This window comes from Desmodus rotundus, chromosome 5, assembly GCF_022682495.2.
Source record: "Desmodus rotundus isolate HL8 chromosome 5, HLdesRot8A.1, whole genome shotgun sequence".
In the NCBI taxonomy this organism is placed as follows: domain Eukaryota; kingdom Metazoa; phylum Chordata; class Mammalia; order Chiroptera; family Phyllostomidae; genus Desmodus; species Desmodus rotundus.
The window spans coordinates 123,345,695-124,495,763 of record NC_071391.1 but is presented as its reverse complement, the minus strand read 5'-3'; the positions used below and the strand labels follow the sequence as shown (position 1 = coordinate 124,495,763).

The following is a 1,150,069-nucleotide window of genomic DNA, read 5'->3' as shown; positions in this document are numbered from 1 at the left end:
CCATTTCAGGTTAATTCTTCTATAAATTACACTCTTACATGTAAGTTGAAGTTCATTTTTTTCATACGGATGTCTGGCTGCTCTATTTGTTGGAAGGATACCCACTGAATTGCCTTCCCACCTTTGTCCGCTGGTCACGCATTGTACAATACACTTTAAAATGGTTAAAATGGTGAATTTTATGTTATGTAAACCTTGTCTTAATAAAATAATCTATCTTTAAAGATTCATTGATTATATTTGTGAGGACCTATTTCTGGACTCTCTTACTCTGTTTCGCCGCCCTGTGTGCCTAAACTCGAACCAGCACCACCTTATCTTGTGACTTCGCTCTGGATTAAGTTTTAAATTCAAGTAGTGTGACTCTTCTAACTTTGCTTTTCTTTTTCAAAATGATTTTGCTTATTCAATAGGCCTTTTGCTTCTCCATATATATTTTTTAATCAGCTTGCCTACATCTACACAAAATCCTGCTGGGATTTTGATTGTTACTATATTAAATCCATAAAATCAATTTTGGCCCTGTAGGATTCCCAGATAATATATAGGACATCCAGTTAAATTTGAATTTAAGGTTTAAAAAATGAATACTTAAATATAAAATCTCAAATACTGTATGGATATAATTTTACTAAAATTATTCATTGTTTATCTGAAATTCAAATTTAACTTGACATGCTGTAATGTTTTTTTTTCTCCTAAATCTGGAAACTCTAGTTTGGGGTGAATTAACACAACTATTTGAATGTTCCAATTTATGAACACAGTATTTCTCTTTATTTAGGGCTTCTTCGATTTCCTTTGCCAGTATTTTATAGTTTTTAGAATACAGATTCTCTCTCACATGTTTAGCGACTGCATCCAAAACACTTGAATTGACATTTTAAATATCATGTTATGAGGTTCTGTGTCTAAGTTAAACCCTATGGAGAATATCAATCTTTTGTTTGTCTGTTTTAATTGGCAATACACCTATTAAGTTCCGGGTGTAAGTTCTAATGTGCCTTCTATGGGCTATGATCTCAACGTCTGGTCAACTTTCGAAGACATTGCTGTGTTATTCAGGTCTGTCCCACATGAATGCCACCCAGTGACCAGTCTGGGATGAGAGTGGGAGCTGACCTCCAGTCTGCGGGTCAGTTCTCTAAGTCTTTGGTGGAAATTTAGGGCCCTATCTACACATGTGCAGCTCAGGTGTGAGCCTAGGAATTGACACATGTGTTATAGAATCCCTTTCCTGAGCTGCCTCCTCTTTGGTTTCCAAGAGCCCACCTTCCTGGTGTTCTCAGTAGGAATCCAGAGCATTAGCCTCGCTGCTCTGCCGCTTACTTTCTGAAACTTGGGGCCAAACAGCAAGAGGATATATAGGGGGGAAAAGCAATGTGGATTTTCCCTAATTTTTTAGGATCATATTCCAGTGATTAAAGAGAAACGGTCCCCTCCCTCTGGGGTTTAGGTGCCCATTGGCATCCACTGCCATCACTCCCCAGGCTGCCATCCGTCCATCGCAGAATTACAGTTTTGTGTCTGGCACTTGCCTGGGGCTAGGCTGGGAAGGAAAGTAAAACAAAAAGGCAGGGGGGCTTCCTCAAATCTCTGTGTCCCATAGGAGCCCCCCTTCCTGCTCCTCAAACCAGAAAGAGAAGGCTTTCCTTAGGACATGCCTGGCACATGGTTTGGGGACTTGGTCTCTGTTTGAACCCAGACGGAGAGGTATGGAGAAGAAGACAGAGAGAACTTAACCATTGGGTTATTCCCTCTGTGTCTCCTTCCCCCATCTGTCCGCTACCATTTATTTCCATCCTCAGATAGCTTCTCCAAGTTAAAACGACAGCAACAAACCCAGCTGAAAACACTAAGTGCCAGCGAGGATGCAGAGAGAATTGGGAGGCCCAACTTTTGTAGATTTAAATTTTAAACGCGTACTATTTTACTACATTCTGTGATATGTAAATAAATAGTAACATTTTAGAAGGAGAGAAACTTCCATTTTTAACTCAAGTGGATTAAGAGGTGCTGGATGTCAGGCAACAGTGAAAATGGCCCCTCTGGGATGGAGGAGCCTTTCTATCATTGACCCAGCTTGGTGCCTTGGGAGAACTTCTGGGCCATAGTGCAATGAGGAGGAACAGAGACAGAGCCTGGCGGACTGATGAGGCAGAGCTGACAGCCTGAGGAGCCCCTGGTGGCTGGAGCTTGTATGACATAGTATTGAAGAGACATAACTATACCAGTGGGCTGCTCCGGATATGTGAAGAAGGCCCGCTCGAGTTTTCATCTGTGTACTGATTAGTGCCTGTCTGTGGGGAAACTGCCTGCCTGCGAGAGAGCCACCTGCCAGGATTCCAGGGAGTAGTGCCTGGCGCACCTCCAGGGCCAGGAGTAGTGCTTCTTTCCACCAGCCAGAAGGCAAAACCTCATGATTCGCAGGCATCAGGTGGAGTGCTTGCCGTGATTTTGCCTCAGTAGTGGGGAATGATCAGCCCTAGGCTGAGCTCTGCTCTCGCTTTGCCTAGCAATTTCAAAAAATAAGACCCCAAATGGCCAAAGTATTTCGAAGTAACTTAACTGTACCCCAGGGCTTAAGAATATTTAAGGGAGCCCGTACAATTTTGTTAACCTGTGTCACCCCAATAAATTCAATAAAAAGGAAAAAGAATATTTAAGAGAAAAAATATACATTGTGCAATGAGTTAAAATACCCAATGTCTGACATCCAATCAAAAATCACCACGCATGCAAAGAAGGCAGACAATACACCCATGAAAGAGGAGACAAATCCATTGAAACTGATCCAGAACTGGCACAGATGTTAGAATTAGAGGCAAAGGCATTAAAGCAGCTATTATAACTGAATTCCATATGTTCAAAAGGTAAAGTAGAGACAGGGAATATTGAAAAGACCCAAATCAAGCATCTAGAGATATAAATGACAATATCTGAGAATAAAAACCCATTAAATTGGATTAATTACAAATTAGACGTTGTAGAAGGAAAGAGTCAGTGAATTTGAAGACATGGCAATAGAAATGATCCCAAATGGAACACAGAGAGAAAAAAATCTTTCAAATGAAAGGTCATCACTGAGCTGTAGATCAACTTTACACAACTCCATCAACTGTATATGTAACTGGTGCCCTGGAACGAGAGGAAAAAGTAGGAGGGACAGAATGAATATGTGAATCCAACTCCTCCTTCTTTTATTTTTGAAATTTGAACCATAGGCCACTAATTGAAAAAGTAAAGCAATCATTGTAGGCCAGGCATGCCAGTAGGCTGCCAGTTTGAGGTTCTTGCATAACGGGACGAGTAAGATAAGCTGTATCGCATGCTGGTCCCATTACATAACAAAGCAATTTTTCTCCCAGTGCTCCATTGCCCAAGCTCCGACCTTATCGTTGCTGCTGCTCAGTGGGTAAGATGCTTGGAGCCTACTTTGTACTTTGATGGAACTTGAAGTAGACTGGAAAAGCAAGAGTAATAACAAGATGAGAGCAATCCAAGGCAGTATATCATGGGGTATAACTTGTATAGTATCAAATGCAAATATAAACCCCATGAGTGTAGAGCTAGAGAGAGTCGAGTTCCTGGCTAACTCAAGGGCTGGGGGCGCTCCATGAAAATTGCCATTTTGACATTTTCCCCGGACGGAGAAGGTTTACCCTTTATCTGCAGGTTACACGTTCAAAATCAAGCTGAGTCAGATCTGGCTAATTCTCCTGCAGCCACCAGGCTACTTCAAATGCAGATATCTTGATCTTTCTTCCTCTAACTTCTTGCCAACCCATTTTGCCCATATCTGAATAGCCAATCATTTTTCTAAGGAGACATTCTGAGTTCTGAGAAGAAAAGGAGCTTTATTTCCTGGTACGTTGAAATCTCGGTGTTTTTAAAATACTGAGTGGACCTGCTTGACCATTTGCATTATGACAAGGTAGGTGTCTTTTGAAGGAATATTGAAAGAAGGATCCAGTTGCCATTCATTCAAGTGCCTTCTCCCATAGTCCCTAAATTTCAGAAGTGTCAGGATAGCGCCTGCAGAAGTGCCAAATGCTTTTTTGCACCTTCTAGCCCACTGCCCCCGACTAGGTGTGTTGCATGTGGTGGAGCAGCGTGCATGGCAGGGGTCACCCCACAGCTGGTGGCGTAGGGGGTAGTTCCCATGGAGTGTAGACACTGTTGGCTGCTTTCCAACAACCAGCCCACTTCCTTGTTGGGTCTGTTGTGTTCTGCTGTTGATGGCATGTTAGGTGTTTCTCAGAGGCTGAGTCCCCCAACACGTCCCCAGCCCCAGGAGTGAATTCCTGAGCAGTCTGAGGCTCTTATGCCAATTATGGAAAGTATAAAGCATCCCCTTAGCCTGCGATTAGTGTAGTAATGAGCCTATGATACAAAACTACTTAGTAATATGTGGGTGGGTGTCTTTTGGGAGAGCTTTCTGGGAAGAAAATATTGAAAAGAAACTGTTCCTTGGTATTGCAGGAAATATTGCTGTTAGTAATTATGTTTCTTCTTGAGTTAATCACGGCCCATTTCTTTTTGGTCTAGATGACATTTATGATGCAGATATCCCTTGAAGGAGTAATACCTGACAATACATTGTCATAAATTAGTTGGTCAGCTCACTCACAGGGATCAGGTGTTGTAGTGGGTTGCAAGGTGCCCCCCACCCCCAAAAGTATGTCCATGTCCTAATCTCTGGAATCCAATTCAGGGAACTATACTATGACTTAATTTGGGGAAGGGGTCTCTGCAGATATAGTTAAGTTACAGATTTTGAAAGAAGGCGATCATCTGGATTATCCTGGATTATCCAGGTGGGCCCTAAATTCAATGATAAGTACCTTTACAACTGACATTTTTATACTGACACAGACACAGAGGAGAAGGTGATGTGAAGACAGAAGAGTGATGAGGCCACAAGCCAAGAAAGCCAAAGGATGCTGATAACCCCCAGGAGCTGGAAGAAGCAAGGAGGGAGTAAAGCCCTGTTGATGCCTTGATTTCAGACTCTTACCTTCAGAATTGTGAGAGAATAAAATTTCTGGTGCTTTAAAACTCTGGTTTATGGTAACTACTTGCAGCAGCCACTCTTGGTTTGCTGAGTGTTGTAATGAAATAAAAACCCAGAAAAGGAAGTCTTTGGGTCGTAACAAGTTCATTAACTCTACAAAAGTCAACCTTTCTTCAGAACCCTCACCCTGACCTTAAGTGGGCCAGTTAGCTTGTGCCTTGCTCCCTACCTGTACATGAACTTATAACTCCTTCTAGCCACACATTTCATTCCAGCCCTGGCTATAGATGTTGCTCTTTGCTGTGGCTGATTGTTTTTCAGGTGTGAGCCCTTCAACACAGGGAAATCAGATGAAACGGTATGGTAGACTGTTCAGGACAAACTTTTCTCATTCCTGGGGTATGACTGAGCAGCCCCTGTCCCTCAAAGAGACTGCATGCTTCCGTGAGAAGAAGGACATAGTTGGTAGATTCAATCCCCCAGGTGCCTCTGCCCAGGTAACTGACATAATTGGAGACTGGCAAAGAGCTAGAGATAGAAATTTAGGACAAAGGACCTTAATGTTTGTTGAGCAAGTACTGTGAGCCTGGTCTTGTGTTAGGTATTTACATACACAATCTCATTTAATTTTCACAAAAATCACATGAGATAAGTAGTAGCATTTTCCCCATTTTATATATGGGGAAACTGAGGCTCAGAGGGCTATCACGTGCCCATGATCACACAGTGTGCAAGTGATAGAAAGCCAACTCAAGGTGGTCTATTTGGCTTCAAAGCCCATGTTTTCTACACAAGAAATTGCTACTCCCTGTGAAAGTTCGAGAAGGCTCAAGACTGAAGGCAAAGGATGAATGAGGGAAACATCGGGTTCGTGCATTTCTGGTGCTCCTTCCCCACAGGCAGCAGAAGAAGGTCTCCAAAGTCCCCGCAGAGAAGCACTCAGCCTCCAGTGAAACGGGTCTGGGCTGTTGTTAAGGAAGGAAGGCCCCTGTGCATGTGAAGTGATACAGACTTGCACGAGGCTCACTGGAGGAGGCCTGAGCTACTCAGTAACTGTGGGACCTCAGATCACTTGGAAATGAAAAATTTTCAAGAATAGTTGCCTACCTCGGGTTTGGGAGGCATGTTTCAACCCAGGTCTGGTGACCAGTACAGGTGTGAACCAACAGTCTATTTGTAAGAGGAGGCTGTGCTGTTGATTTTTCCTATTCCACTCCCCCGCAGCCCTGCTTCCAGTCCACCCTTCCTCTGCATGTGGAATACACTACCCTGGAAAAGATATGCTCATTCTGTTTAACTGGGCCAGTAGTTTTCAGGGTGGCATAACAAAGAACAGAGCCAGAGTCTCCCTTTCCCTCCGATTCTTATAACAAATTTCCCAGGAGTACCAGCTAAGCTTTTAAAAGATAAAGGTTAAGCTTGCCAAAAGGAATGTAATTTTTAACTCCCCCACTTTCTTCGCTATTATCACCAATTTCCTTCTTGCACCTCATAGTCGGGCAAAATATTGCTTCCTTCTCACTGCCTCTATCTCCCTTAGGAGAGAATTTTCCTTTTCCAGGAAACTGTCCAACTATCCAATTTTCAAATTAAGCAAACACACACTTGTTCCTTCAGTTAATAGGCTTGGTTCAGAAGAGACAGGTGGAAAGCTATATCTGGAAAACTGTTCTGGGAACACACATTAAGAGTAGTCTTTCCTTCACTGGTTTGTTTGCTCTAATTAGTTTTGAAGTTTACCCAAAACTCCTCCGGTCACTGCCCAGCAGGATCTATGTACCAGCAGTTCAACCTTCCTAGTGATATTTCTCTCAGCACAGGGATTGGATCCAGGTTCTAGGCCCCTGCCTGAGCAGTTGTTCACCATGAGCAGGGTGACTCAGAGTGAATCACTCAGTGGCACCGAGTCTGGGTGTCCTCCTCATCCGTACAAAAGAGGCGAGGCATTCCTGACAACGGGAGAAGGCAGACAGAAGGAGGTTGAAAACTGTAGACGCCAGTGCAGATGTAAATAAGATCATTGTGAAAATAAATCCTCGCCCCACCAGGATGTTAGTTGGGATGATAACCAACTTAACAGAGACAGATTAACAGGAGAAAAATCCAAGTTTAATACGTGTGCATGGGGAATTCACATAGGCATATGATCATTCCATAAAAATGCCAAGGTCAGTGAGGCAACATTGGGTATATAAGACATTTTGGGGTAGAGGAGAAAGCGGGAATGGAGTGTTAGGCTTCACCAGGAAGAATGGGCGATGTACAGGTAGTCGAGGGAGAGGGGAACACAGAAGGTAGGAAACCCCTGCTAGGCGACTCATAAACAACGGGACACAGGTTATCTGGTAAATAGGCACCTGCCCAAAGCCCTCTTATTCATCACCGAACTCAAATTGGGCTAAGGGGGCATCTTAAGATCTTCTTTCTGAAGCTGGTTTCTCTGTGTGAATCATTAGGGCAGGAAAGGGGGGATGGCTCAAAGGTTCTTTCTGAATCTTTTGTTTCTTAATAGACAGCTTAAAATTAATATTCCAAAAAGCAGCTCATGGTGGCAGAATTTTGGTCCCTGCACTGTCACCTCATCGTTCAGTGTTCAGCACCGGTCAGAGATCCTGGGCTCCAACAGTTCATAATTTTTTGAAGAGAGAACAACACTTTTTTTGGGGGGGACACCAAATTACTTTATCTGAAGGAATGGTACAAATGAAAGCACACAAGTGGGTGATTTGGAACAATGTATAGAAAAAGTAAGGCAACTCCGACATGCACACACTGCTTTGGTGACCAGGGAGGTCATCCTTGTGGCTCTGGGAAGCCAGCTAAGGCTTAGCTCTCTTCCTCATCTTCCAGGGTGTGCTTGTCAAAGAGATACTTTGCCATACCAGATTTTGGGGGCTCCCATCTTGCACAAGTTGGTTATGTGGTCACTCAATTCTTTGATGGATTTCACCTGCTCACTGAGGAAATGAGTCTCAATGAAGTCACAGCAACGGGGGTCACTTTTATCAGTGGCCAGTTTATGCAATTCCAGCAGTGACTGATTCACACTTTCTCCCAGGGTCATGCACACCTCATTGCATTCAGTCCCATTCTGCCATTTGGCATGGTCTGGTTTCTTTACATCCTGAAGAAAAATTCCGTCACCTCATTGATTCTGCAGCTTCATCAGCTTCTCAGCATGTTCCTTCTCCTCATGGGACTTGTGAAGAAAGTGTATTTGGCGAAGTCCTTCAAAGCCACAACATCACAGTCAAAGTAGTAAGACACGGACAGGTAGACACAGGAAACATAGAGCTCCAGGTTGATCTGGTCGTTGATGGTGGCCTCCGAGTCCTGGCTGTGGTTCTGGAGCACCTGCAAGGTGGACACGATGCTCTTAACTTGTAGCCGAGGAGAGGTGGTGGGTGGTCAGGTGCTGTCAGGCACTGGAGTGGCGGAAGGGCCTTGGGTGGTCTCAGGGCGCTGTGAGGAGGTGGTGGAGGGCTCTATCCATTTACCCTAATAGCTCAGCCATGGTCCACTCTGAGTTGCAATTGAGTAACCTGAAACAGTACATATTCCACAGTGTGGGGTTTGGGGTGGAGAGAAAATGACTTTGGATGTCCCTAAGAAGACGTCCTTTGTCCTGTGTAGCAACCTATACAACATTTCTGAGAGTGCCATCAAATGTCAGCTAGGACCCTTCTGTTAATTCTTCCGAAGGGTCCCCTTCTCTTGTAGATCACTTGTGACTGTTAGAAAATGCTTCATAAATGAGAATCCAAACGTACATCCACCTTTTTTTTTTTTGTCTGCTGGAGTCACATAAACAAGTTCTGTCCATTCCTTCATAGGCTGGAAGAGCCTTCCTTTATTTCTTTTTCAGATATTTCATTGTTAGTATATACAAGTGTAACTGAATTCTGTATGTTGATTTGGTATCCTGCAATTTTACTGAATTCATTGATAAGTTCTAGAAATTTTTTTGGTGGAGTCTTTAGGATTTTCTGTATAAAAAATCATAATATCTGCAGAGACAATTTTACTTCTTCCTTTTTGATTTGCATGACTTTTATTTCCTTTTCTTGCCCAACTGCTCTGGCTTGGATTGCCAGTACCATGTTGAATACGGCCGATGAGAGTGAGCTACTCTGTCTTTTTCCTGATCGTAGAGGAAAAGCGTTCAACTTTTCATCATTGAGTAAAACGTTAGCTGTGGGATTGTCACATATGGCAATGTATAGCTTCCTTCTATATCCATTTTGACAGTTTTTATCATGAAAGAAGATTGTATTTCATCAAATATTTTCTGCATTGATTGAGATAATCCTATGATTTTTATCTTTCTTTCTATTAATGTGGTGAATCACATTTATTGATTTGCACATATTGAACCATGCTGGCATCCCAGGGATAAACCTCACTTGATCATGGTATATGGTCCTTTTACTGACCATATTACTGAATTTGGTTTGCTCATATTTTGTTGAGATTTTTTGCATCGATATCCATCAGGGATATTCACCTGTAGTTTTCTTTTCTTGTAGTGTCCTTATCTAGCTTTGGTATCAGCGTAATGCTGGTCTGGTAAAATGAGGAGTGTTTCCTTCTCTTCAGTTTTTTTTTTTTTAGCAGTTTGAGAAGGATTGGTGTGAATTTTTCTTTAAATGTTTGGTAGACTTCGCCAGGGAAACCATCTGGTCCTGGGCTTTTCTCTTTTGGAGCATTGTTGATTACTGATTCTATCTCCTTACTCATTGGTCCATTCAGATGTTGTATTTCTTCATGATTCAGTCTTGGTGGGTCATATGTCTCTAGTCATTTATCCATTTCTTCTAGGTTGTCCAATTTATTGGCATATAATTATTAATAGTAGTCTCTTATTATCCTTTCTATTTCTCTGATATCAGCTATAATGTCTCAGTTCTGATTTTATTTACTTGAGTCTCTCTCTTTTCTTCTTAATTGGTCTATCAAAGATTTGTCCATTTTGTTTGTCTTTTCAAAAACAACTCTCTTAGTTTTGCTGAGTTTTCTTAAAACAGTTATTTTGAATTGTTTATTAGCAAACTTGAAGATCTCCATGTTGTTGAGGTCTGTTACTAGAAGATTATTGTTATCCTTTGGTAGAAACATTTTTCATGTTTCTTATAGTTTAAAGAAATTTACATATGGATTTTTTTTTTAGCCAGAGAGGAAGGGAGGGAGGAACGGGGGAGGGGGAGAGAGACACTGACCTGTCATTCCACCCACTCATGCACTTATTGGATGACTCCTTCATGCGCCCCAACCGGGGATCAAACCCACAACCTTGGCACATCAGGACGAGGCTCCAACCAACTGAGCTACCTGACATGGCTCATGTTCCTTGAAGTTTTGCACTGCTGGATTTGAAATAGCAGTCAGCTCCTCCAGTCTTTACTAACCTCCCAATGTGTCCAATCCTTTCCCCCACAGCGGTGTGCTGGAGCAGCTCCACTGCACACTTGGATCCACAAAAGCTCTCTCATCTGTGGGTAATTGCCTCAGACAGTGTTTTTCAAGGGCTCCCAGGTCAAGGAGGGCTGAAGCCAGTTCACAGGCCACTGTAGGGTGCACAACCAGGACTGAGGTCTGTATGTCCATTATCCAGTAAGGTGAGACTCCTTCCAAGCCCCTCAGCATATGGTGCCGGATCCCACAGCTCCCACAAAGGCACTCATCCATGGATGGATGCCAAGTTGTTGTTGTTGAGGAGTGGGACACAACAAGGGGTGTCGTATTCAGCCATGACACTGATGTCCTCCAGCGGGAAGATACACATAGAAACCAGGTCCTTATTAGACTTTCCAACTCTATGCAAAAATACATCAAGTGCATTCTTCATGTGACAGGGCTTCAAGTCCTAGTACCCTCCTGGCTGTGTTTCATGGGGGCACACTTAAATTTGTCAGTGTCAGTTAAATTGTGTGTATTAGAGATCTTTTGCTGTGAAACAAATTACCTTAAAACAATTGCTTAAAGTTCTGAGTGTGTATTATCATTTCTGAGTGTACAATTCAGTGAATTCTTTTTAGTAGATTCACAAGGCTGTGCAACCATAACTACTATGTAATTCCAAAACCTTTTCATCATTTCCAAAAGAAAGAGAGTCAGGAATCCAGGAATGGCTTAGGTGGGTGGTTCTGACTCTGGGTCTCTCATGAGGTCCCAGTCAAGAGTCAATCATTTGAAGGCTGCGATCTTTAGTGGGCTTGACTGGAACAGAGGATTTATTTCTAGGAAAGGGCATTCACAGGCCTGGTGGGGTACTGCTGGGTTTCAGAAGGGGGCCTCATGTAGACTTCTCCATAGGGTTGCTTGAGTGCCCTCAAAATATGGCAGCTTGTCTCTTCCAGAGGTAGTGACCCAAAACAGACTGCAAGAGGGAAGCCATACTATATTTTAGGCTCTAATATCAGAATCGCACTTTCTCTTTATTCTATTCTATGGAAGCCAGTTACTAGACCAGCCCACACTCAGGAAGGGAAATTTGGCCTCAAGTTTTGAAGGGGCAGCATCAAAGAGCTTGTGGACGTAATTTAAAACAATCAGTGTGACTTTCAAAGGTGACCACAATGGTAAAGATGAAGTTTAATCAGTTCTGTTTGCTGTTAGGCTATCACCTCTGTTGATGTGGCTTTTCATCTTATTTATTTATTTATTTTAGACACAGAGAGGGGGGAGAGAGAGAGAGAGAGAGAGAGGGAAACATTGATTTGTTCTACTTATTTATGCATATCATCTGTCTGCCTCAAAGGGTTATCTTAAAAACAAAAAAAATGTATCTTACAAATAGTAAGCAATCTGTAAGTGTGACCTACACTCAATCTTTAGTAACCTACACCATAATAACCTACACCATAATAGTTGGCATGGCTAGCAGGAACTATGAATATCTGGTCTACCTGCTGGAAGGGCAAGTTTAAGATTAAGTACCATAAAAACACTATATTTAGAAACCATATTTCTATAGCTCAGTTGTCTAAGTTCCCTAAACCAAGAGCACAGTAAGCATTAGACCAGTCTTTCCGTAGTGTGCAGAATCACCTGGTGTCCTCTTACACATGTAGGTTCTACCTTAAGCTCCTAAAATTGGGAGTTAGAGTTAAGAATCATAATTTTAAAAAGCTCTGCTAGTGATTCTTACGTGTATTAACATTTGGGAAGGACTAGCCAATGCTTTCTAGAAATTGGCCTGAAAGTTACAGGAATTGTAGACCTGGGTCTCCTAACTGACAGAGCTCATGGCAGAAAGTTATTAGAGGCCCTGATACATGCACTAACTACTTCTGTTAAACTCTCTAACTTGCAGGACACAGCAGGAGTTTCTTGGTAAACTGTCTGGGTTTTCTTACGTTCAGATCACAGTGCAGTCCAGACAAAATACCCAGTTAGGCTGTACGAACATTATGACGTAGCTAACTTCCCACAGCATCTGCTAAAGCTTGTGGGGGCCACTTTCTCCATTTTAATGCATTTCTTTAGGGTGATAAATTCACATATTTTAGGCTCATACTTTTACCACCTCTCATTGTGAATTAGGTTATTTTTCTACAAAGAATGTTTTCTGCATCACCCCATGTGCCAAGGTTGTGGGTTTGATCCCCAGTTAGGGCACATACAAGAATCAACCAATGAATGCATAAATAAGTGGAACAACAAATCAATATTTATCTCTCTCAAATCAATAAAAAAATTAAAAAGAAAAAAAAGAATGTTTTCTGTCTGCACGATACTGGTTTCAGGAAAATCCATGTGCGTGGTTTTGACATCATCTGTTAGCTGGCCGGTTGAAGGGCCGTCTTTCTGTGTGCTGTGATGCCGGCAGCTGCCTGTGATAACTTACTGCTCTTTAAGCCAACTGTCAGGTTTGGTGAAGGACTAGTATCCACAGTACCTGAAGGACTCTCGTAATTCAACAATCAAAAAATCCAGCTAAATGTTTGAACAGACACTTCACCTAAGGAGACATCTAGGTGACAAATAAACACATTACATTAGTCATTAAAGAATGCAAATTAAAACCTTAATGAGATACTTCTAAACACTAATTAAATGGCAACAAGAAAAAACCAAACAAACAAATGTGACCACATCAAGTCCTGGCAAGGATGTGGAGCAACTGGAACTTTCACACATGGCTGGTGGGAATGCAAAATGATACAGCCACTTTAATAAACAATTTAGTAGTTTCTTATAAAACTAAAGATCATCACACAACTCAGCAATCTCGTTTGTAGGTATTTATTTACCCAAGAGAAATGAAAACATAAGTCCACGCAAAAACTTGTACGTGAATGTTGATAGCAGCATTACTAATGATGGCCAAAAAGTAGGAAAACCCCCCTAAATGTCAATCATCTGCTAAATAGATCAACTGTGGTATATCCGCACGATGGAATGCTAACTGGCAATAAAAAGAAACAAATTAGTGATACCCGCAACAACATGGATTAATCTAACACACTTCATACTGAGCAAAAGAAAGCAGACTCACGTGGCTACAAACGTGTGATTCTGTTTATATGACAATCTAGAAAATGCATAATTGTTGGGACAGAAAACACAGGAGTGGTTGTCAGGGCCTGAGCACGGGGGCAAAGATTGACTACAAAAGACATTTTTTTAGGTGATGAAAATATTTTACATCTTGCTTGTGGTGATGGTCACATGGCTGTATGCATTTATCAGAATAAAAAAAGGTTGTTTTACTTTATGTAGATTATACTCAATAAATCAGATTTAAAACAAAAACAACAACATACACACGCTAGGACATAGGCTAATCTGATACACAGTGCTTCTCCAAATTTGAATTCCAGTTAGTGTGTGAAGCTTCTGATATTAAAATCCTGACTCTAGGCATTCTGGATAAGTGTTTCAAGTCAGCCATCTGCAGGATAGTTCTAGCTCATTAAGCTGGAAGGAGGACCAATGATGCTACAAAGTATTAATTAGGATGTATGGAGTCTCCAGACATGGCTCCCTGTGGTGATGAACAAAATAAATTTGGCCTCATTATGCAGCCGTGCCATCATTAGGGTCCTAATGAGCCCCCTGGGGTTTCAGTGCTGGGATCTCAGGGTATTTAATGAATATGTTAGGCCTTTGAGGTGGTCCCAGGACACTACTCGAGGGTGATACATTCACCAGGAGGAAATTCTGCTCATGAATGCAACTGATTGACTTTTAGCCAGTGAATTTGGCAGACAGGTGATGAGTAGAGCAGTGAGCCATGTAATAGATAAAATATTTTATCTATGATTCTGAATTTTTAAAAAATCTTACTTTTAATAGACTCCATTACAAAATACTTCGAGGACTTGTAAAAATAAGTGGGATGTCTGGCTGGTGTGGCTCAGTGGATTGAGCGCCGGCCTGAGAACCAAAGCATCACCGATTTGATTCCTAGTCAAGTCACATGCCTGGCTTGTGGACCAGGTCCCCATTTGGGGGTGTCTCAGAGGCAACCGATGAATGTTTCTCTGGCACATCAATGTTTCTCTCTGTCTCTTTCTCCCTTCCTTCCCCACTCTCTACAAAGTAAATAAATAAAATTTAAAAATAAGTGGGAAAAACTGTGTTTCAATTTTCAGCTAAAGATAAATATTACATTCTATTTTAATATGTAGGTCCCATACTTTTACTTCATGTAAGATACATTTAAATGTATGTAATTCCTTTGAATGATGCCTGAATATCCATTTCTTTGAAAAACCTGCACAATGAATTTTCTCAGGCTTAACGGATGCCTCCTCAAAATCCATTCAATATTTGTCAAAACTCAGGATTTTAATCCCTTGAATCTTTTTTCTTTTACACATAAGGTGACAGACTTAACCTGGGCTGTAACAATGTCCTCACCGCTAGACTAGCACTTCGGAATGCTGCTGCTGCTCCCAGCCAGATGGAAAAGGTAACAGGGCAGGTCAAGTTTGGGAATGCATCTACCGGCCTCACTAAACAGGAAGCCCCTTCTCATTTGGGAAACAGATGCAGTCCCTCCTCTGCTTACCAATCTCATATTTTTTCAGGAAATCTCCAAGTTCCTGGCTGAATTATTGAAACCCACTGAAGCCAATGTGTTTTAGTGCTTAGGAATGAGAGTTTTTGATAGTGCAAAAGTGGATGGGTAGGGCTAATATGCAAATTCATGAAATAGGGCTCAGTTTCAGTTCGTGCATTCTCTAATCAGAAACAGACCCTCGCTTTCGCCAGGTTGTTATGATGTATCCCTTACAGTTCTAAGGGACAAAAATATTTGAATTTCCAGAATTACACTTGATTTTTTAAATGGTAACCCACTTTCTGTGTGGCAACAGCTTTGGATTACTTTTCTAGTGCAAGGAAGAATTTTTCTTTACTCCAGGTCCATTCTTCAGTCCAGGAGTTAGTCTGCTATTTTATTGAGTACTTATAATTTGTCAAGCATCATTAGGCAGTGTGTGGGTAAAGGGAGAAGTTGGAGAAGGAGAGACCAATATGACTAATACTTAGTTCCTAGATTTAGATCCAAGTATCTTACAACTTAGTGGGTGCAAAATTCAGTGTAGACAGTTGCATTGATATTAAGAATTTGCGTTCTTATGGAAGTTCAATAGTGTGAACCTAACAGGGAAAATAGCCTGGTTATGTTTTAGATGGGTGGATAGCAGTTTATCTAATGTATGCAGTGATTCAACATTTCTTTCAGCATCTCCATGATTCAGAGTCTTGCACTAACTACCATAGTGGAAAAAGGAAAGGTCTTTGCTTTGCCCTGGCCGGGTACCTCAGTTGGTTAGAGCATCACACCGATATGCCAAGGTTTCTGGTTTGATTTCATCCCACCCCATCCCCGAGGGCACACACAAGAATCAACCAATGAATGCATAAATAAGTGGAACAACAAATCAATGTTTCCTGCTTGCTCTCTCTCCCTCTCTCCTTCCCTCTCCTCCTCTAAAATCAATAAGTAAAAAAAAATTTTTTTAAAGATCTTTGCTTTGAGTTGGCGGTATATGGATTGTATGGATGTCTTTAAGAGTACTAGGTTTAAATCCTGGATCTGCAATTTAACTGCTTATGTGACTCTGCATGAGTCATTTAACTTAGCCTTCTCATTTATAAAAAGAGGGTAGTAGCAACGTCTCATTGAGCTGATATGTGAATCAAACACACAAATGCATATGAAAGAATTAACTTAGTGCCTGGCACATAGTAGATGATAAATGAATGTAAATTACTATTATTACAGCCTCCCTGGGGATAGAGAACCATAGGGAAAAGGCTTGAAAACATAGACAGTAACATAAAAAAGGATAACTTACCAATGAATATTATATAAAGAGATGTATACTTCAGAATAGTAAAATAAACAACCTCCAAAACATGTTTTTACTACTCCAGAACCCTACTGCATAGTTTCAGGTGGGTGTCCAGATTATTCTGGGCTAAACCCCTGAATTTCTTGGCATTCAGCACTTATCCAAATAACAGCTTGGGCAAAGTCCTAGGGAGAAAAGGCAGTTTTTGTGGTGGGGCCTGGTTTATACTTAGTGATTACAAATTTCCCTTAAAGTTTTTAGTGGGAGTGGCTCTCTTGCAAAATTCCGAAGGAAATGTTTCCTAAATGGTCTGTCTTACCTTTAGAGTAGGCCACCACTTACATTAAGGTTAGTATTTTTCCCAGATGTCTGATGTCTAAAGCCTTACTGGGTTACTTAATTTAGGAGTTCTTTTTTCTTTCCCAGTTGAAAGGCAAATATTCCTGGTAGAAGAGAGGGGAACCAAGGTCCAACACTATCCCGGCCAATCCCTACTCTTATCCTCACTGTGCAGTGTGATTACTACCATTAGCAACCTAATCCTTCATTCAATCTAGACTTCCTTGTATGGGTCTGTCTATTGTGAGTGTATCTAGTCCCCAGTCTTGCTTGTAAATTCCTCTAGGGAAGGAATTATGTCAAAAGATTTTGTAGAATATAGATTCACCTTGGCCCTTATTATTCCCTAACTTAAGCTTATATAGTACAATTTGACATCAAAAGTAGACGAACAGTAAATAGTAAATTACTATTGTTCATTGTGATGACATGGTTTCCCTTCTCATAATTCTGGACTGTGTTCTCTAGTATTTATTTATTTATTTATCTTAGAGAGAGGACAGGGAAGACAGAGAGAGAGAGAGAGAGAGAGAGGTTAACATTAACTTGTTGTTCCACTTATTTATGCATTCGTTGGTTGATTGTTATATGTGCCCTGATGGGGGATCAAACCCACAGCCTTGGCATATTAGGACGATGCTCTAACCAACTGAGCTACCTGGCCAGGGCTGTAGTACTCTTTCAGAACTAGAAATTGTGGAGCAGGCAGTTCCAGACCTTCTGGAAATCTGAGACTACTGCAAAAGGCAACATAAGACTACAAATTAAGAAGGAAAAACAAATCTATTAACCATGTCAGAAATTGATTCTTGCTGACCACGGATCTTAGATGTAGAATAGAAATTTAGAAAGTTATTTTCCTATACTTTGCAAAAATTATCCAGTGAAATTTATGTTCACTTTGGGTAAATCTATGTGCAGTAAGGCCCACTCAAGGGTCATATCCATAACTTGCTCAGCTCTTCAGTACTCAAGAGTCCTAGGAAATGAGTCATTAGCACAGAAAGCCGCGTTTTGAATCTTCTAAATAAATCCATGGGGTTGTGGTATGAGAAAGTCTAATCTAGACTAGCCATAGTCTTATTTCCCTAACCTTACAATCTAATTTTTTTGGCTGTTTCTATGAACTTAGAGTTTAAAGGCACATCACCAAAAAAACAAGTCATTTTTCTTTTAAACTGAGAAATGATTTTGAGACATTGTGTTCAAAGCAAAAGGAAAGAATTGCCAGGAAGGTCTTTACAGCTTTTAAGTTGGATCAGTTAAAAAAAAAAGTGGGCCTTAAGGCATGAAAATGAGGCTGATACTTGGGAGTCATTGAAATAAACAGGAGCTACTTTTGTGTTTCGTGGGAAGAGAACGGAAATGCTGGACCTGGAGGAGGGCTCACCTAGGATACTAGGTTGTTAGCACTTTCAAAGACTCTGAAAATGAAATGGGGCAGGGCTTTTCCCTTCTTGCCCAAGAAGTTTAGGTACCTGGGACCTGCGTTTGCCCCAATTAATTGACTATTCACCCCTAACTTGTGTTTGGTGCCTTATCAGGTAAAGGCAGTGGAAACAGGTTCAAAGACAAGTGTAGTACTAAGTATCGGAAAGAACCAGGCTTCCAAATCGGCGCACCTGGCAGTGCACCAAGCTGCCCGAGAGACCCAAGTAAGGTAATGATGACCGTAGGACTAAACTCTTCCATTAAGGTAAAGTGAATATCGTGGGCTGCGTGAGGGTTCATCAGAAGTCCTCACCTAAAAATCTGAATATTTTCATAAGATCGAAGCACACCTTACCTCGGGGCTTAGGAGTTAATGAAATACGGTAAAACACCCCTAGAAATTAAATAACATTTAGAAAAACTGACTTTAGGAAGAATACAACATGACTATTTTTCATTTTTCTACTGCAAATTCTAGTAATGTAATGAGAAGCAGTAAAGCAGTTTAAGAGAAAGAAAAACAGGAAGGCGGGTCCCTGTTTGCAACACCTCCTGCCTCGCCTCCACCGCCCCCACCTCAGTGATCCCAGCCCACTCTCCAGCCTCGCTCCCACCCAGCTTGGCTCCACCCTGCCCAAGTTGCTCAGTGATTTTGCAGCCAGTCCGGGAGAAGCGAGGTGGGACTTCCGGCATTTGAAAAACTTCCGGCGGGAACCGGAAGATGTAGTCACACACACAGAATCCCGGGCCTTCGGATACATGGTGCGGGAAGGTGAGCAGAGCGTGTACCCTGGCGGTGATCCTGTGGGCTCGGGTCAGCCCGGCGCTCGGGCTCCAGTATTTTTTGGGCAATTTAAAAAGTTTTGAGCGCTCATTTGGGAAATAACGTTCCTTATTAAAGTGAGATGTTCTTACTGTTTGCGGTCTCTATTTACCAACTTACATCCAGAAAACCTCTCGTAGCTCCCAGGCGCATCTTCGTCAAAATGCAACTCTTAGCGCCTAGGGGCAAATTAAGCCCTGGCGAACCTAGATTGCGGTTATAGCTCAAATTTTTGGAGATGGGGAGGAAGCATCTTTTCACTATCGGATCATGACAGAATCAGCTGCATTCTCAGCGGTGTGCCTGGCATATAGGAGGCGCTGAATAACTGTTGAGGAAAGGAATGAATGGAAACTCTCCGGGCAACTTTCCCGCAACTTCCCATGGGACAGCATGTTATTAATGTAATGCATGTGGAATGGGAAACAAGCGTCTTGGTGTTTGGGGCTTTGGGTTCTATTCCGTCTGCCACATAGCTCTTGCCTTTGAATAAACCATTTGAACTCACTGGCCTGATCTGGCTGGGCAGAACTAGCATTGTTTCCGTACAACGAGGTTGCTCGTCCCACCTCTAGTCAGGGCTCCTACAAGAATCAACCAATGAATGCAACAATAAATGGAACAACAAATCCATGTGTTTCGCTCTCCCCTTCCCTCCCTCTCTACTTTCCTCTCTCTAAAATTAATTAATAAAAAATAAATAAATATAGAGGCTCTTTCAGGTTTAGTATTTTGTTTTCATTACTCATTTGGGCATTTATGCTGACATTCTGACCACTTCTGATGGTACCCTTAGGGAAACTTTTAGGTGTCTCTGAAAAAGTTGTTCCCCTCTGCTCTCCTTAAATTTTTAGTTGTGTTTTTTCCTATTTTCATATTTGTCTTATGCAGAGTTCCCTGTGCCCTTCTCCTGATTTTCTTTTTCTTTTTTTATATGCAAGCAAAGTTTATTTAGAAAGTCACAGAGGTAGAAGAAGTGGGCCTTAGAAGAAACAAATAGGCTCAGGAAACAAGTCACAGAGGCAAAAGAAGGGCCCTCGGAGCTCAGGAGAAAGCGAGAAGCAAGAAGAATGCCCTGGGTGAAGCGGGTGGGGAAAGGCTCCCTATGGACATGCTCCATAGAGAGATCCACCCTTCAGATCTTCACGTGCTCTAGTTTAGTGCCTTCTCACTTAGCAACGTCACAGAAGCCTCCAAGTTATTGATTTGAATATGCTCAGGTGCCCACAGAGGTAAGACAGCTTGGTAGATTGGAAAATCTCAAGCCACTAAGAATAGGAATGTTCTTCTGTGCCATCACTTCTGCAAGAAAGCAATGAGTTCCATGTGTGACTTTTGTCTAATAGTGATGGGGAAAACAAATGTATATTCCTCTATAGAGACCATTGTAAGACTGTGTTCTTATGTTCATCTAGTAAGCAGTTACAGAGCAGCTATTAAGGGCCAGGCTCTGTGTGACGCAGAAATGAAAAAGGTTAATGTGGTTTCTTCCTTCATGGTGACTACTTCCATGAAGTAAGCATGGGGAATGCAGACAACAAATAAGGATAATTATAGGTTATGTTAAATAGTGTTTTATAAAGAAAGTAAACAGGGTCCTGTGATACTTTCAGGACACCTGTTTTAGGCATGAAGTATTGACCTCTAAGAGGAGATGAGGAGCCAGCCTACTGAGATGAGCAGGAGGAATAGTATACTCCAGGCAGAGTGAACTCGAGGTGGGAAAGAGTCGTGCTTGTTCCAGCAACAAGCGTGTGACTATGGCTGCGGAGCCACAGCAAGTGGTAAAGATGATTAGAGAGGTAGGCGGTGTCAGTCCTGCAGGGCACTTTCAAAGGCAACGGTAAAAAATAGGACTTGGTTCTACGTGGAGGATGGGAAATCATGGAATGGTTTTTAAGCATTGTCTAAATAATTTCAGTTGGTATGTGGAGAATGGGTTGAAGGGGCAAGAGTGGAAGCAGGGCACCAGTTAAAAGGCTATAACAGTAGTCCAGCTGAGAGATAGTGGGACCTGAAGACTCACTGGAGGGCATAGAGATTTAAGATACATTTTGGAGGAAAAATTTATTTGACTTACTGGTAGACTAGATGTGGGAGATGAAAGGAAAAAAGATTTGCAAGGCTTTCACTGAGTGAAGGAAACTTTGGAGGCTGATGGATGTGTTCATTATTTTGGTTGTGGAGATGTGTGGAGATATGTCAAAACTTACCAAATTTGTACACTTTTAAAGTTTTTAAAAAAATTTTATTTATTTTTAGAGAGGGGAAGGGAGGGAGAAAGGGAGGGAGAGAAACATCAGTGTGTGGTTGCCTCTCATGCACCCCCCACTGGGGACCGCCTTGCAACCCAGGCACGTGCTGTGACTGGGAACTGAACCAGCAACCCTTTGGTTCGCAAGCGGGTGCTCAATCCACTGAGCCACACCAGCCAGGGCCAAATTTGTATACTCTAAGCATGTACAGTTTATTGCATGTCAGTTATAGCTCAATGAAGCTGTTAAAATTTTTCAAAGGTTCTGGCTTAGCAAAAAATCATCCATCTTAAGTGGATGGTGGTACCATTTACTGAGATGGAAAAGGCCGGGGAAGGAATGGGTTAAGTAGGTGATAAAGTATTTAAAACCATGGAAATGGATGAAATTTTGGTTCATCCAACCTAACAAATCCTATTGACCAAACCCTATAATACACTGTAAGGAAGCGTTGGAGAATGGAGATAGAGATACAGTTCCTAAGAACATTGGTCTTTAAACTGGAATTTGCATACCCCTGGGAGTATGTATAGATATGGACATAGATAGTCTATGCCCTGGGAGTATGGGCATAGATAGTTTTTAAGGAATAATTTCTAGGTCCTTAGCTTTTATATATACTTTGTCTTAAACTGATCTGCTTGAAATTGGCCAATGTGTTCATGCATATTCTCCTTTCTCACCTTCCTTTTCAAAATCGTACTCTTCCCCCCCACGTGTTTATATCCTACTCATCTTTCTATGGTAACTGCCTCTAGACGGCCCGAAAGGGGCACTTTGAAATATTTTTTTCAGAGGAGTCTTCCTTAATGAGTAATCAAAATTTTATGAGCTTGCCAAGTTTTTGTCTATCCCTATTTTAAACACATTTCTATTAAGGCTGAAGTGTGGAGCTAGCATTGGTGCATAGTGGTCTATGTGGGCATGTTCCGATTCAGGTATATTGTAGAATGGGGTGGTGGGAGTGAATGATCTGCCTGGTTGTTTGTTGGGGTGCACCTTCAGGTTTTTATTCTTGGGCTGGTAAGATTCTCCAGAGAAGACCCTTTCCATTCTCCTCCCTAGAGGCTAAGGATCTGCCAGGCAGCTCCCTGGGAGCTTACTGGGAGAAGAGGAGGAGGATAGGGATGAGATGGCAGGAGCAGGAGTTCGCTGTGGTTAGCATTCAGTGCCTGTGGTTCCCGTGCCCCCAACTGTCCTCGGTGTCCTCTAGTCTAGCGACTCTATTGTACCCTCTTCAGAGGGTCAGCCTGCAGAGCATGAAGCAGAGTAGGGCATTTAGAGATAGTCCTTTGCCTCAGACAGCTCACACCCAGTCCTTAGTCCCCTTACCCTTAGTGTCAAGGTATCAGGTGCTGCTTCCTGATACTTAATTTTTTTTTTTTTAAGGATACTGTGGAGTAAATTGGTTTGGTTTTGAATTTCTCCCACTGCTAAGTTGGGATTTTAATATTTATGTAGTGAAATCTGTTTATCTTTTTGGCTTTGGGAGTTGAGTCATGCTTCGGAAAACTTTTCTTCTCCCACCTCCACTCAAAATCATGAAAACAGTCTTTATTTTTTGTAGTATTTTGTATTTTATTTTGTACATTTAGAATTATTTGTCAGTGTGGAATATGTTTTTGTTCATGGTGTGGTGGTAGGAATTAAACACTCGTTTTCCTTCAGAGTGGTAGCTGATTGTCTTACTACCATTCACTGAATTATCCATTTCTGCCCTGGTTTGAACTGCCACCCCATCACACACTAACGTGCTCTGTTTTTGTTTTATTGTTGTGAAGTACATACAATAAAGTCATCCCAAGTTACCCACTCCTTTCTGGTCAGTGTCTAGAAGCACTCATTTCAGGGAGAATGACCTGCATACACATGAACTCGCAAAAAGGGGGTGAAGGAAAAGATGTAAGTTCATCCTCTCTACTTCCTGGAGACTTTCCTTTTGTTGTCCTGGTTCCTTCCGTGCACTCTCCTGCAGGAGCTCTGTCTGGACTGAGTTGAGCTGTGGCCGCTGGGAGAACATGCTCCCTTTTGTGACACCCCTTTGCCAGTGTTTCTGTGAAGTCTTTCTCCTCCGAGTGGAAGGTAGAACCAGAGGCATTGTAACATATGCCTGATTTAGGAGCTTGTTTAAAGGGTTGCAAATATGTCAGAGTCTAATACAGTTTTTGTGGTTTGACATACATTGTTTAGGTAATTTATCTGCTAAAGTAAATCTGGTTATTTCGTGTATCATATGATGTCTATGGTAATTTGTCTTGATTTTTTTAGAGCCAGGACTTTGAATTTGGTAAATGTTTAGTAGCTTCAGTGATTGTTATTTAAAATTGAGTTTTTTTATTATAAGGGAATGGCTTATCTTGTTTTAGGAATAATGGGACTGCTTATTCAGTCAGTCAACACTGTTTGACTGTGAACTTTGTAGATGGACTGTCAGAAGAAGATATATTGTAAGAAGATATAGAAGAGGGAAAATATTTCCTTTTTGTTTTTTTAAACCTAGTGTGTGAAGCACTGGTAGCTTTATTAAAAAAAATATATGTATATTGTTTTTAGAGAAACAGGAGAGGAGGGAGGGAGAGAGAGAGAGAAATAGAAAGAGAAACATCGATGTGAGAGAAAATATCTTTTGGTTGCCTCCCATATGTGCCGTGACTGGGAATTGAACCCCCAACCTTTTTGGTATACGAGGTGATGTTCTAGCCAGCTGAGCCATGCTGGCCAGGGTGGAAATTATTTCTTACATAGTTTAATATAGTTTATAGATATAGTTTAATAAAGACCTTTATAATTTGTTGTCTGATAAACCATCAAAAACAGTTTACTCCTTCATATAATTCTGAACAACTATGAATTGTCACCCTCTAGGAACTTGTATTTTACCAAAGATGGCTCACACTCATCAGGCTTTTGAAACCATTGGAAGGGTGTTAGCTGCTGTCATAAATGGCAGCCACATAAGAGGGGAAACCAGTGTTCGGGCTTGTGAACGGCCCTCTTCTTTCCCCCCACGGATGGCATTTTCCAGCAGCAGAGCCATTGGGGTTGTAGTTTTGCATGGCACCTCATTTTGTAGACAGAAGAAGTATCAGTCATGCAGGTGATTCAAATCATGCTGATTTCATGTTCTGTTTCTTCGAGATGTCATCATTGCCAAGAAGAGCGAAAGTAAAGGTCCAGACTGCAGAATCCAAGGATGAATTTTCTTCCCTCTCTGAATTGTAAGCAAATACACACACACACACACACACACACGTTTAGTGGGGGTGGGAGAGTGATGGATATTTGAGGGAGTTAATGCGTCCTTCCACTACCTGCATGTGAAGAAGGCTGTGCCTTTCCGTCATTCATGCAGCACATATTTATTGAGCTCACGCTGTGTCCCGGTTCTGTTTAGGCATTGGTCCTGATGAACAAGGAGAAAGTAATGAATTCAAAATACAACAATATTTACATAAGCTTCATGAGAGCAGCGAGTTTTTCCATGCAGGGTGGGGCAAGAGTAGGTTTATAATTGTGCGTATGTGAAGCACAGAGTTTATTCTTGTATTATTAATTTTTTACTGTATTTTCCATATGAATAACTGTAAACCTACTTTTGCCACACCCTGTATGGCTTTAGAGAGAGGTTTCTCAACCTCAATACTATTGATTGGAGAATTGGCTGTGAGGGGGGACTGTCCTTTGCAATGTAGGATATTTAGCAGTATCTGGCGTGTCTACCTACTAGATGCTAATAGCATCCTCCCAAGCTCTCTCCCAGCACCCCCTGCTGTGACAATCAAAAGTGTCTCCAGTCATTGCCAGATGCTCAGATGCTCCCTGTGAGGGTGCCCTGGAGAAATGTATTAAATAAATGACTGACCAGGGCTAGGCAGTGATAGTCCCGTGAAGAAACATAAAGCCGGGCAAGGGACAGAGAGCATGGGGAGTGGTTGTAGTGGGGGGATATTTTGGATACAGTAGTTGGGAAACTTCCTTTGGGGGGTATGGCAGGAACTCTATATGAGATTTGGGATGGCAACTTGCAGAGATCTGATCTGAGGCATGCTGAGGAATGGGTGTTCCAGGTTGAGGGAACGGCAAGTGCAAAGACCCAGAGGCAGGAATGAGCTTGAAGTGTTAAGGGGACAGCAAGACCAGTGTGGCCAGGCCAGAGTCACCAAGAGAGGTAGTGGAAGTGGAATGATAGGTAATGGGCTGTGGCAAGGTGTTAGGGTTTTGTGTGAAGTGGGATGGGAAGCCACTGGCCGGCTTGGGGGCGGGGGTATAACATCCTGTTTATATTTGTGAGACATCATTCTCGTTTCTTGAGGGTGAACAAACAGACTGTAGTGGTGCTGAAATGGAAGCAGGGAGATCAGTTAAAGAGATTATTATAGAAGCCGTGGGTGCTAGAGGAGAAAATGGTGAGAAGTGGTCTAATTTGGGATATACTTTAAAGATAGAGTAGACAGAATACGCTGCTGGATGTGATTTGGGGTGTGAAGGAAAGACAGGAATTTGGTGATAGCATGAAGATCAGGTGTGAAGGTGGTGAAATCAGGAGTTCCGTGTTGGACTTGGTAAGTTTGAGACACTTGTTAGAAATCAAATGAAAATGGATACTCTTGAGCTCAGGTCAAGTTGGAGACATAAAAGTGAGATTCTTCTATTCTCAGCTGTAGGATGAGCTGAGGTCATCTAGTAAAAGAGCCTAGAGAGCAGAGGGCTGAGGACTAAGTCTCAGAGGGTCCCAACATTGAAAGGTTGGGGAGAGGAGGACGGGAAGCAAAGCGAGGGGAAGCTGCCAGGGACGTGGGGGAACCAGAGGAGCGGTGTTCCGGGAGGTGTGGGAGACGTGCTCCAAGGAGCGAGCGCCAGGTGCTGCTGAGAGGTCAAGTTGCTTCGGAGTGAGAGCTGACTAGCTGTTTTAGAACTGCCTCATGTTTGATAAAGTAAGACCGGTACTGAGTTTTTCTGGATAACGACTGAAGTCACTTTTGTGCCCGTCATGTAATCTTTGCAATACCCCATGTGGAATAAAGTTAATAATTCCTGCTTGACAGATGATGAGACTGAGGAGGAAAGAAGTCATTCTGTGCAGTTTGGTGAGAGCATGAAGAGGAGAACCCTGATTTTCTGATTCCTTGGTTTTCTAAATCTCATCCCTTTAATTCCACTGTTACTGTGCTATGCTAGTTTCGTGATTTTCTGTGGGGGGGTTTTGCTTACTTGTAGGCTTTAGTTAGCATCTACCTTTGTAGATAACTCACTTGGGGACTATCTGTGGCTTGACCTACCACAACTGTGCTCTTCTAGAGCCTAGTTTAGCTAAGCAGTCTTCCAGTCAGGTTGTTGCCCCTAGGCAGAACTCAAACCATTCAGAAAGCCGGACATCTCAATTCGACTTCACTGGAGGAAGTGGTTGTCCTTCCCACCAGTACTGACCTTTCACATGAGGGATAGAAATACAATTAACTGGGTTGACAGGAGTGTGGTGTTCCTTTACCACAGTTCATATACTGCTTTTTCTCTGCTGTCGCTATGAGTTTAATTCTTGGGTTGTAGCTGCATCTGACGCTGTCTAATGAGGAAACAGATCCATTGTGTGGAAGGAACAAAAGGATAAAACAGTAAGGGTCTTGGTACTGGCTCTTTTTGTAATTGAGGGTGTTTCCTAGAGCCATTTTCCACTCTTTAGGTTGGTCTGAATAACTTAATACGATTTAAATGAATTTGATTAGCGGTTAGGAAATTATTTAAGTGCTTTTCACTGTTAAAATGGAAAACCTCACGGTGACTATAGTGTGACATGACCCAGTAAATTGCTTAAGGTGATAAATGATTTCCTGCGCCTTGAGTGTATGTGCGTGTATCCGTCTGTTAGGTGACGGGGAACTGAGAGAGACTTGTGATTTACAGCACATCAGGGGGTTTTACATTGGTCTCTGATTAACTCTTGTTTAATTGTTAATATCTGTTCATGGCCTGTGCTCACATGTCTCCATTTTATATTAAACACCTCTTACCTTATTCTTTTTAAGAAGCATTATATGTCTGTCTGTTTTTGCCTTTAACATTTGGCTTCAGTTTTCCTAAAATTTTTTCTGGCAATTTATTCCTAGATCATCTGCCTCTGAAGACGATGACAAGGACGATAGTGCCTGGGAGCCCCAAAAGAAAGTCCCCAGAAACCCTAAGCAACCTGTTCGCAAGGAATCCAAACCAAAGAGGGCGCCCCGGGTGAAGAAGAGTGCCCGGCAGATCAGCGATGGCTCGGAAGGCGCCGCTGTTAAGGAGGTGCTGGTAGGTGCTTTGGCTGCGTACCGGGACACTAGTGCTTTCCTGATTAGTGATGTTCCTTTCTCCTTACATACAACAGGACAAAGCAGATAGAGGACAGTGACTTCAGGGCGGCGGTGTCCTCTGCCACGGGTTTTAATAACATTTACCTTCTGATCCTCTGTGTTGGAGAAGAAGGAATGTTTATCAACTGGCATATATGTGTATCTTGCCATAAGCACACTGTGTTTTTTTCTCTTTTCTTAAACTTACTTAGATTTCTTTATCTTCTCTCTCAGCTGTTGACATTGCCTTTTACGTATTTGAGAACATGGGACGTTTCTCATTTCTCACTACCAGGCCGGCTATTTTGCATCCATGTTCTGCCCTATGACAGTGGACGAAACGCCATTGCTCCCTCAGGGGCTGGCCCCTCTGCTTGGGCTTTAGATCCCACCCCCTCCCACCTTCTCAATGAGAGGTCTGTGCTCCCTCTGTCGCCCCTTTTCTTTCTTCTGCCAGCATTTCTTCCATTGGCTCAATCCTTAAACAGTATAACAATGTTCTTTTAGATCTAATTTTTAAGAAGCTTCCCCCTAACTCCTTATCCCTTTCCAGTTATTTGTCAAGTTCACACGACACAAGGCAAAGTTAAGGCTAAGGCCTGCCGACTGATTCAACTGGTAAAGATACAACGAGCCACTCTTTAATTTAGATAATTTCCTACTTACAGAGATAGCAAAGAGAAAAATGGTCAGAATTAGTCTTGGATTTAGTCGTAGGCTACATAATAACCATTCGTTAAGAGTGACTGAAAAAACCCATGAAAGCAAAAGAAAATAAACTTTGATTATTCAGTCTGTCAAAGGTTCAGGTTAACTATAAAAAGGAAAAATATTGTCATGGAGGCTTAATAAACTTATTAAGCACTGAAGGAGCTATAGAATCTTAGAACCTTCAAAAAATGGAGAGATGTTTCCATATGTTTTTGATAGTTTAGATCCATGTTTCTCAAAATTTTTGGTTTTTGGATGCCTTTACACTCTTAAAATTTATTGGGAACCCCAAAGAACTTTTACTTATGTGGATTATATCTATCAATATTTATTGTATTAGAAATTAATGAGACATTTAAAAAATATTAATCAATTTAAAAATAAAGATGTTACATGTTGATACATATAACACTTCAATGAAAAATAAGTATATATTTTTTCAACACAAAAAAATAGTGAGAAGAACAATATTGTTTTACATTTTTGCAAATGCCTCTCATGTGTGACAGAAAATAACTGAACTATTCAAGGAAAACCCTGCCTCCACGGAGATTTTCCCTGGTATGTGGAAAATGGAGTGTGGCTACTTGAAAATAGATTTTTCAAGTAAATGTGGATATTGGTATTCGATTCTTTACCAAAACTCAGTAAGTGGTGGTTTCTTTGTTTTTTAAAATTTACTTGTTGATTTTTAGAGAGAGAGGAAGGGGGTAGAGAGACACACTCAGGTTGATTTGTTGTTCTGCCTATACATGCATTCATTAGTTAATTCTCGTGTGTGCCCTGACCCGGCATTGAACCTGCAACCTTGACATATCAGGACGATGCTCTAACCAGCTGAGCTACCTGGCCTGGAGTAAGTGGTAGTTTCTTAAAGGTTTGTCCTATGGTGGTAGCTGGACCACATTAATGAACTTTTTATCCTGTTATATTAAAATCCATTGGTCTGTGTTATAATATGAATAGATCTTTTACCCAAGCATGATTTTATAACATATTGGTCCTTGGGAAAATATGGGTCCACTGATTTATGCTTATCTCCTAAACATTAGTACCTCTCATCATGCAGTGTCGGAAATTCACATGTGTCAATGTAACCACTGATTTCGTCACAGTGTGGGAAAACTGTCCAGCTCATAGAAGCAGGTACAAATTTTCTAATTTTCCCTTTAAAGGCTGAATTTTATTATTGGCCCAAAGACAGGTATTTCTTTGAAGTGACAGTCTGACAGAAACCCACATTTGATTAACCGTAGTTTGTCACTCATTCTTTCGAGTGAAAGGGGTGTTTTATGGAAAAAGAAGCTGGGTTGACTCACAGCTCAGCCGGCCGCAGGGGTGCTTTTCCCCAGGACAGCCCCGCAGGTCCGCGCACGTCGCGGGCAGCAGGAGTGCTTGCTGGGCACTGACTGCAGCTCAGATGTTGAAAAAGTATATGCCTTCAAGGGTCGACATTTTAAACGTTAGTACTTGTTACTGCTGTATTCTTAAGTGATACTGACACTGTTTCATCGCAAGCGTGTGGCAGTGCAGGGAGCAGTGACTGTAATTACAGCCAGGCGCCGCTGCCGAGCTTTTTGCTGCCATTGCTCTTGCCGAATCCTCGCACATTTCAGCATTTGTGAAGAAGGCAAGTGATGTCTCGGCATTATTACGAACGTGGCTTTGACCTCACAGATTCCCTGGAGGGTCTCGGCGTCCCCCAGGGGTCTGTGAACAACACTGAGAAACAGTAGCTCGATCTTGCCTGATGACTCCAGAGAAGAAATCTTTCAGTATCTAATTTATTATTGTTGGCCTTTTTTCCCCTCTTACTTTAAATCTCTCACCTTCAGTCATTTTATTTTTTTCTTAATTTCTCCATCTACTTCTTTTCTCCCTATTAGGAGGTGGTCTAGGTGTGGTAGTGGTGGTAATGATATTGGTATCAGCAAACATTTTGTGCTTATTATTAGCCAGGCAATATGCTGAACACTGCACTTGGTTGTCTTACCTAATCCTCACAACAACCTCTTGAGGCAGGTGCTCTTATTGTCCTGATTTTGTAGACGAGAAGGCCGAGGCAGGAGACATTAAGTGACTTGCTGGTGGACCATAGATAGTAAGTGATAGAATTGGGTTTCTAAGTCAGGAAGGTGATTTTGTCAGCACTTCAGGAACTGGTACATATTTCTCACAGGTGTTTTTATATCAGCCATGCTCCTAAGAGTGATGTATAAAACTAGAGTGCTGGTTTAATAATACTTTGATCCAATCGTAAGAACTTGCAATTCTTATGACTAGCACTGTCTCCCCTTAGAGGCTGAAGTAAGTAGGGCGTCAAATAGGAATCAGAAATTTACTTGGTGACCATCGACTCAGAGGAGGAGACCCGGACAGACGCATTCATTTGGGTTTATCGAGTGCCTGCTGTGGTCTAGGCTCTGTGCCCATCGCAGGGACAGATGAAGGTTTCCGTTGCCTGAATCTAAGGTAGTCTGTGTCCGTGTCGCAGGAGGCTCGTCCTGCCACTGGGACCGAGATACCCAGAATCTGCTGCTCAGCTTTCCTCTTCCTCGTGCCTTACTTAGAAGAATGTGGATTGTATTTGCTTTTTATGGGTTTTTGCTCCTCTATGGCTGACAACCCTCTGTGTGATTGACACATTCTTTAACGAAGTCAATTCATCTGATCAGGTTATTACCAGCTCTGATGGAGTCATTCTATTTTTATTTCTCTGTTCTCATCCATTATGTTTCAGCTGACAATATGTAGTCCTCGGAGGTCTGCTTAGCGTATGTCATTTCCAGGTTCAGGTGGTAGTGGGTGGGCATTAGGATGGGGTGCTCTTTATTGTAGTAGTTCCCAGTATTTTCAGCAGTCAGTAATTTTGGAAAAGTATTCGATATGAGAGAAAATTGAATTTTAACTGAATTTAGTTTGGGAGTTGTCCTGTGCTGGTTTGCGCCATCTGCATCGCTTAGGTAAATGGAAACAAGCTAGCCTGTGAAATTGTAAACTCCACACGGGCAGGGTCTGTATCTTGTTTAGTGCCCAGACGAGTGCCAGGTCTCATTCCTTCCCACCTGAGGTGTCACTTGGGTGTGGATGGGCGAGGGGAGCGTGTGTCCAGTGGCCTCGGGACACGTGGGAGCTGCTTTGCAAACTCTTATTAAAGACGGATGCCTGGCACTACTTTGCTGTCATGCTTTTGTCTGTCCTGGGTCCCTCTCGTCACTTGGCGGAAGGTGTAGCCTGTTGGGTCTTATCAGTGTGTGTTTTTCTTCTCTCTCTAAATGATTGATTCTTTATTGCAAGTTTTGTTTTATTTATTTATTTTTTAAAACTAGGTTTTTTGCTTAATCTTCCCTTTAATCCTCACCTGAGGATATGTTTATTAATTTTAGAGAGAGAGGAAGGAAGGGAGGGAGGGAGGTGGCAGAGGGAGAGAGAGAGAGGAGAGAGCAACATTCAAATATTGTTGAAATATTGATCTGCTGCCTCTGGTGTGGTCCCCAACTGGATATTGAACCTGCAACCCTTTGGTGTCTGGGACGACAAACACTCCGACCAACTGAGCCACCTGGCCAGGCCTTGATTGCAAGTTTTAAATCTTGGTTTCTCCAGCATGTGTAGACCTATCTTTTAGTTATTTATTTATTGTTTAAAATCCTTACCCAAGGACATGCTCATTGATTCGAGAGATAGAAAGAGAGAGTTGGGGTGGAGCGGGGTGGAAAGGGGGAGGGGGGGAGAGAGAGAGGAGGGGAGAGAGAGAGAGAGGGGGGAGAGAGAGAGAGAGATCGATCTATTGGCTGCCTTCTGCACAGGCCCCAACTGGGGATAGAACCCACAGTCTTAGGTGTACGGGATGATGCTCCAACCAACTAAGCCACATGGCCAGAGCCCTTTAGTCATTTTTTAAAATTAAACTTTTTATTTGTAGATAATTTCACATGCAGTTGTAAAAAATATACAGAGAGATCTCATGTGCCCTTTATCCAGTTTCCCCCAATGGTAACATCTTGCAAAATTTAGTAAAAGAATCACAACAGGGATATTGATAAAATCCACTGATCTTTTTTAGATTTCCCCAGTTTTATTTGCATGCATTTATGTGTATGTGCGTCTTTAGTTCTGTGAAGTTTTATCACATGTGTGAATTTGTGTATCTATCACCGCAAGTACCTAGCGTTGCCCTTATATAGCCACAGCCAGCTCCCTCCCACCCTCCCTCTCCCCAGTTTCTGACATCTGGCAACCACTAATTTGTTCAGGAATGTTATATAGTGCAGGAATGTTTTTGAGATCAGCTTTTTCCCCCATCGAACATAAGATCCTTGAGATTCTTCCAGATTATTGTGTGAATAATTTGTTCCTTTTTGTTGATGAGTAATATTCCACAGCGATTAGTTTTTATCTTCTAATTCTCCTGTGTTTTCATTGTGGTTTGATAGAATAGTTCTGTGGCTGTGGCTGATGTTGATTTGGAAGACAGAAAAAATAAATCAGTTACTGTGCAGACTCTGAAAACAGCAAAGACAAAACGGAAAAATTCAGCTCAGTTGCCTTCAGCTCCCAAGACCAAAAAGCTGAAAGTTGATGAAGAAACCAAAGGCAGCAACTTGAAGGGTGAGAGTCACAGTACAGAGGCACCATCCACAAGCACCCCGTGGGAGGGGGCCTGCAAGAAGGAAGAGGACGAAGATGACTGTGCGTCTGGTCAGTCCCCATTAAAGACAGCGAAGACCGAAGCATCCCAGGGGCAGCCTGACAGGTTTGTGGCAAACGCCACCGATATTGCAGAGGAGATGGAAATGAACTGGGACATTGTGCAGGTACGTGCAGCCTTCTTCTGTACTGTAAGATGCCCAGAGGAATGAATGTCCCTAGTGGCCTCCGGAGATCAGCCACTTACTTCATCTTTAGTTTTGAAATTCAGTCTATTTTATATATTTACTTGATTTTGTTAACCAGTTGATTATGATAATTCTTTAATAACTTTTGGGTTTCTTCCATTTTTGGCAGCTCTTGCACATCAAGATTGAAATACAAATAAAACTTAATGCCTTCTGAGCTTTACTTTGAAAAATCTGCTTAGGTTTTGAGAAGAGTTACTAAAAGTGCATTTCATTTTTTTTCTTCTCCAGACTGACTTCTCTCAGCTTTTCTGCTTGCATGTACATTTTGCTGAAACTTGTAGACTTTTTTAGAAAGAATGAATAATTATGAACATGTAGTGCTGTGTGTATGTGATACAAAATTCAAATGATACAGATCTTTGTATCCTAACTCACCAACCTATTCTCTCTCCTGAGAGTAAGCCATCCTTGCCGTTCTTGCTAATCGTTCTGTGTCAGTTCATGTATGAGTAGTTGCCTGGTATTCTACTGTGCGGGCGAGGCATAATTTGTTTACCAGTTTCCCATTGCACACTTAGGTTTTGTCAAACTTTTACTCTGCTGAAAACAATTCTTCCAAAAAAAGTTGCTATAAATATTTCCTCCTCCAGAGGATTAAGTATATCAGAATAAATTGCCATCAAAGTGTTTATGTATTGTAAATATTGATGGATGTTGTCAAATTGCTTTCCTCAGAGGTTAAACCATTGTACTTTCTCACTAGCAATGGTTGAAAGTGTCTTTTCTCGTCACTCATGCCAATAAAGTGAGTTACCAATCCTTGATCTTTGTGGTTAGTCTGAGAGATAACAAGTGTGTGTCTCACTGACCCCTGTAGAATATAAGTGATAGAGTGATTTTAATTGGATTTTATTGAGTTAGCGAAATGACTATTTTACAATTGTCAGTTTATATATATGTTTTATATAGTTTTTAATTTTATTTTTTTCACCGCAGCAAGTAGTTTCCAAGTGACTGGAGAATATAATTTGATGCTGTATTTTAAACTATAGATTATGATATAGATGTTTAACTTTCAGGATTTCAAATCACTAAGTGTACTGAATTTACAGGTTTTATCCGAGAGAACCAATATTGAACCTTGGGTTTGTGCCAACATCATTCGTCTCTTTAATGATGATAACACAATTCCCTTCATCGTACGTTATCGGAAAGAGCTCATTAATAACCTTGATGCTGATTACTTGAGAGAAGTCCAACAAACTCTAGAAGAGCTACGGTAAGAAATGTGGGAAGAGATGAGCCCAGTATAAGGGGAAGGAGGGCAGGTGAACCAATGAGGAGCAACCGCGAGGAAGTGAATGACAATATACTTCAGCAGTTTCAGTGTTTAGGGTTTTTGAAAAATTTTTTAAAAGATTTTATTTATTTTCAGAGAGAGGGGAAAGGAGGGAGAAAGAGAGGGAGAGAAACATCTGTCGTCTGCCTCTTGCATGCCCTCACCTGGGGACCCATTCCACAACCCAGCCGTGTGCCCTGACTGGGAGTCAAACTGGCAACTCTTCGCTTTGTGGGACAATGTCCAACCCATTGAGCAAGACAGGCCAGGGCTGTTCTGTTGAATTATTGTTGTCTGGCTATAGTCCTATTCTGGCAGAGGAAGCCAGCTCTATTTTACTTATTTAGGGGCGTACAGGGTCCCTCTGCTGGTGTGTTTGTGCATAGCTTGGGCATGTATCACAAAGGTGGTTCTCAGGGCAAGTGTGCGCCTGAGAGTTCGAGTGTCATCTTTCAGAGAAATGATTTTGTGTGACAAAATTAGGACTGCCAACGGGAAACTCAGAAAAATACAGTTTGGTCTAAATCTTCAACAGCTTGCGTAAAACTGCCCTCTAAATACTATAAAGATGCTAAATGGAAAGTGCTTTGGCAGTAGAGAGGTTGGTAGGAAATATGTATATTTTCTTTCTCTATTTTTTTCAGTGGTTGGTCATTTTATATTAGGGGATGGTAAGTTGTGTCTGGTTATAGAATGGGAATTACCCTTTAAAAAGTTATGCCTATGGACTTGTTGTAATAACTCTGAAACACGCACAGAGAAACTGTAAGACTGTATTATTCAGTAAAGTTTATGAAAACACTCTTCATCATTCATGTATTTATTGCATTTGTCCTACGTGCCAGGTGCCATGTTGTTAATGTGTGTGTTCTTCAAGTCTACGAAAAGAACCTGATTAAAATTGGGTATAATACTGCCATTAAGCCATTCTAAAAGTATCGAGCTATTTTTGCAAGCCTAATAAGCTTCCTGTGATTCTGGGGGACCTTGCAGTTCAGTAACTTTTCCACCATGTGGAGAGTTATATTTTGTTGAGAGCAAAATCAGTTACCAACTCAGAAGTATAAATGACTAGCTAACCAAACGGTCTTAGATAGTCTTCCAGGGCCAGGCTAGTATAATCAAATAGCAAGGGATAAGAATTGGAGATCACAAGTCCTGTCTAAGGGGAAGAGCCGGCCTCTACTCTTCTCCAGCAGATTGCTTGTACACAGTATTATCTGCCCCTTTGACAGCTCTCTCTGTTTCTGAAAAGAACCCGGTAGTGTGGGTTTCTACGTATGAAACTTCGGAGCCCAACAAAATCATCTGTGGACCACGCCTGGAAAGCCAGTATTGCGGTGTGTGTAGTAAGCTCTCTGTTTGGTTGAATGCAAGGTAATGAAGAAAGTCTTAGGGTTTTGGGATCTGAAATTGTGAAGTGTCACAAACAAGCAAGGATAGTTTATTTAAAAAATGTAAAATATCCTAACAATATTTGGTTGTACGTATGGGACTATGACTATGATAATTATTACTATGTTCTTTTTCTATTAAAAAAAACACTTCTGCAAGAGAGTTCCATTCTTATATTAGTAGAGGAATGCTTCTTGAAGTAACTGGGGACATTAACTGGGGCTTAGGTGATCTTTTTATATCATGTGGGAATTTCTTTATGGTAAGGAGATAAGATCTCTTTTTTCTTAAGCTTGGCATTTTCTATATCTAGAGCATTGGCTTGCAATCTGTTAATTGTTACCCATAAATGAATAGGTAATTATCATTTAAAAAATGAGATAGAGATTAGAAAATATGAGTAAATTTTATGCTAAAGATAAATATTATTTAACAAATATGTTTATGTATGTGTATGTGAACATGTAAATACTAACATGTTTATGTGCATGTATAATTGAAACATTTTTATGAAACTATTTATCTTTATAAACTGCACTCATATTTTCTATTTCATTTTTTTAAGTGGTAATGACCTACTCAGTTGGTTTCACTACACACCCCCCCCCCATATACTCACATCCACACCCCCCCCATATACTCACATTCACACACACACACACACACACACACACACATACCACATTGCAAGGTGAATTATATTTCTTACTGAGGGGTTACTATTAAAAAAGTAAATTACACAGCATGATTTTGGATAGTAAGAAAAGTGTTTTGTATTTTCTCTAAAGATGCATCTCCTGTTCCTTCCACGGAGGCCAGTAGGACAGCTGGCCTCTTGTCAGAATGACTGGTCGGCTTCGGCCCCGGGCTACCAGGGCGGCAAGAGGCTGGCAGGTTGCAATCTGGAGACTGCATATCCTTCCCCTTTCCTTTGTAATCTCCTGCCTTTGGGTTTCTTTTCCCACAATTAGATTTGATTTTTTCATCATTTTTAATAATTTATCATCTCTCTGATTTTGCCCATCATTTTAGCAATACCATCGTTAGGCAGATACTGTGAATAGGAACGGGTAATGAAATAGGAAAGAGGCACTAAATATAGCAGTAGGATTGCATATTCACAGTGAAACATTATTATAAAGTGTAGAACAACTGTGCCTTGCTCCTGCTCCTACTGTGCATTGATCCCTGTACGTTGATTCCTGGGATCAGCTTTTCTCCATGAAATCCTGGTTCTTTGTAATGGGAATGATACAGCCAAACCTCAACCATTTCATGCTGATACTGTATGATTAGTCACCATATGATTCAGTTTTTGAACAAATCGCTTCTCAAACAGCCTTCTGGAACCGAGGTTCCACTGTGTTTAGAAACCAACTGTGAGTGCCAGGTATACTCATCCTGAGCAGTAGCAATAGCAATGAATACCCAATAACAGTGAATACACCTGCCACCCATAAGTTGGTGTCTAAGTACCGTTCTCCTGACTCCAGGACTGGGGTAGGGAGAGTAAAAGATGAGCCCGGAATATCTTGTTCCAGGAAATAAGGAAGTGCTTAAAGAATAATGGAGATATGTCAAAAGGGCACAGAGTGTAGCTTGAAGGAGTTACTTCCAGCCAAATAGAGAACAATTTAAGCATTAAAACAAATGATAGCAATGGGTTATAATCATTAAAAAGTTAAAAGTCATGAGTCCATAGTGATATAAATAAATTAATGAATACATTGAAAGTTTATTGAGGAATGGGATAATCAAAGTACCTCACCACAAAATACTTAATTTCAAAGGGAATATAGAATACCTGTATTATGGAGAAACCCACAGATACTACCTTGTCAAATGATTAAAGTTAATTAGTAATGGGACGAATATAAATCATTGTGATACCTATTTGTCACACTGGAGGCAGTAAGAGGAGCGAGAACATCACTTCTGTGATATTCTTGCTTAAAGATTTATCATCTGAATCAAAGTGTGAGTAAACCTGAGCGAAACCCCAAATTTGGGACATTGTACAAAATAACTGGCCTGATTCAAGCCTTCTAATCAAGGTGTTGAGGGGAAGGAGAGACTGAATACTGTTTCCGCTTGGAGAACACTGTCGCTGCGCGGCCACCACATGCAACCCATGACCCTCACCTGCATTCACCGCGCAGGACATTACTGACACCGCTGGTGAGACTTAAATGAGGTCGGACATCCGCGGATTAGATGATACTAACACCAATATTAATGAATTGACTTTGATGGTCATATTGTTACGTACGAGAAGATTCTTGTTTCTAGAAAATGCACATTAAAATACTTGAAAGTAATGGCAACTTATTGTCAAATGGTTCAGAGTGGGGGAAGGGGGTGTTCTTTTTACTTTACCTGTAACTTTCTGTAAGTTGGAGATAGCTTCAAAGGCAAGGTTTGGACATGCAGGTCTTGTATATTACGAAAGTTTTTATTTTCAGGGCGGTTGCAAAGAAGGTTCGTAGTACAATCCAGAAAATTAAGAAGGAGGGAAAGATGTCTGAATGCTTGTTAAGAGCCTTGCTGAACTGTAAAACTTTTGAAGAACTAGAACATGTGGTAAGGAGCCCTTTTTATCTTTTAATGTAAACTTGATTATATTATGATTTAGGTCTGTTTATAGTTAAAGAAGACCTGGAAATAAAAAGCTAAAGCCGTTAGCCATCATTATTTAATTCAACAAAAGATTTAATCTTTATTCAGTCACTATCATAGGCATATTTGTGCTAGGCACTTGGGTTTACAAAAATGAATAATACGTAGTCCTTGTCTTCAAGGATTTCCCAGGCAAGTGGGGAACAAGGAGATGAGGTTATCACAGTGTGAAGCTTATGGGAGAATCCTGAGCTGAAGGCCTAGTTATGAATGTCTTCAGCGTGTCACTGGTATTTGAAACTGTGAGAATGGAAGATTTCACTCGAGGCGAGTGGGAGGGGTAGGCAGGTCAGGGTAGACCATTGAGGGACACCCACTTTTGAAGCATGGGTGCAGGAAGGCAGAGCCTAAGGAGGAGACACAGAAAGAGTAAGTGGAGTAGGAGGAGAATCAGATGATACCATGGAAGACCAGGAAAAGTCACTTTAGAAGGCGGTAATGTTAGGGGACCAGTGTGGACCTTCCTGATACCACCTTCAGCAAGCTTGTGGAAAGAGGAGCCGGATGGCGGCAGGCCGAGGAGTGAACGTGGACTGAGAAGTGGAAGCATAGAGCGCTGGCAGCTTTTAGAAGAGTTTGCTTGAGTCAAGAGGACCTTATCGTTCTTGCAGTTCAGGCACTGAGTTTTTAAAATGAGTGAATCCAAACAAAAAACCTAATTTTAAGTACATATAAAAGTGTCAAGAGTCAGATAAGGAACGGCTGTCTTTGGGCAGCCAGTGTTTTCTGGTTAGTACTAACTCATCTGCGGTGGAAGACGAAAGGGTTGGCGTAGGCCATCTTCAGCATTCTCCCCACGTCCTGTAATTTTGCGTCCTAATTTTAACTTCTGCTTTTTAAAACTAAACAGTGTGGTATGTTTTCCGACATTTTCTTTTTCTAGTCAGCTCCATACAAAACCGGGAGTAAAGGCACCAAAGCCCAGAGAGCAAGGCAGTTGGGATTAGAGGAGGCAGCCAGGACACTGCTTGAGAACCCAGGGATGCTCAATCTGCTGTCTTACGTTCGACCCGATGTCAAAGGTACCCGCTCTCCTCAATGGGATAAGCCCTGTTTCTTTTTAAGTTTGAAAATATATGTTAAAAATTGTGTTTAAGTAATGACTGGACAAAAACATAGATAGCATATAAAGAATGAGGAATTCTCACAAAATAAATCCCAATGTACCTCCTGCTTAGCCATTCAGTTTTCCTCTTTTGATAAAGTGCCTGTTCTAGACTTTTACCCATTTTTTACTGTGTTCTTTCTCTTTTTCTTATTAATTGGTAAGTGCTTTAAGATATTCTTCTTCAGTTATCTGGGTTGCAGGTCCTTTCTCTGAGTTTATAACTTCTCTTTTCACTTCCGTATGCTGTATCTTGGTAAATAGAAGGTCTTAAGTAGTTTTATTATAGTTACTATGGTAATCTTTGCAATGTATTGATCTTTACTTTTAAGATAATTGCTTTTTTTTTCTTTTTAAAGAAATCCCTTTACATCCTAAGGTTATAAGGATAATAATGATTCTTCACATTATAAAGATTCTCATATTGTCTTTTAAAACTTTTACTCTATTTCTCAAAATTTATTTAATTATAAAGTCATATCTACTCTTTAGAAACAATTTCAACTCTTCTGACCTACATGAAGTGTCCAGTGACGTCCTACTCTCACCCCCCTGCTCCCCAGGAGTGAAGGGTTTGTCTTCTCCTGGAAGGTGTCTGCCCATCCTTTTGTGTGTGTGCCTGCACACGAGAGAGATGGAGGGAGGAAGAGAGGAAGGCAGAGCTTTTTCCGAGCAAAACCTGCGGGAAGTGACAACAGATACGTGTCAAGATGCATGGCTTTTGTTGTCATAATGAGGGCCCTGGAGTAGGAGCTTGCTGAGCAGGAGCAACCTTTGCAGGCGTGCTCTGATGGGACTGGGTCCTGCAGTCGTCCGGTTTCTTTTTCTTTTTTTTTTTTCAGATATAATAAGTTTTATTCATCTGGTGGTACTTGATGCTCACATGGCACCATACAACAAATTTTAAAAATACAGTATGAAAAAAACTGAACAGCCAAAGAGATCAATTCCATTAGAGGGCCCACAGAAAAACCAACAAAATCCCACAGAAAAACCCACCCACTGTCCCCTTAAGAACATTAATTTCTTCCTGCTTCAGTTTGGCTTTGAGAAACACCCAAAGAAAGTGCAAGAGTAAAGTCTCTGAAAGATAGTTAAAACTTAGCGTCTCTCACATATCACCAAATGCTTTCATACCACCCTGAGCGCGCCCGATCTCGTCCAGTTTCTTTAGGCCGTTGGTTCTGCAGGCTCGGAGACATGCGTGTCCGTAGGGGGCAGTGTCTGATCACAGATCTATACTGTGCGTGAAACTGTAGGGAAGGGCAGCACTCGGTGACTTTGTTTTTAAGAAAGTAATTCAGTAAATGTGACTTTGCGCTGAAAAAAATTGAGTATGTTGTGTGTAAAAATACATTTATCTTTTCATACACAAGTACACACATCTCAATATGTTTTAGAAAATATAATATTAAAAAGAAAAAGCAAATTAGTATTATTTGAGTATAGAGATGGGTTGAAATGAGTAAAATTCAAGTTTAATTTTTTTTTAATGTGTATTTTTAGTTGGATTTTTAAATGGTTTCAACATTTAATAATTTAATAGTAGCTGAGACTCTGCTAGCCATGTATTAAGATTGGCCCAGTCAGGATATGTTTTAATAAAATCGAATGTTGAAGCTTTTAGAATGTTAGATCCATGAAGGTTTATTGCTTATTTTACTTTTTCTCTTGTGGTTGATTTCTTTCTATTTCTTACCTCCTGTGCTACAGATCTTCCTTAGTGCACACGCATACTGAGTTCCTATTGGGTAGGTCTGATAACCATATCGCTCTTCATTGTCATATAAGGTGGTGCTTCTGGACTACATGTGATGATGGGCACTTGGTGGTACTTCTGACAATGGGAATCATTCAGGGCCCGGCACAGTTACGATAGTACTAACATGTGTATCAGGACTTTCTGTTTGCTTTACTCCCTCTTTCTGATCACAAATGTAGAAGAATTATAATTAATTCCAAGCAAGCTACATAACATCTATTTAAAGTTTGCCTGGAATGTTTCCCCCCTTTTTTGGTCCCCTCATTCTTTATTTTTTTTAATCCTCACCTGAGGACATGCCTATTGATTTTAGAGAGAGAGGAAGGAAGGGAGAGAAAGGTGGGCAGAGAGAAACATCAATGCGAGAAAGGAAAATCGATCAGTTGCCTCTCGCACTGTGTGCCCCAATGGAGGACTGAACCCACAACCCCGGCACGTGCCCTGACCAGGAATCAAACTCACAGCCCTTTGGTTTACAGGATGATGTTCCAGCCACTTGAGCCACACTGGCCAGGGCTGCCCCTTTCTCTGTTATGCTACACAGACAACTCATGATCACCCTCAATTTACTAATGCTCTTTTGTTTTGAAGATATTTCTCTGTTCCCTCTATTTTAATGCCTTCAAAAACATCAAGAGAGGTGGAATTTGATCTTTTTTTAAAAAAGAAAATTGTATTTTATTGTTTATGCCCTTACAGTTGTCCTCACCTTTTCTCCCTTTGCCTACCTCCACGCAGCCCCCGACCCCTCTCTCAGGCAGTCTTGTCGTCGTTGTCCCTTCCATGGCCGTGCACGTCTGTTCTTTGGCCAATCCCTTCACCTTCCTTCATTGAGCCCACCCCCCTTCCCCTCTGGCAGCTGTCAGTCTATTCCATGTAACTGCTTGTGTTTCATTTTGTTTGTAGTACTGTTTTTCTAAAGAAGCATTGTCATCATTCTCATCATTCTTCAAGGAAGTTTTCAAGAAACCAGATATTTTCAATGTTATTTTTTTACCCCAATATAAGACACATTAATTTTCTTATTTGCCGCTGACCAACAAGACTTTAGTCTGAGTAAACATGATATACTATGCCACGAGTGGATTATATCCTGTAAGATCCAGACTATTCCCGTGTTGTGTACAGGGGAGTAGCTTGACTGTTCTGTTGTGTTTAAGAAGAAATGGCCTTAGTGCAGATAAAGTAAAAAGAAGTGTTACCCTTCAATTTTTGTTACAGTTGTGGATGATTGAAGAACCTACAGCTGGGAAGCTTTCACTACAAGGCAAAGGATATAATTTTCTGGTTCTGTGGACTTTATTTTCTCCTGATTTCACAGAGGTGCTAAACTCTTGGAAGTCCTCTTATCCTTGGTTGTATTAAGCCCCCTAAATCAATTCTCTTTGATGGGGGAAGGTGCTTTTTCGAAACACACAAGACTCTTCAGTCCTTTCCCTATTGGATTGAACGTGGGTATGTAGTTTGGACAAGATTTTTGGGTGTCTGATGATTTCTGCTTCCTGTGGAGAAGCACTACTGTAGCCACAGCAAAGGGCGACACCCCGCAGTGTTTTTCTGTTTCTGATTTTTTTCAATGACAGTTTCCATTTGATATTATTCTGTATTAGTTTAGGTGTACAGCATAGTGGTTAGACAGTCATGTGAGGTCTGTCCAGAAGGTATCCAGCCATGTAATATGAAAAATAGAGACATTTATTGAAGAAAATATTAGATATAAGAACATTGTACATAGGACAAAGTCCCTTTCAAAGTAGGCACCTTGGGATCTCACACAGTTCTCCCAATCACCACCAGCTGCCCCATTGTATTTTCCTGAATCTCATCAATGGTCTGAAATCTCTTGCCTTTCAAAGGCAATTTTGGTTTTGAGAAAAGCCAGAAGTTGCAGAGCACCAAATCCAGGCTGTTGGGGGGCCGAGGCATTTGGGTGGTTTGATGTTTCGCCAAAAAACTACACAAGACGAAATGCATGAGCAGGTGCATTGTTGTGAGGAAGCTGCCAATCACCAGTTACCCAGACCTGCAGCCTTCTGAGTCATCCAAATAGTTTCCACAGAGGAATGTTCAAGCTTAACGCAAAAATTGGTTCAGATTCATTGCTCTACTTGCTCAGTTATTTTGAATGTGACAGTCACACTGTACATATGCTCAGTCAAGGGCGTCTACTGCCCCCGCTGACTAGTACCTTGAAGTTGTCATTGTTCATACATGTGCCTTCCAGTCCACTCTCCTTGGCTGCCAGGTGACATCCATATCACACAAACTATTCTCATTATTAATAGTAGTTGGACTTTTTCTGGACAGATCTTGTGTACTTTACAAAGTATTCCCCCTGATATTTCCATCACCCAGTTGGCCCTAGCAGTGGTTTTTAAACTTATTAAAAACTATTTATTGATTGATTAATTTTTTTTAGAGAGAGAGGAAAGGAGGGAGAAAGGGAGACAAATATCGAAGTGAGACAGCAATGTCAGTTGGTTGCCTCTCAGAGGTGCCCGACCGGGCACCGAACCCACAGTCTATAGTCATGTGCTCTGACTGGGAATGGAACCAGCAACCTTCTGCTTTGCAGGACGACACTCAACCAACTGAGTCACACCAGCCAGGGCTGTTTTTTTTAAGCTTTAACGAGTATCAGAATCATCTGTGATAGTCTGTAAAACAGTAAAAGCTCACAGTCTACGAATTAATTAATTTTAATTCTCACCTGATGATACATTTATTGATTTAGAGAGTGAAGAAGGGGAGAGGGAGGCGGAGAGAGAGACAGACAGACAGAGATAGACATCAACGTGAGAGAGAAATATCAATCGGTTGCCTCCCATACACGCCCCAACCAAGGGATCGAACCCGAAACCTTTTGATTGATGTACAGGACGACAGTCCCACCGAGTCATCTGGCCAGGGCTAAGAATTTATATTTTTAACAAATACCTAGTGTAAATTTATTTTCGGGTCCTTGGACTATATACTTTACAAAACATTGCTCTAGAGCTCTAGAATAATTTTAATTACATAGGTTTACATATCCTATTCCCCAAATGATGGGGGTTTTCAATGCCTTTGTTATAATAGCAAAATGTATAAGATCCTCTTTCTTTTCTTTTATTAATGTTTCTCAGTGTGGGTTACATACTTACTACTGACTTGTCACCATGGTGTTCTCATTAGACTTCATATGACGATACTGTGAGATGCTTCGGAACGCAAGGAACTAGTGCGTAGTGAACGGTTTTTCTTAAGTGAGGACTGATCTAGCCAACAGCTAACATGAGAGCAGACATTCACTGACTGCTTACTATGTGCCCCTGCTGTTCTGAGTCCTTTTCATACGCAGGCTTTCACCTTTCACAGGTAATTTGCTCCTGAAGATTCCCTCGTAGGGAAATTCTCTTAGAATATAAACAGAATTTTTGTTAATTTCAACGGCCACATTTTTTTTCTTTAAATTTCTTTGAAATAAATATAATTGCATCCATAGTTAAGAATGGTTATAATACAACCCAACAAGGCATTTCCTCCTTGTTAATTACTCTGTAAATCTGTCTCTGTCTTCTCTTTGTCTTTGTTACTCATTAAAACTACACTCTGAGAAAAATACACGATTCTCAGTGCTTGTGTAATTCAAGCATTACTGCAAGAAAGAAAGCTCTAGTAGAAATAGAACAATAAAGGAAAAAGAAATGAAAGAAAACAGTGCAGATGGTCTAGCTCCATGTATAACTTATCGCAAGGGTCATAATGCACAAGACTTCCCGCCGTAAATTAGCAAGCTAAAAGCACTTGGAAGAATTTAACGTACCGTTGGTACACAATTCAACTGTGAAGATGAGCAGCCACATGATGAATCTTGGTTCATGTGTATGAGATTTGAGAAATTCAAATGAGTCATTGAAAACATGAAGAAGTGCCTCATAAGCCAAAATGGTAATATTAATAAAATTGCTTGTTTTATATAAATATAAGCTTGTTTTTATATTAATATAAAAACACGGTTTAAAACCAAGGGGAATTTTCGGAACTGGAATGAAAGTATGCGTTGGGGTATGACTCAATTAATACATATTTTCCATAACATGCTTAATCTTTGTAAATACCTCATGGAGTAGGTATTAGTCTACTTTTACAAGAAACGGAGGCACAGAGAGGTCCAGTAACTTGCCCAGAGTCACACATTTGGTAAGCGGTGGAATGAGGACTAGACCAGAGAGCTGGTTCCAGAGCTGCACGTTCCCCCACTAGGTTATGTGGTTTGTGAAGGCCCCCGTTACTGCTTTTGAGGACTTGTTTTTGTTGGAGAGGGAAGCTAGTCACTGCTGTGGTACTTTTCTGTTTTACGTCTGTCAGTTTATGGTTTTTATTTTGACTGGAATGAGTTTATTGTGATTCAATAATAGACTTAAAAACCGATCTGTAGCCCTTGCTTTTGTTTTCCCTTTCATCCAAAGGGCTGTCGGCACCCCAGGACATTGAAACAGGAGTGCAGCATATTTTAGCAGACATGATTGCTAAAGACAGAGAAACCCTTGACTTCATAAGGAAATTGTGAGTAACTCTATGTACATTTATGCTGGTAAGGGCTGCACGGTTAGTGCTAAGACCAGTGTTCATTAAAAACTTGATTTTCAGGCTTTTTCTTAAGTATCAGAACTCTATTCAAACTATAGAACCCTAGTATATAACACAGATAAAAGTAAAGTTGCTTTGATTGAATTCTGAGAAGGGAGCCTGGGACTCTGCCTGCTCACCTTCCTCGCACTAAAGCACCTCGGTGGAGGGCGCTGAGGAACACCGTTTAAAAACCACTGCATTGCGCAGAAGATGCTAGGGAGAGATTCGTATTCATTTTGAGTGGGTGGCAGTTTTCAAAAAACATATTGTGATATATGTACTTAATTTTACAATATTCCCTTTCTGGTGTTCCTCAGTGATTAAGCTAATGAGAGTATTTCATGTCAAGCATGGCTGAAAAGTACTGATCTCAAAATGAATTTTAGCTAATGGAGAGCAGCTTACCCACGGTATCACAGTCCCAGTCTGTACGAGATTTTCAAAAACCTTTGACCTAGACCTTCCTTGGGGTTATAGATTTCATGTTTCATTACAATAGATACTCATTTTAAACCTATTTTTTATGTTTCCTGTATCAGAAAAGAGGACAGAGCTTTTCCAGAAGTCTGCTCTTCCTCTCTCTCCACATCTCCAGCTGTGTGTGAGCTGTGCAGAGAAGAGGGAGGGTGGACACGAACCAGTTGACTGCTGTGTCTAGTCTGGGTTTTGTTCATATGAGGGAGAGAACTTTGCTGTTTGCTCAGAGGCCCTAGCAGGAATTAATTGAAGTAGGAGAATTACCCAGGTTTTCAAGTGTGTTTTTATAGGTAATTATACTGCAGAAATTTGATTCAGCTTTATACATTGTTATTGGAAGCTGTTCTGACACATTCTCTTGTTTTTCCTTTTCGTAGCTTTTAATTGGTTCTGACTGGCTTACCTGGCGGTCAGAGAAGGATGAAATCCAGACCAGAGTTTCTGGTCTGATTCCCTGTAGGTAGTTTTGGCCTCTTATATGCAGATGGTGCCTGCAGATGGTATCCGAACTTACTTAGGCATCTTATGGGAGGGTTGAGTTGCTACAGAAATGGATATGTAAGACCTATGGTAGCACGAGTAGTCAAAGAGTCCTCTTAAAATGAGTCAGTAACATTTTTATAATTGGACATCATTTAAAGAAATGGCATTTGGTAGTGGCCTATCGTTTTTGCTAACCTATTCAATGTGTAATATGTTTCTTTACTATACATATTAATAACTATTCATTTTTTGAAAATGTTTGTATATTTGAACAGGTGCCAAAATAGATATATTTCTATTCAGTCATCTTTGGCAAAAGTGTCTTCAAAAAAAGTAAATGAGAAAGATGTTGATAAGTTTCATCTCTACCAGAATTTTTCGTGCAACATAAGAAACATCCAACATCATCAGGTAAATAAGGAAATTGCCTGTGCCTGCTGGTAGTGGTAATAATGATAATACTTTGGATTTCTCTACTACTTTACTTACTAAGGAAGTAAAGGATTTTAAGGCAACTATTTTCTTTTTTATTCATATAAATTTTTGTAATATTGTCATATCCTTTCCATTTCATAAATGGGGAACTCAAGATGCAGAGAAGTTAGTAGGTGACTCTAGGAATTATTAGCATAGCTGACAATATAACACCTCAGGTATCTTGACTTTCTAACTGGCGACCTTTCTTATTAGACTCTGCTTACAAGTATGCTTGGATATAAGCTTTATTCTGGATCTTTTCCATGTCAGATACCATTACAGATATCTGGTTTAGAATAGAGTGAAAGACCTCACTTAACTATATAAATCATAGTCATTATATCTCACACTTTTAATTTCATTTCTAAGTTTACTAATTTTTTTCCTAATTGTAGTGATAGCGTATATGTACATTGTAGAATGTGGCTCTTAGGTCATATGGGAAAAAAAAGATGTTACAAGTCCAAAGTGCGATATTAACTCTTATATTCACGTATATAGCTACCTTTACTAGTGTTCTTTTTTTGTATGGGTTTGAGCTTCTGTCTAGTGCCCTGTCATTTCAGTCTGAAGGACTTCGGTAACATTTCATGTAGGTTGGGTCTACTAGTGACAGACTCCCTTAATTAGTGTTTGTTTACCTGGAAATTCTTAATTTTTCCTTATTTTTTAAAATTTATAACTGTAAAATATATAAAACATAAAATTTACTGTTTTAACAATTTTTAAGTGTGTAGGTCAAGTAATGTTAAGTGTTAAGTAACTTAACATTAACTAATGTTAAGATACTTAATGTTAATTAATGTTAACATTAAGTAATGTTAAGTTCTGCAAACAACCTGCAGAACTTTTTCATCTTGCAAGACTAAAGCTCTGTACTTATTAACAACCTCCTTTATTTTTGAAGGATAGGTTTTCTGGATATAGATTTCTTAGTTGACTTTTCTTTTAGCACTTTGAATGTGACATCCCATTGTCTTTAGCCTCCATGGTTTTTATGGAGAATTAGCTGTTTATTTTACTGAGCGTTTTGTACATGATGAGTTATGAGGTCTGTCCAGAAGGTACCAACCATGTAACATGAAAAATAGAGACACTGATTGAAGAAGATACGAGATAGAAGAAACATTGTACATAGGACAGTGATGCCTCACTCCCCTCCCAAGCAGGTACCTTGGGACCTCACGCAGTTCTCCCAATTGCCATCAGCTGCCCTGTCGTATTTTTCCTGAATCTCATCGATGGTCTGAAATCTCTTCCCTTTCAAAAGTGATTTTAGTTTTGGGAAAAGCCAGAAATGGTAGGGTGCCAAATCTGGGCTGTAAATCTGGGTGCCAGATCACCTGGGGGATTTGATGTTTCGCCAAAAAACTCGATATGAAACATGATGCACGAGTAGGTACGTTGTTGTGATGAAGCTGCCAATCACCAGTTACCCATAGCTGCAGCCTTCTGAATCATCTGAATAGTTTCCACAGAGGAATGTTCAAGCTTATCGCAAAATCTGGTGGAGATTTGTTCTACTGGCTCAGTCATTTTGAATGTGACAGCCACACAGAATACATGGTCAGTCAAAGGCGTCTACTGCCTCTGCTGACTAGTACAGTGAAGTCATTGTTCATGTATGCACATTCCAGTCCACTCTCCTTGGCTGCCAGGTTACATCAATGTTGCACAAACTGTTTTTATTTTAACAGTGGTTTGACTTTTTCCGGGCAGACCTCATGTACATTTCTCATTTTACTCAAGATTCTGTGGCTTTGGCTTTTGACAGTTTGATTTTAATGTATCTAGCTGTGGATCTCCTTGAATTTATCTTGGAATTCATTGTAATTCTTGGATGTGTACATCATGTTTTTCATTGAAATTGAAAAATTTTTGGCCTATGTTTCTTCAAATATTTTTCTGTCCCTTTCTCTTGTTGTCTGGTTCTTCCACATATGTAGATATGCTTGATTGTGTCCCACAGGTCTCTTAGGCTCGATTCATGTCTTTTTTTTTTTTTCTAGACTCTACCTCAATTGACCAGTCTTCAAGTTTGCTGATTCTTTTTTCTGCTTGGTCCAGTTTGATATTGAACCTCTAGCAGAGGTGTCCAACCTTTGGGCGTCTCTGGGCCACACTGGAAGAAGAGTTGCCTTGGGCCACACATTAAATAGATTGCAACACATAATCACAAAAAAATCTCATAATGTTTTGAGTAAATTTACAATTTTGTGTTGGATTGCATTTGCCATCTTGGGCTGCATGTGGCCCATGGGCCACAGGTTGGACACCCCTGGGAGTGAATATTTTCTCTGTCATTGTATTTTTCAACTCCAGAATTCCTGTTTGGTTCTTTTTTTTATAATTTCCAACTCTTTATTGATATTCTGTATTTGTTGAGGCAGTGTTCTCCTGGATTCCTTTATATTTCTGTCTATGATTTTCTTTAATCTGAGCATCTGTAAGACAGTTGGTATAAAGCGTGTCTAGTAAGTCCAGTTCTGCTTCCTCAAGGACAGATTCTCTTCAGTTTGTTTTTTTCCTGCAAATGGGTTATACCTTCTTGTCTCTTTGCATATCTTGTAAACTTTTTTGTTAAAAACTGGACATTTTGAATGTTGTAAGTTGGTACTACTGAAAATCAGATTTTTCTCCCTTTTTAGGGTTTGTTGTTGCTGTTGTGAGTTTGTTTAGTTAATTCTAAACTATTTTTGTAAAGTCTGTATTCTTTGTTGTGTTTGAGCACTGAAGTCTCTGTTCCTTCAGCTTAGTGGAGATGTAATTATTTGACAGAGATTCCCCTAACGCCTGGAGCCAAAACAAAAACCAAACTGTCCCAGTCCTCGCAGATCAGCTCTTCCTTGGGGCACTCGGAATGCTTAGTGGGCTGTTCACTGCTCTGCCTGAGCCTTCACTTCCTCTTTGCCTGGAGCCCAAAGGTCAGGCAGAGGTGGAAGCCTAAGATCTGCTCAGGTGTTTTCAGAGCATGCCCTTAGTCCTGAGCATACATGAGGCCTTGTAGACTTCCCGACATATGCAGGGACTTTACAAAGCCCTTTGCCCTCCAGTAGTTTTTGTTTCCCAGCCTCTTCCTTCCCAGGCTTTTTGATTGCTCTCACTGTAATTCCTTATTTCCAACTGTTTTTTATTACTTCTTGATACTGCAGCTCATATGTTTGCCTCTAAATACTTTTAAGAAATACAACCCAGGAAGCTGCTTCTGTCCCAGGGAAGCTCTGACACAGGCAAGACAAAGGCAAGCCCTGGAGCTAGTCTGCAGGGAACCACCATACAGAGTGAAACACACATTATTGGTAAATAAATAAATAACAAATTGGTATAGCTCTAGGTTGAGTAACCACCTGATTTGTTTTATAAATGTTGGCTGATTAAATTGATCATACACATATTTTGTGGATTATCAACTTTGCCATATATGCTTGTACTCAGATTCTGGCAATTAACCGTGGAGAAAATTTGAAGGTACTGACAGTCAAGGTCAACATTCCTGATGGAGTTAAGAATGAATTCTGTAGGTGGTGCATCCAAAACAGGTGTGTTTATAGACTTTTATAGAATTTCCTTTCTCTTGTTTCTAAAATACCATACTGAGATCTATATGTTCTAATACGGAAAGATGTGCATTATGTCAAAAAAAAAAAAAAAGAAATCAACAATGACAAACAGCAGAAACAGTATCTTTATGTTTAAAATATATATATATATATATACGTATATATATATACTGTGTGTGTGTGTGTACATGTTGTGTATGTTGTATGTTTAAATTGAAACAACTAGGAGGGACTTTAATACTTTTTCTATAAAGAGCATGTTTATTCTTGTGAAAAAAATAAATTAACAAATGCATGCTATATATAACAAATCAGAAATGTTTTCTTAAGGATAATTGAAACAAATTTAATTTATTGGATACTACAATTAAATTCTTTAAGCATACCTTATATAGTTTTCCTAAAATATTTTGCACATTAAGGATGATTGAAACAAACATTAAATTTATTGGATATTTAAGAGATTTCTGATGTTATGTGACCTTTTATTATGCTTTTTTTGTTAAGGGAAACTTTAAAAATAGCACCACATGGTATAGCATTTTTAACTTTTAGTTTTAGTTTTTAGAATATATTTGATCCTCACAAGAGACTCGTTGGTTGGTAGAGCAGATTTGTAGCTGCCATTTGACAAATGAGCAAATGAGAACACGGATGGAGAGGTAAAGTGGCTTGCCTGGCAGTAAGGAGATGTAGGTTTGAGGTATGCTCATCACTAGCCAGTTCTGTCTGACCTTAGGTTAGGGAGATTGCTGGAAATGCTACATGAATGGTGGACGAATTGTGCTGAGAAGAACAAGTGCTGTGTACTTTGGGGATGAGCTGTCTCACCCAACGTAGTTCTTGCATCAATTCAATGGAAGCCAGTGTGCCAAACCAATTTCATGAATGATCAATTTACTGAATGGCGAAACTAAGGACCTGTCAAGTAAAACAAACATTTAAATGTTAATCACTAGGTTAATTGCTTAAGCCAATTATGTTTTATCTATACAAGGGAATTCTGTGCAGTTGTTTTGAAAAAGTTGAGATAGAACTAAAAGTGAGAGATAAACATGTCCTTTTAGGTTAAAAGGATAATTATAATTTGTATTTGTAGTATCATCTCATTAATGGTAAAAGTATTTTTATGTTAGTATATAAAAATGTGTGAAAACATATAAGTGGTCTACTCCTTAGCTCTGTGTGAGATTTTAATTTTCTATTGTATACACTTTTGGGTAGTTCTCATTTTTTAAGTCAATGCTTATTTCCTTTATAAATAAATAAGTTCCATTAAAAATAAAAAAGAAATAAATACCTAAATGAAATCCTAGATTTAAAAAATTATATTAAGAAATTAGATAATTTAAATTTAAGATCTGATGAAACTTTAAGACAGTTCATAGAAGGAGCAAAATCATAAGTAGCTATATCTGGATTTGAATTCCAGTTATATTACTGCCTACCATTGCGACTATGAGCATGTTACTTAATATTTTTTCTGTTTCATTATCTTTAAAATGGTGAGTAATACTGTTCTCACAGATTTGAGAGTGTTAAACAATACTCATGTAATTGTGTAGCTTTTGATAGTGTCTATTATTACAATTGTGTATTGTGCTAATTTTCTTTTTAGAAATGTTTTTTATAAGTTGATCACAGTAAATTGAGGACAACTTCCGCTCATTTCCTACAAATATTTATAATACTCAGTATCAGAGTTTGTCTTCAGTAGTTAAGGAATTGTTATGCTTTTAATCTGTTATCTACATAATAAGTAAATGTCAAGGAATGGTTTTCCTTGCAATGATTTAGTTGGTTTTTCTTAGCTTATCTCTATTTTATTTTATTCTCCAATCGAATAATTGGTAATAATATTTAACCTATACTGTAATACTCTACATCACTGTAGTATAGTGATACAATTTTCAGTTGTATTCTAGAAGTTTCTCGTCATGTAGATAATTGAAGAAACTAAAGAACTGAAAAAAGGCAGTTAAAATACTTTTTCCAGACTAAAGAACTATTATCAAGACATTTTTTTCTTTTCTTTAAACACATTGGAATGACTGAAGATGGTTACTTGAATCTTATTCTTTTTTTTTCAAGATTTTATTTATTTATATGTAGAAAGAAGGTAAGGGAGAGAGAAATATTGATGTATGAGAAACATCTATTGGTTGCCTCCCATACGCAACCTGACCAGGGATTGAGCCCGCAATATCGGTTATGTGCCCTGGTGGAGAATTGAACCTGCAACCTTTTGGTATAGGGGATGATGCTCCAACCAACTGAGCCACTTGGCCAGGGCTCCTAGTCTTTTTTTTTTTTTTTTTAAACTCTCTTTGTACCTATTCTTCCACCTCTCCCTTGTACTTACCACTCAGGTTATGTGCTAGATGTTGGGGATCCACCTGTAAATCAGATAAATATACTGACTGTCTTTGGTGACAATGTACTTCAATGAAAAAGACATTGAACAAATGGTTAGGCATATGCTGAGGTTACAAAGGAGAAGTGCAGTGTGTCATAAGAATTTGCAACAGGGAACCTTAACAACTGGGTGCCTATGTAGGTCTGAGACAGGAGGGAGAGGAAGCAACAGGAAATCAGGATTGAGATGTAGGCATGGGTCAAATCATACCTAGCTTTCTTAGTCATGTTAAGGATTTCTTTCTTTACCTCAGGGGTCATGGAAAGCCAATTAAGGGTTTAAACAGAGGTATGTCATGATCATTTGCATTTTAAAAGATCATTATGGTTGCAGCATAGAGAACAGTTTGGAAGGAACCAAGGGTAAATGTGGGGGTTAGGGATGTTGGTGGCTGGGACTAGATGGTAGCAATAGGAAAGGAAATAGGTAAACTGTGAATGGGTATAAGTAAGGCATCCTGGAGTCTCAAATAGACCCACAGCTCTCTGTTCCAGGGAGGGGAGCAGAGCAATCACCCCAAAGAAGGGTCTTGAGGCTTAAGGAGGACTATTGGGGCTTCCAGAGAGATTGGGTAGGTAGCATTAATGGTTTCTGGTTTTCTCCTACATGCAATGGGGCATTCGGCCTTGAAGAGAATGACCACAGCAGACCTCAGATACATTTTTAAAATACCATTCCATTAGGGTCTTCTATCTTCAAAAGACTGTCTTCCTAGCACATTGTCCCATGACCCAGGACTACTACACTCTTTCCTCACTGCCCAAGCTACACAGCATGGTGTACGTGACTCTTAGTGATCTGCCGTGTTTTCTAGCTTGTCTGTCTAAACCACCCCCTGTCCGCGGAATCCTGATATTTTATGCCCTGGCAGTACTACTGTACTTGCAGTCATTTGATCATTCTCTTCCATGTCACTGAGCATGAGCTATGGTTTCTTCCCAGGACACTTTTATTTCTTTGTCTTGCATTCTAAACTATGATTTTTTTAAAAAAGATTTTATTTATTTTTAGACAGAGGGGAAGGGAGAGAGGGAGAGAAACATCAATGTGTGGTTGCTTCTCACACGCCCCCTACTGGGGACCTGACCTGCAACCCAGGCATGTGCCCTGACTGAGAATCGAACCTGCAGCCCTTTAGTTCACAGGCCGGCGGCACTCAATCCACTGAGCCACACCAGCCAGGACTAAACCATGATTTTTCTAAAAATTGAATTTATCAGGGTCGTTCCAGGTGTACAGTTCTATATCATCTGTGTATTGTATTGTGTGTTCACTACCCCAAGTCAAATTTCTTTCCATCACCATTTATCCCCCTTTACCATCTCCTACCTCCCCCTAATCCCCTTTCCCTCTGGTAATCACTGTACTGTTTGCTATGGGGTTTTTTGTTTGTTTAATCCCTTCACCTTTTTCACCCAGCCCCACCAGTCTGTTCTTTGTATTTATGAGTCTGTTTCTACTTTGTTAGTTTATTTCGTTCATTAGATTCTACATGGAAGTGAGATGATATAGTACTTGTCTTCCTCTGACTGGCTTATTTCACTTAGCATAATACTCTCTAGGTCCGTCCATGCTGTCACAAAAGGTAAGATTTCCTTTTTTTACAGCCGAGTACTATTCCATTGTGTAAATGTACCACAGTTTTTTTATTTACTCATCTACTTAAAATCCATCTCAGGTGTTTCTTTTGGGAAGTCTTTCTTAACATTGGGTTTCCCAAATTAATAATAATAATAGTCTGTGTCTAATTTATATTCTACTCCCTATTTCTTACACCCTCAGGTAAAGGTGACATTAGGGAGTAACAGGGACTTGGGTAGAAGGAAGGGTGTACAGTAGGTCCTGCCTAAAAGCACTTTCATTCAAATTAAAAGACAAACGAAACTATATTCTCCTCAAATAATACCCTTTTATGGAAGGGAATCAATTGGTTGTAATTATGTAACTTTTGATGTTTACATTATAAATGCTTAAATGTTTCTTCACTGCAATTAGCTAATTTCCTTGGCGAGATAAGTAAGGGAGATAAGAATACCCCTACGGCCTATTAATTGTTTATTAGAAACCATTAATATATTATTATTTAAGAGCCATTGGAGGGCAAGGGCAGAGATGCTGTTAACGGATGAGAACACAGAAAGGGTAGGGCTGAATTTCTTTGTCATTTTTAGCTTGCGTTTTTTCTTACTGTTTTTTCTCCAGGGTCCACTAACAGTCACTTCACCGCATTTATATTCATCAGCGTGTACGTGTGCGGTGTAGTCTGGGTACCAGCGTAAGCTCTAACGGAGAGTGACAAGAGGCAGCGGTTAGAACAGTTTCTCCTTTGCTCAGTTTGCTTTAACCTTACGGAAGAGATACAGAACGGGGAAAAGAAGGATGGTGTTTGTCTTAGTTCTGGCTGCCTTAACAAAATACCATAGACCAGGTGGTATAAACAACAGAAATTTGTTTTCCTATAGTTTTGAAGGCTGTGAAATTCAAGATCAAGGTGCAGGCTGATTTCGTTCCTGGTGAGGGCCCTCTTCTTGGCTTGCAGACCATGGCCTGCTTGCTGTGCTCTCGCTTTTTAGGTAGAGAGAAAGAGCTCTCTGATATTTCCTTTTATAAGGGTACTAACTCCATTATGAGGGCCCTACCCTTACAACCTCATCTAAACTGAATTGTCTTCTAAAGGCCCCATCACCAAATAGCATCCTACGACAGGAGGCGGGGTGGTGGGGTGGTTAGGGCTTCAACACACCAGTTTGTGAGGGACATAGTTTGGTCCATACCAGTGCTCTAGTAATTTTTTTTGGTAACTTTCTTATATCCTAAGACTTTTGACCATTATTATTAATGCTTTGGAGACTCTTCCCAGAATAGCAACGTTTTTGCCTTGCTTAAGTTTTATGTGTGACCATGGTTACTGGGTTTTTAAAATAACTCCAGATGCCACTGCTAATAATTTCCAGACATCACAGTCTCTCTTCACAGATTGTTACTCGGTTCAGTAAAGTTCCTTCCCCCTTTCTGTCCCCCTTCCTTTCCCCTCTCCCAGGAGCACTTTCCTGGTCTCGTTACCGGTACAGCGGCTTTAGCACAGGCCTCTTTTTCTTCAGGTGGAGACCACGTCGCTTTGCGAGGCCGGAGCTAATGAAGATCTTACACAATTCAGTGGATGATTCTTTTAAACGCCTCATTTATCCTCTCCTCTGTAGAGAGTTCAGGTATGCATCCTGTCAATTTAGTTCTGTGTAACGTTTATTACTATGCATGACAATAGGCCCATTAAATCATGTAGCAAATATTTTTTGATCCATTAACCAATCCAAAGTGCTGAGTCACAGTCACAAAGTCTTAAAATTAAGCATAGGTTTCAATCTGCATGTAGATCATACACATAGATCACAAAACACAAAACATTAATTCCGATATGCTTATCAAATCTTGACCCCTTACTGTGTACCCCTTCCAGTTCCGCATTACCAGTCTTGCAGTTTGACAACCAAGCTAAACAAAGGGTTTTATTGATGAGAGATTTGGCTTGGGAGAAACAAACTAAGAAGTTAATGGAGAAGTTAGTTGGAAGCAGATTTTAGAGATAAAGTGAGCCAAAAAAAAAAAAAAAAAAAAAAAAAGCATTAGGGAATCAGCACACAATGAATTTATTACTATAAAGAGAGAAAGTTCATATAATGTTTTTCACTTCAAATGGGAATCATTTGGATGAGTAATTATCCGCAGTGATGAGCAAATATTCGAAGATTATTAAAGGGATCATGTAGATGGTCTAACACAGGGGTGTCAAACTCATTTTCACTGGGGCCACAGCAGCCTTGAGGTTGCCTTCAAAGAGCCAGATGTAGTTTTAGGACTGTGTAAATGTAACTCCTCCTTAGCTAGGGGCAAGGAGCTCTGCGCTGCTGCTGGGTGGAAACAAGGTGGAGGGCCGGATTCGGCCCGCGGGCCTTGTGTTTGCCACCTGTGTTCTAGCAGAAGGACTAAGAATTACAAAGAAGAAGAACCACAAAAGGTGTGAGGTGTACAGAATTGTTTTTAGGGGAAGAGATGGAAAGGAAAGTAATGCTGGGGCAAAAACCCTCTTTCCCTCTGTCCTGTGTCTTGGAAGGCAGTCTTTAGAAACCAGCCATTTCTTCATCCATTCCTTCCTACGTTCTATAGATTTTCTTCATTCCAACTTGTTTATAGGTTTTCAGCAAGGGTTACTTTGGAACTATAATTCCTAGTCATCTCTTCAATAGCTAGAATTTATAGCAGCTTTTATAATGTTTTTCTTTTATGGGACCTGGCCATTGAGTTGGGAGGTATTTAGAGGAGGGAGTAAGGAGATACTATTAAAAAGTACACCCAGCTCCTTTGTCCAACTTCTTCTTTTTTTTTTTTAATCAATGTCATTCTTTTGGTTTATCCTTTTTAGCCCAGACGTCCCTTAAAAATACTGTTTCTTTTGGAGTCCTATTTCAAGTCTGTGTAAAGTAACATCTCTTGATTTTGAGTGCTGGAACATCAAATTTAAAAATAAGGGATTCTGTCCTTAATGAAGTGAAAAAAACCTCATTTAAAATTTCATTTCCTTTATGTTGTTTTCTCATGTTGCATATAATACCCAGCAGCACTTTGGACGTCTTTGTATATATTTGATTTGCGTAGCTTTGCTACTTGTACAGTAATTTCACTGAGATTTAATGAAGGCCCCTTGCTGTGGAATTGTTTAATGTAAACTCCTCTGACTGCCACTGGTGGCAAGCAAGAGCACTTTCCTTCTCTTTTTCTAAAATGCCTGTGGTTAAAAAAAATATCTTATTTCATTCCATATGTTGGTTTTCATGCATTGTTTATAGATGTGTCTCTTGATAGAAATACTTGTAATTACCTGAACAGCAGTTAAGGGGGAAAACTCCCAGTGGATTTTTTAGAAAAGAAAATTACTTTAATTCTCAAATTAATACATCTGTCCTAATGTAGAAAAATTGAAAGAATCAGTAAAACAAAAAAACACATGATTTTACTACCTAGATAGTACCGTTGTTAACCAGACTTTTCTCTGTTCAGGTGTATATATATTATTATTATTATTATTTTCTAAAGATTTTATTTATATATTTTTAAAGAGAGAGGAAAGGAGGGAGAAAGAGAGGGAGAGAAACAGCAGTGTGTGATTGCCTCTCACACGCCCCCTACTGGGGACCTGTCCGGCAACCAAGGCATGTGCCCTGACTGGGAATCGAACCTACAGCCCTTTGATTCGCAGTCCAGTGCTCAGCCCACTGAGCCACACCAGCCAGGGCTCATGTGTATGTATTAAAAGAGAACAGATAGCCTATGTTATTTTGCAGCCACTTTATTCATTTGACTGTATGTGGCGGCAAGTCCACTTCTGCATTTCTCATTTCTGTGACTGTCATGGTCACTCCTTCATGTGTCATTTTTCACACCCACTTCTTTCTTTAAGCCACCAGTTACCATCTTTTATTGTATTTTGAATTTTGATTCCTGTTTGTCTCCATGGTTACTAGGGGGTAGTTAGTACCTGTCCATGGTTAGTTCTGGACATCATCATTTTTGTTTGAATTATTATACTAGGGTCATAGATGACTCTGTCTTATATTTTCCAATACGTAGTCTGCATTGCCATCCTAAAATTCCCATCTGATTATGTCTTACTCTTCAACTTAAAGTCCTTCCATGGATCTTCTTTGTCTCCAGCAAAAAATCTAAACTCTTTGAAAGAATGTGCATGGCCCTTTGTGATCTGGTTTCTTTTTGCCTAACGTCTTGGTATGTCTTTTTACTTTAGCATATGAAGTTACTTGCTTCTGCTGTGATGAGCCATGAGCTGCTTCCATTGCCTGGAGTATTTTCTCCATGCCTTCTCTCCATCCACTCTCCCTACCTGTGTTTGCCTAACTCTATTACTTATCGTTCTTGATTCACCTAAGAACACAACTCTTTTAGAAAGTCTTACTTATTTAGCTGTCCCTCCTATGTGTTCCTATTGGAATAGCACTTACTGTTTTATATTTGTATGTTTATTTCTCTGTTTCTTCTACTAGATGGTGGTCTTCAGGGCAGGGATCTTACCTTTTCAGCTTTGTATCTCTCCAGCCCGATCATGGTACCTTATGTAAGGCTGACAGCAATGCTCACTCCATAAATAAAGTCAAAAGTGAAGCTCTAGAAATATCTGTAATGGTATTTTTCATGCTGCGTGGCTGAATGCAGGCAAAATGGCCGTGAAACGTTAGAGAAGATGAGAGAAAAGCCTTGGGGAACTGAAGTAAGCCAGTAAAGCGAACATTAGTTAGCTGTGTGTGCCTCCACTTATGTAAATAATTGTACCTCAGAACTGATATGGAATGTGCTTTGAATTGCACAGTTCAGTTTGAACTCTCAATTTTCTTGTGGCCAGTGACATACAGTTTTTTAAACCTTATCTAATAGAGATGACACACTTTTTATAAAAGTCAGACTTTTAATAACTTCTTTGGATAAAATCGGGACGTTATTTGTATGAGTCATGGTTCTAGACTGGTGTGAGTGTGTGCGGTCACATCAGATCAGTGTGAGAATGACGGGGGGAGGGAATGGAGTGGAGTGAGAAGGTAGCATTGAGATATGCTTAGGTGTAAAACTAAGTAGTGATGGAGGAGACAACTTATGATTCAGTAACATCACTTTAATTACATGTTTATATTTTTAATTTGCTGATAAACTTACCTTGGTACCATGTGATGTCCGAATCTTTATACACCTGCCTCTGTCATATACACAGATGTTTATACATGTAGATTTTGCATACAAGGGAGAGCAGATAGAGGAGTGTGGGTATGATGAACTTGGTAGGTTTGTTACCACAAAGTTGTTTGTGATACCATGTTACTGCAGTTAGCAAAAATAGACTCAATATAATTTTGTGTATGATGTTTTCTCTCTTAAGTAATTTTGTTATAATAAAACTCCTGTGAGGAATAATTCTTTAGAATGAATTCTGTTGTTTTTCTGGAAGAAAATATGGGTGAATGAAAAACTAAATACATTCTCTTTTTTCATTTTCTTTTTCTATTTCTAAAGAGCCAAACTAACATCAGATGCAGAGAAGGAATCTGTAATGATGTTTGGACGCAACCTTCGCCAGCTCCTTTTAACAAGCCCGGTTCCAGGGCGCACCTTGATGGGAGTGGATCCTGGTTACAGACACGGCTGCAAGTTAGCTATAATTTCTCCTACCAGTAAGCCTGTCTTTCAGCGTTTGCACTAAAGTTGTTTGGTTGGGCATATGTTTCACTTCATATATTTCATGGTGTTTGGAAATAATGTTAATTTTCACATCTTAGAAAATGATTTTCATATACAGGGATATGGGATCCAGAGCATCAAACTTCATATTCGTCCTATTTGATGACCAAAATCCTCAATATAGTACTGTCATTTATGCTCTTCCTATGTCACAGTGCAGACATTGAAGATTAACTGAGGTCAGATTTTAACAACTCTGTCTGCCTGTCAACTTTCATTTATTGTGATGGATTTACGTGTGATACATTTTATTTTATATATTTATTTATTTATTTATTTTGTACATATAGTTACTTTTTTATAGCACAGGAAGATAATCGTTATTATATTGTAACTAGAATCAGAGCAGATGGCAAATTCACGAGGTAGTTTTGGTTATTTATTTATTTTTAAACATCAGGCTTCAGTAACAATAACCAAAGAAGTCTAAACTGCACAGATATGTTGGTCACCGCTGTAGTCCTCAGGGGCTCAAAAGCCAGCAGGGTCAAGTACCATAAACGTAATGACGAAGAATTTCAACGGGCCAAAAATGTAGACCACTGCAATAAACTCTGCCCTAGTAACTTCTTAACATTCTTCTTAAACATTGAACAATTTTTGTTACTCAGCAGAATATCAACCGTGCACATAGAACTCCTACAAGAATAGTATCTTAATATTGTCAGTGTTCCAACCAGGCTTTTGTTTCCCCCCAAGGTCAATGGATCAGGGTTCCCTGAACCAATATGTCCATTCCCTGTATGTATTAGTGTTAACGGTAATGTGCAAACTGGATTTTGTTTTCAAGGTTAAATAGCAGATTGGCTTCACATTTGGTGGCCAGCTGTGAACCTTAATTTTTCATCTTTTATGTTTTAAATAAATTTAACTACATTTCATAAGCCCCGAGATTTTCAATAACCTGCTAATGATTGTATACTTTTAATTTACACTTCATTCCAATTAATTTGAACCCCACATACATATTTAAAATTGTTTACAGATGGTTGTAACTAAAGCAATGATAAACTTTACTACTTGTACAGTTAGACTGCTAATAAGGCCTCTAACTAAGAGCTGCATATTTTATGCATTTTTTTACTTGCTAGGAGCAGTTCTTAAAATTGCAGCTTTGATTCTCTGTCAGCAGTAAGTGCTTTCACTTTGCTTACTTCCACGTGGATAACCAAATTCACTTTTTCCCTCTCTTGTAAAACAACTCCCCCCTCAAACATAAATGTTAATTGTCCAACTGAACAGGTGCCAAAAGAAACTTGAATTTGAGCAACAGATTGATAAATATAATGACTAGCAGAGAAGTATGCTCATAACAGGCACTCAATACGTGTTTGTCACACTGGAGTGTGTGAATCGTAAGGCAGCTGTTAGATACTTTTCATCATACACTGTAACCGTTTAACAAGGGAGTTCAAGGTTACCAGACTTAATTCTCCCTCAAATGTAAATACAAGATTTTGAAATTTTAAAAACTGGTTTAACAGTTCCCAGAAAATGTAAACAAGTTGATAGTAGTTGCTACTACCATATTAATTGAGAGAGAGAAAGAACAATTACTAAGTCGTAATGTACAACTGAGGAGAAGAAATACAGAATTAAGAAGAGGTAGCTAATTATTATTTCCTCCAGATTTATCTTCGTAGTGTTTTTTGTTCATATATTTACTTATCCCTGTTAACTTATGGAGCTGAAAGAGAATTTTGTTATCTGAATGCATTTCGCTGGCTCCCTAGGTACATAAATAATGAAAAGCTGGTGTAAACATAAGGTTGTGTTTTCATACCGTGCCACGTCTCTGTGTTTGTTTTTTGCTGACATTAAATTTTTCCTATTGAAATGATTCTGTAAAGAGTAAAAATTAAAGCTTCTTACAAAGTACAAAATTATAAATATTCTACTGTTACAATAATGTAAGACTAGGTACACAGGAAAAGACTATGTACCTTCCTAGGTACATAGGAAGTAAGACTGTAATGTATAACAGGTTTTTTTGCCAAATATTCCTTCATGTAATTATATATGACTTTTATAATTAAAAATTGAAAAGTATTAATGAAATTTTTAATAGCAAAAATAAATAAATGCTTTGTAAAAAAAGAAATGATTATATATAGAATATGAACTAATCTGCCAACTTATGAGATTGCTTGCTTATAGTATTTCTGTTTTTGTTGATAGCTTTGAAGCCTACTGCACACTTGTCCTCTAGCGTATTAATAAGTAACTTACTCTTTTTAGAAAGGATACACTGACAAAATCTTAGGTTAATGGCTTTGACCAAACATGTTTAGTCTGTCACAGGACAATAGCAATGACAAAAGCATTGATGATAGAGTTCATGGTTTGGCTCCCCCATCTTATGGTCCGGGCTCTGTCAGATGTGGTACCCCAAAAGCGTGAGCTGGCTGCACGAAAGCCATACACAGCCCTCTGGACGGCTGCACAGGTCCCGACATATTTATCAGCTTTTCCCAACTTAACCACATGTGCTAAGGATAGTTCCACTGTGCTTGCGGCCCATTGGTCGATGTTGTTCTGATTATAATCTTCTCCACCCAAAACCCTGTCTGTAAACGCTTTAACAATGTTGTGGGCCTCATCTACATTGAAGCCAACCTCGTCGTAGTGGCGATGGTACTTCTTGATGGTGGCGCCTGTGTTATACATTTTAATTCTCAGTATATGTTTTAAGTATCCCAGGAAATTTTTGTTGTTTTGGCCAGTAAATGTTTTATCTGTTACTCAAATATTTACCCTTTCTATTACTCTTAACTTTTTTCTCTGTTTGACTGTTTTTATGTGAGATCATTTTTTTCTACCTAAAACTCTAGACAGTTACTTTCAGTATGGATCAGTTGGTGACAACCTATCTCAGTTTTTGTTTGAAAAAGTTTCTGCCCTGGCTGGTGTGGCTCAGTGGATTGAGTCCTGACCTGAGAACTGAAAGGGTGTTGGTTCGATTCCTAGTCAGGGCACATTCTTGGGTTGTGGGCCAGGTGCCCAGTTGGGGGCCTGTGAGAGGCAACTTGTCAATGTATCTCTTACACATCGGTGTTTTTTTCTCTCGTTTTCTCCCTCCCTTCCTCTCTCTCTAAAAATAAATAAATAAAATCTTTAAAAATTTTAAAGATTTTTTTTAAAAAGAAAAAGTTTTGAAGGATTTTTTTGGTGGTTTATAACTCAGGATTGACAATACTTTAAAGATGTCATTTCATTTTTTTGTGGGTTTATTTTTTAAGTTTTTTATTTTTTAATTATATTTATTGGGGTAGCATTGGTTAATAAGATCATACAGGTTTCAAATGCACAGTTCTATGATACATCATCTGTACATTGCATTGTTTCCCCACCACCCAAAATCAAATCTTCTGTCAGCATGTATTTGATGTAGGGTTTTTAGTTTTTAGTCTGATTCATTCATTCCTTCCTTCCTTCCTTCATTCAACTATGATTTCTCTTGAGAAATCAGCCAAAAATCTTATTATTTCCCCTGCCTGCAAAGATTTTCTCTTAATGGTTTTCAGAAGTTTTCTTATGTTGTTATTATTATTATTTTTATTTATGGCATGAGTTCTGCTTGGGTTTATAGAGATTCTTGCATCTCCTTTTGGAATTCCAATTAAATGTATATTAAACCTTTCAACCTCCTCTCTATTTTCCGTTCTTTTGTTTTATTTTGTCTTGATTGGTTTTGAGTTAATCCTCTATTCTGCTGCCTTATCTGCTATTATATCCATCCATTGAGTTCTTTATTCAAGCTATTATATTTTCAAGTTTTGGAATTTTAAATTGATAGTTATAAAAAAATAGATTACAGTTGTATGGTGAACTTCTTCACCGTTTAACTTGTTTTGATCTTTTAAGTTTCCCTTATTTTTACCTTCTGTATCTCTAAAGGTATTTGCTATTTATTTGTTTTTGTGTTTCTTTTGGTTTAGGTTTTCAATTCTAAAATAGCTTTTTCTTTCATATGTAATTCATTCTTCAGTTCTCTCATCTCATTTCTGAAGTTTTCTATTTCTGACTTGGTATTCTCATTTTCTATTATTTTGTAGCTTGTTCTTAATATTAGGTATAGGTTTTCTCTGTTTTGTAGGCAAGGACATCATACTAGTCTTTTTTATTTCTTGTCTTTAAAAATAATCATTCTATATGCCATTTGATTATGATCCTTTTCTGTGGATTAGGGTCACATAAAATTAGTATTCCTCAGCTTTTAGGCTGGGTCATGAACGGTTTTCTAGCTATGTATCTCTGGAACTGTCACTTCTGGTTTTTTTCTAAAAGTATTGAGAAAAAGCCTTCTGTATCTATGTAAATTGAGAGATAATCTTACAGTTTATGGAATCTGCTTCTGTGTTGCTTTCTTCCCTTTTACCTGGACTTTTTTTCTTTGCTCATACTATCCTTACCTTGCTCAATGTGGATATGATTCGCAGCAATTTCTCCTCAGTGTGGGGTTTTGTACTGAAAAGGATATTCTAGTTTTAGTTTCAGGAGTTCATAGAGATCAGAGCTTTCCAGTCCTTTCTGAACTGCTGTGCAGGCTTTGTGCTGACCTATAAATAGAGTTTGCAAGGGCTTTCCAGTTTCAGCTCTGTTCCTAGACAGGCCTGTTGTCATTTCCAGCAAAGTACCTTTTGGCATTTTCGGGATTCTTCCTTCCGATCTTGGGTTTATGAGATGCTCTCTGCTCCTCCAACAGAAGAAATGTTGGCGCGTGAAGGCTTTGATAGTTGTCAGTGCGCTGTTCCCACCTGCTCATACTCCAGGGTTTTGTGGGGTTTCCGATTTGCTGTCCTGGTCGCTCTCCTTCTATGCTATGCATTTTCACAGTAAATAGGAAGTGCATTTTATCAATGTTTTTTTCCTACATCTATTGAGCTATCATATGGCTTTTAACTTTTCCTGTGTTTGTATTATTGATAGGGTGATTCTTTTTTAAATTTCTCACACACACACACACACACACACACATCTTCAGTCTATTTTGTTAAGTAAGACTTTTCCTCCGCAGGCTGCCACAGAAGCACTGTGATTCATGGGCCCTGATCCCCTGCTGGGCCTCAGGGATGAATTTGGTCACAGACACCAAGGGGGGGAAAAAAAAAAGACTTTTCCAAGATTTTAACTATTTCATTATTTAATCTAAATGAACATAGTTGTTTATAATAGTTTTTCTGTATCATTTAAATCTGTTCTGAGTTTGTACTTAATATCTTTTTATTTTTAATGTAATTATCTGCATGTTTTATCCTTTCTTTTTCCTGATTGGTATTGCTAAAATTTTTTTTCTTAATAAGTGCTTTTAAATATTAAACTTCATTGGTCTTCTGTGTTTTTTTTAATTTTTATTTTATTAATTTCTGCTTTTAATTTTATCATTTTCCACCTTCCACTTTCATTGAGATTCTTCTATTGTTCTTTTCCTAACTTCCTAAGTTGGTCACCTAGCTAATTATTATTTCTATTCTTCAGGTACCCTCAACTTTTTTAGTATCTTTTTTGGCTAAAATACAGTACAGAAAAGCTCACCATTCATAAATATGCAGCTGAAAAATTATACATGATAAAGAAATTCACATATCTGCAACCCAAAGGAGACATAAAAACATCACTTATTTTATATGTAGTAAATATTCCGTAAATGTTAGCTTTTACTGTTATTGATCTTAAGTATCATTAAGAATTAATAATGGATTTATGTAGCAAAATAGAGCCCTTGTAACTTTGGAAGGAACAAAACTTTCTAGTGCTTAGGGAGAATCTGCTTTAGTGAATATGGTTGATTCAGACTGCACTGTAAAAGGCAAACCAGTCCCCTTTTCTGTTTTAACTGGCTGAAATCATTGGTGTGTTAGGTTTGTAATGTCTTATAAACTGGCTTATTCTTTTTCATTTTTTCCTAAGGTCAGATACTTCATACTGATGTGGTTTACTTGCATTGTGGACGAGGCTTCCAAGAGGCAGAGAAAATAAAGAGGCTTTTGCTGAATTTCAAGTATGAAAACAAGTAACCGTTTGAGGACTTCAGTTGCTCAGCCAATCAGAGATACCTTTGAAGCCCCTAGTTTGGAGGGAGGGGTTACGGGGAGTGCCGTGGGGAAGGAGAAGGAGCCACGTAAAACAATGCTGGGGCAAATTGCTGGAGAACTCTACGTTTGGAGACTCCAGAGGAGCTTTCCTCCCTTCCTCTGCCACCTTCACTGAACAAAGGGGGTAATATGAGCAAAGTGAGCGTTTAATTTTTCTGTTTGGGCCTATACTTTCTTCCTCCTTCCCTCCTTTCTTCCTTCCTTCCTTCCTTCCTCCTTTCCTTCCTCCCTTCTTCCCTCCTTCCCTCCCTCCCTTTCTTCCTCATGGATCTGAAGAATGGATGTGATAGTAGTTAGAAGCTTCAGAAATTATTTGACAACCTATCACATAATTCAACCTTAATGTCTTTATTATGGCTTAGATCCACTTAACTATTACTAAATTTGGTTCCTGCTAGCTGGGAAGAAAACTGACTGTTCTTGAGGTGTGTGACAGTAAGATCTTTCTCCACTGACTGCGGTCCCAAATGAAGAGGCAGTGTTGTTTATTTTACGTATGTCTGCCTTGTGAAACAGTTGCGAAGTCGCTTGGATAGACGGGAGAGTATGAGCATTGTACAGTAGTACTTGTGCATTCTGTACCTTTTCTTCTGATTGATTTAGAAGCATGCCTTGAGCTCATCCAGTGTCTCCTCCTGTTTCTGCCTTAAAGCTGCAGCACAGTGGTGATTGGAAATGGAACCGCCTGCCGGGAAACAGAAGCTTACTTTGCTGACCTGATAATGAAAAATTACTTTGCACCTCTGGATGTTGTTTACTGGTAAGCATATTAGGAATGTTTGTTTTCCTTGAAAGGCAGAAGAACTCAACTCCTTCTGTGATGTTTTCTCCCCTACCCACCTTTTTAAAAAGATGCACATCTCGTTCTGCTGGAAACCACCTCTTACTGTTTACAAGAGCTCCCGGTACAATGTAAAGTGTCTGTCTCTGGCAGAAATTTGAGTTTCAGTATCCTGAACCTTCTCACAGGAGCTGCAAGTTAGGGCTTACCTGGTTTCGTGGGACTTCCCCGGCTTTACCCCGTGTGAGGGCTCTTTATGGTCTAATAAGCAGGACTGGACATCTTAGCCTTCTCCCGAAGTTTTGATGCCTATGAATCATTGGCCTTGAGAACTGAGAGCCAAGGTAAGTATTACAAATTATAAGTATTTCTAAAGTTCCTTTCTTACCTGTCTTTTTATCAAGCTTTCATTTTATGTGGGCGTACAGTTAACTTCTAAATAGCTTCGGATGCGCATGACCCATTCATCCATTCTTGCCCCTGTGAGTAGTTCTGCTTTCATTTACCGTTGTTTTCTCACTTTCCCTTTGGAACTCAAATAGCCATGCTTACCTTTTCCAAACTATTGAACAATATTAATTCCTAAAGAGTTTAATTCTAGGAGATAAGATAGTTATAAAGGTCCGATATCTAGGGGAGAACACGCAAAGGCCATCTCCCGCTGCTCTATGAGAAATCTAATAACAAGGTATACTCAACTACTGAGTGTGTGACAGCATCCACAGAACAAAACAAAAACCAAGCAACCAACACAGGAAGACGAGTTCTGTGGCCCATTTAGGAAGGGCAGAAAAGAGGGGCCTTGTATTTAGTGTCGTATTTTGTGTGCCAAGAGTATGATCAAGATATCAGGAAAAGAAACTCAGGGTGACCGATGGGAATTACAAGGTCGAGACAGACTGTAGGTGCCATGGGATCATGGTTTAGGAAAGCGCCAGATTGTAGAGTCCACCTGAGCCTTTTCCCCTCCTTCTTGTTTCTTCTTGTTCAGGTTGGTTTGGAGATTCCTGTGGATTTTCCCTGTTCTAGGGGCTGCACGTGTGCACCCAGTGCTTTTGAGAATCTAACACAAGGACCTGACATAGCTGATTCAGCTTATTTCAGGCAAACACTCTGATGTCTTTTTAACTTATTTGCATTAATTTGATATAAATATCTTGGGTACTTTATAGTCATTATAAATAGAACTTTCAGATCATTAAAAATGTTAAATAGTGAAGACTTCTCAAATTTCATCTGAATTTACTGATAGAGTATCCCTTTATTGAACTTTCAACAGTGATGGTAGTAGAACGAGGAAGAGAGCCTTGGACAAATCTGGGTACTTTTGTCATTACCATTTACTGGTTGTGTAAGTTTGTAAGAGTTACTCTCTCTGGGCTTCAGTTTCCTTTATCATTAAAATGGGGACTGCTTTTGCTTTCAGCAGAATTTTGAAGTTTTCTTTATAATTATCATATTAAGTATTAAAACTTTCTTTTGTATTTATCTCTTTTTTGTGTGTTTCTATTAAGAATTACTTTATTACATTACTTTATATCTGTATAAAGGAGCACTTTTTTTTTTAGTGTTAATTTTGTTCCCCAACCATGTACAGTCTACTTTCATTGTTTATAATTAATTTTTCAGTTGCTTCCCTTGGATTTGTAGGTATATGGTCATGCCATCTGCACAAGGTGGTGGATTTTCTTCTCTTGTTTAATGGTATCATGCAGTCAGTGTCTTTGAAAATCTATTAAATAATAATGATAATGGAACTCTTCTACTCTGGTCGGATTGCTCCTAGTGTCTCCCTTGAGTTCAATGCTGCCTTTTGTATATGTTTAAAACATTTAAAGCAAATAATCTTATAAGCATTTTAAAAATATTGATTACTATTTTATTAAGTTTTAAACTCAAGAATGAAGAACAGCATTCATGGTTTTTCAGAATTTTGCTATAATTATATGAGATTTTTTTCCTATTTTGATCTATGAGTATGCTAAATTGTAGTAGTAGATTTTCCACAATAGAACTGTTTTTGCAATTTTATTTGCACTTCATTTTGTAATAGTGTATTCTTTTAAGGTCCTGTTGGGATGTATTTGCTAATATTTTTATGAGCTTTTGAATTCCTTAAATAATGTAACTAACTAATCAGAATTTACGGTGAGTTTTAGGAAAATCAGCTATTTGATTTCATCTTGTTATCATTTTGCCAGTTCACCATGCCTTTATGAGGAAGCCATATTTCATCCTCTTAACATTTTGAAGTTATGTTGCAAACGATGTTTAAGTTGACATTTTCATGCTTTCTGTGGCAGAAATTGTTAGCACTTCGTGAACATATAATCTGGTATGCACTCTTGTAATCCTGTCATTTACTCCTCCTGAAAAACCTTTTCCTGGCACGTCCTCCAGCACACTCCCTCTACCCCTTCCCGCACGGTTTGCCCGGACAGATCTGCCATAGGTTAACATATACCGTGACTTACCTCCCAATCTGTTAGCACCATGCACCCTGACCCACTCATGCAACTTCCCTCTAACCCATGTCTCTTTCTGTCCTCAACATATCTTGTAAACTTTGGTACTTACATACAGGGTGGGGCAAAAGTAGGCTTATAGTTGTGAGCACATGAAAACATAGTTTATTCTTGCATTATTGTTATTATTATATTCCATATGAACAACTGTAAACCTCCTTTTGCCTCACCCTGTATAATGTGTGGAAGTCATCCAAAACTTCCTTTCTTAATTACCAAAGGAGGAAGAAAACTGGAATTAAGTTGTGGAATGTAACTATGGTAAGACTTAGTTAGTCACATATGTTTAAGTGTTTGTAAAAAGATTTTCTACAATATTATACGTGTCATTTAAGTATTTGCTAGAGTGATTTGCTATTTTACTCTGGCACATAGTAGGCACTCATTTTATTTTTTGAATAGCTGAATCTTTGTTTTCATTCATGTTAAATTATTATACTTCTTGTTTTCTGCATTTTTACCCATTTTCCTTTTTGTAAACAATAGTGGTTTCTTTTGTGTAGCAACAGTAGCATTTATTGAAATGTAGAAATACGTAGCTCCTTATGAGACATCTGTGTTTGTAGTCCATGTATCTGGTTTCTCTTATGTTGAAACTTTCTTAAATCAGGGAAGAATATTATATTTATCTCTACTTCCTTGATATTAAGCATATTTCTGTACTTACAGATCCATCTCAATAAATACTTAGGGCTTCAAATTGTTAAATATTAAGGGTAAAACTGTAATTGGCGCTTGAACAACACAGGGGTTAGGGTCTCTAACCTTTCTGCAGCTGAAAATCCACATGTAAATTTGACTCCCTAAAAACCTAAGTTGTCCCCCGGTATCCACATGGGATTGGTTCCAAGACCCTTGCAGACACCAAAATCAGTCGATGCTCAGGTTCTCTATGTAAAACAGAATAGATCAACGCATAAAGTTGGTCCCCGGCATTTGCAGACTCCCAGCCATGGATCGAAAACAGTCCAGGTGTTTATTGAGAAAGACCTATATATAAATGTGCTCGTGTAGTTTAAACCCATGTTGTTCAAGGGTCAATTGTATTTTTAATGAGATAATTCTTTTCAAGACTATTGACCAGAATTACTGTGTGCCACAGTTATGGAACATTTCCCCTCTGCCTAATGCTTTGGTAAATCTGTGACTTACTATTTTCTCTGCTTTTCCATTATACCGAAATTTACACTTGGCAGATTATAGACTTATATTTTGCCAAAGATAAATGGTTTCTGAAATGGAAATATTGTATGCTTAGAGTTATATATTTATTTAATGAAGCATAAAAGAATTAAAAGTAATCTTTACTATTTGCTGCCTGTATTTCAACTATAAGTGTCATGATTTAGGCTGAGAGTAGAAACATTGCTAGAAATCATAGGACTGAATGCATTCTGGAGAATCACAGATACATGAGGCCACTTAGAACCTGGAAGCAGAAAAGGGAAAAGAAAATTTTGTGCTGTTAATTCAGATCCTGTGCTTAATGTTACTACTCTGAAAGCGGTAATACATAAATGGCTTTGAGCAAGCAAATAAAGAAATTAATTTTTCTTCCTAATTACCTTGTTCATCAGGATAGTGAAACAATTAGAAAATAGAATGAGACAAGAAGGTGTGGGGTGCATATAATGAAAGAATGAGAAAAGGGGAGGGCATCTGCAGTAGAAGGCTGGGGGTGTGGTTTTCAATGACTGGGGGCTTGGCCAATGAAGGACAAGGGGATAGCCACATCTCACTAGAAATGAGGGTTTGTGCTAGACATCTGTGAATACACATTGGACCTCTTCTTCTTTCATTACAGTAAGGTATCAACCATTTACTAGAAGGAAAACACAATTTAAGTAATCGTAACTTAGTTTCTTGGAATAAATTGGTGTGCGTTCCAGAGTCTAACTAAATTGAAGGGAATAGCTTGAGCCTCAAACGTCTAATTCATTTGTGAAAATGCCTAATAGTGAAGATAATGAAAGTCTTTTGCCTTAAAATTAAACAAACACAATTTCTTTAAAGAATAATAGTACTATCGATTGACTTAAAAGTATAGATAAGTGATAGGACATACGGTTACCTAAGATGTTATTTATATTTTAGAGCATATTTCAAAGTATTGTAATACAGGTACAGGCATTCCTCGGAGATACTGCAAGTTTGGGTCCAGACCACCATGATAAAGTGAATATTATGTTTACACTACACTGTAGGCTGTTGAGTGTGCAATAGCATTTCTAAAAAAACAGTGTACAGACCTTAAGTAAAAAATACTTTTAAGTCTTGAAAAATGCTAACCATCATCTGAGCCTTCAGTAAGTCATAATCTTTTTGCTTGTAGAGGGCCTTGCCTCAACGTTGATGGCTGCTGACTATGATGGTTGTGGCAATTTCTTAAAATAAGACAATGATGACGTTTGTCACATCTATTAATTCTTCCTTCAAGGAATGATTTCTCTGTAGATGTGATATTTTGACAGGAATCTTTTTTCTGAGCAGTAGGTCTCAATAACGGGCTTGAAATATTCAGTAAACCATGTTGTAGACAGACATGCTATCATTTAGGACTTGGTGTTCCATTTATAGAGGACAGGCGGAGTAGATTTATCATAATTCTTAAGGGCTCTAGGAGTTTTGGAATGGTTAATGAGCATTGGCTTCAACTTAAAGTCACCAGCTGCATTATTCCCTAACCAGAGAGTCAGCCTGTCCTTTGAAGCTTTGAAGCCAGGCATTGACTTCTCTCTACTAAGGAATGTTGTAGATGGTATCTTCTTCCTGTACAAGGTTGTTTTGTATGGACTGAAAATCTGTTGCTGAGCATAGCCACCTTCAATAATTATCTTAGCTTGATCTTCTGGAAAACTTGACTCAGCTTCTGCATCAGCACTTGCTGCTTCACCTTGTACTTTTATTTCTGCTTGGTATGGTCAATCATTTAAATGTAGCTGTCCTAGGGGATGTACAGTGATAGATCACTGAGGTTTTAAATACATTTCCTAGCAGTTAATGAGGTTGAGCATCTTTGTTTGCTTTTTTGCCATTATGTATCTTCTTTGGTAAAATATATGTCTAATTATTCTTCCCACTTAAAAAATTGGATTGTTTTTCCTCCTGTCATTGAGTAAGAGTATTTTATATTTATTCTGAATACAAGTCCTGTGTCACATACCTGTTTTGTTTTTTTTTTTAATCTTCACCCGAGGATATATGTTTATTGATTTTAGAGAGAGACAGAAAGAAAGCAGGGGAGGAACATTGCTTGGTTGCCTCCTGTACTTGCTCTGGCCAGGGATGGAGCCCACAGCCTTTTGGTGTGCAGGACGGCACTCCAACCAACTGAGCCACCCAGCCAGGGCTATCATGGGTTTCTCATAAATAAGCATTTTGGTCTATCCCACTTCATTTTTGTTAGGAAAACTAGACTGGTAGATACATCTAGATTTTAGTGTATCTTTTGATAGTTTCTTGACAGCCTTATGGAGAAACTATAGAATTAAGAGTTTTGGTTAGGTTGTTGCTAAAAAGAGGTTGGTTATCTAATGGATTGATGTCTGGCGTGAGATCTGTAGGGGCATGCTGCAGACGCTGTATTAGTTAACACTTAATTAGTCATTCAGAAGGTTGGGAGGCATGCTTTCCAAGTTTGTGGACATTGAGGTTTCTTAGAATCAGGATAAGAAAATAATTAGAAATACTTGAGTTGTTGGATCTAACCTAACAAGATGAACTTTACTATAACATGGCTAAAGACTTGTGATGCTAGAAGGAATTTTCGGTAGAGATTTCGATGGGGTGATTTCCGCGGTTTCCTTGAAACCTGACCAAGGAAGATTCTACCACAGCAACCTAGAGCAGATTTCCCGTGTCCTGAACCACCTGGGCCTAATTTCTTTTGGTTTGAAGAAATTTAGTTCTTAATCATCGTTAAGCTTAGCTATACAACTTAATATATATCTAGCTATGTATAAAGCTTATTATGTCGTGAAGTTAAAATTGCTGTTATTTATTTCTAACTACTGCAATAATTTGCATTTTACATGTGGACTGTAAAATCAGTTTCTTTGCATTTAAACATCTGTCTCCTCCTTCTGCATTTTTTAGTAGTGATAAAGGCTATGAATTAACCTTGGAACTTAGGGCAACCTCAGTTACTTTTTGGATGTCAGTTTGAGTATTATGCTTAATAACAAGGTAAGATGATACAGTATTTGTCTCACTTCTTTCTACAGCGAAGGCTTGAGACAGTGTGCCGCGAGGGTCTAGGATTTTTTTGCCTTTCTCCTATTGAAATTCCTCACTCCGTTTCTGTGATCATTGTAAACACTAGGCTCTTGTTGATAAGGCTTCTTTTCTGGGATGTTTGTGACATTAAATAAATTTTAAAATAACACTTTTTATATCAATATAATTTATCTTTATTTTTTGAAACAGTCAGAATATTTTTAAATATATTTTTTAAATAGACCATAATGAGATATGTTGAAAGGGAGGTATAGAAATGAATAATTGCGTGTGTGTGTGTGTGTGTGTGTGTGTTTGGTTTTAAAATGCCATTTGGATTCGGATTCAGATTGACAGTTTCTGATCAAAGTAAAATGTTTTACCAGTTTTGTAACCCATGTGTTTATGCCTAAGTCCAGTTTAAGCATCTGCAGGAGTTCCCCCAACCTGCCCCCCAGCCCCCTTTAACTGTAGCCCCTTTTGCCGATCTTCGTTTATTGACTTAGATTAGAACTGGCCTAGAGCCCAGTGATGGTCATTTCTCGTCTTAAGGTTTTGGTTATAAATCTGCTTTTGTTGCCAGATCCAATAAAGATTCTTGATTGTTTTTGTTAGTTTTATTACAAGTTCTTGCCAAAGATACAGTATATTATAACCAAAACAGATGTTCTGTTTAGACAATGTATTTGCTATAAGATAACTTAAAATATAAATTGAACAACAGTATGCTCAGCATTAAGGTAACAATTGATGAACTTTGGGATTTTATGAGTGTTTTTGGATAACCTTTAGAAATAGAAGGAACAGTACCTTATTTTGAACAATCGTTTTACAGTTTTTTGTCCATCTCAGCTTGTGTGTGTGCGGTCTTAGGTCCTCCTAGACCCTCCTACAAACCGACATTTTAATGTGATCTTGAAAGTAGAGTGGAGTTAACCAAATTCATATACATGGTTCTGCTGTTTCTTAAAGCATATGTCAGATAAATAGTATTTGCTTTCATAGAGACATCAGTTTAGTAAAAAATAGTTTTTAATATTCTAATGCTTGTAAATAAGTAGGTGAAATAATTATACATAGACCTTTTCAAAAATGGTGTACTTGGTGAATTTTGGAACCACATCATAGGGTTGTAGGTAGATCCTTTGCGACTTGAACCATCTCTGATTAGGGCCTGGTGCAGTCTTGATTTATTGCTGAATTCTTTGTTGTAGTGAACACAGACATGTAGTGACTATAAGATGAATGTATCGTAGTCCCTAGAATAAATTAGATGTGCAAGGGATAAGACTGCATTATCAACAGATTTCTAATGGACTAAGTTTTACCTTGGGATCGTTAACCCTTTGGTCTGTTCTTAGTCACATTTTCCTCTTTCCTTAGGCATTAAATAGCTTGCTGTCTTTTCTCCTCTTTGGCCAAAACCTTTAAAAGTGTATTCAGCAGCGTATTGGGGAACATTTAAGTGTTGTTGTTTTTTTAATTAGAACTGTTTGGGTTGTACAGAATGACTCCGGTTCTGTCTCTCATTTCGATTGCATCAGAAGAATGCAAAATTGCTAGAATCCTTTGTTGCTGAGATCCTTTTCATTTGGTTAGATTGGACTTGAAGATTCTCTGGCCACAATTTGATATTTGCAAAAAGGAGTTCTTGAATCCACCGTATTTGTGTTATATATATATATATATATTTTTTTTTTCTTTTTGAGGGGGGAAATCTTTTGATTCCAGTGTATTTTATGTGGCTAATCTTTGTATTATGCTCTCCTAACTTACTGAAATACCACTTTCAAGTTCCCCACATCCGTACATTTCTAAGGTTACACCCAGCTTAATTCCCATTACTTTTCCGCTTCACAGCACTTGCATTTTGAAGAGACCCTAACATTTGGGTTCACATTATGATAATTAGGCTTTAGGCGCATGGGGGATTAAAGATGTCTCAGGTCTAGTTGAAGAATAAAGTTCAGAAGCACTTGTAAAACTTGCCCGATGGGTGGGTAGAGGTGCTTTTATTTATTCACTACTCATGCAGCATTAATCCGTATTTCATCAGGTACCTACAGTGCTGTAATTCTAGCTGTGACCTTGGGACTTGATTTACTTCAGCTTCGTTTTCTTTATTAATGTGCCATGAAAGAGGTACATGAAAGATAGCCAACATCAAAGTACCTTTTAAAGTAAAATGGTTGATAGGAATTCCCTGGTATTTAACACTCTCTGTCAAATGTTTCAGCTGGTTTGCATCCTTTTACAAGCTATTGCTTGCTGCACTAAAAGAAATTTAAAGCAGCTACTTCAGGGCAGGGTGGTGGGGCATGGTGGTGGTGGTGGTGGTAGTTGGGTGGCAATATTAGCCAGAGAAGAGAGTCCATGAGAATTTAAGAACATACTCTTTTTCTACTGTTCTCCTCACAAGAGGGTTTGGGTTTTTTTGTTTTTCTTTGGGTCTGGTGTGTTTGTGGGTTTTTTTAGTGCAATGCAGCACTTGATGACTAGAGTGAGGAGACACTCCTCTTGGTTATAAGAAGATTGAAGAGGGTTGCCAAAGAAAATTCATCAAACCTCTCTGTGAAAGAAAGAATAAAAGGCAATGTCAGTATCTTATTCAGAGGTTGTTTAACTACTTTCACTTCACAGCCTGTTTATTCTTTACTGAACCATCTAAGAAAGAGCTTTTAAACACAGTAATACGGGAAACTGAGTCTTAAGAAGAACAAAGGAAGCAGGACTCAAAGAAGTCCTGCCATGCGTATTGTGGAATATTTATTTTCCCTGGAACACATGTTTTACAGGCTATCGGCTGTGTTCTAGGCTGGGTGCACAGGCGGAGAACTTCTTGTCACTCAGTTTTGAAACTCTGGTTCCTTCTTTGTTTCATAAATACCTGTTGGATGTTTCTCCCTACTTCAGAAAAAAACAGTTAGAAGTGTTTTGCATTTTAGATAATCTCAATTATCTAAAATGCAAACTATCTCAATCTGAATAGTGAAAAATAGAAATCACAGAATGTTTTAGAAAATGAAATTAACTTGCTTTCAAATTTATACTTTATTTCAACTAACATAACCTTGACTTCTGCCTTTTAAAGTCTATTATAATAAAACCTTTTTCCTAATTAATATTTGTTAAAATGCATTTGTAGAATTAAAATGCTTTAAAAATAGCATATGTTCTTGATATTCTGTGGTTTTGTTTACACTTACCTGCTTAACTAATTTTTATTCATAAATGGCAGGAAAATAAATTTCAACCCAGACCTCATCTTGGTGATGTATTGAACTAAAGTCTTTGGCCTGTAAAGTATAAGAAATCAACACTACAGCTGACACAGAGGAGTTTGGTAATGGTCTTTTCTTTTCAAGGAAAGCAGATATTTGCAAGAGACTATCTGTTCACCCCGAATGAGCTTCAGACGTCTCCTGAAGGGAGATAGCCTAGTTGGTGTGGGCAGTGAGCATGTATGCAATTCATTTGGCATTTGAGTTTGTGGTTAAGGGAGGGGTGGGAGAGGTATGTTTTTCCTATTTTTTGTTATAGGAAATGCAGTACTTCTTGCTGCCATTGCCATACCATATATGGCTCATCCCAGGCACTAGGAAAATTGACCAGGGGTTGAAAGAATAGTTAGGTATTAGGAAATAGGTATTGGGTTGGCCAACAAGTCTGTATAGTTTTTACTGTAAAATTAAAGACATTTTTCATTTTCATCAATACCTTTATTGATTTGGATATTTTGAGTATGTCTGAGTATGTTGGCTATCTCCCACATGGTAGAACGTTGATTGTTCTTAGTTAATGTCTCGATTTTATCGCTGTCAACTTCAACTGGTCTACCCGACTGTGGAGCATCATCCAGTGAAAAATCTCTAGTAGGAGACTTCACAAACCACTTTTGACATGTTCGATCAGTCACAGCACCTTCTCCGTACACTGCACAATTTTTTTTTTTTTTTTGCATTTCAGTTGTGTTTTTCCCTTTCTTGAAATAATAAAGCATAATATGCTGAAAAGGTTGGTTATTTTCTTCTATCTTCAATATTACACTGTCTACACAAAAATTCACCAATTTGGATAAGTTCTTTTTAATGCACGCTGATATGGCGGCTGTCACAATACAGTCTAACAAAATTGTTTTGAATGAAGTTTAACTAAGCGCTACTAGAGCCATCTTATGGAAAAAACCAAATGAACTTTTTGGCCAACCCAATATTAGAATGAGAGCTGGAAGAGGTATACCCTTCCATTCATGCTGCCTTTTTCTTTAATTCCTTTCTCCCTCTCTCCTTCACACTTAATAGCATCTTCTTTTGCATATAGGGTATGTTCTGTTAATAATTTGATCTGACCCATCATGGTCATGGGAACTGGGAGACAAAGTGTAATAACTACCTAAAATGTCATCAAGGTCTTATTTTGCAAGCGTTTTAGCTTTCCCAAGGCAGAGAGCTGTGAAGTCCTTTGGTTGACAGAGTGACTCATGCTTTGCCTTTGTTTTTTTAAGGTTCTGAGGTTTTGTGTATCCTGTCTAATTAGTACCATAGCTGAAACACATATTGGCCCAACATTGTATATTTAATCATTCAAACATACTAACTATAAGTTAGGGTAAAGCTTGATTGATAAGGGTCAACATAGCCGAGGATCATAAGTGATATTTATTAGTTACTTAGTGGTACACAATTTGAGTTTGCAAATGAGTCACCAGCTTAGCAGTTGATCAGTGTACTTTTGACTGATTCATTTGGTTACTTAGTTACCCCATTTACCTAAACATTCTACTCTTCAAATCATTTTTATTTTTCCTTTTCACATGAGTTTTATGAATCTAGGACTACAAGGGACCATGAGAAGTTGACAGACTACCCTCCCCACTCCCAGGAGGTTTGAAATCAGGTGGTATGGTTTAAATGCTGATGCTGCCATCATCACCATGGTCATATTGCACCTTCTACCTTCAGTTACACTCGGTAATGCATTGGAGGCGTCACTGGTTCAAAGTTCAGATGTTGGTGTGGCCACAAGGCTAAAACTGAGGAGGGATATAAAGAATCCTCTGTAATGTCTTCAGTGTATAATAGGAAATGTTTTGAGGATGTTCATTTTTATTCAAGCCATAAGCTCTAAGTTCCAGGATTGTGATTTCCTTCTCTTCCAGGTAATAGGCTTATTTTGAATTAAAATTTGCTGGTTATATAAAAGGAACCCAGTTATCTATTTTTTCTTCTCTCTGCCCTTTATTGGTGTGTGTGGGGGGGTGCTGAGTCTCAAGCCCTTGGAGAGATTCCACCGTATTTTTTGGACTATAAGATGCAATTCTCCCCCCCAAATTTGGGAGGAAAATGGGGGTGCGTCTTATAGTCCAAATGTAGCTTACATTTACATTGGTGAAATATTATATTATTTGTTATTAAATATTTTACCACATTTTTTGCTTCAAATTTTTTTTTCCTATTTTCCTCTAAAACCTAGGTGTGTCTTATTGTCTGAAAAATACGGTATATCTGATTCTCAATATGAAGTGCTACTTTTAGGCAGTTTTAGACTTTGGTGTTACAAGTAATAATTAAAATTTCTACCAAAAAAATCAGTCTTTTAAAAAATTGAACGCAGAAAGACAGGAAGGATGGTAGGGACCTCTGCTCAAATTTTCAGATTTTGGAACTTGACAGTTTTTTTCTCCCTGGTGTGTGGCAGGAGATAAAGAAAGCCAGGACCATGTTGGGATTTTCAAATGTCTAAGATCTTTCAGGTCTGATTTGCTTCTACTCTTCCTCATTTTCTTACTGCTTTCTTCTCACTTTTTTTTCTTTGACTTCCTTCTTTCTACCTTTCCTTACTTAGAAGTGTCAGGTTTGTTTGTGTTAAGTGGAAGATACAAAATGTACCTGTCCTGTTGAATTTAATATATTGGGGGAAAGTTTGTCACCAAACTCTAGTGTACATACAAAATCCTTTTTCTGTTGTTACATAGGAGTGAAGTATTTCAGTTAAATCCCTTCCCCTGTCAGAAGCCTGAGGTCTTCCTGTAGCTTCAGTTACTTTCATCCTTACTAAGCTATTCAAGAATCTTCTTGTAATACTCAGTAATTGTCTCTCCCTTTGACTGCCAAATTTCATTTACTCATTCATATTCAGCAAATACTTATTTATTCAGTACCTCGGTTTGTGCTAGGCACTGTGGGGTCAAAGATTCATAAAACCTTAGCCAGTGGCCGTTTTATATCTGATTCAGTAGCCTCCTCTAACCTCTAGCTCATCTGGAATTCTTTTCATATATTGAAGTGTCTTCCACCCCTATTAAATAATCTTAGTTCTGCTTCTGGTAACCATTCTTTTTGTGCATCCTTGCCCCTGTTCTTACTTTTAAGCTTAGACAGTGCTCCAAATATTATCTTAATTTCCTTTGTCCTCTCTCTATATCTTCTTTTCCTTGGTAATTTCTCCACTCACTTTCGGGGCTTTATCTTTTGCATCAGTGCGGGTTCTAAGTCTACATTCATAATTTTAAGTTCTCTCCAGAGATCTGGACTCAAAATTTCAGTGTCTTGCTGCCAGTCTCTTGAGTAACCCTCTGGTGCCTCAGATTCAGCAAAACTTAACTCCTTGCTTTTGCTCCCACCCAAACCTAATTTTCTTCATGTATTTTTTCTTCTTTTATGAGCCCCTCCTTTGTTGATGGGCTAGCAATTCCCTTTGCCACAAAATTGGTAATCTTTGATTTCTTATTCTGCTGCATACTCTGTTCTAACTCAACAAATGCTGTTGGTTATTTATCTGCAGTGTTTCTCCTATTTTTCTTCCCTTCAGTGTCTCCTATTGGCTAGTCTTCTTCCTTTGAGATTTTAAGCCTTTTATGAATTGTCCTCAAGCTACTTTTCTAATACAATCTCTTGATATTCCCGTTCCAACCCAAGGTGTGGTGCTTATCATTCAGGCTTTCATAATCCGAGTTTGCTTAGTCATCTTTGCATCATGCCATTGATCCCGTTCATTAAGGAATTATACAATCAACAAAAGTAATACATATACTGGTAATCATCAGTTTATTTATTGTTTATTGTAAGAATTAGCACAGTTATAATTTATAAGCTCATATTTTATTAAATATAAGCTAAAACAAATCCATTTTCAGTATTTTGTTTTATTTTTCAAGGTAGCCTTATTTAAGGCTCCCCTGATCTTCTGTTATGTACAATGAAATTTTGGTTCTTGTTTTCAGTGGATTCCACGTAAGTGCCCTTTGCCCTCATAGGAAGTATCCTCTGATACCAATAAATCTTTATGCCAGGTAAATCAGAATATTTGTTCTTTGAACATGTGTAGGCTTCTTTCTTCTACCCCTTTTGTAGTTAAGACAACGGGATGTAGAGCCTGGTTCAAATTACAGCTTCATCCCTTCCTGCTATAGTCAAGTTGCTCAAATCTCTCTGCCCCTTGGTCTCTGCAGTGGGGGTAATAATAAGATCTACCACAGGATTTTGATGAAGATTAAATGGGGTAATGCATTTAAAAATTTTAGACTAATGCTTGGCAAATGGTATGTAATCAATAAATGTTAGAAGCTACTGTTTTTATTTGAACTGATACATGTGTAGGATAATAATTATCATTGTTCATACTGTTTTCTTCCCATGGAAGAAATACCTTTTCTCATCCTCTGCCTGTCACAATCTCATCTGTACCTGCTTGTCTCAGGTGTCACATCCTCCAGGAAATTCTCTTCGGTGTCTGCAGCTGGAATTAATCTTGCCTTCCTCTGTCTTCTCATAAAACTGTCTATGTATTTCTTTCTACCATGACACTTAAAATGTGGCCTTCTTTATACTGCAGCCATTTATGTAGCTGTTGTTGGGATAATTGTTTATGACTAGGGACATACCATTGTTCATCCCTATAGAGGACTACCGTGTTCATTATTTTCCCCCGGATTGGTACTCAAAAATTTGAATTGATTTTAAACAGATTAACCCCTTCCCAACTGCACATATATGTACAGAGAGTATGTATATACATTTATACACACACACGTTCCTTCTATGCACAAAGCACTTCCATAAATGTTGCGAAAGGGACAAAAAATGAAAGGTGTGCTTTCCAGATTAAAACCAAAGTTATCTATACATTCAAAAAGATTCAAAAAATATACATACAAATAAAGAAGACTGTATTATTTAAATAATAATGACCTGTGACTAACCATAGTAACAGTGGTCGGATGACCTGTGTCCTCACCGTTCAGCTTATGGCACACAACATCGTCAGTGCTTTTGAAGACCCCTTTCTCCTTCACATCTCGTTCCCCTCCCAGAGATATGCTTAATGAGATACTTCCTGAGCTCCGCTAATAATTCCATTGCGTTGCTGTTTTACATGGCGGCTCTTCTGCGGTAATTAGAATTATACTGCATGTATTCTCCTGTGAGTCGCTTTTGTTTAAACTTAAGGTTATTTTATAATTTCATTCATTTTGATATGTATAACTGATTCATTAATTTTCACTGTTACATTGAATAATAAATTATATGATATTTTTCTGTTTTATAGTTGATGGATTTTGGGGTTGTTTTCAGTTTCGTTGTTTTTGAAATTCTAATTCATCTATTTTGTTTAAATAACAGATGTGTTGAGTTATAGTTCACACACCATACAATTCACCCATTTGAAAGGTACAGTTCAGTGACTTTTAATATATTCACATATACAAGTATGCGCAACAATCACCAGTGTCAGTTTTAAGATATTTCATCATCATAAAGGAAACTCCATACCCTTTAGCTGTTGTTCCCTACTCCCTCCCCACTAATCCACTTTTTTTGTCTATATATTCCCCTGTTCTGAACATTGCATCTGAATGGAATCACACCACATGCAGTCTTTTGTAATTGCCTTCTTTTACTTAGCATAATGTTTTCCAGGCTCATCCATCACGTTGTATCAGAGCTTTCTTTCTTTCATGGCTGAATAATATTCTGTTGGATGGCTATAGATTTATCTATTCATCAGTTGATGGACATTTGGGTTAGTTCCACTCTGGAGCTATTATGAATAAGGCTGCTGTAAGCTTTCATTTCTATATGAACATATGCATATACTTGGGGATACACTTGGGGATACACTGATGAGCGAAATTCCTGTGTAACTATATGTCGGATGGGCTGAGGAATGGCAGCCTGTTTGTCAAAGTGTTAGCACCATTTCACATTCCTGCCAGCAGAATGTGAGGGCTCTGTCTTCTCTACTTCCTCACCACACTTACTATTTTACTTTTTTAAAATAAAGATTTAATTTATTTATTTCAAGAGAAAGGGGAAGGGAGAGAAAAAGGGAGAGAAGCATTGATCTGTTGCCTCTTGAACACGTGCTTCTACTGGGAACTAAACCTGCCACCCAGGCATGTGCCCTGACTGGGAATCGAACTGGCGACCTTTTGCTTTGCAGGATGATGCTCAACCAATTGGGCTACACCAGCCAGGGCTATTTTACTTTTTTAATTTTAGGTATCCTAAGTGGGTATGAAGTAGTATTTCTTTTATGACTAATGATGTCTAGCATCTTTTCATATGCTTTTTGGCCATTTGTATATATTCCTTGGATAAATGTCTATCCAAATTCCTTGCTTAGTGTTTATTTAGATTATTTATCTGTTTATTGAATTGTAAGAGTTACTTAATTCTGGGTACAAGTTTCTTATCACATGAATGATTTGCAAATATTTTCTTCCATTCTATGGGTTGGTTGTCTTTTTTTACTTTCTTGATTATCACATTTGAAGCACAAAGTTTTAAATTTTGGTGAAGTCTAATTTTTTTCTTTTGTTGCTCATGTTTTTTGGGGTCATACATAAAAATTCTTTGCCAAATTCAAGATCATGAAGATTTACTTCTTCATTTTCTTCTAAGAGTCTGTAGTTTTAGTTTTTACATTCAGGTCTTTGATCCATTTTGAGTTAATTTTTCTGTGTGGTATATGATAAAAGTCCAATTTCTTTTGCCTGCAGCTGTTCAGTTGTCCCAGTAACATTTGTTGAAAAAAACTATTCTTTCCCCACTGGCTGATCTTGGCACCTTTAGGGGAGTCGGTTGACCAGAGAAGGAAAGGTGTGTCTCTGGGCTTCCGGTTCCGTTGCACTGACCGACCTGTCTGCGCTCTGCCACCACCACGCCGTCCTGATTGTCATTGCTTGTAGCAAGCTTTGAAATCAGCAAGTATGTCTTCCATTTTGTTATGTTTCAAAGTTGTCTTTGGCTATTCAGAATCCCTTTCAATTCCATGTGAATTCCAGAAACCGCTTGTCAGTTTTTACAAAGAAGTCAGCTGCCATTCTGGTAGGGATTATATTGAACAAGTAGACCAGTTTGGGGGTTCTTGCCATTTTACCAGTGTTGCCTTCCAGTCCAAGAATATGTGATATCTTTTCATTTATTGAGATCTTTAATTTTTTTAACCACATTTTGTAGTTACCAATGTAAAAATTTTAATTTTTTGTGTTAAATTTATTTCTAGGCATTTTATTTTATGCTATTGTAAATAAAATTTTCTTATTTCATTTTTGGATTGTTTGTTTCAACTGTATATAAATATAACTGATTTTGTGATTTATCATCTATCTTACAACCTTGTTCAACATGTTAATTTGTTCTAACAGTTTTTTAGTGTATTGCTTGTGATTTTCTCTATATAAGATTATGTCATCTGTGATAGAAGATACTTTTACTTTTCCCTTTCCAATCTGGATGTTCTGTCTGTCTGTCTGTCTATCTATCTATCTTTCTATTTATCATTTACCTAACTGCCTTGGCTAGAACTCCAATACAGTGTTGAATAGAAGTGACCAGAATAGAATCTTTATCTTATGCCTGCATATATCTGCTCAAACAATAAATCTGATCAGGGAGAAATGCATCCAGTTTTTTGTTTTTTTTTTTTAACCATTAAATCTGATGTTAGCTGTGAGTTTTATTTTTATAAGCCCTATATCTGGTTGATGAGATTCCCTTCTAATTCTTATTTTTTTATCCTCAAAGGAAGTTGGATTTTTTTTTTTTTTCTGGATGTTGGATTTTGTCAAATGTTTTTTCTTTGTCTCTGGAGATGATTATGTGAGCTTTGCTTTTATTCTGTTGCTATGATGTGTTATGTTAGTTGATTTTTGGATGCTGAATCGACCTTGTATGCTTGGGGTAAGTGTTACTTAGTCATGGTGTGTAATTCTTTCATGTTGCTAGATTTGGTTTGCTAATATTTCATTGAGAATTTCTGAATCCATATTTATAAGAGATATTGGCCTGTACTTTTCTTGCATTGTCTTGGTTTGCTTTTGGTATCAGGATAATATTGGTTTCATAGAATGAGTTGGGAAGTGTTCTATATTTTGGAAGAATTTGTGAGGAACTCATATTGGATTTTTTGTCTGTTTTTTAATGTTTAGTAAAACTTAGTGGTAAAGCTATCTAGGCCTGGTTTTTCTTTGTGGGTAGTTTCTCTATTACTAATTCAGTATCGTTATTTGTTATGGGCCTATTCAGATAGTCTGTTTCTTCCTAAGTAATTTTCAGTAGTTTGTGTCTCCCAGTGCTCTTCAATAAAACCAGGTTTATGGCTTGAGCAGATACAGGCCTGCAGACGTCACTTAACCCAGCACCAGCACAGAAGTACCATGGGCGCCACGGAGCCTGCTGCTCTCTCTGCACGGCCTACCACTGACTGCTTCTTAGGCCCTCCTTTCCTGGAAACTCTTTTGACTAGGATGTAATTTTTTATTCTTTTACTTTTTCCTTTCTGTGTCTCATGTTTTAGATACATCTTTTTTTTTTTTTTGTAAATCCTCATCTGAGGATGTGTTTATTGGTTTTAGAGAGAGGAAGGGGGAGAGAGAGAGAGAGAGTGCGAGCGAGAGTGCCATTGGTTGCCTCCCGTGTGTACCCTGACCAGGGATGGAACCTGCAGCTCAGGTATGTGCCTTGTCTGGGAATGGAACCCTCAACCTTTTGGTGTACGGGATGATGCTTCAACCAACTGAGTACCCGGCCAGGGCTAGATGCATCTCTTCAAACATGAAGGGCAACGTTATGAGTTTGTTGGGAGGATTAAGAGAGTTAACATGTGAAAGTATGAGAGAGTGCTCCAGTGCTGTATGTAGCAGAGATGAATTCTCTCCTCTTGGAAGAAAAACACACTAAATGCAGGTGTCAGACATTTTGTAGAGTTGAAATTCCAGGGAAAATGAATGCAAATATAGAATTTTAAAAAATTGCATATGTATGTGTCTGAGTCAGCAATCACAAAATTTGCTTTTGAGCCAGCAAACATGCAGTTATTGGAATTATCACATAAAGAACATAGCACACATATGTTGACCATATTTAAAGAAATAAAAGAGAGGATCATGCTTAATCAAAGATAACCTTATGAACCCCTTAAGTGACCCTCTGGGTTCTTGGAAGTACAGCAGGCCAGGGAACCCTTTGTTTCGTTTTTGCTTTGTAAAGCCTTTCTTTCCTTGGGCTAGTGGAGACCAAGGTTTGGTTTGAAGGGGTGGGGTGTAAGGTGAGGTGATGGTAGGGGCCTGGGGATACCCATGTTAGAGGGGCGAGGACGCTTAGTGTGGGGGCATGGTGAGGACTATAAAGTTGCTCCCTTTACCTTCCCAGGAATAACTGACATTTTTATGCACCTGTGTTTGAGGAAACTAAACATTTTGTTTTCTTTTCCCATGCTGTCCTGTAACTGGGATCTGCCTAGTCCCTACTTCATTTTTTTAGCTGCCTTCGTTTTTAGGAGCTCACATGGAGAAAGCACAAATCTCCCATTTCTCTGAGCAAAATGAGACTTAAATAAACATTGTAGTTGTACAAACTAAGAAAATACATGCTTTTGGCAGCTTGTAAATTGGCTTATTAATGTAAACAAAATAATCAGATCAGATATTTGTGTTTAAAGAGATTTAGTTGCTTGAATGCAGCTGTGTCCTTTACCTAAAGAAATTTCAGGTCATTATTCTGTGATCTCCTTTTCTAACCTGTTCCTTTATAGTCTGTTGAAAAACATAAAGAAGATGTTTCCTTGGTTGATTCTGAAGAAAGCCCCAGGCATGTTGTAAAAATGTGAAGTGGAAGATTATTTCCTGCCTCATCCTTTGGCTGTGGTTTCTAAACAAGGCACCATGGATTAACATAAATGAGAGGCATGACCTGGGGCTTTGAGGCCTCTCCTCCCTCTAGTCTTTCTTCCCTCACCCACTCACAAACCACACTCTGTTGACAAGCACTCTCAGCCTAGTTTGGAAATTATTGTACAACACTGTTCTGCCATTCATTCTGTCCAAAATAATGTGGTACAGCAGTGCTGAAGTAAGTTGGGAGGCGCTATGGATAATTAAATGTTCAGTAGATTCCTTAAAAACTTCGGGTGCAAAGAAGAGCCCGATGTGGAGAAATAGTGTCACAGTGATTGGTGAGGGACTGTGCTGATGGAGGCATGGCCTCCGCCGGAGGTGGTACCTGAGCGTCAGCGCTGCTCCTTGCTAGCTGTCTTGGGGCAAGTGTCTTAATCTCTCTGAGCTTCAGTTTTCTGATTAGTAAGATGAGAATATTCATACCTGCCTCTCAGAAATAGGACTAATGAGATACCCACACTATGCTGAATATAGTACATAGTTCAAAATAGTGGTTAAGAGTATGGGCTCTTGAGTCAGACTACTGTGTTCGTATTACAACTCTACCGCTTCCTAATTGTACGGACTTCAGCAAATTACCTAACCTCCCCGTAGTTCAGTTTCCTCAGCTGCTATGTGAGACAATAACAAGGTTGTGGTGAAGATTAAAGAAATTAATACACATGTAGCACAACAGTGTCTGACACTATAGGAGCTAACTCTCAGCAGTTGCTAATAATAGGTGTCCTTTCATTCTAAAGTGGTTTCACACTTCATGTCCAGTAGGACGCAATTTCGACCATTGTCTCTTGTGCCCAGATTCTCACTGAAGTTGCTGTTCTTGAGCTTAAAGCACTATTAGACGCCAAGTGTCTCAGTCATGCCGCTAACCTGTATGTTTTCTCATGAGATACAGAACTTCCTTTTCATACTAACGAGTGACACCCAGTGATAAAAGGACTGAATAAGGATATGTGATAAAGAATACAGTCTGTCATAGCTGTTCATAATCTAACGCAGACTTGGAGTTTGGGGTTGACAATGCTTTGAAAATGGTTAATGCTATAAAATTTGAAGGTATGAGGAAGTTGTTAATAATTTTAATAATGGTTTAAATGAGAATTGGAACACTTTAAAAAGCATTTGTTTGAGAGAGTCTGTAATGAAAACAGGTATTTCTTCTGGGAACCCAGGCTCAGACTGTTTACTGGTCTCTGTGACGATGGTGCCAGAGGTCTTGGATGGTTGCAACACCCTTGCTCCGTTGTATTCTTGCTGAGAGGGGCCAGAGGGTGACGCGTGTTTGTCTGCATCTCAGTGAGGGATTATGTGGTCATGTAAGAAAGTTGTTTTTCTGCCTAATTTTAGCCTGAAAGGTAGATAAACTAGGTCATAGTAAAATGATCTGTGCTGGCGTGTGTTTCTGAATGGTGTTTTTGCACTTTAGGAAATGACGTGTAGTAATAAAGTAATCTTTTCTTGTGTCATAAATTTTATTTCCCACATTTAATTTTTTTTGGTTGAGATTCATACCCATTACTTGTGACATTATGTTTGTGTTACTTGGTACTCCTGGTTGGCCAGCATGCTACCTCACGCCACCAAATTATCCCTGCTTACCTGCCCCTTCAGCGGTAGGCCACTGCTCGTGGGATGGAAGTTCATAAACTGGGAGTGACTCGGTAAGAATTTCAAATAATTTGTTCCTTTGTTTAAAAAAGAAAAAGAAAGAAAGAAAGAAAGTTTACTTCAGTCAAAAATCAGGAATGTTGCCTTCAAGTATTGACTTTAGGAGCTTTCGGGGGAAGTAGTTGTTCCTTTGTTGTAAATCAGTTTGTATTATAGTATGTAAATCATTATGTACTTTTCTTATAGGTTAATAAAAGTAGATTTTAGTAAGTTCTTTAATTCAGGCTTTTAAAAATAGTATCCCATGGCTTTATTACTGCTTCTCAAGTACGCTTACACCTTTTGTTTATTTCCCACAGTAGCCTTGTGGTTGGAGGTATTACTCACATTTACAGGTAAGGAGACTGATCTACAGGCTGATAGGGATGGAAGACTTTGGGGAATGGGGGGTTCAGATCCAGCCTATCTGATTTTAAACCTCATGCTTTTTCCAGCACTCAGGCCTCTTAATTTTTGAATATGGCAAATATTTATAGAAAGTTTGGCTTAAGGGAATAAATGTCTGTTTTCAACACTCTTAAATTTGCTTTTACCTTTGATCATGCATTTGGAAATGGTGGAAACCACAGCAGAAATCTTTTGAATAAGACTGACTTTATATTCAAATTAATCCATGTTCATCTGCTTTTTAGCATTAAGGAATACTTAAAAGTTATGCGTAATATAGTGTTGGAGGCAGAATACCCTCAAAGATCTAGTCCAACTCCTCATGGACTCAGCGTCAAGCCATCCAGAGTTTGTTCTTGGTGGGTCCCAGAACTCTCCCAAATGGTCTGTTAGTAAGGAAGTAGAATACAACACCTCTTTTGGACATTTTCCATCTTCTTCAGCTTTTTAAATGTTTTAGAATTCAGCACAAACCAACTTTGTCTCAGTACTAAGTTGAAACTAACTCATTACCTGCTTAGTGTTTTTTTAAGGGAATATTCTTGAGGAGGAAAACTTTCAGGAGGTTAAGTAGCCCGTGTTACGTAACTAGGCTACATGCTACTGATAATGTTCTCTTCAGTACCCAGGCACTGTATCTCAGCAGATGATAGGAAGTAATCACCGGGGGATTACCTTTGGCCTAACGTAGTTTTATGTGGTGAAGAGTGTGGGGGAAAATGCCCTGGCTGGTGTGGCTCAGTGGATTGAGCACCAGCCTGCAAACCAAAATGTTGCCGGTTCGATTCCCAGTCAGGGCACAGGCCTGGGTTGTGGGCCAGGTCCCCAGTAGGGGATGTGCAGGAGGCAACCACACATTGATGTTTCTCTCCCTCTTTCTCCCTCCCTTCCCCTCTCTGTAGAAATAAATAAAAATCCTTTAAAAAGAAAAGAATGTGGGGGAGGAAGGATAAGATCTCTCTACCTTTTCTGGTGAGCCAACCTGTGACCATTGCTGGAGCTATGGGTTAAATGCTATAGAAAAATAGTGGAATGACAAGAAAGGAAAGAGTTTGAAGGTAGAGCATGATTTCTTGCCTTTTAAGCGGAGGAAAAATTGACCCTTGACTCTGTTAAATTCCCTGGCCGGGCCTGAAAATTAAACAGAAAAGCAACACATGTATTTACTATAAGTTTGATGTGACATGAGAGCCTCCATGCTGAAATGAAGACCCAAAGAAATGATTCCGCCTGAGCGTTTTTGCACCAGCTTTGATGAAGTGGGGGAGGTTGTGGGAAGACGGGACAGGGGACAAAAAGGGTATGAGCTAAGGGGAGTAAACTGGGGGAGTCTTAGAAAAGCCCTGTGTGTTTGGATTCCTCTTGGCCAGTCACTTGTCCTCGGAGATCAGGATACTCCTTTCCTCCAAGGACAGGGAGGGCACCTCTCGTGAGTGACTGAAGACCAGCTTCAGGCAGAAGGGGAGGTCAGAGAGTCCCTTCTGTACCTCCTGGGTCTCAAGTTCTTTTGGCTTAAAATAGTTATTCTGTCCAAGTGGCATATTTGGGGATGACGTATCTGGATTCCCCTCACTTTCTGGTTTTGCTTCCTATTAGCCGAGGGCATGTACTCCAGGGGGCATTTGTAAGTGGTTGTATTCTTGCTTGGTCCTTCTCAACGTGAGGTTTTCATCTCTTTTGGAAAGAGATAAATTACCCTTGGGAACATAGGCTAGATACAGTTTAAGGGGTACAGACCTTTCTTTCCTCTGACGGTACAACGTGAGGTTTATTTTTCCACAGTGAACATAGGTATGGTGTAGGCTTAATGAAAAGAATTGTTCGTGTATGAGAGTTATCGTGGAAGGGGTAGTCATTTGCTTTACCAGTGAATTCTTTGCACTACAAAAATTTCATTTTGTAGGTCCTTTAGCTACTAAGTTCTCTTGTTGCATTCAAATGCATTTTAAACGGAATTTGACTTACGAAAATCCTGGTTACGAGCAGATTCTTAGGAATTCATGTACACATAAAGCAGAATCGTCACCGTTTTGTTTAGAACACAAGTGGGTTGTCATTTGGAAATAGTAGGGACTTCCGTACGTGTATGCTTTTGGTATAAATGCCTGAATTGGGTATGCCAGAATATTGTGTGTTCATTGAAATTTAAAAATATATCTTCAACAGATAAGTACAATTTAGTATCTTGGTAGGATTATCTTATATAGGTTCAGGTTTTCTTTACATTAGGTTAAGTGATGGATATTTTGCTGAATAGATCAGACCGAAAGTTTCTAAGTCTACAGTTGTGGTTAGCAACAGGGCTCTGGAAATTAAATATACTTAGGTCGTGTAAATGTGTGTTGAACTAAGGGAATATATTGCATAGGTAGAAAACTTGGGAAAATGGGAGTCAATTATATGAAAAAATTTTTTTCTTCCTTTAAATAATCTCAGGTTTAGAAGCATACTTAGAAAAATAATGTTTTAACTGGAAACCCCATTTGGCAAGACTCGGCCTTAACAAAATATGCGGATCTCCCTGCTGCTTTGCGTAAGAGATGGATGATGGTGATGGGGGAGGAGAGAAGGGAATCAAATGTAGTATTTCAGCTCCTTTGCAGGACAAAGCAATGCAAAGAAAATAGCCATGCTGTGGGTCTCAAAGGGCCCTTGTGTGGGTGTTTCAACTTAAGAGGGGATTAGCATTGGAAGTCTGTGATCATGTCAAATATTTGTAATTGAAGGTGGCTGTTGAAAACGATTCTTAACATAACTGCATTCTAGCAGTCTTACTGAGGATGAGGTAAGTGGAGTGAATAGGAAATGACCTGTTTGTCATTGCTTGACCATAAAGTCAAGAAACTCAGTATCTGGGAATGGAGACTTCAGAAAGCAGGAACGCTGGGAAACGTTTGCTAATTCAAATCAAAAAGGCTTTCTGTGAAAAGTGCAGAAGGAATATATACATGGGAATATACGAGTTCTGTCCATAAGGTACCCAGCCATGTAATATCAAAAATAGAGACATTTATTAAAGAAGATACAAGGTACAAGAAACATTGTACATAGGACAATGACACCTCAGTCCCCTTCAAAGTAGGCACCTTGGGACCTCACACAGTTCTCCCAGTCGCCGTCAGCTGCCCAGTTGTATTTTCCTGAATCTCATCAACGTTCTGAAATCCTTTCTCTTTCAAAGGTGATTTTAGTTTGGGGAAAAACCAGAAGTTGCAGAGTGTCAAATCTGAGCTGTAGGGGGTTGAGTCACCTGGGTGATTTGATGTTTCACAAAAAAACTCTGCATGAGACATGATGATGCATGAGCAGGCATGTTGTCTGATGAAACTGCCAATCACCAGTTGCCCTTAGCTGTGGAGTTCTGAATCATCCAAATAGCTTCCGTGGAGGAATATTGAAGCTTAACACAAAATTTGATGCAGATTCATTGCTCTACTCGCTCAGTCATTTTGAATGCGATGGCCACACAGTACACATGCCCACTCAAAGGCCTCTGCTGCCCCCAGTGACTAGTACAATGAAGCCATCATTGTTCACACATATGCATTCCAGTCCCCTCTCCTGGCTGCCAGGTTACATTGATGTTGTGCAAACCATTCTTGTTATATTAACAATGCCTGGACTTTTTCCCGAGAGACTTCTTCATATACCGTTGAATTTTGGGTTTTAACACTGTCCCTTGCCACAGTTGAAAACGAACCTTTTGATTATTTTAGTAGGTACAGGTTATATGATAATAGTAGCCACAGGTCATATAATGATTTTTGCCAAACTTAAGCATATGCCTCATGTGAACAGTCTTATTTTGTGAGCTTGTTTGTCCCGTTGCCTGTAGTCCTGCTGTTTGCAATCAAGTTTTAGAACTTTGGGGGCAGTTCATGGACAACTGGTAGTTCTTTCCAGTGGACGGACATGGCGCTCACTTCTGTGGGTAAGCTGTAAATGTTGTGCTACGAAAATTAATCTGGAGCTTCAGGTGAAAAAGATGCAGTGCCATTGGTTGCCAAGGAACCTCTGTGCACTTAGGCCACTAATGAATGAACACTTCCCCAAGGCAGTCTGAGAGTGATATGCAGCTTTTGGAAAACAACAAAGTGAACAGGAAATGTTTTTCTCAGAGGATTTTACTTGCTCTTCCAAAGCAATAAAGAAGCATTAAATGGTTTGTGGTGGATTTTGTTTTCCTGAAGCACCTTCTACAATCTGAAATTTAGTCGGTTATTGTGCCAAGGGATAGATGCACTGACCTTGTCAAAGAGTTAGCAGAGAGTTCATTTGACTGTGGTTTGTTGGTTCACTTATGTATATCCGGATCTCCGACCTTGGCTTTTTATAACTCTTGTCATTCTCTAGGAAAACACTTGTGTTTCTCTTTTTTCTTTGTATTTGTTCATTTGAAAAGCCTTTCAAAAGGAACTGCAGCCTGCATGTGATTACAGCTATCAGTAGCACTTAAACCAACTGCTGAGATGAAACTTTTCTTTTTGGACCCCACTAATTTCAGATATCAATAGAAAAAGAAAACTTTTCCCCCACTAAAAGGCCCAACTTTACTAATTGGTAGCTGCTCTTTGGGTTGAGCTAGATTTCTCAGGGACAGCATTCGATAGAATAATTTTTGACATTTTAATTTGGCAAGAAACATCTCAGGGAAACGACTTAGACAGGCGCCTGAAGTGAAGTCTTCTCTTGCTATGATTGTGATGCCAGTAGAGGGAATGCCTTTGAACATCTGCAGCACGTTGTAAACCCTGTGATCCATTAAATACGAGAGTTGAAGCTCCCGGCAGGTCTTTTCTTAGGAGCGCCACCTGAACCCCTCTTCCACAGTTGAAAGGCTTTTTTCCGTAGATACTACAATGTGGGGGGCGAATGCAGTAAATTCTAATCTTTGCGACAAAATCACAGCTTTCCATAAGGACAATAGATTTAGGTAAACTGTGTAAATTTTTATGTCTCTTTATTCTTTAATCATATTATAGTCTACATCTTCCAACTCAGAAGTATAATTTGTTTTAAAAGTTTGCCCCTGGCATTGAAAATGATGGAATAGACTAATTTCAGATACAAGTTATTTTTTGTGCTGTTGTGTAACTCTACATAATGGAAAATTTACATTTTTAAATGAAGTTAAAGCTTGAAGCAATGATACAGTATACACACATATCATGCTAGCTAATTTATTTCTGAAAAAATTATCTTAGAAATTTGTGTTTCACCAAGTACATTAGGAAATTTTTAAAGAGCCAAATTGGAACTGAAATGGATGTTTGAAAAATACCTGCTGACAGACGACTGGTTTCTAAGTTTGGGAAGTAGGTTGAAAGAAAAGGAAAAGGAATTTTTAGTTTTTTCTTTGTGTGTGTGTGTTTCTAATAAGTGAGCTTTTGTTTTTTAACGACTAGATAAGATTAGAAATGGATACTCTCAAACTTGCCCATAATGATAGAGATTCCAGGCAAGGAAAAGATACTCATTTTACTACCAGTATACTTGTCCCCCAGAGATTAGGGTGGATAAAAGGTTTGGAGAAGTAGACTACTTAGGGCCTATTGGTTACATTTTGTTACTTTTTTACAAGCCATTATTAGTTTGTATCCTACATGGTTTGGTGAAAAATACTTTAATGAAAAAATACTTTAGTGAATTTTCCAGTCCTGTAGGTGTATGTATGTACATACTTACTCACTTTCTTGAAAATATTTATCTGTCTGCTTCCCTTGCTTTCCCTTCCTTTTCTCTCTTCTTTCTTTTTCTTTTTTCCTCCCATTTAAATATGGGGAAAAGGTTAACATCTTTCATATCATTCTGTATGAATGCCCAAGATTATAAATAACTTGTTTCTTAAAGACTTATGGTTTAAATCATTTTTATATCTATTTTTCATGAAATCATCTATTTCATTTAGCAATTCAGTGTTTATAGTTGCTCATGAAGAAGAAACACCACTATTCAATCTTCCCCCAGAGTATAAGTCAGTTACACAAATAGACACACACTTGAGTTTGTAACTTGAGTTTCTAACATCTTTTGGTTTTGCTTTAACTTTCAAATGAAAGTGATGTTGAAATATGACTTCAAGTGTGTGATGTGCATTAACGTTACTGTAGAGATTGTAGTTTTACTTATAATTTTACTTATAATTTACTTATGTGTTTGAGTTAGAAAACTTGAAATTAACCAGAAAATTTCACTGGAGCTCTTTGATATAACATATATTTTTAGAACAACACCGAGTCATTGAAAACTTTCTTTGTAATGGAGACTACATACTTAGGACAAACTTAGGGGACAGAGTAATTTTAAAGTTCTGTTGCCATCGAGCAACTTACTGTTGGGGGTGACGGCCAGCACGTGGAATCAGGAAGTCTGTAGTTTAAATTCCTCAGGATCAGATTATGTCGCGGATTTTCTTTACACATGGTGTTAAGTCCATAGTAAGTGACAGCTGTAATTTTCTTTTAATTTTTTTTACCTTGTGGAATCCCAGAACACAGCTTTAGCTTTTTTCTAACTTGTGTTATTTTTATATTTGTTTCTAATTTTCAAGGGTACATACCTTTAAGTTACAGTGTGACTAAATACCTGAACAACCTTCTGACTTTCTTTACTGTACTGTGTATTTAAAATTACATAAGTATCTTCTGGCTAGTATTTAAGAATTTGGGGCATGGAACTCTTTTAGGAGGGGTTGGGTAAGATGTCATTCCTCTTAGGTAAGATTAGGCCAGGAGCTTCTGTGTACTCATTTGTTAGTTTTAGGGTTCCCTCCACCCTAGTCCTCAGTTCCATGATTTTGTCTTAGCATTAAACATGGTTGAGATAAAATACACTTGCCAAAAAATAAAGTCCAACAGTTAAGATTTAAAATTTCCAGGGATATCAAAATAGATAGTAAAAGATTTAGAAATCTAAAGGGAGATTTGACTGCATAGACCTTGATTTTTACGTTTTGGAGAATGTTCAGTGATTTTAATAAATATGGTCTTCTGTGCTTTGGCTTAATCAAGAGGTAGTTACAGCGAGGGTCACGTTTAAGTGCCCTGTTTGGACTCCTGCTTTGCTGGGGAGTGAAAATGATGGCGCTTCACCATGACACTGAAAACTATGGAATAACTGTATCGGGCTTATCCTAGTTCTGCTTATATTTCAGTTGAAATATGTATTAAGTGCAACTCCAGTGCAGAGCTTGTCCATTTGCATGATTTTGAGCAATGGATGTTCTTCGACAACAGCATCTCACTTGGTTTTAGTGACACTCGTCTCTGTTATATTCCAGGCCTCCTGCACAGGGGTTGGTTTTTATCCATGTTAATGAGAAAAACAAAATTCCTCTGTCTTTCGGTGGGTCAGGCAGAAAAACATGAGCTTCTGGACAGTTTGGAATCAAGTTAGCAAAATGTATAGGAAGAAAAGGCAGACATGGCAGATAATCATGTCAAAGTAACTGTTTTACAGAAATGGAAGCTTGCAGAATAAATGGTGAACCAGAAATTAATTTAGAAAATTTTACTTTTATTTAGTATTTACTTGATTTTAATTTATTTAATTTTAATTAACACATTTGATTTTCAAAATGAAGACTATACACGTGAGAGTACTCAGTCCTTATGTGAATGTGGGTTTTTACTTCTATCCTTTCTATGCTCTATGTGTTAATCGGCCTTAAAATCAGATTTGAAAATACGAAGATGAGAAGTTACTTGAGCAACTGCACGGAGTTGAAAATAGTACTTGTTGGTGCCTGAGAAGAGAACAAGATAATGTGGACTCCAGTGAATTGCTCCAGTGTGAAAACAGGCACAGGGGTATAGCAAATGAGTACATTCCAGCGGGGCGGCCCTGGGGAGTGGATGTTGTTGAGCAGAACAGAGGGAACTAGAACATCATGCTTGTTCTGCATGGTTCCAGAGGTGCTCACGTGAACACTGTATTATTTTACAATATTACTGACTTAAATCCAAGCAAAGTTGTAGCTCTTTTTTGTGCCTTTTGTTTTGAGATATGAGAGGGAAAGTGGTGTTTGGTAGTGTTCATCTCTGACCTACTGATCCTGTGTATCTTCCAATAAAGCACAGAAACCTAGATGGTACTGAATTTTCTTTCCCTTGGGTGGGTTATGTCACTACCCATGTACTGACTGCCCATCTGAGCGAATGCTAGCTTGTTTAGTTTCTGGTGTACTTACCCAGCTGACGTGATGGTGAATGCTCCTTTGATAAATAACTTATTTTTATGCCTCTCCAGCTTCTCCTGCTCTGAGTATTCTTCAGAAATCATTAGTGTTTCAGGGACTAAGATCTGAGGAGAGGAAAGTAGACCATCATGTTATGCTAACTTCTGAAACAAAAATGCCTATTGATTGGCCTTTACAAACAACTTTCAAAGGCTCCAAGGCTTTCTTATTGTTGGGGAACCTGTGAAAAGATGATTGGAAGTAAAGGAGCGGGCAGAGGGTAGGTAACTAAGTAGAAAAAATCCGACCTAACAGTCCGGAGCAGGTTTTTGGGTTTTTTTTTTAAAGTCTTGTTTTCAGATGATCTCCGTCTAATTTCATTTAACTTTTTGGTTTTCTTTTACCCCACTGGCAAAACGAAGAGGGTACTTAAGAACTGACTTTCTTATAGGAAGGTAGTTTGACTTAGTGGATCTTAACGCACTTCCAGAAAGCTACACATATTAGGGAAAGGCAGGCGACGTATATTATTTCCTTTAAAGTAACTGAAAATGAGTTTGAGAAAATAATACCCACTGTTAAGATGAAGCAAAGCATCCTGTGGCCGTTTTCTTCTCTGCGTCGAGGGAGGCAGTGCGGCCAGACCCCCTGACAGACAGAAGACGGACAGGTGCCATGGCACTCAGCTCCTTTCCCTTTGGAGGAAGCCTTGAGTTGAATGTTTTTCGGGGCAGCTAATCTTCAGCACCAGAGCCTTGTTCCGATAGTGGCATCCGGCACTAGATTGATTTGAGTAAGTCTGAGGTTTGCTCTTTTCAGAGCGTGCTCTCTAGGCAGCTTCTGTGTGGCTCTGACAGGGCCACACACTGCTGCTGCTTTTCCTGCCTTCGGGCACCACCTGTGAGGCTGAGGCTTTCTGACACCTGCTATTCGGAACCTTTACTTGCTGAAAAATGTCAGGATTTTCAGACAAGCTGAAGACAGATAAAACTGATCGTTCTTGCTTTTCTCAGGCTTAGGTTGAGGGCATTTGTTCATAGATGGATGAACTTTTGAAGTGGTATAGTTCTGTTAGTTTGGGGAGAGCCACACCAGTTTTGTATAGAAGATTCTGATGTATTGGTGTTCTTACTCTCTTTGTTACCTATTTGGTGTGATACTAATTTGTATAAGCAAAACTTTTCGTGATTTTTGTGTGTGTGCACCTGTGTGTCTTTTACTGGACTAATGGTGTGGATTGGGGTGTAGTTCTTCTTACTCCTCATTATTACTAAGAATTCCACAAGGAAACTGCAGATTTTTGAGGGTGGGCTTCTGTCAGGATCATACTGCTGTGCAGATGCACACACAGGTGACAGAGTAGGACCTTCCGCCTGAGGTCCTTGCTGCTGCTTCCCTTTTTTCCATCGAGCCATCGTAGTGTCCTGGTGCCAGAGGGCTGGTTTGTAATAAAGGGCAGGAGAAGTGATTATTTGAAGAGTTCGTTCCCTCTAGTAACGGTATGTAATTGGTTGAGGAAGGGACTTGGACTCTGGTGTAAAAGAAGGCCTCAAAACCATTGTTAATAAATTATAACTGGTTGTATGCTATTGAGTAAACTCTTTCCTCTGTTTCTCAAATCATGATATTTATCTTGGATCCCAAGTTCAGTTACATCACAGAGATAATGATAGCCTAATTTGGTATAATTTGGGAGAGATGTTCCAGGAACTCTAGTTATTTTGAATTGCAAAAAAATGTAAAGAGCTTAGATGAGATGCCCTGTAATTTACTTTATAGGGAGACAGACGGTGTTGCGAGACAGTGGGTCACATGTGAACCTACATCCTCTGACATCTCTTTGGGTCGCTGCTTCTTGCTTACGTAGCTCCGTGGAAAAGGGTGAATGAGTGTTTGGACAACAGGCTTGCTCCTTGTAGTGGAATTCATGAAGCCTGGTAGAAATATAAAATACATCTCCAGCAGTTGGAAAGCATAGAGGACTAATGACTTTTATGTTTTCAGTAGGACCCATGAATTAGAACATAAATATTTGAAAACATTTTAGAGTGGAATCCTGGTAGTTCTTTAGTAAACAAAGCTTCTTGCTTAGGATCCTAGGTCAACTTGAATTACATAAACAAGGATTTTTTGTTGAAAATTTACATGGATTTTCTTCATCTTTCAACTACCCTATTGTTATAGTTTTTCCCTAGAGGTACAGACTGTGTCTGTGGTCTTGGTTACAAAAATAGTGTTCATATTAGTTTCTTTATCTTATGATTTGCAATTTTGATATCAATAAATCATCAAGGAGTAAACATAGTATTTTGAGTTTCACCTTTGAAATGAGTAATCTTAATATTGCTTCTACCTGATCAAACATTTCCTGTCTTCTTAAAGTATGTTTCGTACATTTGCAAGTATGTCCAGGATTTGCATACACTTGCAAATCCTAGACGAGAGTTGAATTTTCACTGCCATCTTTGATCCCTCCTAATTCAAGGTACAATAGCCTTTCAGCCAAGAATGGGCTGAGCTGGTATATGAATTACTTTAAAAGGTCCCGAGGTAAAGAAGAATAATACAATTAGACAAAAATATCAAAGTAAATCAAATGTATCTTTCAGGTAGTATTCTCTTTTCTATAACCTCTGTCATGGTTCACCACTTATCTTTGTTCCCATTAATTTGCAAGGTGGACGTATTTCTTACATCTTTGAGCCCAGTGGCAGTGACTCTGAAAACACTGGCTCAGCAGTCCACGCTCTCTAACGCCAGCATGCCACCAGTGTTGCCCCGTAGGCCCCTTTGCAGCTGGGTGTATTCATCCCATAGTCTAGGAAAGCCAGTTCGTCACAAGTTCTCTTTTCTTCCTTAAAAGAGTAAATATGTTTAGGATAATACTTATGGTAGGCTTTGCTGAAACAAAACAGGAAAGAAGCAGATACTGTGAGTGACATGTACATATTGCCTATGCAGCTGGAAACTACTAAGCTGTCACATTTTTCAGGGGCTTAGGTTTTTCTTTTTTCCTAGGCATAAATTTACAGTGTGGCATTTCCACTCCTAGGAATCTATTCGAGAGAAATAAAGCATATGCCCACTTCAGACCTTACAGATGAACATTTATAGCAGCATTATTTATAACACTAGAAAACCGAAACCAGCCCAGAAGCTACTCACCTGGTGAACGGGCAAACAAAAGGTGGTATATCTAGAACAATGGAAAGCTATTCAGCAATAAAAATGAAGTGCTGATGTTACAGCGTGGTTGCATCTCAAAACATGCTAAGTGAAGAAGCCGCACAGAAAATACCACGTATTTTATGATTGCAGTGGTATGAAATGTAAGGTAGACGGTCAATACATAGAGACAGAAAGTAGACTAGTAGATACCTGGGCTGGCAATAAGAATGCGGGTTACAAACGGGCACAAAGCATCCTTGGGGATGGAAACGTTCTGAAATTGGATTCGGGTGACGGTTGTACCATGTTTACTAAAGGTCATTGAATTGTACGCTCATGATGGGTGGACTTTATGAAGTGTAAATTACACCTCAACAAAATCTTAAGTCTGTGGTTCCAAACCTGCAGCTTCAGCATCACCAGTGATCTTGCTAGAAATGCAAATTCTCTGCCCTGGTGAACCAGAAATGATGGGGGCGGGGCCTGGCGATCTGTGTTTCAACCCCCTCCGGCAGATTGTGATGCAGGATCAGGTTTGAGAACCACTGCTCTAGAGTCAAGCAAGTTTAAATGGAGATGGCGGTAGGTTTTGGGTATAGTTCATGCGCATTCAGCCGACCCCATTCCTGTAGCTATAGGAAAGGTTTGAATTAAGGACTGTTGTTGTAGAGTTAAAGAAAATTACAGGGCAATGGGAGTAAAAATAAACTGGCCTTTCATGTTCTTGATATGTCCCCACGAGAAGCTTTATGATTGTGATGTTTGTGTATCACATATGTTAGTAAATCCCTGAGTTCTTTTAGGCTTGCTGTTACTTAATGAACATAGCATAAACAGGTTCATTTGCCATAACGACAGTGGAAGTTTAGATCCTTGAAAGGAATTATTTTTTCTAAATATTTACACAGTGTAATATAGCAGAGCCAAAAATGTGTAGTGAACCCAGAAAGTAAAGATCTGACTGCAGATACAAAGTAAATGGAGCAGCCGGATGAGCTGAGCAACTCAGCCTCTCCTCCCTCTGCTCAGTGTACTTTCAAAATCATCATGAGAAAAGGGTTTGATTTAGAGTGGTCCTCTAATGCTTGGCATGTGCTGTCAGAGCTGTCCCCCAAACCCCCTCCCCCAGCACGATCTGAGTGGCCAAAAGCAAGTCTGAAGGTGAAGGCTGCTCCAGAGCAGGGCTTGGCGATCCAGCCTGGAAACTGCTGGTCGGTGAATGTATTAGATGAAGTTTGTAGATAGTGTCTCCCTTCACTGCGGGCTGATAACTTCTGCAGAGGTGTAAGTTCACTTCAGAGAAAAGTAGAGGTTAGGTGGGCTGGGGGGATAAAACAAATGTAAGAGAAGGGGAAAAAGGAGGAGGGGGTAACCAGCCAGGTATGGAAACCAAAAATGTATGAGTTCCCTGAGGTTGTCAACAGTACTGTTTAGAAGACTCTTAGGGAGTGTAGCACAAAGTATAATTATTTCCAAAACAATTCCGCTGGAGTTAGAAAGTACTGGGCTATAAGTTGCTGGTAAAATATATCTTAGTTTTTGTCTCTTTTATTTTTCACTGCCCTCCTTTGTTTCTTTCCTTTTTTTGTTATTCTTTCTTAACATTTTTAATAATTAGTATTATATTGGGTTAGCCAAAAAGTCCATTTCATTTGTCCATAAAATAAAAGACACATTTTTCATTCTCACCAATAACTTTATTGATTTGGATATTTTGAGTATGTTGCCTGTCTCCCATGTGGTAGAATGTTGATTTTTCTCAACTAATGTCTCGATTTGATAACTGTCAACTGCAACTGGTCTACCCAACTGTGGAGCATCGTCCGGCGAGGAATCTCCAGTGAGAAACTTCGAAAACCACTTTTGGCATGTTCGATCAGTCACAGCACCTTCTCTACACACTGCACAAATCTTTTTTTTTGCATTTCAGTTGCATTTTTATCTTTCTTGAAATAATAAAGCATAATGTGCCCAAATGTTGTGTATTATCTTCCATTTTCAACATTAAAATGGCTACACAAAAATTCACCAATTTTGTTATTTTTTTTAAATGCACGCTGATGTAACAGCTGTCACAATACAATCTAACAAAATTGTTTCGAATGAAGTTAAAGACAACTAAGTGCTACTAGAGCCATCTTACGGAAAAAAGCCCAGTGAACTTTTTGGCCAGCTCAGTATTATATAGTACTTACTAGCAAAATATTAGATTATATCTTCTAAATTGGTCATTTTGATTCTTATTTCTGTTATTGGATGGATAACAAAGGTATAAAATATTTTGCAAGAAGTTTCATTCTAAAAAGTGTATGCCATGGCAATCTGAATTCCTCATATGTATTAGTGGATAAACTCCATAGATGCATTTATGCCAAAAAAGAAAAAACAAAACATCAAAGGCGGGTAGAAAAGAGTAAATAAAGCAAACTTTTTTCTTTGTCAGAAAACTTTACAATGCTCTATATACAACTCTTGATTTATATTTGAATAGAAATGCATTCGAAAAAGAGTAAGTGAACACAGACAATCTGTTGTATAGTAAATACAAATTGATAAAACTTTGACAGTTCTGGTGTTAGCAGCAAGAATCAGGAGAAATGTACTTTTTGATGTGTGGGGGGGGTATGACGGGTAGGCTGGCATCATGTTATTGAAATCAATGTGTTTCAAAATGTTGGACAAAGGACCACTTTAATTACAAAATTAGATCAGTATTTGTTCCCTGCCCCCTTAGGTTTTGTGTCTTGTTAGTGGCAGCATGGGATGTTCCCAGTGCTGCTTCTCCCACCGTCAGTAAGTGTTCTCTTCCTTGAGCCTGCTTTTCTTGTCCTGGAGGCTGAGGGTCTTGTCCTTTTGCTCAGTCTAATGCTGCTTAAGCATCAGGCCTCTGGTTGCCGCAGTGGCTGGTCTTCCCTTGAGTTCCCTTGATGGTATTGTGTAGCGCTACACGAAACAACTTCATGTTGGTAGACGGGGGAAAAAACGAAATAAAGGAGGGATTTTGTTTTATAAAGGAAAGCAGAAGAAGGTGAAGGGAAGGGAGAAAGAAAATAAAAAGGGTGCTTACCAGGGAGGGTAGCGGAGACTGACAATTTCTGCTGGTTCCATTCATTGTCAGAAATTGCCTCTACTGCAGTGGAGGGATTCAACCTACAAACAGACAAGCTCTCCATCTTCTTTGCCCGTCAGTTTGATTTGCTTTACCCTATGATGGCATTAGAACAGTGGTCCCAGCTTTTCGGCACCAGGGACCGGGTTCATGGAAGACAATTTTCCCAAGGACTGTAGGTGTGGGGGGGGGATGGTTTCAGGATGATTCCAGTGCATTACATTCAAGCTCACCTCCTGCTGTAGATCCCAGTTCCTAACAGGCCCAACCAGAACCAGTCCGCGGCCTGGAGGTTGGGTCCCCCTGCGTTAGAAGGTACCGGTTTTTGTCATCTCTATCATGGACAGCATTGAAAGTGATTAAAAGTGCAGTGTTTTGAGACATGGTGGTACATTGTAGCAGCTCAGCATCGTTGAACATAAATTTACAATGCTAATTAGCACAGTCAGATTCTCGTGTTGCGTACTATTGTGTGTATAGCACAGAATAGTAGGTAGGTAGGTAGCTGGTGCTTTGAGGAACCACAAACTCCAAAGTAAAGTTCTTCTTAGTAGTTGTGAATTTCTTTTCATCTGGTGTGGTGTGAGGCACAGAGGGGAGAAGTAGCGGAGGGGATTCCGTACTGTTGAAATACTGCTGTGTGGATTAAGATGCCCATCTGGGTAGACACTCTTTGTTTAGCAGACATTTTAAGTTCCTCTGGGCTTGTTGTGGGTCCTCTGTGTGGTTACTGTACCGTTGCTAGGCCTGTTCTCTTTGGGAAACGCTCATCTTTTGAAAGATAGCTTAGGACGTTTTTTAAAACTGGTAATTGGAGAAGTGCTTCTAACTGGTCTTCCACCAGATGGTGCTAGTGTTACATTCCTGAAGGTGAACTCCTTCCACGCCACTGAAAGCTCGAGGGTGGGGTGTATCTTTTTTTGTTTCACTGTGTTTTGCCTTTAGAGTTTTTCACACACATTGATTTTCTGGGATACTCCTGTATCTCCCCACATCTTTTTTGTTTTGAATAATGAACTGGTTATGCCTGGTGATCATGAAGGGTAATTTGGTGGATGGATTCATAGGCCAAGGACTGAGTGAAATTTAAGGATACATTATACGTACTTTATTGTAAAATTTTTCATCATGCATTTGCTTCTTTTCTGAGCTGTTTGTACAAGTGGAGAACTTACTCTTGACTTTCCTTAATCACTTTTATTTTACAACTATCATAAAATGTTACTGCTTGTGATCTCCTAGAAGCCATGTTTGGAAATTATTATTAACAAATGATGTATTTACCCACATTTAAGTTCAAAATAACTTTAAAAGAAAGTTTGGTGAAGAAAACAATGTTGGTTATATGTGATATCATATTTCCTGAACAATTAACAATTGTCATTTTAAACTTGTTCTGTTTACAAATAAATTACAATTTATGTTAACATAAGGAAGCACATAATTACAATTACATGGTTATTGAAGAAATATTAAACAAACAAGAATGCAATTGAAGGACTAACTCATTTAAATAATATTAACATTACATTACATAACCTACTTTTTCTTTTGTATTACCTATCTTTAAAAAAAATAGGACTTACAGTTTTGAAACCAGTTTTCTTCTCATCTTAATGTTTTGCAACAATGCAACAATAATTTTTATTTTAATTTTATTTTTAAAGTATATTTTATTGATTATGCTATTACAGTTTTCCCATTTTCCCCTCTTTGCCCCCTCCACCCAGTACCCCCCCTCCCTCCAGCAGTCTCCCCCCTTAGTTCATGTCCCTGGGTTGTGCATATAACTTCTTTGGCTTCTACATTTCCTATACTGTTCTTAACCTCCCTCTGTCTATTTTGTACCTACAATTTGTACTTCTTAATCCCTGTGTCTTTACCCCCATTCTCCTCCTTCCCTCTCCCCTCTGATAACCCTTCAAATAATCTCCATATCTATAATTCTGTTCCTGCTCTAGTTGTTTGCTTAGTTTGTGGTTTGTTTTTGTTTTTTTAATTCAGTTGTTGACAGTTGTAGGTTTGTGATCATTTTAATGTTCATAGTTTTCATCTTCTTTTTGTTAAGTAACTCCCTTTAACATTTCAAATAATAAGTGCTTGATGATGATGAACTCCTTTAGCTTTACCTTATCTGAGAAGCACTTTATCTGCCCTTCCATTCTAAATGATAGCTTTGCTGGACGGAGTAATCTTGGATGTAGGTCCTTGCTTTTCATCACTTTGAATACTTCTTGCCAGTCCCTTCTTGGCCTGGAAGGTTTCTTTTGAGAAATCAGCTGACAGTCTTATGTGAAGGAACTCCTTTGTAAGTTACTCTCTGCTTTTCTCTTGCTGCTTTTAAGATTCTCTCTTGATCTTTAACCTTTGGCAATTTAGTTATGATGTGTCTTAGTGTGGTCTTCTTTGGGTCCATCTTGTTTGGGACTCTCTGTGTTTCCTAGACTTGTATGCCTATTTCCTTCACCAAATTAGGGAAGTTTTCTTTCATTATTTTTTCAAATAAGTCTTCAATTTCTTGCTCTTCTCCTCCTCCTTCTGATATCTCTGTGATTCGGATGTTGGCATGTTTAGAGATGTCCCAGAGTTTTCTTATTCTCTCCTTGTTTTTTGAATTCTTGTTTCTTCATTCTGTTCTAGTTGACTGTTTATTTCTTCCTTATGTTCCAATTCATTGGTTTGAATCCTGGCTTCCTTCCTTTCACTCTTGGTTCCCTGTGGATTTTTCTTCATTTCACTTCTTCACTTAGTATAGCCTTCATTTCTTCCCTAACGTGTTTGCTATACTGAGTGAGGTCTCTAAGCCTCCTTACCCCTGTGTTTTAAACTCTGCATCTGATAGGTTGGCTATCTCCTTGTCACTTAGTTCTTTTTCTGGAGTTTTGTTTTGTTCTTTCGTTTGAGCCATATTTTTTTGTCTCCTCAATTTGGCAGCCTCCCTGTGTTTGTTTCTATGTGTTAGGTAGAGCTGCTTTGACTCCTTGTCTTGGCGCACCTGTTATATTGCATGGGGCGGAGCCTTAGGTAATCACCAGGGTGGGGCAGCCTGCTTCAGGCTTTGTGGGTGGGGGAGGGGTCAGAGAGGGAACAATGCTGCTGCCTGACTGCTGGAGGCTTAGTTGGCACTTGCCCCACTTCCAGTCACTTTGCAACTGGCACCCCTCTGGCTGTTGCCCTGGTGATGATTCCCAGAGTGGGTGGGTTTGCATATGTTCTAGGGCCCTGTGGATCTCTCCCCTTTGAAGGCACTCTCCTGAGAGACCTGCAGTTTCTTCCACTGCCCCAACCCCCACTGATTTTTACAGCCAGGAGTTATGAGACTTTATTTTCCTGGTGCTGGAACCCTGGGCTATGCAGTCTGGCTTGGGGCTCACTCCCCAGCTATCTCTAATGTGGGACCGCCCCTGCCACCTCCTTGTCACCACCGCCTCGCTGCCACCCAGTCCCTCTGCCTCAGCTCCCCATCTCCGCCCCTCCTACCTGTCCGGATGAGTATGTCTTCTTTAAATCCTTGTTTGTTGGACTTCCATACAGTTCAGTTTTCTGGCATTTCTGGGTGTTTTTTGTTTTGAGGTTAGTTGTAATCCTTCTTATCGTTGTGTGAGGAAGTGAAGTGTGCCTGCCTGCACCTCCACCTTGATGCAAAGCCCTCTGCAACAGTAATTTTAAATGACAGGGTGGTTTTCCATTTCATGAACTGTTAAACATAGGCTCTTTATTTTTCAGTTTCTCTCAGTCAGAGCTGTACTATGGTGGATAGTGCTTTACATTTTTTGATATTTTAAAATTTCCCTAAGATAAATTCTTAAAAAATAATGGCTGGTTCAGAAAGAATGCTTATTTTTGTGACTCTTGGTCTGTATTTTCAAATTACCATCCAAAAGAGGTCTACAGTTTAAATATCTTTAACAGTATATGATTTTGCTTGTTTCAAGAAACTAAATATTGCTCATTTGAGATTCCCTGAAATGTTAATTTGTCACTAAATAAAGGACTTTAAAATTGCTTTGATATTTTCTTAGAAATAAACCTTGCCCTTTATACATTAAATCCTAGAGCTCCTTTTATTTATGGTGGTTTGGGTTTTGTTCTTGTCTCCTGTTTCTAAAATACAAACATCTATTCTTTCATGCCTCAGAATAGGTTATCTCTTATGCAGAGCAAAGAATTTAGATCTGTGTTTGTTGACTTTTTTAGCACTTTCAGTAACTGAGGAACATAGGTCATTTAACCCTCTCTTCATATGAATGTTTCTGAGTCTGAAAACTTGAAAACTTGGAAGAATGGTTTTTAGAAAAAAAATTTTAAAGCTTTCTTTCTTTTTTTTAAAAAAAGATTTTGTTTATTTATTTTTAGAGAAAGGGGAAGGAGAGAAACATCAGTATGTGGTTGCCTCTCACGTGGCCCCCACCGGGGACCCAGCCTGCAACCCAGGCATGTGCCCTGATTGGGAATCGAACCAGTGACCCTTTAGTTCGCAGCCCGTGCTCAATCCACTGAGCTACACCAGCCAGGGCTAGATAAATTATTTTTAAAACTTTAGGGAAATGAGGTATGCATTTAGTAGTTACTTAGTATATATGTTTTGGTGGGAAGAAGGAAGAGAAGAAAGCTGCTAGATATTGATAAAGATAGAGGAGTTTTAGTGTGCTTCATGGAGAATTAAAACCATCAGTTATTAGTTTAAGCAATAAACCCTCTCTCATTTTTGGTATCTTAGTAAAATACTTTTATTTAAGTGGATTACCTTTAAATTAAGTTCTCTTGTTAATGTAAGGAAGCATGTAATTTATTCAAAAATAAGAAAAAACCAAAAAAGCTTATTTTTGTATTTGGGGAATGGGGAGAGGACCTCAAGGAGAATGTAGAGGCTTCTTGTAACCTTGTAAATGAGTGTGAAAACCATTAGCCCAATAACTTAAAAAACAGCTAGTTTTCCTGTCTCATGAAAAGAATTTCCCCCATCTCAATTTGGTAAAAGAAACTGCCATTCACTTACTGCCAGAATGAATAGTTATTCTAAGAAAACTACTTGCAAACTTGGTTTTAAAAGATTCAGCAACATACAATCTGTCTTGTTAGAAGAGATTTATAAACTGTGGAGATACTAATTCTGTAGTTCAAATGTATGGTTTAAAAAAATTTTTTTAATCCTCATGCCAGGGTATGTTTATTGATCTTAGACAGAGAGGAAATGGGAGAGAGAGACATCGATGTGAGAGGTAGGTTGCCTCCCGCACCAAGCCCCGACTGCAGATGGGTCCTGCAACCCAGGCATGTGCCCTGACGGGGAATCAAACCTGCAGCCTTTGCTGTTCGTGATGATGCGCCAACCAACTGAGCGACCAGGCCAGGGCTAAGTGTATCTTTTCTTAGGAAAAATAAATATATTGATAAATAAACTGACTTATGTAATACTTACGTAATATCATTGAATTTTACTTAAGATAACAAAAATTAGTATTTTTAACTTACAGTTTTTATTAAAAAAATTTTAAATTACTAAAAGTATGCGAAATGAAGCTTAATTATAGAGTCAGCAGAGGTTAAAAGGCAAATAAGGGAATACCATAAATAACTTTATGGTAGTCAATTAAAAAACAAATAAATGTGAAAAATATACATCATATATAATTTTACTCACATATAATTTTAAAATGATTTGAAATCTGAAAAAAAAGTAAAATTTTCATTCTCACTACTTTAAAAATTTTATCAGTGGTTTAAAATTTTCTCATACCAGGCTGAGATAGTTATACAGACAAGTTTTATCTGATTTCAAGGAATAGGTTATATCTGCCTTAAAAAGACTCTTCCAAAGAAAACAGGGTAGAAATATTCCCCTATTCATTTACAAGCCAGTATTCATTTACAGTAGACAGGTTTTGTAGCCAAAAGCAGTCTAGGACAGTAAGAGAAAAAATATATCAATCTTAGTTTTTAAAAATAGAGGCAAAATACTAAAGAAAATAGTAGAAAACAGTCCAAGATATAAAAAAAGAAGAAGAGTTAAGTGCATCTATATATTGAGGGCATTTTACTTGCTTTTCATGTCGTGAGTGTATGGTTCGTTTTTGGTTTTTTTTTTTTTTCTTCTTTTTTTAATAAAAAGACCTAGAAAGGCCTGGAATAGTGCTGAATTAGATTAAATGTTTTTAAATAAAGTGCAATTTATCCTAGAGAATTAGCACAATCATATATAGGTCTGGTAAGCTCAATGATAGCTTCTGAAATGTGCTTTTGTGTATTTAAAGTTTGAGACACCATGTGTATCTATTGAGATGTTTGTTGAACTAGCAACGTGAAGCAGCTTCAGAGTACTGTAATAGTCTCAACACCTTAGCTCTGTTACAGCTGTATCCGTTAAATTCCCTCCAAATAATAAATTCTGCTCAGAGTCCTGTCTGCTTTATGGGAAAAGTAAATAAAATAATCAAATTACTGAGATAATGAGTCTAATTTGTTTACACCTGAGAGAGATTTGTTTTGTGAAATATAAAACTTATTAAATCACTAGATATCTGAATATTTTGCAGAGTTTATTTTTGCTTTCCTCAAAATATACTAGAGATAATTGGAGTAATTTTTAAATAGTTTCCCAATAAACAGAAACTGGCTTATAAAATCTACCATACTTTCTGCTGAATGCCTATCTTTGACCTCCACGTAGGAATGTAAAAAGGAAGAGAGGAGACGTTTTAACTTGTTCTTAGCAGCTTCTCCTGGAAAAAAATCATTACCACTCCCAGCTTGATTGGTTTCATTTAGTTCTTGCCACATACACTTCTTAGATCCATGTGTGCTTCCTGCTGAAGTAGTCAGTGTTGGGGTTTTTCTGTTCAGTTAGATTATTGGAGCATGCTGATCTGTGCTTAGAGCTGAAGTGTGCATTCGATCCATGCTGTCTAATAAGTAAAGCATATGAAATTTACTGCGTTTTGTACTGATTTAATATTAATGTTAATCTAGAAATCTTTGGGTGCAGTGTGTCACATCTGTTTTGTATTCCTCTGTTTAAGAGAACTGGCAGTGTGGTATTTGGAAGAATATTTATTATCTGAGTGTTTTTCTTTGCAACAGTTTCCCTTAGTCTACTGAGAATTATAACTTCCAAGAGACAGTGAATCACCCAGCAAATTCTCAGGTACCCAAATGCTAAAGGCCACAGTTAATTGGAATTTTTATTTTCCATTTATGTTCCCTTTGCTTTAATAGTGGTAATTTTGGAGGCTTCTGGCAATGACAGAAAATAAGTTCCTAGTGAATTTTTTTTTTTAAATATTCTTTTCTCAATAGTAGGTCCAACTTGCCCTTGATGGCTACTCTGCTGTTTAAGAAAAAACTTTGTCAGGCTGTTGTTTTGTGTTTGACAACAAATTTTCCATGGCTGGTGACTGAATATTTTTATACTGTGGTGCCGGTTCTTAAGCCTTTTGGGGGTAATGGATTTCTTAAAGTAATCAATGAAAACTGTAACCCCCCTTCCTAGAAAAAAATGCATAAGCACAAACATTTCATAGACAGTTTTATTAATCCTACTTCTTTCTGTCCAGAAGTGCAGGGGTCCCAGGTTAGGAAGTGCTGTTATAATGGGTCTGAAAAGTCACTGCTAGTAATGTTGGTTTTAACATCATACTATGTATGCCACATGAAATTTTTTCTTTACTTTAATCTTTATTTGATACTGTGTTTCTTCCTTGATCACTATATAGTAGAAGATAAGCATAATCTAAATCTTATTTTGGAGACAAATCACTTTTAATCTTAAAGTCAGTCTCTGAAATTGTAGACCATATTCAAATTTCTTTATGCTTTAGGTTCTACTTTAGATATATAAAAAAAAAATGAAATTCACTTTAACTTTTAATCCAAAGTGAAGGCAACAAAAGAGAAATGAGTTCTTACGGATCTGTTCTTTAAGAAAGTAGTTCCTCTTCAGACGATGTTACATTTATTGGTTAGCACAGAAGTGTGGGTTTTCATTTTAATAAGTGGTGAAACTAATCAGAAGCTCCTGGTGCTGCTTAGTGTCTCAGCCCTGAGAATCAAGCAGGTTAGGCTTCAAGTTTAGCTCAGTTGCCTACAAGCTATATGATGTTTGGCACACTACTTAACTGTTAAAAAAAAACTCCCCCAAAAGGATCAAATTAGATAATGTCTAAAGTGCCATGTTTTATGCTCTGTGTATAATATATATTTGGTTAACTCTTACTGTATGATGACATTGGTGTTGACGAGGGACAGGATGAGTCCCCTTGCTTTTCAATTGCCAAGCGTTTATTTTTCCTACTATTAAATTTAGGGTAGCAGCCCTTGCTGGTGTGGCTCAGTGGGTTGAGTGTCGGCCTGCGAACCAAAGGTTGCTGGTTAGACTCCTGGTCAGGGCACAGGCCTGGGTTGTGGGCCAGGTCCCCAGTAGGGGGCGTGTGGGGAGGGCAACTGATCGGTGTTTCTCTGGCACATCAATGTTTCTCTCCCTCTCTTTCTTCCTCCCTTCCCCTCTTTTTAAAAAAATAAATAAAATCTAAAAAATAAAATTTAGGATGGTAGATCTTGTTTGCAAAAAACAAATTAATTAATAAATCTCCTTCCCCCAAATAATTTTCTCAAGTCTCAGTGCCTTACAGTTGTCGTCAAAGTTCAGTCAAGATTTCTTTAAAGGTAGGGCGGGTAGCAAACTTAACTTTTTCACACTTTACTTATCAGTGTTGAATTGCTACAGTGGAGCAGTACATTAAAAGTTATCCACTAAACTTCTTTCGTATTTGAGGTCTGTATTGAGGAGCAGAGAAAGGGAGAGAGGCTTCTAAAAGTGAATGAAAAATCAGCACTAACATGCTTCTGCTTTTGAATCTTCACACCTAGATGGTCGCATGGGAGAGCCACAGGTGTCGCGAATACGTAGGGTAGACGATGGTTGTTTGCATGTGGTGTCCTCAAGCAGACCTGTGATTTTTAAAATGTCTGATAAACTGTACAAATGTCAACCAGCCAAATGTCCTCTGTAAGACAATGTTCCCACTGCGGTCTGAACAGTATTTGGAGCCAAAAAGGAAAGAGGATAATATGTATGTGGTGCTTTGATTAAATAAATGATAAAGTGACGTGGTTTAACATCTGCATGAAGTGAAATGTTTCCAGTTTACTAAAAAGATGATTTCAGACCCTCCTGAAAAGAAGTCGGGTAATATCCTGCCTGATCCCGTTGCTTTTCACATTGTGATGGTTAATTATAATCAGGTAATAACAATGGCAGTGTTTAGGGCAGTGGTTTGTCTGTATATTCACGTCTGCACATATCCACACAAGTTCATGTGCTTTGCGAGATACTGTAGAGTGACTAATTCAGATGGGAGTTATAAATGTCAGTCAGTAGTGGGTTGTAAACACAAGAGAAGCTAAGTATATTCTGAAAACTTTGTAGCTGGCATCAAGGGGCCGTATCTATTGTATTCATCTATAACCTGCCTCATTACTACTGACAGAAAATGACTGAATGACTTCATTATGAGCTTAAATCTGTGTCTTTCCTATGTGAAGAAAACAAACATTGCTTAATCACTTTATGTTAATGAAAAATTAAATGCTGTATGTATCATTGAACTATAAAGAAAGCACTTTGCCTTGCAAGTTTGTTTTCCTACCTAGTCTTATTTGTTTATTTTCTTTGACTAAACAAAAGGCTCGGAAAATGATATCCCCCTTTTCTTTTTTCTTAGTATCGTGAGTGAAGCGGGAGCATCAATCTACAGCGTCAGCCCTGAAGCTAACAAAGAGATGCCAGGCCTGGACCCCAACCTGAGAAGTGCCGGTAAGAAGCAGCACCCCTTCACAAAAGCATGTGATTCTGACACTTTGGACTGGCATTTGTAGCGAGAAAACTATTTAAATATCCAAGAAAATTTAGAATATGTATGTAGAAGAATAGGCAGGCATGTTAGAAAGTGGGTGGTTGGAATAACTGTAATTATGGAACAGGAGGAAGAATGCCGTTTCCAAAGAACACCGTATAGTGTTCCAGAGTGTAGTGCAAAATCAGCTCCGAACGTCTCTGGTAAAACTAAACGCTGGAGAGTCCACGCAAATAATAAAATATTCTAAGCTCTCTTATTGTTATAACAAAATATTACTTATTAAGGCTTTTTGTTGGCAAAAAGTAATATATTAACATAAAATTATTTATAATCAAATGTATGAACATTCATAGGCTTTCAGTTTATTGCTTAACGTCTGTCAAATGACCAAGTTTCTCGTGTCTGGCTTTGATTTCTGTGATGTGGAATAGTTAACATCTTGTGTGTGAAGAAATTAAGATACTTGAGTTTTCTTTCTCACATCCAGAAGTGCTTATAGTTCCCCTTTAGTTCACTCCATGGCACGGTCCCTATCTAAAATGATCATCTTCTCAAACTCACACCCCAGCTCAGAAGCTTGCTTCCTCCGTGAAGCTTTTCCCTACCTCATCAGCGCAGCGCGGTCTCCGCCTCCTTGCCACATACTGTCTTGGTACTTGCCTTGTAATAGTAATAGTAAAGAGGGTTAGGTACAGTAATCACAGCAGGAGCTGCTAATACTCATCTTTTTATTTTTCTATTTTTTTATAGACTTACTTTTTCATTAATTCTGACCTGAGGATATATTTATTGATTTTATAGAGGAAATAGGGAGAGAGAGAAAGAAAAACATCTGTGTGAGAGAGAAACACCACTTGTTGCCTCTTGTACGCACCCCAACCAGAGGTCAGACCCATGCAGGCTTTTGGTGAATGGGATGATGCTCCAGCCAGGCGAGAGCCACCCACCCAGGGCAGTACTAACCTTTTTAAAGCACTTAATACATATGAAACATTGTGGTAAATGCACTACCAGAATTATTTTATTTAATCGTCACAATTGCCCTATGAGACATTTATTATTCCTACTTTGTAGGTGAGGAAACCAAGCCTTAAAGGGCTTAAAGAGGCCATATAGCCCGTTAGTATGTACATAACATTTGTAAACTTTTATGTAAAAGGATGCTTTATTAAAAAAAAAAAAAAGGTTCAGAACCCCTCCTCCCCAAGTTGGCACTGAAAGGCAATCTTCCAACAGGCCATTGGGAAAAAATATTGCCTAGGAGGTGGCCATCCCTCCGACCTCCCAGGGCTAAGGGGCTGCTGTTCCCCCTTCACCACGGGCCCGTGTGGGTGCATAACTTTCTTGGTATTGTAGGTGAGGCAAGATCACTACAGTCCGACAGGACTCCATCAAAATAGGAGGTAATGAAAAGGGGAATTGGTGTCTGGTCCCAGTTACTCTGATTTCATCATCTAGCTGTGCCTTCAGTCTGTGGTTCGGTGCCGGCGGGCCTGCCTGCTTTGTCTCAGCTTCTGTCTGCATGGCGATGCCCGCGTTTGATCCGTATCAGCTCGCAACATCTACCTACACGTTTTTAGTCTTCAAGTCTGGTCTTGGAGGCAAATATTGAAAGAAGCTGAGAGTCTTCATTCTTGGTTTTCTAAGGCCCACTTCCTTTTCAATTCCTGTTTTCTGAGTGAGAGTCTGTCTCTTTTGTAGTGATTAATGCCAGGGATGAGTGTATCCTTCATTGGAGACCTGACCTACCTGTGAGTGTGGGTTTTACCTTTCAACTCTTCATAACTTTACCATATCGGAATATAACAGAACCTCAACCTTCATACAGGTGCTAAACATATGTAAGCAAATGACCTTCCTAGTATTACTACATCGTCTTTACCAGTTTATCAGCTTACTGAAAACAGAGGTTGTCCTTTATGCTTGTATTCTCCTGTAATAAATACCATGCACATGAGAGGCATTTAAATGGGTGGATAGAATAGTAGATAGATTGCATTAAAATATTTATTATGTATTTTTGATTGAAAATGTAAGATTGAGTATTCCTGTTATTTCTTCACTCCCTTCTAAAATCTCATTAAAATCACAGTAACTTGATAGAATGAAGGCTTAAACTCACTAGGACAAAGAGAATGGGAGAGGAGATAACAGCAGCATTTGTTTTGAAGCTGGAAAGCAGATGGCTAAGAAATAAGTAATCTAGCCAACGTGAGAAAGTTCAATACTAAGATAGCATAGTATAGAAAACAGAGAACTAACCTGAAATAGATCATGGAAACCCCATAGGTTTAGGAAATGTACCAAGCACCTTTAGAAGTATTTTGGGAGGGCAGAGGGGCCTAAAATAAGAGGATTGTTTGAAAGTCTGTTCAAAAAGCAATTAGACCAAGTTAAACATGGAATACCATACAATCCAGAAATTCCATTACTAGGTACATACTCAAAAGAATTGAAAACAGGTACTCAGCAAATGCTCATGAATAGCGCTGCTGTGAGCATCTGTGTACGATAGCCAGAAGCTGGAAACAACCCAAATGTCCATAGCAAATGAAGGGATAAACAAAATGTGGTATATTCATATGATGGAATGTTATTTTTAGCTAAAAAAAGAATGAAGTCCAGATATTGCTACAACATGGATAAGCCTTGAAAACGTGTTAAGTGAAAAAAGCCAAACACAGAAGTTCACATACTGTATGATTCCATTTATATGAAATGTCCAGCATAGGCAGTTCTTAGAGACAGAAAGCCAGGGACTAAGGAGATGGGAGAATGAAGGGGGACTGCTTAATGGGTACAGCATTTTCTTTTGGGGTGATAAAAAATGCTTTGGAATTTGACAGAGGTGGTGGTTTGCACAATGTTTAAGTATATGTAACTGATTTAACACCTTAAAATAATTAATCTTATGTTATGTGAATTTCACATCAATAAAACAAAATTGACCTCCCTTCCCACACATTTTGAGTAACTGTCCTTCCTTCGCCTTTGATGAAGACTAGAGATTTATTCTTTGGAGAGGGCTAAGCAGGTTTGTACACTGGAGGACATAGCTTATAAATTAGAGGGGGACACCTTCAGAAAACAAAGAGGGATTGCATAATTACATGCTGTCATACACACCCTAGAGAGAGAGCCAAATCTGCCATGCAGGAGGTTAGGGGGTTCCGACCAGTGAGAGAGAAAACCCCCCGAAGAAACTGAGATCAGAGATACACCAAGAAATGGCCTGGTCACCCTACAGTAAAGCCCACAGTTGTCAAACCTCGCCTTTGAGTGAAACACTTGGAGTCAGCTTTTTAGTACTGTGCCCCTGGAGGGCAGTCAGGGGTCACCTCTCATGCAAGGAAAACCTACACTATTAAGGACAGATGCCAGAATATTCTGGACGGGGGCAGGGAGAGTTGGTGTTTGGGGGAAGTGTTGCTCTCAGGGCTGCTGCATATGGCTGTGCGCTGTCCAACCTGCTTAACCACATGAGGTCGCTCCAGTTGCTCACCTTTCGCTTTGTCTGGGCTCCCTTCCCCTGCTTTTGGTGTTTCTAATGTAATTTTTTCCTCTAATACGTAACCTTTTTGTTTCAATATCACTTATTAACTGTCTTATATTGAATTTCATTACCATTCAACAAATTATCATTTATTAAAAACTAAACTCTTCTCTGTACTCTTTGTCTTCTTTTCATTGGTCTCTGTAGTCAGCCACAATGCAGACTCCCAATTACTGTGGCTTCTAAGATGACATGCTGTCATTTTTTCAATTGCACTTTGCCTGGCGTTTCTTTTTTGCCATGTCAACTTCAGCATTTTAATTCATATTTTTACAACCCTACAGGAACACACTAACAGTCTGTTAAGTTTATACCTTCATTCAGGTTCTGCACATTTTAATTTTCTTACTCACAGACAATATGCACACAGTGTGTAGATTTTCCTCCGTGATATTTTGTTGCCGACTGTTGAAGATGTGGTGTGAGCATCAGTGTTTACCTGGGTGTCGGAAACCAGCCGACTGATTGAAATCTTTTCAGTTCTGATACTGTTTTCAACTGACTTGCTTGGGTTTTCTAGGTGGACAGTCATCACCTGCAAATAATCATCTAGTTTCGGTCTTTTCAGTCATTATACCTTTTTTCTTCTCTCGTCCAATTGCACTAACTAGAATTTCCTGAACAGTGGTGAATAGTAGCAGTAATCAGAGAAATACTGGTGTTATATGTGGGCAAAGTAGAATTTGCCATACATTTGGACATACCCGCATTTAAAAAGTGTGTAACAGCTTCATTGAGATATACTTTACCTGGCATACAATTTACCCTTTTAAAGTGTATGGCCTTGTATTTCTGGTGTATTCAGAATTGTGCAACCGTCACCACTATCCAGTTTTAGAACATTTCATCACCCCAAACAGAAACCCCATATTCATTATTAATCAGTCCCCCTTTCCTTCCTCTCTCCATCCCCTGGCAAACACTAAGCTACTTTCTTTCTATATGAACTTGCCTATACCAGACATTTCATATAAGTGGAATCATTACAATATGTGGCCTTTTGTGACTGACTGGTGTCTTTCAGTTGCATAATGTTTTCAAGGTTCACTCATGCTGCAGCGTGCATCAACACTTCATTCCTTTTTATTGCCAAATAACTTTCCATTGGGTGCACCGCATTTTGTTCGTGCATTTATCAGTTGATGGATATTTGGGTTGTTTTCATCTTTGGCTATTATGAATAATGCCACTATGAGCATTTTATATACAAGATTTTATGTGGACATGTTTTCATTTCTCTTGAGTATGTACCTAAGAGTAAAAATTTGGGGACATATGGTAACTCTGTGTTTAACATTTTCCAGAAGTGTTTTTAACTTCTATTACTATGCTTTCTTTCTTCACCATTCATTTCTGCCTCTTTTATTATTTTCTTCTTCTCTTTTCTATCACAAACTGTGAATGTGCCTCCAAGTTTTGGGTAGGAACTCTTCCTCTCTCTTCATTCTCTTTATCACAAATCTATTAAAGTCATTCTGCCTGAACTACCTGTCTCTTGCTTTGGCTTTGAGGAATCTGCTGTCAGCCTGATCATTCTCAGCCTGCGGGTGTGTGTTGTCACAGTCTGTGACATAATTCTTTTCTTGGTTGTTCACAGCAGGAAAACAGCACCATATTCTCTTTGAAGCCTGGGCACACTGCTTTTTAAATTTCGCTTTTAGACAGTACTTATCTCCCTCTGCTCGCCTCCCATCTCTTCCAAGCTTGGGTTGTATGCCTTATGGAGGGAACAGAATCTGAAAGGGAAATACCAGTTCTAGAAATACTAGGATCGACGTTGAGGTTGGGGGTATTGAAACTCTAGAGGCTCTTAGGACTCACTCTAGAGTTAGTGTCACCTAGAAACCATTATTTCCAATCCATTGTTGCTGCATTTAGCAATATTAGGATGAACAAAGGAGACACTGGCAGTGACTCAGTTTGAAGGGAACCAGGTAGAAAATAGTTTTAAATCCCTTGTATTTTAGAAATTTTAAAATATGGGAATCTACCCACATTTATCAAATTATGCAATTGTTCTACCCAGTTTCTAAGTTTAGGTTTTCATAATGTGAGTTTTCCAGAAGAGGTTGATTTCAGAGATTTACCTATTATTGATATCCTTTTGTTGAATTTCTGATACTTTCTTCGTACACAGTGAATGTTCTACGCCTATATCCTTAACTTGGTTTACTGTATGGGTTGTTGCTGTTGTTTTTAAATCAACAATGTATTTTGGTAATATATATACTTGAATTCGGTGATTCTTACTGCACTATACATAGATAAAAGCTAGAATAAAGAAGTAACATTTGCTTCTAGAGAAAATCCAGTGTTTCTGGTGGCATTTCTTTTCAATGTGTAATTATAAATGTGCTTACAGAACAATCTGTTTTTCCTGAACCGTTAGTGCTTAACCCTTGGTGAGACTGGGTGAGAAAAGTGTATGTGCCAGCCTTGGAATCCCAGTCTCTTCTGTGGGGGCAATAGATTGTGTGAGAACAGATGATTGGTCTCTAAGCTTGCCTTGTAAGCTGCCACTGTCACAGTGTGCTAGAAGTAATAGGAAAGGGTATGAAGAAGACTTGCGTGACGGTGCGGTGAACTTGATGTTCACAGTAGGTCTTGCGTCTGGGGAGGTGGAGCGGAAACCGGTGATGGCAGAGTCTGTTAATCACTTGTAAGAGGCGGCTTCCGTTGCCAGACCTGGGACAGTTTAACATGAAAATGGGCATGGGATTCCCTTTGATGGCCGTAATGTTTTCACTTAATGAACTTATATTTCATCCAATATTTTATATGAGTAGGTGACACTGGTTTTCATGTGTTTAGAAAATAAAGGCTTTTCATATGTAAGTCTCAATGTAACCATGTTACTTGGGGGGAAAATCTGCCTTTAGAAGTATCCTTAAGGTTCATATTAAATTTCTTTTCTCTAGCTAAATGTCTTAAAAGCTAAATTTGATACGAAATTTTCATACCAAACAGTAAGAAAAAATGGCAGTAAATGAAGACCAAGTAAAATGATGCAGGTAGAGGAATGTTTGAAGTTAACTTTCAAGTCTCTCGAACAGGAATTGTGATGGTCGGGAAAGAGGTGTGAGTAGAGTGTGAGTGCGTTTGCAGACAAGCAGCTGTGACTCAGCTCCTTCACAGGGTAGTCTCACCGTTGAGTTCCAGGCAATCCAAGTGCGCTCCCGGCCAGCTGACCTGGTCTCCGTTGCAGTGAGATGTGATGTCATCGTTTGTTCTCACGACCAGGATCTAGTCCTAAGGAGCACGTTTGCCGTACAAATGTGTGTCACATGTATAGACATGCGGGATTGTTTAAAAGTAAAACACATATGTGCTTGTTCTTTAAAGTGTGAGGTGCTCTACTGTTCTGTATTTGTATGGAAAGAATGAACAGGTAATTGCGTAAGTGTAGCAACTAAGTGTTTTATTTATTTTTTTCAAATGTATACCTTTTACTCTGTTGGTGCTCAGGAATGCCTCAGGGTTCTGGTAGCATAATCAGTCCTGAAATTTTACCTTCAAATTGTTGGTCTTTTTGGGAGAGGATGAAGAGGGATGAAATAAAGTATTTGCATAATGAGGAACTAATGGAAGTAACTACCTGGATACTCGTTTTACATTAAGATGTACTTGTTTTCTGATTCTGTTTTTTCAGTTTCCATAGCAAGGCGTGTACAAGACCCATTAGCTGAGCTGGTGAAAATCGAGCCAAAACATATTGGAGTTGGAATGTATCAGGTAAAGCAGTTGGATCATTTAATTTACAAAATCCATCAGTACAAAGAGCAGTACTCAAGTTGGATAGGGGAAGTAGGTTCCAGTTTTCAAAGGTTTTACGTTTGTGGAAGGGTAATTAGGAGTTAGAAGTTAATGGGGAAGGAAGAAATGTTTTTTCTGGTGTTTATGGTTCCGATACAAACTTAGCATTGACTGTAGTCAGACTTAAAGGCTATTAAAACATTAGATCTGACTAGGAGCTTAACTTGCAGAGCCTCTCCTTTTAACGTTATTATAAAATCGGAGGAGTTAATGGAACAAGGTGGGTATGTTGGCTCTTTGTGCAAACTAGTATGAACTATTGATCTTTATTGATCCTTCAGGAAGAAGCCTTTAGTACCTGCTGTGACTTTGTTTTCTCTGTTTCCCATTCCTATTCAATTATCATATTTAATTTTTGGAACCGAAAGCTTTCAGTCGTTGTTGCTGTGTAGCAGTGGCAGGGGCAACGCTGCTGCTCGTTGTGGTTCTGTTCCGATTCTTGAGGCTGTGGCCATCGGGCCGCTGAGCACAGCACTGAGCCTTGGCAAAGGAAGTCTATAGCTGTCTCCGGAAACCTCGAGTTGCATTATTTTCCTCCTTGAAGAAAGTCCTTCTTAAATCTGAAATAGAATATTCTCCTCTGTATAATTTCCGTGGAATTTCCATGATAGGAACTGCACTTTCTTAAAGAACTATTACATTAGGTCATGGAGTCTGTGACCAGTAGAAAGGCAAGAGATCGTAAAAATCAAACGACCCTACCCCTCACTTGACAGAAAAGGAAGCAGCATCCTGGAGGTTTTTACCCTTAGGGTTTTTACCCATGATCGCACCAGCAAAGCCTGTAGGAACCTGTCATGTTGGGATTTACCTGGGAGTCTTCCCATGTGAGAGCGAGTGGGACTGGGAGGCATCCAAAGCTTTAACCAGGCCTGTTCATTTGAGAAGTGTAGTTACTGAAAGGACTGATCTAGCTACAGACACAAATACCTATAGTCTGAAGAATACAACAATAGCAGTTTTATGACACAGGCATTGTAGTTAAGAGGAATTACAGTTACTAACTCAAGGGGAAGTTGTGGAGTGCCTCAGCAAGGTAGTGGAACAAAGAAAAGGGAGAGTCCCATTTACAGAACCCAGGCAGGCTATGAAACTGTTGGCCTCACAGACGTCTTTAAGTAAATAGCAAAGATCTAATTTCCAGATTTGGGTTCAGAGATAGCATGTAGCATGACGAAGTTTGGACTTTATTCCAACAGCAGTGAGAAGTAATAGAAGAGTTTTAAAGCAGGGGGATGACAGGATCAGGTTTGTGTCTTTAAGCGTTGACTCTGCTACTCTGCGGAGAATCATCGAGGGGGAAGATGAGAAGCAGGGCCCGGCTGGAGGCTCTTACACAGCCCAGACGAGAGATGATGGCAGCCTGGACAGAGTTAATGGCAGTAGAATTGGGAAGAAGTCTGTTTTGTAGGTCTTACTTGGCAGTAAGTGAGGGAAAGTGGTTGCTAAGAATTTGCACCCAGGCTCCTGGTATGTGGATGATGCCTGGATAGAAAAGATTTGGTAAGAATAAGATCAATAATTCTGTTTTGTTCATGTTACATTTGAGATGCCTGTAAGAAATCCAAGAAATGATGTCAAATAGGAGTTGGATATGCTAGTGTCAGATTTAGAGAAATAGCCACGTTAACATCGGAGTACAGACTATTTAGCAAATGTGACACCGAGAAAGGGATCAAGTTGGTCGGCTGAGCTCATGATATTCTGTAACTAATGACAGAATCATCAGAATGGTGGATATCACCACCACCACCGCTGGCATGTCCGCAACTCCAAACCCCGTAAGAAAAGATGTACATATATATCTGTTCCTATGGAGACCCACACTTACGTGAATAAATTGAGGGTAGCCTGGGAAAACAAGAAAGGGCCCCACCGGTTGATGGAAATTTTAGGAATTCCTGAAAGATATTAAGCATGAGGAGCCATATCCATGGAAAAGTAAAACCTGGTGGATCACACCTCAAAACATATAGATCTGTAGAGGTCTCAAACCAGAATCACATTCAAGTAGTGAGGAGGGGGCCTCTCGCATTCGGTAAGTGGGTGCATATAGAGTGGCTATGCCTGCAGTAAGCCCTCCCTCAGTACACTGTGAAGTCAAGCCAAAGTACTGCGTATAACACAGAGGCCAGGGAGGCTGGGAGATCCTCAGGTAACCTTTGATTGTCAGGAAGCTCAAGAGGCCTGATCCTGGCAAGATGCACTCCTGGCCCGTACTGACAGCTGGCCTCACATCCCACATCCCACGTTGTCACTTCGCGCAGATGATGGTGAACAGAAACAGCACACCAGCCAGCAAGTTAGGATCTCTGGAATTATCTTGTTCCCAAGAACCACTAAACTTCTGAGGAAAACTTATGACAGAAAATGAGACACCAAACTTAATAAGCGAAAAATAACACCCAATGAAACAATGAATAGGCAACAGACTTTAAAATAAGTAAAATTAATATTCACAGAGGGACAAGAGAGGTTATTGCATTTGTAAAACAAACGGGATTGAGTGAAATTAGACCAATCTCAGAATTTAAAAATATGCTTGTCAAGATTTAAAAAGCCCACATAAACAGGATAAATAAGAGTGGACACAGCTAAACAAATTAATGAATTGAAAGACTGAGCTAAGAGATGCTTTAGAATGTGGCCTTACACTGAACGAGGTGGAAAGCTGAAACAAAATGTCTTAAGATACAGAGGACATTCTAAAGCATTAACATTCATGTGATAGAAGATCAAATAAATAAAGAGAATGGAGGGGATTATAATCCCAGAAATAATAGGAGAAAACTTCTCCAAACTGAAGATAGACAAGTCTTTTGAAAAGGCCTAATGAGCACTGAATAAAAGAACAAAGATCAACACTCAAGTGTCGACTTATGAAATTTTAGAATTCTAGTAATAAAGACAAACTGACTAAAAGCTCCCAGAAAGCAAACATAGTTTATCTACAACAGAAAGGATTAGGGTGACATCAGTCCTATTATTGGTAAAAACAAGTGATAGAAGATAGAAATGCAGTAGTTTTGAAGTGTGGGAAAAAATTATTTTGAACCCATAATTCAATATTCAGACAAAACGGCAATTCAGTTTGAGAGGAAGATAAAACCATTTTTGGACCTGTAGTGATTAACCTCTCTGATTGTTACAGACCTTTTTGAAAGTATTATTTATAGAAGTACTCGTGACCACAGAGTGGGGGGGATCCCCAAAAGAGGGGACAGGCATGTTGTGAGGAAACCGTGTTGAAGTCGACGAAACAGTGCAGAGCTCTACAAGACACAAGCACAGTAAAATGTATATAGGGTCTCATAGTTTTTTTTTAAATCTGTAATGTTAATCTTTAAATATATCAGTCTAGATCAGACCAGGTCAACATGGGAGGGTAGAAGAAAAAGAAGTCCTGAAGTATTAGGATTTTTTTTCAGGAAAAAGATTTAGATACAGATTCTATAACTCTATAATTTGTTAGAAAAACATAATCTGAAATAAATGAATAATAACCACAAATAGAATATTCAACATAAGTCATGAGAATAAAAACAAAAACTTTATTTTTCTAACCAAAGGCAGAGAAAAGAAGTATAGTAAATAAAATATATGATGACAGGAATAAGTTTAAGTAATAGGTATAGGTGAATGGGTTAAAATTCCCCTATTAGTGGAATCTTAAGATTTTTCTTTAAAAAGATTTTATTCATTTATTGTTAGAGAGTGGGGAAGTAAGGGAGAAAGAGGGGGAGACAAACATTGACTGGTTGCCTCTTGTACGTGATCCAACTGCAACCCAGGCATGTGCTGGACTGGGAATCGAACTGGCGACCTTTCGTTTAGCAGGACGATTCCCAATCAACTGAGCCACACTGGTCAGGCCTGGAACCCCAGAATTAAAAAAATAAATATAGCTCTAAGCTGTATATGTGCAAGAAATAAAAATATTCTGCATGAATGAAAAGGAAGTCATGGCAATTTAATTAGATGAAATTGAATTTAAGGCAAAGTGCATTAAACAGGTTAAAGAGGGATATTTGAGATTAGTATCATATAGTCTTCCATGAAGATACGATTACCCTGGGCATTGCATGTTACCTAATAACATAGCTTTAAAAACATGCAGTTATTGAAAACTTCTAAAAATTAGAGCTAGAGGCAAATTTGCTTTTTTCTCGGAGTCTTAATAGATTACTGCATAGTAACACATGCATTTTAAAAATAGCTTTAATTGAGATATAACATTCTACACGTACATACATACATAAATTCACCCACTTAAAGAGTGCAAGTCAGTGATTTTTAGTATATTCATAGGGTTGTGAAACTATTACCACTAATTTTTTAACATGTTTAGCACCCCTGAAAGAAACCATTAGCAGTCACTCGCCATCCCCCCTCCTTCCCCAGCCCCAGGCAACCACTAGTCTACTTTCTGTCTCTATGGATTTGTCTCCTCTGGATGTTTTACATAAATGGAATCATATAGTATGTGGCCTTTAATGACAGGCTTCTCTTTATTTAGCAAGTTCTTTGGCTGTAGTATGTATGAAAACTTCATTCCTTTCTATGGGCAAATAGCATTCCATTGTATGTATAGAGCACAGTTTGTGCGTCCATTCACCAGCTGGGGTATTTTCACTTTCTGGCTATTATGAATAATGCTGCTGTGAATATTTGTATAGAAGTTTTTGTGATGTATGTTTTCATTTCTCTTGGATGGATACCTCAGAGCAGGGTAGCTGGGTAATTTAACACATAAACTTAAAGGCAGATGATGAACTAGGGAAACTATTTGCTACACATATGTATGTACATGTGGCAACTACATATTTTATCAATAAGCTTTTGGTGTTTTCTCATTTGTACACATTTATATGTGGGTTTATATAAAATATTTACATAAAATGCAGGGAGGACAAAGTAGGTTTATAGTTGTTTATGTGGAAAATTATAATAATCATAACCTGCATGTCTTTCTGTTGGAACAACTGTAAACCTACTTTGGCCCGCCCCCCTCCATATTTAAAGAGCCTCTACATACCATTTACTGTAGACAAAGTATGAATTTTTCTCTTTGTCAGAGAACCCCAAATTAAACAGGGAGTATTATATCAATCTAACAGTTGAGTGAAGCTGTAATAAAATTATAAGCATCTGTGCAAGTGGGAAGGCTGCAGAGAAATCAGCATTCGCATATACTGCTAATGGAAGTGCAAATGGTCGTTTTTAGCAAATAGTCAATACCTGTCAAGATACACTTAGAAAAATGCATCCCTTGAACCTGGTAGTTCTCTTCCAAGGCAGTAAGAAGAACTGCCAATAGGATTCATATACAAGTTTGCTGTCGTACCAAAACATTGGAAGCAGCTACAATAGAAAAGTAGTTAAATTAGTTTGGTATATCCATCATTTGAAATATACAACCATTAAAAATTCAGGCTTAGAGAGGATTAATGATGTGAGAAATTACTCTTGATGTAATATTTTTAAATTGCAATGAAATTATTGATACAGAATCAAACCAATTTATGTTTTAAAATTATAGATATGCGTTTACACTGAAGAAAAAATGTCTGGCCGGTGACTGATATTTACATCTTTGTTGGTGTGATTCTTCTTTTTTTCAAACTTTCTACAGTGAATATGTATGAATAAATTTTGTGGTAAAATATAAATCCATTTTCAAATCCCTGCCAATGGGCCACTTAATTTTAAACTTTGATAGACTTCCAATACAACCAGAGTTGGACTGAATTTCCTTTCAGTTGAGACCTCTAAATGCTTTTAGTATAAAATTAATACTTATATGTATTCTGAAGCTGGACAAACATTGCTAATTTTAAAAATGAAAGCTGTTCAAAGAAAGAATGTTAAAGAGATGAAATAATAGAAGCTATGATATTATTCCAATAGAAACTAAAATACTTTTGGTTTAATAACAGCTCAAATGCTAAAGACCGAACTCCAGTCCTCATCTCAGAAATGGAGAGAGCTGATTTTAAAAACACATGCCTGTCATTATTTCTGGAGAGGGGCAGCCAGCGCGGTCGAATGACAACATATCCCTAACTGACCCCTATAGACTTTGCTGGAAAGTGGCTTGGTGTTACTCCCAAGAAAACACGCCAGGGTGAGAGCAGGGTGATGCAGGGCTGGCTCTGTTGAGTTCTCTGGGACGTGGGGGATGGTGGTTTAGCTTGGCCTTGCCATAGCCTGAAAGCACAACTTTAGTAAGTTGGATTTACTTGCTGCTTATTCCTTCTTTGGACCATTTTTAGGTACTTTCATTCTCATTAACACCTCTATTTGTTAATGAGCATGCACAGGAAAGTAAGAAAGACAGAACAGTTCTCTTTCTTCCTTTTGCACCTCTCTGTTAAGTCGTTTGATGATGTTAGAGAATGAAATGGTTTTCCAAAAGAAGGTTTTGGAACCCTTAGTGGATTTTCTATATCCAGGCCATCTTTGTTCCTCATTATTTTGGATAATGAGGAGTCACTGTAAAAGGAAAATCATCTTCCCAGCTGAAATTTTTTATGGTAAAACCTTAAAGGTGGGAATTTGTATTTCAATTCTCTGCCTCCTGTGTGGGATCCGTTCTGCGTAAAAACGAAAACAGCTCTTTAGCAGTGACATTACTCTGTGAAAAACCATTTTATAACTGTAGTTAACATGTAGGGATTATAAAATGCAGTTTTAGTTTAGGATTGTAAATGGTTAATAAGGTTTCTCATCTGCCCTGTAGTGTTTGTCCAAATTCTTTTAAACATTTTAATCTTTTAATTATGTGTTATTGTCCAGTGGGATATGGGAAAGAGTTTGCCCCAGAGTTGGAGCAAAGAGTTGGATGTTCACGCAAATGACTTTTGACTGGATTTTTGCCCCTATACGAAAGCAATATTGTGAAATAATAAAACATAAAGGTGAAACATAGAATTGTTCTGAAAATCAACCATTGTTCACGCCAAGGTAGATGAGTACCTTGCCAAAATGTTTTTACAACCTTTTCCCTTATTTGCAAGTCCCAGGATGTCATCTGTACTTGAGTCTCTGCTTTACTGGGTATTATGAACGAAATTGAAACTTATTAGCCTTGCAGTTCAGGTAATTCACTCATGACCATAACTGATCTGTTTCCATATCTGAACAAAAGCAAGTTTTGACCTCTATTGGGAGTGTGAACTAAACTCATGTATTAAAACTTGCTTGTTATTTTTTAAACTTCAAGTTTTAAAATTTCTATTCCATTTTTTCACTTCCAGAGGAATGAAGCTTCTTCCATTGAAGTGTTAACTTAAGGGTTCTCAGGTTCTCAGGAGTCACTGGCAGCGGCACAGGGCACATATCTGTGTGTGCACACACACTCTTGTGCAACCACTGCTCATCCTGAAGAGAAATGTGAAATATGGGATTTGAAGAAACTTGTACCAACGATACTTTAAATTACTAACAATGAAATACCTCATTTCCTTTATCCTTTCTTTGCTTATTCTTTGTGTTAGGATTTCTAAAATCTTAAGGTATTCTCATAGTGTTTAAAATGTAATTATCATGGATGATTGGGAATAAACTAGACATGACGTTGAAAGTACTACCATAAAGGAAAAGATAATAAATTCTAGTGGTTTAGAATCAGAAATGTCCCTGAATCAGAAAACAATACATATAAAATCCACAGACAGGAAAAAGTATTTTCAACACATATAGCCTATAAAGGATACAGAATACATAAAGATCTCCTACAAATCAAAAGAAAAAAAAAGAATTCAACAGAAAAATAGACAAGGGATATGAACAGGCAATTGACAGAAGACACACGCAAGAAGTATAGATGTGAGAAAAATGATCACTCTCACTAGTAATTGTGGAAATGCAAACTAGAGCCATAATAGGAACCCTTTCTGGTTGCCCGAACTTCATCTGACAATTTGGATGTTGGCAACCACGTGGAGCACTGGGAATTTTATACATACTTCTGGGCATGTAATAAATTAGTGCCGCCTCTTTGAAGAGCAGTTGGAAATTAGTCAAATCAGAGGTGGCGATTCTCATCGAAGCAACAGTTCTGTTGCCAGATATATATAGCCTTGTAGAATCCTCTCACATGTACACTAGAAGGCGTGTCAAAGAAATGTATTGGAGTGTTATTTATCGTAGTAAAAATGTGGAAGTAGTATGTCCATCATATGGAAAACAGAAAAATAAACTAGTATACTCAGGTAGTGGAATATTATATAGGAGTGAAAGTGACCCAGTTAGAGCTACATATATTAATATGGATAAACCTCATAAGATATAATATTAAGAGAAAGCATGTTGTATGTACAGTATTATATGGTTGGTATAAAAATTTTAAATGTGAAAAATAATAAAACATACTATTTATGAATTCCAGTATATGTGATATGAACATAGAAATAAGCAGTAGAATTTAAGATAGTGGTTACCTCGGGTGGAGCGTGGAATGGGAGGACAGTGGGAACTGGGAGGGGTACACCAGGGGGTGCAACCATATAGTATTTTATTTCTTAAGTTGTCTGGTGGGTATATGATGTCCCTTGTATTCTATTGTATAATTTTTTATTAATTATATAATCAGAAAAAATAAAACTTTCATTTTTCAGAAAAGATGAAAAATTACATTGACTATTAGGTTGCACTTCTCTCCATAATATTCTTTCAAATTTTTATTGTTAAGCCCTAATTGTACATCAAATTAAATGCTCTTTAATGCATACTTTTAACCCTATCTTTAATTTTTTTAAATTTCACAACTATTGTTTTTCTTCTGTGAATTTTAAGAATTAAATGGTATTTGTTTTGTCCCCATTATTTAAAATGGCCACTTTAGAAACACGGCAGAGGGCAAATATGTAGATTATATTTCTAGCGCTTACTTACGGGGCAGAGTTGGGAGAACAGATGGTTAAGGAATGTTAATATGTGTTATAATAATGATACTGTAATCTGACTGGCTTTCATCCTATGCAACCGTTTTCTTTTGACCCCCTCCTCTTTGACCCCCACCACCATTAACACACTCCTAAATTACCTAAATTAGAAACTTTCAGATTAAGCAGGGAACTTTTAAGAATCCTAACTGATGCCACATCCCCAGAGATTTTCAGTTCAGCTGTTTTAGGGGTGGGCCCAGGACATAACAAACGTTAACATTTTGCAGGTGATTCTAATGTATAGGGAGGGATGAGAACCATTGGCTCTTAAAATATGGTTGCGGGACCAGCTGCACCAATATCTTCTGAGAACTTGTTAGAAATGTAAATTCTTGCACGCCCATCCCAGACCTATAGGAGTACAAATTTTGGGGTTGGGGCTCTGTAATCTGTGTTTTAACGGCTAAGGTTTGAGAACCACTCTTCTCTAATGCTTCTCAAGCTTGAATGTGTGTATCAAACCCTTCAGGGTTTATCAAAGTGCAGATTCTGATTCAGGTGGTGTAGGGTGGGCCATGAGATCCCGTGCTTCTAATACACTCCCAGGTGATACCAATGCCATTGTTCTGAGGATTGCACTTTGAGTAGCAAGCGACCCTGCTGAAAACCTCTTGGGCCCTACCCCAGACCTATCCAATCAGAATCTGATTTTAGTAGATTTCCAGGTGATTTGAAAGCCTGTTACAGTACATGTGATGTAAGAGGAAAATCAGGACTTCCCAGTATCTAAAGGAGATGGGAGAATGAAGAAGCAAAAATGAGTATTATAAAACACAACAAGGATAAAAGTAGGATAAAAACTGAAAATTTGTCTTTCATGTTTAATTTTAAAAAATGTTAAAGGCGACCATAACAAGAATAATGTCATTGGAGTATGGAGGCAGAAGTCAGAAGTAGTCAGGAGTCAGACTGAGGATTGAATGAAAGGTGAGCATTGAGAGACAAGTGCATACAAGTCTCTAAAGAATAGAGTTTTTCAGGAGGCCAGGATTTGAATTTATTTAAATGCTGATCGGAAGGAGAAAGGAGTAGAGAGGGGGAGGGTGAAGATGCTGGAGAGGGAGGAGCTGGATGCCTGAGGAGATGACACCCACTGCCTGCGTGCGACTTTCCTAAGGAAGGTGAGGGACCAGAGTTCAGGGGAGAAGCTCCTGCCGTGGTGAGTGGCTGGGAAGAGGTGAAAGAGAGCGGTAGTGGGACAGGTTGCCCCGTCGGGATCGTTTGCTCTGTGAAGTAGCAGCCTACTGTTTTACAGACCACCCCCCCCCCCCAAAAAAAACCCGGCCAGTTTTTACATTTCTGATATCACAGTATTCTTTTGTTTACTGCCTCTTCTAATGGGATATATATGAAAGCAGGGTGTTTCCACTTCTGTATCCATAGCTCCCAGGACCTGGCACATAATAGATACTCAATAAGTGTTTTCTGAATGAATGAATGGTAGATTATCAGTGTACTTTCTCATTTATTGTATTTTTAAACTGTATTATGAACACACCATAAAATTTTGTAGCCTCACAAAATTTTTGTGGGTAAACCTGAAATGTTACTTACTGGTATGTTTTTTAATGAATCTTTTTTCAGGAAAAGTGTTGGAGAATGTAGGAGCCTAGAGTGTTAGAATAGTCATGTAGTTGGAGTGAGAGCTACTGCGGGGAGTGAGGGACTGCGGTTGGTGAAAGAACCAGAGTTCTTTAACTTAGCACACGCCTTGGTGCTCCTTTCTCCCCCTCTCCAGTGCACACTCTGTTCTCTGTGGAAATAATTCTTTCAGGGACGGGTCAAGGGAGCACTTATGTACGAATGTTCTTGGTGTCTAAATCAGTATTTCTAAGGACCTATGACTCTTGTAGTGTGATACTATCGTTACCAGGAAATCTTTGTTGTGATGGAATTCACTGGAATAGGATATGTCTTCTAAAGTGAAATTATCTATTAAAATGTAAGTCTATGGAAGTTCTTAATAATTTTACCTTTGTCACCGAGCCTTAAGGAAGTTTTTGGTTGACTGGTTAGGACTGATACTGGTTGCGTGTGGTGGATAGTCTATAGACTAAAAATAGTGGAATAAGATTATTCCAAAACTTTTCGTTCTGGCATTCGAACAAATACTAACTTTCTGTTTTGATGAATATTTGTATGTAATTATGTGTGGATAACTGGCATTCTAAGAGAGAATCTTGGATGTAATTCTTCAGTCGGCGCAATAAACTACTATGATATAATAACGTTCATATTAGAAAGAATTGTTGCAAACTCAAATGTAAGAGTGTGCTAGATAATAATAGTATCAGGGAAGAGCAAGAAAATGTGTAAATATTAGGAGGGCCACTTCTGAGAACATAAAAACTATATTCTGATATCTGATATCTGCTATTGTTCAGAAATGCTGATTGTCATCCCTTTATGTGGGGGGGGGGGGGCGTGGGTGCTGATCATTGTCTTTAAGAATAGCACAGTAAATTCAATTACTTGTAAGATTATAGTACATTTTAAATTCAAAGGAAAGTTATCGTCGTCGTCATAGTGACGAGTGTGCATGAAATGTGTGATGTGGTAGAAAGGACTGTGAGGTTCGTGGAATTTAGGCAAGAAATAAACCTGGCCTGCAAAGCGCTTGGGATGCGGTGCAGAGACGGGAAAACTGGCCTCATTAAATTTTGATGCGTCCACTGCTGACACGTCCCTCCACCAGGTCTACCCCTGCTGTGTGCGGTCATGTTGCTCTGTCTTTCTCGCTGGTGATCCTGGAAAAAATTCTAGGGGGAAAAGTGTTTTGAGGAAAAATTGATAAGAGATTTTTTTTTCTGGGTTATTCTCAATAATTTTAAATATCATTAGAGATAAGAAAAGTTAACTTGCCTGGATTTGTATAGAATGAAGTTTACTTATCAGTTTCATAGAAAGAAATACATGTGTTATCTTTTCGAACAACTAACTTTAGGAGACATCTTGGGTTTTGGGTGAGATAGTAAGCTAGTCGGCTGCCTTCCTTGTACACTTTTGACTCTGGTGATATATTTCCTTTAATAATCCAGATCAGGCTACCCAAGCTGTTTATTGTATAATATTATTTAAAAAGATGTATTTTCTTTTCAAATACATAATTGAAAGGGAGAATTTTCTCCTGACCTATACAAGGCTTTTGTTTCATTATTTGGGAATGAATGGGGCCAGAGGGTGTGCGCGCACCAGGTTTTGTTGGAGAGGGGCTCGCAAAGACCTTTTGAGGTATGATGTGCGAGTGAGCGTTTTCAAGTCTCAGAGGTGTGATTATGTCATAACAGCCATAACCTCTGGGCTTGCTTTATTACTTTTATTAAAACAAATCTGTATAGGGGTGCTATGTATATTTTGGTGATGAAGGAAATGAGGTGGTTAATTTATTATGTGAACAGCACTTTCAACTAACCACAGCGTGATTCACTGAGAGAGCGGTGGAAAAGCCTAGCTCTGTAGAAATGACTGCTTTTTGATTTGTGGGCCTTAACTTTCAACACCAGAGCATGAAGTTTATCTACAAAATGATTTCTCTTTTTTTGCCCCCTGTACTAATGTTTTTGTCCAGTTTTAAACTTGGAATTTCTCCCTCCATTTTATTTTGGTCATTTACTGAATGTGAATGATCTAAACAGTCCTTGGCAGCAAGTTAAGGAAGAAAGAGAAGGAGGTGGGTGGGAATCCATGTGTTAGGGCATTAGGGAAGTGGGAACATCTTTATGGTTTTCAAGCAGCCCACACATACCTCAGAGGAGGACTCCATAAAGTAAATCAACATACAAACCCTTAACAAATGAGGGTGACTACCTGGTATCAGATACGAGTTACGGAAAAGCATGGCACCTGTAGTTCTTCCCTTTTGTAGGATGCATTTATAAACAGATGCTATAGTGGGAAGAAAAGAAATCTGCAAAATACTCTCTGCCGAATGTTTGCCTGGAAGTGGGAGTTGATTATGAGAGGAGGTGAGGGTGCGATGCCCCATGGAAGTCCACACTCTGCAGAGCTGTCTAATGCGTTCTCAGGGTACAAAGCACTTGTTGTGTACTCATAAACAGCCATTGGAGACCCGTAAAGATGTTGTTTTCTCTGGAGTCGTGCCATATCCAGCATCATCTGGTAATGCAAGCCTGCCGAGAGAGAGTGGAAAATAGGTCATCTTCCTGGCATAGTTTTGAAAGACCCCTTCATTTTTCAGATGTCCCAAACATCATCTGTTTACAAACAGAAAGACTCAGAAGCCAGGCAGGCATTCGTTGGTAAGAATCCTTTAAAGCATTTTATATCTGGAATATTACAGGTTTCCATGATAATAAGGATGACAGTCAGCTTTATAGTTTATCTGTTCTTTGGAGTAACATACCACATTTCTCTTAAGAGCCCTAAATTTGCTTTAAAGATTACGTCATTGCCTCATAGCACTTCCCCAGAGAGCTGGCAAAGGCCAGGAGAAACATTATTTGTGTAGTGTAAAGACGGGGTAGAGGAGGGAGGTCCATGCCTGTGGTTTATGTAAACAGGGTGGACGGGGAGGGGCACCGGCACCCCTGGCTAAGTTGCTACTCCGTGGTCATGAGCAGTCAGTCCTGGAGAGAAGGTGCCCTCTTTGAGATGGCCACAGTGACTAGTGAAGATCATCCACAACCCAGACTGGGGTAAAAATTTGACTTTAAAAGGAATTGGATTGTAGGTGTGACACTGGTTGAGCCTTTCCAACTTTCAAGTATTCTCACTGGCAGAACTGAACGGTGATTTGGACGTGTCCAAGAAGCATTATGTTTGACGTCATGTGAGCTGGCATTTCATTTGTTGAAAGTGCATTTGTCTTCATAATGGTTTGGTTATTTTTTAAAAGAATGAGATTTTGAAATTATTACTGGGAATTGGCTTTAAAAAGTCTGTTGCACTTCCTCCCCTCCTACTTGCCCATCCAAAACCAATGTAAAGCGTAAACAGTTGTGTTAAAATCATGGCTAATGGAGAACCTTAAGTGCAAACGTGCCCTCCATTCTTCTCCACCTTCCTTACCATTTTCCCCTGCTCTGTCCCCTTTGCTGTGTGCCACTGGCCTCATCTCCCTTCCAAACCTCCTGTGAGGTGCTTTTTGAAGAGGTAGTTGTTCTGTAGCCCCTTACTCAGGGCCCCTTCCCTCATACAGTGTGAAGCACAACTGGGCATTTAAAAAAGCGATTCTCCTCTCGTTTGTGATTTGAAACCTGCTCAGATAAGTGTTGACAAATTTAAGCAAGCTTATGAGTTTTTAAAAAAAACATTTATAGGCATGCTACCAGAGTAGCATTAATGAACACAGACCTAGTGATGGCAGCAGAATGCAGAAGGCACGCAGCCCAAACTGCTAGATGGGAAGGGCGTGGTTCTAAATAAGATGGAACAGGGTGGTTGAGAGGGAGTGGGCTAGGAGGTATCTTCTTTTAAGAAGTCCTGACTTCATCATTAAGTTTGCAGAGAAATGTGGACTCCAGATGAAAACACCAGGTTAGTCATACCTGTAGCCCCTAACTGTGCTCATTGACACAGGCCCCTCCCTGCAGTGGGGTAGTTATGATTAAGGGTGTGTTTAATCAAAACTTCCCAGAGAAGTGAAGCTCCTCTGTGGGTAGGGAACTGTCTTCAACTGAACTTGCTCAGGCATTTTCACTGGCCCCTTCCTCACTTCACTGCTGTTCAGTGAGAAAGAACAGAGCCTCAGGGCCCAAACGGAGCTCCTGTTCTGACCTTAGTTTAGTTACATTTGCCGGGTGACCTTGGGAAGGTCATTTTGCTTCTTCATGTTTGTGCCTCATTGGAAAATAAAATGTTATTACCTGTATGCTTTCTGAAAGAGTGTTCAAAGGAAATTTATATATATTTTACATGTGTATTTTTAAAGACATGAAAAATGCCTGAAGGTGCAAATGTGAAAGTGACTTTATTTCCTATGATGGGACCATGAAATAAGCAGAGTCCATTTACTTTGGCGGGGTTTTATTTATTCCTGTTATTTATTCATATGCTAAGCTTATCCGGTATTCCTAAAGTCATTTAATTTCAAGTTACAAGGGACCTTGGAAGTCCTTCAGTTCATACCGGCAGGTATAAGCACGTTTGTTCATCGCCTTCTGCTAGCGAGCACGGAAGAAGCTGCGGGGAAAGCCTTCAGAACAAAGGACCGGCAGGGTGGCGTGCTGTGGTCGGAACCCAGGAATGAGGAAGCAGGCCCGTAGCCGGGCTGCCTCGGAACGGCAGTGACGGCAGGGCGTGCGGCGCGCACGGGAAAGGTGGGCATTTGCAGTTGGATTGGAAAGCACACTTTCACTTCTGTTAGTTATTACCTGCAGGATTTTGTTGTAAGTCGATGGTGCTGTACTTGTTACCCTTGTATACCTGCTTCTTCTGTTGTGGTTCACATCTAACGTTTGAGTTCCCTCAGTATTTTGCAGATGGGAGGGGGGGAGTAGAATAGTTAAAAACAAACAACAGAAACAAACTCCTCAGTTAGGATGCACGATTGAGTTAGGGGTTGTCAATATGAAACAGCTGTTTGTTTGTTGCAAGCCCGCCTCGCCTCTCCCATGATTAAGCTGTTCCTCATCATGTAATTAGCAGCTCTTTAGCATTTGAGCCTTGTTGTGGATTTAGAGTTGGTCATATGTAACATTTGCTAAAACGTCATAGTTTAGATAAAAAATTAGTGACTCCTCTGTAGCCATTCTACTGAAATGTGAACGTGGGTTGTATTAAAAGAAAGATGCCTGAAGAGACTTCTGAAATCCATTTCAAAGTGGAGAGAATGCAGAGGCTGTTTTGCATGTTTTCCAAGGGGGGGTGTCAGTGTAACTCTTCCTGTCTTGTAGACTGTTGGCAGTCAGAACAGTGTCCTGTGTTCTCTGTTCTTTCGTTTCTCCCTGCGTCCCTTGTGCTCAGTGCAGTGAGGCAGCACTGACTGGGCAGCAGGGCAGATCCCATCCGGCGGGGCAGGATTTCCTTCTCCCCGTCTTCCTAAAACCCTGCGCTGAGGTCGAAGCCGAGAATGAAAGGAAATAAAGTTAGGCTTACGTTCTCTGAGAGTCCAAGGTGATGTTCCAGCCTTCTGGGGAGCTTTACCCGCTGAAGAAAGCTCAACGCCCTGGAGAGAACGGATCTAGGACACAAACAGGCCCCTTTTCAGTCTGGGTTATGCTCAGCGAGGTCTGTTTTGAAATAAGGGTAACCCTGTGTTTTAGAAAAACAAGTCAGAAAGGGGAGGTTTCTATTGCTTCATTTAGTTTTACTCTTCAAAATGGAGCAAAAACGTTTTCTAATTATGCTGAAGTCAGTTTCTTTAGGGGTGGAAAAGTCTCTCTTCTCAGTAAATCTTTTCCCAGTGCAGAGTTACTTCAGAAAACTCGCTTTGAAGACTACAGTGCCACAATTTCTGTTTTCATAAACTGCAGAGTAATGTTACAGTTTCTCCTTCCTTTAATAAGTTTAAAATTATAATGGAATTGAGAATATTTTTAGTAATTTTAAAATTTTATCTCAAATGCATTACATAAATTAATCATTTTCTCTATGTAAATACATTTTTAAGAGACAGAAGTCTGGAAACAGTAAGTGCTTTTTTTTGTGATAGATGGTGCAACTAGGAAACGGAATACTTTAAAGTTTGTAAAAATAAAATTTTGAGGGGAAAATATATTTTGTATGCATTTGGTTTTTCTATTATTTGCATTTGCTCATATATATCTTTCATCCGAAGTCCACATCTACCTATTTCTAAAAGCATAAGTCAGAGAAATACTTTTACTTTGGAAGAACGTGTCCGAAATGCTTGCTTTCTCACAGCCAAATGACTCCAAGTGCCAGGGGAATTCGACTGACGGTGCTGTCACCAGTGACAGCACTCCGAGCATTCTTACTCGAAGATGAAATGTTTTGATTTTGTGCGTGTTTTTTAGTATACCAGGACAATGACATTCTACACGGCTACTTTATTTAACTATAATTAGCATTAGAGCAAGACGTAATTCTTTATCTTAACACGTGGGCTATACCGTGAGGTTATAATTCAAAATTAAAAGATTTTGCATTGGCTTATTATTGGACAGGTAGGAAGTGAATGAGTATAGAGATGAGTATTTTCATACGTGCAGCTGTGCATATACTCTTAGGGCTCTGTTAGCGGAAGTCTGTTGTCTTAGTAGCATCCAGGGTCACAATTCAGTCACATGTATCTCCGATGATCCATTTGAGAAGCACTTTACTATTTGGATGTCAGGAGAAGATAATTTAGTTGTAACTTTAAGTACCTCATTCCCAAATCATTTAGTGGTATATTTCATTTTAGCTGCCCCAAATCTACGTGGGAACAAATTATTGTTACAAATAAAAGATGTGCAAATCCTTACTCCGGCTACTTTGGGGGGGGGTAGGGAAGAGATTTAGAGGATGTTACAGGATATTATTACAGTTTTCTGTTTGTTTCTCCGTGTCAGACTTTTCTATTTGGGGAAACTTTCTCAAAACCTATGCTAAAAATGCATTATTATAGAACCATTAGAAATGCTGTTTTATTATCCAGTGATTAACATCCATGACCTTTATTTTTGGATCAGCTTCATAAATATGTGCATTTTTCTATGTCAGTCATTGTCTAGAATTTCATTTTTGTTCTGCTTTCCATTACATACCATGAATTATATGAAATTAATTTAATCGCTACTACAAACAGAAATTAAATGTGCCCTAATCCAGAATTACGTTGTTTGCTTTTACAACTGTAAGTCATAAGTAATTAATTTTCCAAGGAAAATTAATTCACTTACCATTCCCAGTAGCATCATATGTTGACACAGGGTTATAGATAGTTTAATATTTTTCTTCAGCATGCTGGCCTCAACTTTAGAAGACCTTAAACGAAAACAAATTAAATTTACTCAACTGTATATAATTTGGAGTTATTTAAAATAAGTGTTGTTATTATTGCTATTATGCAGGTGATGACTCGAAAATTATATTCAGACTTTACAAAATCTCCATTAGTATATTAACAAGTCTGAAACAATATATTTTTAAAAGTTGTTCATGTGACATGAGCTATTACAATTTTTATTCCTCAATTCTGAATAAAACAGCTTACACGACAACCGTCTGACAGCAGTAGCATGGAGAGCTTTCCCGACACTCAATTAATGGGGAAGCAAAGGGGGTGCACGCGCGGGCCGGACAGTGTGACCACCTAGGACAGCAGGTCATCGTGTCTGCGTTCTTATGGGGCTGACTTTCCACAGTTCGCCTCCGTCTGGAGAAGGATTACTGCCACGGTCATCGTAAAACAGAATATGAAAGATATTTTGTTTTAAGCCCCCAAATACTTTTTATTATTGATTGCCCTTCTCTAATTCTCTCATCCTTTCCTGTTTTATACTTTTTCCCCTTACTTTACAGAAAGGCTAATGTGGAAAATGAAATAAGCAAAAGTCTTTCAGTTAAATACACTGTTTCCCTTAGCTGCTTCTTACATTCTGGGAACTCAAAATACAGGCAAAACGAAGTTAGCTTTTCTTTTGCATTTGCCAGGAGGTTATTTTGTAAGGTGATTTTTTTTTCTGGTTCATAGAACTCTATAAAACATATAGTGTTTATTACTTTATTTATATTTATTTAAGTCACTAAGGTGAAATTCTAGTGATGGTGGCAATGTTACAGTTTTAACAAGTGGGGGCTTATTTTATAAATGTGCCTTTGTGGCCATGGCTTTCAAAAGTGCAGGGGGTTCGCAATGAAATGTTCTTTATGCCTTTTGGAACGAAAATGTGCCGTTTCACTCCAGTGTAAAAGTTCTACTAGAACACAGGATCACTACTGTGGTTTTTGTTAGCATTCATTGTTATCCTCAGTTTTCTGATCTGTGTGCGCAGGATTGAAGTACATACCTTCTGAAGTTGCATCAGAAGAACGTGCTTTATTTGCTGCTGCTCTCATAAGGATGACGACGGCAGAGTCTTCTTCCCGTTGCTTCAGGGAGCTCTCCAAGCGTCCTTCAGAGCTGTGTACCAGCTTTCTTTTCTGTAGTCGTCAGCACAATGAGAAAACGACAGGTGTTGAGTTGTGCACATTTGTGTTTGTGCTCTGACTTACACGTAGACCGCTCCACGGTTAGGTGTAAGGGCATGCGGTCTTTCAGAAATAGCTCATGTAGGCATCCCAGGCGATGATTATTCTAAAAACCTTACTCCACATCTGTCACCCTATCCCTGTGGCATGGTTACGTATACACAGGGACGATAATTCTGCATGCGTCCTCACACAGTGTAGAAAACGCCGCTGCCTTTCTGAAGGGAGCGCAACAGGTTGGGTGAATCCTTGTTTTGAGGTAGAACAGAAAGTGTATGTCTAGAGAAATTTAATAGATCAATCTGTGTTTTATTTCACGGTATATTCTCATGAAGTTACACTTCAATGAGAAGCTTGTCGCGTCTTTTATTTACTCTTATGTTGTGTCAGTGACTGTCTTTTAGAGAAACACTTAATTTTACAGTGCGCTGAGTGTACAGGGGTTGTCTCTATGGTGTGTGTACGAAGGAAGGTTGCAAGAATGTGGCGAAAAGAAGTGCTGGGTTTAAGCTACATGGGATTTTCCTCAGAGCTGGCAAATGAACATTGTGTATTAAAATATATAAAAATTATGGATTCAAGAAACAGAGTTTGGAGAAGCAAAATTGCTTCTTTTCCACAGTTATTTTGTTGAGTCTCGGCAGGACAGAAATGACCAGGCTTTGTGGTAGAAATGTGTGTGTTCCTTTTACAAATTGTGTAATGTGGAGGTAGCATCTGCCGAACGGTAGTTGTGACGCACACTGAAAACTGTTGGCGCCGTGCGTGGCAGACAAGTGCCTGCGGGCCGTGAGGACTCGGAGGGTCTTCAGCTAAACTCTGGCTTGAGTTTGGTCAGTAAAATTTTATTTTTAATCCATACGCAGAGTAGAAATAATCATAGTTATTCCTGAGTAGCTCCCTAAAGTAGGTAAAGGTGGGGTGTGCAAACTGCTGGTACTTGCTGGAGAATGATAGTGATGTTTTATAACAGTTAGCTAGCATTCAGTAGAGCCCTTAGCAATGCCACTGGGGTAGAAAAGTCAATTCCTACCCAAAGAAATGTACAACTATTAATTTGCATTTTGTTCCACACTGTTCTTTCAAAAGACTGAATTTAAAGGAGTTTGCACTTCTATTCGCAAAGGTGATAATTAAATTAAGGTGATATATAGAAAGGTAAAATGGCAATTTACCGCCACCCGAGACTGACAGAACTCTCCCAGGTCCTTCAAAATGAATCATGCCCGCCCCCCCCCCCCCCCGTCATTATACCACATAGCTTTAATCTTACACATTGACAGTGGGATAAATTAGGTTATGTTTGTGCTTTTATACTAGAATCTCAAATCAAATCACAGTCAAGGTATGGAATACTGCATTGGGCCACCCTGCTTTTGTGCTTCCGTTGGGCCCGTGTGTTAACCTTTGGTTGTAGAAAACAGCTCACCTGCATATTGCCCCTTTCCTTGGCAGCACCATTCAGAGTTCTGGGCTGTCTTCAGTCTCTCATGTGAGAACCGCGCTTCACGACTGTGTGCGTACAGCAGTGGGCAAAAAGTAGGCTTAGGCTGTAAGAATGCGAAACCGAGCTCATTCTCGTATTACTATTCATTCATTATTGTGCTGGCTATTTGTATTACAAGTGTAAGTCTACTTTTTGCCCACCCCCCGTATATAAGAATGCGAAGTAATTTCATGGTTCTCTTTGATGGGTTTGAACGAACTAGAGATTTACGCTGATTGCAGTGGGTGGATCTCCACATTTATTCTACTAAACCTGCTAATCAGAGGATGAAAATGGGCAGGAGAACCTGTAAATCATGACCTGTCTCCAGATTGTGTTTCGTGTCTGCATACGAGTCCAGAGCATTTTTTCCTCTGGTATACATATTAGAGGAATAATTTTTGAATTGTGATTTTTATGAAATTTGCAAAAACTCAAAAGGACCTCTTCCCGATAAATACTGCTGCTACCTGTAAATCTTACCATTTGAAGAGGAAAGGAACAGTTAGAAACTATTTAATTTTTGAGTTTTAACACTTACCAAATTTATAGGAACCCTCAAAACATGATTGTTGTATCTTTTTCCCCTCCTTATATGTAACCAGAATGAAGTTAAAATTAACTGGTGATTCCTTCCTTGGAATGCTTAAAAGAAAAATAATGTATTGTTGTGTTTGCTAGTAACAAACTTAGATTCAGGTTGAAGTTACTGTATATTTCATATGCTATCATGTGGAAAAATAAGGAATACGGGAGGAAAGACTGTTCTAGCTAATGAGAGGGCTTAATTCTAGAGAGGCCACCAAGGAGTCTGTCATGATTGACAGGCATTCTAGTGGAGTCTTTCTTTTCTTTTTCTCCTTCTTTTTTTTCTATAGCAGTGTTGAAGTCAGTCAAAGTATATATACAAAGCTGAGTGAATACCAGTTTCCCCAGTACAGAGGCTATTTTTTCAGGAAGTCTAACTCAAACCAGATGTTTTGCCTAGACCCAGAGTTTGTTGCTGCCAAGCATCTCATCAGAGGTCAGAGTTCTGGGCTCTGGGCCCTGCTAGAATTCTTTCACAAATTGCTATTCGGTGAGGTTTTAATCCTAATGGAAAGAATAATGTGCTTGTAAAATCTGCAGTTATTACAAACACAGTATACATATTGTGGACTTCAAATGACTACATATTTCATTCCCATAAACAGGGAACGCAGATGAATGCCTTGTGTGATAGCTTTCGACATTCTGACTCAAATCTAGTATACAGTTTATCCCACACTCACCATTTGCATTTGTAATACCCCAATAAAAGTATCTGTTATCTTTGGGTGACAACTGGTAACCAACTCATGCCTACCCTCCTCACCACCAGTTTTTTTTTAAACAAGCTCTACAACCTCATACAGCTGTTTGAACACAAGTATTAAAAGCATTTGGAACTAAATACTGGCTATTCTCTTAGGAAGATGTATGCATGCTACAGTACTAAGGGAAAAGGTCTTAACATATAAAGCAAAAGATGCTCTTGTGCCAAGGCTTAACCATTTCATATTTGAAAACATATATATTAAAACTGACTTTATTTACTCAAATTAGGATGAAGAGTGTTTTTCTTTATAATGGAGAATGTGATGGGTGTATATAGCTGAATGTGAGATGTGGCTCTTTTGGACAGTTAAGGGAGATTAGTGAGCTTTATTTTATCTATTTATTTTGTACACAAATATTATTAGGTGCTCATTTGAAGGCTTTGCTGTTGTTAATTATGCACCCAAGAGAAATTCTGCGATAGATAAAGATATGTGAAACCAGACAATCACAGTTTGGGCTTCAGATAAATATTTTGATTACATCATAACTACTAAGATTAATTAAATCTGCATTTGGGACAAGTGTTTGTTAATTTTGTGTCAGTGGAACAGAGAAAATCCAAATTCTGAAAATGAGAGGAATTGACCTTTTTTTGAAAAATAAGAGAAGACAGACTGTAGTGTCCCTGAATTGTCCCATACCATATGACAACACTTTTCAGCTTGCACAGTTTGTAGCATTTATTTGGGGGTGGGAGTCTAATTTCTAAATACTACATTTTTGTTTTTATATTTGAGTGACAACAGTATGAGGTATAATAAATATATATAACAAAACAAGGTTCAAACAGGTTCTCTAAGTCTTCCAAATAAATAAAAATTGGTTAACTGTGGAAACCAAAAAATTTCTAATAGAACATTATGTTACAGGTAGTGCCTCATAGGTAGAAACTACCGTTTTCATTTTACCTTTTATTTCTACTAAAGAAAATCATTATTGATCTCATCTCCAGTGCACAGATAATTCCACTGGTGTTAAGAGGGTCATCATTTCTATGAATTAAGTTCTATCAGTTGCTAACAAATGAAAAAGAGATTTCTTGAAATGTGTGCTGTAAAAGGAAAATGTTTGGAGGATATTTGTGTTGTTTCACCTTCTTCAAGTTGTGAACAATTTTAAAAGAGCTGTTTTATGATTACTCTCTTTTGCTATTTTATGCATCGGAGATCTAGCATGGCGGAACATCTGCGGAGTCCTATTTTCCCATGTGCAGCTCCTTCAGCTCTGTCTCCTCTCCACACAACCTCATGTAGTACATCACGTTTACTACTCTGTTATCTAGTTTCACTTTATTATATCATTGCTTACAAGGGACTTTGTCTCAGAAAAAAGATGCAATGTTGATGCATAGTATTTTTATTGTCTTTGACATTCTGTAAAGCGAAATAATGTTTCTTTTTTATTTGTTCATAAACTATAGTTGGTGAATCCCACCCCTCCTCCTTAAAATCAGGTGATACCATCATCAATTTCTTTAAAGAGTTTGAAAATAAATGCCAAAACTTGAGGCTACGTTTCATTCTGTATGGCCTAATCATTCAAGTGCAATTAAAAGAATAGTCTAAAATTGTGATCAGTTAATGAGAAACAAACAATTTCATATTAATGAGTTCCCATTTGCCAATAATTCTGTCATTTGTAACTTGAATCAGTCATCACCCCTGCAAATAGCCCTTTCAAGACATTATTTGCAATTTTGTCCTCTGTTTTCTGTCCTTGATGTTGTGAAAATGGCCGTCTACTGTTACAGGAATGAAAAGAGATCCCGTTCAAACATCTTTTGTGTTTCCACTTTCAGTGAAAAATGTTTTTCAAACCTGCAGCTGGTTATTTCTGCAGGAGTTCCCACTTATGCTCAGATTTGATTGACATTTTGAAATGGCAGCTTTTCATGAAAAGCTGTTAACTTGTAGAATTCAGTTATGGTACTAAGACAGACTGACTTTGTTCTGTGGCTGGGACCTGTCCAAACTAAATAGAACCCTGCATCTGAATTTAATAGTGCTGCTCAGCCAAGATAGGGCACTTTTGCCTTTTTTTCCCTCTAAAACTCTGATGCTTCTTATGTGTTCTAAAACTAACTTGATGGATATTCATCCCAACATCTTTCTGTTCTATAATTGCTTTAATTGACATATGTAGTCATTTTCTTGTTCCCTTCCTTGAATATCTGATGAACTAGGACAGTGCTTCATTTTAAGATATGGTGCTGATTGAGAACCTGTTTTGCAATATATGAACTTATTTTGCAGTGTGCTCGTATGTTACAGAGCACAAAAATTTAGGAATAATGTAATCGTTTGCTTCCAGTATATAGGATCTAAAATGTTTGGAAACATGTTGCTACTAACACTCATAGATTCCTTCATTATATGGAAATATTTTGGACGATATTTTACATATGATACCATGCAAATATATTTTATTAATTTCAGTTATTTACCCAAGAAATAATTGTGTCTCCAGTTTTGAGGGCAGTGTGCTATAAAACATGGGAATCACAAAATATATGATCCTGCTGTTTAGGAACTTTGAGTTCAGCATCTTCTTTTCAAACTTAACTGGTAATTAGTGCTTCAAACGTGCACCAATTTGTAACATTATCTAGTGGTAATGATGTTTAGTTTTTCAAGTACCTAGCTGTTCTTGTATTTGATTTCTGTATAACAGTCTTCATGAGACGAATAAGAAAATTTAGTATCTTAGAACTGTGGGGGTTTTTTTTTTCATTTTTTCCTTTTCTTTTCCTATTTTATTTTATTTTATTTTATTTTATTTTATTGGTTTTATGCTATCTATTGAGAAATTATTAACCCCTTGATCATCTTATGTGATGCCTAGTTTCACCTGTCTAAAGACAGCGGGCCGGGCCAGATAACCACGATAGATCCCGGTCACCCTGACAAAGCCCTGCGCACACTGTGCAAGTTTAATTGCAGTAGCTGGCTGAGGGTGATTGTCGAGTTTGCACTAACTGTGGCTGGCATGTTGTTGCTGCCTTACTCTTAGGCGGAGAGGTAGACTTTACTTTCTGTAGTGTGCCCACAAGTGTGTGACTTAGTGCTGGGCAGCAGGCCCTTACGGTCTCTGTGAGATAGACCATTTTAATTTGTATTCTTACAGCTCTGAAATGGGAATCCAGGGTCGAGGTTGGTTGAAAAAAATGGCTAAATGACAATTTTAATATTATCCCTGGACTTTCAATATCTCACCATGGTTTTGCTTCTAAATAACTTAGATGATGGACATCAAATCATGCATATCCATTTGTATTAACATAGAGGATTTCAGAGGATCGATATATTCCAACCCATTATTAGTAAAAATAATATAAGTTTTAAGTTGTATTGGCATTACTTTCAGAATCAAAATCACTTACTGAATAGGAGTTTAAATTCATTTCCCTGTTTTAATGATGTTTGAAGAGCAATTTTGGGATTTTAATTTGACATATGTGTTAAAAATACGCATAGGCCCATAGTAGTCAACAAAAGGTATTCCTCTATCCTTCCGGGGGAATGTCAGTTGATACATAGTCATTGCAGTGTTCAGATCGACAATATATATCAAGGACCTGAAAATGGCCTTTTTTTATTTCGACCAGTTATTTTGGGGGGCTTATGTCCTAAGGAAGCAAGTTAATTTAAAATTCTTATGCATAAACCTATTCTTACAGTGTTACCAATAATAATTTAAAAACTGAGAAAGCAAAGACCTATTCAGTAAAAAAGAATGGGTGTCTATATACTTGAATAATCTACAATCATTTAATATTAAGTTGCAAAAGAATCATAAGTAAAATGTTCATATTCAGTCAAAAAGCTAGATTCATATTTGAATTACAGAAGAAAAATATGCCTGGAAAAATTCCTAAAAGCTAAAGAAAGTTGCCCCGGAGTGGTAAGATTGTGTATATTATTTTCTTCTCCTTTATGCACCTGCTGCATTTTCCTAATTGGCTACAATTAAAACTTGTAACTTTTGTTTTTGGGAGAAAAACAGATTTATTAAATTAGAGACCTAGAGAAATAGCAGTGACACAGTGGAATCTAGGAATCCTGCTTTCTAATTTCTTTCAGGGCAGCTTGAGGTCTTGAATAATGGTCCTAGTTCAGGAGGTGAAAACAGTTACCCTCAGGGTTTTGCTTGGCTAGCACTGGAACTTTAAAAGTAATTGAAGTTTGAATGCCCGTAGGAGAGGGTACAAGCTTCTTCAGGGTACCGCCAACCCCTACCCATCTCTCTCTTAGTCCTAGCCTGATCCATAAATTTGTGCAACCTCCCAGACCTCTGAGATGCGGATGTTTTATTTCTACAGCTCTGTCCCTAATGCTGAGTACTTCAGTCCATCGCAGAATGGTTCACTCCAGTTTTTGTTTCGTGGGTTTTGTTTTGCTCATCCAGCAGATGATAATGGTGGTAGTGGTGATGCTGATCATAACTATTAGCATTTGTTGAGCCCTTATGTGACAGGCTTGTAATAAAACTTAAATTAATCATATGATGTGATTTTCACCATTCTCTAAAGCTAGTTGCTACTTTCCCCGCATTTGATCAATGAAACAAATGAAGCTCAAAAAGGTCAAGAATCTGCTAATAGCAGAGCAAAGATTTGAAGCTAGGTCTACTTGGAGTCCAAGTCTTTGCATTTTATAGGTAAGCTGTCTGTAAAATGTTTACACTCTGGCATCACTGGAAGTCTTTAGCCACGATGCTTATGTTATTGAAGAAGAGAACTCGATGGCAGTTGCCGTTCTTGTTTATCCATGTCACAGATGAAGGAGATACGGTTTTGATATTATTTTTATACTTTTATTAAACAATAAACTATGTTATTTCATTTTCCGTTTACAATTGTACAACTGTACACTGTGTGCTAATATATAAAGAGGAAATACTGGTGTTTCCCATGGAAATTTGGCATAAGTGTTATTCTCTGTACTAAAAAATAGTATACCTATTTCTTATAAATAAAAAATTACGTTGACTTCAAATATATAATTCTGATATACCCAGTTCCTGTTATGTACCATATTCAGGAATATAATGTAACCCTTGCAATAATTGTCTAAGTGTATAAAAACAAAGTTATGTCATAAATACTTTGATATACAGCTTTTTAAAAAAGATTTTATATATTTATTTTTAGAGAGAGGGGAAGGAAAGAAGAAAGAGAGGGAGGGAAACATTGATGTGACAGAGAAACATCAATCTGTTTCCTCTTGTATGTGCCCCAACCAGGGATCGAACCTGAAACCCAGGCATGTGCCCTGACTGGGAATTGAACCAGCGACCTTTTGGTTTGTGGGACAATGCCCAATTGAGCCACACTGGTCAGGGCTGATATACCTAATGCCAGTTATCTCAAATATGTTTTGTTTTACTTTTTGGTTGTTTGTGGTTTTTTTGTTTTTTGTTTTTGGGTTTTTTTGGGGGGTTTTTTTGGCAAAAGAAACCAATTCAGAGGATTCTGATTAGAGTAAGAAAATTGGTGTCTACTTGGAACAACAAAATATATGCTTTCCAAAATTTTTAATAATCTCATGAGGGTGAAATCACTTAACTCTTATATTTGAATCGCATTTAGGAAATGTGACATGCCATTTTAAAATTGTTTACAAGTGATGGGAAAGAGAAGAAAAATTACAGAAGTAATCTCTGCTTTGAACTCTGTAGGGAAAGGGTGTTCATTAAACAAATTCAAACCATTTATCACTGTAGTAGTACACAGAAGGTTAGAAAAGAAGAAAAGGAATTAAGTAAAATTCTACCACTAAGGATAACGTTTGGAGGTGTGTGAGAGGTAAATGCTCTAAGTTTATCTGTGTTGAGAAGGTATTTTACTCTTATACTTGAATAATAGTTTTCCTAGGTGTAAAGTTTTAGGTTGAAAATAATTTTTCCCAGCAATTTTATTGCATCTGTTCTGTTGTCTTGTATCATCTGGTGCTGTTGGTGGTGATCTGATTTTCATTTCTTTGAGAGTGACCTGTGTTTTACATCTCTGAAAGTTTTAGGTGCTTGTCTTTGTTCTTTTATAGGGCTAGTCACTTCTTGTTTGTTTATAATCTGAAGCTGCCCTTCCGCTCTGGCAAATATCTTGTGCTCTTTACTTGTAACTCCACTAGGGTAGATATGGGACCTCTTAGAGAGAACCTCTCTTTCTTTCTTTCCTGAAACTTGCAGGTCTCGATTTCTGTTGTCTGTGTTATTCTAGGGGAGCCCTCAACTTTATCTTCTAATCATTTTATTTTGACTATTTTATAATCATTTTTAATTTCTAAAAAATGTTCTCTTCATCTCTAATTACCTTTTTTATGATAGTATGTTCTTATTTTCTATTCATATTTTTAGCTACAATACTTTCTTTAATTTTCCAAAATTATAAGCAGAGGGATTTTCCCTCTATCTCTGTTTCTCTCTCTCTTTTTTTTTTATTGTTTTGTTTTTCTATTTGTTGTCTTGGTATCTCTTAGGATGGAAACTTACAGATTCTTACAGGAGCTTTGGTGATCTCTTCCCAGTTAAGAACTTGACCATAACAAAGCTGAACGGAGCTTTGGTCTACGCAGATAGAGTTTGTTTCACCGCTTTATGGTGATCTCTTGAAGAGCGATGACCGTTCTCCAACGGGGGAATGTCTGCATGGCACATTTCAAAACACTTTTTACCTGCGCCTTTTTAGTTTCCTTAGTGAAGAACCCTACAATTCTTTTCTCCTTTGGTGAGGGGAGGTGGAATAGATATGTGGCTGGATAGGTGGAATAAATATTAAAGATGTTGGTTGTGTTGAGTTTGGAGGTGTACTGGGTTGAATAGTGCACCGCCCCACCCCCAAATTCGTGTCTACACAGAATGTGGCCTCATTTGGAAATAGGGCCCTCATAGATATGATTAGTTCAAACGAGGTCGTACTGGATTAGAGTGGACCCTTATCCCGTGGCTGGAGTCCTTTAAGAAGAGGAAGGACTGACCCGCAGAGAAAGAAGAGCACTGTGTGAAGACGAGATCGAGTTGGCGTGATGTAGCTGCAAGCCCAGGAACACCGAGGACTGTCGGCTCCACCGCCAGCTAGGAGAGAGGCAGGGAGCAGATTCCCCCTCAGCGCCTTCAGACATCTTGATTTTGGATTTCTAGGGCCCTCCGCTGTGAGAGAATCCATTTCTGTTGTTCTAAGCTACCCAGTTTGTGGGAATTTGTTACAGCAGCACTGGGAGCGGAACAGTGGTGTGCGGCAAACAAGCCCGAATGACCTGACCGGCACACTCACCGGCCCTGTGCCTCCTAGCCTTTTGCACCAGGGACGGGACACAAGAATTTCTGAGGGTAAGATCTCAGATTTGAGGAGAGAATTCCAGTCCTCAGGCTGTGAGGTTTTAGGTTTAAAGATTAAAGAAGGGTCAGCCCTTCCCCTGATATACGAGTAAGTAGGGGCTGAAAGATTCCGTTGAGATGAGAGTGTGGCAGAGCTCCTTGTCTCTCCTGCTCTGCCACCTCAGCATTTGTGGTCGGGGACCACCAGCCCGTCCCTGGCATGATAGGGAGGACTGCGGTCTCAGGACTTGCCAGCGCAGAGGACATTATGAAGCAGTGACCTGATTTCACCACCTCAGCTTCCTCCGGATTGTCGCAAGCACTGGGCTATTTCCATGGCACGCTGTGCTGAAGGCCAGCTCCTTTTGTGTGAACTCAGCCTGCTGGGAGTTAATCTTTGGTATATTAACTCTTACCTCTCTCAGAGGCACCTATTTTATAGTCTGGCTTTGAGTTAATGCCCCGTGTCTTGTCCAGTACGATCTCTTGATATATCCCAGGCTACAGCCTCCCTAGATGTGATGCCTGACTCATGAGCTCCCTACCCAAGTGTGTCCCCCCCGCGTGAGTGTGCCAACTCGCAGCTCCCTCCTCTGACTCTCCTTCACGACACCTCAGACTAAGGCCTTGCCTTAAATGTGCTCCTAGCCATTGTGCTTAAGAGTAGGAGGTACATCAACAGAGGCTTAGGCAAGGGAAAAAGCTCTGGTCCTTTTTCATTTAAAACTATTTTTCCATTTTGGTTACACTTCTGAAGAAAAGTTGTAGGATTCAAGCCTTCACATTTAGTCCCTGTGAAGATGGAAAATGTTCCTAGTGAGTGATCAATAGTTAGAAAGCACGTCTGACTTTTACTAATAGCCATTATTAAAACAAGTGTGGGCCCTGGCATGGATTTCAGTCACTGCCAGTGTGGTTTTCTTTGCTGTCTATACACTGGTTTCTGTAATGTGTTTCTAACTTTGTTGCATGGCTCGATTAGTACTCCTTTCTTTTCTACTTTTTCTTTACTTCTGGGAAGATATTGCCTCTGTAGATTTCACACTGCAGAGAGAAACTCACCTCATTGTGACCCCTAACCTATGTAGTAAATTCTCTGATATTAATTTTGGTTCTTTCTGATCTGTGCCCCCACATGACCCCCCCAAGATTTCATTATTAGATTTTGACAGCCTTTTAAATTTGTAAGTGCCACAAATTTGTCACTAGAGATGAATGGGTGAAAAGAAAATTCCTCGCAGTGGAGGATATGGGCAAAATACTTCAAGTGACAGGTCTGCATCAGTAATGTTAATGTTTATAGGGTGATGAAAACCATATAAGTCTTAAGCCAGAATCTTGTTTCAGCTGAGTCCCAGAAATTTTGACCACAGAAGCCAAGGCACATTCCATTTATTCCAACAAATGTTTTTCTCGAGTTCTTTCCAACTGTCTGAAAGACGATTGTCACTCTTGAATGCTGAACCCTTAGGTACTTTTTCTGCTGTATTAGTGAAAAGCCCTGGAGCTTTGCCGACTGTTCCCAAGCTGACTTTGTCTTGCCCTGAGTTTCTAAACTGGAGAGCAGACTTGACAGTGTTACTTCGCTCCCTATTTTTCATGTTCATGCCCTGGCCAGGGTTTTGAGAAATTTTGTGTCATTCTTTTTTAAATTTAATTTTATGTAATACTTTTTATTGAAGTACAGTTGACATACAATAGTATATTAGTTTCATGTGTACAACACAGTGATTCGACATTCATATACCTTGCGAAGTGATCACCGCAGTGTCTAGTAGCCATTTGTCACTGTACAAAGTTATTATAATATTGACTATATTTCCTATGCTGTACATTACATCTCTGTGGCTTATTTATTTTATAACTGAAAGTAGGTACTTCTTAATCCCATTCACCCTTTTCACCCTCCCACCCCCAGCCACTTCCCTCTGGCAACCATCAGTTTGTTCTCTGTATCTATGAGTCTGTTTCTGTTTTGTTTTCTTAGATTCCATGAGTCAGATCATACGGTATTTGTCTTTATCTTTCTGACTTTTTTCACTTAGCATAATACCCTCTAGGTCCATCCACGGCGCCACAAATGGGAAGATTTCATTGCTTTATGGCTGAGTAATACTCCATTGTGTGTGTCTGTGCGTGCATAAATACCACGTCTTCATTTATCCACCCGTCGAAGACCTAGAGTGCTTTCGTGTGCTGGCTGTGCAAACAGTGCTGTAGTGAGCATAAGGGTGCATAAATCTTTTCAAAGTAGTGTTTTGGTTTTCTTCAGATAAATACTCAGAAATGGAGTTGCTGGGTCATATGCTAGTTCTGTCTTTAGTTTTTTGAGGAACCTCTGTACTTTTTTCCATAGTGGCTGCACCTATTTGCAGTCCCACCAACACTTGTTTTGTATTGTCTTTTTGATGATGGCCATTCTGACCAGTGTTAGGTGACCTCTCGTTGTGGTTTTGATCTGCATTCCCCTGATGATTAGTGATGCTGAGAGTCTTCTCATGTGTTTGTTAGCCATCTATATGTCCTCTTTGTAGAAATGTTTACTCATGTTCTCTGCTCATTTCTTAATCAGATTTTTTTTACATTGAGTTGTATGTTAACATCTTAACAGATAATATCATTTGCAAATATATTCTCCCATTCGGTGGGTTGCTTTTTCATTTTATTGATGGTTTCATTCATTATGCAAAAACTTTCTAGTTTGATTTCATTCCATTTATTTTTACTTTGGTTGCCATTGTTCAAGGAGACATCAAAAAAAGTATCACTAAGACTGATGTCAAAGAGTTTACTACCTGTGTTTTCTTCTAGGACCTTTATGAGTTCAGGATTTGCATTTGGCTTCAATTCATTTTGCATATATTTTTGTATATAGTATTAGAAGGTGGTCTGGTTTTATTTTATTGTTTTGCATGTATCTGTCCAGGTTTCCTATCACCAAGTATTGAAGAAACTGTCTTTTCCCCATTGAATATTCTTGCCTCCTTTGTTTTAGATTAATTGACCATGTAACTGTGGGTTTATTTCTGGATCTGTTTTTGTGCCAGTACCATATTGTTTTGATTACTACAGCTTTGTAGTATGGCTGGAAATCCCGGAGCATAATACCTTCAACTTTCTTCTTTTTTCTCAAGGTTGCTTTGGCTTGTCAGAGTCTTTTGTGGTTTCATATAAATTTTAGGGTTATTTGATCTAGTCCTGTGAAAAATGGCATTGGTATTTTGATAAGGATTGTGTTGAAATCTATAATTTTCTTTGGCTGTTATGGACATTTTAATGATATTTATTCTTCTAATTCATGAGCATGGTATATCCTTCATTTTATGTGTTGTCTTCAGTTTCTTTCATCAGCATCTTACAGTTTTCAGAGTACAGATCTTTCACCTTAGTTGAATTTATTCCAGGTATTCTTTTTGATTCAATTGTAAATGGGATTATTTTCTTAATTTCTCTGTTACTTGATTGTTATTATATAGAAGCATAACCAATTTCTGTATATTAATTTTGTATCCTGCAACTTTCCTAAATTCATTTATTAGGTCTAATATCTTTTCGGTAGAGTCTTTAGGGTTTTCTATATGTAGTATCATGTCTTCTGCAAATAGTGACAGTTTTATTTTATTCTTTCCAATTGAATGCCCTTTATTTCTTTTTCTTGTCTGATTGCTGTGGCTAGGTCTTCCAATGCTATGTTGAATTAAACTGGTGAGAGAGGGCATCCTTGTCTTGTTACTGGTTTTAGAGGGAAAGCTTCTAGCTTTTTACTATTGAGTATAATGTTATCTGTGGAGCATCATTCTTTCCAACTGACTTCTGTTCTGACTTTTGTGCTAAAAGGTTGCTAAAGAACTTTACTAAGCACTGAGCAGTCACAGGATTTCTCTTGTTTCTTACTGATACCAAAGGAATTTTTCTAGTGGCTTCTGATTCTGGTGCAAAACAGCATTAGTATTTGGGGGACTGTGAAGTACATTTAGAGAAAATCTAGAAAAAACATAACTGAAATTATCCTGGATACGATACCAGTTAGCATATGCATATTATTCTTCCATTTTTTTAAACTAAAAGAAGATAAAGAACTTTAAACCATTATAGTAGGGTCTTTTGTCAATTTATTTGCATAGTATTTGCTATTTCTCCCTAAAAACATTAAAAAGTATAGGATTTATTAAAAGCTAAGCTATTATAAAATTTCCCTGGGAAATTAAAAGTAGTTCTTAGGAAGAAAAAGAAAGAAAAAATAAAGGAGAGAAAAATGGCCAAAAATTATCTCTACCTCATCTTCATCTCAAGCATGCACAGAAGTTTCCTTGACTACAGATGTTCTGTACCAAAGTCGTCTGGAAGTGATACCTTAACATTGCAATAAGCATGGTGATTTTACAGTAGAAATTTTACGTTACACAAAGCGATAATGTATTACAAGTTGATGGGGGAAAGGTTTCATGAAGTAGGCCATTATATTTTCCTACTTCCATAATAATAAAACAGTTAATGAGTATTTTTGAAGTGCTTATTAGGGATAGGATGAGAGAGTTCTCTTTTACAGTTGATGGGAGTAAAGTAGCAAGATGTTTTTTTGATTTGCTTGGTCTTCCTTAGTACCTTTCATTTTTATTTATCTCCTAAGGTTAAGATAGCATGAGCTCGGCAGTCCTTCTGCCTGAAGTTCAAATTTTGGCTCCACCATTTATTAGCCTAGTGACCTTGAGCAGGTTATCAACTTTGTTGACATCACCACCATCAGTATCATTCCTAGGGCGGAATTGTAGTACATTGGCAGTGAGAGGTATTTAATAGATTGTCAAACCCAACCCTTCATTTTCTTTCTTTTTTTAAAAAAATTATTGTTGTTCAGTTACAGTTGTCTGCATTTTCCTTCCACCACACCTCCCCACCCCAGCCAAACCCCCCTCCCTCCCTTGCTTCCATCCTCCCCCTTGGTTTTGTCCATGTGTCCTTTACAGTAGTTCCTGAAAGCCCTTCTCCATTATCCCCTCCCCCCTCCCCTCTGGTTGCTGTCAAATTGTTCTTAATTTCAGTGTCTCTGGTTATATTTTGCTTGCTTTTTTCTTTTGTTGATTATGTTCCAGTTAAAGGTGAGATCATATGGTATTTGTCCTTCACTGCCTTGCTTATTTCATTTAGCATAATGCTCTCCAGTTCCATCCATGCTGTCACAAAGGGTAGGAGCCCCTTTTCTCTGCTGCGTAGAATTCCATTGTATAAATGTACCATAGTTTTTTGATCCACATTTACTGATGGGCACTTAGGTTGCTTCCAGCACTTGGCTATGGTGAATTGTGCTGCTATGAACATTGGGGTGCATAGGTTCTTTTGGATGGGTGTTTCAGGGTTCTTAGGATATAATCACAGCAGTGGAATTGCTGGGTCAAGAGGCAGTTCCATTTTTTGTTTTCTGAGGAAATTCCATACTATTTTCCACAGTGGCCTCACCAGTCTGCATTCCCACCAACAATGTACTAGGGTTCCCTTTTCTCCACATCCTCTCCAACACTTGTTTGTTGATTTGTTTATGTTGGCCACTCTGACCAGTGTGAGATGGTACCTCATTGTGGTTTTAATTTGCATCTCTCTGATGGCTAGTGATGCTGAGCATCTTTTCATATGTCTCTGGGCCCTCTGTATGTCCTCCTTGGAGAAGTATCTGTTCAATCTTTTGCCCATTTTTTAATTGGGTTGTTTGTCTTCCTGGAGTGGAGTCGTGTGAGTTCTTTATATATTTTGGAGATCAGGCCCTTGTTTGAGGTATCATTGGCAAATATGTTTTCCCATATAGTTGGTTCTCTTTTCATGTTAATGCTGTTTTCTTTAGCCATGCAGAAGCTCTTTAATTTAGTGAGGTCCCATTTGTTTATTCTTTCCTTTATGTCCCTTGCTTTAGGGGACGTATCAGTGAAGATGTTACCACGTGGAATGTCTGAGATTTTCCTGCTGATGTTTTCCTCTAGTCAACCCTTCTAAAGAAACTGAATCCTAGAAAATTAAGTGACCTCCCTACCTCTAGTTAGTGTTTTAGTTATAACTAGAACAATGATCTTTTATGTCCTGTTTACTATAGAAGTTTCTAGATTTTTGATGTCATGAACTAGTAAAATAATTTTTAAAAAAATTTGTGGTCCTGGTATCCAGTCTCCCAGATGGTGCTCAGTAACTCCTGCCTCTCAGTGGTGACACAGCTGTGTAGTCCCTTCCCACACTTTACTGGTCTCAGTGACCAGGGGAATATGGCAGAAGCAATGGCACATCACTTCCAAGATTAACTTATAAAAGATATTGCGGTTCTGTCTAGGATGCCTTTGCTCTCCTAGATCACTCACCCTGGGGGAAGCCAACTTTCATGCCGTGAGCAGCCCTAGGGAGACTCAGGAGGGAAACGGAGGCTCTGGCCAACAGCACGTGAGGAACTCAGGCCTTCTGCCCACAAAAAGTGAGCGGGCTTGGAAACAGGTCCTGCAGCCCACGGAGGTGTTCGGGGGGGTTTCAGCCCCAGTTGAAGACGTCGTGGATGCAGCCTCATGAGATCCGCCTGTGGGGGCCTGAGCCGCGCACTGAAGCCGCCATAGGAGATAATAAATGTTTGTGTATGTTAAGCTGTTGGCTTTGGGAGTAAGTTGTTACGCTGCAGTGGATAACTAATGTAGTTGCATTATGGAGAACTGACGTATTTCCGATTATTTTTCCTCTCACATGAAGAGAAGGGAGAGGACTATTTTAGCACCAAAATAGGAATGCCATGTTTATTGTTATAGTGAAGGACAGTTGTTTAAATTGCTTGCACTCATGTGGTGGGTACACTTGCACATTGTTCCTTCTCTCATTTCGCTGTTCACCACTGAAAACTTTGCCGCGCACTGACACTGCGAACCACTGTACTTCATCGCAGTGTGTTTCAGCGAGTAATTTTCAACCTTGCCTTCTTTTGTGTCCTCAGGTGTTTGCTAGGTAAAGGAAAACTTGTTTTCTTTTGAAATGTGGCTATAGAAAAGCCAAACTGAGGAAATTTAAGTTGTAGTTCTTGTTTGCGGTAGAAGACACGTGACACATACAGACTATCCTAACTTTAATCACTCTGTTTCGTTTCTCTGTGTTTAGATTTTCTCACCTATGAATTGAAGGGTTATATACTATAGAGGATCTCCCGAAGGCCTTTCTGTTCTAAAATTTTGAAGTTTCAATAGAAGACTTTTGGACATTATTTTTTTTCCTCCTGTATTGTTTGCCAACAAAAGAGAGGTAGTAATCATAAAATCTTTGCTTTTTACATTTTTTAAAAAATGCAGTTGGTTAAAATCAAAACTAGAACCTCAGCAGAACTAATACCGTTACCCAGAAGGAGACCGAGGGCGAGCGGCCAGCGGAAGGGACATAGTCCCTGTCCCCTGACTCGGACACGTGTGCACGGAGGTCCTCCCCTCCACACTTCCTGTTCTTCCCCTGGGAACGAGCCACCAGGAGTGGAAACGTTCCGGGCAGTCCTGTTTCCTTTGAGAAAGAAATGCGTCTGTCATTCGTAGCTGAGCTGGGTAGGTGGCAAAATATAATTATTTTCAGAGTATCATATAAAATGCTGTAATTGATCCTTCTTAGTGACAGAAGGATAGAAAAATTAGAGGGGAGGGAAAGGAGAAAGGAAATAGTAGTTTCATCATAGAAAATCTAGTGCCCTGTCAAAGCAAGTTGCCATGTAGTTTTTTTCAGAAGTCTGTTTTTTTTGTTACTGCATAGACGCTTACCACTTGTGTAGGATTTGTGTTACGAACACTGCTATACAGAATTTAAAAATCATGTCTGTTTTGTCAGAACATTTTTAGTCATGGTAAGTCCTATAAATGAATAGAAAATATTATCATGTAAACAAACAAATGTGTTCCTGATTGTTACAAAACTTTACAGAAGAAAATAGGTAAAGTAAATCGTTTTTCTTTGCAACCCAAGCGAGAGGGCTGGAATTTGCATTGCGAGATGGAGTGATACTGCGGTACCTATGCTAAACGGGGTTGGGGAGGGGGCTTTGCACAGTGTTTGAAAGCTGGGCCTCAAGAGGTTGACCCTGTGTATCCAGTTCCACCCCCGCAGCACGACCTTGGGCAGCTTAACCTCTCGGAGCCTCAGTTTCTCTTCTGTAAAATGGAGATAGTAACATAACGACAGCAACCACAGAGGTGTGAAGATGAGTTAAGTTTGCATTATAAAATCCCAGACACCTGTTAGCACCCCGTGTCATTATTTTCTGTTGTTATTACCGTAAAATGGATTTTCTTAGACAGGAATTTTTTTTAAAGAACTTTGACAGCTCAGTATTCTCTGTAACACTTTATATTGTGCCCCTTTGTAGTAAAAGCAACTGCCCCAAATTATGAATTCTCTCTTGAAAATTCGGCCGTGCCACAGATATTTAATTACAAAGTACTTGTCATTAAAGATTAAGCACCTCATCCACTGAAAATTGCTAGATGTACATAAAAAGGATTGTGAAGTCAATACTTAGAAAACAAGTAGGTAGTTATCATCTCCCCCTTTTTAGATGAATTTCCGAATTAACTGCATATAGCAACTGCCAAAAATTATATTCAGTTTTTCATTTATGTAGCTGCTTATACGATGCACATTTCTGCTTCTGTTCCTTGATGCTGTTGGTTCCTTTCCCTACACTCGGCCTCCCCGCCAAGGTTTTAGATGTTTCTTTTGTTCCTCCCATGTGCACGCTGCACAGTGCACACTCGATACGCAGGGTGCTCCACTACGGAGCCTTCCCCGGGCTCCAAAGTCCCATACCCACTTGCTAACCTGACTTTTGACTTATACCTACAACGAAGCATTATGCAGCAGCTAACAGCAAGTCCTGTAGGTAAAAATAAAAGTAGGAAGTGGGGGTGAGAGCACTTTGGGGGACAGAGTTTCAGAGCCCCGCCTGCACCCTCCCCAATGCAGGAGGCTAAGTGTGGAGTGATTCCTTCCTGTCCTGTGGAGCAACTCCTGAGCTCTCTGTTGCTGTACTCACGTGGAGACGGTGTATGTGAACAAAGGTAACCTTGCCTTTCCATAGTGAAGCCTCAACTCTGTGGAAACACACTCTGTGGGTCCTGTGCTGCCAATATCCACCGCAGGACTAACTGGGGAAAATTTGCTGTCTGTCATATTAATGGGCTGGAAGCCAATTTATATGTGGCTGCATTTATAGCCATATATGAATATATGTATGTGAATTCCAGGAGAGAGGGTGGATCATTAGAGCTTAACTACTGGAAATATGAACAAGGAACTTCGTTTCCATAATTTGGGGAGGAAAATTCCTTTTTTTATTTCTTTGCATTAATACCTCCTTTTATCTCTAACCCCTGCCCCTTCCCCAGACAGTTTGAACAGGAGGCTCAAAATTTCTGTGCGTGAAGATCGCTCTGTCTCATATGCACGCATATGTGCACAGAATACTTTCAGATCAGATCTCCTACACACGGTTTTCTTACTAGAAGGGAAATTTCTCTCTTGTGGCTAAATCTCTGCACCCTAAATTTTTCTAAAGCCCACTTTAATGACTAAGCTATAAATCTCTAAAAATAGAGACTTATAATGGAAATGTTGAGTTCTTTGTATGATGTTGGGTCAGAATATCTAGCTAATTAGTATGCATTTGTTCATGTATGTGTCATAAGTCAGGAATTATATTTTAGCCCAGGCCCTATACTTGACCACACATGGGGCAAATTGGTGCGGTCCAGTGCAGATGTGTTAATGTTTTTTTTTAGTTTATGGAAATTTGGGCATTAGTTTGGAAAAGTATGTGAGCAAGGCAGGCATTTCGGATTTATGGACCTTCACTTAGCCGGTACTGCCCCTATCTTCCCTCCACGCTATCAACCTGTATCCACTAGGGGACATACGAGCACCTACAGAAGGAGAGCCAGACGAGATTAAAATTTAAACACTGGTCTCTTATGATAGCATATGAAAAGGCTCATTTTTGTAGTTCATGATTCATAAAGAAGTTATACATTCTGTTAAGTTTTAACCATCATGGGAAACTTTTAAAGTCAGGATCGGTATCTTGTGTGCATAATTATGGAGTGAGATGCAAACAAGCAGCTAACTAGCACGCCGATGCCATCTAACCGCACGCTCTTTTGCATTAACTAAGTTCCCCTGCAGTCTGCTGAAGCTACGCTGAGAATGATATGGTTTTGAAAATTACTGTCTAGACTGGGGAGAGAAGAATTACTTTTTAGGTTCAGGAGGTGAGACGTCTGGGGAGGACATCTGCTATCATATCCCTAAGAACAAACACCAGGAGCAGTCTCTACTTTGTACCCCAGCCACCTGCTCTAGAGCTGTGAAGGCAGAGAGATCTGCAGTTCGGGACACCACTGTTCCCTCCAAAAACGCTTCTCTGCCTTATCAGTCCATAAACTAAGATTGGATTTTTGTTTATTTACAGGGGGTTTTTTTAGGTATAATCAACATACAGAAAAGGGCAGTGGTACAGTGCAGTGAGTTTTGACAAATGCATAACCCTCGTCTGTTAAGATGTAGAACAATTCTACCATCCTAGGAAGTCCACGCCTGCCCCTTCTTACACACAGGGAGCACTTGCTCCGATTTTTTCACCGCACGTCAGTCTGTTCTGGAAATTTACATAAATGACACCACACAGTGTGTATTTCATTGTCCCCAAGGTCTTCGCTGACGTCTGTCGAACTCATCCATGGTTTTGCAGGCATCAGTAGTTCTTTCTTGTTGTAGGACAGTCTGACATTACGCAAATATACAACGTTTTTCAATCCATTCTCCTGCTGATGGACACTCGAGCTGTTCCTAGTTTGACTTTTAATGACTGAAACCGCTGAAATATTCTTACACCGTGTTTGGGAGGGCATACCACAGAATTTTCCCTTGGTAAGCACTGAGCAGTTGAGTTGCACAAGTGTTCTGAAGCTCTGTAATTAGGCTCTGCATGTTTTATTTGATAATACTCTGCGTCGGAGTCTTTCTTGTCTGATTAATATAGCCACTCTAGTCTTTATAGTCCTAATATTTGCATAGTATATGTTTTCTATCCTTTACTTCCAACCTATTTGTTTCCTTTATATTTACTATATGTCTGTTGTAGACAGCATATAGTTATATCTTGATCGACAATCTTTGCCTTTTAATTGAAGCATTTACTTCATTAACATTTAGTGTATCCATATGGTTGAGTTAAGGTCTACTATTTTACTAGTTGTTTCCTGTATATCCCATCTGCCTTTCTATCCTTTGTTCTTCCTTTTATGCCTGATAGAAAGTCAATTAAATTTTAGTTTTCCCACTTTAATTGTTCCATTGACTTTTGCCTGTACTTTATTTTTCGAGGTTACTCTAGAGCAGCGATCTTCAACCATTTTTGTTCACCTGATGACACACATAAACTAATTAGTAAATATTTTTGCTGACCTGACAAAAAATAGGTCTAATTTTGATTTATTTATACCGGATGACTATTGTGTTAGCTGTTGTCATTTTTTTATTTGACAATCTAAGGGAAAAGAGGTCAGTGCTCCTGACTAAATAGTCAGGTATTTCATGGTTTAAAAATTCTCGTGGCACACTGGTTAACAATCGCTGCTCTAGAAGTTCCAATTTATATTCTAACCTTTTCAATCGACTTAGAATTAATATTATACCACCTTCCATTCTTTGTGTGATTATTTCCGTGTATATAAATCCCAAGGTTCAGTGCTATAATTTTTGCTTTAAATGGTCATATGTCTTATAAGTTAAATTAACACACACACAGAAATTTACCATCTGGTGTCAATTTTCTTTGGCCGGAAGAATTCCCTTTAACTACATTTTTTTTGTAGTGCAGGTCTGCTAGCAATGAGTTCTCATTTATCTGAACATGCCTTTATTTTTCTTTATTTTTGAAAGATAGAATTTTGGGTTGACATGTATTTTTTAGTTTTATTTTTGTTTTATAATGCAGTACTGTAAAGATGTCATTTCATTGTCTCCTGGCCTATATTGTTTCTGATAAGAAATTAGCCATTTTTCATATTGTTCTTCCTCCATATGTAATGTGTTCTTTCTCTGTGTTGCTTTCACAATTTTCTCTTTATCTTTGATTTTCGGTAGTTCGAATATAATATTTCTAGGTGTAGCTTTCTTTGTATTTGTCATTCTTGGAGTTCACTGAGCTTTTTATATCTACATATTATGTTTTTAAAAATATTTGGGAAGTTTCGGCCATTATTTCTTCAAATATTTGTCTACCCTGTTCTCTCTTCTTCAATTACATGTATTTAGGTATTTCAGTATTGTCCCACTGGTCACTAAGACTCTGCTTTTTCCCTCTCTGTTTTATCTCTTATTTAGCTAGGATAATTTCTATTGAACTTTATTCATGTTCATCTGCCCTTTCTTCTGCTTACCTCCAATATGCTATTAAAGCTGTCCAGTAAAATTTTCAGTTAGTAGATACTAAGTTCTCAGGTCTGGAATTTCCATTAAAAAAAAAACAACTTCCATTTCTCTACTGCTATTTCCCATCTATTCACTTTCGGCTGTATTTTTCCTTTTAGTCTTGGAGCTGCTTTAAAGTTCTTATGTGCTGTTTTCAACATTGGGTTCTCCTAGACTGATCTCTCTGGACTGGATGTTCTCAACTACCACTCTGTTATGGGTCAGATTTGCATGCTTTTTGTATATCTAGTTATTTTTTATGTATGGTGGACATTGTGTGTGTTAGGTTACTGAGAGTACAAATTTTATTGTCTTCTTTTAGAGTGTTGAATTTTCTTCTGTAAATCAGTTAGTTTATTATTAGATCAGATTGAATCTTGTAAGGATAGTTTTTTAAATAAACTCTAAACTTTTACAAGCCTTTATTTTTAGAACAGTTTTTAGGTTCACAGTAATATTGAGTGGAAAGATGGAGCACTCCGTATCCCCCTTTACCCCACACATGCACAGTCTCACCCCCTGTCAACATCCCTCATCAGAGTGTTACAATAGTGAACCTACACTGACACATCATGATCACCCAAAGTCCATGGATTATATCCGGTTCAGTCTTGGTGTTGTACATTTTTACTGGTTTTGACAAATGTATAATGGCATGTATCTGCCATTGGAGATACGACATAGCAGTTTTAAAATCTCTGTGCTGTGCTGATTTCTCCCTCCTTCCCCTCTAACTCCTGGCAAACACTGATCTTATTGTCTACAAAGTTTTCCCTCTCCCAGAACGAGATCGGGTTGGAACCATATAGTACGCAGCCTTTTTAGATTGACTCCTTTCACAGAGTAGTATGCATTTAAAGTTCCTCCATGTATTCTCATGGCTTGATAGCACATTCCTTTTTAGCACTGAATGGTATTCTATTTTCATGATGTACCACAGTTATCCACTTACCTACTGAAGAACATCTTGGTTGCTTCTAAATTTTGGCTATTACTGATGAAGTTGTTTCTGTCACCTAGAAGAGATTGTAGAGAATTGGTATAATATCCTCCTTCAGTGTTTGATAGAATATACCAGTGACCCCATCTGGATAAGGATTGTTTTAGAAACTTTGTTAGGATGGGTGTAGAGTGGCCCTCACTCTAGGACTAGAATAGCCCCACTTCTAAGGCCTGGCCTTTCCTGGAGTATCAACAGAGTGTCTGCATGTTTGAAGGTCCCCTCACTCACTGATAGAACATCCTTTGTCTCCCAACTCTGCACAGTCTCAGGAATCTCTGTATAGCCCACAACTTCCAGGCAGCTATCTTCTGCCTGGTCTTACAGTCTTGTTCTAGTGCCCTTGGTCTATGCAGCTGAGTATTTAGCCAAATACTTAAGAGGTCACGTACACATTTCTGTATAGTTCCACTCTCCAAAGATCCATTCTCTCTAGTGTCTCACTCTTCAAATTCAGTCACTCCAGCAGTCCTGAGCCCACAGCTCCTTCCTCAGCTCAGGGAGACTGCTGTACTCTCCTCGTGCTACCGCCCTGTGCTGCAGCTGTGGGCAGTTGTGGGGCTCATCTTATGTGGGTCCTCTCTTGGGAATCATAGCCCTGCGCTCCCTGTTGTCTAACATTTAAACTTAGATACTAGATATTTTGCCAGTTTTATAGTTGTTTATGGTGGGGAAAGTACTCTGGTACCAACTACTCCATCGTGGCTAAAAGTAGGGGTAAAGTCTTGGGCAGACGTTAAGGTGCACGTAGGCAGTCCAAGCACAGAAAAGTTAGGGAGATGCGTGAGCTGAGTGTAGATTTCCAAGGTTTTCCAGCGCCCTGGGAACATAGGGATTCCAGCCATCCATCCAGAGCAGGGAGACCTCGCTGAACAACTGTGGGTGCTCCTTTGACACTTCCAGAAGATCCATGTCTAAGGACTGGGCGCTCCTCCAGCCCAGAGTCAGGATGGAAGGTTGGCTTTTTAAAATTAGTGACCATTTGTCTCATGCAGAACAGAGAAGGCAGTCATTGTCCCAGGGGTCTTTCTGTCTAGTTGGCTTGAACAAATTGATTGAGGTTAAATAGCACAAGTTAATGCAAACTGGGTGCCTGAATATTGAGTTACATAAAGAGGTCTTCAGCACACCTTCCATATGCTTTATTGGACGAGGAGGATTTACCAAGAGAATCTCTTCCAGTGTTGTTTTTATCCTCGTACGATCACTGGCCAGACTTTGCAGATCTGGAAGATCCCTCCAGTGCTGAAAGACGAACGCCTTTTACCGCCTTTGTCCCGGAGCCCCACGGGTACTCTGAGTTGCTCATTGTACAGTGTATGCATTTAAGAATAAAAATGTCCTGCTAGTATAAAAAATGCTTGTTTTTTAAGAATGTGCTTATGAACAAATGCATTTAAAATCTGTTTTTCAAGAGTGTTTGTCCCCTTACATGTAAATGCCTATGTCCATTACAGCTAGAACACAAAAGTTTTTAAAAATTAAATACAGTACTTTTATGGTGCTGAACATTGCCTTAGCCTAAAAGGGAGTATATAAAGACCTCTTGCATACCGGATTTGAAGACCTGAGGGAGGAGCTATGCTTAAGCACACATACTCTGTTTTCTCAAATGTTTTCCATTCTTCCGTCAGTCCTGTCTTTCATGGGTCATTCAGTACACACTCTCTTGGAGGACTCTTTTTAACTGTCATATGTCAATCAAAGAAAAGTAGATGGAAGATGAGGAAATAAGCTTGCTTATTTGAAATTAGCTTTCCCTGTAAAGCTTTTTTGCATCTTTAGTTTGTAACTGCATTTTGTATTTTGGCAATAGTAATAGACAGGAAGGGACACGAGTGAGTGATAATTGCTAAAGAAAATACTCAAGAATATTACACCAGAAAACCACTTGAGAATAAAATTGAAGTTTAATATGGAATGTGCAATGTGAAGTTTTGTTGCTGTTGCTGTACTCCACAGACAATATTTCATCTGGAACGACTTTTTAAAAATAATTGTGAGATAATTTTAGTGCTTCAGAACAAAAAAGAGAAGAGCAGTTTGGATCAGCAATTCTTCAGAATTTTGTACAGGAACAATAAAAATGTGGAATCTGACCTCAAAAAAGCTGACTAGTATAAATGACTGTTTATATTTCTTTTTAAAAATCTCATAAATTTTAGGTAAAAATGTAGTGGCCCAAACAATATTTCCTTGAATTCAAAACAGACTGTTTATACAATTCACATAACTTGCCCCAAAAGTCAGAGTTAAGTAACATTTAAAAAACAGAACAATTCATTTTTCCTGGCATCAAGTCCTTGGCAATTAGCACAGCCAGTCGTGGGGTCCTCTTGTCTCCCGTTCTGTGACTGCCAGCAGGGTGATGTGCCACATCTCAGCTTTCAGCGAGTGTAAACTGAGCTTCTTGAAGACATGTAGTTCATATGCTTTTTCCTGTGCTTTCAACACCTCGCACAACTAGCATGGTGTCTGGTACATAATAGTTGCTTAGGAAATATTTTCAGAATGACAAAATCGATGCATCCACTTTAATGTCAAAGACATAATTATGGAGACAATATTAAACTTTGTTTAGTGTTTCCTCCCCTAAACATATATGATTTTTACTTTTAGAAAATAGTGTTAACTCTTCAGTACTTTCCTAAGCAACAAGTTGGGGGAGAATATAGGCCAAAGCCAGGGTTGTTGACGACAGCAATCCTTGCAGAAATATTTCTCACGTGAGTGTAGCTGCCACAGGAATTGAAAAGATTTCAAAGCAGAATGCTATCCTGGACCTTTTATCTTGCAAGGCATTTTGGTAAAATGTCTGTTCTACCTGACTTCATACTTTTAATGACTTTTAATAGTTTAGGTTGTGTCGGGTTTATAATTTATTTGTATCATTCCCCTCTGGATAAATTGTTAGATTGAACACACACATACACCTTTTCACATGTCTTACTGTTTCCTTAGAATAAATTCTGATATATATGAAGATGCTACTTGAAATCATATACGTATTTTGTACAATTCTGAGGATTAAATTACATAATATTGTAAAGCCTTATAACAATTCCTGGCAGTAAAATCTCAAGGGCTTTTGATAGTAGAGTTGCTAGTTGTTTTTATTGTTATCTTTCTGCTAGACTTGGAGCCCCCAGATAAAATGGCTGCTTTAGTTAGAAAAACATTAGCAATCCCAACTCCACGAGGTTTGAACAGTAAGGAAATGAGTCTTCATTAAACAGTAGGGAATATTACAAGAAGGCCAGAGGACGGCTGGGTGTAGAACTGGTTCATACAGGGTCTCAAGAGTGTCACGAAGAACTAGTCTTCCCACCTGTGCCGCCTGCCGTCCTCAGTGAGCCAGCCGTGTCCTCAGGTTAGTCCCAGTCCCATGGCTACAGTGCTTACCCTGGTTCCAGCCTGATCGAAAAGACCAGCTAGCTCTTCACAGAGGTTTGTGTTGAGGAGCAGTGAGGTCTTTCTGAAACTCCCAGCAGACTTACACTTTTTATTTGCCGTAATTGAATAAATGGAATGGGACCACCGTGACTGACTTGTGATTATGATTCACAGTAGAAAATACATTTCATGCCATGACTGTACCCATCACATAAATATTTGTGTATAGGTATATACATATCTCTTTATACAATTAAACATAATTCAAAATAAAAGCTTCTGAAAATACATATCCTTACTATCCATGATAAAGCGAAATACTATTTTATTTATATTTAAATATAAGGTTTTTTAATCCTCAAGTACAAAAATTGGGAAAGATTTAATTTAACGTAGATATAAACTGTTCGTGAATTTGTCGCAGTCTAGAACACCTGTGCCAACAAGCACGTACAGAGAGTGCACTATTAAGCCTATTCTTGTAAGTTTTGATTGAGTCAACATTGAAACTACTTTCTCACACAACTTGTTCATTTGAGTGGTGCAATAATCTTAGTGATAATTGACACAGACAAGAACGATCAGCGAACCGTAGACTCAAGGAAACAGGGTCCCACAAGTGCATGAGCGCCAGGAGTTGGGGCCACTGGGAGTCATCGTGAAAGCTGCCTGGCACAGAGTGTAGCAAGACCAGTGAATGCATCGTGTGATCATGGACTGAATTCTGCACTGAGAAGGAGATGCTCTAAAGTAGAATTGGGACAACTGATGAAATTTGTATATGGGTTGTGCATTGAGTAATATTATAACATCAGCGATAACTTTCCTGATTTTAATTATTACCCAATGAATGGTTTGTAAGACAATGTCCTTGGTATTTGGAAATACACACTGAAGTATTTATCTGAGTGAGGAAATTCTTTTATTACTCTTAAAAGTTTTTCTAAATTTGAGGAGATTGCAAAATTAAAAGTTTAAAAATGCCAAGGGATTGTTTTTCAACAGAAAAAAAAATATGTATCTGCTTCTTGAATTCACATTCACTAAATACATAATATATATGTCATGATATTTAATTTTTTTTAATATGCTGTTGGATTTGGTTTACTAGTTTTTTGTTGAGGACTTTTGCTCCTACATTCATAAGCAATATTAATTTGTAGTTCTTGTGTGCGGGTTCTTTTTTGTTTTCCTGGTGGTATCTTTGCCTGGCTTTGATATCAGGTTATACTGGCCTCATAGGGTGAGTTAGGAAGTGTTTGTTTCCTTCTCTTATTTTCTGGAAGAGCTGAGAAGACTTAGTGTTAATTCTGTAAATGTTTGATCCTCAAACATAGATCCTCACCAATGAAGATCTCTCATCCTAGACCTTTCTTTTTCGGGAGATTTTTGATTACTCATTGAATCTCTTTACTTGTTATAGGTCTGTTCAGATAGTCTTAGTTCTTCTTGAGTCAGTTTTGATAATTGCTGTATTTCTAGGAATTTATTCATTTTTATTCTTCTGTGGTTTATCTAATTGAATTTATATTAAATAGTAATGCATCTTTGGATTATGTAAATATATCTGGTTCAGCTTTATTAGTTATATTTACATCATACAAAATAAATCCTCCAACGAACTGGCTTGTAAATCCGACCTAAAATTCATTTATCATGTTGATATTTGAGCATTGCAGTCTCTTTACTTTGTTACCAATACTTGGCATTCTGCATCTTCTTCACTTTAGGCCTTCTGGTATGGATGTTCCAAGTGTTCTTGTTTGATTTTTAATTTTGAAAGTCGCAGACTGACATCTAGTAAAACAATATGACAAGAATACACCAGGGGTCTCTCGTTTTTATTGTTTTTGTGTATTTGTAAAATCCTTTTTAATGTCATGTTTATTTTAAAGACTTATAGATATTTTTTGCTGTTTAAAATATGACTCAAGTCAAGTTAAAGACTGCTGATTGGACTCAACACGTTCCCTCAATGTCGTCATTATTAACATTTCCAAGTCTGGTAGTTGAGCTTGCTTCAGTTATTTTTTTTCCTTCAGTGTTTAAACTGATTTACCTTAAGGACAACTTGTAGTAACTCAGTTAAAATATTATAATCGCTAATAATTTGGAAAATGTCATGCTCAACAATGTTCTTTCTGAAAAATACACTGAAAGTTTGTAACTAAACTTGGTTAAAAGAATCAGCATTTTGCCAAAAGATGATAGACTTCTCATACCTTTTTTCTGATACTTGGCCTCATAACTCTGAAAAGTTACTCTTTAAGCTCTCCGTCAATCAGTGGTCAAAATGACCATCATTTCTCAGAAAATCAAGTGAGATAGCAGCGAGCGAAACACACGTCCTGGTCTCACCTGGCTGCCTTATTCATTGCGCTGTTCATTGCCTGTTAAGGACATATGCAACGTGCTGTATGTGGTCTATTCTATTTCTTTCTTGATTCTTTTTATGTTGGTGGCAAGCCACCAAATTAACTTTATGACCCACTAATTGGTCACAACCCTCAATTTGAAAACCACTGGTTTTAACCAGTCATTATCATCTGCTGGAACTGGGGCCAGCTTTCCCCAAGCGTATGGCCTCACAGAGGTAGTATAGATGCATGAAAGACAATCAGGCTTCTGTTTGGAAGGAAAAAAAGGGGTTAGAGGCTAGAGGTAGGATAGACAACCAAGAATGTCTGCTACATGGACGGCTGCTCATTTAGCTACCCAGGCATCTCGTGTGCTTTGAAGTATGTGTCCTTGTTTGTCTTTACTGTAATAGCTTCCAACCATTACTCTTAGTTTTTCCTGTTTGTTTAGGGTTCGATCTCTTTCCTCAGATAGTTTTTCTTATTGCTGTCATCGTCGTTGCCTCTACATTGTTATCTGTCCCTTACCCTCACTTTTTTCTTAAGTCCTTTTTTCATTTTGCTGCTTCTCATCTATTTAGTTAACGAAAAGACTATCCTGTTCCTTTTTTTAAAAAAGACTTTATTTGTATTTAGGGAAAGGGGAAAGGAGGGAGAAAGAGAGGGAGAGAAATATCTATGTGAGAAACATCAATCAGTTGCCTATCATACGGGCCCCAACTGAGACTGAATCCACAACCCAGACATGCGCCCTGACCAGGAATCAAACTGGTGACATACCGCTTTTCAGAGCGATACCCAAACAGCGGAGCGATAATACCGTTCAGGGCTAGACTATCTTGCTTCTTAAAAGCTGTAGCTCCAGAGAGATCAGATTCTCAGTGAGGTCTTGGGTTTGTCTTTATGATCCCTTTCATGATCATGTTTGCTTATTAGATTTTTTAAATTACATTTAAATATTTTAGCTGTGGCCTGGATAGTTACCAAGTAGGTTTTCTCTGAAATAAAAAGTACCACTGTACCCTTCAATCTTCAAAACAAAATGTGTGCTGCTACTAAGTGATAATAGTGTGGTCCATCACAGTACCTACGGGCCTACTTACAATATTGTCTTCCTAAGAGTTTAAGGTTATCAACCCTATCCTTTTTTCCTTCAGACATATGGAAAAGAGAATGATGCTGACCTCCAGTTTCATACTGGGAAAACAACGAGAGGATCTTTAATTTTAGAATTATGAACGACATCAAGTACATTGTGAACAATTCATTGTGGTAATCTGGCTCCAATTAGCCAACAAAATATTTACTCTCAGATACTGTATTCCATCATTTCCAAGATGCGCATTTTCTTGCATTTTAATGTCTCGGAAATCAGGATGCATCTTACATTCATTGGTTTCCTACCATTGCAGTTGGCCCTATGGCCAGTCATGGTGTATTTGCTGTATGAACTTGATTATTAATCCTGGAGACATGCCTTGAACTTCACTTTTTTAGTTGACAAACCATTTCACAATAAAACATTTAAGAAACTTTAAGGTAGGAATAGGATTTCTGTTGCTGTCCCAAATCTCTTCTCTTGGTACTTTCTGTTAAGATTAAGATGGGACTACTATCAAAGCTTACAGAATGAACATCTAAATCTTGAAAGAAAATCCCAGAGACTGTACAATACAAGGTGTGTCCAAAAGAAGTCCAGCCATTGTTAATTTAATGAGAATGGTTTGAGTGATATTGATGTAACCAGGCAGCCAAGGATAGTGGACTGGAATAAACCTACATGAACAATGATGACTTCATTGTAGTAGTCAGTGGGGGTGGTAGATGCCATTGAGTGAGCATGTGTACTGTGTGGCCATTACATTCAAAATGAATGAGTCAGTAGAGCAATGAATCTGCTTCAAATTTGCGTTAAGCTTGAACATTTCTCCCCAGAAACTCTCCAGGTGATTCAGAAGACTGCAGCTATGGGCCACTGGTGTTGGCAGCTTCATCACAACAAACGTGCCTGCTCATGCATCACGTCTCATGCAGAGTTTTTTGGAGAAACATCAAATCACCCAGACAACTCAGCCCCCCTACAGCCCAGATTTGGCTCCCTTTGAGTTCTGGCTTTTCCCAAAACTAAAATCACCTTTGAAAGGGAAGAGATTGCAGACTGTTGATGAGATTTAGGAAAGTACATTGGAGCAACTGATGGCAATTAGGAGAACTGTGTGAGGTCCCAAGGTGCCTACTTTGAAGGGGACTGACACATCATTGTCCTATGTACAATGTTTCTTGTATCCTGTATCTTCTAAAATAAGCGCCTCTATTTTTCATAATACATGGCTGTGTACTGTCAGGACAGACCTTTTCTTTCTCCTCTAAGAAAGGCTACATTCCTTTTGCTAATGTAAAAGACAATTTCCTATTGAAAACTGGGACATCTATGACTCTGAGAAAAGAACTGGTTCAGAAGAACTGAGTGCTGAATGTGAAGAAAACCTAAACCAGTTTAGATTGTTTATATTTTCTTTTTTTTATCTTTGCACGATACATGATTTTAAAACTTTAAAAGAGCTCTTTTAATATTTGAAAATTCAAAGTAATGGGAAAGCAATAATGATGCTTCATATAAGCAATGGTATCTTCAATTTGATGAAACGTGAGTTTGATTTACTGTGAAAGTCATTGAGTATTAAGGTACTGCTTCCTGTTATAATGTAAGCTTTCTTCTCTTAAGAAGAACTAAGGGAATACCCATGCAAGTGAAGACAACACTACAAGGCAGAGAGTAAATGGCAGAGACCAGTATTTCTCAAAGTATGCTCTGGGAACCAGCGGCAACAACAGCCCGGGGGAGTCTGTTAGAATGCAGATTCCCAGGCCATGCCCCTGACCTACTGAATCAGAAACCCTGGATGTGGAGGCCCAGCAACTGTGTTTTTAACAAGCCCTGCGGGTGGTTTTGATGGCAAGCTAAAGTTTGAGAACCACTGCTCTAAGCCAAATTTTGGAAAAGGGAAAAACGCTGGTTATGTTATATTAGAGTGAACTGTGGGAGTAGAGTAAGAAAACACAGATTCCTTAAGTTCTGATTAATTATATCTTCTAACAGTGTATTTAAAAGAAATGATGTAGTTTACTATGCTGTGTCTCAGCCAGCTATGTACGTGAAATAATGGAGTAGTCCCAGAATTTTGTTCTTTATTTTTGATTGATAATTTGATTTTTGTCTTTTTAAGCACGATGTATCCCCGACTTTACTCAAGGCAACACTGGACAGTGTTGTAGAAGAATGTGTCAGCTTTGTGGGAGTGGACATTAACATTTGTTCAGAAGTTTTGTTAAGGTGAGACAAGAAATCTGTGGTTGAGGAACACAGAATCTTGAGTTGAACCGGCTGTCTAGTTGCAGTGGAACAAGGGGGCACGTGTGTGAAGTTGTTAAGTGTAGAAAAATCTATGGGTTCATACCTTGCTTTAGGTAATGGATCAGAAGGGAAGACCTTTAAGAAAAGAACTGTAACAATTCACATTATCATTTTTAATACTGCAAATCTAAAGCGAAGAGCATATGGTTACCATTGGGTGCATTGCTGTCACTAGTAGGCTTTAAATAAGGTTAGCATGGGAAAGGGCTCTTTCCCACCACGTGAGAGTAGATGTTTTTCACAAGTTCAGTCTCTTGCACACATCTCTCAAAGTTGGCAGTAACCAAAGGATAACTTCTAAGGGTTCAAGGCATGGTTACCACATTTTCACCTTGATTCCGCAAGTCACATAGCAAAATCTTCACCATTCTGCAATTTCACCTTACGTACTTTGGCTTTTTCTTCCTGGGGTTATGGAAGAGCTGCTTTTTTGTTCAGAGTTTACATTTATTGCACAAATCTGCTGATGCAGCATAAAATTCTGGACCTCTGGGAATGATCTGAGCCTTTTCCCTTTGACATGGGTATAGCAGAAAATATCCCTTACATTTTAAGGTATTGCTTTCCTACCATAGCTGCAAGCACTCATAATTCCACATATGGAATTCTATACTAGACTAAGATTCTCTTGAATAGTAACCGTTTAGTTAACAACAAGCAAACTACCTAATTATATAGTTTTTATATTTTTATACTAACCATGACATTCATGGATAAGTATTTTTCTATAGTTCAAGTCTTTTACACTAATGAGAACAGGCTGATAAAAAAAAATAGGGTAGTAAATGCAAGTGTAGCTATTGTAACTTCTGCTCTTAACTCACCTTGTAAGCTAAACAGGAAATGGCAGAATTGCTACTTGACTCAGAAATACAAAGACTGGGAGCAGTGTAGAATCACTCTGGGGAACAGTCCTTACACCAGTGAGTGGTAACTGGGGTTCCGGCATCTTTATGGTTTGAGACATGTGGCAATATGTAATTGCAATTTTTTATGATACAAATGTTTTATATCATTGTCTTTTCAGATGAGAGCTTTCCTTTCAGTACTCTTGGAACTACTATATCTGCCATATTTCTCATTTTGTTTATTTTTTTAGGCATATTGCAGGACTCAATGCCAACCGAGCAAAGAATATTATTGAATGGCGAGAGAAAAATGGACCCTTCATCAACCGAGAACAGCTGAAGAAAGTGAAAGGACTGGGTCCAAAATCTTTCCAACAGTGTGCTGGCTTCATCAGAATTAACCAGGATTACATTCGAAAATTTTGCAGGTGATTATTCAAGTGGATGCTTTTGGTTCTTTTATCATCCTCCTTTCTTGCCGTTACCCATCCAACTCATTGGCCTAAATCCCAAGTGTCCGTTCATTTCGTCACTCAGCTTGTGTTGATTATCTAATACTTGCTAGGCACTGGGAACACAGCAGTGAACAAATCAACAAGTTCCCTGTTTGTATGGAGTTAAATTGTAATGTGTGAGACAGAGAATAAATACATAAACTAGTGAAATAAATAGTTTCAGCTATAGTAAGTGGTATAGAAATGAAAACAGTGACACTGTCTTAGAGAGCGGTACCACTGCTTTATATGTAATTCATTGAAAAATACTTGAGCCACATTTTGAATGAAATTAAGAGCCAGCCACACACAGAACAGTGAACAGGATGTACGCAAGGTCTTAAGGTGGGCCCAACATTAGTGTGTTCAGAAAATGAGCCCCAGGCCGCTGTGACTGGAGCACCCTCAGTCGGAAGGAGCCGTACGAGGCGTGTGACAAAGAGGACTTCACAATCGCCACTTTACACTGACGGCTGTTCCCCTACACGTGGTTGGGCTTCCCCATTCCCTCCTCACTGAAAACTGACCAAAGCATTATCAGTTCTCTTGATTAAGAATTTTTGCTTTCTAATTCTGTTAGCACAAAAGCAAAGAAATTGGATAAACTTCTTAGCATCATTTATGAAAGAATAGCTTTTATGTATATGCTACTTTGGTACTACCTGGTTCATTTATGTGTATTTTTTCTTTTGGCAAAATTATAGTAAAGATAATATGGACAAATAATCTTTATTTTGGAAGAGACTAAGGGAAAACCAGCCCCACCGGATAATACATTATAAAGCTATACTAATTGAACAAAAATTTCGATTTTTTAGGTAGAGATAGAATAGAATAAAGGTGATGTTTCAAACAGTGGGTAAAATTATTAATTATCAAATTAATGGTTTTATGACAACTGGCAGGAATTTGATATGTATGGGGGAAGCTATAGTTCCACCTCATACCTTGAACCCACCTAAATTCCAGTTGGATCACAGACTTGAATGGAAAAAGTGAAACTGTAAAAGTACCAGAACACATGAGTAAATTATGCAGCACACTGGAGTCATGGAAGTTCTTTCTAAGTATACCACAAAACCCAGAAGCCAGAAAAAAATGATAAAATAATCACATGTTTCTTAGTTTATATGTTCTTTGAACATATGAAATTATATGTTGGTTATAAAATTCAAACAGTAAATAAAAGAAGAAAATGAAAGTAAAGGGCACCTCAACCTCTCACTTTAAATTAGTTTCTTATATGAGGTCTGTGCAAAAGGTATACAACCATGCAATATGAAAAATAGAGACACTTATTGAAGAAGATACAAGATACAAGAAACATTGTACATAGGACAATGATACCTCAGTACCCTTCAAAGTAGGCACCTTGGGACCTCGCACAGTTTTCCCAATTGCCATCAGCTGCCCTGTTGTATTTTCCTGAATCTCATCGACAGTCTGAAATCTCTTCCCTTTCAAAAGTGATTTTAGTTTTCTGAAAAGCCAGAAGTCTCCTGGTGCAAAATCTGGACTGTAAGGGGGCTGAGTCACCTGGGTGATTTGATGTTTTCCCAAAAAAACTCTGTGTGAGACGTGATGCACGAGTGGACGCACTGTCGTGATGAAGCTGCCAATCACCAGTTGCCCATAGTCATGGCCTTCTAAATCATCCGAAAAGTTTCTGTGGAGGAATGTTCAAGCTTAACACAAAATTTCATGCAGATTTGTGTTCTACTTATTTATTCATTTTGAATGCAATGGCCACACAGTACACATGGTCACTCAAGGGCATCTACCACCCCCGGTGACTAGTACAGTGAAGTCGTCATTGTTCATACATGTGCATTCCAGTCCACTCCTTGTCTGCCAGGTTACACTGATGTCACTCAAACTGTTCTCATTATATTAACAATGGTTGGACTCTTTGCAGACAGATTTCATATATTACTTTCTAAAAATAAATTTTTACTTATACCAGCTTTTATATATGTGTTTATTTTAAAATGCATGGAGAAGGGATCATTTTATACAGCTACTTGGAACTTGCCTTATTTGTTTCAGTCATATATCTTGCATCTCTTTCTGAATATAACATATGAATTTATACGATTTTTTATAATGTCTGCATAATATTCAGTGTATGAATCTACGATTTAATCAGTGTTCAGTTGGAGAACATCTGTTTTAAAGCTGCCCATTTTGGAACCGATGATGAAGTGCCCAAAGATTAATCACTGCTGTATCTTCTTGACAGATCGCGCTGTTAGTCAGAACGGACTATTGCTATCTAATTGAATGTTTTTCGCTTTGAAATCTGTTTTGTTTACTATCAATGTTGCTCTGTTTGCCCTTTGAGAACATGCTAGGTATATTTTTATTTTCAAACTTTCTTTGGCATTTAATTAATTTCTGACTCTTATAAACAAATGGATTTCATGGTGTTGTTCAATCATTTATTAATACATTCAAATTTATAGTGTTCATTGATATGTTTGGACTTAATCCTCCATCCTACATATTTTCTCTTTCTCCTTTCTCATTCTTTTCCTTTCATGCTGTTCATGGGATTTACCAGTTTTCTCCTTGCTTCTCTCCTTGTTCTTCCACCATATTTTTATTCCCCCTTGGTGATTTCACGTTGTGTATCTTTTATTCTTCCGGTGGTTATATTTAAAGTTAATTTGGACTGACTTCTAGTGTCTCTGTCCTCTTCCAGAAGAAGTCGAGACCCTTCAGTCCCTCCCCAACCTTCTGCCTTTCCTCTGCCTCCCATAATGAGATGACCTGGGATTTCAGTTTCAGGCTTTTTTCTTAATATATCTTTTTTTACATTATTCATGAAAAATTATTTAACTTAATACATTTTTATGGTTTCTGTGCTTATCATTGTTTCTTGTAGCACACATTATCATTTTTCTTGAACTCCTTTTTGCTAGAGTAGATACCCTTATGAAATTCTTTTCAGAAAGGGTATGTTGTGTGGATTGTACTATATTCCTTACATGTCTGAAAACGACTTTAATTTGCTTTCCTATTGAAATGCTAGTTTGGCTAGGTATGTGATTCTAGATTCAAAATCATTTTCTCTTAAAACTTCTAAGATACCACACCACATCTTAATGTGTGTTGATGAGAAATTTGAAGCTGGTCCGATTCTAGTTCCTTTCGAAGAAATATGTTTTATTTTTTCCTCTTGATTTATAAAATCATATTCTAAAGTTTCTCCACACTGTCAAACATGAGTCTTTTTTTTCCTACATTGGGAAGTCATCTCCTTTCCTCCTTCTTATTTATTTCCCACCATTTATTTTCTCTTTTTTATTTCTAGAATGCCAGTTATTCAGGCTGAATGAATCAGTTAATGTTTTTGACTTTAAGTAACAAAAACCCAAGTAATGGTGTTTAAACAAATACATAGTAATTTCTGTGAAGTGAATGGTTAGAATCTTGTTACTGTTTGTGTATGACAGGAAAATAAGCACATTTTTAATGAAAGAATCTTTTCTTTTCTACCCAACCTTACTGTCCCTCCCCCACCCCTGGGTTCAAATGCATACGTACAGTAGTCAGCAATCTGCAGGCCCAAATCGGGGAGTTGCCGTGACATCTCCAGCAGGTGTTGAGGTCACGAACGAGAAGCCGGGCAAGAAGAAGAGCAAAACCGCAGCGAATGCTGCAGTGAAGCCAGATCCTTTGGACCAGACTTGTGTTCACCCGGAATCGTACGGCATAGCGACGAGGTAAGTCTGAAGCCCATGTGAGAATTCTCTGTGCCCTGTGTGTAAGTTCTCTACAGCAAATGGCCTTTGTTTTGGCAGAAGGGAGACTTTTAAATACATGACCATGTTTAACATGACAACATTTTTCAGAAGTTCCGCATTGCCGAGTTATGTGGCACATTATTTTATTTCAGTGAGGAATGAAGCCATTATTCCTGGAGCAGTGTCAAGCCAATAAACCCTGGTACTAATGGTGAAGTGTGAGTAATGGAAATTGCATGGCACTCTCCTCTGTTTGTTTTGGAAATTAACAAGACACAAATGACTAGCACCTGGCTTAAAGCTCATGCTTATCTAAAGATAAAGCCCTTTTGAAAGTAAACAGCCAACTCTTCAGATTTCTTAAATATTCCCCTGCTTGGTTCTTACAGAGTCTAAGAAATGATGTACTTTTGAAAAGCATACATTAACCCAGAATGATATGGGGGTGCGGGGGGGGGGGTTTCAGTACAAGGGAACAGTCATACAAGCATTAAAAGAAAAAACTTTAAATACCACATTTGATTACTTCAACAAATTTTAATTAGTCCAAAAACAGTGACTTGTTACATAACTGGTTTACAGCTGAGTGAGTTAGGTAATGGTGAGGTTAAAGGTGGTGACTATTTTAACTTTCATTGATTCTGAAGTGAAATTTAAAATTTGTTTTGAAATAATATTTTATTATTTGATCAATGTGGTTGATTTCCTTTCTTTTAAAAATGTTTAAATATTATAGGCTATATAGCACATTATAGAGAACTTAGAAAATAGAACAAGTAAAAAATATTTTATCAACATCACAACAGTGGTACTTGTTTTTCTCCCAACATTCGATTATGAATTTTAAACAAACACAAAAGTTGGAAAAAGTTTTTTACAATGAATTTCTAAATACCCCCACCTAAATTTCATCATTAATATCTTACCGTGCTGTTTTTGCACTTATCTATCCATTTGTCCATCAGTTCATCTTACCCATTTATGTATTTTAGAAGAAAGTTATAGACATCAGTACACTTTCAACTAATAGTTCAGCATGCATGTTATTAACTAAAATTATATCAGTCTTAACAGGTTTTTTTCCTTAAAAAAAAGGATTTATTTATTGATTTATTTTTTAGAGAGGGAAGGAGAAAGACAGGGAGAGAAACATCAGTGTGAGAGAGAAACATTGACTGGTTGCCTCTCGCACATGCTGTGACTGGGGGCTGAACCTGTAACCGAGGCATGTGCCCTGACTGGGAATTGACCCAGTGACCATTCAGTTTGTGAGACAGTGTCCAATCACCTGAACCACACCAGTCAGAGCAGTTGTTTTTTTCTTTTGAGGTAAAACTCCCATAAGATTTTAGTAAATCAATACTTGTATCGGTGTAACTCATCATCCTAGAATGTTCCCTGATACCTCTTCCCAGACAGTCGCTGCCCCAGCCTCCAAGAGCGAGCCACATGTTCTGATTTTCTGCTGCCAAAGATTAGTTTGCTTCATCTAGAATTTCTTATCAATATTACCAAACAGTTGTACTCTTTTGTGTAAGGCTTCTTTAGCATAATGTTTAGAGATTTTTATTCATGATGTAACAACTATTAGTAGCTTGTCCCTTTTTATTGCTGAGTAATATTCCATTGTATGAATATGTCACAGTTTATTCCCTTGTTAAAGGAAATTTGCCTACTTCTGCTGTTTTACTCTTATGAGAAAAGCTGCTATGAACATTCTTGTACAATATTTTTGTTGTTACTGACATTTTTTTCCATTTGCTGGGTCATAGGTAGATGAATGTTTAGTTTTCTTAGAAACTGCTAGGATTTAATCCCATGTAGTTGTGCCGTTTTACACGTTCGCGAGCAGTGCTTAAGAGTTCTGGTTGCTCCCTATCTTTGCCATCATTGGATGTTCGTCATATTAATTTTAGCCATCCTAGTGTGTGTGTGGTTATATGTAGATATCTCTTTGTGGGTTTGTATTCGCACTTCTTTGATGGCATTGGGCACTTTCCCGTGTGCTTGTGAGCCATTTGTCTTCTTTTGTGAACTGTCCATATGATTTAGCCATTTTCTCATTGAGTTGTTTTTCTTTTTGTTAATTGAGTTTTGGGAATTTTGTTGCATTGATTTGAGAGAGATGGAGAGCGAGGAACATGGATCTGTTGTTTGACTGACTTAGGCACTCACTGGTTATTTCTTGGTGGTGCCCTGACTGCGGATCAAACCCCCAACGCTGGTGTCGGGGTGGTGCTCTAACCCATGGAACTACCTGGCCAGGACTGGCTGTAGGAATGTTTAAAGTATGCTCTGGGCACTAATCCTTTCTGAATGTATGTTTCAAAAATATTTTGTCCTAGTTTGTGGCTTACCTCTTTATTTTCTTGTTGGTGTCTTTAAATGAGCAGAAGTTTTTAATTTTGATGATGTCTAATTTATCAACTTTTTATAGTTACGGCTATTCAAGTCCTATGTAAGAAACCTTTGCCTACCTTAAGTCGGGCAGTTTACATTTTGTGTATGAATTGAAGAATGGGTCAGGATTCATTTTCCTTCTCCATTATGAACGTTTGGTTATTACAGCACCATGGTTGAAAAACAGCAGCAAATGTTGCCCTTACCCACTGCTGTGGTGAGTGCTGAAGATGGCAGTCGAGGTTTCTGGCCCGCTGTCCTGCGCCACTGACCTGCTCATCAGCACTGCACTGTACTGAATACTAGGGATGAATTTTGAAGTCAGATAGTGTGTCACTTAACTTTGTTCTTTTAAAATATTTCTCTGAACATTCTAGATGATGTGCATTTTCCTACACATTTTAGAATGAGCCTGTCAATTTTCATTAGAAAACAAAAAAAAATCTGCTGGATTTACGATTTGGGATTACATTGAGTCTGTAGGTGAATGTAGGGACAATTGATGTTTTCTTCATATTTATTAAATCTTTTTGATCATGAGCTGCTTATGCCTTTTTATTTATTTAGGCGTTCTTTCATTTCTCTCCACAATGCTTTTCAGTTTCCATTGTGCTCATTTTTATTTTATGTTTTACAACATTTTTTAAATTTGCTGCTAATATGTAAAAACACAATTGATCTTGACGGGAACTTTGTGTCCGGCACCCTTGGTAAATTTTACTCACTAGTGTTTTAAGTTCTTGGCAAGTAGATAAAATCTTTTCTTCTTATTTTTTTTAATCTTCATGCTTTTAATTTCTTTTTCCTGTTTATTGCAACGGTCAGGACCGTTAGGCTGCGCTGAACGGGAGCAGGGAAAGGGGGGCGTTGTTGTCGTGTTCTCAGTCTTCTAGCACATGGTTCTCATTGTTTTGGTGTTAAAAAAACAAAATTGTGGTCTCATTGTGATTATATTTTTAGTGTTTGCTGTTTGAAAAGTTGTGTTTTTCTGTTTGCTTTCTGATATAAGCATGTTTTTTTTTGTTTCTGAATATTCCTTTTAAAAAAAGGCTAAATCACGTGATTGAACTATAATTTATTAATAGTAGTACCAGTAATGATCCTTATGGTGGATTCCTAGAAGTGAAATTTCTCTGCCAAAGGATTTGAAAGTTTATGTGACTCTTGATACACATTGCCAAGTAGCATAGTGTTTTATAATGCCACCAGCAATGTTTAAGCCTGAGAATCTTTAATTTCTCCTGTTAGACAGGACTTTTCTGCCAATCTTCACAAGTCAGTTTCCACCCATGGAGCGTAAGAGCCCTACCAGTGACTTCGCCCCACTCTATGCTCTTGTGGGGGTAGCCTTGTCTCTCAGAAGCTGGGTACTTGGGCACTATGTCTACTTTTTTTTTGCTATCTTTGTTGTTCATAAAGACTTTGTAAAAGTGTTATTTGCATGTATGGATCCTCTATTAAATATTTTTCTCTATTAAATGTTAAAGTGGTTTGTTGTATGGGCTGAAATTATTTCCTAGTTTACTTTTTTTTCTGTCTATAACGCTATCATGTTTTTGAACTATAAATGTTTAATTTTTATGAAGTAAACCTATTCTTTTTCTTGCTTTTATGGAAATTGGTCTTAAGATCTCTGATCTCTAAGATTAATTCAGCAATCCCCAGTTTTTTTCATATTTTTTATGATTTTTTTTTTACTCTATGAGTTTTATTGTTTTTGATTTTATTCACCACTTAGAACGTGCAAAGTCCTGTGGTAGGCCTGAAGGACATAACATGAGCAGAGGCGGTTTATGCTGTCAAGGAGCCTTCCCAAGTAGGGTAGGACTTACCCACCAATAACGCTAGCGGAAGTCGGTAATTCATCAGCTCTTTTTCAAGCCCAGTGGTTGTTCAGAGGAAAAAGAGGTCATATCCAGATAAGAGTATCTTACAAGGTTTCATGCAGGAGGTGGTATTTGGGGAAGGTCTTTGAGGATTTCACCCAGTAGAAATTGGAAAAGAGATATTTAAAGAGTTAGAGACAGGAAAATGTAGCTCAGGTCTGGTTTGGGGAGTAGTTAATAATCTAGTAAAAACAAAAATTCATTGAGTACTCCCTCATTGCCAGGCACTTTAGAAGCATCATCTTGTTTAAACCTGACAGCAATTCTTTTTTTTTTTTTTCCAATCTTCACTCAAGGATATATTTCATTGATTTTAAGAGAGAGAGATATCTTTCGGTTGTCTCCCGTACATTCCCCAAATGGGGATCAAACCCACAACCTAGGTATATGACCTGACCAGGAATCAAACCCGCAGACTTTTGTTACATGGGATGATGCTCCAACCAACTGAGTCATCTGGCCAGCAATCTAATAAGGTTGTTATATTATTTTTCCCACTTCTTTAAGTATAGTACAGAATGTCAGCTGGGAATAGTAAGTTATCTAACACAACTCAGCTGATGGAACCAAGGTTTGATTCACATCTATTAACCAGGTCAATTAAAAGGCTATTTTGGAGCCAGATGTAAATGTAATCATAATGGTCTTTCAGATTAAGGGTATCACCCCCTTAAAGACAGTATGTATTAAGCACAGAAAAGTAGCAAGCGGATTGTGACTTGTCTTATGTCCCTCTTCAGGGAAAAAAAAGAGAGTGAGAGAAAGGAAGAAACAAGGATCTGGTGTATGCTGGCTTTGCATGTGATTCTCTGTCATCACGTGGCTGAAATTAGACTCTGCCTTTCCTCTGGAGAAAACATTACCTCCTCCAATAAAGGAAACTCTGCCTATTTATTTTATTAAAGGATCTGTAGGAAATGAATTTTTCACTGAGAGTGTGTAGAATGTTAATGCTGTTTAGCTGCAGATGTGATGTTTCCTGAATTTTGCACTAAAAAGAATTCCCTTTCATTATGTCTTTTAGATTGAGGTGTGTGCATTTCAAAATAAGCAGCTTCACAGTGATCACACTTGGTATCTTTCACTTCAGGGGAGAAGTGGGGCGCACAGGAGGAATAGCAGTTCACCCTACAGATGTGCCCGTCTCTGCCAGAGATGTTTTTAAGTGAGAGAGGGGTGGGGGGGGGGGCGGAGAGAAAGGAATAGTGCCAGGTCTTTAGGAAATGTCAACTTAAAAAAATAGTCAAAGAATCGGTATTATAGACGGTGTAAGGGGAACACGGGATGCAGAAACCTGCTATTGCTGCAGATGGATACTCCCTCAACAGTCCCTTGAAGCTGTTTCGTTCTAACTCTCTTACTTGTTTCAGGGTCTTCTCGCATTTACCCGAGCACTTTACTAAGAAAACCCAAAGCTACCATACAGTCCCCTTTCTTAGACAGTCTCCATGTCTTTACTCATTTGGTCCCGTGCTTCCTCAGCTGCCCTTCCGCCTCAGGATTCTGCGTGTGTGTTTTCTCCCCACCTCACTTCTCACAGGCTGCTGAGGACTCCACCTCGGCGTTGTCCTGGTCTCTGCCATTGCCTGTCCTCTGTAAACATTTGGGGAGGGGTAGGTGGTGGCAGCTAAACGAGCCAGGTCTTTAGCTTTATAAAATTGTATGGCTTGTATGACTCTCGTGTCTTCAATGTGTCCACCACCTGCTCCTTTTGTTGTGCCCCGCAGACGCGTTATTGTGGCGGTCCCCCTCTCTCCACTCCCCAGGAGCTAAAAGTAGCACCACCTTTTTTCTTATTTCCCCCAGAACCTCGGTCTCATTGCTCCTCCTTTTCATTGCAACACTTCTCAGAAGAATACCCTGCCTCTAACCCTTACTGCTTGCTTTGTTCCAGTGCCTGACAGATTTGGCCTCTATCCCTACGTACTTCTGAAATCACTCTTTCAACTGGCGATCTCCCGATTGTCAAAACCAGGGCCTTGTTCCGTCCTCAAACCACGGACTCATTCTGCCACATTTGACGCCATCAGCCTTCTGACCTTCCATGGCTTTCGTTTTCTTATTCGATTTTCTCTGGCCCTCTAAATATTTGCAGACAGTCTTCGAGGTTGGTTACTTGGTTGGTTTGTTTACATTTGCTGCCTTCTTCTCTTGTACTGGGTGGTCATCTCCACTCACTTGACTACCCTTTATCTGGCACTTCTCCACTGATAATTCCACCCCGTGTTTCAAGTTCTCCAGTCCAGGCCTTTCTCCTAAGCTCTAGCTCTCCCTTTCCATTTGCCTGAAAGAGATGTTCTCATGAATATCTTTGCAACTCAAACTCAATATATCTAAAAGCAAAACTCGTACCCTCCTTTTATCCCTTCCTTTGTAACCTCTTCTCCTCACATCAGTCCTCACCAGCCCTACACAAAAACAAGACAGACAAAGAATCAAAAGGACTTGGTCTTTCTCTCTCGTCCCATAATGAATGGTTAATGGCATTACTGTCTTTTCATTACCCGGCGCTAGAATTGGCAGAATAACTCATTTATTCATCTGAAAATTTCATACCAGATTTGCTAGGCTAGTGGCAATTAAACTTAAGGTTAGTTATGATTGTAGGCTGCAAGCTCCAGGAAGGATCTTGTGAATCTGGTTTATTCTTTCCTCAGCCCCTCACACAGACTGATATGGCAATATTTGTTTAATGAAAGAATAAATGACAGAATTAGAAAATGGAAAGATGGCTACATAGAAGAACAGCAGGAAAGGAAGTTACTTGGGGACTGACCATCCTAATTGTCAAGGAGCAAAATGAAGTGTCTAGCTTTACTTCAAACTAAATATTTTTTCTGTCGTCTAAACTGGCTGAGGGAGTTGTGTAAGCAGAACTGGTGATAGGATTTCCAGATCATTCTTTCTGCTGGTGCCTGTCCCGCGTGCTGAGTGAGTAGTTCTTTCAGAATCCCTTGAGGATTGCAGGGATTTGGGACCTCCCCACATTGAATCTCTTGCCTCCACTGAGTATTGAGTTCAGAGCCCAGCCTTCCCGGATTTTACAGACTAGGAAGCAGACAGACCATGAAAGAGGATTACTTACCATTTGCTGTCATCATCCAGAAATTGTCACGATGTCCCCGTGTGTGAGTGATTTCATTGTTGGGTAATACGGGCCAGGAATAAAATTGCTGCTTTGCTATGAGTAGAATGAAGCCCAGACATAATTTAGGGTTGCTGCTCCCCCCTGCCTCTTTGTTTTTGCCCCACCATTTTGGTTGATCAAGAGAGCCAAAGGCAAGTATCCGATTTCCCCTCTCCCTTGAATAAGGTGCCAGGAGGCGGTGCTTTGTGCTGCACGTCATGCTGATTTGTACATGTCACAGGGAGACCTGGCACGCTCCCAAAGAATCCGCTGCATTAAGAATTTGATTCACTCCAGATAGTTAAGCTCGAACGTTCTTATGTTCTTGATTCAACTTGAAAAATGCCAGGGAATTTAATGTCAAGCCTGTCTCTCTTGGCACTCACTTTGGTAAAGCATTAGCTAGTATTTAACTGTTATTTCCATGTCAGCCATTAGGGAGAAATTTTAAAAGGCTAGTTTCTAGAATTGGTTGGCAGCCTGTGTAGCAGGAATGTGACATGCAATACCATTCCAGCGGACTAGGTAAGTGTGTTATCAAGGAATAGTTTGTGTCAATATCTGCACTGTGATATTAGCACTGTGATATTTCCTTCATTGCTGATGACGTACCTGTTACTGAGCCTCACAATCAGTGTTGAAAAGTATGTTTCCACAGTGTGTAAACACCATTAATTTACACGAGATCAGGCACATTCAGGGGGTATGGCCTTACACAGGAGTCATTAATTTACAGTACAGCTCTGGGACAGAAGTGATCACAGAACCCAACAAAGTAGTATACTTGGAGAGGTGAGGATCTTCCGTACAAAAACCAAGCAATGTTTATTCTTAATATACAAAAACGTGTGTTCGTTTTTTAAGTTGGTCAAGGGTACGAACTTCCGGTTGTAAGATGAGTAAGTTCTGAAGATATGATATACGGCATGGTGATTATAGCTAATAATACTTTATTGTACACTTGAAAGTTAGTGAGTAGATCTTAAATGTTCTCACCACAGAAACGGTAATTATGTGACCCAGTGCAAGTGTTTGCTGATGATATGGTGGTGATCATTTTGTAGTTACATAAATATATCAAATCAACATATTGTACACCTTAAAATTACACTATGTCATTTATATCTCAGTATGGCTAGGGGGGAAAAAAGTAGAATCAATGCAACAGATACATAAGGATTCTGTGATAAGATAGAGGGACCCACCTGGTGCCCTTGGGCTAAAAGCAGTTGGGGGACAGCAGGGGTGGGGGGCCCTTTAGCGGCTTTCCCTCGCTCTCTGCCACACAGCTTCCCTCAGTCAAGCCAGACAGGACTGGTGGGCCTTGCTGAATCCCTTTAATGAGTGAGCACACTTCAGTCTGTTTCTTTCTCCTTCCTGTTCAAGGATTTAGTTTCTCCCAACTCTTCTTTTAGAATTGCTTTCAGAGATTTTATCACATTCTTTCCAACTTTAGCTTTCTGCCCAGAAAGGAAAGAAGTTTTCTGGTTAATAAGTAGCTGTAATGCAAAAAGTTTAGATTGTTTTCATTTCAAAACAACAGCAGTAGAGCAGTGACATTCACAGATTTAATATTCAGAGTTTCAGCTGTGACCCGGAAGCCCCGTGACCTGTCATTTTTCTGAGGGGTCAGTCAGTTTAGCCTACCGAGTGTGTCCAGCACACCTCTCCTCATCCAAAATTCACTGCGGCCGTCGTCTACATGCGCGTGCCAACAAACTCTGCAATGACAAAAACATGTTTCTTCGTAGGAATCTTGCCTGAAAAGAAACCTAAAGACAAGTGCTGTAAAATAAATGGAGATTAGGTTAACAGACCTAAGAAATTATTTGCAAATTTGAAAGATCTTAAATTTTTCTGGACTTGCCTCACAAAAGTTGGCAGATGCAGACATGAAAATTAAGGCAGAATCATTTCTGGCTTTTGGTAAGTGATATCTTAGGATGTGCATCAGTAGTTACCTTCATTAACTGCTGTGGGGCTATAATTAGACAATATTAGGTTGTCTTTTCATAAAGAAACACAACATCATAAAAGAGAGGTCACACCTAAAACCTAAAGATGATAAGTAGATTAGTAAAAGAATTTTCTTTCTTGTTAGTATAAAAATGCAAACATCTTACTGTAATTCCCAGGAAGAAACATTTATCATATTTTTCAAAGTGCCTTCACAAAAGAGAAAAGTGATGAAAAAGAATCTGCCCACCTGGGAATCAGATGATCAGGCCGTGGGGTTCTTGGGAAGTGGTCGCTGTATGGAGTGTCTCCCACGCCATTGTAGCTCACACCCCACCCCGAGTGAGGCTGGTAGAGGACAACGGCAAGTTTAAGAATCCTGAGTCCTCCGCGTGGTGCCAGCCTGCCTGGGTTCAAATGTGGGAAAGTTACTTACCCTCCCTGCCCTTCAGTTTCCTTGTCTGTTAAGTTAGGGTAACAATAGTATCTATCTGATGGGATTAGGTCAGTTACTATCTATAGAATTCTCAGCACCTGGGACAATAAGCTTCTGGTCATTGCCGTGATTGTTGTTGCTGTTGCTTTTGTTGTGGTTGAGAAGGAGCTGTCAGGCTGAGCCAGAAGAGAAAGGGAGGGTGGGGCGGCTTATGACTGTTAGCCTCCCCGGGGGGGGGGGGGGGGGGGGGGGGGGGCGGATTCTGCCCTGAAATCTGGATATAATCTGAGTCATTTAACATTGTTAATTAACATTCTCACTGGGTTGTGGACCTGGAGAAAACACTGGTTTCCTTCCTATCAGTACCCAGAGAAAAATGATAAAAGAGAACCCAGTAGAGGAGGAGGGAGGGAGTGACGAGCCAGCCTTATAGTTGTGCTTGCTTCAGTCTCTTCCGTCTCCAAAGTGTTTGCCCTTCTCCTCTCTCTTCTTCAGGTTTAGGTCACTGAGTCTGGAGCCTGAAACTCAGGAGGATATTGATTTAGTCTCCCGTTGTCTCCCTCCTCCCTCCCTCCTTCCTGTCCCCAGCCTGACTATGGATTTTAATCTTAGCCTGTCTTCTGACTGTGTGACCATAAGCAAATTACTTTGACCTCAACTGCACACTCTTTAAATGGACTAAAAATGGCTCTGCCCATTCAGAGGACAACCAGGGGATTTATGGAAATGGCAAATGTTAAGCTTTTTTCAGTTTCGGGAAAGAAGGCTTCCTGGACAGGGTGGAATCCAAGGTAAAAAGCTGATTCCTGAGGACCAAGTCCTTCACCTGATACGTGGGCTGCGTCCCCGAGTAGTGTGGGAGCTGTTTCATTTCAGCTCTGCCGTCACCAGCCTGTGTGTTTCTGGGTACCACCTTTTTATTTGCCCTTCTCTTTCAACTGTGCACAGGCACTAATCCACGCTATGGCTTTATAGCCAGTAAATTAAATCATGTGAATTCTGACCAGGGTTTTTGAGCTCTTAGAGAGTCTGCAGCCTTTGAAACCACTAACTTAATTTGGTCCAACTCTTATTTGGTAACTCAAACAGAGCCAAACTTTTTCCTTTTGAATTTGGTTTTAAAAATAATAAATTGCTCCCAGGCAGTGGTCCTGGGTGCCAATTTTTTATCTGGGATCTAAATTTTCTGCCTGTGTTAAAAATCCCCCAAAGTAAAGGGGTGAGGAGTGCTAATGAAGGTGTGACATATGACAGCTTTTACCTTGTGGTCGCAGCTGTGTAGCTTGGACAGGTCACCTAACCTGAGTTTTGATTCCCTTATCTGCAAATCTGCGGCCACAATACATTTTTGAGAAAATGAAATGAAACCATCTTTCTGAGTCTCTGTTTACCTGCATGTAAAATCCTCCCTCTAAAAGAGCAGATATAAGTGGGAGATTATTCTAATGTACTGTCATCACAGATCTCCCTCCTCTGTAAACAAATACTTAATGCAGAAAGCTGGGTGTACTTTTCTAAATTATTCTCAGTTGGCTCCAGCATCTTGTCACATTCCTTTGAAGAGCCTTGATTTGCCTCGATTTTAGCAAATCTTTATCATTTGAGGATGTGTGGTGTGTGAGTTTAAAACAGCCGGACTCAGTGGGAAGAGGGTGATCAAGCTGAGTAATATTGGGTTGTTGGAACATTTTTTTTTAAAGATTTTATTTAGGGGGAATGGAGGGAGGAAGAGAGGGAGAGAAACATAAGTGTGTGGTTGCCTCTCACACGACCACCTCCCCTCACCACCGGGGACCTGGCCCGCAACCCAGGCATGTGCCCTGACTGGTAATTGAACCAGCGTCCCTTTGGTTCACAGTCCAGTGCTCAGTCCACTGAGCCACACCAGCCAGGGCAGTTGTTGGAATATTTTTGGTTCTTTTTATGTGGGGCAGTGGGGAGAGAGGGGAGGTTGTTTTTTAATATGTGAGAAAACTATGTTTCCTTTATTATTATAAATTTATTTTTAATGCAATTCCTAAAACAGGATTATAGAAATCTTTACAGCAAGCACAGCATTTCAATACATGATACTTTCCCCTTTGTGTATACTTATGCTCATTTAGATGTATATACATTTGGTTTTTTAATTATAATTTTAATTATATTATAATCACACAGTATATCATACCTATAGGTGGTTCTGAAATAGGAAAAGCCACATAAATACTTCTAAGGATACATTCTTCTACATACAATTAATGTAACACGCACCAACTGTCCAGTTTCTATACATGTATAAATTTCAAAAAGAAGGAAACATTTAGTAAGTTCTTCTGAAGTTAGAAGCAGGTAACAGTCTGATACTCTTAAACGTTTTGGAAGACAGACCATATTCCTTAATCTTCAGTAGTTTATCCTTTTCAGTTCCTCTTGGGTTTTTTCTTTTCCCCTGCTTTTCATAGATGCAGGAGTGTGTTTAGACGCAGGAGGTGCCTGAAGACTCCGAATGGTGCTGAGCCAGTGCTGCTAAACTTGCCCGCACTGCTGCCCTGGGAGCTGCACACCGTTTAAAGCTATACCCACAGACCAAAGTCTGTAAGGACTTTCAGAGCAACGCGTTGCCCTTTCTGAAAAGGTTACATTCTTTAAAATTGTTTTTATTTTTTAAATTTTTTAAAAATATATTTATTGATTTTAGGGAGAGGGGAAGTGGGGAGAGAAATATCAGTGTGAGAGAGAGAGAAACCGTCAGTTGGTTGCCTGCCATGTGCACCTCAATCGGGGATTGAACCCATAACATAGCTACATGCCCTGACCAGGGATCGAACCCCCAACCTTTTGGTGTACGGGACAATACTCCAACCAGCTGAGCCACACTGGCCGGGGCAGAAAGGGTTACAATTTTAAAAAGTTTGTCTTTAGCATGTAAATTTTAAAAAGCCAGTCAGCTGTAAGTTCTTGTGAAAAATGACTCACTGTAACTTTTTGTGGTTGATTATGTGCTAAGAAAAGCCATTTAAATATTGTCCTCACTTACCCACTAGCTTCTACTGCACAGTAGGTGGTTCCCGGGGCTTCTCCATAAATGTACTCTACGTGAATTTACCATTGCTCATGGGTTTCGCGCCAGCTAAGATTTTTAAGGATGCTGGCTCAGTTCAGGGTCTCAGTGTAATAAAGAGGTTAGACGTTTGACAAGATTCACTGACGATGGTTACAGTGCAGTTCACACCCTCCCCCCTTGGATCAGACTGCTGAACCAACAGGTGCGCTCCGTAAAAGCGGGCGCTCCCTCTTTGACTGCATGTGCGCTGCTCCCTGCTCCCGGTGGAGGTCAGCTCCCCATGGACGGGGTAAAAGAAGTAGCAAGTTTTTCTCTTTTGCTGCCTTAGAATATATAGTCACTCTTTAATATTAAGAGCAACAGATTTAAAAATATGTAGTATCTTTGGTTTTTAGTGTGACAAGCTGTTACTGAATTGTCATTTGCATCCCACCGTTTAATCTACAATCACAGTTAAGAAGGGCAGGTCTCCTAGAGTATAAACTCTTGTTGTATGTACATCATTGGATGTCTACCAGTATTACATGTGAGCAGGTTCTGCTTTATCTGTGTGTACCTATTTATTTCTAAAAGGACTATGCTCTTGCAATTTATTTTTTAAAAGATTTCATTTATTTATTTTTAGACAGAAGGTAAGAGAGGAAGAAAGAGAAACAGAGAAACATCAATGTGTGGTTGCCTCTCGGGCACCCTCAACTGAGGACCTGGCTTGCAACCTGACTGGAAATTGAACCAGCGACCCTTTGGTTCACAGTCTGGCGCTCAATCCACTGAGCCACACCAGCCAGGGCTGTTCTTGCAATTTAATGTTTGGTTTATTGATGTAATTCCTTTAAAGCTGAGTAAAACTAATGGATAAAAATAAACAAGTACAGAAGTCTCTCTTAAAAGTGTTAAGAGTGGATGACAATGAGACCTTGGCCCTTGCGGCACGGACTTGGTGGAGATATGAGTCCTGTGTGTTTGGCTAACGGTAAGTCCACTCTGAAGTGACAGTGTTGCATCGCCATGGTTCTTCTGCACTCTGTGGGGTATCGTGTTTCTTAAACAGCCAAATCCTGGACTCCTAAATTTGCTTCTCCATGCTGGAAATGATTACATAAAACCGAATGGCTATATCTGAACTCATATGAATTTTGAGGATTTATTTTTCAGGAACAAATTCTTACAAAGACTTGGACTGCCTTTGTAGCAAGTTTCTGTGGAAGACATAGCGATTTCAGGTTATGTAGCGTTCTGTCTGAGAAGCAGGCACGGTCTCTGCAGCAGGTTCTGTGTCTAACTTAGTGCAGATGCACGCTAAAGGGACATGACGTGCTCATTTGTTGCACTTATGCTACTTTCTTGCTTTAAGTAAGATGGGTGAAATTACACGTTAAATAAAAACAGCAGCTCAGACAGCAGTCCTTAGCAAACCGAAAAAGCCTTCCAGAGACAGAGGAGAAAATGAGATTATCACTTTAATAACTCACTGATTTTTGAGAGAATTGTCTACTTAAATGCATTTGTATAACTTCTTTGTGGGATTTATCAATGTTAACTGTCTAGTGTTTAAAACCAATCTGCCATTAAATTGTGCTGGTGAAATGTTACCAAAAGTATTATGATTTATAGTTTAACTAAATATTGCAATTCAATTTTTGACATCACTGCAGTTAAAAAGACACGCACTGATGTGCATTGCATGGAACTCCAGCTAGTGAAAACAGCCGCGCGGCCTTGGAACATTATGTAACCTCCCTGAACCTGTGTTTTCCGTATGAAATGACATCCGCCCTTTAGGGTTATTGTCAGGGCTGAAGGAGAAGATCTCTCGAGGACTAGCACAGCGCTGGGCACTCACTTCTCTGAACACGTCCACTTACACTCTGCGTGCAGGCATCACGAAGCACAGTGTGTTTTTATATGGTGCTTTTGAGCCTGAAAGTACTTTGTACTGAATATTACGTACTATACTTAATTCTAAAATGAAACTTTGGGTTGGATATTGCTTATCACACTCAGTTCTAGGGTGAAACTTCAGAATATGTGGAATAGATTTTGGGGGGTATTTAAAGAACACATGTTTGAGTGGCTACTGAGTGTAAACCATTCTTTCCTATCATTCTCAGTGAAATGTATTTGAAATCTAGTCAGGCCAAGGTAATCTGAATGCTCTTCCCAGTTCGTTTTGCAGTCCCTCTCCCCTTTGGCGTGCTATTTTCCTTTTCCTGCAGCCCTGTTGTAACTTAAGTTTTCACAGTGAAAAAGCACTTGACTTTGTCCCGTAGTCATTTAAAAATAGGTTTGATCGATACGAAGCCTTAGCTAAGAGCACGATTTGGTCCTTTTCCACTGGTTGCAGTTACCAGTTCCCTCAGGCTTGTGTGTGTGAGAATGAACATGATGTATGAAATACACAGTCAGGTTCAACAGGCCAGTCTCCTTTTTACATCTGCAAGCGCCTACACCGAATTCTTCGTACGGGAGCGCCTTTGGTAGCAGTTAGTTACACACCCCACCTCGGGCCCCTGAGCCAGTGTCTGTGTTTCTGAGACCGAGACGGGTACAGTGCTTTGGGGAGTCCCTGCCATGGAGTCTTTACTTTTATCAACTATAAGATGCAATTTGAGGTTACAGATTTGCAGCTCATGAATACACTTTTTTGGCGCTTTAACAGTTGGCTGTGGGCTGGAGTCTTGGGGATTTGAAAGATATTCTGCTAAATAGCCAGTAGCAGACCAATCATGGCAGCAGGTAAATACCAGGGAAGCCTGCTCAGCAGGGCGCCCGTTGCTTAGAAAGCTGAGCGAGCAAGTTGGCGTCGGGCAGAGGTTGTCATGTGCCACCTGCCCCGTCAGTCAGAGCCTCAGCGGCTGTTCCCTGTCTCCAGGGCCTGTGTGTGCTGCTGCCCAGCCGTCAGCCTTCACAGATGCAGGCTGCCTCTGCGCTGGGCCTGGGAGACCACGGACACACAGGCCAGTAGTGTGGATCTCAATGGATGCCAGTTTGGGTGGAAGCTCCTTTCCAAAAAATGGAGACCAGGCACCAACTCCTTGGTCTTTTCATTAGACCATTAACCAAAATATATTCTCAAGAGAATTATTTAGATTTTGGAGAATCTGTTTTTGACCAAAAATATGGCTATGAAGATGTAGGAGGGTTGCACTTTAAACCCAAAGAGACTCGATGGTTAACTGAGAGGTGAGAGCGCTTCCTCGCCAGACCCCGGATTATCAGTACCGACGATCACTGAAGAGGCTTTTTCTGGTTGGACACAGCAGCGCAGAAAAGACTGGGAACCACAGGCACTCCTTTTCTGATGCTGCAGCAACCTGCCAAAAGGGCTGCACCCCACTTCTGTTCATAGCCTCCATCACCCGCCTTTTCCCTTCTTGTGTTCCCGAGACATCCTTAGAGGACTGGGTTTGAGGGCATTAGTGTCACTCTCTGATGACTGTGCTGACATTTTTAAAGTGTCATTAATCATAGGAAATGAACCTTAATGATGGAGGAAAATACCCAGTGAAGGACTATCAAGAAAGTGAGGTACAGCCCAATCTTCGCATGAAATGGGAGGAAAAATATCTTAACCCTTTCATTGGTGTTTTTCTTAACTTATTACTAAACTCCAAAGGCTAAGTAATTGAGAGGTAGCTGTTCACACAAGGGAAGTGATAAACATAGCAAAGGGAAATGGAGAAATGTAGATACTTTTATTTTGTACATATTGCAGGCATATAATGTATAAAGTTTATAAAGATAATATTCATCCTAAGGTTATATAATTGCATTCTTACTTGCTTCCATCACCTCCATTTTGGAAGAAATGGAGTTTTTCTTTTTGATATCCCCTGCTGTATTTTTTTCTGCTGATGCTGAATGTAGTCAATGTACTTGATTTAAATTGGACCACGTGAGGCTTGACTGTTGATGGAATTTGAGAATCATTAAGCTGATAGCGTGCTTGCGCAGGTCGTCCTGGGTATCTTACAAAGGTAAAAAATAGCGTGATTCATTTGTCAAAAACTGGCAGTGCTTGTTGGATATTTTGCTGGAACTTTGTATAGTAAATTGATTGTTGGTATAAAATAATTTAAGTTCAAATACGTTTTCCTACTGAAATTTTAGGAAACATGAGGTAAATATAGGTGTCCTTGATTAGGAAATACACATGACACTTAACTCTAACGAACAGTATACTGTAAAATGTATCTGATGCTGATTCTGAGCAGGGGCTTCACTGGAAAGTAGCACGAGAACCTAAGTCCATCTCTTCCCCTTTTCCCCACGGCGATCTGTCTGTAACGCCGTGGGGTACACGGCAGGTCTCTAATAAACAAAAATCGGTAGACCGAGATGACCGAATGTCAGGGTGATCTGTGTGAGGAAATCAGAAACTAAGTAACATTATTAACGTGCTGGCCTTTTATCTCCCCTCTGCAGGTTTTTATCATTCATTGGAGGGACACTGTGTGAGATTGGAAAGCCTGAAATGCAGCAAAAAATAAAGTCATTCGTTGAAAAGGAAGGAATAGAGAAAACCGCAGAAAGGCTGCAAACAACGGTACACACCTTACAGATCATCATAGACGGTCTCAGCCAGCCTGAAAGCTTTGACTTCCGGACAGGTAAGCAGTTGACCTGGGATGATAACCCCTTCACCTGCATGGCTCGCGTTACCTCCTGTGGCCCTCCCAGCAACCCTGCGCCACAGGCAAACAGACGTTATTCTCGCATCCTACATGTGAGAAGACTGTAGCAGTGACCTTCCTTCAAAGTCATTTCAGTTAGTTAGTGTCCGGACCCAAAGCTAGAAACCAGGTCTCCGGAGTCCCTATGTCTGCTTGCTTTCCAAATGCGTCGTCCGCGTGCTGCCCTGTGCATGGAGGCACACGTTCTTCTCAAGCCTTCTGTAACCCTTTTTAACCTCGCAGGAACCAGAAGTCCAAGGTAAAGCATTCAGTCCACAAACTAAAAAGTGAATTTCTTCCTGAATTACAGCCTTCTGAGTTCCTGGATTTTGTGTCAATGAACACATTGAACAAATGAGATGCTATCTCTCTGTTGATTTTTCCTTCTAATTAAAAGTGCTCTCAGCTTTCAGCACAGGTAGGTAGAAGGTGAGGGAAGGGTGACAGCCATAGTTGTGGAGAGCAGTGACCCGGCGAGAAGAATTAAGGTATCAGTTTCCCGGGGAAATTTGAATAGGAAGCCCTGAGGTTGAATGAATCTGCACTTGTCTCATAACCCGTTTTATGATACCGTGTGCAGAGCTCGGCTCCTTTCATTCTGGGTTAGGCTGTGCTGTGGTAACTGGACATGCCTCTTTGAAAAGGTTTGAGGGAATATGAAAACACACCCAGCCAGCAAGCTCGCTGTACTTTTACCTCAACTTTTCAGTAAGTTTGAAATTAATTGTTTTTTAAAGTTGGAGAAAAGTAAAATAAAATAAAAGCAGCAAGAGCAATACCAAAAATGTAGGAGCAGAAACCTCCAGGTGTCCCGTCCGAAGTGTCACAGAGCAGGAGTACTAAGTAGGGCAGTGGCTCCATACAGGGTGGGGTTTGAGGGTGGTGCCCACAACCCCTGACCTAGAAGGTTGGCAGATATGCTCTAGAGCTTTCCGTCCCTTTTTTTCCTGTCTTGGTGCCGATTGCTCTATTAATGCATTTACTATAGACCCAGGGCATAGATCAACTCTCAAATTATATGGTTCAATTAAGTAACAAATAGCTAAGTAGCGACCCTCATCCGGTGATGCCCCTGGTTGAGCCAAAACCGAATGTGCAAGGGCTCTGGACTGAGCTTAATAGTTACTGCAGTTTTTATTATTGTGACAGGTGAAATTTCAAATAGGTCTCTTTAAACACACTTTGCAACTGACCTATGCCCTTGTATAAGTCATAGTTTTCAAGATGTTTGAGAACTTCTCATTTTAATACTTGAAGGCATCCCCAACGGGGAAAGCAGACAGTCATATTTCTGAAGGGGCGGATGGTATTTGGGATGTTTCTGCACCGCAGTGCTTATGTTACACCTCTTTTCCCCATTTCTCAAACGTAGTTCCCTCCTTGGTGCCTCCTCCGCACCCCATCCTGTCTTCTTTCTTCTCAGTGACATGGTTCTATTTCATTAACACTCTGGTTGCTAGTTCATTTCCATGGTTGGGTTCATCATAAGCAGCCTGGCGACAGGGGACTGAATATGTACCCTGCCAAACAAAGTGTTACAGTTCGCCTGGTACCTGGAGGGTTTTCTGCTTTGTCCGTGGCCCAGGCTGTATTTGGGAACATGTTAAGTAGTTCCTGACTCTGATTTTCCACGTAAAATTAAACAACGCAGCTAATCAGGAACCCGAGGGGAATCTGTACCAGCTGGACCTCTACAGGAAAAAGTGGGGAGGATAGTTTTCAAGCATAAAAACAATTCTTATGGGGCCTCAGAGACCGTCCTACCTCTGACCCTGATCAATGACTGAGTTTCTTTGCTTTGACGAAGCCGTTGCCCGGTGTAACATTACATTACAGTAAGTTTCTTGCTTTTTGAATTCACTGCTTTGGCGTCAGGTGAAATTCTACAGAATCAGTTCCAGTGTTAGCATATTCCTGTTTTATGAGGAAAATGAGATTTGAGGTTTAAAGAGGGCTTTTGTTTTGTTTTACAGGAAAAAGGTGAGTTTGTAAAAAATCTTGATTTCAGTGTGGTTGGGCTGGGCCAGGGAACAGAGAGGTGACCAGTTGTTAATACAAATGTAAAGGATAGCTTCAACAAGTAATCAGGATAAAGCCCACAGCTGTGGAGGAAAAGGAAATGGAATGGGTGGAGGGGGAAATGAGGTCTTAGTAAAAGGAGATCCAAGCACAGAATGCGTTCTTTGTTACTAGAATCAACATTCAGTAATCCTAGGCAAGGGGGCGGAGAGGAGCATGGATGAATGGGATCCAGAGATAATCCAAAGGCCCCATTTAACCTGGTAGTTCTAACCTTCTCCCTCATAAAACCTTTGTTTTTGTTTTGTTTTAACCACAGTGATTCCTTGGCATGCTTTATGCCCCCCATTTTGGGGGGTGGTGCTAACAAACAGAGAAACAGAGGCCCGGGTGAGCAAGAAAAGAGGGCTGAGAGGAGCTTGAGAAGAGAGGCCTAGGTCCTGGCCTCCGTGCCTCCAGCACCCTGCAGTGCCCGGCCAGGGGAGGGATGAGGATAGGGGCCCGCAGCTGTTTGATGGCTTGAATTAAAAGAAGAAAGGCTAGGCCCTAGCTGATCTGGGTTTCTGAGCCATAGATCATCATGAATCCATAATTTTTGATTGAATACATATATTCAAAATGGAGAGAAATTAATTCCTGAGCTCCAAACTTGTGGCGGGGAGTGAGACCGGAGAACATATGAATTGCATCCACATTTGACCGAACATTGATGGACTTTCTATCAGCTTTAAAGAGTTTGAGAATCCAGGCTCTGGGTAAAGTCTCCCAATCTTCTGTCTCCAGCAGTCTTACTTTGTCGGTGTTTCTGATTGAGCCTTGTGTATTCATTGGACAAACATTTTCTAATCACCTCCTCATAAAGAGGAAAATGAAAGTCAGTCCTTAATATAGCGCTCATGTTCACATGTTAGCGAGGTGGAGGTTAAGGAGAAGAAAGCCTTTGAGTAAATTTTCTTGAATTGTTTTTACTGTGTAAATGCTGTTTCTCCAACTAGGATGCATTTTCTCTGAAGGCGGCCTGTGTCTTTGGCTCCTTTGTGTCCCCCTGGAATGCTTGATACTGGCCTGGGCACATAAGTGAGATGCAGTAAATCCTTATTCGCTCAGGTATGTTGTGTCTGGGAAGTACAGTACCTTATTATTTACACTAAATCTCCTTTTCCCCTTTCCTTGTAGATTTTGTTAAACCCGATTTCAAGAGAAGCATAGTCTGCTTGAAAGATCTGCAGGTTGGGACGGTTCTTACGGGCAAAGTTGAGAATGCCACTTTATTTGGAATTTTTGTGGATATAGGAGTGGGGACAGCAGGGCTGATTCCCATACGAAATATAACAGAAGCAAAACTGTCTAAAACGAAGAAAAGAAGGAGTCTCGGACTGGGCCCAGGAGAAAGAGTGGAAGTCCAGGTACTCAACATTGATGCCCCCCGATCTCGGATTACCCTGGACCTCATCCGGGTGCTGTAAGTGACCCGCTGAAGGCCAAATACTTTACTTCCCCATTTCTGCAGATTGGCAAGAATAAGTCAGGTGTTTGTGACTTCTAGCTAGAAGATGAGAAAGAATTCACATAGTATCAGAAGTTGCCTAATTTTTCTTTCTGAATAAATAGAAAACTAAGAGTTTGATATCTTTTCCCTTTAAAGAAAACAACTAATAGGCATCCTTATGTGGCTTTATGTAGTGATGATTTTCTGACCCAGATTTTATTTTTTGTAATTCACCTTCTTTGACCCCTTTCACATTTTGTATAAGAAATTACTTCACCTCTACTTGCTAATTTGCCTTGCTGAACTTGTATGGAATTGTCTTCTTGATTTGACTTATACAGTGTTTCATTCTTCTTTTTTATAGATTTTTAAAAATCAGGCTTTTTAGATTTGATTCATGATTTTCTCTTGCCAAGCCAAGCCAAAATATACCAATAAAACAGACCTGATGCATTTGTAACCCACGAGTGGATGGCTCAAAGCATTTTCAGACGGATAAATGTATTGATCATTTCAATAAAGTTTTGTGGCCAGTGACCTTGTTTTTGCTCTGATGTTTCTTTGAGTGCCCTAGGAGTCATTTTGATTGAAGGAGGTGTGGCCACAAGTTTCATACTTGTACAAGTTTCATACAAACCAGCTGTGCTTTGGGGGAAGAGGGGAGCCTCTGGAAATTTGGAGAGTGACTTTCTCTTTGACTTAGCTGATAATAGAAGAGTATATTCTCTCTTAAGCATTAGGATTAAACTTCAGATTGGGATAGAGATGGCCTTCCTAAAGACTGAATAGAGATCACATGTGAAAGGGCAAGACAGACAAGTAGATAAACCACGTGACTCTTTAGCTTTCTCTGGTGGCGATGGTAAGTATTAGCGTGCCCATTCAGGGTACAAATGATGTAAAGGGGCCTAGGCCAGGTTGCCGTCTCGTCCATTCAGGCTGCTGCGGTTGATTTGCCGAGCGGAGACGCTTGTATGACTGCATGAGATGCTGGTTTTCTCTCTGTGTGACGGGTGAAGATGGTTACTAAGACAATGATGGATCCTGCTTTTTTCCTGGGACAGTCCTGGTAAACACTCAGTGTCCTGGCACAATTTTTAATAGTGCCTCTTTTTATTTCCAGAGTGCCCCATTTAGAACAGTAAATCATATGACCACCTTAGTAGTAAGTCCCTTACAAAGTGGTAAATTGGGCCGTGTTTACTGACAGTTCTGCCTGACGCTTTGCTCTTCAGGGAGGGGGAAGGAGGAGCATGGAGGAAAGTGCGGGGATTAAGGAGTACAAATTGGTGGTTACAGAATAGATGGGGATGTTAAGAACAGTATAGGAAATGGAGAAGGCAAAGAACTAATGTGCATGACCCACCATGGACATGAACTAAGGGGAGGATTGCTGGAGGAGTGGGGGGTACTGGGTAGGAGGGGCAAAGAGGGAAAGTTGGGACAATATAATAGCATAATCAATAAAATGTATTTAAAAAGTTAAATTAAAAAATATATGCAGCCTTCCAACTGTTGGGCATAGATCTTTTTAATGCAGTAAATTCCTTAAAAGTGTTATTACTCAAGTTCTGTTTCCCTAACAATTTCACTTCTGAAATGCTTTTTCTTGCTTGCTTGTTAGTCTTCAACTAACAGTGAGCCTTTTTTTTTTTTTTTTACTGTTGTTCAATTACAGTTGGCCCAATTTTTCTCTGTGAGTCTTAATGTTGTAACTTTAAGTTGATCGTCCTACTCACTCCTCCCAATGTTCTTCCTGTTTCATAACTTGTAGGTCAGTGATGAATGAGTAATAAGCATCTGAAGAGTTTTATTTTGAAGCCTGCAATGTAATTTCAAATAAATGCTTCTTTAAAATTGAGATGTAACTGGCATACAAGGTCAGTCTGGAAAAAGTCCAGCCATTGTTAATATTGTAAGAACGGTTTGTGCAACATCGATGTGACCTGGCAGCCAAGGAGAGTGGACTGGAATGCGCATGTGTGAACAATGACAACTTCACTGTACTAGTCAGTGAGGGTGGTAGATGTTGTTGAGTGAGCTAGTGTACAGTGTGGCCATTGCATTGAAAATGACTGAGTTAGTAGAGCAACGAATCTGCATCAAATTTTGCCTTAAGCTTGAACATTCCTCTGCAGAAACTATTCAGATGATTCAGAAGGCCATAGCTACAGGCAACTGGAGATTGGCGGCTTTATCACAACAATGTACCCATTCATACGTCATGTCTCATGCAGACTTTTTTGGTGAAACATCAAATCACCCAGGTGACTCAGACCCCACCATAGCCCAGATCTGGTGCCCTGTGACTTCTAGCTTTTCCCAAAACTCAAATCACCTTTGAGAGGGAAGAGATTCTTGACCATCTATGAGATTCAGGAAAATACAACTGGGCAGCTGATGATGATTGGGAGAACTGTGTGAGATCCCAGGGTGCCTGCTTTGAAGCCCTATGTACAATTTTTCTCGTATCTCGTATCTTCTTCAATAAATGTCTCTTTTTATAGTACACGGCTAGATACTATCTGGACATACCTCGCACACCATCTTATTAGTTCCAGGTGTACAGCATAATGATTTGATACACACTGCAGAAAGCCTGACGTGGAGATTCTGTAAGGCCTGTGCTAGGAGAAGAGGGGCAGGTCTGATTCATCTTTTAGCCCCAGAATGTACCATGGTGCTTGGTGGTTAGTATATTCAACTAGTCCTAATCCCTATTCTACCAATAATCCATGGTGTTCCTTTGAGCTGGTATCTTTATACTTCTCTGGGCCCCCTTCTCCCGAGTTTAGAAAAATGGGCATTATTCCTGCCTTTATGAAGCTTGGAGTCTATTGAGGAAAAAAGTATCATTAATCAAAGAATCACATAAAAATATAAAATTACAACCATGGTAAGTGATGTAATGGTGACAGCATTTAATAGGTGGATTGACCTAGTCAGAAAAATGTTTAGTGGGTTTTGACTGAGATGTAAAAGATGACCAGCGCTAACTAGGATAAGTGTTTTGTTGACCTTAGTGAGAGTTTTCAATAAATGGTGGGGATGAGAGGCTTACTGGAGTGGGTTTAAGAGAGAGTAGGAGGAGGTAGGTTGGAGATGGTGAATATAGACCATTTCTTCAGGGGCTTTGGCTATAAAGGAAGAGAAATAGCACAGAGGCTGGAAGGGGAAAAAGGAGTCTAGAGACAATTTGTATATATGTATGTCAGAAAAAATAATAATATGCACAAATGGGAATGATCTGGTAAAATATGGAAATTTGACACAGGAGATAGGAGAATTACTGAGATGATATCCCTGAGTGGACAAGTTCAGATGGAATCTAGTGCACAAGTGATTGGTCTAAGATAGGAAATAAAGAGTTCATCCATAATAACAAGAGAGATGCTTGAATATATGGGCACAGAGGTAGGGGACATGTGGTGCTGGGAGCTCATGAAAGGTCTCTTTGGATTGCTTCTGTGTTTCACATTGAGATATAAAGGCACGTCATCAAATGAGACCAAAGATTGGGGACGGGGGTGGAGAGTTGGAGGTTTGAGAAGAAAGGAAAAGGTAAGAAAAGGATGAGAGAGTGAAAAGCCTAGGGCAACAGAATATATCAGTAATTTCCAGACAGCATTAGATGTTCCACTTCAGGTTTGCGATCAATTGAATGCAGGATCAGTTATGTATTTTCTTCAGCCACATCGGCTGTGTGGGCGCAGGTCCCGATTATGCGAAGAGGTAGGTCAGGTTTGGGAGTTGGCCAGAGGAGTGCGATACAGAAGGGCAGGGAAGCTGAGGGCGTGTGGACAAAGAGAGTATTGACCATGGAATTTAAGCTTAGTAAGGAGAAAAGTAACAGTGTAAGGGGTATTATAGGAGGAGTGGGCAGTGAAAAAGTGTAGGATTAGTGGATTATAGGTCCTCATGGAGTTGGAGGAAGGTGAGAATGGGATTAATAGAGGACACAATGGGTGGAAAAGTGTAGTCACGAGTAGGGCACTTTGAAACTAGAGTTTTTGGGGATTGCAGTTTGGGGTAATTACAAAGGGTAAGGAACGATCGATCACGGGACCAAGTAGCACAGGTAGGGGACAAGGATGAGATCATTAGAGAAGAGAGGGTGTTGGGGAGCTGGCTTTAAGGAAGGATTACCTTTGTGGACAATGATTTTAGCGGGCTGTCACAAAAATGTGGGCATAAAATAATGGAGCTTGGACCAGAATGTTAGTGGTTAAAATGGTGAGAAGTGGTGGGTTTCTGAGTATAGTCGGAAGGTGAAGGTAGAGGCAAACAGGGTTTCCTGGTGTGCTGGATGTAAGATGCGAGACAAATGGGAGTCTAGGATGGTTGCAGCCTAAGCAACCAGAAGGATGAAATCGTTATATTCTGACACACGGAAGGGAGGCCGTGGCAGGACAGTTGTGGTGAAGTTCATCATGGACAAGTTAAATTGAAATACTCATTAGATACCCAAGTGGAGGTGCCAGGTAGACAGCGGGCCCTTTCAGTCTGAAGTTCAAGGGAGAGCACTGTGCTGGAAGTGCAAATTGGAGGTCACCAGCATGTAACTGTACTTGCAACCGTGAGACTGAACAAGATCACCAACCAAGGGAGTAGGAAAGCAAGTAAAGAAGGGATTCAAGGAAGGGTGGAGTTGTTGAAAAATCCACGACACTCAGCTATAAATTGTTTGAACATCTCTGTAAGGGCAGGAATTCTGTCTTTCTCAGGGCAGGCCTGCTAGATGCCTATTCAGAATTCTCCCTGTCTTCCTTACTAAGAATTCTGATTAGAGGAGAGCGATAATGTAACTCGTGGACATGGATGTGGCCGTGTGACACTTTCTGGCCAGTGAGTACAATAAGTCATGGGGTGGGGCTCCAGGAAAGCTGGAAAGGGTGGGGAGGTCAGGCTCACCTCTCAGGCTTCTCTCGCCCTTTGCCCTTGCCCTTCTTTCTGCTCGGGCTGCAGATAGAATGCTGGGGGCGCCGGGGGTCAGACAGTGCCTGCTGCACAGACCAAAAGTTCATGAATCCACCTTGGCCCTGTGGAGTCACTAAAATAGCCCTGAACTGCCTACTCTGGACTAAACATTTTGTGTGAAAAACAAAAGCTTCATTCACTTCAAAGCTACGGGCGGAGGAGGGTGTTACAGCAAAAGGTATTTCCTAATAACACTTGTGTGGTGCCCGACTGTCCCTCCCAGCACTCCCGTGTAGAAAAATGCCTGGCGTGTGATAGGCACTCAATAAACGTTGATTGATTAAGTGAATAAATATCCAATAAAAGAGTTAAATAAAATAGCTGAGTATATATATTCAGAAACATTCAGTTTTTCTTAATCATATTAGATAATACGGTAGAATAAAAGTTTTACTTATTACAACATACCATAAATATCTAGAAATAACCTAACAAGCAATGTTTGAGATCAATATGAAGGAAAAGTATAAAACTTTACTAACGAGTGTTAAAGTGACAGCAGAATGCATTAATGTACACCATGTTCCTAGGTTGGAAGACACGAGATGGTGGGAAGGTCAGTCCTCCAAAAATTATTTTTATAGATATAGTTTTGCCGAAATTCCATTCACTCTGGTTGGCTTTGCTTTTGTTTGTGTATTTGTCTCTTTATTTAAAACTAAATTAAAAATAAAAATTATTTAGAAGAGTGTGTGAAAAAGTCAATACCTTAAGAGAATAACTTCCTCGGATGGCAGGGGGGATTTGTCCTACCAGATATCAAGTTATACTCGAAAGCTGCCGTCGTTTAAACTGTGTGCTTCACAGGAATAGACAGACAGAAGGGTGGAATAAACAATTCAAAATCAATAGGTATTTAATGGATGTTAAAAATGGTAAAATGATATTGCCACGTTACACACAAATATAAATTCCAGGTGGATTAAATGTGAATAAACGTTTAAAAGAAGAACAAGCAAACACGGAAGGGCTGTGAGGAGCAATCGACCAGGCATGGGGTGGAATGCAAGACAAAGAGGAAGCACAGGCCTACAGACCTAAATTTCCATTCAGAAGACATTCACTCGGCCCCTACCGTGAGACCCTGTGCCAGCTGCTGGGAAGGAAAGACGAATATGATATCTTTTGAGGATGTCTGTAGCCTAGTTGGAATTTAAGCTGCAGCAAAGGATATTTGAAGCTAAACATCGTGGGCATTTGGGGGTTAAACCCGGCTGCTCTCTACTTCTAGAACATGGTGTCATCCCCTCTCGTCTGATGCCACAAAACCCCTGGAATGCTTGGTTTGGGGTTCAAGGAGGGCTTTAGTTGAGGGGTCTGTACATCTACCCCTGACCTCTGAATTAGCACTTGTGTTAAAATTGGAGATGGAAAGGAGCGACAGGATGGAAAAACCAAATATATTTAGTCAATCTTTTCATTTTGGCTTCCTGCCTGAAATCAGTCATAATGAGTTGGATTTAAATAACAGATCGTGGAGAACTTTTGAATGACCGGGCTCATTGCCAAAGCTGTCTGTTCCGCAGGAAGAAAGATATAGATTTCTTCCCACTCATTTTATATGGTGAGGATGACTCTGTGCGTGAAGGCTGGGTTTATTAGTTAGGGGGAGAGTGGGGTAAGCTGACCCTGATCCTGTCAGCACAAAAAATTACCTTTTTTAGAAATAAATTTAAAAACCACCCTGAGGAAAGATTTGCTGTTCTCTTACTTCATATCAAGAACCTAAGTAAGGATTATAATATCCCCAAAAAATATTTTTAAGGAGAAAAATGTAACCCTAAAGGAAGGAAATCTATTAGTCTAAACAGTACATGGAACCCTCTCAGATACCAGAGAATTTGTCACAATTATATAGCTCATGGAATGGGGCCTGTCTGAAGTATTATGTAGCTCAATCCTAGCAGGAAAATCTGAAGTTAAAGCCAGAATGGCGAAGGGAGAGATGGGGGAGAGGGAGAGAGGGAGAGAGCAATGGCAGAGCCCGGTGTTGGGAGCACGAAGCTTTGAGAGTCTTGTTTCATCCAAGCCATTAGGCGGGAATGTGTAAGTGTCTCAGGTCAGTGCAGTACTTTGCAAAAGTAAGGGGTGGACCCCTGCTGCTGAAAGCAGTTCTGACAGACTCCGCCCCTCCTAGGCAGGCCCTCGGGAACGCCCCCAGGGAGCAGGCCTTGGGGTGTCTTCCTCTGGTCCCAGGGATGGGGTCTTTGGTCATTTGACATTTGCCCAGCTGCTCCCCAGATTGAAGTCTCCTGGCAACGAAGGAGAAGGCAGCGCCATGGAGGCCAAAGCTACTGCTTGCTTCGCAGCATTACAATGACCCCAGGAAGCTAACACTCAACGTGCCAGTTGAGTCCGATTCGGTGTCATTTACTGCAGTAACCAAAAGACTGAATTTCTGATAAGGTAGACTGTCGCTTTATCTACGGGAGCACCCGCAAGAAACATCTGGCGTTATACCTGTATCGTAAAAAGTACAAACATGAAATACAAAAGTTGGAAAATGCAAGTCCTGTGTAATTCGAGTAGTCACCGTTTATGCCCCCAGCCTTTTTCTATGCATATACTAGTTCATAGCTGAAGATTTTCAACAAATGGGGATCCCATGATATATATTGTTCCTCTTTTTCTCTTTACAGTGGAGCATGTGTGTTTCCTCACGTACCAGCACCTCCGTGTGCACCTTAGTGTGTCCGGCTGTGTGTGTGCGCTGAACCGTGGAGCGTTGTTCTAGTGCCTGCTCTGCAGGAGTATGTGCATGTTTACATGGGAATAGCTAATGTAAGAAGCCCGCAGAGTGAGGGTAAATACCGTCATAGAACTTTGTTCGTTTGTACGTGTCTCTGTGTGTTGGTACTGGGGTAAGGTGTAGAATACACTCCGTCCTATGGGTTGACACTTTTAAGGAAAGTGAGAGCCGAGGCCGGGAGGCACTTTCTCGGAGTAGTTCTTTCCTTCCCCCGACTCGGCAGGCTCTCTCTCACTGCGGAGCCTTGGGGGGGTCCGCCGTTCCTTCTGCCCGGGACAGCTTCTCCCCGCTCTGCTCGGCACTCTCAGTCCCGAGGATGGACTCTCACCCCAGGGCATTTCTCAGAGAAGTCTTGCTGAACTCCCAGACTAAAGCAAGTTCTCTGTCACAGGCTCTCCGCGCCCCGTGCAACTTCACTTCCTGCACGCAATTTTGTGACTATCCGTGTGTGTAACAGCATTTAATTAGCGTCTTCCTCTGCAGGTCAGAAACCCAGAGGATGGCAGCCTTGAGTACCACCTGTCAGCGGTCAGCGGGAACTTCCTCTCCCTTGTGTTCATTCCTTACCTGCTGACGTTGGCCTCGTCTCACCAGACCTGAATCTTTCATCGTTTTACCTTGATTCCACCAGACACAGCCTTGGTCTCTGTCTTAGCTCAGGTTTTCTGGAATACAGACCATGAGGAAAAGTTTATGGGCTCTGGTTTTCTTGGAGTGTATAATCTCAGGGAGGGAGGAGCAAGGGGAAAAGGGTAGTGAATCCAGGAAAGTAAGAAAGCAAAACAAAGTGCTACATGCAGCCTCGTAAGAAAACACTGCTGGTTTCTTCATCACCAGCTCGTCCTTGAAGACACTATGCAGAATGATGGTGACTCAGTGGAAGGGTGGAAGGAAGGTATGGAAGAAAAGTTTATCTGTGGTCCCCTCCCTGTCTCCGGTTTCTTACTGGTCAAATTCACCCTACCAGGCATTGATTTCCCATACTTCTGGGTTTTATTACTTGGCTTATGTGGATAGCTGCCAAGCATGTGGGGCCAGTTGGGTTAGATCCTAGTGCTGGAGCTACTTTGGACCCACTGCAGGTGTGATAGAGGCCTCACTGAATTCTGGACCTTACCCCCACTCCCCCAGCAAGCGTCAGTGACTGAGTAGCAGCCAGGCGTCCTATGGAGCTTCTGCCTGGAGGGTGAGGGTGAGCGTGGGGATGACACAGTGAGGTGGGGTGAACCTGGGAGCTCTTAGGTCCTGTACATCCTCTGCAGCATTAGAACTGAGGTTCTTCCGAACTAAATTAGTTTGCCTGACCCACTAGATGGTGGATGCTCACCATCCCTCCCTTCCCCTTTCCTCATCCCAGGTGTATTTACTTTTACTCTGTACTTGTGGAACTCAAATCCAAGCCAGGCTACCCAACTAGCTCTCAGGGAAACCAGCCCCAGAACCTCTGCATCCCTGGCCTCACAATTTGTAACAGCACTGGGCACCCAGGTACTCAAAGCCCTCTGTTTCTTCATTGTTGACATGGTTATCGTAGATCACTTCCCTCCCACCTAGAACTCCAAGAACACTGAGCAGAGGCTGCACATCCATTTAAGAGAGAAAATTAGAAATTCAGAACAGTGGGGTGATCTCCCTGCCTCATGGAGAGTTTGGCTCCTATGTGATTGATACTGGAAGCTGCTGGAGTTGAAAACGGACATGAGTCAAAGGCCAGGAAAACTAAAACTGACCATTAATTGGCCCTTAACCCAGCACATCTTTCAAAGAAGAAAACATAACCCTCCATGCTCCACCCTATCCCCAAGATAAAAACATCAAAAGCCCTAGGAGAGGATAGGCAAAACCAGACTGTGCATGTCTAATTTGACAAAGGGTTATTTAAAAATAAATCGCTCAAGGCAAAGCACGGTTGAAGACAGTTCCTTTGGGCTTTGGCCAACTCTCCACTAATACAGTCTGCTGGCCCCAGTAAACAGAGCCAGGACCAAAGAAAACAGTCTGCGACCAAAAATGTTTGCCTCCAGAAACACTACCTTGCTCTTGTTTGGGTTTTGGTTTTGGTAACAGCTTTATTGAGATATAATTCACCATTTAAAGGATACAAATCAATGCTTTTGAGTATACTCAGAGTTCTATTGTACAATCATCACCACAATAAATCTCAGAACATTTTCATTACCTCAACAGGGAGCCCTGCACCCATTAGCAGCTGCTCCACACACTCACCCACAGGCAACCACGAATCTACTGCATGGATTGGCCTCTTCTGGACCTTTCATGTAAATGGAATAATACACTCTGTGTAACTGGCTTCTTTCACTTGGCACAGTGTTGTCGAAGTTCATCCGTTTGTAGCATGTATCAGTACTTCATTTCTTCTTACTGCTGAATACTATATGTATACTACATTTCATTCATCAGTTGATGGGCATTTGGATTGTTTTTCACTTTTTGGCTTTAATGAATTATTCTTCCATGACATTCATGTACAAGCTTTTGTGTAGACATGTGTTCATTTCTCGGGTATATAATTAGGAGTGGAATTGCTGGATTAAGTGATAACTCTTACGTTTAATCTTTTGAGAAAATGCGAAGATATTCCAAAGTGGCTGTACCATTTTACATTCTTACCAGCAGTGTATGAAGGTAATATTTTTTTTCCACATCCTTGTCAACACTTGTTATTATCTGTAGTTTTGACTATAGCCATTCTTGTAGATATGAAGTGGCTTCACATTGTGGTTTTAATTTGCATTTCCCTCATGGATGGTAAATATTGAGCATCTTTTCATGTGCTTATGGGCCATTTGTATATCTTCTTTGAAGAAATGTATATCCAGACTCTGGTCACTTTTTAATTAGGTTATTTTTATAAATTTTAGTAGGTCTTTATTCTAGATGTAAGCCCCTTATGGATATATAACTTATAAAAGTTTCACCCATTCTGTGGGCTTTCTGTTCACTTTCTTGATAGTGTTCTTTGAAGCACAAAATTTTTAGTTGTTACGATGTTCAGTTTATCTATTTTTTTTATTTATTGCTGATGATTTTGGTGTCATATTTAGGAAACTATATAAATGGCTTAAATGCTCCAACCAGAAGGCATAGCGTAGCTGAATGGATAAGAAAACAAGATCGATACATATGCTGCCTCCAAGAGACACATCTGAGATCGAAAGATACAAACAGACTAAAAGTAAAGGGATGGAAAAAGACATTTCATGCAAATGGAAAGAGAAAAAAAAAGCTGAGAAGCAGTACTTATATCTGACTTTAAAACCAAGGCTATAATAAGAGACAAAGAAGGACATTACATAATGATAAAGGGAACAATCCAATAAGGGATATAACCCTAGTAAACATTTACGCACCCAACACAGGAGCACCTAAGTATGTAAAGCAAATCTTGGTGAACATAAAGGGACAGATAAACAGAAATACAGTTATAGTTGGGGATTTTAACACCCCATTGACTTCAATGGATAGATCTGCCAGGCAGAAAATCAAAAAGGAGAGAGAGGCTTTAAACAACACATTAGATCAAATGGATTTAATTGATATTTTCAGAGCATTTCACCACAAAGCAGTAGAATATACAAACTTTCCAAGTGCACATGGTTTTCTAGGATAGACCACATGGTAGAACACAAAACAAGTCTCAATAAATCTAAGAAGATTGAGATCATATCAAGCATCTTCTCTGACCATGATGCTATGAAACTAAAAATCAAGAACATTGAAAAACACACAAAGACATGGACACTAAATAACATGTTATTACACAACGAATGGGTTAACAATGAGATCAAGAAAGAAATCAAAAGATACCTTGAAAGACATGAAAATGAGGACACAACAACCCACAATCTGTGGGACCCTGGGAAAGCAGTCCTCAGAGGGAAATTCATAGCATTACAAGCCTGTCTCAACAAACAAAAGGCTCAAATAAACAACCTAACTTCATACTTAAAGGAACTTGCAAAAGAACAACAAACAAAGCCCAAAGTGAGCAGAAGGAAGGAAATAATAAAGATCAGAGCAGAAATAAACAAAATAGAGTCTTACGAAATGATACAAAAGATCAATAAATCCAAGAACTAGTTCTTTGAAAATATAAAAAGATTGACAAGTCTTCAACCATCAATAAAAAAAGAGAGGGACCCAAATAAAATCAGAAATGAAAGAGGAGAAATAACAATGGACTCAAAGAAATACAAAGGATTGTAAGAAAATATTATGAACAACTATATGCCAACAAACTGGACAACCTGGATGAAATAGATAAATTCCTAGAAACATGGAATCTTCCAAAATTAAATCAGGAAGAATCAGAGAATCTGCATAGACAGATTGCAGCTAGAGGAATTGAAGCAGTAATCAAAAAAGACCCCAACAAACAAAAGCTCTGGACTGAATGGCTTCACAGGTGAATTTTACTAAACATTCCAAGAAGAACTAACTGTTCTTCTCAAACTGTTTCATAAAATTCAAGAGGAGGGAAGGTTCCCAAACTCATTTTATGAGGCCAGCATTATCCTAATTCCAAAACCAGGTAGAGACACTACAAAGAATGAAAATTATAGGCCAATATCACTGATGAACATAGATGCTAAAATCCTCAACAAAATATTAGCAAACTGAATACAGCAATGAATCAAAAAGATCATACACTCTGATAGAGTGGGATTTATTCTAGGAATGCAAGGATGGTACATTTGCAAATCAATAAAAGATTCACCACATAAACAAAGTGAAGGATAATAGCCACATGATCATATCAATAGATGAAGAAAAAGCATTTGATAAAATCCAGCACCAATTTATGATAAAAACTCTCAGCAAAGTGGGAATAGAGGGAACAGACCTAAACATTAAAAAGTCCATATATGACAAACCCACTGCCAGCATCATACTCAGTGGGCAATTAACTACAAGTGTTTTCCCCTTAAGATCAGGAACAAGACAGGGATGTCCACTTTCACCTCTTTTATTCAACATAGTACTGGAAGTCCTAGCCAGAGCAATCAGACAAGAAGAAGTAAAAGGCATCCAATCTGGAAAGGAAAAAGTGAAACCGCCATTATTTACAGATGACATGATACCCCATAGACAACCCCAAAGATTCCGCCAAGAAACTACTAGAACTGATAAATGAATTCAACAAAGTAGCAGGATACAAAATTAATATCCAGAAATCAGTTGCATTTTTATATGCCAGTAGTGAACTAACAGAAAGGGAAATTAAGAAAACAATCCATTCACAATTTCTTCAAAAAGAATAAAATATGTAGGAATAAACCTAACCAAGGATGAAAAAGGCCTATACTCGTAAAAACTACAAGACACTGAAGACAGAAATAGAAGATACAAATAAATGGAATCACATACTGTGTCCATGGATAGGAACAATTAACATCATTAATGTCGACACTATCCAGAGCAATCTGTAGATTCAATGCCATTCCTGTCAAGATTCCAATAATGTATTTCACAGAACTAGAACAAATATTTCAAATATGTATATGGGACCACAGAAGGCCCCACATAGCAACAGTGATCCTGAGAAAAAAGAACAAAATTGGAGGAATTACACTACCTAATATCAAACTGTACTCTAAGGCCATAATAATCAAACCAGCATAGTACCAGCATAAAAACAGACACACAGATCAATGGAACAGAATAGAGAGACCAGAAATGAACCCACACCTTTATAGTCAATTAATATTTGACAGAGGAAGCAGGCACATACAATGGCTAAAGACAGTTTCTTCAATAAATGATGTTGGGAAAATTGGACAGATATGTGTTGAAAAATGAAAGTAGATCATTTTCTTTTACCACAGACAAGAATAAATTCAAAATAGATCAAAGACTTAAATATTAGATCAGAAACCGTAAAAATCCTAGAAGAAAACATAGGCAGCAAAATCTCAGACATTGCTTGTAGCAATATTTTATTACATATCTCCCCAAGCAAGGGAAACAAAAGAAAAAATAAACAAACGGGATTTCATCAAACCAAAGTTTTTGCACAGCAAAGGAAATCATCAATCAAATATAAAGACAACCCACATTATGAGAGAACATATTTGCCAATACATCTGATAAGGTGTTAATATCCAAAATTTATAAAGTACCTACAAAACTCAACACCAAAAAGACAAACAACCCAATTAAAAAATGGGCAAAGGACCTGAATAGACACTTCTCCAAAGAGGACATACAGAGGGCCCATAGACATATGAAAAGATGCTCAACATCATTAATTATCAAAGAAATACAAACTAAAACCACAATGAGATGCCATCTCACACCTGTCAGAATGGCCATCATCAGTAAATCAGCAAACAACAAGTGCTGGAGAGGATGTGGAGAAAGAGGAACCCTGGTGCACTGTTGGTGGGAATGCAGACTGGTGCAGCCACTATGGAAAGCAGTATGGAGTTTCCTCAAAAAATTAAAAATGTTTTTGCCTTTTGACCCAGCAATCCCACTTCTGGGAATATATCCAAGGAACCAAAACTCAAATTCAAAAGAACCGTAAGCACCCTATGTTCGCTGCAGCTTATTCTTTTTGATGCAATTATAAATGGAATTGTTTTCTTGTATTCATTTTCTGACTGTTCACCACAATTATGCAGCAATACAATTGAATTTTATATTGATCTTGTATCCTGCAAGCTTACTGAACTCATTTATTAGCATTAATAGTTGTTTAGAGATTTCTTAGGATTTTTTATATATGAGGTTATGCCACCTGTGAATGGAGTTTTCTTTCTTTTCAATCTAAATTCCTCTCATCTATTTTTTGCATAATCATTTATTAGAATCTTCAGTACAATGTTGAACAGAAGTGGTGAGAGTGGACATTCTTTCTTGTTTCTGAACCAAAGGGGAAATTATTCAGTCTTTCACCATTAAGTATGATTTACCTGTGGGGTTTTGTATAATCCCTTTATCAGGTTGAGAAAGTTCCCTTCTATTCCTAGTTTTTTTAGTGTTTTTTTAAATCATCAAGGGGCACTGAAGTTTGCCAAATTGGTTTTCTGCATATATTGATGATCACTTGGGTTTTGTCCTGTATTCTATTAATACAGTACAGTACATTAACTAACTTTCAGTGTTAAACCAACATTGCATTCCTGGAATAAATTCTACTTGGTCATGGTGAATGTCATGGGTTGAATTGCATGCCCCCAAAATGTATATGTTGAAGTTCTAACCCCAAATAGTTCAGAATGGAATCTTATTTGCAAATAGGGTCATTGCAGATTTAAGTACTTAAAATGAGGTCATACTGAATTGACGTGGGCTCCCATCCAATACGTGCGATGTCCTTATGAAAAGGAGACACTTGGCTACACAGTTGCACAGGGAGAATCTGAACATTGAAGTGATGCTGCCATAAACCAAGGAACTGCCAGAAGGTAGGAGAGAGGCCTGTGACAGGTTCTTTCCTAGCACCCTCAGAAGGGACCGATCCTGCCAATACGTTGATCTCACCCTTCTCGCCTCTAGAACTATGCGTGAGACAACACATTTTTATTAAGCCATCCACTGATACTTTGTTACAGCAGCCCCAGCAAAACTTATACAGGATACGATTTTTTAATATGTTACTGGATTTGGTTTGGTAGTATTCTGTTGAGAGATTTTGCATCTCTATTCCTAAAAGATGTTAGTGCAGTTTTCTTTACTTTGATATCTTTGCCTGGAGTTATTTTCGTAGTGTTTCTCTAGGTTTACCAGATACATCTTAACCAGAACCCATTCAGATTTATAGTAACCTGTCCCAGTGAGATTTATAAACATTACTGTATAACTCTATTCCCTCTCCCTCTTTGTGTACTTATTGTTATATTATATATCCAATTATAGTACTGTGCTATATCTATACATGTTACAAACTCAACAATGTATTGGTATAATTACTCTATATAATTTTATCTATTAAAGTAGCTGGTGAAAGAAAGTAAAGCAAGTATATATTTATAGAGTTTGTTATCTTAACCTTTTTATTCACCATTCCTTGTTCTCTTCATTTGTACCTTATTTACTAAGGAAATAAGACCCACTGAAGATTTTTGGGGGAGGGAAGGGGTCGGTCAGCATTCAAATATACACAGTGATCGCTGAGGACGACCGCTCTGGCAGTCAGTTGTGTCAGTGCGTCGGGGGGGTGCGAGGGCTGGAAATCAAGGAGATGGGGCGGTTACAGCAGCCAACATACAAGTTCATGAGAGCCTGGCTTTGGCTTAATTTTTGCCTTGTGGTGCCGAGAATGTCTAAGTCAGTGTGAATAGGCACTGACTCAGAGTCAGCCGTGGGTAGTAGGCACATTCATCAGGATTCCTTGGTGAACTGAGGTCAATCCAAGGATAAAGCCTACGTGGGAAAAATGCCTTGTACGGTGGTTTGAGGGGGCTCAGACGGGCACAGACTTTGAGGAGAGAGCATGGTGCTTAGCAAGTAAAGCCCATCCCAGGCCATCACAGTTATGTGTGAATGCAGGGGAGGGGGGCGGAGAAGGAGAGATTCTTCCTCGCGCACGTGTCCCTGCAGCTGTCAGGGATGAGGTTACAGACCTTGGAAGAGAATGCAGAATTCCTCTTCCCTTTCCCAGGGCAGATGACCTTTCAGAAATTAAACAAATCAATTCTGTGTCCTCCGAGGAAGCGTGTGTGACTGCCCTGACTCAATGGGCTCTATTGTTTCAGGTGAAGCCAGGTGATTCCATTCATCACTGGTACCCTCACTAAGAGGTTTTGTCTGTGAATTTTCCTCTGGAATAATTTTGTAAGATGCGGATTAGACATGCCTCTACATACTGTTAGAAAAACAAAAAACAAAGGACAAAGAGCGTGCTGCCCTGAGTGCGGAGACAGCGTTGGTGCTCTTGATAGTGGGTAGCGGTTATTCCAGCCCACCCCGGAGGCCTGAATGAGCTGGTAATGACAAAGGTTCGCTTGCAAAATGCTCGTCAAGGTCATCAAGGGCAGCAAAAAACAGTGATTGGTTGCAAGTTCAGAAATACGTCTAAATAATCCATGAATCAAAGGAGAAATCTAAGTGGAAGTTAGAAAATACTTAAAAACTAAAAAAGAAAAATACCACCTACCAAAATCAAAAATGCTGCTTAGCACTGCTAATTCCGTACTAACGGCATGATTCCCAAATCCTCAAGTCAAGAATATTATGTTTAAAAGCACTGTGCCCCCTTGGCAGCTGCTAAAGGGAATGCAAGTCTTCTCTGAAGGAGAAGTTTCTCAGAAAAGTTCAAGGAATATGATATCACAGTCAAAAATTTAAAAGCAAACACGCAAAATGAAACCAAATCAAGAAACAAGCCACTATGAGTAAGACAGTAGGAGACAGACGGAGCTGAGCGGGACCCACAGAGCGTTTCCGTATTGGAATCATCAGACTCAGATCATAAAATGAACGTGTTTAATATGTTTAAATGAAAGGAGGGATTGGATACATGAATCATTTGACTGAGGAGAAAGCACTTTTAAATGATCAAGTAGCTTTGATAAGAGAAACTAAATGAGTATTTGCAAAGTAAAAGAGTATGATTGGAATATTTTGTCATGAAAAATACAATTTTTTATAAAGTCAGACACCATTTCTGTTACCTTTATGTTTATTTTTTCTTTTAAATATTTTATCTAGAATTTAATTTAGTGTAAGTAAAGCAGAGAATCCAATTTCATATTTTCCAGATGGCTACCCTCTTATCCTAATACTGTTTACTAAACATATCGTTTTACCCCGCTGATCCGAAATGCCAGCTTTATCAGGAACTAACCCCTATATATACTGGTGTATATCTGGGGGCGTCTGTCCTGTCACACAGACCTTTCTGCTCACATGTTGATACTAAACAGTTTTAATTACTGTAATTTTTATAATACTCTTCAGTATCTGATAGGGGCTAGTTCTCCCTCATTACTCTTTTCTGGCTTTATTCGCAAAATAATGGTATTGGTATTTTTCTTGATGAAGTTAGATTTGCATATTTATTTGGAGAAAATTGCCATTATATATCATCTCTTTATCAAAGAATGTCCTACTATTTACTCAAGTCTTTTTTAAAATCACCTGCACAGTACTTCCAAGTTTTCTTTATGTGAATCTTGCACATTTCTTAAATGTACTTCTAGGTATTATACTGTTTCTGGGTTTTGTAAATTGAATATTTTATGTTATATTTTCTACATGATTGTCATTCACATACCAGAGACCTGGGGACTGTGTTTTAATTTTGTTCTTAGCCATCTTATCTGGTGAAAAGGAGTTTTAAAGTTTATTTTCCTGGATTTTCTGCCATAATATCATCTCCTCTACAAGTAGTAATGCTTTCTTCCCTTTCTAATTTTGCATATTTTTCTTTTTCTTCTCCATTGACATTGGCTAGTATTAGCTAAACAAAGTGAAGTAATGCTGATCACAATGTACATTCTTGCTTGGTTTCTGGTTTTAATGAGACGCAGTGTTTTACTGCATAATTTCTGCCCTCTGAAATCATTTGTGCATACTTTTCATGTTAAGAAATTATTCATCTTTCCTGTTTTATTTGTAAGTTTTTCTGGAAACCAAAAGGATAATTGAGTGTTAATAGATGCCTTTCTAGAACCCACAGGAATGTTCACGTAGTATTTCTCTTTTGATATGTTTCAGTTGCATGATAATAACAGATTTGTTAATATTGAGCCATCTTTGCATTCTTGGTGAAAGTCTTGCTTGATCGTGATACATGTTTGGTTAATGTGCTACTAGATTCTACTGGCTAACATTTTATTTACAATGCTTAGGAACTGGACTGTGTCAATGTTATGCTGAATTGACAAAAAAAAATTGGAAACTTTTCTTTTAATACCCTGAAACTATTTGAATAATATTAGGGTTACATGTTCCTTAAAGAGTTTATAGAATTCACTTGTAAAAATTTCTGAAAATGGATCTATTTGTATATTTTTCATTTTGGGGGCTTAGTTTTGATCATTTATGTTTTTCTAACTAATCATCTATTGCATATATTTGCATAAAGCTGAGCATTGTATTCTTTAATATTTGTGTGATTTCCTCCGTGTCTATGCATATTTCTTCACACCCATCTTTAATATTTATGTGCTTCTTCCTTTTTTCTGTATATTGTTTGACTAGCTTTGCTAAATTTTTGCCTTTTTATTTTTTCATAATACATTATGTATATGTTTATTTGTTTTATATCCCTAGGATATATTTATTTGTTCTATAATTTTTTTCTTTTCTAAATCTTTAACTATAGTTTTTATCTCCTTTCTTTTGTTCTTAAGATTATTGTGTTCTTCTAACTTCTTAAATCGGGCGCTTAATTTTTCATTCTCCATTTGTCTTTCAATCAACAGAAGCTATTTTTAGTAGGTTATTTTTCAAGAAAGATTCCTAGGAACTGTGGTCTGTGAGCATTTTATGTTTGAAATCATCTGCATGCTGCCTTTTTGCATGAACGGTACTTTGGCTGGAAATAAAATTCTTGGTTCATAGTGTGCCCAAGCATTTTGAGGAGAGTGGATATTTACCATATTGGATATTGCTTTAAAGAAGTATGAAGTGGACTGGTTTTTGTCTCTTCCCCTTGAGGTGATTTGATTTTCTGTCTGAATGATCATATCTTAGAAATTTTATTAGGGTGTGCTCCAGTGCTGATTAATCTTTGTTCTTCCTGCTTTAAGGTGGATGCTTATTTAAGTCTGTAGACTCAAGTACTTTATTTCAGAAGAGTTTTCTGAATTTTACTTTGGATAGCTTTCGTGGGCTTGATTGTTCTGTCTTCCGAATGCATACTTGAGCATTAACTCTGTCTAATCTGTCTTTCAGGTATATTTTTCCTATAATCCTTTAAAATTCCATTTTCTATTGAGTTTTCTTTTCTTTTGCTCCATTTTTCCATTTCTTTACCTTGTTTTCAACAATAGCTTCTTTTTTTCTGCAGTTGCCATTTCTATATGTCGTTACTTTTTTCTTCCACACTCTCAGGTCAATTCATCTCATCCTCTGTTGCTTTATCATTTCTTCCTTTGGTCCTTTTATCTGTGGAGGCCACTTTTTCACTAAGTTGTTTGAATCTATAAGAAGTTGTTTGGTCAGTTTTCAACTATTCCACAGTCATTTTTTTAAACATATACTGAATTTGTTTTATCTCTTTTGCCTTGTTATTTCCTGCAGTGATTTTGCCTACAGGTTCCTTTTTTTAAAGCTTCATTGAAATATAATTCACATATAATTTACCCACTAAAAGTACACAATTCAATATTTTTTCATATATTTATAGGGTGTTGAAACCATATCTAGTTCCTGTTTTGGTTATTCTCATTTTTTAATACCAAGTTCTTTCTGGATCAGTTATGTGGGGAAAATGTGAGAAAGATGTCAGAGGCTTTGAGTAACCTCCGGGCTAATAAGCTCTAACAATAAAGCCCTCATACGTAAGGTCTAATGCAATATAGTGTGAGTGTGATTCAGACTTTACAAAATCTCAATTGACTAGCACTGGTAGCTTCAATGGTACCCATTAAGTTTCTCTAGTCTCCCAATTTTTTCTTACAGGAATGTCGAGCCTGTAGTTTTAAAAGGTTGTCATGGAGAATTCTTGAGTCAGTTTGCAGACCTCAGCCTTTTTCAAACAAGAAATTGTTGCTTTTGCTCCTCAGGGTGTGTTACTAATGTGGAAAACTATGCCTTGTTAACTCTGCTTGATCCACAGCCACAGGCATCATCTCTTGGCCTCCTTTCCCTTCTTTATAAATATTAAGGTTCAGATCATAAGCATTGCCTGATCTCCTTCTAGATGGAGTTTTCATTCCATTTTTATTCTTATTGTTTCTGATTGATTTTAGATAGCAGATAGAGTCTGTCTTAGCTCCAGCTGTTGTAACAAAATAGCATCAACAAGAGACTTACAAACAACAGAAATTTATTCTCACAGTTGTGGAGGCTGGAAGGCTGAGAGCAGGGTGCCAGTATGGCTGGGTTCTGGACAGAGCTCACTCTGGGTTGTAGACGGCCAGCTTCTCACCGTGTCTACAGGTACTACAGAGCAGAGGGAGGAAGCAAGCTCTTCCTGGACTCTTAATAAGGCCACTAATCCCATTCATGAGGCCCCACCCCCATGACCTCATCTAATCCCAGTTTTCTCCCAAAGGCCCCACCTCCTAATATCATGTTTAAGGTGGGCACAGTTTCAACATATGAATTTAGGAGGGACACAAACCCTCAGTCCATAAGAGGGTCAGAGATTTCTTTATTCTTCATCTTCAAATGAGAGACTGATAATTTTATTATTAACTTAGTTCTTCTTAGTTCTTAGTTTTTCAGTTTAATATATTTAAATCTCTTTCTTGCCCATCAACTTTAGACTATATGTAATTTTATTCACCCCTATGTACAGTAAGGAAAAAATATATCTCCACTTTCTTCTCCCTATTTTTCTCTATTTTGTCCAGCAACATCTGCTAGTATTCCATTATTTTTACAACATTGAGATTTAAGACATTATATTCTCTGTAACTTTAATTAAGTGTGCTTATTTTTTTTTGTCTGTAAACTGACTAAAAATTGGAAAAATAGCAGTTGGTTAAATTATTATAGACTGTGTAAGTATAATGAACTTACACAGTATTCCACTCATAAGTGGAATAAATAGTGTTATTGGAACCTCAGAGAAGGAAATATAGTCCAATGTCACCATCTCTTGACAGAGAATGTTTGACAGGTCATGCCGAGTGAATTGTCTTACACTCTGAGAATGGCACCCCCTCTAGGCTTTCCATTACTTTGTCCAATCCATGCGGTATATGCGTTATGTTATGTACAATACTACGTTCATCATAACGTTAAAAAGTCCATCTTCGTCACCACACTACCTTTTGATAAAATCTCCCGTCACCCTGAGGTGGCCTTTCTGAAGCCCAGATGGGTCTGTTGCTTTCCAGGCCCTCTGTCTATCTCTCATCCTGGGGTTTCTTTCTCTGACTCTCACAGGTAGGCGCCACTTTCTCGAAGCTTCAGTGTTCTTCCTGGTACTTTTTTTGTTTAGCTAGAATACATTCTTATGATTTTTTAAAAGAGAATGTGTATGAGACATAAATACCTGGAGACTTACATGTTTGAAAATGTTAATCTGTTCTTTTACTTGATTACTAGTTTAGCTGAGCACAGAATTCCAGGATAAAAGTAATTTTTTTCTGCATAACCAGAGACATTGAGATTAAGAACAACCTGACAGTAACCAGAGGAGGGGTGGGAGGGGATAATGGGGGGTGAGGAGGGGGAAGGGTAAGAAAAAAGAAGTAATTTTTTTCTGAGAACTTTGTAAGCATTGCTCTATTGTATTCTAGAAAATGGTTTTACTGAAAAGAAATCTGATGCCACTTTGATTGTTGGTCCATTGTAGGTGATGTGCCTTTGTTGAGCAATAACTGACATGTAGTAAATTGCACATATTTGTGGACAATCTGATAAGTTTTAACATTTGTATACATCCACGAAGCAACCCTCTTTCCTCTCAGCTTCACTCTGGATAGCTCCTATTGGCCCATCTTTTAGTTAATAATCCCTTTTTCTTCTGTGTTTATTCAGTTTTTAATTTCTATTGAATTTTTTAAAGATTTTATTTATTTATTTTTAGAGAGGGGAAGGGAGGGGGAAAAAGAGGGAGAGAAACATCGATGTGTGGTTGCCTCTCACATGCCCCTTACTAGGGATCTGGCCCACAACCCAGGCACGTGCCCTGACTGGGAATCAAACTGGACCCTTTAGTTCGCAGGTCCGCACTCAATCCGCTGAGCCACACCAGCCAGTGTTATTGAATTTTTAATTTCAGCAATTCATGTTTGTTAGTTTGAGAATTTACATTTGACTCTCTTTTTTTCATCCTTATTGATTCTAGTTCTCTAGTGAGAGTCTCCATTTTGCCCTATATTGTCTTGAACATATTAGTCGCAGTTATGTTGAAGTCATGCCGGATAACACCAGTGTCTGCTTCATCTCTGAGTCTACGCTAAAGTCTGTTTTAGTCTTTGGTTTTAGTCAGTTGGGCCTATCTCTTGGCAAGTTTTGTAATTCTTTGATTGAATGCTAGACATTATATATGAAAGTCGTAGATATAAATTGAGGCTCTGGCTAACGTTGTCTCCCAGAGAAGATGGACCTGCCTCTTGGCGGGAGTGAGAGTAGAGACAGATCAGGTTCACACAATCTTGGATGAGCTCGTTTGAAGTTGGGTGTTGGTCTTCTTTGCATATAGTTCTATTTCCGTCTTAGCCACGTGCCTACAGTGTAACTGTTCCCCCGTCTTCCCTGCCTGAGATGTACACAAGGGCTCCTCCGCAGCGGTAGGTACTGAAGGCTGATTTCTGTCTCCCAGCCTGAGAGACTGCCGCAAGATCTGATTGGCTTCCTGGGTTCTTATCTGCTACTCTCTGCTTTGGTGCTTTACCTCCTATACCAAGGTCATTTAAGATCAGTAAACTCATTGAAAAAAAAGGTTTCGAAATGTGCCACCCTTCCCTTTGGGATTCTTTCACCTCAGTCCTGTCAATGATTGCAGCTTCCACTGTAAGGAACTAAAAAAGAAGAGCCAATGAAACCCAAAGTAAACAGAAGAAAGAAAAGAATACAAGAGCAAAAATCAAAGAAATGGACAACAGAAAAATAGGAAAAGTCAATAAAACCAAGAAGGGATCCTTTGGGCGGGGTGGGGGTGGTGAACTTGTACCCAAAATGATCAGAAAAAGAAAAACCAAAAAATAAGTTTCCATTATCAGGAGTGAGAGAGGTAACTACAGAGCCTAGTCATACTGAAAGAGAATGAAAGAACAACTTTATACCATAATCAATTCAACAACTTAGATGAAATGGACAAATTCCTTTAAAAGCACAAACCGCCAAGGCTAAAGAAAAAGATTTGAATTATGCTAATCTATTGAAGAGATTGAATTTATAGTTTAAAACCTTCTTGCAAAGAAAACTTCAGGCCCAGATGGCTTCACTGGGGAATTTAAGCAAACATTTAATATAGAAGTAATACCAATTCTACATAAAGACATTCAGAATACTGAGGAAGGGACTACTTCCCAACCCCTTCTATAAGCCCAGCATTACTCTGGTACTGAGATGATAAAAATATGTGAATATATATTGACAATATAAAGTACTTATATTGTCTGGAGGTGTTTAAAATTTGCAGAAATAAATTTTGTAACAATAATAGCACAAAAGGCAGGAACAGAGTAAAGGAAATTAAAGTGTGCTATAAACCTTGCATTGGTGAAAATACAAACTTATGATAGATTCTAGCAAATTATAATTGTCGTACTCTCTAGTGTAACCATGAAGAGTAAAATAATGTATAATTAACAGGCTCATCAAAAGGGAAATGGAGTCATACAAAGTATTTGATTAATTTTCTTCTAAAGGCAAGAAAGAAGAGTGAAAAGCCTAGAGCCGGTGGGATGGGCAGCAAACAAATAGTACGTGGATAGATGTGACCCTAACACATCCATAATTACTCTAAGTATGAGAGCTTTGGTTAAAGGGCAAAGACTATTCCACCTGAATGGAACAGAAACAGAGACAAAAGCGGTGGAGCTCCAGCAGGGGAGCATGAAGAAAGAAGCTGAGGCACAGGATGGCTGTGGGAAACGGGTGGGCCGGGGGCGGAGCTCCCCGAGGCCGAATTGGGTTGTGAGAAACCGAAGGAGATGGCTGGAGGGAACCAGGAATCGCAGGTTTCAGCCCAGCAGTGCATACCGCTGATGCAAGTTTAAAGGTCAGCTCTCCAAGTGCAGTTCTAACGCAAATGCCCCACTGATGTTTTTGTTTACATCAACAAGTCAAATACAACGGCAACAGTGAAGAGGTGTTGGAACTTCACTCATTCACCCGTTGTCAATGGCGGGTGTGACGGCGTCTTTGTTGAATGGGACAATAGCTTTGGAATACCGGAAGCATAGGGGTTTTGTCTGTTTTTGCTTTTCACGTTGCAGTGGCTACAGACACGACATTTTTTTAAGTTTCATCTGCATTATTCATATTTTCTCCATCACTTTCTTAACCCTAGACCAGGGTTCAGCAAACTACACCCCAAGAGCCCCATTAAACTTAGTTTGCTTAACCCTTTTAAATGTTTCATTCATATCTAAGTATCACAGTGCTTCGATGTGCACCAAATACATGAATAAGCTCCTTTTAATAGGCAAGTGTACAGCATTTCTTTTTTCCCTGAACTGCTCTTTTCTTACCACTTCTTCCAGCTCACAGTGCAATGTTATCATGCTTAAACAGTTTTGATTGCCCTAACACATTTCTTTGCAAATAAATATACAAATTGAAATTTAATTAGTTTTAATTTCCTATGTTCATAAAGCTTATAAATATTAATTTTTTACTCTGATGGAGTTATTGCCATTATTAGAAGTATATAATTAAATAAAATAAATCATAAATTATAATAAATAGTGATTACATTAAAAATTATTAGAAATTTATCACTTAATGATTTATTTTCAGAATGAGACAGGCTTAACATTAATTCTATTCCTCCTTTTAGTTTTCATAGGTGTGAATAACCACATGGAGGTAAAAGGAGTTTTATTTTTTCAAAATGTCACTCCAGGGTTAGCAATCCTTTCAAGCTATCTGCCCAAATCATGTAGTGGTTATCAACCATTATTTTTAATGATTTGGCCCTGATAACTTCATTAGATTTTCCCTCAATTTTGTTGAAAACTAGGAATTAGAAATCATCCAATTTGAAAAAATAAATCATTTTCTAGTCTCTAAAGCCATTCACTTTCTCAATTTCTGATAAATTTACCAAAAAAAGCCTTTCTAAGATTTAACACATTGCTATTAATTATTATTTTTAGAGAAATCTCATTTTTGGAGCTTAAGTTAGTTACACTGAAATTTGCCAAAGAACAACAAAAAAAGTGGAAATTGTATATCCTTTGTGAACAAAATATAATCATGCTGACTTTCAGTTTCCTAGGACAGGCAGGGCAGGTGGGCAGAGTTGAGAGTTGACACCTGTTACATAGAGATAACTGAGTAATTTAATAATTGAAAAGGAGCATGTTTATAATCACATGTTTGATATTATTAGGGAGGCACATCAAAATCTGAGGGGCAGGAATTATCCCTAATTGAATATGTTGGTTTTGTAAAGTTCAGGATATTATGTTCTAGGTTATGTTTTGGGAACATTTTATCCTCCACACCTGTACAGAGGTAGATGTTCCGTCTTTTTAATGGACTTTATCTGTCAGAGCAGTTTTAGGCTCATGACAGAATCGAGCATAAGGCACAGAGATTTTCCATATACTTCCTGCCCCGCCGTACACAGCCTCCCCCAGTATCAGTGTCCCACCACCCACCAGAGTGCTACATTTGTCACAACTGAAGAGCCTGCACTGACACATCACTGTCCCCCAAAGTCCACAGTCCATGGTGTTGTACATTCTTTAGCTTCGGACACATATGTAACAACATGTATCCACCACTATAGTAACATACAGAGTAGTTTCCCCAACCTAAAAATCCCCTGTGCTCCGCCAATTCGCCTCTCCCTCCCCGCTAGTCCCTGGCAACACCGATCTTTTACTGTGTCCATAGTTTTACCATTCTGCTATATGATGGTTGGAATCACACAGAACGCAGCCTTTACAGGCTGGCTTCTTTCACTCAGTAATATGCCCTTGAATTTCCCCCACATCTTTTCATGGCTTGATAGTTATTTAAGTAGGACCTATAACATAATTTTGTTAAAACACAACAGTAATACAAACATGTAAATAAAAATAAATATAAATGTGCATAAACGTATTTTTATAAAATAATGTAAATCTAAAAACTACATAGTGAAAAAGAATAATTGATCAGCAAGTAGACATATACACAAATAAAAAATATCAACTTAGAGCACCTCATAATCATTGGCAAGAGTTAAGGAACATGTTTCCCCCACCAATCTGAAGAAACGTTCACGAAAATGTAACAGCCTCACTTAGATGTGTGCTGCGTGTCTGGATGCACCGCTAGTCTGCTGGAAGCATTGGAAATTAGCGTGGAACTTCCCGCTTCCTTCTCCAAGTCATGAGACCAGCGATTTTCAACCACTTCATCTCATGGTGCGGATAAACTAATTACTAAAATTCTGCAGCACCCCCAAAAATATTTTTTGACTGAACGGACAAAAAAGTAGTTATAGTTTTGATTGACTTACAAAAAATAATAATAATAGTAATTACTTACCCTTTTTTGCTCCAAAGTGACTTTTTAAAAAATCAGGTGCCTATAGTTGTATATACGGATTTCTGGTACCAAGAATTAACCAATCAGACACAACCTTATTATGCAGCATGACCAGTAAGACGTGACTCTGTTACGTGACCTATACAGTTATGGTTCAAGACAGGGCGTTCACACAGACGGCGACTGTTGTGTATACAAGACATTGTTGTTTTTTTATTTGACAGCCTAAGGGATACGAGGTCAGTGCTCCTAACTAAAGAGTCATGTGCTGCATGTTTTAAAAATTCCTGTGGAACACCAGTTAAAAATCGCTGATGTAGACAGATGGGTACATGCCTCGAATGAGAGTCTTCTCCAAACTTCATCACCAAGAACGGCGGGAATTCAGAAAGAGGGATTTGTGGCAGACTAATATATTATTTTGAAACACACTAATACTAAAATTCTTAGATTAATGGGTGTGTAGACAAGATAGATGAGAGCCAGAGCCTGTCATGAATTTGTCACTTGCGCACTCTCACAAGACTTCCCCTTAGGGGCAATGCATTCGTGACAATAGTTGTGGATAGGAAGGGGTACAATTAATAGCAAAATTTGTCATCTCTGTGGCTGACTTACTCTATATTCAGTTCAGAACACGCCAACAGAGGCAAAACACTCAGGTTCTATTGTTTTACTTCAAACTTAATGTAAATGTATTCAAGGAAAGACAAGACCGGAAGCCCTACTGAGGACTCGTGGTGTCTGGATTAAAGGGGGTTCAGCTACATCAGTGATGTTGACCGATTGTGAAAGGGTTGATGGGGAAACCGGAACACCGCCACCTCAGGTGTATGTTCTGGCAAATCAATTTTCGGAAAGAGTACATATGGAAATTGAGAATATGGAAGTTGATGCTCTTAAAGCTATATAGGGGCATATCCCTTGGAAAGCCTTTGCCCCAGTTTCATTTAAGACTAACACAGAGAATAGAAATGAGAAAAGATAGAAAAATGAAATGAAAATAAATGACTGAGTAGAGGCTTAGTGGGGAAAATAATAGTTACGGTAGACAAGCCAAGGAGTTGAATGTAGGACCTTCACTGATGGCAACAGAAATAATGGAGAGAAGAAATATTTAAAAATATACTTAAAAAATTTTTCTTGAACTACAAGCAAAGCATGAATCTGTATATGGAAATGGCACAGCCAGGTGAAATTGAGCCAGAATGATCAATTGAGAGATAAATTGTAAAATTCCTGAACCTCAGAGAATCTGGGGAGAAAGCAGGCAAAACAAAACAAAATAAAATGAATATCTAGTGGGAGTGAAATCAAACAAGTCTCAGGGTGACTAAAATAGAAGATACTTCCTGAGAAAAGAAAGTACGACTGAAGAATTTTATTCCCAGCCAAACTAACATCCTAATACTACATTATAGCAACCAACGAGTGGTTTTAAACATGCAAGAACATAGTGGAGGGGGTATTGTTTCCTTGCCTTTTTTGATGAATGAGAATATGCACATGAGTTACTGAAGAGAAGACAGGGTAACTATAGTAAAATAATCTGATGGTAACATTGAATCTGTTTAACAGTAGAACCAAAACTAAAACACATGTGGGGTTTTTGATTATAGAAAAGAATGTACATATTCTAAACCAATATATTATGAAAAGAAAATAACAAGTTAGGAGAAGTGATAAAGACACAGATGTTAGTTTAACAAAATCTTTACAAGCTAGGAGATCAAAATATATTATTTCATAATAAAGGTATAATATCTTTTCTATAATGACATTTTTTAAATAAACTTTTTAATGGAAGTAAAACATACTTATAGAATAATACAAAAATTTAAGTGTACATACTGTTGAATTTCACAAAGTAAACATGAATATACCCATATCGAAAGGGCCCATATCAAGAAATAGGACATTATCAGCACTCAGAGCCCCTCCTGCCATCTTACAGTCACTCAAGGGCACCCACTATCCTAATTTCTAATTGAATATATTAATTTTGTCTGTTGTATGTTATGTATTTGTATTCGTATACTATAATATGTCTGGATTCTTTTGCTCAATATTATGTTTCTGAGGTTCATGTCATTGCATGTAACAAGAGTTCGTTCACTGTTGTATACACAAAGTACTCAGGTGCTCGAGTATGTCACGGTTTGCATATCCGCTCTACTGCAGACGGGCATGTGGAGAGGTTTCGGTAGGCCATCATGAGTAATTTCGCTGTGAACATTCTTGTACTTTCTGTTGAATATATGTCTTTTTGTTGAACATACATTGGCCTTTCTGTTGGGTGCAACTATTTGAGGGAGAAAATATATCAACTTAATATTTGCAAAAATATTATCCTTGTCATATAAAAGGTAGACTATTGATTTAACCAAAAATTAAAATGGGTGAGCAGTAGATAGGATTCAGAGAGCTCTTGTCTAGTAATACAAAGAATTAGTACATAATGTGTAACATGGATAAATGAAAAGAATATTATGAAATATTGACTTATAATATTTATTTTAACATAATATTTAATATTTATAATATATAAAACCAAATTTAGATATTTACTTATACAAAAGCAAATCACTTTCAAGTAATTCATGTAAGGGAAGTTTATATGTCTGCAAGATTTTTTTACTTAAAAAAATGAAGTATTAGGATATTGTTTAAAAATATAGAGATAAATGTCCAAAGAAATTGCCAAAATAATTGAAAGTAGTTATCTGGGTGGGGGGCACTTATTTTTTGTTATAAATCTTGTTATATTATCCAGCTTTTCTCTAAACCCTATGTGATTTGTTACCATGTACATGTATTGTTTTAGTGAAATTAAAGATTTAGTTGGTTTGGTTTGGTTTGGTTTGGTTTTGAACAGGGACAGCCAGCAATAATTCGACATAAAAGTGACCGTGACTCACATAAACCTACCCGCCCAAACCCAAACTAAACACACCCCCGCTCAACTTCCTCATAGCCCGATCCTACACTGCTCAGCGGCCACCCAGCACCGGGTAATTGAGTTAGTTTCAGAGGGAAAGAGACAGTTGCTTTTAACTGTAGTTCAATATCTTACTTCTGCAGGTTTTACAAAAACACATGGCCATATAAACACAATGTTAGGGCCCCTCCAGGGTCCTGGAAGGAGAGGCTTAAGTGTGGGCCTGAAGCTTCAGCTCCACAATAAATCGGCTCTTTGGGAGCAAAGGCAAGAAAATAACCCCCAGACTCAAGCTCAGCTCTGCATTTCTGGAATTAGACTGTCAAGTACTGACTCAACTCCTGCACCTCAGTTTCCCAGTCTTTAAAATGGTGACAGTAGATCCTCACGAGTTTCTGGGATGAGACATTGGTGATGTCCTGTCACTAAAATACCAGCTAGCTTCAGAGTCCATCTTTGCCCACCCCTCCCTCACCAAAAAAGCCGTTGTCCCAAACCCCATAGGGTCCCAGCCTTGGATCCTCATGCCCACGGTGCCGTGTAAATTGGAAACCTCTGTTTATCAGTGAGGTGTACCCTTCGTAGCTCTGACCCCCACTATTTCCTGGTTCCCCCCTCATCCACACTCCAAAAAACTGCAATTTGAGTGACTATTCTCTCAGTTCTCCTAAAGACTGTCCATGACTAGTGCCATTCTGGATGCACAGGAGGGAAGTTAATTTGTGACATACTGTGTGGCTTTAGGGCATTATGGCTTAATTCATTCATGGGAACAAAGTTAGTATGGAAATATCTGCAAGATGTCGGATACAGTGGGAAAAGATAGAAAGTGAGAAAAGCAAGACGGACAACAAAGTGCACAGTTGCGGCACTGAGATGGACATCAGGCTCGGCCTCAGTTACTGGGAGCCCAGCTCGTGGTCCGGCAGGCATAGGTCAAAGACGCCACTGCTCTGCCCGTGGCGCAGGCCAGCTCCGGCCTTCTTCCCTCTTGCGTCAGACCCTCTTGCATCTCTTAGATGGGTCTCCTCTAATTTGTCAGTTTGAGGATGGATTTAGTGTATGTTCCACAGGAATGATATCAGTAGGAAAATCAATCTGAGAGAGTTTCCATTTGGTCCTGGACTCCTACTCCACATGGCCCCTGCCCCATCAGCCTTGCTGTGGGATTGTGTTTCAGGCCGTCCCTGTGCATTTACAAATAAAACCAGGCTGCTCTGGGCACGCTTCTGAGGTGAGGCCTGCAGCCTCGCACGCTCAGGCCAGAGATTGATACGGTGTGTGCACGCCTGGCCTGATACAGCTCTTTTGATCTATTTCTGAAGGAGGCTTTTTACCTCCTGAAGCAAGTGATTGATTAAGTTAGGATCTCTTGTAGGAATTCTCTCCGCTCGGGCCTCCTCACTGGCTCCCAGCGAGCCCTGCCAAACTTGACTTTCCTTTTATGCTACAGATTGTTCTGTTCCAAGTGAGTAAATGGAAACTGTGTTCTTAATACGCAGTCAGTTCCCCAGCCCTTTATTTGCAATCAGTTACCTTGGAATTCCTGGTTTGCATTCAGTGTTGTGCGGGCGCCCTCTTACCACATCATCAGTCATGTTTCCAGCAAGGTTGGGGCCTAATCGTTAGGGAGTAGCTTTGCTTCAGAGCTTTCCCTCCCCTGTGCGCCCCCACCCCCATTCTGGTGTGAGAATCGCTGGGGGATCAAGGTGATACCATTTGTTTTAAAACAAGCCTCTGCACATGTTTGCAGACTTTCAAAGACCACGCAATGTGAGCAGACTCGGTGATGTTCTTGAGGCCCTAGCTGGAGAAGGGGACCGTGGCTCATTAGGTGCTGGTGGGATGGGGACACAGGCAGTTCAAAAACACATGCTTTCCAGTCGTGCAGCCCTGGTTTGGATGCCCGCCTCCAATCACAGTGTAAAAACTGGAATTATACGTTTTCTCTTGCATGAGTGGGAAGGAAGCCTGAAGTGACTGATTGGGTAAATGTACAAGCACATTCCCATCTCTGGTTTCTTGTACTTCCTTCTACACCCCAGACCATACATTGTCTTTTCCAAAGTGGCACATTAGCGAGACTGGCCCTCAGTGGGATGTCCTATCGGGAGTGCTTTCTTATGTCCTTTCTGTGGCCCTCTCGCACGCAACTCCCGGGCCCCGCTCACTCTACACCAAGCCTTTCCTTCAGTTTGCCCAGGCCTTCAGTTCAACCTTATTTAGAGAATCTGGTCGGTCTCAGCTTTACTTCGAGAAATCAGGGCTGGGATGACCAGAGTTACTGTTCAGGGCCCCACAGTGGGGAGGAGGGTCCAGTCGCCCCCACCCCCTGCCACCAGGACATCCTTTTCCAACCTTTCACAACCTGGGCTTGGTTTTCTTAAGGGAGCTAGAGCTTCTCTTTATAACCTGGGGTGTCCTGTCACCAGCCCCAGCATTTTTCTTTCTTTTGGGGACCGTTGTTTCCCCCCCAAAGAAACACGGTTTTAAAAATTACTCCATGGCAGTTATTGTGTGCATGAGAATGAGGATAACATTGTACTAGTTTATCGTTTATTTATCCATTCACTAATTTACTCACTTAACAAATATTTACTGAGTGGTTTTAATGTGCTAAGTGCAGGTTGGGCATCGGGGATTTAACAGTGAGTGACAGACAAAATCCTTCCCCTTGTGGATCTTATAGCCATGGTGTCAAAACAACAAGATACCTTGTTTCAGGCAGTTAACGTGAAGACAGATGAAGCAGGGAAGAGGGGAAAGAGGGACAGGCATGTGGGTTAAGGGACTGGAGACAGGAGAGATGTCCTTTGGAAGGTGGCATTTGGGTGGAGGCTACAGCGAAACGAGGCAGGGACTACACACAGACCCAGGAGAAGAGCGCCAGGACGTGCAGAGGAGACTGGATGATGGGCTCAAGGGGGAGCAGAAGCCCCGTGTGGCTGGAGCCGAGGACGGCGTGGTAGAAAGCAAAGCCACGCCAGGTCGGGTGTCGTAGCCTATGGCAGGGATTTTGGATCTCTTTTACGCATAAGGGAAAGCCAGGAAAGGGTTTTGAGTAGTGGAGGGACGTGGTTTTGATTTATGATTTTAGAACATTACAGCAAGATACGAGCCAAGACCGACGAGATGGCTGCAGCAGTTCCAGCGAGAGATGTCGGCCGACTTTGACCACATCATTGTGGCGGAGGGGGTAAGAAGTCCTTGGAGTCAGGATATCTCTTGACTAGAGCTGACAGAACTTGCTACGCGATGGCACGTGGGATGCGAGGGAAAGAGGACTCAGAAATGACTCCTAGGTTTTGGGCCTGAGCAAGTGGGTGAACAGTCCTGCTATTATTGAGAAGGGGAGAGGCAGGACAGAGCTGATTGGTACAGGAATCAAGAGGTGTGTGTGCAACACGTGTCCTAGTTGGTACCTGGAGCTCAGGCAGAGGCTGAGATGCACATACGGGCACCATCAACACATTGACAACATTAGGGCCTTGGAACTGGACGTAATTACTCAGGGAGTAAGTGTAGATGGAGATGAGCAGGGGTCCAAGGACTGAGCCAACACTTGGAGGAGGAAAAGCTACCCCAGAGCTCAGCCTTCCTGGTCTAGCAGTTTCGTGGAAGTTTCCACTTGGTTTCCTGGGCCTCCCAGTCCAGAATCAATTGTACACTGGTACCTAAGGCCTCTGTCCCACAGTGACCTTGGGGGTCTCACGGATCTAGTCCTGGTCCAGGTCCTGGTGGCCACCTCCTCTCCTAGGCAGCGTTCAAGGCAGCATGCAGCCATCTCAGCCCCCTTCACAAGCAAGCAGCCTGCCTCTGGACCCAGGAGTAGCAAACGGACGCCTTCAGCCCCACTTGTAGTACTGTCTTTCCGTTTTGCGTCTGAGCCAGAGTTGACAGAAAGAGGGTATGGGTGTGTTGCAACTTTTAAATTTTATCTGTCATGCTGTGTGTTTTGGGGATACAGGGCAGGCCACCTAGGAGACAAGGAACATTGTTTTCTAACTGGGGCAGAAGGGCAGTGTGGCAAGCAAGGGACGAAGGCAGACAAATGGAAGACTGAGCCCTTCTCGGGAGGTGGTGAGACCAGTCTGAGAGGAAGGTGAGTGCTTGGGGGAGTAGCAGGTACACAGTGTGGTGCCCCTTAGAGCCAACTGAGGCTGTGGAGGGAGGACTTTGCCACTGCTTTGCTCTGCTGAGGGCTGTCCTTCACGGGGAAGGAAATTTGCGATGTCCTTCAAGTGGCAGTGAGAGGAGGTTGGATGTCTGAGGGCCCTTGAAGGGGCGGCAGTCTGGGAAAGAGGGACAGGCATGTGAGCAGGCACTCTGCTGTCCTGGGCAGCGTCCAGGCCCTGGAAGCTCGCTGGTGTGAGCAGAGCACCGTGTCCTTGTGGCCTACACTGGTGGCTCCTCCAGAGCAAAGCACGCAGCCTCCAAGGCGCTGCCTCCACGCCACCATCATGAATGGTTATTAAAAGAATCACTAGTCCTATTAACAGTAAAATACCCCTTACTTGGCAGAATGCTCCAGATTACAGCTTAAAAAGCACTTCCACTCACATTTTGTCTCTCAGTTTGGACACTTTCAGAGCGGCCCAGGACCGCTCATTGGCAAGGCCACAGCCGGGTGTGCCAGGGCTCTGAAGCATCCACCTGGGCTGACTTGGGCACTCTAAGTGCTGGGTGACCCCTGCTCTTGTTGGCCTTCTAAGGTGGAAGACACAACAGAGAGGGAGGGAGGTGTGCCCATCTCCAGGCCTGGGACCCAAATGGGAACAGGGAAGGGGAATTGACCGAGTTCTAAGATTTCCGTGGTTAGCAGAGAGATGAGCCTGTCACTCAAGACTGGATGGTGTCAGGCTCTGTCCTTTAGACCTCGGACCCTGTGCCTAGTGGGCTGCCACCGAGAGGCAGACGCAGGTGTCCACGGTGCAGAATGGAAGATGGCGCCAAGGCTATTCTTGGCCATGGGACAGAGCAGGGACCGGGACATTGAGAGAAGATAGCCCTTCAACAGTTTATGTGCCCGTCCTGGTGCCCTAGGGGCCGTGGCTCTGGTTCATCTTATTTCCTACCTCACAAGAACAAAGCCCCAAATTAAAACAAGTGCTCAGTTTACCAAACAGAAAAGGAAAACTGTAGATAACAAGAAAACAAAACAAAAAAGAGCATGCTCTAAGCCATCTTTGTTCTATTATCATATTTTGATTCCAAAAGAAGCATCTTTACATGCAAATCCATTTTTGTATATTTTGACTGATTGCTGGCAAGATAGAGAGACATAAATATTTCTGGAAATGGACATGACATAAACACATCATCAGCGGGGCTGCGACTCTGTGTGTGTGTGTGGTTTGAGAAGATGTTTATGGCGGGTTCAGTCAACAGACCCTCCTCATCTCTCTCTTATCAAGTCTTTAAGGACCGGGGAGCGGCAGGCCTGGAGAGAATAGGTAGGAGAGTTTCTGGGCGCTAGAGGAATGTTCCAGATTTCAAGCATTAATTAAGTTAGAGACCCACCATCTGCACACTTGCTCCTAACCCTCCTGATTATCTTTCTTAATTTGTAAATGTATGAAGCATGTTTAGTTGTCCCCTGTGACACTGATGTTGCTTTAGAAATTCCAGCTGTTGCAAAGCTCTTCTTAATGACATTACTGGGCAACTCAGCCACTATGAGGGGGAAGGTGTTTGTGACCTCAAACTCCAGCAGGGCCCAGGCCTGTAAAATACATGTAAAGAGGCGATGGCAACTTTTTCTTTTCCTTTTAAAAAAATCAGACCTTGTCACCGGGAGGCCCCGTGCCAGCACCGGAGGATCGAGTGTAAAGACGCTCGCAGCCGAGCTGAGATGGCTGTGTTTTCACGTCTGGGATATATTGCTTTGTCTAACAAGGCGCCCCAGCAGGCTCCCAATTGTGGCCTCTCTGCAGACCCTCCCAGCTGTGCGGGCTGATTGACAGACTGTGGGCAGATGCGGTGCCAGACTCTAATAAAGAGAGGGCCTTGGGAAAATATAAGGCAATTATTGATGGGCAGCAATCCACTAATCAGACAATTTCAAAATTAATCCCATATTCCCTTACTGTATTAGCTTTCTTTCTTGTTTGTATTTATATAGCACATTCATGGCTTCAGTGAAAATTCTTCCCTCCAGCCCAATTATATCTCTCCGAGGGCATTAAATTAAAAAACAAGAGATATTGAAAGTGGCTTGCAATTAGTTTCTTTAGTTAAAGGTGCTCTGTGCACTTAGCGACAGTGGGATTCATACAAGATGCATAATAATGAAAGTAAACACTTGTATTTTTTTTTTCTCACCTTGGCAGGGTGAGGGCTGGTAAGAATAATGGGCCTGGTATTACTCTGGATCAGTGATAATGGGTTAAATAATTGTGATTTGATTTGCGGGCTGATAAGATTTGCATAAAATCCTACTCAAGTGTTTTGACAAGCTCCAAACAGCTCAGGATGCTCCGCGCTCATCCTTTGCCAGGGCCCATCCTGGTGGCCTCCTCCGACTTCCCTGAGCCGCATTAAGAATGTGGACTTTTTACAATAAAGTCATTCAGAGGAAACCAGCCAGTTTCTATTTCAGGTTTCACAGGCAGGACTACCTTCCAAGTAGTGATATGAGAGTTTTCAATTTACATAAAGGAGTTTCAAATATTTTGCCAGTTACTATTACAGGAGTCCATCTCTCTATTACTGTTTCCACACTCTTTTCATTTCTCTTCCCCACCCCACCCCTGTTTCTTTTTGACCTGAAACAGATGGAAATCTCTTTTTGTTCACTGTCAAAATTGCTTCTGCAGAATGCTTCCTGAATGCGTAGTATTACCACCTAAACTGAGCAAAGTCGAGTATCGGCAGGATTTGTAGGACTTACAAGGTTAGAGCCTCCTGTTGGGGGCCTGAAGAGTGTGGCTGTCCAGGCTGCCTGTCTCCCAGCCTTGGCGGTCTGCCCCGCACACATACCCGCACAGGCTCAGCTGTGTTGTAGTCTGCTCTGTGGGTCTCGAACTCCAGCAGGAGGGGTTGAAGCAGCTCTGATCCAACAGCTTCAAGTACCATCAGATGCTCTTCCCATTCTGACCCTGGCCGCATTCCAGCAACTGACTGCATGGCTAGCTTGGAAATGCTCTGCATTCATGCCCCTACCCTTCCACCCCATCCCTGGAGTGGCAGTGGTCATCAGTCGTGAAGCTCTTTTCTGCAAACAGTCTCAGAATCGCAGAGTCTAGATGAATCAGCTGTTGGGGCATCCCACCAGCTGGGTCAAGAAGAAGAGGCCAGACGTGAAGAGCTGAGAAGAGAAGGGAGGGCTTTCCATTCCAGATTGCTGGGGCGTGGAGTGGAAGGGAAGGAGGAACGGAAAATGAAGGAATAGAGTATGTGCGGGGCATCCTGAGGAGCCCAGCCTGCCTGGAGCAAAGAGGGCAGAGCTGTGGCTGGATGAACAGAGGGAACCAGAATCTTGTTCAATGCAGTGCCTTTGGATTCATGCCCAAGCAGTCAGAGCTGGCACACAACCTAGCCAAGACCAAGTCCATCACCCAGACCCAGGTCTGGGGGCCAGTACTCTGTGCCTGTGTTCTACACTGATGGCCTTCACAGAATACCAGTCTCCTTAAGACTAGGGTCCTGGGGCTGGGGCTTGGCCACCTGCTGCAAAATTTCCCTAGTGCACTCTGCTGGCTCCCGGGGTATATTGCTAGTTCCTGGGTGTCCATCTCCGACCTATGGGGAGGTCTTCCTTGACCCTCACTGTGGGACTGACTCCTTGCTGGCTGCTGCTCATTGTTCCCATGCCCTTCAGATGCCACACTCTGCTCTTATACTTGACTTGCTCCCAGGACCTGCTACACCCAGCTGACGGGTGCAGTTCCAGGTCCCTATTGCCACTGTCATCCATGCACAGCTGTGCTGCCCGATGCAACACTTGGGGCTGAGGGGGAGATAAGGCCGTGTCTATACTGAAGTTTTCTATGCAACATTAACCCATGGAAAGGAGGTTTCAGAAGTATCTTGGAGAAAATATAAAATACTAACTTCTCCTTCTCTAAAACGTGAGAAAAGAACAAAATGACTAGGATGATTTGGAGCTTCCAATCAGTGTCATACAAGAAATACAGAGAAGAATCACTGAGTGGGTGCCGACTTTACCGCCGGTGGGCTCACATATTGAAGGCCTGTCACGTGGAAGAAAGAGCACATGTGTTTCTGAGAGAGCCTAAGAGGTGAAGTGAGGTCAATGAGTAGAGGCATCGGGAAGTCATGTTTTGACTTTATCTAAGAAATAGTTTCTAAAAATCAGACATTTCTAGACATGCGGGGATTACAGTCTTCAGAGGCTTGTCAACAGTTTGGCGAGGATGCTACTTCACAACTTCTGCTGCACGTGGGAGTGTCAGCAACTTCCAGGTCACTTTCCACCTTAAGAAGAAACGATCTGGCGTGACTACAGGAGAGAGTGGCGAGGCCGCTACCTTTGCACCCACGGAATCCAGCCGGGCCGAAGGGGGTCGGCTTCTATTCCGATGACGTGCCAGGGGTCAAACGGAGACAAGAGCATTGGCGTGTCACGACCTTTCCCCACCATCTCACAGTTAGTTTCTGTTTAAAAGTTTTACATTCCGTTAGTTCCCTTCCTCACAAAGCAACCTCCAACTTGGTTATTTAAACCTTTTTTGGCCACCCACTGAAACTCCATCTGAGGCCCACAAGCAGGTGTTTTTCTTCTTAATGGCTTTTCCATATGAACAATTTATACTGTGGAGACTTATATGGACTCTCATATCAGGCCCCTACTCCACAAGTTCCAATGGCTCCCCACTGCCTGATGGAGTGGCCTCCCTCCTTAGCCTAGTGGCCTCAGCCTTTTAAATCTGGTCCCCACCTGCTTGTTCAGCCACATCCCTGATCCTTTTGCTCTAGGCAGGCTGGGCTCCTCAGGATTCCCTCCACACACTCCACATATTCTCCACTCTATTCCTTAGCTTCCCCTTTCTCCCGCTCGCTCACTGCCCATCCCAACTATGTGGAAAGGAAACTCCTTCTTTCTCTTCTCAGCCTCTTCACATCCAGTCTTTTCTTCTTGACCCACTGATTGGATGCTTTCAAGAACTGATTCATCTGTTCGTAAAAGCCTCTGAACTGTGCAAGAAGCCTTCTTCCAAAGGCTGTGGGACTTCCATGAGGCAGGAAGGAAACCAACAACTGAGAACAGGGACTTCCTTACCATGCCGTGTTGGTTTGAGATGTTTAGTCAATGCGGAAAGCCGCAGGATCCTGGGAGTCTGCCTTTACGTGGTAAGCACGAGTGAGAAGCATCTTGTCATCCAGGTGGGTGAGTGACTCGTGCTGTGGGTCAACTCCCTGCCTGGGAGGGGCAGGAATTGAGTGACTGGCCTGTTTCATGGGTCCCCTGTATGAGGCTCTGTCTCTCTGACCTGCGGGATTTGCGGTGTGGGGAGCCAGAACTTGATAGGGTCAGGAATGCTGCCGCATAGGTGAGTCCGAGGGCTGAAGCCACAGGTGAGTCAGGATGGTTTGGAAGTGGCTGGCCCTTGCGAAGATCTAAAAGCATTGTTGGCCAAATTGTGTATCATCAGTAGGGCAAATAGAGGGTGCTGGAGTTCGAGGGCGTGGGTTCAGTTCCAGCTCTTCCCATTGTAAGCTGGGTGATCTTTGCTGAGTTGCTTCATGTTTCTGAATTTCATTTCCACATCTGTACAACAGCCATGATAATTCCATCGTCATGGCTGTAAGACTCAAATTTAAAATTGTAAAGTATAAGGATCAAATTTAAAGGTACCATGTTTTGCCATATATAATGTGCACTTTTTGCCCAGATTTTTGAGGGAAAAATAAGGTTGCACACTACACATGGGTATGATGACTACATTACCATGGGTATAACAATGGGCATAAGAATCCCGTGTACAATGCACACAAAACATGGGTGCGCGTTGTATATGGCAAAATGTGGGTGATTTGCAAATTGTGAAGTGTTAGAAAAAAAGGTTACACTTAAGAGGGTTTTCCTTGAAAACAATGCTGGTCTCAGACAACAAGGTGATGGCAACGAGGCCTCTGGCAGGGCACAGACATACAGATGCGGTGGGAGTGATGTTGGGTATAGACCACCAGGGCCCAATGCAGCCTGCTGCTGTTGTTTTTATTGAGATGTAATTCCCATCATATAACAGTCACGACTTTAAAGTGTACAGTTCTGTGGCCTTTAGCATTACTATAATGGCAACCCTCATCACTATTTAATTGCAGAATATTCCCATCACCCTCAGAAGAAACCTGTACCCATCAGCAGTCTCTCCTTTTACCCCACAGCTGTGTGGGGGGAAGTGGGTAGCCGTAGCGACCACTAAGGTCCTTTCTATCTCTATGGAGTTCCCTGATCTGGTTATTTCCTTTAAATGGAATCATACAATATATGGCCTTTTGTGTCTGGCATTTTTTTCACTTAGCATAGTATTTTTAGGGTTCATCTATGTTGTAGCATATTGTACTTTCACTCTTTTTATGGCTGAATAATATCCCATTGTGTGGATATGCCTTATTTTGTCTTTCCACTTATTAGAGGATAGGCATTCGGGTGGTGTCCACTTTCTGGCTACTATGAATAATGCTGCTGTGAACACTGGTGTGCAGTGTCTGATTTGAGTCCCTATGTTCAGTCCTTTGGGGTGTATACCTAGGAGTGGAATTGCCTGATCATATAGGAGCTCTATGTTTAGCTTTTTAAAGAGCTGCCGAACTGTTTTCTGCAGTGGCTGTGGCATTGAACGTACCTGCCAGTGATGTCGAAGGTTCTGATTTCTCTACATCTTTGTTTTATTTTCTGCTTTTTGATTATAGCTGTCCTGGTGGGGAGGAAGCGGTATCTCGTTGTGGTTGTGATTTTCATTTGCCTAATGAGGGAGCTTAATGCATTCTTATTTTTTTTAGTATATCTTATTGATTATGCTATTACAGTTGTACCATTTTCCCCTTCCCCCTTTATCCCTCTCCGCCTTACACCCCCACTCCCATCAGCATTCCCTGACCTTAGTTCATGCCCGTGGGTCGTACATATAAGTTCTTTGGCTTCTACATTTCCTATACTTTCTTAATCTCCCCCTATCTATTTTGTACCTACCATTTATGCTTCTCATTCCCTGTACCTTTTCCCTCATTCTCCCCCCTCCCAGCCCCACTGATAACCCTCCATGTGATCTCCATTTCTGTGATTCTGTTCCTGTTCTAGTTGTTTGCTTAGTTTGTGTTTGTTTTTGAACAGTCTGTGGAACAAGATCACTTACAGTCTTCCCGGAGACCTTCCTATACAAAATACAGGCTCTGGGATTCATTTGTCACCTCCGCCTTTACTGCCACCGTCTCTGCTCCTAGCAGCCAATGCTAAAGGTGCTTCTAGGTGTGAACACTATGCTACAGGCTTTCAGGCCAACAGCTCTGTAAGTTAGGTGTTATGGTCCCATTTTACAGCTGAAACTGAGGCTTAGAGACGTTAACACACGTGCCCAAGGGTGGGCAGCTGAGTGGTGAGCCTGCTAAGACTTAATTCCTGATCTGCCTGACTCCTTAGCCAGCTCCTAACCACAATGCCATAGTGATTCCTGCTCCAGAGGAAAACCATCAAACAGACTTTCCGCTCTTTCGAAATTCAACAAATGTTTTCCGAGCGCCCACTGCGTGCCAAAATCCGTGCTGGGCAATATGGGCATGAACGAGGCTGTCCTATGGGGCACCTCAGTCCATCTGAGTTTGCCAGTGATTTTTGTAGAGTGGAGAAATGAGCTTTATAATTTTTATTTGAATTGGCCCCCAGGTTGTTAATACCTCCAGTGCAGGGGCTGGGGAGAGGACTGTCTCTCCCAACAAGTGTTAGCGCCCTGAGTAAAAATGACTCTCTCTTTCGTCTCAGCAGACCTGATTAAGCCGTTGATCGGAGAAGGGTTGACACCTCCGTCAGTAACAAAAGACAGTGTCCGTCAGTGGGAGGTTCTGTCAGGGCCACACCGGGGAGGACAGAACCCAGGCAACCCAGTGTCAGAAGGGACAGTCTTACTTCACCTAACTCCTCCGCCACACACGCACACGCTCACGCGCGTGCACTCGCAGGCTCTGCCCTACTGGAAACTCTGGAGCCGCCGCCTGGGAGGCATTTAACGTCCCTTTAATAGAAATAGAAGCTTCAAGCAATAGACAAATTCACTGACAGAATCAGTACAGCTTATGGGGCACAAATGGAGCCTGGCAGCTCTGGAGTGGCTGCACATGTTTGGAGGACTGAGGCCGGGCCAGGCTCTGATCTCCCAGGCGCGGAGGCCAGGGAAGCCAGCCCCAGTCTCCCCCTTCCCGTCTGTCCAGGCTCACTGGCTATCCCCAAGTGTCGTGCAGATGTGGAAACCCTTTCGTGGGAGTCGTGGTGGGAAATTAACTTCTCTCAAGTCTTCATCGCAAACAAACAAACAAATAAATGCAAAACCAGCTTCTTCTGTGGGGATCCTAGCGTGTAACTTCCTGTAATAGACAGGAGTAAGACATCTCGCAAGAAAGCCTGTCTCCCCAAGGGCGAAGATCGCCAGGTCAGCCTGTGGCAAGGATTTATCGACCTCCATCCCGCCCCCATTCCAAGGCCAGTCGGCTTCACTGAATAGGCCGCCCTGGGTTCAACAGCAAGGAGAACAGCCACCCACGGGGGCAGTGTAGAGTGTGTTTAGGGGGTGGGGAGCAGCTGTCCGTATGGGAAATGGAGAAGGCCACTCTGAACTTACAATAATAATGGTTGACCTGTGTGGAGCACTTACTACGTGCCAGGCTCTGTTCTGAGCACTGTCCATAAACGAACTCATTTAATCTTCATAGTGACCCTGTGAAGTAGGCGTCACTAACCCCAGATTACAGGCGGACAGATGGAGGCACAGAAAGATAGGGAACTTGCCTGGGGCACACGGCTGACAAGGGGCACAGGCACTTCCAGAGCCCGTGGAGTCCTAACCGCCCTGCCATGGACCCCGGGCAGTCGTATCTGGGCATTTCCCAGTCGCACAAATGGCTCATACAAATCTGGTTCCCTCTGTCTGCTTATCCGTGTCCTCAAGATGGTATGAGAGGGAAGGTGGCTGGATGGGGTGGGGGGCTTCTCATATCGGAAAGGGAGGAAGCTAATGGAAAACTCATCCCTTCATTAGACACATTTTTACTGAGCAGCTACCCTGTGCCAGTTACAGTCTCTGAGTTCACTGAGCAAAAACGTTGACAAAGAAGTTTTAAAAATTGCACGTGGCGATCCACGGAGGTAGCAAGTGGGGCCAAGATGGAGGGCAGTGGGCTGGAAGGAGGAAGCAGGTTAGAGAGGGCCTCGGGCAGGTCCCTGTCGGGCGACCACAGAGCGGAGACTGGCGTTAGCCCTGGGAGGAGCGGAGGAGAGGGCGTTCCAGGGCTGCTGGGATCACAGGCTCCGAGCGAGAAAGGCTGGTGGGTGAAGCCTCTGGCAGGCCCACGTGCCAGAGAACTAAGCCGGGGAAGGGTTGTGTGGATGAGCTGCAGAGCCGAGTCGGGACCGACCGTGCGAAGGGGAAGACTTGGATTCGGTTCTGAGAGCAGCAAAAACCCACTAACGGGTTTTCATCAGGAGAGTGATATTGTAGCCTCTGTGAGAAGAATGGGTTGGAGGGGACAGTGGGGAGCAGTTGAGACCAGTTAAGAGGCAGCCACAGCAGTATAAGTTAGGGGCACAGGGGGCTGGAGAAGGATGGGGTGCCTGGGAGCAGCAAAAAGGAAGTTAGCCACGGAGCCAACAGCTCCTGAAGGTGGGGCGGCCCCTGGATGAGGCGGTTATTCCTCTAGAAAGGACATCTTTGAGGGTTGCTGCCAAAGATGAACAACTAACAGAAGTCCCGGAGTTGCCCGCTGTTACCAGAGACAGCAAACACCTTCAAGACAAGAGAGGCTTTGCAGGCTTTTTTCTCAGAGAGCAAAATGCAGGCAAAGCAGGAGGCGTGTGCCACGCCCCTCTGGGAAACCGGAGGAGTGGAGGTGGCTTCAGGAAAGGACAGAACTTGGTGCCCCTGGGAAACAGCACTTGGGAATCTGTGCTGGAAGTGACCAGAGAGCCATTCACTCACAGACACACTGGGTTACAGGCTCTGGGGAAAATGGGGAGGCTTCATGGTGGAGGTGATCTTGGAGGTGAGCCTGGAAGACTGTGTAGGGGCCCTGCAGGTGGGGGACAGACCAATCCCTGCCGAAGACAATGCTGCCTTCTGGAACCCAGTAGACTGCGCACAGGAGACAGTTCCCTGAGTCCGCAGCCTAGCTGGGGAGGACAGAGGTTAGGCTGGGGGCCAGGCTGTCAAGGCCTGGAGCAGAGAGTTTTCCACTGACAGGGAGAGGCCTGAGCCACCCTGGCCACCATGAAGGAGTCGCCTATTTAGGGATGGTGTCTCAGTCTGGCCTGTTGCTGCCTGACCACATGCCCAGGGCAGAGATGTGCAGCCCACGCTGCGCAGCCCGCCCGTGTGGCCACCTCATGCACTATGCATCCAGGAAGAGAAGCAGTCACGTTGCATCTAAATGTTAATAAAAACGAAATCCCTGAGCAGTCACTGAAATTAGCGCTGGTATGATTGAAATGCCAAGGCAGGTCTTGTTATTTTTATGAAGCCGTGAATAATATAAGTATCCAATTGATAAAATGTTATTAAAGCTGACAGCCCTTAAGTGATCTAAGTGGTAAATATTGAAATGAGGTCTCTGCCACGCTGTGCCTGGGGGGCCTGCGGCGGTAATAAGCATTGAACAATGATTCCGAGGGCTCAGGGGAGCTGCAGAGTTTGGGGGGAGCAAAAACACTCTTCCTAAATAATTAAACTGGAATTCCGGGGATGGATCGCAGACCCTTGTAGTGGTTTGTTCAAGTCCAAAGAAGTTGGCTTCAGGCAAAGCCCCTGTTGGGCCATCCCTCTCCCAACTGGGGTGGGAGGGAGCAGGGAGGGGCTGACTCCAGCCCCCTGTGCCCCCAGGGAGCCTGCACTGAGCGAGAAGCTTATTTCAGCCTTTATTTATAATATAAACAGACTGGTGCAGCCTGAGGGTGGCTACAATTGATGAGCGGTGGGGCTGCCACGTGGGTTGGAGATTTTATTAGCACTGTTTAGGGGAGAAAAAAAAACCAACCACCACGGAGAGAAATTTAAAAGGAGTGCCTTCCTGATAATCAGATCATTTAAGATGTGGTAGGGAGCATCTCTCTTTTCCCCACTCTTGGAAAAAGGAACCAGAGGATCCCTAAAAGCTGCTTTGTACGCCATCATTAGCTAACGGCCAGCTGTGCTGGTAAAGTCTGGGCCTCCCTGAGTTTGCCCAGGGAGGAGTGAGACTGTGTGCAGCCTCTTGTAAGGCTTTGGGAGTCGGATGCTCCTTTAGGGGGCCAGTGGGGTCTCCGGTGCCATCTGTCTACCCCAGTCCCTGTCAGGAGCTGGTATACCTCTGGGAGTGGGAATGAGGAGGGAAGCCTGGCTGCAGACCTGTGGAGCTGGCCCATGCCTCTCCTCCCCACGAGTTCGTTCCACTAGTGTGACAGCCAAAGACAGGCCCTGAGGCTTGTCCTGCTCGCTGAGCGCAGGTAGCAGGAACGGTGAAAGCTGCAGGAGCTCCGGTGGGACACTCTCCGGCCAGCGGGGAGGCCGAGGAGCCGCTCCCAGAGGAGATGCACAGCATGCTGACCTGTAAAGACAGGGAGAGCAAAGGCAGGGAGGTGGGACTGTGCACAGAACTCTGTGGGACCCCCACTATGACCAAGGGTCGAGCAGAGGTGACTGAGCCACAGACTCTGGCCCTGCCCCGGCTGTGTCAAGCACTCGACAGGGCCTGCCTGGGGACTCAACAGGACCGGGAAGGAGGGAGCGGTGAGTGGTCTGGGTAAAGGGACAGGAGGCCCCTCTCATCCCGGGAGCCCTGCTGGAGGTGGTGGTAGTGCCTGGTATCAGGATTTGGAGTCTCTTTAATCCGTCCCTTATGAGTCCAGGACATTCACACCAAGAGTCTGGGACTTTAAATTGAAAAACGGGCCCACTCAGCCCAGGGACCCAGGGACCCAGGGTGGAGAGCCGCTGGGTTTGTACCCTCTCTGAAGAGGCTCCAGGCTTCCCTTGCTTGCACACCCGTCGTTAAGGCCAGAGCAGGGACACTTGAACCCTTTCATTCATTCAAGTCCTCCAGGCTCCTAGGTGGAAAGGGACAGAAACGATAATGGTACAACTATGGTTTACATACAAACTTTCACTTTAGATAGGTATGTGTTTATTCAGACTCTGTATTACAGGTAAGGAAGCTGAGGCTCCTTAAGCTGAGAGAGCTTAAGCAATGTGTCCCAGGGACACAGCACCATGGAGGCCTGGCTCCACAAAGGAAAACTGCTGGCTTTTGGCCCAAGGGAGAACAACTTTTTAAAAATTGAAACCCATCCTGATTTTGCCCTTATTTCGCAAGCAATGACTGCTTTTGTAGCCTCTTCAGGGGTGGGTGGGCTCTGCTTTCTGCAAAGCCTTGGAGGAGAGTGAGGAGCGTGCTGGTGCTGCTGGAGGCTGGCTGTCTGTCTCCTGCCCAGCTCCGACCACAGTCCCTGCGCTGCGTTGGCTCCGGCCCTTCCCCATCTCTCTGTTCTCCTGTCTTGCTCACTCCTTCCATGTCCTGGAGATGGAAACTGCTTGCTCCGTCCCCGCCCTCTGGCCCTCCAACTCCAGGCAATAAACTAACGTCGTTCATATTCGCAGCGACTGTAACTCCTCCTTACACTGACCCTGGTGTTTCACACCCATCATCACATTTAGGCATGCTACAACCAGGAGAGTAGGCGGGTTTTCTCATGTTGCAGTTGGGGAAATTGACAATTAGAACAACCGAGGTGAAGGTAACCTAGCTCACCAAAATTTTCTGGTGCTGAAATTCTCTCTCTCGCATGACTTGCTGATGGCCGGTGCTGCTGTGGGTAAAAGGCAGAAGGGATGTCTTCGTGAATAGGCAAGGAGCCCCGGAAAACAGGCTCTTCCCTGGGAGAGATGAGCCTTCTGATGAAGATGAGCTAATGGGGTGGGGCTTGCCTTAGCATCCATTTGGAAAGGAAAGATTATGGGTTATGTTTTGGGAACAGAAGCAAGAGCTCTTGGGGGTGGGCAGCAGCTTTGAACCTAGCTGAGGAAGAGGGAGCAGTCGACAAATGCATCAAAGAATATTTAAACTTCCAAAAGCTTCACTTGTGTGTCTCGGCGCCACATTGGGCCTCTGTAAACAGCGAATCAATTGAGTGTGGGCTTGTTTTCATAGCTGCCCTGCACGCTGGGAGTATTTGATGAAGCCAACCTTTTATTTAGTTCCTGACAGGTAATTAAGTTTGCCTCTGCATCAGTTTGTGATCCAGCCAAGGAGCCAGGAGTAGCGCTCGGAATGGCTACAGCGATTTGCTGGAACAGTACGACTCAATTTTGCCTCTCAAGTTGCATGTAGAGATCTTGATTCAGCGGAAAGTCTGACTCAGGCTTGGGGCTCCAGGTTGCAGATTTCAGTTTTTCCAGTGGGAGTTTGCTCTCTGTCTCAAACATGTGAAACCCCATGTCCACATTTTTTCCAGAGTGACATACTGTGGGAAAATGGAAAGTTACAAAGTAAAGAAAAACAGCAGTTGTCAATAGCAAGGGAAGGAGTCCAATGCCTTCCAAAAGACCCGTTTCTTCGGGAACCAGGAAAGACATTATTTCAGCAACAGAAAGTTCTGGACTCCATATTCGTCACAAATGCCAGAAAGAGCTGCTGTGGTTCTGAAAGCTGTTACAAAGCACTTGTTGGCCGGCGGTGTGCAGGGGAGGGTGATAGACCTGGTTTCCCCGGGGCTGCAGGTGAACGGGCCGTCTCCATGCGCAGGGCTGGCCGAGTGCCGAGGATGAGGGCAACAGCTCCTCTTGGTGTGTGGTGTTGGGGCCGGTTTTGCTCCTTGTTCTAGAGAAGTTACCACTTCTAGGCCTGCGCCTTTCGTAGTATTCCCTGAGTTCCAGCGGGGCTCTGCACGGTCTGCAGTTCACTGTGGCGTGTCCAGGCATTTCTCTGTACCCTGAGTATCCCACACTCAGGGGTGGCTCTCAATCTGAGGAGTCCCAGCTCTTGGACTTTGGGAAATTCCCCTCATCGCCTCTTTATGTTATTCCTCCTACCCTTAAAAAATTGTTTTTAAATTTATTGATTCAGAGAGAGAGAGAGAGAGAGAGAGAGAGGCAGGGAGAGAGGGAGAAAGGGAGAGAGAAGGAGAGAGGGAGAGAGAAACATCAATTTTGTTGTTCTCCCTATGCATGCATTCATTGGTTGGTCCTTGTATGCGTCCTGACCGGAGATAGGACCCACAACCTTGGTGTACTGGGATGATGCTCTAACCAACTGAGCTACCTGGCCGGGGCCCTTCTATTCTTTCTCTTAATGGAGCTTCTATCAAATATATGTTTGAGCCTCTCACTCTGTCCTCAGGTCTTTAAACTGCATCTCTATCTATCTATCTATCCATCCATCTACCTATTTTTTCTCCCTATGCAATATTATGAACAAATGCCTCAGTACTATCTTCCAGTTTATTTCTCTAACTGAATCCCATGTAGAATTTATTTTATTACATTTTTTATTTCTTCAACTATATTTTTATTTCTAAGATTTCAGTTTTGTTTATTCCTCTCTTATTACTTCTCTGTTTTATAATTTTAAAAAATATAATTGCTATTTTTTGTTTATTTCTTTTACCCCCTTTACCTAAATATACTTATTCTAAACTTGTTCTCAGCTTTCTCTATTATTTTCATTTCATTTGGAGTAAATTCATTTCCTGATTATTGCTCTTTTTTAGGCTTTTTCTCAGAGGGTCAGTTTTCCTCACGTGCTTGGAATTTTTTTTCCGCAGGCTTATCTGGAATGGAGTTTCGCTCTCTCGTTCTGTCTCGCCCGGTCTCGCCCTCTCTGCACTTAGCCCTCTGTTAAACAGTTTTGCAGGGATCCCAGCAGCATCCAGTAATCATGTCTAGGCCCAGGCTTAGTGTTTGTAGTTCAGGTCTCCAGTCCTGAGCCCATGGGCAGCTGGGCTGGGCCCTGGCCGCGAGGCTGCGCTGTTTCACCCCGCTCCCCCAGATAAATCAGAGCCTTGGCTTACTTTCCATCTCATTTCATGGGAAGGGCAGCCCCCTCCCAAGCCCTAGTTGCAGACGGTGAGTCTGGCTCCAACTCTTTGCCTCTGGGAGACACTTTTACGTCCTGCTCTCCTTCCAGCGCTGAGCTTCCTCCTATTTGCTGCCTTTCTATTTGGTTTCAGATCCTCAGAGGAGCTTATCTGGTTTTTAGCTATTGAAACTGTGTCCTTGTAACTTTCTCAACTTATATTTTACCTAATGTTGCTATGATTCGGAGAGCAGGAAGCCCTGCACTAGCAGGCACTAACAACACCATGTCTACAGGAAGTTCTAGGGCATGGGCTTGAAGCTTTGCGGGCAGATACAGAGGAAAGGAGGCCTCATGTCCCTGCCCCTCAAGGAACTTCTGGCACAGTGCATTTTCCAAGAAGAGCTGGAAAATGTTAGCGAGTGCTTGGTTTGAAGGATGGAAGAAAGGAGGCATATGACTAAAACATGAAGCAGAATCATAGAAACCTCTTCACTGAAAAGGACATTGAAAATCTTTGGCTCTTACCCTCCGCTGCTCCATTTCATGATTCTGTCTCTCTCATCACAGCAAGAGATTGTCCCCTCTACCTTTGAATACCTCCGGTGACAAGGGGCCACTGCCCTGCGAGGCAGCCTTCTATATCTCTGCGTAGCTGTGTTCTTCCCTTGACAACCTGAGATCTGTCTCCCTTTAGCTTCTCCCCAGTGGGCCTCATCTCTTCCCTGGGAAACACATGGAAAACTTCAATCACCCTCCTGCCTGGCATGTACATGCTCAATCACTGCTCACTACAGTGATTCTTTCTGCACACCGTTAACCCAGTCAGGCTCGCTGTGCGCTGCTTGCCCGGTTGATTCACAACTCACCCCCAGGCACGGTGTGGTTTGGCAGTCTGGTTCTGCTGCCTGGGGTTTCCTGGCGCTGCAGTAATCCCACTGTTACTGTCTCAGAATGGGATGGGGTCCACTATAGCACTCCTTCCTGCCCACACGAAGGCCTGTGCTCCTTGCTCGCAGAAGGCTCCTACAGCCACAGGCAGAGGCAGCTGAACCTTTCTTTCTCCCAGTCAGGGTAGGCAGGAAGCATCTCCCTCCTTAGGAGCAATTAGAGCCTGCAGTTCTGGCGACAGGGCAGGGACTGAGAGGAGACGGCTTGACATTGCATATGCAGGTAACGGTGTCCACAGAACCCCAAGCTCCAGCCTCAGGTCTGAGCTGGACTAGGGTAGATCATGGGGAACTATTCCCGGGGTGAGTTTGGGCTTCAAATTGGGTCATTCTGGGGTTTTCTGGTCCACCTGTCTGTGCTGAAAATAAGTCCTGAGCTCCAGACCATCAACCAACCAGGAAAGCTCGTGTGTCTCTAAGAACTATGCCCTTCCATACTTTGTGTCGCTAAACTATTATGGGAATGTTTGAAGGATACGGAGTCTGAAGTCCTGGGCTGACATCCAGTTCATTCCATCATTTGCCACACGACCCCGGTATACCTTGCAACCTCTCTGATTCCTTTCCCGTTCTGAGCCTTCATTCCATATCTGTAATGGGGGGCTAGTTATACACACATGCTGCATTCTGCAGGGTTGTCCTGGGGAATAAACAAGCTCACATTTGAAAAGGGTGTGGCATGGTGTCATGCCCATCACTCACTACACATCTTTTCCCATTAGTTTCCTTACCGTTCCCCCATACGTACTGGTAAGGGTGGTATTAATTGAATAAGATTTTTAGGATCAAATGGATTCATCTACAAATCACAAAGAAGTATATCATGTTCACCCTCATTGTTATTATCTGCAGAAGAACATATTAGATGATTCTAGTAGGGACCACAGACATTGGCAGTGCTATTTTTCTGCCCCGGTTCAGGACCAAAGCACAATGACTATCGCCTTACTTCCGAGGCTTGCGAGGGACACATGGCCAGACATAGTATCGGGATGTTCTGTAGGGAAGAGAGTGGCTTTGGTGCTTGTCCAAGTGGACAAACTTGGGTATGAGTTCTTTTGTTCAGATGTTTACTCGGAACATACTCACTAAGCACCTCTGAAATCTGTGAGGCATGTCTCACACAAGTGTGGTTGCAAACTCTTTTGGATGCCGAGAAAGTAAACTCACGCCAGAAGTCAGCTCAACGTGGGCGCTTGGGTGTACAAGTTCCATAGATCTGGTCATTGCCTGACCATGCTCTAGAGAAAAGATATTTCTCTTGTGATGGTTGAAGGTTAGGAGGGTGGAAAGAAGGAGAAAAGGAAGGGAGTAAGGGGCAGGAAGAAAAAAAGAAGAGAAAGGAAGGAGGAAATGGCCATTTTGGAAGGTCTCAAAGAAATTTAAGGACTGTTGCGTTCTCAGAGAATTACAGCATGACTGGCTGCCAGGCCAATAAAACTCTCCAAACCAGCCTGAGTGTGGGCATCAGCAGGGCTCAGGGGCCCTGAGGATGGGAAGGGGCTTTCAGGGCTAGTGGATGAGGGTCCACAGGCCTTCTGGGACTCTTGCAAGAGTAGTGCTTCATTGGGTGGTGCCAGTCTGTGACGGTGCACAGGCAGGGGTGACTGGCGCTGCCATTTCTCAGGATTGGAGTTGCTGGGGCTGCTTATTGCATTTGCAGGTTCATAAGAGAATGTGTGTGCTTTATAAACGGAGCAAATGCCTTATGTTTCTGATTGATGGGCCATCAGTTGCACAGTTGTTGGGCAGTGATTGATTTTCCAACCCAGCTGCTCCAGCTGTGCCACAGATGCTCCTTGTCTGAAGTCAGAGGGCGGGCGTTGTAAGCCATGGAGAAGATCCTAATTGGAGTGATCCCTGAGAAATCGGCCATGGTAATGGCTAACAGCCATTAATTTGGGGCTTTGCTTGGGGTGCTAAACCACAGGTCTCCCTTCGTAATTGCCACTCCCGGCAGGATGGGCGCCATTTTGAAACTCACAATGGCGCTGGTGGGGCCGAGCGGAAGCATTCTGCACAGTTTGTCAAACCAAAAGTCTTATTTTTAAAATATCATGTTTAAAATGCAAATGAACACATACCCATTTTAAAGGTCTTAAAATGTATCGAAAGGTAAAATGAAAAAAAAATTAATCACACTTCCACTGTCCAGAGATAACCACGGTTGATACTTTGATGTATTTTATTTTGATTATTTTATTCTATGTGAGTGTGACATACACACTTTTTCAAAGTTGAGAATATGCTTCAAACAGGAGTTTATGTCATGCATTTTCTCTTTATGTCATCATAGGGATCACAATATATGCCTTTACATTGAAAATAAAATTCCCGAATGAGCAAGTGGTATATACAAGCTTGATTACAGCTGGAGAGAAAACATTTGACAGCAACACGGGGTGGCAGTGAGACCCCGGCAGATGCGCAGAAGACGTGGCTGACAGGGCTTTTGTCCAGCGGTACTTGTGCCAGACGCCTGACCGGTAACGCAGTGACATGAGTGCCTGCCTCACTTCCCTCAAGGGGTGGTGAAGTGCCCTCCTGTGCCAGCACATGGGACTCAGCTGCAATAAAGGGAAAACATCATCGTTACTCTATAAGCAAGGAACAAACTCTCCAAGTCTGTCAGTTGCACCCATTGTACGTGTGTTTTCTAAACAGAGCAAATGCCTGATGTTTCGGATTGGCAATGAGCTGCGGAGGTTATGGACCATTGCAGGAGCCGGAGGGCGTCAGAGAAGGCAGCCCGATGCCCTCATTTCCAAAGTGACGAGACTGAGGAGGTGAAGTGTCACGTTCACTTGAGGCCACAGTTCAACGGAGGCAGTGTCAGACTCTGAAGTGGTCTGGATTAGTGACTTGTATCCATATAGTGGCAGCTGTGACACCAGTGAGCAAACCTGTTCTGGTAAACCGTTGAGTTGCACAAAGAAGAGACGTTCTCTCCATGCCCTGGTGCTGTGCCTGAGTGGGGTGGCACCAGGGACCCTGGGAAGGAGCCAGAGCTTCGCAGAGACACTTAAGAGGAGATGCGGGGAGGAGGGGAGCAGGCCCTGCTGACCTGCAGGATGAGGGGACAGCAAAGAAGCTGGGAGTGAGAGCACCTTCCTCCAACGGCTTCTGCTTGGAGGGGGGAGGTTTAGGGGTACAAGGCTTCCAGCCTCCCTTTTTCCAACTGCAATATCATGACCTCGTTTATAATCTGAAGTTTACAACGAGCTTTCAGGAAACTTCCCCTCTGGTCCTCACAGTACTGCATGTAGGAGGAGCAGGAGGCTTTACCCCGGCTTTGCAGGTGGAGCACAAGTGCTGAGAAACGTCACAGCCTTCAGCACAGGGTGAGGATATCTTAGAGCCCATCTCCACCCCTCTAGGACTTTCTGGAGGTTTCCCAGGAAGACGGTGTGTGAACCCATACGCAGTGTGTAGGTTTCAGGCTCCAAGCGCAGCTAACTCCCTGTCCTCCCTGCCCAGCTTCCGGCAGGTGGTCCTCAGCCCCAGCCCCACCCCATGCCCCGTCAGCGCAGGGGGCTCCTCCCTGGATGGTCCCAGGATGCTGAGGCACCCTTTCCCCACCCCCAGCCTCAGCCGCTCCAGCTTTGAAGAGGCCGGTTTGGTCCTATTTTCTCAGTTTCTTCGGACCCCCTCTGGCCACCCAATCTCAGCATCTGGGTGTTCCTCCCAACCCCAGCCTTCTCTCCGCCTGGAGTTTCTGAGACTGAGCCAGTGAATCCCATTTTGCTGGTAAGTGGGGAGAGGGGCACGTTGGGAGGAGGGGCGTGGCGCGCGCACAGCTGCCCACCATCAACTCCGGGTAAGCAGGCCAGGAAACCTGGGCCCCCAGTGAGTGAGACAGTGAACTGCGCCCGGAGAAAGGAAACCTCAACCTTCTGAACCCAGGTCGGTGCAAATGGTGATCCCGTTTGACAGTGCAGAGCCGGCCGGAAGGGAAGGCCAGCGCCCAAGGTCAAGGGCGCTGTGCAGCCCGAAGGACGGGCTCTGGAGGCCGGCGTCTCCGGCTGCAAACTCGGCCCGGGCTCCGGCTCCCGGCTGGTGGGACGCAGGTGCGGGGTTTCGGTCGCCAGGTCCCGGTGCGGGGCCACGCCGTTAACAAGACCCTGCGCCCCAGCGGCCTCCCGGAGGCGGACGGCCTTTGAAGCGCACAGCCTGGATTATTTAATATAATGGAACAGTGTTAGACTCGACCCATCAGAGACATAAATTTCCAGGTGTTTTAAATTTGTTTTCCCGTCAGAATGGTAAACGACGGATAGTAAAATTCGGCACCAGGTTGTGGCTGTCGGCACAGAGCGGGTCAGTCTACGCTCAGGTGGGCACGCGGCCCAGCAGCCTGGGGTCCACCAGAGATGGTGGAGCCCACGAGCTCCCCAGGACGAGTCTCTGAGCTCGGAGAGGTATTCATGCCAGCGCTGGGCGAGGGGCCAGGCCTTTCGTGTACAGGGGGGTCTCCAGGCACCTATACCTCCTGCCCACGAGGGTCTCCCACCCAGACATCTGTGCAGAGAAACCCACAGTCCCTCCGCCCCCCCCAGGTTAATTGGGGTGCGAGGGCCTGTAACACCTATAACGAGGTTTCTGTTGCCCTTGCCAAATTCAATTATGGGTGCATCTGCTTTCTGATTTTTCCAAGATGGTTTGATTTAAAGGGAGGGACGGGAAACCCCAAACTACAAAGGACCAGCCTGCACAGTAGCTTTTTGCAGACAGAAGGTAAGAAATTCTGACCACTTTTTCCAGACTCCTGCTTTTTGAGATGTGTCAGAATTCATAGGGTGACTGCTGAGGATAGATATTACTCTGAGTAATTCTGGAGAAATCCGACCCTTCAGCCCACTCCCCACAAGACCTTCACCCGTTGGCCTTCAAAGTCATAAAGGATGTCCACGTTTTATAAGGCGGGCTTCCCTGCCTGCTGCCCCCAAACCTACTGTGATCTGTCAGTTTGGATGGAGAAACCATTTGACATTTGCTTCCCAAACAGGAAGCACTGCCTCAGAGAAGGTGGAAACCCCAGAAATTAGTTCAATTTAGGAGATGAAAGTAGGGAAGGCAGTTGCTCCGTGCCAGTAAAGAGATTATCATTCCCTATTTGCTTGTGGGTGGGCCTTAAACAGGGGACTGCAGGAGGCAAAAACCCCTAATGAGACTGGCAGCTGTACTGAGTTCCCTCTGTTGGTCAGCGTTGCACGTGTACCTGTGTGAGTGCACGCGTGTGGTGGTGGGGGCGTGGTGGGGGCATGGGGCCAGGGAGAGAGGATGCAGAGGTGTGGAGACACGTACGGTTGGCTCGTCCTCAGAGAATTTACACCGTAGTTTCTAGCAGAAACGCGCAGTTCCAAAGCCATGTAGGAAGAGTGCCAAGGCAACAGAGCAGAGACATCACTGGGACTGAAGTGGCCAAAAGCCAGAGATGGGACACATCCTTTTTTGGTTCACTTGGTCAGGGGGAGGCTTTCTGGAGGAACTTGAAAAGTTCCCAGCAGGGGCTGGGAAAAGGCACGGGGAGGGGTGGGTATGAGCCAAGTGAACAGATGGGGTCGGGGGCGGGAGGGGGCCATGAGAGAGGGCCGGTCAACACCAAATTCAGCTTCAAACGGACCCAGGAGTTCTCAGAGAGCTAAGAGCCCCCACTCGCCCTGCTGTGGTGTTTTTAGCCCTTAATTTCTTTCTGAAGACAATCCCTGAAGAGCAGGGGCGTCCCTCAGAGGTCAACTTCTGGAAACAGGAAATAGTGATTAGCGAATCGATTTATTAAAGCCCTGAGATCCACTGGGTTATAAAGAGCAGTTATGTGTTAACTGAAGACAGACCTTGGCCCTGGAGGAGAGCTCTGGTTCTCTGAGAAGGCGGACCGAGACGACATACCTGAGATGCACCCAGGCCCCACCTGTGTGTGAAATTCCGGCAGCCCAGATCGGCTGATGACAGAAATGACCGTAATAAACCAGGGAGGCCACAAGTCAAACAAATAATTTGGTTGACAAATAGGAGTATAAACAAGACCTTGATTAATGAATTTCCTAATAGTTCTGTGTTTATTGACATTAGCTCAGCTTGGTCATTAGTCCTGACATTGTCCGTATTTGTTGTATGGTGTAATATCTCCCATTTGTTCCAAGACTGCTTTGTAGCTTTTTTTGTTGGATGTTTTATGTCTGTAAATCCTGTCCCCCTGAGTGGCCCATGAGCCCCCGGTTCTGAGAACCCATGTGCTTATTGAATGAAGAGTAAGGTCACAGAATTTCCTGGGAGGGACAAGTCGAAAAGTGAAAAGAGCCTTAATTTCAGCATCTTAAGCCCTTGGCGTCAGGCTGGGAACCAGGTTCTAGGGCCCTCTGACTATAACTTTTGTGGCTTCTAAACTAGTTGCCTGATCCTGTTCTGCTTTGATTGCTCTGTCTTTTGAGGGAATGAATCATTCCAGCAGGCGTATCCCTCTCCAGGTGTTACAGGTCTTAAAAAAGAGAGCACAGAATGAGGGTGTAGATGAGAGAACACACTACACGGAGTGGAGGAATCCCATACAACAAGAGCTTCCCCGTGGCTCACTTGGCCATGACTTAGACTGCTTCTAACAGAGCTTACCTTACTAGTGTTTTGGGGGATTTCAGCTACGGCCTGTGCTGGCCAGAGCCCAAGACAGGGTTGTCCTGGGAAGGTGCCAGTGTGCCTACAGTTAATTGCCGATCACTGGCCAATGCATGCCAGGAGCCACTGTCCTTGACAACATTCCAGCCCTGGTGACTCTGGCAGTAAGCTTTAGAAACTTGGGGAAAAGCAAAGGCAGGAGGAGTTGAAGCTGTAAATGCCAGCTGTGTTTTTATTGGTCGTCTGCAACTTCAAAGGTTCCTGTTTAAAGGAGTCACAAGCAGGTATCCAGTTGGCTCTCCGAGCTCCCAGCCTTGATGCCTTATTGATTTTCAATGTGGCTTGACTCCCAGGTGGGCAGACTTCAAAACGGTCTGTATTTTTCTGCTGTCATGTTTCCATCCCTGTTAGTTTCCATCTCCAGCAAGATTCCGGATATGTTTGAGAGCAGCTTTTCCTTCTTCAGCTTTCTCTCAATAATTTTCTTCTGGGCAGGATTTCAGGCAGCCAGGGCCACTTCTGCTGGGCTGTGCCTTGCATCGTTTGTACAGAGCCAGACCAGCTGCTGGCAAGTGTGAGGGAGAAGACGCAGTCCCTGCCCTTCAGGGGGTCAGTCCTACTGGTCCACCTAGCACACTTGGAGTCTAAGTGTGTTCTAAATGTGGCACAATGGGAGGTGTGGCCAGTGGTGGAAGAGGGGTCTGTGACTTGATGGGACCTCCCAGTTTAACACACATTCTTCGTAACTGACCTCAAGCCAGCTCAGTAGTTTAGTGAGCTATTGTGTGCCCAGCCCAGGGACTAGAACATTCGTTACATGCCTGCTATAAGCCAGGCCCTGACCTTCACTGATATTTACTGGTAGCTTTCCTTAAATTTCATGTAAATTCTAAACTGCTCTGGGAGGCATGTTGTTCTTAGCTCCTTATTATAAGTGAGGAAGCTATTTTGCAGGGGTTTCATGACTTGTCCGATTTCACTTAGCAAACAGAAGGTAGAGCAGCATCTGAGCCCTGGGCTGCTCTTGCTGCCACTGGGTGTGCGCCTGTGCGCCCACCTGGGTTGTGAGACAAGGGAAGAGCACCAGGAACTTGTCCTCTCTCTGGCAGACAAGCCTATTTACGTGGAACCAACGAGCCAGACGAGGTTTCTGTGTGGTGATGACAAGCAAACACTTCTACAGCATCCACTGAGCACAGGGACTAGTCAAGTACTTCATCCATATTAACTAATCCCGATGAGGAACCGGAGGCACAGAGAAGTCGGGAAACTCTCCCGAGGTAACTCAGCTGAAAAATGTCAGAGTTGAGATTCAAAACCCAAACCCAGAGTGTCTCTTAGACACTTTATTGAGTTTCCGGACTGCCAGAGCGGGATGCCAGGAGTGCAGACTGAGCCACAGGAGGGAGGTTCTGCCTGCTCCCCATACTTGACCTCTTTAAGCCCCTGAAGAACAGTGAGGCAGGCAGCCAGGCCTCCGTGTTACCACCCTGAACAGACGAGGCACAGATATGTCAAGTGGACGCCCAGGTTACCCAGACCTCAAGCCAGCCTCCTGTCTTGTCACTGAAGGGGTTTTCTATAGGAAAAAGTGTTAGGACATTGAACAGATGTTTGGTCACAAGTATTACATCTACAAACTAGGACATACAGTCTCCTAAACCAGCACAACTCTTCTCCATGCTGCTGTGGTCACACAGTGAGGTGGGAAGTAGTATTTGTGAAGAAAAGAAAGAGGTAGGGCAGGTGGGGGAGAGGCTGGGTGCAGGTCTAGGGGGACTTCCCCGTGCCCGGGCACAGGCCTTCTGCTCTGCAGCCTGCCTGGCTCCGCCGTGCGGGAAGAGAGGCCTTTGAAGTCACAGACCACCAATAAAACTGCAGCTGGCACCAAGGCTTACAGGGCTCCAGGCGTGAGATTTTACACCACGAAGGGGCTGAGCCAGCGCTGACAGGGTTGGAATGTGCCCTGGACTCCCCTTTCCTCGGCAAGAGCCACCAGGGTGCCTGAGCCCCTGGCCACCCTGTCACCCAATCAATCAAGCCTGCAGTGAGAGCCCATTAGCTGCCACAGGAAAGTGAGAGAAGGAGCAGTGTGTAGTGGAGGTGTGTGCCCAGGGCCGGTGCACATGCAGCGCACCGCCGCAGTGCCAGCACGCTGTGAGTCCAGGCTGGCTGTGAGCGCACAGGAAGTTCTCTGCTAACTGATGGTGGCCAGACGGCGCGGCCACAGGTGGGGAGAGGGATGAGGACCCAAGTGGTCCTGGGGTAACCTCCTTAGGCTTTAGCATGAACAAAGAAAGCCCCAGAGCTGGACTGAGAGGCCACTGTCCTTCCCCTTCCTCTTCCCCCTCTTTCCCTTGTCCTCCTCCCTTCCTCGGTCACCTTTAAACTATGATTTGTGTCTGGCCCTGTGCGGGGAGTGGCCCTGTATCTCCTCTCCAAGAGCTCATAGTCTGAGATGGGCAGAATCCTTGAGAATGGACTTTGGATCAGGACCTGGAGGAAGAAGGTGAAGAACAGGGGAACCTGGGCAGGCCCTATGGCAGCCCTTATAGCCAGGAGTACAGTGGAGGGCATCTTTCTCGCCCCTGCTCAGAGTTTTCTAGTGCCCTGCCCCCTTCCTCTTGGGAAGTAGCTGTTGATTCAGCCCTTCTGAGGTGTTTGGTGATGAGTAGATTAACTTCCCTCGGAGAGGGTGAATGGGAGGGGGAGGGGTCCCAGGGATTGGGCTGAGTAGGGAGAGGCATTATCTGGAAGTGTATCAGGGACAGGAGCTGGGAATAAGCAAAGGGATGAGCAGAGGCTGGAGAAGGAGTGAGGAGGTGCCGTGTCTTCCCTGTGGGTACTCCCAGAACACAGCAGCTGCCTCGCCTGGGCATAGATACTTAAGAGAGGAAACCTGTTAATTCAAAGGAACGGAAACCTTAATGGGAGACCGTGGAGTCTGCAGGGCCAAGAGAGACTTGAAGAGCAGAGCAAGGGAGCATTTTGGTGTCCCTGCACTCAGATCCCACTCCGTGGGCAGTTGGCTCATCCGGCCTCCTGCTCACCCACTCCACCGCTGTGGTCTTTTAGGAAGGACCGGGCCTGGGAGATGACAATGCTAAAGGAACTCTGGGTGTCAGGAGTTGGCTTCTCCAACCGTGCAAGGCTTTTGTCACCCATGTCATCACTTGTCTTAGAAACGTAGACTCATCTCTTCAGCTATGGGATGAGTGAGGGTCAGCACCAATGAGGGGAGAGTGAAGTGAGCAGGGCTGGTAGACCTGGTCAGACACACAGAGACAGCATCACCCACCGGGGTTGTTGTGCCGGACTTGCCACGTCCTGTCTGGGGTTGTGGGGAAAACATCATCATTCTGGTCGGACCTTAGGAAATGGGGAGTTGGGAGACATTTTTATTTTCCCTTATCCTGAGCACCGAGCTTCTGCACCCACCACTAAGTTAGCCTTTGACATTTCAGTGGGATCCCATGAGGAATCAGTGGGCCTACCTGCTGTGTGCAGACACCGCGATCACAGTACATGATGTGATTAACCCAGCTAAGTCCATCCACTGTTTGCTAATTGTTGAGACAGGCATTAAATATGGAGAAGACCTCTCTCTAGGAACATTGACCAGGAAATTATTAAGGATGTCTCATATGATAATGAGGCTGGCAGTTTCAGTTTACAGAATGTACACAGCCAGGTGAGGCTTGTCCCCTGCAAGGTAGTCAACTAGCAAAGCCAGCAAGCTTTGGGATGTGTGTGCTTTGCTACACACCCTGCCTTGTTCCAAAAGGAAGTCGAGGTCCCAGTCAGTGAGGACTCAGGTACTGCCGAATGACGCCCATTGGATGTGGCAAAACATTTGATCAAACCATGGCTGGTTTTGGAAGAGAACACACGCGGTCTGAGGTGGCAGCAGTCTGGAGTGCCGAGAGGGGCTCAGAGGGCGGTGTGTGTTGGGTTGTATCTCATTGCCCTAACTGCATCTCGGAAGGGTTGGTGAAATCAGGTCAGCATAAACTGGTCTGCCGAAGTGGAGGGAAGGGATGTGGCTTCACTAAGGTGCTGCTCCGCTGCCTGCAGCCTGAAACCTAAGCTGACCAAGAGTTCGGTAATTTGGAGCCTCACTGGGTTGAAAAAGTGTGATATTGTGATTTATAATAAGAAATACATATTCCCTGGCACAGAGCTCCTAAAACTCTTGGAATTTCCTAAGTGGTGAGAGCTATGAAGGTGTCTTTCATGTTAATGAGGGACTTTAAGAATGCCTGTAGGTCACCCAAGGGGAACCAACCAACTGATTAGAGGGCTGAACTTTCAGTCTCCCCTCCCCTCCCCACCTCTGGGGAGGGGAAAGGGCTGGGGGTTGAATCTATTGCCAATCTGTAAGCATGCCGATATAATACGAAGCTTCCATAAAACCTCACAAGGTCAGTTTGGAGAGCTTCCAGGTTGGTGAAAATGTGGAGGAGACTCGGGAGGGCGGTGTGCTTGCAGAGAGCATGGCAGCCCTGTGCCCTTTCCCCATACTTGCCCCATATGTCTCTTCATCTGGCTGTTGATTCATCTCCTTTAATATCCTTTGTAATAAACTGGTAATCTAGTGAGTAAACTGGTTTCCTGAGTTCTGTGAGCTGCTCTAGCAAATTAATCAAACCCAAGGAAGGGGATCATGGGAAGCTCTGATTTATAGCCAGTTGGTCAGAAGCACAAGTGATAACCTGGATATGCAATTGGCCTCCAAACTGGGGAGGAGGGGGAGGGAGTCCTGTAGGACTGAGCCCTCAATCTGTGTTAGCTGATGCTGTCTGCAGGTAGGTAGTGTCAGAATAGAGTTGAATTGTAGGACAGCCGGCTGGCATTGGAGAATTCCTTGGATGTGTGGGAAACCCTCCAAAGCACATTGGAATTGGTGATCAGAATCACTAAAACGCCAGTTGCTTCTGTGCCTCAAACTGAAGCAGAGGGTAAGAGGCATTTGAGAAGCCCAGACTTGGCAAGGATGAAATTAGTATTCTGCCGTGCAGCAGTGCTGGGCCTGCTGACGTAGGTGGGTACCAGGCTGTGGCCTTCCCCACCAAGCCTGCTGTTTCCGATGGCCTCAAGACAGTGGCTGTTAAACTGAGAGCTCTGGCAGAGCCCAACAGTCTCTAAGGGAAAGAACAGCATGCAGGCTTAAAAATTACAACTGGGCAAGAGCTTTAGTGGTAGTTTCTTACACATGGGATGAACAGAAGCAAAAGTATTTCAGAAGCACTTGAAGAAATGACTTTACCAAAAGAACCGTATTCCTGGCATTCAAAGCCTATTCAATAGTTAAAACCATTCCTGGGTACCCAGTCCTGAACTAGCAGGAAGGAGCTCGCAAAATCTGTGTAGCCCTCCGAAAAGTTGTTATTCTCCAACCACCATGCAGGTGTGGCCACGAAGAACAGGACAAGGGGGTCCTCCCCAGGGAGCACAGGGTTCCATCTGCAGAATCTACTTGGAATGATGACATTGGAAGCCAAAGCCCTATGTTAAGAGTAACACACACACAATGCAGAAAATCTGAAAAACAAAGATAAATTTCTTCCTTCCCATGTCAACCTCCCTCCGACTCTACAAATAACCTGTTATTCTATCACATTATAAGATTTCTGTGTGAGTTAGGCATTTCCTAGGAACATCTATTCATATACTTACTTGATTTCACATCTATGTGCTGTGAAATTGGATAATGCTATATTTACTGTTTGATACCCTGCTTTTTAAACTTAGCGCCGTGTTGTGTCCTCTCTTTTCTTCTCAGCCGTGACTTTTAGTAACTGCATAATACTCCACGGTGCAACTCTCATAAAGTTGGACATTTAGATTATTATTTTTCCTACCTTAGAATAAATGTCTTCACGAGGAAATGCCTGGGCCACAGGCTACAGACACTTCCACAGCTTCATCCAGACTGCCCATCTCCTTTAGCATGGCTGTTACCAGTTGGCCCTTCCTGCAGCCATGTTTGAATGCACCCATTTCCCACTGCCTCCACCACATGGGCTGCCGATCACTTTCATCTTGGAGGTGATGAGGTCTCAAACCAGCTCTTTGGGGTGGAACCCTTGCCTGAGGATGTTTTCATTTAATTTTTTTTATCTTGGCTCCAGCCCCCTGGGAAGATGGCGTACTTTTTCGTATTCACACTGAACGCCTTCCTCTGATCATCTCCTGGCCGATCTGCATGGAAGCCTGTGAGTGTCCACCAACATGACATCTCTAACCTTGAACCTCATCTTCCAAGACGGCTTCCATGGGTTCCTGTACTTTCCGCAGGGTTGCTGCTCCCTCACGGCAAATACCCAGGAAAAAGAACGCCTGAGGGTGGGAACACAAGGAAGCAGGAATCCCCCAGCCACACACCCTGACAGGCTTGCAGAGAGTGGTGGTTCTCCGTGACTGCGACCGCTCTTATCCAGTCTGGTGATGTGCTGTTATCACATGTAGAGATTTCTGACTACAAGAAAATGAGTCGTACTGACCTCCAAAAAAAAAAAAAAAACCCTAACCGAAAAACACTGTTGACGTTTTGGTGTACACGTTTCTAGAAGTTTCTACTCTACATATGTTTTTCTCAGAATAGAGATTATTTAAATGTGCCACTTGCTTTAAATATTATAGCTTCAAAGTTATTAATATTTGTCATAAACCTTTATAATGGCTGCACAATACCAAAACATAGACCTGGGATCAGGAAGCATCAGGGACTAAAGGGAGGCCAGGTGGCCTGATTAGGGAAGGGTGTCCACTGGCAGGGAGACTCCCAGGCCAGTTAAAGGCCACTTACAGGAGTCCTTGAGCGCTAGCTGGTGCTGCTCGGTGGGTTGGGTGTCACCCCACAAACTGAAGGGTCACTGATTTGGTTCCTGGTGAGGACACACGCCTGGGTTGTGGGCCAGGTCCCCAACGGGGGGCACATGAGAGGCAACCAATGAATGTTTCTTCTGCACTTTGATGTTTCTCTCCCTCTCTTTCTCCCTCCCTTCCCTCTCTCTAAAAATAAATAAGGTCTTTAAAAAAAGAGTACTAGAAACATTGGGGGTCAGTTTGTAAAGTATGTGATCGTCTAACCACTGTGCTTAACCTGAGACTAATACAGAATAATATTGAATGTCAACTACAATTGAAAAATAAAATTTCAAAAAAAGTCCATTTTCAAGAGGGGCTGGCTGGAAGTGGGGTGTGGCTAGAGGGTGGACGTGAGTGCAGGAAGGAGCGACATTAGTGGGAGGTTCGCTGGAGCCTCTTTGCTTTTCGTTTTCTAAACCATACAGTGAAATCAGTTAAGCCTCTCAGCTGATGCCTGTAAAACACTCTAGAAGGTTCTCTAGACACCCTCTAAAGAAGGACTATCATTTAAACTCCCCTAGTTATTGTTTTCCCCTGAGAAGGGGGTCCATGTATAAAAGAAAATGCTAAAATAAAAATAATAAAAAGAAAGCTATCGGCAGCTGTAGGACTTTCTCACTGCACACCGGCCTTTGCAAGGTGGACAAGCCCTTGCTGTTTGAAAAAAAAAAATGTAGCCAGCACTCATTGGATTAAGAGTGTAGAAAAGCAAACGTGTTCAAATCTTAAACACATCATAATTTTAAGCATCCACAAGTGTTTAAAAAGTGTTAGCTGCTATGAGCACATACATCCATTCACTAGTTAAACATCATAACCTGTTTCTTTTCTAAACACGTGGGTAGGAGAACAGAGGACGGTTAACATGTTAAACACACTGACATGTTTACAATGTGTTGCAAGAAGGTGTTTAACTTTTTGTGTTCCAAAGCTAAACACTTTGGAATTAGAGGGTTGGCTAATTCCACCTCCAGTTAGTATGACTATCACCTTGGCTTTGGGCAGAGGCCCCTTTGGAAACACGGACAATCCTGGTAATAACCTAGATTTCATGCAGTGTAGGACTAGGCTGCTTACTGCCGGATCTTGGGTGCAGATGAAACATTTGTTTCTGGAAGCAAATCATAAAGGGAATTAGTCCTGAAGGCATGAATTGCTGGACCCAGCCCATGCTCTGGGTTAGCATGGCCAATTTCTTCTCTCAGGTGTTCCTTCCATCCTGTTGGTAGGAGCTTTTAAAGAGTCCCCAGACATAGGCCAACCAGGGCCTTAGTCTCTGCTCCACACTGGCTCGCGCTTTCATGGAGAATAAATAGAGCCCTGGAAGCTAATTTGGAAAAAGGGATAGAGGGAAGAAGGAGAAAGGAAGAAAGAGCGAATGTTTGTTTTCCGTGGCTGCTGTAACAAACTGCAATACACTTGGTGCTTAAAACAACGGGAATTTATTATCTTACAGTTCTGGGGGTCAGAAGTCCTGAATGGGTCTCTTTAGGCTAAAACCATGTGTCAGCAGGGTTGGATTCCTTCTGGGGCTCTCGGGAAGCATCTGTTTCCTTGCCTTTTCCAGCTTCTAGGGGCCACCCGCATTCCTTGGCTTGTGGCGTTCCTTCACCTTCAAAGCCAGCAGTGGGCGGTGGCGTCTTTCAACACTGACTCTGACATCACTGATTCTGCCCCTCTCTCACCTCCCTCTTTTACACGTACAGGCATACCTCAGACATATTGCGGGTTCAGTTCCAGATCAGTGCGATAAAGTGAGCCGTAATGTTTTTGCTAAAGGGGGACCTTGCTTTCAATTTGTAAATAATGCAAGTACTATGAAATGCAACAAAGTGAAGCGCAGTAAAACAAAGTATGCCTATAATGACCTCTGTGATTACTTCGGGATTACCTGGATGATCCCGAATAACCTTCTTACGTCAGTTTATTAACAACCTTAATTTCCCCTCGCCATGGAACACATCCACGGGTTCCAGTGGTTTAGAACGTAGACCTGTTTGGGGAGGCATTATTCTGCCTACCACAGGGAGTTGTGACAAGAAAGGGAAAGAGAGAGAGAGAATAGGAGAGCAGGAATTACCCTAAATGGAAATCCTGTTCTTGCTGGGATTAGAGACGGTCTCGGACAAGCACTAGACGATGGCCTGGGAGTGTGGGCCAAAGAGCAGGGACTGGAGCTTGACAACTGTGCAAGCCGTTTCAGGGGGTCCAGGTCCCTCTTAAAATTCATTGTATGGGTTACGGTATGGGCTAGGCTACTATAACAAAAGAAGCACATTACTGTCTCATGGTAATAGTGGAGATAGGCAATCTAGTGCTGTTACGATGGCTCTAGCATCCCTAGGTATCTGGTTTCTGTTTTTTAGGACCAAGGATTTTACTCCAATTTTTCTCAGTGTGTAGCCTGGAGGAAAGGACCAAAGGAGGATATGCCTATTCCTTTTAAGGGCATGATCTGGAATAGAATTTCTCAGCCTTGACATTGTTGACATTTTGGGCTGGATAATTCTTCATTTATGAGGGAGGGGCTGTCCCATGCAATGTAGGATATTTACCAGCATCCCTGGCCTCCACCCATTAGACCCCAGCAGCACTACCCAGTTGTGACAACCAGATATTTCTGCAGGGGTGGGGAGGAATCACCCCCCATTGAAAATAACTGATTTAGAAAAAGCCTGTTACTGTTGATGTTATCCTGTTGTCTGCCACATAGTTATAGGGTCATAGCAAGCTGGGTAGTCACACGCCCTTCTAAAACTTGGGAGTTCTATTGGAAAGAAAGAAAGAAAGAAAGAAAGAATGAATGAATGAATGTTTGGGGACAACTAGCAGTCTTTGCACCCATCTCAGGTATCGGGACAGCCAAATTACTGAAGTCCCACCTCATATGTGAGATTATGGCCTGGAATTCACAACTGGAGGGAGGGATTAAAGGTGGTCACCAGTAGGAGACATTTCTAGGGATCTTGCAAGAGCTCTAGATGCTCACGTGGCACCCCCTGGGCAGAGGTGCCTGAAGGGGCTGGGCCACCATTGGAGCCTGGCTTCCAGAGCTGCGGGGGTAGGGGGGGACCAAAGACATTTCTGGGAGGCAGGAACTTGCCATTCTGATACCATGCATCATGCCATGTGGCTTGACTGGGTGCTCTCAAGCTTTTGTTCTGTCTGCAGGGGGGCTGGGGGGACCAGGGGGACCTTGGGGACTCACTGGGCTGCGATCCATGTAAGGTAGCACGTTTAAAAGAGACAGAACTGGGTTGTACTTCTGTTTCTGCCGTGTTGGCGATGTGACTCTTTAGTACCTTAGTTTTCCGTGTCCATAAAATTAGGACAGCATCCTGTCCTGCACTGAAGGAGGTGGTCGGCAGGATGGAAATCAGACCGTGGGTGAAAAAGACTTAGTGCGATCCCTGGTACTTTTAGGCACTCGACAGATGATGCTCACTTATTGTGTCAGTCCCCAGATGTTTACAGTAACACAGTAGCCTTCCTCCCTCATCTGCAGTTCTGCTTTCCATGGTCAACTGTGGTCTAAAAATGTCAAATGGAAAATTCCAGAAAGAAAGAATGCATAAGTTTTAAATTGCGTGCCCTTCTACGTAGTGTGATGAAATCTGGTGCTCTCCTGCTCCAGCCCACCCAGGGAGTGAATCATCCCTCTGTCCAGCGAGTCCACACTGTACTCATATGTGCTTCCTGCCTCTTAGTCACTCAGTGACTGTCTAGGCCGTCAAACCAACTGACGCAATATCACAGCGCTTGTATTCAGGTGACCCTTATTCTCTTTAATTATGGCCCCAAAGCACAAGCGTAGCGGTGCTATCAATTCGGATATGCCAAAGAGAAGCTGTAAAGTGTTTCCTTTAAGTGAAAAGGTGAAATTCTTGACTTAAAGAAAAACTCATATGCTGACATTGTTAAGACCTATGGTAAGACTGAATCTCCTATCTATGAAATTGCCTAGTTTATAAATATGTATAGGAAAAAACGTGGTACACAAAGGATTTGGTATTATCTGCGGTTTCAGGCACCCACTGGGGATTTGGAGCCTACCCCCTGCGGATCAGGCAGAACTGCTGGACCTGCTGTATATGAGGCTCTGTGCTAGATTCTAGGGACGTGACCATGGCAGTGAGCAAAGGAGATTAGGTTCTTACCTACTCGGTAGTTATATCGTGGTGGTCACTACTGTTATTATTGTCATCGTGATTCTGGAAACGGGCCTAGAGCTTGACTATCTGCCAAAGGGTGGGTGAGGCTGAGGCAACAAACTCTAGGGCTGACTATGCAGGAAGGAGGCTGGATGGTGAGGCAGGTATGCCGAGGCCCAGCCCGCGTGTTTGATGGGAGGGACCAGTTGGGTGGGGAAGAGTGGAGAGTTGACTAAGTCAGAACAGCAAAGACTTGGTCGTATGGGCCAGAAGCAGAGATTCAGAAATCCCAGGGGATTCGGAGGATATGAATTGAGGTGGGGCTGCCATCTCAGGAAGGACAAACGGGGCAGGGAAAGATCAGCCACAGAAGGGAGGCAGGAGCACAGGGACAGGCAGCTGCATGGTGGAGCTGCTGAGAGACCTGGGTGAGGTCAGGGGGACTACAGGGGCCACATTCAGGGAGGCCAGGCTTGCTAATAAGGCAGGGAGTGCTGTGTCCTTGGGGTGAATGGGGTGCTCTACTGGCAGCGTAAGAACAAGTTTAGGTCAAATAGGACAGCCCCTCGCTTCCTGGTTCCACTGCCAGCCTCGGCACTATGGCACACCTCTTGGCAAGCAGATCATGAGGAGGAAGGTCACCTCCATTAAATCCTCCTCAATTAATGCCGGCTCTGGGGCCATGAGTCTCAGACTTTTTCCTTTGACAGCTCACTCTTCGCAAAGTAGACGACTCACATACTCCCATTTACTAAAATGGAACCCTTTCTTTTTCGAATGCCATTTAAACACCATGGTCAATCATAATCGCTTGCACCTCTCATTTCACGATTACTGTCTCGGCAAAACCACAACCAAAGTTAAAGCCGACTCCGCAGTTGCTCCATGCCTGCTTGGGGGAAACAAACACAACCATGCTGAGTGGTCTCACTTCAAATTCATGCCCACGATTTTCAAGGATGCCTTCACTTGCTTCCAGGTCATCCTCCTCTCTTCCCCTTGCCGGCGCACTCTCCCACCATCCCAGATGGCACTTGACACCAGACCCCTCAGGCCTTCCTGCTGTGTCCCTCTCCCTCTGCTGATGATCTCCTTTCCCCCTTCAGCAGCAAAGCTGGAGTAATCAGAAGAGAACTTCCATAGATTCACCACCACTTCTCCCTGCCTCCCCGCATCTGCCCTCACCCCCTCACCCCCTCACCTCCTCACCCCCTCACCTCCTCACCCCTCACCCCCTCACCTCCTCACCTCCTCACCTCCTCACCTCCTCACACCCTTGTCTGTAACTTGGACTTTCCACACACCTTTCTAGCGCCAACCTCTCCACCTGCAAAATGATCTTAATTCCCCTCCACTTACCTAAGGACATTGCTCGAGCCAAATTGCCCACTCCTCTCCTCTGTCCTTGATTGTCCATTATATCCTGAATCATTTCCATTAGCACAAAGTATGTGATTATTTTCCCAATTTTATAAAACCTTCTCCTGAACCCACTTTTCCTGCAACTTTTTGTTTGCTCCCCATTTGCATCAAAACTGCTTCAGAAAGTTGTCTGTACTTACTCTCTCCAGTTTGTTCCCACCTACTCTCTCTCTCTCTCATAACAACTGTATTGAGATCTTTGACATATAAAATTATTACATTTAAGGTGTACAACTTAGTGTTCTGATATATGTATACATTGTGAAAAGATCACTGTAATCAGGCTCAGTAACTTGTCCATCTCCTCTACATCGTTACCATTACATGTGTGTTGAGAAGATTTAATTTAAGATCTATCGTCTCAGCAAATTTCGAGTGTATAATACAGTACCGTTAACTATCGTCACTGTTCTATTCACTAGATCTCCACAACGCCTCCTTCTTACATAACTGAAATGTTCTGCTCTTTGATTAACATCTCATTCTCCCCACCACCTGCCCCCCGCCCGCTCCTGGCACCCACTGTCTACTCTCTACTTCTATGAGTTCGACTATTTTAGATTCCTCATATAAATGAGATGATGCAGTATTTGTCTTTCTGTGTCTGGATTATTTCATTAGCATAATGTCCTCCAAGTCCTTCCATGTCGTCACAAATGGGAGCATTTTCTCCCCCTCCTCCTTCTCCTTCCTTCTTTCTTCTTCACTAAACAATATCCCATTGTGTGTATGTGTATGTGTGTGTCACATTGTTTTATCCATTCCTCCATAAGGTTTAGGTTGTTTCCTAAACCTGCTTTTAGGTTGTTTCTGTACCTTGGCTTTTGCCCAATACTGATCCACGTTCATTCTTCTGCATGTAGATACCCAGTTTTCCCAGCACCATTTGTTGAAGAGACTATCCTTTCTCCATTGTGTGTTCTTGGCATAAATGTGTGGATTCCTCCTATTCTCTCTTAATGCCCCTCTGATCAGCTTTTTGCCCCTAATATTCAAACGACTGCTCTTGTTGACCTTCATACTTCTGCACCCAGTGGTCAAATGTCAGATTGGACCACTTAGGTGATCAGCTGCATTTGCCACAGTTGATCACTTTTTCCTCCTCAATATGGATGTTCACCCTACTTCCGGAACAACACGCTCTCTTTGTTTTCCTCTGGACTCACAAGTTGCTTTTTCTTGGTGTTTTTTGCTGGTTCCTCCTCATTTCCTTGATTTTTTAGGGTTCATGTACCCTAGAGCTCAGTCCTTGGTCCTCTTCTTTATCTACATTAATTTTTTTCATGATCTCATGGCTTTGTATAGCAAACATCCCTGATGATGCTCAAATTTAAATTCATACTTCCAGCCTTCAGATCTCCACTTGGGTGACATCTCAAGCTCAACATGCTTTCCAGAGTTGCCCCACCCGCCATCCCCACCTTGCAAACCTGCTCTACCCACAGCCATCTCTATCTCACTTGACGGCAACTCCAGACTTCCAATTGTTTAAGCTCACAATCTCCATGGCTACCATCCTGGTTGGAGCCTCTATCATATCTCCCCTGAATTACTGTAATAACCTCCTAATTGCTTCCTTCCACCTTTGATCCTCTATAGTCTATTCTCAAAACAACAGCTAGAGGGAGTCTTAAATTTTAAATCAGATCATGTCATTCCTCTTCTCAAAACCATTCAATGGCTCCCCATTTCCTTAAGACCTGACAGGACCTGCCAGCCCATCTCACCTCTACCTCTCTGAACTCACCTCGTACTACCCTTCTTGTTTACTCCATTCCAGCCTACTGACCTCATAGCAGTTTCTCAGACACACCAGGCATGCTCCCCTTTACAACCTGCACTGTCTGTTCACTCTCCTGGAATGGTTCTTACCTGCTCCCTCACCGCACTCCAATCTTTGCTCCAAGGCCACTATCTCAATGAGATCTACTCTGATTCCCACATACACCGCCACTGGCCTAAACTCAATCCCAGTCCTCCTTACCCCATTCTACTTTTTTTGTTTCCATAGTGGTAATCACTTTCTGACATACTATGAAATTACTTATTTGTAAATGTTTATTGTTTACAGGCCTCCCCTAGATAAAATATATCGTTTATGAAGGCAGAGTTTTTGTGTGTTTTGGCTCCCCAATGAATCCCAAGAGCCTAGAACAGTGGCCGGCCTTTAGTACCTGCACAGTAAATGTTTGTTGGATGGATGCACAGAAAACCGTTCCTGCTTTGGGAAAGGCCTCCGTGAAAGACGTCTGCCGTTCATCCATCTGTGTGTCTGTCTGTCCACCCATCCGGCCTAATCATTCCGTCAGTGTGTTTTGGGTGCCTGGTCATTGTTTTACCTTATTTTTGGCCTGTTGGCAAAAATGGTGTTGACCCTAAAAGAACTCCAGTAAAGTTAGGGGGGGAAAGTCCAGACACAGGAATCATGGAATAGGACTTGTTAATCTAAGCTAGAATTAAAAGCATAGACGCTGTCACTCTGGAGGGCTGGCGAAAGAGGGATAGCACAGTGTAAATGGCCTGGCACTGTGGTGGATTTGAGGGTCTAAAGCTCAAAGAGCCTTTAAGGGCCCCATGTGCTGCATGTCCTGGGGACACTGAGAATCTGCCGGGAGGGAGCAGGGCAGGGGCCTCTGACAGTCCTGGGAACAGGCAGCCTAACACGGGAGCCCTGAGGAGGAGGCTATCTCCTCTGGGCGTTCTCCCCAGAAGAGAGGGGAGAGTTTTAGCCCCTGGGACGGGTTGCCACCCAGCTGCCTGTGTTCAGGGAGCTACCACTTCCTGATAGGCAGCAAGCACCCTAGATGCTTATTGGGGAGCTAGAACTCCCAGTGGCAGCAGTGAGAAATGGGAGCTGAGAGGCCGGGCCCTGGCAGTCCTCAACCTGGGATCCTTCTTCTCGCCCCTGACTGTGCCAAAGGCAGAAAGGAAAACAGTCCTATTCCTGTAGCCCTGAACCAAACAGCTCACAGCTGGTCCAGCTCACCAAAACAAATAAACTGGGTCCCCCGAGATTTGTAGAATCTGAATGGGCAACACCCAGCCCCTCTTGCTCCTCTTCTTTCTTGTGTAGCCCAGTGAAGTCTCATAGGGAGGGGAGGGGAGGTGGTGAAACACACAAACATTTCTGGAGGTTAGGCTGTAGCTCAGGGAAGCCTGCAATGAACAGGGACTTAGGGACGGAGGCAGCTTGGAAAATTCCACTGCCTACCCCGCACTGCTTGGTGTTAGCGGCACGACTCAGGCCAGGCAGTCCCGGTGGAAGGGTGGGCCCGGGAGTAGCTCGCCCAGCTCTCCACCTCTCCACAAAGAGCTTGGAGCGGCCTCTTGTACCGGGTAGCTATTTAGACGTGGACACGAAGACTGCAGTCCTCAGAGCGCGCACTGGCATGGAGATCGCTCAGAGCACTGGGCCGGCCGGTCCCATCGCCACTGCTTTTAGCTTCCTCCTGCTTCAGAAACTCTTGTCGCCAGGTCCCTCAGTGAATCCTAGCTTCCTTACCGAATGCTACCTTCAGACTGTGCAATTTTGATAAAAATGATTCCCATTTATTGTCGAAAGCACAGAGAAATTAAAAGAAGAAAATTCCAAGCATTCATAATCCCTCCCCCGACCCCAACCCTGAGATGGCTACATTTGGGTACACAGGGCCAGACTGTGACTATACATACATGCACACATGGTCAAATACTTTGCTGTGTTGTTCAACCATCTGCGTTCTCCCTGGTGCCCTCCCTCCCCTCCTGTAAGGTCTTAGAGGGTATGCAGCAAATGAGTGGTGTAGACCAGGGTGTGTGGAACTGGGGTGCAGTAAGAACCACCTGGGTGGGCAGAAAGGGTTGGGGTGGGCATCATGGTGGCAGGTGGGCAGCCCTGGGATGAATGCAGGTGACAATCGAGATGGAAAAGCTAAAAGCCACGGGAGGCCTTCTTGCTTCCCCATGATTTCCCAGAAGCCGTTGCCCAAAGGTGTCCATCATTAAGCCCCGTTCTGAATATTGGTGTCTGTGGACTCTAATCCTATGTTTATCTGGGAGCTCAGGGGGAAATTCCAGGCCAAAGCATAAATTTTTAGTTAAACAACAGTCCTTAAAACATGGGGTGTCACTTCCCCTGACTCTGGACTTGGTCCAAATGACCATGACAGCTTCGGAGCTAGAGCTCTGTCTGCAGAGCAGTGGGTAGAAGGTGAGGTCTGCCCTGGTCCTGGGCCTCCCCAGTCCTCTGTAGCCAGGGCTGCCCCATTCCCCACCATATGTCCTGGGCAAACAGAGGAGCCCGCGCCCGCTTAGTCTGACTGCCCTCTACTGCTAGGGTTGGGGAGGTGGGCGGCACCCTCTGGGAGCCCTCAGTTTGTTCCCCGTCCTGCCCTAGCTCTGGAGCAGCTGGAGAGAAGGCCCAGCCTACGCTGTGTGGAGCCACACCTTCAGGTAGAACATGGGGCCTGCAGCCTCCTCACTGGCTCCCTGCACCTCCTCAAGCCCCTCAGAGATCTCCCATTGTGTGCACCAACAGGGAGATCGGAGGGCACCAGGTAGGGTGGGGATAGGGGGCGCGGGTAGGGGTAGGGGGCAGAGGAGAGGAGCGGTTGGTGGCAAGAGGCATGGGAGAGAGAACAAACAGTTGAGGGCCCTGAGCTAAGCTTTGAGGACCTCGTGGCTTTTTTTTTTTTTTTTTGGTAGATTTTATTTATTTATTTTTAGAGAGAGTAGGAGGGAGGGAGAAAGAGAGGAAGAGAAATGTTAATGTGTGGTTGCCTCTCATGCACCCCAAACTGGGCACCTGGCCTGCACCCCAGGCATTTGCCCTGATTGGGAATGGAACCAGCGACCCTTTGATTCACAGGCCAGCACTCAATCCTCTGAGCCACACCAGCAGGGGCTGACAGCTTTTTTGAGGCTGACTTTGCCCTCTGAGTGTCTCTACTGGAATAAGAACAGAGTAGGGTGAGTCCTTAATACCAATTTGCCTGCAAGTTTCAGAGAAGAGAGTTGTGTTTTTGGAAGGAAGTGGGGAGTAGTTTGAGAGAAACAGCAGCGGAGACAGTAGGTGCCTGACTGCTCACGGAGGTAGCTAACAAGAGCCCGGTGAAATACCTGCCTGAATGGGCAGAGTGTGCCTTACCGCTAAGCCAGAGTGTCCCACTCACTATCAGAGCCCTCTCGACAGTAAGCACAGGAGGAGCCAGGTGGGCTGAGCATAGTGGAGTGGAGAAGTTCAAAGGCAGTCTCCCTCCTGGAGGAAAAAGGTCTGCCCAAGCCTGGGAGCCTCAGAAGCTGGCCGGGATTCCAACAGGTGAACACCCTGGAGGGTGTGCTTTCCAAGCAGGGGCATCACTGGGGAAAATGTGCATGTAAGAAGGGACATCCAGAATGAGTGAGCCACCCTGAGGCTTTCCGGCCCCCTGGGTGCTAGGCTGGGGGTGCCTGCGCCTGTTCACAGGCTGCATGCAGTAGGCTCCCCCCACAGGATCGTTAACTCCAGCAGGGGAAACACCTGCTCCTGGCCCATGCCAGCATTTTTATGTCGTCTTCATTGCTTCGTGCTTATCTCATTTATCATTATAGAAAAGATTCTTGGCAGCTGTCATCAGATCCTAACAGGGCCTTTAATGTCCCTCATATATCCTGAATGTGACAGGAATTCCATACTGCACATGTTTGCATTTCTTTCGCCTGCAATAAAGGATTCAAAAAAATGTAACTTTGACGGAAAGGCCTGTGAGGACAATAAAGAACGTAAACACTCCCTCTCCTAATGCTTGAGGTAGGTGGGCTCGCATGCCTGCAAAGAGCACGCGCTGAAGTGGTTGGGGCCTGGAAGATATCAGGGGCTTGAGGAAGGCATCGGGCTGTGGGCACGTGGAGATTCTACACCCATCAGAAAATAAGGCAATGTTGCGTGATGGCTGGAGGGGCCTGGGCTTTCTTAGGGGTGTCCTCCAAGGCATGTCATAGCTGGCATGTTTACTTTCTCACCTCTCTTGGGTTAGTATCATTCTTTGGCTTTGACCATTGAAATGTTAGGCAGAGGCTCTGACACCAGGTGCCCATCCCCTTCCTGCTGGGACCATGCACAGTGGCCTCAAGTTCAGGCCTACCTGTGAATCTCCTCTTTTGGACCTGGAATGACTGGGAGGTGAGACTTTTATTTTATTCTTCTCTGAATCCTGGGACTCCCAGCAGATACCCATTGGTGGATTTAAGATGACTTTGTCCCTGGAGGCTACATGGAGAGAAGAGGTTCTAGGCTCTCGTGGCCTAAACGGGTTCAACCCTTCTGAGATCTGTCGCTCTCTGCTGAAGAAGGATTTGGAACCTGTTTCTGATTTGGAAATAACAGTCAGAGTGTTTTTGGTGTCGTTTTCCAAAGTCAACATTCCCAAGCACAACTGGGGTGGAGAGGAAACAGTGCCCCTGGACCTTGGAAGAAAGGATCAGTGTGATTCCATTATTTAATTAGGTTGAAGAATGCTCATGGGTGTGCCCTGAACAAGAGGTGGTGGGGGCACAGGGAAGGGGGACAGTACGTGTTATTGGGCCAACCCCTGCACCTAGAGAGGGATCCTATGGCAGGAGGGAGAGCACAGGGTGAAGGGGCAGGATGCTGGCCTCAAAGGTGCCACTAATTGTACTTGTTTAGTCACTTGGGGCCTCAGTTTTCCAAATGTGGATGTGTCATTTCCTAGAGTTATCATGCAGCTCAATTTAAGCCATCTTTATTTAAAGAAAAATAGCTTTAAAAAACCCACTGTGGTCTAATGAAAAATATACTGGGTCATTCATGAGCTATATGTGGTCTTGGTTAAATCCCTACCTCTTTGGACCTTAGATTCTGCATTTGAAGTAAATAGGATTTACTTAAAAAAAATTGGATTGCCCTATGGGTTGCTTAGAGTTCAAAGAGTCTGCTCTTCTGATTGGCAGAGGCCCAGAGACGCGCGCGCGCGCACACACACACACACACACACACAATTAGTTTACATTTCAAGTTACTCTGCTCAGTTACCATTTGCATATTAATAAATTCCTGCCATTGTCAGACAATAACTGAACACTCATACAGTGTTGAGTACCCCTCTTGACCTTGTGCTTGTTGACATTTTATTGTTTGATTCTTGTATTTTTGTGTTGACTTTGTATGTGCACATGTCTTGTGGTCCATCTAGATCAACACTCCCTGCTACATAGTTTATACTCACAGCCGGTGTCAATTTTCATAAATGCTCATTGGCCACACAGCCAGTGGCCACCATATCAGACGGTGCAGGTCTGGATTGTATGCTGCATAAAGGTAGGGATTGCATTTTGTGGTATTTAATACAAGGTAGTAACTTTGGAGTTGACCAAAAGCCCTTTCTGACATGTCATCTCCTTCAACCCTTACTGCTGTTTGGTGAGGCTCATATAGGTATTGGTGCCAATTTATAGTTGAGGAAACTGGAGCTTTGGAGAGATGAGGGGCTTGCTCAAGGCCAGAGCACAATAATAGAGCTGGGATTTGAACCCGGATGTTCTGGTTTCAAATGTAGAGGGAGTGGTAACAGGAAAGCTACTTTCATTTACTTGTGAATTCACTTGTTAGTTAATCTTGCTGGATGCTCTGTGCCTTGTGCCATCATTAGCCGGCCATCTTATTCCTCCTATTTAAGAGGAAACAAAAGTAGAGATGGTTTCTTGTTATTTTTCTCCCTCCCTCCCTCCTTCTCTCCCTTCTTTTCTTTTTCTATTTTTTTTTTTTTTTTTTTTTTTTAGAGTTGAGAGAAAGATGAGTTTGGAAAATGACTCTAGCATTACTGTCAGCATCTTTATCTTTTTATCTGCATATCTGCTTCAGTGTATCTGTTGAACCAGGGCCGGGGACATTCCTGTGTTTGTGCCTCCTCAGACTGTGTTTCCCCTCGTCTGTTCCCTCCCAGTTCCGTGAGTCCCCTGCCCAGCGCCTCTTTCCTCTTCTGTCTGTATCCCCCAGCCAAGCCTGGAGATGGTTATCACACACACTCTCCATTGGACCTGACTTTAGCCAAACAAAATACATTCTCTCTCTCTGATGTGGTGATCTCAGCTCATTGCTTTTAAGAAGGAACCCCCTCATTTACTTTCCTGACAAGGATTCTCATTCTGGAAGCCTGAGGCCTTCCTGCTGCAAGGAAAGCTTGGTCTGCGTTGCTCTGAGGGGAGTCTGATGTCCCAGCAAAGCCTTGGCTACACGCTGTCCATCAGAGGTGCTGCTGATGGTTCTAGTGATGGGGTCCAAAACTTGAGGGCACGTAAATGAGATGCTGGAGGCACAGCCAGAACCCATGATCAAGTTTGATGCCCATTTGGAAACTCCCAGCTGAGGAGGGAACAAGGGCAGAGCAGCTGCTGAGCTGAAGTAGATGCTACCACAGTCAGGGCCCTAGGCAGGAGCTGAGGCTTGAGACAGAGGGGCCCTTCTGTAGGCAGAAACCATGACCCATGTTCTGTATGACACCTCCCCCCCCCCGCCGTTGGTGCATTGGTATGTAAGAAGTCACAGAATGCTTGGGAGGAAGAAATCTTATAACTCAACTGTTCTAATCCTCTACCTGAAGCCAACAGTGGGCTCAGGTGGGGCCCTGGGCAATCCCCCGGTCCTCGGGGATATCTCAGCGGTAAGGTTGGCACATGCAATATTTGGGACATGATTATACTAAAAGTTATTTATTATTTATCTGAAATTCAAGTTTCACTGGGTGTCCTGTGTTGGCAACCTTATTTAGGAGCTCAGACAGGAGAGGAAGGAGGTCCTTGAGGAGCAGGGATTTCCACCACCCACCTACTGTTTTAATAAGAACAGCCTGCTTTTATCTATATATGGGAGATAGTTAAAACTAACAAAACAAATCTCTCCCCTTCGGTGGTCTATGATCAAGGATTACTTCTAGGAAGAGATTTGGGCATACTGGCCAAGGTTATTAAATGTCCCCACATAGGTCAGTGTTAAAGAAGGAGTGTAAGTTTCTCCTGAAGATCAGCCAACATAGTTTATTGTCATTTAGCTTTTTTTTTAAGGAATTGGTCCTCATGATGATGAGCTATGGATGAGGAGGAGACAATTGCATCCAGGAAAGGATGACTCCACTGTCCCCCTGTCCTCGAGTTGCCCACAGACCTTGAGACCAGGGCGCACCCTCCCTGACTTCATATAGTGGCAGATACCAGCCTGGGAGAAGGTGCCAGGACAGCCACAGGATGCTTGCTGCTAGAGTGTGTGAAATTTGCAACAGATGGGGAGGGACCTCAGAGGTTAGGAATTGGTACTTGAATAGGGAGGGTAGGGCCACCAGGCAACAGGTGGAGATGGCTATAGCCCCCACTCTCCAAGGGGGAAAGGGTTAGAGGGAAGTGAGGGGGGAAGAGGAGAGTTGGGGAACATGGAAGCATCTCCATCACCCCCTTCCTGTATATACACTCACCAACACTTGTTATTTTCTGTTCTTGGTTTTTGGGGGGTTTTTTGATAGCAGCCATGGATAGGAGATAGTACCTCTTTGTGGTTTTGATTTTCATTTTCCTAATGATTAATGATATTGAACATCTTTTCTCAAGTGCTTATTAGCTATTTGTGTATCTTCTTTGGAGAAATTCCCATTCAAGTCCTTTGTCCATTTTTAATTGGATCGTTTGGTTTTTTGTCTTGGTTATAGCAGTTCTTTATATATCTGGACATTAACCCCTTTATCAGATACATGATTTGCAAATATTTCCTTCTATTCTGTGATCAGGTCCTTTGATGCACTGAAGTTTTTCATTTTGATGTAGTGCAAGAGATTGTGTTTTCCTCATGACTGTGAACAGATGACCATGGCCTTGGTGGCAAGAGTCAGTGTCTGGGGCAGGAAGCATGAGGCCCAGAAAGGAGGCACCAACCAGGTGTTCCTGGAAACACCAGCCTTTTGGAGAGCTTCAGCGTTTGGAACATGTGGTGGGAAAGCTACTCCCAGCTAAGCATGTTTCTTCTCCTTGGGGCTCATGCCTGCAGAATGGGCACAGGGCCCAGAAGGTCCAGACGTGGTTTGAGGGAGAGCCCCTGGCAGTTCTAACAGTTACAGTAGCTGATTCCTTAGGAGAAACCATTTTTTTCTACTGGGGAAGGCAGGCAGTTTAGGAAGGGAAACACGCAAAGCTCTGTTCCATGTTCCAGATTGACTGCCCCTGGGGGGCTCAGTGGTAGGTCCTCTCTGTGGTGGTCTGCACTGGAGAGAACTTCAGAAAGACCAGAGCCAGTACCCAGGCTGAGGCTGGAAGTGGGGGCTTCCGGGTGTGACCTGGTCATTATAAGCTGCCAGCGAGTAGAGAGGGTCTGACCAAAGATGCTCTGGGAGTGTTCTGACCTGGACATGGGACACTTTGAAAGGCCCAAATGACCACTCTTCTCCCAAGGGGTGTGCTTCAGAGTGGGACTCTCAGTCCAGCTGTGGACAGCAGGCCCTTGTCTCTCCATGGGCAGAAGAGAAGGGCCTGACCCAGAGTAGCCCATTGTTGAGAGAGGGAGGAGCAGAGGCCCCTGTGCCTGTATCAGCAGGGCGACACTTAGAGACAGTAGGTACGCTGGGCAGACTGACAAAATTGGCACCATTTCTGATGGAGTCTCCTTAAATATGTGTCCCCTTTATATTTGGAGGAGGGCGGGAACGCTGTGGGAGAAAGGATGCTGAGCCGAATCTTTCAGGTTGGCTGCAGTTCCTGCAGTTCCTCCTCTGGTCTTTTAAGCATTTCTGTTCTGGCTCCGACTTGGGTTTCCTCCTCAGTACAACAGAAGTCCTTGGGCTCATTGTGCCCCTAAGTGCAGTGTGGACACCATCCATTGTTGCATGCCTGCCCCTCCTTCTATCAAAGCATTCGTTCCAGGAGCAGAGCCCTGAGGAAAGTTTATGTAAATGCGGTTTTCTCCATCTCGATACATGGTTGCTCTGTTTATCAGTCCTAATAGATTGTCGCCTGGCTGGCTACCCCAAAATAGGGCGCTGCCTCTGAGAAAGATGTCTGACCCCCAAAGACTGGGAGGATGAGCCTCGACAGGGTCTTGTGAGTAGGAGACTCTGGTCTCCCCTGCATGGTGGTGGGCGAGCCTGGCTTCTCCCCGCTGTCAGAAGTAAAGGGGGTGGGTGGCAGGCAGAGATGATCCGGTGGATAGTGGACAGTGGAGAGTGGAGGTCTTCCACCGTGCTGCTGGTGAGCCTGCTGTGGGGAGTGGGGAGGAGGGCGCTCTGCAGTGGATCTTGAAGCCCGAGGTGTGGATCAGCGAAGAAAGGGCAGGAAGTTATTCCAGGGTGGAAGGGTTTATTGTGGACCAGGAAGGCTCGGCAGCAAAGGTGGTGGGAAAACTGGAGTTTAGAGACCCTTGAATGTCATGCCGAGTGTACTTGGAGCTGAGATTTGAAACAATTATTGGCTACTGAGGGCTCTTACTAGATTTATGTTATAAAGCTAAAGAGACAGCATTCCACACTTGCCTGTCCTATGCCCTTTCTCACTCAAGGCTCCTCAGCAACCTGCAAAACCTGTCTTTTGTCTCCGGCTAGAAGAGGCTCGGGCATTGCCCATGGCCGATGGGAATCCAGATGTTCTCCCTGCTGGGAAGGAGCTCATTTTTAAAAATCCAATAGTTTGTAATAAGATACAATTTTCTCTTGAAAGCAATTATGTCTGCTAATTTGTTTGCACACAATTGCTTTCAAGAATAAATTCCAGGTTTCTCACAATATCTCATAAATCATCTCAAAAGATGTCTTTCTCTTTATGCATTTTATTTTTAAACAGGTTCAGAGAAGGGTCCCAAAGTACATTCAAACCCCCTCGTCACTGTAATTGTGAGTTTATACATGAAATTGCAGATGTGATTAGAATCTACTTTATGCTGTTGATGGACTAGTCGGTGTTGCTGGCAGCAAACTCTCTGCTGTCAGTTTCAGGTGAGAGACAAGTGAAAAAGTGCCCGGGCTTCTGGGTAATCTGGGATTCCAAACAGAGCGTGAGGAGTCGTTAAAATGAAACAAATAGAAACAGCTAGAGGAGCCCACTGCGCAGGGCTGGCCCATCTACATGGCGATGAGAGGCGAATGGAAGAGAAAGGAAGGGGTGGGGGAGAAGAGAAAGAACTCTAGGGCAGAGCACCCTGATGTTGGAGGAGGTGGGAGGGGACATAGGGCTCATTCCAAAGTGGGGAAGCCAGGGACCTGAAAAGGAGCCCCAGCGTGCTTAAGTATAACTGGTTATTTCAAAATTCCACTCCAACCAATCCTGCATCAGAAAGGAGGGCTGTCCTACCTCTACAACCAGAACCCCTATACTACCCTTCTCCTCTATTATGGGGTACACAGGTTAGCCAGAGAATAGACCAGTAAACATCATAGGAGTATGCCGGGGAGATTCCTTCTCAGTTGACTAGCTTTTAGGGCAAGAGGACTTGTAACCGGGCCCCCAAGCCTGGTGTGCCAGTGTTTATTTATAGGCAGAACCTTCTTGGACATGATGTTGGGATTGAAAGGTAATTTTCTCAGGCTTTAAATTCACACATCCAAATTATTTCCTTAGTACAACTATTGAACTGGATATTCCAAGATACACTCAAAAGTTTATCTTTAAGATATTCATACATCCATATTCATAGCAGCACTGTTCATAGTAGCCAAAACACGGAGGCGACCCAGGTGTCCATTCATGGGCGGATGTGCAAACAGGATGTGCTCTATACATACCATGGAGTAGCATTCAGCCTCAAAAGGAAGGAAATGCTGACATCCACTACAACATGGGTACACCTCGAGGGTATCGGGCAAAGTGAAACAAGCCGGTGACAATCACGCGGTGACAAATGCGGAGTGATCCCACTTGGAGCAGTCAAAATCAGACACGGAAAGTAGAATGGAGGCTTCCAGGGATCTGGGGGAGGAGGGGGTGGGGAGTTGCTGTTTAATGGTACAGTTTCAGTTTTATGAGATAAAACCAGTTGTGGAGATAGTTGTACAACATTACGAACGTATTTCCCACTGAACCGTACTTAAAATGATTAAAGTTGCAAATGTTATGTTATTTGTATTTTATTACAATAAAAGAAATACATGCAAAGTTTATCTTCAAACCACTTACCCCTGACCAGAGGTGAGGGTCTCTGGGCCAGCGGAACAGAGGCCCTTGCAGAGTGGCCACCTAGCACGCTCTGCAGTAAACACTGGCGCACCAGGCTGGGGGGCCCGGTTACAAGTCCTCTTGCCCTAAAAGCTAGTCAACTGAGAAGGAATCTCCCCGGCATACTCCTATGATGTTTACTGGTCTATTCTCTGGCTAACCTGTGTACCCCATAATAGAGGAGAAGGGTAGTATAGGGGTTCTGGTTGTAGTATAGTACAGAAAATCAGATTCTTTTTCTCAAAGTGCCACATAGATGAAAGCTTCCAGCTCTGTGCTGTGCCTTCTGCAGGGCGTGAAGCCCCCCTAAGCAGAAATTCTCCATTGGACGAGCAGTTTTCCCACTTTCCCCCAAATGGAGTGGGGACAGTGGCTGTGGGTGGTCGGCGTTCCTCGGGAGAATTTGCTCCGGGTGCCATTCCACATGCTGGTGGGAGGCAGGGGAACACTGGTACCTCACCGTACTGAATCCAAGTCTGGGCTGCAGATGCCTCTCTGCCACTTACCAAGCGAGGCCTCCTGGAGAAATGACTTAAGCTTTCTTAGCCTCAGGCTGCTCACCTGAGGCAGTGGAGTCAGGTGGCTTTTACTGAATAACAAACTGCAGCCATGCACCACTTAAAGAGGGGGCGTGTTCTGAGAGCTGTGTCATTAGGCACTGTTGTCATTGTGTGAACATCGCAGAGTGCGCTCACACACACCTAGATGGCATAGGCTACTCCACCCCTAGGCTAGGTGGCGTAGGCTGTTGCTCCTAAGCTACAAGCCTGTACAACGTGTTACTGTCCTGTAGGTTGTTGTAACACAACGGGAGGCATTTGTGCATCTAAACGTACATTCATAGAGAAGAAACAGCAAAAATATGGTAAAAAGATCAATAGTGGTACATTTGTACAGGGCACTTGCCATGAATGGAGCTTGCAAGGCTGGAAGTGGCTCTGGGTGAGTCAGTGAGTGATGGGTGAATGTGAAGGCCAAGGACGTCACTATACATGACTGTGGACTTTATAAACAGTGTTCGCTCAGGCTACGCTAAATGTATAAAACAACCTGAGACTGAATCGAACCCAAGCGAAAATGATGCAGTCGAGAGACACAGTAAACGCGGGACGTGTGAGGCTGCTGCCGGTGTCATGCAGCAGACCGCTTTACCGAAAACACTCTTGTTGTAAGCAGGGAGGGCGCTAAAGTATGATAAGGAAGTATAGTGTAGTAAATACACAAACCAGTGGCGTAGTTGTTTACTATCTTTATCAAGTATCAGGTGCTGTATGTAATCGTGTGTGCTATGCTTTTACACAGCAGTCAGTCTGTTTACACCAGCATCACCACAAACACTTGAGTAATGACTTGTGCACAATATTAAGACAACTATGATGTCACCAGGGGATAGGAATTTTTCAGCTCCATTATAATCTTATGGGACCACCATCATGCATGTGGTCCACCATTGACCAAAACATTTGTGATGTAGCACGTGACCTCACCCCAAAACATGATGGCTTACAACGAGCACTGAGCACTTCTCCTGATCGCCTAGGTTAGCTGGGCAGCTCTCCAGGTCTGGGCAGCTGCAGCTGAGGGTGGATGGCCTGGGAGGGTCTCACTCCTATGCCTGTGGCCTCATGTGGGAGGGCTGGAACAGCTGGGATCTTGCTCCACGTGGTCTGTCATCCTCCGGGAGGCTAGCCTGTGCTGGTTCATATAGCAATAAAATGGTTCAAAGAACAGGACAGGGCAAATCCCGACACACAAGTGCTTGTGAAGCCCCTGCTTGCACTGTCTGCTAATGGCCCATTGGCGAGAAGACAGTCGATACCAGATTCAAAACAGACCCCACCTATTGATGGGACAAGGTACAAAATCTGGGGATTTTGTGTGCCAAAAATTAGGCAAAAAATCTGGTTTTTGCAATCTGCTACAAAGAATAATAACACAACCTACCTATGAGATACCACATAGAAATAAAGCCCTTCGCGTGGTCCCAGCACAGAGTAGGCCTTCCACGGATGCAAGTTTTCTTTCCTCCATCGTCTTCTAGATTAAGAACAATGTCTTTGTGAAAGACACGATGGATCTGTGGCCTCTAATTCCATTCTCTTTCAGAGAGCTTGGAAATTGAAGCCATGTGGGACTTAACGAGAAATCAAATACGCCTTCAAAATCTCAGGGCAGCAGCCCTGTCCCCAGAGCCCGGGGCAGCCCCTGTGATGGAGCCTGCCCTGCCTGGTGCTCTGGGCCCCTCTTCTCCCAGCCTGCTGCAGGTCAGTCTTTTTCTCATTACAAATTGCTCATAAGCACACACATCCCCAGATGCCCGCATAAAAGCTGGTATTAAAGTTGTATAATGGTGGTGTGAGCCTTGTTGTGATTTAGGCAGCAGTAAGCTGTTCCCCAGAGCTCGGCGTTCTAGTGAGGAAAGCCTTGGGAAGCTACACACACTTTCCTGTACAATCTGACACCCTCCCCTCCCCCTGCCCCCACCCTAAGTCTGGAGGGAGGAAGATACTAGGCTGTGCAGGCCGACTGTGAATCAGTTATCGAGCGAGCAAGAATTTGTGGGGGACAGGGTCCTCTGAAGAGGCAGACCCCAAGGGATAGAAAAGAAGCATTTGGGATCTTCAAAGGACTCTGCTGATGGATTTTCCTGAGACAGACACGGTAGGACCTGGCACCTGTCAGACCATATGCCATGCCTGGCATTTGGATGGCACTTTACAAGGGAGCAGGCTTCCTGCTCTTACTGGGTCCTCTCAACAGCCCAGTGAGCTTGGCAGTAGCATTAGCCCCATTTGGTAGATAAGGCCACTGAGGTTTAAAACCCAGTGTTGTTCCCCAGGTGTTAGCTGGCCCCTCCTGCTCCTCGATCTTGAAGCAGCTCAAGATGGTATATGATGGCAGTGCTGGTGCAGCATTAATTAATGACCTCTGGAATGTGCACTCTTTTTTCTTAGATTTTATTTTATTTTTTAGAGAAAGGGGAAGGGAGGGAGAGAGGGAGAGAAACATCGATGTATAAGAGAAACATCTATCAGTTGCCTTTTGCACACCCCCAGCTGGGGACCTGGCTTGCAAGCGAGGCAGGTGCCCTGACTGGGAATCGAACCAGAGACATTTTGGTTCACAGACAGGTGCTCAGTCTACTGAGTCACACCAGCCAGGGCTGGAATATGCATTCTTTACCAAGCATGAGTGTGTGCTGTGTTGTGATTGTATATTGGATGATAAATTGTCTGTGACTTCTTGCCATTGTAACATCCAGAGTTCTTAACAATGGCTGATGCGATTCTTGTGATGAATAGTGGGGTTGGTGGAAAGGAGAAGCTTCAAAACCCTGAACTTGGAGGGTAAAAGAATTTGCAAGCTAGAACATAGGCTACTAATTCTTAGAATACTAGTCAGAACCAGAGTGGAAGAGAAAGCAAGAGACCAGGCTGAGGCCGGCATCTGGACGCCAACCTAATCATATTGAACATTCATTAAGCCTTTCCTGTATGTCAGAAACTATGCTAAAGCTCAGTGGATTGGTTCCTTTCCCTATCACCAGCGCTGCGTTCAGCATTACCCCATGTTCTGTGCTCCAAGTTGAGCACAGGTTGGTTATGCTTCCCCATACCCTTGCTGGAGGCAGGGCCATGTGACAGGTTTGATCAGTGATTGGTGAATGAAAGTCATGTGCATCACTTCTGGGCCAGAGCATTTAAGAGTCTTGCAAGGCCCTCCAGAATCCTGTTCCAATCATGGAAGCATGTATATTATAGACAGAGCTGGAACTTGGTTGATACATTAGGGTGGCACTTGGTTGAAACAGCCTGGATCATTGAGCCTGGATCATGTAGGGGACAACTGCCTTGGGAGGTCCCTACACCTGTAGATGACTTTGCTCAATAAATAAACCTTTATTGTTTTAATCCACTGAAATTTTGGGGTTGTTTGTTATTGCAGCACACCTTGCCTATTCTGCCTAGAGAACACCCTCATTTTCTGAACAAGGAAACTGTACTTTGAGAAGGTCAGGAACTTACCTAGAGCACATAGATCATAAGTGGGGACACTGGAATTTGAACCCAGATATGGCTCCAGGGTCCAAGCTCTTAACTATATACAAAAGACATGTAGTCATGAAAGGACTTTTCAGACTGGAGGTGACCTGTTGATGGCCAGGTTCATGGGAGCCTGACCTGACTTAGACATGGAGGTGGCCTGGATAGGGAGATGGGGCACATGTTCATGGCCTGTCACCTTTGGTTTGTGCTTCTCCAGCTTCTGTCTAGGAGGGGCAGCCTTATCACACACCATGCATTGTCACCACTGATACTTACAGTCTCTGAGGACAGCAAGAACTGCTTCACCTTGGAGCTGGGAGAGGCAGGCTGGGAAAGGGCCAGTGGTTGTGGAGGTGGAGGAGATGCTCCCAGGGAGGAGCTGCAGGAGAAATTCTCGATCCCACTCCAAAGTCGGTCACGGTAGCCCACAGCCGACAGTTTACTCAATGTCATCTTACCCTGACTTTCTCCTAGCAGAGACCTCCTCTGACCCCACCCCGTATAGTGAGTGCTGCACACCCAGGGATGGGCCTTGCCATTCAAATGGGGTTTTATTGTCTAGTTCAGCCAGATGGTTGTGACATTGGTTTCTGGTGGTGTTTTGAAAGCTTGCCTGGACAACGCGTCACGTGGGGCCACCCTGTAGACTCCACCCCCAGATTTGATGCAGTCTGTTTGCTGTGGGGCCTGGGGTTCCATGCACTTAAGAAGTCCTGTATGAAACTCCTGTCTTCTGCAAGGTTTGGAGACGGTGACTCACGCGGTGCCCAGTGTGACTGAGCTGCTGGGGAAGTGATGTTACGGGGTACTCTGGTGCCTGCACACAGCACGGAGTCCTCCTCCCTGAACCCCCTCAGCCAGAGTGATTCTTTCGTCTGCTTTATTTCTTTACATTGTGAAAGTGAACTTCAGTTTTTTGTTTTTCAAGATGAAAACCACTGGTTTACTGTATACCCCAATATTCCCTGTGAGGACCCATATGAGAAATTGCTTTGAAGTCTCACTCCTGGGAATACCTGTGATTCTTCTGAGTAATCTTCTTCTTTTGGTTTTTTACCTTAGTGGCACTGTGACTCTGATAGTGGACAGTTTTATCCTCCTTGCTCTGGCACCTGGCAAGCCCACAGCCAAATGTATAGTCCCTCTTGGCAAAGATTTTATGTAGCGACTAGGTTTCATCTTATTTTTCTACCCTTATTTCTCAGTCATTTGCTGTAATGTCATTTTTTCTTCACCTTATGTGCACTTCTAGAAGCTCTCACAAATCCTATTTGGAATAAGCTGGGACAGACATAAATAGACATAATTTTGGGAAAATAACTTGAATTGTTGGCTCATAGTTTTAGCTTGTAAGAACTACATGAGCTCAGACAGAAGAAGTCCAGCTTCCTCAAGCTGTCCTGTGGTACAGAGAGGGGACGTGAATCTCCTGGGGTCATGGGACAGAAGGAGGCAGGTTGACAGCGAGCTCAGGCATTCCGATGCAGAGCAAGTTCTAGAACATTCTGTGGGCAGGGCTATGTGGGTGTGAGGTGCCACCTCCAGCAGAGCAGAGTCCCCTCTTGCCCAGAAACATCTTTGTTAGTACCCGAGACATTCAGCAGTTGGGAGTTAATTCTTTTGGGTCTTGATAATTCTTAATGTTTCGGGGTCTCAATGAAAGTGCAACTATCCCTGGGCAGGGAGGATGCCTCGGTGCCAGATAGTTCCAGGGGGCTATCCAAAAGGGGTGGGGAGCACGGTTCCTGGGAAAATGAGTGCACCGAGCTGTCCCAATGTCTGAGGGGTTAAGCTCATAAGAGTATGAGAATGCTCGTGGTGGAGGAAGCAAAAACTGGGGCTTTCCCCCTAAGGCCCCGGGCCCTCTGTGGGCCTCCTTCAGCCTAGGACCCAAGTAAGGAAAGAGGACAGGAACAATGGGAAAAGGGCCTACTTGGCAGCTTTGCCGAAGGCTGATCTGACTGAGTCCCCAGGTACTTGTGTATGCCTTTGGAAAAGACCACGACTGCTCAGTTTTAAGCTCTGCTCTATCCCCTGCAGAGGCAGCAAAGCTGGAGTGCTCAAACAGGCCTCCCTCAAACAGTGTGGGGCTGTGGGAGGAGGCTAGGAGCGCGACGACAGTGCATGTGGAGGGAAACGTGCAGAGCGAGGGCTCAGAAGCAAAGAAACCCCCTAATTAACAGTTTCAGGTCTTGTTACTGCTCTGGCTTCTTGGCTTAAAGGTCCCATGACTGTAGGGACTTGAGCCCTGTGGCCTTGTGGGACCCGACCCTGCCCTGGCCCTTCATGAGACACACGTGTGTGTGCGTGCGTCTGAGTGTGAGCATGAGGCCTGGTGGGCATGCGGAGGCTCGCCGACGTCTATTACATGGGGAAACATCTGTTTTCTGCAGAACATCCATGGTATCAGATGTTTTACTGCAAGGAACCCATTTTTTTAATAAAATGAAAATGAGACATGGAAATCAAGGTAACCACATTCTAAATGTTTATGGAAGATAAAGGTTTAACCACAAGTCTTTCATCAACTGGAGGACAGCAGAAAAAAGTTGAGGGGATGCCCTTTGGCTGTCCTCGCCTGTGCGGTGAAACCTCGCGGAGTCTCACCTCATACAGCACGGGGCCCTCCCGGCAGCTGGAAGCATTTAGCGATGTGTCTAAATGTTGCTGCACAGCAGCCCCACCACCGGGCCTGGCCGGCCACGACTGGTGGGGGGGAAATATTTGCTCAAATGAAAAGCCCAGACTCAAGTGTGATGGGCAAATGGCACCCCAGGGTATAGAGCAGCCAAAGACACTAGGCCTCTGCTGGGAGGATGGGCTGCCGGCCGATCCCCGAGCTGAAAGGGTGTGAGCAGATGGTGGCGGGGGGCTGTCTCACTGTCCAGCTTGCCCCTTTGTTTCTGGTTTCCTGGGGTCGGGGAGCTGGGTCAGTGCGGGAAGGCCCTTCCATCTCCCTCCTGGGAAAACCAAAGGAGTGGGTTTGAGGCTCTTTCTGAAGGCACGACGGAGGACGCTGTCTCGTTAGCTGTCCACCTCGTGTACCTTTAGTGAAAAATCCCTGTTCCACCATCGCTCCCATTCAACACTCTCCTCGCTAGAGAGCAAAATAAAGGGTTTTCTGTCCAGCCACATGGTCATGAGGATGGAAAATAAACCTCTTGCCCAGTTCAAGGATTCTCCTTCCCAAGGACTAGTGCACATACTTATTTTATCTTATTTTCTCAGCAGAAAGCTATTCCCATGTTACAGATGAGAAAAGCGGGGATTGGAACCCTCCTGACCCTTCTGAGGTTGCGTGGAGCACAGAGAGAAACACGGAGTCTTCCAGATGGGGGTCAGAGAGGAAAGCTGGGACTTGCAATGGGCTCCGCCAGGGCAACCCCTCCCCCAACCCCTGTCCCCACTCCCCCCAACAAGGTCTTGAGCAGGTCGCTTCTCTTTGGATCTGAAGTAACTTTTCCATTTTAGAGCAATCCCTCATCTCGCAGCCCCATCCGCAGGGACTTATCTCTCTCACCATCAGCCGCGTGTCCCCAGAGCACGTAAATTGTAGGATGGAGTGAGGGATCAAGTTGAATTATGTGACCTGCAGTTTACAGTGGGGGCCCTTTGGACATCTGATCCAGTGTCTGAGCTCAGTTACCATGGCCCTGGCCCGCCTGGGTGATTAGGCTTTCCTGGAAGGGGTGGGTCTTGAGGGAGAGGATGCTGAAGCAGAGGGAGGGGTCCAGGGGGCTGTGAGTGCCATGTGGCAGCTGATTCTGGGCACACTGTGGGTCTTTGTGGCCTCATAGCTGCTCAGATCCCTGAATAGTTCCAGTGGTGGTGGCAGGGCGAGGGGAGCAGCTTTGGTGTGCCAGTGAGCTGGGTTTAGGGACGAGCGGTATCTTCTTCCCCACCCGCTCTACCTCTGGCTGTGTTCATCTTGCTGAGTTAGCAGGAACTAAGACATAAGAGGGTTTTCAACTGGGGCAGTGAAACCAGAGGTATTTCCTAGACTCACAAACCCCTTAAGCTAGCAAATAAACTGAAGGATTCTGCTTGGCCTCGAGCTCCATCTTTTGAGAGCTGCTACGGCCCAGCTGTTTGGCAAAGAGTCACCCATAGAACAGCGTCCTGTTTCCTTAGTGTATGATACAGGGATATTGGTGAGACCCTAAGGCATGACCTTCTGGCCAGGGTCCTTTTCAAGGGCCCTGGCAGCATGAGGCTCTGATTCTCAGAATTCAATGGCACACGAGGCCAGCACGGAAAGGCCTGAGGAGCTCCAAAAGTGCCTGGACCCAGGTGTCAGAACAAGCCCATCCCAAGGTAGGATCTCAAGAAGTATTTGTTGAATGAATAACTTTGAATAGGAATCAAGAGACCCAGATCCTGGTCCTGGTTCTGTCATTTGCTAACTGGTTTTAAATAAAATGTGGAACCTCTGAGCCTCAGTTTCCCCATCTGTGAAGTGGCCTGCAAATACCTGTCCTGGACACCTCTGAGGGCTGCTTTGAGGATCCAATGAGGAGTGAATGTGAAAGTGTACGTCCTGCAGGGTCTGCAAGTAGGCACCCGCATCGCCCTGTTCCGTTGGTCCTCTGAGGTTCCTCTTGATAACCGGCCACCACCCTTGTTTACACACAGGCCCCCAGCCCTTCTCGGACTGGTTTCTGGTCAAGCCAGTGCTGACTCTTCAGGTAAACTGCTCTCCTAGTTTTTTTCCGAAGGTATGATGTAGGGCAGTCTTTCCTGTGAGCCTTTCTACTGCGTTCTCAGTCTCTCTCTCTCTCTCTCTCTCTCTCTCTCTCTCTCAATGTAGGTAAAAGCAGGATGTAGTCTGGTTGAAGAGGACCTCAGGTCTGGAGGGCAGTCCCACACAGCCACGCCGGTCTCCATGCCCTCGGCCTTTGGCCAGCTTGAACCAGTTTCGGTTCTCCAGGAAGGTGGAGTTCCTCTTCTTTGGGTCCAGCCTTGTCCTTGTTGGTAATAATAAAATATGAACGACTCATTCTCGCTCTCGAACTTTCCACCTAAAACGCCATTTCTCAATTAAATTGTTGACAGTGTCAAAGTCACCATTCTAATCCCTTTACATGCCATAAATAAATGACAAAAACAAATATGGCATTGGTAAGGAAGGGTTCAAGTGTATAATACATAAAGAGCTCTTCCACATCAATAAAAGTGTCCCAGAAGAAAAGTGAACAAAGGACAAGAATTAGCAGTTTACAAAATAAGAAATACACCAATCTCATTACTTCTCTCCACAGGCCAATCCCCATTTACTGGATGAGGAAACTGAGGCCAGAGAGGTTAAGTAACCAAAGTTACACAACTGGTTGGTGACCCTTGACTAGAATGAACCCACATGGGTTCATAACCCCGGCAGGGGCTATTATCATTCTCACTTTATAGATGAAATGGCTGAAGTTCTGTCCACATACATTTGTTTATTTATATTTAGAAGGGAAGGGAGGAAGAAAGAGAAGGAGAGAAACATCAATGTGTGAAAGATACATCTATTGGTTGCCTTTCTCACGCCCCCAACTGGGGACCTGGACTGAAATCCAGGCATGTGCCCTGACAGGGAAAAAAAACAGCAACCTTTTGGTTTGCAGGCCGGCACTCAATCCACTGAGCCACACCAGCCAGGGCTGTCCGCGTACATTTGAACCCACACTACTTAAAGATAGGAGTGTCCGCCTTTGACGTCCTCTTAGCTGGTTTACCCCTTGTCTGAAAGTGGTGGGTATAGGAATTTGGGTTGGGGAAGGTAAGGACTGGGGGCGCTTGCTTGGACAGACTGAAGTTAAAAAATGGCCAAATGTGTGTTCTGCCTCTCCTGTGATCGGCCAGCTGGTGAGCGGCCGAGCCAGGCCTCCAGCCGGGCCTGCTGAATGCAGAGCTGACACTCTCGGTGCTGTGCTTGTCACCCAGCCCTCCCTGACCTTGGCCTCCCTTCACCACTGCACCCTGAGATGGGGGCATGGAGGATGCAGGGAAGAGTAAGTATAGCTTAAAGTTTGCAGCCTGCCAAGCTGTGGTCAGTTCCTAATCTGGGGAGATCTCTGATTCCTTGGCTCAGAAATTAGCATGTAAGTGCAGAAACCAAATAGCCAACCAGACACAAGGACTCTAATAAACCTAATAAGGTTTAATTTTTCTATTTGTAATCTGAAATGACCTGGCTGGGTTGCTGGGGCTTGGGCCAGGACCCCTTCTTTTTTAATGTATTTTTGCTACCAGCTGCCGGGAGAGCCTTCCTGCCTGTGTTATTAATATGATAGAGGCCTTTGGTTTCCAGTACATCTCTTTGGAATTTTTGTCTCAGATTCTGTGCAAATGAGCATAACCCCCTGGCAGGAATGGCGTTTTGGATCCCTGGAATCAGGCGTGGAGCCTCTGGATTTCACGTGAGGAATGCCAGGCGCCTCAGCCTTGGCCCTCTTCCTGCGTCAGCATCTCTGCCCTGGAGGGAGCACCCTGTGCCCATCCCTCCGCCACAAGGGTCTGAGTTTAAATCTGGAAGCCTTGGGGGCTGTAGGGGGGAAGCTGCTGGCCCGGGAGGACTGTCAGCCAGTGACTCTCCCAAGACAGAGGATAAGGAGCAGTTTCCTAAATGTCCCAGGGTAACTGGAAAGGGTTGGGGTGGGTTCACAGCCCACCTTCTAATCTTTTCATGAGCAGGACAGACCTTTACTCTTCAAATGAGACTGTGCTGAGCTTCCCACACTTTCCCACGTCATACCATACACAGAACAGAATAATTGTTGGACATCCTAAGGAAAGTCAACAAGGTTACTTACAGCCAAGGAAGCTGCTGGTCTGAGGGCTCCGGCTGCCCCAGCAGTGGAGAGGACACGGGTCTCAGACCCCCAGCAGCGCGTCAGGGCCTGCTGAGGCGCAACCGCTGACTGGTTGGGAAGCTCTGGTGGGGATATGTGGGGTGGCCTAGCCTGTTGGGCTGCCATTTGCTTATTTTACATTCGCCCCACACACATATTTGAGCAACTGGCCTGTGTCAGGCATCACGACTTGATCGAGGGATAGATACTGAATGGGCAAAAGCAGGGCCGTATTGTCCCAGGCCTCGTGGATCTGAGGGAGACAGGCATACGACAAAGTGGTTCTGTCACTGACCAGTTCAGTGACCACGGGCAAGTCACTTAACCTCTCTGAAGTTCACTTTGTTCATCTGTCAAATGAGAACAAGTAGCACGTACCTTATGGGACTGAGGATGGGAGGGGGTTTACTAAATAGCATGTTGATCAGCCTAGCTCAGTGACCAGCTGGTAGGAAGCAGGTAGCAAGTGGGGACGCACTTGATGTGTGTAAAGGGCTGGTGCGGGGCTATGAGATTATTATTCCCCATTTCTTACTCTACATCGCCTGAGCATCTTTCACAGTGGTTTCTCCAAAAGGAGTCTTTAAATGGTTGCTTAAAATCATTTGGGAAGGAGTAGAGATAGAGAGGAGGCTATTGCTAAATGTACTGATTTGTCCCTTCCTATTCCTGAAACTTTCTAGGGGAAGTAGGGGAGGCTGCTGGAAGCTGGAGGCTACTTACTGGGCCAAGGCGTCTGAGTCAGTGCACAGTGGGGCAGCCTGTACTTTTTCCAAGTTTTCCCGGTGATGTGGATGCAGAGCAGGTTGAAGAAACTCTGGTGGGGCTGACAACTTTTGCGGTGACTTCCCGTCTCCATCCTACAGTTACAGGTCACAAAGGCCTATAGCGGTAGGTCCTCTGCCAGCCATGCTCCTGGCTGAAACCTGGACAATCAGAATTCCTTACCTGAAAATCTGGAGTAAGGGCCAAGAGATTCCATGGCCAGAGTGGAATTCGGAAATTCAAATTTAGCACCAGCAAGGAGGCTGTTTGTTATCCACTATTTGACTGAGTTAGCAGAGGGACAGGAGTGAAGTCACTGGGAGGGGAAGAGTGTCCCCTGGGTCCCCGAGGACCTTCTGTTTTCTGATTTCAGTCCCTTCCTTAGTCTCAGCTGCTTCGCCCTCTAGGTGTGCGAGACCTGCATGCATGTACTAAAGTCAGTGGGAGGTGGTTTCTGCTTCTCGCAACCAAGACAGTTCTCGTGGGTGAAAGAAGGGGAGCTATTTATGAAGGAGAGGCTGGGTGATTAGACCAGGAGTCTGGAATTTATCTAGTTAAGTTCAGGGTAGTCAGTCTCTTATCATCATGTACACTAAGTGTTAGCACAGAGCCGTCTCAACAGCGCACCTGAAGCTTTCATGATCTACTTCTCAGCCCTGAGAAACCGAGTGCTCACTCAGCTTCACCCAGATGGCAACCTGAAATCGAATGAGGTGACCTTACAGTTGGGTGTGCCCTACAGTTTACAAAGCCCAGCTCACGTTTGTAGGAGACCATGAACACAATTGTTTGATCTTTTTTCTTCTCTTAACATGCTTTGTCATGAGCATTGTGCTACGTGCTATTTAAGATTGTCTTTTCGTTCACAAGGGCTCCTTCTAGAAACCTTACAACCACCATTTCCCCCTGTGTGGATAATAGCACCAAAGAAAATGGGTTTCAGTTAAGAAAGACGGTAGCTGCCATCTGCAATGGAGGAAGAAGCAATGGGTGAGGGGAATGGGATGGGGGGTGAGATTACCAGAAACCTTCAAGAACAGAGTGATATGATGAAGACGCTGTCTGATGGCAGAGGCTGAAGCCTCAACTCTTCTTTCCCCGCCCCCAGCCCCCGGCTTTTACATTTCCCAATGGTGAAGTTGTCATCTGAGAACATGACCCCAAGGCACTGTCTCTGTGGGATCAGTTTACACGGCAGTGGCCCAGTTTGGTTCCTGGTATCACTAAATCTGCTTCCTCACCCACAAAGTGAGACTCATAACAAGACTGATGTGTTAGGTTCTCCAGAGAAACAGAACCAATAGGATCTACTTATCTCTTTATCACATACATCACATCCTATCAATCAGACATACATTAAGGAACTGGCTCACAGGACTGTGGAGGTCCAAGTCCGAAACCTGCAGGGTGGGCCCGCGGGCTGGAGACGCAGGAGGACCGGAGTCTGAGTCCAAAGCCAGTCTGCTGATAGAATTCTTCTTGCTCAGGGGAGGTCAGTCTTTGTTCTATTAAGGCCTTCCACTGATTAGATGAGGCCCACCCACATTAGGGAGGGTACTCTGCTTTAGCTAAAGTCCACTGATTTAAATGTTAATCTCATCCTAAAGAAAAAAGAAAAGTATCACAGAAACACTCAGAATAACGTTTGACCAATACCAGGCACCGCAGCCTGCCCCGTTAACACAAGAAATGAATCATCTGTAAGGACAGTCCCGAAGAGTCAGTTAGGAAATGTGAGAAGTGTTTCATGAATGGTAAACTGCCCCATACTGCTAAGAGAAGGAGCAGTTCTGCCGGCCCCTCTTCCTCCCTAGGCAAGTGGGTCCTGGCGCACGGAGGGTTAAGCAGCCCCCCGCTGCTTTTGCACCTGCTGTCTGAACTGTCACTACCCTCTCCCTGACCCTCAGGTGAGGAGGGACTGGGAAGGGGCCTAAAGTTGCCTGATACCCGATACTTCCTTCCTGCCTAGATTAAAGTCATATTGTCAATATCATGTTAGTGTTTACCAAATTAACAAATGGACTTCAAGTTAAACACTGGGCGATTTGTGAGATGGATTTTTTTAAAAATGTGACCAGTCTCAGGGGATTACTCACAGGTGATGGGCTGTTTGCCTGTTTTGGACTCCTGGCCTTTAACTTCATGTCACTCTGTATTGCTTTGCATGGAAAACCGCCTCCCTGCCTCCTCAGCCTCCACTGAGAGCCTCCGGCAGGCATTTCTGAGCACAGCTGGAGTCTTGCCTTGCTGCGGGGCAAACTCCTTTCTTCTGAGCCCAACAGAGACAAATCTCCTTTGGTCAGTGGTTCCAGAATGGAAAATAAAGTGTGTTGAAACACTTCACTCCCCACCAGGAATTTCTACCACCAGAGCAGGGCAGAGCAGGGCCGAGCAGGGCAGAGAACTTCCAGCCAGTCTTCTACAGTCTGCTGGTGAGTGATAAAGCAAGCAGGGGTCTCTCTGTGAGGTGGGCATGGCACCAGCATTGGTCCGGGCGTTCCTTTGCATCCGGATGTTGGCATCATGTCCACAGCAGGCATCCAAGGATGTGACTGTGTTTTCTCCTGACAGCTGAGAGGCTGCCTGGACAGGTCCAGCCTGCTCTGCAGGAAGGATGCTCCGGCTTCAGTGCCTGGGAGTCACTCAGCGGTGGGAGACACCTTGACCCCAGGGTGATGACTGGAGAAGCAGGCCTTTGGTAGACAAAGTGATGATTGTCTTCCACAGATTTCATACTCAGCTTCATTTTGTAGCCTATTAATTTTTAAATGCTACTTATTTTGGAAAGACGTTAAAAGGAAAGAAAGGAGTGGGCTTCATAGCTTTACCACGTGCCATTCTGCAGCTATTTCTGTAAGGCAGCAAAGCTGCCATTTGAAAAGTGAAAGACTTAGGTCAATTATTTTTCTTTCCTTGGCTTACCGGACAGCAAAAAGCTGGTTTAACTGAATTGACCAGTTGTTTGATGAATCAATCAATCAGCAAATATTTGTTCTGTGTAGCCTGTGAGCAAGGCACTCAACTGTTTGATTAAGTTGTTGGATGAAACAGAACAAATAGACCTGTCTTCTAGGCCCCTTGTAGACACAGTCTAGCTGTGTGTAGCTAATTACCTTCCCACCTCTAATTACAGATACGTGCTCAAACTGAGCTCTTTTCCTTGAACCAAAAGTTAATCCTGGAAATCTGGTAATGCAATTACTATGCTTGTTTCAACAAGTGAGAGAGAGAGAGGGCAGGAGGGAGGGGGGCAGGAGAGGGAGAGCGACAGAGAGAAAGAATATGAATATGCTCCATTTACACAGCCCTGCATGAGGGAGAGTTACAAAAGGACTTTTCTGTCCGAGGAAAAACGCAGGTCTGTAATTGAGCACGATCTGGTGTCTAAGAGTTGGCTTTGAAAAGGAGCCGGAACCAGCTTTCCTAAGTGGCATTTAATGTACTCCCCATGGGTTTAGCTTTTTCATTAGCTTAGTTTTTAATTGATGTCAAAACTCAAAGTCGGGGCCATATTTCAAGGAGGAAAGACTGAAAACACTCAGGAAACACACAAAACAGCCAAAAAAACTCTACTGAACCACAACAACAAAAAAACGTTTTTCTTCTAAACATCATTTTGGGATGAAGCAAACTGATCTGTCAGATATGCTCGTCACATCCACATATTTTATACTCCAATATGTTCAGGCAAGAATTTTGGCAGGACCCGCCAAAAAGACCTGAACTTTTCTTGACACTTTAAATAGCACGTAATTTGTTGGGGGTAGGGGGAGTGTCAGATTTGGGGGGAGGCCTTAACCCTTTCACTCATCATCCACGAGTCCTTTGGAGTAAGCATTACCTAAGAGCAGCTCCAGGACCCACCGCAGCATAGGTGTTGACCAGCCTTGAACTCCGATGGCGGCCCTGGCTGCAGCCCTCATCTCTGGCCACTCCCCAGCATGCGAGTCAGGAAAACCTTTAAACCCACCCCTCTCTCAGGGATGACCTCACTTGGAATACCATCCAGTGCAGTGTAATTCACCGAACCAGAGTTGCACAGGACTGTTTGTGATGATCTAATTCAGTGGTCCTTGGTTTTGGCTGCACATTGCAATCACCTGGAATGCTTACACAAAGGACAAAGACTGATGCTCAGCCCCTCCTGACACTATTCAGACAGAAGCCCTTGGGTAGGCCCTGGCTATCAAAACTTTTTTCCTAAATGTCCAGGTGACCCTGACGTCATACCAGGATTGAGACCCACAGTCCAGCCTCTCATCTTACAAATGAGGAAACCGAGGCCCTGAGGCAGCGGTGATTGCCAGTGTCAGGGCCAGGACTCACATCCAGGTGCGCATCAGTGGGGTGGGCTAGGTGGTTGATGAACTCCTGCAGAGTACTCAGCCCTGCCCTGCGCACCAAGATGAACCTGAAGCCTGCTCCCCGCCCTGGATGAGCGTACAGCCTCGGTGGAGTGGGGGGCGGCAGAACTAATGGGAGGTGCATGCTGTAGGGCAATGTCCAGTCGAGAGTAGTGCTTCATAGCATCCAATGCCAAGTCCAGACTAACGTGTCCTGGAAGACATGCGAACACCATTGGTTAGCGTAGACGCAAGCATTAGTGGAATCAAGAAGCCACAGGCAGAGCTCAGGGCAGGGGAATGTGGCCAGTGAAGGGAGGAGAGGGCACTTTCGGGGGGGAGGAGCTTGGGTGCCAACTCAGAGGTTGGAATGAGTGACGTGTGGGTCGTGTGCTTTGGTGGCCTTTGCTGGAGAGAGCCTAGTACGTGAGGGAAGCATGTGGAGTGTGAAGAGTCAGGGCAGAGGGGCTAGTGCTGCCAACAGGAGGAATCTGTAGCCGGTAAGTGAAAGGGTGGCCACTGGCTCACATGGAGGGAACTCACTGAAGGTTAAAACTAAAAGGCAGAAAGAACTCAACACAAAGGGGTCTGATGAGAACCTTGCTCTGATTGGTCGGTGCCCAAGTTGTACCAGTAGTTAAATATTTTGAAGACCTCCCCTAATCACATCCTTGGCCACGCGGAGCCAAGTCCTTTGGAGGCATTGAGCCGTGTACTTTGGGGAGTCCTGTGCTGCTGCACAGAAGAGGCAGCTAGAGCTCAATAAGTGTTCTTGGGGGTGGGGCTGGGGGATATACAGAGACAGGCAAGTGAAGGAGGCTTCAAGGCAATGCCAGTAAAGCTCTGTGTTCTTAAATAATCAGCCTGTGGCCCCTGCGGCCATCCAGAGCAGTCCCCGGTCCGTGAGACTTGTGGGGCCGCCCCTTCCTTGCACACATCTCACGAAGGCTGCCTCCCTTCATTCAGTAGAGCGAGCCTGCCTTGGCTGTGCTTTGTTAAGAACAGGCCCAGAGGGCAAGGTCTTGGGGCTGGCATCCCAGGGTGAGTGGTACCTTTTGGAAGGGGAAGGGAGGTAGGGTTTTAGTACCTGGTGCCTGCCCCTTCTGAGCCATTTTGCTCACAGCCCTTAGGAGCCCACAGGGAGACAGGCATTCCTCTCGGGTCCATTCTTCAGCTGTGTTACCTCCTGCACGTCATGTTTGTCACCTGATTGTTGTCCCCTCCATTTGCTTTTTAAGTGGGTGTGGCTACTAAAAGCCACTCCCATTCTGCAGAAGTCAGCACTGTATATACTTCAGGGGGCCCTGGGATCCTTGCCCTCTGAGCCCACGTCAGGAATCCTTCCTGGATTTCATTTTTGCCTAACTTGATTCTAATAGTGGAGCCAGCTCAAAGTGCCCACTGGCCACGCAGGAGTAGGGGAGAATGAACGAAGGGTGGCCTGGCCCTCTTGGATTTGTCTTTGTAAGAAAGGGTTCCTCTTTGTTTTACCATGTTGCTTGTGCTTTGGCTCTAGGAGTGCATAGCTGAAAGAGACTTCTGAGATCACTTGACTCAGCCCCTGCGTTTTATAGTCCTGTCGATGACTGGCCAAGGTCTGCTGTCGTATGGACTGGGTTTAAATCTTGGTCCCACCACTTTGAAGTTGCGTGACCGTGGGCACATCACTTAACTTCTTTGAGCAGTTATAGTAATAGGTCTTGTTTCATCGGGGGGTATTTATATATAAAGAAGATACTCCATATAAAGTGCTTAGAATACGGACTGGCATATGCATATTATTTTATTGTTATTGCTGTAAACGAAGAACCTAAGACACAGACATATGCTGCAGACTTGTTGGAAACTGGATACTGGGAACTGTTGTGTAACATGTCATGTTCAGTAAGTGGCTCTTAAACTTTTCACCAAAGCATCCCACATTATCAGAGAAGAGCAGAAACATAAACCCAAGAATCTAGGGGCTTGGATTGATTCCATAAGAGTTAAATATCTGGAACCTTTGTATCTTTTTAAAAAAAATGCATACAAATTTTGCATTTTATTTCCTTTTCCCTTTATTTTTATTGTTGATACTATTACAGATGTCCCCATTACCCTTCCCTTTGCCTGCCTCCACCCATTCCCCACTCCCCTTCCCCCTGGCCATCACCACCCTGCTGTCTGTGTCTATGAGTTATGCATACATGTTCTTTGGCTAATCCCTTCACCTTCTTTCATCCAGTCCCCCCTCCTCCCTCCCTTGTGACAGCTGTCAGTGTGTCCCGTGTATTCCATGGACCTGTTTTTGTTCTGGTTTCCCCTCAAAGTCTTTATCTTTATAACGTCAACTTTCCTAAACATAAATGATGCTTATTAATTGTATGGTGAGCATACCTAAGAGTGTGTAATTCCAGTTTGAGGGATGTGAACTTTATATACGGGGCATCTTAAATAGCTAGAGACTCTTTCCATGTAAATGGGACTTTGGTCTCTTAACAGAAGACAGGAGGGAGAAAGGTACATACAAGCAGCACCTCCTCCCTGGGAAGGAGGGGAGACAGCTATGTGAGATGATAAGTTCATCGCTGAAAGCTGGCAGCTTTTTGTTCTTGGCAGACCCAGGGGCCCCTCTGGTGACTCTCTGGGCTCCAGACCGGGGGCTCTGTTCCCGCCATACCCTAGGGAGGCCACATCTGAAAGATGTAGCATGACTTGGTGCCTCCAGGCAGGCTGTGTGCTGAAACGGAGGCGAGACAGACCGTCAGCGTGGAAACCATGCGGTGACAGCTTCCTTCACCCTCCAGACCTGTCAGCTCACAGGGAACTGACAGGCCTCGACTGAGAAGGTAAACAAAGGCTTTAGAGCATGGAGGAGGAATGCCCGAATTCTTTCTGTAATGTTTCCCTATTCATAACATGTCACCGAGTTAATGCCTGGCCTGGTGGAGGTAGCAGTTCCTGGCTTTTAAGATCTCCCAAGGGTGGTGAGTAGAGAAGCCGGAAGCCCAGAGGTTGAGCTCAGAGTCAGAGCAGCTCTTGTCGCTGGGCCAGGCATCTGGCTGCTTCCCTGGAAAGTCCGTTGCGCCCGAGTTTGTATGTTCGAGGAGAGAGTCCAGACTCAAGGCTGGTGGCCGAGGCCCAGTGATGGTTGTCGTCCAGCTTTGTCTCTCCCCACTCCGTGCTCCTCACACACACTCACCTTTCCCGTCTGGAAAGTTCAGTTCTAGTTTTCTGCGTCAATCTAGACAGCTTCCAGGAAGAGCCTTCTCAGGGGTCTAGCCAGTGTGCATGCTCCTGTTGGGATCTAGAAAAGCTGCCAGCTTTTCTGGATGAAATCCCTCCCTCCTTTGTGCGTTTCAGCCTCCTGAACCTCTTTCCTACGCACCCACCCACACTCCCCCTTGCAAGGCAGAACCCTTCTGTAGGGTTAGGATGGCAGTAATACAGTATTTCTGTGCCATTACTTAAAAAGACAAATGACCTGTTAGCTTTTTAGGATGTAATTTAAAAGCCATTTGTCTCGTGGTAATAACTGGAAATGGACTTCCGCTGCAGGCCAGTATGACTTCCTCCAGGAGCGAGAGATTGGCTAATGGTGACCAGTTGGCTGTGGCTGTTTTCAGACTTACCCACTGTTTCCACTGGAAGGCCCAGGGGTGGGGCTGGGGGAGTGGCATTTTGAGAAGACCGAGCTTACACAGTGCTTTGGAGAAAGGCAGATACCCTTCTCTGGAGCCGTGCGGCTGTTCTGAGAGAACCAGGAATAAAAACAGGTTCAGAAGGGTGGGGACCGTGATGATTTAGCAGACAAATCTCACCAATCAGAACCATTGAAATCTGAAAAGGTTGGGCTTCACCTTTGTCCTCTCTTTTAGAATCTGCAGGTAAATTTGAGTTGTCTGGCTTTGCTGCACCTCAGAAGGGACATTTCTCAGACAACTGAGGCTTTTCCCTGTAGACAGCAGAGCTTCTATTCTAACCATTCAGGATGGAGTTTTCAAGAATATATTACCCACACCTCTTTCCCCACAGGGTTCTGGCCGAGACGTTAAGGGTTCATTGAGAACGCAGGGCCATTATTTTGAATGTCAGTTTTAAAAATTTTGTCTTCTCTTTGCTACCCTTTTGTTCACTATATGCTATTTTACAATTACAAGACCTCGTCTATCTTGACAATATATATCTACTCCTTATTTAGTAGGAAAAAATGATGAAACATCCCAAATGGTAGAATAAATGATGACCTGTTCACTCCGTGGGCTATGCTGTGACCTTTGGAAACAACATCGAAGACTGCTGATATAGGGGTTGAAACACTGGGAAGAAGTCTGTGCTGTATCACTAAGTGGTGCAGCAGGCTGCTGAGTGGTGTGTGCTCCAGCATGGCCCCTGTGCCTGGGGATCCCAGTGAGCTCCCATTCCAGACTGTTCACGTGTACACACGGAGACAACAAAGTACTTCGCCTTACATGCAAGTTCTGTGCATTCAATTAAAGGATTCCAGGCAAAGGAAGCAGCGTTTACTGATCACCCGTCATGTGCAAGACACTATTTTAGGAACTTTCATATGTGACTTCTCCTAAACCCAGTGATGATGCTTGGAGGTTGTCTTTGTTCAGTAGATGAAGATGCTAAAGCTAAGAGAAGTTGTGTAACTTGCTCGGGTTCACACGGTGGAAGACAGTGGAGCTAGGATTTGAATATCAATATAACTGACTCCCAATCCCAAGTTCTTTCTGCTACACTGTACCAATTACCCGTTGCCTCAGTAATGCTGCATGCTGCATGACAAGCAACCACAAAAACTCAGTGGTGTGCAGCAATAAATGCATACTGTTCACCCTTCTGGGGTCAGCTGGGAATCGCCAGGCACTTCTGTTGCTCTTGGCTGGGCTCACTCACATGTCTGGTGGCAGACCGGACTTCAGCTGATCTGGGCTGCTCCTGTCTGGGGCACCTGAAGTGACTGGGTTCCACTCCACTTGTCTCTCGTCCTTCAGCCTGCTAGCCCGGGCATGGTCTCCTGCTAGTTTCCAAGGTGGAAGAAAGCAAGAGCGATCACACGGACCCGTTGAAGCCAGGCTGGGAAAGTGCACACAGTCATTTCTATTGGCCAAACCAAGTCACATGACCAAAAAACTGTTTTATGGAAGGAACTGCAAAATTATATGGCTAAGGGTGTGGATACAGGGAAGAGTGAAAAATTGGGGTCTTTAAAGCTTTTGCCACATACAACAAGTTGCCTTATTCAAGCAGGTGTTCCGAGGGCTTCGTTTAGATACTCATCTAATCTTTTTGAGGTTTGGATAAAGTGTGAGCATGTATGGTGAGGGGACAGGAACATTGGGGAGGGGGTGTAGGATGAGGAAGGAGTCAGATATATATTGAACTAAAATAACATCATTCCATAGTATGTTATTGGCTGAGGGGAATATTCCCTCTTGGGAGATGCTAAAAACATTAGAGTTAAGGTTTATCTACTGCAGTACTTCTCAGTGCCTTTAATATTTCAACGTACATAGTGAGTATGTAGGGGAATATCAAATATTTCCCAAACTCACTTGACCACGGGATGCTTTTGCTACTATCTACCTATTAACATCTCTTAGACAACAATGTTCTGGGAAACCCCAGTTCTAAAAACACTGGACTAGCTGATGTTTAGTAGATGACTGTTCATACCACATTGTATTATACCATGCTACTCTGTAACATGGGGATGCACTATGGGACTATTAAGAGAAGGAGAAGGGTTTGTGTTGTTGTTTGTTGTTGTTGTTGTGTGTGTGTGTGTGTGTTTCCATCCCTACACAGAATGGACCCAGACTCATGACCCAGAAAGAAAACAGATGGAATAACTATTTCCACAGCACCCCCTTGGCTGTCAGCGGGCCATGTGTGACTGCTGTTACTGCTGCTTGCTGCCAGGCTCTGCCTCTCAGATGCCATACCTGGGCGAGGGCCTGAAGGACACGCGTCTTGTGAAGAGTGCAGTGCCTGGGCTTTCTGAAACTTACCTGCTCCTCAGGTATTCTTTTCTCTTCCCAGTGGGTATTGTGATACCCGTGCATCATGTTCTGTGTGCCTGAGATTCCTGCAGGTCTTTCTTCCCGGTGACTGCAGTCGCACCCATGCATTGCAGGGGGCGGGAACTCAATTTAAAGGGTCGGTGTCACACACTCTGGGAATGTGTGCTTGAATATAGTCAGCCATGTGAATTATAGTAATTCTTCTCAATTTGTGGGGGCCACAAGGTTTCTACTTGTGGCTCTTTGTTGACCCTTTCAAGGCCCTATATGTACAGTGCATGAAAAGATGAAAGCGACATTAAAAAGAAAGAAATCTGTAACCTCAGACTTTTCCCAAGTGGAAAGTAGTCTGATACTTCCAACAGGGGTTTCAGCCTTAGCTAAACACTGAGCGAGCGCTGCCACCCTGGGCTCTGCCTCGTGCCAGCTCCGGCTCACCCTGTTCAACCGGAACTGAAAGGTGCTGGCCCCACTTTGGCTCCCCTCTGCTTGCCACCTGGCCAGCTGGAGGACTGGACGCTTGGACCTTGTTCCTTCCCCCACCCCACCTTTGGATCGGCATCCACTGATCTCTGACTTGGACCCCGCTGTCGAAAAGTACCAGGCACCCAGCCTGCTAGGAGTTCTGGCTGGGAGCGGGGTGGGGGCTTGTCACGAACTGCACCAGACAGCCAACTCTTACTCCCCTCCAGAGGCTTAACAAGAATGATGGTAGCTGATGAGGCCGGGCTAGAAACGTCCTGGGTCTCCCTCTTCCCATGATCTCTGGGTCTTACACAGCACGGTGCTTGCTGTTCTGGGTCTCACATCCACTGCATGTGTGATAGTGTGTGAACTAGTGCTCTTTGGAACTTGTGTTCATTTACATAACACATTTCTCAGGTGCGTATAAGTTACGTCTGTGTTGTTAATTATTTGAAATTTAATTTGAATATGACGGTTTTTTCTTCCTCTTCAATTTTCCCATTGTCTCCCACTCAAGCTTATGCAACACTGCAGAAGCAATCTGGGTCTCTCTACCTGACAATGAGGGGTTCCTGACTTTTTACTTTAATGGGGCCAGTGGGGAGGGGGTGCTCAGAAGCCTGGGCAGGGTGGCCCAGCTTGCCTGAGGTAACTTCCTGCGTGCGAATCTATGAGTAAGGACCCAGGATTCACTGCCCCACAGGCCTTCCTTTCACCCCACCCTTCTTTCTCCCTGCTCGGTGGCCCGTCTCTGCCAGGAAAGCTAATTGATGAGGTGGCCAGGCCATCTCTACCCAGCTCTGTGCCCAAGCTTATGAGAGCCTTTCCCAGAATTCCATTAGGCAAGGGATCTATATCAATTAATGTCCAATGATTATTTTCCTTTGCCAATTAGAATGCTCAAAAGCTGAGAAGAATTCTTTCTTACTCACAAGAAGGTGTGAGTTGAAGAACCACAGAGGACAGAACTCTAATTAGTTCTCATTCGAGTTTCCCCCTGTGGGAATTTGGTTCTCTCACTGCCAGCTCCATCCCTCTCCCTCTGGCACGTGACCTGAGCAAAGGGCAAGTTCAGCTCCCACAGGTGCAGAGATCCCTCTCTCCTAAATGAGGGAGAAGAGAAAAGTGATGAGAGCTGATATCCCTGCTCCCGAAAACAGGAAGCAGGCTGGATAGATTGACCTGATAGGGAGCTATCAGGCGGCCACTGGGCTCACACCGGGGCTTTTATCACCGCCAGTCATCGGCACTCTGGCGAGCTCATGAATAATGCATTTCCCAGTGATTTCCTTCCTTATTCGCTAGCTTCAGGCAATATTGATTAAAAATAAAAGTCTGCATAGCTGGGCTGTGTTACAGTAACATTTATTTAAAGTGACTGGGAGACAGGACACATGTGTTTACATATGTGTGTTGGTGTGTGTTGGTGTGTATTGTCTGTGGATGATGACATTTGTTTCAGGGGCCACCGTGGTTATTCAGCAATTTCTTCAAATCACAGTTGGGTTCTGACTGAAGTCTTTGAAACAGCTGTGGTGTGGCGGACAGAAAGGCAAGGCGGAGCAGCCTGGGGAGGTGGGGGTGTGCTGGGAGGAGTTACAGGCGGGGAAACTGGACCATCAGTGAACAGTAAGGTCTCTTGTTATTCAGCTGAGCTCTCTCTCTCTCCTTCTCTCTCCCCATCTCTGCCATGGATGCAAAGACCCTCCTGGCTGGACCAGTGTCCACATCCAAGGAGCAAATCAGATGGCGACGTGTGGGAAGTGCCCCTGCAAAAGGGACCGAAACAATAAAACAACGTATAACCGGCGCTGGTGGCTATGAGACTTCCAAGTGGGGCTGGGGTGTCAGAAGTTCTCATGGGGAGCTCAGTCTGGCCAAAGCTGCTGGGATGGGCTGTGTGCTGGAGAGGGGCCAGCGTCCTTGCCTGCTGAAGCCTCCTGGCACGGGGCTTCTCTGTACTTCACGTGTGAATCGCTGGAGTGGACAGAGAGAAGCACATACCTGGAATTGCTGTGCTGATGGCAGCTCGGTGTCCCCAGCCCTGCTCGGCCACCACCTCAGAAGAGCCAGAGGCAGGCTTCCAGCATGACAGGCTGGCACGGCCTCCCACTTAATTACATTGTCATACAAGCTTTCAGGGATTCAAGAAGAGAGGCCTCTTCAGGGAAATTCATTTCTCCCCCCAAACCATCCACTTAGCCCTCCCCTCACCACACTGGTCTTTCCCTCTAAAAGCTCAAGAGAAAGTTCAGCAAGTGCCAGACGCCTGCTTGGTGTTGAAAGGAGGTCTAAAGGGAGGAGGGGGTGGCTCCTTCAGTAAGGCTCCCTCACAACTTTCTCTCCCAGGCGCTTAGGGCTCAGGCCCGCATTTCCTGGAGTGGGTTGTGGTGGGGGTGGAGAAGCCGGTCACTAAAGTTCTGGAGGGGAACCAAGACGTTATGAGGTTCAGAGGGGTGGAGGGCACTGCATGGCTGGCTGACCGGGCAAGGCTCAGGTGTCTCCTGTCCACGAACTCCCGCCAGTTAAAAATCAGGACCCAAAGTCTCATCCATCAGGCCCCGGGGGTCTTGAGGGTATTTTCACATATAGCGTATTACCCGAACTGCCCCAGAAGTCTAGAAGGCTCTTTGAAATCCTTCATTTAGTTGTCTTTCATAGTAACGTTTTAGGCTCTCTTCTCTTTCCTTCATTCCCAAAGGTGCGGAAAAAAATAAGACTCCGCACGCAGCCTCCACTTTGTGACTTTCAACCCTCCTGCCACACTGACGTGGAGCTGCTTTCTTTCATGTGACCACTGATGTCCGACCTAATCCTGGGGCCCTTTCTCAGTCCTCTCTGGCTCTGGTGCATTTTTTCCTGTTACCGGCTTCCAGTTCACTCCACCTCCTCCCAGTGCACCCCCACCTCCTCCCAGGGCACCGCCACCTCGGTACAAACTGGTAGCATGTTTACCTCAAAGGAATGGGCTTCTGGTTGTGTCATCCACGTACCAGATGCAGACAACATTTTGGGTCAGGCAACAATGCTGATTGTCCAATCTTTCCATTTGGACAACCACTGACTTGACTTACATGCAGAGGTGGCCTTAGGTCCCTATTGCCAGTGACACTGGGAAGCCACCCAGCAGGAGTCTCACCCACTTCCATTTGTTTGATCCCCAGATGGTCTTGGAGGCCTCAGAGCTCTGCGTTTTGGATGTCTAATCCCCCCATTGCTGAGCAGCACGTGGAATCGAGGGTTCACACCCCCCCCCACCACACACACACCTCATTCGGTCAAAACCTTGAAGCTGGAATCCCTCTTAGGCTTGGGTCTTTGCTTTTGCTCACCTAAAAAGGAAGAGGCTGGAGGGAAGGGCTCATTTCCTCTGCAGGGCGTGCGTGGAGAGCTGGAGCATGCACCAGACCACTCGTTTATTTGAAATTGTTCCATGGTGCAAGGCCCTCTAATCGATCATTCCTCTGCAAATGTCAATGGAGAAATGTGAGTTCCGTATTTATAGAGCCAGAAAAATGGGGGCTTGTCCCCCACCTCCCAGGTGTGTACTTATGCACTGATGAATGACCCCGAAGTGGGTTTGTTATAGAAAAAGTGCGTGCCAAAGGCAGGAACCTTGCATCTGGAAACGCAGTCTGACAATTAGGCCTCTGAGCCCGGAGGCCAGCACGCAGGCTTGGCGCTGGTTTCCTGGCTGTGACCATCACATCCTCAAAGCTGGGGTGAACCCAGGAGCTTTGGAATTTGGATCCTCATTGTGTCCACAGTCCTATACCCTGAGGTTGCTTTTTGTTCTATTTTGTTTTTGTTTATTTGGTTTTGGCTCTGGGGGTGGAGCTTTAAAAATTTTGGAAGCCAATAAAATTCAGTGCAGAACAAAACTGTTACCTTAGTCTTGTCCTACAAGGGGAGTGATAAGAAATAAGGAGTTAACATTGAAAGACTCTCTGAAGTAGTTAGAAGGGGAGTTCCTTGCAAACCTGGGGTGTCCAGATTGGATGAGCATGGCCCAGGAGCCCAGCCCTCCCCAGCTCCACCTCCGGGAACATGCAGGCCTGCTCCTCGACATGACCTCTGACTGCTGACTCCCTGTCCCCTGCCCCTCTCCCCTCCAAACCAGCCTCTCCTTTCCTGCCCTTTAGACAATGGCACCCTTTGTTTTAAAAAGGATGGTGAAACAGGAATCACACTTCCAAAGTGACATTTACCAAAAGGGACAGAAGTGAAAAATGAGGACTGGCTAAGTCAAAAATGGTGTGTCCTGCTTTGCTCGAACTTCTGCAGGTCTCTTTCCTCTCAAAGGGCGTCTCTGGGCCAGGCCTGAATGCAGGAACACCTGACTAATGGGTGCCTTGTGTTTTATGCACAGCTGGGGAAAAAACAGTGACTGTGAAAGGGTTAAAAATCAGCTCTCTTGGTCAAGAGCCCCAAGTGACAGGCACGTTCAGTTTCAGTTGGGAAGAAACACAAGTGTTTGGTTAGTAACTGGATATGGCTGGAGCTGGGTTTTGGCCTCTGGTCCCTCTGCAGGTTGAGAGTTGGGGATGGCCCAGTCTTGCCATTATTTGGAAGTGGAATCCGGGGCAGGAGTTGGGGCAGGAGGCCCTGGAAGGCTGGGTCTGGGGGTGCTACCCACCCCTCCTTTACACAGACATCTTAATTAGTGGCACAACAAAGACAAGAGTGAGAAAGTCTCGCTTACAGTCCCTGTGGCCTTTTGGCAAAGCCCTGGACTGTATTAGAAAGTGGATTCAGGTAGATAGGGATTCAGGGCTGGTTCAGCCTCTTCTTGGCTGAGTCCCTCCTGTTCGTCTTTTTTCCTCCCCATCTAGATCTTTCATCTGTGAAATGGGGTTCAAAAGTAGCTCTTTGGCTGGGTGGTTTTGTATTAAATGAAATGGTATGTATCAACCAGAGGTTAACACACTGAAAAAATGTTCGTTCTTGCGATTCTCCCGGGAATTCTCCCAGGCTTGGGACCCTTCCTGCAGATGCAAATAAAGCCTCTGCAAAGCCAAATGTGCACAGTGAAGTCCTGCATGCCCTCAGCCCCTCAGCGGAGGAGCCCCACGTCCAAGGGAAAGGCAAGCGGCGTGGGGAGAATAAAAGAGCCTTTTCTGAGCAAAGGGGAACTCACCCCAGAGAAGCGCCAGTTAACGATGCCCAAAGCAGGCCTGTGAAGTTAGAGAGGCCTGGAGATTAGAAGGCCAGGAGGAAATAATGCTTTTCTTGTCTGGGCTGTGGTGGCAGAACGAGAGCAACAGCTGGCAGGCATATGCGGCCTGTTAGGGGCACGCTCCCATCAGACAGAAGGAAACCCTGCCCGGTGCTGGCAGGGCCGCAGCAGCCGCTGGGGAGCAAGCAGTCTGGGGGTCTTGGGGAATCAGAGCCATAGTTGCCAAGGCTCTGGGACCCGTGTCCCCCCACAGCTGCCTGAGCAGGGGCCTCCCTCCCCAGCTGTTGGCCCCTACGGCCCTTCCCCTTCCCCAGGAGGTGTCAGATCCAATGATACTATCGACAGAAACTCTGAGGAAGCCTGGGGTTTATTTTGCAACGACTTCAAAATGCTTATACATCCCCCTCCTCCTCTGGCTGTGCCCAGATGGGCAACTCTGGCCCACTCCACAGTCTGGAATCCCTCTCCTCTGCCAGCTAGACAGTGAGAGGCCCTCTTCTTCCTCCTCCAACTTTTCCTTGGTTTTCCTTCACCCACCAAGGGATCAAACTCCTGAGAAAGGGACCAGGGCCGCCTGCCATCCCCTCTTGGACCCTCAGCCTCTGGGCCATGTGACAAGATGCCCAGCATTAGCGTCTGTTAATTAATCGGAAAACAGGCTCCCTGTTGGCCCATAGCTTTTTACAAACCTGAATTAAACGAAGTGTTTATGTGACAGATATGTGGGAGGGATTTCAGATATAATCACCATCAATCTGGCTGCAGCCAAAATAAATTCTGTGAAAAGTAAAACAAACTATTGCACAGACAAAGTAGGCCTTAGGGGTCTCCAGCAATAATCTGTGTTTTCTTATTTAGCCACGTCTAATATTTCTGCTCTCTTCAGTGGAGATAGGATCTCTGCACACAGGGCATTCTTGCTGCAGCTGACAGGGGTAGACACATGCTCCCTCCCGCCCAGTGGAGGGAAGAGGGGAAGGGATGTTGCATATTTACATTTAAATTCTTAGTTCAAATAAACCAGCTCTGGAGGGGCACAAGGTGGGGTGGGGGATGGGAGGTGGGGGTGGGGGAAGGAGCCCAGCTGTAAGGTGGAGGGCTTACTGCAGTCTCCTCTCCTCCAGTCTGCCTGGGTCAGACCCTGGTCAGGGCAGGGAATAGAAAATCAGACTGCGGATCCTTCCAGAGCGGGCCTGGGTGAGGAAGCCCTCCGTGTGTGCACGAGCTGTGCAGCTTTTCTGTCCTTCGGTACTTCCAGCACTCCTGTGTGGGAACTGAAGCTCATAGGAACTGGACATAGCGACAACTTGCCCAGCTCCAAGACAGTGGTGTTAGGCTTTCACCCTACCTCTGAAAGCCCTTAGTCTCTCTTCCTCTGCTTTGCTAAACAAAGACAAGCCAGGCTCGGCCAGTTCTCGAGGCAGAAGTCTTTGGGCACCTGGGTCAGTCAGCCCTGCTGAGATACCCTCTCTATCAGCTGGGTCTGCTCCATGCTCTCCCCCCAGCCCACTCTCCCTCTTCCACTCAGCTTGTCCCCAGTCCCCAGGCCAGGCATGGGTGAGGGAGGACATGCTGAGGGTCTCCAGACTAGCAGCTGCCTGTTCTGCTTGTCTGGGAGCTGGGCATAGCACTAGCCTTCTTCCTGAGCTCCAGCTCCTCTCCTTCATGGGCCCTGCCCAGATGGCCAGTCTAGGACTCCAGCATCCCCCTAACCCCAAAGACTCCAGCTTGCTCCATACAGATGCTCAAGGTGCTTGAAATCAGCCCTCCCGCTGCCCTGTACCTGGGCTTGGTGTACTTTCTGAGACTCCACAATTTGAGGAAAACCCCCTCCTCCCTCCACCTGGACCTGGGCTGGGGGCTAAAGAAGCCAAGCTCGTTGAACTCCTTGCCTGCCCATCTGTTCCGAATCCCTGTCCTGGCTCCTGGGCTGTAACATCAGTAGATCTGGTCCCATGTTCTTTCCCTCCCTCAGTACCTAGAATTGCCGTAGGTAGCACTCTTGGTGCTACTCCTTACCAATTCCGAGAGCCCCTCTTGGAATCTACTATAAGGGATGTTTTCTGTTTTTGTTTTTGTCTTCTACCTGCGCCTCTATTCCTCTTGGTCAGAACCCATCTAGAGTCAAAAGGCCCACGCCCAGTGGGAGAAGATACTCGATCAGTGATTCGGGTCACAGCTGCTCCTTCTCCCCTTGACAAAAATAAGGCGGCAGATTCTCTGCTCCCCAACCACCCTGCAGCACCAAAAACAGTCAATTATATCACAGTTAAGCTTACATACACTTGGGCAGACCAGAAAGAAACCTCTCTATGAAATAATAGTGTTTGTGACTTTGCAAATCCATTCATTCATTTACTCGGTAACGTTTATTGAGGATCTACTAGGTGCCAGACACTCTTATAGGCCTTTGAGATATATCATTGAATTAAAGAGTCCTGCACTTCTGGAGTTTATATTCTACTAGGTATAGGCAGATGACAAATAGTAATCGTAAAAAATAAGAAAGGTATATAGTGTGATAGAAGGCAAAAAGTGGCAATGAATAAAGCAGAGCAAGGTCAGAGTGATTGGAAGTACTTACCTTCCAAGTGGGGGGTGAGTTACATGTTCAAATCAAGTGCTAGGGGTAGACCTTATGGAGAAGGTGATGTTTGCACACAGACCTGAGGGACATGAGGAAGTTAGCTATAAGAGCATCCGGGGAAGGGTGTTCGAGACAGAGGGAACTGTCGGTGCAAAGGCCCTGAGGCAGGATTCTGTTTGGCAGGTGTAGGGGACAGCAAGAAGTCCAGAGTGGCCAGAGTGAGGAGAGCAATTGGGGAATCAGAAGGGTATGAGGTCAGGAAGATGACAGGGGCCAGGCCATGCGGAACCTTGCAGGCACCATAAGGACTAGAACTTTTTTCTGTCCCTACTCAAGTAAATTCATAAAGGCCAGTCTCATTCATCGAGCTACAGTACAAGAAATTCAAGTAGTTCTTGGCTTTGTATGCCAAGTCCTGAGGCATTAGTGATGAGTAAGGCGGTCTCTGCCTTCAAGAAGTTCAACTATGAGCCCCAGTGATTGTGGCAGCCTGGTGCAGAGAAAAGAGCACTGGTCTAGGAGACCTGGGTTCTTGTCCTGCCTTGCCATTCAGTTTTGGCCATTTGCCGAACCTCAGCTTTCTCTTACTGGAGATAACTATCTATGCCCTGGCCACCTCCTGGTGCTAGGGTGATCAAATGAATTAAGGAATGTAAAGGCTCCTTGAAAACTGAAGAACCCTGTACAAACAGAGGAGGGAATTAGGGAATCCAGTTAACACGGTCACTGCCATATGTCACTTTCCTTGGGACTCAGTCTGGGGTGTAATCTTTGCCATGCCCACTGCTCTCTCTGTGACCTCATCGGCACTCACACTGCCTGGTGAGAACCACCACTGCCATTCATTCAAGTAGATGCAAATCTCCAGCATGAAAAATACATCCAGGGGTGTCTGCTTTGCAAAGGAAATTTACCTATTGCCGTCTCTATTTCATGCTTCCCTGATCAGATAAAGCTGCATTCGGTGCTAACTTTTAAGTCAAGTATGCACAACTCCCACCAACAATAACAAAAACAGGCCCACAGGTTGCCTGGTGAGCCTTTAAAATGCATTCGGACAGTGTGAGGATATTAATAGGGAGACATGTATCTCATTTCAGGCTACAAAGCAGATCCCACAGTGGGACATGGAAATGCTGGGCACTTCAAGGTTAGCTTAAATTGAAGAGAGGAACTCGGCTGGAATACAGAAGTGCCTGAGGCTGTGTCCCAGACACCGAGCTTCCACCTCCAATGGCACAGTCTGTCAACTCAGCTCTGTTCGAGTGGAACTAGACACGCAGTGATGGCCCGAAACAGCAGTTCACTAAAATAATGAAGCTACATGTAGACAGTGATGAAGGCAGAGAAAGATTGGGCGGGACAGGCCCTTCAGAAATCATCTTAAACACTCTTCATTTATTTTGCAGGTGAGGACACCAAGACCTGCAGGTCACATTTTGTGACTGCGATAATGATGGGACTAATGTCATGTTCACTGTGTGTGTCTTTGCCTCCTCTGGAGTTGCAGCAGTCTAAATGTCCCTAGCTATCCTTTTTGTGTGACGGTGGCCCTCTGGACACAGGACAGGCCAAGTAGACACTTGGAGATTTGGGGGTTCAGTGACGGGGAGGGACATGTCGGTGACAACGGAAAGGGCCCTGGATGAGGAATCCAAAGGTCTGGCCTGAGGCCTGGCTCTAGTTTTACTCACCGGGGGACATTTGTTCCTCCATCTGTTTTCTCAACTGTAAGACGGGAGGCATAGCCAAGGGCACGTGTGTTAGAGGCTCTGGACACAGCAGCGGTGCATGTATGTGTTTACGACTTTTATTTTCTGTCCTTCTTTTCCAGATTCCAACCTGTCGTCTGGAGGACACGGTTCCGAGTTAGGGGTGAGTCTCTGAACAGGAGGCGTGGGGAGGTCGCAGGTCCCCAAAGAGACCCTTGGCCTTCGTGGCCACAGTACGCAGGGCTCTTCACCGTCAGTGCCCAGTCACCCCCCTCACACCCCAGCCTCACCGGCCTTCTCTTCAGTCCCCAAGTTTGCCCTTGAGTTTTGCGAATGTCTCTTCTTCACCCGGGGAATTTCTCCTGTCCTTTAAAATGGCAGCATCACTCACTACCTCAATGGGACCACGCCCAACCCCCCCCACTCCCCTTACCCGCCCCGACAAATTAGTTGCTGTCTTCTCTGAGTGGTAGTGAAGAGAACAAACTCTAGAGCCAAACCTTGTGGGTTTAAATCCAGGTTCTATCCCCTACTAGGTGCTTGCCTTAAACACACAATTTAGCCTCTGCGTGTCTCAGTTTCCTCACTGATACAATGGCGATAATAGAAGGGGTATTCCGAGAAATAAGTGAATTAATATATGTCAAAGCATTTAGAACCATGCCAAATTCATTGTAAATGCTACAAAAATATTTATTACTATCATTATTGTTAGAATACTTAACATATCATATGCAATGTAATTGGTTGCATATCTGCCCCTCCTAACTCAGACTAATAGAGCCAGACTGGTGGCCTATTTTTTGTGTTTTCTCAGTGCTTAACACCATACCAGGAACATACTAAGTTCTCAATAAATACTTGTTGCATAAATGATTGGGGACAGTCTATGTGGTTCTCTCTACAACATCATTCACGTATTTTTTTTCAGTAAACTTCATAGGACAAGCAGTCTTGCAATTATACCTCTGTGGACTTCATAGGAATTGTCTTGTGGTTTTAAAAGTACCCCAAGTCTCATTTTTGTTTAATAACAAAAGGAAGTTGTCTTGGGATGTTAACCAGTAGAACTACAATGTGAAATCAAGTGAAGTTCATTGGGTAATAAATCTTTCTATTTGGAGTTGTGGTCCCAGCCACACCATTCGTGACATGGTTTGAAGAACAGAGTCCAGGGCTGGGTTCTATTTGAAGAGCAACTGAAATAAGAGAAGATCCCCACCAAAGTCTTTGGGATCCTATGATATGAAGGTGTGAAGGGGCACAAAAGACTTAGACAAATGAACACAGCCTCCAGAAGGGGACAGGCGAGTTAAATATGCCGCGTGATGGGGAACTCAGAGCGGGATGGGGGCTGCAGTTTCCTGGAAGAAGTGGATTTCAAGCTACTGGTTCTAATTCCTGCTCTTAATATGGTTGCTATGCTCAGTATCCTGAAACTAATGCCCACGAGACCGTCTGCCAATTTCTGTGGGAGTGCTGTTGGAGAAACGGCTATCTTCCCATTGTACTCTTACTTTCCTCTGTCCAATTGTATCCTTAAATACATCAAAATACAGTCCCTCCAAGCGGCTGGGGGGTAAAAATTCAACCACCGTATCTCTTTCTGATAGTTACTGGTGAAGATAATAATCTAATAAATGACTGTATTTGACAATATTTAGATGTTAGCTAAGGCAATAATGTAGACATATGTGTTTCTGAACATAATATGCATGTGCTTGTGGTTATATTAATATTTAAACCATTTATATTGTGGATGTGTGATCAGGAATATCAGCACACTCTCTTAACACAACGGGAGCCGTTGGGTGAGCTGAGTCAGGTCCCAGCAATCCCTCCCCTCTCTGCATCTGCCTGCACATGTTGCGCCTCCCATCAAGGGGTGGAGTCATTTCCCCTCCCCTTGCACTTGGGTTAGCCTCGTGATTTGCTTTGACCAAGAGAATGCTACAGAAACAATGCCATGCCAGTTCTGAGCTTTGTAAGAAGCCCTTAAGGGGCCTGACAGCGAACATTTTCACTCTCTTGGAGCCTTGAGTCACCATGTAAGGATATCTGACTCCTCTGCTGGAGCAGGGGACCCAGCCAACCTTCCCCTATTCCAGCCTCTCCAGCCAGGGTGCTAGACATGGAAGTGTGAAGTCCTCTTAGATCCTGCCATCCCAACCAACCCTCCCCTTAACATTGCTTGGGAAAGAGATAGGCTGTCTCCTGAAAACCCTGCCCACATCACAGGTCAGGAGCACCCGGCCTCTGTTTTGAGTCACTTCCATTCAGGAGGTGGCGTTACACTGCAATCCATACCTGAAACGGGACAGCACCTGTCTGCCTCTGTGACTGTGACCTCGTCTTTGGATTAGGACAGGCTAGGAAAAATCTTGAGTGCCTCTCTTTCCCATCGCTCGTGGCAGATACTGCTGGGCGATACAACTTTCTTTGCCATTCAGTCCAGGTACTGCTTTAAACCTTACTGCAAAGCTAGCGCTACACAATAACCAAGCCACTGATGTAGGTCTTTTCACCCAAAATATGTGCCATTCTAGGATTACTCTTCATGTTCCCAGGGTGTCTGTCAATGAAGAAAAGGGGGAGTAGTGTACCCTAGTAATTCATTAGCTCCTCTGAGAATCATGGAATAGTAAAGATAGTAGAACTTCCTAAGTTATCTTACCTAGTGGTTCTGAGCCCTGGCTGCAGTTTAAAAAGACCTGGGCAGCTTTAAGAATTGAACTGATGTCTGGACCTGCCCCCTACCCTGCTGCAACCCCAGAAGTTCAGATTCAGTTGGGCATCAGTATTTTAAAACCTGTGTATTCCTTAGCAGTGAAGACATTTAACTGCACAAATTTGGGCCTCATGGGGTGGATTCCTGCTGGCTGAGCCCTGTTGAAGGTTCTTGGGATATCATGGGGAGGCAGGCCAAGGACTCTGAGCCCTAGAAGGTGGGGAGAATGTTGCTAAATGGACAGGGAGGCTTCACGCGGGGGAGCAGGAGGGTATCCAGGCATTTGGCCAGCTCCTCGGTCAGAAGATAGACATCCCTTCCTTTCTGTCAGGAAAAGCTGATCTGTGAAGGCATGTTTTGATATATGGCTCCAGATGTGAGAGGAAGGCACAGTCCACGTTTTGAGGTTTTTCCTGTGGAGAATTTCTTAAACCTCAGACCTGACTGTCAAAGAGAACCGAGACAAAGTACGAAGCGCACAAGAGATGTGTTTGACGCAATAGGGTCAGAAAAGTTCAAGGCTGCTTCTTTCTTGGCACATTCGGCGGGAATGCTAAAACGCAAGTGACGAGAAACCTTATGACGGTAACATTTAAGCCTTCATTTTTTTTTGGTAAAATATGACATGCTGTCAGGTATAGGAGTTGGTAGCATTGATGCAAATGTACAATAAATCTCACCTCTTTGCTGAAATCTGGAGATTTCAGTGAGTGAGATACAGTTGCTTTTGATCACCTCTGATAAAAGGGGTTAGAAATATTCAAACTGGTACCATAATTAAAGTGCTGTAGGATGTTAAAAGAAGTCTTCCTGAAATCTCTCTCCTCCTGCCCATGCTGAGGCCTTTCTGGAGAAGCACATTCACCCACTGTTGCTTTGACCCTAACTTTGTAGTCTGAAGAAAAGTTACAGCTTTTAGGGACAGCAGAAAAATTGTCGTATAGTTGAAAACACCACAAATGATGAATGACGTTGAATTTGCAAAGAGAAACGAATGTTCTCCTCACAGCCTCGGCCAGAGGGAGTGGCTTCTAAAGAGCTTGTTTTTGCCTGGAGACCTCTCTCCTCTCACACCGGCATCTTGAGCTCCGGTCTCTCAAGTCATGGTGAGGAATCATCTTTGCCTGACTTTTTTTTTTTTCTGCAGGTCTTTTTAAAATTACTTTTAATTTTTGCTTTATACACTAAGCACAGTGTTTATCCTATGATCATAGGCTAAAAACAGGAGAGGGATCATTCCTCAAGCAAATACCCCCACCTGCTGACATTTGGAGTGTCTTTGTGGCCTCTGGTCTGCTGGCTCCGTCCCACCTGCTCCAGCTCATCCCGTGCTGTCTCAGGTTTAAGTGTCAGAAGCTGGGCTCTGCATAGGCCACTGCTGCGCTTACAGTTTTTAGGGGATTTCCTTTTTCTTACAGAATAAAGCTCAAACCCCTTAGCCTGATCTTCAAGGTCCTCTACGATTGATGCAGTTTTCTCTCCAGCACTCACCGCACTTGAAACCTTGGATCCAGCCTTGCTCCTTTACTCGCTGCTGTTCCCAGGTCTGGCACCTTGACTTCCAACCTGCCAGGAAAGTCCTCCTCCCTCTTGGGCAGTTCCTCTGAGGTCCAGCTCCCTTCCACCTCCTCTGAGGACCTTCCCCCGTGGTTCCTCCAACTCCCTCGAGCTTTAGTGGGGACTTCTTTGTACTTAGTGAAGACACACACACGTTTTTTTCACATGTATGCCTTACACTCCTCTGCAGATGGTAAGATTTTAATCAACAAATGTTTATTGTGCACTAACCCCATGTGAGGCCCTGGGCTCTATGCAGGAGTGCTGCGGTGAATGAGGCAGATGAGGTCCCTGCCCTGTGGAGCTTACAATCCAGTGAGGAGCGATAGCCATTCAGGGTGACACGTGTGATTTGGGGGACAGTACTGGGTGCGGTGGGAGAACCACTTCAGGGTCACTACCAGACTTCGATCTCCCTCTGTGAGACCAGCAACAGGGAATTTTCATTTTCTCATGTGATACAAAACCCGGACATGGGTGATTCCAGGGCTGACTCACTCGGAGTTTGATCATGTAGGGCTTTTGCTCATGTCTGCAGGGGTCCCTTGGTCTTCCCTTTATGGTTGCAAGATGGCCTCCAGAGTTTCAAACAGCCTCTCCTCCCATAGCAGAAAGGTAGAGCAGGTGGAAGGGGGCAGGGCCACTTCCAGATATCTCTTTTTTATCATGTGGGACATCTTTCTCAGCCGCCTCCTATAGTCTTCACTCTAATACCATTCGTGTGGACTGGGTCACATGTCTACTTTTATTTCTTTTTCTTTTTTAAAATAGTGATTTTGCTATTACAGTTGTCCCTATTTTTCCCCCTTTGTCCCCCTCTGCCCAGTACCTCCCTTCCCTCCAGCAATCCCCCCCCATTAGTTCATGTCCATGGGTCATGGATATAAGTTCTTTGGCTTCTCCATTTCTTATACTATTCTTAGCATCCCTCAGTCTATTTTGTACCTAGTAATTATGCTTCTTAACCCCTGCACCTTTCCCCCCCATTCTCTCCCTTCCCCTTCCCAGCTGATAACCCTCCAAATGCTGTCCATATCTATGATTCTGTTCCTGTTGTGGTTATTTGCTTAGTTTGGTTTTTTAGATTCAGTTGTTGACAGCTGTGAATTTGTTGCCCTTTTGATGTTCATCATTTCGATCTTCTTCTTTTGCTTAAATAAGTCCCTTTAACATTTCATGTAATAATGTCTTGGTGATGATGAATTCCTTTAGCTTTATCTTGTCTGGAAAGCACTTTATCGCCCTTCCATTCTAAATGATAGCTTTGCTGGATAGAGTAATCTAGGTTGTAGGTCCTTGCTTTTCATCACTTTGAATACTTCTTGCCTGACCCTTCTAGCCTGCAAAGTTTCTTTTGAGAAATCAGCTGACAGTCTTATGGGAACTCCTTTGTAGGTAACTATCTGCTTTTCTCTTGCTGCTTTTAAGATTCTCTCTTTATCTTTAACCTTTGGCATTTTAATTATGATGTGGCTTGGTGTGGTCCTCTCTGGGTCCAACTTGTTTGGGATTCTCTGTGCTTCCTAGACTTGTATGTCTATTTCCTTCACCAAGTGAGGGAAATTTTCTTTCGTTATTTTTCAAATAAGTTTTCATTTTCTTGCTTTTCCTCTTCTCCTTCTGGCACCCCTAAGATTTGGTTGTTGGTGTGTTCAAAGTTGTCCCAGAGGTTCCTAACCCGTTCCTCATTTTTTTGAATTCATTTTTCTTCCTGCTGTTCTGATTGAATGATTTTTCCTTCGTTGTGTTCCAAATCATTGATTTGACGCTTAGCTTCATTCTCTCCACTGTTGGTTCCCTATACATTTTTCATTTCACTTAGTGTAAGCTTCTTTTCTTCCCTTATATTTTTGTCATACTCAGTGAGTTCTTTGAACATCCTGATCACCAGTGTTTTGAACTCTGCATCTCATAGGTTGGTTATCTCTCTTTCATTTAGTTCTTTTTCTGGGGTTTTGTTCTGTTCTTTCATTTGGGCCATATTTCTTTGTCTCCTCAATTCAACAGCCTCCCTGTGTTTGCTTCTGTGTATTAGGTAGAGCTACTTTGACTCCCTGCTTAGAAAAGACACCAGTAAATTGTGTGGGGTGGAGCCTTAGGTAATTACCAGGGCAGGGCAACCCACTTCACTGCTTTGTGACTCTCTGTGGGGAAGGGCTTGGAGAGGGGACAGTGCCACTGCCTGGCTTCTGGAGGTTTTCCTGACACTTGCCTCATTTTGAGTTACTTCACCCACTTCCCCTATGCAACTAGGGCCCTTCCAGCTGTTGCCCAGGTGGTGAATCCCAGAGTGGGTAGATTTGCATACATACTAAATCCGTGTGTATGGGCCCTTTAAATGGACTCTCCTAAAAATCTGGCAGTTTCTTCTGCTACCCCAACCCCCTACTGGTTTTTATAGCCAGAAGTTATGGGGATTTATCTTCTTGGCCCTGGAACCCTGGGCTGTGCAGTCTGGCCTGGGGCTGGGATCACTGGATCCCAAGGTATTCCTTCCAGTTTTTATTCACTTCACATGAATGTGGGACCACCTGTACTGCTGCCACCACTGCCACCTCTCTACACCACACCATGTCTCTGCACCTCTCCACCCATCCCCACAACTACACCCCTCCTACCCATCTGCATGAATGTGGCTTCTTTAAGTCCTTGATTGTTGGACTTCCATAGAGCTTGATTTTCTGACAGTTCTGATTTTTATTTGTTTTGAGATATAGTTGTAAGTCTCTCTGTGGTTGCACAAGGTGGTGAAGTGGGTCTAACTCTGCTTCCATCTTGGGCGAAAGTCCCACATACCTGCTTTTGAACCAATCACTGGCTGAGTGGAATCAGATTTCCATGATTAGCTTAAACCAAACATGACTCACCTGCTGAAACTGGAGGAAGGCCCTATCTTCCCTAAAGGCATTGCCACCCAATACTTCACTGATATTAGAGTTTTCTTATCAAGGAAGAAAGAAAAGATTACTGTTGGGGCAACCACCAACAGTGTCTGCCCCATAGCATCTCCTAAATAAACTGACGCAAACCACTACCTATACTAAAGGCCAGTGAATGAAAGGCATGCCTATTTTCAGGCATAAAAACTATTTACATGTATTTTCACTATCACATGCAATACATTTGTCTTTCAATGAAGTTGTGAAACACACAAATAAGCAAGTTAAAAACCACACTGTCAAGAGTCAAAAGTCAAAGCAATCAACCTAATGAGATTCAGATATAATACAGCTATTGGAATAATCAGAAAATTTTAAATAACAATGGTTTATATGTCAGACTACAATGGAAAACATGCCCAATGCACAATAGTGGATGGGTAATTTTGTTAGAGAGATGGAAATGATAAGAAAGAATCAAATGGAAATGCCAGAAATGAGAGACACAGTAACGGACATGATGAATGCTGATAGTAGGCTCATTAGTAAACTTGATACAGTCAAGGAAAGAATCATTGAACATGAAAATCTACAGGAAATTACCCAAAGTAGAGCATGTGCACATACATGTGTATACACACATGAAAAAATGAAAGAAAAACTGAGCAGAGCATGCAAAATCTGTGAGACAGTATCAGAGAGTATAACATACGTGCGAATTACAATTCCAGGAAGAAAAGAAAGAAAAAGGCAGAAAAATATTTTTAAAAATAATGCCTGAGAATTTTCCAAAGTTAATTTTAAAGCTTAGAGAACACCAAGCAGAATAAATGCAAAAACAAAGCAAAACATGTCATATACAAAGCCTTGAAAGCTAAGGATAAAGACAAAAGTTTGAAAACAGTGAAGAGGGAAGAAAAATGACATTATATACAGAGGAATAAAGATTAAATATTGCGGTAACCGGTGTAGCTCAGTTGGTTGGGCATCATCCCACAAAGCAAAAGGTCACCGGTTTGATTCCCAGTCCAAGCACATGCCTGGGTTGTGGCCTGTCTCTGCTCATGGTGTATGTGAGAAGCAACCAATTGATGTTTCTTTCACACATTGATGTTCCCCTCCCTCTTTTTCTCCTTCCCTTCTCCTCTCTCTAAGAATAAATGAATACAATCTTTTAAAAAGGATTAAAATATTAAAGCAAATATATTGTTAGAAACTATGTAAGCTAGAAGATGATGGAGTACTGGAGGTGGGGGTCAGGAAATGCATCAACCAGAATTTTATACCCAGTGAAAATATCTTTCAAAAACAGAGGAAAAAAATGAGACTTCCTCAGACAAACAAGTATTGTTGACTACAAGTAAAATATGGGACTGGTATTCCACTATTGTTTAATATATTACCAATAAGCAGCGAAGATGACTTTTTACTAACTTGTAGTTTGTCTTATTTGAATTGCCAATTCATATCTTTCACCACTTTCCCAATACTATTAGGCTGTCTTTCTCTATAGGGGTTCTTAAATATTTTGAGTACCAATCCTCAAAATAGAGCAGGTCCTCAAGTAAAGTCATTTCATTCAATGTCATTTTGTTATAACATTGATGAGATACCTTAGGAACTTAACTCTTGTTTATATAAATTAGCCCATAGTAAAATTGTTTTTGTTATATGTCGTTTCACTTAAAGTCACAAAACTGATTGGCAGTGGTACGTGAGGACTCCCTGTATATGTAGCAAATATCTTTCATAATCTGTTACTTGTCTTTTAGTATGTTGATGGTAACTTCTGCTGACAGGATTTTATAATTTGACAAAATTAAATAATCACTTTTTCCTCTATAGTTTTTCATAGACATTCCCTATGTCATATTCCCCAAGACTTTCTTCTAATGTTTATAGTTTTGTATACACTTAGGTCTTTCTGGAACTTTTATTTTGCAATAGTGAAAAGTAGTGAAGTAAATTAATTGTTCCCAAATGGTCAGTAAATTACTCCAATATTATTTTTTGAATAGTCAGTCCATCCTTTCACTATCTATTTGAAATGCCACATTTATCAGAGAAAACATTCCCATATATTCATGGCTTAGTTGCTACATTCCCTTCTGTCCTATTAAACTGTTTCGCACCAATGCGATGCACAATGTTTTCTTTTCCACAGTTTGGTATTATTTTTGATATAGTGACTGGCAATGGCCAGGGTTTCTCTCTTCAGCTTCTCACAACAGATAAATGACATGCCTGCCTAGAATTTTGAAAAAGGAGCTCTAGACGAGAGAACATGCTCTTCCACATGTCTGAAGTAGCCCAGCAGAGAATCCACTTTAGGCTGAATTTAATAACCAGGTGTTACTCATGACCTGTCCTATTGTCTTAGAACAACCAAGCATGTTTGATGACTGGTTATTGTCATTTAATCTGTGTTAGTTCACCATATGGTATTACAGCAATAGAGCAAGAAATTGAGCCTGATAATAGGTCTGGATATTGTGGCTTACCAAAAGTGGTTTGGTAAAACCATTCTGGAGTGTTGAAGTGTTGTGGCTGTGACCTGTGGGCTCCAGAAAAACACTGCTGAGGACTTCCCGTCACCTAGTAGTTCCCCCTGGCAGGCTGACTATGCCTGCACTCAAGCCTGTAACTCACGGTGGGATAAGGTAAACCCAAGAAGCTATGCTCCCCAAGCTCTCCTGCTGGATGCAGTTTCTTATCCTTTAGGGTCATTGCAATGGTACGCAATCCGCATACTCTCTGTGTGCCTGAGTGTTCCTTCTTACTTCTTTTTAAGCCCAGCCTCTATTGCACGACTTCAGAAATTTAGAACGGCCTGCACTCTCCTTTGGAACTTCTCTTTTAAAATAGCCTTGGATATTCCTCCACATTTTCTCTTCTAGGAGAGTTTTAGAATCAGTTTGTAAGTTCTTTGGAAAATCCCACTGGGCATTTGATTGTGATTTCACTGAATTTATAGATTGATTTCCACGGGAATGAGCATCTTTACAATGCCAAGTCTTTCTAACCAGATACATGAACATTTTCTTGATTTATTTGGGTTTTCTTTTATGTCCTTTGGTAAAGTTTTTATCATTTTTTATGTAGATCTTGCAGATTTTTAGTTTATTTTTAGTTATGTTGAAGTTTTGTGGCTTTTGTGAATAGGATCACTTTTTCATAACATTTTGCAATAGTTATTGTAGAATAGAAGCAAGCAATTGTTTTCATGTTACTATTGTGCTTGGCCTCCAACTGAACTCTGAATTCTGATAGTTTACTTCAGGTTCTCTTAGATTTTCTAGATACACAATTATGTCATCTGCAAATACTGACAGTTTTGCTTCTTCCTTTCAAATTTTTATGTCATTTTTTTTCATGTCATTTAAGTGGCTAGGACTTTCAGGTCAATGTGAAACAGTTGTAGGCATCTTTATCTTATTCCTAATATCAATACGAATAATTCCCTTACTTCATCATTAGGTATATTTACTCCAGTATTCTGGTTGACATTCTTTAACAAGAAAAGAAAATTTTCTTGTATTTCCAACTTGCTAAGACTTTCTTTGGAAATGAGTGTTAAATTTCATGCAATAATTTTTCTGCTTCTGTTGAGATAATTATATAATTTTTTTCTCCTAGTCTATTAATTTAACAATATTTTGAAATGTTGACCCAACATTGCATCTGAGGGATTAAACTCTATATGACTTTCCCAGTTGTGCTAATAATGCTTCTAGTTTGTTTATCCATGCTTAAACGGAGCAAGCCATCTTCGGTTTGACTGAAAACTGACCGTTTCAAAGTCTCCCCTACCTTCACTGTTTCATTATTTTTATCTGTAGTGGGCAGATGGAGCCTGTGGTGATCTCCTTCAAAGGTTTTATTGCAGATTATTTAGGGGAAACTAAGGATATTTGGGACAAAACCTTAACCTCTAAAAGTGGGCATCATCGAGGACAACCAGGGCGTACCAGCAGGTGACTGGTGCCTGTCGGAAACACAGTCCTACATGAGTGGTGGGCAGAGAGGTTGGGAAAGGGTCAACACATAACCCATGAAAACATTGTAAACGTACAGTTCTTCTTTGCATAAGGAACCATGGAAAAGTACAAATGGTTACATAAGAGCAGAGAAGACATACCTTCTTGGGGTCAGTCAACCAAAAATTCTAGACACAGACAGGAGGCTAATGGTCTTTTGGTTTCCATGACAACTAGAGGTGGATTTATCATGATGTTAATGACACAAGCTTCAGGGGCTGTGACTTAAAGGGGCCCTTTCCAAGAAAGGTCCTGCTCCTAATTTGGTATTTGTAACTGCATTCTTTCCTTAAGGAGAGGCCCCAAATTCCGTAAGGCTTAGACCCCCCAAAACCTGGGTCCATCCCTAGTGACAACCCCAGGCATGGATTTGCACCTCAGCCACCAAGCCCTGGACCCCGTGTTCTGGCAACTCTGATAATTCTCTCAGTTTAGCAATTAGAGTGGGTGGCAACTTAAATTGCCCTGTTGCTTCCCAGCTGGGCTAGGAGAACTGTGACCTGACATTGAAGCTGGTGGGTGTCACAGGGAACGAGTGTCCAGCTATCTCACACTTTTCTCGCTGTGGGGGCGCGTGACCAAATCCATTATTAACGCCGAGCTGATCTGGTTACTTTGATTGACACTAAGTGATTTCAGCCTGGGCTATATTTGTCTTTGTGGGAAAAATGACTGCCACGGAGCTGAAAGGTTATTTCCCTCTTCAAACACATTTGGGGCTGTCACTGCAGAGTTACGCACCCTGACATCAAAATTGGACTCACGGGCTTTGGAGGACAGCAAATGACATCATGGGCAAAAAATGGTGTCAGGTTCATTTTGTTTTTTCCTTCTCCTTCTGAACTCTGACAGAGAAGTGGTTTGTCTAGAATTTGCAAGGCTATCAGGTGAAGAAAAGGAAGAATTAGTAGTAGCCGTAGTTATTTGGCACACACAAAAATAGTTTTCAGGACATACTTCTTTGTTCTCCTGGTTCATCTTTGTTACTGTTAAGCTGAATTATTTTTTAAATTGATTACGGTTTGGTGTCTCATTAATAAGATTAACAAATCATTAATCAGCTATTGAATAAAAATTTAACCTCTTACTACCATATGATATTTCTTAATACTGCCCTTACTTTTATTTATAGAATCAAAAAGGTAAATATTACCTACAAGAAACTCCATCCTTAACTCTGATACCCTTTCCCATGGCTGCTAAGCATATAAGACAAGTGTGTGAAAGACCTAATGTTTTGTTTTAAATGTTACATTATATGAATTCTAAATGCATGTAAGAAACATCAAACCCAGTAACTGCAGGTAAAAATAGTGTAGTACTTGTCCATAAACTTCAATTAGGAAATTTAAATTAGATTGAAGGTGAAATTCTAGCCTAAAGATATCAAATAGAGTCATAGATAGTGGCTTAAAATGAACTATATCGCCCTACCTAATAGGATTTAGTTATTTTGGATGAAGTAGAAGTTAATAAATTTAACAAGGAATTGTGTTAATGGATGGATTTTCTGGACTTGGGAGTTAAGAAGAGGGAGTGTTTGAAAAAAACAAACTCCACTCTTTTTTCAGTGTTCTTGTTACAGTACATCCATCTGGTTTGCTCTTTGTTGTTGGTGTAGAGAGGAGGGTCCTTATTGCAGGGTCCACAGCCAGGGGGCTTTAGGGCCAAGAAGCGGTAGATTCCCACAAGAACCCATCTGTGGAAATAGTTCTTATACAAGATTGAGTCAGAGGAGGGGGAGGCAGAGCTACTGTTTCGTGTCAAATCACGAAGTCATAACTACCAAATCTGCCCCTCCTTTCTTGGATGTCTGCCTCTTCTCCGGGGCGATGACAATGGGAAGGGCTGGCTTTCTGTTAGAGAATAGGAGGGAGTGTCCACTGACCTGAGGGAACTATCTCATGAAAACATGGTTTCTTTTACATAGAGAGCCGTATAAAAGCACATGTAAACAAGCATTTTTTATTTGAACACTAAATTTTATTGCTTCAGAGCATGTGTTTTGTTATACTAGTGACTAATGCCTTTTAAAAGTGAGATTCTGAAATGCCATTCTGCTTATGTAATGAGATAAGGAGCTTTTAGAACATTGTTCTGGTGTGAACCCCTATAATAATAGCTGATTAACAAGACAACTTGAGGTGCCAAAAATACTTTCTGCAGAGCCCTCTTTTAAGAGGAAAAAAGGTCAGGGTTTTGCCTTTAATGTTATCCAAATGTTTTATGTCGGAGAAAACTGTGTAACTAGACTCCAGAGTCATCAGTTTGCAAATATTGGTGTGCAAAAATATTTGTTTGCATGTAGGCGCTCTGGCTGATCACTATTTCTCTGTCTAATGGGGTCAGTAGGAGAGTGATTTATTCAGAAACATCTAGTTGAAAATAAATTTATCTATGAGAGATAGAGGAGGAAAAATACAGGAATAAAAGTCAATAAACACCCAAAGTTGCTTATGACCAAAGGGAAAAACAAAGTGTCCTTATTTCAGCACTGACTGTCTCAGGAAGTCTTGGTTGTGACCCATGGTCACGATTTGCCTATTATGGGAAACTGCTTTTACGACCACAGATGACGTCCTGGATGGAGGCTGTTACGATGATGAGGATGGTGGCCGCATGGACGGGAGTATGCTTGTTCACAGGGACGATGGACAAAGCCGATGAGGCAAAGTAAACAAAGATACTTTCAGAAAGGAAAAAAAACCCTACTGAAATAACAAATGAGGTTGAAAATGAATATCTTCCCAGGTTGGTCATTTTCGCGCACTGTGAAGAAAGTACGGGCAGAGGAGTCTGGTGATGGGCACCTGGAGTTGCAGCAGTCCAATGGCACAGCTTCCGCGGGGCCCCAGAACCCGGCCTCTTGCAGAGATGGGTGTCAGAGCATTTTCCTTGGCTTTGGAGTTGGACCATCAGGGAAAATCTTCCCTTCTTCAGATCTCCTGAGGACCCCAAGGTCTGCAGGGTGTGTATGTTGAAATAGAAAAGTGATTAGTTCTCGTGGTCATGCAGCAAACCCCACACTGGTCCCATGGGAAATAGTGAGGTTTGGGGTCATTTTCCAAATAGTGAAGTTGATGTCATTTGGGGCAACCGTGGTCTCCCCAGATTGTTTCCTGCTTCTGAGCTGAAGTGATCACAGGCCTGATCGGTGTTCCATCCTGAAGCAAACAAACTGTTGATTTATTGTACAGGGGGAAGTTCATGGGCTTTGAAAGCAGACAGCCTTGAGTTTGATTCTTGGTTCTTCAACTCACTAGCTGTGTAACCGTGGGCACATTTGCCTCAGTTTCCTCGCTTGTAAGTGGGGGAAATGGTGTACTTTCTTATCCCAATAGTGTGAAGATTAAATGGGATGATATGTGGAAATCCCCCAGCATATAGTAGGTACCCAATAGATGCCCCTCTTCACCCCTTTTGGGAAGGCCTTTCCTGCTTAGAACGATTGAAACTTTCTGGAGGCTGAGGGCTCTTTGTAAGTGTTCTTAACTCATGCTTTTGAGAGGCAAAGCATTCCCTGAGCCCCATAGATGCCACCATAGAGAAGGCCACCCGTTCTACCTGAACACCAGGTGGGCTCTGGCTAAGACCTCGTGCTGGCTCTACCAGACATTACAAGAAACAGTGATTAGTGAAGACAAGTGAGGAACTTGGCCTGGTCAAATTCAAGGTCACCCATTAATGCAACAAACATTTGTTGCCTGTTGTAGGTTTTGCTGCACTAAAGGACTCATTGTTTACATCAAGGTACTGATCCAGGGGCCCAGGGTTGGGTTTCCAAGAGGAGATGAAACTGTGTGCCGAACAGTACGTGCTTGTGTCTGTGCCCTCCTGGGGAGAACATCCAGCACTTTCATTAGCTTCCCAGAAGCTTAGGGACCTCCTTCTGCGTGTGAACTGGACGCTCTCCCTGCACTCGGCTGGGGCCCATAAGAATGAGTCTTGGCTCCAGAGTCTCTCCTGGGACTCTGGATATATGAAATATCATGACCTGGTGTGTGTTCACCATTCCCCAGAAGCCTGTGCCAATTGCTGAGCACTGAGCAGTATTTGCTGGACCGCCTTCCAACCACTGCTCCCTGCACCCTCACTTGGTCATAGGCTGGTCTGCATTCGGCTAAAGATAAATCACTATCCAACCACCTGGAACTAAGCCACATACTGGGCTAAAGCTATAGAACAAATGTGGAGCTTGTCCATGGAAGGCGGTGCTCTAGGCTGTGCCTGGCATCTGCTCTGCTATTGGGGCGTGAGTGCCTGGCTGCAGGGCCCTCTCCCGCCCTCATTAGTCACCCTGCACAGTGCCTGGCACCTAGGAGGTGCTTAGCTCATGCTCATGGAGTTGAAGTGAAAACAGGTAGCTAAGCCCAGGTCCGGGCTAGGAGAGGAAATCATACCATGTAAATAACCACAGTGCAAGGTAGAAAGGGATCCATTCCATGAAAGGATTGCAGGTCAAGGGTTCAGGACTGCAGCACAGAGGCTGACAGGTGATCCTCAATTTAAGGGATGAGTGGGTTGATGGGAATCAGAGAAGTCTTTTCAGAGGAGGGGCCTTAGAGGTGGGGTTTGAAGGAATGGTAGAAGGTAGTCATGGGGATTGCAGACAAAGGGCATTTCGGGGAGGGAAGTGACTTGAGCAGGAGAACACAGGGCAGGTAGGTCCAGGGCAAGAGCAAACAGCTTGGTAAGGCTGGCACTAAGAGTGCCTAGAAGGGAGTGGCCAAATGGGTTGGATGGAAAGGCCATGGGCGCCCACTGCTCTGCCTTCTTCACTCACGATTGAGCAGTGGGCCTTACTGCCCCCCTTGGCCCGTTCATTGAGCTGCATCTGGGCACAGCTCCTGTGGGCTTATTGGCCAAGGCCAAATAGCTGTGCTGGGTTATGCGCAACAGCTAAAAGCATCATTGGTCTCAGTGGAAGGTGCTCCTGCCTGTTGGCTCTCAGAGCTCCCATAGATCGCTATCAAAGGCAGGCAGGGAGCAGATCTATAATTACTGAGGCAGCTGATACTCTTTCCCAGGAGATCATGTTTCAGCTTATAACGTTGGCATTTGTAAGCACTGTTCGTCTCTGGTAATGAAATGAAGTGGGGCAATGTTCCTGAATTTGAGATAGGATTTTTTTCTCTCCCCTCTCATTCCACTCTTCTCACCTCTCTCTTCCAAATTTCAGCTTATCTGACTCCAGCTGATCTCTGGCATTATGTTATAACTCCTCACCACAGAGAGAATATCCTGGGAGGCAATAAACATTGGGATTGTTGCTTAGTAGGCTCAGTGAGACTCAAAACTCCTCTTAAAATGAGTTCAACTATCTCACTTCCTCTAGGCAGCCTTCCTGGATTGCCTTTCCTAAAGACTTTGATTCCTTTATGATGGCCTTACTATTATACAGATAGCTGTCTTCTGTTGTAGCTGGTCCTAAAGGAACATTGTGAATATCTCCGGCCATAGACCCTTTAAAGCATCAATTTTCTTGAATTATGAGCATATAGAAAAAATAAGAGTAAAAAGTCCTTCTTTCATACTAAGGACAAGAGGGGCAGGGTTCTGATGTCCCCTCTCTGCCTCTGTGTGGCGACTGTCTCCTCCATCAGCCTGGGTGTTTGAGCCTCATCTCTCTGTCAGAGTACATAGCCAGGGCTTGTTGTGAGGAAGGGTAAACTGTGCAGTGGGTGGTGAACGGGAGGCATGCAGCCCAAGCTGCTCAGACCATGTCCCCATCACTGATTAAGGCAGAGGACAGTGCAGGAGTTTGTATCCTGAAAGTCCCAGGGAACCTTTATCTGGGTGGGCAGTGCCTACTACTGTCTTCAGCTCAGAGGGTACGGTCACTAAGGGAAGGCTTGGGACCTGCCCCTGCTTGGCCCTTGGAGAAGGGTGGGGTCAGGGGAGTATTGGGAGGCAGTGATGCAGACAGTGCACCTGGGCCCCCCAGCCCTCCATGTGCTCCTCCTGTCCCAGGCCCCCTGTGCCCATACTATCCATCCTGGCGAAGAGGCAAAGCAGGTTCCGGGCGAGGGGAAGGGCTACACAAAGGCAGAGAGGCAGCATGAGCACATTGTCAGCTAAATATTTTTTATCACAAGTTGAAATAGTAATTGCAAAAAGGTGTCATTTCTGGCACATTGAAAATTTGATAGTTATAAACCTACAACATCACTCTTTTAAGTGTATCCAGTGGAATATAAATTCGATAGCCATTCGATACTCATCATCATCTGTTTAAAAAGTATATGAACAAGATCTTCTTTGCCATTAGAAATCTTATATTGTACCTATTTCTCCTTGAATCTGCCCTTTTATTCCACTTCTCCCATAGAGTTTTATCCTGATATATTTTTATGCTTATTATATGCTGTAGTAAAAATGTATGTGTATGTTAAAAATAACTTAAAAACTCTCCTGTGATTGCAAGCTTTAAATGTTAAAAACATTTCTAGATTACCTGGCTTGTACGACTCAGGGGATTGAGCACTGGCCTGCGAACCAAAGGGTCACAAGTTCGATTCCCAGTCAGGGCACATACCTGCGTTGCAAGCGAGGTCCCCAGTAGGGGATGCACAAGAGGCAACCACACATTGATGTTTCTCTCCCTCTCTTTCTCCTACTCTTCCCCTCTCTCTAAAAATGAATAAATAAAATCATTAAAAAATTTTCTAGATTATTCACTAGAGTAATTTTTATTATACAATTGGTCAAAATATAAATATAATACATATTTTAATAAATATTTAACACAAATATATTGTTACTGGAAATGCATCTCTTCATGACATGAATGAGTATTATTGTTAAATGAGACAGTGTTTAGCTTCGATTCTATTCCTATTTTCCCTTTGTTGTAGATATACATGCTGAGAAAACATGCTCGCAAAAATACGTTAGGAGTAGAAAGAGTTTTGTGATAACAGCGATACTCAGCTCTTTGAACTCCTTCCCAGTTACATACCAAAAACACATGGTAATCTATCATCGAAAATTATTTCTAATGATCTATCAGCTGACGATTCAGTTAGGCCCTCCATCAGTACAGAAGGAATTCAAAGAACGGGGATCAACTCACTGGGAACTTCTATGCTTGGTGGTTGTGCTCATTCAGTTTCTCAGTCTCTAGAAAGTTTATCAGATGGGCTCTACTCTGACTTATGGGATGACTATTAATCATAATCCTGTACTTTTTCACACAAAAGTGTTTGATATGCTCTAAAAGGGTTAGGATAATAAACATGTTAATCTTAATATATCTCGCTAATACAGAATTTTTGAAATAAAAAGTACATACATAGATATATCTCTCTCTATAAATCCACACATATACATACTCTTTGAGCTGAAGATTTAGCTCATTCAACTTATGGATTTAATTTAATTAGTAATATGCCGAAAACTGGTTGCAATGTAAGTAACCCTTGCCCATGCAAATGGGGAAAGGAAGGGGAATTAGTGAGGCAAGCGGAAGGTCCCAGTATCATGTGGATAAAGCATTCCCCAAAAGAGTGTTCGCAGGATCCTACCTTTCCCAAACAACTACTTTTTTGAGGACTGGCCCCATGCCTGGTGGAATTCTTGATTTTTCTGCGGAATCTTGATTGTCCCTCTTAAATGCTATACTGTGTCTTACTGTAGCTTAAGCATTTGCCAAGGTGTACAACAAGAAGAAAAAATGGTTCCTGGAATTTTGATCTTTTAATCACTGCTCCAGACTGGTTCTGGGAACTGCGAGGCACCATCTGCAAAAGGCTTTTGGAGGAAATGGGTTGGGAAGAGGGGTGGGTGGAGTTGACAGGGAGAAGAATATGTCCCCAGACCCTTTAGCGCAGTCCAGTCCGCTGTACCTCTAACCCGAGCAGCCACTGTGAGGAGAAAACCATTTTGTGGTGTCTTCACCAAGCCTAGGGATTTTAACTTCATTTCCAGGTCCATCCTTGCCATTCCTTCCTTGATTTATTTTGGTTTTTTGGCTGTTGTAACAGGAAAATCTGGTCCCTTTTAGAACAAACAGCACTAAAAAAGGTCGGACAGGAGAAAGTTCTCACTTAGAGCCTTCCCTCTAAGTTTCCAGAAGAGAAGCTGCTTCCTCCACTCCCAGGCTTGGTCTCCTCATAGCCTGGGGGAGGGAGGGAGGAAGAGAGACCTTATTCTCATAGGTGCATGTTGGTGTCAAGTTCCACCTTCTCCATAAGTTCTTCCTGGTCACCAGCCCGCAGTCCTTTCTCTGTCCCCTGTGAACCCCTACCTCACTCAGTGTCCCACCCATTTTTATATTTAGTTCCGGACTTGGGTGAACTGCATGCGTCGTACCACTTTCCAATATGGAATTCTTGTTTTACCAGCTCTAAATTCCTCAACAGCAAGGACCCTACTCTGACTTCCCTTCTGCTCACCACAGTCCTTAGCATGAGGCTGGACTCATGGTAAGAGTTTAGCAATTACTTGAATTAACCTGAACTCAGAAGCCATCACCTGGCTACTGGCAACAACACAGCATGATTTACATTTCTGAGGGTAGATGAATAATGCTTGGAAGTGGTCAGACTCTGAGCTCCCCTGATGCTGTGCCATAATATCATAGGGAATTATACCAGTCCCCCTAGATCGTCACATTCAAAACCCCCGCTCAGGGGCCTGGTACTGGGGAATCATCCCACCGCCCTGAAGGAAGAGTTCAACCTACTTCATGGCAGGCAGCTCATCTGCAGGACCTTTTGCGAGGCTTGGCCATCCTGGGCTAGCATCTTTCTTCCCCAATTCCTTTGTCCTGCTCTCTCTTTAAGAGAAAGTTAGCTTCTCTTTGCTCTCTGGCCATTCCCTGCCCCCCGCCCCCAATCTCCCTCTCCTGTGCCTTCTCAGGATTTTGAAGAAAGCACATTTTAACAAATTTGCTAAGCATCTTCTTCCCTTTCCTTCCAGGAATCCTTTCAAATCCTTCCTTTCCCAGAAAGTCCTTTCTGACTGGGCAGAGGAGAAAAGAAGTTGTTTTCCTTTTCTTTTTGTCCAGATCCTTCTGCTCTGTTCAAGACGACAAATACTGAGTTTAGTCTATGATGCACTCGTTGTTTCATAGGAACAATCTGATATAAAGCATCTACCAACCCCGAGAGCTATTATCGTTAGTAGTGATGCAACCCCCTAAGATTCGGAACAGGACAAGGATATCTACTCTCATCATCTATCCAACATTGTACTGGAGGTTCTAGTCAGGGAAATTAGGCAAGAAAAGAAAGAAAAAGCACCAAAATTGGAAAGGAAGACGTAAAATTATCTCTACTTAGAGATGATATGACTTACATATAGAACACCCTAAATAATCCACAATAAAACCATGAGCTATAAGAAATGAGTTCAGCAAAGCTGAGGATACATGATCAATAACCAAAATCAATCATATTTCTATACCATAACAATGACTAAACAGCAAATGAAATTAAGAAAACAATTCCACTTACAGTAGCATAAAAAAAAAACCTTGGGAATAAATTTGATAAATGAAGTGAAAAATTTATACTTCACTACAAAATATTGTTCAAAGAAATTAAAGAGAGCCTAAATAAATGAAAAAGACATCCCATGCTCATGGATTAGAAGAAATAATATTGTTAAGGTGGCAATACTCTCCAAATTGATCTGAAGATTCAGTATAATCCCTATCAAAATCCCAGCTGCAGAAATCAACAAGTTAATTCTAAAATTCATATGAAAATGCAAGGGACCCAGATTAGCCAAAATAACCTTGAAAACAAGGAACAAACCTGGAAGACTAACACTACCAGACTTCAAACATTACTACAAAGCTACAGTGACCATGACATTGTGCTGCTGGCGTACGGACAGACATAAAGAGCATAAGATGCCATTGAGAGTCCAGAAATAAACTCTCGACTTTACGGCTAATTGGTTTTGACAAAGGTTCCAAGACGGTTGAATTGGGGAAAGAATAGTCTTTTCAATGATGCTGGGATGACTGGATATTCACATGTGTAAGAATGATGTTGAACCCCCTACCTCTTACCACATACAAAATTTACTCAAAATGGCATCAAAATTTAAAATTTGGGGACCTCAGACAATACCATAAAGAAAGTGAAAAGACAACTCACAGAATGGGAGAAAAATTTTCCTGATCATATACCTGATAAGGGATTTGTATCTAAAATGTATTTTAAAACCTCATAGCTCAATAATAAAAAGGCAAATATCCTAACTTAAAAATTGGCGAAGGACATGAATAGACAGCTCTCTGATGAAGATATATGACTGACCAATAAGCACATGAAAACCTGCTCAAAATCACTAGCCATCAGGAAATGCAAATCAAAGCCACAGTAAGATACCATTTCACACCCTCTAGGACAGCTCTAATCCAAAACACAGATAGTAACAAGTGTCGGCAAGGATGTAGAGAAATCACACCCTCATGCGCTGCTGGTGGAAATTTAAAATTGTACAGCTGGTTTAGAACGCATTCTGGCAGTTTCTGAAATGGCTGGAGTTGCCATGTGATCCAACAGTTTGATTCCTAGACATCTACCTGAGAAATGAAACATGTCCGCACAAAAACTTCTACGTAAATATTCATAGCAACATTATTCATGGTAGTTGAAAGGTGGAAACACCCAAATGTCCACCAATAAATAAAATGTGCTATATTCACACAATGAAATATTACTCAGCAATAAAGAGAAATGAAGTACTGCTACATGCTACAATGTGGATGGCCCTTGAAAACATTGTAAGTGAAAGAAGCCAGACACAACGAACCACATAATGTGTGATTCCATTTATGTGCGATGTCCAGAATAGGCAAATCTGTAGAGACGGAAAGTAGATTAGTGGTTGCCTAGTACTGGGGTCAGAGGAGGAGAAAGAAGAGAGTTTGGAAGGTGGTGGGTAAGAGGTATGGGGAATTTTTTGAAAGGCAATAAAAATCTGCTAAATTGGCTGTGCTGATATATGCACAGCTGTGTATATATAAAAGCCATTGAACTGCACACTTCATTTATTTGCTCTTTTTTAAGTGAAAATTTTTATATTTAGAATTAGCTAGCTGGCCTCAGTTTAGATGATCCCAATTTTGTTGGCAACATCCAGAGCATCCTAGTTGGGAGCCAGTTGAACACAGGCCTTCTTCTCTCCATCAGGCCTGATCAGGAGGTTGACCTTGGCCATGTCAATGTCACAGAGCTTCTTCACAGCCTGTTTGATCTGGTGCTTGTTGGCCTTGACATCCACAATGCACATTAGTGTGCTGTTGTCTTCTATCTTCTTCCCGGCTGACTCAGTACTTGGGGGAACTTGCTGATGGAATAGTGGTCAAGCTTGTTTCCCCTGGGGCTCTTCCTAGGATATTGGGGCTGCCTTCAGAGCCGCAGCATCTTCGCCCCATTGGAAGTTGGGAAACATGCCAATCTTCTTCTTCTTCTTTTTTTTTTTCCTGGCTGTGGACCCCTTTCAGCACTGCTTCCTTTGCCTTCAAAGCCTTTGTTTTGGCTTTGGCCTTGGCTTTGGGAGGGGCAGGAGCTTCCTTCTTTGCACTCAGCGCTGTCTTCCTGAAAAGTGGATGTATACTTGAAATGGGTGAATTGTATGGTATGTGAATTGTATTTCATTAAAGCTGTTGAAAATTGTGCATGGAGAAACCAGGGATTGATTTTGGATCTAAAGTGCATGTGTGTGTTGTGAGGAGGGTGGTCCTAGCATGAGAATAATAGGAGATGAGGATGGGGAAGTAGAGGGGTCCCAGCTCAGACAGAGGGGAAGAGCACTAAATGCCAACTGAAGAAGAAAACAGATTCGATGGTTGCAAATGGATTTGTCTTAGATGCTCTTCCTGGCCAATTGGTAGCAGCTACTTGCTCTGCTGCTGAGGAATCTGGGACTGAGTCTGGTTTCAGGGGCAAAGATTCCCTGATTGACTGCCAAGGTCAATCTGCATAACAATAAAAGCCAGTATTTATTGACTAGGAACTTTGTGCTAAGCATTGTCCTAAATACTTTCTGTGCTCCATCCCCTGTCATCCTCTTTAGTACCTACCCTAAGGGAGTTCATAAAGGCGGAAAATCCCGCTGCCACAGGCTGAGATCGCATCGCTGGTCAGCCGCAGAGTCAGGACTCAGGTCTGGACGTTTGACCCTGGAGCCCACTCTGTGATGCCACAGCGACTCTCCCGAGAGCAGGGCGCCTATACTTTAAACCTGCCAGCTGGGAGAGTCCCTCTTCCTGGTCGTGATTAAAGGGGCATTTGGAAAGACTCCTGTGCTTTAAAACCTTTCCTCCACATTGTGCCTAAGGTCCAGACTCCCCCGCATTTCACTTCTTGGGTCAAAGTTAGCCGTTCAGGATCCCCTGAGAGGAGTCCCAGTTCATTGGAGGATTTCTGGGGATCCCCAGTCACGGGCTGGGTGCAGGAGCTGGGGAACAAAGTGGCAGGGAAATATCGGGGATGGGGCACGTGGGGTAGGAAAAGCAAGTCGGGAGGCACACATACAGAAGCCCTTCCGACCTGCCAGTCACAACCTTGGCACCTGACAACTTCGCCTGCGTCCTCCTTGTGAGGAGTTTCTAAGGAAGCTTTGTGCCTGTGTGCGACCTTCAGGGTTAGGCTAACGCCTCAGGAGGCTACAGCTGGACAAGCTGGCCTAGATGGAGGTGTGCTTGGCTCTCCTGGGTGACCTGAATGCAAAATGCCCCGTGCTTCGGGGGCAATGGGCAGTTTGTTATTTAAAAGGCAAATGAAACTTGCCGCCCAGACCGCACTTCCATTCAGGGTCAACTGAGCCTGGGATAAACTAGTAACCCACAGGGCTGGCACCCCTGGAGTCACCTGCCCAGCCTCCCGGAGGTTCTTCTGGGGACAGGCAATTATCAGCCAGCTGCCCCTGGCCCTGGCAGGACCTCCCCAGTGAGGGCAGGAGTGAGGGTGGATAGCTACTTGATCAGGAGTGATCTGGCCTCTTCGTCCCTCAGCACAGAGTAGACCTGGTGGGCTGAGCTCTCTCCGTGCCCCAAGCCCTGACAGGCTGCCCTGCTGTGCTGGGGGTGGGTATGGAGGTATCATGGGCAGAGGTAGCGATGTCCATTGAGGGGTGAGGCAGGAAAGTGGTCATTGGCTATAAAACAAGGGGGGAAATGAAACCAGTGCAGGGAGAGGTGTGAGAAAAGACAAAGGTGGAATTTGTGGAACCTGGCAAGCACAGGTAGGAGTGTGAGTGGCCCCACACCCTGGTTCGTCTCAGCCTGTGCTTCGCCTTCTCAGATTTCTCTCTGCCCTCCTCTCTGAGTTCGCGCTCATCAATGCCTGGGTTTACATGTCAGCTCGGCCGCTGACTACTTGCGGGCCCTTGGGGAATTTATGAGGCTAGGTGTCCTTGTAGGCAGAATGACACCATAGTCCACCTCACGGGGTTGTTGTAGGTATTAAACGAGACAATACATAAAGCACCCAGGGCTATAGGGGCATAGGAGGTGCTCAGTAAGTGGTATCTATTCTATAGATATTTTAAAAAATTATTGTTAATATAAATATAACAAAATCGACCATCCTAACTATTTTTAAGTGTACAATTCAGTGGCATTAAGTACATTTATCATATTTCACAACCCTTTCCTCAATCCATTTCTGAAACTCTTTAATCATCCCAAACAGCAACTCTGTACCCATGAAACAATAATACCCCGTTCTCTCCTCCCCTCGGGCCCTGGTGACCACCATTCTGTTTGCTCTCACTGAATCTGTTGGTTCTAGATATTTCCTGTACGTGAAACCATACATCTGTCCTTTTGTGTTTGGCTCATGTCACTCAGCGTGACGTTTGCGGGTTCATGCATTTTCAGGGCCTATGTCAGAATTTCATTCCTCTTTAAGGCTGAATAATATTCCATTGTATGGCCATATCACGTTTTGTTATTCATTTATCCACCGATGGGTATTTGGGTTGTTTCCACCTTTCGGCTGCTGTGTCCATTTGAGATACTACAGTGACTCCCGTGAAGAAGTGTTTTAGCCTGGAGATCCAAGCACAGGCCCTGGGACCACCCTGCCTGAAGCCCCTGCCTTTACTCACCACCCTGGAGTGCTTTTTACCACTTGGTGCTATAGTCTGGTCACCTGTGAAATGGGGACACTAGGTCCTCTGCACAGGGCTCCTTCGAGGAGAAAATGAGTCCCTGTGTGTGAAGGAGCTACAGTAGTTTCAGGTGCCTGGTCCCCGCTCAGGCCGACGAGCTGCTGTGATGGCGTTGGGGGTTGATGCCTTCCCCGGGCAGCACATACGAGACCTGTCTGGGTAGACTGGCGCTGTCTCACGTCCAAAAAGCGGTGCTTGGAGATGGAGGATTGCAGAACTACCAAGTGCTAGAGATGAAAGAACCTTCAGAGATCACCTACTCAAACCACCCCCTTTTACCAATGGGGACACTGAGGCCCAGAAAAGATGGGGACGTGGCTAGAGTGACAAAAGCAGAGCTGCGGCCAGGTACCTGCTCCCAGTGTCTACACTTGGCCATGCCTCCAAGCCTGGCCTCACCAGCCTTCCTCCTCCTGCTAGGCCCCCCTCTGTGGATACTACCCCTCTCCACATGGGGGGCTGCTTCAACCAGTAGGATTCTGCTCCAGTTTAGGGGGCTTAGGGCCCACCTGCCCTCTGACCTTAGCTCAGACATGGGGCCAGGGGGTGGCTGCACTCTGAACACTGCCTGCCCTTTCTCTTCCCACTGCTGCCTCGCTGGCGGGGGCTGAGGGGAAGGGAGTGTCAGAAAGCCTCGCTTGAGAGGGTCTTTCCCGGCAGAGGCAGGGAAGAAACCGGAGCTGACCAGCGCAGGGCCGGTGAGACTTGGCTTGTTTTGGGATTAGGTACCTGTGCGCAGTAAGCACATCTGTTGTTCAGCTGTTTGTGTTCTCTTTGTTCATTTCATTGGTTTTCTGTGAGGATATTTTTAGAGAATTCCAGCCTGTCTGAGTTCTGCAAAGGAGGGCAAAGGGGTGTGGTCCGCACCTGGGCAGGAGAACCAGGTGGACAAGGGGACTTGGTGGCCATGGGAACAAAGATCTCTGCCGGTGAGGACAAAACCCCGGGCAGAAAGAAAGGGACCAGCTGCCAAACTGCCCCTCCCCCTGGAAGGGCCTCTCTGTGGGGCTCTGAACGAAAGACGGTTTTGTTTGTTTGTTTGTTCAAAGATGACATTCCCCTCCCCTTCAAGGAATTAATGTAACATGAAGTTTCCCTGACTTGGTTATGTGGGGGAGCGCTCCCAGCTTCTGCCGCAGCCTTTTGGGAAGGAATGACCAGGAGGGAAGGATCTCAGAGCCAACGTCATGGAGCAGCTTCAGGGAGAAGAAGGGACAGGGCGCAACGAGAGGGGACACGGCCTGGGTGAAGGAGGAGAGAGAGGAATGGCACATTTTCTAAATCTAGTGCTTATGACTCTGGTGGAAATTGCACTCTTTTGTTCTCTATCATTTTCTCCTCCTTTTTAATCTTTCCCAGTGGGTGTGCTGGTCATTATGGCAGGAAAGTTTTTTCCTTCAGAGACCTTGAAATGCCATTGGCACAGACTGAACAGTTATGACCTAGCCCCTTCCTCACCTCCCAACCCCCACTCAAGAGAGATTCATCTGGGGCTGGGACTGAGAGGCAAGCGTTGGATTCCCCCTGAGGACATGGGGGGCGATATCTGGGCGGGTCTGAGTGGGCATGCTGGGAGAAGCCTTCCCCAGGACAGGAGATGGCTCGACTGGGCAGTCCAGGCTGCCTTGAAAACAAACACCCCGCGATGGGGCAGAGGGAGGAAGGGAAGGATCCTGCCCCCATCCAGCAGCTGAAAGTGAGAAGCTGATAATAGCGAGAAGGCCTGAAATGCACCCCGGGGTAATCAAGCCGTCTGGCACGAGCCCACTGGGAAAGGAGGCCACATGCAGCCTGCCAGGCTGTACCGTGCAAGTGTGAGGTGCGGCTGCTCAGTGTCAACAGCATGTTCCTAATGGGCCCTGTAGCTGGAGGGTGGGAGGGGCTCTAATCTGCAGGCCAGAGAGCCCGCCAATTCTTACCTTCCAGAGTGAAGGAGAGAATATCCAAGACTATTTTCTTCTGGTCCCGGATCTGCAAGAGGCTCAACTTTCCCTGGGACAAAGACCTTGGTTGCCACACTTGGACTTTCTACTAGCTCAGATGGTGGTGTGGGGAGCTTTGCAGGCTCCTGATGCTCATGGTAATAATGGCCAAGTCTTATACTGAACTTACTGAGAGCCGCCAGGCACTATTCTCAGAGTTTTGGCCTAAATCATCTCATTGAGCCCTCCTAACAACCCAACAAGATGGGAACCATCCCTGTCATCTTTATCTTCAGTCTGGGGGACTGGGGCATGGAAAGGGGGCAGGTGCAGCTTGGCTCAGAGCAATGCCCTTCACTGTGGGGCACTGGCTGTTGCTCCATAGCACAAGCTGGAGGGGAGATTTGGCCTCAGATGTCCCTGGAGCAACCAAATGTCCTAGAGATGTGGACTGTGGGTGTGTGGTTGGTGCAGGTGATAGCATGGCATCAGAATTGACCATCACCTAACTCAGAGCTGGGAGGATCCCGCCCAATCCCACCCAATCCCACCCCCTCCTAAGTTAGAGCGGCCAGACCTGGAGAGGATGTCTGAGTCAGGCAGCTAGAAAATGATGGAACAAGGATCCGATCTGAGGTCTAACTGACAGCATCCTTTCAATTACTTCACTGGAGAGTAATTAAAACCCCTCCCTGCCCTGTTCACCCAAGCCCCCACAGTAGAAGGCAAGGGCGGTGGGTGGCTCTTCTCTGCTGGAGATCCCTGCGGGGCTGTTGAGTTGATCACCAGTGCCTGCCCCAGGTCTGGCACCGAGGGAGCCCCTACATCTGGTAAAGAGGAATGAAGAGAACTGAAGAGACTTTTCTGTGCCATGCCTCCCTAGTCCTCCTCCCCGCTGACTGAGGGTCGGTTGATGTCTCTGGAGGCCCTTTGGCATGGGAAGCAGATTAGGTGGGGCTGTCTTTGGGCCTTGCCCAGAGGTCAGCTTGGATTACACTGGGATAAAGCCCTCGGCCAGGTCCTAGAGAGGGGTCTTGGGTCTGGGGTAGTTACCTCCAGATGTAGAGAAGCTTTGCCAGGTAATCATTGCAGGTAATAGCAGAGGCTTTGGATGAAGTGTCCAAACTGGTTTAACATCATTTTGGTATTTCTCTTATTTTGAGGGTTTCTTTCATTCACCTTTTAAGGACCTGCCCTACCTTAATCTCTGTTCCCTGAGGAATGAAAGGCTAGCTAAGTGTTTTGTTTGTTTGTTTTATTTGTTTAAGGGTTATACTCCTTTCTCCTGTGCTAGGCTCAGATGGTCTTGCCGCTGGGCCCCTAACCCACAGGCCCAGGCAGGCAGACTGGAGCTCTAGTGATGCTTGGATCAAGATGCAATCACTTCCTGATTTCAAAATATATTACAGAGCTACAGTAATCAAAATGATATGTTATTGGCCTAAAGGTAGACATATAGACCAATGGAACAGAATAGAGAGCCCAGAAATAAACCCATGCTTACATGATCAACTAATCTTTGACAAGGTACCAAGAATGTACAATGGGGAAAGACAGTCTTTTCAACAAATGGTATTGGAAAAACTGGATATCCATAGGCAAAAGACTTAAATTGTACCTTATCTTACACCATATACAAAATCAACCCAAAATGGATTAAAAGCACAGGCATAAAAAACAAAAACAAGTGGGAATTCACAAACTAAAAAGCTTCTGCACAGCAAATGAAATGGTCAAGAGAATAAAATGGCAACCTGTGGAATCCGAGAAAATATTTGCAAATCATGTATCTGTTAAGGGTTAATATCCAAACTATATAAGGAATTCTTACAACTTAGAAGTAAAACACCTAATAACCCAATTTTACAAATGGGCGAAGGATTCGAATAGGCATTTCTCCAAGGAAGATGTACAAATGGCCAGCAGGTCAAAAAAGATGCCCAACATCACTAACCATCGGGGAAAAGAACATAAAAACCCAGTGAGATACTACCTCACACTGTTAGGGTAGCTATTATCAAAAAGACAACAAAAGTATACGGTGAGGATGTGGAGAAATTGGGACTTTTGCACTCTGTGTGCGAGAACACACAACGAAAGAAGAAGCAAGAGCAAGAGCTGACGCAAGGTTCTAGTGACTTCCAGTGAGGTTCTGAATGCAGCCACTCCTGAAGACAGCCCTGTCCCCTGGACTTTGCCACTGTGTAGTCAATGCATTTCCTTTCTTGCTCTATGAGTTGGTTTTCTTGAAACAGAAAACATTTCATTACAACGTGGGCCTTGAGCCATATTGGAGTGGATGGAGGTGAATGAAGAGGGCCATCCAGGCAGATGGGGCAAATGAACTCGGGTGTGTTGGTGAGGGTGAGGATGCAGTGTCCATGGAGCTGTTTGGAAACAGACTGGGGCAGTGTGCAAAACACCCTGCAAGAGAACACGCGTTTTCATTGGACAAATCTTGTGGGATTGCTGGGGTGTGGTGTGTAAGGGAAGGACAAAGGTAGAGAGAGAGGAGTTCTAAAACTAAGCCCACAAATGTTTACTGAACTCTTACTGAATGCTAGGCACCGTGCTAACACAAAGAATTTGCCCAAAGTGACCCAGCTGATGCGTCCCAGAGCCAGGATTGTAACCTGAAACCCCCTCTGTCTGACTAGAGCCGGGACTCTGAAATGTCCTCTTCTGCTTCTACAGAAGATGTGGCCTCTGCCTGGGGGCAGCCGAGGGCCAGCATGGTGGCGGGGCCACAGGAGAGCGCAGAATTCAAGTCATTTTCCCCGGCGCTGGCCCTGATTTGACCGTGTGTTCATTTTCACTCATTTTGCTGTTTGCTCTTCGCTCCCCTTCCCGCAATTAGCGGCAGTCCTTGCACCCGGCAGATGAGGAGGCGACTGCTCCTGGACAGGCGTGACAACCTCCTGGGCTGGCTGGAGACACTCAGAGGGGAATGAGGACCTCAGGACCATCACCCCCCGCCCCCACCTGCTCTGGCTTCGATTTGCTCCTTCTTCCTCTCTGCCTCTTTCCGGCTCTGCATCCCCTTCCCTCAGATTGCCTCAGGAAAAGGAAAGAAATGTTTTTTTAAAGAGAAGTTTAATGAAACCAAACACTTGTATTTCCAGCTATTGACATTGGATTTGTGCTTCTCCAGCCCAGCCATTTGAGACAAGTCTTTAACGGCCTCTCTTTGCCCAACGGTTTAATGCAAACAGACCATAAAAAAATAAACTTTCCCCCAAATATTATCTTAGGCCTCATTTTATCATGCTTCCTTGTGCTGTCTCTGTGAAAGAGAAGAGAAAAGAATGTGGGTTTTGGCTGGTGCAGGGCTGGAGAGGGTCCCAGCACCCATTCTCCCCAGTGCGGTCTGCCTCCCAGAGTGCATACCGTCTGTCCCATGTCCACTGAGGTCTCACTTGGGCCCGTCTCACCAGTTCTCCAGTTCTCGTGCATTCTTCTGTAAAACGGGCTGCTCACCCCTGTCTGCAAGGTTACTGTAAGACAGATATGGCAAACACATGTATCTTTGGGAGTCAGAAAACAGGGCAGGTATAATACAAGAGGGGTTTGGGCTCTGATCTAACCAGAGACAAAATCCCCTTATCCAAATGTAGTCTCATTCAGCTTAAAAACAAGCAGACAAACAAACAAACAAAGCCTTAACAAGCACTCTTGCTGACCAAAACAAAACGTAATCACAAGTTGGGTTTGCCTTGTGGCTACCCATTTTCAACCCCACAAGAATTGTGACAGAATATTTGAGAGAGGTGGCTTAGAATCCACATACCTCTAGGTATTGTGGGTGATGCCCACAATTTATCTCCTAAGGGAGAAGGAAATGAGGGCGCTCCCTTCTTGAAAGTGGGCTCTGATGTGGTGAGGAGATGGAGAGACAATCAGGGGGTCCGCAGGGCCTGGAGCAAACTCTTAGCAGGTCAAAAGCATAGGGAGAGCAGGCCGGGCCGATGGAGGCCATCTGGGCTTACATGACAGTTTGGCCAATTTCAGACCGTAGCAACTTACCTGGATGTGACAGAGCTTTGAGCTCTGGGGAACGAAAAGCAAGCATTTACCCTGGTTCTCCTGTGTGAATTATATGATGAATAACCAGACATTACAAGGTGGGAAGTTCTGAACTAGGATTTCACCATTCTGAAGCACCAGATAAATTAACAGAGCAGACTGAGTCTTGGAATTGAACACCAGTGGCTGTTTATAATACAAAAAACGTATTTTGTAGACGAGTATGTACCTTCTGGTAAACAAATGCACGACCGCCTTCAAAGTCATCTTGCCACAGATAGTGAAACCCACGTTCGATCAACTGTGGATCCGACTGGCAGTGCAGAGGAACCGCAGGGTAAGAAGGTCACCAAGCCACAAAACCCACCCGGTAGGAAACCCTCCGTGACCCCCTTTTATCACCTTCAAATTTTACCTTACTTGGAAACTATAAAAATTTATTATTTTAATATTTAAAGACTGGGGTACTGTAGTAAGACACATAAATATTGCAATACACATTTAGAAATATTAAATAGAATAAAATCAACACAACATTAAATGAAAACTCATAGTACACCACATAAATCTCAGGTCTGGGCATTCACGCCTGTAAGATTTCCCCCTGAAACTGGGAAACTCAGTCCCAATGCTGGGGAGGCGGCGTCCGTGGGTCAGGGTCGGATTTCCCCTTGTGGGTGAAGATAACCGCTGCACTGTGAGTGTCACAGATACTGTAGATAATAAATTCTTCAGCAGATAAATTCAGAAGGGGAAAGCAATGGACAGGAAATCTGTACATTGGAGGAAAATCGAAAGTATTAGTCAAACTAAGCCGCGGTGTTGCAGGACGCGTGAGTGGGTGGCAATGCAGTAAAGGGAGGAGGTCATTATCATTAGAGACGGACGTGGTAACTGATGGGGGGGCAGGGCAGCTCTGGGGTGGGGCAGGACAGAGATGGGAGCCGTGGGCATGGCTGAATGAGTTCTGTTTCTTGATTAGGGTGCAGGTTATGAGTGTTTACTTTTTAATAATTTATTCAACTAGACACCTATTTTATGTATTTGCGCTATTTCTTTTTACCATATAAAGACTTATTGTTTGTTTTTAGTACATGCCCCTGACTCTTTCTCAAACCTCTCCCCCCACAAACTTGGAGCCCTTTTGACTATTAGCTGCCAATTTCTGGCTTCTAAATTCTGCCTGGCTCCCTATCCTCCTTTTCCTAGATTCTCTCCTAATTCTATATGGTGTCAATCAGAATGGGCTGGAGTGCTGCAGAAACAAACAACCCTAAGGCCTCCATAGCTTAAAAGGAAGGCTGACTTCTTGCTTATGCTTCATGTCTATGACATCTTAGCAGAAGTCTCTGCTTATCTTCATCGCCCAGGGACCCAGGCTCACAGGGCAGCCACCTTCTCGGATTTCTTCAGGGGCTGTGCCAGTACTCGCTGGCAGTCAAATGCTTTGGCATGGAAGTAACACATGTAACTTCTGCTCACACTTCATTGGCCAGAAGTGATCACATGCAGCCACCCAACCACAAGGTGGGTGAAGTGCCATGCTATAAATGTGCTCAGAAATATTTGGTAAACGATGTTCATAAAACAGCCCTTGCTTTGCATGGTTCCAATATGCACAATTTTCAATTACCCTGGTTTAGTTAAATAATACCAATCCCCAACAAAATGGTTCAGCTTTCAGTCACCACAGCATAGGACTGTAATTGCATAAAGTACAAATTTCACTGTCTGCTATTCAGACCGCAGATCACTACATAACAGCAGAGGCATATCTCGGTGTGAGGCAAAACTACCGCATCACGCCTCCCTGCATCCCTCCGCGATTGATTGGTCTCCCAGCATCTGTTACCCGGCTCATGCTCGGACACCGCAGCGTGGGCTCTGTTGTCTCCCATCTCCCAGCGGTAAACCCACGTGACACTTTACAAACAAGGATAATCTAAAGAGGGCTAGCTAACAAAAATTAAACTACAACAAGGACAAAAATATTTAATGACACTGGAAGACACACTGGATGTCATTAGAAGATTTGAAAATGGCAATAGCAAAGCAAAAATAGGACAGGGCATGGGGCTGCTGGAAGCGGTGGGGCTAACCATATTGGAAAAATCCAATAAAAAATGTATGAAGAAGAAGGTAAAGTCACTTCATCTTTTAGTTTAAATTGCACTAGAAACAGAAGGCCACTTATGGTTGAAGTGGAGTATTTTCTTCTACTTTGGACTGAAGATTGTAATATTTTAAAATCCTGAGCAGTCTGGCTAGCATGCAGGCCAGAGCACTGATGTTAGTTGCCTCAATGAAAAAAAATGGTAATTACAAGGAGACTGAAGAAGAACCTTTCACTGCCAATATGGGCTGGTTTCATCAGTTCAGAATTCAGCCTAAGTTGGTGGATGTTAAGCTACTGGTGAAGCTCAGGCACAGGTAAGAGTGTTGCTATGAAGTTTACACCCAGATTCCAAGAAAATGAAAATGTCCCAAGAGAAGTGACACCAGTGAAAACTTCACCTTGAAGGAGTGCTCACAGCTATTTCATGGTGTTGCAAGAGCAAAGAACAAAATACTGCAGGCCGATCCAATGCACCAGGGCACAGGAAAGATGCTTGCTCCGCGTCCTAAGTCACACAATGACAGGGAGAAGGCGAGACATGTTCAAATTCCCCACGTTTTTAACACTTTAATTTTCAATGTTTCCAATGTTTTAAATTACAGTGTAATAAGTAAATATTAATTTTCCTAATTTTTTCATTTTCCAATCCATTTATAACTGACAGTGGGAGAGTTTTAAATGTTTTGGCAAACATTTGCAAAGGTCACAGGCCAACTGTGATTCTTCCCGTTGATTAGCGCGACCACTTGGCCGAGTTCCAACTTACACAGCCATGCGCGTGCTCCTGCGCTGTCGTGCAAAGTGAGGGCTGCCAGTACACATACCTGGTTTGGGCGGAGTTAGATTACAGTTCCTCCACCTCTGTTCGTGCTAACTCAATTATGGGGAGTGCAAGGGCACTTCGGGAAAAAGAACTGGAACCACTAGGATTAGGTAGGTAGAGGGGCTCCAGGTATAGTTTGGCAGCCATTGTCCAACCCCAACCTGACAGCCACCTTGATGGCCGATGTGTGTGACCCAGAGTGGGAAAGAGCTCTGCGGGCAGTATGCCACTAAATGCACCCAATTAGGGTCCATGCCCTCCCGCTGGGCGCTCCAGCTAAAAAGTGTGTATTAGACAAAGGGGATGTGTTTCTTTACTCATTTCATGGAAAGGCAGATATGTCAAGCTACAACCAAAATAGAGACTCAAAGCCTGGCCAGGCTGAGGATTCAGGGACTCCTTGGGCCATTGAGGCCCCAAGGCAATGATGGAACACACAAAGCTTGTGTGATATTCAAGAGCCGTGTCTGTGTGGCAGCCACTGTTCCCAGGGAGAGTGGAGGGGCTCTCAGCACTGGGGTGCGAGCCACGTCCTGAGAAAAGGGTAGAGAGCAGCAGCTGGGCCACAGCAGTTTGCTCTGTTGAGAGTGTGTGAGCTCCAGAGTCCTCAGATTTCTGGGGGCATGGTGGGGGCAGAAGCAGGGCGGATGAGTGGAAAGAGGTCTGCAAGGGGGCTGAGGTTCCAAAGTGGCACTTAAAGGTAGCTCCAAGCTGGGGGAATTCAGACTACATGAACGTCAGTTTTATACACTGTCAATGAGACCTGGGGAATTGGGGTTATTTACAAATAGGGTGGCTATATGATTTATTGTTCAGAGTGGGGATATTTTTAAAGTAAAAGGAATTGCTCTTAATTACGAAACCTTTTCATAATTAAAGGCACAAATTGTCTGAGACAAACCACACCGTACACTCATCTTAGTTACAGATGAAATCCAGGTAACTGTAAATTAGAGGTCATATCAGAATTAATGAAAATAAATGAATTTGCCCAAACCAAGCTGCAGGCTGGGTTCCCTGGAAGTGGACTTTGCGTTGGGCAGCAGTGTAGGGATGTTTCGTAGGGAGTGCTTCCGGGATCAACACCTGTGGAAGGGAAGGAGGGAAAGCAGGATTGGGAACGGGGACTGCAAAGCACCCAAGACCTCAGCTGACCCCATGGGGGCTGGGGTGACTTTCAGAGTTATTGCAAGTTGGGATGAGGGGGACCCTCTCTTCTCCACACCAACCCGTCCTCAGCCGTGGCTGTCCCCGAGGGCAGGTTTCTGGAGAGGCTGACAGCGGACAGCACTGCCCGCAGTCCTGGAGAGGGTCAGGGTGGCATATCACAGCATGCCCTGCCCGGAAGGCAGCGGAGAGTTTGCGTAAACATATCATAAAGATACATGCTTTAAGTTCAATCATCAGTCAGGTCCTGTCAGGGAGAGTTCCTGTTGCATCTGCTTTGAACGAGAGTTGAGACACACTGTGATTAGCATACCAATTGCTTATCTGCCAATGATATTTCCAGAAAGGGGAACTTATTTTCTCAAATTAATAAAATGGCACCAATCTTCTTGGTCTTGCTCAGAAAACTTTTTCTCGAAGGTAAATTTCTACCCAGCTTCATTTGGTAATGTTTGTACTTAAGATACTTACATAGGGCTTCCTATGTTCCAGGCACAGTGTGATGCACTATTGAAACGTTAGCCCATTTAATTCTCGTAACAAACTATGACCTGGGCAACTCACAGAAAACAGAGCCCCTGAGATTAAGTAATCGAACTCGAGCGGCGGTGCCCGGATTTGGACCTAAGTATCATGTCTCTAGAGGCTGTGCTTATAACCAGTAGGCCATGCTATTGGTTGCCCCCGTGCAATCTTTGAAGAAAGTAAAACTCTTTTGTCTGGGATGTTGCAAAGAAGTAAAATAACAACAGCAGCAGCAGCAGTATCTAACGTGCAGTGAGCTTTTGTTACGTACCAGGCACTGTCCTTTAATCCTGGAGAAGACTTAGTGCCTGCTCAGAAGGAGATTCTGATTAATTGGAAAGCGAGACCGGAAATAGTTACATAATCACCTGTAAGACATGAATGATTAGGGGCCCTGATGTGTGTACATACAGGACAGGCTGTCACAGATGAAGTGGTCACAGAGGAACAGGTTGAGTTCAGATCTAGCGGACTTAAACCCTGGAAAGATTACGGGATGCTCCCCCCCTACCCCCGCAGGTAATGTACATATAAAAGATAGACAATATGATAACAAAAAAAGTAAAGAATTATCAGAAAAATGCATATTACGATTTAGAAAGGATTTCTCAAAGAAATTTTCTGGTAACAAATTCTTTCAAAACAACGCTTTTAGTTGCTTTGCTGGTGCCAGATTTGGTCTGCAGTTTGGGTAATCCCGTTCTGGGGAAAGAAGGGCTGCTGTGGATCTGTGGAGGCAGCCAGCCTCATGGGTCCTGAAGGATGAGTAGGACTGAGGAAGGGGACAGAAGAGGAAAGGATGAGCCTGGAGGGAGGAACAGTGAGCACATGGGCCTCCCTGGAGCACATGGTGTGTGCAGGGGAGCAACTTGATTGGGCAGATTGATTGCAGCCGTATTTTGGGTACAGCTCCTTGAGCTCCTGGTCAAAGGGTTTGTAATGTATCCCATAAGCAATGAGACTCGATGGGAGGTAGGTGCAATTTGGGTACTGTCATTTTCTCTCCTCCCCTAAATCCGAGTACCAGGCAGCCAAGCTATTCAAAGCCCTTTAGAGCAGAAGCCCCAAATAGCCAGCAACCAGGATGCCTGGTCACCCAGGGGCAGTTTGCCCAGGCTGTGGTTTTGACTCTCTTCAGTTGCTCTAAACAGCCAGGGTCTCCCTCTTTGCCCAGCTGCCCTTCCAAAGGGACCTGACCAGCCCAAGGTGTCAGGTGGCTGTCCCAAGTTGGGAGCTGACAGTAAGGGGCCCTAGGCCTCCCTCTGCCCCACTACCCAACAGTTTTCTGCTCTTGCAAAGAGCGTCCCACCAGGTATGAGTGCTCCAGCCATTTTGGTTTCATCTTTCCCTCCTTGTGCCAAACTGTTAAAACACTTTATTTTACAAAAACATCACAAACAAATCCAGTCTTGCAACTGCTCTGACCTGAAGCCTGCTGGAGGCAGAGGAATGGCAAGAATGTGCTGGGTGGTGTTACCGTGGCACATTTGAAGAAGAGGGTTGGTGGGAGCATCAGATAGTGGAGGAAGCCCCGAACAGCACTGTCCTGTCAGAGGCCCTTCCTCTCCCAGGACCAGTGGATCATCACCGCAGCTTGGGAAGGGGCCCCGCATGATTGTGCACTCTGTCCAGGAGTGTCAGCGGCTGTCCTGAACTGCTGCCCTGTTGAGAATTTGCAGATTGTTGGTGGTTGTGTCCTTTTCCTGAAAAAGAACTGAAACCTTGTTTTTCCACCTTCCGTTTTATGAATTCAGGTCAAAGCCTCTGGCTCCGCTCTTTGGCAGAATGAAACACCCCAGCCCGGCTGAATTCAGGATGGAAACGGTGGTGGAACTTTTGGCTGCGTACTGGTAAGAGGAGCCCGTGGCTGGAGTGGCTCTGAAAATGCCAACATCTGCAGGGGTGCTTGTGTGTGCATTTGTCCAAACTGCAAGTTTTCCTCCTCCCTAGCCTTGGTTTACACTCTCTGGATTCACTGTATGTTCCTGTTCCGCAGGCCTGGCCCGGCCCTTCCTGTGAAGCCTTCCACGGGGCCCACCAGGCCACAGTGGCCTGTCCCTGCTCACACAGCATCGGATCAGGTCCAGCGTGACCTGGATTCAGCTCATGCTCCCACTGCTTAGCTGTGCGCTTTCTTTTCTTAAGAAGACGGAAAGCCTGCTGAAGGCCAAGACTAAGTTTTCTCAGCACTGGGCTGAGTATAAAGGCCCTTCCCAAGGATGCTGATCTATTATAAATAACAAGATGGAAAACTTATATTAACTGATTCTTCCCAGAGAAAGAATGAAGGACACCCAGCACTCACTTTGATCTGTCTCGGGTAAAGCCAAAGAAAGTGCGGCTGGGAGAGACCTTCGGGGGCATTCAATAGACAACTGTTAGATGTTCTTCCAAGGGGATTGATTGCAAGTTTGAATAGAGCCAAACTAGTCAGAAAGACAGAAGGGAGATTGCCCCCCACCTTCAGCAAGCAAAGCGGGTGTGGCCTCTACATACATGTGCCCAAATGTGTTTGAGGGACACCACGCCATGAGCCTGCCTGGGCTCTCACAGGTCTCCGTCTGCCCTGGTAGCTGTATTGCAAACATAGCATATTCTTAGTTCATCTTTTTAAAAATAAAGGAGTGCACAAAGGGAATGGCAATGAACTGGTCAAGCGTTTTCTCTCAGCTGGATGATGATCATAAGGCATTGTTCTTGGTGAATTGTCGCTTGAATGAAAGGGAAGAGAAGTTGCTTCTAAAGTTCATGTTCTCTAGCGTGACCAGCCACAGGGGGCTCCATGGACAACATCCATATCACCTAGAAGCATGTTAGAAATGCAGAGCCTTGGCCCCACTCCTAACCTACTAAAGTCAAATTTGTGTTATAAAGAGGTTTGTATGCCTTGCTCCATAGAACACAGAGAAAATAATGCAATGATCTCAGTCTGGGCTTTGGAACTAGAAATAAATCCCTAGTGTGAATAATGGCATCCACAAACTGTCTCTGAAGCATGGGCCTTTATGGAAATCCATGTGCCTAGTCCAGGAAGGAAAGAGGCAAGGGCAGGTCTAGCAATAAGGGTGGGATTTCAGCCCTAAACCCTGCCCAACCCTCTCTGCACAAGCCCGCACTGAGGGCTGGGCTCCAGCCAACTGAATTCTCTACAGCACAGCCGCTGGGGTGACACCCGTCACACGGACAGACCTTGTTTTCAGCAATAACAAGTCATTAAGATTGAGCTAGCAAATCTTCAGGGAAGACAGCCCAGTCCTAACCTCCGTCATAACATTTTTCTTTTGCGATGAAGCATTGCAGGGTTTGTTGAAAGCTCATTCAGTGACGCTAAAGCTCAAGCACTCACGCCTTCCCCAGGTCCGGGGTAGGGGACTGGGGCATTGTGGGGATGCAGACCCATTAGACCAGAGGCATGGCCCTCAAAATCTATGCTCCCTGCATTGTGTCTTGCAAAAGGAATTGTTTTAGAATACATACTAGGCATAAAACTGTACATGCTGGAGTCAGACTGCCTGAGTTCATTTCCAGGCTCTGCCATTTGCCAGCTACGTGACCCGGTGCAAGCCTCAATTTTCTAGCTGTTAAAAAAGTGATACTTTATTTCCTGCATAATTTGGAGGAAATCCAATTTATCTTTTTTTTTCTCTTATGGATTGTGTGTTTGATATTGTATCTAAGAGACCTTTACAAGGGTCATAAGAATGTTCTCCTGTGTCCTTCTAGATGTTGTATAATTAAAGTTTTTATATTTAGGTTATTGTTTCTTTTCTGTTCACTCCACTTAGTTCTTAATTCTTCTGTTTCCCCCTTCCTGCCTTCTGCTGGATCGATTGAATATACTGAGGTCTGCCCCGAAAAAGTCCAGCCATTGTTAACTTAATGAGAATGGTTTGCATGACGTTGATGTAACCTGGCTGGAGGTTAATGTAAGGAGAGGGGACTGGAATGCGCATGTGTGAACAATGACAACTTCACTGTACTAGTCAGTGGGGGCGGTAAATGCCATTGAGTGAGCATGTGTACTGTGTGGCTTCTGCATAAAATGACTAAGTGAGAAGAGCAATGAATCTGCATCAAATTTTGCATTAAGCTTGAACATTCCTCCACAGAAACTGTTCAGATGATTCAGAAGGCTGCAGCTATGGGTAACTGGTGATTGGAAGCTTCATCATGACAATGTACCTGTTCATGCATCATGTCTCGTGCAGTTTTCTGGTGAAACATCAAATCACCCAGGTGACTCAGTCCCGCTACAACCCAGATTTGTGCCCTGTGACCTCTGGCTTTTCCCAAAACTAAAATCACCTTTGAAAGGGAAGAGATTTCAGACTGTCGATGATTCAGGAAAATACAACTGGTCAGCTGATGGTGACTGGGAGAACTGTGTGAGGTTCCAAGGAGCCTACTTTGAAGGGGACTGAGGCATCATTGTCCTATGTACAGTGTTTCTTGTATCTTACATCTTCTTTGATTATTACATGGCTGTATATGTTCTGGGCAGACCTTATATTTTATAACTGTTTTAACTTAATTTCAAATTTTTAGCTATACCACTTTACATTATTTCTTTAATGTCAATCTAGGGATTACAAAAAAGCATTTTTAGATTTTTCACAGTGTACTTAGAGTTAATACTGTACTTCTTTACAGAAAAGGTGGAAACCTTGGAATAGTATAAGTCAATTTACCACCCCCACCACTTCCACTGTAAGTCCATAGTCATTTGATTCATTGTTCCCTTACATGCAACATATCATTTTTCTTTGCACACATGTAAGGTTTTCTCTTTATCTACAGTTTTCAGACATTTAAGTATGATATGTCTCAGTGTGATTTTTTTGTTTTGTTTTCATTTTGTTTTAATATATTTTATTGAATATGCTATTACAGTTGTCCCATTTTCCCCCCTTCACTCCCCCCTGCCCTGCACACCCCCTCCTGCCCACATTCCCCTGCTGTAGTTCATGTCCATGGGTCCTATATATGCATTCTTTGGCTTCTACATTTCCTATATTATTCTTACCCTCCCCCCTGTCTATTTTTTACTTGTCATTTATGCTTATTCTCTGTACCTTTCCCCCCTCTCTCCCTCTCCCACTCCCCTGTTGATAACCCACCATGTGATCTCCATTTCTGTGGTTCTGTTCCTGTTCTAGTTGTTTGCTTAGTTTGCTTTTGCTTTGTTTTAGGTGTGGTTGTTAATAACTGTGAGTTTGCTGTCATTTCACTGTTCATATTTTTATCTTCTTTTTCTTAGATAAATCCCTTTAACATTTCATATAATAAGGGTTTAGTAATGATGAACTCCTTTAACTTGACCTTGTCTGAGAAGCACGTTATCTGCCCTTCCATTCTAAATGAAAGCTTTGCTGGATAGAGCAATCTTGGATGTAGGCCCTTGCCTTTCATGACTTGGAATACTTCTTTCCAGCCCCTTCTTGCCTGTAAGGTCTCTTTTGAGAAATCAGCTGACAGTCTTAGGGGAACTCCTTTGTAGATAACTGTCTCCTTTTCTCTTGCTGCTTTTAAGATTCTCTCCTTGTCTTTAATATTGGCTAATGCAATTATGATATGCCTTGGTGATGTGCCTTGGGTCAAACTTCTTTGGGACACTCCGAGCTTCCTGGACTTCCTGAACTTCCTGGAAGTCTATTTCCTTTGCCAGATTGGGGAATTTCTCCTTCATTATTTGTTCAAATAAGTTTTCAATTTTTTGTTCTTCCTCTTCTCCTTTTGGTACCCCTATAAGTCAGATGTTGGAATGTTTAAAGATATCCTCGAGGTTCCTAAGTCTCTCCTGATTTTTTTGAATTCTTGTTTCTTCATTCTTTTCTGGTTGGATGTTTCTTTCTTCCTTCTGGTCCACACTGATTATTTGAGTCCCAGTTTCCTTCCCATCACTATTGGTTCCCTGTACATTTTCCTTTATTTCACTTAGCATAGCCTTAATTTTTTCATTTAATTTGTGACCAAATTCAACCAATTCAGTGAGCATCTTGATTACCAGTGTTTTGAACTGTGCATCTGATAGGCTGGCTATCTCTTCACCGCTTAGCTGTATTTTTTCTGGAACTTTGATCTGTTCTTTCAGTTGGGCCACTTTTTTTGTCTTGATGCACCTGTTACATAGTAAGGGGCGGAGCCTTAGATGTTCACTAGAGTGGGGTAACGCTGGTCACTGTGCTGTGATGCTGTATGTGGGAGAGGGGGCTGAGAGGGAACAATGCCATGTGCTCCACTCTCTGCCAGTTTTCAATCACTTCCTCCGCTACCCACAATTAAATTGGGCCCTTCTGGTGCTGATTCCCAAGTGGGTGGGTTTGTGTACATTCTAGAACCCTGTGGGTCTCTCCAATGACCTCTCCTGTGAGGCTGAGAGTTTCTCCTCCTGCTGCCTCAACCCCCACGGGTGTTTTCAATCAGAGGCTTGAGGCTTTATTTCCCCACTGGAACCCTGGGTTGTGTGGTCTGTCTCCCCAGTTCTCCCTCCTGGTTGATCTGCGTGAGCATGTGGGCCACCCGCTCCACCAGGCACCACCTCGCCATCTCTGCCAGCTGCTGTCTTGCCTGCCCTGCTCCGTAATCCACCCCCTCGCTGGGTCCGCCAGCTGCCGCCTTGCCACGACTCTTATCTGCCTGGCTGCCGGCCTCTACCCCTCCTACTGGTCTGGGTGAGTGTGTCTTCTTTAACTCCTTGGTTGTCAGAGTTCCATACAGTTCAATTTTCTGTCAGTTCTGGTTGTTTTTTGTTTTTATTTTGTTGTTGTCCTTTTGGTTGTGCAAGGAGGCACAGTGTGTCTACCTACACCTCCATCTTGGCCAGAAGTCTCCCTCAGTGTGATTTTATTCATAATTATCTTGTTTGAAATTCCCTATACTTTGAATCTGTAATTTATATCTTCAAATTTGAGGATTTTTTTCAGCCAGTTTTTCTCGAATGTATTTTTTGCCCCATTATCTCTCTCTACTCCTTCTGGTACTTTAATTAACTGCATACTGAAACTTGGGGTATTGTTGCACATGTCCTTGAATTTTACTCAGTTTTTAAAATGTTTTTTCTTTCTTGTCTTTAGATTAGGTCATTTCTTTCTATCTATGTTCCACGTTGCTCACTCTCTCCTTCTTTGGGAGACTGGCTTCCTAACATAGCCTGTTTACTATTTAAACTAGAAGCCTCAGCTCAGATTTTAAAGTACAAAGAAAGTTCACAGTGCAAAGATTTATTAATATTAACCATGTAATACCATGACTGCATACATAATATAATTCAAAACCTGTCCTCAGTTTGACAACTTTCTAAAAAAAAAAAAAACAAACAACTTGCGCTTTTGTAATGAGTTCATAACGTGACTAGGAGTTAGGAACCTGGTTAGGAGATAGACACCAAGCAGAGAGTTTATAGCACAGTGTGACCAGGTGCTGAAATCCAGATGTGAACAAAGTGCCATAAGAGCACAGAGGTACACCTGGCTGCCACTACCCCAGGGAGTCAGGACAAACCTTCAGAGGGTTGGCATTTAATTGGGCATTTTAATTGTCAGGAGGAGTCAGGCTTTGTGAAAAAGCTGAAAGAACATTCTAGTCAGAGACATTCTGGGAAAGGCCAGCTATGGTGTGGGAAGAGGGGGGAAGAAGAAATGGAGTATAGTGTCCCCAAGGAGAACTCCAGGAGTAGCCCATGTCAGGCTGCCTTGAAGGTCAAGCTGAGGAGTCGTGTGTTCCTGTTACACCATATAAAGACCCTGGTGGGGTGGGGGGACTCCTCCTTTACCCTAGGGAGACTAAAGCAAGCTCTCTGCCCTCAAGGAGCTCTCAGACTGGTTGAGAAGCCAAATCAGCCTACATCAAACAACAAGAAGAAGTCAAACACCCATGGCTGTCATTCTATTCCAGCCTCCATCGTCTCTCACTTAGATTCTTAACACCCTGCCAATGCGTCTCCCATTATTACAATGCTCACTTCCAATCCATTTGTCACACTTGCGGTCAATCATCTTGTTGATCTATTGCTTGGAACCATTCAGTGGCTCCCCACTGTACTTACAGTGTTCTGAGTCTGCGCCACGTCCCATGGCCTCGTGCCCGACCTTGCTCCCTTCACTCATCTCACTCTGTCACAGTGGCCTCCTGGCTGGTCCTAATCAGGCCAAGCTCTTGTGGGCGTCAGGGCTCTGTGCTGACTGCTGCCCCAGCCACTGCTGCCACTTTCCTCCCAGCTCTTCCTGAGGCTACCTCCTTCTTAGCTTTAGCTCTAGTGTAACTCCCAGCTTCTCAGAAAGACCTTCCCTACCTCAAAAATCTCCGCTGTTAAAACCTATCATGATGCCCAAATTATTCCATTTAAAGTGTTAAGGACGAGCCCTTTAACTTGTTTACCTGATTCACACCTACCTTTCCCACTGGATATAAACCACAATGGCGAGGAGCTTGGCTGTCTTGTTCTTCATGAAATTCCCCAGCAACTACTATAGTGCCCGGCACATGGGAGGTACTCAAAAAACGCATGTGGATAAATGGCTATAAGTAAATGCCAAAGGGTATGTTATCAACCCTCTGTCACAGAAGGGGAGATGAGCGGGGGTGAAGGATCTGAGGAGGGGAAAGCAAACCTTATATGAAGGGGGGCAGCCCCTCATTCGTGATCTTAGGGAGAAGGAGCAGCCTTGCCTGTGAAACCGATGCTTTGGGTGAGATACCCGGCTCTCCTGTTCTCCGGGCCCGCTCGGGGATGCACACTGCAGGGCTTGGACTTACACACTCCACAGAAGGCTGCTTTGGTTGCAAGCTCATTGTCCCTGCCCCAATTCTTACTTCTAAGTCACAGGATGATTTTGAAGAGCTTGCTTGCTTCATCTGCTGTACCAACCCAACAAGAGAGGAAACCTGTTAACTAGGAGTTTACATCTTTTTTCCAAAGACAGCAAAATAGGAGAAAATAAATCATTCTTGAATAATTTGATTTGCTTTATTATTATTTTTTAAACAGAGCCAATTATGTTTCTAAAACTGGGATGCATTTTTGGAACTCTCCTGCCTGAGACCCAGGCCGGGAAGCGTCACATGATTAGAAAATGCTCACTGAACAGGAATGCCTTCCTCTGTCCCAAGCACTGGCCAGAGAGACACAGAAGAAGCCAGTGGTGTTGGCATGTGCTTTTATTGAGTGCGAGGTAGAGTTCAGAAAGTCTCCAGAAGAAATTCTTTCAGGGACAGCACGTTAGACAATCCAGCCCTCCTCCTTGCCCACCCGCCCTTGCCCCTCGTGCTTTCGTAGGCACAGTGGTGGAGCAAGAGCCTCTGGCCTTGGCCTGGTCGGAGTGGGCCATCACCTTCCTGACCCCTCAGAGAGTGTCTGTAGTGCTTTGACGATTTCTCTTCTGGGCGCACTTGTGATAACAGGATGAAGGCCCACTCTACTTGGGGGCTTCCTTGGTTTAAAGGGGCTTCCTCCGTTAGAGTATTAAAATAGGATGCAAACCCCCACCCCCACCTCCAACTTCCTTATCCGGTTTCCTTCTGCCCTCCTTCCTCCTCCCCAATCAAGTGATTATCTAAAATGCATACATGGAACAGACTGACAGATCTCAGAGGGGAGGGCGGTGGGGGGCATCTGTTATAGTGTCAACAACTAAAAATTAATTAATAAAACATAAAATAAAATCTATCAGTAAAGAGTTTGCTACCTGGAGTGGTGAGTCTCTCTATTCCGGAATGTTTTTCTTGCTTAAGGCTCCTGTGTCTTTGGCCTGGAGGGCGTGTGTCAAAAACAGAGAAGAGCAGCTGGGTCAGAGACAGAGGTGCCTTCCAGGCTATAGAATGGGTACAATTTCCAAGTTGTTTGAATGGCGTGGCTCCTCAGCTGCTCCTCCTGGAAGGTCCCAGAGCAGTTTGGACACTGAAGTGTGTGACCCCCAGCCCCAGCAAGCAAACGCAGGAAGCAACAAACGCCCAGAGCCTTCGTGAAACAGGCCAGGATGTCCTTCCTAGGTCACATTCTGGAGAATAAAATGACACAGGCAAAATCATCAGTGTGTCAGGGTCACAAGGGCCCGCTACTGTGCATAGGCTGGGTCACGAGAGCTCAGACTGAACCTCCAGTCGAAGGGCTCCCTCCATGCCTGTCTGCCTTTCCCTCCCTCCCCCAGACAGCAGATGCCTCCTTGAAATTTTAGAGATTTGTAGTAGTCTCAGTAGGGGATTTTTTTAAAAAGATGATCTCCCCTTTCCCGATTCCTTCTCTGAGTGGACTGCCTGAGGAGCTGTCTGTAAGACATTGTGGGTAGGTATCTCAGACAGGAAAAAAAGAAAAAGCACTTTAAATTGACAAATCAGTCCAAACCACTAGGTTATAACTCTTTTTTTTTTTTTTTTTTTTTGCTTTTCCAGCAGAAGAGTAAAACAGACGCGCCATTGGCAGCTCCTTGGTGCTAAGGAGAGGCCGTCTCCTGCATGACATCAGTATTTCACCAGAGAGCCTGGCGCTGCCGGCTTTCCAACCATACAGCAGAAGATGCACACGGGGACAGGGGAAGAAGGCATAAATAAGACACAGATTGCAGACTTTTGGATGTGTTTAGCACATTTTTGTGACTTCCTTTAATACCACAGACCTTGTGGTTCTTCCCCCATTAGGAGAACAAAAGACCAGCCTGAGGTAGGGTTGGGGGGAGGGAGATTCATTCAATAAAAAGTTCTGTTTGCCTAATTAGCATGTTTAATTCAAACACTGAAAAGGGGAGGCAAAACACGGGAAGAGAAGAAGGAATACCAGAGCTGAGTAACTTAAGATATAAAAAGTCCCTTCATTAAATCAGTTGTTTTTAAATTCATAATTGAACTTAAATAAGGAGCGACCTATAGGCAGCTGTTTCTAATATCGAGTCCCCACCGCACATGAAAGACGCATTTATTCCTGCAGCCGCCTCCCTACCCTTGGGTGTTATCAGCTGAACATGTTTTGAACCTACCTAATGCATTTGAGGTAGCTTGGGTTTATTTTTCTTTCAATAAAATAAATGGTTTTGTAATTAAATTTCTGCACTGCCTGTGCTTAATGGTCACATTGACAAGTGCTAATGTATGGCAAGAGAATGAGTTTGAAATGAAACATGCTGTTTTCGAATCTGCAAGCAATTTTGCAGTAGGGCAATCAAACCCCTCATGCCAGCGAAACATTTTCATTAATCTGCTCACTGCACCCCTGCCCACTCGCTGGCCAGGAGGACACTTCCAGCTCCCTCTCTGCCCTTCCTCCCCCACCCTGCCTTTTTCTCAAACACGCATGCACACACACACACACACACGCAAATATCATGAAGCAAGCCGTTGTTTGAAACCATATTGTGGTCTCTGGCAGGCAGGCCGGTGGAAATTCGCTGACTTTACACCGTGAAATGTTGCAGCTGCTCCTCCGAAGGGACTGGCTGCCTCAACGTTTCAGTCGCTGGCAGCCAGTCAACAAGAAAATCTGTCCCTCTGTTTTCCTTTTTTTTTTTTTTAACTTTTTCCCCTTAGCTAAATTTATTTTTGAATAAATCTCCTCATAGAAAATCGAGAATGGCTATTACATATCTGGACTTGGCCTGCGCAAACCACTTCAAGCCATGGCAGAGGCGGCGCCTTCCAGCCTTGTGCTTTAGCGGGTTCATGAATGGAAACCTGGATGGCAGGCTGTGGTCGTGGCCGGCTCCACTGCTGCCTGCTGCCTGGGTTGCAGAGCCTGCAGCTCCAGCCTGCAACAGGTACCGGCAGTGGGCACGCGACCTCAGGGCCTGCCCCTTCCCTGGAAGGCCTGTGTTTCCTTTGGCCACTAGAGGGATGGCTTCCTAGGGCGGTGGCTGCCCTGGAGCCTCCTAGGCCCCTCATCAAAGGCCAAGAAGGAGGTATAAGGCCCACATGCGGTAAGGGCATGGGGAAATGGGGACCAGTGGGGTCTCTGGCTCAGGGGCTGCCCATATGAATGCTGACTCACCCAGCAGGGCAGGCCAGAATTACAAGCTGTCCTACCCCAGCCAGGCTTTCTCTTGCTGCAAGCTAGGCTGGTGTTTAGGGGAAGGGCTTCTGTGTGGCCCCGGGCTCCCTGAATTTACTGCAGTGGAAGATACAGGAGATGGCTGCTTGCAGGTTTTCAGGAGAATGACCAAAGATCTTCACACCTAAGAACTCCCCTGCCTGTTTCCTAAGGCCTGGATTGCCTTTAGTAGGGGACAGAACCTTTCATTGGATTGAGGCCGAAGTCCTTGGAAAGGAGACATAGGGAGGAACCTTAATCTCCAATTGGGCAAGGCAAAGCCCGCTGTGAGAGGGTGAAAGAAGCCCTAGCTAATTAGTATCTCAGTGGTGGGAGGGGGAGGAGAACTCTAGGAAGGAGAGAGGCAAAGAAGTGGGGGTACTAGCATCATAGCCAACAGACACCTTCACAGTGGTCCTGTGAAGAAATAGAAAGTTCCCTCATGAAACAACCGCTAGTAGATTTGTGGGAGAGGTAGCGGCTTCATCTTATCCAGGGTAAAGGGGCAGAGGAGTCCCAAGTCCCGGAAGGAAGAATGGAGAGACGGTAAGGAAGTGAAGCTGCTCCAGTGAGCCTTGGATGAGTCTGAGCCAGGATCCCGAAGAAGCTCAGATATGATGTGAGAGCTCTGTCATCCCCCATTGAAGTGACCATCCTCATTGCTCCCCTCCAGCAGTGGAATGCCAGTCATTCATTCACTCATGCACTCAGCAAATAAGTTCTCGCCATGAGCAAGCCATGTGGCTGCATCTTTCAGGGGGCAGGCATAACCACCACGTGGTCAGCCATGTCACAGATGGAGAAAGTGCTATCATGAAGATACAGACAAACCGCTACGTGACTTCAGAGGAGGAAGCAGTGAGCTGGGCCAGAAGGACTAACAGAGAGCTTTATGCAGGAGATGAGACTTAAAAGATGAATAAGGTTTCAAGCCCTGGCTGGTGTGTCTCAGTGGATTGAGTGCCGGCCTGCGAACCAAAGTGTCGCCAGTTAGGGCACATGTCTGGGTTGCAGACCAGGTCCTCAGTAGGGGGCACTCAAGAGGCAACCACACATTGATATTTCTCTCCCTCTCTTTCTCCCTCCCTTCCCCTCTTTCTAAAAATCAATAAATAAAATCTTTTTTGAAAAAAGATGAGTAGGATTTCAAAAGGGGAGCATGATGTTCCAGGGTGAGGAACCAACTAAGCATGAAAGGAACCAGTATAACATGGAGGTATGAGAGTGTTTTATCTGGAGAATGACGTGTGGTCCGGAGTGAAAGGAGGATAAGGTACGTGCCCGTGTAGGGTGTGTCTGTTGGTAGAGGTAGGAAGGGTGATGGGAAATGGAAGTGAAGTTAAGATGGGGCCATAGTGAGAGCCAGGATCAGCAGGCTACAGAAGCTATGCTTTCTTTTGCAAATCACAGCCACCCCTTAAAGGTGTTGGAGCCTTGAAAATGGGAGGAAGTGCTGAAGTGGTGATGTGACCCCCATCTGTATATTTGTAATAGACCCTGTGAGCCGTTAAAAAAAGTGGGGGGGAGGTAGGCTGAGGACAGAAGACAGTGGAGGCAGGCAGCCCCATTCAGAGAGGAGCAGGGCTGGCAAGGCACAGGCAGTGTTCCTGGTGTGAGGGAAGGATGCGGGGACCCCCCAGAGGTAAGGTGCAACCCATCCACCCTGGTGGGGGGAAGGGAAGGCCAGCAAGTTATTTGCTATCTTCAAGGTGTCTGAGAAGATGCTCACGGCCATGATAGAGACAGGGAACTCTAAGAGAAAAATGGTTAAGGTAGGGAGAGAGGAAAACACCAGCTCCACTTGGATGGGTGGAGTTGGAGTTCCTGGTGGTGATTTTCATGAGACAACATCCAGGAGGACGAAATGGACCAAAGGAGGAGAAAGGCAGAACTCTGAGGAGCATCCGCGTGGAGAAGTGTTAATGCGACAGATGAAAGGGAACAGCAGGGGAAATAGGAGATGGGCCAAGAAAAAAAGGGAGGCGAGTTTCGAGAAGGAGAGCTGAGCACATTTATGATGCTTCAAGGAGGCCCCAGAGGGGGAGATGGCAGTTGGGTTCAGCCATAAAGAGGACCCTGGTTGTCTCTGGGAGGACAGTCTAAGTAAAGGGGAGGTTGCATGGAAAGTGAAAAGAAGAAACAACAAATGTGAATTTAGAGAACTTTCACAGTGATGAGTGAAAGGAAAGTTTTCTTGTGTGGTGAGCCCTTGAACGATATTTAATGAGGAATGGATAAGGAGGGAGAGACTGAAAGGGCACCAGAGAGGGGACTCTGGTGGGGAACGACCATGGGAGAGGCAGAAAGGGGTGGAGAGATTGACCTTCACAAGCAGCAGGAGGAAGGCGTGATGGGCCAGACACCGTTCAGGTAAAGGCAAGGGCAAGGATGAGAGTACTGGCAGCGGCTTGGGGAAGGAACCCGAGAGATCACATGCTGAGAGCAGGGGTGGAGATGGAGACAACTGTAACAGTAGGGTGGCTTGGAAGTTTCAGACAGGCAGAAAATGGGATAGAAAGTCAAGCAGGAATGGATAACAGGACTTTGAGCAACACCGAGAACCAAAGGTAGAAACCTGGCTGAGCAGCAGGCCGGCGTGCATGGCCGGGGCACGAGCTCCAGCCATACTGATAGTTGGAAGCGGGTGCAGAGAGAACACGTGGTGGAAATACTCCAGCTTCAGGTGGTATCCTGGCTGCAGTGGGAGCCAGGAGCGGGGACCATAGGGGCCAACCAGGGAGAATTTACAGCAGGAAGCCGTCAAGTTGGCATGTGAGAGCTTGACCTCTGGGATCTGTGCAGCCTGGGCTTGGACTGAAATTCCGAATCCAAATTTGAAAACTTCTTCTTTTTGTCTTTTTTTTGCATATATATTTATATTTCATTAAAGTCTAGTTGGCATACAATATTATATTTGTTTCAGATATACGACATAGTGATTTGACATTTATGTACCTTACAATGCGATCACCCCAATAAGTCTAGGAACCATCTGTCATCATACAAAGGTATTATGATATTATTAACTATATTCCCTGTGCTGTACTCTACAGCCCCGTGGCCTGTTGGTTTTATAAAGTGGAAGTTTGTACCTCTTATTCCCCTTCAGCTTTTATCCTATCACTGCCTTCCCTTCTGGCAACCATCAGTTTGTCCTCTGTCTCTATGAGTCTATTTCTGTTTTGACTAAAAAATACACACCCCTGCCAGAGACAACTGCAAACCAGAGATTTAGAAGACTAACTCTCGCTGCAGCTTCTCCTTCTCCCGCTCGGCTTGCCTGTGCTGTGTGACCCAGGCAGGCCACTTAAACTTCTTACATCGTTGCTCCTACCTGCCTGCCTCTGGGACACATTCCATTGATTTACTAGCTTCCTGGGAAAAAAGGGTGATGTTCAAATATAGGTATTCTCGCTAAGAAAGGGGTTTGTGTCTACAAAACTCTGTAGCGCTTGCCCTCGGGTTGCAGTGGTAAAACAAAACAAAAGCGAACAAACAAGCAAACCCAGTGTAGCTGAAACCTCATTCGTCTTTTGACTTGTTCTTGATGTTCAGTGGGGTTCTCAAAGCTAAACAGAAACTGAACAAATTCTACCGTGTTCAGTTCTAGACAGTAAACCCTATCAGAGCTTGGTCAGGCCTTCACCTTCCACACCGATGGAGGGTCCTGGAGTCGGTTACAAGAGCCTCAAGTCCTGCCTCTTATGTCAGAGGTCACGTCTTAGCCTTGACCAGAGTGAAGAAAGGACCAGAAGAGCTGAGGCTCACTGTCCAGGGTCAGAAAGCCTCCAGTTGCTGACCAGGCCAGAGGAGAGGACACGATGCACCTTGGGTGAAATCAACCACGACCCCCCTGACTGACAAGGGGCAGTGACTCCATGGGGTCACTTCTTCTTGTGCTCCCTGCAAGCATCTCCAAGTCCCTCCCCAAAGCCCTACGGAGACTTTGAAGCCACTCTTTCTCTCCTGTCAACTTTAAGCTCAGGCACTGGGCATGTGCCGCTGGCAGACCAGAGAGGGACAAAGAAGATTAGAACCACAGGAAGCTCTCCACAATGGCAGCACCGGCGTTCTGTCCAGCCTAGAATCTCGTGACTGCTGGGACACCAAGGCAGACTGGGGCAGGGACAATGACGAGCATCCTCCACAGGCCTGAGGGACAAAGCATGGCCTGAGCATCCAGGGAACAGCTTTCCCAGTGTGTCCTGTGTCCCAGTTCTCCTGTGAGTTCTTTGCGTTTCCCCTCAGGGCCACATCTAGGAAGAGTGAAGTTGATGAGTTGACTTCCCACTGTCTAAAATGTACCCTCTCCCAAAGGAGCCACTTTTCCAGCTTGAATCTGATGACCCACCAAAGAGAAGAAGTAAATGATTATGATCAGGATTTACGATGTACTAAACCCTCTGCTAAGTGTTGACATTTGCCATATTGTCTCACAGCAAATCTATTATTTAGGCAGCATTATCTCCATTTTACAGGTGAGGAGCTGGGTTTGAATCATCTCTGCATTAAAGCCTAAGCCTGTTCTCCAGGTTTCACTTTACTGCCAAGTCCATAATATTGTTATATGCTGCTCTACAGCAACCTCTGTCTTTCCAACTTAAAGAATCCTCTTCTGATGCTCCATGTTGGTTTCTGTGTGAGAGAGGCTTACGCATCTAACCATGTTGGCTGGAAACCAATACATCTTTCATCAGTATTCAGTGAGACCTAGGATATGCTTGGCAAGCAGAGAGAGAGATACCATCTACAAGGACATAGCTACCTGCTTTGGAATACAGAAAAACATGCAGAAAAACATGCCTGCTTGCCTCATCTTCCCTGCAGCCAGACCCCAGAGGCATGAACTGTCATTTCAAGATGCAGAACAAACATCAGGAAATAACTCTAAGAACCCCGTGAGCTCTAAGGGGCCCCTTAGTACAGCATCATGCTATACCAGTGAGTCCCAGAGCAGCCTTCTGCAGTGATGTGAACGTGCCCATGGGAGATGGGTAGTGTTAGACCTGCCCCCAAGCTCACTGTACCTCGCTTTGCTTCCTTGATGTCTGTCTCCACTTGAACCTGGAGGAAGCCATCTAACACTGGAAGAGTAAAACAGCAAGCTAGCTCAGCATGCTGAGACAGCTTACACTTTGTGGAGCAGAACCACCGATCAAACATCGTGATTCATCCTCCCCTTGTCCTTCAGCCCTGTTAACGCTTCCAGGAAGGAAGATGCACAGAGAAAGGAAGGGAAGAGGGAGGGAAGCAAGGGAGGGGAGGGTGGAACCTAAAGGTGGGCTGCTGAGAGGGGCAGAGAAGGCTGGATGCTTTGGGTCCAGAGTGCTCGTTATGAGAAGTCTCTTAATGACCGTAAGTCCTGAGGGAGGCATGTGAGCAGTGCCTGGCGCCAGCCACGCTCGCATGGGGGCCTCCTGTCCGGATGTAAAGTGTGTAGGTTGTGAAGGAGGAGAGCAAGGAGACCATGAGGCTGCTGAGGTGACTGATGGCCTGAGGACGGCAAATCTGGCTCCTGGGGAATCAGGTTTTACTGGAAGGAGACACGAAGATTAGTGAGTTTCAGGTGAGAAACAACCCCCATTTCTGGTTTCTGGAACAAAGTTTCTTTGTGGTTTTTTTGAGAGTTTTATGTGTGTTCTCCACTTCTACTTTGCTCGTAACCTTTCTTCTTTGTGTCCACATGTCCAAATCCTAGTAGGCCAGCTCAGGCCTTCATGAAGTCGTCCCTGATTATCTAACTGGGAGCCTCCCTCCCCTGACCTGAGGACCTGCTGTAGGCAGACTGATGTTGGTTTGGGGTTCTCGAACAGGGACATGTGTTCAGGACGAAAGCTTGTCTTCGCAGGGCCTCAGTGTTGCTCAAAAATTCTGGGGGAACATATTTATAAGAGTCAACATATTGAAACATTGTATGGAGTCAAACACAAAATTTGTAAGAATATTTAAATCAAGGCTAACACTTAAAAAAAATTTCATGAGGGTTGAGGGTGGCTTTGGGTCGGACTCAACTGGATACCTGCTTGCTCTCCCCTCCAATGGGCTCTCCCCTTCCAACGCAGGACAGTCAGAGAAGTAGATGGTGTGATGTCAGGAGGCACTGGAGGGCCCCCTTTTCTTCATCAGGCTGGGCAATGATGAGGTGAAGCCTTGCTGATTAAGCACAAATGGAAGTGATTCCATCACACTGCAGTTCACAAATAACAACAGCAAATGCTACACATCAGCCACTGTGCTAGGTGCATTTGCATTACACATATAATTTCAATCAACACTTGCAATAGCCAATGAGGTAAATTAAATATCACTCTCACTTTACAGCTGATGAAACCAAGCCACTGTGAGATAAAGTAACTTACCCCAAGTCAAAAAGCTAGTAAGATCAGGGTCCAGGGTATGATCCAGGTGCACTGAACTCTTACTCACTACGCCATGCCACTATGGGTATGTGAAGAAAGACATGTCTTCACGATTCATCATAGACCCTCCCTAACATCTGTGATTCCTGTGTTGGCCCCAAATGTTGACCTCCACTGTTGCAGGTACAGGCTCCGGATCCAGCAGGGTGCTCGGTTTTTTCTATTGGCTCCTCCCCATCCTGTCCTAATATCTGGAAGGCCACACAGGGCCCCAGGTTGACTTATCGAACCAGAGATAAAGTGGCTGATTTGGTCTGCCCTTCCACAAGGCTGGGGAATCACTGGGTCCAATCTAAGTGTCCACAAACAAAGATAAGGAACAGTTCGAAGGGCAGCCAGAGGGACAGCTGGTTGTTAGTCTACTTGGCACATGGAGAACCCAGGGTGAGAAATTAAGGCTGGAGCCCCTTTGCTGGGACAACTCCTCTCCAAGGACTTTTCCATCCAGTAAGTGTCCAGCTTGATGTGCTTCACTGCGGTCACAGTGAGAAACCCTGGTGATTTTTAATGACGCCCAGCGCTGCCATTGCATCCACTCAGTCCTGCAGCACTTTATGATGTGTCTGACCCAGGACCATGTGTGGCTGCTGGAGTGGGGGTGGGTGGTCTTCATTTTCCCCCCTCCTTCAGCCTTCCTGTTCCTTGGCACTTCCCTGCAGAGGCAGTGGGTTTTGACACCCTATGCACACTTCTCCATCATGTGTTCAGATTTGCCCCCTCTCCCAAAAGGCCCTTGTAACTTTACATTGCACAAGTTCACATCCCAGGGACTTGCCAAATCTGTCAAGTCCAGACGTTTTCCTTGGCAGACACAACACCTCCCCATGGGGATGGGTTGGGTGATTCACTGGGCCTTGGTGCCGCTTCTCCAGGCACCGAGTGTAGCCTCTGGGCCTTCCTGACACCCTTCCCAGGCTCTGCAGGCTCTGGAGCACCCAGCGTCCCACCTCTTCCAAGCCTGCTGCCTCCCTGCAGCATCAGCTGATATCAGCACTTCCCAGGGCCTTCAGGAACATCAAGATTTAAGCTTTATCTTCTTCAGCTCTGCCCCACTCACCTGGTGCCCCTTGCCTTCACTGTCCTCTCTCAGTGGCCCCTGCTGGTGGCTCCAATCTTTCAGGTCAGAGGAGAAAGTCCATTCATCCATCAGCCAGAATTTGTGCAGAGTAGACACAACTCTGTTCATGTCCAGGGCACTTAACAATGAACCGAGCAGCGGACAAAACAGACAAGAGCCCAGCCCCTCATGGCACTTACATTCCAACCCACCGAATAAACTTTTTACATGAAGTTGTTAGGAATTTAATACGCCTCTCCTCCCAGGATGCCTGCTTTTTAAAAGAAGAGTACGGAGGAGTACTTCATCCCAAAAGGAATGAAGTACCAATGGAGCATTTGAGGTATGAGTGGGGACAATACTTGGGCCTGAGAGGCCTCTTTGATCCTCTGGAGCTGGGCTGTGCAAGCTGTGGCCCTTTGGTGGCCCACTGCCTGTTTTATGTGGCCCATGGGCTTTTTTACTTTTTTAAATGGTTGAAAAACTCAACTGAAGAATAATATTTTGTGACATGTAAACATCATATGACAATGTCCAAAAGTTTGACTGGAACACAGCCATGCCCACTCATTTGCACACTGGCTGTGGCCGCTTCCCTGCCACTGCGGCAGAGTGAAGTAGGGGTGACAGAGCTTGCCTGTGGCCCCCAACCCACGACATTTGCTCTCGGCCCTTGATGGAACATTCGCCCATCGTGGCTGTAGAGTCATGTGTTGGAAACAGCTCTTTTTCCCCCTGTGCATAGAGCTGGCCCTGTCAGCCAGGCAAGGCTCTCTCTTCTGCCTGTGGAAGAAAGTCATAAAAGGGACTTCGTGTTGGAGGAGAGACCCTGACTCTGACATCTGTTTTCTCTTCAGCACACACAGTGACAAGCCCTCCTGGGGAAGTGTCCGACAAATGCGAGGTTCCTTCCCAGCAGGATCCTCACTCTTCTTTGCCAGGTTCAGAAGCAAATCTTCACTGTGGCAGGTTCTGGGCGCCTTGGTGGGGAAAGGGATCAGATTTGGGGGAGGGGAGTTCATCCACACTGTTAACAGTGTAAGTTTGGGTAATAATAGTTATGCCTGTGGAAAGAACACAGAACTAAGAGTCGAAATGGGTTCAAATCCCCGCTCTGCCACTTAATTAGTTCTGTGGTATTGGGTAAATTATTTAACCTGCAGAAAGAAGCCTCAGCGCTCTGACCTGTGAAATGGCCTTCCCTACTGACTTCAGAAGGCTGTTTAGGGAAACAAATGTGACGTACATGTGAAGGTGCTTTGTAAACCAGAGAGCAGCACGCGAATCCATCATTTCTCTCTTCATGGGTGGGGAGCAATATTAGCTGGATTCTCATCTTTCGTTCTTTGTCTGTGGAGTCCCGAGCAGGGAGTCAAGGTGAGAAAAACCTAGAACAGTGTTCTCCTTGACGTCGGTCAGGGTCTCTGTCTCTCCTGAGGCCCCAGCTCCCACTCCCCTCCACCCAGATTCCTATTCTCAGGAGTCCATGTCGGGGATTCTCACCCATGCAGGGGGCATCGGCCTCATCCCACTAAATAAGAACCACAGCAACCCCCCTGTGGTGCTTCCTGCAGGATCCCATCTCTTGGCTTGACGGAGGCCACAGCTGCCCTCCATCATACTCCTCCAAAGCTCGCACCACGTATGACGGGACTACCAGCCACAGCTCCCTGGACCTGTTTGCTCCCTTCTCCCCACAGCCTGAAGCCCTCTCCAATGCAGTGAGTTTATTTCCCACTATGTACCCCTGGTTATCCTAAGTTCAACAACTGTCTTTTTGGGGGTTGTTTAGGGTTGAGGTAAGGTTGAAATGTACAGAGAGGAATAATTTTTAAAAATTAAGATCTTCCTCCCTTACTGCACTATACACGTCTTAGGGGCAGAGACTATTTTTGTTCTGCGGCTCTCCACAGTGTCATCAGCATCTACATGGTGCCTGGCATGTGGCGGGCGCTCAATAAACATTCTTTGAATGAATGAATGAATGAATGTTATCTTAGGATTTAGTACAAGACCTTGGGTCATTCTATTGATAACTTTTATGAGTTTAGACATACCCCTCCTCTGAGAAACAGCATTGTACACATAGTAGGTACCTAATACGTGTCAGTGGATGGTGACAACAATGACCATGAGGTTGAAAAGTCAGTCTCCCACATCTCAAAGCCAAATGAACAGATCGAGACATGTGAATAGAGTCTAAGTTTAGTAGGGTTTTTTTAACCTTTCTTTTGCAAGAGAACTAGTATCTTGTATTTCGTATTTTGTTGGGGGATTTGGCTGTCATAAGATAATGATAATGTGGAACTTTGATGTGTGACCTGGGAAGTTTGGTGTGGTTGTTTTGTTGGTTGCATCTCCTGAGAAAACTTTCAAAATCAGAAAAAATACTCTGATAGTGACACTCAAAGGCTGGTGCTTTTATAACTACTGTCTTCAGTGTTCAGGGGAAAGAAGTTTAAATTATGGGCCAAAGAACAGATGTCAAATCCCCAGCCATCCTTCTGCTGTTGGCTGTTTGTTATGAGTCACCCTGGAGCCTGTCCACCCTGGCACCAATTTTCATGGGAAGCACCACTGTGTGGCCAGAAGTTCGTGCTGACGGACCGGCTCACATGAGGGCCGCTGTCAGGCTGGGCCTCGGGCTCCCCTCAGCTCTGACCTCCTTTGCCCCTTTGGTCACTTTGTTCACTTTGTTACTGTCCCCCCACATTCAGCCCCCATCTTCATTGTCCCCCCGCCCAGCTGGATTTTCACAATAAACATGGCTTCCTCTTTCAGTGCCTGAAGCACTGGCTCATCAAATACTCCTCTGCTCCCCTTGTCCGTCCATGCTGTCCATGCCACCCATGGGTAGCGGGGGCTCTGAGCCAGGAAAGGACCACCTCATGGACAGCAGTGGGAAGAGGTCAGTGGCTTTGTCTTTCACATGGTGCCCACCGCAGAAGAGAAGCCAGTAGCCACTCTGATTGGCCACTCATCCCCAAGCTTCCAGGGCTCTCGCCAGGATTTGGTTTTGTTTTGTTTTGTTTTGTATGCCTCAGCCATATCCACCTGCAGACCTGATCTCTCATCTTCCTTACTATTCTGAACTAAGCCTGGACAAGTTCCCTCCCTCTTCGATTAAACTAAAATAATGCTAGGATTTTGCCTAAGAAACTTTGTTAGAAATCTAAAGAAAACCCCAAACATTGGAGTAGGGTGTCTGAAGCTGGCAGATTTCATTAGCCAAGATCCCTGGTCCTTCTCTTGTTCTCATCTAGCTGAGTTCCTAGACCAGGCACACGGAGCCCTAACCCAATAGGCACACAGTTAGCTTCGGCAGACTTAGCAGATTTCCGAACCAGCGACCCCATTTCTGCACGACCAGCAGCGGTGTATGAATGTTCCATTGCTCAAGACACCGGCCCACCTCTGTTACTGCCAATCTTCAGCACTTTGGTGATTTTGGTGGGTGTGTGTTAGTATTGAGCTGTGATTTTAGTTTGTTCTCCCTGAAGAATAATGATGTTGAACACCTTTCCTTATACTTCTCAGCCATTTGGTTACCATCTTTTGTAAAGTGCACTTCAAGTCATTTGCACATTTTCACTGGATACAAGCCCTTTGTCAGATACCCATATTATAAAAATCTTCTGCCGCCTTCAAAAAATCCTCTGCCAGTCTGTAGCTGGCCTTGCACTCTGTTCATGCTCCTATGGCCCAGTGAAATCTTGTTGTAATATAAAACCTCAGGGTTAGGAGGAAGGAGTCCATAGGATGGCCGGCTGCTTTTACTTGATTGCATTCCCAAATCACTTTTCAGAAAGTCAATAATATTTATAATTCAGCACCACAAAAGGTGCCCTTGGGCCCCCGCTCAATCAATGCCCCTCTACACAAGTAAATTCTACCCCGACCTCTACCGTCATGGATTTGTTTTGCCTGTGCTTGTCCTTCACATAAACGGAGCCGTGCAGAGTGTTCTCTTCTGTGTCTGGCTTCTTTCGTTCTGCCTGTGAGATTCATCCACTCTGTGTATAACAATAGTTTATTCTTTTTCGTCGGTATATGATGTTCCACTGTATAAAGAGACTGCAGTTTGGGTTGTTTCCAGGTTGGTGCTAGAATGAAAAAGTTGATATATATTTATATAAATTTACCTAGTATTTATATGGGACAGGCAAAAGTAGGTTCACAGTTGTAAGCACATAAAACAGAGTTTGTTCTTGTATTGTTATTTATTAATTATTGTCCTATTTTTCATGTGAACAACTGCATCCCTACGTGTGCCCCCCTCTGTATTTATAAACATGTAGAATACATAAAGTTATATTTTTTTGATGGACAGATGCAATCTTGGACCTATGCCTAGGAATGGAATTGCTGGGTCTTAGGGTATGAATGGTGCTTGCTTTAGTAGAGTCTGCAAGCTTTCCAAAGTGGTTGTACCAGTGTACATTCCCATACGCAATGTATGAGAATTTCATTTTCTCCGCATCCTCTCCAATACTTGATGTGGTTGATGTCTTTTTTCTTTTTTAATTTTGGCCCTTCTGCAATGTATGTATCTCAGTGACATTTTAATTTGCATTTTCCTGATGACTAATGGCATCAAGCACCTTCTTACATGCCTGCTGGCCATTTGGATCTTTCTCAGTGAAGTGCCCATTGAGTCTGGTTCATTTGTAAACTTCTGGTTCATTTGTAAACTTCTGTTTATGTTTTTCTTATTTATTTGCAAGAATTGCTTACATATTCTAGAAATGAATCCTTTGTCAAGTATATGCATTGTGAATATTTTTCTCACAGTCCTCTTAATGATGTCTTTTGATGAATAGAAGTTCTTGATTTGCATGAAGTTCAATTATTAATTCATTCTTTGCCTTCAGAAAGACACTCTGCTTTGGGTTTTCTCTCTGCTGTGGTTCCCAAGGCTGAAGGCTGACCTGTGCTGACCTGTAGGACCCTCCCCTCCCCTTCCCACAGATCCCTTCTGCTCCGTTGGCTTGCTGTAGACTCCCTGGGTGGAGGCTGACGCTGTTGCTCCTATTTGGATAAACAGAATCCCTCTCTTTTTCTGACTCACGCCTGGACTTATTTCCTCTGTGGCCACAGTTCCTGAATGCTGGAACTATGTCATCCTCCCAGGGGTCTCCTTGCCTGCCATCAGCAGCCAGAACTCTTTTCCTAGGTCCCTCCACATTTTACATTCCAGCACAAGCCTCACCCCAGGCTCATTCACCAACCAGAGATGATTCACTCATCTTTCTCAAGTGCCTCTTGGCTTTGGTTATGCCCACCGCTACCTTGACGGGTGATCTTTGGCACTTCCTTCAGTGTCCTCTCAGCGAGAAAACACTTCTCAAGGTGTCCACTCTACTGGATTACAATATAAAGTTACTTTTCACCTCAGGGCTGAGACCTAGTATCACAGGCTCCCAGTGTAAACTCCCAACGTAGGCCCAGCATAATTCACTCAAAATCCATGCAAGGGGCTCTACCCATCTCACTGCAGACTTCTAAAGTACTTGCCTCTCCTCCTCCTCCTAAAGGGTTCTTTACTGGGAAGTGAAGTGATTCAGAAATGCAGTCATTTAGTACAGAAATCCATAAACCTGGATGTGAAAAATTTACATCTTCATTTCTATTAACCTTCATTTGAAGATTATCATTTTTTACTATGAATATAGACAACAAACTACAGTATTAGACATGCCTATGACTTTGTTACCAACAGAAATCACACACCTTCACATCACATTACAGTTTGAATTACCATTCACACTTATCACTAGTTCAATATCACAGGAGTTATTACACCACCACTGGATCTTACATTTAATAGGTTAATAAAGAAGCAAATATTTGTTTTTTGCTCACACATTTGTTTCTTTAAAATATTCTGATAACTTTATTTCAATATAATGTATGCATTTAAAAACATTATTCTGAGTGCCATCCATAGGCTTTACAAAACCACCGAAAGGATCCTGGACACGAAAAACCTCTTGTTGACAAGAGACCCTCTTAAATTCATAGCAACTTAAAGTCCTGCGGTGACCTACACAGATGGGCCGGCAGCTGTGTTTCTAGGCTGGGTGGTGCTGAAAGTCAGCTGCATCTTTGGTGATACGTTGACATGGGGGTGGGAGGGCTTCATGGAACCTAGGCATGTGGCTCCAGTTTTCTCTGGATCCTGGCATTCCAGAGATTCTGAAAGAACAGGACATCTCTTCGGCAAGTCAGAGGAAATGGGTAGCTATTCAGCTAAATAGATTTCATGCTTGACTTCAGGGGAATAGCCCAAATGATATCTATTTGGGAGAGTAAATTAAAGAGGTAAGCAGGCATTCTGGCTTTATTTGGTTTAACTTTTGCTGGTTTAGTTGCTCCCCTAAGCATTTCAAAAGAAAAATATAGGTTGTCAGACCTCTTTTCCCAGCATTAGTATCTCTCCCACCCCCGATTCAAATTCTGGCCAGATCCTGCTTCTCAAGGGGCACTGACCTTGGATTAGCTTGAAGGGAAGGCCGTCTTTTCTCTCTTCAGGCCAATTAAAACATGACTTTTTTTTTTCTTTCACAACTCCAAATACTGAGTCTTGATTTCACTCACTCCTCCCATCCCTATTTCCCATAATCGCTATCCCTCCTTGCATTGCTTTGACCAGAATGCTCGTGAGGAAGAGTTGTCTTCCCCACCAGAAGCAGTGCTGCTAGGCCCTGGCCAGGTATCACAGTTGGCTAGAGCATTGGCTCAAAACACCAAGGGTGCAAGTTCGATCTCCAGTCAGGACATATACAAAGAATCAACTATGCATTTATGCATTAGTTGCATAAATTTATATATTTATGCAACTAATAAATGCATAAATAAGTGGAACAACAAATAAATATTTCTCTCTATCTCTCTCTCCCTTCCTCTCTCTCCCTAAAATCAATAAATTAAAAAGAAAAGAAAAACAGAAATGCTTCTAAACTTCTGGTCAAGGTGGCAGCACAGGTAAATGCAGTACTTGCATCTGCCCACAACCATGTCAGAATTACAACTAAACTACAGAACAACCATCATTCAGAACCACCCAAGGTCCTACAACTAGGGATTTAAAGGAGAAGCCGCATCAAGACTGGTAGGAAAGGTGGAGACGTGGAAGAGGGTGGTCCCACACCCATGTGTGGTGGATAAAAATTGGGAGGGATATCTCAGCTATAGAGGTCCCCTCTGAGGACAGGGAGTCCAAGCCCACACCAGGCCCCCCGGTTCTGGTGCCAAGAAGAGAAGTTCCCCATAACTTCTGGATGTAAAAGCCAACAAGGATTGTGGTTGAGTGAGGTGGAGGGCTTCTGGGGTCTCAGGCAGTTCCTCTTAAAGGGCCCATGCATGTACTTACTTGTATTCACTCCCTCTGAGCTCCAGCACTGGAGAAGCAGCTTGGAAGTCACCAGGGACATATAGAGAGGAACTGAATTGTCTGACATTAGGGCAAGAAATGGGGGTTCAGCTTTCTGCTAGACAAAAGTGCTGGCAGAGGCCATTGTTCCTTTTCTGAGACACCGACCCCCCACCCCCTGCCAATACACACACATACAGAGTCAGCAGGCAGGCACCATATCTGAGTCTCCATTAACCAAGCTCACACTGTTCATTCTATCCTGGTGATTCCCTGAGGCCCTGGCCCACCAAACCTGTGGGCCCGCCCAAGCTATTTCCAGTGGCGTTTCCATAAGAATGGCCTGTCTTGGCTCATGCTTCAGCTTTCCCTAAATGTCTCAAGAAAGCAACATCTGTCCTCAGCATGCCTAGTACCTATGATAAGTGGCCCCATGCCCAGCACTAGCAGCAGCTGGCCTTGGTTTACAGCTAAGCCTCACCTGGGCATCTCCAAGAGCAGCACAAGTAGTAGCCATATGCAGATAACTTTGTAGCTCATGCCGGGTGGCCCCAGGCAAAACATAAGTAGCAGCTGACCTTGTCCTGTACCTCCCAGGAGGCCCCAGACAGCACCCAGTGGACAGCTTCAGACCACATTGAAGCACCACCACCTAACCACCTCCTTGAGTGATACACTCGAGGGGCAGACTCAGCAGGTTCCAGAGCCCCACTGGAGTAAGTCCTGGTTTGTGGAGTGGGTCCTGCATAGCTGATCCACACCAGTGGTCTGTGGTTGGTGGTTGGTGGTAATAGGCAGTCCTTGTATCTGATTGGCCTGTGGATAAATCCCTTCCATTGACACGTGGACAGCAAACAAGGCTCAACTACAACAGAAGTGTGTACACAGCCCACACAGGGTGGGGGGTGGGAGTGTGCCTGGAGTACCCAGCTTGTGTTATCAGAGAGACTGTGCCACTGGACCCTACAGAACTCCTACTACATTAGGCCACTCTATCAAGCCCAGGAGACACAGTAGCTCTACCTAATACACAGAAACAAATACAAGGAGGCTGCCAAAATGAGACAAAGAAATATGTCCCAAATGAAAGAACAGAACAAAGCTCCAGAAAAAGAATTTTAAAAAATGGAGACAAGCAATTTACTAGATGCAGAGTTCAAAATGCTGGCTATAAGGATGCTCAGTGAACTCAGTGAGAACTTCAACAGCATAAAAAAGGGTAGGGAAAACATAAAAAAGAACCAGTCAGAAATGAAGGATATACTAACTGAAAAGAAGAATAATTCTCAGGAAATCAACAGTACAATAGATAAAGCTGAGAATCAAATCAGCAATTTGGAATATAAGGAAGCAAAAAATACCCAATCAGAATAACAACAAAAAAAATTTTTTAAATGAGGATAGTATAAGGAGCCTCTGGGACAACTTCAAGTACACCAACACTTGCAGCATGGTGGTGCAAGAAGGAGAAGAGAAAGAACAAGAAATAGAAAACCTATTTTAAAAAATAATGGCAGAAAAGTTCCCTAACCTGGTGAAGAAAATAGACATACAAGTCCAATAAGTGCCCAAACAAGATGAACCCAAAGAGGCCTACACCAACACATCATAATTAAAATGCAAAAGGTTAAAGACAAAGAGAGAATCTTAAAAGCAGCAAGAGAAGGGCAATTAAACTCCCTACAAAGGAGCTCTCATAAGACTGTCAACTGATTTCTCAACAGAAACTTTGCAGGCCAAAAGGGATTGGCAGGAAATACTCAAAGTGATCAAAATCAAGGACCTACAACCAAGATTACTCTACCCAGCAACACTATCATTTAGAATCAAAGGACCTATAAAGAGCTTCACAGACAAGGAAAAGCTAAAGGAGTTCATCACCACCAAACTGTATTGCATGAAATGTTAAAGGGTCTTCTAGAAGAAGAAGAGGAAGAGGAAGAAGGAGAAGAAGGGGAAAATATGAAGAAGAAAATGGCAATGAATACATATCTATCAACAATTGAATCTCAAAAAAACAAAATAAGCTAACAAACAGAACAGAAACAGACTCATAGATACAGAGAACATTTTGATGGTTGCCAGATGAGAGGAGGGCTGAGCGGATGGGTGCAAAGGGTGAAAGGATTAAGAAGTACAAATTGGTTGTTACAGAAGAGTCAAGGGGATGTAAAGTACAGCGTATGGAGTATAGTCAATAATATTCTATGAACTATGTATGGTGTCAGCTGGGGACAAGAATAATCAGGATGATCATTCAGTAAGTTATATCATGTCTAATCACTAGGGTGTACACCAGAAACTAATATAATATTGTATGTCAACTATAATCAAAAAATAAAAATGATTTAAATATAAAAAGGGAATGCTTCTGTTCTCATTTGATGATGAATAAAATATAAAATTAAAGAGGTTTGGTAACACACATATGAGTCTAATTCCTTGACTCATACCATGAGGGACCACTGGTATTCCCAGATCCTAAAAATTGGGGATATATGCTTCATATTGCTATCTCAATATTCCTAAAGAGCATATCTCTCTTTGCCTCTTCCACCCCCATCCTTCACCCTCCACCTTCCCAATGCATCCTAACCTTCCATTTCACCATACAAGCCACTGGAATGGTGATTTGAGATGGTGTGAGTCAGGTGAGACCCTTCCATGGACACCTTTGTCTTCTGTAAAGAATGGTGTTGATGTGGTTACAACCACCTGCTCCCTCCCCCTTCTTCCCATTAAAGTCCCTTATTTTGAATGTCCGGATGCGTTATTTTCAAAGAAAAAAGGCTGTAGCAGATTCTGCCCATAACATGCTTCCAAGGTGCTTCAAATCTTCTATAAAAAGCAAAGCTGTCGCTTGATGTTACCAGAACCACTAGCCAAATTGGTGTAGTTGACAGAGTTTTTATTGGTTCTGTTTTTGCAATAGTCTGCCTTACTGTGAAGACAAATGGGGGAACTCTGCCTTCACTCTGGCTTTGTTTTATAGTTCTTAGATGTGTATCACAAATGAATGGTTTTGAGCTGTTTCCAACCTGTAGTGATGGGTGTCATTTTCTTGGACACTACTCAGAATCTGTGACTGAGCAGCATTGTAATGATTCCAAGAAAAGCTGTCCTGGAACGAGCCTTGGACTCTGTGAGTCACCACTGGAACTCAGTGATTCCAGTTCTGACCCTCTAACTAATGTGTGACCTTGGATAGGTCCTTTAATGCTTTTGGTCCCAAGTTTACTCATCTATAAAAGGAGAGAGGAGGCCTGGATGAGCTCTAAACCCTTTCCAGTTCTTTCATTTTATCACTTAATAAATGAATCACAAAAGTCACAGAAACATTCCAATTATAGCAATCAAGAAAAAGAACCGCAATTCTGTTTTATACGGTGTTAAAGATTCCCTTTGGACTTTCGAGTCTTTTAACAACTCAATATGTGTACCTCTGAAAGTCTATTAGACCCCTGTAAACTATTTTTTAAAACTGATTTTGGGCCAGTATGAAATCCTGTGTCTTATTATCTGAGTCTCAGATTCTGAGTTGTAAGAAGGTCTATTTCAAATGGTATATTTTTCTTGCAGCAATTGTTAAGTGCTCAGATTTTATGATGTTTTAACATTCATTGCCATTCATTATCTAAACGCTTTTCTGTAATCCAGTGAAAGTGTGAGGTTAATAAGTAGAATGGAATTAATTCTGTATTTGATGTCATCTGCTGAATCTAATGGAAGACCTCTCATATCTGTTCTTTTTTTAAAAAGATTTTATTTATTTATTTTTAGAGAGAGGGGAAGGGAGGGAGAAAGAGAGTGAAAGAAACACTAGCCGGTTGCCTCTCGAACATCCGCAGTGGGGGACCTGGCCTGCAACCCAGGCATGTGCCCGGGAACCAAATTGGTGACCTTTACATTTGTGGGACGATGTTCAACCCACTGAGCCACACCAGCCAGGGCTCATATCTGTTCTTTCCTTCTCAACATATTTAAGGCAAAGAGACTTGGAAAACCTCAGACTCTGCTTCTCTGTGACTTTGGGGAAGGAAAAAACTGTTGCTTCTGTGTCTTCATCCCCAAGCTTAGCAACTGTAAGGTTGTGCTAACATTTCACACGAAGAGAAATCTATTCATTGTTACTATATTTTGGAGTGTTTAAAATATTTACCATACTGAAAATTCTCTTCAAACAGGAAATTTTCCCACCTGCAGAATGCTCACGAATCTTAATCATGTTTTAATGATACATTACATTTATTTGTTTGATTTTATAATGCTCCAAGAAGGAATAATGGGGAAAGAAGTCTTCAGAGGGCACAATGACATCTCACAGTCCAATTGCATCTGAGGCAAAAGGCAACCTGATTCAAGCTGCTGCTGAGTGCTACATTTTGCCTAGTTAAGATTCTGGAATGCCACAGACAGATTCTTAGAAGGCTGCATCATTTCAGTCAAGGCATTCTTCCATTGACCAAGGCTCTCTCTCTCTCCCACCTTCCCATTTCTGGCCCCACCACCACCCTCCTTCCTAAGTACACGCTAACACTTGTACTTGGACTACATTTCCCAAAACATATACTTAGAGCTTTATTTACTGATTGCTTTGCTGCACTCCAAATGGCCCCGCATTTTGTCAATGAAAGAGTGTAAATCATGCCTTATGTAGGATACAGTAGGATGTGATGTTTAGAGGAAGAAAAATATGCTTCCTTATAGAAGCACCAGGCACTTGCCCATCTGGATTGGAGAGAAAAGTTTGTCATTCATCCTGATGTTTTGTCTACGTAGTACCAAACATCTGGAACCTGGGTGACAGACCGAATTTGTCACTTTACATCCAGATGTTTTTGCATTATGCTGAAATAACTTAAGGAAGTCGGCTCTACTTTTAGGAATTTAAAAAGTAAAACCATTAAAGTTATACCAATTTTATTTCAGTTTTCAGCTAGAAAAGGGGAATAAAATAGAAGCAAACTTTGGGTGGATTCTTTATGCCATGTGCTAGTTTTTTTTAAAGCCACACATTTTTTAACTCAAGTATAGGGATTAAAAGAATTATGAAATACTGTCACTAAATAAAATGATGTAGGCTGTTGTTCATCCATTGAAATGTTCAGATTCCACAAATTCAGGTAAGACTCGGGCTAGTTGCTTAACTGCTTGAGCAATGAGTTTCATTCCAAGTGACTCTGTGAGTACATTTATTCCTTTCACGCAAATGGGAACGTATGATCAACAGATTGTTGAGGCTCTAACAGAATTTGCAAGACTTCTCAGACCTTGGAAGATGCATTTTTGAGAAATGCTTTTAATGATTCAAAGTGGAAAATGAGATTGTACCCACTAGAACCACCTCGAGCATTTATCACAAGAACACAAGCAGAAAGGCATGTTTAAACATTCCACAACACAACCATTTGAAAAAAAGTACTTCGTGTTGTTTTGCAAACCGTTTTTCTCTTTTCTCTCTCACACTCAATGGAGTTGGGACTAACACTTGTTAGAAGACATGTTCAGAACATATTTCTTGTATTAGAAGACACAGCATTTAATCTGGCTGTCAACTGCCAACAGGCTTTGTGGGCATTTCTATGCCATGAAAATCCAATATATTTTTCATTATTTCCACGAAAACATCTAGAGCGTGTACATTACACACAACAGTATTATTGAGCTGAGCTGGCTCTGGTGCCGTGTTTTTGCTGACTCAGCACATGGTTTCTCTTTCCCAGATTACTAAAACAACTCTTCTCTGGGGTAAAGGCTTCACAGAAAGCAAAGGGAATAGAAATACAGAGGGGCCTTATTTTCACTCTCAGTTATACCAAGTCCAAAGGCAATTGCAAAATCAGACCCAACTTTTCCAGGCTTATTGAATGAGAAAGACACCCCACCCCCACCACAGCATTTGAGGGAGTCACATTTAGCTGGAATACAGCTTGTTCTTCACCCATGAATTTGCACCAGGCCTCCTGGGGCGGGACTCCACTGTGCAGGTTACCTGTGGGGTTTTTTTCCTTTGTGTATAATATTTTAAGCAAGGAAGGTCAATCTCATTTCATAGACTTGCACCAGCAAACGTTGCCTAAGGGTTGTGCACTGAAGAAGCTGCGTATCCCAGCCATTGCAGAGACACTTGCGGGGCCTGCGCTGACCTGCGGTCACAGCACTTTGTCCGCCTTCACTGCCTGATTCAGCGCTGGAGCCTTCAGAGATTCAGGGTCCTATGTGCACGGGGACCACAACGGCAATGGCCTGCTCCTATACACATCCTGTGTTCTCACGTTGGAGTCTCTGTTCCCCGACACACTCAGCCATCGGGTGCGGTGGCAATCGCTGGGCTGCTGGGTACCTCGTGGAACAGGGTCAAGCAGACGAATATTGTGAACCTCTGGGCTCCCACCTCCCCTGCCTTTGCCTCCCCCGTGACCGGCTGGCTAATCAATGCAAATGTCGTAGGAGGCCAGGCCGGCAATTGGCATTCCAGAGAGTGCAGACCACCAGCCGAGCTTTAAATAAGTGCAGATGTGACAGGCAGGAGACCCTGGGAGGGCCGCCTCCCGCACCTCCCTCCCAGGGCAAACCGACGCACACCGTCACCAGCCTGGGCTGTGTGTGCGCAGGGCGCCCGCGGTGGCCGCGGGGAGTATGTCCAGGAGGATGGGGCGCTCACCAAGTAACCGCAGGGAGACTGGAACTGCCCCACCCGAGTTTGTGGGCAGCACGAGGATGGTGTGAGCCCCGCAGTCCATCGCTTTCTAGGCCCCGCTGCTTCATCCCTACGTGGCTGGAGAGTAACCCACCCTCGCCGCCAGCCCCGGCCTCCAAGGGTCCGACTGCTGGTCCCTGCTCGGGAAATCCCAAACTCGGCTGGCGGGTCAGCTGCGGAGGCTTCGCTCTTCCAGGGTAGGGCCTGACCTGCCCGCGACGCCCGCGAGTCTGGAGCTTCTCCCCTGATTACCCCCACCCCACGTGGGAATACACCTTCCCTGCCCCAACCCAGAGTGCCAGAGACGCCCCGGCCTGCGGTCCGCGGCGCGAGGGCGGAGGCGGAGGCACAGGTCAACCCCGGGTCAGTCCCCAGGCTGGGGTGAAGGCTGAGTGGCGCTGCCCGGGAGCGAGGTGCGCCATAGGGGCAGAAGGCTCGGGGCAGCCTCATCCCCGCAAACGGCCCGCGGAGCCCGCTGTGGCCCCGATTGCTGGCTCCGGGTCTGTAGGGCTCAGGGGAAGACTGAAAGGGGAAGGAGAGGGAAATACGGAGCTTTGCGCATTCTCTGGTGTTTCGTCCGCCCTGATTCCGATTCCGAATTATTCTCAACCATTCTCCCCCAAAACCCTCTGTCAGGGAGCTCCACTAACCCCGTCCGGGCCCGGGGCTCCCAGCCGCGAGGCCACCCTCGCTTACGGTCTCGCCCTCCGACCCGGGCCCTGGGAGTCCGAGCAACCCCCTTCTCGCCTATCCCTCCAGTCTCTGCGGGCGGGTGGCCAGGAGGGTGGCGGAGGTCGGAGCTTCAGCCACTTGGCGGCTGCCCATCTCCTCCGCGGGACCAGGCGCCCAGGCCAGGCTCCTGCAACGCCCTGGCTCCGGGAACCCCCCAAGCTCCGGGTGTTGCAGTGTATGGCGGCCCCAACCGCGCCCGCCCCTGCCCCCGCCCCGCCCGGCGCCCCGCAGGAGCAGCTCTCCTAGGAAACCTGCAGCCGGGGAGGGCCGGCCGCCACGCCGGGTGCAGGGCCTTCTGCGGGGAGCCGCCCTGCAGCTCAGCCCCGCTGCACCGGACCATCCCATTGGCTTCCAGCGCCTCCGAGACTCGCCTTTCGGATCCTACTCTCCGCCCCACGCCCCAGAGCCTCTGGACACCACTTCGGCCGCCTGGCATGTTCCGCAGGGGTCCGCGCAGGGGCCGCCCGCCCCGGCCGGGAGTTGCCAGCGTTACCCGGCACCGCCGGCCGGCCCCGGGCGCCTGTTCTTCCCTCCCCGCTGGGCACGGCGTGAAAGAGGTACCGGCGACACCCCAACCGTCTGCGCTCCAGCCCTGCAGGGCCGAGCCCCGTGCGCCGAACAGGCTGCGCACCAGCCGGGGTCCCCGCTGCCTCTGGCGCGGGAAGGAGCCGCTGCCGTCAGCCTCGCCCATTGCAGCCGCCTGCCCGCACCTGCACCCGCCTCTCTCGCTTGCCTTTCCATTCGCGCGTAGTAATGCCACGAACTTTTAAAAGAAAAAATTTTTTTCAGAGACAGGCACGAAATGGAGGATACGACAATCCGAGCGCGGAGGCACAGAAACACAGCTGGTCCCGAGCAACCTTGCTCGGCGCGGAGACCACCCCTAGCCAGAGAGGCGGCGGCAGTGGGTGCGCGGAAAGGGAAGCGACGCTCAAAAGACAGAATGATGAACAGCTACACATTGTATTAAAAAAACATTCAAACCCTTGATTCTAGTTTGCGGACCTGGCCTAACCGAAAGGACGATTTTAAGCAAACACAAAACCCTGAATTTATTGTTGCAAGTCCTGTTAAAAGACGCCAACGGGAGTCGCAGACGCATGGCAATTAAGATAGACGATGCGACCACCGTACGATCATTTTCAGGGACGTCCTCAATGTCTTGTATGACTTTTTAAAGCGCAAAATTTAGCCAGACAACTTTCTGACCCGCCAACAATCCAAGTAATATGGTTACTTTCCTGATGTAAAAATTCTTGGTGATGTATCACCTAAAACAGAACTCACAAGGTTTCCGATTGTGTAACATAAACAGCGAACATAACCAGGCTAAAGAACTGTTAAGTCCCCTTATGTAAATACCCAATTCCATCATTCAAAAATTGTTGTTAGTTTGTAGGGTAAGTCTAAAGCACAGGGCCAGGCTTAGCTGCCCTTTCACGAAAAATACCTCAACTCTTCTCCCATCCCCAAGAAGACAAACTGCAAGGTCAGTATTTTGTTCTTCTTAGGGAATAACTGTGCTTTTCAGCCGTCTGAGGTGCTCAGGAATGAGATGTGCTAAGCATTCATATGAGGATATTTTGGAAGATGGTGCAGGTGTGGGCTGACTTAAATTACTTGCTTTTGTGTTTTTCTAAAAGGTCAAATTGAAGGATCTGGTTTTAGGGAAGGCAGAGAGAATAATATCTCCTGACATGAGTTGAGATGCCCCTGCACCCAGCCTCAGATGGAGGAGATAATACAACCCTGATAAGACATTTAGCTGAGGCATCCTGAAAAATGTGCCTATCAGCATGCATGTCATCAATCAAAAATTATTTAATATTTGCATTCAATTAGCCAAATGACTCCACCATTTGGAGAATTTTCACAAATAAGCAATTAGTGAAGTGATCAGTAAAATCTTCCACACTCCCTTGTTCATTTAATGGTAAATTACTGAGCACTGCTTCAGCTTGTAGGAGTATCTAATGGCCTGGGAAACAGTGGTGCTGTTAAAAATGGAGCCCAAGGGTTTCACAGTTTAATTTTCAAAACTAGTAGAAAATGCTAACAGAATTACTCAAAAGGTTTTTAAAAAATCATTTCGGAACAAAGGCTAAATTTAGGAAACAAATCAGAACAGCTCTAACATCTGAAGACATAAATGAATTGTGCGTATGGTTTCTTGAATGATTTTCTATATAAAATAGCTTAGTGACTTTTTTTTAAAAAAGCCTCTGCTTCATTAAACACATAAAATTGGCTATATTGATATACATATTTTTGCCTTATGTAACTAGAATTCCTTACATACCAACATAAGAAACTAACAGCTATGTTGGCTGTATTCCCTAAGTATCAGTAATTTAAATTCTCTGAATATAATTGACCTCATTAGGTTGAATCATAGGTCAGAAAAGCTACTGGGGAAACTCTTTGTATGTAATTATGCAGATCACTAGTAGTTTTTAAGTCCCTAATAACTAGACATATAAATTTTCTGGGTTGAAGGAGAGACTGTAAATCTATCTTGTATAATTTTGTAGCCATCTTTTAAAATGAGATAAATTATAGCATATAAACATCTTTGGGATTGGTTTTATTATAAGGAAATAATTTTCTTTGCTGTCAGAGATGCCCATGAGGGCAAATTTTTATTATATATTTGAGAGCTGTTAAATTTGATGATTAAACACATAATTTCAAACCATTTCTCAGAAAAGTTCTCAGACTATTAATAGTATTTTACTTCTGAGAAGTGCATTGAAAAGTACAAAATATGTGACATTAATATTGAACTTGCATAACTAAGAATCTGTACATGGCACAGAAAATATGTGCAAATAAAAACTAAAGGCTGAGGTCCAGGTGCAGGAGGACATTGAAAATTATGGTTGGCAAAAAAAAATGTATTTTACTAACAATTCATGCAGTATTTTCTCTCTTAAGATCTGCTCTTCACAATGACAAAATTGCTCAGGGATCCTTTCACCAACCTCACACAATCGCAGCTGTGTGTAGGGTGTGTGTATACGTGTGTGTTCATTTTCCATTCACCTTGGCAGGGCAAAGAAATAAAGAAAGAATGAATATCTTGAGCTACTCTGACACACATAAGGACTTATAGTTTATTAATCGAGAATTTAGCTTATCCCCTCTGCTATTCATCTGAAATTAATTAAGTGTGTAGAATTACAAGGTGGGTGTATCCGAGACAGCAGGCCCTGCTCGGACTAATCAAAAGGGCACATGTTGAATGAGCACAATTTAGTTAAGGTTAATCCAGTGAAGATGATACCTCCCTGGTCTTAATTACTCTAGGTGATAGATCGTGGAATGGGAAAGTAGGAAGGAAGGGAAATTCAGTCCTACCGAATACCAGGATTTTCTAATTTAATTTAGCTCTCTGTTTTCACAGACGCAAACAGTTTCCATTCATAGAGGAGGACCACTCTGTCTAGGTTCTTTTTTAAGGTGGGTAAAACAAACAAAAAAAATTGCAAATGATGTGTGTTTGTAAGAAAAATAAATAGAAAAAAAATGAAGTTTTCAAAGGTGTTGGTCATAATGTGCCTTTCACTGCGGACATTTCAGTTCAGAATTTTATCGGAGCCCAGAGGATTCTTTGTGATTTCTGCTGGGGGTGGGTTACTTTTCTGTACTTCTGCGTGCCAAGTCTGATCAATGTGTTGAAATAAACAGACTTTTCTGCACCCATAAGACTATATTAATGAAATGAATGTGTATGTATTATTAAAATATTAATAAATACACAGCTAACCACCATGGATGAATTGCACAATTTAAATAATGTTGAGCAAAAGAAGCAGACCTAAGAATACATACTTTACGACTCCACTTATATAAAGCTCAAAAAGAATCAACATGAATCTATAGTGTTACAACTCACAACAGTAATTACCCTCAGAGGAAAAGTCTACAACTGGAACACAGTAAGAGGGGCTTCTGAGGACACTGATAATGTTCTGTTCCTTAACCTGGGTGCCAGTCCCAGAGGTGTGTCCACTTTATGAAAAGTCCGTGAGCTTATGAATTTGGGAATTTGTAATTTGTGCATTTTTGTATATATGGTTTATTTCAGTGAAACATCTACTTTACAAAATGAAGATGAATGAGAGAAAAAAACACTAAGAAATAAGGAAACGGGATTGTGGGGCAAGACATTTTTAAAAGACAGGGCTGAGGGCTAAGGATATAATTCCAAAAGAGAAAAATGCATTAAAATATATAGCAAGATATTATTAACAAGGTCTTCATGTGTTCACTTTGCCACCCTAATGTCTGCACTCCCACAAACACTCCTCAGTATCCAGATTATACCAAATTATCTTTCTTGTTTCTTTTGCATATATTAAAGACCAAGTCTGATGGAGGTTTTTACAAATCTTATTCTTTGTTGCTATTTAAGATGCAGCTCCCCATGTCCCCCCCAAAAAAGCTCATTTTCTCCTTGCTCATACAATGGAAAATTATCAGATGATTTCCTTGTTTTCGGTTCTGTGATATATTTTCTGTTAGAGGTGGGGGGGGTGTATCTGTTTCTGATTTATTAGCATTTGATTCCCTAGTTTCCTGCCATTGATCAAGCCTAATACTCGGCTCAGCTGATGAGTTTTATATGAAAACTGATATTTCAGGAAGATGGAAGGTTGAACCCATTTTTAATATTTTCCCCCTTCATCTCTTTCAGAGTTCGACATACACTGGAGACACCTAGCAAAACCCAAAACTATATTCTTTTTCACCACATTGCCCTGGTCTAAAACTTTTTCGAAGTCAAACACATATTTATCAATAGAAGAGGTGTTTGTCCAGTGTCACTCACATTCTGTCAACTGTATATACATTTACACCCTCTCGCCAAAACATGCCTTCACCCCGCTGCTGACCGGCTGTCCGCCGTTCAATCTCCAGTGAAGTCACGGTGAGTAAGGTCAACTCCTTGGAAACATCTGTATTTGATCAGTTTGCGCAAAACAGGGGCCTTCCCTGAAGTCCGCCGCGACAATAGTTGATTCACCACCACTGCCAGAGCCTCCCTCAGGAAACCTTTTCCCCCTCTGAGACCGCACTGTCATTGCCCAGATTCAGTTCTACTCTAATGAGCTCGGGGTGTTTGCAGGTCCGAGCCTTCCAAGCACGCAGCACACTGACACGGGGAGAATTTCCCTTCTTCAGCTGGAAGATGTCGTTCTAGTTATCGCTACAGGGAGGACGATTCGTGCTTCTCTACCTGTTTCTGTTCTGGTAAAGAGTAACAAATGGAATCCGATCGGAAAGTCAGCAGCATGTGGACTGTAGTTGGACTATTCCAGACCCCGATGGGGTCAGTTCTGTGCTCCCACGTGCACATCTGTGGAGGGTTAGCAGCATTAGCTTCTGCGTCTGTTTTCTTTTTTCTTTTCTTTTCTCCTCTTCTCTTTCTCACTTTTTTTTAATCATATTTTCAGCATTAACATGTTTTTCCACAGGAAATCTAAAGGACAACTCTACAGCCTCTTTTTCTTTAAAGCAAAAAATAATTTTTAGGATAGTCTGGTAGCCCTAGATGGTATGTTGATAGGCAGAATATATATTTCATTCACCTCCATAGCATGGCAATCTCAATGCAAAAAAAAATTATGAAAAGTCTAGTGTAAAGTTTTAAATTAAACATCAACCTGAAGACAGCATGAAAGAAGTTTCATTACAATTTAAGGCATCATTAAATTCATTCTATTGGTAGAGCATTTGGAAAATCCCCTGTCAGGTGTTTACAAAATTGATGACTACATTTTTTAAATATACAAGTCTGACTGTCTTTCATTTACAAGAGGGTGGAGCAGGAAATTGAAAAGACTAATTAATCAGTTACCTTTTCACAGACGGGCTTCTGCATGCAATCGGTATTGGTGGGAGGCGAGAGACCCACAAGACAGCCCTATTCTTCAGGAGCTGTCGCAGCAGTTAAGGGACAAGGCAAAAATACTGAAAATGTAAATAACAGAAGAAAGCAGGAAGTCTCGGGTAGTCAGTATGTGGTACAGACACTAACGTGCACATCCTCTATCCTTTGCCCATATTAAAAGCACGTGAAAACTTGTTCTTGGTTTAAGGCTGATGCGTCTGTTTGTGGTGCCATCTCCACCTCAGTCCTATTGCTTCCCCATCACCCCTGTCATCGGCTGTGCTGGGATCAGACAAACCTGCACTAAAATCCCCGCACTTCTGGGACTTACGGTGAGTTGCCGAACCTCTCTGTGCCTTAGGTTCCTCACCTGTGAATAATAGTACTACCTCGCCAGGCAGGTTGGTAAACGAGACCATGTCTGCAACGTACTCCAAGCAATGCCTGGTGCAACAGCATGCTCAGCACAGTCAGCCCTGACTGGGGTACAGATTCCTGGTGTTCCTGTCCCTCCCACATCAGCGGCCATGTTGTGTATAATATCTAATGATTCGGTTCGGATAGCAAGGAATTACCTTGAAATACTTAAATACTTCAGGAATCTCCTTTTTTAAAAAAAGAAATCTCACTGCTTGAGAGTCTCCTGGCTCTCCCAAGCAACCCGATTCAACAGGGATGGAAATTTTGGGTGATTCACATCACCATGTTTTCCCCTAAGTGCAAAATCACACACTGTGTAAATAAAGGAACAGCTTTTTCCACCACAATAGGGTGAACTCTTAAAGGCCTTGCAATGGGTGTAGAGATCCTTCTTGACACCAAGGCCAATGCTGGTCCCAAATGTCAATATTTTGAAAAACCTGACCTGTATGCATAGTTCTCACTGGCTTTGTGCTAGTGACTCACATGCTTTTTCTTATCTCAACCTAGTCTCACAGGTCAGCAATTTTGTTTGTTTGTTTGGGGGTTTTGTTGTTGTTGTTGTTGTTTTTTTACTTATACCTGCTTCTGAATTGCCTGAGAGTCAAAAGACCCTGCCACCTTCTTTCTCTGGTGATCTCCCTTCTCCTGCTTGGGGAGGGCTTCCTTCTTGGGCTCACTATTCCCGCATCTTCTGGGTCAGCCTCTGGCTCTCTGAAACACTGAGCATCTCCTGCACTACCTCTGGCCACTACACCTGCGAAGCTTTTCTCTCCATACAATCCAAGCTACCCCTCTTTTCCTCCCTCTTGGCCACCCAGATCTCCTGCAACATTAGTCTCAATTTCCACTGTGTTGGCATGAAACCTGGTTGTCACCTTTAGCGTCAGGAGCATTGGCCCTCTTGAGAGCTCTTCTTTCAAAAAGCAAACTTCCTCTCTTTGCTTTGTTCCCCCAAATCAAGCTCACTGTACCCTTGACCTTTGCTCTGTCTCCCTTCTCTGGCTTTCCTTGTGCATGATACTAATACTTCTCTGTCCTTGAGTGAAGAGGTGGGGGCTACAGGGTGTGAGGAAGGAGAGGTTGGGGCCATGGCTTCCAGCCTCCCTTGGTTTGTTGTGTCTTCTTTCTTCTGCTGGCCCAGTAAGACAACTCTGGAGCCTGCCATCACCTCCTCCTTCATGATTACCTCTGGGACGTCTGCTCAACCCCACCTACCCGCCTGCTACCACCATCCAAAAGCGCATTATGTTCCAGGAGAGCATGTTGACACTGTTCCTTCTCAAGATATGGAGACCCCTTCACTTTTGTGTCACGCCCACAGGGATATTTCTTGACCAGAACTGTGCCTAGTTCCATTTTTACAGAACCAGGCATGCTGCTGTCATTGGATTAAAAGTCTCACTCAATTCTGTTAAATCTAATTAATTTAAAATATAAAGATGATTTGGGGTTGCTTTCAGTAGTGCAAGAAAAAGGAGAAAGGATGCCACATTCCTGCCTTTATGATGGAAAATGAGCCCACAAGAAAGAAAGCAAGAGCTTGAGAGCCATGTGATTGAGGGAGGAGCTAGGGTGTCCAGCCTTAGAGGTAGGAACTGCCCTGGGAGAAGTCAAGGCCCATGTATGTCTCAGAGGCTTTAGGGGATGGGAAAAAGTGTTTACAATGTTGTCTACTTAGTTTAGTGTTCAATTTACTCATTTTTAAGCAATTAACATTTTGAGAATTCACACACTACTGAATAATAACTTAAAAAAAAACCTTAACTAATTAAACTCCCTGAACAAGTGAACATTTTTACACACATAAGCAATGGAAGTCTTTACTATTGTAATATATCAAGTTCTCCTAATTGCTGCAAACACTGAAAAAATTTGACAGTAATTTGTAGATACAAAACTCATCAGTTTACTTACACTAAAACCTATTACAAAAGGACTAACACTACACACTTAAATGTGATTCCCTTTTTCTTTTATTTTTTTAAATATTTAATGAATTTTTTTTTTTAGAGAGAGGGGAAGGGGAAAGGGAGAGAAACATCAATGCGTGGGTGCCTCTCATGCGCCCCCTACTGGGGGCCTGACCTGGCCCACAACCCAGGCATCTGCCTGGAGCAGAACTCAAACCAACAACCCTTTCATTCGTAGGTGGGAGCTCAGTCCACTGAGCCACACCAGCCAAGGCTGATTTCCCTTTTTCTTTGTCATTATTCTAATTAACATTTTTTGTTCTATCAGTTATCTATTTTTGAAAGACATGGAAATATATTTTTTTTGTTTAAATCATTTTTAATTTTTCAATTACAGTTGACACGCATTATTATATTGGTTTCAGGTATATACCCCAGTGATTAAATATTATATAACTTACTAGGTGATCATCCCAACAAATCTCATACCCATCTGACACCATATGTAGTTATTAGAATATTATTGAGTGCATTCCCTGTGCTGTACTTTACATCCCCGTGACTACACTATAACAACTAATTTGTGCTTCTTAATCCCTTCACATTTTTTGTCCATCCCTCCAACCCACCTCCCATCTGGCAACTGTCAAAATGTTCTCTGTATCTATGACTCTGTTTTTGTTCTGCTTGTTTACTTTTTTGTTTTTTAGTTTCAGTTGTTGATGGATATGTATTTATTGCCATCTTATTGTTCATACTTTCCCTTCCTCCTCTTCCTCCCCTCTTCCTCCTTCTCCTCCACCTCCTCCTTCTTCTTTTTCTTCTTCTCCTCCCTCCTCCTCCTCCTCTTCCTCCTTCTCCTTCTAGATGCCCTTTCACATTTCATGTAATACTGGTTTAGTGGTGATTAAATCCTATAGTTTTTCCTTGTCTGGGAAGCTTTTTATATGTCCTCTGATTCTAAATGATAGCTTTGCTGTGTAGAGTAATCTTTGTTTTAGGTTGCTTTTCAACACTTTGCATATTTCTTGACAATCCCTTCTGGCCTGCAAAGTTTCTGTTGAGAAATCAGCTGAAAGTCTTATGGGAACTTCCTTGTAGGTAACTAACTGCTTTTCTCTTGCTGCCTTTGAGAGTCTCTCTTTGTCTTTAACCTTTGGCATTTTAATTATGAGGTGTCTTGGTGTGAGCCTCTTTGGGTTCATCTTGTTTGGGACTCTCTGCACTTCCTGGACTTATATGTCTATTTCCTTCACCAGGTTAGGGAAGTTTTCTATCATTATTTTTTCAAATAAATATTCTATTTCTTGCTCTCTCGCTCTCTTTTCTCCTCTGGCAACCACATGATGTGAATGTTGGTACAACTGAAGTTGTCCCAGAGGTTCCTTACACTATCCTCATTTTTTTTGAATTCCTTTTTCTTTAGTTCTTTGCTCTTCACTTTGGGTATGATTTTTACTCAACTACCCTAAAAAGTCAGAGTTACTAAGCCAACATAAGTTTGCCAATACAGGTGGGTGGTTCTGATTCCAGACTGGGCACAAGTGAAGGTGTTTTCCAATGGCAGTGTCCAGCTGGCCAGGCACTTTATTATATGGGGACTTTATTTACACATCAGAACCATCCACATTATGGACTCTGACCAAACAGATATATTTTTATTGATTTGATTTTATATTTTTCCTCAAATGATGCTTCTTCTGAGTATCTTACCTTATCCATACTATAGACTTATAGAAATGGGCTCTGTAACTGCCCCCTCTGAATGTCTTCTCTTTATTTTATAACAGGTATAACCTGTTTTACAATAGTTGGTTCTGAGTGGGTCCTGTTCCAGTTCCATTTGAACTCAAATGTTTGGTAAATTTGGGTGACCAAAATTTTGGAACTGCAATATTGATGCTCATGCTTTACTAACTACAGGAGCTTAGGCAAGTCACTTTCCCTGAGCTCCAGGAGTATGGGATATAGGAGTATCCCATACTCCACCTCTGAAGTCCAGCCAGCTCCAACCATCTCTGATGTTTGGATTCTGAGCAGCAGGGTGTATGTGACATATAAGGTCTGTCCGGGAAATGTCCAGCTATTGTTAGTATAACAAGAATGGTTGTGTGACATTGATGTAACCTGGCAGCCAAGGAGAGTAGATTGGAATGCACATGTGTGAATAATGACAACTTCACTGTACTAGCCAGTGGAGGTGGTAGATGCCATTGAGTGAGCATGTATACTATGTGGCTGTGGCATTCAAAATAACTGAGCTAGAAGGACAATGAGCCTGCATCAGATTTTGTATTAAGCTTGAACATTCCTCTGTGGAAACTATTCACATGATTCAGAAGTCCGCAGCTATGGGCAACTGGTGATTGGTTGCTTTGACATGACAAACGCACCCACTTATACATCACATCTCATGCAGAGTTTTTTTGCAAAACATCAAATCACCCAGGTGACTCAGTCTCCCTACAGCCCAGATTTGGTACCCTGCAACTTCTGGCTTTTCCCAAAACTAAAATCACCTTTAAAAGGGAAAAGATTTCAGACTGTCAATGAAATTCAGGGAAATACGATGGGGCAGCTGATGGCGACTGAGAGAACTGTGTGAGGCCCCTAGGTGCCTACTTTGAAGGGGACTTAGGCATCATTGTCCTATGTACAATGTTTCTTGTGTCTTCTTCTATAAATGTCTCTATTTTTCATATTACATGGCTGGATCCCTTCTGGACAGACCTTGTACAACCAGTGCCATGGCCTTCATGAAGCGTATGACCAGTGTGAGCTGAAGTTAGAGAACTCTGGCAATGGAATTAATAGGCCAAGGGAAATGTTGAAGGATGGTAGGATTTAACTGGAAGAGGAGAGAAAGGGCTATTTAGAGAAGGGGAAACCACAAACAAAGGCCAGGTAGCAGGAATTAAGTGGTCCCAATAGAAGTAAAATGCCAAGAAAATATTCAAGTGACACCATAGTGGCAATTACCACCAGGAGGGATATGTTCATTAACTAGTGAACCTTAATAGTGAACTTTAGTCACGTCTGTCCTGGAAGCTCTGTTATCTGTTACCTAAACATTTTTCCTACTTGAAAGTTGTTTATGGGATTTTCTTTGAGGGTGTAAGTTCAAATTCAGCGATACCATAGCAAAGTGGTGTTTACTCTCCTATCTGCTCTGTGCCCAGAGGTTGGAGGGGAAGGGTGCCACTACCATTCCCAGAGGTATATGAGTACAGTGACTCTGTCACCTTTCTTCTGGTCCAGCCCCTCCCCTCCTGTTTGTTTTTATTGCTATGAAACCAACCTCTGCAATATAATAGCTCAAAACAACCATTTATTTTTCTCTATCACTCTATGGATTATCTGGTTTTAGACAGGCAGTGCTGTTCCACATAATATCAGCTGGATATCACTCACTTGGCTGCATTCAGCTAAGCTGGGCCATGCTGGCAGGTCAAGGAAAGCTTCATGCATGTGCCTGGTGCCTCAGCGCTTCTCTATGTGGCCTTTCCTCTTGGTGGACTTTCTTGCAACATAGTGGTTTTAGGACAGCCAAACTTCTTACATGGCTGCTGGCTTCCGAAGGGAAGAAGCACAAGCTGCCTTAAGGCCTGCATTTGGGAGTTTCAGAATGTCCTCTACATGTCATTCTATTGTTCAAGGCAAGTCACAAGGCCAGCCCAGATGAAATAGGCCTCTTGATGGGAGGAGCAGCATGTGCAGAAGAGGACTTGGTGGTAGCCATCTTTGAGGACTCTCTGCCCTCTCTCCTCCCACTGCGTGGTTGTGCATGCAAGCTACTGGAGAGATTAAAACAACAGCAGCAGCCAGCAAATAGACCTCAGAGCCAACACCAATCCCCATGCCCTGTGTTAGAAGTTCCCATCTGTGAGCCACTGCAACAGATGCTGGCAGCTCTGCTCATTTTTGACTCTTCATCACATACCTTTGGTTACTGCTCTCTTTCTCAAGTGTGAGTCTTTGCCCCCCTAATTAGACCAAAGTCTCCCAGGGGCAGGGACCACCTGGTCTCTCATATGCCTAACTATACCTCGAGTCAAGCTAGTAAGTTTTGAAGGAAGTTGTATTTGTACAAAAATCCATGCATTCATATCTCGTGAGCACTAACTAGAGGTCTGCAGCTATAGCAGTAAGCAAAGTCCTCACATTCATGGAGCTTACATTATTTTTGAATAATAGTAAGAATGACAGTAATCATATCTACTACATATTGAGCATCTTTTGTCTCTCTGCCAGATGGTATAGCTGAGGCTTTACATATATTCATCCTCCCAACACTCTATGAAGTTATTGTTGTTCCTTTTGTAGAAGAACCAAAGCTTATATGGTAAAGAGTTTGTGTAATTTTTCCCAGGCCAGAGCACATCAGTGACAGAGCTGGGATCCAAAACCAAGACCACATGGCACTAAGTGGGGCCATAAGCTCTATTTTGTTACCAGCTAGACTGTGCAAATGCCAATTCTCAATGCACAGTTTTCAGTTATTCCAAGAACATCACAAAATTACCAAAACAAAGATACCAGACAAGCATGGGCAAGCACGCACGTGTGTGCATGTGCACCTGTGTAAGAGGAGGCAGTTGACATTGGGAAACCTCACAACTTTAATATTGTAACACAGTGGTTCTCAGAGCAGCCCATGAATCAAAACTATTTTCATAACAATACTAAGACATTATTTGCTTTTGTCACTCTCATTCTCTCATGAGTGTACACTGGAATTTTCCACAGGCTATATGATGGGTGATATCACAACAGACTGGATGCAGAAGCCGATATGAAAGTCAAACTGACTTCTAATAAATCTGACATTTAAAAGATTTCCAAAGATGAAAATTATTGCTGGTTTCTCACTAGGTTTTATTGTTGTTCTTATTTCTGAATATGTAGTTATTTTTCATACAAGTGTTATTTATGTTGATATATAATGAGTTTATTTGTTGTTTTTAAATGAATTAATAAACATGTACTTTTAAATTTTCATAGTTTTAATTGCTAATATGGAAATCATGGATAGATATAATTCATATAAACAAATCTTACTGGAGTCCTCAATAATTTTTAAGAGCATGAGAAGGAGTCCTGAGACCAAAGAGTTTGAGAGCTGCTGCTGTTAAGTGCCACAACTGTCTGGTTGGCGGGGGGGGTGGGGGGCAGTTGGAAACCTCTGACTCAGTAGGAGAAGCTGTAAGTCTTCTGCCTGAATTTCAGTAAGCATTTCAAAGACCTAAAGGAGGTGGAATGAGATGCTCTGACAGGAGAGAGCCCCTTGCAAAAATCCACTGAAAGTGAGAATTGAACAGGAGGTTGAATTCTCTCCCCACCCTGCAGTCTGGAAACCTCAGCAGAAGTTCAAAGGGTGAGGCACGTGCTTTGCCCATTGCGGGTTTATGGCAGCAGTCCTTTGCTGCAGAGACTGAACCTCTCACGTGGACTGGAAAGCCAATGCTTTAGAAAACGCTGCCCAGGTGGACAGGTGCCTGGCCCTGACATCTGAGGATGTCGGATAAGGGCTGATCTCCAAAGACCCAATATCCACACACAGATTGGGCTCTGAAAACAGGCAAAGAAATATCTGCTCATCAGCCTGGCTCTCTGGAAGCAGCTAACACCATGCCCCCACTCCTACCCCCATTCCAACCTCTGCTCCAATCTGTGAATAGGAACTGGGAGAACAGAGGCTTGTGAGCTGAATGCTGCAAAGGAGGAAATACGTGGCAGCATCCGGCCCACTGCTGAACTCCCATCTTTATCTCTAGCATTCTGCATTTGGGGTAGGCACTCCCACTGAGCAAATTGATCAGACCCAACTGACATATTTAGTTCTTTCTAACAATTCTTTTATGGTTGGGAAGATGTTGAGGAAGGTGTGAACAAAAGATCTACATGAGCAGCCTGGTCTACACAGCCCAGCCTCACCACCTGACCTTCAATCAGAGGACCCTGCAAATGAGCACCCACATGGACCCAGCCCCAGGCTGACCAGGGAGGATTGTTGGAAGGCTGTCAATTTATGAAGCAGCTCACCACTAAAGGTGAGATTCTGGGCCCTGGGACAAACTGGATCCAGGTGAGTACAGGGAAAAAGGAGTAGAGCCTTACTCCGCGAGGACAAACCATTGCCTCCTATGGAAGACAGACACGTAGTTCTCTTTCCTGTTTCCCCATGAGCACCTCTTTCTGTATGTCTCTTCTTCTGTTTTTTACTTGGCTCCTTTGTCTCCACTCCTTATGTTTTCAACACCATTTCTTCTTCATACACTCTCATCTCCTTCCTCTGCTGGAGATCCCAGAGAGCAGGAGGTCTACTGGGTTCATATCCTGATGTAGAAGACAATAGAGGGTGATGGGAAGAAAGGGGAAGCAGAACCAGCGTCAGCAAAGTGACTTCAGTTTCAGGAAGTGGGAAGCACATGAATCTCATCCTGCACAGATTTTCTTTAATTTGATTAGGAGATGATGTTACCTTCATGCAATCCCAACTGTAGAGATGGATGTATCTGAATATGTAGTGTCATACCACCACATTTTGTGTTGTTGACCATGCTTGTCCAAAAGGCTCTTCTTAAAACTACGAAGTAATGCATCTGTAATGGTGGGATCCCAGGGACTGAGACAGACCAGTGTGAGTGATAATGGGGTAGATGAGAGCTATTCCAGCCCCTCTCCAATTACACCAAATAGGCAAACATCTAGTCCAATTATGTAAAAGGCAGTCTGCATCAATTTTCATCTGAATGCATTCATTTGTAAACTAAAATGACTTCTGGTGAGTTATCTTCTCCAACTAGAGCTATAGAGCTTTAAGGTTTATATTATTAATCCATTTCTTAAAATCAAGCATTTCTCTAGTGAACCTCTTAAGCCGCTTGGGCCCCATCCAGAAAATGAGTTGTCTGGGTGACTTGGCCCTGTGAGCAAAAGTGTAGACCAGCATTCATTTATTCATGCAACAAAGAAAGGGGAACTGGGGGCTTTCCAGGGACCTGGGGGAGAGGTGTTACCAGCTTCACAGTTAGTCGAGAGACTCCCAACCAGCACGGTAAGCTTTGGAACCACAACCACAGTCTCTGAGAGAGGCCGCTCCGCCTTAAAGCAAAGAATTAATTCCCAGAAAGGAAAAGGATGAGAAGGAAAAAGGAAGTCTGTGGGCTCCTCAGCCTCAGGTTGTCACTCAGAAAGGTATCTCCAGCAGCATCTCCCCTCCCTGGTTTTCCCTCCTAGAATTTGGCAGAAAAGAGTTTTCAGAGGCTTTTTGCATGACCACAACTGGTTTCTCTTGGGAGCAGGTCAAGTGGGAGTGATCACCTCCAAAGTGTGTGAGCAAGGCAGTCAGCAAAGCCCTCTCAGGCCCTCCCCCCAGCTTCTCTCTCCTGCACTCCCAGGGCGAGACAGGGCACCTGGGCCCCCAGAGAGCCCCTGGGAAAGTCCCAGCCCTGGCTGTAGAGGCTCCTGTTGCCTCCTCAGGCTCCTACCATGGGGCCTGGTCCTGCTCACCCAGGCCCAGGTTCACCACAGGTGAATTCCTGCTGCGGACACCAAGGGCAGGAGGCCACTGATTCCTTCACAGAGAAGGGGGTTCAAGTTCTGGGGGACTGAGGTCCAAGTGGTCACACTCCCTCCTTGGTTTAGCCCAGACTTTAGAGAGTTGAAGCCCCTCAGTCAGAGTTTGCCGCCTCGGGGCACGGTGGGGGAGTTTCAGCCAAAGCAAGGCTCTTGGCCATCCAGGCAGAGTGCAGGCCCGACTCCCCCGGGAGAACCCGTCCGTGGGCGTGGGTCCCGCCTGCTCGGCCTGCTTCACCTGGCGCTAAACCGTGGCCCACACCCCGTTGGGGCCCTTGGTCCCTAGTTCTTCCCTGGGCACTCTGCCTTTGCGGGGGTGGGAGACCTGCCGGGAAGTGTGGTCCACAGGAAAACGTGTGGTCGTCTGGGTGGCAGGGCGAGCGTCCAGTTCCACGGAAACGACCCCAGGGACCCTGTGAACCTGGCCCAATATCTCAAGTGTGGGGCACGTATCCCTGAAGGAGGCTTCTGGTGGGGGGGGCCTGCCCCACACCTGCCCGGCCTGCATCTCGGCCGAAACCAGCCAGCCATGCCTCCGACAAAAGCCATCTCCTGGGGGCCTCCAGGGGGATCTTCGCAGTGGGGAGGACTGGACGGATGGGTCTGCGGGTTTCTGGCAACTTAGCCCAGTGTCTCGCACCCCGGCCCCAGGGGTCTGAGCCCCATGGAGGCAGAGGGCCACTTATCGCGTGATGCCGGTGTCCTGCGGGGTCAAGGGACGACGTGGGCACTCTCTAGGCGAGAGAGTGCTCCTGGGCTTCGAGGTGCCTGGCTTCCTCTTTTGGTATAAACACCCAGGTCCTAAAATATTGGGTTGGCCAAAAAAGTCCGTTTGGATTTTTACCATAAGTTGGCTCTAATAGTGCTTAGTTGTCTTTAACTTCATTTGAAACAATTTTGTTATATTGTAGTGTGACAGCTCTCATATGAACATACATTAAAAATTTTTTTTACCAAAATTGGTGAATTTTTGTGCAGCCATTTTAATATTGAGGATGGAAGAAATACACAACATTTTCATCATATTATGCTTCATTATTTCAAGAAAGGTAGAAACACAACTGAAGTGCAAGAAAAAGAGATTTGTGAAGTGTATAGAGAAGGTGCTATAACTGATTAAAAGTGGTTTGCGAAGTTTCATGCAGGAGATTTCTTGCTGGATGATGCTCCACAGTCGGGTAGATAAATCAAAGTTGATAGCAATTAAATCGAGACATTAATTGAGAGCAACCAATGTTCTACCACGTGGGAGATAGTCGGCATACTCAAAATATCCAAACCAATAAAGTTAGTGGTGAAAATGAATATGTGTCTTTGATTTTACAGAAAAAGCCATACGGACTTTTTGGCTAACCCAATACAAACCCCACTGATTGGATAAGTAACAGGTTAAGTCTTGAGGAGCTGTCAATCCCAGCAGGGCAGTGCTGAGGAAGCAGCATCTGGGTAAAGGGCACCAGGTGAAGACTTGGATTCAAGTTTTGCTATTTCTTAGTTGTGCAGGTTACTTCACCTGTTCGAGAGATAGGTATTCAGAGAGAATATTTGTTTTTGTTTGTTGGATATAGAACACAGTAGCCTAGGTCATTATTAACCAATTTTATCAGATCTTTGTGAGTGACAGCTATCTGGGAGGAAGTTTGTCAGGAGGCCTGGGGAGGAGAGCAGCAGGAGGGGAGGACGAGAGCTCCACAGCAGAATGTCGTGTAAGGCAGACAGGCCTGGAGGGGGCTGGGCACTTGCAAGGTACAAGAAGGTCATAGAGAAATGGGGGAAGGGTCCGGAGGGGTAAGTGGGGGCGGGCAGAAGAAAAGCAAGAAATTTGCCCAAGTCAGATGACCAATTGGTGATTTGTCTGAGACTCAGGCTCGGCTTCCATTGCTAGAACACAGACGGTGGAAGGTCCAAGAGACAGCTCAGGAAAGGGACAGGGAAGTCATGGCACCCTCCAGCTTCCAGTTTAGGGTGACTTTCAGAAAAAAGCTTAGGGTATCCTCACCGATGTTCTCTAGGCTGGGGTGAGAGTCTGCCCTGTGTCTTGCCATAGGCTGGTGAACTCTCTAGGCCCTGCTTTGGGGTCAGCATTGGGGAGTAGGTGCTCAGCCTAACCCACTTGGAGCAGGTCTTCGCCCTCTCACTAGGAACCTACAGACCAGGTTGGGGGGCGTGCCACAGGACCCCCATATTTAAGTCACCACCGATTAATTAAGAAACCACTTCTAATAGAGACCAATCTTCCAATTCTAAAGTTTCAGGCATCCCAGTTTATCTGGACCTCTGAAGCATTCAAGGTTTCACCCAGGGAAACACATCTGGTTGCATGGGGAGGACTCATGAAAATCGCCTCCACTTAACTTTAGGCTGCTTCTTTTAGTGGGAGAGCTCTGTAGGCCCCAACTGTGCTTAAGCAGCCTTGAGGTTTGAAGGGCAAATCCCCGACTGGAGCACCGCCACAGTAACCGCTCTCACCGCTGGCTCCAGGGCCACGGGGCTCTTACCACATTGTAAACTATACATTTGCAAATCTCACAGCTAATCCACAGTACAGCCTGCCTGCAATCTAATATGGGTCTGAGAGCCTGGAAGCACCCTTGTGGCACAGGCAGACCCTGTCTTAAGCCTCGCACTGAAAAGTACAACTGGTTAGCCAGACTGCAAAATATGTAACTTGAAGTCCCCTTGCCATGAGAACCACGTCTCTGGAATTTCCTGGCTTCGGGAGGGGTGGCGTTCAATTTCTAACCTTTGCTTTATGTTGGTCGAGCTCTTGCATTTTATTCCTGGGGTTGTTTCTGTATTTGGTAGGGAGGTGAGGGGGCAGGGTGAAAGGAATGAAAGAGTCTAATAGAAAAGCGAGGAGCCCGAGGCTGCCAAGTGGGGCACCGTGGAGTCCCACCTGGGCCCGGCGCAGTGGGCCCAGGGACCAAGCGATGCAGACAGAGGCCGTGGAAATGCTCCGTCTGCCTTCTCCCCACATGCACATCGCTACAGGTTTCCCACAGCCTGGCCATTGTGGCGAAGTGAGAACAGCTGTCATATCAGGGCAAGGACACTGGACCTGGAGTCAGAAGACCTCATTTCCAGCCCTGCTCTTACCACTTGCCACTGAGGGGCCTGTGGCAGACCTACCTGAGTTTCAGCTTCCTCCTTTATCACTGGGGCTAATCTTACCTCACAGAGAACTGTGAGGACTGGATGGAGCGAGTGTGCAATGGAGGCCATCCAGAAGCCCATCTAGGGAGCTCTGTGGAGTGTCTGAGTTCAGAAAGGTTGCCTCTGCAGCTTAGCACGGGAGCAAATAAAATCTCCAATGAGCAGCTCCTGCATGCCGGCTGCCTGTCTTGGCTGTGAGGCCGCCACCGAGGAGCAGAAGAAAGGACACCATGAACACAATCGAGGACTGAGGCCAAGCCGCCGACCCCCTTGAAAGATGACTAACAGGACAAGGCATCGTTTGCTAAAAATCAGTAAATGTTGAAGAGAACTCTGAGGAGAAAAGAATGAGTCTTTGATAATGGCTGAGGGACTCTTTCAGAGAAAGGAGGCCTGTAGAATGCTTTATCCTGTTGGCTTTGGCATCCTGGGACTATTTCTTACCCCTAAAAAGTCTGGTTCAATATGTCCAAGTTTGAACAGTCACATGATCCATGATCTATCTCTGCCTAAACAATTTGAGTAAACATTTCCTGATTAAATTGGCCGCAGGGAAAGCTAGCGTCTTTCGCCAGACAATTTTGTCTTCCCTGCCCCAAGCCTACTGGCCCCGACACCGTGCAGAGCGGGGCCAGTTACTGCCTGGGGATCTGTAGTCTCTAAAATTTTATTGTTCCGGATGCATTTTGTTTTTTAAAAAAATTATCGAATGTCATCGTATGATTCAATTTCTTGGCTCCTTCCTGAAAAAGCCGGAGATCTCCTCTGAGGGAATTCCTCGTTGAGAGCTGAGGCCCTCTGACTGAGACCAAGCCACACACCCTGTCACCCCCGCAGTCCTGGGGTGCAGGCTGAAGCCGCCAGTTGTATCTCTGAGTTACAACTTAAAGAGCGCAATGACACCTTAAAAATATCCGGGTACTACTGTTGTTGCCTGAAAAATTTCTCTAGGCTTATCCCTGTGTTGATACTATGGGACAAGGGCCCCATGCTGCAGAGTTGCCTCCAACCTGAGGTCACACTAGGGGGGAGGTTTAGATGAAGTCACATTAACAGTGAGGGAGCACAGTGTGCCTACGGGCTGGGAGTGGCATTTCTGTGGAGAGCTAGGTCATTAGGTATTATAGCAAAAGCAGGGATAAATATGCAGGGAGACAGGCTGACAGGAAAAAGGCTCTGCGGATACACAGCAGCGTTACTTACAGGCATCGTCTCCGTGAAAATGGTGTGATGGGTATGTCTATTGTTTCTTCATACTTTCTGAAGTAAAAATTGATAATTATAAAAAATGGATATTTAGAAATTGATCACTAGAGAAATTACCTTTAACTGCTGACTTAAAAATAAAACAAAATAGAAATATTCTTCTGAATCTAAACCCCTTGGGAGCTTGGTTCTGTGTCATCCTGGGCAAGTTACTTAACCTTTCTAAGTTTCGGTTTTCTCGTCTGTACATTGAAGATAATAATAATAGCACCAGCCTCAGTGGGCCATTGTGAGGAGTACATGAAGTAAACCAGGGAAAGCTTTTAGAGGGGCATGTGGCACTTGGTAAATGTCAAAAAGTTTTAGTTGTTTGTGATCATCCCTCGTTTTTTGGAATTAGAAGATCGATACACATGGACTGAGGAGTTGGTACCATCCTTCCTGGAGAGCAGAAGGGAGACATTCAGGCAGGCTCAGGCGGGATGGGAGCAAGCCCAGGTCTCCTTCACACAGTGATGATGAGGTCTGTCGTTCCCACACAGGCAGAGCCAAAGCTCGCTAATATGAGAGAGAGCCTTTCTACCCTCTGAGAACACGCGGCAATGCCTTTAAATGTTTCAAGTTATGTGTGTTTTCTTTTTCCATAAGAAAAATAGCCATGTCTTTCTAGGGCAGGCTGAACTAGAACTGAAGAGTCCACATTCACCCTAATAGGAGCAGAGCACAATCCACCCCTTCTGTGACAGAGCAGAAGAAAGCTTCCGTGAGCATCTGGTCCAAGTTTTGCAAGGAACAAGGTACTAAGGGGCAGAGTCTCTTCTCTTTTTTGCGGGGTGTGGAGCACTGTTGAAAAAAAAAATAGAGGCACGTGACTCAGTCGAACTTTAAGAAGATGGTGGCAGAGGTTGCTCATTAGCCCCCAGTATCCATCCCTTCTTCTTGTTTTAAGTAACAGATCCTTGAATTTTAACTCACACACAGGTGCCCAGAATAAAGACACATCCCCAGCTTCCTTGGTATTTCATTGTAGCCATGTGCATGGTTTTTAGCCAACAGGATGTAAACAGAAGTGGCATGTGATATGTGTAACTTCTGGGTCATGAGAGAGGAAAATCAACTCCCATCTTGTTTAAGCCATTGTACTGGACAAAATGGATTTGACCCCTATAGATTAGAATGGTTTATGTCTATCCATTTTCTACCACTGAACCTCTCGATCCCTACAGAGTTATTAAAAAGCCTAGTTAATAGACAATCAAAGGACCACCCCCTTTTGGGTCAGGTAATTTCTAGAGGGTCCATTAGATAACATGCAATGCATCACTGAAAGCACACCAATAAAAAACAAACAAGCCTTCTCTTTCAAGTAGAACTTTCACTCGGAGTCTATAGGAGGGTGGGAATTCAGGTGACTCCTCTGCCTCTTCAACCTGTCCCCCAGCTCCACAGTAGACCATAGAGGATCCATGAAAGATCAGCAGGTCCTTTGGTCATGGCTTTTGGGGTTGCCCCATGTCCTACCCCTCTCTCTCTCATGAGGAAACCAAAATCATCACTGTGAATTCTCATTAAGCCCTTTTCTCCAAATGCTTGGGTCCTACAATCTCTCCCTAGCCTCTGATAAATGTCACCAGCCTTTCATTCATTTCTATCCCATTCCATTTTGAGTGTGTTGGGGCCTTTAGCTCCTAGGGGTGGGGCATCTGCAAGATGCGCTAAGCATCACTTTACAAAGAGCTCTAATTCCTTGAGCTGCATTACCAAATCCCCTGTCACAGCATGTGCCAGGTCCCGAGGTGGGGATGGATGGCAACAGTGTTTGGAGAATAGGAAAAAACCCATCCCATCACTTCCACATAGTGAGTGTGAATTACCTGGTACGTCCTGCATGCTCAGTACATGGTAATTACTAGTGTTATAAAAGGAGAAAGCTCCCTGAGGGCCAGGATAGTCCTGTAAGAGATGGCACTTGAACTAGGCACTGAAGAATGGCACAGAGGAGAGAAGGAGAAAGGACATGGAAGGATGGAGAGCATTCCAGGCAGTTGGTACGTCACAAATAAAGGAAGGAAAGTAGGAATGAGCGTGCTCCCTTTGGATGGTGAGGAGACTAATGAGTGTGGGAGAGAAGTGGGACCAACAGTGGGGCAGAGGGGCAGGAAAGCTGAGGTGAGGAGCTTGGACTAGAGGCAGCACTGCTGGGGTCTGTGGAAGGTTCTGGAGGTCATGCAGCTCTTTGATTCTACAATTGTGTTCCGTTATCACAGCGCAACAGAAGTACCAACAACTGTAAAAAGCCTCCTCATTGCTCTCACCTCCTCCTCAGCAGGGCAGGGCCTTCAAGCCCTAATGCATTTTGCGGGAGAGACACCCCTAGCTCCCCGACACCCCGCAACTTCTCCAGGGTAATTTAGACTGTGGCCTTATTTCATGGTATTTCTGGGAAGACATGTGAAGGCCAGCCAACCAGTGTATCTTTCCAATGAGGCTTAGTTCACAAAACTTTGAAATGGGTCAGAGCTGCCACCATAATTACTGCTGTGTAACACAAACCTACAAGTACACTCTGTTACCATTCTCAGAACATGCCGAATGGCTATGGCCTCCAGGAAGCCTGAAAGGCACAAAATTATGATTTTGACCATCAAATTGGCATTTGTGCTAACATTGGCTAACTGCTCAGCCACAGATAGAGTTTAAAAAAACATGAAGACGCCTATGATTTACTCTCTAAATGTCAGGCGAAGATTATTAACCTGACGGTAATAAATTCTTAGAGTCCAATGGCTTGAGTAGTCCCAATCGGACATAAGCAGCAGCTGTATGTGTTCAGCAAGCTCTCTAGGTGAGTTCCTATTTCTGAAGCATATTTTACGTCCCAGTGTTTTCCAAAACACCAAAGCATGAGGCTTTCAAAGACAGCAACGTCAGTTTTGAAGCAGATTCATGAAAAGAAGGAGCCATATTTTATGTTTAATTTTTCTTTGGTTCTCTCTTAACAGTGTGAAAACATCATGTTGAAAACTGATAATCTAAGCAAATCTTGCAGACATTTTTTTCCATTTCTATTTAGCTTATGCTATGGTACTTTGCACAGGAGTGTGAGGTGCTGGGCAGAAATTCATACTTGGAGGTGTATTTTATTTGTCATCTAGATTATCTTTTCAGTGAAGGAAATAAACACATTTCCTGTTTCTTCTGAATTCCTCATTAACACCTGATACAGAGTTCTTCAATACTTCTTGTATTGTTGCTGAATGCTGTTAGTTGGGAGAGATGCTCTCAGCAGCTCATCACAAAATTCAAAATGGCTTAAACCACACGGGCACTTACTAGCTCACATAGCGAGATGTTGAAAGGCAGGGCAGAAGCAGACTGGTAAGGCAGAGACTCAGCTATGGCAGTGGGACCCAGGCTCTTTCCATTTTTCTGCTTCATCATCTTCCACATGTGGATTTTCTTACTTGCCACACTCCACACACAAATGCAGGAATTGCCATTTCTCTTTGCTCTTCTCTCGAGGAGGAAAATCTTTCCCAGAAGCCTCGAGCCTACTTCCCCTTGGGTCCCATTAGTCAGGACTGGGTCACACACGACCAGGCCTGAGCTGCCATTGTGAACCATAGTGATCCAGGAGGCAATGGAGGATTGGTACGAGAGAGGCCACCAGGAGTCTGTCACGTGACCTGTGTGTAAAGGATGGCTCCAGTGAGAGGGGAGTGGTAACAGTGGGAAACAACAAGTCTCAGAAGTTGTGTGGTGAGAAAATAAGTTGGGAATCATAGACACCACCTGCCTAGTTTGAAGAACATCCCCCAGTCCCTCTAGGCAGGAACACTTATAAGTAAATTCCTCATAGAAAGCAGCAGACTATCAGGCTGGCCCTGTAGCAAGTCTTGCTTACTACCTAGTTTGTAAATTGGCCAAAATAATTGAAACAGGCCATGATCATCATGGCCACCTTTGGGATACAGGCTCCTCACATATGTGTTCCATTACTTACCCAGCTTCATACATGTATGAAGTAGTTTGCAGCCGATCTTGCTTGCAAATGAAATGTTATTTACAAAAATACAGAGCAAGTGATAATTTGTTGACTTGTGATATGAGGTCATTGTGTCACATTATAAAAACTCAGATTAATTTGTGGTCTGATAGAGTCCCCTGCTGAAAGAATTATCCTCTCTCCTCCATGCATACATATGACAACATTCAGTATCTGGACCAAGTGAGACAGAAGGATCTGGGTATTTGGAAATCTGGAAAAAGAAATCCTAAATTACCTCTAAGTAACTGCAATCTACATAATATACAATATAAATGTTGTATATTATATAATGCAATCACATTTATTTTAATAATTATAATTATTGTGTATTATATAAAATATAATATGTAACATTAACTTATATGATATATAACATTATGATATATAACATGCATACATATTATATAGAATAAAATTGTAATATTTCAATTTACAACAAATTACTTTCCTTGTATTTCTCCTCTGTTAGTTACATATCTCAGCTTATGTTACTAAGATGAAAGATAAATCCCATGCAATCATTCTAGTAGTGTAAGTTGATATGTTTGACATATAGAAATCATGCCGGAGGAAATGATTTACCACCAACGTAAAGAGAATAGAAGTATCCCCGTGAAGCAAAAGGATGTAAGATTTGCTAGGCTCCTGCAGACAAGAGGCTCATCTCCCTGGTATTATCTGGCTTTTCTGGGACATCAGTCTCAAAAGCAGAGTTTTCTTAGGTGTTACACACTCACGACAGTCTAAATCCTTAGGAAAACCTGGGTACCTCTGCGGGGAACTTCACAAAGCTGTTAAGTGTTCATTGCTCTTAAAATATTTGGCAAAAGTCAACACCCAAATTCCAGCCGGCTTGGTCTGCCTGGAGGGGCTGAGGATGAGATGCTGTCAGGAGGAGCAGACCCTCCTCACCCCTGCGGGCCGCAACAGCTCTAGCCCAACTCTTACCTAACACACCTACTATACGAGAGAGACCTCCCAGTTGTCCTTTTGCCCTTCCTCCTCCCAGTCTGTAAACTGAACACTACAAGTCGGAACTCAAGTACAGAGAGGCAGAGATGAGTGAAAACACATGGACACTGTTCTCATCTCACAGTGCTCAGAGAAAACAAAACAGAACAAACGCTCGCGAGCTCAGTGGTGGCAGGCAAACTGAACTGAGTGCGAGAACCCTCCCAACTGGTGACTGTGGTTGGGAGCACCTGGACGTTGTCTTCTGACTGTGTTCTCGCAGAGAAATGCTCAATGGGGCTTGAGGTAAGAGAGTGACTAGACTAGGAAAAGGAGGGTCCAGTTGAAGTCAGTGCTCTTGGCCATAGTAAGAGTCCAAAGGTTCTGGGTCTCTCTGGATTTTCTTCCAGAGGAGACTCGCACCCTGCTCTTGACCCAAACTAGAACACTCTCCATGGGCAAAAGAAGTTGCTCACAAAGAGTGGAGATCTGGAGAAAACCACCACCGTTCTCTGCATTTAGAGCTCCCCAAGGCAACAGTGAAGTAAATATTGTCGCAGAGACGCTGTGATTCCTCCTGCACACACCCAGTGTAGAATTGCAGGCAGGCCTTAGTCATGCTACATGACGACGGGGTGAGATAAACACAGAGACTGTGTTTAACATTTCCTTCCGTGGGGCCGCTGGGGCCTCTTCTGAGGGCACAACACAACTGGTCTTGCCGACATTCCTTCTCTCCCATCCTTTCCCTCAGCCGGTGAAAAAAGAGCTGGACACTCCAACCTCCCTTGCCCCTAAGTCCCAAGCCCACTGAGGAGTTTAGATGTGGGTGGTGAGTTAAAGGACCAGGCCCAAGCTGCACAGAGCGCTCCTGGATTTGCTACAGGACCAACTTCAGGGGCACAAGTCCTGTGCAGTGCGAAGACCCAACTTAGATGGACTCCATGCCTCAATGGGCCTGCACTTGGTTTAATGCTTTACCGTCATGGTCTTAAAATCCTCCACAGTTTTTGAACAAGGAGCTTCACATTTTCATTTTGCACTGAGACTTGCAAATTATACTGCCAGTCCTATTTGCCATATGGTCCTTAAAGGGATTGGGCCCTTCCCTTCTACTGTCTCCACCAAGTGCAACTCCCATTTCCAAGTTTCATTTTGGTGGAAGCATGAACTCACCCAAGACATATTCCCACGGAGACCCTGTGGGAGGCGAGAAACTCTGTGCTGACTGCCAGCTGTGGGGATAGAAATGAGGCAGACACAGGCTCTGGGTGTGTACAACCCTCACCCTTCCTGCCACGCTATTCCCAGCCGGGAGCCTCCATCCCACTTCCCTGAGAGGTCCCTCCCCTCCATCGGCCAGCAGGAACTTACTGCTTTCAGCCACTGAGAGCTCGCTGTGTGAGAGGTGAGGCAGGAAAGGACGCCGCTTTACCTTCATGGGATGGAATGTCTACCTGGTGGACAACGGTTGGCAAACGAAGTCATGGTCTGTACTGAGTACCAACGAGGACCAGTGGAAGAGATGGAAAGAGGAAGAGCTCAGTGTGGGCTGGGGCAGGGAGTTTCAAAACTTTCTGGATGAGGCCGTGCTCTTACCTCATCTCCACCTTTTTCCACAGACCAACGCTTCACCCTAGCCAGCCTTCTCACGAAAACCTAATAAGAAGGAGGGGTGAGGAGGGTTGGGAGAGGATAGGAACATCCCTGCCTTTAGAAAATGAAACAACTTGTGCCATTGTCCCTGTTAGTGAAGATAGATGAAGGGAAACTCTTTCTTATTATAAATAATTAACTCAATAGTGTCTCATTCAGAGGAGAACAATTAATTCTGTTGAGGAGTCAGTGAGAGCCCATAAGATGGTCAATACTCTGAAGTTGCTACTGGACCGAGAGGTCCGCTTACCAATGGTTGGTTTGATGTTCACATCTTTATAACAGCAACACAGACTCTCTGTACCACACAATTGAGGAGGGAATTAATTTACCTGGATAATGGTAAAAAACATGATGCTCTGAAACTTTCTACATGAATGTGAGTATTCCCTTTGTTTTTTCTTTTAACTAATTGTTTTCTAATAAGACAAATATTTATACAATAGTCATTATATGCCAGAGACTGTGCAAAGAGCTAAATGCAGATGATCACTTGTAAACCTCACACCTGTGTTAAGTAGACACTATTTGTTATGGACTGAATGTTTGTGTGTCTCCCCTGCACCCCTGTCGAATTTACATGTTGAAATCCTAACCACCAAGGTGGTGGTATCTGGAGGTGGGGCCTTGGAGGTATGATTAGGTCATGAGGGTGGAGTCCTTATGATGGGGATTAGTGCCCTTACACAAGGACCCCCAGAGAGTTCTCTCACCCTTTTCTGCCATGTGAGGACCCAGTGCAAAAATGGCCTTCTATGAACCAGGAAGCAGGCTCTCACCAGACACCAAATCTGCTGATGACTTGAACTTGAACTTCTCAGCCTCCAGAACTGTGAGAAATACATGTTTGTTATCTAAGCCCAGTCTGTGATGTTTTTGTTTTAGCAGCCTGCACTGACTAAGACTCTACTACTACAGTATTTTGCCATGTATAATGTGCACTTCTTTGTCCAAATTTTTGAGGGAAAAATAAGGATGCACATTGTACATGGGTAGGACCTGAAATACCTCATATCTGTTCTTGTGTTTTGTAATTATTTGTTACATAAAATTTCTTGTATCATAATATGTTAAAAAATAAATGCTAAAATTCCTTTATAATACAAAAAACCAAGTATCTAAATATTAATTAATTAATTAATTAATTAAAAAATTAAAAGATTTTTTTCCCCTGAAAGTTTAGGCCAAAAATGTGGGTGTGCATTATACATGGCAAAATATGGTATTTTAAATTTACAAATGAGGAAGCTGAGGCCTGACTGCCTCACTAGGGAAATTAGAGACAGCTGAAAATCGGAATCAGTCTGCTCTGGGCCTTTGACCCCGCCCCCAACCCTCACAGTGTTCAGACCTCTTCTCTTGAGAGTTGGGAGAAGGTGGTGTTGTCTTCAGGGTCTTGAACCCACCCAGAAGGTTTCTATCTCTTCTAATGTCCGTTAAATTAAATTTGGGATATGAAGATTCTACCAAATGCTAAGCGTCTTGGAAGTATCTTAGACGGTGCTGGGAAGCATTTGCAAATTTCCATGGACCACGTTGCCTGTGGTTGCAGATCAGCCCTTTACTTGTTCGCGTAGACGTTTCCCTGGATTAGGCTTGACAGCTCTGAACCCTTTCTCCTCTTGGTTACTATAACCTCCACTTGTCCCAAAGTTTCCTCAACCAGTGTTCTTACTTGACGGGTGGGTAGAAATGGCAATGGTACAGTCAGCGTGACTTGCTCCTCTGCATTCCCTGGACCAATACAATAATAAGGGAAGACACCATTTATCAGCATTTAACTTTGTATACAGGCAGTCCTCACTTTGCTTGGTACTGCAGGACTGTAAAAATGACCGTGAGCACTGAAACCCTGCGAAGCAATCTTAGTAATTACAGGGGAAATTATAATCGTTCTGCGATCTTTAAAATTTTTTTGTTAAAACAGTGAGAACTCTCTTCTTGTCAGTTATAAATGTTTGTTAAAGTGAAAAAAGATAATGAAGTCAATATATACTTAATAGACTGTGATTTAAAACATTAGGAATGTTGAGAATTAACATAATTTGTTTCTTTGTAAAATACCTGTCAAGGGAAGTTTGACTAGTTCTCGCCTTCTTCTCATAAAGTCTATGATACAGAGAAAGCATCTTTGCTATCCTTGATATATTGTCATATCCTTTCCAAGTTTGGATCAGCTTCCAACACTTTATTATTTGCATTTTTAATCTTGCAAGGTATCTCTGAGAGTTCCTCACCTGTGAAGATTTTGCTGGCATCACTTCTGCTGGGGTATCTTCATCCTTTTTGCCACAACCACTCTCCTCACCTATGTCACCAAGTTTGCCTTCACCGAAGTCTCTGGAAGAGTGGCATGGTCACTGTCACCATGGTTGGCTATTTCTTTGCTAACTCCATTTACATTGGCTTTGAATTTCATTTCCAGCATCATCATTTTTGTTTCTTTGCTGACCTTTTATCTTTATCGGCCAGCTCCCTCTTTATGATTTCACGTGGGCTTATCACTGGGAGACAAGGAAACAGCTGCATGCTTTGCTGTCCGGGGCTGACCTGAGTAACAGATGTGCAGTGACCAGTCACCAATAGGCTTTGAAGGAAGTGATGCCATCGGCCACTGATCATGACATGCCTCTGTAATCTACATAAAAATTGGGGAATAGAGAGCTAGCAGAGAAGTTTGTACTTTATTCAATTATTCAGTTAATACACATAGTAACTGAAACTCCAACCATTGGGGACTGGTGTCATTCAACTAAACTGTGATAACTGAAATTCATGTTTATTTGGACTCTGCAAAGTGAGGACTGCCTGTACCTTACCTCGTTTAGCTTTGATGGTGGCTTTATGAAGGATGAAATGATGCCCTTACTGTACCCATTGATAGATGAAGAGGCTTAGGGAAGCCAGTTAACTTGTACCCACAGGCACATGGCAAGGCAGTGATGGAGCAGGAAATAGGGGGCCTGCGCCCCTCACCACCACTCCCTGGGACCCTGATTTGGAAGGAGGTGGGGAGTTGTGCCTTTCCGTGGAGGATACCTCATCCCACAGAGAGATTTTGAAGCCTCATCACACTTCTTATGTTTGGGCTACTCGGGATCTTTGACCTGGGTCTCATTTAAACTTCCCCAATGAGTCCCGCACTGCTGACAGATGGATTGGCTTATCACCCGCTGCGCTGGTAAGATAAGGATTATCGCATCCTTCTGAAACAGGAAGAAATGGAGTTCCAGAGAAGGGAAGAGCCTCGTCCATGCAGCACAGCTAGTTGCAGGGCCCCTTTGGCACCACCACACTATCTGTGGGACACAGCCAGATGCCAAATGGGGCTGGCCCTGAAATGGAGGTGACAGGGGCAGGGGGGGTTCTGAGAAGAAGGCTGTTCCTCTGCCCCCACCCTCTTCACCCTGCACTGGCCACACTGTTGGGGATCTTCCACCCCATCCCCAAAGAAGGAAAACCAGCTTTTACTCACTTGGCCCAGCCCAGATAGGAAGGATGTTTCTCATTAATAGGATCAGAAAAGGCATCTCTCTAAGAATGAAAGAAAACATGGCTTTATTTGCCAAGGTCTCTCCCCTAGAAAGCCCTCTAGAAAGCATACAAAATTGTTAAATTATCAAAACATTAATTAGATTGTTAACTAAGGCCAACGCTAATCCTCAAAACATATGGGGCAGGCCCTTTGATGGATCTAGCCTAATGGCTTTAGGGGCTGGCTGGCACTTCCTTCCCAGAAGGTTGCAGTCTTAGAATGAACAGCTGAAAATAAAAAGGAGCCGATTGTGTAGAGACACCATCTGCCCCAGCAGAGTCAGACTGGGCAAGGCAGGCTTGGGGCTCCTCTGCGTACCCCAGCTGCAGAGAGGCCTTTCCACCTCCCACTTGCCCTTTTCCCAGTGTCTCCATCTTCCACCCTGACTTACCTATATCCTGTGACTTCAACCCTATGTTTGTGTCAGTCCTTTCAAATATGTTGTAAGCACCTTGAAGTCAGGGACCAGCTGTTCTATGCTCTATTCTCAGTGGTATAGACTTTGAAATCTCAATTAAAAGAAAACTTTTTATTTCCAATTTATTTTCCCTCCATTCCCTGTCCACTCCAGTGGATGTAAAAGGGAATGTGACCTGGAAATCTATCTCACCTGCCAGTCCATATCCTCAGACAGTATTCCCAGACCAGGCCCCAGAATCAAATCCCTGGCCTGCTACAAGGGATTTCTGAAATATGGGTGAGAAGATACTACAGTCAGGTGTGCAGCTATGGATCCCCATGCTTCCCTCTGCTTAATCCTATGACAGCTCTTAGAACATCGGCATCTAATGGGTCATAGACACCCATCTTCTTGCTGTACCCTCACACCGTAGAAAGCAATGACAGAGTTCTCTGGGGACCAGAGTGACTTCAAGAGGGCACTGGAAACAGGCAGCAGGTTAGCCCTCTCTTGAGAAAAGTTTTGCTATATGGACCAGAGAAGGTGTACTGGCTGGAGGAGGTCATAGGGTCAAGAGAGAGTTTCTTAACCTACAGGAGCTATTACAATGTGTTGATATGTTGAAATAAATGATCCAGTAGAGGGAGGGGGAAAAGTAAGAATTATTACAGAAAGCCCTCATATAGGCAAAGGGATGGTATCTGATGTACAAGTAGAGGGGCTGGTTTTGGATGAGAGCAGCGATAGTTCATCCTCAGAATGGGAGAGAAGGCAGAGCATAGGGGGCAGGTGCAGGCAACCGGTGACTGTGGCGGGAGCACCTCGACGTTGTCTTCTGACTGTGTTCTCACAGAGAAATGCGCAATGGGGCTTGAGGTAAGAGAGTGACTAGAGTAGGAAAAGGAGGGTCCAGGTGAAGTCAGTGCTCATGGACATGAATGTGAGCTGTGTATGTTCAGCTTCATGGGTGCAGGCATGGAAGGTTCGATTGTAAATGGGTATGGTATTTCACCAGTAACACAGTGAAGAAAGGGGCCAGGGAGCTGAGAGAAGGGATTATAACCGTAGAATGTGGAATCTAAGATGGGAAAGAAGGACAGGGCACGAGGACCACTGGAAAAATAGTGACAACAATGAGTTACAGGTCCCAGTGGGCTCCATCAAAGTTGGCACTAGTCCGAGGGGTGTCTTCGGTGAATTAGATAAACACTTCCCTGCAGGTGATATTGTGAGGTAAAGCCATGCGCCAGGGTACACAGTGTCACTCCTGGAGCATAGTCTGGCTTTCAGGGCTCACTTATGCCCTTGGCCAATGACTTTGATGCAGTACACAGCAGCCTGGGGTCAAAGGGTTGTTGGGGAGGAGTACTAGAGGGACAAGCTATAAGACAGCACGTGTGATCCTGGAGTGGGGGGATGAAAGTGGCATTGAGAAAGGGCTGTAGTCATTGGTAATGGGGAGGTTATAAGGTCTGGGTGTCTCTGATAGGGTGGAGCACAAGGTATTGGAGAGGAGGTTGTCAAGGAGCTGAGAAGTCTGGATGTTGGGTCATCTTCACAAATGTTTAAATCCCCCAAAATAATAACTGGAGAGTGTGGGAGACAGTGAAATGAGCTGGGGCTCTGAGACCATTGGCATTTTAGACAGGAAGGTGGAACAGTGGTCCCCAGGCAACATTGAGGATCAGGGAAGACCCCCTAATGCAGCTTCAGACCCAGGGTCATGAGGGATGGAGGAAAGGAAACTTAAGGGCTGCAGAAGAAGCTGTGTCCTGGGCAAAAAGCCGGCATTTGGTTGGAGCAAGAAGGTCAAGTGAGCATTCAGGGAGAAGCAGAGGATGGAGGGCACTTTACTTATGATGGACCATGAGGTCCAGAGGGCTTGGGGAAGTTGGGGAGTTGGAGACAAGTTAAAATGGGGGGCTTCACTGAGCTGGCTGGAGGTGAGAGTTAGGCAGTAAAGGATGATCTGGGAATCTGGGCATCTTGGGGTGCTTGACATACACAGAAATAAAAGGCATGATGGAATAAACCCCACTGGTCGACAAGGCAGACTGTGGTCATGAGTCTGTGGGTGTTGGGGTGGGAGTGTTTTCTAAGAGCACACAGAACTCTGGGGGGCCCTTTTTTACTCCTGCTGATGGAGGTAAGGAGGCCGGGGGAGAGACTGTATTATCCTCAGTCTGTCTCTGATTACCTTATCAGAGAAATAAATGCCTTTCAATTAGTCCAGTTTTGGTGTTCCCTCAACTGCAGGTGTCCCTATCTTAACGACAGGTGTTATTCACTCTCTCAGACTGGATGTAACAAGTCAGTGATGCCTCAGAAGGCCAGGCCTCCACTGGACTAAACTTCCGGAATCCCTATCCATGCAGCTGCTCCCAACTCGGAATCCAACTGGAAGGGCCAGTGCCCTCAGCCCTGAGAGGGCCCTCATCCTCGCTGCCTCTAATGTACTGGCCTGGGCTATCGTGTAAACTGTTGAAGCCATCTTCAGCGCATTCTAAACCGGAAGGACTAGATGTGTATCAGGAGAAACCAAAACACTGTTTGATTAATCGCCACCTTGCGAGCTGCAGAGTGATGGCTGGGCACAAAATGCGGTCGTTATCTAAATGGAGTGCCGGCCTGTCCCCGGGATCCTGAACAAATGGACTCGCCTCTATTTATAAACAACCCTGAGGGATGAGCAGCTCAGTTTACGTTGGGAAGGGGCCATCCTTCATTTTTATCCATCATACCTGCTTTTAGTGATATTACACACACCCTGATGGGGCATCTCAACAGCCCAAGAGGTTTATGTGCTTTTAACACCAATTTTGAGGGTCTCTGTGTATATTTCATCATGCGGGGGTAATGGTGGGCCTGAAACGCAGTGTGTGAGCTGACTTCTTTTTCAGGGCTTTATGCAGGGTTCATGATGAAGACGAAGCTGGGTAAACTACTGTTGGCCCCAAGGGCACATTTGTGAATGGCAAGTGAGAAGGCATGAGATGCTTAGACAACCAGGATCCCGCTGGCAGAAAAGGGGGTGGAGCGAGCCAGGTGAGGGAGACCCCCAGTGATGTGCAGGTAAGCCTAGTGCGGCCCAGGCCCACAGCAAGCATTTGGCACTTAGCATTTGCTCACTGGATAGAAGGAGAGAGGGGAGAACTGGAAAGACACAATTCCTCCACTTCATGAATACAAATAATTTAATGTTAGATTAGCACTTTCACTCTTTCAAGATGTCCTTGGGTATTCATTCTTATTTTTAAAATGGCCCCAACAGGAGGGCAAGGAATATTATTTCTCTCACTTTATATAGTAGAAATCTGAAGCCCAGGGCAGTGAGGTGTTTTGCTCAAAGTCACCCCTGTGTTGACTGTAAGGTCCAGGCAAAGGCCCTGTTTTCAGGTTCCCTGCTTAGCTCATCCTGCTGCATCACTAGCATGTCCCCGTTGTATGCGGGCTCTACCAGAAATGCTGGAGTCTCATCACGGGGTGGGGACAGTTTCACAAAACAGTCAGAGGCCAAGCAGAGGTGCTGTTTCAGTAGGAGCTGTAGGGGGCAAAGGACAGGGGAAGCCAGGGCCCCGAGGGTGGGGGGGGCCAGCGTCCTTACCACAGTTCTGTTCCATGGTAATAACCTGAGCTGTACACGTCATTTTACCTTTCTACTAGCCACACTATAAAAAATGAAAAGGAACCAGTGAAATTGTAATCATACATTTAACATAACATTCAAAATATTATCAACGTGTATTCAACATGTAATCAAGATATATCTTTATGAATGAGACATTTTAAAGTCTTTTGTTGTGCATTAAAGTTTTGAGATATGTATTTTTATTTTATCTCTTAACAGCTTTATTGAGGAATAATTCATTATCAAAAAAACTGCGCATGTTTTATGTTTACAGTTTGATGTTTGGACGTATGCATATGCTTGTGAAAACCATCCCCACCTATGTATATTTTAAATATTTATTCACATCTTAAGTTTTCAACAGAAATATTCGATCTATATTTAGATTTCTTAAAATATCCAGTTGAAAATTATTAGATTCACATGTGCAGATTGTTCGTAACAGACTTAAAAAGCTTTCCAGTAACTTAAGTATCTCATTTTAAATTTAAATGAACCAAAAATAAATATATTTAAAACACAGCTTTTCAGTCATAGCCACATTTCAAGTGCTCAGTAGCTGCACGTGGCTGTGGCGCCATATTAGAGAGCTTAGCCGTCATGTAACCACGGCAGTCACAGTTTCAGAAGCTTGATCATCTCTCGAGTCTGGGGCTCTGGGAAGTGGACCAGGCCTTCTCTTTCCCATGATGCACCTGCCTGGCATTTTCTTTTCACTTGTTATTCCTTTCAATGTGACTGTTTCCAAAAAGGACCAGGCCTCTGTCTATGACTCATCATTAATGCATGGTTGACATCAGAGGGGGTAGGCATGGATTTGGCATTCTGCGTTCTGTGTCCTCTGACAAGGAATTCATGAAAGCTGGCGTGATGTTGTCATAGCACCCCAGTGCCCTCTCAGGCCCACAGCGGGCAGTGATCCTTCCCCGTGGCTGTCAACATACCCCCCATACACACACCACACAATCCCCACATACCACACACATACACACACATAGTACATGTACACCACAAACCACACCCCATAGCATACACCATACACCACACACACACATAATCCAAACATAGACACACAGATACACAAAATCTGCTCTTCCAAAGTCTGTGACATTGAGTGAGGAGCAGGAGCTGTTCCTTCTACATTGTTGACCCTAAAAATTAATTTTTGAGTGGTAGGACAAACACTGAACAAGGAGTCAGTAGGCCTATGATCTGTTCCTGGTTCTGCTGCCATTGACCCATGTGTAAACTTGACCAAGACAATTAACCCCAGCTTTCTATGAAATAAGAGGTTCGGTCCTTCCAAACTCTGATATTATCGAGGGTTTGGGAAGCTACTGCTCACGGGTCAAATCTGGCCACGCCCATTCATTTACATACTTTCTGGGGCTGCCTTCACTTGCAACCAGAGAACTGAAGACTTGGTCCAGAAACCATATGACCCACAGAGAAGAAAATATTTACTTTGAAGCATTTTATGGAAAACATTTGCTGAACCTGTTCTCATCTATAGACCCAGCTCATTTTAATCCTCTCTACGCTTGACTTCATCTCTTATTCACTCAACCCATATTCATTGGTCACCATTATTGTGCAAGTATTATGAAAATTGCCAAACTATAACAGTAACCAATATAGACGTGGTCATTGCCCTCAGGACTGTTAACATTCTTGCTTAGAGTGAGATGGCTGGTCTCCAATGTGGTAGAGACTGCTGTTGTCCCCAGTAGCCATCTCCAGTTCTTCCGTACCATGATGGTTAATATATGTGTCACCTTGGCTGGGCCGTAGAGTGCCTAGATATTTTGATGAAACATCATTTGGGGTTTCTGTGAGAGTGTTTCTGGATGTGATTAGCATTTAAACCAGTGGGCCCTGAGTAAAGCAGATTGGCCTCCATAATTTGAGTGGGCCTCATACAATCAGTTAAAGACCTGAATAAAACAAAAAGACTAGCAGCAAGAAAGAATTCTCCAGGTTTCTGGCCTTCAGACTGAAGCTGCAGCATTGGCCCCCCAGCCTGACAACCCACCCTGCAGATTTTGGACTTGCCTGCCTCCATTATATACATATATGAATCATGTTGGTTCTGTTTTTCTGGAGAACCTTGACTGATATACATAATAATAGACATTTTAGCTGGCAAATGGCCACCTGGAATAAAGAGTACATTTCCCAGCCTCTCTTGTAGCTAGGGGTGGCCATGTGACCAATGGGTTGTAAGGAGAAGTTTATGTGGTACATTCTAAGGAGCTTCCTTAGGAGATAACCAGTGTGTGCCCTTTGCTACCCTTTTTTCCTCTCCCTGCTTCCTGCAGCTTGTAACAGAAATGCGGCAGAGGGACTTCTATCCCAGACACAGAAGGAAAACTGACCTGTGAAGTAAGGGTCTCCAATAATGGGGAGAACTCAGAATGAACCTGGCTTCCTGAGGGTTTTGTGGAACAAAGCCACTATGTTGTTCTGAACTTTTACTTGGGAGAGAAACGAACTTGTTTATCTAATCCACTGCTATATGGGGTGTCTGTTACCAGCACCACACCTAATCCTAAATGACATACTCAGCCTTTCCTGTGTCCCTCTGCTATGCCTGAGAATAGTATCTGCTGTAACTAAGGGGACCTGCCACAGAGTCCAGAGTATGCCGAACACATGTGTGAAGGTCATGGTTGCAGTTACATGTCCCAAATGATGGGCTGGGACAAAGTATGAAATTGAGTTTTAAAAGATATAGGGATTGCAATCTTAACATTACGATTCCTCCTATCTCCTTTAGATAGACAAACTTTTGTTTAACAAACAAACATTTGAAACATCAAACAGTCAATTGAATAGTTTTTCTTGGTTTTTGATGGAATGTGAGGGCTGTTTTCTAATATAACACTAAAGAGTTGAAGAGAGTTTTGCTATTCTTTAACAGGTGCCTTGGATATTATTGGGTACAAATGTACCTACATGTCTTAGACTATATCACAGTCACATGGAATTTATGACTAGGTTTTTTTCTTTCCATGAAAATATTTTCTACATGTAAAACAAATGTTCACTAAACTGATAAACACTGTGGGTGATCCCTGCCACAGCCTTACCTACCGGTGTTGTTCGGAATGACTGTCGTGTTAGAGATGGCAGTCATTGCCCACTTTGCCCAAGCCCCACTCACAACCTCTGCTCCTAAGTGGCACATGTTCACCCCTCAGCTCTCTGCACTCTGGGTGCCCAATGCAAGGGCAGCCAAACCAAAGACTGACCAGAACTCTAGGCCCTGCTTTACCACCTGTCCCCCCAAAAAGATCAAGGCCAGTGGCCAGTAGTATTCCTCTTTAGACAGAGAAACAGCCAGTTAGCATTGGGCCAGATGCCAAAAGTTGTATAATGACTTGCCACACGTGCAGGAGCTGACAGTTGTGATGGGCCATATGCAAGGTGGAGTAACAGAAACTCTGAGTGTGCAGGGAGGAGAATGGAATGGACAGCAGGCAGAACAAGGACTGCTCGGAGAAAGGGCCGGTCTCCTGGGCTCCCTTGGTCCCTTTGGGATTTGCAGCTCCCGATCCATTTCCAGCTCCAGTGCACATGTGTCCCTGCAGAGGACCTTCTACAAGTGCAGGGACTTTGCATGAGTATTGTTCAGCTGTCTATCCTTTGCCTATTCCCACCTTGGTGCCCAGTCCCAATGGGGCCAGGCAATCCACGAATGCACACAGCTGGACTGGCAAATGCTGGCTCTTCACCCGAGGACTTTTCACTCAAGTCGTCCTACAAATGGCAAAGAGAAGAGGAGAAATGGCCACTTTCTGGAAGGGCAGATGTAAAATTTGAAAGAACAGTCTAACGTCTGGTGCTTGGAGTGGTCTCTCTAGGAGGTATTTGTAACGCTCTGGGCTTCTTGAGAAGTGGTCACTGATGGGAACCCCAAGAAAGAGTTGAAGACACTTCCACTGAAGGTAACTCTAAAAGGTAACCTTAACCTTGAAAGGTAAGGATCCTACTTTGAACATCCCAGTTTCCCCTGTCTCCCTTTGGCTGAAAAGAACCAAATTTTGTTGGTTGCTGAGAGCTGAACAAGGCAAAGCCTCTTTGGACTTTTCTTTGACAACTCTCCAGCCACCGGAGGCTATGTCAGGGCTACAAGACCCGTAAGTGTGAGTCTGTGTGTGGAAACTAGTTTTGGGTCTTTCCCTGAAACCCAACCCCCAGCCATGTAGCATGAGCTCATTCTGCCCCAACTGGGAGAATGAGAAAATGGTCTGTGAATTTCTCTTCCACTCTGTCAAAATAAGAACAGAAAAAAAAATACACCTCTGCAAAAGTGTTTTCTTTCAGCTTTTATTTGCACACATTCTGTATAATTATGGTCAGCAAGAGGGCATTTTCCATAGCCACACTGGCAGTATTTTCCACACAAAGGTTTATGCTGGCGGGCAGCCTGCCCTTGGGCTATTTACTTGTGTGGTGGATAGAAAATCGTCTAACCTATGGCCAGTTAGACCCTAGCAAAATGTTCTCATTTGGACCTCTCCTGTAACAAAACATATTATTTTAATTTCCCCTCCAACCCTTGTCCCTCTTCCCTAGGTAAAGTGATTCAATATGGTGCAACCACCTTTACACAACCAACTCTATGGTATGCCTTCCGTCTAAAGACTAGTGTTCACATTTTCATATGCTTCTTCCTAGCTTTCAAGATCTTAGAAATTTCTTATCCAGCTTTATTCTTCATGACCTCACCTCAATCCCTCTCTATCCAGTTAAGCCTTTTACTTCACTGACTCCTCAGATACCAAGTGCATTTCCTCCTGCAGGCCACTTCTCATGCCCTCCCATCCCAATCCCCAATGCCTGCCTCCTTCCTTCAGCTTCTCAGTTTCCTGCCCACTACTCAACACCCAGTTCTGGCCGCCTTCTGCTGAAGTCACGCTGATTCCTTCTTCCTTCCATGTATGTGCTTGTCACTACCTACCCACCCATTTTGTAATGATGAGTCAGCTAGACAAGCTGCTCAAATGTTGTGTATAGAGCCAAGCATAACTCAGGTAATTCATTTACCAAGTATTTAATGAGCCCCTACCTACAGTATGTTCATCTCTGTGGAGAACATCCCATGTCAGAAAAAGTGTGAGGATTCGTGGGTGAATTAGGCCTGTCTCTATCCTTGAGGAATTTGCAGAGATCTTTGAGAAGAAAAAGCTACACACATGAAAGAACAATTTCAAAGCTGGGGCCCAAAATATGATGGTTCTTCAAGCAACATGAGGTAGACAAGAAGGGGAGGAGGAGCCAACATTATCCACCAGTGAGGGGTAGGAGGTGGGAGGCAATTCCAGTTGATGGCAGAGTTAACTTTCTACTGTTCATTGGATGGGTAGATGGAAGGATGGAAGGAAGGATGGAAGGAAGGATGGATGGAAGGAAGGAAGGATGGATGGATGGATGGATGGATGGATGGATGGATGGATGGATGGAAGTGAGTATAGATGAACCAACAGGTAGATGGTCCAAAGGCATCCCTCCATTTAAGAAACATTTATTGAAAGCTTACTATGTGCCAGTTATAAAGGGTACTTAGATAGATAAGATAGCCTGCAATCAGATTTCAGTCTAGTCTGGTGGGGAAATGCAGCCATAAACCAAGCAACAGTGACTTTAGAAGTTTACAGAGAATTCATGAGAGCTACCATTTTAAGTACCTAGAACACAGTAGGCATTTTTCAAACATTATTGTTACAGTTCCCACTCCACGGTGCTGCCGCAAACTCACAGGGGCACTGTGAGTTACTTTAAATTTTGAGAGAAACATAATGATACTCAACATCTGTCAGATACTGTGAAAACCACTAGCTCAAGGTAGTTCAGTTTTAACATACGATCACCCTACATTCCTTTTGATGATGTCATATCTGTGAAGCTGGGTCTTTGGTGGCAGCTGCAACAAATAAACAAGAACCATATGAAAATCAACATGGAACAGGAGATGAGGGCAGCAGGGTCCAATCAGATTGCAAGGTTTGAGAAGTTGTCCAGTGCCCAAGAGGTACATACATCTTATTAATAAGTAACGGTCGTTACTTAAGAATGAAATGAAATTATTACTTTTTCTTTCAATGTATATGTATTATTTTGTCAGGACATAAATACTTAAGTTGTTTGGTCCCAACTCCATAATAAATGGAACTCCTAGGTGTTTCTTAAGGCCTAGAGACACAGAGAAAAATGACTGAAGTACTAACGACACCATGAATAGAGAATGTTTGAGAACCTCTGTGCTGTTGCCAATCCTCCCGGGTTACTAATTCTCCAAAGATCACACAACTAGCAAGTTCCAGAGTCAGGATTTAAACCCAGATCTCTTCTAGCGCTCTCTAAAACCACGTTGCTTTTGGTTAAAATAATGGTGGGCTCATCAGGAGACAGACAGGAGGGCGGCCTGGTGGGGCAGAATTTGGGGAAGGGCAGTGGGAGCCACAGATCCTGAAACCGGACGACCTGAGCAGAGTTCAGGCACTCTGCCCTGCCAGCCTTCCTCGGGACCCTGGTCCGGGGGGAGGAAGAACAACCCCTAGGAGGTACACAGCAACAAACCCTCCGTGTGGTCACAAGAGGGGGACAGGGTAGGGCGTGGAACCGCGGGGCAGTGTGAGAAATGGGGGCTGAGTGTGCGCACATTTTGGGGGGATCAAATAACTTGTTTTGCAGCCTGCTGGTTTTTGAAAATGTTAGTGGCTGCTGTCATGGTGATATCCCCAAATGACCAGACTTCAGTCATTTCAGGTGGGCAGAGTCCTGCCAAGATGGTGAGGACAGTAGAAGCAACTTCCCCTGAAAGAGAAGCCCTCTAGAATTGGGAAAAATTTAGGTCAACATCATTTGAACCTTGGCCTCCTGCTCTTTTGTCCCCAGGCAGACATTTCCTTGACCTCCAGAAATTCCTCTGTCTTGAAGGAAGTCTCCTCCTCCCCTCCCCCCAGAGGCCTCCAAAGTGGGTGGAAACAGACTCAGGGCAAGACCCCAGGGAAGCTCCAAGGACCTTGAGAGTGTGCAGAGTTGAAGAGGCTCCTCTGCAAAGATCTTCAAAGGCAAAGCCCAAGGCACTGAGCACCCCAGGAGGGCAGGCTCCAAAGAGGAGTGCTGGAGGGAGAGCCTGAGCCACTGCCAAGGGGAATGGACAGTGGGACCCCCTACTGTGGCAGTGAGCCTGCTTGTAGGAGCCCGGAGAAGCCTAATTCAATTACCCTTATCAGAATGCCTCTGAACTTAACAAAGCAGATAATCAGTTCCAGAGACAGATACTGTGTGGGGGGCCAAAATTATTTTGCTTCCCAAAATTGAGGCTGAAATTGGAGATGTTTGGGTAATGGAAAACATAATCCCTCCCTGGGCCCAGCCCCGCCAGCCCCCACCCCCACCCAGCACCCACACCTGACACACCCCTACCATTTGAGCCAAGGAGACTGGGATTCAACATCCACATCCATGTTCTCCTTAACACCCCTGGCCATGAACTTGACCTCTTTCTCCCACCCTCTTTGATTCATAGTCAGGAGGAAGCTGGTAGCTGAAAACAGGAGGAGAATGGGATTAACATTTATTGAGCCTCCTCTGTATCAGGTTCATTATACACATTATCTAATTTAACCCACCCAACACACCTTTCAGAAAAAAAATTAGTACTGCCACATTTCTGAAGGCGATGGAGCTTTGGAAAAGTTAAATCACTGCCTGGGGACTCATCCTTATCAGCAGAATGGGTTGAGTTCAAATGCGGGGAGGAGACTTTGCAATGTACTATGTATGCCACATGGCTTCTCTGCTCCACATCAGAAAGCAAATAGGAACTCACTTATTCAAGGATTTGTAGCAATTTTTCACGGTAGCATTGTCTCACTTATGAGTAAAGAAACAGATTCTGAGAGGCTAAATGACTTTCCTGGGGTCACACAACTGCTGAGTTTCTCAGTTGGGATTTGAGGCCAATCAGACTGGAATCCAAGCCAGGACTCTCAGTAACTGAGCTGCAAATTGTTTTCTAGAGACTTCCCACAGCCCTAAGTGCAGGGAGAGTGTCTTCTCATCTTCCCCACAGGGCATCCGTAGTGCAGGACTGAGCCGGCCTCCATGGGCTGAATACTGGGTGCTGGGTAACTAGGGTTACTGCTGAATGTTCAGATGCTGTCCACCACCAAAGGAGAGCTCTCAGCGCCTATGTACTTAGACTAACAGGACGTACAAAGTTAGCCCTGGAAAGAATCTCTCATGCCCATGGGTTACATACATCCCTTAGTTATTTATTTACACTTCCTGTTTTTGACATGTACAGAGTACTATCTATGTAAATTATAAAGCTGAGTAATCTAACACCTGTGAGCCCACCACTCCACCTTACAGCAGGCTGTTATTTTCTTTTCTCCCATTCTTTTCTCCTGCCTCCCCCACAGAAATAACCACTATCCTGAGTTTTGTGGCTATCGTTCCTTTGATTATTTGTATAGTTTTACAAAGTAAGTTTGCATGGTAGATTGCATTATTTATTGTTCTGAGGTCTTAAATACCCTTGGACATAGGACTTAGCAGTTCTTCCCATTAGAGGTGGAATAAATTTCCCTGCCCGGTGATGTTGGATTGGCTGTGGCCGGTGGAATGCTGTAGGCATTGATGGATGCCAATTCTGAGCCTAGGTCTTCAGAGGCACCACGTGTTTCCACTTTCTCCTCTTATATCCCTGACTGCCAGAAGAATAACATGCTCCTGGTCCCACCTGCTGATTAGAAGAGGATGACACTTGCGTGGAGCAGACCTGGGCCCAGTCTGAAGTTGGAATCAAACCCAATGCAACCTAGACTAGATCAGCCAACTCCCAGCCAATCCGCAGGTATCTGAGTAAGACACTAAGGGTAGTAAGCCACTGAATTTTGGAGTAGTTTGTTATGCAGCCTATGTGTGTTATTGTGGCAATAGCTCATACTACAATACACAGTATACCTCTAAATAGCACTTTTTTGAGTTTTAAAAAATGATCATTACTAATGCATGTCATTGTCTATTACTTTTCTTTCCCACTCTACATTATGTGTCTGAGCTTCATTCAGGGGAATATAATATAGCAAATGAACTACAGCCGTGGGCCCCTCAGCTTAGAGATGAGGAAAGGTGAAGGATCCACAGAGCTCATGAATGGCTGAATTGTCATGGGGGCCCAAGTCTCATTCCTTCAGCAAATATTTATTGAACATAAGCGGAGCCCGTGGCTCAGTGCGGGGATTGTAAGGTGAACTGGACATGTAAGATTCCTGCCCTGAGGGCCCTATGTTATAGGGGCCACTTCATGGAAAGAGGGCAATGCACGTCTGTGCCTCCTGTCACATCACTGCCAGCGTTTCCTCTTGCCTCTGCCCTGCCAGCTCTTTCCCCTCATTCCATTCACCAACTCCTGTCCCTGGAGGCAGATAGTCTAATTAAGGCAGCATGTGAGGAGGGCAGGCAGAAACCATGGAGTGGATAACTCTCCTTGGGAGAACTGCCGGCAGACTGAGTTCCAGGGGAAAAGGCCAAAGTAATTGGGAAACTTGGGCCCAAGTACTGATCGCTTTGGGAGGGAGGTTTTCATTTTCACAGGTGGCGTGGGTCTGCAGGGAACAGGCAGTTGTGTGGCCAGAGTGGGCCCTATAGTGAGGGCAGCAGCCCCAGGGACTTGGCTGCTAGTGTGAAAACACTCATCAGCAGAACATGCTTGGGAGACAGAGAAAGAATGAGTAATGCTCCTCACCCCTGAGGACCTCACAGCCAAATGAGAGAAACAGGATTCTCCCCCCGACCCCCTGCCAAAAGGCAAGGCCCCAAACCCCTTCAGTAAACACCCAACATCATGGATAGAACCAGAGCTGAGCAGACACACCTGGGTGGATGTGGAGGTGCAGATGCCCAGCAGTGGCTAAAATGACTGGGACATGCCGCCTGTCCAAACACAGGTGTCTTTTGTTTCCCCACAGCACTTAGGTAGGTCCCATGAGACTTGCCTTTTATTCCAGACTGTGGAAAAGCACAGTGAGAATCACTTCACAATAAAACTAGACCAAACACAACCGCATACTCCCTCAATGATTCAGAAAGCATTCCAGGGTGTTGCAGGGCCTCGGGGACATCATTAGGAAAATCAGTTACCATACAGGATTGGAAGAAACTGCATCCTGATGATAGGAGGTTTCGTGGTGATTGGGTCCTGGATAAGAAAGTTATTTTCAGTAATGAAGGATTAGCAATTCCTGCCAAATAGGGAAATGGCAAAACCGAGGCGAGCACTTGGCTGATCCCAGCTCCAGTGTCCAGTGCAGATGAGGGAGCAGCCACAGCTGTGGGGTGATCATTCTGTGAGCTGAGGTTCGTGTGGATGGGGGAGGTCAGGAAGGTCTAAGGTCAGAGTGGAATGGCTCTTGCTTGGGGATGTTTTACATGTCTCTCTACCTAGTGTCCATTTGAAAATTCCCATTGCTGTGTTTTGTTGTTGTTTTTACTCCAGAAGTGACGTTTTCAAAGACAGTGACCCTGTGGTTCTGTGGGAGGGACTTCCCTGGGGAAGGAAAGCAAGGAGTGGCCGGCAGTGACGGGGGTGAGGAGCCAGTGGGCCCCTTCAGTGACCTGGGTCTTACACACTGTGCATGACCACCAAGTCAGAGGGTAGCAGAGCGGACTGGAAAGAGCCGGAAGTCTGGAGTCCAGTCTGCCACTTCCCAAAGGTGCAATTTTGCAATGCAAGACTCCTTACCTCCTTGGGCCTCGTTTGTCCCATCTATAATAGGGGCTGAGAGAACAGCGGCTTCTGATTATAGACAATCTCCACCTTCCAGAGCCTATGGCAAAACCAAACACTTTGTAGAGAGATGGCAAGAAGAAAGGGAAAAAATGACCACATTTATCTGAGCCCTAGTTGAGAAAATACCAAGTTGCTCTTAGCCTATGTGGTATATTTTCTTTCTCTCTTGTATACATTGCTATTACATCTGTGTGTTAATTTTATTTCCCCAATCGAGCATGTGTTTCTTAGGAGCAAGAAAAATTTTTTATAGAACTCATTCAATTTCAGAACAAATTGTAATATGAAAAAGTAGTATAAAATTAGAAATTGTATTAGTCTCCATTTATTAGATTAGAAAAAACATCTGCCTGATGATGATATCTCATTATAATGATACCAATTATTTTCACACCATTGTCAAAGTGTTTCTGTGCCCATTTTACAAATGAGGAAACTGAAGAAAAGAGGGGTTAGAAAACTTGCTAAAGGTATATAACTAGTAAGTAGTAGAGCTGGGACTTGAACCAAAGTGCTCCCTCTTGAACTTCTGACTCTTTAGAAGTCCTGTGGGTCTCTCCTGTACCTCATGGGGCACTCAGCGTGAGGCAGATGCGTAACTGGTGATCAGTAAATAATCGTGGGTTGCTGAAGCCCACAGCACTATAAATTGCCCAGCTTAAAGGCTGAGGCCGAATCAAATGACATGGCATGGGTTTTTTTCACCCAGAAATACCCTTGGGCCCCTTTGAGTGCCCTAGGCTGTAGGAGCCAAGGCTCTGGAGGGCCCCGCCTGGACCTGCTGGCACATGTCCCAGTCATGTGGTTGGCCAGGCGCCTGCAGTTTTCCTTTCTCATGCGAGAAGCTGACAGGCCCAGGCCCAGACTGGAAGCCCCCTTTACAAATACACTTCAGTTTGCATTCGGCCCTGGCCAACAGACAGGGCCCTACAAACCACCCAGCCACACCAGCCAGGAAAAAGCCCTCACTTCTGGCCACAGGAACTTCACCAACACGTCAGCCTGCGCCTGAGGCGCCAGCTCTGCCCACAGAACACCCAGAGGCAGTAACCCCAGCCAAGCCAGGTCTCATGGACTCACTGAATTTTATTTGCCCATGGAGGTCCCGGGACAAAATTGAAAAGCAAACACCTTGTACAGTTCAGTTAGTTATCTGCACCACAATGAGACCAGACTTGTGTCCCTCTCCCTTGTCCCCACAAATCTGGGAATCTATTTGTATGCGGCTCATTCAGGGCCAGGGACTTGGTGCTTCTGGTGACACCAGCACTGGATTTGGTCACTTTGGCAGCTTCACCTCTCCTATTGGCTGTGAATAAGTGCTTCCTTCCCCTTCCAACTTGGCCCCTGCCATTTGTCCTCCTCACAGGAGCCCCTGTCTGGTTCTTCATTCACTAGCCCAGACCCCAGCTCTGGGTAAGCCCTTTGGTCTACCGACATGGTGGGGGCGGGCCAGAGTCTCAAGCATCACTCTCAGGCATCATCCTCTGTTCATAAACCTTCAAAGACTCCCCAAGTCTTTTGCAAAGATTTGGACGCAGAATCTCTCTTAGAGCTCATCTGAATGCCTCCTCCAGGCACTACCGGCTAGCTCTGATTTCCCCAGCACATCCCTTCCGTCTTACTGAGCTCTGCATTGTCCCCACACACAGAAGACCTGATCTGACCTCGTGGCCTTCGTCCATGTGGCCCTCCTTGCCTGGAGTGCCCTCCTCTGTGTGCTGCTCCATCCCAGTCTTCCCATCCTCCAAGGCCCCCTTCTCGAGAAATCCTTTCCTACCGTTGGTGTTCTCTCTCTTTTCTAAAACTCCGCAACACTTCGTTGTACCCTGTCTTGAATTATTACTAGACTGTGCCACAACAATCACTATAGAATAAATATACTATATAACAAATACCTTTCTTTGACCTGGCAACCAGGGCCCCTGCTCAGGCCCCCATCCAGCCCCACCTTTCCCCATGGGATGATGATTCTGTGGGACCACGTGAACATGCCCATCTTGAGCTTGCATCCTTTCTACGTTCACTTTTAAAGCACGCTCCTGTTACCCAGGGCCCCAGAATTCTGTGCCCAAACTTCTCTGCATCTATTTCCAAAGCCTGTGGAAGCCCCTTCCCCAGGCCTGTCATTCAAAGGACAAGAGGATGCTGTTTGCTGCGAGGCGGGTTTGCAGGTGAAGCATGGACATGTAGGCTGGAGTATCGACCTGCATAGGCCCTTTGGTGGGAAGAGAAGGGGGTAGTCTCTTCAGGCTGGAGTGCCCAACTACCCTTTAGTCCGCCTGCTGGAGGGCGAAGCCCAGACAGAAGAGAGTGGAGTGAGATTTGGAGAGAGGTTGAGCACAGATGACAGGGCTGAAACTCTGGAGCCAGCCTGTGCTTAGAGTTTTCAATGATCTAAACCAAAATATTTTCTTCTTTGCTTAACTTCATTTGAGATGGGCTTCTGTCACTTGCAACCAAAACTGATGAATATATATAGTCATGAGGAGGAGGAGGAGGAGGAAGAGGAGAAGGGTGGTGGTGGTGGTGGTAATGGTAGCTAGCACTAACTGGGTTAGCAGAGTGTATGTTCCAGGCACTCTGCTTTTCCTATGTTGGCTCATTTATTCCTCCACCTGCTTCATGAGGGAATCGGTATTATTAGCTAGTGTCCCAGGTGAGGAAAAAGAGATTCAGAAGAGAAAATTAACTTGCCCAAAGTCACACAGCATTCAAACCCAAGCCTGTCTGACCCCAAGCCTGTGCTCTTACCTGCTAAGCTTTTTCTTTTTTAATTGTTTGCCAACAGTGAGCTGGACCACAGGCTTGGAGTTTAGCCTCTTCCAATAAAAGGCAGGGGTGGTGTGCAGTTAGTCACTGTGGGACAACTAAGGCCTGGAAAGCGGAGTAAAGGTCAAAACGCACGAGACACAACACAATCAACCAGACCCCCAGCAATCCTTGTCAACAGAGAGGAGGAGAAGAAACAATGATTCTTCTCCAAAATGCATTCTTCTACACTTCTCCCTCTCCATCCCAGGTCGAAGGCTTCTGCAGCACAGCTTGGGGAAGAAGGACAAAATTGTGTCGGCAGCATACCTTTTAACGTCTCCACGGGACTCAGGAGGTTATGCTTGCAGCAAATCTACAGAGTAGCTTGACTGCCATTGGATTAAATCGTTGTTAGATGAGCAAAGGCACATTATAGCGCAGATGGTGGAGGGTAGTGAAGTACAAGTGTTCTTCAACAGTCAATATTGACATATACAGGATACCCCCGACACAGTGTACGTGGGAGCCCAGCACACACCCATGAGTGAGTAGAACCATGCAGCCAAAGTCTGGCCTCTACAAGTAGAGGGAAGGTGCAAGCCTTAAGAGGGCTTTGCTCATAAGTCTCCTCCGACCATGACCTTGTGCACGCTTGTGAGATCTATCACTGTTTGTGTCCTCCTTCAGGGAAAGCAGAATAAGACCAAAATTAGCATGAGAAGGCATACATGGTGTGCAAAATAGCAGGACCGTCACAAAAGGTTTATTGCTGCAAGTGTTGGGGAGCTGCACAAAGCAGCCACACGTGAGAAATGCTCTCACCTCATTGTCACGGCCATAAAGTCTTTATAGGAGACAGCACTGACCTGCCCACTGTCAAGTACTCAGTGTCACTCGCCAAACATTCAGGAAGCATAAGGACCTTCCCATTTTCAGGTGTGGGATTTTCAAAATCTTCCAGGAAGGCCAGCAGTCATGGCAGAATGATATCCGCGGTGCCTCCTGGGAGGAAGACTCACTCAAGTTCAGGCTCCAAATCTAAATGCATTTTATTCCCTACCTTTCTGTAGTAGGAAATATGCGTAGTAAGCAAGTGCATTTTCTACTGAGAGCCACTGTTTCCCAAAGTAGCACCCGTATGTCACAGAGCCTGAAGCCTGCCCTTTACCACGTGGAACTGTTAGAATATTTCCTTCATTTGTTCATATATTCACCAATATATTTGAGCAAACAGAAGTGAGTAGCACACACAGAAATAACAGTGAGGTGAAGGTATGGGATGAACTTAGACTCAAGAACTTAAGGCAATGAGGAAACAGGCAAAATGCAGAGTTTTAGTGCACAGGAACTCAGAAGAGGGATTTGGGATAGAGATATAATATTGGGGTTCATGGGTCCCTCCAGTGCAGTTGAGCCATAGAAGCAATAGAGATTGCCTTGAAAGAGTATAGAAAAGAATAAGATTTGGGACCGAGCCTACCAACTGTTTTTTTTTTTTTTAACATAACAGCTTTAATGAGATATAATTCAGATACCTAAAATTCAATCTTTTAAAGTGTACAGTTCAGTATATTAATATACTTAGAGAGTTGTGCAACCACCACTCGTATGAAATCCCAGAATATTTTGTCAGTCTAGTAAGAAACCCTGTACCTGTTAGCAGTCCCTATCCATTTCCACTCCCACCCCCAGCCTCTCGCAGCCACTCATCTACTTTGTGTCTCTGTGAATTTGCCTATCTTGAACACTTCTCATCAATGGAATTATATGATATATATATTTGGCTTCTTTCATTTAGTACAATGATTTTGAAGTCTGTCCATCTTGTAGCATATATCTGTGCTTAATTCTGATTTATGGCTGAATAATATTCCATTGTAAAAATAGATATACCACATTTTGCTTATCCATTCTTCCATTGATGGGCATATGGGTTATTTTCACTTTAGAGGCTATTATAAATAAGAAGAAGTCTGCTATGAACAAGTTTTTGTGTGGATATATGTTTTCTTTTTCTTTCTTTCTTTTTTTTGACATATGTTTTCAATTCTCTAATATACCTAGAAGTGGACTTATTGGGTTATATGTTTAATTTTTTGAGGAAGTGTCAAACTGTTTTTGCAAAGCAGCTGCATCATTTTACATCCCCACCCACAATGTATGAGTCCATTTCTCCACATCCTCATCCACACTGGTTCTTGTCTGTCTTTTTGATCACAGCCATCCTGGACAGTGTAAAGTGACATCGTTGTGGTTTTGATTTGCATTTCTTTAATGTTGTTGAGCATTCTTTCATGTGCTTACTGACCCTTTGTACTGCTTTTTTGGTGAACTGTCTATTCAAATCTTTTGCCCTTTTTAAAATGGGCTTGTCTTTTCACTGTTGAGTTGTACAAGTTTTTTCATTCTAGGAATTAGTCCCTGACAGCTATATGACTTATACAATTTTTCTCCCAATCAGTGTGGGTTGTCTTTTCACTTTATTGACAGTGTTCTTTGAAGCACAAATATTTTTAATTTTGTTGAAGTTCAACTTACCTATCTTTTCTTTTGCAATTTATGTTTATTGGTATCATCTCCAAGAAACTATTGCCTAAGATCACAAAGGCTTCAGATTAAGTTTTATTTTCTTCTAAAAGTTTTATAGTTTTAGCTCTCACATTTAGATCTTCGATCCATGTTATTTATCGTTTTATATCTGTTTTGGAGGTAAGGGTCCAAATTTATTCCTTTGTATATGAATACACAGCTGTCTAACACAATTTGTTGAAAAGACTATTATTTCTGCTCATTTAATTGTTTTGACGCCTTTGTCAAAAATCAAGTGACCAAAAATGAAAGGGTTTGTTTCTAGATTCTCAGTCTGTTCCATTGATCTCTACATCTATCTTTATGCCAATACTATAGTCTTGGTTTACAATAAGTTTGAAATTCAGAAAATGTGAGTCCTCCAAGTTTGTTCTTTTTCAAAATTGTTCCAGCCACTCTGGGTCCCTGGAATTTCCACCTGAATTTTAAGATAAGCTTATGAACGCCTACAAAGAAGCCAGCTGCGGTTTTGGCAGAGATTGCATTTACTCCATATATCAGTTTGGGGAGTACCGCCACCTTATGATATTGAGTCTTCCAATCCATGAGAATGGGATGTCTTCTTTTTTTCATTGATTCAAGCCTTCTTTTATTTCAGTGATATTTTATAGTTTCCAGGGTACATGTCTTATACTTACTTGGTTAAATTTGTTTGTAAGTATTTTATTGTTTTTGATGCTGTTATAAATGGAATGGTTTTCTTAATTTTATTTTGGGATTTCTCAGTGTCAGTGTTATAGAGGTGTAATTGATTTTTGCATATTTATCGTGTATCCTGCAACCATGCTGAACTCATTTGTTTGTTCTAATAGTTTTTTACAGATTCCTTAGGAGCTTTTATACACAAGAGTATAGCATGGTAGATGAAGATAGTTATTTACTTTCCTGTGTCTGTTCCAATCTTGATGTCTTTTATTTCTTTTTCCTGCCCAGCTGCCCTGGCTAGACTACCCAGTACAATGTTGAATAGAAGTGGCAAAAGCGGACATCCCTGTCTTATCCTCGATCTTAAGCAGAGAGCATTCAATCTTTCACCATAAAGTTGATGTTAGCTATGGGTTTTTATGAATGGCTGTATTAGTTTTCTATGGCTACTGTAACTAGTTATGACAAACTTGGTGGCTTAAAACAACAGAAATGCATCATCTCCCAGTACTGTAGTTTAGAAGTCCAACATGGGCTTCGCTGGGCTAAAACCAAGGTGCTGGAGGCTTGTGTTCCTTCTGGAGACCCTAGGGAAGTTGTCCTTGCCTTTTCCAGCTCCTATAGTCCATCCATATTCCTTGGCTCTGACCCCTTTCCTTCATTTTCAAAGCCAGCAACGTGGTATTTCTCTTGCCTTCCTTCCATAGGCACATCTTCCTCTGGCTAACTACAACTGGAAAGTTTCTCAATGTTAAGGATTCAAGTGATTAGACTGGTCCCATGTTGAGGTCCCTAAACTTAGTAACATCTGCAAAGTGTCTGTTTCACCTAAGGTAACATATTCACAGATTCAGGGATTAGGATGTGGATAGCTATGGGGGGGGTGCTTTTATTGTGCCCACCACATTTCACTCTCTAGTCCCTAGAGACTTATGTCTGTCCCATGTGCAAAATACACTTATCCCATTCCAAGATCCCCCAAATTCTCAACCCATTACTTTATCAAAAAGTCCAAAACCTCACCTATACCTCATCAGTTCAAAAGTTCCAAATTCTATCACCTGAATCATCACTGTAAGTATGGGTGAGACTCAGTCCAATCTGTCCCTGAGCACAGGTCCTCTCCACACAGACCAGTGAAACTAAGAAACAAGTTACATGCTCCCAGAATAAAGGTAAGACAGGCATTAGATATTTTGGTTCACAAAGGGAAGAAATGGAAAGGAAAAAGAGTCACTGGTCTCCCCAAATGTACATACCCAGCCAGGCAAACTCCATGGGGTTTCAAGGTCTGGAACTAATTTTCCAGGGCCCTCATTTCCAACCACTGGGCCCGTGGCTTCACCCTCTGGGCCTGAGGCTCCATTTCTGAGACATCCCATCTTTCTCATGAAAGGTAACGTGTGTTTGCAGCTGGATGGTTTTATCAGCCTGTTTCCTGCCTGCAGAAATTTGAGGGTCCAACAGCTTGCTTTCATTTTGTTCTCTCTTTGTCCCCTTTGGTCCAAGCTGGCAGTGTTTCTGCTAATATAAAATTCTTAAGAATCTGTTGTTCTCCCATCAGACAAGAGGTCCCTCCACAGATTCTTCCTAAATAATCCCATCTCTATTTTTAGCTTCTGATGACACAGCTGTGGGTATCTACATGTCAGATTTGTAATCTCTAAGAGCCTTTTGTGTAACTGAATTCTCTAACTTTTTTACTTTTCTGACGTATTGGCAAGAGGTTGTCCAGCTCCACCCTTAACTTTCTTCCTATAGAATCTCTTATATTTAGAGATTTTTGCAATTTGGGTAAGCTGAGTTTCCCAAATCATTAAGTCCTAAGTGTTTTTTTTTTTAAGTTCTTGCTCCAATTTATCTCCTTTCTCTTATATTTTACTATAAACAGCAAGAAAAACGAGGTCACAACTTCAACACTTCACCTGGAAATTTCAGCTCCATGTTGCATTTCATCATTTACCAGTCCTGCTTTCCCCATAACTGCAGGAAAATTTTTGCTAAGCTTTCTGCCACTATGTAACAAGAACCCCCTTTCCTCCAGTTTCCAATAACATGTTCCTCATTTCCTTTGGAGCCTTCAACAGCAGCACCTTTAACACCCATATTTCTACTAACAATCTGTTCATGGTGATTTAGGTATAATCTAAGGCAATTTATGTTTTCTCTTCTGTGCTTCTCATTTCCTTCTGAGTCCTCATTAGCGGAGTTATTAGTATCCAGGTTTCTACTAACAGTCTGTTCAAGACAATCTAAGCTTTTTCTATCATGCTGCTCAACATTCTTCCAGCTTCTGCTCATTGCCCAATTCCCAAGCCACATCCGTATCTTCAGGTATGTGTTTAAGCAGCACCCCACTTCTAGGGACCAAATCTGTATTGGTTTTCTGCTACTATTAATATTTTATCAGGTTAAGGAAGTTCCCTTCTATTCCTAACTTGTTGAGTCTTTTTAAAATGAAAAACTGTTTGATTTTGTCAAGTAACTTTGCTGTGCCTCTTGAGATGATCGTTGGTTTGGGGTCTGTCAGCTTTAAAAGAGAGTGTAGAGAGAAGTAGCCAGATGTAGAATGGAAAACAGGTGATTGTGCATGGTGTTACTGAAGCCGGTAGAAAGGAGAGTTTCAAGGAGGGAGTGGCCAGAGTATCAACACTCTGGAGAGGTAAGATAAGATGAGAACTAGCAAGTTCTCTTTTTTTATTGAGGTGAAATTTGTATATAACATTATAAAGTTTACAACAGCATAATTTGACATCTGTGTATTCCACAAAGTGATTATCCCCAAAGTCTAGTTATCATCCTTCACCATACAGTTGACCCCATCCACCCCTTTTCTGACCCCCACTCCCCTTTCACTCTGGTAACCACTGATCTGTTCTCTGTATCTATGAGTGATTTTTGTTTTATTTTGTTTTTTAGATTCCACATATGAGTGAAATCATATCGTATTTGTCTCTGTCTGACTTATTTCACTTAGCGTAATACCCTCCAGGTCCATCCCTATTGTTACAAATGGCAAGTTTTCATTGTTTTTGTTGCTGAGTAATATTCCATTGTGTGTGTGTGTGTGATCTCACTGCTTTTTTATCCATTTGCTTATCAGTGGACACTTAGGTTGTTTCCATATGTTGGCTGTTGTAAATATGCTGCAGTGAACATAGGGACACATATATCTTTTTGAATTAATGTATTTAGGTTCTTCAAATAAGTATACAACATTTGAATATGTTATTTTTATTCTTAATTTTTGAGGACCTTCCATACTGTTTTCTATAGTGGCTGTACCAATTTGCAAACAGTGTACGAGAGTCCCCTTTTCTCCACATCCTTTCCAATATTTGTTGTTCCCTGTCATTTTGATAACAGCCATTCTAACAGGTGTGAGGCCTTACTTCATTGTGGTTTTGGTATGCATTTCCCTGATAGTAAAGTTGAACATCTTTCCATGTGCCTGTTGGCCATCTGCATGTCTTTTTTGGAGAAATGTCTACATAATTCAAGTCCTCTGACAATTTTTTAATTGGGTTGTTTGGTTTTTTGTTATTGTTGTTGTTGAACTGGAAAAACGTTCCTTCGTTCTCACTGGTTCTGTGGAGGTTGGTGATCAGCCTGGGGCTCGCTTGCTGTTGTCGGGGCATGAGAGGAGATGGAGGGCTGTGGAGAGTGGGATGGCGTTTCCTGGATTTCGGGGAACCTGGGGTATGAGCTAGAGGACAGTGATTACACTGAAGTGGTTGGCCACAGGAGAACTGACTGGGCCTTTACATAGTAGATTTGGGATACATTTTGGCTGACGCAGGTGGGGCTAGAAGTGTGTCCTCGGTGTCTAAGATACTAGAACAAAATTCTCAGCTTTTTCTGGAGTTAAGAATGGACATTTCCAGGCCTCAAGGCCAGGGACCCGTTCTCACCCTTTGTAGACATGGTGGGCTCGCACCTGCCTCAACCCATGAACGAAACCAACTGTGCTGAGAGGTCATCACATCGTGACAACTCACCCAGGCTTGGCCCCCACAGCTAAAGATGAGCTGGAATTCACTCACGGTACCTAGCGTTTTGATGACTCTTTAAAATGTAAAGCTTTTTTTTTTTTTTTAATGGGTAGGGATGGATTCTCGGCCTCAGGGAGAGGCATTTCCAGGCAGCAGCAGCATTGTCAGCCATACTAAGAAGCAGCCAGCTCCACCGGTTCCCCCGGCTCAGCCTTCCGCTGCATTCTTGGATGGGACCTCCCCCTCGACCGGGACCCGGGCGTTCTGCTGTAATGCTCATTTCCCTTTACCTGGCAGCCTTGTTTGATTGAACATTTCCCTGGGATATTTATGTGAAAACCAAAGAAAATACTCCAGGGTCGTTTTTAATAAGTGCCAATCCCTCCTAGGCTATCTGCAGTCATAAACATTTATGTCTAATATCCCAAAGAAAATGTTGCTGCAGCCTGATGTGGGGGCGACAGCGCACAGATTAGTCTAAACAAAAACACGGGGGTGACAGTCCGCTTCTTTCTGCATGAAGCTGCGTTCACTCATTTTTGACATAAAAGTGCAATTTGCATATTCTTTCAAGTCTGTTTAGCTGCAAACACATGTGTGTTTGGGGCACAGAAATTTAAAATTTGTAAATTATTCAGAAACTACTGCCAAATTGTAATCAAGTGGTAGGAAAAACATTCTATGCTCAATAGTTGTATGTTCAGAGGGGGAACCTTTCTCAGGCTGGGGAAACGTTTTTAAATACACTGGTGCTTAATCAACTCAGAAAAAAACAGGGGGAGAAATGTTTACTTTGTTAGTAACAATTTAATATAGATGTTGGGGTTTCTTTTTCTGTTTATTGAACATGGCAGAACGGAATGATTTTAGTGTTGTGACATTAAATAAATAAGGTGCCTTCCTAGAGAAAACTAAACATTGTGATTAAGCTAAAATGGGAATTTCTAATGCTTCTCTAAAAATGATTTTAAGCCCAGAACGGTAATTACTAGAAAGCAATCCAAGGTAATTTAATGCGTGTATACTACACCTTGCAGGTTGTAACATTCAGCATGTATTCATTACATCTCATATTTGATGTCTACTCCATCCTCATTTCTTCTTTTCTTTTGTGCATCTAGCAAATATTATTCTGGGGGCCTACTTTATAGTGGGCACCTTAGGGTCCAGCATAAAATAGTTTATGGAGATTGAGATGTACACAGGCAAGTGAGTAAATTCATGTGAGATGTGGAGGGCTGGCAGACACTGGCAGGAGTGATGAGTGCGGACAGAGAGTTAGATGGAGGGGCAATGAGGAGAGGGACCACTTTAACTTCCCTGCCACAGCTGATGGTGGATGGAAGCTCACCGATGCTATACATTCTTCCATGACTGTAACTATATAATGTACACACATGCAGATGGATGCAACCAAATTCATCTTTTAAAAGATGTTAAATACAGTCCACCCAATATCCACTTCTCCTGTTTTACTGTTTGACTGTTACTAATGGCAACCTGGAGAAGTGGGATTAAAGTGGTGTGGGGAGAGAGATTGTGGTGGGCATTTCTGGAAACAGTCTACCATTAATTAAAACCCTCCTTTAATGGAACCAAGTTGTAAATGGGAAACCAGATTATTTAAGCATCAAACAGAAAATAGCAAGTAGATTAAAAGTTCAACAGGGTGGATTGTGAAAGATAAGTGGACCCTGGGGCTGACTTCTCTCGTCCATAATTCCACTCATTCACTCCTTTCATTTATTCATGCATTCACTCATCCAAGGAACATCAACGCAACACTGAACTGGCGAACGGCAGAGCAGGAACAGAAGACAGAAACCTTACCCTTATCTTGCCTGTGCTTAGGTGGATAAATACAGAGAAAATTGCCTTCCAAAAAGTCCCAAAAGGTCAAAAGGCAAAGTTTCGCATGACATAAACAAAGTTTGTTTTGAGAAACTTTGCATTCAAGTTCTTTTTTAAAAAGATTTTATTTATTTATTTTTAGAGAGAGGAGAAGGGAAGGAGAAAGAGAGGTAGAGAAGCATCATTGTGTGAGAGAAACATCAATCCGTTGCCTCTTTCACATCCCCAGCTGGGGACCTGGCCCAAAACCCAGGCATGTGTCCAGACTGGGAAACGAACCAATGACCTTTCAGTTCACAGGCCAACACTCAATCCACTGAGCCACACCAGCCAGGGATGCATTCAAGTTCTTCAGCATTTTATGGTGATTTAACAAAAATTTTCTTCAGGCAAAATTTTCTTACATTTTCTAAGAAGGTGATTCACCATGTGGTTGCTGGTGTGCATATTTATTATGCATGGGTGTTGTATACATTTTTCTTCATGTAAACATTTAATATCAACAGGGACATTCAGTGAGAAATCGTATTTACATCATTGCTTCAATTAAATTATCCAATATTCTTTCCCACTAAGCCCTTCTTGTTCTGACACTTTTTAGGGCTCAGTTTACATATGACTTGAATTAGGACCATCAGTCTACAGAGAGATTATTTGGGAGAACTTTCAAGAGGAAAAATAAATAAAAGGCCATAAAAAGGAAGAAGTAAAACTCTTTATTTGCAGCCGCCATGATTGTATATGTAGAAATTCCCAAAAAAACTCTAACAATGTTATTAGAATAAGTGAATTAATAAATAATAAAAAGTCAATCTATAAAATTATATTTCTTTTTTAAATTATATTTTATTGATTATGCTATTACAGTTGTCCTGATATTCCCCTTTTGCCCCCCTCCACCCAGCAGCCCTCACTCCCTCAGACCATCCACTGACCATTGTTCATGTCCATGGGTCATGTATATAAGTTCTTTGGCTACTCCATTTCCTATACTGTGGTGTACATTACAATGGATATTCTGTAACTGCCTATTTGTACTTCTTAATCCCCTCACCTCCTCACCCATTCCCCCACACCTTTCTTTCATCTGCCAACCATCTAAACACTCTCCGTATCTATGATTCCCTGTTCTTACTTGGTTAGTTGTTTTTTTTTCAGATTCAATTGGTGATAGATATATATTTTTGCCATTTTATTATTCACAGTGTTGATCTTCTTCTTCTTCTTAAATAAGTCCCCTTAATATTTCACATAATAGTGGTTTGGTGATGATGAACTCCTTTAGTTTTTTTTCTTGTCTGGGAAGCTCTTTATCTGCCTTTCCATTCTAAATGATAGCTTTGCTGGGTAGAGCAATCTTCACTGTAGTTCTCTGCTTTTCATGACTTTGAATATTTCTTGCCAATCCCTTCTAGCCTGCAAAGTTTCTTTTGAGAAATCAGCTGACAGTCTTATGGGGACTCGCCTGTAAGTAACTGTCTCCTTTTCTCTTGCTGCTTTTAAGGTTTTCTCTTTGGCTTTAATCTTTGGCATTTTAATTAGGATGTGTCTTGGAGTGGGCCTCTTTGCAACCATCCAGTTTGGAATTCTCTGTGCTTCCTGGACTTGCATGTCTATTTCTTTCACCAAATTAGGGAAGTTTTCTTTCATTTTTTTTTCAAATAGATTTCCAATTTCTTGATCTTTCTCTTCTCCTCTGGCACCCCTAATGATGCAAATGTTGGATCTCTTGAAGTTGTCCCAGAGACTGCTTACACTATCCTAATGTTTTTGGATTCTTTTTTCTTCTTGTTGTTCTGATTGGTTGTTTTCTGCTTCCTTATGTTCCAAATCATTGATTTGGTTCTCAGCTTCATCCACTCTACTGTTGTTTCCCTGTAAATTGATCTTTATTTTAATTAGTGTATCCTTTATGTGACTGGATCTCTTTTATTCTACTGAGGTCCTCACTAAGTTCCTTGAGTAAACCAGTGTTTTGAACTCTGTGTCTGATAGGTTGCCTATCACCATTTCATTTAGTTCTTTTGCTAGAGTCTTGATCTGTTCTTTCACTTGGGCCATGTTTCTTTGTCTCCTCATTTTGGCAGCCTCCTAGTGTTTGTTTCTATGTATTAGGTAGAGCTGCTTTGACTCTGACTCAGTAGTGTGCCCTAATATAATAGATGTCCTGTAGCAACCAGTGGCACAGCCTGTCCTATCACCCAAACTGGGTACTTGGGGTTGTGCCTTCTATGTGGGCTGAGTATATCCTCCTCTTGCAGTTGAGCTTTGGTTGATGTTGGCAGATCAGTGGGAGGGATTTACCGAGGCCAGTCAGCTGCAAGGATTGGCTGTGACTATTTACCACCAACCTCCACCCTCCATGGAGGATCAGCTGTGCAGGGGCAGGGTGGTGGTGCTCTGACGAGGTCTGTTGCTGTCCACTGGGTGCACTGGCCCTGGGGTGTCATGGGTAGTACAGGCCAAGGTTAGCCCTATCTGTATTTTGCTCAGGGACACCCTACCTGAGCTATAAAGCAATCTGAGATGGCTGCTACTTACGCTTGGCTTGGAGATTCCCAGGCAAAACCAAGCTGTGAAGCTAAGCTGGCTACTGCTAGTGCCAGGCCTGGGGCTCACTGAGGCCAGCTGTTGCTTATTTGAGAGGATTTAGGAAGTTGTGCTGTATGAGCCAAGAACAGCCATTCATATGGAAAATCAGCTTGGGTGGGCCCATCAGTTGGGTGGGGCAGAGTCTCTGGGGATTTCCAAGGCAGGTCAAACAGCCTTAGCCCCGTTGATGGAGTCTCAGATACTGCACCAGCTTGCCAGCTCTATTGCTCTGTGGGGGGAGGGCTTAGAAAAGGGACAATGGCCTCTGCTTTCCTTGATGCCAGACTCTTCAGTTCCTCCCTATATGCCACTGGTGCCTTTCAAGCTGCTACTCCAGTGCTGGAGCTCAGAGAGAGTGAGTCTGAGTAGGTGAGTCCATGTGTGGGTTCTTTGAGAGGACCTGCTTGGGGGTCCAGAAATTTTTTCAACTGACTCAATCCATGCTGGTTTTTTCAACAAGAAGTTGTGGGGACTTATCTTCCTGGCACTGGAACCCTGGGCTGGGGGACATGGTGAGGGGCTGGGACTCCTCAATGCCAAGATTTCTCTCCAGAATTTTTATCCATATGGGTTTGGACCAGCCCATCCTGCATCTGCGCCCCTCCTACCAGTCTGGATGTATGTGGTTTCTTTAATTCTGCGGTTGTCAGGCTTCCATTCAACTCGATTTCTGATGGTCTGAGTGATGGTTGTTCTAGAGTTTACTTGTAATTTTCATGTGGTTGTGTGGAGAGGCGAGCCATGTCTGCCTACACTGTCATCTTGACCAGAAGTGTAAACTTGTGTTTCTATGAAAGAGTCACAAAATGGAAAATAAAAATTTTAAAACACTATAGCATTAAATATATGAAATATTTAGTGATAAATTTAACAAAATATGTGTAAGACTTACATACTGAAAACATAATAAATTACTAGGAGAAATTTTAAATGAGCTAAATAAATGACAGATACATATTCTTGGATCGAATGATGCAATATTGTTAATGTATTAATTTTCCCTTAATAATATATAAATACAAAAAAATCAGGAGTTCTAGCCAAGATAGAGGCATAGGTAGAAACCCTTTGCCTCCTCACACAACCAAAAGGAGGATAACAACCAATCTAAAATCAATAAACAACCAGGAGCGCCAGAATATCAAACTGCATGGAACTCTGACAACCGAGAAATTAAAGAAAAAATAGATCAGAACAACCAGACGGGTAAGGCATGGTCCACTGGCAGGCGGATAAAACCTCAGGGGACCTTGGGGGCGGGGCTGGTGGGGGTCGGGGCTGGCTGCGGCAAAGCAGCAGGCTGCTTGGGCTGCAGGGGCCAGGCTGACTTAAGGGGAAACAGACTCAGAGTTGATGCTGCTATTGCTACTTTGGGAGAAACTCCCAGTCTCACACAAGAGTCTGATGGGACAAGCAGGGGAGCTGCATTGTTCCCTCTGGCGCCTCCCCCACAGGCAGTGAGGCAGCGCGGCAAGGATGGTTGCCCTGCTGGGGTGAATACCTAAGGCCTCGCCCCCTTACAACTTAACAGGTGCACGGAGACAAAGAAATATGGCCCAAATGAAAGAACATAGCATAACCTCAGAAAAAAACCCTAAGTGATGAGGAGATAACCAACGTATTTGATGGAGAATTTAAAGCCCTGGTAATCAAAATGCTCACAGATCTGATTGACCTTGGTCAAAAAATGAAAAAATAAATGAAAGATACCCAAAATGAAATAAAGTAAAATATTCAGGGAACCAACAGTGACAGGAAGGAAACCAGGACTCAAAGCAATGATGTGGAACAAAAGGAAAAAATAAACATCCAACAGGAACAGAATAAAGAAACAAGAATTTGAAAAAGTGAAGAGAGTCTTACAAACCTCTGGGACAACCTGAAATGCTCCAATATCTGAATTATAGGGGTGCCAAAAGGAGGAGAACAACAGCGAGAAATTGAAAACTTATTCGAACAAATAATGAAGGAAAACTTCCCCAATCTGGCAAAGGAAATAGACTTCCAGGAAGTCCAGGAAGCTGAGAGTCCCAAAGAAGTTGGACCCAAAGAGGAACACACCAAGGCACATCATCATTAAGTTACCCAAGATTAAATATAAAGAGAAAATCCTAAAAGCAGAAAGGGGAAAGGAGACAGCTACCTACAAAGGAGTGCCCATTAGACTATCAGCTGACTTCTCAAAAGAGACCTTGCAGGCAAGAAGGGACTGGAAAGAAGTATTTGAAGTCATGAAAGGCAAGGACTTACATCCAGGATTACTCTATCCAGCAAAGCTTTCATTTAGAAGGGAAGGACAGATAAAGTGCTTCCCAGATAAGGTCAAGTTAAAGGAGTTCATCATCACCAAGCCTGTATTATATGAAATGTTAAAGGGACTTATCTAAGAAAAAAGATAAAAAATATGAACAGTAAAATGATAACTCACAACTATCAACAAATGAACCTAAAAGAAAAGAAAAATAATGAAAACAAAAACTAAGCAAACAAATAGAACAGGAACAGAATCAGAGAAATGGACATCACATGGAGGGATTTCAGTGGGGAGTGGGAAGGGGGGAATAGTGGGGGAAAGGTACAGAGAAGAAGAAACATAATTAGTAGATATAAAATAGATGGGGAGAGATAAAAAATGGTATAGGAAATAGAGGACTCAAAGAACTTATATGTACAACCCATGGGCTTGAACTAAGTTGGGGGGGGGGGGGAAATGCTGGAGGGTTGAGGGTGCAGGGTAGAGGGGGGATAAAGGGAGTAAAAACTGGAAAACTATAATAGCATAATCAATAAAAATACTTTAAAAAATCATGATCAAAATCCCAAGAAGTTTATAGTTGTTGAACTCTCAACAAGTTGACTCTAAATCTTACAAGGGAATGCAAGAAACCTAGAACAGCTAAGATGATCTTGCAAAAGTGGAGAACGTAGAAATGAAGACAGAGTGGTATTAGTGACAGTGTAGATAAATAGACCAGTGTTCCAAAATAAAGTGCAGAAATACATCCACTTATATGCTCACCTGATTCACAAGGAAAGTACCCATGCAGTTCAGTGGAGGTAAAGATGAGCTTCTCAGCGACTTGTGCTGAAATTTAGATGTCCATAATGGGGGAAAAAATAAGAGTGAGCCCCTACCTCACATATGGCACAGAAATTAATTTGAGAAAGAACATAGATGTAAATATTACAGGTAAAACAATAAGGTTTCTAGAAGCAAACATAGGAGAATATGTTCATGACCTTGGGGTAAGAAGATATTTCTGAAACAGAATGTAAGAAGGTAGTAGCCCTAAATGAAAATTAGCTGATCAATTGAACTTGACTAAAATTGAAGACTTTTGTTCACCAATGGAAATTATTAGAGAATAAGAAGTCAAGCCCCAGACAAATATCTTTGAACAGACAGGACAAAGGACTCATATCTGGAATATATGAAAAACTTACAGATCAGTAAGAAAAGTCAAACCACCCAATTAAAAATGTATAAAAATGTTGAACTGACACTTAAAAAAAGAGAATATCGGAATGGCCAATAAGCATAAGAAGAGGTGTTGAACACGATTACTTATCAAGTAAATGCCAATTCAAAGCATAATGAGATGCATTCCGCATACTCAGACTGACTAAAATTGACAAGACTTGCAATCCCGAATGTTAGTCAGAGTTTGAAGCAACTGCACTTCTCAAACATTGATGGTGGGGATGTAAAATGGTGTGACCACTTTTGAGTATTATTTGTGTCTACTCAACATGTGCACATTCTACAACCACGGAGTGGTGTACATATGTTCACCAAAAGACATGTACTAGCATGTTCATAATGAACTAGTTTTATTCATAATAGCCCAAGACTAGAAGCAACACAAGACCTGCCAATAAGAGAATGGATAACTTGATGAAGGTGTGTACATAAATATTTGTATGTATGTGGACACACAGATATATGCATACACACATATGGACATACGTGTACAATGGGATACTACAAAGCAATAAAAATGTCCAAACTACTGATAAGAGCAACGAAGTGAGTGAAACTCAAGATACCATGTTGAGCGGAAGGGTCCAGGCACTGAAGTGCACCCTGCATGATTTGATTTGTATTGAATTCACAGGCAGACCAAACTATTTCCTGCTAATAGAAATAGGAACAATAGTTACCTCGGGGCTTGGTGTAACTGGAGAAGAAATATGAGGGAATCGTTTAGGTACCGGCAAGATGCCATATCTTGACCTTAGTGTATGTATAATTATGTAAAAATTCATCAAGGTAAACACTTAAGATAAGTACACACACTTTATGTATGTTATACCTCAATAAAACTAGTTAACTAAAAAGAAAAATATCTGACTGTAATACCACTTTCATGAGCTTTTTAAAAGAAAAACCTTTTTTTGATAATTTATTACATGAAACATGAGGTCAGGACAAGAGCAACTATAAATGTATATAAATATGTAGGATAAGAAAATCTCATTCACCATAGCAATACAAGTTACTAAATATGGGTAAAAGAATACCCTTTTGACGAAATGTACAGAATCCATACAAAGAAAATGGCAAAACTTTACCAAGAGATTTAATGTCTTGAATAAAGGAAAAACATCATATTTCTGTGTGGGAAAATCTAATACCACTTTCGATACCAATACTTACCCCAAATTATATTACGTCTTTAACATTATCCCAAATGAAATCCAAACAGAAAATGTTTAAACTTGAAAAAAGTATTAGAGTCATGTAAATAGAATAGCTGAGGTATTTTAAAATAATGGTGATTATGAGAGCCTTCCCCAACCACAAAGACACTAAAACTGAAATAATGTAAAGCTGAAATAATTGTAACACTATACTACGGAATATACCTTGCATTTCCTTGTACAGAAACAACCAGGTAACAGAACAGAAATTCAGGAATGTACCCAAATTTGTAAGATAATTTAGGTTGTGATCAAGATAGCTTCCCAAATCAGCAGAGGAAGGCTAGATATTTAATAAATAAGGGTGATAGCTTAATAAATTATCAAATAATGTTAAAAACTTACCTGTTCGCTTAAAACAAAATAAATTCAGGATGTAGTAATCAGTTAAATGTTTAAAATAAAGTTTGCCAATATGGTGGACCAAACTGCTGAAAAAGCTTGCTTTCCAAACACATGGGTTTTCTGTTTACATACAATTCATAGCCAGCCTATCCAAACGTAAGAAAGTGAAATCCACAGGTGCCAGAGAATGGAAAAAGAAAGTTAAAAGGGAGTTAGAAAACCAAAAGACCTGTAGTGTTCTGAGAACCAGATACTTGTATATAATATACGCAAGGCACTCAGGTTTTAATAGCGATGCTTAACCTATCTGTATTTCTGTCATTATCGATAAATAATTATATTAGGCATGTCTACCACCTTGCTATTTGTTTTCTATTTGTCCTCCTGTTTTTGTTCATTTTCCCCTCTTTCCCTGACTTTTTGGGGGCTCATTTTTTTAGTATCGCATTTTATCTCCGTTGGAGTTTTACTTATACCTTTTTGTTTTATTTTCAGTTTTTACTCTAGGGATTGCAATATGCAACTTTCGCTTTTGACAGAGTACAGTTTATTTATATTAGGCTACTTGACACGTAGTGAAAAATTGTACAAGAAGCTTCCATGTAGCTCCTTCCGTACTTTGTACTATTGTGGTCATATTTTACTTTTACACATCTTATGAACCCCATGGCATATTATTATTTCTTTTGCTTTAAACGGTCAATTGAACTCTCAAGAAATTAAGGAAAGAAAAAAATAGTCATTTTATTTACCCACATGCTTCCCACTTCCGGAACTCTCTATTTCTTCCTGTTCCTTTGTGTTTCTATCTGGTATTGCTTCCCTTCAGTTCGAAGTACTTCCTTTAGCACTTCTTGCCCCAAGGGTCTGCTGGCTACAAATTCTCTCAATTTTTGCTGGTCTGAAAATATCTTTATTTCACCTTAATATTTGACCTATGTATCATTTCACTGGCTCTATAATTCAAGGTTAAAGGTTTCTTCTTTCAGCACTTTACCGATGTTGTTTCATTGTCTTCTGGCTTGCATTGTTTCTAATTAAAATCATAATTCATTTTCACGTGACTTGTATGCAATCTTTCTTATTGCTCTGCTTCTCTTAATATTTTCTATTTATCTTTTTGAGCAATCTGACCCTGACATGTCTAGGTATATGTATTTATTTTATATGAGATTTGTTCAATTTTTTATGTCTATCAAATTTGAGGCCCTGGCTGGAGTGGCTCAATGGATTGAGTGCCAACTGCAAAGCAAGGGATCGCTGGTTCGATTCCCAGTCAGGGCTCATGCCTGGGTTGCGGGCCAAGTTCCCAGTGGGGGCCACTTGAGAGGCGACCACACATTGATGTTTCTCTCCCTCTCTCCTTCCCTTCCCCTTTCTCTAAAAATAAATAAATAAAATCTTTAAAAAAATTTTTTTGAGAATTATTTGGCCACTGTTTTGTTTTAATTTTTTGACACATTCCCTTTTCTGTGACTCCAGTTACATATATGTTAGACTATTTGATATGATTCCATATGTCACTAATGGTTTGCTTATTTTTTAATATATTTTTTTCACTCTGCTTCAGTATGATTAATTTATATTGTCCCACCTCCAAGTTTATGGGTCCTTCATCCTGTAATGCCCACTGTATCATCTTTTAATCTCATCTTGTGAAATGGTTTCAGATTATTTTTCAGTTCTAGAATTTTCACTGGGTTCTATATTAGAGACCATTTCTTTTCTGAAATACTGTCACATAATTTTTTACTCATTATGTCCATAAATTGTCTTATAAATTCTTTAACATATTTATAATAAGTATTCCTTGTCTGACCCCAAACTGAGGGGTGTTCCACAAATTGCTGGATGGCACTCTTCTAAAGTGTCAAGACAATGAAAAGAAAGCCCAAGGAACTGTCCCAGATCGGGCAGGGCTAAGGAGACCTGACCGGTGCACAGTGAGATGCTACAACGTTTTGGGTCTCTGCTGTGTATACACACGGCCTCAGCCAGGAATGTGATTGCCCCAGGCCCGCAGCCTCAGGACAGTAGAGCCGTGGGCTCTGTCCACTTATCTGTAGCTGAGAGAGTCACTTTCACCAACAACATCACTGGACATTACTTTGCCCACAGCTCCAAGTCCAGTGAATTACCTTCAACCAGGGCAGAGAAGCTGCCAGTATTCCAGGCCTCCCCTGGTCTATAAACGTCACCTCAGCTGGGCTTTGAGCTTCAGGCTGTGGGAGGGGAGCAGCCACAAGCTAGAAAACCACAGAGAGCCACAGTCACCCTAGTTCCAGCAGTTTTCAAGCATAAAACCTTCTCAGATTGTTATTAGGGCTTTGATTGCTTTCCAGAGTACTGAAATGATTATTTTGGTCCATTTTGTCTGGCTTCATTGTTGTTTTTGGGAGGAGAGTTTGCCAAACTCTTCATTAGGTTATAGCCAGAAATCCTGACTGAATACTTTTTAAAGAATCTGGAGAAGCGGATATTTTTAAAAATTAATATATTGGCAATTTTATCATAGATGAAGGGAGGAGAAATAATTTGAAATTAATGTATTTTAAGATTCTAATCTTGCTTGGAAGATAAAATTTGTCAAATTAAATAAATAAGCATATTAAAAATTTAAGAGCAACTGCTAAAAAATAGAACATACGCTCATATAAATTCAAACTAATTGAGGAAACCAAGGGAGTAATATGGAAAATTCAATCAATCCATTAGAGGAGTAAAAAGATGGGGAAGGCAAGAAGAAAAGAAAGAAGTATAGTAATAAAAGCTGCAAAATAACATGTCAGGGGAAAAGTTCCACTATATAAATAATTATAGTTAATATAAATAAATCAAGCTTTCCTATTAGAATGGATAAAAAGTCAAAATCTAGTTATGCAAGGTTTACAAAAGACATACCTAAAATAAAGACACAGAAACATTAAAATTAAGAAATGAAAAAGTGTAAATACTATACAAATATAAATATATATACTATACAAATACTAACAAAAACAAAACTGGCTTATCTGTATTGTTTTAAAATATTTTATTTATTTATTTTCAGAGAGGGGGGAGGGAGGGAGAAAGACAGGGAAAGAAACATCGATGTGTGGTTGCCTCTCGCACTGGGGACCCGGCCCACAATGCAGGCATGTGCCCTGACTGAGAATCAAACCATCGACCCTTTGGTTCGAAGGCCAGCACTCAATCCACTGAGCTAGGGCAGCTTATCAGTATTGATAAGAATTACTTAATGATAAAGAGAGTCATCCATCAAGAAAATGTGGCTATCATAGCTTTCATGAGATTGTAAATTGTTACAAACTCTCTGGAAAATAATTTGTTAATATGTTTCAAAGGCATTAAAAAAACTTTTAAATCATAAAATACCATTTCTTAGAATTTATCCTAAAGAAATAGTTATATGGATGAGCAAAGATACACATCTATAAAATGATGTGGCACAGGTAACAGCTGTTAGAACCAGGGGCTCTGGCATCTGGGTTCAAATTGGGTCTGTACCTCACTTTTCTGGTCTGTAACACTAGGGTAATAACAGTCCCTACTTCATAGGGATGTTATAAATATTAAATGAGAAAATACACTTAAAGTGCTTGAAAGAGTAGCAGACATATAAGGAAAAACATGGCATTCAATATGTTCTAAGTGAGCTAGACCTATCACTAACTTGATTCTCAGGGAATCTCTTCTGAAGTAGGTGCTATTGTTATTCTCACTTAAGAGATGAGGAAACAAGCACAGAGAGCGTGGGTAACTTGCCAAGGTTATATATGTAGCAAATGCTGGGGTCAGGATTAGAACCCAGGCAGTTTAGCTCCTGAGTCTGTGCTCTTAACCACTATGCTATTATTACTAAATGTTGGAAACAATCCAACTAGGGATCTGAATAAATAATTTATTCATAAAATTAAATATGGGCCATCCATGTTAAATGCCAGTGTAGAAGTAGATAATATAAAATAGTTAAAGTTTATTACATACTTTACTATGTAAAACACTATTACAAGCATTTTATATAGATGATGTTCATTAATCCACATAAAAAAATTAAGAAAGAACTATTATTATTCCCTTCCAGATGAGGCAGTGAAGGCATTTGCCCATACACCTAGCTGACCCGGGAGGGAGAGGACTAGAATCTAGGCAGTTCGAGACTTACCTCAACTCTTAACACTAGGCCAGGTATATGCTCACACGACTCCACCCAGCTTCCCCCGGCCTTCTCCTACTTGACGTCCCCTTCACCTTGCACTTATTCTCAATCCACAATAATTCCCAAGTAAAAACCTGGGAGATTTCTTCAAATGTTTCTCTTTCTCTTGACTTCCACATGGGATCCATCATCAAGTCCTATCTAAGTCTACCTCTGTGTATCTTAAGTGTGCCCACAGTTTCCATCCTCCCTACTCCCCTCATCTCCTCTTGCTATGACGGCGGCAATACCTCTGAAAGGATCCTCCTCATCACCTCTCCTTGGCTCCAATCCGCTCTCACACAGCTGCCAGGGAGACCTGTTCAAAATGTAAAAAGATTCTGAAAGATCATTTTATTCCCCTGCCTAAAACCATTGGAAGTTTTTTGCATAAATTCTAGTCCTTCAGATCCTACGAGGTGCCCCACAGCCAGCCTCTGGCTTCCTTTGTCACCTCCTTGTGCCTCCTCTGCCCGAGGCTTCTCGTCCTGTGCTTACTTCACAAACTCTCTTCCACCTCGGGGGGACCCCACACTCTGATCTGCCTGGATGGCTCCTCTCCATACAGTTCACAGGGCTGATCTCTTCTGATCCTCAAGGGTCAGTGGAAATGTCATCTCCTCAGGGAAACCATCTCTGACCACTCAGGCCGAAGTGGTCACTTCTGGCTCCAGTGTTCTCTCTCAGGCATTCTCCCAATTCTTTCTCTTCCTAATACTTTATTCTTTCAGCCAACAAATATTTATACAGCACCAACCATGTGTCCGACTGTATTCTAGGTGCAGGGAGTACAGCAGTGGAACAACATAAGACTTGCCACTGCTTGCAATTACATCGTAATTTATTTATTTATGCAGTGCGATAATTCATTTACATATGAATTTTTCCATTACTCCCATGGATAAAGAAACCCCAGGAAGGAAAATGTGATTCCCCTCCCCCTAGTTCTCAAAGCTTAACCTTTGTGGTCCAGGGGCTAGGCTCTTTTAAGAGAGTCCCATCTCCTAGGTATCGGTGGGCTTCTGAGGAGGCAGCTAACATCAGGCAAGGGAAAGAAGGAATGGGAACTGGTGTTTTGAAAAGAAGGCAGAGGGTTCCACATATAAGTGAAATCATATGGTATTTGTTGTCTCACTGACTTATTTCATTGAGGATAATACCCTCTAGGTCCATCCATATTGTCACAAATGGTAAAAGTGTATTCTTTTTTATGGCCAAGTAATATTCCATTGTATATACATACTACATCTTCTTTATCCAGTCATCTACTGATGGACGTTTAGGTTGCTTCCATATCATGGCTATTGTAAATAATGCTGCAATGAACATAGGGACGCATATATTTTTTTAAATTAGTGTTTTGGATTTCTAAAAAACAAAATAAATGAACAAAAAAAAAAAACCATCCCAGAAACAGACTCATAGATACAGAGAACAGACTGATGGTTGCCAGTTTGGGGGCTGGGTGAAAAAGGTAAAGGACTGTGAAGCACAAATTGGTAGTTACAAAATGATCACGGGGACGTACAGCATGGCATAGGGAATTTAGCAATAATATTGTAAAACTGTGGATGGTGCCAGGTGAGTGCTAAGGGGATCAACGTCATAAGTTATACGAATGTCTAACCACTATTCTGTACACCTGAAACTAATACAATATTGTCAGCTGCAATTGAAAGAAATAAAAATGAGATTGAAAAAAATGAGTCAGAAGGGTTGGTTCCAGGAGACTGAGTAAGTTCCAAGGGACAGAATGCAGTGGGAGTGAGGGTTTCCTCTGAGGTTGAAACCCCAGTGCCTCCAACCCTAAAGCGACCGGGCTGGTGAGAACCCACACAGGGTCGGTGGGAACAGCAAAGAGCTATTAGCAGGCAGCACTGGATAACCGCAGGGACCGTGGCGGCCGCCTGAGCATGCGAGAGCTGCCTCTCATTTTCCGGCCACGAAACCCCCAGTATTTTGGTCCAATCCATGGGAAAGGAAATGACCCCAACAACTAATGTTGAACTTAGTGCGGACCTTGGCACGGGTGGAGCTGAGAGACAGATTTGATGGGATTGGGGGAATCATTCTTTTCAACCCAAGTGCCATGAAGCAATTCATATCAGTTGCTGTGTGGACCCAGCCTACGCCTCCCCCTGTGGTTCCTAAGTTGGCTTTGTTTAGTGTTGTGTGACCAGCGCTAACAGAACTTAGCCCCTAGGGGCTCAGTACATGCTTGGTCAGGGAGCGACTCTGGAAAATTACAAATTAAAATGTTAACATGACTAATACTGGAGAAGGGATTATAGGCAATTTTAAAATGACAATTTAATCCATCCAAGCTACAAATGCCCCTATCTTTTGACTTTAAACTTGCAGTTCTAGGAATTTATCCTATGGCTATATGACCATATGTGAGAAATTATTCATATACAAGGCCTCTGTGACAGCAACAGATCAGAAACAATCCAAATATCCGTCCATAGGGGACTTACTAAACCAATTGCAGTGAAATACTATACAGCTGAAAAAAGAATGTCTGTATGCAATGAAAAGAAGTGATCTCTGGGATGTATTGCTAAATGGAAAAATACAATAGATACGTCAGTGTGTGAGTATAATATGTAAAAAGGAAAAAATAACAGGTGGGCGTGTGTTTGTGTGTGAGTAACAGACCTCTGGAAGGGTACACAAAAAACTAGTAATATGGGTTGACCTTTGGGAAGGGAAACTGGGGGGCTGGAGTTGGGTGGGAGAGAAGGTTTTTGCTGATTATTTTTTGTTCTTTTACAAATGTTAGTCATATTCATGTGTTTCCTCTTTTTAAAAATAAATATATTAATAAAATCATCTTTATTTTTTCTCCTTTTTATTGTCTCACATATAAAAATGAATTTTAATTTTTTTCAATGAATATTTTTAATATTTTAATTGTGGGCTCATCTCCACAAGGATGTGTTCTTTTTCTTTTTTCACAGTGGATTTTTTGAAAATTTTTTAAAATTAAATTCATAGGGGTAACATTGGTTAATAGCAGTATACAGATTTCAGGTGTATACTGTATAATACAACAGCTGTATAAAAAGAACATTTTTAAAAAGGAAAAAGAGGTAACAAGGGAGCGCCACTGATAGAAAGTAAGATCTAATTGACAAGAAAAAACTCTACATTGGTTTGCATCTGGAAATGTGTCTTGAGGTGCCCCTTTGTATTAAGGATGTTAAACCAAAAGTGCTTGAGCCTTTTCATCAATGGAACTAGTAATAGGAATCATGTAGAGGGCTATATTTTTTAAAACATGTCCTGTGAATTCCTCTAAGCATAAGTGATTTAAAAATCTACTTATATTGCACTCTTCTCTTCAGACTTTATCGTCATCAACATCTGTTTTTTAAAAGAAAACAGCTTTCATCCTGGGAGTACTGCTGAGCTCTGTCAAAGCTACTTACAGGAATCAAAAGTGTCTGCAGTCGGGGGGGTGGGGGGGTGGGCTACAGCCCACGTGCACACCAGAGCTGCACTGTGGCGGGTGCAGGGCCCGTGGTGAGGGGCTGGGCCCTGGAACCCGCCAGGAATGAACTCAAGACTGTTGGCAGTGGATGGGAAACCAGGGCTGTAGGAAATCAGGACTTTTAAGATGTTATTAGTTTATCAGCCAAACAAAAGAACACCCCAGACTGACGATAATAGCCAAGCATCCTCAAAACCCACCTCCCTATAATTCTTATATGCCACCTGCCCTCCTGGGCTTTCCAGTCTTCAGACACGTTCTGATGATCCCCACCACTGTTGAGTTATACAGTGTAATATATGTTGCCCTCATTTGCTAATCAATAGATAACGCCTTCTTTAATTATGTCCCATCATAGAAAGTTTGAGCTGGAAGGGACCTTAGGAGTCGTCTCTATTTTCTTCATTTTGCAAATAAAGAATCAGAGTCCTAGGGATCCAAGATGACGGTGGAGTGGGTGGATGTTACACTCACCTCTTCCCAAGACCGAACTGGTATTACAGCTAAAATATAGAGCCAGCAACCTGGGTAACCAACTGGAGACTAACTGAAGAGAAGCCTTATAACCAAAGATTTACAGAAGAAGCCACATTGAGACTGGTAGATGGGTAGGGATGTGAAAAGGGCCTCTGTGCCCTTCGGCAGTGGCTTAGATTCCAGAGGGATATCTCAAGCTTCCCCCAGAGAAGCGTGGGGTCTCAACCCCAAGCCAGGCTCCCCAGTCCAAAGAAACAGCTGGGAAGAGGTGCCTATATAACATCTGACTGTGAAAATCAGTGGGGAGTCTGTCTGCCAGGGAGTAATGGGGGTCTGTGAGAGACACAGGTGCCGTCTTAAAGGGCCAACACATAAACTCCTGTTTGCAGCCACTCACCCTGGACTCTGGCGGAGGGAGGGAGGGAAGAGCAGAGCAGAGTCACGTGAGGAGAGACTGGTGTTTGTGGCTCTGGGAGAGAACTGAAAGGATAGCCGCCAGGATACCTGTGCTGAGTCACTCTCCCACACCACAGACTCCATCTTCATTGGGTTGGAGCACTTCATATGGCATCAGACGGGGGAATGCAATAGCCCCACCCTCTGGACTCCCTATAGTTCCACCCTGCAGAGCTTGTGCCCTGCTGAGGAGTCCGCTGCCTGGGCCAGGGTGTAGAGGTCTGGATGGAATCAGGGGGTGTCAGTGGCTGAGTTGTGTGGCTTTCAGGCAAGGGCAACTCCCTCTACCTTTCCCCAAGCCTGACCGGAATCTCCCCCTCACAGGAGATCCACTAGCTCCACCATCCTGACTCCTGGCAACCCTGCCCTGCTGAGATCGGACTCCGGGCAGAGTCTGGGACAGACTACATTGTATGGCTCTAGAACGCTAGGATGGGGGCCTTTTCCCCCTCACATGCAGAGCCCTCCCTTCACATAGCCAGATCTTGGTCTGTTTGAGCCTGATAAACTCTGCTAGACTCACCCCGATGATTCCCTGAGACCCCACCCCATCACAAAGGTGTACAGGTGGCAGCTAGACTTGGTATACTCCGGAACATTTGCTCAGTGGCCTCAGACTCAGCACTGGCACAAGTCTGAATCTGCATCAATCACAGAGAGCCTGCCTCATGCAACCCAAGTACCACCAGAGGCTCTTCCAGTGACTGAGCCTAACAGGCAGCCAACAGATGGAGGCAGCAGAAGTGGATCTCAGGGTGCCCTGGGGCTTTTCCTGACCCGTCCGCAGGCCCAGTGCTGGTAAAAAGCTGGCTTTGATGCACAGCTTGGTCCTTGCCATACACACCCAGGCCAAGCAGAGGCAGCCACAAACTGTGGATTGCTTTGTAGCTCCAACCAGGTTGTTAAAAGAATAAAATGGCAGTAAATACATACCTATCGATAATCAGTTTAAATGTAAATGGGTTAAGTGATTCGATCAAAAGACAGGGTAGCTGAAAGGATAAAACAACAACAAGACCCATATATATGCTACCCACAAGAGCCCCACCTCAGAATGAAAGATACCCACAGACTCAAAATAAAGGGATGGAAACAAATATTTCATGCAAACGGAAAGGGAAACAAAAGCTTGGGTAGCAATACTTGTATCTGATTATGCTGATTTTAAAAAGTCAGCTCCAAAAGGTGTCATATATGATGTAATGTGATTCTACACATATAACATTTGAAATGAAAAAAGCATAGAAAATTATAGCAGATTGCCAAAAGTTGCCGGGTTGCCAGAGGTTAGGGACTGAGCGAGGGCGCAGCGGAGGCAGCAGCAGGGGAGGAAGGGGGGCGTGGCTGCAAAAGGCCAGAACTCCTCATGGTGCTGGAGCTGTTCTGTACCTTGACTCTGGTGGTGGATGCACAAGCTTACACAGGTGAAAAACTTCATACAACTAAATACACACATGGGTGTGAGCACACACATATGTAAGACTGATGAAATCTGCATCACGTGAGTAGCTTGCATCAGTGTTAATTTCGTTGTTGTGATATCGTAGTATAGTTTTGTACCCAGTTCGGGATGTCTTTGAATTATTTCTTACAACTGTGTGTGAATCTGCAATTATCTCAAAGTAAAATGTTTAATTATTTTTTTTTTAAAGAGGTGCTTCCTAAGCTGTAAGGACTGTGTGTGTGTGTGTTATGTTTATAGTAAGCATTGTAGGAGCGCATCTACTGGTTCCTAAATATCAGATTATTCATTCCAGTACTGCTTATAACAGCACAAGACTGGAAGCAACTTAGATACGTAACTGCCCGTCCACAGGAAAGTAGTTAAATAAATTGTAGTGATCTGTAGAATAGATGTACACACCTATACAACCAAATGAGGAAGCGCTTCTGGTACTAATATAGAAAGATTTTAAGGATTTGTTTTTAAGTGAAAAAAAGCAAAGTGAAGGACAATGTATCTAGAATGATAGAATTTGTGTTTTAGAAACAGTCTTTGAACATATATTCAGAAATCTCTGGAAGTATATACGAAAAACTATTAACAGTGGTCCCTGGTTTGGGTTGGGTTTTGAGGGAGGAGCACACAGGTGGAAGAAGGACCAAGGTGGGAGTCTGATCTCACTGCATGTCTTTGTGTATTGTTTTGGTTTTTGAACCATTTGACTAAATTACTCAATATATTAATTTAAAGTAACAATTTTACAATTGATGAGAGTTGAGCTGCAGATCTCACTTTTATATGTCACAAAGTTTGCCTCAGTCCTTTGGTAGTGGGCCAGTGAACACGGATATTTTAACAGCTGTTTTTCTCTGGCAGCACAAAGCACGCAAGGCTGCCTGTGATACCTGAGGTCTGCAGGCGGGCTATGGGAGATGGAATGGAGTCAGAGAGTGTCCTGGAGAAGTTGGCATCTAAGCTGAGAGTTGATGATTCAGAGAAGAGATAGAAGACCAAAAAGGAGGAAGGGGTACAGAGAGGAAATGCTGCTTATGCAGATACCCAGGGTAGGTGCCCAGTGGGATCGAAACTCAGCTTCCCCAGGAACCGCCCCTTACCTGTAGCTGCTTTGCAAAATCAGGCTTCTCACTTTGTGCAAGTGTCACCATTTTCCAGGAAGCAATCAAGAAGCACTTATTGAGATGAGTGTCTTCTCAGCCAATGCCAGTCCTGAGGAAGAACGTGTGTCTTTCACATTCACTTGACACTGTCACCCTCTGCAAGGAGCACCTCCTGTTTCCCTGAACTTTTCACTGGTATTGCATCTATGGAGCTGGGGGTTGGCCCATTTGCCACGTACCTGTGGCTCTCCTCCATCTCTCTGCATCCTGTCATTATCGCTGAGGATGCAAGGACAGTCCTCTTCATTACTCCCTGGGGCTTCCATCCCAGCCCTTTAAGTGAACTGCTACCCTGCTGAGCCACCTGGACTCCGGTGAGCCTTCACATCCAGCCCTGGCCAGAAGGAGCCCCGCCTACATGACAGGACGGCTTGCCCTGGTGTAGAAGAGGCTCAGTCCATGTACTCCCCCGATGGCCACCCCCTCTCGTACCTCTGGGCCTTTGCATGCACTGTTTTCTCTGCTTGTAACATAATTTAGAGCTCACTTCCCACGTATTCAAGAAATATTTATTAAGCACCTTTGCTATGTGAGGTACGGTGCGAGTTCAGGCATGCAGTAGTGAACAAAACAGACAAAACAAACAAACAAACCTGTTCTCACCAAGTTTGCAGCTGTTTTAGGTGAAACTTGCATTCCAGGAAAACTGTCTGACCTCTCACGCAGTGGTGCTGCCCCTCCTATGTCACCGCGGAGGCCCTGTCCTTCCCACTGGGGCAGCTTCCTTGTACTACACTCCATGGATGGAGCCATGGGGCAGACTTCTCGTACGGGGGATGCACCATCCTCCTCAAATACTGGCCCAGCTGGGAGCTCCTCCCAGGTCCCTCCCTGCCCAGGGGATAAGTTCATTTCACAGAATCATTTGGAAGATTGAATGAGATAATTGGTTGCCGACTGTCCAGCACAGGGCCTGGGGCAAAGATGAATAAATTTGTATTCATTGTAGTGTGGTGATTACAAGCAAGGATTATGAGGTCAGACAGGGTTTAAATCTCTTTGTAGCACTTACTAACTCTGTGACTGGGAGCAATGTACTTAGTCTCTCTGTAATTCAGTTTCCCCATCTATAAAATGGGGACTAATGATGATAACAGATAAAATATTTTCAAAAAATAGAATGTGATTTCTAAGCGCTTTGCATTCATCATCTGCAATCATCACAAGAATTTACAGTTATCATCCCCATTTCACAGCTAGGTTTACACACTCACCAGAAATCACACAGCTGGCACTGGCGAGGGAGGCTGCCCGTTACCATACCGGGAACCTTTGACCCCTTCCCTCACCCCAGGCTTCTTGCTGGTGTTGCCTCAGTGGGTTGTAGAAATTCAATGAAGTGGTATGTGTGAAGCACTTGTCACAGTGTTTGACAGATGGAAATTGATCCAGAAATGTTAGCGATGCTCACAACTATTATTACTATTACCATGAATTTGCTCAATAGCACAATAGTTCCATATGTGAATAAAGACTTAATTAAGGGAGCAAAGCCTTTTGTTTTCTCCAATCAGATTAGCAGAAAGAGCAGCTCCCTGCCAGTGAACTCAATGAAGGGCAATTAATTTTCCCATAAATGTTTCAACGGTGGCCTGCATTGTATAAAGCATAATAGTGGACATAGCAGATACTTGGGATACGTTATTGCCCAGCAAAGGGGCTCCCAAGCCTTATAACTCAGGCTGACCTCCTGGCTAGGATATCAGGCTCTCAGGAGGTTTTTCCTGAGTGCCTCCTATGTGTCCAGATGCTGGAGAGAACTGGGAGAAGAGGGTGGAATGGGTGCGAACGTAGGAGTCAGAGAAGAATGAATGACAGTCTAGCACTCAGGGGCACTGTGAGACGTTAAATAATGCTGCCTGCCACACACGCAGCTCCAAGCTAACCACCAATGCAGGAAGAGCTATGAATACAAAGAAAAGGAGATCACACGGGCTGGAAGGCTGATTGGAGAAAGAGAACCTTGACAGCAGGTAGGATGTGCATAGGTAATGAGGAATACGAATAGGATGGTCATTCCAGAAATGGAAAGGGAAATTAGCAAACATCTGGAACCAAAATACATCCAAGGCTTTTATGTTGAGGATAGTAAAAAGGTAGATGTGATGGGAGGTGGGGTGGGGAGGTAGGGTTGAATAGGGGACGGGGAAAGCCAAGGTGCAGTGGACAGGGGGAAGCCATCGGCTTCTGAAACAGCCAAAAGCAACAGGGAGCTGGAAGAGCCAATACACCAAAAGGTGCTAGTCACCCTATGAAGCTGCATGCCAGCTAAGAGCATGGTGCCTGGCCCACAGCGGGTGCTCACCAGCTGTTATCAAAGTGGAGCTTCAGTCAGATACTGTACCAGGCAGGTGTCCAGACAGGGCCAGGAGTGGGGGCCCCACTTCAGAGTCCACTGCCCCCTGGGCGATACAGGAGGCTAGAGACTGGAAGATGGCAGATAGATGTTAACAGCAATTCAGTACAGACGCTAACTCACACTGCATCTCCGGCACCAAGGGCAGCACCTAGTAGATGGTGGGTACTGGTGTGCATTGGTCCTTGAAGGAATAAAGAGAATTCTCAGGACACTTGTGTCCCCGCACTGCGATAGCCCTCTCCCACCACCACTAGGAACAAGCTCAGGGTGTCGTCAGGGGCTCTGTTCTGGTAAGTTCCTTGTGTCTGAGATGCCTACCGCCAGGTAGCATTCCTTCCAGATCAATTCCTCCCCACGGCAACTTCTAGATCTTTGCTGTCCTGTACAACAGTCACAACTGGCTACTGAGCACTTGACATGTGACTAGTACATCTGAAAATTTAAGTATTTATACCATTTTAATTAATTTCAATGTAAAAACTGATGGTGAATTCAGTTATTGGAAAGCTGAATCAAGTTGTTTGAAACAATTTGGGTAGGTGGAGCTACTTTCAGCTGTCAGTTTGATGGACTTTAATACAATGAAGTGTTTCAGATGAAAATCTGGTGGTTGAATCGAGATATACTTGCTGTACTTCTAAAATATACACTAGATTTCAAGGGTTAAGATGCAAAAATATGTATATATCTCTCACAGTTTTAAAACATTCAATACATGTTGAAAGGATAATATTTTAGATGTATTGGGTTAAATGATATATGTTAGTAAAAATACCTAATTTTTATTTTTTTAGTGGGGCTTCTAGGAATTTTTAAATTTCATGTTTTGCATTATATTTCTATTGGACAGTGGTGACCTAGGCATTCTTTTCTTCCCAAACAAATTAAAGTGGGAGGGTGGCACAGGATTTTTGGAAAGAAGGGAAAGGAACTGCAGAAGGAAAGAACCTGACCACCTCTAGGAAGGACCTGACATTGACCTTTATTCAATTATAAAAGCAGCTAGTTCATGCTGTGTGCCAAGCACTGTCGCATTAACTCAATATCACAATAGTCCTGTACAGAAAGAACTTTATTATCTCTGCTTCACAGATGAGGAAGCTGAGGGCACAGAGAGGTTAACTTACTTGCCCAAGGTCACTCAGCTGGCAAGTGGCAAATTCAGTTTTTAGTCCAGTTCATCTCTGGGGTCTGAGCTCTACACTCCCAAGAGAGAGTGCTTCTAATTTTAGACTCTGGCTATCAATCCAGTCCTCCTGTGTATCAGTGTCAGATTGAATTCCACTCTCCCCGCTCCTAAATATTCATGACTTCACTTCCCTCTGCCACATCTCTTTCGCATCTCACATTCCTCACCTCAGCTGCTGACTCGGTCCCCAAGTTCTGCTGGCCGGTCCCTCCACCCCACCTGCCTGGCCTGACCCCGCAGCACGGTGCTTACATCACCTAGGCGGGAACCTTCTGAATGGCGCCATGGGATTCTTCCTGAACCCCTCAAGATTAAATGTGATTTAAAAAATGTACAGCCACAACAAGTAACATTTCAGTTGGATGTGGGGGTGCAAGGGAATATCAGGGGAACAGTGGAGAGATATTCTTTCCCTAACAGAGTGTTACAGACTCAAGGGTGGCGACCTTGTCCATTTAACAAAAAAGGAAGCAGAGGCTGGGACAAGTGAGCGAGGAGGACTCACTGGGCTCCGTGCGAGGACACAGGGGACTCTGAATGAGAAATTGGGTGGGGTAACTTGGCAAAATGGGGACAATGCTGGGGACACAGCTCATTCAAGCTTATCACTAGCCAGGAGGAAGCAGTCGCCTGTCTCTGCTCACCCAAATATCTGTTCCTAGGCACCTGGATACCACTGCCTCCCTCGAGGGCCCCACACCCAAGTATTGCCACCTGTGTCCCCAGAGAATAAAACAGGCACACATGATATCCCCCTCCGTGGGACAGTCAGATAAGGCTGAGGGATTGCTTACCAGTGGGTAATTTGTGCAAACACCTAACTGGATGAATGAGAGCTGGCCGAGGCCCCTTCTTTCTCAGGTTCTCTGTCCCCTGCCAAGGGCAGAGGAGGGTGCTGCATGACAGGTGCACCCCAGCATGGTGGAGCCTCCCTAAAGGGGCAAGAGTGAGAGACTGGGCTCAGACAGACTCTGTAAACAGCACTTAACGTGGTTGGAACCAGCTCAGGCCTTCAACAGGGAAGGTTTTGACTTGGAGAATCTGGGCCGGATGCACTCCAGCTTGGTCAGATGAGCGGTTTCGAGCCAGTCCAGAGCAGTCACTTGTTGCTTTCTTGGTATTCCTGAGTGCTTGCTGAACCATGAGGTTGTGAAGCCTTTGTCCACCAGGAACAGCTAGCAGTGACCATTGAGGGGAAAACAGATCTAATGGCCAGGCGAACTTCCCAGCTAGCAGTCAGCAGGGCCAGAGACCAAGAAGTAGGGGGTGAAAAAGAAATTCAATGGAACAAACACAGATTGAGCACACTCTATGTGCCCAGCTCTACAGCTGGGAGCAAGATGTCCCATCACACAAGGCAGAGCCTGGGACACACTGTTATAAAAGGCACAATACAGGGAAGCCTTTGACTGAGCTGCCCAAGTGCTGAGTGGCCCCAGGAGCTAGATCTTGGGAAACAGAGAGGATTATTCTAATGCATGGGTTTGGGAAGGACGTTCCAGACAGAGGGAACCACAAAGCAAAGGCAGAGAATGGGACATTCATGGAGGACGTGCACAGAACAGTTGGCAGAAATGAATGGGAGATAGAGCTGGACTGGGGAGGTAGAAAGAAACCTGTATGTTTTAGTAAAGTTTGGGAACATGGACCATCAAAAGTTCAGAGGCAAGGGACACTGGGTTTAAGGGGGTGGCCGGGGACGATGTGAAGAAAGGTAGGTGGGCAGTAGGGAAAGAATGAAAGAAAGGGAGCCACGTCCCCACCAACTTTCACAGTCATTATCTCTCGGTCAGGAGCCACATTGGGTTAAGCTTTAGACTGTAAACTGACAAGGCATGCTCTTCGGTGTTCCCCGTGTTAGACCTCTTAAAGGTTCAGCATTTCGTAAAGCCGGGGCATCGGGGAGCTCTGATAGGAGAGGTAGGATGGGCTCCCTCCTGAAACAGGACCCAGCTGTTCTGCCAGGCAGACAGCAGCAGGCAACTGTTCACACCCACCGCTTCTCTTGCAGCAGCATCGAGTTCCCCCTAAGTCCCACCCTGCCTTCCTCTGCTAGTCCTGACAGCACGGTTGTGCCAGGGGAAGTCCGGGTATGACCTCTTTCACAGGGAGACCAAAAACAAAGCCACACGTGACCTCAGAGTAAACAGATAATACGAGGTATTCAGCAGGTTTCATAATGTTCCTTAAGGGCAAAACCCTTCACTCTAAAGAAAGAATCCAAGATTTCATGGTTTTATGGTATTTATTACATACTTATTTTAGGAAACCAAAGGTGAGTTAAATGCTATCTTCCCTCCACTCTTTGATCGGTTGCTTTAGGAATACTTAGACATTTTTAAATTCTCGGAGGAGAAAAAAATAATCCTGCAGTTTGGTTGCATTAAACCTTCCCTAAGAGGGCCACTTCTTCCTGTCCCCTCCCTCCACTCTCTGAGGCCAGCAGCAGGCCGGGGAGAGGAACTTGAAGCATTTGGGCATCTTCCCCTTAACCACCCGCAGCCAGGGTCCCTGGTGCCCCCCTTTCCATTGGTTTACCGTGAATGGCAGATTCCTCTGTCCGGGGTCGGGTTTCCAATCACCATAGAAACAAACTCGAGGCAGTTTCATTAATCATTTAGAGCACGAGAAGTCTAGGTCAGTCTGATTGCAGCATATAGGGTATCATCTCCGGGCCACATGGGACTCAGTCGATTTGAATTAAAAAAGATTAAGCTGCCCTGGGCTGCCTGGCCCCATCAGTTTAAGTTCTCATGTAACAGTGGTCTCTGGAGCCATATGGATTAGTGAGTGAAGCTATGCATTTATGTGGCAGGATTCAGTGAAACATTAGACGGCTGCAGGTGTCTGAGGGGAAGAGGACAGGGATCGCATGCAGTTTTTTTTTTATACTTGTTGCTGTTCTTTTGAAACTGGAAACAATAACTCAGTTTTATTTCTCCAGTGACAGTTACCACTCTTGCCGACCATGAAATGGAACATTTGTTACCCGGGCTTTATGGTTCACGACGGAACGGCCTTCGAGGAGTGGGGAACGGCCGTGTCCCAAGCCTGCTCCAGGGTGGCGGGTGAGAATGCTGACATTTTTTTCTTCCCCCTTTCCTACAGAGTGGTAAGAAATGCATCGAATAAATATTGATGACATTTTCGTTTTGCTCCAATCAAGATTTATGGGCCCCAGGAAATTGACTTAGAGGCAGCTACAAATCAATGGGACTCTGAAAGAGTTGTTTGGGGATCCCTCCAAATGAACGCTCCCCCTTCCAAAGTACCTACCTTATTTATGGGCCTCTCCAGGACTTCAAAGAGGTTCAGTAACTTAGGCCAGACTGTTTTATTGCTTCGTGGAGCTAAGATGTTTCAGGGGGAAGATGCGGGTTACAGCGTGTTAGGAAGCCTGTCTCTGGTGGTGGGCAAAAGCTGTCTACGTATTGAACCATTGATCTAAAGCTTGTTATACTCTGGCTTCCTACAGAATCACTCCTAAATCTTCTCAGTGGACTGGGCATTGTCTGAAGTCCCAGGTGCTAAGCCCAAGATAGAAAGAACTTTTGTACTCTCTTCTCCCCACCCCCTTTCTTGGACCAGCCGCCTGGGACGAGCAAGGAGGCAGCTGGACCTGGTGGAGATCAGTTATAGAGTTCTGTGGGGTGTTTCCACGGGCCTGCCCTTCCCTCTCTGGTGTTTTGTTTCTCTCTTCATTGAGACAGTGACAGTCCTGAGGGCTTTGCTGAAATGCCAGAAGGCAGGGACCAGCCTGAAGGCTGCATTTGGGCCTGCAGCCCTCATTTAGTGAGGACAGTTCAGGGAGGTAGATTAGGCCAGGAGTCAGGAAGCCCAGGTTCTCAATCCAGCCAGGCTACCTCCATCTGGCTGTGTCACCTTGGGCAGGTCATACTGCCCTCTGTGCCTCTGAGAAACGTGACTGTCTTTCTCCAGTCCTATAGTTCTAAAATCCCTTCCCACTTACTGAGTGCCGGACGTTTCCCAAAGGGGAGAAAATCTGGCCCCAGCCTCAGGAGACTGTGGTGGGCAGGTAGGGCAGAGGAGGCGTGGGCCCAGGTCTCCTGATCCAGCCGGAGTTACCCTTTCCTTCCTCTGGAAGCTATGACAGATAGGACTCACAGAGCCGCCCTCAATGTGCCGCTCTCTCCTGCCAACGCCGCCTACATGGGTGGAGGCCGTGGCTCTCCAAACAGCCGGCAACTCTGCTGGAGCAGGATTCTGTCTTCAGAATCCCATTCCACCTGGCAGAGGGCTGAGCCCCCAGGAGACCTTGTCAACAAAGCACTGCTTTGATTGACTAGATACAGTTCAGCTAGAGTACTATTAGCTGCCAGGATTTGTTCAGAGAGAAGAAAGAACACAGTGCATAGGAAACCTAGAGGTAAAATTTCCAGAAGAAGGCACCAGCAGAGACTCTAAAGAGGCAATATAGCAGATTGATTTAATTTGCAGACAAGGTGCTTGAATGGTGGGCATTTCTTTCTAGTTGTGACTTTGAGCAAACCATTTAGCCGTGAGAACCCAGCGGCTGGAGTCAGATGTCCTGGTCCTAGTCCTATCTCACTCGTTGCTGCTGCAGGCTTAGTTAAGTGGCTTTATGCGGGACTCTGATCCCTCCAGAGTACTGCTTCAGGAACGAAGGACTTACACCTGCAGGCACTGGAGGTGCTGCCAGCAGGGAGCCCTCAGGTCCACGCCTTCTCAGGGATTGTTTTAGCTGAAGAGAATGATTGATTTGCCCTATGTCTGGCCCTCTTCCGGGGGTAGCCTGTGTTCAATGGGTGAGTGACCAGCATTAGTGTCTAAAGGTCTGTCCTCTCGGTGCCAACTTGGAACAGCTCTGCAGGGCTATCCCAGCTCCAGCGGTCCCTGGGGAGCCAGCTGAGACCTTTATTGGAACTGCATTGCAGCCCAGCTTCCCTCTGCCCAGTCCTGCTTCCACCCCCTATCTTCTTCCACAGGAATTAGCCCCAAAAGCACTCTCTGATGCATGTCCTGCCCACTAATTGGTACTTTCCATCTAGAGTTTGTATCCCAGGAAACCTAATCCATGACATTGCACAGCTCTCTGAGCCACATTTCCTCGTCTAAAACTCTGAGGCAATGATAGTGTCCATCCCGCAGAGCTGAGCCGCAGACTAAATGAGACGATCCACACAAAACTTCTATATGCCCGTGGACTAGCTCTGTAACTCCCAAGTGATACAAACTCCTTATTTTGCAGATGAACTTGACTTGATCTTGAAGAATGAAATATGGGTCTATGGAGGAGAAATGAATGAAATGTTATAGATGCTAGTCTTTCCTAAGTATTCCCCTCTCCTCCTTCAATGATGATAGAACCCTAAGTTTTAGCTGGGCACATGACCACCCAGAATAAAAACCACATTTTTCAGTTCCTCCAGGAAATATATGTGTCCATGTGATCAAGTTCTGGCCAATGGAATATATAAAAAGGGGGCATATGCAGCTTCTAGAGAGTGTCTTTGAAGACAGGAAGCCTGCCCTCTCTTTTTACTCCTTCTTGCTGAAATGGGGATGTATGAAGGAGCTCCAGCAGCTATTTCAAGCCACAAAGTGACCTTGGAAATGGCAACCACACAGCAAAGCAACAAAATGGAAAGATGCTAAGACACCCACACCAGCCCTGGAATGCTTGCGGACTATTATATGAGAGAGAAGCATACCACTGTTGCCTTGGGTTTTCTGTTACTTGTATCCAAATCTAATCCTAACCAACACAGAGGGACTTTCAACTGGGCAAAGAGACCATGAGCAGAGACTCAGAGGTACAAATGGGTATGGAGCATTCACAGGACAGGGAAGAGGTTAGGCAGTCAATGATAAGATGAATAGTACTTTATGTTCATATTGGCCTTGCAGTTTACAAAGCACTTTCAAATTCTTTGCCATTCCATCTTTCTAACTTTGTAAGCTAAGGGACATTTATCATCTCCACTTTACAGTTGAGGGAACCGAGGCTCAGAGAGAGAAATGATTTTCCCAACTTCACAAAAACCAGAAAGCAGCAGAGTCAAAGCCGGAAGCCATGACTTTTGAGGCCAAGGGCTGGGTTTCCCCAATTGCCTTTGACAATTCACTCAAATCAGTGTAGCTAACAATGCTCTTGCCTAAAATGTGGATCCAGCACATTTATGGTGCTTCATACCTGGTTTCAACTGCTTTCAAGGCTCCTGCATTCTTTCATTTGCTTAACTAACATTAATTGACCACCTACAATGTAATAAACACCATGCCTTATCACGCCAGGTGCTTTTACATGCACTGCTCTCTGTTCCCACTCAAATTAGCTCTTTATCCCGCATCTCCAGTTTCTGTTCTCTATCAGGCCTCTGCCTCCACAAAGCCTTCTCTGGGGGCCACAAGAATGAGCCATTCACTCATCCATTGGCCTCTGTTGCCTCCCGAGGCAGCTCCCAGATGGACTCATGCAATAAACCTTTTAACCAGATCTGGGCCAACCCCAGAGAGAAGGATTCTGAGAGTGGGTTCTGGAGAAGTCTGCTGGTTTTAGGCCAGGAAAAAGATGTATTCTGGTTTTGAACTGATATATAAGAAACTATTATTTTCCTAGGGCTACTAAAACAAATGACTATAAACTGGGTGGCTTACAGGAACAGAAATTTGTTTTCTGACAGTCCTGGAAGGTAGAAGTCCAAAATCAAAGTATTAGCAGCGTTGGTTCCATCTGGGCGTTCTGAGTGAGAATCCGCTCCATGTCTCCCCCCCACCCCGGTGTTTGTAGCATCCTTTGGTTTGTAGAGGTATCGCTGCAATCTCTGCCTCCATCTTCACACGGCATTCACCCTGTGTCTCCGTCTCTGAGTTTCTCAGAAGGACCCCAGCCATTGCATTAGGGCAGCAATTTTCAACCGTTTTCATCTCATGGCACATATAAACTAATTACTAAAATTCTACAGTACACCAAAATATATATGATATTTTTTGCCAATCTGACCAAAAAAGGGGTATGATTTTGATTGATTTACCAAAAAAAAAAAAGTAATTACCACCACTTTGCTCCAAAGTGACTTTTTTAAAAAATCAGGTGCCTATACTTGTATATAAGGATCTCTGGTACCAAGAACTAACCAATCAGAAGCAACCTGGTTATACAACTTGACCAATAAGATGCAACTCTATTCTATGGCCTATATATTTATGGTTCAAGACAGAATATTCACTCTGGACAGCTATTGTTGTGTTAGCTGTTGTCATTTTTTTATTTGGCAATCTAAGGAAAAACAAGCCTGTGCCCCTGACTAAATAGTCTGGCATTGCATGTTTTAAAAATTCTTACGGCACACCAGTGTGCAGCGGCACACCGCTTGAAAACCGCTGGACTAGGGTGAGCCCTAATCCAGTATGATCTCCTGACAACTTTTTCTCATCTACAAAGACCTTGTTTCCAAATAAGGTTACACTCACAGGTACCAGGCGTTAACACTTCAATATTTCTTTTTGAGAGACACAGTTTGACCCACAACAAATCTCAAGCTGGGGCCTTGGAACCAGAGAGACTAGTTTCTAACCCAGCTCAGCCTCACCACAGGTGAGACCTCGGACACCTGAGGTAACTCTCTGAGCCTCAGATTCCTTTGTGGGAAAGAACAGCACCGAGTAGGAGAGAAGCTTAAATGAGAAGACAGAAACAGAAACAACAGAAAATACCCAGCTCCTGGTTTTCCCCTCCCTTCTCCAGATGGATACAAGGAAGAGTGGGGGAAGGGAAGAGAAGAGCTAAAGATACCGTGCCATTGGGAAGATACAAGACAGCAGTTGTCACCTTGACCAGCAAGATTAGAATCATGAACAAGAATCAGAACCAGCCCCGTGGAGTACCGTATTTTGCCATGTATAATGCGCACCCACAATTTTGGCCCAAACTTTCAGGGGAAAAACATCTTTTGTTTTAATTTTTTAATTCAATTACTTATTTACTTATATTTAGATACTTGTTTTTGTATTATAAAGGAATTTTAGCATTCATTTTTGAATATATTATGGTACAAGAAATTTTATGTAATAAATCATTACAAAACACAAGAACAGATACGAGGTATTTCATGTACTACGCCGTGTATAATTCACATTTTTTTATTTTTCCCTCAAAAATTTGGGCAAAAAAGTGCTCATTTACACAGCAAAATACAGGTAATCAGAGGAATCATTTAGAAGACGGCAGCTGCCTCTGTGGGTTCCAACCTAGTTTGCAGCAACATAACTAAACACACCAAGGAGCTCATCATTATTGGTAACTACCAGACCCATTATGGCCCTTCCCTCAGGAAAATGATAAAGAAAATTGAGATCAGCCTGCACACCAAGTACACTTGACCCTTCTGTGGCAAAACTAGATGAAGAGGCAAGCTGTGCGGATCTGCCACTGTGGTTCCTGCAGGAAAACAGTGGCTGGTGGTGCCTGGACCTCCAGCACCACTTCTGCCGTCACAGTCAAGTCTGCCATCAGAAAACCGAAGGACTTGAAAGACCAGTAGGAGCTCCACAATTTGAAACATTGCTAGCCTCTAATAAATAAGTTAATATATGTTAAATAAATACAGAGGGAGCCTGAGCTGTCTGAAGGACAGCGTGCAATCTGGAACTGACTGGTTTCCAGTAGCTAAAATTGGTCGGTGAATTTAAAGGAAGCACTGACAAAGCCTGTGGAGCCCACACCTTCTCCTGGGCCTAAAGCTCAGGAGAAGGAGGAGGGCAAGGTCAGGACAAGGGAAGAAACCGGGGATCCAAGGATAGACCATGTCAGGGGAGATGAGGAAATGGGAGCTGATCAGCACCAGGTCACATCAGACGGGTCAGAGGAGCCTTGAGAATCAGCCCGAGGCAGATGGGGGCGCTCTGGATGGGCCCTTCTTACACATTGTGGGGGCGGGGGGGAGGCGGCAATGTCTCAGTGGGAAGAGAGAGAGGACCACTGACAGGTCAGGCCAAAGGGCCTCACACTGTTTTCATCACAGACTGGGTAGACATCCCTGCATATGGTAGCATTCTGGATGCTTCCCATGGAGCCCAGTAGTAAGTAACCAGAGAAGGCAGGGGAGGAGGTCAGGTTTCTGTGAAGGAAGGGCAGGGAAGAGCAGAGAATGGGTTGGATGTCAGGCTGCATGCCCGCCTGGCCAGTCTGCGCCGGGGTCGGTGAGAAAGGACAAGCATTCCGGGGCTTGGACAGTGCTTTGTATCACCACTTGGTTCTATCAAAAGTTCTCCAAAGTCAGGCCGAGCAAACATTGACCCATCATTCCCCTAAATCATCCCCTCTCCCTCACACTCCCTACCTCTGCTCACAGCACCCATGCCACCCAAGCATGAAGCTGCAGTGCCATCCTTGACCTCCCCTCTCCTTGTGGCTCTGCGGTGTCACCCACAAGGATAAAGACTGAGTCTCGCTCACCTTTCAACCCCAAACAGTGTCTAGCATCACGGCTCTCTCATTCAAGATGTTCAATACCTGGACATGCCACCTCACTCCCCAGCAGAAAGAAAAACAGTGCTGTGTAAGGCGCAAAATAAGAGGAGCATTTGCCCCACAGGTTTAACTCAAGGGGAGTGAGGGGTAAAAAAATACAGAGGAGAGGGCGTGAAGAAAGAGAGACTCAGCCTGAGGAGCTGGCCAATGTGCCAGGGTTTGAACTTACATCTGTTTTCATGTCAAATCCTTCCACATCGGAGAGCATTCAATGACCACTTTTAAAACACAAGGTAAAAGGGCATTTTACTAAGTGTAAGAGTCATAGAGCCTCCCAGGCCTTTTTCAGACAGCAGGCACATGCCGCTTCATGCTCAACTCTTCCATGCAGACAAGCAATGCTTGTCTCCCCCAACTCATAACGGACAGTGTCCAGCCTTTTGGGTTTACTGTGAACGGTTTCCTCCTGGGTCCATCTTACTTCCAGAGCAAGGTTGTGCCTTCTCTTCATGCCTCACCCCCTCAAACACACACACATAAACATGTACACTCGTGACCACATACACATACACACATGCACATACAAGGCTGAATACACAATTACCAGGCAATAAAGACAGGCTGGTTGACTGATTACCAAACACCACCATCAACACCAGTGAGCACTGTGAGACAACAGGATGATGTCGGCTTGAATTTCTCAGCCCAGTGTCCTCTTTAAAGGTCAGGACACTGCCCAGAAAAATGTGAGTGGACTCTGCATATCTCAGTCAGGTGACATGGTCCCTCCCCCATCCCACTACACACACACCTCTTGGACCGCCCAGGCCCAGATTGGCTGCATTTATGTAACATCTCAGGAAACCACAGAAGGCAAAAAGACTCAGTCTCTCTATCCTGAGCCTTTTTCTGCAGGATAACACTGTTATCAGCTTAGCATGACCCTTCTCTAAAATGTTTAGTTTCATTGCCTAAGCTTGCCCTGGGTGCCCCAATGTAGGAACTTGATCTTGGGTTCCAGGGCATTTAGCTCATGGAACACATGTGTGTTTGAGAGACAGAGACGACTAGAAGAGGCTGTGGTCTGTACTCTCTCAAGGAAATCTGAAGGAGTGCCTGGGTAAGGCACCTGTCACCCAGAGGGTGCTCTGTAGGCAGCTTGGGCTGCTATACCAAAGTAGCAGAGACTATGGGGCTTAAACAACAGAAATTTATTTGTCACCATTTGGAGGCTAGAAGTGTAAGATGAGGATGCCAGCACAGTGGTGTTCTGCTAACGGCCCTCTTCTGGAATGCAGATGGCTGTTTTCTTCTATCCTCACAAGGCTAAGAGGGTGAGAGAAGAAGCAAGCTCTCTCCTGACTCTTATGAGGGCCCTAATCCCATTCATGAGGTCCCACCCTCATGCCCTCAGCTAATACAAATCATCTAACAGAGGCCCCACCTCCCAATACCATCACATTGGGGGGTAGGTTTTCAACATATTTACTGGGGAGACCCAAACATGCAGTGCTTAATAGGGATAAAAGAACAGCTCCTGAGTCCCTGGTTCTCTGCCCAGGCACCTGGCCAAGGAATACCCTGGATTTCATTTCCATTTCTCCTAGACTGTGAGGATTAGAAGTCCTCAGAGGTCATCCCAATGTGAAATCCTTTCCCCAGCTCATTCTTGCTCACATCCAGGGATGCAGGCTTCCTCCCTGACCAGCAGCAGTTAGGAAGTTGCTCTTCCTCCTAGTCAGCCACAGTCGGCCTCCCCGTCCCCAACCTCAGGACACACTGAGCACAGCTGACCCTTCTTCCCCATAGCAGACCTCTAACATCTCTCCATAGAACGTGGCTTTAGACAGTTTTGACCTGGTTCTTCTGTGTGAGGGCTCTCCAGGCACCAGAAGAAACTCAGAGCTCTAACGGCTTCAAGATAGAAAGTTGGGAAAGGTACTTCATTTCTGTGCCTCAGTTTCCACATATATAGAATAGGATTATGTAAAATGAGCTAGCACCCAGCTCCTAGGATTGATAGGAAGACTGCCTGAGGTCACATAGCACGATGCAGGGCAAGCAATAGGGCCCAATACATGTCAGCCACCAGCTTCCTATCTTGTATGTTTTAACAGTTTTTAATAGAATTATGTGGTACATTATCTTTTGTGACTTGGTTTCTTTCACTCATTTGGTATGAATCCTTCCCTATACCATTAAATATTCTTCAAAGCATTTTTAATGACTGTCATATTTTATCCCAGGAGTTATGGTCATTTCTTTCACCACTCTCAGAGAGAGTTCTTCTGTAAACTACTTTTTTTAACCCAGGCTCACAGGTCTGAGCCACAAGGGCAGAGGCATGGGGGCTCCTTCAGCGCTACTGAGCCTCTAGCCCCCACCCTCCCGGAATCCATCACCCTCAGCCTGCGCCTGCCCCCCTCTTCCTCAGCTGGAATCAATTGCCCTCCCTTCCTGCCTGTGCCTCCTGCCCCATAGCATCAATCAACCAATGAGCCACAACAGTGTGCCCAGCCCGGTGCCAGCAACGCCAAGGCACCGCAGGAACGAAAGGTGAGCCTGCCTTCCAGGACCCGGTTCTCTGTCTGGGGAAGTAAACTGTGTACAAAAGAAATGGGGAGGTGGAGCACTGAGGGAGGGGTCCTCAGAAAGGCAGAGAGGAGGGGTGTGCGAACTGGCATTCCCTGGGACCCCTGGGGTCAAGGACTGGAGGGCACTTGAGAAGGTGTGCAGCAGAAGCAAGGTGCACATTGACTGGCTGGGTACATGGAGTCCAGGAGGGGTTGGGGAGCGGGCTGTGGGGCGGGGACAGTTTGGCAGGAGCACAGCTGCAAGTCCTCATGGGGTCCCAGTGCTGCTGGGGTCTGAGCTGATGGAACCGTCCTCCACTCCACAGCCTGCCTTGGGCCGGATTGGGGGTCCCAGCTCGGAACTGATGCCCCGAGGGCCAGGGGCAATCATTTCAAAATGAAGGTAATGATCCAATTAGTGGTTATCCATCAGGTTCAGTTATCTTTCCTTGGGCTGGGGAGCAGAGAAGCTGAGTAAACACGTGCCTTGGACTGTGACATAAAACCAGACCCCCTCGTGCTGGAAAATGAGTTCAAGATGCTGGCTGAGCCTCCTCTCAGGGCCCGCAGGTTAGCTTCTCAGTGGCCCAAAGAGGCAGGGAGTCACTGAGCTCAAAAGGAGCAGGGTCTCTGAGGCCACTGCAGCTCCCGATCTAGGACCCCTAGTGCCACTGTGAGAATGGGGAGACACCTGGGTAGCTGTGGATCTGGCATCATCACCACAGCCAGAGTCTGACCTGTGTCCCAATCAGAGACTTTGGCTCCGCTCAGCCCTGTAGCTCAGGCCCCAGCTCCAAGCTTCCCCAAGCACTGGCCAGCTGCCCAAGCTCACCCCCTCCTCTCCACATTTACTGTCTGAGCAATACATTTCCACACTGGTGTGCTCTGTCTGAGCCTCCTATTTCCACTCCCAGTTCCTAAAGACAAGGGCTATCTGTGTCTTCTCATGAAGGACAGAACTTATAGTTGGAAGGCACATTGGGCAGTCACCTAACCCAAGAGTCTCATTTCAAAATGAGGAAGCTCCAGCTGGTGTGGCTCAGTGGATTGAGCTCCGACCTGCAAACCAAAGGGTCACCAGTTCTATTCCCAGTCAGGGCACATGCCTGGGTTGCAGGCCAGGTGCCCACTAGAGGGTGTGCAAGAGGCAACTACACATTGATGCTTCTCTCCCTCTCTTTCTCCCTCCCTTCCTCTCTGTCTAAAAATAAATAATAAATTAAAATCTTTGTTAAAAATGAGGAAGCTGAGGCCCAGGAGTTGGACTGATGGAGAGGACACCCTGACTGTGGAGCCCTCACTCACTGAGGGTCCTCCCCAGTGTCTCTTGCTGAGAAGTAAGCCCATTAATCCTCAGCTGCCCCCAAAGAGGCCACCAGCCATCACTTCAGCAACCATTCTGAAACTGGCTAGCCATTCAGCAGCCTTTCCCTCACTCTGCATCCTCATCCAGAAAGCCCGGAAATTCTGTTAACATCAGGTTTGGAACTGGCCTCCAATTTCTTTATTCCCTCCTCATGGCACCCCCCGACCTGCTCAGGTTGTTGGAAGGAGATCTTAGGGGTTGTCCTGCTCTGTCATTTCCCACTGAGAATCCCGCACTGCCATTTGTCCCCACCCCCACCCATTGTTCATAGCTGCCTCAAGAAATTATTTTGCAGAATACCAACATTATTTTCCAGGTTCCCACCCTGGAACCTGCCCATCCAGTCACCATCCATCCTCGAAGCCCTCCCAAGGAGAGAGCACACAAGCCCAGCATTAAGGCCTGACCCGTTCTGTAACAAGATTGCAGGAATAAGGCACAGGGCCCCCCAGTCTGCAAGAATTTCCTAGCAGATTCATTGTTTCTTCCTCTTGGCCCAGGTAAGCACTCCATGACCGTAGGTGGCTTGTCTGCTCTGGGATGAACCCACCTGCCTTCCAATGGCCCTGCTTTCCTTGTGTGCTCGTCTTATATTGATCTGATTATTCATGGACAATTTGCTTATTAATTGCAATGTGTTTTAAACAATCATCCAATTTCCTTTTCCTAGAGCCTCTTCCATCCCATCATCCCCTCTAGTTCTACCTATGAGGGATATAAGGTATGTATCTAGATTCATTTTTTTTTTGCATGTAGATATCCAGTTGTTCCAGCACCATTTGTCAAAAAGACAACCTTTGCTCCTTTGCCAAAGATCAGTTGACTACAATTATGTGGGTCTGTCACTGGGGCCTTCTATTCGGCGCTACCGATTCTACTTGTCTGTTCTTTTGCCAGTACTACTGCATTGTCTGGATTACTGTGGCTTCACTGTAGGTCTTGGCATTTGGTAGTTTCAGTCCTCTGACTTTGTTATTCTCTGTCGATATTGTGTTGCCTATTCTGGGTCTTCTGCCTCCCCATATAAACTTTAGAATCATTTGTCAAAACCCATAAATAACTTGCTGTGAGTTTAATTGGGGTTGTATCAGATCTTAGAGGAAGTTGGGAAGAACTGACATCTTGACAATTTTGAGACTTCCTGTCCATATACATGGAATTTCTCTTCATTTATTTGATGGAGATACCTTTCATCAGGGTTTGACATGTTTGATATCTTCCACCAGAGCTTCGTAGTGTTCCTCATATAAATCTTGTATATATTTTGTTAAATCTATACCTAAATATTTCATTTTGGGGGGCTACTAATCAGAGCCTCTTCTGTTTCCTGTGAAAATTCTACCCACTGTGGCCTTCAGTGGTGAGTCCCAGCTGTGAGGCTTGTGTGCTTTATGACCCAGGGCAAATGACTTAGCTCCTCTGAGCCTCCGTTTCCTTATCTGTAAGATGAGAAAAATAACAAAGATCTCAAAGAATTATTGTTCAGATTGGTAAGATCAAGGGAAAGCTCAATGCCTGTCATGTGGCAGGTCCTCTGCTAAATGGAGTGGTTATTGGTTTTGTAGTTTTAATAGTATATCAAGTGTTACTTCTTCCATGATGCCACTCCTCATCTAAAAATCATGTTACCCATTGCATTTTGTATTTTTCTTATAGAATTTCCCTCATGGTAATGGTCTCTGGGGGAGCTGAGGGAATAGAGAAGGTAGGAAAATACATTTTTTTAAATAGAAAAAAAGTGGTTAGTCAACGATAGTTTTATGGCTGAATGAGTAAACCCAGGAGGCAAATGGGCTATATCTCATGTGGTAACATGATTGAGGAAGGGATTGTTTGAAGCACATAGATTAGTGCTATGGTTAATTAATGGTGTCCGCTATGAGTGGTGAACCCTATATAATGTATTGCCAATGCTGATATAAACTATAGACCTGCAGGATATTATTAACTGGATGTGACTACCAGAGACATCTGGTGAAGACTCCCCATTTCATAGGTGAGGAAATTGCAGTATATGCTAAGGTGTACAGTTGTATAAAATTTCCTGCTTTCTTCCTTCCTTTCTTTTTTTCTTCCTTTCTTCCATTCTTTCATCGTTTGACTATTTCTTTAAATACATATAGCTTTGTCTCACAGGAATTAGGTATAGTTAAGTAATATATTCTCAACTCTAGTTCCTTTTTAAAAAGATTTTATTTATTTATTTTTTAGAGAGGAGAAGGGAGGGAGAAAGAGAGGGAGAGAAATATTGATGTGAGAGAGAAATATTGATCAGTTAACACTCACGTGTGCCCTGACTGGAGACCTAACTGGGCACTGAACCAGTAACCTTCTATTTTGCAGGACAACACCTAAGCAACCGAGCCACACCAGTCGGGGCTCCATCACAGTTTCTTTCTGCACCTAGCTGTTTCTTCCTCAAGTGAGACTCCAGAGCATTCTAGAAACTTGAAACTGAAAAAGAAGAGAACATTGCTCCAGGATACTATGAGTGCTCACAATGCTCGGAAGAAAGACAAGTTAAAGTATAAAACTATTGAGTGAGCGGAGCATGTCTATTACTCCTACAGAAGGGGGATGGAGGAGAGGTCACAAGGGAGAAAGGACCCCTGGCATGGTAGCCTGGGGAAGTCTGATGTCCAGGTATTCAACAAGAGAGCACTCCATCGATCTCCATGGTGATGGTTGGTCAAATGGTGGGGCATGTGGGCTATCAGCGGATGGCTGTACTGTCCTGAGATTTGGTCCCCTTGGGAGTTCAAGAGCTTCCAAAGGAGGCTGGTGCTACAATGAGATCCGCCTCCCCAGGTTGGAGCTGCAGTCAGAGACTACCAAAGCATGTTACCTACATCAGCACTGGGTCTCAATGCGTATGAAATATTGTTTCCATTTCACCTGTAAGGACTGAAGTTTCATGAAGTGAAATGCCCAGGATGACGCAGTGTGTCCAAAGCTTGTACACAGGGCTTCTACCTCCAAATTCTCACACTGTTTGCTGGTCTAGGCCCCTCCATGCACGGTGTGGAGTGGTTTGAACAATGTCCCACTTCAGCTCTAAGAGTGGAGTAGTTGTTCTCCAACTCTGGACTTATCTGATCCTGCTGAGGGTTTGTTTCCACAGTTGAGTGGCCAGATCTCTGTGAGAACGACCCCTGCGGTGACGGCTCCTGACTATCACACTGGAGAGGTCCCTGTTTCTGAGAGAGATGCCCCTGAGGGAGAGGAAAAAGTCTGAAGACCCATTTTTGGCAAGCCTTCAATGGCTGTGGGCGGCTGGATGTCCATGCGGAGGGAGCGCTGCGGTGCCTCTAGCCAGCCAGCACTCACTTGTTGAATTTCTGCTGGTATGCATCCTCTGCGGGATCCAACCATATTAAATTGCTTCAAGCAGCCTATAAAATAAAGACAATTGCAATGCCATAAGGAATAGCATATCCCCAACCATAAATAAATTAGGGCTCTAATTCCATCAAGGCATGCGGGTGACATCACACACCGTGAGAGCCGAGCTTGGAAGAGCTGCTCACAACACCACAAATCTGAGATGGAATTACCATCTTAATTTATTTACATCTTCTGGTGGCTAGGTTGCTGTGACAGATGATTTCTGCAAAGTCTGGTCCCTCCAGATTATGACCTCATGTTCTGCTCTTCTCCTCCTCCGCCTCTTTCCCTCCTCCCCCACTCCCTCTCTCCCACCCCTTTCCTTTCCTGTTTCTCTCTCACACCCCTAGACATGCATTTCCCTCATTGTTTTTTATTTTCTCTGTAGTCTTGGTAAAAAAAATGGAAGGAGGGAAGTACCTAGTGCTAAGAGGAGATGGCAAATTCCAGACACAGAGGAGAGGCCTCCAAGAAGTGGGGGAGGCACAGGAAGAAGGAATCTCTCCTACAGTCCATGATTTGTTGCCTTGCCCCAGGGCCATTTATCCACGACCTCTCTGGGGACATATAGCCTTTCCTTGCTTAAAATTTCAATTTAATTAAATCCACTAGGTGTGTTCTTGGATGTCAACCATGTCCTAGGCAACGTAGGGCAGTCAGAACCATATGGAACCGAGGAATTTTGGAGGCAGACAGGCTTTCAGCAGTCTGTGAGTTAGTTCAACTCCTCATTTTACAAATGAGGGACCCAAGGCTCAGAGAAATAAAGTGATTTTTCTAAGATGATGTGGTTAATTAATGGCAGAGCCAAGTCTAGACTGCAGAAAAAATGGGAAACCTTAACAACGGCCTCCAGGGCCTTACAACCTACTTGGAGAAATAAGACAGACATCTTCAAAAGAGTCAGCTAATGACATGACAGAGGATGTAATCAGAGCCAAACTGAAGGTTACACCAACTGAATTCAGGGAAGGAAGGAAGCAATACTAGCTGGCAAGTTTGGGGCAGATTTCACGGAGGAAGCAGCAGTTAAGTTGGTCGCTGAAGGGTATAAGGGATCACACTTGGCAGGGACCAGAACGGGGTGTATTACAGGCACAGAAGCAGCTCAAGCAAAGTCCTGAGAGCTGGAATAAGCATTTCCTGGACACAGAACTCAGTGGGACCCGAGCTGGAGAGAGGGGTCAGTGACGAAGTGCCAATACGTGATGGAGAGGGAGGACTCCGGCCTTAGTGCTGAGGTCAGCTGAGGGCACTGGAAATTCTGGAACAAGAAGCAATAAATGAAAGCACCCTTTAGAGCTTAGCTACATAAAATGTGGTCTGGGGACCACCAGCATCAGCTTTACCCCATCTAGGAGGATTTTTTTAAAAATCCAACCTCAGTCCCATTCATTCGTCCATATGAATCAGAACTGCACTTGAACTAGACCACTAGGTGACTCACAGGCACATGAACATTTGAGAAGCCCTGCTTTAGGGAACTCGGTGTGATGTGAATGTCACTCCTTCATTGTTCCAGAGTTGCACCCTGGCGCCACTAGTTGCTTGTTTGCTTTTTCTGACCAAGGATGACTTAGCAAACATTATTATACTCAGAAATTCTTGCTAAAAGAGAGAATCTAACTAACAAACTCTTTTCAAATGGAAGAGTTTGTGCATATTATTTTTAACAATGAATGAAGGTGACTGTTAGATTTTGTGAACACCAACATTCATTCAGTTCAGTTTTGCAGTTCTCTTTTCTCGTACTTTGGAGCCCATGGACTTAATTCTAATAACCAGACATTTTCTGAGCCTTTGAAAAGCTCTTGGACTTTAGTATCTAATGGACAAGACCTGTGCTGGGTCTTACAGGAGCAGGGACCCCCTCGTAACGGGGCAGCTTCGTGGGGAGATGGTAAGACCTCAGTAGGGAAGACTGAGGGAGTCCTTGGCCCATGCCAGACCCCTGCCCTGCCATGCTGCCGGTCTTCAGTGGAACACTTGGGCCTGGTTGTTGACCCACTAAGCATTGGAGGCACTTCCCCTTCCCCAGGCACCACATAACCCCAGATCCTGGGGCTGCCTGGGGCCAGGTAATAGGTGAATCCAGCAATGACTGAGTGTGTAAACCAAAACAAATACTTGCCACATTTTCTTTATTTAAAAAGAACAAATTCTCCTCCCAAGGCCTCCAAAGGGAGGAGAGTGTGTGCACGTGCCTGAGGTAAGCCACAAGGGCAAGTGCAAAGAGTCAGGGAGTCTTTCCCCTCTTCAGCTGCAAACTGACATTGACAGGGAGCGCCGCGCCCCACATCCCACCAAACCACAGCCTGCTGCCACATCTGGGCCATAGCTTCCTCTCCCAGTGACCGTCCTGAAGCACTTGGGGTGTGCTTTCAAAGGGAGAAATTCCACCTGGGACCCCTCTGCAGGAGCTGATGTTGCTTTGGCTTTCTGTGGACCGTTGCCCAGTGAGGAAAGGGGCCGAGTGGGTCTCTCTGCCTCTCTCTCTGCTGGTTGTTTGTGCTGGGGGCCAGCCTGTGACTCTGCTTCTCAAACAGCCAGGCAGGCCCTCAGAGAGTTACATTCTCTGAAGCTCTGGGTCCTTATGGCTTCCTCTCCACTCAAAGAAACATCCACAATGAGGAAATCTTCCATAGCAATGGGAACCTTGCTGGGAGCTTCCTCTCTTCACTTTATCTTTTTTAACATTGAGATTTAACTTATGTGTCATAAAGTCCACCCTTTTCAGTGTACTATTCAATAGTTTGTAGCATTGTAAATTCACAGATTGTGCAATTATCAACGCTATCAAATTCCAGAACATTTTCATCACCCCAAAAAGAACCCCATACCCATTAGCAGTCACTCCCCAATCCCCCCTCATCCCCTGCCAGCCCCTGGCAACCATTAATCCATTTTGTGTCTCTGTGGATTTGCCTATTATGGATATTTTATGTAAACGGAATCATACAATATGTGGCCGTTCATATCTGGCTTCTCCTCCCTTCTATCTTGCGACAGGCAGACTTGTCTTGGTAACTTCTTATGAAGGTGTAGAAGTTGCTAGTCTAAGAAAGATGATAGCCCTGGCTGATGTGGCTCAGTGGATTGAGTGCTGGCCTATGAACCCAAGGCTTGTCAGCTTGATTCCCAGTCAGGACATGTACCTGGGTTGTGGGCCAGGTCCCCAGTTGGGTGTGTGCAAGAGGCAACCAGCCAATGTATCTCTCACACATACATGTTTCTCTCCCTCTCTTTCTCCCTCCCTTCCCATCTCTCTAAATGAAAATAAATAAAATCTTTTTTAAAGAAAGAAAGAAGAAAGAAAGAAAGAAGAGAAGAGAAGAGAAGAGAAGAGAAGAGAAGAGAAGAGAAGAGAAGAAAAGAAAAGAAAAGAAAAGAAAAGAAAAGAAAAGAAAAGAAAAGAAAAGAAAAAAGTCCTGGAGAAATTCTCTCGAGAAAAGCCACTGGCCTTTCTCTCCTTGAGTGTTCCTCAGGGCAGCTCCTCCAGACTCCACATCCTCCTTGGGACGCAGCTTCACTGAAGGGACAGGTCAATGCAAGTGAACAGGTTTCAGCTGAGGGCTGCAGATCCAGCCTGTGCATAGCAAACAGAGCACAGGCTCGCCCCTGCCACAGAAGTTAGCTGTGCTAGAACCTGTCCCACCGAGACGTGGCCATTCTGTATCAAAGATTGCAATGACCCTTCATACTATTAAAAAATGCCTCCCCAGTTGATCACAACTATGAAAATAAAGGGTAAAATTCTTGCCCAAAGTCAGGCAGAGTTCAAATTCAGGACTTCTGCTCCAGTGCTTTTCCCAGCAGCTGCCCCATGTGATGACTTAGACAGCACTCGGGGAGCCCGAGTGGTCCTACTTGCATTGAGGCCAGTCGCTTTGTTTCCCCACTTCTGATTGTGATCTCGAGGATGTGATAGAACCACTGTGTCTCAGTTTCTTCATTTTATAAGGAAAATATTGGTGCCTACCTTTTAAGGCTGTTGAGAAGATTAATTGATATGAATAAAGAGCTTAAAATAGTACCCAGTAAATAAGTATTCAATAAATGATACACCTTTTTTGTATTGTATATATTTGTATTTCTTATGCTCTTGAGTAAAAAAACTCTATTTGTACATATTATGCCTTGTACAAAAGAAATGTTCATAAATATGCCAGAAAAAAGTAGAGGAAGAAGAAAGGGAGGGAGGGGGAGGGAGGAAAGATTTTACAGCAGCTTCTAAATACAAACGCTACTGTATTTAGAAGCTACTCATTTATAGCTAAATTCTTTTAAAAAAAATCTTCATATACCCACCAGGAGAAATTCCCGCCGTGTAGAAAAGAGAAATCTATTGGCAATTTATGAAATTTACCTGATGTTGTAAACAGAGAGGTTAGGGTGTATCCTCTTTGCTGGTCAACATTGTACTAGCATTGGAGAATCAATACTCAATCTTTTTAAATTCACTTTCATATCTCGACCTGCCGTTAGTCTTGATTACATCAATTGCCGTTTTATTAGATTCTCATTTCAGCATCCTGAGGGCCTGGTTTATTTCATCCTCTGAATTGGCTGGGTATCAAGTTCTCTGTTGAATCTATCTTCTTTTTCTCTTCTTGTCATCTTCCTAGTGAAGATCAATGTTCTCCTTTGTAAAATTCGCAGCATTTCCTCTTGTTGGTATTAGCACTGGCTTGTTTGCTGATTTCCTTCTAGCTTGTCCCCCCTTATTCACCTCATGTCAGGAAGTGCTCTCAGTGTCTGGTGAGAGAGTGTGTTTGGGGAAGGGGTAGCGGTATTGTGAGAGGACCGAGATTCCAGGCAACCAGGAGGTTCTTTCTTTTAACCATTCCTACCTTTAGTCGGGTTCCTGGTTCCAAATGCAGCAGCCAAATACAGTGCTGGGTGACATTCCTAAATGGGACAGACCCAGCCTCAGACCGGCCACGCCCTCAGTGTTACTCTGACAGATACATATGTAATAGGTAGTCTTTAAGTTGCCATGTTTGAGATGAATGACCCAGCATTCCCACTTCTCTAGCACTGGGACAGCTGACTGGATCAGGAATAGACACCTGGATCATGGGCAACCAACTCAAGATGAGCTGTGCCCATTGGATTCTCTTTCTAAGGCATTTGGACCAAGAATGCCAAGTGAAGGATGTAATTAGCAACAAGGCCAAAGCAATAAGGCCAAATTAAAGTTTGTGACTTAAGAAGAAACCAGACAAACCATGATAATGAAGTTATAAACCAGTTATGTGGGAACAGAAGTTATAAATAACAGAAGCCTGACTCAAAGACTTATCAGGAGGAGAATGGAGAAGGCACACCAAAAGATGGAGAATAGCCCTGGCCCTACTACACCTGGCTCCATTGGTTGGTATCGTCCTGCGAAACAAAAGGTCGTCGGGCTTGATTCCCAGTCAGGCACGTGGCCGGGTTATGGCTTCCATCCCTAGTCAGGGTGCGTACTAGAGGCAACTGATCGATGTTTCTCTCACATATCGATGTTTCTCTCCCTCTCTTTCTCCCTCCATCCCCCTCTCTCTAAAAATAAATAAATAAAAATATTTTTTAAAAAGATGCAGAAACACAGTGAGACAGTGTGACCAGTCCGGTCATGGGAGAGAACACTGTGCCAGCTCGATCAGTTCTAGACCACATTCTGATCTGAGCCGAGAGCATCCTTCAGATAAATCTTCCTGTCTCCTGAGGTAACTTGAGTAAGTCCCTGTTTCTAACAACCACCGAAACCTGAGCTGTGTCTTTCTGTTCCTTAGGCCTCTCCTGAGACTGGGAGCCAGGAATGATGGGGGCCTCCAGACCACGGGCAGTAGCAGGGGCCAGTTCAACTCAAGGCAATGCCCTGCACTTCAGGTTTGGGAACAAAGTGATCCAACAAACGTGCAATTGGAACACCTACCACTGTGAGGTCCTGTGCAAGATTTGCAGAGGCAAAGGTGAGTGAGAAAGCCCTTGACAAAATGGGGTGGGAGGGTGCAGAAAATGCATAGAACTAAGTCAATACACAGCAGAACAGATGTATGTGTGTCAGAGGAGTCACAATGCTTTGAAAGTTGTTAAATTAGGATGTGGGTTCACAAAAGGCTGCTCACCTTGACTGGGGATGCCAAGAGATGTAAGAACAGGGTGCTCATTTTTCATATTTTTAAATTAAATTCACTGGGGTAACATTAGTTAATAATATAAATTTCAGGTGTACAACTTTATAATACAACATCTGCCTACCCTATTGTGTGCTCACCACCCAAAAGTCTAGTCTCCTTCCATCACCTTGGATTTGGCCCCCTTCCCCCTCTTCATCTTTCCCCCACCCCCTTCCCTCCGGTAACCATCATATTGTTGTCTGTGTCTATGAGTTTTTTTTCCATTTGTTTGGTTGATCAGTTGGTTGCTTTGTTAACTTGTTTCTTTTAGTTTTATATCCCACATAGGAATGAAATAATGCAGTTCTTGTCTTTTCCATCCAATTTATTTCACTTAACATATTACCATACTCTCGAGATCCATCTATGGTGTCACAAATGGCAATATTTCATCTTTTTGTGGCTGAATAGCATTCCACTGTATGTATGTACATCTTTTTTATGCAGACATTCATCGAAGGACATTTGAGCTGTTTGCATGTCTTGGCTGTTGTAAATAATGTATGGAGGATGCTCTCACAGAACTTGGCAACTGATTGGATATGAGGGGTAAGAAAGAGGATGATACTGAGATTGCAAGTGACATTGTCGATATAAGAAAGATATTGGTGATGGAGCTCACAACACACTACCCCAAAGTATGGTACATTGGCATATTGAATATCTTAAACTAAAGGAAGTTGAAAAAAATGGCAAAAGCAGGAAGACCACTCTGACCAACTGCCTTGTCCTTCCTCCCTGAGTCAGGTCATACAACTCCCATGTGATAGGTCCCCTCCTAGTATGAGTGGAAAGGAAGGCATTCTTATCACCAGAGAAAGGGAATCTGGGGCCAAGAAATTAGTAAAAAACAAAAATTGTTAAACTAATCCTTATCTTTCTAGTTACTTCTTCACTATTTACTACCTCCAGCCCAAACCCCTCTGTCTTGACAATTTGTCACAAATGTATTGTTTCTTTGCCTAAAAGGTATAAAAGATTTTATACCTGGTCACTTTTTTGGGTCTTCATTCTTTTATGAAGGTGCCTGTAAAATTTTAATAAAATGTAATAAAAGTTCTCCTTTTGATCTGTCTTTGTCAGTTTAGTATCCAGACTCAGCCAGGGACCCTAGGAGGATCGAGGACAAGTTTTTCCTCCCCTACATTGGGAAGTGGCAAGAAGTTGTTGAGTTCCATATTTGGTGTATTGAAGGGACACTAGCCAACAGAGGACATCACAGAAGAGACATCCACTGAACAATTGGAAATGTGGGTCTGGGATTAAGGAGAGAGGGCAGATTAGGAATGTGGAGGAGGGAGACATCACCAGAAAAGTGAAACCAAGGAAGAAAACAGGAATGCTATGTGGCCGAAAGAACTTGCCAGAGAGAAGGGAAGATGAGAAAGTGAAAGGGGTGGGAGGAGCCATGGAGCTGACAGGAGGATGTGTGAATGAACTGAGTTAAGTGGAGTGGAGAGGGACCAGGGGAGAGGAGAGCATCTCAGTGAAAGGGGTGACCAAAGAGCCAACTGCTGCCCAGGAGTCAGCTGTTGGAAAGGTGGGAAGGAAAGAAAGGGAAAGGGGCAGTAGTTTGAGCAAGACTTGAGCAGGTGGAGTTGGAAGGAGCAGGGAAGGAAGGAGGAAAAATGCAAGAAGGCCCTTGAGTGGTGGACCAGGTCAAACAACTGAATTGCAGGGGCCGGCCATCAGGTACCCATTAACCTCATCCTGCACCATGGAATCTGGAGCAGGGAGTGAGAGCAACGTGAGATGATGGGGAGGAGAGGGCAAGACCCAGACACAAAGCTCCTGAGCAGTGAGAGAGGATAATGGTAATAGTCTCAATATTACTGTTTCCCACCAAAAGTCTTATGTTCTCTAACCTCATAGCAGCCCCAGTAGACTTTTATTTTAAAATTACTTGTGGATTTTCTAATTTTATAAATGAAACAGTTTCTTTGTTTTTTCTTTAAGGATTCAAATAAGGCAAAAATCTATAGAATAAAAAGGGAAAATGTGCTCATAAATCCTCCCTCCCTATAGGTAAACACTATACATTTTTTTCCAGAATGGTTTATGCATGTTTGTGCACACACACACACACACACACAAACCTCTTTCAAGAAAAAAAAAAAGATCAAAGTCTGCACACTGATGGGAAACTTGCTTTTTTAATTGAGTGTATTGTGGACCTTTCCCCAGACAGGTGCGTATAGACCCCCTTGCCTTTTTTCGGTAGTCACACAGCGTTCCCTTGTGTGGATTACCAGATTACTGTAGTTCTTTAAACTAATTCCCTGCTGATGGACAGTTAAGGGGTTTCCAACTTTATAAATAATGTGGTGAGCATATCTATTTCTTCCACAATGTAGTATTTCCATAGGATAAATTCCCATACGTTCAAAGGATACAGACATTCTAACTTTCTACAGACAATGCCAATTGCTCTCTGTACATGTTGTGCCGAGTCACCCTTCCATCCCCAGCACGGAAGCCTCTGTTTCGCCCACACCTTTGCCAAACTGGGTATTAGCAGTAGTTGTCATCTTCTTATCTGATAGGGAAATTTAAAAGCTACCGTTGTTTTAACTTGCCTTATTTATTATTGGAGACCCTGAGCATCTTTTCGTATGATTTGAACACTTGGAATTTACCTTATATTACTTTCTTTGGTGAATTTCTATAAATGTTCTTTACCCATTTTTCTAATGAGTGGATGGATTTTTTTGCTACTCATAAGAAGACAACATTTTAAAAGGCATGCAGAGGCCTGTGCTAGGACACATTCCGGAACTGTTTGAAGTACCCAGAAAGCCATACCATCTCCAACAGCTAAGTACTTTGTGGATCCTCAGGGTGGCAAGCTGGATAGCTCAGGCAATAGAAACACAGTTAATACTGTCTAAGAGACTGAACTTGAACAGTAGAGACATCAACAATAAGAAAGTTTTACAGTAATATATTAGCTTGGATTCAAGGAAGGAGTAGTTCAACCTGCACACCAGCTTGTGACACAGAAGCAGACTGGACGATGACAGAAAACTGGGACAGATGCTGCCTTGGACACCCCCTCCTTAGGGGTAACACCAATACTGGGCTTCGAAGAGGCAATATTAACCAGCAGGCTCAGCTGCCATCATGCATGTCCATGACATCTCACTTATTGTTTCTATTAATGTGTTGGCGTTAACAGTTTAATAAACTGTATTTATTCTATTGAGTGAGTTTGGGTCTTCTCAGTTAATCCTTTGCTGTCTTTACAAGGTCCCAAGAATCCTTTCACATTTTATTAAAAGGTTATACTTAAACTAGGCCAATATATGTGTGTGAATTCGGAGGCAGGGGTGAGACAGGAATAGAGATGTCCAATGAACCATGGTCGTCACCATGCTGACACCCAGGATGGACAGAAAAGATGCCTCAGATGGCTCCGGAGAAGCCCCCATTCCCATGTGAGTGTACCGCCATTTACACAAGCAGGAAGGGTAGTCACGTTCTAACCCTTGTGGTGCCCAGGGCCACACACTCAATAAATGTTTGTTAGTTAAATGGAAATGTTGATGGGGCAGACACCCCAAAGATGAAGAAGGAATACAAATTTAAAACTTGACCTAAATCTTGAATTGCTAAGCCAAGCATAGACAGGTGCATTTTTATTTTGTTCTTAGGCAAACATCCTCTGTTTTTCTTCTACCGATTTTCAATTTCTTCCTCATCCAATGCATGCTTGCTTCTCTCCCTCCCATGGGCTGTGTGAAGCCAGAGGTATTCCCAGCCACTGCTCAGTTTCCCCGTGGCTGACAGTCCCATCATTGCAAAGCACCAGCTGGTTGGGGGCTCTCTTTGGCAACTGATTTATCCACAAGCCCTGCCTGGCTGGCTCTGCAGTTTTCTCCAATGCAAATGACTGAAAACATGCCTTTCCCAATGAGGAAAATATGTAAGATTTGGTTCCCAAGTTATGTTTCATGTTTACAACGGTCTTCTCATCATCGTTAGTTGGATTAAGTTTAGTGATTACAAAGATTTTTGTTTTTATCAATAATACCCTTGATCTTGAAAAACAAGAGCAATTTAAACAGACCCAGATGGTCTAAACTCCACCACATGTTTGTTGTATTTTTTAAATCGCATTGTATTTAAGACCGTCATTTAAATGAATTAAATATGAACATTATTCCTATGGCCATGTTTCCCTGGCTTCTCACACTGAACCTTTGCTGTTTCTAGTTATTCAATGGCAGAACCTTCGAAGAAAAACATTTAATGTTAATTGTTGTATTATCCCCCACACGTTTCTGAAACAGGTATATCCCCCTACCAAAGCCCACGCAGGAACCGAAATGTGATCCCAGGGAAAAATGACCCTGGCCCTGCTAAATTATTGCATTTTAAGTCACTGCTCTGCTGATCTCCTTTCAGCAAGTTTTCCCCCCCTTCAGAATGGATTGTTTAGTTTCATTATTATCACTACACTTATCAACAACTCCTGCTGTCAATGGAATTCAGCCAAGACTTATTGAATGTCCACTGGGTTTCTGGGAGCATTTCCTCCATCTGTAAATCAGAGCTACTTCAGCAACGCTGGCCATGCGGCAGTGACTTCTGGGGGTGGAGAGGAGAGACAAGTGGGATGGAAGGCATGAAACAATAAAAGAGCAGGCTGTATGTGGTCAATTAATTTATGACAAACAAGGCAAGAACATACAATGGGGTAAAGATAGTCTCTTCAATAAATAGTGTTGGGAAAACTGGACAGATACATGCAGACTAGACCACTTTCTTACATCGTATATAAGAATAAACTCAGAATGAATTAACGACTTAAATGAAAGACCTAAAACCATAAAACCCCTAGAAGAAAACTCTTTAATATTGCTCTTAGTAATTTTTTTGGTATATGTCTCCTTGGGCAAGAGAAACAAAAGAAAAAATAAACAAATGAGACTACTTCAAACTAAAAAAGGTTTTACACAGCAAAGGAAACCATCGACAAAATGAAAAGGCAACCTACTGAATGGAAGAAGATATTCACCAATGACACATCCAATAAGGGGTTAATTTCCAAAATATATAAAGAACACATACAACCTAACACCAAAAAAGACAAACAACCCAATTAAAAAATTAGCAGAAGACCTGAATACACACTTCTCTAAAGAGGACATACTGAGGGCCAATAGATATATGAAAACATCACTAATCATCAGAGAAATGCAAGTTAAAACCACAATGAGGTAGCACCTCACGCCTGTCAGAATGGCTGTCATCAAAAAAATCAGCAAACAACAAGTGTTGGCAAAGGTTGTGGAGGAAAGAGAGCTCTCATGCATTGTTGGTGGAGTTGTAAATTGAAAAACAGCATGGGGTTACCTGAAAAAATTAAAAATAGAACTACCATATTACCCAGGAATCCCACTTCTGGGTATTTATCTGAAGAAATCCAAAACACTAATTCAAAAACCTACATATGTCCCTATGTTTAATGCAGTATTTTTTTAAATAGCCAAGATGTGGGAGCAAACTTCATGTCTATTGATAGACAATTAGATAAAGAGCTGGTACATATATACAATGGAACATGACTTGACCATAAAAAAGAATAAAATCTTACCATTTGCAACAACATGGATGGACCTGGAGGGTATTATGCTAAGTGAAATATGTCAGACAGAGAAAGACAAGTACCATATGATTTCACTTATATGTGAAATCTAAAAAACAAAATAAACAGAACAGAAACAAACTCATAGATAAAGAGAATAAACTGATAGTTGCCAGATGGAAGGGGGGTTGGAAGGTTGGGTAAAAAAGGTAAAGGGATTAAGAAGTACAAATTGGTAGTTACAAAATAGTACAGGGATGCAAAATGTAGCACAGGGAATACAGCCAGTAATATTGTAATGACTACGTGTGGTGCCAGGTGGGCACTTCCTAAGTTACATAGAACTGTCTAACCGCTATGCTGTATACCCGAAACTAGCATAATATTGGATGTCAACTGTCACTGAAAAATAAGACAAGATACAAGGAAAACAGAGCAGGCTGTGTGTATGAAGAGAAGGCAGCTTGGCATCGGGAGACACAAATGGAATCCTGACCTTAGCATGAATCAGTGAGCCTGAGCATGTCATGTAACCTCGTTGAAATTTTAGTCTTCTCACCTGTGAAATTAAGTGTGTACGGAGAAAACTTTTGTGAGAGAACACCCCTCCGGACATGGTGGGTGACAGTTGTGAAGATGCTTCCATTGCAAAAGTGGGACTACATGGGGCTAGAGGGGCTTCCTGTTTGGGCACAGTGGGGCCTTCTCTGAGGGGCCCAGGCTCTTCCTGGGTGCCCCGCCCTTGCAGAGGTAAAGCTTGAAGAGTCTGGCCTGAGTTAGGGGATGTGTACAGGGCACTGCCGCGTGGCCCTGGGGATCTGGTGCTAAGAAGGAAAGCCAACACAAGGTGTCCTGTCCCTTGGGGTGAGAACAAAGAAAGAAATCTCACCTCGAGACCCTCCTGGGAATGAAACAGGGCTCAACGTCCCTGTTCTCTTGAAGCCAGTCTGGTTTTTAACTCTTATTTTCTGGGTTTATTTCCCCTTTGCCCTTCTTTAAGATTTACAGAAGCCTTTTGAAAAATTCTGGCTGTCACAGCTGAGCCAAGGGGAGTTCACAGAAAGGGTTAGTGCCCCTGCCCTTGGGGCCAACAAGGCAGGAGCTGGGGGGATCAGGTCAGGGCAGGAGAGCCCCAGGGAGGACCCACGTTGACAGACCAGGGCCTCTGGGTCCCACATGTTTCTCCCACCTCAAGAATCTCCTTCCAGAGCTAAATCCATTTGGAGTTTGATTTTATTTTAAGAGGCAGAACTCTCTCACGCTGCTTCCAAGTCTCACTCCCCAGATACCCCAGTCCCTGGTTCCCCAGTTGGTTGCAGCAATGGTGACAGGTGAGACGGAGCCACACACTCTCTCCCTGGCCACTGGGTGACCCAGTGCACATACTAGCCCGCTTGCAGCCTGTGGCCTGGAAAAGCCTTTTCTCTGGCTTCTATGCTCAAAGGTTGACCTCAGAATCTCAGACGAGGCTCCAACCACCAGAGCAAACCAGCCCACGTGATCCCCTGTGTGATATAAGAGCTGGTCACCAAGGCTGGGCCCCTGTTCTGGAAATTAACTTGCTGTCAGGGGTCAAGTGCTTTCCACTGAATGTCAAAAGGCCACTTCAGGATCAGTGTAAACCCTTTGTCACCTGTTTGTTAGCTGAGCACTACACAACGCATGGAGAATGGGAACTCACGGTTCCAACTCTTGGAGCTCAAGTTGTAGTAGTAACAGCAGCCAATGGGTTTGCTTTGTTTTCAGAACATACTGTGTGCTACACATGTGTATCTCATAAAATCTTCACAGTAAATCTAGATTTGGCCTCATTTTCCTCATTCTGGTAAGGAAACGGAGATTCAGAGGACACCGCCTGCGGGAGTCACACAGCTGGTGAGTGGGGAAGGCGGCGCAGACGCAGGCTTGTCCTCTCCACCACGCGGCCACTTGAACAGTGGCTGCTGTTCGTTAAGTTTCTTGTGGTCGCTGGTACCAGACACCACCAGTGGCTGGCTAAATAAACACAGGGGTAAAGAGCAGGATTAGCATCTCCTGAAGATTTCTAGGACAGCTCTCAGGCAGCGGCGGAGAGCTGCTCCCTGGGCAGGAGGAAGCAGGGCAGCTGGGCGTTCGAGCAGCGGATCTGTGGCCTTTCTCCCCAGCGCACTTGGTGCCAACTCTCCGCGTCGGTGGTTCAAAGTTACAGAACTCCTGGGAAAAAGAAGCCAGACCATCGCAGCATGGCCAGGTGTACATGCAGGGCTCATCAGCTTTGGCCAGCAGGTGAGGGCAGGAGCCCACACGGGATGCTGGGAAGCAGGCAGGGTGAGAAGTTCCTAGAGAAGGAAGGTCTATATGAGCCAGGAACTGCTTCTCTTCTTCCAAAAGGTCAATGCTCATATCAGAGGGGCGACCAAGAGGGACCATGAAATCTTCCTCCTTAAAGGGATCCAGAAAACATGAAAATCTCCCCTGACTCTTGGCCAGCACCTGGGCCCTCCCAAGTTACCCCTGTCTGACCCCATCCATCCTATATCAGGTAGGTTCCCTCTGCCTCCCACACCTTCCTCACCTGGACAAGGCTACCTTGTCAGTGCTTTTGCTCAGTTTGTCTCCCCACACTTCTCTCGTTCCCCTCACCTCCTCACCAGCAAGCCAAGACTCCCCCATCCTTCCAGGCAAGTCCTGCATCCTTCAAGAAGCCTTTCTTGCCCCTTAAGCCTCTCCGCCCTCCCCAACTGCCCTGCCTCACACCTTACTGCTTTAGCCCCCTTCTGTTATTTGCTGACCTTTCCGCCGTCCGCCTCTATTTCTTGGTCTTCTCTCTGCCAAAGAAATAGGCTCTTTGAGAGCAGAGACCTTATTTTCTTGATTTCTTATGTTCACATTGTATAACCTGGTATAGGCCTGAACATGGCCATAAAGATAACCACAATAGTAACTGTATTTATTAGCCTCTTCAAAGGGCTTTTTTGTATGTTACTTCATTGCCCCTCACAACAATGCTGCCAGTTTGGAAATGAAGATAATATGCTTCTGACTTTGCCTCACGGTGTCTGGGGCCTCAGGTGGAGGCTCAGCTGGGGCTGTGGGCCACAGCACCTGCACGTGCCTTCTCTGGGTGACTTGAGGTTCCTCACGGTATGGCAGCCTTGGGGTGATTGAACTTTCTACCTGAGTGTCCCAGAAGAACCAGGCAAAAGCCGTGTGGCCTTTTCTGATGTAGTCTCTGAAGTCACATATTGTCATGTACTACTGCGCTTTCCTGGTGACAAGTGAGTCACTAAGATTGGCTCAGATTCAAGGGTGAGGGACATAAATCCCTACCTCTCAATGGCAGGAGTGTCAAAGAAAGTGCCCAACACATTTAAAAACTGCCACAACTCTCCATTGGACAGATGGAAAAACTGAGGCTCAGGGAGGCTAAGTGGGCTTGTCCAAAATCACTCAGCTGAGTGAAAAACAGCAGCGTCAAAGGCATTCCCAGCTCCCTGTACAGGGGTCATTACCCTCCCTGGCACCTCCTGGGTGATACGTTGGTGTGTCAGCAGCAGAGACAAGAAGGAGCAAGGGGAAGAGGACAAGGGTCAGCGCTCCTCCTGGACCCTTCCTGGTCTATGTCTCCTCTGCGCTGGCAGTTCTTTGGGCCTTGCTGACTGTCTTGGCCTCTCACCAGTTTGGGACGTGCCCACTTGCACTATGCTGAGAAGTTACTCTCTTTGATAGCTAGGGAATAAACAAAACGAGGACATCAGAGCCAGATGTGCGCGCTGTGTGTGGATCAGAACGCATCTGTCTGTGGCCTGTGTCAGGGGCCCGGCTACACAATCCTGCAGAAGGGGTGGGGGCTGAGACTGGGCCGGGCGTGGGGGATTCGACTGCCCTGCTTTTCAATATGATCTGATGCTCACCCCAAGCCTGTGACGCCTGTTCACACATCTGCTCAGCACTTGGCAATCAGTTAAGTTTTATTATTGGACTTGTCACCATATTAATGTAGCTATACATTTAAATTGATTGTAATTGTAAGTTTCCTAAAAAACCTTGGGGTTTTTTTCAAGAATTAATTAACTGGTGTTCTTACATTAAAAACAATTATGTAACCACAGACCTGCCTTCCTTGCTCTCTGTGTCAAGAATGGGGGTTTTCTGTGATACATAAAATGTGTGGATTAATATTTCACAATTAAGGTCGATTTCCATTCAGAACGATAATTAACTGACTCTCACCAGTAATCTGACAAGTTTCAATTAAGAATTCAATTCTTCATAAACTTTCTAATCTGGACACTCAGAGAACATATTAATAAAGCTATTGATAAAAAGAATCATTAACAAAATAAATCAGGACCCCTGACCTGCAAAGCTGAGGTGGCATCTGTTTTCACGTTAAGTCAATGAGGCTAGAGTTTCGAGAAACTATACAAAGACGCAGCTGGGTCCTTAAGCAGCAGAGAAAAAAAAGCGGAGTTCTCTGGGCTGCCCCTGAGCTGAAGCCCTTCCCACGAAAGCAAAGTTAGGTGTGAGGGTTCCTCATTCTTCATGGTTCCTCTGCGGCTTCTAACTTGGGTGACCTTGGGCAAAAGACTTGATCTCTGTCTCCGTTTTCTCCTTTGTTAAATGGAAATACATTGTATCCACCTCATATCGCTGGTGGAATGGTACAGGAACTCACGTATGTAACATGCTGAGCACTCTGGCTGGCATTAGTCAGGGCTCCACAAAGGGAGCTAATGAGTGTCATGTTCGTTGAGTCCAGGAGGGGAGACTCAAAGGGGGAGCAGGGAACTCTCTCTGTATGAAAGTCTGGGCAAGCCCCTTCCCCTCTCCAGCCCCCCAGCTCCTTCTGGGGATGAAGCTCCCTGGGCCCTCTCCCTGGTGTATTGGAGTAAGGTGTCAGCACGCCTCCCCCTCACTCCCTTATACGTGCTGGGAGCTCACCCAAGACCTTACACCCACCCAGTGCAGGGATGGAGGCTTCTGAAAGCCAAGGATCTCATCTATTTAACAAGGTCTGCCCAAGGTCATGGCAAAAGAGCAAGTAAATCCCATAGTCCCACAGGCGCCATTGTGACAAGGCTCCGCCTCCACTTCCCACCTGGGAAAACCTCCACCATAATCCCTTGAGATTCCCTCTTCTGGAGACCCTGAGACCCTTGGGAGCTGTTGAACTCCCCAAACAATAGACCTGACGTGTTGAGACCCCTTTTCAGAGTCACCCAACAACATTAACTTCCAAATGCATGCAGGTGGCAAGATGGGGGTTCAGTGGGGCCGGGGTACCTAACCCTAGCTTAGGCCCCACCTCCTGCAACCTCCTCCAAGTACTAAATGAACTGGGCCCTTGCCTGCTTCTCCAGCCTTAGTTTCCTCATCCATAAATGGGAGCCGATTAGAGGCCCTCGAGGTCCCTTGTGCTCCCCAGTTATATATAATTTTGTTTTTCTTTGTTATCTCTGCCAGAATCTTTAATTTTATTATTTTTACAAAGTCAAAGACACAACAGAGGTGTTTGACATTCCTTCTGTGGAAAGGAAATGTCAGTTCCAATTGGACTGAAGCTTTGCTGTGTCGCTGGTATGGGACAGGCTTCTTCCCCTGACCCACCCACCCCACATGGCTGCGAGGCCGCTCTGGGAGATGATTTCTCACCGAGGCTCAGCGCTCAGTGTGGTCCCCTGGGGTAGACCACAGAGTGATGCTCAGGGTCCTGATGAGGAGGCCGGGGTGGGGTGGGGGGTTGGCCTCCCATTTGTGAGGCTGCCAGAAGAGCAGGGACGCACAAGCACAAGACAGGAAGGGCAGTTCCCCATCTATCCACCACCCCCGGTGGGTGATGACGGACAGAGAGGATGGAGGTGCTCTGCCACCCTGGGTCACTCTAGTCCAGATCTCTTAGCAGAACGTCTGAAGGTCGTGCTGTTTTAAAAATAAAAAAAGCAACTATGACTCTGGCCAGTGTGGCTCAGTTGGCTGTAGTGTCATCCAGTAAACCAAAGGTCACAGGTTTGATTCCAGTCAGGGCACATGCCTAGGTCGGGGGTTCAGTCCAAGAGAAGCAACCGATTGATGTTTCTCTTTCAATCCTGGATGTTTTTATCCCCTTCTCTCTCTCCCTCCCTGCCCCTTTTTCTAAAATCAATAAGCATGTCCTAGGGTGAGGACTAAGGAAAAAAGTAAAGTAAAAGCAACTACGGTCAGCTAAGTCTTCACCATCGCAGAGAGCCCCGCTCAGAGCACTCACTCGGCACAACACACTCCCCCCCTGGGAGCCAGTCCCTTCACTCTCCTGCCTGACACCAGCAGCTGCCCACACCCAGCAGGACGGCAGCAGAGGTTGGGATTCAAGGGCAAACCTCCAAGGGCAGCCCTCCCTGAGCCCACCCTCACCCTGTGTGTCCTCACAAGTCCTCCAAATGCAGCTGTTGCAAAAATTCCCTGGCTCCAAGGAGGCGTAAGGCAGTAAGGAGAGGGATGACAGGGAAAGCAGAGGGCTGCAGGGAGAAGAGCATCCGACTGTGAGCCATGAGTCCCAGATGTTTTTCTTCATCCACTCGACAGCTGTTTACTGCCAGCCAGCCGGAGTGCCAGGCATTTTTTCAGGCTCCCTGGATACAGATGTTAACAAGACCATTAAGATCCTTGCCCTCATGGAGATTCCATTCTAGTAGGCGGAGAGAGAGGCAATAAGAGAAATAAGTAAATAAAGTATAGAGTACGGAGACAAATAAAACAGGGAATATTCTCAGGGGTGAGAGGATGCAGGTGTAATGGGTGATCAGGGACAGTCTCTCTGACACAGGGGAGCTCCCAGTCCTGACTCAGCACAGCCTCCCTGGGGGAGCTGGAAAAGGCACTTCCTCCTCTGGGTTTTCCTGGAAAATATTCTAATAAGCAGGCTGACCTAAATCAGTAACTTGCCAACATTTTTTCCCCTAAAGCAGACTCCTTTAATCAAACGTGGAATCACTCAGAGCCCTATAGGTTAGGATTTCCAGATAAAAGATTGGATACACAATTAAATTTGAATTTCAAGTAAACAGTGAATCACTTTTTAGGTAATATCCTGAATATTGCAAGAGACATGCTTATACTTGAAAATATTTGTTTTTTATCTGAAATTCAAATTTAAGTGGCTGCCCTGCTTTTTATTTGCTAAATACGCCGAGTGGCCCCTCGAACCTCAGTTTCTCCGGGGCTGGGGTTGGATGTTACCGCAGAGAGATACTGATGGGTCCCCATGGGAATAATGAGTGATCACCACATTCCAGAGCTCAGCCTGACCTAGATCCCAGGCTGGGATCTTGGACCTCAGAGAGATTTCAGTAAAACACCCAACAGGAAAGCATCTAGCCCAGTACCTAGCAGTGGGAGGTACCCAGAAACTCTTTGTTTGGTTTGAGTCTAGTTTTCTGGAAAACTGCTCTGCCTTCTCACCCCACCCCCCAGGTTTGCAGAAGGACAGCATCTGGTCCATTTATCCTAGATGGTCCCTGAGCCCCAGACAGCCAGGAAGAGATAGATGTCACATGTCACTGAATCTGGGAAAAGGACCCAGGAGAGCTTGGATTCCCTTCCCAGAAGTTTGCTCACTCCTGGGCTGGAAGCTGAGCTCCGTTTAGCTCAGAAGCTCTTTTACCTCATTTGTCTTGGAAGGGCTGGCCTTGGGCTATCCCACCCAGTCAGATTTTAATTGGAATAAAAGGTAACTACTTTTTTTTATGAAAAGCAAAAAAAAAAAAAAACAAAAACACACACAAAAAAAACACAAACCCTCAAGTCTAGGTAAAGAGCAGAAACAGGCACAGCAGAATATCTGAATGCTCCTGGCAGGTACTGGAAATGGTCTTCTAAATACCTGACGTAGAGTCACGCCAACAGCTTCTCCAGGGCCCTCAGCTTCACACGTGCCGTGAGCAGCTGGGACTTCTCGGCTGGCAAAGAGGGCTTGTTTTCCCCCTGGGGCGAAGTCAGTAGCCTGACAGTCTGCTCTCCATTATCTGCCCATGGCTTTTCTGAGATGGGATAACTTCCAGGCAAGGGAGAGGGGCACTGGGGACAGAGGGGACGGGGCCACGGGGGCCTGACGAGCAGCAGGGCAGGGCTGACAGAACTCATGACGTGTCTGTGCCCCTATCTGCGGCTGCGTAACAAACATGCAGTGGTTTCCGACACGAAAATGAACACAATTCACTTCCCTTCCTCACGGTTTCTGGGGGATGACCGGGCTCAGCTGGGCAGTGCTCCCCTCGGGTCTCTCGGGCAGGGCGTTCAGACGGCAACAGGTGCTGGAGCCCTCTGAAGCATTGACTCCCTGGGCGGGGGGGGGGGGGGGGGGGGGGGGGGGGGGGCGAGGCCTCAGGCGCCCTCGCTCCGCATGCACATGGTGGTCTCGCAGTAGTGGACCCCTTCCACTGGAACAAATTTCCCCAGAGCACATGTTTCCAGAGTCTAAGACAGAGCTGCAAAGCTGTCTCTCACCTAGCCTCACCAGTCACACAGTGTTACTTCCACGGTGCTGTAATGATCGAAAGAGCCTGCCAAGATCCAGGGCTGGAGAGACGCCACAAGGGTGTGAATTCTGGGAGGCGAGGTTCACGGGGGAACATTTTGGGAGAACTAGCAGCCACAGCGTCCTTGCTGTGTGGCCGAGGCTAGGGTGGGACACCACCAACTGGGGGGTGGGGTAGGGGTTTGTCCATCAGCCCCGTGTTCGGGCAAAGCAGAAGCTGAAGTGACGAGGACAGCTCCTTTGCTCACTGGTATGAATGATATCCTCTAAACCTCAGAGGGTAGGGCTGGGTGTACAAAGAACCCAAAAGCCTGGATCCTTGTGCTGGCTCTGGCTTTCTCTGGCTGTGTGTCTTTGGGCAAGTCCCCAGACCTCTCTGGACACGGGTTTCCTCAAGTTAAAGTTGAGGCAATTGGATAAAATCACTCCAAGTTTCCTCTCACCTCGGAGTTGAGATGAGTCCTATGAGTTCATTACAGAGCTCAAGTCTCTCTCTCAACATGCAAACAGACAAGAGTCCCAGGTTCATTCTCAGAACAGGCATAAAACTGGAGGTGCCCAGTTACCCGTCACCAGCCTTCCCGCCTTTCTGTGGCACCAAAGGCCTTGTGGCTAATTGGTATGTCCCCCTCAGGGGACTCTACACTTCCCTTCCGCACATCACATGTGTGCTTGGATGTGTGTGCTGGTGCATATATATACATGTGTGTGCATGCATGTGTTTGTGAAGGTGTAAATGTCAGGCAAGTGTCCCACTACATGTTGTTTCTGTGCAAGGAAAGACTGCCAAATGGGTAGTTTATACTGGAAACAGCCCGGAATATCTCACTATTTATATAACGATGTGTTGTATGGCTTTTTAATTTAGCCCTCATTCCAAATGCATGACACGTCCTTTTGACACCTTGAAGAAATGTTTCTCAGATGGCAGGCTGGGCACAGCAGCTCCAGGCTGCACAAGGAAAACACACAGCCCTGAAAATTAAAAGTGATTTAGGTCCTCCTAGGAAATGCCTCGCTTCAGGCTACTTGATGTGGTCATTTATTAAGTGACTTAATCAGGAAAGTAACGCAATCTCAGAGCAATTAAGTCTTTTTCTGGGCACTCCTGGATCCTCCCAATTATGAGGTGGGGAGGGGGTAATACGTTCATAATGGGACTATCAGAAGAGAATGGCTTCCTAGGGCTGAGGAATGATTAGCTACTCGGCTAGGGGAACTCTGCGTTGCTGAGAAATGTATTTTAAATCACTGACTCCAGGGAAACATCCCTTTGAATCCCAGCAGTTTTTAACGTTGCTTGCCCTCAGTGGAACAAGATAAGGTTAGAGAATCAGAGCCCATCAGAGCCTAAAGAATCTCGGAGGTCTGCTACCCCAGTTGTCATCTCTCTGCCAAAGAAGCAATCCAGTGCCCAAGGCTACACAAATCTGGGACCAGATGCTTAGCTAAACTGCAGGGGAAAGATGCCGAGGCTCTGTTGGACGGTGAGGGGACATGCTGGACTCTCGAAATAACCAGATGTGGCTCCAGCAATGAGCAGGAGTAAATGGACTCAGTATTCCAGGAGAAGTATTCTGTGCGGTGCGAATGGCCAGGTGAATCTCAGAGGAAGAATTTGTTCAAAAATATTTATTGAGGGGAAGCTCTGTTCCAGGAACTATGCTAGAAACCAGGACTACAGCAGAGAACACAATCTCTGGCCAAGTGAGGGAGCTTCCAAGCAGAGGTATGAGAAGGAAGGCAGAGTGGGTGGACCAGTGAGTAGATAGGTAATTAATGGATGGACGGGTGGATAATAAGTGAATAGATGGATGGATGGTTGCTACATTTAGAAAGATAGGAGAGCAATAACTCAGGAATAAGTTAGGGCCTGGACTCAGAAATCTGGAGTCCTACCCCTCCCTGCAAGGCTGCAACACAGCCAGAATCAATTCTCCTGCTCGAAACAACTTCCCTGGAAGTCCTCCATAATTTATACCCAACCTCCCACAGCCTATGCTGCTTCAACATTTGCCTTTTACTTCACTCCTGCTTAATCTCATCACATCGCCCCCTCCCCACCCCTGGCCACTACAACCCTATAGCTCCTGCTTTCAGGCTGACCCCCGTCCTAGAATGCCCTCCCCTGTGCCCTCTGCCTCTTTGCTCAGTCCCTCTCCCTCCATTCAGCAGCCCCTGCTCACTCCAAGCCTCTCCTCTGGGCCTGCCTGTGGCGCAGCTGAAGCTCTCTGGGAAGCTGTGCTATATTGGGTGAGCCAGACTGAACTCTCCTACCCCCAGCCAAAGGGTCAGGTCAATGGGGACAGGAACTCTCTTTCCCTTCAGGGCCCCCACTGGCTGGAGCATGATCAACAGAGACTTTGGAATAACATAGACTCGGGACAAAGTAAATGGAAGAGGAGCCCAGAACAAGGGTCTGGCTCGGGCATTCCCTAGGAAACTCTGAAACCTGGGCTTTCCCCCAAGAACCTGCTTCACAGAGCCCCCGCTTTTCTACCGCCACAGTACTTCCTGCAGGCACCCCCCAGAATCAGAACTGGGCTGAGGCCTGACATGCTGAGCAGGGATCTGGGAGGGCCTCTTGGACAGTTTTACAATAAAATCTACTCTTCTGAGTGACTCAGCATCTTGGATCCCAAATGAAAAAAAAAAAAAAAAAAGCTGTTTTCATCTTGGCATGCAGGAAGCCCAGAGGGTCCAGCTGACTTGGTGAAGCCACCAAGCCTGGCTCAGCACCCAGGCATGTCCAACTCAGGCACCTGAAGCCTGAACCGTTCTGCCAACCCCCTAACCAGTCAGGAATGGGGAAAGAGCATCTCCTGTTGCCGTGCATGGCCACCCCCTTTTATAAGTGGGAAAATTGAGGCCTAAAGAGATCCAAACCTCTTAGGGTTCCCCAGATTTCTCCTCTTTCTCCCAGATGTCTGGCCAGAGCCACTCTGAGCAGGAGAAAGACGAGGAATTCTTCTTTAAAACTGCACAACCCTGTACTACAGGAAGAAGCTCTAAATGAACATCAGTTTCACAGGGATCCTTAACCAATTTTTGTATCTTTGGCATCTGGTGAATCCTTCTCCAAATAATATCTCCTAATGCATAACATCAAGTATTCATGATTGCAAAAAATAATGAATTATGTGGAAATGAAGCTATAAAAATAATTTTTAAAAGTGCTATAGTAACATATGTGCCCCTTTGTTAACATTTAAAATTGCAAGATCTAGCAGTAGGTCTAATAAGTACGACAATTTCAAAGTAGTGGTGAGCAGCAGCATTTCACAATGCCTGCAGCAACTCTCATGTGATGTGACAGTGTCTGTGGTCTCTGCTGGTACGGAAGGCAGAGGGGTGGCCCAACCCTGCTATGGTTTGGGCCTGCATTCTTGAAGGAGCTGCTAAATTTCACTTAGAGGTTAGTGAAAATAAAGATGCAATTTTTCTCCCATTCAAGTTCACAGACACTTTGAACCCTGTCCACTGGAATGCTAACAAAGCATTTTCACAAAATGACTGCTTAATGGTGGGATCTTAGGCCAAAGGCTGACATCCTCCTACCCCCAAACTTAGTGGCCGGCACACTTCCAGATACTTGAGAAAACATGCACTGAATGGAAGCAAATACTCCTCAGCCTTCCCACCATAGCAGGGAGTGGAGATAGCACACTAGGACTGCTCCGATGACCAGTTCAGACCAGCTCGTTCCCGAAAGCTCTGGGCTTTTCATAGAGGGGCTTTATTTTCATTGGAATACGTTTGTAAGTGGAGGGAGGTGTTAGATATCAGGCCCTGTGACTGCTGAAGGGAGACCTGTGCAGTGGCAGGAAACGCTCAGGAACAGTTCATCCTTATGAAAATATCCTCCCTCTGACAGCGGCCAGCTCAGGAGACAGGGGAGGGGGCAGTTGGAAATGAATCTCCATTCCAAAATAAGCCAGTTCTTTCAATGAGACGGTTTCCCTCCTGCCCAGGCCATCGCTGAAATAAAACACCAGTAAGGTGTTGCATTGGCCTGTCCTTGCATCCAGCTCAGGTTGCCGCTGGGACCTGCCTGGAGGAGGGGCAGAGGCCCTGGCCTTGCAGCCGTGCTCAGTCGTGCCGGCATCGATTAGCCTGCCTGGCGTCTGGGCAGGTCTTTGTGTCCCCTACTTTCTTTCGCTCCCGCCACATCGTGGTCAGTGTCTTCAACGTTAACTGACCAGTTAGATTGCTCGGAGTAGCAATTATAGGATAGTGCTAGCAGACCTTGGTTTATCTCGGTCCTCTGCCACTTCACCGATTTATTAATAACCTCAATGAAATAAACTTGTGCACACACGTTCCCACTTTACCCTCTGCAAAGTGGGCCTAATAATAGTACCCACCTCACAGAGTATCGGGGGAGTCCATGAAATCCTGCTTCTAAAGCCCCTTGCTCAGTGTCTGCACATTGTAAGCAATCAATAAAAACTAGCTATTATTTATAAATCAACAAAAGTCCTTTTTTTAAATTCCTGCTGATACAAGGCTCAATGCTGGGGGCTGGGCCATTTTCGTGTTCAAGGACAGGCAAGGGCTGCAAGGGAGAAATTATTCAGTCCAGTTAATTTTGAACAGCTATAGGAAAGAATAAATATTTGGTGTCTGAGGAAACTGATTATATTGACTAAGGGATAAAAATGGTCCCCACCCTTGATGAGAAGAGAGACCCCTGGTACTGTGGGGTGGGATGAGTGCAAAGATTCTTCCACCCACTCCTGTGCTTGTCAGGCTTGTGGCTGTGGAGGGTGACGAAAGCCCTGTCTTTGATCCCAAAGGGGTGCTAGAGACTCCCAGAGCGCACAAGGCCTCCAGCACCTGGCTGCGCCTCAGCAGCCCTTCCATCTTGCACCTGTGTACACCACCGATCCAGGGATGAGCTTGGGCTTGGGGGCAGGATCTGGGAACCCCTGCAATAGAACACCTTTTGTATGTATGCACCTACGAGCGTTTTCTTGGGGAGAGGACTTTTCTCATGTTTTCAATGGGTTCTCTGAACCCCAAAGTTAAGAAGCACTGCTCTTCAGATTAGCTCCACCCTTCGTGTGTGGTTCTCAGACTATGCTGTGAGCACCGGACATTTCTCTGCAACAGGGCTGTGCTTTCCATCTAGGGCTGTCCCCTGATAGGGCCCGAATAAATGCGCAGTGGTGGATTCTGTGTACTTCTACATATTTTGACTTTTCCCAGCCATCTCACCCTCTCCCTTCGGAGAGCTAGAGGGAAGTAAGTGACGACCACAAACCCTGGGAGGCCTTCTCAGGTGTAGCGAAGGTGGGTCAGCTGGCAGCACTCAGCCCTGCACTCATCCGGACTTTCGACTTCCTTGGTCCCACTCAGGCCTCTCCCTCTCTCCTCATTCCCCCTATTGTTCAAAGCCCAGATCAAGACCACCTTTTCCAAGAAGGCTTCCAAGCACACAATATTTCCTTCCTCTTGCGCTCTGTGCCCTGGTCACGGTGATAGGCAGTGGTGTGTGGATTTATTGTCTCCTGCTTCGCCCAGGTTGGTTCTGTTGCCCAACTAGCTATAAACTTCTACAGGGCATAATGGTGTCTTCCCCGCTACTCCCCCTGACAGAGCCTAGCAGAGTTGGACATAGAGAAGCCCTTTGAATCTTCCTTTGACTGATCCTTTAGGAAAATAAGTATCTTTGTTTCATTGACCACAATAAAATGAGATTCAATTGACTTGCTGGTGGGCATTGTCAGTATGGATGTTGATGATAATGGACCTTCTAGGAACTTCTCAGATTGAATATGAGCTAGGAAAAAAAGAGAGTAGAAACTACAGATTCCTCAAGAATGCCCCCATCCCCAGCCATGTGCCAAGAAGCCACAAAGTTTACAACATGCTGAGCACACAGATATTTCCCATTAATAATGCTTGCTATCCAGGCCATCTTCAGTAATTCGCCAAAAATGACTAACACAAAGGGAAATAGGAGAGGTACCTGTTATATGTTCTCTGGGCCTTTTAGAAAACACGGAGTTGTTCCTTTGGCTACATACACGCGAATCTACAAAAAGATGATATTGTAGACATCAAGGGAATGGGCACTGTTCAGAAAGGAATGCCCGCCCACAAATGTTCCCATGGCAAAACTGGGGGAGTCTACAGTGTCACCCAGCATGTGGTGGGCATTGTTGTAACCAAACAAGTTAGGGGCAAGGTGCTTGCCAAGAGAACTAATGTGCGGATTGAGCACAGTAAGCACTCTAAGCATCGGGTAGCCTCCTGAAACGTGCGAAGGAGAATGATTAGAAAACGAAGGAAGCCAGAGAGAAAGGTGCCCGGGTTCAGCTGAAGCACCAGCCTGCTCCACCCAGAGAAGCGCACCGTGTGAGAACGGTGCCTGAGCGGTCGGAACCCGTTCCCTGTGAATTCATGGCGTGATAAGTGTGAAAAAAATAAGAGAATTCCATACTGATAAAAAAAATGCTTGCTATTCAGAAGGGAAAAAAATCAGTATCTGAATGTATTTACATTTTCTAGTTTCAATTTCGCCCCTCTTACTACCTAATTCTCTTTCCCCTCAAAACCCCCAAATTGTGACTAAACTCTCATGGAAGACTGGTTATGGGGTGACCCAGACGTACACGGTGCATTGAGGGTGAAATGATTGCCGTGACTTCAGGAATTATTCCCTCAAGTGAGCATGAGTGGGTGTGTCCATAATTTCCTATGAATATAAGTATATATGTGTTTTGTGTGTACACATGTGTATAAATACAAATTATTGCTTATATACACAAATTATATGTATATATGCATACATTTCTATTTGACTGTGTATGTGTGTGTTCCTCCATATGCACTTTGAACAGGGACCCTAAATTAAAGTCTTCCTGCAACTACAAAACATATTGCTTAAAACACCATAAGGCAAAACATTATGGCAGCTTAAATCCTCCTGTTCATCTCCAAACAGGGACCTGGCCTTCCCACATACATTAGCTTATTTTTTCTTCCCAAACACCTGGGAGCAAGGTGTTCGTTACACCTGCTTTTTATTCTCACTCGACTGGGAAGCTGACTCCATAAGATTAAATGATTAAGTGGCTTGCCCTTGGTCACACTGTTACTAAGTGGCAGAGGCAGGATTTAACCCAGATAGCCTGACTCCAACGCCCACACTCTCTCCAAGGCTGCTGAGGATGGTGAGATGCGGAGACCGAGGTGGCCTCATGTGTACAAGTCCTGTCTTTCCAACTGCTCCAGCACCTCCGTTCACCTATCTGAGCATTTCCCACAGTGCCTAGCCCAGCCTGAACACACAATAGAAGCTTGATAATGTCTGTCACCTGGAAACTTAATCAGCCTTTTGACGCTCAAGTCAGGTGCTTTCTGCAAACACTAATTATATGCAATTATGTAAACACTCTATCCCATCACAGTCTGGTGACAAAAATAGCTATAATTATTGGGTACCCATCGTGAACCAGATGTTTCATGAACTTCATCTCCAATGCAACTGTATTTAATTCGATGGGCAACTGTTGAATGTTTATTGTGTGCCAAGCACTAGGTTATTGCCCTCAGTTTACAAGTGAGCAAAACAAGGCTCCAACACTGAGTGACTTACTAGAGTGGTGGATCTGGACCGAGGACCGAGGCCTATTTGATGCCAAAGCCCACATCCTCTGCTCTGCCCACCCAACCTTCCCCGTAGGTGCACATTTACTAACAGTGCAACTATATTAGAATGATTAGAACAAAGATGGTAATTGCCAGACGGCCAGCCACACCTATTATCACAAGCCAGAATGCCACAGTAATACCAGAGGACATTTATTTGAAGCTGAAATTGACCTGGTCCCTCTGCAGCAGCCTCAGGCCCATGTCTCCCTGAGCTGTGCGCCCTCCCCAGCAGCGCTGTATCTTGTTTCTACCTACTTGATTAAAGCGTTCTCAGCACTGTACATAAATTAATTAGCACACATTCTTCTATAAGAAACAGCCCCTGGATTTTAGCCTTAATTCACAGAGACAACAAAATAAAGCATTGGATTTCCGAGTTAAGAATGATCCTGGCTTTTTCCAGGTTTCCTTTAAAAAGGCAGAACTTGGGGAAAACCTCCATGGGGCTGCCTTCAAATGGCTGGGTAGGAGTGCCCTCTTGCCCAGGCGCTACCCAAATGCAGAGAGCCAAGAGCAGTCACCAGCCAAGGGGAGGGGGTACCACTGATGAGTGGGGCTGATGCACTGTAATTAATGGTAATAAAAATAGATACTGCAGGAGAGAGAAGTGCCAAGGCAGGAATCCCTACTCCCAGATAGAATTTCTCACAGGTAATGGAAAGGGGGAAAAAAAAAAAAAAAGTCACTTCTTATAGGAAATCTGATCTACACGTTGCCCACAGAGAATTTTTGTAAAATAACTAAGGCAATGCAACTCAAAAACAGCAGTCCCGCAAAAATTAGGTAACTCCGCTTAGAAAGCTCTCTCTCCTGCACCACGAGGGAACTCGGTAGTGCTACAGGCAGTTAGACCTGGGGTTTCTGAGAGCCTTGTCTTCAGACTAGTTTCTGTGCAGCCCTGGGGAGACTCCAGCACCCAGTACTTCTGGCTAGAGGAAGCCATCACAGCTTTCTGAGACTTCCCCTACAAAGAAGAGGAGGGCAAAAAGGGGACTGGGAGGGAAGAACCGGAGAGGGCCATTGTCCTGTGGGCCTGATACTTTCCAGTTGTTGCTGTCAGTCAAATCCCTCTGGTCATTCAGACTTCCATTCAGAGATTTCCTGGGCACCCCGTGTGCGCAAGGCAGATCCACACTCTCCAGAGAGAACGTGCGAAAGTGAAAAGCCGGTGTCTGTCCTCCAGGGATGCCCTGATCGGACCTCGGCAACCTAATGGCCTCCAGGCTTCATGGACGCGCCCCGGTGGTGGTGCCCCCTCTGCCAGCGCACACGGGCGGTTAGTGCAGGGAGGGGGGTGACGAGGAAGGAACCGGCAGGCCTGCCCCCAGCCCTCTCCCTCCTCTGCAGTAGCTCTGGCGTGGCGGGCAGTGAACCGACCCACCGACCTGGACTCTGGGACCTACCGCGTGGGGGCGCTCGCGGGCAGAGGCAGGCGGAGGCAGGTCCGGGACGCACGGGCCCTCTACCGTCCCGCGGAAAAAAGCCGGCTGCGGACTTTGTGGAAGGCGGCAGCAGCGGTGGTTGGGTGTGCTCCAGTGAACTCACACTAGCAGAATGGGGCCTCCCGAACCCTAAGCCGAGCGCCTGGCCCCTCACCCGGATGCCCGGCCCACCGCGCCCGTGCCCGCGCCCCTACCCCACCCCGGGCGAAGGGGCCAGGCATCCTCTGCCCGCCCGGAAGGGGGTGCGGCGCGGGGAGGGAAGGACTCCGGGGCTGCGCCGTGACCGCGGGCGGGGACAGAAGGCCACCAGCCGGGACGAGCGTCGCAGGAAGGCGGGCAGCACCTTGGGCCTGGGTACACTCCTGGAGCCCCGCTCGGTCCTGGCACCGCCTCCACACGGGACCTGGGCCCTAGTTCTCGCTCTTTTCGTTTGAACAAGAGCCCCGGTGAGCCCGCCGCCTCCAAACCGTTTTCCCGTGAGGACCCTCCAGGCTGTCGCGTGGGTCGGAAGCAAAGGTCCGAAGGGTGGAGGGGGAGCGTTGGCCACAGGGGACCCTGCTGCTCTGACCCTAGCGGGCTTGTGACTTGCCAGGCACGTGCGGCGCGGGCGACGCCCCGTTTCAGGAGGACAGCCACCCGAGCCCAGTGTCCTGCCACCTTAGCCCGGGCTCCGGGCGCCCATGGGCCATTGTCTGAAACGGAGAATTCTTGGGAGTGGAATTCCCGCGCCTTGACCTGTCCCAAATGTTGGGCAATACAGAAAACTGCGGGGTTCGGGGGGTTGCAAATAACTCCCTATGTCCACCCGCCCACAACGGAACCGGCGGGTGCAAGGGGGCACAGGCGGAGACAGTGGGCAGGCGCCTGGAACCTCCGCACGCACACACCTACGCTGCTTGCCCGCTTTCAACGAAGCGCGGCTCGGATGCCCAAGCGCGAGGCCCAGTGGGAAGAGAGGGCTCCACGACCGCGGCCGGCCCATCCCTGGGCTCCGGGAGGGCGGACACCGCCACTCCCCACCTTGCTACCCCTCCTCCCCTGGAACGACCCAGAGCTCACAGCCCGGCGTGCGGAGCTGCGGTGCAGGGAAGGCCTGAGGCGTGCAGCTCCAGGGCCAGAGTCTGCCCAGGAGATTTCTGCAATGGCCGGCAAGGAACTCTTCCTATTTAGATGATCCCCTGCTTTCCGAAATGGCCTCAACCCAAAGTCAGGGAAAGAGCTTGGAGGCTGGTGCGAATGCTTTCCCCCTTTCTCCAAAAGTTCCTCAAGTGGGCGATGTGCCCGCCGTGAGCCAGGTAGTGGGGTGCCATCTGTGGGGGCCCTCCAGCCTCGCTCTGGGGAGCTTCCGGCCCAGTTCTTGACACAAAGGCCCCAGACTGTCCCTGACCAAGAGTCAGGGGCAAAGGCAGTGTGAGCACACCCATCCATCAGTCCTGCTGCCTCCTTCCAGAAAGTCCGATCCCAGGGCCTTCCAGCACATGTTGGAAGTGAAAGGAGACATTTCAATGAAGCCCAGATTTCCACAGCTTTATGAAAGCTTTTTCCTCCCCAGCCGTGGAGCTTCTCCTCTTTGTGCTTGATGAAATAGTAAGTGCGGGCCTCTCAAGTATGCCTTAGGGAAAGAAGGACTAAGGGATTCCGTAGGTTGGGATGGGGTTAAGTCCAAGGCACCTGGCACCCACAAGCCTCTCCAGCAGCTGCTCTGAGCACTAGAACTAGGGGCTGAGATTGCCTTAGAGTCAGGCTGGCGTCTATCAAATCCCCATCCAGTCATCTCCCAAGTCCTCTGTCCTATGGCAAAGATTGTCAGGGAGGGGGCTTCAGAGCAAAGAAACACTAGCTGAGCTTGTACCCTTTTTAGGTTAGCAGGCACTCAGCTGTTGCTACTGGCAAGAGGTTCTAGCCCAGACCTGCTAGAACCGGTTGGTTTCCTGCAAATATGAGGGGAGGGGAGAACTAGGGCATATGGACACACACCCATACATTGGGCAAATGGAGCTGCAGGTTTCCTGTACTTGTTCTGTGATAACTTCATTCGGCACACGCTACATTATCCAAGGTGGCAGGTCCTACGTCTGTTCTCCTGGCAGGTCTGATTCTTGGCGCGTAGTGTCCAGGGGTCGCAAAGAGGGCAATGCTGGAAGGATGATGAATCTGAAGCTCCAGAAAAATTCCAGAAAATCTGCCTTAACTGAACACAAACAGGACCCAGTCCTGGTAGAAGTTCACTCTTGCAACTCCAGGAGTCCAAGGAGGGGCACATTCACGGTGGAAGTTATGGCTGAGGTTGCAAAGACTGTCTGCCTTTTCAAGGTGTGTGTTCATAGGCTCACTGCGCAGCCCAGAACCAGCAAGGTCCCGAAAGATCACTCAGACCTCGTCTAATCGGGAAAGGGAATGAGATGGAACAGACCACAAACTGAGCCAAAGTTCCACATCAGGGACTGACTGCCCAGTCCCATTCACCTGTCCAGATGGGGCGCTCCCCCACAGCCCTGGCCTGCCATTTCCAGCCTGCCAGTCATTAACCATGTGGCTGAAGTAGAGGTCTTGAAAAGCATGGGTTGCCCCTTCTTGAGGATCAGAAGGTGGGCTCTGACACTCAGGGTATGCAAGGATAAGTAAAGTCTTCCCCATGTCTCCCAGAATCCTCGAAAGCCAAACCTGGAGCGAACCCTATTTAGCAGCATGTAGAGCTCTGGATAGAATGGCCTGGATGCGGCCCACACACCGACTCTGAAGATGCCACCTGGATTTCTGCAGGGAGCTGTCCCTGGCTGGCTCAGAATATACTCTGACAGCACTGTGGTCTCAACACACCAGGGTAGGCCCCAGAAGCAAAAGTCTTAGGGACAGTCCCGGGTTCCATTCTTTCATGCATGCAAACACCCACCCAACCACCCCCAAGGCTTCTGGAATGCTTGAGCAGGAGGGACTCTTGAGGGAAAAAAGACACTTAGAGGAATAGGAGCCTTGCTCATTGACAACGAGCTAAGTCATAACTTGAACCCAGGGCTCTGGATTCCCATTCCAGTGCTCGTAGCACAAACCTCCGAGAAAGCTTAAAGGGGTGGAAATGAAGAAATGTCACCTAGACACAGGTCCCAGTCTTAAACTGGGCAGAGCCTGGGCTTTGTGTTGGCTTGGATCCTGGCTCCAGAAGCCAGATCGGCTCAGGCCTGCATCAACTCATAGCCAAGGGGGGAAACGAAATGGAAAGGACCAGTGCGGGAAGAAACTGAGCCCCGGCTTTTCAAAAAGCAGATAACATCAGCAGCCCTTCTCCCAGAGAACCAGTAACACGTGTTTCCACACCGTCCTGACAAAGAAGCAAAAAACAGGGCCCCCTTTTAAAACCCCTAATTCCTGAGCTCAGCGACCAGGTTCCCGTGCTGTTAGTGGCGGGAGCTGAGGCGCAGATTGGGGTGGGGTTGGGGGGTCTCCACTCTGTCCTCCGGAACTAGCCGTGGGAGTAGCGCCCAACCGTCCCAGTCTCCAGGCCCTAGCCTCCCCGCGGGCAGACTGCGGGAGCTACAGACTGGAGTCAACTTCTGTAGAAGCCACACGGAAGTGCTGGGCGCTTCTCGGGCCGCGCGACCCGTGGGACCCGTGGGGTTAAAGCTGAGTCCCCGCCCGGCAAGGACAGAGAGCGCGGAGCCGGGTGGGACCGGCCGCGGGGCAGCCGGCTGGGTTAGGAGAGGGAGGAAAGGCGGGATCCTCCAAGAAGTAGATTCTCAGGCGTCCGCCTGCGGTCACTGCCAAATCTTCCCCACTTCTCTCGCCTACTCCCTCCCCCATTCCCTCGAGGACTGCTCCGGTCCGGAGCTCCTAGGATGGGGGCGGGGCGCAGCCAGCAGGAAAAGCCAAATCTTTGAGGGGCGTCGGAGCAACTCCAACTTGCCCATCTCACAGGCCGGCTCCTGGGCAGAATCTACACCCGCAAACAGTGGCCCCAGGAAGGCTGTGCTGACCCAGAGTGAGGCGGGGGCACCCTGCGGACTCTGCTAAAGGCTGCCCAAAGTTTCTCCCCCCTCGAGGCTTCCTCCACCCCTCTCTTCCCTTCCTCCCGGCACCCCCTTAAACAGTCCTCCGCCTTCCCTTCTCTCTTCTTCCCTCCCCCGCCCCGGTCCTCCCCTTTTCTTCTCCGCGCGTCTCCACTCCGCCCCCCTCCCGTGTCCGTCCCCTCCCTTGCTCTTTGGGCGTCCGCCCCGTCAATCACCGCCGCCGCGGGCCCCTGCCCGGCCTTCTCCGCCTCCCAGGTTCTTGGAGCGCCTCCGGCTCCTGTCTCGGGCCGCCCTCCGCTCCGCGCGGAGCCCGGCGATCTGTCAGCGGAGCCAGCCGGGGGGAGCCTCCAGGCCCGCGGGGGCTCGGGTTACCAGTGACTGACAGCGTCTCCATGGCGAATAATTTGACTCCGACTATTGTCTGGCGCGGGCAGGCCCCGGGTCAGATAACCAGACCAATCAGGGTGCGGGCCGCCGCGCCTCATGCCCGCTTAGAATAATATTATTAAAAAAGCTGCGAGCGAGCTAGACGGGAGGGAGACCGAGTGAGAAGCTAGCGAGGGAGTGGCGGGCGGGCGGACGCGGAGCATGCGGAGCGGCGCCCCGGGCGGCCCCCGGGCTTGGATGAAGGCGCGGGCGAGGCGCGCGGGCGACGGGGACACGGAGCTGTTCCGGAGCCGCGACCGGCGCTGGGACGTACTGCAGTGACTCAGACTTCGCCGGGAGCCAGCGCCGGGCCAGGGGGCCCGCCCCTCGGCCCGGACCGCCCGGCTGGGAGGCGCCCATGCCGGACCGCGCAGCCCGGTGAGGGCGCGCGCGGGCGGGCGGGGGCGCAGCCGGCATCATGTCCATGCTGCCCACCTTCGGCTTCACGCAGGAGCAAGTGGCGTGCGTGTGCGAGGTGCTGCAACAGGGCGGCAACATCGAGCGGCTGGGCCGCTTCCTGTGGTCGCTGCCCGCCTGCGAGCACCTCCACAAGAATGAAAGCGTGCTCAAGGCCAAAGCGGTGGTGGCCTTCCACCGCGGCAACTTCCGCGAGCTCTACAAGATTCTGGAGAGCCACCAGTTCTCGCCGCACAACCACGCCAAGCTGCAGCAACTGTGGCTCAAGGCGCACTACATCGAGGCGGAGAAGCTGCGCGGCCGGCCCTTGGGCGCCGTGGGCAAGTACCGCGTGCGCCGCAAGTTTCCCCTGCCGCGCTCCATCTGGGACGGCGAGGAGACCAGCTACTGCTTCAAGGAAAAGAGCCGCAGCGTGCTGCGAGAGTGGTACGCGCACAACCCCTACCCCTCACCCCGTGAGAAGCGAGAGCTGGCTGAGGCCACGGGGCTCACCACCACACAGGTCAGCAACTGGTTCAAGAACCGGAGACAGCGCGACCGGGCAGCGGAAGCCAAGGAAAGGTACGAGTAAGTACAGCTCCAGCGCCTGCTCCCCGTGGGCTCCAGGGAGGAGGTCGCAGGGCTTTATCCCCAGGGGAGGCCCAAAGTGGGCCCATAGTCGCAGCCACTGCCCTAGTGAATCCTGGCCAGACCTGGACAGGGAATGGCGCTTAGGTCTTTGGGGAGACCCAGAGGGCAGGGATTTGTCTAAAGCGGGCAAAGCTATTGGGGAAGTTGTCGACTAACTGCCTGGTCGCTTATGGACAAAAATGGAGAGGCAGTGAGCTTCTGGGAAAAGGCAAGACAATGATCCCGGATGGCCTACAAGCAGGGCACAGCTTAGGCAGGACCTGGTAGTCCTCCGAACGACTGAGTGGGTTCGGCCTGGGACTGTTGGGGTTGCGGATTTCAGGCGGCCTGTGCGAATTTACTAAGCACTTCCCAGCACTTTCTGTCTGCCTTAATCACTTTTAGGCCAAAGTGTGATTAGGGGTCAGGACTGGGATTGGAACTTTCCTGGTATGACCTGGATGTGGAGGGAGGGGCCTGGGCAAGAATTTCCCTTGTCTGGTTATGGGAGTTGATAGAGAGAATCTTTTATCCCGCATAGGAAGGACCAAGAGGCAAAAAGCTTGGGGAGGAAGAGTCAGCTCTGGGACAGAAGATGAGAAATACATGCCCCCTTTTCATCCTTATTGGACCCAGCAGCTCTTCCCTGGCCTGCCAGGCCCTGGACCCCTCTCTCCTCTGGCCGTACCCTCCATGGTGGGTAGGTCCACAGGTCTGGGGTGAGCTGAGACTGCAGAAAGGCTGTGTGTTGCTTGTCCTCCGGGAAAGGAAGACTTCCTGAACTAGCCTAATGATTGACCTTAGGCCCTTGTGGCTGCCAACGCTGATGCCCCTCAGAAACCCAAACATGGAGGGGAAAGTGGGACGGAAACAGGCTGTGGGAGCAGAATCCAGCCTGAGGGCAACAGCAAAACAAGATACCTGGGTTGGTGGTATATGATGTGTGCGACCCAGAGTTTGCATGATCAGGGTTTGAGGGAGGATTAACGGTGGAACCAGATCTCGGGAGGCAGGGGTAGCTTCTGGTGGACCCTAGAGTCTGAGACCATGAGGTTAAAGTATCCACAGTTGTAAAATCTTAGCTACCAGCCCTGTGGGAAGTTCCCTTCCAGGAAAAGAGGAAGGAAAGGCCTCGGGAAGCCAGTGAAGAGAATCTGCCCAAGAGTTCAAATCCCCAAATCTGGCAGGGCTGTCAGTCAGGGGCAGGGCAGAAGGTGGGTTCTCCCTGCTTGGGTCCCCTTCTACCCAGAATGGCATGCACCCAGACTCCTGAAGAATTTGGTTCTCAGGCCAGGCCCCAGGTAGGGCCTGCAGAGCCCCTCCTTTTCTGGTGCGATGGGAAGGTCTGGGGCAGGATTAGGAGTCCCCTTCATTCTCCTTTCCCCATTCCCCTGTGAGCCCTCCAAGCTCCCAGTTTCCAGTCCCCCAGCTGAAGTTTTCAGTGTGCCACCAGGGAGAGGGAGGCCCACATCCGCAGGGCCTTGTACCTAGGCCCAGTGAGGAGAGCCCTCACCCGGCCTGCCATTGTGAAGCCAGAGGGAAAGGACTCTTAGCTCCAGGAATCTGCCGGGCAGTCAGATACTTTCCTTACCCACAGAAAAGCAAAAGGAGGTGAAGGTCTCTGGGATCCCAAACTTTAAGTGGGGTCCTGTGCCTAGTATCTAGGGTCTCTCACTCTCCTGGCCCCACGTCTACCCAGCAAACCCTAGAATGAGGAGCCAAGAGTATTCTGAAAAGCCAGACGTCCTCTCTTCCTCCCTGCCCTGGCCATCCACCCAACTCCAGGGAGCCCGCTCTCCTACCCCATGCTCTGGGAAAGAAATGTTGGCAAAGTCAGTGGGGGTGGGTGGAGGGGAGGAACAACATAGGAAAGCAAGAAAGATTTTCATGGGATTGAGAGCATGAGAACTGAGACGATATGATACCGGGAGACGGGTAAGAGAGAAATCGGTGTTGAGAGATTGAGAACTGGCAGAAAGAATGAGAGCCCCAGACCAGGCCAAAAAAACATGGTGGCAACCGAATACCCGCAGGCAGCCCACGGCAGCTCGGGCTCCGGGCGTCCCGGCGCTGCGCAGCCCGCCTTCCCCGCTGACCGGGCTGCTTTGCTCCTGCACTTGCAGGGAGAACAGCGAGAACTCCACCTCCAACAGTCACAATCCGCTGGCGGCGTCGCTGAACGGCAGCGGCAAGTCGGTGCTAGGCAGCTCGGAGGACGAGAAGACGCCGTCGGGGACGCCAGACCACTCGTCGTCTAGCCCCGCGCTGCTGCTCAGCCCGCCCCCGCCTCCACCCGGGCTGCCGTCCCTGCACAGCCTGGGCCACCCTCCGGGCCCCAGCGCCGTGCCTGTGCCCGTGCCGGGCGGAGGCGGCGCGGACCCGCTGCAGCACCACCACGGCCTGCAGGACTCCATTCTCAACCCCATGTCAGCCAACCTCGTGGACCTGGGCTCCTAGAGCCCCGCCTGCCTCGACGCGCTGGCCTGCCGGGCTTGGCGCTGGGGAACTGAGAGGGACCGTGTCGCGAGGGCTTCCGGCGCCGGCGGCCCCACCAGGTACTGAAAGACCCGCACGCGATCGGGCAGAACCGCCGGCCCGGCAGGGCCGATGGCCCACTGGTTTAGTCTTTGTTGGGGATTTATTTTCAACAAGTTGCTTTTGAGATCCTTCGGAGGCCTGGGACCGGGTCTTGAACCAGGGAAGAGAATAAATTATACACCGGTCTTACACTCTCTCTCCCTACCTTCTCTTCACTTCTGTTCTCTCTTCCCTTCCCTGCCTTCCCTGCTCTTCCTTTCCCTCCTTTCCTTCTCTCTTCTTTTTCTCTCCCCTTCTTGACCCTGTCCGTTTCCCTCTATGTTTCTGGCTTGTTTGTCATCTCTCATTAGATTTCTGTTTATCCGTCCATTTCTGTCCTTCCTCTCTCCGCTAGCCTCGTGTGTCCTGGCCCCTGGGTCCGTACCCCTCAATCTTTTCCCTCCTGCATGGCCGTCTATCCCTCCCCCACCCCTCCCTTTCCTGGGATGGGAAGTGGGAGGAGGAAACGCTAAGGAAAGACGGGGCCTTTGAACCCAGGCCCTCTCCAGAGGCCCTGGAGGGGCGGGGAGGCGGTCATTGGGGCTGCAGGTGTCCGCCTTGCCCTAGTAACTTCAGTGAGAGAGAAGGTGGCAGCGAGAAGCCCTGAAGGACCCCCTACCGCCCGGCCGCTTGCTCTGCCTGAGGCTCTGCGCTCTCCCCCTCCTCCCGGGACTGCGGCCACAGTGCTCCGGGCAGAGCGTGCCTCCCGAGCCGCGGACTTGCCGTCTCTCTGTTATGCCCTCTCGTGTGAATGTTCTTCGGGAAATATTTCTGCTTTTATTTTATAATAAAATTAGAAATGATAAATATATATATATATGGATACATACCATGAGGCCCTCGATCCTTGAGTGCAGCAGTGTCTGATTTCCCTGCAGGGACTCACCACCCGGTTCTGGGCAACGATGCCCCAGGAGTCCAAAACCCGGAGACCCTTTCCAACATACACAACGTGTCTAAGTCGGAACGTGGCATGAAGGGACGGAAAATTCGGAAACCTTCTCCAAAGTCCTCTGTCCCTTTTCTCGTCCGGGCGGCTCCGTGCAGAAGCAGGGAGGGGGAAGCCTGCTCCTCCTGGGCGCTCCGCTTCGCCCACCAGCCAAGCGGCACCCTCACCTCCGGGATTCCGGGACGCGGGTGGGAAACGGGAAGCTGTGTGTGGGAGACACCGAGGCTGGGCAACAAAACGGGTGGTGGAAGTTCCCGAAAGGGCGCACTCAGTGATGATCGCAGTCCCCAAATCAGGGCGCGACACCCTGGGCAGATTCGCTGGCCCCAGGGGCCGCCGCTCATCCGCTCTTCTCGTCTCGAAGCCCGAGTCTTGTGAGTGTGGCCACGGAGCAAAAGTCTCCAAGCTCACAAATCTGTCGTTTTGCGGTGGAGACGAAGGGTGGGGAGGAGAGAAGTCGGAAGAGACTCCGGGAGGCCGGCCGCTCGGGCTCGTGTTGTAAATAGAAGCAAACCAGCGCTGCCGGGGCTGGGCTGGTGAGCCGGGGGGCACCTCCGCGCGTCGTGCGCCCCAGGTGCCTCTGTGGCTGTAAATTAGCCTGCAGCAACACTTCCCCTCAGGGGATTGAGCCCCCCACCCCCAACTCTTATTAAGCGACAGGTCTAGCGGGTCCAGGCGAAGCGGCGGGACTCCTCCAGGAGGAAATCGAGGCTTTTTAGGTCACGGTTGACTGTAGGTAGCGAACACGTCCCACCTTGGCGACGAGGAGGTTTGGGACCAAACCGAAGGGAAGGACGGGATGAGGCGTTGTTCCGTCAAGGTGATCCTCGAGCCGGAACTTCTCGGGCCTTTCCTCTCTGGTGTAGTCAGCGCTCACCGAAAACGCTTTTGCGCGAACTTTCTAAGAGTTAAGGGTTCCTTCCCAGTCCAGACTCGCGCAGACACCGGACACTGAGTGGGCTAACTTGGCGCACAGACTGTGTCTGGGCCTTCGTTCTGTGCAGGGCCTGGGAGTCAAGAAAAGGAATCCAAGCCGGCTATGGCTGCTCCCCCTGGGGCCGCAGCACACCCTGGCACCCCAGGAGGAATTCCAGCCCTGGCAGCTCCCTTAGCCTCTCTCTCGGGGACAACGTGGGTCCCCCAAGGACCTGGTCTGTGTTTATAGGGCCCAGGTGGTCTGACCTCCGGTGACTGTCAGGATGAAGTGCCGGCTGCTGCCCGAGGGCGCAGAGAGAGGGGCTCACAGGAAGCCTCCCCCGTGTCCCCAAAGGCCAGCTCACAGGCCCTGGCTCACTTCTGGGAAGGAGGAAGCACAGTAGCCCCTGGAGCCCAGTCAACCCCACCTGTCCCCTGCTTTCCAGACACACAGGCAAACGGGCCGTGTGCCGATTCTCACAAGGGCACAGCACACACTTTTATAATTCGATTCGCTAGGATTGAGAGCTTGTGTCAGGCACTGTGTATGACACCGAGAGCACTGGCCCCTCACACGTAGTGGCCACGTAGGGAAACACATGGGCTGTCACACACGTTCACATGCACACACACAGAGAAGCAAACACACACAAACCCACACGGCCCATTTTCACAAAAACACTACCATGTCCTCCGGCAAAATAAACACTCTCCTGCACCCGGTATTTGGGAGATACACACACAGATGAGCTCCTTCCAAATACACGTGCTCACACATACAAACACAAAGACATCTCCCCAGAAGCACACAAATCCACACACACTGGCACCCCTGCCACCAGCCAGTCCAGCCCAGCCCCCTGCTGGGGCCAGGGCCCAGCCTTGCAGCACAGCTTTTGGGCAGGCTCAGTACCAGGCCACCGAGTCCCAGAGATACAGATGGTTCCAGCCCCAGGTGGTCAGGGATCCTACCTGTGCAGGGGCAACCTCTTTCCAGGGTCCTAGGTGGGATCTCTGGAGTTTCCCCCTCGCTCACTGGCCAGTAGGGGGCGAGGTGCCTGTCCACCAGCATTATTCGGTAAACCCAACTCCAGTGTAGACCCCATCCTGTTTGCTGCAACTTTTGCATTCCCTCTTGGAAAGCTAACCCCAAAAGCATTTATTTAAACAGGGAAACTGCAGAAGTTCTGGAAATTAACCCGGATAGCTACTCGCCCACTACATAAATCAATACAAGCCAGTCCTCCAGGAGGTAACTTTTGCACTGGTGTAGCCTGGTGAATACAACCACTCCCCATCAGAGTCCACCAAACAGGGTTCCCCTCCCTTTGCCCCTGTCTCCCTGCAGCAGCACAGAAACCAGGAGTTTTGTCCTGGCTACTGAAGGGACACAGCAACTGGAAGTTTAAGTTTCCCTCTCTGCTCCTGTGACTGCGTTCACCTTTCATTTGTTCTCAGGTCCCATTCCCATGCAAACCTTGAAGGTGAAACAGAATGAAGAAGGTAGAACCCACCCCTTGGGGACAGCTGGCCAAGACAGCTGGCCAGCTCAGCTGCTTGGGTACATGAAAGCCAAGGGCTACTGAGAGCAGAAGAGAGCATGAGGGTCCCCTGCTTCCTTCTAAGTTTCCTCCCACCTCACCCCCACCCGGCCCTGATACCTGCCAGGACCCGCACTAAGCAACCCCCTCGCCAGGACTCCTCTCAGTCCTGGACCTTAGTGTCCCTAACCTGAAGCACATTTGGGGGGGGGAGGTGTCCACCCCGGGAGCAGGTAGTGATGGCGTGCCGCACAAGCAAAGGTTAAACAGAGCCGGTGAGATCTGGGGAGAGACACAGGGCTACTCAGTCCTCAATTTCCCCCAGTCCTGGTAGGAAACATCATTTGGGCAAAAACCAGCTGAGTGGGGGCGCGGAGTCTGGGGGCAGGGAATTCAGCCTCCGTGACCCCATCAACATCCCTGTCTTGCCCGCATGCTGCCAGGGCCCAGAAGGGAGAGATCTGTGTTTCTGTGTTGAATGGCAAATGGAAAAGGGCCGAGAGGGACTTGGGCTCGAGACTAGGTGCCTTCATTTTTCTTTTTTTGTGGTCCCCATCCCAGTGCCACGCCTTCTGTCCCGTGGACACTCAAAGCTGCCGAGGGACTCTGGAAGTGGACTGGAACCAGTGCACACCGGTGTGTGAGGTTGTACTGTGATATGGCATGAGAGAGAGTGTGTGGGCAGTAGCATGATAAAACGCTCTGGTGTGCACAGGTGGGAAGATCCTGAGCCTTAAAAGTACGAAGGTGAGCGGCTGAGCCTGTGGGCGCCCAGGGCACTCTGGGGAGCCGGAAAAGTCAGGCCACGCCTGAGCGCGGCTGGAAAGCAGAGGCGCCTGGGGCTGGAAGAGAACCAGCCTTTCCTCTTGCGCAGCCAGAACACAACCCGGCGCCAGTGGATCCTGATTCCTGGAGCCTCTGCTGCCCGGGCCGGTGAGCGAGAAAGAAGGAGGATCTCTGGGTCGCGGCTGCGGGGGAGCAAAGCAGCAGAGCCGAGCCTGGGTCCGAAAGACTCGGAGTCCTGGCGTCAGGCTTAAGGCCTGGAGTGCTGCTTCCCGGGAGTCTCTTCCCGGAGCTCTGCGGGTCCTTGTGCGGCTGGAACTTGAAAATGGTCCTCTGGGCTGTGGAGTGGAATCAGAGCGGAGGGGGTGAAATTGGGTGCCCCGCAATGGGATGAGTTTTCCCCTGTTGCGCCACAATCTCAGCAGCAGGGCTTGTCCCCCCTTTCAGGTACAGCCGGCCACGCGGTAATGTCTCAGTAACACCGTGTGGACTCGCCCAAAGGCCTGCCTTTCGAGGGCGACAGGCGTCCCTACTTGCACCAAAGATTCTTGGAGGGACTCACAAACCTGAGACCGGCACAGGGTAGAAATGGAGAGGCAGGCCTTCTTTAGGACGCTGGCAGCCCTAGCCCCTGCCAGGACTGGATCTAGAACTACTTGCGTCCCGGGTCTTCTAGAGTACCAAGCGCACCCTCACTCACAGAGTAGCGGTACCAGCACGGACTCTGGCGAGCTGCTGGGAGGAATCCCGCGGCTCCGCCTGCCTCCAGCGGCCGCAACCTCCTCAGTCTCCATGGCGCACTGGGTGCCAGGCCCGGCGCTGCCCACCTTCTAGGGTGAGTAGACTGAGTTGCTCCCGGTATCGTGAAGCCCTGGGGCCTAAGAGCAGGAGAGCTGGGGACAGCCGCCCTAAACAAGCCCATTCCTGGGGCTCTTTGAGTCAGAAGCCTGGGAGCCAGAACGTTTGAGAAGCGCGGGAGGCGACTGAGCCATAGCAACTGCCCCTGGTAGCCATCCTGGCTCAGGGAATTCTGCCTCTGCCGTCCAGGGCACCCAGGCCCGATGGCCCACGCCCAGAATTCTGCAGAACCACAGCGGAGCGCTGCCTCGGTTGCCCCGACTTGTGTCGCCTGAGATCCCATAAAGAGAAAGATGGGTGGCGAGAGCAGCAGCAGGAGCGGACCTCGCTCTGGGCCCTGGGTTCCCTAACTACTGGGCTTTTCCGAGGGCCCGTGCTGGTCTACCCAGCGCTCTCATTCACTCAAAAGCTCATCGCTGCTAGAATTATCTGGGTAAATGGATAACCTTGGGGCCAAGAGACGCAGCTCGGTGGTGACCTCTTGCTCCCCAGAGTAACCGGTCATAACTGCCATTTCTTGAACGTTTACTACGTGTCAGGCACTTTACACAACTGGTATCTGTTTAATTCTCACAGCGGCCACACAAAGAAGCTATTCTTACGGGTAGATGAAACTGAGACGCCATGTTCGGGAGCTGGCCCGGAGTCACGCGCATCGCAGCAGCGGCAGGACAGGCACTTGAACCTGGTCTCTGCAAGTCTGCAGCGCACGTTCTTCCCCGGATTCTGGCTGCCCGGGAGCGCAGTGCTGGGATTGGAGGGCTGCCTGGTCCCGGGGGACAGGGACAGGCGCAAATGACTCCCTCGCGCGATCCGGGCTGCTCAGGCTAGCGCCAGTTCGCTCCTCCAGGACCGGGTGGCAGCAGCCTCAGTAACCCTCTTAAGTCGGCAGAGAGGGACGACCTCCTGATCAGTCGGGGCAATTACCCGGTCTCCTCACTTGCCCTCTACTACGATGACAGGACGCACGCTTGGGTACTGCAGAGCGGTGTGCGACCGGTGCCAGGTACTCTGGGGTAAAGATGGAACCTTGGCACCCTGGGGTCAGGCTGCTGCCGTCTCCCTCCCCTGTCTCCTCCTGCTATGCCAGCCCTGTCTTGGCCATCCTGCTCCAGGAAGATGAGGCTGTTTGCCAGGACTCCAAGGGCTGAGAGGAGTACTTAGTGGGAGGCTCTCTTCTTTGTGTGGCTCTCTGTCCCCCTCCCCCATTAACCCTGTGCTGGCCAGTCAGGGACATGGCAGGGAGGTGGGCAATATATTAAAGCACCATTCCATTAACAAGATTTGTGGCTGGGGATGGAGGAGCTTGGAAGTAAGGGGGAACTGAGACCTTGCTCTTCAAAGACCAGAACAAACCCGGCTCATCTCGGCCCCCACTCCCCCCACACCCCATGTAGGCCCAACTAGAAGCCCATCTGTCTACCTCTCCACAGAGATATTGGTGGTATAAGAACTTCAATTTCACCTGAGCTAGGTGATTCTGCCAGTTTCAAGATGAGGCATATAAAATGCACTCTTGTCCTGAGTCAGAGCCATTGGTGACTCTAGTGAGTTGTTCTGAGGCACCTGAACTCATGAGGAAGGTCACTGGTCCAAGCCCAAGGACAAGCAAGTGAGTGGGCAGAAGCCAAAGTGAAGCTGAATTAAGGAGGCTGGCCAGAAAGTGTGAGTCATTCCTCCCTTTTCCTCCTAGCCCCATGGGGAAGGGAGCAGGGGGCTGGAGTGAATTAGAAACAGGACAGGTGAGGCTGAATAATTTCTAAAGGCAAAATAATGAAGTAAATCACTCCTGGCATTTATATGGTACTCTACAGACTGTCAATAGTTTCACAAACCTATCATTTAATATTCAGAATTAGGGTAGGCAAGAAAGTAATTCATGCCCCATTTCGACAGATGTGGGTGTGAGGCTCCGGATGTTTTTAGATGCGACTTTCCTGAGGTGTCAGAGTTCATGGAAGCTCTTTCCTCTACCCTCTGTTGTTGAGGTGACTTGGTGAGTCTGGGGGAAATAACAGATGCCAAATCAGCCCAAAGAGTAAAGACTGTTCTCCTGAGTTGAGAAAGATGCAGCGAGATGCAGCCATCATGGAGATTTAGATGCTGCTACAGAGCCTTAAAGGTGCCTCAGAATCAGAAGAGCCTATCTCTGAAATCGATAAAAGGAATATCTGAAACAGGCCCCTGCTGACAGGCCACTTCCATACAAAGGAAATTGGGGGAAGTGGACAGAGCTGAGAACTAGAACTTTGCTTTCTTATTGGGCTCAGGACCTGTCAGTTAAGGTCCCAGCAAATGAGTTGGGAGCCAGAAGTTTCCTCAGAAGGTGAATAAGAATTTTGTGGTAGTCCCCAAAGAGCTGTAGGGTTTTTCTTTAATTTTTATTTACTGATTTGAGAGAAAGACAGAGAGTAACATTGATTTTGTTCTTCCACTAGGTTATGCATTCATTGGTTGATTTTTTTAAATATTTTATTTATTTATTTTTAGAGGGAGGGGAAGGAGAAAGAGGAGAGAAATATCAGTGTGTGGTTGCCTCTCGCACGCCCCCTACTGGTGACCTGGCCCACAACCCAGGCATATGTCCTGATTGGGAATTGAACCGACGACCCTTTAGTTCGCAGCCTGTGCTCAATCCACTCAACTACACCAGCCAGGGCTCACTGGTTGATTTTTGCATGTGTTCTGACCAGGGATCAAACCCAAAATCTTGGCTTATTGGGGTGATGCTCTAACCAACTGAGCTCCCCAGTCAGGGCCAAGACTGGAAGTTTTTTAACTGGAGAATATGGAAAGAAACTTAAGACTTCTGTTTTCTCTGAAAGACTAGACCCTGGTGTCAGTTCACAGATGTAAATGAAAGAGACAAAACTCACTTTATTGTTTACTTATTTTCTGAAGGAATAGTCTAAGTGGTCACCCTGAAGGCAAATAATATCAAATAGGAAGAAATGGGGGGCAGGGGCAGGGGCAGGTAGGAGTAAAGACAAGACTTTAGAGAAAGGTTGAAAGTTCAGAATGGCTGGAGCCAAGACCCAGTCTCAGGGGTTAGGCAGGTTAGTGGGCAGTGCCACCATCCCTGAGACCAGGAACCAGAAGGGGCCCAGGACCCACAAACGGGTAGCACTGCATCACCCACAGGTAGCTGAGGTGTGTTGGGCACCAAACTTGAAACCAGGAAAGACTGAAAATCCCACCATACCTGGTCAGTGTGTCAACAAAAGTCTGCCTCAGTCTCAAAGTCTACCTGGCCCAGGCCAGCTTGTAACCCAGATGGAGCTGAGGCAAAGGTCAGGAAATTAGACTGTATTAAGTACAGCTGAGACAAGTAAGTTCCAAAACATAAGCCTGTTTCCCACCAACATAACAGTTCAAAAGGGGTGTTTCTGGGCAGCAGGTGGCTTCCCACAGGGTGATTCAGGGGCCCAGGCTCCCTCATCAGGTGGCTCCACCCTCACCTAGGACCTTAGAGTCCTTTTCGGTCAGTTGCTGGGTAGGTAAAAAACACGGAGTAGGTTTGGAAGGGGTTCAAATCACTTCCACTCACCCATTGGTTGGAACTTAGCCGCATGACCAACTCATCTGCCACCGAAACTATGAAACGGAGCTACTTGTGTCACTAGACAGAAATCCAAAGGAAGGGATTTACTGAGCCTCATTGAAGGATTAGTCAATCCTCTGTGACTTACAACAGAGAGATCTGTGCTCTGGAAATGTTCTTTTTCTATTCACCTGTATTTCTTATTGGTGTTTTTTACTATTATGGTCTGCAGCTTTGTTTTTGTTTTTTGCTTAATTTTCTATAGTGAGGAATACACGTGGAGATACCACTCCTACATTATAGATTAAAAATCAGCATACTTCTCGGGTCCTCAGTTTCCTCATCTCTTGCATAGTGTATTAATTAAGGTCAGGCTCAGCTGGAAGTGATGAAGAAAAACAAAGAAGATTGGCTTAAGTATAATAAAAAAATTATTTCTTTCACACATTAAAGTCTAGTCAGGCAATCCAGGATTGGTGCAAAGTTAAATTCCTCCTCCTTTGTTGCTCCTCTGTGCTTGACCTCGATCTCACGGCCCCAAATAGTGGCAGGATAAGAAAGGAGTCTCCGTTTTGCAAAGAAATGTTTTGTAAAACCCTAACTCTCCTACCAGGGTGTAAAAAGGCTATGGACCTCAGTTTGCTCATCACCCTGAGCTACTACCAATTAGCATTCACGACTCTTCAGTATGAACAACCATATAACCTTTGCTTCATTGGAGATAGTTACAGTCCAGAGAGCTGTGGGAAGGGCAGTCTCCCTTCATCTTCTGTGGTGGTGTGATTGCCGACGGCTGCAGCTCGAGGCTAAGCTGAGAAAGATTTAGGACTTCAAGGGAAGGGGGTAGGGTAAAAAGTTGGAGGGGTCCATGGTGCTGGGGAGGGAAACAAATAAAAGATCAGAGAGGAGAAATAGCCCCTCTAAGGTGAAGAATACGTTGTTGCATCTAGTCCCTACTACAACCAAAAAAGAGGCACAACACCAAGTGAGCCTCTCTGGATTCTGGAAGCAACATGTTCTTCATTTGGGTGTGTTACTCTAGTCCAGCAAAAGTGACCCGAAAAGCTGCTAGTTCTGAATGAGGCCTAGAACAAAGGAAGGCCTTCCAACAGGTCTAGACTGCTGTGTCTAGACAGGGGCCATTGAGCCGGCAGATCCAATGGTTCTTGAAGTGTCAGCAGCAGGCAGGGATGCTGTTTCGAAATTTTGGCAAGCCCCTGTAGGTGAATCACAGCTCAGGCCCTTAGGATTTTGGAGTAGAGCCCTATCATCCCCTGCAGGTAGCTAGTCTCCTTTTAAGAAACAGCTCTAGGTTTGCTACTGGGCCTTAGAAGAGACTAAACACTTAACCATGGTCATCAAGTCACCATGTGACCTGAGCTGGTGGGTGTTGTCTGACCCACTGAGCCATAAAATTGGGTGTGTACAGCAGTATTCCATCGTCACGTGGAAGTTGTATACACATGATCGGGCCAAGTAGGCCCTGAAGGCACAGGTGAGTTACAGGAAGAAGTGGCCCAGATGCCCATAGGCCCCACTGCTGCTATACCGCCTTCTCTCTCCCTGCTTGCACCTATGGTCTCCTGGGGAGTTCCCTATGATCAGGTGACAGGGGAAGAGAAGACTTGGGCCCAGTTTACAGATGGTTCTGCACGGTAATGCAGGCTCCACCTGAAAGTGGACAGCTGCAACACTAAGGCCCTTTTCGGGGACATCCCTGAAGGACAGCAGTGAAGGGAAATCCTCCCTGTGTGTAGAATATCAAGCAATGCACCTAGTTCTCCACTTTGCTTGGAAGGAGAAATGGCCAGGCATGCAATTACATACCAATTCACGGGCTATGGACAATGGTTTGGCTGATGACCAGGGACTTGGAGGGACATTACTGGAGAGTTGGTAACAAGGAAATTTGGGGGGGTGGCGTGTGGATAGGCTTCTCTGAACGGGCAAAAATACAGGAAGATACTTGTGCCACATGTGAATGCTCTCCAAAGGGTGACCTCAGCAGAGGAGGATTTGAATAATCAAGTGGCTAGGATGACCCATTCTGTCACACCAGTCAGCCTTTCTACAGCCACCCCTGTCTTTGCCCAATGACAATGGGCTCATGAACAAAGTGGCCCTGGTGGTAGGGGTAGAGGTTATGCATGGGCTCAGGAACATGGACTTCCACTCACCAAAGCCAACCTTGCTGTGGCCACCACTGAGTGCCCAGACTGACAGCAGCAGATACCAACACTGAGTCGCTCATCCGACACCATTTGCCCGGGTTGTCCACCAACCAGCTGGTAGCAGCTTGATTACCTTGGACCACTTCCATCATAGAAGGGGCAGTGTTTGTTCTTACTGGAATAGACACTCTAGATGCAGATTTGCCTTCTCTGCACACAATGCTTCTGCCAAAACTACTATCTGTGGACTCATAGAATGCCGTATCCACCGTCATGTATTCCACACAGCATTGCTTCTGGCCAAGAAACTCACCCCATAGCAAAAGAAGTCAGCCATGAGCCCATGCTCATGGAACTCAATGGCCTTATTTGTTTCCCTCCATCCTGAAGCAGTTGGCTTGAAATGAAGGTGGAATGGCCTTTTGAAGACTTAGTTACAAAGCCAGCAAGGTGGCAATACCTCGAACGGCTGGGGCAGAGTTCTCTAGAAGGTTTGCTTGTGCTCTGAATCACTGTCCAGTATATGGTTCTGTTTCTCCTATAGCCAGGATTCATGGGTCCAGGAATCAAGAGGTGGAAATGAAAGTGGCACCACTCACTATCGCCCCTAGTGACTCACTAGCAACAGTTTCACTTCTTATTCCTACAACCTCACGCTCTGCTGGTCCAAGGGGTAGGTTCCAGAGGGATAAGTGCTTCCACCAAGAGACACAACAATGGTTCAACTGAAGTGGAAGTTAAGACTGCCACCTGACCACTGTGGGCTTCTCATGCCTCTGCATCAACAGGCAAAGAAGGAAGCCTCTGTGCTGGCTGGGGCAATACGTCCTAACTAAGTGGAAATTGGACTGCTGTTCCACGGTGGAGATAAGGAAGAGTCTGTCGGGATGTAGGAGATCCTGTAAGGCACCCCTTACTATTGCCATGCCCTGAGATAAGGTCAGTGGAAAACTACAATAACCCCACTGAGGCAAGACTGTAATGGTCCAGACCATTCAGGAATCACCCCATCAAGTAAAGAACAAGGACCGGCTGAGGTGCTTGTTGAAGACAAAGGGAATACGGTATGGGCTGTGGAAGGAGATTGTTACAAATGCCAGCTGCAACTATGTGATCAGTGATAGAAATGAGGACTTTTAACTGTCATGAGTATTTCCTCTTTATTTTGTTATGAATAATTGTGTGTATTAAGCAAATATTTTGGGGGGTTTTCCTTCTTATTCCCATATCAGGTGACATTGGATGTATTGACTTTATATCATACTATTAAGTATTGCTAATTTTACATCATAGTATTTAAATGATTGACTATCAAGGAGAAGAGCAAACATCAATCAAGGATTTTACCTCCTCTTCTGGTGGAAGGGGTTAGGGCCTTTTCTATGGTACTCTAGATAGTTATGTTTAGAATTATGACTTTGTTATTGTCTTTATTCATAGATTAAATATAGTTTAAGAAGATGCATATGCCAGGTGGACATATTTTTATTTTATGTGTCCACTTGATGGGGCCACAGAGTGCCCAGGTATCTGACTAAGCATTATTTATGGGTGTGTCTGTGAGCATATTCCTGGAGATTAGCATTTGAATTGGTTGACTGAATAAAGCAGAATGCCCTCTCCATGTGGGTGAGCATTATTCAATCCATTCAGGGCCTGAATAGGACAAAAAGGCAGATAAAGGGAGAAGGCTTCACTCTAACTTACTGAATGAGCTGGGACGTCGGTCTTCTGCCTTTGGATGGACACTTACACCATCAGCACTCCTGACCTTCAGGCTTGGACTGGAACGGCACCACTGGCTTTGCTGAGTCTTCAGCTTGGAAATGGCAGATGTGGGATTTTCAGCCTCCATAATCATGAGTCAATTCCTTTTAATAACTCTATTTGCTATAAGGCCTCACTGTGGCTCTGTTTCTCTGGAGAACCCTGACTAATACAGCTCCCGATGCCCCGTTAAGGTGAACCTAGTACAGACTAATCAGGTGACTCAAAGAAAAAAATTGAAGAATTATTTTTCACACTCCTTATACTTTGTGTGTGTGTTGGATAGGCTATCGGTTTCATTTTCTTCCTGGTAACGGACTGCACCTTCCCACCTCACCACAGACTGCTTTTGGTCCCCTTTATTCAGTTTCCATATCTTTATTTTTTTGTTAAAGATTTTATTTATTTACTCTTTAGAGAGAGGGGAAGGGAGGAAGAGAGAGAGAGAGAGACAGCAATGTGTGAGAGATATATCAATCTGTTGCCTCTTGCACACCCCCAACTGGGGAAACTGGGCCACAACCCAGGCATGTGCTCTGACTGGGAATCTAACCTGCGACCTTTGGCTTTGTAGTCCAGTGCTCAATCCGCACCAGCCAGGGCTCCACATCTTTCCTAATAATAGAGCCAACAATTTATAACTAGACATATGTCTTCCCGGAACAAAGACTACATTGCCCAGCCTTACTTGCAGCTAGATGTACTACGTAACTCAGTTTTGGTTAATGACTATAAGTTTTGTATAGAAGTGTCTGGAAGTGTTTTATAAGGAAAGGATCCATTTCCCTTCCTTCTTCCAGCTTACAGAAATACAGATGTGACTGTTGGAGCCAGCACAGCCACTTTGGCCCATGGGGCCACATGCCAGAGTTGGTGGAACAGCCAGGCTGAAGGAGCCCGGATCTGATGACTTCCCACTCCAGACTTCACTTATGTAAATGAAAAATAAAACCCTATTTTATTTAAGCTCTTTATTAATCCCTTAGGTTTTCTGGCATGTGCAATTGTATCTAACTCTTACTTTAAAAAACCCCAAAATACTACTGTTCCAAATACAAAGAGTATAATCTTCCTTCCTGAAATCCTATGGTTCTTTTAGGTGTGTAATTTGCATTTATTCTCTTAATATTTCTCTGGGGTGTACATTAAGTCTGACTATTCCTATTTTACTGAGGTACAGAGAACTTAGGTAACTCAGTTCAAAGTACTGCTAAGGCAATGAAGTGGGTCAGCTGGAGAGTTGTACTCCCTGGCTCCCCAGGGCATGCTGTCCCCACCAGAGGTGATTATGAAAAGGTAAGTTACAGCAGAATCTGGGCACCAGAATGAAGAAAGTTCCAGCCACTCAGATCCCTGGATAACTTTGTCTAGACTCAGGAGGCTACCAGAGGTATTCCTGCTTTTAGTTCAGGCTTTTCTTAGGCCAGCATTCTCAGGAATAGTCCAAAGGCAGGAGGAGAGATCAAAAATTCACAACCGGGGAGATGACGAGCTATTGAAAGTCAGAGATAGTTGACTTTATCCCCTTTCCAGCCTGGAGGATCAGAACTATTGTACCTCGTTTTTATAAATGACCTGGTGGGTCCTGGTGAAATCTCTACATTTGAAGGTGACACTGTGCTCCTCTATGGAGTAAAGAACAAAAAGAATGAGAACAAATTCAGGAAGAACTCATAAATAGACACTAGTTGGCAGATAAGGGACAGGTAAACTGAGACAAGTGAATAACAGACTGAAGGTGAATAATAACCTAAATTTGTGGACTTGGGAGCTAAAGATGCAGGCACAGGAATTACCGTTAACAACTTTCCCCAAAACATTAACCAGTGAGCTGGTGCAGTCAAGAAGTTCAATGCTGTTTGGTTGCACAGCATTAATCAAGAGTCTGTGATGTGCCAGACATCACACCCAGGATCAGTTTGCTTGCAGCGACGAGCAGGATGAGGGGCTGCCTTCACAGAGTGCGTGGTCTAGTTCCAAGCATCACCAGGAAAGTGGTTGGAAAGAGTCTCCTTCCCTGCTCCCTGCGACATTGCGTGCAGAACTGATCACTACACTCAGAAGTCACACCAGATCTGCAGAAGGTCCGAAGAAAAAGTAGAGCAAGAGAGCAAGTGCCTGCCACCATGCACGGGCTCAGAGGTAAGGGTTTCACTCTTACTGTAGGATTATCTGTCCCCTCTGTGAAGCCCTGCCTCATTCAAACTACCTTTCTTAAAGTTTATTTTTCTTTCCAAAATGCAGGAAGACAAAGACCTGACTTATTATTTTGTATCTTTAATATTTAGTATAGCCGTGGCTGGCATAGCTCAGTGGATTGAGCGTCAGCTTGCGAACCGAAAGGTCCCTGGTTCCATTCCCAGTAGGGGCACATGCCTGAGTGGTGGGCCAGGCCCCAGTTGGGGGCATGTGAGAGGCAACCACTTGATGTTTCTCTCCCTCTCTTTCTCCCTCCCTTCCCCTCTCTATAAAAATAAAATAAAATCTTTAAAAATATATTTAGTATAATATGTGCATGTAGTGCATGCTCAATAATTGCTTGCTAAATTAATGGAAAGATGGGAATATATTCCATTGGTCTCTAAACTTTTTTGTTCATATGATGCATCAGAAAAACTTTTGAGCACGCTCCATATTTGTATTTTAAAGACATTGTATACAGTTCCAGCCAAGATGGAAGCATAGGTAGATACATTTGGCCTCCTTGCACAACCAAAAGAAGGACAACAACAAATTTAAAAGCAAAAAAAAAAAAAAACCTGGACCTGCCAGAAAATCAAATTGTATGGAAGTCCAACATCCAAGGAGTTAAAGAAGAAACATTCACCCAGATGGGTAGGAGGGGCAGAGATGGGCAGCTGGGTGGAGAGGATGTTTGACAAGCTGGAGGTTGGAGGACCAGGGCAGGCAAGGCAGTGGCTGGCAGAGTGGGCAGTCCCACATTTGTGTGCAGATAAACTGGGAGGAACAACTGAGGAGTGAGACAGGCCAAGCAATCCTGGGCTCCAGTGTGGGAAATAAAACCTCAAAGCCTCTGACTGAAAAAACCTGTGGGGGTTGAAGCAGTGGGAGAAACTCCCAGCCTCACAGGAGAGTTTATTGGAGAGATCCAAGGGTCCTAGAACATACACAAACCCATCCACCCAGGAATCAGCACCAGAAGGGCCCAATTTGCTTGTGGGTAGTGAGGGAAGTGACTGAAAGGCCACCGAGAGCTGATCAAGCAGCATCATTTCCCCTCCTGACCCCTCCCCCACATACAGCGTCACAACGCAGTGACGTCAGTTGCCCCACCCTGGTCAATATCCAAGGCTCCACCCCTTATACGTAACAGGTGCACCAAGACAAAAAAATATGGCCCAAATGAAAGAACAGATCAAAGCTCCAGAAAAAATACAACTAAGCGATGGATAGACAACCTATCAGATGCAGAGTCCAAAACACTGGTAATCAGGATGCTCATAGAAATGGTTGAGTATGGTCACAAAATAGAGGGGAAAATGAAGGCTATGAAGAGTGCAATAAAAATGTACAGGGAACCAACAGTGACAGGAAGGAAACCAGGACTCTAATCAATGGTTTGGAGCAGAAGGAAGAAATAAACATTCTACTAGGACAGAATAAAGGAAAAAGAATTTTTTTTTAATGAGGAGAGGCTTAGGAACCTCTGGGACAACTTTAAACGTTCCAACATCCAAATCATAGGGATACCAGAAGGAGAAGAGGAAGAGCAAGAAATTGAAAACTTATTTGAAAACACAATAGAGGAGAACTTCCCCAATCTAGCAAAGGAAATAGACTTCCAGGAAGTCTAGGAAGCTCAGACAGTCCCCCAAAAATTGGACCCAAGGAGGAACACACCAAGGCACATCATAATTACATTACCCAAGATGAAAGATAAGGAGAGAATCTTAAAAGCAGCAAGAGAAAAGGAGACTGGTTACCTACAAAGGAGTTCCCATTAGATTATCTCCTGATTTCTCAAACGAAACCTTTCAGGCAATAAGGGGCTGGAAAGAACTATTCAAAGTCATGAAAGGCAAGGACCTACATCCAAGATTACTCTATCCAGCAAAGCTATCATTTAGAATGGAAGGGCAGATAAAGTGCTTCCCAGATAAGGTCAAGTTAAAGGAGTTCATCATCACTAAGCCCTTATTATATGAAATGTTAAGCAGACTTATCTAAGAAAAAGAGGATAAAAAATACTAACAGTAAAATGACAACAAAGTCACAACTATCAATAACTGAACCTAAAAAAATAAAAACAAACTAAGCAAATAACTAGAACAGGAACAGATTCACAGAAATAGATATCACATGGAGGGTTATTAGCAGGTAGGGAGGAATAATGTGGGAAAAGGTACAGGGAAAAAGAAGCATAAATGGTAGGTACAAAATAGACAGGAGGAGGTTAAGAATCCTATGGGAGCCCCAGCTGGTGTAGATGAGTGGATTGAGTGTGGTCCTACAAACCAAAGGGTCACCGGTTCAATTCCCAGTCAGAGGACATGTCTGAGTTGCAGGCCAGGTCCCCAGTTGGGGGCATGTAAGAGGCAGCCACACATTGATGTTTCTCTCCCTCTTTCTCCTTTCCTTCCCCTCTCTCTAAAAATAAGTAAATAAAATCTTAAAAAAAAAAAGAATAGTATGGGAAATGGAGAAGCCAAACAACTTATATATATGACCCATGGACATGAACTAAGGTGGGGGAATGATGGTGGCAGGGAGGGTACAGGGCAGAGGGGAATAAAGGGGAGAAAAAAACGGGACAACTGTAATAGCATAATCAATAAAATATATTTTAAAAATAAAAGGTCATATAAATACAATTGAGTATGCAACATAAAAAAGACATTGTATACTATGTGATATACATTTTAAAATAAAAAAATAATTAAATTTGAATGAGGTATAAACTTAGCTATAACATTTTTAATATCTTATTTTTTTACTTTTTTAAATTTTATTCATTTATTTTTAGAGAGAAGGGAAGAAAAGGATCAATGTGTGGTTGCCTCTAGCACTTCCTCTGATGGGGACCTGGCCCACAACCCAGGCATGTGACCTGACTGGGCATTGAACTGGTGACTCTTTGGTTCACAGGCCGGCACTCAATCCACTGAGCCACACCAGTCAGGGCTGATATCTTATTTTTAATAGGACATCAATAACAATAGTAGATTTAAATCCATATTTCAACTAGCCTCGATAATTTTGATTGTTTCTTTAATCTTACCTTATCTAATATGATTAAGATATCATTATTTTTTACCTTGCAATGTGGCAGATGAAGTGTTACCAGGAGCTGAACAAGTGCCTGCTTTCCCATTAAAAAATATTTTAATAGACTATTTTAAAGAGCAGTTTTAGGTTTACAATAAAATTGCAAAATTTGCCTCCCTCCCCCTAGAACCTGGGTGGGCCTGTTGACTGCTTTGACAAATAGGAAACAGTGGAAGGGGCACATACGACTTCCAAGGTTAGGTCACAAAAGGCCATGCAGCTTCCTCCTTGATAACTGGGACAAATACTCGCTTCTGGGGCTCTGAGCCATCATGTAAGAAGCCCAGCCTCCCTGAGGCCAGCATGCGGGAGAGTCCCCATGGAGCAGCTCTGGTTGACAGGCCCAGCCCAGCCTTCCAGCATCCTTGACAAGGAGCCAGATGTGCAAGAGGAGCCACCCTGGACTCTTCAGACGAGCTGGCTCATCAGCCAACTAAATGCCACTGCATGACCTCTGTCAATGGCACACAGAACAGAATAATCAGCCATGCAAGTGTTCCCTGAATTCCGGACACACAGAACCATGAGATATGAGAGCATGGTTGCTGTTTTAAATCACTAAACTTGGGGGGCAGTTGTTATGCAGCAGAAGCTAACTAGACAGTAGGGAACGTGTTTCTCAAAACCAGAGCTACCGAACGTGGAACAGACTGTCCCGTGGGCAGTTTTCAGTCGGAGCCGGACGAACGTCAGCTGCGGGGACCTGGGAGGCAGCCCTGCTGTTGTGAGATTGTGGCGCTTGAAGCCCTTGGGCGAGTCGCGGCACCTGTGTGTCTTCCACGCTTGTAGTGACCACTGAAAGCGTTGTGGATACTGTCTGTGAACTGCAAGGGACTCTGTCTCCCTCTGGTTGTCATACTGTGAGAGGCATTCCTATACCGGATGAGCGGCTGAATTAGGTGAATTGATTGACTGAAATTCTACACGAAGAGAGGCGGTCCTGCTCCTTGTAGCATAACCATGCGTAAAAGTGTATGCTCCCACGTACGGCTTACTGGTCAGGATTTCGTCTTTCCAAAGACTCTGCAGAGTTTAATCCTGAAGTGTGTTCTCCTTGCTGCTTCCCTTAGCCTCTGAGATTGTCATCCAGGCAAGCGATCTCATTACCAGGTTCCAAATATAAGTAGATTTTAGATCTGGGCAGCAAATCTCTCTATGAGGAGGCTGAGGGTGTTTGGGGAAAGCCCCAGACTTCTAGGGTGACAGCACAATTGTGGTTTGCCCAAATTCTTCCTCAGCACTCCAGGTCTAGAAGGACACTCACTAAGTATTTCTGCCAAGTTTATGATGCTCAGATAAAGAATCAGAAAAATTGATGGTACTGGAAAGAGAGTGGAATGGAGAAGGTTAGTTGGAGTTAGTTTGCTAGGGGATATCAAGCCCTAAGTACTGAGGAGAGTCCTAGGCGGTGGCTTGCAAGGCTGGTTTGAAACGCTGGTCTGCCTGGTGCGGAAGGTAAAGTTATGCTGCCACCTGCTGGAAAAATGTACGTTCGATTTTTCTCCACTTGCAAATTGTTCCTTAACGTTCAGTCCTAAAGCTCAATCAACCCTCTGACACCCAACACCGGCAGAGGAGTCTCCTTCCAACCTTGTGGGAGATCACTGTCCAGCCTACCGATATGCCTTCAGCTTTTCAAAGCCTGTGCCTTCGGGTCAGTGAATCGGAATGTTGTAAACCTGGCAGTGTTTCCCAAAAGAGACCGCGACAGGATGAACATGCTCGAGCCCCTTAAAAAGAGGGCCACAGGAGAGATGAGGTCTCCTGCGGCTGCCCTGTCTGCGAATCCGCAGCCCTCCCCGCCGGCTCGTCGTGGAGCTGGCCCTCCTGCCAGAGCTTTCAGGGAGGACGCTGCTGGCTTGGGGGGAAGGGGCGCGGGCTGATGGAGAGGGAGCGCCCATACCGGCACTGATAAATGTGCAAGTGCTCCATTCTGCGTGGACCGGTCTAAAAGGCTCCATAATGACCCAGTAATCGTGGAAGGCTGATGCCTTGAAAATGACTCCCTCCTCTCGGAATCACTAGAAAGCTATTAAGCGCGTCTAATTATTTCCTAGTGCTAACCACGGTAGTAATAAGCCAGGTGAGTTTTCTCACTTTAATGGAGATAATTAGAAGGCCAATTATTTTTTATGTACATAAAAGTGTGGCACCTTAGTGGCTGTCCCTGCAGCTGTATTTATCCTGCACTTGTGGCCGAAGCTGCTTTGTAGCACTTCGCTGTGCTTTAACAAGAATCCTGGGAATCTGAAGTTCACACCACCAGCCTGCCTCCGGTGGAGGGTGAGTGTGCAGGAAGCGGAGAGAGAAAAGACAGGGCGATCGTCCTTCTCTCGGACTTTGGGGTCAGGAGGCATCTCCGCCACGCAGTCTACCCCGGAAGTTGTGTCCCGCCCGGGCTCCAGGACAGCGGTTCTCCAGCTCCAGACACCTGGGGGTTGGCTTGTTCACGTGCAGATCAGATCGCAGGGTCCCACTCCAGAGTTTGTGATTCACTGAATGGGGTGCGGGTTACATTTGTAATAGATTCCCAGGTTTAAAAAAAATGAAACAAACAAACAAAACACTGCTTCAAAACAAGTGTTTCTAACTTGGAGTGCATCCCCGCCAAGAGATTAATGGATAGAACTCAAAAGGGTCCTTGACTTTGGGGAAAAGTACTGAAGTCTTTATCTTCGATACTCCTAACTGACATTTAGCTCTTTCTGAAATTATGACAGGAGGCAATCAACTACAGTAGCATTAGCAGTGACGGCGGATGTTTTCAAACCCCACTGCAGCTGTAGGTGGGATCTGCGGTATCATCAATGCGCATCAGTGCTTCAAAATGCCGATGGTTATTAGTCCTGCCAGGAGATCTTATTATTTAATCCATTAATGAAGAAGTACAGATATTATTATATCACTACTTTTAAAAATATTTTGATCACTGTATTTCAAAATGACTGGTTTCCTTTGAGGTCCTCTGTATTTTCTTTTATGCATTTAAAAAAATGTATTCAGGCTACCCAGGAAGGAGGGGGAAGAGAGGCGGGGCCCAGAACATAAAAAAGAGTGAAATCCATGTTCTTAGGGTGTGAAATTAACCCTCAAGAAGAATTCAGAGCTTCCTTCAAGGGGAACATTTGAAAGGAGTGATGTTAGTACTTGGAAGGGCAGGGAGGGGGGTGACCCAGGAGGTGGCCTGGAGGCAGGGGTAAGGCCAGGTTGCCACGCCCTGGTGCTGAACGGAGAGCTGGAAAAGTCAAGTCCAGACTGTACTGCTCATATTATGGTTAGATCGGGCCTCCTAAAACACCACCAGCTCACTTTGGAAGGAGCCGTGACAATGGTGGCAATAATGTAAACATTTATAATATTGTTAACTTTTGTCATTATCATTATTACAGCTTACAATAAAGCCATAAGCTTTATTAAGGACTTATGTGTTCGATACACTTTCTTTGGGATATATGATGGTGGCATATGAGGGGGGAACCCCCAAAACACCAGAGTTTATTTATTAAAAATTTTGTATTTAGCCCTGGCTGGTGTGGCTCAGTGGATTGAGTGCCAGCCTATGAACGAGGAGGTGGCCGGTTTGATTCCCAGTCAGAGCACGTGCCTGGGTTACAGCCAGGTTCCCAGTTGGGGGTGAGCGAGAGGCAACCAATCCATGTATCTCGTGCACACCGATGTTTCTCTTTCTTTCCTCTTCCCTTCCCCTCTATCTAAAAAATAGTAAATAAATAAAATCTTTAAAAAATAATAACAATAAAAATGTTGGTATTTTTTCTTACCTGTTTAAATTTCAGTCACCTTCAGAGTACTCTCCATTTGATACAATACACCTATTGAGATGTTTTTCCACTGCTCACAACAGTTTTTGGACTCATTGATTTTGATGGCTTTTAGTGCTTCTGATGATTTTTTGTTTTACCTCTCCCACACCAGCAAAACATTTCCCTCTGAGGACTTTTCTCATCCGGGAAACAAAAAAAAGTTGCTCTGGGAGAGATCAGGTGAATAGGGAGGGTGGGGCATGGGGTGATGCTGTTTTTCATCAACAACTGCTGACCACTCAGTGCGGTGTGGGCAGGTGCGCTTGTAAATCTCCCGTCATGAAATGGGCAAACACGTTGAAAGAGTCTTAAAAAAATTCACTGAAGCTGAACCCAGCCTCTCACAACAACATCAGCTGGTACACTGATACAGATGGGTTCCTAGAACACTCACCTAGCGGGGCAAGCCTGTACTACAAGGGGTTCACCCTCCAGAGGAAAATTTTGGGTTTTTTTGAGTCCCGCTTCATATATTGTAGAGTGCAGAAACGGGGAGGCCACTCACTCAATAACTGGGGGAGAGGAAGCTGATCTTTTGACCCCAGATCCTGCACTTTCCAGCCAGTTGAAGGGACGGGCTTGTGTGTCTGTGGTGTGCAAGTAGGGGCTAGTCCATAGGCCCGTCATGAAATCCTTCTCGGTTCCTCCTCCAGGCTAGCAGATCCCATCACCGTGGCCCCCACATCCACACCCAAAGTTTTTCTCTATGTGGCACTGAGGTCTGGAGCCATATAGACTTGAGTTCCATGCTGATCTCACTGTGAGTTTGGGTGATTTACCTGCCCCCCGAACCTCAGTCTCTTCGTCTGTGAAGTGAGGATAATGTCTATCTTGCATGGCTGTTGGCACACACCGGGTGCTTCGTAAGCTCCACCTACCACGGCATTTCATACTTACCCTTGTTCCAATGGCCGAGTGCCGTCACCCCCTCCACTCCCCTGCCGACCCTTGTCATTTCTGCACGGCCACACCTTTCCTCTTCTTCCTCCTTAACCCGGCCTTGCTCACTCCTCCTGAATCTCCTGCCCTGTGGCGCCCAGTTCTGTGCACTTGTGAACCGCTCACCGGGGTCTCCAGCTATGCCAGAGAGCGCCTGACTGTGGCTTCTCTGAAGGACACGAGGGGCCTGGTAGCTGCTGACCGGTGCCTGAATGGAGGGGGCCGTGCACGGTCGGAGGAAAGAGGCAGTTTCACATAGCAAATCTTCCCAGAACGGTTCAAACCTTTCCAGCACATTCCTTAGCTAGAAATTGCCTGGGACTTGCTTTGGGTTTTGTTGTTGTTGTTGTTCCCCTCGCCTGCGTGTGTCGGGACACGTCTCACAAACCTGCGGCTGTGAGGGCAGCCCCCATACCTCTGCATCACCGCCTTTCTCAATCCACCAGCTCTCTGGGGTTCCGAAGAAACACACAGAAGCTTTGTTTAAAAACTGGGAGAGACTGACAATGTCAACATCTCAATGGCCTGTATTCAGATGCTATAATCCTTTTATTTGCTCTGTGTCCTTAGGCAAGACACCTATCCTTTCTGGGTCTCATATCCTGGTAGAGGGAAGAGGCGGGTGCTTTTCCACAGCTTCTTCCCCATCCCTCCATCCACCCTTGAAACCTGCCTTTAAAAGAAACTGAGAATAGGACGCTGGGGCCTTTCGTCTGGGAGAGACAGACTTATTAACAAAAATTACAGCATGTGTGATAAATGCTGTCCAGGACTTCTGTAAAAACACTCCAGGTGCAGGTGAGTGAGTGACTGATTCTTCCTGGAGAGGGACAGCGGGGCTCAAAGGTGGGCTGCACATGTGGCGGAAGGGGAGGGGATATGGAGGTGGCCCCGCATACTGGGGGATCATGTGCCACCAACGGGGGCATGTAAGAGGGGAAGACGGCTTGCAACAAAGGATGAGAAAAACATAATCCACACGGATGCAACATGTCAGGTATTAGAAATAGAAAATTAGAGCTGAACCCCAAGAGCCCCCAAGCCACTCCCGAGGGGGGAACGTGCCGGAGGATAATTATAGACAAGGCAAAAGAGTAGCTATAAAACCATAATAATAATTACTTATTGAGCACCTACTAAGTGCTACGAACTTGCTCAGTGTCTTGCTTTGTTACTTAACCCTCATAACAAACCCACAGGGGGGCGTCACTGCTCTTATTTTACAGAGAAGAAACTGAAGCTCCAAGAGTATCCAGCACCGTGTGGGGACCCAGGCACTGCAAGGGTCCCTGGGGAACACCCCGGCGGGACCCCTCAGAAGGTTCCTTTAACTCCAGCTACTGGTCGAAAGGATCAGCCACCCTGGGCTGAATGGCCCTTTTGCTGTCTCCTCCTAAACTGACTCTGAGCTTTAGTGGCTCTTTTGATGAGAAAAACCCATCTAATAAGAAAGAATCAAGAGCAACAGCAAGAAAGTCCCAGCCTGGAGCGAGGTTGGCAGCCCAGCATGTGCAGGCTGCAGGCCCACACCCACCTCAGCGGGCCAGCGGGGTGAGCCACCAGCAGTGGAGGCGGCCGGAGAGCACTGGAGGGGGCCTCTTCCTGCAGGAGCCAGCCTGGCAACTCTGACCCCAATTCAGTGTCTTCTGACCCTCTTCTTCCTTGACCAGGGAGTGACGTGTCCTTGCCAGGACCCCAACCCATTCCCAAGGTGGGTGAGGAGGAGGCGGAGGGATGTGGAGCACAGAACAGCCTCAGCATCCCCCCTCTTTCTGCTCATTCTTCTGTTAACTTGATGGGTTCAATGGCCAAGCCAAGATGCTGCCATCCGCCCCACCTCCATGCCCAGGGAGGAATCTTGCAGCGTGTGTGGGCCTTACTGTACTTTGGACTTCCAGGGAGTGAAAAGCCCCTACTGTGCTTTTAAAGAATATCAAGGATAAGCCCAGTACTGGAGTGGATAGACACACTGAATGGATTTTTTCCTCATTTTAATCAGTTTGATCCATTCACACTTTTAATTCTTATTTCATTAAAAACAGCGCACATTAAATACATCCTCTTAATGCTCTGTAAATGCATGCAGCTCGTTCTGCATATCCAAGTAGTAAGCAATGGCAATAAAACATCAAGGCAGTTATAAAAATGACAACCCAGCCTCAAACATAGCATTTGACAGTCCGGCCCAGAAAGAACGATTACCTGACCCAATGCACAGAAGTGTCAGGCATGAACACACACAGTGTGTACATCCCGCCAGTACTGCCCTGACGCTTGACAGTCTTTAAAGCACACAGTAGGACTTTTGAACTCCTCAAAAAGGCCAAGCAGTGCAAGTTACGTGTCATTGAAGGGCAGGGGAAGTCTCCCTTCGACAGGAACGTAGTGTGTGCTGCGGGGGAAGTGGGAGAAGCTCTTCGGGCCACAGGTAAAACACACGCCCGTGTTCACAACAGCCGAAAGGTGGAAACAACCCAAGTATCCACTGGTGGGTGAATGAATAAACAAAAAGTGATACATGCGCACCATGGAATATTGTTCAGCTTTTCAAAAGTGAAATTCTGATACAGGTTACGGTGTGGATGAGCCTTGCCATGAAGCTAAATGAAATAAGTCACAAAAGGACACATACTGTAGATACGATTCTACAGTGTGATTCCATTTACATGAGGAAGCTACTGTAGCAGAGGTCATGGAGACACAAAGTGCGGGAGGGGTGGGGGAGTTAGGGTTGGGCAGGTCCCGAGATTCCGTTGGGGAAAATGAGAAAGTTCTGCAGGTGGATGGTGGTGATGGTTGCTCAGCAATGTGAATGTACTTACCAACGCTGAACTATATCCCTGAAAATGATTAAAATGGTAAGTCTTATGTTTCATATATTTTACCTTAATAAAAAACACACACTCTGCAGTTGGGGTTCAGAGAGGCTCCATGAGGAAGGCTGTGGGTTCTGTTTCCAGAAACAGCCTGCCAGCCCCGGAAACCTGCCCACTGCCCCGCCCAATGGCTGGGGTGGTGGCTGGGACCCAGGCTTTGTGCTGATGGGGGAAGAGGTACCAGTAGGAGAACCTAGCAAAGGGTTCCAGGACAAGCGCCAGTGGGTGAGAGGGTCCAGAGTGCCAGGTGCTGCGTGCGATGGCCTCGGGTGACATAAACCTGGCTGGGTGTCAGCTGAATGGAACATGGAGTTGACAGATGCCTGAGGGGGCGTCAGGGGCAGCTGGAGGAGGGGTGGGAAACTCACTGGGGGCAACAATCCCGGAAGGGCCCTCCCCTTAGGAAAAGAACGTCAGTGTCTGTAGAGGTACCCCGTGGATGGTGGGGGCTCCAGAACTCCCTGGGAGCCAGGCGAGTACTTAGAGGAAGGTGCTTAGAGGAAGCACCCTTTCGACACCTTGAGAGTAGAATTACTTGTGCCCCACTGCCCTTAGATAGAGCAGCAGGCTTTGTGCCATGACCCAAGGAGGAAACACCAGAGACTGCTTCTGAGTCAATACAAGGAAGAACTGCCTAGAGCGACTAGCAATGAATCAGGCTACCTCGAGAGGGAGTGAGTTCCCTGTCACCAGAGGTATTCCAAGACTGGGAGCCCCTTGTATGCTGGGCCGCCTGGTTAGGAGAGGGGATGAAAGATCCCCAAAAGAGGAGGTATTGTCTGATGGACTGACTGGCTGTGGCTTTTTCAGAGAAAACTGCAATCCTTGCAGGGAACCTGTCTGGCCCAGGGCACTGGATAAACCCAAGCTGCCATTCTGGGGTTTCCTTTCAGCCCGGTGCCTGGTGTGAAGGGCAGGGCAGCAGCGCTGTCCAGACACTTCCTGGCCCTGGTGCCAGGCGGGGGCAGACAGTATGGACCCCTGTATCTTGGGGAGGTGAGCAGCAAGACAATGGCACAGAGAAAAGGAAATGTCACTCTCCCCTCTCAAAAGACTGTGCAGAGCCGGTTGCCTGGGGCTGGTCCCTGGCCGGCCAGTGGATGGAGGGGGAGCACTCGGCTTTTGTGATACAACAGGGACCAGGGTGCAGCCCATAACACAGGCAGAATGGGTCCTGGGCCCAGTGAGGTGACAGCTTTCGCTTTCAGCAGCCTTCAACCATCGGAAAGAAGAACAGACTCTACAGAGACAGCTGCATTTGAACAAGTGTTTGGAGAAGACAACCCTCAGCCCAAAGACTTGGATGGTACTCTGTGGTGAAATTTACAGTAGGATTGGCAGGGTCGGTGAAGGAATCTTTGGGGCAGGGGGAGTATTCTGGCACTTTCCCACCCATCCTTCTGCCTGTCCCCTGTGGGAGCCCATGAGGCCGACAAACACAGGAACTGCAGTCAACACTGCTGGGCTGGGAGGGAGGCGTGTGTACAATTCGGAGGGTCCCGAATTGAGCTGCGCATCAGAATCACCTCCAGGCCAGGTGGAAAATGCTGAGTCTTACCTGTGAAGATCTGCGGCCTCCAGGGATCATCTCTAGTGAAACACAGGGTTCCACAGTAAATGGATAGACGCAGGAAGAAGAGCTGGAAGGGATTTCACCAGCCCAGCTGGAGTCTTTCATTTTTTTAAGACTTTATTTATTTATGTTTAGAGAGAGCGGAAGGGAGGGAGAAAGAGAGGGAGGGAAACATCCATGTGAGAAACATCGATCATTTGCTTCTCATTCGTGCCCTGGGCGGGGACGGAACTGGCAACCTAGGCTTGTGCCCCGACTGGGAATCAAACCCACGACCTTTCGCTTTGTGGGATGATGCCCAACCAACTGAGCCGCACTGGTCAGGGCCCCAGCCAGAGTCTTTGCTCTGCAGGGTCAGGGATCAGTGGCAGTGAGAACACCTGTGCACACCTGGGTTTGCGAGCACCCCACATGGACCATTTATGGTGCACTGTGCTAACTACTGAGGATGTGCTGTGGGAGGGGTTCAGCCCACAAATTCATGGGACTGTGTGATGATTTATCCAATTGTCTGAGTCCTCAAAACGGCCCCGTCAGCCACCACTCCAGGCCCAGCATACCACACACCAGCCAAGCTCCAGGGGCAGCCTCAGTGGGGAAGCAGTGGCTCTCCAGGAACCCTGCTCCATCCTCCCCCAGAACCTTCACCCTGTGTTCTTCCAGCAGCCCCTGGAGTTGGCACCAGTCTGGCTGGCCAAGGCTGGGCCACTGCCCAACCTGGTGAGTACTTGGAGAACCCAAGAGGCTGTTTCCTCCTAGTAATAAGCAGACATGAGCAGAGAGCTCAAATGAGCTGTTACATCAAAGGTCTGTTTTGTTCATACCTCTCTGACAGGCTTGGCAGAGAACCCAATCCCTAGGTCAGAGGTGAAGGTCAAAGGGGGACCCAGGAGTCATTTCGAGAGTTCATGCGTGAGCAGGATTGTGTCCCCTGCTGTCTATTCTCCACAGCAGGGAATGGTGAGGTGCTGGAGGGAATCAAAAGCCCCTCACCCCACCCCCGTACCCCAGTCTCAAAACTTGGGCCCTTTTCCCAGGGCTGATGGGAAGGGCAGAATTGCTTTAATCTCGTGGTTGTTAAGCAAGGATCCCTCACCATGAGATTCTGATTGACTGCAGATTCTTATTAATGATGACCTCATTAACTAAGAGCTCCTTTCCCTGGCTGCTCACCTTCTTTCTCTCCCCCAGTGTTCACACAGTACTGCTCAACAATAACTTCAATACCTATTATTTGCTGAGTTCTTAACATGCGCCAAGCTCTGCTAAACCCTGCGCATGCGTTACCTGACGTTCCTCACAAAGGCCTTGATCCTGGATGTGCTTCTTTGACCTCCAGGACAGCCCCCTCTTGGCTTTCCTCCTATCTCCCTGGGTGCTCCTTCTCAGCCTCTTGCTGGTTCTTCCTCTTCTCCAGACCCGTACCAGTTGGACTGCTCAGGACTCCTTCCCGTTCTCCACCTACTCTCTCCCTTAGTGAAGTCATCCCACCCCATGGCTGAAACCACCGTCTGGATGTAATATGCAAATAACTCCAACCCACCCAGATCCCTCTCGAAGTCCTACTTGTGTATCCAACTGCCCATGCAACCTCTCCACCTGGAAAGCTCATAGACGTCAGACTCAGCATGTCCAAACTGAACTCCTGATTGCCCCCTCCTCCCCCAGCCATGCTCCACCTGCAGCCTTCCGGCCCGTGTGAGTGGCACCTCCCACCTTCCAGCTTCCCAGAGCCCTCCTAGGGTTCTCATCTCCCTCAAGTACAAGCCCGTGCTTTGTGACGGCTGTATGTGGGCCCCCTCACCCAGGATCCCTCTGTGACGACCTTGCCATGCTCCCGCGCCAAGCTCCCGACTAACCCTCAAACACAGCAGGCGCGTCTTCAGGCCTCCCGTGGCTCTCCTCTCGTCTTGGAACACACTGCTTCAGATGTGTGCTTGACTCGCCTCCTTCATGTCAGCTCACGTCTCACCTTCTCACTGACGCCTGAGCTGACAACACAATATTTTGCCCCAACTTGTTCCCACCTCACCCTACCTGGTTCCCTTCCCTAGTCCTACTTTTTATTGTTCCTATAGCCCTGGTACCCTCAAACACACTACACACGGTGGGACAAAAGTAGGTTTGCAGTAGTGAACAGTTTATTCTTGTATTCGTATTTATTAATTATTGGATTTTTTCCACACAAACAACTGTAAACCTACTTTTGCTCCCCCACATGTAGTTGACTTATTTGTTATATTTCTCTTTAATCGCCCATCTCCCTCGACATGAGAAGAGAGATCCTTGCCTGTCCGTGTGCACTACAGAGCCCAAGTTCCTGGAGCAATACCTGGTGTGTGGTAGATGCTCAATAAACACTGTGGAGTTAAATGACATAATCTGGGTCTCCTTCACACTGGCCATATAGCAAACGTAACAGTAATGTAGCCATAATGTTAGCAGACCCACATTAAGTTTCCTGCCTACAAAATTTTAAAATTTAATTTATGGTTGGCTTGGACGTCTCAATCATTGGGCATACTTAGGCAACCTTGGGAAAGCATGAAACTCTTATTTAAAATTTGATTTCAAAGTGTCCTCTTTTCTCTCCCCCGTTACTAACCCCATCTTTTATGGTCAATGGAGGAAAAGAAGCTGTGTCTTTCTAACATTTTGGCATTAATCCTGAGTCTTTTTTTTTTAAAGATCTTATTTATTTATTTTTAGACAGAGGGGAAGGGAAGGAGAAAGAGGGAGAGAAATATCAATGCATAGTTGCCTCTCCAGCGCCCCCTATTGGGGACCTGGCTCACAACCCAGGCATGTGTTTTGACTAGGATTCGAACTAGTGACCATTTGGTTCGCAGCCTGTGCTTAATCCACTCAGCTACACCAGCCAGGGCATGAGTCTTACAGAGATGGTGAAATTAAAAAGCCCCTCTCCCTGATAGACTTAGGCACATTCCATTTTTCTATTTACAAATAGGTTCACATTTTTACAACACCCAGGCAGCCCCTGCGGATTCCTGCGTGACGTGAGGGGGTGGTATTTCACTGCCTCCCCACTGGTCTTGCCCGGGCCCCAACACCTGCAAAGAACTTTCTTCTCCAGGAGTGTCAGCAATGGCCTTAACTTCTGACTCATCACATATCAGATTTCAGAGTCCATTGTTTGCGATGTCATCTAGTATTTGCCTATTTGGTTCAAATGCTGCGAAATATTGCCCTTCTTCCATCCAGTGTCCTGACTGAGGAAGAGGACCCCACTTCTGGAGACGTTGGGAACTTCTCTTCTTCCAGCTGGCTTGGGACATGCACGGCCTTGCCCACAAGCAGAAACATTGTAAAAAGAGTCTGCGAAGAAAGCAGTCCCTCCTTCTGTGAGCCTTAACTCCTGTGAATTTCAGGCCTCTTGGGGGCCCTGCTGATGAAGATACCCCATGGGCTCTTACCCGAGCCACTAAAGCAGGCGACTGCCCTGCTCCCCACACCCCAGGCTCTGCTCAGGTTTTTTGAGACAATTGAACATCAATATTTCTCAAGGTTCTTTCCTGCCAATAAATCCTGTTTTATTCCAGGGGAAACGGGAGTATAATGAAATGCTTTATTTGTCCACAGTATTTATGCAGTGGCTGTGCACCTGCTTACAGCTGGGGCATTCCTTTTCTTGTCTGACCACACATCCTTGGACCGACCCTGCTGCAGGGGGACAAGCTGCAGGCACTGAGCCAAGGCAGTGCAGGGGATGGTGACGATGTCCCCTGATAACAAAGGGGACAGATCACATTTGACCCTGCTTTTCCCTGTCAATCAACTAGTGAAGCACATTCCAACAAGGGTAGGATCCATCTCAGATTCTCTGAGGTGACACCACCCATGTTCTACCAACACACCCAACCCCTAGTCACGATCAAGCTCCTTAGACTACCCACAGGTATGAACACTGGGGACAAAGGTAGAAGGGAGGTGAAGGGGAAACTGGGGCAGGGGCAGGGGCAGGGGCAGAGGCCAGAGGCCAGGCCAGTGCCTATAGCTGCTTCTGAGGTAGCTGGGGAGGAGGTATTGCATTTCCTGAGCCGTGCTTGCCCATTTCAGCTCGCACAGATGGAAATGTAGTTCAATGTTTCAACATCATTTGCCTTTCTCATGCTAAAATATTGATAAGTGCTGCCCAGGCTGATGCCCCTGCAGCTCTGAGCAGTAACTGGAGCATGATGTGTACTGAAGTGAGACACGGCAAAACCTTTAACGAGAGTTTAAAATTCCTGGAATAATGCTCAACGCTGGCTTAGCTCATTCCGCTCCTGAAAACCTCCCCCCCTGGGCTGCTGCCTCGCCTGGGTGGCAGGAGGAGTGTGAGCTCAGCCTGGACCCCCTGCTGGTGGCAATTAGTGTGGCAGCTGCTCGTCTTCAGGATGGGAAACAAAGCAGGAGGTGCCTGCATCTGCCACTGAGCCATGGGAGGAGGGGCGGGGGGGGGGGGGGGGTGGGGAGCACTGGATGGAGGGCCTGGGGTGCCAGGTCTTCCCTTGTCCTCAGGCCCCAGAGAGGGGGCACCGGGCAGGGCGCTCAAGAAAGGTGGGTGAGAGTAAGGAAAGGGGACGAGGGAAAAGAAGAGGGTGGTGACTTGGGAAAGAAAGGAGGAAGAAGAAGGAAGAGAGAGGATTTGCCAGGAATGCCAAATTCCCTGGGGAAAGCTTGCCAGGCCCTGGAAGAATTGACCGTGCACCTCTAAAAAGGGGGAAGGCCCCTCAGAGGCACCCGAGGCCCTGGGCCTCAGCCAGTGCTCTATAGCCCTGAGACACCCCTCTTCAGACTCTGCCCTGGCAAAGACCCCCAGACCTAGGGCAAGAAGAAAACCTATACGTGCACCTGGAAAGTCACTCCCAAGATCTGGAACCCCACAGGGCCACCATGTGAGGCTGTCCGTGGATCTCAGGATTCCCACATAGAGATCAGGTGGTCTGACATTGGAGGTCCCTGCCCTGTCAAATTTCTCACATTCGTTAGGGTTCTGCATTTCAGATTCGTGATTTTAAAAACTCTAGATCTTTGTGGGACTGTTCAGAAGAATGTTCTCCAAGGAGCCTATCTGATCACAGGGAGAGGTTGTCTGCTTGTTCAGGAGTGACCCCATTTCAGCACCCAGGCGGGAGAACGCGGGGCTGTGTCCCAGAAAGCTGTGGGGTAGCCCCCCAGAAGGGATTCCAGGCTGGTGATTGTATGTGACTTCAGGCAGTGAAACTCAACACCACTGACTGAAAACTTACAGAATGACTGTTGTAGACTGAACAATGTTTGCCACTGGGGAGACAGAATAGGAAATCTACAATGTCTTGGGAAACGGGGTCTGATCATTTTACTCCACCTCTGCCTTCCATAAAGTAAACTCAGCGAAGTCATATGACTATACCCCATTTTCTGAGACAAAAGGGGGTGATGTGACCTGACAGACAGGAGGACAAAACTGAAGAGGGCAGGGCAGGAAAATGTAAGACGACGGGCCATCAGGACTAGAGTGACTGGGGCAGACCAGGGGGCTCTTAGAGGCCCACCCGGGGCAGCTCTGTTGGACAAATCTTAACAAAGAAGAAATTGGCTGGAGCCGAGAAATGTTGGCCACAGCCCCATCCTATTCTCCCCCCAGAAGTCAGCCCTGCTGACCGGGGAATACCACAAAAGCACGTCTATTCAAACACGTCCTCTGCTCCAGGCCAGCCAAGTATGGTGGGTGGATTTCGAACCATGGAAGAGCTTGATTACTTGTCCCAACTGACTGCAAGCAAGGATGTTCTTTTTTTCTTTCTTTCTTTCTTTCTTTTTTTTTTTTTTTTTTGATTAAAGAGAGGGAGAGAAACATCGATGTGCAAGAGACACATCTATTGGTTGCCTCGCACACCCCCAACTGGGGACCTGGCCCACAAGCCAGGCATGAACCCTGACTGGGAATCGAACCAGCGACCTTTTGGCTCACAGGCCAGCACTCAATCCACTGAGCCCTACCAGCAAAGGTGAAAGGATATTCTGTCTCAATTCCAAGCACTTCAGTGTGACATCACCTCTAAGACCACTCCCCTTCCCAGACCCAGCCTCAGTTCCTGGCCTTTCCAGGGGCACCCACCCCTCCTTCTCTTCTGTGGCCTATTAGTGTTTCCTCCTTGACAGCTCCTGGTTGCTTCCCTCACGTCTGACCCCAGAGAACCCTCCTGTCGGCTCAGGCCATCCCACCATGCCCAGGGAACCCTTACCTCTACTTCTCTCCAGGCGTCTCTGTGGCTCTGGGCTCAGGATATCTCACCTAAGTCACCTGTTGGTTTCTGTAGGCGTATTCCATGGTGCACAGGTAATGTCTGGGCTCTTTGTCCGTGGCCCTGAGTTGGTGTTTCTCACTCACTTACTCATCGGTACCACAAACACATGCCAGTCTCGAGTTAAGTGCTGTGGGCAATACAAAGGGGCGTTTGATACAGCCTGGCACCCAGTGCATTCTGGGAACCGAGCCATGTGCCCAGATCCCTGGAAAGCCATGCAGAGTGTGGTCGTGGGCTCTCTGGTGGCCAGGGTGCCTCAGTGAGGACACCGTGTTTGTCCGGCACTTTCTGGCACTGCACTGTGACTGTCCCCCACAGCCTGATTGAGCCCCTTCTCCTGCTGTTTGAAAACCAAACTCCCCACACCTTTGAGTCACCTGCAGACTTCCAGTTCTCTCTGCTTCTGGACAGGCCAGGATGACTCAGACAGCCCTGAGTCACTCTTCTCAGCGCAGGTTAGCATCGCCACCCAGTCTCTAAGTTATTCTCCTGAGACTTCTCCTGGAGAGGGCGGTTCCAGACTCCAGGTTTTGAGTGTTATTATACTTTGGGTTTTTTATTTTAAAGATTTTATTTATTTATTTTTGGACGGAGGGGAAGGATGGGGAAAGAGAGAAACATCAATGTGTGGTTGCCTCTCATGCGCCCCCTCCTGGGGACCTGGCCCACAACCCAGGCACATGCCCTAGCTGGAAATTGAACTGGCGACCCTTCAGTTTGAAGTCTGGAACTCAATCCACTGAGCCACAGCAGCCAGGGTGAGTGTTATAATACTTTAAATAAACATCAAAAACAACACAGCTGAAGTTGTCATGGAGTGATGAGGGGGAAGTTCTACCCCAGAAGGAATTGCTGACCAGCTATAGTGCATGAGCCCGTTGCGGGAGGGAGCAACCTTACCTGGAGGGACAGAGGCTGCTGTTTCATCCTTCTGCCTATTCATCTCTGATGGAGCCCCGGAGAAAGGAGCTCCACAGGGTTATCCTCAGGCCAGGACTTCCTGGGGTGCACCCCCTCTCACCCTACCCAATTCAGGGCCCCCAGCCACATCCTTAACAAGGGACATCACTCCCCACTCTGAGCCCCAGAAGAAGGAAGAGAGGAAAGCTTGTGAGGGACCTCCTTACCCTCTGGCGAGGTGACTTTGGGGTGACAGAGAAGGCTAGCAAGCATCCCACCATTCTCTCAGCACCTCAATTTTCTCAACTCTAACTTGGAGATGGAAATACTAGTCACACAGAGTGCTGGGAGGACGGAAAGAAAGAAGGGGGTGAAAGAAGCTAGGAGGCTGCCTGCAGCCTAGGAAGCAGCCCATCAACCCTCCTTGTCTTCTTCCCCTCAGGGCTGCCTCTCCCACCTCTCTGTAAAGCATAACACTCCCTGTGGCTTTGTGGTTGAGATGGACTTTCTCCCCAGGCATCCAGGGGTGAGATGAGCGGGCACCCGACTCTCCCCAGCCTGACCTCCCCAGCCTGACCGGGAGGGAGGACTCAAACTGGGCCTGGGGGAAGAGCGAAGCCTGGCACCGCACAGAGCAGAGAGCACAGCTCTTGGAGAGAATGGACGTCAAAAATGAGACTGAGTCACAGCTCTCCTCTCTGCAGACTCACCGACTTCTCTAAAAGGGATCTTTCTGTTTTGTTTTAACTTTGAAGCTTCTTAAATCAAGCTCCTCCTTTCCACAGATGGTGAAGTCTTCCCCCTTGACTGTGCAGTAAGAAGAAGGGGAGCAGGCACAGGGGTGGGGAGGGCTGGGGGAGGGGTGAGGACCCCACCCCCACCCCCACCCCCACCCCCGAGACTCTGGCATCCCAGGCTTCCTGGAGCCTCCCTGATCTCCAGGTGCAACTTTGCTGTCACCGCCAAACACCTGCAGAGAGCCTGTCTCCCGCCCTACCCAGGTGTCCTGAAGCCTTGTTTCTTCTTTTCATCCAGGGTCAGGTCAGAATTGCTCCACGCAGGTGTACTGGGGAAAACAGGGTGTGCAGGATGTTGGGGAATAGGCCCCCAAACCTCCAACAGCCCAGTATACCCAGCCCTGATGCCTTTTCCTTTATCACTAAAATATAGTTACTGGCAGGCTGGGGCAGCCCGTGCAGGGGAGCCAGGGGGTCTCCCCATTTCCCTCAACCCTCTCCACGAAGGGACTCACACCCTCTTTCATCAGCTGATAAGTAGATGAACACAATGTGGTGTATCCATATGGTGGGTTACTGGTTTCCAGCCACGGAGAGGAGGGGAGCACTGGCCCATGCTACATGCAGGTGAACCGTGGAAACGCTGTGGCTTAGAAGCTGCTCATTAAAGGCCACATATAGTGTGATTCCATTTACATGAAACCTCCAGACTAGGTACATCCGAAGAGACAAAAAGTAGATTAGTGGTTGCCAGGGGCGGGGGGTGGAGGGAGTGAACAGTGAGGGGACCCTGGGGAGTGACTGTTTAATAAGTCCAGGGACCCCTTTTGGGACAGTGAAAACGTTCCGGAACGAGACAGCGGTGACTGTACTGAATGCCAGCGCCCTGTACACTTCACAGTGGTTTATTAACAACAGCGAGTATTGTGTTGTGTGTGTTTTGCCACAATTAAAAAAAAAAGCAAAGCCCTGGCCAGGTAGCTCAGTTGGTTAGAACATCTTCCCAATACACCAAGGTTGCGGGTTTGATCCCCAGTCAGGGCACGTGAAAGAATCAATCAATGAATGCATAAACAAGTGGAACAACAACTGTCTCTGTGAAATCAATAAATAAAATGTTTTAAGTTTGAAAAAAAAGCTTTCAGGCTTTGAGTATTTCCCCCTCTACATCCATCGCTTCCATCCTCTTGGCCCCGCCCCCAGTTTAAGAGTAAGTGCTCTAGAGCTCACTTGAGTGGAGAGGGGAACCTTCTGCTTCTGTTGGTGGTGGGGAGGCACTGTCCACTGGCCAAAGCTCACCAGGCACAGCCCCGCAGGGCCTTGAGTGAGGCAATAAGTGTCACCCTCAGACCTAATGTCCATGGACGAAGCATGACAAGAAAGATGCAGCCTTGAACATTCCAGGTCTTCATCCTAACCCATCTCCCTGTCCAGCCCACTGTCTCTTTCCCAGGATTGAGCTTCCCAGAGGGTCTCCAGCTAAGTGGCAAAGGAGGCTGATCCATCACATCTCAAGCCCATCTTCTTCCCGAGGGAGCCCATGCTCATGGGGTCTTAGGTCTGTTGGAGGCTCACCTATAAGACCGCACCACAGGCCTGGACCACTCACCAGGTCTGCATGCAGCCCAGCCCCTTCCATGCTGACTGGTCTTGCTGCTGGAGACAGGCACAGATGACCACAGGAAACCTAGATCTCCTCCCTCCTTGGAGATAACCGGAACGTTGTGGCATGCTGCTCGGTTTATTGTGGCCCAAATTTGGCCAGAAAGAAAGGCAACCGCCTTCCCCATGACATGTCCAGTAGAAAGATACCCTGGGGCTTGATAATCTCGGGAAGGATACAGGGTGTCTGGAGACAGGGCCCGGGCCAGTCTTCCAACCAAATGGCAGAAAGAAATCCAGAAAGATACATTTTCCCAGAGGACCCTGTGGCTCCTTCTCTTGCTTTAATGCCAGGAGTCAGGATTTATCTGCCTTCTCCAGCCCTTGTGGAAATCAAGACCCTAGTCCCTGGGGCCCTTCACGATGCTGCTAGCTTTGCTTGGCTGGTTCTATGACCCTGTCCCACAGCCAGCTTGACCTACCTTTCCTTTATCCTTTACGGTTTATCCACTTACATTATTTAAATTCCGACACGCCCAGCTTCCTGTCCCACCATGAACCTCTTTATCCCAAGAAAACACAGACTCAGTGCAATAGACCACAGTCCTTTTCCAGAACATTTAGGATAAGATGTGTTTGGGGACTCAGAAGTTTGGAGATTTCAAGAAGGTACATAGAATGATGTGTACGTTACATATTATACAATGCCACCCTAGAAGGTCTGGAACGGTGCCTGTAACCAAACCCACGAATATTTCCACAGCGAAACATCTGCTCTCCATGCCGAGTGGGAGAAACAAAGACTATGATGACTTCACATCAGTTTAGGTCAGGTTTTGCTGCCAAATGGCTTTGGCAGCAAACATATGAAAACAAATAAGCAAAATCACAGCTTTTTGAATTGTAGACCTGTAGAAAAGAGTTAGGATCAGTATTCACGATGCATAAGAGAGAAGCAGGGGAGCAAAACCTTAGTTGAGAAAAGGCAAAGAGCCTACGATGGCTTCTCCTGCCCCCTCCCTGCGGCCCACCTCCCCTCTCTGCTTGCCTGGCATTGGAGCCCACCCTCCTGCAGGCGCCATTTGGGACCCTAGCGTTATAGGTCGCCTAACTAACTGTTTAAGGCCAGAGACTGAGCTTTTTGGAGTCTGTTTCCTGATCTATTTAAATAAGAAAGGAAGAGTTTCCAAAGGTTCTACTCACTGTTAGTGAAACTTGGCCATACTATTCAGAGGGAGGCAATGTCTTCACCATCAGACCAAAGAGCACCCTAAGAAAACACCTGTCCCTCTCAGCACCCAATGCTCTTTGCACCTGAGTGCCTTTGGACATGCTCTTCCCAGTCCCTGGATTTCCCTTCCCTGCCTGCACAGCAGCCTGGAAAGCTCATACTTACGGATCAAGATGAGTTTGCAGCGTGCTCGCACAGCCGCGGCCCGCGGCGCAGAGAGCTGGGGTGCTGCGCACCGCTGCCGCGAGGTGGCAGCAAAAACCCGCTAATGGCCCCGAGCGCGCTGCCTGAATGCTCAGACCAAGTATTTTCGCCTGGGCGCGCACATCCAGAGCAGGAGTGGGTGCCGCCGCTTTCTCGCGGGGTGGAGGACTGAGCGTCCTGACATAGCTCTCCGGGTCCCCGAAGGAGGAAGAGGACTCTTCCTCGGGTGTCCAGACCATAAAAGCCGCTAAACTGGTGTCCGTAAACTTCCCGAGGGGCTCCCGGAATCTAGATGCCCTGACCCATTCCCCTCCCACCTCCGAGAAAATGCATCCATTCTCCCGCCTGCCCGCTCGCTCGGCCGGCGGGGTCACGCGCCCTGGACTCTTCCGCGGGAGCAGAGCTATGGTCTGCCTGCCGCCTTCCTCCCAAACCTCCTTCGGCAGCCACTCACAGCTCAGGGCAGGACCTGTGAGCGAGTCTGGAAGCTAAGGCTTCCGGGCCCTGCTCCCTGATAATGGTCACACCCACCCACCCACCCACACTCAGGCAGGTGCGGTCGCGGAGTCGCACAAAGGCCAAGCACGCAGGCATCCACTCCCACAGACTCCCTCGGGTCACACGAACGCTCGAGGCTCGTGCAGAGCAGACGTGAGAGGCCTCGAGGTGCAATGGAAGGATCTCCAAGAAACTCGTTTGATTTGGACTCACTCCATTTCTCTGTCTGTGTCTCTCAACCCTCGTTCGTCCAATAACAAGATCGCCGAGCTTGGCGCCTCCTCCGCGTGGAGGTGCTGCTGCAGCCTGGGAAGCCTTCCTTAAGGTGCTGCTGGTTCAACCGCACATTCCCGGGCGGGGCTATCTGGATCCCAGAGGACCTGCGGAAAGGGTTGGCAGGAGGCTGCGCGCACAGAAATTGCGCTCGCACGAAGACCCCGCAGGCGCCGGGAGAGGCGCGCGTTTCCTAGGTCCCTTGCTCCATCTCTGACCCTGGGGGACCCTTTATGCAGGCTGCACTCCCATTCGTCTAGTGTGCTAGTCTCCTGGGGTCACTCCAGCTACTCCTTGAAGGCCCTCCAGGCCTCGGGCCTGAGGCTCAAGCTGTCACCTTCTTCCCTTCCTAGCCCCCTCAGAGAGGGTGTTACCAGGCGGTGGGACTAAAGCAGAGAGTGGTCGGCATGGGAGGAGACGCTGCCATATCCGACTACCATCCCTGCGTATGAGATGGGTTTCTGAACAAGGTGATTGGCTCGCGGGATCCACCGAAAGACCCCTCTAAGGAGCATGTGTAAGCCTTATGGGAGGCTGAAGGGCATGAAGCTTCTGGAGGAACCGTGGTCAGAGGCAACAAGTCACAGATCCATGAAAAGAGAACACACACTGATATGACATCATCAGGGAGCCCATCACCACCAGCCATCTCCAACTGGCCATCAAACCCTTCCACATCCTTGGGAATGGCTTTAACCGGCTCTGCCACTCTTAGCTCAGGCCCTCTTCGCTTCTCGCCTGCCTGCCCATTGGAGTAGACTTCTTGCTGCAGCCTCGCTCCCTCCAACCAGAGGGAGAAGCACAGCTGTGGGTATGACCACTTAAATCCTTATTTGGCTCCCCAGTGCCCATGGGATCAAGGCCACACAACTTGCCTGACCTTGTAGCTGACCCCCACTCCCCCTTCTCTCAGACTCAATTACCAATTTCCTTATTCACTGAGGCGCCAACCACATGCACTGCTCTGCTCTCCAACGGGAACCTCCGCCGGGCCTTTGCTCGTGCTGCTGCTGCCTGGAACCTCCTCCACTCAACCCATGTCATCTCTCCAGTCAAAGCCATCTCTTCTGAGAAGCCTCTCCTGTTCCCACCGCCAACGTTGTCATTCATTTTGAAATTGCCACTCCCCCAGACCCTCCGTATGGGACTCCACCTGCTTTGTTTGTTAAGGGAAGACCTTAAACTGTCCACTGGACTCTGAGGAACTTGAGGGCAAGACTTAACTGTGCTTGTCCCTCCTCTCTTCGTTCTTATTTTTGGATTTCACTGGATGCATTCATGCCCACAAGCACATACCGCCCTAGACGCTGTCCCCTCCCCTTCAGGCACATCTGCAGGTAGACACGTCATGAGGGAATAAGGTAAATATTTGTATTTCATCTCACGAGAATCTGCACAAGCATTTCATTGCACACTCAACAAAGTTCACATGTATACACACAGCTCACATGCAAATGCACACCATGTAGTCCCGTGCCATTGGGAAGCAGAGGCTGAGCCAAAGCCCAGTCCCTTCTGGGAGCGGAGCCCGCTGAAACTCCCCGCTCAGGCCTCTGGGCGTCACAGGCATGCCCGCCAGCTAGCCTGTAGCTCTTGCCCAGTGGCGCTTCTTTTCCATCCGGTCCCGGTAGGAGGTGTGTTTGGTTGAGGCTACATCCCAGCAAGCTACAAGGTCCAAGTGCGGGTGTGAGAGAGAAGGAGTCAGAGGGTGGGACCGGGACTGACTGCCCCGCGCCTTTCCCTACTCTCTTTCCTGTTTGCCTAACCTGACGTGCCAACCAGGGTCTAAGAAAAGGGTCTACTTACTGGGGTACCCTGAGCGCAAGAGCGAGGACTAGAGGGAGGCACCGTATGCATAGGTGTGAGGGGGTGAAGGTAGAGGCTGGCTGTGTGACAGGGGTCAAGTCATGGCCGTCACTGAGCTCCAAATTCTTCCCGTGTAATCAGACCCACTTCCAACTCAGAGACCTCAGGAAAGGCAGTGGTGGTGGTCGGAGGCCGGGTTCCACATGCCCGCATAAGTACACGTGTCTGTGGGTCTTTCCCTCCAGTGGGCCCTGCGTCCCTGAGTTTGGGACGAGGCGGGGACAGGCCGACCGGAGGTGGTGGCGCCGCCAGCTGCTGCAGAGCCAGAGGAGCGCACGCCCGTAATTAGCAGCGCGCTCAGTCATTAAGGGGTCCTGCTAAGAATTTCTGTTTAATAATGGTGGCAAATTAGTTATGATGGTAAATAGTCATCTCAAAATCCAACAAACTAAAGCCATCGCCAGCCTGGAAGGGCTCCAGGCCGCCCCCAGGCACGGGCTCGGCTGTCGCCTGGGGCAGCCCAGCACCACGGGGACCCCCCGCGCAGGGAAACGCAGCGTGGCGGGAGAGGCAGGGCGTCAGGCTGCGAGTGGCAGGGGTTCGGCCACAGCGCCTCCCAGCGGCCTGAAAGAAGAAAGACGGAGTCCGAGCCAGGGAAGCGGGGACAAAGGCCCAGCGCCAGGGAGCGCCGCGGTTGCGCGGAGGCGGAGCGGGGACCGAGGGGAACGCACGCCTACCGATCTGAGCAGACACAGGCTCAGGCCCACGGCCCTGGGAACGGCCTGCCACACACAGCCTGGCTCCCCCTCACCTCTGGGTTGGGCATAGACCCCTCAGACCTTCTGTTTAGGTTCGGGACCGCACGCACTCTCCTGCCTTCTCCTCCAGGGATCTGAGAATTCAGCAGGCCTCAAGGACCCCCTTTTCGAAGAGGAAGAGCACAGCCTGTGCTTTCCTGGACTGTGGCACTCCAGCCCAACGGCCATGTCCGTCCTCCCACGGAGAGGCTCTGCCCTCTGAGCCCACGAGAAGCAGCCTCACGAGATATATCCACGTGTGATTTCTGTGTGATTTCCTGCCTTGCCAGCACATTCTGTAAAGTCCTCGGTGTGTGAAGGGTTAGACTCCTTCAGGTTAAAGCCCATTCCTTTTCGGAAGAGAGTGTGTGTATAAGTTGCGGAGAGTCATGGGCTTATTTGTAAAGAGTGGGGAGTTACTCCTGGGAGTGGAGATGCGCTTCTGCCCTGGGACGGAGGGGCGGCGAGCCAGCACCTCCCCGGGCAGGCGGTGTGTGTGCTCCGCAGTCTCCTGTAAACGAAGTCATCTGTAGGGGTCTCTGAGAGTGTTCAGTGTGCGGGGAGGGGCTGCTGCTGGTGCAGGGAGGAGTGGTATGTGATGGGTAGGCGGGTGTTTCCATGGCTGGGCCTCTCCTGGACTGAAGAGGCCCCTGGACCCCCCAGCCCACAGGGGAGTGGGCACTCTGGGCATCAGGCTGCCTGCACACACGTGCAGCATTCAGGTCACTTCCCAGGTCCAACCAGTCACAAGTCAGTTCCCCTAGGCACTTTCTTGGAGAGTGAATGGTCCCTGTGCTTACCAGGGTCACCTGTCACCTCCCCCCAACCAGGCTTGGCCCTCCCCCTGCCTGGTCTCTGGGAAGTAGCTGCTCCCCATCTTCTCCCCAACCTGCCTGCTGCTGTCCCTCCCACTTTCTGTCTCAACTTCCCCCTCCTTTCTCTCTCTTCTTTCTCTTGTGCCTTTCTCCCTTCTCTATAACTTCTCTCCCCCTTTTTATTCTCCCTTCCCTTCTTGCCTCTGCAAAACAATGACTCTGGGCATTTGGGGCGGATTATAAAATAGAGACCCCTGTTCACCTGACCACTCCCAAGAATAGACATGTTTCCCTGAAAGTGTTTGTCTAGTTTTCTGTCTATCTTCTTCTTCGGGGCCCTAGCCTGGTGCGTGTGCGTGTGTGTGTGTGTGTGTGTGTGTGTGTTTGCTGAGCGTGGGTGAGGTAGGGCAAGTGGGTGGCCTCTCACTGCTGAGAGTCAGGCTGTGGTGCTGGGGGGTTAAGAGCCTCTGGGAGGCATTTCCACCATGCCTTCGGGTTGGGTCATTGGAGTGCTGTGTGAGGGTTTCCTCTGCACATCCTCTGTGCGTCTGTTCTGGTGAATGCGTGGTGGCTGTGTTCTCTATTTATTGCTCATCTGCTCCCTGCCTTGCACGTGAATTTTTGATGAGACCCAGCCCACTGTACTGTATGTACCAGGCTGTGCACTAAATGCTAATTGGTGCTCATGCGGGTTTATGCAGATGTGTATTGCCCGTTGCAGCTTGGATAGCTCTGGACAGCTCTGTAGGAGGGTGCAGCTGTGAGACTGGGCATATTTGTGTGCATCTGTATGATGTAGAGTGTGTGCGCCCTGGAGGGTGTGCCTGTAGGGCAGACAGCGGATGGAGGGTTCTTGTGTTTGTCCCTACGACCCAATCTGTAAAAAGGAAATCAGGAAGGCAGGCCCTGTGTTGTGGCGGGAAGAAAGTCTATGGGTGTTCAGAAACGGCTTTGGGGACAGGTGGGCAATAAGGGAAAGGGTCGTACTAGGTTTATGATGGGGGTGAGGTGAGTGCATAACATGTAAGTTGGGGGGTGTATTTGTGTAGATAATTGTGTAGATAATTTGTGTGTGTATCTGGCATACTCAGTCAGCCTGGCTGTGCCTGCCTGCTCCTGCGGAGCCCTGCCCAACACAGCGGAGCTCAATCAGCCGCTGCATGAATACACTCAAATGGAAAGTTGTGCTCAGCTGACCGGAGAAATTGGAGCCTGGCTAGCACCGCTCCCTCCTCCCTGGCTCCCTTCTGCCCTCCCTCAGGCCAGAGGGCTGGGGGCCCTCCAACAGGGCAAAGGAGGCTCAACTCAGCTGGGGCCGGAAGGGATGGCGGTGGGGGTGGTGGTGAAGGACTTGGGGCTTGCGTCAAGTGGGCTGGACAGCTCAACCCCAGTGCTTGGGGGTGAAAAGGATAAAGGCAGGCCCAGAAAAGTCCCAGAGGTGGCAGCTAGAGCTCCAGGTGACAGCCATACAAAGACCAAGACTCAGGCAGGCACTGAGAAGGCCACAGAGGCAGAGAAAGGGCGAGCGAGAAGAGACAGCCATCCAGCACTCTGGGAGGCCGAGCGTGCCCAGTACACCACAGGCCTGGGACTATGCTGCGGGCTCCGGGACCTGAGCAATGGGCTGGCTCCAGAATGTGCTGAGCTGACCAGGTCTCGTTTCATAAGAGCTAAGAGAGCACTCCCCGCACACAGCCCACACCAGTGTTCTCATCCCGCCCACACTCAGCCCACCTAGGCCGAAGCCTGGCCCTCCCAGCACCTCACTGGGGTCCAAAGTCCAGCCATCACTGGCTCCCATCCCCAATCCCAGTCCAGACGGCCAGGCTCTCATGCGTCCAATCTCACCATTGATCAACATCCCCACCCCGTGCCGGGGCAGCTTCCAGGTCATTTCATTTAAATCAGCTACACATCTCGCCTGGGATAATCAACTGTGCTGGGCAGTCGATTCAGCAGGATTGGAGGAGGGCAACAAGAGAGGCCAAGTTGGGGCTCAGGGCCCAGGCTGGAGTGGGGGTGGGGGGAGGTGAGCAGGCAGGAAGAAGCAGATTGACCTGTCTTCCCTCAGGCAGGCTGCTTCTAGGTGTCCATGACTTTGATACAGATCTTCCCAGTTTTGAATCCCATTCTGCCAGTTTAGGTTTCCAGTGCAAATCCCAGATTGTGACTGTTTTTCTTTGAGGGTTGTAGGAATGAATAGAATATCCCAAAATTGGCTGTTATTCTTCAAGCCCCTTACACACTAGAGTAGGCTGCCCAGGGCCTCTGTACACAGGGGAAGCTCTGAGGCGCTGACTGAGGCACCAGCTGGGAGCACGCTGAGCTCAGGTGGGTGGGCGCCAATTCACTGGCACAGCAGCAGGAGAGGAGCAGGCCCAGGGCTGCCCCAGCCCCAACGGAGGGGATGGATGGTTAATGTTGAGGCCTGCTTACCCCGCCTGAGGAGGCCGTCTTGAGAGTACGCACCACAGACCCCGCACGGAAGGCAGGATCCGCAACATTCCAGGCTGGGGAGCTGCGCACAGTGGCTGAGGTGGCTTTTTGGCCAGCAGGGCTTCAGACGGGCCGTGCCTTGCGAGTTCTACCCCCACGGCCCCTAGGACATTGAGTGTCTCGCAGTGGCTTTGAGGGACCCAGAAAGAATTATGGATATGCAGCTGATGAAAGGATATCTGGAGAAAAAGGGGCCTCTTTCCCCTCACTCCGATGTTTAAAGAGGCAGGAGCCAAATCCAATGTAATATTCACAGTGCCTCCAGGTAAAGGGTGGACTGGGGAGGCCATAGTGCCCAATTCCCTACTACCCTCCAGTCAAAGAAAACCCATTCCTCAGAAGGAAAGGAAGGTCCATGAGGGATGGCTGGCCTGGCGATCGTATCTGCGGGTTGACTAGAGCAAGGAAACCCACCATCGCCCACAGCAGAATCCCACAGCACACAAGCCCACCGCACAGAAAGGCCCTGCACGCACAGTACCCTGCAGGCATCCTGGAGCCACTCCTTGCAGAACTAGGTACGTAAAAACTGCCCAAGCCCCACACAAGTACCTACACTGCAGGCTACATACATGAAAACACACACTGGACACACATGTATATCGAAGGTCACATACACACATCACTTTATACATGGGCCCTGACTGCATGGGGGAAGCCCAGCATTCAGAACTGCACATGGCTGCGCCACTCCCAACAGGCGCCCGTGACTCTTCTGTGGGTAAGGTCAGAAAGTGAAGACTGGGGTGTTTGTATCTGTACAGACCTGGGTGGAAACACAGGAGATAAGAGAGAGGGATGGATGACAGACAGTGAGACAGGCCAATAGCAGGAGGGTGACACCCAGCAGGGCCTCAGCCTCCATAGCTGGAGGCCGCTGTGGAGTCTTAGCCCCCTTTCAGCAGTGGAGGTGGAATGGACACGGAGTGCCCAAATCTTGCTTCCTCTGTAGGGTGTGTTGAGAGAAGAAAGGATTTTAACCCTACAGGTTTGTCTCCTGTCCCCAGACAGAAAGGCATTTGCCCCCTAGTGTCACCCGTCAAGGCCCTTCCAGAAGTCACTCTTCAGCAGTGCCACGCCTTTCCCTCCACCCTTAACTTCTGGTTAGGCAGCTGGGTGGGGTCCATCCAGACGCTCCGCACCATCTGAGACAGCCACTTCTTGGGGTTTCCAGGCCCCAGGTATCGGTCAGTATGGAACAGGCCATTTAAAAACACAAGGGTAGGGGCCAGATCCCTTGTCCAGGACATCATTGTGTGCACCAGAACGGGGATTCGGGCTGGACGGAGCCCAGGCGGCCCCTTCTCCAAATACCTTCCCCAGGGGTCAACACTGCCTGGAATGTGGCATCACGGGGACAGCTTTCCAGGGCAGTCACACACTCAGAGGTTCTGACAGGCCACAGAACTTGGGAGCTCTGGAGTAAGTAAGCCCTGGTTGTAAGTAAGGACGCTCACGGGAACCTTCTGCTTCACGCAGACAGGGCCCTGGGCATACAAGGACCCCCTCGCACAGCCAAGGCACTTTTGGGCCTGGCCGCCCCTCTGTCCAGCCCTGCCTGCATAAACCCCACGGTGCTGCCAGAGATGGGGACAAAAGCAAACCAGAAGGCAAATTTAGTTTGGAACAGGCTCAAAAAATATCAGGCACATTTCTCCCTAATCCTCCTCCCTGTGGAAATTGGACTTTCGAGTGAAGGCAACTTTTCTGACATTACCTCTTTGGCTCTTTGCAGGGTGCAGGCTGGCCTGGCCCGGCCCAGAGCAGCAGAGGTACCACCAGCCACGCCATCACAGGGGACTTCGGGGACCCTGCATGGGCCAGGGAGGCCTGGGGCCAGCAAAAGGAGGTGATTTTTTTGGTGTTTGGTTTAAAATGTAAGTTGACTCTGAAATGTCTTGGAGTTCAAGGAACTCCAGTAAATCCCAAAAGATGGGAAGAAATTTCAGGGAGACAGATCAAGACCCATAAGGCAAGTCACCCAGTCACACTGATGCGCACACTGGCAGTGAGAAGGGGGTCCGCCCTGATTCTAGACCCCAAACTCCTTAAACTGCTTCTACCTTATGCTTTCTCCCCTCCCCGCCCGTCTACAGTGGCCCCTCATCCCAAAAGAAGACAAAAGCGGTCAGCTCTTAGACTCTGGGTGGATGCTTGGATTTGGTGACCATGTGTGTTTCCCTTAAAAAATAAAATAAAAAGCAACAACTGAAAGACAACAAACACTCCCCCAGCGACCTATAAGGGCCGCGGCAGGCTGCGGTTCCTGGGAATCCAGGCCTGGCAGCTGGCGCTGAAGAAACCCGTACCCTCTCTGCCTTTTTGGTCAGGATTTGGCTTTGGTTCTCTTCCGAAGGGCCTGCTCCCATTTTCTCCCCTTCCTTTCCCAGCAGAAATGCTCAAACCCAGCCCTAAAATTCTGCCCCAGCTCTGGCGGCAGAGCTGCAGTGCAAGCACAGTGGGCCGCGGCACCCCGGGGCTTTGGCACTAGGGCGGACAAAAACACCAGTCTCCAGGAGTGATAAGAAAATGGAGAATACTGTATTTGCTTTAGAAAGTTTTTACATATAGATAAACACGCAGTTAAGATAACAGTGAAAGCGCCCTACGGGGAGTGAGAGATATCTCCAAAGAGCTAGGAAATACTTGAAATAGCTTTTGCATAAGAATACTACGGTCTCACTCTTCGCTTTTGCTAGCGACAGGGTCCCTCTTCTTACCCTAGCCCCCCAGCACACCTTAACTGCCCAGTGGACGCCTGGAACACCGAGGGGGACAGGAACCCCCCCAAAAAGAAAGAGACAGGTGAGCAGGGAGGGGGAAGAAGGAGGGAGAAGAAAGAAAGAGAGGAGAAAAAGCAATATCATATACAGGCAATTTCTACACATATATTACAAACTGGGAAAATGACCGATCATTAAGATATACATAATTCATATAAAATTTTGAAATAAAAATAAAAATCTGTTACAGTCATAACTATTCTTTTTCCACATTTATAACCAGTACCCACACAGGCAGTGACAGAGTGGAGAGAAAAAGGTGCTTACGAAGAAAATGATTGTCTGCTGAACAAAAAACAGAAAATTGCATCTTGTTGGACCAATACTCGGACTTAAAAACAGAGAGAACGAAAGAGAGCGAGAGAGAGGAAAAAGAGAGAGAGCAACAAAGGCTAGAAACATTTGCTATTTCCCTCTCCAGGAGTTTTTTGTCTGTTTGTTTTTAACAAATTCCGAAGGGAGATGGTGGTTTTATTTTTTTTCTTTTTGTCTGTTTTGCTTTTGTTGTCTTGTCGTCGTGGCGGTCCGTTTTTGTATAGTCGATTCTGTTTAAATCACTTTAAACTAGAGAGAATATTTTCCCAGACACAAATAAATCGTCATGCAGGCGGGGTGCCGGGTCCGTGGGAACCGAAAGGAGAAGCCGCGCTCGTCCTAGAAAGTATACAATTGTCACCTCTTTTACGTTTTCTGCCCACGACATCAGCGTCTGTGACTGTCTGTTGGCGTCGCAGTCCTTTGGGGTGGCCGTGGTGGTAGATGGTGGTTGGGGGTTGTTGATGGTTTTGCATTAAATTTATTTTTCTTGGTTTTTATATATTTTTGGCTGGGGGTGGGAGCGTGTGTGTACGTGTGTGCATGATTGTGTATCCTGATACCGGTTTGTTCTGGGGCTGGAGGAGGAAGAGGAGGAAGAGGAAGAGGTCGAGGAGGAGGAGGAGGAGGAGGAGGAGGAGGGGGACGAGGAGGGGAAGCGGGGCAGCAGGGCGGCCTTGGGTATCATACATCACATTCCGAGTCGCTGGAGGTTACCGAGAGGATGGAGGTGCCGGTGTCCGCGCGCTCCGTCAGGCTGGACACGCTGGTGGTGGGGCTGGCCGCCGTGGACGGCGACTCTGCCGAGCCGTGCGTGGGGCAGCCGGGCTCGGCCAGCGAGCGCATGCCGCTGGGTCCAATGGCCTGGTGCTGGAGCCTGCAGGAGACAGAGAGCGGCGCCTGTCCTGACACAGCGGCCGCGCCGCCGGTCTCCTCCAAGCCACATCCCGGAGCCCAGGGCGCCGGGAACAGGGCCTGCCGCCTCCCTCGCTCCCGGGCCTCTCCGATTCCGCGCCCTTCGCTCTCGCCCCCGACTCCACTCTCAGAGCTCATTCCCTCTTTCAAGCACCAGGCCGCGTCTTCAGCTCTGCAGAACCTCCCCTGCTTGGGTCTCGACACATTTGCTCTCCCCCAGGCTCCCTCGAGCTTCCCAAGGCTTCCCAGATAGGGGCCGGCCTCGCAAGAGAGAGACAACCCGAGGCCGACCGCCTGGGGAGGCCTGGGCCCACGCAGCTAAGGACACAGAGCCCCGAAAGGGCGGCAGTTGGGGAGGGGCAGACAGGGTGTTTCTTCCCCGCCCCCCCCCACCCGGTACTGTTCATATTAAGCGTCTGCCCCAAGAGCCATCTGGTCTTCGCGATGCTCCTGCCCCAGCTCCCCAAACACACTCCCGGGGGAGGACTGGCTGGCTTTGCTTTGCGGCTCCCCGTGCAGAGCGCAGGAACGGGGGAGGAGAAAACACGGAAGCTGGGAGCAGAAAAGTGAGGAAAGAGGAGGGAGACAAAAGGGGGGTGAGCAGTAAGGAAAGGGAAGCCAAACAGTCTCCAGCTGCCCCTTTCCTGGGGCCAAGCAGCATGAATCTAGTGTCTCTGAGCTCTCCCTACAAAGAGGCCTTCCCATGGGCCTGGGTGCTCCCCCCTTTAGGCGAAAACTTGGCTCCAAAGGCAGGTGAGAGGGCTGAAGGCTCAGGCCTGGGCCATCTAAACCGGAACAGAGTAACTCCAGGAACTCCCACTCTGCCGGCAGCCCCCACAGCTGTCAGCCTCGGGGGCCCTGCTGCCTGCTGTACACTAGGCCCAGCACCTACCCCAGCTGGGCAGCGACAACAGGTCCCTTGGCAGGGCTCTCACCCAACTTACTCCCTTCTCCTTTCCACTCCATTCCTTTCTCCTTTCCCCATCATTCCTTCTAGTTATTTTCCTCCCTACCTCCTCCCCACGTCAACTCTTTTGACTGGTCAAGCTCAGTACAACTTTGTGACTCTGTGGCCAACTTGCCAGCAGCAAGACTGCTCCTGCCCGCTTTCCGATTTAGTGGGCCAAGGGGATGCTCCTTGGCTGGGGCAAGAGGGCTAACACACGCGGCCTCTCCACACCCGGCCCAGCTTTCCTGCTCCTGGTCAGGCAACTTGCAATGCTTTCGGAAGTAGGCCCGCTGCATGGTGGCCGCCAGCATTTTCCCTTTGTGGCAGGGACTCAGGTTCAGTCTCCTCTCCCTGACGTTTGTGGATCATTCCCCCGTTTTGTGCAATGCATGGAACTAAGAACCAGACGGCAAGGAGCACTTTCCTTCCTTCCTTTCCCGTCTGCAGGCTCCCGAGGAGCCCCGAGCTCGGGACCGGACTGAAGAGGTGGTGCTGCTGCCGCGCAAGGCCACGGCTCCCGGGGGCTGTGGGTACTCGGGATCTCACACAGACACTCTCCGCCCAGACGCAAGCCCCTTTCAGGCAAAGCTCTCAGTAAACCCACGGCCCGCCCCTCTTCTGCGCGCCCGGGCAAGCGAAAACTTTCTGCAGCTGGCCAGGGGGTCGTGGCTTCTCTCGAGCTCCGGAGCCCCCGGCACCCTGATCCGCCCGCCCTCATTTCAACCCTTCTCCCCCTCCCGGGTCCCGGAGCCCGTAGCCAGGCCGCGGGGCCCCTCCACTGACCTGTTTTTGGCCGCCGCGGCGCGGTCGCGCTGCCTCCGGTTCTTAAACCAGTTGCCTACTTGTGTGGGAGTGAGGCCGGTGGCCTGCGCCAGTTCTCGTTTCTTGCTGGGGTTGGGGTAGGGGTCCTGCAGGTACCATTCCCGCAGCAGGCTCCGAGTCCGCTCCTTGAAGCAGTGCGTCTTCTGCTCGCCGTCCCAGATGGTGCGCGGCAGCGGGAACTTCTTGCGCACGCGGTACTTGTCCACCGGGCCGAGCGGGCGGCCGCGCAGCTTCTCGGCTTCCTGGTAGTGCGCCTCGAGCCACATGGCCTGCAGCTTGCCGTGAGACTCCTTGGTGAACTTGTGGTTCTCCAGGATGTGGTAGAGGTCGCGGAAGTTGCCCGTGTGGAAGGCGACCACGGCGCGCGCGCGCAGGATCGACTCGTGCTTGTTGATGGCCTCGCACGCCCCGGGGGCCACCGGCAGCGACCAGAGGAAGCGGCCCAGCCGCTCGATGTCGCCCGTCTCCTCCAGCGTCTCGCAGACGCTGGCCACCTGCTCCGGCGAGAAGTTGAGGGTGGGCAGCTGGAACATGGACAACTCTTCCGGGGGGGCCCTGGAGCCGCCGCCGCCGCCGCCGCCGCCGCCGCCTGCTCCGCCAGCACCGCCGCCTCCCGCACAGTTCCCGCCGCCGCCGCCCGCGCTGCCGCTGCCGCCGCCTCCCGCACCGGTCCCGCCGCCGCTACTCGCCAGAAGTAGGGAGCGGTGGTGAGAATCGGCGAAGTTTGGCAACAAGAAGTGGGAGGAATAGAGGTCTAGGGGGGAGCGGAATACCATGGACTGACCTGAGAGGAGAGGAGAAAATTCAGGGAGAGGAAGAGAGAGGGGAGGAAGAGGAGGAGAGGGGCGCTGAGGACCAGGAGGAGGGAGAGGAGAGGGGGGAGGAGGAGAAGGAAAGGAGGGGGGAGCGGGAGGAGGGGGAGGAGGAAGGGCGTAAGGGACACCCACACCCCACACGCATCCACACACACACACAACCGCGCAGCCACATAGAGAGGGAGGAAGGCGAGCAGCCCGGTGCGCGCGCGCAGAAAGCGAACCCGAGACAGAGAGGGAGAGGGAGAGCGGGAGCGGAGCGAGAGCCAACCACCGCCGAGTCAAGATTCAGCGATTCCACAGCAATCGCCCTAATGACAACAGCCTCATAATATCTCCCCTAAATCCACAGTGAGTGCAGCATTGAAACATTTTGTTTCGCTTTTCTATTGGTCTGCGGCGTGTCGTTGTGGCGTTGCCACGGCAACCACTGCCAATCACTGTCAGCCCTGCCAATCAATACCGAGAACGTAAGGACGGTTTTACCACTTAGCCAGAGTCGGGGGTGGGTAGGTGGGTGGGGGGGGGGGGTGGGGAGCGGGAGAGGAGGAAAAGAGGGAGAGGGGGAGAAAGAGAATTTTTAAAAATGTTTTCAACTCTTAATCTCACCACGTCCCCTACTTCTCTCTTCTCTCTCTCTCTGCTTTTCTCGTTGTCTCTGAGTTCCCTTCTCTTCCCCAAAGAAGTTGACCCAGGAATTTAAAAAGCTATGGGCATAGAGTTATTGAATGGGATGAGCAATTAAAACGGGGGGGGGCGGGATTTTGTTGGGAGGTGAGAGGCTCCTCATGCGGCTGGAAGACCCAGGGCCAGCGCGAGGAGAGAGGCGGAGGGACAGCCGAGGGGACATGGACTGCACATGGTGTGCAGTCCGGCTGCTCTTTCTGCCTATGTGAGCACTAACAGTGGCGAGCAAGGAAAGACAGATGAGATCATGGGACCCACTGCCCGAGCTGACCCTGGTCCTGCAGGCTGCGGTGCCCCGGGATTTCGGGGGGCATCTGGTGCCTGGGAGTCGGAGCCCAGAAGCCAGGATGCTGCAAGCCGCTCTGGCCTCCCCCTTCCTGATTATCAGCCACATTTACCCCAACTTCCTCCGCACTGGAACTGGCTTCTCTTGACTCTGTCTCCTAGTCAAAGAGCCTTGATTTCCCCTATTGCCCTGCATTTTAAAATAGCAATAGAAATAGCAGTACACTTCTTTTTATCTTAAAAAGCAACTCTCCTCTTTGTTTCCTCCTAGACTTCAGCTGCTTTCCCCTACGAGCTACGGAGGAGGTTCGAAAGCTGAGAAGCCTGGGAGCTGACTGGTGCCTCTCCCGCCTCCCATGCCCTGTTCACCCCACGGGAGCTCAGGGTCTGTCTACCAGCCGCAGAAGGGCACTCAAACTTTGGAGGCTGCCACAAAGAAGTGGATAGGCCTGAAAATTGCTTGTAAAGAAAAAAAAATAATAAACTGTCGAATTTCTCGAAGGAAAGTAACATCACAAGCCTAAAACAGACCCCCAAATGCCCATTGAATGGAGAGAGCCCTCCCTCCCTCTGGTCGCTGCAGCCCCCAGGCCTGGCATGAGTATTTATTCTAAGGTATGTCGCTTTTAAGAAGATGTAATCAGCATCTTGAGCGGGGCCTCCCTTTGTGAGGCTTCTGTAACTATGAAGTGTGATTTACGCAGATTTGTCGGGGTCAGAGACGTCTTTCCTCTGAGCACTGTGTATATTTAGACAGGACTCAGTTTGGTGTTTAAAAGTGTATATTTTGAATGAGTTCACGCACAGTAGCCCAACAATGCCCACATTGTCGGCCCGTGTACAACGTGTATTGAAACGCAGCGTCCAGACTTCAACTAATCTGCCCTCAATAAAGCTGACATAATTATCCTAAGCTGCCTTTCCAGAAGAAAAATCATTGAGGAATTCAAAACTTTTTTTTAAAAAAAAGATCTTTTCTACATTCCGATGCAGATCTGGGAGCGAGGTGCGGAGTCCACAGCACTTGGGAGATCTCAATGAGGGGAGAGAGAGGGAGAGAGAATTTAAATGGGAAAGCTAACGTGACTGGGGCTGTGATTGTCCCAGCCCCTAAACCCCGCGAGCTCTGGCCCTTCCGAGGCCTTGACTCCCAAAGCGCCAGGCCTCCCGGCTGGAGCAGCGGAAGCTGCGCTGGAGGCTCCGCAGCCGCAGGGAGGCTCGGGACTGGGCGAGGGGGCCCGACACTGGCCCGCTCGGCCCGAGGCAGCCAAGGGTCGACGGTTTTAAACCTCAGGCCTGAGGCCGGGAAATGTCGCCTAAAGGGAAGACCGGCCGAGCCCCACTTGGGGTGCTCTCCATGTATCTCGGGCCAGGGCGTGGGTCGTTTTCTGCTCAGCTGCGAGGCTCTGGGCGGCCGTTCCCTGCGGGCCCAGAAGGAGCCCGAAGGTTGGGACACAAAAACAGACACTTCATCTTTTCTTCCCGATGCCTTTCTCTAGTAGGGGAAGGATTATAGGCTGAGGGGTGGGAGGGGGAAGGGGCAGGAGGAGGAAGCGGGGGAGGAAGGAATGAGAAAGGGAGGGGAGTGGGTATTGTGCCGCGTGTGGGGGAGAATTCCTACGGGTGGGTTTCCGAATATTGTGTTCAACTTTTTGAAAGCAGCTCGTGACCCCGAAACTGCAACCCCTGGAGCCGAGGACCCAGGCGCCGGGCGGGCGGGTGAACCCAGCCAGTACCCTCCCGGTTCCCCGAAACCCCTGCCTCCGGGTGGGGGCGACCGGGCCTCTCCCTGCCCTAGAGCGGCGGGCTCGGGAGGGAGGCTGGGCAGGTGCCGCGGGCGCTGCCGAAAGCGCTGAAATCAAAAACCTTCGCCACTCCAGGAGACCTGAGGCAAGTGGAGCTGATCCTCAGCTGGGCGACACCGCTGCCTCAGCCTCGGCTGGGGCGCCCGCCGAGCCGCCGCACCCCGCCGTCACCCGCAGCGGCCGCGGCTCGGGAGTGCAAAGCCGGGCGGCGCGAGGCGGCGAGGCGCGCAGCGTTGTGTTTCGGGACGGGGCCGGCGCGGCGGGGCGGACCGGTGGCCCGAACTGTCAGAGCCACCCCGCGAGAGCAGCTCCGCGCCGCCCACGGGGCCCGCCTCGCAGTCCTGCGGCCGCCGCACCTCTCCGCTCTGGCCGCGAGCACCGCGCCCGCCGCCCGTAAGTTGGGAGTCCCGAGAGCTGGGGAGGAAGGCGGGTCGGTCGGTGCTCGGCGCCGGAGGCAGGACCGGCTCCGGGCTGATCTGGGGGCGCAAGCACGACAGGGTCTCGGTCTAGGAGTGCCGACCGGTGTGCGGGGACGCGGGGTCGGGGGGAAGGGGCGCGGCGCGGGGAGGGGGGCGTAGCCGCGGAGCACCGGGGTTCCCCCTCCCAAATTCCCAGGCTCTGCGCGTCGGGGCGGGGGTTAGAAGCAGAAGGACCTGGGCTTCCCGGGCCCAGGCCGCCTTCCCCGCAGCTCTGGTGCCCTGAGGAGCTGGGCTGCGAGAGGCCCGGGAGATAATCCTGGAGGGGTAACGAGTGAGGGGGCGCCTGCACCCCGGGTGTCTCAGAGCGGGGAGTCGGAGTGGCCAGGTCAGCCTGCGGGGCCTCTGGGTCTCCCGTGCCGTCTGGCCGCTCGGACTGCGAGCTCTGGGACTTGGCGCCTGTACAGGCCGCGGTCACAAAACCGCCGTCCTCGTCCTTGCTCAGCTCTGGCGCAGGCAGCGGGAAGGACGGCGTACAGGTGGTTCGAGGAGAAAGGACTTCTGGGCTCAAGAGTGTCTTCCTTTACCGGGACCTACCGGACATTTACTTACAAATGTCAGCCCCCATCCCGGCGTCCACACCTCCGACGGGCGAGGTGCTTGAGGGCCCCCCTCCCTCCTTGTTTCGGGTTAACAGGAAAGCCAAGGGGTCTGCACGCCTCTGCGAGGAGAGGATCCGAGGTCTGGGGCAGCTGCACCCACTCGGCCTGGCTCCGCTCGTTGAGGCCAGTTCGTCGTGAGGGGCAACGCCCCTTTCGGCCCCCTGGATGACAGGAGGCGGGAGCTGGCCCAGTGGTCTGAGGTCTGGGCCTCCCCGCAAGCTACAAACCGAGGCCTTAGGCGCTGGCGGTGGAAGAGGGCGCGGAGGAGCGCAGCTTTGAGGCGGGGAGGCCGCGCAGCCCTTCAAGGACCCCGATTACTTTCCTTTGATTGAAAAACAACAACAACAACAACAACTGCTCCCTCTCTGCACCCCCGCCCCCTGCCGTAGCCTCCCGGGACCCGCGCTCCAAGCAATTGTGGCCCGGGACAGTAAACACAGCTCAGTTGCCTCAACTTTCTCCGCACATAAAAGTTCCCGGCGTGCGGTGAAATTTGAATATTTGATCAGCCCTTTTGAGTGACCCTCATTAGCCTGGCGCCCTGCTAAGGCCCCGCCACGGCAAGAAAGCTGCTGGGCCAGCATTTGTATGCCTTGTTAGCGCCGCTTAATGAAGCCGCCCCGACGGCTCAAAGGCGGCCTCCGGGGCTGGCGGCGCGCACCTCTCGGCACCCCGCTCTGCCTAATGAGCCCCACCACCCGCTGAAGGCCCCTCCGCCTCCCACATTCTCAAACAAGAGGAGTTTGGCTCTGCCTTGGGCCACTGCACTTCCCACTGCCAGGCCCAGGAAAGAGGGCACAAACACGGCCCAGCCCCAAGAAAGAGAGGTGGGAGATACGGAGGACGGGAGCCTTACCGGTCGGGGGTGGGGGGCGGGGGTTGGATTTTTGCAGTCTCAGGTTGTAGCCCAGGCAGTACACAGCCGACCTGACCCAAAATGGCCAGTTTCTAACCAGTTAGTGACCCCAGGTCCCTAAAGATGCACCTGGCCTAATATTAGCATGGCAGAGGCCAGATGCCCTGGGCAGTGTCAGCTTTCCATCCTTCCCTCTCCCCAAGTTTTGGTCTCCACTGCCCAAGAGACCACCTCCTTCTTCTCAGGGGTCCCCTTATGACAGCCAGAATCCGAGTGCTAGGGCTTGGCTTTCAGAAGGGATGTGCACTCTCACAGCCTCCAACCGTCATTGCCCGCCCGTCCATCCACGGTTGGCTCAAATGTGATGCCAGTGGCAGTAGGGAAGGGCAGGTAGCCCGCCCACCCCACAAGAGAGCCATGCTTTCTCAAATCTCTCTTTAGTCGTTCTTCCAGTTGTTAGAAAGCCTGGAGAAAATGCTCGAGGGGGGCCACCCCTTACAGGAGTTGGCCTGTACGCTAGCTGCTAGTGTGAGATTGGGACTAAAGGCCTGAGGGAAAGGAAGAGAGAGATGGCTCTGGAAGAAAGGGGGACCAGAGCTACCAACTATTTCCCCTTTCATCAATGGAGCAGGCGACTGGTTGGCCAGGAAATATAAAGAACCCTGTTAGAGTTGTGCCACAGTCCTCTGAAACAGACTTCCTTTCATGTCTGCCCCCTCTCTCCTCGATGCCCTTTTCCCTGGACAGTTGCCACTCTAGGTCCCTCCTTGCTCACCCAGCTCTTGGGCTTTTAAGGGTTACTTTGTGTGTGTGGGGGGGAGCTGATTAATGCACTGGGCTTAGCAAGCAGGCTACTCTCAAAGCCACACTCTGGGCCTTCTGGAAGTCCTCCTCTCCCCCCAGCCCCCCATGCCCACAATGCCTCAGACACACGGCAGGCTACCCAGGTTGATAACCTTGGGACACCATTGCAGGACAGCCGCCTCTAGAAGTGAGTGTCACCCAGCCAGCCCCCACTCTCTGCCAAAAGGCCTGGTAGGCCCTTGGGATAGGAGAGTCTTCTAAGTCCATGTGGTCTGGCTCTTCTCTCTCTTCCCCAGCGCAACTGGCATGCCTCACCCCATTTACCATCCCAGGGACACCCTAATTCAAGCCTAAACTGCTGATCCATAGGGCTCATCTCTGTGCTGGGCCAGGCGGTGTTGGGGCCTTGATTCTTGGAAAGGGCAAAGGTAGGACCCGGGGGGCGTGGGGTGTATGCTGTCGGAGAGAAAGGGGACCTGAGGCAAAGGGTAAAACTCAGCTCTGCGGCCCCAAGGCCAGGCCTACCGACTGCTCAGGGGAGGAGGCAAGGGGAGGGGGCTAGGAGTCCGCGGGCAACGGTCGGGGCGTCGGCGTGGGGGGCTAGATCCGAGGAGAAGGGTGGGAGGCGGGGGTCGGGGGAGCGCGCAGGGCGGGGGGTAGGGGGGTGCGGCTCTTTAAGAACCACACTGCTGGCAGGAGAAGCTCCTGGCCCGGTGCTGGTAGCGCAATGACCCGAAGGGGATTTAGAGGGAAGGGAGCGGCCTGGCACCCGGGGCTCTGTCCCCGGCGACCAGAGAGGGCGAGGCACAAGAATAAGGAGCGACTGCGTCATGAAAGGCCGCACGGAGGCGGCGGCGCTGCTGCTTTTGACTTCTGAACAGGGCTTAGAAAGCCTGCCCGGGTTAAGCAGAACTGCCTGTGCTGGGCCCTGAGCGCCAACTCCGCGGGCTCACGGTCCCCGGCCTCCGTGCTGGGGAGGCGTGGGATGAGCGGGACATTGGGTTGGCCAGGAACCTGGCAAAGTTGCTTTTGGCTCTACAGCCGCCTGACCCTAGCGCAGAACTGCGAGCTTGACCGGCCACGCCCGGCAAGGCCGGAGAAAGAATTTTCCTTTTCCAACTTCGTCTTCTTTTGGTTGTGTGTGTCCACTTCGCGCAGCTCCGGAGCCTACGGACCCCAATGGAGTCTCAACAGGTGCCCGGGTAAGTCCATTTAAGAACTCGTCAGCCCCTCCCCGGCCTCTTTTCCTTTCCCCTCCCAGTTTCCCCCCGCCGCCCCGAATTCCCTGTGCTCCTCCCGCGGGCGAAGGCGGAAGGAAGAAGTTTTTGGGGGTGTGAGTGGTGTCCTCACCCTGGGTGTCTTCGGGCTCCCAGTTTTAGCCTAAGACCTCTGGCCCGCGACCCCCGCAGAGCTTCACCCAGTACCCGCGAGTCCCTATGACTCTTAACTCCATGGTGGGCCCTGTCACCCCAAGTTGTGTGCAGGGAGGTGGAGGAACGTCGCCAACAGGAAGGGGGCGGCGGACGCCTTGACTCGGCGGCCTTTGTGGGGGGTTATAACCCAATATACACCCTCTTTTATGAGAGACCCAGGACCCCGCCCGGGGAGCCCGCACTAGCTTTGCGGTAGCGGTAACGCACAGGGGAGCGCCACATCAGCTGGGGGTAGGAGAAGGGTGGGGGAGGTGGAGGGGCAAGAGGAGGGGGAGCAGAGAAAGGCAAAGGCAAGAAATCCCGGGCGTCCGAGTGTAAAGTCGTAAAATGCCCTCAGAGCGCGCGGAAAACAGGCGTGCGTGCTCGAGGGCGCACACCTCTTTGTCACACACACTCTTATACACGCACTCACGCCCACCCCACACGAGTAGCCCAAGCGCACGGCCTGCAGCCCTGCGGAGTCGCAAGCTACCGCGCCCAAGCCGAACCAGAGTGGAGCCGCTCTCCTGCGCCCCGCTCCCCGGCTGCCGAGAACCCTTCCGCCCCGCCAGCGGTGCCCAGAGAATGACTGGGGGGAGAGGAGGGCCCCCAGGGCTGGGGCGCGGTTAAGATCTTACCTGCGGCAAGGTAAGGGAAGCCAGGAGCAGGAAGCAGAGGCGGATAAATATTCATTAGGAAGTGTGTCTTCTTTTAAATCACGCCGGCGTGCGTTCTTTCTCCTATCTCTCTTTTCCTTCCTCCCACCCTCTGTCCTCTTGTGAGGCTCTCCCCCTATCTCGCTCAGTCTGCCCCCCCACACACACTCCTCCCCACTTTCCTGCGAAATGCCGTGTGGATCCCCGTCTAGCTAACCTGTTGGGAAGGGAAGCCTGAGCGGCGGACAGAGCCTCTACAGCTGTTTGTCTTCGCTCCTGGGGCAGGAGTTCCCCATCGGCCCTCCCTCCGGTGCCCAGCCCCTTACCCCCTCCTAAATTACTACATCATTAGCTTTATTTTCCGGTGTGTGTGTTGGGGGGGGGGGGCGAGGCGGCTGTGGGGGTGGTAACGCACAGCCCGACCTACCTCCCCAAAGCGGGCCAAAAGCTGTCGATATCGGAGGCTGCCCCAAGTCCGTCCCCACCCCATGTTCCCCCACACACACCCCCACCCAATCTTGTTTCTTTTTCCCATTTTTACATCTCCACCTCCATCCTGTGCCAACCCAACTCCACCATCCTTCCCCCTCCCGCCACCGCCAATCCGGATCCCCGGATGGGTCGGCAGTGAGATGGCAGGGCCGTAGGTAGGTACAACGCACCGAGGTTGGGACTTCATCCTGCATTGGGTGTGAGGTAGCTTTTCGAGTCCTTCTCTGCCACGTCGGTTTTCTAGCTTGACCCCGAGTGGGCACCTGGGCAGCTTGGGCTTAGGATCAGAACACGAGGGTGCCCATCAAGGGCCTCACCTGCTAGGCCTCAGGGTCCCTGGGCTTTGGCCCTTTGGTGGAGCCTGGAAGGCTGCATGTTGCGTGGGGCAGAGGCGGCCTCACTCCGTGGGAATGAACAAGAGAGACAGACCGACACACCCGCGGACTTTCACGAAAACACTGATCTGAAGTTCGCCTCAAGCCCGCATCTTACTCTCTCACGCTCTTGAGAAAACACATCTACAGGACTCCAGGAACTCAAAAGTCCCCTTCGAGAAGCGTTTGCAGCCGCCCACGAGCGTGTGCACACGCTCACGCCCACTCCCGCACGCTAGAGGCCTGCGCTCCCGCTGACCTCAGAGAAGGGGGAAGGTGGCTCTCGGTGGAGAGACACACCGTAAAACTCAGGACGACTCTGACCACCATTCTTGGTACCTTTCCTTCCCCCTCCAGGCCCCAAGGCCACGGCAAGGGCTGTAAGGGATGGCGTGGCCCCAGGGTGCTTGCGGGTGGCTCGGACGCGCGCTCCCGCATCTGGCTGAGCTCCACGCACCCAGGTGGGGGCAGGAGGAGGGGCCGAGGGGGCGGGCCCAGGGGGGTTGCCAGTTCCCAGTAACGCTGCTCAGGGAAATCCGGGGAGATTTGCGTCCCCACTTGCTCACTCCCCTCCCGCGGAGGCGCCGTGACTTCCTCAGTAGGGTCCTACCCCTTCCCCAGGCTCTCTGGGCTCAGGCCGCCATACGGTGGCCAGGGACGCGTTCTTCAGCCTCAAGGCGATATGGCGACTTCTCCCTCCCCCATTTGGTCTGGACCTTTTGGTCTCAAATCCACTAGGAGAGGTTCCAGAGGCTGTTTCGACCCCTTGCGGATGTGAGGAGGCGCAGGCTCATGTCAGGGTCTCCCTCCTGCAAGGTTAAGAAGTTGGGCAGTTGTAGGTATAACAGGCCTGTAGGGCCCTGGGGGCGGGAAGCCTCATTAACCTCGCCCCTCACCTAAAGCCCCGCGCTTGCACATCTCCCCTTCCGCCTGCAGACCAGGAGGTCGCACACGGCTGAGCTCAGGCTGAAGCCGTCCTTTGACTGTACACGGAGTGTACGTGCAGTTTACACGAAAACACAAGAGAGGATTAGAAGAACACTAACAGCAGAATCTGAGGGGAAAAGAAGTGTCCACAGACAGAATCATTAGAATGCAGGGATGCACACCCAGTTGTCCAGATGCAGACAAAAGCCGCAGTGGCCCAGGGGGAGTGACCCCAGCCACACGGGTAGATGTACAGGAAGCCACACACAGGGAGAGTGGGCCGAGCAAGGATGCAGGCCCCCAGGCCAAGGGCTTCCTGCTACAAGGATGTTGGCTCCTCAGGGGGAAACTTTGTTGAATAGACAGAGGGAGAGATTTCAGGTCAAATCCTGGCGACTAGAAAGAGCACCTCATCCACCCAGAAGGTGACCCTTTCACCTTCCTCTCAGCTGGGCTGGAGACGCCCAGAAGAAGGCAATCCAGGAAAGATTCATTTTGACCTGGATTATTTGTTATCACTAGGAGGCTGCGTTCTGAAAGAGAATGGGGCGGAGGGCAGATGCTGCGAGATTCCTAAATCCTAACGGGGATGTTCAGCTCCAACCGTTCAGGAAGGGGGAGGGTCCCTATTCTCTGCCCTTTCACTCCTCTTAACCTAAATTTAGTCATCAGAAAGAACCTAGCTCTCAGCCCCACACCCTCTTGCCCTTATTCCATTCCAATCCCCTTCATAGCAAATAATCTGCAAAAGAACACTCTAAAGCAAACTGAATTGTTTGTTCTATTAAACTGTGTGTGTGTGAGAGAGAGAGACACACACAGAGAGAGAGAGAGACAGATATTCCTACTCTCCCATCCCAGGCAGAGCTCACTGCCCCCACCAAGCTGGGGCGTAGCTGTTTCCAAATGCCCGAGGGAGTGCACAAGCTCGTCTGTGGTTTCCATGTGTGGTTTTCAGTTTGCTTGCCCAGTCTCTGCGAGCCTTCCAGACAGTGGCCACTACGGTTTTCCAGCAGAAGATGCAGGCACACTGGATGCGGTGGAGCCCTCCCTTCCACTTCACCTCCCTCCCCAACTCCCTGTCTCTCGGAAAGTAGAGGGTAAGTTTAGAAAGAATCTTTTAGAGAGAAAGAAAGAGAGAAAGAAAGAAAGAAAGAGAAAAGGAAAGGAAAAGAGAGGACTTTCTGAGCCAGCACCTTGGATGAGCACCCTGCAAGGAGCAGAGGAATGTGCGTCCTGTGAAGAGACACGCCACCTGGGAAGCACGGCAAGAGGACAGTCGAAGCATATGCAGTTGCCCTAGAAATGGAGGGGTTGAGAGAAAAGAGCAGGAAGAATCTCTTCCCTTTTGGAGGCAAATACTGCGCCCCACCCCGATACACTTAACTCTTGGTAACTTTGGCAAGGATTTGTTCTTGTAGCTGTTCTGAACAATAAACAGTGAAAAAATAACTTGAGTCAATTAGCCTTCCTTGGAAGGGCGGTTTCTTCCAAGACTTTTCTCTCTCCTCAGGTCTGAGTTTTCTTTTTCCTTGGTAAGAGTCCATTTGCTGACACAGCTGGGAGAGAGACTGCAACAGAAAGAGAGAAACGAGTAAGGGGACCAGACTCCTAAACCCAAAGTGTACCTTCCGTTCCGGAGCTCAGGTTCAGGGCACACATAGGTAACCTCCTTTACCGTGGGGTGTTTCTCCCCTCTTTGGGGAGTTTATTTAGAGCCTTTTAAATAATAAATAACAATCAGCATTTTAGAGTTGGAGACGTTTGCTATTACTGTACTTACCAATTAATTCTACAACATTCTTCAAACTCTGCTTGCCTGATTGATAAAACTGTGCATTCATTGCTAAGCTCCTTGCAACATTTGTCACTCAAGCAGAAAAGCAGTTCGTTTTCTCATGGCCCCAGATGCCTCAGTACAGTTACTGGAGCAAATTTTTAATTTTTAATTACAGTTCATATAAAATATTATATTAGTTTTAGGTGTACAATCGTGATTAGACATTTATATAACTTACCAAGTAATCGCCCCAATAATGGAGCAATTTCCCCACCACCCCTGCGTTTCCTAAATGCCCTTGTCACCTCTGCCCAAGCCACAAGGCTCAGGGCAAACCACCTCTTGCATAGTGAGGTTTCTTAGAGATCGCGTAGTTTCTCCCTCCTCTCTCTCTCTCTCTCTCTCTCCCTCCCTCCCTCTCCGTTGGCCTAAAGTGAGCCAACTACTGTTACCCTTCTCTTCCTGAGCAGAAACTCCCCGTCCAGAAAGAAGCTGACCATTTCCACTGCATTGGGCAAAGATGCCCCGGAGTCCAGGGCTGGCATGAGAAGGGGAGGAGACAACCACCGTCTTCGACAGTAAAATAAGATAACCAGACACCCCTTATACCCCTTCAGTCCCTTCTGTGACCAGTGCCAGTGCGCTGGAGAGGCCGTCTCACCTCCAAAGGTGTCTTCACTCCTCGAGGGCCCAGGCTTCCAGCCACAGCCCAACAGTGGGCCCGCACCCCCAAGAGGAGTTATTCTGACGGCAAAAATCCCATACATTTTTAACTACAGTGATTACTAAATTAATAGCAGGCAGTAAGACAGATGTCAAAACGTCTTGAAAATGTTTATCTGTGAATAATTGAGAAGGTGGTGGGACGCATTATCTGATTGTGTAATGAAATATGTATGAGGAACAGCTGTTTGCAACAGTCCCCTCCGCCCCCTCCTCAGCCGGGGCCACTTCTCGTCCAAACAGGAGTCGCCGCGAAGTCGGTCGCCCACTTCCGTCCACTTGGGAGCCCGCTCCGCCCCTCCTGAGCTGCTGGTAGAGCTGTGGCTGCAGCACGCCCCAGAGCCACCCTGTTTCCTGACGGGGTACATCAGCATGGAGTCGCCCCTCAGCCACGATCTTTTGGTTTTGGGGGCAGCGTGAGGCTTCGCGCCTTCGGGGCGGGCCGGGGAGTCGGCCTGCGAGGCCCAGGAGGAGCCGGGACCCGGAGCCCTGGCGTGCGCCCGCGGAGTGGTGCGGCCTGCTCGGAAGACAGGGCCTGGGGCTCTGCGACTCAGCGGGGCGGGCCTGGGGTCACCGCGGGGTGATCGGGCTCCCGAGCGGGCTTTGTTCGCCGCTCTGGCCGCACTGCGCACTTCCTTCCAGCCCCCGCCAGCCCCCACGCCAGGCCTTCGTGCGGGCCCTGTTTGTTTTTCCAGCCCTGCGCCCTCTGCCCAGACACGCAAGCAGCCCTGGGGGCGACGTCAGCGGCTCCAGGCCTCCGGGAGAGGCTGGTGCAGGAGCGCTGGCCCCGCAGGAAGCGGACTGAGCGGGGAAGGAGCCCTGGGGCCCCTTCTGGGATTTGGGGGCAGAGGTCAGCCGGCCGGGGAGGTGGCCTCACCGGGCGCAGGGCCTTGGTGGGCGGCGAAGGCCCAAGTCCTGGGCTTCGAAGGGGAAGGGCGGCCTGCGCGGGGCCCGGGCCCCAGCCCCAGCCCCAGGCCGGCGGGAGAGTGGCGGCGCTTTGCGGCTGGAGGAGAACGCGGTAAGGGGCCCCATCTGGCCTGGACCTCGGCGTTGTCAGCAACCCCGGGTCAATCCGGTGACAGGCGTGTGGGCGTGCTGTTCCCTTCGCTGCATCCCCAGCGCTTCCATGACAGTAGAACCGTGTCCTGCAGCTGGACCACAGGCCTGCCCGCGCCGTCCGCCTCTGCGGCCTCCTGGCCCCTCGCCTTCCCGCGCCCGAGGACTCATCCCTAGTTCCTGGTGCGCAGGACGCCTGGCCCCGCAGCCTCCGGCCACACTGACCCTACAGACGCCGCCTCCCCTGACCGCTCCCGGGCGGGCTGCGGAGGAGCTCGGTGGGCGCGGCGCTCGGGCTCCGAGCGACCACACGGTCCCTGCCGGCTGACTCGAAGTCGAGATGCGCTCGGGCGTAGTTTCTCGAGCGTTCCCCCTTTTACCTAATCCCTTATGCTTTTATTCTAATCCTACACATTACAGTTAATCTGTAATGATACCGCTTCAGAGGAACCTGTTGCATACGAGGCACGGTAATTTGTAACCTTGGAAACAGTTTTAAATAAAGATTGTAACAGTGATGTCAACTGTGTTTATTCTCCGCGCGGGGGGTGGGGGGGTCTGGCAGTCCTTGGGCGGCGAGGACGGAGGGGAAGACGGAGAGAGGCTCCTGGGGCACAGAGGCACCGGCCGGCGGAGAAGCAGCCAGAGCCCGCTCCAGGCAGTCCGGCCCGCCGCCTGCTGTCTTTGGGTTGTTTTCCTGCGGGAAAACTGCGTGGCAGGAAGAGAGAGGAACGATTTGCAAAAGTCAGGAAAACTTGGTGAACTTGAGCTACTGTGTATTGCGAATTAGCATTCAGCCGGGCTCTGAGTCGCTGGGACGCTGAAGTGGCAGAGAGCAGAAAAGGGCGGCGTGCAGGACCTTCCGGCTGCGAGAGCGCGGAACCGCCTGTGCGCCGAAAGCTGCGCTCCGAGCTTGCTCCGCTGTAAACAAACGCGCAACAGCAGCAACCGCCAGCCGCAATTGTTCGCGCGCCGAAAGCAAAATTAAACATAATAGCTTTTATTTGTCTGCTGCTTTTATATTATTAAAATATTTTTAGTTACATTGTATAAAAACCATCCACTCTGATTATTACCTGCCATATCTGTTGATCTGCTCCTGTGTATTCCCCGCAGCAGTATTAACAATCAAGAAAAAACATATCTTATATATTGTATCTGTCAAGATATGTTACAATTTCCATTAACAAAAAACCCACATTATTCTTGTTGAAGAAGCTATGAAGCATCTTTCACGAGCACTTTATTAATAATCATAGTTGTCAAAAAGAATTAGGTATGCATAGATTGTAGATGCAAAGGAAATATTAGATACACAGAATAAAATATACAGTGGGATGGAGGCATAACTATTTTTTCTTTTTAAAATAAATTTTTACCGAGGTGAAAAAAAATCCTGAGCTATTAAGCTTACTTAAAAGATGGCTTTGTTGGTTTAATTATACTGTAGTTATTTTATAAATATGTTTCAAAGGAAGCTTGCCATATTGCATGTCAATGAGGACTCTATAAAGAAAAGCTCACAAAAGCTAATGCATACCAAATAACAAATTTTAGTCATTAGCATTCTTATTTATTACAAACTAAAGGAACCTATTAACAGACAAGAATTTCTATTTAGCTAGCATTACATTGTTTGGCCATTAAAATAAAAAGGGCAAAGTATATACGTATTTTTTTTTCCCCTTGAAACTATAGTTCTTTCTGCGTAGAAGCTCCTGGGGAGCTTGAGGGATATTTCTGATTGAGCAAACAGATTCTACAGTGGGAATGGGCCAGAGGGCCCAGAACCACTATTTTTAGTTATCCAACTTAATGCCATTTATTGGAAGCAAAGACAGTGCAAAGCTGGGGCCCCGCAGCATGCTGAGGACTCGGAAGGAGCCACGGTCTGTGGGGGCCCTTTGTCTTTAATTTGTGTCAGGTGCATATGCAAATTATCTGGTGCTTTCCCTCTAGGGGAGGGAGTGGGCAGCTTTTGTTTGGATATTAAAATTTCCTTAAATCCTCCCCAGACGGAGTACTTCTCCCAACGCGGATTCCCCTAGTAGGAAATCCCGCCAGGGCAGTAAACTCAAGGGCATTAATTCTAGAAACACGCACGTGTAGATTTGTGTCACTTAAAAACATTTTCCTTTGAGCAAAAGCAGCAATTGTGCTCTCACATCAGAGTAAATGAATATATACATATACTTGTGAACGCCCATTGGACAAGGAACACACTCTTCAACAATTCTTACATTTAGAAACTTGAAAGATCTTTTTCTTCTCAAGATCGAGGGAGACTCCCCCCACCCCCCAATTGGGTAGGGAAACAAGTAAATATTACAGACACTGAAGTGAAACATTTGGAATTATAAGGAAGGATTATTATGAATTATGGTAGGTGAGAAGGTTTTTTTAAAGTGCCCTACAGGAAAAAGAAATGATAGTTACATGAACTTGTTAAATTCTGCGCAGCTACTAACCCACTCAAATACAGGTTCTTCAGGCCTGACGGTCAACTCAGACACAGTGCATTCTGCCTGCTCGGGGGACTATGTGAATTAAAAAGATGGAAAATTTCTAAGAAAGGTGTTTCTTTGTTAAGATCTGTATGAAAACAACAGGTATTGGAAGGAGGGAATTCCAAAACAGAAAAATCTCTTGTCAAAAGTCATGAACAGATTTTGCAAACCCCACCTAGAATCTTAGTTTTCAGTAGTAAAAGTCTCTGTGTCATGGGGGGGTGGGGTGGGAGGGGGCGAGGTATTCTCTCCCCTGCGATTACTCAGGCAGAGCTTAAAGGAGGAAAAGTGTAATGATTCCCACACTGCAAACTTTTCCTACAGGGAAATAATGAAAATCAGTGTGTTAAGAAAGAAGCTCAAGTGCCTCGATGCTGTCAGTTCTAGAAAGAAAAATGTAAACTCTATTTTTATCTTATTATATCTGGACGAGGTGTCAACCCCCAAGTTTCTCTTAAAGTGTATTTGATACAGAGGTGGGGAAAATTGCCTTAAAACCGAAGTGTATTCAAAAAAAGAAAAAAAGGTGTCACTTGTCAGTAAAGGCCAGATCTACATAATTATTTGGATAATTCTGCTCCTCTTACTCACCCTAAGTTAACCAGTCTGATTTTTCTTCCACTGCTCAGAGTGCCGATTTTACCTGGATAGGCCACCCACTTGCCCCTCCCTCATCTGCATCTTTCCCCTTCACTGAGTGCTGAGTACTACCAATAGCCATCGAGGACAAGGCTGTTTCCCTTCTATTTAAACCAAGGTGGTTTGAACCTCAATGTGAGTGGAAGAACACCCTGTTTCAGTTGCCTTCAATCCAGTTTCAAAGAGTGTATTAGAGGAGACAATCTTGGTGAGGCAAAGTAAGTATATAAGATGGCGAGCCTTTTCTCAGGGAGCTGATACTTGCTTAGGTAAGAAACACAGGTCAGGACAGCATAGAACAATGATTTTTTTTTTTTCTTAACAGGTGTCCTGGCTGGGAGCACATAAAAGGGAAACAGGAAAAATCTCAGAAGGCTTCCTGGAAGAGGTGGGATTTGAGCTGAGCCTTGAAAGTTGAGAATGATTTGAGATGGTGAGAAGAAGGACATATTAACAATATTGGCATGTAGTTAAGGTATAGTGACAGGTCTGGCATAAGGCCGGCATTTAGAAGTGCTTATTTAAATGAATGAATGGAATTACTTAGAAGCCTAATAATAAATTCCTCTAAACATTTCTCCTTAGGATGGCCTGCCTTCTATGTTAACCTGAAGCTCTTACTTCTCTCCCCCTTCGAGGTTGTATCTTTCCCTCATTCAGGCCGAGAGAGCCCATTTTGACGTTACCCATCATGTCGAGGGCTTCAGAATGATGCTGATTGGCACTAGGAAAGGAGTGAAGGAGGAGACTTCTCCATGGGCAAATGTTCCCTGTATTGATGTCCTGTTTACATTCTTGCAAGAATGAGGGGATTGATGCCATTCTAGGGAGTTTTGTATTTTTAACAAACCTTCCTCTTATGGACCAATTTAACATTTTGTTTGAAACATCCTGGAACGCAAAATGGTGAAAGGGGGCTTGGTAGGTTTTTATATACAGAGCAGAGGCAACTGCAAATGGCCCCTGCATTAGAAAGAAGGAAGCCTGGTGGGGCTACTAATCGGTGCGTGGAGAAAGTGGCTCACCCAACCCCACTTCACGTTTTCTCATCTGAGAGACACAGACAATCCTGGCTACCCTTGTCTACATGAAGACATTTTTGGTTTTGTTCTTTAAAGACAAAACAGTAGGAAGGTAGGTTTTTACATAGCTCTGGCCTCCAGCGTTGTAGGATTCTGGTTATATTAATCAATTATGAACAGCTCTTTTTTTTTAATCCCCTGGGAACAGATGCTTATTCATTTGAGCTTTAAGATACAAATTTTAAAATTGCAACCACCAGCAAAATAAACAATACTGGTACAAGGGGAAATCTACACCCATACTGTCTTTTCTTTGAAATGCATTTTTATGCTTTTGTGGCTCTTTAGGCCTGGGATACGCAATCCACATTAGGATCCAGCAGAGATTTGCTCTTCAGAAAGAGCCTTCGCTGAGGAAAGCAGTGCCAGGCTGTGTTATGCCCACGCCAGACATCTCACACCTCCATCCCCTCACCCAGGTCTGTTCCGCTTTGCCCTCCCCTCCACCTCTGCTCCAGAAATCTGGCTTTCTTCTGCTTCTTCTTTTCTTTTCTCCTTCTCTTCCTCCTTCTTCTTTAAAAAAACAAGCCACTGTGTCTCTCTAAACTAAGCATAAAAGTCAACAAGTTGAGGGCAATTCGATTTCAATAATAAACAGATGTCTTTTGAGTTCCAGATACCCCTTCCACGGGAAGCGCCTAATTCAAAAGGAGGAAACACCAAGGATTATGAAAGATTCTGCCATGAACCTTCCACCACTCCTTCCCTCTACTGTCCTCCCCCCGAGCTCGCCCCTCGCCCCCCAGTTCCTCTGAGGGAAGTTGGCTTTCCCAAGAGTCTATGTTTCCCTGGTTGTACAATGTGTTCAGTCCCACCATACACAGGCTAAACATATGGCAGAACAGTGTGAAGAAGGAAGTCTGTCCATTAGCACATTCAGAAGCAGAGTCTGGGATGTACGTTCAATAAAGGGCTTCTTGTGTGGGAGCCTGATACCACAGCATCTCTCCAGTGAAAGCTGAACTGACCTCAATTTGTGTGGGCAATATGCTTGTGTGTGCGGTGCATTTACAAGGCCAGACAACCTCGAGCTACTCTGCAAGTCTCTTGATGTACAGGAAGAAAAAGGTATTGGATGACCCGTGTGTGTTGAGGAGGAGGAGCCCCGAGAGATTAGAAAATGAAAAGGGGCTGGAATTTTACTTTAATTAGTCTCACATTTCCCAGGAGAGCTTTTCTGAGAACATGATCTTCTCTCCCGTTTATTTCTGTGCAGCAGAGTTTGGAGACTCACCACGCCGAGGAAGAAGAAAAGACCATCTTGACCCAAGCTGGATTCTGAAGAAAACTGGCCCTAGCTTCCAGAAACCTTAAATCACGTGTAGCCAGAATTTTGACCTGGTCACCAAGAATAAAACAGAAACTGAATCTATTACTCAAAACTTCATATTAAACAGAGGACACATTGAAAAGACTTTTCTTGAGTGGGGACTGAAAACCCAGCTCAAGGGTGGAACGTTGGGCCTTCTCTTGACATGGCAACGTGAGGGCTGCATCCTCGGGTCCTGGTACCCAGGTCACCTCTTCAGTCCCTCCTGGATCTCACTCCATAGGAGGGTAGACTAGGAGTCGGGGGAGGGCTCTGCAGGATCAGCTATGGCAGCAGGAGTGGGAGTGGGGGAGCAGGAAGAGCCCAGAAAGCATGCCTTGGAGATGCAGATCTGGTGCACAAGGAAGATGCAAAGATCTGGTGCCTACCCACCTGGGATCAAAGGGGTTGTTAAGTCTGTCCTTGAACCACAGCGCTGAGGCCCTCAGACAGTCTCCAACCCTTTGTAGCAATCTATAGTATGAGTCAGGATGGGTGGAAAAGCTCCTTATATCAAGTTTAACAACTTTCTGGTGTAACTTCTGAGAGGGCTGATTGCTTATTCATGCAGAAGCAAGACGCCCAGTTCATTTTGCCTGTTTTTGCTACTCTTTGGTGGGTTTGGGAGGCTGTTGTGGTAGCTGCAAATGGCTTCTCAAGTGACATTTGCTGACATTCAGTGAAGTACATTTATCAGTATGCGCCAGCTCACCTCTACACATGCAATCCATTTTGTTTTGTTCTTCATAGCAACCTCCTTTCCGACACCCAAGCCCTGCAAACGATAAATGGCAAGGTGGCATATTTCTCAAATGTCACTGTGAAAAATCTTTAATGGACTAAGTGTAGCTCTTCACGTTACAACTTGTCAGGTACTGAGAAATTCTAGAGTTTCTTCTTAATCCACAACTCTTTGGAACCACACATCTGCAAGCAGAGACTAATTATAAGCTCCACTAGTCAGACCTGGCAAGCAGAAACCAAACAGAAAACATCTGATATCAGCGAAATCTTTTTTATTACTCTCATTCCACTTTTGCTACTTCCTTTCCCACTCAGAGAATCTACCAGAGAGGAGAAATCTGTTACTCTAATTAAGTGGGTGATAGCTCCCACCAGCCTCCAGTGCAGGTGTGTGATCCACTTGCACACTCAGCCTTCACTGTAACAGCTTCACTCTTCTCCTCCAAGACTCAAAATCACTAGGATCTCACTTCCCCAAAACGTGATTCTGAGCCATAAATCCTGGCCCCTAAGGATTGTCTGCAATGGGGTAGTTCAGAGGCATCTGAATCTGGCTAGAAGAGTCCTCTGTCCTGTCTCCTTAGCCATCCTTTTTCAAAGTGCCTGGCCGTCCTCCCAGATGGCTGAGGGTTTCACAACGCCACCTAAAATCCTGCCACCGTCCTCCGCTGTCTGCGTGCTTGTCCACCACCCGCGTGCTACTTCTCAGGGGAGCTGCCTACAGTCACTCACTCACATGGCTTGCTCACTCGGGCTCTCCCTTTTCAAATGGTCTCTATTTCCTGCAGTGGGCTCAAGGGGAATCCGCTCTTGCCCACCCACCATTGTCAGGGGGGAATTTGCTGCTTTGCATGTGTCTGAGATGTGTTCCAAAAAAGCACCATCATCAATTTACATTGATGTTTACAGTCAATATTTGAAGGCTGGGAACAAGAGTGAGCTGAAGTCAAGGAACAGCACTGGCACTACCCAAAAGGGTGCCAGCCAAGTCCATCTTCGTCCAGATGCTAAAGATTGAGATGTAGTTTTACTCCTGGACTTTTAAGCCCCACCCAGGCTCTAATCTTTTTTTTAATGTTTTTTTAAAAATTTTTATTGTTACTCAATTACAGTCGTATGCCTTTTCTCTCCATCCCTCCACCCTACCCCAGCCGAACCCACCTCCCTCCCCTACCTCCACCCTCCCCCTTGATTTTGTCCATGTGTCCTTTATACCAGGCTCTACTCTTGATGCCGGCTTTACACGTGTATAAATCCCACCCACCCCACTTCCCTGATCACTGCTGTGTTTTTCCCTAACTTCATCCTCAGATTTGTTTCTCCCTTAGGCTTGGCCTCCTGTCTCTTGGGTTAAATAACTGTCCCCTCTGCCTCCTAGCCCTCCTAGCCCCAACAATGACAGGTCTTTAGCCACATTGAAGCTCAGCCATCTAATAGTCTTAACACTATACAATTTGTAAACACCACCACTTCTATGGCTTTGTGTTTATTGTGACTCCTTCTTTAGTTCTTTTTGAAATCTTCTAGTTATGCCAGAACTGGGCTCACAATTGCGCCTTTTCTCACAACTTAGGATAAGAAAGGGAAATCAGTCATGTTCCAGCAGCCAGGCATGGCAGGGTGCAGAGTGTAGACACCTGGCAAATGCCTGCCTAGCAAGGCGGAGGGCAGAGGGCCCAGGCAACTACCTGGGGATGGCGTGGGTATCGACCCAACAGACTCAGGCCCTGGCATGGCCGGACTGATCACTCTTACCAGGCCTGGACCTATCATGGAGAAAGGAAGGTGTTTCAATTGTTCATGCAACTTGAGGAGGGCAGACAATCAAACCAGACAGGTGAGGGGGAAAAGGTATTGTAGCTTTGGAACCCACTGAAAAACCAAGTACGGATTAGAAGAGATTTTTGAAGGCAATGGTTATATATTTATTTGCATGGATGTTTTGTGCTTTCCTGTAAGCTGCTTTGGACATAGAGGTGGAAATATAGGAGATAGCTACACCCTATTTGCATCATTAGCTATTGGATTGTTCCATTAATTTAAAAAATGCTTGAGTAATTCTTTTATTTTTTAAAAGATTTTATTTATTTATTTTTAGAGAGAGGGAAAGGGAGGGAGAAAGAGAGGGAGAAAACCATCAATGTGTGGCTGCCTCTTGAGTGTCCCCTACTGGGGACATGGTCCACAACTCAGGCATGTGCCCTGACTAGGAATCGAACCAGCAACCCTTTGGTTCACAGGCCAGCACTCAATCTACTGAGCCACACCAGCCAGGGCTGGGGTGTTTCTTTTCATTTAAAATCTATGCTATTCTAAGTGGTTACATTTCTAAACACACTGAGAAAAATCTTAAGTAGCCTGTGTTTTTAAAAAATTCAGTTTAAATTTATTAAATTTATTGGGGTGACATTGGTTAATAAAATTATACAGGTTTCAGGTGTGCAATTCTATAATACATCATCTGTATGTTGTGTTGTGCATTCACCACCCAAGTCAAGCCTCCTTCCACTATCATTTATTTCCCCTTTACCCTCTTTTACCTCCCCCCACCCACCCTTCCCTCTGGTAAACCCCATACTGTTGTCTGTGTCTATGAGTTTTTGCTTGAGTAGTTCTTTCTAAAATCAGTAGAGATTCCATTGTCTCTCATTTTGATGACTAAAATGACACCTGAGTTGTTTGTTGGACCTCAGATGACATTGGAGTACTCTGGGATAAGCACAGTGTGTGTGTGTGCGCGCGTGCGCACGTGTGTGTGAATGCATGTCCATGAGGGAGGTGGGCTCCGGAGGGATGGGGAATGGTGATGGGGGGGCACCTTTCACAGCCCAAGAAACTATAAGGATGCCTAGCACACAGTTTTCTCACCTGACAAATAGAACAGCCCTTATTTTAATCTATAATTACAGTCTGCATGTAATAATTAATGCAAGATTGCTTTTTAAGACATTCTCATAAATTCTAGATATTCTTCCTTTTATTCAGACACTTTAGAGCCCAGGTTAGGAAGAGCACTGCTGAAGTCCCTTTGGCTGGGTATTTCTCCAAGTGGTGAAGCCGTGCCCACTGTGCATGGAGCTAGGTTTGCTGTGCATGGAGCAATGGTATCTCCTTTGTGCAGGCTGGGGTCAGCCCTCTTATCCAGGCCCTCCCCATCCATCCTCTACTGAAAAGACCAGCACAAGCAGAGGAGGTGTGCAGATGTCCAAAGAAAGTATTTTACAGTTCCTCTCTGCAGTGAGGGGCCTGGGAGGGGCCATATCAATAGAAGCAGTAAATACCCTGAGGATCTTTGCGATTGCCTGACCCCTCCACAGAGGTCAGTAGCATCTGATGGGGGTGGACGCTCACATGAGAGCCTGAGCTGATCATTCCCATCAGCACCCAACTTGCTTCAGTAAAATCAAATGAACCAAATGATCACCATCACAGACCCTTCCCTCAAGCTGATAACCCTCTGCAGTTGCTGCCCCATTTACCGGCTTCTCTTTGACATAAAACAGTCTCAAATAGCTAAGGATGTTGTCCAGTCTGTCTCCTGTCCCCCTCCCTCCACTGAGAGTGCTCTTCTCAAGGACGTGCACACGCCAGCCACACAGGCCTTCTGTCTGTCTGGTTTTGAATATGACAAACCACCATCCCCCAGGTCAATGCTTGTGCGTGGTCTCTTCCCTCTGTCTGGAGAGCTCTTCTTTCACGTGTCCATAGCTGGCAACTTCCTGTTCAAATGGCACCTTCTCAGGGAGTCTTTCTCTGAGTAACCATCTCGGTTGGTTCCTGAAGTCACTCTACCACATCACCCCTTTCTATTTTCTTTACCGCATGTCTCCTCTTCGGAACCATCATCATCCTTTGTTTGTTAACTTCTTTAATTTCCATGTCCTTGATCTAGATGCCAACCCACAGAAGCAGGCACCTCATCTATGTTTTTCACAGCTATTTCCTTAGCATCTAGAACAGTGGCTTGCTCCTAGTAGGTGCACAGTAATTATTTGCTAATAAAATTGTCCTTTGCAATAGAACTCTATTTTAAACATTTTTTATTGATTGATTTTTTTTTGAGAGAGAGAGACATTGATTTGTTGTTCCACTTACTTATGCATTCATTGGTTGACTCTTGTATGTGCCCTGACTGAGGATTGAACCCACAAGCTTGGCATATTAGGAAAATGCTCTAACCAACTGAGCTACCTGGCCAGGGATAAAAATAGAACTCTTTAACTCAAGAACACATGAAGTAAGAATCTGTGTACAGGGATAACTAGGAACCTCTTCAGCCCTCCACCTGGAAGCCCTAGGGAGCAGCAGAAAAATACAAATCCTCAAGCTCAACCATAGACTAAATCAGAAGGTCCAAAGGTGGGTCTGGACTTCATGTGCTGAGCAAGCACCCAAGACAATTCAAACACAGCCAGCAGGTATAGGCAATCAGCTGGGCTGGTGTCTGCGAGCCATGGGACTGAGCATCACTCATTTGTTCCACAGAGAATCACTGGATGTGTCTGTGGTACACAGCTCTGTGTGGAACTCAAAGAACGTCCTTGTGACAAGTGAGAGAAACCTAGTCAAACAAGCATCATTAAAATGATACAGGGGTTTCGGTTAAGGAAACAAGAGTATCTCAGGGAGCCAAGTTGCCTCTGAAAGGTCTTGGATCAGACATGGAAGAAGCACCAGGAGAGAGGTGGCCATTCTCTCCCTCACTCTCACCCTCACTCACTCTCACCTGTGCTTTGGTCACGCCTGTCTGCTGACTGACATTCTCTGCTTCTTTGTGTGCCTGATGGACCAAGACTCTCTCAGTCCTGGGATTTATATTTCCTCACCTGGGCGACCAGCAGAGTCCTACTGACTTTTTGACTGGCCAACTCCAAACTCCCTAGAGGGAGAGTCTCTTTGGCCTATTGGGTCGGAAGTTGCCCCAGAGAGGATCGATCCCTTATGTGGGTGGGCACCTAGTGTTAGAAGACACGGTTGTGGGTTAGATAGTCTACAACAAATTAGGAACTAACAGGTAGCACTGGGCATGGAATCTTTAGCTTACATCTTCCATGGGGTGGAGGTGGCAACTCTCATTAGTTCCTACCCCCTGTAAGCGAATGAGTTTGTCAGGTTTTTTCCTGAGGAAAGGTTTCAGGGAAGGGGAATAACTATGAAGGTGCTGAGTGCCCAAGGGAGGGTGGAAAGGATGCCATGAAGGTTGAAAAGGTCGTGCAACCCTTTCATGGGCTCCATGATACATGTAGACAAGAAAGGCAAGGGATTTGGGCAGCTGCGTGTCCTAAGAGCCATTTGAACTTGAGGTTAGATGAACATAAGCTCCTTGGGTGTCTGAATCCATATGGTGTGGTACTTTTAGTTGCTTCATAAATTCTTAGAAGTTAACAGAATTAAGAATCCAGGAACCCTTTTTGAAAGCCTGTTCCTCATGGCCCTGGGAGATTCCCTTGTTTGTTTGAAAATTCATGGGCACTACTTTCCTTCCTCTTCTTCTCATTCCTAGAAGATCATCAGGGTAGGCCTCGGGGGCGGGGGTGGGGTCAAGGGAGTGGAGGGCACTTCCTGCAGATCTAGACAACAGGGCTCCACAGGCCTGCCATCAGAAGCTTGGAGGACCAGGACTTATTATTATTATTATTATTTGGCTTCAGAGGGCCCAGTAATTGGACCTTCCTGACATCCTATCTTTACAGTCGCCCACCCCCTTTTCATGAATCAGATCTTAGCTTTACTCTTCCCATTCACGAGCTGAGCTGAGGTTATTGGTCAGGGAATCAAACACCCAGGCAAGGGGCCTGGTTCTGCCTCAGACAATGTTAGGGTCTATGGAAGCGATGGAAACAAAGTCTCATGGGGTTTGGGCCTGGTCAATCCACTGGGTTAGGGATGGGTAAGCCATGGTTGGCCCATGGCTTGGGAGCAAGGCTGTGAGAGCCAGGCTGTCTTCCCCCAAAGGATAAAATGTTTCCAGCTCTAACCATTGTCCCTCCCCCAAAGCAAGAACCAAGAAGTAGTCCTTCCTCAGAGAAAGAAAAAACACTGGCCTGTAAAACAGAATTAAGAGCTTTGTTTCTAGTTCTAGCTCATGCATTCCATCATTCGTTCATCCAGCAAACATCACTGGGTGCTTACCACAGGCCCTGGGCTAAACCTGGGGGAAGCCCAGTGAGTGAAGCAGACACAGTTCCCGCCGCGACCACATGCTTCTTCCCAGGCCTCAGTTTCCTCATCCGTGAAATGAGATGGTCAGACAAGGTCAATGGTTCTCAACATTTAGCATGTGTCCGATTCTCCTGGGGGGCTTGTTAAAAGAGTTTGCTTGGCCTTATCCCCAGAATTCCTGACTCGGCAGGCCTGAGAATCTGTCTCTCTAACAAATGCCCAGGAGATGCTGGTGCTGATGCTGCTGGTCCGCAGACACGCCTTGAGAACTGATGGCCTAGATGGTCTCTCAGGCCCCTGCTAACTGTGACAGCCTGTGTTGCGGATGATCGACGGTCACTGGAGCGGCCTACACAGAAGGGGATTGTGGTAAACCAACCTGGAGACGGAAAAGTCCCGAATGTTTCCTGAGCTTAGGGGTAAATGGATCAGGGATAAACTTCCACAGAGCCACTAAAGCATTTGCCTCATTATTTTTTTCAAAAAAGTGATTAAAAAGTCATTTCCCAACATGAAAGTTCAATCAGATGCTGCAGAAATTACTTCAACTTTTCACAGGGGGAAAAAGGCTCCACTAAAAAGCTACAAGGGTATTGATGCCTATTAAATATTTGCTTTTCTCTCTAACCCACACTAGACTGAGTAATTTGTATTTGGCAGAAACCAGCTGCAATTACATTAGTCAATCCAAAAGCCCAACTTGCTCATACAAAATGCAAACAAATTAGTTAAAATGGCCTAATTAGTGGACTGTAAAACTACAAACTGAGGCTGGCAGCCTGATGTGTGTTATTCAAGAGCACTGTCTCCCCACACAGGGGGGTCTGGAGCTAAGGGGACTGTGGGGCTCAGCTCCCACCTGATTGAAGGGCTTCTCCTGGGACTTCTGACAGCCAGTGACCCAGCCAAAGCCCAGTGCTTCTGTCTTAGGTAAACCCATTCTTTCCTGGCCCTGAGCATGGTCTCTCTTTGGCCAAGTAGGTACAATGGAAGAATGTGGGGTTTGGATCCAGATGAACTTGAACTTGAATCTCAGCCCCACCAAATCACCAGCTTTGCTTTCATCAAGTCTCTTCATTTCCCTGAGCCTCTAGTTTCCTTTTTTAGAGGAAAAAATGCATCCTATACCTAAAAGTGGTTGCGAGGATTAGCAATTATCTGTGCTGTGATGGTACACAGTAGTTGTTCTGTTATTAGTTTAGGTCTGGATTTCCTTTGCCTTAAAACACCAAAATCAGAATGGCCCCATAAGCCAGGATGCTGAGTCAGATTTGGGGCCCCCGTGGACAGTACAGATTGGATGAGTCTGAGCTAATGACCCTGTGAGCATTGACCAAAGTCAAGGGTTATGTTCAGGGTACTGTGACAGGACTCAGACAACATCCCGAGGGCCGCAGGCAGCAGTGGTGTAGATGCGTGGGTCACTGGACCAGAGAACTGAGAAAGACTGCAGGTTCCATCTAGGCCGCAGCAGTCCAAGCTCTCACTGTGCATCGGAATTTCTTGGGAAACTTATTAAAAATGCTGGTCCCCATTCCCAGAGACTCTGAGTTAACCAGACTGGGAGGGGCCCAGGTGTGAATGGGAGGAATGCAGGCATGAGAGTGTCTTAATGCCTCTCCAGGGGATTCTGAATGAAGTCAGGGTTAAGAATCATCGCTCTAACCCAAACCCTATATTTTGTGGAGAAAAACAAAAAAAAAATAGGACATACAACAAAAAATAAAAAATAAATACATAAGCAAAACTATGACAACAACTCAGAGACTCAGAGAGATATGCATTATCTAAGGTCACACTGAATTAAATTTTCCTAAGTTCACTCTTTACCCAAATTGGTGAATCAGACCATTGGCTCTGAGAGCAAGGAGTTTTCAGGACATTGGTAGACAATCAGGTTCTAGAAGGTTCCTAAAGGAAGCTAGACTTAGGTGACAGTCAACATCACACTCCAAATCACATTCCAGCTCAGCTATAGCCTCAACCTCAGCCAGTCCGACACTGGGAGTCCCAGGGAAGTGCTACAGTCTGCTTCAAGATCACGCAGCCAACCAGTGCCAGACACAAGACTGAGATAACTTGGGGGGTGGGTGTTAGACAAATAGAGTCCCTGTCAGCTCTGGCCACCAGACCCTGTGAGTCATGTCAATGGTTCCCATGCACTAGCAAAATTACACACTTAGTTACAGAGGGCCAGGGAAATAAACCTTCCTGAGTGAGCAGAGAGATTTACTGCGTGACTCTTACCTTAAAAAGAGAATCTAACTCTCTAGAGACTGAGCCTCATACATTTTTGTCTCTAATAGGAGTGGTTCATCCAATCGACTACACTAGTTGAGTTCTTTTATTTGAGATGAGTTCATTCATACACACAGCACCAGCTTGTGCACCAAGCCAGGTACTGAGGACACATGGGCACAATTTCTGTCTTTGAGCATTTAGGATTAGTGGAAATCTCAGACAAGAAATGGGTGATTTCAATGAGATATATAGGGGCTATAATGCAAGAAGTACAACTAATAATAGCACTTAGAATGGTCCAGGCTTAGCAGGAAGCTGTTCAGGAGAGGCATCCTTATAAAATTAGTGTTGATGCTGAATGCTAGTGGATCCATAAGTTAGCTAGTCAAGAGGCAGGGACAGAAGAGTTACAAATGGGATTTCATGGACACTCTTCAGCATCCTTCTGCCTCTGTTCTAATGGCCACGCCAGCAGAGTAGGACACCAGGGCCCAAAGAGGTCTGGACACTGGCAGACTCTAAGGGCTCCTCATCCTGAGAGAAAGGGCAAGGGAGTTTGGTTCTGCTCCTGCCCCCATTCTCCAAATCCAGGCTCTCCTTATACTCATCCTTGCCACCCCAATTCCCAGGATCAAATCTCAGGGAACATGAAATCAGTGTCACCTGTGATTGTGTGGCCTTCAATGATTTTATCACAATATTTGTACTTCTCTAAGTGTCTTAGAAGCAATTCAGTCTTTGACACAGTTGTCTCAGATTGTGGCACAGAGTCAAGCTAAGGTTGGATCCATGGCTTTGCCTACCTTCATAAGTCAGATGTTTGGCTCACTAGTTCTTAGCCTTTATTCCCTCATTTCTAATATCATTTAAGGTTAAAAATGTGGAGAGTTGCTTTAGCTGCTTTTCACAATTTTTGAAATGTAATATTTTATCTTTCAGTATTTCTTAATTTTCTTTAGGGATGGTCTATTGGTAGAAGAATCACTTTGTCTGAAAATGCTTTGAAATGCATTTCTTTTCAAAGTATAGGCTTTTAGGTTGCTAAGTATTTTCTTTCAACACATAGAAGATATTTTTCCACTATCTTCTGGCTTCCATTGTTACTGTTGGCTTTCAATCATTGCTATTCCAATGAGCATTTCTTTGAAAACAATGTTTTTCCTCTCTGGATGCTTTTAAGATTTTCCCTTTGTCTTTTGCGTTCTGTGATTGCAGTGTGCTGTGTACGGGGTGTGCACAACCATTGCACTGAACTATAAGATAAACGTCAGTAGTAGGTTCAGCCTGACAGAAAACTCAGACATGGACTTGGATAATTCAGATGAGGTTTGCTTATTTAAAAGATGCAAGTGGAAGGCAGCATAGGGAGAATACACAGGAGAGAGAGACAGATGTAAGCATCTAGACTCCAATTTTCACGGAGGAGTATATTGTTGTAGATGCCAATTTTCAAGAGAAGGAGGATCACATCAGACTTCCTGAGAAAACATGTTCCATTTTTAAGTTCAACCTCACATACAATGTGGGTGTTACACAATATACAGTATGACCAAAATACCGTACACTGTGGTACAGTTTGCTTGTTCATGGACACAAGGCTCATTATCACTCCCAGCTTGGTCTTGAACCTGTGCTATGGAGCTATAACAAAAGCCAGGGACTCAAACATTTCTGCAAGTCACACCAGGTTTTGGGTCTATTCTGCCCTGTACCTATATCTTTTACTTATCCTTATTTATATATTTTTTTTGCTCATAATCTGTGGGAAATTCTTATCTTTTCAAACATTGCCTCAGCCCCCTTCTTCCTCTCCTCTGTAATTGTTAAAATAAAAAAAAATAAATAAGGGGGATAGATGATAATAGGGAAAAAACAATAAAAATAAATTTTAAAAAACTCAACAGATGGCTTCAACAGATCAGACATACTGAAAAGAGAATGAACTAGAATAAAGATCTGAAAAATTCACCCAGAATGCAGTTCAGGGCAACACAGAGAAGGGTGATGCTAAGGAAGTGTTCAGAGACACGTAGCACTGAGTGGACATGTTTTACATGCATCTAATTTGCTTGGGCAGTTCAATATCTGACGTCTTTGTGGGTTCAGTTCTGCTGTTTGCTGATTCTTGCTCCTGGTAATTTGCTTCCTTCAATATGTTGTGATTTTTAAAAGTTTTTTAATAAAAAAGTTGAGAACTTTGGGTGGCGGGCACACAATGCAATATACAGACCATGTATCATAGAAATATACACTTGAAACTTATATCATCTTATTAACCAATGTCACCCCAATAAATTTAATTTTATAAAATTAGAGACATAACTGACATATAACATTAGTTTTAGGTATACATAATATTTAATATATACATATTGTGAAATGACTACCCTAATAAGTCCAGTTAACATTCATCACCACATGTAGTTACATTTGTATTTTCTTGTGATGAGAACTTTTACAATCTACTCTCATAGCAACTTGCAAATATGCAATACAATACTACTAACTATATATATAGTTATATAGTTAGTAGTAACTATACATATATGTATAGTTATATACATACTATATACATATATACATATATAGTTATATAGTCAGTAGTAACTATATATGTATAGTTATATACATATAACTATATATATAGTTAGTAGTACTGTATTGCATGTATAGTTAGTAGTACTGTATTATATATGTATATATATGTATATATACATATATATAGTTATGTACAGCATTGAATATATATATATATATTATATAATATTATGTACCTAGGATTGTACATTATGTACCTAGGGTTGTAGCTGGAAGTTTGTACCTTTGGCCACCTTCACACTTCTCACACCCCCGTGTCCCGCCACTGGCAACCACCGGTCTGTTCTCTGTATCTCTGAGTTCTCATGTATTTACTTATTCGGATTCCACATATAAGTGAGATTGTTTGGTGCCTGCTGTTCTCTGTCTGACTCTTTTTACTGAGCATAATGCCCACAAGGTCCATCTGTGCTGTCACAAATTGCAGGATTTCCTTATTTTTTAATTCATTCATTGAAGGACACTTAGGTTGTCTCCCAATACTGTGATTTTTGACTGTGAGTTCATATCTTTGAAATTTTATCTATGGCAAGTCTTTGAGGTTTGGATTAACATTCCTTCAGAGAGCTAGCATCTTATTCCCTAGGTGCCGGGGACCACTCTTAATTTAGATTCACTTCCTAAAATTTTTAATTTGAGGCTTCTTGGACTACCCATGAGAGAGCTGGCTTATGGTTGTAAATTCTCAAAATAATTATCCCCCTCTGTTTAGGGTCAAAGTAGAATGCACGTGGTTTTCTTTGTAGTTCCTGTGGTAGGAATAGAGTGTAGGTTATTTCTCATCCATCGTCACACTGATAGTGCTATCACATTAGTATTGTGAGGGTCAAGTGAGGTAATGTATATGAGAATACCATGGATGTTTGGAGACTTTCTATAATGTAAGGGAAAGAAATTATTATTATCCAGTACTAGAAATGATTTATCCTCCGAGTACCCTACATTACCTCCCCACCCCATCACCACTAATATTATTCCAGGACAATTTCTTTTGCAGGGAACATTCCCTTGGAAGCCAGGATCTGGGAATGCTCCAAAATGAATAATGGTGGGACACAGTCCTGCCTGGCTGCAGGCCCCTGGCTCCAGGGGACAATCGCATTCCTGCCACCTGTTTGGTGACTACAGATGCATGTCCTTGCCTCACCCCAGCTGGGCTGCCTCCCGGGAGAGGAGAGTGAGGAGACCTGCCTCCTCTGTGCGGGGGGGCAGAGTGCCAGAACCGGCTGATCTGTAAAGGGCTGCAGTATCAGGGGTCAGTGTCAGGACGTGCTGACTGCAGAGGACATAGTGACAGGCTGAGCTGGGGCAGTAATTAGACAGTGAGAGCTTCCACCAGCAAGCTACAATCAATAGGTCCGCTTACCCAGGGAAAAAAAGATTAAAGTAAAGCAGATGGCGGAAGATAATAACATCTCTCCCACTTAACTCGCATTTTCACTCGTCAAAGCACTTTCACCAGCATTTTCTCATTTGGTCCACAGCATCTCCACGCTCAGGCCCTCCAGTGGGGGCAGCTGTCAAATTTTACTGGCAAGAGAGCTGGGCACAGCGACGGTAGCAGACCAGCCTCGTTGTAGGAGCTGGGACACACGCTTCCCTCTCTTTGTGCTAGCTTTCCTTCCATCCGTGTCTCGAAGAGAACACTAACATTAACGAATTCCACACATTTTTCACTGAGCACCAACTATGTACCAGCCGTTGTTCTAGACACGATACACACGGCAGCGAACTACACAGAGTCCTCATCTCATGGAGGTTTAATTTTTAATAGTTTAAGACAATGCACAAGAAAATGAACAAGATAATTATAGAGAGTAGTACATATTACGAAGGCGATAACATAGGATGATTTGATAAACAGGAACCAGGGAGGCTAACAGCCTGGACAGAGCTTTCTGAGCAAGTGACCTCTGAACTGAGAACTGAATATCAAGAAGTTGCCTGAAGGTCAAGAAGAGGCCACATAATGAAGGAAGAGGGAGGAGTAAATGCAAATCAATAGCTAATTAACAGTGCAAAGATCCTTGTGGTCTCTCAGGATGGAATAAGGGATCCCGAGGAAGAGGAAGGTTTTTGTGACGCGTGCGGATGCTGGGAAGTGAGAACTTTCCACTGGAGCCCTCTTTGCAGGCTACCAACCTTTCTTTACCCCTGGTCTTAGACTGCCCATCTCCGACGTAGACACCGTGGTGCCAGTCACTGTGATAGACAGCTGCAGCTGGGGCCACCCTGAGGGGCCCTGATTCAATTGTTCTGAGATGTGGCTTGGGCACTGAGATGTGTCAATCCCCACACATGACTCTAAGAGACAGCTGAGGTCGAGAACCATGACCTACAAGGGCCTCTTCCCCATGGCAAGGGAGGAGAGCACTAATATAACGAGGAGGAAGAAGCACCACTTCCTCCACAGCCTGCACTGCCTGTGCGGAGACATTTCTTCCAAGGCACCCAGCCATCCAGTCGGTTGTCCCAGATTTCACCCTGAAAGCCCTGCCCCCCAGGAAATCCCTCAATCCCAGCCACACCAGAAGGCTGGTCACCCTACTACCTCCTATCCCAACCCAGGTTGGCCCAGTTCTTTTGCATAATGGAAAAAGGGGGAATTTAGAGCCTCCCCCATGGTGTTGAGGGGTTGAGGGGAGAAGCCCAAAGGGAGAGGAGAGGCATCTTGGAAGAGGGCTGTTGCCTGCGATGCCTCCAATGTATAATTGTGCGACGCCTTAATTTCACGAAAATCCACCAATTCAAAAATACTTGATAGGAACAATTTCTTCCTTTGGAACACAGAGAAGGCGGCTGAGTTTCACTGTAGGGCTGAAATAGTGTTGGATACTGGCAAGTCTCCCAGGCGGAAGTGGCCTTGAGATGATAAAGCCTGTGCCAAGAATCTGCACCCATTGTGTGAGAGGGCTTGGCACTTGATAGAATTGGTGTGGCTTGATGCCTTTTTTACCTAGACCTTGGAGCAAGATGACTCCCAGGTGGCATCTGAGTCACACTGGCATCCACCATGCACCAAACCTCTTATTGGACACCTTTTATTTGCCAGGCACTGTGCCTGGACTCATACTCAGGGTAAATGAAGGCAGTGAGTGTTGGCAGAAAGGGAACCTGAAGTTACTGCAGAGGAGGTGCAAATAGGGGGTTCTTTAGGGTGGGGCTGGGCTGAGGGCAGCTAGGTTGGCACTGATGGTGTGTCTAGAGAAGGGAAACCAGCTTAGCTTCACAGAGGGCGGGACCCTGTTTTATATCATATTATAAATGACAAATCATGCCAGCTTGAAAAGTGGCGATTGGCCAGGAATCTGACATAATTGAATGTTCAGAAATCACTTACAAAATGACCTCACAGGCCCCAATCATCCCCGAAGTTGACCAGACAAGTGATGGAAACTGACAGTTTCTTTCTCCACCCACCACCCCTGCCCCAAGCTTCCACTCCGCCTCACCCTTGCCATCCCCGAGGAACCAAATTTGAAAGTTTCTGTGAATTTGAAAGTGACTGGCCTTTGGTGCTCTGATCTTTAGAAGTAAGGAAAACACCTATTAAAAATGTTCGTTCCTGGTGAACGGCTACTTTCTGCAGCCTCTGGTGCTGGGGGAAGGAATCTAGAATCCCCGGTCCTTGCCCAAATCTCAATGGCGAGTAATTAAATTTCTACTAAGAGTTTGTTTTATCACCTCAGTTAGCTTGTTGACATATAATAGGTGCTGCTGAGAGGTACAGCTAGTTAATGGTTTTCTTGTACATATTGATATTAGTACCTGGAGTGGGAACATCTCTTCAGAATATGATTACGATTTTGAAATCATAAGCACAGGAGGTAAATCCATTTCTATAGATTAAACAAGAAGTTCTGAGAACTTCTATCTTCAGTCCCCATCCAGGCACTAATGCATCTCATTTCCTTTGTGCTGTTCCCCTGAGTTATCTGTGTCACACAGGCGACGCTCGCGTGGTGCGTTAACTATCTGTTGAGAAAGGCTGGAAGTGAGCTTGCAACAGTGCCCTGAGCCAGCGTGCAAGGCAGGGAGCAGACCGGGGAAAACTCATCACAGCTACGTTTCAAGTTGCTTGGGTATTTTAATTCCAAGAGGAAAGAACCCATGGCAGCTAAAGATGGAGCTATAATTAAACCGAGACGGCATTCACTATTGCCTCCGAATCAGCTGGGGTTGTTTCTTCTCCCCATCTTTCAACTACATGAAATCAATTATCTCCTCAAACCAGTGGTAAGGATTGTATGCCAGCCTCTTACTCCTGAAGCGCATAAATTATTTGGAATTCGTTATTGATGTGAACAACTCTTCTGATGGAAAGCCCCATCTGATACTCCAGGGGTGGGTTCAGGAAGACATCCCCTGGCCTGGCGTCTGTCTGGGATGCCAAGGGCAATGTCTGTCTCACAAACGCTGGGGCAGGGGAGAAGGGCAGGACAAAGCGGCCTTCGCCTCCAGAGTGGCCACCCCTTGAAGTGTGTAGCTTTACACGTAGTGACAAATGTGTTCCCAGCACGCCCCAGAGTGACAGCTATGGGGTAAAGTGGGGACAGACATCCTCCACATTCAGTGTGTGGAGGATGCCAGCCACCTGGAGCGGTGATAGGCACTGCTGTGTACAGGATCTGAAATGGAATTGATGCGATGTCATTTTGGCTCTCCTATCACCTGGTTATCTCTTGCCAAGACTTCACGTCTGATTAGTCCGCTTGGAGAGGACAGCAGACTTATCAGCCTCACTTCCCCACATTCCCATCAACTTCAGAAATGCTGTGAAGGAACTTAAGATGAGGTGTCACATCTTCCTATCAAATTCTTTTGTCAGCCACTCCTGCGTCTGGTGCCTCCTTCAGAAAATATTCATCAGGTACAAGGGGATGAAGTTTCGGCTGGCTCCAACCTGATGATGTGTTCTGCAGTGGCGTCATCCTGGGTTCGCATCTCCTGGTTGGCTCTAAGTCCTCTCTGCCAGCCACGCTGGTAGGGGGCATGGCATCAGTGCCAACAGCTAGCACCACTCCTTGGCAGTTTGCAGAAAGGGCGAGGCCTGCTGGAGATGGGCAAGGCTGTTCCTATTGATACCCTGGTCTGCGCATGGGGAAGTCATCCAGTACACTGCTGACAAAGTAAATCCTTCCTAGCTGTTGCCTCTCTACGTTGTCGGGTAATTTTGCCACTCTAGCTCCAGGGTTCCTGGCAGGGCCTGGACCACACAGGGTTTGCTAGGGGACTGATCCTGCCAAGCTTCCTGGCAAAGGAAGGAGGCTGGGTCCCGTGCCAGCTTCACACTCTCAGACCCACCCCGCACTCCTCCGGCTGCCATGGCTTGTGCCTACAGCAGACCTGTGACCTTCTCCTACCCTGGAGAGAAAAGCTGTGTGACAGCAGGGTGGGCCACAAGAGAAGCTATGATGTCCAGGAAATAGACCATTGCCATTGGCCGGTTCCTCCCCTGGCAAGAGCCCTCTCCAACTCCCTCCCGCTCCCTGTCCTATAGGCATCGAGGGGTTCAGTGACGCCACATCATTTTGTCAGGAACAAGGTCCTAAGACCATTTATGGTGGCGTATTAGGAACTCAGTGCATGGCCCTTGATCCAAGAGAAGATCTGACTTTAAAAGAAGAACCTGTAGGGGTCAATGATTAATCCAAGAGGAATGAGCCTCTAACAGCAGATTGCAGGCACAGAAAGAGCTGACATTTTGGGACCCTGGTGAGATATTTGTCAGGGTCCCTTGGATCATACCTTCCAAACACTGGTGTCTTAACTGGGGAAGTGGGGACTATAACAACAGGCTCCCTCCTCACTCGTGCCAGAGCTCTGGGACTCGATGACAGGGAGCACTGGCAGGAACTGCCGCACACACTCAACAAGCACACTACATCACACTGTTATTCTCTGTGAGAGAACATAGCTTCACTTAGTGAATGAGGCCCATTTAGATCAGGAAGGAGAAACAGCCAGCTGACCTCAGTACTTTACTTTTGTCCCCCTGAATCCCATGTAGGCCCCAAGGAATGCTTTTGGCTTTTGCCCTTCCGTGGGTGTCCTCGGTGGGAACGACACGTTCCCACCTTTGGCTCCTTATCAGACAAAGTTAAGATGCAGGAGACAGAGGCCACTGCATAGACATTAAGAAGGAAGGTGTTTAACAGAGGGTGCTTGTAAAACCACTAGAACGGCTCCAGGAGCCGGTTCCAGCTTGGCTGCAGGAACTCCCAGGACACGACCGCAGACCTGACGGTCCAGGGAGCTGCGGCTTCTGCTGCCATCAGGAAGGTGGAGAACCAGGAGGCCGGTACAGCCATCAGTCCAACAACTCATCCCCAAGGGGTGCGCCAGAAAGCAGGGAGCGCCCTCTACCACAGCAGTCACCAACATTTTTGACACCAGGGACCAGTTTCATGGAAGACAATTTTTCCATGGACCAAGGTAGGGTGGTTGGGGATGGTTTCGGGATGAGTCGCGCACATTACATTCAAGCTCACTTCCTGCTCTGTGGCCCAGGTCCTAACAGGCCTGGACAGGTATCCGTCTGAGGCCTGGAGGTTGGGGACCCCTGCTCTAACACATTCGCCTCTCAGGTCCACAACTGGATGCTGACAACTGTTGCAGAAAGCCTACTATTTCTATGGCTGTACTTGCCAGGAGCAACAGCCAAAGGAAGAAAGATGCACACTTCCCCACTTCACCTTCTGAATCCCAGGAGAGCGCATATAATTGGCAGAAAGGTAACCAACACCCAGAACCCCAGCTGCAAAAAAGGAATCTCTAGCTTTTGGTTCCCCAGCCACCCCAGTTTGTGACGAAAGAAATGCAAATGGATGCCAAGTGCCAGTCACCATGTATCTTCATGTTCTACCGGCTAGCGTAGCCGGGACAGGCGGGAGCATGCCAGAGACATCAGTCGATTTGAAAAGAGGACAAAGGGAAATAAACACAGCAAGTGTAAGGAATTTAAAAAGCCAACATAGCTTTCTTATTCACATTCCTCCTCCCATCTTTTTTTTTAAGATTTTATTTATTTATATTTAGAGAGAGGGGAAAGGAGGGAGAAAGAGAGGTAGAGAAACATCAATGTGTGGTTGCCTCTCACATGGCCCCTGCTAGGCACCCAGCCCGCAATCCAGGCATTTTCCCTGACTGGGAATCGAACTAGTGATACTTTGGTTTGCAGCCTGCACTCAATCCACTGAGCCACACCAGCCAGGGCTCTCCTACCATCTTAAGGAACTTCATTCTAGCCCCAAAGATTAGCACCACCTCACAGACATCTTGCCTTGGCGCCCTACACCTGGCCTCTTGGACTATTCTAGGTGACAGTGCTCCACCTCCTTTCACACACACTGCATTCTTTTCAGTTCTCAGTGACAAAGAGAGGGAATCCCTGCCCTTCCAACTAGGGCTCATCCCTTCCCCCCATTTCCCCATAGGATAGCTATGCTGCTTTCACTGGTACTGGCAATTAGAAGGGACTCATCCTGCCTGGAAACCTGAGGGTAAGTGCATGGAATAGCAGGAGTATATCAGCTACGGTGCTTTGGGTTGCAAGTGGAAAAAACAAGCCAATCATACTAGCTTCAAAATGACTTGGATTTATTGCTTCATATAAATCCCAGAGAGGGGTGGCCCTAGATGCAGTCTGACTAGAGAATCGATGCTGCATTCCTCTTGGCTTTATCCTTCTCTCTGTTTTGTCATGGTTCATGCGCTGGCTTCCCTCATGACCACAGGATGGCTGCAGAAACAATGAGGGCGATATTCTCTTCATTCAGTCCAGGGATGAGGGAGGGGAGCTTCCCAAATTCACCATGCAAAGGTCTTCAGTTTCTTTATGATTGAATCACCCGTCAGACCAGTCATTGGGGGCCTGTCTAAACCTGCTGTTCTCTGAAATCCATGTGTTGTGGATAGAGTCAATCTCACTGAGTCAATTTGTCTGCTACGCTCTGGGGATGGGTGGTTGGGGCTGGGAATGCAACCCATTGTCCACCTAAAGGGATAATGTCTGGCTTTCATGTTTCAGGCCTGGTAGCCAAGCTACAAACTGACCATACATTGAGCCTAAGGTACGAGCATGGAGAAGTGTGCATGGGCATTGGGGGCAGGACTTCTCACCCGATACTTACTTATGGGTGAGGCTGGTTCTGGGGGGCAGAGTCAGAAGTGGAGCTCACAGGGTTCCTGGACAACATGTCTCTCAGCCACCATCTTCCGGGCTGAACTACACATGACTTCAGGATGCAGGAAAAAAGGTTCCTACTTGTGTGCAGCACCACAACTTCGGACTTGAGGTTTCTTCCCTTTCCACTCCGCAACACCTGCAGGCAACAGCATGGAGAAGGTGTGTGTTTAGACAGAGGTACACCACAGTTAAACCTTGGCTGTGCCACTTAGCAGCTCTGGAATCTTGGCCAAATAACTGGTTTCCTGAGCTTCGATTTTCTTATCTACAAATGGGGAGCGTGACCCCCAGCTCATAGGATTGTTGCAAGGAATGACCTGGAACAGTGTGTGGCATATTGGTGTTTCTTAACCATCTCTTCCCCCTTTACTCCCAAAGGATAGAGATGGGTGTCAACCTGGTAGATATCGTCCGGCTGCCTCTAATGCAGCAGACAATAGAAATGTCCCCCCTTATCAGGACATCTGCAGTTATTTGGAAGAATATGGACATTGAGCAACAGGTCAATATTGCAAACCTATTATGTCTGTGCCTAATACTGTTTAAGATGCTGTGAAGTGGCAGAAGAATGGGAAATCAATGTCCTTTGCTTTTAAGCTACTCAACTTGGCTGGCACAGTAAGATATATGCCAATGAGGATCCAGGGAATCTTGTCTTTGGGCCTTCTATGATGTTCTCGATCAATGTCAAGTTTAGAATTGTACCGTCCTATAACTCTGTCAAGGATCATCACAGTGTATCCTTTGAATGCTTCCTTCACTCTGGGCAAAACTGTAAAGTTGGCTGTAAGTTCACCTGTCCTCAGATTCCCACACCTCCCAGAGGCCTCGCTCTTATCTCTTTCCCTCCAGCCTTGCTCCCAGTGCGCTGCTATGTAGGGTCATTATTGGGCAGCAAACTCCTGGACTAAGGAACTAGAAGTCAAACGCTTAAGATAGTCTTTGCCTGGGTTATTTGGTCTTTAATGAAAGACAAAAACTCAAATTCTTGCTGATGACTCTAACTGCATAGACTCTGAGTTGAAAGACACTCATGTGTATATGACCCAGATCTGGCCAAGAAAGTGATGATGAAGATGATGCTGGGGTTACTAAAAATAATAGCTAACACATACTGAATATGTGCTATGTGTCAGGCATGCTATGTATTATATATATATGACTCATTCAGTTCTAGTAACAACCTTACGAGACAGACACTACTATGGGTGTTGAAATCCAGACACAAAGAACTTGCCCAGGTTCACGCAGGTAGTCAGTGGAGAGCATGTGTGTGATCCCAGACTCCAAGACCTTCTGTCCTCCCCTTTCTCTCTATAAGACGTGGTGGGAAATCTGTTGTGGTTTCTGGGAAAATTTCCCCCCATAACAAAAGAGCAGCACAATGAGAAAGCCCTATTGTTTCTTTCCGTCCTTCCCTTGCATGCTCTGGTGTTAAGGAGCCGTGGCAGCCATCTTGCATCCATGACGCAATAAGCTTGAGGACAAAGTCTGAGAAGCTCATGACAGTGGAGTGAAGACTATAAAGAGCCCAGCCCCCTGGTGATAGTGCTGAACTGCCGAACCAACCTTGGATCTCCAAGCTGAGCTTCTTTTAAATAAACAAGGAACATCCTTACCACCAAACTACTGTTGTATCCCCTGTTACTTGAAGCCAAAAGCTTCCTACCTGAGGCTTTCCATGTTGCACCTGAAGAAAGCTCTCCACGTGGGCAGACATGTACCCTGCGTATTGCCAATAAAAAATTTAACCCTGTTTGGTCATTAGTTCAATAATGCCAGTTAAGGTCCATTATTTTAGCAAGCTTCATGATATCTTTAATAAAATATAAAGGTATTTTATTTATATATATTTTTATAAAATATAGATATTTTATATCTTTATATAAGAGCTTATATCTTATGTGATATGATAGCTTATATCTTATATCTAAGAGTTAAGAGCTGAAAACATACTTTTATGGTCACAGTCAGTAATAAAATTATAGCTTCCTTAATAAACCTGAACCCAGTCCCTGAAATGGACCCACAGACTCCCTGCGGAGGTGAGGATGGCGGGGTGGGAGGGGCAGCATAAGCTAAGAGCCTCACCAGAGCACTCTTTTGGGGACAATCATCAGCATTTTCTCTCAGGTCCTCAGTCATTATCCAAGAGAGCGAGGCCAAGAGAGTTCTGAAGCATCCTTGTAAGCTGTCCTGTCTTTGAATTTCAGGATCCTTATCTGCAGACTCATCCCCCACCCTCTGGTTGACACTGGGAATATCTACCTGCTTTACACCCACGCTGAGAACAATTATGGATTCAGCACAGTTCAGTCAAATCCAACCGAACATTCCCAATTCAAGACAGCACAAGGTAACACAACACAATGAACCCGACAACCAAACCTGGAGCAGGTGTGTGTGCGTGTGTGTATTTGTGTGGATGAACCTTACGATGGCTGCATGCTCCTTATTTCCTGGGCGATTTTTACTATCAGAAGAGTGTTACTGTTCCCATCAACAGCTCTCTCCTCCAAGATACTAGGAAGAAGTTGCAGGGAAGAGGAGAAAGGTGAGTCCTTTCCTAGAGCGCCCTGCCAGGGGCTAGTGTTCAGGGTCTTCTCAGTCTGAACGTCACCAGGCCCTTTGTCTCCCGTTTATAAGCTGATCACTCATCTTTCTATATGGACTTCAACAAACACCTGACTTTTAGCCATACAACACATTATGCAAACCCCTTTTCCCATTAAGACATTGTCCTGGGACAGTCTCTTTGCTATTTTTAGGACCATTGATTTCTTTTTGAATCATTCCGCCTGCGTTATTCGTGATGTCCTCAGACAAGACTTTTGGTCTGACTGTCCTATCGACACCTAGCAGAGGCATCCTGCCAATGATTAGACAGGAGGGATGGAGCTGGGGAGGGAACCTCAGCCCCCAGCCCCTCCTCTCCTTCTCTGCAGAAATAATCATAACAATAACAACGCCACTGCCTGCATTTATACAGAACACTGCACGCTTTGAAAGACCGCGCACCTTTCAATGAACAGCACATGATATCTTTGAAAGGATGAGAAAGAACAGTACACCAGAGGAACAATTTTTGATTGGGGTAGGGAGGTGAATAGCAGTACACATACCTTGGGCATTTTTCTTATCAGTTTTGCATTTCTTTTGAGGAAGGGCAATTTATTCTGTTGATCATCGCACTGGCTCCCAGGCCTGGTCCTTGTGGCTATGCCACTGCTCTGTGATCGCTGGCCCAAGTGGGGACAACTGCCAGCCAACCCTCAACAGAGCTGAGAGCCTGGAATTTCCCAAAATCACTGTACTCCCACATGAAGCAATTTCTCTCCTCACTTTCTAAGTCACTTGAATTGCCATCAAATGCAAAGTATTGAAACAAGACTCCTTCCAGGGCCTTTGGGAGAAGGCTTCCGTGGTCAGGTAGCTGTAGTATAGTGGAAGGCGAGCTGGACTTGGTGTCAGGCAACCTGGGTTTGAATCTTGGCTCCGTTGCTTTCCAGCTGTATGGCAATGGTGAGAGGAAATAGCGGTACCTAGTTCTGCTTGTAATGAAAACGAACTGATACACATGTATGAAGAAGCACTTGGCAAATTGAAAAGTAACACAAATGCAGGTTTGAAACATGAGACAGAGGAAAGAACTTGGGTTTTGTAGCCAGGCACTCCTGGTTCTGAGTCCTGGCACTGCCAGTTACTTAGCTTTTCTGTGCCTCAGTTTCCACATTTGTAAAGTGGGGCTAACGGAATGGAGAGGCACTGAGCTCAGCAGATAATAGCTACTTCCACTACTGCTGTTACTTGTGTCTCAAACCTTGGTCCAAATTCCCTCGTGTCTCTAGAAGAGGAGAGGAGCACAATGACGTGGACGTAATTAATAATCCAAGATTTTTCACATCAACTCATGCTGGATACTACAGACCAGATGAAACGGTTGCATGAAACTGTCCGTGAGCTGTGGGGAAACTGTTTTGGATAGAGGCCACAATGAGCTACAGTAACAATGAGCTAAAAAAAATAAAAAGATAGGGACAGAATTGCAGGTGGAAGTGAGAGCCTGGCTTCAGGGAGGCAGAAAGTCTCTGTAGCTTTCAGCTGGCTCTCTATCGGCAGCAACTTAGTAAGAGTTTTTTTTCCAGACTTGACCTTTTTATCTGCTCAGAATGTTGGCAGTCATTTTCTAAAGTTAGTTGTACCGGGCTGGTTGAATCTCGATGTGAAAAATGACATTTGCTCTGATTCTTAAGTTGCCCCGAGGCTCATGCAGCATGCAGACTCAGAATTCTGCACGTGACTGTGTGACACAGCGTACACGTTTCCTGAGTGTGTGCTGGGCACAGCTACTCCCAAGAAAAGTTGGTTGTGCTTTCAGATATGTAGACTAGAATAGAAGACAACCTGGCAAGCCTTTGAGTGGGTCGGCTGCTCCACTAGTGGTGGATCCAAAGATATTTGCTCTCAGTTAGGAATGTAGGCGTTGCTTGAGTCAAGTGCCCACAAAGACACATTTCAACTTAAATGGTGAGATTAAGATTAAGTGAGTATATGCCTGAAAACAACGAGTGCTTATGTAACCAAAAAGATATTTAAAATGATACTTATAGCAAATGTATTCATAATAGTCCCAAATTTGAAACAACTCTGATGTCTATCAACAATAGAATGGGTAAAGAGGTTGTATAGTCACACAGTGGAATATTACACAGCAAAGAAAAAGAAAGGGATAAACCCAATAACATACAGTGAAAGAAGCCAGATACACAGGAGAACATACAATATGTATGATTCCATTTATATGAAGGCCAACATGAGGTAAAATGAATCTTTTGTGATCGAGGTTAACTTTTGGTGATAGTGGGGTGGTGTTGCCTAGGGCGGTACATGTGGGAACATTTTGTGGTGCTGAATTATAAATATTGCCTTCCTGAAAAGTGATTTGGAACTGGGACACATTTAAAATAACCCAACGGTCCCTCCACATTTGTGGGTTCACATTTTAAAAAGAATTTATTTCACTGTGGTCAAGTGAGCACAGACTCTGAGAGAAGCCCGATATTTGTATTAATTTCCATTCAGCCACCAGCCTCCAGAATTCTATGGCATGTAACATTCATAAATAGACAGTTGTTGAATGAACAGACACATGAATGCATTTTTTCCAGTTATTTATGACTTTGCACTGAAACAAGTCATTTGCTGGCTGACCGCTGCTTTGACTTCATCGATCCCTGAATCAACCAATATATTAGTGGTTCAGACTCAATAGGGCAAGATTCGATCCAAGCCTTCTCAGAAGCTGAGGTGCTGGAGAGCCTCGGAGGCCTACGGTAGAGACCATTTGAGCATCCAAGGCCTGGTTCTTGACCCTGGCTGAACTTACTCTACTCTCTGGACTTGAGGCCTTTGAACTAAGATGTGCCCTTGCATGATTTCCCGGCTTCCTTGTTTGGACTGGAAAGGAATGAGAAACACCATTCTTACGGTATTTCAGGCTCTCGCCTTCCTGTCCAGCTCCTAACGGAGGAAGTTCAGAGAGGGGCAAGGGTTCACTGCAGCCCCACCGTTTACAGGCCATCCGGCCACCCTCTGGCCTGGGCACGTCTGCCCCTGAGAGTTTGCCCCCCAGCTGGCCGCAGCCCCTTTCTCATTGTTTTCCAAATACTAGTCATGGCCGTATTTGTTTATTCATTTACTTACTTACTTATATTGGTTAAAGCCCTCCAGAAAGATTTTCTATCCTGGCTTAAAATTTTATTTTTATTTTTATTTTTTGAGCACAAATAATTATCACCTGATAAAAGTCTGGTGACTATAGTTGATAACACTGTATTATATAATCGAAATTTGGTAAGAGAGTGGAATTTAAATTTTCTCACCAAATAAAATAAAATAAAGGTAAATGTGTGAGCTGATAGGTGTGTTAATTAACTCAGTGAAGGGAGTCCTTTCGCAATGTGTATGTGTATCAATTCATCCCATTGCACACTCGATCTTACAGTTTTACTTGCCAATTATGCCTCGGTAAAGCTGAAAAAGTAATAAGCAAACACACAAACTTTGGGCATTTGGGAGGGCCCTACTATTTTCGAAAGTTTTCTTGTGATCCTACATAATAGGTTGCAGCAGGTGTCACTTCCCCCACTTACAAAGTGCAAAACAGGGGCTCAGAATGGTTCACAGATTTCGCAAGGTCCCACGGCAGTAACGCACGTGAGCTGGGCTGGAATTGGGCCCATCTCATTTCGAGCCCAGTCCACCCTCTCCTTGGCTCCCCTGCCAGGTGCGGTTTGCCGTCTCTGACCCTCATCTCCCACTTGGCAGAGGGAGACTCTCTCTGGGAGTGAGAAGGCCCCAAGTCACCAGGGAGGTTGTACTAAGAATGGGCTTCAGCATCTCGCAAGGCCCCACTGTGGCTCTGGGGCCTTTTCTGTAGCCCCAGGGCCCCGCTCAGAGCTTGAGACAGAGCGATCCTCAGAACAAGGGGGCTGAAGTGGGTCAGCCTTGGGCCCTGCGAGCTTAGTGTTCCTAAGCTTTGAGCAAGTGACACACCACAGAGCAGGGAGGATGGATCTGGGATCCTACTGGCATTTACTGAAAGCTGACTATGTACCAACAACTTCAACATTTTATATAGGTTATCTCGGTAACGCAATGATGTTGTGAAACGGCTGTTTCCTGTCACAGTTTCACAGGCCAAGGCTCGGATAAGGGCCTGCCCACTGTTGCCCAGGCAGTATGTGTATACGTGTGTGGGGATGTGAGGGGGGTGGTCAGGATTCAGACTCAGGCTCTTAGCCTCCTAGCAGATCCCCCAACAGCTAACTTGTCTCAAGGCCAAGGGGATTCTCAGATAGCCTGAGGCTTTTAGCTGCCTTGTTCCCTGGACTGGAAAACACCCTGGTCCCTTAACATGCTTTCCTGCCTTCAGCATTTGCTAACTTTCCTTCCATTTCTCCACTCTCCACACCCTTCTCACTCGCTTATTTAATTTTCTCATCTTTCCTACTTCCCACATTTTAAAAGGTAGTCTCCTGCTATTTCGCCCTGTCCCTCCTCTCTGTCCCTGTTTTGTTCTTTCACCTCCAAATTGCTTCTCCTCCTTTCTCCCCGCCCCCCATGCCTTCCCTCCTCCATCTCTCTGTTTAGCTTACAGCAATGTTGACTCCACCTTGAATTGGAGAGAAAATCACCTGGAGGCGAGTTTGGGGTGGGGGTGGGAGGCCCAAAGCCATTGGTTCTTTCTCCCATGCAGGACGAGCCAACCAGCCCAGGAGGTCACTGGTGCATGTTTCCTGGGCACGCAATGGCGAGAAGCAGACATGCACTGAATACCCACACTGCATTAGGAAGATTAAGTAATCCATAGTGGCACCTGAGCTAGCCTGGAAATAGTAATAGCAGAATCTTAAGCAGGACTTACCTGTCTGACACTATTGTAGGTGATACCAACGTCAACTTATTTAATATTCACAATTAGCCTCTGAGGTGGGTACTATTATCGGTCCCACTTTACAGGTGAGGAAACTGTGGCATAAAGAAGTTAAATGATCTGCTCAAGACCACAAAACTTAATAAGTAGCATGGTCAGAAATGAAACCCTGATGTGGGCCCCAGAGCCTGTGGTCTTAAGCCCTATGCAGTGTTGCTGAGAAGTCAGGGCAGGCTTTCTTGGAGAGGTCACAATGGGGTGAGATCTGAGGATAAACGGAACTGTGTGGACTTCCATAACAAAATACCACAGACTGAGTGGCTTAGAAACAACAGGAATTTCTCACAGTTCTGGAGACTGGGAAGTCCAAGATCAAGGTGCCCGAAGACTCAGTGTCTGGTGAGGCCCCACTTCTTGGTACATAGATGGTTATTTTCTCACTGCAGCCTCACAGGATGGAAGGGGCAAGGGGGCTCTCTGGGGGCTCTTTTATAAGGGCACCACCCCCATTCATGAGGGCTCCACCCTCATGACCTAATCCTCTCCCAAAGGTCCCACCTCCAAATACCATCACCTTGGGGATTAGGTTTCAGCACATGAATTTTGGGGGTGACAAGAACTTTGTGTCCATAGCAATCTGGATGACCAAACATGCAACAAAATGTTGCTCTTTCCTCGTGCCCAGGTTCATGGCGGACATCACTAATTGATTAGAGGCGCCCCCCTCCCCTTTCTCAGATGGGGAATCAACTTTAGATTCCCGCAGAAGCTGCTCCAAGAAGCCCCTCCAAGTTGATCAGAATGAGTCCCAGAGTTGAAACGTGTTGGCCACACCGGGTTGTGCTAATCCTAAACCAGCAGGCAACCTAAAACCACTTTGATGTAGCTTTAAAGCACCTTCTTTGTGCCAGTGATAAACCACTGATTAAGCACTTACTGTATACAGCAGTTTGGTTTTCCCAACATGGTGGCTACTTGAGCTGCCTGGACTGGGTCTTCATTGCCTGGGAACAGAGTGACAGGGAAGGGCAGCAGAAGCAGAAGGTCTGAACTTCAAGAGGAGCTGCCCAGGAATGAAAATCACCTGTGGACCTTGCAGCAAGCAGAGAAATCACCTGTGGTTCATACCCTGCAGAATACCTCATTGTTGGAGCAACTCAGGCTCTGTCCTGGGGCCTCCAGGCCCTCTCTGACTCACAGCCAAATAGTAGCTATCCAGAAAATGGCGGTCATGGCTGCTCCTAACATCAGCTTCTGAGCAGAGACAGCAGAGAATTCAGAGCATCTGCTCAAGTGCTGATCTCCACGAGCCATCCCTCCCTGCATTCCTGCCCTGACCAGATGTTCGTCAGCAGAGCCCAGCTCCCTGTGAAAACCGGAGCAGAGGGCAATGTATGCTGGGGGTGGGGTGGTGGCGGGGGGGCGGGAGGGGGTGCACTGCAGCAGCCCATACGCTAGAATCGCTTACACCTTAGCCTGCTCCTCCATCTTACTTAAGTCCTGCCCATTGTTTCAAGCACTCACATTATATATTGTCTTTTAAAAAATACACACATATACATTTAATGCAGTTACACTTGTACGAATGAATAGAGCAGTATGATATAAGTGATATTTAGTAACCGATAATTACTGTGTGTTAGCCATCTGCTATTCCTGAGGGTTTCACCAAACCCTTCCATAAAAGCAAAATGATACTCTGCAGCCAAATTATATAACATTAACAGAATATTTTATATGCGAAATGCTGTATTTCTTTACTTTTCATTCAACTAAAAATGTACACAGTCAGTAACAAGCCATTTCAGCTGCATATTTATCCAAAACATTTCAGAGGCAAAAAAAGTCAAGTGAGAAAAATAACAGTTCAGCCACATGAGGGCTAGGAAAAACACATTAGAAAAGGGATCCTCATTACAATAATAAACGAGGGCCCAATTAAGGCTGCCACATGCAGGGCGGGTCCATAGTTGGCAGGGAAAGCCGCAGCTCAGGAGGTTTTGCCCTTGACTTTGAGGGCATCCCCAGCACCCTAACCAGCATTCCCAGACTAGGGCTGCCTCAGCTGCGGCGGAGAAACATCAACAACAGCCCCTGTTCAGTTTTTGGTTTGAGTAGATTCTGCTTCCAGGCATGCCTGGCTCTCCATCTCACGGCCCTATGATCCGCGCTGTCCTGGCCCTCCCAGTGGGCAAATGTAGGGGCTGTGAGTCACACATGTCCACGAGAAGACTCATCTCAATATCCATGAACCTGTGCTCCGAGCCCCCTGGATGGGGGAAAGACACGGCACTCCTGGTTAGTGGCATTTGCCATGTACGTGTGATGTGTGGAGCCCTGGGTGGGAGGGAAGGGAAGACTTGTGCCTGGCTCCTGCAGAGGCATGAAAGTGTAGTGTGGTGCCCAGACAGTATTTCCTTTCTCTAAGCCTCACTTTTTCTCATCTGTAAAGTGGGAGCATAACACCAACCTGTGTGGCCATTTCAGGATTCAATGAGATTATACGTGCTAAGCAGAGTGTCTGGCCCTTTTCAGAGTCACTTAGTCAATGTCTGTTATTATTATTAAGCTTGTGATCTTGTTGAGTAAATAACATATAGCCACATGAACTAGAAGGAAATAATCAAGAAACAACATGGGAGTGAGTGCAAAAACACTCAAGTACAGACTAAATGTGAGGTGCTGAAAGGTGAGCAGAGGGAGATGAGCAAAAGGCAAGCAGGGCTGAGCAGTGAAGGCTGCCTGGAAGAGGCGCATTTCACCTAAGAACTTCTCCGTTTCAGATCTTAGAGGGTGGCAGGTCAGTGGCTGTCCCTGGCAAGGGTAGTCCCTGGAGGCAGACTTCGTCCTTGGGCCTCATGCTGACTTGAGGGCTCCAGCCACCAGGTCGACTGTGGGGTGTATTTAAAGTAACGTAGGCCCAATAAGCTTTCTTCCAGGGTGGGCAGGGAATTCATAGAGGCATTTAATGTCCCTGTGTCAGCATTAACCAACCTTCTCAGAATTGCTCTGCCCTTACTTGCAAGAGCTTCCAATGTTTACCTCCTGACTTCTTAAAGGTTCCAGGGCCATGAACGTTAAAGAACTTCCCAAATAATAGAAAATCTCTTTTTAATACCGTTACATGGCTATTTCCCCTCTCCCATACGTATTCACACAGAGAGGGAGATGGGGATGGGAGAGAGAGGAAATGGAGGGAAGGGGACATGTCAAGAGGAGAGGCAGAGGTGATCAACGGCAGGGCAAGGAAAGCAGGGGCAGCGTTTCCGGCCCGAGCCTCAGTTGCTGCCCCACTGCCCCAGAGAAAGCCAGCAGCTGCGTCGCAGGGCTGCACCCCTCCTGAGCGGGGCACCCCGCTGACCCAGGGGCTTCCCACCTCCCACCTTTTTTACCTGGGAATCCAGCTCCCTAGAGCTGTTGGACCCACATACCCGCATCTGGCTACCCTGTGATCCAGCCAGCCTGGGTTCAGTGATGACTCACTAACCAAGGTTCTGATTCGGGGGCAAAGATCCATTTGGTTTGTCAGGCAAGGGCAGTACAGGGGGCCTTATTCTCTGCAATTGGACATGTGGTCGACAAGTTTCAGTTTATATTCAGTGTTAAACTCCAATCTTATTCATAAACTTAGGAAAGAAGCCCTGCCTTTTGCCATGAATAATTCATGTTAGTTTATCTGGTGCAGGAAGTTGGCATTTACATTTTGTTCCAGTGGGAAGCCTGTAGGCTGCGTCCCTCGGGAACACGGTCAAGCGAAATGAGTGCGAGACAAAGGCTGTGCCACGGATTCCAGAGTCAGTGCCGGAACCGTGCAGGAGGCAGGCGGATGCCCCGGTACTTACGGGCATTTTCTACATGCTCACCCACTGCAGGAAGTCATGGGGAATACGAAAGAAAATGTGTTCCAACTAGACAGACTTCTGTTTCCTCATCTATGAAATGAGGAGTCGGATAAACTAATGTCTAATGTGACTTTTGCATGAGAGGTTTACAATTCTGTGGTGTGATCTGGGCCCTGACAGGCCCGAGAAACTTGCTGGAGAGGACAACCTGTACCTTCCAGTGAAATAGCAGTGTCGCAACGACTACAGGGCAGGGAGGGAGAGGCCGTGGGGTGGGTGATCCAAAGCTCTCGTCTAGTCTGTGGGGCGCAGCAGGCCCGTCGGTGATGGGGAAACTGTCCAGAGGACCAGTGGAGGGTTGAGTCCAGGTGAAGAGGACAGCTTGGTAATGGTAGGGGGCAGAGAGCATGCGTAACTGCCTAACAGGGGCGATGGGAGATTAAATGTAAGGAGTCTAACACAGTGCCAGGTACACAGTAAGACTTACGACATGTCCAAAGACAACTGCTACAGAGTGACTGCCACACTGGATTTCATTCTGCTTAAACCTCATGTGTGACCAGGAGAAGGGAATGTCAGAGGAGCTGCTGGAGGGGAACCCACAGGCTGCACTGAACGCTGAGCGTCTCTCAAAAGCGGAGAAGGGGCAGGTCTGGCACCAAGATCCGTCTCTATTCAGTTTTTGTTTTATAACAAACAAAAACCAAACAAACAAAAATGCTTGTTAAGCCCATAGAAAGAGCAGCCCTGAGACCGTGGAGGGCTTCTTAGACAAAATCTGGATTAACTTGACCTCTTGGCATGATCTAGAGTAATTTTACTTTAAAAAATATTTTGCACATTTTTTGTTTTTATTATTATTAACTAGAGCACAGCATTGTTTATTGAACTATGTGTGCCCTTGATGCTGTTCTCAAAAGATCAGTGGGTCCAGCAAGCACTGAATTCTTGAGGATGTTCCTAAACGAAAGTGCCAACAGGTCTCTCTCAAGAGCTTGCCTGGCCTTGTGTGATCAGTTCTGACGATGTTCTGTGACTCTGGATAGATTCCCAGCCAAGGATGTTCACACCCATAACTCTCTTCTTTCAGTTCTAATTAATATTATTAATTGTAGCTATCATTTACTGAGCCTTTACTATAATCCAGGTACATATATCAATTATTGAATCAGATTATAAAAGTCCTTACATTGGTCCTATGAAATGCTTATTATTATTATCCACTTTATAGATAGGGAAACTGAGGCCCGGAGGGGATAGGCCACTTGCCCCGAGTCACACAGTAGACAAGTGACAGAACTAAGACTAAAATCCAGGTCTGTCTGATTTCAATGCTGAATACTACACCCTCTTAGAAGACGAAGCAACTGGGGATCCGGGATAAAAAGGGCACGTGAGGCAGATGGATGAGAGACGAATGGAAGCGCTGTCCACGCCGCATTGGAAAAGATAAAGGAAGGAGCTACGGAGCCACTCCCTGGGTGCAGGGGCATCAGGCACAGGGGCCAGAGGAGCTGGGGCCCCCATGAACAAAACCCACACCCCACAATCCTGGGCATTTGGGGGCCACATGAGAGTGCAAAATGCCCACACACAGGGAACCCTCAGTGTGTGTTGTTTCAGCATCTGGATTCACCGGGAGGAGGATGGAGAACCTCATCCTCGGAAGCCAAGGCCCTGGAGATGGGAGGCAGCTGCCTGTGACTGGGGAGTCACAGAATGGAAAGCGTTGGACATTTGGAAGGGGGACAGGCACAGAAAATAGAGCCCCTCGGAAGTGTTCATTATCTGCAACAAAGCAAAGCAAATTTAAAAGCATATTATGGAAACTGTGGGAGGGAAATCATAGAAAGTCTCTAGTGAACAAGGAAATTGGAAATGGAAATTGGACTCTCCCAGTACAGTGCTGATTATTATTAATTTCAGCTGTGTAAAATGTTATCGATAGTGTCTTTGTTACTATCTTCATTCTGCTTTAGCTTAGTGATTACACAAATATTCAAAAGGCTTCCAAGGGCTCATTCTCGACCTCCTTGCCCCAATCCTATTTTTCCTATAACATCTTAAATTTCTGAAACCCCACTCCTCCTACATCGGCGGTTTTCTTCATACCTGGAGAGAGCCTACTGCCTACACGATGTGCTCCTGGTGACAGAAATTGTGCTTTGCCATTGCGGAATCCACAAAGGCTAAGCCTGGAACGGACAAACAGTAAGTGTGCAATAAATACCTGCTGTGTGATGAACACTTCTCAGTTTTGCCTCCCATGGTTGTGTGACAATTCAGAGACTCACTTTGGAAGATGACAGGAGAAGGCGGTTGGGCCCCAGCCTCTGCCAAGATGGGGTTCTGAGCAAAGAGGCCTGTCCTGGTGGGGGGAAGGGGGCATCTGCAGCCGGTGGAAGAGCCTGCCAAGATTTACCTGGAATTTCTGCATTGTCTCTGGGGAGCCTGAGCTGTAGGTGGATGGAGGTGGGGGAGGGGGTAGCGCACCACAGCCAAGACAGTGAAAATAAAGAGCGAGCTCGCCTGGCCCAGACTAAGCTGACCCCCTGTGAGATACAAAGATGGCTCGGGGCCTGCCTGGGAACAGTTTACATGGTGTGGACCCCAAACTTAGAGAAAAATTGAAGAGCAGAACAATTTCCCATTCATGAAGATAATAAGGAGGCCGAGTATCTTTTCAATGAGTCAGCTGTAGGCAAAGGGATTTATTTATAATTTGGGAGAAAAGAACTTACTATGGCCGAATGTAAAAAGTATTTTTTTTTGATAAGTTAAAGAGATTAAGAAAAATCAGGCCGATTTTGACAGAGAATGGTGTGTAAACGAGAGGTGTTATCAGTGAGAATCTGGCACCAGCTCCATTTTGTTATGGTGAAAAATATCAGTATTATTTACTAAGAAGATTAGGGTTGAATTGGAAGAGAGGCTGGTTGTTGTGTGCAGATGGAGATAAGATAAGGATTTTACCTTCTCTGCAGAGCCAACGGCAGCGCACACAGTCTGTTATCTCGGGGCTGGCAAGCAGGGGGATATTAAGATGTACGTTGTAATTACCAGTGGCAGGAGCAAATTTCATAGAGACTATTTTAAACCCTAATAAAACGTCGGCCTTTAATTATACAGCTTTGAAATATTTTTCTCAGTTAATTGCAACGGGGGAAAATAAAATCAACCTCATATTTGAAACTGATTCTCACAGGGAAAGCCCTCGGCCTGGCGCTCCAGCTGCCTCTGAGCGCCACGCTGCGGGGGCCAGGGGACTGCCTTGGTTCTGAGTTTCTAGGTTCCGTCCACCCCCTCCCTCACTGCCCAACCCCCAGCCTTCAACAGGGAGGCAGAATAAGAAAGGGCGAAGGCTTTCCATGCAGCATTAGATACCCCCAAGAAGCCACTGCTCATTCCTTCTGAGAATGAAGTCTGATTTCTAGAAGCTGGAGGCAGGTGGGGTGCTGGACAGAAGAAAGAAGAGTTGGAGCCGGCAGGGAGGGGCTCCTACTCTGCAGAGTTGTGGCCACCAAGCAGCCTCCAGCCTGGGCAACCCCGGACCCCATCCCTCCTCCCCATGGGTCACACTGAAGCTGTGGTCCATCTTGGTCCACACAGCTCCTACTTTTAGGTTCAGAGATCATAGTCTCATGTCATTGACTCTTCCCTCTCCTTTGCCATCCACTAATAAAAATAATAATAATACTAGCAGTTGTTACAGCTCCTATATTCCAGGCACTGCCCTCAGCACTTCTTATGCCACATAAACTTCCCAGTAGAAGGCAGGTACTTCCATTTGTGTTTACATTTTAGTACTGTTACTGAGGTCCAGAGTAAAGAAACGTGCCCAGGATTATACCCACAGTGGCCTTCCAGGTCCCCCTGACCCCAGAGCCCTGCTCTTCATTACCAAGGGTAAACTCAACCTCTCCATCTGCCCTTTCCTTGACCTGGGCTCATCAACTCTTGCCTATGACTGTCCTCAGTTACCCGGATGCTCTGCTCAGAAATTGCAAGGCCCCCTCCCTGCCTGACTGTAGGTTGACAGTTAAATGTCACAGCTGCCCCTGGACCCTCTACCTTGTGGTCTCAATGACCTTTCTTCACTCATCATCCACTTCTTCATCACAGGAACCTTCCAGTCTCCGAAGGTTGACCGTCTGCTTACTGGCTGAGGAGAGGAACCACACCCACTCACCTTCCCACACCTGGCACTTTCTTGAAGCTTCTCTCCACTCGTCTGTCCTTCAAAGCCCAGCTCACACGGCACTGTCTCCAGAACCCTGCCCCCTCCCTGCTCCCGACACACCCTCTCTGCGCTCCTGGCACAGCCATGCTCTGCTCTGACCCTCTTTCGGCCCTTGCCTTCTCAGCAGAATTGGGACTGGAAGCTCTGGAGGGCAGGAAGTGGCTCTGCTTTGCTCCTGCTGGGTGCGTCCCCAGCCACACGCACACCGTTACTTGCCGAGTGGTAACTGGTCGGTTACCCTTTAGTATCTGGGTGTTCTGTTTCACCCAGTGGATGGCAAACTTACTGACGGCAGGACCTATATGCCAATTCCTTTCACAGTCCCAGCCCAGACTTGTCAGAGGAGCCCCGATGGGAAAGGGGCTAGTTTTGTATCTGAGTCCCATGAGGTGGAAAAACTTGTGGGCAAGAGGCCAAGAGATGACAGAGTCTTAACTAGACTGTGTCACCTTCCATCCCATACCCCTTCTATGTGAAATGGAGCCAGTAAAATCCACCCAATAGAGTGTGGGGTGTTGGGCTCCCATGACTACATGTGATGGGAAAGACTCGACCCAGCAGAGCAGAAACGTGGTATGTTGGAAATCACTACCTCCTTCTCCCATGGGCCGTCAGACTCTTTAAAGTCCATTTTGTTGGCTGGCACCCCCTGCAAAAAATCTGTCACCTTCTACTATTGGCCTCTGGGTCCTGGCTGCACATCACACTGTGGGTAACTGAGAAGGTACTACCCCAGGGAACCATGCGTGAGCTCTGGAGGAGTTGGGAGGGCCCTCCCAGAATCTTCCCTGGGGCCGGTGTGAGGCAAGGGGAGTGGGGTGTGGAGGCCCTTTCTCCAGAGGAAAGAGAGCCAATCAGATATTCAGCTGTTTGGACCATTTCTCATCTAGGCCTTTGGGAGGAGGCAGGCCCCTCCACCCAGAAAGGGCACAACTTTACAACGTAGGGAAGATTTATCAAAGCTACCTAAGGGACCCATTAGTGTGCCTTTTGCCACCCAACTATTATTTACAGGAGAAAGTTGCCTTTGACAATCAAATGTTCTGTACTTGTATGGTCCCTCTCACAGAACTCCCTGACACAGTCCTAGAGCTGTGTGCAGAAAGGATTTTAATAACGCCAAGCCTACTTCTCCACTAAATTATACTTTATCTTCCCAGAATTAATCTATTTAATTTCTTATGGAACTTTCTCTGTGTCTCATAGCTTCAACCTTCCTGTCAGATACTCAGTGATCTGAAAATAGATTCTTAAATATATACCTGGAGGCCCTTCCCACGGTTTGGGAAGACTCTTCCCTGCAGAAAGGAAGAATTCATCAGTCTGTCCACAATGGTTGTCACCTTCAATATTATCATTTATCAACTTCTGACTTAATGTACCCATTTGTAAGTTTCAATTTTTATTTGTTAAAAATATTTTTTTAAAGATTTTATTTATTTATTTTTAGAGAGAGGGGAAGGGAGGGGGAAGAAGGAAGGAAAGATCAATGTGTGGTTGCCTCTCTTTTGGCCCCCACTGGGGACCTGGCCTGCAACCCAGGCATGTCCCCTGACTGGGAATCGAACTAGTGACCCTTTGGTTCATAGCCCACACTCAATCCACTGAGCTACACCAGCCAGGGCTATTTTTAAAAAATATTTTTGAGATTTATTTCTAGAGAGAGGGGAAAGGAGGGAGGGAGAAAGAAAGGGAGAAAAACATCAATGTGTGGTTGCCTCTCGCAAGCCCCCAACTGGGGACCCAGCCCACAACCCAGACATGTGCCCTCACTGGGAATTGAACCCTCAACCCCTTGGTTCATAGGCTGACACTCAACCACTGAGCCACACCAGCCAGGGCTCACTTTTTACTATTGATAACGATAGCTAACACCAATGGAAATTTTTTCTTACATGCAAGACACTGCACTCTTTACATGTGGCTTCATTTAATCCTTATGAAACCCTCTGAGGTAGGTACTGTTATTCACCCCATTTTAGTGATGAGAAAACAGAGGCCTAGAGAAGCTAAGTAACTGACAGCAGAACACAGAATCCAGTCTCATTCCAAAGCAGTGTTCTTAGCCACTGTGTCGCACAGTGCCACATGGGGCCAGCCTGCATCACTTAAGTGGGTGTCCACCACAGGGCGTGTTTGGATATGTCCATGTAGTGCACAGTCGTACCTGCGTGCGTGTGTTTGCAGCAGCCCCACAGGTCCTACTCTTGCCATTCCCAGTCCTCTTGACAGCAGTGACCAGAGCTTGTGCCTCCCAGGCTTTGGGAAGTCCGGGCCCACTCAGCCACAGTGCCTGCAGCAGCCCTTTCACCAAATAGCAGGAGCCAGCAGCACGTGCTCTTGGTCACAGAGCTCGGAGATTGAATTCTGAGCAAGTGCCTGTCATGGGCAGCTGCAGCTGGCCCTGGGGTTGCAGGCTTCGTGGGTGCTGGCTGGTGTTGGGGCTCTCACTGTTTCAGAAATGATTAATACTCTGATACTATCTTGATAGCTTTAGGAGACACCCCTCCGTGGACTGGGATGCTACTGGTTGATATAAAATGATCTATTTTTTTCAATCTATTTCATGGTGGCAATAATTCAGACAAGGAAATGTCTTTGCCTTCTACTGGAGCTTTACGCTGCTTAGAAAGAAAAAAAAAAACCACAGAAAATGATGGAGAGTTTTTCAGAGAACTTAATACATGAGTAACTGGGAGCTTAGAAAATGAAACACTTTCTAAATTTCTGATATTGAACAAATGGTTTTTCTTCCTCCCTCCTGCGCAATGATTATCTGCCCTTTTCCAAAAGCCAGGCAGCCCAAGGGAAGCATGGAAAGATAGAACACAGCCAGGGGAAGGTCCGAAAATAGTGCCATATTGTCCTGATTCTTCCCCAGAAGCAGTTCTACTTATTGGTCTCCTGCTTCAAAGGGATAAAATGCATTTTTAAGCCATAGACAAAACTAATTTTTAGATTGCCTTTTTTTCTTAAGATTATTATTTATTTATTTTAGAGAGAGGGAGAGAAACATCAATGTGTGGTTGCCTCTTGCATGCCCCCACCTGGGGACCTGGCCCACAACCCAGGCATGTGCCCTGACTGGGAATCAAACCAGCGATCCCTTGGTTTGCAGGCAGCACTCAGTGCACTGAGCCACACCCAATCTATAGGGCTAGATTGTCCTATATCTGTGTTCCTCCCACATTTACAAGGTTCTCAAGTTGGTCTGTCCCTGGCTAGCGCATACCATGACCAAAGCAGCTCTTTAAAAGACCTGTGGCTGTGGCCACCCTCCATGCCATTTTTGCCTTCCCTTGGTTGCACACGGCAACCAAGGTCATAGTAATATTCTAAGACATTCTCAAAGCTTCTGTCTTTGCAGCAAACATAAAATTCAACGAAGTCTAACACCAATGGCCTGCAGGTAGCTAGTAGCTAATAGGTAGAAGGGTCTGAAGCTTTGATGGGATTTGATGGCAGGGAAACTGTGACCAGAGAACTGGGCTTGAGCACTCACTGTAAACCCTCATAAAACTTTATTTTTATCAAAGTTATACTGGCACATAGTTCAAAAGTAAAAAATGCAATTCTACAAGGCTTGCTCCCAACTTCCTTTCCACATTCCCCAGAGGCCACAATGGCAAATGTTTTAGCAGCTTCTATTATTTAGTTGCATTTATCTAACATGTTTATGCTGTTATTTCTACATTTTCCAACTTTCGAGCTGTCCACTAGCCTTATATTAAGGAAGATGAGGTTTGGGCTGTCTTATACCTCTCCTCACCCCTCCCCAGCCCGCATTCACGTGTGTTCTCTCCCCACGAACACCTTCCTTGCCCCCATACTCACAACAAGGTTATATTATAATTTTTGATAAGGTCAGTGTTTAGTGTTTACATTACTATGATTATGCAAACAACTATTTACCATGAGCTACATGTATTCAGTGGTTGTATTTCCTTTCTTTTATTACATTCCTTGTTTTTAGTAGTTAATAATTCTCTCTCTTTCCGTTAGTTTGCTATATACTTATCACTAATTCATCCCTAAATGTTGTAAGTCTTCTCTTGATATGTTTAAAATATCAGGAACTTTATCAATTTTATTTTTTTCCCTAGAGACTTCCATCTCATAGCTCTCAACTCTCCCAGTTCCATCAGGCCTGGGCATTCCCTGGGTTACTGTGCAGTTATTGTCCTGGGTTCTATTTTATGATTATCCCAGTGATTCCCTCAGCTCTTCCCTTGTCTTAGATTCACTATTTCTGGCATCCAAGATCGAAGCCTGATGGACAGTTTGGCTAGGTATAGAATTCTAGGGTAGAAATAATTTCTCTCCAGCTTTTTAAAGCATTTCTCTACTTCTTGGGATTGTACACTGATTCTGAAAATATTAAACCAGAAAAATAACATCAGCCATTATCAGAGTAGTAACCTACTGCTAGAGTTGAAGAACTGAAAAGAAGTTGAAGGGTAGGCGATCACCCTGTATCAGGTATTTATTGATAATAGGAATGGCAGCATTACTTGCCTTCTTCAAACTCCCTTCCTTGCTCAATGACCTTCAATGTCTCTCCCTTTCCCCTGTCTATAGGATCAAGTTCAGTCTTCTCTAAAAAACTGTCTAACCCCCCCCCCACACACACACACACCTAATTCCTTCCTAGCCTGCCTTCCCTAGTCCAGCCCAGCTAATCTATTCTCCTTATTATCCCCTGCTCACTTTTCCTCTTCACCAGCCAGGAATTCTCCTCCCTGAAAGTCTCCTCCTTAAAACAAATACTGCACATTTTCAAGGCCTATTTCAGAGCCCATTTTCTTCATGAGATCTGGTTGCAATCATATGCCATATACTATGAATTGGCTTACTCAACCTTCCCTTCATGCTCTTCATATTTGAAGAGATTGAAGAAATGAAAGCTAAATTTATTAAATTTTCTGGTAGCTTGGTTCTGGATTTGAATTTGGTTCTGCCTAACTCGATACACTCACAGAAGACTTGGAATTGACTTGAATTCATTTGGGATTTGGAATTCAATTATTCACCATAGCATCTGAAGAAGAAAATGAATGAGACCAAAAGTTAAAAAAAAAAAAAGTTTCCCTCCAAGCTGATCCTTAAGGAATTATTAGTTTGTCGCCCTCCAGGTGGACTATTGGGTAAACCAGGATCTGCCTCTTTCATTCATTAGTCACTCAATGAATGTTTGCTCAATGAAGAAAGAATGAATGATTGATTGCTAGAAAGCTACTAGAGATTTCAAGGACTGAGGTACTCATTAGCCCTCGTGCCCCCCCCTCCAAAAAAAAGAAAAAGAAAAGTAGGAGAAAGAAAAGAAAAGAATGTTTCAGTAAACAGACATTGTCTTAGGGAGTTTAGAGTCATCTATAGTGGTGGCCAAGGGGTTGGTGACAGATATGGGGATAGATGGTTAATTAACCCTCCCACACCCCCTCTACAGAGTCTCTTGTCCAATTCTTCCTGGCTGGAGGCATTTTCATTTTGTTCCTTTTGGAAGCGAGTTTCTTTCCCCTCTAACTTCCCTCCTTTCTTCTGCTGTCCAGTTCATTTCCCACTTGCAAGTGTCACGGGAATATCACTCTATAACAACAACACTTGTGTATTCCCTCAAATTGAGCTGTGTAAAGTCCCTTATTGTTCTCCAGGGAACTCATGCATATCTGACATTATGTCACTGCTGACACAGAGAAGAAAAGGAGGACTCTGTTGAGAGCGATTGACAAGGCAAGGACAACATGTTCCCGAGTGAGACAAGTCAATCTTAGAGCCTCTCACAAGTTCTTTGGAAAATGACATAAATCCAAATATTATCTCAAATTCTGTCTGTAAGGAGACAACAAATATATGATCAAATGTATAAATAAGTGTCTCAAAACTACCTGCAGCAGTTAATGAAATGGCGGTGTGCTCTTTAAGAATTACGGGGGATCAGAAGGGACAGAGAAAAGCAGGAGAACAGAACAAGAGGCAATAACTCAGTTACACTGAAATGTACAACCATGACTGAGCATCTACTGTGTGCTGTTTTCGAGCATATTATCTTATTTAATCCCTAAGTTATCAACTCCATTTTCCAAAAAAATGAAGCAAGAGCTGGAGGGGTTAAGTAAGTTGTCAAGGCTGCACAGCTGACGTCAGCGAGGATGGGGACCCCAGTCACTTGATCCCAAGTCACGGCTCGGTTTCAGTCTTTGTGCACGTCCATGGTGAGAACCAGGGAAGGAGTTGGAAGAGGCACAACGTTCATTGATGATTTCCGGATGAGTGCCAAGAAGAAAGGTAAATGGGTAAAAATTGTTTATCTTGGGAAAGGGAGTTCTCATGACTCTCAGGCAACTGTTTCCTACAGGGACACAGATGGAAGTCGGAGGAACAGAAGTGCCTTTAGCCAGGAAGAGTCATAGGTATTTCTCAGGAGCCCTTTGACCCTGGAAGAGATTTTCTTCAGGCTGGAGTGGGTTAGGGAGGCTTCCAGAAACTTGAAGGCAGAGGGGCCATCAGTTCCCTTACCTCCAGCTCACTCAGAGCATCCCCCTTGTAAACCACTAAATACACTGGTTTTCCCATCCAAAATCGTTTCAAAACCACTATGGCAGGGCACAGCTTTGAATCAATCGTCTCATCAAGACTTCTGTCATTTACTCACAGATTTACTCACTAAATCGGTGTTTACTGAGTTCCAGTTAAGTGCTCAGCTTTCTTCTTAGCCCTATAACTCATGCGAGAAAAGAAACTACTCCCTGTCTACCTCAAGAACCTACCCCCTTAGAGAAAAGACTAGAAACACACAAGGCTGTTAAAGAAAAATCCAGAGTTGGAATGATCAAGCGCCCCAAGTTTTATATATATGACTATATATCTACCACTATATACACACACACACACACACACACACACACACACATATCACTAGATATATACCACAGAGTAAGTAGAAACTTAAGTTTTTCATGCGAGCAAGGAGAGAAATGTAGTAGAGACCAAGCTGGAATTATTGGTCATCCTAAAACCATCAGGGACAATGGCAATCTTAATGTGGCGCCCTATGACACTAACATTAAAATGCATTCACACCCACACTAAATACATGTGTGTGTTTCCACATAAAACATTTCCACAAAGTGCTTTTTATACTTGTAAAATTATTTGGCTAAGAGTAACTCGTTTAAGTAACTCATAATTGACAATTGTTTTCTGACAACATGATGCCTACTCAGGAATTTGGAGAAGGGGCAAAATCTAATTTAGAAATTATTTTCAATATGCCATTTTTGTGAACAATAAATTTAGCAATGACAAATGATAGAAATGTGACATATTATAGATATTGAATCTAGCAAATATTAATTTTTATTTTCAGGTTTTCTTTTAGAATCAAGAGCCAATAAATATGTTTTATGTATGATTGTTGGAAAAAAATGTGTAGACCGTAGGATTGTATTCAAGTGTCCACAGATAAAAATGAATAAAAATGAACCAGATTCAGGGTAGAGAACCAAAATAAGAAAAATGCTCTAATAAGTATACATCTAATATGACATGGATGCTTCCTCCACTCATTTTTCCTCAAGTAACAATCACACAAAATATAAAAAGCACAAAAAGTAAGAAGGGTACTGATTTCCACCAAAATTGGCCCTTCACCTCATGTTCTTGCAACAGTTTATGAGTGGTGCTGCTTAGAGGCGGGGGGTAGGGAGCAGGGATGGACTTGGTGGCTCCAGGGGAACAACAAGGGTGCTTCCCAAGGGTGCCTGAAAGATCAGGTGCCCTTAAGAAAGAAGTGAGGATACCGGAGAAGAAGGGCATGTCATTTCCAAACAGCCTTTAGTTTCTAGCACAGTGATTGGGACCTCTCTCCCCACACTTGTCCCTCAACTTGCCACCAGTTTTGGTCCCTATAAATTGAACTAATACTTGCTAAACACTAAATTCTAGAGGTACCTCAACAGTGCTTGCCAGCTGAAATACTTCATTTTTAGCATATTTTAGAATATGCCCCAAATGAATGTCTCCTACTACTCTCTGCACACCTTCAGGAAGACAATGTGGCTATTGTCCACCAGGGCTTCAGGGCAGAGTGTTTTACGGTCCCTTCCATTTAGCACAGGCAAAGACACAGGGACTGGGAGAACATGGACAAGGCCCGGAGGCTCAAGGCTACTGACGGGCCGGGCTGTGCTGGCTCTGCAGGCTGGCAGTGGGGTGATTGATATAAGCTGACATCAGAGAGAAATACAGAGTACCGTTCTACCCAGAGGGGGCTGTATTTAGTCGGGGAAACGCATGCAGTGATTAAGCACGACCACCAAGAGGTAAGCAGGGAAGTCCTGGGTTTTGTGACAGCCACAGCCATTCCCGGAGGAGAGGGATGGGACCTCTGTGGAAATTACGGTAATTGAGCCAGGCAGGGTTAGTCCCCTCTCCGGGATGCGTGAGGCTGTTTACCTACCCTGTTGAATCACTTGGCTTTTCCAAGTTTCTATCTCCCTACGGACTCCTTCTGCTCTTCCCCATCCCAGAAATATTGGCAAGCCTGTTTAGTCATTTGTGTGCCTTTACATTATCAAGGCCAGGGGTATATCTTCTCTGATAGATAATGGCCGTCAGTTAAGACTAGCAAAAGCTATTTTGCTTGATGTATTAGCGCCCTATTTTAGAATAATCCTATTCCCTTGATTCTTTAGTATTTACAATTTTTGTAAGTACCGATTATATTTTCTAAGTCAAAGTGGGGTAAAATTAGTGCATTGTATCCTGTTGTTGCCGCTTTCTGGAGTAGGCAGCCTTACATATTTGAACAATACCACCCCGGTGTAATTTTAAAAGGTAAGAGCTCAATTCTTTAAAAAACACTTAGACGGGCAGTGTGAGCTCTCTCTGAGGATCCTCACATTAGGACTGTTTTACATATATCACACAAAAGGAAAATGCGTGCGCAGGGGACAGAGGCTCATCTGAGCGGAGAGCCCCACCTGCTGAATTGAGGCAAATGGGCCCGATTCTGCCAGCTGCACACTGTTAGCCAGGTGACATCTGAGGCCGTCTTCCATTAATTGGGTTTGTGGTTTGGGGAGCAACTGGCAAGGGTATGTAAAACGTCAGATCCAATCATTAGCAGAAACTTCAGTGTTCCTTAGCTAATCAAGACACTATGCATTTACCATGCAGTCCCTATAAACTTTCTAGGGGCCCTCATGGGCTTTGGACCTCACTGCTGTTGACTACCCAAAACTACCGAAGTAAAGAATTAGTGATACACAGTGAGTAGTAGCTTTAGGTGTTCTGATAGTTGAGTAGAGGGAGAGAGGAGTGTGAGCTGGAATAGTCAGGGAAGGCTTTCTGGAGGAGTGGGGCTTCTCCAGAGCCTGGAAAGTTGAGCAGGAGTTATAGATGGGCAGATCAGAGGACAGAGACAGAACTTGACCATGTGCCAAATGTGCTCTAATCATAACCATGGCCTTTGCTTGGCTGTGGGAGACCATCCCTTTGGAAACTTCATAGCTGCCATGGGCTTTTGTGCTAGACTGATCACTGTGCTGAATGTCCATCCGTGGACATACACTCTGTCCCCACATATTTAAACCTTAAATTAAAAAACCAAACATAAAAACATAGAGGATAATACAATGAGTGCCCATGTCATCCCCCAAATGAAAATATTGTATTCATTACCTCCACTTGGATCTTTCTATAGTGAGATGACTTTTACAGATAACATGCTCTCCTATGTCCCTCCCCAGTCCCATCTTCCCCATAGGCAACCACTATAATGAATTTGGTGTGTATCCAGTTAATGTTTTTATACTTTTTAAGTGCATGAGGTTTTTTGACTTATTCCAAGAGTATTTCCCTTTTTTATTTATTTTTATCAGGAAGTGGGTGCTGCCAGTATCAGGCTAGAAAATTGGGGACTGGCCAAGTACAGGTAGTAAGGTAAAGGAGGCTGGGAAGCTGGGGACCCTTGCTTCAGAACAAGTGTCCTCTGTTTTCCCTTGGGACATAGACCACACCGCTAGTGAGGCTGTAGCATTAGCAAGAAATCAGAATCATGGCGTGTTTTCTACTCACTACTTACTGTTTTTGGTAAAGTCCTTTTTTGAGTTATTTTGTGTCTTTATATATTTTGGATATTAACCCTTTGTCGGAGCTGTTTGCAAATATCTTCTCCAATTCGATTGGTTGCCTTTTTGTTTTGTTGGTGGTTTCTTTGGCTGGTCAAGTCCCATAAGGAAGAGAGGGCTAAAGGCAGTCCTAACCCATTGAAACAATGGAAACTGAGCGAGAAAGACGGTCAAGTGTTTTACACCTCCCAAGTCTTCTCCTAGCCAGTTGATCTTCAGAGGGTTATACCAATTTGCATTTCCACCAGCATTATGCGAGAGTTCCTATTTTCCATCTCCTTTTCAACAATCAGAATTTATTTTCTGCTAATCTTATGTGTGTGAAGTGATCTCTCATTGTGATTTTAATTAGTGCTCCTTGATTATATGGAGGCTGAACCATTTTTTTTTTATTTTTTTTTCCGATTTTCTTTTTTTTTTTAATTGTTATTCAATTACAGATGTATGCCTTTTCTCCCCATCCCTCCACCCCACCCGAGGCTGAACCATTTAAAATGTGTTTTTAGGCTCTTCAGGTTTCTTCTTACATGAATCATGCATTCTTCTATTTGGTTGTTTGTAGCTCTTTATTCTAAATAATAATCTTTTGATTGTTATGCATGATGTAAATATCTTCTCACCATCTACTGCGTGGCTATTAATTTTGCTTATGGTGTCCTTTGTTCCACAAAGTTTTTCATTCTGATGTCATGTTTTTTAGTCTTCTTTATAATTTCTGTGTGTGTGTCTTAAAAGAAAATCATTTCTTACTTCATGGTCATAAATGTATTTTTGTATATTTTCTTCAAATGGTTTTAAAATTTCACTTTTATTTTAATTAAGAAGCAATTTTTAGAGCAGGTTTAGGTTCACAGAAAAAATTGAACACATAGAGTTTCCATACGTCCCCTTTCCCCACACACATGCAACCTCCCCCACCATCAGCACCAGAGTGGTGCATCTGTTGCAACTGAAGAAGCTGCATTAATACATTATTATCATGCGCAATCCATAGTCTACATTAGGTTTCACTCTTGGTGTTGCCCATTCTGTGGGTTTTGACAAATGCAGAATGACATATATCCACCACTGTAGTATCCTACCAAATAGTTTTCTCTGCCCTAAAAATTCTCTGTGCCCTCCCTGTATTGATTTGCTGTATTCAGTTTCAGTAATTTTACATCTAATTTTTATTTTTTATTTCTATTTTGAATTTAATTTGCTCTTCCTTTTCTAGCTTCCTAAGGTTTGATCACTGATTTTAGATCCTTCTTTTCTAATATATGCACTCAATATGCTGTAACTTTCTCTCTAAACACTGCTTGCCCTGGATTCCACACATTTTGATGTTATATGTTTTTTCATTTAGTGCAAATATATTTTAAAATGTCAACCTTGAATTTTATTCTTAGTAAAACTAAAAAAAAAAAATTTCCCTTGAGGTCTTTTCCTAGATCCATGTGTTACTTCAAAGTGTGTTGTTTAATCTCCAAGTATTTGGAGATCTTCCAAGTCTTTCTGTACTGATTTCTAGTTTAAAACCATGATGGTCCGAGAGCAGACAGTCTATGGTCTCTATTGTTATAAACGTGTTAAGATGTGTTTTGTAGCCCAGATGTGGTCTGTCTTGGTGAATAACAGTCCACGGGAGCTTGAGAAGAATGTCTACTGTGCTATTGTCAGATGCGGTAGGCTGTAAATGCCGCTGCATCCCGTGCTGTTTGCGTTATGTTTACTTAAGGACACATATGTAAGTGTAGTGAATGTGTATTGATGAATATATATTATTTACATATGTAAATAATATATAGTCAAATCCATTGTTGCTATTATAATTTTGAACAAACTTATCTGTTAGATAATTTAAGAATTAGAAATAAATTTATATTTTATCTTCACTTATTCATTCTCCAGTTCTCTGCCTTTCTGTATGTAAATCTGAGTTTTTGACCTGTATCATTTTCCCTCTCTCTGAAGAACTTTTAACATTTATTTCAAGACAAATCTACTGGCAACAAGTTCCTTCAATTTTTGTTTGTCAGAGAAAGTCTCTTTCTCCTTCACTTTTGAAGGATTATTTCACAGGATACAGAATTCTAGGTGGGTGGGTTTTTTCCTCTCAATACTTCCAATATTTCACACTATTCTCTTGTTTGCATGGTTTCTGAGAAGTCTGATGTAATTTTTACCTTTGCTACTTCATAGGGAAGGTGTTAATTCCCCTGGCTTCCTTCAACATTTTTTTCTTCTCTTTTATTTTCTGAAGTTGAAATATGGCACGCCTACATGCAGTTTTTTGGGCATTTATCCTACTGGTTGTTCTCTGATTTTGCTGAATCTGTGGTTTAGTTTTTGACATGAATTTGGGGAAATTTTTAGTCATAATTGTTTCTCTTCCTTTGTTTTTTCTCCCTCTGATATTCCCATTATGCATACGTTATACATTTGCTAGTTGTCCCCTAGTTTTTGAATATCCTGTTCATTTTTTCCTCATTAAATTTTTTTTTTCAGTTCAGGAAGTTGCTATTGCTATATCTCCAGTACTTCTTTCCTCAGCTGTGTGCAGTGTGTTAATGAGCCCGTTCATAGCATTCTTCATTTCTGCTGCAGTTCTTTCATTGCCGGCATTTCTTCTCTTCTTGATTCTTCCTTAGAATTTCCATCTCTTTGCTTACATTATCCATCTGCTCTTGCATGTTGTCCATTTTTTTCCCATTAAAATCTTTAGCATAATTTAAAAAAATCTCTGGTCTGATAATGCCAACATTCCTGCCATACTGCTTCTGGTTCTGACGCTTGTTCAGTGTCTTTGGGATGTGTTCTCTGACTTTTCGAATGTCGTCTTGTTGTTGAGAGGTGGCTGTGGTGCTCTGCACAGAGTGAGCTGGGGTAATGGGATTTTAGGAATGTGATGGTAAGGTGTGGAGGAGGGAAACGCTCTACAGTCCTATGATTGACTAGGTTTCAGTCTTTTGGTGAGGCTGTGCCTGTGGTCTGGGAACTTCACCCGTGCTTCTTAGGATTCTTCCCCCCAGCTCCCATTACCACCTTAGGTGAGAATATTGCCCTTCTCCTACATCAAAGTCTAGTAGGCTGGAGTTGGATGTTGCCCTTCTTCCAGGTAGGTTAGGCTCTGGTAAAAGTCTCTCCTGACGGCCAGCCTGGTTACGAAGTAGAGAATGTTCTGGTGTATTTCAAAATGGTTTCTTTGTTCCTTCCTATGCTGGATGCACAAGAGGATTGGCCTCCAATATTCACTGTGAGAACCTCATAGAGCTCCTGGAGGTAAGACCCACAGACACATGAGGAACCCTTGTGACTGGGTCTCCCTGGAGTCTATCTCTCTGGCTCGTCTACACTGAGCCTCCAGCAATTCGCCAATCACAGTTTAGGTTTCCTCCCCCAGCCTGCTTCCCACAGAGCTTTCCGCTCCGGTAGTTGTGGTTCTCTGCATCCATTTGCTTCTCTCTCCAGTTTTGGAGGCAGCAGTTTTCCCTGTGTCCTCACTTCTCTGACAGATTTTTAAAAAGTCATTGGTTTTTCAGTTTGTTCAGCTTTGTATTTGTTAGGATGGTATGAAGATTTCTAAGCTCCTTATGTGGTGGACCAGAAACTAGAAATGTAAAGCTTAATTTTAAAATATTTAAATATTTTTTAATTTTAATAAATCTGGAATTAAATGTTGTGCATGATATAATATAGATATAAAATTTTATTAATTTTTATATGGCTAGCCAAGTAGTAAAACACCAATTATTGAATAGGCAATTCACTGCCCACTTATTTTTCAGTGCTACCTCTGTAATACATCAAGATCCTACATATATTGGAGGGTTTCTGAGCTTTGTTTTATTCCATTGTCCTCTCCATCTTCTCCTGTACCAAGGCCACACTGTTTTAATTACTATATTTATATAATAATAGTTCTTGGTTCATATGCTGGCAATCAATTTACTGAAAGCTTTTTTTTTTCATTTTTAACAGCTTCATTGAGTTAGACTTTACTTACTATAAAGATCACCCTCTGCAAGTGTACAATTCAATGATTTTCATAAATTGATGAGTTGTGCAGTCACCACAACTCAGTTGGGGAACATTTCCGTCACCCCAGTTACTTCATGCCCTTTTATAGTTAACCCCCACTTCTACCCACCGGCCCTCAGCCCTGGGCAACAACTGATCTGTTCTTCTTCTCTATAACTTGGCCTTTTCTACACATTTCACATAAATGGAGTCATACAGTGTGGAATCTTGCATCTGTCAAAATCAATTTTTAAGTCAATCTGTCTAATGTCCAATTTGCTAAACTTGTATTTACTAATTTATCAAAAAATTTAAGGAATAGTCTTCTTCACTAAATAATATATTCTTGAATATATTAAAACATGATCTTTTTTGAGACTATTTCTCAAATAGATTTTATATAGAGAATACGTATATTCTAAATTACATTTTTCTTAGTAGTGTTGGAAGGAATGTTTAATTTGCCAAAAGTTAATTTATGAGAACTTTATTCCTGAATATATTTAATATAATCTTGAATATAATCATGTATAAATTTGATCTTTTATCATGTATATTGCTTATAAGAATATAGTAATGAAGACTATATTATTATAAAATCATTGATTATATATATGAAGAAAATGTCCTTAAAGTACATAGTTTTGAATATATCCTTGACTATATTTACTATGTAGAATATATTCTTGCTTGGAATTCTTCAAACTCAAGTCAAGAATATTGCTTACAACACATCTGTGGCTATTTAGTGCATCTTGCAAGTTCTGTGAGTCAGTCATTCGTGGCACTAATTCTTCAGGATATTGGCTTTTGGGAAATTGGCTTTTAGCAAGCTGGCCATTCATTGAGTTAGCTGTTTGACTAATTGATGTTTGGTGAATTGGCCAACTTCATGATATGGCTAGACAGCTTATGGAGCAAATCCCTTATCCTCTTCTTTCCCAGAATTACCTTGGTTACTTATGCACTTTGACATTTATGTATGACTTTTAGAACCAGATTAAGTTCTGTGAAAAAACCTATTGGAACTTTATTTGGAATTACAGCAAATATCACATCTTGCCTAATAGGTTATTATTGGTGTCTAGGAATGTTAGTACTTTTTGTATGTTGATGCTATACCCAGTGGCCTTGCCAAAGGCTCTGAATAGGCCTAAACGTTCGGTTTTGGGATATTCTATGTAGGTAACTATGTCTTTATATAATATTTTTCCTTTTTTTCTTATAACTATTTTTTCCCTTTTGCTATTGCATTCTCTAGGTCTCCAAGAGAATCTTGTGTGAGAGGAGCAAAAGAGGGCATCCATGTCTTTTTCTTTGACATCAAAGGAAATCCTGCTAAACTTCAAACATTAAGTGAGATGTTACAGTGGATTTTTGGATGATACTCTTTATCAGATTAAAATGGGTCCTTTCTTTTTCTAGTTATATAAACATTTTATTTTAGTTTAGTTTTGAAGAAGTATTGGGTTTTATCAAATATTTTCTGCATCTGCTAAGATGATCATAAGTTTTTTCTCTTTTAATCTCATAAGTAGTCACTTACATTGATACATATATTCTGCTACTGAGTGATCTATCCCTGGGGTAAATCCTACTCGGTCAAGACATATTATTGCTTTCAAACAATTCCAAATTTGATTATATTTAGTATTTTACATCTAGGTTCATTAATAACTTTGCTGTATGATTTTCTCTTCTTTCTTTCTTTCTTCCTTCCATCCTTCCTTCCTTCCTTTTCTTCTTTCTTTCTTTTTTTTCCTTATAATTTTCTATTCCCCTTATCCTTGTCCAGGTTTAATACCAAATTTAAGCTAGCTGTATAAAATGAGTTAGTTAGCTTTTTGTAACTTTGTATTCTCTGGAACAGTTTGTTTTGACGATGGACTTAAGTACTCATTCAATTTATTTAATAATGAATACAGGAACCTCAGAAGCTAGCAAATTTCCTTGAGTCAGTTTTCCTAATTATCCATTTAATCTAAATTTTCAAATTTAATGACATAAAATTGTCTGTAAATTTTTTATGATTTAAAAATTTCTACTGCATCTATAGTTATGTCCCTTTTCACCACCCAATATTATTATTTATATATCTAACTTCTGCTTAATCTGTTAATCTGGTAAAGGTATACTAAAATCTCCCACTGTAATTCTTTATTTAAAGTTTTTTCTTATAATAATGTCAGATTTTACTTTATATATTTTGAGACTATCTTATTAGGTACATACAATTTTGTGATAATTATAACTTACTTGTGAATTGTTCTTCCCATTATGAAATGTGCCACTTTATTTATGCCCTTTACCTTAAGTTATATTTTGTCTGATATGAGTAGTTTTGATTAGTATTTGCTTTGTATATATGTGCACCTTATTTTTGGAAGTGAATGGTATCATACTATACACACAGTTTTGTACCTAGCTGTTATGAAAAAAATTATTGGGGGAAATAAAATTTATATAGAAAATATTTAAAAATATATGTAGAATTATTAATTATACAGGGTTCAACTGTGTAACCACCACTCAAATAAAAAACAAAAAATAGAACATTGCCAGCACACCAGAGGCTCGGATTTGCCTTTCTCTAACCATCCATTCCCTCCCTGCAGAGAGAACCATTACCTTGACTTTTGTGACATCCATCCCCTTATTTTTCTCTCCACTCTGCCTCCCCTGACTGCATCTCTAAACAGTAAGTCTTAGCTTTGCCCGTTTTTAAACTTTATATTCATAAAATCATATTGTATATATTCTTTTGTGTCTTGTTTTTTTTTGCTCAATATTGTATTTTTAAGATTCTGAAATTTCATCAAACATCCATGTTGTTGAATGTAATGCACGTTGCTGTTACCACTTACGATATATGCCATGTATGCTAATGCTATGCCATACAATCTATAAGTTTTAGAAATCTTGGAGATTGCTCACAGCACTGCATGCCAGAACAATGATTTATTTAACCAGGCAGGATCAGAGAGAGTCCTGCGAGAAACTGGAGATCAGGTGAGGGGAGTGCTGGATGGGGATTTCCCATGGATGCCTCTTTTTATTTTTATTATTTTAAAATATATTGGAGGGGAACCAAGATGGCGGCGTAGGTAGACACACTGCACCTCCTCGCACAACCAGAACTGACAGAGAATCGAACAGCAAGGGGGACTGACACCAAGGAAATAGAAAATAACCATTCATCCAGACTGGTAGGAGGGGTGGAGACGGGCACCGGGATGGAGAGGACTCACGTGGCTGTGGCGGGACTGAGACTGGCGGAGTGTGGGACCAAAGAGGCAGGCAGTCCGAGCACTAGCAGACCCTGCGGCCCCACATTTGCACAGATAAACCCAGAGGGCCGGACTCAGAGTGGCGGAGAGTGGGACAGGCAGAGTGGCGGGTAGCACCCTGCGGCACCACATTCGCCCACAGATAAACCTGACGAACGGGGGGGGGGCAGCGAAGCAGACCGTGCAACCCAGGGCTCCAGCTCGGGGGAAATAAAGCCTCAAACCTCTGATTGAAAGTGCCCCTGGGGGTTGGGGCGGCAGCAGGAGACACTCCCAGCCTCACAGAAGAGGTTGTTGGAAGAGACCCACAGGGGCCTAGAGTGTGCACAGGCCCACTTACTCGGGAACCAGCACCAGAGGGGCCCAGTTTGATTGTGGGTAGCGGAGTGAAAGATTGAAATCCGGAGGAGAGTGAGGCGGGCACCATTGCTCCCACTCGGCCCCTCCCCCACATACAGCATCACAGCGCAGCCACCAGCATTACCCCGCCCCGGTGTTCACCTAAGGCTCCGCCTCTTAAAGTAACAGACGCGCCAAGACAAACAAACAAACAAAAATGGCCCAAACGACAGAACACTTCAAAGCTCCAGAAAAAATACAACTAAGCGACGAAGAGATAGCCAACCTATCGGATGCACAGTTCAAAGCACTGGTTATCAATATGCTCACAGACTTGGTTGAATCTGTTCGAAAAACAGATGAAAAAATGAAGCCTATGCTAAGAGAAACAAAGGAAAATGTACAGGGAACCAATAGTGATGAGAAGGAAACTGGGACTCAAATTAATGGTATGGACCAGAAGGAAGAAACAAACATCCAACCAGAAAAGAATGAAGAAACAAGATTTCGGAAAAATGAGGAGAGGCTTAGGAACCTCCAGGACACCTTGAAACGTTCCGACATCCGAATTATAGGGGTGCCAGAAGGAGAAGAGGAAGAACAAAAAATTGAAAACTTATTTGAACAAATAATGGAGAACTTCCCCGATCTGGCAAAGGAAACAGACTTCCGGGAAGTCCAGGAAGCTCAGAGAGTCCCAAAGAAGCTGGACCCAAGGAGGAACATGCCAAGGCACATCATAATTACATTACCCAAGATTAAACGCAAGGACCTACATCCAAGATTACTGTATCCAGCAAAGCTATCATTTAGAATGGAAGGGAAGATAAAGTGCTTCTCAGATAAGGTCAAGTTAAAGAAGCTCATCATCACCAAGCCCTTATTATATGAAATGTTAAAGGGAGTTACCTAAGAAAAAGAAGATCAAAAATAGGAACAGTAAAAATGACAGCAAACTCACAGTTATTAACGGCCACACATAAAACAAAAACGAGAGCAAACTAGGCAAACAACTAGAACATGAGAGTTGTCATTAAGGGAGTGTGAGGGGGAGGGGGGGGAAAGGTACAGAGAATAAGTAGCATAGATGATAGGTGGAAAATAGACAGTGGGAGGGTAAGAATAGTATAGGAAATGTAGAAGCCAAAGAACTTATAAGTATGACCCATGGACATGAACTATAGGGGGGGAATGTGGGAGGGAGGGGGGTGGGCAGGATGGAGTGGAGTGGGGGGGGAATGGGACAACTGTAATAGCATAATCAATAAATATATTTAAATTAAAAATATATATATATATTTTATTGATTGTGCTATTACAGTTGTACCAATTTTTCCCTCTTGGCCCCCCTCCACCCTATACCCCCCATGCCCTCCAGCAATCCTCCTCCCTTAGTTCATGTCCATGGGTTATGCATATACGCTCTTTGGCTTCTCCATTTCTGACGCTCTTCTTAACATCCTCCTGTGTATTTGGTACCTACTAATTATGCTTCTTCATCCACGCAACTTCCCCTAATTCTCTCCCTTCTCCCACCCAGCTGATAACCCTCCAAATGATGTCCATATTTATGATTCTGTTCCTATTCTGGTTGTTTGCTTAGGTTTTTGGGGTTTGTTTGTTTTTACATTCTGTTGTTGATAGTTGTGAATTTGTTGCCATTTTAATGTTCATAGTTTTGATCTTCTTTTTCTTAATTAAGTCCCTTTAACATTTCATGTCATAATAGCATGGTGATTATGGACTCCTTTAGCTTTATCTTATCTGGGAAGCACTGTATCTGCCCTTCCGTTCTAAATGGTAGCTTTGCTGGATAGAGTAATCTAGGTTGTAGGTCCTTGCTTTTCATCACTTTGAATACTTCTTGCCAGACCCTTCTAGCCTGCAAAGTTTCTTTTGAGAAATCAGCTGACAGTCTTATGGGAACTCCTTTGTAGGTACTTTCTGCTTTTCTCTTGCTGCTTTTAAGATTCTCTCTTTATCTTTAACCTTTGGCATTTTAATTATGATGTGTCTTGGCGTATTCCTCTTGGGTCCAACTTGTTTGGGCCTCTCTGTGCATCCTGGACTTGTATGTCTATTTCCTTCACCAAGTAGGCAAGGTTTCTTTCATTATTTTTTCAAGTAAGTTTTCAATTTCTTGCTCTTCCTTTTCTCCTCCTGGCATCCCTGTGATTAGGATGTTGGTGCATCTGGAGATGTCCCAGAGGCATCTTATACTATACTCATTTTTTTTTTTAATTCCTATTTCTTCTTGCTGTTCTGATTGAATGCTTATTTCTTCCTTATGTTCCAAATTGTTGATTTAAATCCTGGCTTCATCCCCTCCACTGCTGATTCCTGATAGATTTTTATTTATTTCACTTAGTGTAACCTTCATTTCTTCCTGGGTTTTTTTTTTTTTTTTTTTTTTTTTACTTCATTGCCATACTCAATGAGTTCTTTGAGCATCCTGGTCACCAGTGTTTTGAACTCTACATCCGATAGGTTGGTTATTTCCATTTTGTTTAATTCTTTTTCTGGGGTCTTGTTCAGTTATTTCATTTGGGCCATGTTTCTTTGTCTCCTCAATTTGGCAGCCTCTCTGTGTTTGTTTCTGTGTACTATGTACAGCTGTTTTGACTCCCTGTCTTAGTAGCGTAGCCTATTATAGAAAAGGTACTTATAAATTGTGTGGGGTGGAGCCTTAGGTAATCAGCAGGGTAGGACAACCTGCTTCACTGCTTTGTGGCTCTGTGTAGGGGGAGGGCTCAAAGAGGGGACAATGCTGCTGCCTGGCTTCTGGAGGTTTGCTGGGCACTCGCTCTGTGAGACCGGTTCCCTTCCAGCTGTTGCCCTGGTGCTGAATCCCAGAGGGGGTGGGTCTGCATACATTTCCTGAAAATCTTGCAGTTTCTTCCACCACCCCAACCCCTACTGGTTTCTACAGCCAGAAGTTATGGAGATTTATCTTCCTGGCACTGGAACCCTGGTCTGTGCGGTCTGGCCTGGGGCTGGGATTGCTCACTCCCAAGGTATCCTTCCCCATTTTTATCCACCACATGTGAATGTGGGACTGCCTACCCTCACCACCACCTCTCCGTACTACACAATGTCTCTGCTCCTCCTAACCATCTGAATGAATGTGGATTCTTTAAATCCTTGGTTGTCAGACTTCCATACAGCTTGATTTTCTGATGTTTCTGGGTGTTATTTGTTTTGAAATCTAGTAATTTTTTCTGTGGTTGTGTGAGGAGGTGAAGGGTGTTTACCTAAGCCTCCATCTTGACTGGAAGTCCCTCCCTCTTTTTATTTTTAATTGACATATAAGTGATATAAAATATCCTATTAGTTTCAGGTATACATTATAGTGATTATGAAATGATCCCCACATTAAGTTTAGTTAGCATATGTTACCAAGCAAAGTTATTACAGTATTATTGACAATATCCCTATGCTCTACGTTACATTTCCATGACTTATTCATCTTGTAACTGGAAGTGTGGACCTCTTAATCCCCTTCACCTATTTCTCCCATCCCAGACCCCATCCCTTCCCAACTCTGGTAACCACTAGTTTGTTTTCTGTATGTACGAGTCTATTTCAGTTTTGTTTTTTCAATTCCACATGTAAGTGAAGCCATATGGTATTTGTCTTTGTCTGACTTATTTCACTTAATATAATACCCTCTAGTTTCATCCATATTATTGCAAATGGCAAGATTTTATTCTTTTTTATGGCTGAATAATATTCCACCACATCTTTTTTATCCATTCATCCATCAGTGAAAACCTAGGTTGCTTCCATATCTTGGCTATTGTAAATAATGCTGCACAAAAAACATTTTAATAAGTGTTTTTGTTTTCTTCAGATACACATACAGGAGTGGAATTGCTGAATCCTATGGTAGTTCTAATTATAATTACTTGAGGAAGTTCCATACTGTTTTCCACAGTGGCTATACCATTTAACATTCCTACCAATAGTGTACAAGGGTTCTCTTCTCTGCACGTCCTCACCAACACCTGTTATATTTTGTATTTTTGATGACAGCCACTGACAGGTGTTAGGTGATATCTCACTGTGGTTTGGATGTGCATCTCCCTGATGTTGAGCATTAGTGGCACTGAGCATCTTGCCATGTGTGCCTGTTGACCATCTGTATGTCTTCTTTGGAAAAATATCATTTCAGGTGGTCTGCCCATCTTTTAATCAGCCATGCTTTTTTTTGACACATTTTTGACACTGTATAAGTTCTTCATAAATTCTGGATATTAATCCCTTATTGAGTATATGATTTGCACATATCTTTTCTCATTCCGTAGGTTGTCTTTCCCTTTTGTTGATGGTTTTCTTCGTGGTGCTATGCATCCCCCTTAACAGCTGAAGCTAAATGTGGATAGTTTCAGCTCTGGAGGTACTGGCTGTTCCTCTATCAGGAACATCTCATCTGCCACATGTCTCCTTTCCACTCCACGGGTGAACCGGGAAGCTCTTTGTCTCATGGAGACAGGGACGATGGAGAGGAAAGGGAATTTGCCTTTCCTCTGAGTTCAGCGTAAGTTTGGGCTATGTTTGTTAATAACATAACAACCTATTAATATTTATCACCACTTCTCCTACATTACAGAACCCTTTTCCCTTCCCCCCGGTCACTGCAGGAACATTAAAGTAATACTCTTTTCTCAGTTAACCTTTCCCTCCAGGATAGTTTATTTTTGAGAGGAAACATTCGATAAAGCTCAGAGTAATTTTAAATACATGATTTGCCATGTTAACACTTGTCACTTATCATGTGCACTTCAGTCCGACCTCCCTGCCATTCTGTTAACCTTCAGAGGCACCGTTAAAGCAAGCCATTTGCAGTTGTCCTGTGAAAACTCTGCATTTAAATTGCTTTTCCTCCCTTCCCCAAATTTCCCATAACTATAAATAAATTTAATTACCATTCCAAGAAATGTAAGCAAATCTTCTATTACATTTTTTAATCTTTTATCTCCTTCTTGTTGCTCCACCAAATATACAGTTTATCAGGCAGGCTTCCTGCTTCTAGTGGCGCTTGTCCCTCTCAGCTCTTCTTGCACAAGTCAAAGTCTGAGTCTGTGTTCCCTTTGGTCCGACTAGGTCCCCTGAGTTTCCGCCCAGCCTTGCACTCCAAGGCCTGCCCTGCAGACATGAGTATTTCTTTAGAAGAGATAGAGGGGATTTGACCTCCAGGTCTCCTAAAATGCCTTTCTGGGCCTCCCTCCCCTGGCAGTGACATGGGGCACATCCAAGTTGGGTCCTCATTATACCACAGGGGCAAATTCCTTCTGTCACCATGGGGTTGGGTCCACGCAGCACCTTGAAAAGGCACACTAATAACAACTTACCTTGGAGGTTTTATTCTTTTCAAGGCACATTTTAATGTATTATTTACTCGTAACTTGTTCTTTCTTAAAAATCACGTAATAATGTAATCAACTATAGTTGAAATATAACAGTGTTATCGACTGCGTATTTCATTTATTCTTGACCAGATCTTCATAATGTAAGAAGGACAAGCATTTCTCTTACCACCGTGATGCAGTGGGGATAATTAAGGCACATCCCTACCGTGCCTGGGCACACGTGCACCCACACACACCCGTCTCTATTTCCAGAGCTGCTGCTTTGACCCCCATCCTCTATTCTTTCAGGTGATCTTGTTGTATCATCCTTCCTTAGCCACCTCAACACCTCTGTAATGACAGCAGTGGGACTGAGAGCAGGGGCTGCTAGACTCCCACCTCAGAGCTGCTGGGGGCAAAGCAAGTCTGTCTGGGTCTGCCTCCTGGCCTTTGAGCTTTCTGTGCCTGCTGGTTGCTCTCTCAGTCCACCCCGAGATCTTCATCACATCTCATGTCCTCAGATTCCCACACGGTAAATCAAGGTCCAGCCTTACTTTATTTTCTCATTCACGCCGCCCAGGGGCTATGGAGCAGTGACCTGGCTGCTTGACTGCCCCTTCATGGTCTTCAGGCCCACAGCATGAGCTTCCACAGCAAACAACTGGACCTTTAGGTCCTGGGACCCTGGGGTTGATCCTTCTAGAACTGAGCAGGGAACAGGAAGGAAGCTGGACGCATCACTCAGATGGGAGCAGGAAGACCCAAGCAAGAGAAAGACTGGAGAGGACCCAGAACCTTCATTCTAGGGAGATCGACAATGGCAGAGCAGGGGTAACATTCCAGATGTATCTGCGAGTGGCTGGCTCAATGTAGGATAAACTCATGCGTGGCACTCAGGGAAATCTCCAAACTGCTGCCTTCTCATCACTAATAATAACAGTCATAGGACAATAGTAACGATAATAAGAATCACTGTATGCCAGGCCCACTTTTTAATGCCTTATATGTGACAGCTTATTTAGTCTTCTGGCAACTCTGTGCAGGAGGTGACGTCGTTATCCACATTTTACAGCTGGGGAATCTGAAGCACAGAGCGGTAAGCAAATTTTCTAAGGTCACATAACTAGTAGGAGAGAATGAGGACTTAAAATTAGGAATTTGGGCTCTCGAGTCCAGGAGTCCATATTCTTAACCAATACACATAAGAATCAGTAATGGAAAGACAAAACTTAAACCCTGGCTTGATGGGTTTATAACTTGGGATGCCTTTAGTTGCAAATATCAGAAACTGCATCCTAAAATGACGTACACATACAACATGGATGAAGCTTGAGGCCATTATGCTAAGTGAAATAAGCTGGACACAAAAGGACAAATACTGTATGATCTCACTTATATGAGGTTCCAACAGCTGTCAGATTCACAGAGACAGAAGGTAGAGCGGTGGTTGCCAGGGGCTGGAGGGAGCAGAGGACGGAGAGTTAGTGCTGAGCACATACAGAATCTCAGCTGGGGAAGGCGAAGGTTCTGGAGGTGGGCGGTGGTGACGGCTGCACAACAGTTTGCCTGTACTCAATGCCACTGAGCTGTACACTGAAAATGGTAAACTTTGTGTATATTTTGCTACATTATTTTAATAGGAAAAAGTGGCTTATACAATAAGGAAGTTTAAGCATGTCACTCTGCACACAAAGGGCAGAGGTAGGGTGTGTGTGAGCGGAGGCTTGGTGACATCAGAGGACCCAAAGCTATTTCATCTCCCTGCCCAGCCATTTCTGAGTGTGTTTCTCGCTCTACTCGTGGCATTTGGACACATCACATTTAAATGTGACAAATTACACAGAGAGAAAGAGACCGTTTCTTCCTGTGGAGGAAGGTTGCCTTAGGAGAGAGGAAACATTTCCCAGAAGGCTCCCGGCACAGCTGCCCACATGTCACTGACCAGAGTCACATCGCCTGCCCATGCCTACAGGGAGCAAAATGGCCATCCTGGTCCAATCAGGATTTGCCCTTCGGAGCTGGGCCCGGAGCCAGCCTCCTCTGGAACGGAAGGCCACACAGAGCAGGGCGGTACCTGAAGAATATGAGCTCTGTTAAGAGAGGCTGGGGGTGGGAGATGCTGAAACGATATTCAACACATCTGCCTCGACTCTGTAAATTGACACTTAATAAGATCATTTGTTAGTCATGCTCACCATGATGTGTCACACTCCCTAAAACGTCTCATGAATACCTGTGAGATTAAACTGTTTCAAGTTTTTCTTTTAATATTGCAACACTATCTCTTCTGCAACCCATTTGGTTCAATCACCTTCTCATAACAGCTTAAAAATATAAAAGTATCTAGGGTTACCACTGCAATTTCGATAATACAGCACTAAACCTCTTTTCCGTTGGAGAAAGTCTAGGGCAAGGGAAGAAGAGAGGAGATACACGAAGAGGCAAACCTAGATTAAAGTGGCCAGAAGGAGTAGCTGGCGACCCCACCCTCACCCCTGCGATCTGCACATACGTACTCACACCGCGGACCATAGTGGATTACCAGGCTGGAGACTGGGTCCAAAACCCGGCTGGGAAAAAAAATACAAACTGCTGGACTTGGGCAAGTGACTGAATCTTTCCAAACCTCAGTGCCTTTATTATAAAAGAGGGATGAAAGCAGTGTCAGACCATAGACATGTAAGGAGTTGTTGTGAGGAGTTGAGATGATCCCAGACTCTTCCCTTTCCCTCATCGCCACATCCCTTCAGCTGCCAAGTCCTCCTGGCCCTGCTCTAAGGCCTGGGACATTCATCTCTTCTTCTCCGTCACCACCCTGGACCTGCACCTGCAGTAACAGTTCCCTAACTCTGGCTTCAGGCCTCTGATCTTCAGCCTCTCCAATTCATTTGCCCTGGGACTTGGAAAGAAACCTTTCAGAAACACATCTGATCATGCTGTCCCTCTGTGGCATGGACACCAGGCCCCAGGGCCAGGTCTGCCTGGCTTCCTGGCCATGTGCCTCCTACCTGCTCCCAGCCCCAGCTGTCCCTGCACTTCCTGGATGTGCCTCACACCCTTGCTTACACCTCCCTTCACCAGAAATGCTGCCTCTCTTGTCTGACAGATGAGTACATCCTCCTCCTCGTTAGCGGAGCTTGCAGTCAGTTGGCTTTGAATTCCAACCTCAGCTCTACCACTAACCAGCTGTGAGACCAGGAGCAAGTAGCCTTACCCTTCTAAGCCTCAAGTTCGTGATGGGTCCAACACTGCTTACAGGGTTGGAGAATTAAACAACAGGCAAGAAGTGGCCAGAACAGTGCCTTGCTTCTGGTAAATTCTTCCAAAACAAGTTGTCGTTATTATCAGTTTATATATCCTTTCTCAGTATTCATCCAGCTCAAATATCCCTTCCTCTAGGGAAATTTTCCAATCCCCAGGGTAGAATAGTCCCTTCTTCATTTTACTCTAGAACCCTTTCTACAGGCCTTCTCCAGCATCCGTAACATGTGTTGACATGAGTCAAATGCTGATCTGCAGTCAGGGTTTTCTCCCCATCCCCACTCGCACAGACTATAACCTCCTGGAGGGCAGGGGCCGGCTTGTTTGTTTTTGAGCCCTCAGTCCCTGGTGCAGGGTGTGTCACAGGGCAGGCGCTGACCTAGACGTGCGTGTGTCCCAGACCAGTAAACAGCCTATCGACAGCTTTCATGGAACATCACTCCTGTGCCCAGCCCCGTGCCAGCCTCTGGCATGAACTTTTCCAGGGAGATGCCAGGATCAGGGCTAGAGTCCGGGGGCAGGGCACAGAGGCCTTTTGGGTATAACAACCCTGACTTCCATTAGCCCAGTGTCCCCTGAGTAACCTGGTTGGATGCCCCGACATGCCTGTGTGACCCCATTGTCCTCCCTGCCCAAGCCTAGAGGTGAACTTAAACACACACACAAACGCCCACATTGCTTTTCCCTCTCTCCTCTTCTCTGGTGAACAGAAGGCAGCATCCAGGGCCCTTGCGTGTCTGAGGTACCTCCCGAGTCAATTTGTCAGCCTCATTTTCAGATGAGGCTAGTGCTTCCACACATGGCTATGCCTGTAGAAAGGTCTCCAGAAAGGAGGGGTGCGATGATCCTGCCACAGTGAGCAGGGGTCCAAGTTGGATGAGCTCCTGAAAACAGTCTTCAGGTCCATAACTTTTTTCCTCCTGAGTCTGTGGACAAGGCTAGACTGAAAGTCTGGTTTACCTCCACTCCTCCCCCCAAGCCCACGCCATTTTTATATTGCTCTGAGGTTAATAGCCATGTCGTGTGGGGTCATAGAAGACATCTGTGTCTCAGATAATATGCTTACGGTGATTACCACACATAATTGACTGACCTTCCCTCATTCTTTCTCAGCTGCAGGCCGAGGCTGATAGGATGAAGCAAGCCACAAGAGTTTATTTTCCATCACACACCATTGTGCTGCTGAGCAAATATTTTAGCAAGCTTTGAATGAACCACCTTTTCAAGCTCAAGGTTTTCAGAGTTCAAATAGGAAGCCATGACCAACCTAATAATATTCGATTTTAAATCAGCTTTGGGCCACCCTACTCAGAGCACTACTGAGAGTCTCCTGGAAAACCAGGTGTGGGGCACGAATGTCTCAGGATCCTCTTTCCTTTCACTTCATCCTTCCTCACGTGGCCTTGTGGGGAGTGGGGAATGGCAACACCCCTCACTGCAGCGTCTGGGTCTTTAGAGAAAAATGAGCCTTTGGGTGCCCAGCCAACAGAGGTCCCAAAGGGTTACTGGAGTTCAGCCTTTTGAAGTCAGCTCATCCCATTATATCTCTGGTCCCATATGGCCCAGCCACCAGCTCCTGCCTCCACCTGCCACCAGGGCCACCTGTGGTATTCCTAACAAAGAATATCCTAAGCTCTCACCAAGTAGGTCCCTCTTTAAGCACCAGCAGCTAAGATTCCTGATCCCAGAGAGAATGGAAAACTAGGAGACGGAAATGAAAGAATTCCCTAAAGCAAACTTCAAACTGTTACATTAAGATTTTTAAACTTTTTAATAATGTTTTACCTTAGCTCAATTCCATCTATCTAGCAATTAATCCATCAGCCTTCACACAATACACACCTACAGGAAACACGATTACACGTCTCTGGGCTGGATTCCACTGTGAATAACTAATGTGTTACACTCAGGAATTCCAAGCTCCCTTGACTTTCATCCTCCCTCCCCCCAGAAGTTCTTCTTCGTCTCAGAGGACCTTGGAGGACAAGGTCGAGGTTCCAGTGGGATTTGGACCCAGCCCCAGAGACCCAACCAGGGTCTAACTGTCAATGGCCCCGCCTCCCCTAGATCTCAAATCTCAGGTTTGCACCCTAAGACTCATACCAGCTCCCCAAAGCTCTACAGTGCTGCATCTCAGGAGGATTCCCTGAAAAGCAAGTGCCAACAAGAAAGTTCTCTGCCACAGTTTATCACAAGTGCTGCTTCAGAGTCATTTTAATTTGTGCAATAACCTAAACTGGGCTCTCGTCGCCACTTAGAGAAATCCACCTGGAATTACCAATCCACCACATTTCACATGAGTCATCCACATCTTCTGTTGGCAGGGGAGGGACCACGGAGAAAGGCGCGGAAGGGGGGAGAGAGACAGAACTGCATAACGGAAAAATTATACATATTCTAAACATATGGGTGATCTTTAGACAATCTCAGCATCACTTCATAATTATATACTACAAGTTTTAATTAACTAAAGCTCTGCAAATCATAATGCCTTATTAAAATGCAATTAATCCTTTGATTAAAAAACAAAAAGCACAAGTATTTACAACAAAAACACAAGTAGAATAATTACAAATATCATGTACCCATTTCTTTTATTTGGGTGTCACTTATGATGTTGCCTGCTCCCTTCATTAATTCAAACACACACATTATCTCGCATCCACAGCAGCGTGAGTGACAGTGGCCACCAAACACACAGCACTATATCCTATTGATTTCGGCAAATCCTGAACAATGCCATTTGCATGCTTGTTTCTGTAATAATAAAGATATGCCATTCAGAATTAAAGCCCGGCCAGGCTAGTGGCAACTAATTGTGTTGTATGTAATGAGTGCAATTTCAATTTGATATCACCCTCAGCTTTTCTTGCCGCACTCGCTAAGTACTTTCAAGTCTTTGTGGGGAAATAATTGATTTTTTTGTGCTGTGGGCACATGAAAATTATGATGATCTTTTGAATAATGCCAAAGAAAAGACCATGAATGATTTAAATTGGTATATGAGGAAGGCTTCGCTGTGGACTGCGGCTTGACTGACATCCTGCTAACACAATATCTAGATGAGCAGTTTTTAAGGAGGCAGTGGATGTGAAACTAGTAAAACAGGAAAGGTTGCTCCCGGGATTGGGAGGCGGTGGGGTGTTGGTGGTGAGGGTCGCTGCTCCATCTTATTTATAACCCAGGCAGGACCGCCAGTTTGGGGGTTTAAGGCACGACACAATTACATAATTGCCTGGCCCTCCCCGCAGAGGGTATGTTTCCACTGATAAGTGACACTTTTGAAATGGGCAGATAGGAGCTGGTTGAAGCAGGGTTGTCGGCACGACCACAGTTCAATCGGTGGATCCACATGCAGCGGGCGGGCCCCAGCATCCGGCACATGAAAGTTAGTTAGCATCTTTTCCCGACATTCACCCCCAGGAAGAAACTGGGAGTAGGGTGGTAAGGAGGCTACTCTATTTATTCCTTAATCTCCCCATTAGGAATAACTGTTCAATCCCACTGAGCCTGACTTGGGTCTGGCAGAAGAGCCGAAGTCTCCTTTTAACCTGGGATGATAACAGAGAAGGAAATCTAAACCGAAGACAGGTTTCCTTTGTGCCCATGAAACCTCGGATTTGCAAACCCAACCGGGACGACTGGGCCCCCTCCCCTTTCTCCCAGCTGAGCCTTTGGTCCCCAGTGTGGCAGCCTGGACGTTAGCAACGAGGAAATAAGCACCTTAGGAGGATGGATCACCAATTCAAAACACAATTCCACCTTAAAATGCATCCACCTTCCAAATCTCATTCTTCAGAGGAGGGAGTGTTGTTAATTTAGTTGGTCATAACTAAATAGTTTCTAATCTGGAGCAGGAGGCTGCTGGGAATATTGGCCAGTTTAAAGGTTAATCACCATCGCCTGGTTACACAAGTGAGGCAGAACTAATTCCTCCAAAGGCAAATGGCTTGCCGTTTTATCAGCAGTGCAGATTAGAAGTGTTAATATACAGAACAGAATGGACGCTTAAGGGCCGGTTTTCCCCTTATCGGCAAACTTTGCAACAGAACTCAGCTCCTGCACAACCTCTGCACTTCTATAATAATGCCCCTTATTTTGCCTCTCGAGCAGAACTATCAAACAATCCTGTCCAAACCACTGCCACCAAAATCAGGGTATTACAGACCACGGCTAATTGGAAGATCACTATAATGAAGGAAAAGATAAAATACTTTGGCTGTTGGCCTAAAATGTGGATCAACACAACATAGGAAGCTATCTTGCTATGTCACATTCTGAGAGATTTACATAAACAATAAACTCAATCCAAATGCGCCCCCCATACATCTTTGTTTACAGTAAAGGCAACCTAAAGCCAGACCAGAGGAGGTAGGAGAGGTACTTTACATAGGCAATGTGATGAGGCCAGCAGTTTTGCAACTGTGCAGGAGAGCAGGGACCATGTACATTTCCTTGCTTGCAATCAGCAGGGAGAGGATGGTTTTTAATGTCCTCCACACTTCCGATATCATAGATATTTAAATATTTGGACCACTCAATATGCTAAAACGCTGTACCAGCCGCACAAATTGACTTCCATATTTCTGACCTTCCAGGGAAGGAGAAAAGGGGAGGGCACCTAAGGGGAGGGTTAAAAGGCTGCCAGAGGCTGGTACCCAGGTAATCCAGTGGTTTTTCCTTTGGAGATGCAGGAGGAGGGTGGATGCAGGTGTAAGAGGCTGGTGTTTTAAGAAAGCAAAAGTAGAGACAACCAACCTAATTGAGCAGGGACTGAAATGTTTCTGTGATAGGAAATCTCTTACTATAACAAGACCAAATATTACAAACACACAGGGAACAGGCTTGGCAGCAGGGTGGGGGGCAGCGGTGAAGCACAGAAAGCAGTTCCATCCAGGTGATGCATCCTAGAGTCAGGTGCATCAGTCAGCCTGGATGAACCAATTTCCCAAGCATTGTTCAGTGATTTTTCACCTCTGGCTGCTGCTAGTTCTCCTCTATCTACCTGAGCCCTGGGGCAGCTAAAAAAGGGGGTTCCTATCTACTGGCTTCTGTCATTCTCCTATTCAATCTCTCAGTCTTTTATTGTGCAAACTCCTACAAGAAGGAACCATGTTGTTCGTCTGAATGGCCCACAGCACCTGGAAGAGTGCTCCCATTAGCTACTTTGTAATTTATACCAACTGACTAATACGCTCAATATACATTTATTGAATGCTGGAAAGGACACAGGCTGCCTGCAAGGAACTAGCACGCTTACTGGGGAAGGCCAAGACACTTGAGAGTTAATTCACTCCAGGAGATAAGCAGCCAGCTGATGAAAGAGAAAATGTGATGTGGAACTGGGGCTGTCAACTATCTAGCCAAGGCAAGGGGTGCTTTAGGAGATGAGGAGGATGAGGCCGATACGTGGTCCAAGTGACCTGGGGCCTTGAACTGGGCCTGCAATTCATTCACATGTGTAGACATTTGTTCACTCAGCAAGCATTGATGAATACTTCCAGGCCCCGGCCTGGCGGTCACTCCTCTCTCCTCAGCTGGATTCCTCCCTGCAAGCTCAGCCTCAGATAGGACCAAGTCTGATTAAAGCAGGTAAACTTGCGGAGAGTCAGAGGAAGTCCCCACTTGCTATTAGCCCAGGGTGGACTCTTGGAACTGGGCATCCTCCCTGATTCCACAATTCTTCCATTAGATATTTATTGAATGACTAGTAGAAGGCAGGTACTAGTCATTCACTAGTCATTTCAGCCGCAGGTTGGTCTAGGGAACTGGAGGGACAAGGCCATGCTGATCTACAGCAGGGAGACGGCTTCAGAAGGTATCTCCAAGTCAAAGCAGACAAATCTCAAAGAGCAGAGATTAGGGATGCTCTGGACCCAAGGAGGGAATGACTGAGGTCATGTTTCAACCGTCAGTCCCTTCCTTCCATGAGGTGTGGCGTTGCTGGTGAGTGAACATTTCTCCCCTCTCCCCCATGTTTCTGCCTCTGTCTGCAGGGAGGACAGAGCCTCTCTCAGCCCTCTCCCCCACCCCCATGGGTGTTGGGGGATATTTGTGCTTGCCTGAATAGGTTCTCTACTCACAGGAGGAGGGGAGGCTCTTAGAGCCTAAGTCACTGTACATGAAAGGTTCTTGGACACTTTGCCCACTTTCTCTTTTACTTCCTGCCCCGCACCAGCGTGGCTGTGGGTAGCCCAGCCAGCATAGCAGTTGGGCGCTGGAGGTACAGACACATTTACTATTTTGTAATGCTTTTTTTTTTTTTGTCTACAAATGTGCTCCAAATTGGCCTTTCCCAGCACTGTAGCCTTCGGTTCTGGGGATAGGACAGGCAGAGATTTGGAGAAAAGGAGTAGCAGTTGTCACTTTGACCCGAAGTCCAGCCTGGCTTTATCAGAGCCCTGTGTTGGGGTATCTGGTACTGACCCGGAGACTCTTAAAGCTGTGTTTTGTTTTACAGTTGCCTCCTGGTCCTTGGGCTGCTGCTCTATCCATCAGAATCTCAAAGAGGGTCAGAGAGAAACACAAATGCCATATACTTGGATCTTAAAAGTTCTCATCACAAGGAAAAAATATAACTATGTGAGGTGATTGATGTTAACTATGCTTACTGTGGTAATCATTTCACAAAATATACATATATCAAACCATTATGTTCTACAGCTAAATCTGATAGAACATTCTGTCAATTATATCTCAGTAAAATGGGGTGGGGGAGAGAATCTTGGAGAGGGAGGAGGTATTTACTCCAGTTTGCTTAGGAGACCCAGAACTGAATGTGCAATGTATGGGAAGGGTAGCTAGTAATTTGCTTCACCAGGACCCTGCACGCTACCTAAGTGACCACAAGTAAAAGGGTGGGATGCCTTAGAGACTTCTGTGTTCATTACTCCTTGATGGAAGAATAAAAACGTTAAAAGACAGATACTGGGATAAAAATGTTTTATTTTTATATTCAAAAGCTTGTATAATGCTTGTCAGCTTCATTGGATTTTTCTCTACTGGAACATCAGACAAATTCAGGTGGTGCGATTTGTTCTTTTACCGGCACTTCTCACACCCACCTCCCCATTACCTGGACGGTGGGATGACAGCCAGAAAGGGCTTACCCTGGAGGCAGCGGGCCAGGGACTGCAGGGCCCCTGCCCCATGGGCTTTTTCCCTTTCTAGGGGAAAGAACAAGGGCGCTCTGAGACCACGAATGTGCCCTGAGGGCTTTCTAGAATTGGACCAGACCTCCCTGAACTGCCTGTGCTGTGTGACGAGATTGTGTCTCCCAGGGATCTTTCAGGAGAGCGAAGGCAGCCCTGCTTTGCTGCCCTGGACGATGAGAGACAGCCGAGTGAGAACCTGACTGGCAACAGAGCCAGCTGTGGCTCACCTGCAGCCACATGCCCAGTTTCCCCCACTTTGACCTTTAAAAAACGTGCACAAGCGTATAGAACTCATGATATAAAATTTATAAAGTACAAGAAAGCAAAAAGAAAACCACCTGAACCCCACATGTTGGGTGGCTGCTGTCAACATTTTGATATCTATTCTTTTAGACTGCTTTCGTGCACATGTGTGGTGTTTATTTATGAAAAATATGAATCATATTATGTAATGCTGTTTCATAACCTGCTGCTGAAAACAGAACGAGATACCGTGACTATGCGTGCGTGGCGATCTACAGGGGTCCACAGCAGCACTCTGAATGGCTGCACCCTCATTTGGTAACGACCCATCTGCGGACGGCCAGGATTCCTCCAGTGCTCGGATGCCCATAAACAGCAGTGCAATAAGCAAATCCTTGTACATTCACCCTTGAACACGATTTGGTTATTTCCTGTGAATACTTTCCCAGAAATGCAATTGCCAGAATAACGCATATATATTGGATTGGCCACAAAGTTCATTTGTTTTTTTTTCCATAAGATGTCTCTAGTAGTGCTCAGTTGTCTTTAACTTCATTCGAAACAATTTTGTTAGATTGCATTGTGACAGCTGTCATATCAGCATGCATTTTTAGAAAAAAAATCAAAATTGGTGAATTTTTGTGTAGCCATTTTAATATTGAAGATGGAAGAAAATAAGCAACATTTTTGGTGTATTATGCTTTGTCATTCCAAGAAAGGTAAAAACACAACTGAAATACAAAAAAAGATCTGTGCAGTGTGTGGAGGAGGTGCTGTGACTGATCAAACGTCAAAAGTGGCATGCGAGATTTCTCCCTGGACGATGCTCCACGGGAGGGTAGATCAGTCATAGTTGATAGAGATCAAATAGAGACATTAACTGAGAACAACCAACATTGTACCATGTGGAAGATAGCCGACACACTCAAAATATCCAAATCAATAAAGTTATTGGTGAAAATGAAAAAAATATATCTTTTATTTTACAGAAAATACCACACGAACTTTTTGGCCAACCCAATACTTGCTTACAATGCTATTGTATAGTCCCAAGTTATTCCCTCACCCCCGCAAACACTACCAATTAATCTGCCACAGCAGTGCATGGGGAGGCTCATGTCCCCATACCCATGGCAACACTTGGTGTCATCTCTGCTGCAAACATACATCTGTGTGTATAAATATATACAGAACAGAAGTTAAAGAATCACACATGTATGGGAGGAAGTAGGTGTGAACCGGGGAATGGCCTCACCCCTTGCAAGTCGTGGCTCTCCCCCGCACACAAGTCTCCTTTGTAAACGCAGCTGACCAGCACAATAACAAGCTCTTTAGCCATGTGGGCCTGGGACTGTGGGCCTCCCCAGAGGTGGCCTGGCCCTGCTCCAACAGCGTGGGCTCCTAACAATGGCCACAGGCCACTGCGCCCGCCATTATTGCACCCTATCTCCCTCCTCTGGCCAACACCCTACTGCTCTCAGGGGTAAGTCAGAGCTGGCCCTGGGGGCCGCTGCAGGAAGCATTTAGAAAAAGAATTACTAATGCACGCATCTTTGCGGCTTCCCCAGAGAGCACGCTTGCACACCCACCCTTGTGGCTCCCTCCTTGGGTCCCAGCTGGCTTTCTACAGCAGGTTTATTGGAAGTTTGGAGCTTCCCTGGCAATAAGTTTAGAAAAAAACCTGTTAAATCACCCAGCAAGCCACAGAGCTAATCGGAAACCACAGAACCTGGAGAAAGCGAACGAGGTAGAAAGGCAAATGGACCCCACTGTTCCGTTGATCTATTTCTCCCTTTATGCTGCTCTTTCTTATCTAGCTCCACAAAACACAGTGTCTCTCTCCAGCTTGTGAGGAGGATAGCTTTCCCGCCCATCTGCATATTATGGTCCAGACAGACTTGAGTCTCCGCAGGGAAGGCAGTTGATTTATGGGCAATGGATCTTCAATCAGCTTCATTCCAGCCTTCTGAGGCTCTCCCTCCACTCCCGTTTGGTTCCTAATTCATTAATCTCCCACCTCCCCGCATTTGCCTGATCCGATTACTCTTATGTATAAATATGATTTCGCTCCTTTCTGTACCACTGACGACTCGTTTGATCATAGGTGCCCCTGCACCTCGGACCAGATGTGAACGGGCCGATATTGGGCCCTTCTGTCCCCCCTGGGGGCCTTGCCTGTCTCTTGGGGACACCAGGATGAAGCAGCAGAAAGAGAAATGACAAAAGGGAGAGGTTTATAGTCTCACCAGGGTAACAAAGCTTCTCATCTTCTGGTTCTGTTTTTCATCATAGGGAGGTTTTCAAGCTTCTCCCGGCTGCGTCGTCGGCAGAAGCTGCTATGTCAGCAGCATCTCTGGTGTCTCAGGTCTTCTGCAGGACAAGGAGAGGGTCGCATGAGGGGAGCTTCCTCGTCTACACAGCGTGAACACTTCACTTAGGACATGGGGACCAAGGGCTCTGCCGAGCACTGGGCTGGCATTTAGCACACTTCTAAGTGAGAACTGCTCACTCCAGAGGCAGAGAGGACTGGAAGATTATTCTTGTCCAACTGCTTCCTTTCTTTTTCTTTTCTTTCCTTTCTTCCTTTCTTTTTCAATTTTCATAGCCATCCAGGGAAATTAGTAGTGCAGTGGGAAGAATACTGGCCCAGGATGCAGAACCCAGGAGCTTAAGTGGTCGCCGTGAGACAGTGCTAGCTGGGCCAGAGCGGAAAGTGGAAAAGCTCGAAGTAGGCCCCTGGCCATGTGGCTTCCTGCACCCAGGGGTGACGGGCCTGACCTCGTGCTGAGGTCTGAGGTCCTGAGAGTCCCCACAGCACAGATTTTAGTGGCAGGGAGGGATTAAGGAGCTGTTAGGAGGTCCCCATGAGGCTCTGCTGATCCAGCAGAGCCCAGAGTTCTCACCCTGGAGAAAGTGGCCAGGCCCACGCGGGGGTCCCAAATACACGAGCCTGGCCTCGGACCCCCATCCTCCTGTTCCCTTTCCCCTCACCTGCGCTTTTTCTCCCAGTGCCCTCCTCAGTCAGGCCAGCTTGCTTTATCTGACCAGTTTATCACCACTCAGCCCTGCCCCAGGAAGACCATGTTAGGCCCTTAATCCTGCCTCCTCCGTAAAGACTTCTCTGGTCACTGCAGCCTGCACAGCCCCTCGCAGACTGCACTGGGGGACTCTTTAACACACGTGTCTCTCTAGGTCCACCTTGGGGTCCACTCTAAAAGGGGCCCTGTTTCTCCTTCACTTGTGGGTTGAGAGCCACGTCCTCTGAGCCAGGGGTGACAGAGCTTCTCTCATTCCTTCACATCAGGGTCTTTGGCTTTTTCTTCATGTCTCTAGCAGTTAGAGTGGTACCTGGCAGATGGTAGGGTCTTTAGTTCATGGAAACACTAAGAGGGGAAACACTCCCCTCTTTACTCTTTCCCTACAACCAGGCTTAGGGAAAGAGTAAAGAGGGGAGATGCTACAAAGTTAACAGAAGTTTCTGGAATCTTAGAAGGGTTGTTTCCAGTGTTCAACAGAGTAACAGTTCTCAAATGCGGTTTGGAGATCGCTGGGGGTCCCCAGTACTCTTCCAGAGGGCTCTCTGAGGTCAAAACTATTTTCAGAATAATGCTAAGATATTATTTGCCTTTTCTATTGTCATTAGCTCAGAAGTGTGCATGGGCATTTTCCAGAAGCTACATAATGTGTGAAGTCACAGAGGACTGCATGCAGAGCAGATACAAGAGTCCAATTGTCTTCTATTAAGACAGACACTACAAGGATTTGCAAAAATGCAAAACAGTGCCATTCTTCATATTGATTTTTTTCTTTTTTTGCTTTGGAAAATATAGCTCTTTTTCTTAAAAATATGCTATTTAGGCTAACATGTAATAGGCTTATTATAGTGATTTTTTAAAAATAAGAAATATTTTAAACTTTTCTCAGTTTTAATCTCTAATACAGTAAATATAAACCACTAAAGCCCACACAAACAAAAGTTTCTTGGGGCCATCAATACTTTTTAAGAGGGAAAAGTGGTCCTGAGGCGAAAAAATTGAACAATCTTTGCACTAGGAACATGAATGTTATTTGCTTGTCTGGAGTAAGCGCCCCGCCCACCCAGTTTCCATTTCTTTTTTATTCCTGGTGCCTGTGAGTGTTGGGATTACTCTCAGCTCTGGGTAATTCGCATGTGTGGCTCCCAGTGGCCCTCAGTGGCGGCATGCTGATGAGGCCAGACCGGCTGTGTGAGGAGTGGAGCTTAGTGAGGGTCCCTGGGCGCCCTCCCTGCAGTGGCGGCTGGCCTCTTCCTCTTCCTCTCTGCAGAAGCCCATGAGTCTCTCTCGGCACCTCAGAAATTACCCGTCTCACTCCTCACAACTTGACCAGTACAACGACCTGCCCTTCTCGGCTCACAGACTCTCTTCCCAAAGCAAGAGAGAGAACATTTCTCAAGGCCTATCTTTCAGGATTAGCTGAATCCCAATTTGCGCTCTCCCTTGGAGATGGCAGCGGGAGGGGGACAGGGAGGAAGAAGGGGTGCCCTTCCCAAAAGGCAGCTGCAGGGCTGAGGGTCCGGTTGTAGATGCCCCTCCTTCACTCCATGAACATACCCCAGAATCCCCCAAACTGTCAGACCCAGGAAAGTGACTTGAGGCCCAGACACAAGTGTAATGTGTGAGCTTGTGTTGCCATGGAAAGGTGGGATGGCTCGCTGCTCAGTATCAGATCCATTAAAGTATTTCCAGCACTTGGAGGGTTAAGTCACAAAGGAATTAAGATTTGTCTGGAGGATAGAAGGCAGGAGGAAGAACATAGGGGAAGAAATATAGCTGCCCACATAAACAGTAATAATAACCGAGGTTTAAGATTCGCTCAGGCACACGGACTAGTGTATTTTCCTCCCAATAACTAAGCGAAGCAAGTGCATTAATATTATCTTCACTCTACAGATGCAGAAGCGGAAGTCGAGCAAGTGAAGTTATGTGCCACCTACCAAGTGGTGGGGCTGGGTTCCGGCTCCAGGACCATTGCTCTGACATGCAGCTACTCAGGGAGCACACGTTCCAAAACGGCCTGAACAGGCTGTTGGTCCTCTCCAGTAATTACTGCCCCAAGCAAGGGGAAGAGAGGGACTCTTCTGAAAGCCACAGGAGCCAACTATAAAATGTCAGCTCCACACTTCACGGGGTGGCTGTGGAGCTCCATTCCCAAGCAGGGCGTCCAGGGGACACACCAGGAAGTCTGGGCAGTCCAGGCAAACATTCTTGGATTCAGTTTTGGCAGGGTGGGTGGGGGTGGATATCTGGTTACACCTGCCTTAAACATTGTTTAGGCTAGACTGTTGGGCACACCGCCTGGAGCTGACCCTGGGTGCCTGTATCCCTGTGTGTTTGTGTGCTAAAACCAATTCTAAAAGCCTTCTGGGAGGAACCCCTGGCAGAGCAGCGCGTCCCTCGGGCCTCACCTCCAGAGCTGGTGGGGCGGGCTGTCTAGGGAGGCCAGTCCCCAGTCTTCTCAGCTTCTATTAGGGAACTGCTCCCAGCTCATGGGAGAAGACTGGGGACCCTCCCAGGCACCTGCAGGCAGCACAAGCTCCTCCCTGCCCTTCCCTGTATTTGGCACAGGCTCTGCAAAGAGCAGGAATACTTCACATTTCCTTGCCTTGAGGACATATGGCCCCTTTACTCTTTCAGGAACTTAAAAACCCATCCCTGGGCCATGCCAGGTGGGCAGAGAGCTGGGGGCCTGCTCTGCAGCAGGGGCTCCTGGCAAGACTGCTTTATGAATTGGGTCTCACTGTGATGTCATTTAGAAGAACTAGTCATTGGCCGGCAGCAGGGCTGTTGAGAGGGGGCTGGTCATTACATCCCACCAGCCCCCTCCTTGGACCAGCAGGACCAAGGGCAGCCCCACCTGAGTCATTCCTAGGAGGACAAGCTTAGGTAAAGAGCTACACAAATGCAGGCTTGTAGCGCGCGCGCGCACACACACACACACACACACACTCCATGCTTTGCTGCAACCCCGCCCCCTTCAGACACTCGGGCCAGCGATGTTTCTCACGGCACCGAGGCTTGTGCAGCCGACTGGGCTTCCTTCTTTTTGTTGGCCTTCAGGAAGCTGAGAGATGGCGCATTAGTGGCTCCCTAGAGTAAGTGAATACAACTGTGAGGTATTCTTCCAAATCTTTTTCTATTCCTTTTTCTCCCCTTTTCCAACTCGAGGAACTTCTAATATTCTGAAATGCACATAAAGTAATATTCTACCTGATACCTGCCATACAGAGTTGACTATTATAAAAACTGTGAATATTTTGTCACATTTGCTTCAAGTCAATAAAACCTTACACAGAGTTGAAAAGCCCGTCGTCCCCCTCTCAGACTATTTCCTACCCCAACCCTAGCAATAACCACTATCCTAAATTTACTTCAGGTCTTTCTTTTTAAAATTTTAATGAATATGTCTATGGACAGAGAAATTTGGGGGTGGCTTATTTTTTGCATGAATTTTATACATGGCTCACACAGTATGCTCTGTAATTGTGTGGGTTTTTGTTTTTTGGGGTTTTTTAGTTAACAGGATGCTTTGGCGAGCCTTTCTCACTTTTTATGTATATTCTCTGTTGTATTTTATGGCTCCTTATTAGCCACCATATACCCTTTTTGGAACAAGGCAGAGCTCAAATAAGGAAGAAATTAATAAATGAAGGAACTTCTGGTATAGTAGTTATTATCCTAAGTAAGAGCGGGTCATCTGCTAGTCAGTCCTCCTCAGGGAAACCTACAACTGATGAGAACAAGCCAACGCGGACGCAGGAGATACTGGAGCTGGAGATGGGGAAGCCTCCCTGGTGGTGTGGCAGGCACTTGAGGGAAGAAGGCATTTTCTCTGAGATGGCTTTGCTTCTATTTTGCGCAGAGGTGAAGAAATGGATGAAATGAAGGAACCTGTTACATTTTTAACCAACTAGCAGCTCCTGGCAGGGAAACAGTGGGCCAGCCACAGAGCTAAACACGAGGGAAGATTAAAGCGGTCTGGAAAGGGCTCCTGCCTTCCAGGTCCTATCATCCTTCGGGGAAGCTAAGTCGGCCACGTGCAAGGTCATGCAGGAGCCTGTGCCGGAGAGGTAAAGAGCAGGGAGCCCGGCTGCCTGGGCTGAAATCTCCGTTCTGCACTTGCCAGCCCCATGCGTCTACTTAAATTCCCCTGTGACATGGGAATAACAGGCCTGCACTAGAATGAAGTGCTGATATTTAAAGCCAGGAAACCACTGCCAGACTCGTAGCAAGTGCTATACAGCTGACCCTGAGGAACAGGGTTTGAGCCACGTGGCTCCACTCGTACCTGGAGTTTTTTCACTGAAGACTATAAATGTATTTTCTCTTCCCATGATTTGCTTGAAAACCTTTTTTCTAGATCAATTAATTGTAAGAATATAGTATATAATAATACGACATGCAAAATACGTGTTAATTGGTATCGGTAAGGTTTCCAGTCAAAGGTAGGCTATTAGTAGTTAAATTTGAGGAGAATCAAAAGTTATATATGGATTTTTGACTCCACAGGTCAGTGCCCATAACCCCCATGTTGTTCAAGGGTCAACTGTATATGTATTTGTTAAGTAAAACTAAGTGTTGCTTAAAAGGTAGGGATCATAAGCTAGAGTGGTCCAGAGGCAGCTTGGGGCTAGAGGGGATTACAGATGGCTTCACAGAGGAGGCAACAGAGGGCCTGATCAAAGGCCCAAGCAATTCAGGTCTCTTAACCCAGGGGACCTTCTGCACCAAAACTGCCCAAGAAAGTATGTGTGGGGCACAATGAAGAAAGTCAGGCGAGACTTCAGGGTACTTGAAGAGAATGGTGGGCTTTATGATGAATGGAGGTGGGGGAAGGGCTTGATGTCAGGACTGAGAGTCTGAGATTTATCCCGTGAGGGGTGTGGAGCCTCTGAAGGTTCCATGCAGCAGCGACATGTGGCAAGGAGATGCATCGGTCAGGACAGGGTGCTTCACGAACACACACTCCCATTTCCCAGCGGTGTGGAACAACAGGTTACTTCTTGCTCACAACACATGTCCTCCGCCAGTCACCTGAGCCTTTGTCCCACCCTGGCTTCCCTTTGCAGCACAGAATGAGCAAACAGCCTCCGTCTAGAACATCGTGGGGTTGTTTCAAAGAGAGAAAAAAAAGCACATGGCAAATGACACGCTGGCACTTAAGACTTCTGCTGGGAAGTGACACGTTTCACTGGCCAGAGCAAGTCATAAAGCCAAGCTTGTGGTCCCAGGGGTCTTCCCAGGAAGGGAAACAAGTATTTGTGAGCAATAATATCACCTCCCCCAGGGAGTTTTAGGACTCTTGCAAATATCACAGAGGTTTTTGCTATGATGTTCCCTTCATCCCAGTAACAGTGGCATCATGCATTCGTACAAATTCATCTTTAGACCATGATGCTTAAGAATTTGCCTTGAAATCAATGTGGACCTTCCCCCGCGCGTCAGGATGCCCCATTAGCTAATTAAAAGGAAGGGGTTCCTCTGAGAAGCATTTTTCCCCAAGCCTGAAAAATGATCATGTTACTGCCTTTGAGTTACTCAGGCATCCTGGTTGAGGGGAACTGGTGTGTTCTCCAGTTTGCCTGGACTTACAATTTTGTAGCCTGCTGTGATTTCTGGCCTATTGATTAATGGGTCTCTCTCTCCTCCACGAGCAACCTTAATCTTTTCTTAATTGCTTTAATGGCTATTCGGCTTCTCTCCTGTGCCTTCCCCCACAATGTTGTTGTCACGGAGCTTTTGTGTCTTAACTTCGTCCCCAACCCAGAACTTTGCAGGCAAATGAAAGGTGAATTCTCTCTTTGTTTACCCTCTTTTCCTTGTTTTTCTCTTGCTTTATTTCTTCTTCAGCTGTTTTCACATTTCTTAATCAGTGTGGGGCACTCTCTGAGGTAATTGGGCACAAAGAGAAAGATAAACAGAAGTATAAGGAGGGAGGCCAGTGCCTGGTCCCCCCGCCCCCGAGGCCCCCAGCACCATTGGCATCGGCCTGGGCACTGTGCCTCCCTCTCTCTGCCCTGCCCTCAGAGACCAGCAACCAGGCAAGCAGCTCCTCTGCCACGCTGAGGGCGTCTGAGGTTGCCCCAAGCCAGTCTAGGAATAGAATTCCAGGACTTTCTTTAAATATGCTCATTTGTTCATTCATTCACTGATTCATTCACAACCACTTATTCAATGCTCATTGTGCAAGGTATCGTGGGAAAGTAGAAAAGAGGCACAGACCCCGAGCTCAAATCACTCACAGGTCAAACTACCAGAAGGGAAAGAGTAAATAAAATCTTAAAATTAAAAATAAATAAATAAATATAATGGGCCTTACAGATAAATAGGACAGGCAAGCAGACAAAAGAGAAGGCATTTCTGGAGGTGACGAGGACCCTGAGAGGAGCTGGGGGACTGAGTTCAGGGAGTGAATACGTAGGTGGGGAACCCTGAGTTCTTTGTGCCCTGGGCCTCACTGCCTAGACAGTTGGGTGTGGTGGGCAAGTGCTTTACTGTGGATACCATGTTTGGGGTCTGCTTGCACCTGCAGGAAACCCCTTTCCCAAAGGGTTCCCCATTCTTCTGAGAGGGGAAAGATGATAGGAATGGTTAGTGGATACCATTTTAATGGGGGAAAGGAGGAGGGAAGAATATTCTCATTCAACAAGGACACAAGAAACAAAATTCTGGAACCTTCTTGGGTGTCCCCACAAAGTCTGAAGGGATTCACATGGAGACCCTGCCGCCCACATGACCTAGGCCACTGTCTCCCTACCGGATGTGTTGGAATGTGAGGCTGCACTTCCATACTGAGATGGGCAGGAGCTGGAGAGCGCAGCTGAGCCAAACTGCTTGATGCCACTGGTGCCAAGGGACTCACGTCTAATGTAATTGTTAAACCCTTAGGGGAGGCAGAAAGAGAAAGACCATTCATTGAATATTTATGTCAGTATATTAAGGAAGACATAGAGCAGTTAAGAGTTTATCTCTGGGTCAAAGGACCAAGTTCAAATCTAACCTCTTTAAATCTGTTTCTTTCTAGCTAGGTGACCTTGGGTGAGTTAATTAATCTCCCTTTTCTTTTCCCAAAATGCCCTATTTTAATTATGAAACATTTCAGAGAAATATCTAACACACATATAACCTTTACACTTATAGGTACTTGAGTATTTATCACCAGCATTAAACATTGTATCATATTTACTTCCTATTACCCTTTTAAAAAAAAGAAATATTATCAAGTAGCTAAAACTATCCTCTCATTGCTTCCCGTTCTTTTTTCTCTAACAGTCACCAGTGTCCTGCCGTTGGTGTTTATTCCAGTGCATTTTTTAACTGTTACTCCCTACGCAGTGCCTGTAAATAATATAGGCTCTCATAATAGATGCTGCTTAAGATTTTACATGATGGGCACTGTACGTTATGGGTCCTTTTGAAAATTCCCTCTTTTCCCCACGTAACATTGTATTCTGGGATTTACCCCCCTGATGCCTGTGACTGCTATTCTGCTCTGAGAATGAGCCATTGTTTTTGTTTGTTTTGTTTTCAAATTAAATTCATTGAGGTAATGTTGGTAAAAAATTCTATAAATTTCAGGTGTACAACATGATTTGATATCTGTATCCTCTCTTGCGTGCTCACCACTAAAAGCCTCGTTTTCTTTCGTTACCGTGTATTTGACCCCTTTACTCAGTTTGCCCTCCCCCCACGCCCTTTGTCCTCCGGTAACCACCACCTCTGTTGTCTGTGTCTATGAGTTTGTTTTTGATTTGACAGTACTTTTGTTACTTTCTATATTCCACATATGAGTGAAATCATATGGCACTTACTCTGTTCTGTCTGAATATCCATATTGTCTAAAGCAACCTATAGATTCAGTGCAATCCCTATCAAAATCCCAATGGAATTTTTTAACAGAAATAGAACAAAAAAATCTCCCTGACTGGTATGGCTCAGTTGGTTGGGCATCACCCCACAAAGCAAAAGGTCACTGGTTCAATTTCCAGTCAGGGAACATGCCTGGATTTCGGGTTCAGTTCCCAGTTGGGGCACATACAAGAGGCAACTGATCGGTATTTCTCTCTCACATTGACTTTTCTCTCCCTTTCTTTTTTCTTCCCTTCCCCCTATCTAAAAATAAATAAATAAAATCTTTAAAAAAAGAAATAGAAAAAAAATCCTTAAATTTATATTTGTGGTAAATTTTGTACCACAAAAGACCCTGAATAGTCAAAGCAATTCTAAAAAAAAAGAACAAAGCCAGAGGTATCACGCTCCAATTTCAAACTATATGACAAAGCTATAGTAATTAAAACAGTATAATATTGGCAGAAAAACAGACACATATATCAATGGAACAGAATTGAGAGCCCAGAAATAAACCCACACATATATGGGCAACTATTATAATTTATGACAAAGAAGCCAAGAATATATGAGGTCTGTCCAGAAAAAGTCCAGGCACTGTTAATATAACGAGAACAATTTGAGTGACATTGATGTAACCTGACAACCAAGGAGAGTGGACTGGAATGTGCATACATGAACAATGATGACTTCACTGTACTAGTTGGTTGGGGGTGGTAGATGCCACTGAGTGAGCATGTGTACTGTGTGGCTGTCACATTCAAAATGATTGAGTGAGTTGATCAATGAATCTGCATCAAATTTTGCATTAAGCTTGAATATTCCACTGGCAGAAACTATTCCGATGATTCAGAAGGCTGCGGCTATGGGCAACTGTTGATTGGCAGCTTCACCATGATAAATGGGCCCCCTCATGCATCACATCTCATGTAGAGTTTTTTGGCAAAACATCAAATCACCCAGGTGACTCAGTTCCCCTACAGCCCAGATTTGGTACCCTGCAACTTCAGATGTTTCCCAAAACTAAAATCACCTTTGAAAAGGAAGAGATTTTTCAGACCATCAATGAGATTCAGGAAAATATGATGGGGCAGCTGGTGGCGATTGGGAGAACTGGGTGAGGTCCCAAGGTGCCTACTTTGAAGGGGACTGAGTCATTGTCCTATGTATAATGTTGTTTGTATCTCGTATCTTCTTCAATAAATGTCTCTATTTATCATATCACATGGCTAGATCCCTTCTGGACAGACTTCACATAATGGAGAAAGGGAAGTCTCTTTTATGTATGATCTTGGGAAAACTGTAGAGTCACATGCAAAAGAATGAAACTGGAACCACTGTCTTACACCACACACAAAAATGAACTCAAAATGGATTAAAGACATGAATGTAAGAACTGAAACAATAAAATACATAGAAAAAAACATAGGCACTAAGCTTCTGGACACTGGTCTCAGTGGTGTCTTTGTGAATTTGACTGCAAAGGCAAGGGAAACAAAAGCAAAAATAAAGGAACGCCACTACATCAAATGGAAAGCGACTGCACTGCAAAAGAAACATCAGCAAAACAAAAAGGCAACCATTTGAATGGGAGAAGATATTTGCAACTGCTACTTCCAATAAGAAGCTAATATCCCAAATACAAAAAGAACTCAGACTGCTCAACAACAATGACAACAACAAACAATCTGACTAAGAAATGGTCAGGATCTGAGTGAGCCATTGCTTATTTCTTCAAATCTCCTAAAGCAGGGCCAGCAATCTTTTTCTGCACAGGCCCAGATGTGAACATTTAAGCCCATATGGTCTCTTGCAGTGATTTAGCTCTACCATTGTAGACAGAGAGCAGCCACAGACAGTATGAGTGTGGCTGTGCCCCAATAAAAAATACAGTTCATATAATTTCTTAAATTAAGAGTTCATTTTTTATAGCAGTTTAAGGTTCTTAGCAAAATTAAGGGGCAGGTACTAGATTTGCCACATTCTCCCTGCCCCCACACATGCATAGCCTCCCCATTATCAACACCCCCCTCCCCACCATAGTTGTAGATTTGCTACAACTGATGAACTTACATTGACACGTCATAATCACCCGGGATCTAGAGTTTCCATCAGGGCTCACTCTTTGTGTTGTATGTTCCATGGGTTTGGACAAATGTTTCCATCATTACGGTATCATACAGAGTGTTTTCACTGCACTAAAAATCCTCTGAGCTCTGCCTCTGTGCTTCCACCTACTCGCCACCCTCACCCCTGGCAACCACTGATCTTTTTACTGTCTTTCTAGTTTTGCCTTTTCCAGGATGTCACATAGTTGGAATCATACACAATGGAGCCTTTTCAGATTGACTTCTTTAAATCGGTAATATGCATTTACATTTCCTCTGTGTCTTTTCATGGTTTGATTGCTCCTTTCGTTTTAGTACTGAGCAATGTTCCTCTGCCTGGACGTGCCACAGTTTATGTATCCATTCACCGACTGAAAGACACCTTGGTTGCTTCCAAGTTTCGGCAATCATGAAAAAAGCTGCTGCAAATATCCGTACGCAAGTGTTTGTGTGGAACTGTTTTTAATCATATAGTTCTCATGTGTCACAAAATATGATTCTTCTTTTGATTTTTTTCAATAAGTTAAAAGTGTAAAAACTAGTCTCAGCTCTCACACTGCAAAAGCAGGTAGTAGGCCCGATTTGGCCCGTGGGCCAGTGTGCTAACACTTGCCCTGGAGACCGCTGGGTTGTTTCCACTTTTCTCCTGTTGCACACACACAGTGCTGATTTCTGTGCACGCTTCCCTGAGCATAGTGCGAGCACAGCCTCCAAACTAGACACTGAGGTGTAGAACTGCTGTGGCACAGGAGAGTTAGGGAACTGTAGGAAAAGCTGCCAGCCATGGAACAGTGGCAAGTTGTAACAGTGAAAAATTGTAACCCACCCTGCCATTCTTTTGACGTTGTTTCTGTAAATGCTGACTGTAACTAATATGTAGCTTGTCAATGAACAGCATATTTGCATAAGAATCCTAGGAGCTAGTTTCAAAAGATATAGACTCTGACCTTCAAGCATCCCAGTTCCAAGAGACTTGCTGACCTTCACTCCTGAAGCCGGGACGACATGAAGCCAGGATGACGAAACCAGTATGATGCACACTGGGCCGTCCGTCACTGGCCGTATCAGAATGACTGTTCGTCTACCGTCTACCGTTAGAGAACTTTCCAACCCCCTCCCTCGATCTCTTTGTTCTGTTCCCCTCTCCCTCCTTATAAAAACTTCTGTCTCCAATGGGAGGTAGAGATGGGCTTTGAGATGAGTCTCCTATCTTCCAGGTTGCTGGCATCTGAAAATACACCTCTTTCTTTACATCAGCACCTGCCTCTTAAGTACGGGCTTTCATAGCGGCAGGCAGCCAGACCTGCGTTTTGGTTACAATCAGGCTTTGACAGGTGCATGGACAAATTGGAAGGGTCACAGAATTTGCCTTTGGAGCATCCCACCTCTCACTTCTCCATCCTTCCTCCTTCTACCAGGATCCCTTCTCTAAGCCAGGTTCCCTAAGGCTCTGTGCTGCCCTGGTCCTGCCAAAATGTTTGATAAACTGTGGTCAAGGAACCCAACATGACCCCTGTTAGGAGAACATGCAATGGAAAGGAAGAGCCTGAGGAGGAGATGCTTAATCCAAAGGCACAGAACTCAAATGGCAGGATGTCAGGCCACATCACAACTGCTGTAGGGATATCTGGGAACAGTAGGGGCCCCTTTGGTAATCCCCAAAAATATATATCGGCTATGCAACCACTTAGTCCACCAACCCCGCCTGAATGAACCACAACTGGACACCAGCACAGTGTCACACTCAACACAAAATTCCAGCCTGGATCAGATCTCTCTGGGGCTTGCCCTGCTCCAGGTGGCTTCCTCCTGACTTGGGGAGCAACCCTGCGGGGACTGAAAGGCTGTCTTTGTGCAGGCATCCCCAGCACTGAGAACCTCAGGGAGCCTCTAGCCCCTCTTACTCTCACTCTTTCTGTGTCCTCTCCTACAATGCCTCCCACCTGGAGAGCTGACAACTGCGAGCAACACTCAGAGGCCAGCTCACAGGGAAGGCGCTGAGCTCCCAGAAGCTCCAAACCAGACTCTTCACACACATACCTGTCCTTGGCTCATTGTTGCTCCCTCCTAGAAAGAGTATCAGGCCCCCCACCCTGGCCCTCCCACAGCTAAACAACCTCTGAGTGCTGTTTCCATGACAACCAGCAGCATTGCTGTAGTTTCACACCTATAACACGAACCTTCTGCCCCCCAACATTTTACCCCCACGCCCAGGATTCTTGTCAAGACGTGCTCCTGGTCACAGTGAGTGCATGCTCGGCCAACGGACCCCTATCGGCCAGTTTCTAAGAATTTCACACCCGTGTTTACTCAAAGACATCAATGGAGTGACTTCCCTTTGAACATGAATTTTTTTTTAAATTTACAGTTAAGTTCAAAATGAAACAAGCGGGGTATGGGCAATTACAAAAATGTTTGGTACAGCCGAAGCTGTCATAGGAGGGTTGGAGGCATGAGGAGAGAACTTGGCCCAGAGGCCTGTATGTGCAGACGTGATTATTCTTCAAGTAGGAGTTAATGGAGAGGCAGATCTCCAAATATTTCATACATGGATTACAGCCAATTACCGGCTTACACAGAGGCCAGAATGCTGGCTCCCCTCTGGCCATCCCCAGATTATCAACATGCAAATAGCGAGAAACAAGGGGACCCAGGAGAGGGGCCTGGGCTGTGGGCAATGAGGAGTGGGGGCCACAGAGCGGAAGGGCTCCCCCACTCCCTCTGCTCAGCCTCCTTGCCCCAGCTCTGATTCTGCTCTCAGTAGCCTTCCGAGGGTCCAGTCTCTACCTCAGCCAGGTGGCACACCCCACCCCACCCCTGCCAATGCCAGTCCAGTTCTTTCTGGCCCATATAGCCCCAACAAAACATCATTCCCAGCAAACCCACCCATTATACCAACATGAAGTGAATGTAACTCTTCACAGAAGGAAGAGCCTGGAGAAGTAGGAACTATAACACCCTATCATCACAAAGCAATCGTGCTCTGTTGAGGGGGTCAGCGACGGCCTTTCTGGGAGGGGACCCTGAGAACCAGGAAGGGGACAGTTGATGGCTTTTGGATTCAGACTTCTGGATGGATGGTTGGGAGCTGGTCTATTCTCTGAGCCTTCCTGAGGGTTCAGAAGTCTCTAGAAGTCACGGTTTCTCTGTGCCCCGCCTGATGGGGCAAGGGCTGTGGGGCTAACAGTCCCCACCAACCCTAACCTGCCTTCTCTCTACACCCTGTTCTGTCACCCTTTCCTTGATGACTGGGTGCCAGAGGGCAACTCCCATGCCAAATCTACTATATAATCCCTTAAGTGGCCATTTTCAGACGATGAAATCTCACGGGCCTCCTCTCGGGTAGCTCCTGAGAGCAAAATTATTTTTGTCAGTCATAGATTCTAAAATACAACCTGGGGCTAATGTATCCCCATATTGCTTGTCCCTTCGGGAATGGGACAGGATGGGGCATTGGGTGATCAGACCCTCGCGAGGCACTGCATTTCAGCCTGAGCCCTGGTGTTCGGGAAGGTTGGGGATTCTGTGACAAGGCTCACAGGGCAGGCTGGTTTCCCCTGGACTAGCTGTCAACCAGTTCCTACCAGGTCCCCTCAACTGAGTGGCAGCCAAAGTGAAGCTGCAATTTTAGGTCACGAGGCAAATTCCCTTTCCTATTCCAGAGGAGAGCAGAGCTTTCAAAGTGTGACTTAGCCTGCATGACATCCCAGTGTCCCCCACCCAAAAATGTCTCTGGGAAGGCACCCTCTGCCCTGTTCACCTTGAACCTGTTCCAATTTGACTTTAGACAATAGCTGTCTTCCTAAATATGTTGGACGCTCTCTCAGTTCCTGCCACCTCCCCTGGTCCTGGCCAGCTGGTGACAGAGACTCCCCTTACACTTTGAGCGTGAGGGAAACTGAGGCTGTGGAAAGGCATGGACTTTTCAGTTCCTTAGCCCCCAAACATCCTAAAGTCACGATGCCAAGTTGGGATGTTAAGTAACTCAGACATCCTGGGTGGTGTGACCTCCCTGCCCTCCTCACACCCCATCATTGTCTGGCTGAGGCCCCAAACTTCTTTTTTAAATTAATTAATTTTTAAATTTATTTATTTATTTATTTTTAATTACTTTATTGTACAATTACAGTTGTCTGCATTTTCTCCCCACCACTCTCCCCCCCCCCCCCGCCCCAGCCAAACTTTTGAAAGTGCCTTCGAGCTGCTTGGCAGCCCATGTGGGCACCTGTGCTGCTGGTCACCCCACCCTGGGGGCTGCTATTCGCAATGCCCGGGGTGAGCTGTCGCCGCCTCCTGTCCACCACCCCTTTCCTCTTCCAACTTCGTGGCTTTTCATCAGCCCAGCCGCCTCTAAGTCTGAGAAGCTAATGTTTAAAAAAAAAAAAGTCCTAAAATCAACAGATGCATAAGTAATTGCATCCTGGCAAGATTAAATTAGGTGAGTTAGAAAAGCCACAGGGGGTGTTATAATTCAGTACTTAGGGGGATAACCACACAAGTAAACACCAAATGAAAGATTCTCATTTCTTCTCTTGGTCCTTTCCGGCAGCCCCCACCTCCAGCCTAGTCTGGTCTCAGCCCCCAGCCCCAGCCCCAGCCCCAGCCCCAGCCCCAGCAGACACCACTCTGGTCAAAGAGGGAGGGAGTGTGCTCTCCACCTGGCTACCCAACCCTCCTTCATTCCAGGAAGTCTGGGGTTCATCCGGTGAGGGGAACTGATCCCAGGGCTCCCATTCAGGTGAACTTGGAGGGCCCCCCCACCCCCCACCCCAGGGAGATTAAAGAGCATCTCCTGCCAGTGCCACAATCAGAAACAGGCTTATGGGGAAACTGAGTCAGATTCCTAATTAAGTATTGGGCAGTAAGTATTCTGGATCATGGAACGGTCAAGTCCAGAAGAACCTCCAGAAATATGACTGTAATGAAGTCCACACATCAGGATGGTTGGCCCGCCAGTGGGCAAGGGGGCCCCTTTGCGATCAATGTCCCAAACGATCACAGGCAGGCACATCCCTGGAGTGAATGGCTTGGGTGCCAGGATTAGTCGAAGCCAGAGTGGACACCTGAAATATTTTGACACTAGAGAAGAGTTATCTGAGAGGGGAAATTGCAAATTGCAGAAAGTGCAATTTCAAATAGGAATTAAATCGCTGCAGGTATAGGATTATATACCATTTAGGAAAAAATATACCACCCTTCCATTTGCATTTTTAATATTAAAATATAGTTAGCAGTTCAGCTCTGAAAAATCAGTTTCCTGCTTTCTCCTCAGCATTTCTGAGGAGTTTGGTGACATGACAGTAAGTAATAAGAATTATATGGTGACTAGGGTTTTAATTTAACAAATAAAAATACAGGACATCCAGTTAAATTTGAATTTCAGATAAATGACGAATAAATTTTTAGTGTAAGCATGTTTTACATTTAAAAAGTATTGTTTATCTGTAATTATACTTGAACTGGGCATCCAGTATTCTGACATCCCTCTCACTGATACAGAGGTAAGTGAGGAAAAGCAACTTCCCAAAGTCCATTCATTGTAAAGTTCCTTCAGCACCTACTCTGTGTACAGAGCACCTACTATGTGCCTGGCATTATGTTTGGTGCTGGGGTAATAGACCTAAAGCCTGACCTCAGGGAAGCTACAGTCCAGCCACCAAAAGTGGCCACCAAAACAGAATGTGGAACACATCATGAACAGGAATATCCAGGGTCAGGGAAATCAGAGCAAGAAATAAATTTCACATAAGTCAAGGAGCAGAGGTCACTGCCAGTACAGAGACACCAGCCCCGCCTCTGTGTCTGGGCAAAACAGGGAGGTACCATGAAGGCTTCTGGGCCAATCCTCTGTTGCGGCATCTCCTGCTCAGAAACTCATTCATTCATTTATCCATTCTACTGACATTTACTGAGAGTGTCTCATGTATCAGACACCACACAGTATGAGAGAGACAAAGATAATCATGACTCAACCTTGCCCTTAAGGTTGGCAGTCTTGAAAGAAGGTCAAGACACGTTCATAATCACGGTGACTTAGAGGTCACCCTAGCAGTGGGGATAAGAGAATGAAGGAGCACTGATGGGGTGTCACACAGCGTCTAAAAGCCAAAGGGAACCATAGTCACACAATTTTGTTTTGAGGCCAGTCCACACCAATGTGTTAAGAGATGCTGTCAAGTCATTGAACCTCTCTGAACTTTATTTTCACCTCAACAAAGGTGATATTAATAACCGTATTTATCACAGGCTTGCTCTGAGAAGCTAGTGGAACAGCCAGCACTTGGTAAACCATAAATTGTCATATAAATGTGCTCTCAAAATGATTATTGTTTGGCAGGTGCTCAAAAAGTTAAACGTGGAATTGCCGTATAGTCTAGCAATCCCACTTCCAGCCATATACCCAAAAGAACTGAAAGCAGGACTCACACATCTGTCCGCCAATGCTCCCAGCAGCATCGTTCACGATGGCCGGAAGGTGGAGACAACCCACATGTCCACCACAGACATGTGGATAAACAAAATGTGATACATGCACACAATGGAATACTATTCAGCCTTAAAAAGGAATGAAATTCTGATAGAGATTATAACATGGATGAATCTTGAAAACATTATGCCACGTGAAATAAGTCAGACACAAAAGAATATTGTATGATTCCATTTATACGAGGTACCTAGAGTAGTTAAATTCATAGAGACAGAAAGCGCATTAGAGGTTCCAAGGCACTAAGAGAAGGGGGATGGGTCAGGGGTTCAGTTTGGGATGATGAACAAATTTTGGAGGTGAGTAGTGGCAATGGTTGTACAACGCTGCAAATGTACTAATGCCACTGAACGGTATACTTCAAAATGGCTTCAGTGGCCTATTTTATATTATGTACTTTTCCCTCAAGTTTAAAAAAAGTGATTATTATTTGAAGAAGGCTTGAAAGGTCAGGGAAGAAACTGCACAGGAGGTATCCCTTGGGTAAAATTTGGCTGAGGGAGATGGTGAAAACAACCTTTAAATAGGAGAAGTCAGTACGTGCAGGAAGGGCAGGGCTCCCTGGGCCTCCCAGGCCCAACAGTTCCCACAGGGGAAGTATGGGCATGAGGTTGAGATGCTTCAACACCACCTGCTACAGAGCTGTCCTGCAAGGAAGGGACGAAAGCATTGAGGATTCAGAGTGGTACTGGGGCAAAAACTTGGGTAGGAAGTGGGTGACCCATGTCCATAATAGCCATCATCCCAGGGAGCCCTGGGCTGGGAGGGAGAACACATATGATCACTTGGGAAAGTGCATCCAGATGAACAGGAGCTGAAAGAGATAGAGAAGCTGCTCACCGATGGCTGGGAGGATACAGAAGCTGACCAATGATTGGTCAAGAAGAACCATAAGCTGACCAATGGCTGGGGAGGAGGAGTCAGAGGTATATCAACACCATTAAGGAGGGGTGGTTAGAGCCAAGGTGACTTGACTGGAGATGGAGGGAAAAGGACCTTATGACGGAGATGTGCCTTAAGCTCTGGAAGAGTCACTGGGAAGACTGGTTGGGCAAGTAACCCAGGCAGATTGAGCTGAATGAAATCTAAGATGGTAGCCACACCAGTCCAGGATACTTGTAGTCAACCCAAGTCCTTTCCAAGGACCCAGGGTGCAGACCCTGGGATCTGTTCTTTTTTGTTTGCTTCCTACAGACTTTTAAAAAATATTTCATTTATTTATTTTTAGAGAGAGGGGAAGGGAAGAAGAAAGAAGAGAGAAACATCAATGTGTAGTTGCCTCTCACATGCCCCCTACAGGGGACCTGGCCCACAACCCAGGCATGTACCCTGACTAGGAATTGAACCCACGACCCTTTGGTTCGCAGGCCTGGACTCAATCCACTGAGCTACACCAGCCAGGGCTGGGATCTGCTCTTGAACCTCAACAGAAACCGCTCTTGTACTCAGTCATCCTCTGGGCAAGAAAGCACAGACAATATCAGTCCCTAAGGTCAAAGTTTCAGGCTCCCTTCCTCCACTCTATCCCCTCCCTCATCCCTGCCTCTGCCAGAGAAAAGCTGGTTTTCCTCTGATTCAGGGTCAATTCCAGCAAAATTATAAATTCAGTGAGGATTCATTTCCTTCTTCCCATGTGGTACCCCTCAAGCCTCCTATCCTCATTCTCAGAGAAAGCCTTGCTATCAGACATTGCACACCTCTTTGTTAATTCAAACTTTAGTGTTCCTTTCCCCAAAATCATTTGCATTTCAGCCAGATCATTGTTAAAAGATTTTGAGCATGAGGGAGCAGGCAGGGGAGAACTTTAGAGACTTCCTAGCTCCCCTGCAATCATTCCTTCAACTGTAAGAGACACTCTCTTGATGAAGGGGTCACCTCTTCCTTAAGTTAGCATCAGGCATTGGCTAAACAGCAGGGTTTTCATTTAATAATAAACCATCTTAACATCAAGTAGAAAATTCTCAATAAATTGAGATCATGTAAGATGACAGTTAACATTTTAATTAAACACAGCAATTCTAATCATTTTCATCATTATAGAAACACCCAACATTTTGACACATTTCAGGTATAAATTGATGGTTCCAGTCCAATGGCAAATTGAAATAATTTTTCAGGTGATGTTTGTAAGCTTTTAGTGGCAGCTAGAGATGTTATTCAACAGTCAAAGCTATTCTAGACATTCCCATTCAAAATACCAGTACTGAAACCTCCCTCTCTGCCTCCCTCCATAAATAGCTTTAAATATTATCCCCCCACCACCACATCACACACACTATGACAAATTAATCTGATGCTTTATGCTTTGCAAAACCCACACCAAAAGGTACTTTGTTTCCCCAGGTGGAACGTCAGACTTCACTCTCTGTTTACAAGGCACGGCAAGCAGGATGGGTGATGTGCATTTGTCTTGGCAAGTACTGACTTACTGAGCACTGAAGATGGGACTTAGCATCATGCTAATGCTGGTTCTCATAGGGGACCCTGCAAGGCAGCTACTACTGTTCCGACAGAGGAGGGAAGCCAGGCTCAGAGGAGACAAGTAACTTTCCAAAAGGCACACAGCAGAAAGTGGCAAAACCAGGACTGGATCCCACAGCCATCCAGCTCCCCAAACTGTGCTCTTTTGACTATTGCCTTTCTTCCCCAAATGAAGCTACACACAGCCTTTGCTAAAAGGGAACTCAGTAAATATTCGATGGGTTACGTTTCCAATACTCAAGGTCAAAGGCCTCAGGAAGCTGTATAATGTGACATCATGGAACCAAGTTCTTTGTCACATTTCCTGTCCAGCACTCTCACCTTCAAACCACCACTACCGTCATCATCGTCATCTTTGACATCAAACTACAGATTTAACTTGAAGAAGACATATTACTGAAGAAAGAGATATACATTTTAAGAGATAGTTTAGACTTTCTGTTTACATTAAACTATTTTAATCTTTAAAATCTAGTTGAGGCTACATGCGTTCTTGGTTTCGTCGCCTTTATTATTGCCCTAATGTGCTGCATCGGCCTTACAGTCACCATTTGCCTTCGAGTCCCCTGAGAAACACGCAGAGTTTCCCCAGCAAACTTAAGCAATTTATATTCCCCTAGAGCCTCCTCCCCGTCCTTCCACAGCCATGTAAACTCAGACTTGTTGAAAAGCTACACAGAGAACTTCACATTGAAATAACAGACCTATGCAACATCAACACCCATCAAAGTGAACATGCTAAACAAAGTAGTCCAAGTTTTAAAAACTTTGGAACGTATCAGAGAAAATGAAATCACTGAGAAAACAGTAGAGTAAATAGTCTCAACCCTTGATAGTCTAATTACATTGGCTGACGTTGACAAGTATTCAGCAATACTGTGGGGTTTTAGGACGATACCTTGTGGGGCTGCATAGAGTTTATTAATACAATCAATGTGTATTCCCCGACTAAAGTATCGATGCCTGGAGCTCATGTTTTACCAATCCCGAATTTTTAAAACAAGCGTCTTGAGGGCCTGACAGTCTCTTTTCACCTTTATAACCCCCAGCAGAATTTAGCCCAGAATCACTCTTGGAACAGTTTTCTCAATAAATGTTTGTTGAATGACTATCAGTATTTAATAACCGTGCTACAAAAATTTGGTGATTCTAAAACTGGGAGAAATTATAACTGAAAAATAAATTACATATCCAACATTGAGAATGTGCTAAATGCCACTGAATTAATTCAACATGGTAATGTGGTCAATTTTATGCTATGTAAATTTTTCCTTAATAAAAAAAAAAATGCAGAGACTGGGGAGTAGCAACCAAATAGATTTCATTAAAATTCAACACAGTATATTTTCATATCAAGTGTAAAATACAATATTCTTTATAAGTAGGAAGTTTTTAAAACATCACTATTAAATAGATAAAATTTAAAAGTTGCAACAGAATTTCCAAACCTTGTGATGCAAACAAATAGCCTGAAATATGAAAAGAACTCAGGGCGTGGTGGGAAGTATTTGCAGGGTTTTCCAGAACCCTCCCTGGTGCTCCTGTTTGCTGCCCTCCCGGCCCCCATTACATTGTAAAGGGGAGGGTGGACCAGCAGTGTGCCGAAGTGAGGAAGCCCTGGGTTTCTTCCCCATCCAAGAAATTGTCCAAGTACATTGGAGAAATGTGGTACCATCCCTCCACTCCCATCCTTCAGCCAACGTTAATCACAGTTCCAAAGTCAAGGTGATTGTTCTAAGAACCTCAAAACTTACAAATAATTTCTAAAATGACTCTTCGCTCCTTAGATGACAATGTGATGACAGGCTTTTTAAATATTTTTAGTTTTAGTTTTTAGCAGTAAAGACAAAGCCTCTTACTTAAAAGGCTTTATCGTCTCAATTCAGTAGGGTCGAAGATATAAATGTATTTCCACTACATCAGGAAGCAGTATTTTCTTTTCTGACTATTGACACAACAGTGTTTCTCTTCCGTCAAAGGGCCGTTTATGGAGGTAAGTGCTGAGGATGCTGTACAAGGTTCTCCAGCTATATTTTTATTTCTAAAAGGCCAGTGATCACACACTTGTTCTCAAAAAGTGAACACATTTTGAGTAAGCCGTAGCCTGGAATATTGTCTGTGTCAAATTTCCCTTTCTGCTTTCTGATAAATCACAATGTGACAGCTCCCAGCCTTCCTCCCTTCACCATTTTGCTTGCTCATTAGGTCTTTAAAAGAAAATGCAAATCCTCCTCTCTTCATTAACCCATCAGAAAATAACTCAGATGTTCCTAATTTCTCCTCCGATTTATCAGACCAGGCTCTGATAACTTTTGAAAGAAGTCTATTCAACATTCTCAAGGACAAAGGACACTTTATAGAAATAAATAAAAAGAAACCCTGACATAAGCACAAGAGGAGAAAAACACGGAGAAGTTTGGTAAATGTTGCTTGTTTGCTTCTGAGTTATTTCCAGTTCTGCCCAAATCAATAAACACGTTACATTGCAAATGTTTCATTCAGAAACTTCTCTGATACAATCTATGAAAATAACTAAAGTCTCTCCGTTTCACTCCTCCATTACAGACACCTGGCAGGCCAAAGAAAATCAACAATCCAATGGAACCTTTCTTTTAAAAGAAAACAAGGAGAAGAAATATGGCAACTTGGTAGGATCTGAAGGAATCTAAACATGTTTATTCTTAGCTCAAGGAAAATGTTTTCACCAGGTGATTGTGTATGGATACACACGCCCCCCCCCCCAGTTTTTAAAACCTCTCTAAAACTGCCTTGTTTTCACACACTGACACTAACTAAATCCTCCAGCCTTCTCAGAATGCCTCCCCATGATCAGATGGCTTTAAAAAGAATTCTACCTACCAAAATCATTATAACACTGTTTATCTTCCTCAGAGGGGGGCTGGAGGAAGGGCAGGAGGGGAGAGAGAGGAAAGGTGGTACGTGTTTTATACTAAGTGACCCTAACATGCAAATAAACAAGGCTTCTCTTTCAGGATATCTGTTGTCAAAGACATCTCCAACTCCAACTGCATTTTTCAGCTCCTCACCAGAAATAGAACTATTGACCCCACCGAAAGTAAAGACGTTCTCTTTCTGCCCAAGATGCAGGAAAATAAGGGAGGCTTGTGTGGAAATGGTCTTCTTGAGCAGTGCACCGGACAGGGTCTCCTCGGCCATCTGACCACAATCTGGGCGCCACCTCCTCCCTTCAAGCAAATCGCATGGATGGACCTCTTGCTCACAGGAATTCCACCACACCACCTTCCAGTTTTATTCTTCAGAAAGTTCTCAGTATTTACAGGTCTCCAAATTAGGGAGGGAGCAGGGAGGAGCTCTTCCTAACAAAGAGAAACACAGTTTTGCAATAACAAAGCAGAGAGGGTGTATCTGTGTGTGTAGGATAGGGGGTGGGGGATTTTTTGGTTTTTGGGGGGTTTGTTGTTGTTGTTTTCCAGAAAAAGGAATGGAAAGATAGGCAACCCAGATTTCCCAAATAGTCAGTTTTAGGGGAGGAGGCTGAGTAAGTACCACTGGGGAAGGAAACGTTTGATAAACTCCCTGATTGCAAACTCAGTCAGCAGATTTTACTGAGAGAGCACAATGCTTCTTTAGGAAGGGCAGCGTGCTCTTCTGCACAAACATCTCCCATCAGTGTTCAGAAAGACCAAGGCATGCCTTAGGTGGACCTAAGACCAGTGTCCCCTCTCCCCAGCCAGGGAGAGCTGGTTGTATCAGGTGGGGATGGGGACAGCCGGGAACTCAGATGTGGGGAAGGGCAGTGGAGGGGGAGGAGGGCCGAAAGGCCTGGATCTTTCCTTTCTAGAGACTTCTTTGCCTTCTCTTCCACCTGGTTCCCCGGGGGGGGGGGGGGTGGTGGTGGCGGGGAGGCGGCTGTTGACTAAGGAAACAGTGAAAGCATAGGTCAGCCATCAGGCACACAATAAACATACTTGCGTTGTATGTCTGTTAAGCCTGTTAAATGGGTCGTCCCTCCACATAAATGAGCTTCCTACCCCAGCGCCCATCGCCCCACCTGTACCAACAACAATGCCTCCACACAATTATCTTACCTTAATGAACTTAATCTTTAATTTCCCAGCTTGGCCCTGGTACCCAGCCTCTCCTAATAAAGGAAGTGGGACTGTCTGAGTCCCCGTGAGCCGCCTTCCTCCACCAGCTAGGGAAACTTTAGCCACGACAAGGATTTCTGCCCCTTGTGGGACTGTCAAAAGCAATAAATATTTTTCTTTTTATTCCATCATTAGACCCTCCTAAGAATGCCTCCCATTGTCCACTGTAATTCCCAGAGCTCTCTGAGCAGGGGCGTCATTGTGGAAAATGAATCCTGAAGTGTTAACAATCCTGCCAAAGCGGCTACACTTTTTCTTCCCCCCTCCGAGGGCGTACCCGTTAGGAATGTGTCGCCTCACCATCGCCTGCTCGGCGAAAAGAGCACTTGTGTTTTTTAACGCTGGCCTTTGAGGAGGATGCTCAAGTTAAAGCACTGTGGCCACTGTAAATAGATGCACTCAGCAGAATAGAGCTTCTTCATTCCTAATTAGGGAAGTAACTCTAGAAAGACAGAATGTCACTTGCTAGGCTGTGCGCATTGTTGAGTTTGTGCTCGCCTCCACAATGTGAGGTAATTGGAGTTGTACCTTTTAGAAAGCTGCTAATTTCACATAGGAAGTGCTAACAAGACCTTTCTGGGCCATGTTTTCCTTCTTCCTTTTTAAGGAAGTTACAGACCTTCAGTAGCGGGAATGGCTGAGCCCTGGCCTGGCAGAGGAAACAGCAGTAATGAACCACTTCAGCCCGCAGTTAGAAAAAGGAGGCCTCATTTTGGAGTCCTGAGAATACTAAGCACAACAAAAGGTTCTGTTTAAGCTTGTTATCCAGGACATTCTTATAGGCTACACAGCTTTCCCTGCAATGACCCTCTCCAAACAAGTGCATCAAGTTTGAGCAAATAGAAACACGCAACTTTCAAGGCTCGGAGTTATAGTTTTCTTTACAAAGCCATTTATATAATGTAAGCTGCAATTAGCATGGGACAGAGCGAGGAGATTTAGGCTGGAAAGTTCTTTTAACAAAAGATAGAAATTAGTGGAATAAGTAACAGTTAAATATCGGCTTCAGATAACTAGTTGAAAAGACCTTTTAAATCATTTACTAATAAAAAAATAAAATAAAAAGATTTTGCCTCAGACCTTTTTCCAACCAAAGTGTTGTCTTTTAAACCACTGAACTGATTAATCTTACTAATTTTAAATTATCCAGCAAGAATGTATTGGAGCAAAAAAAAAAAAAAAAAAAAAGTCCACACACCCCCAAGTGAAAAGCACTGCAGCTTTTAAGCCTGACAATTTCATCAAAATGTCCATAGGAATTACATAAAAAATTCAAACTGTAATGAAATAAATTGCTACTTACATTATGAAAAGTCTGCAAAAGCTTTTTATAGACTTGAAATGCAGAAGTTATATAAACTGCACAGTAAAAAGAATTAGAAATTGACCTTTACAGATCAAGGGCTAAAATTAACAGTCTTCAGGGGGAAAAAATTCCCAGTTCACAATGGCTTTTAATGCCATTTTTCCCCCCTACACTCATTTATCTAATAGCCATGGCAAGGTTAGGATAAACAATGAACAGTATGTTTTCACATTTTCCACCTTTTGTGTCCTCCATATGAATTTCTAAAACACTTAAGAGAATAGATACATAAACCTGTGACCTTCAAATGAGCTTTTTGATACTCTCAACATTTTGAATAAAAAGATCAGAAAATGGAACCACTTTTACACAGTAATGAATTCCATTCTGTTGGGTAAACAAAGCTAAATTTTAAAACAGAGACCTGACGTTTGTATAGCTCAAGAAGCTATTCTGTTCTTTCGGGGGTGGGCAGAGGGAGGGAGGGGACATTGTCAGTACCTTACAGTGGGCTAAATAATGACCAAATCTACAATTCACATAAGAGACAAATCCATTTGGCCCTGTTCAACAGAAAGCCCCCGCTTCCAAGACAAGGACAACAAAAATGCCCAATTTTTATGACAATTTCCCCCCACCCCGTGAACAATTGATCCATCTCACAGAAAAGGGGGAGTGGGTGGGGGAGGCCCAGGCCGCCATTATGGAGCTAACGCTTATTGACGGGAGCTACAAGGGCCTCCAAAAGTTACTCCAATTTCCGTCGAGCTTTTGTGCATCCGTTGTCCTGTCTGAAAGGCTCAGTTAGGTATTGTTGCAAAAAAAGTCTGCATCCACATTTGTTCCCCTCTAATTCATACTCCGCATTGTGAAGTTTTGCTATTCACGGGCTGATTGGACAACAGCCCTGACAATGGCCAAGCGATTAGTCTCTCAGCATGGGCTGGGGTTGTGGGTATAAACCTAGGGATGGGGCTTGGAATTCACTGGGGCATTCAGCTTCCTCTCGGGGCCTTCCTGAGAGGCCGTGCCTCCTTTGCTGCAGGTAATGCATTCCTTCAGACCGGGGAAACCGAATCCTTGTAATTAGCGTGTCCAGGACCGGGCAGGCCACCCCCTCCCAGCAAGGCGGCCCTCGGGGGCCCTGAAGCTTTCTAAGGGGCTCAGCCCCTGAAACGCGCCAGCCAGCCTCCTCGAATTGAAAACTTTCTCGGGCAGCTCGGTGGGCCTGAAAATCAGTACTCCGGGGAGGGCTGCGATCTGCGCCACTTAACCCTTGGCACGCCAGCCGGGGAGGAAGCACCTCCCGCAGCCCCGCGGGGCCCCTGCCCCGGGTTTGGGCTGGAACCTCCGAGTTCTGTTTTGCACCCCGCGGCTGAGCAAGTCGCTAAGGGTATGGATAGAAGTCAGTTTGGTGCTTTCCATGTCAGCAACTTGAATTAATTTACATTTATTTCCCTATTGTTTTATATCATTTTATGACAATGTGCTGCATAATATAATTTAAATCTTTAATGTACAACTAATTCTCTACCATTAATTTGTCAACATGATTATTGGCTATGCCACCCGCAAAAGCAGGCTGGCTTGAAATATGTATAAGACTTGACTGTGTTTTTTACAAAGGTTTACATAGGAAATGACAAGGATTTAGGAAAGGTCTTTTCGTGGACTGTCTATAATCGTAGGAAAACTACAATTTCATTGTGATTTCCATTTAAACTGAGGAATTCCAGATCTCGGCGGGGAATAAGACACATACAAGACACATACATGGCCCCCTTCTTGAATAAATTAATTTAGGCAGCGTGGGGTTCCCGCGGCAGCACCCGGAAATGAGCGGTGGCCTAGCCTTTTGGCCAAGAGGGATGGATCCCCGCAGACTGGGCTGGGGCCTCCTGCGCGCGGGGAGGGCGGTGGGCATGCAGCCGGCGCCCAGCCCCGGGTGCTCCAGGAGGTGGGAAAGAACTCAGGATTGCCAACCGGGCTGCAACTCGTTCCTGGGGTACCTGCAGTGTTGGAAACTTAAAAAAGGAAAGTGTGGTACCTGTAGGCGATGCGTTTCTGTGATGCTCTATCTTTGGGACACCTGCCACCCTCCGCCCCCCTCCCCGCACAAACTTCCCCCTAACCCAGCTTCCCTCCTTCGCCCGCTGTCGGGGCATTTTGAAGAAACTGGTCCTTCCCTCCACAACCCAAGAGGACAGGCGCCCTTCAGCCACCAGCCAAGTGATAACACCCAAATGTCTGCATCATGGAAATTAAAAAAGAAGCAAACCTTATTAAACATTCAAATAAAAAAATTAAGATATTCTGGGCAAAAGAAGTGTTTAGACAAAAGCTGTCTGCTTCAATTTCCCCGTTAAGCGGGGAGCCGGCTGCTTGGAGCACAGAGAGTGTTGGTAGATTCCATAAATTAACTGAAAATCCCTCTTCTCGGAGCCCAAGTTATCTCTCCGTTGCCTGCAGCTCTGATTTAGAATGGGAGCCGGCTTGTTTACCGGTTTAATTAATGCTCCTTTCCAAGCAGGGAGGAGGGGAAGGGAAATGAAGTGACTTGGTGATAAACAGGTGTAGCCAGGCCTACGCGTAGCCCTAGCGGAGCCGACAGGGCCTGTGGCAGCCTCATCAGGCTTGACTGGGCCTGACCCTGCCAGCGAAAAAGGTAGATGGCCCAGTTGGAAGCGCAGTAGGTGAGCATTATTTTAACTGTGGGCCTGTGATTGGAATGGCTTAAAGGGACAATCAGCACTTGGGTTTTTTTTCTTCTTCCTCCAGAGTGCATTCTGATTCTTTCCTGTTGCGGAGCAGAGAAGAAACAGACCTTGATGATATAGGTCACAGGCCTTTTTCCTCCTCTTCCTCCTGTTCTGCCTCAGCCTTCACCTCAAAATGTAAGGGAAGAGCCACTTCAGGAGGAAACCTGGCTCCCGCAGCTCGCCAGAGACCGACTTTCTCCTCTGAAAAATCCCTGGGCATTCTCCCTTTATTTACTTATTTCGGCTTTTAATTCCGAGAGCCTAAGATCTGGGATTGGACTGACCACAGCCTACGTGCTTCTGTGACCTTACAGATAACGGGGAAGCTTGGACGGAAAATGAAATTCAAGAGCCAGCTAATTTTAAAAACATAACTAAAAACTCATTCCCGAGGGGCGAATGGCAGTTTCTGTAAGCACAGGCTGAACATGTTTTTAAATTAATAACTAGCCCTGGTATTTGCTAAATGATGGATGTATCAGGGGGGGAAATTTAGTCATTAAAAACAGCAGGTGCCCAAGGTGAGAATATATGTTTCATGACTTAGAGTCACCTGTCTGCTTTGCCTGCTGCCTTTCTTCCAGCCAGCATCCTGGAGAAACCAAAGTGAAACCAGGATCTGTCAGCCATGCTGGACTTTTGGAGAAAAGAGCCTTAAAAAAAACAAACATAAAACAAAACAAAAAAAAACCCACCTGCCATTCATTGAATGCCTACTTGATGACTCCATGTGTTAATGCACATTCTGACAGTTTTCCTGCAAGGTGGCTCTGCTCAGTCCCAGTTCTGAGAGGGGTTTAGAGAATTTTAAGTGATTTTTTCCCAAGGTCACAAAGCTAGGCAGGTGCCAGAGTGGGGAAGAGAACCGGGATCTCTCTGACCCAGGGCCCCCAACTGTTTTCACTCTGTGAGGTAGTAGTGACCCAGATGCCCACAGGCATGTGGAGACGTGGAGTGGATTCCAGATAAAGATGGGACGTGCCCGTGGTTACAGGAAAGATCTTTTTGCCACCTGGAGAATTCCACACCCAGTTCACTCGCAAGTCTATGGGGGACCTAACACACATACGAGGACTAATTACTTTGCAGAACAGGAGAGATTTCTTCCTGGAAAGATTTCAACACTGGGAATAAGGCTCTTTCAGTTTCACTGCTGGTTCCACCACCCACTAACGTGTGACCTTGCACAAGTCACCTACTATTGTCTGAGTGAAGGCCCCTCATCTCTGATTGGGTACATTAAATATCCTACCTGCCTCACATTGTGGGTTGGGGCCAAAACGAGCTGCTGTGAGTTCAGATGCACTGGTCACTGGGAAGAGCTGTTCAAACATACAGTTTTGGGACCAATTTCCCAGAGTTGTGAGGTATTAGTTAAGACTGTATGTGCATATGTTTTAAAAGGAGTGAATTACTATACAAGTGAGGGTATTCTTTTTCTTATTAAAGATGAGAGCCCTTACTCCCTAATTTCTAAACATGAAAATCCAGGCTGTACTAATAGCGGTGCTAGAAGTTCTAATCCATTCTAAAATCATAGAATATTGATGGAAGAAAAGCCTGGTAATAAAGATAAAAATGATATTAATGATGGCTAGTGTCATCGCTATATGCTAGACAATGTTCTCAGTACTTGATATGTACCAACTCATCCTCACCGTACCTCTATAAAATAGGTCCTTTATTGTCATACCCATTTTATAGATAGTAGAACTAAGACACAAGGACATTTGCTTACATAATTCACAAATAGCAGAACTATTGCTCTGGCTGGCGTAGCTCAGTTGGTTGGGCATCATCCCACAAAGCAAAAGGTCACTGGTTTGATTCCCAGTCAGGGCACATGCCTGGGTTGCAGGTCTAGTCCCCTGTTGGGGTGTGTACGAAAGGCAACCAATAGATGATTTTCTCTCACATCAATGTTTCTCTCCTCTTCTTTCTCTCTCCCTTCCCCTCTCTCTAAATATAAATAAGTAAAATCTTTTAAAAAAACCAAACAGAAAAAATAGCAGAACTATCATTTGAACCCAGGCACTGAAGTCCACATACTTAATCACTGTGTTATATTGTTTCTCATGAAAGAGTGTCTGTATTATCCCTACATCTTCAATCTGATTTTTAAGATGAGGAAAGTGAAGCTTGTAGAGGTTACACGATTTGCCCATCATCATACATCTGTTTCATGGCAGAGCTGAGAGTAGAGCTTGGGTCTTCTTACGCCAGTGGTGGTCTGTGTACTCGTTTCACAAAGTCGCTACTCACTTCACCCAGCCTTCAGCTCCCTCTGGAGAGACAGACTGCCTGGGGTTCAATATTGGCTCTAACACCCCAGCAACCTCTCGAAGCCTAATGAAATAGCACACAGAAGTCTTTAGCATAGTTCCTGGCATTTAATGAGTGCTCAATGAACTCCTCTCAAATTTAAAATGCAGGATATAGGAAGAGAAGCAAGAACAGTGAGGAGGTCCTGATGTGGAGGTGGCTCTCCCTACTCAGTAAGTTGGCCCAAGCTGAGTTGAAGGAAGAGGCAGGCATGGCTGGGAGAGGGGTAGAGCCCACAAGTTGGGAAGGACTCTGAGGCCAGCTGCTCAGACAGCAGAAAATCTTATGGAGTGAGTCTGAGGAGATGGGACATTGAAATCATTGGCCAGCCTGAGGGTCAGAGGACAGGTATTGACTGAGGAAGACAGCGGAAGGGGAAAGGGAGCAATTAGAAGGGCTGAAGGAAAGCAAGTTGGGGAAGAACAAGAGTAAGAAAACTGGCTGCCTCAGCATTCAGTCTGTCATGGGTGGGTCTTCTTCAAAGTATTGTCCTTACAGACTTTAGCAATGGTTGTTTTCAGCCCCACAGAGTGAAGAAAGGATGGGCTGACATGAGACTGAATGCTGAGGAGGAACCACAAAATTCCTGGCTGACCGGAAGCTGTCCGTGGAAGAGAAACACCAGGGGAAGGGTATGTTTGTGCGGTGGGAGAGGCAAGCTGGTTGAGGAAGGGAGTTTAGCATCCCAGGGAAGAAAGCGTGGCTGAGGAGAGAGCTGGGACCACTGCAGTGATGAGGCAGCTGCTTGTCAGGTTGCGGCTGCTCTTGAGTAATGGGGGGTGGGCACTGCTACATGGACGACAGTGTCAGGCTTAGGGGGTGCTCAGACCTCTGGTTTGGGGGCCTCTAGCAAATATCATGGGGAAGATCCTGTGGTCCAAAACACAGGTGCCTTGTCCTGCTGGCTCCTTCCCCAGAAGGAAGGACAAGAATTGCAATTAATCACTGAGAGCCCTGCCCTATGATTTGGTCTTCAGGGGTGGGCTGGAAAGCTCTTGGGTATTTTCAGGGAGGGGCGGCATTGCCCACTTGCGGTTTCTACCTAGTTTAGAGTATTTCCAGTTAAAGGGTCTTGAGATTTGGGGAGACACATCCATCTGATTTTGGAAAAATATCTGAGGAACTTGAAGTGGGAAAAATGTCTGGTCTTTCTATCCCCTCCACCCTCTAAAGGTGTGACAAACAGCAGATGCTCAGCAGCTATGTATCGAATAAATGAACAAAGGGGATGCTAGCAGTACCGACTGAGCAGTCAAAAAGGAACAATAGTTTGCCAGCCACAGTAAGGTGGCTTCACCTCTGTGACCTACACTTATGAGAGAAGGAAAGGTCTCCTCTCCAAGTCAAGACCTCTGTGGACCTTTGTCCTTTTCTCTTTCCTCATCAGTAAAATTTCCTGTCCAACTGGGTATTATAGGGATCAAATAAATTACTTGATATAAACATAAAGCAGACTTGTCAAATAAGTCTAAAGTACTGTTATTACTGAAAACTTTGTGCATGTGCTAAAGTAGAAGAACATGATGAGTCCCCATGTTCCTATCTTCCACCTTCTACCATTATCAATCCATCGCCAGTATTTTTTACCCCTCCTCATCCCCCCCATCCCTCCTTGGATCATACTGAAGCAAATCCCACATGTCATGCCATTTTGGGTATAAATATTTCAGAGTATATTTCTAAAAGATAAAGGTTCTTTTAAAAACATAACCATAATTCCAACATTACATTAAAAAATTGACAGTAGTTTCTTAATATCATCAAATACTGAGCCAATGTTCAAATTTCCTCATTTATCTTATAAATGGTCTTTTACAGATGGTTTTGCAAATCAGGACCCAAACAAGGTCAACATCTTGCATTTGGTTATCAGAGAAGGAACTTGTCCCAAGAGCTTCCTTTGTCCTCTTAGCCTGCCATGGTTGGGCGGGAGACCCTGGGCAGGACTGGCCAAGACCGACCAGAGCAGTGGCTCCACTTTTTCTTTTGACCATGGACTCATCACTTTGAAAGGGTTGTTGGACATTTACCAACAGATCAAGTAGCTGTTCTAAGGTTTGACGACTCAAAAGAAAGGAATGTTTCTTGGGGTGCATATGGAAGTGTTGAGGGAAAGACACCTGCTCCTTTGCTAAGGTGCAGTTTAAAACAGAGACTTTAAAAGCAGGAACTGCGACTAGGACCAGATGGCTTTACTGGTGAATTCGTTTTACCAAACATTCAAAGATTTAATACTTAATCATTCTCACACTCTTCCAAATGATTGAAGAAGAGGTAGTATTTCCTAAGTCATTTTATGAGGCCAACATTTCTTTGATACCCAAACCTGGTGAGGATAATACACACACACAGAGAGCACAAAACTATAGGCCAATATCTGATGAATACAGATGCAAAAATCATAAACAAAATAGTAGCAAATTGAATACATTAAAAATATAATACATTACAGTCAAGTGGGGTCCATTCCAGGGGCACAAGAATGATTCGATGTATGCAAATTGATCAATGTAATACACCACATTAACAAAATAAAGGATAAAATCATATGATCATACCAATAGATGCAGAAAAAGCATTTGACAAGATATAAAAGCCAGCACTGGAATTCCTGCCTCATCCTTTTCCAAATCTCATTCTTCCTTTAAAGTCCCACCTCCATCATCGATCCTGCCCTGCTTTTCCCTCAGACCAGTCCCTGGAGCTTATGGTACCTACCACCTTTTTTTATCATTTGGCTTCTAGTAATGGAAGCCAACCTCCCTTAGAGCGTTAGCTGTTCTGCACCCAACATATGTCTTGCCTCTTCAACTAAATCCCATGTTCTTAGAGATCAGGGCCCTACAGTCTCTGGCACATACTTGGTCCAAGTACTCAAGACCTGAGAGGTTTACTATGAATATACAATATGAGTATTTGAAACTGATATTCTTTAAACATTTGCTGAAAATTTACTCAGTGGGATAGGATAATGCTGATTTGCTATTAATAAAATTATACATGTCTTTTGAGTTATACATATTCAAAATAATGGATTGATTTACTGAACATATTTGAAATATTTTCTAGTCTTATCAAAATAATATACACATATAGAAATCAAATGGTATACACGTACTTATGACGAGAATGCTACCCCTTCTCCCACTGTGAGACCACTGCTCAGAGACCACCTCTCTGATCTGTTCAGTTTTCAGGTTTTCTGGTGGATACAGGGTCTCCAGGTTCCAACAGGGAAAAAAAATACAGGGTGCTCCATCGAATTTCTATTTCAGATAAACGATGAGTAAATATGTCCCAAATATCTCATAATATTGTATTTTATCTGCTAACCCTAGTGGACCCCCCCATATAATATGTAGTGACATACATTACACCTCTAATATATGTATATCTCTGTTTATTCATTTACCAACTTGCTAGACAGTATCTGTGGAATTCGAGTGTAAAAGAATTTCAATATTCAATATTTATATTATTCCATTTTTCTATTGTTTGCCTTTGTAACTTTTACAAAACATTTAAACCTGTATTTATTGACCCATGAACTTTCGACAGTGCTTCCTGACTGCTCCATAAGTTGAGATAGTACAAATATCCTATGTTTCCCTACTTTCTCTTTCCCTTGCCGTACGCTACCTCTGCCACCATGCTAGTACTTAAACAAGGTTGTTAACATTTATGTTCTTTCCTGCTATACCTTGTCTTCCCAACTTTGTTTAAAGGTTGACTCTTAAAATGGGAAACTGATCATATTCACTTTATTATTGTTACTATGTAATTATATAATTTTAATCTAATAATAGTATAATGTTAGGATCACACATCCTGTTCCAGTCAGTGTCATCCTCCCTGAGCTTCTCCAAGGAGAATGTTTCTAGTCACGTGGATCCTCATTCCTTACACTTCATTATTAGCTTTATATCCTGTCACTTTTAGTTTGCTTCATATTCTAATCTTGAATTTTTTTACCAACCCCAGCCCCAAGTTTTCAGTTGCATTTCTTTTTTCTTGCATTATTCCTATTTTAAATCCATCAGTTATTTGATCAAATCTGTTGATTACTGCCTTCCCCCCTTCCTCAAAGTCCTTTGTGATTCTGCTTCAATGTGGGCTGATTACTGTCCAGGCTTCTACACAAATGTCATCTTGAGACTTCTTCTCACTGCTCTCATAGGTTACACACCAGCTTCTCTTCTTTCTTGAATCTTTTGGCCTAGTTTTACTGGAGGATAGCTTCAAGTAACTTCCTGAGAAAGGGCATGTGGAGATAAACTCTATGTATGCACTCTCATTTGTCTGAAAGCCCTTACGTTGTCCTCCACTTGACTGACAGTTTGCGTATGAGACTCTAAACTGGAAATAATTTTCCCTCGGAGTCTTGGGACATTACACCATTATCTTCTGGCCCCTAGTGTTTCTGAGGAGAAGTCTGATGCCATTCTTACTGTTATTCATTTGTAAGAGACCTGATCTTTTTCTTTGGAGTCTTTTACAGTTTACTCTTTATACTTAGTTTTCAAATTTGGTCAGGGTCCATCTAGTTGACCTTCAGTCATCATGCTGGAAACACAGTGACCCTTCCGATGTTAAAACTAGTCTTTCTTCAGCCCTGAAAGTTTTCTCCTGTATTTTGATAATTCTTTTTTATTAAAAAATTTTATTTTATTTATTTTTATATTCTTGTTTATTCCATTACAGTTGTCCCTATTTTCCCCCAGCCCACCCCCTGCTCCCAGTCATTCCCCACACTGTTGTCCATGTCCGTGGGCCATTCATACATGTTCTTTGAGTAATCCCTTCCGCTTTCTCCATTTCCTCTTCCCCTTCCATCCTTTACTTCCTCCCCCTTCCCCTCTAGAAGCTGTCAGTCTTTTTCATGTTTCCATGCCTCTGGTTCTGTTTTGCTCATTTATTTTGTTCATTAGATTCCTCTCATAAGTGAGATGACATGGCACTTGTCTTTTACTGACTGGCTTATTTCACTTAGCATAATATTCTCCAGTTCCATCCATGCTTTTGCAAAAGGTAGGAACTCCTTCTTCTTTCTGCTGTGTAGTATTCCATTGTGTAAATGTACCACAGTTTTTAAATCCATTTATCTACTGATGGGCACTGAGGCTGTTTCCAACATTTGGCTATTGTAAGTAGCCCTGCTATAAATACAGGAGTACATAAGTTCTTCTGAATTGGTAATTCAGGATTCTTAGGGTATATCGCCAGCAATGGAATCACTGGGTAAAAAGGCAGTTCCATTTTTAGTTTTTTGAGGAAATTCCATACTATTTTCCACAGTAGCTGTACCAGTCTACATTCCCACCAACAGTGCACTAGGGTTCCCTTTTCTCCACATCCTCACCAGCACTTGTTGCTTGTTGATTTACTAATGATAGCCATTTTGGCAAGTGTGAGGTGATATCTCATTATGGTTTTAATTTATATCTCTCTGATGGCTAGTGATGTTGAGCATTTTTTCATATGTCTATTGGCCATCTGCATGTCCTCCTTGGGGAAGTGTCTATTCAGGTCCTTTGCCCATTTTTTAATTGGATTGTTTGTCTTCCTGGTGTTGAGTCCAATGAGTTCTTTATATATTTTGGAGATCAAACCCTTGTCTGATATATCACTGCCAGCCAAGTATGTTCTCCCATACAGTCAGTTCCCTTTTCATTTTGATGATGGTTTCTTCAGCTGAGCAGAAGCTTTTTAACTTGATGTAGACCCATTTGTTTATTTTTTCCTTCATTTCTCTTGTCCTAGGAGATATATCAGCAAAAATATTGCTACATGGGATATCTGAGATTTTATTGCCTATGTTTTCTGCCAGGACTTTTATGGTGTCATGACTTATATTTAAGTCTTTTATCCATTTGGAGTTTGTTCTGGTGTATGGTTTAAGTTGGTAGTCTAGTTTTCTTTCTTTCTTTTTCTGTCTTTCTTTCTTTCTTTCTTTCTTTCTTCTTTCTTTTCTTTTCTTTTCTCTCTGTCTCTCTCTTTCTTTCTTTTGCATGTACTAGTCCAGTTCTCCCAACACCATTTATTGAAGAGATTATTTTTAATCCATTGTATGCTTGTGACCCCTTTGTGAAATATTAGTTGATCATAGAGACATGGGTTTATTTCTTGGCTCTCTATTCTGTTCCATCAATCTATGTGTCTGTTCTTATGCCAGTACCAGAGTGTTTTGGTTATAGTGGTCTTGTAGTATAGTTTGATGTCAGGTATTGTGATCCCTCCAACTTTGTTCTTGTTTCTCAAGATTGCTAAGGCTATTCAGGGTCTTTTTTTGAATCCATATAAATTTTTGAAATACTTGTTCTAGATCTGTGAAATATGTCATTGGTTATTTTAATAGGAGTTGCATTGAATCTACAGATTGCTTTGAGAAGTATGGACATTTTAATGTTTATTTTTCCAGTCCATGAACAGGATATATGTTTCCATTTATTTGTATCTTCCTCAGTTTCTTTCTTTAGCATTCTATAGTTTTCCAAGTACAGATCTTTTACCTTCTTTGTTAAATTTATTCCTAGGTACTTAATTTTGTTGTTGTTGTTGTTGCTATAGTAAATAGAATCTTTTTCTTAGTTTCTCTTTCTGATAGTTCATTGTTGGTATACAAATATGACATCCATTTCTGAATATTGATTTTGTATCCTGCTACTTTGCGAAATTCACTGATTCAGTCGAATAGTTTTTTGGTGGAACCTATAATTTTCTATATACACTATCATGTTGTCTGCAAATAATGACAGTTTTACTTCCTCCTTTCCAATTTGGATGACTTTTATTTCTTCTTCTTGTCTGATCACTCTGGCTAGGACTACAGTGCTATGTTGAACAAGAGTGGTGAAAGCGAACATCCTTATGTTGTTCTTGATCTTAAGGAAAACACTTTTAGTTTTTGCCCATTGAGTATGATATTGGCAGCAGATTTTTTGTATATGGCCTTTATTATATTGAAGTATGCTCCCTCTATTCCCAGGTTGCTGAGGGTTTTTATCATAAATGGGTGCTGGATTTTATCAAATGCTTTTACAACTACTGATATGATCTTGTGGTTTTTCTCTTTCATTTTGTTTATGTGATGTATCACATTTATTGATTTGTACCATCCTTGCATCCCTGAAATAAGTCCTACTTGATCATGGTGTATGATCTTTTTAATGTATGATCTTTTTAATGTATTGCTGAATCCAGTCTGCCAGCATTTTGTTGAGGATTTTAGCATCTGTGTTTATCAGAGATACTGGCCTCTAATAATTTTTCTTTTTTTCTTTCTGGGATTCTTATTAGTTAGGTATTATATTATCACCCTATGTCTCTTTTTCTCTCTCCCTCATATTTTTCTCTCTTTTTCTGCCTTTCTACTCAATACTTTGTGAGATTTCATCAATTTTTTAGTCCTTCTACTGGATATTTTATGTCACCAATTGCATCTTTAATTTCTAAGAGCCCACTCCTGTTCTCAAAACTCCATTTTTAGAATATATTATCTTCCCAACCCTGCCTGAGAATTCTTTTACAAATTTAAAGCAATCTTCTGTTTTCAGAATTATTTCCCCAGGAGTGAGATTTTTTTTTTTTTTTTGCTCTTTTTCATGTATTTCCTTCATGCTGCTGATTCTCCTCATTCCCTGGTCCTCTGTGGTTACCATTTGGTGCTGAATACAAAAGAACTAATATAGATGGTTTAGGTTTACTGTGCAGTTGTCTGCAGACCTTGCCTGGAGGGACTTCCCTGAACCTTCTGAGATTTTCTGGGTAAACTGGCTCCCTCCCAGAACATTCTACGTGTGGCTTCCTTCAGCTAATTCCTCTAATAACTGCTCCCATACACTTGACATACTCCAGAAACTTGTTCATACCTCTTATTTGTAGTGACCTCCTCATTCCCTCTTTAATAGTATGGATTTATATCTTTTTGGAATTCTGAAACTTTATTTTAGCACAATGTTTGGAATGATGGAGGCAAATATGTATCCTGGGTTCACCATCTTAAACTACAAGATTCAGAAAATTTTATGTGTTAATTTCATTTTTTTACAATTTTAATTGCTCCATCTCTGAGTGGCTTGGTTCCCTAAGCCAGGAGGTCCACCTGAGGCTTAGGTTTTTCCTGGGAAAGTGTTACCCATAGGTTTTCAGCATCTCCTGGCCCTCACACTTACAATGGTACACATAAATTAGTTTGGCTTTCTCAAATATCTTCCTGTGCAAGTCTGAGGTCCCCAGGAGATATAATAGAAGGAGCACCATGCTCCCCCTCGCCACGGGGCCCAAGAGGCTCCACACAGCTGAGTGTGCTGCCCTTCGTCTTTCATCTGCTCCCATCACCAGCCTGGCTTAGCCCTTACGTACCTTTCAGTCTCAAATCCAGCACGTTTTCCTCAGAAGAGCCTTTCCTGTTCCCCTGCCTCAAAGTTCCTCTATCATATGGGCTAATGGAACAATTTTTCTCTCCTTTACAAAGCTCTTACTTTGTAATATTTGTGGAGCGAGACTGTGTCTATTTTCTGTTCACTTGGATGTCCTAAGCACTTGAGCACAGTGCTGGCACAAAGCAGGTACTCAATAAATACCCTTTGAGTGCATGAATGATCGTGAAGGTGGCCATAATATAAAAATTCCTTCCGCTAAAAAATAAAGCCCGCGTGCCCAAAGCGCAGTTCCACACATATGCCCCACCTTAGAGGTCTGATAGCAACTAGGCACGGACACCCAGGCCCTTGTCAGCATTGCCTAACGAGGGCTTCTCACGGCTTCTGAAGCCTCAGCTCTGCCCACAGTGAGCCCAAAGGTCAGGGAGGCAGCTTCGGCAGCAGCCTCAGGGCTTGAGGCTCATCTGGCCTTCCAACAACGCAAGCCTTCTGCGGGGACTTTGTTTGGAACAAAGTTGTGAATCACCTCTGGACCAGTCCCTTGACACCTGGAAGGAGGGCCCAGGAGGAAGTTTCTTAGCTGAAGCCACAGACCCCAGGGGGTGGTCGAGAGGCTGCCCAGAACCGATGGCAACATCCCTGGCTGGAGACAATACACCTCAGCTACCTTTTCTGCTTGGGCTTCCCAGTGGCGAGGCTCTTATTAAATTTGGGATTACCATGTGTAAAGCACAGTCTGAATTTTGTTTGCTCTGCCACGTAACTTGCCTTTCCAAACACTCTGTCAGAGTTGCAGTTAATCTACTGACCAGGGGCTTAACCGGCAGGTGGCCAGGAGGCCCCACCAAATTCCTCCCGACCCTTTGTTACCTGGCCTGGCAGGGAGAGACCCCTTGTTTGGGAAGTGTTTCTCCTCCCCCCGAACATTTTCTGTATTAGGAGTCTTTTGTCACCATAAATCTGAAGCCGGGGATTATGACGGGTAGGCTGTCCCCCAGATTGTTTCCTCCAGAGGATAAGGGGAAAAGTTTGTGGGTTGGCCTAATGAAACCTTTATTCAAAGGACAATGCTATTTCCATCAAATTAAAGCTCAAGCCTTAACAATGCCTCAGAACAAACCCAATTTGAATATTTAATTTGGGATGGCAGGAACTGAGTAAATACCTCTCTCCTCCAGCCCCTTTCTGGAGACTGTGCAGCAAACCTGAGGAAGGCTCCTGAGTTGTTGATGGCCGGTTGGCAGCTGTTGCTGCCAACATCAAAGATGGAAAAACCTAACTTTGATATTCTATTGACATCAAAGAATGTTGTTTAACCCTAGCATTAAAAAATTCCAGAAGTAATGCTTAGGTTGCAAGTTCGGTCCCAGGTCAGGGTGTGTAGGAGAGGCAACCAATCAATGTTTCTCTCTCATATCCATCTTTCCCTCCCTCATTCTTTCCCCCTTCCACTCTCTCTAAAAATAAATAAAATCTTTTTTAAAAATTGCAGGAGGTGAATGCTGATCAGATAAGCGAACTAACTAAAACCTTTCTGTTGTGAGCCTGGCAACCAACACAGAGCTTTGGGAGGAGAACTGTCCCCACCCAACCTGACTCAGGACCTAAGACCCAGCCCAAAGGTCCTCTGACAACAGTGCACTGCCTCAAACCCTGCCCAGCTCCCTTCTTTATTGTTTCTTCCAAAAGAATCTCTAAGAGAAAGAAATGTCTGAATATTCTTGATTGTTTTTTAAAAAAAATGGCTGCAAGGGAATGGAATTTTCTGTATCTTCCTTCTCTACCTGTCACCAGGCAGTGAAGCGACAGACACCCGAGCAATAGAATTGTGTGTGGGCTCCTCCGCACCGAGAGTCAGCACTACCCAAGAATAATTCCTCCATGGATCATCCGTACAGCTCTCATATCCCTACACACAGGATGTCAGCTGGTTCTCAGTCTCCTTTTCACCTCTTGCTTCCTGGGGGAGACCTATCTTTTGTTCTGACCTCCCAGAGACGGTAATCAAATCCTACTAAGTTTTTACGCTGGCTCTATTTCCTTACTGCTTCTGTTTTCCTTAATTTCCACAGTCTTCACCTAGAGTAGAGATGAGGCAGCTTAATCGCACTGTAAGGGGGTGAACCATCACGCCCACACACTTGATTTCTCTGTCAAAAACGTGGTTTCTACCTTGCCAGTGAAGACAGGAAGGGAACAGAGAGGAGGAATGTCTCTGGCATTGTTCCCATAGTGGCCCTTGGGCCCAATCTCAGCCCAGTTGAACCAGCCATAGTGACCCCATTTGAGAGTAGCTGCTGGGGCCACCATGCTTGACATCACCTGAGAAATTCCAAACAAGTTACCAACATCTATTCCCGAGTTAGCAATCAAGGCAAAGGAAGCATTTAAGATGATTTTGGAGACTGGCCACCAGGACCACCCAACCCACCAGCAGCCACTTGGGGGCCTAGGAGACCAGAGCCTAGTCCAGTGAAAGTTCCTTTTCAGTCAGGCTGTGTGTGTGTGTGTGTGTGTGTGTGTGTGTGTTGGGGGAGGAGAGGGTTGGTGGGCCAGGAATGCAGGCTTGGCACACAACTCTCCATAGGTGGCTGACCCTCCCACCCCCAAGTCTAGCTGGGGTTTGGGCCCAGGTGTGCCTGCATCTGTTGGAGTGGACTGCCTGGCATCTGGCCAAATAGTACACATGACAGCCACAGAGCTAAGGGCCTTCTGTTCAGACATGGCCCTCAACTGTTGACTTGCTTTGATAATTCTACTAATCTAACCACCAAGCACTGGCCACCGTTCTTCCCCTTTGCATTCAGACGAGCCTTATTTCTAGGTGGGCCTTTCCTCTGCGCAAGGGCATCACAGGCAGAGTGGCCAGGGTGCTTCTGGGCACATCGTTTTCTCAGCAGAAATGATGCCAGGCCAGAGATGGTCAGGCAGCCAGCTGCCCTCTCCTTAGACAGGTCATTTCACCTCTCGGCCTCAATCTCCTCATCTGTAACAAGGGAGATACTAACAGCCACAATGTCAGAGGCACGTAGCAAGTGCTCGGTAAATGTGAGCTGCTGCTCATTTTTCCCTTTGGGTCCTTCTATCCTCACTTGGGGTTTCTGTCCTTTGAACAGTCCCATGATTGTATGAAATGTAATCTCTGAAAACAATTTTTAGTGGTGCTTGTTGGGAGGTCTGGAACATTTCTGCCAATTCCAAAATTCAACCTAGAAAAGAGGATAGGGATGGGGCCAGAGAGATGGCCTGGGCTGGCTGTTGTCCAGCCTCCTTCCTCCGGCATACCTGTCCATCATCCAGTGCATGTCAGATGCTCAGACGCCGAATGAATGGAGGCACTGGCCTTGGGGCTCTCGGGACCCATCAGAAGGGCCATGTGTGTTTCAGAGCCCTGCACACACACCAAAGACAAACCTGGAACTCTGTTCCCATGCCTGCAACCACCAGTGCAGGTGTATTTTCACTCCAGGGCCTTGGAAAGTTCCCATCAGGTCACTGCCCCTGGATGCAGTCCAGTCCTCTGGACTGGATATATGTCTCTTCCTCACTCCATAGCCCTCAGCTAGCTCTGTGGTCTCCTCTCACCTGCCACCTCCTGTCTGAACAAGTGTAACAGCCTCCCACAGAGCCTTCTACTTCCTCTTCACTCCCCCGCCCCATTCTTACAGCAGTCAGAGTGAACTTCCGAACAGAGAAATCAGGACCATGTCACTGCTCTACTTAGGATCCTCCAGTGCCTTCCCAATGAAATAAAGTTCCCCTTCCCCTTTATGGCCTACAAGGTCCTGTGCAGTCCTGGCCCCACACTACATCTGCTCTTTCACCGTGCTCCACCCACGGGGGCTCTGCAAGTCTGCTCCTGACTCAGGGCCTTTGCCCTTGCTGTTGCCTCTGCCTGGAATGCTCTCCCTTCAAACTTCAAAGGTTGGCTCTTTCATTTTGGTTTCACCTCAAATGCTGCCTCCTTCAAGAGAGCTTCCTTGACCTGGTATCTAAAGGAGGCCCAGTCACTTTCTAAAATATCAGTTCATTTTATTGTCCTCACTGCACCTATCCTGATTTGAACCAGTCTTATCTGTGTACATGTAGATTGTTCTTCTCCCTCCATTAGAATGTCACTCCATGAGAACAGGGACATTGAGTGCCTCGCTCCTGTTAGGCTTTGACGGGTGTCTGGAGGATGAGTGAGTGAAGGAATCTTTGCCTCATTAACCCCACAGTGCTGCCGAGTCAAACATTTCCTGAAACCCTTTCTGGGCCCTAATACAAATTCTGCCTCCTGTTTCATTATGTAATTGCTCCTCTGTTGCTCTCTAAAGCCATTTGTTGGTCCTTTTCCATGGATCTGCATTATTTGAGGACATGCTGTGTGTCCCCTATGTTTTTAGGCATATGTGGGCAGGGACCCCACCTGTCTCATCCTCATATTCCTGTGGCCAGGGAGGACACTCAGTCAGACATGTGCACTGTTGAATCGGGACACCACTTGGCCCCAGGTACCATTGTGAAGCTGATGAATGGCTTTTGACACTTGGATGCTCCCATTTATTTCCTTTCCCCATGTCCTGGGGCCCCTTTACTTCCTCTAGGTTCTCCTCCCCCCCCCCCCGCCCCCCTTTCACTTCCCCATCCCCGTTAAGGACTATTCTTAGAACTTCAACACCAAGGACCATGAGAGTATCGCCTCTCCCAAGAGGAGCCTTATTTTAATGGTAACCCCTACCTCAAGCTAAAGGAAGGTGTTCTGTTGGCGTAATTTCACGATCAATGACAGATTTCTTTCCCACGCAAGAGCTTTCCTGTGCACGTTAAATCTTACCACAATTATATGTACTTTAAGTAGTACATATAATAGTACTACTAGTACATATAATAAGTACATATAATAAGTACATATAATAGTACATATAATAAGTAGGCAATTATATGTACTTGTTCTGCACCTGTTGAGCTCAGTGGGGCTCGTGACCAGGACAGAGGCCAGTCTCTGACTTCCTTGGGTCTTCCCCTGGGTACTCCCAAGAGTGCTGGGTGCCTGGAACAATAGTATGAACAAACTGGTATATTCCGGAGGTTATATCCACAAAAAGAACAGAAATGGGCTTCTCATCCAACAGCCAGGTCTGGTCCGGCTGTGGCTACCTCCCCCTGTGGGAGTGTAAGAGTGTTAGGTAGGGCCAATCTGGAGGCTGAGGAGGCATCAGGACATGAAGCCCCCTGTTCCCAGGTGCCTGGCAACTTGCAGATCATGAAGCTAACAGTGGAAATGTGTGGAGCTTCCATCTTCTTTGTGGTTTGCCCTCCTATGCCTTCCCATATCTAAGGCCTTATAGGTGGGGTGAGGCAGAAACAGGGGTGAAAGGGCATGCATGCATTCCTAAAACAGTGGGCTCAGCCTTTCAGGTTGACCACCCATATCTTCACCTGACATTTTATGAAGAGGCCACCAGCAAATCCTCTGAATTCTTTGTCAAACACACATTTTGAATTCGTTTGCTCCTCTTTCCCCATTGCCACTGTGTCCCTAGTCCACACTGCCACCTTCCTTCACCAAGATGACCACACTGCAGGAGCCTCGTAACTGGAATCTCTTTTTCCTCTGAACTAGTCCCCATCCAGGGTTCAGAGTGATCTTTTGAAAATGTACATCTGATTAGGTCATTCTCACTACTCCAAACCCTGCAATAGCTGCTCATCGGGCTTCAGGGAAAACCCAAACTCAGTAAATCCTGCTGTGAGTAAAACCCTCACCATCTCACAGCTCTGCTCACACGGCCCCAGCTACACTGGCAGCAGGCTCTGGCCCAGCGCAGGGCCTGCCTTCCCTATTCCCTCTGCTGAGCTCCTCACCCACCATCATCTCTCAGCCACCATGTGATTGCTCCTTCTCACATGTGAGAGCCCTCAGAGAGGCTTTCTCCAATCTCCTGTCTGAAGGAGGGCCCCTCTATTATTCTCTATCAATAGGACCCATCTGGTTTTCCTACACTTTACTCCAATTTGTAATTATTTTATACAAGCACTGGCACATTTGTCTTTCTCACTGGGCTCAAGCTACAGGTGGAGAGAAATTTTGTCTTTCTCACTAGGCTCAAGCATGAAATGGGGTCTTTCTTATTCACTGTCAGATCCTCAGCATCTAACAGGGTGACCAGCACACTATTGTCACACATTTATCATGTAAGTAATAGAAACGGAGGAGCTTGGGTCCCCACTGCTCATGGGGATACCTGGGACAGGTCCCCAGCGCTCAGCCTGGGGCAGAGCAAGGGGAAACATCAGGGTCATTCCAGAACCTCATGGGGGAGCGTCTCCTGAGGAGTACTCAGCATTCCCAAGGGTGGAGCTAATGTGGGACACCTCTTTGTTGGCAGTACCAGAGAATTCTAATTCCCTGAGGTGATCAAAATCTCCGGCCCTGATTGATAATGGAATATTTTTATCATCAATACTTTAGAATTGAGCATGGCATAGGAAATTAAATGATCGAGTTCAAAGAGAAGGAAACTGATGTCCAGAGAGATTAAGTAGTTTGCCTAAAACCACCAGTTATTACGGGTGGAGCCCAGGCGAGAATCTATTGTTGAGTCCCCTACATTTTCTCCTGCAGCCCATTTTCTCTCTCGCCTTTTCCTAGGAGCCTAGGAGTGATTTGCCTTTGTAATAGGCTGGCTTTCTGAAGTGTGAGGAAGGCCTGTGGGACCTGCAACTTATTTTTGTATTTTCAAAATGTTAGAGACTATGTAATTCAAAATGTGTTAGGCACAACATCGTCTCAAAAGTTTTGGCACACTTAAGGATGCAGAAAAGTCCCTCAGAGAGAAAAGATCAAGGACAGTATCAGTTATCTATTGCTCTGTAATAAAATGCCCCAAAACTTAGTTGCGCGAAACCACTGTTTACTGTCTCATGATTCCGTAAGTATGCTATTTGGGCTCCGTTCAGCAGGGTAGTTTTTCTGCTGCCTCCGCAGGCTTGCTCACGCAGCCCTGGTCAGCAGGCGGGGCTGCCCCAGGCTGTTTGGTCCTGGATGTCTTCACTCACATGGTTGGAATAACGGGGGTGAGTGGGCTGCATGTCTCAAGTGTCTGGAAAGATACAACAGTTTCCGAAAGCTCAAAAGAGAGCAAACCCCAATGTGAAAGTGATTTTCGAACCTCTGCTTATACTTATGTTTACTAATATCTCACTGGCCAAAGTAAGCCAAGTCAAGTTCAGAATCAAAGAATGGAGAAATAGACTCCAATTCTTGATGGGAGGAGCTGCAAAATGTTGTTGCCATTTTTTTTTCAATCTGCCATAAGGGCTGAGTCAGCATTATATTCATATTGAGAATCATGGAACCATCCTACGATTCATCTGTCTGTTGGAGGTGGGGGAAGGAGGCTGTAGGGAGGGGCTAGCAGTAGGGCTGTGAGGTGAGGGAAAAGCATTAACAGCCCTGAGGAATGGAAGTTGGAGACCTGAGACCTCTGCCACCAGCCCAGGTTGTCTTACAGGGCTGTAAGTGGGCTGACCAGGAGTACCCAGTGGAGAGGACAGACCTCGGGCAGCTCAGGAGCTCTGTGCCTCTTCCTTCTTTTCTCTCCTGGGATCATGAGATGCTGCTTATGTAAGTGATTTGGCCTCGAGAAAAAGAGAAAGTGCCTTCCACTCAAAACATAGGCCAGGCAGGGCTGTGGCCTGTGTTCCTAAAAATAAAGCCTGGGTAGGAAAATGAGGGCTAATGCACCTGGAGGTGAAACCACAGGTCAGGTGGGCAAAGCTTTTAAATGTACCCTCCCCGGTGTTGGGAATAGCCTGGTGACATCCCCCAAGCTCAAGGAGAGCTCGGCCCACAGGAGGCAGGTTGCGAAGCAAGGCAATGATGGGCTGAGCTCACGGTCGGATCCTGTCTGCCAGAAACGGGCTGAAGTCCCAAATTTCCCACATTGGTAGACTGCAAGCCATCAAAAAAATTGAATTTACTTTACAAACCGGAGGCCTTATTATAGATTGAGTCGGCGATTCTCACACTGCAAATCAGTATTTTCGCATCCCTCGGCCAAACGTGCCCCGCGGACCTGGAGTAGGAGGGCGACGCGACGAAGCCCACCGCGAAGGCAGAGGGGCTTCCAAACGAGGTGAGGGAGGGACGCTGCTCTGAGGCTGTTTTCTTGTAGCTCCAGACAAATTAAAAACCTCCTTACCAGCCATTCATTCTGAGGAGGCCTCTTCCTTCCTCCGCAGGGGGCTGCAGTGCTGGAAGGAGATCGGACTCTGGGAGGCTGGGCCTCCCAGGGCTCTCAAGGAGGGGGAGCCTGCGAGAATGGCGCGAGGGAGGCCCAAACCCCAAGGGGATTGGCAAGCAGGGAGTGGGGGCAAAGTGCAGCCCAGGTCACTGGGGAAAAAGAAATCTCAAAATAAGGGAGTGAGGGAAAGTTCCACTTCCAGCCTAATTATGAAAGAAGCCTGGGTAGAGAGGGGCGGGAGAGCCCAAAGGGGGGATAGAAGGGAGGTCGGACGTTGCAAAGAGCAGAGTTTTTATGGGGGCACCGGCTACTGAAGGAGCCCAGGCCGGGGAAGATGCCGCCTCTTCACACAGGGGCCAGTTAATAACTGATTTTGAGGGACCTGGAAGCACATTTGCTTGGGACTCCTGAAGAGGAAGGGCAAAAGATCCTATAAAGCGTGGGACGAATTGATTTCCCAAAGAACAGCATCATTTCCTCCAAATGCCCTCCCCAGTCCTTCTTAATCTAGCCTGGAGGCAGCAGGTGACCTCCGCTCAGGCCCCTGGAGGCGCCTTTGTTCTGGGGCCTTCTGCAGCCCGCCCTGCCCCCACCCCTTGCACCTGGGCAGCAGCCTCCAAATGCACTTGTCCACCCTTGGCTGGCTCGCGGGGCGGGTGGGCGGATGCCTTTGTATGTGAAAAGCCAGGAGTCTTCCAACCCGTTTTCCCTTCGGCTTGGCACATTCGCTAATGGTTTTCCTGTTCACTGTGACAGCCACAGAAACCTGCTCCCAGGAAAAGAATAGCTTAGCCTGCAAAATCTGGTGAGACAAGTTCGTGAGCGAGACTACCACGCGGGCAGACCCTCACGGTCGCTGGCGAGAGCCCTGCCCTTCGGGGACTTGGCTCTGCCCTGCGATCCGCAGGTGTTCCCGGCTGAGTTCTAACCCTACCCCTCGGAGGTTTGCTAATTTAATTGTGTAATGGTCCACACCTGAGACATGCCCTGAACTATCTTTTAGGACACGACCTAGCTGGAAAGAAAGAGTATTGAGTATTAAAATAAGAGTATTAAAACAGGGAATTAGACATTGAAAGCTTTTACCATCTTTCAAACATCTGAGTCAAGCAGAAGAAAACTGGAGGGGGAAGGCGACCTCCAAGTTAGAGAAAGCAACAAGAAGTAATTAAAGTCCTTGCTAAGTGATTCTGAAATATGTCTTTAGCCCTTCTAAATTAAATACCGTGGGTTTTTTAAGAGCGATTTCCCTAAACATTTATTATGCATGTCAGTAGGGCAGACGGTAAATCACTGTAAGATTCATAGAAACTAAAAGACTTCCTATGCTAAAGGTTAATGAAAGTGTAATTTGAATCATGAAATCTTTCTGTGCCGGCTCAGTTTCCACCGAGGGCTCATTAAGGATGCGGTGGGTACCGCGGGCGGCCGGTGACGTCACAGCGGGGATTTTTAACTGGGCGGGGCCAGGCTGCCGGGGATGGAATTCTTTAAAAATATAAAAGCTTCCCTCTTTCCTTCTGTCTCTCCAGCTGTAACAACTTCACCGACTGTCTTGGTTCCACCCCGAGGATTTCACTGAGAGCACACGTTAGAGGGAATCAGGAAGCAGAGGAAAGGTCACAAAATAAGCACCTCAGGAACAATGAAAGCTTTTCTCTATGCAGCCGTGGGGGAGTTGCTAGAAAAACTGGAAAGGTATTAATCAGAAGTGGCTATAAATCCTCTGGAGTTTTGCTCTTATAAAACTCCTCAGAGAAAGTCTTGAAGGAAATGCAGGTCAAAGCCCAAAAAAGCTCTTGATCAGAGATTGCCGGAGGAAAATCTTCCCAGACGCCGTTTAATAGGCAGCAATCACCCCAGGAGTGGGGAAGCCAAGTACGCTTGAAACATGGTTGCAATTCCTAATAGGTCTTGTCACACTTAAGGCACTGCAAGCTCCATCCAACGAACAGCTGAAGCTAGCTGGCGATTCATAAAGCCAACAGTTTAAAGTTTATTATGATGAAAGCACTTAATGACAGCCATCGCTAGGGGCCCATCATTTATAAAGCTGTGCTGAGTATTAGACATGTGGCATGACCACCAATTTTATGTCACAATTGCTACCATAAAATGACCTTTGGTGATTTTTGCTGCATGTGGTGGACAGCTCTTCCTTCACATTAGTGCTCCGTGGCTTTCTTTGCAGACTATTATGCTGTCTAAAGCTTATTTGGCACAGTCGTGAGCCCCAACCCTGGTTATTACCCCGAAGGCCTGTCTTAAAAAAAAAAATCTCATGCTCTATTACGCCACTCCAATAATTTTTACAGTTCTTACCGGCCTTGGTTAGTGTAATATTTTAATGCAAATATGCTTTACCATTGCATTTTGTTTAAAAAGAAAAAAGTTCCCATGCTTCTGGCTGGCGCAATATCCATTTGATGGGAGTTCACTGAAATCAGCTTCTTATTCCCTGTTCAGGTCTCATTGAATGGGCATGCGTTTACCTGATTGCTTAAAACACCTCCAGAAAAAAAAAAAAAGGTTAATTAAACTTCTCTTGAGAAAGAGAGTTTTTTGTTTTTATTAAAGATCCTATGTGTGATAAACCCACCTAAGGCAGAAACACCAATTCTTACTTCCCTACATCCAGTCCCCAGTGCAAATTTGCATCTGAGTAACATTATTTAATTAGGATTCCATTTGCCAACCTGCTTTGTGTAGTTAGAAAGTGTTTGAATACACGGCCCCCGTACGGCTCCAATGCAAACCACTGCTGAGAAAGCGGCCTGTCCATGCTACACCACCTTTAAATTGTGTATATAATTTTATAAATGATATAAAATCTGCTTCTAGTCCCTGAAAAAAAAGAAAAAGAAACACAAGCATGGCACACTGCAATTTTGGAAGGATTTAAAATATGTGATTTCTGCTGGTACCTACTGTATTGGTTTTTATATAAAGCTTTTTTCAATAAGGTAAATTGTTACATGACAAACTCATCTTCCACCATTATCATCTGCTGTTTGTGTTTAACAACAGGAGTCCCGCTCTAACAAAACTGTTGTAATGGCTGTACAAATTACTCAGCTGAAAGCTTTTCACCAAACAAAACAGTATTAATCAGCAGTTCTTATGAAGGTGCTAATTAAAAACAATTTTCTTCCTCAGTTTGCAATACTAAAGCCATCTTCACTTGCACAGTTTCCAATACAGCTACTGTATTTGCTCACACTTCAGGCCCTCTATTAACTATTGAATCTCCTATTAGGCATTTTATTACGTTTCTGTTCACAAGCTTGTTGACATTTTAGAAGGCACAGTATGATCTGTTTTATCTATTAAAAAATGTATTAATTGAAAAGTCAGGGGACAGAAAAGGCAAAATATAGACTCCAAGTGCACAGACTTCCAGGGCAGAGAACACATGAACACTCAGCCACGGCCTGGGCAGTGAGCCCTCTGGGTGAAACAAAATCTGAGAATTAAAATTGGTGTTTCAGGCTTAATGGTTTCTTAAACACCAACAGGCTCCTTCTTAATTTGGAAATAGTCCTCTCAGGAAAACATTTGCCCTGTGTCAAAATTCAGTTTTGAAGGAGACCTAGTCTGACTTTCAAATCAATCTTTTCTCTATGTGATACTGTCAGAAGTATGACATTTCAAAAAGTCTCAACTCAGATTTTGATCTGGGTTGGAATCTAGGAACTGGAGCCCCAATCTAGGGTCTAAACAGCTTAATCTTCCCTGTAGGTGTGTCTGTCTGTACGTGTGTCTACATATACTTTGATTCCGAGTGGCTATCCTGCCCTACCCGCCCCCGCCCCCCCGCCCCTGCACCCTGCTGGACAGTGCCACAGAATTGATTGGCATCGATTGGAAACAAGTCAAATGCTGACTAAGTGCAAAGACAAACTCCATGGAAGCTGGGTTGAGGGAAGGAAACAGTCTATTTCTATTTTAAAAACAAAAAACAAATGTCTAACCCTTAGGGGAAGGTATGCCCCACTTTGGTACTGGAGAAAAGAAAAAAAAAAACAACAACTACCCCAGCATTGTCCTGCCTATAGTATTAAAACCAGGTTCTTCAACTGTCAAAAGCAGTTAACTAGTTTAGGACAGACACCTGGCTGTTGCAATAGGGCTCCAGAGGGCCACTAATCCTTCCATTCACTCAGTTAACTGCTGGATCCCCCAAATTGATTCAACAGGTACGCAGTGGTAAATTCAGTCCCTACTGAAGCCAAAGGGAAAATCAGCAAGGGGCGGGCAGCTCCTCTCTGAAAACACCCGAGGAACCAGCCAGAAAAGCTTTTATGGCCCAGACAAGTTTTCTGCTGAATACTGAGCACCTAAATTACCCTTCCCTAATGGAAGTTACATTTTCATGCTCAGTCAAAAAGCTAACAAAATACACAATTTATACAAAATGGCATCAGCCTCTTAGGTAGTCTTTTCTAGCACTTTTATCCCAATTCACAGCATATGTCTTGCTATAAAATAAAATATATTTCTTATAGCCAACTTGTATGTGGCTGTTCATATCACCGCACTGGAACTGACCATGGGTGATGTTAGAAACGTTCTTAGATCCACCAAATCTACTTAGTATGACAAAGGACAATCCTGAAGATTCAGGTACAGTGGGAAGAGGAATATCATAATAATTCTTATGATTCCCTAAGCAGACAGCTTCCTTTTAAAACAAACACATGCATAATTAATTACATAATAGACAATTATGGAATGGGACATTTCAGTTGCAATTATACAACCCAATACTGATGCATAGAAACTATTCTTAATTATAAAGTTCAAAAGAAATGTAAATGGATAAACTTTCTAAAGCAGCTATATTTCCCCCTTCTCAATACTGGCATTTCATTAAAATGGGAGAAAAATAAAAACCACTCTTAAGTTATTCAATAATATACATTAGTTTCTCCCAACCTCCAAAGAGCCTGGCTAGAGATATTTCTAGATGAGGATCCCATAAAGAGGAGATCTATGAACCCCTAAACATTTTACAAGAGATTCTCTAGGTTTTAATCATACAATAAGGGCATTTTTCACTAGCTATTTCTTGGTATGAACAGCTCTATTCTTACACCCTGTCTCAAGCCTAGGTAATTGTACACACCATTCTCAGATACTAAAAAAAAAAAAATACATTACTGGTTTACTTTTTAAAATAAAATTTGTCAGAGAAATAAACACTGGATGCACAAATGCAAATTGAATTCTTGCCAATTCATGTATTTTCATGAGGAAAAATGGAAATATTCTCATGATTCTGCTGTTCTATATTTTTAAAGGAAAAAAAAAAGAAGAATAGACCATCTTAGGTGCTACTGCCGGGACGGGTTTCCTTTGTCTGGCAGATTTCGTCGTGGGTTTTACAGAAGAAATCATTTCTGCTGTATTTTCACAAGTACAAATGGAACTACCTGTGTCGCCTTTTAAAACATTCCAAATTCTAATTTTTAAACAAGAAAATATGAAGCCAGTGTGCAACCTATACAGTCGCCAAAGGAGAGCTGCCACTAGCTGAACTACTCAGCTAAATGGCTGGTTTGCATTGCCCTGGTCTTTATCTAGCACTGAGAATAGACTGCTGTTTTATCCAAAGAGGAATAAATTGCTGTTATTGTGATGTTAGCCCATCACTTGGCATTGCAATTCAAGTTTTTGTGAGAAAGAAATGTATGATCTAACTGCGACTTGACCTGTGCCTTTCGAGATCCATCTAGGTGCTCCAATGGAGCAGAAAAAGTGGTGAATACAAGGACATGCAAACTGATGGCGAAAAATTTGTTTGATGATAGAAGGCAGCAGAGGAGACATTGGAGAGTCGGCTGTTTTCATGACAGCTAAGTTTTGTTTAACATGCAAAAGATCCCTCCCACCAGTCTCCCTTTAATTGTATCCCACTAAATACATGCTTATAAAGATATGAGGATGTAGAGCTAACCTACTAATGACATGACTCCTAAAGTGGGCACAGATGATTCCTTGCAGATAAACATCTGAATTTCCACAAAAGGCATTAGAGCATCTCGTGGATGCACTAGGCAAGAATATGCTTGGGTTCCCTGCAGAAAAGTCACTCCCTCTTAATCCTAGGCAGTACCTATTAAATGTTTACTATAAACTTGGATCACAACATATAACAATATATACTTACTTTAGATAAGATAATTGTGTGATTGAGTTTTTAAAAACTCCCCCTGGTTGCAATCTAGTTTCTCAACCATTTATTCAAAATTTCTCTGCAAAGGACCTATTTTGAAAGAGGCCTGGAGAACAGCAGCAGCTAGATTTGAGCCCTGATAAAGGCTCACTTTTCATTCATAGTCAGAGCCTAAATGTGCTCTTCTTGTACCTAAACAGATAATAAGCACTCAGCACACTCCTCCTCCTTGACACAACACATTGAGACTAATCACACATAATTGGAGAGGAGGAGCAGAGGGCTGGCCACGCTATTGTGTCCAGAGGACAAACGGTCAGTTTATGAGGCTTTGGGCTGATGTAGTCATTTCTTATACATCTATAGGGAAAAAACCATCCTGTTTAAAAGGAAAAAGAAGAATGAGCGAGGGAGGCAGAAAAAAGAGATGGCAGCTTTCACACTATTAATTTAAGGGAGATCAGAATGATCTACGCTTTATTTTTATTAACCAGTATAGAATCGTCATTTTGCTGTTTTACAGATCAAAAACTACTGCCACCAAAAATGGAACAAACAAAGACCAAGATATTTTTGTGGCAATCCCAAAAAGAAATTTTGCTGTTTTACAGATTAAAAACTACTGCCACCAAAAATGGAACAAAGACCAAGATATTCTTGTGGCAATCCCAAAAAGAAATTTTGCCTCAACTAGAGGTAAACATTTTTAGGTTGCTCACAAGTCCAATTCAAATCTCAGACAGGCCGTTTATAGATATTTAAAGACAAACAAAGGTTTGGTGCAGGAAGAGCAACAAGCAGACTGAAAAAAGAGGGGTTGAGGATGGCTGGGAAATGATGTGGGTGAGAACTGGCGAACTCCATAATCCATACGTGGAATGTCGTGAAGGTGGTGGGGGCCCAAGTCCCAGGGGCTGGAGAGTCTCAGGGAGCCAACGGCTTGCTGCATGTTGTACCTGTTACAGATTTCTGTTTTTGTAAAACACCCCTTCTGCACCGGGTGTTTTCTTCATCTTTTGAGCAGCTAAATCTTCTCTCCACTTTTGGTTAAAATAAGAAGAAGTGGGTAATGAAGGTTTTCATCATATATATCCTGGTTTTCCTTTTGCAACTGTAAACAATAATAGAAAAAAAAAAGGTAAAGAGACACGATTAGGAATTTTTACTAGATTTTAATGTTGAGCATAATAAAGACTTCTTACCTAAAGATATTGTTCTGGAAAAAAAATTAAAAAGAAAAGCAACTCAAGTAGTACTCAGTGGCATAGACATGTCAACACTGTGCATCGAGATGAGAAATTTGGGGTTTTGGTGTGGGTAGGGTGCTTTTCCATACACAGCTGCATTGCGTTTGTGACTTCATGACCTATAAGGCGCTTCAGTGAAGGCAGACCTGTGGTCTGGTTCATCTGCACCAGGCCAGCCTATTGGCATAGAAGCTTCTGCTCTTGGTCCTCTCTGTCCCCTGCCAGCGCCCCAGGAATCAGACAGGCAGGCCTCTCAGATCACTGGCTGGAGACTGTGGCAACACCGGGGCATGCAGGAAAGGCTTGTGGGGCTTGAGACATTTCCAAGACTCTCCACTTACTTCTTAAGGGTTTACATATTAATGATAAGTAATTCAAAAATTCTTTTCTCTGAGGAGAAAAACTTATCCCGACAATTAGAGCAGCAAGCTTTGGTAGTATTCGGATGGAGTTCCGCAGGCCTTCCCAAGACAGATTTTAAAATCTGATCGGCATTCTCAAATCTGAAGTACCCATTTCCTCATTGGCTACAATAACTGTGATAGTCATATTTATGTGCTATTCTAGCAAATAATAATTTTCTATTTATAAAGACAAAATTAATATTTTGAGCCAATTTTTAATTTATAAGGATCAGAAATAAATAATTCTTTTTAATTATACATGGAACCAATTCTTCTATTGTTTCAAATCAGACAAACCTCCCTGCCTCCACCCTGAGGCTGAACGAATGGCTCCAACTGTCCTGGATTAGTAGGTCTGGGGCAGAACTTGAATCTTTTCACAGTGCGTATTTCTCCTGTGGCGCATTCCCAAACTGTGACATGCCCTCACAATTAAGGACAGGAGCCACGAGCCTGCTTTTCCTTTTCTACTGGAACGTGAGGGCAACCCAGTCTTCCCTTTCTAATCCATTTTCCTAAGGTCTGATGGTGGTACCGTCACTAAAGTGACTCCATTCTGTTTTCTTGGATGGAGTCTGTTCTATTTACAGATGATTTGTTGTCTATTTAGAAAGAACCTCATGGCTTGTGGTTGCCATCAAAATAACAACAGTGTCATTTCTAAACACATGTCCCTCAATATCACTTTCATTTAAAAAGAAGAATAAAGAGAAAATGGCTTCCCAAACTTCCCAAACCAAACCCACTAATAGGGACCTACAAAGGTAAATAAATACCTTTGATGCTGGTTGCCCTAGTGATAGAAGGAGCTCACTGAAATATTTTATGAGGGAAGAGGGGGCCAAGCTAGCTAAATTCTTCCTCGGGGATTTGGGATAAGGTAAAGTTGATTACTCAGTGTGAGTCAGCTGACCTACTCACTCACAAGGCACTAAGATACAGACTCAAATGAGCTCTTTATAAAGTCCCTGAGGTAATATGTGGGATAAATAATTCTTCTGTAAATATGGGTTAGAAATCACTTTTAACTTGGATTCTATGCTGACCTCTGGAGGCCAAAGCAGAGGCTTCCTTGCAAGGAGGGGCCAGGGTCCAGCCCCTATGTTGACTGGGAGCCCTCCCCAGATGGGAAAGAGCCGACAACCCTCCAAGGCAACACTGCACCCCAGCCCCAAATCACTGCTGAATCCAGCCTGTTATGTGAGGGCACTTGAACACACACAAAGCTGTTAGGAAATATTTGCTTCAATGGGGGAATGTTATGTGGTTTAAGAATAATTCCATTTGTTCAGGCTGTACTTCTTTGCCCAATTAATAATTATAAATTTGAGACATAAAAAAGCACCTTGAAAAAAAGAACAAAAAGCAAATGGTGAATAAAACAATTTTTCAATTTCATAGGTTAAAGCAGGATCTTTGAGGACTGAACTAAATTATATAGCTGCTATTAGTCGCATTATGCTTCACTTCATAATTGAATGTAGCACGCTCAGCCTTGCCGTGGCGCGAACAGCAGCAGCGGGAGTGGAGTTCAGACTGTTTACCCTTTACAGTATCCACAATTATCAACAGCCCACCACACAGATTATAAGCACCAGCCACTTGTAATGTGGCATTTTGAATAGAAAAGCAGAAGTGCAATATGGCCGTGCTTTTCACACCATGTACTGACTTCACAGCCCAGCCCCAGCCTGTTTTCATGGCTAAGTACAAAAATACAGAAAATAAACACACGGGTGATTTTGCAAAAGTTGAAAAAAAAACCCTATGGTGTGTAAAATTATATTTCAAGAATATGTGCATGAATGAGAATAGTTTTATCAACTAATTTCAAGCCAGCTGTAATCTCGGAGTCAGGTCTCTACCTCGCTAAACAATTCGGCTATCCTTCAAGGTTTGGAGCCACACCACCGGCCAATGCATTTGATTCCCAGCCTGGGGGAGACCAAGAGGTTGGGTAGGGAGAGAGGGATGTGTTTTAATTTTCTTCCTGTTGTCTGAGGGAACAGAAAGGCAGTATTTTAAAAACATACTACACCTTTGGCTGCCTGGTTCCTGAGCTTGCTGGCTGCATAGTGTGGGCACAATTTAACAAAAACACTGGCAGAAAAGTGCAGAATGGCACCGTTTTGATTACAGGCTTGCTTTTTAACGGAAATAAAATTTCACAGTTAACAATGAGAGGTGAAAAGTTTAAGAGGCAAAGCTGTTCCTCCTGATCACTGACTGTTAATCAGCTTCATGGGTGGTTGCCTAAATCTGTAGAATTTTTTTTTTTTTTACCTTGCACTACTGCCAAGATTGTAACTAATTTTTTCCCCTGTTGTAAGAGGAGGGGTGAAAAACTCGGCATAGAAGGCAGCTGTGTATGAGTGACGTGAGGCACTAATGCAGAGGGCAGAATTAAAATTCATGAATCTCTTCACAACCATTTGTGTAACAAGATTAAGACGGGACAGCGGAAAAGAGCGGCATTATCAGGCGTCTTACAGTCCTCCAGCTGGTTCCGCTCTATTCCAACACAGTAGGGCTAAGAGGATAACACGCAGCCCGAAGGAAAACGCAGCTCCTCCATTGGGGAGCGAGCTCGTCCCAGGGACCAGGGGGTTTGGCCAGCGATGGAGAGGAAGAAAGCTGATTGCCGCTCAAGATGGAAAACTTTTAAGCCCCGGCTATTAGCACGCGGCAAACAAAAGCGGCCAGGGTGGAGGTTCCCGGTGGCAGCGCCGGCCCCTGCGCGTCCCCGAGCCTGGGGCAGGCGGGCGGGGACCAGAGGGGGACAAGGGTGCGGGCTCCAGAGCCGACCTCTTGCTTGGGTGAAGAGCACTGGGGCTCGGTGAGGGGCAGGGGCGCCCCCTACTCTCCCCTGCCTGGCCCGCGGCTCATGGCGGGGCGTCTGGGAGAGATCCTGTCCCTGCAACCTTCTCCTGTAAAGGAGACCTCCTCCACCTGAGGGCTGGAGTTGGGTCCTCTGGGCCTGGCTCGGCCCAGGCAGCACGCGGTTACACCGCTGCTGGAGCGGCAGCAAAGCCGAGCATTCTAGGTTCTGGCACAGGAGGGACAACAGGTATTCTTTTGCTAGAAGCACGCCACCAAACCAGCGGCAACTGATCTCATCATTAAAAGCCATCATCATGGGTGCACGTTGATAGCATTTACATAGGGTGCCCCGACTCCGCCGAATATTCCGCTAGGGTGTTAGTTCCTGAGAACAAAATGCACCTTGCACTCCTCACCACAACCAAAGGAGGAGGGGAACTGTTCCTTAGTCCAATGTCTGCAAGGTGGGGAACTTACCTTTCAAGCAATTATAAAGAGAGAAAAAGTAAGGCCACTGACTCATGAATATTTATTTTTGTGGGGCCAATCAATCAGTCCGTGGTTATTTTCGGAGCACTAACTGTGGGTATAAACGTAAATATATCAGTGTCAATGTAAGAGGTGCGTATAGCGACTTCTGAAACGTGCTGTGCTTTGCATGGTGGTGTACAACGCTGGAAAAAGACAAAGTTGCTGTCCACTGTCTGCTGACAATCTAAAGCTGTGGACAGAGGAAAGGCAGCCACCAAGGACTCAAATACCTCACGTGTTCCAACACCCTTCAGGTCGTGCAGGGAGGAGATGGAGGGAGTAGGAGACAGAAGCTTATCAGGCACAGTGCTGACTTCTCCGTCTGCTGGTGGAGAAACCCAAGCCTTTGCTCTCCTGAGCTGTGACTGAAAAACTCAAAAGCATTTGTTGTTCTGGGGGGAAAGTGAATGACAATGACATTGAAGCAGTCATCATCTGATCCCGGTAGATCTAGTCTTACCCTGGAGAGAAGGCAGATTTCATCCCTTTTGAGGGGAGGAGACCCTTCCCCACCAGGCGACACCTCCTGGGCCATTCTTTGGGTTTGGGGGAGGGGTTGAAAAGGGAAAACATAGTTCCAGAGAGGCAGGTAAGATTTGAATAACATGCCATTTTGTTATTTTCTGATGGTAAGTAAGCAAAGGGCCCGATTCCAACAGTGAGAGGAAGTGATTTAACCCGTTCAGTTCACAAAGCATCATTTCTTTGCCAGGGGCTGAATGGAGCCCTGAGAGACCCAAAGCAGTGAACCCATTTCCAGACCGTGAGGGTTTCCTTTCTTTTGCTGGGAAGATCAGATCCCCTTTGGATATAATTTTTCAAAAGTCAATACACTTCTACATGATATCATAGTCCTGGGTAGTAAAGAATGCTATTGATATTCTTACAGGAGAAAATTTAGGTCAGGCCTTTATTTTTCTGCCATTACAATTTACAAAGTGATGACAAGTCAGTCTCTTGCCAAGGTCAGACTAGTTCAGAGAAGGGAGATTTCCACAAGGCTCAAAATTACGTTAAGTAATACAGGCTATGCTAGTAACTGTGACATGCATCAGCAAACATGAGGTCCTAGAAAGTGTTTGGTAGGACGCTTGCCTCTCAGTGTCCTATATTGGTGTATACCCATAAATAATAAAAAGGCCGATAACATTGCTTTATGTAAGCAAGCTTAGAAATCACTCTCAGATAAGTGCTTTTGACCTAAATCTTGTAGCGCCTCGCTCTGACATATAACCCCACCACTGTGAAATTCTGTAGATTTAACAGTCTCAAAGTGCCAAGTGACCCAGCCATAAAGCAAGCAGAGATAAAGATTTACAGTCGAACATGATACAATTAGACGTCTATTTATTTCAGCGCAGCTGAGCACTGAACCTACTTAAAAGCCGAGGCTTTTTTATTAAAATGTAAATGCTTGTTTATCATTCACTCTATGCCACCTCCCCTGCATCCCACAAATTAGTCTATTACTAAATGAAAAGACAACTTTGTTTCAGAGGAAGGAGTAAACAGGAATGGCTTCTGTAAAATCCTTCTAGACATGCAAAGATAAAAGATGACTTCACCATACGAAATAATCAGATACAAATAGCTGTTCAGCAGCAGCACACCTAAGAAGTACTTTAATCAAATATTTAGGTTACCTGCCAAAAAGACCATGATCTCTTCAAAATGCAATGCGGATTAAAGTGTTATCTAACACGAGCAGAAAACTAACCTTGGAGTGGAAGTTTGAAATGTGTTCATCGTAATTTTCATGTCTTTGGATAGAGAAACCAGCTTTTTCAGCTAGATTGCAAAACTGGTTTAAAGTAGTCCCTCGGCGTGGGGCAAATACCATTGCTTTCCCCTAGAACATTAAAAAGGAAATTTACACATTTTAAAACTGGAAGGCAACCAAACATAACATACGTTGGTCAAAGCATTTAACATATCGCTCTCAGGTAGAAAACTCAACTGTTCTTGAGACGTCCACACAGGAAGGACATTCACATAGTGAGAATAATTTCATGGATATCCATCAAATAAGAAAAAAAATGTATATATATATATTTCATATTCAAATGGCCAGTGGCTTTCAAACAACACATGTGATAAACCCAATGTGACTCAAAGTTGGTATTCTGCATAACACACACCTCTTTTGGGCCCAGTGGTTTACACAAAAGCATTAGATTTTAAAGGAACTGGTCCAGGGCAGTGCCACCCACCTTGCGACTCACTAGCAGCTGCCAACACGTCCACAACCCAGCTCCAGAGCATGTGGCAACAGATGCCTATAAATGTTAGTTTATTGTGCTCTGAAACTTCAGTACCAAGAAATTCTCCATGGAGACAAGTAACCACAACCTCTATTGGAGAATGTTCACATTTCAGTCCTGCCACCAGCCTTTTCTGTGACCACACTGTCAGACACAAGTCTACAAGGATCTTGGTTTCCAGCTTCAATGAATCCTTTAAAATGGTCATCATTATAGCAAAGCGGCTCCTCACAGTACTCAAATGATTGCTTTTCAAAGAAAGTGGTACAAAGAGGGTAAACAGGCTTTTCTAAATAAATTGCACGACCTTATAAGATTGTTGCAGTGGGGAGAAGGGGAAGACTTGAATAAAACATACACCAGATTTCCGAAGACCATCCGGCACGAAACTCCACCACGATCGTGTGCTAACTCCTGGGTGCACGTGGATTTTTTCCTCTCCCTCCTAGATGTGCACAAAGTGCCTACGCTCCAGAATCTTCTGTTCTTTCTATTCGTTTAAAAGATGACTGCACGCTTCTGTTAATTTCAAGGTTACACTTCACCTTGATGAAATGCCACACTAGGTTTTGGGGGAATCATGAAAATCTGTCCTGGTTTCTTATGAAAGGTGGTTTATCATTCATACCTGCCAGCTAGTTATTTGAGCACGAGGTCCGTGTCAGACACTGGGAGAGGGGCTCTACAAAGTCTCCCTTAGTCTTCAAACCACCAACAACGTAGGGACCATCAGCTCCATCTTACAGGATGCTCAGAAAGGCTGAATAACTGGCCAAGATGACACGCCTGGTAAATGATTGGAAATTTATCTGACTCCAATGCCAATGCTCTTTCCTGTACGCTACATTGCCTCCTTCTTGGTACTAGTGATGAGAATAATAATAATAGCTATCACTGTGCTAGGTGCTTCCACCTTCCTTCAAACCTCTCAGACGTTCCCAACAACCTTGCACGGGAGACACTGCATCTGACAGATGATTCAACACACACTGAAGGGGTTGAAGAATACAAGAAAGAACTGTGTGGCAGAAAGGAAAATCAGAAAACTACAAAGCTGTTGAGCTAGAAGAGACCTTGGAGATGTTAGTGTGATCTCATTGGCAGATGAGAAACTCAAGTCATCCTAGCTGACCCACCAAGTTTCCTTTTCCAACAAATGGGAGGAACAGAACTTGCCCCTCCCCCACCACAGCAAGGCGTGAGAATCAGATGAGGTGATGAATATGAAAATAGTTTGAAAAACAGGGTTAAATAGATGTAAGACTAGAAACATCTACAGCACCTAACAGTGCTATAAAAACTCTCTCAGTTCTCTCTCCCTGTCACTCTTTCCCTCATTCACCTACAAGAAAAAACACTGATACACTGTCCCGGACGTCAAGTGTGTTTTCACACTGTGTTTACACGGATGTGTACACACTCAGGCACATACTTATAGCAGCCAATACACTTAAGTTTCTGTCAGCTTTTCCAATATTAATTGCTATTTTCAGGTGGTTTTCAAACTTAGCAGTAAAAATTCATTTTGATATGAAACTAGATATAATATGTGGTCTCAGCAGGGGAGCAAAAGCCACCATTAAAAAAAAAGAGGGAATATTAGGAGGTCATTTTAGTCATTTCTAAGAACTGGTTGTCCTCCTGGATTTTTGAATAACAGAAGTTTTTCTTTTTTAAAATTTTAAACTCACTCACAAAAACTGTCTTACGATGACAACAGAAGAGCTGCTTTTTAACAGCTATTATCTAAGCCAGCGATTTTCAACCTTTTTCATCTCATAGCACATATAAACTAATTACTAAAATTCTGCAACTCACCAAAAAATATATTTTTTGCCAATATGACCAAAAAATAGGAATAATTTTGATAGGTTTACAAAAAAAATAATAGTAATTACCTATTCTTTTTGCTCAAAAGTGACTTTTTAAAAAAATCAGGCACCTGAACTTGCATATAAGGATTTCTGGTACCAAGAATTAACCAATCAGACACATCCTTATTATGGGACATGACCAATAAGATGCAACCCCGTTATGTGACCTATACAGTTATGGTTCAAGACAGGGCGTTCACACAGACGGCCACTGTTGTGTATATAGGCCGTTGTCGTTTTTTTACTTGACAACCTAAGGGAAATGAGGTCAGTACTCCTGACTAAAGAAGCAGGTACTGCATGTTTTAAAAATTCTTGTGACACACCGGTTGAAAATCGCTGATCTAAACTATTTGTCATAACGTTTACAAGGCTGCAGGGCTCTTGGGTGGGTTGATGCTTGCGTTCACAAAGCGCGTGCTCCCTGCACTGCACCCCGCATTGGCTGGGGTGGGCTGGGGGCTGCAACTGAGCACATGGCAGCGCCCTCTGGGCAATATCTCTGTCCTCCTTCAGGTCTCAGTTTACCTGTTCTCCTTCATTAACTGCCCGGTCTAAAACCGCAGGCCCTCCTCCATCGCTGTTTACCCCTCTCCTCACGTTATTTCTGTTCTCAGCACTCATCACCTCTGACACACGTTATGTCCCTGTTTGTTATCGCCTGTCTCCTCCGGTGGGAAAGTACGCTCCTTGACAAAGGGATCTCCTGGGGTTTATTCACTGCGTTTTCTCAGGGCTTACGTTATAGTAGACACTCAATTAATATTTGTTGAGAGAATAACCTAAATCCAGATGTTGAGTAATACAAGTCTTGGAGAATTCAAAGGCCATGTCCTATTGCTTATTCTTTAGAAAAATTTTCTTCAAGAAGCGTTAATAGAGTCAGCAACTGCGATGGGATTTTGGAGGGAAGCACCTGTGCACAATACTGTACCCACAAGAAAGATGAAGAGCAAGCAGGAATTTCATCTTTAATTACTTGGGTACGAGTGCTTTCTTTTTCATTTCATTGAATACAGACACCTTTGACATGTACATTCGTCGTTAGGAGGGACAACGGTATACCATCCATTCATTCCATAAGCATCCATTGAGTCCTACTGAGCGCCTGCATCCACCCCATAATGAGTGGTTTCAGAGCCTTCCCCCACCCCCAGTGGAGCTGGACCCTTTGACAGGTACAATCAGAGGAATATGCCTTACAATTTAGGCTACAAAAATCAAAGCAAGTAAAAAAAAATAGATTTCAAATTAGCCCATCACTTTAGGAAAATTATTTTTAATTTACCAAAGCACACACTTCTAAGCATTCACAGTCACAGAATCATTTTACACTCAGAATGAACACTCAATTGAATGTAAAAATTTGACTGCAGAGACATTGGGGAGAATTTGTTTATCCCGGGAGAGGAGAGAGTGGTTGCACTAAACAACAACGATAATGTTTATATTGTGGGCGCTGCTGTTGTTATTTTGCTAGACTCATCTATACTCATGTATTAAAGGGTGTGTACTCCTGGAAAAAATAAGCATGCTTCAGACTTATTTTAAAAGGAATATGCTATGCCAACGAAATGCTTTTATTCCTTTTTCATATCCAGGCAACCAACTATTAAATACCAATGACATGTTTAACCTTATGTTTGTTTTCTAACCTTTTCTTTACCCAGTTTCTGAGATGCTGTCCTTGCCTGCTTCCTCCTGTTTCCTCTCCTACATTTCTCTCAGTCCCTTCCCTGCCTTCTGTTCTTTCACTTGCCTCTTAATTGTCAGTGGTCCCCTGAGCTCTGCCTACTTTTTATTCTATACAGTTCTAGGCTGTTGTACCAAAGCCCAGAACTCCAGCTACCACGTATACAGCAAAATTCACAGTATACAGCATTCACCATTGCCCAGAGGCCACACCCATATTCTCAGGTGCCTACTAGAGCTCTCCACGGGATGTTCTGAATGTGCCTTGAAGCCACTCTGTCTAAAACAGAACTCAGCATCCTTGATTCCAAACCCCTACTCTTCCCAGGGCACCACTCTTGTCTGTCTGTCTGTCTGTCTGTCTGTCTCTCTCTCTCACACACACACACACACAAGCTGAGCATCTACTAGGTTCCGAGCACTTCCATATTCTTCACCATTAAAACGAAGCTAAAAACCTGGGAATCATGGCATTGCTTTTAAAACCCTCTAATGCCACATCTGCCAACCCACATCACTGTCACCTGCTGCACGTGGTTCTCAAACTGTTTCAGCTGCTTCTAGGGTGAACTGGAGGGGTCAAAGAGAGACCAGGGGAGAGGAAGTGCTGAACTTATCATATCCAATCTCATATCCAATTGAACTGAAGCTGCTTCACTTTTCTGTTTTATAATGGGGGTGCTGGCTAAAAATGTTCCGACCAAAGGGTTCTGCCATTAAAACAGGGTTGAAAACCACTAACGTGCGTCCACCTTTTTGGGATGACAGGCAAAGCCCAGCATGACCTGACCCATATGTATCTCTGCAGCATCATCCTTGTTCCTCCTTCACACTCACCTTGGCCTCTAATCAGGCCAAACTCATTGCAGTCCTCTGGTTTGTTCTCACATGGACCCCTTTGTCTTCAAACCTGCAAAGGTGCCCTTCAAGTGGAATGCTTCTCTGGATCTCCAGTTCTTTGTTGGCGTGGAAAACACTGGCTCATCTTTCAGCAACCAGATTAGACGCCCTGCCCCTGCGGTGTCTGTGCTGAGCTCCTCTGGCCTCCACACTGGGTTATCTTCTTCCTGGCTTCCAGGGGTTACCCATACCTCTGCTATATCCCTAACACACCATCAGGTAACTGCTCGATTGCTCGTCTCTCAGGCTGGACTTGCGCTACTTTAGGGCAGGATTATGCTGTACGTTACTCTATCCCCAGGCCCTGGCACTGTGTCTGGCTTCTGAGAGGCACTCAATAAATGTTTGCTGAACCCATCTCTCAGTGAATACCCACTCAGTTCCCTCTTCTCGATCTTCAAGTCTTCACTAGCTCCCAACAGAAGTAGTTGGTTTACACTTGACCCATAAGGAACCTTGCTGCTTTCCAGATCCCTCTAATTCCATTCCAGCCTTCATGCTATGGCCGGAGTGATCTTTCTAGAACCCACATCTGACCTCACCACTGCTCAAAAATTTTCAATGCTTCTCTATTGCCCATGTAATAAAGTCCAGTCTCTTCATCAGAGTGCTCTTAGCCTTTCCTAAAACGGCACCCCAAATAAACTCGTTTACCTTATCTCCTGCCCCTCTCCATCCATAACCCCTAGACCACAAAGACATTCTTATACTCCAGCAAATGTCTTGTTGACCCTGAAACACAACATGCTTTTTCATATTCTCTACCCATCAGCACTGTCTCCTCCACCCAGGGTACTGCCTTCCAGTCCCTTCTTCTGAGGCTTGCAATGAATTCCCTTCTGACCATTCAAGACCAAAGTCAAATACCACAGCCTCCAGGGAAGCCTTCCTCAGGCAGTCAGTCCCTCTGTGCTGTACCTCTTCCCAGTACCCACCACATTGCATTGTAATTCCTGGTAGCTCATGCACCAATCTGCCCTGCTAACAACCTATGAAGTTCTCACAGTGCTCATCATTCACATTTATAGCCCTACCCTACATTCATTCCCCAGCACAGTGCCAGGCAGGTAGTAGGTTCTCAAACAAATGTTTCTTGGGTCAAGGCAGAGTCCAAACCCTTGAGTATCGCATATTCTATTCGAGGTATACATTGGAAAGGTCCACAGAACAAACAAAAGTAGCCGTATATGATCAAGTGTTGAGCTATTAGAAGCTATTTTGCACTGTCCACTGTGGTCCCGCCTGTGTGCGTTACATCCCCACAAGGAACCAGAAACTCCTTGGGGGCAGAGACCGAGCACCGCGCACGCTGAATAAGCATCCAGGTGGACTTCAGAAAAGAACTGGGAGGGCTGGGCCCCTACTCTGAGGGTCTTAAGAACACCTGGGGACTCTATTCCTGTACCTTGGAGAACCAGGCTTGGCAAGCACAGCTTCTCACCCGACGGACCCCTGGCCCAACCAACAGACAAGAACCCAAGGGCTCTTCTTTTCGGCACCGTCTCAGTTCACTGCACCGAGCCGCACACACCAGGCTCTTCCCCGAGATCAGGGAAGCAAAGGTTTGCTAAGTGCATACGGAGATGTTCGATTCAAAAAAAGGAGGAAATCTGTCAATCAAAAGAAATTGCTCTTTAGACTGCCTGGTTTACATTGATAGCACTCCTGGCATTTCGGCAGGATTCCAGGGATGTGGCTGTCATTGCGTGCTGGGCCGTTTCTGAAGAAAGTGAAATGAATCCCACCGTGGTATTTTTGCATTCCTGACCATTGGTCAGCAGGGGTAAGGAGCCGGAGAGCTGTCAGTACTGCACCCCTGCCCATCTCCTCGTGGTCCTGAGTCAGCTCACACTGGCTGGCTGGCCCGGCTCTCCTCCCTGCACCCAAAGCCATTTCAGAGGAATATCAGTAGATGCCATTTGCTAGTTGTCATTTCTGGACTCAAGTTCAACTTGCAGGCTGCCGTGGCTATTTTAAATTACATTTGGGTCTTCAGATATCAGGCATTGGTGATGTTCTTTAAAGAACCCAATGACAGAGGGGCACCTATCAATCATCACCAGGCAGCAGCCACTCACCAGAGGGAAAAATGTGTGTAGGGGGGAGGTTGCTTCTTGGAATGAGTAAAATTTGCTGACTTCATTCCTTTCTAATATCTACTTTATTTTCTTTTCATCTTTTAAGTTTGCTGGAGAGCCCCTTGTAGTATCCTAGCAGGAGTCACATGTTTTCAATTTTTCTCAACCAGCAAGTTGAGGAAGGTTTCCATTTGGGGCAGATGCCAAACATTTCCTGCTGAAATTTGGGGCTACTGAGAATAACTTTCCAAGCACGGGTGCCTTTTTGGCAGAGAATCTAAGCTCAGCCCTGGGATTTGAGATTGCTAGAAGCCCACCCCAGTGGCTAAGCCCTCTATGAGGTCTATCCCCACCCCCCCACCCCCACCCCGTTCAGGAACTCATAAAAACTGGAAGGCAGAGAAACTTCCTTTCCAACTACTTTCTTTGCCTCTGGAACTATGACTCCAGACAGCTGATTTGCTGTAGCTAGAAATCAAAGAACCACACTCCCCAAAATGACAGAATTCATTCCTTCCCACAGCTTGACAGTTGAACCTCCATATTGCAATTACTTCATTCTTGCCAGCTGGTAGTAATCTCTCGCCCTTTATGCAGTGTAGGTTGTCTACAGTGAAATGTCATCTTTGTCCAGGTATGTAATCCTTCTGGGACCCATGCGGGGCCTTCTGCAGGGGTGCAGAAAATGGGTGTAGGGGGACACCATGTGCCCAGTTATGTGCAGAAGTTGTCAAAGTCAAGGCCAAGAAAATGGTTTATTCCTTTCCTGCCAGCATTTCTTTGAGGAAAATATTTAATAGTTGGAAAGAATCTCCTCTATTCTGTACTCAACAGGGCCAGAAAGCCTCTCTAGTTCTTCAAGGTAACAAGAGCTAATATATATAGAGAGCCAATTGGATGCTAAAGCTTTCCAAAGCATTGGGTATGGGGAGTGAACACACTCTTCATTTTATAGATGGAAAGCTGAGGCTTCAAGAGATGAACCCAGTGGCGAGATAGGAAGGACAGACTTGGTTTTCACTGAACATACTCCTGGCTCCATCCACCACACTTTGCTTTCAGAAACTGCCCCAGGAATTTGAAGCATCTGGCTCCAGTGTAGTTCTTGCTGGGCACCCTGAAAACTTGTATCTCCCATTGAATTTTTTTGGCTCTCAAACAACTATACTTTGCAAAAGAAGCCAGACACAAAAGTATACAGACAATAAAATACACTCGTATGCATTGCACAAGTAGTAAAACTATGGTGATAGAAATCAGAATTTTTGTGGCCTAGTGTAATAGCTGTGGGCTTTGACTGGAAAACTCCATAAGGAAATTTTGCATAGTGATGCAAATATTTTATGTCTTGATTATTGTGTTAGTTAATGAATGTACACATTTTCTAGAACTGCATGAACTGTACATTTAAGATTTATGATTTTTATCTCAGTGTAAGTATGAAAATGTCTGAGATATATTTTTTTTATTGTTGTTCATGCACAGTTGTCTCCATTTGCCCCCCCCCCCACTATTCCCCCCACCTCAGCCATCCCTACCTCCCACCCTTGATCCTTCCTCCTTTTGGCTTTGTCCATGTGTCCTTTATACATATTCCTTGATGACCCTTCCCCCTCCCCCCCCCGTTATCCCCTCCCACCTCCCCTCTGGTTACTGTCAGTCTGTTCTTTATTTCAATGTCTCTGGTTATATTTTGCTTGTTTATTTGTTTTGTTGATTAGGCTCCACTTATAGATGAGATCATATGGTATTTGTCTCTCACCACCTGGCTTATTTCATTTAGTATAATGCTCTCCAGATCCATCCATGCTGTCACAAAGGGTAGGAGCTCCTTCTTTCTTTCTGCTGCATAGTATTCCATTGTGTAAATGTACCACAGTTTTTTGATACACTCATTTACAGATGGATACTTAGGTTGCTTCCAGCACTTGGCTATTGTAAATTGTGCTGCTGTTTGCTGAGTCTTGAATTACAAAGAACTCAGGGTCCACCAGCATAGCCCCCAAGTTGTTTCTCTGTGGGCCTCTGTGGAACCTTCAGGCCCTTGGGCCACAAAACCATGGAGGAGTTGTCTGGGCTCAAGAAAATATTGAAAGCAGCTCCAATTATGATGGAATAAAACCTTTACTATTATCTTAGTCTTGGACTGTGACTTCCATAACACATACACTCAGCAGGGGGTGCTCCTTTGGGAGAAAAGCAGCCAGCCCTGAGAGCTAAGAAGAATAGTTCAGTTTTTCCTCTATCTACCCCCAAGCTCTGGGAGCCCTTGTAGCCCACTGGCACAGGACATGCAGCTGCTGGTCACTGCCAAGTCCATGTGACCCTTCTAGAGTCCACCAGGGTAGAGGTGGAGGGGGTGCAAGTGTTATGATTCCCCAGACTTCCCAGTAGGGATGAGTTTCCTGGGTGGTAATTTTGGAATGTCCACATGCTATCCAGAACTTGGACTTCCCCCCCTTAAAGTGGACCCCTCGCCCCTCAGGCTACAACACCTGGCAGCGAATGAGGAGCCTAAGCCAGGCCCCCGACTCCCATTTCTAATGCTGCAGTGCGGTCTGGGCCCTTCTGATCTAGTCTTCCTCCCCGCTCCTCACCCAGCATGAGTAAGCACCATCTACTCCAGGGCCCCGCCTCAGCCTTCTTGGAGCTAAGGGTGAGGATCAGCTGTCCGGAGGAGGGCTGCAGTCTTCGCTCAGAGGGGCTGCTGTGTGGAGCCAACTTCAGGCAAGGGAGGAGTGTGATTCCGGGTTTGAGAAATGCTAGAGATTCCAGTCCAATCTGCATTTAGGTCTATTCATAGCTTGGGTAAATCATGCAAATCTGCAAAACGGAGTATGTGCCACCAGCAGGCTTTGAGGGGGTGATGGTGAAGAGTGAAGTACTGTTTGTTCGGTGTGGGACCAAGTCGTCCTTGACACATTGTATTTATGTATGATGCATTTCCACAGAGGCCTTTACCTCTGAGACTCTCAGGCCCTCTCTGAAAGTCCTGACCTTGCAAATGCCACAGGCACCACCCAAGGCTCACAGAGGGAATGAATAAGCCTCGAATTCCTTTTTCTACCCTCAACTTGGGCTGCTTACCCAACCGGGGCAGCGGCCATCAGTAGCTTGGAGCGTGCCCCTTCCTGGCCTCCAGACCTGCTTGCTACCCACCTCCCAGAGGGAATGCAGAAGGCCAGTTTACTTTAATGGATTACTACTTACAAAGCTGTGGTTTCTCCTCTGAGAGGCCTATTTAAAGTTGCCGAGCTATTGTATACAGAGATAATGAAATCAAAAGCAACAGTGTAAGGCAAAGGATGATTATCAAATTGCTCTGGGAAACTTCAATGTGAAAACAGATATAAAAGACATATTGAAAGGTATTAGTCTATAAGTCTCACTGAGTTCAGACAACTGGAGCAAACCCTCTCTTTAAAAAGACTTTAGAAACACAACTCTAGAAAATACTTCACACACACACACACACACACCACACACACACACTCTCTCTCTGCAGTCTTTTCTCAAATGTGAGTTCCTGTCAGAAACTGCATTAACATTGTTAACCTATTTTAAATTCGATGGTACAGCAAGAGCCTTACATACTTACAAGATTTTATTTTTAATGCATGAGCTTTAAACTCGTTTTTTTACTTTAAATAGATGCATATTAACTCTCCGTTTAGGCTGCAGGACCTCCTAGCTTAGTACAACAGCCCCACAAAATAAGAGTGGATACAAACTCTGTAATTTACTCACAGGCATAAATGGATATATAAATGTAAAAATGTGCACAATATTTTATGCCACGCTTGGCTTCATTGTGACCTAATGTTTATAATATATAAATAATGGCTTCCTTTTAAAGCAAAGGACTTTTAATACACAGATTCATCTGAAGTCCTTTTTCTTTAATATAAACAGAAATAGAAAGAAAACAAATCTATTGCAATAAATAAATACCCAATGACAAAGGTTACCATTGAAGGGATTTAAAATGACAGAAGTCAACAGAAAACTTTCAATATCATACTTCTACTTTAATATGAAGATATTGTTATCAAAGGAAAAGACTCAAGAAATTCTGTGATACAAATAATCTCATGCTATCTTTGAAGTGCCTTCATTTATTTTACTACCCACTGTGTTCCTTATCAGAAGGCCAAGGGTAAGAAGTTCCCTAGTTATGATTAGGAAAGAATCTGGTAGATCAGAAGACCCAATTGAAGTTGGACATAATAAGTATTAAAGTATTACAGGACATTAATCCTGCCATTCCATTACTCTCTCCATCTCTTAGGACAGACTAATTATTCTGAAGCCAGGGAGAAAATAGAAACATACTTACCCTGGGCTGGAGTAATCTCTTTATTGCACTGACAAGGCTGGCTCTGTACTGGTCCAGAAACAGGCTGACATTGAGAAGAGAACAGAATCCAGATTAAACTGAGTTTTCAAGTCTAATGATACTAATAGAGATAAGTACAGGGCTAATGACACATGTTTACTCAACACCAAAAAAGAGAAATTGTTTCCTTCTCTTCAAATGACTTACTGGAAGAAACAAAAAAAGATACTGTGGTCAGTGGTGCAACCAGCGCCGAGCCACCGACGCCCAGTGGGCCAGACTTGTACACAACTGGGCCACGCGTCTCCGTCACGGGGACACTCTCTAAGCTTCTGTTTGGGAGAATCATCTGGCTGAGATGAAGCTCTCTCAGCACTTCCTGTCATTGGAGATTAGTCTCTGTAGACCTGGGTGGGCCCTCTGCACACCCAGGGTTCTGTGAGGCCACCCTCCAAACACAACCCACCAGCCCCATTACACCCAAACCACAGAGAGATCTCAGGGGGTGATGGTTTTCAGTGAGTAGGAACAGCACTGAGGTTGGATTCAACCAGTGACCTAGGACTAAATGGTTCCAAAAACAAAGATGCAGTTTAGGCAATGTGTCACAGAAACCATGGCAACTCTGGATGCCATGTGCCACCCCCCACCCGCCTTGATCTCCATGTTGATTTCTTCCCAGTTCACTGCCATCTTGCTTGTTGTCCTCCGCTCTTTTGAGAACTTCTGTGGTTGCTCTGTCATCCCTTTGGCTGGGTCAGTCTGACCCTCTCTTAGCAGGCCTTGTCTTGGAAGCTTGGGACAGAGTTTCCTTATCTGGGACTCATAGGCTAGAACACTGGGCAGCCTTGTGCACCAGCCACTGCATGGGGAGCCTAAGTGGGGGCCTCTACTCCCACTTCTAATGCTGCAGTTTGGTGCAATCCCCTCTGATTTAGCCTCCCTGCTCCTGACGTAGCGTGAGTGAGTGTTGCCTACTCTAGAGCCCAGCCTCATCCTTCTTGAAGCTAAGGGTGAGTATCGGCTGCCAGTAGGAGGGCTGCTGTGTAGAGCCACGCTTCAGCAAGCTCAGTGGTTCAGCAAGTTCGTGGTTTAATAGAACTCTGGCTCTGACCTTTCTGCTCTGTCACCTTGGACAAGTCACTTCACATGAGGCCTCTGTGTCTTTATCAATAAAGGCCCACCTATGTAGCTGTGGTGGGAATCAAATTAATATGCTAGTTGATAAATATTTGTTGTCACCTACTACATAGGAGGGGTTGTTTTAGCATTAGAAACAAGCTATGAATAAGACAAAGTTCCCACCTACAAGGAGCTCCCAGTCTGTTCATACACACATAGATGGGACTCAATTTGTTTACTGCCTGACTGGCAGATCAACACCATCCTTGAAACGGAGGCGCTTCTGTAGGGTGCTCGTCTCAATGGCCCTAAAAAAGGCTGTATGCACTCCTTTATGGTAAGGAAGAATCAACATTCGGGTCGCATGTTTCACCAGACTGGGTTCTCCTGCAATTCTCTCCTTTGAGAAGCGGAAGTGGGGAGGGCAGTTTATGAGACGTTTCCAGGAAGTCAGTGCTTGGGTTTCATTCACCATGTCATGACTAGTAGAAGGGCATATAAATGGATGCTCTGAGCACTGGAAAAAGAATACTCTTAAGATGAGCTAGCAATCATATCTAGACTGGGAACCTTATCCCACTCTATCCATCAGTCGGGGTAACCTATTTACCGCCCGTGGGAGAATTGTCGTATCACTCCGTAAAAAAATACTTAAATCTTAGAGCACAGAATGCTAATTCAAATGCTATAAAATTTGCGTGGAAGGCATATTAATCAGCAATTAATAACCATTAAGGACTGATAAGAAAGAAATCAAATTGTATCTAAGTGTTTTAAAATTTTTCCTCTTCAGGACTGTGTACCTTATTCTTTAGTCAGGTAATGACATCTTAAGTTTCCATAATCGAGCCTTCTGGCTTTGTTTTTTTCAGAAGGCTCTCACTGTGGGAGGATCGCTGTCAGGTTCTCAGGCCTGTAGGAAACCTAGCTGGCTGGGACACACAGCATTCAGCAGAAGGCCGTGCTCAGTTTATCCTGCGCATCCTCAGAGCTGGTGAGGTTGTTAGAATAAATAAACACCGTCCTAAAAGCTGAGTTTAAAACATAACCTTCGACAGTACTATTTCTCCTTAATGTTGGCGATGGCGACAAAGACGTTAACATCACAGATTACCAGCAAATGCAGCTTAACACACAATGCACATGCCAAACACAGTTATTTGAAAGGTAATGTTGCCTGCTTCAGCACTCCAAATCAAATTTCCCAAAAGTGATTCTTGTAGTTCTCTAAGTGGTCTTTATTCCAAGCTAGCTCACCTTTCTCCTTAGTTCTGATGGAGAATTTATAACACTTTGTAGGATACGTCCTATGAGCAATTTCAATGTGCTTTAGTGGGAGTGATATATAATCTCCTGAAAATTCACCCCTTAAATAAGTCCTAATGGACTCAGAACAGCAGTAGCTTAAGTGGATCTATTTAAAAAGGCTGAGTGGGTCAGTGATTGGGATGGAGATACCATTCCAACTCTCCCTTCGGTTACTGATCAAAATGCATTGACAGTCTAGTTTGGCCATTAAAACATGCGCACACACACGTGCACACATGCACCCATGCACACCTCTCCATAATTCGCTTGTGGAATCAACACTTGCTTTGCTCCATTTACCTGAATCACAGATTTTATGACAAAGAAAGGCGCCAGGCCATTTTCGCCACCTCCCTTGGAATCAGTGAGCTCTGTGCAGAGCAGAGAGCATTTACAACTCCTCTCACAGGGAAATTAATTTGTGCAGAGGACACGGAGGCATTTCCTGTCACTTTTCACAAAAAGGAAGACCTCTGTGTAATTTTCAAGGTGAAATGTGCCAAGTCCACTGTCTTAGATGAACTTTCAGCGGAAGAATGGCCTCTATGAGCAGTTAACAACTGATTGTTGTGGAGGCTGGCACTGACGCCCTATTCTGATCTCAGGTGGCTCTGTCCCTTAGTTGCAAGATCTTTGGCACAATTTGCATATATTCTCTGGGGCTGAGTTTCCTCAGATGAGAGGGGAAAGGGCTGACTACATTTGGGTGAAATATCTTTTCAGGTGTACAGTTCCTTGAGTTGTGATTTAGAAATATCCATGATTACAGCATCTGGAAGAAAACAAAGAAATTCTAGAAACCTTTTGGAGAAAAAATTTTTTTCACAAAAACTAAACCTAAAAAAATCACTAAGAGTAAAGTAAAAATAATGGAAAATAGAAACCAACCAGCACACGCAGTGAAAGTGCTGAGAGAGCAAGGGAGGTGATGTGCCCTCCCCCCTTCTTGCCCCGGTCTCCGGCTGCGGGCGTGCTCAGGTGGCACTGGCCGTCCTACATACCTAGCTCCATGTGTCAGGCGATGGGTGGCATTTTGGACTTGCTTTCCAAGTCTTTAGAATCAAAATGTACAAAATCATTTTTATTTCTGAGCAGCTACAATAAACTGGAAAGCCATCAAACACTGAATAAAAGTATTCATTGGATTAAAAAAAAATCTTACTCCAGACCTTTAGATTATTGTGATTGAACAGAAAGAAGTCTGGAAAGGTTGGCTTAAAATTAACAATCACTCGCCATTCTAAACTCAGCAAGGACTGGGCTGGACTGCATTCCATCAGAAAGGAACACATATTACATTTAACATTAAACACGTCAACCAAGGAACTCAATAGGCAGCTTTTCCCCTACATCTATAGTTAAATATTCTAATATTTTGATGTTTGTCAACAGCATCCTTTTGCAGGTGGGACTGTACCTTGATTTTCCCTTCTGTTTATTTCAAAGTTGACATTTTACAAGTTATTTAGGAACTGTTGAACCATGAAACTGTGTTTCATTGTCAAAAATGCTGAATGGTGAAGTAATAACTAGCTTTCAGTTTGTCTTTTTATTTTATAATCTAGTTGAGCTAATAATTTAGATGCGAACCAAGAGACTTTCTCTTCTGGGAAATAAGTTATTTCCCCCAGTGCCCACAGGTTTATGAATGTTTGAATGTAAATATATGAATATAGGAATGATTTAAGGACATAAACATATCACCGCTTGTTGAAATCATGTGCATTTTACTTGAACCGCAATGTGGGTTGGGAATAGGTTCGTGAATAGAGCTCGTTTTCATGTAAATGGGATCAAGCAGTACCACTGGTTAGCTAGCTATTCAGGGAATCAGACAATGCCCCCCTTGCTGGAAATGCTTCAGTAAGAATTTCATCCATGTACCTAATATTTGAACTCTGACTCTTGCTTCATATTCCTGTGGCCTAATCCAGATCTCATTGACAGACAACGAGGAAAGGCTGGGGTGAGACTTAAGTGATCTACTGAAGTGGGGCACTTATTTTTGGCACTTAGTATTTCAGCTTTCATCTTGGAAGTACTGTCTGAAGGGAGCTTTCTTTTCCTCCTCTGTGACATTCTAAAAAAAAAAAAATCAAATCCCCCTAAGCTCCATGCTCCTACCCCCAGAAGCAGTATCTGGGGGGAAACTCTAAGAGAAAAACCCCAGACCTACAGGAAAGAAAGAACTCACGGAACCCTGTGCTTCACTGCTATATGCACGGCACATACAGTATAAACACCACTGTCCTTTCTAACTTTCTAAGCAGCTCACCCGTCCTGTCAATATGAAGAGAGACCATTACCAAAGCATTTCTTTGAGAAATCATATTAGCATCGCAGTGAGAGTGGCTTAATGTTTCCCATTTCCTAATGGGAAATTATAAACAGGCTGACATTCTAGCACTTGGAACTCGAGGAAAAAAAAAAACTTAATTCATGCATAGAAAAGCCATTTATAAAATGAAACTTGGAATATTTAGTTCATTTGAATTCATAAATTCTCACAGAGCCACTAGGTGTGCATGTGTTAGTAATGTGCCCGTGTGTGTGTGTGTGTGTGTACATTGTATTATGTCACATATTTGTAACGAGAGCCTTTAAGTGAGTATGCATTTATGTATATCGGTTGCATGTGATCCTGTGGTTGGCTAGGGAAAAAAGACTGTTTTCAAACATGTTGTGTGGCTATTTTTAACCTGAGAACATTAATCAGAAAAGAGCTTAAATCTTACTTCCTCTGCTTGTCTCTCTGGTACAAATAGGATGACATGGTGAGAGTGTCCATGTCACAAGGCATGAAAAAGACAAGCTGTTCTGATATTTGTGCAAAGGACAAATTTAATCTGAGTCTCGTGGCCCGACCTGACTCTCCCCTCATGATCAGAGCCCGTCCATGTGCGACCGAACCCTCGTCTGAACCTCCAAGAAGATGCTGCCCTCCTTCCCTCTTTCCGCCGCTCTCTGATCTGACTTTCATGCTTAATCTGATCTAATCCTGCCAGCATTATCTTCATCTGTGCAACGAAACCTGGAGGATCTTTTCTCATATTTGGTGAGGAAAGGCATTTACTAAATTACTTGGCCAAATCATATGGTAAGATTTTATTTCCTTATTTTTGATTAGATGAGGGATGAAATATTGAGAGGCAACATCAATGATTAATCAGAAATCTGTCCCTTCTTTGAAATAGGTTTTCTGAAATGGGGTTCAAAGAGACTAAAAGGGCCATGGAAAACTAGAAAATCTCAAGCTAAAAATAAAACAAAATAATTATTTTTTTTTGTTGAAAGGTGGTTATCAGAAGAAAAAAGAAAGCAAATCTAATGTCACTGACCAAGTAGAAAAGTTACCCATTGAAAACTGTATTAAAAAAATAATAATAATGAAAATAATAATAATAATAGTAATGATAATATACTTCCTGAAAATTTCATTCCATTCATTCAACTCTCTAATAGGGAAGGCCTTCCCTGGGTTCAGGATCTCATGATTGGGTTTATTAGTATAATAGATCTTCTTTAGAATCTGAACTTGTGTTTTCAAATCTAAAGTGTGATAAAAAAAAATACAAATAAGATCTTACTCTTAACAGAGAAAATACTTGTGAATTGTCAACATTTCCCATATGCTGAAACAATTACCCAACATGCATAAAGAAAATACATTAAGATTAATTGAAATAATTATTAATGTTTGATACATATTTATCCTTAGTCAGGATCAGACCTTCGTTAACAGTAGTAGATGGAGCTAAAAGAGAAGATGAAATATGTAGATTATTTTTAAAAAGCAGGCATCTGACAGGGACTTTACTATTATTATTTGCATAACAATAAAATGTAATTTTTATAATCCTTATTTTATGTATAATTAAACATTAATTAAATACACTGAAAATATTAAATAGCACACATAGATTTTTAAGAAAAGCTATTTCCCTAAGGATATTCACAGATGCGTTTACTTGCTGGAGCGTATATATGTGCACATCCATGCTCATATGTCCCCTCATATCAATAGTCTGATCTCTCCTAAGAAGTAAGCTAATTGAGCTGTTTGTGTTGATAAACTCCTTTTTCTCCAGACTATTCCTCTCCGAGCCATAATTATTTGCAATTTGCCTAAGTCGTCCATTTACTGATACGTCAAGCATGAAACAGAGGCAATTCCAGAAAATGGAAATGCTTCTCAAAAATCAATCTTTGGGAAATAATGTGGTAGAAGTTACTGCGTGAGAGAAGACTACCTTATAACTGTCACATGGAGATGAATATTAATTTGTTGAGGTTAAGGTGGCTTTGTGCTTCATTTGTTGACTTTGCTTAGCCGTCAGCAAAGCAGCACAGCCCAATTACTCCAGCAAAGCTATTTTTTCTAACAGTTTTATGATTTTTATGTACTTACCAGTCAGCACACATAACCATGTCAAAATGTCCTTCCAGTTGAGAGACATCTGTCTCATTATCCCATCGTAAAACGCTTGAGGAGAAAAAGATTTTAAAAATTATACCTAGGGGTTTTTTTTACTTTTGATTTTGAGCTATTAACATTATTTTTGTGGCACTTAAAATTATTTAAAAGGTATACACAAATTATTTCAAAAGGTATAATAAAAAACTAGGGATGTAACTGTCTGTTCTTTATTTTATTTAGTCTTCAAATCTAGAAGAGGAAGAATTCTCTATTAATTGCAATAGTTATGGTTTTGCTAGTTTTTATAGGTTTTTGGAGACAAACTTGGGAAGAATAGCTTTGCCATAGTCATTAGAATGAGTCTAGATGGCTGAGGCAGGTATTACAACTGAAGCATCCCCCATGTGACTAAAATAAAAAGTTATAAACATAAATGATGTGAAACTCAGTGTTTATCTATCTTGCCTGGCACGTTAGTTGCATTTCTTATTAATGAAATGAGCAATCTAGAAAGATGGAAGAAAAGACTTTCACTTAATAGTTCTCACTTTTTAGGTGCATTTTAAAATTCACCCATTCTGATACTTAGTCTTCAAAAGAGGATCAAGTTTTAAACTTGCCAAAGATCTTGACATTGCTAAAACGCTGGCCAGTTCTTAGTCTTCATCTTACTTGACCTACCAGCTTAGAACTCTCCCATGCACCCCATGCACTCCAGGTTCATGTATCCAACTTCCTACCTTAGTATTCCCACTTGTATATCCAACAGACATCTCAAACTGAATATATCCAATATTAAATTCCTTATCATCTTTCCCCCAATTTCATTTTGCTCACAGTCTTTCTCATCTGTTAGCTCCATCTTTCCAGTTGCTCTGGTCAAAAACCTTGACTATATCCTTGACTCTTCTTTTTCTGTTACATGCACATTGGCTATGCCAGCAAATGTAGTTGATGCTACCTTTGAAATATGTCAACATCCACCTTCTCTCTATCTCCACTGTTCTCACCATGAGAAACACTATTATAATCTTTCACTTGAGTTCATTCATAGTCTCCTAATTGGTCTCTCTGCTTCCACCTATCACTCTACAATCTCTGCTCAAGAGAGCAGCCAGAATCATTCTTGTAAGACATATATCAAATCACAAACCTTCTCTTCTTCCTACCTTGTAATGGCTCCTCTCTTCACTCACAGCAAAAGCCAAAGTCTTTACAATGACCTAGAAGACCCTATTCAATCCAGTTACCCTGCTGACCTCATTTCCTACTACCTTTGCCCTTGGTCTTTGCTCTAGCAACACAGGTCTGCTTACGATTTCTTGAATACACCAGGCATGCTCCTGCTTTAGGGTGTTTACATTGGCAATTTCCTCTGTGTGAATGCTCTTCCTCCATCCATCCCGCGGCTCCTTCTCTCACCTCCTTCAAGTCTTTGCTCAAATGTGCTACCTTCCTGAGGAAGCCTACTCTGACCCCTCTACAGAACACTGCAATCCTTGATTCCCTCTCCAGTACTCCTGACACCCCTTAACCTGCCCTTTAGTTTTCATAGTGGTTATTATCCTTTAATGTGCTATATAACTAAATTATTATTTTTGTTTATTCTCTCTCAGGTAAAACATAAGCACCATAGGGACAACGATTTTTAAAATCTGTTTTGTACTGTGGTGTATTTTCATTGCCTAGAACAATCCCTGACACAGGATAGCTGCTCAATAAATATGTCATATGAGTAAATTCTGTATGAACGTACCAAGCATAGTGCCTGGCGCACAGAAGGCACTCAAAAAACAGAAGTTCCTATATTAGGTTGTTCTCTGAACAGAATGGGCAGTATAGCCAGTTATGCAGGCCCCTTAAAATGCTTTCTGAGGATTTCTCCTTTTGGCAAAAATGCAGTAACAAGCACCTCATTTACCCTACTGCCTGAAACAGCCGCCCCAAATTACACAAAATATATTAAACTATAGTTTTCAAGACACTGAAAATCAGCAAAAAAAGAATAGTGGTCCTTGAAGAGGGGGGGAATGAAGTGAGCCCCATCACGGACCCATGCTACTGCCTTGAGAGGGTTTCCAGGCCACAGTACAGGGAGGGAGAAGCAAGGTGGGAGCAGGTGGACCCCCTGCATTAAGGAGGTGGAGCTGAGAGTCTAAGGAAGCCGAGGCCATTGCAGTTCCCAGTGTAGAGAACCAGACTGGAGATCACTGCACAGAGAGAGCGTTCCAAAGATCGGCGGGTAGTCAGTCCTCTTGGAGTATTCTGCAGAGGACTGAAGGTGCATGTCATATGAGGGAACTACTTGAAGCCAGGAAAAGAACAATCTGAGAGGACTGGAGGGGGCTGGGCCAGTGCTCACTTGGGGCCAGGAGTAGTGCCTGTTCCCACCAGTCAGACTAGAAAGCTGGGTAGAGCCCTCAGGTGGATCTTGTCACAGTAGTGGAGAATAATTAGCCCTAGACTAACCGTTGTTCTGGTTCTGCCTAACAAATCTTATAAGTAAGACCCCAAAATATCAAATTATTTTGAAGTATCTGTGTCTCAGAACAGAACTCAAAAACATGTACAGGAATACAAAAACCGTCAGATCCTAAAAAAGTAAAATTCAAAATACCTGGCATATCATCAAAGATTATCACACATGCTAAGAACTGAAGTAATACGACCCATAATGAGAAGACAAATAGAGCCCAAACTAAGACTGACACAGATGTTAGAATTAGCAGACACAGGAATTAAAATAGGTTTCACAATGCTATTTACTATATTTAAAAAGTTGAATATAGAAAAGAGAGATATTTTTAAAGTCCCAAACCAAACTTCTAAAGATGAAAATTACAGTGTCTGAGAGAAAAAAAAATACATTGGATGGGATTAACTGCAGAGTAGACACTGCAGAAAAAAATCAGTGAACTTGAAGACAAAGCAATAGAAACTATCCAAAATGAAACAGAAAAAAAAAACAACCCAGAAATAAATAAAAAGAATACTAGCAAGTGAGCTTTGGATCAAATTTAAGTGGTCTAACATACAGAGGTGGGCAAAAGTAGGCTCACTGTTGTGAGTATGTGAAACACAGTTTATCCTTGTATTGTTATTGATTCTTGTGTTATATATTTTTCCATACAAACAACTGTAAACCTACTTTTGCCCCCCCCATATATAACTGAGCTCCAAAGAGCAGAGGAGAGGGGGAAGCAGAAAAAATATTTGAAGAAATAATGGTTAAAATGTTTCCAAATTTAATGAAAACTATGAAGCCACAGATTAAGAAATTCCAACAAGTTCCAAGCACAAGAAACATGAAAAAAAAAATTACAAGGCACATGATAATCTAATCAAATTTCCCAAAAGCAGTGATAAAGAAAAAGCATAAAAAGAACCCAGAGAATAAAAAGATACATTATATACAAATAAAGGTCTTCTCTCTAGACCGCTGAGATAACTTTAAAAACAAACAAATAAAAATCCCTTTTTCTTGTACAGTAAAACACTGAAAAAGAAAACCATGTGAAACAAATATATGCCTTAACTAACTACCATGAGGCAAATGCCCTCATAGCCCCCATTCAGATGAAGAACCAGCACCTTGCCTGACTCGGAAGTCCCTGAACATGCTCAGTTCCAGTTGCTTCCCCTTTCGCCACAATGCAATGACTTCTCCGCTGGCTGTCTGCTCTAGCCTCTCCCCATTCATCACGTCAGATAACTAAATTTGCCTGGGCGCACCTTTTCTACTTCTGTACCTTTGATTTTCTCCTTCCCACTTTCCATGCCTAAAATGCCTTCTTCAACTGCTTTTCCTCCCTTGCCTTTCGTCTGCTAAGTCACAGCTCAAGGGCCACCTTCTTAATGAAGCTTTCTCAGATTCCTCTACCTTGACAGTCTCTTTATACTCTCATATCATATTTAACCCAGTTAAAGCAGACTCTGTCATATCCCGGTAGCTGGGAAAGTGTCTATCTCTCATCTGGGTATCTTGAGCTTCCTAAGGCAAAAACCTCACCTTAATCATCTTTGGAAGCCCCCAAAGAGCCCATCACAGTGCCTTACACATAGAAGACTCTAAATTTCATTTTAATATATTGAACTGAATTACAAAAGTTGGACTAGAATAGCGGCTAACTTAGTGAACTATTTTGGACAAAAAATGTTACTCCTTGTTAACAAAATTAATTCCATACCCTTAGAGAAAAGGGTATGTAAGATGGATTTTTTAAAAAGTTCAGAAAACAAGGCAATGCTATCAAAAAGATCCAAGTACTATTTCTGGATTTCCATTTTTCTCAGCTAGTTGGGAATTCGTATTCCTAAACCCAGAAAGCATTTGTATTTGGTGCAGGACAATTCTTCATTGTAGTGGACTGTGCACTGCTTTGCAGGATGCTTACAATCTCTGCTCTCCCCAGCATTAGTAATACCCCAACAAAAATCTCTATGACACACCAGGGGAGGGGGGGCACAAAGTCCCCCTCTGGTTGAGAACTGCTGGTGGCTTATTCCCAAGGCCTTTTCCACCTTTGATGTGTGATTCTCCTTAAATCCCAACAACTAAAGGCTATGATATAACCAAGAAACTAAGCAGAATTGCTGCCTTGCTTACACAACCTTTTCCTTTCCACTGCAATGCACGTCATCGTTAAGATGACAACATAGAAATTTAGAGTCCAAAGTGAGGAATGAGGCCCTTACATGAAAGATAAAATAAAAATAAAAAACACAAACAAACAAACAAACACCTCTCCTAAGGACCGACAAGATAACAGGATGTCCACAGAATCACCTTTGTGTTGTTCAGTTGGGATGTTAAACTGAAGGGCAATCTAGGGATGGAATGAGCTTATCAAAGTGTGGTCTGTGTTCCAGACAGATCGGGATCAGCTGAGGAGGTTATTGAAACATCAGATTCTCGAGCCTCAACCCCAGGGTGTTCAATTCCGTAAGGAAGGCTCATTATTAAAATAAGCATCACAAGTGATTCTCCTGAAGAGGGTCACAGACCAGCTCGAGCAGCCCTGTTCCGGAAGATCTTTACACATACGGATTGGGACTGAAAATACTCTTCAGCCGTACTTCAGTTGCGAGTATCAAATGTCTTTATTTTCAAAAGGAGGATTTTTACAGAGAGTGCCCGTAAAGACAGAATTAAGAACACTCCCTACTGGATTGCTAAGGGAAGGAAGCAACAGCACGGATGAACCAGAACAGGAGTTCATTTGGGTACACTCCTTGAAACAGATTACCTGGCCAACTTCGCTGATTTTACCCTGAAATTAATTGACGATTCCAGACTAGGAATAAAGCTTGGAGAAAGGGGAGGGGGAAGTAAAATTAGGTCTCAGTGAAATTTTTACCTCAGAAAATCTACAAGATTGGTTAACTACAGCCAATTGAGTGTTGTCCTGTTCTTTCTTTGTAAATACATGACATCCATGAAATAAACTAAAGAATACAGTGGATGGAACGGGCTTGAATGAACAGAAATCTGAACACCCTTAAAGCAATGAACCACTACAGAAACTCTCAGAGAGAACTCTGGTTCATGGATCTCAAGTGAGATCTCAAGATCAATGACATCAGCGACACCTGGGGCCCTGTGAGAAGTGCACAGCCCTGGGCCCCACCTCCATCTCCCAGGGGACAGGGCCTGAGAGCCCATGTTGTAAAAAGCTCTACAAAGATTCAGGCACTAACACTTGAGAACTGTGGCTCCCGCTTGCCACCTCTGCGTGCCTGGCCTGACCCCACCCTCTGGCTCCGTGTTTTTGTCTGTAAGGTAGCTGAAATAAATGTATTTCAGAGTCCACAAAGAGGACAGACAGACTTGCCTACCATTTGGATGCCATAAGTTGGTGACCAGTATATTCTATACTCGTTAAGGAGAACTGAAAAGTGTTTTGAGATCCCGGAAGAAAGGTACTAATTATTTTACTAATTATACTTTCCATTTCAAATATCTCTGATTCTATGATTATGACAGCTGATTAACTGGTAGCAAAACAAAGTGACAGTAAACACTTAGAACTAGTTCTAGTTTCATATCAAATTACAACTATGTGTCATTTGACATGAAATCACAACATTAAATATTGCTTTTTGGTGTTTTCACTTTCTTTTCTTCTTTTTCCTTTATGTTTCAAACTTATGAAATTCCAACACAGTGCATTTTAATAAAGGAATTTCACACCAGTTTCAAATTATAACTTCCAAAACAATGGGGTAAAAATTGTTCTGATCTAGCATTGTGTTAACAACGTAGGTGACCCATATTAGGTTGTACAAGAGATAAAAAAGCCTCCAGATTCTTTTAAGAAGCCAGTACGTCAGTGATATTAAAACCAGATAAAGATTACACAATAAGATTATGGACCAATTTTATTGATGAATATCAATGCAAAAAGTTCAGATACTGCTGGTGGGAATGTAAAATGGACCAGCCACCATGGAAAACAGTCTGGAGTTTCTCAGAGGATAAACATAGAGTTACCTTATGACTGTATACACCCAAAAGAAATGAGACGTCACAAAAAGTTGTTCACAAGTGGTCCCAGCAGCATTATTCATAAGAGCCAAAAAATAGAAACAACCCAGATGTCCATAAACTGATGAATGGATAAATAAAATGTGGTATATCCATGCAAAGGAATATTATTCAATATAAAAATTAATGACATCCTCATACATTCTGAATCGTGGGTGGACCTCAAAACAGTTTATTAAATGAAAGAAGCCAGACTTGAAAGGCCACATATTGCTGCGTGACTCCATTTATGTGAAATGTTCAGAATAAGAAAATCCATAGAGACAGAGACTAGATTAGGGGCTGTCTAGCACTGGGAAGAAAGGGTGGAGGGAACAAGGAGTGTCTGCTAATGGGTATGGGGTTTCTTTTGGGGTTGATGAAAATATTCTAAAATTGACTGTCACAGTTGTATAACTCTGTGAATATACTAAAAGGCATTGAATGGGATACTTTAAGTGGGTGAATTATATGGTATGTAAATTATAGCTTAATAAAGTTGTTATTTAAAAAGTCCCAGATAATATATTAGAATGCAGTAGCATATTAAAAGAAGAATTAGCCCTGACTGGTGTGGCTCAGTGGATTGAGCACCCTCCTGCAAACCAAAGTTCAATTTGCAGATCAGGGCGCATGCCTGGGTTGCTAGCCAGGTCCCCAGTGTGGGGCAGGGCATGTGAAAGGCAACCACACATTGATATTTCATTCCCTCTCTCTTTCTCCTTCCCTTCCCTTCTGTCTAAAAATAAAATAAAATCTTTAAAAAATAATAAAAGGAAAATTAAAATACCATGACCAAGTGACTAGATATACAGAGATGTAAAGTTTTAGGACACCTGTTATTATGACCTGTCATAGTTGTAAGCAAAATAAGAAAAACAATTTGATTATCTCCATACATGCTGAAAAGACATTTGCTAAAGTTGCATATTTATTTACGATAATTTTTTGAAAATAGGACTCAATTAAAAAAATACCTTAACAAGCCCTGGCTGGGTGGCTCAGTTGGTTGGAGCATTGTCCTATACACCAAAAGGTTGCGGGTTCAATTCCTGGTCAGGACACATACTTAGGTTGCTGGTTTGATCCCAGGGTAAAGTGCACATGGGAGGCAACTGTTCAGTGTGTCTCTCTCTCTATCAATAAAAACATATCCTTGGGTGAGGATAAAAAAATTCCTTAACAAGATAAAAAAAATTTTTAATAAAGAACTAATGTATATTTAATGGTGAAATATTAGAGGATTACCAAAAAAGTCAGTGTCGAAGATGCCTATTATTTAATATCATTCTGGAAATTTTTAACCAATAAAATTACAGAAGAGAAAGAGAGGTATAAGAATTAGGAAGAAGTCAAAATTGTCATCATTTACAGATGATGTAATTGTTTATTTAAAATATTCAAGAGAATAAATTGACAAGCTATTAGGAATAATAGCTCACTGAGGTGACTAAATATTTACTACACAAAACCCCATAGCTTTCTTTATATATAGACAAATCACCAGTTAGAAAATATAATGGAAGAAAAGATCTCATTTATAAGAGAAAAACGATGGTTTCCAAAAATAAGCTTAATAAGAGAAATAAAGAAAGATTTTAAGTGCTAGTGAAACACTTATGGAAACCCTAACACGCCCTGTCCGTGGTAGGAAGACTCAAAGTCATAAAGATGTCATCTTGGTAAACTATATATTTCAATGAAAATGCCAATATAATAAAAATACTACCATAATTTTATAATAGCCTAGGAAGAAAGAATAATATCAATGGTCTCGTCTTTAGCAGGTATAAAATTACATTACAAAGTTCAGTAACTGCCATAATTTGGTATGAATAGAAAAGTCCACTTCTAAAACTTTGCTCTGTATATATACTAGCAGATGTACAGCTTATGTACAGATGTGTTCCCTGCGGGGCTATTTGTAATGGCAAAATCATGAAAACAAATCATGTCCATTATTAAAGTAAAAAAATCATTTTAGCAATAGATTACAAAGTGATCATACTCTAAAATTTTTTTCCAAGATTGCCTCTTATCTAACTGAAAAGTGACAAAATCTTTTGAAAATGAAGACATTTTTATTTGATATGTAACTTCTGTGATATACCTATCTATCTATGAAGGAGGGATTTTTTTCCCCTTAAAACTAGAGGACATTTTCACTGACAATGCAGTAGTCTGACCTGCATACCTTGCTATCAAAATAGAACTTGGCTTATCTTTGGTAGCAAGATTTTGACCTTGGTAGAGTAGGGATCAGCATGTCCAAAGAGTAAATACAATGTAATTCTAGAAAAAAAGGCCTTAACTAAATTTGCTGCAGTTTCAAGGTCCCCTAAAAATACAGTGTCCCATATTTTAAAATCTGGCTCATTTTTTAATAGGAAAAATGAACTCTATCAAAATATCTGGAACTGGACAAAATTCCTGTGCCAGGTGTTTCTTTGGTGCAAAAAAAAGCTGGGGCATGAGTTCTGCTATAAGCTTGTCAAGCAAATAAAAAAATGTTATGTTAGCAATAGAAAGTACACATAGTAATTTCATTTTTCCATATCCAAGATAGCAAGAAAAGGAAACAGAACTCTGGCATCTCTAGAATTCTCAGCAGTTCTCAAGATTATGTTGCCGTAGTTCTAGCAAACTCACTAATAGGTATGTTTTATCAGAATATTTCTTAAAGAGAGCCCTCAGCTTCTTTATCTCAGTTACCTTCTACTAACCTTCCTCTTCAACCTGACAAAGTACAGATAAATGTCTCCTTCCAGTGTCAGTGTTCTACAGACACTGCAGGTGCCTGCCTGAGAAGAGCCCTGTCCTCAAATGGAAGTCAGCCATCTAATATATAAACTGATGTCTGACTCTCTAGATCTTGGCTTTCCTCTACTAAAAACTATTTGGTTTCATAGGTCGTATGGGTCCCTATCTTTGAAAATGTGCTCCAAATACAAATCTTAAAATCTTTCATATAACAGGGATAAAATACACTAATTGCTTCAGAGAATACAAAAAACACATTAAGCAGAATCCTTGCCTTCAAAAAAATTATTTATTTCCGTTATTAAAATGTGAACTCTAAGAAGACATGGACTTAGGACTTCTGGTCTAGGTGGCGGCGTAGGTAAACACGGCTTGCTTTCTTGCACAACCATATCAAAATTACAACTAAAACATAGAACAACATCCCATCGCTCAGAACTGTAAGAAATAGAGTTGAATGGAAGTCAGACAACTACGGAATGAAAGAAACTACATTCATCCAGACTGGTAGGAGAGGTGCAGACATGGAACAGCTTGGTCCCACTTTCATGTTTGGTAGATAAAAAATTCAGAAAGGATATCTTGGGAGTGAGGAGTCCCAGCCCCACACCAACCCCCCAGCCCCAGGGTTCTAGTGCCAGGAAAGTAAGTCCCCATAACATATGGCTGCAAAAACCAGCAGGGACTGAGTTGGTAAAAGAAACTCTTGGAGTCCCAAGGAGTTCCCTTTAAAGAACCCACACACGGACTTACCCAGACTCACTCCCTCTGGGCTCTGGCACCAGAGTAGCAGTTTGAAAGGCACCAGTGGCATACGGGAAAGAACTGAAGTATCTGGCATCAAGGCAGGAGTCAGGGGACAGCTTTTTCCCAGACAAAAAGGCAGGCAGAGGCCATTGTCCCTTTTCTGAAACCCTCCCCCCACAGAACCACAGAACCGCCAGGCAGGTGTCATATCTGAGATTCCATCAATCTGGCTAACACTGTTTGCAATGTCCTGGAGATCCTCAGAGACTCCACCCCACCAAACTTATGGGCCCACCAAAGATACAAATGGCTGGTCTTGGCTCATGCTTCACAACTTCATAAATCCCATCAAACAAGCAACAGCCAGCCTCAGTAAGCCCCCAGGCCCTAGCCCCCATACCTCTGGCTAAGTAGCCCCAGGTTCAGCTCTAGCAGCAGCCAGCCTAGATTCACATCTTGGCTTCCCCAAGCCCCTCACAAGTAGCAGCCACCTCAGATTGCTTTATAGCTCATGCAGGGTGGCCCTGGGCAGAACACAGGTGGGGGCTGACCTTGACCTGCACCACATGGGAAACCCCAGAGCCTGTGCACCCAGTGGACAGACACAGACCAGGTTGGAGCAACACCACTCTGTCCCTGCACAGCTGGTCCTCCATGGAGGGTGGAGGTTGGAAGTCAGTGGTCATAGCCAGTCCTTACAGCTGACTGGCCTGGGTAAAACCCTCCTATTGAACTGCCAACAGCAATCAAGGCTCAACTACAAGAGAAACATGAAGGGTGTACCTCAAGTACCAGCTTGGGTAATAGGGAAGGCTGTGCCATTGGACCCTACAGAACACCTACCACATGAGGCCATGCTACCAAGACACGGAGTCATGGCAGCTCTACCTGATACATAGAAACAAACACAGGGAGGCTGCCAAAATGAGGAGACAAAGAAATATGGCCCAAATGAAAGAACAGAATAAAACCTCAGAAAAAGAACTAAACAAAATGGAGATAAGCAATCAATCGAATGCAGAGTTAAAAACACTGGGTATCAGGATGCTCAATGAACTTAGTGAGGACCTCAACAGCATAAAAAAGATCGAGTAAGAAATGAAGGATACACTAATTGAAGTAAAGAACAATTTATAGGGAAACAGCAGTAGAGTGGATTAAGCCAAGAATCAAATGAATGATTTGGAATATAAGGAAGCAAAAAACAACCAAACAGAACAAGAAGAAAGAATCCAAAAAAAAAGAGACAAGGATTGTGTAAGCAGCTTGTGGGACAACTTTAAGTGTCCCAACATTCTAATCATAGGCATTCCAGAAGGAGAAGAGAAAGAGCAAGAAACTGGAAATCTATTTGAAAAATGAAAGGAAACTTCCCTAATCTAGTGAAGGAAATAGACATGCAAGTCCAGGAAGCACGGAGTCCTGCAACTGAGATGGATACAAAGAGGCCCACTCCAAGACACATCCTAATTAAAATGCCAAAGGTTAAAGATAAAAAGAGAATCTTAAAAGCAGCAAGAGGAAAGCAGTTAGTGATCTACAGGGGAATCCCCATGAGGCTGTCCGCTGATTTCTCAAAAGAAACTTTGCAGGCTGGAAGGGATTGGCAAGAAATGGTCAAAGTCATGAAAAGCAGGGACCTATCGTCAAGATTGCTCTAGCCAGCCAAGCTATCATTTAGAATCAAAGGGCAGATAAATAGCTTCCCAGACAAGAAAAAAACTAAAGCAGTTCATCATCAGGAAACTATTATTATATGAAATGTTAAAGGGACTTATTTAAGAAAAAGAAGATCAAAAGTATGAGCAACAAAATGGCAATAAATCCACAACTACCAACAATTGAATCTAAAAGACAAACTAAGCAAACAAGAAGAACAGAGACAGAATCATGGATACAGAGAGTGTTCTTATGGTTGCCAGATGGGAGGGGAGGTGTGGGGGAATGAGTGAAGAGGTGGGGGGATTAAGAAGTCCAAATAGGTGGTTACAGAATAGCCATGTGAATGTAAAGTACAGGATAGGAGATGGAGTAGCCAAAGAACTTATATGCATGACCCATGGACATGAACAATGGTGTGGGGATGGCCTGAAGGAATGGGGAGTGCTGGGTTGAAGGGGACAAATGGGGAAAAATTGGGACAACTGTAAGAGTATAATCAATAAAATATAACTTAGATAAAAAAGAAGACATGGACTTACTTACTCTTGTTCATTACTATATCTCCAGCACTTAGAATAGTACTTGGCAGACGGCGGGGGGAGGTCAAAGTAATTTTAAGAAATGACTGTACCAGTGAATATGAAAACAAAGACAGCATGCTTTGAAAAATAAGAGAATATATCATGTTACTGGGACTATTCTAAGGTCAATAGAAATTAAAAGGAGGGAAAGATGAGGGTAAGCTTAAATGGCCTGAGAAATGGTAATTAAGTCATCCTAGAAGGAAGGACTTAGATGGACGTGGAGGAGGGGAGAAGACGGGCAAAGACCAGAGATGGGAAGGACCAAATGTGTTGGGAGGAGAACAAAGAGGCTGGGTGACAAAGGAGAAGGTGCATGTTGGGGAGCAGTGGGAGCCAGACTGAAGGAAGAGAATGAGGCGAGTGAGACGACTGCAGAGGCCTGGAAAAACCGTCCATCGGATCCCGCTGGGGTGGGGTTCACATTTTAAAAATCGTTTTTCATACCCCCAATTTAATCTCTAAAGGAAAATGAGCCCCAGAAAAGATACAAATCTTAAAAAGAAGTAGGGCAATGGGGCCAATAGCCAATCCTGGGGGCCCACATAAAGGTATAATTTGAGTTATAAAAAAGTCTTAAAGTTATAATAAGTTCCATAGTTTACTAAGATTAATGGTTTATCAAAGAATAATAAAAGTCACAGGCCTAAATTCACTAGCATTTTTCATACAAAGATAACCTTTTTCTTAAATAGAAATTCACTTTTAATATCACAGCAGGGTACATTTAATAGATTTTTTAAAATTTTGTAACTGTTAATATTAACCAGAGAATGATGCCATTCACCAATTCTGGAACACCTAGGAATAGGCAGACGTCAAACGCTCTGAATGGTCCTTTATTAGACAGTCACAGTTTTCAAGACAGCTTCAGATAAGCCTAACAATTGAGATGCTGTAAATATCTTTGCTCTTTCACCGATCTCTAGCTATATTTAGCAGCACAATTTCCTTTGTTCAGGAATTATTCTTGATTACTCCACAGTTATGTTCTCAAGGCAGAATGCCTTGGACATAGTTAAATGAATGGATAGCTGCAAGGGTGAACGAATGAATAAAACATCAAGTGACTGTATTAAGATCTTTGAGATGTAATGGCTGTATGCTTCCTATAAGAACATGCTAGAGATTTCCTGGCCAGGGCTAAAGCCTCCGGGCTTTTGCAAACATGTCTTTCATATTTAGCAACAGTCAAACTGGGATTAAAAGGGAACAGAGGGAGCAAGAAAGTTTATAAGGGAAGAGCATCACTCAAGGCAAGGTTGCTGGTGTTTACGAGCGCCGTGGTGAATTTCCTGCGAAGCTAATGACGCTTCAGTGTCGGGACCCCTCACTTGCACAGGCCCCTTCCAAGGCCCGTGAGGGGCCCCAGCCATGAGTGCACATGGCAGTATGCTCCTGTAAAATCTGCCCAAGTCAGGTGTAATAAAATTCATCCCCCTAAAGAGCGCCTCAAAGCAAGTTTCAGGCCCACACAGCCTGGGTCTGCCCTGCCTGAGAGGCAGGCAGAAGCCTGGTCGGGGGTGGGAAGCCAGCTGTGACTGAGTGCTGTCAGAGCCGTGAGGTGGGAGCTCGGGCTGCCAGTCAAGTTCCTGGGTGGTTGCTTATTCCTCTTTAAAAACAGTTTCCTAGGCTCACAGTTCTCATATCATGATTTACCTTTCTGCTTTTATATCTTCTTTGCAAATGAAGTCACAGGAGACATTTAGCTGTTATAAACTTCATGTCAAGCTTTGAAGTGCTTTTTAAGAGCAGAAATATTTGGCTCACGTGTGGGCTTTGTAACTATGGTAAATACCTCTCAGTTATCTGTCGCTACTGCTATTCCGCACCTCCAGTTCGGAGGAGAGATTCTGCCTATGCGTTGAGGCACTAAAAAAGAATATTGAACCATATCTTGGCTCTTTTGTGAGCGGTTTACTTTTATTTCTTCTCACATGGAGCTAATGCTTTTATCATATTGTACTGTTACAGGTGGGAAAGCCGTGGAGAGAAGGGGAATACTGATTATTACATCATTGGTTGGCAGTTTCTTCTTAGCTTCTTGAAGGTTAAGTGGTCAAGTAGTTTCTTAATACGAGAGCAAGGCATTTCAAAGACTGGCTCACCCACCTGTGTTTTGACAAAGTGCTTTAGTAGACTTTGGACAAAATGAAGTGTTTAAAAAGCGAGAAACTGATCAGAGTTAATATGAAATAAAGATTAAAAAAAACCATTTTAGAGGTTCCTATACGACTGTTGACATATAGACGATATGGCTGGGTACATATCAGAACAATATATTTAGAAATAGCATTCTTGAGAACAGATAAGAGAAACAAAGGCCACATACTGAGCATGTTGGATATGTCCTATGTTGAACAATGACGTTTTGCTTCTTTATGTAACTTATTTTATGAAGAGATGATAGAAAATACTGTTACACGCCATAAGTTAAACACTTGACATTTTTATTCCTCAAAATGCAACATCTAAGAAGTCTAGATATGTTTATTAATTAGTGATTATTAACACCCAGTAAACAACATTATGTCTTGTAAAAACACAATCTCTCTTCACAGCGTGATGCTGAAATCTATTATTCCCTGATTCCATATGCTGAAATTCACTCAAATGGTCACAAATGACCTTAAGCATTAAATAAATGGAAATGAGGACAACCCAGGAAATGTGCTTTTGATTGATGACTAAAAGACCAGGTTGAAAATCGCGTCCAGAAGTGAAGTCCTCCCCAGAAGGGCACGGCAGCCTGCACTGTGGAGCGGTGGCTGAACTAAGAATGAAGAGCGGGAGCAGGCTGCTCTTTCTCCGGACCTGCGGAGATTTGCGGGCACACGGAGCCGGTTTGTTCATTTAGATGAGAAACTCAGAGCCCGCTCGCTGCCCTCTGTGCCCTCAGCCAACATTCTAATGCAAGATTTAAAAATGCAGATCTGGACACTTCATGCCATTCACCAACCAACTAACAGGAAAAAAAAATTATTGCTGTTCCATAGCCTCCTCCCAACAGGTTGGCCACTTTGGTTTGTAAGCATCATTGCTCTTCATCCCACCCCACCCCCACACGGAGCAGTTGGAGTGGGAGAACACCCTCAACCATCATAAATTAAATAATTAACAATTGGATGGTTCTAATAATGTTTGGGGCTAAACATGTGATAGCAAAATGCACAAATACAGGTATTTCAAGTGAAAACTACTAAATGTTTACTCTTTCCTCTAGGCCTATACCGACAGGGCAAAAATAAAACGTAGCACCGCACTGACGAGAGAGGGCAAGCACTTCTCCAGGTTTGCATAGGAATGCACACGTCTGAAAGGGAATGAGCACCCAGACCATTTTAAAATCATGGAATCAAGCAGGGTTGCTCAGTTTTGGCACGATTGACATTTTAGGCCAGGTACTTCTTTGTCGAGGGGTGGAGGGAGGGGTCTGTGTAAGATGTTTAGCAGCATCCCTGGCCTCAACCCACTGAATGCCATCAGCGACCCCATCCCTCTAGTCATGACAATAAAAAATGTCCCCATGTTGAGAACCAGCGCAATACAGACATTCACAGAAGGTCCCGGGCTGGGTTTCTCCCAAGTTCATACTGTATACTCTCAACCCTAAGTAATTCACACCCAGTGTATAATACACTTACCTTCAGGCTTTTTCATCTATTAATTAAAGGTAATGAGAATGCTTGCCTGCCTTATTATGGGTTCTTGTGACATTAAATAAGATATTCTTCAAGTGCGTGGAACAGTGCCTGACACACGGTAAGTGCTCACTAAATGTTAGCTATTATTATTTTCAATCATCACCCACAGCATGAAGAAAAGCAGTTTCAACCAGTGTTTTGATGCAGAAAGGTATCTTACCAGCTTGATATTTTCCGAGCCTTAAACACACCAGCCTTCTGATTTCTTTCGATGATGTCTCTCACATCTATTGGACACAGTTAAGAAAGCTTCTGCGGCAATTGTCAATTGACTAAAAAAAATGAATAAATAAAAGCCCACAAACACAGTAATCTTATTGAACATGGGATCTGTACAGTGAACAGGGAAGAGCCATAGAGTATAATACGGACAGAGGAGGTTCCAGCCCTGGCTCTACCACCAAATGTTGAATTACTTCCCACAGGCAAGCTCTTTTAATTCCCTGGGCTACAGTTTAGTTGCCTGGGAAATGTACTTTCAGGTAGCATCCAGGAATGGCCCAGGGATATGGACACTGGTGGAGGGACAGGACTGTCCCATAGATGCCGGGCCCCACTTGCTTAAAAGGCAAAGGTCTCTCAGTCAGTGGGGAGGGCAATGGCGGTCTTCTGAAATTTTCCAAGTTGAGGTCTTTTCAGTCTCTCAGATGCTGTTAGGGAGGGTGGGGGTGAGCAGCAGGGAAAGACTTCGGAGAAAGTGAGATGGGAAAGATGGAGAAGAGCTTGGAGAATGTTTGAGAGGAAGTGAATTACTGAAGACGAACGTCAATCCAGTGGAAGATCGTTTGGAGAACCATCCTTACAAACCGATGCTTTGGCCTCTGGCCATCTGCTGGTGTGTAAGGGCTTGTATGAGAAGAGCCATGTTTATTAAAAAGGTGTTTTGAGGAGCTAGTCCATTACATCACACACCACCATGTTTATGAGGGCCCATGGGAAAACCATGGGAAACGTGGGTCCCAACATGGGAAAAGCTAGACTGCAGATTGATCAGTTGTACTTCAACTTCTGGACACTGTGAGCCTTATAACTGTTCCTCTTTTTCTTCTTGCTCTAGGCCCTGTGCAATGAGGGCCAAATGCATGGCCGAAGTCTAGTCACCCCAAGAGTTCCTATTGCGCATATTTTCTACATTAACGTCCATTCCTGGCTTCATTATATTTTATATTTTTTTGGCTTTCTAATTTCCAATTGCACTCACTTTCTCATTTATTTTATACGGTATATTCTATGTACCACTGTAAGAAACCTCAAAATCTTTCTTTTGGAATAGGGCAGGTTTAAATAAACAAGAAATAAAATAACTCCAGCGAAGGCTGCAAGCTGAACTAAATTGGGCCCATGGGGAGGACACCAAGCGGACAAGCGATGTTCCCCTATTGCTCAGAAAAACAGATTTCCTGAATGCTTGAAACAAGCATTGGCCAAGGTCTCCCTGCAAGAACAGAACCACAGGACCTTTTAACCCAAATCTCTGCTGGAAACACCAGGCACACCCATTTCTCCTCGGAGTGAATAAGCAGGTACTGTGATAGCTTTCTTCCCCCAGGAGTGGGTAGGAAAAATCAATTAGGTCTCCTAATGAAGGGCTTTGTTGAGGTTTACAAAAGTGCTATAATGCAGACCTTTTTTTTTTTTTTTGCTGGATGAACTTTCCTGTATGCAAATTAAATACCGTTAAATTACATTCATTAAAAAAATAAAAGAGACTAATTCGCCTACTTGTTTTGATTAACTAAAATGACACATCGGCCTACAGTTCTATTTCCAGAAGAAAGTATTTCAGGAAAGGCTTCTACGTGAAATGTCTTGCAGAAGAGGACAGCTGACATCTTTATTCCGAGAAGAACAAAATTAGCGGAGTCAACTGACAACTGTTTTTGATTAAGCACCACCCCCCACGCTGGCCACACCTCACTCGGTGTTTCCACGACATCCACCGGCAAGCCGTGATGTGACAGGTACATCTGTAGAGTCGTGTAAGTACATGACTAATCTATCAGGCAAAACATGTTATTTTGTTAGTGGAGGTAATACTTTTTATAAAATAGTCACAGGGAAGTTAAACTATATAACACGGAAAGCCTATTAGTAAGTTTTGGTAAACATCTGAACGCCGTATACCTTTATACAGTTTATGGACCTGTGACTCCAGGTGGTCAGGCTGAAGCAAGCATATTATTTATATTCCAGAAGCAAGTTTTTAAATGAAAAAAATTCATAGCAGTATTTAGGCTGCTTTGTTTTTAGAACTGGAAAGAAAATATATTGTGTAGTTTAGGAGGTGTTTTTTTACATTAAAACAAGTACTACAAGGAAAAAATGTCCATAGTGTATTAAAATACTACCTTAAAAGGTATATCGACATTCTGACCCCACCCGTACTGTAGGTCAGGATAGTTTTGAACAGGATGGACCAAACTGTGTTCTCTGAACTGCACCCACCTTCTGAGAGACTTCAGTGGGAGGGGCTGGGTGCAAAGAAAGCTGTAGCGAGTTCTGATTAAGTGGATACAGAGTAATCACCTCCAATGTCCTGGTCTGGACTGCTGGACGTCCAGAGCTACGGCACATACGCTTGTGGCTAAAAGGAAACCGGGATTCTAGCTCCAGATTGTCATCCCAAATAAAGCATAGTTTAGGAGTGGGGCTCCATTTTAATTTTGTTTCAGTTGATTTTTATTCTTAAAATACATACTTTTATATAATAACAATAAGTTATTTAAACAAATTATGTTATGTATTATATATAAAACATTTAAAATATTAACCTCCTTCTGCAATTAGCACCTGCAATATTTATCAGTAATTCATATACATTTTGATAATTGGCATTATTTTTAAGCCAGAAAATATTTTAAAAATAATAACACTGCAGTTCACTAGGCGTTACTCTCTTGGTTCATGTTTCCTTTCTTTGCGTTGGAACATCAAAGGTGAGGGTAGGAAACTATGAAATTATAATATAAATCCTGTTCATTTTGATCTTTAAAGTCTATTAAATTACTTGATGTGACAATATTTGCCAATGTAAAGGCTACAAAATATTCTTAAATGTGTTTATTACTCCAATGAATTGAGAAGATGATGTAGAAGCGTTCTGAGCTCTCAGCACTGTCGCCTGTGGCTTGCGGGCGGGAGAACGTCTCTTCCAGAGGGCGCTGAGCAAATGCAGGATAACACTCATCAAAGTGTCCCAGCTCTTGGTAAACCAGAATTGTTTAATGGGAAAAATGTACAGGGGTGGGCAAAAGTGGGCTTACAAAGACCTCCGTGCCAAAGTGTGCTTGCGGATAGCAAGTAGATTACAACAATGTATAAATAATGAAGGCTGGTATTTTAAGTTAATAAAACTATTGTAATAATCATAACCTGCCTGTCTTTTTCCATACAAACAACTACATAACCTACTTTTGTCCACCCCTGTTACACTTTGAAATCAAACGAACCTGGCTTCTAGAGCTGGTTCCAGTTTTTAGTGGCTGTGTGAACTCAGGTAAATTAACCTCTCTGAGTTCCACCTCAGAAATAGAGATGATGATACCTACTATAATGATACCTACTATAAAGGCTTAATGGAGTATCACATATATGAGGAGCCTGACACATAGTAGGTGCCTAATTCATGTCGATTCATTTTATTTTTCAATAATTCAAGTAAAAGCTTTGGAGAGATGAAGAGGCTGGTGATTATAACTAAAATGAGGTTTGGCAATGAACTCTATCTTCTTTCCTTGCTACTCAGAACTAATTAGGTGAACATTTATATTGTAGAATTTAAACAACTGGAGGGAATCAAAGAACTTCTGCCGTGTAGACTTCCAGTGTCTTCCGCCTGCATCGATGTGCTGTAGCCAAGGCAGGGTCTGTGTCCCACAAAGACAGGGACTTGGTCTACCTTGTCCCCTGCTGTATCTTTAGCATCTCAAATGCATCCAGTTAATACTGATTGAATTAATTTTAATAAACTAAGTTATTTGTTGAGTTCTTACCCTATGAGAGGCACATGGAACCCATTTATGACCCACCTAGTAAAAAGAAGAACTGGCATCAATATCTCAGCTGTCACTGATACTGGAGAAAGGGCCAGGACACAGGACGATGGCCTGACACACCTGAGGTCTCAACCACCCACAACACAGGCTGCACGGTCCACATGAAGCTTATTTTATTTATCCCTTAAATCAGGGATTCCATTAAAATAATGTTAAGCCAGGGGTATCTCCTTTAAAATGTGCAGGAAATGTACCAATTTTCGAAGAACCTTATGTTTCACATCATGGTCCAGACTGTGCATGCTGTGCAGAGAAGATGCTTGGGTCAGGGGCACGAGAAATGGGTCACCAAGCACTGCCATGCTCTGCAGACAACACACTTGATGTTTGCCAAGGATGGGCCAAGGCGGGGTGCTGGCGCTGGGCGAATTTGCAGGTGTAGCAGAGAGGGCTGCTCACCTTTAGGTGCTGCACTTTTATTCATTATGGTCTGGAAGAAGCTTAGCATGAAAAATAACTGAGTATATCCTTTCTCTCCCCTATTGCTATGCCATCGCCATTACCGGCCACAGACTTTATGGAGTAATAGTTACCTGTGGGCAAAATGGATTAAAAGGTTACCTGAACAGATATATTCTGGCATTCTGCTCCCCACCCTTCACTTCAGGAGGTCACTGTACTTGGAGAAGTCTTCCTTACACTAAAAGGGCAGTGCCAAAGAAAAGGGAATGCATTTCACAACTATTTTAGGGTAAAGTTGAGAAACAGATGAACTAGCTGATGTCATTTTCTAACTCGTCCTCTGTTCTGTTTGGGCACAACTAAATCATAGCATCCGTAAGGAGAGGGAGCGCTGAGGTAGGAGGGGCTGGGTGTGAGAGCCAGCAATGTAGTTGAAGGACCAAGGAGAACCTCAGGGGCATCTGCCCATGAGTCTGAGAAAACACTCAGGGCTTACAACATTCACTTACACCTCAAGTCTTAATCTCTTTTCAGGTATCTCTGTTTAACAAATCTCAAATCAACATCTAGCTTTCCAGGGTCCAGGTAGAAAGCTCTAGAAGACATAGCCAATCCACATGATACATTTTAGGAATAAATAAATTAATCTCACAACTGGTTGATGTATTTCTATGATATAAAGATTCAGAATGCATTCTTTCATTGCCTCACATGTTTTAAAAAAACAGAAATAACAGAAGAGAAAAAGGAAATATCAGGAAATGCTTTATTTTTTTTAAAAAGGTAAGACTCAGAATGTTAGAAGATTAAGAGACTAGGAAGTAAGGCTCAGTTAGATTCATTAAATTCAGATGCCAAGAACAACAAAAATAATTTTTAAAGTGATGAGAATAACATACAGGCCATACTCAGATGTGAAGAGCGATTGCCAGGTCGATTTTCAATTACATCTCACTGATGTACTCATTTGTTTCTTAATGCGCTCATCCTGCCCATTAAGAATAATTAGCAGCTTTGCTTAGAGATTTTCTGGCTTCTGGCAATGTTCCCCCCCCTTTTTTTGTTGACATCCACTTTTACTTTTTAGAAAGTAATTTTTGAATAATGTCCTGCAACTGCTATATAATTTAGGCCTCCTAAAATTTTAAAGGAGTGATGTAAACAGTAATTTCTAAATGAGTCTGTTTCTATCTATATGCCTCAACAGTATGTGATTCAGTGAATTAGTTATTCTAACAGAAAATGGGCACACAAACAGGAAAAAAATTTCATTCATATTAACCTCACTCATTAAAAATGCTTACGATGAATGCCAGTTGTAAGCTTTGTTAGTAAATCAAGAATATCATTAGTATTAAGAGCAGGAAAAACACTTTGCCAATTTTTGAGGCTTTATGCGTGTTTTTTCGCTCTTAATTTAAAAAAATTAGATCTAGTTACAACAGAAAAACGCCCACAAACATAGAACAACTGCATGATAAACGCTGAACTCCACTAGGAAAGTCCTGAGAGATGAAATAAAACACTACCAGTTTCGGTCTGCATCCTGAAAGGACCTACTTTATCTACATTGTAAAGTTCTTCCCCTCCCGCCCTTTGGCACCCCGCTATATTAAACCCATTGTAAAACCCAGCACAATAAAGCACTCTCAGGGCTGAGCTTCTGAGGACCAAATGTTAAAAATCCATTTTCTTGGGAGGAGGCTGTACCAATCATTTCTTTGAAAGGCCAGCAGAGTGAATACAGAATCTGAGATTTCCTCTCTGATTTCAAGAGCCGGCATGGCATCTTTGCTGTTTAAAGCAAAGGTGCATTAATTAATGACATTAGCGTTGCTTCCCTCTTTGGAAGCTCTGCAGTTTAGCTCAATAATAATTTTAGTACAATTAAATTTACATACTGACTACAGATGCTTCCCATAGTTTGTTAAAAGTTCTAATTGGTTTCTGAGGCTATTAAATAAGACACCTGCTGGCTTAAGAAAAACCTCAGGTTGCTGGGCCCAATCTGAAAGTTTCTGTGGCTAAAATGACCTTCTCTGGTCCAATAATCCGGGCCCCTCCCTCAAAGAACACATCCGCTGGGGCTGAGCCAGCGTACCTGCCTCCCTCTCGCTCTCTGTGTTCCCTGCCATGTGGAGGAGGAGCACAGTGAAATGACACAGCGCATGAAATAACTCAGGATAAAAGCAGAGTGAATGAACAACATCAGCTCATCTTCAGGAATATTTTGAGAAACCTGCGACAGTCATGATTAAAATCCTGCATTTTAAAAAAGGAAGCACCTTTTGTGATCTCTTTCCCTTGTGTGAAAGGCCAAGACTGTGATTGGCTGTTTTTCCTTCCTGAATTTTTTCAAGTCTGTCAGGCAATTAGCTGGGTGGGGCTCCGTAGGGCACACAAGTGCTGCTGAGCAGTGTTAGCTGCTGTGCTTCTCATACCTCCTTCTCCTGTCTGAGCAGCCTGATGGAGCTGCTGCGAATTTTATTTTCAAAAAATTACATAGCGGAGGTAGAAAAAGAAAATCAAAAAAAGGCTTTATACAAGATGCCACACACACAAAAAATCAGACCTACTTTGACATTTTAGGAGTCTCAAATTCAAATGAGATTACCTCCTTCACAATGTAAATGTAAGGCACACCAAAAAATCCAAAGCAAATATATCTTCCACTTTTCCTCTCAATTCCTAATGTCTGTTAACTGCCCCTGAGCAAATCAGCTCCATTGCTAAAGTAGCCACAAATTATGCTCACTTCTTCTTAAAGTACAGTTCAATTTTCATGAACTCTGTGTACATATTAGTAAAGCATAATCTAATATAATGGGGTTTGAACTGTAATAGCATGGCAGGAAAAAAAAGAGATAGCTTTTATAATCCTAAATAAAAGGAAATAATGAAAACCTGATAGCTTTCTCCAGCAGGGAGAGAGAAGTGACTCCTCAGCAATTAGAGTAGGTATAGTATTACATGGCACATATGTACAATATTAAATGCAAGAAATGTAATAATGAAGAGGAAGTTAATTTTTGTAGGCAGTATCTTAATAATAAATATTAAGTAATTTATTTTATACTGGCAAATTTCAACAGAAATAAAAGAATAAGAATGCCTGAAAATTATTATGAAACAAATGTTGATATTGCCTTGAGTGGTCCCCAAATCATAGGCTCCTTTAATGAGAAGTGACAATAAAAATCTACCAAAAGTAAAAAAAAACCACTTAGTCTTACCCAATGAGTTACATATATTTTCACTTTTTCTTAATTACTTATCATGTGTACGGAGGAACTCTTTTTAATACCCCATGCTGCCTTTCTTTATATCAATTGTTACTCAGCGGGGAAAAAGGAATGAGCACAACAAACCTGTTTTCTATCTGAATAAGGATACTTCTGATGGCCTTTTCATTCCCATCAGTTAACAGAACTTCTTTGACATCTGCAGAAATAGCAACCTGGAAAAAAAAAAAAGGAGCACAGCAAACAATGAGCAAATATGCTTGTCTGTGTGGAAGTGCAGACAGGAGTGACAAGCCTTCAGTATCATGCTTCCTCACCTATTTCTCTGTAACAATCTTCAATCTTTTTTCATTTTATGTCTGCATTATTTTAATCATTCAATCAAATCAGTCAATACTTTTATCATTCCATTTGCGGGAGCCTCTATCTTGCTATCATTCTGTTCGGTAATTGCATTGTGACAGCGGATGATGGTATTCTGAGAGGCTTTCATTTGTGGGCTTCTGTTTATCTAGTAGAGCCATCATACAAGGCTGTCACTCTGCCTTTCAGCTTGCTTCTGTCTGACTGCCTGATGCCCTTCATATAACTTTGCATTGCAGGCAGATGGCTTTGTGAGGGTAATTTTTTTGTGAGCTTTGACATGCTCGCACATTGGGCTGTAACCTCGACACATTGTGTAAGAGCGACAGGTTTGTCAAATGCCAATCAGTGTAACAATATGCTTTTATTTGTAGAGACATAAAAACTTGTCTAATGCACTGTGCTGCTACATAGTATCTCCTGAATACATGACTCAGAACCCAGAGAATGGGGAACGACGTTCCTGAATGGCCAATCTAATTCAAAAGAATCTAATTACTGAGCGCTCTGGATCATGTTTGTTGGTGTAATAATGCAGGCAAAACATTAGCAGCTATATCATGGTGCTCCAACTGTGATTCGCCGGGCTATTCCTGTATCTTAGCAAATAGGACTATAATCTGAAAAAAAAAAAAAAAAAAAAAAAGCTTTCACTATGGCAAAGAAAGACCGTACGAGGCCTGGAATGTCACGACAAGCGATATTGACTACACGGAGGTAAAATGTTTCCGCTCATCGAGGCAACCATAAAATCAATACGATCCAAAAGTAAGTCAATCTAGAAGGTCTCTCAAGACCCGGCAGCTTGACCGCAGCTGATGCTGTTGACGGTTCTCTGACCCAGCAGTTGGAGGCCCTGGAACATTTTCCCTTTTGTTCCTCCCTCTGAATGGGATTGGAATTGAGAAAAGACCTACCATGAGCCCAGCCAAGCATGTCATGCCACCCCCTAGCTCACACACAGCAAGGTCCCTGAAAGAGAGAAAAGAAATGGTAGAACCCATACAAATTAGATGAAAATGGTCAGAGAGATATATATGTTACAAGAACAAATTGCCATCTGCAGTAAGAACGGCGCGACCAGGAAGTTGGAGAGACGAGACGAGGCTACCTCATGTCGTTTTGCGTTTTAAAAATAATTATGAAATAGAAAAGTCACAAAGCAGGCAAACCAGTGGGGGTTCCCTCATTAGTGTTCACTGCAACATTACCACCGCTGAGCTGAAAAATCTGAGAAGGTTCCCTTTTTTTCCCTTGTCAATGGTGCTGTCTTTTAGAACTAAACTAGCTAGAGTAGCGAAAGATAATTGTTAGGAAAGGATAACACTGTTAATCCACATTCATTCCTTCAAAAACAGTTAGACAAGTAAATGACGAATATATATGAGTGTGTATATACCTATATTATAGTCACATACACACAACACATACACAAATAAATGCAATCTTGAATTAAAAAAAAAATCTAAAACAAACTGAAACATTTGGGAAAGCTGACTCGTCCCCCTAAAGAACAATTACACAAAGAGCATTTAGCAATTAACACTTAAATCACAATTGACCCCAACACAACACAGTGAATAAACAATGCAGGGACATAATGTGGTTAAAGCCAGCAAACCCAGGCTAAAGTAATGAGTGGGCTCTGACTTCACTGCTCCAAAGTAAAGCGGCTCAGAGTGAAAGCTGACAGTCTGATGTGGCACTCTGCACTTACCTTCCTCTTTGTGCCTAAATATCAGTTCTCAACGTGTGCCATTCTCGCCCTGGCCCGCTGCTCGCTGATTGGAGCTGCAGTCAAGCTTAAGCACAGCGAGATGAGCAAACGCCAGACTTCCAGGGCAGTTCTGCAGCCCAAATTCAGTACGGCCCTGTTCTTATTTTATATGCTTAGACTCTTAACATTGTTTCTTCTTCCCAGTTTGGGAAGTTTATTACCTCACCAGAAGGGGTGGGGGGAAGCAGCACTAAAAGGGAGGGAGAGAAGGGGAAAGAGGGAAGGGGAGGAGAAGAAGCCAAACCAGAACATTCATAGTCCGAAATACACTTAATGAGTATTTAGTTGTTCAAGCAATTATAGACTGGTTGGTAAATAGGGACCCATAGAGCTTCAAAAAATGTATATTATTGACCCAGTCTTGTAAGCACATATTGTTAAAACACACTCACCATGATCACTAACAGCCTCTCTGGAATCAGAATGTGCTATTCAGGAAGTCTATATTGGAGGACTTTTATAATATGAGATTTAAAATGAAAAACCTATATTTTCTGGGTCTACCAAACATCTTTAGAATTTTTAAATAAAAGGAGCCTTTTTTTTTTCCTTTTTCCTAAATCTCATCCATGGGTTTGATCTATAATGCACATTGACAGTTGAAAACATTTATTTCCGTAGCATGAATCTGTAATTACTATTTATGACTATATTTTATAAATACATGTTGTTAAGTATAAAACACCTTTAAAACCAGGGGTGGGATGGCATCTTTAAATAATAGCTGTGGGGTATTTATTTATCAAAAGTTCTGTAGTAACTTCCCTAGCAGAAGTTTAAAGAATATCTTTATTGTTTTTTTTTTTGACCTTTACAATCAGTAAGGATTGATTGGAGCTTCACTTTTGTTTCCCCAAAATCAAAGTGAACTGAAAAGCTGCGAGTGGAAATCAAAAGTCTTTGACATAAAGCAACACGCTTGCTGTGCAGTATTAGCACCCAAAGGCAATTCAGATTTTTACACAAGCAACATGTTTTCCCTGTGAACTTTTTCCCTGTCTTTCTGTTTTCCTTTTTCCCTCCCTCCCTCCCTCTTCCTTCCTTTCTTTCCTTCTTTCTTATATTTTAAACAATTTAATTTGAAGAATGCAATTCTAACAATCTTTAATATGCAGACACAATACCCATAACGGGCTGAACAAGGTATCTGTAGGTGCAGCGTTGTACCTGAATGCATCACTGTGCCTGAGGCAGTAGTAAGCCAAAACCTCTTCCGCCGGCCAGATGCCTGGAAAACACGAGGGGACAGATTTTTTTCTGTTATTGTTACAGAAGTCTCTTCAGTGCTCATTCTCTGCAGTCATTCTTTGAAGAAATGGCTTTTAAAAATAATGTTCAGTATAAGCCATTTCGACTTGAATCAAACTTAACATGATTATTACAAGTAATGTATCATGTCAGTTTCTTTTGTTGTTGATTTTTTAATGCTGAGATGTTTAACCCACGAATAAATTTTACTGACTTTCAGCCACAACAAAACAGCAAATACAATAGCAGCCAAATTACCGATATCAAAAGTTGAACTTCAATGGTATTTCAGGTAGATCCTAGTGGTGCACACAGGGGCCTTCTTTGCAGCCAGTCCACACGCACCAATTGAAAGCTGCTGCACACGCAGCCCATGTGAGGCAAAGGTAAATGGGAAAATCTCCCACAGGAGCAAATGAAACCACTGAGGTCATTATACCTTTTTGTTTGATTCCATACAATTTTTAAAAATATACACAGTTTTTCCTTTTCTTTAATTAATAAAAATCAAACTAGAATGTAAAATTAAGAAATTTAAATTTCACCAGCTCTGGTATATCTTTAAATTTAACAATAACCCTACCCACAAAATTCCATGGATGGGCATTTTCTAAAATCATCATCTGTGAATCATTTATTTCGGAGACTTAAACAGTCTTCCTGAATGAATACGAATGGCTTCAAGAGGAGACAAACACCTTAGGAAATTATAGTCCCTATTGGTTATCACAGGATGGTAGTGTTATGAGTGTTTTTAATGTTTCTTTATCCTTTTTGTGCTTCCCTAAATTTTTACAATAAATATGTATCACTGCTGTAATCAGAGTAAATGACAGCCTTATAAACGCTAGGCTTTGCCCAGTGGTCAGACTCCAGGCTCAGGCTGGGCACCGGACACCCGGCACGGCCGGCCGGAGGCTGCGGAGGCTGCGGAGGCTGGCCAGTCCTGGGGAAGAGCACCACAGGCTTGCTGTCTCAGCTCTCAGCACTCCTGAAAGGTCTTGATACAAAATCGAAACACCTAAGGAGAATTTTTTTAAAAAATCCCAGATGCATCTCTATCTTTGAGGAGTAAGAAATCCAAACATTTCAGGAAAAAGGATGTAAACAAAAGTGGTAAAATCTTAAAAGAATCAATGAGTAAATATCTGGACAGCAGAGATGACTCCACAGAGCATTTGCTGCAGGAAAGCCTGGTCAGGCGCACTCACTAGCTCAGCAACCGTGACATTTCTGGTAGAACCGACGGGGTGGGGAGAAACAAAGTAGGTGAGAGAAAAGTGGTTGCAGTCATGTTTAGGAATAAACTCAGAGAGGCCGTGGCAGGTAGCAGTTAAGATCACAGGTGCTTTGGAAGCAGACTCACTGGGCTCTGTCCCCTCTCTGCATTTCCTAGCTGAGTGACTTTGGGTAGGTTACTTAACCTCTCTGTGCTTCTTCAGGTTCCTCATCTACATAAGGTAACATAATTGTGGTATATCGACTTCACGGGACTTTTTTGTGAGGATTCAATGAGTAAAATACATGATATGTATTTAGAACAGGTCCTAACTCATAAAAAGCTTAAAGAAAGTTCATTATTGTTTTTAATGTCATTCTCCTGCAAAGGGGCACAGCGGAGTGGAAGAGAGAATATGCGAACCCAAAACAATTATTCCAACAACTAGGACAGATAAGCGAACCTTTGACCTACCCATGAGCTTTGGCACGTCCCCCAAGTTCCAATACCTGGCATAACTCCCCATAAAAATAACTCTATAAAGGCTAAAGTTCACAAAATTCTCCGAAGAAAGAGCCCAGGACAGTGCTCCACACCGAGTGGATATAATCACCACGACAATGAACTTCTTTACACCTTTAGTAGGTGGTTTTGAGGTTTAAAAAATAATGATAGGGAAGGGTATTTAACTAAAATTCAAGCTTTGGATAAGCACAAAATGTGACTTCTGAAACACACAGTCTTTTAAAATAGTTTTATAGTTTTCTCAAAAAATTACAGAGATGTGTTTTAATTAAGTTAAATACAAAAAATATAAAGCAGAAATTTAAAAAATGAACTAAATTTCTACCACTAGTATATAATCACTGTTAACATTTTGGACACCATTTCCAAAAAAATCTCTCTAAGCATAACGATACTACACACAAATGGGATTTTATCAGGCAGGTACTCAATACCGGATTTTGCCCCAGTCGGTACGTGATGGATAGATCTCAGTGGCAATAAAACTATACTCTACCTCCATTATTATGTTTAATGACTGCCCAGATATTTTATGTCTCCATCACCATTTCTTTAACCAGTTTCTTCTTGACAGACGTTTAAGGCAGTTTCCAAGTTTTTTGGCATTATGAGATGAATAATCACACAATGAAGACAATCCACCCCCCCCACACACACAAATGATTTTTCTCCTTAGGTCAAATACCCAGAGATGGGAAATCTAGTCAAAGGTTAAGTACATTTCACATTCTGATATATCAAACTGTCCTTCAAAAATGTTTACCAAACCGTGCCTCTAATAAGAGCATTTATTTCCTCAAACTTTGGCAACAATAGGGTTTTGATAACTTATTTTATTTTTCTAACATATTATATTTTAAAATTTATCTCAGCGCAAATCAAAACATCAATGAGACACCACTTCCCACCCTTTTGGATGGCTATAATAAAAAAAGTCAGGAAAATAAATGTTGATGAGGATGTCGAGAGATTATATAAAATGGTGCAGCTACTTGGGAAAACAGTCTGGCAGTTCATCAAAAAGTTAAGTGTAGAATTACCATACAATTTCACTCCTCAGCTTATATCCAGGACAAAGGAAAACATCCACACAAAAACTTGCACACAAGTAACCATAATAGTCAAAAAGTGGAAACCACCCAAACGCCCATCAACTCATCTATGGATAAACAAAACACGTTATGTCCGTGAAATGGAGCATTATGTGGCAATAAAAAGAAATAAAGTACCGATTCATGCTAAAACATGGATGGAACATGAAACGAGTAGGCTAAGTGAAAGAAGCCAGGCACAGAAGACCCTATGTTATATGTGTCCCTTTACATGGCATATCCAGCATAGGTAAATCCATAGAGACAGAGCACAGGCTGGGGGTTGCCTAGGGCTGGGGTGGCTGAGAGCAAATAAGGACTGACTGCTCCCGGGTACGAGGTTTCTGTTAGAGGTGATGACGTAGTCTAACACTGACGTGGGGACCGCTGCGTAGCTCTGTAAATGTGCCACGGACAACGGGGTGGGCGGCGTGGCATGGGAACTACAATTCAATAAAGCCATTACTTTAAACAGTTTTCTTATTCCTATTTGTGGAAATATAATGGTCTTTTGAAAAAGATTTCATTTTTAAATAAGTTACACATATCCATAGTTTAAAGAGCCATTGAATTCTATGATTGGTTCAGACGAACAGTACCCAGCCCCTCTCCCCAATATGCCTCCTTCCTCAGAAACTACTGTTTTCAATTATTTTAGCTGTTTCTTCAGGTGCTTACTTCCACATTTCTACGTAATATCTTTCTATTTTTACTTTTCAATTTTTCCGTTTTAGGTAAAATCTATGGAGGAGAAGCATTTTTCTTTTTGCTTTGACCTCTATTCCTCTCCCCACACCACACATACCATGCTCCTTATCCATCCGCCCACCACCGTCCTCCTGGTACAGAGAGATATATTATAATTTTGGTAAGACCTCTACTCATTGTCAATTTTGTTAAGATCATGAAATAAAACAGTCATTTAGTAAAATATGATTACTTTTTCTCTCATCTATAATATTTTTTCTGCTGGCTTTAAAAATTGTCTTTTTCCCCTTCATTTGCTAAGATTTTTTATTCAGCTTCAAAATGCCGTTGTCCGTTTCTCCTCTTGATACACACTCTCATTCACACTGGGTGTTCTATCAGCCTCAAGGTGCAACTGACCTGCCTGGTCCGGACTGAACACTCTATGCCTGGTGCACAACCGACATCCCGGAATCAATCTCCACCGTCATCTCAGGCTTCCCTTCGGCCCTCTCTCGTGTTGCATCTCTCCTTTTCTCTATCCTTTGTGTTCCCTTCTTGGTTTACTTCTTCATTTCAGTGCAACACATCCTGCAGTTACTTCTTCTTCTTCTTTATTTTTTTAAAGATTTTATTTATTTATTTTTAGAGGGGAAGAGAGGGAGGAAGAGGGAAACATCGATGTGTGAGAGAAACACCAATTGGCTGCCTCTTGCACACCCCAACCAGGGACCTGGCCCGCAACCCAGGCAGGCGCCCTGACCAGGAATTGAACAGGCAAACCTTTTGGTTTGCTGGATGATGCCCAACCCACTGAAACACACTGGTCAGGACCTCCTGTAACTTCTTGAGAAAAAGTGAATGGAAGCTATATTCAGTGGGCAATTTCAGTCTGAAAACTCCATGTTCTTCGTTTTTTTTTTTAAGTTTCTTGGGAAGTCCCTTTGATTATCTGCTTACCGACATTTTTATTTATCTCTTTTGTCTCTTTTCTCTGGACCTCTTATTATTTGGATGTTGGATCTCCTGAACTCATCCTCTACTTTTCTTAACTTTTCTTTCCTGCTTTCCATCTCGCTGTTTTTTACTTTCTTGGAAATTTCCTCAACTTTACCTTCCAATCCTTTTATTGTTCTTTTCATTTATGCTGTTATTGCTAAGGGTTGTTCTCTGAATATTTCCCTCTGAGAGCATCTTATTCCTTCCTGTTTTATGAGTGAAATCTCTTAATTATTTGAAAATATTAATTATAGTTTGTTTTTAGTTTTTTATCTTTACATAGTCTGTCTTCTTCATGTTGCTTTTTTCTGTTTATTGGTTTTGGTACCTGTCACATTAAAAGCTTTCCTCAGATATCTGGTAATTATTTGTTGTTTGCTTAAATGTAATTGTTGAAAGATAAGAAGGCTGATTGGAGGAAGGGAGGGCGAGTGTGCTTGGGCTGGATGTGGGTGAAGAGGCTCAGCATTCAGCCTGCATGGGTTCACCTAGTTCCTCCACCCTGCTTCTGACACCCTGTCCGATTTCAGCTGTGCCTGCTGTCCTGCAACCCAAAAACTGAGTTTAACCCTCTGCAGAAATTAAACCTCCTCTTCTGTTTGCAGTACAGAAGGGGAAGTTGCCCAGTAGCCTGGAATGGGGATTAACTGCTTTTTAAACAACTTCTAATCAATCCTCCTTACGTAGCCCCCTTCAACTCCTGCTTTTAGAATTTCCTGGTGCCACCAATTCCTGAGCCTTTCAATTTCTCAGAAGTATGAACTGGGTGAGTTTTCAACTTTCCCAACTGCTGGCTTGCTCATATCTGCTAAATTGATGACTTCTCATTCATTTGCTTCTCAGCTTCCAAATTATGCTGTTGTATGTTTCCTTATTTTATCAGCCTTGTAGATCTATGTGTTAAAAACCTCCTGTTACAATGGTTTAGTGAGGTTTCTGGGAGGAATTAATTTTAATGCATTGTTCAATCTCCAAGCTTACCTGAAATCCAGAAATGTACGTATGATCTTTTGAATGTAATTGTTTGTGGGATAGTTCTCGAATCTAAGACACACGATAATATTCTTATCTCTCACAGGGTGCATCTTAGCATAAATACTTTAAGCTCTGAGCACTGGGATTTTCATACCCGTTCTGGAGAACAGTGACTAGCAGGGCTTCATGGAGCAGAGAGAAACTCACTGGAAAAGTGATGAGAAGCACTTTTGGGAGGATGTACAAGTCGAGGACACTAATGGGAGGTCTTTCATGCTGAAGATTTTCATACTCCATTCATAATACTGTAGGGTTCTATCAATCAATTACTGGCACTTTTGCTATATTCCTGATATCACCTAGCGAAGCAGAGCAGGATGCCCCAAGTGGCATTTAGAGGAGCTAAGTATTGATTCCCCCCAAAGCATCACAAAACTTTTAAATTAATGTTTTATTCTAGATGATGTTTTCTAAAACACATGTCATGAATTAGGACACTTCCATAAAAATTATTCAGAGGCAGAATTTCCTATTTCATAGTGCTTTCTATATAAATCGAATTAGTTTAACTCACAGGAGAAAAGGCCTCCTTCGCCCCTTGGGCCTCCATAAAAGGATAAGCTAAAGAACTCTGTTTAGAAGAAGAGGAACACTATATTATACCTGGGTTCCCATGGTCATTTGGTTTCATTCCTTTTCTGTCCAACCAAGGGCTGGTTCCCTGCAGATGCTTCTGCCAGAACCGGGCCTGTCAAATCTGTCAGACTTCGGAAGCCCGTAGCCAGCCCACACTAAAGTATGAAAAACTAGCTGTCTATGTAGCAATAGTGAGGGGGGAAGTTGGTGATATGATCTAGTTCATGTGTGTGACCACTTTTCTGTTGTCTGTGAAATAGTCTAGAATGATTTTAAATGCTAAGTTCTGTGTTTAATCTGGAAACAAACAACACATTCATTAAGAATCTGACCTAAAGTCTGAACAAATCCTAAAATTAACTAATATTAGACAACTTAATATCTATTAAACCTCCTGTTGGGAATACAGAAAGGGAATTTACATATATAATTAGATAACTTCATATCTAATGAAGTTAGATATTAAGAGACATGCGTCTCTAGCTAAGCATGGGTCCTTCTAGATCACTTTCATTTGAGAGCCTTCTGCTTGCCCACACTTCATTTCGGAGGGGCCCTGAGACCCGGGCAGCCAGTCTCCAACAAGTGGCGCTGCGGACTCCCCCTCTCACTGTAACCCTTGTAATGGCCCCACAACAACAACACACCCCGCTCTCACAGCGGAGGACGCACTTTCTGTGATCAGCTAATGTCCACCCAAAATAGCTTCTTCCTTTACCCTCCTTAAATTAAATGATCACGTCCACCCTGCAGCTGTCAGAAGTAAAGCCTCTCTCAAACCTGAGATTCAAATAGAGGGGCCAACACACCCCCAGCGAAGCCATGGATGCTTCTGGGAGAAGAAATGCACTGGCGGATGTTACTAAAATGCAAAGGTGCTTGTGCAGGATGGGTAGGTAAGCCTTCTGGACTGTTTTTAGTGTTTACACTCTGTCTCCTTTTTCTCAAACATTTCTGCTTTGTCATTGATAATACAGTCCAGAATGGAAATCCATAAGAGGACGACAGAATGCTCCATTAATATTTATTGGGCACCTACTATGTTCCAGGCCCTGGGGATTGCTGGCATGGTCGCTAGAGCTCTGGGCTAGTAGGAAAGGAGACATTAAATAACTAATTACACAAATAACATGCTAATGACGATTGTAATAAATGCCATGGAGGAAAACTGGATGGCACCTCTGAGAACGTATCACAGGGAACCTGACCTGGTCGGGGGGAGTCCATCAGGGAATTCATCCCTGTAGAAATGAATGTAAGCTGAGACCCAGAGGATGAAGAGCCAAGTAGAAGAGAAAGAGGGGGCCAGGGGTAGAGGGAATGGCTCATAGAAGGGGAGCCTCAGGAATTAAAGCTTTGAAGAGAAGAGTTTGATTTCTAGGAATGGAAATAGGGTCAGTGGAGTTATAGAATAAATGAGAAAGGGAGAGAGTAGTTAGGGGCCAGATCCCACAAGCTCAAAGGCCATGTTAAGAATCTGAATTTGCACCTTAAAATAAATGACGCATTTTAGGCAGCAGAGTGGCATGATCAGATTTACATGTTAGAAGATAAGGCTGGCTACTCGAGAGAAAATAGATTGAAAAGGGGCAAAAACAGGCAGGGGAAATTAGGTAGAAGGCTACTACAATTACAGAGGTGTTGATGGTGGCTTAGGTGACGGTTACAGGATGTGAAGCAAAGTGAAAAGATCTGAGCTATATTTAGACGGTACACTGACAAAACCTAATAGTTAATTAGACGAAGGGGGTGGTAAGAGAGAAGGAAGTGTCAAGTATGCCTTAGGTGTATGGCAAGAATAAGTGGGTGGATGATGTACATCAAAAGCATATAGGATTTTTATTCAGTTTTATAGGAACCAGGGAGGCTGAATTCATGGTTGAAAAATACTAACTGTGGGGTCTAAGCTCTGATTCTGGCTCTGCCACTAACAATCTGGGTGATATTGGGAAGGAAGTAATTCAGCCTGTCTGAGCTTCTGTACCCTCATCTGCAGAACAGGAGGCTTGGATTAGATTATATCTAGGAAGACTTCAGGCTATAAAAAACTATAATAGAGAACCAGATCTCAGGCTCTGGAGTTAGACACAGAGTTCAGCTTGAATATTGGCTCTTCTGGTTGCATGACCTTGGACAAACTACTTAAACCTTTTCTGCCTCATTTATTAATTTACTCATTCATTCACTCATTCATTCATTCAACATATAATTATTGGTACCAAAGCCTGTCCTAGAAGCTGAGGATATAGCAGTGAATAACACATAACTCTTGCCCAAATAACTTTAATAGGGCAACAGGGGATAATGTAGATAATTTCAGACAGTAATTAATGTTGTGAAGAAAATAAAACATTAATGAAATAGAGAATAACTGGGGGCTGGGGTGAGGTGCTACTTTAGCCAGCATTTTTGGGTATGTCTCCGTTCCCTTATTTGTTAAGTGCAAGCAATAAAAATGCCTAGTCCTAGTGTTGTTAGGGTGATCAAATGAGCTTGTAGGGCATTTAGAACAATGCCTAGAAAATAATAAAGTTGTTTTTTTCATGTTAGCTATTGACGCTGCTATTGCCATTGTTACTATTTTTGGCATGTTTTTATCCAGGAAATTTTATTAATCATGATTATATTTTTATGATATTTTCAGGGAGATTATTATTTCCAATAGAATACCCACAAAATCAACCCAAAACTTAACCTTAGAAAAATCTGCCCTAGCAATGGGAACTTTGAATTCCATATACAGGGACAATACTTGTTCTATACTTATCCTCCCAAACAGACCCATTTCCCAACTTGCTCTGGACAATAAATTATTAAGTGTAGACCTCCATCTGTGGGGCCAGACCACGGAGAAGGCGGGCGCACCTGGAAGGAAGGAAAAGTTCACACAGCCCAGCACAGGGAGCAGGCGGAAGGTGGCCCTGTGACGTTCTAACATTTGTCGGGTGCTGACTGCTACCCAGGCGCTCGGAGGGAGGTGGGGAAATCAAGGCACTGAGAGGCGAGGAAGCCTCCCTCTAAACTGGGCAGGTATTTTGTCACAGAGTTGGAATGTGAAATCAGGCCGTCTGACTCGAGAGCAGTTACTCTTCACCCCTAGGTCGCAAACACACGAGATTGCAATGACAAGGGTCCACATAAGTCGTTCTGCCGCCTCACTCCTCCTGTTCCTGGAGAAGCTAACTGAACTTACAGGACAGACAATGAGCACAAGAAAGGAGGAGAAATGAAGGGGCACAAAAATTAACCAAGTGTTTCAACAATAAATTCTTCTACGACCACAAAAGGGGTTAGTTTATGGGCGTGATTTGATTATAATACATTAAAATGTCAAACTTAAATTTTAATTTGGAGACCTATTAATGTGGCCGTGAGGGAAAGGTGAAAGGGGTCCCAGTCCACCCTGACACTGAGGCAGGGAGGGGAAGACAGTCCCCAGAGGCCCAGCCATCAGCCTGAGGGTAGTTTTAGAGCAGATGCTGGGAAAGCAACTAAATGACAGATGGGAAATGGAGACAGAATGAGGAAGATGCTGAAGCACCACTGAGGAAAAGGAATCCATGGCAGCCACAGCCACAGCTTCAGCGGCTCATACAGTGAAGACATGGACTTGGGAGACAGCTCTGAGGCTTATTATCTTTGTGACCTTAGTAAGTCACTTAAACTCTCCTTACAACAACTCCTTATCTGGAAGTGATAATACTATCTACTCTGTAAGTACAGATTCGAGGATTAAGTGAATTAGAAGAGTGCAAAGTAAGTACAGTTAAGGCTTATTGTTGTTATTAGTGCTATTCTTAGCGTTACATATGGAACACTTCCTACCTGGCAAACACTGAGCTGTGCACTTTATGTGGAATATCTCATTTAATCCTTAAAACAACCCTAGAGGATACGTATTGTCAGTACAGCCAGCTAAGGGGCACTACAAGGTGCGCGAAAGCATAGCGAGTTTGAATGGCATAGCCAGGATCCGAGCCCACGCACTCCACCTTCAGAGAGCAGTTTCGTAATCACTGCTCTATTGTCCCAACCCTGGTGGCTAGTCCTGGAATCAAGAGAACTAGTTCCTAGTTCTCATGACTGGGTTAATAACTAATTTGGGACTCCAGTTTCGAGAATAAAATGGGAGGGTGGAATTGATTTCTGAGGCCTCTTTCAACTCTAAATCCAATGACTATTGATGATTATATTTGTGTATTTCCAAACAAAGCTTACACAATTGTCAGTGGGCTGTAGCCCGTGACATTTTAAATGCTTGTTTTAAACACTCACCTGAGGATATATTTATTGATTTGAGAGAGAAAGAGAAGAGAAATGTTGATGTGAGAGAGAAACATTAACCGGTTACCTCCTGTACATACCCTAACCAGGGATCAAACCTGCAACCTAGGTATGTGCCCTGACCAGGGATCAAACACACAACTTTTGGTGCATGGGACCAGGCTCCAACCAACTGAGCCACCCAGCCAGGGCTAGCCCATGACATTTTAAAGAAAACCAGATTGGTTAAAAAAATGTTATTTGTACTATAATCTCAAATTTAAATCCCTACCAGGAAATGTTTTAGATAGTATTCAAAACAGCCTTGGAGAAGGCAAGTCTTCCTGTCTATCTTAATTGAATTAGAACTGCCTTTGTTAATTAAGTTTCACAGCTTCAGAAAAGAACTGTGCTCCATCTACATATTCAAGTTGTGATAGCTTTTTATTTAGTTAATCTAGCATATTAATAACAGACAACCTCCTCAAATACAATCTTCCCTCTCTAATACTGAGCACACTTCTCAGCTACATGCGGTATTTTTTTTCTCAAAACATATTTTCTCCTCTTCAGGGTAACAAACTACAGTACGTTTTGGACAGAAGACATCTCCCCACAGCCTCATGGCACAGGCAGAAGAACCTTCCCAGTGCCGGCTCTCTGGGCCCGGGCGGGGAAGCGCTCTGTCCTCATTGGTTGGAGAGGATGTCTGAAAGTGAGAAGGTGGAGAGAGTAGGAAAAGTGAGAAAGTAGGAGAGGTGGACCCAGAAATTCAGACCAGAGAGCTCCTAGCAGAAGAGGAACCGTGCTCTGGGTTTTCCCAGAAACAGCACAGCCTTCCCACAGTAAAAAATAAAGAGGAGAAAGGGGAGGCAGAGGAGGGAGAAAAAAGATTTCATTGCCAGTTTTACTCCAAGTAACACCCTCCCCAAAACCTTGCTGTACTCAGTTTCCTCTGAGTGGGGCGATCAGCCATCATTTTGATATCACTGTTTTTCCTTTTAAAAACACAACTGTGGCCCTGGCCGGTGTGGCTCAGTTGGTTGGAGCACAGTCCCGTGCACCAAAGGGTTGTGGGTTTGATTCCCAGTCAGGGCACATACCTAGGTTGTGGGTTCAATTCCCAGTCCAGGAGCATACGGGAGGCAACCAATCGAGGCTTCTCTCTTGCTCCAATGTTTCTGTACCCTCCTTCCTCTCTTCAATAAAAAAAAAAAAAAAAAGCAATGAAAAAAATGTTCTTAGGGGAGGATAAAAATGTTTTTTAAAGGAAGTTGCTGAACTTTACAAAATAAAATAAAACAGGACTGTGCTGTGTCTTAAAATGTCATATAAAAGCAGCAATGCGTCACATGGAGCAGAACAAAGAAGAAAGTATTATAAATAATTGTAATTGTTCCTTATCTTAGCCAGTGAGCCCCTTGACCAACATGACACACACTTGGTACATGGCACACCAAAGGGGAGTAAGAGAGGTGGCTCCCCCCTTCTGGGCTCCCTATGACTCACAAATCTGATTTCTAAAGTAGCTTCCTGCCTTCGAGTCCAGCTTTATCTCATTTCCAGGTGAACACTGTGGCTGAATTCAAAACAGATTGAAAGCCTTGTGTTCCCTGTGGAGTGGCACATGCTCTGCACATTTGGGAAAGCCTTGCAGGAGAGAAAACCGTATACAGGAGGCGCAGGCTACGTGTGCCAAAGTGATGCCGTACATTCATTAAATGGCCCGGGTATTAGGATTCTTATAGAACAGAACTTATTTATCATTGTTGTTTGGGAGATGCACATCCCAGCATTTCAAAATTGCCTTTATTCCAAGAGGTGCTGGCACCTGGAGGGGAGGGGAGGTCAGGATTATCATTCCACTGTTACCTAATGTTGCTGTGTCTCTTGGTTGAAAGAAGAGGGACAGACACCAAGGATGCACACTCACAGAGGAAAGGCCACACAGAAAAGGCCTTCTGCACACCAAGAAGGAGCCGAACCTGGCAACACCTTGATCTTGGACTTCCAGCCTCCAGACCTGTAAATCTCAGAGCTCCATTTCTTTGCGGTTGATTATTAGAAAACGGCCTTCACTACTGTTCCTCCTTTTGGGCCCACATGGTGAGGCGGGAAGGAGGAGGGCTGCCTTCTTACCGCAGGAACTGCCATCAGCAAGTTCCAAAGGGGAAAAACACCATTCAGCAAACTGACTTGGTAAATCAGGCAACGTGTCGTTGAGGCTCAGTCTAAACTTCCTTGAAACAAACCCCTCTCTGCCATTCTCTCTAAAAGTAAATGGATGATATTCGGATATTCAGATTGCTTTAAAAAAAAAAATGAGGATGAGAGTTGGCTGAGAATCTCAGCTGTGAAAAATGACCAGGGAGGGCTCTGTCCTTCCTTCTCCCTGCTCATTATCATGCGCTGATACAAAGGAAACACAACAGCCTGCTCTCCAGAAATGTCTGCAACCAATGGGGACACGCGGTGCGAGGCACGTCCTGCCTGTAACCACAGCGGTCTGGCTGCATCGGGGCCCTGTGCAAATGGCTCCAACCAACTTGTATGATTATCTTTAGCACCTTTTTGTATTTTTTTTAAAGAAATTAATTTGATTTCATTTTCCTGCCCCAGTTTTTCAAATAGTCATTAAAAATTAAACAACACTGGGAAAAGCCTTTTGTGATTATAGCCTTCATTCTTCTGCAACAAACTGGATCTATAAATTTACGTACCATTGTAGATGTAAATTACAAAATTTATATTCAACTATATTAAAACATCTATTCCAAAAATGATTACCAGTTGTGAAAAGCAGACAGGCTTATCACTTGCTGTCAGTTGTTCATGTCTAGTTAAGCAATAATGTGCTAAAACTGCTCTTTTGTTTTGTGTAAGAATTTTGGCAATAGAAGAAATGAACACTCAGTTAATAAAAACTCGGGCTGCTCCTTGCTTTGATGGAGGAAGCAGCTGCCTGTTTTCATTTGCTGCAGAGCAGCAAAACCCATCAATATAATAAGCAGCTTAGATGCATCCATCCACAGCATCTGTAAGGATATAGGGCTATTCGCTCAAAACCAATCCCTGGTTTAATTTTAACAAAGATATGTATAACATATTTGAAAATGCATTACAATAGGTTTTGAAACAGGAGCAATTTCTCTTTCTTTTAAATACTTTTTACAGATTTGGAAGGTTAGTATATACATAGCTGAATGACAGCGACAAGAAAAAGCAGTCCAAACGGTGAGGCCATCCTAAAACAAGGGCCATGAAGACAGCAAATCAAGAGGCAGGTATCTGGGTCCCTTTAAACTGGAAGTATTCATTTGAATGTGATTTCATTCAGTGATTCGTTCAAACAAATATTTATTGCATCACTACTACATACTGACTTGGGCTACACACTGAGGCCACGTTTCCCACTCTCCCTGAGTCACTCTTCGGGGGGAAGGATGGACACAAAACCATAAGTGACACAAGGCAGTAAGCACAGTGATACACACACGCATTGTTCTATTGCCGTTTCATTTTCTAAATCCAAACAGCCACAGAACAGGGTGGAAACTGACATAAAAATTAAAAATCAAACACTGTCTCCTCTATTATATACACACATCATTAGAGACGTTCTTTAAGAAAAGACAATCTGAATTAAAAAATTGAACTGTATTTAAACACACGTCAAACTGTTTACTAGTGTAGCCAAGAATTGCCACACTTTGGGGAGAAAGTTTGAGGATTTTAAGTTTTGTTTGGACAGCGTCTAATTTTAAAGGGGCCAGGAGATACTTTTACGTGGTCACGAATGTACCACATGGCCAGCCTAATAGAAAACACAAACTTTAAAGCAACTTACAATGTCATTTCGTACACTTTATCTAGTAAACATACCAAGAGATTATTTTTGCCTTATTTTAGTACCAGTGACAGTCTACAAAGTCAAATACTTCTAAATCCTCCTTCTTCTGATTTAGTATCAAATGAGCAAGCATTTCAGGATGACCCTCCAGGGACCTGTCCAGTGACGATGTTTGGAAATGTGGGATTAGCCGCCAGCTGCTCAGATATCTAATTTAAATCAGCATTTATTCGCAGAAACATTGAGAAAATGCCCCCCAAAATGTAGAGCTAAGAGCTTTCTTATTTAAACATGTTTAGTGTAAAGCACACACACCTGGGTTTTAAAAGGAAACTATTTTGGAATAATTCTGGATTTACAGAAACGTAGAATGTGGCAAAGATAACACAGAGAGTCATGGGATGACCTTCACCCAGTTTCTCTCATTGTTAACATCTTACATTTGTCAAAACTACAAAACTGACATTGCTACATGAACGCTAACCGTATTCATGAAAGTGTTACCCTTCGAGATGAGGGCTAACGAAGGTGCCTGTGAGAAAGTCACAAATTAACCCTCAAGGCCAGTCTTAGCATCTATCATCTCCTTCCTCCCCCAATCCTCTTCCTCCTTCTTAAGTTACTCTAAAGAAATTCCTATCAGACTTAAAAGTTAAAACAGAATGTAAAATGCATATACCTCAGGGTTTTAAAAAAAAACTGACCCCATCAAGAGAACCTTGTAGCCAAGTGAAGCCTTGGTTCCCCATTCCACTCGTGAACAGGCAGAAGACTATTTCCAGTCATTATTCACATAGGAACTCTGATCATCCCTATTCAATTAGTGCTTTCCCACCACAGTGTGATGTGGACCTTATAACCAGTCTGTGGCAGCATGAGTTAAGGACCACAAAGAAGTCAGAGGTCATTATTCTTCACCCATTTGGAGTATTTGTAAAGCATTGACTATGCACCCTCTTCTTTCTGTGCATGCTTTCCTCCTTCCTCTGCTCCACCACTTAATGGCTGGACACAGAGCTTCCAGAATCCTGCAAAGATCTATGGCCTATGTGCTGGTTAATGGCGGTCTCTCTAGCAGCAGGTTGGAAAAGATGGCTTTGGGGAGTTTCCTTCCAGCTGCAACTGGGGGAGGGTATGGACTGAACTGGGTTCTCCCAAACTCCTATTTTGAAGCCCTCGTCCCTCAATGTGACTGTATTTAGAGATGGGGCCTATAAAGAGGTAAAGAAGGTTAAATGAGGTCACAAGGGTGGGGCCCTGATATGACAGAATTAGTGTCCTTATAAGAGACTCCATAAAGTAACCGACACCCTTCATCCAACCTGGGCATTGCAAAAAAGAGCTCAAGTGGGCGCACAGGGAAATGGTGGCCACCACGAGGCACGGAGGGAAACGTCAACAGAAACCTATTGTGCTGCTAGACTAATCTTGGACTTGAAGCCTCCAGAACTGTGAGAAAATAAATGTCTGTTGTTGAAGCCACTCAGTCTACGGCTTTCTGTTAAGGCAGCCCAAGCAGAACAAGACAGTGGTCAACCCTTGGTACCTGATATCTGGGTGAACACCCCCTTTCCAGCCCTAGTCTAAGAACTCCTTGCCTAAAATGTAGACAGGACCCACAGAGCAGACTGGGCACTTTGTCCATTACTTTCTCCCCTTCCTTCCCCTCAGTTTCTCCTCTATCCATCTTGTCTTGTCTCCTACTTTTCGTTTTAATCTTCACCACAGTATTAGCCCCCCTTTCCCATTGAAAAGAATTCAGAATAGAAGAGCAAACATTAATCAAAGTCTGCCTGATAAAGACATTTCACCGATACCACCTGCAAGATTTCATAAAGATACTTTGGTCTGTTTCTTTATGTTGTCTTTGACCATAAACTCCTTGAGGGCAGGGAGCTAACTCATTGCTCCTCTTGCTTCCCTGTGGCATGTTTACATGGTGCATTTGAGAGCACGTTGAATGCCTGTAGAACAGTAGCAAAATGTTCTAAACCTGGAACCCACATCAATTTAAAAAAAAAATGAATCCTTCTTTGCCAAAGCCATCTGCTGAGCTTTATATGATTTATCTACTCAGGAGCTGATTCTACCTGTAAATGTAATCACAGGTCAATTCCTGTGCGGATAAGTTTCTAATTGCACTCAGTACACTTTCACTGGCTCTCTTATCTGTATCCACAATCTGCAGAACTGTCAGGACAATTATCACCAGAAGACAGGATAGATGCTCTGGGGAGTGAGTCGGTCCTGGGCCTGAGAGTTGCATGCTTACAAGTTTCCAGGCCAACAAAAAAGAATCCACATTCAGTGGACCATCTTTCTCTAAATCAATCCTTTTGCCTCCTTGCACAGAGCACATGTCATGGCTGCTCATGTCTGGGGCTCGTCTGTGAATATCAATAAACATGCAGGCCTCTAATCATGGTAGCCTGGAATGAATCCCAGAATGGGCCCTGTAAATAACTTGAGATAAAGAAAATGATTCTCTGTGTTGCTTTCTTTCTTTCTTTTTTTTTTTTTTCTGGGGGGAGGGGTGGGGAGGCAGGAGGAGGCCCTTCTCTTTTCTCTAATAAAATTTGTAACCTTAACCCATATAGCAAGTGTTTTCCCTGAGAATCACGCTACTTGAGAAGGGCCTTCAAAATATACTATTTAAACCGAACTATTGCTCTGAACTTGACACCACAATTATCCTTCTGTTGAGAAAAATTCTAGAGCTGTTATATTGTTACTGGCCCTTTCACAGCAGGACACGTGAGTGTTCTTAAGTTGAGACCAAAGTGCACGGGCTGAGTTGTTGAGAGTGGAGAAATCACCATGGTCCCTATGGACTCATGCTGGACTTCTCAGGGCAGAAAACAGATTTCCTTCTCTCTTCAGCACCAAAGACTTCATATTATCGTGGACTCCATACTTCCTCCTCCTGGGCCCCACCTTCAACAAATGATTGGAAAAAAAAAATGGATTTAGCCCTGGCTAGTGTAGCTCAGTGGATTGAGTGCTGACCTGTGAATCAGAGGGTCACTGGTTCGATTCCCAGTCGGGGCACATGCCTGGGTTGTGCCTGGGGACCATTAGGGGGCACATGAGAGGCAACCACACATTAACGTTTCTCTCCCTCTCTTTCTCCCTCCCTTCCCCTGTCTCTAGAAATAAATAAATAAAATTTAAAAAAACAAAAAAAATTTTAAATGGCTTCAAACACAGAGTATTGTATTTAGGCTGAAATATAGTTTTCTCCTGGTTATGTTGGCCAATAGCACTGAAAGGATTTTGGCAGAGCAAATACTATAGTAGAAGTCTAAATTCATACTACAATTGCCATGAAAACAGCAACCTTTTGGAAGAATATGAAATAGTGCTTACATATCATAAGACTAATCAGTAACTACTTTTCATGGGCACTTCAGAAAAATACCAGTTACTCAAGGTAAGACCTAGTAGCTGAGCTGGGGTTGAATCACAGTTCACTAATACCTCACCTTGGTTCTCTTTTGAGAGTGAGGAACTTGAACAATAGCGTAGAAAAGATATCATCGTTTTAGTTTGCACACTGTGCACTTCACTTTCCAGGTAGAAATCAATGTTTGAAGACACGCATCACACTCATTCCGATTTCAATATATTCACAGACTCTTAGCAATTAAATTTAAGCCCTTTTGGTTTCTCTTTCTCAATAAACAATTTCACAGAAGCATTCGCTATCTCCAAATCATGCCCCGACACACTGCCTGGTGGAAGGGGCTATAGATGCATTCAGCTGCAGCTAAGCTAATATCAGAACCTCTGACTCAAGGCCAGGAAGCAAAGTACAGTCTTCAGAAATAGGGACCCCTTTCTCCAGAATTACAATGATTATGTGCCTCGCTTTATAAAATTGGGCTTCTGTTTGTTTTCAGGAAATGTATCATCTAAATGGACATTATTCTTACTTACTCAAATGCCTACATGTAATTTGTCTTTCAATTAAGAGTTTGTAGCAGATTTCAGCAGTTATTTTGATTACCAGCATTCCAATCATATAAAAGAGTAATTTCATTTTATCTTGTTGTGTCTAGGGAGGGGAAATCATGTAATGTATACAATTTTCACACATCCCATGGTGTTGAGAAATGTAATTTTCTGTACATTCTCTTCTAAAGAATATTTTCAATATTTCTGGATTGTCTCTGCACTCAGGAACGGGACTGAAATCTCCACTTGGGTATTTATCTGAGGCTGTGATAGCTTAGTCATCTGCTGCCAAATGCCAAGATAGGGGGAATCTCATCATCCAGAGACCAGCTGCATGATGGGCAGTTAATAGATATATCAAACCTTAGGATATATGCTAAGCTGAAGAGATGATTGGTTGGTTGATACACTGATTGATTAGCATAGGGAGAATGGGTTTCTTCTTGACAACCTAAGATTATGCTTCAGCTAAGCTCAAATTGCTTACACCTCTTCTATTGGGTTTAAAATTACAGTCCTGTCATCTAAAATCTCTCTTCAATGAAATTTTTACCATATATAAAAATTAAAGGGAAAAAGAAAGTAGGAGCACTGGATAAGAGTAAATGGAGTAGATACATTTCATGCTACTGTTGTTGATTCCACTGGGGGAAGTTGATATGTAAATCCCTTTAAAAATGTTACACATTTCATAAACGATTACTGAATATTATACAGCAACTCAGGGGGAAAAGTTCAGGATGTGAAAGTCAATGAACACTACACTTTCCAACACATTAGAGTCAGCTCTCTTCTATATACATAAGAAAATTAAAGCAAACCCCTCCATTAATCAGGCTTGCTTTCTGGGACGCAGAGACTCCATCCTCACACTGTTAATGTAACCACTGGCATGCCTTTCAGGGCGCAGGGGGAGAAAGGACAGATTTATGGAGACTATGGATTAGCTTCGTTTTAAAGCAGCTTAACACAAATAGAAACTTCTTTAATTAGCACTAATGATCCTGAAGATAGTCACATGCACACCTTGAAATATTTGAATATTGTGCCCATCTCCCAGGCGTGAAGAATAGGGCATGCTTCACAATGAAGCAAAGTTAAATGAACGAAGGAAGCGACCCAGTTCTATCAAACTCTAAACTGATATTTAAGTGGTATTGAAGAAAAAGCAGCATCCAGAGTTTGCACAAAAGGCCTACATTTAGAGAGGTCTACAAATGTCTGTTATTCTTGGTTAACAATAAATTTATTAAACATAAGCTTGGTTTATGATATCCTGTTTAAAGAGTCGATCTCATTGTACGCTGAATTTTCAAAGACTGGCTACAGAAAGGGCCTTGCTCTCTCTCCTTCCTCACCATCCCCTCCCTCTCCAAAAAAAAAAAAAAAAAAAAGCTGGTAAGCTTTAATTCAGCACTTTGAAGAACCCCCCTCCTCTGCCTGAGCAAATAAGGATTTGGTTGCGGAATCACACTGGATAAGTGGTTCATTGAGAATGTTAAAATCTGCATTAATAAATAGGACTGGGCTCCTTGGATTTTCCCCTTCCTATCAGCTATGAGCGGCAGGGGATCAGCTGCGGCTAAAATCCCCAGCTGAACAGCCCACATACAACTCAGTGAGCAGACTTAAAACAAGGCCATTTATTGGCGACTGTTATGCAAACAAAGCGTCCAAGTCTTAGAAACAGATGTCAACTAAAGCATATGCTTACTGTAAACTGGAATTTGATTCTCTTTATAAAAATAGACATAAATGGACCTTCAGAAAGTAGACTGCCTCTTGTTGTCTACCGTTGCCGAACTTGATTCAGCCTAAAGCTTTTAAGGAGATGAATAGACTGATATGCAAGGGCAAAAGAATAAAACTTAAAAAAAATTAAATTGGAAATAAATGATAACATGTTGGAGCAGTTCCCAGAAGCAATTTTACAGATTTTTCTCTAAAAACACAAGACAGGAAGTTAAAAGCTTAGTGCAGGTCACCCGTGGCACGTTGCGTTTCCTTCCACTTAGGGTGGGAAAGAAACTACACATTCAGGTGGCAAGTTTAGTAGCGTGTACTTTCTACCCTCCTCTCTTTCTTTCCCTCTCCTTTACCTCTTCTCACATCTTGATGTCTTTTAAATGTCACTTATTTTACATGAGGCAGTTGGTGGGGACATGAGTCAACAGCAATCAGAACCATTATCCCCTGCAGCGAGCCCTGGTCTTAATGCATTGTGACACCTTTGCTGGCCAGCCACCGATTTACCTTTCTGCTTCTTAGGGAATTAAGTGGCATCATGTGAAAATGGTTGTGATATGAGCAGCATGGGCATAACTGGTATTAAATTTACCTCTCAGCCTAAGTGAATTTTCCTCACATCTGACTAATCAGAATGAAAGCTCGTGGACCCAGGCTGAGCTGGCCAGCACTTCCCCACCCCTGGGACCAGGGCTATTTTGTTTTATCTCTTTGTACAAGCTGGCAGAAGTTTAAAGTGAAGGGGATAATCCAGTGCTGGTGTCTTTATGAAATAACATCCTTACATGAAGAGGCTTTTAACTGTCTGTCGCTGTCCTCTCAAAAAAAGAGTGTGACAATCTCATTTTGCTGAGCACCCTCCCATGAAAAGGGAAAATAATAGCCGTGGCTGCCATGGCTAGTACTGACCTTACATGATCCATTACCCACTAAACACTTTAAAAGTCAGTTTTACATACACTGCAGGGGGAAGTGCGGGAGCTCCCACAATCATTTTCACTTTAGTGAATTTGCCATGCATTTGAAGTCCGTTACTTGATATCCTGACACATCCAGCCCGTCTCACAGTACAACACAAAAAACCCACAGCTGATTAAAAGATGCCAAGTGCAGACACTCTGGAACCCTACTATTTAAGACATCTGCGAGCAGTAATAGCAGCAGCGAATGGCTTTGCGTGAACTTTTCTCAAAGTTAAACATAAGAAAAAGAACAATCAAAAATGAAGTCCTTCAAATTTTTAGAAGTGCTTGACATTCCCATGAACATGTTTTACTAACCACTTAGCAGACATCAGTAGGTGCCAAAGGAAGTGCAGGGAGAGCAATTATCATCCTGCACCGTCAGCCTGATGCTTATTCACAGACGAGAGTGCGTGCATTCCGCCATGAACCAACTGTGCATGTTGCTGATAATAGAGCAGAGGTATTGCTAAATTGGTACTGAAATAGCACACCTCGTTTACTTCCGCCAACTTATTTGGGCAAGGCAATGAAGGCTGGAATATTTTCTCATCACTACAAGAATAACACTGAATGCATTGTTAACATTAAAATTAGTTTTCTAACATAGTGTATGCTATGCATTTAGTTTTCCTTAAATAGGAATGTCCGTGCCTAGAGTAAAAACACTACTGGCATGCCTTTCCCCTTGTGGGTAATGCATTGCTTCGTTAATAAACCATCTAGAAGCCTGACTGGTAATCAGACTCTTGGCCACTTTGCAATTCTTCACTCTGAAATCCAAAGACTGCTTTCCTTCATTTTGGCAATACATTTATTCTTGAACCCTCTGCTCTGAGACAAGTACACAGAGTGGAAAAAAATAAGGGGGAGAGGTAGCTGTGAGTGTGGTGGCAGCGTAATATCAAATACAGCAACTGTCAAATCTTGAACCACATTTATAAAATTTAATTTTGCAATGTTAGGGTGCTGGGGCAGAGGCAAAGAGAATCGCCAAATGAATCATTACAATATCCTTAGTTTATTCACCCACTCACCCCCCCAGAAAAAACTGGAGTTTGAGGTTTTGAGTTTATACTTTGATTCTGAACTCCATGATGTGACTCTGACAGCCAGCCTAGAGAAAAATGATAATGGTTCATTCAAAAGAGTTCGAGGAATCCAACTCATTAAGGAACAGAAGGAGGATTTTGTTAATGAGGTTCTGTCTGGACCAAACCAATTTAAAAGCCGGTTTCAAAATTCCTGGAGATTTTCAACTTAATACAGAGACCAGAGGGCCAAAATTCTCAAGAATGATTGAAAAACAGGATTTGAGGCATGACAGTTAGTTATGGTAAATAAAAGTGAGTAGCGGAGTCTGCCATTTCCAAAAGCCACAGAATACCAGAGAATGCCATGTTTAAGGCTGATAAGGGATGGGACAGGGGCCACAGAAGAAAAACTCTGAAGCCAACAGACAAGCGTTCACACTCACGGTCTCACTCATGAGAGGAAAAACGAAACACAAAGCACTAGAGCAGAGCTAGTGAGCTGCTAAGTTACCCATTGGGTGGTGGTGTCTGTTGTTGCCCAGTAAAACCTGCGGGGCGAAAGAAAAATAACACTGAAGCAGTTGGTCTTTAGAATTTGATTATCTACTTCAGAAATGAGACGGAAGTAATGCTTCCAAGCCAAGTGTTTGGTAGATTGCCCATCTTAGACATGCCTGAGCTATTAGCTTGAAGCCAGAGTGCAGTACCAAGAGTGGTCACGCTGTTCACTGATGAGTGAGCGGCCTTGTGATTGCAAACAGGCCCTGCGGCGGTCTCCAGGAATGCTCAGTTTGGAGAACCGGGCATATGTCTAGACCTGGATGTCTAGTACAAGATGGGGACCTAACGACATCTTCATCTTCACTCCCTACTGGCTTCCTGTTCCAAACATTAAAGGGTCAGTTTGAAGTGCTGCATCACAAGCCTGGTTTCTCCATGCCTCGTCATTACTAACGTCTTCCTCCAAACTAGACACGAAGCTTGTGTGGAGGTTTTGTTGTTGCTGGTGGTGGATTTTCCGAGACCCAGCAACCCTTCTAGGTAAAGAGCACAGTTAGTTCAGGACACGGAATTTCTGTCTTCAAGGCCACTGACGTCACCTGGCTACTCTGGACAGCTCCCCAAGGTGCAGACTGCTGAGGGAAGTTGGGGTTTACTTTGTCTACATGCACTTAAGTCCAAGAACTGAAGACAACCTTCTGCCCAGGTGTCCCTTCTGCTGAAGATGCACAAGTTGGTCTGTTTCTTATCAAATTGCACTTTGGTGTGTGGGGGGCAAGGGGGTGGAGAGGGAAGTGGGGGTATTTGCTGACTCCACTTATCCCAGTTAAAACTCCTGGCACACTCAAAATAAAGTTATGAATAAGCTCACGCTGCCTCTCCACTAATCCTGCCAACTGATCTTAATCATGGAAATGTCACTTCACTGACTTCATAGCAGCCTTTTCACAAACAAGACTGGGCTCAATAAATCCTGCAGGCTCCACTTACTTTGTATGAGACAACTTTGAGGAGGCAGTCTGAGATAGAAACCCCCTCCGAGATTGTTTTAGGAATTCTAAATGCCAAATCAAATCCCAAGCACAAATATGAAGGGTCAACACCGAACACACTCACTGTCCTCTGACTGGTATGCACAATCAGTAACACTGTAAATAAAACACAGTGCTAAAATTTAGTGGTTTGTTTCCTGCAAGTGACTAATATACTAAGAGAAAAATCCTATGATGGCAGAAGGCTTGTGAACTAGCAGTAGTAAGATGGAATTATTAAAGAAAAGAAAGAATGACCATTTATTTAGAATCTACTATACATTTGGCATTGTGCTGGGCTGTTTACAAATATTATAACATTTAATGATCAAAATACCTCACACATTGGGTGTTCTCACACAAATGAGGAAGCTGAGGCTCAGGTGACTAGCCTGACACTCTCTCCTCTCTAAGCCAGGGAGTGGTCGAGCTGGGGGTTGAGCCCGACCCAAGCTCTGAGGCCCACCCAACTGTAGGACCTCTTCTACAGGGTCAGCAAGGCTGGAGTGGGTGGGTGTGAAAAGGATTAGGGAAGCACACCTGACAGAACACGACATTAACTTTGGGGGGTATAGGGAAAAGAGGCTCAAGGATGACTCAGAGGGTTAGGGTCTAGGGGAGTGGAGAGTCTGTGGTATCTTCAACAGCAATGAGGGTGTCAGACTGACAAGCCCGTTTTCAGGATAAAATGACGATGGGCTTGTTTTCGTGCTTGGGGAGTCAAAGGCGTCAGAGGGACATTCTGGAGGATCTCCTGGAACTATGGAACTGGATGCAGTACCAAAGTTCAAGTTAGGATATACATTTGAGAGCTATTTGGGGATTATAATTTAAAATGTGAGATAAATCAGCAAAGAGAAGAGGGAGGGAGCAGGGAGTGGAGAGAGAGAGAGAAGGGGAGAGAACAGAGTAAGGCTAGACTTTAGAAGTAAAGCTGTGTGACCTCAATGAGCTATTTCACTTGTGTGAGCCAGCATTTCACCATTTATAAAATGAGGATAGTAAACAGATGAATGAATAAACAAAATGTGATGCATATATACAATGGAATATTATTCAGCCTTAAACAGGAAGGAAATTCTGACACATGCAACAATATGGATGAACCTTGAAGACATTATGCTAAGTGAAATAAGCCAGTCGCAAAAAAGACAAATTCTGTAAGATTCCACTTAGGTAAGTTATTTAGAGCAGTCAGGTTCATAGAGACAGAAAGTAGAAGGGCGGCTGCCAGGGGCTGGAGGAAGGAGGTAAGGGACGGGGAGTTAGTGTGGAACGGATGCAAAATTTTGGTTTCCAACGAGGAACAGAGCTCCAGGGACAGATGACGGTCCTGGTTGCTCAACAATGGGAAGGTGCTCAGTGATACGGAGCTGTACACTTCAAAATGATTACTGTGGTAAATTTTATATTATGCGCATTTTACTACAATTATAAAGAAATAAGTAAATGAAACACTTTAAATGGGGATAATAATATTCACCTCCTAGGGTTGATGGGAGGATAAAAGAAGATAATGTTTGAAAACTGGGTACAATACTAGCACATGATTTAGTTTAAATCTCAATAAATATTAGTGTCTTTCTTCTCTTCTGTTACCAGAAAGGAAAAAAGAAAAGAATGAAAAAAGGAAAGAAGTAAGAGAAGGAAATAGATAAAAAGTAATAAAAGAGGTGAGAAGAAAATCAGAAAATGAAGATGTCATGGAAGTCACAAAGGGGCATTTCAGAGAAGGGGCAGGCCAACAATATGAAATGATGCCAAGAGGAAGGACAATGAAGCTCTGGCTGGTGTGGCTCAGCTGGGTGGAGCATCGTCCTGCAAAGTGACAGGTCTCGGGTTCGATTCCAGTCAGGGCACATGGATGGGTTGTGGGTTTGGTTCCTGTTCGGGGCTCATAGGAGAGGCAACCAATCAATGTTTCTCTCTCGAATTGGTGCTTTTCTCCCTCTCTCTTCCCCTTCCTCTCTCCCTCCCTTCCACTCTCTAAGCATGTCCTCAGGTGAGGATAAACAAAGGAAAGAGAGAGAGAGAAGGAAAAGAAAGAAAAGAAAGAAAAGAAAGAGAGAAAGAAAGAAAAGAAAGAGAGAAAGAAAGAAAGAAAAGAAAGAGAGAAAGAAAGAAAGAAAGAAAGAAAGAAAGAAAGAAAGAAAGAAAGAAAGAAAGAAAGAAAGAAAGAAAGAAAGAAAGAAAGAAAAGGAAAGAAAAATTATTTGGGAATCTGATAATTAAGAGTATATCTATAACTTCTGAAGGAGCTTCATCAGAATGTGAAACCAGGAGAAACGTGTAAGGCAATAAGAACTAATCAGCAATCATGCAGAGCACACCAGGAATGCAGATTCCTTGTCTCAGAGTTTAGGGAAAGTAGTGGAGCAGGATGGTAGAGGTTTAAGGGAATGTAAAATAAGGGAAGATTCTCACACTCTCATTTGCTGGCTTGCTTTTTTTTTTAAAGGATGGTAACCCCTGAGTATGTTTGTAAACAGAAGAGAAGAAATTACTGGAGAGGGAGAGGTAAAAGATACGAGAGATAGACAAGAAAGGAGAGAAGGATCAAGACTGCAGGTGGAGGATTAGTTCATGAAAGCAGGGAGTCACACCTTACTCGGGATGGGAGAGCAGAAGTGGAGAAGATTGATGGTTGGGGGCTTTTTCCCCCTTGTGGGGAAGAAATCATTGCACGCCAAGAATGAGAGGCTATTAGCAGGGTAGAGAAACAACAAAGCTGTATAATCAACTCTTAATTATCAGCATTTTGGTTTATCAGCTTCAAATCTTGCTTTCAAGCAAGTTAGCACTTACTCAGCTTAATTACTTGCTTTGTTAGCATTTCAGACTCAATGGAATATAACTTTGTATGCGGCCCTCAGCCCAGCAGGGTAGCATTTTGACACCTGAACACTTAACCACTTCTGTTGTTCTGGGGAAAGATTACAGTAGGGCACTCGGGTGGAGGTCGGGGGCTTCACAGCAGTCTGAGAGGCGAGCAGTTAAGCTTTCCAGGTGTTACTGTGTTTTCATTGTGCAGAGGCATTACTTTGTTCACGGGGAAGTGTCAGATCAGATATATCTATTTCCTCAATCATTTATTCAACTAACATTTATTCAATGCCAGCCACGGCCAGAGACTGTGCTCTGGGTTTCGCATACTAAGATGGTCCCTGCGGTCAAGTCCCTGCTAGGCTGGTGGGGAAGAGAGATGTAAACAGGCCATTGTAACACTGAGGGGTAAGGGGACAACACCAATGGAAACACCGATGTAAATAACCAAGTAAAAATCACACTGGGCTGCAGAACTGTCCTTGATCCTCCACCTTTCCTCCCATCTTCAACAGTCTATATAATAACAGCTTGACTGTGTTTTAGTCAACTCTTACATACAGCTGAGCACAGAAATGAGCTATCAGATGGACCCGGTAAGATATGTCAAACTGTCGTGAGCCCTATCGGATGACAAGTGGGAGTCTATGTTTTCCCACATAGACTTTCTCTGCGGGAAAATTCAGTTAACATCTTTTCCTTCTTTTAGATAATGCTTAAGGTTTGGAACGTAAAAAACAGCCAACATGATTCAAACTTTTCTTCACTCATCATGGAGAAGATTTGCTACGAAGATTGTTACTGCGCCGGGAGGGCATGGAGAGCTCCGAGGGGCCTGGGACCGACCCTGCGCTCGGTCGTCTCACTCCGTGAGCCTGCTGCCCCGAGGGGTGGGCACCCTAACATACCCGCCTTTCTCCATTTCTCACGTCAGTGTTTAATTCTTTGCTTCTCTTCCCAGTGCTCTCCATTGCCCTCCAGTCTCCCTTTTTGTCATTTTGCCAGGGTCCTTTATCTGCCATTTTCCCTTGCTTTTAGATTTTTACAGCAAGTGCTTTGGTTTGTACAGCGACCACCACCAAATCAGAACCCTTCTCCTTTTGCAGCAAACCAACCGATCACACACACTGTTCAGGTAATAATCTTTAGGACTTTGGCCATTTTTTTTAGCCATTCACTGCACCACAGGTTCTTTCTTTGCTCATAGTGTCAATTTTTTAAATCAAACAAGATCCTGTATATGGAGGTGTTCTGCCATCTGCCAAGAAACGCACAATTAATGAAGATTATTATTCCTTTTTCAGCACTATTCCTGTGTCTGAGGTTGCCTTAAGAGAAAATTACAGATAACTGAGGCATTGATTTATTTGAGTGAGTGGTTATGAAATGTCTATTTGTAACTGCTCTTTTCAAATAAATGGCTACCAATAGATAAAATTCACTTAAATCTCAAACTATACACAACGTTGTTACTGTTTAGATGTTTTTTATGACTCACAAGGTACTTGTGGATCTTATGATGCTTCAAAGCTGTTATTATCTCAGTCAACACAAAACTATAAATGTACAAAAGTGTCCAGTAACCTGGAGCTTGGTTGATAGTCCGGCAAATAAAGGAACTCTGAGTTTCTCAAATCAGGAGACAGACACACAATGCCTTCCACATTCCCGAGGCATACTCTTCAGCTGTGTCATGGCGTTCCCTTTTAATGAATGGATGTTCTGCTCACGTCAAAAGAGACTCAATTTGAGAAGACGGCCCCTAAACTCAACTGAAAACAAGCAGTGCCTTAAGAGCACAAATGGTTGTCTTGTTCTGCAAAAGTAAATTCAAGAGGGATTCAGCAAACACCAGACTAAGAGCCCCTGGGGAAAAGCCCCACAAAATTATTTACTGTTTTAGCCACAGAAACTAGGAAAGTTGCATTTCAAATCAAAACTGTAAAAAGCTCCATCCACTCCACTTGTGAGCTGCGTTCAGTCGGGGCGGGTTGTGCTGCGAGTGGAATGCACTCTTCCCAAGTGTGTATTGCTGCCATTCACTAGACCTCCTTGCTGGCCTGCAAGCAGCTATCTCCCCATTATACATCCAAAGAGTAACCCGGGTGAAAAGGACAGTCAGTGTAAGAGGAAATAATTGCAGCTTAAACTACTCTTACTCATTAAGAAACAAGACTATTCAGGGAGTGTGGGGGGTGGGGAGGGTCAGGGAAAATGGTATTGAGTTTTCTTCCTCCCGTCAGGGCAGGTCAAGTTTTAGCTCGAGCAATTTTGGCATGATTTTCTATAATCGCATTACAGTTAAAAGTATATTAATCACAGCAACTATCACCATCCTATGGTGAGATTAATGCTTGCAGGAAGGACAGGAAAAGAATCTGAAGTCTGTCCTGGGGTCTGCCTCTGTGTGTTTGGTGGGGGCTGCCTTTGTCTTGGATAAATATGGTTGAGGATCAGCAAAGAACAACCACAAAAACTATAAGCCTTTCTTTCACTGTAGATATCAGAGAAATATATGATAGGAAAGACATGGAGAAGGTTTAAAAAGTTTGGGAGTTGAAATTCAAAGGTCCAAACCAGCTGACAATATTTCACACACAAAGAAAACCCACAAAAAGTTAAGCACGAGGTGTCTCCAAATCAGCGGTTCTCAGGCAGAGGACATTTGGCAATTCCCGTAGACCGTTTTGGCTGTCGTGCTGCGTGGGGGTGAGATACTGCTGGCATCGTGAGTACAGTCTGCTGATGCTGCAGAACTTCTTCACGCACATGGCAGCCCCACACAACAAAGAATTATGCAGCCCAAAAAGTCCACAGCGTCACTGTTCAGAAATCTCGCTTTAAATAAATTAACAAGGAAGACTTAATTATTTGTATTTGATTTTTACTCTGTATACCTATTACCCATTTGAGGCTTTATTATTAAGATATTTGAGACTCACATGCATGTCCGAGAAAACTACACGGGGCCACAGATAGGGCTGGACAGGTGGAGGACAAACATGACAGAAAAGGGTATGGATTGTAAGTGAAATTGAAGTGAGAAGATTTGGGTCTGGAGCATGACAAGACACTGAGTTTGATTCATGATTTAAAAGTGTATCAGAATAACTTCATCACATGGTACACTCCTAAAGGTGACTACAAAGTCAGCTAATCAATACCACTGAGACATTTAAGGAGCTACACGGCAACTTTCAACAGAACGGCAGCATTTGTAACACGGCAAACATTCCCTATCTGCACCGAGGACGGGAAAGGTCTGGTAGAGTGTTGTGTTTCCAAGAACACAAGCTGACGCAAAGGTCCCCGGGGTCTCACTTCTCTCACAGCTGAAATGTCCACTTCAGAGCATTTTACGAAATGCCGAGGTGAGTATGTTCATTTATATCTTCAGACTCTGTATATGTCCTGTACAAAGATCTAAAGTTTGTAGTGCAGAAGGTGTGAGGGTAGGCAAATTGGTGACTTCTCCATGGATCCTTGACTAATGAGATCAGACATCAGAAGCCAAAAGGAGATCAAAAAAAAAAAAAAGGTCAGTTTTATTACTGGCAAAGTCGGACTGGAGAGTGTGATGGGACCCCTCTGTCCTAGGATGAACCTGGATCTTGGGCTCCAGCTATGTACTGTGTCTGCAGGGTGGTAAGCACAGAACAGACTCTGCTTATTCTGTTCATCACACGCTGGGGGACAGGGGTCCAGGGGAAGCCCTGGACTTCTTCATCAGGCTGAGAGTAGGCAGTGCAGTGGGAAACGGGTAAAGGAAAAGTACCAAAATTTAATCAAGTTTAGGCTAAAGAAAGCCCCAAATTATTTCCGTATTTATTTCTTAAACAGTCAATGACCTAATGAAACTGTCTAAAATTTTGCTCAGAATCACTACCTTCCACCACCCTGTTTCAGGCTGGACAATTTTTCCCATCACACTTCATTTGTTTCCTTACGTATACTTAAGTGGTAAGTTTAAGTCTCTTAACCTCTTTCCAAAGATCAAGCCTGCATTTCCAAATGCCCGAGAAACAGTTCGATCTGGATGTGTCTCTGAAGTTTCAAGGCAAGTTATTTAAACTCAAATTCTTCTCCTAAATTCACTTGCCTTGCCTAATTCTTCTTGTCTCCACGTTTTTCCCGGTCTGTTTGGACTCTGAGTCGGTTTTATGGTTGAGTGATTTGGCCCCTTTGAAGGACAAAACAGAATCGTTTCTTCTGTAGAAGCTCCCATGTGTCTCTTCTCTCACTTCCTGCAGCCAGTGTTCTCACTCAGATCGCAAGGGCTGCCTAATTTGACACCTGGACCCCAAATCTAACTGCAGCTCCGGTCCTTAACTACTTACTTCTTTCATTCGACAAAGGTTCGTTGAGAATGCATACACATGTAAGACAATACTAAGCACTGAAAGTGACAAAAGATGAGTACAACCCCCTTTTCACCCTCAGGAGGCTTACATGTCATATAAGAAATATAACCAAGCCACGATAATACCACGAGGACAGGAACATTAGTAACGAATGGTTTGGGAGTCTGATAAACCACTTGCGAAGTCCAGAAAAGGCCAAGCTGGCATTGCCTTGTTCAAGGGCAATGACTTGATGAATTAAAGCCTAACTTCTTAACCTGGGATGAGACCTCTACAACATGACCCCAAAACATTGTTCTTGCCTCATCTTAAACTTTTCTCTTTGCCTATACTTTAGGCTAGGAATTCTCAGCCATGCCTGCCTATTAAAACCACCTTGAGAACTTAAACGATAAAGCAAATGGCGTAAAATGTGAACAATGGGTGAATGTCAGTAAATGATAGATAGTAATCCTTTGCACTATTCTTCAAATCTTTCTGTAGATTTAAAATTGCATTGACATAAAAAGTTATTTCCACCACGAAAAACAAACAAACAAAACAAGAAAGAACACCTTCCCTTCAAATTTCAACGGGTTGAGTTTTGAAAGTGCATGTCCCACTTACACATCCTAGAGGAAAATATTGCTCAGTAGTTGATGTGTCTGAGACATCCTTCCCATTGCTCTAAGTACCGTGTGAGTCCATGTGATACAGCCGTCAAAGCAGCTAGGAGATCTTCAGATCCATTAGTAGGTAATGGCAATAGGAAGCAGTTGGCCTCACCCGCCTGTACCATGGTAACTCAGCATCAGGAACACGGAGTCTCATTCTGGGTCTCATGCTTTGAAGATGAAAGCTGAAAACTGGGGCAGGCTAACAGGAGAGAGAACAAGAGTAGGAAAGAGGCTGACAACATTTTCAGACAGAGCTGATTGAGTCTGGCGAAGAAAAGGCTCATGGAGATATAAGACTGAGACATGGGAGTTGCTAGAGTACGAAAAAGGTATCTGTTTGTCTCGAGCCAAATTGAGAAAAAGCTTTCTAAATAATTGGAGCTGTCCAAAATGTTTAGAAATCATGAGTTTCTGTCACTGGAAGTATTCAAGCGCAGCTGGAATAGCTACTCCTATAAGACACTGAGAATAGCTTAAACAAGGGTTGGGAGTTGAAATAGATCATCTTTAAAATTCCTTTTTAAACTTGAAAGGTACTACTTACCTGACAGTCCTACACATCCATACAGGGTCTGGCACAAATAACGCCCCTTTTTAATTACAAAATCATAAGCATGTGATTCTGTAACATAACAATATCACACTCAAGCACACCATATGACATTTTAGGTGTAATGCTCAAATTAAAACTCTAAATTATTATACCCATATTATTACCCTACCAACCACACTCAGGCAGGCGTTACTTCTGTGGGACCCTGTATATGTGCAACCTGGTTTTTAGGTGAGACATAATCTGATCTTTTATGATGTGGCATGAAGGTGATTCACTTGGCCCAGAAGGAGGGAGTACTTACTGCTGTCATTTGGAGGTAGTGGTTGACATTTCTTAACCATGTTTATTTTTTTTTCAAATCATGTTTATTTTATCACACATCTGAAACCTGAAGAGACTTGGGATGTGTCTCATAAGCAGAAAACTGCTTCATCACCTCTGCCACTTAGAACATCCTGAACCAAATTCTAATGTCACTATCGGGCAAGTTAAACATTGGCAGCCCCACACCCTCCTGGTGAAACACCTGAAAGGCTAAGATTGACCTTTCATGAAAAGAGAAACAGAAAACCCAACTAAGTACCGGAGCCAGTTCCACCATCGTGTGTAATGGAGACTCCACCGCACTTCAGGCGGAGCCAGCATCCTTACGGGACCCTCAGAGCAGTACAACGGCTTGCAGGCCTGCCTGCAACCATGAGTGCTAGCACCTAAGTAAAGAAAAATAAGTAAAATACAGTAAAATAAAATACACTGTACTTCTGTCCTAACTCATTCTGAACCAAATACCACTCTGTAAATTAGGCAAGCCGTCTACCTTTCGTTACGAACCACCTCACGGCAGGAATAAGATAAGTCAGTGTGCTCTGCTCCAGTTATTGAGTGGTATAAAGGTGCTACAACAAGCAACACACAGAAATAAAAAGAATGGCTTAATAAAACTAGTTTTACTGCTATAGATGGGAAGGGTAAAAAGCTAAGTCTTCCTACATGACAGAACTAAAAGGATTATCTCTGTTCAATACACATATTTTAAAAAATCTACTGCCAAAACCATAAGACCGATTCCATATATTGCAAGGAGCTCTCAAAATACATTGGCCACATCTTGCACAAAAAACCCTAAACATTCCTGTCAATCATAGTTTGACTTTAATGTTTCTATGAACTTTGGGAGAAGGGTAAGAGGTGCATTACAAAAAAACTTAGTAGCACACTGAAACCACTAAAAATTGAAATGTGGGCAGAATATTATTTCCATTTCTTATAGAATTGCCATCATTGGCTAAGTTCTGAAGCAGCAGTTCTCAAAGTGTGATCCAGGGCCCTGAGCGTCCCTGAGACCCTTGTGGGTGTTCATAAAGTCCAAGCCACCTCCTGAAGTTCAAGCTAGTTTAATAATAATGCATATTTCCCCCTTCACTTGCATTTTGTCACGACGCTAGGTACGATGTACAGTACTGCCACAGACTGAATGCAGAACCAGATAGGAAAACTAGCTGACTTCCGTTAAAACAAACGCTAAGATGTTAGCTAGACTTATTCCCATGCCTACCACGCTTCATGTTGCAAAAGTATATTTCTCAATATCTTACACACGAAGAGTGAATCATGTTGTACACCTGGAACTAACATAACATTTCATGTCAATTATACCTCAATAAAAAATAAAAGACAAATATTAAATAGGTTTACAAAAATGACGCTGCTGTTCTCTTTAAATGTTTTATTGTTTTTGTTTTGGAACATATACTTGGTTTTCATTAAAAATTATGTTATTTATGTTACTATGTAACAGGTATATACTATATATAACTCATTATATATGTACTATATATTATATATGTACTATATAATGAGTTAATGTATAATTGGTTTAAGTGATGTGTATTTTTAAAATTTCTCATTTTTAATTTCATAGGTTTAATATAATACTGAGAGATATAACTTACATAAACAAAAATCTTAGAGTCCTCAATAAGTTTTAAAAGAGCAAAGGGATCCTGACCCAAAATTTTGAGAACTACTGTTCTATAGTGACGTGGTGAGAGACAGCAAGGGGTATTACTCTTTTGATTTTTGTTAAGAAAATAGAATTAAATAATATACATTGAACTAACTCTATAGATAATTATTTCTAGTGAACTATCATCTTAGTATTGCCATACTCTTCCAAGGAAGTGATACAATAAAGATCTAATACTATCATTAGTAAACACTATAAATTAAGGAACTTTTCCACCTATAGAAATAAACACTACAAAGTACCACAAAGAAAATGGAGCATTATTACTTTGCTCTTATTTTGTTTATTTATTTTCTACCTACTTTCAAAAGGATCTGAGACTGCTTACAATAAACATGCAGGAACAATGAGACCAACAACGAGCGACACGGGATGGAAGCCCAAAGTTCAGTGGGAAGGGACACGTGGAAGAGGGAATGGGGTGGGGCAAACTGCAGGTTTTTAAAATCTCTTTAAGAACTCTTACCTGGAACTTTGCATGAGGCCTCCTATGGTCGTGAATTAGGCCACCATAAATACCCTCCCCGGGCCTAATATGACCCAGGGGAACACACAGTCCATTTTAAAAAGCAAAAATGGATTACTTTGGAAGAATGGAATGTACTTCATGAGTAACTTCTGGAAGCCTCACCAATTCTAGAGGCACCTCTCACTAGGCATGTATGCAATAATTCACCTTAACAGGGATAAAGTCGGGACGGTCACTGGGAACAAGGTAAACATATCCCCGACGTTCATGCATTTCAGACTGGGGTACACGCCCCCCCTCAGGGGTACACAGTAGTGTGCCGGGGCTGTGCCGCACCACGGAATCAAACAAGGCGCACGAGAATCAAAAAGACTGAGGGAAGAGACACCACTATTTTACGTAAAGACAGAGTCTGGAGAAGAACGTAAAATGTATGCTAATTTACAAAGTAAAACCTAAGGCCTAAAGAAATGTTGAGTTTGCTATGCTGGTTTGGACTCCAACTCTAAAGAGTATAGTTTCATTTTCTTTCTTTGATTAGAAATACTCAGGAATCCCCATTGTCAGTTATTCTGTTTCACTGAGGTAAGATTTTATTTGTTTGTTTGTTTGTTTTCATTTTAAGAATCTACAAAATAGCAACCATGAAACTGGCAAAAACATATCCTGAACAACAGAACTGCCTTGCTTTTCTGTTTTGAGGCAGTGGTGACCCACCTTCGGAAGTGGCCTTGGGAAAACCCACAGCAAGCGGCATGACTTGTTCAGGGAAAGTTGCACGTTCATCTATTCACATGCTTAAGGGCTTAGTTCAAATCCAAACTGATGCAGCATAGAGCACGGAAGGCAAGACCCTGGCCAGCAGTCTCGATGGTAACTGTAAGCAAGTGTCTGACCTGCTAGATCCTTTCGTGGGGAGGGTGGAGTGGTCCTTTTGGTCTGGAGTTCAGATTCATGAAGAGCCTCAATGTTGACTTAACGCTCTCTCCAGATGAGTTAGGGGGACATGCAGTCCTTGCATTTTGAATGTGCGTGTTTAAATCACTGATTTGTTACATGTAAACACACAAAATAAATCAAGAATTTTTGCAACCCTGTTCGGGCATTTTTTCAGTTCTTTAATGTACTAGGAAGCTGCAAAATGTCAAACAGGTCTGATTCGCCCTCTCAAACTCCACTCGAAGAGACCCTGGCCTCCACAGCAGGGTGGCCTCCACGGGGCTCTTGCACACATGGGATTCCAGGTGGGACCACACCCTCATCAGTACTTTAGGAGAAATTAGAAACTGCCTGTGTCCTCAGGCATCTGAAAGAGTTAACTTGTTAAACACATTAATGTTACCCATCTGGATGTCAAAATGCCCCTGTCAAAGATCAATCATTTTAATTTTGTGGTTCTTTCTGACCACAGCTAGCCAGAAGGGTTCAGTTGCTTGTTCAGAGCATTTGTGCCATTCATATACAAGAGCACACTTACCCCCTTGCTTGCTGGGACAGAGAAGTATTTATCCAGTACATCTGAAAGCTAGCTAATTGTTTGAATATAAGTTTTAGTGTGTTATATCATTTAAAATAGGACATTTTCTGTCAGAGCGTTATTTCTGCCCACTCTGATTCTTGTCATAATTTTTTTTCTTATTTTTAGAGTAATGGTGAGTGGATGGAGCAGTATTAATGGCAAAAAAAAAAAAAGCCTTTTTTGGAGGCCTTCTTTAGTGTTATAATTAGAGGACATAATGGGATTCAGTGAGACTCAATGAAATGTAGAGCAACTGTCAGAATGGATGGAGAAGAGACAAAAGCTCACCTAGGATTCATTGAACAGCTACCGGTGTTTGAGTTTCTGTGATTCATTTCACGAAAGTAATGCAGCCGTGGGCAACAATGTCCCAGAATTCACATTGATTATCCACTCCTACTATTAAGCACAGGCATTCCAGAGATGCCAAAAGAGGAATTATTGCTTTAGGCTAGTATTTTTTTCAGAAAAAAAATCACTAGCATTATTTTATTATTTTAGATTTTTAAAATAACATTTATTTTTTAAAAGTTAACATGTTCATATATTTCTGAGAAAAATTGTAATGTCTCTGAGTCTACATTCATCATTTACTCTTATTACTGACAAGCCAGGGCCTTCCAAACATACTTTTAGAAGTACCATTAATTTTACTCAGCATTTTTTTAAAAGAAAAAACTAACACTTCCTTTTGAAAAAACATTTCTCATAGAAGGTCAATTTATTGTCTTCTGAATGAATGATTTTGTAAAACACACATTTCACCTCTTCTATCACAACCTCAAATAAAGATAAATGAAAATATTTCAAATAAATAAGATTCCCTTACTTTCTTCAAGCAAAACCACTTGTAGGCAACTTGAAATAGTTTTTGTAATTATACTTCTCTGATGCTTTAGAAAGAACACATTTCATAAAACATAATCTTCAGTGTTCTCATAGTGCTCTAATCTCTTTTTGCTCATTATAGATTATTTTCTCCATAATATCACTTAAAAGAAACTAATGTTTTGCCTGCTCTCCCCCCACCCACCCACTTATATCAACAAAACTCAAATGGAAAGCCTTCTGACCTATTTTTAATTCCATGTCTCTTGTAGTTAGCACAAAAATAATTGTAGCAGAAGAGGCTGATATTTGCCACATGATAAATGAGGCCTGCTGGCTTCTCCAGATTCCAAGGCCATTAAATTAAATATAAAAAGATAAAGGTTATTGCAGACTTTATCATGAAAATCATAATGCCATCAAATCGAACAAGCTCTGTACGCACTGCCTCTCTCCCCCGTGCCTCCCTCCTCTCATTCTAATTGGATAGCGCTTGCTCTCACAGCCCGTCCGTGCCGAGCGGGAGGAGGTCCGTGCGCTCCTTCCTTTAAGCGCTGTTCCACAGTGGCCTTGCCTAAGCAATCATATTATCATTTGGGTAGAGATAATGCAAGACCTATTTAGGAGATAAGTTCAGGTGATTGAAAAGCACCTGTAATGTGTCACTTTTACTTAATTAAAAAGACAACACCTTAGTGTTTATATAATCGGCCCGGAAATGGGTAAAATCAGAGGGGAACAAAGATTAGGGCATGGTCCAATGACATCGTGCCTCCAGCAAGAAACTGCCTCCTGTCAACCTGACAAACAAAGCATCCAGACTTTGAAAATAACGAGGGGAAACTAATCAGTATAATTTTTTATTACTGCCACTACTAAGAGAACACCACCATTTAAAGCATTTAAATATTTGAACACTCTCTAGAACTATGTGTTTGGAAGATTATCATTTGTCAAATAAAAATGAATCAATGCATAATAAGCCAGGTGTTTGTTACTGACGTGGAGAACCAAAATTATATCTTGAGTCTCTAAAAACGTCTAAGTGTCTGAATTTCAAAGTCCATTTGAAGGCAATCTCTTTGACATCTAAAAACTCACTTTTCCACATTTACAACTGAGTATATTTTCAATTCAGCGATTGTACTTCTCAGAGTCCATTCTAGGAATATCACTGAATATATGAGTCAAGATGTATAAACAAGAATGTTTGCCACAGCAAGGTCTATAATAGCAAAAACTGGAAAATCTAAATTTCACAAAACAAGGGATTAAATTATGGCACATGAACATAATGAAACACTGTGTAATCATTGAGAATGGGTTTTAGAACTAGTTATTGACATTGAGAAATACTCATTAAGTATAAAAAAGTCAAGTTTTAAAAGAGTATGTAGTGTATAACCCCATGAACGTGCATTAAAAAAAGGTCTAGATTGGTATACAAGAGCTAATAGTTAACTTCGTTCTTGGCTCCGGGGGTTAATAGTGGTTTTATTCTTCTTTATGATTACCTATATTTTCTAATTTTTCTACAATGAACATGTATGATTTGGTAATGTAAAAACACTTTTAAGGGAAACAATATAAATCAAATTTGCCTTCATGTAGAGGTTCATGAATCATAGAATTCTAAACTATGATGATGAAATATGCTGTAAAATTACACAAAGTTTTCTTCCCCAAACTGAAGTGGAAATGTAATCTGACATTTGAGATTCACCTTGGAAATTTACATTAACCGTATCTGAAAGGTTCGGACTAAGGTCATACAACGTTCGACGGCCATTTCATTCGTAAGTGGCAGGGCATTAGTTTTCTCTGGTAATTTATGACATCTACAAACAGGTACTTAATAAGTCCATTATAATGTGTGGCTGAACTGTTTGTCCAGAGTCAATTAAAATACATGGCAAAACCGAGAAACTCTTGATTCAAAGAAAGACTCTGATATTCTTCATAAATGAGCTTGATGATGTTAGAACTAATAAATACTCTAGAAGTCCTAAAAAATGAGGAAGTTGTGGTGTCATGTTTTCACTCAACTGTTTTTGATTGAACCCTCCTGTGGCAATTTGTTCTAAGCACTTGGATGAGATCTTTTCAAATCTGGTTTTGGATGAGTCTTTAAAAACAAATAAAAATAATACCAAGTAAATTGCTATTTTCTTATGATATCTGTTACAGATATCCCCAAAGATTAGTGGATATACAAGAGGGATAAAATTTATCTTTAATCTTGGTTACCTGTCATTGATAAGTTCTCTTCCTCCCAGCAATGTAATCTAAGCCACTCCTTTTCTGCATACCTTTGCATAACTCCATTTTTTGTATAGTACTTGGAAATCTAGGGAATAACAGAAATGGACTCTAGAGATCTCAATTCCAGTCCCAATTGTGCCACAAATGTTCTGGGAGATCAGAGACAAGTCACTTTACTCCTCTGGGCTCAAGTTTCCCTATCAAGAAGATAAAATGATCTCTAAAGCTCTTATCAATTCTAAACTTCTAGGATTCTATTTAAGTTGATTTTTATAGCAAATGGCATTTCTGCTTATTGCTCCTTATTGTTGTGACTTTCACATGGCTTATCTGTTTGAAATGATGATGAATAGTACTTAGCCAACAACACTTGTTCTGCCTCCACCTTGTGAAGAGGAGCTCTCTTGGCCAGTTGAAGAGGATATGAAGGGCAGAGAAGACGCTCCTTACTTTACAGGAGCTCCTTAGGTAGCTGAAGTGATAACTGATAAATCTGAGAGATGACTAAAGGCCTATTATAGGGCAAGGATCAATAAGCATAACATCATACATTAGAAACTAACCAGTGTGTCCTGTGAGAAATCAGAATATGCCAAGTGACCAGATTTGACCAAAATGTGCTTTGAATAAGTTTAGAGAGAGGGTTTGATATAGGTAATAGAAATGGCTTTGCAGAAATGGACTGTGGCATTTTGACTATTTTCCCTGTTAAAAAGAAAGGAAGCAGGCAACCAGCCAGATGGCAAAGGGGGAGAAGCATATGGCCTGGCTAATCCACACTGTGGATGATCGGCCCCTGAATAACTGAGGGCAGGCTGCGTTTCACCAGGGAGCCAGGAGATGTCAATTGTCCAGCACTGCTTTGCACGGATCCCCATTGTCGAGTCTTTACTTTGGAGACAGGGATTAACTCCTTTCCATCATCACCCAACCAGACTCTTTATTTTCTTCTGAAGGATGTAAGTTGGTTGTTTCTCACCGAGCCTGTGTACATGAATGTGCATATGTGCATGCATACATGTGAGCAGGTGTGTGTGTGTGTGTATGTGTGGTATTTTAGGAGGCAATGAGATGCACTACCACTAACTTTAATCTTCAGGTAGTGAATTCAAAGCCTAGTCAACCACAGAGGCATAATCTAATCAAGCCTGGACAGCGGATGGCCCAAAGGGGTTGTCATCCCTGGTTACTTCTCACACTCTCAAAGAGAGCTGGCTGCCTGTTTTCCCTAAGGGACAGTGGGCAGTCCAGCAAGCCCAGGGAATATGCTTGGTACATCTCAGCAGGAACAAGGAACAGGGCAAAGGATTGTGTTTTTTCAGTTCTTATAAACTGCCTTTTCAAGAATGCAAATGAAGAGATTGCTAAAATAGTGTCAACTGCACTGATCACCTGGAATTAAATCCACACTATTAAGTCATAGCTACAAAGTCAGAAGAGATCATTTTTGTCAGAGTGAAAGGAAAACTATTTTTCCTCCAGCCTATGGGTAAGTTATTTCCTTTGAAAGTATGGCTTTTAAATCTCAGCCACAAAACCCAAACCAAAGTGAATCATGAGACAGGATTAAAATAATTACTTCACCGTTCAAAAACATCACCATTAATCATATAATGCACATATACTACATTAAAAATCTTTCTTTAAATGTCACTTTTCATATCAGAATAAGCCTACCACTTAGTATAAGACTTATTTAATGAAAGAAAAACATCAGGTGTGATTTACAATACCACTGTGAGCAAAAAAATTTTTTTCCCAGAAAACTCATTACATTTTCCTTACCTCCTAATGGTTTCATTAAGAGGCAAGAAGAACAGGAGGATTTTAAACCAAATAGTAACATGAATATGCTTAAATATTTTTTAAATTATGAGAAAGTTGGGAAAATGATGGAAAATGACTCAGGGTCATAACACCTTAAATCAACTTCACGCTCCCTAACACCTCCCACACATTCTGCCATCCCGTTGTTGTCAACGTTTCCCGTGCGCATGCTCTCAGTTGTCACTACTGCAACCAGACATACCACTTTAAGAACCACAGAAGTTTAAAACATGAGCATTTCTTCATGTTGCCCCACGTCTTCGTTATTATAGCTCTGATGCACATTCCAACAAATGCGTGCATCCTAACTCAGTCACCTGTTCCTCTACTGCCAGACCATTTGACTGGTCCCGAGTTTTCATGTTACAGATAATTCTGTAATTAATAACTTCACAAACAGAGTTGTTTTCTTCTTTAGGACTAATTACTTAGGCTAAATTCCCAGAAATATTCATTGTATGAACATTTTTATAGCTCTCAATGTATTTGCCAAATGCTTTTTCCAGGGGAGTGTATCAATTTCTTTTACTATCAGCAATGTAATAATTTATCAGTTACACTGCAGTTTAAATTGCACTTTTTAATGATTTCTAAACATTTTCCAATATGTTTGCTTAACAAACAAATCTTTTCGGGTACTGTTTGGTCTCGTCCTTTGACCATCAATCTATTGTGGCCTTAATAGTCATATGGGTTGTTTGTGTAACATGCTCTTCATGCTTGCTGTCTGAATTACCTGTTGTACTGTTTCCCAATCTGTGTTTCCCCACTGAGTTCTTTCTTTTCTTTGTAAAGATTTTATTTATTTTCAGAGAGAGAGAAGGAGAGGGAGAGAAACATCAATGTGTGATTGCCTCTCACGCACCCCCTACAGAGGACCTGGACCACAACCCAGGCATGTGCTCTGACTGGGAATTGAACCGGCGACCCTTCAGTTCAAAGGCTGGCACTCAATCCACTGAGCCACACCAGCCCCGGGCCCACTGAGGTTTTTTTTCACAAAATACTTTACATTTTTATATAGTTAGAACTTATGGATCTTTTCTTTTATGATTTCTACTATTTCTTATAACCATACAAATATTTAAAAGATCAGGTTCTATGTTTTTCTGCAGTTCTAGGAAATATTTACTTCTTTAACATATCAGAATTTTTTAGCATACAGTATTAGGTATGGATTTAAAATATTTTTCTAAATTTGTAGGCAGTCATGTGAATACTATTTATCAAATAATCTTTCACATTGCCACAGTTTTGTAGTTAGAATTATTTCTAATTATTTTATTATGAATTATTTTAACTATTTATAGTTATTTTTAATTTCTAACTATTTTAACTATAAAACTGGAATAAGCTAGAAATAAAATAAATAAAACTGGAATTCAACTAGGAATAAAAATAAGGCTTTTAACAGTTCATTACACAGCAAAAACAATAAAATATAATTTAAATAATAAAACAAGAGGAAAAAGTTCATTACAAAACCTAGGTGTAAAGAAACATAATTTTAAAATAGAGATTTCTTATTTACATCAAGTGCAAAATAATGATGTTGTGAATTGAATTATCTACCCCCCCCAAAAAAGACATGCTAATCCCAATATTTCAGAATATGACCTTATTTGGATGTAGGGTCATTGCAGGTATCAATAACTAGGTTAAGATAAGGTCATAGCAGAGTAGAGCAGGCCCCTGACCCAACATGACTGGCCACCTGAAGACAAAGAGACACAGGAGAAGATTTTGTGAAGGAAAAGGCGGAGACTGCAGTTGTGCCTCTCCTTAAGCAAGGATCGCCAAAGATAACCCACAACCCATCAGAAGCAAACGAGAGGCAGGGCCGGATTCCCCATCAGATTTCGGAAGAAGCACAGCTCTGCCGACACCTTGATTTTGGACTTCTAGCCTCCAGTACTGTGAGGCAATACATTTCTGTTGTTTTAAGTAACCCAGGTTGTGGTACTTCGTAACTGCAGCACTACGATACAAATGGGAACAACTACAAAAGATAAGATCAAACCCCTAGCACCGATGAAAAAGTTGTGCTGGCTCTGGCAGACACTGTACATTGACCAATGCCCTCCACAACCTCCTTTTTCCTTACCGTCTCCTTCCAGAATAATCTTTCAGCCTCCCTCACAGTGTGCGGTGACCCTGTTACTCACTCCGTTCTGTCTAAAGAGATATAAATGGAAGACTTGTGGGACAGACCTTCCTTCCTTATAGAACACGAACCTCACAAGGAGAAGGCCTTGGCAGAGGCGCAGTTGCCCTTTTGACCATGACAATGAAAGCCGTGTGCGAAGGACGGCGGAGCAGAGAGCCAGAGGAAGCCTGTGTCGTTCGGTACGCACCACGTCTCCCATTTTTAAATCATGACCTGTTTTCTATCGTGACAGCCAAATGCCGGGAACAAGGGAATCCAAACTCATTGTCATTTCAGTTTTATGAACAGTCCTGGAAAATTTCACCCCAAACATCAAGTAGCGTCGCCATTCATCCCTAAGGTAGTAGCTTTCTTTCTAGCAGACTCCTGTCCTCTCTTCACGCTCCAGTTCAGCTGTTTCCTCTTTTACACAGCGTACTCTCATTTCCCAGACAGACTGCGGCACACTTTTCTGCTGTCTCTATTCATACTATTTACCTACCTTTATGTCTAACCCTAATCACATCTTACTGCAATCACCGGAACTTCTCTCTCCTTCTGACTAGGAGGAGCTCCCTGGACACAGGGTCCCTATTTGTTCACCTTCGGACTACCAGCCCCTCCGCTACCCCGGACTGGACCTGGAACTCAGCAGGTCCTCAGCCAATGATTGTTAAATGGACGAGGGAATGAGAAAAGTGATCGAACCTCCAGGACAGGAAGACTGGAAGAAAACGAGGTCCAAGAGCAGTTAGGAGGGTGTTGGGCATCTAATCATCAAACCATTTTTCTCACTCCCTGGGAGAAAAACCTGACAGATATACCCCCTGAATCTTTAAAATATCATCTCACTTAATAATAGGGTCATCTCACTTATGATTTAGTGGGATATGTGTGTATGCGACTTTTATTTCATTGAATATTTACCCTCGGCTAGGCATTATGCTAAAAGTCTTATGTTAATTAATCTCATTAAATTCCTTCACCAACCTTCTGAGGCAGTGGAGGCTCTCGAGGACTGTTTATTAGAAACGGGTTTATAGTAGCAATTTGGTTAGAAGTGGGTGACTAAAGTACTTGGCTGAGATCTGTATTCAAGTAGCTGGCCCACATGTTTTCCCTGTGGGCCAGGGGAGCAAGCTGAAGGAGATCGAAGAGAAGGAAGAAGTACGAAGCAACCCTAACTCGCTGCCTGCAAAAACAGTATTAGTTTGATTACTGCACTTCACAGATGTGAAAGCTGAGACCTAGGAAGGTTAAGGAACATGCCCAAGATCAGTGAGTGCTGGCGCAGGAGTAGACTCAAGCAGTTGGACTCAGGGCCTGCTTTGAACTCCTGCACATACTGTCTGAAATAGGTGGACTCCAAACTCTCACAAGTGAGGCCAAAAGATCCACTTCCAGCAAAGGGGCCGAGCATGACCAACACCGCACCATACATGAAGTGCAGTTGTGGGCAGCCTTTTAAAACCTGGACATCTAAGATGATTCTAGGCCTGCTGCGTCTGGTCCTTATAAATATTTTTAATTTTTTAGTTTCAAAAATGTATCTCTTTACTGTACCCATTGGCCCCATTTCTGCAGCTCAGTATCTTTCAGAACAAACTTAATTTCTCTTCCAATGGCGAACCTTCTTGAAGGGTACCATTATATTCTCCTTGAGGTAGGGTTCATAGAAGCTAAACATCTTAAATTATTCCTTGTATGATATTTTAACATTTTGTAGTCCTTGTGAAAATTAATGAAAGAGTCATATATTTGGTGACAAAAAATTTAAATGATATCAAAGTGTGAGGGCACAATATGAAAGTTTCCTCACCACCAAACTCCAGTCTCTAATTCCTCCTCCTCAGGAGTAATACTTGCTGACAATTCAGCGGGCTTTCCAGAGCTTTTTCTACCAAATCTAACTAGAAATAGACATGTATCTCATATGCGTGCACACACACGTTTGTCTCTAGTATACATGGGACTATACTATGCCTAGTGTTCTAAAACTAGTTTTTTCCCTACTCAATAATATATCATGGACACCCTTCCATGTCAATACATACAAGATTTACCTAATTTTTTTAAACAGTTATATAGTCTGAATGTGCTGTTACGTAACTATTTCTTCATTTGGGTTGTCCGTGTCCATATTTTCCTATCACAAACAATGACACAGTGAACATTCTTGTACAGGCGTTCCGTGCTTTTCTCTAAGATAGAGGCGAATTTACCACAGAGATCCCGACACTCGAGCTTCACGGCCCTCACGTGCATGGGCCTCTGCTGAGGCATAAGCTTGCGTTAGCTGTCAACAACTGAGAAGGCATTTGCCCATTTTCAGTGTTGGGGCACCTCTTCCACACTCCACGATTTCTTAAAAATTTTTAAAAAGATGATGTGTATAAGAGGTTCAGCTAACACACAGTGCTGTGTGCACTTCCTAATTCACTCAAAGAAATGCTCTCTGCCTTCACCTCTTCATTAAAGCCTCTTCCTAAGACCACCAGTGACCTCCCAGCTGCCCAATCCAAAGACCCCTTTTCCGTCTTCTTCTGAGTGAATTATTTGCAGCACCTGACATTGCTCTATACTCCTTCTAACTTACAATTCTCTCCCTCCTTTGCTTCTGAAACAATTGACATTCCTCTTACCTTGGGTGTTACCATGTCAGTCTCTTCTTTCTCTGCTGGCTCCTGCATGTGCTTCCCACGACCTCATCTTCCTCCCTCTATGTCCTTTTCCTGAGCAAGGACGTCCTTTTCCAAAAATGTGACTATGATTTACTATCAGTGCAGGTCAAAGCTCTGTCTCTAGCTCCAGACCAAGAATTTCTAAGTATTTCTAAGACATCTCCACCAGTAGATTCTCAACTGCTCAAATTTAACTAGTTTAGAACTGAGCTCATCTTCCCTTTAGAACCTCCTATATTCTCTTTATAAACTACTGGCATCCCTAGCCACCAAGTTGCTGTCATCCCTGACTCCCATCTCCTTATCTTGCTACCCTACCCAGCCAGTCACCAAGCTCCACAGGCTCTGCCTCTGAGACTCTCGCCCGTCCATTCTCTCCTTTCTGTTCTCATCACTCCCGCTTCAGGTCTGGGCTCAACCTCTACTCTGGGGTAGGGTGAGCACCTCCTCACCAGCATCCCCCTGCTGGGCTTCCTATTACTGACCCTGCATATGGCTGATGGAGGATGTTTTCCAAGTATGGGTTTGACCATGTCCTTCACTGAAAAATCACAACACACCAGGTCCAAAACATCTCTTTGCAGACTGGTTCTACGCTACTCCTCTACTCAAACCATATACTTTAGCCCCAGCTGAACTGATTTCCTGAGTCTATGTCTTTGCCTGGAATGTCTGTCTTCCTTTTCCACCTATTCACTTAAAAAACCCAGCCTGTCTTCGCTTCAGCGCATTCTCCCCCAGTTTCCCAGGAAAAGGAAACTGCCCCCTCCCTTCCATTCCCTCCCTATGCTGCTCGGTCACAGCACCTTTCACACTATATTGTGAGTCCCTAAGGGGCTGGATTATGTGCTCTTTCCCATGGCAGGTGTCTAGTCCAGTGTTTGGCACTGAGTAGGTGCTCAACAATGTTCATGGGCTGAATGAAAAGGAAGAAAAAATTCCTATCAATTAGGCCAGGCACTGTGTTACGTACTCACATATCATTTCGTTTAAAACTTTCCACAACATTTTGAGTTAGCATTACTTTCTCCTTTGGCTAGATGAGGAATGTAAGGCTTTGACAGTTTAAGTGGTCTGTTCAAAGTCAGATTCCCTCTAAGATTCACACTCAGGTCTGGCGGACCCCAAAGCTCAGGCCCTTGATGGAAGGTGAAAGCTGCGATAATCCTCCTGACCTAAAATCCAGTGGTAAATATCATTCACAGTAACAAGCATGAAGTGGTAATATGTGTGTAAATGAGCTTTTCATTGCAATTAAGTATACGAGAGCTCGAGGAATATTTTTTAAATATACCATTTGTAAGGAAAGTATCCAGGCAACATTTTTTCCTAGCAGTCTTTCCATGTGCCTCCCACCTCCCAGCTGGAGAACAGCACAGGCCCACTGGTCCTCACCCTTCTTTACTCTAAAATGTTCAAAAGCACAACTATACCTTCCCTGACAATCCAGTATCTCTAAAGGCTTCTCACTAAGGGACCTTGGTGCTTGGTCTTGGTTTTCTTTAAAACAATTTGAGTAGAGTGTCCTCAAATTATAATAAATGTAAGGTTATGGAAATTCCATGGTTCTAGAAAAAAAGGCAGAAAGTCTATCATTGACAGGTGTTCTCAGCTAGCTTAAAGAGCTAGTGGGGCGCGTGTTCTCCGTAAAGAGGGCGCAGATTTGAGGGACGGAGTCTGACAGGACTTCGTACACCTCCGTAGTGAAGATTTTAAGTTCTCTGTTAGGTTTACTGCAGTCGGTACTGATTCAGCTTCCAATTCACTAGATGGAATTATAGGAAGTTTGCTGATACCTCTCTTCCCCTCAGCCCCTGATTTTTCCATAAGGTTGCGAGACAGGTGAAGGAGTCATTCTACTGAGGGGGCTCTTGGAACTATCACAGATTTAGTATTGTTTAAAAACAAAACCAAAACACGCCTAGCAACGCCTCACTTTGTAAAGTTATAGGCACAAAGTGGAAAGCCGTGATACTGCCGTTCATCCTGAGCTGGCCTATTCCCTTTCGGTAGATGGAATCTGTCTTCTCAAACAAACTCGAAATGCTAACCTGCTGACGGCTTCCCCACGATGTGCTTTTGGCTCTGATGCCTCCGATGATTTCATCATAATTTAGGCAGAGTATAATATCACCATTGATGTTGACTAGCATGCCCCCTTCTAATGGTTCTACAATGGTTCCTTCTCAGTCTGGTTCTCAATCTCTTTTTAAAGTAGGAAACTTCTTAACCATGTAATGGGAACCATGTAGGGTCATAATAACCGTAAGTGTCGCTGTAACGTTTATAATGCTCTGTCACAGCATAGTCCGATGCTGAGCAAAGATCATTTCTTTTTCTGGCCCTTCAGTAAGACAGCATTCTTCATCACAGTCAGACTTCCTTCACTCTGGAAGAGAGGATTAGTGAGGAATCCAATTGTTTTTCACCTTTTGTATTCATTCTCTAACTCATTCTAGGCTTTTTATTTGTTTGCTAATGGATTTTATTAATGAGGACCTTTTCCCACTCATTTTTGGCTTTTGTTTAACACTTCTTTTCTGTCCACCCATTCTGACACCTTCCCGGAGCCCAGAGCTATGCTACTCTCTCCCCTCTCCTTGTGCTCACCTTTACACTAACTATTACCCCAAGCCCCTCTGCTAGGGGTTATAAGTGGCCTGAATATGGAGAAAAAGTGGAGCCAGAGCAGCTCTGCCATCTTACACCTTACATCCGGCTGTGCTCTGTGACTCCTGAAGGCAGGCCTAGAGGTAAACGTTGACGGTTAGCTAATTGTTGGCTACGTGCTTGTGTCCTTCCATGTTTCCCTGGCTTCCTAATTTCCCTTCCATCCCCAACCCCCAACCTTCTGGTTTCTACCAAATCAAATCTGGACCAAGCTTGGGTTGTTTGCTCGAACTCCAACTAGCCCAATGTGAGGCTAGGATTGCAGAAGAAGTAAAAATAATATTAACATCCAGACCTTAATTACTTTTATTGATGGGGAAAGAACATTAGAAGAAAACAAGCTTTTCTATATCTTTCAATGCCAGACTGTTTGAGAGAACGACAGAATTCTTGCTTCTCTAACTCAGGGCTGAGCTGGTAATATATATTTCAGAAGAACTCCACACACAATTTTAAAAAATCATCAGAAAGCTACCAGCATAAAAAGGTGACATGACAAGAAGCTCAATATAAAGCTGTTCAATGTGCATACAGTAATTGCGCCAATTACATTTAAAATATTTATTTGCTAACCAAAGACAGAACAGTATCAATAGTGCAAAGCAATGAAAAGAAGCTTCGGTGCACATTTTCTCTCCTGTCACAAGAAGGAGCCCATATAGAGGGTTGCTGCAAGTGTCCCGAAATGGGCAGAGGTGGCGTTTCAGCGACGCCACCATCTCAAGGCTTGGTCACCGGCTCTAATTAGTCTCCTTGATCCCGTTTTGTTAATATCAATAATACCTACTAATATAGAAAGGCTAACTGATGACAGGTACAATACCAGTATCTTATCTTTCCAGGTTCACGAGGAAAAGGTAATGACTATAAAGTTACAGTGATGCTCCATTACAGAAATACTTCGGAATCCTACCAGAAGCGTTAAAGGGTACTTCTAAATAGGTTACTTGATTTTTTTGAGAAAAATACTTTAAAAATCTCCAATTTAAACATTCCTAAGTTCTTCTAGAAATATCTTATTCCTTCCCACGAGGAAATTTCAAAAATGAGCATGGCTTTCTGAATGTTTTCAAAATGCTTTTTCAAGGTAGTTATTATTTCCTGTAGCTGGAAAGCTCTCTCCTCTCCTCTTTACCCATCTAGCTCCTACCCATCTTTTAAGAACTGACTCAAGACTTTTTTTCCTCCATTAAGCCCTCCCTCAGTCCTCCAGCCCATAACAACATTATTCTCCTTTGAATAACTCTAATGTGGTCCATCCCTTATCTTGGTCTATAATTAGATATTGTCTTTTGTATTATTTATTAACTGTTTTATAATGTAGCTTTGACTTCCCAGGAAAAGGAGGACTGTGAGCTCCCTCATTTCCTACCCTCTCCCTGCCTTACCCAGGGCTCAAAAACCTACTTGACTGGTTGAAATATCTTATTTTCACTAGTGTCTCCTAAGGAATACTAAATAGCCTGAATCTTGCAAATTAAACAAAAGAGCCACCTTCAATATACTCATGGGAAATAACGTAATTGGAAATTCTCTGAAAAGTATGATGGATGTTAAACAAGAGTTAGGGAGTAAGGTATGTTGTTGACTGACCTATCAATAGTCATTTATATCCTCAGGGTTCTCTAGTGTTTTCTACCATATGTCCCTCCTGCCCACTTCACTGTCCATCCTTCCAAAGGGACGATTAGCGTTCTTATCTCACAACCCATTAGGCTTACAAGCATGCCACGAACACAACAGACACCCAACCAACATGAGCCTTTTGCTTGTGAATCATCTATGGGTAATTTGTATGTTCTATGTCCACTCAACAAAGAGAAATGAACACTTTCATGCACTAGATGGAATCCTTCACCAAACCTTTCCTGGGCCTCCGTGCAACCTGGAGAGTCACTTCCTTTTATGCTGTTGGAAGAGTGGACCCAAGGGCGGCCCACCCCCCGCCCTCTCTGCAATCCTCCTCCGGAGTCGTTCAGACACATTCATCAGGCTTGCCAACACCCCGATCGGGGCATGTCTTATTTCACAAACAAGAGAATTGGTGTAAAGAGAAGGTCAGAGGCTGCTCACAGAGTCACACACAGACTCACTGACATGCAGTGCAGGGAAGCAGAAGGAACACTTCCTGACGACCAGTCTTCTTGGTAAATACCGAGACCACACTCATTCCCTAAATTATAATAAATGCACATGACAGACCTGGTCCCCTTTCAGCCCCAGGTGGAGATCAGGACGACACTCAGTTTAGACCCAACACAGCTGCCTTATGCCACAAATGACACTAGAAAGCATTTGAAACAAATCAAAGGGCACTTTATTCCTTCCTACCAGATGAGCCTCTATTTCCTGTACACCCTTGTTTTCTCTCGGTCTGTTCTTTGCTCATTCTTTAGGTTTGTGCTCACCTATTCCCGAGCCACACCTATACCACCCATGCATGGCATTATTCAGACTGGCATTCAAGATGATCTTTAGCCAACAAGGGCAAGACTATCTTCCCTTATAAATATTTTCATTAATTATTTTTGCATAGGAAAAATACAAAATAGTGTATCATTACCACACTACTATGTCTTTATGATAAAGCACAAATTGCTATAGTAAGATTTCTGAAACAGCACTTTAAGAACATTTGGCCAGTGAAGTCTTTTGCCCAAATTTCAGGATGCCAGATGCCAAGATGGGTGAGGATAGCTCAGGAGTTTCCAGGAAGGTGATACTTAACTTTGGCACAGGATGCTACTTCTATTCTAAAGCCTGGTTTGTGTCTGAAATCAAGTAAAAATACAATATGGTGATATGTTGGTACTCATTGTGATGCATCCTGGAACCTGTGATGGGTGCTGAAATCGATGAATACCGGCCGATGAAGCGTTTTCTCCTGCAGGGCGGCGTTGTGACTCTTACAAGTCCTGAGCAAGTGCCAAGTGCTAAAACATTTTTTTCTCATTAAAATGTGACAAGTACGCGGTGTGACAACTTCTGAAGCCAACAAGTACCGAGGTATAACTGTATTACAAAAATTTAGAACAAAACTTGACCCTGTAACAGGAAATAAATGATGATCAGATGTATGAATTTGAGTCTACTGGTTTCGGGCTGGGGTTGTTTTTGCAAGACAAAGAGTATGCTATCATCTCAGCTGGAAAAACTGCTGCTCCTCATGCATGAAAAGTCATGTTTGCCCAAGTAAAGAGCCAGACTGAATGGGCTCACGAGACCATCTTCCTTGATAATTCTTCTGGGAGCCCAAAAGGATCAACATTAGAAAAGAATATAGTAAGCATGAATTACCTATGCTAGAATCTAGAAAAAGCAGAAGCGAAGTAGTAGAAGATAGAGAAATAACTACTGCATTACTCTTAAATGTGATCTTACTGAGGGGAAAGCTGACATTTAAAAAGATACTTATATTTTCATACCATTACTTGAAAGATTCCTTAGGTTTAAAACAAATTGTGTGAGATAAAGGGGGCCACTCAGATTTACAAAAGTCACTATCCGTGTGTTTGAAGAGATCAGAAGTGACACCCTCACCAAGCCTATGACATAAAAGGAAGGAGGCAGGCACCACTCCACGAAGCTGGAACGAGTGGCCTTGGTCACTCTGTCAGGTTACACAGCTCAGAATAGACTTATGGAGCCAATTCCTCCAAGAGGTGGCGTCAGCGGGACGTGTTCAGAAGTACAAAAAAGTTTTGGGAAAATTCATGGTTGACAGATGAACGTGGGGATATTAAACGAAGCTTGGCAATATCTCTAATCTTTGGAAGATTAGTATCACAGGAGCAAACTCTGCTCTCCACACAGTACTTCTTGGTAATTCTGTTAGGGACAAAAACCCGACTTGAACAATGGCATCGTTAGTCATAGTAACAGTAACAGCAGCAGCAAATAACTTTTACTAGGATTCAGGCACTGAATGGTGTGCTTTATTTACATTGTCAAGTCATTTAATTCTCACAAAACATGAGGAGAGTATCTCCATCTTCTTGTGGGAGGAACTGAGGTCTACAGAGGTGGTAACGTGCACCAGTCATGCAGCTAGTGAGTGGCAAAGCCAATAGGCTGTGAGGCCAGGCCACATCACGCCAAAGCCCATGCTCTTTAATTACGTGCTCCCCAATGTGGGCACGTGGAAGCCAAACTGGCAGAGAAGCTCTGGCTCTCAGACACTCAGATTGGTACCTTTTAAAACAAAATTCTACATGAAAGGGGAACAAAATCATAGGAGATATTTCTTTGTATTACATTGTTACAAATATGTTTTTTAAAAAATTAGGAACCACTGGTCATTCACTTATAATAGTTCTCTTTAAAGCACTTTTTCTATTTCATTTTACCAAAAATCATATTATCGATAGTTATAGAGTCATATTGTCTGATGATCAATAGTAAAATAACTTATAAATTGTCTAATGTTTAATGTGAATATTCAAAACACAGGTATTAAGTGGAGGGATGTATATTCCCCAAGGAAAGCTCAGGTTTCAAACAGGAGGGAAATGCGTACCAGGTGGATGCCTCCCACAGGGCAAAAAGTCAAAACAGGAATAAGTCACATGCATTCCCTGGGTCATCTAAGTTGGGCTAAGGGCTGCCTGTTCAGACAATCCAAAATACAAATCAATCCTAAATATTTATAAATGTGTTACAAGCTTTTAAGTTACCCTGGAATCATAGACAGTTAAAATTAACTTATATTCCCAGAGCACCCAGTCATCTTCTATTAGGTGAAGTGCTCTTAGAAATAGGTTGAACAGCCCTGGATGGTATGGCTCAGTGGATTGAGCACCAGCCTGTGAACAAAACAGTTGCTGGTTCGATACCCAGTCAGGGCATATGCCTGGGTTGCAGGCCAGGTCCCCAGTTGGGGGCGCATGAGAGGTAACCACACATTGATGTTTCTCTCCCTCCTTTCCCCTCTGTCTAAAAATAAATGAAACAAAATCTTTAAAAAAAAAGAGAGAGAAAGAAATAGATTGAACAGAGCAAAATATGCCAGAATTGAAATACCTGTATGTATAGTTGTCAAAATGGGCCATCTTCATTTGGATTGTTGAGGGTTGACTGACTACAAATAGAAAAACTAAGCTTATATTTGGGTGATCCACCTTCCCCACACAGGATTAACCTAATGGGATAGAGTTTAACAGGGGGATTTAAGATATCATCAATATCCAAATATCCAACCATGATGATAGGAGTTGGTGTTAAAAGTTATCCTAACAAAGGTTTATGTTATGCATAAAGCATAACACAGCAATAGCTACATTTGTGGAGTGCTTTTGTGTATTAGGCACTATTATATGTGTATTTATATTTATCAAGTTGTTTATTTTAACTCATTACAACCTTATGAAGCAGATACAATTACTCCCATTTTATGGATGATGAATCTGAAGCACAGATATTAAGCCATTTGCCCCAATTTACCCAGCTAGAAAGTGGCAGAGCTGTGGCTTAAACCCATACAGTCTAGCTCCAGCATCTGTGCTCCTAACCACTATGCTAACCCGTCCATAGGAACTGAATCAAACCCAGGGCAAGACGGTATTCCTGTCTGTGCGGTAAGCAAACCATCACCTAGCACTATCCACTAGCATCATAAACACACACTGGAACTTCAGATGAACACAATATATGAACAACTCACCCATCAACTAGTCAGTCACTTTAGTCGGATAGCCTGACCTGAATTAGCTTTGTAAATATTCCAGTTGGCTTTGCTATTACACCCAGCCTACTTAGTGTTGATTGGAATATGCCTTAAATATCAAAGAATCAGCCTTGTTTTTGTTTTTTTTTCCATACCTAAAAGCCAAATAGCTGTAATTCAGGTTGGAATGAAAAGATCACACCTGCTGTGGAACAAACCATTTGGGAGCTAACTGGACACTTCAGACAACCCAGAGATCATCTGTACCACCTGAAGGCTTGGTCTTGCCAGGGACTACAAATATGTCCTTTTCACCCCCCTGCCAGGTCAGGAAGCAAAGTTGGCTGTCCCTGTCCAAGGCTTCTGCCATTGACCGTGTGTGCTGGACGAGACAACAGTGAGAAAATAGCGGGGGAGGTTGATCCCCTGTATCGGAAAAAGCAGAACGTGTCTCCTACATCTCTACTTTTCTCGTGGACCGAACAACAGTCTTCTTGAGAGGACCTGCCCAGTTAATAAATGGGCAGTCAAGCTGCCTAAGATACCATGCAATTTTTTTATCAAGTAAAAAAATCACGATTTCTATTGCACCCTACCATTTTATTTTAGAAGAGTAGTTCCTTTCCCTCGAGATGCCTGGGCTCCATTGGAAAGATTAACAGACACTCTCTGAGGAATTAGAAGAAACAGCGTTTTGCCTTGGATTCTCATTAGGAAAGCTTTCATATGAAGCATATGGCAGGACTTCAGGCTTCTCAGTAATTTCTTTTTTTTAAAATATTTTATTGTTGTTCAAGTACAGTTGTCTGCATTTACCCCCCTCCCACTCCCTGCCCCCCCAAACCACAGTAATTTCTCATGACCGACTAAAGTAACTGTAGCATCTTTCCTCCTGTTTTTGGCCTGTACTAATGAGTGCAATAGAAGATAGCCTTTTAGATTTCATGAGGGCATGTGGAGCAGAAGGGGGAGTTCTGTGTATTCTCCTCAAATCTTGGGAAAAACACACTATATCAAGTAGAAAATGAACAAGACTGACTGAGAGCCTAACTTTCACAACACTGCCTTGAATGCTGACATACACAGAAGAGAATATCTGTGAGAGGCACCGTTTCTGCCTTCCAGAAGATGAAACCATAAATGAAATAAAAGTATGTACAGTTTCACACAAACATATAGATACATACGGAAATGTAAGAGCACTCTAACATGATGGCTTCTCAAAGACAAAAGGAAGGGGAGACAGTCTTATTTTGAATAACCACTGTCATCCTGGGTTTAGGATCACTAACACGCTTCTTAACGCTGCAGGCACATCCGAGGTAGGGAGAGCTCTACCTTTTCTAATACCTGTTAAGGTAAAGAGGTCATTGGATAGCTCCAAAAAAGAGTTAAAACAGCTTACATCCATTTGAAAATTTCAAAGGGAGATTCGCTATTTTAGTAACATGGTGGAGGGGGTAGAGAAAAGACTAGTTTCCTAATAAAAATGGAGAACTGAATGATTTCTTCAAAACTAAACTGACATTGGGAAAATCCTGATTTTTAGAAAATGAATAATAAAAAACCGAAAAAGCACTCAGTAGAAAAAAAAATTCTTCTGACAGACTAATAAGGACTTTAATATGATAATCTGGTGTTTATCTGTGCTTTGCGTGTGCAATTACAGTTTTCTCAGCTATTATGCAAGAGCTGTAAAATGAAGAATACCTAATTGCCTCCTGGAGGAAGGTATTACTACTGAAATGGCTTAAGCAAACACATTCTGAACTAACAAAGTATTTGACAATAATTAGAACTTAAAAAATGAATGACAGCTAAATGACTGCCATTAACACTTCTACAGGTGTCCCGGGCCCTGGCCCATTTTGGCTTCAGTGAACACCCACCAGCCTTGGACAGCTTCAACCGTGATGTGTCAAATACTTTGGTTAACTTGATTTTTCCTTCTTACCTACCACAAGCCTGTGAACTTGAAGTGTTCTTCTACCGACTACCCAGTCAACTCATAATATAAAATGTTCTTGGCTTCCATTTAGAGAGAGGTGTGATGCTACCTTAGTTGTTTTGAGATAGGCTAGGTGAAATGGAGCCAGAGGTGGATATGTTTGTCTCAATTATTTGGGCAGGAAACAAAATCCAAGCTGGACAAAAATTGGAAAAGGCAAACTGAATTCTTTCCTACCTGACACATAAGTTTTCTAGATGTGGTTTTTCAATTTCTAAGAGAAGTTTATATATATCTTTGCTCTTAAACTGATAGGACGTGTATAGACAAGGATATGGTCAATCATTCTCATATAATTTAGGAAGAACATTTTTTTATTCTTGAGATACACACACACACACACACACACCATAAATAGAATTATTGAGCGGTCAGGAATAAGCAATAGGAATATTTCCACAGAGGACACATTTGGGGCACTGCTTCCACAACATCGTTCTTTTAGACTTCTCCTACTCCACTCTGCTTAGGCCCCTGCCCCCACCCATGCAGCCTGCCTCAGCGGCTGTACAGAGACTGCTAGGCCAAAGCAAGCCACCTCTTCAAGTCATTCACATTTTCCTTGGAGCTGGTTCTTTACATCCATTCCCCAAACTCTTGCAGCCCTCCTGGGTCCTAATTCTGGTAAATCTCCATTCCTGGCTACTGTTCTCAACCGTCTGGCTTCTCACTCTGTCTGATGTCTTTAGCTGCCCCAATTCCAGTTTGCCTACTTGCCTCTACCACTGATTCTGGGACCACCAATATTACCTAGCTCTGCGTCTGCGGTCCAGCTTCTTCTCCAATATGTCCAGCCCTTATTTCTCCACTTCTGGGCATAATACAGGTGAATCAAAAAGTGATTTGTCCAAGAGTGAAGTGGAAAGTGATGGCTTGCGTGTAACACAAACAGTTTGACTGCAGGGGATGCCAGCTGTGCACTGGATATTCTGCTACTTTAAGTCACTTGGCCAGTCTAGTGTATTGCATCTTAAAAATGCAATAACCACATTAGGTTAGATTTCTCACCTCTTTTACAGAGCAGAAGGAATCATATTAGTCCAGCTTATTCCCTGCTTTTAAAAGAATTATTCAACATAACTAGAATAAAAATTATGCATAGAACCTTCATAAAACAGAATTCTGATCAATTTGAAAGCTTCCCATCGCCTACTGGTCTACCGAGTGAGGGGCGTGAACCTAGGATGTGCAAGATAAAGCATGGAGTGCAAAAAGAGAATACTAGAATGTCTATTTATATTTACATTATCTCATCTACATTTCCTTTTTGTATTTTATAGTGTATATATCAAAATATTAGTAAATTATGTAGTTTATTAATAAATGAACATACATACAGCATGGGGCAAAACTAGGTTTACAATTGTGAGTACATGAAACACAGAGTTTGTTTCTGTATTATTATTTATGAATTACTCTATGATTATTTACTAATTATTGTATTATTTTCCATACAAACTACTGTAAACCTACTTTTGCCCCATTCTGTATGTTGGGATAAATATGCAAATAAAATTTTATAGCTTTCAGGACAAGGACTAACCCCACAGAGCAGCATTAAAGGTAGCTCACAGTCTGCCTTCAACCTACCATTCCTGCTATCTCACCCACAAATATTACCCCTGTCTGAGCGCCCTGTGCTCCATGCACACTGAACTGCTAGACTAAAAGCTCTATGTAGACAGGAATTACAAGCATCTTACCCTCTGATGCCCAACCCTTAGCACACTGCATGGCATCTAAGAGACACTAAATTATATGTATTAAATAAATGATTAGTTAATAAAACTATCTTTTTTAAGTACATTGTGCTATTTCATATCTCTATACCTTTCCATTTATTGTTTTCTGTTTGGAATGCCCTTCCTGCCAGCCCTCAACCAGAGGAACACCTACAAAACAAGACTAATTTTCCATCAGTAAAATTAGTCTCTATCCCCAGCATATAGTTATTTATGTCCTCTTTGGGGCTGGGATACACCTTTCTAGTTGTTTGTGATACATGTTTGTCTTCTCTAGTACTCCTTTGTATCCTCAAATCCTGGTAGGGTGCCGAGCACATTACAGGTCCTCAATAAATCACTGTGGGATGGGGTCTAACTAAATTTCTTTCAAAAAAGTAAATTTTATTGATTATATTATTACAGTTGTCTCAATTTTCCCCTTTTGCTCCCCTCCACCTGGTAACCCCCATTCCTTCCAGCAACCCCCCCCTTTAGTTCATGTCCATGTGTCATGCATATAAGTCCTTTGGTTACTCCATTTCCTACACTATTCTTAACATCCCCCTGTCTGTTCTGTACCTACTAATTTGTAATTCTTAATCCCCGTACCTTTTCTCCATTCTCCCACTTCCCCCTCCCAGCTGATAACCCTCCAAATGATCTCCATATGATTCTGTTTCTGTTCTGCTTGTTTAGTTTGTTTCTTAGATTCAATTCTTAATTGTTATGGATTTATTGCTATTTTAATGTTTGTAGTTTTGATCTTCTTCTTTTCTTAAATAAGTCCCTTTACATTTCATGTAATAATGGCATGGTGATGATGAACTCCTTTAGCTTTACCTTGTCTGGGTAGCACTTTATCTGCCCTTCAATTCTAAATGATTGCTTTGCTTAATACAGTGATCTAGGTTGTAAGTCCTTGCTTTTTATCACTTTGAATACTTCTTACCAGTCTCTTCTAGCCTGCAAAGTTTTTTTTTTGAGAAGCCAACTAACAGTCTTATGGGAACTCCTTCGTAGGTAACTATCTGCTTTTCTCTTGCTGCTTTTAAGATTCTCTCTTTATCTTTAACCTTTGGCATTTGAATTATGATGTGTCTTGGTGTGGTCCTGTTTGGGTCCAACTTGTTTGGGACTCTCTGTGCTTCCTGGCCTTGTATGTCTATTTCCTTCACCAAATTAGGGAAGGTTTCTTTCATCATTTTTTCAAATAAGTTTTCAATTTCTTGCTCTTTCTCTTCTCCTTCAGGCACCCCTACGATTTGAATGTTGGTACATTTGAAGTTGTCCCAGAGGCTCCTTAGCCTACCCTTGTTTTCTTGGAATATTTTTTTCCTCTTGCTGTTCTGATTGAATGTTTTTTTCTTCCTTATGTTCTAAATCATTGATTTGATTCTCAGTTTCATCCACTCCACTGTTGGTTCCCTGTAAATTTTTCTTTATTTCACTTAGTGTAGCCTTCATTTCTGCCTGGGTCTTTTTTATACAGTTGAGGTACACAATGAGAGTCTTGAGCATCCTAATAACCAGTGTTTTCAACTCTGCATCTGATAGATTGCTTATCTCCATTTGGTTTAGTTCTTTTTCTGGAGTTTTGTTCTGTTCTTTCACTTGGGCCATATTTCTTTGTCTCCTCATTTTGGAAGCCTCCCTGTGTTTGTTCCTATGAACTAGGTAGAGCTGCTTTGACTCCCTGTCTTGGTGTTGTGGCCTATTGTAGAAAAGCTCAGCAGTAAGTTGGATGGGGAGGAACCTTAGGTAATCACCAGGGCAGGGAAACCTGTGTGAACCAGGTTGATAGAGTCTCAAATATGGTGTTGCTGCTCTATGGCTCTGTGTGGGGAGGACTCAGAAAGGGGACAATGCTGCTACCTTGCCTTTGGAGTTTTGTCCAGGAGGAAGCTGTATCCTAGCACTCACCTTAATGCCAGACACTTTAATTTCTCCCCATATGCCACTGGTGCCCTTCCAGCTGCTGCCCTGGTGCTTGAGCCCAGAGCGAGTGCGTCTGCCTAAGTCCGAAGTCCACCGCAGGCCCTTTAAGAGGAGATTCCTGAGAATCCCATAGTTTCTTCTGCCACCCCAACCTCCACTGGTTTTTCCAGCCAGAAGTTATGAGCACTTATCTTCCTGGCACTGGACCCCTAGTCTAGGTGGCTTGCTGTGAGGCTGGGATGCCTCACTCCCAAAGTATACCTCCAGATTTTTATCAAGCACACACTGGTGTGGGACCTTGCGCTCCATGTCTCCACATCTCCATGCCTCGCTACATGTCTCCATGTCTCCACCCCTTCTACCCATTTGGGTGAGTGTGACTTCAACATAAAATTCATTATAAAATTTCTTAAACTAGAAACAGAAGGATACTGATAAAGGCCATCTACAAAAAATCCCTGTACTTACCATGATAATTAGTGGTGAAAGACTAGTTTCTCCAATAAAAAATAAGACAAGGATATCCACTCTCAATACCTTTATTTGGTGTTCACTGGAGGTCCTGGACAATGTAATAAAGCAAGAAAAAGAATCAAGGCAGACTAGAAAGAAAAAAGTAAAACTTTCTCTATTCTTCCTTTTTTTGTATATAAAATATAATTTGAAATCTTCAAAAAAAGCTTTTAGAATTAGAAAGTGAATTTAGCAATATCACAGCATTTGAGGGCAATATAAAAAAATCAACTGTATTTCTATATGCTAGCAATAAACAATTGGAAAATAGAACTACAAGACCATTAATAAGGGCATTAAAAAAACAAGTAACAGGAATAAGTATGCACATCAGGGTAGATGTTTAAGACCTATTTACTGAAAAATATAAAACATTACTGATAGAAATTTCAAAAGAATTAAATAAATGGAGTAATATAAAATGATTATGGATGAACAGATTCAATAAGATTAAGTCATCAATTCTCTCCAAATTAATCTATGGATTCACCATATTTCCAATTAAAATAGCAGCATAATTTTTGTTGGGGAAAAACTTCCAGGCCGATTCTAATATTTATATGAAATGCAAGGCACCTAAAATATCCAAAAAATTTTAGGAAAAAAGGAACAAAGTTAAATGACTTACACTAATTTCAAGATATAAATCCAACCCAGACTGTGTGCTATTGGCATAAGGGTAGGCACACAGATCAGTGGAACAGAAAAGCCATTCCAAAAAGAGACATAAACATTTATGGCCAATCAATTTTTGATTAAGATGCAAAGTTAATTCAATGGGGAAAACTATAGTAACACTTTCAACAAATAATGCTGTAACAACTGAATATCAGTATGGAAAAAAATAAACTTTAACCCTTACTTCTCCATATTAAAAATAAATCTAAGCCCTGGTCAGGTTGCTCAGTTGGTTAGAGCATCGTCCCACACACCAAAAATAAATCTAAATGTGTAACATTTCTAAACAGAAAAACCAAAAATTTAAAACTTCCAGATGAAAACATAAGAGAATAATTCATGATGTTGGTGTTAGTAAAGATTTGTTATGACACAAAAGGCTGTAGCCATTAAATAAAAAGAAAAAAAAAAGAAATCTTAGAGTTTCATGAAAATTAAAAATTTCTGATCTTCAAAAAAACACTATTAAGAAAATGAAAAGGCAAGTCGCAGACTGGGACATATTTGCAATACGTATAGCTAAGAAAGGACCTGTTTTTACATTGTAGAAATAGTTCTTGCAATTCCCTAAGGCATACAATTCAATTAAAGACTGCACAAAAATTTAAATAGAAGCTTTGTACTTCACAAAAGAAGATTTCCTAATGGCCAACAAACACATGAAAAGATATCCAGTCATCAGGGAAATGCGAATTGAAATCATAATGAGAGCATTACATAACCCCTACAACAGCTAAAATTTAAGAGACTGACATACCAAGTGTTGTTAAGGCTGTGAAGCAACTGAAGCTCATATATTGCAGTGGGAATGTAAGTGCAAACACCTTGGAAAACAGCTCAGCAGTTTGTTAAAATATTAAACATAAGCCATAAATACCATATGAACCTAGCCATTCTACGCCCAGCTACTTTATCTAAGAGTAGTGAAAATTTATGTCCATAAAGGATCCTGTTCACAAATGTTTCTACCAGCTGTATTCACAATAGCATCAAACCAGAAACAATCCAAATGTTTATTAATTGATGAATGAACAAACTGTAGTAGTATACACATACAATGGAATACCATTCAAAAATAAAAAAGACTGAATTATTGATACACAACAATGGTGACTGTTGAAAAACAATAGAAAGGGGCCTGTAAAAGGTTACACACTATATAACTCCACTTATATAGAATCCTAGACAGGCTAACCTAGTCTGCAGTGACGGTACCTCGATCTGTGGTTTCCTAGAGCTAGGGCCGAGGTTGGGGGTTGGCCACAAAGGGACATGAGGGAACTCTTTGGAGTGAGAGAAACATTTTATAACTTGACTTCAGTGGTGGTTACACAGGTACATATAGTTATTAAAACTCATAGACATGCAGATTTTAAATGAGTACATTATGTATACATTAATTGTACGTTTATAAAGTTGATTTTTAAAGAATGGGAAAAAAGGCACCAGACACAAATATGTGGAAGTTTTCCTTGCCATCTATCATACTGTGAGGAAGGAGAAGACAAGGGCACTCTGAAATCCAAATGAATGACTTTCTAGTTTATCTTGGATCACCCCTTAGCTTTATCTTTGCCTAGAGTCTGAGGACTCGGCTGGAGAATGACATATAAATAACTCCACCATCCGCGCTATTGTTCAAACCAGTAACGGAGAAGTCAGATTTGCTTCTTACCTTTCCTTCATCATCCCCCACAACCAACACATCGCCATGTCGGGCCTTTTATTTCCACATCACGTCTTGAATTCATCTACTTCACACCATGGTTACTGCCACTGCCACAACCCAATCACCATCAACTCTTGATTCATATGCAATAATCTTTCATCAACTTTTCCCTATTCTATTCTTCTAACAATCTGTTCTCCATGAAGCAAAAAGATTCTTCTTCATAAGATGAAATTTAGGCCATTCTGTTCCTCTCACTAAAGCTACCCAATGGCCTTCCATTTCACTTAGAATAAAATCCATATCCTCTACAGTAGCCTACTGGGACTCTCTACGATGGGGCCCCACCATGTCCCAAACTTCATCTTTACCTAGTCTTGCCCTTCAGCCTTAACTAGTTTCCTGTCATTCCTCAAACAGAGCACTTTCCTTCTTTCAGGGCCTTTGTACTGGTTCCCTCTGTCTGGAATGTTTTCCCAGCTTTCCACTAGACTAGCCTGCCGACCCTATTCCTGTCCTTTAGACCTCAGCTCAACTGTCACTTTCCCAGAAAGGGCTTCCCAGACCACCAGATGCAAAGAAGCTTCCTCTGTTCACTTCCTTTTGCTACTTACCACAATCAGCAACAAAGGCAGAGCCTTGGAGAGATACTAACAACAACAGTAACTACTACTTATAGCATTGTGGTGTTTTCCGTCAGGCTCTGTTCTTAGAACTTAACGTATATTAAGTAACTTAATCTTCTTTGCCACCCTAAGGGCAAGATCTATTATGATTCTCATTTTACAGCTGAGGCAACTGAAGCACAGAGGAGTTGAAGAATTTGCCCGAGGACACACAGCCAAGAAAGGGTGGAGCCTGGATTCTAAACCGGGCAATCTGGCTTCAGAGTCCACAGCCTTAAACGCTGACCTTGTTGGAGGAAGGAACCTTCTTTTGAGACAGGGGACAAGAAGTTAAGAGGAATAAAGATACATTTAAGTTAGGAGGAAGAAAGGAAATTTGAAATAACTCATGACTATTGTCCTTCCTTAGAGAACTAGGAGTCCAAGTCGTCCATCTATCCTGTCTGATGAGACTGCCTAGAGGCGAGGTTGGGGGACTGAGGAAAGAGGTATGAATTTGAAATAGTTTCTGTGAGGAATGGGGGAAATGGCCACCAGGTGGTACCAAGGGGCCATTTCAGGCTGGAAATCATAAATGCGTAATGGTGCCATCAACAGTTACGCATTTTTCTTCAGCAGCGTTAGCAGGCCTGGAGCTGAGAAAACCAATTGTTAGCTTTGTATGTGGTTGGTGATTAGATGAGAAAGCACAAAAGAAGGTCAAAGGATAAAAGTTTTAAAGGTACTAATGAGAGTGCTATTGAAATGCTTAACTCAGTGGGCAGGATAAGTCAAAAATAAACATCAAAGGACAGTATGAAAAGAGCTTTGCGGAGGAAAATGTGTGCTCATTTAGAAAAGAGGAAAGAAGTGTATCAAAATTTTAACCATTGGTAATTCTGGATAATGACAAGTGACATCTGACTCTATCTCTGATAATATTATGGAATTATTGTTAAATCTTTTTAGAGGTGTTAATGGTATTGTGATTAAGTCATCTTTTAGTAAGATACTAAAATATTTATGGATGAAAGTATATGATTACCTTGGATTTGCTTCAAAATAATATAAGAGAAGCAGTGAATAGGCTTTCTGATGGGTGAGATTGGCCATGGGTCAGTGGCGTGTTGGGACTGGGTGATGATTATAGGGGGGGGCGGGGGGGGGGCGGGGTCTGGCCAAACATGGCTAATCCTTTAACGTGTCTAGGAGAATCCATTTGAAAACATGTTCTGATGTTAAAAGATTTATTTCCTACCCGTTATAATTGCTATCCAGGGCAATGTATACATACAGAACCATAAGGTCAGATTTCCAAATTCAAGGTTAAGTACATACATCAAAGACACACTGTTTGTAAATCAGGGTCTACAAAAAGAACTTAACCACTATAGGCCACCAACATGCTAGCTACAAAGTTTTAAGTCCAGTTCAGCAAAAGGCTACTCTCTAGTAGCCTGAAAGAAACTATACATGTAAAATATTTTCATTTTCAGCCCTTTTGAGGGGTCAGAGATTACCAATTACACCAGAGTGTCACTGTAGAAACTATAGAACTTTGTTACAGAACATGAATTATAAATATAAATATAAATAAACATATACATATATGCACACATGTAATATTTAGCAGATGCATATGTACATACCTACATAATCATCTAAAATCATTCTTGTATATAAAAATGTAAAAGAGTCAGGTAGAACTAATTAAAAATTATTGTAAATGAGTTATATGCCAGGTAACTCTGAATATCAAAAACTTTAAATTAGAAATCTCAGTGATCTACAGAATGTAGAAGTACCCTCCATAACAGTTTAGTAGACATTAAGGCTATTTAGTAATCTTTGAGTGTAAATGCAGACTTGAACAACGATATTTTCAATACCTCAAACAAGTACCCTACATAACTTTTCAAGGTCAAAAATGAAGTGTCTCAAAGATGATACCCTGTTTCCATCATTTAAGACAAGATTAATTGCATTCCCATTCCATTGTGTTTCCATCCTTGTGTTTCTATCCCTCCCATTCAAAGCTGCCCCAGTCTTCTCGGATAAAAGGTCATAAAGTGAGAGCAGTGGAACCCGTCCAATCCCCATGGCTCCTGAGCCAAGAGGAGAGTAAGTAGATGGGAGTTTACAGCAGTCTGGGAGAGAAGCAGGTTGTCAAGAAGTCTCTTTGGCTTTATCATAAATGAAGTGATCGATAACTACATGAAACACTGTCATCAATTATACATAAAGCAGAATAAAAGGTAGTTGTACAAAATAACTGCTTGGAGAAGCAAAAAAGAAAAGAAAATAAAAAGTAGGTAGAAGCACTGAGAGCCAAACTGCTGAACTCTGCAGAAGGTGCCTTCAAATAAATATTTCAAACCTTCATATGAATATTTTAAGCATGACAACTACACATAAACACACAGCCAAAGTGCTCAAATCCACTCAAGAAAGACTATTAAGTCATCAACTTGCTCCTGACAGGATCCACTGAATATGGCAACAGTGAGAAGTCAGGAGACAGTTGGAATCATTTCAAGACTGCTAATTTAACTTGTCTTAAAACCAACCAATGCTCAACGTGTCATCATCAATGTCATCTCATCGCAGTCTGAAAAGCCTTCGACCTAAAGCAAAAAGGTCCCCAAGTGCCACCCTTCTTGTCTACTGGTTGAAAATCTAATTGGTTCTGCTGACAGGCTTGGGAATTGGTAGGAAGGCTGTTCAGTTAATCTCCAAGGGCCAGCAAAGAGCTCAGTATCCATCTCTGAGCTTTGCTCCCTGGCTGTCGTAAAATGACTCTGACGGCACTGCAAGCTCTTATGCTTCAGCTGTCTTCTGACTTCTGTTAAGTCAAATTCAATAAAGTTTGTCACTCAATAATCTGAGAGCTACCCAACAAAACCTCTTTGATCAATAACAGCTTGCCTGCTTGCACTTGGGAAGGTGACCTATTAAAGATTAAAAACACACCTGCTGCTTGAAGCAGAGAACATCTCTTTTTACTTTGAAATGAAAATGCATCCATTAAAAGCAGTTTAACTATTAAAAGTGTATATAAAGCATTGCATGGGAGAAACAAATGAGATTTTTAAACAATCAGCTCAGATATGATACTATCTTGATGTCTGAATAAAGTTTGATATTTATATGTTTCTGCTATATTTGGTTCTTATATAAGCCACCTTTATCCCATTTTTGCATTTCAGAATTGCACACTTATTTACTTGTTGCCTGTGTACAGACCAAGCATTGGTATGGTAACATTAATTCAATCCTTAATCAAAACATAGTAATCCATTGTCCAATGTCAACTACCTTTCTGCAGAAAAATCATGAATGCTCTTTCAGGGAAAACGCATTATATTCTTTAACGTCACAACACTCTTTTTATTTAAGTGGTTTTCATAACCCACCCATATACATTAGGTCAGGGTGAGATTAGGTTGAACTCTAGGTAACTTCAGAATTAAGAGGTACAGCTCAGTGAGCCTAGGGAGCCATAAAAATTAATGGGAAAAAAGTAGAGAAATATTTATATTCACATCCCATACTCAAGCCTCCCATCTTGATGATTAAAACTCTGTCAGAACTTTAATAAAACAATTTTACAAAAAATTTTATAAAGAATTCCAAAAGAATTTAAAATTTTTTCAAGGATTTTTCATGTGATTTTTTAAAGAAGAAAATTGTGTAATTCTTTTTTGCTTTATTCCCAAAGTAGAGAACATCAACGATCTGGCCTTTTCTCTTGTATGAGGAGTGTATGTTTAAGATACATTTTGTTTGCAATCCAGCAATAACTGAGATGCGTTATCAAACACATTATCATATTACGAAGGACACTGTATAAATAGAATAACATTAAAGCCTCCTGCAGAGCCACAGTCATGGGTCAATATCAATCAAAGTTTCTGCTAGAACATGACCGAGTAACCTGTTGGTCAGCTGCTCTCACCACGTAGCAGGTGAACGTCCCTGTAGAGATGAACGCATCCATCTCAGAACGTATGTGTATCAGTCTCTCGTGTGGGTATTTTTCATGAAGTTGAAACATGTTTACTTTGTAAGGCATTCATTTTCTCCCATGACATTCACGGTACTATCACATAGGACATATGTGACAGGGAGATATGGATTATACCTCCAGCAGCCCCTAATAATTTCATCATAGTCTGATTGAACTCCGCAGCTTTTTCCTGATCTGAATTAATTACTTCTCCCCTTCATTGGCTATTATCTCCTTAGCTTTGGGCTTCTGGTTCCAGTTTCTATTTGAAACGTCTTCATCAAAGCAGCCGCGTGTGGAAACAGGAGTTCATTCCTGCTCTCACTTGGTTCCTCCCGATTTGTGTGACATGCACAGATCAAGGTTTCTGACTCATGTATGTAGCAATGCATGCAGTCCAGAGGGCCGACCTAATCTAATTAAGGTTTCCCGACTAAAATGAGGCAATTCTTCATAGCAGCTGAGCCCTGGGGTGAGGGGACTCATTCCAGAGGGTATCTTAGTTTGCTCTAATGTATAGTTAGAATGAGGTTGAACTGAGGACAAGAAATGTTAACCGCTTGTGATCAAGGAACGATCACCTTTCCGCTAAGTCAAAAAAGAATGTTATCGAAGGTTGTTCTATTAGTTATGGTTTGTGATGGAAAACCTTTTAAGTCATCTAAATCAAATGACGATAATAAAAAAAGTGGGGTTTAAACTATGAGAATTAGGGACAGCCAAGGAATGCACAGTCACTACAGCTCTTCCTCCATGGGCACAATGGCCTGGGAGAAAAACGCCATTTTTTTTTACAGGTCTAAAATAAGTTGGTATGTGACTAAGCATCTTGGGGTGGATTTATAAAAACACATTACTGCACTTTAAAATCCCAACAAGAATGGAAGTGGGCGTCACCATCTTTAATCTGTACACCGTACCCCACAGAGCACATGCGCACTGCCTCTAAAACGTCCTACACCCCAGAGCGTTTTCACCATCTCGCCTACCTACCTCCACAACGTTATCTTTCTCAGTGAACGGCATCGTCATCCACCCAGCCACCCAAATCAGAAAGCTGGGAAATACCTGGAGTCTTCGCTCTTTTTTTTGGTCACCACATCTAAGCAATCACCAAGTTCTAGGGATTCTTTTCCTTCTAAACCATTCACAATCTGTCTACTTTTCTCCATTTCCTTGGGTGACCACAGCCCTAGTTCAGGTGCTAAATCACATCGTAGCTTGATTACTGCGCCTCTCCCACCCTGAATGGCCTCTCTGACTTTGGGCTTATTCTCTCTAACTCATTCCCCACGTGGCAGCCAGATCTGTCCCTGTCATGCTTAGTTCTTCAATGGTTCTGCAGTGCCATCAAGGCAAAATCAAACTCCTTAAAATGGTTTACAGGACCCTGTCTGGTCTGGTCTCTGTGTCCTCTCCATCGTGCTCTGGCTCCACATACACCAGCGATTTGCCTCTTTCTTTTACATCATCAATCTGTGGCTACTGTTGCCTTGCTGGTCTGCGAGCGTGCCAGTGACTTTCCCCTCAGGAGGTTTTCATTTGGTATTCTTTCTGCCTGGAAGATTCTTTCACTCTAGAGAGTATCAGGGCTTGTTCCCTTCATGGCTTTCAGCATTTTATTCAAATGTTTCCTCACAGAAGCTTTTCTTGACTTCCTTATGAAAACTTGCAAGCTACACCTCCCAACTACAGCGGATCTTATCCCCCAGCTGCCTTGTTTTTCTGCACTGCGCCCTTCACCACCTGTTACACTCTGTAGTGCATGTATGTCTTTTCTGTTCCTCTGGTTCACAAGAACATAGGCTACATGAAGGCAGAGAGTTTGGTCTGTTTGGTCCACAGGAGAAACTATGTATCTCCTGTGTCTTGAATGTACGTGGAAATTAGGCACAGATTAGAATTCTGCATGCATCCTCCATGCCTGATATGTCCTATGGCTCCCCACTTATGGTTTGTATGACCTTGGAAAAACAACTTCATCCCTCTATGCTTCAGTTTTTCACCTGTGAAAGAGTTAAAATAAGCCCCTAAGGATATCGTGAGATGTCATAGAAAGCATACTTATAGCAGCCTTAGGCTTCTAGTAAGTGCTCAGCAAATGCCGGCCGTTGTAATTGTTACTGTTGATTTGTGTGTGAGCTCCCTGAGAACAAGGGATGGGACTATCCACCTTTTTGTTTTCCAGTGTGTTAAGTGCAGTGCTTCGCATATCGCCAGAGGGCAGTTAAATGTAAAATCTCCTAACCACTACGCAGCGCGGGGTCCTGCACCATCAGATCAGAGTGGCACCGGCCTTGGCACGAGGTCAGGGCCCTGAAGACCCTCTGCTGCGCCTTTCATTTCCCTTTGGTTTGCTGGATCACGGAGAGATCTGGAGGTTTCTGGAAGAGGGTCTAGGGCTCCCAGAGCATGGCAGGTGGGCTGTGGTTCTTTCCAGTGTTATTTCCCAACTAGTGCAGAAATATTTCAATGTTTTAACCACGGGTACATTTGCTCTGCTGTGTACCAGGTGACCACACCACATAGAGCAGACACTCTAATACTAATTATACAAACAAAAAACAAATGCGTGAGTTAAAATTTCATGTTGGCAACACTGCTATGTTACCAAAATGAGGTCAGATACGTTATATTGCTCCCAAATAGACTCATTGAAATCTCATGTCAATTTAAAAGAAGAATCATGGATTCTTTATATCCTTACACGGGTCCATCCTTTTCACCATCACCCTATCGCCACATAATGTATACAGAGGAAATTTATATGCAGGCAGCACAGACATTAGACTGGCAAAGGCCTGGTCATACTTAGAGACATTTTGATGTAGGCTTTAAAACCCAGTGATGTTAATGGAGGGGGTGGTGAGAGAGAAAAAAAGGAGAAGGAAAGATTGAAAAAGTCTGTCACCAACATTTAAAATAGTCTTAGTAGTAATCAGTTCAACTAGTTTTACTACCACATTTGAGGCCCTGTCATGTTTGCAATAAATATGTGCCTTAACAGACTTTGAACTTGAACTCTTGAGTCAACCTTTCCTCTGCCTTTGGACAATGGTGTTACTGATTTTTTGGTGGACTGGTCCAGTGGCAAGGAACCCATTTCCTATTCATGGACCTTCTTATAATCAGAACTAATAAAGTAGTGTGCTGTACTTTCAAAGTTGTGTAGCTACCAAGTATTTAGTCCTAAAAGGAAGGATACATTTGTAGTTGCAATACTCCTCAGAGTAACATGAGATTGCTCCTACTGAAGTGCCACAGTTAGTACTTCCTCGAAGTTAACTCCATCCTCTGCTTTGCAAATGTGCTGCCTTCGGTCAATAAGCACATCATCCCCGACACCTAGAGCTATGGAGCTGAATGTGGTGCCATTTTTATTGACCGGCAGGGAGATATTAGAAATTGTCTGGAAAACTTTATTGATAATGTATGTTGACAGCTATTCCCCCTTTAAAGTGGCAAAATACTCTGGTTATTCTATTTCATGAACGATCATTCCCATGAATTAACTTTCTATTTTGATCATTTTAATGACAGTAGCTTCTTGTGAGTTTTCAAACACAATTCTAGTGCAGTGCATAAAAGTTAAATAAAGTGCTTTTAAAATTGTAAGTGGTAATACTAAGACATCACGTAGAGTTTATCTGAAAGTTATCTAGGCTTACCGGGCTAAAGAGGAGAATTTAAATTCATTATGGGTCCTTCGGAACCCAAGCTTTAAAATTAAATTGACTAGGGGTAGTGTAACTTACTTTGCACTTTCTTCATTTTTCACCGTTAATTTTAGTCAAAATTGGTCCATATTCTCCTTAAAGTATCTAAGTATACACTTTTTAAATGGACTCAGCCTAACCACAGAATATGCCTTTAGGATTATATGAATAATATCCTGGGACCATCCATCGACCTCCCTAAACTCCTCCCCTTTTGGCCCAGCTTAGCATTAGGGACCTGCTGCTCCTTCCTTTGCCTACTAGCACTGCTTCTTGGACCAAATTTGTTAAAGGTTTGTAAGCTACAACCCTTCTCACCACTTAAGGAGATTACAGTGTTTGGTTTTATTTTATTCTTTTTTTTTTTTTAATTGTTGTTCAGTTACAGTTGTCTCACCTTTTCCCCGTTGCTCTCCCCTGCCCCGCCCACCCCCTACCCCAGCTTCCACAGTCAGTCACCCCCATTGTCCGTGCCAGTGAGTTTTCTACTAACATTCCTTTACTTGCCCCTGCCCCTTCTTTCTCCCATTATCCCCCTCCCCTTTCCTGGCTGGTCACTGTCATTTTGTTCTTTATTTCCACGTCTCTGGTTCTATTTTGCTTGTTTGTTTCTTTTTTTGATTAGGTTTTATTCTTATATGTCAGGATTCTCAAAAATGGAGTTGATGGATCAGCTTCCAGGGATCCATGAATCCCTGAAATATGTACAAAATTCTATATTTAAAAGTATTTTGCCGGGGAAAGACTCTAGCTTTCAGCAATTCCCCATAGAATCCTCAACATAGAAAGGTTAACAACTGTATTTGTTTCCACCCTCACTTAAATAACTAAATGCAGTTGGGGCTTACTACTCAATCTCATTTTTATTTTGAGATGTTTTGTTTATTTTTAGCAAATATGTTGCAAGTGTAAGCTTGTCAGTTTTAATTAAAACAGTTACATTATATTGGTTGTACTGACAGTTTTTGTTTACTGGAACTGTAGATTTTGGTAATTTGAGTAATTTTCTTGTGAATCGCAAATACGAAGGAAACTTACAAGCGTTCATTACTTCGCTTCACATGATAACACTACCACTTCCCAAACAGGAGAAGCTCCAAATTTCCTCAGAAATCCTTTGGCTCTTATTCTCGGCTTTACTCTGCTTCCTAAAGTTTTCATCCCAGTTCCTGATGCTTAGTCAAATATGAGCCTTAATTTTTACTTAACTCTTTTATGTCTGTGTGCCTTGTCTCTTTAACGAAACTATAAGCTCGCAGGCGATAGAGACACTTTAAATTCTTATTTGTTTCTCCTCCAGAGACTTGCAAGTGCAACAGTAAGTAGACAACCAATAAATCCCCAGTAAATGAATCAACTCATTTCTCAAGTCAGAACCATATCCTCATTGCCAACCTATTCTAGGTGTAGAAAATCAGCCTCTTTCCTTAGTGGGAAAAGAGAGATCATCATTCTCTCTGGCCTTTTTGCTTGCTGGATAGTCAACATCTTAGGCTAAGATGCCTTTGAAAGTCAGCGAGGCGCATTGCAACTTTATATAGCAACTTCTGTCTCACAAGGGTCTTACATAACTGGACCGTTGAGAGAGGTTTTCAACCTGTGTCCCACTCCTGGCACACCTCGGGGATGTTCAGAGACCCCATCACTGCAACAGTGGTCCTCAAGTCTCAGGGCGGTCGGGCTGTGGGTGTGGGAGTGGACGAAAGGCAGGGCATTAAAGTCCCTGTGAGTGGTTCTGATTCATCCTTCTGAACATGAGCCCATTCTCCCCCATTCCTCCCCAAACAAGCAGAGAAACACTAAATTAGAACCATTAGGAAGAGAAGAGAATTAGTCCATTGGAACAAATTTTGCGATTTCAGAAACTGAATTTTATAAACTTACAGAGGTCAACGAGCATTTGGTAATTAAGACCATATTAGGAATCACTTGCAAATACTCTTACCTAAAGGGCTTAACATGGCCTTTGTACACCTCAGTGGAACTCTATGCCACCCATAAGTAAGGACAAGCTAAGTTTATAGTTGATTAATCTCTCTTTTTGAGGTCTAGAAACAAGCGTGAAAGCACTCTTTTTATATGTAATTTCCTCTTCTCAAATACCTGCAAGTGTGATTGATGGGTATGGCGAGAAACAGTTAGATTTGGAGACTGGACTTTACTGAATAAAGTAAATTAAGTTCTTTACTTGAATGAAGTAGAAAAATGAAGACATGTTGAGATTTGCATTCAAAGCAAAAGATGGAAGATGATCTTAAAATAAAAGACTGAAACTAACACTTTAGGGGTACCTGTTAGCAACATTCTCAAGGGGGTATCATCAGAATAATCCAGAATAGTGGAAATTCTACAGGACAAGTGACCCAGTTTCTTTCACAACTGATTTGCAAGAAACTAAAAAACAGAGGAGGAAAAAAGCTGAGTTAAAGAAACTTAGGGGAAATGTTAGCCAAATACAACGTGTAAACTCCAATTTGATCCAGATTGGAGCCGACTGTGTGTGTGTGTGAGATGAGATAGTAAGAGGAAGGGAAGCTCGATGCACTTGTATTCTGGACAATACTAAGATAAAACATCTCAGATGTATTATCGACATACAATTTACAGGTGAAAATATTGAAGGATGAAATATCTAGTATTGGATGTGACATGATCTAGTGGGGAGAGAGTGGAACAGAGATATAAAGGAAAAAAAGCTCAGCTTGCTTTGATTATTAAAGTGGGTGATGGGTATATTGGGTTCATGTTATTGTCACTACTTTTGTGAACATTTTAAATGGTTCATAATAAAAAGTTGTTAAGATAAAAAAACAAACATTAAGCACAAATATAGTACTATAACTTGGACAAAAATAGAGGATAAAAAATTCAGAATATTTTCAAAGTATAATTACTTACATATGCACAAATACAGACTTCATTTGAAATGCCAATTAGGCATCTAATCACATCAAATATACATTTCTGCCCTCAAATCACAATAGCCATGAAATTTTCTATCTTGGTTCTCATTATGGTACATAAAACACTACATTTCACTTTAAGGAATATCAATAATTCATAATATTTCCTGTTCTTCAATACATTCTAGGCAGAATTGACAAAGAACACCAGAAAATGTCTTTTTCCTGTAAATCATTAGAGCTGTGGTGTGCACTGCCAGAACCCACAGGACATGCAAATATGATGCTACATGCAAGAGCAACTTAGCATCCAGTTAAGAAATAAACACAGGTACTGCTAATTTCTAAAATACTTTTAAAGCTTCATATATCAACCTTCCTTCTGAAAATTAGCTTCCCAAATAAAAAAAAATAGAGATTTCTCTACCATTTCCACTGTGAATTAAACCTTTTTATGTTATTGAAGATGATGGAAAACGTGAGGAAAATGTTCCTAGGAGTTAGAACGATCTCATCAGCATTACGGGGGCATTCTGAATGTAATCAAAGAGGTAAACGGGAATAAAAAATATTCTCTGACAGATGAGCCTGCCATGTCATGGGAATTTGCAGCCTGTCTGCGCAGAATGAATTTCCTTTTGAGGCAAAATGTTCCCTCTGATGATAAGGGAACCAAAATACCTTTTTAAAACCACAGAACCGTTATAAGAACAGGAAGAGGTGCTGTGTGACACATCGCAATTATGAGCCAGTAATACTGGCAAACAATTCAGAATCTGTATGTGTAGGCTGAGCCTCAGCGGAAGCTGCGGGATGGTCAGGAAAATGGAAGGGAAAAGACCACTCCTAGAAACAGCTGCAGTGAACAGACAGTGAGCTGTGGAAGACGGGTCTCTCGGAGTGATGCTGAGGAGGTTATACTAAGTATCTTGTAAGTAGTTCACTCCACTTTTATTAAATAACTGAAATCCGTAACAGGCATTTTACTTATATTCCGAAAGGGCAGGTAACTGAACCGGATGGCCTCAAAGTCCCCAGATTTTTGTCATTTCCTGAATGGTACAATTTTTTTTTAACTTTGGGGGTTCCAACTTTGCTAAGAATAGTATAAAAACAATAACAGCAAATCTCTATTACCACTACCATTAAAAAGTTACATTTCAGTAATAAAAAGGTAGGTGTATCCAGCTTTATGGCATCTCACCATATCATCTTCCTCTTCTCATTTCGGTTCCGAGGGGCTGGAGCGCTGTCACAGACTGCTTGTCCTAGGCAGCACAGGCCTGCGGGTCAGCGCTGGCTACCGCTACTCTCGCCAGTCTCTTTCAACACGGCATAGAAATCCTAGTGGCTAAGATCTTTTGACTCCGTAAATGTTAGAGAAGCTCATCTTTTAGGTTGTTTAAATGGAAGAGGATATTTGCCATTTTGAGAGGCAAATTTTTCAGCCAATCTATTTCTCTGAATGATTATGTATTATCATCTAATTTCCTCACCAGCTGTTTTCCTTTCCAAGTCACTTTACAAAATAGGTATTTTAGACATATAGTTTCTTGTAGCAATGGAGATCATTTTTGGCTAATACAGCGTCTGACACAAATAAGACCTCTTTTTTATTACATAAAAATATTTTATTACAGAATCATAAGTGTGTAATTCTGTAACATAACAATATCACACTCAAGCACATCCTATGACATTTTAGGTGACGTGTTCAAATGGCTGTCCATCTCGTGTGAGACATTCACGTGCCCCACCAACCACACTCGGTGGCGTTACTTCTGCCAGACCCTGTGTTTATAAGGCTAGTTTAAAAGTACGGATGTTTTAAAGTAGTGGCTAGCTGATTTTATAATATGCTTGAAATGGTAGATCCAAACACTCAGAAAACACGAAAATTGATGATCTTGCAGTAGTTCCTTTTGAATAATAATCATTTAAACTACTTAGTTGAGTGTAGCCTCCAATTCTTCAAATAATCACATAGAAATTGGCCTATAGATTATCATAATACTACCAATAGAATCTGGAGCCATTACAATATTTTAAAGATGCTCTATGTATAAAGGTAGCTGTTTTCTATCATTATCATCATAATGTCTTAAGAACCTCAACATGCAAGCTAGCCTACTCTGTCTGCACTGACTCTTATGTTAGGAAATCAGCACACGAGAGAAGCATGATCCTCCAGGAAGAAACAAGTATCTCGAGACTTCTCAGTCACTGACCACGAGACCTCAGAGGAGTCATCTCATCTTTCTGTGTCTTAGTTGCCATAGGTTATTAACACCTCTAAGCCTCCTTTTCAGTTATGACCTTTGGATTTCCAAAATTCTCAAGTGCAGTGCCTCAACAGACAAAACAACAAGCACCTTAGGAAACTACCTTTTTCAATGATTACTTTATATGTGTGTAACTGTAATCCTGTGTGTAAGTGAATATATACATGAAGACATATTACCCAGTGTGATTCCACCCAGTTAACCCACCAATATTGATGGTAAATAACCTGTACCTGTTTCCAAAACAAACCTTACCCCCCAGAAAGATTTGCCAGCATCAAGTATATCCAAGAGAATGTGCTCTAGTTTGAGAAGGCTGCAACAAGAAGTGCTTTGCACCATAGCACCAGAGTTGAGCTAAGATAACAGGTATGGAGAGAGCAACACACTTGTTACTCAACTTTGAGATCAACTTGGAGTTCCCCTCCACTGAACTTCACTCTCCATCACAGCTTCTTCATTCTCAAGAGTGACTCCCTATCCCATAAATAATTTTAAAAAGGAATGACTGGGGGGATAGAAAAAGAAAAGGGCGATAAAGTAGAGGGGAATAGAATTATTACCATGCATGTCTTGGGAGAGGAACAGGAAACAGAAAAAGAATATAAAGGCTTTGAAATTGCACTTCCTCATCTTTCAGGTGGAGGAAGCCAAGTTTATCAGGGACTAAAGGCACTCAGTTTGGAGCTGAAGCAATGTAACATATATTGAAATAGGGGAAATACTTATTCACACTGGTTAAATAAAATGAGGCACAAATAGCGTATATGTCCAGTTTTATCTGTCTCTGGGACCACGGTAGGAACTCCGTATCATAAAATGCTGGAGGACTGACAATCACAGTCAAGAAAAAGAAAAAAAAAAACTTTCCATACGAGCATCCTCTGCAACAGAGGCAAAATGAACTTATAAGCATAGAATTGAAATCAAGGATGAGAGCGAACCTTCGAAGTTTAAAGCTTTCATTCTTCAGAATTTAATTTTCAGAAGCTCATTATAACTTTTCATATGTATTTAGAGTGCTAAAATTAATATTTTATTTTAGAGAATGTATACAGAAATTTAGACGAGCTTTCATAGGCTTGCTTGTCTCCCCCAAACATATCTCCTCCAATAAGATGTAAATCTTCCAACCTTAAATGCATGGAGTTTGGAGACAAGAGTTCCTGAATTTGAGAATTTGGTCGTTTCTCCTCTTGTCACACTTTGCACTAGAAAAGATAGTCAGAAGTAAAAATGTGGCCGTGGAACAAGCACTTTGGCTTTATCCCTTTGTGGGCCCAGGCGGTACATATTTCAGCAGAGAAGTATTGTGTTCATGATAAAGAAGAAGGTACCTGCTCACCATAAAGTTTTTGAAGAGTTCAAAATAAAATAAATTTCAGACAAATGATTCTATAGTTGAATCTATACATTTTTCCTTAGTTAATCCATATCGTACCTCTAGAATTCCATTTAGAGGTCTCCTCGAGCTTGCTGAGTGGACACCATGAGCAAAGTGTACCCTCCCCAGTTAAAAAAATTGACGGACAAGAAGTTGTCACTGAAATTAAATGGTGGCAGACACGTCCAAGGAATACTGCAGGGATCCGATCCCCCTAGGAATCGTGTGGGGACGGCAACTGGCGGGCAGGAGCACAATGCTGGAGTGGCGGTAATACGAGGAGGCAGTGCCATGTCAGAAGCCTGGGAACAAGTACACAGAACAGCTGTGTTCGCCAGAGAAGTCAACAGCTTCCACACGTCCCCTCCCCACAGCACCCACTCTACTACAATACAAAAGTAGGGTTGTGTACATTTTCATGTTGAGCTTTTTTTGTTAAATGAACTTTTATAGCAGTAAAAAACACAAAAACAAATTTTACTTCTTGTCCAAGGCCTAAATCAAGTCCCACCTCCTTAAGAAAACCCCCAGTCTAGAGGACTTTAACTCAGCCCTCCTCTGACATTTAATGGCAGTCACTAAATAATTATTTACTGAATATTTGCTAGGTGTTAAGTAATTAACCCAGCCTTTCTTTCAAAAAGGAGAAAGAAGTAAGCAATTTGACAACCGTACAAAGTCTTATAATTCGATTTGACTATTTTATAGGTAGTGTTGGTGTTATCTTCTCAATCGGATTGTAATTCTTGAAGAACTAAGACAACACCTTGTCTTTTCTCTTGTGTAATTCTTAATGCCTAACTCAATATATTCAACAAAATTAATGCAGCTAGTATCTCAAAAAGTTATTCTGAACTAAAATGACTTTGATTTTTTTTTTTTAAATGCAAAAAGAAACTGTGGGAAGAAAATCATTTTAAATAATTAAGGAGGGTAATTTGACTATGTGTATGTCTAACTTTACATATAACTCCAATTCTAGGAAATTATCAAGTGAGACCACATTGCTCCAGATGACTCGGTGGGGATGCCAGATGACAAGCTGTGTGAGTAATCTCGGTGCGGCCCACAGAGAAAATGCCCAGCTGAGCTCAACCTGTACTGCTGACCTGCAAATCCACAAGTTTCTTGTTGTTAAGCCACTAAGTTTTGGGATATTTGGGATATTTGGTTATGTGGCAATATAAAGACGATTCATTTGTATGAATAAATATTTTTTTCTAATAGATTGGAAAACAATTCAAAAGTAAAATAATTTTTAAAAATACAGGTTGGCCACATAAGAAAAAAACTGAACTCTGGTTAATGAGGCTTGAGCACTTGAAGGGGGAGGAGTATACTTATGTCTACAACTTAGTCTGCAATACATAAAAATACAAGATGGATTGACAGACAGACAGGGCTAGTTCCCTTGATATGTGATAAAGACAGTACAATAAGATGTTAGTTAGAGAATCTAAGTGGGGTTACTCCAGCATTTTTGTAGTTTGTTTTCTTAATAAAAATGTTGGAAAAACAGGCCAGGTCATATGGTGCATTCACACTGTGGAATATTATCTAGCCACTAAAAATAAAAGGGCAGAAGATTATCAAAATTGACTGATAAATCTTTAAAAAGCAAAGTACAAAATAGTATATATTTTTGTAGAACACAAATTAAAAAGTATAGATATAGAGGGAAAAAAGAACCAAAAGCCATACGCTAGATGATAACCTCTGGGCACGGGACGATGATTTTTTCTTCCTGTGCCAACCCCTGTTCCCTGTTTCTAACCATGTTTTGTTTTTATATCATTGACTAAGTCACCCCTCACTGTGTTCCCCACAGAAGACACCCCAGGCTCACTATCTAACAGGGACGGGGACACACTGCTGGCTTTGTGCCCCTGTGTATGCTACCTCCTGCGCCATAGCCACCTCTTAGAGGACATGGGATGAGGACTGTTTTACATCCTTTCAACACGGTGTGTTTTCCAAACTGTCCTACTTAATTAGGAAAAAGTTTTCAAGTGATTAAGAGAATAGGGAAAATGTTTAAGAGGTTAACAAAAACAATGTTAACAAAAACAATGGTGTTCCATGTTTTAGAATGAGAGAAAGTAAAATAAGGAGAATGGAATGCAGAGAATAGTGAGAGTTTGTTTAGCTATATGAAGTATTTGGTACTAAAAGTAACTACGTGCTAGAACAGAGACTGTAGCTTCCCTCTTTTTGGAAACAGTATCTCCAAGAAAGGAGACTACGTTAGTGACCTCGTAAGATCTCTTCCAGTTTTATACATTTTTTTTTGAAGTAATGGCATCGCTGGTATTTATATTCAGCCAGAGTGTCAGGATATAGCCAAACGTTACTAATTAATTTGGAGACATTATTCCTTCCCTAAATTCAGGCTGACAGAAACCTGATAATGGGGAGAAGAAACAAATACCAAAGAAGAGGGCTGAGGGGCTCTAACCCACAGTCATCTAATTGTTCGCCAAACCGTACACAAATTCCTGCGTCTACGTAACATTGGGGTAATTTTAATTCACATATGGTAGAAAATAAAAAGAAAAGATATCCAGAAGTCACCATAACACTCTCTAAAGAAATTTTAAAAATTAGTTTTTATACCAAACAACTGTGTGAATGACAAAGCAGTATCACCCTAGACCTTACGAAGAGTTTGCTTGTGTGTGTGTGCACGCGGTTGTGTGTTTGAACTGCACAACAGGAAGAAAAACTCGCCCCAGTTAACATGCCCGAATACGAAGTGCGAAACACTGAGGGAGAAAAAAAAGGTTTCTGGGAAAAAGTTGGTGGTGGTGTGTAGCAGAATAGCGACACTGGGGACATAGTATAGTGAACAGTTTTAAACTCAGTCTGAAGAAAGGATCAATAACTATTTTCACTTCAATCCAGTGATAAACATAAATGTCAGAATGTGGAAATAAGTAGAAGGCTTTCTAACAAAAGTCTTCTACCAACATAGGTTTTATTTGGGAAGTAAAATCTAGGTTGAAATAAGAATCTTAAACATTTTCCATTACTTATATTCATAAATCACAAGATAAGGCATTTAAAAATCATTAGTTATTCAAAGTTCATTGAGTACCAAATTGTTTTGAAGGAAAATTCATAAAATTCTCTCACTGGAATAAATTCCTTCCTAGCTTCTTAAAGCAAACAAAAGAGAAACACAGAAGTTATTTTTACAGAACTTGCTAAGGTTTCAACTCCACCGTTAACATACACTCTTTCCAGGAACACTGTCGGCCCAACACAAGCTCGGTTATTACACTGGGCACTTTTAAATCCAGCTGGAAAAATAAGACCAAAGATGTGCGTGGAATCTAAGCCTCAGATTCCCATTTCTGAGATTTTTAATGAGGGTTTTTGAGATTCTTTAAAAAAGAAACTATGGTTTCTTTTATTTAAAAAAAATTTGCATAGATTGATCTTTAAATTTTAAGAAATGATTCTGACAAATTACTTTTCATTTCCACAGAAGATAATGGCCCTATTAAACGAAATAATAATAGGGCATGGACTAAATGGGCTCTAAAAGAATATGATATTGATGTATCCACATTTTCCAGCTCATTCATTGAAAGGATTAGCTGCAACCCGTGCACTGGCTATAAAACGTTCAGAGAGATTGGGCCCTAAGAACTGCCAGGTGGTCAGAAGAAAATATCTCCCAACGGTGTTATTGGAGCCCTTCAGACAGGGACAGATAGGATCTAGCTTGGAAAGCTGGCAGGTATTATGAAGTGTTACTTTCTATTTGTAAATAAACGATGAGTTTTTGTCACCCGTTTGAGAAATGGAGAACAACAGAAATTTCTAACGAAGTCCCAAAGCTTCTCATCGCTAGGCGATTCTCACAAGCTTTAAGTGATTTTCCATTCCATCTTACTATTCAAGGGAATTGTTTAGTAAACAATATTCAAGAACCCACACGTGTCAGGATCCACAGAAAATCTATGTTGCTAATAAATTTATGATTGGTCAAAATTTAAAAGACATGCTAAATGGGTGAGCCCTACCCAGACAAAATGCATATATTTTTCCTAGGTAATTATGGCTTTTTACCGACATGTGTAATTACTCAATCTAATCATGCAATGCCAGTTAGCAACTTGCAAATATGAGGCTTGGCGTAGGAACTAAACACCTGTGATAGAACGTAACTCTTCTGAACATAATGTTTTGGAAATATGACCTTATCTGTTTCTTCTTTTTGTTTTTTTACATCCTCTCACCACTATCTCACCCCAGAGCCCTAAATAAGTAAGTTTCTAAGACAAAACCCAAAGGGCTTCTGATTTTAAGGATCCAAGGCTTGCTGCCGGTTAGGTCTTCTGAGCTGAAATTTCATTATGGTGTTTAATTCTCTCCTTTATATCATTATACTTCTATTTTGTGTAAATATTCTACACAGGTTTCACAGATTAAAAGTGCTGTATGATTAAGTCATACTTGTCAGGCTGTTCACTAGTGGTTCGCTGAAGAGGACAATGCTAATTCCAGCAGGAAGTAATGGAATGTAAAAACAAATGTATTTTAAAATGTTGAATAAAGCCTTTCAGCCAATTCCACAAGGAAACTGGACCTTAATTGTTTTCTCCCATATTCTTTCATAATTTATTTTTGCATAACTTGGTTTTTGTGATTCAAAAACTAAGAATTAAAAATGAATTAAACGTAGACAGGGGTTCTTAGGATTTATAGAGAGAATTCAAGGGGTCCATGAACTTAAAATATATATATATATTATTTTTACTAAATGAACTGAAATTTAGCATTTCCTTTGATTACAAATGTAGGCTATGAACAATGGTATTTTAGTTGTTGCAGTTACTTCAAAATGCCCCTTAGTAGCTCAATCTCAATGAAAAATTGTAATAGTTATTAGAGTTGCAACTAGATCTTATTATTTTATTGTGTTAATAAGAAAGCACATATATTACTATATTGCAATTGTGTCTCAAACATATTTTTATAACTATATTTCAATGTAATTGGTTTCTTTTGTATTCCTATAATTTTATTAACACATTTGAAACATTGTTGTGAGAAAGGATCCATAAACATCACCAGATGCCAAAGGGTCCTCAGAACCTCTGAGCTAGAGGGATTATAATATATATACTCACACACCATCTACCACACAATTATATGTTTCTATTTTTGACGAGAACATACATTAGGATTAACAAAGTGCCCATAAAGTGACATGTTTCCTATATGAAGTGATGATTTCGCTGGCTGGTAAATAGCATTGATTATAGATTCACTGCAAAGACTTATGGACTTTAGACTTTTAAAATAATTCTATATTTAGACAACCAAATAGAGGTATGTAGATAGTGAATGGAAATTTATTAATCACATGTTAGTACTACCTTCCTAGGATCAGAACTTAGTAACAAAGATAGTTAACTAATCCATCCGAAAGTTGGCCCTTTGTGAAAACAGTCACACCACAGTTGGTCACGTATGTTACAGATAGATCAACCAGTCAATTAGCACCTACCAGCACTTAGGGACTGCCACTAGCGCCACCCCCAGAAAGAGAGCTGTTCTCCAGGAGGGAAGAATGTTAACTTGGACCTAATGCATAAACAACAATCTGTAAGATCACTTTTATGGGGGAAATTTCACAGTTATTGAAAAGGACTTAATCATTCCAAACATTAATAAAGATCTAATCAGCCACATGGCATAATTCATTTTCCTTATAAAATATATAATTTTTCTCTAAAAAGTTTGCTTTTGTGGCAGATTTAAGTAAATGCACAATTCTATCTGCATGATTCTAATTAAAAGTAAAACTCTGGACCGGTTACGATTCTGCCAGAACGACCTCCTGCGTGCAGTTTTCTGTGCAGAGAGTTCCACGGTCCTGTGACGAAGGCCTTTGAGGGTGCAAGCTCAGGTCAAAGCTGAAATGCAGAGGCTGGTCATGAATGACTCCATTGCCTCTTGAGAGCTGACACTTTCCTGTCTGCTTGATGACGGGACTGGACTTAAAGAGGTCATATTTTATCAAGTCAGTGGTTCCAAAAACGTGGATGCACCACAGAATCAGATGGAGATTTTGGTATAAACAGATTTTTCTTTTCTTTTTGTTTCTTTTCTTGTCATTTCTTTTCTTTCCTTCTTGTTTCTCTGCCCCGCTTCTCTTTTTCTTTCTTTCCCTTTCTTTCTTTCCTTCCTTCCTTCCTTCCTTCCTTCCTTCCTTCCTTCCTTCCTTCCTTCCTTCCTCCCTCCTTCCCTTCCTCTCTCTCTTTCTTTCTCTCTCTCTCTTTCTTTCTTTCTAATGGATTTCTGAATTCACCCACAGATTGAGATTAAGTAGACCCAGCTGCTTCACTGGTGAATGCTACCAAACATTAAGAAAAAACAATATCAATTTTTCTCAAATATTTTCAGAAAGTTGAAAGGCAAGAATATCATCCAACTCACTTTATGAGGACGACATTAACATACAAAAAACAGACAAAGACATAATGAGAAAACTACACCCCAATGTCCCTCACAAACAAACATTTCAGACCCTGAGAAAGAACATACCTACTGAAAAGGACTCTGGTGGCAAAGTGGGCTCAAATTAAAGCAAACAAAAAACAAACAAACAAAAAAAACACCAGAGCCTAGCAGCCACAGGGGTCTACAGTGGGGTCTCTCAGGGAGAAGCCTGCACTGAACCACCTGCCTCTGCACTGGCCTGCCTGCCTGCAGCTGTGCCTCTGCCACCTGAGTTAGTCCTTATACAGGAGTTCCTGAAATCCTATTTCAACAAATAGGACTGAGGCTTTCCCTATCCAATCAAAGCTGTGCAGCTAGCTGTATCCCCATTAACACCTTCACTGACCAGTCAGAGCTGCTCCATTCTAACCAATCAGGAAAGTGCCTTTTGGACCAAACTGTGAGTATTTGGAGTCCTCATTTGCATGAGGATGGACCAATCAGGGATGGGGGGGTGGGGAACTTCTGTCTAAATATGTCAGCTCCCCTCTGACTTTGAGAAAGTACTTTCCCTTTCTATTCAGGATCCCTGGCTGAGCTGAAACACAGAAGATGTCTCACTGAAGCGGAGTGGACTGGCTCAGAACAAAACAGACCAAAGTAGAGTAAACCAGCACAGGACAAAGCAGACCCACACAGAGCAGGACAGAACATCGAGGAGCAGCGTTGAGCTGTTTAGCCTGAAGGGGCCTGGCCCCAGGGCTTCCTCATAGCCAGTGTATCACTAAACAAAATTTCCTTCTTCACCACACCCCAAATTGGGGGTTCCCGTTGGCATTGAATTGTTGTTGCCAACAACCATTGGTTGAAAATATCCTTTGTTATCACTTTTATGATGTTATTCAACCTCATAATAGAGGTTTAGCCAGCGCAGTATGGAAAGAAAAAGAAATAAAAGGCATCTAGATGGGAAGAAATAAGTAAAATTGCCATTATTAGCAAACAACATGATTGTTTTTGTAGAAAATTCTAAGAAATCTACAAAAAAAAGTTACTAGAACTAATAAGAAAGTTTGGTGAGGTTGCAGAACACAAAGTCAACTATATTTTTACATACTAAAAACAAAATTTTAAATTTACAATAGCATTTAAAAATGTAAAAGTTATTAGAAATAAATCCAATAAAAAGATATGTAAAACCTATACATTGAAAATCACAAAATACTGCTACAACATAAAGTGTAAATTAATGGAGAGGTATGCCACATCCATGGGTTTGGATATTCAATATTGGTAATGTCTATTCTCCCCAAACTGATCTACTGATTCAATGCAATGTCAGTCAAAATTTTGGCAGTCAAATAGACAAGCTGATTCTAAAATTTATATAGAAATGCAAAAGGCTTAGAATAGCCAAGCCATCTTTGATAAAGAAGATCAAAGTTGGAAGACTAATATTACATAATAAGACTAACAGTAATCAAGAGAATACGGCTTCCATATAAAGATGGACAAGTGTATTGTGATTTATAACACTAAATATCTGCTTGATGTTCATCCCAGGCCACATTTCTAGCTCAGAGCTCCTAAAACCCTTGGAATTTCCCAAGTGGTGAGAAAGATAAAGGTGTCTTTTGTTATGTTAATGAAATAAAGTTTTGGAATGCCCCAAGGTCACCTAAGGATGTGGGCTGGTTGCCAAAACAAATCATGTGATTGGACATGTGTCAGTCCCACCCCATGGCCAGAGGGAAGAGGGGAAGGGAGGTTGACTCAATCATTATTGGTCAGTGATTTAATCAATTGTGCCTTTGTAATGAAGTCTCCATAAAAACCCGAAGGACAGTGTTCAGAGAGCTTCTGGGACAGTGAGATTTGGGGAGGATCATGTGCTCAGACAGGGTGCAAGCTCCATGCAATTTCCACATACTTCGCATTCCAAATCTCTTCCATCTGGAGGTGCATCTATATCCTTTATCTATGCTTTCATAATAAACTATAATGCAGTGGGCAAATGAATTTCCTCAGAAGTCTAGGAGCCTCTAGCAAATGAATCAAATCTAAGGAGGGCATTGTCACAACCTCTGATTGATTTATTTTTGGTTTTGTAATAACGGTTTTCTGCTTTTTAAAAAAATTGTTGTTCAATTATGGATGTCCCCATTTTCTCCCCATGACTCTCCCCTGCCATACCTGTCCTGAGCATTGCTTGGTGGTGTGAGGACAAACATCCCCCTCTCTACACTTTAAAAATTGAGTCTCACAACGTCCTTTAACAAGTATATAAATAGAACTGAATACACCCCTGGCTGGTATGATGGTTCAGTGGTTGAGTGCCGGCCTGTGAATCAAAGGGTTGCTGGTTCAATTCCCAGTCTAGGGCACATGACTGGGTTGTGGGCCAGGTCCCCAGTAGGGGGCGTTCCTCTCCCTCTCTTTCTCCCTCCCTTCTCTCTAAAAATAAATAAATAAGATCTTTAAAAAAAGAACTGAATACAAAATCCAATAAGAGACCCACTAATATACGGACAACTGATTTTTGACATAGGTTCAATGATAATTCAATGTTGAAAGGATAATCTTTGATGGAACAACCAGACAGTCAAAGTAAAATAAGAACGCTAATCCATAACTTGCATCATATACTAAAATATTACTCAACATGGATCGCAGACCTAACTGTAAAAGTTAAACTATAAAACTTCTCTAAGGAAACACAGGAGAAAACATTTGTGACCTTGGGTTAGGAAAAGAGTCCCTACACATGAACAAAAACCATTATCTGTAAAGGAAAAAAAAAGAAAATGAATCAAACTTCGTTAAAATTATAAAGTTATACTCTTTGAAAGACACTGTTAAGAGAGTGATAAAGCAAGCTACAAACTGCAAGAAGATAAACACAAATAATAGATCTGCTAAAGCACTTGTAATCAGAATATATAAGAACTCTCAAAACTGAAGAATAAGAAAAAAAATGCCCAAATAAAAAAGTGGGCAAAAACTGAACAGACACTTCACTAAAGAATATATATATATACGGAAAATCAACACGTGAACAGATGCTCAACATTTTTGGTCATTTGAGAAGTTTAAATTAAAACCTCAACAAGATATCACTATACAGTTATTAGAATGCCTAAAATTAAAGAGACTCATCATATCGAGTATTGGCGGAACTCTCCTACATCTGCTGATGGGAGTGTAAAATGGTACTACCACTTTGGAAATAATTTGGCAGTTTCCCCAAAAGTTAAACATACACCTACCATATTATCCAAACATTCTACTCCTAAGTATTTACTCTTGAAAAATAAAAGCATTTGTCTACACAAAACCTTGTATATAAATGTTCATAAGAGCTTTATTTGAAATTACAAAAACTGGAAACAACCCAAATGTCCATCAATGAATAAATGGAATACTACTCAGCAATAAAAAGGAATAAACTATTGAAACTAAATAAATATTATGGCATGGGTAAAACTCAAAATAAATATGCTGAGTGAAAGAAGCCAGATGCAAAGAGTACAAACAGTTTGATTCTGTTAATATTAAATTCTAGAAAATGCAAATACATCTCGTGACAGAAAGCAGATAATGGTTGCGTAGAGAGGGATGGGAGAAAGAACTACAAAGGGACGTGAGAAAACTGGGGGGCGATGAATGTGTTCAGTGTCTTGAGCAAGGCAATAGTTTCATTGGTACCTACATTACATACATGAGTCAAAACTTACCCAAATATACTTGAAATATATGCAATTTATAGTGGGTCAATTATACTTCAATAAGACTGTTTTTAAAAATTCTATTCAAGCAATCCTGACAATGTCAGATTTTGGAGCCACTAGACTAAACGACAAAGTCTTCAACACCTATGCCGCCTTAGACAGTCTATTCTGTTTTCAAACAGCCTTCAAAAAAAATATTTCGGCCCTGGCTGGTGTGTCTCAGTGGATTGAGTGCTGGCCTGAGAATCCAAAGGTCACCAGTTTGATTCCCAGTCAGGGCACATGCCTGGGTTGCGGGCCAGGTCTCCAGTTGGGGGTGCACAAGAGGCACATTGATGTTTCTCTCCCTCTCTTTCTCCCTCCCTTCCCCTCTCTCTAAAAATAAATAAATAAAATGTTTTTTTTAAAGAAAAATATTTCAGAAACTTTTTTTCACTTTTAAAGAACATTTTAAAAATAATATTTGAAAGATGTTTAATGCTTACTTTTTCTTTTTTAAGGTTGGCCTGGACTATATTAGCTGTGTAATATTGGAATCATCAATGATACACACTGGTGGAGGTGTGATTTGTGTTTCAGAAGAGACCTGCTCCTGGGCTGCTATACACAGGGTACAATGTTTATTTCTTCTATGCATATCTTTTTAAAAAAACATACACAGAAACTTAGACACTTTGCTGACTATTTCTTTTCTAAACTGTCAAAACTGTAGCCATCTGAAAAGCCTAGTATTTATTTGTATGTCAGTATTTTCCAGTTGATTCCCTATGTGGAATTAATTTTAAAACTTGAAAACACCCAGACTTAACCAATGTATAAATAACATATTTCTTCAGACTAGCTTCTTTAAACACTGACCTCTGAGGTATCTACTATGCAATAACTAATTCATTTTTTGAAAGCTTGAAACAACCAGTAATTTTTCCCCCTCTACCGCTGTTAATTGTGTCACTTCTAAGAAGAAAACTGTTCTGTTGTGAAAATTTGTTCTTAGTTCTTGAGGAGTTACAATAGCAGCAGTAGGATCGAATTCTCATATGAGGTTTCCTACAACTACTTAGCGTTCTTACATGGTAAGTTTTGTTACTTTACTCAAGCCAAATGTAACTTTATTATAGCTTATGTAGTGTTTTTCTTTTGGAAATGAGCTTCGTATTAAACACTATGTGCTTTTTGCATTGTCCACCCTTCTTTTCTTTTCTTTTTTTTTCAGCCTTCTTCATTATAAGGAGATACTTCTAATACTTTTGATAACATGTTCTAATGTTTAATGACCTCAATAGTAAAGAGTTCTTCCTTTACCTAACAAAACTCTTGCTACACTTAAACTCATTTGTTTTATGTCCTCACTTATGAAAATTAAAACAGCTGCTCCATAAACTTATCATGACAATAGTTGCTACTCAGTAAGTGACAATGAAATTAAATGATGCCTGTGTATAATTTGAAGAGTGGCCTCTCTTCTCTAGTTTGAACTTTAAAAGAAGCATCTATTCATCATCTTACATATTTGGAATGTTTTTCTCTGGACCCTCTAGCTTCCCTGCAGTGTAAAATTAGAATAGTCTGAGAGTTGTGATTAAAACTGATTAGTTGCAGAGTAATGACTTCTGGAATCCTCATGCTTGCAAATTATGTTGATTTTTTGTACCCTAAAATTATGTGTTGCTTATCAACAAAAGCACAATTGCTCAGCAATACATGGATTGGGTTCTACTAATCGACTTCCAAGTTTTTCTTTGTCATATTTATGGCCAAGCTGTTCCCATCTTGTATCTCTCTACCTTTGGTACTGTTCATGATCAGCCCAGCCTGTTATTTTGAACTTGCCCTTCATAGAGTATATAGTGGTTCATTTTTATGGTTTGAGAGCATTTCATTTAAACTGTAACAGTCTTTCAAAATACTTATGTTAGCGCTTTCTTTGGCCAATACATGAGTTTATTTTAAATTATATATCTATGACACAGGTAGATCAGAACAACTTCAGCATTTGGATATGCATTTATAAAACAAGATTCATCATTGATACCAAGTCCTTAGTAACCACCATTTTGAATTGTGACTTGTCAGTGAATTAGGCCCCTTCCCACAGGAATATGGTATGGACTGGATCACATCTTTTGAGTTAGTGCTAAAATGTCATGTGTCACTGAATCACGATCCTTTCTGAAGTTCAGATAAATTATGTATCCTGTTTCCTAAACGTCTGTATTAACTGTCAATCTCTTAAAGAAGGAAATTAAATTGACCTGGTAAAATTTGTTCTTTGCAAAGCCAAGATACTGACTACTCAGTGCTTCATGCTCTCCTATGTGGTCACTAATTGATTGTTCAATGATTTCATCTACCACAGGTATTAAAATTAACCTGATTTACTTAAAAGAGTTATAATTTGCTCCCCTTTTAAAAAGCTGGGCATTAAAACTGCTTTGGCTTAATCAATAGGCCTTTTTACTGTTTTCTAATCATTGCATTCAGATACCCAATTTCCTATTTTAGATCACAGGATCTCTAAAGAAGGAACTCCATATTGCTTATCTTCTCTTGCCTTATAGAATTGAATACCGTGCTCTGTGTATAGAAGACATAAATATTTGTTGCCTTGAATTTATTAATTTATTGATTTTAGAGAGAGAGGAAGGGAGAAAGAGAAAGAGGAACATTGATTTGTTGTTTCACTTACTTATGCATTAATTGGTTGATTCTTGTGTGTGCCCTGTTGGGCGATCAAACCCACAACCCTGGTGTATTGGGAAAATGCTCTAACCACTGAGTTACACAGCCAGGGCCTTGTTGACTTGAATTTTAATTCTCAAAATTATTGTTGCATTCCATAAGTGCCCACAATGCACGATATCAGGCTAATTTTAATTTAATGCCTCACTTTTTAGTTCAGCATTCTAATCAATAACTTAGACAGCATTTAATATTATTCAGAAATTATCAGTGAAACAGTGTTTCCATGGGTAGGACTTGTCTTTATAGATGACTTTTGTTTGGGAATTAAATGATTTCTATGTGGGCCAACATTATTCATATATGGTCAATACAAGATAATAATCCCAGGTCCTCTGGCACATGTCCGCAGCTCACAAATGAAAATATACCACTACTGGCATCTCATCCTATGGACAATAGGTTGAGGAGCAGCAGCATCCAATCCATAATCTGGCTCGATGAGATATAATATAAAATATTCAAGTAAGATATAAACAAATACTACCGAGGAACTTTTAAGCAATTATTTGAAGTCAATTTAAAAAAACATTTTATAAATTACCAATAAAAATAATAATCACTTTTTTAAATTTGGAATTTATGTGACAAGCATGTTACTAAATTCTTTATCACCATTAGCTCTTTTAATCTTCTAGATAACCCTATGATGTATGATATAAGGCAATATATATTTTCCATTTTAAGGCTCAGAGTGATTAAACACAATAACAGCTAAGAAAGCTGACTAATTAGCACAGCAGGGATTTGAATCCTTGTCTGTCTTACTGCAGAGCCTAAGCTCTTATTCAGCATACCACCCTGTCACTCTCAGAGCCTACTGTATACAAAGCAGACTCTAGGTAGAGAGAGAGAAGGATTAGTCAGACATGGTCCCAACCCTCAAGGATCTTACATTTGCAAGAGTTTTGCTGTCATTGTGCCTCTCTCTAAAAAGCTGAACCCTTAAGGGCTCTGCCTAAGCTTACATAAATATGAGTACACTAGAGATTCCTGTCCAACTGTGACGAGGCTCTCTAAAAATTTTCCCATGCAAACATATTTCTTTAGAGATGCTTAATGTCAGTTATCCTCTATTTAATTTCATGTTTTCATTTGCCTTTACCTCTTTCTTAACCCAAAATATCCTCCTTTTTCATATGCATATTTGAGTTTGTAATTAAACAATGCTATTTGTATAATTGGAAGAATTGTTGCTCAGAGATTGGCAATTTTTAATTTAAAAAATACAAAAGCCTCCAGGACTTCTGGCAGTCAGTTTACCCAAAGATAAGAACAAGGAATTAAGACTTCTGGCCAGAATGGAGACATAGGTAAACACATCTGGCCTCCTTGCACAACTATAGCAAAAATTACAACTACACCACAAGACAGATATCACCCAGAATTGTCAGAAAATTAAGCTGTATGGAAATGCGACAAGCAAGGACTTAAAGAAGCCACATTCATCCAGACGAGTAGGAGGGGTAGAGATGTGGAGAGGCAATGGAGAGATACAGAGGTACGGAGAGGTACAGAGGTACAGAGAGGCATGAAGAGACAAAAAGGTGTGGAGAGGTGCAGAGACACAGAAAAAACAGCACAGAGAGGCACAGCAATGTGGGAGAGGCAGTCCCATATCCACAGTGTGGTGGATAAAAATTAGGAGGGATAAATTGGGAGTGAGAAATCCCAGTCCCAGATCACACTACCCAACCCAGGATTTCAGAGCCAGGAAGGTAAGTCCCCATAATTTCTGGCTGTAAAACCAGTGGGGGTTGGGGTAGTGGAAGAAACTGCATAATTCTCAAGAGACTCCTCTTAAAGGGCCCACAATGGACTTAGGACTCACAGAGACTCACACACTCTGGAATTCAGCACCAGGGCAACATCTGGGAGGGTACCAGTGGCATACAGGGAGAAATTGAAGTGAGTGGCAATAGGTTGAGTGCTGGGAGACAGCTTCCTCCTGGACAAAACTCCAGAGGCCAGGCAGCAGCATTCTCCCCTCTCTGAGCCCTCCCCGAAACACAGCCACATAGTGGTGACATGGGTTGCCCTGCCATGGAAATTACCTATGTCTCCACTCCATACAACTTACAGGTGTGCTTTTCTACAATAGGCCATACTACTAAGGCAGGGAGTCAAAGCAGCTCTACCTAATACACAGAAAAAAAACACAGGGAGGATTCCAAAATGAGGAGACAAAGAAATATGGCCCAAATGAAAGAACTGAATAAAACTCCAGAAAAAGAACAAAATGAAATAGAGATAAACAATCTATCAGATGTAGAGTTCAAAACACTGGTTATCAGGATTCTCAAAGAAATCATTGGGTATTGCAACAGCATAAAAAAGACCAAGGTAGAAATGAAGTTTACATTAAGTGAAATAAAGAAAAATTTACAGGGAACCAACAATGAGGGGATGAACCCAAGAATCAAATCAATGATTTGGAATATAAGGAAGAAATAAGCATTCAATTGGAAGAGCAAGAAGAAAAAAAAATTCATGAAAATGAGGCTGGCTAAGAAGTCTCTGGGACATCTTCAAACATACCACCATCCAAATCATAGGGGTGCCAGAAGGGGAAGAGAAGAGCGAGAAACTGAAAACTTACTTGAAAAAATGATGAAAGAAAACTTCCCTAATTTGATGAAGGAAATAGACATACAAGGCCAAGAAGCACAGAGACTCCCAAACAAGTTGGGCCCAAACAGGACCACATCAAGACACATTATAATTCAAATGCCAAAGGTTAAAAATAAAGAGAGAATCTTAAAAGCAGTGATAGAAAAACAGATAGTTACCTACAAAGGACTTCCCATAAGACTATCAGCTGATTTCTCAAAAGAAACCTTAGAGGCTAGAAGAGATTGGCAAGAAGCATTCAAAGTGATGAAAAGCAATGACCTACATCCAAGATCACTCTATCCAGCAAAGCTATTATTTAGAATTCAAGGGCAGATAAAGTGCTTCCCAGACAAGGTAAAGCTAAAGGAGTTCATCATCACCAAGCCACTATGATATGAAATGCTAAAAGAAATTATGTAAGAAAAAGATCAAAACTATGAATATTAAAATGGCAATAAATTCACTACTATCAATAATTGAATTTAAATAACAAATTAAAGAAACAAGCAGAACAGGAACAGAATCATAGATATGGAGATCATTTGGAGGGTTATCAGTTGGGAGGGGAAAGGGGAAGAACAGGGTGTAAGGTAGAGGGATTAAGAAGTACAAATATGGTAGGTACCATATAGGGGGATGTTAAGAACAGTACAGGAAATAGGGAAGCCAAAGTACTTATATGAATGGCCCGTGGACATGAACTAAGGAGGGGAGGTGACTGCTGGAGGGAATAGGAATACCGGGTGGAGGGGGCAAAGGGGGAACAACTGGGGCAACTGAAATAGCATAATCAGTAAGATATATGTTTTTAAAAAGAACAAGGAATTACGAAAGTGTTAATAAGGTATAATAGGCCAACTTTCTTTTCTCTACAAAATTTTCCCTTATCTATTTTTCTCTTAGAGTCACCATTGATTAGGCAAAGGGAAAAAAGTACATTTTCCTTTTCCTTATTCCTAACAATTACATATGTAATTAGTTTCTTAGTGTCTGTTTCATCTCTTTTCCATCACGAGCACTGAGGGCAGGGGCTGTGTGTGTCTTGTCTTCACTGACTGCTGTATCTGGTATCTCCCACCACGTCTCATATACAGTAGGCACTCAATAAATACTTGTTGGCTGAATGTTAAGTCCATTGTAATTAATATTAGAATCAATACACAAAGCATAGTATTAAGCAATGAAGGAAATATTAAAACAGGTCAGGCATGAGGAGGTAACAATACAATAGAATCAGTAGATAAATAATGACTATATAAGTATTATCTGTGTTTTAGCTTTTGGAAGGAAAGTCTTAAAAAGGTGACTGTTTTATCTTGAATAGTACTTTGGTAGCCAGTATGTATTTCAGCAGCCATAGATAAAGGAAAGGAATACATACACAAATTAAGGCTTATTTTGAAAGGCTTGAAATTCCAGAAACTAGGAGTCACTTTTTAGCTATTTGCCTAGATTAGGTAAGACTAGAGGAACACTCAAACAGCCGTTTCCTTTGGGTTTCACAGAGATATGAATGCTAATACCTCAACCCTGGCCACCTCTGCATATTACCTTCACATACATCTCCTGTGGCATTTTAGGTAAGAGATCAGCCCTTTGGTCTTTTAAAACTAAGAATATAAAAAATAGTTTTCAAGAAGGAAAAAATCATTGCCCAATCATGATTCAACAGTGGCAAAACTTAAGACCAAAGAAGGAAGTGGTGCGGCTGGACTTGCTTATAGAACTGCTTGCTGTGAGTATGCCTTTAAAGTACAATGCGCAGCTAACCACTGACCTTCACAATACAATGGTTGAGTAGTTGAGAGAGAGAAAGAGCGAGCAGGTTTACCAGGCACAACTGAGAGCATGTACAGATGTAGAACAGTGGGTAAATGTCTCTTCATCTAAATTACGGTTCAGATTATCAGTTCCACAACATTAACATTTTTATAGCATTGCACTGGTAATAAAGTATGCTCTTTTTATACCCTTTTCTGAGAGAAAGGGTGAATATGCCATTGTGAACACTTTCAGATTTTTTAAAATGTGTGTTTGGGTGACTTTAATATCAAAATAGGCTTCCACATAGAGTCAAAGAGGCCCGGTCTAGGCGTTAGCATCGATGCCATGCTGAAGTCACCTAAGAAGAGTGGAATGGGTCCAAAATGCAAGAGGAGCCACACTAAGGAAAGTAAGAGATGAGAAGAGCTAGCGACTGACCGGGGCAGATCAATGCTGGCAAATAAGCGCCTCATGACAAAAAGTTTCCCACATAAATAATATGTACTAGAAACATCTAGATTGTAAACAACTACCAGCTATAAAATTCACATTGCTCTTCATATAAAATAATTTTGTCTTTTAAAATAGTCCCACGTTAGACCTTAACCTTTGTAATGCTATAAATAGTTAATGGCCCAAATAGTCTCCCAAGTTACCCAATGTGATAATTTATTTAAATAACATTAAGGTCTTTTTTTTTTTCCTTCATCTAGCTGGATGAAACATTCGAGTTTTCAGTACACACATATTTACAGGCCAGGTAAGATAACCTCATAAAGCAGAGCAATAGAACAGAAACATCTCTACTTACATTCAAGGGAAATAGAATTAATACCTAGTTCTGAGGCTCATTGTCCATGCCATTTTAGCCCATTTGGCTAGCTTAATCTATGCCTCTGTGTTCCCACTGGTAAAACAAGAATATTACCTGACCGTCACAGCCCTTAGGACGTGATAAAGTGCCACGAACACGTAAGCTCTCATTATCATCATCAGCTAGATACACATCGGCTCCTTATTATTACATTCAAATGGAGAGACGGATACAGAAAAGGTAAGTCTTTGGAAAATGCCTCTTTTTATTCTCATCTGAAACATGCTGCCTGGTTTTGGGACCAGTTATCCTCCGCCATCTGTGTAGCCAGGCACGACCACAGCAAGCAGGATGGCATTTATCTTGTATAATAATCCAGAGCGCTCTGTCGCAAAGCAGGGTCACTGAAATGAGTAATAATCCCACCAGTGTCTGAGGTATAACCAGCAGGGTCCAGGTCAACAGGCAAGCAGCCGATAATTTGCCCAACAACACGGCGTTTCATCCGCCCACAGCCTCTATCTACTGATTATACAATCAATACACCTCAGATGAGAAGAGCTAACAACTGACCGGGGCAGATCAATGCTGGCAAATAAGCGCCTCATGACAAAAAGTTTGATAATTACCATTCTGAAGCCGTGTAAATGTTGTTTCCATTGTAACAACATTCATGATGATACTGCTATGATTGCACTGTTATTATAGGTTTAATGTTAGGCAATCAAGCTACAGTGGTCTAGATATCAACAAACAGCATCAAAAGAAAACATCAAATTGTCCCTATTCTTCTGACACTGTAGCTGAGAAATTTTTCTATGTTAGTGGCCCTAAATGAACAATAATAAGTGACAATTTTGTGAAAAACACTATTTTCGCATCTTACAAAAGTCATGCGATATAGATTGATACAAGTATGATTATTTCTAGGGCCATTTGAACCACGGGATTAAAATAAACTCAGTCCCGTGACCATGGTTTTCTTTCTTTCCTTTTTCCACGTGTATCATTTCAAGAGGACTTATGTAAATTTTCCCCAGACTCACAATTTTTCAAGCATCAGTGCAGTTGTAAGTGCAGAGCACCTTGGCTTGATTTAATTATTATCGTTGCTAATACAGCACACTTTATTTTATTATATTTTTGAGCTCTGATTGCTAGTGCATTCGCAATCATTAACATTTAGATCTAGTCATTACTGGTTTTCAATAGCTGCTTGGGTTCCTATAAGCGCTTAAGAGTCTTAAAACACAGAAATGGAAAACAGGTATTTCCAAGGTAGAACGAGTCATGACTCCGAGCGGTGGGGCTCAAGAAGCCCGGGGCGTGTGGGCACTGAAGCACACAGATTCCTAACTTTCCCATTTGCTTTCTAAAAGCCGCGAGCAATTGGGCCTAAAAAAAAACAACAAACAAACGAGGACACCTCATTTCTGTAAGAGGTTGCTCCTATAGAAAAGTGGGAACCGATTCCAAAATGAAAGGCTTTTCAAAAGAACGGCAGTCACTTTGGGCCGTAATAATCACTTCTACGAGGGTATGTCTGACTTTTGATTTCTGTGACACACATTTTTTAATTGTCACTTCCATAAAAACATCCCCCAGCTGCATCCAAACAGCAATGAAGTTACCTGTCTAAAACTTGGTCTCCACATCCCTGAGTGGCCAAATCTCTCAGTTTAGGGCAAATCAGCCACCTTTTTGTGTAGATAAGAGATACAGAGGGGAGGGGGGGAGCAACTAAAGAGTTTGTCAATAGCTCCGGAGAGAAAGGGCGAACCAAAAGCCCTTTGTGGGCAGTAGTGCGAGCAGGATTTTCAGCATGCTCAGGGGTTGCTGTTAAATGTCTTTTTCAGCTGTATTCTCTTTCTTTCCAAGCAGCTTCTACCGCGCAATAGAGGCAAAGAATATGATGTGTATTAAAATGCTCTGCCTCTCAGATGGGGTTCATTTTTATTCAGGGACAATTTTGCTGACTGACAGGTACGCGTTTGGTGCTGAAATTGGACCTGCACAAGAGCTTTGCATTTCATTTGCTCCATTACACCAGTGCATGAATTACTGGGCTTCCATGTTGGCATCTTTCCATTACTTTCAAATATCTGACATGAGCAAAATGACTCATCTGACATTTCATGTAACAAATTTGTTCCCCCCCAAAATAGAACATTATTATATTATTTTATATATATGGGTACCACAACCTTCCACCCTAATCTGACCACAAATTGTAAGTGTATAAGTAGCAGCTGATATCAGTCTAAGAAAACACACTGCCAGTGACAGCTGTAAAATATCACGGCAAGAAATACGTCTGCTATTCAGCATTACCCACTGTCACTTCAACCTACTTCCCGAAATGTTAGCAAACTTCAGCCAAAGATGTAGTTTTGTATTTTGGTTTCACTTCCACCAGGGAGTAAAGTTTCAGGCATTATTTATTCCAATGCACCAATGAATCTACTCTTGTACTTTTTAATCAGTTGCTTTAATATGTGTTCATTTTGGGAATGTGGCAGGATTGTCCCTGGAGGCCACTGTGCTGCTGCCCAGTGCATTGCCATGGAGATAGGCTGGGCCAGTGGAGTGGGCTGAGCACTGAGCTACCTGACTTCTCGGCTAGCACTGCTGTGGCCCCCACGTGATTGTGGGGCGGGTAACAGGTTTTCCATGGACACAGCCTGGCAGAGAGATGCAGCCTTGATCCCTCACTGGCCACTGACCCACCAGCCTGCTGACAGCATTTCCATGCACCTTCCCAGTTCAATTCCGACAGCCCTGGGACAGCCGCCTCCCACAGATCACCAGCAGCCTGTGTATCGAAGTGGCATGGCCTCCAGCAACAAACTGAAGCTCTCCATCAACCAGATCACCACAGCCATCAATGTCTCTGTGCAGCTGGTGAACACCTCATATGAGGACATTCAGCATATACAGGTGCCTGCGGCTGACACATCCATCTCATTTCTCTGCGACTTCTTTGACCCCATTGCTGACCACATCCACAGCATGGAGATGAAGCAGGGCCACACACTGCTCCACTGTGCAGCTGGTGTGAGTCACCCAGCTGCATCCTGCCTCACCTAAGTCAGGAAGTACCAAGCTGTGTTCCTGGATGCCCACACATGGACCAAGTCATGCCAGCCCATCATCCAGCCCAACAATGGCTTTTGGGAGCAGCTCATGCACTATGAGTTCCAGCTATTTGGCAAGAACACCCTGAACATGGTCAACTCCCCTAGGGGAGAGATCCAAGGAGGTCCATTTAATGATTCCACCATGAGCCAAGGGTCAGAGGTACAGCTCTGCCATTGATTCTACACCAAGATCTGAATGTAAACATTCTACTTTTAAGATACAGGAAAAAAAACCCAGATGATGCCTTTAATCAGAGTAAGAAAAAAGAAAGGGTGCTGCAGCTTTTAATCTTGTAATTCATATTTTTAAAGATTAAATTCACTCAATGTAAAAAAATATATATGTGCTCATTTTCATTACAGAAACATACTCCTTAGCAGAATCAAGGAGTTAAGAGGCCTTTATCAAACAGTTATTTATTATTATAATGTTATTATTGGCTGACTAGTACAGAATTATTTGGTCTTCAAATCCTTTCTCACTTTCCCTTTGAATGTCTCATTTTTTTTAAGCAACAATTATACAGACCATGACTCACAACCTTAAGATATCTTCTCATTCCAAACCTAACATCACACCCATTACCCAATTTGCCTTGCAGAACTAGGAAGGTGTTTCAGTTCTTTGCTAAAAGCCAGTGCTATTCTAGAGCGCCTTGCTACAGGTAGAAGATTAGGGAAGAAAAATTCTCAGCTTTATGACTCAGCCAGGAGTTTTTCACACCTCTTCACTTAAAAATACCTCAGTGACACATTACAATCTGCCATCTAAAGCTGAAGATCACAGATCTACACTCAAAGAAGAGTTTTTCTAGGTGACAGTGTAACATTACATGAAGTCGCAGCATAATTATGTGACAGCAAAATTTAAAATATCATGTTCACTGTTAGGATGAATACATCAAATTAATACAGTATTATTTCCATATGAAATTAGTAGCCTCATTATTATGTAATGGCATTTTCTTTAATAAATGGTCTCATAAATGTTAAGTACTTTATATTCTTGCATAGCCTTTTTTAACAATGTTAATTTACTTTCAAGCATTATTCATATGCTGAATTTATATAAAGCTATAATAAAAAATGAGGCATTCAGAAAGTTTCAGTACTGCCCTGACTGGTGTGGTTCAGTGGGCTGGGTGTTACACTGCAAACCGGAAGTCGCTGGTATGATGGGACACGTGCCTGGGTTGTGGGCCATGTCCCCAGGTGGCATGCTAGAGGCCACCGATGGACGTTTTTCTCACACGTTGATGTTTCTCTCCCTTTCTTTCTCCTTCCCTTACCCTCTCTCTAGAAATAAATAAATAAAATCTTTAGAAAATGTTTCACTACTTTCGTCATTACAACTCCTTGGTGTTAAAAAGCATGGCATTTCCCTGGTACAACCAGCATCTAAGTGATTCACCTGCTCTGGGGAATCATTTCACCAGAGTGCTTACAGAAAATATTTCATGTTTGAATACACCTTTGGAGAAAAGGTGTTAATAAATGGCCCAAGAAAATATATCTTTTAGAAATAAACTTCTTGAAAACAGGTCCAGTATTGAACACCAGCATCCTTTCCATAGAAACTGAATGAATGCATGTTCTTTGCAATATTCTTGTTTTGGTTCTGATGACTACTGAAAATGTGGAGTGGTTTAAGTGTCAATGATTATCTTTTGAGTTGCATTTTTAAATTGTGCAAGTGAGGTTGTTTCTGAACAAATCAAAAGCACTCACTAGCTTCAATGGAGCACTTACTATTATCCTTGATTCCCTTCTCTCACTAGTCCTAACCTGCTACCTCTCAGACCTAGGTAATCTCACCAACAACAATCTTCTCCCCTGCTCCTATGGCTGATGAATATTACCAATGCAAGTCACAAAATCATTAACTTCGATCAGTGATTACATTCGCACTGGATCCTCATGAAATCCAATAAGCTTTCTATTTTTCTCACAATAAATATATTTTACCATTCAAACTTGTCTCTGCCCCTTAATTTTAAGCAAATGACTTCTTCCCAAGTTATCGAAATACAAGAAGCCACTGAGCACCATATCCCATATCTCCTCTCTTTCTTGGCTCAGACTTCCTGTGTCTTCTTTTGCTGCTGCCTATCCCCTCTCTATGTCCTTGATCTCATCTGTTCTCATCTACTGAAGACCTACCCCACCATCTGTACCTTTGCTATGTTCAGCATCTTTACAGAAATACTCAGATCTCCCAGATTTCGATATAGCTGGTCACCAGGAAGGGGGATGCTTAGTGGATACCTTAGAGTCTGACACATTCTTTACAAGGAGTTCCCATCTTTCTATATTAATTTACCAATCTACCTTTTTATTCAGATCTCTCTCTTAAATCCACTTACATTGGTAAAAAGGACTTCATTTAAAACATCAGCTCTGGTTCCCCCAACACAAAGGAAAGTTGCACTAAACAGTTTGGGTTTTGATCCTAAAGTCTCTTTTAACTTTGCCAACATGCTCTGAATTTAAGCACTCATAACCTTCAGATTATCTATCCTTTAGCTCTAAATATTTTTTATTTTTATTTTGTATCAGTCAGTGCCTGTCTAAAAGGACAATAACACTAGAGTACTATAGGCTGTCTTTAGAAGATAAAATATGCAAGACTCTGATATCCTATCACTCTCAACTGATAGGACTGATATCCTATCAATCTTTTCCTTTGAGAAGATCCTATGATCTTCTCAAAACAGGACCCCCAAATTTGTGCTTCTATAAGCTAAGTGGGACCACATTATACAGTCCCACAGATGGTTTTCAAAATAGCCTGTGGCTTGTTTTTTTGGTCTGCTTTTAAGCTTTTAAAAAGTGTAATTATTTGCACCAAGCAATCTAAAAAAATTAGGCAACTTTGGTCAAGTTTGAAGAAGTAGAAGCAGATAAGAAGAGCTGTTAGCATTAGTAGTTCCCATCATAGACGGCTCCTGCTGTGGTTATTACCAAAAACAATGAACATTTACTTAGTTCTGACTGCACAGAAGCAACTGTCTACCCCCATCTAAATAAATAGATACAAGGAGATTCAGATAATAATATTTCGTTAAATTCCTGAAATGCAGTTGTTCGAAAGAAGATGATAAATCTATTGCTCTAACAGATTTAGCATTGCCACAGGGATTTCATCATAATTCAGTCATAAATTAATTGCACAGTAGATTTATTCATCTATCATTCTCCCATAACAAGTCTGATCATGATTGCTTTGTATGTCTCCATTTGGCCCACTGGGGTTTTATTCATTTAACAGGATTATTTATTAATCAGGCATTTATTGAATAAGGTTTAAAGAAACTCAATGGGTCTGATGCATTAGATCTATCATTAGGATTATTTTTATTTCAGGTATTCCTTTAAATGGGTCTCATTGTACTTGGGGAAAATATTACTCATAAGATGGATATTTTCTCTTAAATACATTTATCCTGGCTTTATGAAATACCCGATATGGGGCTTATCCAGTTAAAAAAGAAACAAAAATTAACCATGTAGCATCTCTATGAATTTGGTATTTAGAGGAAAAAAATAATTCTAAATTAATATCCTATAAAATCCTCCTTGATCCAAATGGCAACTTTAGAACAAGGTAACCAATACAACTGTACACCAACTATAAAAACTCCCCACACAAATAAAGTCTGCCAATTGTTATGAAATTCACATTATCAGACTGATATGCCATTTTGCCTTATACCAGGGGGAAAAATGTCATTGCAACAAAGAGCATTTTATTTGAGGACTAAATGAGTAATGCCTGCACTTGAAGCTAATGCACAGAGGAAATTGAGGAAAGAGGACTGGCAATGACTGAGGTCTAGCTTCCCTTGATAACTACACTCCTTGAAAATTCTCATCCACATCTATCATGCCAGCTGCTACAGCCACAAAGAAAGAGAGATGGAAAACAGAGGGAGAGATGGAATGAGAGATAAGAGAGGCGGGAAAAATCATAGAATTTGAGAGTTGAAAGGGACTTTACAGAACCACTGAGGGAAAGTAACAACAGTAATACTACATAACGTGAAATGTAAATTTATTAAACAAAACTCATTTTTAAAATAGGAAAAAATAAAATGACTCGAAATCATTTGGCATAAATATATTCCATTTGATTACATATGAAAATTTAGTGAAATAACTCCAAGAAAATCCCCATTCCTATAATAAGCTGTAAGAAGCCTATGATATTTGCATCTTGATTTATCGACCTTTGCTATGTAGGCAGAAATATTGCAAGTAACTGAACTTAGAACTTGTGGAAATGAAAAACATTTATTTTGAAGCAGTGAGATGGTATTATCACCAGTGATTAATAGTTTTCCTATTGAGTTGTCTCCAGGTACAATTGTTCCATGAATAAAAATCACAGGAGAGTATGATTTTTATTCATGAGGCAGAGTCTCTCAGAACACCTACTTGGTTTGGGGCTCTCCCTGTCTAGCATTAATCTAAATAAACAACCCAGAGATGGAGGTAAGGTGTCCAGAGTGGGCAGGTGAAACGCTGAGACGGCCCAAAAGACTGGCGATTCGACCGCCATCATGATGTCTAAGCCAAGACCTGACCATTCCACCTTATAAATACATCTTCGGTGCTGCCACTTCTCTCCTGTCTATCTCTTCCACTGCCTTGTCCCTTGTTCCCATTTTCTGTCAGGCTTCTGCAGTGGCCTCCCCCCGGGCCTCTCGGAGCCACACCCCATCCCAGCCCTAGTCATTTGTACACTCTGTCACCTGCGGGTTCTTTCCAAAGTGCCAGGCTATGTGTGTCATTCCCCCAGCTTTGCACCTTCAATGCCTTCCCACTGCTCTTCAGGGAAAGGCCAAAACCCCTGCCACGGCCCATGAGGCTCTGCAAAGTCTGGTACTTTCTTCCTTCCTCTCCTGTTTTGCTCATCTGCTCTGGCCAGGCTGGCCTTTTTAGACTTTTCATTTCTTCAATACCACATTCCTTGCTACCTCAGAGACTTTGCATATGCTCTTCCCACTGCCTAGAACATTCTGCCCCCCACCTTTTATTTTGCCTCTAACTCCGGTGTATCCTTATATTTATGCTCAACTATCACTTCCTCAGAAATGCATTCCTTGACCACCCCAGCCCCACCAGGGTAAAGTTAGACCTCCTTATTATAAGCTCTAACAACAACCGTTATCAGTTCCAAGTAACAATTAACCTCTCCGGGACTTGCTTGTACTCCATGGGGACAGGAATGGCATTTTGTCACAGCAGTTTCCTCAGTACTAAGTAAGCAGTCAATAAACACCTGAATGGCTAACTCTAGGTCCACAGAGGGCACTGACCATCAACTTTGAAACCAGCTTCTAGGGCTGTGCTGCTGAAGAAACAGTGAATGCCTGGGCTGGCCCCCAAATTGTGGATTCTGCCCCGAGTTGTACTACCAGGGTTGTGCCAGGACAGCAGGCATAACTATGAAGAGACCTAACATGGGAAAGTCTCTCCTGTCTTCTTTCCATTTTCTTCCCTTGCATGTCTGCCTCTGTCTAACAGCGATCTTTTCCTTCCAGAAAACAAGCTGAGACCTAAATTCAGCTTCCGCCAAATGGGACCCCACTTCCATCAGGGCGCTTGCTCAGATGCTGTTACTCAAAACTGTGTGGGTTGTACACTTTCCTGGATTTTACAACAAAGATTTACGTGAGAGAGAAAGAAGCAAGATGTTTCAAGACTCTTGAATGAACTTAATTTTTCCATTACAATTGCTAGCTGTTGGTCTGTGCAGTGCTTAGGGCAGAAATATGAGTATTCCTGCTCAGCAAACCTCATGTCCAAGTAGAGGTCGCCCATGGCTCTGTGGTCCAACGGAGGGCATTTTAACCTGCCACGGAAGGATGGTTGTTTGCATATGTCACATAAACCTGTCAGAAGGGCTGAATTAATAATGTTAATTAGGACAATCTCAGAGTTCTTTGGATACCCAAGCTTGAGCCGGTACTACTAAAAGGGCTACAGGAAAATGTCTGTTCCTCCTCACGTCATCCCAATAATTCCATACTGAGAATACTCTTTACAAACCCCATGGGACTCTATTGGTCAACTGGAAGCACTCATAGCAGAAGTTCTTCTGGAATACTGGTCCCTATGGTAGCAGTCCCATAAGGTTTAAGCTTCTGCCTTTGGCCATACACTGACACTTTGGTTCTGCTTTCTGCTACCCCTAGATGATTAACTTAGAATCTTGTCTCCCTAAGAAATATTTACAGATCATGGCCCAACATTTAAATACACATTTACTAATCCATGTTATAAGCATAAGAGACAGTGTCAACTGAGATGTTTTAACATGTATGTTTTCTGTTTATCTTACATTTTTTAATTAAAAGCATCCTTGAACTAATTATTCTTACACAACTCCTCAAACCGCCTCTACTCACAAATGTCAAGTGGAAGTTCTCAGGCTGTCAGTCAAAAGGCCTAAATTTGTTTAGATTCTGCCACAACCTCTTTATGGCTGATTTTTTTTTTTAAGTGATGTTAACATCACATTTCATTGCTATGAAGAAGACGGCTGCTTGATCCTTCCACCATCAAGCAGAAGCTCCCATAGTGGTCTTGCGGCTCCTAGGCCTTTAAGACTGCGCCTGTGTGAGTCAGACAATAGCTCACGTAGGATCCAGCAGCCAGACTGAAAAGAAAATCCCACATCTGCCCCAAAGGACTAATTGAACTTAGCAATTTGTTCTCTTTCATAAAAAATACTTGTAGTACCTTTTTGTAGTACAACAATAAGCCACCATGTGGATTTCTGCAGAATCCTGGATCCAAGCCAGAGCAACAATAGCTCTTTTTCTTTAGGAATAAGACCCACATGTCAAAATTTATCTAGAAACTCAATTTGGCTTGCTGCTTCATAATGCTAGGAGAATAAGTACAACATTATATTACTGTTCATTATGTCCAGGGGGACCCCAGTTTATTATGACTCATGCCAGGGCCATACAGTAGCCTCTGCCCTGGCTACTGCTATGTGGAGACGTGCCAGTCTCATAATGGTTATGAGTGGATCATAATACTATACTTGGGTTTTGCGAATGTTTAATTGACAGGAAATATTCGACAGCCAGTAGAGATAACTTATAATCTTCAATTCCTTTTTAGCTCCATCTAATATGCCCACCAGATTTACAGCTACAGGCTCCCATGCACGCGCCCACACGCAAACATGTGCTGTCGTCTGACAAAACCACGCTGTATGGCAAACCACCTCTGCGTGGAAAGATCTGAATAGCAACAGCGATTTTCAAGAATCCAACCTTCCTGTTTATAGTTAGGCTAAATTCCAGAATTCTCAGGTTTGCAAGAAGAAAGAAAGAAAAGGATAAAGGTTACATGAGGTTGTTTGGAAGAAGAAGATAAACAAGAATGTTACAGGACAAGTGTCCAGGGCATGCAATGTACCGGTAATAACAAAGGGTGACAGGAAGAAGGTAGTACATATCAATTCCTTTTTTGCTCTGATTTAATTTTCTCTCCGGGAAGGGCAAAACAGGAATCAAAAAGAAAGACTCAAAGCCCATCTAAGGCGGAAGATAAGAAAACAGCATGAAGTCACTTCAGGTGGATTCAAGTTTGCAAACCTAGACCAACTACATTCCAGGGTATTGAAAGAGTGTGAGGGTGAGTGCGCAGAATCAAAATTAGAAACTTTGAGGCATCCCAACAAGCAGGGAGATGCCAGGAGAATGGATATGAGTATAGGCTTTGTTCAGATTTTTTTTAAAGGTAAAAGATTAGGTAAAATTATAACCCCAAAAAGTATAATGATAATACCTCCCCACAAATTACATATTATTAAATAAAAGTATGCCAAATTCATCCCATATACGTTTTTTTCCTTTGGACAAAACAATCAGGCCATCATTAAAAGAATGCCACAGAGTACCTCTTGATTTCAAGACGGCATTCAACTAAGACCCCGGAAGATCCTTACAGGCAAGATTAAGAACAATCAGCCAAGTTAGTGGATGGATATCAACATGCCTTAGTACAAACCCCCAGAATGGTGTGTTTAGATCTAACCTATTTGAAAACTGTATCAACAACTTGGAAAAAGGTTTAAAAAGCCAACTTTTTGGTTACTTTTCCAATAGCCAGAGCAGGAAGATTAGTTAATAATCTGGATGGTGAATAGAAATTTGAATTGATTTTGATTGGCATAAAAATATTTAAAACCAGTATTATTCGAATTCAAATGACATTTGGCATATAGAAATATAAAGAAGTTCATTTATCTTACAACAAACTAAAAATCAGCTGCCGGGTACAGATTTGAGAAGACCCAAGTTGCTAACATTTCAAATGAAAAAGGTGATTTCCAATAGCCATAAAGTGCTTTACCATGAGCCAATTACGTAATTCTAATCCAACCAATGACTTCAGGCATTGCGCTGTCCTCTTTCACCCCCTCCATAATTAGGTGTCAGTAAGCAGATAGAAGGTTCAGATGCACAGATATAATAGTCTGTTAAGCTGGACCCTGGGCAAGACACACCTCTTGAATGGATGACAGATTTGGTAGAAAAGAGTGTTAAAATTCTGAAGATCATGTTAAAAAAATAAGTGGTTGTGCAAAATAGAAATTCTTAGTCTAAAAATATAAAGACTTAGAAAAGCCAGAAGTTGCCCTTCGAGTATCGAAAGACTCTCATGAAAATAGGGTGGCGTTCTAGAGAGCAGGACAAGCAATGAATATTTTAACAGAGAGGTACATTTGGCTCATTATGGGGTACACTTCCTCACACCTGTGACAGTTTAACCTCTTAGTGAAAATGGTCACAAATTCTTAGAGAAGGGGTTCCTACACTGGGGAAGGATGGAGTAGATGACTTGTACAGTCCCTTCCAACGCTATTATTCCATGATTCTGTGTATATTGCATCCTAATTGAAACAACACTACTACTGCGTAGCCCTTCTAGTCCAATAGCTCTCAAGTTGGGTGGCTTTAGTGGCGCTAAGCCTTGAGAGAATCAACTGCTGTAGAGAATTAATGAGGCTCTCTGAACCTTGTCCATTGAAGATGGACTTTTGTCTTAGGAAACATCCTCTGAGGCTACAAAGTAAGATAAAAGCATTCCCTATATCCTTCCATATATTCAAATTGGCCCATCCCAGAGTCTAAACTTAGCAAGTGCCAAGGAAGCTGTGCCAGAGCCAAAGAGCTCTTTAAAAAATGACAGTTCTGCAGTTGACCATCTCAGGGCGATACTCATCGTGTAAGTTTTCCTTTAATGTCAGTCAGGGTCCTGCTCACAGGTATTTTAAATTGACTGACATGTTGAAGTAGGGGAACCTAAATTGATATAAAACAGAAAGCAATGGCTAATCTAATGCTTAAACTTCCTTCTATCCCTCCACATATTATTTCTCTTAATATATTACTATATATTAAATATAAGGGGCATTTGTCAATCACTTATAATTTTAAAATAGCAACATGAAATGGAAAAATCTAGAAAATAAAAAGTACCCTTAAAAAATAGTCTCTCCCCATTAAGTGGTCACGTCCTGGTAACAAGCCAATGGATAATGACTTAGAAATATGGTACAACCATTCCGTTAATTATTTAGAAATTTTTTCCACCAGCCTTTCCTAAAGAGAGTATTACTATTGTTATTGTTACCATACTACACATGGAAGAAGGAAGGAAGGGAGGGAGGAAGGGAGGAAGGGCAAGCAGAAATAAGCAAAATGACGTGTTCATAGTATCCCAGCGGTTCAGCTCAAGACCGGGAGCAAACCTGCAGACCATATCACTAACAACCCCCATCTTCAAAACAGGATTGCCAAACAAACAAAAGGATCGCCCTCCCAGTACCCCCAAATCAAGTGCCTTATCAAACATAGGTCAGTATTGTTTCCTATTTGTTTCTCGTGTAAGTCTTATTTCTTTCTCAAATGAGAAAGAAATTATTTCTCAAATGAGGGAGTACACTAGCATTCAAGCACAGTCCCTCCCCCCAAAAAAACCCCAAAAACAAAACAGAAAACTTTTCAAATGCTTCCTCCCTCTCTTCCTTCGACAGAGCTATGGTGCCCCAAAAAGGACAGAACAACAGTTCTTATGTCATTTTTACTACTCATTTCTGTGACAAATAATACCTGCAAACCACTTTATCATTAGTTATGCATGAATCTTATAACTAGGAAAATAATAAGAAAGGCATTTCCTCAGTGAAAAGAGGCAAAGCAAACCACATAAGCTAGAGCAAAAAGGTAAACTTTTGTATGCTATTGCATTCAAGGGGGTGGGGCGGGGTGGATATTTTCTGTACATTTTCTCCCTGAAATAAAATTACATCTTCCTAACATCTATCTATTTTTAATAGCCTTTTCACTTTGCAATGAAGATGCCACTTATGACACAGACAGCTATAACCCCACACTCCCCTTTCCGCTGCCCCATGTCTTGATTTTCCTTTACAGACAAGCCTGACTTCCTCTCCTCCCATTCACTCTTCAACCTCCTGCAATCTGGCTGCCACTCCTTATTACCCCCTGGAAGCCTCTCTGGCCAGAATCAATAATGACCTCTTTGTTGCTAAATTCAATGGACACTTTTCTGTCCTCATCCTACCCAACATCTCTGCAGGATTTGACATGGTTGACCACTCTCTCTCTCTTGAAAGTTTCTCCTGTCTTGGTTTCTATGACAACACCTTCTCCCAGTTTTCCTCATTTCTGGGCATTCCTTTTCAGTCTATTTCCTATGTTTTTATGCTACTGTCCACCCTTCAAATTAGGGATCACCAGGAATCTATCCTAAGCTCTATTCTGTTCTTTCTGTATTCCTCTTCTTGTTGTAATCTCACACACTCCCATGAGTTCAACTCATGTGCATTTAAATAGGGCTCCCAAACCTATTTCTCCAGCTGAGACCTCTCTCCTGACCTCTAGACCTTCTGAACAGGCAAAGGCCTATTGGGGAAGTTCTTCTAACTGTCCTACAGACACTGCCACACACTCAAAATACCTAAAAGGAAACCCATCTGCCTGATCCACCTCTACCCTAATCTGTTCTTATCTCCTGTGGTCTCTGCTTCAGCATTACCTGTCAAATAAGCCAGACACCTGGGAAGCACATCTGACTCCCCTCTCATCCTTATCCCACACATTCAGTCACCAAATCCTAACAGCTCTTTAATCAATTCTCTTTCTCTCCACCCCCACTACCAATACTCTCAGTGCAAGGCCTCAGTGATTTTCTATCAGAACTACGTCAATAGCCTCTGACTGGTCTCCTTGTCTCCAGACTAACCCCCTTCCCAATGTATCTTCCATGTAAATATTATAGAAACATGAATCTGATAATGCAATAATTGCTGTGCTTTTATACTGTATAGTATGGTCCTGCCTGCTTCTCCAGTTCCTTCTCTCATTGCTGCCCCCTTTCTGCTCTTTTGGCAGTTCCAAGATGATCATTGCTGACTCCTTTTACACATGCAATCCCCTCTGCTAGAACTATTCTATCTCCCGGACTCCCATCCCAAGCAAAGCTCACTTCAGCTGGTTAATTCCTACCCACCCTCTCTGTTTTACTTATTTTACACACTGCAATGCTACACTTACTATGAGGCAGGCATTGTACTAAGGGCTTTATAAATATTAACTCATTATTTACCCTTATTTTACGGATGAAAAGAATGAAGCACAAAAAGGTCAAGTAACTTGGTTGAAGGCTACACAGCCAAGAGTGGCAAAGTCAGGGTTCAAACCCAATGGTGATCTGGGCCCAGCTGCTGTTTACTCTACTACCAGAAACATTTCTGTGCCCCCACGACAGCCAGCGTGGCCCGCTATCATAATGCTTAGCTACTCTCTTGGCCATCTCCTCCCCCAAAGTCACCTGCTTCACGGCAGAAACTACATTTTATTCATCTTTGAATGTCTAATATCTATCCCAGTAACTGCGGCTTAGTACACAGACACTAGATATTTGTTCAATGAGTGAATGAGGTTGCAAAAAAAATGTCATGACAGATAAGCGAACATTTTTAAAAATTAAATAGTGTCAAATTCTAGAGATTCTCCATACTTCTTTATTTGTAAATCACTTCATATTAGTGCCCAGAACCTGTTTTTAAAATTTTGTGTCTTACAGAACCTGAATACCCGACCAAACAATAGAAGTAACCAACATGCTATTAGACGAAAGCTACTTTGTAAGAGGGAGGTCTTAAATTTTAAACTCATTCAAATATCTTCATTTGGTAACTTATTCTTTTATTTTAGTGTGAAATTATAGTTAGAAACTCTATTCATCTGTGAGAAGAGTTGCATCATTGATTAGAACAGGGAGAAAAAGGATACAGTTGTTGAATGTCTTACCATCCAACTCTGGTGGGCCACAGCGGGGAAACACCATTCTTAAGAGTGCACTTGTAACTTAAAAAATTGTGTCTCGCCCCTGAACAAAAGGATGCCGTGTCCTTTTAATGGATACAACGATACATAGCAGAGGTTAAAAATCAACTTGTCTTTTCTCAGTAGAACTAACGTATAGTTACACCAGAATCGCAGCACTTGTGTGAGAGAACACAGGAGAAAATGAGGAAGGTTCAAGCGCCATTTACACGTACCTTCTGGGTCAGCAGTCCACACGGTACCAACAGTGGACTATTGTACCGGTCAATTACTGGTGCTTGAATAGTGTCTGCTACTTGCTGAAGATATTATAGATTTTCACCAAAATACACTGATGGGCTGTGAAACTTTAAATCATAGTACATGTCTGGGGCTTAATTTCTGCAACAAGGGATCAGTCTGACTTTGAACTCTTTAGCTAAATAAACATGATTTTACTTCACACGTACTACATGTCAAGGAGAATTCGACATGTGGACATTGCCCAACAAGTGTTTGCCGTGAAGATTTACTAAATTTTCGTGGGTCCAAAAGAGAACTTTGTATTTTAGGCTAAATATCTGAGAGCCTCTGTCCTATCAACCAGAACAAGAACCACAAACCCACTCTCACACACCCGCGGGGACCGACTCTGCTGCTGGTATGCCCGGGACAGCTCTGGCTCATACCATTGTTCTCGCACGATTATTAACAGGTGCCCTTTCACTCTCAAAAGTGTTCCCATTTGTATGATAAATTATACGGTCATCCTACATGCTGCATGCACAGAAATGGAGGTAAGACATCAAGCAGGCCACACTCAGTACTATCCAGAGGAATAATGAAGAATGGAAAAATCACCCTTGACCACATACATACAAATAAACCTAAAGATTTATGGCAGGTATGACAACAATTTCAGCCCAATATTAATACCAATATTACCAACATTGACAATACATTAATATTCCTTATACTAGGCAAGGAAAATGTAGACTAAAAAGAGAAATCTTACTTTCTTTCCAATTCTCCTGTTCCCTTATTCTAAAATATTTTTCTAAAAACTTTCTATTGTTGTTCAAGTACAGTTGACTCCATCTTCCCCCACAACTCACCCCCACCCCACCCCAGCAATCCCCACCTCCCACTCTCAATCCTAATCCCCTTTGGCTTTGTCCTTGTGTCCTTCATACATGTTCCCTGACAACCCTTCCCCCTTTCCCTCCATTATTCCCTCCCACCTCTCCTAAGGTTACTTAGTTCGTTCTTAATTTCAATGTCTCTGGTTATATTTTGCTTGCTTGCTTGATTAAGTTTCATACTATGCAGCAGAGAGAAAGAAGGAGCTCCTACCCTTTGCAACTTCTTGGATGGATCTGGAGAGCATTATGCTAAGTGAAATAAGCCAGGCGGTGAAAGACAAATACCATATGATCTCACCTATAAGTGAAACTCTTTCTTCTAAAATTTTTGCAAATTTTTCTAATGGCTATCGGGGAAATGTCCTGCCTAAAACTATATAGAGTTATTCTGTCCCTAAGGCTGAATAATCACCCAATGGTTAAGAGGCAGGCTTTGTGATCAAAGAGACCAGTTTTCGTATCTCACCTGCATCACCAAGACCACGTAACTCTGGACAAATTACTTAGCTTCTCTGTGGCTGTTTCCTCATTTGTAAAACGGGAATTAAATAAGAGGATGTATGTAAATTGCTTAGCATGGTCCCTGAAACATAAGGAGTATTCAACAAATGGAAAATATGTCCAGACCTCATAACCAGATTCTGAGGCCGCTATAGTATTTTGTGTGGAAGGACCCCAAATGTATAAACTTTCAGAATTTTAGAGCTGTTAACGACTGCAAGCTCACAACATAAAATCTTACAGTTCTAGGAAGAGAATGTCAAGCCCTAGATAAGTGATTTGACTCAGTTTGTATGGCTTGAGAAAGCCAGAAATAAAATGAGGTTTTGAAAAAATTTTCTCCTCTGAATTTTATGAAAGATATTCCGATGGAGTAATGACGACAGACAAAATCACTGGGAACATACGGGTGTCCCTGGGCATCTTCACAGGGCCTACCGAGAACAGGCCCTGGGGCTGAAGTTTTCAACTACCCATCAGTGAATGTCCATCTACTTAAATTCCTCCTGTACACGATCTATGACAACATCAAGAACTAAAAGCCAATTATTTTTAAGGCAGTTTCTTCAGTGTTCTGTTTTGTTAAACAAAATGGAATAGTGAAAGCTATTCCAGGCAGTGTTCCAGGGTTTAGGGCAAATGTGTACAGTAATCTAATCACAGGGTTATATAGTGCTATTTGATTTGGGGGGCAGAAACCCACGTTTGCAAGATCTTTCTTCCCTCTCTTAGAATGTCCTGACAAAGAACCGGATGCAGGGCTTCACACAGCGTCACGCAGCGGGTGGGCATGCCTGATGTGTCACATTAACCGAATTTACAAACTGACTCCAGAAACCTGAGCACAAGGGCCTTAAAATACCTTCATCCAGGTGACTCTAAGCAGGTGGTTTAGGCATAATGTTGGCAGGGTTGGAAGTTCTGAAGACAATTGTACTTGCTGCCCTTTGTATTCTTCTGGCCATTACTGATGGGCCTTGAAGCTCCCTGGAGTTTTATGCATAAGGAAGAGAGATGTCAGATTTGCCTTCTTGGGTAGTTGTATTAGGGTCACCTGTGATCTGCATTTAACATTCAGCTGCAAGAGACAGTTCCCAACAAAAAGATGCTGGAACACAGCCAGTCCATTAGCATTGAGGCCATGCTTTCTTCAAAACATCCTGACTGGGCTCTAAGCTGAAGAATGCTTTTTAAAGGGCAGCAATGGGAAAGATTTGTTGAAATGTTATGTAAGTACAGATGAATTTGTGTGGAAGCACAGAGATGGTATCAGCACAGTAAGCTCTGGGACATCACAGTGAGGCGCTGCGCTAAGTGCTTTTCCACGTTACTTCACTGGATCCTCCTCACAGTCCTAGGAATCATGTGACATCATCCCCACTTTCCATACGAGAAAACTGAGGACCTACGTCATCTACCTTTGTGTATCTATGAAGAACGTCCCTTGATGGTATGTTGGCATTCATACCAGAACCAGATAAATTTACTCAGAGCAAAGTACAATAGGGTTTCTAACTTACAGTGTGGATATATGAGGCCTGTCCAGAAAGTATCCAGCTATGTAATATGAAAAATAGAGACATTTACTGAAGAAGATATATGATACAAGAAACATTGTATATAGGACAATGATACCTCAGTCCCTTCAAAGTAGGCACCTTGGGACCTCACACAGTTCTCCCAATCGCCATCAGCTGCCCCATCGTATTTTCCTGAATCTTGATGGTTGGTCTGAAATCTCTTCCCTTTCAAAGGTGATTTTAGTTTGGGGAAAAGCCAGAAGTCACAGGGCACTAAATCTGGGCTGTAGCGGGACTGGGTCACCTGGGTGATTTGATGTTTCACCAGAAAACTCTGCATGAGATGTGATACACGAGCAGGTACGTTGTGGTGATGAAGCTGCCAATCACCAGTTGTCCATAGCTGAGGACTTCTGAATCATCCGAATAGTTTCCGTGGAGGAATGTTCAAGCTTAACACAAAATTTGATGCAGATTCATTGCTTTACTTGCTCAGGAATTTTGAATGCAATGACCACAGGGTACACATGCTCACTCAATGGCATCTACTGTCCCCATTGACTAGTACAGTGGAGTTGTCATTATTCACACATGCACATTCCAGTTCACTCTCCTTGGCTGCCAGGTTACATCAATGTCACGCATACCATTCTCATTATATTAACAACGGCTGGACGTTTTCTGGACAGACCTCATACACATATATTTGCTCTTTACACTGACATTGTCTCCTTAGCAAGGAATTTCTGTGAATATGATTCCCCACACACATTCCTTTTCCCCACATCTTCCTTCCCCATTCTCTGTCCACCTTTTAATTATAGTTCCAATACAGAGAGATGAGAGTGACTCTCTCATATTTTAAAAATCTTAGGTGCCAGAGTTAATAAGAACTATAGACCAAGCAAGAGAAGGATAAAGATGCTGTCCATATAACACTATGATTTTTAATGTGATAGAGCTGGGTCCGGGACAAAAATGGTCAAATTTCAAGAAGACCCATTATTCCTTCTAAGATGAAAGCCCAGGAATAGGTGGGGTTGGTGGATATCACATAGGAATAGGCTAATTGGAGTTTGAGGCCTTGGGGTCCTTAAGTTAAGCCAATATATAAAAGGATAATAATCCTCTGCCAAGAAATGTATTCAAAATACATGAGTGGCTCAAGAGGTTGGGGCAGGTGACCTAACAGGGAAAAAAACTGAATCTTCCTGCTGTGAGAGAAGGATTCTCCTCTTCCCTTGGGGCGAATTATGTTTGCCACTCAATGTACATTTTCAGTGTTTGGGGGATTATATAACTATAATCAGCACACTCTGGCAGAGAATTCCCTGGCCGGGGGGTGGGGGGGTGCCTGAGTGATGAGTCACCAGACAGAATCCAGAGAGGTGGACAGAGCTGGTGAATTAAGAAAGACTTAGTTATTCACTTGCTTCAGAGGATCACAAATCATCTCTTTGCAAATGAACTGAGAATATTTTTCTCCAATAGAAAGAACTTAACAGATGACCTTGAAATGGACATAGGATGTGAAAATAAAAAAATAAGGTCATGTTTTCTTCTGACCTAGGAGGCAACTAATGTGGAACTGGCAAGAGCCAAAAAAAGATGCATTCGTTTCCTATTCCTGCACAATACAATTAGCAGCTTAAAATAGCACCCACTTATTCGTTCATGGTTCTGTAGGTCAGAAGCCCAGCATTGTGGGGATGGGTTCTCTGCTCAGGGCATCACAGGCTGAAATGGAGGTGTTGACCAGACTTTCTCATCTGCAGGCACTGGGGAAAAATCCACTTGCAAGCTCGTTCTTGTTGTTGATGGAATTCAGCTCTTTGCTGTTGTAGGATGGCAAACCCTGCTCCTTGCAGGGTGTCACTAAAGGGCCACCCACATTCCTTACCGTATGGCTCCTTCCATCTTCAAGTGAGCAAATCCTTCTCATGCTTCCAATCTTTGACTTCCTGTCACAGACATCTAGACCCAGTTTTAAAGGGCTCATGTGATTAGGTCAGGTCCACTCAGATATTCTCCATGCCTTAAGGTAAACTGATTTGGGGCCTTAATGATGTCTGCAAAATCCTTCCACAACATAGCTAGGTTAGTGTTTAACTAAATATCTGGGAGGAGGTATGAGTACACCAAGGGCCAGGAGACATGAGGCCCATTTTAGAATCATGCCTGTCACAGGAGACACCTGTTATTAGACAGGTGGTTTCATATGAGACCACAGCTTCCTACTTTATGAAAATAGGCAAAGAATAGCGCAAACCAAAGCACGTGGAGAGAGATGGTCTGGGGCAAGGGCAGATCTGTCAAGGCTCTGGATTCACAGAGAACTCTAGCCTGGGACTGGAAGCGGCATGTGTGTGTCTAACATTCATTCTGTGATATCCAACAGAGTCGGGACCATTAAGTTGAAATGATTTCATTCACTGCCTATTAAGTTTTGGGTTAATCTTTCACCTACCATCTCCTAACCCACTCTTCTTACCTGAACCCTGACTTCCCAACTTGACCAATCCTTGCTAAGGACCCGTCCTCCCCAGCCAGCGGCCTAGAATGGCTTTGGTGCTGCTGTCGCACTAATTTCCAGTGCTGTTAAGGGTCCAATTAAGATGACCAATTCCAGAGTGGAGGCTTTTGTACCTGGAGCATGTTGCCTGGTATCTAGTGCATTTGCATTTTCTTTGGGAATCAGAAAGAGACTTAGGAGCTTGAGCCTCTTCTGCCCAATCAGGTTCTCCTTTCTCTACCCACAAGACCCCTCGACACCAGATACATTTTGCAGAGCCAGGCAAGCCAACCCAAAAGATTTATCCCTATTCGTCCCTTAGGGATTTACAGTCTATATTCTGAAGTGAACAATCCCACTGAAAAGGCGAGTTTACAGGGGGAGAAATGAAACCAACACCCAGTCATGCGTCATTTTGCTGTACGTTCAGTCTCTCAGTATGTGCCGCACTGCATCAGCGTTGGGGAAAATTAAGTGAGGAAAACATTACAACAGCCCAGGGACACTTCCACCTAAATTTTGTGATTACATTTTAAGTGCTCTCTGTCACAGATATCATAAACTGATTAAATCATTTCCTGCCTGACCCCTACTGACTATGCTAAGTGAAAAGAGAGAGCTATTAATAACTACCCATTTCTGACAGCTGCCCAGGGGCAAGGCTGCCTTTTGCAGCAGTGAAACGACTCCCCAGCTCACTTACTGAATGCTGAATATTGATTCATATTATGAGTGTTGTCAAACACGGAGTGCAGTGCCGCAGATCCGGAGTGGCAGGTCATCAGGAATAGCATTAGCAAATGTCAGGTCAGGAATCAAAGGCCTGCTGGACTCTTTAGGGATGAGGTTTATCGATTCCATAAAAAGTGAAACAGATCAAGTACTTGTGATGATGGAAATGGTCGTGGCAGAATGAGGCTGAGCCTGCTCTGATGTAAACCTCAGGACAGATGCAACACATGAGTGACCACGGAAGAAAATGCTAAAAGTTGGAATGCTCAAGACAAGGACGACAGCGGCTTTGGGCTAAGGAGATTTTAGGGCTAAATGTCACATCTCAGATGTGAAATTGGTCAAAGGCATGCGTGGGGGTGGGGTGCATGTGCGTCTTCGCGGTCTATGGTATTTCTGACAGGCAGATCCAAAAGACCGGGATCAGATGCCCATGAATGTTACAAACACAAGATAACTCTCTCTGTAAAAGGGGCAATGTGTTATTTTACTGACATTTCCTTTTGAAGAGAATTAAAATACAGGGTGGGGCAACAGTAGGTTTACAGTTGTGAGTACACAAAACAGAGTTCGTTCTTGTGTTATTATTTATAAATTATTGTATTATTTTCCATATGAACAACTATAAACCTACTTTCCCCCTACCTCATATATCTGACTTCTGGATTTCCATCATTAGAATTGAATTTTTAATCAAATGCTCCCATACTGTTACTCCACAAAAATGTCCCTTAAATTGTACCTTCATCTTACTACAGCTAAAAACAAACAGAAAGCCCTGGACTAGGGGTCCGAATACTGGGCTCTCCTCGTCCTTGTGCCGCCATTTATCTTGCGCCCTTGGGCAAGTCACAGCCAACCTGTAACTCAGTTTCCCCGCCCACAAAACCCCGAACCCAAACCAAACGAAAAGTAAGTGTGTGCTAACTCCCTCGGCCACAAGGGCTTTACAGAGAGTGTCAATAACAGATCGCAAGTTCCACGTTGGAGAGCAGGGGACATGTATTATTATTACCCATCTGGATGTTCTCAATACCTAGTAAATAGCTGGCCCAGAATAGTAACTTACTTGTTAATTTAATTAAAGGGATGGGTACACTTTGAGACTGTCAATTCTATGTTGCTTTTATTATTACATACTTATTTGCTAAGTGTGTGGAACTGGCTCCAGCATCACTGGAAGTTTTGGAACCTGCGCTGCTCACAGCCGTTTGCGGGAGCCATCCTCCATTTTCACCTCCACTAAGGGCAGGCCTCAATGCCTTCTTCAATTTTGCCCCATGCTGGGACAGCGCCTGGAGCTCTACCTAAGAGAAAGCTAGCAGCTGCTCGGTGCTAATTCTGTTTATTATATTTAAATAGGTAAGTGTAAGCTGGCTGTTACTTACAGCTTGGAAGAGTTTCTGCTTTCTATAGAAAACTTGCCCTCTTAACCACTGTAATATGTCCTTACCAATTAGCTTTCATCTACAAAATGCATTTCAGAAAATTAAACAAAACAATCCTTTAAAAATTATTTATAATAACCTAGTCATCATTGGATAACATCAAATTAGCCTAGCTCTTTAAAAAAATTTAAAAAATACATTTACTTAGAGTATTTTTTTTTCTTCCCTTCAGTCTCGCTTAAATTCTAAATTTTCCTCTGGTAAAAGAGGAGAAACAGTGTTAGGGTCTCATCGGTTGCCCACCAAAGGATCACCCTCGTCTCATTTTAGGCGGGTTGATGGGCGAAAATGAACAGGTGCTACAGGTTACTAAGCCGTTCTAAAATTAAAGATTGATATTTTTCCTCCTGTTCTATTAGCAGACCTTTAGTGACATGTTAGCACTGGATAATGGTTGCAGCAGTTTAAGCCTCACGCTGTGATTTTTAACAGAAAGCCTAGCTTCAGCAGCAAACAATGACATCTCCCTATTGCCGGTAACCTAATAAGGAAGCAGTTGCAGCCCGAGGCAGTTTGACTAAACAGCAAGAGAAATCTGACTTCCAATGTACTGACTCCACTTTAAAGACAATGGCCTAGCTTAATTAACACTGTATTCATTTGTAACTCAATCAATTTAGAATTTTTATCCTTGAACTGTTGACTCTGCCATCTTAAAAAGAAAAAGAAGGCTCAAGCTGCTGAAAATCCCTCTTGATTTGTCTAAACAGGCATTTCTGAACCAGCAATAGAATAAATAATGCGTGACATCAATTGCTAAGTTTCCCAAATGTCCAGGTAATCATAAAGACCATCTTTTAAATAAGAAGGGAATTTCATTGATGATTTTAAGGATAAACATGGGATGTTTTTAAGAATATTAAATTAAAATTATTCTTTCATACCCTTCTTTTGGGGGGAAACTAAAAACATTAAGCCTCTTCAAAAACATACCTATTTCAAATTATCCCCGCCAGTAGTCTAGCAGACGCTGTCTGGAACACTTAGGGAATCTCATAAACTTTACTTAACCTGTCTTGGCCTCTTGGCTTTGGTTTGACCAAACCTCTGAATGGAAGTTAAAGTAAGTGCTAACTCAATCAGAATATTCATCTACATTGATTTTCATTTTAAAATATATTAGTCAACAAATAAAGTTAATTAGGTAAGACTCTAGAGTAAAATAGTATTCTGAATTCTCATAAGTGAGGATACAATTTTAATAGAAATAAAATACATAATTACTACATTAGAAAAACTATGTTGTGTAAATATTTGGTAAATATTAGAATTTGCTTGCTTATAAAAACAACTATGTAGACTTTCCTGAAATTATTTGCATTCTGCAAAATTATGAACTAAAAAGACATTAGGGCTTATAAGAAAAATAGGGTTAGGTCAGACCACTTAAAACTTTTTAACCAGAGCAAAACTGAAAATAATAACAATCTGATTAAAATACTAGTATAGCTCATTCTGCTGATGCTTAGTCAATTCTTAGCAGCTTTAACCTTGATGAGGCTCATGCTTTCTCCTTGCAGACATGTAAGTCCTGGAAGGCATTTCATTCTAAAGAGACCATTTTCATTAAATTCAAAGTATGAATAATCCAGAGTACGATGTTCTTCACTTAAGCATTGTTTTAATGCCGAGGGAATATCTTTGCAGCCTTTTCTCCTGCACTTGCGGCTACAACATATGGTTTATCGTAGCGAGAAGAACACAGGTTCTTAAAGACACTAAATGAGCCGCTATTCACCCCTAAGGAAGGCACTTCTGTATATTTTCAGCTTTTTCTTGAGGTCTTCAAAAAGTGTTCAGGTTTTCTCTTGGGAGAAAGCTTGCCTCAATGACTTCAAAACATTACTGTAAAAAATAGGAGAATCACGTATAAATCAACACAATATCCACATTATTCCTACTTTATTCTTCTATTTACCAACTAATAAGAGATAACTTGCATCAAAGAAAGTGTATGGTACATAAACCATGTTCTATAGTATATTAAGAAAGAAAGCGTGGCTCTCAAAGCTAATAAGGGTGAGGAAAGGAAGAGGAAGGTGTGGTAGGCGGTTAGACAGACATGAGCAAAGCGAGAGCAATGGGCCAGGCATAGAAGGCCACCTGGGTGGGAAGTCCTGGGTGCCCAGCAACTGCCCAAACTGGGAAGACAAGGACCTAGCCCCAGGGGAAACTTTCCTCCCCTAGCACACCGCTAGTAGTGTGGTTTAGAGCCCCCTGACACTGGAGATGGCAGTGTTGGAGGAGCTTGGGGAGTGGGGCGGGACTAACCCAAGTAACTTTTGAGCACAATTTTTACTAAACAGAACTAGTGTAGCTTGAAGGGTAGCTGGTTCAATGACTGGGGCAGGGAAAGTATAAAATGAGCCTGAGATACCTCATTGTATCAAAAAGTTAAAAAGCATATACAAAGGGACAGGTCTATGCCAAAAGGACAAAGTCGTCAGCCTGAAGGGGCTCCTACTGACCAAATCTCAGACAGTCTGAGTACCAGAATAAATAATAAAAGCAAAAGATTTTAATTCACTGAATAAAACAAGAATACATATAAATATATATAAACATGCATACCTACATATATACAAGAGGGGAAATAGGAAGCTCTTCCTTATAGTAGCATGTCAACTAATAAATGTAGAAGGAATGATCTGTATAATAATTGATTCAGACTTGAATCATCAATGTATGCTAAAATTGGCTGATGAAAGTTTGATGGGGAATGGTCTATTTCTCAAAGTTCCCTCCACAATTGTTTATTAATTACAAAAGAAAATATATCAAACACACAGTGGAAAACCTATTATCACCTTTATCATCACCAAGTGACCAGTGTCAACATCACCAGTACTGGGACAAACCAGTAAGATGCTGTCCCCTGACATGACGCACTGCTGAAGACATCGTCCCTCTGCGATAGGCCTCCCAAAAAGGTATAACCTGTGTTTGATCATGAGGAAACGGAAGACAAAAACAGATCAAAGGACTGTCAAAAAAATAACTGTCCTGTACTCTTCAAACAAGTCAAGATCAAGTGAGACAGAATAAGGAACTGTTCTGGATTAATGGAGGCTAACTAGACAGGACAAGTATGTGACATGCATGATCCTGAAATGGGGACTGGTGTAGAAAAACTAGCTACAAAGAATATCACTGACAGGGTAAAACATGAATGTGTATTGTGAGTTAGATGATAGTTTGTGTCAACGTTAACTCATTGATTTTAACTGTGCTGTGATTATATAAGAGAATATTCTTATTCTTAGAAAATTCACAATGAAGTATTGAAGGGTAAAGAGATACCATGTCTGTAACTTGCAAGATAGATAGAGACAGATAGATACAGATATAAAAAGATAAAAGATATATAGAGAGGGGTATTTATATATTTTACATTTATTTATATATTATATTATATATGTATATCTTATATACATATATTGTATATATGAATTATATGTGGATTAATTATATATATTATATGTGTGTACGTATATAATATATGTATATAATATATATTATATGCATATGTTAATACATGTATATATATGATATACATATATATATTGTGTGTGTATATAATATATATGGAGAAGAGAATGTATATAGAATATATATGGAGAAGAGAATATTAAAGTAAATGGAGCAAAATATAAATAATAAGTGTATCCAAGTAAAAAGTACAGGAGTTGGAAACTAAAGTTTTGAGAGAGAGAGAGTAAATGCGTGGCCCATACAGTACTTTCCCGGGGAGGGTATCACAGACAGGGATCATTTTCCACTGAGAAACTCAGATTCAGTCAGAAGGTAACTTGGAAAGAAAAACCAATCTATTACCAGGGAAAGGAAAGTCATCAGAATATTTTTAAAATATTGGTCACCTTAGTGTAAAACAAAAGTATTTTTTGAAAGAAAGTAAACAAGAACCCAAGAGACTAAATGGCCTACAGAGATTGAATCATCCAGATAGAGTCCTTTTTTTGAAAACAAGCTATAAGACAAGAAATTCATAGGAATTCTAAGATGGCAAAATAACAAGTGACCACAGGTCCTGCTTGGCCCAGGACAGCTGATTTACGCCTATGGTTCTGGCATGTTACTAATAGGACCCACAAGTGTTCAAGTTCAGGTAATAAATTATATAGTCACTCTACAGAAATAAACTATGCAGTATGTCTTTCATTTTTAATAGTTTTTATTTCTTCATCCTCTTTTCTGAGCTTTTCCAACTCATATTTCATTTACTTCAGTTGAATCACCATATCTTTTTTTTCTAATCCTTATTTTATAGAAGCAACTACTTCATTAAGGTTTCCTTCCTTCCTTCCTTCCTTCTTTTCTCCTTCCTTCCTGCCTGCCTCTCTCTTGCCCTCCATCCTCCCTCTCTGTCCTTCTCTCCCTATCTATCTATCCATCCATTTTAAATTCATGACCAACTATTGTTATTGCCTCTATTCTAATCTAATTCCTTTCTAGTATTTATTTGCTACTTTTTTCTGTCTATTTCTTTCATTTTCCTTGTAATCTTTCTGTATTGATCCCGCTGGCTCCATTTTTTAGTAAAAAATTACTCCTCTTTGAGCAACGTGAAGTTTTCCAAGACCAGCTATTTACATGAGCTTCGTGGCGGGGCGGACCAGACCAGCAGCGCAGGCCATTAAGTTATTGGGATCCCTAATAGGACGTAGGACTGAATAAATTCTCTGTGCCTTTCCTTCCCCTGAGCCGAATGAAGTTTTAGCACCCCACGGCAGACCATGATATAGCTTCTCTTCCTCAGCTCCGCTGCACCCCCTTCCTGAACGCTTGTTTCCTGCAACACGCTTCACCCTATCTGTTGTGTGTTTCCCAAGACTTCAAGCAGAGTTTGCAGGAAAGCTCCCGCTCTCAGCCTATGCATCTGTTCCCATTATTAAAAAAGTAGATCATTGGATTTGCTCCTCACAGTAAAGATGGAGGTAACTGTCATCTTTACTCTGTCATTTTGAAATTGTATTTCTAACACACAAATGTAATCTGTCACCATGTGGGCGGGGGGGGGGGACTTCAACGGCATGCCATCAGGATGAAAGTAAAGTTCTTTAACATGAACTTACAAAGTCCTCATAATTTTTTTTCAGTTTTAATACTTCCATTTTCTGCCTTAATAGTGATGCCTTCCCTGCCTCCCACAGAAATATCAGTTTGCCCCTTTTTGTGTTCCTGTCATAACTATTAGGTACACCAGGTTTCTCCAATGTACTCTCAGCTCCCCAAGGGCACGCAAATTGACATGTTTGTCTCACGTACCAAACACAGTACCTGACACACAGTAGGAACTCAATAAATGTTCGTGGCACAAGTCTAAGAGTATCTCCAGTGCTATAGTATGCGAGAAAACATTCCAAGTTTACGTTTCTGGATTCCTTCCCACCCATGCTTCCTGTTTCATCACTTTCTTTCCGGGCAGGAACAGATCATTCAGTTCACTTCCTTTTGAATTCACATGCCTACGTATTTGTCAAAACAATCTATACACGGTAATATTAATAACTGTGGTTTCTTAGACATCTGTACCTAACTTTGATCAACAAAACATCTTATTGTTCCAACATATTGACACTTCAAAAGCAAATGACTAGCTTCTTCCTATACTGTGAGTACCATTTTTAATGACTAATTGATTAAAATATTGATAAAAATGACACGATCAGTGAGAAGCCATATTCCGAAAATGAATGTACATAAATATATGCTATACATAGGACTTTAAGGAATGGAGTCAAAAGTCTTAATTCCCAAGTACTATGACATAACACTTAACTTAGTCAAATAGTCTCTAAAAACATCCTTTCCTGCCTTTTCTCTAATGTTTAAACTCCCGTAGAAGATGCCTGAGAACGATGGCCTAGCATTGTAACACTATGACAAGACCAAAAAATGCAGAAATTATGTTCTTTTTAAATGTGCTCCAAAAACATTTCATATACTTTTCTTAAAGGGAAATTGTATGTAACTAAAATAATACAAGTATAATATAAGATTCAAAGGTTTATCAAAACAGCTATGACAAACAAACCTCAAATAAAATTGATGCTGGTATGCACCAAAGAGGTTTGCAGTATTACTATTTATTTTACATAAAATAGATACATGTGATGCTTATGAACAATGGCCGTGAAGCAGGAGGCCCTGTGGAAAAACGGATACGTGACTGGAACCAAACCACTGACTTCTGTGACTAACAATGCTGTGGCCTCTGATAAAATGATGAATATGTCAGCTGTCTTTCTCATTCAAATGGAATTTCTTATATCCACATCAGCACAGCAGTGTGGGCTGTTAGCCAGGATGTTTAAAGAACCTTAAAAGAGCTGGATTTTAGGATTTTACAAAGAAATCTTTTGTAGCAGGGTTGTACAGTCTCAAGGTATACCATGGTATATTACACGGGCGACTTTTAAAAGGAACACTATATAAAACATTGTGTTAGTCAAGCAATATTTCTGGGATCTGAACTCCATGTAACCCTGTTATATTGGACCCATTATTTAAAAGGAGACATGTTAAAAGTTGGACTAAATTCTTAACCTTAAAAAAAATGGGACAAAAACTATAAAATTCCTTGGAATAATTTTTAAAAGAATAGGTTCATCAATCACCTAACAGTATAACGTAGGGAGGGAAGAATCTACCCTCAGTTTATCTTGTGACTAGAAAATGAGATTTTTACAAGCCATGTATTGAAAACACCGGTCCCTGTTCTTCATACTCGTACATCTCTCGGGCTCCCAGCGGGTTCATACGCACAGTGGGAAATGGAAGGTCCTGGTCATCGCCTCCTGTTTCCTCAAAGGCTACCACATTACTGAACTATTGATATTAAAAATAATGTCTTTGTTAATAATTCTTTAAAAGAACCTAGGCCTGGAAATATTATGATATTGTCAAAAGTTAACAAATAGTAGACATTTTTAATACGTTCTATACATTAAAATTTTAGAATGATTTTTTAAAAATTGGAATTGAAATAATTTCTTAAAATACATCAGATACCCTCCCCTTTCCTTTGTTCTGGTATGTAAGACAAGAGCATTGGGGAGGCGTACCACCCACGGCCATCAAAAATAGTAAAGCATTTATTGACTGAAACATGTTTTAGTAGTAGTGGTATTCCATGTGCTTTGGCCCTTTAAGGACCTTAAAAGTATTCAGCTGGAGAAAATGCATCAACTGAACATTGACAAAGTACAGTGCTGTTAGAATCATTCACATCAAACACATCATCTATGATTTTCTAGGTAAAATGCCAACAATGTAGCTAATCTTTTTGGTTAAACAATGCTTTTAGAAGTGCTTTAAGAGCTAAAATGAATATCTAAAAATTCTTTCAAATGCTATAAGGCCATTAGTAGACTAACACAATTGTCACCAATTTAATTAAATATTTTTAAGTCATCTCAAAGTCACATAGTGGTAGATTTTTTTGTTTTCAAAGCATCACGCTTGTTATTGATATGCTATATAATAGACAATACATTCTGAATTTCCCTTTGTTTATTAACAAGCCCTTGTAATTAACTTGCTTTTAAATCATAAGTATGATACTATTTTAATTTCCCTCACATTCACTACCCTATCATTTGAAATCACATTAAGCTGACTCTTAGAAGGCCACCTGGTGTAGTTCTATGACATTGAAGTGAGCCGTTCCAGTAAGCCAGAAACAGTGACAGTCTTCTACATGAAAATCCATTTCTCTAACTGAAGGCAGAACTAGGGGAAATTAATTTTTGCTATTCATAAATACCTGACAGGTTTAATGTAAATATTTTGAAAAAGACCTCAGCATACGCTGCACATACATTATATATGCAGCGCTGCACGGGAATGCTGTATTCGAAACCCATTCGACGTCTGGATGACTACTGCTGAAACTGTTGGAATTTCTCAAATTACTCACAGATTGCAATTTTCTCCACATACATGTAAATAACAACAGAAGTCCCCATAAAACCTTTGAGTCACTGGGAAAAAAAACCCCCAGCAATTTGACACTTATGACAAATTTCTTTGATAGGAATACTATGAAAATGCACGTAAACCTGACAAATCGTTTAATGTTCGCCTCGCTCCCCTCCTGTGGTCCTAGCGGAAGAATGTATTCAGATGCTGTGCTCATGTTTAAGGTCGGAAGGACTGCTGCAGACTGTCTGCCACCTCAGAAACAGTCCTAGCCCCAAGCAGTGACTCGGGATCTCTTTCATAAAGGTGGACATGTAATCCCTCCTTAGGATACCATGTACCGTCCAGAGATACACACAGACACATTCATTTAAGTGAATATGTATGAGTCCTCCGTGCAGGTTCAATCCACTTAAGGCCTTAGATGTATTCCTGAAAAATCAAGTGTAACTACACAGGAAAGCTTTTTATGTAAATAAATTCTATGAAGGAAAACCATTTGTAATGTAATAATCCTTAACTGATCCAATTTTTAAATTTTATGTTCATTTTCAAGTTTGAGTATCAACAGAATAATAACTGTAATGGACTGAAATACAACAAATAGGTTAAAAATCTGTAAGTGCATAATAACACACACACACACAAACCCCAGATACAACCTGGTTGGTCTCCTTTGGAGCATGCTAGAAAACAAATCCATTATTCTGAAAACTGATAGATACAGGGAAGTAAATCATGCATTTAATCTATCTGCCTTTTCTAAAAGAACTGTACCTCAGGTTATTGATGAGAGAGTTTCTCTTTATAGGAGTATTCCATCTAGCAAATGAAGACAGATAAAGCCATTAGAATATCAGCACTTTGCAAATTCCTAATGCAGTAATGGCCGCTAATTTCACAAAACAGAGATCATCAGATACTTGGATGAAATGCAGAGTTTGACCAATAAAGTATTCTTGCCAAAAAAAATGAACCTGAATCAGATCAAGCTTCTTAAGGTAACTACCACTTTCCAAGAGAAAAATTATTATTTTAAAGATATCTGGGGGCTTTTATATCTCTGTGTAGAAAAAACAGAAAATTACCTGTGAATGTCCTTAGCACTATTGATTTCATGAGATTATTTACATTTATATTCAATTTACTGACACAAGACTTCAGCCTGAAATTTTGGGGAAGAGGCATCTTGCTAAGACAACAGGTTTGGAATCTGAGAGACCCAGGTTTGACTCCTAGCTCTGCTACTTATTACTGCTGGCCTGAGACAAATAATTCTCCTCTCTCAGCCTCAGTTTCTCAACTATAAAATGAGTATAATGACTTCTACCTAATAAATGATATGAATTGCCTCACATGGGATAAAGAACCTAATGCTCAAAAAATGGAAATAATTATAATTTTTTCTGTGAAAATATGCAGTGAAGTTTTCAAAAAGAGGAAATATCTAATTAGTATTTATTAGAATAATTTTTTCTGCCCTGGCTGGTGTGGTTCAGTCAATTGAGCACTGGCCTACCAGCTGAAAGGTCACTGGTTTGATTCCCGGTCAGGGCACATGCCTGGGTTGCAGGCCAGGTCCCCAGTTGGAGGCATGAGAGAGGCAACTGATTGTTTTTCTCACACATCAATGTTTCTTTCCCTCTTTTTCTCCCTCCCTCCCCCTCTTTCTAAAAATAAATTTTAAAAATCTTTTAAAAAATAAAATAAGAAAAAATTTTCTAATGGTTGCTGTTGGATTTCAGTCATCAACAAACTAGACATGAACAGACTTAATAATAATAATGATAACCTAATTTAACATATATATTTGTATCATCTAACCAGAGATGTTCTAATTAGTAATAATCGCACCTCGGATAAACCTCATTGGCTACGATACTGCCACTGCGCAAAGCTAACCAGAGATGTTTTATAAATGCCTAAAAATATTTCCAGTACTACTGCTACTATTACTAAAACTACTAATAGGTGCTGAATATCTTAATCTCACTTATTTACATATAAAATAAAGGGTTTAAATGAGTATTTAATGAAAATAATACAAAGGGATCCTTAACAAGCTAAGTTGATTATTACATTATGATACCTTGCACTCATACAAAGGCTCTTATACTGCTTAAAGTAAAAAGATCTTAGGAGACATAATGTCTTTTGTTTCAAGGAAAAGCAGAGAGAGAAAATCATTCATTCATTGAACCATTCCACAAATACTTGCTGAATTCCAAGCACCATGCCCAGCCTGGTGGATTAATGATGAGTTTTGCCCACCAGGAGTTCCCAGGCTATTGCCACACACAAAGAAATAAGCAAATAATTCCAATGATGAGACAAGTGCTGACAGAGGGACACACAAAGTATTCCTGGAGCATGAAGCAAGGTATGGCGAATTGCAACAATCAGGAATCGTTCACTACCATAGAGTGTCAATGATTAAGTAAAGGACAAAATTCTCAAGCCCTGGTGTCTAGTTCATTTATTCAGCAAATGTGTGCTGAGGTTATAGAGGTAAACAAAGAAGATCGAATGTTCCCAAGGAGCTTCCGGACAATGTAAATCATTATATTCATGTCTTAAAAGTGTTAGAGTAGAGCACATAATGGGCGTTAAGGGAGCATAGGGCAGAAGAATCTCAAGGCAGTCATTCTGCATTGACATTTTTAATTTTTGTGGATTTTTGTGAGCAAGCTCTTTGAGTTACGTGAGCCATCCTGTCTCACCTAGTTCACCTCTGAATTTTAAAATGTCTCCTATGTTTTGCAAAGATATGGAATCTTTCTCCACTTAAGTAAATTATCAGTTTAAAGTTTTAAATATTAAGCTGATTACTAATTACCTGCTATCTAGATGAGTCCTGATTTACTCCTTACAATAAAAATTATCATAGGTGCAAATAATATGGGGTAAGCAAAACATAACCCTAAAATAATGCTACGTGAGTATCAATGTCATTATACTCCATTAGCATGCACGACTGACAAATGCCTGTTAAAGCTCAAGATGTGTGTACCATGAATTTGTACTCACAGATTCTCCTGGCCAATACACCTCCCCCAATTCCACTCATATTTTATGTGATTTGCACCAGCAGTGCAAGAAGATCTGTGTGAGTTTAGTGGTTTCCTTCTCTCATTTCTACAAGAAATATCATGTGCTGGGTACCTTGGGAAACTGGGGAGCACAAATGGCTTCTCCTACTTTATCTCCCTGGAAGTTAAAACAAGAGACTATATATTGCTTTAAAAGAATTTCCTTCAATTTTACTCCTTACTGATACAATGCACTCACAGGATAAAAATGCTCTCCAACATTCATTCTACTTTTTTATTCTATTTATTTTCTCTATTGTGTTCTTGTCCTCTTTTCAGATTTTACAGCTTGAGATATGTTATAGATTTCAGATGGTCTTTAGAGCCAACAACCACCACAAAAATATTTAGAAAACAACAACACAATAAAATAAAGGCATATACTAAAGGATGCCCAATATATGTTGCCTGGTGATGAAGAAGGGAGAAGGAAGGGGGAAGAAAACTAGAGGAAGGAAGAGGATGAAAAGAAAAAGAAGAGGAGGAAGATGAGAAAAATAAGTAGAAGACCATTAGTAAAAGGAAGGAAATAATAATACCATCTTTGGATAGAAACGCTCTCATCCTTTATTTTTTTAAGTATATTTTTTTGATTACGCTATTACAGTTGTCCCATGTTTTTTCTCCCTTTATCCCCATCTGTCCCCTTCTCTCCTTCCAGCATTCCCCCTCCTTAGTTCATGTCCATGGGTCATACATACAAGTTCTTTCACTTCTTCATTTCCTATACTATTCTTACCCGCCCTGTCTCTTTTGTACCTACAAATTATGCTTCTTATTCCCTGTACCTTTTCTTCCATTCTCCGCCCTTGCCCTCACTGCTGATAACCCTCCATGTGATCTCCATTTATGTGATTCTGTTCCTGTTCTAGTTTGCTTAGTTTGTTTTTGTTTTTGTTAGGTTCAGTTGTTGATAGTTGTGAGGTTTTTGTCATTTTATTGTTCATAGTTTTGATCATCTTCTTTTTCTTAGATAAGTCCCTTTAATATTTCATATAATAAGGTCTTGGTGATGATGAACTCCTTTAATTTGACCTTATCTGGGTATCACTTTATCTGTCCTTCCATTCTAAATGATAGCTTTGTTGGATAGAATAATCTTGGATGTAGGTCCTTGCCTTTCATGACTTCAAATACTTCTTTCCAGCTGCTTCTTGCCTGCAAGCTTTGTCTTGAGAAATCAGCTGATGGTCTAATGGGAACTCCTTTGTAGGTAACTCTCTCCTTTTCTCTTGCTGCTTTTAAGATTTTCTCCTTATCTTTAATCTTGGATAATTTAATTATGATGTGCCTTGGTATGTTCCTCCTTGGATCCAACTTCTTTGGGACTCTCTCAGCTTCCTGGACTTGCATGTCTATTTCCTTTGCCAGATTGGGAAACTTTCCCTTCATATTTTTTCAAATAAGTTTTCAATTTCTTGGTCTTCCGCTTCTCCTTCTGGCACCCCTATGATTTGGATGTTGGAATATTTAAAGTTGTTTCAGAGGTTCCTAAGCCTCTCCTCATTTTTTTGAATTCTTGTTTCTTCATTCTGTTCTAGTCGAATGTTTATTTCTTCCTTCTGTTCCAAATCATTGACTTGAGTCCCAGTTTCCTTCCCTTCACTGTTGGTTCCCTGTATATTTTTCTGTATTTCACTTTTCATAGTCTTCACTTTTTCTTCTATTTTGCAATGATACTCAACCATTTCTGTAAGCATCCTGATTACCAGTGTTTTGAACTGTGCATCTGATTTAGTTCTTTTGGGGGGCTTTTATCTGTTCTTTCATTTGGGCCATATTTCTTTGGGCACACCAGTCTGGATGAATGTTTCTTCTTTAACTCCTTGGTTGTCAGACTTCCATACTGTTCAATTTTCTGGCAGTTCTGGTTGTTTTTTGTTTTAAAATTGGTTGTTATCCTTCTTTTGGTTGTGCAAGGAAGCAAAGCGTATGTACTTACACCTCCATCTTCTCAAATTCCCTTCGTTAAATAATATCTTGCAACCTGCAATTTGGCCCTGGAAGGAGAAACTCCTGGATACAGGATGGGGAGAGTTAAGGAGAAGTTACTGGATCATGGAGCCAGTCTACACTTCCCTCTGATTTTACCATCACTGTGGTAGTTTTAAAACATTAACCCCAAATTCTTTGATACTCTTCCCTTCCTCTGAATCTGAGCAGACTTGTAATCACTAACAATAGAGTTTGGTGGAAACAATGCCATGTGACTCCTGAGGTTAAGTGAAAAGGAGTCATGCAAACTGTGCCAGACCCTTGTACTTGGAATGCTTGAACACTGGAGGCCCCCTCACAAGACACTCCCTCCCAGGACCCAGCACAAAGCTGCCAAGAAGCACAAGCCACAAAGAGAGGTCATACGGAGGTATTTCAACCAACTCCAACTAAGCCTTTAAGTCATCTCAGCTCAGGTACCAGGCATGTGAACAAAAGATTCAATCTTAGAAGTGGATCCTCCAACCCTCAACCCTTCAAGTCTTACCAACAGAGGCCTCAGGCATAACAGAGCAGAAAACAGCCTATCCTCCTGTGCCCTTTCCAAATCTTTTCCCTTTTTAAAGAAATTAAATTTAGTGGGGCAATATTGGTTAGTAAGATCATATAGGTTTAAGGTGTGCATTTCTATGATACATGGTCTGTATATTGCATTGAGTATCCACCAACCAAAGTCAAATCATCTTCCATCACCATACATTGGGCCCCCTTTACCTTTTACTATCCTCCCACCCCTTTCCCTCTGGTAACCACCATACTGTTTTATGTGTCTATGAATTTTAGTTTTATATCCCACATATGAGTGAAATTATATGGTTCTTGGCTTTTTCTGACTTATGTTGTTTTGCATAATACTGTCAAGGTCCATCCATGTTGTCGCAAATGGCAGTATTTCATATTTCCTTATGGCTGAGTAGTGTTGCATAGTATATATATGTACCTCATCTTCTTTATCCAATCCTCTATTGAAGGACATCTTGGCCACTGTAAATAATGTTGTAATGAACATAGGATGCATGTATCTTTGCAAACAAATGTTTTCAAGTTTTTCAGATAGATACCCAGGACAGGGATTGCTAGGTCATATGGTAACTCAATTTGATCTCACCTTTTATTTCTTCTTTGACCCAGTCATTTTTAGTAGTATGTTTTTTAATCTCCACATATTCATATTTGTGGGTTTCTTTGCTTCCTTTTTTGCAACTGGTTTCTAATTTCAAAGTATGGTGGTCAGAGAATATGCTCAGTATAATTTCAATTTTCTTGAATTTGTTGAGACTAGTTTTGTGTCCCAATATATGGTCTGTCTTTGAGAATGTTCCATGTGCATTGGAGAAGAAGGTATAATCTGATGTTCTGGGATGAAAGGCTCTGTAATGTCAATTATGTCCTTTGGTCTAATGTGTCATTTAAGGCTAATATTTCCTTACTGGTTTTCTGTTTGGATGATCTACCTACAGCTGTCAATGAGTATTAAGGTCCACAACTATGATTATGTTTTTGTCTGTTTTGCTCTTTATTTCTGTTAGGAGTTGCTTTATATATTTTGGTTCTCCCTAATTGGGTGCATATATATTAAGATGAGTTATGATCTCTTGATGTAACATCCCCTTTATCATTATAAAATGCTCACCTTTGTCTCTTGTTACCTTTGTTATCTTGAAATCTATTTTGCCAGATACAAGTATGGCTACACCTGCTTTCTGTGGATGTTATTTGCTTGGAGAATCATATTCCAACCTTTCACTTTTAATCTACCTTTGTCTATGCAGCTGAGATGTGTCTCCTGAAGGCAGCATATGGTTGGGTTTTGTTTTTTGATCTAGTCTCCTACTCTGTGTGTCTGTATTAGTGAATTCAGTCCATTTACATTTAGAGTAATTATTGATGTATGAGGATTTCTTGTAGCCATTTTATCTTTTGTTTTCTGGTAGCTCTGTACCTCCATTGTTCTTTTCCTGTGTGTTCTCATCTGTTGTTTTTGTTTGGTGGTATTCCATACTTCTTTCCTCTGTCTCCTCTTTTTTTAAGCTATGTGTCTCAGTCTTGGTTTTTTGTGTATGGTTAACCATTAGGTTTATGAAAAAGAAAGTTTCATATTTACATTAGTCTTTTTTCTTTTGAATGCATCTGATCTCCATTCTCCTTTGCAAATTCAGACCTCTATCCCCTCCCCCTTTTATGTTTTTGTTGTCACAAATTATTCCTGTATATGCTCTAAGTTTGTTAGTGAATTTACTCATAGTTTTGTGACCTTTCATTCTTTGTTGCAGGCAGAATAACCCCCTTGAGTATTTCCTACAATGAAGGTTTCTGGTGGTAAATTCCCTCAGTTTCTGTATGTCTGGAAAAGTCTTCATTTCTCCTTCATATCTGAAGGATACCTTTGTTGGATATATTATTCTTGGCTGGGAATTTCTCTCTTTAGTAGTTTGAATATTTGGTTCCACTCTCTTCTGGCTTATAGAATTTCCAATGATAACCTAACAGGCTTTCCTTTATAGATTACTTTCTTCTGTTCCCTAGCTGCCTTGAGAATTCTTTCTTTGTCATTAATTTTTGACAGTTTTAATACAATGTGCCTTGGAGACGGCCTTGTTTGGAATGAGGTAATTAGGCGTTCCATTTACTTGTTGGGTTCAAGGATCTAGCTATTTCCATAGGTTTGGGAAGTTCTTATCAACTATTTGTTTGAATGTGCTCTCTGTTTCTTTCTCCCTCTCTTCTTCTTCTGGTATGCTTATTATTCTTATGTTGCTCTTTCTGATGGTATCATATAGATCCTGTAGAGTTCTTTCATTTCTCTTTTTGTTCAAGTCTCTTCTTCCCTCTGCATCATTTCTAGATGTCAACATTCAATATCACTAATCCTTTCCTCCACCCGGTCTGCTTTATTTTCTATGTCATATAGTCCATTCTTGATCCCTTTTACTGAGGTCTTCACCTATAGAATTTCTGTTTGGCTATTTTTTAAAGTTCCAATCTCTTTGGTAAAGTACTCATTTTGTTCATTGATTTGTTTTCTAAGTTCATTAAACTGTCTGACTGTGTTTTCTTGCATATCATTGAGTTTTTTCAGAACTGCAATCTTGAATCATCTATTATTTATATTACATATCTCCCTGTCTGTAAGTTTGTGTTCTCGAGATTTTTTATTTTCTTTCTGAGCTGTCTCACTATCTTGGTTATTCAGGGTTTTTGATGGATTCCTTGTCTGTCTAGGCATCTATGTATGAATAGCACTTTTCTAGCAAATTAAAACAAAGAGGTCTTTCTATTACTTTCCAGTAGGTGGCACTGAATCACAAAATTTTCAGCTCTCTTGAACTTCTATGGCTTTTCAGATCTCCTTGGGGGTGTTGTTTTCTGGTAGGTGGGTGCCTCCTCTGTGACTGGTCATCCTGGTCTCAGGGGACTAAGCCAACAGAGCCATGAGATCCCAGTGCTGTCCCTCTCAGCCAGACACTGCTGTCAGGGTAGCATGATGTGTAAGAGTGGGGTGTGTGAGGGAAACCCAGCAGCCTTCTGTGTTATTTTCTCCTCCTGGTAATGGTGACCTCAAAACTCCATGGGGTCCACCCTATGCCCTAAGCCTGGGACCAATCATACACAGAGCGCACCCTTTGCTCAGGGTAAAAAGTACTTCTGTAGTACTAGTTCTCAGGTTTGCAGATAATGTACTCAAAAAACCAACACCAAGGGCAAAGGGAGGTGAGCTCTGGAAGGTTACAGGGCAGCCAGGCTCCATGGCTTTGTTTCTTGGTCTGGAATGCTGACCTCCCAACAACTGTGGCCACACCTCTGTGCTGTGTCCTCACCCAGGTTTCTAGGCTCAGCCACAGCTCGTACTACCCGCTCTTGCTCAAATGCCCACTGAATCTCCTTGCTCCTCCCAGCAGAAGAGAGTGCAAGCCACAACCCAATTCTTCTCCTCTCTAGGCTGAGGCCTGCCATGAGCTCCCAGATACAGGGCTGCGTCCATGTTTCATCTCAGTTTTTCTCCCTTCTTGCCATATGGGCTCACTCTCATCTGCCCACCTTTAGATGTTTCAATGTGTGAGTCTCTCAGGTATGCTGGTCCAATGAGCAGGGAACCCTTTGTTGGGTTATAGCTGTTCATATTGTTGAAATTTCAAGGGGAGAGACCAAAGGAATAACTCACACCACTGTTCCTGTGACATCACTCCCAAGACAATCTTTTTGAAATGCATTAAAAGACAAAGTAGATGATTTAGAAAACCAACCTAAAGAAAAATATAAGCCCATTTGCTCAATCCCAAAGAGGCAGTATTAGTCTTGAAAGTCAAGTTGCTTTGTAGACCCAGCCTTTCCCTTTGTTTAAAGTTGGGGCCTTCCAGGTCTTCCACGAGGTACTCCAGATGATAACTGTGCTACCTCCACTCCAAATTCTTGACCTAAAAATCTATAAGCTATAAGCACAATAAAATAATTGTGATTTTATACCACTGAGGTATGTATGAATTTTTATTGTAACAAAGAAAGCCAGAACAAATTTGGTGCTAGAAGTATGACGCTGTTGTAACAAAGTCTAAAACACATGGCATTGGTTTTGGAACAAGACTCTAAAGGCTAACAGTGAGAACTTAAGGGCTGAATGTAACAGTGATGTTACTGGAACCTTGAGGAGAGTAGATCTTTGTTGGATAATGGCTTAAAATATGGCAATAATGTGGCCTGTGGCAGCATGGAAAATAGGAACTGCACTTAAAGAATTTGGTGATCTAGCTAGGGAGATTTCTAAAAAGAACACTGAAAGTGTTACCAGTCTTCTTGTTACCTATGATAAACTGTGAGAGGAGAGAGGGGAACTGAAAAAAAAAACTTCAGTTCTCAGGCAAAATTTAGAGGAACTATAAAGAACCCAGGACTTTGCTGGGTTGAAAAACTAAATCTGTTTCTCATTCCCAGTCTCTTCAGACAGCAATTTCTCAAAATAAGAAACGCTTTCACAGCAAAGATCAAATCTAAGTTTCTGTGAAAAAAAAAAATCTCTGAGAAAAACTGACCATAAAACCCTTTGTTAAGACATTTGTTAAGGGGATGCATCATAAACCCTTTCAGACAGATGGAAGAGCTTCTAAATATCTTAAGGTCAAGACTGTCTCTGATAAACAGTTGGGTTTCTAAAGATTAATAAAAGTTGTCACACAGCAGCCTCACCAGGAGCCTGAGAGAGAAGGACTTATTTATGGTTTTTGTTTAATGTAATAGATTATAAATTCATATTCAGCAAGCCAACAAAGTCTTTAAAGGAACTGTATTAGTTTAGACTGAAAGGGGTAGATAGAGCACAAAATGAAAGGAGGCCTTTGGGTCCCTACCTTTTTATAAGAAAGAAGCAGGATGATAAGCCCACTCAGTTACAAACAGGACATCTCTTAGACGAGAGAAAGAATAACTCAGAAGATGGAACCAAGGGCCACAGGCAGGGCCAACAGTTACAAAGAACTCGGAATGGGCAACATATGCCAGGATGGATGGCTATGGACCAGTGATGGTCATGTGTGTCCTGGCTCTCCCGCCCCCTTTTTGAATAGAAACATCCTTAGTAGTTATCCAGTGTCTATTCCACCACTGTTCATGAGAGTGTGTTGTGGGGGAAGGTGGGCGGATAACTTCTCTTTTTGGTTCACAGGTCTTCAGAAAGAAAACATACTGAAGAAACTGCATATCCGAGGGCCTCATTTGCACCTGAACTTGATTTGGATGACAAGTTCCTAGAGAGCTTCAAGTTGTTGTCATGATGGCATGACATGAGAGCATCAGGGTGCATCTGGAGTCTATTTTGGTTCGCAGGCAACTGTAAATAATTTCTGACTTCAGCTCACCTGAGGATAGGACACCTCTCCAGTGTCTGTCTTCAACGATGAGCTTCTAAGGATTGAGTATCAAGGTCTCTTCCAGAACATGGAGAAGGGTCATGAATTTTAATAACTCTAAATCCCCTAAGCCCTCCCAATTTACCTACAAATTCACTAAGAATCATTGGCCTAGATCTGCTGAGAAAAATCATACCCCAGGCTTCATTGACTTGGGCTTCTCTCCCTTCCATTGTTCTCCTGAGCACCTTCTTCTTTCCACATTACTGCAGCCACTCCTTTAGCCATGAGAGCTATTCCTAAACAATCTATCTTTTTAGAAAGCTATATGAATAATGATGAAAGTCAGAGCTCTGGAGACAGATCACTAAATTCAAATCAAGTGGCTTTGCCACCTATTGGCTTTGTAATCCTAGATAAGTTGCCTAACCTCTCTATGCTTCAGTATTATCATCTATAAAATTGGGATAATAATGATACCTACCACATAAGGCTGTTGTGCAAAAGAAGGAGATAAAGTGCTTCTAACACTACCTACCATGGGGTGAGCATTCCATAAATGTAGATCCATAAGGGTTACCACAAACAAAATTCTCCTACATTATCTCTCTTTTAATTTGGTCCTCCAACAACCTGGTGGAGATAGGCTGCACTGACGTTATTATCTCCACGGTCCATGCTAAAGAAACAACAGGTATTAAATAAATAATATGGGGTCACACACATCTTATGACTGTACATCAAGCGCTCTTCCCACTGCACCGTGCTGCACTTGAAATAAGAGGAGCAGGTACCATGACCATCACTGTGAGTAAAGAGCTTGTTCCCCCAGAGGCTAAGTGACACACCCATGATAACACAGCCAATAATGGTAGGGTGTTGATGAATGGAAGTATTACACAGTGACTAAAAATGCTTTAATTTCCTCATGTACAAAATGAAGACAATGTAATAGTAACTGCTTCACTGGGTGGTTAGAACTAAAGGACATAATGTATGTTGAGTTCTAAGCACAGTGCCTGGCACATAGAAATGTATTTAGTAAGTATCTATCTTCTGTGCCCTACATCGAAGGTTTTTTTGACTAAACCATGCTGACTCAACTCTTTCATTTCTTAAGTCTTTTTTAGAGAGGGGGAGGGAGGGACAAAGAGATGGAGAGAAACATCAATGTGTGGTTGCCTCTCACACATCCTCTACTGGGGCCCTGACCCATAACCCAAGCATGGGCCCTGACTGGGAATTGAACCCATGACCCTGTGGTTCACAGGCCGGCACTCAATCTACTGAGCCACACCAGCCAGGGCTCACTTCTTAAGTCTTTGCAGTAAAAGATAAAGTCTCTCAAGGCTTTGGTTAATTATCTTTAGTAAATTATTCTTGACACCTTGCTATGTATGTATCAATACAAAAAGTGCTTAATAAAAATGAATATAAATTTCATTTATATAAATTTCATGAATATACTTTCATTTATCAGACAGTCTTTCAATTCAGAAGAGGAGAAAATCACGATGAAAATTATACAGGTTCAAAATTACAAACTGGAAACCAGCTGTTTGGGGAAAATAAACATTTCAGTAAAACACATAGTACTCTCTATGAACACACATCTCTTCTTCAAAATATGCTTCAAAGGAAGAAGATTTTATGTCCCAGTTTGTTTATAAACACATGTACAGGGGGAAAAAGTTTTCATTTCCATCAGCGGAAGGAAGCCATCTATTTCACCATGGGTCTGGAATGGCTTTAACAAGTCTGAGATACACACAGCAGCAATTTCAACTTTCCTAGCACTCCATTGTGCTGAAGCATCTCATGGTATTTTGTGATAGCATAAAAAGTTTATCCATCCAGAGGTTCAATACTTAAAAATCAGTTCCCTATCACTTTTATCATATTTGGCCCTAAAACAGCTCAGAAAATGTGGTGGCACCGTTTTCCTTAGGCTCCATTATAAACAGAAGAAAGCATCAGATGGGAGGTGTGTGCTGGACTCTCTTAGCCCTCAAATCTGGAGCCCGTCCTCCCCCTTTAAGTATTCAGTCTGCAGCGCTGCAGCCCTGCCTCTTCAAGACGATGTGCTCTAAGACAGTCTTCCCTCTCACATTTGTCATGAATGCACTCGCTCACTTGATTTCATCCAGGCACGTCCACGCAGCTAAGCTCCTTCCACCAGAAATATGCACCACACTCAGACTGCTAAGGACACTTGTACTCTGGAGAATACCCATGTTGTCATTTACCGTGAAGTCCTACAGACTGGAGTGGGAGAGAAGTAGCTTTCCCACATGTTTTTGGTCTTTACAAAATTTTGTATAATACTATACAAAACTCTTTGCAAAGGGAAGTAGTTTAAGGTCAAAACTTCGAAGCTTGTATAGGTGCAGTGAGAGTAAAGAATCTGGGTTGACTAATTTTTCAAAACTCTACTTCTACTTGCAAGAATAGATAGTAGACATGCTTTCTATTGTCACGTTGGATTACTCCTCCTACCCTCACAGCAGCTGTTTCAGACATAACCTTTAGCAAACATTAAGTGTTTTCTTTTCAGAAATAGCACTGCGGATATCACATTAACATGCAACATACCTTGAAGGTGTGCAGAAACCAACAAAGTCAGTAACACATAAGGAACAGTGCAAATAGTCATGCCACGTGGTGGCTGTGACCACGCATGATGGCCCCTTGATGACCCTCCATGACTAGAGACAGACATGTCAAAGAGACAGACTAGTGTTTTGGTCTAAAAACAACAACAAAGCACTACATTTTTTAAAAAAAAAGTTGTATTCATTTCCTTTCCATTTCTCCATACTCCCAGACTGTCTCCTCCAAAACCAAACAGTTTAAAAAGATTTGCCACACTGCCCCAGTTTTGCCCACCCCGGCTCTACCCCTTAAGCACAGCAGAGCCAAGACAGGTAGGTGATTTGTTAAGTGAAAAGAAAAACTAAGTGGTTTCCTAAGAAAAGCAAAAGAAAAAATTCAAGTGTACGGAGAGGGCGTATTGAAAAATCACAGTGTAAAACATCATTCACTTTAGGAAACAAATTAATTAAACTGTTAAATGTCAAACAAGACCCCTTATTACTCATGTCAGTGAAATTTCAACTCAGTAATAGGTGTGATTGAGATGTCACCTAATTGTTGATGATCTTTCCAGCTAAATTGTTCTCACACAGTAGCATCAAGGCCTGGAGATGAAATATTCATGAATGTCAAAGTCTTCCTTTGGGGGTTACCCATTTGGCCTGTAACTGCAGATGCTGCCGCTCTCCACTCTTTTCTCCATTACACCTTTTAAAACTTCCCGAATACCTGCACATTTAAAAAGCCGGGTTGTGCTCACTACAGGCTGCAACCGAAAATGAGGAGTACCACTCCCTGCTCAGACATTGTAGAGAGGTATTATAGATTCTGTGCAAAAATAAACCCATCTTTTCAAAAAAAAAAAAAAAAAAGAAACTCGACCACCAACTTACATCATACCGTATACAAAAATAAACTCAAGATGAATAAAAGACTTAAATATAAGTTGTGACACCATAAAAGTCCTAGAGGAGAACGTAGGCAGGAAAACTTCAGATATCCCATGCAGCAATATTTTCACCAATACATCCCCTTGGGCAAGGGATTAAAGGAAAGAATAAACAAATGGGACTACATCAAATTAAAAAGCTCTGAAAAACTAAAGAAAACAGCAACAAAATGAAAAGGGAACCAACCATACGGGAAAACAAATTTGCCAATGGTACCTCTGACAAGGGTTTGATCACCGAAATATATAAAGAACTCACACAACTACACACCAGGAAGACAAGCAATCCAATTTAAAAATGGGCAAAGGACCTGAACAGGCACTTTTCCAAGGAGGATACACAGAAGGCCCAGAGACACATGAAAAAATGCTCAATATCACTAATCATTAGAGAGATGCAAATTAAAATCACAATGAGATACCATTTCACACCAGTCAGAATGGCCAACATAAACAAATCAACAAACAACAAGTGCTGGTGAGGATGTGGACAAAAGGGAACCCTAATGCACTGTTGGTGGGAATGCAGACTGGTAACAGTATGGAATTTCCTGAAAAAAACTAAAAATGGAACTGCCTTTCGATCCAGAGATCCCATTGCTGGGACTATGCCCTAAGAATCCTGAAACACCAATTCAAAACAAGCTATGCACCCCAATGTTCATAGTAGCATTATTTACAATAGACAAGTCCTGGAAACAGTGTAAGTGCCCATCAGCAAATGAATGGATCAAAAAACTGTGGTACATTTACACAATGGAGTACTACACAGCAGAAAGAAAGAATTCCTACCCTTCGTGACACCATGAATGGAACTGGAGAGCATTATGCTAAGTGAAATAAGCCAGGCGGGGAAAGACAAATACTGTATGATCTCACCTATAAGTGGAACCTAATCAACAAAACAAACAAATGAGCAACATAAAACCAGAGACTTGGAAATAAAGAACAAACTGACAGTGACCAAGGGGGAGGGGGAAGTGGAATAACGACAGAAAGAAGGGGGAGGGGCTAGTCAAGGAACAGGAATAGAGGACTCATGGGACAGACAATGGGGGGATTGACGGTGGGAGTGGAGAGACGGGGCAGGGGAGAGTGACTGGGAAAAAGGTGGGACAACTGTAACTGAACAACAATAAAAAAAAGAAAAAACCCATCTTCTATTTTTCCCTCTAGAATAAAATTTCATACCTCTAAAAGTATGCCACTGAAAAATTAAAATAGTCTGTTAAAAGATTAGCAGTGGAAAATTATTACTATAATTTCCCTAATTTTATATTTTATTAATTCTTAAGTTATACAGGAAATATATTAATCAAAATTGAAGATTTCCTTCCAGACACAGGTTGGTTCCAGACATAGTGCACCTTTTCTAATGCATTTTTGCATTGCTTTTACTCAAAAAAGGTTTTTTTAATTTATTTTTGGTCTCCTTAGCAATGGCTTTTAGTTATTTAAAAAATGTGTTTATAGTTCTTTAAGTAATTCTAGTAATCAAAACCTTGATTAACAAACACATGTACATTTATGATATAATAATAACTCCCTTTTTAATTAATTTTTTATTGTTGTTCAATGACGGCTATCCCCACTCCCCCCCCCCCATTACTCTCAGGCCCTTCAAGATCCCCAAAAGCTTTCTTATTTGTAAAGATTAAGCAGTAGCCCAGACCAGTGCAGCTCAGTTGGTTAGGTATCATCCCGCAAAGTAAAAGGCTGCCAGTTCGATTCCCGGTCAGGGCACATGCCTGGGTTGTGGGTTCTGTCCCTGCTTGGGGCAGATACAAGAGGCAACCGATAGATGTTTCTCTTTCTCATCAATGTTTCTCACCTTCTCTTTCTCCGTCCCTTCCCCCCTCCCTAAAAATAAATAAACAAAATCTTTAAAAGATGAGCTATATTTAAAATAATTTTATTGTTGGTAAATATGTTTATTTTTTAATAGTACACAATAATACTATACTTGAAAGGCAGCATAGTTAAAACTAACACGTAGAATTTTTGAGTAATGAGCTAATAGCATGTTTCTTTAGCCACACCAAATACAGTTATTTCAATATTTAGAAAGGCAGTCTTAGCCAATTAAATTGTTTAACCTTTGGAAAGGAGATGGCTTCCCTTGGTTGCGTGTTAGACAATGAACCTAACTCTCTCTCCACTCTGTCCTCTGTCCCCTGAACCTACTCTCTGGCAAGGACTCAAGCCTAAGCAGAAGAAACCAACAAAAATTAAACTAGCAAGGCATGCAAAAATAATTCAATAGCGAGACTTCCCTCTGACCTAACACTGTGGCATTTACTTCATCAAGCGTTTCTAAAAGCCTCCCCGTGGGAAAGGTACTTAATTTATTTACTAAATGAGTCTAACAAGACCTGTGAAAGAAATTTTAAGTAAACCGGCTTGGTTTGAGTAGAATTATTGGAACATTTGGTGCTCTGTATGAGGTTTTCTTTTTCACCCATCAGCTACCCTAATGCATTTCACCATAAGCAATGAGACTTTTTTGTTTGGCTCTGAGAATATACTTCCTGATATAACTTTGATAATAATGAGAAGTTCGCAAGAGAAAAAATAGCAAAACAACACCACAAAAAGAAGCCTGCTTATCGGTGACTCTTGTTCGTTACTCTCATCCTAATAAATAGAAGTCAATGCCTTGTGATCTCACCACTTCGCTCATCACTCAGTGTCCTAATGCTCTCAGATGACATGTGGGTGAAGAGCCCAAAGCCCACGTAACATCAGATTACATGCGGATTTGGACAAAGAACTAACGGACTCTGACGTGACTTCTCATCGACGTTCCCCTCTGTTCTTCCCAGCGATCTACCACACATTCCAACATGCCACACTGTCCTTCCAAACTCAGAATTTCTAACACCAACATGACCGTTCTTTCTCCCAAAAGAGTTCTCCCTCCCAAACGCCCTCATTCATTAATGCCACTATTCCCTCAACTTTTTAAGTCATATCTTTGATTCTTGTAACAGAGTAGACCTGTCCATTTCATACCTCCCCCAGAAGTAAGACCTCTGTGACTGACAGATGAATGAATCGACTATTCCAATGGCCATTTACCTCCCTGAAGTGACTGTGTTCTAGGACATCTTAGAAACATTGCAAACATTCCTCACCAGAGCTTGAAGAGCTATTTTTGTCAGGCTCCGAACATTTTTTACCTAGTATAACAAGTCTTTTTTTTTTTTAGTCTTTTTTTTTAATTTTAATTTTTTATTGTTATTCAATTACAGTTGTGTGCCTTTTCTCCCCATCCCTCCACCCCACCCCAGCTGAAGTATAACAAGTCTTTATTATCCTAATTCAAAATTCTTCCTAACTCCTCCCAGGTCCCCCTGAAGAACCCCTACAGCAACTAGAACCACTTTCCCAAAAAGCTTGTCAGACACCAAAGCCAACGTCTGAAGAACTGGTCCAGCAGTAGATCTAATTCCTCTGGTGGAAATGAGAACCACAGGTGAGGCCCCACTGACTTCTGGGTATGATCTTTGTAGGTGATACAATGATATTAGTCCTAGGTCCCTCTCTGGCCATTCCCTTCTCCCACCCCTTAGAGTTACACCACGTTTAAGAAATAAAAGTATATTGGGTCTGCTCTGTCTGCCGCTTAGCCTGGTACGGGGAAGCAAGCGGTCCACACAGGCTACCCAACTTCTCGGAGGCTGGGTAGGCTTCACATCCAACAGTGAACATGCTAAACTACCCACTGCACCATCCTATAAACCACAGCCTAGGATTACCTAGCATATTCCTTCAATATGTACTTAATTATTTTTAAGTATTAAGGACAGCTATAGGGAGAAACCTAGGCATAAATATCATTAACATTGCAATCATCCCTACATATAATTGACCTTGCACTTAACCTGTCAGAATCTCCTATTAATACTGTCATTCAAAACTATTTACTGAGCATCTACCATGAGTCAGGCCCTAGTCTAAGAGCTGAAAACAGAGCAATGCATGAGACAAAAAAGGTCCCTGCTCTCACAGTGTCTGCAATCTCATTAGTCCTCCCACGGCCTTTTTTTTTTTTATCATCTCAGCATCCTTTGCTTTGGAATTAGATACCCTTGACTAATCTGCACAACACTCCTGCTTTTGACCTTCTACCTAACATAAACTCCCACTGCCATAAACCAGTGCTCACCTGCCCTCAGAACAAGGCAATACTAGGCTTACTTAGTCCTTAGCGAGGGGACACCTTGGAGGTAGCTGGACGATCTGAGCCATCCGTGGTATGCTACCCTAAACGTGCCTCATTTCACCAATTCACCCTCTACTGCCCTCTCTCTCCTCAGTCACCAAGGTGCCAAAGGTACTTTTGACACATGACCTGACACAAACATTAAGTACATTTTATCTTACTTCTAAACACATTTGCCCATCTTGGATATGGGCGCTAACCCTGAGCTATTCGTTTGGGTTTTTCACCTCTCTTGTGCTTTTCCTGAAGGCCTCTACAGAACCATTCACCCTCTGCTTCCTCTAAGGGCTGACAGGCTTGCTTTTTAACCTTTTCTATCTTGGAAGCTAGCAAAAATGTTTGTCTCAGCTTTTATGGCGCCCTGTTCTACACTGTCCTAATTAAGTCAAGGTGCACAGTAATCAGAATACGTCCTTTCCAGTGCTCCTGCCCAAGAAGGGGGAGAGGAGTGAGCGCTGTAGGCTGCGATGAGAGGAAGGCATGGTGGGAACTTGTCCATGATCCCAGGAGAAGCTCTCCTTCCATGTGCACCGTGCACTTGAAACCAATCTTTCTGAAGCCTCACGGTCCACGTGTGGGAGGCAGCTTGTAACAGTAAAGCATCCATAAAGCTGGCTGACCAAAAGTTAAAAACAATTAGGAATAGAAATGCCATGTATCCGATGCATATTTTAGTTGCTATAAAAAAATAGGAAATTTAACTCTTACATTTCTAGAAGTCACAGTGCATAGAAATGTAGTTTGTTCATCTGTTCATTCATTAATTCAACAGTTATTGAGTCACTACTACGTACTAGTCATATTCATATGCTCCGGCCACCTCTCCTCCGTCCCCCATCTAATTCTGTGGGAAGAGCAGAGTGGGGAGGGGGCAGGCTGGGGCCTGGCAGAGGGCAAGCTGGCTGTCTGTAGTGGGCCACACAGAGGGGCTGCCTGAGGGCATCTCTCCCTCCGCATGGGAAGGAAATTATGACCAACAGCTGGCACCAATGCTGAAATAAACACATATAGCCAATTATCAAAGCTCTCATCAGAATACGTCTAATTCCATGAGAATGCAAGATTTCTTGTGAGTAACATTAACACCCAGTGTAATTAAATAGGTTTCTCTCTGACCTGGCTCTGCACACGTAGAGGGGATCGCACACCATTGCAAGTGCTTGGGAGATCCTAGGGACACCAACACTCATTTTATTTACTTGAAAAGGGACGTTTGGGAGAACCAAGATGGCGGCGTAGGTAGACACACTGCACCTCCTCGCACAACCAGAACTGACCGAGAATCGAACAGCAAGGGGGGACCAACACCAAGGAAACACAAAATAAACATTCATCCAGACCGGTAGGAGGGGCGGAGACAGGCACCAGGGTGGAGAGGACTCGCGTGGCTGTGGCGGGACTGAGACTGGCGGAGTGTGGGACAAATGGCGCAGGCAGTCCGAGCACTAGCAGACCCTGCGGCCCCACATTTGCACAGATAAACCCAGAGGGCCGGACTCAGAGTGGCGGAGAGTAGGGCAGGCAGAGTGGCGGGTAGCACCCTGCGGCACCACATTCGCCCACAGATAAACCTGATGAAAGGCGGGCAGCGAAGCAGACTGCACAAGCCAGGGCTCCAGGTCCGGGAAGTGAAGCCTCAAACCTTTGATTGAAAGCACCCCTGGGGGTTGGGGCGGCAGCAGGAGAGACTCCCAGCCTCACAGGAGAGGTTGTTGGAGAGACCCACAGGGGCCTAGAGTGTGCACAGGCCCACTTACTCGGGAGCCAGCACCGGAGTGGCCCAGTTTGATTGTGGGTATCAGAGTGAAAGATTGAAATCCGGAGGAGAGTGAGGCTGGCGCCATTGCTCCCACTCGGCCCCTCCCCCACGTACAGCGTCACAGCGCAGCCACCAGCATTACCCCGCCCCGGTGAACACCTAAGGCTCCGCCCCTTAAAGTAACAGACACGCCAAGACAAACAAACAAAAAAAAATGGCCCAAATGACAGAACACTTCAAAGCTCCAGAAAAAATACAACTAAGCGACGAAGAGATAGCCAACCTATCGGATGCACAGTTCAAAGCACTGGTTATCAAGATGCTCACAGAATTGGTTGAATCTGTTCGAAAAACAGATGAAAAAATGAAGCCTATGCTAAGAGAAACAAAGGAAAATGTACAGGGAACCAATAGTGATGAGAAGGAAACTGGGACTCAAATCAATGGTATGGACCAGAAGGAAGAAACAAACATCCAACCAGAAAAGAATGAAGAAACAAGAACTTGGAAAAATGAGGAGAGGCTTAGGAACCTCCAGGACACCTTGAAACGTTCCAACATCCGAATTATAGGGGTGCCAGAAGGAGAAGAGGAAGAACAAAAAATTGAAAACTTATTTGAACAAATAATGGAGAACTTCCCCGATCTGGCAAAGGAAATAGACTTCCGGGAAGTCCAGGAAGCTCAGAGAGTCCCAAAGAAGCTAGACCCAAGGAGGAACACACCAAGGCACATCATAATTACATTACCCAAGATTAAATGCAAGGACCTACATCCAAGATTACTGTATCCAGCAAAGCTATCATTTAGAATGGAAGGGAAGATAAAGTGCTTCTCAGATAAGGTCAAGTTAAAGAAGCTCATCATCACCAAGCCCTTATTATATGAAATGTTAAAGGGAGTTACCTAAGAAAAAGAAGATCAAAAATAGGAACAGTAAAAATGACAGCAAACTCACAGTTATTAACGACCACACATAAAACAAAAACGAGAGCAAACTAGGCAAACAACTAGAACATGAGGGTTGTCAATAAGGGAGTGGGAGGGGGAGAGGGGGGTAAAGGTACAGAGAATAAGTAGCATAGATGATAGGTGGAAAATAGACAGGGGGAGAGTAAAAATAGTGTAGGAAATGTAGAAGCCAAAGAACTTATAAGTATGACCATGGACATGAACTATGGGGGGGGAATGTGGGAGGGAGGGGGGTGGGCAGGATGGAGTGGAGTGGGGGGGGGAATGGGACAACTGTAATAGCATAATCAATAAATATATTTTTTAAAAAAAGAAAAAAAAAGGACGTTTGTTTATATTAACCTTATTTTAAGAAAAAAACAAAAATATAAATCAAACAAAAATTCAATATAAAGCAAGTATAATGAAACCACGTTAAGTTGGCTATGTGTCATGCCTTTCAACATTTTATACAGATACAGACTGAGGTACACATATGTCTTATTTTGTCTGGACCCAGTTGGCCTTCCAATACAGAAAAACCATCAGTTTTATTTTGTTGTGGTTCTACACATCATATCCCAGGAATTGAAACAGCGCAAAAAAGGCAGGGGATTCTTGAAAGGGAAGCAATAATGAAAAGGTAAGAAAAATGTTCTTTAAATTTAGGTATATGTAGGTCAGAAGAACTGGTATACTGTCAAAATGCGTTAAATGAAAGAATAATTTTGTGCCATGTTTAAAATACATCCAGAAAAGCTAAATAATAATAATAATAATGGCTGCCACCCATGGAAAGCTTACAACCTGCCAGGCACCATGCTAAGTGCTATGTGTGTGTTTTCTTATTTCATCCCAACAGCAAACCTATGGTTTATTTGCCTCAACTTATAAAGACAACGAGACAGAGAAAGGTGAAGTCATTTGTCCAAAGTCAAAGGTTGGTGAAGGGGAGGCGCTAATAACTTTATGCCCTGTTTTTAAACACTACACTATTGCTTTCTCAAAGAGAAGAGAAAGTAAAATGTTGTTTGATGTACAAAATGACATAGAAATGGCTGATCATCAGACGGTTTTGCTGTGCAAGGTGGCAGCAGCCTGGAGTCTGAGCCCCTTGGGAAGCAGCAGCCCCGGGAAGCGCAAGGGCCACAGCTGACTTTATTAAGGAAGACGGATGGGAAAACACCGGATGCACCGCCCTCCGCCCACAGGCACACGAAGTTCTCAGAATGTTGTCATTCATATTTCACTGTTCTAAAGTCTGAAATTACAGAAGGTAAGGTCTACGTATGCAAACTGTGTAGTGACGTTGGAAGGTAAGTGCTATGAAAACAAGAAAAAGAAGAGCGAGGCAAAGGAACAGGGGGTGAGGAAGGGAAGTGAGAGGACGGAGAGGGTGGTGGGCACACCCTCCAGGCGGTCTCATTGCACCAAGGAGGTTCAGCTGGTGCAAAGACTTGAAGTGAGGGAGCCAGCCCAGTGTTTTCTGGGGGAAGAACAGTCCAGCGAGGGACCTGCTGGAGCAAGAGCCCTGGGCGGTTTTAGGAGGCAGGTCTTTGGGCCTTCAGCTTAAGTATATTTACACTTTCAGACAACTTCCAAAGGTACAGTGTAATGATTGAGAATGTCGGCCATGGAATCAATGGATGCTAACCTCAGAGGTGGAAAATATGATGAGAAAAAAGATATTTGCAAAAATTAGAAATAAAACTATCACATGATCCAGTAATTCCATTTCTGGGTATTTATCCAAAGAAAATGAAAACACTGATTTGAAAAGTAATATGCACCCCCCCATGTTCATTGCAGCATTATTTACTATGTGTTAGCTAAGACATGGAAAAAACCTAAGTGTCCGCAGACACATGAGTGGATAAAGAAAATGTGACAGGCATATGCCATAAAAATTATATTTTGCCATTTGTGACAACAACAATGAACCTTGAGGGCATTATGTAAGTAAAACAAGTCAGACAGAGAAAGATAATACAGACGATTTCACTTAAATGTGGAATCTAATCAGACACGCAAAGAATAAATGACCTCAAAGATACAGAGAACAGATTGGTAGTTGCCAGAGATGGGGAGCTGGGAGTGTAGGAGAAATGAGTGAAGCAGTCAAAAGGTACAAATTTTCAGTTATGAAATAAGTAAGTCAGGGGGAAGAAATGTACAGCATGGTAACTATAGTTAATAATACTCTTGCATATTTAAAAGTTGCTAAGAAAATAACAAAAGTTTTCATCATAAGGAAAAAAATTTGTAACAATGTATAGTGACAAATGTTAACTAGATCCATTGTGGTGATCATTTTGCAATATAGACAAGTGTCAACTCATTAAATTGTACACTTAAAACTAATATAATAGTATATATACATATCAATTATACCTCAATAAAAAAGAAATAGCATATTTGCATAGTTTCAAAGTATCTCTCCACAAGACAGTTATTCATTTCAAAGGGAAAAATAATAGTGTTACAATGGAGAAACCTAAGAAGCACCACTATAACCACAAGATCAAGGTTAACATCACCACTAATAAGTCACCTTGATATCCTGTAACTCCAAATACGTGCTGAGAAGGGCCACACCACTTGTGTGGTATTCTAGTCAGATTTTCATAACCTCAATACAATCACGGAAAAACATCAAACTAAAACGGGAGGACTTTCTGAAACATTACTAATCAGTACTCTTCAAAGTGTCAAGGTCATGAAAGAAATGAATTGTCACAGATTTTTAAAAAATGAAGAAACATGACAGCTAAATGCAATACATTGTCATGGACTGCATCCTGGACTGGAAAGAAAAAGACACTACTAGGAAAACTGGTGAAATTTGAATAAAATCTGTACAGTAGTTAATGGTAGTGAATCAGTGTTCATTTCAAGATTTTGATCATTATTCCATGATACGGTAAGATGATAACACTAAGGGAAGCTGGGAGAAGGGTATTTGGGAACACTTTTTATTCCTTTTTCAAATTTTCTGCAAACCTAAAATTATTTCAAAATCAAGAGGTAAAAAGAAAAAGGAGAAGATTTAAGCTACTGGGGACATTCAGCCTGAGCTCAAGCCCTCACTAGCAGGCTAGATTCCAGTGAGAAGTACATCTAGCTCTTCCCTGCGCTTCCTCGTCCTCTCCACAAAGCTGCTAAGTTTAAGCCCCACAGTGAACAGCACATTTGCCCCACTGCCTTCGACATGAAATGTAGAAACCAACCCCGCTACCCTTTCCAGATCGCTCATAGTACAGAACTACTGGTCTAAAAAAATCCAGTATAAAATTATTCAAGTCATTCAAACTTGCATATTCCCACACATCATGCACACACACATTTCTTTGGGGTAAGGTAGACAGACACAGTGCTTTTGGATAACCAAATGGTCCTTTGTAGGGACGGATGCTCCCACCTCCCCTCTCACTGTGCGTGAAATCCTGTATTAGCACTATCATCAGGGTAACGTCCAGAACTTTTAGGCTGACGTTCAACCTTTAAGTGTGAGGAAAGCAGAGAAACCTCTTTCCCTCCAGTGGGAGGAAGTCCATTGTGTGTGAAGTCTCAGGGTTCTTAAACCTTAGTGACCACTTTTACCACAGGGCTACTACCCTGCTGAACGAGAGCTTTACTCCCTTGCTGTGACTGGCCATGTGCAAACTGCCCAACCCAACCATGCTCATCCCAGACGGATTAATAACACCTAGATGTTTACTCTGCCAATCCCCACCCACGTGACCTGACCTGACCTGACAGGTCGGGTTCACAGTTATGCAAATCAGACAATGTTCACATGTTAATGTTAAGTAGCGCTTAAGTCAATAAAATAAACATAGAAGAAGAAAAAATGAAAATTAATTACATCATTAAGCACAATGTGTAGCTCCACTGACAATTTTTTAGTAACATGAATTTGTTGGTGGAGGAAGCAGTAAGTTGATTTAATTCTGTACCAACTCCTAATTTTCCCGTGGTCTGGGCACACAGCAGCACTGCTCCGCGCTTTACCAATAAAAGGGAGGTAATGAATATCTATTATGAGATATTCTGGTCAAAAGCTACTAACCATTCAATGTAATATAAATATATAAATAGTATAAATATAAAATAATAAGTATTAATAGTAAATAGTATAAATATATAAATAGAGCTTATAGAAAGCACTAAATAAATATTAATTATTACTATTATCACAACAGGATTTCTAGAATGATGAGGAAATCAGAGTAAAGAGCGTAAGAAACAAGGAGAAAACGTCAGGGTAGATACAAAAATGGCATATCACATGACAGGGTATATTGATTAAAGGTAGCCCACAAATTTGATTGAGTGTTTTTTTTATAGTCAATACAAAAAAGAAACTGTTATGTGTTACACGATTCATAATGTCCCATTTTTCTTTTTTTAGTGCTCAAAAAAGTACAAGCAGTCCTTGTTTAGAAGGAAGTTCACTAAAGATTTCAGGTCTGAATTTCAAAATTGAAATTAAAACTACTTTGCCTTTTGCCTACAATTTGTAATGACAAAAAGAATTTACTGAAGCAAGCTAGAGGTTTTAAGACTTGCTATAGAAGAAAATGTAGCCATTAATCGGTCATATTTCAGTCAAAGCTAATCTCCTTAATAACTTCTATTCAAGAGAACCCAGAAATAAACCCATGCCTTCATGGTCAATTAATATTTAACAAAAAGGCAAAAAAGTACAATGGGGTAAAGATAGTCTATTCAATAAATGGGACAGATAGGTGCAAAAAAAATGAAACTAGACCACCTTGTTATACCACACACAAGAATAAATTCAAAATGGATTAATGACTTAAATGTTAGACTCCAAACCATAAAAATTGTAGAAGAAAAATATAGGCAGCAAAATCTGGGACATTGCTCGTGGCAATATTTTATCAGCTATATCTCCCCGGGCAAGGGAAACAAAAACATAAATAAATAAATGGGGCGACATCAAACTAAAAGGTTTCTGCACAGCAGAGGAAACCATCAACAAAATGAAAAGACAGTCCAGTGAATGGGAAACTGTATTTGCCAATGATGCATCTGATAGGGGGTTAATTACCAAAATTTATAAAGAATCTATAAAACTAAACACCAAAAAAACAAGCAATCTAATTTTTAAAATGTGCGAAGGGCCTGAATAGACACTTCTCCGAAGAGGACATACAGACGGTCAATGCTCAATATAGCTAATCATAAGAGAAATGGAAATTAAAACCATACCTGTCAGAATGCCTGTCATCAATAAATCAACAAATAACAAGTGCTGGTGAGGATGTGGAGAAAAGAGAACCCTCGTGCACTGTTGGTGGGACTGCAGATCGGTGTAGCCACTGTGGAAAGCAGTGTGGAGTTACATCAAGTAAATAAAAATGAAAGTGCTTTATGACCCAATGATTCCACTTCTGGGAATATATCCGAAAAAACCCAAAGCACTACACCGAAAGAGCATATGCTCCGCTATTTCAATGCAGCATTACTAACAATAGCCAAGATTTGGAAGCAGCCCAAGTGCCCATCAGCAGATGAGTGGATGAAAAAGCAGTGGTACATTTTCACAGTGGAATACTACACGGCAGTTAAAAAAAGAAAGAAATCTTACCCTTTGCAACAGCATAGATGGATCTGAAGAGCATCATGCTAAGTGACATAAGCCAGTCAGAGAAAGAAAAGTCCCATATGACTTCACTCATATGTGAAATCTAATGAACAAAATAAACTGACAGACAAAATACAAACAGACTCATGATAGAGAATGGATTGACAGCTGTCAGAGGGGAGGGGCTTGCATGGGGCTGGATGAAAAGGGTGAAGGGATTAAGCAAAAGAAAGACAAAAAAGCAAGAAACTCATAGACACAGACAACAGCATGGTGATTACCAGAGGGAAAAGAGGGTGAGGGGAAATAAAAGAGGTTATGGAGGGGATAAATGGTGATGGAAGGAAGCTTGAGTTAGTGTGGTGAACACATAATACAATATACAGATGACATATTATAAAATTGTACACCTGAAACCTATATAATTTTATTAACCAATGTCACCCCAATAAATTCAATTAAAAAATAACTTCTATTCAGCTCCAAACTGCCTTCAATTTTTCCATTCCTTTCTGATGATAAGGACCCATATATGTGAATTTCCACAAAAAAAAAAGTGAACAAATTTCATCAAAATGAACAGGTAAATAACACTGAAGATAATGCTTTTCTTGTAGGCACTAGCTTTCCAAATGCCTTGTGAGATTTTAAAATTAAAACATTTTAAAGAGTATGTTTCCAATTCTGTCATATAGTCATTTTTATAAACACTTCAAATTTGAAGATTTTTTGATCAGCATAAATTTGCAAGATAAAAAAGATACCTTGATCATTTAAAGTAATATTAGCTAACACATTTTGAAATATGACAAAAAGCAAGAATGGTTTAAACAGAGTTAATTTTGGAAGAAAATTAGTCAGTAAAAAAACTTGGCGTAGGGCGATGAATTTATTTAACTATATTTACACTAGGAGAAGTATCTCATGTTACTATTCATTATTAGCACTAAGATTCTGGATTCGCGGGGACACGCATTTACAGTGTTCCCTGCAATGAGAAATGGGGCTTACTTCTGACCAGGTCATAATCAGGACTTTAACCTAATTTCAACTCCAACAAATAAAGAATAAATTACACAGATATTGACTACAAACAACCACTATTAACCCCAAATGTCAAAGATCAAGTATAATCAGAAGAAACAGACAAGAAAAATAATTTACTATACTTAAAAGAAAAATCTCTAAAAACTGTCTCATATACAAGGAAGAGAATAGTCCCTTTATATAATAAAATCCTCAAAAAGGATAAAAATTCTTGATAGAAGCAAATATATCCTACCAAAGGGATGAGGTATACAAGCAGTCCTCAGCTCTTTCTCCTTGTATCTCAGCTTTCCTAATTCAGTCATCTCACTACAGCCGAATGACTGGTCATTTTCTGCTTCCTCTTTTCTTGGAAGAAGCATGGATTAAAATTCCCTGTTTCTCCCTAACTGGGACAAGCTGACCATTTTAAAGGAAACTATATTTAAAACCTTTAAGAACAGAGCAACTGAATATCCATCACCACCACCACCAACAACAAAAATAAATCTCAACCAAAACTTCTCACCATATGCAAGAATTAACTCAAAATGGAATATGGACTTAATATAAAACATAAAACTATAAAATTTAGACAAAAAAAGACAGAAGAAAATTTTTCTGGATCTAGGGCTAGCAGAGGAATTGTTAGACTTCACACCAAAAGCACAATCCACAAAGGAAAACAGATAAATTGGACTTCATCAAAGTTAAATATCATTGCTCTAAAATATTACCTTCAGTGTAAAGGAAAATATTTGCAAGTCACATATTCAACAAAGGGCTGGTATGTAGAATACATAAAGAATTCTCTAAACTCAGTTGTTAAGAAAAATGCAATCTGAAAATGGGCAAAAGACATGAACAGATATTCCACTAAAGAGGATATACAGATAGCAAATAAGCACATGAAAACATCTTCAACATCATTAGCAATTAGGGAAATATAAATTAAAACCATAATGAGATGTCCCTACACACACACACCAGAATGGCGAAAGAAAGAAATGATGGCATCACCCACTGCCAACCAGGATTGGGAATGGACGATGGTACAGTCAGTCAGTCAGGGAAACAGCTCGGCAGTTTAAAATTAAAAATGCAACTGCCACACCATCCAGCAAGTGCACTAATAAGTATTTATCCTAAAGAAATAAAAGTGTATTCAGAAAAAAACTGTACGTGGGTGTTCATAGCAGCTGTATTCATAAAAGCCAAAAACTGGCAATAACCGAGATGTAGTCAGTGGGTAAACAGTTAAAACACACTGTGGTACAGCCACACCACAGGACAGCAGTCAGCCGTTCCAAGGAACAAACATCTGATACACCCAACAACATGGACAAATCTTAAGAGCATGGTGCTGAGTAAAAAGAGCCGGTCCGAAAGGTTATATATTGTATGATTCCATTTACAGAGCATTCTTAAAATAACAGAATGGTAGGCATGGAGAACAGACGAGCGGGTGCCAGAGATTAAGGATGAGAGGAGGCCGATGAGGTTATAAAAGGGCAGTGTGAAGGATCCTTGCGGGGACGGAACTATTCAGTGTCTTGACTCTGGCTGTGGAAACACACCCCCCCCACGTGATAAAACTGCACAGAACCAAATGTGTTCCTACATAGGTGTGTGCACACACACCCATGAATACATGTAAAACTGGAAAATCTGAATAAAGCTGTGGATTGCATCAGTGTTAATTTCCTAGTTGGAATGCTGTACCATTATTTTTGCAAGGGTTAGTTACCACAGGGGGAACTAGGTCAGGAGCACACAGCGTCCCTCTGTATTACTTCTTACCACTGCATGTGAATCTACAATTAATTCTAAAGGTTAATTAAAATAAAGGAAAAGAAAGGAAAAAGGCAACAGTTTTTTGAAAGTTTAAGATTGAACTAGCAAAATAATTATTTCTGATCTTAACAGTTCTAATAAATGCAGCAAAAAACTTTGCTAAGTTATTTAAGACAGGTCTATCCTTGTAAAGCAATCACCATAGATTGGCCAATGTAGCATATTAAAGGTGGCCCCAAATTCCTTGATAATTGTCCCTTGGATAAACAGGGTCTATTTCCCTTCCCTTCGAGTCTGGGCGGGCTCTGTGACTTCCATGACCAATACAACACGGTAGGAAGTGACCCTGTGCCAGTTTCTGGGCTCGGGCCCTAACATACTGGCAACTTGTCCTTCCTGTCTCTTGAAACACATGCTATTAGAAGCCAGCTGCCACGTAAAAGTGGGGCTACCCAGAAACCCCCACACCGTAAGAAAAAGATCAAGCCTTGAAGGATGACAACACACGTGGAGACAGAATGGCCAAAGAGTAGCCGGGGATTTGACACGTGAGCAAAGAGCTGGCTTCACCGGCCAGCTGAACCTTTCCCACGGTCCCATCCCATAGAGTCACGAGCACAGTAAAATGGTTGCTTTAATCCACTAAATCTGGGAGCAGTTGGTTATGCAAGCAACAGACAACCAAAACAGCTGGCAAAGCCCACAGCCAGTCTGCCTTCAGGTCTTCCCTCGGGTAGGCCAGCCTCCGGGTGACTGGAATCACCTTCCTGCCTGCCACTTACATGCCTTCTTCTGAAATACTTAAATACTCTGCTCTCTTCAAGAGCAGACATCTGCTCCTCCCCTTTTCTGATTCTCTTGTCTCGTCTCCCCTGGGGTCCTCTTTCACTCAGCCCCAGGGTCCAGTCTCAGGTAGGTGTCTTGTCATAAGTCGGAAAGCAGTCTTGATTTACACCCTTGAATCCCAGCAAGCTATCTAGTCTAGTGTTTTTAAACCTTTTTTTATCCATGACCTGCAGTAAGAAATGTTTTCTATAAGAACAAATACATAAATAACACACACACACACACCTGCAATTGAAAGAAAAGTTTCAGAAAACAATACTTTGCCTTCCTATATGTGATAGGTTCCAATTTATTCTATTTTATCAACATAGTCTATGGTATTCAATTACAACTAGAATCCAATCTTTTGGATACTAGGCCAGAGTTTTGCTTAGGAAAAAACTTAGGGCATTCTTACTGCTACAAAATCCCCTACATCTTCTTATTGATATCTTCCCCCCAAATCATGCATTTGATCCTGTTCTGTAAGTGATGGATAGATGGTAGCAATCTAAAATGTTGACTCTTAAAAAACACAAAATTTACCCATGAGTCACTTTCCATCATTTAAGTAGAGAAAAATATGCTCGCATTTTAGCAGTAATATCATCCCTGCCTCCTCGTTCTTCTCTTCACAAAGCTCCTTCTGACGTAACAAGAAGCGTCACAGGAAAAATTGGAGATAGATACTTAGAAAAAATTGAATTTATAAAAATAAAATTTTTCAAAGATGCCCTCACAGGGTAAATGCAAGGAGGTACCACAATTTCTCATTTGGAAATAGGGATGGTTCTGGAAACATCAGTGGTATCCCTAGCTGGAACATTCTCAATTTCTTAAAATTGGTCACATTGCTCCTTTGGCGAACCTTTCCAGTGAACGGAGAGAAGTGATTAGCCAGGCCTGCATTGGACTTAGTATGAGAAGAAATAAAGCTTTGTGTTTAGCCACTGAGATTTCAGTATTTCTTGTTTGTGGCTTTTGTTGTTACTGTAGCTTAGCTGTACTGAACCCCGGTGGGTGTACTTGGCCACTATGGCAATACTCTCTACTAACTCTTTCTCCTCTCTTGGACACCTCCTTGGACTTAGCCTTCCCTGCCCACTCCCCAAACACTGACTGTTTATCAGGGCTCTGTCGTCAGTTCCTTACTCTTTACTTTCCACCCAGTCCCAAGGTAATCTCATCCACGTTCATGGTTTTCACAACCACGCATATGCTAATGACTCCTCATCTATAGTAGGGCGATAGGTTCAAACACTCAGCTGGGCACATCCCTTTGGCTGTCCCAGAAGCACATGCAACTCAAAATTTTCTTACCTAGTGTCATAAGCTCCTGAACATGCCACACAAGACTCTCCCATGACTTGGCCCCATCTAATTCTTCAGTCCTGCTACTCAACAAATGGCTCGTGATGCCCAGCGCTTCAAAGTAACCCGTGCATTACCTTCATCTTATTAACACCACACTGAAATTTTCTCTTATGAGTCTACACCTTTACCTACACCATAGATGCCTCAAAGGCAGAGATCATGTCATATCCATCTTGGCAGCCCCATCCCCTGGCACAGGGGTTGGCAAACTAAGGCCTATGGATTGGCTGCTTATTTTTGTAAACGCGGCTTTACTAGAACCCTGCTATAATAATTTACTTACAGTGCCTATGGTTCCTTCTATGCTACAATGGCAGAGTTCAGTAGTTGTGATGGAGACCATATAACCCACGAAGCCTAAAATATTTACTATCTGCTCCTTTAAGAAAAAGCTTGCAAATGCCTGATCTAAACAATATTTTGCATATAATATGTGCACAAGAAAAATCTGGGGGCCGTGGGGATAAAGAGTATATAAAAGTTCTTTAAAAACATGTATTCAGTAGTGATTATAACTATTTCACAACAAGCGTTTTTATTCCCAGTTCAGTTCTGCACCTTTAAGTATAGGGACAAGAAATAGATCTTAGGACAAAAATCAGAAAGAAGCATATCCCAGGCATCCTTAAGTGGATGTTAAAAAAACAAACAAACCACATTTATCTAAAGCCAAATACTCACTTTTATGGAGTCATAAGGTGAGCCAGTTTCTTCAGGAAGTTAATTTTGAGAAAATAATTTAACATAAAATAAAAATATTTGGAAATGTCTGAAATCGGTACTAATACAACTATGCAAACCTAAAGGGAGGCCCTGAACTCAGTCTGGACAGAGCCCTATAAACTTTGTCTTTGAAGTGTATCTTGTCCCCCAGGGTGCTGCAGGAAGACAGGAGTGGAAGCACAGACGGGACTGAACCTAACACCAATGGGCTCTGAGGGGCGTTAGGGGCTGAGTAACACGCCCCAAAATTCACATGAAAGCCTAAACCCCATTGTGATGGTATGTAGAGGCACAACCTTCGGGAGCTGATCAGGTTTAGAAGAGGTCCTGCAGGCAGTGCCTTTATGATAGGGCTAGTGTCCTATAAAAAGAGGGAAAGGTTCCATTGTAAGATAAACCAGGTCTGAGGATATAATGTATAATGTGGTGACTACCGTTGATAATACCGTGTTGTATAATTGAAATTTTCTAAGAGTAGCATTTAAGTGTTCTCATCAAAAACAACAACAAAAAAACCTATGTGAGGTGATAGATGCATTAATTGAATGTGGGGATTCTTTCAGAAGGTATACGTATGTCAAATCATCACACTTTACACTTCGAATACATTACAATTTTATTTGTCAATTATACCTAAAGAGAGGGAAAGAGACGGAGACCCCAGGTCCCTCTCTCTCTTCGTGTGCATACACCCAGGCAGAGCTGCGGCAGGGCAGAATGAGAAGACAGCTCTCTAAGAAACAGCAAGTGGGACTCACCAGGGGTTGAACCTGCCCACACCTTGATCTCAGCCTTCCCAACCTCCAGAACTGTGAGAAATAAGTTCCTGTAGTTTAAGCCACGCAATCCGTGGTATTCTGTCGTAGCAGCCAGAGCTGACCAAGACAGAGTGCTTGAAAATAGGAGGGGCTAGTCACTGGGTGTAGACAGGCTTCCTGCAGACTAACGAGGAAACCTAGAAGCTAATAATCTTTTTTCCTCTTTTTCTCAGTTTGTTGCATGTGCCACCTTTGGACTGAGAATTCTGATGACAGCATTTTAACATTTCTGTCTCAAAGATCCTCTTCCTTTCACCTGCCCATCAGAGTTCAGCCTAAATCTTCCCTGACATCTAGAGCCTGTTGCAATTTATCTTTTCTCTCTAATGCCTGATACCGTTAACTTTTTATCTTATAATTTAAACTTACTCTGGCTTGCTAATAGGTTACTTCATATTAGTAACCTGATTTCCCAATAGACCATAAATGTTTTATGAGAAAGAAATCTATATTCTATATTATATCTTCTTTATTCTTACTTTTCCTCACACTCCTACAAGTATTGATTTGTTTCCAAAAAGGTAGATTGGAAGTACTTCAATTGCTTCCTCCTGGGTCGAACTGGACAGCACAAACAAGGGAGGGGTTAAATAAATATCTGGAAAAAATTGTTGATCAATACACTAACAGAATAAAACTCCCCCTTCATGTCTTAACAAACGAGAGATGACCTCTAATATACGCCAAACAACTCTGATAGAGAACTAGAGCCCAGGGCAAACCAGCGGTCGTCATCACAGAGACTAAAGCCAAGTAAATGACTAGAAATAGACATGCATTCTATCTCCCCAAATTGTGTTCCTGTCAATATACAGCATTTCTCTTTAAAATGTAAGCACTTAATTGGCTAAGAATATGGAACTAGAGTATATTTTATTATGGATCATAATCTTTGAATATTGCCTTCTGTCTCCTAAAACCACTTGTCCTTTAAGAGAAGGTCAAGATTTCATACAGTAAGTCCTTCACTTAACACCATCTTTGAATTCTTGGAACTGTGGGAAAACGATGTCTAACAAAACCAACTTTATCACAGGCAACTGATATAAACAAGAGTTAAGTGTCTGTGGCATCTCATCGATGTTATGAAATGACATTGAATGAGCCCACATTTTTTGAGGACCTGCTATACTTGAATTATTAAATCTTAAAAGTGGATATGCATGCTAGGTTGTCAGTGTACTTTTCCTTTAAAATAAATACCTAATGAAACTGCTTGAAATAGTATCTTAACCATCAAAGTCCAGCCTTCAAAGGAGTACACTTGAAGGGTTCTTTACGAAAAAAAACTGAGCAAGTTACAATTCTGGTTAACATGGCAAACTGCAAAAGGGTAACACATTATCAACAATTATTAATTTGACAATAATTAGTGTGTGGAACCAATTTTTAGAAGAATGAAACACAGAGTGATTGAAATGAAGCAGTGGCAATTTTTAATTTTAAAGGAAGTGGAAAAGATGCAAGAACATTGGAGGTGAGAAAGGCGGGGATGCAGAAAGGGAACAGAGGAAGGAAAGCAGGCTGGGGGGGTCGTAGAGAAAAGGGTCCTCATCAGTCATGCACCAGAGCACTGGGCAGGGCTGACGGAAGGAAAAACACAATTCAGTTGATGAGGTAAGCCTGGGCAGTTGGAAAACATCAAAAATAAATGTGTGCCTATTTGATGATGTTGGCCAAGGGAAGCTCTCTATAACCTTTACATTTTCTAATGCATGATCTAATGCAGACATCTGAACTGTGCCTTAAAAATATCCCTGAGTATAAGCAGTGTTTGAATTTGTCCAAGTCTTGGTTGAGCTACAGCTTACGTAGAAGTTATGCTACCAATTGGAGAAGAAATCAAGGAAGTTGGAATAGGATGTGCTATATGCACCAGAGGATAGAAAACAAACTTGAAAAGACTCTTTCCTTACTCCTGCTCCAAATCACAGTTGTAGATTCTACAGAAACATGTAGCACTTCGGTGGAGCCTTTCAGAAGGGTGATGGAACATTTCCCTTTTGTTCTTTTACATTCTCTGGGGCTCACAGGCATAACACAGTCAACAGTTTTATCTCACCCAATAGAAGTGTCCCGTAGTAATAGAGCATCAAAGCCTTCTCAAAAGGAAGATACGACACATGGTTGTAAACATGCCAGCTGAAGAATTAACTAGATTTAAACTGAAAAAATCCCAACTACCTTTGCATAAATGAAAAGAACATTGTTATATATATGTACATAAAGATTGAGATTTGTCATAAATATGTATATAAAATCAATTCACATTGACTATATTATGCAAGTTGAAAGTGATAAGTACAAGTCCTAAGAAAATACAACATATATATGTTTTTTAAAAGCTAAGAAAATGCTAATAATATATTTCCTACAACTTTGATCTTCAATGAACTTGAGAAAGTGGCGAAATGCCATATTTCTGTTACAAAATGGAATTGACTATTATATGACAAAACAAATGGATAGATATGCACAGAATTTAACATACACAATAACACAGGTCAAGCTTTTATTGTCCAATCAACATACAGAATCAATTTTCTTTTACAGTCTTGGAAAACTTTATTTTGGCCTACAATAATCCAGAAAGAGTAATCTAATGAGACAGATAACTAAAAGAAAGTACCTTTGAAAAATTTCTAAGTATTATAGAATGGAAAAATAAAGCACAAAAATACTTTTCAAAGAAAATGTCTGATATTTCAGATGTCAACATATTTTACATAATACCAGCTCAAAAAAATTTTTAAAGGCTAATTCAAAATGTATCTTTTATTTATGTGTATGCTTATATTTATAGCCTTAGATGAGAGAACTTGAGAAAGTACCACAAAACTCACGTGTGAGAACTAGACTAATGATACTGAAGACCCATGTAGGGAAAGCAGCTACTTAAAACCTGTGGCTTTGTACTTATGTTTTAATCAACAGTGTTACAGGCCAGTGTGTATGTTCATGTGTTTTAATGGTTTCATCAAGTGAATCTTATTTGTATTTACTTATGTGGGTATTTAAAATGAAGAGTGAAGCTTTGAAAGTCTAGGATAGCTAATAAATATGTACATGAAATCCAACTCAAGTATTGTTTCAATACATAGTGCCAGCTTTTCAGATTCCATTCAACCCAACGTGTAAAACCAACGTCATCCCTAAGAATGACACAGGGAAAGACTAATCTTGAGTAAGAACTATAAACATCCAAAAGAATTGAAAAGCAGATTTTACCCAGGACTATTGTGCCAAAAGCCTTCACATGAAACCCCTGCAAAATCCAGATGGTCCCACAGCACAGAAATCACAGACACTCACATTTCAGAACCTCACGTCCACTCAGCAAGAAGACCTGGGATGCCTCCGAGTAGCCCTAGGAAAACTTCGTCAGTGCTCACCAGGGGACAATGCGCCAGGGGACAGTGTGGTGAGTTTCCACTTTGTTGCAAGGACATGAAATAACCTGTGGTCTCTATGATCTACAACGAGACTTTAAAAGACATACAATAAAACTGTAAAGAGAAACTCCCACTTTGTAAGAATTGCACTGATTTCTTAGTATGTCCTTCACACTAGAAGAGAATAATTATGAAGTAAATATAATATGAATACACTAGAACTTGAACCAGGCCATAGTCAAAGCTTCAATTAATTTTAAATGATCAAACAACTACACTGCTGAGAGATAAGAAACCATAAGTCTTTTACATGATCCTTCAAAGTATTGGGTTGGCCAAAAATTTCGTTTGTTTTTTTTCTTTAAGATGGCTCTGGTAGTGTCTTTAGGTGTCTTTAACTTCTCTCAAAACAATTTTGTCAGATTGTATTGTGAAAGCTGTCATATCAACGTGCATTTAAAAAGAAACTTATCAAAATTGGTGAATTTTTGCATAGCCATTTTAATATTGAAGATGGAAGAAAATATGCAACATTTTTGGCATATTATGCTTTACTATTTCAAGAAGGGTAAAACTCAACTGAAATGCAAAAGAAAAAGCTTTGTGCAGTGTATGGAGAAGGTGCTGTCACTGATTGAATGTGTCAGACGTCATTTAGGAAGTTTCATGCTACAGATGTCTCACTGGACGTTTCTCCATGGTTGGATAGATCAGCTGAAGTTGACAGTGATCAAATAGAGACAATAACTGAGGAAAATCAATGCTATTCTACGTGGGAGACAGCCAACATACTCAAAATATCCAAATCAATAAAGTTATTGGTGAAAATGAAAAATGTGTCTTTTATTTTATGGAAAAAACTAAACAGAATTTTTGGACAACCCAGTAGGCAAAAAGAGGTCATTCTTCAAGGTCGACATATGTACCCTAGATACACTCAAAAAATGAACTTCACATAAATGGCCGCAGACACTCTGAAGACTGTCCTTGCTAGCATAATTACTCAAGAGTACTTATAAGTTTCTCCTTATATCTGCCCATTCTTGAGGATAAACGACTGATTAAACATATTTTCTTATAGATAGCAAAGAATTCAGTTTTTTAAAAAAGACTGAACATGAGTCACTGATCTCATTACTGCAACTAGTCTTAGGTAATAAGATCTCTTCAAATACAGGAGACTGTGCCAATTTGATGTGGGTATCTACATTTTAACACCCCCCCCAACACACACACATACGCCACCACCAAACACAGTGCCCTCGCCATGCCAACCCAGATGAGATATTTCTGACTGTATACCGGAGAGAAATCCTTCCCCCACAGCCCAGCATCACAACCAAACTGGAGACTTGAAAGCGCTCAGGATAATTTGGTTATTTCCAACAATCAAAAGAGACCAATCTCATATGGGAATATTGGCCAATAATTAAGGAGATATCAGTTGCCTTAGCAACAGATTCCTTCCCAAATAAGCACTGTTTTCATTCAGCAGCCTTTAGCCAAAAGGGGAATTAAATCACTGACATCAACAATTCCTTTGTTTAGCAAACAGAACAGCTTTCCAGGTCTCAAGAAAACAGGCCCCTCACAGTTAGTCCAGCACTGCCCAAGGTAACAGTTGTTTGGCTGAATAAGCCAACCTCTTGAATTACAGGATTTTATCATCAAAACCACTGCTAACAAAACTGCCAGTTTTTGCCAATGATATGCGACAAAAGACAGAACATCCCCTAAGTGATACTGAGGAATATATTTAGCTTTCTAGATCTTAACCTTACGTAGAGAATGCACATATGTGTGTTTCTGTCTATATATATTGATGCAATTCCAGATGTCTAGTTTAGCAGAGGCCTAATCAACCTACTCCACTGGCTAAAAGACAGCTTCTTATACTTCAATTTCTAGAGGTAAGAGCCAAACCTCATATCAGACAATTTAAAAAATACCCTCACCAAAACTAAGAAAATGAATAGCTATATTTCTGAATGTTGATATAACCGGGCCAATTCTGCAACCTGAAGTCATGTCATTGTCCTGAAGTTGTCCAGATAGGCTAAGCATTGCTCATTTTCTGATTAATAATAACAATAAATAAAGGCTCACTATGGCTGATCTCTCTGAATTTAAGGATGCACATCCTTAAATTCCCAAGGGCTTCCCAGGGTAAAACTCTTACAAAATTCTTAAGTCCTAAGACAGTCCATGACCATGATGTCTGTATTTCAAGTTATCTCTGTAATGCCTTTCCAATCCTACTCCATCGCACTCCTGCTGCCTTTCCCACCAGGCCCCCGCTCCCTCCCCACTGGCCTGGGCCCCGATGGCCTGAGTCAGGGCCCAGTTCTGACGCCCACAGTCTTCAGCATTCTGCCATTCCCTTGCTCCCTATAGCCCTTAAGAGTCTCTCGCCGTCTGTGTCTCTGACTTTCTCATTTTTGCTTGTTTCCTTATTTTTTTTAATTATAGGAATGTGCATGCTTTTCAAAATGAATTCAAATAATATATAGGTATATACATTTAAAAAGTCCCTCTGGTTATAAAGCCTTGATCCCGAGAGGTAGCTGCTGTTCATAATAATTTTGGTGTGCAGCTATCAGGTATTTCTTTTTCTGCATTTAGACAAACATGTCTGCTTGCGGTTTTTTGTTGTTTTTCTCCACACAAGTGGGTCTTTGTTACGCTCTCTCTCTCTTACATTTTGTCGTGCCAACATGGGGCAAACTGTGTTAAAAATTAAACTTTAGAGCATGAATTCCCTGAATCCACCCCATTCCACACATTGAGCGGTACACATCCACTTTTTATTTCTTACCCCAACTACTTTGCTCCACCCTTGCCGAATACTATACCATTTCCTTTTCCATCTATGAAAAATTTACAGTAGCCATTATTCTGTTTATTTTTATAATCATAAAAAGGAAAAATCTTATTTTTATGATTATAAAAATAAACAGAGACAAAGTATTTCTGGTGAAACAAATGTGTAGTCAACATCCCCAATAATAACTGAAGTGAAATAACCAGCCAATAAAATCAAAAACCATAATTTTTGAAGATGTATGAAACCATTTTTCTAATTTACTTTGAAGTCTTTAAAATTGTATTTCTCACTTTAAACATAGGAATCATAAAAATATATACTGCATCCATAAATAGTAAATGGAGATATTATCCCCTTTACCATTTAAAAAACTCCAAACCAAAAATGGCTAGAATGATTTGGCTAGCGGATAAGTCCAGCCAAAGGCTTAGACACTTACTGTCTAAGTCCACTATTGCACTAGTAACGCAAACAAATAACACGTTCAGGGCACCAAGATCTCACTCGCGTTACTAAGCACATTGGAGTCCCCCGGAGCCTGCACATTACACTTAAATGGCCAGTAGAACTTAGCATTTCTATCACCATGGGGTACCATTATTAAATGTCATTTCCCAAGTCCAAAACTGGGACAACTACATCGGTGACCACAAATTTATCTAAGATGATGGAGAGATGATTCAAAGTCATATTCCTTTAGGAATGTAGAAGATGACCAGATATTAATTAACTGTACCTAAAAGACTTGGTTGTCTCATGTGCAGAACTGAAAAGCAAGAATACTCATCTCTCATCATCAGCTAACATTTACTGGGTGCCAGCAGGGCAGATGGCCATGTCCGAGTCCCCTGCAAAGGTGGGTTCTGAAAGCTGTGCTAGCCCAAAGTGAGAAATGTTGTCCTCACTCTACAAAACAGACATGAAATCTAACCATCCTTTCTACTGAGCTCTACTTACAGATACATAATAAAGCAGGGGGCCTGTGTTTCTCTGAGCCACAGGGAGTATTTACCCTTAACCCTCACTCACTAGACAACAGCTGTTCTTCTCTTCGAGTATCGATGATAATGTCCAATAGCGTCTGAAAAACATAACTGCCGAGTACTCTTTATTGCTACAGGGCAGTAAGGAACCAATTCATGTAAAGAGTTTTGATTTATTCTAGAGGATAAGTGTAATAATGCTGGTTAAATTAATAGTCAAATCTTTAGGTCAGTCAACATAAGGATAGTGTGAAATTGTAGTAAGGACTTTCATAACAGAAAAACTTCAAATGCTTTGATATTTTAAAAATTATAAACGTGGTTATGGCCCAGTACAACCAAGGCCTTATTGTGAGTGCAAGAGGGAAGAAGACTTTGCTGAGTTGCTGGTGCAGTATTATTTGTGCTGGTCCTGATGCGCACCCAGCAGCGTGTAGACCATTCATTGCCTGCAAGAGCTCCGCAGAGGCGCTCTGGCCTCAGCCGGGGTGGGACATGCGGTAGGTCAGACAAAGCTCCTGGGAATGTTTCAAAATTTTCTCATTTACCAATTGTAAATTACATCTAAGCCTAATCTGTTGTCAAGGAGCCTCCTTGTCCTATTAGTATACTAATATATTATTGTGCATAATAATATAGTGTACTAAGAGGTCCTACTATTTTACTAATTAGTATGTTATATGTAACTCTAATCCATATTCTTTAGAAGAAACCACATTTTCCTGATACAATTTAAAGTGCTAAAGGAAAAGGACTTCTAAAATATTTACCTATTTCTGCACGAAGTAATCCGTTTTAACCTTTCGTTGCCTATTGTCTTAGAACAAGGAAGGTCCTGAAGAGCTATTTTCTATTATTCCTCTATATCCTATTCTATGATGATTTCAATTGCTTTAAATATAGATGAGAGACAAGTAGGCAGTGTGGAGAACAAACTGGCAAACTGGTCACCTCGCACCCTTTCCAGACAGAGCTTGCCGTATAATATCTGCGGAAGAACACTAGACGAAGTTCAAATAACTCTCTATCAAACTTTCCAAATTGTAGGAAAATACAGAAACCACTGTAAAAAAAAAATATATATATATATAGTGGTACACGCATCAACATAACAGGTGTGATGGTTTTTCTTTGAGAAAAATATTTTCCCTACCCTTTTGCTGATGACTGCTACATTGAATTTGTTGCAGTTTACAAGGGATGTAAAGAAAAACAAGATGAAGCATCTATATAATCAACTATTTTTAATAATCTTTTCCCAAAGTTTCTTATGCTACCCAATAACACTAAACTGGAGGCACCTTCTTAGGCATCTCATTCCTCTGGCATCTTGAGCTTCCCACACCACCCTGTACGGCTCCTCACCCATTTTGGTGGTCACACCAGAACTTGAACTTGTACAGCTAGAGAGAACCTGGCTCAGATAATATAATGGCTTGCCCAAGGTCACACAGCTAATTAGAGGCAAAACAGGTATTAGTTTCTATACCTGCTTATTCCTTTATTCCTCAGAATTCTCAACCTAAGTGTCCCTCGTCCTCCAACATAAGAACAAGAACACAACAAAATCGATTTGGCTCTGAATTTCTCTAATATTTGTTTCACTTCATTAAGTGAGAAACAATCTCACACTTTGAAGGGCATCTTAACGCTGAAGAAGTTCCCATTTCTATCTCCTAGTCTTTTATGCTGCTACCGTTTCACATTCTGTACGCATTATCCTTTGGCAACATGCATTTTTAGAATTTGGACCAAATCCTAGTCTCGAATTTTTACATCAACAGAGGGAAGGAAAGAACAAGTGAGGTGGCATCGCTCCTTTGCTCACCCAAACATAAAAGAAATATATTAAAATACCACTCACAGAATTTCAAGAGGACACAATTCAAAGGATAATAATAAACACAAGTCACCAAGAGTCGACATGCCCACGGCCTGAGCGTGTTGGATACGGGGCCTCCTGTGCGTGCCTGCTGCCATCCGGGAGCAAACCCTAAGGGAGTTGTTTTGAGTGAGGGTTTCTGTGTGTCTCTTTGAATAGGAATACAAAGTGACAGAAAAATAACTCAAAATTGCTATAAAATGAATGGTATTTCCAAATGCGCAAGCAAACAACATGTACTTTAATGTAACACATTTCTTCTTATTTGGCAGTAAGTTAAAACATATGTTGTTTGAAGTTTATATAAAATGGATGAAAAGGTGTTATTTGTGTTAAAAATGAAACCAAATTACTAAGTGGTTTAAAATCTTTGGCTTTTATTATCCAAATGTAGCCAGTTAAAAGTAATGTCACTTGAAGAGTAAAAATAAATTAGGGTTAACAGTTACTGGTTTGCTTGTGCGTGGGGGGCGGGGTGGAGGGGGTTGGAGGAAGGAAATACACAAAGTCAAAACCTTCAAAAATATGCACTCAGCCATTACAATTTCACAATTTTCTTTAACACAATTCCAAAAAACAAACAACAAAGAAATTTAGCTACCCCTTCAAATCAAGCACAATTATTTTTCTCCTGAAGGCTTTTTCTTCTATGAATCACCAAAGAAAGAGCTGTCAAAGGCTTAGTCTCACTTCAAAAAGGCAAAGTCAATGGCAGCAGCAAAAATCAGGTGGTCGAAGTGTCCGCATCCATTTGCCTTAGGAAAACTCTCATCAAGAAGAACATCAACAAAAAGCAAAAATCATTATTATCGAATAAATTATTTTTACCCTCCATTGTTTGTTTGATTAGTGCTTTGCAAAACAAATAAAAACCAGAGTGCATACTCTTGAGTTGTTTAGATACAAAAGACAGAAAGAACGGGTTTGTAAACAGGACTGGAAGAGTTCAGAGCTAAAACTTAAAAACAAAAACAAGCCTTGTTACTTTGTTTTTAAATGCACAGTATTTGCCCAAAGATAATTTGTTTCTTAAGTCTAAGGTCCCTGGTATAGGCGACTTTCTTCTAAAGTCCTTATCTGTAACTTATTTAGGAATAAAAGCAATTTTTCCATTGACCATTATTTAATATAGCAAAAAATAAGATATTGTATGTCCCCAAAAGGTCAGATACCTTGGCACTAATAAATAAAATGAAAGAAGCATGTTCTGCTACAATAAATCCTTAAAGTAGGTACAAATGCCTTAAAGGAAAGCCTATCCCTTTATGTACTCTGTAAAGAACTGTATCCTATTTTTTGCACAGATAAATAGTTAACATCATCACTGATGGGCATTAAAGACGGGACCAGGTGGAGAAGCACAGCCAACCCACAAGCCCAACCCAATGACTTTGGGTCCAAGGAGGATACATCAAGGTATATTATCCCAATAGCTCATCAGTGAGGGCAAACCCTCAGTCAAGTTAGCTACGCAAATACACTTCGAGATGCAAAACACCTTGGTTACACTGCTTATCATGATCAGCATTTAATTTCTAAAACATTTTTTACATTTTTATTTTTATTTAGAAATAAAAGGAGTTGAGAAACTTAGAGCACTTCAGAAACTTGACAGATTACTATTGTCCATGTTGGTCAGAAGTACTGACTATGAAAAAATAGGAAAATAAAAAAAATACAATTTGAGTTTATGAAAGCTGATGATTTTAAGAAAAAATAACTCAACAATAGTCTAAGCTTTATTTTCAAGTATGATCTGTTTCTGTAAATATTTCAAACTTGTTAGAAGATACTGGTGAATTCTCACATTTTTCGCACGTTTTTATTCTCACATGCCAGCATTCTGCAGACAAACAAGGTCTGTAATGCTTTATAAAACATGACTTCATTATTCCTCATGTAGCATCTCTGAAGTTCATGTTTAATCCCTGCCTTTTTCTCTCCGTCTTTCAAAATCAAATGACCAATAGAATGTGATTAAAATCCAGTGATAATGGTCACACATCTGTAGTACTCAAACCACTAACTAGTGCATCGTATTTCAAAAAGTTGGTCAGCTGGAATCTGGACTTAAGATGAATCAATTATATATCAGTAAATCTGGGGGGAAAAGATGAATCAATGTTAGTTAAACTAAGTCTGGCTATTTAATTTATTTCTTAAAAAAAGAAACATTTTCTGAATTTCATGCTCTCCAAGATTTTGTTACAAATTTGTTGATAGTTTCAAATAATGTTTATTCTCCAGGTTCCCATTCTGGTTTAGGGGGTGGAATGGGTACAAGCAGAGCAGCAAGTAAGGGTAGGGTCCTGCCTCACAGTCACAAAGAACATCAAAAAGAGGTCAGATGTACGGTCACAAGAGATACGCTAGCAGGACCGAAGGACATCCATCATGGTGCACCGTGAATTAACATGTTTAATGATATGCAATTACCTTGTGAATAGCTCAATTAGGTTGACTTTTACATTAAAATAATTATTAAATAAAGACATTTAAAATATTCCACAATTTTTACAACCTTGTTTTGGCACTCCCTCCATTTTTTTTTTTAGTACACTGGAAACTAGTGGTGTCCCGAGGGTCATGGGCGGGGTGGTCTACCCCCATAGGGAGAAATACTTTATCGCTGGCATTTTTAAAGATTGCTGTCACGTGGTAATAATCAGAGTAGGTCAACTTTCAATTTTATTATTTTTTAAAGTTCTCTAACATCACTTATAGCCTCAGACTGGACCCCCCCCCAACCACACACACACACTACTTCCTGCAGCTCTTTGCAAGAGCTGCAGAAAACCTCAAAAAAGGTAACTAGCAAAGACCTGTCACGACCTCTGGCACAGTCTGCATTTACGATCACAAGTGAACTCATCACCATTTTCTTCTCTTCCATTTTCTCCTCCAGTTTGTTCAATCTTAAGCATTTACAAAGGAGATAGTAAAGCTGAATTTAGATCTCACTGAAGTATTCGGCTGGAATAGAGAGAAACAAAACTAAAATATTGCTCAACTAGTAAAGTAAGGCTCTCAATACTCAAAATCCAAAACACTTCAAAATGAAGATAAATAGAGCTTTTTAGTTGCTAGAAAAAATTAGCAGTGAGCTGTTGATAATTAATAATTAAACACTTTTGGAACAGTCTGATTCAACAGCATCTAGATATTGCAAAATAATCTGTACATTTTTCTTTTCATACAACATATATACGTGACAACGGATTTTTATATTTCTCTGTGTTAAATTCAAAATAGTATAACTGAATATTGCACCTAGTATGCAGACCCAACTATAAAACATCCTTATATTAAACGAATGTGATACAAAATAAAAACTGTCAGTGAAAGCTTTATTAAACTTCATTTTAAACTGAATTTTTCTTGTTTTTTATATAACAACCCATTTTTTCTAATATGTTACCATTATTTCTTCCATTCTGTTATAAAAATTTTAAAGCATAATTATCACAATTGCTACTTCTCACAGAAATTAGTTTATAAGGTTTCTATATTTTGGTCAGTTTTAATCCAGGTATTATAATGCATTATTATATCTTACAAATTCACTGTGGAGTTCTATCATGACATCGTAATATAAAAATTATTCCATGGAAATACTACTCAACTATAAAAAAGAAGAATATCTTACCTTTCACAATAGTATATGAGTGGACCTAGGTATTATGCTAAGTGAAATAAGCCAGTCAGAGAAGACAAATACCGTATGGTTTTACTTATATGTGAAATCTAATGAACAAAATAAATAAACAATAGAAACAGACTCATAGACACGGAGAACAGACTGACAGCTGGCAGAGGGGAGGGGGGTTGAAGGGAATGAGTAAAACAGCCAAAGAGATTAAGTAAAAAAACCCTCATAGACTCAGGCAACAGTCTGAGGACGAGCAGAGGGAAAGGGGGTCGGGGGGAGGATAATGGGGGATAAATAGTGATGGAAGGAGACTATGAATGGTGAACACACCATACAACATACAGATGATATATAATTGTATACTTGAAAGCTATATAATTTTATTAATTAATGGAACCCCAATAAATTCAACAAAAACAAATAACATAAAATAGAATAAAAAACAATGACTGGGAAACAACAAAATTATTCCATGGACAAATAGATCTCAAAACCATTAGAGTAGAGAAAGAGTAAAAATCTTCCAAATCTAAAAGGTACAGCAAAACAATAAAACACTGTCTAGTGAAATCAGCTCAAATTTAGAAAATTAAGCCAAAATTTAAAATATTAGTAAATATTTTAAATGTACCTAATAAAACTAAGGCTTTTCTAATTTCTAATAAATATCCTTGAGCTTAAAAGGTCTTGACACCTTATTTCATATCAACATAATTGAACATCACTTTCCAATAAGTTATTAAAATAACACAGTCAGATATTACTGAATTACATACTGGCAAATTTACACATTTCATAGCCCTCAAAATAGACAATTGATACATATGGGGTTAAAAAAATTGTCTTTTGGAGACCATTATGTCATTAATGTTGGTATGAGACATATATTTCATGCCATTCTTACATTTATCTAAAATATTTCTCATACAATTATATATAGAAAACCTCAACTTTTTAAAAAGACTTTATTTATTTATTTTTAGAGAGAGGGGAAAGGAGGGAGAAAGAGAGGGAGAGAAACATCAATGTGCAGTTGCCTCTCGCACGGCCCCTACTGGGGGCCTGGCCTGCACCCAAGCGCGTACCCTGACTGGGAATCCACCCAGCAAGCCTTTGGTTCACAGGCCAGCGCTCAATCCACTGAGCCACACCAGCCAGAGCTGGAAAACCTCAATTTTAGAGCTCTCTCACATACTACAGAAACCTTTACAAAGCTGCCCTGAATATGAGGCAGGAATCACCCATAAGCCAAGTGTACCATGAAAATACCAAAGAACGTCTGAAATCAGCCTGTAGGCCATGAACATGAAAACCCACCTGCTGAAGCAGAACGACCTCACTGAGAAAGACACGGCGTCAAAGACGTTAGAAAAGGTATCAACAGCAAGACCACTGGAGAGCCCCTGTGTTCAGAACCGTGGGAATCTCTGCATTAGAGGGCCTCGTGGTCTTCTGCCTGTCCGTTGGAACGCAGACAAAAAGAAATGTGAGGACTTGCACCCAGCTCACATATCTCGTCCCAGGGCACAGTGTCTGTGACTGCCCTCACACAGCAACCATCACAAGAGGAGGAATTTCATGTGTCTTCATTCCAGTGATGTGGTCTTGGCGTTGCCATTAAACAGTGAGCATTTTTGTATATAATACAGACATCTGTCCTTATGACTCAAATGTCAAAACTCACTTTTTAAAAACAATTAATTTGACAGAAAGCACACCAGTGGTAAAAAATAGGAAATACAAGCCTGGCTTCTCTATTTAATTATAATTATAACTATAGTTCATATTTCAACTTTATTCAATAAAGGAAATACCAAAAACTGAAAACGTTTGAAAAATATTATCTATAATAATTTTGCTATAAAGTTGTTAGTTATAAATGACTGAAGAGCAATTTGAAACTATTACAAAGCTCTCTATTATCAGGACAAAGAAATAATTTCATACTTTTATAGAGTAACCAGAGCACACCATTGCTTTGAGAAAAGTGCTATGTTCTAGAACCAGGAGTTCCAGGCCTTTTCAAGTTTCTACTTTATTATAAAACTTAACTACAACTGCAACAAAAGGCAAGTGCCTAAAAAAGAGTCCCAAATTTTTCATCCTAATTCTGTGCTAACAAAAATTAGATATTTCAAAATGATCAAATCCATGTATAAAATAGTTAAATACAGTCACCTTCCATGTGATAAGCATCTGACTTACATTCATTCATGTAATTATTTTATTCAGCACCAAGCACTATGGTAAGCGAACACTGGAATTTGAAAAGACAACAAGACAAAGTTACTCCCTCAAGAAGCTTATAGTGTCTTGGATGGGAGCAGGGGTAGGCACACCCAGGATTAATAGTCTGAGAACAGAGAAGAACTACTGGCCAGAACTAATAGGTCAGGAAATGCTCTCAGAAGGAAGTGGTATCTGTGCTGAGAAACATGTACTCAAAGTTCAATAACTTGAAGTTCTATGACTAAGGCTCCTGGCCTTTGACAACATTCAGGCATATAATCACCATCCCATGTAATAAAAACATCACAACCCACAGAAGCTTATATTGCGGCCTTATATGAACATCAGTACACTCTATGAGTTTGTGGCTAAATGAAAAACATTGATTTCCCTTGTCTTGTGACTCACCGACCTCCCCGGAATCAGAAAAAGAGCCTCCAGAACTCCTTCCCCTCGTCTGGCCCGTTTTTCCACTGTTCTCTCCTTGAAAAGCTTGGGGAGGAAACTCACCTCTCTCTCGCTCTCCCCCTCTCTTTTATTAAACTTGTTTGTTGAAGTACAACTTGCATACAGAAAAATAAATAACATCATCACTGAAGGAACTGTGAAAGACTGAAGACACCTACGTAATCATAACCCAGGTTAAGAACTGGGATGTTACTGGCACCCCCGAAGCTTCCCTTGTGCCCTTTTCTCTGCTCTCCACATGTAACCAGTACTCTGATCTCTAATGCCATAGATTAATCTTGCCATCCTTTGAACTTTATGTAAATGGAATAAAGTATGCATTATTCTGAGTCGGGCATCTTTTGCTCAATATCATGCTTGTGCGATTCATCCAGGCTGTGTGTGTGGAAGTAGCTGATTCATTTTCTTTGTTTTTATAGTATTCCATTATATGAACAAACCACAATGCATTACTTTAATGTTCATGGGCACTTGTCTTATCTTCCAGTGTGGAGGTATATGAATGAAACTATAAACATTCTTGTATGTATCTTTTGGTGCACATACACTACATTTCTACATACTGAAGAGTGAAACTGCCCAGTAACAGAGTACATGTATGTTCAGTTTTAGTAGATATTGTGAAACAGTTTTCCAACTGGTCTTGCCACTTCTGTCAGTAGTGTATATGAGTTTCAGTTGCTCCACATCCTTTTCAGCACTTGGTCTTGTCAGTCTTTATAATTTTAGCCATTTTGTTGAGAGTGTATTCATTCTTACTGTGGTTGTAATTTACATTTCCCTGGTCACTATGTAGGTTTAGTATCTTTTTTTTATGTTTATTGGCCATTTGGATACCCTGTTTATGAAGTACCTGATCATGTCTTTTGCATTTCTAAAATTAGGCTCTTTCTTTTTCCATTGATTTTTAAAATACATTTTAGAAACGAGTCCTTGACTAGTTATATGCATTGCAAATGTCTTCTACCATGTAGCTTGATTTTTCCCTCAGCAAAAGAAGTTCCTAATTACAATGCACACCAATTTATCAATCTTCTCCTGTGCGGTTTATGTTTTCAATCCTGTTTAAGAAATCTCTGCCTACCTCAGGGTCAGGAAGACATGTTTACGTTAGAAGCTTTACTGCTTCATGCTTCACATTTAGATCTATAATCCACCTGAAATTGATGTTTGTATATGTCAGGTAAGTGATCCTAATGTAATTTTTCTGTAAGGCTATCCTGTCGGCTCAGGATATTTTATTAAAAACACCATCCATCTCCATTGTCCTGCAGTGCATCTATCTCATAAAGTCAAGTTCTCAGACATGCACGGGTCTGTTCTGGGACTCTATACAATAGTAGCATTAGTAGCCAATAGTAGCATTAGGCTCTCATCAATCCTTCCACCAATACCACAATTTTTTAAATTTTTTAATACTTTTATTTTTATTAAATTTATTGGGGTGACATTGGTTTAATAAGATCATATGGGCTTCAAGTGTCCATTTCCATGATACATTATCTGTATAATTGCATTGTGTGCCCACTACCCAAAGCCCAGTCACCTTCACACTTCCTTAATTATTGCAGCTCAGCGACTTTCACCTGGCGTGCCGCAGCAGGCACACCGGTGTGCAGCAAAAATTTTTAAAACATGCATTACCTGACTATTAAGTCAGGGGCACTGCCTCTTTTCCCTTAGATTGTCAAATAGAAAAAATGACAATAGCCAACACAATAGCCACCCGGTGTGAATGAAAAAATACATACCTATTTTTTGTCAGATCAGCAAAAAATATATTTTTTGACGTGCCACAGAATTTTAGAAATTAGTTTATGGGTGCCATCAGAAGAAAAAGGTTGAAAATTGCTGCTGTAGCTTTATAATAAAAATTGATCATCTGGTAGTGTAAATCTTGTAACTTCATTTTCTTCAAGATCATTCTATTATTGTCCTTTGCATTTCAATATAAATATTAGAAGCATTTCTCATTTTCTGCTAATAATACTTCACCTGTCTCCCTCCCAATAACCTCGGATGACCCCATCAGGGCCTTGTGTGATAAGGGGCGCTGGGTTCTGCAGAGAAGGCGTGGGGAACCAGTATCAGGTGTTTCAGGCTGAAGGCTCATGGCACGGCTTGAAGAGCAAGCCCTTGATGTTTAGATTTAAAAACTTGCTTCATTGCCCTAGAGATTTTGCAGGGAAACATATTTTTTAAAGAGACAAATATTCAGAGTTCTCTAAAATATATTTTTACGGTAATTGCTGGCATCACACACATGTAAAGTCTCGGGGCATATTTAAAAAGTTCCACTTGCATCACCCTGTAAAATCAAGTGGAATCACAAAATTGTTAGAATTCTAGGATGTAAAGCGTTTTCCAGGATTATTCTTTTGATTTACACCCAGTTTCACTTGAAAATGAATAACTTCTCACACAGTCATTTCTGTTTTATATTACTATGAGAACTGCAACAGTATATTTTCCCTTAGGATTTCAGCTATATAATGACTGTCATATGTTCTTATGCTCTGAATTCTCAACACCCATCTCACAAGCACACTTCAGAAGTACACAGCCTAAAACTGGAAGTCAAAGATTTAGGCCTCCCAAGCATGTGAGGACACAGCGAGAAGATGCTGGCCATGGACCAGGAAGAGGGCCTCACTAGAAGCGGACCATGCTGCTACCTTGATCTTGGACTTCCAGCCTCTAGAGCTGTGAGAAAAAAATTTCCTGGTGATAATAAAAAAGAAGAAGAATTTAGGATTCCAGTGTGGGCTGTGCCATGTAGTATCTGTACTACTCATATACAGACGTTCTATACGTAAAAGAGCAGCAGCCCATGTTTCACATGCTGCACTGATGGGTAATGGATATAAAACGCTGGTACAGTGCTTTAAACTGCAAAGGACTTCAGGAGCAAGGCTGTTGGATCCCTACACCTTAAAAATGGTAGAGCTCCGTCATTGTGGTTGAGCTCATAATTGATTTTGATCAACAACTGATCAACAACAATTTCGTTGTTGTTCTGAAGAAACATACGAGAGACTACGGAAAAAAACGTAAACTGAATGCGACGTTGACTTTGAACGTTAGGTAGGGAGGATAAGTTTCACGATGGGCTTTCTTCTCCGCGAATTCACTGAGGGCAGCACATCCATTTAGGGGAAAGAGTACAAGGGGCTGGCCAGTGAGGCCTGACGGGGAAAACGTCAGTTGGGAGGGTCTTCATTGTGTTTTCACACAGCGCTAAGCACGTCTTGCCCGCAGCACGCATGCTACGTCCGCTTAATTTGATTTGAGAGCACGAAAGGGCAGCATCATACTGCTTTGTGATACAGAGGGTGCCTTTACAACGTTAACTTTCAGCAGAGCCTAATGGTATATGCTTCCCTGGGATGAAAGGGTCTCTTCTGTGGGTCAGGAAGGCAAGTGCCACCCATGAAGGGAGAGACTCATCCCCCATCACTGGTGCGCCTGGCGTGTTTATGACACTAAATGGCCTTTCCCACCATCACTCTCCCCTACACGAAAAGAAACATACTCATTAATAATAATAATTAATAATAACAATAATACTAATGTAGAATGCATTAGATTCTACACAGCTTCAGGCCCGTAAGAGAACACGGCTCTCCTCAGATGAACAAGACCACTTCTAGGGTCCAGAACGTAGAAAGCCACTTGCTGGAAGTCCTCTTATCCTACTTTACATGACTTAGAAAAGTACTATGCTTATATAATGTTTTAGCTAAACATTCATAAGTAACTTTATTTAAGTTTATAGAATTAATATTAACATACTCTCATTAATCTGGAACCCAAATAACCAGAAAGCTCAATCATTATCAAATCCTTTTCCACCTTAAACAGGATTCTAAGCTAGCAATAGACGTTCATGACGGTAACCATTCAGACTAAGGTGCCAATGGGCTTCCGGGAAAAAAATTTTTTTGAAGCAATTACTTTTAGTATATGTATAAAGTTAAGTTTATCTTGCTATATTCTAATGCTTACAAAAATGGTCACAAGCACAGGACATACGTGTGGATAATCAGTGAAATGGAAAACAACAATTAATAAAAAATTCCATTCCCCAACCATTTCATAGAATGAAGGGTGTATTTTTACCTGCTGTTTCCTCTCTTCCAAGTCTTTCCCTATCAGTCTATTACACTGGTCTCCAAGCCTTAACATTGACCACAAAAAATGCAAGTTGATGTTATTCTGTCCTACCAAACACATAAACAGTTACTGTGAACATCTTTTAGATAATATTTACTAATATTAAAGCTTATGATTATTGAATATGGAGAAATAAAATGCAAAATCATTTTTAAATATATTGGTAAAATTAGGGACTCTAATAAATTACAAAGAAATGCAAAAACTTTGCTTTCAATGAGTCTACACAATTCGAGCGGAACCAAATATCTCATTTTTTTTCTACCCTTACATCCCTAAAATATTTTTTATTTTTTAAACCTATGTACATTTCAATTACTGAAAAACAACTCCAAGCATTTGTAGTATCTAACCCATCAAAAGCTTTTTGTTTTTTCATTCTAGAAGAATTTCAGCATCAAAATAATTTTTACTTATAAAAAGTAAAATCAACTTTACTATTAGGGAATACCTTGTAAGTTAGCAATATAAATTCATTGGAGGATAAATCATTTTATTAATATATTTCATAAAATGTACAAACCAAAGCCAAGTGATCACTCTTACATATTCACTGTTTACATGGGAAACTAACAAGTTGGAATTAATTTTAACATAACTTCCTGAAAGATAATTGCACAAACAATATATGGAATTTATTGTGCAATATCTTGATGTGCACCTAGTTGGAACAATTTTAGAGTGACCACAGCACTCCCAGACAACTGAAAGCGGCTTGCCTCAAGCGTTGGACTTCGGCTACGCAGCCAGCTGTTGGGAATACGCTAAACACAACAGCAAGGACGGAAGACACACATTTACAAGTAATTAAATCATCACTGCGCCATAAAAACCAAGTTCATATGAGCTTAGAATATGAGGTATTCAAAAATAAATTAATTTGTATTTTTACTCCTGGTGGCTGCTCTAAAAACAACATAGGTTTGTTGGATAGTAGACAATATACACACAGTATAAGAATTCAGAGCATGGAAGGTTGCTATCAAACGTTTTTACTTTTATAATTTTGCTTCCTTTCATATCCATCAAAAGGGGTATGAAAGTATATGTAACACTAATCATTCTTTATGAAAAACACCATTTTGAACATATAGGTAAATAAATACTTTGATATGTGGATGTTTTTTCCCTCATGTGATCCAAATGTCCCGCACCTCATAAAGCTGTACTCCCTTTATCTACAAGAAATGTATACGTAGCACATCTGTATATGATATGTATGATGCATATAAGCATGTATGTTTTGAGAGTTCAATAATGCATTTACTTAACAGACATAGATCAAGTCCAAAACCTAAGATTCACTAGTGTTAAAAAGTATCTAATTAATAAAAATAGATCAGCTTCAAAGACTAACAACTTAACCTCTTCCCCTCAAAATACGTTATATGAAATTAAAAATATAGGAATTCCAGAGAGTGATATTTGAATAAATTATCATTTTTAACTTTTTGGATAATTAATTTGAACAATAAGCCCAAGGTTGCTAAACTTCTGAATAAACATTTCAAAGTAGGTTTAACTATTTTACCTTGAACACCCCCTCCCCTAAAAAATAAAACTAGTTTCATTTAGGATTTTGCAACTGTCTGAATTAAACAAAATAACTGGCAGGGACATTTTTTAAATTAAACACTTTGACCATTAAAATCAACTGAATGACAGTCTTTATACATAATGAGGGTTTCCTTTGAGTGGTTGTAGGGACGTGTGTGTGAGTGTGTGTGTGTGTGTGTGTAAGTGACCAGTCACACTTACAATGACTCTGCTGCTCCTCAGAGGCAAAAAGGCTCTAAGACTGCCCACTACCCCACATCCGGGCGACTAAAGGGAAACCACAGTACTTATTAAATACGGTTACAAAAGTCACTCTTTTATAGGTGCTACAATTTGATTCAAAGCCTCCCAGAGGCTGAATGGCAATGTTAAACCCTTTAACCACCCAGACCGTGCACATGAGGAAAATTACACTGACAGGACAACTAGGATTTTTTCCCGAGATTGCCGCCGCAGTAAACATTAACGACGGCTTATTCCTGTAATGGGTGGGGGTGGGGGGAGAAAAAAGTTTCCATCCCAGCTTTCTCTCCGATTACCTAAAAATTTATACTTCATAAAGTAACACTGTAAAATTAGGGCTATGAACACATTATTTGAGGACATGATATAAAATTTTTAAAAAATGGAACTTAAAAGAAAGATAAGCTACTTAAATCTCAAAAGGGAAACTAAAACTCATGTATCACATTTCAAAGAAGAGTCCTTTCAATATAAAGATCCCATGAGTTCATGACAGCTTTATTCTTAGACCCACAAATCAAGCCATTGTTATGCTTTGAAACTGCAGGAATTGCTGCCACCTATAGGATACGAACAATAATGGCAGCGTTTTACTCAGCAGTACCCTCTACCGGGGACAGAAATGCGCTGAATGTGTAAGTACTTTTCTTAACAGCAGGTGGCCTCACTTTTGCTACAGATTTACCTCAGAGACATTGGTTTAAAAGCTTTTTTGTGTTTTGTAAAATAAACTCCAAGTTCTGCCTGAATCTAAAGTTGCTAGATGATTGGAGATAGAAAAACACAGCCTTGAACTATGCAAATTCATTCCCATAAACAGTTTCACAAAGTCATTCCCCAGTTGCTAATCTGATGTCACTTGGTGTCCTGCTATACCAACAAAGCCACAGAAGAAAAAGGCCTTCTGCTGAAACTCACTGTAAAGGGAAAAAATTAAGGAAAGTGTTTACAGAGTGTAGAATGCCAATTACCACAATCAGTTCCATCTTCCTAGAGTTTATTTTACTCTACAATGAAGTAACCATAAAGTCAATGTTTTTTTTGTGTGTGTGGCATACTTAAGTTATTTCAAGCAAGGTTATACATTTTTAAAGATGTTTACTGTTGAGGATTCAAAACCTCAAACCTTTATGGGTAGTAACAGGTACCAAAGATGCCAGTATGATTTTCTTGGAAAAGAAAATCAATTAATGTTTCTATGTTTTTACTGGAACCATCGAATGACAAAACAAAGGATTTTCCTTTGTTTTTATTTTCTCCAGACTAATTAATTAGAATAGCCAACAGCTTTATTATTGTTAAAGATTTGAGAGCATTTTAAATGGGGGAAAAAAAAGGTGTTATAGCCAAGGGCCAAAGTAAAGGATTTCAGCATATTCAGAAGCCAAGGTATAGTAGGCTTAAAAACCAATGAAAATCTTGTAACAGAAAACCATTCAGTCAGAGTCAAGTGGCACTCAAGCTATGAAAATAAATAAGCATATTGTCCACTATACTGCTATAGACATGCCATCAACTGACAATTTGAATTCAACAGCAAGATATTGCAAATGCTAAACTCTAAGTCTCTAGCTGTAATTACAGCAAATGACAAGAAAAAAAAAAATGTAGACCTAGGACAAAACAATGAGACAAACAATACCCAACCCAGGGCTATGAAAAGTAAATAAAATTATTTTTGAAGTGTTGAGTATTCCTGGACTATTAGATAATGAATATTAAAAAAATTAGCCAACTACTCAAATGTTTATTATGTTACTATAAAAAAGCTTAGATTTGTATTTGAGTATCATTCAGCTCTTTGGTCACAAAATCAGAGATTCCTAGAATATACTTTATACACCGCTCTTATTTTTACACATTAAATTTATGATGCTTACAGATGTTTTTTAATTTTTACAATTTTATTTTTAAAGAGAGGGGAAGGAAGGGAGAAAGAGAGGGAGCGAAACATCAATGTGAGAGAGATACATGAATAGGTTCCCTTCCCTACACGGTTGCCTTCCATACGGCCCTGGGACAAACCCACAGCCCACGCTGTGCCCCAACAGGAACTCAAACTGGCGACCTTTCAGTTTGCAGGAGGATACCCAACCAACTGAGCCATATCTGCTGGGCCATTTACAGATATTTTTTAAGGACACTGAAGTAAATTGTCACTGCAGCTTTATGTAGAGCTGCGCTGGCCACTGTGGACCACATATAGAAGTATTATCCCTCCCTTTGTGTGAAGCAGCTTGTTAATCCTATGAGTTCTGACACTCCCATCTTTCACCTGTGCCAACAACCAGCCTATACCTCTACCATCATGAATACATGGATAGTCCTCAGTTTAGACGTAGCAACTTACTTTTTTCTTTATGTCTTCACATGTCTCATCTGCTACCATCTTCTTCAAATGACTACTCTGTGCTACAGACAAAATACTTCATAGTTAATAACTGGCAGCTGGGCAAGATGGACAAATAGAAGCTATAAGTGCCCAATCAAAAATTATTAGTACCTAAGAATTCTAGATAACTGAACATTAAATCTACACTTCCAAGTTTTATAATTTTTTCCAGCAACCTAACAAGATTTTTAAAATTATTTATTAAATCATTACAGTTTGAGCTTTCAACATTAGTTTGTTTTTTTTTTAATGTCCAAACTAGAATGGAAAACTACAGTTTTAAAATAGGTCTTCTGGAGACTTCCGGTCAAGATGGAGGCATAGGTAGACATGCTTCACCTCCTCACACAACTAAGGAAAGAATTACAACTAAACCTCAAAACAAATAACACCCAGAACTGTCAGAAAATCAAACTGTATGGAAGTCTGACAACCAAGGATTTAAAGAAGCCACATTCATCCAGACGGGTAGGAGGGGAAAAGATGCAGAGACCAGTGGAGAGAGGTGTGGCATGCAGAGGCGGTGGCACAACAGGCAGTCCCAATTCACTTGTGGTGAATAAAAATTGGGAGGAATACCTTGGGAGCCAGAAATCCCAGCCCCAGGCCGGACCGCATAGCCCAGGGATCCAGTGCCAGGAGGATAAATCCTGATATTTCTGGCTGTAAAAAACAGTGGGGGTTGGAGCAGCGGAAGAAACCACTGGATTTTCAGGAGACTCCACTTAAAGGGCCCAGAAAGTCTTAGAACATCTGCAAACCCACCCGATCTGGGATTAAACACCAGGGAAACAGCTGGAAGGGCACCAGTTGCATATGGGAATGGATGAAGTGACTGGAAATGGGTCAAGTGCCAGGCAAAACTCCAGAAGCCAGGCAGTGTCACTGTCCTCTCTATGAGTCCTCCCCCACACAGAGACACAAAGCAGGTTGCCCCGCCCTGGTGATTACCTAAGGCTCCACTCCACACAATTTACAGGTGCTTTTATACAATAGGCAATGCTACTAAGACAGGGAGTCAAAGCAGCTCTACCTTATACACAGAAACAAACACAGGGAGGCTGACTAATTGAGGAGACAAAGAAATATGGCCCAAATGAAAAAACAGACCAAAACTCCAGAAAAAGAACTAAATGAAACGGAGATTCACATCAGAGCACCACCCTGCTCCTGCACAGCTGATTCTCCATGGAGGGCGGAGGTTGGTGTTTAGTGGTCACAGCCAATCCTTGGAGCTGGCTGGCTTGGGTAAATCCCTCCCATTGACCAGCCAACAGCAATTAGGCGCATCTCCAAGAGGAGGATGTACTCAGCCCACACAAAGGGTGCACCTCGAGTACCCAGCTTGGGTGACAGGGGAGGCTGTGCCATTGGACCCTACAGGACACCTACTACAATAGGCCACACTACCAAAACATGGAGTCAAAGCATCTCTACTTAATACATAGAAATAAACACAGGGAGGCTGTCAAAATGAGGAGACACAGCAACATGACCCAAGTGAAAGAACAGATCAAAACTCCAGGAAGAGAACAAAACAAAATGGAGATGAGCAATCTATCAGATGCAGAGTTCAAAACACTGGTTATAAGGATGCTCAAGGAACTTAGCAAGGACCTGAACAGCATAAAATAGATCCAGAAATGAAGGATACACTAATTGAAATAAAGAACAATTGACAGGGAAACAACAGTAGAACAGATGAAGCCGAGAATCAGATCAATGATTTGGAACATAAGGAAGTAAAAAACAACCAATCAGAACAACAAGAAGAAAAAAGAATACAAAAAAAATGAGATAGTATAAGCAGCATCTGGGACAACTTCAAGAGGTTCAACACTCGTTTCACAGGGGTGCCAGAAGGAGAACAGAAAGAGCAAGAAATTGGAAACCTGTTTGAAAAAACAGAGAAAAAACTTCCTGTGAAATAAGCCAGGCGGTGAGGGACAAATATCATATGATCTCACCTTTAACTGGAACATAATCAACAAAAGAAAAAAGCAAACAAAATATAACCAGAGACATTGAAGTTAAGAACAATCTAACAATAGCCAGAGGGGAGTGGAGAGGGGACAGTGGGGAGAGGGATTTACAGGAACTACTATAAAGGACACGTGGACAAAATCAAGGAGGAGGATGGAGGTGGGGGAGGGAGGTGGGTTCAGCTGCGGTGGGTGGAGGGATGGGGAGAAAATGCAGACAATTGTAATTGAACAACAATAAAAATTAAAAAGAAAAGAAAAGAAAACTTCCCTAATTTGGTGAAGGAAATAGACATGCAAGTCCAGGAAGCATTGAGAGTCCCAAACAAGATGGATGCAAAGAGGCCCACTCCAAGACACAGCCTAATTAAAATGCCAAAGGTTAAAGATAAAGACAGAATCTTAAATGCAGCAAGAGAAAAGCAGTTAGTTACCTATGGGGGAATCCCCATAAGACTGTCAGCTTATTTCTCAAAAGACACTTTGCAGGCTAGATGGGACTGGCAAGAAATATTCAAAATCATGAAAAGCAGAGACCTACAGAGAAGACTGCTCTACCCAGCAAAGCTATCTTTAGAATCAAAAGGCAGATAAAGTGCTTCCCAGACAAGAAAATACTAAAGGAGTTTATCATCACCAAACCATTATTATAGGAAATGTTAAAGGGACTTAATTTAAGAAAAAGTAGATGAAAACTATGAACAATAAAATGGCAATAAATACATATCTGTCAACAATTGAATCTAAAAACAAAACTAAGCAAACAAGAAGAACAGAGACAGAATAATGGATACAGAGAGCATCTTGATGGTTGTCTGATGGGAGGAAAGTGTGAGGGAATGGGTGAACAGGTGAGGGGGATTAAGAAGTACAACTAGCTAGATACAGAATGGCCATAGTACAGTATAGGAAATGGAGAAGCCAAAGAACTTATATGCATGACCCGTGGACATGAACAACACTGTGGGGATGGCCTGAGGGAGTGGGGGGTGCTGGGTTGAGGAGGCAAAGGGGGAAAATTGGGACAACTGTAATAGCATAATCAATAAAATATAATTTAAAAAGTAAAATATTTTCTATTTGTCATAGGGTTAAGCAAATCTATTTGAACTATATTGACATGTAAACATTATTACTGTACTGAAAGTAATACACCAGCTCTGTAAATATCAGGCAGTTCTCAGGGTTGATACTTGTGTACTCTCATCCTGGGCTTCTCCAAAATTTGATGGTGTCACGGGTTTGCTCTACTATGAAGTGTATATTGCTTTAATTAGATTAAATCTCCAAGTTCCTATTAACTCAAGAATGAACTATATCAAACTGGACTTTCGTGTTTTTTAAAAGACAGTGACTAGATATATATAGAGAGAGAATTTTGGTAAATAATATGATACAACATGTTTACAGTGTTTCTCAAATTTTCTTTACATTTTTTTTTATTTTCCTAAACTCTCTATACATTCACTACAGGGGTAGGCAAAAGTAGGTTTATAGTTATGAGTACAGGAAACAGTTTGTTCTTGTTTTATTTATTTACTTATTTATTATATTATGTATTATTGCCTACTTTTGCACACCCCTGCATAATAATTTCTCAGAGTCTATGACCCTGAACTATCTTTTATATAATTGTGTAAAACTTTCTTCTATTACTTCAGTAATAAGCCCCTTGGAAAATAGTAACAGCTATGATAGAGTTTGTACCCATCATTTGTCACGTGCTGGTGGCTTTTTATTCATCAGCACTGATCCTTAGACCAGCCCCGTGAGACATTATCTCCACTGAACAGATGAGGAAACTAAACAATAGGAAAATGATATGATTTGCCCAGAGCCACCAAGCCTGTGGATTAAAACTTAAGTAATGTTTCCATTAAGCAACTGTGGATATAATGTAATTCAATTTAAAAATATTATTGAGCAACTGCCACATGGAACAAAGGATGCTTATGAATTTTTTATAAGACAATTTATTTTTAAAAATTGGGCCACTCAAAGTTCTTAAAAATACATAAAGTACATAAAAACCTGAATGCAACAAGATTTAAAATTGTACTTATATCCTTGATATATATTATCACAATAAAATAAACACATTTCAGAGCAAAACAAGGAGTCAGCAGCTGGAAAGTGTGAATAGCTGATGAACAAAGTCACATCTATTCCATTTTCAGAACGTGTTACAATGTGCAAACCTGCAAAGGTACCTCATATTGATAATGAACGGGATCATTTGAATTTGCAATATTCTTGCTCTTTAAGAAATTAATAATCTCCTACCTCATTTTTTCAACAACCTACTTTACCATTTTGTAGTGTCTTCATTTTGAAAGCACTTAGAATAAACAGTTTAAAAACTGTAATTTTCCTTGTAGGTGCAGCATTAAATTGCAATATCGCCTCAAACACCAGAGAGCCACAGAGCTACCCTGAGGGCAAAAGGCGTTTTAGATGTGTTAAATATATGAAGAAGACTTTTCATCTCCTTCTCTCTTTTAACAGGTTAATCCTGTTCTAAAAATCAAATGCAATGACATTTCAGTTACCATTCATTACATAAGTAAGAAACAGAAGAAAAGGTAGTGATGGATATCCCAAAGCTTCCGTTCTGAGGGACACAGGCGGGTGAACAGATGGTTCTCAAGGAGTGCAGTCACGGACTATTTAGAAATTCCTAAACAATCATGCATGTTGTTTTGAAGGTCACTGTTGATATGCCTACCAAATGACTATGGTAAATCAAAATGAAAATGAGATCATGCATGAGTCTTTTTGAATGAAATTTGCCTTTAAAATAGGCCATCCAACGAGAGAAGGAACAGGCCATCTCTTCCCTTTGGGGAACCATCCCTCAGCCAAAGGAAAGTTGCAGCTCTGCTCTGGACATACTACTTGATTCTTTTCAAAACTTTTACTTATTCTTAGCTATGTTTACAAAGTCCTACTTTTCAAATAAGACCCAGTTTTGTATTCCTTTGTTTAAGACAACAATTTTCCAGTTCATATTTTTGGACCATAGTTGACTTCAGGTTACTGAAGCCACAGAAAGCAAAACCATGATTAAGATGAAACTACTTTAATATTCCTGATTAACGTCTACCACTATGACTCAGGTCTTACTGTTCTGTGCTTGGCCAGTATCTCACATTGTCCCTGATGTCATTTGTAAGGGCCGTATTTTTCAGACTATAAGACACACTGGACCATAAGACATACCTAAGTTTTAGAGGAGGAAAATAGGAAGAAAAAAAAAAACCTACTCTACCACCGCCCACCCCCTCCAGCAAGCCAGGCAAGCTACATTCAGACACATCCCCATTTTCCTCCCAAATTTGGGGTGGGGAAGGCAGAAAGTGTGTCTTACAGTCCGAAAAAAACCCGGTATATGTTAAGTTTACTGAGCCTTCAGTTTACATGGAGCCTTCTCTGGACCAGGTACTGAATAAGGCACAATTACTGGCTGGAAGAGCTTATATTACAGTAATATAAGGGAGCAAACATGGAAATAGAGCATTTCAATAGAGTGATTCAAAGCATCTACAATGGTGTCAATGCAACTGATAGAGATAACATACAATGCTATTTAGAATACAGACAAATAGCATTTGCTCTAGCAAAGGAAGAAAATTAGGAAAGACAGCATAGTTGTTTGCTGAACTTGAATCAAAAGCAGCCACAGCCTTATATTCACAACCACCTAGTTGATTTGATGTGTATATATGTGTGTGTGTATGTATATATATATACCCACCCATACACACACACATACACACATATACACTTTTAATTGTTCTAGCACATAATTAGTTTCTTCATTTTTTATCTCTCTAGGTGCCTATCTTCTTTTTATATCATAAATTTCTATTAAGTTCAAAATTATTTCACAATTCAAGCAATGAAGAGATAGCCAACCTATCAGATGCAGAGTTCAAAACACTGGTAATCAGGATGCTCACAGAAATGGTTGAGTATGGTCACAAAATAGAGGAATAAGTGAAGGCTATGCAAAGTGAAATAAAGGAAAATGTACAGGGAACCAACAGTGAAGGGAAGGAAACTGGGACTCGAATCAACGGTTTGGAACAGAAGGAAGAAATAAGCATTCTAGCAGAACATAATGAAGAAACAAGAATTCAAAAAAATGAGAAGAGGCTTAGGAACCTCTGGGACAAGATTAAATATTTCAACATCCAAATCATAAGGGTACAAGAAGAAGAGGAAGAGCAAGAAATTGAAAATTTATTTGAAAACATAATGAAGGAGAACTTCTCTAATCTGGCAAAGGAAATAGACTCCCAGGAAGTCCAGGAAGCTGAGAGAGTCCCAAAGAAGTTGAACCCAAGGAAGCACACACCAAGGCACATCATAATTACATTACCCAAGATGAAAGATAAGGAGAGAATCTTAAAAGCAGCAAAAGAAAAGGAGAGAGTTACCTACAAAGGAGTGCCCATAAGACTGTCAGTTGATTTCTCAAAACAAAGCTTGAAGGCAAGAAGGGGCTGGAAAGAAGTATTTGAAGTCATGAAAGGCAAGGACCTACATCCAAGATTACTCTAGCCAGCAAAGCTATCATTTAGAATGAAAGGGCAGATAAAGTGCTTCCCAGATAAGGTCAAATTAAAGGAGTTCATCATCACCAAGCCCTTATTATATGAAATGTTAAAGGGACTTATCTAAGAAAAAGAAGATCAAAATATGAACAGTAAAATGACAAAAAACTCACAACTATCTTTAATTGAATCTAAAAAAACAAAAACAAAGCAAGCAAACAACTAGAACAGAAACAGATTCACAGAAATAGAGATCACAGGGAGGGTTATCAGTGGGGAATGGGTGGGCAGAGAATGGGGGAAAAGGCACAGGGCATAAGAAACATAAATAGTAGGTACAATATTAATAGACAGGGGGAGATTAAGAATAGTATGGAAAATGGAGAAGCCAAAAAGCTTGTATGTATGACCCATTGACATGAACTAGGGTAGAGGAATGATGGAGTGAGGTACAGGACGGGAGGGAGAATAAAGGGGAGAAATAATGGGACAGTTTAATAGCATAATCAATAAAATATATTTAAAAATATATTTCATAATTCCAAAGAACTATATTGATTATGAAGCTCATAAGCCCTGCATCATGTGATGAACTAATAAAGTTCCAAATCAGATCACTCTTCTTTTTGCTTTGTGCTACAAGTGGACAGATAATCTGTGCTAGAATTCATGTAATTGCTGCTTGATAGTATTCAGTTTGGGTGATGACTCCCAGATAATCTCTAAATAGAACAACTGGTTCCAGTTTGCTGGTTGAAAGGCAGTTGCAAAAGAATGGCATAAATTCTGGGCACTCCAGTAACCAGAAATCAGCGTATGATCAAACTATGACCCTAGCAATTTACCGCCCCTCTGCGTAGTTGGACTGTCTCCTCATACACTGTTTTAGCTTTTGTCATTTGGATTTCTGCCACATAGTTTACCTATTCCACACTAAACTATAAATTTCACAATGAGATTATTTTTATATTTTGTAACCTCCAAAATCTATGAATCTATGAATTTCGCGTTGGATAAAATAATGAGATGGAAATGTTTCATTGCCTAGAAGGTGTTCATCCATATTAATGGAATTTGTTATACATAAGTTTTCTCTAGATAATTTTTCTCTCTACATCCACATTTTAAAATTTAAACTGCCTTATGGAATTGTTTCTGAAGTGTGCTAAATGCAGTGCCCTTTTAAAAAAAACAGATCTGGTATGTAATCCACTACTATGATCCTTATCCAACAATGGAATTATTTAATTTGCTAGTGGTTTAATGTTTAATTTTTAAAACATAGATTATTCGCATTTTAGCAAATAAAATGTAAAGTCTACTGAGGTTTCTATTACATAAACTATGTAGTTTCTTAATAGGAGGCCTATAATTTTTCATAAAGTGAAACACCAATGAAATGCCCACAAAAATATACTTTAACCAATGACAATCCATGTCTCTGATTTCCTCTTTAGTAACACTTGATGGTAAAATGTGCCGTGTGACAGTTCAACCACGATTTCAGCAATGGAAACATTTCTTCTGCCTCTCTCCTCTAAATCCAGGAGGAACTGAAAACAAAACACCAGGGTAGAGCTATCCCTTCAGACACATCGTGTTGGAAGAGTAAATGCTAAACCAGCTGCACCCCTTTCCCCCCTTCTGCTTCATTCCTCCTGGTGGTAACTGGAATGTGCTGGTCACATGCCAGTCCCAGGAGACATAGGAAGATTTAAAAGCAGTTAGAAAAATACAACTTAATGACTATATAAAGAGGCATTAAATATATACAAATAAATATATTTTATTTGACTCCAACCTTTAATCTCATCACCATGTAACTTGTTTTATCTGGAGAATCGAAGTTTGTTTAAAAACCGGGCTCTAAAGCACTGTTTTCTGACTTACGTAATTTCAAGAGCAATCTCTTCTGTCCTATACCTCTCTGCCCTCTCTACCAGTGGGGGCTCCTACGTAACAAAAACTTTTTTTGTATCCTGAGGGCCTGGCTTACATTGTATCATCTATAGTTATTTGTTAAAATGTAAGAGAAGATATAGAATGTTTGTATTATAAATGTTTTTAGATGGTATATTTTAGTGCAAAGAGGCTTTTGAAGGCTAAAATGTAAGTTCAAACCTTGGACAACTTACAAGATTGAGCCTCACAAGAACAGATTAGTAATAGCTACCATTTATTAAATAACTACTATGGTATGTACTTCATACATATTATCTCATTTAATCTTCACAACAAGAAATAATAACCACTCCAAGAAACTCCAAAAGCAAATTTCATGCAATGGTTAAAATTGTACTGTTGTGACTTCTGGTGAAGGAGGCGGCGCAGGTAAACACGGCTCGCCTCCTCGCATGGCCACATCAAAATTACAACTAAACTCTAGAACACCCATCACTCAGAACCACCAGAAACTGAGTTGGACGGAGGTTCCACAACTTCAGAACTAAGGAAACCACATCCATCAGGACTGGTAGGAAGGACGGATACACAGAACGGGTTGGTCCCTCATCTGCATGTGGTGGATAAAAATTACAGTGGGACACCTCGGGAGCAAGGAGTCCCAGCCCCACACCAGGCCCCCCAGCCCAGGGTTCCAGTGCCAGGAAGCTAAGTCCCCATAACTTCTGGCTGCAAAATCCAGTGGAGATTGAGTCAGTGGAGGAAACTTCTGGAGTCCCAAGCAGTTCCCCTACAAGAACCCACACACGGACTTACTCAGACTCACTCCCTCTGAGCTCCAGCACCAGGGTCGCAGTTTGAGAGGCACCAGTGGCTTACGGGGAGGAACTGAAGTGTCTGGCGTCAAGGCAGGAGCTGGGGGACAGCTTCCTCCCAGACAGAAAGGCAGGCAGAGGCCACTGCCCCTTTTCTGAACCCTCACCCCCCCACCCCCCCACCCCCCCACACACGCAGAGCCACAAAGGAAAACAGTTCCAGCTGATTTCAATCTTCCAGCCAATCTGACCAAGCACAAGACATGGGAGTGAAGACACTGGGGTCCTGGATCCTTCGGACCCCTCCGCCCACCAGCTAAATAACCAGAAGGAGCAGAAGAGGAGCACCACAGCCCTGCCTGAATGCCTGAACTGCAGAATTAATGAGATACTTTAAAGTTGTTGTGTTAAGCCACTATGTTCCAAAAACATAAAAGTTACCATCGTAACCATTTTCAATGTACGGTACAGCACTGTTAACTTCATCCATATTACTGTGTAACAGATCTCTACAACTTTCTCATCTTACAAAACTGAAACTCTAGTCATTGAATGACTCCCAGTTTCCTTCCCCCGACACCTGGAAACCATGATTTTTCTTTCTGTCTCTGAGAGTTGGACTGCTTTAGATACCTCGTGCAAGTGGAATCATGCAGTGTTTGTCTTTTTGTGACTGGCTTCTTTCACTTAGCATGATGTCCTCAAGATTCATCCACTATATGTAGCAAATGACAGAATTCACTTCATTTTTTTAAGGGTGGATAATGTTCCAGTGTTTCATGTACCACATTTTATCTGTTCATCTACTGATGAGCATTTAAGGTGCTCCCATATTTTGGATACTGTGAGTGATCTGCCATGAACATGAGTATGTAAATAACCTCTTCAAAACTCTGCTTCCGGTCCCAGAAGTGGGACGACTGGGCCACAGGGTAATACTATTTTTAATTTTTTTGAAGACACTCCATACTGTTTTCCACTGTGGCTCTCCTGGTAGGTATGAGGTGATATCTCACTGTGGTTTTAATTCACATGTCTCTAATTCACAGTGAAGTCGAGCATCATTTCATATGCTCATTGGCCATTTGTATGTCTTCATTAGATAAATGTCAATTCAAATCTTTTGCCCATTTTTAAACTGGATTGTTTGTATCTTTTGTTGTTGGGCTATAGGAGTCCTTTGTATATTCTGTAGACTAATCCCTTATCAGATATACAACTTGAACATGTCTTCTCCTCCCATTCGATAGGTTGCTCTTTCCTTCTGTTGATTGTTTCCTTGGCTGCACAGAAGTTTAGTTTGATACAGTTCTGTTTGTCTATTTTTACTTTTGTTGCCTCTGCTTGTGGTGTCGAGGCCAAGACACCATTGCGAAATGCAATGTAATGAAGTTTTTCCTCTATGTATTCCTCTAGGAGTTTTATAGACTTTAAGTCAAAAAATGAAATAAGAGGCAAAGGACATCATATAATGATAAAAGGGTCAATTTACCATAAAGATACAAATATATGCACCTAACCGCAGAGCACCCAAATACATGAAACAGCATAACGACAACAATCTATTTGAACTGATAACTTCAATCACATACGACACCCTGCTCCTCCTTTACATCCCCCCTCTTTGCATTAGGAATGTCATGAATTACATACTTTCATATTTTGTATCCACTAACAAAGCTTTATAGTTATTTTATGCTTTTATCTTTCTAATTCTATACATAAATGAAAAATAACTTACAGACCCTATTGTAGTAGATTACAGGATTCTGTATTTGTCTATGTATTTACCTTTATCTGGGAGCTTTATCTCTTTATCTGCTTCTGTGTTGCTGTCTAGTAGCATCCTTTTGTTTTAACCCGCACGACCCCCGTTAGCAATTGTGGCAAGGCAGGTCCAGTGGTGATCAGCAACCTCCTGGAACTTGCATTTTAATATGGCAACTCGTTTTCTGCTAAACAACTTTCTTCAGGTTGCCACAGACTAACAGTGATTAAGAACACTGACTCTGGAGCCGACGTGCCCAGGTTTTAACCCCATCCCGCTGCTCACTTACTAGCTATACAGCTTAAGGCAAGTTATTTAATGTCTTTGCCTCAGTTTCCTCACCTGGGAATAATCATTATACCTCCTCTTCAGGTGTTCTTTTAAAATTTTATTAGTTTACATTCAACATTAGTTTGTATTAGTTTCAGGTGTACAACACAGTAGTCAGACAATCATATACTTACAAGGTGTTAGTACCCCTGATATGGCCAGTACCCACCTGGCACCACACACCATTATTACAACAGTATCGACTATATTCCCACTGCTGTACTTTACGTCCCCCTGACTATTTCGTAACTACCAACTTGTGCTTCTCAATCCCTTCGCCTTTTCCACCCAGGCCCTCAACCCCCCTCTCCTCTGGCAGCCACAGTCTGTTCCCTGTGCCCATGGGTCTGTTTCTGTTTTGTTTGTTCATTTATATTGTTCTTTAGATCCCACACATAAGTGAAATCATATGGTGTTTGTCTTCTCTGAGTTAGAGTTTTTTAAATATAAATGAGTAAAGTGTTTAGGAAAGAACTGGCATATATATTAATCATGCAGGAAAATATAATATATGCAGAATTTCATTAGGTTTTTCATAGAGACGAGACTGGATTACAAGGTACACAAAAGCACTTAAATTTTATTTAACATATATATATATTTCCTTTACATTCAAAATTTGAGATAGTTGGAAACCTAGAGTTAAAAAACAGCACAATATTTGGTACGAGTCCACTCGACACAAACACGGTCATGTGTTTTCAATGAACGAACAGGGTTCTCACATCACAAAAATGTGAACATAATAGAATTTGAAGTAAATGATTTAAAAATGCTTGCAAAACCAATAATATCCTCAGGTAAAAAGTAGAGAACTTTAAATATTACAATACATATGAAAACAATCATTGGTCCGAACAGGACTGCCCCCCACAGGTGTAGCATATTGAGACGCAGGCGCAAAGAGGGCGGGCACAACGACAGGAATGAGGAGTGGGGTGAGCAGAAGACCCTCTGCTCGTAAAACCGGAGCCTCAGCATCTGTGCTCCCGAAAAGTGTTTTTGACTCTGTCCATTCCAGTGCTGTTCGTTTCAATTTCACTATTCAACGTAAATTCACCTTCTCTTGGGAGAAAAGGAAATGGTCGAGGTCCTTGTCACTTTGGTCGGGCTAGTGACTTACATCCGTATCAAAGCTCACACGCTGAAAGAAATCTGACTTAGCACAGACAACCAAGTTTTAGAGTTTGAATCAAATCCCTAAAAAGACACTATTTTTTTTAAATTTTTTATACTTCACAGCCCCAAGATCCTCATCACCTAACCTGCATAACTGCCTACAGTTTAATGCCAAAGAAATACACAGGAAATCTTTCAATTATACTTTTCTTCTGAAACAAGTTATTTACATTTTTATGGAAATTATTTGCTGTGATTCCAGATTAACAACGTAATGGAAGTAGCCACAGCCTCCTTCCCACCCTGTCTTGTTATCTACATGTGGAAGAATGAGAAGCTTTGATTACGAGAATTCAAGCAGAATCTGTTATCTGCCTCCTGATCTCTGTCCTGATCACAGAGGTTTTTGAGCGACGCTAGTTTCACACATTAGGAATCACAGTCAGTTAACTTCTGCTGCTCACGGATGGGCTCTACTCGCAGACTCTATCAGTCTGACCCAGCTTCCAGAGCTTAATGGTCCTCTAGGCTAAAAGAGAAAGCTGATCCGTCAGGCTTGCATGAGCATAGAGTCACACTCAAGCTTATGGATGTGTGTTCAGAATAACCACCATCCCCAGAACCCAGCTCAGTACAGTATTTTCATTTTATCTCAAGTCATCTGTAGGGTTTCCTGCCCCAGTTAAAGCTCCAGCAAGACTGGTACTTAAACGAATCTGTGAGAAAGGAGACACATGCCGCCCGAACTCTCAGCTCTTTGCGATCAAGGCTGGCTCATGTAAAAGGTACTAGTATTCTTAGGTTCACTTAGTGAGCACATCAAAAATAGCCTATTGCACAGAAAAAAAAAAGTCACTTAGCACCCTATTAGCCACCAAGAAGTGTAGTGATTAAATGATTTTTAACTGTGATTTTAAAGTACTGCTCTGATTTCTGCTGAAAGCTATTTTATAAAAAATAAATTTCATAACAGCTACGTCTTTTGCTGTTTAAATACCTTTCTCTTTTAAAATTCAGAACATACACTAAAATAAATGTTTCCAATAATAACACATTTCATCACCTAGGGAAATGTTACATTTAACAGTAGCAAGAAAAACAACAATCTGTAACAACCAGGCATTTAATGTGCACAAAACCCCATAATAAGAAGGGATTTAATGTGTGCATAAACCTCGTAACAGGTTTGTATATAAGCAGGCATTTGAGGTAGACATAAACTCACTTTAATTGTAAATCTTTAAAATGAAAATAAAGTGCTTCTGTCGCTGTTTTGAATATACAATAACTATTGAAATTCTAAAGCTGGTCTTCAAAACTATTTTTATGAATTTACATAATGCTCACAGCTATAATTCTGAGGGAACCTATAACGAGTACTATTCCCAAACCTTTTTATTACTATTATTATTATTTAAAAGGAACCTAAGGACTACAAAGGTGAGTGACTGGTCCAGATCCCAGGGCAAGTTAGTGTAAATAAAACTCAAAAAGTTGGTGGTAAATTCCAATTTGCTTATCTTCCACTTAAATCTGGTGACACATTTGCCTCCCTATTTGTCTTATTGTCTGAGGATCTTTGTATCCCAGCTACTCTTCCTCTTCATGTCCATCACTATGGCCTTTGGAAACTTTGTACTACGCCAACTGTGGCAAAAGAAAGAAAACAAACATTTTAAACAATTTAAGTATCTATCAAATATTGCTACAGATGTCTTCATCTACAATCTCCTTTCGTCCATTTCTCTCATCTCCCTCAGAGAGAGATTAGAGAGTAAAAAGTTAACTACTGTAAACTGTTAAAGCACCACACAAGAGCTGATTGTTAGGTAACAACTTTTTTCTGACACCAGCAAGGTGAACGACCATCTAAAAGCTTCTAAATGCCGCTTTCAATTCGGAGAAATGCAATGGGACTCAACACCACAGTCCGCTGAAGACAGACCTTTACATCGTAAGTATAATGTTGGACTGGTAAAGAACGAAGCTAACGTTTATTAAGCCCCTACTTTGCGACAGACATCATGTCACCTACATGAAATCCCCTGAGGTACACCACGAGGTTCGGCTGGACTGCTCCTGGCTTACCGTCTCAGAAGGGGGCTCGGGCACTGGCTAAAGGTCACATAACTACCAGGTCTTCATGCTGGTCTCCAAACCCAGATAAAAATACCTCCAAAACGGGCCGTGCTCTTCTTCATTCCTGTGCACGCCACTCCGCTTTCGCAGGGGAACCGTGGGGTTCATTTTTGTTCTGCAGAGGGACCGTGTCAGCCTTCAGCAAGTCACGGAGGAAGGAACAAGCTATCTCAACTTTGTAAAATCCGGAACTGTTGTTTTGAGAAGAAAATGTTCAAGAGGAAAACAATTACTGAGACTATCTCATCCATCTTTGGTTTCTCTCCTTATTTATATTTTTGAAAACTCTTACACACTAGGTACCTTTTAGCCGGTTTGTGCTCTCAGAAGGAGCTCTTGGCTTTACTTGGCTTTCACCTCTTGGCCTTCCGGAAGGTGATACACGTGCCAAAGGAAAGTCATCTCCACTTTTTAACACACAAAAATACATCCAGCTGCACGCTTTAGTTCCTGTGCAGAAAATGGCTCCAGAAGAACACAAAAGACAATGGACTCGGTGGCCTCCAGGGAGGGAGACGGGGTTGGTGAAGGCCAGGGGAGGAAGGAGGTTTTCCACAGTCCAGCTCTTTTGGGCATTTTGAACTTTGAATCCTATGAGTGTCCTACCCACTCAAAACATACAGACGTACAGACAAACATAAATAAATCGCTTCCAGCAACCCTTATGATGAATGTCGATCAGGAACACAGCAGCTGCAACCTACAGCAAAAACCGTCTCAGGAATTCTGTACTTCACTAAGTACTTTAAATAGAATTGATTCTAGCAACACAACATAAAAGCTTGTTTTAATGAGTTAGAGTTAGTATCCCAGATACTAGCTTTACATACACAACTCATACTTGAGATGGAGAAAGAGGAATCTTAAGATAGGAAAATAGGACAATTGATTACTGATCTCCCAGAAAAGAAGAAAAAGAACAACATCTAGAAGGAGGACTTCTGTTCCTATCGTAGTCGAGGTCATGAACGCAAAAACCGGTCGGCTTCCTCAGTCAAAATATTTTTTTGTGAGCCCCCCTCTGTGTTCACCAGTAAGGCAAAAGAGGGGGAGAGTTATTGGTCGTGATTTCTTTCATCTTCCCCTCATTGCTCTCCCCCCAGAGAGAGAGGACGTCATGAAGGAAAAGTAAACTTGGCAACAGATAAATCTTTTTGTTTCTTAAAAAAAACTTACTGTATTTTTTCCATTACTATTTAGTTCCCTTGTGAACGTTTTCAATCTAAGGTCCTTTTGCTCCTTTCACAAGAATGTACAAGTACACCTAGCAAATCTGAGAATGTGAAGGTAAGAAGGCTTGATGATCTCGCAAGAAAGATCTGAATATTCTTCTATGGCAAATAAAGAGTTAAACGTCAATGATAACCTTTGCTTTACAATTATAGAGACTGTTATTTCCCTTAATAAAAGACTAGAATGTTTTCCAACTCCACAGTCAGAATGCTTCTGGTTACATCTAACCTAAAACTCTCCTAGCGTAATTTAAGTCCTCTGTCACTGGAGAAAATGGTGACACGTATTTTCTCTCACTCAGACACACCCCCCCAAATATCCTTGTACTCAGGTCGCATTATTCAAGTGTCTAATGTGTACTAGCAATTTATTAGAACTTTTTATCTGGCTTTCATCAAATAAACATTTCAAGTGTATTAGGTACGATTTAGGTTATAAAGACAGGCAGCATATAGCATGTCCCGATTCTAAAGGAGTTTACTAGAAGGGCAGAAACCATAATTTCAATATTCTATCAATTCCACTCACTGCTACTTAGTATTTATGATGGATAAATATTAATCAAATATAATGGAGTTTTCACTTTGACTTTGTTTCAAAGTTAGAATTCCTGATACCTTTAACTATTAAAGACCCAGATTTCTAACAAGAAATACTCCAGCTACAGTCGATTCTCAAATTATTTTTAAAATTATAAAAACATAAGTGTAAGCAAAAAATGAATTTTGAAACAATAACAACATTATGTGGATTAAGCTCTTTCTAAATGCGAAGCATCGTTCCAAGAATTTCAAATGTTTAACTCATCTGATCCTTACACTAACCCTGGCAGTTGGGTGTGACTTTTACAGTTTCACAGACTAGGAAACTGGCACGAAGCGGACGAATAACCCAGTGGAGGCTGGACAGCTAGTAAGCGGTGAGGCTCAGGCCCAGGCAGCGAGGCTCCAGACAGGACGTCCTTGGCCACCACACAACCCTGACTCTCTAACACCGGAAGTTATTTAAGAAGTTTTCAACCGGTGCGTTTCATTGGGCCATATTCCACTAAATTCTTCCAGCTGCGATGGGCGATAATTGGGTTGGAAACCTTCTAAATGTCTTGCAAACCACTGCCACGTCGTATTTTCCTCAGTCCTGCCACAGCGTATCATGGCCACACAATTTCTCCTCGTCTTCCTGCACAGGTCAGGCCTGAGAGTACAGGCGGACAGGAAACTGAAGCCAGGCAATACAATAACACAGAAACATCCACTGGAATTGCTGCTGACTTCCTTCACCTTGCCCATCTTCAGAGCTAAGCCTCCTTCTAAATATACATATATATTTAAAAAAGACCTGGTTTGGCATCACCAGTCATGCCTTCACTTTGCCAATGTTTTCTTCTCTGTGAATGATAGCATCTATTATAACAAATTATTTTATTAATCTAACACCTGGGGGCCATGGTGCCTTATCAAATTGTTCTGCAATCAAGACCGTGAAAGCCCCCTCCAGGTACTGGAGCTGGCACCCCATGATGCCAGAGTGAAGCGGGGCTAGCGTGACAACGCCCACCTGCCTCGTACAAGGCCCTCCAGCCACAGCTTCCAGAGGGTCACCTCACAAGACAATCACGAGCTCCAAGTTCAGGCTACACGCTGATGGAACAAGTTGCCAGAAATAAGCTAGATCCTGTTGGATGAACAATATCCTCTCTAGATTCAAATGCGTATCGAGGCAAACCAATTCTTTCACGTTAAGACGTTCTTTTGACTCGCTGATATAATGCGACTCTAAGGGGTACAGCAACGACCTAACACGAAAGCATCTCCGAAAACGTCTGACTTTGCACAGATTCAGGGCTGTGCCGTGTCTGGGGCCATTACGTCTTCTAAGAGATAAGTAAAATGGAGAAATGGATCAAGAATAGAAAAGTCCACTGGCTATTACAAATGATTTGCTCTGTTTTCCTAACTGAAGGCATAGTCCTTAAGCAAAGCTGACACTCAGTGGCCAGCCCCTCGGGGACCCGGAGGAGGTGCCCTGGAAGCGTGGAAGGGCGATGAAGACCCATGAAAGGAGGCTTGTGGCAAAGTGTTTGGAACGGGATGACAGGACTCTGACAACGTTTTAACTTCCAATGCTGCTGCAGACTGGTTCTTTTACTGCTTGCACCAGAAACATAACTGGATATTAGCTAAAGCAATCAATTTACTTACTTAACTCACTCAAATTTCATTGAATAATGTATTGCTGGGGTTTTTTCAGACTACATTTAATATAAATCTTTACTGCTGAACCTAAGGTTTCTATCTGAAAAACCCTAATAATTAGCTGCACTTAGAAAAACAGCAATCAAATTTCTCACACATTTGCTGTAGGAAAGTGAAATAATTCACTCTGATTTACCCTATGGGTTTTTTTTGACGTATGAGTTTAACAATATACTCATTTCATTTAAGGACAGCAGAACAAGCTTCTCCGACTTTTCCAAGAGCTGTCGAATCAGTTGTCACCAATCCCCTTATCCCTGGGAAAAGATTTCTGGAAAAGGTAATCAGGTATTTTCTTTCCACTCCTCCGCGCTACTTTAGTCCTTGCTTCCAGGAAGCCGACACAGCCTCAAGCTCATGTCCTTCTCCAAACACACCTTTACGTCTAAAAAGCTGCCTCTTTTAAACTGAGAGAATAAAACGTAGCTTTGGAAAACACCTTTTACAGTCACTCTTACAGGCATTTTACTAGACTACTTCCCCACAGCAGGAAAGAAAAAGGGGAAATTTGATTTTAAACTTAGGCTCTAGAGATTATGTCTCAGTAATTCATTAAAATATACATTAAAAGCTAATTCCATACTCTCGTAATAACATCTGCCCCCCAATGGACAAAACTATCTTTCATTCAAAATGTTTGCTCTATAAACTACACGATACAAATTTCCTAAAACCAACCTGAATCCACTCTCTATACTGAAGATGACAAAAACAATCTCACTGAATGTCACTGCCAAGCTGTCGACTTGAATTTCTTCTGTTTAAAAACAGCTGTTTGCCGCATTCGATAACGGCTGTCACAGCACTCCAGCCCTGAGCCTGCAGCATCCACAGAAACAACTGGGCAATGCGCATTACTATGTTCGGGTTGCTTGCTTTCTTCACAAGCCCTCTGGGCTAATTTTAAATGAGATGGTTCACTTCAACTAAATCAGAATCTATTTCATTTACCTTAAAACTAACACACATTTTCCTTTCCACTTCTGACTCACTCGTACAAGCATTAATAGCAAGTAAGACAAAAAACTCATTGAACGTATGTTAGTGTAAGTAAATGTGTACATACAGGGGTCGGCAAAAGTAGCTTTGTGTGATGAGTATGCAAAACAGTTTGTTCTCGTATTGTCATTATTTACTAATTATTGTATTTCTTTCCATACAAACAACTGTAAAGCTCCTTTTGCCCACCCCTGTATGTATGGTCAGGGTCTGTATGTGGCTCTGCTCCCTGCAGTCATATCTGTTTTTGACAGACGATTGAGTTACAACACCGGGTAGACCAATTAGACAGCACTGCCAACAGGTGAGCAAGCCCTGTCGTCTCGGTGAACACACAACAGGTCGTTAACTGGAAGCTTCACTCCCGCAGCACACAGTCTGTGATGTCGCAGCGTGGTGAATCAATTAGACACCTTTTTAACCAGCGAACGTATAATGATTCACCATACAATTCATCTCGGGACATTGTGAACAACTATAAAAAAAGCACATAAAACCCCTAGCTGAACCATTCTTCCAGAGCGCGGTTTCATAACCCCCAACGCACGCAACAGCAGCTATAGGGTATCGAAGAGATGGTACCCAAACTGATCACAGGTGACCTGTAAAGGTATCTAATGAATGCAAGGACCAGATTACTGATTTCTTTTTATTTTCACAAGTCTTTATTTTCATTAATAAACAGAGGCTACTAGTATAGTCATGAGAAAAGAGATTATAGTACTTGTAACATTAAAAATAAGTTTTACTTTAAAAAATTCTCTCAGTACTACCTTGGAATATCAAAGGTATATAATGATTTACAAACTTATAAACTCCAATGTTGGTAAAGGTAAAATAAACCAGTATTTCAGCAAGATTAAAACTCTGTAGGCCAAACCTGCCCCCCGAAAAGGTTTCAGGCTGGAACAATAGTAATGCCTTTTTTTAGTATGTTAAAATAACAGGGTGAGAGTGGGCATACACATATTACATTTCACTGTTGCTTCTCAGTCACCAATATATCAGTTGAATGAAAACAATAAGAAAAACATCCAAAAGATCCAGCCATTGTATTTATTTTCTTTAAGGACAAAATGCCCTCTCTAAAATCTGAGACAGTCATAAATATGTTCAGTTAGAATTTTTTTTTACTGTTGTTCAAGTAGAGTTGTATCCATCTCCCCCCCCCACCCCCGCTGCTCTCCCCTGCCCCACTCACCCCCACCTCCCACCCTCAATCGTTTTAGTTTTTCAGTTACAAGATGAGAATTAGGGTAATTGTTTTTCTAAGCATTATCATATCAAAACCTCAAACTCTATTGTATCTATGTGAGATGAGGGTTGTCAGTTAAGTAGGCGCACTATATCACATCCCAGTATGTGGAAATCAAACCACCGGGCAGCTATGGTTTGCTATACACCTTGAACTTATACAGTGATGTATGTCAACTATTTCTTAATAAAACTATAAAAAAGAGAAAAGAAACCAAAACTACTCTAATCCAACACTGTGTCTAGCATAATACATATACGTTATGAAAAACAACTCTTCTACTTCAAATCTCTACTTCAGAAAAGAATACCACCCATGGTACTCTCTCTAGGAAGTAATGTGATACTTTTGATATATTTAAATTATTTCTTCATTAACATACATTAAGATTCTGGCAGATTTAGGAATTTACATCCCTTCTACTTTTCACTTATTTTACTTATGGAAAATAAGTTTTAAAGTTTGAATCACAAACAAGAATAGCAGCTTAGCCTCTAACTTTCATTTTCTCAGACGGACACTTGCAAAGAACATTCAGTACTGCTTCCCCAAACCCTCTGATTGGGCACATCTGCAAAACTTCAACAGGTCAGAGAGCACAGGGATCGAAAAACAATAGGTAAAGCATACTTTTAGTGCTCAAATAACCTTTTATAAATTAAGTACTTAAGCAGGAGAAAAACCCCTAAATCAAAGCCCATTATTATTTAAATAATTAACAAGTATTACTAGAGCTAGAACATTGTGACTTCGTTTTACTGAAGTAGTAGTTTCCGTACCTACAATTACCCTGGGCTCCACAAGGGAACAGTGAATTCTGGTTTTCATTCTTAAAAGTGAATAAAGTTTTCAATGTTTATTCTCCAAACTTGGAAATAACTTTAATTTGAATATTTGGCTTTGAAACTGTACATGAACATGCATGGGTGGAAGTGTATCTAAAAACATGTTAGTGTATACAAAATCTCCTTAATCACCACAAACTTGCCTTAAGCAAGTTTAGAATGCTTCATACCTCCTTTTAACGTTTTTATTTGTTGATGAACCAACAATGTTTAGCATAATTAATGCTAAGATCTTCAAAACTCAATGACTGAAAATAATTGCTTTTCTTTTCTTTCCTGAGTGCTCTGAAGCCCAACCTAAAGATTTAGAGCTGACTGGACAAATATAAAGGATGTCAAAAACAGTGACCGCTGACATGCCATTCAAGGCACAGGGAAGAGAGTTCAGGCTTGAATGCCTCTCAACTGCTCGTTGGTAAGATCAGCTATCAGGGAGAGGCGGTGTAAGTCAGCATTATCCACTGAGCTTGCTATGACCTTAAAATCATTGCCCCTGTGGCATGTTCTCCCACCAATTAGTTCACGTGCTCACTGGAAATCCACTGCTCGGCAAACGCGCGGCTCTCATTCCACAGTGTTGATGAGGTGCGTGTGACTCAGGCTTTCTCTTCACAGCGTGACCCCGAAAGCTGGCCCATCTCCAGCTGAAGCATTCACGTCACTTGAGCACCCTTAGTTATCATGGATTTGGATGCTTTACTTAAAAACTACCGTAGTTTTATTTGACAAACACAACTGTTGTGGTGGCTATGAAATGACATAGATAAAACGCAGAAAAAATCAGAACTAAATTTTCCAGTTTTATTCACAAGCGTGTTATGTCAGGTATTTGTTAAAACTGTTGAAATTTCCTTGCTACTTTTAAACAATTATAATTAGCATAAATCAGCCAATCCTATCTTTTTCAAAATTTAAAAAAATTCCCCTTCTGGCCAGGATAAAGCCTAAAGAAAAAAGGAGGCATATTTGAAAAATAATTTCAGAAATGACACGATATGACGTGATAAAAGGTTGAGTCTAGAAAAGAGAGAGAAGAAAAAGCTCTCCCAGAGTCCTAAATACTGAGACAGAAAAATTGAGGGTACAGCAGAAACCGGATACTTGAAAGGGAACCAGTGGTGGGTCACATAAGTGAAAGTGTCCTGAACATAATAGAAACAGTTAAACCAAAGGTCAGGGCCGGGAGTATTTCAGCTCAGAGCTTTGTAGTTGAAGTAACATGCATGGGCTTCCAATGACTTTAGGATGGAGCTCAGGGACAAAACTGTCCCGATTCTCCCCATTCCGGGTTCCCCAGTGGGAGAGTCTGTTCCCCTACTCTGTCCACAAAGGAAGGAGGAAATTAAGGGGTAGCCCTGACCCCATTTCTAATTGCTTCTTGGAAAATGATCCAATGGAGGTGTTGGGATTTTTTTTTAAACAGCCTTACCATGACGTAAGTTACATGCCATAAAGTTCATCCATTTATGATTTTTCATGTTTCATAGTTTTACAACCACAGCCACAATTTTAGAATGTTTCCATCATGCCCCCCAAAAACTCCGTATCGTTTAGTCCTCATTCCCTAGTCCCCTGCTGGGGCAACTACTAAGCTACCTTCTGTCTCTACAGATTTACCTGTTCTAGACAGTCCCTATAAGTGGTATCAAAAATGGGGGCTCTGCGCCTGGCCTCTTACACTTGCCGTTTTTGAGGTGTACCCAGGTTGTGGCATGTACCTGCAATCCCTTCCTTTGTGTTTCTGAAAAATACTCCACTGAATAAACCACATTCTGTTTATTTACTGATTGACTTCTATAGCAACATAAAATAATGCCTCAGAACAATAAACTCTAACATAGGCTTGTACATCATCAGTGAAAACCTCCTTACCGATGTGAATTACATGTCACCTCAGTTATATGTGTGTTCTTGGGTGGACTTGACTGATTTACAAAATTAGTAACATTGATTTATAAGATATAATCAATTGCTAAAAACCTAATGCCACCAAGAATAGTTCTGAAAGCTAGTCCACATACTCACAGAGCACCACATAATACCTACTTATTAAATAAAACACGCACGCCGCATGACACAGCAATCCTGCTCCTGGGTGTATTGCCTAAAGAAATTCCCACACAGTGTCATTTACTGTGGTACCAATTGGCGGCAATCTAGGGAGCGGACAGGTCAAATGGTGGATGCTTGTCATGAAATACTATGTGTTCACCACGTGCAAGAAACTAGATGAATATATTGCAATGTGGATAAATCTTACAATGTTGAATGAAAAAAATCAAGAAACAATACAATCTCTATCCTAATAGCACTTATACAAATTTAAAACACATACCCCAAACCACAGTACGTATTTTATAAGAATGTACGAAAACAGAGAAACAAGTAAATAAAAAAAGAAAGCGGCCATACCAGGGCCAATGACAATAGTTTGCCACAAACTGAAAGTAATTACTCAACACTCTGTATGGAAGGTCACAGTAGATTTTTTGTGTGTGTTATTTTTCAAAAATATTTGCTGGCTCAAAACTAAAAAGGACTCATGGACACGAACAATAGAGTGTTGATGGCTGGGGGCAGGGGGCATGGGGGACGAATAGTAATGGGAACAAATATAATGAAGATTATATATTTTTAAAAATAAAAAAATATTTGCTGCCTGTACCTAGAGAAGGATTATATTTTTCTATCTTACTGATAACAAGATAAGCCATGTAAAGTGCCCCAGCCAATAAGATGTGAAAACAAAAATATTTGAGACCCAGCGTATAGTTCAGTGGCTGTTTTCCATCCTACAATTGTTCCAGAAGTTGCTTTATTATCCTGGGTCCCAGACTGAAGACACCATGGAAGTGAGGCACAATACACTGAAGATAAACATGCAACACAACAGAAACCTTGTGTTCCAAGTCACTGTGGTTAGGGGGTGGGCTGTTTGTTATTGCAGCATAACCTACCCCATTATGACTAATATATTCACATCCATCTATCTACATGGTAGTTAAAATACAGCTCTTACCTTTAGAGATACTACAAACGAGAAACATGAAACAAGAGGAAAATAAGAGGAATCAATTACTCTAGTGGAAAGTACACTCAAAGATGAGTTATAAAACAAGGATGTTAATCTTACTCTTTCTACTCATTATTCAAATGCCCTAAGCCAAATCTCGTAACCACTCTGAATGTCAGTTTCCTTGTGTGGAAATTAAGGAAGGAGTATGTACTCTGAGCTCTAAGTTTTTTCCAATTCTGAGCTCCCATGTTTCTATACAAGTCATATATCCACTACATTAAAATAGACCTTAAACAAAGATAAAATTATTTACTCTTGTTCCTAAACTATTTACCTAAATGGTTCAATATACAAAAATTTTGTTCAACTGTCAGGAATATGAGTTACATTAAAGGAAGAACACCTGGGTAATCAAGTAGAGACTCATAAATGCTAAAGCGGAAAAAGACTAGGCAAAAGCCCAGATGTGGGAATCATTAATGTAAATGACAATGAAGCCAAAGACACCAGTGCATCCATAATTCCTTATGGTTATAATGAGAAACGGCAGAAGATAAACTTCAGGGCACAGACTGTGATTGGTGGAAGGCCTGGACCCGAAATACGGTACGTGCACTTGCTGCCACGAGCCCACGGCAGCACAGTGACATGGCGGGGCACACAGTAGTGGCCAACACAGGCGCAAGGACGCAGCTGGGCCCGAACGCAGGCTGTGAGTGAGAATGTAAGGGAAAGAACGAACCAGGAGACTCTGGGAAGGACTAATTAACACCACTAAACCTGACCCATAGTCGGCATTCAATAAATATCTGTTGACTGAATACAGCAACTTTTCAACCAAGAAGATTTACATTCCCCAAATATTCCCAAACCGAACACAAAGACCAACTTATTGATGAATAATATTGCTGAAGCCCTCTTCTGATAAACACCACCTCCCATGAGATTAAGACCCCAAATAAGCTGCTTCAGGCTTTTTCTTCCACCAAGAAAAGAACACAATGTGCTGAGGAACAAGCTACTTAACATTAGCTAAGGCCTTGGATGCCTTATCATGTCCCCTCGCCGACATCCCACACCATCCCAATGCTAGCCTGTAACCATCATGCTAGTTATGTGCTATGCTTAGCAGCCTCTTGATACTTTTAGGTGTTTAGTTATGTGTAGGTGAGGGAAAAGTATTGCTTAAAAGATGAGAAATCTATGCATATTAAGCTCTTACTCATTTTTCGCAACATGAATACTTATCCAAAAGCTACAAATAATAATAGACACTTTGTTACCAATTCTTTGTTTTCCTGTCATCATCCAGGTATCTCTTGCTTTGGGGGTTAGTCATGTGTCAGTCAGTCTCCCCCTCACGCAGAGCTATGCGCTTCCAGCCACTGCTGACTTCTCTCCTTCCTGACTCACGTAAGTAGCCTTTGTTAGGAAGGTTTTACACTGGATGATAACGAATGCATCATTTAATTTTGGATTATTCTGTACTATTTTTGTTTGTTTTAGGTCCAATTTAGAGAGTATGCAATAGCTATTTGGTTAGATGGAAGTCAAGGATGTCCTTCTCCGACCAACCATAAAAGTTCCACAAAAGAAAGCAAATTATAGCAGCCAAGAGAGAATTCAACATATCTTAACACTTCAAAAAGCAGAGAAATCAGTGAATGGGACGATTAATATGAACTTAATTCTAATCAACATCTTGAAGTTCATAGTAGCATTTGGCCTATAACAGCACTGTATACACTCTAGCTTTGCATTCCTGGGGCAGATATCATCATCATTACGTTCTTCATCATCTTTATCACCACCATCATCATCACTGTTACCATTATTTGAGGCAATAAGACATAGCGGTTAAAAGATCCTTTAAGTCAAACTTTAAGAGGTAACTGCAGGCCCATCCAACACCTTGACTGCAATCTCAGGAGAGATCCTGAGCCCAAACCACATAGTTGGCTCTCTTGAGTTACCTATCCCAAAATTGTGTGAGATAATAAATGCTTGTTGTTGTTTTAAGCCACTGAGATTCGGGATAATTTGTTATGCAGCATCAGCTAACTAATACACTCCACCTGACACCCTCAACCTTTCATCTTGTTGGCCAGAACGTATCACAAGGCCATCTACAGTCGCAAGGGACCCCAGATGGTATTTATTTTTGCTGGGCACAGTCTTCCTCTAAACAAAACCTGAGTTCTGGTTTTGCTATGAAGGGAGAAGAGAGAGGAAATAGACACCAGGTGTGTAGCTAGTCATCTTCTGATACTTCAATTTCATCTTTTCCATGAAGAAAAACAGTCTTAAGAAAGGAAGATAGAGGTAAACAAAGTAAAGAAGGAAATGCCAGCTTCAAGAAGCAAGGAGATATCAGCGAGTCTAGTAGCTGTTTTAAGAGGGTCTGACTCTCCGGCAGGGCAGTCTGCACTCTGCCGCGCAAACTGAACGTAGCACACGGACCTGCAATCCCTTGTCAGGGATCGCGCCGAGGAATCACGGCTAATGGGAGGAAAAAAGGAAACAGGAATATGGAAATGCTCTTTTGCTTTTTTGGAAAAGAGAAATGAATATATACATTTTAACTAGCTTAATATTCATAAAATTCTTTAACACATTATTAACTAGGCAGTTTATACATGTTTATAAAATAACGCAAAGTTCAAGAGTAAATAACAAATGCACTAAGAACAAGTATGGAAAGAGACCAAAGGCTCTTTCTTAACCCTAACTTTGACCTTGACTTCGCAATATTTTTAGTAGTAACTTAAGACATAAAAGGAATGCCTATCATTTATGCTCGTCTGACACATCTGGGAATGATACATATAATAACAAAATCAAAATTTTAAATGATCTTGACAGCTTACAATACTGTCATTCACACATCCAACAATTCTAAGAAGTTATTTCATAGATTTAATTTTTGTCACCTCAAAAAAGATATAAATTCCTCAGGGCAAAACCAAAAAGCCTGTCCTTTTAAAACCTCTGAAACAGTTTCGGGAACATAGTAGGTATATCATTAATATTTAGAGTTGAACTGTATCAACTAAAATTGTAGAAAAGTCTAGAATAAATCTGTCACCCAGGTAACAAAATATCCTCTTACTTTCCCCTCAGGTCATACATATAATTTATCTCTTTCAAAAACCTCTTCAAAATCAAATTTTTCCACCATACCCTTCCTAAGCTGCCTTCAGCTCTTTAAAGAAAGACTGCAATGGCGGGGGGGGGGGGGGGGGGGAGGAAATGCTTTACAGGACACATAAAAGCCTTTGTGCTTTTCTCTTTATTTTGTTTCATATTATGTCCAGTCTGTGCCATTGGGCTTTAAGCTCATGAGGCAGCTTCCACAGTGTTTTAAAGCTTTTCCCACACATACGAAGTGAGAATAGATGTACACCCCTTTGGAGAGCTGCACAACGTAACATTTTCTTGTTACAATTCCGTATCATTCCAGCGAGATAAGCACGCACCAGAGTCTAATCTTACAGACGCGAAGAAGTCAAGCTCTATTGTTCCAGGTCACAGCCAGCCAGCCCTGCGTGATCAACCTTTCTTCTTTTCCAGCTTCATTATGAGGATGATGCCTTTCAAGTGTGGTGACTAAACCTGTTAAACTACAGAGCAAGAAATTTATAGAACCTTTATAAAAGTAATACTGAACAGCTTAAATGTAAAACCTACAATTAAATTCCAAAACTAAGCACTTCACTCCCAAGAAAATGCTAAGTAGTTCTCCAGCAGCATTCCTGATTTACATACCCCAAATATGACAGGAGTTATATACATACATGCTGCGGTGATATTAATAGCAATTCTTTCAAGGAATGTTCAATATAAAACATGGTGATATTAACCCATGCGTTACAGAACTAATAAATTGCCCCTTTAGCAAACCATTTTTAAAAACTCTCCTTTTGTCAGACGAAAAGCCCCAAGGGTAAAATATTTCAGTACGGCTCAGTGACAACAATGGATATGCCATTAGATTTCCATACAAGTGAATAAAGCACCAAGTGATAGCGAACGTTTTTTTACACTTTAGATTTTGATGTGAAATGAGTCTAATTATTTATTCATAGACTTTTCCTCTAGGAGTTCATGGCACTATATTTTAAATCTTCAAACACATATTTCCTGAGCTCTAAAATCTACCATGGAGGACAGAAGAGAAAGAAAAGCAGCACGAAAGAAAAGGCAATTTGAAAAACTCAAGCACATTTGAAACATGAGGTGGTATATTTTATTCACTCACTTACTCTTCCAGTCATTCAAACACTTATTGAGAACTTATTACAAGTCTAATATTACAAGGTCTGTGCCAGATGTTAAGGATATAAAAGCAATAATCAATAAAATATATTTAAATTTTTTTTTAAATAACCCCTACTGCCCTGGCCAGTGGCTCGGTCGGCTGGGGAGTTGTCCCACGCAGCAAAAGGCGGCAGGTTCCACCCCTGGACAGGGCACATGCCTGGGCTGAGGGCTGCATCCCTGGTCGGGGCGTGTGCAGGAGGCACCCAATCAATGTTTCTCTCGCATCAATCGATGTTTCTCTCTCTCTCTCTCTCTCTCTCTCTCTCTCTCTCTCTCTGCCCACCCCCTTGCCCACTCCTCTCTCTCTAAAATCAATAAACATACCCTCAAGTGAGGACTAAAACACTTACACACACACACACACACACACACACACACACTGCTCCAGAAGCTCAGCAGACAGGGGGATGATACACACGCACAGTGACAATTCCAACATGTTTCGAGGGCTATAGCAGAAGAGTAAACTAAGTACTAGAGGGGGCACAGAGGGAGGAACCCCTGGCCTGAAGGAATTTGAAAAAGCTTTAATAAGAAGACAACATTTCAGGTGTATCTAGAAAGACCAGTAAAAGAGAATCAGAGGACACTCTTCAAGGCAGGAGTAATGTTGGAACACAAGTTGTCATTAAAAAGTTTGGCCTGTCCTGGCGACGGTGAGAATTACAGCACGGCTTCCAGAAAAGAGACGACACTTCGTGCCTAGAAATCGCAGGTTTCCAGTTTCTGCGAATAGACGCCAAAGGCACCATAATCGAGAAAACCTTTGCACTAAACAAATAAAAAGCAAACATATAAACTACACATATATATTTGTTACATATATACTTGTTTTATATATATGGACACAGAAAGTTATATATACACACACATACATATATACAATATGTAACAAATATATATATTTATATACACATACAGCTCTATGGTAAATTATAACCAATGCTATTGGTCTTCTGATCTGCCCTCTGCTGGGGCCAGTGATGCTTTTGCAAAACAAGTGGAAGAGCCGGGTCCCTCATTCACCTCATCCATACAGTTCCTTCTTCTCTTAGATTGAAGTCTCTCAAAGTGAAGATGAATATTCAGGCCAGACTCTGCTGATGTTCTTTATTCCCAAGCTGCTGCCAGCACATCCATTCAGCAGCAAGGGAGCTACCTGCTTCTCAAGGGCCAACTTGAAGTCCAGCCCATCTTTTCTCTAAAACGCTAGGGGGCAGCCTCTTTTGCTCCCCATCAATCCTGTACATAGTTGCACACAGCAGGTGCTGAAAGAAAAAGAAAAGAAAAACACAGCTTAAGTCTTAGGAGTCAAGATAAAGAGGATATTTTCCTTGCCTTTATATCATTTCAAGTATAAAAGCTCCCATGTCAAAATGCACAGAAAACTGTGGTTCAATGTAGAGTAGATATAAAAAGACAAGAATGACTGCTGTAGCTGGAAGTTCCCTAATCACCTTCTACTGTGAAACCAGTTGGCATAAGGGAAATCTAAGCCTACACAATTATAAGGCAGAAGACCCAGCACTTCCTAAATCTGAATTATGTCTACATTAATTCACCATGTTTTTTAAATATATAATATTTATTATATTTCTTTCATTACTATTTAGTCCCCTTATACCCGCCTCCCCCCAACAATCACCACACTGCTGTTCGTGTCCATGAGTCCTTTTTCCTTTTGCTCCATTCTCCACCCCTAACCTCCCCCTAAGGCATTATATTACTCACTCGTGTTGAGTTTTAAAAAGAGAGCTCGAAAAGAAAAAATGCAAGAGATGGTTAACCATACATAATCAACTTTCCTTTTTTAAACAGCCAATCATCTCATGTTACTCAATATGACGACATATACCCACAGGGGAAGCAAAGACAGAGTCCCAGTTCTCAAGACTCCTCTGCTTGCAAGCTTGATGACACAGGCTGATGATTAAGAGTCATCATTCTGATTTACCCGGGGCCTTAGTACCAAACAATGCTGATTTAGGCAAACTGTTAGTAATAATTCAAAGGTTAAAGAATTATTTAATCCTGAAAACTCATGATATAGGAAAAGAGTAACTTTATTTTCCAGCAACTCAACTCAAAAGTCTCCAGAAACCTCAGGCTGGAAAACAGACTGGAATGTATCGTGTCAGGCTTGTACCAGACTTGCCGCGAGGATCGCCTGCTAAGTGACACCAATGTCTAACTGCCGTGCGGTACAGCTGAAACTGAGAAATAGGAATGCCAACTGAAACGGCATTGTCTTCATTTTGAAAAGAGAAAAGCAAACTGGAATATAAACATGTATTGGGATACCAGAAAAGTGTTTTGGTATTTATCAAAGAACAAATAATAAATGGGAAAAAAATGCTGAGGAAGTAGTAGAACCAAAGGAATATCAGAGGTGGAGAACATGACCTTGGAGTTGAATGCCTGAGGTGCTGGCCGGGTCAGCACAAAGCACAACGCTAACATTCACCCCACCACACGGAACTCAAAGTAGTGGCAGTGCGGAGGCCAACGTACAACAGGCTACTTTGAGGACGGAACGTGTAGGATAGGATGGATGGATGCAGCATGTGACTACCCCACATAAAAGAGGGAGTCTGAGGGAAATAATGCCAAGATATTCAAAATGGATGATGCGGAAAAAATAAATACGGGAACAAAGATTCTACAATTAGGATCAGAACCAATCGCAGAGAGCTATAAAACTGTGGGGTTCTTCTGTAGAAAATGAATGTCTTGGAAACAGTGCTGTCTCAGATCTGATAGGAACGTTGTATATCTTTCCTGTCCAACACGACAGGCACACACTAACGTGCGAACTGAGGACTTGCAATGTGGCTGGTGGACTGAAGGACTGAATTTTTTATTTTATTACTTAAACTTTATTTAAATTAATTTAAACTTAATTTGAAAAAGCCATGGGATTCGTGGCTGCCATATTGGACAGTGCAGCTTTAAACTTAAAGAGTTTGTGTCCTTTTTATGGATGTAACAGTGGAAAGAGCACACGCTTTGAAATCGGACCTGGGTTTCAAATACCAGCATTGATATTTACTTGTGTCACTAGCACGGTATCTTGGGGCAATCTGAATGTCAGGTTCTTCATTCAGAAAAATGGGAATGTATTTTCTGTTACTCTTAACAAGACACTCTCTTTCTATGACTTCCCTGAGGTCCTGAGGTAACTTAAGATGAGGGCACAATCTGGCTTTCAGAATCTTAGGATTTCCTCAGGGAAATTGTGAGCTGAATTAGAATCATGAGACGAGAGGAACTGGTCTTTAGTTGTGTACACAACTGAACACATTTTGATAAGATCTATATACCTCAAAAATTCTTTTTCACTTAAATGAAGAATAAGTACAGTAGATGAAGCTGAGAATCAAATCAATGACTGGGACTATAAGGAAGCAAAAACATCCAATCAGCACAATAAAAGGGAAAAAATTCAAAAAAATGAAGATAGTATAAGTAGCCTCTGGGACAACTTCAAGTGTACTAACATTTGCATCTTGGGGGTGCCAGAAGGACAAGAGAGAGAGCAAGAAATTGGAAACCTACTTGAAAACATAATGACAGAAAACTCTCCGAACTTGGTGAAGGAAATAGCTATACAAGTCCAGGAAGCACAGAGAGCCCCAAACAAGAGGAACATAAAGAGGTCCACACTAAGTCACAGCATAATTAGAATGTAAAAGGTTAAAGACCAAGAGAGAATCTTAAAAGCAGCAAGAGAAAAGAGATAAGTTACCTAAAAGGGAGCTCTCATAAGACTGTCAGCTGATTTCTTAACAGAAACTTTGCCAGCCAAAAGGGATTGGTGAGAAATATTCAAAGTAATGAAAAGAAGCTTGCAGGTTCAATCCCCAGTCAGGGCACATACAAGAATCGACCAATGAATGCATCAATATGTGGAACAACAAATTGATGTTCCTCTCTCACACTCTCTCTCTCCCCCTTCCTCTCTCTCAAAAAAAAAAATCAATCAATAAAAATTTTTTAAAGACTTATCAGTCTAATAGAAAATAGGTGTAACTATAAAACAACTTGGTGAGTGAAATGATAAAAGGGTACACAAAATATTGTGGGGTTACCAAAAAAGGGACACACTGCAGACAGGCTATGCCAGTCTTCCTAGTGGAGGGGTCACCTGATCCGAGTTAGACAGGGCTTTGGGGGTGGAGATAAGAAGAAATAATCCTACATAAGGGTGATGAATGAGGAGGAAAAAGCACCCCTGAGTGGGGTTTAGTGTTCCAGAAGTGTGAAGCTATAAATGGTGAGAAATCAAACTGAAGACACAGGTATGGAGCGAATCTTTAAGGAACTCTATGCCATATTAGGAGCCTTTATGTCAAAGGCAAGTGTTTTTTAAACACCAGAAATATTATTTTTTTTAATTAAGGGAAAAGATTTGAGGACTACTCCAATTGTTCATTTTAAATTACTTTTGTAATTTAAATTATATATGTACAAGCATAAGTATAACTTCCTTATATTTATAGCTTTTATACAACCATGAAACCAAAACAAGTTTACAAATTAAAGACAAAATTTCAAGACAAGTTAAATTCAAACTGAGGTCCTCAATGAAGAATGTCGTTTTATCAAAACTAGATTTCATAGTAGGAAGACGTAAATCTAGTGTTATCTATAATTTGAGATGAAGTAGAGATGAATGGTTATGAGCAGGAACTTTGGAGCCAGGCTGCCTGAATTCAAATCCCAGCTCCCCATTTATAAGCTGCCTGACCTTGAACAAACTACTAAACCTGTCTATGTCTCAGTTTTATGGGGGCGAAAAGCACCTTCCTTACTGAATCACTGAGAAGGTAATGTGAATTAATACATATAAAAAACTTAGAACAATGTAACAGTAGCACTTAAAATTTAGCTGTCTATATTTTTAACTTCCATAAAACCAACAGAAGTGTCAGAAAAAAAAAAAAAAGAGTGTACACCCTGGTGGATATCTGGAGCAGATGACATAAAAAAATCCAGAAGTCTACAAAACCAGAAATTTGGAGAAGGTAGTAGGTCTCTGAATCCTATTTGATCACATCTCCTAACCGCATCAACTAGCACTAGCAACGTGGATGAATCCCAAGTACATTTTAAAGCAGGTCAGGCTTTTTCAGTTTTATATGATGTATTGGGCTACATACCGCCATGTTTTGTATTTTAGGTACACACACTTGCATACATATTTGGTTGAGGAATTAGAAAGCAGAACTTTAATCTCAAGTGACATTGTTATCGAGCATCAATAATTTGAAACTTTATCACATAAAAACATTTAATCACATAATGGTATGTAAACTAACAAGGTCTGTCCCTTGAATTTTAGAAACACTGCTGATAAAAGCTTAGCATCTAAAAATGCCCCCAGCAAGTAAAAACGCTGCTTCCTAGAATCTACACGGTGAAGACTGACTGGGTGAGTGAGTGCTGCGACGCAAAACTGGAAACAAAGGACAGCCACTGAAGGGGCAGGAAAGCAGAGTGTGAGAGACACTCCCATCACCGTACTCACGGGCCTTTTGCCGACATCTCACCTTTAACTGAACTCCTGCTCACTTATACACATCTTCTCTATTCTCCCTTTTCAGCTCCATCTCTGTGTCCTATTGCCTTCTTCTAAATATCTGGTAAGACATCATCTTTAACTTCTCCCTCTTCCCTTTCTCCCCACATTGTGTGCTCCTTTACCAAACTCCGTCCTTTAATCTCCAGAATCTACGCACTTATCTCTCCCCACTGTCCTATCCCCAGCCTCCTCACTGTTCTCCCTGCTTGCTCTCCTCCAGTCCACCTCCACGCTACAGCCTGAGGGAAACTGTTTCTAAAGCACAATTTGAGCAGGTCACCTGCAGGAGCTCCCCACTGCTTTCCAGATCAAGTTCACTCTCTTTGGCCCAGGGTAGAATAGGCCTTTCAAAATCCGACCCCTCCGCCCTCGGCCTCACCTCACTTCCGCCCTTCCCCTCCCCGCAAAGGCTCCCACGCAATTACCCAGAGGTAGTCGCAAGTCTTTATAGCCTCCACTGGTAGCTACAATGTCCTCTTTTCAATTCATTATGTTCAAATGAAGACTGATGTACTGAAGGATAAAATATTTTTTAGAGCATAAAAAATTTATTTTTATTTAAGAGCATGAGTTTGGTGCCACATTGCCTATGTTCAAATTTTGCCTCTGTAACTTACTAGTTGGGTTATTGTGAACAAGTTATTCAACCTCTATACACCTCAGTTTCCTCCGGAAGTGGCTGTGAAAACTAAGAGATAAAGAATCTAAAGCATTTTGGATGGGACCTGGTACATAACAAGTGCTCAGTAAACATCGTTTGAAAACTGCCTGTATATCAGACTTGGGCAGTTTGGTTTGGTGATTGAACGAGATGTCAACCATTCCATATCCCCACTACTACAGGACTGTGCGTACTGTCCACTGGATATTACCTTTTTAAAAAGGAAGGCTAAGTGTGAACCAAAAGCTACCCTCGCTACCTAAATAATGACTCAAAAGTTTATATCTATAATTTGATGTTACAAATAATAACATTGACTTTTTTTTTGGTCTCTTGTAAAGTCATTTATGAGGGTCTGTGGAACTGGTTTTATCCTTGCAGCCCACTGAGGGGTGGGAGAAAAGCTTTGAGAAGGCTGCCCTCCAAGAAGGAAGGACCAAAGCCCACTGGGGTTCCTGTGCTTATCAGCGCACCTGCCTGCTAGGCATATATGGTCTAGTCTGGTAAAAGATACAAATGTCTCTTTACCTTAGTTTAACCAAAATAATATTGAATTTTACAAAAGGAACATTGCTAATGGCTTGAAAAAAAATAAGAAATTAGGAAAACATAAACACAAGGAAGTTGAATTAAAACAAATCTCTAGCTATAGGTCTGACAGATTCAGGTACCCCGCCACTCCCCATGCCCCATCTGAAGGACAGCTGCCCCCTCAGCGACCCTGCTCGGGGTATCTTCAGGAAAGGAACTGGAGCCCGAGTCCCTTACTCCAGCTGAGACCAGATGTAAATCAAGGAGCTGGAGAAAGAAACATTCAGATCTTGGTGAACATTAACCCATCAACAAAAATCTTAGATACCTGGCACCTACAGTTACAGGAAGCTTTTTTTGTAAGAAAAGTAAAGAATGATTTTCTCTGCTATTCTTTGCTACCCCTCAGTGACACGTGTGCGGAGACAGAAGGGATGCAGGAGCCTGCAATGCCAAACTGCCGGGCGGCAGCAAGCTCTCGGATGTCGAGGAGGTGAGACAAGGAGGAATTTAAATGATATGTTATAAATTCCGTAACTGTCCAATTTCCTTGTAATATAACCTTTCATTTTTGCTGTTAAAAATGAATAGTTTCAAAAAGCTGAATCTTCCAGATATCTAAAATATCCGTATAAATACTAAAACTTTGTTTTGATTTCTTTGATGAAAATCTAAGATGTCATGCTTTCAGGCCTTCTTAAATAAGGTATGCAAAACATAATTTGCCCATTTTCTTGATGTTTGAAAGTTATTGTAATAGGTAAAAATTATTTTATTGTTAACTATAATTATATAGTTCTAGAGAATACGTAAGACTTATTGACACCGCCCTAAATCAGAGACCCACACACTAAGGACTTATGATTAAATCCAGTCCTCAACCTGTTTTTACAGAGCCCTTGAGCTAAGAATGGTTTTTTACATGTTTAAAGGTTTGTGTAAAATAAAAACAAGAATATGTGATAAAGACCATATATGTGTGGTCCTTAAGGGCAGAAAAATATTTAGTAGCTGACGCTTTACAGAAAAAGTCTGCCGACTCCCATCCAAAGTGACCGCAGTCACTAGGCTGTGGGCCAAGCTGCACTTATTACGTCCTCTTTCTTTCCCTCCCCATCGGAGGAGACAGAGGCTCTCGGGTCAGAACTAGTTTGAACCCTTGATTAACCACAGGCTCTCTGCAAGTCTTTGGGCACTAACATGACCCCTCTGAGCCTCTGTTCGTCATCTGTGAGATGGGAATAAACGTAACTTCACAGGATTTCTAGAAGAATGAATGAGGTACTATTTTAGACATTCAATCAAGGAAAGCCATTTTGACAACGGTGCTTCACCGAGCAAAGACTGTCTCCAAAAAGAAGGTGCACGTGCAACTTTGAAAAAGGGACTAAGAAGGCAGAATGCCATAAACTTTGTTTTAAATTTTCTTAAGAGGACCTTCTGTTATATAAATTGAAACATCATAAACTTCATTTAACCTTAACATTAAGCACTCTCAGTTCTTAAGTAGTAGATTTGACTAAAAGCCAAATACACACCAAATAATAGCTGTGACAGTCCAGCCACCCGGGAATTCAGAACCATAGTGACTCAGTCACGACCGCACGACGGGATCTGCTTTTGATTCACTTGCATCGCTTTTATTTCATTATACATTTCACAACACCAAAGCAAACATGACATAATTTCAGGCACTGAATCATCATCAAACTGAGTTGCAATTAAGGATAAGAACATCATCAAGTTTTAGGTAATGTTTGCAATTGTAGGTAAGCAGTGCCTTTCTATTCTGGAAAATGCCATTTAGGGGGTTTCAACAGTTCTCCTAAATCTAGGCTGTAAGTGCCACGCTTGAATTTTTTTTGGATACATGCCCAACAATTAATGATCCACAGTGATCTGAGCACAGCGCTGCCATCCAAGAACTTAATCAGATTAATGATGTATTTGTTTTATAAAAATGAAGTACATTAAGCCCGAGAATACCTAATTTACATACTAAATGGTTGCTAGGGACAAAAAATACTAGTGGTTTTTATAAAACTGAGGTTATAAAATTGCCTATCGTCTTGAAATCTGTTAGTAAATAGCAGTGAAATGCAAAATAATAAACAAATGTTAACTAGTAGTATTTATATATGTAAATTCATGAGATGGTATATAGAACATAACAATACTCATGTTCTAAAACATACATGTCCCCACAGAGAACATGATGCTATCATGTGATGTTGGAAATAACAACAGAACTTGCTTATGTATTTTAATTGATTTGACCTCAAATTATGATTAATTTTCTACTCTAATTTTTTCATTTGGGGTCCTAGTTGAATATATGCAAACATAAACTGTGAATTAACAGCCTAGGTTTCTACCATTTTGGTTGGAAACCCATTAGCAACCTTTATCTAAATGGAGAGGAGAGTTTCCAAAACACCCAATTTCATCTAATCCTTAAAAAAGGAGAATTAACTGTGTCTCTGGATATCTTCTGATGGATTCTCTCTCGCTCTCTCTTTCACACACACACACACACACACATACATACATACACACAATGACTTCATTCAGTCAACGAACATGTTTATTGAGCTTGAGGAGGCAAAATGAGTTAGATAACAAAGTCACTCCTGTCTGCTGGGGAGACTGTAGGTAAGCAGGTAATTACCATATAATAGGACAAGTGTTAGAATTAAGATGTAAACAGAGAGCCCCGTGCACAAACAGAAGCCAATCACCAATTCTGCTAGGGAACATGGGATAAGCCCCACTGAGGAAGCAACAGGTCACAGTCCCTGTCACCTGAAAAGATGCAGTGGCATGTGCAGAGACCAGTGAGGACAGAGAATGGGAAAGAGGTGATGAAATCTACAGGCTCATGGATATCTACATATTCCTCTATTTAAAAAAAATTCAAGTTTCATTTAAATTAAACAAGATCACAAAAATTAAGGCTACTTTTTTTTAAGTGCACTATGGCTTAGGTTAAGTATTTTTATACAGAAACTTAATTTTAATAACTTCCATTTGCATTCGGTAAATGCTAAAGACAGGAGGGTAAAAAACTGAATTTAAAAAACCTAAATAAAAACTTTCCTTTACTTGATTAAACATCAAACTTTATATTTAAAAAATAAGTTGGATTCTGATTCAAATAACAGTACTTAAAAGCCTTAGAAATATACATACTAAAAAAGTAAGAATTTTTTATTATCTCTAGATAGGCCTGGAATAAATGCAGGAACATCATACAGAAGAATTGAAGCATGATATAGACATGTTTCGCTTTAAAAGTTTAGGAAATGTAAAGACAAGAGTGACAGAAGAAACGAGGACCTAAGGGACTTCAGAGTATACATTGAAAAGTTTATAGAAAATGTTTATAGAAGCAAGAGCCAGAGAAACAGGGATTAAAGTTATTATACATAACTACATCATAATCAAAATAACAGACAGCATCTACTGAACACTCATTTGGGTACGTGGAATGCTGTGGAAAGTGCTTGCATCTTATTCAGTGTTTGAAATGTAGGCCAACCGGCTTAGAACCATCACACTTGGCTGAGAACCTGCTGCTACACGGCCGCATGGCCAAAACTTCGTTCAAAGAAAAGGGATGTTCCCTATGGCAGCTTTACTGGCTGGGCTTCAGACTAGTATCCATTTCCGAGAAAGAGTTTTCTGGTTACAACCCAGTTGGACATACTATCCATTTACCCCTCAATACCATACACAGACCCCTTTTTACACCTTGGATAGTCCACTCACTCAATGTAGTGGATTCATGGATATATGTTGCTCTGTTCATGTTGATCTCTTATATGTTATAAATATTATTTTGTATCTATTCAGCATCTTAAATAAAAACAACATATTTAAATAAGTTTACAGAAAGAAAAGGAAACAGAGTATCATGCTTAAGAACCTACTTCACAAGAAAGAAAAAAATAATCCAAGGAAACACAAGAGGTGTAGAAAATTAAACAAAGGAAACATTGTACTGCATTATGTAACAATAATATAGAGTTGCCTTAGCATCATAATCTTTTTGAAGTAGTCCATGTCAATCTGCTATACTACAATCACAAAGAGAAAGTACACATACACACACACACACACACACACGAGGGGGCCCCTCCAAAACAAAAATGGAATTATCTTCTGGAGGGGTGGCCCCTTGTAGTACAGGCTTACCCCGCTAGGTGAGTGTTCTAGGAACCCATCTGTGTCAATGTACCAGCTGGTGTTGTTGTGAGAGGCTTCATTCAGCTTCAGTGAATTTTTAAAATTTTTTTAATAAACATTTTTTATTGTTGTTCAAGTACAGTTTCCTGCCTTTTCCCCCTACCCCTCCCCACCACCCCAACCTTCCCCACCTTCCTCCCGTTTCCACCCCCCCTTGTTATTGTCCATGTGCCCTTTATAATTGTTCTTGCAAACCCTTCACCCTTTTCCCCTATAATCCCCTCCCCTCTCCCCTCTGGTCACTGTCAGCCTATTCTCAATTTCACTGTCTTTGGTTATATTTTGCTTGCTTGTTTGTTTCATTGATTAGGTTCCTGTTAAAGGTGAGATCATATGGTATTTGTCTTTCACCACCTGGCTTATAATGCTCTCCAGTTCCATCCATGTAGTCGCAAAGGGTAGGAGCTCCTTCTTTCTTTCTGCTGTGTAGTATTCCATTGTGTAAATGTACCATAGTTTTTTGATCCATTCATTTACTGATGGGCACTTAGGTTGCTTCCAGCACTTGGCTATTGTAAATTGTGCTGCTATGAACATTGGGGTGGATAGGTTCTTTTGGATTGGTGTTTCAGGGCTCTTACGGTATAATCCTAGCAGTAGAATTGCTGGGTCAAAAGGCAGTTCCATGTTTAGTTTTCTGAGGAAATTCCATACTGTTTTCCACAGTGGCTGCACCAGTCTGCAATCCCACCAGTGCACTAGGGTTCCCTTTTCTCCACAACCTCTCCAACATTTGTTGTTTGTTGCTTTGTTTATGATGGCCACTCTGACAGGTGTGAGTGGTATCTCATTGTGGTTTTAATTTGCATCTCTCTGATAGCTAGTGATACTGAGCATCTTTTCACATGTCTCTGGACCCTCTGTATGTCTTCCTTGGAGAAGTGTATGTTCAAGCCCTTTGCCCATTTTCTAATTGGGTTGCTGTCTTCTTTGAGTGGAGTCGTGTGAGTTCTTTGTATATTTTGGAGATCAGACCCTTGTCTGAGGCATCACTGGCAAATATGTTTTCCCATACTGTTGGTTCTCTTTTCATTTTAATACTGTTTTCTTTAGCCATGCAGAAAGAAGCTTTTTATTTTGATGAGGTCCCATTTGTTTATTCTTCCCCTTATGTCCCTTGCTCTAGGGGACGACATATCAGTGAAAATATTGCTGCATGGAATATCTGAGATTTTCCAAATGTGGAACACTTCAAGAATTTGCATGTCATCCTTGCGCAGGGGCTGTGCTAACCTTCCTGTATCATTCCAATTTTAGTGTATGTGCTGCCAAAGCGAGCACTCAGTGAATTTTTTTAAGACTCTTTCAACACATTTGCCCATCTCATGATGGATGATTTACAAGTGCACCTGTCCACACCACGCTGCCCACACTGCACTGAGTGTTCAGCAGTTTTTGACCAAAAACAGCAAGACCCCCATGCCCCACCCTCCCTATTCACCCAATCTCATGCCAAGTGACTTTTTTTTGTTTCCTCAGATGAAAAAATTCCTCACAGGGAAACGTTTTGCTGATATGGAAGAGGTAAAGCAAACAATGGCAGAAGCACTAAAAGGCATCAAAATCAGTGAGTTCAAAAACTGTTGTGAGCAGTGGAAAAACACCTCCATAGGTGTACTGCATCAAATGGAGAGTGCTTCGGAGGTGACTGAAGTTTAGACATGTAAGAATAAATACACAATATTTTATAAATAAATTCCATTTGTGGGAGTATATATATATCCTTAGTGTTTAACAAAGTCTGGGCACTTAATGTTTCCTGATAATATAATAATTCTGGTAGAGAGTAAAAATTATCGAAGATGTCAAAGATGCAACGTGAGTAGAGCAAGAAGCTGATGATTCGAGAGCACCCAGGTGAGACTAAGTCAGTTGACGAGTATATGTACATTAGATTGCCAAAGAGAGCAGTATTTTAGAAGGAAAATAAACCTCAGTCAATACGGTAAGACATGTTAATATTTTTTAAATTAGTTTATTTATTTTTATTCAGTTACAATTGTCTGCATTTTCTCCCCTTCCCTCCACCCCACCCCAGCCAGTCCCACCTCACTCCCCCACCTCTACCCTCCCCCTTGATTTTGTCCTCGTGTCCTTTATAGTAGCTCCTATAGACCCCTCTCCCCACTATCCCCTCCCCACTCCCCTGTGGCTATTGTTACAATGTTCTTAATTTCAATGTCTCTGGTTATATTTTGTTTGCTTTTTTCTTTTGTTGATTATGTTCCAGTTAAAGGTGAGATCATATGGTATTTGTCCCTCACCGCCTGGCTTATTTCACTTAGCATAATGCTCTCCAGTTCCATCCATGCCATTGCAAAGGGTATAAGCTCCTTCTTTCCCTCTGCTTCGTAGAATTCCATTGTGTAAATGTACCATAATTTTTGGATCCACTCATTTGCTGATGGGCACTTAGGTTGCTTCCAGTACTTTGCTATTGTAAATTGTTAATATTGAAAGACAAATCTGTTACTTTTAGAAACAACAAATTCCTACAGAAGGGCAAACCTATTGCCAAGCCATCTGTTATTTGCAATATGCGTAATAAATTCAACAGAAGGGTTCGCCCCCGGTGCTTCCCATAAACAGATGGCATTTTTAAAGTCTACAACATCCCATCAATGAAGACCACAGCCAACACCAAAAAAAAAAAAAAATCCCTCACGACCATACAGCTCACAGTTGAATCCTTGGGTCTCTTCATTCAGCCTTCACTTAATAAAGGTGGCCTGCAAACCCTAGACCTCCATCCTTCTGTTACCAGGAGAGCAACATATCTTCCTTGTGACACACGTGTGGGGACAAAGGAAGACCATCGAGCTGGACTGGTTGAACATCTTTTGTATCTGGAATGTGGATGACGTAGCTAAGTGGCAGGCAGAAGCAGCATGGCCAACACGTGGCTCATCTACTTCGCCTACTCACAGAGCACACAAATGCACAGCATGCGGCCGCCGCCACACGAAGGAATGCATTCGCTCTGTACTAGGACGCAGCTCAGCCCTACGACAGCAAGGTACCTGATTCACTGCCCTTAAATTATAGGAAAATAATAGTTTCGAATGAAATATTGACACCTTAAAATTTTAAAAATATATTCAAGAAGTACTTACGTAACTACATTCAAGCATGTTTTCAAAAGTTAATCAAATATTAGCATTTATACCATAACCAGGTCATTTGTATGACATTCCTATGTGCAGTAACTATTTTTTAGTGAACAGTTTAGAGTCAGTAAATAGAAGTTATTTTATACAAAACAAAGGCAAAAATCAAATTTAAGACAATTTTCTATCTAGGCTGAACACAGGTGAGTGCAAGAAACAGAGTTTATTCTTGTATTATTATTTACTTACCACTTATTGTGTTATTTGTTGATATTGTGCATACCCCACTTTGCCCACCCGTCTAAAGGGAAATCTCAGAATGGCAAGCACTTCCCCGCTCTCATAAGAAACACAGTGGTCCTTCAGCACACGAGTTCATGAAAGTCTAAGATCACTGCACACTTCTCAATCACTGACAACTGTGACTTGAAAAGATACATTTAAATGTACAAAGTCAGTAAAATAATAAAAGTGTCACTATATTTATCACTTGTTTTAATTAGTATGTCTTAATTTACTACATCTTTCTGTTATGTCAGTCAGGAATGTCCCGATCTCGGCCTACTTGAATCAATCATTTGCTTGGAATCAATTCATACAGACACCCATATATAATGCCGTGGAAACAAACACACAAATATATCTCAGGTCCATTGCATTTAAATATTCCCAACTGTTTTAAATTGAACCAAAATTAACAAAAAGTCATAAACCAACACATAGACCAGCTCTAACATGACAGAGCTACAGAAGAGAGTGAGCGGGATGTCCGATTCTTCTCTGCTAACCAGACCACATTAGAGAGAGAAATACCTCTTCCCAAGTTTAATGATTACGAGGTCTTGTTTCAATAAAGCTGACATTTATTGACCACTTCCCACATGCCAAGTATTAAGTACTTTTACTTTTCATGATTTAACTCATTTAAGTTTTACTCTAGCCCCAGAAATCTTAGTAAAAGAGTAAAGTACTACTTTAAAAGTACATAATTTTATCTTTGAAAATCGACATGAAAAAGGCAGCCCACGCACGGCCTCTATTGGCTACCAGAAGGCTAGTTTAGGAAATCATCTGCGTCTCTTCTAGAGGGAGAGTTAACAACAATAAAATTTAAGGCAAATTTACCATATGAGTCTAAATGAAGACTTAGTCTGACCTCCAACCAAAGTATCAAACAAAGTTTCAGAGAGCCATAAAATAATACACATCAATTAATCATCATCATCTGCTGAGTCAAACATTGGAAAATAATGTCAAGAAGTTACCCTGTAATTACTTTGTAGCTCCTTGAAAACCCATTTGACATAATCACTCTCTGACAGCTGCAAGAGGGAAAATGTTCTATTTCTTCTCCCACCAGTACCCTCCCCTGAGAGCCAGGGGCATCGCTTTTCAGCACTTCCTGATCTGCCAAATGTTTACGAGGAAAGTGTGTGGGGCGCCTCCGTAATCAGTGCTCCCGAGACCAGTCAGGGGTTGAGAGTTTCCAATCAAAGCTGAGGGTTCAGGAGAGTCACAGTCAGGGGAAGGGCAATGGGCTTATTATTACCAGTGCACAGGGAGGAAAATTACTCAAGTACAAGAGAAGAGTATCTGGTTTTATCTAAAAGACCACTGGAACACTTCCCTCCCTTCTGTGTTTGACATTACATTTCCATTTACAAAAGAAACCCTCAGCATCCAGCATATTACAATGTGTTAAACATTCTTATTTGCCAGTTTGAGGGTCAATAGTTAAACTCTGACACCTTCACAATAAACTAGGGAAGAAGTTAAATCACCGTGCACCCAGCCGACAAAGCCTGTACTTTCCATCCCAGGTTTCAGGACCTGGGACCCCATCAGTGAGCTGATGGAAGCTAAGTAAGACTCCCTCTGAAAGTGAAGCACAGTCTCACGGACAGCTCATTTCCAAGAGGTCAATTTGGTATTTCACTTCTCTGAACACTCACCTTTGAGCTACCGTCTGAGTCCAGTGCTCCACCATCCAAGGGGAGTGTTTTCGCATTTGCTCTTATAATTACCACTCAGCTATCTTCAGGTGCACCCACCAGAAGAAAAGCCCTAACTTCCCGGCAGCACAATGTGCTAAGCTTAAAACCCCAGTGCCTCAGCAAGAGAATAGAGGAGGAGCCTAGAAAAATATTTCTGCAAAACAATCCTAGTGTGAGGAATTGAAAGCTTTATATTGCACTGAGAATGCCTATGTTCTTATGACGGATTTTTCACTTTCTCTATCAGAAGGAACATGAGGTAGGCCTGCGGCAGAGCAAGGTTTAAAAAGTCTACTTGCATTAATGACAATGTCACCAGTGCAGTATCTTACACCTCTGCTGTGAAAAAGGAAAACATGAAGGCCAGGAAAAGGAGAAAGCAATAAGGGAGTTAGCCTGGCAAATTATAAAAAATGCCAGGTTCTGGAGGCCACGTTATCCACATGACAAGGACAAAAAGGGGAAAAGTCATTTATACAGTTTGGTACTTGAAATTGGATCGGTCAGTGCTAATGGTAATTTTTCTAATTTTTTTTTAACTTTTTGAGTTCTTCCTCAGAAATTACTAAATTTATTCCATTTCTCAAATTAAGATGAAACTTGACAGGGAAAAATATCACCTCACCAAAAAAATGTTACATAAACTTCAGATTAAAAACAAACCTTAGGGGAAGGAATAAAATCTCTCACTAAAAGAACAGGTTCACCATGCTGACCTAATCTAAGTCAGTATCGTTCTCGCTTTTGTCCCCAACAATGCCACTTGCATAGTTATGAGTGAGAGAATTCTGCATGATTAAAAAGTATATTAGCCTCTTTCACAACTGGCATTTTAAAGTAACTCTTTCATGATAATCTGCTACAACAATGATAATCTTACTTATTAAAGCCTGATTTATTTACAGTGTTGATATCTCTTAGTGTTCTTGCAAGTCTTCACTAATTTAACATTACAACTTCATATCTTTTCCTAATGCCATGTCGTTTATCCTGCTTAATTCCTTGCTTCTGGATATGCACATTTGCCACCCAGAGTTTATTTCACTGGTCGTTTCCTTTTAACAGTAAAGCCAAACTACTTGAACGGAATAATCTCCCTGTAAATCCAACATAGTAAAAAAAAAAAAAAAAGAGAGAGACTCTTATTTATCCAGCATTTTGTGCCTGAATTGTAGCTTTATTGCAAAGAGTAAGCAATAAACAAAAACACCTCAGGGGTCTGGGAGGAGCAATGTAACCAATTACATTTAATTAAATCAAAGGATGGGAGCCCCAGGGTTGAATGAGCTGAAGAACAAATTTGCATTAACACCTAGCAGCCAAACAAGTAGCCCGGGGTCTAGTCTGCAAGTACAATTGTTGCCATCTATTCTGAGCACTGAAGGGGGGCCATTAGCTAAATTCTTAGGCATTGTTTGTCCACTGATGAGAGGCTGCCTTCTCAACATTTCACTTCATCACACATGAAAATTGCCTACTAAAATAAACAGCTTCCTCTGAAAGCTCAGAAACAAACATTATTACCTGACTACAGTTAGCAATTTGGTGAAAACTCTTCAGGGCTGCTAAAGGAGGGGGGTAAAAAAGGAAATGAAAGGTGTGATTCCGGGCCCTAACTTGACATTTGATGGAGATCATGTTTGAACGGATTCTTTTGTAACATCAGAGACTACAAGGCAGGTTATTCCTAAGGCTCCACCAAGAGTGTCTTTGTTCTAGATAGAATACTTTGACTTGATCCAACTTTGTGAATCTCAAACATTCTGAGCTTAAAGCACACTCCATTATTCAAGACACAATTCCCACAACAACGTTCTCCCTTTACGAAGATCTTGCCCCTTGGTGAGGTAGCACCTATCACATGTGGTGTCACAAACTCCATTTAACCCTATCTAATGAGAGCCTATCTAATTATGGTAAATTAGCCTAAATCTGGTAGCTTTTATTCCTTTGTTTTACACAGTGCTCTTTTAGTCTCATCAAAATACTACACTCTCAAAAACAAAACAAACGAAAACCACACCCTGAAAGGCTAACCCACGGGGTCATCAGTAGCTCCACTGTGGCAGAAGACGAGGAAGGAAGTATGATAAAATGGAGACCAAGAAAGAGGCAAAGGTCTGGCTAATGCTGTTTCAGACTGAACCACCATCTAAAACTATAGCTGGGCCATCATACATATCTGGAAACATTAGTTTGCATTAACAATATATAAAAATTCTTGTGGACGAAAAAGGGGCCACATGGTAAACCTGACAAGCGCAGGGAGGCCTACGTGGCGGCCTCACAAACTCAGAGACCTAAGTAAAGACACAGGACGGTCTGCAATTAAAACTGTCTAACTGAAAGCGAGTCACGGCAGGTCGTCGTGTCCTAGTCCAGTAGCTCCCTCGACAAAGACCAGTCTTTACGGTAACTGAGCCTGTCAATTGTTGTTTTTCTGCATCTACAACGACATACCTTTAGCACGTCAGGGTAATTTCCTTTTTCTAGACCCCTCGGGGCACAATCACTGCACCGAAGCAGACCACAGAACCCCTCCTGTCATTGTTATCACGTAACTGTTAACTGCTTTGATTGTTTTTACCTGCCTGCTAATGGCATTGGTCATAATAGTTATACTTGTTGTTTGGTTTTTCCATAGTCCAACTTTTTATGATTACTGCACATGTATAAGACACCTGTTAACAGTCTCCTCATGGCTCATGTTAATGTTACACTAAACGCCAGATACAGAAAGATGAGGAGGCAAAACTGGGCTCCTGCCAGTTCACAGGACAGAAACGACCCAGAGCGGTTTTCACACTGAAGGCCATTAGGCCTGACTGCCTCCCATTTACGTGACTTTCTCTTTTGGGGGAAAAATTCTGCCTCAACTCAGATCCCATGATTATGATGGGGGAACTCAAGAGTTAAAGATTTTAGCTGTAGTTATCGTTGATAGGCTTGAGTGATTAACACATGTGCAAAGCTGTTATCCCAGGAACTGGAATACATGGCCTACGAGACTCTAGGAGCACATGATGGCAAGTCTTCACACAGAGGTTCACTCCTGAGATAATGTCACTAAAACCAAAACAACCAGTCAAAGGAATACCATTCCTCTTTAGGAATCCATTAAAAATTATTTGTGATACTTTTATTACTACTGCAGGTTAAGATACAGAGGACAGATGACAAGGAAAGAAAAGCTGAGACTGAAAGGATAATGGTCATTGAGTACACAGCGCTGTATTCTGAAAAAGGAGCTCAATTCACAGTGCAAAAAGTAAAGCCGAGTGCTAATGGCCAGGAAGCTCACTGCTCCTGTGGGTCCCTTCATCAGAAAGCAGCTCACTTCCTGGAAAGGTCAAGACTGGAGAGAGATGTTCCTGGGCCCAACCTGCCTTGTCTCCTGACCACTTCCCAAGTCCCATTTTCCAGATTCTGGAAATTGACAAATACCATATGATCTTACCTTTAAGTGGAACCTAATCAACAAAACAAACAAGCAAGCAAAATATAACCAGAGACACTGAAATTAAGAACAAATGGTCAGTAACCAGAGGGGAGATGGGAAGGAGTAATGGAGGGGGGAAAGGGTGAAGGGATTTCAGGAATAACATAAAGGACACATGGACAAAACCAAGGAGGGGTGGAATCAGGGGAGGGACATGGGGATGGTTGGGGTGGGGGGAGTGGAGGGGGGAAAGGGCAGACAACTGTACTTGAACAACAATAAAATTTTTTAATGGGAAAAAATATTTAAAAAATAAAATAAAGTTTTACTTCTACTCAAGTTTTATTCAGTATCTGTTTCTATTATTTTGCAACCAAAAACTAGATACAGAATAGAAATGATGAAAAGTCAGAGGGAGGAAAGGATTCCTATCTTTAAAAAACATTGTCACCCATTGTTCTAAAAACTATAACTGAGTCATGTGCTTTAAGTCTTCTCTGTTTTTGACATAGGAAGAAAAAGAAAATGCATTCAAAACAAATAAAATAGTATTTCACCCAAGTAATTATGAAGTCTCCAAGCCCGTTCATAAACATTGAACTAGCAAACTTTAGAAAGCAAGATAACTTTTCATTCATCTCTACCATCCTAGATGTGAGCTGCAATTGTTTTCATTTTGTACATTGTTCCTGTGAGTAGCAATGTCACCTTTTCTTTTTTTCAATGGCACATTATTAAGAAAATTTCAAGATATGTTTACTTATTAAAGGATAATTACATTTATACACTTCTGGATAGGAATTCTTAGCTGAGAGAGCATCTTAATTTTATAACTTCAATTTTCACAGATTTTTATCTTTGAAAGAGAAGTCCATGAATATTTTAATCAAATATGTAAATATATTCACATGCAAAAGAATGAAACTAGACCCCTATCTTATGCCACTCACAAAAATTAACTCAAAACAAATTTAATACTTCAGCATATGACCTGAGGCCACAAAGCCCCTAGGAAAAAAACAGAAACAGATCCTTGACATGAATCTTGGCAATAACTTTTCAGATAAGACACCGAAAGCATAAACAACAAAATCAAAAATAAAGTGGGACTACATCAAACTAAAAAGTTTCTATGCAACCTATGAAATGGGAGAAAATATTTGCAACCCACACATCTTATAAGGGGTTAATATCCAAAGTATTCAAGGAACTCATACAACTCAACAGCAAAAATACAAGCAATCCAATAGGCAAAGGACCCAAATAGACATTTTTCTAAAGAGCGTACTCAAATATACAACATGTACATGAAAAAGTGCTCAACATCACTCATACTTAGGGAAATGAAAATCAGAACCACAATAAGATATCACATCATACCCGTTAGGAAGGCTGTCATCAAAAGACATACGTTTTCATAAGGATGTGGAGAAAAGGGAACCTTGCTGTTCTATAGATAGAAATGTACATTGGTGCAGCCAATATGGAAAACAATATGGAGGCTCCTCAAAAAATTAAAAATGGCTTGCCCTGGCTGGTGTGGCTCAGTAGATTGAGTGCCAGCCTGTGAACCAAAGGGTCACCGGTTCGATTCCCAGTCAGGGCATATGCCTAGGTGGTGGGCCGGGTCCCACTAGGGGGTGCTTGACAGGCAACCACACACTGATGTTTCTATCCCTCTCTGCTTCCCCTCCCTCCCTTCCCCTCTCTCTAAAAATAAATAAATAAAATATTGAAAAAAAAATTAAAAATGGCCCAGCAATTCCACTTCTGGGACTGTATCCGAAGGAAATAAGTCACCATAACAAAGACATATCTGCAACCCCATGTTCACTGCAGCATTATTTACAGTATCCAAGATATGGAAACAACCTAAATGTCCACCAATGAATTCATGGATAAAGAAAATGTGCTCCACATATGCAATGAAATACTATTCAGCCATAAAAATATAGGAAATCCTGCCATTTACAACATTATGGATGGAACTTGAGGGCATTATGCTAAGTGAAATCAGTCACACAAAGAAAGACAAATACTATACAATCTCTAACTTATATGTGAAATCTCATAAAACAAACAAACTGCCCTGGCTGGTGTAGCTCAGTGGATTGAATACGGGCCTGCAAAACAAAGGGTTGCCAGTTCAATTCCCAGTCAGGGCACGTGCCTGGGTTGGGGGGCCAGGTCCCCAGTAGGGCGCATGAGAGAGGCAACCACACATTGATGCTTCCCTCCTTCTCTTTCTCCTTCCCTTTCCCTCTCTCTAAAAATAAATAAATAACGTTTTTTAAAAAATTTATTTAAAAAAAAACTGAGGTAAGATTTGTGGTTGCCAGAGATGGGGTGGGGGTGGGAAAGGAACTGGATGAGTGGACTGAATACACCAACTTTCAGGTGTAAGTTCTGGGATATAAAGTATAACGTGATGACTATAGCTGACAATACCATTTTGTTTCTTTGAAAGTTTCTAAGTCTTAAAGGTTCTCATAATAAGGGAAATAAGTGTTTGTACTACATGAAGTGATGGTTGTCAACTAAACATATTATGGTAACCATTTCACAATATATACATACGTGTATATCAACTCATTATGCTGTACACCTTAAACTTACACAATGTTGCATGTCAATTATAGCTCAGTAACACAGGAAAAAAACATGAAACAAAGTTTATGAGTAAACAATATATAAATACACATTGCCAAAAATTTTTTAAGTTTTTAAATAAGGAAAAAGTCTTTTTTACTTCAAAACTCTCAAGAAAACTGCTTAAAAGAACTATTTTAATAGAATATTCTAAACCATTCTGAGAAAATATTAGTTGTATATCTTAATGGTTTGTATTTTATTTTCTATGGTTTTAATGATTGAATTCTGCTTTAATATCACATTTCCCACAAATACAATATTAAGAATAATTTCTCAATGAATATTTAATTCTAACCATTACTTCCTCACAAATGTTCAGAGAAAATATATAACAGATACAGGCAGTAGCCAATAATCAACTTCCTTTGTGAATAAAGCTTTAGTTACTTTCTTTGTGAGCCTCTTGACCACTGTGATGGGCAACAGCAAAAAGCTTTGGAAGTGATTAACAAAGATAACGATGTGTCAGTTAATCCCTTAGACAATTTTCAAGAAACTTTAGAAAGGGGGGAAAATGGTAGGCTTCTACCAGCAGAATGCAGGTATAAAATAGATGATACTCTATCCTGAATGATAGGCCTAGGCACAACTCCATCAAACTAATATTTTTTAAAATGTAATTAGCTCCGGCCAGTGTGGCTCAGTGGACTGAGTGCCTGCCTACAAATCAAAGGGTCACCGGTTTGATTCCCAGTCAGGGCATATGCCTGGGTTGCAGAGCAGGTCCCCAGTAGGCGGTGCATAAGAGGCAACCACACACTGATGTTTCTCTCCTTCTCTTTCTCCCTCTCTTCCCCTCTCTCTAAAAGTAAATAAATAAAATCTTGCAAAAATAAATAAATATGTCATTAAATGCTTTTAGCTCCAAATTCTCCACACTATCTTCAAGGGACTAGTAATAATCTAGGTAAGGCCTTGGATGCACCTCACTGCTCCCAGACTTAGTATATTCTTTCCCTTTACATATATGCGTTCCCTCGCTCACAAATGGCAGGGAAAGTGTTAGCTAGGTCCTAAATATTTTTTTGTTGCTTTCATGAAAAAGAAAAGAAAAGAATAAAAGCAATAACAAATATTCATTAGAAAACAGCCTGAGACTTCACAGATGAATATGTTATCTTTTTATTTCATATACCTGGGTGTGATCCTTGGAAACTTTTTAAATAAAAGCCAGAAATTTAATCTGTATCCTACATACTAAACTCATGTTAGACCTAATTAATAATAAACTCTTATGTATAATTACGTGAAGCAATTGTGTAATTTCATCTCCTGAGTATTCACTTACACTTGGACAATCAGTGACATTGCATGAGTATTCCTCAGTTGGAAAAAGCTCTACATACTAAAAAAGAAGGAATGATGGCACTACATCATCCACTGTATCTGGTGATTGTGATATTTTGCACTTTAAAAAACAATTACTACAAATCATGGAAGAAAAGCATTTTGACAACTATTTTCTAAACCTCATAAAATACATACAATCATGTATAGACTTATAAGAAAAAACAGAAACCTATTCACAAAAGTACCGAGATTTTCAACATCAGTAAAACACAGAAAAATATGCCCTCGTGAAATTGTCACATTAGGCTAACAAGAATGATCGAAGGAATGATTTGCTCATTTTGAATAGATCCTTACTAAAAGGGATTCCATGGTAGACAGATTATTTAACACTTGCTACCCATTTAGAAATGTCTATTAGGTCTATAGCCATACAATCCTGACTGCACCAATCTCGTCCAATCTTGGAAGCTAAGCAGGTTTGGGCCTGGTTAGTACATGGACGGGAGAAATACCTGTTAGCTTGGTTTGTTTTTGTGATACACTTACTATTTTATATACGTATACATCCTTTCTTCTATGGCACATTATATGTTAATTTTACAGTTCTTATAAAGCACAGTTACATCTTCTAAACCATGAAAAAAGTCACTACCAATGTGTTCCTTTTATTATGATGTATACACAGCCTGACTCCTGTCTTCCCCTTTTCCCTTGGAAATCTCATCATTTATTGCCAGTGTTGCTATGGCACTGTCTTGCTGGCCACCAATTGGAGGCAACCAATTTTACACTTTGGTTCAAGTTTGGACAAGGATTCCACCCAGAGTATTAGGGTTGTTTGATACATTATACACTATACACTGCTTGGGGACATTATGCTTCCTAAAGACTTCTGAAAATATCTGAAACCTAAAAAAAATAGTGTCAACAAACAAAACAAACTGTAGGATCAAAATTAACAAAGGTTTAAACAAATGTCTACAAAAAACTTAACAAGTGGTAAACTTCAATTTAACACCTGTGGTTGTACTTAAATTGTATTTAATGTGGAATGTGGGTGCCCTCTAATGAGCTCAGTAGCCCCAAAAGTAAGAGTCCCTAAGGTCTATGTATTTCCTAAAACAGTCCTGCATTACCTGGCTGAGACAGGCTGGGCTGTGTAAGCCAGATCTACAAACAAGTTAGGAGTTAACAAAGAGGAATTTAGATATCATGTGAAGCCAAGTCACACAGTCTGTCTTCAACTTATTGCTGACTATAGTGGACACCTTCACGTCTGTGGATACTGCATATCTTCTGAACATCCTTTTAAGGTCTGGAAAATTTCCCATTTTGTGAATTCCTCCTCTCCAGAGTAAAGGCCAGAACTCACTCTCCCACCTTACAGAGCAGGCTCAAACAATCGAACACATTTGCACGGGACTTCAATTTACTAGTGAGCAAAGTGAAGAGGCAAGTGTTTCATGGAATTCGACACAGACTTCCTTGTGGGTTCAGTGACAAGGGGTGGCATCAATAATGCCTTCACTGAAGCACTTTCCCAGTGTGATTCAGGCATTGTATCTGATGCATGGCCCCCAAGTCTGACTTTCTCTCTCTCCCAGGATTCCATGAATTCCTTAATACTTTAATAAATTATTTTTCCGTTAAACCAACTGGCATGGATTCTTTCTTTTGCAATTAAGAATCCCGACTCACATAAAAGAACTCACTTTCCTACCTGCTGGTCAACCTCCATGCTGCAAATACACATTAGTAGCAACGTCTCAGCACATGGCTAGGTATCTACTGTGCAAGATTGGGTGAAATAGAAACACTCACACTATATTCCAACTTTCTTCTAAACTGTCTTCTTGTACTAGAGAAGCAAGAAAACTACTTTCCTGGATTCCTTTGCAGCTAAGTTTCTGGATGTGAAATAGGTTGCATCACTCATACGCACTTCCATGAGATTTGAAATGTGGACATTAAGACAATGCTTTTGGCTAAGCTGCTGCCATAGGAAAGTATAGGGCTAGACATGTTGGATTTTTTGCAGAAGCTTCCAGTGTACAGCCATTAGTTTCATGAATGAAAGAGGAATGTGCAATGGTAGTTCCTAATTTCCAGATCTCAGGTATGTATTCTTGAACTCAGCAGTCCCAGTAGTGATCTCCTATTGGCCTATCCTGAGGATGGACGAAGAGGGCCACGAGCCAAGGAATGTGGACAGACTCTAGAAGATGGTAAGGGCAAGGAAATGGACTTGCCTCTAAGCCACGGCAGTCTGAGCACATCTTGATTTTAGCCCACTGGGACTTGCATCAGACTTCTGACCTATAGAACTGTAAAATGATAATAATAAATTTATGTTGTCTTAAGATACAAACTTTGTGATAATTTCTTAGGATAATAGTAGAAAATTACCCTAAGAAAGGGTAACACAAAGGGTAATCCCTTCAAAGCACAGTATACGACAGGAAACAGTCAAAGAAAATCTAACTGTACATCAATGGGGAGTCTAATAAATTAGGGAATAATTCACAATGCAATACTATGCAACCATTAAATAGAGGAAATAGAATTTTGATGGGTCACATCTCATTAGGTTAGAGAAAGAAGAAAAAAGTGAGTACAGAACAATATATACATAGCATAATTTAATATGTTTTAAAAATATTTATATATACATTAAAAAGTCTAGAAGGAAAATCACTAAACATTAAAAAATGTTATCTCTATAGGATAGATGGGGATTTTCACATTTTTTATATTGCTGGATATTTTTTCAATGGCAATGTATTACATGGGAAAGCAAGAAATAAATACATTCCCATTTATAAACAGGTAACTGAATGGCATCAATTTTATCCATGTATTAATATTTCTATAATATTTATGGAATTTAAATAGAAATCATGTAATATGTGATTTCTAAATCTTACTCAGATATGGTAATATCTTAACTCTAATGGAAGTGATTCAATACTCTTCCTGAACACACTGGGTCACTCAAACCACGGTACTTAAATGGAGCTTTCGTTCAGGTGGTTTCTTATTACAACAAAAAGATGCATTACTAACGTGCTCTTATTAAGTTGATAGAGAGCTACAATAATAAACTCATCAGTTAAATTGCATTAGTTAAAACCAAACATTTGTAGACACACAATTAGTTTAAATGTCAGAGTACATGCTAAATTCAGAATGCATCCAAACTCTGTATTCATCACAAGTCTTAGTCAATGGGCTCTCAAGGCCAATTAGTACGAAATAAAATATTTTGGCAGTCTGCATACATCCTGCTTTTAAACACTGACGGGGCAATCTCAAATCTTTGTATTTACTCACATTTTAGAAATAGACCTTAAAGACAGTTAGCAAAGAATATAAAGAACTGAGGGCTGCGATGCAAAACCATACTTTTATTTATATTGACACATTCACTTAGGAGTGCAGATCCTTTTAAACTCTACAGTTTTAGGGTTAAAAATGAATGATGAGGGAAAGCAGGGAGAAGCTAACAGTGTCCATTATCAGAAACTAAACTGATGATTTTTTGAAATTTTATTTTTTCATTATACTTTGATATATGATCATTGGGGTTTTCATTAACATTACAGTCAAATATGTGCACATAATTCACTATTATTGAAGATACTGGTATGTTCATGGAAGTGGCTGTTAGGACTTAACATTATTTTATAATTGTACACATTTGTTTTGAGAGGGAATGATACAACATTTTAAATAGTAATGGAGTAGAAGAGACAAATGCAATCAAGAACTTATATATGCTAAAAGCAATACTTTACTTAAATGTAATAATTTTAGCTGTCATATAAGGTTTAATGAACAAAAGTCATGAAGTAACCAATAAACTCATTATAAATGTGTAAGCTAATATTATTACATTCAATATACACAAATTAAAAGAAAAATGTATCTATTAAAATGCATATATCATAAAATGGTGGTAAATTTACCCTCCTAAAACTTATCTACATCTTTTAAGTTAACTACAAGTAAAGTGATCTCTAGCAACAAACACCTGGAAATTGAAATGTTTAAAAATGTGATCTTTTAAAAGACATCCAACATCTAGGAATACATTTAACAAATACGTGTAAGACTATAAAAATTAAGGTCACATAAAAGGATACCTGCACAAAGAGAGCCCTATCCTAACCATGGACTGCATGACTTCATACTGTTAGGATGTCAGTTCTCCCCAAATTCATCTATAGATTCAGTGCTCTCTCAGCCAAAACTCCAGTAGATTTCTTAGTAGAAATTAGTAAGTTGGTCCTAAAATTTATATGGAAATGCAGGAACCCAGAACAGCCAGAACAATTTTGAAAAACAAAGACAAAGTTGGAGGACGTAGCCCATTTCCAGACTCACTGTACAGCCACAGTAATCACAACAACTCGGTAATGGCGTAAGACCGCGATATCTCGGCTGGTGAGCCGTGGCACCCTGCTGGGCCAGAGGACTTTTCAAACGTGCAACCGTGGCTATCTAATCAGGGGCCCTGACCTCTTTTCCCCTAGACAACAACTAAGAAATGACAACAGCAGCACAACGATAGCCATCCAATGTGAATAAATCAAAATTATACCTATTTTTTGTCAGATAGGCAAAAAATATATTTTTTGTTATGCTACAGAATTTTAGTAATTAGTTTACATGTGCCATGAGATAAAAAGGGTTGAAAATCACTGGCATAAAAGAAAGATCAATGAAACAGAGTGTCTGAAAAAATATATATATATACAGTCAATTGATTTTCAAAAAGGATCTAATAGTAAATAATAAAGAATAGTCTTTTCAATAAATGGTGCTAGAACAACTGAATATCCACATGTAACAACAAGGGACTTAGACCTCCAGCTTATGCCATACATAAATATTAATGCAAAACAGGCCATAGAAAAAATAAGAGCAAAAACTATAAAACTTCTAGAAGAAAACATAGGAAAAAAATTTTACGACCTTAGTGTAGGCAAAGGTTTCTTAAACAGGACACAAAAAATATGAACAATAGAAAAAGTATTTAAGAAGTTAGACTTTATCATAATTAAAAACTTCTGCTCTTTGAAAAATACCATAAGCCCTGGCTGATGTGGCTCAGTGGATTGAGCACTGGCCTGAAAACCAAAAGGTCACAGGTTCTATTCCCAGTTAGGGCACATGCCTGGGTTGTGGGCCGGGTCCCCGGTTGGGGGCATGTAAAGGCAACCAATCGATTTATCTCTCACACACTGATATTTCCTTCCCACTCTTTCTCCCTCCCTCCCCCTCTCTCTTTAAAAGTAAATAAATAAAATCTTTTTAAAAAAGGAAGAAAAATACCATTAAGAAAATGCAAAGACTAACCACCAGCTGGTAGAGAATGTTCTCAATACATGCCTGACTGAAGACTTGCATTCAGAATATATAATGAACTCCTACAATTCATCAGTAAGAAGACAAACAACCCAGTTTTAAAAAGGGTAAAAGATCTGACAGATACTTCACAAGTGAAAACATACAAATGTCCAATAAGCACATGAAGAGATGCTCGACATCACAGTCACCGGGTACACGCACAAAACAGAATGAGATGCTCGGTATACCCACAGAATAGCTTAAAAGATAATATAAAATGCTAAGACAACAAAATAAAAAGACAATATCCAAGTACTAATAAGGATATGAAGCAGCTGGAACTTCCATATGCAGCTGGAACCAATGTAAAATTATAAACACAACCGGTTGGAACATAGTTTGGTAGTATCTTACAAAGTTAAACCTACACTTACACAACCCAGCAATTCCACTCCTAGGTAGTTACCCCCCGAGACTGAAAACATATTATACACACACATACACACACACACACAAACATGTACATGAATGTTCACAGGAGTATTATTCAAGTATAGGCCAAAACTGGAAACAACCCAAATATCCATCACAAATAAATGAATACACAAACTTTGGGTATTCATACAACACAACTCAGCAATCAAAAGAAATAAGCAACAGATATACAGAACAACATGGATGAATCTCAAAAACATTATGCTAAGTGAAAGAAGCTAGAGAAATAATAGAGTACGCATAAGACTGCAGCTACATGAAACACCAGGAGAGTCCGATCTAATCTACAGTAACAGAAAACAGGAAAGCGGTTGCCTGGGAGGAGAATTGGGGATCGACTGGACAAGAACACAAAGGAACTCTGTTTTGATGGAAATGTTTTACGTCTAGATGTGATAATGGTTGCATGAATATATAAAATTTTCAAAACTCATCAAAATGTAAAACAAAATGTACACATTATATTTATGTAAGTTATATCTCAATAAAGTTGCTATTTTAAAAAGTTAAATGAAAAAAGATTATTGTCATACATTACCTATGAAATTGTTCAATGATCTATAATTGTTCTGTTAAGATACTAAATTGCCACTTTCTCCAAACACAGGGCCACTCAAAAAATATCTACTAACATTTAATTGTACAGATATGCCCCTATTATTTTTTCTTTAAATAATATACACACTAAACTTAACTATACTTCATAAATTGATATTATTTAGGAAAGCACTTAGTTAACTGAAACAATTATTCAATGTCTTGAAGGGATTTTGAATAATATTAGTTCATGTTTAGACGAACGTGAGAAGAATCACACCTACAACCATTTGCTAAACTATTATGTGCGGCTTTGCCAACATTAGTAGCAATGCCCTTTTAAAACAACATTTGAATTTAAGACATGACCCAGTATTATAAATCACAACATGATTCACTGCGTAGAGGTTAGAAATGAATGAACAAATATACACACAAGGGGATGCAAAATACTTTGAAAAAGAATCCCACTCAGGGATTTCCATTTCCATTCTATGGCAGCACTTGAAGAAATGTAGAATCATTGTTTTCACAAAACTGAAGTCTTTAAACATATAATTCCTTCTCCAGCCTGTGATTCCATTATAGAGTTCATACACGTGCATATATACATATATACACACACACACAATTTGCTCTCTGTTTACATTAGAAATTTGTACATGTAAATGCACAGTGACCAATTTATTGGTTTTTAATTTACTTATTTTTAGACAGAGGGGAAGGGAGGGAGAAAGAGAGGGAGAGAAACATCAATGTGTGGTCACCTCTTGTAACCCCCTACTGGGCACCTGGCCTGCAACCCAGGCATGTGCCCTGACTAGGAACTGAACTGGGGAAACTTCGGCTCATAGGCTGACAGCAAAGTGACCAATTTAAAGGCCAAAAAGGAAAAACCCTCAAAGTATAACCATTAATTTATCTGTGTGATCTTTTAATTTCTATCACTAGCACTACAGTCTGGAAATAGTGGAAATAACTAGTATAGGACTGGCAAGGTTGATTTGTAACTATATACAGTTATAAAAAGATCAGAGTCAAGATGGAGGCATAGATAGACATGCTTTGCCTCCTCATGCAACCACGGAGAGGAGTACAACTACATCTCCAAACAAATAACAAGAACTGTCAGAAAAGCGAGCTGTATGGAAGTCTGACAACCAAGGATTTAAAGAAGCCACATTCATCTAAACAGGTAGGCGGGGCAGAGTCATGGAGATGCTGTGGGGTGTGGACAGGCAGTGGCAGCCGTGGCACTGGCAGTCCCACACTTACATGCGGTGGATAAAAATCAGGAGGGATACCTTGGGAGCAAGAAATCCCAGCCCCAGGCCAGACCACACAGCCCAGGGTTCCAGCACCAGGAAGAGAGATCCCCATATCTTCTGGCTATAAAAACCAGTGGGGGTTGGGGTAGCAGAAGAAACTTCCAGGTGCAGTTTCAAACAAAATTGAAGTAACAAAGAAATATAGCCCAAATGAAAGAACAGAACAAAACCCCAGAAAAAGAACTAAACAAAATGGAGATAACTAACCTATCAGATGCAGAGTTCAAAACACTGATGATCAGGAGTCTCAAAGAACTCAGAGTGCAGCAAAAACATAATGGAAGAGATGAAGGATCTGCTAAGAGAAATAAAGAAAAATCTACAGGGAACCAACAGTGGAGGGGATGAAGCCAAGAATCAAATCATCTATTTGGGAGGCAAGGAAGTAAAAAGCATTCAATCAGAACAGCAGGAAGAAAAAAGAATTTTAAAAAACCAGGACAGGGTTAGGAACCTCTGGGACAACTTAAAACGTTCCAACATCCAAATCATACAGAGAAGTATGAGAAGGAGTAGAGGAAGAGCAAGAAATTGAAAACTTATTTGAAAAAATTGTGAAAGAAAACTTCCCTAATTTAGTGAAGAACATACCCATACAACTCCAGGACGTACAGAGAGACCCAAACAAGTTGAGCACAAAGAGGACCACACCAAGACAAATCATAATAAATACACCAAAGGTTAAAGATAAAGAGAGAATCTTAAAAGCAGCAAGAGAAAAGCAGAGTTGACTACAAAGGAGTTCCCATAAGACTGTCAGCGATTTCTCAAAAGAAACTTTGCAGGAAGGAAGGGAATGGCAAGAAGTATTCAAAGTGACAAAAAGCAAGGACCTACAACCCAGATTACTCTATCCAGAAAAGCTATCATTTAGAATGGAAGGGTGATAAAGGACTTACCAGACAAGGTAAAGCTTAAAGAGTTCATCATCACCTAACTATTATTATATGAAATGTTAAAGGGATTTATTTAAGAAAAAGAAGATCAAAACTATGAACATTAAAAGGGCAACAAATTCACAACTATCAACAACTGAATCTAAAAACAACAACAAAAAACAAACCAACTAAGCTAACAACCAGAACTGGAAGAGAATAATAGATATGGACATCATTTGGAGGGTTATCAGCTGGGAGGGGGAAGGTGGGGAAAAAGATGCAAGGATTAAGAAGCACAATTGGTAGGTATAAAATAGACAGGGCGATGCAAGCATAGTATATGAAATGGAGAAGTCAAAGAACTTATATGCACAACCCATCCACATGAACTAAGTCGGGGGGGAAGAGGGATAGCTGGAGGCAAGCAGGGGTATAAGGCAGGGGAGCCAAAGGGGGGAAAATTGGGACAACTGTAATAGCATAATAAATAAAATATATATTTTTTTAAAAATTCAGTGTCTACTCAGGCTAACTCTAGATGGTGGCTACACGGATGTTTCTTGTATATTTTATACTTTGCTGTGTACATGAAAAAGTCTATAATTTATAAATGTTGGAATTATAAGCAAAAAACAGCTAAATTCATGTTAAAAGAAGCTAAAAATGGGGAATATTACAGAATGGAAAAGAAAAAAATAGGAAGAGTTTTTTGTGTAAATTCCCTCTTCTTAAGCATCTCATACTTCTATTTATATAGTGCATAATTTAAATAAATACTCTGATGGTCCAGAACCAACTCATGGCAGAGTTATACTCTGCATTATTTTGATCACTCACTCATTCATTCATTCAACACACATTTGCTCTTCCACTGTATGTGTAGGGCTACATACAGTAGGCTGCAGGGACTATACAGAATAGATGGGTACACTCTTATGGGTTATTTCCTCCAGCTGTTTCATTTAATTATATGAATTAGTGCTCATGACAATCAGTTCCATCTCTTTGTGGTTATTTTATACAGTCTTCTCTCAACCACAGGCCTATACCCTTGGAACAGTCCTGGCAGAAGAATTATGGAGGATTCAGTGCAATCTATACTGTCTGCTGAAAAAATGATTTTAAAAGAAGTTTCATTTAAGTCTTGAACGGCTATATATCTAAGGATGAAGTTTCTCAATAATATTAACAATGCTTTGGGAAGCAAGTCAAAAATGAAAGCGAGGTTGAAAGAGCCAATAAAAATTGAAAAGATTTGGATGCCAATGAAAAAAATATTTAAAACACTACCTTGAATATGACAATTTAAAAAGACAACAGCAATTGGCAGAAACCATTTTTAAATATAGTTTAATAAATGGAACTTTTTTAAAACTTGGGGTAAAACTCAGGAACTAAGGTTGTTGCGCTGATAGATACAATATACAACAGAAAAGCAGTCCTATTATGCTGTCCAAGGCTATGTTCATTCGCATACTCAAAATGCTGTTTAAGGAAACAAATTGTCAGCTACCCTTTTTTTTTTTTTTAATTTCACCCTTAGTCAAAATCACAAGGCACTGGCAAACTATTAAGGATCTTCGAAATCTCATTTGGAAACTTTTAGATTATATAATCCAAATGAATCACTTTATAAATGAAGAAACTAAAATCTAAACAGATGAATTATATGCTCAAGGTAAAATCATCTTAGGAATGCAACTATGTCTAATATAATATGAGTATAAAATGTGTATACCCTTGGATTCTAAATATTCAGAAACTTTGAAAAACAAATGCAGTTCTTCTGTAGAATGAATGAACTCTGTTAGCCAGAATATTAATCATAAATATATCTACCCTTTCTATATATCTAACCATATATAATATATCTAATCATATATAACATATCTAACCATTCTGGATGTCCAAGAATATTATGTACAAAGTATCTGCAAATATTGCAAATTATATTTGCTCAAACAACAACAAAAAAGCATTTTATAAAACAAAACAATCCAATTTCCCACTTTTAGAAACTGTGACAAGTAGGGACTAACAAGTATAAACAGTAAAGACCATTTCTGAGAACTCAATACTCAAGATTAGGTTTCCTTTGTCGCGGTGTATAACTTCAATAGGAATATCTCCGCCAAAAGTTCCTTAATACTTTAGAACATCAATTTCTTTTTTACATTAATATTATCCATAATGAAACATTTTTCACAAAAAAAGTAATTGCTGGAGAACTAAAATTCACTGATCCTTAAACACAGCTGTTGTTTTTAACCTTTTAAAACTCAATCTCTGGGTATGCTGCTACCCCATTAATACCAGACAACTGCCTTTTGGCATATTAAAGAATAGGTAACCAAAATATTGCTTTGAATAAATTACAGTGTGTGCCATTTAGATGAAATGAGTCATGAAAGCCCACCTTGGGCTTTGAACAGCCTTGGAATCATGACTTCAGGGTTGATTGTAGCTCTCAATCTTAAGAGAATCCTCCATATTTTACATTGGCGTGGAAGTCTCCTTATACAGCACGTAAAGAAGTTCGTGAAATACACTGTTATCTGACTGACGTCCACTTGTTTATGGAAGTGGAACATTTCCATTTACAGATTACGCTAAGTAAACACAAGTTTATCAGAGTATACACATACTATTGCTGGATTCCTGGTTCTTATATTTTACTTCTTCTGATAGCACATTACATAAAACTGCTAAAATATGCTTGCTAACAGATTCAGACTTTTCTACAAAAATTGATATGGAAAACAAAAACTTTGTAAAGAGAATGCACTAAAAACATCACAATGCTCAGTTTTCTCTGTGTTTCCATAGCAGTTCTCTCAGATGTCTATTAAACACCCTAACCTATTATTATTTAGCAAGTTACTTGTCTGCCCTGTTAAACTAGACACCATTTGAGAACAGGGACCAGATATCATTTCTCTTTGTATTTCAGGACCTAACAAAATATTTAGCGCAGTAAATATTTGTGAATCAATTGACCGAATAAATGACCAAACAAATCAAGTCTTACGCATACCTCCATCCTATTGTTTCTATGCATTTTGATGGCAAAAAAAAGTCCAAGAGATTTTACAGATGGATTATTTTATAAAAATCTCTATGGCCTATGGGTATACAGAATTAACATAAATATTACCATCTTAAATCATAATGTAGAATCTTATACTTTTACAACATAAGCAAGTCTTCTACTGTGCTTTCAAATATTTAGCCATCCAAATCTGCCACTGTAACTGTTGCTAATCTTGTTATAAAATGATTTTTATGATGTGCCTTCAGACCAAAAAACAGAGAGACTTGACAAAATTCCAAATTGCTTACTTGTTATAAAACATTAAACATTTACTTTTAAAATCAAACCAAGGTTGCCCTCGCTGGTGTGGCTCAGTTGGTTGGAGCATTGTCCCATAAACCAAAAGGTCCTGAGTTTGATTCCCGGTCAGGGCACATGCCTGTGTTGTGGGTTTGGTCTTGGTTGGGGTATGTACAGGAGGCAACTGATTGATGCTTCTCTCATCTCTCTCTCTCTCTCCTCTCTTTTCCCCATCTCTCTCTCACCCTCTCCTCCTTCTTCTCTCTCTGAAATCAATAAATATGTGCTCAAGTGAAGACTTTAAAAATTAATAAAAAATAAAATCAAACCATGGTTCCAGTAAAATTTCCAGGAGATAAAAATAGGCCAATAACTAATTTGTAAATCATCTAACCCTGCATTATATGGAAGTTTAAATTTTCCTGAGCCACAAGAACTTAAGAAATATCACATATGGTTGCCTCGGGGATGGGGGTAGGGGTCATATGCAAACTATTAATGCAAACTATTAAGAGAATGTATACCTACAATGATGCTGAGTACATAATAAAGCCATTGAGTATATACTTCATCCCATTTTAGCTAACTGTTGTTATCCAGCAATAAAAGATTATCTGCTGAAATAAACATCTAAAACCAAAAATATAGGGGCATTTTGGTTGGAGGTTTCTGAATACTACTTTTTCTTAGTAGATCTCTGAGCCTTGGGAGGCAGACGGAATGGAAAGAGTTCAGCCTTTGTACTTTGACCTTGGTCAAAGTTCAAAGCCACATTCTAACTTAAACAAGTTGAGCAGCCTTGAGTACTCACTTAACCCTTCTGAGATTCAATTTCTTTTTCTGTGGATATAATTAAGTAGGAACTGATTCATATATTGCAGGGTTCTAGGAAAGATTATACAATATTATCAAAGTATCTAGTCAATGTTTGGTCAAAACAAAACAAAGCAAAACCTTCCTGTAAACCAGAGCTACCATTTTCATTTCTACTGCCACTGTCATTATCGTGGAGTCTAAAGGCAAAGGAGATCCCCATAAAGAGTGAAGGAGATACTCTACTGTTATCCTTGGCCTCTAAACCAACCCAGATCTCAATTAAACTTCCCTAATCATTCCAATGTATTGGGAAATGCATTATTAGGTACTACCTGCTATTACGGTTAAGCCATATGCCTCTGAAGCCCCAACTACCGATAAAGCACAGCAAGAGACGGATGCATCCATCTTCTGCTGGATAAGATAGATGGATGGATGGATAACATTTTGAGGTACAAAAAAATGATTTAAGATAAAGTATTTTCACTTCAAAATAGGCTAGCTATCACTATCTTTACTCAACCTATCCAACATGCTCTCGTCCCTTTAGTCTGCCCATCCAAGTCTTCCCAATACTTTCAAGTTATGGCTCAAACTATACCTTCTGTGTTAAATATTACCCAATTAACAAGCACTTGTATAGTACCAAATAGTTTACAGTACATACAGTGTTTCACTTCCTAATCTTGTAAGGCAGCCAGCAATATCATTTCCACTTGACAAAGGGGGTTCATCAAGGCTAACTTGCTCGAGGCAGCCCCGTCCCACCCCATCATGCACTGGCACCAGGCAAAAGCCACCTCCAGTCTCAGCCCACATTCGAGCTCAAGCCTTGACTACAACAAAGGGGACGGAGAAGAGGGAAGAACAAAAGGCCAGTTAGGAAGTTTGGCGATGCAAATGACACACCCCCCACTCCTACTGCCAGTTGAAAAGTTGGCCACAGAGGAGAGAATGGAGAAAAATGAGCCAGCTTCTACTATAAGTGCAATATACCCTGTATAAGTTAAAGTGTTCCCTATATCTGGTACTTAGGAAGAAATTTATGCTTCTCAAAATAAAAAAACATTAAGCTGGGCTTTACTATAAATAACTTATCTATGTATATAAAATTTATGCATATAAATATTTTACAACATATAAATAATTTAGAATTTATAATAAAAATGGTGTTAAGCCTCTTAGAAGAGTCTGTGTGAAACATAATTAACTGGAAAAATATGGTCAAAATTAGTGTGCTATTTCTAAAGGGTATATGAGAAACTTCTGGAATAATTTGTTTCATAGATTAAAAAAAATTATAACATAAAATCAGTGTGTTCCAATTAAGTAGGTAGAAATTATAAAGAACAGCATAGCTATAAAATTATAATTTACCAAAAGAAAGCATTTACAGTGAATCTCCCTGGGAAACTTATCATCAAAACAAGAAAAAAAAAAACCAAAAAATTATGCGAAACACACATAACACACAGAGATACTGATGTGACATTAACAATAACCTCAATGGTGAAATTATAAAAATAATATATGTAGGTTGAACTTGACTTAGGATGGTGAACACACAATACCACATACAGAGGATGTATTATAGAATTATATACCTAAAATCTATATAATTTTATTAACCAATGTCACTCCACTATATTCAATAAACAAATTTTTTAAAATAAAAATGTACGTAGGTTGAGACTATCCGTAAGCATTCGAACGCTACAGCTCTAGGAAGCTCCCTCCAAACTGACCATTCACCACAGCACACTTTAAACCATAGATGCTATGTAAGGTCCTTTTAAACAATGGCAATTTTTTAAAAACTAAATTTAATCCTTTAACGGCAAGATTACAAAAGGTATTTGGCTAGTACCTTTCAGTGCAAAGCTCTAATTAAAAGCAGGAAATATAATTAGAGGCACAGTAAAACAAAGTGAAATGCCCAATTGTCAAGTGAAACGTAAATCCTTTTACCTGCTTAGTATTATTATCCTTTCAATACATTTCTTTCTGCCTGAGTTAGCCAGAGTCCACTTCTGTTGCTCGCAATCAAAGCACCCTAACTGCTGCAACTACATACCCCAGTTCTCAGATAACTATGGCCTCTTCAGAATTGGACATCTTTATATATGAAATAGGTTGGCACAATTACCAAAAGAGAAAAAGCCTGAATTTTGGGCACAGTCAAAAATTTAGGGGCTACTGAATTACTAACGTAGAGAAGGCTAAAGTATTCCAATTGCCACCAGGCAATGTCTATTGGAAATTAAAGAATAGAGTCAATTCGATACATATGCCACAGACATGTGTATCAATTCGTTGATTTTTCTTTTCAAAAGCAAAATATGATCTAACTCATCATTTGGTTTCCTATGAACATCACTTTCCACTTCTCTGTCAATCTTTAAAAACTGAGTTTTTATTGTCATGGATGAAATGATACTTGAAAATATTCAAAAAATCTTTACTACATTCCCCCAAAAGTAACACATACTTGAAACAAATAAAAAAACCCACAAAGATTAATAGAGAAATAATTAATTTTCCTCCACCCTATCCCCTCCGGTCCCACTTTGCAGAAATGGTCGATCCTGATAATTCGGTATGTTTGCTTTCACAGCTCTTGGCAAATTCACACACACACATTATCCACAGTGCTCAATGACACATCTTGGACATCACTCCAGAATATAGCACACAACTCAATTTATTCTTTTTACTCACTACATAATAAGCCACTGTATAAATACACTATAATTTACCCAACTATTCCATTAACGATAGGAATAGACTCTTCAGATTATTTCCAGGGTCTTTTCCTTTCCAGGCCAAATAATGCTGTAATTAACATACCTATGCACACAGCCTTTTGTACCGGAGGACAGGTATCAAAAAAGAGACTGCCGGGTTAAAAATTAAAAATTATATTTCCATTTTTTAAAACCTTGTGGTAGTTTTAATATATATAAGAATAAAGAGAATAGAAAATAATGAACTCAAATTTACCCACCACTCAACTTTAAGAATTGCCAAATTTTAATGTTCCCTTTTCCCCTTGTCTATGAAATTTGAACTATTAAAATCTATTTAAACTATTAAAAACTGTTGAAATCCATTTTAACAGTTCTGTCTCCATGAATGACTCTAAAAGTTTATAAAAATCATTTTTAGACACTAGTGTATGGCAATCACCAGCTTTTGTATTCCCTTTAATATTGTACATAACTTTTAAAAAATTCACCCATAATATTCACTTCCTCCTCCTACTAAGCTCTTTGAGATGGAGAAACAGCAGAATCAAAGCATCTAAGACAGCAGAAAAATAGACTAGGAAAGATCATCCTAAAAGCACAAAAAGACCTTGCAAGGGAACAATATCAGGCAGGCACAGAGGTATATTAAATGACAGAGGCAACAAAGAGAAAGAAAGGAGTAACATTAAGGAGATTTTTAAAAGCTAGCATTAGCTGGTTGGAAAAGTACTTAAGGAATTGCTGGTGGTCCGAGTGGGAAATTTAAGCAAAGAAATAACAATTCATGAGGAATAGTACGTGCTATTTGAAAGTATTTCGGAACTAGCTGCTTAAAATACACTGCATTGATCAGCAAGCTAGGGGAATAGCCACTTAGTATTCTCCCAGCAAAAGACATCTGGAGGAAAACACATCACCGATGTGTAACAAAAATTAACATTTATTTCCTTTTAAGTATAAGTAACATCACTACTAAAGAAAGGCGATATAGAATGTGTGTATGTACACAAATATACAAAAGGGAGACGATACAAATGTGTTCCATGAAAAACACATACAATAAAATTTTAAATGTATTAGACTCATGGGATATTTAAAAGAATCCTGAAGTAAATTATTTTGTACAGTGAACATTTTATAAAATAATCATATCTTGCACTGGCCACTGTGGCTCAATTAGCTGGAACATCATCCAGCCAACCAAAAGATCATGGGTTCAATTCCGGGTCAGGGCTTATGCCTGGATTGTGGATTCAGCTCCTCAGTCAGGGCGCAGACAACAGGCGACCAATCTGTGTTTCTCTCTCACATCGCTGTTTCTCTCCTTTCCTCTCTCCCTCCCTTCTCCTCCCTCTAAAATCAATAAAAATGTCCTCAGGTGAGGACTTAAAACATTTTTATCTTAATTTATTTAAAACATATGACATATTATTATAATTGTGCCTAAATTATTCGCTAGACTATAAGCTCCTAGAGGCAGAAGTGATTTTTTTGTCTGTGTATGTGCAGTGCCTGGCATATTCTGAATAATCAATAAACGCTCTACAGATTAGTAAACTTAATATTTAAAAAAGAAAACCACATTTTAATGGTGTATTTTTTAAGTCTACAGATAAACATAAGATGTATGTTTGTAGCTGAAGCTTAGAAAGTGTCAAGAAAGGATCTTAGACGATCCTCTTAGAAGAGCTGACTCTTGAATTGACTCTTGAAGGCTAAAGAATTCAGACATAAGGGGGAAAAGAATCCAACAGGAAAGTTAGAAGATGAAAGTATAAATGAGTCCCTGGGAGTAAAGAAAAAGTCAAAAATGCAGAACAAAAGATGAAAAGATAATTAGAGAACCTGTCCAGGGTATCCAACATTTGAAAAATGGAAGCTCCAGAAAGGCACAACAGAGAAAGCAGAAAGGAGGAAATCCCTACAGAATTCATTCAAGAAAATTTCCCAGAACTAAAAAATACGACTTTCTAAATTAAAAGTACCCACTAAATGTCCAACATAGTATTTGCAAGTAGAGCATCACCAAGATTTTATATTATAAATACTGAGAATGAGAGAACTAACAGGTTTCATTTAAAAGAGAATTAGAACAGCACTAGACTTCTCAAACACAACACTACAACCTACAACACACTGCTATAAAATTTAGAAAGAGAAACTATTTCAAATTCTATTATTTTATATGCAACTGAAGTATCAGTACATCTTTAAAAATCACTTCCCCTTACTTTATCGGGAAGCTACTGGAGCTCATGATCACCCAGAATGATAGCGCAAACAAAGAGGAAGCCGTGGTATTTGGGGAATGAGATGGGACAAAAAAGATGGACGAAAAGAACCCCCAGGATGACAGAGAAGGGAGATGTCAAGGTTTCAAGGTGAAAGGTTTGCAGCAGGCCTAGAGATCAGACCAGAACAGATCAGAAGGCATCAGAAAAGACTTCCAAAACATTGATGGTCTACATATAGATAACTTGAACTGAAAACAGCTGAAGTGTTAAAAAAATATAGAAATAAAATCGTATCCTAAGATAACATGTCCATGCCATTAAATTTAATCCTAATGTAGTTAACTGAGTAAGTCAAGCCTCTTTATTGCCAATGTTCTAAAATTGGTTATCAGGATGAGTTCCTTATTGATGAAGCAATGTAGCTATTTTAAACTATTTTTTAAAATGTTTGCTGGTGAGATTTCAGACAGTTCACGGAGATCAGCCAAGTACCTGAACACATCAGACACTAAGCTATCGATCTATCCAGACTTTAACATACAATAGTTTCTTTAATGTGTGTAGAAAGAATATTTTATTCTTTCCAGAGTTGAAAAATCATTTGAGAATTGAAAATGCAGAAGAGCACATAGTAGGTATTTAATAAACATTTATTGAAACTGTTCTTTCTTTTCCAATCTATAAATTAAAAAAGCAAATAAAGATAAAATTAACTACATTTTATATATACACATATACATATGCATGCACATACACATATACTCGCAAGTATTTATTTCTCATAGCTCTATACTAGTCTTCAATATCATTTTTTAATATTATTTCATAATTTTAACTGAAATGATTGTTTCAAAAATGTGTTTTATTAAAGGTACTGGCAGTTAAAAAATATTTTTAAAATAGTATCACCTTATTTTCTATTGAATATAAGTATTTGTTAATAGTTGTTGCTTAGCTAGTATGGGAAATATGTTCCAAAAATGTGTGATTAACCTGTAGAATTAAAAAGACCTATCTCCAAAATAATTTACAAGTATTTTATTTAATTAGCTTTGATAAACAAAATGACTAATCAGAATTGACTCTTAAGTAAATAATCTAAAAAAACGTACAAAGACAAACATGCCTTAAACGCTTCCAAACATATAACAAGTGTCAGATGTCCCTGGGTGGAGTGGCGAGCGCCCGAAACGGAGAACCTGCTCAGCCTCAGACACCCAGACCGTTAGTCACTTTTCTCTAAGAGAAAGTGCAGATCTAGGATTCTATGTGAATTTCCCTATTTCCAAACCCTGGCAGTGCTGCAATTTCCTTTTCAATTACTGAATTAGCTAAGCAAAACATGTTTCTGTTCTGAATTCAATTTCTATTAATTTAAGGGGCCTATAGTATATGTCCTATAAAATTAAGACATGCCCGTAATCTGGTAGTTAAGTTTTAGTTTGGGGAAAAAAGATTAACAAATAGTTAATATAATGTGATTTTAAAAATTAAGTGCTAAGTTGTAGGATACAAACTATAAATCTGTAGGACTTAAAATAGGAAGATCAAAGAGACCAACATGAATCAATCACCCTTTATTGTTATCGTAATTTGTTCTTTAAAGGAATCCAGGAGACAAGCACACACAGAGAAGTTGTGGTTTGCCTGTCAATTCAAATCCCCACTAAATTCTAATTAAGTTATCAAATATTAAAACAGACCCAAAGTCCAGGATTAATTGAAATACTATTTGTCTTTGACTGTCACACAATTAAAAATGATACTTTAAGTAGTAAGTCTAGGTTCCGCCACACCTTTCAGTCAGAAACTAAGGGGCCCCTGGGAAATGGCAATGACAATGACGCGTAAGTCTGCTCTCCAACCACCCGGATGCACTAGGACTTAACAGGAACCGTGAATCTACCTCCAAGACTCTCCCGGACCCAGCACTCCAGAACAAGCAGACGGTGAGCAGCATACATAATACACTCAGTTTCCAACTCATGTACAGATGGAGCGATCTGAAGCTTCCCTCCATTCCTTCCATGAACTGTCCCCACCTCACGAAGACATGACACAAATACACAGGTTCAGGGTTGGGAGTGGAGAGTGAAGGGCGAGAGGAGAGAACACAGCTCAAAGATGAGCTACACATACACAGCACTAAATTCGTTCAGTCATCAAACACTTAGTTCACATCAAGCATTCACAGACTGACGCAACACTCACAAGCCATGCAAATGTCCAAGTATCTGCCATTCTCTGTGGAAGGGATGTCTACAATCCAAGCTACTATTGTTAAAAAGATTATCCTTTTTAAAAAAGCTTTTATTGTCTTTTTCCCATTTCCATTTAGCCCCCTTATACCCCCTTCTCCCTGTAATCACCACACTGTTGTCCATGTCCATGAGTCCTTTTTCCTCTTTGCTCAGTCCCTCCACTCCCCCAACATCCCCCAACCCCATAGCTCTCATCCTGCTCTCCATCTATGAGTCTGTCTCTGTTTTGCTTGTTAGTTCAATTTGTTCACTAGATTCCACATATGAGTGAAATCATATGGTATTTGTCTTTCTCTGCCTGGCTTATTTCACTTAGCATAATGTTCTCCAGGTCCTTCCATGCTGTTGCAAAAGGTAAAATTTTCTTTTTTTATGGCCAACTAGTTTCTGTTGTGTGAATGTCCCATAGTTGTTTTATGCACTCATCCACTGATGGACACTTGGGCTGCTTCCACATCTTGGCGATTGTAAATAATAGTGCAATGAACACAGGGGTGCTTATCTTCTTTTCAATTAGTGTTTTGAGTTCCTTCAGATATATTCCCAGAAGTGGGATTGCTGGGTCAAAAGGCAGGCCCATTTTTTTTAACTTTTTGAGGGATCTCCATACTGTTTTCCACAGTAGCTGAACCAGTCATTCCCTCCAACAGTGTCCAAGGGTCCCCTTTCTCCACACCCTCACCAGAACTTATTCATTGATTTATTGATGATAGTCATTCTGTCAGGTGTGAGATGATATCTCATTATGGTTATAATTTGCATTTCTCTGATGATTAGAGATGATATCTCATTATGGTTTTAATTTGCATTTCTCTGATGATTAGTGACGTTAAGCAGTTTTCATATGTCTATTGGCCATGTGTATGTCCTCTTGGGAGAAGTGTCTATTCAGGTCCTTTGCCTATTTTTTAATTGGGTTGTTTGGTTTTTTGGTGTTGAGTTTATCCAGAAATCAGTTGCATTTTTATATGCCAATAATGAACTAACAGAAAGGTAAATTAAGAAAACAATCTCATTCACAATTGTTTCAAAAAAAATAATGTACTGCCCTGGCTGGTGTGGCTCAGTGGATTGAGTGCTGGCCTGTGAACCAAAGAGTCACCGGTTCAATTCCCAGTCTAGGGCACATGCCTGGATTGTGGGCCAGGACCTCAGTAGGGGGCACATAAGAAGCAACCACACATTGATATTTTTCTCCCTCTCTTTCTCCCTCTCTTCCTCTCTCTAAAAATAAATAAATAAAATCTTTAAAAAATAAAATAAGATATTTAGGAATAAATCTAACCAAGGATATAAAAGACCTGTACTTAGAAAATTATAAGACACTAAAGAAATATACTGAAAAAGATACCAATAAGTGGAAGCACATACCATGTTCATAGATAGGAAGAATTAGTATCATTAAAATATCCATGCTACCCTAAGCAATCTATAGATTCCACACAATTCTTATCAAGATTCCAATGACGTATTTCACAGAACTAGGACAAATATTTCAAAAATTTATATGGAACCACAAAAGGCCCCACATAACAACAGCAATCCTGAGAAAGAAGGACAAAGTTGGAGGAATCATGCTACCTAATGTCAAACTATACTATAAGGTCATAGTAATTAAAACAGTATGGTACTGGCATAAAAACAGATACACAGATCAATGGAACAGAATGGACAGCCCAGAAATAAACCCACACATTTATAGTCAATTAATATTAGAGGAAGCAACATACAATGGGCTAAAGATAGTTCATTCAATAAATGGTACTGGGAAAACTGGACAGATACATACAGAAAAATGAAACTAGACCGCCTTCTTATACCACAGACAGAATAAATTCAAAATGGATGAAAGACTTAAATGTTAGACCTAAAACCATTAAAATCCTAGAAGAAAACATAGGCAGCAAAATCTTGGACACTGCTCATAGCAATATTTTAACTGATGTATCTCCCCAGACAAGGGAAACAAAAGAAAAAATCAATAAAAGTGACTACATCAAACTAAAAAGTGTTTGCACAGCAAAGGAAATCATCAACAAAATAAAACAACAATGCACAGAATGGGAGAAAACATTTGCTAATATACCTGGTAAGGGGTTAATATCCAAAATTTATAAAGAATTTACAAAACTCAACACCAAGAATATCCTTTCAGTTGAGTTTTTGTGTGACATGTTTATGTAAATAATTTTTAAATATCACTGTGATCAAAAAAATTTTTTAAATATTTTGAAAATAACTTGAGAAACATATTAAATACCTTAGAGAAAGGGCTATGTAAAAACACAAATCAGCATTACTATTGTATTATTAAACAAAAAGCAGTACTTTTCAAAAAATACAAAAAAATCTGAAAAAAAACCCTAAAATCCACATTTGGTTTTAGGCTACTGAAAGAAAATGCATTCTTTCACCCATCCTCACTCCCCAAGCCCCCGCTCCATTAGATAGTTAACTGCCTTTCAGACGCCCTGGAGAGCCCGTGCCCCAGTGGCCTTTAATCAGCCTCCTCTGAGACCCACACTGACAGAACTCTCTTCCTTTTGCCGAAGTTATTTTCTAGCACTCCAAGTTAACACTTTTAGTTTCAATTCCCACCATGAACTTCTAAAATTCATTTCTCTCCATTTTGGGGAAATACCGCCTTTGAGAAATACAGTGAAATAGTTATAAATTCCTCTGCAACCACTTACCAACTGTTCATTTTGAAGCACGTTATTGTTACCTTGCAAAATTTTAAAGAAGATTAAATGGTGATAATATTCACAACGTTCCTGATAAATACTGTGCATAGGGAATGCAAAACAAATGGTAGCTATTTTTAAAAAGACAGAGAAAAAGTACTTTCAGTATTTGCTCAAAGAGAAAGGAAAAAAGTCACTTGCTTGGCATGTCTTCTGCTAAAACTTGGAGGCACCTAAAATAGGAGCATCTCTTCAAATATTTAAAGGAGGGAAAACCTAGCAGGTTTCTGACAAAGACACGAACTACCTTCCTGTATTATTGCACTGATTAGCATTAACACGTTATGAATTTAGAAAGGATTACAGGGTTTTATTTCAGTCTTTTCTCATAATTGCAGCACTTTCTATTATCAAGGAGAACCATTCCAACTCCACAACTTTTTATTTTTAAAGTGAATTAAAAAGAGATGTCTTCTAAATGTTCCTTCCCTGGTAAATAGTATTAAAAACAAGTTTAAGACTCTCTTTAAGGTTTAGGGGCATGCTTACCCAATATTGTATCAAAAGAAAAAACTGCCCTGACAATTACGGAGCTACGAAGTCAGACAAGTGGAATACGTGACTAGAAAAGTACCACCTGGACACCTAACCTACCCTCCAGAAGTCTTTCCACCAAAGTCTCCATGCACATCGTGACCCTCCACAGAAACTAAGAACCAAATCCAGAGCCAGTCCTGCGTACCACCAGCTCCCCGCGTGCACCAGGGTCCCCTAGAGTCCCAGAGCTGCTGACCAATATTCGTGCATATTAACAATACAATGCACTGAACCTTAAATTATATTTTTTTACAGAATTTGTAAATGTTCTGTGCCCAATATTCCGCAAGACTGAGTTTTTAACCTCTTTGTACTCTTGTGACCTAATATGGGCTAGAATGATCTGCTCTCTCAATTCTTATCTCATAAATTATTGGGACACTAATACATTAACATCTAACACGCTGTGAGCTCCTTGGAGAAAAATGCTATTTAAAAATAATACTTCATATTTTTTCACTAGTAAAATGAATTGCTCCTTTCCCCCTGTGCTGTCCTAAACAATTTGAGATTTTATCACAGCTTTCAGCCAAAAAAAAATTAGTACTCAGTTTGGAACTTAAGAAGTAACCACTTTTATTCAAAATAACAATACCTTTGCTTTTTCAGTTATAAAATTAATATAAGCCATAAAAAATCAAGCACTACTGGAAGATGTTAAAAGAAGGGCAGTCATCAGTAACCTGAACACCCAAACCAAACGCCATGAACAGTAAGACATACTTCTATGCATACACATATGTACGTAATGGATCTATGCATTTTACAGAAGAAAGATCATATTCTCTACAGTGATATTTTAACCTCACATGTTTTAGCTCTCTCGAACAGCTATATTATATTCCATTTCACGTCTTAGCCATAATTAACCAGTCACATAAAATTAAAAAGTTACGGTTTTCCCATTTATTCAGTGTGCTACATAAATCCCTTTACATTCTCATTTCTTATTTTTTAGAAAAGGAATATTAGTCAAATGATATGGATACTCAAAATTATGAAACATATTACCTGATTACCTCTGGAAAAGTAGAATCAATTTTCAAATCCCACACTGGATGAAAATGCCATTTGCCCTGAATTCCCTGATTATTGCTTATCTTCTCTCATCTTTGCCAATTTGATAAAACAAAAATTATATCTCACTGTTTCAATTGCATCTCATTACTTCATTATTAGTAAAATAATCATTTGAGGTGTGTATAGAGCATGGGTATTTCGCTTGTGAAATACCTTTTCCTAACTTTTGGCTACGTTTTGTTTTATACTCTTGAAATCTTTTTGCTATTGCTGTGTAGGAGCTCTTCACCCAATGAAGAAGATGCATCTTTGACTGCGTACATGTCATAAATAACGACCAGTTGGTTATTTGTCTCTCAAATTTTTTGATACTTTTTTAATAAAATAACTTTAAGTATTTAGTCCACCTATTCATCTTTACGTTCATAGTACTTGGGTCACACTTAGAAGGGCATTCCTATTTCAGTGCCATAACCTTATTTTCTGAGCTATCTAGGAGTGTTAGAATTTTTAATTAAATATCTAATCAATCTTAAATTCATTTTTGATATGTACCATAAAGGAGAAATTCAGCTTTATTTTTTGTAAATTGCTAGCCTGTGGTCCCAATACTACATACTGAAGAATCCATCCTCTCCTCGCTCACTGAAATTCCATCTTTATTACATGATAAATCACATATCTTTCTAAATCCTTTATCCTAAAACATTGATTTACATGTGCATTTCTGCAATAACACCAAACTTTTAATTAGGTAGCTTTGTGCTGTGCTTTCATATGCAAAATAATGTAAAATACCAAAGAGGATGGAATATACCAAAAATATTTCCTATCTTGTGCTAATTTCTAAGTCAAAGATATTGAAAGTCTCACGAAGAATAAATGAAACAGATGATATTAATACTAACAGTGAGAACTGATGCAAATATTATTTAGAGCTTACACAGTGCTTTCACACTGTCTATTACGTTCATCACACTACCAGGCAGCTATTGTTTCTTTTTCAATTATACTCCACGGTTAGCATTTGCTCAACCACTTGCCTATGTCACAGAGCTAGTAACTGGCAGTAGTAAACCTTTGAACTTCATTCTACATGATCCTTCCATGACCCCATTATGTTAAAAATATAGAATTAGCCATAAAAACCCAAATTTCTCATCCTTTTAATCAAACTACCTTACCAAGCACTGGGGGGAATATATATATAAATATGTACATATATACATACATATATGAACATAAACATATGTCCATATATGTATTATATACCTATACACATACACAAACTCATACATAGGTTTTTATTTGAACAAAAAGAAACTTTCCTTCTTTAACTTACTCCTTTATTTTTTTATCTTTAGTTATTTTTTTTCCATTACCATTTAGTCCCTTTATACCCCCTCCCCCCAGCAATCACCACACTGTTGTCCATGTCTATGAGTCCTTTTTCCTTTTTGCTCATTTTTGCTCAATTTTTAAATCCAAACATACATTCCTGAAACTTTAATAATTTCACCAATATTATGGACCCTAACTACATAAGGAAATCAGTAACACTGAAGCTGAAAAACTAAAAAATTGGACCATATTTTCTAAGAGACAGTTACTTTTGGTTTCCCAAATACAAGTAGAAAGTGAAAATATTTAGTATTTTCATAAGAATATTTCCTTAAGTAATAACTGACTACTAACCCAAAAGCGATGTTTTGGATGCATTGCAAAACACGTTCTGCTATCAGACCACGAGGAAGGATCCGGAAGCAGGAGAGCACAGCTGTGTGCATTCCAAGTCCAGGACCCCCCCGGGATTCACTTGTGCGGAGAGGGGAGCAGCCCACCATCACATGTTACAACTTACAAAGCGGAGGGTTCCACAGGGGACCACGCAACACCAGCGGCCACACAGAATACTGTCATGCAGCACAACCAGGAGAAAAAAATATTTTTTTTCAAAGAACAGCCGCAAGACAAAGAAGAAAGAAAAAAAGTTTAAAAAAGCAAAAATACAAAGAAAGAAAAAAAATAGCAGGAGGAATCTTACAAACACATTTCTCCAAATTCAAGCTGCAGTGTTAGCCAAAAATCCTGATTCACACTAGGTTACTGTAATGGTATGTAATAACCACTGATTTCCTATCCTTTAAAGACGTATATACAGTATATTGTACATGGTACAGATAGTAAATTGTATGGAAAGTATTAACTCATCTGTTTGTGCTGTCAAACGAAGACTATGTGCTAAAAAAGTACAAACGAAGCTATTATATCCCAAATACCAAATACATAGTTGCATTATATACTATGACAGCCAAACATGGACCAACAAAGTGCTCAAAAGAATCACGTTTTCTAAAAATTAATTTCAGTAGAGGAAAGAGACGACTTTGGAGAAAGAGGATATGGTTTTGGAAGAGACCTAGCATGATGGGGATTCCCTGATTGGAGGTCAGGGACTGACTGGGGCGAGACTCTGCCCACAGCGAAAACAGGAGTACCCTCGGACCCAGGCACCAGAGTGACATGTTACATGACACGCAGGCGCAGCCAGAACCTCATCTGGGGTAAAGGAGGTCATCCTATTCTTTCCCAAGGTGGCTCGATGGTATCTCTCTCCAGGCATGATGAATCAATAGCAGACACAACCTCAAGCTACAGAACCCAAAGAATGAAATATGTGTACCTATACCTAGACAGAAGTAAGCAAAAAGGAGCTTATCTTTCAAAATAATTTGTTTGCCACAATAGCAAATATAAATACATAAAAAGACTGGGGTCATATTCATTAATCATGCAAAAATGATTATATGAGATTCATTTAAATTTCTTCCTACAACATTCAAAGAAATTTAAACAGTGAAAGGATATCTCAAAAATAAAAAATGCAAAAAAAATAAAATAAAATATTTTATAGGTGATACATCTAAAAACATGCAACGCTTCTAAATAATAAAGGTAAATATAAATAATGTTTTCTTTTCTAATATATCAGGAAATAAGAAACTACCTAAAGGTTTCATTTATTTTCCAAAATTAAGGATTTTCCTGTATCTTTTTGGGTAGGAAATGAACAAATTCAGGAAGACTGATTCTCTACTCTTTGAAAACTTACAATGAATGAAATCATTATTTTTTTAAATTAGCTTAAAATTGAGATTAATGGTTCTACAAACCATGAATATGAATTAATATATACATATATAGTATACATACACTATATAAACACACATCAGATTTCTGTAGCTATAAAGTATTTCAACTAAGTTGTTCTTTCTATTATCAGGGAGCTATATTAACCTGGAAGTGAATTCCTGAAACACTCGGATAATTCTATGTATTGGTTCTCTCACAGCACTGGAAACGTTTTGCCTCGTTCTAAACATCCCTCAGTGTAGTTACTTTCAGTATACGACCTCGGCAGTGGTTTAGGAATTGATATTCTTGTATAGAACTTTCTCTCTACATCCATATTAACAAGGCCAAAAGTATTCTTTTATTTGAATCTAGAAGTATAAAAATTAAACTGATATTTAAACAAAAAGCAAATAAACTCAAAATTAGGTCAGAAAAATCTATTTTTATATTAACAAGTTGCTGAATATATTGAATACATAAAAATAAATAAAATTGGAATGTTTTAAGATATATCTTTATATGTTTACATGATGAAAGCTTACAGTTATTATTCAAGTTGTTAATTCCAAGTATATAGGCAGTGAGACAGCATTATGATGTGGCGCCCTCTGCTGGGCTTTCTAGTCACAAACTCAACCTAATATCACAATTAGTAAAATCAAATACTTGAGGTATCAAGTGAAAAATTACTTTCAATATTTGATCACTTTGAGCCTTGGCAAAGATTATATTAAAATTATCACCAATACTTACTTTACTGTAACAGGACTTTACAAATTTATCACTGAGAGAAATATCAGTATAGATTTTCCTTTTAAAATAAAAGAGTGTAATGTAAAAATTACACTAAACCACATGTTTTAATAGGTCTTATTTTTGTCTCCACTTCTATCACTTGGCATATGCAGGCTTTGAATGCAATATTTATAACAAGATAATATATTCAGGTTTTGAAGGCCACATTTTTTACTTTTTAACAAATTACTATTTGGTCATCTATTTTCCTGCCTTGTTGGTTAAATAAAAATAGTTTATTTTAAAACATCAGAATAACCCTTAATATTATCTTCATTATTAGAAAAAACCGAGAGAAGTTCAGAGATACTCATCACCAATAATAATAAATAACTTCCACTTATTGTGTCAATTATGAAAGTGTAGTGTATATTACATAGCTTCTAAACATTATATCCAGTTCCAAGAGGTAAAAAAATATTGTGGCTCAGGGGTATGATATAAATTGCTCAAGATGAATTTCAGAACCAAGATTCAAATGTAAGCAGGTCTCATTCCAAAGACTCAAACCTTTCTACCAAACAACAGACACCAGCAGAAAAATACTCCCAACGTGCATTTCTCCATTTGTCAGTGTGACAACAACTGTAGTTTGGGGGGCCAGTTGATGGGAAAAACTGTGAGAGCAGTGTAAGGTGGTTATTCAATATAATATAATAACTCAGACCTTTAGGAAAACGTTTGTGTTTTACATAATGCTGCCCGCTAGTGGCCCTATTTCATACTGAGTCACCGGGAACAATACTTGATTTTTACACTACTGAATCCAAATTCCCATATTTAACATTCTCAAATCATGTTCCTAAATTATATATGCATAAGCCTGACTCAATGATATTTTACCTCACCCCCAACTAATGGAGAATGTCTTTCTCACCACCACTAGCATGGCCAGTCCTTGCCCAAAATCCCAATAAAACACGAGCTGTGCCTAAATAGGGAAGAGTTCATGAAGTGCCAGCATGTGGAGACTGAAAGACACGCGTGTCACTGTCCAGGGAAGAGAAATCTACATTGTTTTAAATATATTAGCGTTTTTAGGGTATTTATAAATTTCCGAGTGACAAAACATATGAAACTCTTCTATACAATGAAAAGTTTGCCATAATGTGGGCATAAGAACTAAGTATTGGTAGGCATTATTCTATGCTGATTTAATAAAGTAGTACTGCTAGCATAGAATATTGTTTTAGTTGACACAATAAGTAGTTACAGTTCTGAAATTTCCTTTGAGAAAAAAAAGTATTTGAGTACTTATACATTTTTTTACATTTAAAACTGGCATATCTCACTGATAATTAATTACTTTAAGAGAAATATCCTGGATAACACATGTGATAAAGCACACAGCGGCGATCACGATGCGTTGTTTAGTGCAATGACATAAGGGTGTTCGTGTTTGATTTCTTTAATCATATGACATTATAACTATTTAACTGACCTTCTCAATGGAGAAATCACGACTTACAGGCTTATTTGTAAAAACAGTATGTTCTACAATATTATAATATTACATAAAACAAAAGCATTCCTGTACATTAGCAGCAAGAGAAATGTGTTCTGCCATCATTCTGTAGTGAGAAAGAAGCAGGAAGTAGAAAAGAAAGCACCCAAAACACAACAAAGAAGGAGGAGACAGCCCCTCTGTCCTATTAACTGAGAAGGTCAAAACGAAAACAGCTACAAAGGGACCGTCCTGGAGAATCCAGTGTTCCCCCTGACCTACATTCTGTCACACACACACACAACTGCCAAGCATCAAACCGTTAATCCCACTTAGTAGGCGCATTCTACATGAGGCTGCTTTTGCAGCTAAAAACAGTAAGAGTTCTATCATACACACCCATGCACGCACACACATTAGTCAGTATAATAAACATTAGTGAGAACAAATACCAATTATAAATTCAGTTTTTAAAATACTAAAAATGTTTCTGTATAGTGATCATGTAACTTACAAACATTCCCTGTGTTGTCAAAGCTGGTAAGAACATCTTCAATATTCAAAGATCCACCGTTATGCCTAGAAAGGAATGAAATATTTCCTTCAATGATTCTGGAATATTAAGACTTGCTAGTTTTTTTTTTAAAGCTGAGACTGCATTGTGATACACTCCGTAGTAATAAACCCTTCCATGTTGTAGTTTTTTAATATTTCTGCCCACTAGAGGGAGAAGGAAAAGAAATAACAGAATATAGTCTTGCCAATATTTAATGAAATGACGTTCCCTGATGATTAATCTACATTTTAAAGTACTAATGTTTTTATTGTTGTTTTAGTTATATAAAGGTGGGATTAATTATTAACTTCTTTAAATATAACAAAACTAAATAAAACCTGGAGAATCTCAAGAGAAAAATAATCAACCCCCAGTACATCACCAATACATCAATGTCCTCTAGAGCAGCCCAAAGAATTCAGAACTCCAGGCCCAAAGACCTAATCGACCTTCAGGTCTGCCCATTCCATCTGCATAGTCTGCATACTAGACCCATATCAGATGACGTGATTCACAAATATTTTCTCTCATCACGTGGGCTGTCTTTTCACTTTCTTGACGGCATCCTTTGATGCACTGAAGTTTTTAATTTTGATGAAGTTCAACTTACCTATTTTTTCTTTTGTTGTTTATGCTGTTGGTGTCATATTTAGCCCTGGCTTACTGTTAACCTCTAGTTTCAACCAGTACCATTTTTCTTTCCCCTTCAAATAATTATTTACCCTAGTGACTTGCTCCTTAGTCCTTATTACTTCACAAGCCATTCTTGGGAAAAACTCGCAGGTCCTCAGCTCCTAGGTTAGGTGCTTGTGAACAAGTTGGTTGACTTTGGGAAGAAGAAACTGGCCACTGGTAATATTTTTTCCATTGACATATAACATTGTGAAATTTAAGGTGTACAATATTTTTATTTGATATATGAGGGTGACCCAAAAAATGGAATTTGTTTATTAAAAATTGTGTATTCATTCTTACATATTTAAACTTCAGTCACCTTCAAAGTACTCTCCATTTGATGCGATTCACCGAGCAAGATGTTTTTTTCCACTGCTTAAAGGTTTTTGAACTCATCAATTTTGATGCCTTTTAGTGCTTCTGCCATTTTTTTTTCACCTCTTCCACACCTCTTCCACATGGGGAGAGGGGGAAGTCACTTAGGGTGAGATTGGGTGAATAGGGAGGGTGGGGCAGAGGGGTCATGCCATTTTTGGTCAAAAACTGCTGAATAGTCAACACAGTGTAGGCAGGTGTGTTCATAAATCACCCACTGTGAAATGGGCGAACATACTGAAAGAATCTTCAGAGAAAAGTCACCGAAGCCGAATGCAGCCTCTCACAACACCACCAGCTGGTACACTGCTACAGATGAGTTTGTAGAACTCACCTAGCAGGTGAAGCCTGTACTGCAAGGGGCCTACCCTCCAGAAGATAATTCTGGTTTCTGGGAGGTCCCCCCTCATATTGTAAAATGATTATTATCATAGCATTAGCTAACACCTCTATGATGTCACATAATTATCATTTTTTTGTGGTGAAAACATCTAAATTAAAGTCTTGGGAGACAAGTTAAAGCTTGGGATTTAGAACAAAGTTGGGCTGGCAAAATATGTTGGCAAAAGTTATAACTTACATATGCTAACATTAATTATCAGTATAATGCTAAGACTGTCCTTTAGGTATCACTATGTAACCATATTCTTTTTTTTTTTAATTTTTATTGTTATTCAATTACAGTTGCATGCCTTTTTCTCCCCATCCCTCCACCCCACCCCAGCCGAACCCCCCTCCCTTCCCCACCTCTACCCTCCCCCTTGATTTTGTCCATGTGTCCTTTATAGTAGTTCCTGTAATCCCCTTTCCCCACTGTCCCCTCCCCACTCCCCCCTGGCTATTGTTAGATTGTTCTTAACTTCAATGTCTCTGGGTAAAATACAACCATATTCTTTAGGTAGGACTTAGGTAACAGTTGAAAGATTAAGGGTAGTCAAGATCTTCTAGAGTTGACACTTAAATAAAGTAGATGACTCAAAGAATAACTAACAGTCCTTGAGTTTGGAGCAAATAAAAGTGAACTTGAACTAATCAAAGTAAATCTTTACCACACTCTGTGTGTGGCCATTTTCCTATAATTAGCACTAACCGAGGTTATTCTTTCATGAGATCCTGTCTTTTAGGGTTTCTAGACTGATAATTGGCTTTCATGTTTGTAAGTTACTTAGAGGTACAGGGTTAGTTTGCTGCTTCTCTACCCCTGACCTCACTTAAAAATGTCATAGGATGCATGTTCAGTTTCTTGGCTTTAAGAAATAATGCTTTTAAAAGAAGACAAGTTTTGCATCAGTGATAACTGTGAAAATCACACTTTTTATTTTGAATACTGCTTTAAACTTTTAAACATGCAGTTCGCTTCAGCTACCTCAATTTCTGCTTTTTAGATATATTTAACTTTTTGCAACATATATGTACCTGTTTTCTACTCCTGACTCAGATTCAGATTTCATTTTAAAAGTTTCTTTTATTCTGATTTGGAGGAGGAGGGAGCAGGGGGAGAAAGAGGACAGGGGAGGAGAGGGAAGGAGACCAATATGAGATAATGTCCTGATTAAAACCAGGCCCTCTAAGCAAAAAACAATTTCACTTTCAGGAGTTTATCCTAAGGAAATGACCAGAAATGGGTTCACTGATGCTTCTATAAGATGTTCATGGCAGCAACATGCATAACAGCACAAAACTGAGTATAATCTAAAAATCCAACATAAAGCGTTGGATCAATAAATCATGGCGCAAACACTCATTCATTGGACTACTGGGCAGCCATTCAAATCGTGTTTCAGGAAGAATACTTAATGATGTGGGAAACTGTAATACGTTAAATAAAAAACGCAAGGTGCAAAACGGTAGGGACAATGCTTCTGGTTATTTAGTGGCAGGTATGCAAGCGCAGCATAACATCTGAAGGCTATGTACTGAAGTAGTAACCGTGGCTAGCTCTGCATGACAGGACTATGAGAAGCTTTTCTTGAAGGAACCATATGTTGCTTTTATATTTAGGAAAAGGTTTTCTGAGTTTTACGCTGCATTGCTGATCATCTTAATAGCTTCACCTTGTGGTTGAGATGCTCGATACTTCGTTCCTTTTCTCTCATCTCACATGCAGTTTGCCACCTTAGCATGAATAACCTCACCTACTCCTAGAACCCTGCATGCGCAGAGAGGTACAGAGCCATTGTGTTACGGTGTTAGTTTGATCTGAGGCTGCAGTAGGGTTCCAGGAACCCCGCTGCACGGGCTGGCTCAGCGGGCAGAAACACAGTGTACGCAGGCGGTTCCGTGCAGGCTTCTCCCGGACGCACAGGAGAGGCCCCAGTGTAGAAATGGCTGCGAGGCTGTTTTGTTTTTTATTTACCATGAGCCCAGGTAGCCACCAGCAGCCCTTTTTAGTAGGAATCTTCTTTCTCAGGATTCACACTACTAATATTAAAACTATACATTTTAAATAGAAGTTCAGTGGTCAGATTCGCCTCGGGTGACAGCCTTGCCAGGCTTTACAGGGGCGCCTACGATAGCCACACATATAAAGATAATCTGCCATCCGTCTAGGATCATACGCGTACCACTCCCACCACTGGTTTTTATTTCCCGAGCACTCCCAGAATACCTGCTAAACTCAGTGGGGTGAGGGGTTGTCTTATTTTTCCCTTTCCCTAGAGACGCAGTACATGATCTCGCTGCAGCGTATTTGTCATATTGTGCTCGAAACATGCACCACGAAGACAAAGTCATTCTTGACTTCTTGTCCATTCTAAGCTCCCAGGACAAGCCAAAGTCAAGAGGCTTCTAATTCAGGGATTACCATAGCAACAGTAGCCTTAGTCAAAGAAAGAAGGACAGTTCAAGCCTCTCAGCTTTTTCTATACCTAACACATGTATACATTTATAAATGAATAATTCAGGCAATTCTATGGTTCCAAATACAATGGAAGTATTTAAACCTTCCAGAGTATGTAAATTCCTTCTGCACTGAAAATAAGTTGAAATGTGGGGGGTGGGGAATGATTTGTAGTAACTGTAAACACTATACAGTAACAGAAGGGGAGAAGGGATTTTTAATGGAAGATTAGTTTAAACATCTCCTAGGACATATTAGTTTCCTATACATTCATCTGTCTAATAGTAAGTTTGAAGCAATACAGCACCAGAAAGACAGGAAGACGTTGACAAGGACTAAGTGCAAGTCATGCCCTGGATTTGGATTTTCTAATTCTCAATAGTCGCTTCGAAACACAGAGTCAACCACCCTCAGCTATACAGAAAATCGGTGACCTTGGGGATTTCATAACCTAATGTTTACTTTGTCCAGACTTTTGCTTCTGATGAAAAGTCACCAAGGGAAATTCCTTATTCCTTCATTTTAGGCATCAACATGTAAAGCTGACGGAAAATAATGGTCAACATTTTCATACGCACCACGGCTTATATACCTTTTAATAATATATAAGAAGATACAACTATGTACTTTGAATTCACAAATATCTAAATATTTACTCGATTGGGGTATTACTTTCAAGTCTAATAAAACTTTAAAGGAGCAGAAATCAACATGTAGGGAAATTTTAAGAAGGACAAGACTAACAAAAGGTTTTGGTAAGTACTAATCGCCCCATACACATCACCTCTGTCGAACTGTGGCAGACGCACTTAGGTCGCAGGTGGCAAACACAAGGCCCACAGCCGAATCCGGCCCTCCACCTAACAGTTACGGAGCAGTTACACTTACACAGTCCTAAACTTACATTCAGCCCTCTGAAGGCAACTGTGAGGCTGATGTGGCCCTGGGTGAAAAAGAGTGTGACGCCCCTGTCTTAGGTGATAAGAACCGAGACAGTGACAAGGGGGTTTATATTTATGATCTGTGAGGAACGAACATCCCAAATGCTCAGCCCTTTATTAGAACCCAGAAGCAGATCCACCTTATAAAGTGTATGGATCAGCATTCCTCCCCGTAGAGACCGGGGTGCTTTTCTCGGCGGCCTCTGGCCATTCTGCCTTGCACTTTCTCACTCCTGTGTATTTCCTGGTGCCTTTGCCCTCATCAGGAATGAGTTCTCCCTTTCTCCTAGAGCTTTCAAGCACTTTAGATCCAGTTTAAACTGCTGCTCCTCAAGGCCTCCCAAAAATCACTCCTAACTCTACACTCCTAATATGTGTGAAGTGTTCCACTCATTTGGTTAATTAGTTATGCACTGCCTGTTGATAGTTCTTAGAACAGATGGTTAACTTTCCTTCTTATTTAATTAATTTATTATTTAACTGTTCACATATTTAAACTCCTCGAGGATAGTATATCTTATATTTCTTTTTGTTTACCTACATAGATGGTGCTATTAAATATTTATTGATTTGAATTTATTTAAAACCATTCATTCCATAGTGATGATTTAACAAACTGAAAAGACATAGAGGAAGATGATGGTACTCCATTTCAAAACTGCTTTCTAAACCACTACTTCTGGCTAGCGCAAGTAATTTTTTTTTAAACTTTTCACTATTTGGAAGCATTTTAGATCCTGTTTCCCCCCAACTGCTGTAATTTGGGCTCAAACAGACTCTTGTAAAAACTCTCTAACAAATTAAAAATATAAAAACAAACCTTTTCACAATTTTAAATAATACCATCCAAATAATTCTGAAGACAATAGATAAATGTAGCCTGCCCTGACCAGTGTGGTTCGGTTGGTTGGATGTCCTTTTATGAAGGAAAAGGTCGCCAGTTCAATTCCCGGTCCGGGTATATGCCTGGCTTACAGGTTCGGTCCCTGGTTGAAACATATACGAGAGGCAACCAATCGACGTTTCTCCCTTACATTAATGTTTCTCTCCCTCTTTTTCACCCACCCATCCCCCTCTCTAGGAATAAATACATAAAATCTGTTTTAAAAATAGTTGAAGGTTGCTAAAGAAATGTTATGGAAACACGTTGAGAAGAGTTGATATGAGTTATCAAAGGAACAGGAACAGAGATCCATGTTGGCAGAAAACAGAAAACGAGGAAAAGCTGTAACCGTAAGAAACCAACAGGAACGATTTGGCAATGGAATGGAATGAATTCATCTTGGCAGAAATCCTCCCCTTCCTAAGCAACTTCAGCAATTTTTGCGACTTCCTGTACAGTAACAGAATCACGGAGTAAGAAATGGAGTGCTCAGGACAGTCAGCGCGGAAACTGGCGGCCCAGGCCTCAGTCCATCTGCAAAATGAATAAATGGGCGCACGCCTGCCTCACGAGAGGCAAGATGTGCAGAAGGTCAGCTGGGTGAAAGTACATGGTACTCCTTGTACTCTTCCTGTACATTCTTGAGAATCTGTAATTATCTCAAAATAAAGGTGTTTAAAAGTACAGGCTGTGGACCCAGATCACCGGGGTTTGAATAGAGGCACCACCCATTATTAGCTGTGTGACCTCAATTAAGTTATTTGCCTCTCTGGGCCTCAGTTTCCTCTTCCGTAAAGTGAGGATAATAACAGCACTGACCTTATAAGGTGTTGAGCAGACTAAAATAAACTAATCCATGTAAACCACTCACAACACTGTATGTCACATAGTAGGCACTCAATAAATAGTCAGCCATGATTAGTGTTGTTATGATTTTTTTAAATGAACCCTAAGATCGCGTTCAGCTCTAGAATTCTCTGTGTTTTAAGCTATTCGGGCAAATTTTTAGCTCAGTCACCTGTCTTCTCTCCATAAATGTATTAAATGTCATATTATATAGACATACCTATATTTACTGTTTCAAAAATGGGTAAATCGTAAACAACCTGCTGGAGAGGAGTCTCAGTGTACAATGCAGCCTGGCTTCCGGGTACATCCAGGCCATCTCTCTCCATGAGATGGAGAACCGTGTCTTATTCTGAAAGTTCTCAAGGGCAACAGATTCCACGTGCTCTGCAGCAGCGCTTACCAGGGCCTTGATGATGTCAGGAAATTTTTCTTGGCCCAGTTTACACTTATCGCCTCTAGTCACCAGCAGATGTAGAAGATACATTTTAGAACTTTGTACCTGAGGACCCCGACTAGATCTCTCTGTTTTCCTACTCTTTCATTTCCTTACGGGTACTATCTTCCAATAGTTTAATTATCTTTATTTCTACTTCCCAGAGTTATTGTAAGGATTCCATTAATTAGAATACATCAAAGCATCTAATTCTGTACCTGGCTCAGACTAAGCACCTAATGAATTTTTCTTCCTTTCTTAACAAAGAACTAAACTAATTTTCTCCATTAGAATGTGAGGCAGTTGAGGTATTCTAAATGGAATCTCATAAAGAATATACAGGCAAGCTAATAAATCCAAAAGTTTTTTATCTTTCATTTGAAATGTTCACTAAAGTAGTATTATAAAACTAAATCCTAATTTTTCTTCCCTGCTCTCCCTAGTCAATTTTTATCCAAATCCCAAAGTTTAGCTATTATGGTGTCTTTTAAAGCTCAGATATTTTAAACCTAAGTAGTTCAAGAAATATATACTATAAATAGACATCCTTTGGGAGAACATTTTTTCTAAAATTATTCCTAGCCTTATCTAAACCTTATTCAGTCACATTGCCATTTAAAATGTGTTTTGCTCTTCTTACAGTTACTGTAAATGTGCTCCTCCCAAAATATGAAATCTTGTCAAAAAAGGCAGATTTTATGATATCAAACACATACAGTAATACCGCAACGTGACAGATTGTAGCTGTAGGGAAAAGTGATTCGGTAAGGCTGGGGTCTTGTTACTTCAGTTTGCGACTCTTCTGTCTGTTTCCTAGTGATTTTTAAAGCCAGAACAGTCTGCAAGCTTCTCACAATATCAGTGTTTTCAGCTAAATTTTCTCCTCCTATTCGTAAGATTCTATTCTGAAAGTGACAAAACATGAATGGGATAAATACCAAAGCTTGATTTTTCAGAAAGCTACTACTTCAAGGGTAGTTTAGAAAAATTCTTTTTTCACTTTCAGCCTTCCTTGCCTCACAAAGAACTTGGCTTTTTGTCATAATCAAATGCTATGAGAGAATGGTTAAATGAACCCTTTGATTTGCAACACAGTTTATCCTCAAATGCCACTACATTTCTAAGAGTTTTTTTTTTTTCTTTAGTTCTGAGAATACAACAAGACCCAGTTAAAGCAGCAGGAATTCCTAACACAAAGTTGCAAAACTCAAATTCTGATAAAGATTGCCTGCAAACTCAACAGAATGAACAATGAGGTTACTATTGTTTCTCTTTTTTAAGAGAAAAATGCTTTTTTAAAAAATATTTAACAAGAGTGATTTTTACCTTAAGGAAATACTGTACTCTGGGTAGAAGACACTTGTATACTGGACCCACGCACCAAATTCCTCTTCAGCTTCCCTTTTCACGTCTTCTGTTATTGAAAACAGGTTAAATGATTCAAATCTTCTTACAGAAACACGTCGTACACAATCATCCAGGTGTTTCTGCTTCAGAACCTTTGAAATAAAACCAAATATTGGGGTCATATTATATAAACATAAGTGTTCAAAGTTTAAGTGGTGAGGGGCCTTTTATTTCCAATCATAGGCTATTAGAAAATTCAGAGCAACTTTTTACTGAAGACAACTAGAAAAGATGATCAAAATATTTTAAAACATTACTTGAAGGCATCAGAGAGCAAAGAAGACAGTGAAGATATACCAGTCTAATATCTTCAAAAAGAGTTAAATGTAGAGAGGTGAGCCTGGTTTTTGTAGCCACTTTTACTGTAGGACTTTGGTCAATTCCAAAAGAAAGAGCTGAGAAGATAGCAGCACCTGTAACAGCTTGCAGAGGTAGGAGGTACAGATGGAATTCCAAAGCTTTCGACATAAGCAGGAATGTGCCGCCCCTGTGCATGTGGGTGTATGTGCATCTGTGTCTTTTAAGGTAAATGAGTAATTTTGTTGGTATCGTTGAAACTGGGTTTTTAAGTATGGGAGAAAGGAGATACGGCTATAAGGTTAATGAGGTTAAGTAAAACCCTGTGCCTCTGAATCTGAATAAAGTATAATAGAAACTAATTATTTCATTTTCTAAAAATATGTTCATTGATTTTAGAAAGAGAGGAAGGAAACGAGAGAAAGAAACATTGATATGAGAAACACTGACTGGTTGCCTCCCATACGCACCCTGACCAGGGATCAAACCTGCAACCTAGGTGTGTACCCTTACTGGGAATTGGGCCTTCAACCAACTGAGCCACACCAACCAGGGCTGATTTCATTTTTTTTTTAAACTATACATATCTTTCCTACATCTGACCATTGAAAAAATCTAGAAACAATGACCAACTAGAAGAAATAAACACAAGGTACTGTCCCTAAACACTATTTTCAATTAAAACAGAGTAAGGTCCCTTAGAGAAATTGTTAGATAGGACAAGGGTCTCAAGGTCAGGGTGGTTCTTACTAAATGCTATTCTTGGTTAACATTAAAATGTAACAGTAATTTTCAAACTCAGTTGTAACTTGATGAGCTGGACTAGAATCCAAGGATAAGTTTAGCCAAATGAAAAGAAAAAACCAACATGTAATTAACCAGACGGTGCCTATAAGCAATAGCTAAGCCTCCCTTCACAGACACAGAGCTTGGATGTGAATCCCTTGTCTCCTTTCCTTGCTGCAAGAAATAAAACTCCCTAAGAAGAACAACATCTAGTTCTTGAATAGAGCACCCCAAGGGGCAAACCCATCATGTTGGTTATGAAATGGCAGCAACTGTAGGGATATAAGGTGAGCCTGAAACATCCTATACAAGTAAACAAGAGAGCCACGCAAAATTAAGAGGAATATTAATAGTATTTTGGAGCCAACCTAAATAAGGACCATTGGCCAAAGATGGGACCGGGTGAGTATTAACAACAGTAATAAATATAACAGAATTGAAGAACATTAGTTCATAAAGGTATTTCCAAATGCCTCACTGATGACCATGGAAGGGTGCTAGAGAACCAACAGATTACTTTGAAAATCAGTAAGAGAATAGAGTACTCTCTATTCTCTATACTCTCTAGTCTCTATTCTCTTTATTCTCTCTATTCTCTCTATCAAGAGAGAATAGAGTACTTCTCTGTCTTTCCTATATGAACTGCAACTGAGAGTCCAAATAGAAGATCAGGAGAAGTGTCCAAGTAATAAATGAAGAAGGAATAACAGAATTAGGATATCACCATATTCAACCCTCCCATGAACTCATGAACCTAGGGAATCATCATCAAGAAGAGAAATAACCAGACATCTCTGTGATTACTGACGAAAGTATACAACACCATCATCTTGATCAACCAAACCAAACAAACAAACAAAAAAAAAACCCCATCAAATCTGAATCCGAGTTTCTATATCTTGTAGGAAATACAGGGAGAGAGGAACACATTAAGCATTATCATCAAGTGCAATTAGCAAAATTCAAATTATGGGAACTCTACAAGACAAAAATCCCAGTTTCTTCAGTAAATTAAAGACAAGGGTTGAAAAAGAGACATACTGAGGGAACATTTAGATTAAAAAGTCAACCAATAGCATATCCACCAATAACAACATTCGGACCTTATTTTGATCCTGTCTCAAAATAATCAAATTGTAAAGAAAAATTATGAGATAAAGGGGAAAATTTTAAAACAAGCCAGATGTCTCATGATGTCAAGGGGTTATTCTGAGTGTGATATGGCATTGTAATTATGTTTTAAATGGCATCTTGTATAGATACATACTGAAATATTTACAGAAAAAACTGCCATATCTGAAATTTACTTCGAAATAATTAGGGTTGGGAATATAATGAGAAAATAGAAACATAACAAAATTGGTCAGAAGTTAAAAATTGTTGAGGTTGATGGATACATGAGTGTATTAAATTATTCTCTCTAATTTTGTATATGTTTGATGTTTCCCAAAATAGAAAGTTCTTTAAAGGTATAAAACAACCTAATAGTCATAAACAAGTAAAAAATAGCTTAAAAATATAAAACTACAATATATTTAGAAAGTAAGCAATATACTTCTAAATAACCTGTGAACAAAAAAAGGGAAAGAAAGCACAATGGTAATTACAAAGTATTTTTGAACTGAATGATAATAAAAATACATTTCAAAACATATAAAATACAGCTAAATCCATACTTAAGAGGAAATTTTATAGATGGGCTAAAAATCAATAAACTAAGTATCCATTGCAAAATTAGAAGAAGCAGCAAATCAAGTCCCCAAAAGAACAGAAGTTCATAAAGCAGAAAACAAACACAGCAGGGAGAATTAACAACACCAAAATTGACTCACTGAAGAGGTTAAATGAAACTGATAAAGCCTCAATGACACTAATATGAACAAAAGAAAGAAGGTATAAGTATCAACATAACATAGGAAGATTACAATACATCCTACAGGCATTAAAAAATAGCAAAGTGATATTACGAAAACTAACTTTGAAAATTAGAAAAAATGAACAAATTCCTAGAAAAATACAACTACCAAAGTTGACACAAGAAGAAACAGAAAGTCTAAAGAGTCTTAAACTATTTTAAAAATAGAATGCATAAATAAAAATCTTACCACAAAGAAAACTCCAGGTCTAGCTGGCTCACCAGCAAATTACACCAACTGTCTAACTAAGAGTTAATGCAAATCTTACCACACTCTTCTTTAAATCCTTAAGTAACACTGTGGTATAAAAACTTTGTGACAGAGGAAACATGCAAAGGGATTGATTTGTTAATTTGTTCAATCAGAGAGCTCTTAAGAGGTCAATCCAGGATTCATATCTAGATAGTTTGACTACAGAGCATAAACTCTTAAAACCTTTGCTTGTGGAGAATATGGGAGACAGGAATCAAACATCCATCCAACACCCTTCTAAGATACCTACCTATATTATAAAGCTGGAAACTAAAGACTGCATTTCCCAGAATCCACAGCAGCCAGATTTGCAAATGTGATTTTAGTTTAGCTAGCCAGATACATTAGCATGAGATTTGAAATGATAGTAGTAACTGCATTTCTGCGACTTTTACTGGTAAGAATAGTTATAAAGACATTTTGATCTTCTACAGCACCTTTAGCAGAGGTCCCAGTGTTCGCTCTAATTTAATGGAGAGTGAGAGCAGCAGAAGTGCCATACTTCTGCAAACAGAGGCTTAACAGGGAAAGTGTACATCTGGAGTCCATAATGCTGGCAGCAGCTGATCACCAGAGATGACAGGTAGGTGGTGTGATCCTGGAAACAGCCTCAGGTTCTTCATTTCTGACAGTGTTAAGTATTGGCTGTTCTATATTCTACCTGTAATTTTGATGATGATGTGCAAAGAGGCAAGCCATGGCTGCCTATGCCGCCATCTTGACTGAAAGTCATAATTTGTTTTTTAGTGTTAAAAACAAATCAACCAAATCCTTTGTTATAAAAACAAAATAATAGAATTCAAAAATAGAAAACGAGTGATTTCTAACCCTGGGAAATAATTCAACTTTAAAGCAATCATAGATGGAAGAGGTTTTAAAGAAATCTAGTCCCACTTCCTTATTACAAGTGAGAAAACTGAGGTCCAAAGAGGTTGCTCATAATCATACAAATAATTAAGGGCAGACCTGGGCCTAATATCGAGTTGTTACTGAATTCTATTCCAGAAACCATGCTGTCTGTTTCAGCGCTGACGGTCTCAAACCTAGAGCATCCCGCTTTAATTCAGACTGTGCTGTGAACCCTCCAGTTCCCTTTCCCGTCAGCTCTGAACACGGTCTTGATGGTCATAAAAGGAGGAAAAGTAATACTGAAGCTGGCCTCACAGCTCTGTAGCATGTGGGCGAGTTTCAAACAAGGTTAAAAAAATTAAATTTAAAAATAAACAAGTAAATTGTGCTGTGAACTATTCCATTAACCAGATCCTTTTGCCGAGCATTCAGACTTCTAGGCTAGATTATTTGTTCGGTAGGCATCTGTAAACATGTAACGGTCACTGCTACTTTTTCCTCTGCCCTACATCCTTTCTCTTAGGAACTGCTCCTCCCTCACTTTGCGTAATAATGGTGGGGTTGTTATCTTCCCTGACACCAATGGGCTGATGACCCATGTTAGCCAAAGTACCCCATTTTCCTGGGCACAGCAATTGGTCGACACTGGCCTATCAGAGTCATTTGGAGTAAATAATTTGGGTGTTGGAGAAAAGGGTCATTTCTTCTGGATCACTAGCTTACTGGATGATAAAAGTCTGTAATTGCCAACAGCCATCTTTGCCATCAGGTAAAAAGACCCAAAAGAGAGGAAAATAGAACATTATCCACAGCCTGTATTATTACTGATTCATAGACTTCCAAACCTCGTGTGATTAAAGTGGGCCTTAAACTCAAAAGTCAGTAATTTACCGTGTGACCTGGTATCAAATAATGTACTAGGTCAACCAGGTTTTCTCTCAAAAATGTTCATTATAAAACAGAAAATACTGACCATTAAAGTGAAGGGTCATGAGCGAGCACTGGAGCCCTATGGGGTAATGAAAACCAGAACTGTGAGGGACAAAACAAGCAGACATAAGCAGATATCATGAAGATGTCCCCTAGGACAGAGACAGAAAGCTGCATGTCCTAACACTGTTTGGACTCCTGTAGTTCTCCAGTTCGGATGCATACGCAATGGTCCATTCATTTGAAATACATTTACTAACAGCCTACAAATGTTTGAAATACAGAGTAGATTATTATTACAGAAAAACAGTCTTTTGCCCCCTTGCGCCTTCCAAGGAAGGAGTATATTTCTCTGCCCCTTGACCTCAGTGGTTGGGTTTGCTCTCTTATACCTCTGCCTCCACGGTGAGTACACGCCAGCCAACTGGCCCAAGGGATTAGAGCCATGGACAAAGAATGCGGCATAGACCACTAAGCTGATTGCAGCCTATGCCAGTTAACTCCCAGGTGGCCCACAGATGCACAGAGAGACTAAATGCTTGTTATGGTATGCCACTGTGATGTTGCAGTTCCTTGTTATTCAGCAATAGCTAGCTGATACAATACACTGAGGACGAGGTGCTATGGGCCACTTAAAGGCTATCCTTACTCGAAGGCTTTCTACGAGAATTGACAATATCTACCAAAAACCAACTACCAGGCCCTGTGCTAGGTGCAGAGGAGGAGGATTCATAAAATATCTTTTCCCAAGAAAACTCCCATTCTTGTAAGAAAGACAGGCTCTGATCAAATAATCGTAAAATAATGTGATGTGGAGTTCACCAAAAGAGTGAGCTGAGGGTCTCACTCAGTCCAGGGGCGTTAGGAGAGGCTTCACAAAAGAGATTGAAATGGAGGTCTGGGGGATAAACGGTCGCTCACCAAGTAGAGAAGATAAAAAGTCTTTATGCAGAGGACAGATGTGTACCAAAACATTAAATGTCAAAGCCTGTGGGGAGTTCAAGTGGTAGCCATAGCTGAAACTTGTCTCGCGTAGACAGTAATTCAGAATGAGCACAAGTGCTGGTCAGCTAGTTTTTGCTATACCAAGAATCACTGAAATCATCACAATAAGATTTGATTAATTTAAGGCCTTAATTTACTACTTTCATAATTGGACTTTAATTGATGTTTACTTCACTATAGAAAGTTCCTATGATATTGATTTGAGGACGTTCACTTTATTATTCCACAATACCAATTGTAACATTAATAGCAAAACCAGCTCTGGAACGACTTTCAAAGCATCAGCAAAGAAATGATCTTTGAGTTATGTGGTGACTGCACTGGAAGGCCACCGTATGAAAAGGTGACTCTGCAAACAAAGTGACTGCAAACAAAGTAACCCCCAAAATACCACCGCACAATCTCAAGTGGCAATAGCTGGGAAACTCCTCTTGAAATACATCGGAAACGCAAAGTGTCCTCGAGTAAAATCTTCAGCAGGGAGCCTCAAGCACAGGCACAACACTGAAGTGTAGAACAATAAACAGATTTCATTTCCAGAAGTTTGAGAAGAGTCAGTGATGTCAAATTAGAAATCTGTCAAACTTGCACAGGACTAAAGTGATAAGCCAATAGCAGCATCTTTTAGGTACGAGAAGATAACCGCCATTAAACAAACTATTGCACCTTAGTCGGGGAGAATCTTGCCAATCACCTCCAACTGCAAGATACGCGTGTAACTTTCCCACGGCGGGGAAAGAGGGATGGGAGGAAGCGGCTCTAGCAACTCCCTTCACTCTCCGCTGTCACGGAAGACACAGAGGCAATGCGTGCAACGTCAAAGTCCCAACGACAGTCAACCACGCCGATCTCCAAAGCAGGGGCCAGACTTAGGGCTATAGTCAGGCTGGGAGTTAAGAAGCAAGTAGAAGAAACCTGGGGAAGGAAGTACAAGAGAAGCAGGAAAGAAAAACCGTATGGGGTGGGGAGCGGCCGTCCCACCGATCCGACCCTCTAGCAAGAAGAATAGTCCCCCGATGAGACAAATGCCCTGAAAGGGATATTCTACTTCGCTCTGAGTTTCCCAGGAACTCAGCGTTGGGTGCCCCTTCCCCGCACAACCCCACGTGAATCCTCCCTTTTGGTGGGACGCTTAGGTGACGCAAGGGGCTCCGGACAAAATTGTGCGGGCGAGTAAGTAGCTGCCCCGCGCTCCCCGGGGACGAAAGGGGAGTGGCCAGAGGCGGAGGTGAAGCGAGAGGGCTCTCCCTTACCTGCCGCAGGAGCTTCCACCTGGCGGCTCCTAAGGACAAGGAACGTGCGTGCCCCGGAGCCGCGCCGCCGCTTGTTGTACCCTCCGAGGCGCGCTCAGCCTCGCTGGCCACAGCGTCCAGGACTCGAGACTCCATCCCTCTGGAGCCACTTGTACACGAACTGCCGCCACCACTACTCTCCCCTGCCAGGACCTGCCTACTTCCTCCCTGTCAGGACCTGTGACGCCGACCCTCCCTCGCGACAGCCCTGGCCGTCCCGAAAGCCGCATTTCCGGTTTCTTCGTCTCCTTGACAACCTGGCCCGCGCGACTTGCGTCATTGCACCATTTTGCTGGTGGCCACCTTGAGTGAGGGCGGGCCAGAGGGGGAGGGATCCTTGGCAGAGGTAGTTAAGACACTGTCTCTCTTTGTTTTCTTCTCCCCTACCTCATCTAGAGCTAGGAATACTAGCAAAGAACCAAAAGGCTTATTATTTCTGCGGGTTTAAGAACCCAGGAGAAAAGAAAAATTCATTCTTGACCACAGTAAAGATGGCGAAATCCGCTTAGTGCTCATGCTAGATTGGGGCTACGTAGATCGGCGTGCTGCAAACGAGCTCCGGACGGCTCTGGGTAGGTTGTGATTCTCCAAGCTGCAGAACGCAGACCTCGGCTGGACGCAGCGGAGGTCGCACCTCCGCGACTCCTAAGAGCGTCATCGGCGGCCTGCCTTCATTGTTTCGGTGTACAGAGCCAGACTGACTTTGAATTTGCGTACGTATGGGTGGTGTATACTGGGGGTCTCTACCCTTTTTCCCTTTCTCCCAGCCCCCATCCCCAGCCACCCCTTAGTCCGTGGGTCCTTGCTTTTTGACCAATGTCCCTTCATTGCGTGGCACATGGCATTCCCCTCCCTGTCGCACTCAAGCCGCCTTATCCTTGGGGTGGAGAGTTTCACCGGGAAAACAAATAGTTTCCGCTAGGAGCACTCATTCATCGACCCACCCCCATCTTTAGCCTTGCATAATGTCTTCTCCCTGCAAATGATGGATGGATGAATTGAGGCTGCCCACATGGGTATAGTGATTTAGGTTATTTGTTTCTAGTTTGCTAGTGTCGGCTACTGATCCCCTATTCTCAGTTGCTCATTATTTTGCTGCGACATAGACTTAAGATTAATGGAGGCGGGGGCGTTGGCGCGGTTGCGGGTCAGAGCTGTGGTAGATCTGACGCAGTATTGTGCCTTTGATACCAAGGGGCGTTTTGTGGAATACGTCCCCGATGACATTCGACGCTGCAGCATGTCTAGATTTTTTCCTATCCTAATAATAGTAGTCACCATTTATTGAGTGGTTACTCCGTGGCAGGCACTGTATTAAGATCTTAACATAAATTGTCTCATTTTGTACTTAAAACAACTCCATAGGTAAATAGTGCGGTTATCTCAGTTTTGCAGATGAAGAAACTGAGGCACGGGTAGAAGGTGCACGAGTGAAGGCCTTAATCCAGGTCTGTGACTCGTAACTACTTACTAGTTTTAATACCTTCATAGGTTAGTAAGAGGTTAGTAAAAACCAACTTCACAACAGAAACCAGAGATGGTCTCACATTTTATTTGTGCATCCTGAAGTAATTTTGTTTGCTTAGCTAAATACATTTTTAATATTGAAGTCCAATCGCTGGGGTCCAAGATCTGGAGCCAAACCATTTTGGACTTTCTTGCTGTACTACTTACTGGCCAGGTCACCTGGGGAAGTTGCTTAAACTTCCCAGAGCCACAGTTTGCTCACCTGTGGAATGAACATCATAATAGCTACTCTATCAGGTCCTTATGGAGTTTACATTTAGACAAAGTATGTAAAAGCATCTGGCACGTAGCAAACACTCAATATATATTAATCCCCCCTTCTCCAGTTTTATTAAGTAATTAGGCTTTTCCAGTTTGCCCTCCATATACACACTTAACCAACCTCTGTTCTCAGGTATGTAAGAGCAAAGCCATTTTGCCTTTTAAAACCCTCAGAGTCCCTGAGATGCCCCCATTAAGTCAATGTACTTATTTTCAATTTTTTATTTTTTTGTTGTTTTCTGTTTTTTTTTTGTTTTGTTTTGTTTTTTAGTTGCCCCCATGTGTGCCAGAGTCAGTGCTGCGTAGTGTGACTTGATAGGACTGACTTTCCAAATGAAACAGTTTAGGCACATCTGCCAAGAAGTACGATTTGAATAAAACTTCCACTTACACAAGTTTTCGGATACTTTTACCCTGAGTTCTCCAGGTATTCATTACCTGAGCGGTGCATGGCCCTGAAGGGGAGGGATAAGAACTGCGGATGTTAGACGCTCTGAGAACCCACTACGGGATAACCTTACCTGTGAAACCACTCACACTGGCAGCCCCAGAGGGAGCGTAAACCAGGGCCTGTGCTGTCATGCAGCAGAAGAGCAGATTATTTCTCCGAGCTCTGCAGTGTAGTATTCCTCACCTTGGGAAATGCACGCAGAAACAGCATTTCAATCGCTGTACCTCCGCTCATCATTATTACAGTAGGATAAAATTGAAACAATACCACCTAACCAAGTGTCTGCAGAATAAATGCAAGATACCAGAGTTAGCAAGAAACATCCCAAGTCGGAGCTTCTCATATAAGGTATGAACTGTTTAAGTTTACCTGTGTGTAGGTCATTAAGATTAATTGTAGTTTAAAAATAATTCTAGTTTGATTTTTTCAATGTTCAGGCTCAATTGTCTATAGTCAATCAGTATAAAAGAATATATACATATATTTATAGAGTTCTAAGGTAATATATAAAGATATATTTAATAGATTTATGTAATGATTCACCTTAGGAATTCCTTAGTGTACCTACCAGTACAATTCTGAGTATTCAGTTTTCTAAAATTACTTGAATATCATAACAGCTCTTAATAAAGTCTAATATTATAGTCATTATTTTCCGAATACCAAATTAATAAACTTCAGTAAAGGCCATGTATTTGTGTGTTACTGCTGTGTAAAATGAAAAAAGGACTTCCTGTGTGACCACCTGAGTCATTCAGGAAGATGCTTTCAGGCCGTTGTGCTTTGGCCAGACCCCAGGCTGCAGTGAGTCGTGACCTCAGCCTTGAGAACCCAAATGCCCTTTTATGCAGAGTAACAGCATTCTGGTTGGCCTGGGACAGTCCCAGGCCACACTGGCTTGGCTGACCCTGTGTAATTACAAATAGTATTCCCTTTCCTCTCAAAAGGGCCCTGGTTGGGATGGTAAATTACATGCATCCTACTTGTTTCCGATTAAGCTGTTTATTTATGCTGCTGCCTCTGTGGCCTTCCTCTTTTACCCTATATTTGTTATGGCCCTTGGGTTCCTTAAATTATATTTGGGGGTGATATTCTTGTAATATTTAGCATACTTTATTATTTTAATCTCTGGCCTTAATTGTTTTATTGCATACTGGTTTTTCTTACTCTGTTTTGACTTCCTCATTTTTTATTGTGGTAAAATATGTATAACATTAAATTTGCCATTTAAACCATTTTAAGTGTGATATAATGGCGTTAATTACATTCACAATGTTGTATAGCCATCACCACTATTTCCAAAACCCTATCACTACCCAAAACATACACCCATTAAGCAATGTTCTACCTTTTTTGAGCCTCTGGAAACCTTTAAATGTATTTGGTCTTTATAAAATTGCCTATTCTAGATCATTCACATAAGTGGAATCATAATATGTACCCTTCTGTGTTTGGCTTATTTTATTTAACATAATCTTCTCAAGGTTCATCCATTTTGTAGCATATATCAGAACTTCATTCCTTTTTATGGCTGAGTAATATTCCATTACATGTATATATCACATGTTTTAGCCATTCATCTGCTGATGGACACTTGAATGGATTCTTCTAATTTTAAAAATGATTTTTTAATGTTATTTTACACAGTTTATCTGTTTTTTTATTTATGTTCTTCTCAGCTCATACTTTTTTGTTGTGAGTTTTGTATGTGGTGTTTTTTGTTTTTAACTTTTTATCTGCTAGTCCCTAGACTTTTTACTCCTTACCTTTTAGACTTTCAAATTATTTTTCTTTTCATAGCAACTGAGTTTAGCACTTTGATTCTTTCTTTACTCATGAAGAAGTTCTTTATGCCTTTTATTTCATTTTTATCTTTTGTGTGTACACACGTAGGAACAACTTTATCCTACTTTTAAAAAACAAACTTTTAAATTTTACCTATTGGACACATCTTAGACCTTTAGATCATTTTATCTTGCATGTATTTAGAACATTTTGCCATCTTGCGCTTTTATCTTAGGTCTTAGTTTATAAATAGTAGGCAGGAGGCCATCAGAGTGACAGCTGTGAGATTAGCTCACAGCCTAGGCAGGAGGCGGACAATTTTTTTTCCCCTCCGTTTGTCCCTGAAGGAACTTTTTAATTCTCTTTCATAGACACCTATCACCGAGAAACTTTATCCTGAGCCATTAACTTCAAGAAAAGTGGCTCTTTTAGTAATTCTTTTGCCTAATAAAATGGTCCTGTTTTCACATGTTGTTTGTCAACCATTCCTTCTACACGAAAACATAAGATCTAAAAGCTGTGGTCTCTGTCCTTCACCGTCACTGGGACCTGGGGAAACTGAAGAGAAACTGAAGAGACCTGTAGGCAAGAAGGCACATTTCCTTTCAGCACACATTTACTCAGTTCCAACTTACTCCACTCTTACGGGTACAGTAAAGGAGAAAAAGTAGTTTCTATAGAAAAGTTAAAACATACTTGCTTAAAGTACAGACCTATTTTTATAAGGTAACTAAAGAACAACACATATAGTAAAAATGCCAAAAAGCAAAGGATCTAGTCATGACTGGTGTGAGGGGTGCAGGAGGGTGGGGAGGAGGTTCAACTGGGTGTTCTCTAAAATAGGGGTCCCCAACCCCTGGGCCACTGGCCTGTTAGGAACTGGGCCGCACAGCAGGAGGTGAGCTTGAATGTGATGCACTTGAGTCATCCTGAAACCATCCCCACCACTCTCGGGGTCCATGGAAAAATTGTCTTCCACGAAACCAGTCTCTGGAGCCAAAATGTTGGGGACCACTGCTCTAAAAGTCCTCCAAGTGCTAATTTCTTTCTATCCTTCTACCTTATTAGAAATAAATTAGCACCTATATGTTTGTAGTCTTTAGTACCAACTTCTACATTCTCTGTGCATCAGAAGTTCAGAGGAGCTTTGTATAAATGCAGATTCCTGGATCTCACCCCACATATGCTGGGTCAGAATCTCCATGGCTGAGGCCTAGGGGGTCTGTTTTATATTTTAAGTTCCTCAGGTAATTTTGAAATTCCCAGCCTGCCACTGACAGTGGACCTGCATTTAGGAACTAGAGACTCTCGGTGATCAGTGATCAAGTTTTGCTGACCTAAAGCTGAATGAATTCATTCATTCTGAAGTTCTCATTGGCAAGTACCTTAGCTGTCCATGTTACGTTATCCAGATGGCAAGATGAACTTACGCCATTACTCGTGTACCAGCTAGTAATATTCAAAGACTAGCATCAGACTAGACAACCACATTTATCTGCCACATCATCCGGCTCTGCTCTGATTACAAAAATAATTTCTACAATCTTCAGTCATGATAATTTGAATGAGATACAATAAGAAAACCAAATAAGGAAAGACAAGAGAAAGGACTAAGTACTTTGGAAACACTGGCCCATTGGCTGTTTCTACCATACAGACTAGCAGTTCCGTAGTAGTCTCTAAGGTTGGAAAAGAGGTATCTCCTTCACTGGCAGTACTGATCTGTGATTTGTAGGAATCACTGTTTTAACCATCAGGTTGAAAACGTTGCCAGGAAAGGAGAAAGGGAAAATGTTTAAAGAAAACCTAGGGAAGCCAGGATGAAAAAAAAATGTAGTCTTGCAGTAAATTTTCTGTGATGGTTCACAGAGCGGTGTTGCCCTATAGGTACAGCTTCCTTATCGGTGATTTCTGCACACTGCGTCTACTCTTTAACCTGCTGGGGTATGGCTCCCGTCCCTCCCTGAAAAGCTCTCAGTGTCACCAAAGACTTGACATACTTCAACCCAGGAGACACGTCCCTCTCCTCCTCTTACAGGCTCTCTCAGCAGACTTTACGCTCTTGACCATTCCCACCTTGAACCGCTCTTCCCTTTTGGCCTCTTGGCCGCACCTCTTCCTGGTTTTACCTACCATACAATCCTATCCTCACTCTCCTCTTCTAACTTTTCTTTCATATGACCTCTAAATTTTGGAGTTTCTCAGGGCTTAGTTCTGGCCCCTTTTTCCCTCTTCCTAAGGAATGTTATCTGTTCCAGTGGATTTAAGTACCAGAGCAGTTACCTTTACCCCAGACTCCCCTCTGAGCTGCACATCGTGGACATCTCACTGACCTGTCAAGCAGACTCTCCACAGTTGAACTTCAGCTCTCCCACCCTCAGCTCAGCTCTTCTTTATCTCATTGCTCTGGACCACAGGTGGCAAACACAGGGCCCGCGCGTGGGCTGAATCCAGCCCTCCACCTTGTTTTATCCAGCCTGGCACCTTGTTTCTACCCGGCAGCAGAGCTGAGCTCTGGCTTAAGTGTTAGGGAGTAGTTACATTTATACCGTCCTAAAACTACATTTACGGCAACCGCGAGGCTGATGTGGCCCCGGTGAAAATGAGTTTGACACCCTGCTCTATACTCAGTTGCTCAAACTGGAACACAGGGAACATCGTTTATTCTTCGTGTTCCTTTACCCTGCCTGCCATCATATTCATTAACACTGCATCCTAAACAGCTTTATGATTTTTTACCTCATCTCCATACTACCTAGGCTATTACTACTTGAGTTTACTCAATTTGTCTTATCCCAAGGAATGACATTCAGTGTGTCATCAGTCTGATGTATTAGTTGTACTCTTTCTAATAAAGTGTTCGTATCCAAACTGTGTACCATCATGTCTGACGTGCTTTTAGAAACGCTGCATTAACCTCCAAAATATATATTGAGTCTGTCCATGTTGCTTCATCTCTGCCATCATCACTTGGTCATCTTTCACCTGGACCACTGGTAAAGTCACCTAACCGGGTTTTTTGATTGCCCTCTTCTTCCTCTTACTATTTTGCCTGTGGATGTCCAGTTATCCCAGCACCATCTACTGAAAAGACCTATTCCCGCTGAACTGTCTTAGCACCCATGTTGAAAATCTTATTAACCATAAGTACAAGGGTTTACTTCTGGACTCGCAGTTCTGTCCTGTTGGTCTGTCTGTCCGTCCTTAGGCCAGTGTTCTCTACATTACTATAGCTTTGTGTTTTGAAATCAGGAAGTGTGTAAGCTACATCTTACAAGTGAAAAAACTAAAGCAGAGAACCAAGATAAAGTAAACAATGTGTAAGTGTATGTATACATATATGTGTGTGTGTGTATGTGTATATATATATATGAATCAGAACTAGACCTCAGGTAACCTGATTCATGTTACCTTTCTTTTTTAATACCTTATTTTATAAATTATTACAAATACATACAAAGCCAGAAAGAATACCCTAACAAATACCCAAAGACTACTTTGTACTTCACATTTCCTACTTTACCTCCCCAGTGCAGATCGGTGTCCTTAATCTCTTTCCTTGTATGTTTTTATGTAAATTGCACATGTATTTGTATCCGCAGATGATACATAGTATTGTTTTTACATGTTTTGAAAACTTTATATAAATAAAATACAATTGTCTAACTTGATTGTTTGCTCAACATTGGGATTTGAGATTCCACATTAAAACAGGTAGGTCTGGTGCATTACTACATGCATGTAGCAGTGTGATACACCACAGTTAAACCGGCGCCACCAGAGCAGCACCAGTGCAAGTGTAAGAAGGAGTGAGATTCTGGATATACCTTGAATTTAGAACTGACAGGATTTGCAGATCGCGTGGCTGTGACGAGAGAGAAATACGAAGAAGACTTCAATGCTTTTAAGCCTAACTAGCTGGAAGGACGTTTATCATTTATGAAGACAGGAACGATTGCCTGAAAAGCACTTTGTGGAGAGAAGGGTACGTAGGGAGAATGGAAGTTCAGTTTTGGACGGTTTTTGACATACCGATTAGACATCCGAGTAGGAATATTGAGTAGTCAGTAGGTATACAAGTTGATCTTATTCAGAGGAAAGGTTTGGGCTACAGATATAAATTTGGGAGTCCTCAGCATATAAATAGCATTTACAGTCATGAGGCTAGATGAGATCACCAAGGGAATTAGTGCAGACAGTAGATTTTTTTTTAACAAATTGGTTAAGAAGCCAGAGAGATGAGTAGGAACCAGGTACAGAGACTGAGAAAGGCCAGCGAAATAGGAGCAAAACAATGAGGGTGAGATGCCCTGGAAGCCAAGTGAAGAAGAGTGTCAAGAGAAGGAAGCGGTCGGCTGTGCCATGATGCCGACAGCTCCAGTAGAATACATACCTAGAATTAACCTTGGCATTACAGTGGTCACCAGTGACTTTGACGAGAGCAATCAGTAGACTGAGAAGGGCAGCAATCACACGGGATTCCAGAGAAGCGGGGAGGAAAGGAATTGGAGGTAGGAAGCAAAGGAAACAGTTACTTTCTTTCATTTTGCAATCACTTTTGAATAATAAAATAAACAGCAAATGTAACTAGATATTTTAAATGAATATAATGAAGGTCCTTGAAAAGTGTTTCACAGATGGTAAGTAAGGTGTGCACTAATACGAATACACTGCGTATGTTAATTACAGGTTTACTATGGCCCTGTGTCAAACCATTCAGAGACCGTTTATCAAATCAAGGCAGTTCCTCTCGCTAATTTAAATTCCTAATTTAAGGACTGTTATTTTCTTTGTTCCCCTGCATGAATTGGAACGGCCCTGAGATTTATCTCCTTTATCTGTGTTAGGCAACGTTGATAGATCTCTCTGACGAAGCACCTTTCACTCTTAAGATAACTCCTGCTGGGTCACATAGGGTTTTATTATTACAGTTACTGTTTTTGTTTTGTGCTTTTTAAAAAAATACATTGATTTATCGTTTTATTTTAGGTTTTTTAAATCTGTACTTTCCTGTAAGATTGATTTTTAATTGTCATACGTTGCCATTGTCCAGTTTTGTTACTAGGTTATATTTGCCTGGTAAAATCCAGTTGAGTAGTTTTAAGTAGTAAGCATTTTTTTTCTTTAATAGTTAACATGAAAAAATTATCTGTTCCTTGAAGATTCAAGAAAGCTACCTTTCAAAGTATCTGGATTTGCTGTCTCTTAAGAAGGGAACATTTAATTGCCAATACAATTTCTTTGTTAGTTACTGGCTTATACAGCTCTTCAGTTTTTTAAGTCAGTTTTGGTAACTCATTTATTTTCTGAAAAATTATTCATTTTATCTGTTTTCAAATGTATTGGCATAAAAAACTGTGATTTGTTTTTAAATCTCTATTCTATCTCTAATTATGCCATCTTTTTCATCCCTAATGTTCTTTATATCTTTTTTTAATCAACTTTGCTATACATGTCTTTTTTTAGTACATTTTTCAAAGAACCAACTTTATATTCTGTTAATCCACTCTTTCATCAATTTCATTGAAACATATTAGTTTTCTTTCCTTTCTTATATTCCCTTTAGGTTTATCCTCCTCTTCTGTCTTCTTAAGTTGAAATGCTTTCTATCAGGAGACACATAATGTCAGATGGTCCCACTACTCATGCTCCCCTTGACCATTTCGGCTAGGGAGAGAACTGCTGCCTTTCTCTCCATTGTCAAAGGGGCATTATTACCTTTGCAAATGCTAGGTAATCAGTAGGGTAATACTTTGGTACTGTGCAAATATTTTATTACCCAACATAATCTCACCTAATGAGTTTAACGGCCACTAATGAATTTTAACCTAATCAGTTATTTCACTGGGGCTTGCTAACGATTTTTCTGATTCTATTATTCTTTCTACCTTTATTAGCTGGTATTATTCCATAAAGAAGAGTTTCCTTTTTTGTTGTACCCTCTCTTTATTTTTTTATTTTAGTTTAGTGGGGAGGTTTTTGCTTGTTTTCAAGTTACTGTGAATTTTTTTCAGTGTATTGTATTTAATTAGTCACCATTCTTTTGGTGCTCAAATTGTCCCAAATGTGGCCAGTAGGACCCTCTTCAAACTGGCCCTTGTGTCCTTTTGCCAAGTCTCCATGAATCTTGGAGCATTTTGTTGCTCTCTGGCAGAAGCTGTCCTGAGCCTGCTTTTTCTCTCGGTGCCTCAGACTTGGAATTAGCCATTTATTCTAGCACCATCTTGAATAAAAGCAGTCTAGCATCTTTCTACAGTGCCATTTTTCTGTCTTTAGAGTTAAACATTTTTACCATGAAGAATTTATATATTTCATTCTCGTGTGTAAGTTTTCATTCCTAAAATGGTTTTGCGTTTGGAAGAGAGTGCTGCTTTTTTCCTCTAATGGAGCGATCCTGTACGTGTAGCCTTCTTAAAATTGAAAGTGAAGCTCTCCTCACCTTGGCTCCGTTGGGGAGCATGTTAATTAATGACCGAAGGGCAGACAATGATTTAGAACACCACAACAACCAGTGCTGCTCATTTGAATCTAATCGAAATCATAAAGCATCTCAGAAATTCTAAAGGAAACGCTCTGTGAAAATGATTGTTTTTCCATTTAACTTGTTTTGATGATTTTTCCATTTTAGTTGTACGCTTAATTTTGGATTGTAAACGCTTTGTGATATAAGCTATATTTGTAGCCTGCGTTCTCTACAGTGTTGGTAAAGTACCATGGACACACTTGTGCAGTAAATATTTACCAGCTGTTGGAGGTCCTTACCAAAGGCTTAGTGCCCCCTGGCACAAATCACTGTACAGTTGTCGTCTTTGGCAGGAAGTTGACATTGAAAATCTTGGCTACAGTTCTTTTGCACAAACAAGGCAAACCTGTGGAGTGTTCAGTTATGGAACTCTTCTTTTATCTGACAACTGGTGTTTTGCCTTATACAAATTTTAATAATTTATATAGTGCTTATGTGCTAACTGGAGGTCAACTAAAGTTCTTAGCTTATTAGATACTCCCAATAAGATAGAGTGCTTATTTAGCTTTCATCTGTATCTTTATTCATGTTCATTAATTTTCCATTATCTTCTCTTGTTCTTTCTTTTATAAGGTGAATATATTATATTTTTCCTTAAACTCAAAGAGAAGCTCTGTTTTATAAAGCATTAATTCACCTTTTGATCTGATAAACAGTTCTATTTGGGGGACTCCTTAGCCCCACAAGAGAAGGAAATTGTGGCTAATGAAGATACAAAGGAGAACAAATTTCTTACCATAACTCTTGCTGTGAATAAAGAGTGAACACTTATTAATAAAAATGTCTTCCTCTCCCCTTAACATTTCCTTCTTTTAGGAGTTTTTTAGTACTTTATAAAACTCAGGAGACTTTTTTTTTTGTACCTATTGTTCCTGATAATTAAATATGTAAACATTGATAGGATTTCCTTTACTCCTTAATGTTCTTTTTTTAAAGAATTTATTTATTTTCAGAGAGAGGAGAAGGGGGAAGGGAGAAAGAGAGGAAGAGAAACATCAATGTGTGGTTGCCTCTCACACACCCCCTACTAAGGACCTGGCCCACAACCCAGGCATCTGCCCTGACTGGGAATCAAACCAGCGATGCTTTGGTTCATAGGCCGGCACTTAGTCCACTGAGCCACACCAGCCAAGGCTACAGCTTAACTTTGTGTAAACCTTTCCCATAGTATTTCTGAACATTCTCCAGTGCGTTGTGATAATTCTGCATCTTAAGGATTTATCCATTTAAATTATGTTTAGCTACCAAGTATCCACCTCATTTTCTATGTTGACATTTTTAAATGAAAAAGAGATCACTTACTGAACTTGAAAACCAACATTTAAGACCTGTGAAAAGCATACTATTTAATATGTATAAACCTAACATTGTAGTACTTGCATGAAAAGGAAATAAGAATTATCCTTTAAAAGCAAAGGTTTTTCCCCCTTCAAGTTTGAAATATTATGATCATACCAATAAAACTTTTTCCAGGATTTTCCGCCAATTAAGCAAGAAGACGAGACATCCCTTTCAGAAAACATGGATGCATTTGAAAAAGTGAGAACAAGATTAGAAACGCAGCCACAAGAAGAATACGAAATCATCAATGCAGAGGTAGGGTATTTATGACTTTTTTAAAAATCCGATATTACCAGGCCAATAGACACAATTCAACATCAAAATAAGACTGCATTTGACCTTCAGAATGTGCTTAAAAAGTTAAAAGAACAAAGAATAAGCGTAGTGGAATCCTTAAAATAAATTATAAAGATCAAACAAAACCAGGATGAATTTCCAATTGTATTTTGTTAATTCTGTATTTTGGGAAAAACCAATTGTTTTAGATTTTTAAAAATAATTCCAAGAATACGTTCAAATGAAGCTAAGTCATATTTCTCTATTATTTGAGAAGCGTTTGCCTGCGATGCCTGTACTGCGCTTTGAATAGTGTCTATCATAAAAGCCAAATACTTGTTTGACAGCCTTATGGTTAACACAATCATAAGTATTCAGTTGAAACAGGCTAGACATGCATGTTGAAATTTTTTCAGTAAGATCGGAAAATAGAACCACAACTTATAAATGAAAATTGCATACATAGTAGAATGGAAATAGCAATAGGTGAAGAAACACAAATTCCAAATTATGTCACTACTGGGCAGGTAATAAATGTGTCTTAAGCTGCCTGAAATCATATCATCCATCAATTGCATTTCACTTGTAGGTTAGTAGGAGCACCACTCAATTCTCTGAATTTCAAATTGTTTGTATCTGTCACTCCACGGAAGATACGATGCTTTGTGTAAAATTAAATCGAGACCCCGAGCAGTTGGTGACAGCACGTTATAGGACAGAATCTCAGGAAGTTAGTGACTGGGACTCCAGCCCAGTCTGAGCCACGGTTTCCTCATCTGCATTGTTTTGGATTACCTTAACTGAATGTCTGTTAATTGAATCCCACTACAGGGGTACCCGAAATTCCTAAAATACAGCTAACGTGCTTCCTGCAGTCATGAGAACCAACATAGATTTCATTATGTCTTCTCCTTGTTGTCTCTTCCATTTATGTATAAGAAACTTGTTCAGTGATTGTGAACACATGAAAACCATTTCTTAACCACTGTTTTAAAAAGTGATCCATTTTATATTTTTTATGTGTTCGTTCATAAACTTCAACAGGTCTGCTTTGATGAAAGGTCTCATTTCTTCATCTTGACTGAAGTTAACTATTGACTATAAGTCAATAGTTAGTCAGACCATTAGACAGTTAATTAAATCAAATCATGTTTAAATTATTAAGTTATTTATTATTACTGAATGAACCATTCGTTCTTTTCATTGTCAGGTTAAACATGGGGGTTTTGTTTACTATCAAGAAGGTTGCTGCTTGGTTCGGTCAAAAGATGAAGAAGGTATACCACAGTTTTTCCTTTTAACATACTCTGATTTTTCAGATTCACATTTTTCATAGGAAATGTTATATTAAATTCTCAATGATGTAGGAAATATTTTTAGATAGTTTCTGAATTTTTAAAAAAGGGCTAGTTTTTAATATCTAGGTTTGTGTGAAATATGATTAACAGCTACACTCAAAAGCTTTGACAGGAAGAATGGAGGTACAAACCATTTTTTTTTTCAAATGTCCTCGATTTAAAGGACATTTTTCCATTGTTTTTGAGAGAGAGAGAGAAACATTGATTGGTTGCTTCTTGTACATGGCCTGACCAGGGATCGAACCCTCAGCCTAGACATGCGCTCTGACTGGGGTTCGAACCTGCAACCTTTCAGTTCACAGGGTGATGCTCCAACCAACTGAGCCACACCAGCCAGGGCACCAGCATTTTTTTGAGTAGCTGCTATATCCCAGGTACTACGGTAGATACTATTTTATTATTCAGTGTCATTTATATCATTTTTCTATATGGTCTATAAATACTAGACTGTAACAGTATCAAATTATCACAAAAGTTGATGCATAGTATAGTATTGAGTAGCATTAAATAATAAATGCCAGTTTCTATGCAAATCAAGCTGTCATTAATGCTGAAGGAAGCCAGAATATAGCATCTTACAGAAGAGGAATGCTAATTTAAAACATTGAAATACACTTTAAAATATTTTCAAATACATCTTTGGACGTTATCTCTTTCATCCTTTCCTTTATGCAGCAGACAATGATAATTACGAAGTTTTGTTCAATTTGGAGGAACTTAAATTAGACCAGCCCTTCATTGATTGTATCAGAGTTGCTCCTGATGAGAAATATGTAGCCGCCAAGATAAGAACGGAAGATTCTGAAGCATCTACCTGTATAGTAGTGAAGCTCAGTGATCAGCCTTTAATGGAAGCTTCTTTCCCAAATGTGTCCAGTTTTGGTAAGTCACAAGTGCAGACAGTCTACTATGTTGACAGAGCAACAGTAAGAAAATTGTTCACGCTTTTGAAACATTTTCATTGCCCATGTGAGTGAATGAGAATGTGAGTGTCCGATTACTTTACCCCCTTGGACTCCATACCTTGCTATGTGCCTCTTATTCAGGAGGCCTTCCCTTCTTTAATTATATATCCAGTATCAAACTGGAGAGACATGTTTGAACTAACTGATTAATCAGTAGAAGCTGTGATATTTTCACTAGTAGGACTAACTTCAGATTCTATCAGTGATCATTGAATAATACATATGTTCACACTTTATCCTCCCTTTTCATTGTCCGACATAAACTTCCCCATTGTTCCATAACTAAATGCCTTTGCTATGAATTAAAATTATACCCTATCCAGTTGATCCTAAGACATGAATTGTGTACACTTTAACCTCTCAAAATCAGGATGCGTACTGTGTAGCGATGTCGTGCAGGCACTGTCAGCCAGGTGGCAGTCACGATGTGATTGTGAGGAAACCTCCACTGGCAGCTTCTGGTAAGATCAAGGAGACCCCAGGATGAAGCGTGTTTGGTACTTTGAGATATCCTGCAGCCTGAAGGCAGACAGGAAACTTTTAGGCAGAAGAGAAAATGATCTAATGTTTCTAATAGGACTTCAGGGCAGAGGTTGTAAGTTTAAACATAATTCATCTTCTGAGAAACAAATAGGACTTTACCAAAGTCTTTCCTAAATATTGAACATTCACCTCATATTTAGAAACTTGCATACCCTGAGACTGATAACTACTTGAAAACTCAGAATTGATGTAATGTAGTATTTTACTCACTGGAAAGCTCTCCCACTTGTATGGAACACAGGTTGTACATAGTCAAAACTATGTTAGATTTCGATTTCCAGGGCTGACCTTCCAACATCTCTTCTTTGGGACTCAAAATTAAAATGCACTGTGCCTTTTTTTTTTTTAACTGTAAGTAGGTAGCTGTGTATAATTCTTTAATTCCTTTTTTCCCAGAATGGGTAAAGGATGAAGAGGAAGAAGATGTTTTATTCTACACCTTTCAGAGAAACCTTCGCTGCCATGATGTGTATCGAGCCACTTTCGGTGATAACAAACGTAACGAACGTTTTTACACAGAGAAAGACCCGAGGTACTAGAGTAATACCTTTAAGTTGTTTCTCCAAAGTATTTCTCCAGTTACCTAAAGTGTTGTTCTTGGGTGACTTAAAATGTTGGTGTGGGCTGGAACCAGATATAAGAAGGCAAAGATGAGCATAAACATTCTTTTGTATAAGTTGTTTGGCTTTAAAACTGGAGACTAATTACATTTAAACTCCATAGTAAACACAGATACATCATTAGACTGAAAATGAGAGTTTCTAACATTCTCCCTGGACTATGACCGATAAGAAGAGTTGTTGGTTAAACATTTAATAGGGTTGCCGCACAGCAATTCTAAATCTCTTTAAGGCATAACTAGATACCATGGTGTCAGTTGTGCGGATTTCACTGCTCACTCCATATAGATCACCTGAATTTGGAAGCTTTGAGCCATGATGGCCATTGGTCTTTAAATTTTACTTTCTCCAGTACTTTGGTAATTCTTCCTTAAAGCTAATTCTCTTTATTTCCTTGTAGTCACCAGGACTCATGCCTTATAGTAACTACTTAACCGTGGAAGGAGCTGATGGGAAATGTATCTGGCAAAGTCCCCTGGCTCTTACCCAGATACACTTTTCCAAATGATTTATGTGAAACTTTTTTTCCCCCTTAACACAAGGGTCCTGTCACCTCATATACCATTCAACAGTACAGTTTGGACAAAATCTGAACAGATTTCACAAGAAAAAAACATGGGATTTAACACTAAATAAATCTATGGCAGTGAAGTCAATACCCAAAACAAGAAAATTAACCCTTCATCTCATAAAATTTCAGAGCTTGCAAGAACCTGAAGGAAAATCTTACACACCCCTCAGTTTATATGAATTTCAGATCTTGAGAAATTACTTCATTCCACCCCATAGAACTAACATTCTTGGTCCAGTGCTACAATCATTTTTTTTCTGATGATGACTGTTTCAATGAAAAATAACCAAAACTATATTTTTTAATTTCTTTTAATTGATCTACTTGGTGGGGTGCGGGAGAGAGAACATCAGTTTGATGTTCTACTTACTTACGCATTCATTGGTTGCTTCTTGTGTGCGCCCTGACTGGGGTCTAACCCCCAGCCGTGCTGTATCGGGATGACTCCAACCAACCTAGCTGCCTGGCCTGGGCCCCAAACTGTTTATTCACATGATCCACTGTTCTGTGTGTCACTGGTCAAGGATGTCTTTTGAAGATGATAGTTTAAGCTAGTAATTTAGTTCTTATATCAATGACTTATGATTATGAATCATTTTCCACCTTGTGAATAAAGCTTGAAATTGAAAAAAACAAAATAAAAATCTTCAAAACTGACCCAGTGAGCTAATACTTTTGAGTAAAGTACTTCCTTGTCACATGTTGTTACTGTTTAAGTTCTAAGTTTAAGCAAATTATGTATACATTTAAGATTCTTGGAAAGTATTTGGCTGCTAGCATGCTTTTTCTTTCCCATAGGGAATGAAGCATAATTAAATATTTTTAAGCCTAGTTTGGCATGCAGTACGCTGATCTACTTAGCACAGTACTTTCCAAGAATCTTCAATGGATGTATGGTAACTCACTTCTTTACATTTTTCAGTATTTTTAATATGAATTAACTTTTACAATAAGGAAACATGTAAATAACATTTAAAGCCGTCCATTGTGTCAGAGTAAAGTACCGTAATGCTCTTAAGATATTATTTGATAATTATCAAGAATCATAAAAATACTATTCTTTTTCTTTTTTGGAGGGAGGGTCCCCCCTAGTATTTTTTTTAAAGATTTTATTTATTTATTTTAGAGAGAGGGGAGGGGAGGGAGAGAGGGAGAGGGAGAGGGAGAGCAACATCAGTGTGTGGTTGCCTCTTACACACCCCCTACTGGGGACCTGGCCCGCAACCCAGGCTTGTGCCTTGACTGGGAATTGAACCAGTGACTGGTTCACAGGCCAGCACTCAATCCACTGAGAATCATAAAAATACTCCTAATCATTAAATTAGTATTTCCACTCCTAAGAATTTATCCTAAGTAGATAATTGTAAAGGTCAAGGAAAGGGAAACTGTCTTCATGAATGTGTTGGCTTTTATGTCCTTTATTACAATAACATTAAAACTTAAATTTTAAAAAATTATTATACTTTAACCTGGTAGAATAGTAGGTAGTCATTAAAAGTAATGGTCATAAAGACTATGTAACTGAACTAACTGGGGGAGATACTGATATTATGTGACATCAGAAAAATGCAGAATCCAAAATTACATCTATATTTTTAATGACATCTATTTAAAGACATGCATAAAATACAAATAAACACTAGAAGGAAAAAGCAGAAAAATAATTATATTAATTTTCTAAATGTGTTAGGTTAGTGGGATTGAGAAGATTTGTTTCCTGACTATTCTGTTTTGTAAATACGAGGAAGGAAAAAAAGGAAATCCATCGTGTACACAGCAGAAAAATAAAGTAAACTGTGTCCCTTTTCTGACCTACAGTTACGTATGTCCTCTAGGAAGTTTATTTCCTCTTCTAGTAAAAAGCCCTATAACCTATCAATATTAGTGTACTTGAGAGTTAAATGGTGTCTGTACTTTACTTGGAAATGCATTTTAAAAAAAGGTAGGTTGATAGTGCATGGACATGTGATAATGTAAACAGCAAAATGTTAGTAATTTTTAAATCTCAGTGGTGAGTATGTGGGTATCTACCTTACATTTCTTTCAACTTTTCTGCATCTTTGAAAAATGCTTATAATAAAATGTAAGACAAAAATATTCCGGATGTTTGGGGGAGACTGAGAAAAATAACAGTATTTTAGTTTACAAGCAGAATTCACTAAGGAGTTGTTTTTATTTTCTATCTGCATTATAAATTAACATCTATGCCGAACACCTGTGAGATACTTTCATTAACAAGGTAGCATGCATTTGAAATTTATTGGATTTTCACTTCTCCCTCTCTCTTTCTCTTTCTCTCTCTCTCTCTCTCTCTCTCTCTATCTCTCTGTAGCTATTTTGTTTTCCTTTATCTTACCAAAGATAGTCGTTTCCTCACCATAAATATCATGAACAAGACCACCTCGGAAGTGTGGCTGATAGACGGCCTAAGTCCCTGGGACCCACCGGTACTTATCCAGAAGCGAATACACGGGGTCCTTTACTACGTTGAGCACAGAGATGATGAATTGTACATTCTCACTAATGTTGGCGAGCCCACGGAATTCAAGGTGACACGAGAGTTCATTGTTTTATAGGCTTTTGGTAAAGTGTAGAAATCGATGCCACCTTCCTATGCATAACCAATCCCATTTCTCTTCCCTTAGAGCTAATACCTCTACATATTTTTAAAAGATCGTAAATCAAACATACTCTATCCTAATTAGATCAGTCACCAAAGCCAAACTGAGTAGCTTAGAAGAGCACACTTCTATAAATCGGTGATTTTGCAAGTTAGCCATTTGAATCACTCTCAGCTAGGCAGTCCTTGTGTGGGGCCCGGCTGTCAGTGCTCACACCCACCTGTCCAGCAGACTGGCCGAGGCCCCTTCAGTGCTGACGGTCACACTTCAGCCCTGATGCAGTTATTTCTTTCAGCTCTTCACCAAACAGTGAGGGACAGTATGTCTAGTTCTCGGTGGCTCCATTATGAATTGGGGATCTTGGAGTCATCATGTTCTGCTACCTAGGTCTCTTCTACCTTTGTTCCGCACAGCTCATGAGAACAGCAGCAGATACCCCTGCTATTATGAATTGGGATTTATTTTTCACAATGAAGAGAAATACCAAAGTTGTAGACCTGGACATGTTTAAGGATCACTGTGTTCTATTCCTGAAGCACAGCAATCTACTTTATGTCAATGTGATCGGTCTGGCAGATGACTCAGTTCGGTCTCTAAAGGTATGTCGAATTGTCAAAAGATAATGCTAATGAAAATGCATGCAGTTAGCTTACAAATTTTGAATAATAGCAATGTACTGTTTCTTAAAAAAATTAAAATGGAATTTAGCAGAGTAGGTCTTTCTCAGATATCGAAGTATGTCTTTCTATATATCACATATTTCTACAGCCTCAAATATAGTACTAACTCAGGCCAACTGGCAGCTCGTGCCTCACCGCCATCTGCTGCTCCCGCCCCACGCCCCCAGCGGGGACAGCAGTCATGCCAGCTGCGTTTCTGCCACTGCTGGCTTGCGCCTGCATCGTCTCTTTGCCAATTTTCTCACCCAGAGCATCAGGAAGGGTGAACTTTGATTTCTTTCAGTAAGGGGGTGGCAGTGGTCTCCACTACAACACAGCTGTGATGCTGGCACATCCCCCTGGCAGGCCGACTCGCTATTGCTCGTGGCTGCCAGGAAGGAGAATCTGCTTCCCCCAGTGAACGTGCAACGGCACCCTTATTGCCCCATTTTAAGGCAGCATTAACATGAGTTAAGATACTGGGCACTGCAGGGAAGAGGAGAGGCTTCCATTGTGCTTGATATGGAAGGAGCTGTAGAGTCTTGGCTGGTGTGGTTCAGTGGATTGAGCGTTGGCCTACGAACCGAAAAGTTGCTGGTTCAATTCCTGGTCAGAGCACATGCATGGGTTTCGGGACAGGTCCTCAATTAGGGGCATGCAAGCGGCAACCAGTCAGTGGTTTTTCTCTCCCTCTCTTCCTCCCCTCTCTATACATAAATAAAATGTTTAAAAAAAAAGGGAAAGAGTTGTGGAGCCAATGGACCAGCAAGCACACATCACTTACACTTCCCTACCTGCAGTATTGTCACAATTTCTGTTAAAATGCAATTCCTGTAAATTCACTGGGTGTTTATTGAACTTCAGTGTGCAAAATACTATATCAGGCACTCTGCAGTGGAGAGACAGGACAAAATATCTGGCCTAAAGAGGATACAGTTGATCATGAGATTTGACTAGTAACAAAGAGTCAGTATGAGGTAGATTCAAATAAGTGGCATCAAGAACGAAGGAGAGAAAAATCACTGCTAGAACACCACAGTAATAGTTGCTATAGGCAAGATCCACTAACGGGTGCTAAAATTAGTGGGCATAAGTTCAAGGATAAACTTCATAAGTCTTTGTAAGAGGACTAGTATCACCCACAAAATGTTTATGAATTACAAAGGGGAAGACAGCACCTCACAGTGAAAAACCTGGGAAGAGAACAAGGTCGACATCATAGGTGATGAGATCTGTTGACATGTACTCCCCTCTGGTATTCTTGCTAGAAATACATACCCTCAGTTTGCTCATGAAAAACATCAGACAAGTCCAGATAGAAAGACATTCTACCAAATAATTGCCCTATATTCTTCAAAATTACCTCAGAATCCAGAAGTTCAAGGAAAGACTGAGGGGCTTCGGTGGACTGTAGGAGACTGAGGAGACCCAACAGCTAGATGTACTGGGGAGCCCTGCATTGGCTCCCCGAGCAGAAAAAGGACTTTGGCGGAAACACGTATAGGTGGAATGTGGATAGTGTGTATAGTTCAGTAAATAGTAAAAAATAATAAATAAGTGGTATCGAAAACACAAAATGTGCTGCGGGGCCCAGAGAGGAAGAAGGCCCAGGAAAGCTGTTTGTAGGGGAAGCAGAATTTGAGATAAAGCAAAGAGGACAGATAGGATTTTGATGGGCAGGGGGATGGCATTCGAGGATGAAGAAGTCTATCAAATGGAGCGCCAAGCTGGAGAAGTTCAGAAAATGTTCAAGACACTGCTAGTAATTCGGTTTTATCGAAGCAGAATAAATTTCTGGGGGATGAAGCTATGATTTGACAACTTTTCATTGCCAAGGTGATGAATTTATGAATAAACAACAGGACTATAGAGTTGCCCTAAAACAAAAATGGTGATTTAACTTTAGTGAATTTTTACTGCTTTCATCTACTGGATTCAAAGTGTGTCTTCTCACTTGCTAACTGATGCCAAATTCAGACATCTTTTCATTGGAAACTGGCAGAACCTCTCCTCATATTGCAGCCGATGTGAATACAGATGGGAGAAAATACATAATTTATAGCAGTGCATTTATTACAACAAAATTCTGTCAAGAAAATTAGGAATGTCATGAGTTTGCTATAAGATTTGACCTTTTATATTTTTTGTAAGTATTTCTATTTTCTATGGTTTTAACTTGCCTTAGAGTAGGCACCATGTCTTTAATTTCCTCTGCATGCTCTATTTTATTCCCTAACCCTTTCCGACCTGTAGGACCTATTACGCCGCGTATAATGGTCTGAGCCCTCATCACACGGAATCTAATGCTGTCTTTATACCAGGCGCTACTTAGAATTTCACGGATCAGAGCCTTTCATTAACTGCATGATACTGATTAATGTGCAAAGACGGTGCTATATACAAAGGACAAACTCTTTAAGCCAAACTATGAATGGATTATAAAGTATTTCTGTTGTAACATCTCTGCCCAGTGGGCACTTGACGAAAATATCTTTTTAAACTCAATCTCAGCAATAGAAACATAAAACCCTTAATATACTTGTTTCCTATCATTGGTCATGTTATCCGTATTTCCTAGTATTTTTTCTTTATAAAAAGTTATGATAGTTTAATTGGTTATGATACTTAATTTAAGCAAATTGGGAAGTTTTTTACTTTGTGTTAACTTCAACTTATTTAGCGTCATATGCATTCTTGGGCCAGTTCTCTTTCAGCATTTACATCTTAATCATTCTTTCAGTGCAGTTGCTGTGAGTTGCTGGTCAGATATTAAAGGTGAACCTGTTCTGTCAAGTGTCTGGGAACAGCTACCTGCATGTCACCTGGCTGACTTAAACCGTTAATAACCGTGAACGATACTGCAGGCTTATCCCAATGGGAAATGTGGCCTAAGATATTCTTGAGATCATTGATACCTTATTTCTGCATGAGCTGGTCAGGCTTTAAAACGTCTGTAGCCTTGGAACAGTTTTTGTTATGATTAAAACTTTAACCGTGATCCATTAGTTTAAGAAATACACCCAAAAGACTTTTGGGTTTATGGGGACCAGTTGGTGTAAAACCAAAACAGCTCACTACGTGGATCACCCGGAAACCTTCAAAGTCTCACAAAGGACAGGAAACGCTTAGGCCCCTGTGGGCTGAGGGCCCCTGTGCCCTCCATCTGGGGCCGGGTGACAAGGTGAGCAGCAGGCTTCCCTGTTCCCCACCACGGCCTCAGTGTGCTTACCTCACACACGCTACCAGATTGCCCAGCTCTCGTGATTCCATTTTTCTTTCGGGTCGTGGCTTGCACTTAAGTATATTGTCCATGAAAATGACCCTCAATCTGAGGAGAATAAATGGGAACTCTTGTAAACAAATACTGCAAATGTATGTCCGCATTAGTGTTTCAGGAAAATAGAATCTTTGGATTAATCGCAAGAAATTTGCTCTGTAAACATAAGCTCTCCAGCTGTAGTTTCTACAAGGTAAATGGTGCGCTCTTTATGCACACATCTCCCAGCCACCCTTCCTGAATAGCACCCACCGGTGACTTTGCTGTGCCAGGACCTCTGATTTCCTCAGGAATTTGCTCTTCTACAATTGCTTAGGAAAAGAAAGGCAATTTTCTTTTAATGTTCTGATTCTCAGTACCATTTCTATCACACTGTCAGCCTGCTTACCAGAGTTGTTTAAAAGGTGTAAGAAGGATGCTAGTGGAAGGCTTGAACAGGACCCTGCTGCTCGGAGAGAATAAATTTTGATTCCTTTCCTTTTTATTTTTTTAAAGTTAAGAATCTTAATCATAATAGCTCTGAGTCTCTCAGAGCGAATGTACAGGAAAGGTTTTGTTCTGCACAACGGTTAGCCGGGGAGCTAAGCTTAGACAGATTGTAAACGCGTTCGTGCTGCTGGGCCAGTCTGCGGCCCCAAGTAATGACTGTCATCACCGGCTGTCCCGGTGGCAGAGTACGGGCTGGTGGGCGAGGTAGGAAGAACACATGGCAGAGATTTCCTGCTCTGTGAGAACAGAGACCTTGGAGGTGTCACTCAGCTCTGGAATTACTGTTTGATTTGGTCTTATGAATCATATTGCTGGAGATTGTTATGCTGACTAAAATAAGCCAGTCAGAGAGAGACAAACACCAGATGATCTCACTTATATGTAGAATCTAATGAACAAAAGAAACATAGGTGCGGACACATGGAACAGACTGACAGCTGTCGGGGGGCGGGGTGGGCACTGGATGAAAGAAGGTGAAGGGATTAGCCAAAGAACATGTGTGCATAACACGTAGACACAGACAGCAGTGTGGTGACAGCCCAGGGAAAGGGGGGGGCTAGGTGAAGGTGGGCACAGGGGGAAAGGCGGACCGAAAGAGACTTTGCTTGGGGCAATGGGCACACGATGCGGTGTGCAGATGATGTTTTATTGAGGTGTACGCTTGAAACCTATATGGTTTTGCAAACCAGTGTCATCCCAATACACTCAATTAAAAAATCATTTTGCTGTTATTTTATTACCAAAGTTTATACCCTAAAATAAATTTTTTATTAGAGATTTCTAATAAATCCAGAATCATGATAAACTATTTTCCTATATTTTTCTTTATTTTATTGGTCATTAGTGTAGAGTTTTGTTTGTTTTTTACTTGAAATGTTGTGCTAAAGTAATCCTCACATGAAGCATTATGTGATAATAGATAGCAGTACACTTGATGTTCACGTTATCTTGTTTGGAGCAGACCCAGGAATTTAATTAATTAATGATACTCAGTGTCTAGATAAGGAATAAAAATAACTTTTATTTCTTCAGCTCCCTCCTTGGGCCTGTGGATTCATAATGGATACAAATTCAGACCCAAAGAACTGTCCCTTTCAGCTTTGCTCCCCAATACGTCCCCCGAAATATTACACATACAAGTTTGCAGAAGGCAAACTGTTTGAGGAAACGGGGCATGAAGACCCAATCACCAAGACTAGTCGCGTTCTACGTCTGGAAGCCAAAAGCAAGGTACGTCTTGAGCATCTCCACTCTCGGCCCTATTTACTGAAAGCCTGCTGTTTGTCGCGTGTCAGGCAGTTGCTGGGTAAATCAGTTCTGTAAAGTAGATCTTATAGCATAAGACCACACGGTTTCAGGGGATACGTGGATATTTTTTAATTTAAGACTAGAAAATTCAAAATGCACATCAAGACCTTCGTTTCAACAAATGCAAAAACAGAAGATAGGAAGTTCAAATGACTACTTTTCGGTCCATTTGATATACCTCTTCGGAAAAAAGATCACTGTTAACCATTTCATGCATTTCCTTCGAGATTTTTGTGTTTTGTGTTAACAAAGTATGTATGTTTAGGCGTTGTTTTGTTTTACAAACGATGTGATTTATACCAGTCTGTCAGAACATTGTAATTACTGTACCCCGGATGGACGCTAAGTTCTTGGAGAGCCAGTGGCTCGGTAAGAAGGGAAGCAGCGGCTGAGCGCATGGGCTGCTGGAACTTGGCTGGCAGGCACTTGGGCCCTGCTGGTGAGTGCAGGGACCCAGCCTGTGCAGGCCTTGCTGCCATCCTGGCCTCTTCCTTTCCTTATGTTTTCAACCAGCAAGTACTTCTCTGCTGGTGTAATTGAAGTTGGGGAGGAGGCAAGGAGATGAAAAGACCGAGATTATTCTATAGAAATCACTCTACATCGTTGTGTAAGAATGAATTGTGCTGAGAAGTGAAGCTCGGTTATACTCTTGTAACAAGTTTAGTACAGGAAAGAGTAATAAGGGAGAGAGTTCCTGCTTGTTAGGTGATGCTCTGGGGCCCCGAAGCGAAGTGGTCACAGTGAGAGTGAAAACAACACGAGGCTCCCGTCTGGTGCGGCGCGTTGGGCGTCACGCCCCAAAGGCAAGGGTCGCAGCTTCGGTTCCCCTGGCAGGGCGCACGCCTGGGTTGTGCATTCCTCCCACCCCAGTGGGGACTCGTCAGAGAGGCAACCAGTCAGTCAATGTTTCTCCCCCTTCTTCTCTCCCTCCCTTCCCCTCTCTCTAAAAATAAATTAATAAAGTCTTTTTTAAAAAAAATAGGGAGAGTGGTTTGGTTATATTCTTTTCCTTATGTAAACTCGTGCTATTTCATTAGTTTCTGTAGGCAGGGTGAGAACCAGCCTTCCCACCCTATTTCAATGAAAGGAAGACCAGAAGTAGTTCAGATTATCTTAATTCTGTCTGTCCGGAGAGTGCCCAGTTTCAGTCAATTGGGACTGATGAATGTGGGCTACCCTGGGGAATAGTTACTTGCCCAAACAGTAATTCAGGTGTTAAAGTTTATGAAACTTCGAGCCCTTGCCAGGCAGCTCAGCCGGTGGGAGCATTGTCCAGATGTGCTGGGGCGGAGGTCTGGCCCCTGGTCGAGGCACATGCAGGAGTCAACCGAAGAATGTGTGGATGGCTGGGGCAGCGGGTTGATGGTCTACCTCCTTTCCCCTCTCTCTCTAAAATCAGTAGATTAAAAAAAAAGAGGTTTTAGGAACTAACTTTTAAACATTTAAAAAAATAAAGCTTAGTAGGCCTTGGAAGAGGCTATGGGTGGTTACTGGTAAGGTCAGTACAAGATTCCAGGTACTAATGTTGAGAATTCTGTCTAGAGAAAACAGAAAAGTGAGCTGTTAAAACTTCTTTAGCTTGCTTATTTGTAAATGTTTTAAGATGAAAGTGCTGGTATGTAGCCCCAGGTACAGGAAAAAGGCTATATGCTAGTATGTCCGACCTTAATAGGTATTTGGGCTTGTTCTGAAAGAAAAAAATTCAGGAGTACAGGGTAGTGAGGAACTCTTTCCAATCATTTTGTTGTCACAAAAAGCTGCATTTAATAAAATGGGTTCAAGTCATAGTCTTGATGCTCTTTCTGGTTAATATTACGGTCAGCGAAGTCGCTACGAATAAGTATCATGCAGATTTTAAAGACTACGACTCTCTGTCTTAATTAAAGGAAGTTTCTGCTCCAGATCAATAAGCAGGACATGAAATAGGGGATAAAAAACTTTTAAAATGCTCTTCTTTATATGCATAGTAAATCTTCATTTCCAGGATGGGAAATTAGTGCCCATGACTGTTTTCCACAAGACGGATTCTGAGGACTTGCAGAAAAAACCTCTCCTGGTGCACGTATATGGAGCTTACGGCATGGATTTGAAAATGAACTTCAGGCCTGAAAGGCGGGTGTTGGTGGATGATGGATGGATATTAGCATATTGCCATGTTCGGTGAGTCAGCACACGAACCTGGCATGTGAGTGCGAGCGCACTGTGACACATGTCCCCAAGAACTGTGTCAGGGCAAGAGTGTGTCTTCCCACTCGTGTTGCTGAATTCCTGTGCTCCCAAACCTGTGCTGGTGGAGCCCGATCTGGCAACATTAGTTGATCCAAAAAGCAAAAGGGTACATTTTTTAGGATTTTATACCGGATTTTTAGGATTTTTAGAATAATACCAGGCTCTTCTTTAGTAAGATTATTATTTCCATTCAACTTTCCTGAGTTTAGGTTTTTCTAAAATAGCCTCTTAACCTTTTTCCTACTCTGACTTCCGTTTTATTTCAGCTGTGTTTAAGACAAATCTTATTTCGTTTCTGCTTAAAACCTTGCACCACCTCCCCATCTCCATGATAAAATCCAAATTTCTCAGGATAGTATTCAACATCCTGATGATCTCACTTCTCTCCCAACGCGTCCCGTGCTCCCATCACACACACCCTACACGCCCAGCCTTGCTTTTTGCCCCCTGTGCCCTTGCACACACTGTGTCTTCATGCCTTCTCTTCCGTTGCCTTCTGGGGATTCACAATCTTCCTTCAAGACTCAGCTTGGGTGTTATCTCCGTCTTAAGCATTCGCGTTCTGACTCACGAATGTGCCCCTAACCTGACAAGTGGATGTTCCTTCCCTGCTTCGGTGATACCGTAAATACACCTGTGTTACGGCAGCAGCACACTGCTCGGTTTTCCTTCCCCACAAAATTACGATCTTCTCTAGGGTAGGGGACTTTTGCTTATTTATATTTTAAGGCCTGCATTTAGCACAGTGTCTGGTAAATAGTAAGCAGGCACTCAAAACATATTTGTTGAATCAGTTTTTGATTGTCTCTATCAGGAGTCAGCAAACTGTTTTCTAAAGAACTAAATAATAAACATTTTAAACTTTGCAGCCCACATAAGGCCTCTGCTGCATATTCCTGGTTGGGATTTTTCTCCCAACCTTTAAGAACGTGAAAACCATTCTTAGCTCAAGGGCCATGCAAAAACAGGCCTCCGGGTAGATTTGGCACACAGGCTATAGTTTGCTGACCCCAGACCTATATTATTAATTTTTTTCCCCACTAAAACCTCTTTGCCCTTTAATTTCAGGGGTGGTGGTGAGTTAGGCCTCCAGTGGCACGCTGATGGCCGTTTAACTAAAAAACTCAATGGCCTTGCTGACTTAGAAGCTTGCATTAAGATGCTTCATGACCAAGGCTTTTCTCAGCCGAGCCTAACAACCCTGACCGCTTTCAGTGCTGGAGGGGTGCTTGTGGGAGCCTTGTGTAATTCTAATCCAGAACTCCTGAGAGCCGTGACTTTGGAGGTGAGTACACGCTGTCTCTAGCTATTTACAGGGTGGGGAAGCACGGAGCCACAGGCCGCCCTAAGAAAAAAAATCATGTTTCACCGTAGCATATGAGTATAACAAAGCTTTTAAACACAGAATTGTAGCTCTGGGAGAACTTCTAGTTATTTTAATCCAACTACTTACTTACTCTTCCCTGACAGTGTTCTTTATTCATGGTTAAGGATTTTCACTGAAGGACAGTAATGACTGTTCCCACTGATCATTTTTGTTTGTGAGAACATTTAGAGTTGATGGAGGAGACAAAGCGTGTATGACTCATCAGTTCCGGGAAGTAAGGCAGAGCGCACTGTGACTCTGGAAAGCCCAAAATTTTCGACTCTGTCGCCCATCAGCATGTCAGTCCTGGATTTGGGGGCTCTCTATTTTTAGGTACTCCATTCTGAGTGGTCCTTAGGGATCGTTTTTCTACGCTTAAATGGAAACGTCTTGCCCTGTTCTTTGCCTGATAGTCATTTCCTGGTATGCAAAATGATGACGTTATAGCAGCTCATTTCACCTGTCATTCTCCTACTTCTCGGTTAGATACTGTAGAAAATATGACTGGGATGAGCAGAGTAAATTATTATTAGATTTTTTATTTTTGAGGGTGTGGGGTATACGCTGTGGGTTTATATTAAGTGAATGTGTTAAGTAATCCTAAACTGTAAATCCACTTTTTAAATGGAAATGCTAATTGTAGGAGAAAAACCTATCCACAAAGATGATAATGGCGGAATCATTTACAATATGAAGAAAATGCAACTAACCTTTGACTTTTAGAAATTAGGGAGGAAATCAGGTATGTACATTTAAGGATATTTATCTCACTTTGCTTATAATAGTGAAGAGCTGGACCCACCTATGTACCCAGCAGTGAGTGTCTGTATATGAGTCAAAGTTGTTCATCAGAAGCACCAGAAACCAGCTCCTGACTAATTTAAGCAGAAAGGGGATTTTAAAGCATATTGGGCGAGGGTGGGTATAAAACCAGTCTCAGAGGCTGCACAGCTAGACACATGTCCAAAACATGCCATAAAGCTATCCCATGGAGCTCTCACTGCCACCGCTGCTGGGCACAAGTCACTGAACACTGCTGCCGTTCCTTCTAGAAACTCAATGTAGCTGTTTTGCCAGAATAAATTCTCTGCGTTCCCTACTTCTTTGAGCCAGTAACTTCCCATTGAGAGTTTGGTGCACGTTATGTCTGATTGGTGGACCTAAGTCCTGTGGTTACTCTTCACACTGCAGGGAAAGCTGGGAAAGGAACTGTCTGGCATTTGGTATCTTTACAAGGAGGGACAAACTCTGTCTCAGAAGGTTTGAGATACTCTAAATTCAGAAAAGGAGTTCAGACGTTAGGCAGCCAAAAGAATTACATTTGCCCACTATGCGTGGTTAGTGTTAATATGCAAGAAGGTTGAAGTGCATGTTAAAAAGACTGTAAGGCTAAGTGAAAAAGCAGCTGCCATTTTATTATTAAACGCTTAACACTGGTTATGAGCCAGTGAGTGATTTTTCTCATCTTTCAACCTGATATCGTCCAGATTTTCTTCAATTAGCATTTATCCTTTTTTTAATGTATAATATCCAACTGGTGAAGAAGAGTTTATTCATGTGTCACTGTGTCTATTTTTAATTTTTAATTGTGGCAAAATAACAAAATTTCCCTCCACCAGTTTCAAGCGCACAGTTCAGTGGTGTTAGGCCCGTTCACACTGCTGTGCGGCCCACCTCCAGGACTCTGCAGGTGCAAAACTGAGATCTCATACCTGTTAAGTAGCAGCTCTATACCCTCCCTCCCCCGGCCCCTGGGAGCCACCGTTCTACTTTCTGTCTCTCTGAACTTGGCTACTCTAAGGTACCGCCTGTGAGTGGAATCCTACAGTATTGTCTTCGTCTCACTTGGATAGATGCAGTGTCCTCAAGGTCCGTGTGTGTGTGGCGTGTGTCAGAATTTCCTTCCGTGGTAGCTAGCTGTCGTAGTGGGTGTGAGGTGGCAGCGCTTATTACTGTTACATGAGGATGGATGCATGTGAATACAAGGCACAAAAGTTGTGAAATTAGAAAAATAAACCCATTCTTTTTATATAAATGTCATTTAAGGGGTTTATGTTTTTATATAAATGTTGTAAGATCCGAATACCTTAAAGGCCAGTTACAGACCGCAGGCCCTGCGTAGGACCGAGTAATTGGTCTGGCTCCTGGAGTCTGCACGGCTTCTGGAGCTCTGTTCTCTCGGGCCAGCATGCACACCCATGAAGTGCATTTTCCTGAAACTCATTGTACCGACTTGTTCATCAAAGTTTAAGTGTCTCTGGCCTTTTTTTTTAGGCACCTTTCTTGGATGTCCTCAACACCATGATGGACACCACACTCCCTCTGACCCTGGAAGAACTGGAAGAGTGGGGGAGTCCTTCTTCTGATGATAAACACAGGAGCTACATCAAACGATACTGTCCCTACCAAAACATTAAACCTCAGGTAGTGAGAGATAGTTACGACATCTCCATCCCCAAGTGACAGAGATGATAGTCCAAAGGGTACCTACCTGAGCTGAGGCCACAATTCGGTCGACCTTTAGCTTGTTCCTCCTTATCAGACCCGAACAGCTTCTGGCACCGTCCCTGCTCCTGTTCCACGTTTGTGGCAGTAGGGCCGTGGTCTCTAGTCAGGAAAAGGCTGTTCCAGGTAGCACGTAGACCAGCGCTGTAACGCCACAGGTCTCTCAGCATATCGAATAAGGAAAACAACGTCCAGCACTAAGGGGAACATTGGAGGGCATTATTTTTCATAATCTATGAGGGAGAAGGAGGCCGTAAGGAATAATATAAATTCTTTGTACATTGATTTTCTCGCAGCATTATCCTTCAGTTCACATCACAGCTTATGAAAATGACGAACGTGTACCTCTGAAAGGAATCGCAAACTATACTGAGAAACTCAAGGAAGCCGTTGCGGAGCACGCTAAGGACGCCGGTGAAGGTGGGGGACCTCCTAGAAGCAGGGAGCATAGCTGAATGGACTGTTACCTTTAGCGTACTGCTCAGAATGCTACATGTTATGTACAGACCAAATCATCACCCTGAGGTTTTGGACAAATAATTGTCTTTCCTATGTTGACTACTAACTGAAGCATACATTTTAACTGTAACCACCCTGCCTCTTTTTCAAAGGACAATATTAACATAAGGTAGGCAAGGCACAAAAAGAAGTAAAATTAAATATCAAATATAAATTGATATATACTACCTATCATACAGCCATTCACTCATTTAATAGTATTAACTGAGCCATTATTCTTGGGAACCTCTTAAAAAAACAGATTCTCAAGTCTTTGCTGTGGAGCATCAGTGTCCAAACTAGTGACTTTAATTTTCCCTAGATCTTAGTAATTTATGGAACAAGAACTCTGACCCTTTTTCCTTGCTGAGATGCGCCGGGGCCTTCAGGACGTGGGGCAGCAGGGACCCACGTTCAGGTTTTCAGGCAGCTGTCCCGCGGGCAGCTCTGCCTCACTCTCACCGTAGTCGGCGTTTCCCGGCCAGGAGACTCTCAGGCTCCACGGGGCTTCCTTCTCAGTCACAGCCTTGTCCGTGTGGCCCCACGGTCTCTTGCGTCAGCCACTGGGTCCCCTCCTGCTTTTCCAGTTTCAGAAACTTAGCTTCTGCTTGCCCCTTCCAATCTCTTTGTGGGCAGTGCTGGTTTATGCCTTTATCCTTCACTATTATTTTAATAGATTACTTGGGAAAAGAGGGAAGAAATAGGCCTCAGTTGGCTGAAAACTTTGTAATTGTTTTATCTGTTAACTCTTTTAGGCTATCAGGCCCCCAATATTATTTTAGACATTCAGCCTGGAGGCAATCACGTGATTGAGGATTCTCACAAAAAGGTATGTCATCGAGCCCCTCTCGGTTGCCAGACCCCGGGGTAAAGAGGTCTCACACTCCACGTTGAGTGGCTGTGGTAGGGTTTGTGACAGCTGCTTTACAACGGGCAGGGCTGCGATCGCGACCCAAGAGGGTGAGGGAGAATAGAGTCAGCGAGGGGAAGAGGCGCCCTCTAGTGCGTGTGAGCTCTGTTAGCGTAATTTAATCTTAATTGTTGGGAGCCTTCTGCCTCTGTCCCAAGTAAAAGTATCCCCGGCATAAATCACCGACTTCAGGGTTGGGTGAAGAAGAAGAGAGACAGACAGACTTAACACTGCAGTTTTACTGCAGAGGCCTTCATTCTAATTTGTTTAATGTCTCTTTTAGATTACAGCTCAAATTAAATTCCTGTACGAGGAACTTGGACTTGACAGCACCAGTGTTTTCGAGAATCTTAAGAAATACATAAAATTCTAAAATGTCGTATTCAATGGGAATTGGAAACATTGAAGTATTTTGTAGTTTTACTTGCTATTTGGTTAGCAAAAGTGAGCGGTTTTTTTTAAGTTAGTGAATAGTTTATAAAAACTTGCTTCTCTCTCCAAATTTTGTTTTGTGGTGTGTATCTCGCTTGTGCTGTTCTCTCCTTGGTGTATATGCTCCTCAACCTGGGAGAGTAGTTTTCTAATCATGCTCCTTAGAAGGACATGGCGCAGGGGGTGGAGGAAGGGTTGGTCCCAGCAGAACTCCCCCGTCCCCAGCAGAACAGCTCTGTTTTTGTCTGTTTTACCGAAATTTTCTTTGAACAGTTTACAAATCAAGGCCCTGCCTCTTTGCTAGTGACTGTTTTTGGTGGTAAGTCATCCTCCAGTTCCTGTGCCTGTATTTTAATGGAATAAGAACATTCTTCACATTAAAATGCATCAGATCTTTCTAATAATCTGGAGTCCTAAGGCATTCTGATTATCTCTGTTGATGCTATCTCAGTAAAGTTACGAGTTCCTGCAAACCATAATTTTCTTTAAGACATTTTATTATTCTTTAAAAACATTGGAGAACTTTTCCTGAAGTAGTTACATTCAAGTTCATACGTTTACCTGGCAGCATGCTATACATGCAATCAATGCAAATGCTTAGAACAGAGGAGAACGCTGGTGCCTTCATCTCTGGCGCGGAGCTGTCGCTCTAGCACGAGCTGTACAGGATGTTTAACACGCTGGAGTAGCATGCCCGGCTGGAGACAAAGCATCTGTCTCTGAGATCTGATTGGTAGTGAAGGAGGCTCTTCGTGCCGTATTCAAGGATGAGGCCTTCTCCCTTGTCCACTGTAACTGCGTGTGTGTCAACTTCACTTCCTCTGTTGGTAGAACTGGTACTTAACCTTATCCTCGCTTTCGTGGGAATATTTGAAATCATTTCCTTTAGATTTAGCTGTGATGATTCCCCAAAATTCAGAACCATGAGAAAGATCCTGTCTATGCCATCCATTTCTCTTGCGTACACAACGAAGTGGCCGTCAGTCCTCAGGTAGCAGAACCAGCCCCTGCTGAGCAGCAGCTCATTGGCACGAAGTAAACTTAATTCTTGATACAACGTTAACGCTGATCTGGGCTGAGTCTTTTGGACCTTTAAAAAAAAAGGTATTTAAAAGGTATTAAGATAAAAGTTTGATTCTACAAGTTTTTTAAAAAATATTTCTAGTATCAAGTAAGAAATTTCCCCCCAGAAATTTGCTTCCGTTTTGCCCCTTATAATAATCACCAAGTTGTAAGTATTGGTAAGTAGGCAAGAGTAGTTTACTTAACTACTGGTAGAAACTGCAGGTGCAGGGTTTCACCTTGTCACTGCAGCGTGTGTTACATCGTGGCCAGCGGTGATGTAGAGGCCAAATTTGACTTCACTTAACAAGTGTCCATGTCTGAGTTAATGGATATTTAACCTGCCCAAATAAAGCCCGTCTGGTCCGTTGTAATTGGCAAAAAAGCAGCCACGATGGCCACGGACTCTGGGAACTCCTGGGGAATTGAGGCTACTCTGTTCCCTGTCGCAGAATAATGTGTAGGTTGCCATAACTTCAGCTGGGTAAAGGTTAGTACTTTTTTTAAAACTGTTAAAGTAACATGGACATTAAAGAAGATTTGGATTTATTTATTGTTAACAACATACATAATTTAATGATGTATTTCTCTTGGGGTTATTTTTTCCTTTAACATTTCAAGCATCTTCTGTTATTATATAACTTCATAAATGTGACTTTAATGGCAGAATAATACTCTGTTAAATGGATATACCATTGGTAGCCATTCCTTTTCATTTCAACATTCAAGTTTCTGATATTTCCTTATATTCTTAATGCCCCCTACATTTGGATTATGTATTTCGGATTAAGTGTCAGAAAGACAGTTACTGGGTCACGATGCCAGATTCTTTGTCAGAGCTGTTGCCAAATCAGTGATGATGTTCACTGCCTTGTCCTCTCACCAGCGATGCTGATGGTGCTGGTTTGGGGGCAGGTGCCGGATGTGTGGTCTTTAATGAGTATCTGATGGATGTTTAAAATACGTCTCTTCGCTGTTGACCAGGTACAAAGGTATTTACGGTACCTGTATGTGGTATGTGTGTATGACTTGTCAGAGCACTATTAACATTTTCCACAGCCTTAGATAATGCATGAAAAAGCCTACGTCAGCACCACTCCCAGAAGGAGGGCCCAGTAAGTGTTAACTACGGTTTCCGTCTGCTTGGTTTACCACTGTCTCAAAGTGTGTCGAAGTGTCTCCCTGTAATTGTGGATTTGTCACTTCCTCTTTGCATTTCTCAGAGTACTTGTTTTGTATATTTTGAAGTTATTGTTAGATGCATAGGTTCATGATTTGTAGCGGAATGTTCTTTTATCAGTTTTTTAAAATTTGCCTTTGTCTCAATGCTTTTCATATTGAATTCTATTTTGTCTGCTATTAAATATTTCCACACGTGCTTTTTTGTAACTTTGCTTTTTTTAGTAAGAAATGCATGTCTACAGTATAAAACTCAATTATAAGAAGAGTATATAAATACACCAAATAAAAAGGTTTTCTTCAACACCCTCCCCCAGCTTCCCAGTGCCTCTGTCAGAGATAGACACGGTTGCTGTTCGAATGCTCTTTCATTCTCACGTGTCATGAAACGAGCCCTTCTGCGCCGCACAGACGCCGGGCGCACTCTCTGCCTTACACACGCCGTGGCACCCTGCATTCTGCACTTTATGCTGTAGCGCATGTGTGTGTGTGTGTGTTAGAGACTCCCGTGTCAGTGCACACGGCGCCTCCCTCGTTCTTCTACAGTCGCATATTAGTCCCTGGAGTAGATCAACCACTGTCACACTGGGATTAAATTGAAATGACTCCATTGTGTAGATTAACCATAATCACACATAGTATTGAATTACATTTAAATCTATCCAAAGATACAGACACCTAGGGAGGAAATGACGCAGTGTGAGGCATTGATGCAGTTTTTGTGTTGGTGGCTGTAGCCAGGAGGCAAACTCTCTCTCTGTTAGCATTTGTCGGAATTTTAATTCCATGTCCTTTTGTTTAAGTCTTATGTCAGATTTGCTTTATCTAATCGGAGAGTTTTATCTTTAAATGAGTAAATTTAACCCATTTACACCGTATGTTTAGACATAGCCCTGTAGCCTAATTTTCGCTTTCATGTGAAGTTGTGCGTTTTTAATTTTCTTCCTTTTTAGTTTTTTATTGGATCAGTTGGTTATCTTAATGTAATTTTTTTCCTTCTAATGTTCTTTGAAAATTATATAGTCATGTCTGTTCTTCTAATGGCCACCCTTAATACTGTAATGGCGATTCTAAGACATATTTTCATGTTTTGTACCTCCTCTCTATCTCTGCTGTCCGGTGTGGTAGCCACAGCTACTGAGCACCCCCGGAACTGAGTTTTCAATTTCTTTAATAGCCACAGTGTTTAGGAAGTTTGCTGAACTTGATCACCATGGAAGCAAAATAGTACAGGCAAAAACTAAAGGGTGTGCTTTTCTAGAACAGCTACTTTTAGGGACTGTGCATGTCTTCAGTTTCTTCAGGTGGACGAGCTTGCTCTCAAGCCCTCACTGCCCTGGGCGGGCTGATCCCCTCCTTCCTTTCCTTCCTTAAGGGGAAGGAAGGAGGAAAGGTCGCTAGGCTTGCTGACAGACCTCCGTAAAATTTCCTTAGTGACTCAGAGCTCCTAGTCCTTCCAGGGAGGAGTTGTATACTCTGCGTGGTGGTTCGCATGGTAAGCTTTGTCCTGGTTTATATCGTCACAAAAACGTGACTTGGAAACTGGACAAGCAGCCTGTGTGATTGATTACAGAGCATCAGTTAGGGTTTCAGACTCATCTCCCCTTGCTGGAGTCGGCGTCCCGTTCTCATGGGCACTTACAGCAACATTCACGGTGTCGTAGTCTGTGCCAGTGGGCAGCCAGCTGTGGCTGCCTTCAGAGAAGCCCGCGTTTGAGCTGTTGTCCCACTGCATTGGTGACTTGGAGAGAAGCGTAGTCTGTGTCAAAAGACCATAAGGAGAAAACAGTGGTCTGGTTATTAAATGATTTGTAATTTGGCCATAATTTACTACATAACGATTTAATTACCTACATTGATTTCTTAGCAGTACTTGTATCATTAGCATTCGTAATGAAAAGGTCTTAACATTCAATACATAACCAGTTCCACACTTTAAATTGGGAAGTAGGTAATGGTGTCTCGAGTTTGAATAGACGACACTAACTGAACTCAGATACATGCTTGGACTCTGCTGCTTTTCCCTGAACATGAGCACTGCGTAGGATTTCGAAACGTGCCATTACAACTCTTCTACTCGGATGCAGTGATGATGGTGCAGCCACGTGTGCAGCCGTGTACAGTGAGCCTGAGCTCCGCCCTCTCACCCAGCCTGGTCGTTGCACGTGAGCACGCACACACAGATTTAGGGGCTGAAGTAGAAAAAGCTTCCTTTGACCAAATATTAGGGAACTTGGATCTCATACAATTGAAAGCTAATAATACAAATCATAAATCATAGGTTCAAGATTAGTCATCTACCCAAAACACAAATTATGAGAGTCACTGCCTCAAACAAAAGCAAAAGATAAATAACACAACACATCTGAGGCTGTGCGTGAGCTACTCCTGTTGAAACAAGAAGAATCTTTGTGCAGTGGTCAGGGGAGGTGTAGCGATGCAGACAAACACTGTAAATAAATGTTTCTAAACATGGAGAAGGCCTGAATAATACTCCAAACTCAAAACTGGTTCTCAAATTTGTTTCTGTTTAAAGATTTTATTTATTTATTTTTAGAGAGGGGACAGGAGGGAGAGAATCATCAATGTGTGGTTGCTTCTCACCCATCCCTACTGGGGGCCTGGCCCACAACCCAGGCATGTGCCCTGACTGGGAATTGAACCAGCAACCCTTTGATTTGCAGGCTGGCACTCAATGCACTGAGCCACAGCAGCCAGGGCTGGTTCTCAAATTTTAGCATGCCTAAGAATCAGCTGGGAAACATCTTTAAAATACAGATTCCTGGCCCTGGCCAGGAAGCTTGGTGAGTTAGAGCATCATCCCGATTCGCCAAGGTTGTGGGCTTGATCCCTGGTCAGGGCACATACAAGAATCAACCAATGAATGCATAAATAAGTGGAACAACAAATCTCTGTTTCTTTCTCTTTCCCCTGACCCCTGCTCCCCCTTCTGTCTCTCTAAAATCAATTTAAAAATAAATAAGATGTAGATTCCTGGGCTCTACACAAGAAATTCAGTTGTGTCTCATTTTTTTATTTATTCTTAGAGAGGGGAAGGGAGGGAGAAAGATAGGAAGAGAAACACCCCCAACCAGGTACCTGGCCTACAACCCAGGCATGTGCCCTGACCGGGAATCCCACCCAGCAACCTTTTGGTTTGCCTGATGACGCCCAACCCTCTGAGCCACCCCAGTCAGGACTGTGTACAGGCTCCCCAGCCAAGAACGCTGAGAATTCTTACTGTCTTAACAGTAAGGAAGAAAAGCAAAATAATCATGATTTTTAGTTGTAGAACAGAAATAGTAAATCTCATGCTTTGGCAAGAATGAGTGTATGGTATAGTGCACGGTTAAATTATATTAACTTACGACATCATAGCTTTCGTTGGTATTTGCGGCTAAAATATCCCCCATTCCGATTTCTTCTCCGTAGTAAGTGATGGGGGTTCCGGGAAGCGTGAAAACCAGCATGTTCATGGCATTGACGTACTCTTTCCCCAGACGAGAAGTCAGCCGGGCTCTGTCCGGGCCACCGGTCTAAAAGGCATGTATTTTTAAGGATACAACTCTGCACACAGTTTCCCAAAAGATTTGCCATTTCACAAAAACTTCATCAGGCGAAAACAAGGTTGTTACCATGGAGATGTTGGTATCAGCAACCCTGGGTTTGAGTCCCAACCCTGTTACTTGCTGCATAACTGGCCAGTTTACCGTCTTGGCCACTATGGTCAACAAAATAATTTACTTCACGATGATACTGCAAATCCAGTGAGGTGTATGAGGGTACATACTGCTATTTTTGCACATTTGGATAAGAGAATATTTGACAGGAAAGGAAACAACTGTCTCCCATAGAGAGCAGGACACAGATCAGAACAGGTGGAAGGGACGGGGTGGCAGAAAACTGCTGATGTCTGTGACTCGTGAACTATTCAAAACAAACGTTAAAAGCTAAGTCAACTTTTATAAAGAAATTTACATAGCCATGTGGAAGTTTTTTGTCGTTTCTATTTTTAAGTATGGTATTTCTATGGTTAACGGTACAGTTACATATTGTAACACCTGGTCCTTATTTAAGAGTTCATTCAAACCGCCTTGCTGCTCTCTGCATTTACTGCACGCAACTCCGCCGCACTTGCGTACGTTGAGCACTGCACTCTGCTGCTCAGAAAGTACTTTCACACCTACGTTAGGTCTTCTTTCCCCTCCGCCGCAGGGCTGCCAAGTTCCACCTCCATTTTACACACGATGAAACAGAAACTGCACCATTTATTCCAGTCGGGGAGGAGGCAGAGCCAGCCTTTGAACCTGAGTCTGAGAGCAGGAACTGAGTTGCTACAATTCAGGAAAAGGGAGGCTTCTTTTCTTCCCCCATTGAGATGTACTAAAATTATCTTTACAATGACCTATTCCGGCCATTGTATTTTTCTGTTGTTTCACTGCTCACCCAAAGACATGTTTATTGATTTTGAGAGGGAGAGGAAGGGAGAGGGGAAACATCAATGGGCTGCCAGCCACACATGCCCGTCCCGGGGATCGGCCCCGCGACGTTTACGTGTACGGGATGACATTCCATCCCATTGAACCACCCAGCCAGGGCATATTTTTCTATTTTTATGGGCAGAAAATTAGGTCAAGTTTTGCCTCCACTTACTCTTTTCACTATCTTAAAAGCATCTGATGAGAAACCCTGGGATATTCAGGATTTCTGGACTTGGAACACTCCCCCCAACCCCCACCAGAACTGGTCCTACAGGTAGGTCACAGCAGCGGGCAGAGAGCAGGGCCTCCCGCAGGCTGAGGCCCCGTCCCCCGGGACACCCGAGACTTGCAGTGTGTGAAGAATGAGTGCTGAGACCACAGTATAAACCGTATGACCTGGGGCGCGTGTGGACCCCTGCACCAAGGCCCTCTAAAAACCCCCACCATAGAAGGAGAATGCTGGCAAAAACCAAAAAGCCACGTTTTTAGAACTCTAGAAATTAGCTGGAGGCTTGCAACAATCTAAGGAGTATTCGTTCAAGAAAAACAGCTGGATATAGGAATAGCAAGCTATGTGTCATTTTTTTTTTTGCCCCGATTCCATGCCCCTCCCCTGAGATCTGCGATAGCCTTGAGAACCAGCAGACCAGTAACTACAGTAGCTGTGGCAGAATAGGTAGAGTTCACCAAGAGATCTCTGGAGAGAATGGTCACTCTGATCTCTAGCAGCTCGGATTTGGGGAGTTTTTTTCCCTTTATCTGATATGATTCGAGCTGATTCTGCAAATAGCCCCATCCCCAGAGCATTTGCTGAAAACAGCCAGCAGCAGTTAACACCACACCTCCTGGGGTGGTGGTACCAACGGGGGATAAACAGAGACTGCCCAGGAAACCTGAAGGCTGGTGAACAAGATGTCCATAAAGGGCTCTGACCTATTCCGGGAATCTAGAAGGCTACGCCAGTGTACAGGGCAGAGCAGGTGCCGGGGAAGACCTGAGACTTTCAAGGCATTTAAGGAGGATTAATCCAAGAAACAGCAAACACGAAGGAGGGGCGAATGTGAATTCCAGAATTTCCACCTACATTTTTTAAAATACCCAGTTTTCAAAACAACAACAAAAAGACTGTTAAGAGTACAAAGAAACAAGAGAGGATGGCCCATGCATAGGGGGGAGCACTCGACAGAAAATGTGCTTGAGAAAACCCAAACATCGCACTTACTGAAGACTTTAAATCATCTATTATTCATATGTTCAAAAAGCTAACCTATGCCTACAGAGTTTTTTTAAAGGTATGATGAACAATGAATGTCTCATCAAATAGCTACTATCAATGAAGAGAAATTATGAAAAAGAACCGAGCAGAAATTTCAATTGAACAACACAGTAAAAAGCGCAGTGGAGGGGCTCGGCAGATTTGGAGTGGCAGGGGGATCAGCAAAATGGAAGACAGACCAATTAAGATGATAGAACCAGAAGGAAGAGAATGCAGACAAATGAGAAGAACCTGGTCAGAAGCTGGGACAAAGCCTGGCTCACCATCACGGAATAAGGGAAAGGTGAAGGTCACAGAGAGACAGACATCCTTCAGTTTAGAGGTGACTATTCCATAAGCTCACCGGCACCAGACGCACTGAGCTGGGCACTTACCATCCAGTTAGGCCACTTTCCTTCCGGCATACGTTTCATCCAGGATGTGATGGTCTCGAACACGCGGTTCCCAGAGGGGCTGTCGAGCCTAGTGAGGTAATCGTTGAAGGGAAAGTCTGCTTCTTGGACAAAAGGCAGCCCGTAGTACACCATGGTGCTGTCAATGCTGTCTCCGTAGGCTTCAGTCCCCATGAACCTGTAAGAATCGGCAGTGTGCAGTGTGTGCAGGGCCTGGGGAAGCACTTAATTCTGATGATCAAGATGTGGGAGGTGAATGCGCACTATGAACCACGTCAGGCTGGGACTCACTAGAAAGCCAAGTCAAGCCAGATGACCGAGAAATGGCACGCTGGGTCACCTGGACAATTTCTCATTGTAATAAACCCCCAAAACTAGCCTAATGTTAAGGCCATGTCTAAACAGTTGGATGTCAATCAATGTTCTTTCTAAATCTAATAACTCAGTGACTTTAAGGCAGATTAGCAATTCTCATCACTCCAGTTAGAATTTTCAGTATTTGTCTGCATATAAGGTAAAGGAGGTTTTCCCCCCAAAAGAACTTCACCTTGTATTTGAATCCGTGTAAAGTCTCACTTTAAAAGGGGTGCACTTAGTTATTAAAAACCAAATACTCTTCAGGGAAGACACATTCGCCTGAATGGCCCACACGGATGCTGGTGCTAGCTGTTTGAGACATGCATTAATGAGTGTGCCTGGAGCCCAGCGTTTCTGCCTCATCCCCTCTCGGCCATGACTGAGTGCAAGACCACGCCTGCGTGCTCAGAGTCTCCGTTTCCTCGTCTGTAAAACGGGATGGTAATCAGAAGACCTACTCTGAGGAGAAAGTTCTTTAATTCCTTTTCTCCTGATTCTATTGGGTGATTATATAAGCATAGTAAGGGTTAAGTTTATTTTGGTTACTGCAGGCTAGACACTGTTCTAAATGCTTCATATATATCATCTCATGTACTCTCACAACAGCCTTATAAAGGTGTTGCTATCCCCTTTTAATTGCTGAGAAAACAGCCCCAAACAGTCCCTCCCGGCCCATCTGAGCCCAAAGCCACGCTCCTAACCAACGGGGTCCCCTAACAGTTTAGCTGCAACATCTGGATTCATACTGCACAAGGATACTGACCGGTCAAGTGATAATGACGACTAGCATTTAGATAACATTGTCTTTTAATTTTCACAAAATTCTTCTGAAAAAAGTACCATGGCCAGCATTTTATGAAAGCAAAAACTGCCAATCAGCGAAGTCAACCAACATGACTGAATCTACCAGGCCCCGGCCTCCCCAAGCTACAATACACTGTGATTACTCAGGTCTGTTTAAGTAAACCTTGAACCTCTTGCAAATGTTTGGATGCGAGGGCTGAACTGCTGCACCTGTGGAGTGTGGGCATCTGTCCTGTGGGTACCTGTATCTCCCAGGCTCCGTGCTGTGCTGGTCCATCGTCTGCCGGAAGCTCCGGACGATGTCGTGCATCCCCACCTGCGTGGTGGTGAGGTCATGATACAGCTCCGAGTACTGTGTGACTGTGTCCTTTGAAAACAGGACAGCACGGTTACCATCACTGCCCGTGTCCAATACCCACAGCTGGCCTGCTGTGGCTACAGACCGTGTCTTCAGAGTTCTCAAGCCGAGACACGTGGTCAGAGAAGGTCCCAGCATGCCTAGTTCTTAAGGGGTCTTGTGATGGAGAACATTCATGATTATCAGTATGTCACGTGATGCTTAAATGATTAACTATAAATCTAGTAAACAAATTCTACTGGACACGTAAACATTGATGACAGACGTGCTTAACAAAATTCTCCTCTTAAACGTTTAATTGTCCTAAATGCTCCAGACACTTTGAAAGGCAAACAAAACAAATAATCTAAATGATTTTAGAGCTCATTATTATACCTACACTGTATCTGCTCACAAATTATTAATATCATGCATTTAAACTCGCTTTTTTAACCACTTTTTTATTTCCACTGTTATACTCCCCCAGGGTTTTGATAACTTTTCCCGATACTCATGCTGTGCCTTCCTCGGGTTACAGTAATCTTGAATCCACAGAGATGTTCCATCTAACACAGGCCACGGTCGTGAGTCCCAGACGGCAGGCTGGACCATCCGAACCTGAGCTGCCGTCTATTCAGCGGACCCTTTTGTTTAAGTCAGTGAACTTCCAAGTGAATTTTTGGAATCTTAGCTCTCTTCCTGAAATTACGTATTCTTTGAGTTTTTCTTGGATAACACACACATGCCATTGCTCTGATCATTTGTCGGGACTGGAAATGTACGACCTTCTAATGACATCTCATTGTTTAATAGCAAGGTCGTTTTGAGATTTCTCTCCAAGGATAAGCACTTCTCTTTGGGGCAACTAGTTCCTCACCTCTTTTTCTTTTGTGTTGAAAATAACGTGCAAAAAAATGGCTTAATCATAATGTGCCCTCATGACGTGCTCTTATAATTAGCCCATGCATGGCCAACTTCCCTGAAGTTGATTGGTCTGTTGTAATGAAGTCATAAGTACTCATAAATCCGTTATTCCTGACAAAAGCTTAGAAGCTTGATAATAAAGTTGATAACCATATGAATTTCATTTTACTTGCTTATCTTTATACAAAGGGCACCACACAACATATAATAATTTTAGATTTTATTTTGCTACACATTACAAATGTCTCAGACTCAAAAAGAAAGTGCTCTGCTGACATTTTCAGAAAAGGAAAAACAATGTCTAAACCAAACTTTACCGGGAGTTGGGTCTTATTCACTTGGGCCTCGTCTCTCAGATGCTTTGCTTCTAGAAGAAATTTAACAGCCTCGAAACTAAAGCCATCGACACCCTTTGTGAGCCAGAACTGTATAATTTCCTAAAATGAAGAAGCAAAATACTTGGTTACATTAGCTGCCCATTATCACAGTGTTTGATAAAGGTTTTGTGTGTTAATAAAACCAGCATCCCCACATACAAACATGCACAGCCCTCACAGTGTACGTTCACCCATTTAGCACAGTAGTGCCTCAGTATAACAAACTCAATAATTGCACTTATGGACTCCATGCCTCCCTTGTATTTGAATTCAAAATGTTACGTTTGTAATTGATGTTATAAGCATCTTTCCAAAGTTTAAAGAATACATTCAAAATGAAAGACAGGACTCAGGAGAAACTGGGAGCCATATCCTCCTGCGCATGCCCGGTTCATTAAAGGCCACTCCACAACAAGAGAAGATAAACAATTAAGCGCCTAGTCCTGAAAGGCCCTTCCACCACACGGAGATGCTTGAAGGGAAGCCTGCAGCTTCGTTTGTCTCCCTTGCCTTTGACACTCTGCCTGGTACCTAGTGAACCAGTCTGGAATAAAAGAAGGCAGTATAGTGAGGCAGAATGACTTGAATGTGCTGTGATGCTGCTGGGACACCAAAGAAGTACAGCACGCTCCCTGGCCTGGTCTACAGAACAGCTGGGGACACAGGACCCGGTCACCTGATGATGCAGGGCAGAGCACAGCTCAACCTGAGCAGAGGAGAGTTCTCTGTCTGCAGGACTGTTGGGGCTCCAGGGTGATCTGGTTTACCATGGGTGAGCACTACCAGAAAAGGAAGAGCTAGTGTTTGAACTTGGCCAGCGGGCTTTCATCAGGGAGTGAGATGAGAAGAGCGTTCTGGACCGCCTGCGGGACAGCATGAACCCATGGTGGGGGGCAGACTGACTCGAGTTGGCCTATGTTGGGGCATTTGGAAGGAGTAGGCCTTGAAAAGCTGAGGGCACAGGTCTCAGCTCCCTGTCCCACCCCGAGGCATCCCCTCTCAGCCTGGCCTATGCCAGCACTGACCACAGCTACTCTTCTGCAAAGGGACAGTGGCTCTCCCCACTCTGCTCTTGGCTCATCCCTCGCTGAAGGGAGGGTTTTACAGGAATGCATCACATTAGAGTAGAGCCACCTGTAATTCAAAGTACTAGAGTTAAGTAGCCAGCCTTCACCTATGGAAGGGAACAGAGACCTAGAACCCCAATGAGGACTCTCCCTAAATCACTTGGTTGAAGTGTTTCTTGTCTCTACGTGTGCATGTGGCACCACTAGGGTGCTGCAGTTCAGGGGTCTCAAAAGTGTCAAGAGACTAAATGCAAGGGTTCATACTGCTGAAGTCAATTCCTCGAAAGTCACATTTTTGAATGGCAAAGCTTGAAAAAAATTTTCAAATCTAAGCAGGCTCTGCTGCTGACAATCCTTAGCATGGGCACTTTGACGCAAATAACTGTAAGTTGGCACGACCCAGTGGAATTTTCCTCTGGGCACAAAACCCACAAATTTGTTCTTACCAGCATCTTAACTTCTTCCCAGATGTATTCATTCAATACGTATTTGAGTTCCAGCTCTGGGCCAGGCACTTAGCTGAGCCATGGAACTACCAGCACGAGCAAAATACAACAGGCAGGTCTGGGGCTCCAGAGTTTTGTTAGAACCCGCAAGTCAACAGTCAAATTGTAATGCAAAAGTATTTCAACCAAAGCCAGGATAATGCTTTTAAGAAGAGGAACAAGGTAATACAAGAGGGTGAAATAGTAGAATCTGCCCAGGAGGTCAAGAAGTGAGGGCAAACGGCTAGAGATTGAGCTAGAAAAGTCAACAGATATCAAGGCACCTCATTTCTAGAACAGGATCTAGGGGGGTTTAGGGCCCAAGTGTAAGGACCCCTCACTTGGATGAGCCCCTTCATACCCAGCTTCTTTCCTCCTTCTAAATGAACACTCATTTTTTCATACTTAATTTTACAGTCTATTTTAAGAAAACCCTCAATTTTTACAAGCTTTAGACCCCACACAGTCAGGAACTTTTATGTGGGGCACAAAACCCACAGGTCTGTTCTTAATAGCATCTTTACTTCTTGCAAAATGTATTCATTCACTGTAAGTATTTGAGTTCCACCTTGGGGCCAGGCACTCAGCTAAGTCCTAGACCTACAACCACGAGCTACACACAGGTGGCGCTGTTTGCACTAAAGGGAACAGCCGAAGAGGATCAGGGTGGGATCCTGAGGATCAGAGGATCAGCAGCTGTACCACAGACAAGCAACCCCCCGCAAACCCCGGCAAAAATGTGGGAAAACACTCAACACCATGATGTTGGAAACACGAAGCTTCCGAACACTGATCTCCTGAAATAAATCTCCTAATTTTCTTCATGGAGTCCTCGCTCACTTAGGGAGGGGTCCTCAGCCTCGTCCATGACTGACCCGACATCACGGGATGAGAAATGGGTGCCCCAGCAGAGGCTGACCGCCCAGGTAGGGGTTTTCACTTCAGTCCAGAAGAGATACTATCATTGTTTGAGGAAGCAAAACAGCAGAAGCTGATGGTTATTTTTCAGCGTCATTTTAAATGCTGAGGTTTTCACCCAGAAATTCCAAAATTTGCTCTTGAAAAATATTTGCTTCATGCTATTATTTATGCTCCCGATCAGGAGAGAAAAGAGAGCCCTGATTTCAATCATTAACCCTCCCTTTACTCCAGTTAAGCTCTCCCAGAGTCTTGAGATGCCGGGTGTGGAAGTGGGCCCAGAGCCTGGTTCCACCAGGACTGGATGACCCATGCAAGCACCACAGGACTCTGGGGACAGTGCACTGTGTCCCCGATTCCTGCCTAACTCCCATGACATCACATGGTTCCAGTTTCTCACCAGGCACTCATTCATTCTTTTGTCCTTAAGCAACTTCCTGCTGTGAGTAAAAAAGGGGTTATGTTGTATTGATATTCAAATTCACGACTCCTTGAGGCAAACCTTTTAAGATGCCCAAAGTTACTGGGCCCCGTTTACCTAAAAAGCCAAGTTTGGGAAAGGGAAGCTCTGCTTTCATGTGATGATAAGACTTCCTTTTGATAACCACATACACCCCACGTTGTCCATCGCAAGAAGGAATGAGGAAGTATAAGATGCTTCAGAAGTGCAGAAAGAAAACTGTATTCTCTGAACACATGCAAAGGAAAGAAAGTGGACCATAGTGCTGCTCCAAAATCTTGGTAAAATTCTCAGCTAACAGCCCGGGAGCAGGGAGTAGAGGAAGGATCCCAGCTCTGGAACCCGAACCCTCCGTGTCCGGTCCTCCTCCCCCACGGTCCAGCTGCATGAGTAAGGGCATCGGCAGGATCTTGCTAAACCTTAAATAAAATAACACCCACCTGCAGGGTCTCCGTGAGGTGAAGGAGGTATCGCTGCTAGAGTCAATCGCCATCTCGGCCTTTATGTCTCAACAGGTCTTTATGGGCCTGGCTGACGCTGCTGACTAACCTTGTCTTCCACGAACCCGTCCCTTACTGCGGGATACCCCGGCCCTGGGTGGCCACCCCTTGTCTGTGCACCCAGCAGTGCCGCCTTTAAACGTCCATGCTCCTTCGGGCTCCTTCTTACACCTTCTCTTCAGGTCACTTCGCAACAGTGTTTCTCATTTCTCTCTCCACGTATTGGTGATTTAACAAGTACTTATATGATAAGGACTACACTGTCCCAAGTGCTTTAACCAAGGTTAAACCCTTCATCCCCAAACAACCCTATGAGGCATGTACTATTACTGTTCCTATTTTACCAACGAGGGAACTGAGGCACAGGGAGATGACATGCCCTGACCAAAGTCATACAGTAAGAGGTGGCACCAGAACTGGAACTCTATGGCACCCTTACCTACTGACTGTGCTTTATTTGTTTTCATTGGAAGGTCCACCAACACCTGGCCCTCAGTCCCAACAAAACAATGATCAGCTGAAGCTAAGCTGCAACTGACCCCGGTTCATCACAGCCTGCCCAGCTCTCTCCTGACCTCTGCAGGCACTGACCATGCCTCAGCAAGTCCCAAAGTTGCATCTCAGACCCGACCTGTCCCTGAGCTCCAAGTCCTATATTCAACTCTCCACTGAATGCTTGGATGTCTCAGAGAGAGCTCAAACTCTGCAGAGCTAGGGCATCCCCTTCCACTTCCTGTGCCTCCCGTCTCAGGAAATGGCACCATCACCCAGTCAGCATTCAAATCCCAAGCCTGGGAGTCACGCCGACCCCACTCCAAGTCCTGATGATTTCTCTGCGACCCCACGCCACCTCCCAGGGCCAAAGCCCCAGCATCGCCTTCCCGATCGCCGTCCCGCCCTCCTTCCTGGCCTCTCAGCCTCCAAGCCTGCTCCACGCAGACGTCTTCTCCAAAGGCAGACTGATTTTTCAAAATGCAAATCCAAAATTATTCCCCTGAGACCTTTTAGACTCAAATCCTCACCACAACCTTCAGTGCTACTCAGACCGCGTCCCTCCCTAGTCGTGCGGAGTCAAGCCCCTCTCCTACACTGCCCCCAGCCATATGGGACACTCCTGTCCCTTCTGCTACGCCATAATCCAGGCCTTCTCTCTGCTTGAAACACTCCCACCCTTGCCTCTTCACTTAGCCCGTTCCTACTCATGCACTGGGTGTCACTGCTTCCTCTGAAAACCTCCCCTGACCTCTCCCACTCCACGGCTCCCTGCCTAGGATAGGTGCCCGCCCTGTGCGCTCCTACTGCCCACTGTCACGGTCACTCACCGCACTTCCCATAATTGCCTGTTTGTCCATCACCCCCTTCAGCATACAGCCCAATGGCGGCTACAACATGTGTCTCACTTACCAACCATAGTAGCCCTGGCTTCTGATCAACATGCAATGCATCTTGTTAAATGAGTAGGTGATTTATAATAATAGAACATACAGCTTATAGGAGGCACAATAAATGGTGCAGTTGTCATCATCGAGCGCGGGGCTGGCTCTTTCAGCAGGTAGTGAGTTTTATTTTCAGTTGAGCAGGGTGTCTCCAGCAATGCTGTGCCTGGATGTCTCATCGTGCTGCTGTGCACGATGCGGGTGCAGAAGAGTGGACCCTTACTCTGGATTCCATCTCACACTGGGAGGGCGTCTGGGCTCCCTGTCCACAGCCGCTGTGAATGCACTAACTCCCCAGGATCCCCTACTCTGGGGCTCAGAACTCCCTCCACATGGCAGGTCCAGGGTCATACTGATCCCCAGACATGGGGTCGGAGCATCTGGCGTCTCTCCCTCCCTATGCCACAAACCCACTGGGCCCACTGGGTCACTTCACCTCTCTAGGCCTCAGTTTTCTCATTTATCAAATAAGGGATTTGGAGTGCAAGTAAAAACTAAAGTAATTGGACACATCACCTTCTCCAAGAAGGCTTTCTGACTTCTCTAGCTGAAAACACTCAAGCCCTGAGAAGTTCATGGTGCAGCCAAGTCCCCTGATGACCAGTGCAACGGGGAGGACAGAGGAGAAGAGAGGACGGTGCTTTGTGCTAGGTGTGCCCTGCACGCCAGCCTCCCAAGATACAGACAATCTGCAATCTGAGGAGAACCTGGAAACAGAAGTACAGATTGGTATGCAAACCAATTCCAAATGCCTTCTCACCACAAACCCTCTGGGTTTCAAAAATTAACCTGCTTAACTACCGAAGAGATAAGCGCTGCTGGGGGTATAGGAGGCTGTCGGGAGTTCACTTTATGTGATAGGTCACTTTCCAGGAGCAAAGAGCCTTCCCTTCTTGGCCTTGCTGATTTACTTCTAATAGTAAATCTTCTAAACCAACCTTGCAAATAACATCTAACCTCTCAACTAGAGACAGTAATGATTCATCCCAAGAGGGATTACATCCTGCAAAACCAGTAAATAAGGCTCCTAGCCACACACTCAACTACTTGGATGCCTGCAAGAGAGCAGATGGGGTAGTCAGAAAGAGCTAATGTATTGGCTGGCCCATGTAGGCAAAATTTAGCAACTTTTCTAAACACCTCTAGACAATCCACCACGATTGCCACTAGGAGACTGTAGAAACCCACCGCCTGATGAACCAACTAGATTATACTCGCACTTAGGAATTTCGAACTGAAAACCTCCTTGAAAAACAGTGTATAGGAAAACGAAGCACACAGAGAGAAACAGTTTGCCTCAGGTCAGATGTGGCATTGTGGTTTAGAGCGAGGGCTTTGGAGTCCCAAAGCCTGGGTTTGAATCTGGGTCCTCCTCTCCCCAGGTGGGTGACTCCACCTCTTTAGGCTTCAGTTTCCTTCTCTGCAAAAGTCTCCTGAGTTAGGCTTGTTCTGAGCATTAAATGACATGATCCAGGCAAAGCACTTGGCACAAATAAGTGCCCAGTAAGTGAACATGGGAGGAAGAGGGAGTGTGGGCTTGCAAATGATCTTAGGTAATGGAGAATCAGAGGGACCACACTCCACCAGAGACGTTTAAAACTAACCCCTAGTCAGTCCGCTGTGTCTGCGACCCCTTAAACTTCTACACCCTCATCTCTCAAAGATACAGGGCTGGCTGGCCTGACAATGGTGCCTGCTTCTAGAATAGCTCCCAACGCAGTTTATTTCAATTCTGCAAAACCTGAAACATATATAGTAGAAACAGTCCTAAAACTAAGGAGTCCGGAAGAATATATTTAACAAAAGTGTAAGGTTTGTACACTAAGAACAACAAAACATTGTTGAAAGTAACTAAAGATCTAAAGAAGGGGAAAGACGTCCTGTGTTCGTGGGTCAGAAGCCTTATTGTTGTTAAGGTGGCAATACTCTCCCACACTGATGCACAGGTTCAGCGTAAACCCCATCACAATCCTAGCAGCAGGCTTCCCGCAGGAATCGACAAGGGCATCCGAAAATGCACACGGAAACCAAAAGGGACAAACAATCTGCAAAGAGGAGAATGAAGTTGGAGGACTCACGCCTCTCAATTTCAAATTTTACTACAAAGCTATACTAATTCAGACGATGAGATACTGGCATAAGGACAGCTACACAGATCAACAGAACAGAACTGAGTCCAGAAATAAACCCTGACATTTCTGCTCAATTGATTTTAAAAAGGATTTCAAAATGGTTTAATGGAGAAAAGGTGATCTTTTTTTTAACACATGGAGCCGGGATAACCGGATAGCCACAGGCCGAAGAATGACGTTGGACCCCCTCACATCGTATATTAAATGTAAGAGCTAAAACTATAAAACTCTTAGAAGAAAGCATGAAAGTAAATCTTCATGACCTCAGGTTAGGCAATGGTTCTTAACTATGACACTAAAAGCACAAGAAACAACATTAAAAAGTAGATACATTGGACATCATAACAATGAAAAACTCTTGAGCTTCAAAGGGCATCATCAAAACAGTAAATAGGCGACCCACAGGATGGAATACAATGAATTGTAAGTCCGGTATCCAGAATATATAAAGAATGCTTACAACTCAACAATAAAAAAGACAACACAATTTAAAAATGGATGAAGGATGTGAAAAGACATTTCTTCAATGAAGATAAAAACTCTAAATACATGAAAAAAGGCTCAACATCATTAACCATCAGGGAACTGCCAGTCGAAACCACAGGGCATATCATTTCATACCCACTAGGATGACGACCATCAGACAGACAGTAGCAAGTGCTGGTGAGGACGCAGAGAAATTGGAACCTCACACATTGCCGGTGGGGTTATGACATGGGGCAGCTGCTTTGGAAAACAATTTGGCAGTTGCTCAAATAGTTAAATATAGATATGTATCATAGATAGATAATTACGTGATTTCATTTCTAGGAAATGTCCAGAACAAGCATATCCATAGAGACAGAAAGTAGATCACTGGTTGCCGGGACCCTGGGGAGTGAATACTAGTGGGTATGGATCGCTTCTGGGGGTGATAAAAATGTTCTGAAACTAGTGGTGATAGTGGCATAACTCTGCGAATATAGGAAAACCACTGAATGACACACTTGAAAGGAGTGAAGTTTGTAGTATGGGAATTATATCTCAAAGCTGTTATTTAAAAACAAACCTAAGAAGTGTAGGTGACTTTGTGGTTCCAACACAGTGGCCTCTCCATTTGGCTGCCGTGGTGAGCGTTAGAAAGGGACCCATGCCTCGCTGTTCCACTGTGGTCTCCAGCCCCCCTACCTCAGAGCACTCCCCCACTAACCTAAACTCTTTACAGCCAGAGCAGAAGCACTAATGATGACAGCAACACGGCAAATGTTTATTCTGAGTCATGTGTCAGGTATTACTGGAATGGCCCCCACACAGGTGAGAACACGGCCCGTTGGCTCTCACCTGGGTCACGGCAGGAAACCTCCTGTGAGGGATCTTCCAAAACTCAGCATGTACCCCTGACAACCACACCCATGGCCCTACAGCATCCACCCCCACCCCCCTTTGCACCTCAGCTCCCTCACTCTCTCCCTCATTGCACTCCAGTGCACTGGTAGGGTTGCCAGATAAAGTACAGGACAGCCAGTTAAGTTTTAATTTCCGATAGGCAATGAATAATTTTCCAGTAGAAGTATGCCCCAAATATTGCATTATTCATTGCTTATCGGAAATTAAAATTTCACCAGGTGTCCTGTTTTTGTATCTGGCAAGCCTAGGCACCGGCCTCAGGTCCTTCCTGAAACACAGGAAACAGACTCTCTCCAGGTCTGTGCATTTGCTCTTCTCTCTGCCTGAAATTCTCTCCCTCCCCCCTATCCCCCCCACCCCGGCCCCCAGCTATTTACACAGCTCCCTTTCAAAATTCAGGTTTTTGTCCAAGCGGGACCTCCTGTTAGGGCTATCTCTGAATCCACGCCCTGACACTTCTAGCCCCTTCCCTTAGCAGTCACCACCTGAAATGTTATACATTTGGTTGGTACCTGCCTGCCATCCCCTCGGTGCACTAGAGACGCCTTGAGGGCAGGGCTGCTCGTATTCACTGTTGCATTCCCAGGGCTTAGAACAGGGCCTGGCACAGCAAGTAAGTTAATTCTCCTCACTGAGTGAATGCAGAAGTTTGTGCATGCTTATTTTCAGATGTTCAAAGAGCCCTGCAAGACGAACACTGCATCACTGGGTTTCACATAGAAGAGGAATCCGAAAGGCCACTGCCTCACTTCTGAGCTCAGTGCAGCCAACGGTGGGGCTGCTGCCAATGCTCGAGCCAGACACCAGACGCCAGAACCCACGTCCGGCCCACCTGCCTGCACCAGCTCACTGTCACAGGCACGGGGCAACTCCAAGCTCAGGCAGCAGGTGTTTCTGCCTCCTTCCCATTTCAATTCTTTTGGGTTAGAGGAAGGAAGGCTCCCCTGACATACCTGAGAGTCTGTGTTTACATCTGACTGACACCTTAATCCCAGAATTTACCTGCACAACTTGATTTTGCCCGTACAGTTATTGTTTAACATGAGGTATATCGAATAACCACTTAAACAGCACGTCATAGAGAAGTCGGCGTAGGTGTCTATACTCACTTTTATTTCTTCTTGAACATCGGGATTGCGGAAATTTAAATCAGGTTGCTCCTTCGTAAACTGGTGAAAATAACACTGGTTTCGTACTTCGTCAAAGTGCCAGCTGGAATTTCCATACACACTTAACTAGCAAACAGAAAACAGTAAATCAGCTATTTGGCATTATTCATGTGCCGGTGTTGCCCTTAAAAAAAGAAGTGATGAATTTCCATCCCTGGCTCTAACCTCAGGCTGAGTGTACAAATCCCCAGAATTTTTCTTCCAGGGAGAACATTGGATAAATTAATTCCCTAAAATACCATCCACTGTCCTAATGCTCCCAAACATGTGGTGATGTGTTTGTATAGTAGCAGCTCTTTATAACAATTACAATAGCAAATTACTGCTCTCAAATGTAGGATAAGGCCAGTTGATGGAGCAGACATTTCTAGCAGTTTCTTGAACCTTTTATCCAGGCTCTGGATTCCTGTTTGTGAAGAAAAGCAAATGATGGTCAATTTGGGAGAAAGACACATTTTACTGGTCAGTCGTGGCATTTGAATCCAGACAGAGTGATTATTTAGACCCTATCCTCAGAAAAATATGAGAATCATTCAATTAAAAACTCTACTAGTCCTCCCCTTTTGGCTGGACCCATCCTCCAGTAATTCACCAAAATGAATTACAAAGGGAAGAGGAAAGAGAATCTCATCCACTACACGTTCTCTAGACCTTTTAGAAAACGGGGAGTTGTTCCTTTGGCCACATACATGGGAATCCACCAGAAGGAAGCCAAAGAGAAGGGGGCCGGGGCTCAACTGAAATGCCAGCCCACTCCACCCAAGAGACGCCCACTGTGGGAGAACCAGTGGAAGGGAGTCTCAGCTGCTGGAGCCCATTGCCTATTGAATCATGGCCTGATAAGTGTAACAAAATCCAAGACCCCTTGGGTTTTTGGAAAAAAATCTAGGACTTGAGGTGTTGGTACCCAGCAGCGTCTGACACTGGTACTGATTTCCTCTTTCTGGAAACGCTCACACCGTGGCTGCCTGCCGTGACTCCCCTGGTGGACTCTCCTACGTGTCCCACCACTCCGTCTCAGTCTGTTTGGGGGTCCTTGAATGTGATAGTTCCTCCAGACTCTACCTGGGGGCAGTTGTTCATTTCATGCTAAAGAGGACAGCATCTGGACAACACTGAAAAACAGAGGGATTTTGCATGCATCTTCCTCTTTTTTTTAGTTGGAAGACCTAATCACTGTGGGTCCACATTTCCATGGCAACGCCTGGCTGAAGCTAAGTAGTAGCCGCTGACTTTTGAGTAAACATACCTTTATCAGCTCACCTCATGGCCCACCTGGACACACACCAGCATAAGATATTTATAGTAGATATAACCAAGAAAAAATCAGCATGCAGAATACAAGAAGAACTCTACAAAGCTATATAAACTGGCACAAACACTTTGGTAATTAATGTGGCATTATCTTGCAGAGCCCATGGTATCCCGCATCCGGCAATCTCACCCCTAGTCATTTACCTTAAAGAAGCTCTTGCACACGTGCCCCAGGAGAAGGAGATTAATGAGAATGTTTACAATGGCATTGTTAGTAGTAAAAAAGAAAAAGGAAAACTGAAACAGCCCAACTTTCCGTCAGCTAAAGATTAGATAACGAAACCATAAAATATTTACACAGTGAAAATGTATGAACCACACACACCAAACAATGAGGGGGAAAAGTCTAGTAACAAAAGACTACATGTGGCATAATGAGTCTCATACAGTTCAAAACAAAAGAGACTAAATAATAAAAAGCTTAAAAACATGTAGCATATGTAGTAAAGGCAAAACAAAAGCAAGGACTTGGAAACCCCTCATTCAAGGTAGTGGCTCCCTCTCAGAGGGGGTGGGGGAGGTGGGGCAGAGGAGAGCCCACAGGTAGTTTTGGCAGGTTTGGAGACATTCAAATTCTTAATTTGGGGAAGGGCTCACTGACGCTCACTATATTATTATTTTTCTAGCTTAGACATACAGGGCCTGGCACAAATAACGCCCCTTCTTTATTACAAAATCATAAGCATGTAATTCTGTAATATAACAATAGCACACTCAAGCATACCCTACGACATTTTAGGTGAAATGTTCAAATTAAAACTATAAATTATCACACCCATTTTAATACCCTATCAACCACACCCAAGCAGGCATTACTTCTGCCGGACCCTGTATATTACAAATATTTTTAAACAGTTTTACTCAGGTATAATTGAATATAACAAACTGCACGTATTTAAAGTATACAATTGGATCAGTCTGGACAAATGCATACCTCTCACCACGCTCCAAATAGTGAACACAGCCATCCTTTCTTACCCCAAATCCCACTCCCCCATTCCTCCCTGTCTCCCTCCCATCTCTGTAAACAACTAACCTACTTCCTGCCACTATACAGTAGTCTAGATTTTCTACAATTTCATGTCAGTGGAATTATAGAGTAGGCACTCTTTATCTGGCTTTTTTTCACTCTGCAGAGCCACTTCGAGCTTCATCCATGTTGTGTGTATCAATAGTTTATTCCTTTTTATTGCCAAGTAACATTCCATTGTACAGGCACACTGCCAAGTGTTTATCCATCTACCATATATTACATAGATTTCTGTAATCTACTATTGAATTAACACAAAAACACAGCCTTGGCTGCAGTAGAAAACTGATGGAAGAGTGGAACAACTGGACACCAAAAGATGCGGCAATTACAGTTCAGCAGGCAGGAGATGACATAGTGTGAAGTATAGGCTGCCATTTTTAAAAGCAGACTGCAGAGGTGGACTGACCAGATGCAGTCCGCAGTCCTGCCATTCACTAGCTGTGTGGCTTTGGGCAAGGTACCTAATGTCTCTCTGCCTCAGTCTGCTCACCTGCAAAACAGGAGCCGAAGCCTACCTTATAGGATTGTAAGGTAGATTAGGTGAATTAATGAATATAAGACACTTAGCACAGAGCCTGGAACATACCAGGCATTTAGTAAATGTTTGCTATTATCAGGATCATTTTTACAAGTGGGTGGATTGGGGAAAAGAAAAATTAAGGAGGTAAAACTGCCAGGACTTGCCGATGGCCTAGTCACCCGGCGGCATACTGGTGCCGTTTGATGAACCTGGGACACAGGAGGTGGAGGGAGAAGATCACACAGTCAGCTTTGACACATGGCGGTTCCCAGTGCCCTTGCATCATCTGAAAGTTGATGCCCAGCAGCCTGCCTGTTTACATGTTTATGGAGACGGTCAAGAAGAGAGGAGGGACTGGAGCAGGGAGAGAGGATCCAGAGTAAAAGGCTGAGCAGAAAGCAGGAGAGAACGTCAACCAGAGCCAGTGGAGAGACTGGCCTGGGACAGGAGGAGAGCTGCCAGGCAAAATACAAGACACCCAGTTAAAACTATACATCAGATAGACAATGAATAATTATTTCTACAAGTATGGCCCATGCAACATTTTATACTAAAAAGTATGCATTATTTATCTAAAGTTCAGATTTCATTGAGCTTCCTGGAATTTTGGCACCAATCCGGTCACCCCAGAAAGCAGGACACGGCCTCTGTTTCAGAAGTGAGTATGCAGAGGGTGGAAACAGGGGTGGGGAGGTGTGTTCGTTTCTGTCCTCTCTTTGAAGTAGTTTCCTGCTGAGGATGATGAGATAGGGAGAAGGCAATTAGGACGTTTGAGAAGGAAGGAGGGCATATCGATCTGCTGAATTTGCTGAATTTAGTAAAATTCCCAAGAAAACTGGATGACTCATTTCAGGTGGAGACAAGGAATGTGCGTTATCTCCAGAGGCAAAGGTCAGGGAAAGAACACCTGGAAGGCTGAGTTCATTTACGGCTAGGGTTTTGATGGAGGGAGGGGTAGGGGGTGCCGGATGTCAGAAAGGCAAAGGGGTCTGGAGAGTAGAAAGACTGTTTATGAAACGAATGGGACATGGACTCCAAGGTGGACAAAGTGGGAAGGGAGGGAAGGAGAGGTTAACAGCGAGCAGAGATTTAATTTGCTAGAACACATTAGGTCTACAATGAAATCAGAAATTCGAGTGACATTAGGAGGCTTGGGTACCCTATTTTCATTTCTTTGGGAAACTTTCCCCTTCTCATAAACTCTACCCATTAACTTTTTTCCCTTAAAAGGGCTTTATAAAATAGCCACTTTAATCCTTGAAGATCTGACCATTTTCACTTTGTAAATCAGGCAGGTTGGTACTTACCCAGTTGTTGGGTGGCGTGGTTATGCCATTCTCATGGGAACAGTTATGCCAGATATAATAATCAGTATATTTCTCTGTCCGGTTACGACTCAGTTGAAACCAAGCGTGTTTATCACTGGTGTGGTTTGGTATGAAATCGATGATTAATTTTAAACCTAATGAGTGAAGACATTTCAAGTGTTAGGAAAAGACTGTATCAGAATAGTACATGACAGTTAAGGAAAAAATACTGTAAGCACCTGCAGAAATGCTTTTGTCAACCGCCACCCTCTGCCACCCACCTTCCATTCAGTTTACCCTTATCGTGTATGGCTGCAACCAGGTCCTCAAAGTCTTTCATTGTTCCAAAAATGGGGTCGATTTCTCGGAAATCTTCAATACCATGTCGGAAATCTTTAAGGGATGATTTATAAAATGAAGTAATCCAAACAGTTTTTATATTTAAGGTTTTGATATAGTCCAGTTTATCTTGAATACCTGAAGAAAAATAATCAAGGCCATGAAAAATAAGTAAATAAAGTATCGGGTTTTTTGGTTGAAGAATTAAAAATAAAAGGAATTTGCCTAAAAGCAAAATATACATAATAAGACAGAAATATTTGGAATTGCATTGAATTTGAGTGAAAATTCAAATAGTAAGGTCTAGTTCTACCAAAGATATCAACTTAGCCTTGTGGCAATAACCTTTGACCTTTAACAAAGTTTCAATAACATAAAATCTGCCTGTGGCCCGTTCGTTTTTTATATTTAACACCAAGATGCAGTATTATTACTTGATTCTGCACATGGTTTCCAGTCTAGGCCAGCTGCCAGCCCAAGTGCCAAGGTACAAAGAAGAAAACAAATGCCCCTTTCGGTCACCTCGTTTGAGCGGCACTGTCCCGTACGACAGCCACTTACAACGTGACTAAGTCTGAACTGAAGTGTGCTGTAAATGTAAACCACACTGGACTTTGAAGACCCGATGTGAAAAGAAAGAATGTAAAACGCCTATTTAATATTGTTATTGTGATCATACGTTTAAATATTAAACAAAATATAATGTTAAAATTAATTTCACTTGATTCTTTTTATTTTTTTTAAATGTGGCTCCTCAAAGGTTTAGTTATTTTTGTAATGCTATTTCCTCTGACAGTGCTGAGGCCAAGAATTTACACGGAAGAGAATTCTAGACTCGGCTGAGAGGAGATGCAGGAATGAAGCTCTCTGTACTTGGAACCTTGCAGGGTAATTAGCAGGTAGTGTGCTCCTTCCTCCTAGTTCAGAGTCCTAAATAGACTCAGGCGCCTGTCAGGGTCACACAGCAGGCCAAAGGTCACTGAAGCCAAAACCCACAGTCGCCCGCCTCCCGGCATGAGGATGTCCCCTATGACAGACTGCCCGTTTGTGTCCTTGCTGGGCCTCAGTTCCCACACATGGGGGCTCTGAGACCTCCCAGAGTGTCAACAGGCAAAAAAAAGGGTTTGATTTAAGTCAGGACAACAATACCATATATCTCAAAAATGGGCACAAAGGGACAAGATGATAAAAATAATTGGGCTGGACAAACACAGGATAAAAGTGAAAAAGGGATCCCAGGCTCACACTCTGGGGGACAGAAGGCAATCACCAAAACCAAACTGAAACCAAACTGGTTTCTTCAGGTAATAACAAAATTCCTTTAACCCCAAGGACAAATACCTAATGATTACAGGGAGCAGCCAGTTCCTCAAAAAAATAAATACATAAATAAATAAATAAATAAATAAATATATATATATATATATATATATAGAGAGAGAGAGAGAGAGAGAGAGAGTAAATGGCAAATAGAAGAGCTGATTAGAAGCTGCTGTATTTTAAGGAATTTGGAGTATACAGGTGCACCCCACTCGTCGAAAGTCATATTATGTCACTTTCCTTTCTCAAAGACTTCAGTTAATACCTGCTTTTGCTAGCCAGAAGAACTCCGAAGAGGACTTCACTGAAGAAAAAAGGCCAGCCTCAGTGGGGTTAGAGCGCAGCCCAAGAGCCAGGGTTGTGGGTTGTTCGGGGCGGGGGCTTGGGCATCCAATGAGTGCATGGATGGGGGAAGCAACAACTCAATGTTGTTCTCTCCCTTCTTCTGTCTCCAAAGTCAATCAATAATTCTTTAAAAAGGAAAAAAGGCGAAAGTAGCATGTTTAGCGTTTGTCTTGCTGCAGCCATTATAGAGGCCGTGGTTCACAGGCTGCAGTAGAGAATGGCCTGCCAAGTCCCTTCCGGAGAAACTATGCCCAGCACCTCAGCATCAAGCCCCGAAGCTTTGAACTGTGTCTGTGAGCACCTGTGCTCTATTCAATTTTTTTTCCATATAAATTGATGGTAATTGCTTATTCACTTTCTGCCATTTCACAAAAAACGCTTCAGTTCCGCATAGCCAGGGAAAGCTGTTCCTAGAATGCAGTACAAAGGGAGAACCGGGAAGTGGGGAATGTATCTTTGGGTTGAGGGATTTTTTTTAGCTCTCTTTTGTGGGGGGCGGGGAACACTTTTGCTAGGGCGGTTGGGTATGAGGGAGGGGGGTGGGGTGTGGAAGGGAAGTCACCCAGATATAAGACCAGGCAGTGTCAGAGGGCGCCATAAACGAAGTCCAAAGCACCACAGTTCTGTGGAGGGAGGGCACACACTGACGAGGAAGGACTAAAGGGAGAAAATACACATGAGTGCAGGACAGGGGTTTGAACTGCACCGTGAAGGACGGATAGCATTTTAATTAGTGAAGAGGCAGGAAGATTTTTAAAAAGAGAGAAAATGACATGAGCGTGCAAAACAAAATCCTTTTATTAGTTATTTTAAAAAGTTAGAGATTTTGAATTTATCAGTACCATTTTAAAGTTAGATTAAGCCCATTCCTACCTCCCACACTCAATTAAAATAACCATACTGTATTACTTTCTCCAAACCACTATCAAAATCACTACCAAAAATGACGTTGTCCATTTAGTTCTTATTGTTGTCCTTAACTAGGGTGACCACGTCAACAGATTCGCCCAGGACAGTTCCAGTTTACACCTCCTGTCTGGCATAATTTTACTCTTAAAAGTGTCCTGGTTTAAATAATAAATTATAAGGACATTCTATACTTAAATCACTAAAAGATTATTAGTGTAACTTTAAAAATATAATTTTTATTTCTACTTTTTTACTAATATACAGATGTTGTATTAAATAATCTTTAATTCAAGTAATGACCAACCTACTGCTATGTTTTTTTCCTTCCCTTCATTTCTCAGGATTTATACTTTAAAGGCTCAGCCTACACCTTTTAATGGCATCACAACTTTTTTCCTGAAATATTATTTATGCTTTATTCACTAATAAGAAACTCTCGGCCAGACTGCCCAACTAGCCAAGACATATAATGGAAACACAGTTCTAAGCGCCACTCTGAGATAATCAACTATAAAGTGCACAGAAGCAGGAAATTTTCAGGAGGAAACCTGCTGCATGTAAGAAGTTAGAATTGATGAGCTTCCAGCCAAGATGGGGACATAGGTAGAGGAAGCTTCACTTCCTTGCACAACCCGAAGAAGGACAAGAACCAATTTAAAAACCAAAAACCACCACAACTTCCAGAAATCGAACTTTATGGAAGTCTGACAACCAAGGAGTTAAAGAAAATTTCTTGCAGACTGGTAAGAGGGGCAGAGAGGACACACGGCAAGGTGGCAGCTGGCAGACCAAGCGGTTCCACATTTGTGTGTGGATAAGCCAGGAAGAACAACTGGTGATCGAGACAGACCTCACAACCCAGGGTTCCAGTGCAGGAAACCAAAACTTCAAAACCTCTGGCTGTAAAAATCTGTGGGGCTTGTAGCAGTGGGAAAAAGTCCCAGTCTCACAGGAGAGGCCATTGGAAGGGCCTACGGGATCCCAGAACATACACAAACCCACCCACCCAGGAATCAGTACCAGGGCAGCACCAAAAAGGGCACAATCCCCTTGTGGGAAGTGAGGGAAGTGGCTGAAAGCAGGTGAGAGCCCAGCAAGTGGCATTGTTACTTCTCTGACCTCTCCCCCACATACAGCGCCACAATACAGCAATGTGGGCTGCCCTGCCCTGGCAAACACCTAAGGATCCACCCCTTACAATATAACAGATGCACCGAGACAAAGAAATATAGGCCAAATGAAAGAAGAGATCAAAACTCCAGAAAAAGGACTAAGTGACAAGGAGATAACCAACCTATCAGATGCACAGTTCAAAACACTGGTAATCAGGATGCTTACAGAAATGATTGAGTATGGTTGCAAAATAGAGGAGGAAGTGAAGGCTATGCAAAGTGAAATAAAGAAAAATATACAGGGAACCAACAGTGAAGAGAACAGTGAAGTGAAGGGAACTGGGACTCAATTCAAAGATTTGGAACAGAAGGAAGAAATAAACATTCTACCAGAACAAAATAAAAAAACAAGAATTCAGAAACATGAGGAGAGACCTAGAAACCTCTGGGACAACTTCAAACATTCCAATATCCAAACCATAGGGGTACCAGAAGGAGAAGAGGAAGAGCAAGAAATTGAAAACTTATTTGAAAAAATAATGAAGGAAAACTTCTCCAGTCTGGTGAAGGAAATAGACATGCAAATCTAGGAAGCTCAGAGAGTCCCAAAGAAGTTGGAACCAAAGAGGAACACACCAAGGCACATCATCATTAAGTTACCTAAGATTAAAGATAAAAAGAGAATCTTAAAAGCAGCAAGAGAAAAGGAGACAGTTAACTACAAAGGAGTTCCCATGAGACTGTCTGCTGATTTCTCAAAAGAAACCTTGCAGGCAAGAAGGGACTGGAAAGAAAAGATTACTCTATCCAACAAAGCTATCATTTAGAATGGAAGGGCAGATAAAGTGCTTCCAGATAAGGTCAACTTAAAGGAGTTCATCATCACCAAGCCTTTATTATATGAAATGTTAAAGGGACTTATCTAAGAAAAAGAAGAAGATCAAAACTATGAACAATAAAAGAACAGCAAATTTACAACTATCAACAACTGAACCTAAGAAAAAAACAAAAATAAAAACAAACTAAGCAAACAATTGCTTAGAGGATCAGAATCACAGAAATGGAGATCACATGGAGGGTTATCAGCAGGGAGGGGTCGGGGGTAGAAAGGGGGGAAAGGTACAGGAAATAAGAAGCATAAATGGTAGGTACAAAATAGACCGGGGAAGGTTAAGAATAGTATGGGAAATGAAGAAGCCAAAGAAGTTACATGTACAACCATGGACATGAACTAAGGGGGAGAATGCTGGAAGGAGGGGTGGTGCAGGGCAGAAGGGGAGAAAGGGGAGAGAAAAAATAGGACAACTGTATTAGCATTATCAATAAAATATACTTAAAAAAAAAGTTAGAATTGGTGACCAACTACGCATATGAGAAGTAAATTAAACAACTCTTTGGGGGCTCCAAGTACTCCAAGTAGTCTTTCATTACACAGGGAGGGTTTCTGGGTTCTGCTGGATGGCTTTTAAAAAGACCATAAACAAGGTGTGACCAGTCATACTGGCAGATGCTTACCATACAACCCAGATATAATTCGGTTTCAAGGACAGAGAAAGCCACACCTCCACCTCATCCTGCCCCACCCTCACTCTGTCCCCCAGGCACCTTTTAGATCTCCATTGCCATCCTGGTTGCTGTCCTTGAAAGATCGTGGGTAGATCTGGTACATGGGTCCTGCCTGCCACCAGTCGAGGCATTTGGGAGAGACGGCGATGATGGCTATGGTGGCCCCAATGAGCGCGAGCACAGAAGCCACGGTGAGCCAGAAGAGGACCTCTCGGGGCACCCGGTATCGGGCCTGGCCTGAGAAGTGAAAGAGCACCTCCTTGGGCATCCCTGCGTAGGGCTGGATATTCTTTAAGTCCGGCTCCTCTGGGTCAACGATGCACATGATGCTGTGCTGTGGGCTGTCGGCTGGGCCGCCTGGATCCAGGTCCTTTTCCAGAATGTCTTCATTTTGCACAAATCCGTTGTTTGTGTGGCAGCCCTTCATCCTTATTCCAATGGAGTCTCTCTTGCTTTTCTTCTCAGCCATGTCTCAGTGTCTTATCCCTGGGACGTGCCTGCCTGCAGTAACAAAGGTGGCAATGTGGATTGCTGAAATGCTTAGTTATGTTAATGAGCTTTGTGTGGTTTATAAATAAACCTGGCTGGACAAAGTCCAGCCAAGGAAGAAAGGGTAAAGGTCAAGGGGGTTTTAAAAAATTCTCTTTACACCTGTGAAGCTGATGTAGCTACAATCAGAACACTGAGAGGCTCAGAGCCAGCCTGGAACAGGGCCTGGGGTAGGGGGAGGAGGGAGGACAGGAAGAAGTAGTAGGGCTCCATTGCAGTTTAAGATGTTACTTGACTGAGTACATCAATGTTCATAGCATCACTATTCACAATAATCAAATGGTGGAAAAAGCCAAGTGTCCATTAGCAGACAAATAAAGTATCATATAAGCACACAATGCACTATTAATCAGCCTTAAAAGTGAAGGAAATTCTGACACATACAACATGAGTGAAACTTGAAAACAGCCCTGGCTGGTGTGGCTCAGCAGATTGAGTGCTGGCCTGTGAACAAAAAGGTTGCCGGTTGGATTCCCAGTCAGGGCACTGGCCTAGGTTGCAGGCCAGGTCCCCAGTAGGGGGCGTGCAAGAGGCAACCACACATTGATGTTTCTCTCCCACTCTTTCTCCCTCCCTTCCCCTCTCTCTGGAAATAAATAAATAAAATTTTTTTTAAGATAAACCAAAGAGGCCCACACCAAAACACATCATAATTAAAATGCCAAAGGATAAAGACAAAGAGAAATCTTTTAAAAAGCAAGAGAAAAGTAATTAGTTACCTACAAAGGAGCTTGCATAAGGCTCTCAGCTGATTTCTCAACAGCAACACTTCAGGTCAGAAGGGACTGGCATGAAATATTCACCAGCCCTGGCAGAGTAGCTCACTTGGTTAGAGCATTGGCCTAATACACCCATGTTGTGGGTTCGACCCCTGGTCAGGGCATATATAAGAATCAACCAATGAATGCATAAGTAAGTGGAACAACAAATTGATGCTTCTCTCTCTCTCTCCCTTCCTCTCACTTTTTAAAATAACTCAAAATTTCACTCAAAATTAAAGAAATAGAAACAAAGTTAAAAAGTGATGGTCATTTTGTTCTTTTCACTTTTTTGGGTTTTTATCTTTTTTTTTTACTTTTTATTCAGTTTATTAGGGTACCATTCATTAATAAAATTATATAGGTTTCAAGTGTACAATTCTACAATACATCACCTGTATATCGTATTGTGTGTTCACCACCCCAAGTCTCTGTAAACTTTTTTTGATTTTTCTCAGTTTTCTATAATAATTATGTATTATTCTTCCATTGGAAAAAAATTAAGTTAGGAAAACCTGAGCTGGGAATCTACCAAGAACTTCCAGGCAGGTAGTAGAGGCCAGTATCGGGTGACTCCTCCTAGACACAGTCCCCCAAAGCTCATAAATACCCCATACCCCTATTTCAACTAAAGAAGAAAAGAGCAAACTTCAAAGAGCATTAAGATGGATTCACTGAGCAAGTATTGAATTGCTGGAGGGAACAGGAAGTTGCCAGAACTTGGAGAAGGTAGTACAGCACTAAGAATTCCAAGCAAGTACTTTCAAGGAGATTTCAAAGTAATATTGATTGTAGAGAGCCAAACACACTACAGCTAAGACTTGTAAACTTGAATGATTTACAAGGACACAGAGGAAACTTAAAAACTAAGTTGGATATTTGGAACAAAGAATCAGAGATAAGGAACTACTATAAAGGACACATGGACAAAATCAAGGGGGAGAATGGAGGTGGGGGAGGGAGGTGGGTTCAGCAGTAGTGGAGTGGAGGGATGGGGAGAAAAGGCACACAACTGTAATCGAATAACGATAAAAAATTAAAAAAAAAAGAATCAGAGATAATAAAGATAAACTCCCAGTAAATTCAATCCCGAGTAAGTTGCACAACCACGGTAATAAAGCGAAGAAAAATGAAACAGCTGGGAAACAAATGACAAGACCATGGGGAAAGCCACAGGATCTAGAAACACCCTGCTATTAAACAAAGCAGGGAAAACCCTGCAGGTAAACAAACACAAAAAGCAGCAATCAACGGAAACACATACATAATGAATTTTAAAGCCGTCGTATCATAAAGACTGCCCACTCATCAGCAAGCCCACCACAGCGCACACAACCTCTCAGATTTGTGCACATTTGAAAGAGAAAGAGGATTTTCCATATTACATTTACCTATTGACAGCCTCTGTGAACTAAGGCTGGGACATGCTGCCCAGTCATGTTCAGGTTCCCAGCATCAGGCTCAGCGCCTGATAGGTTATTAAATGAGTAAGACAAGGAGGAGGAGGTCGAGGAGTGGAGGATGTGAAGAGGTGGAGTCAAAAGAGGAGAGGAGGAAAGTGGGAAGTATATTCAGCCCCAAAACACAGATTTTCATCACTTAGCCAAATGTTCTTACCTTGGTACAATTTAGCGAGTGAGATTTTAAGCCAGAAGAAGACTCAAGCCTGCCTCCTTCATTTGCTCTCTGACTGATCTCAGGTGAGCTTGGCACCTCCACTAAGCCTTTATCTCAACCATAAAATTTTATTTGATTCTGGGGTTAACATAATATAGCCCAGAGTAAAATGTTTTTAAAAACAGTCCAATGAAAAGGAAACACAAAAATCGATTTATCCGAGCTAAAGAAGGAAGTTCATCTTATTCAACCATTGAAATCAAGGGAGGACATTTAAACATGTTTTTGCTGAAAGTTAAACTATTTTAAAGCATTTTTAGAAAATATTATTAAATTTATTTTTAGAGAGAGGGGAAGGGAAGAAAGAAGAGAATAACAGAAACACTAATGTGAGAGAGAAACATCGATCAGTTGCCTCTCATATGCCCCCCAACTGGGGACTTGACCCACCACCCAGGCATGCACCATGACTGGGAATCCATCTGGTGACCTTTCGCTTTGCAGGATGATGCCCAACCAACAGAGCCACACTGGTCAGGGCTGTTTTAAAATAGTTTTATAGCCAAATATAATAAAAATAGCTAAGGAAATCTTGACAGAACATGCAAATGTGACGAATATTATTCCCTCACATATAATGAATGCCAACATGTAAAATCAACAGCTAAATCACATTCAATACGAGATTAAAAGAGCATAAACTGTTCATAAGAAACTGGCTTCGGCAGCACCTACGCTAAGACTGGAGCAATACAGAGAAGGTCAGCATGGCCCATGTGCAAGGGTGACGTGGGAACTCAGGAAGCATTCAAAAAAAGGAAAGAAAAGAAAAAGAAACTAGCATTGCATAAAGGTACCTTTTCTTGATGGAATTGAAGAAATCTGAATTAAAACATCATTAAGGTACATGATAAATTAATTGATGATAGCCCAGTTAATGGGATCCCTGGATCTATGCATTTTATTCCATAATTTTTTAGCGCCTTAACACAGAGTCTGGCTTGGCCATGTGGTTTGCTTTGGCCAATGGAACAATAACAAACTTGACACAAAAAGAGACTTTAAAAAGTGCTTTGTGCATTTCTGTTCCCCTTTTGGACCCCAGCGATGACTGTGAGATTATGCCCAGCCTAGCCTGCTGCAGGAAAGGCGAGAAGGTTGTGGGAGACATGGACAGGAGTGTGGAACCCGCCCTTCCAGGGCCTTTCAGACCAGCCGGTGCCCAGGCAGCCAGCCAATGCCACAGATGCATGAGCGAGCGGGATCCAAGGAGCTTGGCCCACGTCAGCCAAAGTGCCCCATAAAATATGCGCACTCATTTAAAACAAACTTAAAAAGTGATCATCATTTTGTTCTTTTAACGTTTTTGGTTTTTTAATTTTTTTTACTTTTTATTCAATTTATTAGGGTGCCATTGATTTTTTTTGTCTATAATTTGATAAGTTTTTACATTGTGTGTACACCCATGAAACCATCACCACAAACAAAATATTGGTTGGACCAAAATTGTCCATCACCTGCAAACATTTCCTCCTTCCCCTCTGTCCTCTCCCCCTCCTTTCCAGGAATGCCCCCGGCCTTTAATGGACGCTTTCTTAGCAAGGTCTGACTCATAGCCAAGAGACAGTCAGCATTGCTTTGGGCGCGGGGGCGAGGTCTCTGAGAATACAGGCATCCTCCTTTAAAGAAATTCCTTTATACACATGTAGGCAGGGACATAAAGCCATTGTGAATGTGTCCCTTTAAAATAAAGCCACTTACACTACGTCACCTATCAGACCATGAATCCTCTCAGAACACTCGTATGGCTCCTCACAGAGAACAAGTCCAATACCTTTCCCCAGAAGCCTAGGCTGCAGTCTATGCCCGCACTGCATTTCTCATCCTAGTTCTCTTGTATTATCTCCAAATTGGGCCCAGTGGGCCAGTCAACCACTGATGTCCATCGTCCCCTCATCACTGACCCTGCCCACATGTTCCTGGCCCCCTCCCAGGCCCTGCCCTGCCTACCTTCCCAGCCCCCACCACCCTCATTGCAGCGGACACTGGTCCAGCCCTCCCACAACTCCTGCCTGTGTTATTCATGTGCATATTCATCCTTATAATGGCGGTTATTTAAAAATACGATTTTATTTGGTCTTCCCATCCAAGGCAACTGAGAATTGTACCTAACACCACAATAATAGAGCTCTGCCCATTGTCAATGTTCAGAATCTTGTTGGGGAAAGGACCTCGGAGATCATCTCCAATAAATAAAATGTAATTAAACTTAAAATGTTTAAAATAGCACATACCAACACCCACCAGTGGTAACAGGTCGATCAGCTCCCTCCCAGGCAAAGAGCTGTGCATAGTGAGGCCTATGTCACAGATAAAAGTTGTTATTGTTAACATTATAGCTATAATAATACTAAGTACTATTAAGTACTAAGCATCAGGGCAATAGGGTCTACCCACTATATTTACATAACTAAAGGAAACTTCTCAGATTATTCTTTATAAAGCGTGAATGATCTGCTCAGAGGTAATTTCTCTATCCCAAGAGGCAGCTAGAGACTTCCCTCACTAAAGACATATCAGTTGTCTTTGTTAGTGAATACTGATCGGGAAGATACTAGAGGCAGCGGAGCAGGATAATATCAACCAGCATTTCATTTTTGTTTCTACTTCCTCTATTTCCACTTTAAAAAATATATTTGTTTAATTTGAACGAAAGACCACGAGGACAAGAACTGTTAGCTCTTCTAAGTTCCATTTCATGACAGTACCTTTACCTGAATCAGAATTCATCTTTTGGAAGTCCTTAAACTAGTCAGCCTGCTTTAAATTGGGGAAAAGTGCCTAAGTATAGGGAGCATCGCTAATTGCATAGTTCTAATCATAGATGTTAGTTGTATCCTTACTACCTCTTACAACCAAGAATGTAAAACTGTGGAACTAAATCTTCAACACGAGTGAATTTGGTTCACTGGAATGTTCTAATTAGAACTGTGGTCCTCTTCGGTTACTTGATACATATAAAACTATATATACTCTTATAGAAGGGAAAACAAAGTAAAACCTACTCTCTGAACTTTACATTTGAAACTAAATACACTTTATCAAGCAAAGCCATAATCAACCACATGAAATATTTTGCAAGCTATCTTGGATAAATATCTTAGTATCTCTAGAAATTAGAGATTTTTGTACATGAGTCAATCACACAAAGTCCCAGAACAGGCATACCCTGATTTTCAGATAGGGAGCTTTCTGATAAAGACTTGATTACTGCAAGGGAGGAAAAATACCTTTTCCTCTACCATTAATGGTAAGCTCTTAACTGAGACCTTCTGTAACAAAAGACAGGTTAACAAGAGAAAAGCAAACAAATTTATTTAACACAAGTTTGATGTGACATGGGAGTCTTCAAAAGGAAATGAAGACCTGAAAAACATTTCATCCTGAGTGTTTTAAAAAAAAATTATTTATTTATTTATTTATTTATTTATTTATTTATTTATTTATGAGAGCGAAGGGAGGGAGAGAAACACCGACGTCAGACAGAAACAACCCCAACCCAGGCATGGGCCCTGACCAAAAAGAGAACCAGCCACCTTTTGCTGTGCAAGATGATGCCCAGCCTACTGAGCCAACTGGACAGGTTAGCCCTGAATGGTTTTATGTTAGGTGTGATGAAGAGTGGAAGTTTGTGGAAAGATATAATAGGACAGAAGGTATGAGGTAAGTATACTGGGAAAACTTAGCAAAGCTAATAAAATTCATTCTGGTTTCTCTCTGTGTCTCTGGATGCTCCTTTCTCCCTGGTATAGGTATAGGGAGGGTATAAACCTCTCACAAAAGGGTCCTGTGACCTGCTTCAGGGGAGGGTCAGAACGTTCTTCCCACACCTGTCATTTCTCAGCTCTCAGATTCCTCAGCTTGAAATAGTCAATACACCAAGGAGCCGTATATGGGGTAGCACGTCCTGCACCCCCTTGTTATCATTATTAGTTCTTTTTACAGAAGTACCTTTTTTATTTGACTATACAAACACTTTGTCACTATAGGTGGCAGATTTGTTTTGAGGAGTGTTTACAGCAAGAGCCAGGATCTGCAAATTTTTCTCCAGGTTAAATGCAGCCCAATACGCGTTCTTGTAAATAAAGTTGTATTGGAATGCAGACACTCTCGTTTGTTTACGTGTTACCCGGGGCTGCTTCGCGCAACAGGAGAGTTGACAGACGCAGACCACATGGCCCTCAAAGCCCAACATATTTACTCTCTGGCCTTTTACAGACGGCGTTTGTTGACCCATGATCTACAGAATAAAGAGCAATAAATAAATATGTTAAAGAATTATTACCCAAAAATGTATCACCCCAAAAGCCTCAAAGGTCACCCTAGGCCAAGATAATTTTGAACCAGAAAGCCAATAATGTTTGCTTAAAAGGTGGTATTCCACTTTCCTAAGTTTGAGGAGACATCAAAATTGAAGTCGTAACTGGAATGGAGGCTCCCTACTCCTCATAGGTAGAGACTGAAGCGTTTTTGGCTTTGGCAATGATGTATCCATGAGAATGCCACATAAAAGGGATACCTATTCTAAAAGGTTACTGAACCATAGCTCTTGAGAAGAGAAAATCAACTGTGGGCCCTTTCTATAGCTGCATTTCAATAAAATTTTAGTTACTTTTACAACACCTTAAAGTTATGTTGTTCTATTAATAAGGCTTCCTAATTGTTAGGGGAGGGTAGCAGATAGGATTATGTAATACCCTTGACCCTTTTATATCTGTCAACATCATATAATTCAGCCCCTGAATTATGAATGGATTGTTTAACAAAGCTTCCTCCTCACTCCACCCCACCATTCCACCAGCTGCTTAAGAAAACCATTAAGTAATCAACCAGGTATACATTCAAATATGCACAAAACTACTAAATAAATCCATAAGCAGTAAATTCCCAGCGCTACTTACCTAAAGCAGGTTACACAGGGGAGCCCATGGGAAAGTAACTCGGGGCGTAAAATTTGGAGCATCCTTCTCGTGTGAATTTCATCTCAAGTTCCTCTTTTGAAATATGTTATAATGAAAAGTATTTAAACAGATTTGAAAGAATTATACAGTGAATCTCCATAAGCTCAAATCTACATGAAGACATTTTCATTCCTTTTTAAAATTCAGATTAAGGAGGCATAAAATACCCAAAACTTTTAGGTATATAGAGTGAAGAACTTTGACAAACGTATGGTTGTATGACCACGACGACATTCACAGCACACACAGTGCAGTCCAGCCCCTCCCCCAGACCCAGCCTCTGGCAACGACTGACCTGCTGTTACTGTGATTTTCCCTTTTCTCGACTCTCAGATGAATGAAATCATGCAGGATGCAGTCTCTTGTGTCTGTCACCTTTCATTTAGCAAACTGCTTCTGAGATTCCCTCTTGTTGTTGCATGAAGAGAGGTTTGTTCCCTTTTGTTTCTAAATGGCATTCATTGCACGGATGTGGGGTATCCTTTCACCAGTTGATGGACTTTGGAGGTATTTCCAATCATGGACTATTAGGAATAAAGCTCTTGTGAACGTTCATGCACAGATTTTTGTGTGGACATGTTTTTTTTTTCTTGTGGGTAAATATTGAGGAGTGGAATTGCTGATTCATAAAGTTAGTTTGCTATTAAAAGTTTATAAGAAAGTGTCAAATGCTTTTCTAAAGTGGTTGGACCTTGTTATCTTCCCGTGAGTAATCTGTGTGTTCTGTTTGCTCCTTGTTTTGCTGACAATTGGCAATGCCCGTCTTCGTGATTTCAGTTGCTCTAATGAGTCATATTGCTATCACAACTTGCATTTCCTCAATGACTTGCAATTGTGAGTATTGGTGGTTGATAGCATTTTTATATCTTCCTTGGTGAAATGCTCGTTTGATTTTTTAATATTTTACCCCCTTTAGAAATCTATTATAAACACAATCCTTTATCAGATTTTTTATTGTTTCAGTTGTCCCCATTCGTCCCCCTGTTGCTCTGCCCCACTTTGTCCAACCCCCCCAAAGACAAGCTCCACCCCCTTGTCCTTGTCCATGGGTCGTTTGTACATGTTCCTCGACCCTTCTCCTTCTTTCCCCCGTTACACCCCTCCCCTCCCCTCTGGTCACTGTCAGTTTGTTCTTTATTTCCAGGTCTCTGGTTCTTTTTGGGGGGGCTCATTTATTTTGTTGATTAGGTTCCACTTATAGGTGAGATTATGTGGTATTTGTCTTTCACTGCCTGGCTTATTTCATTTAGCATAATATTCTCCAGTTCCATCCATGTTGTCACAAAAGTTAGGAGTTCCTTCTTTCTTTCTGCTGCATAGTATTCCATCACGTAAATGTACCATAGTTTTTTGATCCACTCATCTACTGATGGGCACTTAGGTTGCTTCCAGCACTTGGCTATTGTAAATAATGCTGGTGTGAACTTTGGGGTGCACAAGTTCTTTTGATTTGGTGTTTCAGGATACTTAGGGTATAATCCCAGCAGTGGAATTGCTGGATCAGAAGGCAGTTCCTTTTTTATTTTTTTGAGGAAATTCCATACTGTTTTCCACAGTGGCTACACCAGTCTGCATTCCCACCAACAGTGCACTAGGGTTCCCTTTTCTCTACATCCTCACCAGCATGTTTGTTGATTTGTTAATGATGGCCATTCTGACTGGTGTGAGGTGGTACCTCATTGTGGTTTTAATTTGCAGCTCTCTGATGGCTAGTGATGCTGAGCATCTTTTCATTTCTCTGGGCCCTCTGTTTGTCCTCCTTGGAAAAGTGTCTATTCAAGTCCTTTGACCATTTTTTAACTGGATTGTCTTCCTGGTGTGTGGTCATGTGAGTTCTTTATATATTTTGGAGATCAAACCCTTGCCAGAAGTACCATTGGCAAATATATTTTCCCATGAAAAAGGTTGGTTCCCTTTTCATTTTGTTTTCTTTAGATGTACAGAAGCTTTTTAATTTGATGTATTCTCATTTGTTTATTCTTTCCTTTATGTCCCTTGCTCTAAGGGACATATTGGTGAAAATATTGCTGTGTAGGATATCTGAAATTTTCCTGTTTCCTCTAGGACTTTTATGGTGTAAATTGGTGGTCTAGTTTCATTTTTTTGCATGTAGCTGTCCAGCTCTCCCAACACCATTTATTGAAGAGGCTATTTTTACTCCATTTTATGCTCCCGTCCCCTTTGTCAAATATTGACCACATAATCTTGGGTTTATTTCTGGGCTCTCTACTCTGTTCCATCAATCTATGTGTCTGTTCTTATGCCAGTACCAGGCTGTTTTAATTACAGTGGTCTTGTAATATAGTTTCATATCAGGTATTGTGATCCTTCCTACTGTTCTTCTTTCTGAAAATTGCTGAGGCTATTCAGGGTTGTTTATGGTTCCATATAAACTTTTAAGTATTTGTTCTATATCTGAGAAATAAGCCATTGGTACTTTAATGGGGTCTGCCCAAGACTTGCCTGTTCACTGCTTGGTGGTGTCTCTTGGCAGGATCACAATATTGCCCACAATGTTTTATCTAGAAAACTTAGTTTTAGCTCTTAAAGACTGTGACTCCTTTCACGTTTATTTTTTGTTGGTCAGGGTTGATTTTCTTTCTTGCATATATCTACGCGTTTGCTCCAGAACTGTTAGTTGAAAAGACTTTCCTTTCCCCATTGGCTTGTGTCAGCTTTGACAAAAACCAAGTGACTCTACACAGGTGTCACACACTTACACAGGCTATTTCTGGACCCTCTACTGGGTTCCACTGTTACGTATATCGCTGGACATTGAAAGCACATTGTTTTGTTTTGTTGTAAGATGGGTTGCCTGGAAGAAAGCCAGGGGAGTTATTTGTTTATAAGCATGTCCATATAGGCATTTAATAAATACTTAGGTGGTTCAATAAATACTTGTGTAAAAACATTGAAAAATATTGTATAAAATTATTGTAAGTAGAATCCTGAGAATCATGCTTCAAAACAGCATGGGGGGGGGGGTCTTACCACTCACATGGTCACCTGCAAGTGGGACGCTCAAGTTTCAGTTTACAGGTACACCGCTCCCCCACATAGGCATCCAGATGTAAGTCCTCATCCACCCTCTTCTGCTCTTCCTCCCACGTTGTCTTAATTACTGTGGCTTTATAGTAATTCTTGTAATCAAGTAGTATGACTCCCAACTTAATCCTCCATATCAATGTTGTTTAGAATGTTCCAGGTCCATTTGTAATATTTCTATATAAATTTTAGAATCAGTTTGTCAGAGCCTACAAAAAATGGCTGTGAAGCATTTGATTAGGGTTTCATTTAATCTATAAATCAATTTCAGGGTAATTGATAACTTGATATTGAATCTTTCACCCAAGAACATGGTATCTCCCTCCAATTATTTAGGGTTTTTTCTTTGTTTTTGTTTTTTAAAGATTTTTACTTAGAGGGGAAGGGAGAGAGAGAGGGAGAGAAACATAAATCAGGTGCCTCTCTCATGCACCCTGACTGGGGACCGAATCCACAGCCCAGGCATGTACCCTGACTGCAAATCAAACCAGTGACCTTTCGCTTTGTGGGACAGCACCCAACCAAGCCGCACCAGTCAGGGCTATTTTGGTCCTTTCTCTCCAAATGGCTTGCAGTTTTTCTGTGTCCAGGTCCTGTACATATTTCATTAAATTTACCTCCAACTGTTTCATGGTCTTTGATGCTCTTGCAAATGTTAACTTTTTTTTTACTTTGACTTTAAATTGTTTGTTCCTAGTATGTAGAAATACAATATTTTGGCATACTGACCTTGAATACGGTGACCTTGCTAAGCTTATTTATTAGCTGTAGTATCTTATTCATAGATTCCTTATTATTTTCAACTCACGTAATCATGTTATTTGCAAATAAAGACAATTATGTTCCACTTTGTACGTTTTTAAATTTTTTGTCCTGTTGCACTGGCTAAAACCTTCAGTCTATATTGAATACAAGTGGTGAAATCAGACATTCTTGTTTGATGAATTCGAGGGAACATAATCTTTTGGCATTCAGTGTGATGTTAGGTGTTACACAGTTACTCTGTTAGGTTGAGCAAGTTCCCTTTTATCTGTAGTCTGCTGATAATTTCTATCATGAATGGGTCCTAAATTTTTTTCAAATACTTTTTTTTGAATGGGTAAGATGACATGGGTTTTCTTTTTTACTCAGTATTGAATTACATTGACTTTCAAGTTTCCTCTCAGGTGTCAATTTCATTGGCATAACCCTTTTCATCATAATCCTTTTATTCTGTCTGTAGGCCCCATGGTGATATCTCCCCTTTCACTTCTGACACTGATCATTTGTCTTTGTCTTTTCCTGATCAGTCTTGTTAATGTTTATCAATTTTTAAAAAAGATTTTATTTACTTTTAGAGTGAGGAGAAGGAAGAGACAGAGACAGAGAGAAACATTGATGTGTGAGAGGTAACTTCGATCAGTTGCCTCTTGCCCCCAACCAGGGACCTGGCCTGCAACCCAGGCATGTGCCCTGACTGGGAATCAAACTGGCGACCTTTTGGTTTGCAGGCCGGCACTCAATCCATTGAGCCACACCAGCCAGGGCAGAAGTTTATCAATTTTATTAATATTTGCAAAGAGCCAGATTATTTGATTGATTTTTCTATTTCATTGATTTCTGTGCTCATCCTTAGTGTTTTCCTCCTTTCCTCTATTTGTAGTTACTTCTAAATTTGTAAAGTTAAATTATTTTGAGATCTTACACTTTCAAAAGTTCAGAGCTATAAATTTCCCTCTAAGTACTGCCTTAGCTGCAGACTAAAAATCTCAGTATGTTGTGATTTTTATTTTCATTCTATTCAAGATATTTTCTAATTTGTCTTGTAACTTATTGTTTGGCACATGGATTATTTAGAAGTGTGTTGTTCTTATCGTTCTGTTATTGATTTGTAGGTTAATTTCATTGTGGTCAGAGACTATGCCTTGTATGATTTCAATCCTTCTTAAATTTAGTGAGAACTTTAAGAGGCAGGAATATTTTTTCCTTGTTCACTTTCTACTTCTGCTGCTTGGATGCAGATGACAAAGGGTCCTCGATGACATGTAGCCACAAGGAGGGAAAAGCACCAGAGTTGAATCACCGTGTGGAATAGAGAAGCAGACTTACCTGGAACACCCATCCTGGTCTATACATGAGCAGTAAAAAAAACTTCTATTGTTTGATCCAGTTTAGTTTACCCCAATTAAAATGTTGCTTATCTTTAAGGTACTCCCCGCCAATACAACTCTGAGTTTCTCATAAAACACAACCTATATTTTAGTTCACAATATCCACAGCATACCCACATCTACTCAACTATGTTCATGTGTTCTATTAACAGACAAAAGCTTCAAATGAATGTTTATTGCATCAGCCATGATTCTTTTCAAAATTTTATTGCAGTATGCATACAGAAATGTGCACAAATAAACATACTATCTTTATACACATATAATACATCTACCTGCCAAAATTTACGAAGCTCTCTATATCTAGGGCATTCTCGTCCTTCCTCTTTCTTTCTTGCTATTTTTGCACCCTGTTAACTGAGAAAGTCAAGAAAACAAGAGATAAGTGGCACCCAGTGTGTATCGCTGAGGCCCCTGAAGAAGTCCCTCCAGGCTATAAGCCAATCCAACCTATCAAACTCTCGAGTGATTGGAAAGGAAAAAATGGCAAGTATATCTCAGATGGATCACAAAACACCTCTAAGGGTTAATGAATCTAACACAAGAATACATTAATAGTAATTGAAGGTCCTGCAAAGTAGGCTAAGTAAACACCCACTGCCCCAGCGCAGACTGGGGAAGGGACACTTAACAGCGGTAAATATAAGTAACCTCAAAGACCCCTAGAGTACCACATGGGTGTCAGGAAGGCTAGTCCAATACTTAGGGGTTAAACAGAACAGCATTAACTAGAACAAAGGACGTGACCGTTCTCCTACCTACAAATGATCGCTTCTGGGTTGTATACTTTAAGAAATACATAGCAAACTGGAGTCTTTGGAGAACAGGCTGTCAGAGGATAAAGACAATGGAAGCCACAATATATGAGGAATGTAGTAGCTGGGGATAGAAAAAGAGAAGATGCTGAAAGCCATCATAATAGCTGTGGTTAGAAGTCCAGTCCCAGTTCAGACAAATAAAGGGAAGAAAGAGGGAACCAACTAGAACCGGCAGAGCCGCGACAAGACGGAACTAGAGTCTGGTCCCTGGGAAGTCAGGCCAGAGGCGGCTGAAGGACCACCTGGTATTCAGGTTTCTTCCAGCTCAGTGATTTCCCTAAATATGTCTTTAAAGATCTGTCCAGCTATAAAACTTATTACTCTATTTTTGAAGGACACAGAAATGACAATTCTTCAGAACTACCATGTTAAAAGTTTTGAAGATGTAAAACTACAAATGGTTCAGCGTTTTATTGACCAGTCTTCTGTCTCAAGGGGACAAAGAGTGGTGGGTGTCCAGCGTCCCCTGGTTTCACTGAGGTGCATCCGAAATGTGTGCGTTGTTTTCTGAAGTGAATCTGTCTAGAATATGTACTTCATTTTGGCTTTGCCTCACCTGGTGATTAAGCAATCAGCAATGCTGTATAAATTTCTGATATCCAAAGACATTTCACTGGCACAGTGGAGCACACTGTTACACTGTAAGAGGGAACATTCTTTCTCACCGGTCAGATTCACACACGTCCCGCCCTGAAAAAGCCAAAAGCCCTAAAAACATTATACCGTGTATACAATGGAAAGCTACTCAGCCACAAGAAAAGATGAAATACTGCCATTTGTGACACCAAGGACGGATCTTGAGAACATCATGCTAAGTGAAATAAGACAGAAAAAGTAAAACCCCATATGATTCCACTCCTATGTGGGACATAGAACCGAAAGCAACAAATGAACAAGACAAAAACTCACACACGCAGCCAACAGTACGGTGGGTACTAGAGGAAGCGGGGGGTCAACAATGTGGTGCTGGACGGAGATTGGCTTTGGGTGGAGAACACGGTGCGATATGCAGATGAGGCATTACAGAGCTGTACACTTGAAAGCTATGGAATTTTATTAACTAATGTTACCTCAATTAATTTAATTAAAAATTTTTTAATTAAAAAATTATCTGCCAAAATTTTTGTTGTATTACCTCCCAGAACATTTATAGCAATTTTCTTCAGAAAACTGAGAATTAACCTTGGCATACCTTTGTGCTCAAGGGCAAAAACATTTGTTCCTTTTTCTTACCATACTTTCTTGCAACTTTCAACCTGAGAGGAAATACCATCTCTCAGAAAGGGAATGTCCAGTTACTGTGCGGTTGCAGTCACTCACTACTACCCCCTGACTGTATCACTGTAAGTTCGTCACAAATGGAACCGTAACAAAGGCACAAGAGGAAGGCTTACCTGGGTGATGCACAGATGTCCAAAAGTACTGTTATTTTTTGATGACTGGGAAAAATCAATGTGAAAATACCTGAGCTGGTTCCTTACCTGACCAAGAAACACACTACCTTCTATACCCTAAGCAGAGGTCTTTGAAGTCATCTAAATTAAAAAGTGTCTAATTTAAGGGGTTATTAAGATTTGTATTCATGTAGAATAAGCCAGTTACAAACCTACTTCCCTTTGTATTAATTATAAACACTGTACCTCATTTCAGAAGAGATTTGGGCACCATAAAATTATCATAGAGTCACAAGATGCTCTTAACGCAAACATTTAGAAGTCTAGTAACTTCTGATTTAAATGATGCTTTTCGGAGAAGAGAAACAGGAAGGACAGATTAAAGCCTGCCTTTGACCATGAGACTCCCTGGAACAAAACCAAGAAGCCACAGGTGTTTGTCACATAAGAGAATGACATGGTGACAGTTCTTCTCTGCCTCCATTAATAGGTTATATAAGATTAATGGTTAATAGAAGCATAAATACTATAATCACATAACGTTGGACTCATTTTTATTTCAGCTTTATGAAAAAACCTTTTTGTCCTTGTACTTTTAGGGGCTTGAAAGATCTGCCGGCCACTCTGCCTTTGTCACCACGGGAGCTCTCAGCCCGTTTACCAGCGGACGTGTTCAGGACTGCCATCTGGTGGAAATAATAGAAATTGACAATTTTGGGGGGGGGGGTGTACAGTGATTTTAAATCACTTGTCTATTAAGAAGGTGTGAATTTGAAACATATTGGACTAAATAATTCATTCATAACATTAATAAGAAATACAAAGCAAAACGAACTTAAGAAATTTGTACAACATGTGGAGAAAACTACAAAACATAACTTGGACATGAAAAAATATCCACACAAATAGAAAGATGCAGCATTTTCCTGGATGGAACTTGTCTGCTCAAGGCACCAATGACCCCAGTATTACCTACACGGACAACACCCCAACATACAGGTTTTTTATTTGGCAGGAAGATCTTGGCCAAATTAGTCATGAGTTCATCTGGAACAATAAATACTCTTATTTTTGTTCAAGTAGACTAGTAGGACTTTCCTTACCAGATGATAAAATGTACAAAGCAATAAAATAGGATGCTCATAAAAATACAAGCATATACAAGAATACACAGAAAAAGGGCACTTTGGAGTAAATAGGACTGGCTTACATATTAGCTGGTATGCTGTGAAGGGATAATGAAATATATCACATTCGATTTTTTCCCCTGTAGCAACACCCAAAACGAGTTCTTCTTATTATATATATAACTTTAAAAGGCCAAAGTCATAAAACATATGTAAATATTTACTTACTCAGAATGTGAAAAGACTGTCTATGTACACAATTGAAGTGTGAAACTGTTAAAGAAAATGATAAAATACTAAATCTTTTAATGTAAAAAAACCCAAGATACTTATCAAGTAGAATGTTAAAAATCACTGCAGTTCACTATATGTAAATTGTTTCAATTAAAAAAACAAAAATAAAATCCACTATATTTCACTTAAAACAATATATGGAGAATAAAGCGAAGTATTTTGTACTAAAAAGAGCTATCCTTGTCAGATCAGAGCATCTTAGCCCTCTTTAGTGCCTCTCATCGGTGAGCGGAAGCAGCCTTTATTCTGCCTGTAGGAAAAGCTGACGTAGAAACAAAAACTGTGTAATCAGAAGCATAGAAGCAGAGTAGCAGGTTATAAGATTCGGGGGCGTGGGGAAACCTATGCTACTGAGATGAGAGTTTTTCAGGAATTAGGTCATTTCAGGATTATTAGACAGCTTTTGCTCTTAGTCCCATTCCTCAATATCCTTATTTTTTTAAAAAAGCAATTGAAAGGAAAGTGATGGATTGGGGAGAATAATTCATGACATGTATAATAGAATAATGGTTATAATGATTAATTTCCTAAATATATCAAGAGCTCTCACAAAACAATAAAATGACAAATGTGTTTATAGAAAATAAGCAACATGTGAACAAGTTTTAAAGACATATAATTAGCCAAAATGAGAAAAATGTTCAATTTCACTAGCAATCAAATAACTTAAAACTAAATCAATAAAACAGAAATCACAGTATCTTACCTGCCAAATTGGCAACATACAACACTGGCAAGAAAGCAGAAACACAGGCATTTTTGTACACTGTAGCGGTTATAAAGTGGTACCCTCCTCCTGGAAAGCAACTCAGGACCACTAAATCCATTTAGTTTCTGTATTTTATTTAACTTCACTTTATTAAAAATTCAAACATACAGAAAAGAGTATGATACTCTTACCTGTTACCCAGATTTAACACGTTAACATTTTGTTATCTTTATTTTGGGGGTTGGGGGGAAGGGAGAAAATAAAACTCTCACACTTCCCAATGCTTCCGAAATACTGTCCTAAATTAATATTCTTCCCAAGCATACTTTATACAATATTGTATCTATAAATTACTATATCCCATCAACTCTAAGATTCCATTCTCTTATGTATAAGAAAAAATGCTTCCAATAAATCTATGAAACAATAATTAACAGGATTATAATAAATTTTTCAGACTTAAAAAAATCTTGCTTCTGCATTTTGCTTACCCAGTAACTTTGCTTCTATGTTAAGTCATATGTAATCACTTGGAAGATGTGCTAAACACATCTAAATGTCAGACAAGTCCGACAGGGTACAGAAACCAGTTGGAACTGAAATATGAAGAGGTGGGACCACATCGGTGCAGGTGTACCTGACACCTGCCCCACCAGTGGTGGTGGTAAGACCCCATTGACCAAAGATGCTTCTCAATTTCAAAGATGTTAAAATTGGGGGTAGTGCGGGCGCGGAGAATGCATTTTGGAATAAAACTTAGAGATTTAAGCTTTTACACAAACAACATCCTTTTGGAACTGGATGTTTCTCTCAGCTTTATGTTTTCAAAGTATTAAAAGCTGGCTCACTGCCCAAGGAAGCAAAGCCAGTGGCGACTGGCTGCAGCTGGGACAGGATTCTCTTCTTCACCCCGCCTTCCCTCTATTCCACTCAGCGCCCCAGAAAAAACTGTTTTGTGCTAAAGGGTACTAGCAGGTTGTGAGGGTACTAGTAGTACTTCCCCCTCCATGGCCTTGAATCAGAAAACAGTCTAGAGACAGCCCCTTCAAAGGCCCTGGAATCCACATGCTACAGTGAAGGGAGGGAGGTACGGCACCGGGGACATTTCAGGGGTGCCACAGAGTTCAGCGATCAAGATAAATATTCTAATACAACATGTAAAAGAATCAAGACTACTGCAAACACCACGATGTATCGAATTTTAAACGAAGACCAAATCATCGTCACTGAATTTTCTGTCCCCAAAGGTTCCGACACAGCGTGGCAGGCACTGCTACCGGTCCAAGGGAGGGGGCGGAGCGATGAGCTACCGCAGAGTTTAAATGCAAAGGAGCAACGGAAACACACAAAGTAACTTCCATGGGTAGGACGCGCAATTTTTAATATTAGATCCCCAAATGTATGCAGGTGTTAAGTTTTACTCTATTTTTATTAAAAGCAACTAGGTTAATGTAAGATGAAAACAATGCCTGCCTGCCAGGCATCAGCATTCAGGAGGCTACAGTAATTAAAATGGCATATCTGCACAGGGTCAGTCAAAAAGTCCATGGCACTGAACTTAGGAACTGGGAATGGATCATACAGATATGGGAAACCAGTGTTTGACAGGGCTGGCTGGCACGGCGCTGGCACCAGTAGCCAGCTGTATGGAAAAAATGAGCTTTCTTATTCAATACTATATACAGGGCCAGCACAAATAATGCCCTTTTTATTACAAAAATCTTTTATTACAAAATCCTAAGCATGTAATTCTGTAACGTGACAATTTCACACTCAGGCACACCGTATGAGTAAGCAACTGATAAGTAAACTGACATAGTATAAAGCTTAAATACTTGTAATTTTAGGTGAAATGTTTAAATTAAAACTATAAATTATTACACCCGCATTATTACCCTACCAATCACACTCAAACAAGTGTTACTTCTGCCAGACCCTGTATAGCAGTAAATTCAAGATGGATTAAAAACCTAAATGTGTGCTCGGGAGGTAGGAAGCCTTTAAAATTCCTGCAAGAAAACAGAGAATATGCAAACTTGAGATGGTGATTTCCTGAACAACACAGACATCAGTACAAAGCATAATGAAAGACTGATAAATAACAAAAGACTCCATACATAATTTTTTTAAAAGACTAGGTTTTGCAACACATATAACAGAGGGTTAGAATCCAGAATTAAAAACAAAAACAAAAAAAAAACCCTACCAATAAATGAGAGAGACAAACCAGAAAGAAAAATGGGCAAAGGATATGAACATTCAGTTCAGAGATGAGGAAACCCAAATGGCCAGCACGAAAAGGCAAAGACATTCATCTCACATGTAACAGAAATGCAAGTTAAATGATCTACTTCACACTCATCTGACTGACAATGTCAAGTGTCACTGAGGATGGCGAGGCACAGAGGAACAGGAAGCTTGGCACATTTCTAGGGGAAGTGTAACTCTGTACACCTTCGGCACACTGTGTTTAATATATTCACTGGAAGATGTGCGTGCCCTGTAACCGAGTAGCATTTCTAGGCAAATACTGGAGAAAAGCTAGCAGATGTGCTCAAGGGACACATACCAGGATGCCTACTATCCCCATTTTTTAGTAGTAAAAAGGCTGCAATAACCTATACACCCCTCAACGGGGACATGGATGCACTGTGGCACAGTCACACATGTGAAGTTTACTCAGCCTTCAGCTTGCTTTATAGAGCAGGGTGATGTACAGTAATAGTGGGAGCAGATAAATTCAAATCTGAGGTTGGGAAGAACATCCTTTCCTCCCCATAAAACACTCCCCCCAGCAAAATCAAAACCAACTCAACACGGCGAGTGGATGTGCGGGGGAAGGAATGAGGTGAGCGACCTCTGATGGCAGGGGATACCTGACTCTTGGCCTAAGCCCACAAACCCTTCCCACCTGCTAAATATAACAAAATACCACAATATGTGGGTAGATCACCAAATGAAAACCTGTGAATATCCCTCTCGGCCCAGCCTAACACTGCTGATTCCTTTCTTGTAAAAGAATAAACGATCTAGTTTCGTTTCTCTAGTCATATTTATGCTCTCTGAGCCAAGCAGCTTTCAACCTTTACAAAGTCAAAGAGCCTTTATTCAAAGGAAATCTGAACTGGAATCCCAACAAGCTGATACAAAAAAGAACTGCTCTGGAAGCAGAGAACTAGTACCCTAGTAAAGACCAACTCATTATCACTGAATTTTCCTTAAGACTATTAGTCTATTTTTAAAGTATACAACATTTTAAAACGTAGACTTCATAAAAAGCTTTGCAGCTTCCTGGAAAAACTATAACTCCAGGAATTAATAAAATCCAGTCACTTTCAATTTAGGAGTATACTTCAACAGCATCAAAGTGCTCCACAGTAATAATTACAACCGGTATTACTTGAGATCAACTTTAATAGCAAATACAAGTACTTAAAATAAGCTTTATACTGTATAAATGTACTTTTAAGTTGCTTATTCATAGGCAAAATCTCATGAAAATAAACCCATGGTCCTCTAAATCATGTTCCATGGAATTTTGTTCACATAAATTACACTTGCTGCCTTCCAGACTTAAGAAATGAAGCACAAGTAAAAAACAAACAAACTACCCAGGAGAGGGAGAGAAGGTATCAGATGCATATGCCGGAGTAATTTCTTGGATGGTACTGGTCCTCTTCACCTCAAACACATGCCCAAATACTTTCTTAAAAGTACATTATGTGGGAAGAATATAAGAACACATTTGTGGTACAGATTTAATAACTAAAGAAAGCACTGTTGCCAATATTATACATTTAGGGTTTAGTCAAGGAAAAAATATCCCAAACCTTTGCTTCTACCCATATATAAGTAATGGTCCTTCTGTGTTCCATTAGTTGTGGATATGAACAGGTAGAGCCAATAAGCTCCTAACACCAAGATTATGAAGCCCCACGCCTGAACTGTAAGAGCATCACTGGCCAGTTACACCTAAGCAGGAAATGACATAGTATTTAGTTTTTGCCAGGTAGAATAAAACTGAAACAGAAAGTGAGAGAGAAAAGATACTATATGCAAAAAAGCCAGCAAAACGTGAGGATCAGTGGTGATGCTGCTTGAAAAGCAACTTAGTTTGTATTAGTAGCTATAGTACTACTTCTAGACCACAGCATACATAAATCACCAAAACAATGGGCAAAATACTTGCGTAGCGTGTTCATTAGGGCTTACAGAATTCCCAGAGTTGAGTATAATTCTCAGAACTGCTTTGAAATAAATTATTCTCATGGATTACTACATTAGCACTTAAATGTCTTAAAAACATAACAGATTTTCTGCACAGTGTGCATTTTGTTTAACATGTGGAAAATCACAACATGCTACTTCTCACTAAGTACTAGTTAGGCACCCCAAATGAAATGTTCTAAAATCTTTATCAAATGTTTTCCCTTATTACTTAAACCAGATTCATTTCAAAGTATAAATAAAGGCAATTCAGAAATGTGAATTTGAGATGTCATTTAAAAATACAATCTAAATTCAAGACAAGAAAGAGCTGGCTAGCAAAAGAGATTTAATGGACATCTACAGGTTCATTTTTAAAAAAATTTTGTTCCAGAAAGAGAGGAAGGGAGAGAGAAACACTGATCAGTTGCCTCCCATATGCACCCCAACCTGGGATCAAACCTGCAACCTCGGCATGAGCCCTGACCTGGAGTTCTGGACAGAGAACCCTCCAACCAACTAAGCCACACTGGCCAGGGCTCTTCAGGTTCATCTTAAAATGAATGGAACTGAATAAAAGCCCAGTTTAACTCAGTAACAAATACTGATACTCTGGTTCAACTGTGTTCTTCCAAAGGTTTTAGAATATACATATACATTTTCTTCCTGGATGACTAATTTGTTTGGAAACAAAAACTTGGTTTATAATGTCAGAATACTTATGTAGGGTCTCATTCCACCAAATATTTCAGGTAGCTTAGTTTGGAATATAAATTAGTAATACTAATTTCTGGCTCAAATGTTAGGCTAATATTATAAAAACATTTCCCCCAACTGACTATTTCTTGTTACAAAAAGCCATTTTGAAGCCCAGTTAGAAAAAAAAGGGGGCGGGGAGTCAGGGGCATGACAGCACCATCGTTTTCATGTAGAAAAGTCAACTCATTATAATCTCCATCAATGACAGTGTAATTCTGTAAGCACTTCTACATTTAGCATTAAGAAACTGGCTCTTGGCCCTGACTGGTGTGGCTCAGATGACTGGGCAAAGGGTCGCTGGGTGGATTCTTAGTCAGGGCCTGTGCCTGGGTTGAGGGTTTGGTCCCAGTATGTGAGACAAAGCTGATCAATGTTTCTCTTCCTCTCTTTCAACTTTCCTTTCCCTAGAGAGAAACAAACAAATAAAATCTTTAACCAAAAAAAAAGAAAAAGGAAAAAGAAGTTGACTCTTGGGAATAAACTATACTTTTATTAGTAGTAAACTAAATGTGAAGAAATGCTTAGGTTCTTTGTTTCCCTTCAAAATGAGATGTTATTTTAAAAATAAACCTCAAAATATGCAACTTGATATTTTAATATTTACTACATTAGGTAATACGAAGCCTAACCAAATTGAGCTTTTCAAGATGGGTAATGCCACCTTCATCCTGGTTTTACATTTTGCTATGGCTCCTTATGAGGACTAAGTCCCTAGGTGGCTGGTTGGAAAGCCAGACAGCACTATGAAGAAACACTGGATCCCAGACCCCCGAAATAAAACCGACTCGGTAACAAGTTGCAGTGACATCTGGCTATACAAACATTTAAAAACAAAAACTCAAGTAGTAAGTATCTTAGGGAAACGTTGTAAGTACCAAGCTTCATAATTAGACAAAATAACACCTACATGGTAGCTCTCCCTCACCTCGTTCAACAGTCAGAAAAATGAAGAATCTAACAAAAACCACAAAAAACCCCTTCAGCATAAAGCCCTGATCCACGTAATTATTAAAAAGTCCTGTGTTTAGCCCTGGCTGGTGTGGCTCAGTGGATTGAGTGTCGGCCTGCGAAGCAAGGGGTCACTGGTTCGATTCCCGGTCAGGGCACATGCCTGGGTTGCGGGCCAGGTCCCCAGCGGGGGGTGCGTGGGAGGCAACCACACATTGGTGTTTCTCTCCCTCTCTTTCTCTCTCCCTTCCCCTCTAAAAATGAATGAATAAAATCTTTAAAAAAAAAAAAAAAAAAAAAAGTCCTGTGTTTATCTGGCTGACCTGATGTGATGTCTCAGCCATAGCAGAATGACTGATTAAAAATTCTATCAGAAGTGAGTTCTTTTTAACAACATAAATCTACAGTAATTGAAGATATCTAAGATTAAAATGACCAGAATCCATGCCATTCAAAAATCAAACTCTATTGTGAAGTTTAACCTTAAATCATGAGTTTTCCAGGTTGAAATGCATTGAAGTTAACATTCTGAGAGAAAAATACAATGCTCGAGATTCCACCTTCATCTTTCTTTGTGTCAGCATAACAACACCGGTATAACCCTCCTCCCCTGCCCTGCCAAGTAAATTCCCTCCCATTTGTCTATCTTAACATTCACTTACTGTTATGCTGTGATGCTTGGAGTAAATGACTGGTCAGTCACCAAAAGGAGAAGGGCAGCAATTCTGAAAGTACGGGACCCAGGGGAACTTTTAAGGAGGCACATGAAATCAAAACTATTTTCTTATTATTAATATTAATACTAATACTTATTCTTTTTCGAAGTATTGAAGCTTGCCCTGATTGTGCGAAAGAAATGGTGGGTAAAACGGCAGACGCTTGAGCACAAATAAACACAGCACCAACCAAATTAGCCATTATTGTACCTTCATTCCCGCACTCACAAGGAAAAAGGGGGAAATGGCCCCTTTCAGTTAACGTCTTGACTAAGCAGTAACCGTTAATTTCATTACAACTCCGTCCTTGAGTTCACCTCTTTTTAATGGGCTAGATGGTGAAATGGGGAGTGCTGGTTCTGCAGATGCTGAGTACAGAGGTTATCTCACACTATTATTCGAGAGGTGCCCTGAACCAGCCACACTTCGTGGAGTGCAATTTTTACTTGCAAGACAGACTGACAGACTACAGTTATTCAGCAGATATTTTCTCGAAAATGAATGAAGCAAGCCTATCAGTTATGGAAAGCAACCGACAATATTTGTTGCCAATGATAAAATTTCACCTTCCAAATGAAAATTAGAATTTAAAAAAATCTGTATCCATCCCCACGAGCTCGGCAGCTTCCCGACATTTAAGACTTTTCTTAAGGTATCAGTTTACATTAACCAAAGACTTTCAAGTATTGCATAGTAATAACATGTTGATATTCTAAAGAACTGCATAATTCAATGAGCCAGTATTTTCCAAATGACTAATACACATTTTTAAATCATGCAAAAGTAGAAGATCCATTCAGAGTGCAGGAAGATCAAAACGGATTTTAATGTAACATAGTACAAAGCTGAGTAATAGTTCCAGATCTTCTCACATTGCAAATAACCTTCAAGAAACCACCAATTCTGAAGTTTTGATAAATGTATCAAAGAGGAATATTCACCATGACCTGAGGCTACTGAAATACTCTTTTAAATACTATGTGTGTGAGGTCAGACTTCTTCATATATTTCAGCTTAACAATAACCCACAACCTTGGGGCCAACTTCTTCCTGTATTTCAAACAAAGTGTCACACTGCAACAGGTTGAATGCAGAAGCAGATAAAAGAATCCAGCCAATTTGCAAAACAAAAGCCAGTACTCTTTAGTTTCGGAAAATAATTGTTTTTATAAAACAATGCTATTTATGTTAACAGGTAATGGTTTTCTTTTCTAATGCAGTAAATATTAATCCACAAAAGCTGAAGTTCTTTGGGATCTTCTGTCTTTAAGAATGTAAGTAGTTCTTGAGATCAAAATATTTGAGAAGAGGTGGACTAGTAAATTGATATTAGTAAACTAAGTAAGTTTTCCTTTTGCTAACTCACATGTTACTTGTATTTCAAGGGCCACTAAACTACCAAAGATTTTTTTACAGTGGTATAAAAAATATTTTGGGAGTAGAGAAGGGTTTGATTGGTATTGTCCTCTAAGTTTGGTTAATTCTTCCCTGGAATTATAATTCGCCTACACAGTTCCATATGAAACATTTCACAATATTTTAACTATATAAAATGTTTAAAATAACATTCAAAACTGGACTTTCATTTTAAAAATCATACCAAATAGTAATATGTCACACTGTTTTTATCAATTCTTTATTTAGGTAACAAGTTGGTTATGTTCACTGCATTGTATAAAACATCACAATATCATACTGGAAAGGTACTATCAGTACAGGATTGGATCAGAGTGGACAGTTGAACAATAAACCATTCTGCATTCTTCATTCCCTATCTTTTAACAGCCCCCCAAACCCAGTAAAGGGACAAATAGCTTTTAACATCATCATGTAAAGCACTTTAACTTACAAGGCTAAAATCTAAAGAATAAATAAAATATACTGTGGCAATAATTCTTTTTAGACCAAAAATCAGGTGCACAATAAATCAAATGATCAAGGAAGCTGTTTGTATTCAAATGTGTGACTCTCCAGAAACAGTGTCAGGAAAATGTTACAGAAAATACCATGAATTCCATTTCACATAGGACCAGATGATGACTCATTTTAACTATACACAAGGGCAATTACATCCTGCTGAAACACAATTTAAACATACAGGAAAATGTTTACAAAGCATCCACCACATGTAAACCATGTTACAAATGGATACATTCATTGCTTCTCCTACCCCAGTAGCTTTTAGATAAATATTTTACTCTTCATGTTCAGCATTAATTGGATACATGCAAAACTCAAAAAGAATTCAAGAATTCAAGGTTATTGTAAAAATAGAATTAAACTAATAATCTTCAAGTACCTTATGTGACAGCCACTCTGTACCGTGCCCAATGTTATAAAATGAAAGGGGTTACTGAACCCATGAAAATATCTCTGTAATATTTCCTTAGATCTAAAATAGATAATTTTAAATGTATTTATAGTCATATTTCAATGTGATATTCTGAGCTTTTAAAATAATGTAAACAATTAAAAATTATACCAAATTACACAAAACTTGTCGTATCTTAAAAGCTGAAAAATTAAAACTATAGAAAACCACATGTAAAACCAAAATCACAATTTACATTATAAAGGCAAATCTCATCATTTAAAAAATTTGTAGCAGTGAGATGTCAAAGCAAATTATAAATAGCCATAAATTAATCCATTTGGTTTCAAAGATTTTCTAGTGAGAGTTGAAGGATGAAGTAGATACATGCATAAAATTTGTCAGGTTTTATAGTATTATTGCCAAATACACGGATCTGAAAGCAGGCAACATTACAATTTGGACATGGAGAACCCAGTTTGGTAGTACAGGTAAAATTGGAAAAAAAATTAAATAACAATTAATAATAAATATATACCCTATAGCAAATTGCTCAAATGAAATTTCAAGCCACAGAGCTGCAAAAGGCTTTCAACTTGGTGAACTGAAAAAAAGAACATCTCATACAATTCTTTACTTTTACATGCTTATACGTTGTGTGTCCTGTTTAAAAAAAAAAAAAACCATAATGTATCTTCAGAGTACAGCTAACTATATTCCCATGCACCTCAGGCACAATTGTTATTTGTGACAAAATTAACTGTTGGTTTCTAGGGCCAAAAGTTCAACACAGATGTAACCAGTATGCCTGAGGTTGGCAAAAATACTGTAGTACAGGCAATGCTACAAGTGGCAATTATCAGAAAACACAATATGAACAAATGATGGGAAATGCTAATGATTTTCTGCTCATATCACAAAACGTTGGGAATCCACAAGAATATTTTTCCCTTGTATTGAAGAAAATTGTGATTAAAAGTTTTTGCCCCAATTTTCAGAATCAAAAGCATTTTAGAAGTTTATAAGGCTACCATGGGTCTTCTAGATCTCCAGCACCCTACAGGAAGAAAAAAGGAAGAATATTATTATTATTTACCTACACCACTTCCAGGTTGGATCGAATTGCAAAAGAAAACAAAATCAGATGAACAAATTACCTTCATTCTTTGTTTGAAAGGGCATGTTTACAGAGAGGCGGGTGTACTGTGCATTGTGTGTATACCCATGGGTCTATCTAACACAGATAGATAACTGGTTGGGTTTTCCCTCCCCTTCCACCAAATGCCTTCCTCTTAAACCACTTAAAAGTACTCCGGCACTGGAAAAAGTAGATCAAAACATCAGCTACCTTAGAAGATTCCAAAGTTTCAACTTATGGTACCTTAAGCAACTTTAGACACGTGATAAATATAAATATGAAGAAGAAAAGTTAATGACCTACAGCCACAAAATAATTGTTTTAAAAGTTTCTCACAGGACTAATATCTGTATTTAAAATAAAAACAAAAACTCACATCAACCACTACTTAAAATACCCCATAATTCTTGCATTTATTAATATCTGATAAACAGAGCAACGTTGACAGTCCTGTGATCTTTAAAAAGCCGTGATGGCAATTTTCTGACACATCTGTGTGTGTTTGCTCTGCCCAAAGATTAGTATTTCGTACCACAAAAGGGGATAAAAAACAGACTAGATTTTCTTTAAGTAAGACTTCTCAAAATCTTTTAGTTAATGAAGAAAAGCCAAGCCAAAAGTTTTCTGAGTTTTATATAAATACAAATGAATTTCTAATGGGCATTTTTCCAATGTAACAAAACTTTAAAAATTTTTTTAAATAAGTACAACATGCACAGATTATTCCATATCATGTGCTTTATTTGGACTTAAAACACTTATAATTTCATTCTGAACACTTAGTTGACATACATTTTGATGTATGTTGTTAGGCTATACAGAAATACAAACCAATGCTATACGAATAATACACAGGATTTTCAAAAATTATCTTTCATAAAGAATACACAGGAAGGAAAAATAACCACACATCCAATAGCTCAGAACTTCTAAAAATAAAACTACAGAGATGTAAAATACAAACAAGTCAAAGAACACACCAATAATCATCCTTGAAAAAAGTATTACAGGTCACATCTGCCATTGTTTAAAGAACTAAAATCACTAAAGAAAATACAAATTTATTACAAAGCTAACTATGAGTATACTAAAATGTAAAATAATATGAAACAGTGTAATTCTACATTAACAAGTCTTTCCACAACATATTGTAATCTTGCTAATCAGTAATCTTTAATCCTATCTAGTATGAATTTACTGACTTTAATAACTGGTAGCCTCATTTCTGGCATACAATATGAAATGACATAATTTTATTAAGTTCAAAGTACTATAAATAGTCAATTTTAAACTATCTGATAAAGGTGTATGCAAAGGCCTCATTAAAAAACAAGGCTATGTGACTATAATAAAACTAGTTTACCAAGATTCAAATAAGAAAACGGTTATAGAAATGCATACATTATACTTCCTAAGTAAAAACTATCAAATCAAAGATCACAAAAATATTAGCACAAAGTCAAGTCATATTTTTTCACCGCCCATGTTTGTCCCTGCATCTTCATTACAGCTGTCTAAGCCAGCAAGATCACTTTGTGACTCAGTATGGCTTTCCTGCATTGCCACTGGGTTTCCAGCATCAATGTTCGAAGAAGTAGCTGTAGCAGCTGGTTCTTCAGCAGGGTTTTCTTCTCCCTCTACTTTAGCTAGCCTGTAACTAGTCAGCATCTCCTCCAGAAGTTGTCGGTAGTTTCCCCTATGATTAATTCTCATTTGCCTGAGAGCTTCCACCAATTTTCCCTGTGATCCACTTTCCTCTGCTTCATCGGAGGCCTTTTTTTAAGATTCAAGACCCCAGTGTCAGTAGACAAACTAGGATATCACATGTATTTCAAAACATCACAGCAAAACACTCATTTTTCTACCATGAGTTAACACAGTCTAAGCATGAGAACATTTCATTAAATAAGTATTAAGTCTTATATCAAATAATAAAAATTTCCAACTGAAATATCTCATTATTTTTAGCAAATTACCATTAACTAGTTTCTATTATTTCACATTATAATTTGAAGTTCAAGCTGAAGTTTACTGTATTAGAATTCAACAGCAACACAAGCATTTCCTAAATAAAACTACTGACTTACTTAAAAAATACAACAATTGGCTATCATGACTTAGGATAAAAGAAAATTAGTGTGTAAAGCAACAGGACAGGACAGAAAAGCAGGCCATTAGACATTAGTTTCTCCATCATTTCTGCTAAATGACAGGTTGGATAGGAGATAGAAAATGTTAAACTACATAAACTCCAACTGGATTTCTGGGAAATACTAAAGTGTTCGTGGCTAAAAATTTTATTTATATATTTGTCTTTAAAGAGTTTAATAAAACATCTGTAAAAACAGACGAATTATTTTAAACATTATAATAAGGTATGAATAGCAAACTCCTCATCCTTTTATACTTTAATAAATTTCGGGAAATTTACAGGTTTCAACAATACTAGCTACTTCATCTTGTTAAGAACAAGCTCTAACATCCAAGCTGATCACAGTTAAGAAAGAGTAAAAGCCAGACAATCTTAAATTATGTGCCTCCTGATTTGAGAACTAGGGAATACAGAGCCACATCCTGTGTTTTTGACAAAAATGTTTAATATCAATCTAATAAAGCGAATTCCTAGTTTACAGGAAGCAGAGAACAGACGATCAAGTTAAAGGACACAAGGAAATAGTCGTATGCTCCTGAATATAGGACATCCTATAAAAAGTGGGCTCAGAATCTTCATATTCAGTGTCAACAGGGGAAAAAACAGGGGCTTGATTAAAAACTTGCTTAATATGCTTGAATGATAACTTAACAATCAGATTAGACCATGACACAAAATAACAATTATAATCACCAATCTAGGGATAACTGAGAACATATGGACTTGAAATTAAATTATATTAAATGTATTATTACTTTCCTTAGTTATAACATTATGCTTATGTAGAAAAATGTCCTTATTCTTAAGAGGTGCATGTCAAAATATTTAGAGATGAAATACTATGATGTCTGCAACTTGTCAAAGGACCAGTCAAAAAGAGAAAAAGGTAGTGTATACATGCACACTACGCAAATACGGCAAAATATTAAGAATTGTCGAATCTAGGTAAAAGGTCTTCACTATGCTCGTTTCAATTTTTCTGTTAAGAAAACCTCTGAAAGTTTTCATCATGTTAGGAAAATGAAGTAGAAAAATGATAACTAATACAGATGACCTGACACAAATTCTTAAACATCTTTGGAGACTGTTACTCTACAATTCTACAACAAAGGTAATACTAATACAGCCACACAATACAGGACAATGTTTACTAGAAAAATGAGAGTACTTGAACACTTTTTTATAAAAAGTACCCTTGGGCAAAAAGCAAAAGATAACTATAGCGTACGTATATGTACACGATTGTGTATCTGTTCATTTTAGGATATCGTATGTAAACTGCCTGGGTGGAAGAGAAACACAGCAACACACGGGTGGGCAAGAGTGGGCTCAGAGTTGGTCGTACGGAAAAAGACATGCAGGTTTTGATGATCACATTACCTCAAAAGGATGGCATATTGGCACAGTGCACTCAGGTACCATCTTGTAACTGCTCAATTTGCCGGCCTACGTTATTTACACCTGCATTTCAGGGGCCTGCTTGGGTGAGCCCCAGTGTCTCCGGAGCTGGCTGAATGCAAACCCACTTTGACCCACCCATGTGTAAATAATCATGATGGGTAATGAAGTTACAGATGCTTTGTTTTCTTTAAAGTCTCCAATTTTCTACATCAAGCATATTAACTGTCAAAATAACTTTTTTTTTTTAATTAGCAAAATGTGTGTGGAGAGAACATAATAAAATGTACTCTCTGTTAAGATCTTCTGTATTTACCTTTCCTTCTGTATTAAATAAATAGGTTTCCTTAAGTAAAATTTCTCATTTGAATCTTTTTAGGAAAGGTTAAGATGGAACAATGAGATAAGTGCTTACTAATCATAAACCTTATCAGTCTTTAATCAGATCTTCCAAAAGGCAATTAATTTTCTACTTAATGGTATATCACAAAGAATTTGTAATGAAGGGCATAAAACTACCCCCATTCCCAAAAGAAAATCTCAAAATAAAAACTCCCTATTTATATATATAAATAAAAAACTTCTATTTTTTTTTTTTGACATTGAAACAAAATCCGCTTCAATCAGGCAGCTGACTTACACACAGCTAAAGTGATGGTCAACCATGGTTTTTACATCAGAATCACCTGTGTAGCTTTCAAAAATGATACAGATACCAAAGTTCCATCCCATGATATCCAGATTCAGCAGGTTGGGGTGACTTATAATAAAATTAAAAAAAAAAAAAAAAAAAGGCTGCCAGATGATTCTGGTATACAAGGTTGAGGACCACGCCAGGGGTGTCCAACACCGCAGGCAGCCCAGGGTGGCTGTGAATGTAGCCCAGCACAAAACTGTTAAGACTTTTTTTGTGATTACACACCACAATGTATTTACTGTGTGGTCCAAGACAACTCTTCTTATTCCAGTGTGGTGCAGAAGTGCCAAAAGGTTGGGCACCCATAACTCTACCTACTTGAACTTACTGAAAAGGTTGGATTAAAGGTTGTTATGTTGGTTGTGTTTCCGTCAGTTTTGGTAGATTCAAAGGAGAAGTGCATCTCACTCTCCATCTGACACCTTTCTTATTACAGTAATCATCTATATTTCTGTGCATTGCTGTTTAGTAGCAGTACTTCAGGAGTAGTTGCTTTTTAAAAAACACATAAAACCAAACTAAATTAAGTAGGGATGGATTTATAATGGCTGGCATCACAGAACCACTGAATTGAAAAGAACTTCAGCTATTAACCACATTTAAGAGTCATTTTATCTTAAAGCAAATTGTATTTCCCTATTGTACCAGATAGATGATAGATGGCTGAAATGCGTTCCCCAGCCATTTCATTTGATTCTTCAAAGTTATGTTACATAACCCTTCCATGGATTTTCATTAGTATCAAAAAAGGAACCTATTACTTAGCTGTACTTTCTTTACCTGAATTCATACATACATAGCATACCATGTCTACACATCTATTATGGCAATTAATTCTTGCAACTGTTCACAAGTGTCTCCATTAGTTCACTGAATTAAAGATAATTTCATATTGCTTTCTGTATCCTCCCTACCCTCTAGGAAAGGAAAATTAATGTTTGTGCTAAGAACTTGATATGCATTAACTCATTTAATCCTCACAGGTACCCTAAGTAATAGGCACTGCAACCCTGACTTTTGTAGGTGAAGAAACTAAGGCTCAGACAGATTTAAGGTATTCATCAGGGTGACAACAGAAGTAACTGACAGAGCTCAGATTTGTGTGCAGGTGTAATTAACATCGATGTCCCTCTGGCTGCTTGTTGAATACATTAGGGTAAGTAAAAGTTTTTGCACAGTAAGTGCCCCATATAAATAAACTTACTAAGTAAATATTGGTTAAAATTACTGTAGAACTAGACCACAAATCATTTCATATTGAAGTAGATAATATATTTTCTTGATACAGAAAGATTAATGGAATTACAGGACAAAAAATCATATTAAGTAGGACAGTTAAAATTATCCTGCAAAATAAAAGTAAGTCAATTATGGAGATGGGAATTTAGAACATTTTTCTCAGTTTTTGTTTGTAAGGTTTAACAATTATCTAGACTAACGCAACTTAAAAATCAAACCTCTCATTATGAAAATACTGTCTTATACCCAGGAAGACATGGGAATCTACATATATCAGGCATAGAGCAAAAGGGGGGGGAAATCTAAGCATATTTTAAAACTAAAATTTCACTAGCTAATATTAATTTCAGCATTAAAAAAATACAGTTGCTATATGGGAAATTCTTCACATGAATAGCTAAAACAATGGAGGAAAGTAAAGGATACTAGGGTATTTACTATGCTAGTATATACTGAATTTTTTGTGAAGTCCTATGCCCTGCTTGTCAACTAAAAAATATTTTTAGAACTAAAGATTCTGAAATGTGACTTCATGAGACACAATTAACAATGACCATTGAAGAACCTAATAAATTAGATGTGATTTGCAAGTATTATGTAAAATTTAATTAATGTGAAACAATTTTACAGAGTCACTTAAAACGATCAAGACCACACAGCTAAGAAGTGGTATGTTAAATCATACCTTAAGAAATAGTGATTACAGTTAGTGCGTTTTCAAGTACTGTGGGTCCTCTCCATGAAAATGCTTTCCCCAGTGCAAAAGTAAACAAGAAACAATTTATAAAATTCTACTATTCATAAAGCTCTAAGACTGTGATGTAAAAATGTAACAAGCAGCCTAAATAAAAAAGAAAATTGTATATAACACTCGATGCATAAACAGTATGGAGATTCTTTGGGGCTTTTGCTGTATCATTCTTCTCCTCAAAAATCCAAATGCCTTAAAAATGTTCTGTATCAGGATAAATAAAAATGTGTATTTAAATGCAAAGTAATGGATTAAAACACTGGGCTTGAGTGCTGACTTTCAACAACTTTATAAAATATTCCTCATTAAAAACAGAGTATCTTAAGACTATTAAACATGAGATTCACAAAAAAACAGGAAATGATTTTTCTTGGGTGATACAGAGAGGTGGGGTACAGAAATTTATGTAATCTCGAAAAAGCTTAGAGAGGCAGCATGAAAGAGAAGAGAAGTGAAGAGAAGTTTGGGGAGTTACTCTTAGATTCAAATCTGGCTACGTGATTTATGTAGCTTTGCGACCCGGGCAAGCTACTTCATCTCACTGATTCTTAGTCTTATACAAAAAGGGTGTTATGGAGATTGCCTATAATTTTATATGTGTATATATGTATGCATGTAAAGGACTTGGCACAGAGAAGGTAAGTAAATACAAGTTCTTACTTATACAGCTACTTGATCAGTGGTATACTAATTTAAAAGCATTAGAAGTCCTCTATGAGGGAAGAATTTAACATTTTCCCATGGAAAACATAAAGCTCTGAAAATACACTTTTATACCAATTAGCAACCTCAAATTATTTTTTAAACATATGACTGAAGGGTACTCTTAGCAAGCAAGTACTAGAAATGAATAGAAATATTTCTTTGAAATATTTATTTATTTATTTATTTTCAGAGAGAGGGGAAGGGAGGAAGAAATAAAAAGAGAGAAACGCTGATAGGCAAGAGAAACATCAATCAATTGCCTCTCGCACGCCCCCAACTGGGGACCTGGCCCACAACCCAGGCATGTGCCCTAACTAGAAATCCAATGGGTGACCCTTCAGTTAACAGGCCAGCGCTCAATCCACTGAGCCACAACAGCCAGAGCTTTACTATTTTTTTTTTAAGATTTTATTTATTTATTTATTTATTTATTTATTTATTTATTTATTTATTTATTTTCAGAGAGAGGAGAAGGGAGTAAGAAAGAAAGGGAGGCAATATTTCTTATTTAACAAGTATTTACTGAGCTCTCACCATCTGCCAGGTACTGCTGTAGGTGCTGGGATTATAGCCTTAAGTAAATCAGATGAAGTCTCAGATCTCACAGAATTTATATTCTAGTTATAAAACACAAACTAGTTCATGGACATGGACAGAAGAAAAAAATAAAAGAAGGCCACAAACTAGCATTTTAGAAGAAGAAAAGGGGGGTGAACTAAGAGCTCTGCCTAATATAAGAAAACCTTAGGGCCAAAATGCACTTTGATTCTTTTTGGTCTTGTAGGCGATTATTCTTTCAGGGTCCGACTCCTTTGAGGAACTTACGAAAATTGTAGACAAAATAATAATTTAAAAACTATGTATGCCCTGGCCAGTGTGGCTCAGTTGGTTGGAACGTTGTCCCGTAACCTACGGGTTGCAGGTGCGATTTCCAATCAGGGCACAGAACCCCTGTCAGGGCACGTACTTCGGGAGACAACCGATCTACGTTTCTCTCACATTGACATTTCTCTCTCTCCCTCCCTCTTTCTCTAAAGGTAATAAAATCCTTGGGTGAGGATTCAGGAAAAAAAAATTATTTTAAATATGTTTGAACACACATAAATATACTTGCAAAAACTTTTGGGGGAATCATGAACTCCTTGATTAAGAATTCCTTCAAGACTCTTTTTCCACAGACTTTGATTTTAAAAGTTGGGAAAACATCAATATTGCTTGCATTCCAAAAAGTTGAACTAATAAATTTAGTGAACTTAATAAGATTACCCTAAATAGTGAGCTTTCTTAATATATTTTAATAATTTAATTTCTTACTTATATTCAACTCAGCTTTTTGAAATATTGACCAAAATGTTTTTTTTAATAAAGAAAAATGAACGAATCCCTATTTCTAAAGGTATTGCTTATAGGCACTTACATCGGAACAATTCTATCTATGATATAAAGTAGACACTTTAGGAATCTAAATGTATCTCTGATTCACTCTGACTCGTATTATTCTTAGAAGTTATTATTTTTTTTTCCCATTTTTTTAAATTTATTTTTTATTGTTACTCAATTACAGTTGTATGCCTTTTCTCCCCTTCCCTCCCCCCACCCCGGTGAAGTTATTATTTTTAAAAGCTTAATTTTTATAATACATCCCAACTGTCATCTCCTTTGAGTTCCTACCACACTTTTAGTCTTTCCTATTCTGCAAGTTAACTACTGGCTCCTGCCCCGCTATACTTCCTGGCAGCATCTTCCACCCGGCACAGATCTAAGCTGAGACGCATGTGTGGAGCACATCTGTGCCTAACTCACTGCTACAGTAGGTCAAGAGCTAATAATTTAACTAAACATCTGTAACTCCTTCATTTGTTCTGTTTCTTTTGTATTTTTTAGTACATTTCTACTACTTGTAATTATAGTTCAACATTTTTCTAAGGTTATCATCATTCTGAAAGAATGTTTCCCAAAATAAGTCCCTGAGCTGCAAGCTAATTTTCATAGCAAAGAGGGAATTCTCTAATCCATGTATCTATCTACTGATAATGAATTTATACACATCATCTGATCTCTGCAATTATTTCACAGCTACCTAACGTCCAGCATCTTTCATCAAATACTGCACATGTTTCTAAGAGATTAAAATACCAGATATTCCTTTGGCACCTTAATCTAAAATATAAAAGTTCAAAAGTCTTCTCCAAGTCTCTCTGAAAATACTCTGATATCCTGAATTCTTGTTTTTCACCATAGCAGTTCTGTATTCCACTCAAAATCACATCACTTCTTTCAAACACAGTTTATATTTTGTTCTTGGCCACTCCACTGCTTGAGCTATCTATCCTCCTCCTCCTCTCATTTCTGCCACGCAAATCATTCCTCAAAGCCTATCTTTTCTCTGAAAATCTGATTTTCCCAGCAGTCCTTATACAAGTCACATGGCAATTAAGTCACAGTCTAGACTGTCATTTCTCTTGATTCTTTACTAAATGATGTGAAATATTATTACTTAACTCTTGTGCACTTATATCTACATTGCAAGCTGCATTTAGAGTAGGGATGGGACCGCCCGCGCCTTGTTTCCCAGTCTTCTCCCTACATCGATTCATTACATAGTAGACTTGTTGAAGTTTGATCTGCTGGTATAAACAGAATGCTTATATCTAAAGGTAATCAAATATGCATCTCCTTAATTCATATAATAACCATACTACACAGTCATATAATAGTCATGTAATAATAATACTTCGAGCAAGTTTCATATCCTGAGCACTTCCTCTCAGCTTCAAGGTTCGGTTACCTATTTATACTATCTATAAAGCTATATATAAACGTATTTTCTATTTTTAAAAAAGTTTAGAAATCCTTGGCATATGTTAAACAGAAATTTAGTGTAAAAATCTTGTTTGGAGACAAAGACAACTTTTTGAGAGAGCAAGAAATTCAGCAAGGTATAATAATTTTTTTAAGATTACAAACTGGGGTTGCAGTTCAAATACCTGAGAAAAAGAAGTACTTCTATGGCTAATAAATGAATCAACAACTAACTTTTGAGGGCTTACTTCTTCTAACCATGGTGGTGGGTGCTATGGGGAACCTATAATCTTGCTGAAGAGGTAAGACACTCTTCACTCCACCTCCCAATTACCTGTTTTTAGTTATGCCAACGTCCTATCAATTGTCTGATTCAGAATTCTCTAAATGTATCACATGATATATCCTTATTTTAAAATTAATTTTCACAGCTTTGGATATAATTCTTAATATTCTGAGGTAACCACCACAAAGAAAGACTGAGAATCACTACTGTAGACCAAGACACAAATTCTTTTATCAATATATAGTATCACTTATGTTCAACCCATTAAATGAATTAACTGTAAGATTTTCCCTGACAGTACGCTTTCTTGTGAAGAAAAAAAAAATCGTGATATTGCTGTGCAATAATGAACCCTGGAAAATAACGCAATTGAGATGATACATAATTACTACCAGTGGCTGATGTCTCTCTCAAGACCTGACAAGAGGAGCTCAAGACTTGAGGGCAAGTGTATTTCTTTCAACAAGTTTCATTACTAAGTTTTGTTCCCTTAATTCTTTGAAGCATACATGTTAAAAATTCAGTTATTCATTTTTAGATGTTCAAAAACTTAAAAATACTGTGAGAAAATACTTATTCGAATTACTGATTTTCAAATTTAGGGCAATTTTTAAAAAAAGACATTATTTTGTCTCCTGGTAACTAATCCTAAAATAAAACAAACCATAAAACAGACAGACAGACAAACAAAAACTAGAGTGGTTGACAGCTTATCAGTATTTCAAAGGAAGGTAAAGGGATAAAGAGCTCTGCTCTGTGAGACACAAGAGGGCACAAGGAAAAACGATGATGTCGGTTAAACACATAAACCCACAGCACAGTAAGATCAGAAAGAGAATTACCCTCAGATGCCCACCTGGGTACACAGGGGCAGTGAGAAGTCTGGACATTAAAATAACAACCCATTCACCCTGGCCGGGGAAGCAGGGTGGTTGGTTAGAGCATCGCCACAACATACCAAGGTTGTGGGTTCCTTCCCCAGTCAGGGCACATACAAGAATCAACCAACGAATGCATCAATAAGAGGAACAACAAATTGATGTCTCTCTAAAATCAATAAACAGCCAGCCCACAAAACAAAGGGTCAATTCCCAGTCAGAGCACACATGTGAGCTCTAGCCAAGGCCCCAGTTGGGGGGTGCACAAGAGGCTAGCACACTTTTGATGCTTCTCTCCCTTTCTTTCTCTCCCCCTTCCTCTCTCTCTAAAAATAAGTAAATAAAATCAATAAATAAAATTTTAAAAATAAGTAAAATCACAACTCATTCACTATCGCTAACTCCTAGTGATGATAAAAGCCTGCCAAAGGAAAAACTGAGATATTTAATCATTTTGTTGAATGATTTTTAGAGAAAAGGGAAGGAAGAAAGGAGAGAGACATCAGTTTGTTGTTCCACTTATTTATACATTCACTAGCTGATTTATGTATATGTCCTGAATAGGGATCACACCCGCAGCCTTGGTGTATGGGGATGCTATATCCAGCCAGGGCGAGAAATTAAGATTTTTAAAAGCACGTTCCTTGCCTCAAAATTAAGATTTAGGGAGAAGGAGAAGAGAAGGCAGACAAACAGGGAAAAAGTAAGCATAGCTCGAACAAAAAGGTATTTGATACCCATTAAGTAACAGCAAACCTACCTATAAAATAGAACTTCACCTCTACCTCCATTTCAATACAGTTCCTTAAACTTTAACTGACTCCTTAAAATGAAAAGCAGTAATAACTTATTATGGATTTCATCATGTGAATATATTCGTATCTAGTAATATTTATATTATAAAATTATTAAAATGCTTAAGAAATAAAACAAAACTTACCCCATCACTTTCTCTATGTGGATTCAGTCTACTATAAACAGCTTCAATAACATTGCGCCTGAAAAAAAATGCTTTAGTTTTATTAATTACAATGATTAAACTCCTGAGTATTTAAAATAATACTGCATCTCTGACGTAACAAAAATTAACTGCCACACAAACTGCCAAGAACAGTCTCTACACTGCACTCAGAATTTGATCTGCATAATACAGTTGCTCTCAATTACCATGGAAAGATTTAGGACCTTCATCCTCAGAGTATGATAAATAATTCCTTTAAAAAAATCTCTTTGGGATAAAATTTTAGAATTCTACTCTAGTGAAAGAACCATCAACCCGTTTCATCTTTGGGTAACTGATGTACTGCTTACCCAAAATTATTTAATTATTCATTATAAACAAACTCAAAATTAGTTCTTTTTGTTCTACTTACTTGCCAGCAAGACCTCCCCCAGGAGGCAAATTTGGGATATTTTCTGCAGACAAGATGCGCATGACATGGGCAAGATCAGGCATTCCTTCCTCACCAGACTTCTCCATAATTTCTGTAGGTTTTAAAAGAAAGTTCCTAAATTAATGTGGTAACTTAGTATTCACAGAGAGGTAAAATGAGTTACTATTTGGTAGTACCTATGTTAAAATATAAATAGTAAACTTACCTTGCTATCACATGAAAAAAAAAAAGGTAATATAAAAAGTTATTTGCATACATGTAACTCATTGTAGCTTTACTCATAAAAGCAAAATCTGGAACAAATTAAATGTCTAAAAATAAAGGGAAATTTTTGGTATAGCCAGTCACTAGTGAAATGCTTTAAAATCACTAAAAATTATGCCTATGAACATAGCACAGCTACATGGAAAAGAGATTTTTGATCTAATTTTATCTAAAAATAATATGAAATGTATTAATACTATTATAGAAAAATAAAAGAAATGGATGGATAAAAATTTGAAGGAGAGTAAATAAAAAGTCTTACAGGTTTTTTGACACCTAAGTAGTTATTTAATTTATTTAAAATAGAAAAGGAGAATTCAGAACTTGCTAATGCTTAGAACAAAATCAAACATTTTACATGTTCCATTTTTTATTTTTTAAATATGTTTTTAAAATTTTATTTATTTATCTTTAGAGAGAGAGGGAGGGAGGGAGGGAGAAAAAGAGGGAGAGAAACATCAATGTGTGGTTGCCTCTCACACGCCCCCCACTGGGGACCTGGCCCACAACCCAGGTATGTGCCCTGGCTGGGAATTGAACTGGAGACCCTTTGATTCGCAGCCCGCGCTCAATCTACTGAGCTACACCAGCCAGGACTTACATGTTCCATTTATGTTTATAATTTATGGAAAACAGATTTTTAAAAGATGATTATTTGGCCAGTACCAAGATAGAAACTCCGCAAAAACCAGACAACAGCAACTTTCTAGCAAGACAACAGAGAGCAATGTCCTCAGCAGCTCTCAAGATGTAAAATACAAACTGTTGAACCGTGTGTCACAAACCCCTCACCGAGACTTAACTTTCACACTCCCATTCAATTCTGTCCCGCTCCAAAGGCTCTACCATCTCCAAAGGCTCTGTTCAAAGAAGCCTTCTCCTACTTCTAGATCTTCATATATACTTTTCCCTTGGTTTGAACACTTTTTATGCCAAACCAACCAACAACCCTTTTAAAAGTATGGGTAACTTTTATTCTTTAACTTTGTACGTCACTTTCTCACAAGCTGGCACTGGGTACACTGCCACATACGCCCACTGCATACAATGTCTAGTACAGACTGCGAGCTTTATGAACGCAGGACTGTAATTTTTCTACCTTACACTGTATCTCCACAGAGCAAGTTTCTCAACCTCAGCACTACTGATATTTTAGAACAGCCAATTTTTTGGTGTGGATGCTATCCTATGGAGATCATTAAGCAACACCCCTGACTTCTACTCACCAGATGCCAGTGGCACCCCCTGAGTTATGACACCAAAAAATGTCATCAGACACTGATTACCCACATGTCCCTTGGAGGACAAAAAT

The 1,150,069-nt window shown here is 42.5% G+C and overlaps 8 protein-coding genes, 3 long non-coding RNA genes, 5 other non-coding genes and 4 pseudogenes across 41 annotated transcripts in view; 12 read left to right on the top strand and 8 right to left on the bottom strand.

The window, feature by feature from the left end:
* Positions 1-18,806: 18,806 nt before the first annotated feature.
* Positions 18,807-199,653, top strand: SRBD1 (S1 RNA binding domain 1). 2 transcript variants are annotated; one of them, XM_045189474.2, is made up of 21 exons: positions 18,807-18,862; positions 24,307-24,386; positions 27,273-27,453; positions 32,642-33,022; positions 34,159-34,325; positions 38,243-38,360; positions 39,340-39,478; positions 45,775-45,871; positions 47,173-47,308; positions 50,810-50,913; positions 56,452-56,559; positions 60,425-60,582; positions 66,560-66,650; positions 67,397-67,504; positions 113,670-113,761; positions 121,007-121,089; positions 172,809-172,915; positions 174,096-174,272; positions 177,890-178,063; positions 195,361-195,545; positions 198,804-199,653. In XM_045189474.2, the coding sequence occupies exons 2-21, from the start codon at positions 24,307-24,309 to the stop codon at positions 199,091-199,093; spliced, it is 2,976 nt and encodes a 991-aa protein (XP_045045409.2). In that variant the 5' UTR covers positions 18,807-18,862; the 3' UTR covers positions 199,094-199,653. The 2 variants fall into 2 exon arrangements, with proteins under 2 accessions (XP_045045409.2, XP_024408626.2); XM_024552858.3 differs by having other exon boundaries at positions 177,887-178,063.
* LOC112297949 (dynein light chain Tctex-type 3 pseudogene) lies at positions 62,945-63,348 on the bottom strand (annotated as a pseudogene).
* On the top strand, positions 65,662-65,743 carry LOC112298233 (small nucleolar RNA SNORA5). The gene has a single exon (XR_002974138.1). It is a non-coding gene; the product is annotated as a small nucleolar RNA SNORA5 (small nucleolar RNA).
* Positions 199,654-253,053: 53,400 nt separating the features above from the next.
* On the top strand, positions 253,054-352,344 carry LOC139440964 (uncharacterized). The gene is made up of 4 exons (XR_011651295.1): positions 253,054-253,144; positions 313,512-313,552; positions 351,054-351,149; positions 351,296-352,344. It is a non-coding gene; the product is annotated as an uncharacterized lncRNA (long non-coding RNA).
* Positions 352,345-384,580: 32,236 nt separating this feature from the next.
* On the top strand, positions 384,581-388,581 carry LOC123478969 (uncharacterized). The gene is made up of 3 exons (XR_006654404.2): positions 384,581-385,078; positions 386,993-387,048; positions 388,286-388,581. It is a non-coding gene; the product is annotated as an uncharacterized lncRNA (long non-coding RNA).
* A 77,427-nt stretch (positions 388,582-466,008) lies between these two features.
* LOC112298092 (large ribosomal subunit protein eL43-like) lies at positions 466,009-471,565 on the top strand (annotated as a pseudogene).
* Positions 471,566-513,522: 41,957 nt separating this feature from the next.
* Positions 513,523-518,007, top strand: SIX2 (SIX homeobox 2). Of its 2 annotated transcripts, none has more exons than XM_053925094.1 (2): positions 513,523-514,577; positions 516,743-518,007. In XM_053925094.1, exons 1-2 carry the CDS (start codon positions 514,012-514,014, stop codon positions 517,074-517,076), a joined length of 900 nt encoding a protein of 299 aa, XP_053781069.1. In that variant the 5' UTR covers positions 513,523-514,011; the 3' UTR covers positions 517,077-518,007. The 2 variants fall into 2 exon arrangements, with proteins under 2 accessions (XP_053781069.1, XP_053781070.1); XM_053925095.2 differs by having other exon boundaries at positions 513,537-514,571.
* Positions 518,008-564,387: 46,380 nt separating this feature from the next.
* SIX3 (SIX homeobox 3) lies at positions 564,388-577,029 on the bottom strand. Of its 3 annotated transcripts, none has more exons than XM_053923918.1 (4): positions 576,713-577,029; positions 567,614-568,436; positions 565,684-565,843; positions 564,388-565,305 (listed from the first exon to the last, which is right to left on the bottom strand). In XM_053923918.1, the coding sequence occupies exons 2-4, from the start codon at positions 568,426-568,428 to the stop codon at positions 565,216-565,218; spliced, it is 1,065 nt and encodes a 354-aa protein (XP_053779893.1). In that variant the 5' UTR covers positions 568,429-568,436; positions 576,713-577,029; the 3' UTR covers positions 564,388-565,215. The 3 variants fall into 3 exon arrangements, with proteins under 3 accessions (XP_053779893.1, XP_053779890.1, XP_053779891.1); XM_053923915.1 differs by lacking the exon at positions 576,713-577,029 and adding an exon at positions 576,033-576,360; XM_053923916.1 differs by lacking the exon at positions 576,713-577,029 and adding an exon at positions 572,273-572,560.
* On the top strand, positions 568,632-590,186 carry LOC123478950 (UDP-N-acetylmuramate--L-alanine ligase). 11 transcript variants are annotated; one of them, XR_008426816.1, is made up of 8 exons: positions 568,632-568,818; positions 569,711-570,445; positions 571,320-571,637; positions 575,141-575,184; positions 584,874-584,936; positions 585,919-586,049; positions 586,247-586,698; positions 586,847-590,186. XR_008426816.1 is itself a non-coding variant. In XM_053923919.2 (6 exons), exons 2-6 carry the CDS (start codon positions 570,427-570,429, stop codon positions 580,764-580,766), a joined length of 666 nt encoding a protein of 221 aa, XP_053779894.1. In that variant the 5' UTR covers positions 568,632-568,818; positions 569,711-570,426; the 3' UTR covers positions 580,767-580,768. The 11 variants fall into 11 exon arrangements, 4 of the variants coding, with proteins under 4 accessions (XP_053779894.1, XP_053779897.1, XP_053779896.1 ...); XR_008426817.1 differs by having other exon boundaries at positions 585,919-586,698; positions 586,850-590,186; XR_008426815.1 differs by having other exon boundaries at positions 585,919-586,698.
* On the bottom strand, positions 579,331-705,295 carry LOC123478952 (uncharacterized). 3 transcript variants are annotated; one of them, XR_008426824.1, is made up of 4 exons: positions 705,200-705,295; positions 658,400-658,523; positions 606,817-607,008; positions 579,331-579,414 (listed from the first exon to the last, which is right to left on the bottom strand). It is a non-coding gene; the product is annotated as an uncharacterized lncRNA (long non-coding RNA). The 3 variants fall into 3 exon arrangements; XR_008426825.1 differs by lacking the exon at positions 705,200-705,295 and adding an exon at positions 661,129-661,234; XR_008426823.1 differs by lacking the exon at positions 579,331-579,414 and adding an exon at positions 606,324-606,425.
* A 6,567-nt stretch (positions 705,296-711,862) lies between these two features.
* On the bottom strand, positions 711,863-1,045,814 carry CAMKMT (calmodulin-lysine N-methyltransferase). 2 transcript variants are annotated; one of them, XM_024552862.3, is made up of 11 exons: positions 1,045,571-1,045,814; positions 1,038,202-1,038,374; positions 1,029,839-1,029,903; positions 763,390-763,450; positions 761,363-761,417; positions 760,234-760,297; positions 752,544-752,610; positions 736,398-736,472; positions 729,560-729,623; positions 718,136-718,267; positions 711,863-712,527 (listed from the first exon to the last, which is right to left on the bottom strand). In XM_024552862.3, exons 1-11 carry the CDS (start codon positions 1,045,703-1,045,705, stop codon positions 712,441-712,443), a joined length of 978 nt encoding a protein of 325 aa, XP_024408630.2. In that variant the 5' UTR covers positions 1,045,706-1,045,814; the 3' UTR covers positions 711,863-712,440. The 2 variants fall into 2 exon arrangements, with proteins under 2 accessions (XP_024408630.2, XP_045045411.2); XM_045189476.2 differs by lacking the exon at positions 752,544-752,610 and having other exon boundaries at positions 760,209-760,297.
* On the top strand, positions 840,958-841,254 carry LOC112297997 (small nuclear ribonucleoprotein G pseudogene; annotated as a pseudogene).
* Positions 861,634-862,278, top strand: LOC112297998 (dual specificity protein phosphatase 18-like; annotated as a pseudogene).
* LOC112298210 (U4 spliceosomal RNA) lies at positions 892,037-892,172 on the bottom strand. The gene has a single exon (XR_002974117.2). It is a non-coding gene; the product is annotated as a U4 spliceosomal RNA (small nuclear RNA).
* LOC112298215 (U6 spliceosomal RNA) lies at positions 988,364-988,469 on the bottom strand. The gene has a single exon (XR_002974121.2). It is a non-coding gene; the product is annotated as a U6 spliceosomal RNA (small nuclear RNA).
* Positions 1,042,613-1,042,731, top strand: LOC112298182 (small nucleolar RNA SNORA61). The gene has a single exon (XR_002974103.1). It is a non-coding gene; the product is annotated as a small nucleolar RNA SNORA61 (small nucleolar RNA).
* A 99-nt stretch (positions 1,045,815-1,045,913) lies between the features above and the next one.
* PREPL (prolyl endopeptidase like) lies at positions 1,045,914-1,080,676 on the top strand. 5 transcript variants are annotated; one of them, XM_024552863.4, is made up of 15 exons: positions 1,045,914-1,046,322; positions 1,047,669-1,048,196; positions 1,057,630-1,057,752; positions 1,058,984-1,059,050; positions 1,059,807-1,060,013; positions 1,061,036-1,061,171; positions 1,064,163-1,064,379; positions 1,064,865-1,065,050; positions 1,069,909-1,070,106; positions 1,072,169-1,072,344; positions 1,073,482-1,073,698; positions 1,076,054-1,076,203; positions 1,076,581-1,076,704; positions 1,077,538-1,077,611; positions 1,077,976-1,080,676. In XM_024552863.4, exons 2-15 carry the CDS (start codon positions 1,047,978-1,047,980, stop codon positions 1,078,063-1,078,065), a joined length of 2,184 nt encoding a protein of 727 aa, XP_024408631.1. In that variant the 5' UTR covers positions 1,045,914-1,046,322; positions 1,047,669-1,047,977; the 3' UTR covers positions 1,078,066-1,080,676. The 5 variants fall into 5 exon arrangements, with proteins under 5 accessions (XP_024408631.1, XP_024408634.1, XP_024408635.1 ...); XM_024552866.4 differs by having other exon boundaries at positions 1,045,915-1,046,322; positions 1,048,094-1,048,196; XM_024552867.4 differs by lacking the exon at positions 1,047,669-1,048,196 and having other exon boundaries at positions 1,045,915-1,046,181.
* Positions 1,078,774-1,111,574, bottom strand: SLC3A1 (solute carrier family 3 member 1). Of its 3 annotated transcripts, none has more exons than XM_024552869.4 (11): positions 1,111,556-1,111,574; positions 1,108,671-1,109,132; positions 1,103,338-1,103,517; positions 1,103,041-1,103,195; positions 1,098,807-1,098,932; positions 1,089,254-1,089,373; positions 1,087,918-1,088,042; positions 1,086,497-1,086,692; positions 1,083,734-1,083,901; positions 1,082,008-1,082,124; positions 1,078,774-1,079,214 (listed from the first exon to the last, which is right to left on the bottom strand). In XM_024552869.4, exons 2-11 carry the CDS (start codon positions 1,109,098-1,109,100, stop codon positions 1,078,774-1,078,776), a joined length of 2,058 nt encoding a protein of 685 aa, XP_024408637.2. In that variant the 5' UTR covers positions 1,109,101-1,109,132; positions 1,111,556-1,111,574. The 3 variants fall into 3 exon arrangements, with proteins under 3 accessions (XP_024408637.2, XP_053780188.1, XP_053780187.1); XM_053924213.2 differs by lacking the exon at positions 1,111,556-1,111,574 and adding an exon at positions 1,109,900-1,110,037; XM_053924212.1 differs by lacking the exon at positions 1,111,556-1,111,574 and having other exon boundaries at positions 1,108,671-1,109,159.
* A 697-nt stretch (positions 1,111,575-1,112,271) lies between these two features.
* Positions 1,112,272-1,112,374, top strand: LOC112298226 (U6 spliceosomal RNA). Its single transcript, XR_002974131.2, has one exon. It is a non-coding gene; the product is annotated as a U6 spliceosomal RNA (small nuclear RNA).
* Positions 1,112,375-1,134,364: 21,990 nt separating this feature from the next.
* The window catches only part of PPM1B (protein phosphatase, Mg2+/Mn2+ dependent 1B), a 61,190-nt gene continuing 45,485 nt past the window's right edge, over positions 1,134,365-1,150,069 (bottom strand). For 2 of the 3 annotated variants that reach the window (XM_024552870.3, XM_024552872.3), the window contains exons 4-6: positions 1,148,473-1,148,584; positions 1,148,040-1,148,097; positions 1,136,912-1,137,964 (exon numbers count right to left, since the gene is read on the bottom strand). In XM_024552870.3, the coding sequence (XP_024408638.1) occupies positions 1,137,656-1,137,964; positions 1,148,040-1,148,097; positions 1,148,473-1,148,584 (479 nt within the window). In that variant the 3' untranslated portion in view covers positions 1,136,912-1,137,655. Of the gene's footprint in view, positions 1,136,111-1,136,911; positions 1,137,965-1,148,039; positions 1,148,098-1,148,472; positions 1,148,585-1,150,069 lie in introns of those variants that run through there. The other variant, XM_024552871.3, reaches the window with a different exon arrangement.

Excerpts from the sequence above, each read along its gene's own strand:
- CAMKMT (XM_024552862.3), bottom strand. The coding sequence starts at position 1,045,705 with ATGGAGTCTCGAGTCCTGGACGCTGTGGCCAGCGAGGCTGAGCGCGCC. Across the intron at positions 1,038,375-1,045,570 it reads GGTGGAAGCTCCTGCGGCAG|GTTCTGAAGCAGAAACACCT; the intron begins GTAAGGGAGAGC and ends TTTATTTCAAAG. Across the intron at positions 760,298-761,362 it reads CATGCTTGGCTGGGCTCATG|GTTGCTATTTCTGCAGATGT; the intron begins GTAGGTCTTTTC and ends TTTTTTTTCCAG.
- SIX3 (XM_053923915.1), bottom strand. The coding sequence starts at position 576,087 with ATGAATATTTATCCGCCTCTGCTTCCTGCTCCTGGCTTCCCTTACCTT. Across the intron at positions 568,437-576,032 it reads CTTCCCTTACCTTGCCGCAG|GTCAGTCCATGGTATTCCGC; the intron begins GTAAGATCTTAA and ends CTCTCCTCTCAG. Across the intron at positions 565,844-567,613 it reads GCCGCGGCGGCCAAAAACAG|GCTCCAGCACCAGGCCATTG; the intron begins GTCAGTGGAGGG and ends TGTCTCCTGCAG.
- SIX2 (XM_053925094.1), top strand. The coding sequence starts at position 514,012 with ATGTCCATGCTGCCCACCTTCGGCTTCACGCAGGAGCAAGTGGCGTGC. Across the intron at positions 514,578-516,742 it reads GAAGCCAAGGAAAGGTACGA|GGAGAACAGCGAGAACTCCA; the intron begins GTAAGTACAGCT and ends CTGCACTTGCAG.
- SRBD1 (XM_024552858.3), top strand. The coding sequence starts at position 24,307 with ATGTCATCATTGCCAAGAAGAGCGAAAGTAAAGGTCCAGACTGCAGAA. Across the intron at positions 45,872-47,172 it reads CTTGACTTCATAAGGAAATT|GTGCCAAAATAGATATATTT; the intron begins GTGAGTAACTCT and ends ATATTTGAACAG. Across the intron at positions 50,914-56,451 it reads AGGTGGTGCATCCAAAACAG|GTGGAGACCACGTCGCTTTG; the intron begins GTGTGTTTATAG and ends CTTTTTCTTCAG.
- SLC3A1 (XM_024552869.4), bottom strand. The coding sequence starts at position 1,109,100 with ATGGCTGAGAAGAAAAGCAAGAGAGACTCCATTGGAATAAGGATGAAG. Across the intron at positions 1,083,902-1,086,496 it reads GAAAGTGGCCTAACTGGATG|ACCGGTGGCCCGGACAGAGC; the intron begins GTAAGTGCCCAG and ends CATGCCTTTTAG. Across the intron at positions 1,079,215-1,082,007 it reads ACGACACCGTGAATGTTGCT|GTCCAAAAGACTCAGCCCAG; the intron begins GTAAGTGCCCAT and ends TTTTTTTTAAAG.
- LOC123478950 (XM_053923919.2), top strand. Across the intron at positions 571,638-575,140 it reads GAGCACCGCGCCCGCCGCCC|CTCCGGAGCCTACGGACCCC; the intron begins GTAAGTTGGGAG and ends CACTTCGCGCAG. Across the intron at positions 580,202-580,589 it reads GACAACCACCGTCTTCGACA|GAGTCGCCGCGAAGTCGGTC; the intron begins GTAAAATAAGAT and ends TCGTCCAAACAG.
- PREPL (XM_024552863.4), top strand. The coding sequence starts at position 1,047,978 with ATGCAGCAGAAGAGCAGATTATTTCTCCGAGCTCTGCAGTGTAGTATT. Across the intron at positions 1,064,380-1,064,864 it reads GCGAGCCCACGGAATTCAAG|CTCATGAGAACAGCAGCAGA; the intron begins GTGACACGAGAG and ends TGTTCCGCACAG. Across the intron at positions 1,065,051-1,069,908 it reads ACTCAGTTCGGTCTCTAAAG|CTCCCTCCTTGGGCCTGTGG; the intron begins GTATGTCGAATT and ends TTATTTCTTCAG.